The following is a 1,153,433-nucleotide window of genomic DNA, read 5'->3' as shown; positions in this document are numbered from 1 at the left end:
GCCATGGGAAATTTGAAACTGAATCAAATCCATTCATTTTCTCCTAAGAAAACGCATTTCTGCCCTGGCCGGTTTGGCTCAGTGGATAGAGCATTGGCCTGCGGACTGAGGTGTCCCGGGTTCGATTCTGGTCAAGGGCATGTACCTTGGTTGTGGGCACATCCCCAGTAGGGGGTGTGCAGGAGGCAGCTGATCAATGTTTCTCTCTCATCGATGTTTCTAACTCTCTATCTCTCTCCCTTCCTCTCTGTAAAAAATCAATAAAATATATATTTAAAAAAAAAGAAATCGCATTTCCATCTCTTTGCTTCTTAAAATTTTATTCTTCTATTGTAATTTAGTTTCCCTCATAAAGCATCTAACCTCTGTTTACTAAACTTTAAATGAAAATGTGAATGTGAATTACTTCATCTACTCCCCACCAATTCTCAAGGTCATTGAATATGGTCAGTTGCTGTTAAACCAGTGTTAAAGAAAGTTCTGCTGTAGTCCACGGGGCAAAAAAGCAGGAATTTGTTGAAAAGTTTGAAGCCTATTTATTATCTAGGCATCTGACTCAAAAAGCCAAAGCCCCTTTAAAATAAAATTTTTAAAATTATTGAATGCTGACAAAGACATGCTGCCTAGCCTTTTCCATATTGAGAGACAGCAACATGAAAAATTATCATATCTGGACATGTTACTCCAACTTGGTTTATAATAACACACTAAGTTTAATATATCATAATCAAAATGTTCAAAAACAAGATGACCCACTTTTGCTTTTCAAATCAGATAATTCCATTTGCTTTTGCTAGGGTTCATGGTTGCAGTTTACTGATCTGATCATTATACCAACACAAAAAGTGACCTTAGCAAAGGAGAAGGTTCTAGAGAAGAAATCTAAAAAATTCCCTTTGTTTTATTTTGGTTGATTGATATTTTTCAAACTATTTTTTATCATTGGTCTTACAGACAAACCCAAAACTGCTTGTTGAAACAAACAAACAAAAACATTTAAATAAAAGAACCTCAGTCAACTGAACTGAAAATGTTCTGACCTACTAGTAAGAGTGCAGCTTTCCAGCTTCATTCCTTGTCTGCACAAGGGCAGGCCTCCTATTGAATGTTATTTCCTGAAATAAGGCTGCTTCATTTGTAACCTAAGTAAAGTCACCAAGGGACCATAAATAGTCTGACCTCCTTGGGGCTGAGCTCCATGCTCTGTTAGCTGGCTAAGCAGAGCATAGTGAAGGCCCATCTAACGCTTCATATGCATACTTCCAATGATTATTGCCTAGATTCATGCTTACAAGGAGACTTGTAAATGGAAAGAGGATCCCCTTTGACTTTATAAGCACCATCTTCATCAATGCATTGCTACAATTAGTACCTTTTTAATGACCCGTTTATACTTTTCTTCATGATTACATTTACATTTGCTTACTTTACCATAATAACTTTCATAATTTTAACAAAAATAAAGGTATTAGAATTAGATTATTTTTATTAAACAAAAAAGTGTATTTTGCCTCTAGTATCAGATCATTTATACAACTTCATTTATAGGTGATTGTTTCTTTACTTACATTATGAATGTAGAAGGACATCCCTCTAATACTGGACTTGGATTCTATGAGTTTAAGAATAAAGAACTTTTACTTTAATCTTTATGACTAGAGGCCCGATGCACAAAGATTCGTGCAAGAATGGGCCTTCCTTCCCCTGGCTGCTGGCACCACCTTTGCTCCAGCTGGAGCTGCCTTTCTGCCTGGAGCCGCCTTCCCACCTTCCCATGCTGCCCAGAGGCCCAGAGCAGCTGGGGCAGTGCGGACTGCCCCACCCCCGGCCTCATGGCACCTGTGTATGCAAATTAAGCTGCCAGCTTTGTTGGGTTAATTTGCATACTCACTCCTGATTGGCTTGTGCGTGTCATAAAGTTGCGGTCAATTTGCATCTTTCTCTTTTATTAGTGTAGATAGCCCAACATTTACACTGATCCTAATGGTGTATGTTAGTTGCAAATATTGAAGAAGAAACTTATGTCCATTAAATTTTCTCCTGACCACTTTGGTCTCCCCATAGCCTTTCAGGTCAATTGCCATGGCTTACTGTCTAGCATAATTATATTCTATACATTTTTTCAACTTTAACAAATTAAGTCTCACCTACCTCTTCAAAATACTCTCCAGTCTTCTCACTAGTTGCAACAATCCCCAAAGATTTTTATATTCTTCTTCTATCATTTTCTTTAACAAGTCATAGCTATTTCCATATATGGTTTCATGTTCCATGGGATCTAAATTTGAACTTCTTTACAGAAAAATAAATTTTGTTTAGTTTCATGTTTGGGAAATCTGGTTTTATTTTTTACATAAGTTGCTGTGATCTTTAGCTGACTTTGGCACATAGCTTTCCTTCTGGCTCCTCTACAAGTACAAATCTTCCCATTGAGAGGCATTCCTTATGACAGAGCTCAATCTTGACACCTCCCCACCTGAGACTGATGAATCTTATTCCAGGTATTTTATTCATGTCTCTTGATAACCACCAATTCTTTTCCTCAAATTTGGCTCATCATCCTACATCGTCAAGACAGCTCCACATCCATTCTCTAGTTGCAACCTCTATGTCTTCTAATCAGTACATACTATTTCTGCTAAAATAAATCTTCTTTAAAATCTAACATTTAGTTTGTTCCCCCAAATTCTTGTGTTATCTTTTCAACACTTTCCCAAATTTATGAAACCCATACAAGTGAGGTTACTTCTTCCCGCTTTATATCTGCAACCCACTATCATGAACTGTCTTTCTAGGGACCATTTGTATATTTGCATATATTTGCATGTCTGTCATGTTTGTCCCACAGTAATAGAGATAAGAAGATAATATCCTTAGAGATAGAAGAATACAGACCTCACTGGTTATTTGCTATTGCTAAGCATGGTGATAATATACTACCAGCCCTCCTGCTTTGAGCTCCTCTAAAATGCAAGGCTTAGTTCTTTACAAATTATTTTGCTCCCATCTTATTCTATATCTCTTTAGATGAGTAACACACTCAATAAAGAACCCAAGCCAGTTTCCTCAGCACACACTAGTAATGGACATGTGAAGCTCACCAGGTATCCAGAAATTGTCCTAAAGGAAGGAGAGGCAGAACGTTGAAAGCTATGGTTGTTAGAATCAGAAAAACTTCAGATTGAATGTCAGTTTTGCCACTTACTAAGTATATGATATTGTGCAAGGGACTTAAATTTTCTGAGCTTCAATTTTTATATAAATGAAATAATAAAGCCATATTATATGCCAACATTTTGCATGTAAAGCACATTTAGCATAATACCTTCCATGCAATAAGTATAAACAAATATTACCTCTCAATAACATGTCATATACTACATTTGACCATCTCCCATGGATCTAAAGTCATATATTTTAGGGCAATTTAAAATATTATGACCAAAAATGTTCCCAAAGGAATATTTTCAAAATAAATTAATAATCAGAATATCATGAGGGGCGGGGTCAGTGGGGGGGGAGGAGACATATGTACTACTATTTGTAGTACCTTAAACAATAAAATAAAAGTAAAAGAATATTACGGAAAATAAGTTGAAAGAGGCTGAGAAATTAATTAATTAGCCATTTGAAGCATTGTTATAGAGTCTGGACAAGAATTCAGAGTGCCTGACACCTGGTCAGCTGCTAAAAAAAACTTCTTTCAGATCTAACATTTAGTTTGCTCCCCCAAATCCTTGGTTTTACAGAACTGGAGGTGATCTACTTTTCCCTAAAAGTTATTAATAGTTTTCATTTCAGGAAAAAGTACATATTTTGGAAGTAGAAATAATTTTGTATTCTTAACCTGAAAGGCCAACTGAGTTTCTTGGAGGAAAAAAATAAGTCAGGTTTTAAGGTAAAATGCCCATCAGCTTCCAGAGCAACTTCAGCTAGAAGAAATGTCTGTGATCTGGAAAAGACTCCACTGTACCTCCTCCACTCAGCATAGACCTCTGTCCATAATAGAGTCATTTCTTCTCATTGAACTTTTCCTTTGTTGCTATTGCTGAGCATTATAATTAAACATTCCTCCTGAATCTGCTTGGCAGCTGCCACTGTGTTCTAAGGAACCATTCAGAGCCCTGTATATATATTATCCTAATCCTCTTTTATAAAGAAAACTACTTTGTGCCAAAAATTAGATACAAATACTGAAAAGGCTTTATATTTTATTATATTAGAATGAGGGGTGGAGGTGGGTCCAATTCTTTAAGACATAGGACCTCTGTTAGGTTAAAATAAGCATGCAAGTTTGAGTTCTACTTGATTATATTCAGCTTATGTGTTAACTTCAACATAGATTGGGAAGTATTCACTGCACTGAATATTCATATGGCATGCATGATACACACATTAAACCCAATTTAGTAAATGCATACTTGTAATTTCACCAAATCCCCACCGAGATATTATTATGCAGATTTATGAAGGAATAGCACTGAAGCAGTTCTTGGCTCTATATCTTCAGTTACCAAAGGCTCAAAGTATATAAACCTCAAATAATTTCCATGTATTTACTGATACCAGTTTTATCTTCTGAACTTTTCTGACATTACTTCTTGCTCTCTCTTTCATCTCTAATTTCCCTTCAATATTCTTGCCCTTGAGCAAAGAGCCAGAATCATAACACCTATGAGCACTGCCAAGTTCCTCCTGACAATATCCTGGCTGCCATAATGCCAGCAATCTGTTCCAATCCTGTCACTGCAAAATCTTGTAAAGGCAAAAGGAGGCCCAGTCACAAGCATATAGGTACACAGTAAAAGTAGGCTCATGTTTCCAGGAAATGCTATGCCCTTTGCTGGAGCCTCCTGATGTTTTCCAAGAAATTATATGTTGGCAAGGAGTTGAGCTCAGAGAGCAGAGGCTGGTGTCAGTTGTACAAACTGTAATTTGGAGACCTAATGTACCCATTCCTTTAAGGGGTGTTTAATAGGTAATAGAGATCAAATTCTGGACCAGCACATTTTCCCAAAGGTAAGTACAAAGGGAGATGCAACATAACCTGGTTGAATAAAACCTGGAGTGAATGTCACAAGACCAGGATTCTGGGTCAAGTCCCAAACAGTCACTGGTCACTGTAGAAAAGTCACATCGATTTTACCAGGCCATTGGGATATCCAGATATTCAATTCCATTATAATTTTCTATATGTTACAAGTGAAAAGATTAATCTGCCATTTTTAAGTGACAAACCCCCACTCATACTTCAAATTAGCAGGACACCCAAAAATGTATAATACCACCTCATGTAATTACAAACACTTAAATTCATATAGTAGTTCATATCTGAAAAAGTATCATCACATCTCAGCGAATGTATGTTAAAAGTTTATAGAAAACACCAAATACTTGGGGGCAAATCTCTTTAGTACAACTTACAGAAGTATCTTACTAACAACCATCTCTCTCTCCTTCTTTCTGCAGCTCACTGGAATTATCTTTATTTTTCTAGGATTAAAACAAAAAAAATATATTGTTGTAGCAATATATACCACAACATAGGGTTAACAGCTTGGGATTTGGAGTGAGACGGCCTATAGTTCTAATCCCAGCTTCTTTTATTCCTTAACATCTCTGGATCTAAATTATACTAGTACCGCCTCTTGGGTAGAAGTAAGATTAATAAGATATTGAGGATATTATAAAGTCCTTAGCACTTAGCAATGCTTAATAAACTTCAGTTGTTATTTTTGTTATTGTAGGCAAGCAATTCCATGACAGTCTTTGTGAAAATAGGGTTTGGATGTCAGGTGTGAGTACTGTTGCACTAGCAATAACCCTAGGGGAAAAAAAGTTGAAAAGAGATTGGACAGACTAGGTTTTTTTCTTGGTTTTGATATGTATAGCTATGTAACCTTGGTTGGGTTATTAACTTCTCAAAGCCTCAGTTTCTTCATTGGTAAACAGAGGTAATATCATTAAAGTTTATTGAAGATGATGGTGGTAGATATGAAAGAAGACACTGAGACACAGTGAAAAGATGCCATCTCTGAACCAAGAAGTGAGCTCTCACAAGTCACCTTGATCTTAGACACCTAATCTCTAGCACTATGAGAAATAATTTCTATTGTTTAGAAGTCACCCAGTCTATGGTACTTTGTTATAGCAGCTCAAACAGAGTAAAACAGTCCAAAGAGGAATCACTTGAAAAGATTAGGGTCTCAACCAGAAGGGGAGTTGACATTTTATTTATTTATTTTTCTTTATTGATTAAGGTATTACATATATGTCCTTATCCCCCCCCCCCCCGCATTTCCCCCCATCCCCACTCATGCCCTCCCCTCCCCCCACCATTGTCTGTGTCCATTGGTTAGGCTTATATGCATGCATACAAGTCCTTTGGTTGATCTCTCCCCCTTACCCCCACCCTCCCCTACCTTCCTTCCCTCAGAGGTTTGACAGTCTGATTGATGCTTCTCTGTCTCTGGATCTGTTTTTGTTCATCAGTTTATGTTAATTATATTCCATAAATGAGTGAGATCATGTGATATTTATCTTTCTCTGACTGGCTTATTTCGCTTAACATAATGCTCTCCAGTTCCATTCATGCTGTTGCAAATGGTTAGAATTCCCTCTTTTTTACCTCAGCATAGTATTCCATTTTGTAGATGTACCACAGTTTTTTAATCCACTCATCTGCTGATGGACACTGTTTCCAAATCTTAGTTATGGTGAATTGTGCCGCTATGAACATAGGAGTTCATATATCCTTTATGATTGGTGTTTCTAGTTTCTTGGGATATATTCCTACAAGTGGGATAACTTTCTGATCCATTTGTGACTACTTGACACAAAAAAGAAGAAACTTAGAGGAAGTAGTAGAGTAGACAGGGGGTCACCCAGCAGGGCAACTCCATAACCTATATTTTGAGGGGCTCAGATACCTGAGTTTCTACATGCCAAGCAACACTGCTAGAGTTAACCAGGCTTGAGCCTCCATCTGCCATCCAGAGTACTGGCTAGACTAGGAGCAAAGACTAGGAGGTGGGAGCTGAGGGGTATGAAAGTTGTTCAGTCAGACTCAGTCCCTGGCTCTTCTACATCAGGGAACTCCATCATGGAGCAGTCCCTACAGGGCCTTCAAAAGAAGTCTCTTGAACTCAAGTTTGAGTTTTAAACCAGGAAGATATTTAATGAAAATAATCAGAAATTTACGGAATTTTCTTTGGATCTCATGCATGGAACTGCTGAGTAGCAAAGAACAAAGATCTAAAATAACAAGTTTGGGGAGAATGATTGCATAAAAATGAATTTGTTCCATGTCAAGACCTAGTGAGACTGCTCAATAAGCTTATTGTTTAATAAAGTGCATGGTAGGCTGTAAACAATAAATGGTATATATTATAAAAGTAAATGATTAAAAACTATACAAATATAATTTTCAACAATAAGATATCAGCTAAATAAATTATGGTACATAATATAAAAGAATATTACACTGATCAATATTTTCATGAAAACGATATAATACATGGATAGAGACAGAAAAAGACAGACTGACACATTACATCTTTAAATAAATGGTTTGATATTTACATTGGTATTTACATGTGCCTACTAAGTTTGGGAGGAGAGATCACATGGTATAAATATAATGTTATCAGTGTTTGACTTTTTGAATGGATTTTATATTGTAATTTTTTTATCTGTACTTTTAAAATTTTTGTCAATGTAAGTGTTCATTTTGTAATTAGAAACAAGTGTATTCTCAATTTTCAAATATCTTGCTATCATTTTAACTCTATCACATATCTTAGAGCATCCTCATTTGGACTCATAATTTTGTTTGTAGTTACAAAACATTCGTGGGCTGCAGGAAGGGACCAATAAGTAACAACATGAGAGTCAGTGCATGCATAGATGAGACCCTTGCACCCCACTGTATGGAAAATAATCTGCTAATTTGCCCTTTGTTCTAAAATGAGTCCATTATATAGGCCCTATCATCATTGCTTCTCAATATCTTTTTGTATCTCAATATGTTTTCTGTTTTAAAACTATCTGATTTGTCTTAGATTTCCTAGTTCTAGAAACACCAAACTTGGATAACTTGACCCCCATTTTCTGTTTCATCAGTAAAACTTCCTTTCCCTTCTTTTTCTACTCTTTGTGGATGGAAAGATAGGCTGTGTATGACCTATGAACCCTGTGAGTATAAAGAGTGTTCCAGGCTAACTGGGCCTTGGAAGGAGCTGGGAGAATTTTCCGCTGGGACTTTGTCTGTGAACCTGAGGGAGCCAGGATAACTGTGCCTGAATTTTCCTACTTTGTTATGTTTGGTCATTTCTAAGATTTCTAGATTGCAATCCTGCATTAAATGACATTGTTAGAGGTGAAGCCATGATTTAGTTCTCATAGTATGCTGTACCACACCTAGCTCAGTGTTTGGAGTAAGCAAAGTATAGGCTAAATTGGTGTGAATTAAACTGAATTCTTAAGTATGTGAAAACATTAAAGCTTTGAAATTTTATATGACCCTGTACTAAAACAGATAAAGATCAGTATAAACATATTGAGAGCCTGGAATCAAAACAAGAAGAGATCATTATAGAGTAAGGGTGCAAATAACATTTTTTTTTTTAAATATATTTTATTGATTCTTTACAGAGAGGAAGGGAGAGAGATAGAGAGTTAGAAACATCGATGAGAGAGAAACATCGATCAGCTGCCTCCTGCACATCTCCTACTGGGGATGTGCCCGCAACCCAGGTACATGCCCTTGACCGGAATCGAACCCGGGACCTTTCAGTCCGCAGGCCGACGCTCTATCCACTGAGCCAAACCGGTTTCGGCAACATTTTTATTTATATACAGAATGTTTTTAGTTTCTTCTTTTTATAACCACAATTAGGTTCAATGTCAATGGCCTTTTCTTAAAAGTTGAATCCTTCAAAATCATTGAGTTATGTTACTGCTTTCTGTCTCACGTGCAGGAAAACACCTCTAGGATGAAGAACTCAGGAATATAAGGAAAGCTGTATTTTCAAAGGTCTCCATCACCTACTTTTTCTGTTTCCTTCCAAATCATAGATCCTGAATTTTGAATTACCAATAAAATAGAAGGAGCTCAACTTGGCTCTACAACAATAGTTAAAATAACCTTTAGCTAACAGCCCTTTAATCAACCTATGTCCTGTTGGCCTCCCTTCTGATATAACATGTTTAAGAGTAAGTTTGCAGAAGGATTGGCATGAATCAAAGACAACCCACAAAATTTGTTCTTCATAAAACCATTTGTGAGCATTTCCAAATCTGTGAGGACACAGGAAATACACACTTCATTTTTTTAAAAAATATATTTTATTGATTTTTTACAGAGAGGAAAGGAGAGAGATAGCTAGAAACATCGATGAGAGAGAAACATCAATCAGCTGCCTCCTGCACACCTCCCACTGGGGATGTGCCTGCAACCCCGGTACATGCCCTTGACCGGAATCGAACCTGGGACCTTTCAGTCCGCAGGCCGACGCTCTATCCACTGAGCCAAACTGGTTTCGGCAACACACTTCATTTTTAACTACTGTATTTTTACTATCGTTCTGACCCATTTCTACAGCAAACCATAACTTCCACAACCTTGCTGTCTTTGTCACTGTCTCTAACTGCATTGCATGATAAAACAGTAAGAGCAGAATGGATGTATTTACATTCTATTTTCTAGGACCCTCTATATTTGAGCTTCTCTTTTCTTTCTCCAATAATTTCAGAACATGCTCTTGGGAATTCCTGTCCCTCCTTAGTATTTAATGGGTGTGTGAGAGGGTGTGTGTATGATGGGTTGGTAGTGAGGAAGGGGGCATGGGAAGCACCCAGGAAACTGCTAGCAATTCCTCTCAGAGCCACCTTTAGGTAAGCAGTAAAAAGAAACAGAAAATGCTCCACTTCCAAATGAGTGTAGCCTACTTGTTCCGCAAGGAACTTTCTGTCCAGCCCACCCCTCCATGGCCAATTACAGAGGTCCTGCTAATGACTCTCAGAGGTTCAGAGCTGGCATCCAAGAGATCTCATACTGCTTATACTAGTACACTTTGCTAAATACCACATGGATCCATACCCTTAGAGTCACATCACTAAGCAAATGAGAAACAGTCCCCCTAAACAGAAGTGTTTTAAACATGGGACAAAAGGGACTTAACAGAGCAAGTGCATAAGGAAAGAAGTAATTTATACATCTAGGGACACTGCACACACACACACACACACACACGCACACACACACACAAAACATTTTTGGAAATGTACAAGAAACTAATGAGAAAGAAGATAAAGGAACAAACTTGTTACATTTCAAACAAAGAGAGAGTGCTGAGAAAATTTTTAAAAAGCACAAAGCAGGGTTTTTAGTTAAAATGAGCATTTATATATAGTGTTCTTGACCTAAAGGAAATTGGTATTAAGGATGAAAAACATTAATTAGAGGAAAAGGAGAAAAGAAACAGGTAACTTTTTAATTAGAGATAATTATTTATTTATGCTTTTATTAGTGACATTTTTCTTCACTTTTAGAATTCAACCAGAATGAATTATCAGACAAGACCAAATTTAGAAGTAGTCTACAAAGTAATTGACCTGTGATCTTCAAAAGTATCTAAGCCATCAAAGTCAAAGAAAGACTGAGAAAGTCTTCCAGATTAAAGACAACTAAAGTGACAAGGTTCTTGAATGCAAAGCATGATCTAGTAGTTTCTTTTGTTATAAATGACAATGTTGGGACAACTGGCTTTTGCCTGAATATGTCTATAGATTAGGCAATATTGTGTTGATGCTAAATTTCTGAGTTTGATATTTGCATTATGGGATGTCCTGATTTTTAGGAAACAGCAAAGTATTTAGAGTAGAAAGAACACTATGTCACTGCCCTGGCCAGTGTGGTCCAGTTGGTTGGCATCGTCCCATGAACCAGAGGGTCTCTGGTTTGATTTCCAATCAGGGCACATACCTAAGTTTTGGGCTTGATCCCTGGTGGGGGGTGTACAGGAAGCAGCTGATCCATGTTTCTCTCTCTGTTTCTCTCTCTCTCTCTCTCTCTCGTTTCTTTCTCCCTCCCTCCCTCTCCCTTTCTCTCTCTATGGAATCATTAAAAAGACATTTTTTAAAAGAACACTATATCACTGTATCAGCAACTTACTCTTGTAAAGTTCAGGAAAAAATATGCATGGGTTGAGATGTATGTATGCACCTGTATGCATATAGAATAAAAGAGAAAGAAGGAAAGGAAAATGTAGTAAAATGGGATGAAATATATATTGGAATTCTGTATACTATTTGGGTGAATTTTCTGTGTGTCTGAAATTATATAAAAGTTAAAAGTAAAAATAGAAGATAACTTGAATATTCTGCATTCCCCTTAAAGCTTTCTATCAGGTTCTGTTGGAATTTTCAGGAAAGTTAGAGAAACTCAAAGTTCTTGTCTCATCTCCCACCCAAGACCTAGCTGCATAATCACGGCAAGGGATGAAATCTGATTGGCATTATGTGCCAAAGATGTGCAAAAATGCATTTTCCTCCAGTCACCTCTGTGCTCCAGAAGAGGGGAGGGAGAGCCGGCAAGGATGTCTCCTGTTCACATCAGACATATCCTGGCTGCCAGTACAGCTTTTCCCATGCTAACCTCTCCTTCTGCAAACAGGGAAAATTAACCTCATTTTGTGCTAGTCTATTTCCATTTTAAATGTTCCCCAGTTAAAAATCTATAGGTTTTACAGTGATGTACTCACTTAGTACTTTCTCTTTGAAAGTGAGGCAACTGTGAAAAGGAATAAGAATGCCAGGCTTTGTTTCAGAAATCCTGAATTTGTGCCTTTTCATCCCAGCTGTTCATTAATGAGCTGTCTTGCTTTGTACAACTCATGTGACCTTTTTTAAACTCAGTTTCCCCATCTGGAAAACAGAGGCAGCCATACCTATTGTTGCAAATATGAAATGCTGCATAAAAATGTACATGAAGCACTTCACAAACTGTAATATACTGTGTGTTACTATTTATTTATATGAGTGTACCAAAGAAAGAGCACTCATCTCTGTCACTTTTAACACATGGTTAAGGGGAACAGTAGTGCAAACCAGGTGTTCTACTGCTGGCTCTGAATAATGACCTTGTGGCTTTAGTTGGTCTTTTACATCAAGAGTGAGTAGGGGAGGAGGCAAGAGATCAACTGAAGGACTTGTATGCATGCATATAAGTATAACCAATGGACGCAAGACACTGGGGGTGAGGGGTGGGGGCCATGAGGGCTTGTGCCAGGGGGGTAGGGGAGGCTGGGGGAAGGTCAATAGGGAAAAAAAGGAGACATATATACTACTATTTTTAATACTTTAAACAATAAAATAACATTAAAAAAAGAGAGAGAAGCAAATTACAATTTTTTATAACTTATAAGCTAAGCAGTGTGCTCCTTGGGGTCAAACTTTCTCTCTTCTCTTCCTCTAAGAGTAAAATAAATCTTAGAGCACAGCTATTGCTCAGAAAATGTTATCACTTGAGCTAACAATTACCTGAGCTGGTCATTGGGTAAGCACTAGTGTTTTATGGTTCACTAAGCTGCCTTGTGAGGAGCCTCAAAATGGCCTTTGATGTCTGAGACAACAAAGGTTCATCCAAGTTCAAGTCTACCAATGACTAAAGATGACTGGGAAAGATACCTTTAACCAGGAGGTCCACTGGGCAATAAGTGATTCATCATAGTGTCACTGATATTCTGTGGACACTGATTTCATTCTCTTGCTTTCCTTCTGACAACATGATTTTCCAAAAAAATATTTCCTTGCCTCTGCCCAAGACTTTTCACACAAAACAAAACAAAACAACCCTGCAGTTTCCAGGCACATAAATAAATAATATCAAGACAGAAAACCCAAGTGAGTGGCAATTGGCAAAGTCCTGTGACCTCAAAGAGCCCTAGCTGTACGTGGTAGCTTGCAGTGTCCATGCTTTCTCAGAGCACATTTGCATTATCATACTGGTTTTTGGTCAGAGTGCGGGTAGGGCCAAATCTGCTAGGAAACTCAGTCTCTGCACCCTCTCCAGCCAGCTAACCGGCTGGTCAGCTGGCAGTATCCAGGTTTTAAGATAAGGAGCTGTGCAGGAGATTTCTCAGTCCTATGCAAAGTCACCTCAAGTGAGGTCAGGTGATTCAGCTCGGTCCTTGGCTGCATTTCTCAAAGCCTTTTCCATAGACACAGACCTCTGACAGTGTTCTTCCTACCAAGGATTTATGCAGGCACTCTGGAAGCCCACGCCTTTATGACCAGTGGTATGGGCATACACATTTCCCCATCCTCTTTAGGCTGCCTGGGTCCTGGGTTTCAAACACAGCAAATGCTCCCAGCAGACTGTTTAAATGAACTGGCATCCCCACCACACTGCTCAGACTGGGAACCTCTTCTCACTAGACTGGAGAAGCATGGGTGTTCCAAGATTTGGCACAGCGCCTTGTAAAATGAGGCCAAGTTTCTCTCTCTTTGACTTTAAATATTCTATTTGAATATCCTCCTCTCTCCCCCACTGACCCCCAAAATGTAATACTGCTGAAGAGACCATCTGCCACAAACACCCATACCCAGTGATCAAAATATTTTAGCTTCTTTCCCAGCTTGGTGTCAGCGACAAAATATGTGAGGTTTGCAAACTGGCCTATCAGTGTTTAAGCCTCTTCAAAAGCCAGGTGACAATACTATCCTATTTGGCTTTGCCAGCCATGTCCAGAAGACATCATGTTTTATGGTAAATTTCTCATCATCAGACAAAAACCAAGTTTAAATATGAAAGGATTTGAGAAGAGGCGCAGCTGTGGTTGTGTGCTTTGCCATATTATATCAGGAAGATGAAAATGAAACAAATGACAAATAATGGTCCTGGCAAGCCCACAGAGCCTGGGAGGAATTTGGATGTCAGGGAGAGCCACTAGCTTTAGAAAGCCAACATCTGTTCTCAGATGGCCAGCAAGTCACACACATACCCACATAATGTTATGCTTATAGACGCCACAGCAAATGGGCTGCTCTCCTTCCCAACAAACACAGATGCCCATCAAAGCCTTTCTGCGTTTCTCAGTGGTCAGTGAATGTCCAACTACAGGGTCAAGATCACCTCTAACTGGGCTCCACTCTAACATTGTTCTTTTAACTTAAATATCTCCTTCTGGTACGAAAACTGTCATTTTGAACTTTGACCCCAAGGACTGGTCACTCGGGGTTATGAAACAGCTCTAACAGACCCTAATTACAGTGGGATGACTTCCGCTCAGTAACATTTCAGGCTTCTCCGGGGCTTTCTCATTTCATCACTGGACAGTGCCTGTGAGGTGGGCCTCGCAGAGCATAATTTTTGACAGTGAGGGAATGTATACAACAACAATTCAAACTAAATTTACTACATAACATCTGTATCAAACCCCATGAGGTATGATGTTCAACATTCTCTGCCTGTTTTACAGAGGTTCCTGATGTGTAAACCATCATTTATGCTGTCTTGGATTCTTTTCCAATGACCTTTTTTAGAGTAGTGGCAATATAACTCTCTCACCATGGCAGTTTCCAACACTATTCCAGAATAGGTCTCATAAAGTCGGCCTTTTACATTAATCGATCACCTTATTATGGGAGTAAATCAAAGCAGTTAAGCCCAGGTTTCCCAGGAATTAAAGGTCAAATTGGGGGAGGGGAGACCAACCTTATTCTAATAGAAAATTCTCTAAAAAAAAATTCTTTCAGGCATTTTCCCCTATGTCCACTGGCTTTAACAATATAATGTATATGACCTGTAAACCACATGTCTCAGATTTCCTGGATCACTTTTCAGGTAGCATGGGAGAGACAAAGTGTCATATATGTTAGTCCACACGTGCTGATGCTTAGAACAGAAAATATGATTATCATCTGGGTTGTTGTATGTATTGCAATATATACTTTTCAGAAAAGTAAATGTGGGGCTTACCATAGTTACAGCAAACCCTTGGATTCAGTTTCACCAATCAGTTCAAACAACCTCTAAAGGTCCATGATGTAACAAAGTATCATTTGGCAGAGGTTCACATGTCTATTTTATGATACAAGAAGTTGCCCCAGAGTCACTTAGCACTAGGAACCACTTTGCTAGTGTGGGAGCCTTGTGGTTGCTACACATCTCAGCTTGAAGAGTCTTTACATTGAAAGGCAGCTGAAAGCAATGGTTAAGAACATACATTCCGGAGCCAGATTGTATGGAAAACTAGTGCTGTCTCAAAGTAACTTTGTGACCTTGGGCAAGTAATGTAAGCCCCTGTGTCTCAGTTTCATCATTTACGAAATGGAGAAAGAGTAGTGTCTACCTAGTAGAGTTTTTACGAGGACTAAATCGGTTGATGTGTAGATCTTAGCTGGAGTCCTCTGGGAAGATAATCCAGAGGCACAAATTATGGTGAGGATGCTCATGTGGGAGTTATAAGCCTGAAGTGGTAACAGTGAGGGTAAAATGGAGTTGAAACAAGAGAAGGTACAATGCATTGCAGCTTGATGTCTTAGCATGTTGGCTAATCCACCAATAGCTAAGAAAGCAGCACATTGCTCAGCAGGTGTTCTTTCCACACAAGACTTTAATGGGATTTGTGTGGAAAGGTGACAAAAAGGAGCTGCACTTCACAGCTATCTTCAAATGACATAAAGGAAGGGGATTTACCAGTCTGGCTCCATTCTTGAGTTCCAGTGGTTCATAATGGATAACTCCCCTATTCTACCAATAGCCTCATCTGGTTCCTTGACAGGCATTTTTAGAAACCCCACCCTCTTCCCCAGCCAAGTCTGAAAATGAAGAGGTACCTAGTGTAAGTTGAATGTTGAAAGATAAATACACACACACACACACACACACACACACACACACACGAGGCCCAATGCATGAAATTCATACAAGAGTAGGCCTTCACAGCCCCGGCTTCCTCAGCCCTTGTAGCCCCGGCTTTGTCTGGAAGGTTGTCTGGATGGTCGTTCTGCTGTTCAGCCATTTGGTCGATTTGCATGTTATGCTTTTATTATAGATTAACAAGGAACTGTGTTTTTAAATATATTTTTTAATTGATTTCATAGAGGAAGGGAGAGGGAGAGAGAGATAGAAACATCAATGATGAGAGAGAATCATTGATCAGCTGCTCCTGCACGCCCCCTATTGGTGATTGAGCCCACAACCTGGGCATGTGCCCTGACTGAGAATTGAACCCCAACCCTCCTGGTCCAAAGGTCAGTGTACAACCCCTGAAGCCATGCCTGACAGGCAGTGATTGAGGGATGTGAAGAGGCACATAAGCTTTGTACACCTAGTAGTCTGCAAAGTACTTAGAACAGAGCTTGGCACATGGCAAGCACTGTCCAAGTGCTTCCCATCTTTGTTCACTGCTGCTTGCCTCAGAGTAAACCACAAAGAGATGAGACAAAACAAGCTCTGAATAGAAAGTCAACGGATTGTGCTGGTAATAAAAGAAAATAAAGCCAAAGATCTGGGAAAATGACTCATTCTTGATGAGAAAAAAAATCCTGGATAAATTATAGAGAACATAGAAATCAGTAGCTGCTCAACTCTGTAATAGGAGCAAGTCCATCCATACTTTACATAGAAATAAGAAGCTGCTCATAAAAATTTTTCAGTACCTGCTTCTCCCTAACAGCCATGTGCTCTAGTGGCATTCACAAAAAAAAAGTCTACATCAGGGAGCACACTGTTAAGAGGAAAAAAGTGGTAAAATAGTGAAAAGGAAGTAGGAAACTATAAAGTAAGAAAGGAATCCATATTCTTTCAAACACTCACATGACAAAAGATTAAAAAGTTGAAATGAAAATCTTTTTAAAATAAAATTACTGGAAATTATTTTAGGTGAATGTGGAGAATTTTTGTTTGGGGGGCTGAAGGAGGAAGCAGATGAAACATTCACTCATGGATCAATGCAAAGCTCTTAGAACAATGCCTGGCACATACTAATGCTATGGGAATATTTGCTACTGGTATTACTTCCTCTACTTTATAAAAAATCTCTTCCTTAACCCAAAATAACAAAAGCACATATCATTAGATGCATAGGTTCTTAACAAAACAAGCAGCTTATATTTGGTGATTTGTCTACTAACATTCATATATAGGAAAATTTGCAATATCTTTCAAAATAAATGTACTTTGTATCATGACTTAACAATTCTACTGCTAGGAATTTATCCAGTTGAAATGGATTTTCACATGTGAATGAAATAACCAATGTGGAGAGTTATTTATCATACCTTTTTTTTTGTAATGTCAAGTGTTGAAAAGATTATCTAAGTGTCTATTAACAGGAGACTGGTTAAATTATGATATATCCACACAATGAAATACTCTGCAGCCATTAATACATAAGGAACTACTTCACATAATGAAAGGAAAGAGTTCCAAGTTCTATTATAAATTTAAAAAATCAAAGAGCAGAACAGCATGTATAGAATGCAATAATTTGTGAATAAAAGGTGAATTAAATATGTGTGTATAAGTATATATATATATGCATACACACATGCACACACACTAGTATATGTATAAAATAATTTTGAAAGAATGCATAAAAAACTTAATCTGCCTACAGAGCGAACTGGATGACAAGGAAGGAGAAACTATAAAGTGCTTCTTTTAGGTGAAATGGTACAAGTTTTTTACTTATATGGAAAGAAAAAAAAATTGTATTCTGAAGTTGCTAAGACCTAAGGTAAAATAAGTATTCTGTCTGTGAAACTGTGAAGAAGGGAAAGAAATTCATGCTAGTTTGCTGAGAGAGAGACTACCTCCAGCAACCCAGGCATGTGCTCTGATCGGGAATTGAACAATGACCTTCTGGGAAAAGGGAGGGGGAAAGGTTCCAAGACCCCCATTTGATCCCTAAAACTGCAGGTAGTACTGAGCCCTATATACAACTATGTTATTTTCCTATATATATATACGGGTGCTAAAGTTTACTTTATAAATTAAGCACAGTAAGATATTAACAACAGGCCCATCTGTTGTGGCCCAGTGATTTAATGTCGACCTATGAACCAGAAGGTCATGGTTCAATTCCAGGTCAGGGCACATGCCTGGGTTGCTGGAGGTAATCTCTCTCTCAGCAAACTAGCATGAATTTCTTTTTCCTTCTTCACAATTTCACAGATAGAATACTTTTTTACCTTAGGTCTTAGCAACTTCAGAATACAATTTTTTTTCTTTCCTTATAAATCAAAAACTTGTACCTTTTAACTTAAAAGAAGCACTTTATAGTTTCTCCTTTGGCATACTTGAATTGCCAGCATCACTACTCTTGCACTTTGAGGCCATTATTAAGTAAAATAAGGGTGCCCTGAACACAAGCAATGCAATATTTGACACTCCGTCCGATAACCAAGGAGGGTACTAAGTGAATAATGGGTGGAAGCATCTGCAGCATGGAGATGCTGGACAAAGGGATGATTCACGTCCCTGGCAGATTAACGATGACGGCATGAGATTTCAAAATTTAGGAATTGTTTATCCCTGGAATTTTTCATTTAATATTTTTGTACCATGGTTTACTGTGGGTAACAAACTGTGGAGAGCAAAACCGCAGATGAGGGGGGACTACTGTGTACTTCGTCTTATTTACTTTTCAATGTCTGTAAACCATCATGTGAATATATTACTAATGCGAAGCAATAGAATGAAATTAAAAGAAAGTGATTTAAGTTGTTTATTTTAAAAATAATTAAAATAGAATGAATGTGCTTACAGCTCCCTTTCCTCACCTGGAAATCTGAGTTCCTTGGGAATTCTGAGTGGGGCTGAGCAGAGCCATGATTGCTTTGCTTATGAAGATGGATGAGGCATCTGAGGCCTGTGGGGATTGGTACTAGCAAAAGAGGGAACATATACATTTTATAAGATGGATAAAAACTTTATCTGCCCAGAAATAGTTTCAGATCAACGTTGAAGTTGGGTATAGGTCTCCACTAAGTTTCTTACCAGGTAAGGCATTTGATGATGATACCGGAGGTGAAAACTATTGATAACCATAGTCCTATCCATGGCAGAAGTCTGTATAACTCATAAAATGTAACTACCAGTATACTGCAAAATAAAACAATAATAGAGATGCTAATTTGTTCTTAGATTAACACCTTCATTCTGAGTCTGAGTCCTATGAAACAATATAAGTATCACAAGCAGATATTCAAGCCCCAACTCAGCCCCTAAGTGCCTCTGTCAGTCCCTTAACCTTCCTTCTTCAGCCCAGCTTTCCTTTTAAGTTGAGCTCAGCATACTCTTAATTATCAAAGAATCAATCACAAAATCAATGGTACACGCTTCCCATTAAACAAGAGCAAGCCCAAACTCCCATCCAGCATTTATCCAATGCTCAATTAGAGTCAAATGGCTAAGTTTTATTAAGTCCTGAATTAACTAAAGGGTGCTGGACTGAGATCCCAAAAGCAACGGATCTCTCTTTATTCTGACATCACCACAAATTCATTGGATGACCCCAGCCAGTCACCCACTTTCCTTGACCTCAAGTTCTATAAACAGAGAGAATCAGATTGCATAAAGTTTCCTCCCATTTCTAAAATTCTAATTTTTGAGATACTTTTATATATTCATTTAACCAGTATTTTTTGAGGACCTATGTACATAGCACTATTGCTTTATAAACCTCAATTCAAAACAACACAGAATTATAAAAGCAATTCAATGAGTGGCAAATTTAAATGTAAATATTTGAATTTACCTTCTTTTTTCAAGTTATTTGAGAACTGATGATCATGGAATTGAGATTAAGTTACCAGTGAAAAAATATCAAGTACTCAATTATACCAAGAAACCAAACTTATTTTTAGAATATATTTATTATTATTATCATTATTATTATGTTCCTTTGCTACTCATTTAAATGTATTTTTTAAATGTGCTCTTTCTTTATTTTGCAATCACTCTCACTCCCATTTCCATTTGTGGAGGTGAAAAGGCTGTTCTTTTGCTTGTGCCTTGCTCTCTGATTTTGTTAAATAAACCCACAGGTGACATGTTAGGCCTTGTTCTAGAGCCATTAATCTGTCATAGGGACACAGTGCTAGATCTGCTGTGCATACAGGAAGATGGATAGAAATCTAGTTATTAGATATATCTAAAGGAATGGAATGTTTTATGTCTTTTATCAGCTTTTTTTACTCATGATGTTCCAAGAGTTCTTTTGTGGCTTGAAATTTATGGCATAAACAATGTCAAGAGACAAATAAGAAATGGAGAAAAATACAGTTAGTATAAAAACAAAAACTTAACACCCCCAGTATTCAAAGAACTTCTACAAATTGATGAGGAAAATTCTAAATTTTTAGATATTTTTTAAACTGTTGGGAAATAGTTATCTTTTAAATATGTTTTTATTTCAGAGAAAGAGAGAGAGAGAGAAAAGGATAGAAACATCAATGATGAAAGAGAATCCTGCCTACCCCTCCCCTGCTGGGGATCACGCCCACAACCTGGGCATGTGCCCTGACCTAGAATCTAACTGTGACCTCCTGGTTCATGGGTCATCGACTGACGCTCAGCCATTGAGCTACAATGGCTGGGCAAGATATTTTAATTTATGCATTCAGCCAGTATTAATGGAGGCCCTATGTGAACAGCACTGACACTTTATAAAAAGGGTATGAATAATCAGCAAACTAGGAGAAGAAACTGGCCAATAAATGTGTGAAAGATGCTCAACCTCACTAAAATACAGAAAAATGCAAACTTAAAGTAAAATGAAATAACATTTTTAATGTAACAGATTGGCAAAATAATTAAACGAGGGATTAAGTTCAGTGCTGATAAAAGATGAGGGGAAAGAGGCACTCTTTTCCATTTTGGTGGGAATGTGAATTGCTATATACCACCCTGTAAATTTTTTGTTAATATGTATTAAGAGTAAAAAATTCACATAAAATACATAAAAAGTAAAAATATACATTATTTTATCTACCTGTGTGTATACACACTAATACATAAAAATATTTGAACAAGTGTCTTAATTACAGCACAATTTTATAGTGGTAAAAATACTATAAATAGACTTAGAGAACATAATAGGTTGAACAAATAGTGGTGTATTATCATTGGATAAGGTGGAGCCATTAAAATAATACATTATTTTCCAAGAAGACCACTATGATTTCTAAGTGAAACAAGTAAATTGTAGAGTGATGAGTTTAGTATAGTCCAAGTTTCATAAAAGCAAAACAACCCCGCCCTAACCGATTTGGCTCAGTGGATAGAGCATCGGCCTGCAGACTCAAGGGTCCCAGGTTCGATTCCGGCATGTACCTTGGTTCTGGGCACATACCCAGTAGGGTGTGTGCAGGAGGCAGCTGATCAATGTTTCTCTCTCATCGATGTTTCTAACTCTGTCCCTTTCCATCCCTCTCTGTAAAAACTCAATAAAATATATTTTTAAAAAACCAAACTAACAAAAAAAACCCCCCAAAAACCCAGCCTAAAATGAACATGTGTATATACTTTTCCTGTACATATAGATGCATGGTATGAAGAGAAGTATACAAAAGATGCATTCCAGGCTGTTAACATCACCACTGACTAAAAGTTGATTGTGGCCATCAAGAATGGGGTGCAGAGAGAGAGTGTGGAAAATATTAATTATTCATTTTCTTTATGTATAATTACATTGTTTCACTGATGGCAGAAAACATAGATTGCTCTTACATTTTTTTTCAGGGAAATTTGGCAAAAGAAAACAGAAAAATTACAGCAAAAATTAGCATAAGGGCAGAGAGAAGAAGATGGGGTCTAAAGGACTTAAAGACAGAGGGCAGAATACAAGCTCTCACATGCATTGGCCTCCCAGACAAGATTGGCCAACACTCAGGTATGGAGCAGAATCCTTGTCTGGCTATATAGCACTTGTATAATATGTCAATATGACTTCCAAAGTGTCTGCATCTGATTTAATAAAAGACAGGATTTCTTTCCGCTGAAAATTTCATATAAACCCCTGATCTATTTAACTATCTCCTGTTATCACTCCTGGCTCTATCCACGATTATATCCAGTGGCATTCCATTTGTAAAGGACTTTGTAGTTACGAACTGCTTTCATCATCATCATCCTGTTCCTATGGGGGGATAGGCACTGTGCTACCCACTTTACAGATTAAATGTAAGCTCTTTACTTAACAAACTACAAATGATAATTGAGTCACATTGGAACATTTCTGGGGTTTTTCCTCCTTTATCCTAAGGGGACAAGGAAACACAGCTTTGCATTTCAAGTCCCCAAGCACACTATGATTCTGACTACACAGGAAACATGGCAGGATAAATTAAAGGATAAACAAAGTGAAATCCATCAGGAAAGGCTCCTAGTTGAGCGATTTCAGATTAAAATCAATCACAAATTCTTTAACAGGTAGCTGTATTTTTCACGCCAAATATTACTCAGATATTGCCTGAAATCTCCACTTCATTTTGTTCATACAGACATGGACTCAAAAATTCTATAAGGAAAATGAGAAGCAATCCTTTCAGTTAATATATTATTTCTGCACAATTTTAACTATGAGCAGAGCATATTAATGCACTCACTCACCATCTGTGTCTGTTGGTACCATGGCCAGTTACCCCAGAGAACTAAGGCGCCCCACTTTGTGATAGGCATTTGTACAATAAAAGGGACTCCCAAATGAACAATGTGAGGTCTATATTATGTGCAGATGGAAGACAGATAAATAGGCAAACACTGCAATTCAGCAGTTTACTCAGAATCCTCAGTCCTGGAGGATTAAGATAGGCACACAGAAATGTGTCAAAGCTGGTCTCCATTCTTATAAAACTAAGAGTAAAGCATAGAGGGTATTTTTATATTAGCTTTTCCATTTGTACCAACAAAGAAAACTGTCAGATTATTCAGAAGTACTCTTTCTTGGGGAAAGCCTGGCTGCTTGCTCATTCACAATGTCCTTTAAACATTTTATTTTGTTTTCTCTGTGGGCAGTTTCAGGTAGGAAGGGGGGAAACACCTCATTGACGGAGGAGCGTACGTACAAAGCATGGATGAAAGATTGGAAAACAAAATGGCTAGGCAGCTCTTCTCTTTTGGCATTTAAGTGTCTACTTTAAAAAAATACATTTAAATTTAAATAAGTCATTTTTTGGCAGATTCATCACTTTTAAAAGAAACATGAGGATAATCACCACATTTATATATTTTTTGTTTTAAAATGGTGAACTTCTCTGCTCTCGAAACCAAATGTTGTGCTACTTAGACATGCATCGTTCTCATTGGCTTTGTAGAGAATTGTGTACAAATGATTAAGACCTAAGGAGCCCTGAACATTTTTGTGGGCTGCATTATACTTTGCTTAGTATAAATGACTCACTATTATATTCTTGGTCCACAACTCCAAGATCTTTAAGTTTTTTGTTTGCTATTCTATCAATTTCACACAGGTAAGTTATTATACTAGTAAAACTTAAATATGCATTTCACATAAATACTAAAGGTCCTCCCTGCAGGTTTTCAGATAGCTGGATAGAATGCTGCAGAGTTCATCTGCAGAGTCTTCAATCCAGAGCAATGAGCCCTGCTTCCCCAAATGTATATATCTTATTCTCAATAGCTTGGTTATTCATTTATTCAATACACATTAATTGAGTACTTATTATGTGTTAGAAACTGTAAATATACTGGGAAAAAGTTGATAAATTACTTATCTACTGTGGAATATCCCATAGTCCAGAGGAGGACAAAGGAAGCATATTAGATAAATTACAACTCAATGTAATAGGAACCAAAGTAGAGTTATATACAAAGTACTACTATGAAAATACTGAGAAAAAGTGATGGATCCTAACTGAGGAAGTTTGGTAGGGCTACATAGGAATAGCAAAATTTCACCTGGGTCTTCAAGGATGTAGAGAGGTTGGTCAGGCAATGAAAGAATGAATGAATGGTTTGACAGGATGACTGAAAAGACAGTCATCATACTGGTTTTGTTCTAGGCAGTCTTGGGAAGATTTTCCCAGATAAGGAGAACAGCATTTGCAAATGATGTATACATGCATTAAAAAATACGACAAGCTTATGGAATGACAAGATATTCCGGTTACTTGAACAGAAGGTTTGTGCAGAAGAAGATTCGATGAAATGAGGTAGAAAGCCCGGTTGAGGTCAGTATGAAAAGTGTCTTAAATCCAATGTTAAGATGTTTGTACTTCATCCTGAAAGAAATGGAAAGGCTAGGTAGATTTTTAATCAAGGAATATCAGACATTCACATGCATTTATTGAGAACCTGGTATATGCTAGACCTGTTCTAGGCTCAGCTTTATAGCCATAAAGAAACAGGCAATGATTCCTGATTTCATGAAGCTGATAAGTCAAATGGGGGATGACAAACAATGAGCAAAATAAAATAAGAAAAATATATAGTACATTTAAAGCCAGTAAGTGCTAAGGAAAGAAATAAAACAGGAACAAGTGAAAAGAAATTGTTTAGAACAATTCTTTTGGATCATTTGAAGATATTAGAGAGAGACTGGAGACAGATATATAAGTTAAGATTCCATTAAAGCATTCACGCAGATCTGAAGAGGCTAAGATCTGAGATTATACAATGGGAATGAAGAGAAGGTGATGGACTTGAAAGAATCAACAGGCTTCCATTGGGGATGTATTAGATATTAGATTGAAGAAGAAAATGAAGGATAAGGATTATGTTGTTTTCTCATCAGAATTTGAGTCATCATTAGGAAGTGAAGTTAAAGAATCAAGTTTTTGTTGTATAATTTTATTATAGTTATATGTTGCTTGACTTCTGTTAGACCAATAGAGGATATTCCAAAAAGTACCAAATAGATTAAATTGCTTTAAATAGTTCAGTATAGCCAACAATATCATTGTTTCTGGGAAATGGCTTCTTGGCAGCTGAATGGTTGTCCAATGATGTTCATGGGTCATCTTGAAAGAAATATTTGGAATATTTTTGTACATTTTTATAATTATGCTGTGACTCCTAGAGTTAGAGACCTTGGCCCCAAGAAGATACATTCTGTCTTAACTCTGTAAATCAAAGAAAGCACTAAAGTCTGGTGGTTTACAGCGAAAACTTATGGTAGGTTTTCAGTGAATGGTAACTGATATTACATTTGTTAACATCTCTGTGAATGTGATGAGCACACTTTTTGGATCAGTATCCATCATTTGGCTCATATTTCCTTAAACTGAGACAAGATTGTGATGCCTTCAGATGCATCCCATCCCCATAATGTCTTCTCTGAATCTCCTTGGTGACTCTCAGTGCTCCCAACCACCTGTGTCGTCTGGCATCAGTGCCTGTTGCCACAGTCCTGGCTGCCATATCAATGACAGTTCCGTCCTTGTGTGGGCGAACTGTGGAGACAGATGGTTCCTCAGTACAGGATAGGGACTGTCGGGTGGGGAGCGGGGAGGGCTGAACAAGAAGCTGGAGTGTGGCATGTGGATCAAGCGCACTAATATCAGAAGATAAACTGGAGCAACTCCATGTCTATTCACTTTCAAAAAGTTCCTGGATCAATCTGAAAGACTGTTGAATTTTTCTTTAAACTAGAAGTAGAGAGAAATTAACAACTAAATAGGGACTACCCTGTTCATTGTGCCTCTCTTCTAACCAGGACCCAGTTTAGATGTGCCATTCATTGGTCACTGAGGAAGTGTTGTTTCTAATGTAAAAGTCCACTCTGGATGGGTACCAGATTGACTGCATTTCTTCCCAGGTAGAAGGAATAACCTCTCCTCTAAGGTGAGATCAGAGTCTAGAAAGGAGGCACAGAATTGCAGAGGAGAGAGTCCCCTTGGAGACTGGTTGCAACAGGTGTAAGAGTACATTCTGTAAACTTTACCTGACTGCAGCAGTAGTAAGTTTTTTCTGAGGGGTAGGAGTAATTTGTAGTAGTGAAAGTAACATAATATTTTATTTCTTTTACTTAGGAAGAGTGCTTTAACCAAATCTCCTTTTACTATGACCATATTTTTTCACTTTCTGCTTTTGTGTATTAGTTATGGGGATAAGGAGAAGAGAAAGATTCAGGGTAACATAAAGACACCTTAAGTGTGAATATAGAAGTGCATCTGAGAAAACTCATTCTTGCTCTGGGTCTTCTTATAGCAGAATGAATGAATGAGTGAACGAATGAATAAATGAATGAAAGGAAAAAAGAAACTCATCCCTGGTCTTAGGGAGATGAAAGGCAGTTTCTACAGAATATTTTCTTTGTGCAGGGTAGGTCTTTGTCACTTATTGGTTACCTAGCTAAAGAAAGGCTTGTCCAAGGTAAAGTGGTTTTCTAGAGAGGAGACAAGGATCTTGGGTAGAACTGAATTATCAAAGTGTCAGTTTGTCCTGAGGCTGGAAATTGTCTCTTCATTTGAGTTTTATCATCTCCCTTCTCTTTTTCATACATGTTATGTGTGTGTTTGCTTACACATGTATGCACGAAAACTTGCAGGCACATGCAAATGGGATTGGAGAACAGGAATACAGAAAGAAACATTCTGGGTGTGCACAGAGCTGCATAGACTAATACTCAAGCCTCTAACAAGGCCAGAAAGATATAGCCAAACCTGCCCTCGTGAAACCCAAAGCTCTGCTCCTTTTCACCATATAAAGATGAAGGTAGACACAAGAAAGTTGGACCTAGAGGAAGTCATATGAGTTTGGTATGCCTCTCATCCACCTTGAAATGTATTGCTTGTAAAATCCTGATATAATCATTCAGCATTTAGGATTATTTTCTTCACTGAGAGAGATTGAGAGATCAGATGCATGTAGTACTGATACCGAAGAGCAAGGCAAGAACCGGAAAAAGGCAAATTTGGAGCAGTAGAAACTGGCAAGGAAGAGGTGAGAGGGAGGAAGCCAGTACTTTACTGATTGTGGGACTCCCTGCAGCCCTCTCCAAATCAATACAACAAACTGAGGTCTCAGCAATTCCTTTTCTTGTGTTTATAAATGTACAGACCCCAGAGCAAGAGCTTTGGGAGGCATATTATCAGTCTAGAATCAACAAAAGGGACAAAATAAATTAAAACACACTCATATGTTGGCCAGAGTACCAACAAGAAGTCTTCCTGAGATATTTCTCACTCCCTTCCCACCTCATAAATTATCTGATAAGCAAGAACTTCAAGGATTCTGGGAAACTCCTAGGGAATTCCTGAGTTCTACCCTTGGAAAATACTTAGACTTTATTTGTTTCAAGGTGACATAAAACAGTACTGATAAGTGCCTATTTGGTTTGCACACCCATTCTAAAGAATTAAGTCCAAATTCTGTACTGATTATTTAAAAATATTACAATAGTAATTTCAGAAGGTTACAGCCAGATGCCTCATTTTCTGTGCCATGGTGACTACCTGATTTCCTAGCCTTTTAAGAGTTTTTGAAAGGTAGAGAGCTGCATATCATCAATCCTGAGATAACCTTTACAAGTCAATCCCTCACACAAGCCTCCTCTCTGGTAGACAGATGCATCATGAAGAATTTGGCAAGGTTCAATCAATAACTGCAGTAATGCAAGTAATGACACCAGTGTGAATACTGCTGGCTTAGATATTTCCTGTTTTTCAGAAGGAACAAATACCCACTATTCCTGTCATTTTAAAGGAAAGAAACAAGGACCATTTTTTCCTGGCTTAATATTAATATTAAATGGATGCCCACTGAATGTCATCAATGAAAATCTGTGTTTAAAGTAGATAATATATTCTAAATGCTTGGCCCAGAGTTTTCTTAAGAAACGGCTCTTAAAATCATGAACTGTATGACAGCATTTCTGAACATCCTCAAGCTGTGGGCATTTGGGGAGGTTATCCACTTAATGTGGCTACTGACAAATTAATAAATTAATGGAGATCCACTTTATATCTGCATCATTCTCATTGATTAGACAGGGCTCACAGAAATCCTACTGTTGAATGGAAGTCCAGAAGGAAGAGTGTGTGCTGTTATAAATGGTTGGCCTGCAGGGGGCTGGCCTCAGTCACATGCCAATGCTATTTTTATAGTTTTCAAAGTCATAAGAGTGGTTTTTTTCCATGAGGGATTTTTACTTTCTTTGTGGTTAGAAAAATCAACCTGCAAGATAGTCAAAAAAAGATTAAATTTTCAAAGAAAGCTGTCATATAAAACTAGGTCATCATTTTAAATTGACAAAAAGTTGTGAGTTTGTTTGTTTTTTCTTTTAGATGATAATTTTTGGGAGATAAACAGCTAAAAATTTCCTACTTGGCAGGAGGGTTTTCTTGGACCTGTTTTTATTTCAAACATGGCTTGCATAGAATACATACATACATACATACATAAATAAATAAAAACACCCTAAGTATTCTTATTCTAACTGGATGGGAAAAGGATATGGTGAAAGAACAATAATGGATGATTGACAAGGTGACTTAGGATGTACCTGGAATCTTGCTACCAAATTGTGGTTTGCAGATCAGCAGCATGAGCACCATCAAGGAACTTGTTAGAAATGTGGAATTTCAGGATCTACTACAGACTTACTGAATCAAAACCTGCCTTTTTACAAGATCCCCACATGTTTTGTCTGCACATTAAGTTTGTGAGAATTTAATTCTACTGTTAGTGCTGTCTGTAGAGAAGAACAAACATTTTCATGTGTCATGTAACTGAAGTCATTACTACCTGTAAAATATCTAATAAGGGAGAGAGAGAGCGGGGGGGGGGGGGGGTGGATTCTGGAGGTCCTTTGCAGAGCACATTTTGCAGCAGAGCTAATTTCTTATGGTTCTAACTTTGCATAAATCTGCAGTGGCTATTAGAAGTCCTTAGGAATATAGATATACAATTAGTGTAGACATTTACTTCTTTATCTCTTTTTATTTGTAAACATTTAACAACAATTGAGAATCTCTGTAAATTAGTATAATATCCAAGTCCTCTCACAACTCAGGTTAATCAGTAACTAACAGAAAAAGTAAAGAAAAATAAGATAAGGAACCAAGCTATAAAAGTGCAGCTCCTTAGCCAAAATTGCTCATCAAGTTTTACCAGTATTTTGTTGAACATCAGCACCACACCACATTTTAAGTGAAAAAGGAATTAATAGTTATTGGGCATCTACTATATTCTGGGTCCAACTCTAGGCTCCAGAATAGGTTTGTTTGATTTTTTTTTTTTAGGTCTCATAGCAACCCAAATAAGGAATAACTTTCCTAATGAGGAAATTGTGACTTAGCAAAGATAAGATAATTGCTCAAGGTCACAAAGCTAGTAAGTGAAAGAGCTTGGATTTTAAATCTATTTAATCTGACTCTAAAACCTCTCCCAACCATGCCATGCTGCTAAGTATAGTTATTGTATAAAAATGTTAAATATTTAGGAATGTATAAACAATTATTAAGATGCTCTGATTTACATGAAACCAAACACTTCTTTTGCCTTTTTTATAGTCTTGAATTAAAAAAAATGTTGTGTATTGTTAAAAATAGATATCTGAACTAGGTGGGCCCAAATGATAATTTTAGTAAAAACTCCAGTACCCACAGCCAGAGGATAGATGACATCCATTAAAGCATTCTGCCTGAATTAGGCTTTCTCGAAGTTGGGTGTACCACCCTTTATTTATGGAAGTGTGATCTCCAACACAATTTGAAGGATCATTATTGTTCACTACATCAATATTAACCCCCTTTCATCTTGAATTGTCAAAGGAATTTCCAGGAAATTGCAGATGGAACTCTAAAGACCATTGTCATGTGTAATCCACATAGGACATGTATTGATCCAAAAAATAGTTAATGATTTTAAGGTGCTAAAAAGTGTGTGTGCGTGTGCATGTGTGTGTGGCATGCACTTGTATGCACACATTGGTGCACCTGCACTAATTGGAAGTTGAAGGAGTGCCAAGCCTTTGACATAATTAACACAAAAGAGCAAGAAAGGTGGTTCTGGGCTTTCTGTTTTCACTTCAGTGAGGACAGTTTAGCTTTTAACTGTTTAATATATCCCTATTCCATGTAAACTGTGTTGCTGTCATACACATAAAAAGATCTTGAACATTATTGTGTTATAGAAACTCCTCACTTCATGGGTGAGGAAACTGAAGAAGATTCAGAACCCATGATCACTTCATGTGTACCTGCTGTATGCTAGGCGATGTGCCAGGGATTTCCAATGAGATCTCATCTCTTTGTCCATATGCTGACTAAGAAAGTAAATCTGGTAGAGATGAGTTACTTTTCCCAGGTCCCCCAAGTAGTCAAGATAGTCCAAAGGCTAGAGGCCAGGATTATTAACCACTGAATTCCATGCTTTTCCCAGAATACCTTATTGATGGCATAAAGATAAGACACTTTGACCTTTTAATCTTATTCCCAGGTTGGATCATTGAACTCTTGTTTTATATTCTTTCTCTCTACATAAAGGTTACAATACTAAGTGACAACCCATAGGATATACATATGCTTAGCTGTTTTTCCAATATTAAGCATAGATAATGCATAGAGTCACACTTGCCTATTTTTTTCCCTTATGGTCAAGAATACCAATTAACAGGATGGTTAGTTGATATCTAAGCTGCCATTTTGACTCTGGAACATTTTTATTTTACCCAAATATGTAGAGATATACTGTGGGGTAGGAAATTCTTATTATTTCAATAGACCTTAACCCAGCAGTTCTCAACCTCTGGGTTGAAACCCCTGAAAATACATCCTGCATTTCAGATATTTACATTACAATTCATAACAATAGCAAAATTACAGTTATGAAGTAGCAACGAAAATAATTTTATGGTTGGGGGTCACCACAACAGGACAAACTGTATTAAAGGGTCGCGGCATTAGGAAGGTTGAGAACCACTGTAAGCCATAATAAAATGGGCAATAAAATGTATCTCATCTTCTTGTTTTACATTTAAGCAGAAAAAGTGATTCTTCGCCATATGGATAAAACATTAAATACAAAGCTACTTTGCTCATTTACTTCACATATGGGAAATGAATAAAAATATGTGAATGAATTTCAAATATAGTCTTAAACTTGACCCATGAACCTGATGTTACAATGGATTAAGTCTCTTCACACTATATTTTTCCATGAATTTTCCCCCAGTTAAACCATAAAAGAATCAAGGCAACAAGAGGCAAAAAGTGTCCTAGTTGGCCACCATTTGAGTTAACAGTCAGTGCAGTGTGAGATACAAGTTAAAGAGGAAGTGTGATCCACTCAATATTATAGGGTAGACAGTGATCAAATTAATTATAATCTGGTAAATTCCTGGCACATTTACCTTCTTTTAATGGTGCCTTGCAGCTTAAAGGGGTAAGATAATTAAGAGAGAGAGAAGTCAAAAGAGGAGGAAGAAGAGAGTTCTATAGTAGATAAAATAATGAACTTTTTAAAGGGTTCCTTTTATTTGAAGTTTTGGAAGATTGAGCATTTTTGGTCCCCAAAATATCTGGGTGATTGACTAAATCTTCTGATTGTACCTGGATTAGAAGTATACTTATGAGCTAATATGTTATATATATCCTTATATTCTGCCCAGGGGAAAAAGAGGAAAGCATATATGAGGGGAAGTATAAGGACAGTAAATGAGATGGAAAAATAAGCAGTGAATAGCTCTTCCTTTCCAAAGATCAGCAACTAAAATTTTAATTTGACCCTTTTTCTATGATGACAATGACAAAGCATTTTTCCAATTCATAGAAGTTTCGAGTGGCAGCAGTAACTGCTATTTCAAAGAAAAAAATAGAAAATTATTAAGAGAAAACTGTTTTCCTTAATGTTTTTTCTTATTCATATTTTCAGTAGCAGGAAAGCTATACAGAAAGTTAGCCTAAGTATAACTTAATGTAATAGATGCCAATGAACTTCTAAGTTCATTTTACAGATTTGCCAACATCTGTTAGTGGACTATTGCCCCTGGTGTCTAGTGTTTCCTAAATGAAAAATAGGTCCTTGGAGGACTTTTAGTTACTTCTCAGCCATTAGGGAAATAAATAATTATGACATACTCCAGTGGGAAGGAACCTTTAGTATCATCTAATCCAGTATCCTTATTATCACATTACTAGATGCCTGGTGCATGAAATTTGTGCATAGAGTAGGGGGTCCCCTTAGCCCGGCCTGCACCCTCTCCAATCCCTCAGGGGATGTCTGACTGCCTCTCACAATCCGGGACTGCTGACTCCTAACCGCTCGCCTGCCTGCCTGCCTGATCGCCCCTAACCCCTCTGCCTGTCTGTCTGATCACCCCTAACCACCTCTGTCTACCTGATCACCCCAAACCACCTCTGCCTGCCTGCCTGATCACTCCTAACTGCTTCCCTGCTGGCCTGATCACCCCTAACTGCCTCTGCCTCACCCCACACCCAGGACCCTGGATTCCCTCCCTCTGGCTGGCCACAGGCACCCAGGACCCAGGCAGGCTTTGCCTAGGCTGGCCACAGCCACTGGCACCCAGGACCATGGGGCAGGCAGCTTGTCCCTCTCCAGGCCCCAGGCACAGCCGCTGGAGCCCAGGACTGCGAGGACCGTGGGGCATGCGGATTGTCCCTCTCCTGGGCCACAGCCCCAGCCACTGGCACCCAGGATCACAGGGCGTGCAGATTGTCCCTCTCTCGGGCTGGGCCATAAGCACAGGCACAACCACTAACATCCAGAACCGCGGGGCATGTGCCTTGTCCCTCTCCTGGGCCACAGCCTGGCTGGTCCCCATTCCTCTCTCGTGAGCTCATTTGTGCCTGGCTGGTCCCCATTCCTCTCTCCCCAGTGTTGAGTGTCTGAGCTGTTAAGGCGTGAAGGCATGAGGGCGTGAGGACCATTTACATATTAGCTTTTTATTATATAGGATAACTAAAACCCAGGGAAGATAAGTAACTTGCCTGAAGTCAAACAGGATCCATTTTAAAACTTCTTCAGTTTTTTCTACCTTTGTCCTCTGTCTGATTCTATATTACCTGAGTGATTTATACAAAGTTAGAGTTTGAAGAAAAATTAAAGATTATCTAATTTCTTCTTTCCTATGAGTAGCTACAAGCATTTGCTTGACAGCTTTTAGTGAGAATAAATTCACTATCAAAAGATTGCAGGGCATTTTTTATTACCACATTGAATACTTTCTGAGAGATTCCTCACTATTATTTAAATATACAGGCATTATAAAAAGTAATTAGTTGACCCATTGCCAAATCATTTTTAACCTTTTGATTAAGATAAGAACAGGAGTGGTAAACATTATGATTAATATTATAAAATTGGAGGATCTAGTGAAACAGATCATGTTTAATAATGCATTAAAAGGACACTTATCAACCAGCAAGAGTTCATTTACTGCCCTAAAGAGTGATTGGGCACTGGGAAAAAAAGGGCTAAGTTAATAGGATTATTTAATGTCCCCAATTTTTTTTTTATTTCTATTCAGTATTACCAGTTTCTGTCTCTCTTTCCTAATTGAACTATGGGAACAGCAACTGCATTGGCAATAGATCAATATCTAATTTTCAGAAGTTAATTTTTTAAGAGAAACTTGGGTACTTTTAGGGGGAAAAGGCATAATGATACATAATGAAAAATACTGTAACTATCCTGGCAAATTTTCTATGTGAAATTCCAACAGAATCCATCAATTATAGTAAATGACCAATAAAAATGTTCAATCAAAAACTCATTTTAAGATACATTGTTAATGAACTGTATATAATGGCGCTTAATCAAAACTCGACATGATTGCACAGGAGAAGTTCCTCAGGACCTCAGGAGCACCATTGTTCCGAACAAAGATAACCATAAAACTCTATAATTAATAGCCTACAGTCATGTGGCGCTCTCTGGGGAAACTCAATTTCATAACAAACTCTATTGTTTTTTCAAAGCACAGGAATTGTGTTTCATAATAGCACTAATGCCATAAGCATCATTTTTCAGACTGTTTTTATTTGACATGGAGCTTTTGATGGTCTTTCCACAAAAAATCAGTAAATGAAGCTGCTGACCACTAAAGTTGAAACAAATAAATTCAGCCTCTTATTTTACATAATTTACAATCTAGAAATGACACACTATCTTTAAAATGTATGTATTCTTAATAGTATATTTCTGTCAAATAAGTCTGTAGGGAACATTTATCATTTCCTGGGTTGACAGTGTAATAGTGACAGGTAACATAGGATACTTTAAAATTTTGAGATACAGAGCCCTCAAGGTACAAAAGCATATACAAATGAAAAGTTTAGAATAAGAAGCTGTAGCTTTCACATGAGGTACATTTGTTGTAGACTTAGGTCTTATCCAGAACTCATTGTGAAGCAAGCATGTTTTTGTTATCTCTGCTGCTACTATAATGTTCTATAGCAAATTCTCTGAAATGGTACCCCTTTTCTACTTCTGGCATCAATGTACAGGCAGTGGAAATAAGGTTGTTTCTCTGTTGTCCTAATTGTTTTTGTGGGTTTCTTGGTAGACCTATTTAAATCCACATTGGGGCTACTTTTGTTAGTCATTGCTTTTTTTCCTCCTAAGGTTGATATAGTGTACTATTTACCCATAGTAACCAAGGGTGATGATTATTTTCAATTCTAGAACTCATCAGTTCTGCTTCTCCATTTTTTAACTATTACTTTTTATTCTTTCTGTACCCTGCAGCATCTCATGAAATATAAAGCATAATGAAACATTCAGACATTTGACATTCTCCTTACGGATTTTCAGAGAAGCGAAAGCTTTAGCTTTAGCTTTCATTTCATTAGTTACCTCCACTCTCTGACAGCATTCTCAGAATCGCAAAGCAGATCCACCTGTACTTGCTGGTTGGCAGGGGCAACCTGTTTTTATCATTGTCCTCATGGTCATTATCATCATCATCACCACCATCATTCTACTTCCTCTTTCATGGGGGATTATACAAAAGCCAGATTAGCTGTACTAACAACCACTTATTGTAAACCCCACTTCATTCACTCCTGGTTCCAGGTCAGCCTTAATGGAGGTGGAGAGATACAGACAGGACATGGAAGGTCGGAAGGTGACCAGTGACAAAGTGAGGGCACCTAGTTCCCAGGAACTTGTAATGCATAATGTTCTCTCTCCCAATTCTATGCTACAACTTTTAGAATTTCCCCAGAAAGGAATAATTTCATAGAAAAATTCATGTGCATGCACATGATATTCAGCAAATACAAAAATAACTAGTACAAAAATTAAAATTGAAAGTTCCTCAATTAGTGTCCTTGTAATGACCTCAATAAACTGGTACTTGGAGACATTTGTGCCCACACAGAGAGCCAAGCCTGGGTCCTTCTCAGTCCATAATCCATAGGAAGGCATGCCAGGCTTCTGTAGAAATAAGGTAATTTCTCAAAGGCAGGATGGTGTATAGGGAAGAAGAAATATCAGAAGTCAGGAGACCCCTATGCTGAGGATCACTTCTGTTACTGAGTTGTTATTTCAACTTGAGGACCTTCAGATCTCCTGCATGTAAAGAAGAATGGACTTTTCTACTAAGATGCTATAATCTCACCTACAGTCCCATGGGTCCTAGGCCTCACCCTTGGCTTTTAGCCACAATGCAAATGTTTGCAAAGCCTAAGCTGGTATGCACCACTGCCCTTGTCACACAGCTTTCTCCTACTTTTTCAGAAAAGAAAAGTCTTACTTTATTTGCTGCATTCCTGGCCTGTCTGTGGGTAGCAGGGATTTCCCAGTAGCCCCAACTATGCTACAACATTTAATGTGGCACTGCCAGGTGACCTTCAAGCATTTTCTCCTTCAGGGTGGCTTGAGGTTGCCATGAAGGATTCTGCAGTTGGTATTTTCCTTCAGGACAGACTATTTGTGTCATTTAAGTCAGGATAGGGTTTTAATGTTCACCTTTGTCCTTTGTAGCATCTGAGTCTCCCATCGTAGGGTCTTTTATTATCTGAGATAAGTCACAATTTACAGCTCAAGCAATTTGTTCATCATTATTATTTTCTGGCCAGAGTTGAGTGGTAACAGAGTCTTTTTCTCCTGGAATTTTCAACCAGGCATCTTAGATTCAGAAACAGTCAGCAGCCTTTTTTTTTTTTTCTAACAAGTCTACAAGTGAACCAGTGAGAGAAATTGAGGCCAGAGCTGGAATGGAACAAGAGTGAGGGGGGGGGGGAGAGAGAGAGAGAGAGAGAGAGAGAGAGAGAGAGAGAGAGAGAGAGAGAGAGATAAAGGAGAAGGGAGAAGGGAGAAGGGAAGAGAGGAGAGATATGCCCTGCCTGAATTTTAGTATTAACCATCCCACTGATCATATGCAATAGCTCAAATATTTTCAGTAACTTCCTCTTTTGCCTAAGAGGGCACTATTGGAGTCTGTTATTTGCAAGAAAAAAGAGTCCTAAACAAAACATAGCCAGAAGAGATACTTACTGTCATCTAGCCTGAAAAGCCTCTCAATGCCTAGATTTCCTTTGCCCTGCTTTCCAGTGAATGCCCTTGGACAAGAACTAGCTACTCCCTAAGGCAACACTTTCCACCCATTCTATCTGTTATTATTAAATTATTATACCGATTTGAAGCCTTTCCCATGGGCACTTTCCTCCTATTATCCCTTGCACTACTCCTTAGACAGAATAAATATACCTTCCAAATGGCAGTTCTTTAAATATTCCAAGGCAGGTAAAATGACATCTCTTCCTCAAGGTGTTAACTTGCTTTTTCACAAACTCTAAATATCCAGTTTCTTTTTATTTTAAATATATTTTTATTGATTTCAGAAAGGAAGGGAGAAGGAGAAAGAGATAGAAACATCAATGATGAGATAGAATCATAGATTGGTCCCCTCATGCACGCCCCCTACTTGGGATTGAACAGGCAACCCGGGCATGTGCCCTGACTGGAATCAAACTGTGACCTCCTGATTCATAGGTCAATGCTCAACCACTGAGCACACCAGCCAGGCCAAATATCCAATTTCTTTCTCTCTTTCTCAGATGATGTCTTTTGAAATTCCTCCTGATAACAGTTTTTAGACTACCCAAAGTTATGGGTCCCAGAATTAAACACAATACTCCAAGTAGGGTCTAAGCAGGGCAGAAAACCGCAGAATCCCCTCTTCCCTGATTCCAGGACTGCACTTTCAGCCTAAGTTTGCACTCACTCTCTGAATTTATTATTGACTAACATCTCTAATTGCTTTTACTCATGCTATAGATCTGTTCCCATCTCTTCAGCTTTGTGCTTATGAAGTTGGTTTTTAGATCCAAGTGTACAATTATATGCACTGTCCCTACAAATTTTATCTCAAATCCAGTGAATCAGAAATAGAAGATGAAGATGGAAAAGTTCTAGTATTGGATGATGGTGATGATTGCACACAATAACATAAAAATATTGAATGCCACTGTACCATATATATAAAAATGATCAAAAGGGCAATGTTATTTATATTATGAATATTTTAACAAAATAATAAAAGGAAATTTGAATATGGACTAGATATATTATACAGGGAATTATTGTTAATAATTTTCTTAGGTATGGTTAATAATACTAAAGTTATATTGGAGAATGTATTTTTAGGAGATACTGAAGCATTTAGTTAAATTTCATGTAACTTGCTTTCAAATGGTTAAAAAAAGATATTTAGGAAGATATATAAAGAAAATTGATTAAAAATGTTAACAGTTGTTTAAACTAAGTACTCAGTATATAGTTTTCATTATAGTATTATTTCAAACATTTTATGCATGGACTTTTTCTTATTAAAAAGTTGGAGAACTTTCAACTCAACTTTGAAAAACCATGTCAGTGTGTCTGCTTTAGAAACAGCTTATTTACATATTTCAACTAACAACAGCTAGAGCTCTGTGATGTTCTTGTAAAATCTGCCCAGTATCTGTGATGAGCTGGAGCAGCACTTTCTACATACAGCACGATAATCTTAGATTGTCCCTGAAGCACACACTAATTGAGATCACTTGGAAAATATGGCCACATTTTTGTGCCTCCTCTTCACTCTCTACTTTGAATGAAAGATGACATAGTGGCATATAAAAGACTCTCAAGACGCATTATATGATTTGCAGATATTTCTAAGGTCAATTTCTCATTTCTAATACCCCCAAACAGTTGCATTTGCCACTTTGTCTAAGTCCACTTTTCTTTAGGACTTCTTAGTCTCCACCCTCTAATAGCTCAGATTGCCTTTTACATAGCCCACTTTACAGATATGCTCTCCAGATCCCTTGTCCAGTAGCAAAGCCCAAACTAGACTGGCTCCATTAGGAGTTCCTGTTCGCTCCATAGACCTACTGCTCAATCTAGGTCACACTATAAAGAGCTCCCACTTCCTTGTTCTGGTTGCCTCTAGTTATATTTCCAGTCTCTATGTACTTCCCAAGTTTGACCCATATTGCTTATTCTCTTTGTTCCACTTCCATCCCTTAATCTTTCCCTCTGCCAAGCCCTCAAGCCCAGTTTGAGATCTGGTTCCCTCAGTTTCCAGGAAGAAAGTTTCTACTTATTGCCATTGTGAAGGTATCTTCTCTGATTAGTTATACCTCTCCCAAAGGTTTAGAAAAGGCCAGTAAACCTTGGAGACATGATGCTAAATAAAATAAATTAGTCACAAAAAAGACAAATACTGTATGATTTCACCTATATGGGATATCAAGAGTAGTCAAGCTTATGGAAACAAGTGATTGCCAGGGCCTCAGGTAAGAGTAAAATGGGGAGTTGTTAATGAGCATAGTTTCAGTTTTGTAAGATAAAGTTCTGGATGTCTGTTTCACAATGATGTGAGTATACTTAATGCTACTAAACAGTACACTTCAAATGATTAAGATGGTAAATTTATGTCCATTTTATTATAATTTTAAAAAGGAAAGAAAAAGGCAAATAAATTACTTGTAATTCCAGGCAGCATTTCCCAAAACTGCTACTTTTCTACCATTTGCAGCATCTCATTTTTGGTTTCCCTTTAATCTCTCGGAAGTAAATGGCTCTCACAAGTCCACCAGCAAATGTATGACTTCAGAAGTCCTTCCTTTACTTGTGCCATTATTGTAACAGTGGAGTACACTATTTCACTTTGGAGTGATCTGTTACACTTTGGATTAGGATTTACCTGTTTGATCAATGCTTCGTGATTCTTCTTTCCCTTAGATTCCTTTATTCCCTTTTGTAACTTTGCTCTGCTTCTCTGAGCACATGGGCAAACAGCCTTCTTCCTATTTGCATTCCACTTCCACCCACAGCCAAACCTTCTCCCAAGCTGCACTCTAAATGCAAAACATCCTCTCTGTCTACACTCATCTACTTTTCTCCCTCCCCTTACTTAAATTGCTCATAAAAAAACTATTTTTCATAAAGGCTTTCTAAAACAATGAATACTGTGTATTTATAGTTTATTTTCCAATGTCTCCCAAAAGAGAATTTATGGCATATATGATCAGTTGGGAAAAAATTATTCTTATATATAAGACAAATTATATCACACTATCTATTTACACTTTTCTCTCTGACTTAAGTAACTTAAAATTTCAGTTAATTATATTATTAATATCAATTTATTTATTACAGGTACCACTATAATCCCATATTACACATTTTAGAAGACACTGTGGAATAATAAATAGCACTTATGAATATTTACAATGTGTTAAGTTATAGTGGTTATTTTATATAGTATCTAATTTTCACAATAACCTTTCAAATTTGGGGAAAATAATTAAATGATTAATTATATATCTCTTAATCTAAAAAATGAGAAATAAAACTTTACTCATATTTGAAATACAGTTAATACTAGTCTCTAGCTTAGACTTCTCAAGGACATGAGTTCTGTTTTGCTCTTTATTATGTTTAGCACCTAGCACATAATGAACATGTATTATATACATGGTAGATAAATTAATAAATAAGTGAGGAAAATTGCTTGAGGTTACATAAAAGATAAATACTAAAATTTGAATTAATTCAGCCTTCTAAGACATAAAAGTTAATGTTTTTTTGGGTGTGAGGTTTTTTTTTTTCCCCAGAAAGAAATGATATCCTGGTCCTTTCCATTATCATATTTATTACTGCTTTTACCCAATTTTACTATACTATTACTAAATACCTTTAATTTTACAGATTTTGAGTTGAGTTTAATGACTCAAAATGATAGACCTGCAAAATAGGTGAGCTTCCAAAAGGTGGCAGTAGCATGTCAGTCACATGACCCAAGCTTTAGGCTTTAAACTACAGGCTAATTTGCTTGACAGAGATAAGTAAACATTTTTCTTCTTTTTTGATCCAAAAGAATATAGTATTAAAATAATTTAACTTAAGCAATATTCACTACATAGTAGAAAATATTTTAGATATATTTTGAAAGGAAAAAAAATCTAAGGTGCACTTTAAGAGCTTTCTCACTATTTCTACCCTTTCAGAAAGTCAAAATCACTTCTCAGCAGTTGGTTGTCCAATGTGAAGCTTGTTCTAACAAAGTTTCCCTGAGCTGCTTGTTTGTTAGAAGTCTTGGTTTCCTCTTTTTTCTCAGCCAAGTCACCTTTCTTACACCGGCATACTAATAAAAGAGATACCCCCAGTTTACCTGTTTAACTTCCTTTTTTAAAAATATATTTTTATTGATTTCAGAGAGGAAGGGAAAGGGAGAGATAGAAACATCAATGATGAGCCCTAACCAGTTTGGCTCAGTGGATAGAGCGTCAGCTTGTAGACTGAAGGGTCCCAGGTTCGATTCCGGTCAAGAGCATGTACCTTGGTTGCGGGTACATCCCCAGGAGAGGGTGTGCAGGGGGCAGCTGATCGATGTTTCTCTCTCACCAATGTTTCAAACCCTCTATCCTTTTCCCTTCCTCTCTATAAAAAATCAATAAAATATATATTTTTTTAAAAAAGGAACATCAATGATGAGAGAGAATCATTGATCAGCTGTCTCCTGCATGCCCCCGACTGGGGATCGAGCCCGAAACCTAGACATGTGCCCTTGACAGGAATCAAACCTGGGGCCCTTCAGTCCACAGACCAATGCTCTATTCACTGAGCCAAACTATCTGGGGCCTTTTTAACTTCCTTTCTCTCAGTTTGGTTTATTTTGTTTGTTTCTTCATTCCTTCATTCGTTTGTTCATTTGTTCCTTCGTTTTTGCACATTGCAGAATCAGAAATGGGAAAATAGCTACATAGTTGCATGACATTGTTGAGAGACTGTTTTTACCCAGTTAGAAGACAGTATTTACACCATACTCGTGTTCCTTTTCTTCATACCACCTGTCAAGATTCTGTCTCCCCAACCCACAATGAGCACAGCTCATTAAAAACACACATGGCCAAGCATCTTGAATGAGTGCCAAGGCAGAGTTCCATACTGGAAAGGACATTGGAAGTTCAATGAAGTAAGTTATTTATTGAGCCAAGTTCAAGATCCATTACAGAAATGGAACCGGAAAAATCAGTGTCTACAAAGACACAGAGGAAAGAAAGATTGTGTCACCTTTAGGAAGCTGGAAATAGTTCAGAATATCTAGATAAACATAAGATGTCCATCAGCACCTACAAATCCACAGGTCCTTATTAGTGAGATTTCCATGCCTAGGGTCTCTTGCTGCCTAGTTGGCAATGTTTTGTACCATATAAACCTTTAATCCCCATTGACCAGAACTGGCCAAACCAGGGGTGGCACTATCTCAATAATAGCCAATCTTCCTGCTAGCTTAGCATGGACAATAAACTGGACCAATAAGTTTCCTTTCTCAGAAATTTGAACCAAGAAACATTAGAAAATGAGCAAGATATGACTGAGAGTTAAAACTATGTATATGATGGGACATATACAAGGTAAAATTATGAAGGAATGAAAGTTATTAGTAACGATAAAAGGTTAATTGAGATAATAAAATGTAACAGATATGCAGAGAGCAATACATGCTCCTCTCAATGCTTCCTCTAAAAAAAAAATTGTATTTTTAAAATCTATCCCATAATTTTACCTTCATACGCATTAACAACAAGGCTATGTGGTTGACCTGGCCATGGTCCCTTTCACCACGTTTGTTTTTCCATTACCTTTATAGCAACACTCTCAAAGTGTGTTTGCATTTCTCTTCATATTCCATGGTCCAAATGAGCCCATTTTACAGATTGTAAAATTAAGCACTAAGTGGATAAGTGACTGGCCCAAGTTAATTTTTGGTGACCCTTCATCAGAACTTACATGTTTTATTCCTTTAGCATTATTTGCTTTAATGTGCCATGAATGAATCGCAAGACTATACATTAAAAACATTCAGACCCTACATTTGCACTGGCCAGATGTTTTTCAGTTATTCCCTGCTTTTCTTCCAAATTTTAGTTGCATAGTATAAATTATTTATATACCTAAAAGTATAAACAATATTTTTAGTATTTGCTTAATGACTTTCTAGTGTATGCCCCTATTCTGATGCTGCCATTCCACTGAGCTTCATTTAAATGGCATTATTAAATTGTACTGGCAGTATAAAATTACATTATTTTAAATCATATGCTTCAGAATATTTTATTTTAATAAAACCTTTGCAATAGAAACCTTCCACCACCCACAAAAAAATTTGCTCTAGGACTTTAAATGAGGGCCAATTGAAAAATTAATTATCATTGCTATAGTAGTGACAAAGTTGCTTTGAAATGCTTTTTAGTATTTAATTGACTATCCTTTGCAGTAAGCATCAAGTCATGAAAGTGTGATAGAAAGAGGAGGAACCTAAGTAAGTACATATCCTGGTAAATTTCAAAAGACAAAGGATTAGTTAAATTAATTTGTCAAATTTTGTTAATTGCTCTATTTCATCTTCAATTGTTGCCATGGAAACACATACATAACTAAAACACTTACACTTGCAAACACACAAACTCACAGTATTTTTGTACTTATACGTTTTTCTACATTCCCATTATATTCAGTATGTCTGAAATATTCCTCAGGTGTCTCATTGCTGTTGCTATCAGATGTCTGTAAAAGGTAAAGTAAAATATGCAACTGGCAGCGAACCATAATGAATCTTTTAAAATATAGCATATTACACAAAACTCAGATTTTTAAAATCAGCATGTGTTGATATATAATGTGAGATGCCAAATAATGTTTTATTCAAATAACCTAATTAGAGAAAGCCTTTGTGGAGTAGGTTGGATTTGAGTTACAGTATCTGTGTTTTCCAGGTGCATCTTTACTGAACTTGAAGGTAACAAATAGGTGTAAAAGACATCCAGGCTCCTCCATGCCCACATTATGAGTTCTTTGTGATTGTGCAGGAGATGCATTAGCATGGCACTGTGGCTACAAGACTGCTACTGCAGGGGAACCAAAGGCCCACCTCTTTGAAATTATTGCATTACAGCTCTGGCTGACACTTTGGAGGCAGGAAGCTAATGGAGAACATAATATGTTTTTAAATTTCCAAAACTTCATTTTTCTCCCAAAGGGAGAAAGTTCTAATGAAGAGCCACCATTGTCCCTTCGGTTGTTCCTCTGGACTTTCAAGGAAGCTGCTGGTAAACTGGCCTCTCCTATGAGCACTTTTCAGTTCTCAGGAATCTTGGCAATAGAACAATTCGAGTCATTACTGTTCGAGGAAAACCTGGCTACTGCAGCCCAGCCAGCTAAGCCAGAGATTGCCTTCCTGATATGGCTTGAGAACCCCAGTAATATTTTAACCCACGATTGCAGATAACCATTTACATGCCACTCACTTGGGGGTCAGTAGTGTTTTTGAGTTGGATACTTAATTTTATTTTTCTTAACACTAAAGCCTCCTGGCTATGGGGGTGACAGTTGGGGAAGACAGGGCAGAGGATGGCTTGTTCTGAAGAGCTAGAGAAAGTTTATAAGTTAATGAAACTATTAATCAAATCTCTCTCTCTCTCTCTCTCTCTCTCTCTCTCTCTCTCTCCTTCTCTCCTTCCTTCACTTTCTCATCAATTCTCATAGGATCTAAGTCTTCTAAGAATGTTTCATTTTCAGCCCAGCTGGTATGGCTCAGTGGTTGAGCGTTGACCCATGCACCAAGAGGTCACCAGTTCAATTCCCATTCAGGGCACATGCCGGTTTCAGGCTTGATCCCCAGTGGGAGGGGGCTGTGTAGGAGGCAGCCCATTGATGTTTATCTCTCATTGATATTTCCATCTCTCTCTCCCTCTCTCTCCCACTCCCCCCAAAAAAATTAAATAAAAGAATGTTTAATTTTTAAAGAATTTTCCACATATTAAATACATATGTCACCAAATTGTCCCCCAGAAAGATTGTGCCAAGTGACACTCCTGCCAGCAGGACCTGAGAGAGCCCACCTCCCAGTAGCCTCCCAAGCTTTGTAACCAGGCTCTCTCCATCTTTGCCACTTTCATAAAGAGATATATTTATATGTTTAATTAGAGACCATTTCATCATTGGTTTAAACTATCCCATTTTATAAGTCTAACCTTTTAGTGCTTATATGAATATCTTTCACAATAGTAAATCAATCTTGCATTCTTAGGATAAAATCTACAGGATGAAGATGAATGATTCTGTGACTACCCTGCCAGTGTCAATTTGAACTCCTTTCTTTTAAGATTTCAACATCTAGGGAGATTGGTATCTGCCAGTCTTCAATAGGTGAGAACACTAGAACACACAGTGCCTAGAACACTTGGGGCCATACATTTCCTAGTTATTAGGTGTACAGTATGGTGTAGAAAAAATAAGGGAGGGTGTTTCATATGGTCAATAAATCACAGAAACTTACAATGCATTTTAGTATACTATAGACCTTGAGATAGCCTGTACTAAAGAACTCTTGTTAAGATTTGCTTTATTTGTGGCTTATTAAATTTATTTGGCTAAATATACAGAATGCTTTCTATATAAAATAACTGTTAGCCTCTGACAGGAATCAAGTGTTTCATTTAGCATTTGGAAAAGAGGATAGTTTTCTTTCTATTCTATGTTTGGCATAAGTTTTATGTTAGCTTCACAAAATTAAACCATCTTTTCCTGCTCTCTGAAACAGTTTAAATGGAAAGTATTTAATTTTTTCCTTGACAGTTTGAAAAAAAAAATCCTCTTATTAAATCAACTAGTCCCAGTGATTTTTATTGATTGTTTTGTTCAGGTTTTTTTTTTCCAATTTCTTTTATGTTTATTGATGTTTGTTTTTTTCTTCTTAATAATTTTGGAAATTCTTTTCTTCAAAAGAATATATACATCATTAAGATTCTCATATTAGTAGGAAAATATTATATACATAATGTTGTTTTTTTAAATATCTTTGTCACCCTGGCCATGTTGCTCAGTTGGTTGGAGCATTGTCCCTTATGCCAAAAGGTTGGGGGTGTGATTCCAGGTTAGGGCATATATCTAGGTTTCAGGTTTGATTCCAGATCAGAGCGCATAAGGCAGGCAACTGATCTCTTTCTCTCTTTCATCAATAAAAACATATCCTCAAGAGAGGATTAAAATATTTAATTTTATTTCCCTTTTCTCTCTTTTTATGAGATTTTCCAAAGTGTTTTATTATATTTCCTTCTATATGATTTTATTATTTAATTATCAGTACTACTTAAACTTATCTATTATGATCCTTTTCTTTTTTGAATGCTGAAAAGGTCTTCCTTATTGGCTAATTAATATAAATTTAAGGCTCTGGATTTGCTTTAGAGTGAGATTTTGGCAATCTTTTATAAATTTTGGCCTTGAGTTTTACTTCACTTGAATTTTAATATTGCACTCATAATTTGTGTTTGATTGTTTTTAGTTTTTGTTTTTTTTTACCTGTAACATGTTTTTTAATTTAATTTTATTTATTTTTAATTGAATTATTGGAGGTGGCATTGGTTAAGATTATATAGTTTCAGGTATACAATTCTATAATACAATACCACCCCAAACTGAGTCTCCTTCTTTCACCATTTATCCCCCCTTAATCCTCTTCTACAACCCACACTCCCCAACTCCGCCTCTGGCAATCACCATATTATGGTCCGAGTCTATGAGTCTTTTTTCTTTTTCTTTGTTTAATCCCTTCACCTATGTTACCAAGCCCTAGTCCCCTTCCCCTAAAAGCTGTTGATCTTTTTTCTATATACATGAGTCTGTCTCCATTTTGTTAGTTTATTTTGTTCATTAGATTCCACATATAAGTGAAATCAGAACCAGCGATTCCACTTCTGGGAATTTATCCAAAGAAACCCAAAACATTAATTCAAACGAATATTTGCACCCTTATATTTATTTCAGTGTATTTATAATAGCTAAGATTTGGAAGCAGCCCAGGTGCCCATCAGTAAGTGAGTGGATAAAATAGTTGTGGTACATTTACACAGTGGAATACTACTCAGCCATAAAAAAGAAGGAAATCTTGCCTTTTGTGATGGCATGGATGGACCTAAAAATTATTAAAACTTTATGTTTTAGATCCATGAGTCTAAAATGTGGTCTAGGAACTCCTTGGAGTCCCTGAGACCCTTTCAGAAATCTCTTAAGGTCATTTTTTTCAGAATAATTCTAAGATGTTATTTGCCTCTTCACTCTCATCCTCTCAGGAGTGTACAATGGAAATTTCTAGTCTACATGATGTATGGCTCTGATTCAGACATATAGCACATTCTGACAGCTAATAGTATGTGTGCTTGTATATTTTTGTGTTTTAAAATTTTCTCAGTTTCTAAAAACTTCTAGAAGAAAGTAATTGTGACCCTGGATTAGGCAAAGATTTCTTAGAAATTATGTAACAGTATGAACCATAAAATTAAAAATTGATCAAATAAAATTCAATATTTAAAACTTGAGCTCTTTGAAAGATAGTGTTAAAAAAGGAAGGAAGGAAGGAGGGAGGGAGGGAGGGAAGAAAGAAAATAAAGAAAAGAGGAAAGAAAAGGAAGGAAGGAAGGAAGGAAGGAAGGAAGGAAGGAAGGAAGGAAGGAAGGAAGGAAGGAGAAAGAAAGAAAAGAAGAGAAGAGGAGAGGAGGGGAGGGGAGGGGAGGGAAAGGGAAGGGAAGAAGGAAAGGAAAGGAAAGGAAAGGCAAGGCAAGGCGAAAGGCGAAAGGCGAAAGGGGAAAGGAAAGAAAGGGAAGGGAAGGGAAGGGAAGGGAAGGGAAGGGAAGGGAAGGGAAGGGAAGGGAAGGGAAGGGAAAAGAAAGAAAAAAGAAAAGAAAGAGGAAGAAAGAAAAGACAAGTCACAGGCCCTAGCCAGTTTGGCTCAGTGGATAGAGCATCTGCCTGTGGACCAGAGGGTCTGGGTTTGATTCCAGGGTCTGGGTTTGATTCCAGTCAAGGGCACGTATCTCGGTTGCAGGCTCCTTGCCCTGGGCCTGGTAAGAGCTCATGCATGAGGCAGCCAATTGATGTGTTTCGCTCACATCTATTATTCTCTCTGTCTTTCCCTCTCTCTTCCAATCTCCCTAAAAATCAATGAGGATTAATTTAAAAAAAAAAAACTAGAATGGGCTCACTGCACAATCCATACCAATAAAGTCATGCCTCTGATATTTTTCATTTTCTTAGTTTTGTCTTTAAAATATTTCCAGGGTCTCAAAGTATAGATTTAGAAGAGAATAGTGATTTCTCTGGGCCCTGAAAAAAAGCAATAAGCAACCCCACAGAGGAAATATATGGAGGCTTATTTGTCATGAAATCATAAGACTGGAATAAAGCCTAAGAGAGCCCAAGATCCATTCCTCTATCACTAAGCCTTTCCTGGAGATAAGAAGTTATCTTACAAAGGAAGGTAAGAAGGCAATTTTGTATCTCTCTTCTCTGCTATCTGCTACTTGGAATTGCAAAGGAGAGAGGAAAAGATGTAAAGGATGAGGAAATACATTAATAACGCTAAAAACCCACATTCATATGTTACAAAGTGATTTTTGTACCTCTTTATAGTATCCTCTCAGCAGCACTATGAGGCAGATATTATTATCTTCCTTTTACAAATTAGCAGACATGAAGCTCAGAGCTGGCTCAAGTTTATACATCTAGTAATTACCTGCTAAAACCTCATATTCTGAACTTCTAGCCCCAAACCTTATTTCCACCAAGACATGCTGGAGATAAAGGCAGCAAAGAGAAAGGCTGGGTAATATAGAAAGGGAAGGGAAAGATTTATGTAAGGAAAGTGGACTTGCTCATTCTGGGAGCAGAATTAGTCTGGCCTGACCTTCTCTGCAAATAAGACTGCCAAGCTGCACACTTCCTTTTCAACTCTTAATGATTTTAGTATCATTATTGTCCAGACTTCACTCCAGGCTTTATAATCACTTTCCCATTAGCATGTCCTCCTAGGCTTCCCTTTCCCACCTCTTGGCATCTTTGTGTCTTTTCTCTGAACCTTCTATATATTGTCTTTATCCCCCCTCAGATGTAGAAGTCAGAGCTGGATGACATCTTTCAAATCAGTTTTACCTTCTATCTATCACTTTCTACCTCAAATGAAAAAGTCTGTCAACAGATTAAAGCATGATTTAATTCAACATACATCAGTTTTAAGTAAACTACATTTCAAGTAATGAGATGTATGCCTTGGGACCAGTGTTTTATTTAGCTGGTTTCGTGTTAGCTGTCTCTCCACTTACTAATAACACCTGATAATCTCTCTATATAAAAGCCTACATGACCATCCGACCGTTTGACCATCCAACTGGTAGCTATGATGCACAATGACCACCAAGAGGCAGACGCTCACCACAGGAGCTGCTGAACTATGGTGATTTGGCAGCTGAGATTCTCAGGTGACACACCTGGAACCAGAGAGGAGGGAGCCCAATTCCAGGGTGCGTCGCCCGAGAACTGCCCTCTCCCAATCCAGGACCCCTCGGGGGATGTCGGAGAGCTGGTTTTGGCCCAATCCCCACAGGCCAGGCCGAGGAACCCCACTGGTGCATGAATCCTCTAGTTAGACCATAAAAGAGGAAAATAAATTATATTGATTCTAAACAATACTATGCATCCCCATTTCCCAGATTGTCTCTCATCTAGGGTTATTATTTTCCATTTCAGGTAACAATGAATCCTAAAAAAATAAAATCCCTTCTGATTTAAGCCTCGGATAACTTGGATTCTAAACAGGGTGATACTGCTGTCAGAAGATTATCCTATATAATAAAAGCCTAACATGCAAATTGTCCCCTCGACCAGGAGTTCGACTAGGAGTTCAACCAGGGGGTGGGGCCGGCCGGCCAACTGCCCGTAGCCCCTTTCCCCAGCCGGCCCTGCCTGATAAACCCTGATTGGGGCGGGCCGGCTGGACCCCACCTGTGCACAAATTCATGCACCGGGCCTCTAGTTTTCTAATAATAAAAGTGATTGTAAAACAAAAAACAAAACAAAAAAGTGAAGCCAAAACTTTCCATCAGGGATGGGAAAAAAGGCTTTTGGCCACTGTTACACCCCCAGGATACAGGAGGTATACTGGACTGCCTAACCAACAGAGAACAAGATGCTATTGTAAGGAAAGAGGAAACATATGTTTTAAAGCTTCCTAGAATAAATAATGCTAACTTTACAAATGAGAATATAAAAGAATGACAAGAGAAAATTTTTCCTTAGAGTATTGATGGCAAAACTAATATGGGTTTGATAATTGGGTTTGATATATGGGTTTGATAATTTTACCAGACTAGTGTCTTCATCATCCTGTTTTTGCTGTCCCTCTCTGAACCATGCTAGTGGGGCTCATATTTATGCCTCAGTTAACCAGAGCATAGAATAGTCAGTCTGGCTATTTTAATTAACTTTGATGGCTAAAGGGTAGGTCAGTTCAATCACTAAGCAATCCAATTGATAGATGATAGTAAGTAGCAGACTGAATGTGCCATGCTAATTTCATAGCTGCCTGTTGATTTTTTTAGTAATTGACCTGATCTATCAGGCAGCTGACCTACTTGGTTGTTAAGATACTGGGAATACTGTGTACAGTGTTCTTGCTATTTCAATAATATAATATGGCCTTGAAATGCCTCTTCCTCAAAATAGAACCAGCCTGGAATGAAAGCAAATATGTATTAGGCCTATCTGATTTTTTAATGGATTCTATATCTGAAATAAATATAGTCTTTATCTTTTATCTCCAATATGAAAAATATGTAACCATAAATTAAATTGCCTTAAGTGATTATCTTGTACACTAGAGTCCTTTGAATTGTCACATTGATAACTAACAAGCAATATTGGTTATTATTAATTAATTGTTTATAGGGTTTTTCCTGTTATTTTCACATAAGACATTCTATCTTTACCATGTTATTTTTCATTAAAACATTAACAAATCTCCATTATCACAATTCTATCTATTAAGGCTTCTGTGCAAATAAAATAAATGTATTAAAAACAATTAAAAAGAGTGGCTAATGATCTAATAAAAGTACATGGTTTTATTTTTAAAATTTATCTTTATTGTTGAAAGTATTACAGATGTCCCCCTCCCCCCACTCCACCTTGCACGTACCTCCCCTGCCAGGCCTTCACCACACTATTGTCTGTGTCCATAGATTATGCATATATACATATAAGTTAATCTCTTCCCACCTGCCCACCCATGCCCCCCTTCCCTTTGAGATTCATTAGTCTGTTTCTTGCTTCTGTCTGCCCAGCAGCAGATAAGTGGATTAAAAAGCTGTGTTACATTTACACAATGGAATACTATGCAGCTGAAAAAAAGAACTCTTACCATTTGCAACAGCATGTATGGACCTAGAGAGTATTATGCTAATCAAAATAAGCCCATCAGAGAAAGATAAGTATCACATGATCTCACTCATTTGTGGAATCCAATGAACAAAATTGTTACCGGAAAACCCCCAAGTGGGCTTGGGCTGCCTGTCACAATGTCCAATAATGAAGGCAGTGTTGAATCAAGGTGTTTATTGAGAAGGCCTTCAGGTGCTCTATGTATCAGATTATAAGTCCCCTCTATCAAAATAAACTGATGAACAAAATAGATCCAGAGACATAGAAGTGTGGAACAAATTGACAAATTTCAGAGGCAAGGCAGGGATAAGGGAATGGAAAGGGAGTGATTAACTGGGGAACATATATGCATATGCATAGCCTATGGACATAGGCAATATAGTGGTGAAGGCCTGGGAGGGGTGGATGTGGGGTGGAGGGGGTCAATAGGAAAAACCAAACATACAAATAATGGGGACATCTGTAATACTTTCAATAACAAAGGTAAATTTTTTAAAAAAATACATGGTTTTAATGGAAAGCCCACTGCTCCACATTCAGGAAACCTAGATGATAATTCCACTACATCATAGACTCACTGAGCTCAGAGAAGCCAGAGTCAGAAGGAAATATATTCTACATGCTTTTTAGTTTAAACCCTCAAAGGAGAAATTCTGAGGCTCAGAGAAGTTAATTGTCATATCTCCTGATTCTTATACCTGTAAAACCTCCACGAGTACAAGTCTAAGAATTTATAAAGGAAAAAAATCATTAAAAATAGAAAGTACATGTTACAACTAATTAGATTATGGAAATATGTCTTGATTACTACAAGTGAATCTTCAAAGTACAGTATGATTAAGATTATATAGTTAGTGTTAGCCTTTAAATATTGAAATATAAATGTAAACCCAATTTGTAAGTATATCTTGAGTGAGACCAATTATAGCAAGCCATTAAATTTTGACCCATATACTTTCATTACATATTCCACATTACATTTTTTTTTGGTCCTAATATCACTTTTTAGTATTAATAGCTAAATGAGATTGAGTGAGTATAGTGAAAGTGGGTGGAGAGTATAATGTGTGAATTCATAGATTTAGATCCTGCTATCAATTATTTATTCATTGCTTCACCTAATTATTCCATACATATTGATTGACTGTCCATAAACTCTAGGATACAGAAATAAACAAGACATGGCTACCTCCAGGTCTGGAGGAAACTTACATGCCAGCCTAGGATTACAGTGCAGAACAGGGTGTTCTGTGAGCAAGGTAAGAACAAGGTCTGACAAGCACACAGGATGATGCCGATACAGGCTGCTTAGGAAAGGACAGGCTTCCAGGAGGACACAACACCTGGATTTAAAGGCTTAAAGGATTAATAAGAACAATAATAACACGTAATATTTTATTGATGTTCACAACATGCTACGTGCTATTCTAAGCACTTTACATCTATTGATTTATTTAATCCTCACCACAACACTTTGAGGTAGGTCCTATTATTATCATCATTTTATACATGAAGCAGCCAAGATTCAAGGCCATAGAGTGATCAAGTGGCAGAACTTGAATTTGAGCTCAAACAGATTTGGGGTTGTGACAAAGAAATGGGAATGAGAGGGAGCAAAGACATAGAATAAGATAAGGTCACAGACTTCAGCAACCTGCAAATCACAAAAGCTTTGTGTGACATATGAACAACTGTGAATTTCTCCCCGGGGCTATAATTATGCAAGGCTCTTAAGTGTATCAAAAGTATAACTCAAACACATACTCTCTCACTTCCAGCCCTTTGCTCATGATGCTACCAGACTACACCCCTGCTCTTTAATTTTTTTCCATTCTTTACAGCAGGGGTTCTCAAACTACGGACCGCGGGCCACATGCAAAATACAAATATTGTATTTGTTCCCGTTTTGTTTTTTTACTTCAAAATAAGATATGTGCAGTGTGCATAGGAATTTCTTCGTAGTTTTTTTTTTAAACTATAGTTCGGCCCTCCAACGGTCTGAGGGACAGTGAACTGGCCCCCTGTTTAAAAAGTTTGAGGACCCCTGCTTTACAGTTTATCTACTCTGTGACATTTTCATTCCATAAATCCCATTCACTATTCAACTCTTCCAGCACATAGCCCTTATCACATAATCCAATAATTCTGTCTGTTATTGTGCACTAATTTTCACATGCATTAATCCGGTCACCCCTTTGTCCTATTCTGCTTCTGTATTCCCACAGCATCTAGTTCAGTTAGTGAGCATCTAGAAGTTACTCATAAAATAAAACTTACTTTTGAATAAAAACTGATAAATTGATAAACTTTAGGAACAGTGCAATCAGTTGCTATTACTGTTGCTCAAAACAGAAATTTCCCAATCTCTTTATCAGGTCATTCTGGGTGCTTGTTGCATAATGAAGAGATTTAAATCTCAACGATAGATAATTGTAACTTGCTTGGCAAATGTCCAAATTGCTTCCCAGATTAAAGGGGGGAAGAACTATATAATAAGAATAAATCACAACACACATATTAGTTCTCAATGATTTTCTAATATCCTACTTCATAACTATTATTATTTTTAAGATAATTATCATATATTCAGACTAGAAGGGTTCTTCAAGGTTTATGTTTTTCTCCTACACCTTCCAATTCACCACGGCTATATAAAATTGAAATTTTTAAATTAGCCCTGACACTTGAGAGACTATTTTTAAAGATCTCCCAAGTAGGAAATTCCATATCCTTCCATAGTAATTCATCCCACTCAGCCACTTCTCCCCTGTAGTTAATCTGAATCCCACACATTGTAGTAGGGGCTCATTTCCTCTTGTTTTGACCCCTGCTGTGTAAATAGAGAATAGTGGTTACTATCAATTATTACTAAACCATTATTTTTTAAAGTACTATTAATAACCCAGGCCTCTCTTATTTAGTTAAGTGATCGTTGTTATTTTAACCTGTATATATAGATCTTATTTTCTCATTATTTTTATCTTTCAAAACTCTAAGTCCTCTACATTATTTAGTGCAGAATTTAAAGCTTAAAAACGAGTCCTAGGGACTCTGGCTACTAGTCATAGGCCTAACAAGAAAATGACCTTAAGTTTTCTGATTTCTGCACTTCTATTCCTGCCTCTCATTATGGTGCCTCCACCTTTCCCTTACAAGGCTACTTTCATGTTTCAGTGCTTGATTATCACCTGTAAAATATCCATCAGACAGACTGAGGAAGATTGTAGAGCAAGGATTCTCTCTTAGTAATTACTGCTCTGACACTCTTAATGGAAATTCTCAGTGAATCTCCTACCATTTGTCTACATCAGCGGTTCTCAACCTGTGGTTCGCAACCCCTTTGGGGGTCGAATGACCCTTTCACAGGGGTTGCCTAAGACCATCGGAAAACACATATATAATTACATATTGTTTTTGTGATTAATCACTATGCTTTAATTATGTTCAATTTGTAATAATGAAATTGGGGGTCACCACAACATGAGGAACTGTATTAAAGGGTCGCGGCATTAGGAAGGTTGAGAACCACTGGTCTACATGAATAAGGAATTTACATTAATAATGCTGATTCTATCCTTTAATATCTATCCACACTATTATTAGCAGTAAATTTAGTATGTTTTTTAAAATATGTTTCTATTGATTTTAGAGAGAGAGGAAGGGAGGAGAGAGAGACACACACATCAATGAGAGAGAAACATCAACATCAACTGGCTGCCTCCTGTACACCCCCTACTGGGGATCGAGCCCACAACCCCTGCATGTGCCCTGACCAGAAATCAATTAGCGACCTCTTGGTACATGGATAGACACTCAACCCCTGAGCCACACCAATGGGCATTAAGTATGTTTTTGTTTTTTCTAAACTACTGGACACTTTGTCTTGACCACCCACCCCTCTTCCATGTATTTTCTTAACCACACTCTATGTTTAGTTCTCTGTTCAGTCAGCCTCCATACAGTTGTAATCTGATTTCCTAGTAGAAAAATGAGTGTATATTATTACATTACTACATATAATATAAGTGTATATTATATTTCTTACAAAATGTAATTTTAAACATGTTAAAGTCAAAATAGACAGCAAGTCTTCCATAACCACATTTGAAGGTCATAATGAATGAGTTTAAAAAGTTTTTTTCTCCATGAGTCCTCAGTAATCTGTCCAAGTTAAAACAAAAAACAACAACAACAAAAAACTTTAATTGGTCACCCTTTTTTTACCTGAAAAATTGTATTAGTCTATTGTCTGTTAGGGCTGTCTTAACAACATGCCACAGATCATATGGCTTAAACAGAAGTTTATTTTCTCATTGCTGTTTAAGCTAGAAGTCCAATATCAAGGTGTTGGCAGGCTTGGTTTCATATGAGGCCTTTCTCCCTGGCTTGCAGATAATCATTTTCTCCCTGTGTCTTCACATAGTTGCTTGTCTGTGTTTTAATGTCTTCTTAATAGAATACAAGTCATATTGGATTAGGTCCCACCCTAATGATCTCATTTAATCTTGATTACTGCTTTAAAGACTCTTCATTAAAATACAGTTACATTGGAGGCATTTGGTGTCAAGACTTCAACATATGAATTGGGGGCAACACACTTCAGCCCATAACAAAATACATACTTATTCATTACTATCTTTTTCCCTCTGTTAAGTTATCATATTGACAATTTTCTAGAAATGTCTTTTGCATTGCTTTCCCCCCAAAAAAATTACTTCCCAAGCCCTAACTTGGATTTTTGTTGTTGTTGTTATCCTTACAGGCCTCAGTAATTCTCTATTTTTCTTTTTTAAAATCTCTTCGATTTTTTTTTTTTTAATGACATCAAAGCAGCTCATCAGTTCAGTCAAACTGGGCAATTCACTGAGAAAAAATGGAGCTGATTGGTCTACTTTGTCAAGATCTCTTACACCAGTGAAAATATAGCCTTGACAATGTTCCAGATTATTTCTTTTTCAAATGTAGTTTTGTGTTCAGGAACTTCTTTTTTGTTTCCACCTTTCATTATGTTTTATGGCATTTTTAAAAGCTATGCTTAGCTCTTTTGTACTTCTTTGCTCCTTAAGCCCTTTCAGTATATAGATTTTTAAACTAATTCCCTAAGACTATTGAAACCACATTTCTGAAACACATTAATTTTACTTAACTGGTAGAAAAGAATCTGTGAAGTAACTGTAATCACCAAAGATATAAATAATTGAATTAAAAGACTAAGAGCCAAGATTCCCCAGTTACAGATCCACTGGAATTGCTGGTTAAAATGCTGAGAGGTTTTTTCAACATTATCTGATCCTCTTCTTTTAACCAGTTCCTCTTTACTAATTTTTTTAATGCCCCTGTTCAGATTATTCAAGTCTTATCTTAAAAAAATATATAGATAGATAGATAGATAGATATAGATATAGATATATTTCAGAGAGGAAGGGAGAGGGAGAGACAGACAGAAACATAAATGATGAGAGAGAATCATTGATTGGCTGCCTCCTAAACATCCCACACTGGGGTTTGAGCCTGCAACCTGGGCATGTGCCCTGACCAGGAATCGAACCATCACTTCCTGGTTCATAGCTCTATGCTCAACCACTGAGCCACTCCAGCCAGGCATAAGTTTTACCATACATAACCATATTTTTAGCTTTATTTGGGGCATCTCTAGCTAAATATCTCCCCACATCAATAATGATCATTTCAAATCTGCTTCTCCTGGAATTTCCATTTTTCTTGATCCCCACTCTCCTGGTTACCCAGGCCGGAGAGTTTATGAACCGGGCTGTGGGTTTTCTCTTCCTTCATTAAACAATCTTTCATTTTGCCTTCATTTCTATTGTCATCACACTCCTTAAAGTCTTCATTACCTCTGACTTAAACCATTTGTTGTTTATATAACAATCATCTTAATTTGAAAATTCCTCTCCCACCACCATAATCACAAATTCATCCCAACTCCTATCTACTCTACACAGGTGTTTCCAGTAACAGGCTGCAGAGAGAAAGTAATGCAGATAAAGGAAGACCACTTTCTTTGAGATGAAGGGAGATGTTAAAAAAAGGAAAAGTTGATTTCCTTAATTAAATACCTCCCAGTTCAAAGAGTATATACATAACGCCTTCCAAACCCTACTAAGTAAAGTTCATATTCTTAATAAGATACTCAGTGCCTTTCATATTCTGGCTCTAATTACCCCACAATTCTTCTTTGATGTTCTAATATAACGGACATTTCATTATTCCTCCAGCATCCCCCGTGCTTTCATGACATATATATGCCATCCACCCTCTTCCAAATGCTTACTCTCCAGTTTCTACTCATCATTCAAAGTTAAGTTCTTATATGAAGTTTTCAACAAGGGGATTCATATCCAAACCATCCTTTACTCTAGGGCAGCAGTTCTCAACCTGTGGGTCGCGACCCCTTTGGTGGTCAAACGACCCTTTCACAGGGGTCGCCTAAGACCATATTGCATATCAGATATTTACATTACAATTCATAACAGTAGCAACATTACAGTTATGAAGTAGTAACGAAAATAATTTTATGGTTGGGTCACAAGATGAGGAACTGTATTTGAAGGGCCAGAAGGTTGAGAACCACTGCTCTAGGGTCTCCGAATTAATATGCACACACTCTAGGGCAGGGGTGGGCAACCTTTTTGTGAGTGTGTGCCAAAACCAGCAAAATCTCTGACTCAGAATTCTTCTGCGTGCCAACCCTAATTTTTTGAGAACATCTTACGCCTACTTGATATCTCTTAAGGTGTACATATGTGAAGAACCTTGAAGAAATAATAAAGTTCATTCGAGCAACAAAAACACAGTATATGATGATGAAAAATACATTTATTTTTTAATGTATACATGTACACTCATAGTCCGACAGAAAACTTTATGACTCCGTTTGATATTATCAGTGGGACTTTTGCTGCTGCATCACTGATGACAGAGATTTTACATCAGGTTTTTATTTCGTGACCTTCAGAAATATGCAAGAGCTACTACTTTCATCTGTCAGGCTACTCCTATTAAAAGAGTTAACAAGATTCATCACTGAGAACAAAGATTCACAAGTGTATGTGGATGAAACCAAAACACTGGTCGGATCTAGGAAGGCAGGGAGAGTTAAAGCAGAGGCATAGAAATTGCTCTTCCCCTCTCTCGTCAATCCATGTCTATGGTCTTTAAGATAACTTGATATGTAAAATTATTTATCTAAGATGCACCTATACTGAATTTATCTGAAAAATAAAAAAGCCTATATTAAGAAAAAAATTTTAAATGGAAGATTATAAGAGAGGGTTTCGCTTGCCAGCAAAAGTTACTGGTGTGCCATGTTTGGCATGCGTGCTAGGGGTTGCCAACCCCTGCTCTAGGGGGAGAGCCAATGATCTACTAGAGTGTGGGTAGAAACTATTTGAACATCTGTTATAAGTACTTTAAAGAATAGGAAATAAAGTAAGGATTACGTTTCTTTAACATACAAATTGTCATTAGGACCAACACCAGGCCCATGCATTAGACATGGATGCCATGGAAAGTAGCCACTGGGAAGTCTGGAGTTCCACAGTGAGGAAGCATTTGCTGTGACACAGATCCATCAGTCATTTCCAGTATATTATGACATATTGCAGACTATGTAGGTATTCAAATAGCCTTACCTAGTTGTTAATTAAACTAACTCTCACAATATGCTTTTTTTTCCCCAACAAGAACCTGAAATTTTAAAAATAATATTATAGTGTAAGCACCAGCAAACAAGAAATGATGGATATAACATTCCCCATTCTCCTGATATGAACTTTATATCAATCAGATTAGATGCAAAGACAATAACTGTTGAATCATATCTGACATAAAAATCATATTACCATCACCAAAAATTTTAATAGTATATTAAAGAAAGTAAAAAAATTTATATTCAATAAGATTAAAATAATTTCAAAAATATTATCTATTTCATATTTACATTATCTTTTTAATTTATAGTTTTGTATGTAATCATAATGTATGTAATATATTATTATAAGCTACATACACATAATTTTATATAAATATGTATTATAGGTAGTTTTGCAAATAACAATTAATGGACTATACAGTCAAAAAGTGTGATTACTCTTCTGACCTGCTATAGCACTGTTTATACCTCTGTTACACTTTCTTCCTTTTATTATAGTCATTTAAAAACAGACATTGTTTCCTCCCTATCTCTTCTAAACTATAATCTCTTGGAGGAAAAGGATATCTTATCTTATTTGCAGTTATTTGTCCACTGTGCTTAATACATTTATTAAGCACACTAGAGATTGATTACTCAATAAATGTTTGTTAGAAGGATGAATGGAAGGCTGGGGGAGTAAGTGGGAGGATGAGTATGTTGTGGCTTAGGTTTTATTTAAGCTTGTTCTTAGTTGGATTACCAAGAAAGAACACTTAACATAGCACTCCTAAGGCAAGAGGGGTTAAAGAGCTCTTTGCAGGTTGGACTCCAGATTTCCCTGAGAACAATGTCATGTTTCAGGAAATAGAAATAAGGTAGAGTCCAAGTTAGTAGTGGCAACAGTTTCTCTCTTTGAAGAGAACCAGGGCTCTTGGCATGTTCTCCATTGCCAAAAAGGAAAGTGCCTGGCAGCTCTCATCGTCAGCAGAAGTTTTTTGTTGTTGTTATTGTTTTTGTTTTGTTTTTGTTGTTTTTTCTGACATATAGTCTTTGAATCTGCCATTTCTGCTGTAACCCAGGTCTAGTTTGTTACCTAAAATGAACTGACTCATCAGGAAATGTATTTTCACTGCTCTTTTTAGCTGAGTATCACAGCTCTGTTTACAGCATAAATGCTCACCACAGCATCTACATTAAAAAAGAATCTAATGCAAGATAATCACTGACCATAAAACATTTTAATCACAAAAGTTCTTCACTGTAATTATCAAGGATTCAGTGTCTCCTGCATTTAAGGAGACACAGCCATGCAATAATAGATGATAACATCATATGACACCAATCAACCTGAAAAGGAAGAGTAGGAATGAATCTGAAGGAGAGGAGGTTGCTAGGGAGAAGTGTCTTAATCTGATAAGAAAACTGCTGCACATAGTGCATTCAAAGAAAGGGATGAGGTAATAAGTGCAATAGTGAGGGGAAGGAAGTCCAACAACAGTGTCCACAGAGATAGAGCAAAAGGAGGGGAATGCACGCTCCTAGTCTTGTGTAAGTGCTATTTTGGGGTTTAGATGCTTTACTGTATTTCAGAACACTGCAGAGTTTCAAACACCTAAGTTGTTTTGCTTCTGACAATTCTTAGGTAAACACAGAGCTCACAAAGCCCAGACATCACAGACTAGAGCCAGGTTTAGCCATGAAGCAGCCTCCAATGGCTTTGCTGGAAGGTGACAAGAAAAACAAGTCAGATCTGCCAAAAGCAAAGCCTTGCCCACTCACCCACTTCTCAGCACCATAGCATCTCATGGCTGTAGAGGATTAAAATAAACTCTGAAACTATGAAGTCTCAGGAAGTCTGTGGAGGTAATAATGCTCCCTCACATATGTCAAATTCAGCTGCAGTGGAAGTATGACAATTCTACTAGATGTCAAGAATTGACAAGATGCATGGTTGAAGAAGGGAAGGGGAATTTGGGATATACCAGGAACTCTGAGAGTAAGGATGTGGGCTTGTTATCACTTCACTAAAGTTTACCTAGAAGCCTAAGGAGCCTAATCTAAGCAGTTCAGAGATCCCTGTGTGCCTTCAAGCCAATCCAGTCCTTTCTATGGAGGACACTCATACAGTGGGGGAGGCCATAAAGCCCCATACTAGTTACAAAAGAAAGGCATTAAAGTGAAGCAAAAACAAAAACAGACTTAAGGCACAAACACTTTGACAAAAGACTTAGCAATTTCTTCTTTTAAAGGTTTATATACACCTACCCATGCCACAGCAATTCCATTTGTGTATATCTAAGAGAAATGAAAACATATGTCCCACCTAAGACTTGTACAACACTGTTTGTAGCAGCTTTATTCATAATAGCAAAAAAAAAAAAAACCTGGAAACATCCCAAATGTAACAGGAGACTGAATAAACAAATTGTTGGATATATAGATATTAGGAGATACTTCTCAGAAAAAGGAAAAAGAACTTTTGGTATACACGGCACATATGAATCTCACAGACTGAGCAAAAGAAGCCCAACACAAAATAATGCATATTGTATTATTTCATTATTTAAAGCTGTAGAACAAGCAAAACTAATATACAGCAAAAAACTTAAAACTGTGGTGTTTTGGGGATTAATTGTAAAGGGGAACTTTCTGGGATAGTGAAAATGTTTAATACCTTTATAGGAGTGTAGATTTCATTAAGTATTTCTTTATCAAATTCATTGGATTATACACTTAATATTTATTTATTTTCCTATATGTAAATTTTACCTTAAAAGCAGCCAAAAAATGTTGAAGTCTAATTAATAGCTTTAGTTTTTATACTCTTCAGTAATATGGGTTAACAATTCTTGAACTAATTTTTATGTATTCTAATCTTGAGCAAATGAGTAAATATATTAAGGATAATGAGATTCCAATTCCTCACTGTTATTAAAGAAAGTTAACAACTATGGAAAAGGGAAGATGGAATGTACATTGGAATTGGAGGCATCAGTATACTAGTAAACCCTTAGTTTTTAATAAATGAATGAAAATTGAAAGAAGGAAAGAAAATTAGTTTCCCAGCTCTGTCTACTTGAAAGGACCTAGAAGCAATGACACTAGCAGCAATGAGCATATCTAGTACTCATTTAGCTTCTAAACAATAGTGGTTTCTACGGTAAAAGGAACCTAGGATCCATGGAAAAAGGCTGATTACAGAGCTGGAGCAGGGAAATTATTCTGGAATATCTAGTTATACAGAAAATAAGAAAGCAGCCAAGGCAATAAGCTGTTCACCTGAAACTAATATCATTTTAAATGTCAACTATAATTGGAGTTTTAAAAAATTTTATTTATTGATTTTTAGTGAGAGAGAGGAATGGAGGGGAAGAGAGAGAGAGGGAGAAACAGAATGGAGGGGAGAGGAGAGGAGAGGAGAGGAGAGGAGAGGAGAGGAGAGGAGAGGAGAGGAGAGGAGAGAAGAGAGATAGTTGATGTTCCACTTATTTATGCATTCATTGGCCAATTCTTATATGTGCCCTGACCGAGGATTGAACCTGCAACCTTGACGTATCAGAACAATGCTCTAACCAACTGAGTTCCTTGGCTAGGGCTGAAATTTACTTTGAAACAAAGAAACTAGTCAAAGAATGATGAAACTATACCCGTGGTCGGCAAACCGCGGCTCGCAAGCCACATGCGGCTCTTTGGCCCCTTGAGTGTGGCTCTTCCACAAAATACCGACTTCTGCGCATGGGCCACGAAGTTTCAATTGCACTGTACATGCACGCCCGCACGTGGTATTTTGTGGAAGAGCCACACTCAAGGAGCCAAAGAGCCACATGTGGCTCACGAGCTGCGGTTTGCCGAGCCACAGTTTGCCGACCACTGGTATTATACCCAAAGGACACCAAAACCTAATTTCCACTTCTACTTCTACCCTAATATCCTAAGCCAAATAACCTACAAGGTCATTTTAGTTTTTAGTAAGTCCATCAGTTAGCTGAGGATGGGAGACACCAAAATGAACTAAAATCTAGAAAGTGACAAACCCCTCATAGGAAATGTCCTGTAGCTTCTATCATCTTTTGTAAGGCAGTGGGAAAAAGAAGCTAACATGAATGGCTTTAAGGAAAAACTAATTGAATATTATAGGAATTTTACAGACCAAATAACATTTGGTATGATGTTTAGAATCCTGAGGAGTTCTATGCACAAAGAGAATCTACACTTGTTAATCAAATCTTCCCCAGAAGCTCTCACTAAATACTCATGCAAAAGATTAGGAGCAGAGCAAGAGATTTGAGATGGAACCCCTAAAACACAGGCACTTGCTGATTGCCAAGTGAAGACAGGAGAAGAGAGAGGGACCCTCCAAGTCACTGTGGGTCCTCATTATATACTTCTTAGAGATTTCCCATAGCTGGAGGAAGGACAGGAGTGCTAGGAAAGACCACTTTGAGGAGCTGGCTCCCTGGGCCTGAGCGGCTCTTTTAGTAATACTGTTCTGTCAAAGACATACCATGCCCAGTCCCTTACAGGCACTCTAAGCATTCACTGAATGCACTTCTCAGCACTCCAAAGAGAAAGGCAAGGCAGAAGAGCAGGAAGAGATCCCTTGAACCACAGAAAGCGAGGGGGCAGAACTGGATAGCAAGGGCAGCTCCTTAGCAATATAAAAAGCTGGAAGCAACTTTATAGAGCAGAATGAGATTCCAGTTGGTTCAGAAAGCTGGAGAGGTCTTGCCCTGCCAAAGGTAAAGTACTGACAACCCCCTGAATCATTAATTTAATGGTGAACTAAATCTAATTAAAAGTTCTAGTCCCACCTCAACTATGGTTTGCACAGAAAAAGTTTTCCTTTTCATGAGCAGAAATATTAATTGCTTCAGTCTCTGCTGGTTGTTTTACTTTTTAATATACACAACACCCTACATATAATCACAAATTACAAAACACCCATGGAAAAATAATATTTCCATAAAGGAAATGGAAGCAGACTCAGAGATACCCCAGAGGTAACAATGATAAGACAGGGAGTTTAAACTAACTTTGATAAATATGTTAAAGTACCTATGGGAAAGGTACATAATGCAAGTGAACAGATAGATAGTCTTAACCCATAAATAGAAACTATTTCTAAAAATGAGCCAAATAAAACTGTTACAAATAAAACATGGTATCTGGGGGTGAAAAATCCATACAATCAGCTTATCAACAGACTGGAAACATCAGTGAAAAGAATAAGTATACTTGACAACAGGTCAATGGAAATCATCTAAATGTTAACAAAGAAAAAAGTGAAAAAATGGAGTAGCGATATCAGTCTAAATTATATGTAACTAGAATCGCATAATGTTAATTAAAATTATATTAATTAGGAAGGGAAAAATCATAACTTTATTGTAAAAACACCTCACAGACACTACCTGAATCACATTATCAGAGTTATCATTATCAATCAATATATAGAAAATCCTAAGTGACCGTTACGACCAAACAACCAAAATGACTGGAACGATCCATTGACCAGTCACTATGATAGGCACTGACCACCAGGGGCAGACACTCAATGCAGGAGCTGCCCCCTAGTGGTCAGTGCGCTCCCACAGCTCACCTCCCATGCGCCCCCCCCCCCCCCCCCCCCCCCCCCCCCCCGCCCCAGCCAACCTCCTGCGGCCCCTCCTCCTCCTCTCCCGCTGGCAGGCCAACCTCCCACAGTCCCTCCCTGCAGCCAACCGACCTCCCAATAGGCCTTGATCACAGGCCCGGCCAAAGGACCCCACCCATACACAAATTCATGCATTGGGCCTCTAGTATTAGAATAAACCAATATTGTGCACCACCTGGTGTGATACACTGAGAAGGACACAGTGCATACCCATCGTTAACTGAGAAGTATGTCAATGGTCAGTGCATACCAACTTCAGGTGTATAAGTTCACTCAAAATGCATAATCTGAATCTAATAGGAAAACATTAGGTAAGCTAAAATGGAAGGACAGCCTACAAACATTTGCCCTGTACTTCTTCAAAATTTTTAAAATCAAGAAAGGTTAAAAATGGCTAAGGAGCCATTCTATATTTAAAGAGACATTATAACTAAATGCAGTTAGGGATTTTGGATTGGATACTGGGCAAGGGAAAAATATGTAAAGGATATTATTGGCATAAATAATTAAAATTTAATATGGAGTGCTTATTAGATTAATATATATACATATATATGTATATGTATATAATCAATGCTAAGCTTTCTGGTTTTGATAATTGGACTGCAGTTATATAAATATACAATAAACTACTTAAGGATAACGGGTCACAATTTTTCAACATACTCTCAAATGGTACTCTGTTTATAAACATGTAATATATATTATACATATATACACACAAAAAGAGATTAATTAAACAAATGAAGCAAAATGTAAATGGTGCATCTGGAAAAAGTTTTATTGGAATTCCTTAGGCAATTCATGCAGCTTTTTCATAAGTTAGAAATTATATCAAAACATACGCAAAGAGCATCCTTAAAAATAATTGATACTGCCAGAGAATACTATGCTGTTTGAGAAGTGGTTATAGAGCGGGCAGGGAGCTGTTGGGGTCAGGCAAGCAACCTCGAATTTCACTGGTGATCAAGGACATGTGTCAGTTCTGTGCAGATTCTGAAATGACATTGGTTTAAAACCATAGGACTTTAAAACAGGAAGGAACCTTGGCACTGCCCCAGTCTATGCTTCTCTTTCAACAGACAATGAAACTGGAATTAGGTGTGGATGCAAGTTCCTCTGAGGAAGATCCAAGCCTTCTGATTCTCAGTCTTCATTTCTCACACATTTCATTCTTCATTTATCCATCATGCTACCTTCTCAAGACTTTTAAGGCTTTGCTATCAGCCTTGCCACAGCCTCCTTCTCTTTAGGGCACTCTGAAACTAACCCTTGTCTGGGCAATCCCTATAGTTTGCCATACCTGCGAGGTGTGTATCTACTTAATGTCATGGCATTTGTCACAAAGGGAGATGTTGGAGTTGCAAGGAGCATGAAGGCTTTGCTGACTCCTGAGGGCAGCATAGCTCTACACCTTTCCCCCCTCTCAGGTTACCTCAGGTTACCTCTTCCAAGTGGAGATTCATCTTAATTACTGTCCCTCCTATTTTTATTGACCGGCTGTTGAGATTTATTGAACACTCAGTGTGTACTTATCACTCCCCTATCACATTAATCATATGACATATTACTCCCAATTTAGTTATTCCCTGATTAAGCACTCTTGAACCAAATAAAGGTGTGGTGTATGTATGGGGAGGGGTAGAGGGATTGGGAAAGTTGGAACTTCCTTTCCCAAGAAATACATTCAGTTATATGTGACTAAAGTAACTTCTGGTGGATGCACCATGTTAATAAGGAGAAATTTTGGATCACAAGCCCATGTTAACCTATAGCTAGCCTGATTATTTTCTGTGGCCACAGAGTAAGACCTAAACTTCATAGCCATATCATAATGGGACTCAACAGAAATTACTCCTCCCTGGAAAAAAATATTTTATGGCAATGGTTCCACTAGAAGCCTGATAACTCTTCTTTCTGTGTGAAAGCCTGTTTAGCTATAGCTGTAATAACTATTATGACCATTAGTCTCAATAAGAGCAGTGTTTTCCTAGTTCATTATATATAATAGCTGTTAATATCTGTCTTCTAAAACATGATTCATCAATAGCAATATCTTTGCAGTCATTCTAAAAAATGACTCATCACTAACAAAGTGGAGGAGGGCAGTGGGGGACAAAGGGGAGGACATCTATAATATTTTCAACAATAAAGATAAAAATAAATAAGTAAATAAATAATAAAAATAATTCATCAATAGCAATATCTTGCCCTGGCCGGGTGGCTCAGTTGGTTAGAGCATCATCTGTGTGCAACAAAGTTATGGGTATTGGTTTGATCTCAGTCCAGGACATATACAAAAATCAACCAATGAATGCATAAACAGACTGGAAACATCAATGAAAAGAATAAGTATACTTGATTCAAAGAGGTTTGGAGTAAGGATATTTTTCTCTTAGAAATCATTGCACCCCTTAAATCTCCCTTCATTCCCCCTATCCTCATATCATCAGTAATCCTGCTTTTTTGTTGCTTTTTAATGTTTCCTACTCTTGCTCTATCACTTAGTTCCAAATGAGAGTTCTCTAATATATGCCCCCCTACCACTTATACTTGAATGAAAAATAATTGCCTTGATGGATTAAATGAGCTGATATTCAAAGTATGAAGAGACCATTGAACAAGAAATAAATGGGTGCTATAGAGATACTGAGTCAAACATTCCAACTACCAGCTGGCACAAGGTGCTGAGGGTCTGTATAACTTGGCATTCCTGGACTCTCTATCTCTTCATATCCTATAATGCTTTTAGCAGTATTTTTCACAGTCTTAGTAACTCATATTCTCAATAACATCTGTTAACAGAAAGACTTCTAATGTGTATATATAGAAGTGACTCCACTCAGCTTCTACTGGAACTATGAGAGGGAACCATTTTATAGGTTTTTATTCTTTTCAAACACTCTTCCCACCCCCTCAAACTGCCCCCCTCACACACAATAATGTATAAAGGTCAAGCACTTTGGTATCAGACAAATTTGATTTCAAAAATCTTATTACATTTGATCTTGAGAAAGTTACTGTATCTCTGTAAGGTCTAGCTTTCTAGTCTATGAGTAAGATTAGGCGAGATAATCTGAAATCTGATAATATAAAAGCTAGGTATTATTCCATCTCTTTCTCTAGTATTTTTCTTTTGAATAAATCATAATAAAGTAATTATTGATATTTATACATATTCAATTATTTTCTTAAAATGGCCAGTTTGGTAGTGGTTAGAGCACTGGCCCACAGATCAAAGGGTCGCAAGTTCAATTACCTTTCAGGGGCATTGCCTCAGTTGCAGGTTCCCCAGTGCTGATGGGGGCATGTGTGGGAGGCTACTGATAAACGTGTCTCTTATGTGAATGTTTCTCTCTCTCCCCTTCGTCCCTCCCTTATACTCTTTCTAGAAATCAATGGAAAAAATATCCTCAGGTGAGGATTTTCTTTTTTAAAGTATGTTTTGTATGTCCCACAAAATGTTATAAACTTTCCAGAAAATGGTTATACCATAAGCTCATGATCATATGGATATAGTTTCCTTGAAGTAAGATTGTTCCACTATCCTCAAATAATGCCATGTCAATTTTCAACCATGGCTGTCTGGACTTAGAGAAGCTATGCACCTATGGGAAAAGTATTCTGCTCAAGGTTTTCCATGGTTGTGTACTCCTCTCCCTTCAGTCACTTGGTGTATATCTCAGCAGCCCAGGAATAAATTAACACCTGTAGCTAATATCATGCATTTAATGTGTTGGAGCCAACACCCACCATTATTCATGGGTTGTCCTCAGGGCTTCAAAGAGCCATGTTGGAAGCCCATTGCTATTTCAGATAACCATAAAGAAATGATGAGAGAAGGCAAGTTCCCAGAATCATCCTGCCCCCAATATATTCAGTCTCTCAGAGTAGATAAGGGCAAGTATCTGGAGTCAAAATGCCTGAATTCTATTTCTATCCCTTCTGTTTCTTTTCTCTATGACTTTGGGGAAGTTACTTAGTCTCTTAGTGCCTTAATTTTCTCATCTGCAAAATAGGGATAATCATAGAACCTACCTCAAAGGAACACTATGAGGATTAAATGCAGTCATACATAGACCACTCCTGGCACACTGGTAACTAGCATCAGGTAAAGAAGACTTAGTAAAGGTCCTGGGAAAGATCAGGTTCTATCTGAAGAAACTTAAAATCTTAGTCCACCAGTGACTTGTGTCCCAGGTGATTATTTCTTAGCTCAGAAACAAGTACTTGTGTTCTCATCAGAAAGCATTGCTGTGTTGCCTAATCTTATATATTACTAGAGTAAACAGACCAGCTGGTGTGTCACAGGTATTAGTGGCACCAAAACCCATACAAGTTAATTCACCCCCACAAAGCACAGAGAAATACAAATGCTATAGGTGAGAACAGGGAACTCTGGAACGGACCAAATTTTGTTCTTGTATGTAGGTTTAATAAAGACTTGTGACTTGAGGGGAAACCATGCCCAAGGAAGCTGGGAGTTGGTTTCAGTACCTGGTGATAAGTACAGGATCATCATGACTATTCCTAGCAAATATGACAGAGAATGGCAGTTCTGTCCTTCTCAGCATCATGATACCATCCAGACAGACACCTGCACACACTCCTTAATATTAGATCGTGACCATTTCTTCACACCCATAAGATTTGCTACTCAGTGACAACTCAGAAGAACAAAAATCAAAACATTGGAGTATTCATCTAGGTGGGTGTTTGAAGGATAGATCAAGTTTGAAAGTGTTGGCTTTGGCCCTAACTGGTTTTGTTCAGTGGATAGAGTGTTGGCCTGTGGACTGAAGGGTCCTGGGTTCAATTCTGGTCAAGGGTGCGGGCTCAACCCCCAGTAGGGGCATGCAAGAGGCAGCCGATCAATGATTCTCTCTCATCATTGATGTTTCTCTCTCTCTCCCTTTCCCTTCCTCTCTTAAATCAATAAAAAATATATTTTAAAAAAATAAATAAAGTGTTGGTTTTGGATTTTCAATGTCCTCCCCACCAAAAGAAAACAAATGTTTTTCTCTAGAGGTAAACAATAACTATGCTAATCCTTAAATTCCTTTTCTGAAAAGATAGAGATAGATGATGATTAGATAGATAGATGATAGATAGATAATAGATAAAATCTATACTTATATATTCTTTAGTATTTTTGTGTATATGTGTATATATATATGTGTATATGTGTGTATATATATATATATATATATATATATATATATATACATATCTGTATCTATCCATGTCTATATCTATGTCTATATACAGGATGGGGCAAAAGTAGGCTTACAGTTGTATAAATGTTACTAATACCTGTGTATGTAGTTCAGAGTGGGAGAACTGCATAGTCATCTAGGGTTTGGTTATCCTTGGCCTATGAGGCCTTAGTCTTCTACAAAGAAGAGGTGAACTTACCTCATGAGGAAGAACATAAAAACAAAGCATAAGCAGACAGTGCAAAAGCCAAGAGAAAGTGATGAATTTCACATTTCAGACAGGCAATACGAAGTGTTAACTGTAAAATCTAGATCACAGACATCCTACTGCAGTATTTCAATAACAGTTCATTGATCATTCATTGCCCACTTATAAAGTGGGATAAAGAACAAAATGGCTTATGACTAGTGTTGCTGGAAGTGAAATTGCCTAGAACATCTTTTAATAAGAAAAATAGACTCCATTAGCAGAAAAATGTAAAGAGAAAATCCAAATCATTCAGTAAATAAGTTCCAGCCAATGTGGTTAGTTATGGGAAATAAGTGGCAAAAGCTTAAAGAAAAACATACAAACAAGTACGAGAGAAAATGCCATCCTTTATTATTAGCAAAAGGGTGTGGGCATGGGAATTGAAAGTCCAGAAAGTTCATTTGTCTCTTTTTTGTTGTTTTAATTGAGGGCAAAATAACCCCTTAGTTTAATGTAGTTCAACTAATAGGTAGCAAAGAGTAAGTATAAGTGAGAGAACCGAGGAGAGGTCAATTTTGGGGGGAAAGGAGACTCATGTAATATTTTAAACAATAAAGAATTTAAATTTTAAAAAAGTGAGAAGTTAGCTTTTGAAGGAAACATAAAGAGATAATAAGAACTGAACACTTGAATAAAACACATGGGGAAGGCAGCTTGTCCTACTTCATCCGGTTAGTAGTATTGGAGGAAAACACTGCAAAAACTTTAATGAAGCAATAAAAAGCATTTTTAAACCTTTTGCATCTGTTTGATTCTTCTCAGAGCTGCTCACAACTTCATCTGTGTAGAAAAGAAACAGCACCCATAACTGACCTGTGATTGCTTATTAAACATTTGCCTTAGTAACCACACATAAAATAGTCAAATATAAAAGGAACTTTCAATTTTACAATTTATCTAGTGCACACATGGCGACCCCAAACTCCTAACTGTGCAAGGGACAGGAGGAGAAGTGTTCTCGGAGCCTTTGAAATTAAATGGCCCATGTATTAAAATGCTTTAAGGATAGAAATAAGCAGTGATGTATGCATTGCCTGAGACTAACTTTGCTTTGCCCTCCAATTCTATGTGAAGCACCTTTGGGTACTGCTTCCACACCCAGGTCTCAAAGTGCAGCTTCTCTTCCATCTCTACAGCTCCCTTTATTCAGTTTAATGACAGGTGTTTCTAACAAGCGAGTGTAATAAGGAACTTTAGCTGCCATCACCAGTACCCACAGGAGAAATTACTACTGTGTATTTGTTGATCAGCCATAAGGACAAGGACTGCATTTCTCTTTCAGCTCTAAAAGAAGGTATTATAGAACCAAAGAGCCTCCAATGCCAGATGATGATGTTACATAGGTAATGAAGAAGAAAAATAGATGGAGGGTGGGGAAACGAAATATTCAATTGATTAAAAGTGGGAGAGGTGATATATGTATGGCATATATAAGAAGATACACACTGAGTGGCGAGATTATTATGACCACCTGACGTTTGTAGGCAAATTAGCTATAATTTCACACTGAAGTTACTAGAGGGCCAGACCATTATAAATAGGGAAGCAGGTTGTTTACGACGATAGTAGAAGTGATTTTTTTCTGAAGATATGGGTAAACAATGCGATTTAACAGCCTTTGAATGTGGGATATATATATATATACACACACACACACACACACACACATATACATATATATACATACACACACATACATACATACACACACACACGCATACACACACACTGAGTGGCCAGATTATTATGACCACCTGACGTTTATAGGCAAATTAGCTGTACACTGCATCATATGGGATATGGAAGCCAAAGGCCTGTTTGAACACCTTTGCTGTCTGCAGTTACCAAGATAAAACATCTCCAATTCGCACAGGAACACAAGAATTGGACAGTTGAGCATTGGGAAAAAGTCATGTGGTCATATGAATCATGTTTCCAGTTGCATCATGCAGATGGCAGAGTGAGAATTTGGTGGAAACAGCATGAAAGCATGCACCCCACATGCATGAGTACAACCCTTCAAGCTGGTGGGGGCAGTGTTATGGTTTGGGGCATGTTTTCCTGGCATGATTTGGGCCCTTTAATTCATGTGGAACAATGTCTGAATAGCACAACATACCTAAGTATTGTTGCTGATCAAGTTTATCCTATCATGTTGATGGCGTATCCCAATGGAGATGGCTTCTTCCAACAAGACAATGTGCCACGCCAGGGTGCTCATATTGTGCAGGAGTGGTTTCAAGAATATGAGGGAGACTTTACCTGTCTTAGGTGGCCCCCACAATCCAATTGAACCAGATCTCAATCCAATTGAACATTTGTGGGACAAAGTTAAAAGAGCCATCGGGCAGCTGATTCCACAACCATCAAATCTCACAGAACTGGACAGTGCTATTCATCAGGCATGGTGTCAGATTCCTCACATCACCTTTCAACATCTCGTGGAGTCAATGCCAAGAAAAATCACTGCAGTATTGAAGGCAAAAGGTGGCCCAACGAAGTACTTATGGGGTGGACATAATAATCTGGCCAATCAGTGTGTGTGTGTGTGTGTGTGTGTGTGTGTATACATACGTACATGCACACACACACAAACATATATATACATTTTCAACTAAACTGAGTCATTCAATTTTCAAAACCTCAAATTATATTTCTTTTTAAGTGTTATTTTATATGTAAATTTATAGTTTAACATTTTTATTTCACTAAAAGTTGTCTTGATCATCATTATATTGTGTAAGTTCAGGTACTAAGTATCCTGAAATAGAGGTTAGACTTTTCCCCACCCTTGTAGTCCTCTCTATGGAGCCCTATTGATTTAAAATTATGAATGCTTCCCCTATTTCTTTTTCCACTGTCTCTTTCCCTGCTCATAACTTACCTCTATTTTCTTCCTCATTATGAGAGTGAGAGTCTCTTTTCCTGGTTACTGGTTACTCAATATGAGAAATAGGGTTTTGTCTGGGAAAATATGGACATAAACAGGAATTCAGGAATTTCCCCTTTTAAAATTTAAGTTCTCCAGTCAAAACACAAAAGGTCTTTATTTCCCAACTTTTATAAAGATTTCTTTTCCTGGATTTAGTTTCCAAGCCTCAGTAGCTGTGGCACTTTTTATCAAGCCCTATGATATAGTTGACTAATATTATTTTCACTATCTACTTAAAATGTTCTGTGAAAGTGTCATAGCATTTCAATTATCCAATGGTAGTTATTGATTTAGGGGAAATTTCTGGCACCATTTTTTTCCTTAGTGGTTCATTACCAAGTCAAATTTACTAATTCCATTGAATTTACCACAATTCTATCTTGGGAATTAATAACATTCCCTTTTACTTGAGAAACCATTTCTTCCAGCCACTTGGCAATTGTGGTTGCCGTTATGTCTAGTGAAATGCCACTAAAAAAACTTCTACCTCTAAATTAAAGTTCTAAAAAAATAATAAAAATAAACCCAACTTTTTTTTTCTTGTATTTGCTAAAGATTCTCATTGTTCACAACACCCTTCAGAGCACTGGCAATGCTACATGGGCCAAATGTTTCTACTCTAGCGATACACTTGATTTTAGAAAGGAAAAAATATCTAGGAAAAAGGCCCTAGCATTGTCTTTCAGGGGGGTCTAATATTGCCTCTTTCAGGCCTGTGGCCACACCCCAGATAAGACCAACTATCTGAGAATGGAGATTTAGTCATTAGCAGCAGCAGTCTTTTACTTACTCAGTGAAGAAGGGTTCAAGCATGCGAGAGCTGTCCTCTCTTTACTTCATCTAATATACTTGCTCCATTTTGGGGTTCTTGCTGTGATCCAGAGCAACATCAACCAGTGTTTATTTTTTTTGTTTCTCTGATCATTTTTCTTTGTCTATCTTGTATCTCATAGTTTTTGAAAATTTAAAAGTCCAATAAATCTGTTCCCACATTAGTTACGATCTTGTCCTTACCAATTGCATTTAACAGCATAAAATTTTAGATTTCACATAGTATCAGTATTCTCTGGCAAGTAAGGTTGAGCAATGAAGAAATATACTAGCAAAAGTCGAGGGTGGACTCTTTCTAAAAATAAAAATAATCTTTTATTTACTAGGAGATGGACCATTTTTGTTTGATAAGGTTTCAGAACATAGGAACTGTTATAAATCCTATATGAAAGAACCCATAGGGGAGGCCAGTGATCAAGATCAAGAACTAATTAGGGGGTAGGTAGGAAAATAGAATCATTTATAGAAGAGGGGTCTAATTAATGCATCTTGAAACATGGCATTCCGTGTGTGTGTGTGTGTGTGTGTGTGTGTGTGTGTGAAATTATAGAATTAGGGGATTGAGAATCATGGAGCTAAAATGGTTCTTTGAGTTCTTCTAGTCCCTGCCTATTTAGGCACCAAGGAGTTACATGGCTCTTTTTGTGCTATGTTTGGCATCTCTAAAATTAACTCTGATTAACTCTGTGGTTTGCTATCTCAGAACAAAACATATTTTTCCTATTTTTACAACTAATGTATATTTAAGTCATAAAAATAATAGAGCCACTTAGCTGAATATTGTGCTTGTCTTCTAAAGAACCCCAAATATTCTCTTCCCATTTCTCCTTAAAGAAATTAGGTGATTTAATATATGAGAAAATATTACTATTCTTATTTTATAAATTTAGAATTAAGTCTCAGTCAGATAATCTAAAAATCATTCCATTGTTTTCAGAAAATGAATCTAGTCACATAGAACTATGCATGCACTTTGAGTATCTTCCTCAGTCGTTGTCATGAGTTGTTAGTGAATTTCATAGCTATACTAACACACTCCTTCTTACCTAATACTTCTTGGGCCCTTTGGAGCTACTCTTATTTGTTATATTACATATATATATACACACACACACACACACATATGCATATATATATATATATATATATATATATATATATACACACACACACACATATATATGTAAATGTATACAGACATCTCTCTCTCTCTCTCTCTCTCTCTCTATATATATATATATATATATATATATATATATATATATTTAATGGCCTTGTGGGATTTGTACTGGTGTGTTCACACTGACCAGTTTCATCAGTGTTCTCATTTTGAGCATTACAGATCCCCTGATGACTAGCAAGAATTAGGAGTTCAGTCTGTGATAATGAAACAGAGAAAAGTTCACTGGCCCACACTGAGATCAAATGGATAAACTTAGTCTCATTAATGTCCTTATTAATAAAGCTAACCATTGTCCTAAGACATAAACACAATAAAAGGTAAACTCAATGCATGTAATATCTAACTAGTAGCTCTCGACTTTATCAAGTTGTACCATAAACTATACATTGAGATTTACCACTAATAATTACTTTGTTAGTCATTAATTTCAAGACCTCAATTTTTAAAGTTAATATATATTTTGTTATAAATCTGCTACTTATAATTCTGCTCATTTGTCTATTTCAAATGGAATTTCCATGATTTGAGGACTTTCACTCTATAGTGGTAACTGAGGCATTTACAAAAGGTAAAGTAGTTACTCAAAGTCATACTTTAATGAAGTAGAAAGGTATAATTGAAACCCATTTAGTATGTTTTCATTTAAAGTGTTAATTTTAGCTATATACAATTTACTTAGCAAGAAATTAGCAAATGTCTAAGAATTACTACTGTGTGTTCAGCACAGGCTAAACTCTAAGTAATTTCATTATCTTATTTGGACTTTACAACAACCTCATGAAGAAGTTATTGAGAGATCGGTCCCATTTTGTAAATGTGAAAAACAATAACTTAGGTATAACTAATCCCTGTCTTATGCATAGCAATTAGGTGACCACTGGCAGAGTTTAAAGGAACTATTTACAGGCACATGTTCACATACACCCTGCCTTCATGGGCATATTATTCCATCATTGAAGAGTAAGTCCTTTGAGCTAAAGCATGTGTCTTCAATAATCAAAGGTAAAATATAAATAATTCTAAAACAGATAGCTACTATCTTGAGTAGTACACCAGAAGCAGACCCTGATAAGGATTTATGGGAAAGATATGTATATACTAACAGGGGATATCAGTAAAGTAGGAGTGAATAGGAGAGGTACAAAGAGGAAGCCACATGCTCCAGCCTGATTCAGCAGGGAAACCCTGAAGGGTAAGCTTTGCTTCAGCATTGTTTCTGACCCAGGGTGAGAGAACTGAGCTTTCATAAACCTATATTCAGCTGTGCTTTAAAGCCTACTCCAAAATGTAAATTCCTACATTCTTGTGGGCAAAGGGGCTCATAAAGTAATAGACACTGGCTATTGAAAGCTACCGTATACAAGTCAGGAGGGCCCCTAAGATAGGAGCAAGGCTTTGAAAGGGACCTGGGCAGAATACCAATATTGTCTGCACATATATTGAGTCTGTCTATTCATTAGCATCTTCATAGGAAAGAATACAGTCCCTGGGGGATGGAGAAATGGGCTGGGAATTTCTGTTGGAGTCAGAAAGAAGAAATAGGAAGCCAGCAAGGGTCTTTGGTTTGCAAAAGGGCATAGGGCATGGACAGAATAGTCCTGGGGACCATTTCTACCTTGGAGAAGGAACACAGCTGGGAATGGAAGTGAGAGAAGAAAGAACACATGCGGTGAAAGAATGTCACAATTTGACTTAGTCTTCTGTGGCTTTCCTGTGGTGGAGAGGTTTTCTAATATCTCAGCAGCCTTCCAAGGCGAGTTATTATTCACACCCATGGGCCTTTTATTGTCATTGCAACTACTAATGAGGCCTTTTATATGTAGACAAAAGTCACAGTAGTTTTTATTTTAATAAGCACACATTTTTAAATATTATAAGCCTACTAAATTCTCAAAATAAAGAAAACTAAAAGACTAGAGAGACCAGAAATAAACTCACATAAATATAGTTATATGGTCTTTGGCAAAGGAGAAAAGACAATACAGTGAAGCAAAGAGAGCCTTTTCAACAAATGATGCTGGCACAACTGGACAGCCACATAAAAAAATTAATCTAGACACAGATTTCACACCTTTCAGAAAAATTAACTCAAAATGAATCACATACCTAATGTAAAACATGCAATTATTAAACTTCTAGAAGGTAACATAGGGGGAAATCTAGATGACCTTGAGTATGGCAGTTAACTGTCTACACACTACACCAAAGGAATGATCCATGAAAGAAATAACTGATAAACTACTTCATTAGAATTAAATCTTATACTCTGTAAAAGGCAATGTCAAGAGAATAAGAAGATAAACCACAGACTAGGGGAAGATATTTTCAAAAGACATACTTATGAAAGACTCTTATTCCCAAATCCTATCTAAGAAAGAGGGAATATGCTAATTGACTGCCCTGCCCTCAAAGATAGTGTCACCCACAGCCAATAAAGAGGGAATATGCTAATTGACTGCCCCACCCTCAAAGATGGTGGCTCCCACAGCCACAAAATGGTGGCGCCCAGTCCCCTGAGCCCCACTGGGGTGCCTGCCTCTGAAGTTCCCCAGTCCCCTCAGCCCCCCAGCCACCCAGGGGCACAGGCAAGCCTTGGATGGTGGCTGCCAAGCCACCCAGGGCTACCTGAGGCTCAGGTAACCAGGGTTGGCCAAGGCTTGTGCTGCCGGCAGTGACAGCAGCAGGGGGGTGATTGGGCGTTGCCTTCCCCTGATCTCCTGGTCTCCTCCCGCCCCTGAGGGCTCCCGGACTATGAGAGGGGGAAGGCCAGGCTGAGGAAGCCCCCTCTCCAGTGCATGAATTTTCATGCACCAGGCCTTTAATATATATATAAAAAAAACTTATAGCACTGAATAGTAAGAAAGTAAAAAAAATACAATTAAAAAATGGGCCAAAGACCTGAACAGATAGGTCACCTCAACAAAGAAGATATACAGATGGCAGATGGCAGATAAACACATCACAGATGCTCCACATGGTAAGTCATCATAGATATGCAAATGAAAACATCAATGAGATATCACTACATATCTATCAGAATGGCCAAAATCCAGAACACTGAAAACATCAAATGCTGATAATGATGGAGAAACTCTCATTCATTATTTGTAGGAATGCAAAATGGTACAGCTAATTTGAAAGTTAGTTTGGCAGTTTCTTATTAAACTAAACATACTCTTACAATTCAGCAATCACATTCTTTCGTATTTACTCAAAGGAGTTGAAAAACTAATGTCCACACAAGAACCTGCACATGAATGTTTATAGCACCTTTATTCACAACTGCCAAAACTTGGAAGCAACCAAAATGTCCTTCAATAGGTGAATGGATAAATAAACAGTGGTGTATCCAGACAATAGAATATTATTTTGCACTTAAAACAAAAATGAGAACTATAAGCCATGAGAAGACAAGGAGGAAACATAAATGCATAATCCTAAGTGAAAGAAGCCACTCCAAAATGGCTACATACTGTATGTTTCCAACTATATGACTTTCTGGAAAAGAAAATACTATGGAGACAATAAAAAGGTCAATGGTTGCCAGGGATTGAAGTGGGAAGAGGGATGAAGATGTGGAGAACAGGATTTTTAAGGCAGTGTGATACTATACTATATGGCGTATACCTGTATGATACTGTGATGGTGTATACGTGTCATTATACATTTGTCCAAATCCATAGAATACAACACCAAGAGTAAACCCAAATGTAATCTACAGACTTTGGGTGATTATGATATGTCATTGTAGGTCCATCAATTGTAACAAATGAACCACTCTAGAAGGGGGTGTTGATGATGGGAGGGGCTATGAATGTGTGAGGGAAAGGGTTATGTGGGAAATCTCTGTACCATCACCTTTCTATGAATCTTAAACTATTCTTAAAAAATAAAGTCTCAATTAAATTTAAATTTAAAAACCAAATTTCAAAAGTTGTTCTTTTCACTTTTAATTTCTCATTAAAAATTTTTTGCAAAATATATCTGTAATCACTGGTTTTCATAGAAGTCAACATTTAGAGCTTTTTTCCTTATCTTTAAATCTCAAAATATGGAATTGTTATAAAGCTTATGTGATGGTGGAAAAAAATACACTGTACCACTGTACTTTGTACCTGCTTTCAGAAACTCTGTTACATGTGCACATTAATCATGTTTGGGATGATTTATTTCTGCATTCATACTGGCCAATTTTATTAGTGTTTGGTTTGGATGAATAGAAGAAAATCTGCTTTCTATTTCACCTCTGTAAAAAGAAGAGTTAGATTTGTTCTAATTTATATAAGACTATACCTCTGCTTTGTTCCTTATGGCAGGCACTTCCATATTTATTTATTTCTACATTCTCTCTCAGCAGTGCCATCTACTAAATCTCTTGATCTAAGTCTGCTCAAATTATAACTTTGGTTTATTTCTGACCCCTTCACATATCTGCAACACCTGCCACAGGAATTTTTCATGTTCATCATATGTGTCTTGTCACAATCATTTCCCACTTATTACTTAGTCTTCAGTACTAACCTCAAATAATTTTACTATTGACACTGCCTATCTGTGTGCTCACCACCTACTGTACTGCCTCCATTAGCTCTGCACAGCTCTATATGCCACCTTCCTTTGGCCCCTGGTACATTAATGGTCCTTTATCACACCCAAACACAGCCATGTTTCTGTGGCCCACAAAGCAAATGTCCTTCATTTTTGTAATTGTTGTTCAACACTACACATTCAGGAAGCTTTCTCTGCTCCCTGCCCTCAAAATATTGCCTCAAACTTTGCAAAAGATCACCACAGTTCTTTCATATTCACTACTACCCTGGCCGCCCTGAGGAAAGGGTTTGAAATCAGTAATTCTTAAATTCCTTTTACCAAATAAGAGCCCTTGAGCACTAAATAACTCTACTTGCATTGACTACCATTTAGCCGTAAAGTTTTGATTTTCTTTTTCTTGTGAGTACTTCTGAGACAGAGTTTTAGATATCTCCCCCCCCCCCCCACCCCACCTCCCCAGTTCTGGTGTTCAAACTTCTATTTTCCAGACTTCTGCCCAGTAGCAAATAATTTGGTGAAAATTCCATCTCTCTGCTGTATATTTGTGTACCTACAAATGTTTCAAACTTGGGACAAATATTTGGCCAACTATGCTGAGAACCATTTATTTAGATGCTGTCCTTTGATCCCTTTCTTATAGTAGGTCCATGTGAATAATGAAAGGTAGATCTAGATTCATATAACTCAGAATGTTACAAGTTACAAATTGCTGGCCAAGTTACTGACTTTAAATGGTTCAGACTATTTTAAAACATGTGGATGAAGAGCAAGACATCCATCTTCTGGATATTTAGTTTACACTAGAACACAGGTTATGATTTTGAGCTAAATTTTATATATTTTCCACAAATATCCCTGTAGCTATAGAAACAACTATAGAGGAAGACTTGAAGTTTCCAACAGCATGATGACTATAATGCTTTCCTTTTCTCACACTTTGTTACAGTCTACTTCAGCTGCCAATAATGGGCATAAGAACTTTTGTTCCAGGGTTGTGGATTTTAGTGTATTAATTTGGAGCTTAGACTTGAACTGAGACATGGGCAAAAGTCTTGACTGCCTAGGTCCTAAGCCCAGGGCAAGTTACTTAGCTTCTCTATGCTTCAGTTTGCTCATCTGTTAAATGAGGACAACATTAGTACCCACTTCACAAGGTTTTATAAGTATTAAATGAGATAATGGGTATAAAGTATATAATTTAGATAAATCAATGATTAGTAAGTGTAAATTACTATGATGATTATCACTACCTTTATTCTATATGCACTACATTTTCATACCTCAGTGAAGTTCTATGTAAAACCTAGTGGGAGATTTAAGAAACAACAACAGTAACAACAAACAAACAAAAAAGTATGAAAACTGTTGATGGAAAGAAAACTCAACCAAATCAATAACTTGTTTCTACAAAATAAGGGCATGGATAGAACTGGAGAGCATTATGCTAAGCGAAATAAGCCAGTCAGAGAAAGATAAATATCACATGATCTCACTCACTCATTTATGGAAAATAATGAATAACATAAACTGATGAACAAAAACAGATCCAGAGACAAAGAAGCATCTTTCAGACCGTCAAATCTCAGAGGGAAGGTAGGGAGGGTGGGGGTAAAAGGGAAAGATTAACCAAAGGACTTGTATGCATGCATATAAGCCTAACCAATGGACACAGACACCAGGGGGGTGAGGGCATGAGTAGGGGGGGGTTGGGGGGCAATGGGGAGATAATGACACATGTAATACCTTAATCAATAAAAATAATAAATTAATTTTAAAAATAAGGCAGAAGTTGACACATGACCATAAAATTTAACGTTCTAGTTGGGCCCTTTAGGAGAGTGAATGGGCCACTGTTAGAAATTACTCCCAGACAACAGCATAGACAAAGACCATCCCAGGCTGAACCAGGAGTTAGGTTCACCCTTTTGTGCATAGCCTGGTTTCTGGTATTCTAAATTTATAAAGATACGGAGAAAGAAAACCGAGCCCTCTGCTCAAGGATTTTCTATGCGATATAATCCATGAATTCTTAGTAATTACAGAGTAAATAGTTGAAGCCAAAAAAATTAGCAAAAAATCTACACATCTAAAAACACAGAATGGTTTTGCTCAGTGGATAGAGCATCGGCCTGTGGACTGGGGTCCCGGGTTCCATTCTGGTCAAGGGCACATGCCCAGATGATGGACTCAATCCCCAGTAGGGGGCATGCAGAAGGCATCCAGTCAGTGATTCTCTCTCATCACTGATGTTTCTATATCTCCCTCTCCCTTCCTCTCTGAAATAAATAAAAATATATCGGAATATATATATATACATACATACACACACACATACATACATACACACACACACACACACACACAAATACAGAATGAACTTCAAAATAATGAACTTGGACAAAGGAGGCAAATTTTAACCTGAGTGTAACCTGAGGAAGTCAGTCTCTAAACTTTATTTACTCACTTGCAAATGGGACCAATGATAATAATGATAATATCTACCTAATCATATGATATATAAAAAGCTACATTATACATTATAAAGTAACAACAGTTAGTTATGTGCTCCTATTTCTTCTCACTCTGGTTTTCAATTCCACTAAACATCTGAATTGCTGAGAGGCTTTTAAGCCCTAAAGATTCCTTTTCCCAATAATTAAATCCAAAAGCCTGAGGTATGGGGCCTAGGTTTTGATATTTTATAAAAACTTCTGGAGTGATTCCGATGGGGTCAAATATGAGGAGAGGATTTAGAGCAACCTTTTATCCCCATACTTCCAGGTGTTGCTCTTTAATGCCTCTTCAGATATTCTTTCCTACCCCTCAGGCCTCAGAATCCCAAGACCTTAATCATCTCTTTCTCTACTTTTTTTCCCTAATCAAATATCTCCTAAAGAAGGTCTCTGATAAACCCATTCACATCAAAGGATAAGTATTGACAGGATAAAGTATTAGTCCTTCTAACAGTGTTTACATTTTAACAATGAACTAACACATTGAAGGTGGGAATAGAGATATCAGGCCAGTATGTCAGGAAGTGATTTCTGAACATTTTCTGGACCTTTCCAGTATTCCAGAAATCACATCAAGGATGTGATACTCCACCTATCTGTGGGTAAACCTGTAAAGTTGATGTAGGTGTCAGTCTATAATTAAAATAAATAGTACAATTAAATAAACTAACAATATTTGATCTATACTTTTTATTTCCCAAACAATGACTTCTTCAATGGCTCACTTCTACTTCTGTGACTTTCTAAATAAACTTTCACGTATAATTAGAGTCTTGGCTCTGAATTCTTTCCCAGCCAAACATATTATCTTCAATCCCATTACCCTGATGGAAACGTAAGGGGTGGTCATCTCAATCAGACTTCAAACTCAAGCTCTTTCCAGTCTCCTATGCTTCTTCCCCAAAGGTGATTAAGAGCAACCTCATTGCTTTGAGAAGTGATTAAGGCCATAATAAAGAGAATTTGGGAACAAATGGGGGTGTGTGAGAGACAACTATTAGGGAGGTTGATAAACCCTATAGAAATTTAGAGCTTTTTCTTTTGTTTTCTGTATTTTAAAGCCAGCTATCTTGGGAAATGCAAACAGGTCAACCCAAAAATGTTTATTAACTTATTCAACCTTCACTGTTTCTGCTATCACTTTGATATAGTAGGCAGTTAGAAATGAGCAGAGTAGGAACAATAAACTATGTATGGATTGTCACATGGTGTGGATGAGGGGTTTACTGGGTGCCTAGCAAAGGACAATTGTAGGGTAGGACCTTGTCCCCAGAGTGATCTTCCTCCCCTAGCATATGGTTTAGACCCCCTGATCTTTCAAATTGCTGGTTATGTGGTTCAGACCCTTCCCTGACCTTTACTCTCCTGGAATGGTGCTAGTCATGTGGTAGACCCCCTTAGAAGAGGAATAAGGGGGCCAGAGAAAAGTCTCATATGACTCCCTTACATGAATTCTCTCTTATGCACTAAGTACTCAAGACACACATCTAGTATTCTTAGGTTCTGACCCACATCTAGTATTCTTAGGAACAAAGCTTTGGGTCTGTTGACCACAGTGACAGTTTTTGTCAAACTAGAGATAGCATCTAGGTCTCAGTGGTGTTCAGCTCCAGGTCCAGAAAAGCAACAAGGCCAGGTGGAGTGACTGTGACAGCTATTGACCCCCTGCCCTAGTGCCCACCAATCAGTGAATACCACAACTTTGAGGAAACACATCTGGAAAGCTGGTGCATATTCTATTGATATTGTCATCTGAGACCTCCTGATAAAATTCTTTAAGACAAAGGACCCAGCTGAAGCTTGCTCTCTCTCTCTAGAGCATGCCAGTGCCTTTCCTCACCCCTGTCTTTCTTCAGGCAGCTTTCTCTGGAGCATTCCTTCCTTTCCTCCTCCTCTTTTCCCAGGCGTGTTTTCCTTGCCTTTCTTTCTCCTAGCTCCAAGGGCCCTTCTTTTGCCTCTGTAACTTGTTTCCTGAGTCCATGCAGCTCAGCTGGCTCACTTCTTCAATGGCTCACTTCTATTTCTGTGACTTTCTAAATAAACTTTCACTTATAATTAGAGTTCTTGGCTCTGAATTCTTTCCCAGCCAAACTCAAGAACTGAGGTTGCTGAACCGAGGTCCAACAGTCTGGTGCCATTTGCCTTTACCAACTTCAGATATTGTGGAGAAGGTACCCTTGGCAGGAAAAGCCTTTGTGATGACAGAGTAAGCGTCACATTCAGTGCAATCTTATCAGAGCAGAAGCTAGAATTTGCATAATCTCAGGAATGAAAAGGGAAGGAGTGATTTGTATATTACATATCTAAACCAATCTATTAAAGAACATCCAGGTACACTTGATAATGTATTAGTTTCATATTTTAGAGAAAACATCGTCCATTCACCCAGATAATGGTTTATGCCAAACAAGTCGGCTAGAATCGTGGCGTATTAATCATTTTTAAGGATAACTCAGTGAGTGGAAAATGAATGGGAATAATTGATGGTAAATTGTGTCCTTATTTTTTAATGCTGATTTAGGTTTGTAGTTAAGCACATGATACTGAATTTTCTAGTAATTGTTGCTAAAAATTAGATTTTGAAATCCCCTATGACGTAAGTGAACTACAGTTAGGTGTTAGATTACATTATAAGATTAGTGTGCACATTTAAGGACAGAAATTGCTAGACAAAATAATTTCAAAGGAATAGAAAGAGACAGAAGAAAGGAGGAGGGATAAAAATATTACCTGTTGGGCAAGGAATAAGAGGAAATAACTTTGGCCTTGTTCCCAGTAGGGAAAGGAGGATAGACTGCCTAGGTAGAAGACCAAAAGACATAGTAAACTTTAGTTATACAAAGAGCGAGGGAAAAGATGGTGTAGAGAGTGACAACATGCAAGCAACCAGTATAAGTACATAGAACTAGAGGGTGTGGCAAAACAGAGCAGGAAGAACTATTTCAAATTATATAAAGACATACAAAGACAGTGAGGTTGAGGTAATGTTGATTCATCATGATATAGAGTCACTGAGCATGAGTTTGTAAGTGCAGCTAGAATAGGAAACTACAGAGTAGGTGCTGACAGAAATCTCTGTGCTATATCACAAAGTAAATGGCCTCAGGAAGGACCAGATGAGAACCAGGCATCAGGGAGGATACTGGAATGAGCCAGTGGCAGGAGGCCAGCTGCACACATATATAGTCCTGGTGGCAGCTGAACCTTCTGTGACTACCCATAATCTTTATTTGGGGGTAAAACATAAGCCCAATGCCCTTAACAGTCAATTAGGTTCTTTGACCCAAAGAAAAAAGCAAATGATACCCATCTGGCAAACAATGCTGAAAGTTACTTTCCCTAATTCTATGGTTAAGCTACTCACTCAGGATAACATCACTCTATGGCCAGGCACTGAAGTCAGGAAGTAGTTTATTTTTGCTAAAATTAAAACGGAAGTTAGAGAGAAAAACAGCTGCAACTTGATCGATTTGGGAAAACGAGGTACAAAGAAAGAGAGCAAGTTAAAGAGAAAGCCAGCTCAGATTTTGCACACTAATGAAAGACAAAAATCCCAGTATTATTCATCTGTGTTTGGTATGAAAGAAAAAAGCTGAACTGGGAACTGAGGCTTTATATATCAGCGGGCAAAGTTAGCTCTCAGAGTCAATAAGGTTATGAGTAAGACTCCTTGAAAAAAAAACAAAGAAAAATATATTAAACCACTGAATTTCTCCAAGTAGGAGTGGATGAGTGAGGGCAGGGGAAGCCAGGAGGAGTGGAGAGAAAATGTGGAATGGGAGGGGTTTTGAGATGGAAGGCAGGGAATAGGAACAAAAGGAGAAAAAGCTGCTTGTTTTAAATCAGCATTTCTCAGAGGATGTCTAGTTTCCCCAGGGATATTCTGAGGGAGTCACAGGACCAGAGCTTCAACACCTCTAACATCTGTTAGGCAAGGGAAGCTTTAGATTTGCAGCAAAACCTCTGCCTTTGCATCACCGCCTTCTTTCTCTTCTTCTGGAACCACAAGGCCTGGTTTCCTGCCCACCCTGCATTCCCTTCACTTCCCACCTTCCCCTGAGTGCTTTCCTCCCTTCTTCAGTGTCAAGAAAAGTAAAAATGTCACCTGCTTTTCCTCCCAACAGCTGAATTATTCTTTCACACTTTTATTTTGATAGCAAAGTGGTTCAAGGTATGCTTGAGGGTTGTGGAAACCCTCAAAGGGATTGGAGAATGAAAAGGTTTTCAGAACCCTGCTCTAAATAAAGAATTGGAGACGAAAACCTGTCATAATGAAAAATTAAACTAAACCACCTCAAATAAAGCAAAAGAGCAACCATTGCCTTGGCAAGCAAGGAGAGAAATTCCTATAATGTGGGACTGGTAATGAGGCAGTTTCTTGCCAATATCTAAGGCTCCTTCTACCTGGCAGGTGCTAAGGAGAGAATTTATGGTCATGCAATGAAACATGCAAAATCAGAAAAGAGAAGCTTGAGTATAAGTTTACTCCTAAATTTGATTCCATCTCTACAATTTCCCTCTGAATAATTGCATGGATGAATGGATAGATGTATTGATGAATGGATGAAATGAATATCAATTCTCACTTTAAAGAAAATGAACCTTAGATTAAATAAATTACACAAGGTTCCATGGTTATTGAAGTAAGAGAGGCGCATAACCCCTGACTCTAATACTTTGCTCTGTATTTAACTATTACTATATTATTCTATTATTTGTATCCTGCATTTCCAATCTCTTTATGTATTCTCCCTCAATTCCGAAAGTCCTATCAAGCATCAAGGATTTTCAGATTCTCTTTTGTCCTTCTCATCCCATATCTTTTCTGATGAAAAGACCTGAAAATCACTCTTATTCAACTTAGTAAACAATAATGGGACAAAAGCAATGTGCCAAGTCTGGGGTTAGATGCAAGAAAGAAAGAATAAGTTACGTTCCCTACGTAAATGAATCTCAAAGAACAAATCAAGCATAAAGGCTTGGCTCCTTCCTACCTCTCCAACTCCCCACTTCCTTCATCCTGAGCCTCCAGCCCCCTCTCTTCTCCCCTCCTCCCCTGAAACCCTGCAAAGCTTTGGGCAAGAAGTCTACCAGCATATTTCTTTTGACAGAAGGGCCTTTTAGTTCTTCTGAAATCACACCCCTGAGTTAGGCTCTTGCTCTGCCTGATCAGAACATCTGGTTTTCAAGGCAATTAATTGGCCTATGTGCTTGTAACCATTTTTGAAGCATAGCAACCAGGTTTTCCCGTTGCTGAGTACTCAAAAGGCATGAAGAAGTGTCCCCAAAGTACTTAGAAGCATAGAGTTTCCTTTTAGAGAATTAGCCCTACACTAGGAAATAGTGGTCTTCTATGGAAGTAGAGTTTCTTGGAACAGAGGAAGACTTCAGATTCAGAAAGCCTGGTTTTGGAATGCCACCTCCATCTCTCACTACAAGTGAGATCATGGACTAATTCATTAACCTCCTTGAGAATCATTTCTCTGTCTTTGTAAAGTGAGCACAATTATACCTTTGTCTCATGGTTGTTCCCAAAATTCAATAAGATCATGTTGTAAAACACTTAGACATGTAACTGGTCAATAAATGGTAGCTATTATCACTATTATTTTCTATGTGGAAATCAACTAATCAAAGTTCTGAAGAGATTCTAGATAAACCTGTTCCTTTTATCCTCTAAGTTCTATACACATGCTTTCTCTGCATTTTTATAACACACGTTTTTTTAAATCCATGATGGACAACTAACCTCTGTATTCTGGCATTGCCAGAATATTATTTTCTTTCTTATTGGACTTTAATTATTACTGAATTACATTAGGATTCCCATAGAATTATTTATTATAGTCAGACAGTGCCAAAACGAGTCGCCATGGTTAAATTATTAGAATAACTACCAAGGAAGCTATGTATGAGTTTCCATCTGATAAAGTATTTGGTCAAATGAAATCAACATCCAATGAGTAACATCCCAGGAATTTTATGATATCATAAATAGTAAATTTGTAGTTTTATGCATCGAATAGGATCCTAAGTGACAAAATTGACTTAGGTCCTGTGGTGTACTTTGTTTTTATAACTTAAGATTAAATTAAAGATATAATATTTTATATGTGTATCTTTAATTATTCATATGTATCTTTTAATTTTAGGAAAGCCATAAAATAAATGAAAAACTAAATTCATTGACATATAATATATAATTATGTAGTACTAGACGCCCGGTGTATGAAATTCATGCACTCGAGGCGGGGTCCCTCAGGCCGGCCTGCACCCTCTCACTGTCTAGGAGCCATCAGTCAGACATTCTTAGCACTGCCGTGGAGGCGGGAGAGGCTCCCACCACTGCTGGTGTGCTCCCCAGCTGTGACCCTGGCTTCTGGCTGAGCAGCACTCCCCCTGTGGGACTGCAGTGACCACCAGGGGGAAGCTCCTGCATTGAGTATCTGCCCCCTGGTGGTCAGTGATTGTCATAGCAACCAGTTCTGTTTGGTTGATTTGCATATTAGCCTTTTATTATATAGGATTATATAGTTATCCCAGACAGGGTTTGTGTATACATTACAAAAATGTATACACACTTTAACAGCTTATAGCTCCATTTTGAAAGTGAAATGTATTTTAATAAACACTGCCTTTATAATTATTCAAAGTATGTATATATATTTTTGGGATACCCTATATTTCTTTTAAAAAATGTTGTTTATCCATATAACCTATCCAGCAAACATAGAATACCAAGTCTGCCATGTATTTCTATGAAAAATAGTAGTGAAGTAATGAATAAAATATTCCCTTTTTTACAATTAAATTTTTTCCTAGAAAATTATTTTAAAATTCTATAAATGTACTCTATGGGTCTGTTTTAAAGCTAGCATATAAGTTCATATTATACTGATGATTTCAGATCTTGGGATTCAGAAATAAGAAGTAATAAAAATAAAACTAGTATGAAGTTGCATATTGCTTGATTTCAGAAATATGTTAAAGTTAGCTTCACATTTCAATAATATTGCAACTGGGTTTATATTGGTATGGCACTACATTTTATGGCATTTGTAGGACTCCCTGAAAGTTGGCTCCCATTTGCCTCTGCTGCTCAATGACAAGGTACCTCCTGAATGATAGGAGGAGAAGGTGAGCAGCCAGAGGCAGAACAAGAGAGATCGGAAGATATTGAAAGCAAACTCCATGGGAAAATAAGGTTTTAGCAGAGTCAAATGCTAGTGGCACCATTCTATAGTTTTATTCAATCTGAAAACTATAGAATGTCAATGTACTATATTTAGAAGCTACTATTTTGTGAAGTGGGTCAAGATCAGGCAAACCCCTGGATGTTTTGGTTTCGCTTTTTTCATTTTCCAGGAGCAATCCTCCTTCCAGAATGTATAGGATAGCATAAACATAGATTTAAATATTTCATATGTTCATGATTTCCGTTGGCTGTACACACCATTTACTCCATTTTCTTCTGACTTCACATGTGGATGTTTACATATCTGAAGGCACTGAGCTTATTTTGTGTAATTATGAAATGTCATTTCTCGAAATAACAGTATTATAACTTTTGTAATGTCATACCTTATATTATTTTTTAATGTGAAGGATATTTTTTCTGTTAATTTTAAGGGTGACAGATACTTGGGTTAAGCACTCACAGCTGTCAAGTGAACCAATGGCAACTAAAGGATCAGACATTTTTCTTTTAATCCCTCCTACTTTGTCATTAACATAGGGAAATGCTTTCAGCCACTCTCGGCTTTCTTCCTTTCCTTCCACTTGAGAACTGGGTGCATTTCTAGTCTTACCTTTCTTACGCTTTCTTCATCCCCATCAAATTTCAAAGCAGAATACAGGAGGGAAACATGCTAATAGTCTGAGGGCAGAAATTACACTCAATGCAGAGTGCCCATGTTGGGCATATTGGCATTACCATAGCTTTCTCTCTATTCTCCCATTTGTTTCCTTTTATTCTGCTTAAGCAAATCTCTTTGAGGGAACCCTAGGTCCAAGGAGGAAGAGCCTAGATCTTCATTTTAGGGAGACCTGCCCTAATGCTTCAGGGCTACCTATTCACTTTCTTTCCTCATCTTTAAAATGAAGATTTATTTCACAGCACTCTTACAAGCACTAAATATTATAACTATTTAGGCAGGAGGAAAAAAAACAAACAGTCCTCATTCACAGTAAGAACTTCACAAACAGTGCAGTTGTTAAATGGTCCATAACTGTTATCCTCACTGACTCACATGTTCTCCCATCATAGAAGTCCACACTCCTTACATCAGCCAGGCCTCTCCAGTTACATTACTCTTTCAACAGAAAGTTGTCAAACACTATTATGTGCAAGGCACCATACAGAGAATTTCAGAAAACGCCACTGTGTACGAGAGCCTTTAAATAATCAAGAGTAAACACACCTGCATGCGAGGTCTCAGACCAGGTGCTGGCTAAGTTCAGGCAAGTCACTTTCCTAAGGCTGATTCCACATATTTACATTGATTTTAACAATCTGTTATAATATTATCTTTCCTGACTGCTTTACTATATTGCATAAATCAGACTATATAAATTATGAGACTGGATTTCAAAACTATAGCAAGTAAATATAAAATGTTTACTGTAAATGTAAATAAATATCACAATTGTTATAAATCTGGGAGGATTTCACCCTCTCTATAGAAATATGTGGCTCACACTTCTTTAATTGAATTCTTCTTATTTAAATTACAATTTTCACTAACATAGGGCTTTTGGAGAACTGACCCTGCCTGAAAATGTGGTAAGATTTTTTTCCCTTTCTATTATCACATCATTGAAGTCTAATGTGATGAGGAGGGAAAAGGGGGTCATGTGTTGGCCTTAAATCTATTCCATATACATTATTGGAAGCAGTGAGTTAAAACCAGTGGTTATTTTCTAAAATTGTTGAAGAATAGGGCTTCTTGGGTATCACTCTATTTTCAATCTTTGAATGTCATTCTATTTTCCTTCTGATTTTACCAAAGTGTTCTAATGTCCGGCTCCAACCTGTAATGTGGTCCTTTTCTCTCCTCACCCCATTAGACTGGTTGGGTTAGGTGAACTGAGGTCCCACTGAGATCAAGTTGCCGGGAGGGGAACAAAAATACATTACAAAGAAGTCAGGTAAACTGTGAATGGAGTCTTCTGTGTGATCTCTAAAATTAGTAAATGGGAATTTTTTAAAAAAGAAGAAAGGACGAAATTAACTACAAATATTCCCAAGTGGTTTTTTGTGTTTTTTTTATCCTCCAAGAATTCACAACGTTTCATTGTTATTGAATAAACTTGTGGGGTATATTTTTAATGACAGAATAGATGTTACATATATACTACATAATTCATTCCATTCTGGCAGGAAATGGCCTTCATTTTTCTCTGGGGAACTATACAAACATCTGGATAATCTTGAAATCTTCTAATTGAAAATGTGGTAATTACCCCCCAAACTTAGTTCCCACATTTATTTCCTCTTTTACAATGATTAGGAATTAATTTCTCGATGAGGATTTAAAGATGGTTTATGAAGGAATTACTTTTTGTGATGTGTCCACAAAGGACACAATTCTTAGCCTGGCCCCATAGAAATTCACAGAAAGTTAATTTTTACCATTTTTCTTCAAGGCAGCCAGATTTCCTAATTTTACAGATGTTCATTTTTTAAAAATTTGACAACATAGTTTTCTTTGGTTTTGAATGTGGAACAGAAATGCCTTTTTAATGTGACGAGCAATATTACATAGTTATTTATATTTAGCTCTCATTCATCACTAGCCTGTGGAAGACTTTTGACAAGAAATCTACCAATGTGACATGGGTACTAAGCCATATCTCAGAGGTCTGGAATCTCTGGGCAAATGCTATGCTCAGTATAGTGCTGCATAACTGGAGGAGACTCTCCAGTAAGTTACATGCAATATGAATCTAGCTTTGACATTTTACTCTGTAATGCTTTTTGCTTTCCAGAAAGCAATGTGAGTCTTTTCCTCTCTTTCACTTTTCCCCAATATTCCCTTGTCCTTTTATGTTGTTCTTTATTCTTATACTAGAGACCCGGTGCACGTCATTCGTGAACTGGGGTAGGGATGGGGGGTCCCTCAGCCTGGCCTGTGCCCTCTCACCATCTGGGATCCCTTGGGGGATGTCTGCCTGCCGGCTTAGGGAGCGGGCCTAAGTCTGCAGGCAGACATCCCCGAGGGGTCCTTAGCACTGCTGCAGAGGTGAGAAAGGCTTTTGTCACTGCCGCTGTGCTCGCCAGCCATAAGCCCCACTTCTGGCTGAGCAGCGCTCCCCCTGTGAGAGCGCACTGACCACCAGGGAGCAGCTCCTGCATTGAGCGTCTGCACCCCGGGTGGTCAGTGTGCATCATAGCAACCGGTCGTCCCGCCATTGGGTCGATTTGCATATTAGGGTTTATTATATAGGATTCAACTCACTCTATTTTTTATAACTTAGTTAGCAAAATGTTAATTCATCTCAAGTATTTTTCTTTCTTTTACTCTTTGCTTGTTATGTCTGACCATTTTTGTTTGTGTTCTCTTTATTAATAGTACACCTGGAGCTGTATTATTTCCCTGTATGGCCTACATTTGAGTTTCTTTATTTCTTTGTGTTGTTTTAGTGCTCTATGTTGAATTATGGGAGAGGAAAAGCTGACTAGTTTGGTTGGTTGCTGAATCACCATGCTTCATTTTGATATGAATATATTTTTTAACCTTCAGCCAGTCCAGGAATCATTTTGAACCCCAGATTCTGATCTGAAATAATAATTTATATGTTCTGTCAATGGGTTCAGCATGAAATAATTAGATAGGCCTTCTTAAGTTTTTGAAGGTGTATATTGTATTTAATATATACTCAGAATTTTTTTTTTTTTTTTAAATATTTTATTGATTTTTTACAGAGAAGAAGGGAGAGGGATAGAGAGCCAGAAACATCGATGAGAGAGAAACATCGATCAGCTGCCTCCTGCACACCCTCCAGTGGGGGTGTGCCCGCAACCAAGGTACATGCCCTTGACCGGAATCGAACCTGGGACTCTTCAGTCCGCAGGCCGACGCTCTATCCACTGAGCCAAACCGGTTCGGCAGTATACTCAGAATATTTAATAACCCCTAGAACATGCTTGGCACTGTGCTGTGTGCTGAGGGCACAAAGATGAGTTTGAAGAATGCTTTCATTAAGGGCTGTTTTGAGAGAGAGGCTCATATAGAAGGATAGTCTCAATAAGTCATGGTAAAGGATTTACCTTACTAGTATTCAACTCTTTTACTAGTACATGTTAATATGGTTTTGCACCACTATATATATTTTTAATATTTCATATTGAAATAAAAAGTTTGAGAAGAGAAATAAATTTCCAAAACAATCTAGTCTTTCTGGATTCAAGCAAGATTATCTAAACAACTTTGAACAAATTTTACCCAGTCAAAATCAATCATAAGTCTATATTTTTAAAAATTGTCCTAGATTTTAAGAAGTATTGACTTCTATTTCATTTCTATCCACATTATTTCCTGTTTTAAATAGAGAAAAGGAAAGAAGAAATTAACATTTGTTGGACATGTGTCCAATATGTTGCTAAGTGCTTTAAAAGTATTATTTGAACCTTAGCTGGTTTGACTCAGTGGATAGAACATCAGCCTGCAGACTGAAGGGTCCTGGGTTTGATTCAGGTCAAGGGAACATACCTCAGTTGTAGGCTCAATCCCCAGCCCTGGTCCGGGCATGTGCAGGAGGCAACCAATCAATGTTTCTCCCTCTATGTCTCTCCCCCTGCCTTCCACTCTCTCTAAAAATTAATGGAAAAATATTCTTGGGTGAGGCTTAACAAAATCTATATATGAAAAAGGCTAATATGTAAAGTGTCCCCTTGGGAGTTCGACCGAGAGACCAGGAGTTTGATCGCTCACTATGACATGCGCTGATCACCAGGGGGCGGTGTGGAATGAAGGAAGGCCCCGGCTGGCAGCTGGAAGGCCCTGATTGCCGCCCAGGCCAAGGGATCCTACCCATGTATGAAATTCGTGCACTAGGCCTCTACTAAATCTATATATATAAAGAAGTAATATGCAAATTAGGCCGGGATGCTGTAACTGTCACGGCCAGCTCAGGAGGAGGGGCCAGCTGGGCCTGGAGCCTGAGAGAACAACATGCAGGGGGGCATGCCCAGGCTGCTGCTGCTGGGAGACAGTGCACCAGCAGGCCCGGGAGCGGGAGCAGAGAGGTAGGGGGGTGTGACCAGGCTGCTGCCACCGGGAGGCAGTGCCCCAGCAGACCCAGGAGTGGGAGAAGAGAGGCAGGGGGGCATGCCCAGGCTGCCGCTGCAGGAGATAGCACCCCAGCAGACCCGCCACTGCACATGAACTGCAGAGGAAACATCTTTTCTGACTGCTCATTGGCAGAGCTCCCTGTACGCCACTGGCAGTGTTCTTGGTAACTTGGGTAATAAGAATCCAAGAAAGTGATCTAGGGTTTTTCCACCTCACTCCTAGAGGAAAAAATGAAGGTCTGCTGCTGGAGGGGCTAAGAAATGTCATATCCTGCCCTAGCCAGTTTGGCTCAGTGGATAGAGCCTCAGCCTGGGGACCGCGGGGTCCAGATTCAATTCTGATCAAGGGCATGTACTTAGGTTGCCGGGGCCCAAGTCAGGGCTCATGCAGAGGCAACCAATCAAAGTGTCCCTCTCACATTGATGTTTCTCTCTGATTTTCCCTCTCTCTTCTATGCTCTCTAAAAATCAATGAAAAAATATCCTCAGGTGAGGATAAAAGAAGAAAGAAAGAAATGTCATATCCTATGAAAGAGGCATCTTGAAAATGCCTAAAGAAAGTTGTCATTTTTTTGTGGTGAAGGGACTGGAGTCCGTGTTGATGAAAACACCTTGGCGGCTGACTGTGGCAGCAGCAGTGGGGTGATGGGGGTGGCATCTTCCCCTGATCAGCCCACAGAGGGAGGCCAGACTGTGGGGAGCAGGCCTAAGCCGTCAGTAGGACATCCCCTGAGGGCTCCTGGACTGTGAGAGGGGGCAGGCTGGGCTGAGGGGGGACCTCCCCCCCCCCCGTGCACAAATTTCATGCACCAGGCCTCTAGTAAATAAATAAAAACCTTATTTCAGTAAATATCCAGAACAGTTTTCCAATACAGGTAGGTATTGTTATCTTTAATGTACGCATATGGGAAGTTAGACTGAGAGATCAAGTGATCTTTCCAAGGTTATCCAACCATAAAATATTAGTCAATATTCACACCCAGGTACACTCACTCCAAACCCATGCTAACCCTGCTACATCAGATCCATACTCCAAACAAAAAGTACTGAATGAGAGGGAGTTCAAATAGCCCTTTAAACATAAATAGATGGCCTCTAACCGTAACTGCATCACCCTCCAGATGAAGAATATCAGGCCTGCAGAGTTTAAATGACTCACCAGAATTCATTCTGCCAGTGGATGTCAGAGATTGGAGTAGACATCATTTGTTTCTTTAGGACAAGTCCATGTTCTGGATAATTCTGTCTAAAAATGAAAGGCTGAACTCCCTGCTGCAAGAGATGCTTAAACAGAAATATGATGATCAAAAAATATTATAGAATTTCTTTTTAATGGATGGAAGTTTGAAATTGAAGACCTAAAAACTCCCTTCCATCTCTCTAATTCTTTGAGTCTAATTGAACATACATTTTCATTATCTTCTCTTTAATAAAAAAAAATGATTGAATAGTTTTCCTAAAACCTTATAGTTTTGAGTAGACGTTATTTTTTAGAACAGTTTTAGATTCCCAGCACATGTTAGCAGAAGATGAAGAGATTTCCCTTATACCTTCTGTCCTCACATATGCATAGCCTCTTCATTATCAACATCCTCCATTAGAGCAATACATTTGTTAAAATTGATGGCATGGTTGATTTGTGTCTTTCAAGAAATTGCTTCACATCACCTAGGTTACCAAGTTTCTAGGCATAGAGTTGTATAGTATTACTAGAGGCCCCGTGCATGAAAATTTGTGCACTGGAGGGGGGTCCCCTCAGCCCAGCCTGTGCCCTCTCACAGTCCAGGAGTCCTCAGGGGATGTTCTACTGATGGCTTAGAAGTAATATACATCCTGCCGCTGCTGCCCAGCCTCCCTCTGTGGGAGGTGACCAGATGGGCGATCAGGAGACAGCACCGCCCCCATCACTCTGCTGCTGCCACTACCTGTCCTTGCTCTGCGGAAGGTGAGGACAGGGGATTAGGGGATGGTGCCGGCCCCCCCATTGCCCCTCCACCTCCCCATCGCTGTTCCCTCCCTCTGCCTCAGCTGGCATGCACCTTGGCTGGCCTGGCGCCACCTGCTTGCCGGCCCCACCCACCCCCTGCCGACTGGTCATTCCGCCGTTCGGTCGATTTGTATATTATGCTTTTATTATATAGGATTTTATTATCCCTTTAATGCCCATGGTTTCTATAATGATGTCCCTCTTTCATTTGACATTAGAAATTTGTGTCCTCTTTTTTTCTTAGTTATCATGGCTAAGAAGGTTTATCTATCTTGTTGTTCTTTTCAAAGCCTTTAGTTTTGTTGATTTTCTCAATTGATTTCCTGTTATCAGTTTCATTGATTTTTAACTCCAATTCTTTTCTTTTTTCTTTTTTGGATTTAATTTGCTCTCCTTCTTCTAGTTTCATAAGGTAGAAGATTTGGTTCTTGATTTTAGATTTTTCTTCTTTTCTAATACATGCTTTCACTGCTATAAATTTCCCTCTAAGCACTTCTTTTACTGCATACCACAAATTTTGATGTTGTGTTTTCATTTTCATTTAGTTTAAGATTTTTAAAATTACTCTTGAGATTTTTTTCTTAATAACCCATGTGCTATTAAGAAGCATGTTACTTAATCTTCACATAGTTGTGGATTTTCCAGTTATTTTTCTATTATTGATTTCTAGCTTAATTTCATTGTAGTTTGAGAACAGAGATACTATTATTGCTATTAAATTTTGTAAGGAATGTTTTATGGTCTAAACTGTGTTCTACCTGGGTGAATATTCTATGTGAACTTAGGAGAATCTGTATTCCACTGATGTTGGCTGAAATAGTCTATAGATGTCATTGGTAGCCAGTTGATTAATGGTGCTATGAGTTCAAATATGTCCTTACTGATTTTATGCCTGCTGGATTGGTCCATTTCTGATAGAGGGGTGTTGAAGTATCCAAATATAATAATAGATTCATCTATTTCAACTTGCACTTCAATCAGTTTTTGCCTCCTGTAGTTTGAAAACCTGTTGTTAGGAACATACATGTTAAAGATCATTATATCTTCTTGGAGATTTGAACCCATTAGCATTATTTAATGCCCCTCTTTATCTCTGATGAATTTTCCTTACCCTGAAGTCTATTTGATCTAAAATTAATATAGCGCCGAAACCGGTTTGGCTCAGTGGATAGAGCGTCGGCCTGCAGACTGAAAGGTCCCAGGTTCGATTCCGGTCAAGGGCATGTACCTGGGTTGCGGGCACATCCCCAGTGGGAGATGTGCAGGAGGCAGCTGATCGATGTTTCTCTCTCATCGATGTTTCTAACTCTCTATCTCTCTCCCTTCCTCTCTGTAAAAAATCAATAAAATATATTAAAAAAAATAAATAAATAAAATAAAATAAAATTAATATAGCTACTTCCTTTTGGTTAGTGTTGATATGGTGTATCTTTCTCTATCCATTTACTTTTAATTTACTTGTTTCCTTATATTTAAAGTGGATATCTTGTAGAGAATATACAGTTGGGTCTTGTTTTTTTATCTACTCTGTCTTTTAATGGTGCACTGAGACCACTGCTGTTCAAAGTGATTATCGATATAGTTGAAACAATATCTACCATATTTGTTACTGCTTTATAGTTTTTATCTTTGTCGTTTGGTTTCTATTTTTGCTTTCCATTCTTATTTGCCTTTTGTGGTTTTAACTGAGCATTTTATAGGGTTCCATTTTCTCTTCTTTCTTAGCATATCAATTGTAATTATTTTAAAAAATGTTTTAGTAGTTGCCCTACAGTTTTTAATATACATTTACAACTAATCCAAGTCAGTTATCAAATAACACTATACCATTTTACTGGTAGTGTAAGAACCTTATAATAATAAAATAATTTCTTTTGTCTCTTTTATTATTGTTGTGATTCATTCATTTCTCATATATATATACACACATCATTGAATTCAGAGTTACTATTATTTTGAACAAACAATTATCGTCTTGATATGAAAAATAGCAGTGTGGTTTTTTTAAAATTTTATCCCCACTTATTTCTTCTCTGATAATCTTCCTTTCTGTATGTACATCTGACTTTCTGATATATAGAATTTAAAGAACCTCTTGAATTTTTTTTTTCAAATTTTTTTAGGTCTACTGAGAAAGTATTTATTTCTAATTTACTTTTGAAGGATAATTTCACAGGGTACAGAATTCTAGGTTGGTGATGTTTTTTCTCTCATCATTAAATGTTTTACTTCACTTTCTTCTTGCTTACAAGATTTTTGAGGAAAAGTCAAATGTAAGTATTTGTTCCTCTATAAGTAAGGTGTTTTTTCTATTTGGTTTCTTTTAGGATTTTTTTCTTTCTTTTTAAAATATTTTCTTTCTAAAACCTAGGCTATCTGATAGATAGATTAATACAAAAGAAAATTTCTAATATTTAAAACTGCTGCATAGCTCTGAAGAGGGCTGCCGGTTTTTGCTAAACTGTTTCAAGGAATTGGTCCTCTCTTTGAGCTTCTTTGAGGGTTAATGTCTAGGAGACATGACCAAAGGCAATTCTGAGCCATCCTCACATAACTCAGTTAAGGAGGGTGAGAGAAAACACAAACTGACAGTTAATTAAAGGAGGCTGTTTCATGGCTGGCAGATCCAGACTGTACTAGGTAGCAATTGTAGCTCTCCTAGGCCTCAGAATAAAATTCTGGGCCTAGAATAAAATTCTGAATATTAAAGCAGTTACTAAATAAAGTGTAATTTATATTTAGACTTCAACAAAATTGCTAAGTAAAACTTCAACCAATGATATTCTGTATAGATTTTATGCATTCCATTCAGGGAAACTGAAGAAGAATCCCAAAATGAATCATTTATTGATTCTTTCTTGGCAACTGAATTTTCACTAAAGAACTATTTTTCTACCAGTCTGGCTTATCTCTTCCTGCCTTATCTCTTTCAAAGAGAAAAGGAAAGTTTCTTTAAAAAAATACACACACACACACACACACACACACACACACACACACACACACACACTAGAGGCCCGATGAACGAAAATTCATGAAAGAGTAGGCCCTCCTTCCTCCAGCTGCCGGCACTGGCTTCCCTCTGGCACCCGGGACCTGGGCTTCCCTCCAGCCCCACCGGCAGGCACCCGGGACCCAGGCGGCTTCCCTTCAGTCCTGGCTTTGTCCAGAAGGACATCTGTAATGATGTCCGGAAGGACGTCTGGTCTAATTAGCATATTAACCTTTTATTGTTATATATATATTACAGATGTCCCTCTTTTTCGCCCCATTAACCCCCTCCACCCTGCACTATCCGCCCCCCCCCCCCCAGGCCTTTACCACACTACTGTCTGTGATCATGGGTTATGCATATATGCATATCGGGATTTATTCTGTATCTTTGCTTTTCCATAGTTTGACAATGATATGTCCAAGTGTAATTTTCTTTGCATTTTGCTTGTTGTTCTCTGAGCTCTTGAATGTGTGGGTTTCTGTTTGTCATTAATTTGGGGGAAATTCTCATTTCTCATTCATTATTGTTTCGAATATTTCTCCTCTTTCTTTCTTTTTTTAAAAAAATATATTTTTATTGATTTCAGAGAGGAAGGGAGAGAGAAACATCAATGAGAGAGAATCATTGATTGGCTGCCTCCTGCACACCCCATAATGGGAATCGAGCCCACAACCAGGGGTGTGCCCTTGATTGGAATCAAACCGGGGACCCTTCAGTCCGCAGGTCAATGGTCTATCCACTGAGCAACACTGGCTAGGGCTCTTCTGTTTCTTTCTCTCATTCTTCTCCTTCTGGTATTCCCCTTCCAAGAATGTTACACCTTTTGTAGTTATCTCACAGTCTTTGGATTTTATGGGTTTTCCCCTAGTCTTTATTCTCTTTGCTTTTTAGTTTTAAAGGTTTCTATTAAGATAGCCTCAGATCACAGAGTATTTCCTCAGCTTTTTCTAGTCTACTAATAAGCCCACCAAAGGTGTTCTTCATTTCTATAATAGTGTTTTTTATCTCTATCATTTCTTTATTTTTAATTTTCATGTTTCTGCTTACATTGCCATCTGTTCTTGAATATTGTATACTTTATCCATTGGAGCACTTAGCATATTAATAAATATTTTAAATTCATGGTCTGATAATTTCAGCATTCCTGCCATATCTGAATCTGGTTCCGATATTTGCATTTTCCAAATGCATTTGTCTTTCAGTTTATTTTGTGGATTTTTCTTGAGAGCTGGGCATGCTGTATTGGGTAAAAACAACTGCTATAAGTGGGTCTTTGGTAAGGTAAAGAAGAAGGGAAAGTGCTTTATACAGTCATACCTCATTTTATTGCACTTCACAGGTGTTGCGTTTTTTACAAATTAAAGGCAGGACCCCCCACCAGAAAAAAGATTGTGACTTGCTTTATTGCTGTAGTCTGGAATCCAACCCATTCTATCTCCATTGTATTCCTGTTCTTCTATGATTAGTCTTTTAGTACACCAGTGCCTCTGGACTATGAGGTTCACATGCAGTTCTCAGTGTCCACCATCCCCATCTCTCTTCAGTGGGAAAGAATAGCAATCACAGTTGGATATTTTATTTTAAAAAATAATCATTAAGTAACTGATAATTAAAGGATATAGAGTAAAATATTTGTTTTTATGTGATAAGCTTTATTTTTTAAATTATCATAATATTTCATGCTCACTTGGAATCATTCAAACATTACGGAAGGTATTAAATAAAAGTGACAATTTTACTCTTCATATGCCCCCAATCCCCAATGCTCCAGGGTAACCACTATTAACAGTTTAATTGCAAGACTTATAGACCCTTTTGATTTTTCATATACATAAATGTTTGTGTACAAAAGAACAAAGTCATATTGTACATGGTATTCTTCAATTAACTTTTATTCACCCAACATTATAGAAAGATTTGTATACTTCATACAAAGCTGCCTCATTTATTTTAATGTCTGTCTAGTATTCCATCTTAGTGATTTGTCATATTTATTTAATCATTCCCTGGTTGATAAACATTTAGTCTGTTTTCAATTTTTCACCATTACAAATAATGCCGCAATAAACATCCTTGCCCATAAATTATTATGATATGTTTATTTTTATCATTTACTCTAAAAAGCCTGACAAATCCACAATCTAGAATCAAACTAGTGCCTCACTATTCTTCCAAGGTTAAGCTGCAGAGTTCACAGCTGGGCAAGATCCTATAGAACAAAACCTACACCATGGGCTTCAGTATAGTGGGCTACAGCTGAACTTGAGATTCTGAAGATCAGTGGCTCTTAACATACTCTCAACAAGGAGAGAGATCATTTAGATACAGGCTAGGATTCACAGTTCATGTTTATAAAGGGAGGGGATAAATGGGAGGAGAAAACGAATGTCTCAAAGGGGAGTGCCCGAAATATCAGACACACCAAGGGCATCTACCGTCAGATTCAGGAAAATGAACAACTTTCCAAGTGCTTGCAGGAAGCAAAGGTCAAAGCACAGATAAGTTCACTGGCTCTCTAGGGGTTGTACACCCTCTAAATTGCTATAGTCGTCCTTTGTCACGAGTGTTAAATAACAACAGTAGAATATAATAGCAAATACCATATATGAAAGTAGCTAATGTGCACTGGCACATGTGAGTAACACCTTGATCACTGGCAGAATGCTCAATCTCTGAGCACTACTGCATTTCTGTCATATGTAGGGAATCTCCATCCAAACTTTATTTCTCCTTGCTCTAGTACCATATCTCTTTTTTAGCATGATTAGGTCAGCTACAATCTTTGAGCAAATACAAGATGTCCAGCACTATGCTCAGTACCTTTTGAGCATTATCTCAAGTAGCATTCACAACAGTGCTATGAAATCAATGCTATTATTACCCCCATTATGCAGATTCAAAGAGATCCCAGTACCAATAAGTGGAAAAAACCAGGGCTCAAATCCAGGCAGGAATGCTCACAGGATATCATCTATTTTATTTAGAATGTTAAAGGAAGAAACCTTCAGATCAGTGTGATAGCACCCTATTAATACACGATAATGAGACTAGAACTACTCATCTTCTGTTGGCTTCTGACTTACTAGCCAGGGAATGTATTTCTCAGGTTGTTGGAGGCACAATATTCATGAAGAAATTCTAAAGCCCGAAGCAAGGAAGAAAATTTAGCCCTTCAAATGTGTTTGAGATCTCTCCAGAATCCTGGAAGAATACCAAATTAGACTGTGGAACCTCACTTGGAACCTTTGAGGGAATCATGGAGAATCAAGTAAACATGTTTATAATAAACAGAGATTTGACATTCAAAGAGCAGAAAGATTCTGAAAATGTATATCTAGCTGCATTTAGCAAACATGAGCAAGATTCCAGGGGAGATTATTAAAAGCATTTCTAATTAAAAAAAAAAACTAGACAGAACTACAGATTTCAAAGAGAGAAACTCTTTCTTTTTGTTGTTGTTGTTGTTTTGGATGGATCAATGTATATGAACATTGCTGAAGTTGCTAACTACCAATTTGTGGAAAAGTATTTAGCAAAAACTTTTATGGGGAAGGTATACAAGACAGAAAAAAACCAACAACAAGGTCAATGGCATGCACTGTGATGAAGAACAGATTATTTCAACTATTGAACCTAAGCCAATTGGTTAATTGTCCAAATGTGTCCAAAATAAGAGTCTCATAGCAAGTTCTAGCAAATAGAGTATGTAGTAGAATCAGAATTTAAACAGTTCACCACAGGATGTTCAGGCCTAAATGTAGAAAGATAATATATAATGTAGATAAATAGAAGTAAACTATCTGGCGCAATTGATTTCCCCAAGTAATACGTTAGATAATACTTCCTAATGATATGATTGAGCATTCACAATAATATCTGAAAAATGGGACAAGCAAAGCAAAATTTTACATGAAATTCAAATAGCTCTACATTGGGCATGATAAAGCCTTAAGTTGATAGAAGACATAAATATATTAAAACAGTTGGACAACCTCAGGTTGCATAACTCAGTCTCCTTACTTCATCAGGCATTGTTTCATTTCTTTCCTAGGTTAACTCATACTTGCTTCTCTCTTTATTACTCCTACTGCACTGCAAACCTGCTGCAAACCATGTGTATTGTCATCCTAACAGCCATTTGCCACCTTTCCATGCTACCAGTTTGTTCTGGAGTATCCTTTTGCCAATTCAACTGAGATAAACCTTGAAGGTCCACAGTCAATCTTCCTTGTCTACAATTGGTTTGGGGAAAGGGCATATATAGTCCAGTCTTTATCCTTTCATTCCACAAATATTTACTGAGCAGCTACATAGTGCTGGGAAAAGAACAGTGCAAAAAACAGAATTGTCTCTGCCCACATGGGCCCCAGATTCTAATTGGTGAAGAAATAAAATTATTAGAAAACATGGAGTATTAAAAGATTTGGGGAAAATATTGTTCATTTTTAATATTTTTAAATGCCAAAAGAAGAAATTTTTCTGTCTCTTTCTCTGACATTGATGACTAGGATGTGATTCTTGGAGCTTCAGCAACATGGAGAGGAGCTAGCAAACCTGCCTAGGACAGTGGTGCAAAGAGTTGGAAAGAACCATCGTTGAGCTGCTAAGCTAATCATCCTGGCCACCATAGTGTTTAAGCCATTATACTTGAGTTTTCTGTTATATTCTATTGAGCATATCCTACTGATGTAGTATACAAGTTTAGTAGAAACCATTTGAGAGAATCTATCTGATCTCTGACCATTTTTTACTAGCAGAGTAAACTAGGCAAGTCATTATTGCCTTGGTGACAGATGACATTAAACGAAGAGGTAAACATATGCTCCATTTTTCTTTACAATGGCCATGGAGAAAGGGGAAAAAAAGTAGAATGAAGACACACAGATAACCAACCCACTAAGATCAGAATATGCATCCTGTTTAAATATACTTCAATAAGGTCTATAAATTGTTGTCTGACACTGAAAGAATGCGTATTTATACCCATAGGAAAATGAAGTTTACTTGAGGCTTTCCTTATCCATGTCTTATTGTAGCAATGACCCATCATAATCATTTGTCCTATCTATCTGAATTTAATTTTTAGAAGATGATTTGGATATTCTATCTGGAAGTCTTAATTACAATATATTTCATGATGAAAATATTAGGTGTGAGAAAACATTCACTTTTTGCATCAGTATAGAGAGGGACACCATGGCTGACAGGTATTCACCAAAAACTTGGTAAGAAGAAACTTATTTTTGCTAATGTTAAGGTCCTGAGGCTTATAGAAGGGATGTACTTTCTATAATTAGAGAGTAAAAATGCCTGACATACAGAAAAGCAGTAACTTAATATATACTTATTAAATGAATGAATATCTGAGCACCTATAATTCTGCAATGTATATTTGTGGTTTATTTTTGCACAAAGACTGATAGTCCTTATCTTTCAAAAACTTAAATTCCTGTTGACAAGAGATAAATCAGTTATTCCCTCTCCCTTTATCTCACTCTCTCTTTTCCTCTCTCTCTTTTTACCCTTCCTTCTTTTCTTCATTTCCTTTTTTCCTTCCTTCCATTTTTTTCCCAGCAAACATTGAGTGCCTTCTATAAATCAGACATTGTTTGTGGCATTTAATTACTTTTAATGTTGATTTTAATAATAAAAATTCTATTAATGAATTGAGTAGTTTTCTAGAAAACCTTTTATCAATCCAATCACATACTATATCCATTAGAAAAACTTGAGAATGCTAATAAGAGAAGACATGTTTTAATGAAATGAAACATCCTCACACAAAGCTACCCAGATTATGCTACTCAAAAGTCTCAATGGAGAAATGCTAAATATTATCAAAGGTCTCTCCAAAGCCAAAGCTCTGGGGCATAACACACTCCTCCAAGAATTATGTTCTAAATTAGCTAGTGTTTTTCTAGATCGTTTATTAGAATATTATAACCAGATCTTGAAATTAAAAATCATCCATGTTGCATACTGTCAATATTTTATGCATTATATTAAAAAGGAAGAACTGTTACAGTTTAAATTTATCATTGGCTCCCTGCCTCCAAAAACACCAGTCTGGAAGGTATGACTCAGATTCTCACCTGCCAGGTAGAATACAGAATGTTCTCTTTTCACTCATGAAGACAAGCCTGGACTCATGCTAGGGAGAATCTCTCTGGCTAATGTATGAACTTTCATTGATCATATTTTAAATAGTGTTTTGTATTGTAATCATTTCTTTTTTTAAAATACTTTGTCAAGATGAGTACTTACATAGGTTAAGCTTATTTAAATGACTCCTTCATTTTGTAAACTGATATGAAAGTTTTCTCAACTGCTAATGATTGCATACCAAAGGTAAAAGAGTATACTTATTATAGAGGTAAGAAAATGGGAATGAACATACAAAGGAGCATGTTAATATTCTGCTCAATTCTCCCCTCAAAGTGTGTAATCATTATACCCGTGTAAGTTAGCAGAATGATGATGCTCTTCTTTTCACACCCTGCCATGTTTCTCCTCCAGTGTGCTTACCCTGGGTCAAGTAGAGCACTATTCAGCTAGAATTAACCATTAATGCAGCATTGATATAATGCAAGTTTAAGCTTACAAAATCATCTGTTAAAGGAAGGGATGGGAGAGCCATTGACAGCCCTCTCCTGATTTGGCCAGTCTACCAACCACAATTGTGAATGTTCACAAGAACATGTAGTACACTGTTCCTACTGGTGGGATTTTTTCTCCATTTCCTGTTTCCTCCAGCATAAGTGGGTTTATACAAGCCCATCATCCAATTCTGAATTACGATTTCAACTTCATTCATCCATGTTAGCACCTCATGTGTCAGTTTAACTGAATATACCTACTCAATGATAGATGTGGCACATATTATAGGACAGGTGAGACAAATTTTTCAGAGAGATTACACCAAATATTTTTAACAATACCACTGATTTACTTTGTTTTGTTTTGTTTTTCCAAAAGATTGGTTATGTCATCACCTTGTTGATTGTTTTTGTTTTTAATTTAACTTTATAATTATCAGTTGGTCTTCAGGAAAGTTTTAAGTACTGTGAAATTAAGGGACAAGTTTCAAAAAGAAAATTGTTCAGATAGAAGTTAATAAGGTATTTATTCATTAATAGGGACAAAATATAATTAATTCAATTTTTTCTTGACTTCTTTTAACCTCTTTATCATCCTGAGAGATAGCCCATAAACTCAGATAAGCATAGATCTGCCTAAAAGACTATTCAGCAATATCCAATAATGCTTTAGGAAAGGAGCTAGGGAAGACAGAAGCTCCAATCTAGATACCTGTGTGTTGCATTTAATAAGGGGCATCACTGGACCATGTGCACCAGGAGCCTATGGGATGCCTGAAGAGTGAAAGAATAAGACATATGACAAAGCTGTGACACTAGGAAAAAAAGCTAGAAGATAAAATCTTCCAGAGAAGGGTGGGCACATATAATTCCATCAAAAAATAACCATCTAGTAAATTAAAATGTGTATAACTTTTTTCAAATATAAACATTTGATGTGTATTTAATTAATCATTTATTTGAGCCCCATCAGAAAAAAAGATATATCCCAATAATACCTATTCCAACAAACCAGGCCAGCTTTTGACCCTCTTGTGGGCATTGTAATTATTCCCTGTATGCATTGCCTTTAGCATATCAAGAACAAGTCATTCATATCCTCATTTTAAAAGATTTATATCATTGCTCGTCTCACTAGGATGCTGTCATTTTCATATATCCATCATTAAATAAATGGATATATGCCCCCATTTTATTTTTCATGTTCAAAGGAAGGGCTTTATTAGCATTTTAAATCTATTTTTCTAAAGGTAAAAAGATACTAAAAATCAACAAAACTTTTCCCTGTGATATTAAAAATCACTAGGTGGTCTTAAATTTCCTGCCTTTAATGCTTCTTTCATGTCAGAAACTTGAGACATATTTTGACTTGGCTTTTACCCAAAGAGAACTGAAGTTGGCTCACACAGGCAAACTGTAGTTTAAAATAAAACCAAAAAACTTTTTATAACACTTTTATCTGACAACTCAAAAAATAGTATTAATTCATATTACTATTCAAAGGTATAAAATAAGTAAATGTAGTATATTGCTTTCTTATCTTTATACATAGAGCGGGCTTAGAATGAAAATTTTATTTAGAAACATACAAGTAGCCAAGGTAAATAAACCAAATTAGAAAACAGTATGGATTAAATAGATCAGTTTAAAAAAATAGTGACAAGTCCTGGCCAGAATGGCTCAGCAGTTAGAGCATCGGCCTGTGCAGTAAGGATCATAGGTTCAATTTCTGGTTAAGGGCACTTACCTTGATTGTAATTTCGATCCCACCCGGGTCAGGGTAAGTGTGTGATGCAACCAATTGATGTAGCTCTCTCATATTGATGTTTTTCTCTCTGCCGCCCTCCATTCCACTCTAAAAATCAATTGAAAAAATATCCTCAGGAAAGGATTAAAAATAAAACAAAACAAAAACAATAGTGACAAAAGATGTGAAACAAGAGGATCATTTTATATGGGAGAGCAGTTAGTTTCATCCAGTTTGCCACTGAAAACTTAGTGTTAGCCAGCTGTCAAACAAATGGGTAGTCCATGACACCAGGAGCCTTTAAGTAAGAATGAGGATGGCTTCAAAACAACAACAACAACAACAAAAAACAACTTTCGTTGTCCATGAGAAAAGATGAAATAATGCCATATAGGACAACATGATGGATCTTGAGAATATCATGCAAAGCAAAATAAATCAGAAAATGTCAAGAACCATATGATTTCACTCTTATGTGAGATATAAAACTAAGCAACAAATGAATAAACAAGACAAATAAACAAAAACTTATGGACAAAGACAACAGTATGGTGGTTACAGAGGGAAAAGGGGTGAGGGGGAGGTAGTAAAGGGGTCAAATATTTGGCAATGGAAGATTTCACTTTGTGTGGTAAGCACACAATGCAATATACAAATGATGTATTACAGAATTATACACTTGAAACCTATATAATTTTATTAACCAACGTTACTCCAATAAATGTAATTTAAAAAAACCCTTCATTGTCTCTGGGAAAACTCAGAGGCACACAACTTACTTGGTCATTAGCTTCAAGTTTACATGAAGGTTCAAGGACACTGAACATCAGCATGAGATTCAAGGACACTGGTCCTATTATCTTTTTGATCCAACACCTTACTCTTCATTGGAAACCACTCCTAGTAATAAATACCTGCTTTGTTAGACTTGATATGGTGATTTAAATACTAATTCCCTTTATTTGTGTATGTCACATACACAAGAGTTTTCTAATATCAGATAACAGAGTAAAATCATAATAAGCCTTAGTTAATTAGCTCTAATCTTACTGCAGCTTCAGTGTGGTCTAACATATTGAGATGACTTTTGTTTTTGTTCTCAAGATTCCTCTTTGTAAGCAAACTAAGAAACATGTACCTTTTCCAAGCCTGTATTTATAAATAAACTAGAGGCCCACTGCACGAAATTTGTGCAAGGGGCTTTGTCCGGAAGGCCATCAGGACAATTGTCCGGAAGGTTGTCCAGATGGTCGTTCTGCTGTTTGGTCTAATTAGCATATTAGCTCTTTATTACTAGTATATAGGATGGCTTTGTTACCAAGCACTAACTGTGTTCCTATTTTAAAAAATCGGTTTTTGAAAATATCTCCTAAAAGAATAAAACACCTATCTAAAATATATTATACACTCAGAGTATATGAATTTATTTGTTTAGGTTGAAAGTTCTGCTTAGAGGTTATCTTATGTAAAATTTAATGAGAGTATTGGGTAATGAAAACAGGCTCATAAAAATCTGGGTTTGTGTCCTAGCATTGTCATTTGCTCATGCTCTGACTTTGGGAGATTTATTTGATCTTCAGTTTTATCATATGAAAATGGAGATACTATTCTCTATCGTGGCAGATTCTCATGAAGATCTGATGAAGATTGCTATAGCACCAATTATAGGGTTTGGTCATAGGCAGTGCAGCATAGCAATTAAGAATATAAAATCTAGAGCCAGACTGCCTGGGTTCAAGTCCCAACCCTGCCACATAGAAGTTGTATCCTTGGGAAAGTTACTTAAATTATCTTTGCTTCAGTTTCCCCATCTAGAAAATAGGAATAAAGATAATATCTCCCTCATAAGGTTGTTATAAAGGTTGTTGAATAACACATATTGTTTATTAGATAATACACTTGTGACAGTACCCAGAATAGACTATATAACATGCAAATATTAGCTGTTTAAAAAGTCTAATAAATGACATGTATTATTATGATGAAGAGGAGGCCTAGAAGAGATAGAATGTGAGAGGAAAAACAGAACAAATGGCTCCATTCCAAAAGCACTAGAATAATCCAAAACACCTGTGCCACCTTGACAATATTTAAAACAGTTCTCTCCATCACAAGGATTCCCGGTCTTCAGAATCTGAATAATTTTTTCAAATTAATGATAATTCTAACACATGCTTTGAAATTGTCCCTTTCATACAACTAGTGGTCAAATATAAAATTGTGAAGCTCAATTTTGTATTTAAACCATGTTTTACAACTTTAATGACCACTTTTTGGTTCATTTCTTTATTTTTTTTGCACACATTGTCTCTCCAACCACGTTATCAGTTTCTTTGATGGCAAGGATTTTGTGTTTTTCACCTTTGCAGCCTACATTGTCACAAACCAGGAAGAGTATTGTTAAACATGTATGTTATTAAACTTATATGTGTTGTTAATCTTAAACAATGGAACTCCAGCCGAGACCGGTTTGGCTCAGTGGATAGAGCGTCGGCCTGCGGACTGAGGGGTCCCAGGTTCTATTCCAGTCAAGGGCATGTACCTGGGTTGCGGGCACGTCCCCAGTGGGAGATGTGTAGGAGGCAGCTGATCGATGTTTCTCTCTCATCGATGTTTCTAACTCTCTATCTCTCTCCCTTCCTCTCTGTAAAAAATCAATAAAATATATTTAAAAAAAAAAAACAATGGAACTCCATGGCCAGTATTTTAGATTCCTGTATAGGACACATAATTTTATCATTACTCCCCATGTGTAATAACTCAAAGCTTTAGCTAGTGCTTTAATTCAAATTTAGCTCAAATTTATAAATTAAACTAGATGATATTTTAGTCATCTTTGTTTAACTTTGCTTGGTTTTTACACAAATAAATTTAAAAGCATCCTGATTATCCCAAAATTATAAAAACCTGTACTCTTCTTGCATAACCAATAATCCACATAAAATATCACACACTTTTACATAATTATACACATGAGATATGCGAGGATAGTAAGATATGATTTTAACAGTAATAACTAAAAAAGAAATAAGGAAGGTACATGGCTATTTCTTTAGCTCAGACATTTTTTCTTTAGTATATTTTTGGTGTTTTCCCATTTGTTCAGAGATTATTCATTAGATGAGACTGGTTTTCTTATTTATTGTCTTGATTTCATAATTTTCTTTGTTGCATAAAAATATATATACATCTTTTCAGGATTTCTCACAATTTCCTCTGCTTCATTGATTTGATATTTCTAAGCATCAATTCTGCATTTACTGACTCCAGTGTAAATTTTGATTCAGTTACACATTTTAATGGCCTCTCTAATGTATTGTATCTTTGCAGATGTTGTTATGAACTGACACAAATACTTTTGTTCTTTAGAATTCAAATATTATCAAATGAAAAAATTTAGAGAAGTTTTGAAATGTAAGTTATATAATTCTATTTATTTATTAAACAAATTTAACCACCTACTATGAAAAACAATGGAAATGTAAAGATATATTAGATGTTTCCTCCTTCAAGGAGCTTACAGTAAAGATGACAATAATGGTAATAAAAATAACACATTTATGGTGCATGTCTATGTACTAGGTACTGCTCCAAAGATTTTGGATGTATGGCTGTCACTCAGTATCTGCAAGGGATTAAATGTAGGATCCACCAAGAATTCCAAAATCATTGGATGCTCAAGTCCCTTATATAAAATGACATAGTGTTTGCATATAACCTATGCATATCCTCCCTTATATTTTAAATCATCTCTAGTTTCCTTCTAATGTGTAATACAGTGTAAATTCTATGTAAATAGTCATTATACCATATTGTTTAGAAAGTAATGACAAGAAACAAATGTCTGCACATATTCAGTACAGATGCAACTACTATAGGCCTATCTATCTACATAGTACAACATAACATTTTTTTCAAATATTTTTTTTATTCGAGCCTTGTTGAATATGCAGATAAGGAGGGCCAACTGTATTATCTAACACTCATTACTGTGAAAGCGGTACTGGTTTTAAAGATAAGGAACTAAAGCTAAAAGAGGTTAAGTAACCTGCTTGAGGTTACATAAATCCATGACGCCAAAATCTGTCTTCTTTTTTATACCCCATTTCTGCATTGTTTTCTCCCACTTTTCATTGTTTCCTTTTATTAAATTAAAACCAACACACACCATAAACACAATCATAATTTAATACAATAATGCTTCTGTGAGACTGGTAATATCTTTCAGTTGCCAAACAATTTTATTTACAGTAGTTTCCTCTTTTTTATGGTTTTACTTCCTCAGTTTCACTTACCTATAGTCAACCATGGTGCAAAAATATTAAATGGAAAATTTCAGAAATTATTTATAAGTTTTAAATTGTGAACCATTCTGAGTAGTGTGATGAAATCTTACACCATCCTGCTCCATCCCATCCAGGAAATAAACCATCCCTTTGTCTGGCATATCCATGCTGTATACACTACTCTCTGGCTAGTCACTCAGTAGCCATCTCAGTTATCAGAGGGAGGGAGAGCACTTCATGCAACTTTTATTATATATTGTTGTAATCATTCCATTATTACTAGTTATTCTTAACCTCTTATTGTGCCTAATTTATAAATTAAAACTTATTATAGGTATACATGTATGTGTGTATGTATATATGTATAAGTATGTGTATACATATATAGTATATGTAGGGTTCAGTACTATTCATGGCTTCAGGCATCACTGAGGGTCTTGGAATGTATCATCCACAGATAAGAGTGACTATACCATAAGTTGCATCTGATAAATGAGAAATAAAAAGTCAAAATAAGACTCAATCAAATATATATATATGTCTTTATGTTTTCCAGGCCTATATATGAATTCTGTATTTTGACCCCTTTGCCATTTTGTCCCAATTTGTTTTAGAGAAAAATTATTTTTGCCTCATTTAAAAAAAACAAAACTGTTAGTTACACTGTGTTAACATAGATACTTTAACTCTCCCCTGTGTTTTCTATTCCCTGGGTACTTCTTCAGGTTATTTCTTTGCATCACAAATATTCCTGATTCTTGGGTATAGAATAAAGATGACTAAAAAATCCATAATAAAGGGAGAACAGTGGAAAGCCAAGCAATCTGATTACCAAATATAAGTATGGGAACTTCAGATGTGACTGGAGGTGGAAACAGGCATGAAAGGGGATCTATTGTTTATAATTTTTACTTATAGTTCTAACACATTTGGGGGAAACACTATCAAAGTTTCACTGTATTGAAGAAAAAAGCTGCAATCAAAAAAAGCTATTGATTATGTAGATCAAAAACAAAATAAGCACAATTCCCTACAACTCCAAAATGGAAAAGACATTCAGGGGAAAGAAAGTCCATTTGATAATGGAATCATGTGCCTCCAAAAAGGCAATGGAAGTATCAACAGAAAACGTGTATGTGAAAGAGCTGAGACATTTATGAATAAACCAGCCAAATTAAATGTAATGTTCAGGACTACCCTTTCTCTATCTATTAGCTCTAATTCTGTAATCCTTCGGAAGAAAATGGACTGCAAGAGAAAACTCCAATTATGTACTCGGAGCCTCAGGCATATTCAAGCCCAAGTGATTCTCCTGGAATGGCCTTATAATTCAAAAGTAATCTAGTGATGTCAATCAGGGCTTTCTCATCATCCTGCATTTTTCCTCCATCAAAGAAAGGAAAGAAAAATGCCTGAATACGATACAGCTCTAACAAAGAAACATCTAACATAGAGGAAATGCTATTTCCCCTTGACGCACTGTCATTACCAACAAAGGGCCAACTGGAGAGGCAGGTGTTTCCTGGGGAATAGGATGGATCAGGGAGGCCATTCTCAGAGATTTAAACAGGAGGATGTCTTTATCTAGAGATTTGTGTTTTCGTTTTTTAAAATTTTCTTTCCTTTATTCCCTTGCAGAGAATCTGAAAGAGTGGTGTTTCTTTATATTTTTTCCCATACAGTTTATAATGAAAGTAAGATATCATGATTCACTCTTGTTTCCTAGTCTATTGGGGACAGATAAATGTGTATATAGACATTCAAACATTTATGAAGGACACTGCATGAAGCATCAGATAGATATTTGAGAACATGGAAAGATAAATTTCTTAGCTTTTGTTTTTAATGAATATACTTCATCTCAGTCCAGGTTTCAGTCAGTCTAGGATAGGAGATGACCTGGTCCTCTTCAGGGGGAAGACTGCTTGAAATCAGTGTTCCCATAGGCAGGGGAAAAAGCAACAATTATGGTGTGTGGATGAATATGAATGTGTTCTTATTAAATCTTAATTAAGGTAGTATCTGTTTCTGTTGTGCTTTTTAAGCAAACCTTTTATGTTGTAACTTTGTTTTTCTCAACACCTTTGGTCCATGCCTTTCTGCATGGAGATACAGGGGAAAAGACCATTCCCCTTTGACTAGGCACTGAGCCTGTGACACCGCAGTCCTTACCAGAGAATGGGCCTTCCCAGTACTTGGGTTCCAACAGCAATGAAGGTGCTGCATAGCAGGCACAATAATGGTGAAAAATTCATCCTTCTTCCTGATAAACCCCTCCCTACAAGGTTTATGTCTTCCTGGCACAGCACAGAAGAATCACACAGCAAGACATTTCTCTCTTTGAAAATGTTTCATTAATCAATCTAATGACTTAAAGAGAAGCAAAAAGTGTAACTGGATTTTCATACCATTCTTTGGACATGTTTACAGGACCTTTGGCACTGATTGCTTAGTTCTTTTCTCTGAATGTTAAAAGATATTTTAAAATTGCAAAGCTTTATTAACTTTTTTATGTAGATCAGTTTTAACCTCAAAAATGCTTCTTTATTTTATACTTTAAAAGTGGGCAAACAGGTTTCCTATAAAAATGTTACCACTTTCCAAAACATATATTTAATATTACACAACCTTCACCAGCCAAGACAAACTGATTTCTTAGAGTAAAACTATAATAATTTTAGTATAGTCCCATAGTGGCATAAAGATAAATCTGGTTGATTTTTACCTTTGCACTATCTTTTGAAAAAGGTATAGCTAAGCAAATTACTGTGGCCTGGGCAAACCCAGAAGGAGAATACTTACCTAAGTGAATCCATTTCTATACAAATTATGTAAATAGAACACATGATGTGGCTGTTTTGGTATATTACTTCCAAATGATTTGTCTTTTTAGTGTAAAGTTTCCCTTAGACAACACTTAGCATTCCATCTGTAATTGTGAGGACTTGAAGAACTTAATTTGGGGGGTGGGGCGGGGCAGAATTCAGATGATGTTTTTCCTTGATACTTGGAGTCAGGAGATGCAATTTTTAAATTCTTGGGCATTTACATTTACCAATGCTCACTTTCATCATCTGAAAAAAAATAATACTTTTTTTACAGTATCACTCTGAGGATTAAACTGGATGAAAAAGTAAGCATCTGCCAGAGTGCCTGGGACATGGTAAGTTCCAAATCAACCCCTTTTGAATATGATCATACACTTTTAACTAAATCAGACTTTTTTCCTAAATATTTTAATCACTGAAGGAATTTTATTCTAGTAAATATAGGAAGTTTATTTTGCTATCTCCCTTTAAGAGTTCCTTTAACAATATTCCCTTATATAAGTTATCTTTTTTTTTAAATTGTATATTCTCTATTAAAATATTATTTTTTAATATAGAGGGTTGTTTTTTGTTGTTGTTATGAACACTACTTCTAGAGGCTTGTAACCATGGGGGATTTAAAAAAGCATACTTAAACTCCATTACCTACATATTTACAGTCCAGAAATGTGAAGTTTAGGAGCATGCTGGCTTTGGGATTCCTGGGGAGGGAAGAAGAGCAATGAAAAGGTGGAAAAGGATTCATTCCAGATGTCCGCAGATTTCCAAATACTGCCCACCACAGCCCTTCTAGAAATGTCTTCCTTTTCGTTGAGAGTGAAGAGCTTTTTCAATTTTGAATTATTAAAAGTGGAATTCTTGAAAGCTTTAGTTTAACTGAACTAAGAACATTTCTTTCATAGAGGTATATGTCTAACATCTTAGTTAATATAAAGATAGCACTTTGGTCAAAGAAAGAGCATTTTAATTACTATAATCAGCATCTGTAGATTATAATTTACAAACCATAGAATATTAGGGTTAAAAAGTAGGAAAACATCTAGCACAGAATTCTCATTTGTCAGAATGAGAAAACGGAGGCCTAGAAAAGTCTACCACCTTGTCAGACATCTAATGGAAGTTTTATTTCTAGAATTTATATCTATTGACTAATCTTTGTCATTTTAATGGCACTTTGTTCTTCTATGAATGTAGTTACTTGAAGATTTAGCCCTTACAAATAGTTTAAGAACAGCTACATGAAAAGTAGGGCTCTGTCCTTTTGTCAAAATGGTATCATTAATAATTAATTGGGATTTCTGTTTTCTAACTGATCACAGTGGCAAGTGAAATAAAAAAGCAAAGAGTAAAGAAACAGTAAATACACAGCAACAGGAACATGAAGCCTAGTTTACATGGACATTTTATTAAGTTTTAAGAGCGAAATTTTAATTTATAAAAAAGTCACGTATCATATTTACTCTGGGGATGAGGAAATCAGGAAGTGAGGGTGGAAAAATGTTTGGTGGAAAACATAAAACAACCTCCTTTCTAACTAACAAACAAAACAGCTTAGACTTCTTTTCATGTTTGCCTGTTTTGGAATATTTCAGCTACCTACTCTGAATCTTAGGATACCTAGCCAATGTCCACATCACAAATTGAGAGTCAGAAATAAAATCTGAAGAAAAACAAAATATTTAAAAGGACCTATAGAGGATGCAGTTGGTTGACCAGCATGCATACCAAACCCATAATCTCCCTCAATTTGTTTGTCAGAGTGTTGGAAAGAATTCCATATTCAGGGAAGGCATCTAAGTCCGCTCGGCTTAGGCAATGAAATAACAAAGAAGAGATGCACTATTTCTGTTTGAACTTTAAAATATAGTTAGGACACAACTCAAGAACCCATTTTGGGCAGCTGTAATATATAACTCAAGTCCCTTAATATAGATTACTCTTTTTTAAAAAAAATATATTTTATTCATTTTTTTTACAGAGAGGAAGGGAGAGGGATAGTTAGAAACATTATCAGCTGCCTCCTGCACGCCCCCTACTGGGGATGTGCCCGCAACCAAGGTACATGCCCTTGACCGGAATCGAACCTGGGACCCTTCAGTCCACAGGCTGACGCTCTATCCACTGAGCCAAACCGGTTAGGGCGTTATATAGATTACTCTTGTGTTAATGTTTGGTGCCTATTAAATGCTACATCATTATTCATTTTACATAAAATGTCTCTTCATAGTTGTTTCCAAGTCATCATGTCTAATCTTCAGTTGTTTCCACAAACATCCCTGAAATTTTTTCCTAAACAGCCAAACATCTCTGTAAAATAGCAATTTTCAACTGGTATGCCATAATAATTTTTTTAAAATGCAATAATTGATTATTTAGTCAAAAAGATTAACTGAACTCTTTTCCCTTAGATTGTCAAATAAAAAAATGACAACAACCAACACAACAATAGCCATCTGCTGTGAATGTCCTGTCTTAAATCATAAACATACATGGTGTTCCAAAAAATATATACACACTTTGAATGATTATAAAGTTAGTGTTTATACATACAGTTCATTTTCAAAATTTAAAATAATCTACAGAAATGAATAATTCTTTGGGTCAATGCATGTTTTCAAACCAATGACAGTTCTGGTCCAGGAACTGCTGATAATGTGAAGCACTGGAATTGCAAACATCAAGAATCATTTCATTTGGTTTTTCTGCACCCTCAATTCATAGATTGTTGCTGGTTTTATACCGTAAACTATATCTTTTAAGTAGCCCCATAAAAAAGTCTAGTGGCACTTTAGGATACATTTTATTTGTTCAGAGCTTAGTCTGGTTTCACTCATTATTTTTCAAATCAGTTAAATCCAAAAAGGAGTGAAAATTAAATGAGTGATCAGTTGTTCAAGTATATATACATTTTGGGGGACACCATATATAGGACACATAATAGAGTTGCATCTTATTGGTCACATCACATAATAAAGTTGCATCTAATTGGTTAATTCTTGGTATCAGTAATCCTTATTTTTTTTATCATAATAATATCTTTACTCTGAAACTCCAAATTATCTTTTTATTTTTTAATTTTTTTTTTTATTGCTTAAAGCATTACAAAGGGTATTACATATGTTTCCTTTTTTTTCCCCACCCTTGACAATACCCCGGCTTCCCCTACCCCCCAGTGTCTTATGTTCATTGGTTATGCTCATATGCATGCATACAAGTCCTTCAGTTGATCTCTTACCCCGCCCTCCCTCCTGCCCCCCAACCCTCCCCAGCCTTCCAGCTGCAGTTTGACAATCTGTGTGAGGCAGCTCTGCCTCTGTAACTATTATTGTTCAAAAGTTTATAATGGTCTCTATTATCCATGAATGAGTGAGATCATGTGGTGTTTTTCCTTCATTGACTGGCTTATTTCACTTAGCATAATGCTCTCCAGCTCTATCCATGCTGTTGCAAATTGTAAGAGTTCCTTCTTTCTTACAGCAGCATAGTATTCCATCGTGTAGATGTACCAAGTAATCCTTATATATAAGAATAGGCACCTGATTTTTTAAAAAGTCACTTTGGAGAAAAAAGGGTAGGTAATTACTATTGTTTTTATTATTTTTATAAATCAATCAAAATTATACCTACTTTTGTCAGATTGGCAAAAAATACATTTTTTGGTGTTCCAGAGAATATTAGTAACTAGTTTATGTGTGCCCTAAGATTAAAAAGGTTGAATATCGCTGCTGTAAAGCTTCCTTGGAAGTGATTGGAAGTGAATCCTGCCAATTACTTTCTATTCATGTGGTCTGCCAGGAGTAAATTTCATATTGGGTTGAGGTGGAACCTCTAAAGTACAACTAACTTCTCTGTAAAACCCTGAGAGACCAACCTACTAGGCTTCCAAACACTCCCCTTCCTGAAACTGATTAACACCTTTCACAGTAATTATACTCAATAAGCAGAGACTGACATAGTGAAACGTTAGGGCTCTAAAAATTGTGATCTAAAGTAGTTTTGCAAAAAATGTACTTCTAACAATTCAGCCCAAACTCTGGCTATTCATAATTTTTCTTCATTCCATGGATGGGTACACCTCCTTCATACTTGGCTCATGTCCAGTTCCAAGTTGACAGGTGAACTACTGTCACAAGCAAACCCCAGAACCATAGTCACTATGGCCTAAAAGGGCAAAAAAGGCAGGCCCACTTTTACACTATACTTTCCCTTTTTAAATCCTTGAAGAAAGTAAAATAATCTCAATAATGTTGGGATGAACTAAAGAGACAGAAGGCCTTCTGAAATCAAAATGGCCAGCCTAAAAAGTCTGAGCAGCCTAAAAAGTCAACAGTGTGTTATTTTGGACAAAATAAAAACTTGTCACACTTTGACAAAGGAAAGCAATTGGCATTAATATTAATTGCACTGAAAATTTTTACATCAGTATAAAAATTCTCCTAGATAGCTCTTTAAAAATCTCTGACTTCTGGAATGGAAGCTAAGTTGTTGGACTACTTGTCCAGTTCTCAATGGCTTCTCTTCCTTCACTGCCAGGACAGCAAGATTCTCTGCCCAAGTTAAAATCTGAAGATTGAAATTTTTGAAAGTCTGACCAGTCCACTCTAAACCAACAGAAAGAGAATAAATACATCTCCACCAAGATCTGGTACTGACCAGTTTACCTAAAACCTTGGATTGCTTCCTGCACAACAACAGAATCCGGCTTAAAATGTGCTTTGTACAAAACAGCAACCCTTGCCCAAAAGCTGGATTTGTAATCAAGAAATAAAACCTCTTTCTTCCAGAGAGCAAACCAGCCAGCTTAGTTCATGCCATTAATATCTTTCTTATGCAAAGAAAAGTATGAACTCATTAGTAATGAATTACAACATTAACTTCCCTATTTCAATTCCAATTTCAACATAGCTGCAATTACCAAGGGAATTATCTAAAATAAGAGAGAGAGAAAAGGGGGGAGGGTCTAAAAATCATCTATAGATATATTATCAGGGGGACAAAAAAAAGAATGTAGGAAAAAATAAACCAAAAGGGAACATAAGGGAACATGAAATATGGGCTAAAATATATGAAAAAAATTATAGAGTAAGAAATAGGATTCTACCTTCAGCCTGTAGGATTACTGAAACATTTAGTTGATCATGGTCTCTCACACCTGCAGCCTTTCTCTTTATACATAAATAAGCTCCTCTCGGCAATATTTTATTATGTAAAACCTAAATATAAAGAAGTCTTGTTTCAGAAGTCACTCTTTTGTCCTTGGAAAGAATACTGATCATCTGGCTCAACTCTCCAAGAGGGAAGAGACTTGTTCATCTTTTCATCTTTGTAATTCCAGAATCTAGGCGACCACCTGGCCCACAACAGACTCTCACTACATGCTTTCGAGATGAACTCAGTAAGATTGAGTGTAGACCAGCCCATTACCCACAGAGCTTAAATACCCAACTCCCCATCAGGCCCTGAGGAGAGAGGCATGGTTGAGGAAAAGCAGGCACCACTGTTAGTACCAACACTGTTCCTGTGAGCTAGTAGTATCAACACTATTCGTGTGAGCTATTGCAACATCGAAAGCATTAGCTCTCAGTTATCTGGTGCCAATGACAATACCAATGCTTACCAACTATGTATTAATAATAAATATAACTTTACAGGCTTCACAGATTTTGATTTCTTTGTGTCTACAACTCTGAACCTGCTCCCAACCCCATATACCGGAAACCACCTAGTCCTCTGGAGATGAAAATAGCATTAGGCATCAAGGGTGTGCATTTGTGAGTGAGGTGGGAGGGTGGGAGAGAACCTGGACCTTAATGCATTCCTGTTTTCAATGGGGTGCAGTCATGAGAGAATTGTTCATCCTAAAAGAAGGGTAATATTTACCTTAAATTACCCCGTTGTTGTTGTTTTTTTGTTTGTTTGTTTTTTACTTTGAGGAGATAACACATATTGCCTGTAACCATGGCAGTTGGTTCAGTTGTAAGCACCCTCATTTATTCAAGGTACAGAGGCAGTATAGGGAAGAATAATATTAATTCTATTAGTTTTAATTTCTTCCAGAAATAATGATGAACTTGTTTCTAGGACTATCTTGAAAGTGAAAAAAAAAATTTTTTTTTGAAAAACATGTTCTCAATGATGTACTGTGTGCAAGAGTGCTAAGACAGGCAGTCAAGGACCAAAGAGCAATGTCAGTGTATACCTTTTTTCAGTGTATACTTTTTTTACATTGATGCAATTTTTTTTCAGAGCAGTATCCAACTTCCCTTGATAAATAATAAAGGATGTGCTTCAAATCTACTGCTTCTCCCTAAGTTTAGTTTCTTTATATCCCTGAAATTCTTTAAAAAATATTTATGGAGGTCCTTTTACCCTATTTTCAAAGTAAAGTTGTTAAAAAAGTAGTCTTGCTTTTCAAGGCAACTCCTTATGACTCATTAATTAAACTTCAGCAGTTCCAACATTTGTAAACTGAATCCTGATATTTCCACAGATAAAACTCAATGTATTTCAAAGTCACATAAATATTAAACTCTGGGAAGAAGAGAGAAAACTACAACAGAATTTCACTATCTACGAGGCAAGCACTGCCACTTTCTCAGTGATTCAGTTAGTAATGGAGTTCCTACCAAGCGCAAGCAATATGAGATGTGGCAGAGCCATATCAAAGTTCCTACTAAGTGTAAAGCAATGGGAAATATGTCAAGATGAAACAAAGGTCTTTATTTCAAAACACTTCAGCCTAGGAGGAGAAAAGTCAGTGGGAACCACCAAGGAAGTATTTTATCAAAACAAGATTTTGGAAAGAAGCCATTTCATCTGAAAATTATAAAAGTTGTTACTTTTAGTGTAGTGGTGATTGAATCGATTTGATTCTTAATGTCTAAAAATATTCATTGCAGAATTTGAGGTTTCATAAAGCTATAATTGGAAGACTAATTCATTTTCCTAAGGAGCAGTCCATAAGCAATACTTTTAAAATTAAATTTATTGGGGTGATATTGGTTAATAAGATTCTATGGGTTTCAAGTGTATATTTCTATAACACATGATCTGTATATTGCATTGTATGGCCTTCACCCAAAGTCAAATTATCTTCTGTCACCATATATTTGACCCTCTTTACCCTTTACTACCCTCCCCACCCCTCTTCCATCTGGTAATCAATATACTGTTGTCTGTGACTATGAGTTTTTATTTGTTTTCCTTATTTGTTCATTTGTTTACCTGCAATACTTTTAATTCAGAGAGGATTTATAAATGATGAGAAATAATTTCTTTCAGTGTATCAAGATAAAGTATGTGTGTGTGCATTATGTTTAATTTTCTTTTGTCCCTGTGCTTCCCACTGTAACTTCTTTTCTCAAACTCCTTGGCCCAGGCTGTAAGTGGCTACCATCGATACCAGCCACCTAACTTGTAAGGTTTTGGAATAAACAAATTGAAGATAACTTTGCCATATGACCACCTGAAAGGAATCAATAAATTTAGAGTCACAATAAAAGCCTATGACTGTTTTTAAGTAGTGGTGTGTAGAAGACTGGTCACTGTTTCCTTAGAAGTGAAGTGTATTATTGCAAAACGTTCTTGTTAATGCTGGTTATCACCTACTTCTCAAGACAGTTAAGTAACAGCATTCATACCAATCCCTTTACCTTTTAATGAACCCCAGCCAGGCAGGACTATGACTCACTTGTTACTCCACAGAAGTGTCTCCTTGTGTCAAAGAAACCTGTATTGTTTCTGCTTAGGCCTTTCCTGGTGGTGATTATTTAAAGTTTGTTTGTAGTAAGCATGGTTTGGTAGCTATCCCTATAACCTGAATATTTCCAGGCCTCCTTCCTATGTGGAGTCTTAATAACATTACTATCCAAACTACAGCAGCTCTTGTCCCCGAGTTCATGATCATAGGACCTCAGCCTTCCCCAGCCTGTCTTTCAGTTATTTCTAGGCATCTCATAATGGTTTATCCCGAGAGTTCAGGAATATGTCTGCTGATGTTCCTGTGTGCCCGCTCCACCTCTCGAAGCCCCTTGACATAGCCTATTTGTGATGCCCTCTGTGGAAGCAGCAAGGCACACGGCCAAGGTAGCAAGTGTTATCTTCATCACATTATATCAAGGGTACATACTCTCAATGCGACATCACCATTGATGTTAACTTAGATCACCTGGTTGAAGTCTCTGAACCCTTTGTATTTTATAGAAATTTTTACCATTGTATTTTTATTCCTATAATCATTCCAAAGATATTAATCAAAATAATTCATTTAACTACAGTCTCAAAAATAATAAAATACTTTGGAATAAACTTAACCAAAGAGGCAAAAGACTTGTACATTGAAAACTACAAAGCATTACTGAAGAAAATTAAAGAAGACACAAATAATGGAAAGGTATCTCTTGTTCATAGATAAGTAAACTTAATATTGTTCAGATGACAGTACTACCTGAATTAGTTTGGTAGGGCTGCCATAACAAAATACCACAAACTGGGTAACATAAATTTTTCCCCTCACAATTTGGAGATTAGAAGTCAAAGATCAAGGTATCAGCAAGTTTGGTTTCCCCTGAGGCCTCTCTGCTAGGTTCACAGATGACTGTCTTCCTGTGGTGTCCTCAAATTGTCTTTTTCTCTGTGTGCATGCATTCCTTGGATCTCTTCCTCTTCTTAGAAGTAGTTGTATTGAATTAGGGTGCCACCCTTACGATTTCATTTAAAATTAATAATCTCTTTAAAGTACCTATCTCCAAATCCAGTTACAATTGGAGTTAGGGCTTCAACATGTATATTGAGGAGACACAGCTCAGTCTATTCCACTACCCAAAATGATTCTATGTATTTGATGCAATCCCAATGACATTTTTTCAGATATAGAAAAATCCATCTCAAAATGTATGTAGAATCTTAATGGATCCCAAATAGCCAAAACATCAAAAGCACAGACAGCAAAAGAAAAAATAAACAAATGAGACATCAAAATGAAAACTTCTGTGCATCAAAGGATACAGTCAACAAAGAGAATGGGCAGTCTATGTAATGGAAGAAAATATTTGCAAATCCTGTATCTAATGATATATTAATGTCCAGAATATACAAAGAACTAAAACTCAACAACAATAAAATCAACCAACTCAAAAATGGGCAATGGACTTGGATAGACATTTCTACAAAGATGATATAAAAATGGCCAACAGGCTAAGCAAAGATGCTTACCATAAGCATAAGAGAAATCAAAACAACTAATAGATGATATCACTTGCACTCTTTGGAAGGCTACAATCTAACAAAATCAGAAAATACTAAGTGTTGGTGAGAATGTGGAGAAAGAGGAGTGCTTTTTCACTATTGATGGGAATGCAAAATGATGTAGCCTCTGTGAAAAATGGTTCCTCAATAAATTAAAAATAGAATTACCATATCAAGCAATCCCATTTATGGTTATATATCTAAAATAATTAAAAGTAGGATTTCAAAGAGAGATTTGTGTACTATATTCATAGTAGCATTATTCACAATAGCCAAGAAGCAGAAGCAACCCAAATATCTATTGTTGAGTGAATAAATTAACAAAGTATGGTTTATTCATACAGTGAGATATTATTCATCCTTGAAAGGAAGGAAATTCTGTCATGTTTCCCTTTGTTGAGTCTCTCTCTCACTCTTTCTTTCACACACACACACATACACACACACACACACAAACACACACGTGTGTGTGTGCGTACACCATTACTCCCTAAGAACTGCCAACCCAAATAGGCAAGACTTCAGATTTAACCAATTTGACTCTTTTTCTTCAGCTTGGCAGCAGATGGGGAGACATCAACCAGAGCCCAGAAATGTACAGCCCACTTGACTGTTACCAGGAGGCATTCCTGTGGTTACACTATTCCTGCTTATCAGTGGCCCTTGAGAATACAGAGTCAGCACCCAAAGTGAGCCAGAAGAGCCTCCCTCTCAGATACCTGTCATGCAGTGTGAAACTTGCCTGTATTTAGAAGGAAGCTGCTATTCCTCAGAGAGGGCCCTGATCCCAGCTTGTATATATGCTTTAGCTTAAGAACTGGCCTCATGGGTTTCATATCCAGAGACATGATCCCATATGAAAACTTCCCGTTGATACTAGCAGGGCCTTTTCCTAGGACATCACTAGCGCCAAAAAAGACATAGTCAATGAAGTCTGCACATTTTTTAGAGGGTTAAAAATTCACTACATTCTTTATGTTCTTCCCCATCCAAACATATTTCTTTGTCTCCAAGCTCTCGAACTTCTAGAGTATAAAATATATAATATATACTAGTCCCTCAGTAGCACTCTATCATTGGAAGAAAGTTCAAAAACCTCTGTCTGACAGAAAAGTCATTTTAGAATCAGGATGCTGCCCCATCTCTACCCTCATCTTTTACCATTGATGCCTTGGCATTCAGCGATCAGGCCATGTTCTCTCTCACTGCCCTGCCTTTGCATGTGCTAGTCTTTTCCTTACAGGATTTTTCTACCTACTTTGGTCTGGATAACTTCTCATCTGCCTTCCGTCATCTTTTGGAATATGAGATTTGTGTCCCTCATTCCTGCTGCTATAGCCCTTGGGCTCCTTTACATGCCACATGCAAGTGTGTTGCCATTGTCTACATCCCCCATCTCACTAACAGAGACCATCTCTTATTCTGGAAGGTTGTGGTTCATGTTGAGTGCAGCAGCTCAGCCATCCTTCTATTCTGCCGTCCACAGTGTGTAGGCCTGCGTCCTAAGGTTTATTACCCTATGATTGCAAGATAATGACCACTTCAAGGAATCACAGATTCATTTCAGTATCTCAAGCAGGGAGGAACAAGGCAGCAGGTGGAAGAGGGCTACTATTTTTTAATTGGAAAGGAGGAGGGAAAGCCCATCATAACTCCTCTTATGTTTCATTGGCCAGAACTTTTTATAAGGCATCCCTCACTGCAAGGAAGGCTGGGAAAGCAAGTGTCTGATAAAACAAAAAGGATTATCCCACATAGTTCAGTTATGATTCATTTCCTGGAGCTGATACATGGTCTACCTAAATGAACTTGGGATTTTGTTAGCCAGGAAGAGGCTATAGCTTTTGGGCAGTCATATAATAGTATCTGTCACACTTAGATTTACAAAATAAAAATATTAAACACACTCTTGAATATTACACCAACAGAACTATAATAAGCAAGAAAAATTATATAGGTGGTGATAAAATAGTTATATTTATTTGTTGGGGCCTCAAATATGTGTTTTATTCTATAATTATCTCAAATCATCAACACAACTTCAAAACTCTTTACCCATGCTTAGCCATTTATTCTGACTAGGACAATAAATGAAGATCCATACTTATACATGAAAAGATGAGCCTAGCTTCATGGAAGCACATGTATATTAAGCCTTGTTTCTACATTATAGATAGGAAACTCTTTTGGGGCTCATCAATTTGATTTGACATATGTGTTTAGAAGTTTGGCATAACATTAGTGAAAGCTTTGGGAAGAGTTGAAACTGCCATAATAATTTAATCCATTAGCCACAGATTTAGAAAATATTTGTTTCAAGTGTTCTATGAGTGACTCTCTTTTCTGAAGATATTTAATCTCAACTTGCATGTCAAGTCATTTACACTACAGTGCATAAAGGGTATGGTCAGAGGTAATTCTTGTGCATTTATTTTATCCTTGTCTCTATTGAAATGAATTCACCTAACCTTAAAGAATATCTAGGCTACTTAACCCAGAAGATAATTACACCAGATGAAGGAAAACAACATCTTGAGTTGGATGCTCCCTGAGGGAAGCTGACATTTACCCCACCCACTCTGCACTAGCCTATCTCCATTTCTACTATTCTTAATCTATTAATTATAGAATAACCAACTGATGACATTTTTTGGTCCCTGGACTAATAATTTTCACAAGATTTGATAAGAGTTAAAATTTAAGGATACCAGAAGGTAAGGATTGGGGCACACAAGGCTCTAGGATGTGCTCTCTCTTGGAAAGAATACAAACACTTATCTCATTGTATTTGCTTCCTCCCTGCATGATAAAATAGAATCAGGCCCTGTTCTCATTCAAGAATTAGTGTATTCCTTTCTATTCTGTTCCCACCTAGAAGCCACATGGGAACCAGAGAGAGGCAGAGGAAAAAGGATGCAACTTAGGCAGCTTTTGACCTAAGAAAAGACTTAGAGGTTTTCCACAAAGTCCATCTTAGATACCCAAAGAAATGTACAAAACTGTGTGGTCAAATATTAATAAAGTACTCATCTTTGCCAGACATGATGTTCTATCCATGTATATCCTTCAGAGTGCTATTAGGAAAGCATGGTAGGCCAAGCACTAGATTTAGGAGTTCTAATGAATTACTACTTCTTTTTTAACCATTTATTCTCAAGTCTCCCCTCCCCCAAGGCCAGGCATGTTTCAAAGTATATTCTTGATTATAATAGGGATCCACAGATCTGTGTTTGAATCTCAGAACAGGTTCCTGAACTTAGGTCATTTATTTTTACCTCTGAGCCTCAGTTTTCTTACTGAATTAGTGACACTTGCCTCAGGAAATTATTATGAGGATTAAACATATAAGTAAGGCAATTAAAAAATGATAAAATGTTCCAAACATCTAATGCGTGTTTTCTATTACTAGAAAACTAACTCAGAACTGTGGTGATAGGTCAATAGTAAGATGTTCTTATAAAAAGACATGTATTACATAAACTATAGGAAAAGATGTAGATGATGAGCTTGTATTTCTAGGATAGTGATGTCACCATAATATAAACTAGTTGAAACAGAAAGAGTAGATAAATAAGGTATTTATTGCCTTTATTACAGGCTTTTGAAAAGCAGCAGGTTGAAGAGCTGACCAGATTTGAAAGACTAGAATAGCACAGGACTGATTAAAGGTCTGCCACCACAGATTGCATGTGTTGATTTTGTTTCCCAAAGGTATCCACATAGCAACTTGGCAGTACACAAATATTCTCAAAATTCTAACGGTCTTTACAGAAAATAATAATTGCACCCTTACTTAAAATGTTAGGTCCTATTTTCACTTGAAAGATTCACAGTTCTTGTCATAAGCTAACAATTTTGTTCATTCCAATCCTGTCATTGTGAATTTGAAAGAAGAATATAACAGATAGGGAATAACTAAAATGGGTGCTTTCTCTGGTGGTTTTATAAATCCCAACCTGTTGATTGAAGGGATATAATACAGAATCAGGAACTAAAGGCAACTACTCTCAATTATATAATAATTACAGCTCAGTTTTTTAATTCATCTATTGGAATTAGTTTAGGTTATGCCCATGCTTTAAAATCTCTTGTATCCTGTGCAGCACTTATCAGGATGCCTTGTATACAGTTGGTGCCAGTAAGTGTTTGCTCCGTTACACTGAGTTGATAATCCATCATATTCACTAGATTTTTCTTTGAATAACTTAAAGTTTTTTTTCTTCCCCCAAATTAAGTCCACCCACGACAGAAAAAGGCAGAAGGATGTTGTGGCAAAAAATGCTATCCTGGAAAACAGATCTTGGTTCTTGTCCCAGCTTTCTGTGACTTTGGACAAATGAATTGAACTTTCTAGATCAAGTGTCTCCATAAAATGGGGTTGTTAGATAAGAGGCATGTGCCAGACTGTATGGTCCAGGCACGCTAAGAGATTTACATAAATGTACATGGAACTGTATATACTTGCAGAGAGATAGTATAAAAATGGTTCTCAAAATTTTCAGAATTATTGGGTTAAAAGCTAGCATTCTGAGATGACTGATCCAAAGGAAATGATGCTTTACTTTTATATACTTTTTCTGGTATGTTTTGAGGGTTTTGATGGGTTTTTAAGTTACTTTACTGTAGAGTTACATGTTATATAATCATTGGAATTCTATTTAAGAGAGAAAACGTCAACAAAGGTCTGAAGTTGCTTGGCATTTTATCAATCATTATTTAGAGTTTCCTCTTTTATTTTTTCCTAATGTATTTGGCTGGGGACACAGACATTTGTGTGATGTAATGAAAAAGAAATAAAGGAAGTTTAATCTACTGCTCTTTCAACCTTATCCACTCAACACTTACCTCGTGACAGACCCTGACGCTTTTAATGAATTCCCAAGGTTACTAAAGAACTTGAAAGACCTTAGATTCTTACAAGGAGATTAGAGAGGTTCACCTTTTGCCAAGTCATATGCAGGTGGCTAAAGAGTAAGTTTACTTTATCTACATTTCATGTTACACTTGTTCTTTTTTTATGAATGTTTCTTTAGTAGTCATGCAAAGCATTCAATAGGTAATTCCCCACCAAAATGATTGTTACATAAGTGACCATGCAGCAATAGATATGTCATTTCTGATCCACCTCAGAGAAAGGTCCCAGGTCTATAAAATCCACTCTCCAGCAGCTGGCACACTGCTTTGAAAGTGTGGGCCTTTACACTTGTAGGGGGTTTATTGTGTTTGTTTTTTAACACTGCACACTAGTGTACTTCCTTTCTCCCCTAGTAACCTATGGGATAAATGGAATTCTTAACTCACACAGATCTCACGGTAGACCCAGTGAATGGCATGGATCCCACACAAACACCCACACACTTCCCTCAGTTACAGATCCATGTGAAAGACTAGTAGGTGGCCATGGCTATGCTGAATACATACTTCTGTTGGATTTCCATGGAATTCAGTTTCATTAGATTTATGTTAAGTTATATATAATGAAAAAAAAAGTTTTGTTCTTTCTACCTCATGTTTATGGTGAGTCAGAGAAGTCTCCAAGGGGGAACAGAGCTTCCACATTAGTGTCCCGACCCCAGGAGCAGCCTCTCAAACCACCTCAGAGCAGCCGAGCCACAGCTTGATCCGGATCACTGTGGAGCAGGACCAATTTTTAAATGTCTTCATCTGGTCCCTCCTACTTTCATGGTTGATCTGGGGGTGGTGAGAATCAGGACGCAATGAAAGCTGCTGGGACATCTGACTCTTTATTTTCTTTGCTCTAAGTGCCTTCACTCTGCACCAGTCCTCCCGACTGTGCAGAATTTCATTTTTGAAGACAGTCAAAAGGAGACATTCAGAGAGGGGAGGAGAGGCACCGCACAGTCCCACAGTGCTACTGGGTACCCTGCCAATCAACACCATTTTTCCCACAGTCGCTAACCTGAACTTCCTCTCCACAACATGATGATGGGGCAAGTACTCAGAGGAAACTGATTTTGTCTTCTTACATTTTCAGAAGATACTTCCTAGTTCTATCTTAACAGTGCACTTGGATTTCATGGATAGATATGGTATTTGGGGGAAGAGGAGCCTGTGGAGAGAAATAATGTCACAAATATCTGGAAATCAGTTATGTGATTAGACTTGCTCTTTCCTGGACAACACCAAAGTAATGGTGGAAGTCATGAGGCAGGTTGGGTTCCATATGATGTCCTGCTTCTGGAGGTATTCAGGGAAGTTCTGGACAGTCACTGGGTGTGGAAATTATACAAAGGGTTCTGTTGTCAGAAGGGAGAGTGGTGTTGGGGACAGGAACATTTCTCACTTCACTCCTGACATTCCTATCTCTGCTCATAGAGAAGGAAATGTCTGCTCAAGCTTTAGCCCCTCCCACGCTCCAGTCTGATTGACAAAAGCTGGCATCTTTGGCATCACATTTGAACAGAGGGTGTTATTGTATCTTCAGAAGAAATGGGCATGCCCTGCTTCCTTCTTTTGCTTCCTGTATCCACTCATAGCAGGTTTTTCCTACTTAGTCTTTAAATTTTTCTTCACATATCACAGTTCAGGGCCTTGCTCCATTTCCTTTCTTGATACAGAAGGAAGTCAGGTCTAGCAGTGGGGCAAGTAGCCTAGGTCAGCGGCAACAAGCCATCAGTGGAAAGGGAACTCTCTTTGCTGCCTTCCCCCTTTTCCCCTGGCAAAAAGGGGTACCACAGACTCGCCTGTTTTCCATTGGAGGAATGAGATCTTTTGGGTTTGAGATTTCCTTAAGAGGAAGATAAAGGCTGCATCTGGGCTTCCGGTATTAAACTATGTTCTCAACTCTGTCTAACAAAGCCCAATAATAGGTGTGTTTCTATTTGCCAGCCATTAACCAATCAGCTATTATCAAAACCACAAATAATAATTTGAACAAACTCATAGGCAGGGTGACACACGTAGGCAGAGTTGTCTAAAGACAACATGAATTTTACATAACCATTACTAAAGCATAAGCAGAATTTTATAACTTTATACACTTTACCCTCATAAAAGAATCCAGGTTTTTTTCATTGTAAATGGTGACATAGAATATATGAGAATGTGAGAATCATCATATAATTTATCATGTCCTTTAAGCCTAAGCCCCTAAGATTCAATAAATTTTGTGTTTTCTTTTTAGCCTAATACTTTCTCAGTTCAGTCATCATCTATTAGGTTTAAAAATACAACTAAAATTTCTACAGATTCAGGGTGCTGTTGTGGAATTGATTTTATCTGTTGATACTTTAGTCAATCAATGGGAATTCTTTGGAACCTTACTGTAGAAAGTATAAATTCCAAATAATACCCAGGAACAAGTCATCAACACACCAATTACATACCACTACCTGTAGTTGCCATGTGTTACAAATTAACAATAAACAGACACTCTGTACCTTTTAACAGAAAATTTTTCCTTACCTGAATAAAATTATTCTTATAAAAATCTGTCCCTCAAGTACATTTCTTGTGGTGTTTCTGATACCAGTACAATCAGGAAGCAGTGAACGTGTTTGCAGAAAAGCCAGTGTTCACTGAGCTCTGCAGACCAATGAGAATGAAGATTAACTCAAATAAACTTTGGAATGCCAGCCAAACCCCTGAAACTTGTCAGCAGTTCACCCACTAAGTTGGTTCTGCTTTTTCAGTAGTACCTTATCCTGAAATGACCTGATGGAAAAACCAGTGTCAGATGACATATGACATCAAGTGTTCAATAAGAATTCTGCTGGCATAATATTTCACTGGACTCCACATGCACTTTGCCGTTCACAGCCCTCAGTAAGAACTGAGTACCTTTTCAATCTCCAACAAAACATACTAGACGGAAATTTAATTCCTTAGGGAAGTAGCACTCGATGGCATGCAGAGATTTGATTTTGGATTGGAAAATAAGAGCCCCCTAACTGAAGTATCCTTTTTTTCCTTAAAGAGTATTTTCGCATCAGTTTCACTGATATGTGATGGTCATTTTACATTTTGTTTTGTTACTGAAGATAACCAAAAGGTGTGTATTCCATTCAGAACTGAAATGGAAAATGTTTAACCAGTTGGCTTTTCTCTTTTTCCCAACAAATATTAACTTAATATTTTACCTAGCTTGACTTTTCACATACGGTGTTTTATAACACCTTGATTTATAGCTGAGGATATGTAAAGGTAATGTCAGCATTTACATTATAAGGCCATGTTTTTTTGGGTTTATAACTAAGTCATAAAAAATAATTCTGACTGAAACTCAAAATGCCAAGTTTTCACCCTGAAACACAAGTATGCTCCTAGATATAACACATACACGCACATGAAAATTCAGCAACTACTGCTTCGTAAAATACATTCATTCAGTATATGCCCTGATGAAAATTAAATGAAAGAAAGTCAAGTCTATGAAGATAAATCAAACATAGTTGTCATCTAGTGGTAGCCAGTTATATACTAAGATATATTTTAGTAAATTCAAAAGGCTAATTTAATGACAAAGGAATTGAAGAATTTGCAAATCCTAGTTAAAGATTAAAGGACAGAAAGATGAAGTAATACAGCCACAAAACTATAGCTTTTTGTTAAGCAGCAATGTTTCCAACTCCCTTCCACACTACACAGTAGTTATTCTCTGAATCTCTTTGCAGATGTGATCTAATGTCCTTGAACACATTTATTGCAGTTCATTGTCTACATAGCAACAGACACGGCCATGCTCATAAACCAGAGCTGGCGCTAGATCTGGTAAGTCATTAAGCAAAATATTTGTATGTCATAGGAGGCTTGCATGCCCACTCCCTGCCTATAAAAGGGAAATATGATTTCTGATATTGAAATTTCTTCCTAAGACATGTAAAACTATAGCCTTCAAATTACATTTTACCCATATTTGAATTGTTTCACTATTTTCAAATCCTAAAACATACCAGAATAAATTTTCCATGGTTCTCTTTACAGTTACTATTGATTTTCTATACGTGGTCATGAAATCTGTTAACAAGTAAGAAACAGAACTATTTTCACTGATACATAATAAAATTATTAAGAATTAGGAGGAGAACCAGAGTCCTTATCACTTTATCATAGAACTTACACATCCAAATAGGACTCAAGAAAGAATAAAGTAATTTAATAGAGACTAGCAGTTGTACTACATGAATCTGTTTTATTGTTGACAAAAGATACGGCTAGGAGGTTAAGAGCATTGACTAAGCTGTTAGTAGGTTGCTTGGTTCAGATCCTAGCTTTAGCACTTGTTTTGGCTACATAGCCTTGGACTATCCATCCTTTCTGCCTCAGCTTCCTCATCTGGAATGTGGAGAAATAGTATCCTTTCCCTGGTACATCATAAGTAGTATTATTAATTATTATTATTATTTTACCAAACTCAGAAGAAAAATTCTGTAGAAAAATGGCAACATCTTTTATTGTATCAAAATCATATCTCATCCTCCAATCCTGGTTCTTTACATTTAGAAATTTTAACAAAGACAAAGCCTATATACTTAGGAAAAAGTGGTTAAGAACAAAGACAATATTGTTATGAGAATAAAGTAAGACTACTTGAAAAAATATACCAAATTGTGCAGTGTTTAACACTGACCCATGATTGGCTCTACTGGGGAAAAATATAATATCACAATAATCACTGGATGAGTTTTGCTAGTGAAAATAAGGAGGAATTAATTTGTCTTGACTTCCAATGTTGTTTAAAGGATCAAATAAAACTAAGATCTTAGGTATCCTTGAAACAGAGGAGCTGGTTTCATAACTGGGGAGATGAGAAAGGCTGAGGTTATTCTACTCTCAGAGGATGCTCCCAAGGGTTTGAATGTTACCCTAGTTACTCTGGAGAATGGAGACCAATACACTCTCTTCCCTGGGCCTGGAGAAAGGAATCTGAGACTGCACAATGCAGTGAATTGAGGATGAATTTGGTGCCACCCAACCTAGAAGGGGACAGGAAGATTTTATCTTACCACTCCCTTTACCGTAATGGTTTGTTCTGGGACTTGCTTTTGTTAGACTCAAACCATGTACCAGAAGTCAGGAGGAAGACAAGACAGACTAATTTTATTAAAGTGTTCCCTGATGAATTCAAAAACAAAAACCAAACAAATAAAAAAGCACCCTCTTCTTTTCTTAACTACTTTCAGTTCCATGGTAGCCTGAAGATATATTTGAATTAATTATCCCCTTTGAATGCCAGCAAAGGAGACTTCTGGGCACAAAAAGACAAATCTTACCCTGCTATCCTCTCGTAATTCTGTCAATGCGGGTCAGGATGAGAATAGGTTTCTGTCACTAACCACTAGCAAAGCTTTGGTAAGCCCACTTGAAACAGAACTCCTTCCAGGGAGGTGACCAGTGGTAGATGTTTATTCAACAGAATTACTGCCAGGATATGGGTCACTCCACCCTGAGCTGCACACCACCTGCAAAACTGAGCCCTATGTGTGTGGAACCACTTGAATATACCCTCTGCCCAGGGTTATAAGAGCCATGCTGAATGACAGCAATGGCAAAAAGAGGCAAGAAGCAAGCCTGGGTTATTTTCTGTGCAATTCCTATGCTTGTCATTTTACTAGTAAAAAATATATCTGTGGTAGTTCTTCCTACCCCCGATCCCTTATTCAATTTCACTGCATATTTTAGGGACTAACATGTTCAGTTCTCTTCCTTTCTCTGCTGTGTTATTAGAAAATAAGAAAAACACAGCTTTAAAATATTACAGTTGTTTTTGTTTTGTTTTGTTTTTTAAGTCTGTTTGAGGCTAGGCTACAACAATGACATAAGTTCTCCACATGGAGAAGAGTTTGGCTGCCTCACGATATCTCTTTATAGACATCAGAGGTGCCTAATTCTTGTGGCCCAGTCCTCTCCCAGTTGTTTCTCCAGCTGAAGTGGCATCCATAACAGTAAGCATCTGTTTCATTCCTGCACTAATGACACCAGTTGGTCAATGAAGCTTCTGGAGAGAATGTCTCTCCTATTTCAAGTTCATTAGACCTCATAATGGAAATATTAGGAGAAGGCAGATGCACTAGGAATTTGGCTCCACTTAAGATGACTAAAGACCAGCATCAGTTTCACCTTTTAAGGTATGAAGAATCTCAGGTCCTGCCCCAGGCCTTCTGAGTCAGAATTTGCATTTTAATAAGATAGGAGGTGATTTGCTTTTGTTAGGCTTAAACTATGTACATAAAGTTTGGGGACCACTGATTAAAATAGTCAGAAGTTCTACCAGGAATCATAACAAATCTGTTTCCCAATACTGGTTTTGGCAACAAACCATGATAATTTTCATGCAATTTAACTCAAAAAAATTTTGGTGACTTACTCTTTTTTTTTGCAATATGAAGTTAATCTATAATATATGTTAATTAGTTTAAGGATGTTTTAATGATTTTGACAGCCATGATATACAACTTCCACTGAATATGTAAACAGGATTTTAAGCATTTGCTTGCACATAAATTTTAATTAGTTTTGAGTGTTGTTGATAGAAAAACTGAAATCTGCAGATAATTCTTTTTTTAAATATGTTTTTATTGATTTCAGAGAGGAAGGGATAGAAACATCAGTGGCCCTAGCCAGTTTGGCTCAGTGGATAGAGCGTCAGCCCCTGAGGACTTAAGGGTCCTGAGTTCAATTCTGGTCAAGGGCACGTACCTTGGTTGCAGATTCCCCAGCCCTAGTTAGGGTGCTTGCAGGAGGCAACCAGTTGACTTGTGTCTCTCTCACATCAGTGTTTCTATCTGTCTCTCTTTCTCCCTTCCACTCTCTCTAAAAATCAATGGAAAAATATCCTCCAGTGAGGATTAACAAAAAAAAAAAAAGAAGAAGAAGAAAGAAAGAAACATCAATGATGAGTGAGAATCATTGATTGGCTGCCTCTTGCATGTCCCCTACTGGAGATTGAGCCCACAACCCAGACATGTGCCCTGTCCTGGAATTGAACTGTGACCTGGTTCATGGGTAGATGCCCATCCACACTGTCTTTGACATCCTTCTACAAAGTCTTTCATTCTTCACCTAATATTTACTTGGATACTCATTAGATATTTTTAATAATTAAGGCAAATGTTATATTATTTTGCAAAATTAGTTTATGTGAGATTTATATATATGGCTTTATCCTATATTTATGTACTTTTCAAATGCTGATTTTTCACTGATTAAAAAATGTGCTAGGATTGTTGAAAGCATGTGACCAATAAAGGTGAAATCTTTCCCCTCTCTATTGAAGGGGAGATAAGCACTTGATAAAAACAAAAAAGTTATAGGTGTCATGTATTAGATGATATAAGCACTATAGTGAGAATTAAACAGGAGGCAGTATAGGGATTGCTGAAGAAGGAGGGGTGGGTTTTTTATTTTAAACAAGAGGTCCAGGAAGGCCCCATGGAGCAAGCTTTTTCCTTAAAGATTCCCAATGAGCTGGGTGGCCTAGTCTTAAGGATATCCAAACAGGGGAACAGCAAGTCGCATGGTCTGAGCTAAGAGTGTGCCTGTGTGTTCCAGGACCAGCCAAGAGGCCAACATGGTGAAGTAGAGTGAGCAAGGGCCAGAGCTGGAGGTGAGGCAGAGAGATGGTGGGGTAACAGGAATTGTGATAAGCCATTCCAAGGACCTTTTGCATGGAGTGAGATGGAAAGATATTGGAGTGATGTGATCTAATTTGTTTGAACAGCATAAGCTTGTCAGCTTACTGAGGCCATGTGTACAAGGAGAGGGATAGGAAGGGAGGGGGGCATACCTTGTCTATCCCCTCTTTCCAATGATACCTGACCTCCACCCCTTCCCAGCCACAGATGCACTTATCATCATCATTATATTCATTTCTTCTAATAAATATACACACAATTGTAGATCTCGAGTGAATAAAGTTCAGATAATACAACCACCTAATTTTAGGGGTGGCTGAAGCTTAAAAATGTATATGATTTGCTAAGGTCATAAACCAAGTTTACTGCCCAGGCAGAACAGGAAATTTTTATGACTTCTAGTCTCATGCAGAAGCTTAGTGTGGAGTGATTAAAAGGCAAGGGCTTTGGTGCTAGACAACTTGGGGTTTCAACTTTGGCATAAAATAGCTGTGTAGATTTGGGGAAATTACATAAACTCTCTGAACATCAGTACACTGGAAATGCTAGTAATAGTGCCTACCTATAGGATTGTTTTGGTGATTAACTATATGTAAAGCAAGCCAATAGAATGTTTGGAAGGCAGTTGGTGTTCAAAATCAAGGGGGCTTTTACTCTCCTTTCCCACCATCACAGCATCATCCTGTGAAAGCTCCTAGAAGTCAGAGCCTGTATCGTCTCAAAATGCTGTTTAGCTCACTACACAGTAAAATGCTCATGATGGTACTGATATTATCAGACAACTCTAATAAGGATTGAAACAGAAAACTAATAAATTCCCAGATTTAGCTATTTTGTTCCTGACTCATTAATATCTACATAGGAGAAGCTATTGAGAAAAGACAGACACTAAACAGTGAATGATTTTGTTATATGAGATGAATTATAAATTATAACTGTAATAATAGTAACTACCATTGAGTTAATCCTACTATATATGAAACATTGAACAGGGTACTTCACAAACATTATTAAGTCATTTATAGTCCCTATAAAAGTTTATAAGGAGGTATAAATTATGCTCATTTGACAAATGGAAAAAGTGAAGCTCACAGAGAAGTCAGCCCTGATGCATATTTACAGTCAGTTGTTCATGATAGCAGTGGGCATGACGACCAACTAAGTCAACCACAGGAAGCTTCTTCTCAAGAGGCTCAAGGTGAGCATGAGAGTAGCCTTATCAAGCACACACACGAAGTAGCTAATAGTTTCCATTTATTAGATGGCTATGTGTGCCAGGCATTGTGTTTTTCCGTTTCCTTACCATGCTATTTAATCCTCATAGCCATGTGTATTAATTTTCTATTCTATAAACAAGGAAACAGGCTCAGGTCATACTGATCTATGACACAAAACCAGGAGTTGAACCTAGAATCTTTGACACCAATACCTGGGTTTGGCCCACTGATGTGGACACATCAGTTAACTCTTCTGCTGATTATAGCATCCCAAGTGCACCCTGGGAGGACAATTATGTCTTCTTGGTTATTATTTTCAAATGTTGGTTGTATCCCAATTTTCTCAGTAGCTATTTAAGGCTCAAACATTAAGAAATGAGGAAAATCCTTCCATTTTAGAGTGGAATTTAATAAATTTTAAAACAAAGCTCGTAAGTGTGATATGTTTCAATCAGAACTTCTCACATATCCTTTATGGAGATTTTTATTTCTTCCTTAAATAGGGTACATTACCAGACTCAGTTTAGGTAGTTTCCCAGATTGAAACAACCCTACCAGGGTACAAGTCCCCAGTCCATGGCTGCTTGACCAAATAGACAGCCTGAGATTACAGCATTGTCCCTTATCCCCAACATCTTAGCCTCTGCTACTATGGTGGTAGCCACAGTGGTTCTTGGAACCAGGTACAAACAGAATGGACCTATAAAAGTAATAGCTCCCCCAACATTTGCAAGCTCAAATGATACACCACACTGGTGTGTGTAGAATCTGATTCCTCAGGAATTATCTGGAGAGGCAAGTGACAAAAATCTAGAAGTATGAAAGCTTCAAATAGTGAGAACTTTAACCAATAAGAGAAGGAAGACAGGAAAGAATGAGCAAGTAGCCGAAGCCGGTTTGGCTCAGTGGATGGAGCGTCGGCCTGCGGACTGAGGAGTCCCGGGTTTGATTCCGGTTGGGGACGTGTGCCTGGGTTGCGGGCACGTCCCCAGTAGGGGATGTGCAGGAGGCGGCTGGTCGATGTTTCTCTCTCATTGATGTTTCTGACTCTCTGTCTCTCTCTCTTCCTCTCTGTGAAAAATCAATAACATATTTAAAAAAAAAAAAAGAATGAGCAAGTAAATTTCTCTCCCTTTTCCCTCTGAAACAGGGGTGTCAAACTACAGCCAAAGAGCCAGTTTGGTCTGCTTCCTAATCTTGTAAGTGAAGTTTTATTAGAACATAGCTATGCCCATTCATTTACTTATATCTAACAACTTTCATGCTACACCTGAGTTTAGTAATTGTGACAGAGACCCTATGCCCTGCAAAGTCTAAAATATTTACTGTTTGGCCCTTTACAGAAAATGTCGGCAGGACCTTGCCCTAGAGATTTGCTCTGAGGCAGACCTGTTTGGAAAACACTGTGAACCAAGTCATCCGCTGTGTTTCTTATGTAGTTATGGCCAGCTTGGTTATATAATTTTTGTGTCTACAGATCATCCCTCGTTCCTTGCCCCACTGTCCTTTTTGCCTCAGACCTTCTGCTCTAGGATTGCACTTATTAATAAAGCCTGAGCATGTAAACTTTGTCACAGACTCCATCTTTTAGAGAACCACGGATAAAGAAAGCTACAGATCTAAGCCCCAGATTTATGAATTTTCTTCTTCCTAGATGTATTGGTTTACTCATAATTTGCATAAGTCTATCAAAGAAAATGTGATCATTTCTAGTTCTTCCATGAGAATTTTAACTAGTTTTATAAAACTGTCATTCTTTTAAGAGGAACTCTGGTGAGAATGTATTAAAAATTTAGATCAATTTTACTCATATTGTGTATCTTTGGGCGTGGTTTTATAATCCAAGATTCCTCTTGTCTATAGTCTCATTTCACTTGGTAGCATACAATAGGGAGTCACTAATGTTTTCTAAGGCCATCCTATATAATAAAACCCTAATATGCAAATCACTAAAACGTGCACTGACCACCAGGGGGCAGGCGCTCAATGCAGGAACTGCCCCCTGGTAGTCAGTGCGCTCCCACAGGGAGAGCACAGCTCAGCCAGAAGCCAGGCTCACGGCTCAGCGATGATGGCAGTGGCGGGAGCCTTTCCCACCTCCGCAGCAGTGCTAAGGAGTGGCCAGCCAAGCGGTAAGGAGCAAGCAGGTGGGCTGTTAGGAGAGAGGGATCCCAGATTTCGAGAGGGTGCAGGACTGGCTGAGGGACCTCCCCCGGCCCCCGCATGAATTTCGTGTATCATGCCTCTAGTATATAATGAGTATTATAGAGGGGAACCTGCATCTGTCATGACTCAAATCATCTCTTTGTATTTTGATTCCCCAATAACTATTACTACCCACTCCTCTAATTTTCTCTGTTCCTATCTGTCATATTTTTTCCTATCAATTGTAAAGATTTGATTTACACATTCTATTCAATCACCAGCAAAGTACTCATTTTCAGCTGAAAGAAAAGCATTAGATACTGAAACTAATAAAAATGGTGCACACATGATAGAAAGTTGGTATATGGCCAGAGAACCTCCAATACAAGCATGTCATAGCTTGTATTGTCTTTCTCCACACCCTGCTTACTAAGGAGCTTCCCTTGAGGAAGGAGTTGTACAAAAGATAGCATCAACTTTAATTTGATCACAGCTGTCAGTCTAAGTATAACCAAAGATGAAAGAGATAAATGCTGTAGTTATTTATCTTAGATCTTTTCTCATCCCCACTCTGTATCTCTGGTTAAGATGATCTAGACCAGAATTGGTCAGAGAATGAGGGATCATTTCTACGTCCAGGACTTCTCAATCAATTTCAGTCTTGAGAGATCTTAGAATTGAAAAGGAATTACCTCGGTTTCTTTGTCAGGTTCACCTCCAGTCTCTTGAGCCAAAATGAATTGTCTGCCATCCAATTATTAGAACAACTTAATGGTTCTTTGTTATCAGTTCGACATTTTTAGTTGTAGATAACCACAAAAGAAATCCTGATTAGACATCGGAAATAAAGACTGAAGTGGAATGGTGGCAATTACATAGAAATCAGTGCTTTACTGTACAGAAACTACATTCTTCCCAGCCTTCTCATCTTTTGCCTTTCATGCTTGGGGAAATTCATTTTCAAGGTTGGAAAGTAAAATAAAATCTAAACTTTACTAAAATGTTGTAATGCTTTGATTTAGCCAGAGAACTTTCTTTTTCAGTCAAATCCTATTTAAATATCCATAGCAACTCTACCTTTGAATATAGAAACTAATTCACAGATCACTGCTTTGGCTTACATTTAGGTACCAACCTTGAAGATGCCATAGCATTCTAATAAATTAAAACATTCTTTTGGTATTACTATCAATGTTATACATCTGCTTCATTCACAAAATCAAACTAGCAATTATTTCTAATTATTTAGAACATTAGAAAAATTTGTAAATTTGTAATGCATTTGGAACCAATTGTAAGTCCTTAAAATTTGGTCACTTTTGTTCTGTGTGATGAAAATCTAGTAAAGATCAAATAATAATTGACAAAAATTATAATATTGGCTTTTCCTGTTTATGTACAGTCTAGAGAAATGGACACCCATACAAATCAAGCAAGAAAAATCAAGTGCCAATTTTAATTTTGCTCTTGCAATAATTATCTCTATAGTTTTTGGAGTTTAGAATCATCTTTTAGAAGCCTATGTTGGGGCCTAAATATTCAGATTATTACAGACAAAATATTCTTATTGTTTCCAAATAGTATCATTTTATTCAGATATTTGAATAATAAATATCAATATAATTACAGCTTATCTTCTTCTAGCTAAAAAACAAACCAAAATACTAATTACAATTCCTCCTGAACTTCATTTCTAACCTCCATATTTATATGCTTCTGAACCTTTTCCAGTGCATCCAAATCTGTTGTAAGTTTTAGAAATAGTGCAGTCACTAAAGTTAGTATTAAATGTGGCAGGGAAAACGTTATCAGTCCAATTAAGAACATACTATTCATTATAAAATTTCCTAAAGCAACTGGATTGTAATAACTACATATATTTAGGCAATTAATAACAATACTTTATAAACCTTTAAAAGACATATTGTTTAATCTGTAAAGCTAACTCTTTTTATTTTGGGGGGAAACACCATAATAGTGGGCCATGGCAATTTCTAATATTGTTCAATGCTTTATTTCTAATTGTAACAGATCTTTAAGAACAGATTTGCAAAAATCTCAGAGATCTTGTCCCACTTTCATATATTATCCTAAGTGCACTAAGATAAACTGTTTTGACCACATGCAATGCCCACCCAAGTCCTTCATTCTTTAGACCCTCTCTCAATGGGCCAAGACTACTGAGGTAACTACTGCTAGAGCCATAGATGCTGCTTCATGATTGGGGGAGGGGGGGCGGGAAATGGAGCCATGTTCACTCTTCGACAAAACCATAATGTTGTATTTTAAACTGCAAAGAAATCCTACTACTTTGAAAACTAGAAGAGCCAGACGTGGTAACATAGTTGTCTATCCATCTCTTTGGCTTGCTGGCCCCTAAGCAGTGTGGATGGATTATACAGAACTGCTCTTTTTGCTTTGAGCCTTCTCAATGAACAATCTAAGTAACATCCATGCTGAACCCTTGTTCCTGACACCTGAAACTTGAAGGAATTTTCCATTTGTTGTTTCGTTCATTGTTTCTCAAACTTTGTGTGAAGAGAAGCTATATTGAAATACCTGTATTCGAAAGAATATATGCACCTCTATGTTCATTGCAGCATTATTTACAAAAGGCAAGATTTGGAAACAGCCCTAGTGTCCATCAGTAGATGAGTGGATAAAAAAGTTGTGGTGCATTTATACAAGAGAATACTACTCAATCATAAAAAAGAAAATCTTACTCTTTGCTATAGCAAGGATGGACCTATTATGCTATATGTAATAAGCCAGTCAGAGAAAGACAAGTATCATATGATTTCAGTTATATGTGGAATCTAATGAAAAAAAAATAAACATAAAAAAATAGAAACAGACTCATAGATAGAGAACATATTTACAGCTGTCAGAGGGGAGTGGGGTTGCGGGGCTAGGTAAAAAGGATGAAGTTATTAAGCAAAAAATATAAATAAATAAAATGAAAAAAAAAGCTGTGAAATACTACTTGGCCATAAAAATACAGAAATCTTACTTTTCACAGCAACATAGATGGGCCTGGAGAATGTTATGCTAAGTGAAATAAGCCAGTCAGAGAAATACCATATGATTTCACTGATCTGTGGAATCGAAGAACAAAATAAACTAATAAACAAATAGAAACAGACTCATAGATACAGAGAACAGACTGACAATTGTCAGAGGGGAGGGATTTGGGGGCTGGGTGAAAAAGATGAAGGGATTAAGCAAACAGCAACAATAATCTCATAGATACAGATAACAGTATGGTGATCTGTAGAAGAAGGGAAGGTAGAAAGAAAGGAAGGTAGAAGAGAGAAAGGTAGACGAGGGGAAGGCAAAAAAGGGTAAATGGGTATAAATGGTGACAGAAGACTTGACTCTGGGTGGTGAACACACAGTATAATATCCAGATGATGTATCATAAAATTGTATACTTGAAACCTATATAATTTTATTAACCAATGTCACCCCAATATATCAATATTTTCTTAAAAGGAACATTGATAACTTGGCTTTGACTATTAGACAGCCTCAGATCTTTTAATCATCCATTATTCTTCTCTCCTGTTCAATTGTAATTTCTCTCCAATCATTTTTTCACAGTTTTAAATGTTCACAGTAATATAATAGTACATATACTAAAAATAGAGAAAGAAATATCTGGAGAAATTTTTTTTTGTGTGTGTGTGTGTTAAAAAGAACCTTTATTATATGTTTATAGTAGCTTCTCGTGTTCTCATGCTTTCTTGCCACATGCCTTGGCAGCAGCAGGTGCTTTCTGGGCTGGGGCTTTCGGACCCTTTTGAGCTTTTGGAGGCACTGCCTTCTGGCCTGCAGGTTTCTGGGCGGAAACCTTCTGGGCTGGAGCCTTCTTGCCTGCAGCGGTCACCTTTTTTGCCTCAACCTTTGCAGCAGGTGCTTTTTTGGGAGAAGCTTTCAGGAGAGCTGCCTTTTGAAGCTTCCTAACTTTAAGCTTGATTATTCGGTTCCTCATTTTCTTTGCCTTCATTACTTTGTAACAATCAAAATCTGTCATCTTGGCTTTCTTTTCTCTGGCTTCAATCTTCTTGGCCCATCTTGTGGCTGCCCATTTTGTATTGATGTCTGCCTTCTCCCAGGCTTGTCGAACATACTTCTGGAGGGCACTGTGTAGGAACTTAAGGATGAAGTCAGTGAGCTGCATGCATTTGAAAGGCATAGCCTGTCTCCTTACTTGAGTGCAAGGTCCATCAACCAAAGCCCTGTTCTGATCGATAACATCTATGATCGCAACCAGCTTCCCGGCATGAGGCCCGAAGGAGACGTAGGCCACCCGGCCAACCTCCACGAAGCACCTGAACACCATGTTGGCGGCGCTCAGCGAGAGCATCTGGAGAAATTTGAAGGAAATAAAGAACGACTTCAATCATGGGGAGAGATTTGTGCTTCCCCTCTCCTAAATTGAGATGCTTCTTTTCTCTGCTCAGTCACATTAAATATCCATATATCTCCAAAGCCTTAAAAGCTTTATCGTGTACAAGTGTATTGGGTTAGGCAACATGGTAAGATCTTAGCATGCAAACTTAACTTCAATATTTTCAGCATTAGTTTGTAACCATTAAGAATTTGAGTTGGACTTAATGCAAGGTGGAAGCTTACTGACCTCATTTGCACAGCTAAGATCTATTATCTTCTACTTGTCACCATGTACACAGTAAAAATCATGAGGTGTTACATATTGTGTTTCCCTGTGAAAAAATAGTCCTCAAATGAGAGGGAATTGCTACTTCTAGAGGCAGAAGTGAAAGAGAATGTGAAACAACCTAAGAAAGTTATGGGTCTTAGAATATAAAAAGTTTAATGGGGAAAATAATTTGTTATTGTCATATTCAGAAATCTGAATATTTACAAAGCCTTGAGATGGTTCTCTTTTGAATTTAAAGTCTGTTGTGAAAGTAGGATTTTTAAGTAATCATAATATTATACCACAGCAAACTATGAGACTGAAATTTTAAGAAACCAAACATAACTAATTTTGTCACCACGTCATCAAAGAGAACAAGTTGCAAACATAAATGTTTTATGAGGAAACCACATAGAGATGGAATATCAATTCAGTCTCCATCCAGCTTTGGCTTGATTTTCACTCACCACAAGGTTTTGGAATCTTGTGTGTTAATACAGGTGAAATGAATGGATTTGGAGTATTTTCCATCAAAAAGATCTCTTGTACATTTGGACATAATTTTAGCTATATCTATAGACTCAAAACCATGTATAAATGAAAGAAAACTCCATCATAAAATCTGCTTACCATCTGACTGGTTTATTTTCTTTGGCTCCAGTGGTTACTAAGTGCCTTTCCTTTTTTTTATGTACGATCAAAAGAGCAAGTGTCTTTAGACATAGAATGTATATGATTATATCAATGGTAAGTCTCAGTCCTGAAAAGTTCTGCAGACAATTACAATAGGCGAAAAAGAGTACAGAAATTATTTGGAGAATTGAGAACATTTCATTACTCTTTGGAGTGCAGCCATAGCTGGCCAACATAAACCTTTTTGTGAGCGGCACCCATCTGGCCTTTATAGACAAGCACTGAATTCCCTGTAAGCAGTGTCATCCATCTGGCTTTATGAATGTGCGATGTGCTGGGTTCAACATAAATAATAACATCTGAATATTTACAAAGCCTTGAGATGGTTCTCTTTTGAATTTAAAGTCTGTTGTGAAAGTAGGATTTTTAAGTAATCATAATATTATACCATAATAAACCAAAGCCAATTGATAAAGATATATCTACATATCTCTGTGACTTAAATAATGGGGTGACATTACTGATAAAGATAAGTGGTGGTGTTGCTTTATCTCCCCCACCACTACCATCATCTATAGTTATTTCAACATCTTCCTTTAGCCTTTACAAATGCTTCAGAAAATACAAATTATTTAATGGCTGTGTGTGTGTGTGTGTGTGTGTGTGTGTGTGTAAAGGAGACCGTCATGATTTTTTTTCACCTGTTCCGTGATGGCTCAAATGTTTATAGTTGTGTGTTTTGTTTTTTTAATCTTGCAATGAGAAGAGGTTAACTTTCCAAAGCCTATGTTAATTTTCAACAATCTTTCTGGAAGTAAATAATGTTGAAGAACCTGTGTGGCATGTAATAGTGAGGTTCTCTTTATCAACTTATGTGCTCTACACAAGAATTGAAGTATTTTCAATTTATATTCCTGAACACTCAAACAATTTATCAAAGAACATGCTCATTACCAGAGCAAGAAGCAATTAGTCATATTAAACGTTCAAGATATTGAATAAAACAGAGCAGTTTAGAAAGTTGTAATGTAAACACACAATAATTAATTCTTCTCACTCTAATAGTTTAACTGCAGGACATCAGAGCTTTCATTGGACAGAATATGCAGTGTTTGCTTTAGTAACTAAACCAAAGCTTTTGCACTTACAGAACAACTGCAGTGTTACATAAAATTAGTCATTTGTTAGAGGACTGAATAGGGTTCTTGTGTCACCCTCTCGAGTCAGTGTCAAAATAGACTACATTGGGTAGCCTGGAGTTTTACCACATAGTAATACAGTGACCAAAATATTAAAATGAAGTATTAGTAACAACAATCAGAAAATGCTCCTTGATGGATAATAATCTAATGCACCCTGAGTCATTTCTCCAGACCTAGAACCAAGGAAAGTGCTCTGGATATACTGACATGAATGATACGTTGTGGTTCCTGGTTTTCTTCTCCAGAGGGGAAAGAAAACTGAGATGTTTGTTGCTGACAAAATTCTGCTTTTGATTTAAGGCAACACATACAATTACTCATAAATACTTTGTGGAATCAAGATAAATACATTTTCTTCTCCCAGTTATTTACTTTATTAAAATTAGAGCCCCTAAAGGCTATTACTATAATACTCTCCTAGCTCTCTCAGAAAGGTGTCTTTTAACTAAAATCGAAGGATTTACTTCCTGAAGTTATTCCTTTGATTACCATTCAGTCAGCGCTGGGGTCATTTGTATCAAACATTTAGAGAACAACCACAAGAGGAAGAGTGCTACCCTTTCTCCTGCACAGTCATTGTCTGAGAGAATCATTGTCATTGATTTCATACTCATTTAGGAAAACCATGGCTTTGCCCCCATCATCCTGGTGTCCTTTAAAACCACTGATGAAATAGGCAGAGGGTCATTCCTCAATTACATTGATTATTTCTAAACAATTTTAATAGTCTATTAATTCCCTTCCCGGAGGCAATATAATATGTCATGTAAATTAAATACACAAACAAGAGCAGACTCACACATATATACACATAGGAGCCACAGCTAATTATATTTTAAATACAGAATTCTTATTTTGCACAATTGAAAAGATGTTCCAAAAGTTCAGACCAAACAATTAAAAAGGATAATGATATAGTCTACAGCTTTCAGAGGCAAACAATGGAATTTCTCTTATCAAACATTCCACTAATATCTCTATAATTTTTTGGACAAATGAAATAAAAATGTCAATAGAGCCCAACTCCATTAAATCACAATACTTCTGGTAAGTATAATACAATTTTTAAGACCTTCAAAAATGCCATGAGTAGGAAATGGGTTTTAGTCACAAAACACACAATCAAATTAGCTGTAGAAAGACTTTTGATATTGGATTTAGGACCTGGGTTCTAACCTTGATTATTCAGTTGATGAGCTGTCTGACTTTAGCCAAGTCATTCCCCCGCCCTCTACTTGTTATATAATGGGGAGAATAATTAAAATATATGATGATTATGAAGATTAAATGAAATAATGCATATGAATCTGCCAAGCATAATGGCAGGCACATAGTAGATACTTGGTAGACATTAGTACCTTTCTCAGTTATTTAGGGTTTTATATCCTTAGGTTGTAATGGCTATAAAGTCTTCTAAAAGCAATGGATAGAAGCCAGTCTGAACCCAAATTTTTAATTGAAGTTAATTTTAAAATATCAAAATGAGAGGTGAAATTGTTCCTGATTTACTATTATTAAAAACAATAATTTAATTACTGTAGAGAAGAGATAAAAAAAAAAATCTATTCATTTCATGTCCAGAGGATTTCTACAAAGATTCTCACCATTTTTCATGCAATGACCCAAGAGAGAAAGAGGCTCCTTTCTACTCAGTGGTGTGGCTCAAGGAGGGCGGAGGGTGGGGTGGGAACTGGGTGGAGGGGAGTTATGGTGGGAAAAAAGAGTAACGAATGTAATAATCTGAACAATAAAGATTTAATTAAAAAAATAAAAAAAATGAATTCCTAACAATGGAAGGCAGGCAGACAACTCCCCAAAGAAATAACCACCTCTCTACCTGTAATCCTTTGATGTTAACTTCTGATAGGAATGCTAGGCTGATCCCAAACAAAAGAATCAACTTTTTTTCTCATTTACATTTTACCAAATCCAGGTTATTTGCACATTAAGAAAGCCACAAATGTTCACTTAATATACCTAACACTTTGGATGAGTTGACCAAAATAAACCAATGAGTTTATTTTGCTGAGCAAGTTTCACAATTCTTTTATTGAAAAGCGAAAGGATAATGTTGTTGGTCAGGTCACCTGGAAGTGGACTCTGAGAGGACTGAGATTTGCATTTGAAAGTTTATTGGGGAGTACCCTGGGCATTACCCCACTGTGGGATGGTAAAAGAAGCAAGACTGGATAGAGAGAGAAGGTGAGCACCACAAACACCTCAGCCAATCTGTGGGTGCTCTGTAGCTAGGAGTGTTGATAGCAGAGTTGTCAAAAATTGGGCAAAGGAGTCTACCTTTATATTCTTCTCATCAACCATTTGATTCAGGCTCCCCTGGGAAGGAATGGCCCCCTTATTGAGGAGATGGGAACTTAGCTTTGCATTGTTGAGGGAGTGAGAAATTCAATCCCAGGAAGGAAAGATGGGGACCAGAGACTGTTTCTGAAGCTTGTACTTGGTGTTCTTCATTATGGTGGCTCTTACCCCACAGGCTTAGGCTTAGTCACCAGTGTGGGGTTTCCTCCTATCACTTATATTTTTAGGGACTGGGGAATAAGCAGTGTGTGGATCTTTAGACGCCTTAAGCCAAACCTGAGCCAGGATTTTATTTATTATTTCCTATGTACTCTGTATCCAACATTCCTCAAAATGTTTGGGTATTCCCCTATTCTCAGTTTATAGTTATTAAGTAAATGTCCATAAATTTCTTTGTGGAAGTCCTAGGAGAATTATTTCCATATACACTTGTCATGATCTTGCTGTATCCTTCCTTCTGGAGATCTAGTCTGTCCCGTGTTGAGTTATGTATTGGTAAACTGGCTCAGATCAACAAAAAGGGTAGGGATTTTGACCTTTTAATGGGGAAGTTACCTAGCCTATTGATGATCTATTCTTGATTTATTTTAATTGTGTAGATTGAGCAATACCTTTGCTGGTTTCCCATCTATCTTGCCCCAAGAGATGCCATATTCTATTAACCATCTCCTGAGCTCTCTGCACATCAGCTACCAGTGCAGCCTCACATCTCATTAGAGTAAGTGTACCCAACTGTATTTTCACATTTAATAATTAGCCTATATTATTTCAGGATCCTGTCATTACCTTCTGCTTTGGGAAGCTCAGTTCTATCTAGGGAACTCCTGGCCTATGAAGCATCGACACCACAGAGTTCCTCTATGATGTTGATGCCTCTTGCCAAAGCATTCTTTACTGTTTTGATAAATGGAGTGTCCTCTGGGACTTCCCTTATAACATAGTCATTAGGCAGGTTTTCCAGGCTTCCTTAGCATATCTACTTCCCTGAGCCTCTCGATCCCCTGATTACTGTCTGTTCCATAGCGTTGGCATTCAACTTCACTTTATCTGGGCCATGATTTTTCTCAAGCTCTTAAGAGTAGTTTCTAACTGTATGACAGCAGCAACTTTCTGGATACTTGATTGTAGCAGAGTTCTCCCATATTGGTAAATTCTCCCTTAGGAAATTTTCTTCTCTCTCTTTAGGCAACACAACACAACTACATTTTAGGAAATTTGGGAACAACCAAGAAACAGAGGATCCTATCAAAAGATTCAAAAGATTCCCCCAAATTAGATGATTTTATACAAAATGGACTAGGATTCCTAAGGTACAACAGTATTGTGAGAAAAACATTCTGAGTTCGAACAATAAAATCATTTATAAATCTAATACTATATCAAGGAAATGAGTGCAATGGATAGAAATATAATTGGTTCATACTTTTGGCAGTGATTTTCCTATCTTCAGGTATTTTTCTTTCTTTCATTTAATAACACTAGAGAGAGAATGTTGTCCCACTGTAGCTAATAATATAACCACTTGACTAGCACTGGTCTGTGGATGCCTTTCAGGGCCCAACACTGGTCTGTGGATGCCTTTCAGGACACAGTTTCCAATAGGAGCTGCCTTCAATAGAATAGAAAAAGGAAATGTGTAGTGATTATCTGAGATAGAAAGAAAGCATCTTCTTGAATTTTTCAGGCATGAAAAGGGAGTTATATTCATCAAGGCAAGTCTGCATCCACACTGCCTGAGATAGCCATTCACAGTCACAATAGCTTCTAAAATGCCTTTGGAGCATTGCAGCTTTTTTCTCTTGATGCCAGCTGCCCCTTCTGCCCCAAAGCCCAGACTACCAGCTCTGCCAATCTTTCCCATATGCTAGAATTAGAATGTGAATATTGAGGCCAAAGGGAGAGAAGGAAAAAAAAGGCCAATTTTCTAAAGGTCAACAGTATCGAAAAAGAGTCCCTCTGAACCTGCAAGGAAGTACATATGGTAGCCTAAACCACTGGAATGGAATTGGCCTCTTGAATACATATTTATTCATATATATCCAAAGTAAATTTGTTTTTTATTGTGCTTGGTATTTTGAGAAATTTAGTCTGTATGCTCTTGAATCATTTATACTTAGATTATTAAAAAATGTTTTGTTAAATTAATTTGCCATTCAAAATCTTTAAAAGTATTTTTTCTCTTTAAGCTCTTTATTATTAAAAAATCAAATAAAGCAAACTATGATTTGAAAAGTATAAACAAGACTTGGAAACCTAACTGTGAATTTAGAGTAAAATCTCACCTTTGGTTCATGTTAAGCCCTCCTACTTGAGCCCTCCCGTGGCTTCTGGAACATAATTGCTGCTTTTCATCATGGACCCTTCCCAGCTCCCAAGACTCCTTCTTAGGGGGCTCCAATGTGGCTCTTGGGTTACCACACTCTTCTTCCACAAAATTACAAGTCTTGCCATCAACGTGGCTGGAGAAAGGAAGTTATACACGTGTGAGTCTCTGTCTGTGAGGAAATGCCAACTAATAATGGATGTCATCCCTTGCTATGAGCACCCTTATTCCTCATTCTTACTTATCACAGATTCTGTTTATATTTCCCACCCGCCCTTCCATTTCTCTTTCTCCCTTAGTTTTCCTGACCTTTTGTCCTTTTTTCTAACATTCTGACTTTTTTAGGACTTAAGAAAGCTACTGAGGGCATGTGGGTTTGAGGCTGTAGATCTTCAGAATGGTTTAGGTATGATTGAAGAAGAGTGTCACAAAATTGACTGGAATAGAGTGTCCCTTCAACAATTAGTGGCAAGGCAAAGCATTGAGGCCTCTAGAGTCAGCCCCAAAGGCAGGTAAATAGTTGTCCTGGCCCTTCCCGAAGATGAAAACACTCCTGCAGTGGTCCTTTTGCCAGGTGTTGAAAAGGAGGTCCACCATTTCTATGAATACCTAATTCTACAAAATGCAGCCAGAATTTCATCTTCAATCTCTCTGTATGAGATTGACTATGAATTCTCTGAAAATATTGAGAGCATATCAAAAGCATCTCAGTTCAAACCACCCTTAGCATTCATCTAGACAACCACAGAGCCTCTGCATGTACTATGGGCCCACAACCACTCCTTGCTCCTTCCGTTCCTCATTCTACACAGCATTTGGGGTATATTTTTCAGAAGGCAAGTTTTATGTCATTGCTCACTTCTCCCTCATAAAACTTATCAAGCCTTTGACTAGTTCTTGGAATAGAGATCAAAGTCCAGCCCCATGTTGCATCACTCTTCTCACTCTCCACACCCTCCAGCTGCCCTTCTCCTTATTCCTCAGCCCTCCATGCTCCCTCCCATTGTGGGGTCACTACACTTGCAACACCTCCTTTGAGTACAATATACCCCCCAACTCCCACCCTCACTGCCTCACCTCTGCTCCACTCCTTACACTGTTAACTCCTACTCATTCCTCGGCTCTCAACTGAGGCATTATTTCCTAAGAGGAATTTTAGGCTCACTGTTAAATGGTCTTATTGTACAAATTCTGTTACTTCAAAGTTCTTATGTTAGTATTAGTTACACCTTCTTGTGACTTTTATCACCATTACATCATCAGCATAGGGCCTAACACATAAGATTCACTCAGTCATTGTTTATTAAATGAATAAGTGAACCATATATTACAACATGGCTTCATTTTGCCCCCAACTATTGTTATCCATATACTAAACTAGATATGGGAGTACCATTTCTGTAGACTTTGAAGTTTAACTTACATCTTGATAATGGTCTTTAAATAACAAACCCCAATGTTTTCCCTTTCCTCACTGAGGTATTGTTAAAATGATGTCAAGAAATTAAAAACTATTGCTCTGTGAAAGGACATATGCAAAGAGGATGACATGTGAATATCCTAAATACAGGCAACATATTTGACAAAGGATACAATCTAGATTATAGACTATATAAAGAAGTCTAAAAACTCAACAGTAAAAACAAAAACAAACAACTTAGTTAGAAAATGACAAAATACATGAGCAAACATTTCAGTGAAAAGAATGTACAGATGACAAGCACCAGGAAAGAGCTCTCTATATTACTTCATAAAACCACATGTATTATTTCATAAAATCACATTTATCTCAATAAAAATTAAATGATATTGAGAAATTTTATCATTTTACTTATTTCATCAACAGATGAATTCTATGCATAATACATTGGTAGGCACTGGAAACCCAGTAAATGCAAGATAGGACACATCTGTAGCTGTTTCAAACATATATTTCTTGTGCAAGGATGGAGAGGGAACCAGCTTTCAGACTGATTTCATGCCTGGACTTAAAGATAGGTGCTACTGCTGCCCAGCGCTCTCTGTGGCAGGTTATATATCCTTGGGATTCAAATGTAGGCAAAAGTAGTCCTAGGTGTTATGGTGGGGACAGGCCAGGAATTCCAGCATTAAAGGAAATACTAGATGAAAGAAAAACGAATTAGAGTTGAGAATACTGATAGTGGCTTGGATTTCTATGGATTTGTATAGCAGATGAAATAAATAGGGAGGGGTGGGTGGAGAAGGTGTTGATTACATGCAAGACTTGCTGATAAGGTATCTATATATCTATTTCAAGGCAAAGTCCCATCTGCCGCAGATGTGTGCATATGTGTGTGCACATGGGTGTGTGTGTGTGTGTGAATTTATAATTTACATAATAGTAATCTCTATCTGTTTGGGCCTTGCTGTCTTAAAATTTTCATAAAGTGGTTATAGTTCAGAATTTCAGACAAATGCTGACAGTATTTTTGCTCTTTGATTTGGCACTAATTTAGACATTCACTTTTATACTTTTGATCCTGGGGCTTTTAATAAAGGCCCACATTCCCCTTAATTAAAAGCAGGATGGTAGGGCTTAATTTTACTACAGGGAATTCTAATAAGGCATCACCCAAATTATCATGAGCGCTCATTAAGTTTACCACAAACCTTTAAATATCTGTGATAATACTTCTTCTGGATTACATTCTGGTATAATGTTTAATGAAATTCTGAGATTTTTACCAGATAGTTAAACAGCAATGAAATAGCCACACTTAATTACTGAAAAATGATTGATTTATTCTCAGATGTAATTTCATGAAGTGAAATTTGACGGTGTGTTCTTAAGAGAGGCAGAATAATAACAACAACAACAACAACAAGAATACATGCTGCAAAAAATGGGAAAGCAAGACTGAGGCCATCAAAGACTGCAGAGATAACATGCTAATTAGAAACTAGCTAATGGTATCTCACTGAAGGTCTCTGAAAGCTGCACCTTCTTTTTTCACAGGGCATTTGTAGCCCTGTGGCTACAGACTGTCAAAATGAGGGTAAGGAAGTTTGCAATGGGCACACAATGATTATGATGTCACAGCTATAAATATTAAATAATAATAATAATAATAATAATAATAATAAAACACTAAAGCAGTAGGGTGATATACTCAGAGCCAGGACAGGATTTGATTTCTCAAGAGCTAAGTACCAGCTGGGGAAAATGCCCAGGCCTTGAGAAAAGGATAGCAATGAAAAGAGTGTACTGCTATTATACTGAGAGCAGCTTTGCAAGTCTCACCATACTTTCACGGTGGAAGAATCGGGTCACTTCTGGGAGGAGGTCTGTGATGAACCTTTGGGAACTTAAGTAGGAAATAGATTTAATAACTGTTGACTGGCCGAAACCGGTTTGGCTCAGTGGATAGAGCGTTGGCCTGCGGACTGAAGGGTCCCGGGTTCGATTCCAGTCAGGGGCATGTACCTGGGTTGCAGGCACATCCCCAGTAGGAGATGTGCAGGAGGCAGCTGATTGATGTTTCTCTCTCGTCGATGTTTCTAACTCTCTATCTCTCTCCCTTCCTCTCTGTAAAAAATCAATAAAATATATTTAAAAAAAAAATAACTGTTGACTGTAACCCTGGTGGAGGCTGCACGCTCTCTCTGTAATGAGCTTAGCTCATACCCAGTGGTACATTCTGTCCCTAGAAGCCCACTGACCATTGCTTAACGTATAGCACATGTTGCATGAAAACCTGCTTTTGTTTTCTACTTTATCTCTACCAATTTCCTTTAATTGATCTGGATTACAATACTGATCCTAGAAGAAGAATGAGGCCCAGAAATCAGGATTTTAAAAAGATTCCCAGGTGATTCTAACGTGGAGCCAAGGTTGAGAACCAGTGATCTAGGCCAGTGGTCTGCAAACCATGGCTCGCGAGCCACATGCGGCTCTTGGGCCCCTTGAGTGTAGCTCTTCCACAAAATACCACGTGCAGGTGTGCACGTACAGTGCAATTGAAACTTCGTGGCCCATGCGCAGAAGTCGGATTTCGGCTTGGCGAGTCTATTTTGAAGAAGTGGCATTAGAAGAAGGGGGGGGTGTCGGTCGGTCAGGCGACAGGAGACACTGCACAGGCGGCTGCGGGATACGCAGCTCCGGGGAGGCGCGTGCGATTCATGGACCAGTTGAGTGAGCCAGTCAGTCAGCTGTCTCATTGTGCAGTGGTTAGTGCTAGTCGCGTCCACAAATTGCGCGCGGGTAACAAAAGTACCTACTCGAAGCATAACTTTACCTGTATTTTTCCAACCAGCTGCAAATCCTACAGGTATTTTTGTCATCAATTTAAGAATTGTAATTATTAAGAATTATTAAGAATTGTAATTATTTTGTGTTGGTGGCTTTATTATTATAAAATGAAACATTTTTTTAGGTGCCCTGTTTGACATGGCTACAAAGAAAAAGCAAAGAAAAATGGAAGACGAAAACCGTGAATTTAAAGTTGAATGGACTGAGACTTTCATGTTTATTCAAAACTTAAATGGCCTTCCGACCTGTCTTATTTGTCAGGAAAAATTGGCACATAACAAGAAATCAAATTTGGAGAGACACTTTACAACTAAACACACGTTATTTAGTACTAAATATCCTGTCAGTGATGCAAGGAAGAAAGGAGTTGAGGAACTTCAGAAGAGTCAAGAAAAATCAAGTTCTGTATTTAATTACTGGATGCAATCTTCCCACAATGTTAATATTGCAAGTTTTGTGGTTAGTCAAGAGATTGCTAAGAGAGGAAAACCATATACAGACGGCGAATACATAAAAAGTTGTTTTATAAGTGCATCCGAAGAGCTCTTTCGGGATTTTAAGAACAAAGCGGATTTCTAAAAATTAAAGAGTTACCATTGTCTGCTAAAACAGTGAAAGATAGAACAGTCAAAATGTCTTCGAATATAATTAGGAGTACCCTAATTAAGTTAATAACAATGTACCTACCTATATAATTTAAAAATTTGGCTCTCAAAAGAAATTTCGATCATTGTACTGTTGATGTTTGCCGACCACTGATCTAGGCAGTCAGAAGGCCCACATTTCTATTCAAACATTATCCTCAATTCAGACATAGAAACAGGATCCAGCTAGATGTATCGAGGGTCTCCTTGTCCGGTTAGAGTCCAGGGGTGGGCAAACTTTTTGACTTGAGGGCTCAATGGGTTCTTAAACTGGACCGGAGGGCCGGAACAAAAGCATGAATGGAGTGTTTGTGTGAACTAATATAAATTCAAAGTAAACATCATTACATAAAAGGGTACGGTCTTTTTTTCTTAGTTTTATTCATTTCAAACGGGCCGGATCCAGCCCGCGGGCCGTAGTTTGCCCACAGCTGGGTTAGACTCAGAGTTTCCTTAAATCTTAGACTTTTTGTGGCTCTGATCATATTTTCCTGGCTTGAAACTGAAAATTTTAGGATGATTTTTTTTTCTTTTTTCCTTCCCTGTCTTTCACACCCATTACTTCATTTGAATGTTTGCTTCGTTTTTCTTATATGAATCTAATCTGATAGGATTTATTCACAGAGTAAAGCTTAATAAAATTTCTGATTCTGTTTGATTGGGATATAATCACTCACTGACAGTTACTATGGGCTTCTGCATTGTTTGTGCTTTTTCTTTCTGGCAAATTTTGCACATGCAGAGGCTCACAGATGTGGGCATACAGACATGGACACACACATGAACATTCCATGTATTTATGGTTTCTTCATGAAAGGAGGACAAATGCTGACAGTATTTTTGCTCTTTGATTTGGCACTAATTTAGACATTCACTTTTATACTTTTGATCCTGGGGCTTTTAATAACAATAAAGTACATCTGTAGAGCATTTCTGGCATCAGGGTTTCATCATTTCACCCTTAACCAAGGACACTGTTTTATTTTCCCAGGTCCACTACTAACCTTCTGCTTTTGCACCTGTGATTCTCAGTCTGTATCTCAGAGATTTCAGGGTTATTATGCATTAGGGAGCACCCAGGGCTTTATCCTAAAGTAAGCTCTTACTATCATTTATGTACTAGAGGCCCGGTGCACGACATTCATGCACTGGGTGGGGGAGGGGGTCCCTCAGCCTGGCCTGTGCTCTCTCACGGTCCGGCACCCCTCGGGGGGCCTTGGTGCTGCCTCAGAGGTGGGAAAGGCTCCCGCCACCACCACTGCCCTCACCAGCCGTGAGCCCAGCTTCTGACTGAGTGATGCTCCCCCTGTGGGAGCACACTGACCACCAGGGGGAAGCTCCTGTGTTGAGCATCTTCCCCCTGGTGGTCAGTGCACGTCATAGCAACCAGTCATTCCACAGGTTGGTCAATTTGCATATTAGGGTTTCATTATATAGGATTAGCATTAAAACACCTTGGATTTTTGTCTTTGATATTGCTTAAATATTCATAAGATGCAAAAAGCCAATATCATATACTTTCTTTAGAGCAGGTATTCATGGAGCAAAAATTTAAGAAATAATGCAGAAAAAAGAAGGCTAGAAAGAACAGAGGTAAACAGTGACGACTTTGCCAAGAACAAGCTCCATGCCTAATGAGAATTGAGATACATTTACATTTGGCTTTTAATTCCTCCATCAATTTGGACTATGTTTTTGTGAACATTAGATAATATATGTGAAAGTACCTTTCTAAATTCTTTGGACATGGCAGATGCCCAATAAATATAAGTTTTACTACTATATGAAGCATCTTCTTACCATAAGCAGGATTTAACCAATTGGTAAAGAAAGTTACAACTTAGTTGAGCTAATTAGAATAAAACACTTCAAACTGAGAATGCACACTTACTGTTACCATAAAAATTCTAAGCCTCACCTTCATCCAAGAATATAAAAAATCATTTAATTCAATTCTGAAAAACCTAAGAATTCCTATTTCCTGTCTCTAAGTCTCCCTGAGCTTTCATTCCAAAAGAAGCCAGGCAAATTTCCAAGTTATTTCATTTTCATTTGTTCCATGTTATCTTTCAGTGTAGATGAATAATCCTTAAGACAATCCCATATAAGATAATCTCTTAATGTATACATACAGTGGGGCCTTGACTTACGAGTTTAATTCGTTCTGTGACGGAGCTCATAACTCAAATTACTCATATGTCAAATCATAAAGTGAACGAGTGAGACACGTGATGCTGGGCTGACGTTGTGGCGTTCACTGTGACATTCGCTGCACCAACTAGCGGTGGGGTATCTGAAGCTGGCTCGTAACCCGAATTTTAGCTCGCAACTCAAAGCAAAAAATCGGCCGAGAGACAGCTCGTATCTCGAAAAACTTGTTAGTCGGGACACTCGTAAGTCAAGGCCCCACTGTATTTATAGGGAATCTTAGCAAAGGAAAGTAGCAATTTGCTTGTCTGAAAGTAAAATTCCATTTTGGAAAGTACATGTATAATGTTGGATGTTTATAAATGCCATTCATTGGCTACTGACGAGTATGGCGACAATCCTATGTCTCCATGTCACCATTGATAGAGTGTCAATAATCACCCATCTTTGAGGGATTCTGCACGGTGACTGTTTTGGACATTATTATGCAACAAATGAGTGGCAAATAAAATAAAAGTGGAACCCAAGACTCTTATTCACAGCCCATGCCAATTTATATGCTCTACCAGTTTAACAGTTAGAGCATCTAGAAATGCTATAATAATGTTATTTAGCAATGCCATTGAGAGGTCTCAGAATTTTATTTATTATATTTTTATAGTTATTTCATTATTATTTCTTATATTTTTATATTAGAAACTTTCTTCTTATTAAATCAAATTGCTGTTCTATTTAATTCTGTTATTTTAAGGTCATTTTTATAGGTCTGTCTCTAGATACAGTTGTATGTATACATTCAATAACTGTTACACAAAATATTAAATATACACAAAATATGTGAATACTACATTACCAACTCATCATTTTTTTATCTTCCAAGATGTTTGAGGGAGTCATTTTTCATTTTCTCTTTATTCATTCTATTTTTAGCCAAGACAGTCAAGTGACCCATTAAGTAGAGATGATGGGGAGAAATTAGTCATCCTAATCACTTTGGAAAGAAAAATAAAAGGGGCATCTCCTATAACTTAAAGGTGTAAACTTAAATCTGTAGGAAGTGCTTCATGCATTTCCTACATGACTATTTTGTATGCCACTAATTTTATACACACACTATATGACATCAGATAAAATATTCATTGTTTAAATTAAGTAAATTGAGACTTCAATATTATATATTATTTGTTCAAAAAATTATTTCTGTGGCTAAGAAAAAAATCCCAGTTCTCAATCCAGACGCCCAGACTCATCTGTTCCTGGAGACCATGTAACTTCTAAGCATAGCTTGGAACACTTAGGTCACAAGGTCAGTCTCTGCCTTGTTCACGGTGATTCAAAGTCATTAGCAGCTAATGATTATTTGTGTTGAACAAGAGCCCAATCACACTACAAACTGCCATGGTTGGTATTAATTACCAACCTTGGTAGCAGCAGCAAGTTCAGAAATTGAATAATCCTACCAAGCACTGTCTGGTTGATAGGAAGTTGCCTTTCACATCCCTGCATGTTCTGGGAGAGGTGCACTGATCTGGAAGAGTGGCCAGCATGAAATTTCAGTCCATCTCCAGTCATGTTTACAAGACAGGGACAGATATAAAAGAGAAAAAGAAGAGTAGGGTTGTTGCTCCTAATATTAAAAAAAAAAGTATGATTCAAGGAAATAATATCCAAGAATAATTGAAGGCTTGGTTTAATCAAAAGCAGATTAAGTATGTCACTGAAAACACAGCTCTGATACCCAGTTATTAATAGGCAGTGCCAGCAATAATAATAATGTACCTTGATGTTTACAGCTGGGCCATGCCCTGTAGGTGAATCATAAGATGAAAACCATTGTATAAATTAGAAGTGCTAACATTTCCATGAATAATAAATAATTGATTCCTATGACTCTATAGTGAAAACAATTTACTTGAAGAATTTTATCTCTTATTTAGATTTATAACTCTTCTTGACATTTTGTTCTAATATTCAAAATTATGTCAGAGTAAATGAACTATTATAGGAAAAGTATTAATTTTGCCTGTTGATACAAGCAAAGCATATTGCTTTTGATTTTTTATGAAAAAGTAATTTTGTTTTTCATAAATACATAATGAACTCTTGTTTTTTCACCCATGAACAAAAAGGGGCTTTTGAATACATAAGACATAGCTACAAGGATGCCAATCTCCTTTTATTTATCTCTGTTCAGCCAACACATTTGAAATGTTCTGAAACTGATTTTTCTTTTTACATGTAATAAAGTCTGTCACCAGCACAATAATGACAAGATTCACAACTGACCCATTCTTTATATCACAAATCTTCAACCTCAACATGGGCATCAATAAAAGGCTGTGATTAATACCAGGTTTAAGGCCTTTTTGTAGGAGCATATTGCATTTAACCCTAATAAGTATCCTTTCTTACCCTTGCAGTTGTACTGGTCTAACTGAATAGGAAAAGAGAGAATACAAATGGTTACATCATTTTAGATTATTTCTTGGCTCTGTCTTATGAAAGTTAATATGATATTTCACTTGTATTCTCTTAAGGTAAGAAGTACCAATGAATTTATGACATTGAACTTTTTGGGTAGGAGGGAAGAATGGTACTTTTTAAGAAGTCTTTCTGTATCTGTCCACTTTGCTCTTACTCCATTCAATCAAACCAAGACAAGTTTTCATGCACCAAATTATTTCAGATGAAACGTAATAGGCTGTCCAGGTGTAGTCATTTTGGATATATTTCACAAATTAACATAAAAAGTATGTATATGTATATATTATATAATGATACATTTGAAATTTGAAATGTAAGTACCTTATATAACTGAAATTTGCTAAAAGTAGATCTTAAATGTTCTTACCAGAAAGAGGTGTGGGGAGGGGGGCCAGTAGGAAGAAGGAAGGAAGGAAGGAAGGAAGGAAGGAAGGAAGGAAGGAAGGAAGGAAGGAAGGGAGGGAGGAAGATGGTAAGCACCAACCTGGTGGTCAAATGATGCACTTATAATAGCCTTATTTTGTTTGTAGTTGAATGTTGTTTACTGAGTTTTTTGTGATAAGTAACTTGTTTGTGAAACTGGGAGTTCTCTGAATTTAATATAATACAAATATTAAAAGCAGCCAACCTATTTTTGCCACTGAAGTTCAATGAGATGAATAGAGTTCATTTTTTGTTTTTTACATATTAGAGAAAAGATACCCTTTAAGATAATCATTTCTGAATGGGACTGCTCATAGGTAGAAAAATAATCTTTGAAAATTTAGGTTGATGGATCTATGATATAGCCACTCATCAATTTTAAAAACAATCTTAAATTGAATTCTTGTTAGGTTCCAAATACTATTTTTTATTGATTTCAGAGAGAAAAGGAGAGGGTGAGAGAGATAGAAACATCAATGATGAGAGAGGATCATTGATTGCCTGCCTCCTTCACGTCCCACACTGGGGGTCAAGCCTACAACCTGGGCATGTGCCCCAACCAGGACTCAAACCGTGACCTCCTGGTTTATAGGTCGATGCTCAACCACTGAGCCATGCTGGCCGAGCCCAAATACTATTCTTAATGCTGGGAAAATGCAAGTGGAAAGGTACAAAATGTTCTAAGGAACACTGTTTAGAGGAAGAGATGGTTAAATAGACCAGTAATTACCAGTGTGTATGGCGCTATGATAAAATCTAAGTTATCAATCAAATGGTTTTTGCTCCAACTAGAAATTATATTAAAGTGCCTGGCATAGGCATTTAATTTTAAGTGGAGCACAGAGAAAACATTATTCTTAAATATTTTAAAGTGATATATTTTAGGTACCCGTTCTATTTTCCTCACATAACTACTAGTGTACATGATATTCGTAGTTGTCTGCTGTACAGAGTATATTTTGTTCAACCTTATATCTGCTAAATCCAATGAAACATCTTGGATTTAGCTTTTTACATAGTGGGTACTTGGAGAGTGTACAGCTAGCTATTCATGCAAGGCACACCATGGTTTAAAGGACTTTGCTTCATGTGCCCCATAAATCTGAAGCCCTTAAGAAGGACTGATAGCCGAAACCGGTTTGGCTCAGTGGATAGAGCGTCGGCCTGCGGACTGAAGGGTCCCAGGTTCGATTCCGGTCAAGGGCATGTACCTGGCTTGCGGGCACATCCCCAGTAGGGGATGTGCAGGAGGCAGCTGATCGATGTTTCTCTCCCATCCATCTATCTCTCTCCCTTCCTCTCTGTGAAAAATCAATAAAATATATTTAAAAAAAAAAAAGAAAGACTGATAAAAGAAATATCTATAAGATAATCCCATCATAAAACAACTCATACAACTCACATAGAAACATATACCGTACTTCTTAAATGTGGATGACACCCAAAAACAATGGTTTGTGAATAAAAGGCAGCTCAGTGTTTCCTATATAGTTGGTGCTCTGTAAGTACTAAATAAATGAGTGAATAAATAAATGAATGAATGAGAAAGAGAGATAATATCTGAGTGTCACTGTTAACTTTAAAGCACTGTGTATACAAACTATTGCTGTTTGTGATGATTATTTTGAAGCCTTAATAATTTCTAGATATTTTCTTCATCCTCAACCCTCCTTTTAAAAAAAAGTTGTTTAATTACCTTCCTGCACTATAAAAAGACAACATTCATTCTGTACATGGAGGTGAGAAACAAATGTCTTTATCTAACAAAGAAGTACCTTGTATCGCCATTAATCTATCAGCCAAGTTCATTAATCTTCTAAAGCAAAGCAACTATCCTCAGATGTTCCATTATAGTAAGATATGAAATAAAGGTACCAAGTTTTAGAAGAAAAAGAAGCAAATTCTTTAACCTCCAAATTCCAAGTCATCTGTTATGGAAAATCAAGTTTAGTATGTGTCAAAGAAATGAACTCTACTTCATTCTTTGTGTACAAGTCAGGATTTATCAAGTATACTTTATGAGTTACAGATAACTGACTATCCATTCCCTGGACTAATAGGTCATCTGATTTTTCTCTAAACAGCCATGGATCCAAGCATGAAGCCACTGAGGATGATACTCATAGCTGATCTCAGAAGTGCTGAACCAGACCAGAATCAACCTAGAAGAAAACCAGGTCAGAATTAAATTAATAAAATTATCTCTTTGGAATAACTTGCTATTTTGTAGCCGAAACCAGTCAGCTAACAAGGTCAGTTATCCTTAGAATTTATTTTATTATCTGTGTCTACTTTTGAATATTCAGATACAAATGGTCCTATTCTTATTCTAATTTGGTGGTTAACTTTATAAATGTGCCAGAGGTTTACTCTACTGGGCATGTTATCTGAAAGTAAAATAATGGTGCTATCCAGGCAAACAGCTTATTAAATAAAGCATGGATATTTCACTTGTGCTTTTGAAGAGAACAAATGCCTTTTTCCTCCTTTAGGAATTCTATCTATGGGTCCCAATTATTTTGAGACATATTACAATCCAGTATTTTTTTTTTCAGGAATGTTACCATTTTACTCTGGTCTAAAATATTCCCTTCAGATCTCTGGAGTGTAAAAAAGTACTCAGAAAGTTATAAATTCTACCACCAGAGTGACTGAATCCCTCTGCAGTCGCAGTCGATCCAAGTTACCGACATCAGCAGAAAGTCACACAGAACTCGTTCTGAGCATCAAAGCTAGAGAGGTTGAAACAGTGAAATAAACAGTATGACCATAGGATAAAATGCATACAGGATAGATAGGCTGTGGGCAAAGAGGAAATGCTGATCAGCAGCCCAGCTCAGCACAGCCTGCATGGCTGGTCTTCACCCAGCCAGCACTGCCATGTCTATACCCCTGTGTCTGGCTGGCACGGCAGCTCTCCTGTCCCCAGTTATAACAGGGCAGGACCATGACTTGCCCCGCACAATATGAGGAACGGGAAAGGGCATGGCCAGAGAATTCTTCCTCTGCCACTACCTTTTTGAGCCCTGATTGTTTTTCCCACCAGCCTTACATTAGCTATCTCCACATCAAGACCCAACTATCTTCTGCCCCCCACAGGTTTCTCAAAGCTTTTCTTGTGATGTCTTACAATAGCCCTGAGATCCATCAAGCTCCCTCTATTTTCTCTGGCTTTGGGGTTGGGAAAGGATCCAAGAACCTGTACTGGTTCATCTTCTTTCCTAATTGTATAATACTTCTTTGGTAAAAATAAAATAAAAAATTTAAAAATCTAGTTATTTAAAAAACTCTTCCTGCCTATGAATTGTTTTTATATTCTTAGCTATTTTGGAAGTTTTCCAAGGATTGGAATATTTCAGCACCAGATTTGGCTTTCAAAGGAGAAAAGAGACCCCTTTTATTCCTTGTGACCACTCCCACTCCTTACCTGGCCCAGGTAACTCTGCTCACTCAGTCCCCCTGTCTATACTCCTCAATAAGCAACAGCCAGTTCTGTATGTTGTACTATATAGAACTGGCAACTTTTCAGTGTGACTCCTCAACGATTTGAAACTTTTGAAATGAGGCCCACTCCCAGAAGGTAAAAGACTATGGCCAGGAAAAGATACTTTTTTTGGAGACTTTTAATACAGAAACAGGGTCTCTTTGCTTCTGAACTATACAGACAAATGTTGCAAGATGTAGAGATATCACTCATTTTTCTTCCCTGCAGACAAAGCACTTACACCTAATGAGGTGTTACTGACTTGATACCTTTCTGCTTTAAAAACCCTTTTACCTTTATCAGCACTTCCTTCCAGGGAGCTCAGGTGTTCTAAGAAATCAGCTCTTTAAATGCTGAATTCACTTTCATTATCTGATATAAATCATGAACATTGTCTTCTACATTGGTATGGTGTATGAAATCCTGTGTAATTACCAAAACTAACATACTGGAGCCAGGATATTTTCTAATAATCATACTAGTAGAATCAGTCAATGGGGAAGAATTAATCAAAGTAATAAAAGGGGAATCAATTTATTGTTTTACATAGTGTGTGAAAGTAGCAATAAGTCAGGTTTTCTTGTCTTCTTTGAAATAAACCTTCAGATTAAAATAAAAATTAACAGAGATTCCAATTTGAACTTTCTCAGGTGGAACATATGGGGTCTTCTCTAGAGAAGTCGAATATTTCACAAATAGCAGGATATCAACAAATGTTTGTTGAGAACAATTGATTCTATTAACATAGTAGATGAATTACTAGAAATGGGAGGATTTGGTGACCCTTGACAATTTCGCTTTTTTTTCTATTCCTTAATTTACATACATCAAAACATTAGTCTCTGGTCAGGTTGTTCTTTTATTCCCAAATTGGATGGAAAGAAATAGAGGAACAAGGATCCCTATGAACCTCTGTGTGATGTGATCCAGTGTTCTGGGAAAGATTATCCAGCCTTGAACATGCCCAAATCCAATATTAAAACCTTTCATTTGTTCCCTGGCCCTCTTGGAATTAAATAGAAATTCATAATTATTTTGCTCTCATTTGAAAAACATTTAAGTACCTACCTTATGGCAGATACTCTGATATCCTGATAATTAAGACATGAAGATAATACAATTAATTGTAAATGTTCAGGATTAGTTGTGGGGGGGGAATGTTTATCAGAGAGGCAACCTATGGTCCTACAGCAGAGGCAGCCTCACTGCCAACTACTGGGAAACTCAAATCCTGATACATTTCTAAGGTACCTAAGACCCTAGATAGCATACAGTAGCTGTCCTGGGTGCATCCTTTCTTCACAGGGCCCATTTTAATAGATTGATTCTGCATGTAACAACACTATAGGTATAAGACTGCAAGAATATTCTTGTAACTTCCTATCAAATCCTATATAATAAAAGGGTAATATGCAAATAGACCGACGGCAGAACAACCAAACAACCAATCAAAGCGTAATATGCTAATGATATGCTAAGGCTGCTCAACCGCTCACTATGACGTGCACTTACCACCAGGGGTCAGACAGTCAACTGGTCAACCAGTTGCTATGACGTGCACTCATGTAGGGCTCATGGCTCCCTCTTTGGGGTAATCGATTGCAGCGCTTGCCTCTCCCGACTGGGACTGATTGGGTGGGGGCCTGTCACAGTGGGGCCAAGATGAGCGGGAGTGGCAGGTAGAAGCTTCAGGCAGCGTTGGACTGCGGGTTTCAGCCGGATCCCTTCAGGCCACTCAAAGGGACCCCACCCATGCATAAATTCGTGCACCGGGCCTCTAGTTTAGTTTATCTATAAAACTTCAGTGTCTCAGCCATAAATAATAAATGGCTTCATTCCAAAAATTCTGTCAACATGGTCTTTCCAAAGCCTCTTCCAAGTTTTTGGGTTTTTTTTTCAGGCTCATGTTTTCCTAAAAGTAGTTGTCTTATAATAAAAAATAACTGATAATGATACAAAGTGTTCAGACACACTGACTAAAAACAGCCATTCAAAACATCCCTATGTCTTCTACTATTAGACAGACTTCAAAAAGTTCTTATCTGTTTGTATTTCTATAAAAGATAATTTTATCACCCTCCATTTCACTCTGCCTGCAACAGTAACACCCCTAAATAAGTGAAATTAAATAATATTGTCTCAGGTGCCCTTCAACTGCAATAGATGACTCCTACCCTAAGCCCACCTTCTAAAAAGAGAATCATCAAGGAAGGAAAATAATCACCTCAAATCTTTGGTTTGGCTCCCAGGAGAATCATGGATCATGAAATAGGCACTTGAGAGAATCAGGCAACTGATTTTCTATTTAAGCGGAATGTGACCTTGAGCCAAGTACTTAATCCCCCTTGGCCTCAGTTTCCTCATATGTAAAATTAAGGTTAGAGTAAATGTTCACTGAGTTCCCTTCCAGCTCTAAAATTCTAGGATTTTGAATGGGACACTGGTTATCTCTCTTATGAGATTCCCTGGCTATTAACACACTCATTTACTAAATGACATTTTAATTTCAGCCCCAAGTGTCAGAGATTTTTACATGTTCAACAAATGGTACAATTCACTAGCTAAATGCTTTAGGTTTGATCATAAATTGCCAGAAGTCAGTTATAACCCTGAGTCTGTGATGAGAAGACTGGGGATTTGTAATTGAAACAGACAGCAAGGCTTCTGGAGTGCCACTGGGGGAAAGGAATCTATTCCAAAATGAAACAGGCATTACTGGGTTTCTCAGAAAAATGTCCCAAGTCACAGTGGCCAGCCTATTAGGAACTCTACTCACTCTTGCCAATTTTTCCAGTGACTGCTTTGTGTTATCATGGTCTAAAAAATAGGGCTGTATTTTCTTTCTTTCTTTTTTTTTTAACCAAGAGAAAACAAGATGCATTTGGTCATCAAAAGCAACCCTTTCAGAGAAGCAATTTAGAATGTGGTGGAAAGCAAATGCATGCCTGTTAAAGCCACAGTTATTCCCTCACTTGCCAGTCTCCATTACTAGTATTCCAGAAACAGCTGCTCTGAAGGTTGGCTGAGGTCTTGTTTAGAGACTCAATTAGCCAAAGAAGTTTGGGCCAGTGAAGAATGCCACTCAAGTAGAGAAAGATCTGGAAAACACTTCTACTTTTGTGTTTTCTTTAAGAAAACTTATCCTTGTTCTGCACCACTAAAATACTGTGCAACTTAACAAAAAAAAATGAATCAATCTAAAATGGGTTTTTTGGATGACTTTCTTAGTGAAAGTCAGACGATGCTGACCAAACCAAAACTGGAGCATAATGATGAGCAAGTCCACAGAGTTATAGGAATGTATCACGACTTTCAGGATAGGTCTCAGTTTTAGTTCTAGTTTAAAAGAATGATTGTTGACCTTCTAATAGCAATATAGGCTGTTTGATTCAACTAAAAAGTGTCTTTCAAGCAATGGAAATATTATATATACATATCATACAGGCATTCTTCAGAATGTCTTGATGTAGTAAACTCATATAGAAAATATATTTGATTTTGAGGGAAAGAGCAAGGCTCATTTCAGTTTCAAAATACTTAATTCTACACATTTATCATCATTGTCACTTTCCTGTATAGGAAACCGATGGAATATATTTAAAGGTGTGTGATATGATTACATTGTCAACTATATGAAGAAAAGGTTGGAGATATTGACACATAAGTTACAGATAACAAGTAGGAGGTTATTCTAATAATCCAAGCAAAAATGATGAGAGACTGAATGAAGTTGTTGGTAGTAGGAATAAGTTCCATATGGTAATTATCAATTATTTAAAAAAAAACAACATTTTATTTCTATGTTGCCTAGCTCCTTTTCTGAATAGGAGCAGATGGCTCTAAATATATTGTAAATATATTTTACATTGCAATAATTATTAAACAAATTGTGCTTATACTTCTTGAGGTAACTGAAGCCATGTGGCTGGAAGGATCATCAAAAGAATAAACCTAGGTAGAGAAGAAAAGACAGATAAGGGAAGAGAAAGGCATATCATGTTGGAGGCCAATCTTAGGACTTTGGGTTTTGCTCTGAATGTGTTAGCACGATAATGCAGGGTTTTTAGCAGAGGAGTAACATGATCTGATTACTCTAACAGAATCACCCTGGCTGCTGTATTGAGAAAAGACTATAGGAAGGTAAGAGTGAAGCAGAGAGGCTATTGTTAGGAGACAACTGCAATAATCTAAGTGAGAGATTATGGGTGCAGTGAAACTGGTGAGAGATGGTTAAGTTCTGAAAACATTGTTAAGATAGAGCCACTAGGATTTGCTGATAAATTGGATATAGAGTGTGTGTGAGAGAGAGCAGCTAAAGATGATATTTGAGTCTGAGTCTGAGATAAGGAGGAATACATGAAAAGTTTGCAGTGAAAGATCAGGGAAAGTTTAAGAGAAGTCACAGGTCATTTTGGACACGTTAATGTTGCTATACCTATGAGATATCCTTGTAAAAGTTTGAAGAGGCAGGTAGAACTGGGGGTCTTAGAAGAGGTGAGCCTGGAATTATAGATTTGAGAGTCATCAATATACAGAAGGTTACTCAGGCAATGAGAATAAGAAGATGATCAAGAGAATGAAGACAATCAGAGAAAAGAGGCAAGAAGTGAGCCCTGAGGCTCTCCAACATTAAGTGTCTGAGGAGGGTTCAGGACATACTCCTGAGAAGGAGCAGGCAGAGGAGCTGTTCTAGAAGACTATGTCCTCAAAGCTAAGCCAAAAATTTCAAAAAAGAGGGAGGAGTCATTTTTGTCCAATGGTAGGTAAAACAAGACATAAGAACCCTAAGATGTGTGGCCCCCAGAGGTCAGTATTGGTAGAGCCTATTTGGTGCAGGCAAAAGTAGATGGGGGAGGGTTTGAGGGAGAATGTGGAAGAGAAATGAGATTCAAGTGGAAAGGATAACCTTTTCAAGGACTTTGGCTGTGAAGGTTGATAACTAAAGGAAGAAATGAGATCAAGAATTTGTAGGAATTGCTCATGTCCTTGTCACAGTTCTTTCATGACCTCCTGGTTCTTTTTCTATAAGGAAACCAGTCCCCCTGATTATTTCTGTTGATCACCTGTTTCTGAAGATGAAATAATCAGAATTATGTGCAGTATCCCAGGTGCTGACATATCAAGGGTTTATTTAAATTTGTTCTGTTTGTTTATTCTCTAAAAGATTAAGCAATGATTAGGAAATCTAAATCTCTTTGGAGGATAAACAGTGTTCATCCCCAAAACTGCATAATTTGCTATAATTTTAACATGTTAATACTAAAAACTAAATGATAGTTATTATCTTAAATCCATTTAACAAATACTGATTGAGCACCTGCCCTATGCTCTGCAAGAGGCAACACAGAGCTTTATTGGGAAGATATCTTTTCCTTGAGAAGCCTGTGGTGTATTAGAGAACATAAGATATGTACCTGTATAATTGTGATATAAATACATACATTTTATCAACATGGAAATCCTCAACAGCCAGGTTTCTCTGACTTTGTTATCATCACACTGAGAGCCCAAGCTATTTAACAAGGGCTTTCCACTCTCCTGAACTGCTTTCCTCTTTTTTCATGTCAATAAATCAAATACCATGGAATTTTTTAATAACCTAAGGGACTGGGGAATGGTGTATGTTTAGATCTGAGTAATGCCCTCCCAGGGAAGGATAGCATGGGTGCTCAATTGACTGAGAGAGGGGATGCTCTAACACAGCGGTTCTCAACCTGTGGGTCGCGACCCCTTTGGGGGTCGAACGACCCTTTCACAGGGGTCACCTAAGACCATCAGAAAACACATATATAATTACATATTGTTTTTGTGATTAATCACTATGCTTTAATTATGTTCAGTTTGTAACAATGAAAATACATCCTGCATATCAGATATTTCCATTACGATTCATAACAGTAGCAAAATTACAGTTATGAAGTAACAACGAAAATAATTTTATGGTTGGGGGTCACCACAACATGAGGAACTGTATTGAAGGGTCGCAGCATTAGGAAGGTTGAGAACCACTGCTCTAACACGTGCCCAAGAGACTTCTAGCCAGAGGAGACAGTTCTTAAGGGACTAGACTAGACACAGAAGCATTGGAGTCCTTTCCTGTCATCATTTCCTAAGATTCACCTTTCCAAAAACTTTTTTGGGTATGAGAATCAGTACTATTTCTACTACCGGGGTAGCGATTTTGCAAGTTCTGAAGTAATGTTAGTTACACCAATAATCTTCTGATATTATTGAATTTAAAAATGAAATTACTGTGAGTGAATTTGCCATTAAGGAATTTTTGTGGATTGATTGCATATGTGATACTGGGAAACAGCTGCAGAAACCGAAGGGAGTTTCACAAAGTCGTCAAGTACTACCAATAATAGATCTTGTAAATGTCAACAATTGGGACATTTTCTTATGGTGTATATCATAGAAAGCTCCTTTTCTCCAAATAAACCGATCTATGTGTCTCCATGGGGAAACTGGAATATTCACATAATAAAACCACTGCGTTTCCACTGGTTTGAAATTTGAAATGAAACATAAAATTCCATTTTACAGAATTAATTTTTGGAATTATATTTGGAATTAATTATTAAATAATGGGAGGCTGGAAATATGCCTACTAAGTGCTCTACAGACTTAGCTTTTCTTAACTATTAACTGGAGTAGAATTTATAATTAGCACTTTAAAAAAACTTTCTAGTGACTAAGACTTTAAAATAGTAAGAAAACCTCATCATTTGCTTTACATTTCAGTGAGTCCTAACAGATAGCAACCTCTGAATAATGAGATTGCCTCTTTGCTTCAAGACACATTACTCTACTCTTATTCCTGATAGCTACCCTGTGCATTTAGAAGCCAGGACACAGGTTACAACTGAAAGAGGTGGCATGGGGTATGCTGACCAGAGAGAGCACCAAGTGACTTCTGGTGTGCAGATTATGTTGTTTCTTGATCTAGGTGTTGGTTAACCAGGTATGTTCAATTTGAAATGTGCTCTTTGTGTGTATGTGTGTTTGTGTGTATGTGTAATATTTCAATGAGTTTAAAACCCAACTATGTGAAATGCTTAAATTCTTCTGAAAATCAGTAATATTGCTGCAGTTTGTGTAAAAAATCTTACACTAGTGAAATTTGTAATTTGCATTTTATATCACAGTTGAGGTGAAGTACAATATCAGTACGCGCACACAATTTAATTTATTTCAAGGAATTGTCATGGGATTGTGGGGTCTGGTTGGGCAAAGTTCGGAATTCATAGAGTAGGACTACAGGCAGGAAACAATTGGGCAGGAGCTGGTGCATCGGACTGCACACACAACTTCTTCAGGGAAAACTCACTTTTGCTCTTTGGTCTTTCAACCAGTTGGATGAGGTCTACCCACATTATCTAGTATAGTCTCCTCCATTTAAAGTCAACCGAATGTAGATGTTAACCACTTCTCCAAAAGAACTTGGCAGCCATACTTAGATCAGTATGTGATTGAAAGCATGGGTAATATAGTCTACATAAAACTATCTATCATAATGGGGTGTATCGGTTGCAGTCGAAACTTATTCTTCATTTTGTCAAGTTTATGTTTTCTCAGTGTGAGTTTTGAAAAGAGGAGTATACACAATAACCAATTATGAGAGGAAACTTTTCCTGTATGTTCTGTGCACAAACTCAGTACTTTCTAAACCTCTCCCAGCATGACCCTTGAGGAAGAAATTCTTCATCCTTATTGTCTTCTCAGAAATGAATTACATTTAGAAAGGCTGCAGAAATCTGTTCAGTCTTTTAGAGCAATTATAGCATTCCAACAAGCAAAATGTGTGTTTTTTTAACCAGCATTGAAATTTGCCAGAATTTATGCAAAAAAAACACACCAAAAAACTAAAAGAATTTGAATTTTAAAATTTCAAAATTGGCCCATGTATTTCTTCAGTGAGGCATGTGGGTTTTGCATGTTTGGGATGGGGAATTGGGGAAGGGAGGAGGAGGGAGTCATTTAAGAATGAATGTTACCAATAAGAAAATAACTGATGGTTTTGGTTAATTCACCAATATTTAAGGATATGGTGATACACTCCTCCTCTTCTTGGTTTTCCAAGATTGACCACAAGCATGAGAAAGAGAGGCACCCTTTGGTAGAGCCCCCATCAATGGTCCATTCCTTCCCCAAACCCCTGCAATGTCAAGGGCCTAGCCAAAGAGCCAAACCTTTTCCTTCTCTTTGTTGATCAGCTTCATGTTGTGTTCACAATTCTCTGAGCTGATACTGGTAACTAGAGCTTATAATTACTGAGTACTTCCTATGTGTCTGGAACTGTTCTAAACACTTGGTATATTTACTCATATAATGCTCTTAATAACTATGAGATAGGTACTATGATTGTCCCATTTTATCATTAAGGAAACAGAGAATTAAGGTAATGTGTTTTAGGTCACATAGCTGTGAATAGTGGCCAAACCCAGGATTCAAACCCAAGCAGCCTTGCTGCAGAGACCAGCTCTGAACCACCTGGCTAATCCCTTGGTATCAGCTGGAATGCAGTTGACCCTCAGGCACAAGCTGGAAAGTTGTTATTCTCAAAACCATTCAACTGTTAAAATATCTTCCGTTTTTTAACAACAGTGTTAAAATAGATTCTGTGTAAGATGTGAACACCCCAAAAGTAAAAGTTGACAATGAAATCTACTCAAACTAAGGTGCTGAATGGACAGTAGCTAACAACACCTACCAATCAGTTGTGGAGCTGGCTTGTTTTGAGTTTTGAATCTGTAGGGCTTCGGGTGACAAACACAGTTTATAATGTTTAAGTCTTTCATTTGGACTTCTATCCCAGGGGAGCTTACCCAAGATTGCCACTGGGTTAAACCATTATCAGTTTCTGTATTCCAAAATACTTGGAGGCAAATAGGCAAGGTTTTTTTTCTAATCCATTAATTTTTATTTGCTTATAAAAAAACTGTGGGATAAGATTCTGTGGAAGTGAATTCATAAGTTGCTTTTGGTAAAATTCCATTTTCTCCAACATTTTGTCTCTAGACCAACAAAAAGAGCACTGATAATATCTTTTCAGAGGCAAAATTGGTGTGGATTTTTTCCCGTGTAGCAGAACTCTAGACTCTGAAGAAGTATTTTGGTGTGCTTATTTAAAGAACAGTTAGATTTACTGCCAAATAGCTCTTCATGAAAGACATATGTAAACACAGCAGAGTAAATGAGATAATTCTATTTCATTTGAAAAACACTTTCTTAATTATGTGAACTTGTTTGGAAGAATATGAAATGCTCTGTATTTAGTTCTGTAAGATGTTTGGCTTTGATATTTATGATGTAGTCATAGCCAGGAGTTGAAAATTATATTAACATTGAATGCAAAACTATTTTCTTTTCTCCCTTCTTATATTTTTAATAAAAAATGCTAATTTAAAAAATTGATGGCAAAAGAAAATATCCTCTCTGGCACTAAGTACTGTCATTTAGCTTTATTTTATTTGTAATGTGTTAGAATTTACATTTATAATGTTCTAGTCTCTAAACTACTATGTTTTTAAAAACTGAATTAAATAGATTCTCTTGTTAACAGTGGCATTAAAATGTCCCCAAGGCTAGTCTTATTTACATACTAGGGTTGTGTACCAGAAAACTTTTGCCCAAATGCTATTTTCAACAAACATCTAATATTTTGTTTCTCATCATATATGAAACCAGCATTGGAAGCAATTTCATATCAACTATCTAGTTCAGATCTTAAGACTCTGAAATAATTTGAAAGATGATATTATCTGTTACAAACAGGGACCTGAGGAGCCAAATGACTGAGTGTCTTGCCCCAAATTCTACTGTTTAATGGTAAAATCTGTTCAAGGATATTAATTTCCTGTCTTCCAAAGCTAAGCTCCTTCTCACTCCCTCATGCTACCAACTCAAGCCTGACTTTAAATACTAATCTTGATGGTTAATTTCTCCCCTTTCATTGGTTTTAATAACAAGATACCACAATGCAAACTGTTAAAGTAAGCAGTATATGCATTCTAAAATTGTATCTTATTTTATCTTGGAAACATTTGGTTGTTGTTGTTCTACTAAAGTTAAAGTGATCACTGTTTTTGTAGAAAATTGTCTATATTAAAGCACTAATGAGATTCAAAAATTGAACTCGTTTTCACTCCATACTGAAGCCCCAACAAACCAGTTTATTTTAGTGAATGTCACACTCATTGACCCTGCAACATTAACTAAGTGCATAAGAATCATCCTAGATTGCTCCTCTTTTCCTTGCCCTCTCTTCTAATCACAAAGTCTTTTGCATTTTTGCCCCAGGCTGTTACCTTTTTATTGCTTGGATGATTACACTTACTTCCTATGTGCTCTTTTCATCAAGGGTCTCCTGCTCCAATCAAATTATTGCCAAAGAGATCTTTCTCTTCCACTGTGTCACACACCTGCTTTAAACATTTTAATGTTTCCTTTAAAATAAAGTTAAACTCCACAAGCAGGTTCACAGTGAGGAATCCCCTGACCTCCTCTCAGCCACATTTCCTCCCATTCTTTTCTGTATACAGTCCATTCACACAATGTGCTTGCAATCCCCAGGCCCATGATGGTGTGTCCCACCTATTGGCCTAGATGCATGTTCTCTCTTCTGAGAACACCATCTTTACCCCCATGCCACAGAAAGAGATGCAATCTTGCAATAGTAATAGTTTGAATATTAATCACTGTTCACATCAAATTTCTTTAGTAACACTCAAGAGAATATCCCACCCTTCTTCTCACTTCTCTTTTACACTCATCCTTCCTGCTTTTCTTCTGTTTATAAACAACTTCAATAATGTGCAACAGCTATCAGAGTTATGGTGCAGGTGCAGTGGGGCATTGGGATATAGGGTCAGATCTAAGAGGGACAGAGACAATAACAACTTCAGAGCAGTGCAGGGGATTGAGGTTTTAAATCCACTGTTTCTAACAGAGGAGGAAATACACACATAATGCTTCAAGCTATTCAGGAGGAAAAGATTACCTTCCGAAGCTTGGCACAAGAAGTAAGAGCTGCTTTTACCATTCAGTAGAGTTGATGCTACTTGAGTTACCACAATCCTCCAAAATCAGGCTTATGGTTATACACATCATTTGAATATCAGTTTAAGATCTAATAAGAAACATCTAAGCACATCTAGTTCGGTATGTTAATGACACACAGTGGGCTTTTATTAAAATACTAGGAGCCCAGCGTGCGATTCAAATCGCGCGGCCCACCCACCTGCAGCCCTGCCTTGACACCCGAACCTGTCCATGCAGAGCTGCAGCACGCCTGGCCCAGCCCCCAAACCCTCTGGCCTTCTCTGGCCGCTTCAACCCCACCCCGCAGTCCCTAAAGTCGCCTCAGGCTGGTCCTGCTTTCTCTGGTGCCTCCCCGCTCCCACCCCATCTCCAGAGCAAGGGAGTGCTCTGCCCCGTCATGGCACCAGAGGAGAAGGTGGAAGCCTCCCGCCTGCTGTGCTGTGCTCCTTCCCCTGGCAGGTGGGCACTCAGAGTGCCAGCGGTGGGTGGTGAAGGACTGGTGAGGGGGGCGCTGTGGGCTCTCACCCTGCCCTCCCCAGCACGGGATGGCCCCGCCTCCGGGAGCCTCCCCGCTTCTGCCCCAGCTAATATGCTAATGACCTGGTCATTACCCATTATGGCGTATCAACCATTAGCATATTAGCTCTTTATTAGTGTAGATTAGTAGCTATAAATTAATAAAAATAGAAAATTTTAAGGGATTGGTGCAAAAGACTTGCTGTTATAACAACATATAACTCCATATTATCAGAAATTTTCTGAAAGCATGCTCTCTATTAGACAAACAAATGAAATAATATGACATCAAACTGAAGTAAAACGGAGCGTGATTGAATGCAGAATAGAGAGAAAGTTCAAGGATATGCCTTGGGTTGAATGAAATTAAGGAATAAGGAGAGAAAATGTGCATTTCAGTAGAATTAAAATCAGTACAGTATAATGAAGAATACAGTGATAATGTGTATTAATCTAAGGGATAACCAAATTATATATTCCAAGAAAAAATAAAACATTGAAACAGAAGAAAAAAATCAAGGACATAATTGTAGAAAACCTTTTGAAACTGCAGTGTGCACACACTATTGTTGCTCTACATGCTGCAGAAAATTTTACTGAAAATATGCCAACTACCTAAACTCTCTTGAAAAAAATTTGAATTGCAAATACAAAGTATAAGCATACAGGCAAAAAAAAGGTGTATGCTACATATAAAAACAAATTAGGAAACTCTTAGCTGTATACTCCGGAACATAAAATGTCAAAAACAATGGAGTAACTAATAATTTGTTATACATCAAAGTAGTCATTTTACATGAGAATAACAAAATGATAATCTAAAATATGCAATAGAGCAAATACCAAAACACAGTGCCTCAGGATAAAATAAAACAGTATTCTAGAGTCATCTAAATAATGAATCAAAATTAGAAATTATACTAAAAAGTGACTGACATTAGCAGATATTTTTAAAGAAAAATTTTTATATCTCTCGCCAAATCTATACCCAGCTAAAATATAGACTTGTATATTAGCAACAAAGAGAGAGCTTTAGATACATATACCTATGTTAGTTTATGCTCATATGTGCCCCTGTGTATATTACTGATGAATCCTTTTGAAAACAAAATATTTCAACTCTTATTTTAACCCACTAGGAAGAGAATCAAAACAAAGACCTCTGGAACATAGAATATGTTATCTATTAGGGAAAGATAGTACCTTGAAACCAATTACACACTGTTAAGGCTAAATAACTGTTGCTAATATAGTTATGGAGATGAATACAAATGTCATTAATAATTATTTAAAATAGGAGTATAATGCCAATTCAAACAACTTTATTGCAATATCCTAGAAATAAAACTCCAGATTAAATAGTTTTGACAAATTGAGTCATTTTAGAAAATAACATTGTTTGAAAACAGTATGTTCTCTCCAACCAAAAAACAAAGTCAAATTAAGAACTGAATATAATATATAAAATGTTTTAAAAGCTGGTATAATAAAAACACCATAGAGGCACAGAGTCAAAACAAACAATGGCATCAGGAATGTATGTCCACAAATGGCCAAGTACTAACATAGTAAAGAATTCAGTGTCCAATAAAATAGTGCTTTAAATCAGGGGAGAAAGGACAATTTATTTAATAAATGGAATTTAGAAAAATTAATCTATCATTGGGTGGGGTGGGGAATTTGGATCACTACCCACAAAATATACACCACAGGGCACATTACAGATTGGGTGATATTGAAATAATGAAACAAAAATGTATTACAAGAAATTATAGGGGAACATTTATACAAATTTAGCATAGATAAAGACTGACTCTCTAGGCATGCTATCTATGCATCAATATACATATAAATATTGATACAGATATACTTAAAACATATGTTTTCCAACTAGAGATATGTTAAAAACTAGATAAAATATTTTAAATATAAATGACAAGTAAATAGTTAATATTCTCAACATAAGTAATCCTTGGAAATCAATGAGATAAACAATTCAATTTTAAAATATGGGAAAAATTTTATCCGAAATTTATAAGCATGTGTGATTTGTACATTTAAAAAAAATAAGGAGGTAATATCTGTTACCTAACAAATTCATCAAAGATTGTTTTATTTGTAATATCTAAGGCTAGCAAAGGTGTAAAGAAATAAACTCTCTGTACACTATTGGTAGTGTTATAAATTCATATTTTCTTGGGGACAAGTTTGTTCCAGCACCTTGTGAAAATGTATCCCCTTTGACCCAGCAATTTTACTTATAAGAATTATACTAATTATAGACGTGCACAGGTATGTATTTATAAGTATAGTATAAGATTCATCTAACACTAACCTATCAGATAGTCTTCATAATTTGAATTACCTGTATCCTATAGTAATATTTACTCTTATTTGGAATTTAAAATGTTTTAAATGTGGCATCCGCTGAGTATTATTTGTTAATCTTGAAAACCTATGTTTATGTAAATACCCTGGGAATGTCTTCAGGGAAATGTGTATGAAGAGAGACAAAGAAACTCCAGATGATTATGTTGAGCAAACAAGAAAAGAGATGGAGGATTTGTTGAATGAACAAGAAAGTGTTGGCAGGGAATTTTTAATAAAGAATGAACAAGACAAGTCCGGTACTAATTCCTCACCACTACACAGACCAAGAAAAATTATCACGTTGGAACTGTCCCCTTTTTGTCATTAAGAAGTGGACAAAAAAAGGCCCTCTGTTATTTTTAGCTCCCCCCACCCCCCTATACAACCCCCCCCCCCCCCACACTCACCCCATTTAGAACTTTTATAAAGGTGGTAGGTAAAAACTTAAGGAACCTTTCCATTATCTTAGGTTGCAGGAAACTTTGTAGTTTTTGAGGATTATATAAAACAATCTTTTGCATTGATGCATTTTGTACCTCCCTCCATTAAAAGTGGAATAGCATGAATATCACCTAAAACCATTGTTAAGTGATATTCATGAAGAGCAGTGAGTACCTAGCACTGTGTCACTAATGAAAGGAAATCCTTTCTGAGAAGATGCATTTCTTCCCAGAGCTATATCTTTCTACCCTTGGGGGCCTCTTCTGGGAAATAGAATCAAACAATGTCATTTTAGTTGTATCTATAGTATTATAGATGTAGGGCAGTACTGTATCATACCTCTGTACCCGCGTATGATACATAGTAGTGACCATGCTTTATTAGAACTGGTTTTTTTTAAACTCTTTATTGTTGAGATTATTACAGATCTTCCCCACCTCTTCCCCCCACTGACCCTCTCCACCCAGATCCTGCCCCACCCGAGGCCTTCACCACCCTATTTATTTTCTGTGTGCGTGGGTAATGCATGTATACATATAAGTTCTTTGGTTAATCTCTTCTCGCCCCACCTCCTTCCCTCTGAGATTCATCAGTCTGTTCCATGTTGTTGTTGTTTCTTCTTCTTCTTCTTCGTCTTCTTCTTCTTCTTCTTTTTCTCCTCCTCCTCCTCCTCCCCTTCCTCCTCCTCCTCCTTCTCCTCCTCCTCCTCCTTCTCCTCCTCCTCCCCTTCCTCCTCCTCCTCTTCCTCCTCCTCCTCCTCCTCCTCCTCCTCCTCCTCCTTTTTCTTTTTCTTCTTAAAGAAGACACTTTAACATTTCATGTAGTATTAGTTTGGTGGTGATGAACTCTTTTAACTTTTTCTTGTCTCTGAAGCTCTTTATCCAACCTTCAATTCTAAATGATAGCTTTGCTGGGTAAAGTAATCTTGGTTGTAGGTTTTTGCTTTTCATCACTTTGAATATATCTTGCCACTCCCTTCTGCCCTGCAAAGTTTCTGTTGAGAAATCAGTTATCTTGTAGGTAACTAACTGCCAATTTAATATGGCTTCTTCTTTAATTCTCTAGTTGTAGGGCTTCCATTCAGCCATATTTCAGATGGTTCTGAATGATGGTTGTCCTGTGGCTTAGTTGTAATTTTTATTGTGGGAGAATGTGAGTACCTCATTTACCTACACAGCCATCTTGCCACCATCTCCCCCCACCCCACTATGATCTTATCTTAAGCCCAGAGCTGTTTTAATGACATTATTCTAGAATGTTTTATTTCTACATGATGATGGAGAAGCTAATAAGAAAAAATGGTGCCAGGTACCACAACAGTAATAGAACTTTGCTATTTTCTGGGGATTTGTTTTTTACCTTTTATTTTTAATGCAGTGTGCTGGATGTCTCTATAATTTTGTTCAGATGGCTGTAGAATGTGGGAAAGCTGTTGCTTTTTCATACATAACATACTGCTATTGATCTTTATATATAATTTGAATTTTTGGAAACTTTATTTATGCTGTCAACTTTGGAAAAACTATCCCAATTGTACCATGTTGGGTTAGCATTATACAGAAACTAGCAGCCACATTGGTCTAGAAACATTCAACATAATTTTTTCCCATTTGTACAGGGGTAATGCACTGTACTAAATATGTAAGGTCTTAATCTACATGGATTTGATTACAGAAACTAATGAAGTATTCTCTAAGTCATGAAAAAAAAAAAAAAGCAGGACAAAGGTTTAAAAAAAAAAGTGGAGAATCAAAAGCATGATGGGTTTAGTGTCTCTTGACCACCAACCCACTTATCAATATCTCCCAGGACAAATGACTATGAGAGCCTAGAAAAGTTTGAATTTTCCCATAAAGAAAACATTCAGTTTTCCACATCAAAACAACTAAAAGTTTTGAAGCAGAGTATATAGTAAAAATGAGTAGAAGTATAGTGGGTTTTATATTTAAATGATGCACTTAACTGGTAGTCTTTTTTAAGAGCCTGTTGTCAAGTGTACTTATATATTGTTCCGCCTCATTCAAATCAATAAGTACTTTGAGTTGTTAATCCTTCTTATTGGCAAGTTCAGTCCTAACAGGAATCATTCATTATTATAGTAGACATTTGTCACTCTCCTAAGACTTCCTATATATGGGAAGTCCCACATCTTATGACTCTTGATAAGAGATAAGCTGGATTCCCTTTAGAGAAGTATATTGTCTCATCCTCCTCCAGACATTATTCTAGCTGTTGGGAAATAGTAGAAACCTTTGGTAAAATATACATTTGCCAGAAAATAGGATATAATAGTATCACAAAATATAGAGTCTAATTTTAATTTCTCTTAAAGATGTTTCCAATATCAAGGGTCCATTTTGTAAAGTATATGATTGTTTCACCACTATGCTATACACATGAAACTAATACAAGGTAATATTGAATGAAAACAGTAATTTAAAAAAATTTAAGATCTTTTCAGGATAACATAGGCTCCCCCAAGCAAAGTGAATCATAAGGTGCAATAATTTGTATCCACTACAAAAGGGCATAATATATGAACCATTTAACTTTAGAAGAGAAAAAATAACCATTTTTGAATATCCTATCTGAGATATATTAAAGGTAACTCTCCAGAGGAAAAAAGGTGTCAGCTGACCAGGCTCTACTGGAACTACCTCCACTAATTTGCTCTTATACCTAGGAAATTCAATGGTTAAATTGGTTCCAGCCCCAATAGGAGAATCACAGCTATTAGCTTTTCCTCAAGTGTCTATGTTTGTTTTGAATAATAGGCCCTTGTCTCTGGTACCTATTTACAACTAAGCATGTGACCATGGGACCTATAACTTCACATTATGAATTTGATATATTTACCCACTTGTCTACAAAGTCAGCTGTGCCCCAAAGTGCTGCATCATCAAATGGAAATGGATTGTTAGAACTGGACCTGATTAGGTTCTGAAGACTCAGGTGAATTTGGAGCCACATTACTACCCCTTCATCTATTCTTGCCTAAGGTATCATGGAGAGCCACCTATGATCAATTGACTGAAAAGAGGGAAAGATTTCCTGGATTTCAGATGGCCCTGCACAAAATACAAGCACAGTCAAAATTTTGCTTTCCATCCTTGAAACTCTGGTATGGTTGATTTGATTATCTCAGTAACCAAAGCAGGAATGCTTATATCAGAAAAGACAGCAATGGAATCTTTAGTTGGCAAATTTGTGCCACCTGCCCAACTCGGACTCTTCACACTGCCGTGAAGTGAACAAGCAATAAGGGGATTATGGTGTTGACTTTTGAGATTGATTCTGACTATGAAGAGGAATTAGAATCTCTGCTACACAATTAGGAAAGTAAGAAATATTGATGGCACTCAAAATACGTCCTGGGATGCTTCCTGGTATGACTTGTTTATTGGTAAAATTCATTGGGAGACCACAGAATCTGTGTAGGAAAGACAACCAAAGGTTTAGATTCCTCAAGAATGAAAGTTTGGGACACTACACCAGATAAAGAACCTTCAACATTTGAGGTGTTGGTGAAATTTCTTTTAAAGATACATGAAATGAGCAATAGAAGAGGAAAGTCATAACTACCAACTTCAACCTCATAACCAGTTAGAAAAAAGAGGACTGTAACAGCTTCTTGTGTTTTCTTTATTTCTTGTGTTTATATATTTATCTCTTCTTCCCTACTCTTTCCTCCCCTCTATTTTGAATAGGGTATGTTGGTGCTGAGTAACTTTTCAATTTGGCCCATAGTATTATAATGGATTGTAAAACAACCAGGAAAAAACAAATTTGTCAAAAGCAGTAATAAATGAGACTTTGTGTTATTCCCCTTTTGGGGAGGAGACGAATGCATTATTTTTACATGAAGGTTAGCCTCATTAAGTTAAAGGGAGAATTTTTGTAACTATTGGAAGGAGAATTTAAGTTGACGTCACATGTGTCAACGTGAATTTCAGTGGACATCTGGCACCCTTTTTCACTTCTCAGTATCTAAACCTGCTTCTCAATGAGAGACCCAACCTATCTCCTAGTAGAGAAAGTAAAATTGCTAAGTTCTTGTTCTTTCCTTTCTCCCTGGGAGGAGATGTGCCTGTGGCAAAGGCTCTATCAGTCATCCCCAAACTCAGGAGGCAGTGTCAGAAAGAAGCAGAGACCAAGAATCCTCCCTGGCAATCCTGGCAGTTAAAACAGGAAGAGTTCCTGGTGGCGGCTGAGCCAGAGAAACCAGCAAGTGTTGCTAGTGTGTGGATCAGAATTAAAGGTTTTGAGGTGGATAGTGTCTATGGTGTTATTTGGATGTTTTCCATAGAGACTTCATATTTTGTTTGGATCTTCAGAGTTGTTTTGTTTTTTGTGTTGTTGTGGGTTTTTTTTTTTTTTGCAGGCTCTACTTTTATTTTTTTAAATAAACTTGCTATTGTTGATAATATTGCAGATATATCCCCTTTCCCACCCTTTACTCCCATCCTCCCAGTCCCTACCCGCCCCCCCCCCCCCATGTCTTCACACCCTATTGCCTGTGTCCATGGACTATGCCTATAAGTATATAAGTTCTCTTCTAGTCCCCCGACCCCCACATTGAGGTATGCCAGTCTGTTCCATGCTTCCACGCTTCAGGTCTTATTTTGTTGGTCAATTCATTGTGAGTTTTTAACTTTTTATTTTGAAGTAATTTTATATCAAATCCTTTTTACTAAATCTTTTTTTTGTTTAAATCAGCAAGAAAAATTTTATTTTAAATCAACAAGAAAAAGCAGAAATTTTATGCTTACAATTAAGAGTCTTGACTGTACAGCTATATAGTTTATTACAGGTTGGTAATTATGAATAACTATACATTAATAAAATATCTAAAGTTTGGTGGTGGGTTCAAGTGAATTATATTTATACCACAGAATGCTAGTCATCATTTTTAAATGATGTTATATTTTAAAATTTAACAACATACAAAAGTGTTCATGATGGAGTGGCAAACCATGTTGCAAGCTGAGTGCTGGGTCACGAATTTGTTTTTATACATTCTTTAAAACATATTATCATCTATTTTTATCTATCTACTTATCTATCTGTCTATCATCTATCTTTCTATCCATATATCTAGATATCTATCATCTATCTATTCCTGTTATTTATCCATTATTGTATAACAAATAACCCTCAAACTGCTCTAGCTGTTTTTTGTTTTTTAAAAAATATATTTTATTGATTTTTTACAGAGAGGGAGAGGGATAGAGAGTTAGAAACATCGATGAGAGAGAAACATCGATCAGCTGCCTCCTGCACACCCCTTACTGGGTATGTGCCCGCAACCAAGGTACATACCCCTGACCAGAATCGAACCCGGGACCCTTCAGTCCGCAGGCTGATGCTCTGTCCACTGAACCAAACCAGTTAGGGCTGCTCTAGCTGGTTTTGATCAGTGGTTAGAGTATCAGCCCATGGACTGAAGGATCTTGGGTTCAATTCCGGTCAAGGGCATGTACCTCAGTTATAGGCTCAATCTCTGGCCCCAATCGGGGTGCATGCGAGAGGCAACCAATTGATGTGTCTCTCTCACATCAAAGTTTCTCTCTGTCTGTCTCTCCCCTTCTCTTCCACACTCTCTAAAAATCAATGGAAAATATATCCTTAGGTGAGGATTAACAAAAAAATAAATAAATAATTTACACCAAAACTAAGCAGTTTAAAACAACTATCATCTTTATTCTCTCCCAGTTTCTTTGAGTCAGGAATCTGGGAGTAGCTTAGCTGGGTGGTTCTAGTTCAGTGTCTCTCATGAGGTTGCAGTCAAGCTACTGGCCAGGGCCTCAGTCTCTAAAGACTCAACTGGGATCGAAGGATCCTCTTCTAAGCTCAGGAGAAGCTTTATTTCCTGACCTTATGCACCTGTCCATAGGACTGTTCACAACCTTCCTTCCTCCCAAGAGAGAGGAGAGAGAGGCAGGGAGGGAGAGAAAAAGAGAGCATGCACACTTAAGGTAGATGTGTAATCTTTTAAATCTAATATTAGGAGTGACCGAGTAACACTAGAAGCATGTCACCAAGTCCAGCCCACATTCAAGGGGATGGTAATTAAGCTCCACCTCTTGAATGGAGGTTCTGTAGACACATCTTTAAAACCACCATGTACACATAACATATATAGATAAAAGTATTTAAATATATATAAAGTATTTCATAATAAATGCATCAAATTGCATGGTATATAAAATATCATTTATATTATAAAATTTATGCCATAATTATTCATGTGTGTGTAACCAAATACTGCCTATGTCAATTCTCCTTCTAACAACTTCTAATGAATTAAAACAGGACTGAAGCACCCTCTGGGAATAGATTTATTGTGTCTACAATTGAGTTGCACACATATACAGACATAATTCTCAGACTCTGGGAGGTGTAGGAATAAATAGCACAAAGGCCAGATTTCAGGGATGAACTATTGGGTTCCTAAAAAGGATCCTAAGGAGAGAAGGAATTCAGTAAAACAAACAGGATTGAGGTCCCAGGTGATGGGAGAAAAAAGTAGGTTGGATACTAGAGCATAGCAGCTGGCACTGAGCCCACCCACCATGTTCTCTGGAGCAATGTGTCCTCCCAGGTCCCCTCATCTCAGTATGCCTTCTACCAATATATGAATGAGCAGCAAAAGTGAAGTTGATTTGCATTCTGATGTGAGGAGTGACCATAATGAAGAGGTTGGGGACAGGAGAAAGCTTCACAGAAGACAGGGTGGTCTAGAGCTAGTACAAATTTTGTTTTTATACTATTTACCTCATTTCTATCTAAAGTCTGTTTGAAAGATTCAGAGTGGATAGGTAACAAAAAGTTAATATTATTGTGACTTTATTTTTACTAATTGATATCTTCTAAATTTTTGTAATTAATATATATTTTATATTAATAAATCCAGTTTTTCAATACTTCTTCAAATATTAAAAAGATTAAAATATAATAGAAAGTGAAACTAGTATATAAAACTATATATAGTAGGAACCCCATTCATTGTTAAATGCAGATGTATTTTAAGACAAAGTATTAATGAAATTAAGTACACATATACATAATAGGCATAACTATTTTCTTGTATCTATATCTATCTGTATCTATTTAGGAAGATAAAACCTAGAAGGAAACAAAGTAAAATGTAGGTAGATGTTTTTCTGTGAGATTTCAAATTATGTTTTATCTCCTTTGTACTTTTCTGTATTTGCCAAATTTCTATAATGAGTACTTATTACTTTTATAATCAAATGAAACCCCATTATTTTAAATAGTTTAAAAGAAAAATGTTATGATTCTTTCATGAAATGAAATAACATGTAACTATTAATATTTCATTTCCAAAAGAAATTTAATGACCTGATTAAATGCTTATGATATAAGTACAAAGAGTTAAAAAGTACTGCAAAAGCAATGTGAAATCAAACGTATATATATAAATATACAGGAATTTGAATAGGACCCTTCCTGTTGTCTTAGACCTTCGAATTTTGGCTGAAGCCCCAAAGCTGAGAACAATGAGTTATAAATAACAGTACATTCTAAAGAGAGATGCTGGACCTATCCAGGGAGGATTTAGTGAAGGGAGCAGAGCTGGTCCAACAACTTTCAACCCCCACCATGGCTTCTAACCTACTTAAGAGAAGTCTAAAGTTCAAAAGTTGATTAAAGAGCACTTTTAATAGAGAAGAGTGATCAAACTCACAGGGAGTAAAGTGGTATTTTCCGCTCCCCTATTCCTTCCTTTCCAAGCCCTCCCTCAAATGTTCCAAAAGAAACACCCATATTAAGGATAGGATATCTATAAGATAGAGATTCAGTCACTCATGTGTCCCAACCCTGTAGAATGGCAGTCCTCACTGCTGCATAGGACTGAAATACAGTGAGAGTTCTTAGCAGAGACTGATGGGTGTGTCTTGGGATCCGGGGAGACTAGAGCCTGTTTTTCAGTCTCAAAGCAGGCAGGCTGGTCACTGCTTGAGTTTGCAAGATAAGGACACAGGACAGTTATAAAGAGCAGTTTGTAATTCAACCATTTTGCAAGGCAAGGATGCAAATGTCTCCTGAGGGCTAAGTGGTGTGATGGCTGTGACCCACTCAAGAGGGACAGTAGGAGGCAGTGAGGTGTTCTGGTCAGGAGCTTTTGGTTCAATTAAAAAGGACATCTTAAGAAGTCACAGAGATGTCTGCATGAGGAAACATTGCAGAGAAAACATTAAAGTGTGTGTGTGTGTGTGTGTGTGTGTGTGTGTGTGTGTGTGTATGTAGAGGAATAGATATATGGTTGATAATGAATGCATAGAGACTGATAAAGCTATATTGGTGTTGACACACAGATATCCACACCCTCAAAAAAATAATTATAAAGCAACATATCAAAAGTTAAACAATGGTTATCTAAAGAGATGAAATTGATATAATTTCTTTATTTTTATCTTTTTCCCCCTGTATTTTGCATTAATACTATGTATTAGGCACAGGGAGTTACCTAAAAAATTTTGAGGAGACATTTTACTGTTCTACTAAAGCCCGAAATACAGAAATCTTCATAATGATAGGGATCATTATTATCTTATTCACCATTGTATTCCTAGAACAGTATCTGGTACAAAATAGGTTTTCGATAAATACATACTGAATTCATTAATGAATTATGTAATTAAGTTCAAACACCTACTTTAAAATTAAAGTGGAAGAAGTGCTTTTCTCCCATGCTACCAGTAACATCTCTCTGTGCCCATTAATGAAAAGCAGAGATTGTCAAAAAAGGATGCCAAATATAATCTGAACCTAAGTGGTATAGTGAACACAGGCCACAAATATTTTTTAGCACTTTTTAACAATCAAACTACCTATATAGAAGCACTGATAATTATTTAAACAGACATCATTGTTAATAAGAAACATAATTTTTGCAAAGATAGTTTTTGCATTATAATATTTGTATCTCAATTTATTTAATTTTCTGATTTTATTCTGATATTGACTGATTTGGCTTTTCAAATTGTATTTCACCCAGTTCCAGAAATGGAGCTTTCTAACCACATTCTATCCCAAAATTTTACTCTTACTGTTCTTATGTTGATCAATATATTTAATTACCATACTCCTTACCTCCCCTCATGCTTCCATCCATAGAGACTCTCTCGTTGATCTGTGGTTCCTGAGAAGGCTTTCTCTTTCAGAGAAAGGAAGTACCAAATGTAGTAGAAAGAGCTGTGGACTGAGAGCCAGAAAGTTACCCTTGATGTGCCAGAAATTAAACATTAATAAATTTACCCAGACATGCATTTCTTTTTGCTAAGCTTATGGTTCCCCCATTTCATTGACATCCTTCCATGGTGGACCTCCTTCTACCTTAGGATTTTGTAGTAGAAGTCGGTGCTGCCTTTCTGGCTGCAGTTTCCACAAATGCTGACATTTCAACAGTGGGCTGAATATTTAGATCTTCCTGAATCAACAGCCTTTTCACTTGTGGTCTCAGTCTGCATTCCACATACTAATCTGTTCCCTGACATGTTATAGACCCACCGCAAACTGGAAGAGCTCTTAATTGAGTCAGAAAAGGGAATATCAGTTCAGGTTTCATAAATGGAATCAATATAAAGTTGCTAGTGAAAATATAATTGGTACACGTTTCATCAGTTTGTTTTCTCCATAAAATAAGAAATGTTTTGCCTTTCTTGAACATCATATGACCTAAAACATTTCCTGTTAGAGAATACCACATTACCTTTTTGTAAAGTTCTTTACCTCTTTTTTAGTGTAAATTATAAAGGTCTTAATAGTTTTACTGGGCGTTATTGCCTACATTAAATTTGCAGTTTTTTTCCTCAGGTTAAACTTTGACTTTATGGGACATTGATGGTGTCAAAAAATGAGAGTTATCATTCTTAATCATGTGCCAAATATCTCCTTCCACCAAATAGTAAAAATGTGATAGGAATTTCATATGCCAACAAATAAGTTGCAGGATTTCTTGTGCAAGGCTCATTGAAGTTTCTCATTGCTAACCCAATAAAAACATCACAAATAATAAATTAAGGGTATTTGTTCTTTTAGGAGGATTTTTTTACAGCTAGCAGGATATGAAACATTCTCAAAATAGCTCCTGTACTAATCTTCATCACTTAATTTTTTCTTTATTTTTTAAGCTCTTTGACATTATCTCAAAAGAAATAAATAAAAAGGTACTATTTTACCCCAATCTTCACTAACTTTGAATGGTATTTATATCTAAACAAATTAGAATTGGTATATCTCAGTAAAACCACTGTTTGCATATTGTACATACACATGTAACAATAGCTAAAATTTTATGCTGCTTTTACTCCTGAAAAAATTATTTCACATGTATACTTAATTTCTAATGATCAATCAGACTTTTCTTAAAATGGCTACATGGACTGCTGTATGATTTACAAATAGATATAACAAGATACAGGAACAGCTGAAATGCTGAAAACAAGAAAGAATTTGTAGAAGGAAATAACTCTAAACTAGAAAGAAAGAATTAAAACTTTCTAATGTACAAAACAAACAGACTAAGATTTTAGATATTTGAATAATTAGCTTTAAATTACAACATGCCTGTTAAAAGTGACCCAGCAGATCTGAAAAAGAATTAGATGATCTAGAAATTAAAAAACAAACAAAAAAACACACACTCATTTATTTAAGAATACAAGTGATGTGTTTATGAGCAGATTGAACACATCTGGTGAGAAAATGAAGAACTGGAAGAAGAGTCAGAAGAAAATATCTACAATGCAATATGAAGAAATAAAGAAATAGGGGAAAAGCAAAAGGAAAGTCAAGAGAGATTGAGGATAGAGTTAGCATGTCTAACATATTTTCTATTAAAGCCCCAGAAAGAGAGGAGAGAAAGAAAATGAAGTAATGACAGTATTTGGGAAGATAATGGCTGAAAAGATTCCTGAAATAATTAGAGACGTCAATCCACATATTTAAGAAGCCTAACACATCCCTATCAGAAGAAATACTGATTATAATAAAGCAGTGAAACACCGAAGACAAAGAGATGGTGTTTAAAAAGCCAGAGAAAAAAAAGAGAGATTTCTTGCCTGGCCCATGTAGCTCAGTTAATGAGTGTCATCCTATGCACCGGAAGTCGCTGGTTCAATTCCCAGGCAGGGCACATGCCTGAGTTGCCTCCTCAATCCCCAGTAGGAGGCATGCAGGAGGCAACTGATCAATGTTTCTTAATCATCAATGTTTCTGTCTCTCTCCTTCTCCTTTCACTCTCTAAAATCAATAAAAACATTTTTAAGAGAGATTTCTTTCAATGGAGCAACAGACTTACATTTGATTTCACAACATTTTTAAATAAATTAAAAGACAGTGTAATGATACTTTCAATTGGCTGAAAACAAGTGACTGTCAATCTAGAATTCTATACTCAGAGAAAATATATTTTTAAAGGGAGGAATAATGGCATTTTTTTTATTTAAACATAAGCTGTCAATGTTTGCCACTAGCAGATCCTCACTAGTAAAATTTTAGAGGATATTTTTCAGGCAGAAGGAAAGTGATCCCAAATGAAAAGTCCAAGATAAGAAAATGAATAAACTACAAAGAAATTAGTGTTTGAGTAAATCTAAATAAACTTTGACTATATAAGACCAATAATTGTAATGTATTTTGCAGCATAAAATATAATTAAGTATCTAGCAAAATAACATAAATTAAAAGGAGAGCAAATGGAATGAAAGATTTTTAAGATTTGCATTGTCTAGGGGATGGTAAAGCTATTGTTTGACATTAGACTTGGATGTAATTTCTAGAGAAAACACTAAAAGAAAAGAAACATAATATACAACTTCCAAATTAGTAGAGGGAATACTAGAATTTTAAAATACCCTAAAATTTAAAGAATGAAGAGGAAAGAACAATTTTCAATGTTAGTAATTCCATTAAATCTAAATGTACTACATGTTCCAGTTAAAGATCAAAACAATTTTACATTTTAAAAATTTCAATGAAAGCATAAGTAAAGATGCATCATAAAACACCAAAACAAAGTTGGTTATCTCTCCTTTCCTCCTAAGATCTCTGACTTTTAAAAAGTGAACATATGCTATACAAATAAAAAAGTAGAAATATGTGGAAGATTTTAATAAAATTAACAAAAAATTGGAGGATTTCTCCTTCTGACCCAGTACTATCTGTGTTGTTTTAAATTTTAAAATCAGCATATTTTATTGTTAAAATTTCATACTTCTTTAATTAAAAGAGCTGCCATTTCCCTGGCCAGTGTGGCTCAGTAGATAGACTGTCAGCTTGCAGACTGAAGGGTCCTGGGTTCAGTTCTGGTCAAGGGCACGTTACCTTGGTTGCAGTCTTGATCCCCAGCCCTGGTCCAGCACATATGGGAGGGAACTAATCGATGTTTCTCTCTCTGTCTTTCCCCCTCCCTTCCACTCTCTCTAACAATCAATGGAAAAAATATCCTTGGGTGAGGATTAACAAAAACAAACAAATAACAAAAAAGGAGTTGTCAGCAACTACTCTGGAACATAGTTGCTGACAACTCTTTTTTTGTTCCAGCAAACTTTTAGCTCCTCCCTGTATCGAGCACATCAGAAATGCTTTCATTCATACTTTACAAGTGCAGGAGCAGGCGCTAAGACCCTCCATGCCAAATATAAAGGCTACCCAGCACCATCAGTGATGGCAGTGGCAAAGCTTGAGGGGCACAAGAATAGGAGAACAACTCAGGTCTGTGGAGTTTAGATGGGACTTACTTAAGTAAGACCTAAAACCAGGCAAATCTCATCAATACTTGTCAACATCCCTGGAAATTTCTGGAATTTTTGAGAAAATAAACTCAAGGGAAAGGAACTTCTGGTTTAAGCGAATGCATATTAGGATTTATCAAGATTTGGCTAAATATGTAAATGAGTTGACATCTGTGCTCACCAGCTGGTAGTGCCATCACCAACTTCCCTAGAATGTATTTGGAGATATCCCAAATTACAAAATTTAAAACTATGGAATGAAAATGAAGCTCAGTCTGCTTGAGCAATTAAGGTGAAATATGCTTGCAATTGGGATAAAATGCTTGCAATGGTAAATTAATGCATATTGTGATTTTTATTATTTTTTTTTTTTCTTAAGGCATATTCTCCTTATATCCTTTCACCTCCAAGCTTGAGCACAGAGGCTGATGTCTGAAAAGCCAAAGCACAGTTTAGGACTATGGAGTCAGAGTGAGGAGCAAGAACTCCAGTAGAGGGACAAAAAGTAACATGGGACATTTAGGATAATATATACTTTCAAGTGCTTACAACACATGGCAAAGCGTGGCTGGAAAGAAATAGAGCTAAGAACATGGAAATAATAGCCTAGTGCAGTTTACAAACTGGACTTTGCTAAGCCATTTGGTTGTTGTAAGAGAACCACTGTAGCAAATGAGAGTGGTCCCCACCCTCATTTCAACTAGAGAAATGGTCTGTCTACATGGAATTTCATTTAACAAAACTTGCACTGTTGTTTAAAGTGATTATTTTAAACTTTCAAAACATCTGTAACATGTACATAGGATACATAATTTTTAAATTGCCCCAAAAACTGTGGAACCTTAATAAAATTGCACTGAACCCTCAACATCACTATTTTTAATACCCTAGAAAATGTAATCCCCCATAACCTTGATCTCAAAAAAGGTTGAGTCTCTTACTATGTGCTAGAGCCCTGACAAGTACTTTGCATGCATAATTGCAGCCAGTACTCACAATAGCTGTGGATATCAATACCATTTTTATACTCACTTTATAGATAAGAAATTTAGGCTTAGAGTGTTTTCAAAATTATCTAAAGTAAAAAAATAAAAAAGTAATTGTCAGTGTCAGAAATAGAGTCAAGTCTCTGCCCTTTCAAAGCCCACGTTTTTAACAAAGTCACCATACTTAAAAGCTGTTAATACTTGGTTTATCACATTTAAAGCTGCTAGGCTACATAATTCTATAATCCATTCTGTAATTTTTACCAGATCATGAACATAAATCTCACAGAAAGAATAGCAATATTCTGGTCAAAGGCACATACCTCAGTTGCAGGCTCCTCCCCAGCCCAGGCCTTAGTCAGGGCTCATGCAGGAAGCAGCCAATCAATGTGTTTCTCTCACACACATTGATATTTCTCTCTGTCTTTCCCTCTCTCTTCCACTCTAAAAATCAGTGGAAAAATATCCTCGGGTGAGGATTAAATATATATATATAGGAGCCAATAAAAATAAAAATATTCAGCAAAATTCTAATTGTTTATTAATATGACTAGTTGTTGTTGTTTTTTTAAGATTACTATGTCATTATGTATGTAACTGTTTTCCTTCAGATCAAGAGTTTTATCTTTTTGCACTTTTCAAAAACTCAAACTAACAATTTCGGGGGTGGGGAGGATGGTCCAAAAAAAAAGGAAGAAAATACCAAATGAAAACCCAGCAGGAAACTTGTACACTGTGTTTTATTATCTTCAGAGGGAAAAGGGAGGGTCTTCCAAAATGCAAATATTGGTGCAGCTTTGTGACTCATCCCTTTATCCCCCACATACAGCACCTGGTGTATTATTTTGCATATGTACATAATCAATATTTAAATGAATGGATGGAGGCATATGAAGCTCAGAGTTCCAAAATGCTGTATTTCAATTTTCCCCCTCTAATCTAACACCATACACTAACTATATTTTTTTAAACTTGATCACATTGAAATTAAAAAATAGAGTTTGGGCCTATAGAGCATATATTGCTTAATATTTTGAGGTTTAATATATCAGATATATCTCTTTAGGTGAGTGTGTTTGCTTAAGTCACTATGATTTTGCTTATAATGCTGTTCTAGGCATCTATAGCAAACTACCCAGAACTTTGTGGCTTAAAAAAAAAACACTTTATTGTTTTCTTCTGTTCTGATTCTGGAGGTTGACTGTTTGTAACATGGGGTTTCTTATGTGGTTGCATTGGCCACTGAGACTAGATTTATATGAAATCTTGACAGGGCTGGACATCCAAGATGGCTCATTCTCCTCCTGGCTGGCCATTGATGATGGCTACCAACTGGGCTGTCCTGGGGCTGTCAGCTGGAGCTCCTACACACACTGCTCCATGTGGCTCAGATTTCACACAGCAAGGCAGATAAATTTTGAGAGGAAACATCACAAAAGATCCTAGTTCTTTAAAAAGAAAAAAAAGTGTATATATATACATATATATATGTATATATATACATATACATATATATACATATATATACATATATATATATATATATATATATATATATATATATATCCACATACGCCCAGTGCATGAAATTTGTGCACTCAGGGGGTTCCCTCAGCCCAGCCTGTGCGCTCTTGCAATCTGGGAGCCCTCAGGGGATGTCTGCGCCTGGCTTAAGCTGGCAGTCAGACATCCTTAGTGCTGTCACGGAGGTGGGAGAGGCTCCTGCCACTGCCGCTGTGCTTGCCAGCTGTGAGCCTGCCTTCTGGCTGAGCAACACTCCCCCTGTGGGAGTATACTGACCACCAGGGGACAGCTCCTGCGTTGAGCGTCTGCCCCTTGATGGTCAGTGCCCATCATAGTGACCAGTTGTTCCACCGTTCGATTTGCATATTAGCCTTTTATTAAATATACTAGAGGCCAGGTGCACGAAATTCGTGCACTGGGCGAGGGGTTGTCCCTCAGCTCAGACTGCACCCTTTCCAATCTGGGACCCCTTGTGGGATGTTTGACTGCCCGTTTAGGCCCAAGCCCTGTGGGATCAGGCCTAATCCGGCAGTTGGACATCCCTCTCACAATACGGGACTGCTGGCTCCTAACCACTCGCCTGCCTGGCTGCCTGATTGCCCCTAACCACTCCCCTGCCGGCCTGATTGACACCTAATTGCTCCCCTGCTGGCATGATTGACACTTAACTGCTCCCCTGCCAGCCCAATCACCCCCAACTGCCCTCCCTTGCAGGCCTAGTCACCCCCAACTGCCCTCCCCTGCCAGCCATCTTGTGACAATGTGGGGATGGCCATCTTGTGATGACATGGGGCAGCCATATTTGTGGTGGCCATCTTGTGATGATATAGGGTGGCCATCTTGTGACAATGTGGGGGCGGCCACCTTAAGATGTCGTGGGGGCGGCCATCTTGTGACGGCATGGGGGCGTTCATATTGTGATGTGAGGCTATGAGGGTCAATTTGCATATTATCTCTTTATTATATAGGATATGTGTGTGTGTGTGTGTGTGTGTGTGTGTGTGTGTGTGTGTGTTTATTGATTTTAGAGAGAGGGGAAGAAAATGGGAGAGAGAAAGAGAGAAACATCGATTATGGGACTCCACACATACCCTACCTGGGATCTAGAAGAAACCTGTGCATGTGCCCTGACCAGAAATCTAACTGGCTACCTTTCGGTGCATAGGAAGACTAGTCAACCAACTGTGCACGGGACAATGACTCAACCAACTGAACCACACTGGCCAAGGCATCCTATTTCTTTTGATTGACAATCTTACACACCTTTTGAAAAGTAAAATATAGTCCTCCCACTTCTCCTGGATCTTAGTGGAAAAATGTAAAGAATGGCTTGCTTTGCTTTGTTAATGTATTCAACAGTTAACAATTAGGAGAAAAGGCCACTTTTTATTGCCCACAATTTTTCAGGACCTATGTGTTTTGCATATTAATTTAGTCTTCATAAAATCCAAAAAAAGGTAGATATGATTAACTCCATTTTGCAAATAAGAAACTGAAGTTCTTTGAGGTTTAGACACTTACTCAAGTTAGGATATGTATTTTTTTCTTACAATAGCTTGTCTCATAAGGCAAAGTGAATGTATGTATGTGTGTGATGCATATATACTATACATATTATGTAATATACATATTTTGTATAATAAATGTATTCATAGTGTATATATATATGTGTGTGTATGTATGTATATGGAGAGAGTCAGAGTGTGTGTGTATACACACACACACACACACACACACACACACACATGTATGAAGCAAAGTCTCCATAAAGGAGAAAGTTCAACAATATATACCAATATAAGGGAGGGAGAAAATTGAAAAGGAAAGTATATTGATACTCCACTGGTCTACCTTATATATGAAAACTGAAAAAAAAGTATCTATATTCTATTCACATAGATACCCTAACAGCATTGCTTCACTTTCAGTGATCTGGGAAATAGATCAAATTGGTGAAGAAAGACATGAAACACATTTCTTTATAGGCACATATTTGATGATGTGGTCATCCTAAACTTCTATCAAATACACTAAAAGAATACTATAGGTAACATTGCTTTATATTATTTGCCTTTATGACTAAGTCTTAATCTACACTAGTCAAATAAGTCAGTGAATAAATCTCAAGTAAGATTTGCACAATTTTTTTTCTAGCTGAGTAAGGCTTAGAGCAATACTCTCACCTTTCTATATTTCTTATTGTAGAGCTTTCAGCAAAAGTCTAAAACCAAAGACCAATACACAGAATCAGAATTGGAAAGATAGATATACAGAGTGGTTTATAGCTGTGAGTACATGAAATACAGAGATTATTCTTGAATTATTATTTATTAATATTTTATATAAACCTACTTTTGCTTTACCCTGTATTGTGTTATTTAAATATTAGCATAGGTGCACTCTTGAATATGAAGCATTAAAATTTAAGTTGTTTATCGCTCAGATTTAATTTAATATCACACAAGACAAATCAACCTTTACTTATTCTGGTAAAGTAATGCTGAATCAATTGTAGCCACTGCCTGCTAACAGAGAAAAAAAGAAAGGGGAAAAAATGTAGCAGCAATAATTTATGCATGTCTGAAGAACAAAGAATATTTAAAATATTCGTGAAACAGTCTTTTTTTTAATTTCTTGTGATTATAACCTAAAATATGCAAGTCTCGTAGGTCTTTGCTTTGATGGACCAATATATTTTAGAATAGACGACGATGGCTAAGGTGGCAACCAAGGACAAATAATCCTATTTTGTTTTGAACAGTCTGTCTCAATGGCAATGTTATGTTTAGTAAATATTCTTTTTTAAATATAGGATTTTTTTTCCACATACCTAATCCATAGTCACATCTGCAATGCCTGACATGAAATAAGGACTCTAGATATATTAGGGATGAATTGAATGTGTCCTCATCTACACTATAGGGAAGTCTATATGAAACCATGTCCAAGACTTCCTTCAATTTCTAGATGCTTCGTGAATTGTACATATACCTACACTCCCGACTATATAAACATAGGTAGTTTATACAATGCAGTCTTATAAGTGGTTTTAATATTGCTATTTCCCTAAACTACTTGCATAGATAGGGCATCTTACTGTAACTCTTTATAAGGCTTTTTCTGGAAAGTTGGCTTATAGATAAAATCACAAAGTATGTAGATTACTTCCTTTCTCTTCCGATGTCTAAAACTCATACAGCTCTATGTGATAGTCTGTGAGCACCCAGTGGTTTGAGAAACAAGTCTTATCTTTCACATAAATGTCTTATCTCGGTATGTGTTCAAGGCCCAGGTCTCCTGTAAAGGCTGATGTCTAATACACAGTGTCACAATCTCTAAAATTGAAGTCACTTAATGGTTTGCCCACGCCCTCTGTGAGATAAGAGATTGGCAGTGTTCAATTCACAGATAACCATTAAGGTAGTAATCCCAAAACACTGTTTCTAAGCAACCTGTATTAAAGTAGGGTGGCATTTGCTATACATGAGCTAGTCCACCTAATCAAATGTCCTGTCCCTAAGAGTAACCAATAAACAGGAATTTCAGAGGAAGAGACCTAACATTCTTTTTTTTAACTTCTTAAAAAAATAATATAGCATAGGAAAAAGCACTACATGAAAGAACTCTCAATCCTAATTCCCATAGACAATAAATCCATATTTAGAAGCATTAAATAACCTTTCTCTTATATCCCCACTGACCAAGTTACAAGTACCTAGTGGTGATCATAAAATTTTCCAGCACTTTTGAAAACCCAGACACATAAACTGCCTCAATAAACTTCACTCAGGTCAAACAGCTTGCTCTCCAAGAACATTTCTTTCTCTTTTTCAATCCACTTTTGCTTTCTAAAAGATATTCTGAGCCAAAAGATGTGTCTTCCCAGGCTAATAGGGTGCCAATTCATTCTTCTTTACATGTGAACCCAAACATCACAACCCTTTCTCTTTTTTAAAAATATATTTTTATTGATTTTAGAGAGGAAGGGAGAGAGAGAGAAATAGAAACATCAATAATGAGAGAGAATCACTGATCGGCTGCCTCCTGTACACCCCACACCGGGGATGGAGCCTGCAACCCAGGCATGTGCCCTGACTGGAAATCGAACCATAACCTCCTGGTTCATAAGTCGATGCTCAACTACTGAGCCATGCCAGCTTGGCCACAACCCTTTCTTAAAGGGCATCGGTCTGTTCCACATGCCCTTGTTCAGATTTGATAAATGAATACTAGTGACAGTGAAAAACTCCACAATCCCAGAAGATGCAGATTTTCTTTGGCTTGGCCTTGTGACTCTACTAAAGGATTTTAGGAGATTGAAGGTATCTAAAGTTTAAGTGTAACATATTGTTGATAGGATTAATTAACTGCCAATTTCAAATATTGAGGAGGCATTTAAGATTTCTACTCAAGATGCTTTCCCTTTACAATCTGGTAATATGCCCACTGCCTTATATAGAAAGCTTTAGAATACAGTCTTACCTTCTAGCACAATGTTCTATACAAGCTATAGATTCAGTAAGTTGTTTTTTTTTAAATTAAGTTAAAGCATGTGGGCATCAAGAACAACCTACAGGGAGCCCAAACACTAAGGCACTGATTAAACGTGCTAATGGTAAAAATGAGCAGTGTTTCACACATTTGTTTTCAAAAGCCAGAATAATCTCCTCAAAGCATCTTATTAAACTTTATAACTTATAAATTTTTCAAAGTATTCATAAAACTAACAGAAAAAGTACTGGTTGTGAGGTATACAGGAAATCAATAATTTATGTGTTTATTCTATTCTTCATTAGCTGGAAATGTTTTAACAGAAAGAACTTAGTGATACTGAACACGATTCAAATCCTACCTTTTCCACTGAGTAATATTTCCTGGTGTTTATTGAAATGATAATACTGTGCATCAGGATGATAGGATTAAATGAGAAAAAGTATGAAAACTCCTTAGTAAAACACCAGCATATAGTAGATCTCAATAAATTTTTATTGACCTTTACTTAACCAAACGTGAAGATGGAAGAAATATTTGAGATTTGTCATCCCAGGTGATGAGACAAGGCCTTGGAGAGCCTACCTGGTTTTATAACCAAAATATCTGTATCATGTGGGATTTTCCAAGTCATTTTCACCATAGATTAAGATCAGGTGGGCATAAACCAAATTCATTCATCCTTGAAGAAGTATCTTCAAATTTATATCACTCTGAGGAAACATGTTAACATTTCATATTTCTTTCTGAAGTCTTATTCTTACCAAGTTACTGAACTTGTCATCTGTACCTAAAGAACCTCACAAGGAGAATGAAAAGTGCTCTCTTCCATCATCAGATACTCACCTTGGTATCCTCCCTAGTAAACTCGGCTGTGGCATCTCTGGCTCCGTAGCAACCATGTCTCACCAGCAGACAGCTTTCTGTGAAACACTCTTCACTGGGGGAAAGAGAAGAGAAAAAAGTCCACATAAAAATAAAACATGAAGTATCCACAAGGAAAAGTACAATGAATGCATGATCATTTCCCTTATATAATATTAATGTAAAGTTGAAATTAAAAGATCATAGATTTGTCAGAGAACTGATTGTAGAGGGTGTGCCATAAAATGTATATACACGATGAATAATTATAAAGGCAGTGATTATTAAAAGACATTTCCTTTTCAAAATTGAACTATCATCTGTTAAAGTGTATATGCATTTTATTGGTGGGACACCCTGTACACAATTCATCAGGTGAGTACTTTATTCCAAATGGGATGTTAAAAGAGCAGTATCATCAAAAGGGGAAATTATGTTTAAACTAGAAAGTTCTAACAAGCAAGATACCAAATAGTTCCCAAGAGCTTTGTCTTACTGAACACAATTTTGATGCAACAACCTGTACTCTGAGTCTTTCTGCCCTACAGCCTCTAGGTAAGCTACTGGCTATATTGAGTCAATTCTCAGCGTGAAAGTTCTGACAGAACATAGGAAAGTTTAAGCAAACAGTTCACTTTATTTGAAATGGATTTACTACTGGCATCAAGAACATTGTGTCCCTCATGGCCTCATTTTATGGCCCATGCACCTGATGGGCCAGTTCCTGACAAAGTCATTCCTCGCCAGTGCTCACTACCCGCCTGAACCTTCCCCACAGGCCCTTCATTCAACATCTGCTCAGCTCCTTGCTTCAAATCCAGTATTTTCCCAGCCAGGAGCAGTGATCACGAATAGCCAAACTTCAGTTTCTAATTGCCAACAGAGTATACACAGGTATAGAGAATATAAAAAAAATCATACTTTACAAAAATGATTGATATTTAAACCAGGAAACATTTTATGTGAATATTAAACACGGTATCACCTAATTGTATATTAGGCCTTAATATCTTATTCTGCACATAGAAATATATCTTAGAGAAAACATTTTAAAAAATAAAATATTTGATAATAATTATAATGTGTTTACAAAAGTATAATATCTTAAACTTTTAAAACTATTTTAGTATGTCTTATATAGAGTTATCTTGAAAAACCATGAGACAGAATAGGAAAAATATTATTATTATCCCCATGTTATAGGCAGTGAAACTAAAACAGGGATTTGTTTAATGTCACACAGTAGCGACAGAACAGAACTAGAACCAAGGTCTCCTCTCTAAGCTCAGGATACTAAGGAAAATTCTGGACTTCCTTGAATTAGTATATACTCCAGCAGAAAGTCCTGTTCATGTGCTTCAATCCTTTCCATCCCAGGTCAGTCCCATCTGAACTTACATTCTTTTTCTCCTTTCAGGCAATGCCTATTGTACTTGCTCCCAACTCATAGAAAAACAAGAGAGGCTGTGTTAATTTAAACATCTGCCTTTATAGCTCTACTTATAAGGAAAAGAGAAGGACATAACCATAAGATAAATGTCACTAACCAAGATATTTAACTTACAAATATAACATACAGTGAATTATATAGAATAGTAGGTCATGATGAATCCAATGGGTTAAAAATAGGGCAGGTGAATCCAATGGGTTAAAAATAGGGCAGGGCAGGGCAGGGCAGGGCAGGGCAGGGAGTTGAGGAATGCTGCAGTGTGCATGGGGTAGGGTGCAATGCGAGGTGGATGGCCAGGGTATAGAACAAAGCATGGTGCACAGTCTCTTTCTCAAGAATCTAGCAAAATCTAGTGAGGGAAAGAGGAACGCAGCAGGAAGGACTGGCAATAGGATATTAACAAATAATATGCCATAATGAATATATTTAATCCAACTACATAGACTATGTCTAGACAGAAAAAGTCCAGAATGGCTTAACAGATAAACACCTAGTTTACTTCCCCCACAGGTTATGTCCCCCCTGGGCTGACCTATGAGATCTTAATGTATTTTTGCTCCTCCTCATACTTTTTATTATATCTTGCCAACTCCTCAAAACGAATTGTGGGTGCAAAAAATTCTCTCTTTAAGCTATGTTCTTAGCACCCACCAAGTTCCGGGACCAAGTTCAGTTTGATTCCAGATAAACTGCCCTCTCTCCTCTCCATTCCTGCAGACTTTCAACCAGGTGCTCCTGGGCTGATGTGCTGGAATTTCACCATCCGCCAGGCTATTTCACACTCCTTTCCAGAGGGAACAGGACACTTCAACAGTTTAGAGTATTTTCTCTTCCCCTATGTGCCTCCAGTATATTCCATACTCTGTCTTATCCAGAATATTGTTTTCTTCCTCTATTGGTCTTTTATTCTTTCCTCCAACCAATCTGTAGACTCTGTTCTCCATTGTAATTCACAAACTTCTGTTTTCTATTCGATATTTATCCAAATTGATTAGCACTGCTCAATGCTTCTCCTAATGATGTTTGAAACATGATAGCTCTTGGATACAAATTGCTTCCTGGTAGGAATTATTTCTCCATAATAAAAATGTTTTTCTCAGCCAATTTAAAGTAGAAGGTCAGACTCCAAGGTAGCCAGCTAATTTAGCCCAAAATTCAGGTTCTGGAAAGTTAAAATAAAATAATAAAGCAGAGTACCTAAATAGAGTTCTAACCTGCATTACCCTTTGTGCAGTCACTATCAAGGAGCATGGAGCCCAAGGCTAGTGCAACTATCATGGGTGAACAGAGAAATTTACCAGAAAAAAAAAAATCTCACAAATGAAAAAAATTACAGTAAACTGTTACCTATGTCTAATTTTTTATAGGTTTGTTTTTGAATATATGATGAAGAGGCATATATATTTAGACAAGGACTATTTTACAAAAGAAGTCAGAAAATAGAAGGACAGTTATTCACAAAGCTTATTTTAGTATGCTTTCTTTCTAAACATCAAAAGTAACAAATGACATTAAATAAGACAGAATTTATTCTTTTAAGGGAAAAATATAAAATCTACTTTAGTCTATCTTATTATATTTGTTTTATATGTTATGCTTATTTTTAATATGCATAATTTTAATAATGTTTTCTAAAATTAAGTTTTCATTATGAATAGCACATGCTCATTATAGAAAATATGAAAGATGCAAAAAATCATATATTACAGATTACATATATAAGGTTATTACTTGATTGCCGAAAGTGAAAGTGTATGCCCCAGGGCAGAATTTTTGTCATTCCACAGTTACCTTTGGCCTTAAACACCACAGAAATTATATTATAATGATAATAGCAGTAATAAAATTACACTGAAATTAAGAAGAAAAAAATATACAAGGAAAACTACATAATATATTGGGAAAAAGTCTGCCCTGGCAGCCATCACTCCTGGATTCTAGTGCTGGCTCTGCCATGAACTAGCTGTGTGATGGGGACCTTTGGGAAAATCCTAGATGTCTCTTAGTTAAAGTTCCATCATATATGAAATGAGTGTTTTGGGGATCTCCAAGTTTCTTCTAGTTCTGAAGTTGTATGAATTTCCAGTTGTATGTCTCAGATTAGAAAACTGTAGGTTATTTATAAATTATTAAATTATTTTACCCATGCCCCTTTGTTTCTAAAACACCAACCATTTATGTTATATCCATTTGAAGCATCATGTAAATTGAAATACTGGTCCTGTAAAGTAAAGTAAAAATAAATTAACTGGTATTACTCAAAGCTATGTATCTGAGATACAGATATTTTAATTAAACAGATTAAATAGAAGCCAGCTCTTCTGGAAAAAATAAAATAGTAATAAAATTTTTAATTATAAAAATCCAATTTGGTGGGTGGGGAGAGATTAACCAAAGAACTTATATGTATTTTATACATAATCCATGGACACAGACAATAGTGTGGTGAAGGCCTGGGTGGTAGGAGGGCAGGTGCAGGGTGGAAAGGGTCAATGGGGGTGGGGGGACAAAGGACATATGTAATACTTTGAACAATAAAGATAATTTTTTAAGTAAATTTTTACATCTCACAAACAATCTGTACAATTTACAATCAATAGCTTTTTTTCTTTATTATCTTAAAAGAAAATGAAATGTCTCATGAATTACTGTTTTTCCATGTTCTAAGAATTTTTTAAAGAAAATATTTTTAATATTATAATTAAATTTATTTTCTTGCTTGGTGGCAGAAATAAATACAAACCATATAATCCTAGCTCCTATAGCTCAGTTGAGTAAGTTTAAGCAGAAATAATTTAGTCATTCTGGCTAAATTTTCCTGAGAGTGTTATCAGGTTGAAACTAGGGTCTTTGAATTAAGTGATTATGCTGAATTACAGGAACAACAGCAAAATATAAACTGGATTTTTCTCAAGACTGTAGAAAATGTCTTTCTCTACACTCATCAGTTCTCAAAATGTTACATATAAAAGATTTATCAGAGGTACACCAATAAAATTAGAGAGCATTCTCCTAATCCTCATTATTAATTTCACTTGCAAAATGTCTCTAGAAACCAGCCTAACCCAGCTCACTCTTACTTTGAAAGCCCAATCATTGCATGGGAATATTCAAAATTTGGTGATCAGCAAGAGATTTAAAAAAAATATATCTTTATTGATTTCAGATAGGAAGGGAGAGGGAAAGAGGGTAGAAACATCAATGATGAGAATCATTGATTGGATGCCCCCTGCACATCCCCCACTGGGGATAAAGGCCGCAACCTAGGAATGTGACCTTGGCTGGAATCGAACCTGGGACCCTTCAGTCCGCAGGCTGACGCTCTATCCACTGAGCAAAACCAGCTAGGGCAGCAAAAGATTTTTTGATATTGGATACTTTTAGAGACTTCTAGGCAATAAAATAAGCTAACTCACGAATCTGTTATGGAATGTGTTTATAGCTTATTTCATCATTTGTTCCCGAATATTTCTTGAGTGTCCTCTGTGGAGGCATTATTTTATGTCCTTGTCCTGGTGTCTTAGAGAATCTTACATTCTAATGTGGAGAAACAGATAATAGAATAGATGATACACATTATAAAGGAGTGAATCAGATAGTGTATTAAAGATAAGTGCTGTGGGAAAAAGAAAAAATAGAGCATAATAAGAGGGATAGGGTAGACAAGGATGGGATGGTTTGAAGGGGGGGCAGTTGAACCAAAGTTTTTGTACTACATAACTGGAAGGATGGTGTTGCCTTTAAAAGATATTAGGAAGGTGGGGGAGGGGAGAGCAGGTTTCAGAGGGGAGGGTCATGGGTGTGTGGGCTGGAGTTTGGAGATTAGCTCAATTTAGGATATGCCAAAGTTGAGATAACTATTAGAAATAAGCATCTGATGATACATTTTACTGTACATTGCATTAAGATGAAGCAGGAGAGTGATTTCTGTCATACTCATTCAGAGGTTGAGGGGAAAATGGGAAATCTTTAAAGAAAAACAAAGATGTCCTAATGCACCATTCATTTTCTAGTGAAAAGCATGTATAAATATCTTAGATCTTTTTTAATGTTTTCTGTGTAACAAATTACTACAAATTGAGCATATTAAAAAAACAAATTTATTTTTGTAATTTGCATAGGTCTGTGTCCTCTGTGAGTTTGGGTACAACTTAGCTGGGTCCTCTGCTCAGGGTTTCATGGGCTGTAACCACAGTGTGGGCTGCAGCTGAGATCTCCTCTAAGGCTCAGAGACTTCTTCCAGATTCTAATGGTTGTTGGAAGAATTTAATTCCTTATGATTATAAAACTGAGGTCCCTTTTTTCTGCATCCTCTCCAATTCTTGTTTCTTGTCTTTTGATGATAGTTATTCCAACAGGTGTGAAGTGATATCTCATTGTGGTTTTGATTTGCATTTCCCTAATAATTAGTGATGTTGAGCATTTTTTCATGTGCCTTAGGCCATCTGTATATCTGTTTTAGAAAAATATTTATTCAGATCTGCCCATATTTTAATCAGGTTTTGTTATTGTTTTTGTTGACATGTATGAGTTCTTTATCTGTTTTGGATATTAACTCCTTTTTGGGTGTATGATTTGCAAATTTTTTTTCCATTTGGTAGGATGCCTTTCATTTTATTGAGTTTCCTTTGCTGCACAGAAGCTTTTTAGTTTGATGTTATCCCACTAATTTATTTTTGCTTTTGTTTTCCTTGCCACTGGAGTTGATTCCACAAAGCATTACTAAAACAGGTGTCAAGGAGCTTATCACTTATGTTTTCTTCTATGTATTTTGTGGTTTCAGGTCTTATATTCAAGTCTTTTATTCATTTTGAGTTAATTTTTATAAAAGGTTTAAGTCAGTAACCTAGTTTCATTCTTTTGCATGTGCTATCCAGTTTACCCAGCACCATTTACTGAAGAGACTTTTCTTTCTCCACTATATGTTCGTTTTAAGATCTTTATTGTTAAGACTATTACAGATATTGTCCCCTTTACCCCCCATTATTCCCCTCCACCTAGTCCCACCTCCTGCCCCAGGCCTTCACTACCCAATTGTCTTTGTCAATGGATAGTTCATATATACATATTAGAGGCCCGGTGCATGAAATTCGTGCACGGGGGAGGTGGTCCCCTCAGCCCAGTCTGCACCCTCTCCAATCCGGGACCCCTCAGGTGATGTCTGACTGCTGGTTTAGGCCTGATCCTATATATTGGCATGAAAAAAAAAATCTTCCAGTAAACTGCTTGAATACCTTTAGAAGGGAAAGAATCAGTTCTGCTCCCACTGACTACACTGCCTCTTGTATAGCCAGAGGATCTCGTCTTCTGTGACACTCAGAACTTCCCAACTCAGACTGCCCTCACCTCCACCTCAGGCTTTGCCATAACCAAGTGTCTGAAGGTCACACAATATAAAAAATTCTCTCACATCATCTCTGCATTTAGAGCAATTTATATTTTAAAGTGCCCCACAGATATTAAGTATCTGTAAAATCATGATGGGTTGGAAAGTATACACACACATATAGACACATATATATGTGTATAATATACAAACATAATATTCTATATAAACACATATATGCCATATATGCATAGATACACTATACATATACATATATTGTGTGTATATATACACATACATGTATCCCTATCTTTCCAGTTTCTTAACATCATTATCTAGATATATGAGTGGAGACTCAGCAAATGTTGCTACTCTATTGATTGTCCCTAAGAGTGTTTGAAATTTAACTTAACTATTGAGGCAACATTGGGGATAATTTATCCCCATTTCACTTTTCTCCATAGGAAAATGACCAAAATGTTTAACGTGATGGAAGAGATTAAAGTATTTTAAAAATTATTTCTAAGTCTGTTCTTCAATAACTATAAATGATTTTTTTAAAGATAAATATAATTAGAATAGAAAATTCTATTTGATTTATATCTATAGCAGCCCTGAATCAGATTACTTGGATTTCTGGTCAAGATTTCTGCCTGATTAACATTTTATGATTCATTTAAAACATCATGTAGATTGTAGAGCACTGCTGAACCAAGCCAGATTTGATCTGTTAGCATTTTATTATATCTGACAAACCACAATTTGGTTTGTTTTCATTTCTATAGTGTTTAACTAATGTAAAAATCAAATTATACATGTGAGCCCTGATTAAAAACTTGCTATTAAAGGAGTTACCATCATGTTGCTTTAAGCCTGTTTATTGGAATACAATCCCATTCTCTAGCTTTTAAGGAAAAGAAGCAGCTATCTCAGTTAATTACTATTTCATTGCTAGTGCCCCAGAGCAAGCACAGTTAAGTGTTCAATGTTCCAAAGTAATTGGCAAGAACTTGGAAGAACCAGGACATATAAATTTGCACTAACAACTTAAGCTAATTGGCAAAATGGAAATAAATACAAGAATTTAGTGATTACCCAGCACTGCAATAAAAAACGACTGACAGTGAGCACAATCCAAGCACACAAGTTCAACTAAACCTGCGATTGTTGCAAGACACTTTAATTGGGATTTCTAGTGAAATAATGTGCTCGGGTACCCACTGTTTAGTCACTGTGCACAGGTACCTGAGAGGGAAATATCTATATCAACAAAGGGCCACAGGAAGCAACAACTCTTTATGTCTTCACTTTCTCAAAAAATATACACTGTTAGAGGAGAAGAATCTCTTTGTGAACACATATACAAAAATGCCTCAAAACATTGTTTGTCAGACAACTTGGGAAAATTGTCAGTACTGAATTGAAAAAGCCCCTAAATGCCGCGGAGTACTTGAGTGATGTACAGTGTAGGGAGATGTTTCTACCTGTCTGAGAGCCAAGCATGGAATATGCAGCAGAGGGTGAAATACCTAGATCACTGGCACTTCCCTAAATATTAGCACAAAGCATTGTTATTGTGTGTTTAGCTTGGATGCCTGAAGTCATTAAACAGAGCATATCCTCTCCAGAATACGGTTTTGGTAGCGATGGTGGTATGTGTATATGTATGTGTGTGGGCGTGGGGGGGCATTCCTTTCTTGCAAACTTCAACTATGCAAATTATTTTTTTAAAAGTTGCTGGTTGAAACCCTTGAGGTGGAGTGCAGTAATAAATTGTAACAGATGCTGTGCAGAGATGGAAGGACAGTGCTATAAGGCAGTGTTTACAGGGCAAACATCGCATTAGGATCCTGGGTGCAGCCTGCTCCTTTGACCGCAGCTCTCTGTTACTAAGGTATACATGAGACAATCAGGAGCAGAGAAATCAGACACAATGCCAATATCTTAACTTTACATTTTCCTTATTTACATACACATCAATAGTGTACTTTATTTCTAACCTCAATTCCACCCCCCAACCTTTAACTTTTCAGCCCCCGCTGCCCTGCACTGGAGACAACGGCACCAGTTCAGGTGCCATCTCCTCCATGAAGTCCCCACAGTTTCTCATAAGGAGTGGTTTAGAGTCAGGAGATACACACTTGAAAAAACCAGTTGTGCCACTTACTTGGGGTATGATTTTTGTTCACAGGATGAGCCGTGTTTTCTCATTCGTAAAATTAGGATATTAACATGTGTCTATCACTGTCAGCTGCTGCTCAGGGTTATTATTATTACTAAAATTCAATCTTTAACACAGTGCCTGGCACAAAGTCAGTATCCATAAACAACTACTCTAATTATCACCTGTTCTCTGAGAACACTTTATCATAGTTCTTTAATAGTGTTTATCATATATAACAATTGTTCACTTGTCAGTCTCCTCAACTAGATAAGCCCTGCTCAGGTTTTTGTCTCCAGTGACCAGAGGAGGCCCAGCACATAATATGTGATCAACACATGTATGTTTAATTAGTGTATGAACAGTGAGACAGTCATCCAATGGCCATATTTAATGCTCTTTATAATTGTGTTTTAAAATATTCTTACTTGAAGTTTTCAACTATGCCTCTTTCTTATCCACAGCTATATGCATGAAATGGAAATAGAAGAGTATAGTTCCATAGCACAGTGGTTCAGAAATCAGTGGCACCAGTTACTCCCAAATTAGAAATGAAGGCAGGTCTGAAAATAGGAAGGCACAACAAGGAAGGTAGAAGGGAAGGTACAAGAGAGTCTGTCTCGAGGCTTGAGGAAGCGGGGTCCCACTGAGTGTTGAGTCCCTCAGCCAGGGCATGTGGTAGAATTTACATGAAAGAGGTGGTCACCGTCAAAACTATGCTAGTAAAGAGGAGGGAACAAACCATCACGGCAAAGAATCTACTGATGCAACAAACAGCATAATTCACAATCTAAGACTTACAGATAAAAAGCACCCTGAAGTGCTTTTAAATGTTTAAAAAAACAAAGGAAATGACATAATTTACAAGCAGATTTAAAAAGCAACTAAACATAAATAATAAAAATGAAAAATATAATCATTGCAATGAAAACCTTAGTGGACAGATTAAAGAATAGTGTGGACATAGGTAAGGAAGAGATTTTGTGCAATGGAGGATAGATGTGAGGAAAAAAATGGCCTAAAATATATCTGAAATTCTGAGCATGGCGTAAATTCAATACCTTAGGAAGGCACTTGGATACACAGAGATACAGAAAGTAAATTAAATATGTAATAAATTCTTCAGTCAAATGGACTCTTTTCTAACATTATGTAATGCTATATATTCAATAGCTACCAAATCATTTATTATTTCATGGACAGAACCAAATGAAATGATTCTAGTGACTAATATTTGTATAAAATAGTTACTTATATTTTGCCTAATATTAAAAGTAATGAATGTCCATAGTGGTATATAATGATTACAAAATTATTTCAAAATCCTTGGAGGCTACATAGTTGAGTCAGACTCTCTCCCCACAAATGCCATATGTATAACTTAGACACTTTAGGCAGCCATCCAAGCAATCTCTGACTTTATGATTTAGAGTTTAAATTGTAAATAAAACATGATTAAATTTAAATCTGACCTTTCATGCTGGAGTAATTTTAAAACATACATGATTAAAAAAATCATTTATTTTCTTAGACACACAACTAATAAAATTTGGAATTAACCATAAAGTAACATCTATGATTTTCTTCATTAGCAAGTGGGAGAGAGACAGTGTATGGGCAGCCATTTCTGCAAATCTATGAGGTTGCAGGCCAGGGCTATATATACAACCCATGGGATGGGTGCCAGTTGTATAAACAAAACATACTAAGAACAGCTCCAAAAGAGCATGAATTTCAGGTGCAAATTTTCGGGAACAAGGGAGGAACCAAAATGGCAAAGATAAGAACAGAAAGACCCCATCACAAAGGTAAAAATAAAGGAGGGTCTGGTTCCAGTTCTTTTCCCATGGATATCAGAAATGTCTTTCATCTAAATGTGATGCTAGGGAGAAGAGACATTTTATCTCATCTAACATCAATTGTAAAAGAAATTACTGGGAAATACTCTTTAAGACTTGGGGGACGGGGAGTGGGGTGGGTAAGAGATCAACCGAAGGACTTGTATGCATGCATATAAGCATAGCCAATGGACATAAAACACTGGGGGGTAGGGGAAGCTGGGGGAATGTCAAGGGGGGGGGGGAGACATATGTAATACTCTTTGTAATACTTTAAGCAATAAAACAAAATTTAAAAAAAGACTTAATATGATGAAATAGTAACGAGAATAATAGCTCCTTGCATGTAGGTAGCATGGTTACAATTAGGATTCCATTTTATCATCTCTACTTCCCTGTGGGTAGGTGGGGCTTGCTAATTGTCACCAGTTTATGGGGAAGAAAGCTGAGAAACGTAGTGGTTAAAAGACTGGCCTCAAGTTGCCCAATGAATGGGCCTATTAGCTTCTTCTCATTTCACCATTAATGAGGCTGTTTTGAAGTGGCCCTTGCTCTTAGAGAGGATTGGAGGCAGAGCAGGAGAAACCATCATTGCAAGAGAGTTCTCAGCTGGGGTTAGTCTCATTCCCTCTGTGCCCAGAACTCTACTCACCATCTTCCTGCCAGTGTTCACATCTGTCCAACTGCCCACCCTTGACCCCTTCTTCTCCCTCACTCCCAATGTAATGAACCAAATCTTGGCAAGTCTACCTCCTAAATGCCTCTTAGTACACCTCCTCACCCTCCACCACCAGCATAGCTAGACCTCCATTATCTCTTGCCTGGATTGCAGGCATCCTAGCCTGTAGATTTGCCCACTGCAATCTATTTCTTGCCTTTCAGTGATAAAAATTTTTCTAAAACCACATCTGATCCGGATTGCACCCTGTAATGTCCCCTTCAATTGTTTTTCATGACCTTAGTATAATATATAGTCCAACTTCTGAAATACCTTATAAAGATCTTTTGGTTCTGGTCCCTGTTTATCTATTCAGTCTCAGATTTCATTACTTGCCTTCTTACTATATTCTACCATGAAAAATTATTTCAGTTCCACTTTCATTTTTTCTGAGCCACATTTATGCTGCTCCTGCTACCATGAACACTCTCTTTCCTCATCCCTTATACTAGCCAACTCCAATTCACACTTCAGATCTCTTAGCAGCCACTTTCTCCAGGAAACCTTGTAATCTATTTGCTCTAACATCCTGTATTCCCCACTCAACTGCATATACAATGAGAGCAGAATACAGGTGTGACTTAGTCACTACTGAATCCCTAGTGTCTTTAAAAAATCCATGAAATAGTATTTCTTTGTATAGTTTTTTTAACTTTTAATGCAATATAAGATTGTTGCAAAACATGTTGAGATCATAAGTAAAAATGCTCAATTAATTTTCAAAAACCAAACTCACTCAGTATCCGGCACTCAGATTAAGAAATAGAACATTGCTCATTCCAGGAAGTCCCCAATTGTACTCCTTCCAATAAATACATCCTCCCTGAATAATTATAATCCTGGTTTAGAACAGCAAAGATTAATTTTATATATAATTTTTGGGTATTTGCAAGACCCAAAGCATGGAGGCACGAACACACTGACATACCTCGATGTGGGGGTTAGGGAGGAGAAGAGTTAAACCAAAGAACTTAGATACCTATATATACATAGCCCATGGATGCAGGCAATAGGCTGGTGAAGACCTGGGGGGGATGGGTAGGGAGTGGGAGAAGCAGGGTATAGGGGGGGAATGGGAGACATCTGTAATACTATCAACAATAAAATATATATATATAGAATTTGTATTTGCTTTTACTTTACATATAGTACATTTGCTTTTGTGTCTGGATTCTTTTGTTCAACATTATATTAGTAAGATTCATTCATAGTATTGCATGTGGTTATAGATTATTTATCCTCATTGCAGTAGTACCCAATAAATATTTATTAAATTAATACAATATATGAAACAATGATCACTAAAATTCAAAAGAGGAAATAAATCTGTACGTGTCATGGAATGAAGGAAATGGACCAGCTCCAGTCTTCAAACTGAGTCCCCTAAAGTTACAGTAGATATAAGATATGGCCTGATAATGTGTGTCCCATGGCCCTCCCCCATGTTGTAATAGTAAGTAGAAACAGCAGCAGCAATAGAACCATTCCCTCCTTTTCTGTTATTTTATTTTTAAGGTGTGTCGATTATATAATCAGAATCACAGAGCCAGGTGCAAAGGGTACCATTTGAATTACAGGACGATGACCACAATACAGCTTTCCTGGATCTTATAAGCAAGCACTAGAGACGTTAAATACTGAGTGACTTCCTGCTTTTTGTGCTTTACAGAGTCCCTTTTCATATGCCAAATGGTCTGTGAATCCCATCTGTCAGGAACTAGGGAAGTAGAAGGCAAGTAAAGGAAGCAGCAAACTGGAAAGAAAGTGCTAGAAAGAGGACAGAATACAGGGAGAGAGGGAGGATACATGAGAACATCAGGTGGAGGTCCCAAAAGGATTTCCATAGTTCTCAACTCTGGCTTCAAATGAAAACCATTTGGCAAAAATCCTGATGGCTAGGCTCCATCCTACACCAATTATTTCAGGATCACTGGGGGGTGAGTCCCTGGCAGCAGTTTTTCAAAGATTCCCAGGTGGTTCTTACATGCAACCAGGTTTGAGAACCACTGGTTTAAAACAAGGACCAGAGTGAGACAATAAACAGACACACCTGCAGTTGTTCTCAAATTTTATTATGGGGAAAAGTCACCCAGAGAGCTTGTTGCAATTATGGATTCTTCCAAACCCACCCTACACCACCCCCAGAAGATCAGATTCAGTTGGTCTGAATGAGCCCTAGGAATCTACAATCATAACAAGCTCCTCTGTGATCCGGAGGCAGGAGAAACCCTGGGGAGAAGACAACTGATGAGGACGCAGAAGAAGAAGAGAGGTGGAAAGAAATGCCGAGGATCACTCTCCTTGCCTTGGTCCAGAGTGAGGGCACTAAAACAGTCTGGAAAGAGGTAACATTTTTTTTCCTAGAATGAAGTTTGGTATGGGATAACAGAAAATAGGAGTACTTATTAAAATTTCATTTGCTCTTACATTGAAATCTTTCTGGAAGTTTTTGAATATTACTCAGGAGGCACCAGTTACCTCTTCACCTTTCTTTACTTTTTTACCCAGCAGCAAACCCACCAGGATAGTGTGAAGAAGGACACACTATTTGAATAGGTTCCATAATACATGATTTTGTAAAATGAAAAGCTCTATAACCATGAGTGTCCCTGGATGTGATGATTATCTGATACTTAATAAGCATCCTTTAAAATTAACCTCCAGATAGCTTTAAAAAAAAAAAACTAATTCAAAGACGTTACTCAAATGACCAAATGGGGAGGAGGCATTAAATGGTCTATAAAGTTATTTTTATTATAAGAGATGAAAGATTCAATTTTAGCACACCAGTTTTTTCCCCTTAACACCTGGTAAATCATCTTTGGCATTCAGTCATTTGCTTCCACATTCCAATAAATTGAAATGTAAAAATACTACAGAAAGCAGCTATTGCACAAGATGTTACTCCATAAAATTTAAGTGAAGGGTGCATCTTTGAACATGCTCAGAGAGTCCCAGCCACCTAAATCAGGATGTGAATAAATCAGATTGCTAACAACTGTATGAAATTTAGCTCATATCTTGGACTTTCTGCACTATGGTGGTTTTGCCTATGAAATGAAGCTGCTAATAATAGCTACCACTTACTGAGCTCTTGTGTACTACGACTTTTATGCATTCCTTTATACAGCAATTCTATGATATATTATTATCCCATTTTATAGAGGAGACTCCAAAAGGTTAGCTAACTAACCCAATGTCAAACTTCTAAGTAGCACAACAAAACACCAATTTCATTATCCTTGATATTCCTGCTGTTTAGGGGTCATGTCTTGTTCACCATCAAGTTCCTTGGGTCTAACACATGCCTGGCACATAGCTGGAGTTCAGTAAGCATTAATTCAGTCAGTCGATCCATCTAGCCCTAAAACCATGTTCTTTCTCATTCCAATTATTCTACTATATATGTATCTAGAAGTGGACATTGGTGTTAATATCCCAAAATAAATGTTATAACCCAAGATTAGAAACATTTGAAAACTTCAGTATTTTATTCCAGAGTTGTTGAGAGGAGGGACTGCAGAGTTGTGGATGGCAGTTTGCTATGGTAACCAGAGAACAGGATAGGACAACATGGACACCCCTTCTTCTTAGTTTTGTGATTTTAAGGCCAGTTAGCTAATCTCAATTTCTTCATCTGTGAGAAACAATGTGAATCCAAAGATCCCTGTGGTTCATGCAAATGCAAACTTCTGTTGTACACACTCCTTATTTTAATAAAAAGACCATTCGCAACTCTAATTTTAAATATTCTCCAACATTCACTTACCTTGAGGGAAATCTAACTTTCCAATTTGCACAGGAGTTTCTGTATATGGAGTTAACTATTCAGATATTTTGCAAATCATGTTTATCCAAGGATCTGCAGTCCTCCACTCTATTAACCGTTAGGGTATAGATAGTATCTTTTTCAGATATCAGGGAGGGGCTGATTAAATATATTCATAGTGTGCAAAATACTTACATTTCACTCAACACTCCTTGAGTTTACTTTTACCAAAACCAGCCTACAAAGCATTTAGAAAAATGTGGGAAACTCTATGCAAATAGTCTGCTCAGGAAATGGTAGTCAAAAATTATTCTAGACTTCAAATACATGTAATACATGTAATTGTTACACTTAGTATTAAGGTCATGGGGTAGCTACACAATAATTCTTAGTCCGGTCAGATAGATAGAAATGGGAATCTGGAGATGCCTACAGGTCACCTGGGAGAGGGAATAGTAAACCAAGCTTAGGTCAGAGGTAAAGTCTTTGCAATCTGATTTCATGAGATAACAATTTCTTCTCTGTCATCCATCCCAGTGGCCTGTTATTTGTCATTCCACTTTTCTCACTCTTTTGGTTAATATGCATTGTACTCCCACAATGTGCATAAGGTGGTAAAGAACAAAGAAGCAATAGGAAAAGGGACTTAACTTTTGAGGGTGAAGGGAATGGAGAGATGACACAAAACTCAGTTATCATAAAATAAGACCAATACTAGAAACTTAGACTATGGAAACAAACAGACATGAGTTTTAATCCCAGATATAATAGCTATGTAAACTTGGGCAAGTTATTTGACCTCTCTGAGTTTAGTTTACTCATCTGCAATTAATAAATGATTTTGTTGATGATATCTACTTCATAAAACTGCTATGGTGACTTAAATAGATAATATGTGAAGAAAGTCATGCACCTATTATATATTTGATCCTCCAAAAAATGGTACTATAGAGGGTGAACAGAGATGAGGGAGTTGTGGTAATCAGCTTTCTAGATTCTTAACAGGCTCCACTGCCCTTTATTCCAAAGAACATTTCTTTCTTCTTAAAATTCACTGATTTAGTGTTTATCTCTTGATCTTGTCACAAACCCCTCTGGTTCTTTGTTGACTCCTTTCTCTCTTGCATCTTCAAGTTCTAGTCCTTGAGTTCTGAATCTCTTGTCTTGACCATCTGTGCTTCTGGCTCCTTCATGTCTATCTTCAGAGCTGAGTGGAGCTCAACACTGCAAGGGCAGAGCACACAAAGCCAGACATAGCAAGGGTGATAACATGCACCGGAGAACATGGTGCTGGGTATGAAAGGAGAACTTCTCAGCTCAGCTCAAGTGCAGGCCCTCTTTACTAAGGTCTATCTTTCACATCAACTCCCAGGCTAGGGAAAGCACTGCTGTGGAAATTTTCCCAAAGCTCTGCTTCTATTCATTTTCTCCCCCACGAACGCCAAGGTCTCCCTATTACCTTCTGCCTCAAATACAGCTCCTCCACAGGGGCCCCTTCTGTGTACTCTTCCACTCATTAACCATCTCTCCCCAAAGCTACTCTCACCAAGCCATCTCCTTGCTAGCAAGTTTGGTAGCCTGTTTATTTCAAAGTATTAATACATGGGAAAGTGTCTAGCTTGATCTTTAGAAACCACAGGCAACAGTTTTTGATTGCATGATCCAGCACATGTGTGGGTCTGTTTTTGCCATTTCCATGTGGTGACTCTGCGTGTTCCTTGCTTCCTTCCCACAGGGGCCCCCAGAGATGGAACCTTCTTTGTTTTCCCTGTAACAAGGAAGACTTCTGACTTGCCTCTCCACAATCCCAAGAATCTTTAGACACAGGATAGAACCCTAAGAGCCAGAGGGGGAAACAACTGTAGTTGAATTGTAGATCAGGATGCAGGATATTTATAGAGCGCTATATACTACATGACTCGAAACCTGTGAGATAAACAAGCGATATTATAAACAGCAACCTTCTTCTTTTTGTAGAACATAGAGAATAGGCTTTTTATTGCCTAGTTAAATCTGGGCCTTTGAGTTAGCAGGGCAGTGAGAGTTATGCTTCCCAAAGAACTACACCTTCTTAAACTGTAAATTTCAAGACCTAGCTGGCATTTAGAGAGGGAAAACTGGTTTTTTCACTGATCCAACAAATATTATCTGGATTATGCTATAGCCACCGCCCTGTGCTAGATCCTTTATGAGGAAAAGCCTTCAAGAATCTCTATAAAGAAGACTAGGCCAGTGTGCAAATTATGCTAATAATTACCTTCCTACAAAATATAAAGAGAAAATTATATGGTGCTAAAAGGACTGAGTAAATCAGAGAGTGCATGTGTTTGGAAAGATCTAAGTATCTACATGGGTGTACTGTTATTTAACAGGAAAGATGAGGTTGTTGACAGGTAGAGATCAGAAGGAAGATTTATAATCAGAATAGCATGAGCAAAGGATACAGGGGCTTATGGGAGGGGGTGTGGGGAGAAGTGAATAGCTTAGTCTATTAGGAGGTACAATATGTTTGCAAGAATAAAATAAGATAAATTTGAATAGAGAGGCAAAGATCAATACTTAAATGGCCCTAATTTCCAAGCTAAGGCATTTGGTTTTAGGTTAACAGTAAATGCAAATCCACTAAAAGATTTTGAACATCTGTGGTCTGCACTGTGTCTTATTAAGCTAAACTTCAAGATGATTGTAGACTTTGCCTACAACTTGGCTAAGATCCTCACCCTTTTTTTGTTGTTGAAAATGCTGGCATAGTAACTCAACTCCTATCAAAAACTAATTGCCTGGGGGTGTTCATGAATAAGTATATGGTTATTGTGTAATACATCTATTGTCTATAACATACCAAATTCTGTTCTGATCACATTATTATCTAATTTTCTCTCCTAATATATTCTAATATATTACTATATTGCACTATAATATCTATAATAATAAAAGCATAATATGCTAATTAGGCCGGACATCCTTCCGACAAAGCCAGGTCTGTGAGGGAAGCCTGGGTCCTTGGTGCCTGCCTGCCTGCCTGCCTGCGGCCGCAGGTAAGCCCAGGTCCAGGGTGCCAGAGGGAAGCCAGTGCCGGCAGCCAGGGAAGGAAGGCCTACTCTTGCACTATTTTCATGCATCGGGCCTCTAATTACAACATAATATTGTGATGGCTGAGACTGTAGCTCACTGGTCAGTATAACCCTGCCAATTAGCACATTGTTGACACATAATAGGTTCTTCATAACACTTGTTTATGGAGTGAATGAGTGAAAGCATGCAGTCAGGAATACTCCTCAGCAGATTACTGGAGTGAACCAAGTGAGATGTGAAGGCTTGAGCTGAGGTTGCCACATTGGGAATGAACATCAAAGACACTGCAAAAATAGCTTAAGTCCTCAAAGTTTTTTTAAAATGCTAGTGAAAAAATACAATCTTATTTCTCTTTCATGATTTATAGGTCACCATATTAAATAATGATTAGGCTTATTGGTCTACATATCCACCAAAGAAAACAGGGATAGGGATACTGCTTATAGGAAATATATTTTATTTTCTCTTTGTATAGGGAAACTGCTAATAAAAATATAGGAAATATATTTTATTTTCTCTTTGGATGCATACTTACGTATACACATGTGCATACACACACACATACCACCCTTGAGTCCTACTTTACTGCCAATCCTATATAATAAAAGCCTAATATGCAAATTGTCCCCTCAGGCGGTTGTCTGACCGGGAGTTCGACTGCTCGTTATGACCTGTGCCGACCACCAGGGGGTGGTGCAGAATGTGGCGGGCGTTGGCAACTCGGCACTGCCAGCAGGTGGCAGTGGAGGTGCTTCCAGCCACAATGGGCCCCAATTGAGAGCAGGACCATGGCGGGATGGTAGAGCAGGTGAGCGGGCAGCACCAAGCCAAGGCAGGTGCGAGCGGGGCCCGGTTGCCCTGCCAATCACCCCGCAGACAGCAATTGGTGGTGGTGGGGGGAAGGGCCACCACCCAGTTTCCAGGCACTGAGGGAGCTGGGTGGGACACCTGGCCCCGACAAATCGCCCCGCAGATGGCAACTAGCGGCTGGCAGGACCTGATCGCCCAGTGGGACTGGCCCCAAGCTGGGACAGGGAACTGGGGGTGGGTGGTGGTAACCAACCTCCCACAGCTCTTAGGCAGGGGGCTGCGACCTCTCACCAGCTACCTGGGGCCAGGGGTTTCAGGGACAGAAGTGTGGTGAGAATACGAGGTGTCTGCCAAGCTCACTCTCACTCCACCTGCTACCGTCCCCTGGGACTTCAGGGCTTGTGCGCTGGGAAAGCCCCAGTGCTCAGGTGCTAGGTGCCTTCCAGGAGCTTGCCCCACACCTACGTGGCCTATTTGGGTGAGCCAGGCCACAGCCGCCAGGACCACAGGGGCCAGTCAGGCTCCCCGTGGCTTCGAACAGGAGCTGGTCTGTGAGGCCAGCCGGAGAGAGCCTGCTGCCCACCCAGCTTCTGTGCGGCACCAGTGGGCAGCCCAGAGCCCCACACTGCACCCTGGCCCATGGTGTCTGGCCATACTCACCACATCTCCATGTGGAGACTCAGGCGCCATGACTCAGGTAGAGGGGGACGCATGGGGGCCCGGGGGCCCAGGTGCTTCCGAGGGCCCAGAGGGCAGCTGGTACCTGCCCTTCCACACCAGAAGCTCATGCTTCAATCACCAGCAGACCTTGGGACTGCACCCATGCACGAATTTCATGCACCAGGCCTCTAGTTAAGAAATAAAATGCAGGAATAACTGACCAAAATAAACAATAGGAACCATAAGAAGCAAATAGATATCAAGTTTTTCAAAACAACTTATAGTGATGATTAACAAAACATGCTTACAGATAGGATACAACGTCCAATTTAATTGTGTCACCACCGGAAAAAAATAAGATTAAGTTATTATCACATTGTAAGGTATAAAAATGTCAAATCATTATATTGTACTAGAGGCCCAGTGCATGAAATTCGTGCACTGGCGGGGGGGGGGGGGGGTGTCCCTCAGCACAGCCTGCACCCTCTCCAATCTGGGACCCCTCAAGGGATGTCCGACTGCCCGTTTAGGCCCGATCCCACATCTCTCTCACAATCTGGAACTGCTGGCTCCCAACTGCTCACCTGCCTGTTTGCCTGATTGCCCCTAACTGCTTTTGCCAGCCTGATCACCCCCTAACCACTCCCCTGCCAGCCTGATCAACACCTAACTTCTCCCCTGCCAGCCTGATTGCCCCCAACTGCCCTCCCCTGCTGGCCTGGTTACCCCTAACTGACCTCCCCTGCTGGCCTGATCGCCCACAACTGCTCTCCCCTGCCGTCCATCTTGTGGCTGTGAGTGCCGCCAACTTTGAGGGCTTGGCAGTCAATTAGCATATTCCCTCATATTGGTTGTGGGCACCTCCATCTTTGAGAGTGGGTCAGTCAATTAGCATATTCCCTCCTTATTGGCTGTGTGTACCACCCTCTTTGAGGGCGTGGCAGTCAATTAGAAATTCCCTCCTTATTCGCTGTGGTCAAAGCCATTTTTGTGACAGCCTGAGGGTCAATTAGCATATTCCCTCTTTATTAGATAGGATACCTAAAACTGATATAACTAATATAATATTGTATACCAACTACACTTATCATGAAATACAATAAGCAAAAAATTTTAAAGTGCTATTAGAATGACTAAAATCTAAAACACTGACAAGAAAGGTTGGCAAGAATGTGAAGCAACAGGAACTCTCATTCATTTCTGGTGGTAATAATGCAAAATGGTGCAGTTACTTTGGAAGACAGTATGGTGGTTTCTTACAAAACTAAGAATCATCCAGCATTTGTGCATCATCCAGCAATTGCATTCCTTGGTATTTATCTGAATGACTTGAAAATTTGCCCACACAAAGTCTGTACAGAAATGTTTATAGCAGCTTTCTTCATAAGTGCCAAAACTTGAAAATAGTCAGGATCTCCTTCAGTAGATGAATGGATAACAGACTGTGACACATCCATACAATGGAATACTATTCATCAATAAAAGGAAATTAGCTATCAAGCCACAAAAGTATATGAAGGAAATTTAAATGCTTATTACTAAGTGAAAGAAGGCAATCTGAAAGTGCTTTAGGATGGCAACTATACGTCATTCTGAAAAGGCCATCTATGGAGACAGTAAAAGATCAAGAATGCTGGGAGGGGAAAGGGAGGATAAATGGGAACACAATGGATTTTTAAAGCAGTGAAACTCTCTTCTAAGATGCTATCATGGCAGATACATGTCATTTTATGTTTGTTAAAACATATAGAGTGTACAGTTCAAAGAGTGAACTCTAATGTAAACTATGGACCTCTTAGTTAATGGTAACATATCACTATTTGCTCATCAGTCCTTTAGAATGTACACATCAATGCAAAATAATAATAGAGGAAACTGTATGTGGAGGCAAAAAGAGGATATATGAGGAACTCTGTATTTTTAGCTTAATTTTCCTGTAAGCCTAAAACTGCTCTAAAAATAAGTCCATTAATATAAAAAAATACAAGAGACAAGCAGAATTAGTTCTATACTATCATATCACATTTTATCCAAAGATAAACTGATGTCGCATCCAGATCTCAATCTGTTTCAATCTTAGTCCAAACAGGAAAAAAAAACACTGTAAATATTTAAACCAGAGGGAATTTAATACCAAGAATTGGTTACATAGGTGAGGTGGGAGATGAGAAATGGAAGGGGGAACAGTGATTTCCTATAACAGGAAGCAGTTTCCCCCCGATGCTGAAAAGACAAAGGGAGGAAGACATGGTATAACGGTCAGGGGCAGGGACATAGAGAAGCGGGACCCACAGTGGACTGTGGGCACTGGAGCTGAAGCAAATACAGTTATTCCAACATAAATGATACCCGTGGACGCAAAAGAAGAAGGAAAACCCAGAGTCTGGTGGATGCCTTTTATTACCTAACAAAGCTTTCATGCAAGGCTAAGCAATGGGACAGTGTGATTAGCTACCCCTGTGATGCAGACCAGAGCCAGGTCAAGGACAGTCAAGGTCTGGAGCAATCTGGTGTAAGCCCAACCTATTATTAGAAAGGAAAACATAAAACAATTGTAATAAAACAAGGATGCTAGTGAGGTGACTTACTCTGGTTTTGAAAAATGCTTTAACCTTGGAAGTACATTAGGAAAAAGTTATAAAATAAGTATTAAAACCAAAATTCAAAAAGCAGCAGTAGTCACTGACCAGAAATACCATCACTTCTGCTCAGTCCCCACTGTATTTCTTGTCCTATCTGCTCCCAGCAACCCCAGCCCCAGGAAGGGTGACTTGATTTTATGACACCTGAGCCAATCACCCTCTCCCTCCTGGGAATTAGCAGCCCGAGAAACTAGCTGAAGGTATTAGATCTATAATGACAAGGAAAGAGGAAAATTCTGACTTTCTAGCCCCCAGTGAGAGATAGTGAGATACAAGCCCTGCATTGACTCTAGCTTGAGTGGGTTTCTATTTTTGCTAACATCATCCTTAAGAAAGTGGGCTATAAAAATTAATATTTCAAAATTTCTGATTGAAGCTTTTCCTTTCTGATTCTTGTGTTAACAATATGTAATACATTAAATGCAAAAGTGTTTTGAGTATCAAACTGAACATAATATATACTAGAGCTGAAATTCTTCAAATATGCACAAATATGTTTTTATCCAAAAGAAGGAATGTTCTGCCCGGCCAGTGTGGCTCAGTTGAACACAGACCCATGCACCAAGAGGGCACTGGTTCGATTCCCGGGATCTTTTTATCCCCTCCCTCACTACATAGAACAATTCTAAAAGAACACGTAAAAATAAGTAGTATTCTTTTAAAAACTATGTTACTTTAATCAATTAGATTGCATCTTATCACTTTCTTTTTGTTAACAGAAGAAAAATGCCCAAGAGAGTTGTTTTTTTCTAGAAAATCTTGATATAGAAGTTTTGGAATTAAAGACTCTTTTAAACTCTTTGGATTGCATTTTTACATGGAGCTATTTTTGAAATAGTGTAGTATTCCATAGTCTGTCAGGTATTTAAATCATCTTTCAGCAGATGCCATTTTAAAAGTCATAATTTTGTATACATTATCTCATCTGATCCTCACCCCCCAAAAAACCTTTGAAGTAGGGTGATATTTTAATCTTCATATTTGCAGATGAGCAAACTGAAATTTTACAAAGCTACAGTAACAGCCTAAGTGACTAAATCATCAAGGTCTACATCAGGATCATTTGATGGGAGAAGGATATTTAAAGTTCAGATTCTTAGGCAGCGCCCTCAATTTCTGAATCAGAATCTGTGGAATCAGAGCCCAGGAACCACTGTGATAATCTAATCATTTCCAAAAGGTTTTATGAGTCCTAGGGTTCTGCAGGGGTGGTTCAGAGATTGCTATAGGAGAAAGCTTAATGAGTATCCCATCTGAGATGTAAATCTTATATGTATTAGGTTTCAATTTACAATTTCATGTGAAGGAAAAGTAGGATGTTTTAAAAAAAAGAAGCACCTGCATTTTTCAGATGAAGAATCCAGTCCCATAAAAGTCCAAGGTCAAACAGCTCATGGAGACAAATCAGGGTTCTGACACTGATGCCTGTTCCAGGGTTTTTTTTATTACAACACAGTAAATCTTCCTGCTATAGAAATGCACTCAGGCTAGAACCTTTGCTATGGCAGAAGATCTACAAATCCTAGTTTATTTACAAAAATGTAAAATTAGCACCTCAATTGAGCTTTTTCAAACTGTAACATTATGTTTTTCATGTGAACCAGTTGGTTAATCCGGCAGGCTGCAGGAACTCCAAAGCATGTAGACCAGGACTTCCCACTTCAGGTCCCTGACCTCTACTGCTCCATCCTTAAAAGCCCCCTGCTCTGGAAGGAGGTTGGCCTCTTGCTGTATATGCCCCCTGGCCCTACTGCCCCTGTGGCTCTGGGCCCGTGAAAGCACAGAGTGGCAGGTGCAAAGCCTTTTTCTTTTTATCTCCTTCATTTACTTTTTAAGCTTATTTGGAACAACATGGTCCTTGGGTTCCGGTGAAAGATTGCAATGGCACCAGGGACAAGCTAGCTGTTCAAGCTGTCCCTTCCGGGGATTCAAATGGAGGCAACTGAACATAGTTAGCTAGGAGGAGAAGGTCTCAGGGGAAAATATGCTAAGAATAGTCCATGGAGGAATCCCAGGACTATTCAAAGATCATCTGATAAGACCCATCTAATATTTCTACCTTTGTGTACACACATTGATCAAACTGAACAAGCTTTTGACACTGAGTTCCTTGTTCCTCCTTTTTATGTAAAAAACTATGTATTCTCTCCCTCGCCCCACCCACCATGAAATTGTAACTAGGAACTCCTTAGATGTGGTGATGTGTAGCAACTGTGTATGTTGAGATTCATGCAATGTGTCTGGAGTACATAAAATACTGTAATAATACTTAGTAAGAGATTTATAATGAGTACCCATATCGTAGATAGTTGTACCCTACATGTACTATCACTTCTGATGCCATGGAATTATCCACTGTGGTCTCCAATAACTATAATTTATGATGATCATATGGGCATGGTAATGTCTATGTATCCATTTGTCATTCCTGGTTAAATATGTACATAAGTACATATTTGTTCTAGAGACATAAAGAACTCTGTGTACCCTCCATCAGCTCTTGAAACTAAGACAGTCATAACTGGCACTACATGACCTTACTGGCACCTACCTAAAACGAAGTGCATCACTTGTGACCTGTGGGCGGGTATGTTCTATTTCCCAAGGATAAGGGTGAGATGAACAGTCATGATATTCAGGGAGGCCAGAGAGACTGCAGTGACATTGTACCATTGAAATAAGGAAAAGCCTTAAATATAAGAATCTGCTAGAAGGTATAAAGGAGCCAAAACAGACACCCAGAAAGAAGCTAAGACTCCATGAGTGAGATCTAGAAAGAGCAGTTCAGAGCTCTTCCTTCTCAGTGGGTTTCCCCCTCTGGTTCCAGACCACATGTATCCTCCCAATAAGCCCCCATCACTTGTGTTGTTAGAGCAGTTCTCTTTCAGTCAAAGCAAAAATGCCTAACTAAATATTCAGAAAAAAAGGAGAAAATAGCAAGAAATACTGATTTGTGTTTTATTTCAGAAAACTACTGACTGTACAGTGTTCAAAGGCTCTACCTAATATAAGTTTGTGTATGTTTTTTGTAATGGTTTTAAAAGAAAAAAATGGTGCTGGCTGAAACAAGAATAGGGGCCATGATGCTTATTGGTATTTTCAATTTTTTTAAATAAAATTACCTCTGGGCTTCAACCATGCATTTTTCAAGCATGGATAATTTAAATCTAAAACAGATTATTTCAGAAGGCTTTGAACAGCTGAAAGGAATGGCTTATAAGGAAAATTACTTTCTCCTTCTAACACAGCATTGTATTGTAATGTGGAATTCTTACATACTCACATGAAGCTATTTCCTCCTATGCTTCTGCACTATATAGAATCTAAATAGGAGCCATTATGGTTCTAAGAACTGAACCCTGGAACAGGAATTAGAATCCAGGATCCAGCTATAGCTCTGCTTCTAACACACTACATGACCTGGACCATAGTCACTAATCTCCCTAGTTCTATACTGTTTATCTGAAAAACATTGTCTAAACCAGGTGTCCCTTATTACATAGATGTTTGCCTTTTACCTGAAAATTTCCGTGGGCTTGGTGGGAGCAACCTGCTTGGAAAGCCACGGGATAATGATTCTTTATCGGTTGAATGGGGATTACTATACTAAATTATCTCTAAGGAAACTTTCTGCACAAAAACTCTATGATTTTAATTCCAGATAGGCAAAGGGCATCATACTACTCCTATCAAGTGATGCATGGAGTATAAATGGGACTTTTGACCCACTAAATTCTGAGCAAAGATCTTTTAGTATCTAATAAAATGGCATGTAGCCTGATTGGTGGCTCCTTCATCTGAATTTAAGACTAGAAAAATACCAACACGCTCAGCCAGTTGGCTCAGTGGTTCCGCATCAACCCATGAACCAGGAGGTCCAGGGTTTGATTCCTGGTCAGGGCATATGCCTGAATTGTGGGCTCAATCCCCAGTAGGGGGTATGCAGAAGGCAGTCAATTGATGTCTTTCTCTCGTTGATATTTCTATCTCTCTCTCCCTCTTTTTCAAATCAATAAAATATATTTGAAAAAAATAAAAATACCAACATACAACATTGAAGGTTGGTATTTTTAATTCAGGGGGAAGAAATAATACACTAGAAGTAGTTGTATGTGTGTAAAAGTACTCATTAATTCAGGGGGAAGAAATAATACAGAAAAATTAAAAATCAATAAGGAATATAAATTTAAGAATCACCCCTAATAGGAATAATATCCCAAAGAATAAAAATAAAAGTATAACTTTAGAGCCAAGAAAATGCAATAGATGTAAGACAAGAAAGGAAATTAATAAGAAGCAAACAGCAATACAAAAATAACACAAAAGAACTTACATTTTAGCAGCAATATGATAAATATAATTGTTAAATTCAGGAATTAAAAGAAAAACTTTTAGATTGAACTCAGAAGAGCAACATTCAACACTATATCCAACATAGGAGGAACACTAAGAATGTTATATTCTATATTCTCCTGAATATAGAAAGGCTGAAAACGATAGGGGGAGGCGGGAGATGTATCAAATAAAGATGTAAGATAAGCTTTGTTTCAGCTCTAACTTGTAAAGTCCTGTCCTCACAATAACACAATACTGAACAAACAGAAAATCAATGACTTTTCTTAAACAAATCAGAGAATTGAGTTTCCAGTGAGTTTTGGCGATCTTGAAATCTGGACAGGTAGGAAAACCCAGAGAGTCACCATTAAGATCTTCTTACCTAGAACGGAAGCTGCTGAAGCCACAAACTGATAGGAACACTTAAGTACTTAAGTGGTAATTTTGATGGATTTCTGGAGATTGAATGTGTACTAGTTTGAGAATAAAAAAAAAAAAATCCTAGAGCCACATGGTCTTTATCTCCAGAAACTCCACCAGGTTCTCAAGGTAAAGATCCAAGAAAGACCCCCTGGTGGCTCTACCAGGGGGAAGGGAGAAGCCTTCTCTAATTAAAATGAAGGTCTAGTCTCTAGAAGGAAATCCCTTACCAGAGCCTGTGCAGTAGTTGTGGGAGGAAGAATGTTCCTCTCACTTAAGCCTCCTCTAGTCTTATTTCACCTGAGGGTAGGTGGTGGGGAGGCTACACAAGAAGAAATTCTTGTGAAGATCACAACCCAAAGACATTGACTCACCAAAAGACTGAGATATAATTGGGATATTATAAAATACTTTCCCACTCTCACAACTTACGACCATACCAATGGAGGTCCAGTGTAATAATAGTAGAGTACAGCTAAACAAGCTGCAAGAAACAGACTCTTTCTGAGGAGGAATACTTAGAGAAGCCAAAAGTCAAGAAAAGTGACAAAAATCAAGATACCATAGGGGTTTAAAGCCTCTGGCATCTATGGCTACAGAAAACATTAAACAAAGTTCAACTCCTAGAAAGATGAACATAAATCATTAAACTTGAGGCCTATTTACTTCAGTTTCTGTAACTTACTATAACATGTCTAACATTCAACAAAAAATTACAAGGCATACCACAAAGCAAGAAAAATACAGTCAGAAGAGACAAATAAACAAGAATGAAATATGACAGATTTTAGTATTATCTAACAGGAAATTTAAAATGTCTATGATTAAAATATAAAGAGTTCTAAAGGGAAAATTAGACAACACACAAGAACAAATGGGTAATGCAAGCAGATAGATGGAAACTCAGAAAAAAAATCAAAAGTAAATACGGAAAATTAAAAATACTGTAACAGAAATAAAGAATGCCTTTAATGGACCCATGAGTAGACTGGACACAGCCAAGGGAAGAATCAGTGAGCTTGAATATTATCAAAAGAAATTCTCTGTCCTATCTTCACAATAATTCTATAAATCTAAAGCTATTATAAAATTAGAAGTTTATTAAAAATGTATATGATGTCAATTTTAATATCATACAAAATTGAACTCAGTACCAAAAACAAACAAGAGACTAGGGGGAATATTATATGCTGATATAAAGAAACAAAGAACATAGCTTCATATTATATAAAACATAAATTAATAGAACTACTATCTAGAAAAGAGGATCAATCAATAACTGTAGCTGGATATTTTACCATAACCTTCTCAGAAACTCTTATATGCAGCAAGAAAAAAGTAAACAGAATCATGGAATAGCATAATTAGTGAATAATAGAATTACTAATTATAAATAAATATTTAGAATTTTAGTTTAAACTAAATGGTGGACTAAGAAAAAATATGATAATTCAATAGATGTCAAAACATTTGATAAGGATATATGCAACCCTATGTTCATAGCAGCACAATTTACAATAGCTAAGATTTGGAAACAGCCTAAATTCCCATCAGCAGAAGAGTGGATTAGAAAATTGTGGTACACCTACACAATGGAATACTATGCTGCTATAAAAAAGAAGGAATTTTTACCATTTGCAGCAGCATGGATGGAGCTGGAGAGCTTTATACTAAGGGAAATAAGCCAGGCAGAGAAAGATAAATATCACATAATCTCATTCATTTGTGGAATATAATGAACACCATAAACTGGTGAACAAAAATAGATACAGAGACAAAGAAGCATCCAACAGACTATCAATAGCAGGAAGGCAGTGGGGCAGGGGGGGCGGGTAAGAGATAAACTGAAGGACTTGTATGCATGCGTATAAGGATAATCAATGGACACAGACACTGGGAGGGGTGAGGGCATGTGCTAGGGGGTAGAGGAGGCTGGGGGTGAGGTCAATGGGGGGAAAAGGAGACATATGTACTAATATTTGTAATACTTTAAACAATAAAAAAAGAATTTAAAAAAGCATTTGATATTGGAGAACATATTTGCCAATGTTATCACTGATAAGGGTTTAATCTCCAACATTTACAGGGAACTCATACAACTTAATAAAAGGAAGATAAACAACCAATCAAAAAATGGGCAACAGACCTAAATAGATACTTTTTGAAAGGGGACATAAGGAAGGCCAAGAGACATATGAAAACATGCTCAAAGTCACTAATCATCTGAGAGATGCAAATCAAAATGACAAAGAGGTACCATCTCACACCTGTCAGAGTGGCTGTCATCAACAAATCAACAAACGACAAGTGCTGGTGAGGATGTGGAGAAAAAGGAGCCCTCATGCACTGCTGGTGGGAATGCAGACTGGTGCAGCCACTGTGGAGAACAGTATGGCGTTTCCTCAAAAACTAAAAATGGAATTCCCATTTGACCCAGGGATCCCACTTCTAGGAACATATCCCAAGAAACTAGAAATACCAGTCAGAAAGGATGTATACACCCCTATGTTCATAGCAGCACAATTTACCATAGCAAAGATTTGGAAAGAGCCTAAGTGCCCATCAGCAGTTGAGTGGATTAAAAAACAGCGGTATATCTACACAATGGAATACTATGCTGCTGTAAAAAGGAAGGAACTCCTACCATTTGCAACAGCATGGATGGAGCTGGAGAGCATTATGCTAAGAGAAATAAGCCAGTCAGAGAAAGATAAATATCACATGATCTCACTCATTTGTGGAATATAATGAACAACATAAACTGATTAACAAAAACAGATCCAGAGACAGAGAAGCATTGATCAGACCATCAAACCTCAGAGGGAAGGTAGTGGAGAGTGGGGGTAAGGCAGAGAGATCAACCACAGGACTTGCATGTATGCATATAAGCCTAAGCAATGGACACAGACAACAGGGGCATGAGGGCATGAGTGGCGGGATGTGGGGGGGGAGGCAATGGGAGGATAAGGGCACATATGTAGTACCTTAATCAATAAAGAAAAAAAAGTTTGAAACCACATATTTTAATCTCATAAACCATGAATAGAAGATAGTTTTCACCACTTGAAAAAGGTAATACACCAAAACCTTCAGTAAATCTCACTGCATTAAATTCAAGAAAATTATTTGAATATATTTATAATATTACATTGTATTTTATATTTTTCTAGTTTTGCTCATTTCTTATACTTAAGAGAGTTTAAACTTTTTCTTTATAAAGGTCATTTTCATCTATTGGGATAATTTCTAAATACATTATTGTTTTTCTTGCTATTATGAATGTTTTCTATTTTATTCTGTTATTTTTGAGATATAGAAGTTTTCACTTTTATAAGTTGATCTTTATTTTTTAATTGTACTGAATTATTTATTAGTTCATGTGCTATTTTTATTTGCTTTTTTAATTAAAACTTTTTTATTGTGGTAAAATATATGTAGTTTACAATTTAACCATTTTTAAGTGCACAGAACAGTGGTATTAAATACTCCAGAACTCTTTTCATCTTGCAAAACTGAAACTCTATACCATTAAACATAACTCTCTCCACTTTTATTTTTATAATAGATCTCTGGGAATAGAAGTTTTGAGTAGAAGGAATATGTATACTTAATTTCCGCACATGTTGCTATATTCCTTTCCCAAAATGCTGTATAGCTTAACATTCCCACAATCATTATATAGCATACTCTTCTCTTTAGCCTTGTTCAATAAGTATGAAATTATATTTCATTTGTTCTTTAATGTGGGTTTCTTTTTTAAAATTTGTGCACCATTTTACATTTGCTACCTATTTAAATTTGTTCTTTTCTGAATTGTCTTTTCAAATCTATGTCCATTTTTAACTAAATTGTTCATCTTTGAATAATATAGAAGTTAATACTTTGTCTGAGTTACTGATGTGTTTTTATTGTTTCATCATTGTTTATTGATTTTTTATGGAATGTTTGCCATATGAACATTTTAATTTTTATATAGTCAATTATTTACATCACCCATTTTGTAGCTTCTGGATTTCCATTTGCTTGGAGATATCAGTGATCTATCTGTTGTATTTTTATTCTCACAGATCTTCAGAAAAGTTTTATTTATTATTATTTCTAAGACTTAATTTATCTGGAATTTTTTATAATAGAGCATATCCTATCTAATAAAAGACAAAAAGGGTAATTAACTGTACCTCTGCTATGCTTCCCATTGACTAATCAGGGTGATATGCAAATTAACTGCCAACAAAGATGGTGGCCAGCAGCCACGCAGCTGAAGTGAGCAGGGGGCTTGCTTGCTCCAGTGATGGAGGAAGCCAAGGTTCCCCGCCTGCCGCGGCCCGACTCTGAGCCTGAAAGCAACAATGTTTCAATTATAGAAGCTAAACAAACCCCAGATACCTGCTTTCAGCCGGCCGCAGCCTCAGAGCTGGGAGCGCCAGTGACTTCAGCAATGTTTCAATTATAGAAGGTAAATAAATCCCAGGAAAAAAAAAAGAAAAAAAGGAGAGGCTGGGAGCTTCAGTCCCGGCCAGCCTGAAAACGGCCCTTAGCCCCTCACCCAGACTGGCCAGGCACCCCAGTGGGGTCCCCCACCCTAAAGGGGGTGTGGCCAGCTGCAGACAGCTATCAGCCCCTCATCCAGACTGGCCAGGCACCCCAATGGGGACCCCCACCCTAAAGGGGGTGTGGCCAGCCTGAAAACAGCCATCAGCCCCTCATCCAGGCTGGCCAGGCACCCCAGTGGGGACCCCCACCCTGAAGGGGGTGTGACCAGCTGCAAACAGCCATCAGTCCCTCACCCAGGCTGGCCAGGCACCCAAGCGGGACCCTTACCCTGATCCGGGACACCCTTCAAGGCAAACCAGCTGGCCCCCACCCATGCACCAGGCCTCTATCCTATATAGTAAAAGGGTAATATGCAAACTGACCCTAACAGCAGAAGGACTGGGAATGACTGGTCACTATGACACACACTGACCACCAGGGGACAGACGCTCAATGCAGGAGCTGTCCTCTGGCGGTCAGTCACTCCCACATGGGGGAGCTCTGCTCAGCCACAAGCCAGGCTGATGGCTGCCAGTACAGCGGTGGTGGAGGGAGCCTCTCCCGCCTCCTCAGCAGCGCTAAGGATGTCTGACTGAAGCTTAGGTCTGCTCCCCGCTGGCAAGTGGACATCCCCGAGGGCTGCTGGGCTGCCAGAGGGATGTCTGACTGCCATCTTAGGCCCAATCCCCTGGGGAGCAGGCCTAAGCCAGCAGGTGGTCATCCCCCGAGGGGTCCCAGACTGCAAGAGGGCACAGGCCGGGCTGAGGGAACCCCCCCCCCCTCAAGTGCACAAATTTTTGTGCACTGGGCCTCTAGTTTTTCTTATAAAAAAAAAAAACAACAAAAGGGCAGGGACTTTACTTTTAGATATTAAGGCATGACACAGCTACAATAATTTGAAATAGTATGTGTAGATACAAAAAACAGTTCAGTGGAACAGAATGGAGTGTTTGAAATGGGCTAATATTTGTGTGACTTACTATATTTTAAAATTCACAGCAAAAATAGCTGAAAAAATGAAAGGTAGCTTATTCAGTAGATGGTCTTGAAAAAATTAGTTTACATGGAGAAAGGCAAAGTGAAAAACAAAGGTTTGTTTCAAACGAATTAAAAACCTGAATATGCAATTTAAAATGATAATGCAAATAGAAGAAACTATAGAGAAATACCTTAGTGATCATTGAGAAAAAAATAATATATTTGTGCATATATATATGCATATTTATAGAAAGTTAGAGAATACCAAGTTTTGAAGAAAATATAGACAAAAGCTTTTATGCAAAACTGATGGAGTGGTAAGTGGTAAGATATTTCTGGAAGGCAATTTCATATCTTAATCTCACTATCATAGGAATATCCCAGAGAAACTCTTGAAAGACCTAGAAAAACATGTACAAGCAAGCAATTTGCTAGTGTTGGTAGAATTTGCAACTGCTTTATTAATTTATCACTAGAGGAATAGATGAATACAATAATAGTGGTACATATAGTGAAATGCTATAAAGCAGTTAAGAATGTACTAGATATACAAGGGCCAATGGGGATAGCCCTTAAAAACATGAAGTTGCATGAAAACAATTTAAGAAAAAACAGTATGAGATCAATATTATAACAGTATGAGATCAATATTATAACACCAGACAAAAACTATATATATTTACAGGTATCTCCTGCATTTTCAAATTTCACTTTAAACCACTTCGCTTTTACAAAGGTTCCTGTTTTTACTAGCCAAAGGAAATCCTAAGAGGATTTTCACATTTACAAAAAAAGGCAAAAAGTGAAAATGGTGCGCAGGGTTTGTTTTGCAGCAAGCCATTACAGAGGCAGTGCACCCTGGTAAGTGAAACTGCTTCTTCATACATGGTTTCTATTTATATCCACTGTATATGTATTATATCATTCCTGCTTTTACTATATGTTAGTGCTGTTATACATTTTGTGTGTTATTTGGTATGGTTTAGTAGGTTATTTAGGGGGCCTGGGAGCATTGAAAAAAAATTCCCACATAAATTAATTGTAATTGCTTCTTCACTTTATGCCTTTTGGCTTATGAAAGGTTTCATAGGAATGCTCTATTTCGGATAGTGGTGGAAAACTGTATATATTATGAACATGTACATGTATGTACACACACACCAGAAAAATCTACATATTATGCATACACAAAAACATGTACTGAAAATACTAGGATGGTTGTCAAAGTGGTAATAAAAATGGAGATTATATAGAAAAATAAAGTAAAACAAGAAAGGCATCTTGCTTTAAAGAATGTGATGGTATACCATACACTGAGGTGCATAATTAATTCAATTTTGTAACTTCGATCAACAACAAAAAACAAAAATAAATGAAAATAAAAGACCTATAAATCCCCTCATTTTTCAACTTTGGAAACAGAGACCGTGAGAGATGAAGGTCCCTATCCAGGTCATACAGCTAATTAGTGGCCATAGCAAGGCAAACCCAGATATACTGACTACTTTACCCCACTGCATCCTTTACATAAGCTTTCAGCAATGCATATATAAATATAGCAGAAACACTTCCAGGGAGTCTCATATGCTATAAAATGTACTTACCACATTTTTAGTCAACTTTACTATGTCTTTGGTGGGTCTGCCAATTCCAGGAACCTCTTCACAACCACCACCACCAGCAAGATGAGCACCCAATCCAAACTAATCTAATTATACCCTCACCCAAGGAAATGAATGTTGAGCAAAACACAGAAAGGAATGTGGGTATTAGCCCCAAGCAGAGAGCCCTGAATTCTAACTGTACAGATGGGAGCAGGTGTTCCTGTCTTTCTCAAGGTCTGCTGGTTCAGCTCTTTCTTGGATCATGTGGGTTACCCAGCTTTCCCCAAAAATAGTTCTTGTTGATTAAATTAGTCTGTTTTATTTTATGTTAGCCTGTCAAAAAGTAGTGTTCTAATTACAATAAATTTCAAACATTCACTAAACAGATATTTTTGTGGTACTTTGGTACATGAATGGGCCAGGGGGAGGTTGCTCTCGATGGCCCATGTTTCCTAACGTAGAATTTAATGAAAGTATAATTTTCCAAAACGGGGGAGGGGCTTCTCATTCTGTAGCAAACAGAGAAATTCATATCCATTCCACCGATCAATCATTGCAAAAGAGACATATCAGTATCTTAATGTTTGGAGGCACATTCAGCATGCTGGGTGTGAGGAGACCTGGAATCAGGTGAATATAAACCTCTCCACACTGTCCATTCTTCACTTCCTCATTCACTAACACCTTCCTCTCCCAACCCCCTCCTCCTTGGAAGGAAAATATAAATCACAATAGACAGCCTGGTGGTGGTATGTAGACAGAGGGTGCAATATTTATTGTATGACTGTGTATTTCCACAGGAATTTTTTAATGCAGTCTCTTTCTTCCACTATTGAATCAGTGCCCATATGGAGTCTGCTATATAATTAATGAAGGAGTGAATGAACATGTTAAGTAAATGCTAATATAACTACATAGTACATAAATCATTACAGCTCAAATATATATGCTATTCATGTTTCATAAAACTCAAAATACTTCACATATTATCTTCCTTAGTTCATGACACCCTCATGAGATAGGTAGATAACCTTTGGTATGAAGCACCTTTACTCCAGATGTCTAGAACATTCCATGCACTTTCTCCTTCCTCCTCCTTAAATTCTTGTGAGGCAGCAAGAAGACAAGACTAGCTTCCTTGCTTTACAGTGATGGAAATGGATGCACAAAAGAATAATAGTTTGTCTGCTGTCAAATTATAGTTTGGCCACAGTAGATATGGTGGTCCCCAAACTATGTTCCCTAAAAATCACCACAAGGAAATGAGAAATAAGATGCTTAGATAAAGAAGAATGAAGAGTGAGGGAGCAGGTGAGAAAAGAGCTGGTGATCTCACTTGGCTGCTCACCTGCTCTCCCAGCAGAGTTCTCCTCCCACAGTTTCTAACATCGCTCTTACTCCACCACAAAACCAAAATGTTGATGAATATATCAGTCCAAGATCTGGGGGTGGGGGCTGTCTCAGTCCATTTCCATGATCCTACACATTCTTTAGCAGTCACATTACTTCTGGGTCTCATTTTCTCAGTGTTTAGATTATGTATATTTCACATGTAAAATCTTCATCTGAAATTTGTGATTTTGGACTGGAATTTGGAAAAAAAAGGACAAAATTGGTGAGGACAAACAAGGCCACGTTCCTTTCAGTGTGTCACCCATTTTTCTAGGTTAAAGTGATCTGATATCAAGGGCAAATGAGAACCTAAAATGTTTTTCTTTTACCTTAAATGACCAGCGGGTTGAAGTTAAATGAATGGGGGCATTTTCTCTCTACATCCTCTACTTCACCTACATTTTGGGCAATAAGAAAGATATGAGTTTTAGTGTCTTTTAAAGTCATTTCGGTAATGACTATTTTGAGGGTGAGGGAAAACAGTTATAAACAAAAACAAACCTTATTGCTTCAAGCAAGTGATTAAACTACCTTCACAAAACAAACTAGTAAAATCCTCCTGGAAGCTAAGTCAAGGTCATGTGTCCTAGAGAAATGAGTCCATTTTGCCTCCTTCTTCTCCCTTCTCCTCATGCTGGAAAGGAATGAAGGCGGGGAGAGGGAAGAATGCCAGAGGGACAGAGCAATTGTCCTGAAAGGGAAACCTGCCCTGATTTTAGGTTTGTTTTGTGTAATGAAAGGCAGGAGAAGCTAACACTGCCTTTCTGTACTGGAAATGACTGCCATTCTCCAGTATGGTTTGCCTGTTGAGCATGGCTTGTCACTAAGTTAGTGAAATATTTGAAACCACAGGTGCTCTCATTTGAAGCAACAAATAGTGGCTATTATGTTAAGACTAGGGGCCCAGTGCATGAATTCGTGCACCTTGAAAGGAACTGTGGACCATGAGGCTGTGGTGGGCACAGGTTCAGGTCTCGGCCCATCCTCCTCGTCCCCGCCCGCCTGGCCCCTCCCACCACAGCCCCTGGTCCCCTGTCTAATGGCAGCCCCGCTCCCGCCACTGCTGCTCACACCTGCTGACAGCACGGAGTGATTGGGGCCAGCGCCAGCAGTGGGTGCAAGCAGAAGCTCTGGTGCCAGCAGCAGGTATGAGAGGTGGCTGCTGGCCCGGATCACCCCTCAGGAGCAAGGGGAGGTGGAAAAGCCCTGAGGAGAGATTGGGGCTGGCGCGGGCAGCAGGTGCAAGCACCGGGCAGGACCACAGCACATGGGAACAAAGAATTTTCAGTAACCACCAAAGGCTCACCCCGATGACAGCAACCAGTGCCCCGCCTTGGTCTGGCTCCCCCACTCACCTGTTCCACCATCCCACTGCTGCCAGTGCCCGCCATGTTCCGCACATGTCCCCTGGTGGTCAACGCATGTCATAGTGACTGGGTGTTCAGTTGTATCGGTTGTTCCGCAGTTCGGTCTATTTGCATATTAGGGTTTTATATATATAGATAACTGTTATGATATTCATCAAAATATGAAGTTTTTCAGAGGGCACTGGAATTCAGAATGTCCCTCTCGTCACAAAAGCAAAGCCAACAAGCATATCCTTTAAACTAATTCTCTTAATATTCCCAGCAGTTACTCCAAACCATGAAGAAACCTTTCTACCAACTTCCTTCTCATACTCTTAATAAAGAGAAACTAATCACTTAGAGATTGTTATAAAGTACTTTTGAATTAATGCATCACAATATGCATTTATATGGTTTATTTATCTTTGCAGGAACAAATATCTTAGCAAGGCAAAGATTAGGGAAGTGGCCACCCTGAACAAAAGCAAAACAAACTTTGTGTGAATCTGGAAAAATTCTTTTGAATGAAAAAAAAATGGTCACTGGTCAAATATGATACCGATGTTCTTTTGGTGAATAACATACCTATTTCTACTGCGTGTAGAATAGTTTGTGCTAGAACAGGAAGGGGGCCTCTCTATTTAAAAATGGAGCAATAGAGAGCATTTCCTTCTAGCTAGCCGGTGTGTCTCTAAATGCACTTCTACTTGGTTTTTTGTCTATAGAGAAATGAGGACATTTTTAAATTAGCAACCAAGTAACAAATGTACTATTGGTAGTTAATAAAACCTCATTTGTGTGGACTTTCAGATCACAAATGAAACTGAAATTAGAGAAATTTGGAAATTTTGAGGAAATTTGGTTTTGATTATATAAAGCATATTGTTGTTGCACTAAGATCATTTCTACCATTTCTGAGCCACCCTACTCTCACTCCACATCCAGCCCTTGTGATTTCAATGGCCAAAGCCCTACCCTCTCCTCAGAGCCTTGCCTTTGGGCTATGGGAAGCTCTGCCTTGCCTACATGCAAGAGAAGGAAGTTCTGAGAATGCATCCCCTTTGCCTGTCCCTCTTCCCTACCCTCACCATAGCTTTCTTAGCAGTTGATATGGGTCTAGACAGCCCAATTGTTTGCCTAGGACAGTGGTCTGCAAACTGCGGCTTGCGAGCCACATGCGGCTCTTTGGCCCCTTGAGTGTGGCCACGAAGTTTCAATCGCACTGTACGTGTGTGCCCGCACGTGGTATTTTGTGGAAGAGCCACACTCAAGGGGCCGCAGTTTGACGACCACTGGCCTAGGGTATGACTCTCAGAGGTGAAGTAATACTCCAGAGCTTCTCTTTGGGTTCAAGCTGAGGCTAAGAAAGACATTGCCTAAAATCCCCTCTTTGCTTGACCTGGCCCTTCCCTACCCAGCTTCCCACTCCCTTGCCAGCTTCTCCCAAGTAATAAGTCACTTGGCCACAATGCCTCTTCTCTGAACCTGATTCTGGAGAAACTAATCTAAGTAGCTCAAACCAATAATAAAACAACACTATCTAAATCCCCTACTAATGTATAGTTAGATGCATAAGTGTATACTTTTTACAATGGTTCAACCTACAATTTTTAACTTGATAAGGGTGCAGAATGCAACATGCATTCAATAAAAACCATACTTAAATTTTGAATTTTTATTTTCTCCTGGGCTGGCAATATGCAGTGTGATACTCTCTTGTGGTGCTGGTCAGTGACAATGAGATGATTTGGCCCCAGTGTAGGCTAGTGTAAGTGTTCTGAGCACACTTAAAGGCAGGCTAAGCTAAGGTAGGATGTTCAGTATGTTAGGTGTATTAAATGCTTATAATATTTTCAATTTATGATGGATTTACCAGAACATAACCCCATCATAAGTAGAGGAGTATCTGTATGTAATGTTCAAAAACAGAATTTTCCCTGAATTAATTTATATTAACCAATTAAAATCTATTAATTACGTTCATAAACCTCTCCTTCAAAGAGAATATAAAACTAAACATCATCCTATTGTATATGAAAATCAAATTGAAAATTAGAAGAGTATAAACTAGTGGAGATTTAAAAATCATATTTAGGTTTGTAACAGTTTTGAAGATTCTCTAATGAAAAAATATGTCAAATTTCTTTCAAGTGATATTTTTTTTAAATGATCTGTAAAGTATTACTTAGGACTATTGAAAGAGATTTGGCTACTTTCTTTTTTTTTTAAATATATTTTATTGATTTTTTTACAGAGAGGAAGGGAGAGGGATAGAGAGTTAGAAACATCAATGAGAGAGAAACATTGATCAGCTGCCTCCTGCACACTCCCTACTGGGGATGTGCCCGCAACCAAGGTACATGCCCTTGACCAGAATTGAACCTGGGACCCTTGAGTCCGCAGGCTGATGCTCTCTCCACTGAGCCAAACCAGTTAGGGCTACTTTCAAATTAATATAGCAGTTTATCAGCTCATAGGATTTAATTTTGATAGAAGACAAACTATGAAAATATTAGAGAGAAAGTCATGATAAATCAGGAGCAATTTTAAAATCAGTAGTAAATGCTTTTTGACCCACTTCCAACTCATTAAAATCTTTCTGAATGCAACTTAAATCCTTGCCTCAGAGCCTTTAAGGGAAAATTGAATTAACTTTTGAATTTAACTTGTAAAGGTCAAAAGAAACATACTTCTGATGACATAAGAAATTAAGTATGTGCTAATTCATCATCCATTGTTTAATGCATAATGTATCATTTATTTTAAAATGATAATGGGGAAAAAACTTTTATCATGCAGAATAATGCTCATTTTTAACTATAAAAATGTGATCATGTTCTTTTTAAATTAATTTTTTCTTAATTCCTTGAAAACCAGAGAAATATTTATATCTAATATGGGTTACATTTTGAATAATAAGTAATGCCATAGAGAAGCAAGAATAAACTGAAGAACAGACAGCATGTTCTTCAAGGTGAATCCGGAATGTAAATCTATTTATTCATTTTACAAATATTTATTGAGCACCTAATATGTGTCAAGTACATATATGGTCCTTGCCCTAGTGGATGGAACTTAGCCTAGAAGTGTTTCTCCTAGGTTTTTTTGTTTGTTTGTTTGTGTGTGTGTGTGTTTTATCATTCTTGACATCTTTGCAGTACTTAGCACTGTTGACCAATCTATTCCTCTTGAAATTATTTTTTCTCTCTAAAGTCCACAGAGAAGAGAATCTAAACCTCTAAAATATTCTTTGCTCCTGATTTCCTCCTGTTTTTTCTTGTTTCCTTTGGCTCCTTTCTTTTGTTCCTCTTCAAACATTTATTTTCCTCAGCTCATCTCTGGCTGCTTACTTGGCTTTATTTAGCTTCATTTAGCTGCTGGCACCAAATAGACATTTCTAATCTAGACTAATCTATGTTCTAGGTGCATATTTTCAACTGTCCACTTCACTGCTCTACCTGAATGATCCAGGTTCCTCAAACTCAAGGTGTCTATTCACTCACCAAAAACCAAGCAAAGGAAAAAATTATCCTTCCCTGTCCTCTCAGGCTCCATAAAATACAATTCCAGTTAGTGACAAAACCTATTGCCTTAGATCAGAAAACTTCTCATCTGGACCATTTTTATAGACTTAATCTACTCTTGTCATCTCTAATATCTCTTTCTACCTTTCTGTCAAGTCACAACTTATATAATACCACCAAAGTTACCAGTTATAAATCAGTTGTGAACCATGTTAGTCCTAACTTTAAAATCTATATAGCCCCTTGTTAATTATAGCAGAAAATCCAAACTTCTAAATATGACATATAATGCTCTTCCAATCTCATCTCAACCAACCTTTTAAGATGTATCTCCACCATTCCTATCACACATCCAGCAGCACTGGATTATTATTGTTCCTTGAAATCACTGGCATTGTCAAGCCTCTGTTTTTGTCCAGGTAGTTCTCTCTGCCTGCAATGCATTTCTACATCATTTCATATCTGACTCTTCCACATAACTGAGAGGATCTTAAAAATAGGTACCGACTTTTATGCGTTTTTTGTCCCTCCAGAACATAGCCATGTGCTTGGATTCTCATGGATATTCCACTTATGTTAAATTCAAAATCCTTTGCAATGTGGTTCTGACTTTCCTTTTCTGTCTTTTCCTTAGCCTTTCACCTAATTCAGCCAACTTTCTAGTCATATGAACTATCTAGCATGACTGGACATGTCATACTCTCTCTCGTTTCAGTCTCGTTAAAATCCTATTCATTTGCCAAAAGCTCCTCCAAAAGGGAAAATTTCACTTCATCATTTCCTAAATACTTGTCACCCCACCATCAGCATAAAGTTTTTTCTTCCTTTGGGAAAAAAGAAGATAAATTGGAGGTCATGAGCTTATCAGATACATTTAGCAGGGAGCCATGCTATCAGCCAAGCAAGTAGAGAGAAGGGCATCAGAGTCAAGGTTAAAAGGAAGAATAGGCTCCATGTCATGGCCAGGAAAGTGACAGGTGAGAGGTAAAAGGAATCCCTTTGAAAAACTTTGTTATTACAAGTCTGTGTGATGGGGTCAGATCAAGAAATGGAAAGAGATGGAGCTTTAAGAAAAAAGCCATTCAGCTATTATACCATCATAGATAAAAGCAATAAAATGGATGAGCTATAGGTAAACTGGACATATTGTTAGGGCCATTCCTGCATAGTGCTTTTTAGAATCACAATTATCTTTGGCTTCTATTATTTAGTTGTTTAGATAAGATCTTGTGTCCAGGGAGAATTTTCTTATTCAAAGACACTTTTCACACACACAAAAATGCTACTATTAAGGAATGGATTCCAACAGTTTAATTCTGAAGAGACATTTTTAAGCTCATTCATTTACTTATTCTGTATTTACAATCCCCCATGTGTGGGGCACTGTCCTAGGTGCTGGAGGATACAACAGTGAAATAGACAAAAATATCTGCCATCAGAGTTTGTATTCTAGTTCTACAATAATATGAGATTCATATGCAAATAAATTAATGTCCAAAAAGTGTTTCCTTTTCAGAAAGTGTCAATCCTGAACTCTTTTTACCTCAGGGAGTATTTATAAATAAGTAGGGTTAAGGATGCCATCTACATAGATACAATATTATGTATCTTTAAAGAGAAAAATATGGATTCACAATTGGTCAATAATTTGTCCTTTTAAAGGGATGCCAGGCCGATGTGCCTTATACTATTTTTATTTTGCCTCATAGTATTTTGGCTTATACAAGTTTGAACCATTTAAAGGTATTGTTTGAAGCACAAAGATATAAGACAAAGTGGATATAAGAAATGTAAAGTATATATCATGATAAGCACAGTTTTCCCTACTACTATACAAATTTATTCCTATTTGAACAAAGAGGTGAAACTTGTCTTTGAATGTATTTTATAGTATGCAAGTACTTTCTACTTCATCAAATAGGTTCCACATATTGTCCATTGAACATATATCAGGAGACTTCTCTAAGTCTATTGAGAGTTCTTATTTCAGGAAATAAAAACATGATACTCAGGTTCCTCCTGAGGGCTTGAAGAAATTATTTTACACACAATTAGAGGAAAGATACAATACTCCAGAGAAAAGAAAATGCCAAGATGTCAAAATCTCTCTATAATACAACCCTATGGATAAAGCCCAGCTATGCTTAATGGATTAAAAGAGTAGTTTAGTATGACTCCAGCTTTTAATAGTATTTTATCTAAGGTAGATAAGCCTGTGAAATTAGATATTCAAGAAAAGAATTTTACTTATTAGATAATAAAAATAAAATCAAAACACTAAAATTAAATCTATAAATAGGGATAAAATTTAATAGAAATTGATTATTTTTTTACTCCACTAATTCAGAATTCAAGATAATTTCATGTAGAAGAAAGTTTACCTTTCTGGTAATTTAGGATCTAGGTCAATGTTTTCACACTTTAATGCTCATAGGAATCTTAATGTTTTCACACTTTAATGTTCATAGGATCTGGGGATCTTGTTAAAGGCAGGTGCCAATTCAATAGCTCCAGGATGGGGCCCTGCTAGTCTGCATTGCCCCTTGTTGATATTTACGTTACCAGTGTGCAAGTATCTGAGCAGATCGGCATAGGCCTGGGGAAATGATACACCAACCAAAAAACACACTTTTACAATATTCTCAGGGTGGAAAATGACTACCTATAAATGAGTCTTTGATGTTCATTAAAACAGTTGTGGTAGGAGTTCTACTTGGCATCATGTTGTAAACAGCTAATTGGAGTTAATTCACATGGCTAAAAAATGAAAACAAAGCTTTTCTTTAAAAATACTGCACCTTGTCCAATTTTCATTCCAGTTTCATTCATTTATAGCACCTTCATTTTAGTTAATGAACATAAGGGATATGGGCAACTAAAAGCAAAAAAAGAATGATTACATTATGATTCTTTTTAAGTTCATTTTCCCACACACACACACACACACAAACACTTGCTGAAAGCAAGTCCTAAGATGGGCCTTCCCCTCTCCCTCCATCCTTAATAAGGTAAATAAGCAGGTAAGATTTTCTTGAAAGTAAATGTCATTGTATAGCACTCACTATAAGCAGTAATGCATAAAAAGCTTGAAAGTAGCATTCTTTTTGTCACTACCATGACTGACAATTTTCTGAGTTTGTCTAAAAGCCTTTGATGTGCCTTGGTCCCTGCCACACTGCTGCAGCTAGGGATATTAAGATGTAGTGGTGATCACACTTTCCTATTTCAAGGAAATGCTAAAGAAACGTAGATTCTGCAGTATACCTGCCTTTATTTACCAATGATCATATGGTTTCATGTGGAAACTAATAGTCCCTCCCGCATAGGAAAACAGAAGCAGAGGATGGGGTGGAGGTGCAGTGCCAGGAGTCTATAGGGAAGCATGTGATGTTTAGCAGGACAGTGTCCAGGGGAAGGAACAAGAGATAGGAAGATGAAGAAAAAGGAGAGATGGGCAGAAATGCATCATGAAAGCATTAAAAAAAAAGAAAGAGAATCAAGACTTAGAAAAGGTGGAAGAACTTTCAAAGCCATAGTTTTAGCCATATATACTGCCTGCATGTGTGCCTGGACAAGGTGGGTCCCCAAGCTCCACAGAACACACAGAACATGTACGATCCAGCATGGTATAAGGAGTCCCCAGTACCAGCATCTGACCCAAGTGGAAAGTGCTTTCCTGTTTTGGAGACACATGACATAAAGAATCCTATATAATAAAAGGCTAATATGCAAATTGACCAAATGGCAGAAAGACTGGTCGCTATGATGCTCACTGACCACCAGGAGGCAGATGCTTAACGCAGGAGCTGTCATTCAGACATCCCCTGAGCGCTCCCGGACTGTGAGAGGAAGCAGGCCGGGCTGAGGGACAACCCCCTCCCCCCCGCCAGTGTACGAATTTCATGCACTGGGCCTCTAGTCATATAATAATTGACTACCTTGTGTTTGATTCCATGTTCACTAAGCAAGTTTTCCTTTTGCCTACAGGGAGAAAAATTAACCAGTCTAACAAAATAAGAGCTAAATTAAACTTGATGTTTATATTTCTCATTATAAATTAATAAATTTGGCACATTTTATTAATGGGGTGGAGAAAGAAGAGCATGAGCCCAGCACTAAGAGACAGCACGAGCCTTGGGAATAAGTAGGACAGAGACCAGGATTTGTCAGTTTTGCCTTGGGAGACTCAACTTCATAGAGTGGGAGCTAAATTGAGTACCAGATGAAGAGTCTGGGCCGTGCCAGCACAGCCAAGGGTGATCCCGAGTGGGGGGCATGAAAGGATTGAGAAAAGACAGACAAGAGAATGAAAGCTGGGTCTTGGTGGGACGCTGCCTCCCTGATGAGGAGACAACGACAGTGCCCAAAAGCTGTGTCTTTATTTTATAGCAGATGCCATGAGGCAAAGTAGGGGCGTGATCAAGTTGTTTACAGCATTCTCGTGAGTTTCAACCCTACTCAACTACATGCACCCGAACTCTATCACAAGGCACGTGGGGCCACATGTTCGGACCATAGGTTCAAGCTTACAACTATAGCTGTTGGCTATAATTGTGCTGGGAGGGCCCTGCCCTTCAGCTGGGACTTGCACGTGGCCATGAGAGGACTCTGCCCTCTCATCAGTCCGAGGCTTGAACCTGTCCAAAACACTGTAGCCGCGCCCCATATGAGTCAAATCAGAAGTCACAAGAAACCTAGTGGGCATAAGAGTTAGAGAAATTTGAGCAGTGACAAAAATGGGGGTGGGGGAATATATAGCAATCAAAAATGAGAAGGCGAAGAGAACTGAGTGTCAAGAAAATAAGCTATAAATATGAACATGCTTTTTCTGTGGTCTTAGTGAGATTCCCAGGGCTCAGGATGAACCTGAAGAGAAAATTCCAGACCTAACCCTTTAGGGGTATTTTCTTCCCAGCCTAGGGACTCCCAAGGCTTCACTGGATACACAGACACACTTCTACCTGGCAGGTATGGACATTTGCTCAGTGAGTCTCCAGCTTCTTGCTTCCTGTAGCTCTCCATCTCCCCTGGCTCTGCAGGGGAGAACACAGGGAAACTTGTAAAAGTAGATCACACAGAACAGATAAGCACTCCTTTAATTTGCCTTAAGTCACATGTTTTAACACCTGAGACTATTATCACATTTGGAAGGATGGAGTCTGTCTCCAATAAATGAAAGTGGAAGCATTTGCAACTGTAGAGGAGTTTCCTTGAGTCATGCTTTTCTGGGAAGTGCGCTTTCCGAGAATTATGCTGAGGACAAGAAAATAAGGGGCAGCCCTCAGCCTATGAGTATGCTGGATAAATCACACTGCTATTGACTGCTCCCATCTTTAGTAAGGGGTATTCTAGACTAATGTTTCTTAAAGAGAAAGAAAATAATAATGAATTACCTCAGCCCTTAGCAAGTGAGAGCTGGTAGGTATTCCTGTAAGTTACTCGGTGTGTTTTTCTCAGCAGTTATTACTATTCAATAGGAGTTCAAACCTGTACATCAGTTTCTACTCACCCTCCACCCTCTCATTAATGACACAATCCTATCCTTTGACTGATCTTTGTACCTCTTGTTAGTGACTAATGATCTGTTGGTGAATTGAAAATATGGGTTCTATTCAGCCCTGAAAAAGACATTCCTTGGATGTCTAAAAATAAAATACTCATGGAAGCACAATGTTCTTATAAATCTCAGTATTTATATCTTCAATACTTACCAAGTTATTTTGTACTGAAAGCAACACTTGATCTTTCTCCACAAGCACAAATGGCAGAGTCAACCACAAGAACCATGCAGAAGTATCAAGAGGAAAGGTGAAAAAAAAAAAAAAAGCTTTGCCATTGTTGCTCAGTGACTGAACATTGACCCATGAACCAAGAGGTCACCAGTCCGATTCCTGGCCAGGGCACATGTCTGGATTTCGGGCTGGATCTCCAATAGGAAGCATGTAGGAGGCAGCCAATAGATGCTTCTCTCTCAATGATGTTGCTAATCCCTCTCCCTCTCTCTTTAAAAAAAAATCAAAAATCAGTTGTTGATTTGTTGTTGTTTTTAAAGATAACTGTTCTCTGGAGCTTTTCCTAAGCAGAGGAGTGAAGACAGGTGGGATCGGGCCTAAACGGCAGTCGGACATCCCTCTCACAATCCAGGACTGCTGGTTCCCAACTGCTCGCCTGCCTGCCTGCCTGCCTGCCTGATTGCCCCTAACCCAGTGGTTCTCAACCTTCTGGCCCTTTAAATACAGTTCCTCATGTTGTGACCCCCCAACCATAAAATTATTTTCATTGCTACTTCATAACTGTAATTTTGCTACTGTTATGAATTGTAATGTAAATATCTGATACACAAGATGGTCTTAGGCGACCCCTGTGAAAGGGTCGTTTGACCACCAAAGGGGTCACAACCCACAGATTGAGAACTGCTGCCCTAACCACTTCTGCCTGCCAGCCTGATCACCCCCTAACCACTTCCCTGCCACCTCATCAATGCATAACTGCTCCTCTGCTGGCCCGATTGCCCCTAACTGCCCTCCCCTGCAGGCCTGGTCACCCCTAACTGCCCTCCCCTGCAGGCCTGGTCGCCCCTAACTGTCCTCCCCAGGCATGTGTGGCACAATTGGTATGAATGAATGTTTCTTCATATTATAAAAAGATGTTTTTTCTTCTTTTTGCTCAAGTATATCAGCTAATTTGAATTATAAAAGCAAAAATATACATTTGCCTTTTTGTCCATGGAACACAGTGGTTCTTAATCAGGGACAATTGTGTCCCCAGAGGACATTTCCCAATGTCTGGAGACATTTTTGGTTGTCACAACTTGAGGAAGGGGGGACTGCTGCTGGCATCTAATAGGTTTTGGCCAAGGCTGCTGTTAAATATCCTACAGTGTGCAAAACAGCCTCCTCCTGCCCCTTCCCCTCAAAAAAGAATTATTTCTGTCCATATATCTACCTAGAGAGAGCATGGGATGCTTGTAGCATACCGTGAGTGCCAGCTTAACTAAAAGACTTTCAGGGACATGGAGACATGATGCCCAAATCCCCTTCTAGGAAGAAACTGTTGTCTCAACTGCTGGTAATACTGTCAGCAAATGGCCTTTGGTCTCCAGCTTCAGAGACCCTCCTCAGCTAAACCATGTGCTCCCAGGAGTGATCCATAGCCAATGACTGATTGCAGCAAGTATATAAAGGCCTGGCCATTTCAGCCCACCGATGGACAACTCCGACGGAATATGTAAACTCCAGAGCTCCTCTGGCCATCACTGCAATTCAACTTCTCTTTCTGCCAAATCCTGCTTCCTTTCACAGGTAGGTGTTCACCCATAATATACATCCTTTACTTCAGTCTGTGACTCAACACCTGCTGCTAGAGAACCCAACTTGGAAAAGGGCCCCTTTGGGTAGAAAGCAGATGCGAAAAAGGATTTGGTGGAGTTAAATAGGTTCTAACACTCCACACAGGACATAACTAGAAGGGGTTTGTGGAGCCCATAGACCCCTTGGGAAGAGTTCTGACAGAGGAAATCAATGAATGTCAGCTCTATCTTAAAGCATGGAGGGCTGTGCTATGTAGTAAATTAAAAATGCTCCTGAAACACTGAAAATGACTTACTCAAATTAAGAAATAAAAACAATATAATTTTTTAAACTAAAAAAAAAAAAATCAGGACTGATAAAAGGCTTTCTGGGAAGTAAATTGTGAGATTTAAAAACAAATTTAAAAAAGCAGCATAGTACTTTGTGAGAAACAAAAGGCAGGAGTTGAACAAGCCAAGGGAGCTGAGAATCCCAGCACCCTGAGGTTCCAGGCTGCCCTGCCTCACCTCTCACCACCCAGACTGAAACATCTCTGACCACACATTTACATCATAACAGGGGAGCTCAACAACAAGTCCAAGCTGTGATTGAATGTTGGCTCAAAAACTCTGATGGGGACTCAGTTAATTTGGATCACAGGAAGGAGACAGAAATACCCCTCGGTGCTTTACAAGAGAATGAGATCCTGAACCAATAGGCCATGAAGCATGGCTATTTTTAGCAGTGAGTCATCCCAACATGGTGTTGGAGGAGAGCTCTACAGATACCCTGGGCCACCAGAAAAATGAACAAGTGGGTTCTAAAGCAAATTAAGCCTGAAACATTGCCAGAGGCAAAAATGACAAGATTGAAGGTATGCTATCTCAGGCATGTCATGAGAAGACAGGGTTCCTGGAAAAGACCATGATGCTGGGGAAAAATAGAAGGCTGAAGGAAGAAAGGAAGACCAGATATGAGATGGGTTGACTCCATAAGAGAAACTGTAGGCAGGAGTCTGCAGTAGCTGAGCAAGGCTATTAAGGACAGCACATGTGGCCATCATTCATAGAGTCGCCAAGAATCAGAGAGACTCAATGGCACGCAACACAAGCACATCCCAACATAGCTGAACCATGAAACTTCGTATTTCACAAGTGATTTTCATCTCTGATAACTAAAAATTTAAATGCATTTACTGTCAGGAGAGGGTGGGCACAAAACTATTTAAAAGATATTTGAAACACAGTAAAGAGTTTGCATGTGATAGTGTACAAAGAACTATGTTTTATGGGTCATTATAATTTGTGTTCTTATGGAAACTCATTTTTCAAACACTGTATTTATTCTTCTATATCTTTGGTTTAGCAGTTATGTATTTATTTTTGACAGATGACTCCAGTCTTTACAATGCAAAACACTTCTGAAAATTGTATCCTAAATAAATCTTCATGAAAATAAGCATAAGTATTTGCATTTGTTGGTTATAAAATATTCAATGTCAGTGAGATTTTCAATAAATGAGCAGGTAAAGATGAGAAGAAATGCATGTGAATATTTATTAAGCAGTGTCAAACATGCAAAGCAGAGAAAAGTAGAGCCCTTCTACAGTGCAGCTCCTTATACCCATCTCCAAAGACAATCTGGTAAATAAGCATCAATCTAGAATCCAAATGTTCAAATACCCTAAGCAGTTTACAGTCAACACAGCCATAGTTGTAACCATAAACCTAGTATTGTGGGGCTCAAGCTCCAATTGGGATGACTATTTTTTTTTTTTTTTGGCAACATTCCTGACCTATAGGATCACCAGCACATAAAGGCAGCCCAATAGCCCTAGGGAGACCTGAGCTTCCCCAGGGCCAGGGCAATGAGTGTGGGAGTCCAGGTAGAAAGCAAACTAGTTTGAAGAGGATGGACTGCCATCACAGACTAGATCCTAGAGGCAACAAGCAGAGAAACAAAGAAGGAAACAAACCTTTCGCTATGGTCAGAGGGAAGGCAGGCTCCCATCCTATCTATAATAATAAAAGCATAATATGCTAATTAGACCGGACAGCCAGACGACCTTCTGGACGTCCTTCCAACAACCTTCCTGATGAAGCCGCAGTTTTGGGGGCCGAGGCAGAGGTGGTTAGGGATGATCAGGCATGCAGGCGAGCAGTTAAGGGTATCAGGCAGGCAGGTGAGTGGTTAGGAGTGATCAGTCAGGCAGGCAAGTGGTTAGGGGCGATCAGGCAGGCAGGCAGCCAGGCAAGTGGTTAGTAGCCAGCGGTCCCGGATTGCAAGAGGGTGCAGGCGGGCTGAGGGACATTCCCCCCCACACACACCCATGCACATGTTTCGTGCACCAGACCTCTAGTAGATAATAAAGAGGAAGGTCTCATCAAAGGAATGGGACCACCAAATACGACAGTCTCTGAAAAGGGAAAACCAGTCAGAAATTTCCTCTGTGTCTCAAATGCATGGTCCTGTTACATGAACTCAGGTCTCTATTATATAGTTCAAGTTAGATGAGATGGAGATGGAGATGGAGATGGAGATGGAGATGGAGATGGAGATGGAGATGGAGATAGAGAAGTTGGCTACCTGAACTCTTGCTAAGTTTTCCACAGTTTCTAAGCATGCTTGGTATTCCTTGAGTAAATGACAGAACAAGCAAAGATTGGCCTCTCATTATATATTTTTACTTTTCTATATTCTGTTCTTGGCGGTAAAAGTAGAAAGGGATTTAGGAGATGCTATGTTAACATTTGCATTAATTCACACTTTCTTGGGAAGCTTAATCCTATCAGTCAGGAAATGCAAAATTTAAGGTTCTTCCATTTACGTAAATTAGCATGCCTTAATTGGCTGCATTTTTAATATTTTTATCTAATTTATTGGGGCAACATTAGTTAATTACCTAGGTTTCAGGTTTAAAGTTCTATAGTTCATCATTGTGTTGTGTGTTCACCACCCCAAGTCAAGTCTCCATCCATCTTCATTTATAGTCCCTTTTACCCTCTTCTATCTGCCCACTCTCCTTTCCCTATGGTAATCACCTTATTGTTGTCTGTCTATGTGTTTGTTTTTGTTCTTGCTTAATCCCTTCACCTTTTTCACCCAGCTCCCTAACCCTCCTCCCCTCTGACAGCTGTCCGACTGTTCTATGTATCTATGAATCTGTTTCTATTTTGTTTGTTAATTTTATTCATTAGATTCCACATATGAGTGAAATCATATGGTACTTATCTTTCTCTGACTGGCTTATTTTACTAATTGGCAGTATTTTTAATTAGTAAGGAACCATTATTATTTTATTGTCTGATTTTTACAAAATAGTAAATTCAGTATTGTTGTAGCACCTGACTGTTATGTAGTTCATGAATTATGAGCTCAGACTGGCTATATTACCAAAGTTCAATGCAAAAATGCTGTTTAAAACAGTGTACATTCTGCACATTCAAAATAACATGCATGTACAATGATTTCACGACTTAAACAATGCTAAATGAAGTTATAGAGTAATTGGAGAGTACAGATTGGTAAACCAGAAACCTAAAGCTTTTATAAATGCATGAATGTAGCCTCCAATTTACCATATTCCTGACTTCTCCATCTCCTCTCTCCTTTGAGGATCTCAATGATCTTTATCAACCCCATCAGAGAATAAACAAATGAAAAAGAAAAGGCACAAAATTCAAATCAACATGTTGCTTTTTAGTAGACTCTTTAAAAGGTTTGCTGGAGAAAAAGTCAAAACTAATAGCTAAAATGAGGTTTGGATAATATGTTAGATTTCATTTCTGCATGTTCTTCCTCACTTGCCCAGCCCGTTAGCACAGATAAGAAAGTTGACTTTATTTATCATAGCACACTAAGCATGGCTGTCATTTTAAGTCAAGGCCACACACACACACACACACACACACACACACACACATAAAACACACTAGGATTTTAAATTGCTGCAGGAAGGACTATTAAAGAAGTACACTAAATTACTTCAGAAAACAAAAGAACTAGTAACCTAAGGAAGTTAGGGAATCTACTTCCCCTTGGAAGATTAAGAGTCAAGCAAATACTAGTAACACCTTCAGTGAGGACCTTCTTGGAGGCAGAGAAATCAATCTGTAATTTCTTAAGGTCCTATGCTCTATAATTTTATATTACCTTCCCTTCCCCAAAGTGTAATTACAAAATTTGATTGGGTTACCTTAAAAGTCCAAGCTATAGTGCCCCTTCCCCCATACACATACACATATTATGAGGGATCCCAGGCTGGTTTGTTCTGGTTTGTGAATCAGACACATTGTGTGTAGATCTCCACAACTGGTGTCTTCCAGAGAGCCTGACCCACTGATCTTGGCTCCCTGTGTTCCTTTTCTTTTCATTGAATTTATTGGAGTGACACTTGTTAGCAAAATTACACAGATTTCAGGTGCACATTTCTACATCTGTACACGGTATTGTGTGTTCACCACCTCAAGTCAAGTCTCCGTCATCACCATTTATCCCTTTACCCTCCTCCACCTGCCTCTACTCTCCTCCCCCTAGCAATCGCTGCACTGTCATCCCTGTCCATAAGTTCTTTCTCTTTTTTTCTTTTTTGCTCAATCCCTCCACCACCCCCACCTAGCCCCCACCCAGCTGTCTCCCTTGTGTTCCTTTAATAGTAACTCTAGAATCTGAATACCTGCAGAAATGGTCCTGTCCCCAGTGTCATGCTCACTGTTTGCACAGCTACTAAGAGAAAATTCTGTTGATTAACCTAGAGTTTAGTGGTTTCATGAGATATAAAGAAAGATACCCCCTCCCCCAAGAATAAACAAAATCTAAAAAGAACTGCTTGGGCCCCACCTATTAACTGGTTTAGGAGCTCTTACTGATTTGTCTGTTTGAATTCATACATGTTGCATTTCTAGACAGAAAGGTATTTTTCCTACCCCATGAAAACTATGCTTCAAATTAAGTTGGATAAAGGGGGTTCTTGTCAAGATAGCAACATAGGTTGTTAACTTAATTAAACATTCAAACCTATAAAGAATTTTTGTGAGTTTGAGTCAAACTGTCGGCAATTTCTGGGAAGCAGAATCTCAACTTATTAAGATAATGCCCCCCGAGAATTGCTGTTTTTCACCTTGTTTTATACATTACACTCAAAGGAGGAGATATAAGTGGGCTATATGAAATCCACTGGTGATAGATTAGGGAGGTAGGAGAAAGCAAAGGGTGAGGGAGAACCTCTGGGATTGGATAAAAAGTAAAATGATAGACACATGCTTCTTTTACATAGGTGGGTACAGGATAGTTAACAGTCAACAATTAGCCAATGAGGGAATTTATTATCTTGCCCTGGCTCCCTGGTGCATTGATTGTGCCCTGAGGGATCCTGAAAAAGGGAAATTACAAGTTACCCTGACATTCCAATGATACGTTATCATAGATGCAAAAGACAACAGACAGGCTTACAGTTAAGGTAAAGATTGACGTTCCTCAGGGAAGAAGCTAGCCTAGGACATAACTGTCTGCCACAAACTGCTGTTAGTTAAAAAGTTTTAATTTCAGACCATCCTTTGTGGTAACTTTAGGTCTCTAGAGTTTGCAAGGCTGCCATGCAGGCCTTCCCTGATCTAGTCAGGCTAGCATGTGGCCCCTGTTTTTCCACAAGGTAGACATTGTGCTGTCCTCCTTCCTTGACCGCATCAGAATTACAACTAAATTATAGAACAGTCATTCTGGAAAACCATCTGAGGACTAGCTGCTAGCTGAACAGATGTCTTATAATGAAGTTGATAAAGAAGCCGCATCAGACTGAAAAGAATAAAAAATAAACACTTTAAAGAGCAAATATTTAAAAAATCAAATTGTGTAAGAAACTTTAGCCTGTGCATATTGGGGCAGGAATATTTAGCCTCAAGGTTCACCTGCTTTCTTCCAGTTCCCACATGCCCTTCCCCACATGGTAAACCATTACTATCAATATCCAGTGTATATGTTTCATAAAGGAAATTATGTTGGCTCGGCTTAATATTCTTAATTAACATTCATGAATGGATAGATGGATGAATAAATAGGTGAATTATTGCACAAGAATGAATGCGTTTATAGTGAAATAATTTACCAAAACAAATAAAAAACCCAGGAACCTATAAAATAGGCAATGAAACCCTAACCATACCCTGTAGGAGTTAAAAGAAAAAAATAAATCTTTATCCTCTCTAGTAAGCTCTACCTTTTGGAGTTCAACAACACTTTTAAGTGTGTCTCTGAAAAATCTACTATGTAAACTGCCTATTGAGACATTGTCTCCTTCAAGACTCTTCAAAACCTTAAACTTTTACAGAAATGAGTTCCCATTTAACTGAGGAATAGGACAAGGGATGTACCTTCATATATTAAACCTTGAAGATAGAAATGAAAATACAGTACATTTATAGGGCAATGATCTATTTTTCCTCAGAAATCAACCTTACTTCTCACACCTGAAACTCTTCAAACCAGTTCTTTAATTAGAAAGAATACATTGTTTTCTTGATTAATTTCACATTGCAGATAAAAAAGACTGTGTGAGGTAATTTATGGTAGCAATTTGAGGTGATTTTGTCGTCAACGTTCCATGATTCCATATTGTAGATTTTTGAAAACATAATACTTTTTCAAGAAGGGAGGGGGGTAGAGGAAGTAAAATAAATATTTAAGCCCAGAGAGATCCTTCCCACAAATGTTCATTCTTAGATCATCTGTTCTTCATTCCATGATATACTTTATAAACAAGAGCCTCACTCCAATTCTCACATGCCGCATACTTTAAAATTCAGCAAATATGTTAGTGTACATATATAATGTATTGTTGTAGTTTGTCTTCACAGATAACACTACTAATGGAGTTGTTTGCCGTATATATGGATAAGGTTAAGAATCTCAGAGGCAGACTAACAGTCTTGCCACAAGGGCAGATGCATGGGAGGACTGTCCTATTTTTGAAATTCTAGGGACCATTTTAGAACAAATCATTTCTCATGACTCTGTCTCTATACTCAATGGGTTACCGAAGTCTTAGTTCCAAAAGAGCTACATGGACTCACTGCCAAGTGGGCCTTTTGGCTGCTGCTATACCCAGAATATCTTAACTATATGGCAATTCTTTACATTGTATTTCAGGATGTCAAATTAACATTTCTTCTGGAACCTCACTCATCTTCTGCTTCAGTTTTCTGAACAGCTGCTAAAGTTTTTCTACTATTTGGTAGGGAAGCAACATAATAGCATCAGTCAGGGTTAGCACATACTGGTCCATGCTTTAGGGTTTTGTGCTTGTTTTGTTTTGTATTTTAAGACTTTCTTTCTAGAGTAGCTTTAGGTTCACAGCAAAATTGGGTGGAAAGTACAGAGTTCCCATATAACCCCTACCCCTACACATGCATAGCCTCCCCCATTATTAACATCCCTCGCCAGGGTGGTACACCCAAAGTTTGTAAATTACATTAGGGTCTCTCTTGGTGTTGCACATTCTATGAGTTTGGTCAAATACATGTCATGTATCCACCATTATATCATGGATTAGTTTTACAGTTTATAGAAAACCAAACAAGCAGACCAAAAATGCACACATACACACACACACAATGTTGTAAATTTTTTAAAAAGCTACATTTTAAAAACTAAACCTTATTCCGAAGTTATATTTTTTCTGCTAACTTTTTCAATAAAATACACTTTCTCTTGTGAAATGATAGTGGCAAAGGGTAATGCATTGCACAGCAATCTTGTGGATTTCCCTTCTCCCCTTTGTTGTCCACTGTCCTCATTATGTGACCTCGTAAGACTCCATTTGTATAAGTCAGATCCCTTTATTCCTCATGAAATCCCCATAGGCTCTCAGAGTAGTAAAAACCTAAATACATTTTAAATATCAATTTACAAAGAGCAATGCCAAAGCCCACGTCAAAATGTAGTTCAAAGGCATAAAAAATGGAATGACAATATTATCTCAATATTGAAAAAAATAATATTTATCTCTAAGCAACACAATATGCCTATCACATCTATTGAATTAGCAAAAATAAAAAGAGGTAAAATTTGAAAAATCAAAGACACACGTTTCTGGTATTAGTACATATTGTTACCTTCTTAGGGGATAAACTCTGGCAAATCTGGCAATACATTCCAAGAGTCATAAAGATGTTTGTAACCTTTGACTCAATAACCATATTCCCGGGAATTTAAACTAATAAAATGAATTTTTAAAAAGAGAAGAATGCTGTATGGTCAAAAATGGTTCTGGCAAGAATGTTAATATAATCCTGATTTTAAAATCAGCACCCAGAAAAAGAGTAAATTATGATGATATCTAGAAGTAAATATGAAGCATATTTCCCATATTCTATAACATACAGCCATGTACATCATACATAAATATATAATTTCATACAAATATATATATATATATATAATTTTTCTCACTTTTTACCAAAATGTAATTTTTAAAATAGGACCATGTAGGTCGAGATACAAAAGGGTTAAAAGAAAAAATTAAGAGAAAAATGTACAATTGCATAACCTAACAATGATAGTAATAGATTTGCTAAATAAAAATGCTTACGATATATAAAGTGAAATAATAATGTGTTTAATTTTTGATAATTTTTAAAAATAAATGCCAATTTTGAATTTATATGTATGCATATAGACATAATTTGACATAGATGCCTAAATGTATTTCTATCCTTTTATAATGAAAACTTTTGTGTATTCTTATATTTTCCTGTTTTATTTAGTATCCTAGTCAACATCTCCAATCCCCCATCACTCATCCCAACATTTTATTCATATTTATAATATTACATTCCTCGCCCTAGCTAGGTAGCTCTGTTGGAGTGTCATCCCGTACACCAAAATGTTGCAGGTTTCATCCCCACCCCAGATGGTATAAGTACAAGATGTTTCTCACATTGATGTTTCTCTCTCTCTCCTTCTTCCTCTTTCTCTAAAAATCAATAAAAATATATCTTTGGGTAAGGATTAAAAATAATAATAATTAAAATAAAATACTACATTGTTTTTATTTTCTTACTAGAGGCCTGTTGCACAAAGAGATTCGTGCAATAGGCCTTCCCTTCCCCTGGCTGCCGGCACCGGTTTTCCTCCAGCACCCGGGACCCAGGCCTTCGCTCCAGACGGAGCCTTCAGTCTTCATGGCTCCGGACAGAGCCTTCAGTCTTCGCTCCACCACTTTGCCCCTATGTATGCAAATTAACCACTATCTTTGTTGGGTTAATTTGCATAGTCTCCTGATTGGCTGGTGAGCATAGTAGAGGGACGGTTAATTTACATGTTTGTCTATTAATAGGTAAGATATTCTTATAACACAGGCATGAACAATTATGTGGAAAGTACAGAGTTCCAATTTAATCCCTGACCCCATACATGTATAGCCTCCCCCATGATTAGCATCCCCCAACAAGGTGGTACACCCAAAGTTTGTAGATTAAATTAGGGTTCTCTCTTGGTGTTGTACATTCTGTGAGTTTAGTCAAGCCGTGGGCAAACTACGGCCCGCGGGCCAGATCCGGCCCATTTGAAATGAATAAAACTAAAAAAAAAAAAGACCGTACCCTTTTATGTAATGATGTTTACTTTGAATTTATATTAGTTCACACAAACACTCCATCCATGCTTTTGTTCCGGCCCTCCGGTCCAGTTTAAGAACCCATTGTGGCCCTCGAGTCAAAAAGTTTGCCCACCCCTGGTTTAGTCAAATACATGTCAAGTATCCACCATTACAGCATCCTATCATGCATTAGTTTTACAGCAAACTTTACTCAATTTAAAAAACTAAATCTTATTCTGACATACGATTTATACAAATACACATGCATACTGAATTTTTCTCATTTGCTACCAAAATATAATAAAATATGTCTATGTCTACCATTTCTCACTTAAATACTTTAAGTAAGCTTACATAGCTTTAATTCACCCTATTTAATTTTTGTTTGCTATGGCATGATGTCATATGTATCAAAAATTTTAAAATCAATTACTCCATTTGTACAACTTTGTTTCTGTTTTTACTCTCTATAAACAATGCTGCAATAAACAACTTTTATAACTACCAATCAAGTACTAGAACTTTTATTCTGCCCATGGGAGTGATTCTCAGATGTGATATTTTTGGTCTAAAGTATATATGGTTTTGGTTTTATTAGATCTTGCCAGTTTACATTCCAAGCTATTGTAATAATTCACATTTCTACCAGTGATGTGTTTACCTGCTTTTTAATTTTTTGGCAGTTTCATATGTGTAAAGTGATGTTTCATTGTTACTTTAACATGAATTTCCTTATTTGTACATTTGAGCACATTATACTTTGTTGGCCACTTGGATTTGTTTTTCTAAGACTTTTCTGTTTACATTTCTTTAAACATTTAAACCAAGTCATTACATACATGTGGTAGAGGCACAAATATTGTGTGTACAGCTGGATGAATTTTTGCATAAGCATACCTCCACTACCAAGATACAAAATATTAACATCCCAGAAGGCATCCATGTGCCCCTTTGCAAATAATACACACTGCTCCCTCACTCCATACCCAAAGGGAATTAGAGCTCTGACTTCTAGCATCTCAGATTAACTTTGATTGTTCTTGAATTTATGTAAATAGTTCATATAACAAGCTCATTATTGTCTACTTTTTTCACTAAATGTTACATATGTGAATTTTAATTATTTTGTAGAGGATAGAAGTTCTTCAGTCCTTTTATTGCTTTTTATATATAAATGTTCTATTTATTTTTAACTTTGGATCTTTTAACTTTGAGACAATTATGAATATGCTTAAATTATTATTTTATGTGTCTTTTGGTGGGTATATGCAGCCATTTCTCTTGGGTTTACTAGTATACTATGATAAGAGCTACTGGGTAGATAAGCTGCTAGATACTGCAAAATAGTTTTCTAAAGAGCTTGTACTAATTTACATTCTCACAAAGTATACATATGAGTTCCAGTTGCCCAATATCCTATACCATATGTGGTACCAATTTGCAATCTTTTTAATTTAGCCTTTCTGATGTGTGTGTAATAGGATCTCATTTGGTTTTACTTTGCATTTTTTTATGAGTAATGATGTTGAGCTTTTTCTCATGCCCTTGTTGGTTTTATTGAAGCCAGTTTTATGAAGTGTCTATTTAAATCCTTTGTCCATTTAGTAATGAGGTTATTTATCTTTTAATTAATGATTTGTAAGGCTCTTTGTATATCCTGAATTCAAGCCTTTGTTGGAAGTATGTATTATGAATATTTTTCCCCAGCATGTGTCTTCCCTGTTCACTCTTTCAATGGTCTCTTTTGAAAAACAAAAGTTCTCCCATTTAATGAAGTTCAATTTATCAATCTTTCATTTTATAGTTAGTGCTCTTGCATTTTATTTAATAAAACTACATGCCTGAAGGTAATTGAGATATTCTTCTAGAAGCTTTATTATTTTGCCTTTTATATTTATGTTTTAAATTCACGTGCCAGATATAAAAATGTCTCTTTTCCACAACCAGCATGGCTAGAGAACAGACAGGAGTCCTGAATAGGGGTGAGAGGGAATTGAGGAAATGACAAAGACAGACACAAAGACAGTAGGGAAAGCTGGGATCAGATGAGACAGCTGTCCTCTCATGGAGAGACAGGGATCCAGAGCCGATACAGCACGTTTGTTTTATACAGAAAGATACCAGGAAGTTTTACTAAAGTTTAAGGTAAAGAAAATATGTGCATTCTTGTGGCTTCTTTGTAATTGTCACTTCTGGGTGGGCCTGGATAATTGTGTTTGTTCCTGGTGCCTGGCTGGATTTAAATAATGAAATCCACCCCCTGGCGCCTAAGCTAAAGGTCAGACTGACAACACACCTGCCTCTGGCAAGGTATGTTTCCAGGGCATGGCTCTGCCAGGCGCTACTGGATTCAGATGACAATCAGTTCAGGGGCCTTTCTCAGGCGCTCTGTACATTTAAATTTATTTATATTTTTTTAAATTATTACAGATTCCCCTTTTTTCCCAATTGACACCCTCAACCCCGCACTGACATATCCGCCCAACAACCTGCCTCACCCATTTAGGCCTTCACTGAACTATTGTCTGTGAGCATGGATTAATGCTTATATATGCATATAAATTCTTTGGTTGATCTCGTCCCTCCATCCCCCTTCCCTCTGAGATTCATCAGTCTGTTCCATGCTTCTGTGTCTCTGGATTGCCTTTTATATTTAGACCTTTGATCCAACTTGAATACAATTTTTTGTAGAGTCTTCCACTGCATGAAAATGGTATGTCATTCTACATACCTTCCTTAATTACTTGTAACAGCATTTTGTACTTTCTAATATAGAATTTCTATACGTATTTCACACTGCTAACTTATTCCTAGAAATGTTTATGATTTTTGGTACCATTATAAGTATTATTTATTATCAGAAATACATTAGAAATGCCAATAATTTTATATTGACAATGCATCCAAAAATCTTGCTAAATTTGTATATTAAATAGACCAGTTTGTAGATTCCTTTGGATTTTCTATGTACGTAATCAGGTGATCTAAAAAAATAATAGTTTTACTTCTTTCTTTCTGGCATTTACACTTCAATTTATTTCTCTTGCTTTTTTTGCCCTGGATATGACCTCCAAAATAATGTTGAATAGAAATGGTGATAGGGACATCCTCTCTTCTTCTCTAAATAAGGTTGGGGGGAAGCATTCAATATTTAAACTAATTGTAGGGCAGTTTGACATTTTTTATATATGCTTTTATCAACTTAAATTGCTCCTTTGTGTTCACAGTTTTCTTTGAGTTCTTATCATGAATGTGGGTTGAGTTTTATGAATTACTTTTTATATATTTACTAGAGGCCCAGCATGTGATTGAAATCATGCGAGGAGGCACCCCGTGGGGGGCTGGGACCTGCACCTGACCCACGTAGCCCTGGCTGCCATGTTGTGTAAGCTGGGAAGGGGGCAGGCGCTCCTGTGTGTTGTGTCTCCACTCTGGCCCTCCCCAGCCCCAGTCTCCCTGCAGCCACTGGGGTGGGGGCAGCACGCAGTCCCCTCCTGCCCATCTGCATGCGAAGCTCCTCCTGAATGGTCATGATGCTCGGCTAATTAGCATATTCCCTGTTTATATATATAGATTGAGATTATCATGTTTTTTTTTCTCAATCTGTTAATGTGATTAATTAGATTTATTTTTTTTAAAATATATTTTATTGATTTTTTACAGAGAGGAAGGGAGAGAGATAGAGAGTCAGAAACATCGATGAGAGAGAAACATAGATGAGCTGCCTCCTGCACATCTCCCACTGGGGATGTGCCCGCAACCCAGGTACATGCCCTTAACCGGAATCGAACCTGGGACCTTTGAGTCCGCAGGCCGACGCTCTATCCACTGAGCCAAACCGGTTTCGGCAGATTTATTTTTTTATTGGTTAACTTTTTAATGTTAAGCTAACCTTATATTTCTTGTATAAACTTCACTTAGTCATGAGCTATTAGCCTTTTCCAATTTTCCCAGATTCAATTTGCTAATCTTATGTTTAAGAATTTCTCTAATTTTCCTTTCTCTTGATGTTTAATTTTCAGGTTTTACAATTAGGATTATGTTGGTCTCATAAAACAGGAAGTGGTATCTCATTCTAGAACAGTGATGGCGAACCTATGACACACATGTCAGAGGTGACACGCGAACTCATTTTTTTGGTTGATTTTTCTTTGTTAAATGGCATTTAAATATATAAAATAAATATCAAAAATGTAAGTCTTTGTTTGACTATGGTTGCAAATATCAAAAAATTTCTATATGTGACACAGCACCAGAGTTAAGTTAGGGTTTTTCAAAATGCTGACACGCCAAGCTCAAAAGGTTCACCATCACTGTTCTAGAATCTCTGAAGTTTATGTTAAATTGACATTATTTTTTCTGTAAATATTTGGGAGAATTTTCCAGTAAGCCATCTCTTCCTGGAGTTTTCCTTGTGATAATATTTTTAATTGAGGATTTAATTTCTTTAACAGATACAATATATTGAGATTTTTCAATTACTTCTTGTGTCAGTCTTGGTAAACTGTGTTTGTCAATATATTTTCCCATTCTATTTTAGGTGTTAAATTGTTGTTAAAAAGTTGTGCAAAATATGCTTTATTATAATTTTAATTTAATTTCATACATCCTAAATTTGCACAGTAAAAAACATTTCATCCCTAATAGTAATTATTATTTTCTTCCTCTTATGCCTTGATCAGTCTTGCTAGGTGTTGATAAATTTTATTGAAGTATTCAAAGATTCAGCTTATTTTAGTCTGGGTTCTCCAGAAGAACAGAACAAATAAGGGATCTATATTTATCTTTGTTTTTAGCAGTTTGAATATGATGTACCTACTTATTATTTCTTTGTATTTATTCTGTTTAGGGTTCACAAAAATGCTTTAATCTATAGGTTGCTATCTTTCATCAATGTGGGAAAAATGTTTACCATTAGTTCTCAAATATTACTCTGTCCTGATCTCTTTCCCTGACTACAATTACATGAATATTAGATAATTTGCATCGATCCCCATGTTTCTTACACTCTTTTTTGTTTCTTTCTGTTTGTTATTTCTCCATATTTCATTTTGACCTGTGTCTGAATTACTGTGCCCAGCCTGTGGTTAACTCAAACAAATGCATTCTTAAATTTAAATGTTGTGTATATCAGTTCTATAATGACCATTTAATTATTTTATAATATTGAGTTCTCTGTTGAAATTTCTACCTTTTCATCTTTTCTTCTATATTCTGTATCATATTCAAAATAATATTTTTTTAAGTTCTTATGTGCAGTATTTGAATTATCTCTGCATTGTATTCTCTGTTAGGCCTCATTTTCATGCATGTTTGCATTCAATATTTTTTAGGGTGATTACTATTTTGCTGTTTACTTTTTAATCTTTAAATTGGATATTTATTTCTATGTAAGTTGAAGAGGGATATCCAATTCCTTTTTTCCTCAGATGATAGCCATTGTTCTTTATTAAGTAACCCATCTATTTCTCCACCAATATGATGATACCTTGAAACTAGTTAACTCTACTGCTCTCTACCATATTTTATCACTCAGTTTGGGACTAGATAATAGAAAATGTATATTCATATATATTTACATGTATATGTGTATGTTTTTTTTCCTTTGAAACTACTAAGCATAAAATGTGTTTGATAACAATAATTTCCCATTTCATTTCTTGTTTCCACATTCCTGTACATGGGTTGATTAATTGTACTAAAGCTCTGTAATAAATAGGTCAAATATTTTATTTCCTTCTTCTGTAGATGTTAAACACATGGAGTCTTGATGTGCATTTTCCTTTAATATACAGTAACCTTCAGACATTATGTTTGGAACAAAACTTTTCCATGTTTCTGTATCATAAAATAATGGCATTATAAATTCTTCACCCATTTCAAGCTCTTCTGCACAATGAAATTGTGAAATTCTGTGGGTTTAGAGACTACTAGATTATTATGACTACTTTATTCAGACTCTGATATATCTGCTATTACTGTTTACATTTTTTCCAATATCAATGCTAAAAGATACTTAAAACCCTTTAGAAAAGCAGTCTTAAATTTCTCCATGCCTAATTTCATAACAGTTACCTGTTTGAACTCAGAACTCAGATTTCCTTTACCTTCCCCGATGTCCATTTTTAATTCCCATACCTATTTTGTTAACCTGTTAGGAGTTATGAAGCAGATAACATAGAAGAGATGAGCAGCTGAGCATTAATAATGCTTTTCTCTACTTCATTTGCAAAGTTGATCCCATACAACTTTCTGTAGACTGTCCTGAAAAATCTCACCTCAATGAATTAGACACCAATATTAACTCTGTCTTAGAGGAGGAAATAGTGCATATGTTCTCCAAAAGGTGCTCATCTAGTTATTTCCCATTTACAAGTATTAATTTACCTGACATATCTAGGTAACACCTTTGGATCTGAGAAAATCAGAGTAGTAGATAATGGAAATAAATCTTCAAAGGTACTGGGCCAAGACATATGAACCGGACCTGTAAAGGGATTGCCTAATATGATAACTAGGAAGATACCAAGAGCTAATTCACAATTTTTCTTAGACCAGTAGTAATTATGAATAACTATCAGTATAGTCCCTCAGAGAGGATGGAAACATTATACCCAGAAAATCAGTGATGTGATGAAATGAACACAAACTTTTTGGTTAGCTCTGATGCCAGACCTAAGTCCATAATTTATTAGCTCTGTGACTTAGGACAAGTTACTGAGCCTCAGTTTCACCAACTGTAAACGGTGTATAGTAACAGATGCCTCAGAGAATTGTGAAAATTAAGTAATAAAACACATCTAGCACATGATAAGGGCTCACTTAATGTTAGCTTAAAAAAATCTATTTTAATAGGAAAATAAATCCCCCAAAATTAGAGGGTTAGTTAAATTCCCTCCAGTTCTGCCTTTCTGATTGTATACTTCCAAATGAAGACAGAAGAATCAGGGAAATAATTCATGCTTGGCTCTTATGTGGAGGTTCAGATGCCACCAAACAACCCATCTATAGCATGGCGTGCTCACATACTATTGGTTTCAGCTTATGCACTGTAAATGACCATCCAGCATATTCACTAAAGCTCTGGGACAAAAATAAAAACTCTAGTTAAGCAGACAGACTTTTCCTTGATTGGAATTACTGTATCTACATTCAAACGTAATTCCCAGAATATATCCCTTTCCAACCTGCCTGAGAACACAGACTGATACAGTCCATATATCTCCTACCTTAAAGGAGTCCCTGCAAACAACTTGTAAATAATGCTTTTTACAAATTTTAAAGACATATTTAATAATGACCTTCAATGTGTACTCATGGGAGATGCTGATGGGGAAAATGATGAGGTTTCTTCTAGTTCACTCCTGATTGAAAGTTTTTAATGGTTGTGTTTGGATTTACAATTGTTTTGTCAAAGCTTATTCTGTGTTTCTTATATGGTTTTTCTGGTATTTTTTTTAAGGTAGGGGATTTAAAAAATAATGGTAATTTAACAATGATGTAGCCCCTGAGATTACTTGATGTTTCACTGGATGCCATCATAATCATAATAGGATGAAGTTTAAAAGAGCATTACTTTTTAGTGCCTTGTTTACCTGGTTTTAATTCTAATCCCACCACTGCTAACTCTGTGACCTTTCACAAATGCTTAACTACTCTGACCCTCTGTGTTCTCATTTGCATAAAGATTGAATTAGTTCAGACATAGTGAAATTAAACCTGTATAGGTGGCAAAACATTAGTTCTTACTCCCATTGCTATATTTCCTCTGCATTATCATCATGAGACTTGAATCATGTTTAATAAAGAATAGTCTAACATTTCCCTTCATAGTATATATCTTTTACAAATTTCTCCTTTTTACTTTCATACCCTGACACCACAAAATGGTAGCACCAATTAAAGGTAAATAAAGACTAAGGAACTGCTATAGATGAAAGGAAACTAAAGATACATGACAACTAAATGTAACATGTGATTCTGGATGGCATCCTGACATATAATGGATGTTAGTAAAATAATTGGTAAAATGTAAATAAAATGTCTAGCTTCAATAGCAGTACTTTATCAAGGTTAATTTATTCATTATGATCATTGTAATGTTGTTATCCTATATAATAAAGAGCTAATATGCAAATGGTCATCACGCCCTCACGTCCTCTAACCCTTGAGCAGGAGGACCTAGGGCCGGGGGACCTGAGGCTGGGCCGGGGGACCTAATGCCGCACCCCCCGCTCCGGCGCCGGGCTGGGGGACATGAGGCTGTGCCCCCTGCCTGGCGGGGCTTGATGGGGGATCTGAGGCTGCGCCCCCCGCCTGGCGCCAGTCCAGGTGACCTGAGGCTGTGCCCACCACCCTATGAGGCTTGATGGGGGTGGGGCCAGCTGGGTCTGGGTCTCACACCATTTCAAGGCGCATGCAGGTAGACGGGGACTTGACTCTGGGTCCCGTGGCACACCCCAGACTCTGACAGGAGGGAGATTTTCATATATATTTTACTAATTTTCTTTCATCTCTGACACTTCTATTATAGAGAAAGGGCAAATAGCAATATTAAAATATTTCCTCTAATTAATTCCCTTTTAATGTGCATGAATTTCATGCACCAGGCCATGTTTTTAGTTGCACATATAATATTCCTTTAGTCTAAATATTTTAGTATATTTAATATACATATATGTATGCCTGTACATAGTTAATCCTTATTATTAATATGTTCCATTTTTTAATTACTTACTAAAATTTATTTGTAACCACAAAATCAATATTTGTGATGCTTTTTCAGTCATTCAGGGACACATGCAGAGTGGTGAAAAGTTGTCACCAAACACACACTTCCAGTTGAGGTCCAATAAACGTTGCTCTGTCTTCTTGTTTTTTACTATGATACTGTAAATGAGTGTCCTTTTTGTGGTCAATTTAGTGCCACATGTTTTGCATTTTGGGTGGGGGGTTTGTTGGTGATTTCGCTGTTTAAAATGGTCCCCAACATAGTACTGAAGTGCTGTCCAGTGTCCCTAAGACAACAAGGCTGTGATGTGCCTTACAGGGAAAAGACGTGTGTTAAATAAGCTCCATTCCGGGACTGTTAAGAGTGCTGTTGGTCCTGAGGTCAAGATTAATGAATCAACAATATGTTTTAAAAAAGTGTCTTTAAACAGAAACACACGTTAAAAGGGCTTTGTATTGATGGGTTGAAGGAAATGTTGTGAGCAGAGGCTTATGGGAACCCAACCTTGTCTTTCCCTAGGAACTCGGTATTTGCTAATTCAGTGTTTGTGGTGATTCATAGAACCAAACTACCATGAATAAAGAGGATACTGAGAGACAGGGAGAGAATAAAAAAGCAAATGTAGTACAATGTTAGTTGGGGGAATCTGGAAGAAGAATATCAGGAATTCTTTCTACTATTTCTATAGCTTTCCTGTATGTCTGAATTTTAAAGTGGAAAAAAAAATATCTGCACCCTTGAAGCAGAACCCTTTTTTCGTGCCCAAGAACAATCTAGAGACACTGGGAAAGGATGTAGAATGTTGCTAGGCAGGCATCGATTTACTTGAGGTGGTATGAGCCACATAATTAGGAGGGTCTAACCACGGTCAAAAGAGAAGTACAAAAGGTGTGTACCTCACATTAGGAGCCCTGAATATGAAAAGAATCATGGGATCATAAGCCACTCAGATTGGTAGAATATTGGAAAGCAAGGTATGGGATAAATTAGAGCCAGCACTTCAGGTTTAAAACCTTAAACAATGCGTGGTAATTGGAAGTGCTGCTCTTAAGGATGCACACTGCTTCCATGGTGCTGGGTCAGCCTGACACCTTTAAAAGAAGCAGGCAGGACCAGATATCTCCTTCCTCTGTATTAATATTCATCTTTTCTCAACATTGTAATTCTGCCAGAGCCATTTGTCAAACTTCTTTTGATAAAAAATGAGGTACAGAAAACAACTGATGAACAAAAACAAAAACCATCTGTTCCATCTGAAGAAAAATGTTTATTTGTGTACTGAAATTGATCTGTTTATTTGGTTGTGTGAATTGGGGAGTGGCTTTCTGCTTGTTTGTTTAAGAAATAAGTACAATTAACAATATTTCTTGGACATATTCTTAAATGTATTTTTATGAGAGCATAGCATACACACAAAAGAGTGTATAAATCATAAATGTACAGCTTATTAGCTTTCACAAAGTGATCAACAGAGAATCTTGGTACAGCAGTAGTATTCAGATTCTCTCCCAGAGACCTATTTCCCCCAAGGGCTCCACTATCCCAACTCCTATAAATTAGTTTTGTCTGTTTTTGAACTTTATATATATGCTATCATACAGTATGTACTCTTTCTTATCTGGTTTCTTTTATTTAACATTATCTTTATGAGAGTCATGGTTGTTTTACCATGTAACAATAGATTATTTTTTCTCATTGCTATATAGTATTCTATTGTTTAAAGATATCAAAACTTATTTATATAGTCTACTACTGAAAGATATTTGGGTTGTTTTCAGCTTGGAGCAATTATAAACAATATTGCTATGTATACTCTTATATTGTGTTTTGGTACATAGCTATACACAGGGTTATACTTAAATTGTTGGGTATGTGTATATTCAGTATTTAGCTTTAATATGTCAGTTTTCAGAGTTGTTAGTTAAATCAATGTGTACATTCACCAGCAGTATATGGAAATTATTCTAGGAAACTTTTTATTGTTGTTTTTTTTTTACCTTTATTTGGTTGTATTCAGAGACCATTCTATGGGAAAGAAACACCTATTTTGTGGAAGGTAAAAGGTTTTGATGACCAAGTACAGGAACAAATATTTAAAATATTCCATGGACATAAAATAAAAATTGCAAATTCTATGCTTATATATACACACAATCACAAAAGTAGGACCTGAGTAGCTGTGGAGATGTAGTGTATTCCAAAGGCAATGTCATACAATGCCTGTCTTCCACAAATTAATATATTTGTCAAATGTATTGCATTTAAGTCACAATAAATAATTTTTGTAATATAAAAATTCTATTAAATGTCATGCACAAAGGCAATTATAAAAAATTGACAATAACTAAAAACTGAAAATAAAACAGTAAAGGGATTCTTGTCCAATTAAATACATTGCATTACCATCAAGTTACCATAAAACTTAAAATATGTTGGCACAGAAATAGTCAGAGGAGAATATAGAGTCTACAAACTTATCAAATACATATGAATTTTATATATAATAAGTGATTTTACAGTATATTGAATAATATGCACTTTATTCTCTAACTAGCCATCCAGAAAAATACAATTATACCCTATATGATACCACATTAAAAAATAAATCACATATGAATTTAAAAATTAAATGTTAAAATAGTAAGTATAGTATTAAAATATTTTTTAAATACTTGTGTAACTTTGTGACTTAAGAACATGTGGATAGGATTTCCAGAGCTATGTTGAATAAGAGAGGTGAGAATAGACATACTTGTCTTGGTTCCTGATCATAGAAGAAAAGCTTTCAGTTTTTCACCATTGAGTATGATATTAGCTGAGGGTTTGTCATATATGGCCTTTATTATGTTGAGGTACTTTCTTCTATACCAATATTGTTAAGTGTTTTAATCATAAGTGGAAATATAAACTGGTACGGCCAGTATGGAAAACATTATGGAGGTTCCTCAAAAAATTAAAAATGGAGTTACCATACGAGACAGCAAACCCTTTTCTGGGTTTCTGAAAAATTTGAAAACACTTATTTGCAAAAATATATGTACCCCTATATAAATTGCAGCATTGTTCATGGTGACCAAGACATGGAAACAACCAAAATGTTCTTCTAGCCCTAACCGGTCTGGCTCAGTGGATAGAGCGTCAGCAGGTTTGATTCCAGTCAAGGGCATGTACCTTGGTTACGGGCACATCCCCAGTAGGCGGTGTGCAGGAGGCAGCTGATTGATGTTTCTCTCTCATTGATGTTTCTAACTCTCTATTCCTCTCTGTAAAAACTCAATAAAATATATATATTTTTAAATGTCCTTCTATAGATGATTGGGTAAAGATTTGGTACATATTTACAATTGAATACTATTAGAAAAGATGAAATATTGCCATTTGCAACAATATGGATGAACATTGAGAATATTATGCTAAGCTAAATAAGTCAGTCATAAAAAGCTAAGAACCATATGATTTTACCTCATGTGGGATATAACATGGAAATTCACAGACACAACCAACAGTATGATGGTTATTAAAAGGAAGGGGGGCTTGGGAGTATAGTAAAGTGTAAAGGGGGTCAAATATATGGTGACAGAAGATGATTTGACTTTGGGTGGTGGGAACACAAAGCAATATAGAGACCATGTGTCATAGAAATGTACACTTGACATCTATATAACCTCATTAACCAATCTCATCCCAATAAATTTAATAAAATCAGTTAAAAAAAAAACTTTGTAGAACTCAGAAGCCTAAAGAAAATTATCAATTGATTTTAGTACATAAATATATAAACTTTCTATCAAAATTCAAAAATACACTGGGAGAAAATATTTGCAATATATATGACAAAGCTTATGATCTAAATAATGGCTGAATAAATTACATTTTAAAACTAAATGTTACTCAGTTATTTAAAAATAATGTATTGAATCTATGTGCATTGACCTGGAAAATTTCCTTAAGAAGGAAAAATGCACATGCATTCTAGAAAGATGATGCCAGTGGTACAGCATTTGGATCTTTCTGAGTCCTCACATAAAAATAGTCGAAGAAGCTGGAGAGCTAAAACAAAATACTCACAGTAAAGCTTTAATAGCATTTTGAAAAGTTTTAAGTATTATCAGTAATCATAATTAGTAATATTAGTTTTATTATGAAACTCTTATATGTGTAAAGTACAATAAAATACCAAGTAGGATAAAATAAAAAAAATTACAGTTAGGCATATCATATTTAAACTACAGTAAATCAATGATAAAGAAAAAAATCTTGAAAGAAATCAGAGGAAAAATACTTTAGTTGCAGAAGAGCAAAAATAAGAATTACATGAAACTTCTCCTCAAAAACCATGCAAGTAAAATAAAAGTGAAGTGAAATATTTTAAAGTGTTGAGAGAGAAAAAAAACAAACACCAACCTAAAAGTCTGTAGTCAGTGATGTTATATTTCAAAAGTGAAAAACTTGGAAGTAAACAAGATGTTCTTTAGTAGGTACATGGATATATAAAAATATGTTCAGATAATGGAATATTACTCAGTGCTCAAAAAAAAAAAAAAAGAATGACATTGGGTGGGTAGTTTGGAATCAGCCATGGTGGGAGCATTTACACCATGGAAATCAGCAAACAAATCAACACTCTCCCTACCACCGGAGCTGCATGTTAAACATTCTTCTGAACACTATAGTCTAACAGTGGCTCTCAACCTTCTGGCCCTTTAAATACAGTTCCTCATGTTGTGACCCAACCATAAAATTATTTTTGTTGCTACTTCATAACTGTAATGTTGCTACTGTTATGAATCGTAATGTAAATATCTGATATGCAGGATGGTCTTAGGCGACCCCTGTGAAAGGGTCGTTCGACCGCCAAAGGGGTCGCGACCCACAGGTTGAGAACCACTGGTAGCAGATTCAATGTTTCATAGGATACAGGGAAGTTGTGCTTCACCTGTCTTCCTTTGCCTGGAATCTGGTTGTCCTTAATTTTAATTTTTTATATTCTTCATTTATAATCCATAAATAAATCAAAATGTTATTATTCCTGGAATACTAAAATGTGTTCATAATTATTTTTAAAATATATTTTATTGATTGTTTACAGAGAGGAAGGGAGAAGGATAGAGAGTTAGAAACATTGATCAGCTGCCTCCAGCACACCCCCTACTGGGGATGTGCCTACAACTAAGGTACATGCCCTTGACCAGAATTGAACCTGGGACCCTTCAGTCCGCAGGCCAACGCTCTATCCACTGAGCCAAACTGGTTAGGGCTGTTCATAATTATTTTTAAATCACAAAAAGAAGTGGAAAGAGTAGAAGTTGAGAGGGTATAAGAAGTTAGAAAGTACTCCTGCAATGTTGCTGAACAGTGTAGAAATCTGAGGGCAGAACAAAACATTTATAGTACTTTCAAAGCAGAAGAAAGAGACAGTTGTAAAATTTTGCTTTTTTTAGGTAATATAAAGTTCTGATTGTTTTTTTTCCCCCTCCAAACCATACTATTGCTAATCCCCTCATATGGAAATAGCTGATTCCCCACAGGACAGCATACGAAAGTAGTTCTAGATTTGTGTATTTTTGGCTGAGATGACCAATGCCCTAAAGAACGTTGTCACATCTATGTCGAACCAGTAAGCAACTTTCTGTCAGACTAGTTTGAAACACGTTTCTAGGAAACACCATCCTTGCTGGCACACACATCATTCCTTTATCCTCTCTCAGCTACTTTTACATGAACTCCTCAGAGATTAAAACTTAGTGCACCCACAGGAGGGTGGGTCAGGGACCAGTGGTCAGAGATTTTTAAACAGGTGATGGCAAGCAAGAGTGTGACAGTAGCATCAGTAAAGTTCATCTTTATAATGGAAGCTAAATATTATTCCTTAACCTTATAAGAAAAGAGGCAGATGTTATATAACCAAAGCTTCCCAACCCCACCCCTTGCCAAGCCTGGGTTGCTGGCAGCCGCCCTCCATAAACAGAATTAGAACACACCACACAGATAAACTATGTAACATGTGTCAATGGAAGCAGAAGTGGGAATCCCAGCAGCAGAAAACAAACGCTGTTGCCCAGCAACACTGTGGCCATGTGCTGTACAGTAACATCAAGCCCAACCCTTGAAGCAAGACTCCAATTCCTCATCCATGGAGTCATACATACCAGAATTACAGGCTCGCATGCTATAGGCTTCTGAGTGAAAGGGGAAACTCTGCTTGTGAATTGTACCACGGGCTTTCCTCATCATGCCAGTGGGAGAAACAGACCATGAGTTCAACTAGAATTTTCATTGCTACGTGATTGTTCCACAAATGATGCAGGGCCACTTAACAATAGCAGTAAATCACTGTGAGAATAGAGGCAAAGTATGTTACCAGGTTGAGAATAGCATTCACACCATTGTTATATTTATATATTTTTAATTTATAGCACACTACATCCCATTTACATTTAATTCTGGGGAAAACAGAATAAACAGTTGCGTTTTTATAATTTAACAGCCTCATAACACACATACATGTTTACATGCAAAAAACTATGAAGATGAGTGAGGGTTACAAAAAGTCAAACCTGCTTCTAGTCATTTCCTCCCCTGTCAAAACATCTTGGACTCATAAAAGCCTCATTTGTTTCCAGTGATTATTCTGGATGTCTCCATCCTGACAGGTGAGTTTCAAACATCTTCTTAGGCTTATGAGAGAAGCATACATCATTCTTATTTTATAATGAGACAAACGGGACTTGAAGATTCCATTCCCTACGGAGTTCTTCAGACTTTTTTACATTCTCGATCACTACCATTTGCTTGCAAAGTTTTTAACTCTTTGTTAAAAGCATAGCTATCCACATCCAAATTTCAACTAAAAGAGAATATTCTAATTTCCATGACATTTTTTAGCCTGATCATAATTGCCACATATTGTATACTTTTTTTTCAGGTTCTTAATTTACATCATTTTATATATTTCTTAGAATGATTTTATGGAGTAGATAGCTTACAGATAAATATACTAACAATCAGAAAAACTGAAGAACTTGCTAAGGAGTGCATAATTAGCAAGATGTAGAGCTACGATTTTTAACTGTCTTCCTAAAAAGCTGTTGAGTCGTCCTACTTCAATATTCTGCCTCAACATGACACAAAAGAGTCACTACTCTTCATTCTTGCTGCTTTGATTTCTTGAGTCAGCAAGATGTACACACTGTATTCCAACAATTTTTGTGAAAATTGAGTACAGGAAAGTAAGTATCCTAGTTTGTTCCTGATAGGGTATTTCTGCTGGGAAGGAACCCAATGAGAAAGGTCTGAATTGCCTCTCAGATTCCCTCCTGAGAGTATACTGTAGTTCCAAGGAAGACGGCTATTGCCGTTGTAACTGAGACGGGCTGACTTTTGTGCTGTCTCTGTGAGAACTGCCCTGGCACTCACATTTCCTGGCCCTTAACTTGATGAATGTTGGCACAGTCCAGTGGCTATTGCTTGCAGGAGTCTTAATGAATGATTGCATTCTGATTGACTTCTAGCCCAGACAAAATGCTGAATATACTCACTTTTAGTACCCAGTGGCTCTTCCATTACTACCCAGCTGAGTTTTCTATGTAGACCAAAGTCCCTAATAAATTCAATGTTAAATTCAGTCACAAAAGTGCAAACTAGCCATTGTGACTTGCAGCCTGTAGAGAGACATCAAGATTATAGGTGTAGTACCTTCCTCTCCATCTAAAACTGTTTTAAAAAAATAAAACATGTATGCATGCATATAAGCCTAACCAATGGACACAGACACCAGGGGGGTGAGGGCCTGAGTTGGGGGGGAGGGCAATGGAGGGATAAGTACAAATATGTAATACCTTAACCAATAAAGAAAAAATAAAATAACAGATAAAATAAATAAAACAGTTTTTTTTAAAAACAGATAATAGGTGTAAATTTACAAGCATACTTCAATTCTACATACCTCAAAATCGGTAGGTCAATGAAAAGTAAAACAAAAGGAGTATGGATTTTTCTTAGAAAGGTAACCAACCTCAATTTTGTATCACTAATTTAGTTTTTTATATTACTCTTAGGAATAAGTTTCTCCATCTTTGTATACTCGATTGCAATATTATGTGATACTAAGATCCTAATAAAAACACAAGGGGAGGAAATACTGAAAGTACCAGACTGCACATTCGAATATCTGCATAAACAGTGCAGGTGGAAAGAGCTGGAGATACTATCGGTGTGCCTATCTTTACTTGGGCTTGTAACTTTTATCTCTCCCAGTCTCAGTTTCCTTACCTGTTGGTTAGAGATAATAGAACTACCCTTTTTTTTTTTCTTCAGAGAGGAGTTGTGAAACTTAAATAAATAAGGTAATGATTATGAAAGTGTTTCCTAATATAGAGTTCTATATAAATGCTAATATTTAGTAATATGATAGAGAAACGTGATTATTTGGCTGATGATCTAATTTTTCAGTTTTATAGGTCTCGGGAAAGGAAAACATTAGAGTAATATGTTTGTTTATATATACTATTTCTTTAATAGCAAAAAACATGAACACATTTCAGAAAGTACTTTTCAAAGCATCCTATTTTGCACATTTGTTTGACAAAACTTTCCTTGCTCTTTCCATTCAAAATGTGGGTTGTTTTTTTCATTATGAGTGATATATCCTTAATGAAAAATTAGAAAATATACAAAAGGAGTATGAAAAATTACCTGTAACACCACTCAGATAAAAACACTGTTAATATTTAGTCATATTTTTTGGGGGGTATTTTCCATGTAATTCTACTAGAGGCCTGGTGCACAAAATTCGAGCACGGGTGTGGTCCCTAGGCCTGGCCATTGATCAAAGCGCAAGCGTCTGGTGTGGAAGGGCAGGTCCCAGCTGACCTCTGGGTTTTGGGCAGCACCTGGGCCCCCAGGCTCCCTCGCGCTCCCCTCTGTCTGAGTCATGACAGTGAGTGTGGCTGAATGCCGTGGGCCAGGGCGCAGCATGGGCCTCTTGGCTGCCCAGCAGCACCGCACAGAAGCCGGGCAAGCAGCACGCTCTCACCCAGCCAGCCTCACAGACCGGCTCCTGCACGAACCCACGAACCCACAGGAGCCCAGCCCCTGCGATCCCAGCGGCTGCGGCCTGTCTTACCCAAAAGAGGCCATGCAGGTATGGGACAGGATCCTCAAAGGCACCTGGGGACTTCCCCAATGTGCGAGCCCTGGCATCCCGGGCAAAGGTAGCAGGGGGAGTGAGAGTGAGCTTAGTGGACTCCCCGAATTCTCACCGCACCTCTGTCCCAGTCACCCCTGCCCCCAGGTAGCAGGTAAGAGGTCATGACGCATTGCCAATGCCCACCATGTTCCGTGCCACCCCCTGGTGATCAGTGCACATCATAGTGAGCATTCCAACTCCCAGTTGAACTCCAGGTAGAGGGGACAATTTGCATATTAGGCTTTTATTATATAGGATATTTTAACCAAATAATAAGATTGTGCTATTTATTGAGTCCTGTGTAATAATTTTTCTTTTATAATAGTAACAAATGTTATTACAATTTTTTTCTTTGTGTCAATCAGTATTACCCAATAATATTATTATAGTATATTTTAAATATGACAAAAATAACATTATTACACTACTAATGGGTATTTTATTTACATTGTTTCTCTATTCAAAGAATTCTGCAATTAATGTGCATAAATACAAATCTTTGTCCAACCTGTCCAAGAATTGAAAATACTCTGACAAAGAACATGAGCTTTTCTAAGGCTCCTAAAAGATCTGAACAAGTTGTTTTTCTCATAATTTGCATCCATTTACACATGCACCAGCCATAAGAGGGTTCATCTCAACAATACTTGTTAACATTGGTTATTATATTTTCAAAAAACATTTGCTTAATTGAAAGCTAGAAAAAAAGGTACCTTATTTAAAATCTTTTTATTTATAATGATATTAAGTATTTATGTGCTGAATAATTCAACTAATTGATCTATCATGGTAGTTAAAATCTCTTACAATAACTAAATTTGCTAAAACTACTTGGAATTCCCAAAAGCATTTACTTCTCTATTAGTATTTATCCATGCATAAGGATTTTCAAATGTTTTTATTTTTGTTATGAATACCACCACATGTTGATTAAAATGCATTTCATATTTTTGCTTTAAATTCTACCATATGTAATACTAATGTTGCTTTTTTAAAATCAGTATTTGTCTTGCATTTATTTGCCAATATTTCAAAAACGTATTTTAGGTGAGGAAATTATAAATAGCATATCACTGGATTTGCTCTTTCATTGAGATGTTTAACTAATAGACCTTTATTGATCTAATACTTGGTCATGTTTCTATCAATGCAATTTTTGTCCTTTTGAAATATTTGCTTGCTAATTTTCCCTATTTATTTTTCCTGAATTGGGTTTAGTTTTGAGGTTTGGGTTTTTATTTTTTTCTGTTGTTTATTATCTTTAATTGGGAAAGAAGAAAACCTACACTTATTCCTTAACTAAATACCTTAAAGCTTTCAAAGACAGCATAAAATTATAGTAAAGTAACCATGAGTTCAGGGCAGACTAATCATTTGTTGACTACCACTGATGAAGAGTAATATGCTTTGTGCCTTTGATTTCAAGTACTCTCTAATTTCTAGATTTTAACTTAGTAAAGAATATTAACCCCTTATTTTTCCTTTTTAATATCTTATATAATAGAAGGTATATATTTTAAAGGGAAACCAAATTTTATAACTCATGTGTTACTTTAAAAATTATTAGACTAATAATGATTTAGACTAGTGGCCCTTTTCAGCCACACTTTCCCTTGTCAAGAATTCCGGTCTTTGACACTATTTGTTTTATAATAACTCAGATTTTCAAATTATTTATTTACATTGCCTGGATAGCTTATTATTAATCTATACTCATCAAAGAATGCCTTTCTGTTGCTTTCACACATTGATAACTTGATAAAGCCCTGTAATAAAAATATGAAGAAGGAAAGAAGGAGGAGGAAGAGGAGAAGGAGGAGGAGGAGGAGGAGAAGGAGGAGGAGGAGGAGGAGAAGGAGGGTAGGGACAGAGGAGAAAAAGAAAAGGAGGAGGAGGGGGGAAGCAGAAGAAAAAGAACATATTTTGCTTACTATGGTTCAGGTACTCTTCTAAATATTTTAAATGCATTCATTTATTTATTCTTAACAATACCCATAAAAAGAACATTTATTATCTGCATGTACTGTTGATGTAAATGAGGCACAAAAGAGGATAGGGATTATGCTCAAGTTCCAATAACTAATATTCAGCAAAGTAGGTTTTGAAGTCAGGCAGTGTGGCTTCATCCTCCATGACCTTGATCATTAACTTCTATCTCTTTATATTGTAACATTTAATAACAAAGGAATTGAAAGACAACAAATATCCTCTCTAGGGAACTTGGGCAACCTAGTTAACATATTTTTTTTGATTCTTTGTCTTGTCCTTATATTTATGTGATCTTGGATTTTTAAGATTTGCATAAGAATGTCTAAGTGTGGTTCTTTTTCATGAAGTTGACCTATAGTAAACTTCCATGTACATTCTAGCTTTGGGGCTGAGGTCATCCTTTTGGCTGTATTGGAGTTTTCCTTTCTCTGTTGACCATTGCTCTTGATTCATCCTTTTTATTTTTCTGTTTGTAGAAGTTTCATTTTATATCGGTTAGACTCTCGGATGGATCATCCGTGTCTCCCACATTTTTCTCTTCTCAATCTCTGAAGTGTGGGTGAATAAATTTATCTTTTACCACATCAACTCAATTTTCATTAGTTTGCTTCTACTAATTACATTTTATCTGTAAGTTAAACAATTACGTTTTCTATAAATTACATGCAATACTTCCAGATCATTATAGGTTGTTTTCTTTTTCCATAATGACTCCTATATCCTCATTCTCATTCATATGCTCTTTCTTTCACCTTCTCTTTCCTCCTTTCCCTTCTCTTTTCTCTCTAGGTTTCAATGATTTTCCATAAGTCTGATGGTTTTTCTACTTACTCATCCTACAGAGCAGGATGCTCTCTTAGTAGTGGCTTATAATCAAATAAAATACTGATGGAATTTATATGGGTCTCTGCTTAAAGCTTTCACATTTTTAAAGACCATAGTTTAAGGCAAAAGAAACAAATTAAAAACAAAGGGGAAATTACATTCAGGGCACATTTTCATTATAGGTTCAGAGGTTCTTAAGTCTAGAGCAGGGGTCCTCAAACTTTTTAAACAGGGTCCAGTTCACTGTCCCTCAGACCGTTGGAGGACCGGACTATAGTTTAAAAAAAAAACTATGAAAAAATTCCTATGCACACTGCACGTATCTTATTTTGAAGTAAAAAAAACGAAATGGGAACAAATACAATATTTGTATTTGCATGTGGCCCGCGGGCCGTAGTTTGAGGACCCCTGGTCTAGAGGCATTGGATAGGGAATTAGAGCCATTTGTAATCACAGCAAAGGACTTCATTTCAGTTTCTGAATGAAGGCCCTGACTTGGTATGACCCAGATCTCTCAAGAGTTGCAGCTTCTGTCCTGTTTCAGCCACTTCCGACAACTTACTGCTTGCTGTACTTGACACTCTGCTCACCAACCTTCCTGCGATGTGCTGAACATTGAGCAAATCCTGGAAACATGAGGGGAAACAGACTTTTCCTATTCTCAAGGGTCTGATGGGAGATACAAACATAAAAATGGCATGTCTTGACATAAAGTGATATGGGATATAATATGTAAATATTGGATACTCTGATGGTTTATTTAGGAAATGGACAAATTATCAGGTTGTGATACATCACAGGTAAATGAAATTATTTCTATAGAGCTACTAATGGAACTCACTTTGAATTGATCATTGCATGTGTTGAGACAAATCTATTTGATAGTTTGTATTGGTTTGATTTTTATTATATCATTAGCCAACCTTTGGGTTATTTTGCTCTTAATAAAATATAGCCTCTTTTAATTCATTTTATGCCAAAATCAGGCTAACTATTCTTTTCTCATTCCATCTTCATGTATATTCGTATCTCAAAAGCTCACCCAAAACATTACATTCAGTAGAAGCAGAAGGCCAGAGGGAAAACAATCAACTTGTTCTACTCATGCACAGATAAAACAATTTACACAGTGAAACAACCATGATCACCAAACTGTATCTCAGCCTATAGACCATCTCCTCACCATGTGCAGAGACTATTATGCACAGATTATTATGCACACTGAGCAAATTCACCTTGAACAAATTCTTTAAGAAGTTAAACTAAGCATGAATTTAAAAAGAGAAAAGTATTGCCCTAGCCAGTTTGGCTCAGTGGATAGAGCGTCAGCCTGCGGACTGAAGGGTCACAGGTTCGATTCTGGCGAAAGGCACATGCCCGGATTGCGGACTCGATCCTTAGTGGGGGGGCATGCAGGAGGCAGCCAATCAATGATTCTCTCTCATCATTGATGTTTCTATCTATCTCTACCTCTTCCTTCCTCTCTGAAATCAATAAAGAAATATATATTTTTTAAAAAGTGTTGCCCAGATAGTGTGGCTCAGTGGTTGAGTGTTGACCTATGAACCAGAAGGTCACAGTTAGATTCCTGGTCAGGGCACATGCCCAGGTTGCAGGCTCAATCCCCAGTGTGGGGTGTGCAGGAGGCAGCCGATCATGATTCTCTTTCATCATTGATGTTTCTATCTCTCTCTCCCTCTCCCTTCCCCCCTGAAATCAATAAAAATATATATATATTTTAAAAAGCATTGCCTGATTTTAAATAAATATATAAAATAGGCAATATATAATACATAGAAATAAATAAGCGACCGTCCGACCGTCCAACCGGTAGCTATGACATGCAATGACCACCAGGGGGCAGACACTCAATGCAGGAGCTGCTGAGCTGTGGAGACTTGGCAGGTTCTCAGGTGACACACCCAGAACCAGAGAGGAGAGAGCCCAATTCCAGGGTGTGTCACCCAAGAACTGCCCTCTCACAATCTGGGACCCTTCAGGAGATGTCAGAGAGCTGGTTTCAGCCCGTTAACCACAGATCAGGCCAAGGAACTCCACCAGTGCACAAATCCGTGCACCAGGCCTCTAGTGTTACATATAAAATATTATAGACCCCAGGTGGCTCAGTTGATTGGAGCATCGTCCCATACACCAAAAGTAGTGGGTTTGATTTTTGGTCAGGGCACATTCCTAGGTTGCATGTTCAATCTGTCAGGGTGCCTACAGGAGGTCACCAATTTATTTTTCCCTCTCACATGGATATTTTTATCTCTCCTTCCCTTCCTCTCTCTATAAGTCAGTAAAAACATATCCTCAGGTGAGTATTAAATTTTTTTTAAATATTAGATATAGATATAGATATAGATACACATATATGTCAGTTTCAGCTTGAAATTTGACAGTTTATTGGTGGGAACATGTGTATAAGCATTTGCATGGGGAATCCATTCATTATGAAAACCATTATGCCTACATGACAATAAGGCAAACAGCAGAAGACAAATCAGATAGGAAAAGTGAAGATGAAAATTCAAAGGCTTGCAATAAGAGATTCTTTTCTCAATTTGCTGATGGTCTGTTTCTCCAAGTTAATAGTAATCCGATACCGTATGTTCAGTTCAGCCCCTGCAGCTTTTAGTGCTTGCCTCTTTCAGACGCAGGCTGCTAGGTCAGCGGCTTCAGCTGCTTTTGGCAGTGTTTTGATTTTTCACAAGAATTGTTACAGTAACTCAGAATCCAACTGAGTTTCTTAGATAAACTTTTAAGCTAAGTGCTTTTATCTCTTCACTAGGATATCAGACTGCCAAGAAAGCCAACAATGGTCATGCATATTTATATTTATTCAGATAAATGATTAGGGTTTATAAATAACTTTCTGACAGTTTATAGAGAAGTTTGTAAACCTGTCAATTCATTATGACATTTTTTTTTAATATATTTTATTGATTTTTTTTTTTACAGAGAGGAAGGGAGAGAGATAGAGAGTTAGAAACATCGATGAGAGAGAAACATTGATCAGCTGCCTCCTGCACATCTCCCACTGGGGATGTGTCCGCAACCCAGGTACATGCCCTTGACCGGAATCGAACCCGGGACCCTTCAGTCCACAGGCCGACGCTCCATCCACCGAGCCAAACCAGTTTCGGCCATTATGACATTTATATTTATATGTCCAAGTTAAATTTTTAGCATTTCTTTACTGATAATTTAAGGTCAAATCTCAAATACATAGAAAAATACTATATATACTCTGTACCTTTCATTATAAATTAAAGCCCATTCTTAGAAACAGTATTGTTTGATTTGGGGAAGATTAAGATATCACACACAAGTAAGTGAAGAAAAAAGTGAAAAAAACAAAGGCTCTAATTTATTTTTAAAATGTGCCCAATTGATTTTTAATAAGCAAAATGCCAGTAAGTGGGTAAACAAGTAAACATCTAGAAAGGGCATAGTTTGGAGTTCTCTGGAAGACATTGGCTATTCTCAATTTATAAGAAAAAATTATTTTCTAATTGTTTACATTTTTCTCATCATTGTGTGGAAGTATCACTGCATAGCATTCTCTGAAAAGCTTTGAGCTCTGTAATTGGAATCTAAAGGGAAAGAGGGGAACAGACATAGACCACGACTTCCGTGTTTTCAGGGAATATTTACTTCAACCTTTAGAAGTGGACTCACTTGGAAGGACAGATATTCTCTTGGACAGTTTTTGCCAACTCCTGGGGTTTAAAAATACTGCTTGGAGAAGTTTCCCTCTTATATTATCTCTAATAATTCATTTAGGGAAAATGACCTTGTTGTGCAACTCTGCTTGGAACTGTTAATTAAAACTAACGAGGATCTTGCTGTTTTGCACTGGCTTGTTTCTCCCATCAAGCTAGTTTAATCTGGATGGGTCTGACGTCCTGCCTGGGCAGCTTTGACATTCTGCCAGGAAGCCAGCAATGGGCTGGGGAAGGTTGAAACGCCGAGCTGGCAAGCAGCAGAGTTCTGAAAGTTGAATTTGGGGCACAAACAACAGAAAGGAGGCCTGGTGCCCAGACGTAAAGGTGACAAAATTCCAAGTTACCAATGTTGAAGAAAGCCACTCCCTCTATATCAGAAAGATTTATACTTCTTTTCAGTTATCAATTAAAAACTAATCATAGACATTCAGGAATTTCCTGCACTTAGCATTGCCACTGAGAAACATGCAGACTCAAGAAACACTGACATGTCCAGTGCCAGAGACCTGCACTAACAATGATCTACTTGCCTATTCTACATTTAAAAATAACAGTCAGCTAGATTTGCTTCCTATGAGAGACCCACTTTTTGGTTTTAGGAGTAAGGACTGTTTCAGTTTTAAAACATATTTTAAGAAGTAATGATTTTTTAACAACGTACTAGATTCCCTAAAGACTTACAAATGATATATAACTTATACTTGGCAGATAGAGATATTTCAGTCACACAGGAGGGGACACTAGCAAAGTTGGAGGGGCTATTGCAACTCTCAAATATCACTGTTCCCTCCAGATTAACACATACTATTTCCTTCTCTAGACAACAACACACTGTTATCTGTGTCTACATGTTATGTGTATATGTTTTTTGGCCAATCCCTTCTCCTTCTTTCATCAAACATCTTCCTTTGCTGTTTCCACTATCCAATGCCCAAACCTCACTCCCACTCATGGTTGTTTGGAAAACAGTTCTTATTATTTGCAAAAACTACTTATACTATAAAAGAAAATTTAGCCCAAGACTGTGTAAGAAATAAGCCCCCTTGCAATGAGATTTAACTAACACTAAAGCAGTATTGAAATATTGTTATATCCTTTAAAATGAAATTATTATCTATATATGGCACTCTGCATCTGGTTATGATACCAGGCTGGGTTTTTGATGATTTTATAGCTTATACCAGTGCTATCTAATAAAACTTGCTGTGGTGATGGAAATGTTACTTACCTTAAAGTGTGGTAAGTGCAACTGATGAACTGAACTTTTAACTTTAATTTTAATTAACTTAAATTTAAATAGTCATATTTGGCCACTCTCTAAACTTCTACTGAACAGGCCTATAGTTTCACTGCCAGTTAACATTAGAGAGCCAACCTGTATCAGCTAAAAATATTCTTTTTCTAATTTTGTGTTGTTTTTTTTTGTTTTGTTTTGTTATTTGGTTCGGATTAGCAGAATCGGATATTTGGGAGAAATGCTGGTACTTGAATTTTAATCCCTTCAAGTGAAATTATTAGTATATTGAAATACTTTCATGCTTTTAAGTTTGTCAACATCCTAAGAGTCATAAACTAGACATATTTTGTTTTAAATAGTTTCAAGAACAGCCCTAGCTGGTTTGGCTCAGTGGCTAGAGCGTTGGCCTGTGGACTGGAAGATCCCGGGTTCGATTCCTGCCAGGGGCAAATGCTCGGGTTGCGGGTTCGATCCCAAGTCGGGGGCATGCAGGGGGCAGCTGATCAATGATTTCTCTCTCGTCATTGATGTTTCTCTCTCTCTCCCTCTCCCTTCCTCTCTGAAATCAATAAAAAAATATATTTTTTAAAAAAGAATATAAATAAATGCTAAAGGCCTCTTAAGTAGGAGGACTTTCCTCAAAAACTAAATACTGCCGAAACCGGTTTGGCTCAGTGGATAGAGCGTCGGCCTGCGGACTGAAAGGTCCCGGGTTCGATTCCGGTCAAGGGCATGTACCTGAGTTGTGGGCACATCCCCAGTGGGAGATGTGCAGGAGGCAGCTAATCGATGTTTCTCTCTCATCGATGTTTCTAACTCTATCTCTCTCCCTTCCTCTCTGTAAAAAATCAATAAAATATATTTTAAAAAAAAACTAAATACTATATGGTTAGACACTAGCCTATATATGCTCTCTGGCTGCCTTAGGAAGAATAGTTTTAAGCAGATTATTAAATAAATCTAAGCATCTCACTTTATTTTGTTTTCTAATGTGGTAATATAAAGGATCTCCAGTAGTGCCCTGTCCTGTTCCTTTACCTATTGTCCACATCACTGTTGAAACCCTGAAGACATACATGTGCTGTTTTTTTTCCTAGACAATCTAGTCTTATTAGAAATCACCAAAATGCTAGCAACTGATAACATCAAGTAACTTGTGATTAATAAAAATATACAATATAGCCCAATTGTGGTGGCTCAGCTGTTTAGTGTCATCCTATGAACCAGGAGGTCACGGTTCAATTCCTGGCCAGGGAACATGCCAAGATTGCAGGTTCAATTCCCAGTAGGGGGTATGTAGGAGGCAGCCGATCAATGATTCTCTCTCATCATTGATGTTTCTGTCTCTCTCTCCCTCTCCCCTTCCTCTCTGAAATCAATAAAAATATGTTTTAAAAATATACAGTGTAAAATAAAGTCTTAATCCCCCTGGTTCACTATTTATTCTCAGCAACATCAGATATTACTCAAGACACATTCCTTCTTGATCTTTGCTCCTCCCCTGCCTTCTCATAACCAGTGCTATCTTTGTTTCAATCCTGTGTCTCTAGCCATTCTTTATCTTATTTTCTCTTTGGTTATTCTTCTAACTCCACCATCACTCAGGTTTTCTCCTTAGTCTTTCACATGTCTCACTCTATATTTCTTGAAAACAGAATTTTTCCATCGCTACAATTTAGCTCTTAGCTCTAGGCTGATGAGTCCCAAAACTTAGTCTCTTCCACAACACCAGACGATGTGTTCTACAATCCTCTGTGCATAGACATCTCACTGCTACATCCATTTAGCATCTCTAGAACTTGACTCATCACCAGTCTCCCATAAACAGGTCCTCTCCCAACAGTCATCTAGACCAAGAAATCAGAGTCATCATTCATTCCTCTTTCCTCACCTCTGATGGCAAAGGGAGTTTCCAATCATCACTTCTTTATGTCAGTTCTACAAATTCAGTCTCCTCACTAGTCTCTCTAACTTTACTTTTTCTCCATTCAACCCAATATGCACTGTCACCATGTAAATCTTCCAAAATTATTACTTTCAAATCACTTCCCTATCAAAAACCTTCAATGGATCCCAAAGACTTACATAGTAGCAAATCTACACCCCTTAGCATTGAGCTCAAGACCCCTAATCCTGACACAAACCCCACCTTTTTTACCATTACTTTCTTCCTAATACAAATTGTGTTCCTGCATCCACACTAGTTTCCCACTTCTAAGTTCTTGCTCACAGAGCTTCTCTCCAACACCTGCTCCCAAATGCCTTCTCCTCTCCATGCTGTTTCTCAAACTTGAACTTCTTTCTGGTCCTAGCTCTGTCTATCTTTCCATGTGACCCTTCAGATGTTAATCCTCTTCTGATCTTCAAAAACAAGTATTGCCCACATCACACACTTGTCATTTGTTGTTAGTTGACTGTGTGGTGTGTGTATGTGTGTGTTTGTGTGTATCTGTGTGTGAAAGTCAGAATATATGTAAAGCAGTTAGAATGGTTCCTGGTCCATAATAAGTGCTCAAGAGCTATTAGCAATTATCATTATGAGTATTCTTATGGTTACTATTACTATTATCATGGAAATGATATACCCATATATTATATAGAGCCCAGCATAGTGTCTTGAAATTAGTATGTGCCCGATAAATACAAATTCTGTAAAGCAATATTTATGCATAGATGCTTTGCAAAGCAATTCATAAAAGCATAGAAAGAAGTGAGTGATGGCAAGAGCTTAACTAATCATTATGAGTGTAAAAAATAGATTTTGCATAGAAAATTCTTTTATGAAAATTTTTATCCAGTTTGTGTATACATCCAAATTATAATATATTTAGTCTCTTCTCGAGGATAACAGCCCTCCTCCTACCCATCTGTCATATCAGGTTGCACTGAGCAAATGCTAATTTACCTTTTTGATAAATCATTTGACAATTTCTGGTTGCAGATATCACATGCAAGGTTGCACATCAGTGAATCAAATTTGAATCCATATTGTCAAGTTCATGTTTAGAATAAAATTATGTTGCATCTTTCATATAAACTTTAAAAAGAAGTTGTATATCAAATGAGTACACACATGTAACTTGATTGCAAGGCAAAGGAAGATATTATCTTATTGGCTATGAAATTACTGAACCAACCTAGTGCTTTATGGAAGAAGGATTAAGCAGCTTTGGTTGAACTTGTGCAGTGCAACTTCTAGATGCCCATTCCATTAATTCATTAAATAAAAAGAGCATTCTTTTCATTCTGATTATCTCAGCTACACATGTTAAATATGCTAAAAGCTAAACACAATAATTTCCTTTTTTTTCATCTGCCAACTCCTCAGAAATAATTAACCTATATTAAGAGAAGTAATTCTTCACTCAAAATTATTTTTACCAATGCAAAGGAAGTAACATGCAAGAAAAATTCATATAACCTAGTCATTTAGTACAAAAATAGAACTGAAAAAGCATTAACATCAATTTAGTTCAATACAAAGGAGAAAATTGCCTGTGTTTACTTTAATTTCATAGGATAAATATATATTTCAGATTTTCCATATTCTTAAGGGCTTTTGTTGACATTTTAGATACTAATTTTATTATAATCAGGAGTATTTGAAGATGCTTTAAATTTTGAAGAGAAAAATATTAATTTTTGAATATACTTGAATTGAAAAATATCAACATGATTTTTGACCTCCAAAGTCAGCAATTATGGCAAAGCATCATAGACATGAGGAACAGCGTTGAGCAGTAAAAGATCCAAATGGGAGTTTTCTAATATGATACACTGAGAGAGGAGGGGGTCATCATTTTCTGGGCACTGAGAAAGACATTCTAAAAACATTCTCAGTCTCTCATGTTACCTAGGTAGGTAGGTAGGTAAACAGGTAGATGATAGATAGATAGATAGATAGATAGATAGATAGATAGATAGATGAGAGATGAAATATTAATGGACTCGGGGCCCAGTGCACAAATTCATGCACCTTGAAAGGAACTGAGGGCTTCGAGGCTGTGGCGGGCACGGGGGCGGGTTCAGCCCATCCTCCGTACCCCTCTCTCCCCAGCCCCAGTCCCCTGTCTGCAAGCAGCCCTGCTCCCACTGCTGCTGCTCTCATGCGCTGACTGCGCTGGCCCCGCTTGCACCGCTGACAGTGAGGAGCAATTGAGGCCGGCGCCAGCAGCAAGTGCGAGTGGGGCCTGTGTCATCAGCAAGTGCGAGAGGCTGCTGCTGCCCTGATCACCCCTCAGGAGCAGGGGGAGGTGGAGAAGCCCTCAGAGACAATCAGGGCAGGCAGCCACCACTCGCACCCATTGACGGTGCCGAGCAATCTGGGCTGGTGCCGGGCACCAGTAGCAGGTGCGAGGGGGCCATCATTGGCAGTGGGTGTGAGAGGCGGCTGCCGGCCCCAATCACCCCTCAGAAACAGTGGGAGGTGGAGAAGCCCTGAGGGGCAATCAGGGCCTGCAGCCACCACTCACATCTGCTGAGGGCACCAAGGGATCTAGGCTGGCGCCGGCTGCCGGCAGCGGGTGCGAGCACCAGTGGGACCATGGTGCACGGGTGGAAAGAATTTTCAGTAACCACCAGAGGCTCACCCTGATTACAGAGACCAGCACTCTACCTTGGTCTGGTGCCCCCACTCACCTGCTTCACCATCCCGCCACAGCCAACACTCGCCTTGTCCTGCGCTCTGCCGCCCTCCATGTTCCGCGCTCTTCCACCTGCTGCCGAGGCCTGCCATGTTCTTCACACGCCCCCTGGTGGTCAGCGCACATCATAGCAACTGGTTGTTCAGTTGTTCCGCCATTCAGTCTATTTGCACATTAGCCTTTTATTATATAGGATGGGTGGATGGATGGATTCAAAGTTACAATTAATAGATTCTCTACAATATGGCAGCTTATACACAAAATTCACTTTGCTTCATGCATGAATTTTCCCAGACTCTTATTATTTTGTGTCACCTAGTAACAGTAGCTGAATACCATACAATAACAGCTCATTGCAGGAAGCTGCAAACGGACACAGTACTGTCCCCAATGAAAGAAGCACTATCTTGGAGGCGCTTGTTGGGAGGTTTTTCTCCTTTTGTGCATTTTGTGCAAAGCCTAAAACTGTTCCCCAACCTGCAAGTTATCTCTCTTCCATAATTTAGAAGCTTCATCCCTCTCTGGCATTCACTTCCATCCAGCTACATTTACCTTTCTTATTTACCACGGGTGAAATCTAAAGTTTACTGTAGCATTTTTAAAAAGTATTTCATGTCTTTTTAACTGCATTAGTGTTAGTAATTAGAATTGCTATTTTTTGTTATCCACTGCTTATGAAGTTGTACAGCTTTGGAATGGCCTGCCCAGTTCTATTTTTTCATTAAGCTTTGTTATTTTTTAGAGATGATTCTGCCGAACATGAGGTTTTTCAGAAAAGCATATATCATACTATAGCAAAAGAAATGTCTATATTCTGTTTTTAAATGTTTCAATAAAATATTTAATCCTTATAGATGAAATATTTATTGCCTATGTTCAAGTTTTATATTGCCTAAAAATTATGTTGCTATTGTTCAAGTTTTAATTTATCATACATATTTGTGGCTAAGATCCCCTGAAGGCATTTACAAATATGCCTTTTTCTCATAACCCAATTTAACTCTAGATTATGGGGAAAACCTTCAACATTTACAAGTATTAATAAATCTACTTTGCTTATATAGAGTGCTAATCAAAGGGTGATCATAAAATTATTTTTAAAATATTATTTGATATTAATTGGTTAAATCATTAAAATATTTTACTGTACTAATAATCGGTGATTTACAATGTTCTACCTATCTAATTACAGTACTGTGACTCATCTCTTCTATTTCATTGCACAAGACTTCTTTTTAAAGATAAAAGGTTTTTGTTCACCTGTCATCTTTCTTTTCATTGCCTTCCCTTTGTTTCCCATGTTGGCCTCAGTCATGTGGACTTTGGGATGCTAGTCACCTATCTGCTATCTTTCTGACATATTTTTGCAAGTATTTTTGGCATATCACTATATGCCAAGCTTACCCTTTCTCTCACACGGACTACATACTTTATTACTTCATCTTCCAACTGAACTCTTCCATCTGTCTAGGAAGCAATTAATTCCATTGACAAAAATATAGGCATCAGTGATAGTTTTTAATATATTGGTTTTTCATATGTCAAGAGAATGCCTTAGTCCAAGTCAAGTGGTACTCCTTTAGTTGTTTTATTCTTTTTATTTTCTTTTGTTTTCAAATCAATAGATTTTTTTTCAACTTGAAGGAGTGGAATGTAAAATGTAAACTCTAGACCAAACTTTGAAGTTTATATTCCTTCCACTGTTTACTCACCATGCAGTCAAGTGCCTTGGTCCTCAGTTTCTCCATAGAGTTGTGAATATATAAAAATAAGTAAGTGTGTATGACATGCTTATACATTGCCTGGAACATAGTAAGAATAAGTAGGTGTATGTTGCTATCACTATGACTATTATCTTATACTAGAGGCCTGGTGCATGAAATTTGAGCACTTGGGTGGGGGCGGTCCCTCAGCCCAGCCTGTGCCCTCTTGCAGTTCAGGGACCCTCGAGGGATATCTGGCTGATGGCTTAGGCCTGCTCCTTGAGGGGAGCGGGCCATAGCTGGCAGTTGGACATTCTTAGCGCTGCTGTGGGGGTGTAAGAGGCTCCCACAACCACTGCTGCACTCACCAGCTGTGAGCCTGGCTTCTGGCTGAATGGCACTTCCCCTGTGGGAGTGCACTCACCACCAGAGGGCAGCTCCTGCGTTGAGCGTCTATCCCAGGGGTGGGCAAACTTTTTGACTCGAGGGCCACAATGGATTCTTAAACTGGACCAGAGGGCTGGAACAAAAGCATGGATGGAGTGTTTGTGTGAACTAATATAAATTCAAAGTAAACATCATTACATAAAAGGGTACAGTCTTTTTTTTTTTTAGTTTTATTCATTTCAAACGGGCTGAATCCGGCCCACGGGCCATAGTTTGCCCACGGCTGGTCTATCCCCTGGTGGTCAGTGCCATCATAGCAACTGGCCATTCCACTGTTTTGGTCAATTTGCCTATTAGCCTTTTATTATATAGGATCATTGCTTTAATGCCATGTCTTTCCTCAATGCCCTTATACTATACTAGGGGCCCAGTGCACAAATTTGTGCACCTGGAAAGGAACCGTGGGCTGCGAGGCTGTGGTGGGTACAGGGGCAGGTCTTGGCCCATCCTCCGCGCCCCCGCCCGGCCCCTCCTGCCATGGGCCCCTGGTCCTCTCTCTGCTGGCAGCCTCACTCCCGCCATCACAGCCCCACTTGCACCCGCTGACGGCATGGAGAGATTGGGGCCAGTACCAGCAGCAGGTGTTAGTGGGACTGGCACCAGCAGTGGGTGCGAGCGGGGTCGGCACTGGCAGCAGGTGTGAGCACCAGGCAGGACCGCAGCATGCAGGAGCAGAGAATTTTCAGTAACCACCAGATGCTCTCCCCGATGACAGCGACCAGCAGCCCACCTTGGTCTGGCGCCCCTGCTCACCTGCTTCACTATCTTGCCATGGCCAACATCATGTTCTGCACACGCCCCATGGTTGTCAGCGTACATCATAGCAACTGGTTGTTCAGTTGTTTGGTTGTTCGGTTGTCCACCATTTGGTCTATTTGCATATTAGGTTTTTATATATATACTAGAGGCCCGGTGCACAAAAATTTGTGCACTCGGGGGGCGGGGGGAGGGCGGTCCCCCAGCCTGGCCTGTGCCCTCTCGCAGTCTGGGACCCCTCGGGAGATAACGACCTGCTGGCTTAGGCCTGCTCCCGGGTGGCAGAGGGCAGGCCCAATCCCTAAGTGCAGCCCCTGGTCAGGCTCAGAGCAGGGCCGATTGAGGAGTTGGGGCGCCTCCCCATCATGCACAGAGCAGGGCAGATCGGGAGGTTGCAATGCCACCCTCAGTCACGCTCAGGGTAGGGCCGATTGGTGGGTTGGGGCATCGCCCCCTGTCACACTCAAGGCAGGGTCGATGGGGAGGTTGCAGCGCCACCCTCTGTCACGCACAGAGCAGGGCCGATCAGGGGGTTGAGGAGCTCCCCCCTGTCACTCACAGAGTAGAGCCGATAGGGGAGTTGGGGCACCGCCCCATGTCACACACAGAGCAGGGCGGATCAGGGGGTTGGGGCGCTGCACCCTATCACACTCAGGGCAGGGCCAATGGGGAGGTTATGGCTCTACTCTGTCACACACAGAGCAAGGCCCGTGGAGGGGGGTTGGGGCGCCACCCTCTATCACCCACAGAGCAGGGCCAATCAGGGGGTTGGGGTGCCACCACTGTCACACTCGGGGCAGGGCTGATGGAGAGGTTATGCCTCTACCCTGTCACACACAGAGCAGGGCCCGTGGCGGGGGGGGCGGGGGGGGTTGGTGCGTTGCACCCTGTCACACACAGAGCAGGGCCAATCAGGGGGTTGGGGAGCTCCCCCCTGTCAAACACAGAGCCGCAGGGCAATCAAGGGATTGGGGAGCTCCCCCCTATCAGGCACAGAGCAGGGCTGATCAGGGGGTTGGGGCGCCTTCCCCTGTCATGAACAGAGCAGGGTGGATAGGGAGGTTGTGGCCCCGCCCCCTGTCACACACAGAGCTGCAGGGCGATCAGAGGGTTTGGGCGCTGCCCCCTATCACGCTGATCCCAGTGCCTGGAGCCTCACTGCTCTGCTGATCCCGGTGCCCGGAGGCATATTACCCTTTTACTATATAGAATAGAGGCCTGGTGCACGGGTGAGGGCCGGCTGGTTTGCCCTGAAGGGTGTCCTGGATCAGGGTGGGGGTCCCCACTGGGGTGCCTGGCCAGTCTGGGTGAGGGGCTGAGGGCTGTTTTCCGGCTGGCGAGTGACTAAAGCTTCCAACCTCTCCTTGTTTTCTTTTCTTTTCTTTTTTTTTTTTTATTCTGGGCCAGCTTTAGCTCTGAGGCCTCGCTGCTGAAAACATCGATACAATGTTTCGGTCCGGCTGGATTTCAGTCTGGCTGGTTTCTGGTGTTTTGTTTAGCTTCTTATTTGCAACATAGTACATAGTTGCTTAGAGTTGCAGGTGAGAGGCCGGCAAGTGAGGCAGGGAACGTTGGAGTCCACAGCAAGCAAGCCTCATGCTCGCTTCAGTGCCTGGCTGCCGGCCGCCATCTTGGCTGACAGTTAATTTGCATATACTCACTGATAAGCCAATGAAAAGGGTAGCGGTCGTATGCTAATTACCATGTTTCTCTTTTATTAGTGTAGATAGACATTTTCAGGTGTTGAACTATGAAATATATGTTGGAATTTCACATACCAAGATGTGGCAAATCAAAGTTATCATCTTCAAACACATGTGTGTGCACACACATGCAGATGTGCACACACTAGGCAAGAAGGTTTTAAAAATCTTGCCGGCCACTCACTTCACCACACTGAAACACTGATAAGGCACTCAATGCATTTGACTCTTGATAAAATGGGATCTCACATCCTTGGTGAATTCTTCCCAAAAAATAGCTAATAATCTGTAACAAGAGGAAATATGACTTGGAATGATACTAAGTGACAGATGTGTGAGAATAAGACATTTCATTCAATCATTCGTTCACTGAGAAAATAATAGTTTCTATCCTGTGCCAAACACAATGCAAGTTTCTGAGGATGCAAAGATGAACAAACCAATTGTAGTTCTTGTTATCTCAGAGTTTAAAATCTAGTAAATAGAACAATGTAGCATAAGAGCTAAAAAGTGGATAATGCAAAGTTTTATGAGAGTACATGAGAAAAGCAGGTCTACTGAACTTGGGGTTCTAGGGAGGCTTCCAGAGAAGAGCTATGCCTAAATGAAGACATAACAAGTAAGAATAGTAAAAGTCTGCATCAGAGGTTTTTGAAGCAAAAGGAATAGCATATATGAAGACTACTGTATTTATAGTAGTCCTCAAACACGTAATGGTTCTCACTGTCCCTCTGGTAGAATAAGGGCAGAGATTTGTCTGGTTCATGCACTGCTCTATGTCCAACCCTTAGAAAAGCACATATACAGTAGGAGCCCTATAACCATTTGTGGAATGAACCAGGAAATTTAAACTCAGCCCTGTTATTTTCCACTTATGGCTTCCAACCAGGAACTCTGTTGATTAAAGTTGTGGTTTTGCATTGGTACCATTGATGCATGTCAAGAATCCACTGCTTATACAATAGTATATGTCACCCCTGTGTTCATATCAGATGCTGCGGCTTACTCTTCAGTGTTATTAGCAGACAGAGACAACGAATATTATCCACTTCAAGGAAAAAATGATATTACTATTTCTTATCTCTCCATAAACTTTATGAACCACCATTAAGATTCGGCTACACAGATATGGGTGTGGGTGTGTTCAAATGTTTGCACACTAGTATTTAGTACAGTTTCTCAATTGTCCTTTGATCCCAATCATAAAAAAAAAAGTGAATAAGAGGAACTCCCAAAGTCTTAAATACTGGTTAAAAAAAAGTTTGCATTCAATATTGGGTTTAAAATTCTATCATTTCAGCTCTGGTTTACAATTTTGCTAGTATTTCTGATTCCTAGTCTTTCTGAGGAATCACAGTAAAATGTCGAACTGAAGTAAACCTAACAAATGTGGAAGGTAGATGAGCTCAGTTCTAGGAATTGGTAATTCAGATACATATAGGCACGGGGGAAACGTAAGTCAACAAGTTTATTTCTGGCATCTTTCCACTTTCCTTTTCAGAAACCTTTGCCTTCCTGCCCAAGCCAGTGCCTCATTGCATGGCTACCTAAGGTTGATCCTCTCAGGCAACGCCACGTGCACTCAACTTGTCTTTATCCTCTTATTTTTCAAAATCCCAGCTACCTTAGAGACTTCATTTCTCTATATTTGAGGTATTCATGAAAGACATTCAGAACCATTAGCTAGCACAGGCATGAAAGCTCATTTAAACTATCTACATGCTATGCAATACTGGCCAGTTTCTTAAGCTCTCTGAAGCTCTGATTCCTCATCAGTTACAAAAGTGTGCTGTAAAAAAAAAAAAGCCTTATTTTCTAGTTCATTGGGAAAATGTAATCAATGATTCCATACTGGAGAGTGAATGGTTAAAACACTCAATGCATCCCTCCAAAAATATCCACATGTTCAAAGGACATCAGGCCAAAGGAAGAAAATGCTTACCTGAGATTTTCTGGCATGATCTGTAAGAGACTAGTAAGGACCTAGACTTTACGGGAGCATTTTAACCCACACGTGATAGGTAGCTACATACTCCAGCTATTCCAACTGGTCTAATGAGGTACACACAGAAGGTGATTACCAAAAAGAAACTTCTAGCTAATTAAATGGTTCCAGCTCAATTATTAGACCAGGATTTAGCCCGGAGCTAAGCATATTTTAAGTGCTTAATTAATTTCTAACTAAATGAAACTGATCACTGCATTATATGGTTTAGTGTGCGGTTGCCTTTTGAATATATTCGTATACTTCCAACAGTGCTACTACTTTTCATTAATTCTTGAATGCATATTTTTCCTCACTTTTACATCCCTGAAATCAGAATACAATTTACAACTTATTGCAATGAATTAATCTCTTTCTTTTTTCTTGATGGTACATAATCAATGGAATCTTAGACTTACTAAAATGTTAACCTATGGAATTCCAGATAATGAATATTCGGTAATTCCTGATTGAAAGTCCAAAGTCCAATACACTTTTTCATAGGCCAAATCGATCTATTTGCTTCTTAATTGTTTAATCTCTGAGTGTCAACTTTAAGACAGGGATGAACAAGGTGCATGCGTAAAAAGGAGCGTGCTCCAAACTGCTTGATGCACAGCTTCCAATAGATGAAGACGTCGTTCAAGCATTATAAAGAGTGGACATTCTGGCAGTTTTTGTTTCACATCTTATAATTTTTAAACAACAATTAAGGCGGATACTTCTAAAAATTGAAGTCAATATATAGTCATCTTATTTGAGATTTGCTCACGCCCCTTGAAATAATTAATTATATTTCTAGGTAATCACATCTATTTATCAATATTTATGTAAAAACTGCCCCCAAGTATTGTGCTTTCTTTAAGCAATTTCCAATTGCTCATTCTATCCAAATGATTTTAGGAAAATTATGAATGAAAGAGACAGCGAGAGAGAGAAGGAAAAAGTGAAGAAGGAAAGCCATGCATTAATAACATAAGCACAGCAAATGTATACTTAATTTTGGAGGGTTAATGTAGACACAGCCATGTGACTCCCACAGCATAATTAATATGCTGGGAGGAGGGTATCACAGTGATCAGATTTGGGTTTCATGAACTCACCTTCTCTAGGAAATTATTTGTTTTTAACATGGCGTTTCTGTATGGGTGAAGACTCAAACATCCTTTTCTTTCTTGTCTTTCTATGTTTCGATTTTCTATTTTGATTTACCATCCTGGGTGCAGTCATCCACAGATTATATCAGAATATGTTATATTAAAGATGTATATCTATACACCATAAAAAACTGCAGCCATACACCATGATTTAACATATCTGTGCCAAAGACTATAATCAATTCCAGGTGGCCTAGTCTATAATATCTTCTGTAGTCATAGAAAGTATTATTGGACAAACCTGTTTCACCAAGTATTTTCAAGTTTAAAGTTTCTGAGACATCTCAGAATGGTACAGCTTGACAAAATCTGCAGTTGCTTATCACAATACCCAATATACCTCTGTATTTACTTAAACCGTTCCCACGTGAAAGAAAGCATTTAGATGTCAGACCGTCAAACCTTAGAGGGAAGGTAGGGGAGGATGGGGGTAAGAGGGAGAGATCAACCAAAGGACCCTGTATGCATGCATATAAGCCTAACCAATGAACACAGACACCAGGGGGGTGAGGGCATGAGTTGGGGGGAGCACAATGGGGGGATAAGGACACATATGTAATACCTTAATCAAAAAGAAAACAAGGATAGATCAGGGAATCCACTGAAATTTCAAAAGAATTACTTTTAAAATTATACAACTATTAAAACAAGAAGAGCATTTTCTCTGCTTTTTCCATAAAGCTTGATCATAGACCATAAACACAAAATTGATGAAAATCAATTTTAGAATGTTGCTGTGGCAAAAGTCAGTGAAAACAACTCAGATGTCCATCAACTGATGAATGGGTAAACAAAATTGGTATATCCAGGCCACAGTAGAATAATATTTGGTAACAAAAAATAATGCAGTGTGATACATGTTACAACATGGATAAACCTTGTAAATCTTTGCTAAGGGAAGAAAGACAGTCACAAAAGACCATGTATTGTCTGATTCCATTTAAATGAAATGTCCAAATCCAGACAGACAGAAAGTAGATTAGTGATTGCCTAGGGTTGAGGACCTGTGAGGGATGGAGAGTGTCTGCTATCAGGTACGAGGTTTCTTTTTAGGGTGATGAAAATATTTTTAAGTCATATTGTGGTGACAGTTGCACAACTCTGTGAATATACTAAGTTGTGCACTTTATTTTATTTTTTTAATTCTTTATTGTTTAAAGTATTACATATATCTCCTTTTCCCCCTTGACCTCTCCCAGGCCGTTTCCACCCCTCTCCCCCAGCACATGCCCTCACCCCTCTATTGTCTGTGTCCATGGGTTGTGCTTATATGCATGCATATAAGTCCTTTGGTTGCTCTCCTATCGCCCCTGCCCTCCCGCCTTCCCTCTGAGGTTGGATGGTCTGTTCAATGCTTCTATGTCTCTGGCTCTATTCTTGTTCATCAGTTTACGTTGTTCATTATATTCCACAAATGAGTGAAATCATGTGATATTTATCTTTCTCCGACTGACTTATTTGGCTTAGTATAATGCTTTCCAGGTCCATCCATGCTGTTGCAAATGGTAAGAGTTCCTTCTTTTTTACAGCAGCATAGTATTCCATTGTGTAGATGTACCACTGTTTTTTAATCTACTCGTCTCCTGATGGGCACTTAGGCTGTTTCCAAATCTTAGCTATTGTAAATTGTGCTGCTATGAACATAGGGATGCATGTATCCTTTCTGATTGGTGTTTCTGATTTCTTGGGATATATTCCAAAAGTGGGATCACTGGGTCAAATGGGAGTTCCATTTTTAATTTTTAGAGTAAACTCCCTACTGTTCTCCCCAGTGACTGCACCAGTCTGCATTCCCACCATCAGTGCATGATGGTTCCTTTTTCTCCATATCCTTGACAGCACTTGTCGTTTGTTGATTTGTTGATGATAGCCATTCATCTTACAGGTGTGAGATGGTACCACATTGTCATTTTGATTTGCATCTCCCACTTTAAATCGATAAATTGTATGGTATGTGAATTATATGTCAATAACGCCATTTCAAAAAACAAGGTAATAGTTTAAAGGCAACACTTTTTCCCCCTAGTAACTGACAAAATCTTTCTCCCTGGGAACAGACAAAATGGTGTGCTGCAAGCACTGAAAAATGAATGTTTGTGAGGAAAAAGGGGAGTCCTTAGCAGAAATTGACTGAACGGAACTCACTATGGAGGCAGTTACCCAGGTCTGTCATCTGTGTTTAAACAAATGACTCCAATAACCAGGAACGAGTTGTTGGGCCTGAGTAGGATTGTCAGATAAAATACAGGAAGCTCAGTTAAATTTGAATTCCAGACAATGAATAGAGTTTTAGTACAAATGTCCCCAGATATTTATAAAATATTGAATTAAATGTTATAAAAATATTACATAACTGGGGACATAATTATATTAAAACACCATTCATTATCTGCCTGAAATTCAAATTTATCTGGGTCCCGTACTTTTTGTTGTTCTTATTAAATCTGGCAACTTTGGTGATTATTATTATTATTATTATTAAATGTTTTCTTAAAGAGCTCAGAGCAGTTGAAATTAAACCAGGTTAGATCTTGATAAGAATGGGGGAAATTTTTTTCAAGCCCTATGTCACCCATTCATTTGTTCAGTTTTTATATGTCCAGTACTGGAGTCTGTCAAGAAAGACACAAGTGAAAATGCATTAACAATGCAGTATGATAAATAATAGAGGATGACAAGAAGATAGCAAGTAGAGAGGAAAAGTCAGATGAGAGGGGCAAAGGCTCAGAGATGAACAAGAACATGGCTAGTTCAAAGAAACAGAGAAACTTCACATGAAAAAAAATATAGCAAGGGCAGAATGAAGCAGAGATTATTTAAAGAAATATGAAAAGCCAGACCATGGAGGGTTGTGTGCATGTGTTTTAATAAATTTTATTTTTTAAAGAAGTTTTAGGTTCACAACAAAATTGAGCAGCAAGTACAGAGTTCCCTTATACCATGTCCTCACATGGACACAGCCTCCCTCACGATCACCATCCCCACACCAGAGTAGTACACTTGTTACAGTCAGTGAACCTACAGTGACACATTATTATCACCCAAAGTCCGTAGTTTGCAATGTTTCCCTTTTAGTGTCATACATTCTATGGGTTTTAACAAATGTATAATGATCCGTATCCACTATTAGACCATCATATGGAATAATTTCACTACCTTAATTTACCCTCTATGTTCTGCCTATTTATTCCTCTCTTTCCCCAACTCCGGGCAACCACTGATCTTTTAACTGTCTCCATGATTTTGCCTTTTCCAGAATGTTGTATAGTTAGAATCAGATAGTGTGGAGTCTTCAGATTGGCTCCTTTCATTTAGTAATATGATAAATATGTAAGGTTCCTTCATGTCTTCCCTTGGCTTGATAACTCATTTCTTTTAAGCACTGAATGATATTCCATGGAGAGTTTTGAAGTCATGGTAAAAGTATTGATTTTAAACAGGGGAGAAACAGGATCACATTGCTTTAAAAAAATCACTCTGGTGCTAAATTGGAAAATAGACTGCAGGGAAACCAATTAAATTATTGTAGTAAATTGGAAGATAAATTATGGTGGCCTCAAACAGCGTATCAGGGCATAAAAGGAAGCAGATTCCTGGGACGTGGTTATTGGTGTGACAATGAAGGAGTGGGAAAGAGGTATATCAGAATTTCACATTTCCAGTTTGGTCTACAGTGTCATTTACTAAAATAGTGAGAACTGAGGGAGGAAAGAGCTGTAGAGAAATATATTGAGACCATTTGAGGGCACACTGAGCTTGAATCATCTCCTAGTATCTATCTGAGCAGTGACTTCCAGTAGATAGTGGTGCATTCTAATAAAGAATTCAGGAAAGAGGTCTACTCCCAGATGAAGATTTGGGAGGCATATCACAGAAACAAAAACTGAAGCTTAGATGTGAATGAGCTCATCCAGAGAGTGTGGTCAGAATGAGAAGAGAAGGGGTGCTAGAACCCCAGTGAACACCAACATTTAAAGTCCCTGCAGAGTAAGTGACAGCAATCAGAGATGTTAATGAGAAACTAGAAGTTGGTGGAATTACAAAGCACTAGAAAAGAGTTCCAGAAACATTTTAGAGATATTAAAAGATTGTGGTATTTTCTCTCCCATAAGGAAGTGCAACTTACATATACTTTTATATATATGAATATTAAAATTAAATTATTATATGATTTATATATATTCATAAAGCATGAATTCACACATATTGAAATTAAAATGTTTTCTTTTTAGAAATTTGGGTCAGGAGGAAGGAAATGGAGACAATGAATATACCCAACCCTATCAAGAAATTTGGATATGGAGCAAAAGCGAGAGTTAGTGCAAAGGCTGGACTAGAATGTGAGGTTAAAAGATGGGACAGTCTTGAGTGTATTTAAATACTGATAGAGAGAAGGGTACTAGACAAAGGTGCTACATCAGGCCTTAGCGGGGATGAACTCCTACTGCTTTGTGAAAGGAAGAAGGAAGACAAGAAAGAGTATAGTCACTGACAAATTTATCCATTTAATAGCAGAAAGTTAAAAGTGTTTGGTCTAATAGCTTCACTTCCTTATGAAACAGAAGAAAAAATAATTGCCTGAGCATAAAGGAAAAAAAAAATGGAGTAGTTGGTGGTTCAAGGTGAATGGTGGAGAAATGGGCTGGGAAGAATGAGGAAGTTGACTTGGAGCCTATTATGTCTGAAAAAGAAAGACAGTAGGACAGAAAGTTAGTTACAGAGCTCTTCTTTCACTGAGTAGGTATTAAAATAATAATATAAGATGACTTTTAAACACACATGTATACAAATGATATAAATATCCTCTTAATAGCACTTTTGATGTAATATAAAGATGCAAATAGAAAGAACTCCATCAATAAAATAATAATCTCTCCTTCAAAGTAGAATCATCCAAAATGAGAATTGAGAAACATCAATTGCTACTACCAATTGCTTATAAATGTAGAAAATTTGGTTCAATTTACTATTCACCTACAAATACATTATCTATGGTTAGATGCTAGAAGCATTGATCTGAATAATCTGAAACAGCAGATATTCCAAAAGGACTTCAATTGGGTTTTGAAAAAGCATAATTATTTATATTAAATTATCATTCCTAATATGCTTTCTTAGACAAGTATTAAAACTAGTTTGAATTCTCTAGGAAAATACTGAGTATTATCAGGGAGAAATGATTATTGTTTAGAAAGAATCCAAAGAGATGGGCAGTTTGTAGCAAATAATAAAGAAAACAAATTTTCTCAAATATATTGAGACAAATTTCTAACAGAGTTCTTTTTTTCAATTATGAAATAATTGATAAATAAATGTTTCCCAAATTTTTAGAAGCAGAGTTATTCCCATCTCAAACTGATCTCACTCTCACCCTGAGCTTAATCTTGACTTAAATTCTAAATGCATTCCTTCCAATATCCAGGCTTACATAAATTATTTCTTACTAATAAATAGTTCCACCGTGTGTGTGTGTGTGTGTGTGTGTGTGTGTGTGTGTGTGTGTGTGTTGGATGAGGATGTAACCAAGACAGATGGTTGACTCTAATCTAATTATACCCCCCTCATACTGTCATCTACTCATTCATTCAATCAATTCATTCAATCGCAGTAATCATTAAAGTACTGAGAACTTACTTTGTGTCAGGGACTGGGTTAATTGCTAACATCATACAGATAAACAACAGAGATGACCTAAGTAAATGCCAATTACTAGCAGGATATATGAGATATGATATGTGATAATTGTGTATTATAAGGAAAGTAGTGGGTTACCCACCTGTCCTGTGTTAACCTGGTATATGAAATTTGTGCACTCGGGGGGGGTTGGGGGGAGTTCCTCAGCCTGGCCTCCACCCTCTCAGTCTGGGAGCCCTCAGCTGCACTCACCATCCATAAGCCCAGCTTCTGGCTGAGCAGCACTACCCCTATGGGAGTGCACTGACCACCAGGGGTCAGCACCTGCATTAAGCATCTGCCCCTGGTGGCCAGTGCACATCATAGCAACAGGTCATTCCACCATTTGGTCAATTTGCATATTAGCCTTTTATTATATAAGATGAAATTTATGTTTTAGAACAAATGCTCTAGATGGATTAGGGAGTTTGGATAAAACTTGAAAGCAGGGAGATAAGCTGAGGAGTCTGATGGAGACAAATGGAGTAGAACTGTAGGAAATGAAATCAAGAAATATTAAATGGTCAAAACCACTGATTTGGTGATTAATGAGAAGGAGGCAATGATTGAAGAGAAAGAAGAGCCTAAGATTATCCTCTAGTTTCCAGTTTGGACGTGGAGTGAGCTTTGGCATTACCACTGTCGACGTTGTAGTAGGAGAAAAGGGTTTGGGCAAAGGCAATGAGTTCAGATTTGGGCAGGCTGAGTTCTGAATGCCTATGGGGATAGCATTCTAGAGATAATCAAGGAGTCAATGAGTTAAGTAGATCTGTCACTCAGAAGACAGGTCAAAGTTGGACATTTAGATTGGGAATCATCCTAATATGGGTGAGTGTGGATGAAGGTATGACCCACAGAAAGTGGAACAAAAAGAATAAGCAGAGAAAAGAAAAAAACAACAGAGACCTGTATATATTATACAAACTAAAAGATAGTGAGTGTCCTACTAAGGCTGAACAGGCTAAGGTTAAGTTAAAGTTCAACCTTTGTTTATCCCAATCAACTCACCATGAGTTGTACAGTCAAAATCATTTTTAAATTTTTATTGTTTTTCTTAATAATGTTTCTTAATATCTAATTATAAGTACTGCTTTTTAAAAACAACTCCTAGATCAATAATATTTGCTTACCTTTTAAATTTTAAGAACTGGAATTAATCTATAGATTATTTAATATTTAAATATATTCATTGACATTCCTTGGCAGAAGAGAGGGAAGTTGATTATTGTAGAACACTCTATGACAATTACAAATAAATGTCTATAAATTGCTCCTATTTCTGTAAGAACAGTTCTGTGTAATGTGGCTTTGCTGTCCTCCCCACAAGAGGGAGAATTTTTCTTGAATCTTAGGGTTTTATTTTGTTTTTACTTGGTATGGTCAAAAGGCCATCAGTCAACACAATAGCAGGCAGAGACTAGAATAGGGCTTGTACTTTGATGCTTGCCCTCTTTTGCTTCTGGGAAATCTTCCACCACCCTGTGAAGAAGTCCAGGTTATCCTACTGGAGAATGAGAGACCATCTGGCACAAAAAGGAGCCATGCAAAGGAATCATCTTAGACCATCCAGCCTCACTTGAACTGCCAGCTCTGTAGAGATTACCAAAATTGTCTCAGAATATAAGAGCCACCCAGATGATCAGGAAAACTGAACAAATAAAATTATTTTTTGTCACAAAGTTTAGGGATGATTTGTTAAGCATCAATAGGTAACTGATATTACCAGCTTCTACAGTTGAATAAAAAATCATTTTATTTATTTTAAATAACTCCTAAACTATAATCTTTGATAGAGAAAGAGAACCTTATAGCAGGCAAACTTTACCATTTCTATAACTTTAACCAGAAAAATATACTCCACTTAAGCATATTTTAAGGTGCATAGATATATCTTAAATCATGAGAATTAAGTATCTTGAGTTGTAATCATAATTAATAGCTTGGATTAAATCTGACTTGAGAAACAAGAAGTTCTAACCAGTTTACACCCTGTAGCTACACATGTTTTCAACTTCATAATTGTAATGAAGACAAATAATCAGTTTTTTAATACAAATAGCACACTGATACTTATTGCTGGCGTTTTATTTTATTTTTATTTAAAATCTAATAGATGTTCTAAAACCTGTTTTGAGAAGGATGCCATAGATGTTTCTAAAAAAACTAGGATGAAAATATTTCATAATAGATATTAATATTTACACAAAAAATTTAACAGAGTTCTAGAGTAACAATCTCACAATATAAAACTAGTTTTCTTAGGATAATTGTGGACAAAGGTTATGAATTATTCATCTTCTTGTTGCTCATAATCCCTCCAGTTTAGGAGGCACTTGATATGCATTTGTTGAATGAGTGAGTGAATGAATTATTGAGTGAGTGAATGATTAATGAGCCAATTGCATTGTTTCAGGCTTTACGATATGTGGTTGTTGTACTTCAGGAGATGTGATCTGATCCATGATATAACTGACTCGATATAATTAATGAGTCATTTCATAACAAGGTTCTACCAGTATTATACTCATAAATGAGACCGCACTGATGACTGAAAGAATCAGCTCAACTAAGAGATCCCACTACATAAGTGAGATTTGCCAGTTTCTATCCAGTGTCTATAATGCATTGTAGTCTTCTTTAAAAAGAATGAAATTAGCCAATCTAACTCATTTTTAAGTTGTGTGTATAGATGTAGACATAGATACTATCAAATATATATATTTACCTTTATATTTAGAGATAATACTAATGGTGGTGATTGTTATCTGAGTGAACAGGTGTGGCTGAAAAAACCTTTCCATGACCAACTGTTCTTTCCACACTGTACACACATAAAGACTATTCTATGGTTGGCAGCTGTAGTCCTATTTGCAGAGACCACAGCTATTTGTGACTTCATCATTTAAAATCATACTCTACCCGTTACCATTATTCATAAATAGCTATACTCAAGTAAAGGTGTTCTGCATATTAGCACTCGGAATTCCAGAATTACACTGAATCATGAAGTTTTAGTTTGTGAGGTTTTTATAGTTTTCTTCTGCTTACTCCGTTTTTGCTTGTCATCCTTCAGTTTAGCAAACGGCCTATATGTGAGTCTCCTATTGTCATACAATATTTTAGTTGTGCAGGTATGGGTTCACAGCATGATATCATTCATTTACCTATTTTCTATGCCCTATAGCAGTGATGGCGAACCTATGACACGTGTGTCAGAGGTGACACGCGAACTCATTTTTTTGGTTGATTTTTCTTTGTTAAATGGCATTTAAATATATAAAATAAATATCAAAAATATAAATCTTTGTTTTACTATGGTTGCAAATATCAAAAAATTTCTATATGTGACACGGCACCAGAGTTAAGTTAGGGTTTTTCAAAATGCTGACATGCCGAGCTCAAAAGGTTCACCATCACTGCCCTATAGCCTCAAGAATCTTAGAGGTTTGTTGGTCAGTTGGCTCTTTATTTCCAAGACTAGAGTTTTGGAATCTCCATATTATTTTCTAGAGATTTTATCAGGTTACTTATCTCATTTAGATTTATAATCTATTTCTGTGTGTGTGGTGTTATGTTTTCTATGGTTAACATAGTATAGCATTCTAGTGGCTATTATTGTGTTTAGGATTTTGCCTTTATGTTTATGAGTGATATTATTAGACTGTTGATCCTTATTTTTTTTGTAATGGCCTGGTAATTGGCTGTTGGTAATATTTCTTCCTTAAATATCTGGAGCATTCACTGGGCTTGGATATTTATTTCTGGGAATGTCTTAAATCAGAGATGCCATCTCTTTTTTTTTTAAATATATTTTATTGATTTTTTACAGAGAGGAACGGAGAGAGATAGAGAGAGAAACATCGACCAGCTGCCTCCTGCACATTTCCCACTGGAGATGTGCCCGCAACCCAGGTACATGCCCTTGACCGGAATCGAACCAGGGACCTTTCAGTCCGCAGGCTGACGCTCTATCCACTGAGCCAAACTGGTTTCGGCTAGATGCCATCTCTTGAATAGAACTATTCATACTATCTTTTCTTGTTTCATTAGTTAGTATGTAAGGATAAATGTTTCCTTTTTCTCCATTTAGATATGCAATCAATCTTGTACCATTTAAAAGGCTTTTCTTCTCATCTCTATCTGCCCTATCCCTACCCCCACCAGGAGCACCTTTAACATAAATCAGTTACCATATATTTGTGGTAGATTTTGGATTCCATTATCTTCTTCACCTTTTAAAATATCCTCACATCAATACCTCACTATTTTAATTACTGTAGCTTTATAATAGATCTTCATACCTGATCATGTAAGTCTTTTATACTTCTTTTTAGATTATCCTGGCTATTCTTGAGTCTTTACATTTACACATTAATAGAAAAGCAGCTTGTCAAATTTTCCAGGGCAAACAAACAAAGATCATTTTTTAAATTTGTTATTGAAATTGCATTTTACTTATATCTACAGACAAATCTGAGAAAAATTAATAGCTTTACAATATTGAGTCTTACAATTACTAAACATGGAAAATTATTTAGTTCTTCTTTAGCTTATATTGGTAGCATTTTATAGTTTTGGGTGGAAATTTTTCTCATTTTTGGTTAGGTTTATTCCTAGGTATCTGTTGCTTTTGATGCTATTTTCCATAGTATTATGTTTTAAATCTTATTTTCTAGGTTTTTTGTAGCTGATAATGAAATTTGTTTTTATGTTAACCCTATATTGTGATTTTTGTGAAATTAACTTATTAATTCAAATAATTTATATGTACATTCTATTGGATTTTCTATGTCAACAATCATTTTGTCTGTGAATAAGGGTTTGTTTCTTTTGTTCCAATCCTTGATTTTTTTTCTTGCATTATAGGACCTCTAGTGCAATCTTGAATAAAAGTGGTAAGAGCAATATTTTTGTCTCTTAGCTTAAGGAAATAAATATTTCATTACTCAGAAATTATGTTTACTATAGGATTTTTCTGTATATATTATTTGTCAGATTGATAAATTCCCTTCTCTTCCTAGTTTGTTAAGATTTTTTTTTACCATAAACAAGTATGGTTATGTTGAAAATACTTTTATTGCACCTATTAAGATAATTTTATGATGATTTTTTTCTCCATTCTGTAAATGTGATGGATTAAACATTGATTTTAGATTGTTAAGACTACCTTGTGTTGTTGGAATAATCCAACTTCATTATTGTCTTAGCTTAAGTTCCCCCAGTAGCAGACCCCGAGTCAAGGATTTGGTTGTCAGTAGTTTATTAGGGAGTTGAAAAAACTTCTGATAGTGGAGAGAGTGAGACAGGGAAGGGAAGGAAACCAGCAAAGGGTGAATTATCAAGCCAGTGACCATGGTGGGGTGACTAGAGCTTAAATCCACCAAGAAACTCTGGGAAACGGTGTAGCCCATGTCTCAGATTTATCCCACCTCAGTTGAGGGGACTGAAAAATGTTAAAACCTATACTACCCCACCAATCAATCAGTTGTTGAGGACTGTTCATGGCAAGTATTAATTCTCTGGCATCTGTGGCCTCCACGCATTGAGGGAGAGGGTCTTCTGCAGCTACAGAGAATGCCCGCAGCAAGAAATGCATATACTCAAAGGGGCAAGTTGACCTTCCCACAGGCCACATCTGTAGCACTGGTGAAATATCATTCATTTAACACACTGTAGATTCACTTCTCTAATATTGTGCCTGGGATTTCTACTTTTATGCTCATTAGTGAGAATAGTTGTTGATCCATTTTTGTAATGGCCTGGTAAGTGGCTGTGGTTAATACCACTTCCTTAAATAAATGGAGCATTCACTGGGCCTGGATATTTCTTTCTGAGAAGATTTTCTAAGACGGATTCCATTTCTTAAATAGAACTATCCAGACATTGTTTTCTTGCATCAGTTTCAAGTTGTGGTTTTAAAAGTACTTATTTACTCCATCAGAATTTTCTAATTTATTGTCATAAAATTTTATCAGTAGTATGTATATTGACATAAGAAAATATTGTTATCTTCTTAAACAGAACACTTGACATATCTCAGATAGACAACTTCACTATCATTCAGAGCCACCCCAAGATTAAATATTAGCCTTACCCTATATAATAACAAGCTAATATGCTAATTAGACTGAACAGCAGAACGACCATCTGGACGACCTTCCAGATGAAGCCGGGTCTGCGAGGGCCAAGCCCCTTGCACGAATTTCGTGCATCGGGCCTCTAGCAGTTGTATAACTTAAGAAAGCAAAAATCTTCTTCAAACTTCTGCTTCCATAACTAAAAACAACTAGTGACTTTTCAATGCAGTTTACTCATTATAAATACACTTTACCTCTACAAACACAGATTACAAAAGTTATAGACATATCAGAAGCAACTGGTGACTCAAGAGTGTAACTCTGATATCAAATCAGAGCCAGAGATTTCAATTTAGAATGATCATACTAGGAATGGTAGATGAAGCCATAAGAAAGAGGTCACATTCCAGAAATATGTGGAGAAAAAGTGTCAAGTTTGAAGAGGGAGGAAAGTGGAAAAAAATTTTCAACAAAAATAAAATAGGAAAGGTGAAATGTAAGGATAAGAACTAGAGTAATGATGTTTGACATATGAAAGAATGAGAGTTTCAAAAGGGAAGAACTTGGAAGAGTTCATTAGCCAAAGTCCTGTTTGAATAGTGGTCCTGGAAAATTAAGATTGATTAAGATCATTGGCTTTTGAGTGATACTTAAGAAAGTTGCTTTAATAAAGTGGTAGATGTTAGGAAACAAGCAGTCAGAATTTATGGATAATGGACTGTTTCATTGATTTCAAAGAAATGCCCATACTCAATGTCTGTGGTGCCAGGTAGTCAAGAGATTTTGTAATGTTTCTGTGCAAAAAAAAGGTTAAGTTCTATACTGTAGCCTCAGCCAATCAAGATGCAAGTATAAAAAGCAGTTACAAGTGAGCTATGCCTAACACCCAATGATCAAGAACATTAAACTCAAATTAGATATTTTAAATCCCACAAGTTTTAATACTAAAAGAAAGAACTGCCTCTTGTATCACTTAAAGTGTTTTATCAATCTCTATAATAAAAGGAAAAATACAACAATTCTGGAAAGAGTCATCACACGCTATCATTTTAGTTATGATTACATGAAACAATGAAGTAATATGCACCCTGGGAAACTAAACAGAATGAACTTCTGTTACCCTCACTCTGCCTTTAATGACAGTCCAAACTCAAGTGACATCTGGAAATCTCACACATGCAGACCATTGCAATTCCAGAATCTCGCATAGCATGTGGATGAGCATAGTTCCTATAGTGAAATTATTGCCCAACCCAGCCCCAGAAAGAAAAAGTTTTGAGAGAAAACCCCTTACTTACAGAAAAAAAAAATTGTATTTCTTGGAAACTTGCAATATCTTCAAAGAAAATAATTTTTTTTTATTTTGGTATAAGGAAGGAGCTTGGCACATGAGCACCAGGGCAAACGTTCTCTTTCACAAGGATATTTCTCATGTCATTTCAGAGTAACTCGGTGCTTCAAAGGACTAATCAAACTGCATGAGTGTGGAGAGGCTAATTACTTATAATAAATCTTTGTTAAACATTTACTAATTGCAGAAAATACAAGAATTTCGACAGGTCCAGTGTTTCAGGATATTTTTTAGCTCTCTCCCACATTCCTTCTCTAACAGAGGTTTACTTTGCCTTCTGCAGTAGAGATGAGCACATCTTTCTTCTTGGACTGATGTTGTTAGGGAGAGGGTGGCAGAGAGCGTAGAAGAGGTGAATCCTCAGACTCCCTCCTTGGGAAGATTTAGTGATGCCTGGCACCTCTATCCATTTTAGCTGGAAGATTGGGAAACATTAACTGTTAAGACTGCTTTTATTTTTCTCAGTCTGCTGAAAATAGTTTCCTACAACTGAGTATATGCACTAAAGTGAAACACTATAGTTGGAAGGGACTTTTAAAAGGTACAGGCCTAAACCCCTGATGAGGAAATGGAGGCCCAGAGTTGTGGTATTTCTTGCCCAAGGTCACACAGTTACTGAAAGATTAAGGACTGAAATGCTAATTATCCAAACATCCCCCTCTCCCCCCTACCATATTGAGCACTTATTTATTCTGTTGGAGAGATATTTTCTGGGGAGAATTAAATTTTTTTTCAATTACAGTTTACATTTAGTATTATTTTGTATTAGTTTCAGGTGTACACCATAGTAATTAGACAATCATATACTTTACAAAGTGATCCCCCCATACATACCACACTCAACTTTTCTTGCAACAATGAACAACTGATTTCCTTTCTCTTTTTGACTTTCTTTTTTCCTTTCTTTTTTCCTTTCTTTCTTTCTTCCTTCCTTCCTTCCTTCCTTCCTTCCTTCCTTCCTTCCTTCCTTCCTTCCTTCCTTCCTTCCTTCCTTTCTTTCTTTCTTTCTTTCTTTCTTTCTTTCTTTCTTTCTTTCCTTTCTCTCTCTCTCTCTCTCTCTCTCTCTCTCTCTCTCTCTCTCTCTCTCCTTCCTTCCTTCCTTCTTTGAATTGAATAAAAATTGAAACCAAAGATTAAAAGTATTGCATTCCTTAACCACCAACCTGTCTAGTCCCTCAAGCACCATTAAGAAGCTTTCAACAGTTTCTTTGAACTAAAACTTGTCATTCAGGTTCTCGGCCTAGGTACAACCTCATGATTTATATTTTTATAACTTGAAAATAATTCCTTATATATTTTACATTCTTTAACTTCACAAAACTCAGGTTTTCTTTGTACTATCCATTTCAGATTGATTTGCTATAGATGGGTGGCTAACACAGTTATTGATTTTCTATAGATGAGTGGCTAACACAGCTATTTAATTCATTTAAAATATATTCATTGAAGCAGGGAGTGAAATTTTGTGACATAGTCAACAAAATTTAGCACAGTTTCATGCACCCAGACTTATTTTAACACGTGAGATATAATTTTAACTTGCCTTTATACTACTAGAATTTTGAAATTGAAAACATAAACTTGAACACTAGTCTAGTTTTATGAGTAGCTGGTACCCAGAAAAGTTCAATGGCACACATGCCAAGGTCATATAGTTAATTAACAATGGAATCAACACTAGAACCTAAGTCTACTGGGTGGACAACCAGTTCAATTGTTTAATGCACCACAGCATGTTGCCTCACCAAATGCAGTTGACAGATTAATACAGAACTATGTGCTTCTTTCCAGTCCCTAAATAAACTTTGTTCTTTGAAGGGTTTTTTTTCTATAATTCTTTTTATTTGGGGATGGGGAGAAAGGAGAATGTTTTGATTCTGTCTTCCTTTCTTGGGTTCCACCTTTCTTTCATTTGTGGGCCTTTGCTTCAGTTACCCTACTGAGATGGTAAACAAACCTCCAGGTTCTTTTCTGAATTCATAAAAGAAGAAAGAAAGGAAAAAAAAAAAAAAAAAAAACACAGTTCCTTGCACTTATGAAACAGTTTCCTTCCTGGTTGGCATAAGCCATCAGTTCTTTTGAAAGTAGCTGTAGCTCCGCCGCCATGGCTCAGCGGTTGAGTGTCAACCTCTGAACCAGGAGGTCATGGTTTTATTCCCATTCAGGACACATGACCAGGTTTCCGGCTCAATCCCCAGTGTGGGGCATGCAGGAGGCAGCCAATTAACTATTCTCTCTCATCATTGATGTTTCTATCTCTCTCTCCCTCTCCCTTCCTCTCTGAAATCAATAAAAAATATATTCTTTTTTTAAAAGAAAAGAAAGTAGCTGTATCAAGAAATCTGTACAATTCCTTAAAGATTGGGGCATAATAGTAGTGGGTGAAATTAGGCTGAGTTTATAGTATATTTATCTCATGTTCTAAGGCTGTTAAATCACGTTGTTTACCCATATCTTCAGAAAAAAATCACTTCTACTGTCATGGTAAACAACCCGCTTCCCTATTTATAATGGTCTGGCTCTCTAGCAAATTCAGCGCAAAATTATAGCTAATTTGCCTACAAACGTCAAGTGGTCATAATAATCTGGCCACTCAGTGTTTGTTTCAACCTTTTCAACTGTATAACTTCACCCTGAGAGAAAGAAGATAACTTGTCTTTTCACTAACTTTCCCTCTTAGTCAACTCTGAATCCCATCCCCTTTACTCTCAGAAGATTAAATTGTGACATTCCACTGATTTTATTTCTGAACTCTCTCCCTTATGGCCACCTTTGAGAGTAAACTTTCAACTGCATTATCCTAATTCAGATGCTAATAAACTCTTTGAGACCCAGACTCTTCTACTGACTTCAAAATGTCTCCCTGCCTCTGTATTCTCTTAACTTCAGTCCTTGCAAAATATCTCCATTTTCCTTAAATGTCCAACAGCATAAGAATTTTGATTACTATTAATCACTCCTTTCTTGACACTCTGAGTTTCTTTGACTAGCAAATCAACTCCCTCTCCTGAGACTCCCCCAACCCTTTTACTAACATTTAGTCTCTTCTTTGCAGGTTCCTCTTCCTCTGCCTGCCAATCTCTTTAATATGGCACCCTCCTCTCTTCTCAATATACAAGCTCTGCTGGCCAAATGCATTTACTCAACCAATACCCAGCTGGTCCTTCACAAAGCTACATCTCCAGGCCAGATCTCTCTCTCATATCTTACAGATAAAGAGCTAGGAGTTATTGTGTCTAGTAAATAAGCCCTGGTCCATGGAGCTATTGAAATTCAAATCTAAATTAAGTAAAATTTAACATAATTTAAAATTCAATTTCACTAGTTTTCACTAGCCACGTGAGGTTAGTGAAAACTACCACATTGCACAGCACAAATATAGAAAACATGTTCATCAATGCAGAAAGTCCTATTGCACAGTACTGCTCTAGAATTTTCTACAAATTACATCTGAAATTTCTCTTAGCTGAATGTCCAAATCTGTTCTTCTATATGAATTTTCTCTCTTGTCTCCTCCATCTCTAACGCTAGTGCTACCAACTTAGTGCCCATAAACTTTGCAATAGTATCCTAACAACCACCCTGCCCACACTCCTGCACACTCCCTTACCCTCCTAAAATTCATTTTTCACAATGCAGCCAAGAGTCTCTTTCCAAAATGTAAATCCGGTTGTGTCGATCTCCTAGTAATAAGTTTTCATTGGTTTTCCAGTAGCTATACATATAACCACATAATTTATCACCTAAATCCAGATAATTTTGATAATAAAAGGGGATGCTTTTAATAATTATGCTGCTAAAATAGGACTAAAATGGGGCTTTCTCCAGTAAATCAGTATGTATGGTCACCCTGCAAAGATTTTGAATTTCTTAGCTTAGTTGATGAGCTCTGGCCCTGTCCATTTCTTCAAGTCTATAGACCTACTTGCCCTTCACCAAACATAATGTACTGTTTTATACTTTTGTGAATTTACTTCTTCTGATCCCTATGCCTACATTTCCAGTACTCTGTCATGCCTGTAATGTAGAATTTTAAATGTCATATATAAGCACTATATACTCTATTATGTTAAATTATATGTATTTCCTGCTTTTGAAATAATATATAATTCTCAAAGAAATTTAGGAAATGTAAAAGAGTTAAAAAAAAAAAAAAAGCATTCACATTCCTACCAGTCAGAGCCAATTACAGTTAATACTTCATTGTGTATTTTTATCTATCTGTGTATACACATGTAATTTTCTTTCCAAAATTTAATTTTTACTATTTTGCAGCTGGCTTTTATCATGTAATATATTATTTGTTTTTTCTCATGTCACTAATATTCTTTATAACAAGAGTTTTAATGACTGAATATTTTTTCATTGTATAAAGATGTAATAGTTTTTAGCTAATGTTGTGTTGGATATTGCTTGGTATTGATAAAATTGATAAGATTAATTAAATACATTTTCTCATTAAAAAAAAGCAATTCATATTCACCATACACTTCTTGAAGGAAAATACACAAAGAAGAAAAGAAACTTATATCGCATTCTAGAAAGTGACTCAGATAATGTTTGAAATGTAAGTCTGTATGAGACATATTCCTGAAATTGCTATTAACTCAATGAAAAAGCATTGCATTTCTAGAACTATGGACATTGAAAATGTCAAGAATGCAAATATTGTAAAAAGGTAGATTTTTTTTCACAGCTATGGATATTTTCCTCTTGATATCTACTACTGCCACTAACCTATGTTCTTCTAAACACATACATGTTAAACATGTTTGTAAGAAGTACTTTGTAAGGTGTGTAACAGCATTCCAGAAAGCTACCCATGAACAGTAAGATAGAATGTAACCTTTCTGAAAATTTCCACTGCATTTTAATGACAGATGAAATAGAGATTTATTTTTTAAGTGTTATGTAAAATTTCTGACCTGGGAATTTTTGAAAATATAAATATTCCTCCCCAAAATTTAAAACTTAACCAAGCATAATTAGACCTGAACTTTTAGTTCTAGGAAGCATAAATATGATCAATGATCATAGATACATCACATTTGCCATTTCAGCAAGTGAAAGTTAGACTTGTGACTATGTGAACATGTGCCAAACACTACCATAATTTTATTACTTGTTGCTGTTCTGCTAATTTTAAAATGACTTCATTCAATCTCAATTAAATTTTTAATATGCTATATCGTGGTACTCATTTGGCAGGAAACTGTCACAGATTTATTCTGGTGGGCTCTGCACACTTACCATTGCAAAGGTATTTTAAATACGTTCTTTCAAAAACAGAGATATCAAAATGTTTAAAAAGCATGTCACAGGCAAGAATACATAGTGACTGAGTAATACTAATATGCAATTGGATTTTGGAAGAAGTAGTTCAGAACTAAAAAAATACCAGTAATTATTCTCTACTCTAAGCCCTAAACATACACATAGTATAAGACCCACAAGCCATGGTTGAATAAACACAACCTCCAGAGATTGAGCAGAATGTTAGCAAACTCACACCAGCATATAAACATCGGCAAGCAGCAGCCATGTTTGCACAGGAGACATAAGAGGTACAGTGACCCTTGCCCATTCTGAACTGGGCTTTGAACAGTCTGTCACTTACCTTTGTGGATGGTGGATGGGTGTATCTGGAAAACATCAGGAGGGAGAGTATAGCCTACAGGCTGCGCACACTTGTATAGGCTGATTACAGAAATATAAAAGTGCCCACAAACACACGTGGGAGTCTTTGGTCAAAGAAGGAAAGCAAGCAAGCTAAGGTGAGTGGCCCAGAGCAAAGCTGAAGGCACTGCAATGTGCTGATTATTTCAGGGGATGTAGCCTTTGTATGTTTACTAGTGAATCAAGTGTGGCATGGAAAAAGGTGCTAATTCTGATGTCTAGTGGTGAGTCCAAATCAGTGCAAATAAATTACTCTGCCTAAGTGTTCAATTTAATTGATGTCATTTCAGATTGCCAATATATTGATAGTGTTACCAGACAGGGCCAGGCCCAGAGCAGGTCTGCGTTGGGCCACTGGTAGTGTGTGGGTTCTCAACTTCATGCAGGAAAGATTTTACAAGACAAGTGCAGGTGATTTTGAGAGCATGTTTATTAAAGCTGGGGACAGTGAAACAAGGAAGGGCTTAGGATAGAAGAAGCAACAGGAGAGAGAGCCTAGGCAGGGCTGCTTCAGCTCACTGGGAAGTCAGAGAAAATGGGACCTTGGAGACAGGTTCAGGGGGTTAGCTGGGGACGAAACGCCACTGCCCATTGCTCCCCTGGTTCCAAGTCTTGTGCCCGTTGCAAGTCTCATGGAGTCCCCTAGAGTTTGGGAGATGCACGCCTGAGAGGGAAGAAGAGGGAAAATGGAAAGGGTTGGGTGTGCTCCCAGGAGGGTGTGTACTGAGTCCTTCTGTTTGGGGGATTTTTAAAGATGGGGCATTTGGTAGGGGAGGATCTCAATAGAATATTCATGCGCCAAAATAAGATTTATTCCCTTAACTTCATCTGTCCTTGAGTGTGGCTGGTAAAGGGCACTAATTGGATTTCTGTTATCTGTCTCCCTGAGTAGGGTGATTTAAGCTATTTACCCTCTGGTTGGGGAGAAATGTAAACTATTTACTCCTAAGTGTCCTTGGTTAGGGAAAACAGGATTTGCAATTTACTAGATGGCTGTAAACTGCTTAGCTGTTTAACTCTCTGTCTCAGTTTTCCTATTCCACTTGTCCTGGTTACTAGCCTGTCTCATTAGGATAAGATCCAAAATACAGTTCATTGTAGGTAGAGCCTCTCAATGACATTCAAAGACAGCAGAGGGAGGAGCTGGCTATGATTAATAAAGAACAGAGCCAATACCACTTGGCTGGGCTAGAAAGACTAAACACACACCTGTCTTGGCCCCAATGAACAGGCATCTCTCGAGACTTGCACTTTTCACCCTTAAATGTGTAATTATTCCCTTTACTGGGGCATAATGCTAATCTTATTTTACTACTTCATTTATAAATAGTCTTCTATGCATTATTATTTATACACATGCATTTGTTTGCTCCTTGAGCTATAACTGTCATATAGACAAGACAAATATTTTTTTAGATCAAATCACACTTTCCTTTGGCTCCCAATATAAATTTCGTAGATGAAGTCCTCAAAGCACACAGGCTAAGCAGGTGACTACTGCAGGCAAGTGAAAGAAGGTGTTATACCTAATAATAATAATACTTTGCTGTTGTATAGGGCATCACAGGTTTTAAGTCACTTTTGCATATGTTGCTTTGTTTCATGCTCATAATAATAACCTAGCAATTTGGACAGAAGTTATTGTCATTAATATACCGATAAGTCAACTAATCTGGTCTTAGAGATATTTCATACATTGCTTACAGTCCCCTGACTATTGATATCCAGGTTTTCTAACTCAGATTTCAGTGTTCTTTCCTCTACAATGTAGATTGGATTTCTGTCATATTTTTTCAAAGTTTCAAAAATTACATAGATTTTAGATAAGTTTCTTATATATTTCTATGTTGAGATACATAAATAAGATTTATATAGCAAACTATATATAGAAATTTAGGTAAGGTTCTAGAAAGAGACATTGTTTGTCTAAATTCCCTAATTTTACCCCATCCTGATAGTAGGAAAAAACAGGATTATAGCCTTTTCTTTAAAGTCTGGAAGGAGTGAGAGGAGGACCCTCTGCTCTGCCCATAAGGGGAGCAATGCAGGAGGAACTAGCTTTCCATCCTGGAAATCCACACAGAATGACTCATCATTTTAATGTTATGACAAAGGTCTCTACACACTGAAGTCATTACTTACACTTGGAGAAAGTTGGCGGGATAACCTCCAACCTAAAATTCCGGAACTTGGCCTATTAAAAGTTTTACTTAAATGAACTTTCTCTTTAGCAAAGTCTGAATATAGGGCCTTCCACTCCTACAGACCTCAGGCGATTATGAAAAACAAAGTAAATAGAGAAATAAAAATGTCAATAAGAATTGAGTAAATAATGGAAATGTTGGTGATCATACCACAACAGATGACAGGAAAAGAAAGTGCAAGCATGAACAGGTCAAGAAAAGTGAAGTCAAGATTTATCTCCAGTAATTTGAATTTCTAAATGTCTTAGGAATGATTTTTTATTAGCTGCAAAATCTTAAGAAATATGGAGCCTGGCTGGCATGGCTCAGTGGTTGAGCATCGACCTATGAACTAGGAGGTCACAGTTTGACTCTGGTCAGGCCAAGGGATATGCCTAGTTGTGGGTTCAATCCCCAGTGGGGAGTGTACAGGAGGTAGCTGATCAATGATTCTCTCTCATCATTGATGTTTCTATCCCTCCCTTCTTCTCTTAAATCAATAAAAATATATTTTATAAATTTTTTAAAGAAATACAGAATTGTATTTGTGCAACATCCATTGAAGCTTATATCTGATTGTTTTATTTGGCACTTCAGTAAGACACTTTTGTACAATTATGTCCACACATTGAGTTAGTCCTTGTTAAGAAATCCTTGAATCCTTCTCAGTCAAGCATTTTAGTTTTTTAAAATGAATCTAGAGTTAAGAACATTAGGCAACTATTCTTGGCTTCATTAGTACCTTTATTTTGATCTTCTCCTTTTGACACTCTTTGTCAGGCACACCTGGGCAACTCTAGTTACACTGAGCCCCATTTAACGGAAGCTGAAAATTTTACAGTGAAGTTCTCCACTTGACCAAAAAAAAATTCATTCTCAGAAAAAATGAAAATTGACTATGATTATCTTTCACTTTGAGATTCACTTGTAATAGGAACAGGTGCATCAAAGCCTGGTTGGGGTTAGTAATGCATGAAACTACAGGACTGTTGGATTTAAGATGCGACCAAATTTAGCATGAGTAAGGCAGAGAGGTTGATAAAGAGATGAGATCAAGAATAGATTAAATCTCATTAGTTGATACCTAGGACAATGAATAGTAGAGTCTGTTACACTGTATTTTGAAATGAAAGAAAACATATTGGGGAAGGACTATAAATTTTAATTATTAGTTAGATATATAAATGCTACTCTTCATTTATTTCATATTTCCCAAAGTAAATAAACACTCAGAGGTGATGTTTAATTCGTTACCAACTAATAACAATGCAGGAAATGTTTACAAAAAAAAGTCAATTCCTGAAAATAGTATCTCTGTCACTCTCATGGTAGCAGTATTTTTTAAGTGGCTTCCTTGCAAAAACAGAAATATTCTTAATTACTTTAAGGTATAGATGTAGGCAGAGACCCTAACTCTCAGGGAGAGGGGTTAGGGAGACTACCTATGGTGAGTCTTCAGAAGGAGTCCTCAGTGTATATGTGGGGAGGGATGACTTTATCTGAAAAAGGGGTAAAAAGAATATCTCCATAAGAAATACCTTTGCAACCTTTAGAGACAAAATGCAAGAATAAAAATGGCTGCATTATATTCTTATTTTTCATAATTTTTACTTTTTCTGTTCTTATAGTAAGCATTTGGGGACTTGAAACAGAACTTATTAATACCAACTGTTTATGTTCTCCTCCTTACTAAAACAGTTACTAACAAACTCTTCCACAACATAGTAAAACTCCATGTAGATAGGGGCCCCTTGGTTGTGTTCATCTGTGTAGACTGAGCTATTATCACAGCACTTCGAACATAATCAAAATTCAGTAAGTATTTGTAGAATAAATGAGTGAATCATGCTATATATTTAAACTGTCTTCTTCAATATGAAACATCTCTACACACCTTTAGTATGTGTATGGTGAAGAAGGAACACAGACTTTCCTGGCAGACAAGACTGGATTCTAATCCAGGCCAATCACCAAATATACTGAGCCTCACAATACTCTGCCTGCCTGTAGTGTAGATTACAGTAATACACATGTGCATACACACACAGTTCAATATATTATATACATATTTTATGTCCAATATCTGACCTATATGTCCACTAATACATACATATATATTATCAGATATGTTACATATCCAATAAACTGAAGTTATTTTTACCATTTAGTACCTAGATTGCTCTGTTAAAGCAATTTTTAAATAAAATGCTAAGCTAAAGTGTAGTACCACCTCTCATAAATAAGGCAAATTAGTCTAGAAAGAATAAGTGATTTGCTGAAGAGTCCAGTATTAGTGCTCTCCAGTGTGGTGGGGGTCTGTACCAATTCTTGCTGGAGGATTTAAGGACAGATTTCACTGGATCAGTCTTCTATTTTTAATTGCACCTCTATTTTTGGTACAATTCAGCATATGCTTTCTTAGGCTCTACAAAGCTAAATCGATGTGGATTAGTTACTGTAATCTCTCTTAACACTAATTTTAGCCCCTTATATTTTTTTTATATCTCCTCTTTGTTTGTAACAAGGTAAACTTAGAAAGCCTTCATGATGAATCAATTCTCCAAATGAGTGTAGCATATATCTATTTAGACACTCACAAACATTGGTTGAACTGGATAATTTCAACCTTTTTTTTAATGTATCACTTTAACTTTTTAGAGTTTAATTAAGAACTAAGTATATTTGGTGAAATACTCCCTCATCTTACCAAAGCACTAGAAAAACTTTGTGCCTGAGGCAAGATGTGATCCTGTTAGGTAGCATCCTGCCACTTTACAGAGGCCTCAAGTCACGTTATTCTTTTTAGCAAATTAAAATTATCCTGAATGGCTTGTGAACATCCGGAGAAGCCTTCGGCTCATCCACCTCTTAGCTCCCAGCACTGCAGTTTCCTCCTGTGTCTGCTTCCACCATGCCTCCATCACACCAGCCTCTTCCACCCTCACTGCATGTCTTGTTTCTCTAATTACTGGCCTCCTGACCCACTGTGTGTGGTTAGGGTTTGAGCCATCAGCATATTCATCTATAGTCAACCGCATACTCCAGCAGTGAAACACTCAGAGCAATGAAACCCAATCATTAGGGACAGACTCTAAGTCCTGTCATGCAAAGGCAGTAGGCCTTGGCTATCTTAACTCCTTTGACTGTGGCTGCCTCATTTGTATGCTGTGGGTGGTGAAAGCATTGACCATTGCAATTCCTCAAGGTTATTCCAAGTCTGTGAGAGCACTCTGAAAAGTATATGTGCTCTCAAATATTGGTTGCCTTCAGGATTATTGCAAAAGGACCTCCTTTCCCCGCAGCTTACTTTCTGTGATAAAGTAGGAGTTGCTGGCCTCTAAAGAGGTGAGCTAGAACATTAGTGAGCTCAAGTACATCGAATGAATGTGGCCTAGTCAGCTTTAAATGCTATACAAAATGCCATAGGTTGAGTAGCTTAATCAGACAAACATTTGTCACAGTTCTGGGGACTGGAAAGTCTAAGATCAAGGCGTCAGCAGATTTGGTATCTGGTGAGAGCCTCTTCCTGGTTTGCAGATGGCCACCTTCTTGCTGTATCCTCACATGGTGAAGAGAAAGAGCTTTGGACTCTTCTTATAAGGGCACTAATCCCATCATGGGGGCCTCCACCTCTTAACACCATTATATTGGGGATTAGGCTTTTAACTTATAACTTTTGAGGGGAACACAAATATCCATCTAGTCCTTAACATCACGGGTCAAAATATTTTGAAATATCTGAGATGGGAATTTAGGTATAGAATTTCAATTTAGGCTTTATATCTTGCTCTATAAACTGGGAAAGTCACTTAGCAAATCAGCAGTTAATTATGTGTCATGTACCATGCTGGGTATATGATTCACATATGTTATTTTGGGGGGCTCTATCACCTCTCCTTCATCCAGATCCAGTGTAGATCCTGAAAGTTTTACTTGGCTGAGAACATTTGGAGAAACCCAGTGTTTTTCAGCCCATACTGGTCATTGTCATTAGTAGACTGCTCATTGTCCAAACCACATGGTGGCCCCAGATGTGCAGTGGGGTTTTGCTGAGATGGAAACCTATCACCAAGGTCCTACCTCCCTAGGGTCAGTGATGGAGGAAAGAGTGCAGAGAGTATAACTACTCTTCAACCCCAAAACATCTGCTTTCCCCTTCTTCTCACACCTAGCACTTCTATTTTCCTCCTCATTTACCTGTCTGGGAGAATCTCCCTTCAGTGGGGTTTAGGAATGCAGTCCTCTCTTTACATCAGTCCCTTTTTTTTCTTACTATTACAGAAATAAAAATAGCAAAAGGCCTGAACTAAGCTGTCTTGCGGGCTGACTTATTTAGCAGAGATGACAGCTGAAGTCTACACAATCCAGGAAAATAAAAGTTCCACATTTGTCTCATCATAGCAACCGGGAGGAGAGCATGAATCCTTTCTAAGAGACAATGAGAGATGTCATAGATGGAAAAGATAAAGAAATTGAATGTGTTTCATTACAGGCTCTTGAAATGTCTTTAAATTGCCTATGTTTTACTTTCTTCACCTGCCCTGCATTCTAAGTTCGTTAGGAGTGTCAAATGAGCCTCTGTTCTCTTGTGGCAGGAGGAAACCTGACATGGAGGAAGAGTTCATGGGGGAAGAGCTGTGACTCTATCCACCAACATATTCTTCCTCATTACATATGACCCTGTTGTTCTCATTAGATCCAAAGCTCTGCAACACTACTCACTTGGGGAAAACGCAATAACCCTGTAACCATTCTGGAGTCAGATACATTCTGCAGATGTATTGCTCAGGACTTATGTTGGCAGAATATAAATACATGAGTTATGTAAACAAATTTGAAAATGTATTCCAGCTAAGACACCAGATGAACATTTGTACTAGTTGGATATTTTACTTATTTCTGCTAGCTATCCTCCAATATTTGAATAGGTTGAATACAATTAAATGTTGTCTTCTTTGATATTACTCAGGATTTCTATATTCAGAATTTTTTAATAAAGAGATCTTTTCCATAATTATGTTTTGTAAAATTAAGTAAAATATAAACCAAATGTCATAATTTTTTAAGAAATTGTCATGTAAAAATGTTATTACTAAATGTTCCCTTATTAATCTCTTTTTGTCAAAGATTTACTTTGTCATATTTTAGAAAGAAGTAAAGAGTTCTGAGGTTTGTCTCAAAATAATCCAGAGCTGGAGGAGCAATGAAACAATGGGATGTTAACTTTAAATATATTTTTAAATTTATTTTCTGAGAGGAAGAGAGAGGGAGAGAGAGATAGAAACACCAATGATAAGAGAGAATCATTGATCAGCTGTCTCCTGCACACCCCACACTGAGGACTGAGCCCACAACCTAAGCATGTGCCCTGATTGGGGAATCAAACCATATCCTCCAGGTTCATAGGTTGATGCTCAACCACTGAGCCACACTGGCTAGGCTAGGATGTTAACTTAGAAGCTTCTCTCTACATTTACATGTATTTAAAATATTCTGGGGTAAAGAGTTGAAAATAGGAAGTAAAATCTCAAAACAGCATTTAATACTTCTTATAAAAGATAAAGGCCAACAATAAATATGATAGAAAGATAAACATAGCTTTAGTGGAGAACACTGGACATGTGTCAGGGTGATTCAGAAAACTTGAGCTTCTTTTCCAGTTAAAGTGTTAATAATTTCCAGGGAACCAAAATCTTTTGTCTTCTGTCATTACTGTGAAAGCTGTTGGGTGTGTCGGTCACCCCTGAGGGTGGTGCTTTAGGGAAAGCATTGTGTGTCACCTAGTGCCAACTGGTGCTCATGCTGTTTTAATATTCTCTGAGGTCTTGTCAATCAACAGCTGTCCTTTTGAGAAGAATATAAAGCCAGGCCCTAGTGGCAGCTCTTCTTGCCCTAATAATCTAATGATGGGGTAGAGAAATAGGGAAAGGAAGTATAGCTGGCTATTCCCATCTTTTGACCTATTAATCTTATGAGCCCCACTGATGGACATATGTACTGATTGTAGAATTATCTATTAAATGGTGTAAGTGTCACAAGGTATACACAAAGCATCGACCATTCTCTTTCTCTAAAGCGCTTACAACTGAGTTAGAGTTTAAACACATAAGGGTAAAATAAGTTAAAAATGCAAGGCAGAAAACCATTTCCACTAAGAACAGGAACAAGACAGGGATGACCACTCTCACCACTCCTGTTTGACATAGTACTAGAAATACTAGCCATTGCAATCAGACAAGAAGAAGAAATAAAAGGCATCCAAATTGGAAAAGAAGAAGTAAAACTGTCCTTATTCCCAAATGACATGACATTGTACATAGAAAACCCCAAAGACTCCATCAAAAAACTACTAGACCTAATAAATGAATTCGGCAACGTAGCAGGATACAAAATTAACACCCAGAAGTCTATGGTTTTTCTATATACCAATAATGAACTCACAGAAAGAGATATTAAAAAAGCAATCCCATTTACCATTGCAACAAAACAATTAAGATACCTAGGAATAAACTTAACCAAGGAGATAAAGGACATGTACTCAGAAAATTTCAGAATGCTGAAAAAAGAGATAGAGGAAGGCATGAACAAATGGAAGAATATACCATGTTCATGGATTGGTAGAATCAACATCATTAAAATGTCCATACTACCCAAAGCAATCTATAAATTCAATGCAATCCCCATTAAAATACCAATGGCATACTTCAAAGACCTAGAACAAATTCTCCAAAAACTCATCTGGAATTTAAAAAAAGGCCCCAAATAGCTGCAGCAATCTTGAGAAAGAAGAACAATGTTGGAGGAATCACAATAGCAGATATCAAGCTATACTACAAAGCCATTGTTCTCAAAACTGCCTGGTACTGGCACAAGAACAGACATACAGACCAGTGGAACAGAACAGAGAACCCAGAAATTGACACAAGCCACTATGCTCAATTAATATTTGACAAAGGAGGCAAGACCATACAATGGAGTCAAGACAGTCTCTTCAATAAATGGTGTTGGGAAAACTGGACAGATACTTGCAAAAAAATGAAACTAGACCACCAACTTACACCATACACAAAAATAAAATCAAAATGGATAAAGGACTTAAACATAAGATGGAAACCATAAAAATCTTAGAAGAAGCCATAGGCAGCAAAATAGCAGACATTTGTCTTAGCAATATATTTAACGGTACAGCTCCCAGGGCAATGGAAACTAAGGAGAAAATAAACAGATGGGACTACATCAAAATAAAAAGCTTCTGCACAGCAAAAGAAACCATCAACAAAACAACAAGAAAGCCCACTGCATGGGAGAACATATTTGCCAATGTTATCTCCAATAAGGGCTTAATCTCCAACATTTACAGGGAACTCATACAACTTAACAAAAGGAAGATAAACAACCCAATCAAAAAATGGGCAAATGACCTAAATAGACACTTTTCAAAAGAGGACATTCAGAAAGCCAAGAGACATATGAAAACATGCTCAAAGTCACTAATCATCTGAGAGATGCAAATCAAAACAACAATGAGGTACCACCTCACACCTGTCAGAATGGCTATCATTAACAAATCAACAAACAAGTGCTGGCGAGGATGTGGAGAAAAAGGAACTCTCCTTCACTGCTGGTGGGAATGCAGACTGGTGCAGCCACTGTGGAAAACACTATGGCGTTTCCTCAAAAAATTAAAAATGGAACTGCCATTTGACCCAGTAATACCACTTCTAGGAATATATCCCAAGAAAACAGAAAAACCATTCAGAAAGGATATATGCACCCCTATGTTCACAGCAGCACAATTTACAATAGCTAAAATTTGGAAACAGCCTAAATGCCCTTCAGCAGATGAATGGATTAGAAAATTGGGTACTTCTACACAATAGAATATTACACCACTATAAAAAGAAGGAATTCTTACCATTTGCAACAGCATGGATGGAACTGGAGCGCATTATGCTAAGTGAAATAAACCAGTCAGTGAAAGAAAAATACCACATGGTCTCACTCATTTAAGGATAATAAAAAACATTATAAACTGATGAACAAAAATAGATACAGAGGCAGAGAAGCATCGAACAGACTGTCAAACTACAGCAGGAAGGCTCAGGAGGGTTGGTGGGGAGGGGAGGTAAGAGATCAACTGAAGAACTTGTATGCATGCATATAAGCATAACCAATGGACACAAGACACTGGGAGCGGGGGGTGAGGGCATGTGCAGGGGGTAGGCGAGGCTGGAGGAAGGTTCAAATGGGGAAAAAAGGAGACATATGTATTACTATTTGTAATACTTTAAACAATAAAAATAAATGCAAGGCAGTGTAGGATATATGCCCACTAAATAGTACAGGTACCAATACTGTAGCAGTTCAGAATAGAGAAGGACCCACAGCTGAGAGAGGAAAAGCTTATTGAAAGAATAGGATTTTAACAGTGGCTTTAACCATATCCAAATTCACACAGAGAATCAAGGACTGAGCTAGAGGCACATCTATAGGTAGAAAGAGCCAAGAATTGGAGCCAGACAGATCTACCTCCAATTCCAGCTGTTATCTCTGAACTCTGTTCTCTCATTTGTAACTTGTGGCAGCTTGTTATAGAATTTAAAATATTGACATTTGGAAATACACCTGTAAGAAATTAGGGACCCACATAATTGCTTTTTATTCTTTGGGGAGGAAGCCACAGAATACAAATGTATAAACAAAAATCATATAGTAATTTTTGTAGAGACCTTGAGTATCAAACTAAGGAATTGAGTCTTTATCTATAGGTGTTCAGTGGCTTTAAACAAACAAGGTCATGGTGAAAGCAGTATTTGTGGAAAATTTATTGCAGCTCTTATGTAACCTGGGAGACTTGATCCAGAGAAATTCATTAGGAGGTCAATACAATGATCTCAACACAAGGTAATAAAGACTAGAATTAGGGTCGTGGCCAAAGATGAATTTATCATAAAGCTAATGAAATTTTAGGTCCCTTATTTGCATGGGCCTCATCCAAGGCCTCAGAAAGGACCGTAATTCCCTTGTGTTCTGGGAGAGGCTGTGGGCATTTTGGGAAACGGACTAGAGGGAATGGTTTCAGAAATACTCCTATGCCCCAATGCAACCTTACTTGGAGCCTAGACATGAAGGTACAGGGCCACAAGTTGTATCGAAACATAGGATACCCTGCATCTCTTAGGCCCCAAAGGTGTGGGTGGTAGAGAAGAAATATGTTTTAAAGTGTGTGGACCCAAAAGCAAGCCTATGAGAAATTTCTATCAGTGATCAGATGTGTCATTCCCTGTTTAGTTTCCTCTACTGTGTATCTCTTCATCACAAACCCTTTTGAAAAGGGGGAACCATAACTATCTAATTCATCATTCTATTCTCACTGCCTAGTACATGTTGGGCACTCTGCTAAATGAATAAGTCAATTAACCACTCATTCAGCATGAACAAAATAGCAGAAAATGAATAGCGGATGAGATAACACCCATGAATCCCTCCCCTATCTTAGAAGTAAAGCACCACTACCCCAAAGCTTGTTTTCCTTTCTCTCGTTGGCTAGCTCTTTCTTCAGAGTCATACCAAATATGTAGGTAAGCCTGAACCATAAAAATGTGTGCTTATTTTTAAGTATTTTAAACTTTATAAAAATAGTAGCATAGTTTATAAAAATAAAAAATATAATCTTCAAGTTGTACTTTTCACAACACCAACCTGGTATTTCTAAGCTTCCTCCTTGTGAATGTATACAGCTGTAGTTAACTAGTTTTCACTACAATATAATATTGCATTGGCTAAACTTACTACTATTGATTTATTCATTTTGCTCACATCCATCCAGCCACTCAACTTCCTAGATTCTGGCAGTTTTTATTTTTCAAAGATGGTACATCAATATTTTTCATACCATGTGCTCTTTTAGTTTATGACTTTGCCACTATCTCATGAGGAAGTCAGGTTTAATTCTCCTCTCCTTGACTCTGGGTGGGCTTGTGACTGCTTCAACCAATAGAGTACCACAGAGTTGACACTGTGACTTCTGAGGCTGGGCCATATTCTCATGAAGATGCAGCTACCTCATTTATGAGAACACTCATGCCCAGAGCTCGGGGCCACCCTGTAACAAGTCCAAATGCCCTGAAGTTGCCATATGGTGAGGAACCCAAGTTACACGGAAAGTCCACTTGTAGGAACTAGAGCTGGCAGTTCTGCATCTTAGATCAGCACAGTCCAGATACGTAAGTGAAGGAGCCTGCTGATGGTGCTGGTCCATCTATTGAGTTACCTCTAGCCTTTGAGTCTTGCCAGGTGACCCAGACCTCATTCTGGAGCAGAGACTAGCTAGTCCCCATGTGCCCTATCCAAGTTCTTAATCCATGAACACAATAAGGTGGATGTTGTTTTGAGCTAAGTTGTGGGGTAGGTTGCTGTATAGCTATAGTAACCTGGACAAGCTCTTCAGTAATTGCCCCTCCTCTGGGCCCCATATTTGCCTGGGGAAAAAAATCCTCTCCTTGTCTTTATGGCTCTTCTAACTCAGATCAACCAATGTCCTTTTTTTTTTCTTTAATACCCACCATAGCTTCTTCTAACCAGATCAATTCATAATTATGTATCAAATATTATAAAAAGTATCTGTTAAAATTCTCTGTGTCCCCACCAATTTCATAAGACTCCCAGGCTCCTGCTCAAGCAGAACCACCTGTCAACAATTTGCCTCTTACTACAACAGTCAACTTCTTGAAAGATCTCTTTACCTTTGAGTAAATTTGTCTAAACAGTGTTCCTCACAGTGTGGTCCACAGACCATCTGCATCAGAAGCACCTGGGTCTTTATTGAAAATACAAATTTTGGGCAGCACCCCCGACACACTGAACCAGGATCTGTATATTTGTAGCAAGCACACCAGGTGTGCCTTAAGCACATTCAAGTTTAACAATCATGAGTCTTCTGGGACCAGTTTGGGTTGGGGGTAGCACTTGGTGCAAACTTGAGAAAAGAGAAATCCTTTTCTCTTTGCCAACTAAAGCAATTAAACCCCAGTGTTCTATACCTCTAAAACCTGCTTCTCTTTCCCAGGCACTGTAAAACTATGACCCCAAGTTATACAGTAGATGCTCAGAAAGCACAGTAAATCTTGAACTTATGATGACTAAATCAAAGAATAAATGAGAGGGCATAGAATTTACTGTCTATGAATCATTGTAAAAATGATTCTGATTTTCAGATCATGGTAGGGGTTAGTGTTAAGACTGGGGAATATGCTTGTAATATCCAATGATAGTTAAAATACATAATAGTTACACTATAAGCATATATGACTAATTATCGCATGACTTACCCTAGGAATGGTATTTCAATTAATGGAAAATAGTCCCACTATGGAATTTCTCTCTCATTGTGTACGCTTATAAATATTCTTTCAATTCTATCTCTCTCTTTTCCAAGTTAGTTGTTTATGTGTTTGTATATACCCTGTCTCACTTCACAAAGGATTTTGAAATTTTATTCTATGTATGTATTGAAACAAATACAAACAACTGTCAAGAATGTTCCCATTCTCAAGCCAATATTTGGAAGAGGAGCAAGGAGCCATCTTCTTTCCAGTCCTGTTTACCTGAGATAATTATAAAAATTTGCCTAATGCTTAACATGTCATGAAAATATCTAATAGTGTTTGAATTTAACATTAAGAAGTATGTTCTTAGCCAAAACCGGTTTGGCTCAGTGGATAGAGCGTCGGCCTGCGGACTGAAAGGTCCCAGGTTCGATTCCGGTCAAGGGCATGTACCTGGGTTGCGGGCACATCCCCAGTAGGAGATGTGCAGGAGGCAGCTGAATCGATGTTTCTCTCTCATCGATGTTTCTAACTCTCTATCTCTCTCCCTTCCTCTCTGTAAAAAATCAATAAAATATATTAAAAAAAAAAAAAGAAGTATGTTCTTAGCTATAGTCATGTGAATATTACAAGTTCCTCTTTCTTAACCACTGTTGATTATTTGTATTCTTCACATAAGCCACCTCAAAATCTATATGTAGGAGGCAGGAAAAACAAGAAATAAAGGAAAAAGAAATGGAGAGGGAAGGGGAAACCTGGAGTAGAGGAAAGGGTTCCTAGTGAGAGAACTGTCTCTCCAATGTTGTAAGAGTGATTGGATTCTCGATTGGCAATTCAGAGATGATCCACTGGACTGCAGCATCAGCTTGACACCTGCCTTGCATTATTTTCTTTTATATGCTGCTTCCTCTCCCCCCTCCCCCCCGCAAAGACTTCTTCTGGTCATTTATAAATGCTTTGAAGGTAGAGGTAACATATATTTTTACTAGTGGAAATCAAGATTATGGCAGTTGCTTCATATTTTTGTCAGAATTTCTCTCTTTGAATTAAACATAAAATAGCTCATTTTGCAATAATATCCTATAGAAATACTAACTACCACAGCAGTGAAAATGAATATAACACTGAACAATATGCAGATCATGTATACTATTTTATTTGAGTCTAATTGTAACCCTATAATGAACATGAAAAAGAAATTATTATTATTCTCAGACTTTTTACATGTGCTCTCCCTTCTTCATGAAACACACTTTGCTCTGATACACACATTGCTTCTTCCTTAATTTCTTTCAAGTTTCACCCTCACCTACTCAGGTCCCTTCCTTGACTACCCAAATAAAATAGTGTCTTGATCCCCAATAGCACTTTAGCCATTTGACAAAATGTGACTTTTTATTGTTTTTCTGCATTTGGATATAAACTCCCTGCAGGTGGGAATTTATTTTGTTTGCTGTATTTCCCAAGTCCCAAAAAAGTACCTAGCACAGTGGTTCTCAACCTTCCTAATGCCGCGACCCTTTAATACAGTTCCTCATGTTGTGGTGACCCCCAACCATAAAATTATTTTCGTTGCTACTTCATAACTGTAATTTTGCTACTGTTATGAATCGTAAAGTAAATATCTGATATGCAGGATGTATTTTCATTGTTACAAATTGAACATAATTAAAGCATACTGATTAATCACAAAACAATATGTAACTATATATGTGTTTCCTGATGGTCTTAGGTGACCCCTGTGAAAGGGTCATTCGACCCCCAAAGGGGTCGCGACGCACAGGTTGAGAACCGCTGACCTAGCACATAGTAGATGCTCAATAAATAAACAACTGAGTGCATTATGCACATTTCATAAACAAAGAACAGGAGGCTTAAGAGATGTCACCAACACACCACATCTAAGGAGTGGCAGGTTAAGTTCTGAATGGCAGGTGCTAACAAGTCACTCTGTATTCTCGGGACCATTACCCAGATATTGTGCTAACTTGACCTACACAATTGACTTCAAAGCATAACTTCTGGAAGATTGTGAGATCTGGAACCTTCTTTGACCATTTTATGAGTGTATCTGAAGCAACAAAGAAAATTAAAGTGGGTCACATTTGCTGTTTCTGCACAAGATGGTAGGAAAACATCTAAGCTGTGGTATAGGTAGAGCAGTCTCTGCCACCCTGAAAACTTTTGCATATTTATTGGGTGCTTGTCTGACTTATCTGAGCCTGGAACAAGAGCGTTGGAAATCCTTCTGGACTGCTCTTTGTCAATAAGCAAACAGTTATTTCAGCTACAGTAACAGCACCTTGAGAGGTGATGTCATAAAGATAGCAAAAGCCATTGGCTACTCAGTGGCAGACCATTTAGCAGTATGATAGGTAGGTGACATCACATGAGCACTGGAGAGGGGAACAGCCTTTGCAAATGGGCCCATTAATTGCAGTGTTTCAGTCTGATTATAACATAGCAATGAAGAAGAATTTACATAATTTTAGATAGTACCTTCCCATGGCTTTTCAAGATGATTGATACACTTTTAATACTAAACACAATTTTGTTTAACTTAACTAAGAAATAGTAAACTCTTCATTGACTGCCATTCTATTGGTCTATTAACCACCCTGTCTCCTATTAACTAGCACTTTCTAACAGATCCTAAAAGTGAATGTTATAATTGCAAGTGGCCTGAAGTATCAACCATTAAAAACCCATTATTTTGAAAGTGAAGGAATGTAGGCTAAATTGTCTTATCAGTCATACCCAGCCAGGAAGTGATACTGACAGAACTTGAATCCCTAATGTTCTCTCTATAACACACAATTGGATCACATTTTGTACAACGTCTGCCATTCCCAAACAATCTGTTAAAGGATTCTGAAATGAATGGCCTTGAAGCATGGCAACATTGTAAAATAACTGAATGATTTATAAATCATTGTGGGAAATATAGATGAAATTATTTTCATTACACTTTTCATGTTCTTTGGATAGTGGTCTATCTCTGAAAATTGTAATGTCAATAAGGGTTATATATTATAAATACAGGGTTTCCCAAAAATGTATACATACTTTGAATAATTATTAATTCCAACGGGTCAAATCTGAAAATAAAAAAAATCAATTGACCTATCAGTTGTTAAGTGTGTATACATTTTGGGGGGATACCCTACATTTTGCAATTATATTGCAAATATTTGATTAAACAATAAAATCAATTTCCTAACCAATAGTATAATGGGTCTTTTGATATGACTGTATAGTATAATGTTTATTTTAGGGGAATTACAATAACAAATCTGAAAGGGATGTACATTGATAGAGAATTGCCTCAGCTAATGTCCATTTTATAATAATTCATTAATTTAATTTAAAATATATACTAATCATCTCCCATGCACTTGCTGTTCACGAAACCATTTCTCAGTTCCTCCTGGGCACAGCAAGACTACTGTTCTCAGCCTCCATTGCAGTTAGCTACAGCCATGTGACTGAGTTCTGGCAGAGATGTATGCCCTAAAACCCTCCCACAGGTGATCCTCCATTTACTCCCATCATCTTCCAACCAGATGCAGAGGATCTAATGGAACATTCAGAGCTCCAGAAGATAGAAGAGCCACAAAATTGAAGGAGGCTGGATCTCTGAATCACCATTAGGAGGGGAGAAATAAGTGCTGTGGGAACACAGCAGAAAGCCTTAGGAAAGACTTGTATCAGAGATGTAGTTGTATCAGAGATGGACATTGATTTAAGGTTTAAATTGGAAGAAAATAAAAGAAAGTCTCCCTGTGAAAATAGAGCAAAGTCAGATGTGAAAACATTGGGTTAAGCTGCAGAAACAGCAAGTTGTCCAATGCAGCTAGTGCACATAGCCTTTAAACGTCAAGACAAAAATGGAAGTGGTGTCAGATTATGAAGAGGTTTGTGTGCCAAGCTAGATTGTAGACTTTACCATATAGGCTGTAGAATCCAGAAAAGATTTTAAAGTTGCCTCGTGCCATAAACAGAACTCTCCATTAGAAGACAGATTGATGAAGGTGGGAAATGACTGGGAAGGGGAAGCAAACATGAAAGGGAGACCAGTTGCCAGACTATTGGAGAAGTCTAGGCAAGAAACAATGCAAGGGCTGATCTAGGCTACATTGGAAGAAATTTATACAAAAACAGGACGAGACCATTTAGAGGAGCCATTTCACAAGCAGGAATTTCAGAGGCATAGAGTTCAAGTACCTGTTAGATGTTAGATGTCAGAAATTAAAGTAACATTAACCGAAGTAGGGAACACAAGAGAAGATACAGGCTAGAAAAAAAAAAGGATGATGAATTTGCTTTTAAACATGCTGAATTCAAAATCCAAATTAAAGAAGCCATTCTAGTGTGCAGTCTGCGTTTACATATATAGAACTCAGAAAAAAATCCAAAATTGGAATTATAAATTTGGGAGTTGGCAACGTAGAGATAATGGCTAAGCCATTGGAGTGGATGAAATCTGCCAAGTGTATAGAGAGAAGGGAGAGAATAACACTGGAGGCATGAAAGAGCAGTGAGAGAAGTATAAAAAGCATCCGGAGAGGAGAATATCATGAAAATCAGGGAGGAGACTCCCTCCCACGCAGAAGAGTTTAGACCAGACCAGCAGGGAAACAAGAAATGCTAACCAGCCATACAGTGGGATTATAGAGCCGGGAACTGTGTCAGATACTGTGGGCATGTTCCGAAGATTTGCCAGAGAATGCAAATCTGTCATCAGATTCAAGTGAAAAGTTCTGGCTGGAAATCAGAGATTCAGCAAAAGGTCAAATATCAAGTAAATGCAGAAGTAGAGAGGTGGAGAATCAAAACTGGAAAAAGGCAAAAAAGGTCCAGGATTTTTGCTAGAGCTGCTTCTTATCAAGTTCTGGCGAGATGGTAGTCTGGGTCAGAATAAACACAAGTGGTGGTTGGTCATTTTCAGTAACAACAGGCCTGAAGGGCCACGGAGGGCTGGCAGTTAGCTGTTCAAACAATTTTGTTGGTTTTGGAGGCGGATGCCACATTGCAGTGGAGTGAAGGAGAGGTTACTGAGTGAAGATGTTGTCTCAGAATTGCTGAACGTTAATGGAATTCTGTGTTGGAAGCTGAAGGAGTAGACAGAATTAATAGAAAGCCTATATAGGATATCGCTAGGCTGAAGGCAAGAGTCTATTGGGGAAGGAGAAATGAAAGACTAAAAGAGAGTGTAATTTTTTTTGCCTAAATATATTTTTTAAATTGATTTCAGAGAGGAAAGGAGAGGGAGAGAAAGATAGAAACATTAATGATCAGCCCAGCCGGCGTGGCTCAATGGTTGAGTGTTGACCTATGAACCAGGTGGTCACCGGTTCGATTCCCATTCAGGGCACATGCCTGGGTTGTGGATTCAGTCCCCAGTGTGGGGCATGCAGGAAGCAGCCAATCAATGATTCTCTCTCAACACTGATGTTTCTATCTCTCTCCCTTGCCCTTCCTCTCTCTGAAATCAATAGAAAAATATATATATTTTTTTAAAAAGAAACATCAATGATCAGAGAGAATCATTGATCGGCTGCCTCCTGCAAGCCCCTGAGAACTGAACTGTGACCTCCTGGTTTATAGGTCTTTGCTCAACCACTGAGCCATTCCAGCTGGGTAAAAGAGAGTAAAATTTAAAGATTCAGAGTGGAAGTCACAGGAGATGAGACCAAAGTATCTATGGAGAAAGTAGCTACACAAATTATGTCTTATCTTGCTTTCTCATGCCTTTTTTTAAAAATAGAAAAATATGAATTAAAGTACAGATGAATGGTGAGGAATATTGAGTTAGTTTATAACTGGTAGCCTCTATTTCCTTAGTGAAGCAAGGCTGGGTCATCCAGTGAGGGAGCGGGGAAAAACCTGGGGAAAGAGTAGAGTTTTGCAATGGCGGCTGCAGAGATGGAGGGCTGTCAGGGAGTGTGAGAAATTAGATTTGCACTGAAGACCCAGCTCAGGCAGGGAGTCATAAGGAGATAGGACATTGTCTAGCAGTGATTAGAACCAGAGATCTAAAACCACGGAGAAACAATCAATAAAACAGATATTTTTCCTGGTGGAAACAAAAGAAAATGAGATGAACATTCCAAAGGTGTTGATGAGTATGTAATGAACAGGACTGACCAGTCCACCCTGCACTGCTTCAGGGCTAAGGTAATGGCCTATCACAATTTTTACCCTAGTGCCTGACATATAAAGAGCATTCAATAAATGTGGAATGAATGAATGAGTGAGCACATACTTGAAATTCAGGCTGGTTATGAGGGAAATGAAGTGGGAGAACATTTATATATTAAAAGAGTAGGAAGGATTTGAAAAGCAAGAGTGTGTGATGAGGCAGCAGAACAGGTTTTGTGGCAAGGGAAGAGTTTAAGAAAAAGAATCCAAGGTTGTGGTCAGAGAAAGTCAGTTCAAAACTCAGATTCTCGGAGGAGCAGTTTCAAGTGATTCAAAAGTCCCCAATGTGCTTCTGTGAATGGGATTGGTAAAGTGGAATGGAGGTAAATTTCAGTTTAGGGTAGGCTGTTAGAGGGCTAATTAGTACTGTTCGCTGTATCAGGAAGTCACTTAAGATGACAGCCAATGCTGGAGTAAAGAGAGACTGAGGCTGGTTCCAAAGTCTTTGCAGATTAATAAAAAAATGACCTGGAGGGAACAGTAACATGAACCCCTATCATCGAGATGATATTGGCACTCCCAACCACCCAGAAGTATTGTGAGAATCAACTAAAAGAATATTTATTTAAATGTTCCTGTTGGGAAGGAAGATATACAAGTAGGCAACATTTCCCTCAAAAGAGGAGAGGCTAAATGAAAACGATATGAAATTGTCAGGGAGAAGTTGCAGGAGCCAAAATAATCCTGAGTCCTCTTCAAGAAGCCAAAATGCAGAAGCACCTAGAGCAGTGGTCAGCAAACTGTGGCTCACAAGCCACATGCGGCTCTTTGGCCTCTTGAGTGTGGCTCTTCCACAAAATACCGACTTCTGCGCATGGACCACAAAGTTTCAATCGCACTGTACGTGCGCACCCGCACGTGGTATTTTGTGGAAGAGCCACACTCAAGGGGCCAAAGAGCCGCATGTGGCTCGCCAGCTGCAGTTTGCCAACCACTGACCTAGAGTGTTGTTGGAGAAGCAGTGTCACTAGAAGTAAATCTGGGATTTGGTAAAAGGAAACGGGCAGAGATAATGAGTTTAGATGCTAATTTTGTGCTATGTCTGGGAGCTTGAACTATATCATCTTGAGCTCCTCACAGCAGCCATGCAATGTAGATATTATTACCTTCTGATGACAAATGAGGATCCAGGAACTGTGGTTAAGTAACTTTCTCCAGGCTGCACAGTTGGTAAGCAGAGTGGTCAGGATTTGAACCCAGCTTAGACAAATCAAATCTCATTCTTTTCCCAATCAACTGCATTACATCAAACATTGATGCATCCAGTGCTTTATAGGGGAAATGAGAATATAGAGCATTAGAATGATAAAGAACTAGCAGAGGAGAGAGGCCATAGATGAGGAAAAATGAGTTGGACCAAGGTAGCTAACAAAGAAGCTGCAATTACTGATTGATGACATTGGGGATATAGGAAGTTGGGAGGTGGGCAGGAGGAGAGCTAATGAAACTAACCAGCCTTATGTTTCAACTGAGACATTGATGTTCAGTGGTTGTGGGGTCTGTATAACGTTCCTTCCCACCATGGAAATTAACTGACTGTTGTTTTTTTAAAATTTACATGAACAGTCAAGCAGTCATCTTGTCACTTTAACCAGCACCCTTGAGGAATCAATTAAAACTACCATCTCAGAGAACTTATACATGTACATTTAGCAGCTTGGGTTAATTTACTAATTCATCTTATCAGCCTGCCATATTATTAGCCAATTTCCCTAAATCTTGTTATAATATACACATTACAAAGGCAATGTCTTCCCATTGTCTTTCTGCAGAATTAGAGATAAAAACATTCTTTTAGAGCACCAGTCATAATTTTAACATATTTTATGGGGGACAACTATTAAATCATGTTCCTAAAGTATTTAAGATGTTTGAAAACAGCTTTCAAGCATTTGGAGTGTTATTTTAACAACCTGGTTAATGCCATCTATTTCCTTGACAAATCCTTTCTTTATATATAGCACGGAGATATACATTAGCCAGGTCTCAAATGGCTCATCAAAAATTCTGAATTAGAGAATTTGGAATAAAGAGAAGTGTTATTTAGTATAAATGCTGTGAAGCAGCAGCAACTTTCACAGCCAGAGGTTTTTAGACCTGCAAAGAATCTTATGTAACCCAATATGACTTGGCTTGTGGGGGGCTTCCTTAATCACTTCTAGTCCATGTCAGAGCCCCTAGGTACACTTAGGTGTAGTCCTCAATCTGTCCCCTCTCCCTCCCCAATAAGTCCAAAAGTATTGCCAAGGTTTATGGGGGAACTCACATGCCATACCAAAGAAACTTACCCAAATTCTTCCAGTAGACTTCCTTTGTCTAGTGACATCGCCCCTCTCTCTTTCCTTAAGTGGCCTCTCAAAGACCTTCTCTGTTGTCCTTAGCAATTCAGTTCTTCTTAACCACCCTTTCAAATGCAGAGAGGAATACATTTTTAATTGACCTATCACACAAAGAAATTATATATTCCCAAACCATAATTTTACTACAAAAGACTATTGACTAAAGAAGGTAGCACAGTTAGGAATAGACTAGGGTTCTTCATATGCTATTGCTTTGTTCACCACCCCACTCAGGAACTTCTAAAGTTTCTTCTAACTAAAATTTTATCATTTGCCTGTTCTGTGGCTCATGATGACTTTGGGTAATCCTATCTAATAAAAGACAAAAAGGGTAATTAACCATACCTCCGCTACGCTTCCCATTGGCTAATCAGGGCGATGTGCAAATTAACTGCCAACAAAGATGGCGGCTGGCAGCCACGCAGCTGAAGCGAGCAGGAGGCTTGCTTGCTCCAGTGATGGAGGAAGCTAAGGTTCCCTGCCTGCCGTGGCCCGGCTCTGAGCCTGAAAGCAACAATGTTTTAATTATAGAAGGTAAATAAATCCCAGAATAAAAAAAAAAAAGAAAAAAAGGAGAGGCTGGGAGCTTCAGTTGCTGGCCAGCCTGAAAATGGCCCTCAGCCCCCTCACCCAGACTGGCCAGGCACCCCAGTGGGGACCCCCACCCTATAAAGGGTGTGGTCAGCCTGAAAACAGCCATCAGCCCCTCATCCAGGCTGGCCAGGCACCCCAGTGGGGACCCCAACCCTGAAGGGGGTGTGACCATCAGCCCCTCACCCAGGCTGGCCAGGCACCCAAGCAGGACCACCACCCTGATCCGGGACACCCTTCAAGGCAAACCAGCTGGCCCCCACCCGTGCACCAGGCCTCTATCCTATATAGTAAAAGGGTAATATGCAAACTGACTAACAGCAGAAAGACTGGGAATGACTGGTCACTATGACACACACTGACCACCAGGGGACAGACGCTCAATGCAGGAGCTGCCCTCTTGTGGTCAGTGCGCTCCCACATAGGGGAGCTCTGCTCACCCACAAGCCAGGCTGAAGGCTGCCAGTACAGCAGTGGTGGTGGGAGCCTCTCCTGCCTCCTCAGCAGCGCTAAGGATGTCTGACTGCAGCTTAGGTCTGCTCCCCGCTGGCAAGTGGGCATCCCCCGAGGGCTGCAGGGCTGCCAGAGGGATGTCTGATTGCCATCTTAGGCTCAATCCCCCGGGGAGCAGGCCTAAGCCAGTAGGTGGTCATCTCCTGAGGGGTCTCAGATTGCGAGAGGGCACAGGCCGGGCTGAGAGACCTCCCCCCCCCCCCGAGTGCACAAATTTTTGTGCACTGGGCCTCTAGTGATATATAATGGCATAAATAAAATTATAATAATGTGAAGGGTTTGGGATGGGAAAGGGGCACTTCATGTCTCTACTTTGATAGAATGATTCTTGACTGATGTAAAATGCCCAGATACAAAGAAGAATTAATGACCCTGCCTCATATCATGTACATAAAGGTATCTAATTATACCCAAAGCAGCTTTATTGTTTGCTTTTCTTTTTGGTAGGTATATGGGTCTTGTTAGGGTTATCTCTTTTGGGTTTTAAAATTTAAAGTTAAAATTAATTAAACACAAACACACCTTTTATATAGTTCCACACAATGTAAGAAATGTAAATGTGTTTTTTATGGTAAATACGTTTTTAAAAGTTGCTGAAAGGCAGTGACTACCTGATTTCTGTACAGATTTGCAAAATGCAATATGTAAAGATGATAATTCATATAGAGATATGGCTTAATGTGTTTGTCTTTAGGTCCTGAATTTTGGCTCAATTCTCAGTTGCTATCCTACTAATTGAGAACAATGGGGTATTATCAAATGACAGTTTAGTTGAATCCACCAGCTACTTATTTAGCTCATTGTAATTTGGTCTGAGCTCAGCTGAGCAATTGTTGTGAAGGCAGTTGGGGTCCATCATGAGTCTGTGGTCAGCTCTAGATCAGTTTCAAGTCATATCAGAAGCTTCAGGGAAGTTCTTGACCTTGGCAGGGCTCTCTCACATTTGGGATCACTAGTCGGGTAAATGAGCCAACTTAGTTCTATGCTTCTGGTCTCTCAACCCTTGTTTACCTGATAGAGGAAAGGGTCCCAAGAAAGAAAAGCCTGCAAAGTTTCTTAAGGCCTAGGCTCAGCACTGCCTAGTAATCATTTTTGCCCCATTACACTGGTCAGGTGACAAGGTGAGTGCTGATTAAAGGGGTGGGGATATGTACTCTACCTCTTGATGAACAGATCTGCAAGATCACGTTGTTAAGAGGTTGGGTACAGGGGAGAATGACAAGGATACAATCAGGCTCAGTGTAGTGCTTGGCTGTAGTGAAAAGGTGTTTGACTAGCTAATCCTATATAATAAAGAGGTGATATGCAAATTGACCCTCATGCCCTCGCACCACAAGATGACCGCCCCCAAGTCATCACAAGATGGCTACCCCCACGTTGTCACAAGATGGCCAGCAGGGTAGGGCAGTTGGGGGGGACCAGGCCTGCAGGGGAGCAGTTAGGTGTCAATCAGGCCAGCAGGGGAGCAGTTAGGAGGTGATCAGGCTGGCAGGCAGAAGTGGTTAGGGGCAATCAGGCAGGCAGGCAGGCGAGTGGTTAGGAGCCAGCAGCCCCGGATTGTGAGGGGAGGGATGTTCGACTGTCAGCAGATTGGAGAGGGTGCAGGCTGGGCTGAGGGACACCCTTCTCCAGTGCACGAATTTTCTGCACCGGGCCTCTAGTTCATTCAAAAAATGTAAATGACCCTACTACCCTAGGATTACCTAATTAACTAGGTGATCTGGACTAAGTAAATTCTTCACTCCTATTAAAGTGAATTCTTTAATTCTTCACTCTTATTTTATACTAGAGGCCCAGTGCATGAAAATTCATGCACTGTAGGTGGGGGTCCCTCAGCCCAGCCTGCCCCCTCTCATAGTCCAGGAGCCCTTAGGGGCAAGAGGTGACCCAGCAATCAGGGGAAGGCAATGCCCCCATCACACCTCTGGTGCTGCCACTGCTGGCAGCGCAAGCCTTGGCCAGCCCTGGTTACCTGTGCCTCGGGCCAGCCCTGGGCGGCTGGGCGGCTGTCAGCCAAGGCTTGCCTGAACCTTGGGCCAGCCCTGGGTGGCCGGGGGGCTGAGGGGACTCGGAGACTCCAGAGGCAGGCATGTAGCAAGCCTGCCACCCCAGCAGGACTGAGTGGACTGGGCACCTCCATCTTGTGGCTGTGGGTGCCACCATCTTTGCAATGGCATGAGAGTCAATTAGCATATTTCCTCTTTACTAGATAGGATATTCTGAAATTTATAAATATATCTACACTAATAAAAGAGAAACATGCAAATTGGTGTCACTCCGCTACCCTCCCCATTGGCTAATCAGGGCGATATGCAAATTAACTGCCAGCCAAGATGGCGGCCGGCAGCCAGGCAGCTTGAAGCTAACAGGAGGCTTGCTTGCTTCAGTGACAGAGGACTCCAACGTTCCCCGCCTGCCTTGCCTGCCTCTGAGCTTGCAGTTTGAAACATTGTTACAAATATAGAAGCTAAACAAAACCCCAGAAACCTACTTTCAGCCAGCCGGGATCTCAGAGCTGGAGTTGAAACAGTGTTTCAATTATAGAATCCAAACAAACCAGATACCTGCTTTCAGCAGCTGAGGCCTAAGAGCTGGAGCCAAGCCTCAGAGCTAAAGCTGGCCCAGAATTAAAAAAAAAAAAAAAAAAAGAAAAAAGGAGCGGTTGGGAGCTTCAGTCACCCACCAGCCTGAAAACAGCCCTCAGCCCCTCACCCAGACTGGCCAGACACCCCAGTGGGGACCTGAACCAAGACACCCTTCAGGGCAAACCAGCCAGCCCCCACCCATGCACCAGGCCTCTATCCTATATAGTAAAAGAGTAATATGCCTCCCAGCACCGGAATCAGTGGAGCCGCAAGGCCTCCCGGCACCTGGATCAGTGTGACAGGGGGCAGCGCCCAAACCCCCTGATCGCCCTGCGGCTCTGTGTGTGACAAGGAGCAGGGCCACAACCTCTCTATTCACCCTGCTCTGTTCATGACAGGGGAAGGCGCCCCAACCCCCTGATCAGCCCTGCTCTGTTCCTGATGGGGGGAGCTCCCCAATCCCCTGATCACCCTGCGGCTCTGTGTGTGACAGGGGGCGACGTCCCAACCCCCTGATCGGCCCTGCTCTGTGTGTGACAGGGTGTGGCGCCCCAACCCCCCCTCCCCCACGGGCCCTGCTCTGTGTGTGATGGGGTAGAGCCATAACCTCCCCATCGGCCCTGCCCTGAGTGTGACAGAGACGGTGCCCCAACCCCCTGATCGGCCCTGCTCTGTGTGTGACAGGGGGCAGTGCCCCAACTCCCCTATTGGCCCTACTCTGTGAGTGACAGGGGGGAGCTCCTTAACCCCCTGATCAGCTCTACTCTGTGCATGACAGGGGGGAGCTCCCCAACCCCCTGATGGGCCCTGCTCTGTACATGACAGGGGGGTGCTCCCCAACCCCCTGATTGACCCTGCTCTGTGCGTGACAGGGTACGGAGCCCCAACCCCCCTGATGGGCCCTGCTCTGTGAGTGACAGGGGGCAGCACCCCAACCCCATGATTGGCCCTGCTCTGTGCGTGACGGGGTGGTGTCGCAACCTCCATCAACCCTGCCTTGAGTGTGACAGGGGGCAGTGCCCCAACCCCCCAATCGGCCTTACCCTGAGCGTGACTGAGGGTGGCATCACAACCTCCTGATCCGCCCTGCTCTGTGCATGACAGGGGGCGGTGCCCCAACTCCCCAATCAGCCCTGCTCTGAGCCTGACCAGGGGCTGCACCTAGGGATTGGGCGTTCCCTCTGCCACCCGGGAGCAGGCCTAAGCCAGCAGGTTGTTATCTCCCGAGGGGTCCCAGACTGCGAGAGGGCACAGGCTGGGCTGAGGGACCCCCCCTACCCCCCAAGTGCACAAATTTTTGTGCACCGGGCCTCTAGTATACATATAAATTTATATATTCTGATATTCTTTACTCCTACTTTACAAACACAATACAGAGGTGAAATCTTAGAGAAAATGTATAGTCATTTAAATTCCATTTTCTTAGACTTTGGGCAGCTGGGCATTTACTTAAACACTAGAGACCTGATGCATGAATTCATGCACAGGTGGTGTCCCTCAGGGTAGCCTGCAAGGATCAGACCCCAACTCGTGCACCCAGCCTCACAGCCCCGCAGCCCTGCCTGGCACCCCACCATGGCCTGGCACTGCCCCCTCACCTGCTCCACCATCCTACCTGTGGGGTGATCAATCGGGGCCGGCCCCCTGCCCAGCTCCCTCAGTGCCTGGGAGCCAGGTGGTAGCTCCACCTTCCACCGCTGCTGCTGGTTGCCTTCTACAGGGTGATTGGTAGGGCGATCAACCCCCGCTCACACCCGCCTTGGCCTGCTGCCACCCACTCACCTGCTCCACCATCCCACCACAGTCCTGCTCTCATAGGAGCCCATCAGAGCCGGCAGCACCTCCACTGCCGCCCGATGCCCGCCATGTTCTGCACCACCCCCCTGGTGGTCAGCTCACTTCATAGCGAGCGCTCAAACTCCCTCTCAAATGACAGCCCGAGGGGACAATTTGCATATTAGGCTTTTATTATATAGGATTGCCTATGGGGTTGTTTTATGATTTCCTGGAGGTAGTTCAGAGAGAGCAGCAGCAGTGTTCGATATGATATGAATTTGGTGCTAGAAATGTCTAGGTAGACAGCCTCATAAGAACCACCCAGCTTCTTCCTAGATGGTGGTCCAATCATCTTTATCAACCAGAGGTTGAAAGAATTAAAGTAGCTTCAAAAAAACTTTATTATCCCTGTAATAATGGGACCTTTAATTCTTCATTCTGTAGTTTATATCTAAAATGCTGTTTGAAATGACTATTTCATTAAGTGCTCTATGATAAGCAGTTTATTCAGGATTGGCTTTTGAATTATTTTTATTCACATTCATATGATGAGAAAGATAAACTTGAACTCGATTTTTAAGAATCTATTTCTGTATCATATAACTTTATGCATCCTATTTTTGCCTATAGAAATGTCAAACCGGTGATATAATAACACAAGTGTCTATTTACCTGCTATTTGAAAATGCTGTATTCCTTTCACTTTTTGTACAAAAATATGAAATGTACTTTTCTAAGTAGCTTGTCTTATATCCTTGTCATTTTTGAAATCTCACTCTATGGAGTTTTTTGGATTTTTTTAGTTTATTTGTTTGTTTGGTTGTTTTATATACTTATTTTTTATATTCAGATTTAGATCTAATGATGTTGAATTCAAAAGCCAGATTTCTTACCAAGATATTCAGGTATGAAGAGATATAATGACCTTTGTTTGACTTTTTTGATAGACACTGAATTATAAATTAGGAATGGAGAGTAGCTGTTTGCTTGGGCTGTAATTAGCATCTCACTTATTGCCTAGTTGTCTTAATAATTAAATGCCATCTAATTTAATATAAGAAGTTGGCAAACTAGCTGCTGATTTATGAATGTCCTGAACTATTTCACCTTTAATAATGATAGTATAATAAATTGTATTTATGTTATAGCTAAACTTGAATTACTTTTACTGTATTTGAAAATAGTTGCACTCCATCAGATATGTAATGTTACCCAAGAAAGAAACAATAGAAAATCAACTATAAAACAAAACTATGACTTAAGATTTGAACATTTATGTATGCATGTATCTACAATACAGCTTTTAAAAAGCAGTTTAGCCCTAACCAGTTTGTCTCAGTGGATAGAGAGCGTCGGCCTGCAGACTCAAGGGTCCCAGGTTCAATTCCGATCAAGGGCATGTACCTTGATTACAGGCACATCCCCAAGTAGGGGGTGTGCAGGAGGCAGCTGATCAATGTTTCTCTCTCATCGATGTTTCTAACTCTCTATCCCTCTCCCTTCCTTTTTGTAAAAAATCAATAATATATATATATATATATTTTAAAAGCAGTTTAATTTTCCTTATCTGTTTACATACAGTATATTTTAAGAAAAAAGCAAAGGATTTATTTCAAAGCAATATTGTCTCAAATGTAATCCTTAAAGTTACTTTTTAAGAAATATTTATTGATTGATTTCAGAGAGGGAGAGAGAGAGAGAAACATTAATGATAAGAGAGAATCATTGATCGGCACACCCCCTATTGAGGATGGAACCAGCAACCTGGGCATGTGCCCTGACTGGGAATGGAACCATGACCTCCTGGTTCATAGGTCGATGCTCAACCACTGAACCACACTGGTGGGGCAAAGTTAACTTTTAATATAGGAAGCATTGTTTTTCATCCTTGTAAGTTTTTTTAGGAAGTAAAGTCTCAGAATAAAATTAGAACTTTCTAAGAATTGTTACTAATCAAAAACTAAAGTGATATGGGGAACTTGAGCTCAGTATAATCATTTTCTCCTTTTTTTAAAATTAAAAAGCTGGATCTATTCAGCAGACCAAAACACTTCTGGAAATTGGGGGGTTGGAGGAGAAGTGTTGGAGTAGGGAAGAAGGAAGGTGTTAGAAATGGTAATGCAATGTAAGCAAAGGTAATCCAACTAAAGAAATTAATTCCTTCAATTTACAAATAATGGTGTTCAGACTTTTATTTCTAAGGAAGAATTCATATTCTGGCTTGAAGACAATAGGAATGATTAACTACAGTGATAAAAATCATGCTCCACTCCAAATCTAAGTAACTGTTCCTCACAATTCAAACCTCATATTGACAGGATATTATTTGATCTGTGACGTAAAAGTACTTAATATATTTGTGATGACTCTGAATTTTATTCTTTGAAATTTACTTTTTGTTTTTATGGCATAAAAATCTCTTACAGAACACAACTTCAAGTCAACATAAAATATGCAGATTTCTAAATCCCAGAGATAAGCCAACTAAACAATCACAATGACTTTGAACTCTTCATCTCAAAGATGCATTGGGTGCATGTTTTATAAATTGAAATAATAAATAATAGATTGGGTCTAAAAGTAATTTGTGTTTTTGCTGAGCCATCTACTCCCAAAATACCTGGATTCTGAGTCTTTAATATATTATACTATGAATTTTATTCCTATCTCAATAGCAAGACTTTTGTAGTATTTTGTTTCTTTTAAATTTTTTGTCTTTTTTTTTTCCTGTCAGCTAAAATAGATTCCTCTTCATTCAGAACACATAAAAGTGAAGAAGAGGAGGTTAGAAATTATATAACATTGGACTCCATCCAATCCAGGTTGTTGACCACTCTGATTTATTAAAATATGGAGTTTTCATTCAAAAGAAGTAATTCCTTAGCTCAACTAAATTGTGTAAGAAAAAAAAAATTATAAAGGCCAAGGGAGACATCTGCCCTGTCTCCTCATTCTGACTGGGCCCTTTTCTCAGCCAGCATGCAGTGCTATAATTTGCTGCAATGAAGGCGGGCAGGCATTCTTTTTGGACTTTGCTAGATTGGGAAACTGGCAAATATCCTTTTGTTTTCTGATGCTGTGATAGAAATATACAGACATGCTAACCACCCTTATTGTTTGTGCCTAACGTTTAAATTCTTATATATCACACTTGAATAAGAAGAGATTCAGAATATTATTGAAGAGTAAAGGTTCTGTGACTCAGTGAATCCTTGTTTCTTAGATTCACTACATGGAATGTGGACTACCAGCTGTGGCCTTCTCTCATTGAGTGATGTTTGACATCCTCAGGGTTCTGTCTACACCCACTCATCTGACAGTGGTTATAAACATTTGTTGGTTTGAATTCTATGAGTCTATATATTATCTTTGCAAACGTATTGCTAGCCTTAGGTGACTAAGGACCACATATCTAATACATATTTGTGTTTCTTACTCTGTATATCCTATGTGTATGCTGATTGGTTTTGAAACCAATAGAATGTTTTGCTATATTTTTACAAATCAGTTCTATTGAAATGTTATGCTTATAGAAAGGCTTTTAGTTCTTGAATTCATTGTAAATAAATCCCAGGTCCATTCTCTTCACTTTCAAGTAGAACCTCTGGATATGTTTAATTTGGAATGGAAAGAGAAAGATTGCTTAGGGCATAATTTCCAAAAATGTGTTCCTCTGTCAGATGTTAGTAGATGTTATTTTTAGGGTTCCATAGTCAAATGCATTTGTGAAATGGAATATTGAAATTAGTTAAAACAGGTTTCTTTATGGAAAGACTGCTCTGGAAACTTAATATGCTAATGAGCATTTATATATCCTTGAGAGAGTGATAAAGTATGTGGTTTCCTACCTAGTTAACCATAAAAATCGTGATTTTGAAGAGCGGCTCATATGGCTACTTTTCTGCAAAACACAGTTACTGAAAACCTGATCTAGGAAACAAGACAAGAAAGGCTATTAAGTAAATATATACAGCAAGAAGAAGAGAGCTCAAAGATGGCAAAAGTGATATTTGGATCCCAGAGCTGGTATGTCGTGATATTTAGGTTCTTATGCTGCAGTGACAAAACCCCCAATATATTAGTGACTTAAACCAGTGATCATGCCTCACGTTGGTCAGAGGATGGCTGTGTGCACTGCTCCACATTGCCTTCATTCAGACGGGCAGCTAGAAGAGCCTCCACAGAACTAGAATGTCACAGGTCACCATGGCAGTGGAAAGTCACATGCACACTATTAAAAGTACCTGCTAAGAAGTGACCTATACAACTTCTGCTCACATTCCATTGGTCAAAGCATGTTACATGGCCATGCCTAACTCAAAGGACATAGGAAGTATAGTGCTATCATGTGTCTAAGAGAAGAAAACCCAAATATTCATGTGGATGTTCCTAATGACTACATAGGTGATGTGCCTTCCCACATCCAGTGACTCATCATTGCAGGCCAGGGCCCTCACCCCAACTCAGGACAATTCTGAGGGGCAATCCTAGTTTCACAGGCTTTCAGAGGGGTTGACTGAGGCCTTTATTAAGACTATATCATGGCCCAAACTCTCCCTCCATCCAGTCCTGCTGTCTTCACTTCCTTTCTGCAAGATTTTCCCAAAAGCACTTTCACAAGAACCTCCTGCTTGGTAATCTCTGTCTCAGAAGCTGTGTTATGGGGAACCCAGGGTGTTATACTATACAACATATGTCCTTGCATAATATGAAATCTTGTTTTGTGTGGTTTAAACTTTATGTAAGAGGAATTGTACAATTTGCTTTCTTGCCTTCAAATTATATTTTTTTGGTTTATTCGTGTTTATTTATGTAGTTCTACTTTGTTTATTTTAACTGGATTTTGGAAAATACCACAATTTACTTATCTATTACCCTATTAATGAGAATTTGGGTTTTTTCTAATTTTTCACACTTATAATTTTGCTGAGTTTTTTTGTACATATCTACCTGTTCACATATACCAGTATAAGTCTCCCTAATATATGTACACACACACACATACACACATACACACACACACATCTAAACACTTGAAATAAAAATAGCACATATATACTCTTTACATTCTTAATTTTATTAGATGTGTTTCCCTGAATACTGATAGAGTTAAATATAAATGGCCATTTTTATTTTACTTTTCTGTGAATTGCCTATTCATCTCCTTGCCCAGGTTTTTTTTTTTATTATTGAACTTATCTTTTTCTAATTGAGCTTTAAAAATGTATATTCTTGATACCATTCTTTGTCAGATATATGGTTAGAAATATTTTCTCCAAGTTTGTGACTTGCCTTATAAGCCTCAAATTTTAATGCAGTCAACTTTATTCAGCATTCTTCCCTTTATTGCTTATCATTCTCTGTGTTATTTGGAAAAATTTTTCCTACCCCAAGTCTTGAAAATATTCTGTATTTTCTTGAAAATATTATGGTTTTTGCTTTTTACATTTGAGCTGTTAATCGACCTGAAATTCATTTTATTTTGTATATGATGTAACGGATATACTTCTTTTTCATGTGGTCAGTTGTCCCAGCACCATTTTTTTCCCAACACTAATTTGTAATGTTATTTCTCTCTGCTTGGTTGTCTCTCTCTCTCTCTCTCTCTCTCTCTCTCTCTCTCTCTCTCTCTGTTTTAATTCTGTTAATTAGTCTGTTTGTCTTTATCTGCACTCTCATTTTGATTTAATTACTATGGCCTTATAATAAATCTTGACATCTGAAAAGTCAAGTTCCTTTCCTTTATTCCTCTTTATAATCATCTTGGCTATTCTCATCCTTTGATCTTGCCTATTCTCAAACTAACTTTCATCAAATAAAATTCTCTGTTAGGATTTTAGTTGGAATTGCATCAGATTTTTATATATTAATTTGGGGATAATTAATACCTTTATGATATGAATATTTTCATTTATGAGAATGGTATATCTCTAGAGAGATTCATTTTTACCATATACATGTCCAAATTCCACTTTTTCAATATCATGATACACTCAAGGGATCATGAAAGTGAAGGAGCAGGCTACTCATGTTTTCTCTTTAAGTATACATAGATTAAATTCAGCACAAATGTGATTTGAAATAAGTGAAGTGCTTTGAGAATGACTGATGCCACACTATAGGAGCTATGTAGCAGCATCTGAAATTATAAAAAAGACTGGGAAATCTAACAACGGAAGTACAGTTATTAGATTCAAGAGATTGAGAAAAATGCCTTAAACATTCGGTGGGAAAGAAAAAGTGAAAAGATTGGTCTTTGCTACTGGGAGTCATAAAGGTTGGTAGACTAATATCCATTCATTCATTCATTCATTATTAAACAAATATTCTGTACCCACTGTTTTCCAGGCAATGTTCTAGCATTGAGGAAAGCATAGGAAACCAAAGTCCCACCCGTTGTGAATCCACTTGGGGGAGGAACTTCTTAAACACTTGCTAAGTACTGAGCACCCAGTGTGTCAAATCTATAAAATCACTCCTTCAGTCCTCAAGGTGCTTATGAGAAGATTAACCATCATAAAAATCACTAGAGCAATAATTGGTGTTATGTGACATGGCACAAACGATAGAAGATAATTGGAGAGTGATTGATAGCTCTAACAGTTCCTGGAGGAACTGTGCCTTGTGCTAGAATTTGAGGACAAGTAGGATTTGGTAGGTAAAGAGGAGAATGGAGAGTTTTTTAGGTAAGGACAACAGCATAACAACAAGCAGTGAGATGAGACTCCACGTGCTGTGGGTAGACAGAGAGGAACTCTGGAAAAGTGAATCATGTTGGGTAAGAGGAAGTGAGATCCAATAAATCAATTGAGACCAGATAATGGAAGCGTTTGTTCACTAGCAGAAGACTATTCTCTCCTGTCTTCCTCTTCCTTCTCCTACTTTTAACCGTACAGCAGAGAATTGATAAAGAGGAAGCACTGGAAGTGAAAAGACAGGGGATGAAAACAGTTACTTTGAGCCTGACACAGCATGAGCGTCTCTGAAGTAGAAGACAGCATAATCCCTGTGTCATGAAACTTACCATCAAGGTGGAAAAGCAAGACTAATGTGATTAATACTAAACTAATGATCACTTGTAACCCAAATGTCTGCTGGGACCTCCTGCCCCCTGGCTTGAATCCCCAGGTGCAGACCTGGTTGAATTTGAAAACTCTTCTCATGCTTCCTGCAAATACCCAGGAGCTATATCTTTCATGGTTACTCTCTCTGGCACCTGCATATATTGGGTTGCTTCTGTTTTTCCCCTTGATAATCTATACCCAAATCTCTATCCCTTCACCGATTTCCAGGAAATATATATATATATATATATATATATATATATATATATATATTTATATATTTATACTATCCATGGATTCTATGACTTTATTTCAATTTCCTGAGTAATTGAGGATCCTGGAGGATGATCACATTGGCTTATACACAACCTTCTTCTGCTTCACGGCTCTGCTGTCCCCTCTCTCACCTCCTCACTTCTCCTTTTCCAAATTGCTTGCAAGAGCCTCATATTATGCCCTCTTTTTAATGTAGACCAATTTAATTCCCCTTCAATCCTCACCCCAAACTGTCCATACTCAAACAAATCAAGGTGCTAACAAACAAATGGGAAGATGCTGTTTCTTAAAGATAGTTAAGTTTGTAAGTAATAAAGAAAGCAAAAAATTCTCTAACACAAAAAGCACATAAGAGAACAAACCAAAGCAGAAAAATAAATATGTTTCAGACAGCATGGTAAAAGATGGGGATATAAGGGCTACAATAGTTCAGAGAAGAAAAAGATCAATCAAGAAGGTTTTAATAGAGGAGATAGATCTTGAATTGGACCCTGGAGAAAGGCTAGAATTAGTATTGCAGGGAGAGGAGGCAGGAGGTCATTCAAGGTAAGGAAATAACTAAGAAAACCACAGAGGAAAGAATGAGCCTGGTGTCTGGGAGAAGGCAGCTCTCCACTGAGAATTTAGAAGCAAGATAAGGCTGACTGGGTGCTGGAAATGCTATATTGTCAGACTCAAGGGTTTGGACTTAATTCAATAAAAATCAAAAGGAGCTCTAACAAATATGCTTTGAAAGGCAGGGGATGAGGGAAGCTTTAAGGGTGATTTCTCAGAAATAAGAGCCAGTGGTTCAAATACCATCAGAATTATCCCTGTGTTTCTGACCTCTGCTTCTTTCTATAGATTGGCTTCTTCTCCTGAAAATTCAAGCTTTCTCTACTCAGGGACTGTGGTGATTCAGCAGATTTCTAGCTTACCATCCATGGAGAAAAGGCTCTTACCTTTTGCTCCAGCTCCAAATATCCCAGAGAAAGATGTGGGTTGGCTGGAGTCCAGTGCCCATGCCTAGAACCAGCTCTGTGGTCAGGAAGGTATGGTTGTGGAAGAAGATGGAAGTTTCTAATGGACCACATAATAAAGCATGGCCAGATTTGGGAAATGGAGAAGATAGGGAGTAAAGAAGGGAATGAGGTATAGACATCACCACTGGGACAGAGTTGTGAGTGAGAAAGCAAATACAGTTTGTTCTAAAATTGAACTAACTCACTGGCAATTCTTATTGAAAATTGATTTACTTTTTAGCAAGCACTTATTCATAATCTACTATTCTTAAGTTTTTATTATCTCTCTCTCTCTTTTTCTCACTTTATTCTAATTTAAGTCATTAGCCAGTATTTAGTGTCCTAAGCCATCTTAAATTCTTTTAGGAAAAAAATAGAAAAAAATTAAATCAACTACTTAACAACTGTTATGAGCCAATTATTATGTTAAGATATAGTTCCTGCTTTCAAAGAGCTCTTCATCTAGGGGTAAATATATTATGTACACTAATTGTTATTACAGTGAATAGAAAATGATAACTGCCCCTAAAGAGGTATAAATAAAATGTGTTGAGTTCAGAGTTTATCTTACTGTAAGAACTAGTATTATTGAACCTATATATTGAAGTAGAATAGAATAGATTAAACTAAGACCTGAAGATATGGTAATGAAAGACTCTATTCTCTGTAGGAAGGAGCAGCTTTCGACCAGGTTAGCAAGGGAGTAATAAAGAGCAGAATGTGTTGAGGAAATAATTTAAACCTGACCCTAAAAGGGGAGTGGTGTGAGAGAAGAGAAAGCCTTCCAAATCTGTACCCAGCTAGTGAGGTAGCCTTGGAAAGGTGGCAAAGGGATACAGCTGAAATTTTTATAGAAAAACTAGGGGCCCAGTGCATGAATTTGTGCATCTTGAAAAGAACTGTGGGCGGCAAGGCTGGAGTGGGCACAGGGGCAGGTCTTGGCCCATCCTCCATGTCGCCTCTGCCCAGCCCCTCCCACCATGGCCCTCGGGGCTGACAGCCACCACTTGCACCTGCTGATGGCGCTGAATGATCAGGATTGGCACTGTGCACCAGCAGCGGGTGCAAGTGGTGGCTCTGGTGCCGGCAGTGGGTATGAGCGCCGGGTGGGACTGTGGTGCATGGGAGCAAAGAATTTTCAGTAACAACCAGAGGCTTGCCCCGATGACAGCGGCTGGCACCCTGCCTTGGTCTGGCGCCCCTGCTCACCTGCTCTACCAACCATCCTGCCACAGCCAACTCCCGCCATGTTCCATGTGCACCCCCTGGTGGTCAGCTCACATCATAGCAACAGGTTATTCAGTTGTTCGGTTGTTCCGCCGTTCGGTCTATTTGCATATTGGCCTTTTATTATATAGGAGGATATATGGGACATCGTGTCAAGGTAGTAGAGGAGCATCTAAGATGGAGAAGCAAAAGAGACAATGAGGTTTTTGAGGGTGAGGGAGCAGGGGAATGAGCAGTGCCTGGGAAAGATTTATATGACACTAGAGGCCCGATGCATGAAATTCATGCAAGGGTAGGCCTTTGCGGCCCCAGCTGCCTCGGCCCTTGCAGCCCTGGCTGCCTTGTGTCCCTGTGGCCCTGCCCCTCGCCCACTGGTAGTTCTGGAAGGTTGTTCTGCTGTCCAGTCTAATTAGCATATTAGCTCTTTATTATATAGGACTAGAGGCCCAGTGCACAAAAATTTGTGCACTCGGGGGGAAGGAGGGGTCCCTCAGCCTGGCCTGTGCCCTCTCGCAGTCTGGGAACCCTCGGGAGATAACGACCTGCTGGCTTAGGCCTGCTCCCGGGTGGCAGAGGGCAGGCCCAATCCCTAGGTGCAGCCCCTGGTCGGGCTCAGAGCAGGGCCGATTGGGGAGTTGGGGCACCGCTCCCTGTCACACTCAAGGTAGGGTCGATGGGGAGGTTGCGGTGCCACCCCCTGTCACGCACAGAGCAGGGCCAATCAGGGGGTTGTGGCACTGCCCCCTGTCAATCACAGAGCAGGGCCCATCAGGGGGGTTGGGGCTCCGTACCCTGTCACGCACAGGCAGGGTCGATCAGGGGGTTAGGGAGCTCCCCCCTGTCATGCACAGAGCAGGGCCCATCAGGGGGTTGGGGCGCCGCACCCTGTCACACTCAGGGCAGGGCCGATGGGGAGGTTATGGCTCTACCCCGTCACACACAGAGCAGGCCCCGTGGAGGGGGGTTGGGGCACTGCACCCTGTCACACAGAGCCGCAGGGCGATCAGCGGGTTGGGGAGCTCCCCCCTATCAGGCACAGAGCAGGGCTGATAGGGAGGTTGTGGCCCCGCCCCCTGTCACACACAGAGCCGCAGGGTGATCAGGGGGTTTGGGTGCTGCCCCCTGTCACGCTGATCCCGGTGCTGGGAGGCATATTACCCTTTTACTATATAGGATACAGGCCTGGTGCATGGTTGGGGGCCGGCTGGTTTGCCCTGAAGGGTGTCCTGGATCAGGGTGGGGGTCCCCACTGGGGTGCCTGGCCAGCCTGGATGAGGGGATGATGGCAGTTTGCAGCTGGTCACACACCCTTCAGGTTGGGGGTCCCCACTGGGGTGCCTGGCCAGTCTGGGTGAGTGGCTGAGGGCTGTTTTCAGGCTGGCGGGTGACTGAAGCTCCCAACCACTCCTTTTTTTCTTTTTTTCTTTTTATTCTGGGCCAGCTTTAGCTCTGAGGCTTGGCTCCAGCTCTTAGGCCTCGGCTGCTGAAAGCAGGTATCTGGTTTGTTTGGGTTCTATAATCGAAACACTGTTTCAACTCCAGCTCTAAGATCCCGGCTGGCTGAAAGCAGGTTTCTGGGGTTTTGTTTAGCTTCTATATTTGTAACAATGTTTCAAACTGCAAGCTCAGAGGCCGACAGTGGCAGGCGGGGAACGTTGAAGTCCTCTGTCACTGAAGCAAGCAAGCTTCATGTTCGCTTCAAGCTGCCTGGCTTCTGGCCGCTATCTTAGTTGGCAGTTAATTTGCATATCGCCCTGATTAGCCAATGGGAAGGGTAGCGGTGTGACACCAATTTGCATGTTTCTCTTTTATTAGTGTAGACTAGAGGCCCGGTGCACAAAAATTTGTGCACTCGGGGGGAAGGGGGGATCCCTCAGCCCAGCCTGTGCCCTCTCGCAGTCTGGGACCCCTCAGGAGATAACGACCTGCTGGCTTAGGCCTGCTCCCGGGTGGCAGAGGGCAGGCCCAATCCCTAGGTGCAGCCCCTGGTCGGGCTCAGAGCAGGGCCGATTGGGGAGTTGGGGCGCCGCCCCCTGTCATGCACAGAGCAGGGCGGATCGGGAGGTTGCAATGCCACCCTCAGTCACGCTCAGGGTAGGGCCTATTGGGGGGTTTGGGCACCGCCCCCTGTCACACTCAAGGCAGGGTCGATGGGGAGGTTGCGGCCCCACCCCCTGTCATGCACAGAGCAGGGTTGATCAGGGGGTTGGGGAGGTCCCCCCTGTCACGCACAAAGCAGGGCCCATTAAGGGGTTGAGGAGCTACCCCCTGTCACGCACAGAGCAGGGCTGATCAGGGGGTTGAGGAGCTCCCCCCTGTCACTCACAGAGTAGGGCCGATAGGGGAGTTGGGGCACCGCCCCCTGTCCCACACAGAGCAGGGCAGATCAGGGGGTTGGGGCGCCACATCCTGTCACACTCAGGGCAGGGCCGATAGGGAGATTATGGCTCTACCCAGTCACACACAGAGCAGGGCCCATGGGGGGGCGGTTGGGGTGCCCTCCTCTATCACCCACAGAGCAGGGCTGATCAGGGGGTTGGGGCGCCGCCACTGTCACACTCAGGGCAGGGCCGATGTGGAGGTTATGGCTCTACCCCGTCACACACAGAGCAGGGCCCGTGGAGGGGGGTTGGGGCGCTGCACCCTGTCACATACAGAGCAGGGCGGATCAGGGGGTTGGGGTGCTGCACCCTGTCACACACAGAGCTGCAGGGAGATCAGCGGGTTGGGGAGCTCCCCCCTATCAGGCACAGAGCAGGGCTGATCAGGGGGTTGGGGCACCTTCCCCTGTCACACACAGAGCAGGGCGGATAGGGAGGTTGTGGCCCCACCCCATGTCACACACAGAGCCGCAGGGCGATCAGGGGGTTTGGGCACTGGCCCCTGTCACAATGATCCCGGTGCTGGGAGGCCTCGCGGCTCCGCTGATCCCGGTGCTGGGAGGCATATTACCCTTTTACTATATAGGATAGAGGACTGGTGCACGGGTGGGGGTCGGCTGGTTTGCCCTGAAGGGTGTCCTGGATCAGGGTGGGGGTCCCCACTGGGGTGCCTGGCCAGTCTGGGTGAGGGGCTGAGGGCCGTTTTCAGGCTGGCGGGTGACTGAAGCTCCCAACCACTCCTTTTTTTTCTTTTTTCTTTTATTCTGGGCCAGCTTTAGCTCTGAGGCTTGGCTCCAACTCTTAGGCCTTGGCTGCTGAAAGCAGGTTTCTGGCCTTTGTTTACCTTCTGTATTTGAAACAATTTTGCGGTCCTGCTGGCTGAAGCCTGGCTGACTAAAGCAGGTTTCTGGGGTTTGGTTTAGCTTCTATATTTGTTACAATGTTTCTTAGAGTTGCAGCTCTGAGGCCGGCAAGGCAGGCAGGGAAGCTTGGCTTCCTCCGTCACTGAAGCAAGCAAGCCTCCTTGTTCGCATCAGCTGCCTGGCTGCTGGCCGCCATCTTGGTTGGCAGTTAATTTGCATATCGCCCTGATTAGCCAATGGGAAGGGTAGCGGAGGTACGGCTAATTACCATGTTTCTCTTTTATTAGATAGGATAGTAAAGATCATCCTCACAATGAGAAGTGATCACCTCCCATTCCCAGAGACCCCAGAGTCTAATCCTAATTCCATGGAAGACTTGGGAGAAGAGATGAGCATCTTCTCCTCCCACACTAACCCTTTTCAGGGTTGGTAGTGCCTCTTTGTGGCTCAGGGAACCCACAAGTCATAAAACCTTTGAGAGGCCCTTGCCCCCTTAAGATATAGATAAGAGTTTTTTAAACCCATAGTTCACCTTTTTTGCAAATCCAAAGATGTTTGGAAGGCTTACTTTGGTTCCCAGATCTCATTTAGTAACATTGCCATGTGGATGGTCCCTGTTGCACAAAATGTCAGCTCAGGTAGGGAACTTATTCGCTAACTGCTCTCACATGGTGTCGGAGTTTACAATAGACTTTACTGAAGGTTTGGGGAATGAAAGGGAGTTCATATAACAGAAAACAGATTCAAATAGGAGTTTAGACATATCTGTATTTTAAAAACCTTCAACCATCTCATTACTAAGGATTTTTCAGAGGTTACTTTTCCTCATAGTGCCTAGCAGTGCACTATCTAGAAAGCTCCTCCCGCCACCATCCCATATTGCCTCTTTCACTTCATCCATCTAGAATTTCCTCCCAAGATGTTTAAAGTCTTTCCACTCTATCATATAGAGCAGTGTTTCTCAGTCAGGGGTGATTTTGCTCCCCAAGGGTGATTTGGCAAGTCTGGAGACATTTTTGGTTTTCACAGCTTGTCGGTGGGGAGTGTGGTCATCACAGGCACCTAGTGACTTGAGGCTGGAGATGCTGCTAACAATCCTAAATGCACGGGAGAGCCCACCCCAACAAAGAACTATATGATCCAAAATGCCAATAGAGCAAAAGTTGAGAAACCATGATATACAGTAAGTCAGCTCTCCTGAGCTTCCACACTTCTTGATCCAAGTAGACATTTTTGTATGTCCATAACCTATAAGGCAGTTCCCTCTGTTATATTGAAGGGGCTACCAATTGCTGTTACAGCACATGGGAGCAACAGAGGTCCTGGAATTCCTTTTAACAGGAGCTGCCCTTCTTAGAAAAAGTTGTGGTTCTGAGTAGGATTTTTCCTTAATACATATAAAGTTCTCGTCCATACTCAACTCTACTTACTTTGCCAGAAGGAGAGAGAGGGAAAGAGGAGAATGTAAATAGTGTGGGAGATTCTGTCCCACATTCCACTGAGCATATGCCCCAGGGAGCGCAGGAAGAGAGATGTGAATCTCACGTTCCCTCAGTTGGTCTCGATTCCTGAATCGCTCTCATAGTATGAGCATCTCACCATGCAGAGTGTGATTCAAGTGTTTAAAGATACATTTTTTTTTTTTACAACATGGCCCCTAAATGCAAGCCAACTACTTCATCAGGTGTTTAACTGAGAAAACAGCAATCTGTTCCTAGGCTGGAGGAAAAAAACTAGCTGAGTTGGACCATATATCAGCCTCAAATGTGCATGCAAATGGTCATGCATATTGTACTTTAAGTGAGAATTAAGGGATTTTTTTTTTCCTGAGGAAATTTCTGACTTTATATGACTTTTCACCTTGTTCATTGACTTCAGAACCAAACTCTATGTAAAATGCAATGCCACATTGGGAGGGGGGAGTAAAGGTGTTGGAATATAACTTGGAGGGAAGTTAAAGGTTGGGATGGTGAGAAGAAAGAAAAGAAAAGAAGAAATGGTGAGTGAAGGTCAGAAAGCAATGAAGACCAAGAGGGCATGTAGTTTCTCTGTCCATTTTCAGGGACATCTATTTGATAATTGATGAGAAGCGTTTACTAATTTTATAAAAGGAAAGCTGTGTCATAGAGAGCTTAGTTTGTTGCAATATTGATCTTTAAGTTACATTACTATGCTCTGTAGGACTAAGATCTGTAAACTTACAATGTAATATCTCTTGAATTTTTAATTTTCCTTTCTTGTGTGCCTAATTTAAAATTTTGCCATATTTGCCCTTTAATTGAATAAGTTATGTGTTAGCTCATGTTTTTTAATTTTAAAAGTCACCAGTTTATATGGCATAAACTCTTAACAATTTGTTTAAATATTAAATAGCATGTAACAATGGCAACTCTCACAGGTGTGCCTTTGAAGTGTACGTTTATATTGAGTGTCCCAGTAGCGTTGTGTGTGTGCAAACAGAGAGGTTGAAAAATAGGTGCCACTCAGTATTCTATCTTTACTGGTGTTCATTCTGCCAATGGCACACCCCCAATAATTTCAAATAGAGACTGTTCTTCTAGTTGGTAAGATGGGATGGGGAAAAGGAAAATTAACTCATCAATATTGCATGGGTCAAATTTTTATGTAAGATTTTGAAATATAAATTGTATAGTAATCATTTCAGAAATTCCCTTTTTAATTAAATACAGTATTTTCACAATTGTGCCATGGTGCCTGGCATAGCTTTCTAACTTGGGGACCTTCTGAATAATGCACTAAATAAAGGCAAAATTGTTCTCTACTAAGTACTACTTTCAACACATAAAATTTTATAATGATTTTCTTTTATTTGGACACAAATTAAGGATATGGATATTTTCTCTGGACCAAATTGCTACCCTTTATTGTCAAGACTTTAGTCCAGCACTCCTATAAAGTCAACTTTATGAAAAGCAGTCTAGAATGAAGAATCACAGAAATTAAATACTGGATTGGAAATATTGGAATTTTGGAAAGGGTAGAGGGATGGAAGAGAGTTACCTACTATGTTTTAGTTAACTTACACAATAACACTATGAGAAAAAGTATTATTTGGATTCCAGAGAATGAACATATTAAAGTCAAATTTATAAATGCTTGAGACAAAGTTTGAATCTGGTTCTATGGCATTCTACAGTTCCTATCCTTTTCTCTACAACATTCTGCTCAGCTACCTACTAGTAAACTCCATAATGAATTCAGTAAAACTCTACATTCAAACTGTACTATAATACTATTCACAGAAATTTACATTCTGTCCAAATACTTATATTCTGTATAATCTAAATTAATTGAGGCAAGACACGCAAATATCATGAGATGTACACAGTTAAGATTTATTTCTCATATTATAGTCCAATGTAGTTCAGGTAACTTTCCTTGGTAGCTTTCCTCCAAGAGGTGACTCTGGGATCCAGTCTCCTTCCTAAACGTCAGGCCCCCTAGGCTTTCAAGGGAAGAGAGAGCTTGGACAATCACTGAGGGGGATTACAACAGTGGAACACATCACCCCCACTGCACTGGGATCCTGATCCAGTCATATGGACTCAGCCTAAATGAAAGGGAGGCTAAGATATGTAGCTTTCCTGTGTCCTGGGAAAGAGAAAAATAAAATCAGATTTGGAGAACCCATAGCCTTGTCTCTTAAATTTCACTTAAAGGAATTTACTTCTTCAAGTAGCAAAAAGACCTTATAAATAGTATGAAAAGGTCCAGGTCAGGTTTATGCCATGAGCACTAGGTTACAGTAGGGGGGATGGAACTGTGCCACAAGGGTGGCATGTTTTGTGATGGGAGGCTTGAGATAGATGAAGAAATTGTGCCTGAATATTAGTGGAAGGAAGCCAAGGCAGACAGTTCTGAATATCAAATAGCCCAGTTAGAAAAATACAAAAAAGGGAGAGGTGATCCAATAAGGTCAGATGCCAAGTGCATGGAGAGCAGGGAAGAATATAGGTAGAGAAATGGGTAGGAGGAAGTGGTTTAGAATTAAGAGTATGTAAAAATAGCATAGCTAATATTTGTTATTTACTATAAACCAGTCATCATTCAGGTTGTTAAGCCCTATGAGGTAAGTTGTTATATCTCATTTTGTAGAAGATGAAACTGAGGTCCAGAGTTTATGTAATTTACCCACAGTCACACAGCTACTCCAAGGCAGAGCTGGGGTCCAAATCCGGGCTAAGCCTGGCTCCAGACTCTGCTTTTAACCTTTATATTTTACTGCCACTCTAACCGACAAATGCTGCTGAATTTCCTCTTTTGTATGATACCTGGTTCATGACGTAGAGGCAACTATTCAATAGAAAATGTAAAAGGCTAGATGTCAAAGTTCCAATGTACTTTATCAACCATTAATTCATCAGGCTATATTGGGCCTTTCTTCCTGATCTCATTTCCTCTTTGTAAAATAATTATTTAAAAGGCCAAACAAAACTGATAGATACTTTACTACATTGCCCAGCTTACAGACCCCTGCCCTTGCTATTCCTGATCAGAGGAAACCCTAATTACAAATTCCTCCAGAGTAAGAAGTTCACAACTTGCTTTGTAATCTGTCTCAACATTTTACAATCTGTAAGTAGGGTTGATAGATATATGACATCTGGAATGTATGGAAAATCTGGAATTCTTCATCAAAATTCCAGGAAGGCCAGTAAATTCTAAATAGCATATGAACCCCAAATGGCAAAATGAATGCCTTCTGCAGACCCTCTACACTTATCTTATATAGAAGTTGACAAATCAACCTGGGTATTGTCTCATTCTTCATTTAATCCATCCCACATACAGAATTTTTGCAAATTGGAGGAAAAGAAACTACTACTTTTATTGTAGGAATCCTTCTTTCTTGGCTCTTTGTGGTCTGAACATGTCTCAAACAAATTTTGAATAGTTCCTGAAAGCAGAGATAATGCTGATAAAGTTTAATGACCTGTTTGGCAGCATTGACCAATCAGGCATGGGTATCAGCCAATCAGAAAGAACAGGGCTGTCAGTCCTGCCCTTAAGGAAAGTGTGCTCTGCACATTCCCCGTGTGCTGACACACCAATGGCCACATACTAGCTCTCTCTCTGTATTAGGCATAGGTTAAGAGCTGAGCTTTATTGGCCTTCTATGCAATAGTATTACTTGCATTTCAAAATCTGTTCATTTATCTCACATGAATAAAATTCTTGTTATATTTTAACATTTTTTGAGATTGTTTTATATCCAATATGTTTCTTCTAGCTTTAAAAGATCATTAATTGTAAAAAAAATGTGCTTTTGTATGAAATTAAAACAACAAAATGTAAGTTACATTTATGAATGTATAAGGAGAATCCCAAGACTTGAGGTATTATTTGGTCCTTTATACAAGCAAGCAATCTCTACTGTCATCATCCAGCAGCAGGCTAACTCTACTCAGCCTCCACTTAGAGGACATGGTTCCACCACATTCATGGCCAAGGCCATTAAAAAGCATTTTTTTAAAGTAATGAACTAATTTAAATGGAAACATGTCTACTTGTTTTGATAAAATATTAAAGTCTAGCTATAATTAGCACTAAGCACTTCAAAATAGATTGTGGTTTAAATATTAATAACTGATGTGGATATACTTTCCACATAGGAGGTGTTTTATACATGTTTCATTTTTATATGTGGATATTTAATGTCAAAATTTTATGCACTAAGAAAACCATATAATGCTCTGTGAAAAACTGCCAACACCAAAAGATTTGCATCTAGCAGGGGTTTGTGCTGGGAAAGGAGATCTAACCTCAATTTTTTCCTAAAATTTCATGTCTGATGAAAAAAGCCCTACAAGGCAATTGAAAATGCTTCATATTGAAAGAGCTAATAATTGGTGCCCCCAAAAGGATTAGAAGAGACAAATGCAATATAATAAAAATATCATTTGATATAAGAATGCATTAATTCCCCACTGTGCCAGCTCGATGAAGTGGGAAATACTCAGCTGCCTTTGTTGGGACAAACTCAAAAATTGGATTAGGACCTTGAAATGAGCAGATGACCTCCGGATAAGATGATTCAGTAGCTTCTTTAATATTATACCATCACTCTACTTCCCTTGAAACCCAAATCATTCAATTTGGGGAGACTACAGGTGAGAGAGAAATTTGACACTTGCAGAGATTTAGTTTTAGTTTGCTTTGTAATGCATTATCCATAGCAAATTTACCTCTATCTTTAGGAATAAAGATGACATCTGTCATGAAGCTTCTTACATTTTTCTGTCTGCTATTTCCAGTGTCATATATCTGACATGTGATAACCTCCCTTTATAAACGCTAATGTTAAGGAAAAGATTTTATTCATTTCAGATGCCCACATGGCTATTCTTGACCTACTTGCAAATTATATGACAAGATACCCTGCACATTCTCTTATTCTGACATTTCTATTTCTGACATTGAACACACCTTTTAAGAATAAAATAATCTTTATTATGTTACATAGGCATCAGAAAATTAAAATTTAAAAATTCATTTGGCCTCATTTGATATAAATACCTTATTGTCTGCCCTTGATGTGTTAACATTTTATATCATAAGAAAATACCTCTTTTTTTTTTGCTTTCATAGCTCAACATTTAAATCCTAAAGCATTTTATTTCTTTGCAATCATCTCTGTTAGAATAAAAAAATAGTGTTGATCAAAATGTTGTCTTGGTTGTTACTGACAGCTGTTAAAATGCTGCTAAAAATACAGTGCCAACTACTGAAAAGCTCCTGTGAAGTCCTAATGAGAAATTCTAAATGAGTTTCTCACCAAGTTCAGCAGAGACTCTTGTTTCCCACACCTGACCCACTGGATTGTTTCACTTTTCTGTGGTTCTTATTGCACATCATATCAGAAAACAGTCTTGATCCATAATCCCAATGAGCACTCAAATCATGCAGTTATGTACTTAAGATTAGCATAGTTATTTAAACGTGCTGAATTTCTAGTACTATACCAAGAAAAAGAACAGAGAAAAAAGAAAAGCAATAGGAAATATCTTTATTTTTATTAAAAATAAACTGCTCTAAGTCTCTCCCCCCACCCCCATTTTCAACCACTGTACATTATTTCTAAACTTAGAACATTGGTGTAGGCACAGTGAAATCTGATTTGCTTCTAATAATATGGCATGCTAATTGTGATGCATAGGCTGTTTGGTGCTCTGTCATCTCAAAATCTGGTCATAGAAATGTTAGTAGGCTTGTGTATTTTCTATTCAAAATGACTATAATGAAATTAAGTTAGACAGATGAATAAATAGTTAGGTAAACAAATACAGAAATTAATGAATAACCAAAGCTAATAAAAATATTCCAACTTGTCTCGAATATTGAGTTTGGTCTATTTTGGATATTAACAAAAATCCTGATATGTTTTGTATTTATCTTCTGGTCCACAATTTCTTATTTGCTTGCAGTGTTTATAAACTGTAACATGTGTGTTTTGCAATAAACAAAGAAGTTCTATCTTATATTTTTCCCGGATTCATCTTCTCTCTCTAACAACCCCCTCCTTTCTCTCTCTGACTCTCTGTCTTTCTCAACTCTTCCCAACAGCTGGTAAGAGACAGGGGGTGGGGGTGGGGGGAAGCCTTGCTTTTTAGAAAGAAAGAAAAAAAAAAGCCAGCGTGGCTAGGCTTATTAATGAAGTTAACTATGACCAAATGCTTAACTTTTAGCTTTTAAAAATTATTGAATTAAATTATATGATACTTAATGGTCTTTATTTCTGGTCCATCGTAAAGATATAAAGGAGAGGTATTTAATACATTTCAAAATATATTCATTTGGGGGGGTTATGATTTCATGGCTCAAACAACTCAGTGCTTATCCACCCACCCAACCCTCCCCCCTCCTCCTTCCCCCTCCCCCACTGTTTGAAGAAATGGGATTAGAATCATGAAACCAATAGTTGACTCTGCTAAAACTTAAAGAGGAAGGGAGAATTTTTTTTCTAACACACACTTAGATTATATTAGGCTTTGTATCTGAAGTTATATAATAGAGGATGTGATGTCACATGTCAATTGCAAACGCTGAGTCCTGCACTTTAATGTGGCAAACCTCAGGGAGTTTGACACTAATGGGCTGAGGGAAGGAGGTGACCAGTGGTGCGGAGATTGGAACGAAGGGTGAACAATTGTCAAAAGGGAGATATCTGATGCCACTTCAAGATTTAAGACTATTTGGCAGCTGTAAGTAGTCTCTGACCATTTGCAGATGAAGTTAATGTCCTTTTCTGTGCTCTTCCTTTCATTCTTATTTCTCTTTAAAAAAACAACAACACACAAACATTTCCTTTCTTTTGCAAAGAAAAAATACACATATCTAAAAGGATAAAAAGAACAAACTTTTTTAAAGGACAGCCTTAAGAACAAGTAATGACATTTCTGAGTGTACACGTTTTAAAGTTGATTGGGTTCTTTATTAATGAGCATTGGAATGGAAAGTAATCCAAATAACCAGAAACCCCTGCATCCCTATCTTTGATTCTTAGCAAAATCAATGTCACCTTCTCCTCAGATGAGGGAACCACACATCTTATCCTGGAACTGTTCTCCCTTCAAGAGTGGCACAGGGCCACCTCCTGTCTTACAGCCAGCAAAAGAAAATGAAGAGAAGATGGAAATTTAATTGTTGAAATGTTTGGGCAAATATTTAGATACTCAGATATCCAAAAGCAAAGTTTTACCCATTATTAATTACAAGACCCCTTGACATCTCTCCCAAAGAATAGTAGAAGCTGATATGTATGGACATACGGACCGTCTCCTGAAGCTATTTTGGTGTGAAAAAGTTTCAAAAGAATATCCATAGATGCTGAAGAATTCAATCTCAGTTTTATAATAACAAACGTTTAAAGGCAGGGAAGATAAAAAAAAAAATGAGAATGGACACGAACATAAAAAAAAAGACAAGAAAAATCTTCCAAATTCTAAAATGTTCTAGTTATAACACAATAGTCTGATCCCCACCAAGCAGTCTGTAATGGAATTATTGGCTAAGTAGCAGTGGGGTACCTAGGTATAGAATGTGTATGGTAAATCATTTTGTAAAGAGGGAAGAATTACTAATTGATCAATTTTCTAAACAGAAAATTTACATTATTTGTTTACCACAAATAAGGGTTTTCTCTAGCATTTCATTATGAAAAATTTCAAACTTACAAAAAAGTTGAAGGACTTTTACAGTGTATACCTGTATACCCACCTCTTAGAATCTACCATTAATATTGTGCTATATGCATACTTTATCACATATCTATTATCCCTCTGTCTACTTTATCAACCCATCAATCTCAATCCATCTAATATTTGATGCATTTCAAAAATCAATTTTTGTAATCAGTAAACTTTTAAATAGTGGTTCTTTTAAAACTTCATTGAATATATGTTAATATGCTAATTTTAAAATACATTATTATTATTTTTTTGAGTTCATCTAAAAATGTTTTAAGGATTCTACATTCCCTACAAATACGGAAACTGAGGCAAAAGGTCATTTTTCTGGAGGCCAAAATGCCACTTTGAGCCATCTAAGAATTAAGTACTGCCAACACTGACTGGGTGGGTGATGGATGAAATGGGAGGTCGATATTCAGACAGTGGGAATGGGGTCAAAGAAAGGTAGTGATTGTCTCAACAGGGCAGTTCGGTATTTAACAGGGCTTAGTGTGGGAAGGGATTAGCAATTTTCACAGCTATTTAGAAAGAAAACGTGAAAGAACCCAGAATTAGGCGGGGTGGGGGGCGGGGTTCCAATACAGCCTGTGGAAAAAGAAATACTAAACCTGAGCAGGGGTGTATGTGGTCAGTTCTCTGGGTTTACCTGAGTCATAAAGGGCAGCAAGCAGACAGAGGAGGCTGTAAGTAGTAGTGACATGCATAAGGCACCCCCTACCCCCATCCCAATCTTCCACCAAGAGTAAGTGTACCAGTGCGGTGGAACAGTCTGGGGCTGACGCATATCGCGCACAAACACATACATCCCCAGATGGGGTGATCCGTGTAGCGGGGTGTAGGTGACCTGGGATTGCAAGGAAGCTTTGGAGCAAGGAGGCAGCTCCGCAGGGCAGTGGGAGCAGGAGAATCCCTGGATCGCTCCGCCCGGCCCCCCCACCCCCCACCCCCCACCCCCTCCACCCCCCACCCCCCCCCCACCCCCCACCCACCCCCACCCCCCACCCCCCACCGCGCGCTCCCGCCGGCGCGCGCCACCCGCCGCCCTCCCGGCTCGGTCGCCCCCCTTTCACTTTCGCGTCTGCGTAGGTGTTTGCCCCGGCAGGCGCGAGGGCGCGCGGGGCGGCGCGGGGGCGCGCGGCGCTCAGAGAGCCGAGGGGGAAGGGGCCCTGGCGCAGCTCCTGCCTCCGTTAGTTCCCGGGACCCGCGGCCGTCCGCGTTTCGGCGGCTGTCAGAGCTAGGGGACCAGTGGCGGCCGCTGCTACTCCCCCCTCCCCCAAAGCGCCCCCGCGCGCATAAACGCAGTGGGTCCTCGGCGCCCCCCCATGGTGGGGGTGGGGCAGAGGCGCAGAGAACCCCCGAGGAGAAGGAGAGGTGCTGCCTCCCCGGGTGGGCAGCGAGGGAGCAGGAAAAGAAACTTTTCCCTCCCGCCCCCAACGCGTAGTCCTGAGTCCGCGCGGTCCCCCGCAGGTGGGAACTGCACCTGAGGCTGGGGCTTGAGGTCAGGGCCGGACTTGGGGGGGGGGGGACCTCGAGTGAGGGGTGGGGTGCTACGTGCACTGGGGTTCCGTTTTCTCTTGGCCTCCTCCCTACCTGAAGCCGGGGTGGGAGGGCGGCCCCTGACATCCCTAGCCCGTTTCCCACCAGTCGGTGTCTGTATGCTTTGCTACCTTCTCCCGCTGGTGGGGGCTTGACCCGCGGAGGGGGCCTGGAGCCGAGAGCTCCCCTCGCGGCCTCCCCCCCCCCCCACACACACACACACTCCGACGTCCGAGCTGTCACTGGCCACCCCAGCCCCGGGGAGGGGGCGCGGAGAGCCGCGCTGCGGGGCAGCCGACTCGGGATCACCCCGCGGAATTTCCAGGCTCCCAGGGCCGCCGTCAACGCCCGGGAGACCAGAAGCCCCAAAGAGGCGCCCGCCTGAGGCCAGCCGCCGCTGCTAGGGGCGCGCGGGAGCCCGCGTCCCCCTCTGAGCGATTTGGCACCGGCGTCTCGCCTGCTCCTGCGGGGTAACAACACTACTGCTCTATTGCTCTACCCACCGTCAGAAGGGCGACCGCCGGGATTACCATCCTCTCCATCCTTATTGCCGATCTGCTAACATTGGACTTGCTGGTGGCGGCAGCAGCGGCGGCGGCGGGAGTCTCGCTGCCCCCCCCACCCGCGCCCCAGCCTCCCTACCATGTCCTAGAAAAGGTGAGTGCAGCGAGTCACTGCACTGACAGCAACGGGAGGGGAACTGGGGAGCTCAGGGGCGACCCTGGTGAAGGCTGGGTTCACGCAGAGGTGGGCTGCGGGCAGACTAGGTGCCCGCTGGGCCGCCTCTGGGCAGGGTTGCTGGGCGCGGGCAAGCAAGCGATCGCAGCGGCTGTCCCTGCACGGTTCTAACCTAGATTTTGCCAGAAGCTGAGATCCGGGGTAAAATGGGCTCTCCGTAAAGGAGGTAAAAACTTAGTAAAACAGGCACGTCCATTCCTTTAATAATGAATAATTTGGCAGCGCAGGCTGAGCTGCTGCCGCCTCCTCGCGTGCCCGGGCGCCAGCTCCGGGACTCCCCTCGCTCCTGCCTGCCGCCTGTGCTCCGCCCGAGTGCGATCGACGCACAACTGCTGCCGGGCTGGGAGAGCGCGAGTGACGGCGGGCCCCTCGGGAAAGTCGGGACACTTGGCCGGGACTCCCGGCACCTGGGGCACCGGGGGTCGCTCTGCGCAGGGGAATGGCGAACACCTGAGGAGGCGTGGGGACCAGCTCTCCCGTGCCGTCTCTGTCGCCTCCTCTAGCAGGGAGTTCCCTGCCTGCAATGGCTGGAAGTTTGAGTCTTCTTGCTTTCAGGGTCCGAAATCCCGAAGCTTAATTAACTGCGAGGCGAAGAGGGGCCTTTGGGCACAGGGTGAACGCCTTCCCCACGACTTAGGCGGGCGCGGGGCGAGGGTGAGGCGGGAGGCTGAGCAGCTGCTGGCGCCCGGCTGCAGGCAGGTCGCCGAGGGCCAGGGTACCAGATTTAGGCGTGTACGTCACTGGTGCTGATTTGGAGCCAGCTGGGAGCCTAAAACCGGGCCGCACACGCGGACCCTCAAGGTCCTTAGATATCGAAGTTAAGAAGCCCAGAGGTTGGGTGGGCGGGAGGAGAGTCGAGGTAGGGGCGGTTGGAGGGAATCGGACATTTCTTCTTGCAGATGCCCTATCCTTAGAAAACAGTTCGGTTCCTTCCCCCTCTTCTGTATGTTCCCGCTCCTCCTCCCCCCCCCCCCCCCCCCAGTTATATGCACCACTGCCACCCATTATAAAGGAGTGAATATCCTCGACCGAAGGCTTTTCTTTCTAATTGAACTAGTGGAAAAATCCAACGCTGAAGTAGTAAGGACAGTAACAAAATTTTAAGGAGAGAGAGCAGCAGCTCCTGACCCTGGTACTTTTTTTTTTTTGGTTGGGGGGGGGGGGGTGAGGAAGTGGGTGAGAGGCTGTGTTTAAAAGGCTCGGCGACGCTGAAATCACCCACTTTTCCTGCACAGTTAAAACAAGGAAATTCAAATCAAGTGGGAACGTGATCCTCTTGCAAGCTGGCAGCGGACACTGCGGCTGCTCTGCTGAGAGGTAACTCGGAAACGCAGGAAAGGGGCGTGGAGAGGACCTCGGGGGTCGGTGCGGCGCCCGCGGGAGTCCTCCCCTGCGCGCGGACGCTGCGGGTGGAGTCTGGGCCAGGGCTGCCCTTCACCTGGCGCTGCAGGTGGAGAGCGTGAGGGGATTACACCTTGACTGGCTCTCGGGAAAGCCGACTTTGACGCGTCACCACACTTTGCATGTCTTTTCCGATATCGTGGGGTGGGCAGGAGAGCCAGGTGGCGCGAGTAAGCTGGGGGCTGCTGAGCGAGGGGGCGGGGGTCAGCTGCCTGGTGTCGTAGCCGCTGCTCGGCACCCCAGTCGCCCGTGCGGCTTTAAGGGAGCCGCTGAGTCCAGGCTGTGTCGCAGCAACTTTGTATCAGTCATGTCGTCCTCCCGGTGACTGACAGCCACAATTGCCCAATGAGAAGCCATCCTCGCCTAAGCAGCGTGGAGCCTGGCTTCCCCCTGGGCCAATAGCAAGGGCTCAGGGGGCGGGATAGCTGCCTGAACTTTATCTGGACATGTGACCCGCTTTTAAAAGGGCCGGCCCTGGAGCTGGCCCACTCCCCCTCCGGGCTTCCACCCGCCCTCTCTCCTCTCTCCCTCCCCATTTCGCCCGCCCTGGCCCAGCTCCAACCCCTGGCCCCGCCGGGTCCTCCCCGCCCCTCCGCGCCCGGGGTGTCATTGGACGGGGGAGACGCTAGCCAACTTCAGGCTGCTGGAGGAAGCCCGTGCAGTCACCTGGGTGCAAGAGCGTTGCTGCCTCCTCGGGCGCTCCCGCTACAGGGGAGCGGCAGTCGCTGGCCTGGATGTGGTTGGATTTGGGGGGGCTCCGCAGCTGGAGTGTCGTGGCGCGTTGGCGAGCGCTGCAACAGGTAGACGCCGAGACGGACCCCGGCCGAGGCAGGTGTGTGGGGGTGCGCGGCGGGGCGCCGCTTGCCGGCCCGGGCGTGCGGCCGTGGCGCGGGAGCGTGCACTTTGCTGGGAGAAGTGGCTGCGTAATTCGGAGGCACAGTCGGTACGGGGCTGTGTGCTTGTTGTTTTGTTTTGGTTTTCCACTTTTCCCCCCCTTTGGCCGCCAGAGGACTATTTTGGGAAAGTTTGGCCACTTTGGATAAATGCCCTCTAACGAGCGGCTTTCAGCCGCTTTTGGCAGTGGGAGGTCTATCATCACCCTTCTCCTTTTCCCCAGGATGAATTTTGGGTCCTTCGCCTTGTACAGTTTTTAAAGGACCTTTGAATAATATTTCTCTCCTCTGTCAATTGCAGAAACACCCAAATCATAGCTGGAGGTGTAGCTTATTAAGGACAGTTGAAGGAGATAGCGATCCTGATAGATCCTGCATGAAGGAGGCTCTGGAAATTCGTGAATTCCCCATTCCTGGGTATTCATGAAACTCTTAAGAGAGGCTCTTCTTTCTGTGGCATCAGTTGGAATTCTAAAGGCAGGGGAAAAGGGATGGAGCGTCTTTTGGTGGCACCCGGACCCTTCTACTGGATTTAGGTGCATGACTTCTCCTACTGAATTTTTAAAAATCAGGTTTAAATCATAATGGTTTATGGCACCCTCGGTTTTAACTATCATTTCATAGAAGTTAGGAAAACTTTTACTTGATAGGAGGCAAATTTTGGAAAGTGCTGAATTCCAAATGCACTATTTCCATTTCTCTAGGTGCTGTTATTGATGATATTTACATAGTAATGATAACAGCGTTCTCCATCTGTGAAGTTCTGCCGTGAAGTTTTAATTGTATGTGTGACTTCATGGCATGCTCTCATGGAAATGGTCGAGGAGAGAAGTTTTTAAAATTAATCTAAAGGCGAGCTTTTTCCTTTAAGGGAGAAGAAATAGTTTTGTTTGGGGATTTTGGAAAGATCAGGTGGCTCAGTGAATTAAGTGAGTGAATAGAAATCAGGTGTGCGCAGTTCTAACTGGTTCTCCTGCTCTCTTAGGTGACCTTGGGCAGGTTTCTATCATTTACCTCATCTGTAAAGGAGGGGAACATAATCATGGTTCTGTAGTGGGAATGACAGAAAAATAGTTACATACAACAAACTTACAACTATGCAACCAGTGAAAATTGTGTAATTCTTAAGGTTCTGGTCTTTTAGATGCCATGTTATAGTGAAATAACTATAGAAAATGATGCATTTAAAATGGAACTATGCTTGGGGGATATTAAAAGTGAAAATGTTTTCAGATAAAATACAAATTTGCAGGAGTTTTTGTTAATATTTCTGGAAAAAAAAACTACTTCCTTATGGAAGAGGACAATTTAATACAGGGTATAAAACATAAAATTTTAAAGTCAGATTTTTCCCTTTGCAAAAATAGTATTTAAGAGCATACATATGGCTTAAGGTAGAACTTCTAGCAGAGCTTGCCCTTACTTTTCTTATGTGAAATTTCCATTATGTTTTGTGATGAGGCCATTCACATGAAAATTAAAGGGTTCTAGTCGTTTTTTTACTTTGTCCAGAGAAGGTCTCTGTTGTAATCCTCATTGTAAAGGAGACAAATTTCATTTTATATAAGCTAGGTTTCTATACCAGTATCCTATAGGCTAGTAATAAAAAACTGCCCCTTTACCCTGTGGATAGTAAGTTAGTTCTATGCGAATCATATTCACCAACTAGTATTTTTAGTATTCACTAGTAAGTTTCAGTTGACAGAAATTCTCTTGAAACCACCATGGTCAGTATGCCAATTCCGAAAGGACAACAAGTTGGGTTTCCTGGACAACGTAGGAAATAAATTTCTAACCGGATACATTTCTTTACAGAGAAGATGAATTAAAATAATAGGGAGAACTCAGAGTAAAATATTTCAATAAATCTATTTTTTGAAAACATCTGATCTTTAAAAATGTTTCCAGTGGAAGCCATGCAGATGCTTGATGTCCTCTGTTTTTCTGTTTGGCTGTTGCCAACCTTTACTCTGTTTTCTTTGTTGAGAGGTGCGTTAGGTTGATAGATGAGGATACCTACAAAGCTAATTTGGATTTCAGCAAAGCCTGTTGCAAATTCTATAATGATAGCCCTGTCAGTAACGTAGTGAAATGCGGGCTATGTTATCTTATTGTTAAGGGAGTTTAAGGATGGCTAAACAGGACTTGAAAAGTTGTGCTCAGCTGCATGATGTTAGCTGATAAGGTGCTTGCTTGTAGTTTATGATTGTCCTTGCCTGCCATCTCCCATATAGATTCTCTTCAAATCTTCATAGGGATTCATAAATCTAAGCTCTGATTCATACTTTAGGGCAAAGTGATGAAAAACGTTCCTTGGAATATCAGTGGGTGTTCTGTGCAAAAAGGTTTAATTACGTAGGGAATGCTGGATTCAAAGGGAAACAGGTTTCTGCACTGTGGAGCTGCCCGGGAGTCTTAGCATGCAGATTTCCACTGCGAGCCTTTAAAAATGCAGTAAGTGATCATCCTTTCTGAAGGAGAATTTGAACTATGGAATTTTGGAGAGGGATCTGCATGGAGATTTCCCTTCAGACTCAGGGAAGGTAGGCCTTTTTCCCAGGCCCTGGGGAGAGGCTGTCAGTGTGGAAGTGGGGAGGGGTGGGTCTGTGGAGGCCTTTGGTAAAGGTGCTTAGGCAAGGGTGAATTCCAGGCATTTGGGCAGAGGGTGGTGCAGTTTACCAAACAGGGATCATGGGTTGAGGGACTGGGTTGAGGCGCGAGTGGTGATACACAGGAGGTGTTCAGTTTTGAACACGAATAGACAGCTATGTTACTTGTGGTGTTTAATGAATTTGGAGCCAAAACATCTATACCTTAGCTATACATCCCTTCAAGTTTGGTATGGGGAGGACAGAATATTCTTAGGTAGAAGTTGAAAAAGCACATAATGTTTACTGGTCCTTTTCAACCTGTGACTATGACTAAATGGTTTTTTAGTAAAGGAGAAAATGCCAGTGGTAGCCATTTCTATCCCATTTCACTGGGTGGTAGTTATTGTGTGTGTGTTTTGTTGTTTTTTCAACTTTTACTTGGCTTTTATCCTTACTAAATTTTTTGGCCGGAGTTACCAGATAACCACCTCAGCCTCTGTAATTTGATTTATTTTCCAGTGTTTTGTGGATTAATTTTTTATTAGGTATTTATAGACTAATGTTCTTTAAGTAAAAGGAGGCTACATAATTGGTAGGTTTTTATGTATGGTCTTAAATTAGTGAGTGTTGATTACAATGGTTCAGCTTTTGTGTGTGTTTTTGTTGTTTTCACTATACTGTTAGCTTGGGATGCAATGGTGAAATTTATAAATCTTCTGCCTTCTGGGACCTTACATTCTACTGTAGAATACAGAAAAGTTAAAGTAGTGACAATAGCAGATGATTTGGGCATTAAATTTCATTATAGAGCCTTCTCATCGCTATTGCCAATTTATTTGGTAGGGTCATCATTATTTTTTCGTGTCAATTAATACAAGTTCTGTAACAAAAGGGCTTCCTAGTCTCTTTGTAATGAGAGGAAGGTAGGAAGAATGAAGGTGTGAGTGGCAAAGCAGGGGCAAGGATGAGAGGCCGAAAGTAACGCTTGTGCACAGATCTGTAGAAATGGCACTTTTAAGATCAGGACCTTCACTTGGGCCATAGTTTGTTTACACAACTGAAAGGATTTGAAAAATGCATAATAATTTTAGGAGGTTTATAACAATGCACAAATGAAATTTTTACTCCAAATAAGTTAGTTTTCTTTACTGTGGTAGTTCTCAGTGGTGAGTGTGGGAGGTATCCCCCCTCCCCCCATTCCAGGCACATTTGGCGATGTCTGGAGACATTTTTGGTTGTCACAACTGGGGACAATAGGAACTGCTACTGGCATCTAGTGGGAAAGGGTCAGGGATGTGTTAAACATCGTACAGTGCATGGGACAGACCTCCACAACAAAGAATTATCAGGCCCAAAACGTCAGTGGTGCCAAGTTGAGATAACCATGGAGAGAGGGACATGGGATCAAATTCCAGTTCTGCCACTTAGCTGTGTGCCCAGTGCCTCAGTTTCCCCACTTGTGTCATTTGGATAATACTTTTACCAATTTTAAAGGATTGTTTATATTTATAAGGGTAAGTTAATGTTTGAGAAAGGCTTATAATATTGCATTGAATTATGTGATGCATAAGCATTATATAAATATAGCCTATTACAATTATTATGTCAATGAAATATATAGAGAGAGAGCCAATGGATATGATTGTATAGCTACAACAGTCCTGTGGGCTCCCTGAGGATGGGGACTGTACCTGTTTTCTTTAGCACCATAGATTCAGTGATTGGGTGTAGGCCCAGGATGTAGCACACACTTGGTAAGTATTTGTTGAATGAATGAACACGTAACTTGTCAGGACTCATCTTGAACTTCCTCCATTTACAGTGGAGACTGAAACTGTCTGTCTGTTGGGAGTCTTTTTAGCAGGAGGAACACCACCAGGTCAGGGTGCACATCAGAGTCCTCACCTGTACTGAGATACAGAGAAGAGTCCTGTCATTCCCGACATAGCCTCTCTGAGCTTTGGACCATCTTAATTAATCAGGATAGATGAATCTTTACTTTTTAGACTTGACATTAAATTATCTTGATCACAGTCAATTTTTAAAAAACCTTACTGTTTTTCCTGTGATAATTTACTCCATAACTTTATATTGGGAAATGATAGCATTAATTGCATTTTCTTATTATTTTTAATAAAGCCATGTTCTAGATATGGGAAGTATCTTCCATATACCCCAAAGATTCAAAAGGCTTTGGAGTTAGAATATTTAGTTTTAAACCTGCCTTTGTCACTTATTATGCCTCTGACCTTGGGCAAGCCACCTACCTCACTAAGTCCTCAGTTTCCTCTTTGTTTACTTCATGGTCCCCAGGATTACTTTGAATATTAAATAAGTTAGCATTTGTAAATATTCTTTGTGAACTCTAAAGGCTGTATTATAGAAATATGTTACTTTTACTTGGATGAAAAATGGTTTCATATGATTGCTTCTTATAGTCAAGTTACTGACTGTAACTTGGCTTCTGGACAAGTTACAGTCAGTGCTCTGTTGTATCAGCACCTAGACAAGTAACAATTTTAATACAAGTGTTGCTTATAATAAATAGAATATGCACTTATAGCTTAGTACAGCGATTTTCAACCTTTTTCATCTCCTGGCACACATACTAATTACTAAAATTCTGTGGCACACCCAAAAATATGTTATATTTTTGTCTATCTCTATCTGATAAAAAATAGGTATAATTTTGATTCATTCACACTGGACGGCTGTTGTTGTGTTGGCTGTTGTCATATTTTTACTTGACAATCGAATAGCAAAAAGGTCAGTGCCCCTGACAAAATAGTCAGGTATTGCACGTTTTAAAAATTCTTGCGGCACACCAGTTGAAAATTGCTGGCTTAGTAAATGGAATTTAAGAATAATGTTAGAGTAATGTTATAAATGACTCTAATTCGATTTTTTAATGTAAATTTATTTGTTAGCTATGGAGACCAAAGGCTACCACAGTCTCCCTGAAGGTCTAGATATGGAAAGACGGTGGGGTCAAGTTTCTCAGGCTGTGGATCATTCATCCCTGGGACCTACAGAGAGGACCGATGAGAACAACTACATGGAGATTGTCAATGTAAGCTGTGTTTCCGGTGCTATTCCAAACAACAGTACTCAAGGAAGCAACAAAGAAAAACATGAACTACTCCCTTGCCTTCAGCAAGACAATAATCGGTCTGGGATTTTAACATCTGATATTAAAACGGAGATGGAATCTAAGGAACTTTCAGTAACTGTAGCTGAGTCCATGGGTTTATACATGGATTCCATTAGAGATGCTGAGTACACCTATGATCCGCAGAACCAGCAAGGAAGCCCGAGTCCAGCAAAGATTTATCAGAATGTTGAACAGTTGGTGAAATTTTATAAAGAAAACGGCCATTGTCCTTCCACTGCAGGGATGAGCAGGCCCTTGAGATCATTCATGGCTGACTCGGGGAGCTCTGTAAATGGCGGGGTCATGCGTGCCATCGTTAAAAGCCCTCTCTTGTGTCATGAGAAGAGCTCGTCTGTTTGCAGCCCTCTGAACATGACATCTTCAGCGTGCAGCCCCGCTGGACTCAGCTCTGTGTCCTCCACCTCGGCCAGCTTTGGCAATTTCACAGTGCACAGCCCTATCACCCAGGGGACCCCCTTGACCTGCTCCCCGAATATCGAGACTCGAGGTTCCAGGTCGCACAGCCCAGCGCATGCTAGCAATGTGGGCTCTCCTCTCTCAAGTCCATTAAGTAGCATGAAATCCCCAGTTTCCAGCCCTCCCAGTCACTGCAGTGTAAAATCTCCAGTCTCCAGTCCAAATGTCACTTTGCGATCTGCAGTGTCCAGCCCGGCCAATATCAACAACTCAAGGTGCTCCGTTTCCAGCCCTTCCAACACGAATAACAGATCCACGCTTTCCAGTCCAACTGCGAGCACCATGGGGTCCATCTGCAGCCCCGTTAGCAATGCCTTCAGCTACACTGCTTCAGGCACTCCTCTGGGATCCAGTGCGGCCCGGGACGTGGTTTCCAGCCCAGACACACAAGAGAAAGGTGCTCATGAGGTCTCCTTTCCCAAGATCGAGGAAGCAGAGAATGCCACCTCCAACGGCGTGACGGGCCAGCTTAACATCGTCCAGTACATAAAACCAGAGCCAGATGGAGTTTTTAGCAGCTCGTGTCTAAGAGGAAATAGCAAGATGAATCCCGCTTCCCCATTCTCAGTACCAATCAAACAAGAATCAACCAAGCATTCGTGTTCAGGTACCTCCTTCAAAGGGAATCCGACCGTGAACCCATTTCCATTCATGGATAGCTCCTATTTTTCCTTTATGGATGATAAAGACTATTATTCTCTATCAGGAATTTTAGGCCCGCCTGTGCCCGGCTTCGACGGTAGCTGCGAAGGCAGCGGCTTCCCCGTGGGGATCAAACAGGAACCAGACGACGGGAGCTACTACCCAGAGGCCAGCATCCCGTCCTCTGCCATTGTTGGTGTGAACTCAGGTGGACAGTCCTTTCACTACAGGATTGGTGCTCAAGGTACAATATCTTTGTCACGAGCGGCTAGAGACCAATCTTTCCAACACCTGAGTTCCTTTCCTCCTGTCAATACCTTGGTGGAGTCGTGGAAATCCCACAGTGACCTGGCATCTCGGAGAAGCGATGGCTATCCGGTCCTAGAGTACATTCCAGAAAGTGTATCAAGGTAAGTTGGCTTTTTCTTCCCTTTTGAAAATCATGGCTTTCTACAGTGTGAAAGGCTAGCATTTCATTTACAGTTGACAAATGAAGCACATTTCAGTTTACTGTCTTATTTATATATTCAGGATGGTCATTTAGGGTGTGTCTCCCTCTCCCCTCCCCCTTGCTTGTTGGGAAAATGTTATTACTTTTTTAAAAATGGAGAAATAAAAAGTTCTTAAAATCTCTGAGAAAACATTTGTGTTGGTTTTGAAGGAGTGTATATAGGTGTTTCCCCCGACCCACTGCTGCCACGTTGCCTGTTGTAGGTCTTCGGAAAAAGTTTGTTTTCTGCTGCCTGTCACTAGGTTTACTTTAGCAAACTAGTGCCAGATTTTTTTTTCTTTAGCTGTATACTGGTTCACTAAAATTGCTTTAAATTAGTTTCTTTGTAGTTTTAGTCTTCTTTTTCTCTTTTCCTTCTTCTTCTTCTTCCTTTTTTTAAGTTTTCTTTATTAATTACTTCATTGGCTGTGAAAAATGAAATTGAACCTCAAATCTGTTACCCTCAAGCTCCCCACCCTCCTTGTCCTTTTCTGGTTAGGTTAATTGTATGTAAGTTGTGGTTTTCAATATAAATAAACCATTTCCTTAACATTTGAGGGCTTTAAAGACTCAGCACAGCTAAAATTACTAAGTGGACAGTCTTGCTTTCTTACTCATATTGGAAGAGAAATATGTCACTGCAGTTTTGAATTGGTATATTTATAACTTAAGATCTGCAAGAAGACATACATAACTTACTGTAAAATATCTCTTGGCTTTCCTCATTGCAGATAGCATACTGTATATATTTAGAAAAACAAGGAAGAGGTTGTAGATATGACTAAAGGGTGGTTCTAAGTTATATAATGAATGCTTGCATTGGACTTTGCTTCAGTACTATTTTTATTACATCGTTGTAATAAATGATCCCTTTATTGGACATATAAAGAACGGAGTTATTAGATATAGTTCGTTCCTTTGGCATCTAGGAATATATGGATATTTTCCTAAATAATTAATTTTGTGGGTAATATGACCAGGCTATAGGTTATGTGTGTGTGTTCCTGTGTCTCTGTCCTTCTATTTTGTTTTTGTGTTTTTGCAAACCAAGAGCAAAAACTTTAATTTGTGCATTCTTTTTCTCATCATTGTCGCAAACCTGACTCCTCTTGCTTTTATGGAAGCAAACATTCCATAAAAGATACATTCTTGCCGAAACCGGTTTGGCTCAGTGGATAGAGCGTCGGCCTGCGGACTGAAAGGTCCCAGGTTCGATTCCGGTCAAGGGCATGTACCTGGGTTGTGGGCACATCCCCAGTAGGAGATGTGCAGGAGGCAGCTGATCGATGTTTCTCTCTCATCGATGTTTCTAACTCTCTATCTCTCTCCCTTCCTCTCTGTAAAAAATCAATAAAGTATATTTAAAAAAAAAAGATACATTCTTACATTTTAGCGCTGCCTCTCTCTCTCTTAAATTCAAATTTTAACAGGAGACAGGAGCTTGCCTAGCGAATTTCAGAACCAAACTCAGCCCGTGTTCTGCTAGTGCTCTGATTTACTTAAGGAAATTTGGTACATAATGTAGATATTTAGGTAAGCAATGCTTTTTTCAGTGAGTTAGTCTGAGGGAATGTAGCCTGGTAGTTAAGAGCGGAGCTGCCCTGGTTGAAATCCCAGCTGTGCCACTTAACTGCTTCACGTTCCTGTGCACCTCCCTTTACCTCTCTGGGCTGTAGTTTTCTTATCTGAAAAAAGGGAATTAAATAGATTTACTTTATGAGAAGCCCTTTGAATATCACCTGGTATGTACCATACCTTATACTAGTATACATTTTAGCTATGACTGTTAATTTAGTTAAATCTTAAGTGTTTTCACAATCTTTAGTTTCCATTTTTTTTTAGTTTTCTTTTTCTTCATGATATGAAATTTGACAAAAATTTTTAAAAAGTATTATGTACATAGTTAAAAAGTATTTATTGATAATTCTTATGAGTAAGTTCTACTCTGATTAAAAAACTTATGATTGGGCACCAAAATTTTGCTACTGCATTTCTATTTATGCTTTTTTAGTTGACTGCTGAAGCACCTCCTGATGGCCTAGCCCAGTGCTCGGCAAACTGCGGCTCGCGAGCCACATGCGGCTCTTTGGCCCCTTGAGTGTGGCTCTTCCACAAAATACCGACTTCTGCGCATGGGCCATGAAGTTTCAATTGCACAGTACGTGCACGCCCGCACATGGTATTTTGTGAAAGAGCCACACTCAAGGGGCCAAAGAGCCGCATGTGGCTCGCAAGCCGCAGTTTGCCGACCACTGGCCTAGCCTGAAACATGTTACTGTGAATCAGTGACCTTGAACTTACCCTGCATTTGTGGGCACTGGAGGTGTTATCTGGTGTCTCTTTGAGTATTCTAAAATTCTCTCTATTTGTGTTACTATAGTCAGAGGGTATTCATTTACATATATGCTGGTATTGTGTGCTAGTTAATGTTTTCCAAAAACGTTAATATCAAAGCTCTGTTATTTGAAGTCTCTTATAGATGACTAATTCTTTATAGTTTTTTCCTGGTGAATATTATCCGAATCTATTTGTTTTGATCATTCTCAGCATAAAACTCAAAGATCAGAGGAAATTTAGATCTTTTTCTAGAATTTAGTCTATGTTATAATATTTAATTTGACCTCATCCAAGCTTCATTATTTTGTGTCTTTTGGACCAAAATCCAACATTTTTGCCTACTTCTTAATATATAATGATGATACCCCATTCCAGAGAATGTTGAATAAATTAATGAACTAAAGGTTGTAAAGGATCAAGGCAGTGTGTAACTGCTGTAGGTCTTATAGCATTCTTTATCTTTTGGTTGAACTCTATTAAACTGTTTTCTAGTAGACCTCAAAATACAGTTTGAGGTTCCTGAGACCTCAGGAGTTTCATGAGGTCAGAAGTTATGCATCATTTAAAGACCCATTGAAAATGGAAGATAGACCAATGAATTTTAATTGAATAGTGTAATGAAAGTTCAGAGATATCCATGTTTTCAGATTCCACCTTGCACCTCACTTTTAAGAAACTACTTACTGTCAATTTTCAGTGTAGTGTAAAAGAATCATATCTGCGCTTATCTGAAAAGACGATTGAAATGCTCCTTCTTTTTCCAACAGCATATCTGTATTGGGCCAGAGTTTCTTTATATATTTGAGCCAAAACATATCATGTCACCACATACAGAGAATGACTTTAAAGAGAATGACTTGAAAGAGATGCTCTCTAAGGGTCTCCACCCCTTAACACATTTGCTACTAATAATGTAGTTTCAAGTATGTTTTAATCATAAGTCTAGCTCTGCAGTTTCTAGGGTGGTCTGGATAGAAAAATCACTTACCATTTAAAACTAAAAGCCAGTTATTTGTTACATGTATTTGTTAACATGTAATGACATGTAAAGCCAGTTACATGTATTTGTTAACATGTAATGACTTATTTTCAAATTATTTAAAATAAATATTAGCTATAATTTCTAATCATGGTATATATCAGTAGATATAATTCATAGGAACCAAAGCTCTTTGGTATCCTCAGTACATTTTAGGAGGGGAAATGTGTCTTGAGTTCCAAAAGTTGAAAATCACTGGTCTCTGCTATTGGATACACCCAGTGGTAGTTAACAAAACAGAAAGATATTACTTTATTTGTGTTAGCCTTCTTGGCTGTTATGCCACAGAAGGAGTGCCCTATTCAAATAAGAAAAATGATTCTAATCCAGATTAAATTTTCAAGCTGGCAAAAATGAGTAATGGCTGAGAAGTGTGTGTTGCACTTTGCAGGCTCTGGGCGTTCTGTGGGAGTGGTGACAAAAGTCATCTGTCTGTTAATAATTTCCAGTGAATGGATGTTCGTCCGCGTGCCACATTGTAAAGTAAATTATGGCAAAAGCTGAATGTAAAGTTCAGGGTGGACACTGGACCTCGTTGTGTCATGTAGATTGGCATTCCCCTGCCAGCTTGGACACAACAAAACTAACCTTGAGTGAGTCAGAGATCTCCCAGCCTCAGTTTCTTTAAAGAGAATGACTTGAAAGAGATGCTCTCTAAGGGTCTCCACCCCTTAACACATTTGCTACTAGTAATGTAGTTTCAAGTATGTTTTAATCACAAGTCTAGCTCTGCAGTTTCTAGGGTGGTCTGGATAGAAAAATCACTTACCATTTAAAACTAAAAGCCAGTAGGCGTGTCCTATCATTTTACTTTGAAAAGCAGGATTTTTAAAATCAGATCTTTCTTTTTGCAAAATTTGACACTTACTATGAATTTCTTATCCTTTTAAGTTACACCATTCCTTTTGGAAACAGGTTTTTCTGTTGACATAACATTGGGTGTTTATGGTGATGGGGTAGTCACTTTGATAGCATCATAAAACAGTGCTAACATAGACTTAGACTTTTGAATATAAAGTTCACTGTTTCAAAGGGCATATTTCGGTAGGTTTCAAGACAAGCAGTCAGGTATTTATCTTAATATATGCTGCATTTTTTTCATGATAGAATGAAACAATTTAGTAAATAACCTACAATTATTTTTTATTTTTCAAATGTCCCTAGAGTTTTTTGAAATTCCCTTTCTATAATAAACCTAAACCTGCAGAATTCAAGAAGCCTGTTACAGAGATTGCCCTGTCTCTTAGTAAACTTTCTTAGTAAATCCTTGAGCTGTAAATATCTCTTTGTAATGAAAAGGATGAAAGGTTGATGGGTTTGGGGTGGAGGGAGAGATTGATTGATTATTGGTGCTTACTATAACAAATAAATCTATTAAAGATTACTTAGGTCATTTGGAAATGAAAAGATGGAATTTTCCTTTTCTTATTATTTGTCTCATAATATTTTGATTTTGAAGTTGCTAGTGTACCTAGAATTCCTGCAAGTTAGTATTCTAAATATTATTAGAAATGATCTTCAAATGAGACTTGCTTCTCCTGATGATTCATTCACTTTCATCTGTGGTATTTCTGGTTAAGAGTGGTGATACTTTTATTTAAAAAACAACAGCAAACTTTAGTGTATTTTAATCTACAAATCACTATGTATAATGTGCTTTTATGCATTTTGCTTTTAACATCACAAGTATCCTCGGTTTATATGTTAGTATGTCCACCTTTTATGATCTAAACATTTTGAACTGTTTACTTCGTACCTTAGAAAGTTAATAAAAGTCATGGTTTCAGTTAAATCAACTCAAAAGTATTCAACTGCAGGCAGTTTTCATCCTGGTTACACACTGAAAAGAGGACCTGGAGATTTACTTTTTATTGATTTGATGCCTTTTGCAATATTGAAGTTCTGGGTGTGTCTGACCTTTTCTATTCTTGTTATGTTTAAAGTAATAGCAGATGTCATATTAATCACTGAAATTTAGGAGTAACACTTCACTTCCCCTAATGTTTTGATGTCATTAATTTTTTTCTCTGAAATAATACTCCCCTCCCCCAGGCTTTCAACTATTGCTTTAGGTTCATATCACTCATTTACTGATCAAATTTCAGCTCTGTGGCTAAATAATGTATTATTTTATTTACTAAATTCAAATCAAGATGAAAATATTGGCTCTTTGCTTATGTTTAAATATAGCCATTAAATTGTATATTTTTGTGGACCACTTTCCAATATTTATTAATGAAAGTCCAGGAGATATAAGCATGTTAAATGGGTAATGTCTTCACCTTAAACTTTAGAGTTTCTAGTTTTAAACTTGTCAAGCGCAGGCTTTGTTTTCAGTTTTAAGAGTTTTATTTTGTAAGGTAATGATGAAGCTAAAATGTAATTGCATATAAGTAAACTTCTGCATTTATAATAAATATTGATATGGCCAAGACTTAATTGATCTGTAAACCTCTGGATTTATGATAATTGTGGTATGGCCAAGACCAAAATTTTATGTAGAAAAGAGGTAGAAATTGCTTGTACTTTATGCAAGAAATAGAAAACTCTAGTCTCAGGAAGGAAAGGTGACAAAAGGTCATTTGAATATTTAAAAAGTTAATGCCTAGTGAGAGAGTGTGAGATAATAACTGGGGGTGTGAATTCATAACCGTGGCTATAACTTAAGTTTATTAATGATGAATACTTCATCGGTATGAAACCTCACCTTATACAGGGTGGAGCAAAAGTGGGTTTACAGTTGTTCCTATGGAAAAAAATAAATAATTAATAAATAATAATACAAGAATAAACTCTTTTTTTCACATACTCACAGCTGTTAGCCTACTTTGCCTCACCCTGCACATTAGGAATTGTTGAAACAAATACACAAAAATTGCCACCTAAAACAGAATGACATGTGTGTAATAGGCAAAATCAACTTTGGGTACTCTGACAGGCAAAGATTATCTAGGCAAGTCTTGAAAAAATGGGGCGTGGGGAGCAGTGGTGGTCAAACTTGGTGTTTATGCTTAGTCTTGAGCAATTTGCAGGAGCTGGGGGTGGGCACTTCCTGGTGGAGGGAGTTATTTGAGCAGAACCCTGAAGACGGGCAGAAAACATTGCGTGGTCCAGCTGAGTTGTGTGATTGGCTGTGATGGAGGAGGCTGGGGGAAGAAAGCCTGGAAAAGGTTAGTTGGAATTAGTGGAACTTGAAAGTCACACTAAGAAATTTGTACTTGATTTGGTAGATAATGAGGAGCTATTGGAATGTTGGAATGGGAAGTGGCATGAGCTGAAGTGCTCTTTGGAAAAACCTTAATTACGCAGTGGAGGTGGGGTGGATGTGAGCAGCAAGAGCCTTGTTAAGAAGTTATGGCAACAGCCCAGGAGGATGGGAACCTGCTTCTCTGGAGCAGGATGTTGGGGGTAATGGAAAAAGGAGACAGATGTGAGACAGTATAGAAGAAGCCTTTGTAGGAGTGAATTTTGTATAAAAACTTTAATAATCACACACAGAAAAGTTGAAAGTCTATTAAAAAGAAACAAGGACATTCTCACACATAACCACAATAAAACCATCAAAGTCAAGAAATTAACATCTACTTCATAGTCATCATTCTGGTTGTGCCAGTTGTCCCAATAAAGTCTTTGCTAGCTGAAGGATCTAGTTCAGAATTGTATCTTGTGCTTACTTTTCATGTCTCTTTAGTGTCCTTCAGTCTGGGACAATTTCATGACTTGACAACACTTTCAAAGATTAAAGGCTAGTTATTTACTAGAAAGTCCCTTCATTTGGGTTTATTGCATGTTTCCTCATGATTAAATTCAGGTGATGCAGTTTTGGCAGGAATGTTACAGAAGTGATGCTGCATTGTTCTCAGTGCTTCCTGCTAGGTAATAAGCGATTTCCCTTTGCACCATTACCTGTCCACCTGGATCACCTGATTCAGATGCTGTCTGCCAGGCTTTTCCACAGTGAAGTTCCTCTTTTCCCTTCGCAATTAAGGAGATATTTTGGGAAGAGGTACTTTGAAACTGTATGAACACCCCATTCTTCATCAAACTTGGTTGATTTAATAACTTATGTCTGCATGGCATCATTGTTTCTTATCTTTTTATAGGTTGGTTATAGTTAGTCACTGTCCTCATTTTTGATGTTCACATTGTCCTGATTTAGCCAGTGGGAACCCATTCAGGCTGCTTTCTGTATCCTTCTGCCATGTTCCCATCCTTCCCTGAACATTTTCTTGCATAAGGTCCATCTTGTACATTTCCCATGCCAGTCCTAGAATCAGCCATTTCTCCAGGGATTCCCACCTCCATCCACCAGATGCTCTACTGTCTGTGATTGGGGTCTAACTCCGCATGCTGGGTCACAGGGCCACACTTCCCCAAAGGATTCCCTCCTTACCCTACTCAGGCGCTGACTGTCCCTGCTGGGCCGTCCTCTTCCTACTTGGGTTGATACCTTACACTAGACCACGCGAACACATGAATGGTGCTGCCTCTGCTCTGACTCACACTCTCCACATCTGGCATCAGAGCCACCCTCAGGCTCTTTGGCCCCTTGAGTGTGGCTCTTCCTAAGTCTTAGGAGTACCCTAATTAAGTTAATAACAATGTACCTACCAAAGTTTAAAAAATTTGGCTCTCCAAAGAAATTTCAATCGTTGTACTGTTGATATTTGGCTCTGTTGACTAATGAGTTTGCCGACCGAAACAAACAGCCACATGGACCCTATAACAACATACATCAGATTATGTGACTGATATAAAGCCCTCTGGCTGCTTCTCACTGCAAGCAGCATCGAGTGGAGTACCTGAGGGTCTGTAATGCCCTCACTTACCAGGCCCCTGCCCACCTTATTTAGTATCTGTTTCCTCCCGGCTCATTCCCCACACTGACCTTTCTATGGCTTCAGCGGTTCTTTACCTGTGGGTCGAGATGAAAATACATCCTGCATATCAGATATTTATATTATGATTCATAACAGTAGCAGAATTACAGTTATGAAGTAGCAACGAAAATAATTTTATGGTTGGTGTCACCACAACATGAGGAACTGTATTAAAGGGTCACGGCATTAGGAAAGTTGAGAACCACTGTCTTAGATGAACCATGCCCCCTTTCTTCTGGGGGCCTCTGTATATACTGTTCCCCCTGCCAAGAAGTCTGCCTCCAGATTTTGGTTTCTTGCCCCTTGTTGTCCCTTATGATTAACTCGCATGTCACTTTCTCAAAGAGGTCTTCCTTAACCATGATATTTCAAGTGACTACACTTCAACCTTCTAACACTTTTGTTGTCTTCATAGCACATAGCACATGCCTATAAGAAATCACCTTGGTTTACTCACCTCTCCTAATTAGAATGTAAACTTCTTGAGAGTAGGGACTTAATCTGTCCTGTTTGCCAGTATACATTTGCCATCCATAAAGCAGGGCCAGGTACATTGTTGATGTTCAGTAAATTCTGAATAAATGAATGAATGAATTGGTTAGCAGAGGGACATAGGAGTGGGTATGTACCAGGTGTACTGGTTAATAATGTGGATTTTGTAATAAAAGAAAACACAATAATTTTAAGAGAAACATCAAAAGTGCTTTATTTAAAGTAATGTCCATCGCTAGCTACACATTTCCCCCATCTTTCAGGTAATTTGTGGATACCGTCCCAAAGAACTTTCCTTGTTTTGAGGTAAACCATTCAGAGACCCAGTTTTCCACTTCTTCATACGTTTTGAAGTGCTGCTCAGAAAGTCTGTGTGCCATTGATCGGAACAAGTGGTAATCTGAAGGAGCAAGGTCTGGTGAATACAGCGGGTGGATTAATACTTCCCAGGAAAGATCTTTTAATGTATATTTAACTGGTTTTGAAGTGTGTGGTGGTGTGTCATCATGAAGCAAAATTACTTTGCCGTGTCTTCTGGCACATTCTGGTTATTTCATGATCAAAGCATGGTTCAAATTGATTATTTGTTGTCGGTAGTGATCAGTATTAATGGTTTCACCTGGTTTTAGATTAGAAGCTCATAATACACCACACCTTCCTGATCCCACCAAACGCAGAGCATTGTCTTCTTTCCGAAGTGATTTGGCCTTGCAGTCGAGTTGATGGTTGACTTGGATGAAACCCATGATTTTGCGCATTTGGGATTCTCAAAATATATCTACTTTTCATCGCCAGTCACAATTCGATGCAAAAAAAGACTTTCTTTTGTGCTGTTGAAGCAACCTTTTACTGATGAGTTTTCGGTTTTCCATTTGTCTTTCATTCAGTTGATTTGGCACCCATTTTCCTTCCTTTAAAGTCTTTCCCGTTGCTTGTAAATGATCGGAAATTGTTTGCTGACAACGTTTAATCTTTCTGCAAGTTGTTTTTGAATTTAACACACATCTTCATCCAATAATGCTTGTAATTGTTGGTCTTCAATCTTTCCCCATTGACCTGGACGTTCTTTGTCTTTCACATTGAAATCATCACTTTTAAAGTATTTAAACCAGCGTTCACAAGTATCTTGAGATGAAGCATGTTCACCATAAGCTTCCTGAAGTATACGATAACTTTCAGCGCACTTTTCTTCAAAATAAAGTAATGAATTAAAACTTCCCGCAAATGCTCTTTTTTTTGGCATGAAATTTGACATTTTTAAGCGTAAAAATATTTATGATGTTAACACCTTTAGAAAATTTGACATATGAAGTTTTGAAGCTTACTGTCAATACAACAAAATAGCATACATATCAAATCGCATATATATGAACATATGTGTAACTCCATCTATTGAAAAAAAAATCCTCATTATTAACCAGTACACCTGGTATCTGGGGTGACTAGGTAAGTGTAGGTGATTGTGTAAGATTAATACACTTATTTTTAAATACTAGTAACAGTGAAAATTCTGAGTTTAGCAAAAAATTGTGACCTCTCTCAGCATATTTTAGGATTGTCATAAAATAATCAACTTGCTTTTCCTAATCTCAATATAATAGTTTGTAATGGTGTATGCAAAGCTAAATGGTGACATAGTCTTCATTATGAGGTCATTTATTTCCTTTAATTTACAAACTGTAAAATTCACTTTTAGGTGTATAGTTCTATGAACTTTGCCAAATGCAAAGTCATGTAATCACCACCCATTCAAGATACAAAATAGTTCTGTCACCCACCAAAATTCCCTTGTGTTGCCCATCATAGACGCCCCTTACCTCACTCCCAAGCCCTAGGGACCATCCCTATTGTTCTGTTTTTCTGGATTGTCCTACATATGGAATCCTACTTTATGTAGCCTTTTGATTCTGGTTCTTTTAATTTAATGTAATGCATTCGAGATCCATTTAGGTTGTTGAACATAACAGAAATTAGTTTTTTTTAGTGCTGAGCAGTATTACATACCACAGTTTACTCATCTCTTCCCCTGTTGATGGAGATTTGTTGTTGTGGTTTTTTTTTCCAGTTTTGGCTATGACAAATACAAAGCTTTGTAAATATTCAAATACAAATCTCTGTGTGGACAATGCTTTGTTTTTCTTCAGTAAATTCCTACAAGTGGAATAGCTAGATCATATGATAGGTATAGGTTTAATTCTTAAGAAACTATCAAACTGTTTTCCAAAATGTACCATTTTAAATTTCCACCAGCAGTCCGTGAGCTTTCTCACTCTATATCCTTGCCAATACTTGAGATAATCCGTCTTTTTAATTTTAGACATTATAGTAGCTGTACATTGATATCTCATTTTGGTTTAAATAGAAATTTTTTTAATGCCTAATTGATACTAAATATCTTTTTATGGGCTTACTTGCCATCCATATGCCTTCTTTTCATGCTTTTAACTTCCGCCCTTTTTCCCCCCTCTTTTTGAGTCTGTTATCAGTGTATTTTAATATAAACTTTTTGATAGATGACCTTGGACTAAAAGAAAAATAACTAATATTCACTATTGACAGAGGGAAAAATAATAGGCAATTTTCAAACTATTTAGTACCTACTGTCATCTTAATGTGGGTTAAAAAAAACACCAAATGAATGTGAAACAAACCGAATGACTCCACTGTATTTCCATCTAGGAAGGAGATGACTCACATGAGTGTGTACAGCATTTTATGTGTTTGGTCATGTGATGCAGATAAAAACTGTTTCCAAAGATTAGGAAAGGAAGAGTTCTATGTGGGCTAAAATAGTCAAGGAGAGTTTCATGTAGGAGGTGAGATTTCCACTGACATTTAAAGACTGGTGGTGTTTAGTCAGCAGTATAAGTAATAACACTGGCCAGGTGTCTGGACAGAGGACAAACTAAGTCAGGGTGGAGGGGTTTATTGGTAGTCGGGGAAAACTGCATTATAGAAATCTGTGAATGCTAATAAGTGTTTAGCTACCCCAAACAGCCTCCCATCCCCACCCTCCCTGAGCTGGATTCCCTGCTAGATACTCAGTTGAGCTGAAAAGCTTCCTAGAAATGGAGAGGGTCTTTCAGCCTTAAACTGAAGTAGTCTGTAGCTTGTGCAACCTCCCTGTCCTTCTCCATACACACACACACACACACACACACATACACACACACCTATTAACTATGTATTTTTAAAACCAAGAAATGACATAAAAGGGTAGAAAGGTCAGCCTGGTGAGGGAGATTGGAAATAGTGACAAACAAACAAAAAAAAGCAGCTGAGGGGCTATCATATGGGTAATTTGGATGGAGAGGGTGAGGGCCAGAGTGGTTGGAGTGATGGGCAAGGGGTAGATATTATAGACATTTTTAAGAAATAAATAATTGAATGCCAGATTATCTGACCCAAAGCCTGTTCCTTTTCCACTATTCCACTAAGCCATGTGTGTTAACAGCCCACAAAAAGTAGATTGCCAAGGAGTTGGAGGGAAGAAAAATGCAGTTTCATAGTAATAAGGAGAAAATATAAGCGTAATTATGACTCTAAGAGAAGTGAGATCATTTTGCTATTTGGGTTAAGTTAAAGCCTGGTAATTTTGATACCAAAATAGAACTTTTTATTAGACTTTGGAAAAAATACCCCCTGGGGAAATGGAAACAGGAAGAATCAAGTCCTGGTTTGACAAAGCTGGAAAGCAAACTGGTGAAAGATTATGGAAATGAATTAGAGAGAGTGGCATGCGGAATTCTGATATGCGTCCCCAAAGAGAGGGGGACAGAATCTCAGTTCGTTTGGAAGCCCATTTATTGTCTTCCAGTAAATGGTGCTTCAGTTCACCGTGCTCTTCCTAAAAGTGGAATGGGGCTAATTTTCTTCCATCACATGTACAGTTTGTAGTTACCTAAAACTTACTTTTTCTGATAAGTTTGAGAAGAGATTCCAAGTGTAAAATTGGGAGTTTTGAGATGTAATGGGAGCTGACACTGTTTAATTTACTCCATTTGGATTCTCACTGTATTTTTTTAAGTGGAGATTATGTTCAGAGAGGCCTTCATTCTTAGAAACGTGAAGATATGAGAGAAGAATTTATGGTCACACAATTCAAAGTGTTTTGTCCTTAATTTCTCCCTTATTTTCAGACCCCGTTGAGGTTAAGTGTACATTGAGGTATTCTTTTGGGACTTCTAGAAGCATTTTGAGTTTTCTATATGTGGTAGAAATACAATAGTTTTTTTGGCCATGGACCCTGTATTCTGGCTTTGGTTGCTATGATTCAGGTGAAAACAGCACTTTCCCCCACCCCCCTCTTGAGTACTGTGTTTTTAGAAAAATGAAGGAATTGACAGATACTTAGAGTAGGGGAAGGAGGAATTATAAACACAGCAACCTTTCATGGTGAATATCTAAACCTGATAGCTCTTATATTTGTATGACTTCTGAAACATTTAGCTCCATGGTGGCTCTTCGATGTCCGTTAGCAGGTATCCCCTTGTTTTTGAGCTAATGTTAATTTTAAAAGCCAAAGCTACTTTATAATAGAGTATACTTACACGAACCGTGCCATTTTTGAAGGATGGATTTGTTGCCAATACCATAGAATGGAAGAAGTAAAGAATAGAAATCTAACCGTGAATATGGCCTAGCCTGTTTCATAACACATGATGAAATGTGCTTTAAAAATTTTAATTCTTGCCAATGCTACCCTAGTAGAAATAATCAAATAGAGTATTATGAGGGTTTTAAGGATGGTAGACATTATAACAAGTTTTTTTTTAACTGTTTTACTTAATGGGGAAAATGACTAAGTCTTCACAAATATGTCAGAATCTGTGCACTGTTGGTCTCTTGTAGCACGGTGAGCATACTACTCTGAGTTATTCAACGTCCTTAATCAAAGAAGAATGATAAAAGTTTGCTTGTCATACTATGATATTTCCATTGCTTGATTTTAAAAGACAGGCTGTCCTTCCCTGGTCCTTGGTTCAAGAGAGGATAGAGATGCACTATTATAAGACAGAAAATATGGAGAGCTATAAGAGGAATACACTGCTACCTATAAATAACTAAATAAAATACCAGTTCTATTTACTCAACTCTCTGGAATCTATAACAAAAAACACTGCGCATTAAAACACTTAATCTGAGAAGTTCTAGAGATGCACGGTGGTGATGGTTGCACAACAGTGTGACTGTACTTAATGCCACTTAATTGTACACTTAAAAATGGTTAAAATAGTAAATTTTATGATATATATATAACAATAAAAATAGCACCTAATCCTAATAAAAGTGGGAGTGCCTTGCATTGATGAAACTTGGCACAAAATAAAATATACCCCATTATGCTGAAAGTCCGGTGTGTGAGCCTTTCTAAGCAGAGACCATGTCATACTTAGCTTTGACACTTCTAGTAAGTACAATCTCATATACACACTATGTTCAATACTGACTTTTATTCAACAAGCATTTATTAAGCTCTTGATTCTGTCAAAGCACAATCCTGAATATGTGGTCAGAGCAAGGATGAGAAATTTCTCATCATTTAGGATACCCAATCTAGATACAGCCAAGATGTCATTGCAAAGTAGATTGTGGTAAGTGTTTTTCTGGATGTACCAAATAAGGTTTTGAGAACATGGGGAGGGAATACTTAGAAATTAATTATGGCCATCATGTTATTTTATTAAAGTAATAAGTGAATCGAGTGTGATTAGTCAGAACTCTTATTTTGTAAACAGCACAGAAAACCATCTCTTACTAGCTTAAACAAAACAGAATCTCTTGGCTCACAAAATGGGAGAAGTTCAAGGGGTAAACCTCAGGCTTGGCTAGATCCTAGGTTTCACATGATAGTGTCATAAATTTCTTTGTCTCTTGGAGCTTTTCTCTTTCTGTTCAACTTTGGTTCCTAGTAGCCAGTATTACTTTGGGCTTGCATTTTCATTAGTTATTGATCCCCATGAAAGGAACATAGCCTCTTCATAGATTCTGATTGGTCTGACTTGGGTCTCATGTCCACTTGAGTAGAGATGATGCGTGTGTGCACATGTATGCATGTGGTGTGGGGGCTGTTTGCCCTCACCCAACCCTGTGGACTAAGAACACTGTAGTCTACCAGTAGTTTCAAAATCTGATCATGTAGTTATTTATTATCCTTTATATAAACAGAAAAATTAACCACAATGATGGATTCTCTAAGCATTGTCCTTAATAAGAACTTTACTATCATTGAAGTGAACTCTACCTAGTAATATTGACAATTTGAGGAGGATGGAAAATTGATGGTTGGGAAAGGTTAATGCAGCCTTTTTTTTTTTTTTTTCAGAGGGAAGGAAGATCTGCTAGTCTATTTTGTGGAGTACATTTACAGATGCTGTAATGATGAGAAACATTAGTAGTAGACAGAATGTGTTCCAAGAACAGTACACGGCAAATTCAGTCTCATTCTATGATATGTAGGGAAACTGGCATTAAAATAACTCTAAAAGGCACATTGAATTGACCCAATTAATAAATATGTCCTTAGACCACCCAGAGATGTTTTTCCTTGTCCTCCTAGGAGCACCTAAGAAGTGTCTGATATAGTATTTTCTTTGGCCTGTTTATTGAGAGCTTCTGCCATTCTTGGTACAAAGATATTTTCTTAGTGTGGGAGGATTACTAACAAAATGAACTTATATCCCTGCTCACCAGTACAAGATACATACATACTTACAGAAGATTTTTTGTATATGACTTCAGAAAATTAATGGACCTTTTCATGAACCCATGGATTCCAGGTTAAGAACCACTCCTTTTCATTATTATTAAAATATTAGAGCCCCGGTCACAAAATTTTTGCATGGGTAGGGTCCCTAGGCCGGGCTGGTGATCAGGGCTGACCTGTGAGGCAACCAGCAGGACGATTTGGGACCCGTTCACCAGCCCCGCCCCCAGCTGCCACTGCCAGTTGGGGCCTGCGGGCTGGGGGCAGCTCCTGCATTGAGCGTCAGCCCCCTGGTGGTCAGTGTGTGCCATAGCAACTGGTCGTTCTGCCTTCTGGTCGATTTGCATATTAGGGTTTTATTATATAGGATAACTACATAACTGCATAAAGAGGATTATAGTGATCAATTGCAATAGAACATTTATAGTTGAAAGTGCAATTTGAATAGTTTGTTCAACAGTAGTGCTAGGTTATACATTTGGTCACATCATCTTGCAATGTGGTAAATATTTATTTAAGATGGCTATCTGGGCAAAAAGAATCCCATGAAATAGGGGATGATGCTCTGTGTCTCATAGACACAGGCCAGAGATTTCAGTTGATCTGATTAGTTGATATCTGATAAATTGAAAAAGATGAGGATTGGTAAGCTTCAAGATATTGACAGAGATAGCATCTTATAGGAAGGATATAATTGAAAGTTGGAGTAATGTTGGTAAATTGGAGATAATATAATCTACACTAATAAAAGAGAAACATGGTAATTGGCGTACGACCGCTACCCTTCCCATTGGCTAATCAGTGAGTATATGCAAATTAACTGTCAGCCAAGATGGCGGCCGGCAGCCAGGCAGCTGATGGAACAGGGAGGCTTGCTTCCTTCAGTGACAGAGAACTCCAGCGTTCCCCGCCGGCCTCTGAGCTTCAGTTGGAAACATAGTAACATTTATAGAAGATAAACAAAAGCCCAGAAAGCTCCTGTCAGTCAGCCGGGATCTCAGAGCTGGAGTCGCAACATTGTTTCGAATACAGAAAACAAAGGCCAGAAACCTGCTTTCAGCGGAGCCTCAGAGAGAAAGCCGGCTCTCAGCTCCAGTGACAGCCATAGAAGGTAAATAAATGCCAGAATAAAAGAAAAAGAAAAAAAGGAGAGGTTTGGAGCTCCAGTCGCCCGCCAGCCTGAAAACGGCCCTCAGCCCCTCACCCAGACTGGCCAGGCACCCCAGTGGGGACCCCCACCCTGAGCAACAAGATGGCGGCTAATTTGCATACTGAAGGCAGGCGGCAGCAGGCAAGGCTGTCTGCCGCCTGGGACCCGGATCTGTGACCCTGCCGGGCGGGATCAGCGGAGCCGCGAGGCTTCCCGGCACCGGGATCAGCGTGACGGGGCAGCGCCCAAACCCCCTGATCGCTCTGCAGCTCTGTGTGTGACAGGGGGCAGCACCCCAACCCCCCCCCCCCCCACGGGCCCTGCTCTATGTGAGACGGGGTAGAGCCATACCTCCCCATCGGCCCTGCCCTGAGTGTGACAGTGGCGGCGCCCCAACCTCCTGATCGTCCCTGCTCTGTGTGTGACAGGGTGTGGCGCCCCAACTCCCCTATTGGCCCTGCTCTGTGCATGACAGGGGGGAGCTCCTCAACCCCCTGATCGGCCCTGCTCTGTGCGTGACAGGGGGGAGCTCCCCAAACCCCTGATTGACCCTGCTCTGTGTGTGACAGGGTACGGAGCCCCAACCCCCCTGATGGTCCCTGCTCTGTGACAGGGGGCAGCGCCCCAACCCCCTGATCGGCCCTGCTCTTTGCGTGGCAGGGGGTGGCGCCACAACCTCCCCCTCGACCCTGCCTTGAGTGTGACGGGGCAGTGCCCCAACCCCCCAATCGGCCCTACCCTGAACATGACTAGGGGTGGCATCGAAACCTCCCCATCCGCCCTGCTCTGTGCATGACAGGGGGCGGCGCCCCAACTCCCCAATCGGCCCTGCTCTGAGCCAGACCAGGGGCTGCACCTAGGGATTGGGCCTGCCCTCTGCCACCCGGGAGCAGGCCTAAGCCAGCAGGTCATTATTTCCCGAGGGGTCCCAGACTGCGAGAGGGCACAGGCCAGGCTGAGGGACCCCCTCTCCCCCCCCCCCCCCCCCCCCCGCCCAGTGCACAAATTTTTGTGCACCGGGCCTCTAGTAAATAAATATAAAGGAGGATGGTGATTGAGAGGAAGGTCAGCTTTGGGGTCACACTTCCACTTGCTTGTTGTATGATCCTGGGCAAGTTGCCTGACCTCTTTAAGAGTTTCCACATATTTATAATAGTGATGATTATCATCCTTACCTCCTATGGCTATTCTAAAGTGCTGGCATATTGTGAGTGTTCAGTGAAAATCTTAATTCTTCTTATGGTTGATATTTATTATTACTTTCACCTAGAATTAACATAGAGGAGTAGGAGCTACCTGAGTAAATTACTAACCATATGAAAGTATGATCTAAGTGATTCCATCATGACAGGAATTAGCAATGCAGATTTAATAAATTCTAACACAAAACTAACATTATTTTAGAAAGAGGAAATCCTTTCAATTCTTGTGCCCTCATGAAATCCTTAATTGGGAACTCTGTTCTTCTCAAAATTCCTAAAACAGAGATAATATAGTGAAGATAGTTTGGTGATTCTCATTTATTTTAGAGCAGTACAAATGAAGCTTAATATTTGCATATATCACATACTTCATGGCAGATTTGATTTAAAAGCGTGTGGGTATGTGTGTGTGGGAAGTAAACCAAATAGTACAGCTTTTTGTTTTGGTGGTATTCATAAAAATTAATACTTGGCATAAAAATACTATTCACTAAGAGTTGTTTATTATGGGCTGTAGCATAGGTAAAGTAGGCTGCACAGTGATATACTGTGATGGTTTTTAACTCCCACTTCTTCTCCCACTTGAGAAAACATTAGCATGTAAATGAGTGAATGGCTGTATTATGGGAACCATGAACCTGTTCTGTGTTTCCGGTTTAAAAGGAAATAATTCACAAACATCTCTGTCATTAATTTTATGAATAAATTACTTGGCACACAGGATCACACCCTGTTATATGGTATTGTATGGTACTCTAGTTACTGAAAGCCTAAGCAGTGAGTAAAAATGTCTAAATCTCTCCTCCTCCATACAGTTAAAATCACTAACTGTAATAATACCATTTAAATATAAGCACTATTAAACTGATGATACCAAATATAGAGTCACTATCTCCTTTGGACAGCAGAAAAAAAAAAAAAGGAAACCCTGTTAGGGATTTAGATTGCCTATGAAAAATCTGATGACTTTCTGTTATTGTTAAACGTTGGGCTAGAATTACTGTTCAGGGAAGGCCCATGGCAGCTTTTAGTCAAAGAGTTTTTAAAGGTAAGAATAATTTTCATGTTTGAAATGTTTTGATGGGCTCTTACCAGAATAGAAGACTTAGATTATGACTTCTCCTCGGATTGAGTAATTCTGTTGTAATAAGTCAGCATATGTTGCTCTCTCGTCTAAAAACTACATGAGGATAAAATCATATTATGTAACCATCTATAATATCAAGTCATTACAGTTCCACTATGTTTAAGATATAATGCAACACCATACACCAGATAATTTCCAGATGGCTTCAAGAGAAAATCTAGAAAAACATTTAGTTGAACACATATCTGATTCCTGAATAAAGAAGTAGTTTATAAGACCAGAGCAGTGGAAGAAAGCACACATACATAAACTCAAAATTTCGATTATAATTATACAAAAATTCAAAAAGCCTATATGCCAAATAAATTTAAGACAGAATAGGGGAAATGGTGATTAGGTTGATTATCTCTACACAATATCAATAGCTAATCCAAATCAACAAGAAAACCACGAAGATTTCCAATAGGGATGGGGGAAAAAAGCAAGCAAATAACATGGGCATAGAAAAGCAAATACAAAGAATACAGAAAAGCAAATACAGATGGGGTGTGAGAACTTCTAAGCTGTTTAGTCACACTAGTACATAGTGTGCTAGAAATTAAAGCAACAATTAGATAGCATTTTTCACCTGTCAATTTTTCAGAGAAGAGAACAAAAGATAGATGGATACTGCTGAAAGATGTCAATGGGGGAATATAAAAGAGAGATAATTTGTCAGTATGTGCCATCAGAAGTAGTGTAGTATGTAATTCCAGTGCATGAACTCTACAGTGAGATGGCCTTATATGAATCTCAGCTTTACTGCTCATTAGCTGTGTGACTGTGGGCAAGTTACTTAACCTCTCTGTGCCTCAGTTTTTGCACAGGTGAAATGGAGATGACAATAGAATTTACCAAATAGAATTGCTATAAGGACTCATTGAGATAAGATATATAAAGTGCTTATAAGAGTATTTGGCCTGTAGTAGCCTTGCTTTATTATTGTTATTATTAATTATCATTGCCTTTATGAGCTTCAAAAGGTCCAGTTTCTAGGACTATATAATCAGGAGATTATTTTACATGTGGACAAAGATTTGTGTATAATGGTGTTTATTTTGTCATAACACAAAAAATTAAATAATTTTTCCAGTGAATTGGGGATAAGCCAAATCCTGGTAAATTTATTATTAATGTGTGATTTATGCATTTTTATGGAGAAAATTTAATAACATGGGAAATCATTAAAATCTAATTTTTTTCATTTAACATTATATATACTAGAGGCCCAGTGCACAAATTCGTGCACGGTTGGGGTCCCTAGGCCTGGCTGGCAATCAGGACCAATCAGGGCCGGGCTGATCAGTTCCTGCCAGCCAGGGGGAGAGATGGGGGGAGGGACTGCGGGCCAATCAGGGCCTGCCAGCCGGGGGGAGGGACAGGGCATGGCAGGTTGGCTGCAGGCCCTGAGGAGGAAGCTGGCCCTCGGCCCCCCTGGGAAAGGGGCCATGTTCACCGCCACCCATCCCCGGTTCCCTGTCCCTGCCTGGGGCCTGAAGGCCCTGGCGGGGTCGGGAGAGGAGATGATGGTCGCTGGGCTGGGTGCTGAAGGAACAGGTGCCATACACTGGCGCCCCACCACCATGTACTTCCCTGCCTCCCACCTCCTCTTTCCCTCACCACCACCAGCAGGCGGGCAGTGGGCCGATCAGGGCCTGCTGGCCGGGGGAGAAACTGGGCACGGGAGGTTGGCTGCTGGCCCCAAGGAGGGAGCTGGCCCTCGGCCCCCCTGGGAAAAGGGCCACATCCGCTGCCACCCATCCCGGTTCCCTGTCCCAGCTGGGGGCAGGGTCGGGAGAGGAGGCAATGGTCGCCAGGCTGGGTACGGAAGGAATGGATGCCAGACGCTGATGCCGCCAGCAGGCTATGGGAGGTTGGCTGTGGGAGTGCACTGACCATCAGGGGGCAGCTCCTGCGTTGAGCATCTGCCCCCTGGTGATCAGTGAGCATCATAGCGACTGGTTGACCAGTCGTTATTGTCATTCCAGTTGTTGGGTCGTAATGGTTGCTTAGGCTTTTATATAGATAGATAGATAGATAGATAGATAGATAGATAGATATAGATATAAAGGTAGATATATATAGATATATATAGATGATAGATATAGATAGATATATAGATATATAACTGTATTTACAGAATTTGTGTATGCATATTTATGTATGTGTATTTCATTCTCAGAGGAAATAAATGTATTTCCATGGAAGGAAATACCTCAAATCAGTAAAAGTTATCTCAGAATACTAATTTTGAATTATTGCTTTGTTAATTTTTCTTTCTTGTATTTATCAAATTTTCCACACTGAGAATGTACTAATTCTGCGACATGAAATTATTAGAACAGCACCAGTAATGATTTCATTTGAGAGTATGATAAATCTCTCACATGTAAGAACAAGATCATCTTTGCCTCCAGGTGGCACTGCCATTTTCACAGAGAAGTAAAGAATTCTGGGCTCATGGGCATTTTGTTTCCTTATGATCTGTGTTTGAGGAGTATGTTTGCCTTGCTTTCCAGACCAGCCCTAGAACACCTGGGTGGGTGCAAGAGGAAGATTGTGGAGGAAAAGAGGAGGGAGGGCCCTGCACACACCCGCCCCTCAGAATGTTGGTCTGTTTTTTTGCAGGTTTTGCCTACTTCTGAATTCTTTTAAGATTGTAGAACCATTTGTTGTAACATCCATTAAAACTACTTGAGAGTAAATTAAATTGTTATGTTTATAATTATCTGAATAAGCAAGCATGATGAATAAAGCACGTTTTTCATAATATAGTTTATTTCCTTAGCTAATAAAGGAACTTAAGAGCTATTAGGACTGAATAAAATATTGCATTAAAAATCCATTATCCTCCCATGTATTTCTCCTCTACTTTAATGGTCATTCTCCTTGTTCCACTATGGGGCCCAGTTTTATTGGGCCTGAGACCTGGCTCCTTCGGTAACTGTACTTGTATAAGAAGGGTTCTTTCAGGTGCTTACATTAGATAGATAGTATTTTGATTTTTCTTTTCCTTTCCATTTGTGTAAAGCTGTGCTGTTCTCACATAATGAGCTTTTAACTTAATAATATAGAAAAGTTAAATTTGAATAATTAGGAAAAGTTTTCTTTATTAATTGGTATCAGATGAATAATTGGAAACTTTGTAGGCTAATTAGTTGCAAATTATTTTAAAGATTGGCTTTTATATATACACTATATAATTCTTACTGTTTAAAAACACCTACTGTTGAAATTGGTCTGCTGACTAGATATTCTATTCATTGAGGCTCTGATGACCATGGAAATAGTGACTTGTCTAGATCTATAATTACTCAGCTGTTATTGCTAAGTAGTATTTCTTTACAGTAAAAACTAAATTTCCATTAGGCAAATTAAAGGAAAAATAATTTATATGTAAACTTCCTTTCAGAAGTTATGTATTTAATGCCAGTGTATATGACAAACTATCTTTTGACCTTAATATATTTAAGTTTTATCCACTGGTTATCATATTTGGGTGTACTTTTCGAAAAAGGCATGAAGTTTAGAGTAGAATGACTATCAAGGTGGATTACAGTTACCTCCCCGGAAGCTGAGTCAGTTGAACCAGAAGCCAAATCATCTACACAGGATTGAGGCATTTCCACGTGATGCCTTATTTGTCCCTTTGTTTATTATTATTTAAATTAAATTACCAAAGACAATAATAATATCCCTAGTTTGCCGCCCAGAGCTAACACTAGTCATTTGTTTCAGAGCTTTCTTTTAATTAGAGAACAAACTATTGCAGATGAAGTTTAAGTTCTATTTGGATCCCTTCCCTGTCTTTGCAGAGTCTGTCTGAGGCAAGAATGTCATGTGTACTCTGCCCATATTTTAATCCTACATATAAAAACATATGCATATACTTCACATCTTGGAATGAAATCTTATCATTGGGAAACATCTGACAGTTTTGAACTCTAAGTGTGGTGATGCATTTAGACTTGGTTCATTCCACTTTAATTGCTTTATAGTGTCACTTATCTGACTCCCTATTAGTGGGCATTGAGGTTGCTTCCAGTTTTATTGCCAACAAAAATAGCATTGCAAAGATCAATTTTGTAAATGTCTCCTTATACACATTAGTGAAGATTTATCTAGGATGTAGAATTAGAAGTAGAATTTTTGGGCACTGAGTAAGGGAGAATGTATGTATCTTGAATTTTACAAGTTTTGCATGAAACCCCTATGGATTTCCATTGCAAACGGCATGTGGAAGGCACTGGCTTCCTTACATCCTATTGACACTTTGTGTTGTGAGTAGGAACTAGTGTTTCATTTGTAATTGAAATATGAATCTCCTCATTTTAAGAATAGACTTTTATTTAAAACTTCATTAAGAGATTATTTAAGTGCTGTTTTATTTATTGGAAGCATAGGTGGCCTGATTTGGAATAGTATGGGTGAGAAGCAGCCAGCTGGTTGAATTGAGAATTGGAGTACTGAAGATTACCTGAGGTTTCTTTGTATGACTTGTTTTGATTTGTCTTTGGTGCTGGATATATCCTGTATATATGTGAATCTGGTAGTGATCTGTAAAAGCACATCTTATCACTACAGCTGTGGGCACATAAGTGATAGAAGTACCTCAATTGCTATAGATAAGAAAGAAATCTGGTTGGCCAGTCTACAAGTACTTATTGCTTGAGGTAACTTTTTTTTCCCCTCTCAGTTTAAGATGTTCAAGTTAACTCACAGATAGGTAGGGAAAATAATTTCTCCAGGTGACCCTGATCCTTTGAGCTATAGCGAAAGGTTCCCAATCAGGTAGGTAGGTCATAAGACATTAGCTTGTATATTAATTTAATTTCTGTATCTTAAACTTTGACTTAAACTTCCGTAGTTAAACTAAAATGTGATTAAAAGTTTCCTGAATTAAGTCTCTCTAAATTGGAAGTTCATAAATTCCTGTTATTGCTCAATTAAAAGGAAATATGCTATTAACTGGGGAGTTGAGAGACTTAATTTGTTATCTTTTGGAGGATGGTCTGATTTCTTGGAGCCTTTTCTGTCCATTGCCTCATTTTAAGAATAGACTTTTATTTAAAACTTCATTAAGAGATTATGTAAGTGCTGTTTTATTTATTGGAAGCATAGGTGGCCTGATTTGGAATAGTATGGGTGAGAAGCAGCCAGCTGGTTAGAGGTGAACTTAGTTCAGAAAGCAATTTGGTTAATATTCATATTTCATCATAATGGAAAATTTACACATATAAGATTATTAGCATGTTTTCTAAAACTTCAGACATAGTTTTTAATTTGACAGTACATCAATTAAGAAATAATTGTAGAATAAATGTAGGTGGTTCTTTAAAGTTTTATTTTCTTACACAGTATAAATGGCTAATGAAAATATGAATGTTTTATCTCAATATCAAAAATATATAAATTGAGACAATAATAAGAATCTATTGCTTGCTTTCCATATTGATACAATATTAAAAATAGGTTTTGTTTTCTTAAATGAGAAATGCACACATTTGCTTGTAATGAGAGCAGAAACTGGGATTTATTTTCTGGAAAGCAGTTTGGCAATATGTTAGCAGCCTGCTTCTCTACCCTTTGACCCAGTATCCCCACTTCTAGGAAGCCATCCTAAGGGAAATGTGGACAAACATTGACAAAGATTCATTGCAGTGTTAGCATGACCTAGAAAACAACTACTAATAGTGTACTTATGCAACAAAATTTGGTACATTCCTTTTATATCTGGAACTTTATAGCTATAAGTATTTTAAATATCTTCTAATATTTTCCAATACATACAAAATGAGTGAAATACATACATACACTGAGTGAAAAAAACTAGGGTATAAGCAATATATAGCACGATCTTTTCATATATTTATGTGTATGTAAAAATATACATTCTTAGATGTATTCATGGATAAAATAGATTCATGGATGAAATATACAATGTTAATTTATTTCTCTGGGTGGTGATATTATGAATGATTTAATTTGTCTTAACATTTTTGAAAATTCATGTTATTGAGAGTATTACAGATATCCCTCATTTTCCCTCTTCACCCATCTCCCACCCACCCCCAGGCCTTCACCTGTCTATTGACTGTGTCCATGGGCTATGCATATATGCTTATAATGGAACACTATGCATGCAGCTATAAGAAAGAAGGATGTCTTACCCTTTGAGACAGCATGGGTAGACCTGGAGAATATTATGCTAAGTGAAATTAGCCAATCAGAGAAAGATAAGTATCACATGATTTCACTCATATGTGGAATCTAAGGCACAAAATAAATTAATGAATAAGATAGGACCACAGACATGGAAGCGTGAAACAGACCGCCAATTCTCAGGGGGAAGTCGGGAAGGAGGGCAGGAAGAGATTAACATTTTCTTTTAAATTCTCTATATTTCTACAATTAGTCCACTGTTTTTATAAACAGAAAATTAAGTAGTTAAAACAGCTGCCTTGTTTGTAAGCAAAAAATACTATCTACATTTTTTAAATAAAATTTTCTTTGGATTGTAAGCTGTTCAGCTGAGTATAAAAGACTGAGTTTGATGGCATGGAGCATAATGAGATATGGAGTGATTTCTGCCTTCCAGATGGAAGAGGCAAGATGAAACTCCACTGAGTTTTCAGAACTTACTCTGTAGTTACATTAAAATTGAGGACAGAAATCTGGTTTATGTTCTTATAACTACCTGATAACTGGCGGTAATTAATACAATTAATGATTGTGATCATTTACTCTAATTCATTGAGGCCTGTTTTGGAGCATCTGTGACTGCTGCACCCCACCTGCAGGTACTCGGTCCCTGCTAGTTCATAGGTGACAGCTAATAAAGGAATCTCTTTATTTTTTCAGCTAAGAACATTAATTTAGCTACATGTTGGGTTGCCTCCTGGTACAGCACAATAGTGGGAGGAGGGAGGATTCTCTTAAGATGTGTGTGTTTTTTTTTTTAAATCTAAAAAGTGTTGCCTTTTAATTTCCAGGAGGGTATTACTGAGGAACTGTCAACCAGGTTGCTGGGATTCTTTTTACATCAGTTTGCAAACATAAATTGTTTAGAAGAAAATACTCTAATATTAGTATTCATTTTCTAGATTGAGCACTATTCCAGTAGTAAATAGTGATGGGGCAAGGATATTGATCTTTTATGGAAATATGTGTGGTATTTCATACTACTGTGGTAATGCTTAAATAGTTAAAAGAGCTGCTAACTAATGTGAAAGCAGGATGTGAACTAATTTCTTTAGAAGGATGTAATCCTAATGAAGTGGGACCTCTGATAGATTTGAGTGATTTACATTCATTTAGATTCATTATGTGCATATGCTTGCAAATCATATTCTAGAATTATGAAAAAAGATAGTGGGCATATTTGGAAGTCTAGTGAAATCCTGTCTATCATTGGTAATTTATGCAGGATTTAACACTTTTCTATGAAGAATAAGCTGCTTAATGAATGGATCAATACAATTTCACAAAAGTAATCCATTCAATCAAAACTAATTATATGTTTGGGGGGGCATGATAAAATCATTTAATATAGAAAACTGCAAAGGGATACATTTTTATGACCTTGTATGCAGTTTATGGCCATAGACTCCGATTTTAAGACTTTCTTTAGTTAAATAAAATATTATCACCTGAACTCTATGTGTAACAGGGTTTTTGTGGTTGTTAATGGGCCACATTTCTCTTATAGATGTCATCCTCCTCACAGGCACTTATAACTGATCACTGTGTAGTGGCAGGAATTGAAATCACACTGGCTTGTATTTGAATTCTGGTTCTGAATGGTTGTCACTATTGTAATTTCTGCAAGCCTCCGTTTCTCTGTTTCTGATCATCTACTTAATTAATGGGTGGTTGTGAAGACTAAAGAAAGTACACACAGAGTACCCTTAGCATAATGCTTGGCACTTATGGAGCTCTTAACTCTATGCAATTGGTTACCATCTATACCAGCGGTTCTCAACCTGTGGGTCGAGACCCCTTTGGGGGTCAAACGATAAGACCATCGGAAAACACATATATAATTACATATTGTTTACTGTAGCAAAATTACAGTTATGAAGTAGCAACGAAAATAATTTTATGGTTGGGGGTCACCAAAACATGAGGAACTCTATTAAAGGGTCGCGGCATTAGGAAGGTTGAGAACCACTGATCTATACTAATAAAAGGGTAATATGCTAATTAGATCAGACATCTTCTGGACAACCATCCGACATCCTTCTGGGCAAAACCACAGTGGTGGGGACCAAGGCAGAGGCGGTTAGGGGTAACCAGGCCAGCAGGGGAGGACAGTTAAGGGGATCAGGCCAGCAGGGGAGCGGGATTGGGCCTAAACTGGCAGTTGGACATCCCCCAAGGGGTCCCCGATTGGAGAGGGTGCAGGTCGGGCTGAGGGACACCCCCCCCATCCATGCACAAATTTCGTGTACCAGGTCTCTAGTTATTAAATAAAAATACATATTTTTTATTACTTCACATTACATTGTCTTAGACTAAAACATATTAGCCCAATAATTATGAACATTGAATTTACATCTCTCTGTAACTGTCAATGGTCAGAGTTCATCACTGAGATATGTACCTATTCTTGACCAGTTCATAATATTGGAAAAAGTTTTCCAAAGGTCAAAAACATTGGAGAAAAGTTTTCTTAACAATTATTTTGTAGAATAATGAAAAGTCTTATTTTAAAATAATGAGAGTTTAGTATCTGAAAAACCCTGAATGTCAATGACTTCTCATTGTCCTTACAATAAGCATTCCAAACTCTTTAATATGGCCTACAAGACCCTACTATGACCCTGATGAGCCGCTTTTCTCAGCTCTTACCTTCTCTCTCACAACTTAGCCCTTGCAGTGCTGAATTTCTTCCAAGTTTTCTGACAGCATGTACCCTTCTCTGTGGGAATTTTTCTTCACAGGGTAATTCTCTTTGTATGCCTTCCAATCACCACAACTGCCTTGCCCCATATGTGTGTCCTACCCATTAGTACTTCAGAACTCAGCTTAAACATTTCTCCATCAAGAAGGCATTCTTTGTGACCTTAAATTCTCTTTCTATATATTCTTATCACTCTTCAACTTTTCTATCTAATGTCTACATTATCAGTATAGTGTTATTAGTACTACTGCAGTTTTATCATTTTCTATCTGCAGGTATGCAAAGAGGTGCCTCTCTCAGCCTGCCCTTTGAGTATGAAGCAGGGACTTCACTTTAGAGACCTCTAACTTCCCAGTAGAGACCTTGCATATGTGAAGTGCTTTGTGAATCCAAAGGTCTCTCATTTTTTACTGGTACAGAGTAAGCTTTGCTGGAACTATGCCAATTCTTCTTCGTGTAGGTAAAACCTAGCCAAGACTCATTCAAGACCATCTTAGTATTTTGTTAAATTTGGTAGCTTCAGGAGTAAAATCCTTCACCAGGGAGAAGTGAGTGATATATTTTCTCCTCTGCTTGTGTGTCTGTAAGAAGAGATGATGTGGTCTTGGTGGTTGACAGGCATGCCATGGACCTACTCGCTCATTTCTAGCCCCAGTTGGGGAATGTGTGAGGATGGTGTGTGTGCTTTCATGCCATGCATGTGTGTAGTTGGTAAAAGATTTGCAAGGTATTTTTACTCTTGACAGTTGGAAAGAGAGGGTAATGGCTCTCCATACAGCTTTTGGTGGGACTAGTGTGTCTTTCTGTACAGAGACATAATGCATGACAAGTTGCTACCTAACATGATTTGCTGTTCCATCTACTGCATTTTCTTTAAGCTGAGTAAGTCTAGTTTGGATTTTGACATTATGTGAGAAGACAATTTCTAAAACGTTACCATCTTACTAGAAATTAATCTTCAATAGTATAAAGTATTTGAAATGTAACAGTCCACTGACTTTATATGCTGATATAATTTGCTAAAAAAATCCAATACAATAATTTGGAATAATTTAATTTCTCACATGCATTTTAGCTGATAAGTTTAGAAGATTCTGCTAAATATATGCTTTTATTTCTGGTTAAGTCAGTTGCATTTGATTATAATTTTTTCCTTCAGGTAATATTCTGATAAGCAAATATTACAAATAAATTGTGAATGTAAATGAAAAACATTACATTGACTTTCATTGTTACTGAAAGTATGCCCCTAAGTATATTTCCTCCTTTTTATTATATTTTATTTTGCTTTGCTACTATGTTTTAAAGTCATTTAATCATTTTCCTTCTAAAAAATTCATCAAGATCCATGTATATTAGTTTGGATTTGAATTTCTAGATGAGATGGTACATCATAAGTGTTAGAAAACAATTCCTTGAAATTAACAGAGCATTATAGCAGCATCATACTTATGCTTATGGCAGGAGACATGAAATATTTTCTGTTTGAAGTCTGTGCATGGTGCACAGATACTTGTCTCCCACCCCCACCTCAAACAAAAACAAAAACAAAACACAGGCTCTGGGAGCTAGAAATGGTCTTGTGGCAGTAACAAAGTTTTGACTGATAATAATGAATATACCTCATTTAATATGTGTCTTATTCCTCCTTTATGAACGTAAGTTCCATATGTGACATTTGAAGTTGATTCAGAACTTCAATTTTAAACCAATTTTAGAATAATATTTTATTCTAAAGAAAAATATTACCTAATGTAAATAATCAGTGGATAGTTTACTGCTTTTGTAATATCCATTTCTATAGAGTTTTTAGGTATTTTATGCAGGTGTACTCAGGTGTTCTAAATCGTTTGATTTAGAAAATGAAATGAAGACAAATTGGAGATGAACTTTACAAAATAGTTCTAAGTAGAAAGCATCAGAAGCACAGATTTTTATATACCTGAGTATAAAATCGTATACTCTCAGAGTGTGAGACTAAGCTCTGAGCTTGAACAAATTCTATTACTCTTAAATTCTCTTCCAAGAAATGGAGATGACACTTTAGACAAATAAGTCATAAAGTTCGTAGTGGAATATGAAACTTTATGGATTTAACAACTTATTACTGACCTCATCTTCTCTCCATAAATAGTTCCCCTGGTACATTTATATAAAAGAAAACTTGAAATTTTGGGACATTTTTAAAGACTTCAGAAAATATACCTTCATTTAAAACATACTTGTTATCAGAGGAAGTATAAAAAGTGCTCCTCATTTTTAGACTCTGGAACTTCTACACAGGTACTTACTTTCTACTCTGTTATTTAGAACATTTAAATTTGCAAATTACTGTGATCAAATCTAGTATAGTAAAAAGTTCATCTGAATTCTATGGCCTCATTTTGCAATCAGTATCTGGTTTCTGTGTGAAGATGGTCCTTCTAAATTCATGAGAGTAATTTGTAAAGACTTTTCTGAAATGAAATTGAGTACCTCTGAGAGGACAGGCATTGAAAACTGCTAGAAGTTGGTATTCTTCTCTCAGTTCTTAGAAAATAGAACATTTCCCTAAATTTCTATTTTATTTTGTGTCTGATCACCTTCCTTTCAACACTTGACTACTTTCTAAGGGAAGATTTCCTTTTGAAGCCAGCAGGGATTTGGGCTATAATAGAGATATTATTACCCAGTAGATGGGAAGCAGACCATAACTAAGTCTAAAAAATTAAGGGCTGGTAGAATAGAGAGAACTCTGTCTCTTCCCCCCGCCCCCGCCCAGCATCCAGTATACGATTTGGATCACAAATAGTAATTTATTTAAACATACAATTGAATCTTTATAGTAATGGGAGCGGGAAGATGTAAGGATTTCATACTACAGATCTTTTTTATATTTGTGAATTACACTATTTGGGTAATACTAATTTTTTCATTTAGATTTCACAAGTAATTCTAAAAATAATTTTAAGTGCCTTATTATAGAATACATGTTTAAAAATATGTGTATATATATGCATGTACGTACAAATATATGTGCATATATAACTAACACAGAATTATATAGAGTAAAAACTTGCCTATTGTTCCCCACTACCAAAAAAAAAACACATCCCAAAAACCAAAACACCCGACCCCCCAGGATCAAAGGAGCCAGTAGTTGGTGTATATCCTTTCAGAGATTTTTTAAAAATGTATTTACTTGTTGTTTGTCATTTTTGCCATTTTTAATTTAATAATAAAGTTTGGACTTAAATCTGTGTCCATCAGGAAAGCCTTTTAAGCCTGCTTTACTTTCCATAATATGTATATGTTTTATTCTTAAAACTTAACTAGAAAAATTTGAGCATTTATTCCTTCATAAAGTAACTATTGAATGCCTATCATTTGCCACATAGGTACTAGGAATATTGAAATTAATATATAGCTCTCTGACCTCAAGGGCTTATATGCCGATTTTTTTTAGTCCTTTCACAAAAAAAGGATATAAATATTAAAGATGCCTTCTAACTGAAAATATAGCAGATCTTACTAAAGAGAAGTCCAGTAACTCTAGGGTCACTGCCTCATTCTCTGAGGTGGTTCACTCCCAGATACTCCATGAGAATTTTATGTCTATTGCAAAACCTAAAGCTCAGCAAAGACTGGCTTATTGATTTAAGTGTAATATACAGTATCCTGGCCAGATATATCATGTTCATATGTCATCAGCTACAATACAGATATAGTTACTGATTATTTTCCCTTATTAAATATTAGATGGCTTTGTTATTAAGACCTTCACCTTGATTAACTCCTCCTGTCTCTTCTATTTTAAGTTATTTCTAGATCAGGATAATTACTGAAACATAATTTAGTCTGGCGTTTATTATTAAGAATTCAAAGCCCAGAAGGTAATTGTTGTGTCTGTCTATTGTCCATGAAGCTTATTACCATACATAGAACACTAACCACTCTGCCAGGCTCAGATTAAAAACCTGCACATAGCCTGAAACCCATGCCCCATTTTGGAACCTACAGCCTGGACCATTGATGTGACACACGTGTCAGAGGTGACACGCGAACTCATTTTTTTTGGTTGATTTTTCTTTGTTAAATGGCATTTAAATGTATAAAATAAATATCAAAAATATAAATCGTTGTTTTACTATGGTTGCAAATACCAAAAAATTTCTATATATGACATGGCACCAGAGTTAAGTTAGGGTTTTTCAAAATGCTGACATGCCAAGTTCAAAAGGTTCGCCATCACTGGCCTGGACACTTCCATACTTGAAAAATACAGTGTTAGGCATTAAAGAGTATGTGAATAATAATGACATTCAGTGGGGCTTTATGTTGCCATCCTATTTAATAAGAGAGGAATATGCTAATTATTCATTAGGCTGTAACGTCATGACCAATCTACAAGTGGTGGAGAGCTACAGGAGGGCGGGGCAGCCAGCTATAAGCAGTGGAGAGCTACCAGCCTCGGTGGGGCGGGTGGTCAGCTGAGGCAAGCGGCAGTGAGCTACTGGCACCAGATTCATGCGCAGGGCTACTAGTTTTAACATAAGCGTGAAGTTCATGTAAGTGTGGAGAACGTTCACTATATATAAGAGTGGAATAATCTCATATGTATCCTAAATGTAGGCAGGCCATTAGACAGGAGGCCAGGGCCAGGAGAGGGCAGGCTGTTTGAGGGACTGAAAGTGGTTCTGAGGGGTTATTGGAGCATAGGGTGTTAGCTGGGCAGAGTGGTAAGAAAGGACCCTGAAGAGAGAGCAGGAGACAGCTTAGAGTCTTGTCTGTGCCATCCTAAATAAGCATTTGTTCTCTTTTCCTAGAATGTTCTTCCCCATCTTTTTCTATGACTGCTTCACCTCCGCTCAGACTGTGTTCAAAGCTTAACCCCTTCATAAAGGTCCTTCCTCTCACTATCTGATCTTCTTGCTCTTTCTCCCTTTCCCTCTCCTTCCCCTTCTCCAGCTCTCTCCCCATCCCACTCTCCCCTCCCCACCATGCGTATTTCTGTCATATCCTACCACAATTGGTAATCATTGTGAATTTTTTTGTCTCCCTAGTAGAATGTAAACTCCATGAGGGCAGAGATTATCTGTTATATTTACAAATTTATGGCTGCTGTATACGGACCATTCATTAACTATTTTTGAAGGAATGAATCAGAAGTTTAAACTCTCTCCGCAACATGATATCCTGCTCTGTGGCCATGGGCACATTCTTTAACTTGTTGAGTCTTTCTCAATATGAATTTGGAATACTTATACTTTGGGTTCTTGTCTCAGATTACATAATGTAAAATAGATTACATGATGTGGCTAACAGTGTGGCAGTACATTTTGGTAGCACATGAGATTGGTTGCTATGCGTATCCACTGTACAGAGGCAATGGGACTGGCTCAGGCCACATTGCTCTTAGGTGGTAGAGCCAGGATTACAACCAAGGATTCTCTGACTCCAAAAGCATTCCTCTTTCCATTGCACAGGGTCACTAGAAAGGGGTCAAGGTGTGAGATCAGGCTCCCCAGGTGCAGGAGTGGGGCTGCCCTGCTCTTCTGGATGCAAGACCTGGCCTGGTGGTCAGGACAGCCAGTCAGAGACTGAGGGAAAGGGGGACAGCTGGTCTTCACTTGCATATCCTATTATGGGGTCTGGGAGGGGATGTTCAGGGAGAGCAGCTGCTTTTAACATGGCAGATAAACCATAAGGTGAAATGACAAGTAGCTGTTCAAACTGTAAATCTCAATAGGGTTCATGTAGGATATTTTGATACTGGAACTTCCAGAGAATGTTTGTAAATGGTTGTCTACATTTAATACTTAACACTTATGAATCCTTCTGAAAGAAGAGTTCTTATAGACTGAAGGTTGCTGAGGGGAGGACAGGTTGGGAGGACTGAGTGAAAAAGGCGAAGGGATTGAGAAGTACAAATTGGTAGTTACAGAATAGTCATGGGGATGGAAAGTACAGCATAGGAAATATAGTCAACAATCTCTATATATAAAAGCCTAAGCGATCAAATGACCACCAGGGGGCAGATGCTCAATGTAGGAGCTGCCCCCTGGTGGTCATTGTGCTCCCACAGCAACCTCCCACAGCCGGCCAACCTCTGAGATCCCTCCCTCCCCTGCTGGCCCAGATAGGTCCCAATCAGCCCCAATCGCCTGCCAGGCTGAGGAACCCCACCTGTGCACGAATTTGTGCACTGGGCCTCTAGTATTGAAATAACTATATATGGTGCCAGGTGAGTACTGGAAATATTGGGGGGAACACTATGTAAAGTAAATGATTGTCTAACAGCTAAGGATACACCTGAAACTAATACAAAATACTATTGAGTGTAAACTTTAATTAAAAAAAAAAAAGAGAGAAACATTCTTAGATTTCTGAAAGGGAAGAAGTGAGCAGAACATCAGCTTCTGTAAATTGAAGTGTGGACTAGAGAGAATCACCTTGCCTTTTGTGATATACTTGCATTTGTAAGGAAATGTTTAGAAAGTTAACAAAAATATTAAAAATTGCTTTAAAATTATTCAAAGTTTATTAGAGTATATTAAGTTTTCATCTAATCAAGAGTAAATTTTACGTTATGGAACACATTCCAATGAGCCATTGTGTGATTTCTAAATGAATTAAAAATATCTTTGAGTTCCTACAGTGTTCTCTAAGGAAGTAGTTTTATGGGAACCTGCTTCCAGGAACTTACACATTTTTGTCCCTATATTATCATTATGGTTGAAAAATATCAAATTCTTGGTATGAAAATTGTACTTGTTTTTTTATGATTTAATGAAACTGTTTCCAGGAAAGTACTCAGTTAACTATAGAGGGAAATAATCTCTCTTTTTTATGCAATTAAATTCAAGTTAGGCTTCAGTTATTTTTCTCAAGTCTTTATTGGTGAGAGGTGAGTTATACAATGTTGAGGGTAATTTAGATGTACACGGAATGGTTGGATATATATTTTTCTCAAATTGCCTTGAACTTTTAATGGAGAAAACGAAGAAACTTTGCCCCAGGGAAAACATAACCATTTCAAGTTTTATTATGCATAAGTATTAACATATGAATTCCTATTCTCTGTTTATATATGTAATTTATTTTATGTGCTGCTTTATATTTATATGATGCATCGTGAAATATTGCATGTGATATGTTCTGTACAACTTAGGCATTGGGATTGTTCCAGGGAGTGAGAATTTGCTTAAAATTCAAGACTGTTTTGTTTTAGACATTTGGAATGGAAGTCTGTCTAAAATAAATTGCCCGTTTTCCTGTCTTCTTAAATAGATCATTTTGAGCAAAAACCTTTACTTTATGAATGGTCAAACTGTGGTTTATTTTAAGCTCCTGGAGAGCTTAGCTACTTCTGTAAGTGTTGTAGAATGCTTTGTCCCTGGTATGGCAACCACTTCTACCTGCGCGTAAGTTCTCCAAGGGCAAGACTAACATTATTAATCTCCAGCAGGACACTTGGTCAATCATTTAGTTGAATGAATGAAACTATTATACCAAATTATGATGTCCTTCATACCAGCTGATAGATTTTGAGTGCACTTTGCCATTAAATTAAGGACTTCAGACTGCTGTCGCTGTTTCTTGATTGGGGGTTGTCTTCTTGTCAGGCTTGTAGAGCTCATCCTAAATACCTTTCTCCCTTTGTCACGAGTCTGGACAATGTAATTGGGGCTGGTTCGATATTATGTACAGTGAAAGCAAACAAGTAAGAGTAAGAGCCTGACTGGCTGGCTGGCTCTGTCTGTACAGGAGCGCCTTTGCCGCATAGATTCGGGATCATCTGTTTTAATCACGGAGGTCTGTGCTTCTTATTTTTTCCCCTCCATATTTGCCTCAGTCCTTTAATCTTTTTTTTGCCGGGGGGGGGGGGGGGGGGGGGGAGGGCGGGTGAAAGGGGCGGGGACTGGATCTGCGAAGGTTGGATGATCCTTGTGGCACAGTTGTAATTCCACAACTCCTTGTGGTCATATTCCCACCTTGCCGAGACCTTTAACTGATGCCAAGTTTCCAAAACATGTGAAGTGAGGACTCACCTGGATGGCTTATCTCACTGCTGCTCCCCCTTTTCCACCAAGTACCCCTAATGTAATGTAAGACACTATGATTACATTAACGTAATAAGAGAGTAAATGCCTGTCCCAGAGGAATTAGGGGTATATGCCAAGCCACGAGCCACAAGAATAAAATTTCTTTAAAGTCTTATCTTTTATCTTAAAAATTAATGCCAACTTTGAATCTATATATAGTCTATTCATTTTGTAAAACAATATTTTAAGTAACTGTTAGGAAAATATAGTATACACACACACACACACACACATACACACATGTATTCTGTTTCATACGTACTTATGTATTCATACGTACTTATGTATTCTGGTTTTTACAAGTATTAATGCCCCACAACCACCACCACATACACAGTCACGTTGGTTGTCTATCACTTTGAAAAGTTTGAGGACGAGAGACAGATTTATTTCCAACACACCAATTCCTGGGCTCTATTTTTCCTTTAAATTCTGCTTGCAAACTGAGCAATTTCTTCCCCCTTTTCTCTTTCCCTCTCCCCCGGCCCCCCCCGCTCCCCCTTTGTGCTTTTGCCATAGTCAGCTTAAGGAAATCAAATTATATTTTCAGCATTCTTTCTAGAGCTCTTAGCCAGACCAGCAAGTTCATTAGGTACATTTTTATCTTCCAGGTTATCACAGGCAAATATGTTGTCAATTATTTCACCACAACAGGCTGCTGTTTCTCCGACCTTTAATTATCTCTTTATTATTTTGCCTGTTTCTGTCTACCACCTCTCCCAAAACTGATGCCACATGTTTCAAGTTTTTATTATAAGTGTTTAGTGCTGAGTTTTATTACGGAAGCATTCTACCTTCAGTACAGTTTCTGTGTCAGTTTTCTGTTTCTGCTGAATCAACCTCCTGAAGCTCACTGGCTGACGTGGTAGCTGTTTGCTCATGAGTCTGCGTTTTGGGTGGGTTTGGCTGGGTACTTTTCTGGTCTAGCAGGGCCCACACAGGCAGCTGTGGTCATCTGGTCAGTTGCCTGATGATGGCTGGAGAGTTTTACTTTTATTTACTTTTATTTTTAAGTTAAATTTATTGGGGTGACAATGGTTAACAAGATTATATAGATTTCAAGTGTACATCATGATGCATCATCTATGATATATCATCTGTATATTGATTGCATTGTGCGTCCACCACCCAAAGTCAAATTTTCTTCCATCACCATATATTTGACCTCTTTACCCTTTACTAGCCCATATCCCTTTTCCTTCTGATAACCACCATACCGTTGCCTCTGTCTACTAGTATGAGTTTTTGTTTGTTTTTGTTTGTTCATTCGTTGCTTTCAGTTTCATATCCCACATCTAAGTGAAATCATATGGTTCTTAACTCTTTCTGTCTGACTTGTTTTGCTTAGCATGATATTCTCATGATCCAACCATGTATATATGCACCACATCTTCTTTATCCAGTCATCTAGGGAAAGACACTTTGTTTCCGTATGAATGGTCTCGCTCCTGTCTCGGGGGGCCATGGTGCTGGGTATTGCGCAGCCTCTTCTCTCCACCTGGTGTTTCATTACTCGGTAATCCATCCCAGGCAGCAGGTTTGTACAAAGTGGGGAGGGTGAAAGCCTCAAGGCCTTTGGGCCCCAGCTCTGGAACACACACTGCCACTCTTGCTGTGTTCCTTTGGTCAGAATAATTTCACGCCAGCCATATTCAAGTGGAAGAGCTACAAACTGCCATGGCTGCATTCCTCACACTGCCCCCTCTGTTCCACACCTTGAGAATACTCCATTTGAGAAGCCAAAATTACCAGTACCATTGATCTTCTACCAACGATCACAGATTGACTGCCAGGGCCTTTCAACACTTAAAACTCAAGAGATTTTCCATTAAACTGAATCCTCGATTGTCTCTCTGACAAAACGGGAGCCCTGGTTACACCAGGCTTGTCTCTGCACATCCCCAAGGAGCTAGAGCTAAGCAGACCGTGCCCCTTCGGCAACGGGGTGTCTTCTCCAGGTTGTCACAGTCCCCATCACTGTCCATTCACTAGTTCAAAGTACCCACTCCGCTTCCATGGCTCTGAGCCTGTGCCGGCTCATCCTCAACCAGGGCACTGTCAGAATCACCTGGGAGGCTCCTAGAGCTGCACTTCCAGGCACCACCCATGGCCCTTTGCGCTCCATTTGCTGGAAGCAGAGGCTGGGTGGATGCGTTTTTACTCAGCTTCTCAAGCGATTCTAATCTGCACCCATCATAAGAACCACTGACTCAAGATAAGGCTCCTGCATATTTGAATTATACTGAATAATGGAGAAATGGCTGTACTTTGAATTTATTTATTTCTCTACTTTAAAAAAAGTCAGGTAGTATCACATTTATTTCACTTTTCCTCATAACTTCTCAGTGGAAAGGGTATGTGATGAAACTAAGATAGGGGAGTTAATTTGTGAATTGCTGGGAAATGTAATCTCTGGAAACTCTACCTTCTCCATATTTTAAAAACAACAATAACTTCATAATTTATTACAGCTCCAGGGTTATTCCATTTATAGAAAACTCAAATAGAAACAATAATTTTAGTAGTGATCCTTTAACTAGCCCCTGAGTCTCTACCTATTGAAAGATACCTTTATAAAAATGGGAGAGCTTGCTAGCGTTAATAGCTTCTGATTACCTGTAGAAGATAACTATGGAGATAGTACCATTTAACTTGAAGTTAAGGTCAAGCCTTAAATTGCTACAGGGACGAGGAAGCACACAGATTGTGTCTTCCTTCTATGCTTCTCAAAGAGCAGCTTCTTGTGTCATCTTCTATTGCAGTAAACCACTTTTAATTTACAATAATAACATTTATAGTTTCTAGATTTGATCGGTGCTTATTTGAGAGGTTTTCAAGGTCAGCCTTTGTTTTCCTTGACCTGCCTTCTCGGTGTTGTTAGCCCGGTCTTCTCTGTGTGTAGCACAGATTCATAGAATCCTAAGCAAGTGCTGGGCTGGGTTCTGGGGACACCAGTCCCCAGTGAGCGCAAGGGGAGACTTCATGAAGAGAACATTCCTGGTAGCTGTTCCAGAAGTCAGTGGGAGAAACACAATTGAAAACGTGCTTTTAGCAACCATTTCAGAAACACAGTTGTTCCCTAGAATGAGTTCAGTGAAGTCTGAACCTTAAAAGGGGCTAAACCTGTTATCTTTCTTATTTCCTACTTTAAGGTATTCAGAGAAAATCTGAATTAATCACCGAAAAGAGTTTCTTAAACATTTCTACCCAGGTCTATCTCTTTTGATTCAGGTTTCTCTGTTCATGTTTGATAAATGCATCTTATTTGTCCTGTCAGATGATTGAAACTCAAACATTCAGCATATTTGGATGACCAGATTCTTTTCAGGCCTTAAAAATATTGCTTTAAATTTGAAGTACAGTACTCCCCTGTTTAAACCAAGCACCTGGCCTTATTATTAATTTTTTATTTAGAAAGTTACTCTCTTCAGGTATGTACTTTTCTTCTACTTCTCCAAAGGCTTTCTAGTATTTTATTAATTATGATAGTTTATTATATAAGAAATTCTCATATAGCCTCTAGTAAAGGGACATTTGACCTTTTATAAGTACTAAGCATATTATTTATTAGTATGTGGTTTGTCAGCATCCTGCCACATCTGGATCAGGGCCATGGAAATTCTCTCATCTCTTTGGGCAGAAGTCTCTGCTGTACTTGCACCAGCTATCCACTGGACGGGCAAGGTTAAATAAAATATCGTGAAGGCCAAAGACAATATTTGTAGGAGTTATATAATACTCTATTAAAAGATTTTCTAAAATTAAGAAAACCGTGTTTTTTTTTCTTATGTATTATTATAGCTCACTTTAAATATGTAACTCCCCAATTGTGAATCAAAGTAAGAAGAACAGAAAACCATTTATGTTAGCTATTTCATGCATTGCTGCATGTGGTGGTTTTGTGAAATAGATTTTATAAGCTTTGGGATCTAATAAGAGGCTAAGGCACTGCTTGGTTTATAAATATGTGTGGGATATTATTTAGGTCTTCAGAAATAAAAGCAGAGAATCATTTCCTTATGTTATCAATTCCTCTATGGGAAAGCATATTAAAATATAGAAAATATAATAGTATGTAATTTTGTGACATATTATACAATGTGGGTTGAGAGACAATTACAGTGTTTTATTTGCCTGTATTTTCCATTTTAACTGAATGTATTTTAGCAACAATTGGTTTCTGGCTGCAACATTATGTTAGCTGTTTCATAAAGCTTTATAGCAAATTACTGTGGTGTACCAGATAAAAATACATTCCTTACTTCACTCTTAAAAGTTATATTATGAGCAGTTATAAATTTTTACTTTTATAGGTAAGTATGTATTTCATACCAATTTTTTGTGTGTGCGTGCCATCAAAATCTTTGTTCAGGACTGTTGTTCCTAACATTATTTTAGTGGTTTCTTTTGTATTTAAGGTTTCGTTTTATGCAACAAATCAAGCATCTTCCTATTTGGTTCACAGTAAGCTGATATATACAGTACTGAATTCTGGGGTCACACATCACCGAGTAAACAGCGTCTCCTTGAATAGGACCTTGTTGTGTCTCCCATTCACACAGTGCCTGTAGTGTGCTGTCTCCCCAGTCAGTCAATTCCACCTGGCCTCCTTTCAGGTGACCCTGGCCCTACTTTGACCCTTCTGAATACCCTTCCGGCCACTCTCACCAAATCATTTGAATTCTCATTACAGTCTGCCACTTCTTACCTAAACCCAGATCTCATTTGGTAATGTTTTCCCCCGAGAATGTTATAATTCCACCCCAAGGTTTTTTTTTTTGTTTTTTTTTTTTGGTTTTGTTTTGTGTGTGTGTGTGTGTGTGTGTGTGTGTGTGTGTGTGTGTGTATGTGTTTCCCCATATGGAAAGACTAGAAAATAATAGAACAAATTAACAAACATTCATGCATTTGTATCTCTGATTTAATTATCAACATTTTGCATCTTTCTCAGATGTTACCACTCTTTTGGCATAATTTATACTTTTACCATATTCCTGTAGATCCACAAACAATGTGAACTATTGTATTACATGTTCTTAAATTTGTGTATGTAAAAGGTGGTAATTATATAAATTGAGGAATAGTGTTACAGGTGAATTTCTTTAAAGACTTTTTTTAGATCAGTTTTAGGTTCACAGCAAAATTAAAGGCAGCTACAGAGATTTCCCATACATCCCTTGTCCCTGTACAGACATGGTCTTATCCATTATCAAAATCATTCACCAGAGTGGCACATTTTTTTTTTGCCAAAGATGAACCTATACTGACACATCATTATCACTCAAAGTCCATAGTTTATTTTAGGGTTCACTCTTAGTGTTGTATTCTGTGGGTTTGGACAAATACATAACGACATGTATCTATCTTTGTAGTACCATACATAGTATTTTTACTGCCTTAAAAATCCTCTGTTCTGCGTAGTCACCCTCTCCCCATTGTCTGTGAACTCCTGCCAACTGCTGATCTTCTTACTTTCTCCATCACTTTGCCTTTTCCAGAATGCCATATAGTTGGAAGCATATAGTCTGTAGCCCTTTCAGATTAGCTTCTTTCATGTAGTTAGATGTATTTAAGGTTCCTCTGTGTCTTTTCATGACTTTGTAATTCACTTATTTTGAGTGCCAAATAATATTCCATTGTCTGAATGTACCATAGTTTACTATTCACCTACTGAAGGATAGATTGTTTCCCAGTTTGGGCCATTATGAGTAAATCTGCTTTAAATATTCATGTGCAGTTTTTCGTGTGGATATAAGCTTTCAACTCACTTGGATAAACACTAAAGAACCTGATTGCTGGGTCGTATACTAAGAGTACTTTAGCTATGTGAGAAACTGCCAAAGTGTCTTCCAAAGTGACCTGGCCATTTTGCATTCCCACCAGCGATGAATGAGGGTCCCTGTTGTCCCACTTCTTTTCTAACGTGTAGTGTTCTCAGTGTTCTGGTTTCAGCCATTCTAATAGGCATGTAGTGGTATCTCATTGTTTTAATTTGCACTTCCCTGATGACATGATTTGCAGGTGAAATTTTTTAATAGTGTAATTATATTGTTTAGAATTTAATTTTCTTAATTCACATTTAATATGAAAAAAATAGCTTGGGAATATAGGTTCTTAGCCTCAACAATATTCTTTATCCTTTTAGTGTTTTTGCCCTTAATGCTCTGTTATATTTAAATGAATTAATAAAAATGTCACTCTTGATTAGCTTAGTCTAGTCATTATGAAATGCATAGAAGATTCAGGCCATATCTCTATCAGTCCAAAGAAAATATGTTTTTTATATAGTTTAGTTTCTTAATTATTATCTGCAAGGACTGTCTTATTAAAAGGTAAACTGACGCTATCTCTAATGAGGGCTTTTTCCTCTAATTATGAAGAGAAAAGTAAAGCTAGGAGATAACTGAGGAAAGAAAAGAGCAAAGGACAAGAAGACTTCTAAAAACTAAAACACAGTATATTTTTAAAATAAACTGGGAAGATGAGGAACAGGTAAATGTCCCAAATCAGTATCCTGAAAATAGTGCCTTTACATTTGAATCTCTTGACTGCTGAGTCCTGCCACTGAACCACCTTGTAGCCATGCACTTAGAATCCTGGCAAAGCAGGGAGGCCACGTTCTCTGCAGTGAGCCCTTTATTACCTGGGGCTCTGCTCTTTCTGCAGGAAACGGTCAGGCGCCTCACTGCTGCTAGTTGCAAGTCAGATTGCTTCAAAGACCTGGGGGTGCGGTGAAGGAGGCTTTCCTTGTCTTTGGAAGAGCCACGCAGAATGATTTGGTAGATGAAAGTGGAAATCTGAGTTGAAAAATGGACCTCGAAATTGACCATTGAATCAATTGAGGTTATAACATGCATCTTCAAAATAAAATATTGATATGTAGCACAACTTAATTATGATCTATTAGCCAAGCAAAATTTTCTCTTATACTCTGTAGGGTGGCCTGCAAAGGCAGTATATATGATTGCACATGTCCCTTTCAGCCTGCTTTCTATGATTATATGCCACCCAAGGTCCCTGACTGAAGTTGGCTGAGCTTCTAGGGGGCCAGAGAAACTATACTTTCTCAGCTGGGTCTTCAGTAAGCCCCAGGTCTAACGAATGCCTTTCAGTTGGCAGCCATCCCCACTCGTTCTTCCATGTATTTGGCAATACAGTTATGTAATGAGAAGCATTTTTTAAAAATAAGCTTGTTTAGTTCCAAATAAGTGACCATTTAATGTTCTCCTACTTACATCTAAGCATTTTGTCCTTTTATATGTTGAAATTGTTGTTGATAGTTGATACATTTTATGTGAAGTTGCGAAGTGATATAAATATACCTTTTGAAGAGTAATATTTGTGTAATTTTATAATTTATAAGAGTGGCTATCGGAGGCTGATGTATCTCTCAATACTTTATTGTTTCATACTAACATATTGGATTTTTATTTGCTTGTCTAATATTCAGGGGGAAAAGGAAAGAAAACTTACTGTAGCATATAATTATTTTGTGAAGCCATTTTCTCATTTCAGCTTATTAGAATTTGCAAATGAGACAAGAATAAAATTGAATGTGTCTGGCAGAGGCGGAGGTAGTGGCAGTTCATATTTCTTATGTAGTCCCCGGAATGAATCTGGACAGAGAAATGGCTTATCAGAAATGCTGTGTGGATAACAGAATTTTCAGTGGTGTGTTCATATTCTGGCTATGTTTCTGGCTGCAAAGTATGTGAAAGGAGATAGGTAACCAGTTGCCTAGATGTTGCCTGTAGCCCTGGGAAAATACTGCTTGCTCTATATTTCAGAACTAAGGCATTGGGATATCAGCTGTTTAGCATAAAAACACATCCTTTAAGAAAGCAACATCCCCTGTTCATATAGGAGATGTTGCTGTTACTGTTAAATTCTTAGGGAATACCACAAGTGACTGACACAATTTCTACTTTTCTCAAGATACAACCATTTTTAGCACTTTATGAATTCAGATAACTGGGTGGTTTTTTGTTTTTTTTACAATGGGACATACTGCTGTCTCTTCCAAGTGCCATCCGCCTCTCCTCCACAGACCAGTGTTGTCACAGGTAGCGTTCATTGGGTGCTTGGTTTAAACATGCTACTAAAAATGAAATATGCAATTGAAAATATATAAATGTTACTTTCTTTTTTTTCATGGCAATATTCATTGACACCTGATATATAAGTCAGCAATAGCTGCAGCTGTATATAACAGAAAACTCAAGCCACAATTGCTTAGTCACGTAGGGGTCTCTTTTTCTCCAGTCTAGAGGGAGGCAGCCCTGGGCAGGGTACAGGTAGCAGCACATCATCCGATCTGAAGATCTCTCTGACCTCCTGTTCGGTTCTCCTTTTGGGTTGTCCAGCTTTCATCCTCGTGCTTGTTGCCTCATGATGACAAAGTGGCTGCCACACCTCCAGGATTCCCTTAGCAACAGAGAAGGTGAAAGCCAAAGAGAAAGGGCACAAACCCATCAAATATGCTCCCCTTTAAAGAGCTTTCCTGGGAGCTCCAACTGATGGCTTCTGCTTATATCTTGTTGACCAGAGCTAGGTCTCTGCCATCCATAGCTATACCAGGGGTTAGATATGTAGTTTCTTAGCTGGAAACTGCTGTTCTGTGCACAATAGGGTTGTGTCACTAAGAAAAGGGGAGGATAGACTAGACTAGACAGTTAGAAGGATCCACCACACTTATGTGCTAAGGTTGCCATGATAGAGAGATCAAGTCATATATGAGAGAACTACTTTTTTTAAATCATTGATATAGGAACAAGACAGAGCTCTAAGAAACAATAAAGAGAAGTTGGCATTCTATAGTCCTTTCTTTTGAAATTAACCACAATTTCTTTTGCAGTTTAGAGCAAGGGAGTTCTTGAATTATAGCAATTTGTAGAGTAATAGAAATGGTGCAGACCCAGCATTAGGGGACCACAGGGTCTGGCCCTGGGACTGCCCACATTTGACTTTGTTATACTCAACAGACCACTTAGTTCTTCCTGGCATAGGGTTTTCCTCCCTTCCTCTCAAGAATGATGGAGTAGAACTAATCCCTGTGATACCTCCAAGGTAAAAGGCTTGATTACCTGAATCTGTTACTTACAGGAATGCAGGTGCGGGGGCGGGGCGGTGTGCAGGCAACTAGGGTGCAGAAGGAGGATCTCTGTGGAAAGTCTGGTCAGAGGTGTATGTGATTTTAGGATGATGAAAAACTGTGTATTATCTCATTCTTTCTTCTCCCTCTGTTTCCCTCTGTCTCTTTTTGGCTTTCATTTAGTATTTTATTCTAAACAACTAACTCTGTATTCAGTTGAGAATAGTAGATAGAAATTTCGGTCTCTTAAGGCATTTGCCCTTGAGTAAGGAAAAAAAAATCAGATAGAAATTTGAGCAACCTGAGGTTTCTGTATGGAATATAAGAAGAGTTGAAATGAATAATTAAACAAGTGATAGCTAATAAAATATACAGCACATTGCTTCCAACTAAAACATTCTAATTCTGCCTCAGGGATGAATGCTTTTCATTATTATTATTTTTTTAATTGTTGCCAGGGTCGACCTTGACGGTCTTTTTTGGCAGTTAATTTGTTATGGTAAGAATGAGATCACTAAGCCTTTTAGCACAAGCCGCATGGTGCTTAGGGTTGCTTCCTATTATATAATGGTGATGTGATAAATCTGTTTTGCTGGGAATTTGTTCTTTCATTTATGTTGTAGCTTATTTCTCAGATCCTGGCCTTGGCGATCTGTGCTACTGTCCTGCACGGAGGCTCTCCATGGTCACAGTGCAGGTCCCTGAATCCATGGCATATTTGTACTTAGGTGCTCACTAACCTCTAAAGGGCCAGGGAGCACCAGAGGAATGTTCTTCCATTTTGATCAAATGGGTGTGGGAGGATCTAGGCTCTCCTTTCTACCCTTAGGGAATGTGGCATCCTGGGAGTTCATTCCTCCATGAATAGAGTTGTACTTTTGCCCTGATGGCTGTGGTGACTTTTTAGTCTTTCTTTGCAGTTATGATAGGACTCTAATTACAGAGAGGTTATCAATATGTCTCCTTACCAGTATTTTTACAATGGATTTTGAAAAGGAGCAGTAAAATGCAATTAAACATTTTATTAAGTTCACAATTCTCCATTTACCATGTATCTTAAAAAGAACAGATAATGGAACATTTTGGCTGTATTGATGCAAGCATAGGAAAAATATAGTTTTCACCAAACAGAACAAGACAAAACTTTTTATTCAGAGGGGGAGTTAAGTTTGGCAAATAAAGTTTCTTGTTTGTTTAGAATGTGTACTAAATTTTAGTGTTGTTTTTTTTTTTTATAATCCTCACTGGAATAAATATTTATATTGATTTTTATTTTATTTTTTAAAATATATTTTATTGAGTTTTTTACAGAGAGGAAGGGAGAGGGATGGAGTTAGAAACATCGATGAGAGAGAAACATGGATCAGCTGCCTCCTGCACACCCCCTCCTGGGGATGTGCCTGCAACCAAGGTACATGCCCTTGACCGGAATCGAACCTGGGACCCTTCAGTCTGCAGGCCAACGCTCTATCCACTGAGCCAAACCGGTCAGGGCTTTTTATTGATTTTTAGAGAGAGAGGAGAAAGGGAGAGAAACATTGATTGATTGCCTCTCATACAGGCCCCGAACCAGGATGGAAACTGAAAACTAGGCATGTGCCCTGATTGTGACTTGAACCCATAACCTTTTGGTGTACGAAATGATGCTTCTACCAACTGAACCACTTGGCCAGGGCAAATGTGTACTGTATTTTAGACTTGAGTAATAAGTTCAAAACCATGTGGTAATGATGTGCACAATATTAGTAGGATTTGTGTAAATAATTTGAATTTAAAAAATTTCATTCATTTGGTTAGGCAATATGGAATGTCTTTATTTCCTTGTCAGTAACAGTTAGAAAAAAATAAATTACTAATACAATTCTCATAATTCTTACTAACAAAATCTGGTTTGCTTTTAAATAAACACAAAGATTTATACTACATATCAACATATATTTAAGAATAAGAAATAAAATTACTTCTAAGTATTCACACATAGATGTGAAAATTTTTAGCTTCTATTATTACATATAGAAAATGTTTGTTTTTACATTTTTTATATTTTTAGTAATAGAAAATACATGAGTTAATTATCATGCATGATCATTTGAATTCTGTGTTGAATATGTAGAATAATGGATGCCAAGTGTGGTCTGTATAAAATTTATTGTTTTTCCTTCCCAGAAATTCCCAATGAATCTTGGTTCTTAAAACAACAAAATGCTTCATTTTACTAAGCATGTAGTTCAGTGATGGCGAACCTTTTGAGCTCGGTGTGTCAGCATTTTGAAAAACCCTAACTTAACTCTGGGCCGTGTCACATATAGAAATTTTTTGATATTTGCAACCATAGTAAAACAAAGACTTATATTTTTGATATTTATTTTATATATTTAAATGCCATTTAACAAAGAAAAAACAACCAAAAAAATGAGTTCGCGTGTCACCTCTGACAGGCGTGCCATAGGTTTGCCATCACTGATGTAGTTCCTTATTACTGTCATTTGACTTTAAAAGGTGCTTTTTTATAGACCTGGTGAAATCAAACCATGTCCTTGCATTGTGGTGTTAAACTTGTAAACTTGGGCCCTTTGCACTGGTGAAGTTCGTTTACATTTTGATATGGAAAATTTGTAGTTGAACAGCTGTTGTTTAACATTTATAAAACTTCATAAAATTGTGGCAAAGCTGTTGTGTTTAATTTCAGATCCATTCAAAATATAGAAAACACATAATTGTTAACCAAGGGCAAGAGTGTGAAATCATTCTAAAAGAAAGATATGATAGATTTCTAGGCTATAGATTGGTGCATAAGAAAAATATAACTAAGTTGTCTTGATTTATGTGAAGGTAAAAATGCCTCATACAATAGTTACCTCCATCCTCATTGCCTAAGGCTTGGTTTTCTCAGCTCAGAAAGGAAAATGCTAGAAAATCATTCAGAATTGCTGCTTTAGTTCATATTATTGTCATCACATTTTATATAATGTAACAAAAACTGCAACATGATCATTTTTCATGCTACCCTACACGTTATCATACATTACAATAATCAAGGTGCAAATACTTAACTCTTTACACAGTTTATTTTGAGACTATATTGAATGTGTTTACTTATTGTCTAACTTACAGGTCTTATTTGCACTTTGGGTAAATTATCTTTATCTTACACTTATAAAGTGGAATTGAATATATTGTCTCTGAGAAAATTGAGACTTTAGCCTTTTACAGTAAGAAGTTGATAACCTATGAATAATGTTGAAAAATCTCTGCTAAATTGATTACTGTCATTAATTGCATATTTTTAAAAGAAATTATGTTATAAACTCAAAATACCTAGACTAGCCTATTTAATGTATACTGTCATGGAAATTATAGACATTAATTTTATGTACTATACATACCAGATGATTGAATCTCTATAATATGTACTTTTTGCCTTTCAAACACTCCTCATTGATTGAGTAGCTTGAGGCACTGAGGTTGGCTGGCTAGGAGTTGAACACGTCTGTCGTTTGAACTTGGCTTCTGTGCTGGTTCATTTGGAGAGCTTGGACAATCTGTTTTGTCTATGCAGTGGGTACAATAGTAGGGTCTTTTGTGAAGATTATAAGTAATATTGCAGATGTGGACCAACTGTTACATAGTGAGTGCTTAAGTAATATTATTGTTTATTCAGTGCTTGGACCAGCTTCTTATTTTTATCCTTAGCACATAGTTAAGGGTCCACTTAGGGGAAGGTGGAATAAATATTGAGTAAACAGATGAATACAACTGGCTCATTAGAAGATCTTAAAAAAGCCTTCTAATTTTGTGCCTTCTAAATGGGAGAGTGTTCTCTTTAACTTGACTCACACCTTCACGAAGGTTTATGTGGAAGGGGATGTGGCCTTCTACTCAGTCCACCCAACTGGAAACATGGGAGTTATTCTTGATTCTTTGACCCTTCTCTGCATCTCATCTTTCTCTTTATCACTGGCATCATTGGAATATCAAAGTTGCTTATTTAGTTGATAATATGGGAGAATACTATAAAATTTTGTTTTTGTTTTTAATTTCAAAATTGGCCCATCATCTCTTCTCCACTCTTCTTCTGAACAGAAGCTTAAAGAGTTGTTACAAAGTGATGGTCTCTAGACTCCTTTGAAAATCCCACATAGAGACCCTTCTGGAGCATTGCTGGTGCTTCTTCAGGACCTCGATTCTGAAAGCAGAGATTGCCTGCCTGGTCAGCAGTGGGCCTCTGGGAGGGATGCTGAGCTGGCTGCACAGGTTGCTGTCCCATTGCGCAGTTCCACTCTGCCTATTTGCACACCTTAGTTTGAATCCTTTCCTCTCTTCCTTGTGGGAGGTGGGCAGGAGGTATATCCCTGCCCAGATTCACTGATAAATTCCAAACCACCTCCATTTGATAATTTCTGGCATAAAGAATGCTTGTTTTACATTCCTAAATTGACTTTTAAAATAAAAGCTATTTTAAAATAATAATATGAATGCTCTGAAAGAAGCATCAGACATATGATTAAAATGGGAGATAAAATTTAGATCCCAATCCTTTATCATTAAATGCTTAATCACTCTCTAGTATTGTTTTCCAGCTTTTAATCTCCATAAACTATATTGTACTGTGAATTCCTTTGTGACTTGCTTTATTCATCTTTTTTGGGATTTTTGCTGATACAGGTTGATTCAGTGAATCTATTTTCATTGCTACATAATATTCTATTGTATGAATACAATTAGTCCCTTTACTTTTTTTGTTGTTATTAATCTTCACCCGAGGATATTTTTTCCATTGATTTTTAGAGAGAGTGGTGGGGAGGGGAAGAGGGAAGAGAGAAAGAGAGAGAGAAACATCCGTGTGAGAGAGACATATCAATTGGTTGCCTCCTGCAAGAGCCCTAACAAGGCCAGGGACCAAACCTGCAACCCAGGTACGTGCCCTTGACTGGGACCTGGGACCCTTCTGTGTGTGAGCTGACGCTCTAACCACTGAATGTGCTGGCCAGGGCTGTTTCTTTACTTTTGATGAAAATCCATTGTAATTTTTTTTCTTCCAAACCATAATGCAGTGAATACTTTTATGTGTTTCCTTTAAAAAAAACACTACAATTTTTTTCTAGGTATATTCTTGTAACTGCAATTGACAGGGCAGGGAGTATAAATATCTTCACTTTTTTCTAGTTATTGCCAACTTCTTCTACAGTTTTTACACAGCAGTATGGGAGAGTTCTCCTTGTTTCACATTTTTTAGAACACTGTTATTAATAACTTTGAAGTTCTTGCTACTCTGGTGGGTATGAATGTTTTCTTATTGTTGTTTTTCACTTGCTTTTTTTTTTTCTTTCTAAAGAGCCCTTAAGCACCCAGAATGGAGGGGAATGGAATCTTCCTAGCTCATATTTATTATTATTCCTCTAATTACCTCCAGGGCTGAGATGAAGGGCCCAGTAGAATATTGGAGGAGGGCCCTCTGATTGTCATTCTACATCCCACTATCTGGTGTATCTTTCACCCAACTCCATGGAACCCCCTTACATGGCACTGAGCCTCAGGTCGTGCCCGCAGGGTCTGTGTTTGTGCCACATACCCCTCTTTTTCCTCCAGTCCTGCTGTCCCCTGGGCACTGGCAGGCCCTGTGGCCTGTATCCCAACGGAGTCCCCTCCCCCGCCTGTCCCCACACGGAAGGAAACAAAACAAAACAAAACAATGGAAACGGAACAAAAATAAAAGCTCAGTAAACTAGCCTGCTGTAGCGGTATCTGATATTGTCTTGGTGGTTCCTCTATTAAGCTAATCGGCTCTCAGGAGAAACCTCTTCCAGGCTGTAAGAGTTTATACACTCTCTAAATGATTAATACCCAGCTATTATAATAAAATTAATGTTTAGGGCACTGCCTCAAAACTTTTTCTTTTCACACCATCCCCAATTTCCCCTTGCTCTGCTTCTCCTTTACACTTCTGCTTTCTCCTTACCATCTCTCCTTGGTGCATTCTTGCCAGCTGCTGGTGCTGTGTCGGTCCCTGAGCCAGCCCTTATGACAGCATCTGTGTTTCAATAAAACTCTCTTGCTATCTCCCCACTTTAGTGAAGAATACGTAGTTATTCCTCAGGAAACCCCGTCATTTGCTGGTAAACACAGATAAAGTCCTCTTCTCACTGACATCCACAGACCGGTCCCCTCCCACCTGGCAGATGTAGGGTCCAGGTTTACCTTCCTGGACACCTTTGCTGACTCCTTATCAAAAATGTGCCCAGCCGGTATGGCTCAGTGGTTGAGCATTGACCTATGAACCAGGAGGGCACAGTTCAATTCCCAGTCTGGGCACATGCCCGGGTTGGGGACTCAATCCCTAGTCGGGGGCCTGCAGGAGGCAGCAGATCAATGATTCTCTCCATCATTGATGTTTCTATCTCTCTTCCTCTCCCTTCCTCTCTGAAATCAATAAAAATATACATTAAAAATTTTAACCTCTTCTTTCTGCCCCACTGAATCCTATCACCTCATTCCTTCCTTGTTTTTTTTCTCTTTAACATTTTCACCAACTAATATTCTGTATATTATACTCATTTGCCTTTATTTGTTCTCCTTCCCCACTAATAGTTAAATTAGGGATGTGAAGTCCATCACATTGGTATTTAAGATGAAAATTTTTTTTGCCTCAAGAAAATATGTAACTCCAGGCATATATAAAGAAATAGAAATTTCAGTATACTTAATTTTGAGTTACATTATATTTGAGCATAGTTTCAAAAGAAATATAACTGAGGGAAAAGAGTTCTTGTTGATTTCAATATGTTGGTCATAAACTATAACTTTAAATTTTTATTTACTTCTGGAAATAAACTAGGAATGTACTATGTTAAAATGCTAATTGAGTGCCTAATATAATTTTTCTGGTATTCAGTCCATTCATGAGCTGAAACTTTGTAATAATGCAGTGGAAGGAGGAGGATACATTAAGTTTCACCAAGAAAATTGTGGTCAAGGCCCTTGTTTCAGCTTTAACTAGGCTTGGAAGACAGGATTACCTGTATATCGCTAAACACGGCTTTTAAGCTTTTGAAATTGAAAAATTCAAACTAAATGACCAGTGATACTGCAGTTTTTGTAAGTAAATAAATGGTTATTTAAAGTTTAAGCTAAAACTCTGGGAGCAGTAAGCTGTCTGCTGCCCTTTTATAGACTTTTCCACCATGTTTTGGGAGGCATTGAAGAGAGGGAGCTGTGAAAGGAAGGGGTCTGTTGCATGTGGGGCTACATTCCTTCTCCTTACAACAGTTGAAACACACAAACCCAGCAGCACTACACTGCGCCCTTTGTTCTTCCTGTTGGGCAAAACACTAGATAGCTTACTGTAAATATGGCCGCCTGCCAAGCTGTGGCGCAGATCCTTTTCTCAAATACTGTAAACTGGCTCGTGCTCAGGAATGACAGTTCTTCTTTTTATTTATTTTCTCCCTCTCCAACCAAGAGTTTCATCTGTCGTAAAATAGAAAAACAGTTGTTGTGGTCAGGGGGAAAAATGCCCAAACTGTTCATTTTTTTCTTCTTCTGCCTTACTCTTCACCTTGGGTCGATTTCTGATGAAATGAGCAGCATAACTTCACTGCTATTAAATGCAAGAGCATCCCGTCCTCTCCTGACAAATAAAAACTTGAGTGTGAACGCAGTTGCGTTCAGAACACTTTTTAGTTCCATGCCACGTTAAAGACGGATTGTATGTTGGTGTTTTCCGACTTCTCTTTGATACCATGGTTTTGCTGCTTGTTGTCCTGGGATATTTTTGGTTTTAGGCTCTAGTTTTAATCTGCCTGCTTTATTTCTGACATCCCTCAGTTGCCTTTCCCTGGTGTTGGAATTTGTGTGGCTGCAGCTGAATTGAAAAGAGGTAGAGGGAAATGAAGGGTGTGGAATTCTGCTTTCAACTGCAGGGTGTGTCCCTTTTGAAACTCTTTTCTAATATAAGAAAAAGCTTGGATGTTTGGTGTTTTTGCAAGAAGTATTTGTTCTTACATTAAAATAGAGATGCCAGAGAGAAATAGGTACTTTTTTGCCATCAATAACATCTTGCAAAAATTGTTACATTTTGCAGTTTTCTTGATAGATTAATTTTGCACCTAGAAAGTTCTTCTAGACCCAAGTAGATGTTAAACATGTATTGTGATTATTTTTCAAAAAACATCAAACTAAGATTAAATATCCTGTACTTGCCTATTTTATTGATATTAAAGTTCTTTTATGTGATAGACACATGTCAACATATTTATTCCCCCCCTCATTAATTTTTTTCTTATACAAAGGAAACGTCACTAGGCTGTAATTAGAGGATTTTTTCTTGTTTTCAAATGGAATTAAAGGTAGAGGATATTATACTTATAATCAGATAACTTTTATGACAGTCTTCTTAGGATATGTGGAGGATCTAAGAAAACCAAGGTGATTAACAAAAGATAGGGAGTCTGCTTCCACAAAGATGCTTTACCAGTTAGTTACTGTGATGAATCTTCTTTTATCTCTTAATATATTTGTAATTTTTTTATTGTTTAAAGTATTACGAATGTCTCCTTTTTCCCTAATTGACCCCCCTGGCCACTCCTACCCCTGAGGGCAAGCCCCCACCGCCCCAGTGTCTGTGTCCATTGGTTATGCTAATATGCATCCATACAAGTCCTTTGGTTGATCTCTAACCCTCTCCTCCCTGCCTTCTCTCTGAGGTTGGGCAGTCTGTTCAGTGCTACCTTGTCTCTGGATCTGTTTTTGTTCATCAGTTTATGTTGATCATTATATCCCACAAATGAGTGAGATCATGTGACATTTATCTTTCTCCGACTGGGTTGTTTCACTTAGCATAATGCTCTCCAGTTCCATCCATGCTGTTGCAAATGGTAAAAGTTCCTTTTTTTATAGTGGCATAGTATTCCTTTGTGTAGATGTACCACAGTTTTTTAATCCACTCATCTGCTGATGGGCACTTAGGCTGTTTCCAAATCTTAGCTATTGTAAATTGTGCTGCTATGAACAAAGGATATGAACATATCCTTTCTGATCATTGTTTTTGGTTTCTTGGGATATATTCCTAGAAGTGGGATCACTGGATCATATGGGAGTTCCATTTTTAGTTTTATGAGGAAACTCCATACTGTCTTCCACAATGGCTACACCAGTCTGCATTCCCACCAGCAGTACACAAGGGTTCCTTTTTCTCTGCATCCTCGCCAGCACTTGTCAGTTGTTGATTTGTTGATGATGGCCATTCTGACAGGTGTGAGGTGATACCTCATTGTTGTTTTGATTTGCATCTCTCAGATGGTTAGTGACTTTGAGCATGTTTTCATATGTCTCTCGGCTTTCTGTATGTTCTCTTTCGAAAAGTATCTGTTTAAGTCCTTTTCCCATTTTTTGATTGGATTATCTTCCTTTTGTTAAATTGTATGAGTTCCCTGTAAATTTTGGAGATTAAACCCTTATCTGAAATAGCATTGGCAAATATGTTCTCCCATGCAGTGGGCTTTCTTGTTGTTCTGTTGATTTTTTTTTGGTTGTTTTTTTTTTGTTTTTTTTTTTTTTTTTGCTGTGCAGAAGCTTTTTATTTTGATGTAGTCCCATTTGTTTATTTTCTCCTTAGTTTCCATTGCCCTAGGAGCTGTATCGGTAAAGATATTGTTGCAACATATGTCTGCTATTTTGCTGCCTATGGGGTCTTCTAAGATTTTTTATGGTTTCCCGTCTTACATTTAAATATTGTAAATTTTTGAGGGGGGAATTTTCATTGGATTTAAAATAATTTTTAAATGTGGGCAGAATATATTGGCTATTTGTGCCTCAGTTTTCTGATAGGAAAATTTAGGTTGTAGACTAAAGTCTATAGATCTGTGAGGTTCTTTTAGGCATTGACATATGCAACAAATGATTCTTATTTTCAGTGTTCCTTTAGAAATATGGCATATAACTCTACCAGTAGGATGGAAAAAGCAATTAGGCTGAGAGTTAAGAGGTCAGGTTCTTCTCTTGACCTTCACTTAATAATATTGTGACCTTGAGGATATTGAATCATTCTGGGCCCAGCTTCCTCATCTGTAAAATAATAAGTAGAATTAGATGTTCCTTCCAATGTGAAAATTCTAAACAAAATTCCGTCATCATTTTCCTTTTTTTACAGACTGGAATTTTTAAATAATTAGGATATGATATTCTAATATAGGGTACATTTACTTTACAATCATAGAATATAGGTATTAATTTTGTAATGTTAAATGATTTGCAGGGTTTTTTATCTTTAGTTTCCACTGACTTTGGATTCCTTTGTCTTTTGTTTATGATAAACTATTATCATTCATAGAGAGAATGTGAGTAAAATGGCTTATAGATTAGGTATGGGGTAATTTTAAAGAGTTCTAGTGCAGATAAAGCCTTCAAAGTACGGAATACATTTTGTTCCTTGAAAGGCAGCTGCAAGGCTGAGTCCAGACCCCAGGTTTGAATTCTGGTTCTGTCACCCAAAAGTTTTGATCTCTGGGATAATTCATTGAAATGTTCTGATTCTGAGTTTCCATAGCTCTAAAATGAAGATAATGATGACTGTTTCACAGATAGATTGTGAGTCTTAACTGAGTTTAGATTAGATTGTGTGTGTGACTTCCCTTAACTTCAATTTGAACAGTTAAAAATGTCATCTTTCAGCTCAAGTCAGCAAACTTTGCGAGGTAGCTAAGGCACTGTGTTCTCATTATCTGGATAATGAGAATGAAATGCTTTTATGGAAAAGTTAGTTGTAAAACAGTGAAGAAGAGTGTAATAATGCACTTGGAACAGTGGATTTCAGTGAGTGCGTGGATTGGAGCTGGGCTTGAAGGGCAGGTAGGATTTTACCAGTGGGAGGAGAAGGCAGAGTGAGCTAGGACGGGCTTCCAGTCAGGAGGAAAAATGCCATCGGTCTTAGAGGGCTTAGTGTGTGGATGGAACTTGGTTTGCTTTGGAAGGAAAGACAAATAGAAGTTACTTCAGGAAGGAATCAAAATATAGCCTTGCTTTACGTAGTAAAAAATAATGTTTAATCCCATTAGAAGTTGGAAATTTATATAAAGTGATGGTTTATCCTACTGTCTTATGAAAGACATCTACTGATTTTTTTCTAAGTTACATAATAAGTATATATAATCAGATATTACGCAAAAATCTTTTAATTAGAAGTGATATATAAATTCCTCTGGTAGTAGGAGAGTGTTGTACTCCTGATTGGAACTCATTAAGATGGAAAAGTTCTTTAAAGGGATTAAACTAGCTGAACCATACTCAGAAATCAGTGAAAGGATTGACATATTTAATCTTGGTTATTATCCCTTAAAATCATGCTATAACTTAATAACTTCCCTTTGGAATTGATCCAGTGAATAGGTCAGTTTAAGTGTTAATGACTTTGACGAATAAAATTTATCAGCTTTTTTCTTTTATATACCTTCCATTTGGTAACAAACCAGTTTCAATAAAATTTTACAATATATTATTTAAAGTAACATATGATGAATTAGATTGCTGATAGGCACGTTGTGTTTCTGATTGCCAATAGGAAATATTTTTCTAAAACCTTGAGTCAAATATTTTCTTACATTTAAATTGTTCATATAAAGAATACTTCTTTAGTATTTGATCATATCCTTTCAGCTTTTGGGGATGCTAAGATTACCAGTCACATCATTTTTCAGGATATGAATAAAATTTCTGAGAAGTAGTGGCCAATGCCAGGGATTTTGTTGGAAGAAAATATTAACAGGACATATAAATGAGAGGGGAGAAAGCATATTTTAAAAACAGAAAGTCACAGTTACAGAATGTAGAATTCTGTTTCTGCTTGGGGAGATTTCTATAAAGTGAGACATATTTTTGTTTTGGATTATGGAGGATGTTATTTGATGTTATTATGTTTTATCAGAGAAATAGATCTTAATTTAAATACGGTTGGAATGCTAGTCTTTATTTGCTTTAGATATAGTCTACTAAAATTGTGGCTATGATTTTTTTGTACTTGAGCAATATTCATTCCTTGTTATTTCTTTCCTGACTAGGGGGCCAATAGTAGTTGGCATATGACAATATCAAATGTATGCAGAATGAATGGATGAATGAATGAATGAATGAATGAAAATTTAAGGGGAAAAGTTGAGTTTCTCCACCTTCTCCATTTAATCTTATACTATTTGGGTGCAATCACTCATTAATTTATGACTTGTAAGCAATGACCTTATTTAATATATCTTATCTGCAGTTGATCCGTCTGTATAATCTCCATTATAATACCTTTCTCTCGGGTTAGTGAAGATTAAGTTAGGTAGTATTTTCATTTTAGGAAAATTTTAAGGAAAATGTTCAGTGTAAATGTGTTTGGTATCTGTCCTAAAGTATTGGTACTTTTGAATGTCTTTTCCTCTACTTTCCCCCTCCTCTGGTGAATTAGAGATCACATTTAAAGGGACTGCTTATCTATAAGGTTACTAGGTATAAAATGTTTAACGTTCTGTAAAACTAGACATGCCTCTTTGATTCTGTGGTGTCCCTGGGCGCCTCTCTTGTCTCTGTATATTTATAAAATTGTAGAATTCTAAACGCATCAAAACACGGAGTCTTGGGCATTTATCCAGTTCCTTCTGCAGACTCATTGAAACCATCACTTAGCATTTTTACCGGCTATTCTTTCTACCACATGATTATGGGAACTAAAAGTATAAAGGGAATTTGACATTTATAATTTATTTCTAAATACTTATTAATAAGATTGATTCTCCTTTATTTTAAACTAAACCAGATTGTGGGCATGTCTTCTGCTATTTCCAAATATCTAAATTTCAGCACTCCCTCACATTCATCCATTTCAATTACTTATAAACTGCATAGTTAGGGAATTTCTTACCCAAACCTCTTGATTTTGACAGCATTCCATGTAATTTTACCCAAAATAATGCACATCTGTTTCTTTCACGTGTAGACATACACAATATTGAAAAAAGTTACATAGGAAGGCTAATTATATGATTCTTCTAACCATATCACTTTCATGAACACATTCACAAGAAAATCTTCAGTAAATAGCAGCCTTTGCATTGCTTAGAAATTTTTTAAAAACTGTTGATCTATTTTAATTGGTTTGCAGTGAGGTTGCTCCAAATGTGGACCCGCAGGAAAATGAGTATTTAGTGTTTAGACAGGAGAATTGCCCTCTGAACCCTGGTGTTGGTTTTGGTGTCTGTTTTAGCCTGTTTGAACAGTCAACCATCGGGTTCATGGGGCCCAAGGTGCAGGTTTCCTTCCAGAGGGAGCAGGAACTCGGTTTTCTTCTGTGGTCAGATTGCATGGCTGACTGTGGCCAGTTGACTTGCACCTGTCACTGGACATCCATCCCCATGGGACAGATCTTACCGTCGTCACCACTTACAAGCATGGCACGTGCCTTCCTCTGGGTGGGCTGGCCACATCATGTCGGTTTACCAGAAAGCACATTGTTACAGACTTAAACATTACTGCTTCTAAGGTGGTGCTTAGTTCCAACCCCTCAGCGCCCAACCATCGTGCCCAGTTCTGTGTGGCGCACAGAGAGACTGTGACAGCCAGCGTAGCCAACCCTGAGCTCAGAGGCCAGGCTTGCTGCTTTTTGCAGGGTAGCTCACCTCTGCCACCTTGCCATCTGCAAAACTATTGTGCTTGTTTGGGCTTGTTCTCCTCATTAACCTCCTGCCAAGAGGTTAGATAGGTGTGTCTGGATACAGTTCATACAGTGACATCAGAGTGGGCACAGTTCATCTGCTGTAGAGAAATGGTTTACAATGTAGAGAAACTGTAAAGGATTTGGGGGAAATGGTGAGCGTGATGATTGTACTCAGTGTGGTAAAGACCTGTTTAAATATCAGTTTTAAGATCTATTATCAGTTAAGTGCTGTCAGTTTTAATTTTTAGTCCAACTCTAATTTTTCATGCTTCAAGTGCAGAGTATATATGTTACTGATAATGCTGCCATTTTAGGCATTGAAATTTCTGTGGACCAACACCAGAGTCATGAAATGAGGGGGTAGGTAGAGGCATATTAGGAGCAACGGGAGGTGGCTGATATATGTCGGTGTGAAATTGTATTCTAATCTATTTTTAATTTTGTTTGGGGCACCTTAAACAAAATTTCAAAAGAGCTTTTATCCACCATAGTAAACATTTTAAAACCACATTAAGTCATTAATGCCGTGCCATGTATGGAATCACAATTTAGATACTTGCCCTCATAATCCATTCTGGATCATTTTTGCATAAACTCTATTAAGGAAAATAATTTTTCCCCTGCTAACAGGTAATTGCCAGGTGTGACCAGATCCACTACTTGTAAAGAATTCTGAAGTGCAGACTCCATTTTTGCAGCGTGTAGTTAAGCTGTAGCAGGATAGACCCAGAAAGGAGCTGCATGTAGGAAAGGCCTAGAAGGAGAGTCAGTGAGCGCCAGGTCAACGTCCCCAGTGTCATGTAAAGAAGCTCCATCTCCACAGGGCACTGTCTTTTGGGAAATCATGCTGGACAAAGCGGAACAGGAGTCTCTCGAATAGAGGTTACCACTTTCTGAGGTCTCCCTGTGGATATCTCCTAAGTATTCATTTGTGCCTTATATATTGCACTATCATTTCTTTTAGTCTCCTTTCCAGGGCCAGTTTACATACCAATCCTGTCTTCAGCTCTCTTTCTGCTGCTTCCTCTCATCCAGGCTTAGTGAGCCTTGATATACTGGTAGAATGAATAGGACCCTGTTGTGTTCCATATAACTAGGACCAGTGAAGAAATAATTTGTGATTATGTATGTTAAAGCATCATATTCACTTTATTAATAATAAAAATATACCACTGTTGGTTGTTATTGTTAATAATGATGATGATGTAATAGTAACAATGTAATAACAGTAGCAGAGATTGGGGTGAGGGATGGGGGGGATAAATATCAACCCTGATATTTAAAACAACTGCATAACTCATTATTCTAATCCCTCTCCCTGATTCTGTTCTTCGAGGAGGTAATAATTTGGCTGGAACACTTTCTTATATTAATGCACATCCCACCAAAGAAGTGAGTACCAGTTGTTAGACCTCTTCCTCCTCCCGCAGTGACTGTAGTGAAACGGGAAGTGTGCAGAGGCTCCGAGGTCAGAGCAGGCAGTGATGTCCGGGGAGGGAGTGTGGAGGGAGGAGGGCAGGCGACTGCTGTTGGGTGGGAGAGGAGGGTCCTCCACCCCAGCAAGGCCATCAGGCGAAGTGATGGATCTGGGGCCTTTGGCAGAATCAGTAGGACTTGGTGAATGATCGATGGTAGGGATTCAGGAAGAGGAAGAGTTCAGGGTGATACTGGGACCTGCTTTGGGCACCTGTGCAGATGGCAGAGATGCTGCAGCGGGCAGGCAGGTTTGTGGAGGAAGAATGAGTGTTGCCTTGGTGCACCTCTGGGTGGAAGCATGCTGGGTCATTTGCAGGATTTGGTTTTTGCTTTTTTGTTGTTGTTGTTCTGAAGGGGGATGCATTTCTGCTTTTCAATATGTTGGCATTGAACATAAGAAAAACAGGTTTTTAATGTTTTTTTAAAAAGTTAATTTCTTCCTCAAAGACTGTTCCTAGTTCTCTCTTCACTGTCACTAGAGTAATGCTGAGCATAAATCCTTCACGAGGTGAATAATGAAAAATTTGTGTAGTTCTCTAAACTTAGGAAGTATATTACACTTGCCTTTGTGACTTTATGGATTTTAGGTTGGGATTGTGGTTAAGCTAATGAGCTGAAAATCTCAAGCTGATGGTCTCATCATTCAATCCAGCAGCTTGTCTTAAATTTCAGGCTAATATCTATGTTTATACATGATTGCTTCGCTGGAATTCTTTTGGTACGTTAACATTTTTCATATTAAACCCAAGCTGAATTTTAATAGATAGACATTTTTTTCACTTTATTTGACAGTACCTTTAAACTTTTAAATATTTTATAATTTCCACTTAAATGCTGACATTGTTGATTTAACATGATGATAGTACTTATGGAATAAGATGTGTAGACCAATAGAATAACTACAATGTATTGAAAGTTTATGTCTAATATTTGGGTTGCTGTATTAGCTCAAACAAGTGTACTCATTGAAACCATCACTTAATTTTTAGGTAGCTTTGAAATGTAGCGAAGTCTTTTGACAAATCTATTTTATTATATATCTTTTTTGGACAGCGACTCAAATGTAGAAGTACTGAAACCTTTCTTCATTTTTCAAGTGATGTCAACTTTATTTTTTTCAAGGGGTAACCATGGCGGGTGATATAATGTACCATACTTCTTTCTAAATTTTATAGAGGCTGCTTCTTACTTACCAAGCATACAATGTTAGCACAGCCCCATAGAAAACATTTTTGTAGGTTGGCGCTATTGAAATTACACTGCTAGTGTAATTGTACATCTAGCTCTTGTTTCCTTAATCAAATCCAAAGGTCGTTTCACTGAAGACTTGATGTTCTAGAAAATTCATTTCTATTGCAGTTCTCATAAAGATTTATTTTCTTATTTTGGGTTCAGAAACTGTGGTCTCTAAAAATTCTTGTAGACACAGATAACAGAATGGTGATTGCTAGAGGGAAGGGGGTGGGGGGAGGTAAAAGAGGATAAAGGAGGGATAAATGGTGCTAGAAGATTTGACTTTGGGTGGTGAACACACAATACAATATGCAGATGATGTGTTATAGAATTGTACACTTGAAACCTGTATAAATTTTTTAGCTTCACCCAAGGATATAATCTTATTAAACAGTGTTGCCCCAATAAATTCAAAAAAATTTAAAAAACACACAAAACTCTGTATCTACAGGAAATGAATTTGGGGCTGTTCTGAGTTCTCCCTGCATGCGGTACTTGGTACCAGCTAGAGATGTACAGGATGACACTGAAGTCAGGGAGCAAGCAGTGAGTACACAGAGTTTTGGGGGAAAGCTGCAAACAGTGGGGTAGATCAGGAGAAGGAGTGGAAACGTGTCCGGCATCATAATTTTTAAGATCCTGCATGTTGATATACCTGCTACCTTATCATTTTCTTTTACTTGGAAACCAAAGTAAATTTATCCAAAATACAGGGTGGAACAAAAGTAGGTGTACAGTTGTTTGTATGGAAAGTAATACAATAATACAAGAAATAATAATATAAGAATAAACTCTGTTTCACGTACTCAAAACTGTAAAACTACCTTCGCCCACCCCTGTATATATTTTTAGCAGACTAGTTTTTAAAAAAATTCCTTATTTTCTGAAATCAGTTTAGAGATTTATGTCAAGATTTGGAATATTAAGATTGGTGAAGATTAGGCATTAAAGCTTTGATTTTATGAAGCACAATTTCTGGCCTTTTTATTTTATTTTTAGATTTATATTGCAGTTATAAGGACAACTTTTTTATATATTGAAACACGTTAAAATTCCTGTGGCTGTCTTGTAAATTGGTGAACTTCGTTGTGAACGTTGGCAGGGGTCACAATGGAGTCAGTGGCTAGGATTTCTAGGAGTTTGTGAGCTTGTTTGGGGAAAAATATTGCTCTTCTATTTTCACTAATATCTAACTGAAAATTTAGCATTTCCTTTAATTTTGAATGTAGGCAATTAGCCATAATATTATTGGCAGCCTGTAACTTTGCCACTGACAGAAATAAATCACCAATTCTCATATCACGTAATAGTTGTAGACAACTAAATATATGGAAGCTTATCACTTTAGATTAGTTATTACACCCACAGCTAGATCTTGTTATTTAACACATTAATAAAGTAGTTCATTGCCATATCACATTTTAAAATATTTTGATACACTGTCAAGCTAAATATTTGCTATGTAAATCTAGTTATACACACTGGAAAACATCATACTGAGAAAGAGTCCATAGACTTTGCCAGTTTGCCCAGAGCATCATGGCACATGGCAGATGGGTATTCTAGAGCTGGTTTTACCAGTACCTCTGTGAGGCCATCTGATGACATCCATTGACTTAGTAAATTATTATAAAGATAAAACAAGGGAAATAGTTTTGAAAAATTATGCAAAGGGTATTATACATACAGTAAATGCTATTAAATGAATTTTTTGCTTTTCTAAGAACATGGCGTATATTAATAATTGTTAAGGACATATGTAAGGCATCTCATATAAATTCTGCTTTCGCTCTGCAATTTCCGAGTATGGCTCAGTGTCATTACACTTACAGTGAACTGCTGTAGGAACATGCCAATATCAACGTAGCTCCAAAAACATTACCATTCATGGAAGCAAAGAGGATTACTTTTCCCTAAATATTTCTTCTAAAATGGAGTTCTGTACTCTGCAACCCTCTGGTCCACACTGGGGGCTTCACGTTGGTCAGACAAAGCCAGGGGAAAATGGTGGGTTCTGTTTCTACCAAAGCGTAGCAGCCTGGTGAAGCTCCGATATTTATTGTGTTACTTATCAAGGAATATAAGCGGGGAAAGGGAAGAACAAAGGTATTGAGCACTGAATTGGATGTTTTACAGAAGTTTTATTTTCATGACAACCTTATGTAGTTCCTAACTATTAGCCTTTTTAATAGGTGAGTAAACCGAAATAGGTATCACCTTATTAATGGTCACATTATTCAGAAGTTACAAAACTTAGATTTATATTCAAGGCTAATTGTAAAGCCATGTGATTAAGTTACAGCATAATTACTGAGTAAAATTAATTAGGCATTAATGTTGAAATGTGAGAATTTGAAAAAAGAGTTTTCTATCTCTGAAGCACCATTCATATTTTTCATGGATGCTTGAGATTGAACATACGTCTGGGAGGAGAGTATTTTTACCCCATTGAAGGTGAAGGTGACACTTGATATATAGATACGAGTGGTCAACAGTAGTTATGAGGATTGCCATATTTTTGTTTTCTTAAAATCCTATTCCCTAGTGCCTGTGACTTGGATACGTAACAAAGGTATTTCAAAGGTCTGGTAAGTCAATGAGTGACAGAAAACCAGGAGGAAGGTGTGTTGTGTTGTGTTGTGACTTACCAAAATTCTGACTGGAAGGAAAACAGAGCATTGACTCAGGGTAGCAAAAACATCTATGCTCTTCAGAGAATGCTAACCGCAGTGAAGAGTGCACTAAAGATAACAGGAAAGCAAGAAAAAGGAAAAATGTAATAAGAAAAAAATAAGTCTACACTGTTTAGTAGCCTTATCATCATCTAGAACTTTGATGTCCGTCATTTCACACATAGTCCTCATTCACGGGACGCCAACATGTGCAGGGTAGGTGTCTCCCCCAATTTACAGATTGAGCCCAGGAAGATAAAGCAACTCTGTCACCTGATTCAAAATCTGGCCACCTTCCAGCCGCACCCCCTGTTGTGGTGTGGGGAGGGCAAGAGCATGGGGAAAATAAAAAGCTGTAAGAAGAAATGTAGAAAGATGTAGTGAACAGCAGCACTGTGCCATCCCAGGTGTGGAGACCTGATGTCCTTCTGTCCCCTGCTGAAGTGTCCATTCCTTACAGACCCTTCCGACCTCCCTCGCTCCTCCACCCATCCCATTGCCAAACATGGTTTCACTTCCTGTGCACACTTCTCCCCTGCTTTAGTCTCAGAGTATAATGCCTGGTACCCTGTGACTTTTGAGCAGATGAAAGCAGGACTGAATACACAATTGACCCTTGGACAACATGAGGGTTGGGGCGCTGACCCCCTGCATAGTTGAAAATTTGTGTATAACTTTTGACTTCCCAAAATCTTAACTGAAAGCCTACTGTTGACCAAAAGCTTTACTGATAACATAGTTAACACATATTCTGTATGTTATAAGTATTAGATACTGAATTTTTACAATAAAATAAGCTAGAGAAAAGAAAATGTTAATAAAATCATGAGAGAAACTACATTTACAGTATTTATTGGGAAAAAAAATCCACATTTAATGGATCCGCACAGTTCAAACCCATGTTGTTCAAAGTTCAAATGTATATGATTTTATGAATGGAAATAACAGAGTGACCAATGCAGAGATAAAGACTCAGGCAGAAATAGTACAAATAGCTTACAGTCTTGTGGTATTCCCTGTGTCCTGAATTTTCCAGGAAATCTATATTGTAAGTATTAGTCTGTGTATGTGGTTATGCCCCTCAATTTTTCATTCAGAAAATATTGGTCACGTATACCTTAGTAACCACTAAAGGTAAGGTAAGTTTTGTAAGAACAGAAGAAGGAAGGGCTCTGAGGGTAGTGTGCACTCACTCTACCTCTCTAATAGTCCCGTGGTAGATGGTTCTAATGTAAACCTAACAGTTAGGTGGTGACCAGAGAAACTTAACTGGTCCAAGATTCAGATGATAAGGTAGGTGTCAGAGCTGAGATTAAAACCTGAGCCCATCATTGTCCACTAGTTACATTGTGTTTGAGGAAGATGGAAAAGGACAGTGTCCAAGGCCACTGAAGGCATCAGCTTGCAGACCTGTTGCTGGGGCAGGTGTCACTGTGGTTCTTTACTTCTTTGTCTTGTGTCATCTATACTTACAGCTGCTGCTAAAGTCCTGTATAGAAACTGGCTCGCAATAATCACTGAGTTGTTGACAGAATGAATTGTATTCTATTTAAGAAAGAAAAGAAATTGTAGTCCAAAGGTTTTTATTCAAAGTGATTAAAGGTTTAGCACTTTAATTCTGTTATTGAGCATTCTCATGTCTAAATCGATGCTGCGTAACTGTTGTGTGCTGTCAGTTTAGAGGGTCTTTATTTTCATTAAAAATGTACTTTTGATTTGCATTCTCTTTGTGTTCTTTAAATCCCCAACTTCTGTTAGAAAATCATTTGTAAACAAACACTTTATTTTTTTTATTCAACAGAGATTTGTTATCAAGTGCCAAAATACACCATTATTAACATACTAGAGGCCCAGTGCATGGGATTCATGCACTGGTGGGGGGCGAAGGGGGGGGGGGGGTATGGCCTGCAGGGATCTGCCTGCTATGGGAGCACTGCTAATCCTGTCAGCCGAGCAGCTGTGGACCCGCCCTCTGAGCGGCTGCTCCCTGACCCAGCATCTTCCATGGAGCCAGAGCACTCGCCTCTCCAGGGGACCCAGGCAGGGCCGGGCCCAGGGACAGTAGCACTGAGAGGTGGTGGAGTAGGTCTCAGTCCCACAGCAGCCATGAACCCACCTCTCAGCCTCCGGGGTCAGAGCTGTGTGGCCTACAGGTGTCTGGAGGAGGCGACAGAGAGCAAGGAGGAGGAGCCTGGGTCGAGGAGGTGACAAGCAGCCCGGATTCCTGCCTGTTGGCCCAGGGTTCACAGCGGGAGCAGCTGCTCATCACAGTCAGCCGAGCAGTGCTCTCACTGTGATAGCACACTGACCACCAGCGGCAGCTCCTGTGTTGAATGACTAGTCATTCTGGTCGTCCGTTCAGTTGCTGGGCTTTTATTATATGGGATGGCTTATCCTTCTGGGAGCTTACAGGTCAGTGAGGGAAAAAGTGCCGGACATAGACAATTACAGTCCAGGGTATCACACTGCAGGGAGCTCAAGTGCCTTCCTGAGGAGGCTGTCTGCAAGGGTGAGAGCTGTGGCTGGAGCCGTACACTCCAATGCCACCGAGCCCCAGACTTTATGGGTCTAAAATAGACTTTACCACTACTATTTCTTGCGAGTCCACATTTAATATTGTGTTATAAAAGATGCTAAAATAATATAACTATATTAAGGTGAAAACTTACATGAAAGCTCCTTTTACATCCCTGGCACGCCGACTTAAAGAATTTTCTTTTTTTAAATTCTCTTTTATAACCCAGTCAATTACTATGTGAATTGCAATCTTCCAGAATCTGAGAAATCATGTTTCTGACAAACAGTGATTCAAAAGCATGATTCTGTTTAAAACCAAAACACATCCTAAATCTAAACAGGGGTGATTAATCTGTAGTTAATATGTCAAAGGCTTATAAATTTTTAAGTTTTTTTAGAAAAAAGTGGGCTTTGTTACTGAAGAAACTGTAATTTCTATGATAATACTGTTTTTGTCATGCTTTTGGCTGAGCTGTTCGCCTTTCTGATGAGTACCCTAGCTTCATAGTAAGACCCTTTACTACCCATAGCACAGAGTAAGGAACTAATGGGAATGCTCAATGAGGTGGCACAGTGTATGGGTCCTGGCCTACGTTACTGTGATCTGGTTTCAGTTGAAGCTTATTTTTGGTTTTGCTTAAAGAAGAAATCACACACTGTTATGTGGAGAAGGAATATATGTACAGTATACTTATATTTTTGTGTATATAACTTTAGTGTTAATTATATAATTTTTTTATTTTTATAAAGTTCTCTACAGTTCTTGATGCTAACTTAGCAAAATGATGATGAAGCATGAAACGGGGACGTAAGAAACACCATTGTGGTGCCAAGATTGTACTAAATGACTTATGATACATCCCTTCTGTATTTTTGTGCTTGAACAGGCTGCCTTTAAAATGCAGTGTCTTTCTAGCCACTATCACCCAGAACTTCCTGTAACTTCCTTTTGTCACCTTTGCTTCCCGCTTAGAAGTGAACAGAGTGAACCCAGTGGCCCTGATCATCGGTTCCTTATTCACACCTACCTGCCTTATTCTCTCATCCCAAATGCTCACCTCTCCCCAGCCCGCATAATCAGTCTGGATAATCAGTCACAGAGGTTGTTTGTATGTCAAGATATAGCTCCCTCTCTATATGGCATTGCCATTTTTAAAGTTTCATTTTGTATATCTGTACATGTGGGATAGGAATTAGGTGGATAGCTGTTTCTCAAAGGAATTTGGGACAAAAAAATATGGAAAAGAATAAAAGGGAAGGGAGCTAAGTCTTAGATAACCACCAATATCACACACACACACACACAAACAAAAACCGATTCTTAAAACAGCAGAAAGATGTAGTGATGGCTAATTTATTTTGGCACATGCAAAATTTATTGGTACTCAATTATTTTTCTTATAATAGTTTTATAGTTATATCTGCCCACTGTGAGTTGGAAAACCAAGGTTACAAGAATCCTTTTGTTGTGTGGGAGGTATAATTATCCTATATAATAAAAGCCTAATAGGCAAGCCCCTACCGCCCCAGTGCCTGTGTCCATTGGTTATGCTAATATGCATGCATACAAGTTCTTTGGTTGCTCTCTAATCCCCCCCCCGCCCCCTCCCCTGCCATTTGTCTCTGGATCTATTCTTGTTCATCAAATTATGTTGACCATTATATCCCACATATGAGTGAGATCATGGGTGGGGGCTTGCTCGGGGTGGGAATGGCTAGGTAGGGGGTGGGGTGTCAATCGGGGAAAAAGGAGACATATGTAAAACTTTAGACAATAAATTTAAAAAATTAAAAAGCCTAATATGCAAATCGACCGAAAGGTGGAACAACTGGTGGAATGACCAATCGCTATGACACGCACTGGCCACCAGGGGATAAGACACTCAATACAGGAGCTTCCCTCAGCTCGCAGGCCCCAGGCCAGCCAAGGCAGGTGCCAGTGGGGGCCCCCCATCACTCCACAGAGGGAGGCAACTGACGGTGGCGGGGGGTGGGGCTGGCGAGCAGGTGGGCCTGGCCAGCCAAGGTGGGTGCCAGTGAGGGCCTCCTGATCACCCTGCCAGTCGCCCCACAGATCTTCCCTGATCATCAGCCAGGACTAGGGACCCTACCTGTGCAGGAATTTCATGCACTAGGCCTCTAGTAAGTGATAAAAACTTCAACTTCTATCAGGAACAAGTAAGAACCATATGATCCAATAAATTCTAAAAGTTTTATCTAGGTCAGTGGTCAGCAAACTGTGGCTCGAGAGCCACATGCAGCTCATTGGCCCCTTGAGTGTGGCTCTTCCACAAAATACCAGGTGCGGGCGCACATGTACAGTGCGATTGAAACTTCGTGGTCCATGTGCAGAAGTCAGTATTTTGATCTAGGTTATGAGGTAGTTAAATTATTAGTTTTTTAAAAAATACCTGTGGTGAGGGGAAGGCAGAGAAACCAAACACATTTGGTCAGATGTTGATTGCAGTTATAGGAGAACTGACATATGATCTTTTTGGGATGTATCCAAGTTGAATGGTCCAGAAAAGAAAATTAATAGACAAAACTGAATAAGGAAGTTGGACCCAAGTTACAGATTACCAAAAGCAATCCATTTATCAGGTTTTTTCTAGAAGGAATTATCCATTTACACAGCTCTCTTTGGCATAATGGTCAAAGGAATGATGCTTTTATGACTCCACAAGTGAATCACATGTGTAGAATTTTTATTTGTTTTTTTGTTGTTGTTGTTTTTTGCAGTCTGTTTTGTGAATTATGGCGAATTACTTTATTTTATATTATCTACTTAGTGTTTTTCTAGGTGCTTTCCCTTTTTCAAGAGCAAATGTGGTTTATGGAAATACTATTATTGGGATGCTGTTATCGTGTTTTAAGGAAATTGCCAGTTAAATATTAACTTACCAGCTATGATTGTCTTGAAAATAGAACCTTTTTTTTTTCTCTTGAGATTTTAGGTCCTGCTACTTTTAGAATCCCAGTGATTAAGCAGTTTCATATAATTTAAATTTAGCAAACAAAGAATTGATGCATGGCATTTTAATAAGGGGTTTACTTTGTATTGGGAGCGCATAGTTGAATAAATATAGCCCTTTTAAAAGAGGGTACTTTCAGTGCATTTTTATAATTTAAAGATATTTGTTTGTGTTTTCCTCTTATCATACTCTATAAATGCAGAAGTAAAAATTTCTGATCTTACTGTGTTTATTCCTTTTTTGACTTGTTCCTCACCTCATAGTCTTTGCCTCACTTTTAATTTTAATATTCCAGGAACTGAAGTGGCTTATTTCTTTTTCAATTTTCAAAAAGAAATGATATAATGGAGATTGATAATTAATGTTAAATTAATTTAAAAGTCCTCAATGGAGGTTCTGTTGTATTTAACATGAAAGCTTGTCATGTTAGCATTTTCCTAGATTATTCTTGGAATAAATTAAACATTTTTAGATATCACAAAAATATTTTATATTTGGAGCAATATATGTGTATATTATATTTGCTTATCTTTGGTAAAATTATGACTTGGAGAGACTTCCATGTTTAAACTACATCTGTTTAAGAAGAGATAGTCATTTAAAAGGACGTGAATGTGTATTGGGAAATATACCCTGGAATTCAGTCATCTCACTACAGAGGAGGAGGATGATGACATTGAAAAGCTTGTCTTGTATTATACTAATGGTTTCACTATAAAAGTGAAGGGATCCTTATTTTTAAAATTTACAAATGACGATTTGACCAGCGTTATAAAGTTATGACCAGCAAGCTGTGGGAAAGTGAAATTTTTATTTTGGCAACAATACTTTATTTTTACATACACACACATATGCTACTGTGCCAGCATTTTTGTAAATGAGTCTGTTCTTGGGATATGTGCCATATGCATAAGGCTACTTTAAGAAGTGGCCCTTTTGTTTGTGAAAAATGTGATAGTTATACATGGTCCTAAATATCCTTTAGCACTAAAATTCCAAGTTATAGTGGATATTTTTACATTAAGCTTCCAACAGATTTACTTGTGGAAACTGTAACTCAATAAATTACACATAGATCAACAACCTTTATGACTGACACTTCTGAAAAAGTATTCCTTCTTCCTCCCCTCCCCACCCCCCCCAGGGTGTCTCTTTCACTGCTGTTCATTATCAAATGAGAATTCACTGTTTTTCCATTCATACTGTTTTCTTCAAAATTATGTAATATTCATATATATATATATATATATACACACACACACACACACATACATATACACATGTACATATACATGGGACAAATAATTGAATGGAATTTGCAAAATCATTTGTACATTTATAACAGATTTTTATTTCCACCAGTATTTTGAGTACTTTGAAATTATCTTAAATATACAGAGAGCATACTTTCATTATTATAGCAACAGTGGCTTCCTTTGTAGGATAAATATAAGATATAAAATACTTTTGAATTTGTTTCTTTTCATGCTGTTATTCTAAATATCTGAAGTTTGCATGTGACTGTTACGTGATTTTCACATTCAAGATCTTGATTGATCGTGGCGGTCGTGAACACTAGCTACTTGGTGGGTACTATGCTAAGACCTTCAGGCTCATGACTCATTTACTACACTAACCAAATGTGGTGGGCATTAGCGCTGTTTCTGTTTTTAAAAACAAGGAGAAATAGGCTCAGAAAAGTTAAGGAATTTGGCAGAAGTTGGATAGCAGGACCAAGATTTGATCTCCAAAGCCTAAACTTTACTTTTCCTCTTAAGAGTTCTGACACAGAACCCCTTTATTCAAAGTGTTGTACTTAAAAATGGAACTTTATTAGGGGGCCTCCCAGTGATCATGTTGGACCTCTAAGCTTTAGATCAGCTGTACAAAGTGTTTTGTTTTGCCAGTATTATGCCAATGGTAGACAACTAGCAGAGCATCCCTGCCCCTTCCCCTGTGGGGGTGGGAGTGGCGCTTGCCATGCTGCCCTGTGGCAGGTGTGTTGGAGGTGTTTTCCCCAGGTGCCTCGGGAGTCCTGCCCCAGAGGGGACACTGCCTGGGAAATTCAGGAACACTTTCTTCTGGCTCTTGACAGTCATTGATCTGGAAAAGAGTCGGGGGTGGGTATAGGGTTGGATGTTCTGGGCAAAAGATAGAAAAAAGCAAAGACTGAGAGACAGAAGAAACATGGTGATAAACGCAGGCTATCGCCACGGCATGATGGGCTTTTGTCTGAAATATTTTTCTTTGAAGCATTCTGCTCATAAAGCAAACAATTTAAGGTGTGACATGTTATATAGTTTTTCTTGGGACTTCTAATCTCTGGCACTCCCCAAGCAGTATGTTGACTTCGCCTTGAGAAGTTTGGTATTAGATAGCCAACTGATATATTGTGGAAGGTGTGGGAACAGTGAGAAAAATCCTTACTTGGTGTAGAGCATTTATATCTAGAAAACTTGTGACAAAAGCTCATTTCAAACCTTTGATTACTTAAGTAACCGATAGTTTTGTTTTGCTCAATTCCAAAAAAAGTTATTTTACTGCCCTCCCCTCATTGAAATAATCTAGTGATATTAATTATGTGATAGAGGTATTCATTTTTATAATTGCATAAAATCATCAAATTACTTCTTAATTTCCATTGCTAATTTGGAGTATAATGTTTTTGCTCTCATGCTAGTTTCTCCTAGCTACAAGAGATTTGTTTAATTTTATACTTCTAAAATGAAACTATTCTTAATTAAGATGAATCTGTGTCATCCACTGTTGCTGTTTTATGATATTTTTCATAAAAAAATTCATGAACTGTGTTTCTTTTGGAGATACTTAGTATGCCAATAGCATTGGGGGGGGGGGGAGAATCTGTATTTTATTATAATTATTAGCTTTCTACCATTGTTTGTACCAGGATACCTACCTGGTACAAATACCTACCACAGCCCTAGCTGGTTTAGCTCAGTGGATAGAGAGTGGGTCTGTGAACCAAAGGGTCCCAGGTTCGATTCTGGTCAAGGGCATACACATATCTCAGTTGCAGTTTCCTCTCCAGCCCGAGCCCAGCCTGTGCAGGAAGCAACCAATCAACGTCTTTCTCTCAAATCGATGTTTCTCTCTGTCTTTCCCTCTTTCTTCCACTCTCCCTAAAAATCAATGGAAAAATATCCTCAGGTGAGGATAAATAAATAACCACAGGCTTGAGAAAATATATATGCCTTTACAGTTATTTATCCTATTGGATAATGTAATTGATTTTGTAATATAATCATTGAGAAAACATATTTCATTTCTTTTTCCAATTATTTCTCTTTATTTGGTGAGTGGATATTTGAAAATTTGTAAAGATTTATAGTAATTTTCACACAGCCCATGTGTATAACTTAGGACTTTTGACTTGTCTAATAGTATTCAAGCTGTATAATACTTATAATACTAGTTTTTAAAAAATGGTGAAAAGTTTTTATCCCTAAATGAAAGATGTCATTAAGTAGAACCCATTTTATATGCAATGAAATGTCTCTAGGATATGGTTTCTTATTTACAGTACATGGATGACGTAGGGTGAAACTGCCCAATAAAACAATAAAATATTGATAAGACATGTTAAGTCAGTAAAAAGAGTGATAATAGATCCTCTACTATTGCTCATCTACAGGGAGTCTGTTGTTTTGAGTAGTAATGGTCTTTTCATATAGTGATATAATCATGGAACAATATGCACTAGTCTTAAAAGTATATGTTTTGACTTTATGGAAGTAAAACACATTCATTATAGAAAAGTTGGAATTCCAATTTTTACTTTCAGTCTTTTCTTTAAAAGTAAAAATAGTATTTCTTTGCAACCTGTTTTTTTGTAACCACTTGCATTTATCATATCTCATGAAAAGGTTTCCAGTGTTGTTATATAATGACTATATATTTATATATGTGGAAGGTGTACATATAAATATCTCATATTGGTGATTTTAAACAATCCTCTATTATTAGACATGTTGCTGCTTGTTTTGGGGGGATTTTTATTTAATCCTCACCCAAGGAGTGAGGATATTTTTTTCCATTGATTTTTAGAGAGAGTGGAAGGGAGTGGAAAGGGGGAGGGAGAAAAAGAAAGGGGGGAGAGAGAGAGATAGACAGACATTGATTGGTTGCCCCCTGCTCTCACCCCAACCTGGGCAGGGATCAAACCTGGAACCCAGGGACATAACCATCACTGGTAATTGAACCCGCAACCCTCATTCACTGGCCAGCACTCTAACCAGCCCTGAGAACCTGGTCAGGGTTAGATATGTTGCTTCTTATTGTGGTTTTGACAAAGTGTAAATTTAGCTTTGACTTTTGAATTTCCATAATTCAAAAATTAAAAGAAGTTAGTATTAATGAAAATATATTGTACTTCAATTGTATATTTTATCAGCATTTTGGAATTTAGTGTTTTTATTGTAAGCCTCCTTACATTTTTGAAAATAAAGCAGAATAAAGGTAAATATTACAATATATTATTTTTATTAATTATATCTTTGGAGCATTTTGAAATTGAGTTTACTTATTTAGGCAGAAAAATAAAATATTTCTAGTTTTATGAAAACGGACCAATTGCCCTACAGTGAGGACTTTACTTTTTTGGTATTTGTAATCCATGCAAACCGTTTCTGAGGAGTTTTTTTTGTTTGTTTGTTTGTGTGGTTTTTTTTTTATGTTAAGACCTGTATTCTTGTGTTCTCATTGGTGTTTATTCATTGTTTGACTTAATATCTTACCTTATGTCAGAAAATGTGTTAAAAACTTGTTAGTGACACTACATTTTTAAACCACATGCTATAAGGATCTTTATGTTTCAGGAGTTTGCTTTGTGGTTTTGCATTCACGTTATTTACATATCTATACTTTTGAAAAAGTCAAAATAACCTGGTTGGTTGGCATTTCCAAAACATTTAGTAAGATGTGATTTTAAAAATATGAGGAATCTATAGTTTTCTCTCTACAGATTTCATTGTGGAGGAAGCTTGTTGCTGACTAATTTTAGAAATTAGGTAGCGATCAGTGACCACAGAATCTCATCTCTCTAATGGCCTGAAGAAGCCAGTAGGGAAAATACTCAGTGTGATGTCGGGATAGGGGCCTTTCACTTCCATCCAAGCAGCAGCCTGCAGCGAGTCACACACCCAGCGATGCCAAGCAGCATTTTTGCTAGATGAACAAGGACATGTATTGTCAAACTTCTATGTAGAGCAAAGATTTATTGTTTTAATTAACACGGAAAAGAGAAAGCGGATACTCTTGAGTGACCTCAAAAATTAAGTATAAAGTAACATCCCATCAGTTTCACACCACAGATCACCCTTTCTCAGCATGACTTTCAAAACCTCAGAGAGGAATCTAGAAAAATATTTTCAAATGTTTCATTCCTGGAAAATGGGTAGAACACTATTCTTCCAGGAGGTTTCCAAAGGAGCAGATCTGATTCTTCGTCAACTCTCCTCACTCCAGCAAGTCAGGAAGATGAAATAAACTATATTTCCCTTGGTTAGTTAAGAATGAGATTCCAAAGTTCCTTTCTTTTTTAGTGAGAGATTATCCACCCTTTCAGTATCCTGAGTTTCAGACACCGAGGAAAAGCATCGTATATGGTGCTTGATCAGCCGTGATTTTCCAGACAGAACAGAGACTGGCATCGATACAGAGAGCAGCTTGGTGTTTACCAGAAGTAGGGGTGGGCATAATGGATGAAGGAGGTTCAAAGGTACAAGCTTCCAGCTATGAGAGAAATAACTCCTGGGGCTGTAATGTACACCATGGTGGCTGTAGTTAACAATATTGTACATTTGAAAATTGTGACAGATCTCAAAAGTTCTTACCACAAGAAAAAAAATCGAAATTATGTGTGCTGATGGATGTAACGATTCTTATTCTGGTCATCATTTCACAATATGTACATATATCAAGTCATTATGTTGTATACCTAAAACTAATGCAATGTTATATGTTAATTATATTTCATTTAAAAAATAAATCCTGGCCAGCATGGCTCAGTGGTTGAGCATGGACCTATGAACCAGGAGTCACGGGTTCGATTCCCAGTCAGGATACATACCTGGGTTGCGGGCTCGATCCCCAGTGTTGGGTGTGCAGGAAGCAGATGATCAATGAATCTCTCTCATCATTGATGTTTCTATCTCTCTCTCCCTCTCCCTTACTCTCTGAAATCAATAAAAATACATATTTTTAAAATAATAAAAAGAATAAAGACTGAATCTTGAGAATGTCTCCCATGAGGCAGTAACATCACCTTCAATATGTCACCTTTTAGGTAGACATTTATCATCCTTTTCTGACTGGGGAAACCTACGCTCAGAGTTGGACACCATGAGTCAATTTATTTGCTCTTTTATTCACTCATTTACTCAACAAACCTTTGCTGCTCACCTGCCAGCTGCCCCAGGAGAAGCTGTCCTTGTTCCGGGGCTGGGGGGGGGGACGACGCTGATAGCTTCCCCAAGGTTGTCATTAAGCAGTGGGGCCAGGGACCCCTGCAGGACTCCTGCCTCTGTGCCACTGCTGAGAAACATAACAAGTGGGGTGCCCACCGACAGGTGTAGTAGTGGATGCTCCCAACCAGGAAGAAGAAACAGGCAAGAGTTACTAGAAAATACAAGTTAGCCTAGAACATGAAACTGATGTTCAAACACAAGCCTTGGATTCATTACTTTTTAAGTATTAACTGAAAACATTGAAACATAAAAACATGTGCCTGGTAGGGATTTTATTTTTATAACTTTTTTTAAAATTGAACACCTACTATAGCACACCAGATACCTTGGCATTCAGATATGTATAGGTTCTTCCAGGATAGGAAAAAAGAAAACATGAAAAAGAACAATAGAAGAATATTTTGTGCCAAGTGTAAAGCTATTAATTTAATTCATCTCAATAAACATTTATTGAACTAATAAAACTTGTTCGTTTCTTGCCCTTGAGCTCACAGCCATTTAAGAGGAGTGATGGATGCCAGCCACTACGGGCTCCATATTTCATGCCAAGGAGATGGGAGTTTGTTCTGCAGATGATGGACAGGTAGTTTTAAATTTGCATTTTAGATGTTTTACTTTGGTGGCTATGTGAAGAATATTTAAAGGCATCTGTTAGGAGACTAATCCAGTAGTTTGAGAAAATAGCATGGCCTGAATGAAGGTATAATTTAGAAACTGAGTTTAAGAATTTAAAAAACTAAGAAAAATATTTTAGAGGTATTTCCAAATCTTTGAGCTTTTTCCCTCAATGCATTAGTACCAGTTATTGGAAAAGTTAAGTAAAGGGTATATAGTCTGTCTTTTCTATTCAAATATATAGCGTATTAAAAGTCTTATTCATATGTTATAAATATGAACATGCGATTCTAATCCCCCTTTTGAAATTTCTTGGAAATTCCCATATTCAGCAATTGAACGTCAGTGTACAGATGATTTCACCAGCGTCAGCTTGCAAGGACACTGACTTTGGAGTCAAACAGGCCTTCTCTACTTTGTAATTGTGTTTCTTGGGCAATTTAATCTTCCTCAGCCTTAGTGTTCTCATCTATTAAATGGGCCTGATTTCATGGACAACAGAGTCTGTGAGGATCATGGAGATAACAAACATAAAAGATCTAGCACAATGCTAGCTCAGATTCTCACTAATAAGTAAATTTTATTTATTTATTTATAGTAAGGTACTTGTCTTCCAGGAAAAAAAAACATTGTAATTTGGGGCTGTTTGGTTTACTTTGCCACTTGTACAATAGGACCCTAGTTTGCATATTTCCTCAATTTTATGTTTATATATCTTTTATTCTTCCTCCAAATGTTTTCCGTCAGCCTCATAACATTAACTTGAGAGCAGTATGCAGTAGTGTTCTTTGATGCCAGCAATATACACCATAAACCTTTCTTTTACACTTTTCTGGGGACTCAAATTTAGCAAATAATGAAAAATTGCCTAATGGGAAATGGAAGTCTTGAAATTAACTTGGAAATTGTGTGTCATACATTACCATTAATAACAAAAATCAAACGTGTTGTAAACATTAAGGAAAGTGGTCATTATGAACTTTCCCCCAAGCTACGCACAGAGCCTTCATAGAAGGACCATGGTTATGGTTTCCAAGGTTTGCTGGGCTCTATGTCGGTTTTGCTAATCCCCTTTTGTAGAAACCCTTATAGGGTTGCCGTAAAGATGGTAGACATTCGTCATGTGCTCTTCCTTCTCTGCGTACGATTTCTGTTATTTTGGGCTTGCTTTCCAGCTGGCCTTAACAACATTTCCAACAGGCAAAATTATGAGCTGTCCCTGTAAAGTTTATGTATCTCAGACTCCGATTATAGTACAAGAGAGACATAATGAAACCAAAGGGGAAATGTAGAGACAATTAAAATGATCACTGTAAAGGAAGAACTCCTGTGAGAAAAAGCACTTTGAAAACCAGAAATATGAAGGCTGATTTTGCATATTATATAATGGAACTTTCTACACCAGAAGGGGACAGGTTCTAAAACCATTGTTTTTATCCACATCAGGTTCTAGGTTAATAGTAAGTAAGGCCTTTTGAGTTGTTGCCACTTCTGTCTAACAAATGGGGAAATTAATTTAGTACACGTTCAGCTATTCCAATCTCTTTCTTGTTATTTTATTTGTGCTTGGTAATACTGCTTTGAATGCAGAAAAAAAGTGGAGTAACAAGTTAAACTGAAGGCTTGGAAATGGTTGAAAGCATAAGGAAGAAAGGAGAAAAGTTATTGTAGTAGTTAGAATAGATATAACAAAGTCTCTGCACTAAAACCCATGCTCTTTTGATAAGGCCAATAAATATCAGATTTCTTAGATTATTGTATATTAGATGCAGAAAATTAGGGGAGAACAAACATATTGAAAGTGGTGGGGTAGGACATTAAAACCCTTACAAGCACTTAGCCCAGCAATTAGGGAGCTATCTGTCATCCAGGCAAACGACCCTATAAACCTCATTAGCTCCCCGATGGCATCCCTGCATTTACAAGCAAGTACCGAAATTCGAGTTCATAACGATGACCCTGGGAGCTACAGTTACATTTATTCTGCATTAAACCAGAAGACAGACAAGGATGAGGGATTTTTTCTTTGGTAAAAATAAAAGTTTGGGCCCGAATCTGCACAGTTTACTTTTCATTCATTGACCTAATATTTTCTGAGCACCTCCTGGGTCCCAGGTATTTTCTAGGTGCAGGGGATATAAGCATAGAGACAGTCCCTGCCTTCTTGGAGTGGATAGATCAATAGGTGAATCAGCCATAAATCACACAGTCTGAGTTACCACCATGGTGGGCGCTGCTGTGGGAGAACAGAGAGTGTCCTAACATCAGGTTTAAGGTCCATACAGCTGGTGGGAATGTCACTTAGATCCCCAACCAAGAAATTAGGTTTACCCAGATGGAGTGTGGCTTGAGGACTGGCTGTTCTCTCTTGATTTTTTCTTTTTTCACCTGTAGAGCTGGCCTAAAGGATGACATAACTCATGAGTTAATTATGAGCATCTAATACATATTAGGTTTGAAAGGCTTAATGACGCAGTTAGTGGCAGTTGTAAGCCTTATATACCACTGCTGCTAAAATGGTTGTTATTTATTGTTGTTATTACTATGAAACAATGTTATTCATTTCTGTGCCACTAGATCCTAAGCTCAGTGAGGGCAGGATCTTCGTTAGGCACACTGATGTATCCGCATTGGGGTGCACAGTAGGCCCTTGATAAGTATTTGCTGAGTAAATCCTTGTATTTCGTCTTCCCTACTGGACTCTACACATTAGGAAGGAAGGACTAGGTCTCTCCTTTGGTCTACTATAATGTAGTGCGCAGTAAGGTGCCTGGCCTTTGTGAATACTTGAAAGGATGAATGAATGAACAGTTCCAAGAAGAAACAGTGTGGTGGTTCCCAGGTTTAACAATTACCTTTAGAACATCCCAGCATCTGCCTGAATACTAGTGATGGAAATCTCACTAACTAGATGGGCATTTCTCCTTTGAACAAGTCATTGTTAAAAAACTGCTGCACTATATAAAGGAAGAAATTGTTCTATGTAAGAATATGACTTGTAAACTTTCAAGCAATATAGCTCTCCCCCCCCCCTCCAAAAAAATGATAAAGGTTGTATTGTCCTAAATATTCTGTTTTGACTTAGGCGTTATTGTTGAGTTTGGTTAATAGTTGAATCATGCATTTCATTTTCCATTGAAAAAACAGAGCAATGTGTATATTTTTTACTCTTGCCAAATAGTGTCTCCAATGAAGAGAAATAAAACACATGTCAATTAGTTTTCTGTCTTGTTTACGTGGGTGTGTTTGCCTATGCATTCATATACACATGTGTGCATCTACTGTCTATTTCTTGCTGGGGAAAAAGTGATCTTTCTAACTATAAAGCATCCAGTGTTTTCCATTAGGTCTCATTTGTTACACATTTCTGCTTTTAAATTACTTCTGAACCACAGAATCTGGCAGGCCTCATTGGAAGGCATTTGAGGATAACTACTCTATCTGGAATCCAGCCATTTACAGTATTTGAAAGCAAAGAACAAAGCAAAGCAAATTGAGATTATTTCACTGAATGTCTTAACGTTTTGGAAAGAACAATTAAATTGAAAAAGAAATCCTTCATTGGTGCATGCTTTGAAAATACCACGTTTTCTCAATCTTTAATTCTGTGCATCTGAAAACCAACTTGAATTTGTTTGTCTTTAATCCTTTGCTATTCAGTGGAAAGTAAACTGGCAGAATTGCTAATCTTATATGGCCTTGGAATAATGTTAAAAAGAACCAGATAGTTTAACGTGTTGATCATTCTTCTTTCCATTCTTGGAGTCAGATACAAGTCCAGCAGAAAAGCAAATCTTGATCCGTGCGTATTATCCAAGTTCTTCCACCAGATAATTCAGATTTGATCATTGGTTTTAAAATTTCTAAACCTCTTAATAATGTTAAGCATGTTGAGCAATAGTAGCAATGTTGACCTCAGACTAATAACAGAGAAGCAGTGGAAAAAACTTGGGCTTTGGAAGTAGACAGCTGTAGACTCAGATCCAGGCTGGCCCCTCTGTTCTCCCTTTAACTCCTGCTGAGAGCAGCTAACATGGATTAGGTCAGCGGTTCTCAACCTGTGGGTCGTGACCCCTTTGGCGGTCAAACGACCCTTTCACAGGGGTCGCCTAAGACCATCCTGCATATCAGATATTTACATTACGATTCATAACAGTAGCAACATTACAGTTATGAAGTAGCAACGAAAATAATTTTATGGTTGGGTCACAACATGAGGAACTGTATTTAAAAGGCCAGAAGGTTGAGAACCACTGGATTAGGTGTTGACGAGCATCAAGCACTGCTCTGCTGGGTCCTGCAGATATCTCCTTGAGGACATAGTGCTCCCTCCATTGTATAAATTAGAGGTTGAGTTATTTTTGCCAAGTTTACGTAGCTCCCAGAGGAGTTTGATGATCTGAGCTTTAGCACTCAGGCCTTTTCCAATCATGTTGTCTCTGTGTAACTCAGATTTCTTGAGTTATTGGCTTTGTCATTACCTATAATTCCAATATTGGAGTATATGACATAATTTATAATAATATTTTAACAGAACTGAATATAAGGAATGCATTAGCGTATTTTCAAGAAGTTTAAAAAACTCTAATATTTCTGAAAATGTCAGCCTGCAAGTAGCCATTTATGTTAGTTTCAGAGAGAAACTGGATGGAAGTTTTTGTTCCTTGATGGAGTAAATTCCATCCTAGAAAAAAGAATGGGGGCCTCAGAACTATTCTTTGTGAAATGTTAAACAAAAAGCTGGTCTATCATCCTTTCCCTAGATATAGCTTATATCTTAGTTGGCATTTGGCAGTAAGTTTAAGTCTATCTCAGGGGTGGTCAACAACTGTAGTCCTGCAGTCCTGAGGCTCAGCAAACAGGAATGCACCCTGCCTCAGCATTCTTATAGCTGAGCCAGGTTCCACTCTGCACCCATCGTTCTATGGAGAAGTTGTGACCCCCAAGTTCTGAAGGGAGAAGACTGGTACTTAATTATTACATTTACTTTTTCCCCTTTGCTGTTTTTTTGCAGTGTGTGTTTGTGCATGCATAGGTTTAAATCACTCACTGCCTTTTGCTACTTAATCTGCTTTTCTCATATACATTGAAAGTGCTCCTTTTTTTGGGGGGGTGGGTGTTATTTCTCTGTTATAGGACGTTCTAGTCCTAGTTTCTAAAAGCTTAGGTTGGCATTGCCTACAAACACAATGAGAAATTTGGAATTCCTACCATCCAACTCCTCCCTAAATCTTAAGGATTAAAAAAAAATGAACCTAGTAAAATCCTGGTGACCAGTTGGGTGGGTGTCATGGGAAGGTAGCGGGGAAGGCTAACCCTGTCCCCTTGAGGTACTGGTAGGTCAGAAAGAGGGCTGTCCCCTGCAGCCTTGGTGTTCAGTCAGTGAGGTAAAGAAACCCTGAGTTTGGGCTGTAGTGAAGGGGTTCAAACATTTCTGTTGCTCATTCAATGGGACTGAAACTGAAGAAGGCAAAATAATTGAATTTAAGATTAAATAATGTGGGCTGAAGATTAACCAGTATGGGCTGAGGGAATGGGAAGAAGGTGGTGGGTTTTAAGAAGTTACCCATGACATGAAAGGGTAGGTACTATCCTTTTGCCTCTTAGTCTTGCAGGGTGTGGGGCCTTGGGTGTGTGTCTTTGCAGTTCCCAGAGTTTGGGCTCTTAGTATTCTTTCCTAAGTTTAGATTAGGGAAAAAGTTGTGATACGTAATTTAACAATTAGCATGGATGCAGATGAATTCCATTCTGTATCCAACTACCAAATTAATCTCCAAAATGGCTTCTATTTTTCTTTCCAGGAATGGGCTGAAAAATATGCCCTCGTATTTAGTAAACTAAAGAAAGATTACTTAATCTGAAGTAGTTGCATTAGTCATGGGTGAGTTCCAAGTACTTTGAAGTCACCTGCAAGAGAAATCAATTAACTTTACAGCTGAAGTAATTTACAGTAAAAATACAGACAAAACGACTGAAATGGTATTTCTGTGCAAATCTTACTGTTAATTCTCTTTAAAATGGTGAGATTTAGAAATAAAGTAAGGTTTTTCACAGTTCTTTAATGCTACAGCATGATAATTATATGTGTTAATAATAAAGGCATAGCAGGGGATTAGAAGTTTTAGTCGTTGCTAATAGCAGTTTAAAAAAATCCCACAGCAGGTTCAGATATGTGGGAAAGGATTACAGTGAAAGCGCAGCTTAGCTGTAAGGGGCTTATGACGGATCAGGAAACCAGGGCCTAATCAGATATGAAATACAGGTGTATTCTTGGAATTATTTTACTTTGTGCAACTTGATACCTGTCACAAAACATGTACAGAGCACCCTAATGGAGATGTTTCTATTGTGCTTTTAAATGTTTAATCTCTTGCTAGTTGGTGCTTTTAGGTAGCCATGACATTCAAGAAATGGTAATGTGTAGTAGGTTTCCTCATAAGCTTTTCCCTTCTCTCCCTTTCTCAGCTGTATTTTCTGTTTCATTGAGAATTCCTCTTTCTGAACTTGAATCGCATTCCTTGTATTGCTCTAGATGGCCCCTTGCATATGCCCCAAAGCTTGACTCAGAGAAGCTTTATCTGGTAAGCACTGCCGTCTTTGTTTTGATGCTTCTAAAAGCCTAACTTGGAGTTGTTCTAAGTGGTATGGGAAATGCAGGCTTTCCTCGCTGTAGTATCTAATTTATTTGAAATCTAAATCTTGAGAGTAAAATAATACAGAGAACAAAAATTTTTAAATGAAACAACTCTATATAATATTGAGTAGTGAAGACTGGAATTGTTTATTTAAAAAGGCAGCTCCAACTGTTATGGACTTGCTTAAGAAGTCACTAGCTCTTGTTTTCTCTAGGATTAGAAATCGTGTATCTTCGAGAAATAAATAGCCTCAGCCTCCTATTAGCAAAGCTGTGCAGCATCAGTTCCTAAATGCTGACTCCCTGGAGGTTCAGCAGAGCAGTGCCAGGACCGCGGATGCTGCAGAGCTGTGCGCGCACTGAGCTGAAGGGTGATTGTGCCCCTCACTTCCTTGACACTGTTAGCTAAGAGGGAAGGCCGCCAATAGCAGTCATAGCAAAGGTGCTGTTAAAGTTCGCCCAGAACTTTCCCTTAGATGGACTAGACTTTATTTGAGTAAAGTAGTTTTTGTTCAATTCCTTGATAGCTAAAATCCTTAAACATCACAGAGTTTATGGGTTTTCTTAAGTGACTTGTTGTCTATAGTTATTGTTCTTATTTAAAAAAAAATCCTTAACTCTCCCATTAGGAATTCATAAATATTCAAATTTGATTTTCTGGATAGCTCCAGTGGTTCGCCCCTCAGGAGAAAAGCAGACTGATTCAGAGTTGACTGCATTCAGAGATGTTGTCTAACCTGTAAGGATGCATCAGCTCTTAAAATAATTCTTAGCAAGTATTTATAACGGTCCAATGCCTTGCGCATGATAGATTTCCTATAAATCTTGGTTGAGTTAAACAGATACCTTTCTGAAATGTAATGCCGACCATCATGTACCTTTGTTTTAAGAACCCAGAGCCATGATTGTGTGTGTGTGTGGGGGGGGGGGGGCGGTATTATTTATAGTACCAGTTTGAACTATTGTGCTGTATACAAAAGCTACCAGGACCCTTTGGTAAAGTACCTTGCAGCACTCTGAGTTCTGTGGTCAGATTGGGCAACATGACCCTTCCTCAAGGATCTCAGGCTCTGACAGTTGACAACTTGTAGCTGTCACTTTCTGAGTTTTCCTGTCATTCATTTCACTTCTTGAGATCTGCTGTTATGAGTGGGACTGGCATCAGCAACCCCAGTCCTCCCTCAGACTGATTAAGTAAAACATGTAAAACCAGAATAGGAAGAGTTAGAGGGGGCACCAGAATACAAAAATATATGGAAGTCTGATAACACATATACAAATTGTTTTAAAGTACATGGAGGAAAAAAACCTGTGCAGAAATATACCAAAATGTCAATAGCTACTGTTTCCTCTTTTTCAGTGGCATGGGAATTTGTGACAACGTTTTCTACTCAGAAGCCCATTTGCTTGTTGGTTAGCTTTTGACTATATTGTGAATAGGCAGTGGTTAGGGGTATCCCTGTTTCAGATAAGTGAGGAGTTATTCTAGTTTTCAGGTACTTTTTCTTGACTGAAAAAGTAAGTGGGTATATTGAAATGGGTGTGAATATGTAATGCAATTTATTAATTAAATTGTATATTTTTTCTAGTTAAATGCTCCAAAAGGGATGTCACTGAAAATGTTTTAGTTGATTGGGAACACTTACATCATAGGTCACAGACTGGCACCTGCGCCAAGTTTGGCCCTGCGTTGTGTTTTCTTTGGCCCCTATATTTTTTAAATTACATTAGTCCCTGACTCTTAAATTGAGTTGTTTCTGGTTCTTTATGGAGGGGGCAGGGGGACCAGCCTGTCTGGCTTTACTGGATTTGAATTCTGCTTTGTCAAGAGCAGCTGCCTTCTTCGGATGGGATACATGGCATTAGGTGACCGCAGTTGCCACTGTCCCCCGTTGCCCCCTCATGCTAAGCCCAAGGGTTGGTTGCCTTTCAACATCGGGCTTACCCTGTCCCACCACGACATGCTCCTTCTTTATCTTATCTGCCTAACGCCTCTATACCACTTTAGTTTTGACCCATGACTTTTATAAGAATAAATCAATCGTAGATAAATCATAACACTTTTATACCACGAGCAAAGTAAAATATGTAGATAAAATTCCTTCATCTCCTCTCTTTAAAAATAAAAACATTATAATTTTGTATCTTAAAAAATAACACTATTTTAAAAATCACATTACATTTAGTTCTTAGATGTTTTACTTTGATAATTAGTCTATACATGCATGGAGGCCTGGATCTGCTAAATTTGTCATTTAACGTTTCTTTCTCAATTAATTGGATATTAAATATTGTATACCAGTAATGAGGAACAAGTGTGTAACTGAGTTTTCTTTCTAAGGTTGTCACTATAAAAAATACCTGCGGTTTCCAAAGGGAAAGTGGCTTCTGTGAATTACATTGTAGTTTTGCTGTTTCCTGTAGTGAAGGAAAGCCTTCCTTTCTGAGAGCAAGTACGATTCCTAACAATAACAGTAAAAGTACAGTCATATATTGGTGCTCACTCTGTGCTCATGTACTTTACATATAGTATTTCATCCTCACAGTCTCAGTAACACCAGTTCTTATATTGCCCCAATGCTGCAAGGAGGGAAATGAGTTATATGAAGTTCAGAAAAAGTATAATGAGTCACAAAGTTGGTGAGAGATCCGGGATACAAATTCAGGTTTTTATAAAAACTTAACCACCATGCAGTTTTCCAAAATTAAAAGGCAAAACAGCCTTCCCTAAACTCTTCTCATAAAACTGAAACAAAAAAAAATACTGAATTTTCACTTTGTATACTAAAATCATTGCATTAAAAGTGTATTAATGAAAATACTGATTTTCTTTTCTTGAAATGTTTACTTTTGGAAATGTACCATGTATGTCTGCTTGTTCGAAGGTGCATTTTTAACATTAATTTTCCTTTCAGTTGTTAAAAGAAAAGGTAGTCAAACTGAAATTTTACTCAAACTGAAACCAAAGCATTTTAGGCTCAATTAAATCCTGTATAAAAACAGATAAATTATGTTTGGGCTTATCAGGAGCAAATCCTAATTCTTAAATATATTTGAAAGTTCAAGTAAAACCTTAATATAAGATTTTCTTCCCAATCTTTCTACATTGCACTGTAGCTGCTCAAATTCCAGTAAACTAGCTGCTAAACTATAATTTCTGTGTTATAACAGGAGATACCATGAAAGTCAGCAATCATAAAATAACTAGTAGTAGGCTATACTTGAACCAAAAATGAACTTAGTTCAGATTTGAAAGGAAAGAATATTCTAGTCACATGTGATTATTTTGAATTGTTTTTCCAATTTAAAAGTAATATAGCCATATTACAGAAAAAAGAGAAGCAATATCCCCTCTTCCCATGCCACTGAAAAAGAGGAAACAGTAGCTATTGACATTTTGGTATATTTCTGCACAGGTTTTTTTCCTCCATGTACTTTAAAACAATTTATATATGTGTTATCAGACTTCCATATATTTTTGTATTCTATGTTTTTGCCATAACATATTACAAACACTTCTTGGCATAATTATAATGTTTTCATACTATTTTAATGACTGAGTAATACACAAGATTCTTAACCCTCAACCTGGGGTGTGTGGATTTTTTTCTTCCCAATCTGAGACTGCTCTGCCAGGTAAGGACAGGGACACTCAGTTTCTCACCTGTAGCTCTCTCCTCCCAGAGCCTGGCAAGATCCTATGGGGTGTGTATGGGGGGGCGAGTAGCACTGCGGAGGTCCCCCAGGTTATGGTTCCTCATGTGCTTCACTAACATGCCCATTATCCAAGCCACTGTGATCCTTCAACACTTGCTACATCTACATCTTCTTTGCCCTGTTGGGCGTGGGAATCCCATCAGATCTGCAACCTCTGGATCTTGGGGCTCTGCCTGTAACCTGTGTAGACCCACCCAATAACCTTTTCTCCTAGGAGGCCACACACTCCCATAGGCCTGCCCTGTTCTTGGCTTGAATAGGGTCTCTCGTGCTGCCACCCTCTTGCAGCTCTCAAAGGCTTGCCTCTTTCTTCCATTCCCACCCACAAGAACACTTGGTCTAATCCCTTTTCGGAGCCTGGGCTTCCAGAAGGTGGGAAGGAGTGAGACTGTGATGACACCAGCACCTGAGGCAATAGAGGGGCTGAGTGGCCACTCCTTTGTGGGCCTGTTTTAGATGTGGGCCCATTGTGCACATCTCCACACATTTTTCTCTAGTCATTACTACTAAGAGCATTTATGTAAGTAAACTTTAGTGCATTTTTTATTTTATTTTATTCTTGGTTATTTTTGTGATCAGATACTTTGTAAATTAACATGTTTAACAGACATGTATAAATAAAGGCAAATCAAAAGCAATGCTAAATGGTGCAGGTGTTAATATCCACATGCTTGCATCCACGTGTAATGGGGGAAGAATTTGATTCACCTTAGTCTCTTCCAGTTGTTATGGGTGGACTTGTGTCCCACTGAAATTCATATGTTGAAGTCTTAACCACCCCCCCCCCCCCCCCCCCCAGTTTTTCAGAATGTGACCTTATGTGGGAATAGTCAGCACAGATATAATTAGTTAAGACAGAATCATACATGATTGGGGTGGGGTCCCTAATCCAGTATGACTGGTGCCCTTATAAAATGGGGAAATTGGGACACACACACACACACACTGAGAAGGCCACGTGAAGAGATGAAGGCAGACATCACAGTGATGCAGCAAAAGCCAGGAAAAGCGAAAGGTTGCCAGTAAACACCAGAAGTAGGGCAGAGGCCTGGAACACATTCTCCTTCTCAGTGCTCAGAAGGAGCCAACGCTGATGACACCTTGGTCTGGGACTTCTGTCATTTAGACTATTAAACAGTAAATTTCTGTTGTTCAAGCCACCTAGCCCATTATACATTTTATGGCAGCCTAACCAACTAATACACCAGTTCAGGAATGTTTTACAACATCTATTTGATAACCAGAGGTACTTTTTTCCCCTTTGAGGTTGGTTGCTTTTTGTCTTTGTCATCCAGAGTAAATTATGGTCACATTGATGTCAAAGTTTCTGTTATGTGCTATTTCCTACCTACATCCATTCTGTTACTGTCTTAAAGGGTGCTGTAAGCAAACTTTTATGTGCTTTGTGCTTACTCTAAATAAAAAAAAGCCCTCTTATTTTAGCCATGAAGGTTTCTCATGTTCTTTACAATATTCCTGAAGGCTTGTATGACCTTTGTGCTCAGTTCAGCTATGACATTTCACGATGTCTGGCTATTGCAGGTCCACTTTATCATTTTGTGTAATCTCCCTTTTTCCAACTTCACAGATTTGTTTTCTAGTCATCAAGCCCTAAATTTAAAACAATTTTGATTTTTAAAGTATAAAATAAGAAATAAAAGCAAAACACTAGTTTTTATCCAGTTTTTCAAAGCTACTTTGAAAGCAATTTAGCTGTGTGAGCATCGTAGGACCAGAGCTGAAATCATGAATTCTAGCTTTTTGATTCCTTGCACTGTCCTGGTCCAGTGGGCAAGGTCCTGGGCACAGTCTTTTCCTGTGACAAAAACTTACCTGTTTTATTTTGACACAACTTTCACACTAATAACTATCTTCCTTTTCCTCATTTTATGTCAGCTGGGTTTAAGTTTAATTGCGCGCTCGCGCGCGCTGCGCGCGCGCGCGCACACACACACACACACACACACAGTGGCTTGAATAAGATTTCTCCTTCATGTAACAGAGCCTAGAGCAGCGGTTCTCAACCTGTGGGTCGCGACCCCTTTGGAGGTCGAACAACCCTTTCACAGGGGTCGCCTAAGACCATCCTGCATATCAGATATTTACATTACTATTCATAACAGTAGCAACATTACAGTTATGAAGTAGCAACGAAAATAATTTTATGGTTGGGTCACAACATGAGGAACTGTATTTATAGGGCCAGAAGGTTGAGAACCACTAGCCTAGAGGGTGGCTTTCTGGGGCTATTATGGTGACTCTACATGGTTGGCAGAGACTCACGAAGAGACTCATGGTCCTCTCAGGTTTGAATTCTCCTATCCCTAGGGAAATGTTAAGAAGATTTTTTAGAAGGTTCATGAAAAAGTTCAGCTCATATCTAATTGGCTACAACTTGTCACATGGTGACATTTAACTGCAAAGGAGACTTGGAAATGCAGTTCTTTGGTTAGACAGAAGTGTGCCCAGTTTAAAATTAGGGTTATTTTACTGAACTGGAAACTAGATATTGGGTGTCCTCTGATAATACAAACTCACCAACTTTTCTGGTTTTAACAACATAATTTTTTTAACCTTGAGAGGTATTTTTTAATGAAAGATATACAAAATTAGTTTATATAGAAAAGGAAGTTTCTATAGATTTTGCTTGTACTTTTATGTCAAAAAAAAAAAAAAAAAGACAACACAAAAATAAAATACAAAAAAGAATCCCAAACAACCATTTGGAAAAGAATTAAAACTTTTTTCTAAAATTGACATTCCATGAAGACATGCCACCATATTCACCACGTGCCCTTTGGGAAACCAGGATCCCAGTGTGAGAAGCAAGGCTTTAAGGTCAGCTGCCAACATTATCCTACTTGCTGGCTGTAATGAATGTTTTAACTAAGATATTTGCAACAGCACTGGCTAGTTTGGCTGAGTGGATAGAGCATCAGCCCATGTACTGAAGGGTCTTGGGTTCAGTTCTGGTCAAGGGCACATATGTAGGTTGCAGGCTGTATCCCCAGCCCTGGTCAGGGTGGGTGCAGGAAGCAACCGATTGATGTGTTTCTCTCACATTAATGTTTCCCTATCTCTGTGTGTGTATCTCCCCCTCTCACTCTCTCTAAAAATCAACAGAAAAATATCCTCAGGTGAGGATTAACAAAACAACAAAAAAACTGGATAATGGATGAAAAAGAAAAAAAACTCTTTAAAATATATATATATATATTGCCACAGACATTGGCATACTGAGGACAGTCTGATAGCCATTGTAAAACAGGAATTTTGACACAAATCAAATAAGCAAAGGAACCTCTTGGAAATAACTACGACTAACAATGCTTATGTACATTCTTCCAAACTTGATAAATGGGAGAATATATATTTTGATAGTTATCACATAAGTATTAAGAAAAAACTACATTCCCAATGGAATTCTGCCTCAAAGGTTATAATGGTTAAAATATTAAAGCATATTTTAAAATGGCCTCCTGAAAGAGTAAATCAGTTTATCAGTGGCAGTAGGCATTACATATATTGCAATCTTGGGCAAAAGGTCATTACTTTTATTTGCAGCTCATTTCTTGCCATGATTATCTACTTGCATAGATTATCTTTTCCTTTTTTCTTTCTCTTTGCAGAGCTTTATTGAAGTATAATTCACATATCATACAATGTACCAATTTCAAGTATATAATTCAGTGGTTTTTAGTAAGTTCACAGACATTTTTAAACAGATTTTTTAACCCCTTGGATTTCTTGTTTAATCATATTTGAAAGAGTTTGGACTTTAGCACAATATGTTGCATTTATACTGTTTTCAGGTTTATAAGTTGTCAGTATTTTTCAAGTGCTTTTTAAAAATAGTAATAATAGCTATGAACTTTTATGATTTGTGTTCGTAGTGATAGACTTGGAACGATCTTTCCAACCCAAAGTTCATAGGACATTTCTCCTAAATTTTCTCCTGAGACTTTTAAAAACCATCAAAATTTCGAATTTTTCTTTAACAACAAATGTACAAGGCCCACATGTTTGCCCTGGCTCTCCAGCCTCATGAAATGGAGCTGTGAGGAAAATGGATGAGCCCCAAGGTGAGAGCTGGCAGTTGTCCTTATTACTTAGTCATAAAAGATGGTGTGTTACTGGTGACAGGGTCAGCTGTCCTCTGAAAAATGTTGTTTCATTTTCTCATGCCCTTTGTTCACCTGGATCAGCATATCAGATTATAGCGATACCGTTATTTCTCTTTTTAGTGTTACTACTCCTCTTTTTATTAGGAAGCTACCTATCTTCTTTTGTTTCCGAAAATCAGAGTCTATCTACATATATTGAAGAACAAGGCAGTTTTTCCCCAGGGTTCATAGAAGATTTGTGTAAGTGTAGAAGAAAAACTTAAGTTTAAACGGTTTCTTAGAGGCCTTGTAGATGGTGCAATTTATATAACTTTCATCCTGGGAATACCTTTATACGTAACGTTTTCTAAGTGTCATAATATACTTTTGAATGAGGAGCGTTACCTTGGTCCTTAAATGTAATGTTTCCACTTAAAGAAGCTGTCACCTCTCTGGTGCCCCCTTATGTTGATGTGTGTAGTCCACTAGGGCCGTGGTCGGCAAACAGCGGCTCGCGAGCCACATGCGCACTGTACATGCGCACCCGCACGTGGTATTTTGTGGAAGAGCCACACTCAACGGGGCCGCAGTTTGCTGACCACTGCACTAGGGGGCTTTCTCCCAAACCAGTGGTTCTCAACCTTCCTAACGCCGCGACCCTTTAATACAGTTCCTCATGTTGTTGTGACCCAACCATAAAATTATTTTCATTGCTACTTCATAACTGTAATTTTGCTACTGTTATGAATCCTAATGTAAATATCTGATATGCAGGATGTATTTTCATTGTTACAAATTGAACATAATTAAAGCATAGTGATTAATCACAAAAACAATATGTAATTATATATGTGTTTCCCGATGGTCTTAGGCTACCCCTGTGAAAGGGTCGTTCGACCCCCAAAGGGGTCGCAACCCACAGGTTGAGAACCGCTGTCCTAAACCCTTATTCAGCTGATTCTTTTTGTTTGGGGCAATATTTTTCACAATTATTTTTGTGGGGTTTTTTTGGTAATAAAATTCCAAAGACTTTATGCTACTAGGAGAATGATCTACCACCCCACCCCCGCATCTATAGAGAAATGTTATGAATACCAAAGATTAGGATCAGATCTATTTTCTTTGACCCAATTTTGGAGAATATATGTATCTCATTTATATACTATGAGTGAACCTTTTTTTTTTTTATTTTTTTTTTATTTTTTTATTTTTCGCTTAAAGTATTACAAAGGGTATTACATAAGTGTCCTTTCCCCCCCCCCCCCCCCCGCCCTTGACAAACCCCTACCTTCCCTTACCCCCCAGTGTCTTATGTCCATTAGTTATGCTTATATGCATGCATACAAGTCCTTCGGTTGATCTCTTACTCCCCTCCCTCCTGCCCCCCAACTCTCTCTGGCCTTCCCACTGCAGTTTGACAATCAGTTTGAGGCAGCTCTGCCTCTGTATCTATTATTGTTCAAAAGTTTGTAATGGTCTTTATTATCCATGAATGAGTGAGATCATGTGGTATTTTTCCTTCATTGACTGGCTTGTTTCACTTAGCATTATGCTCTCCAGTTCCATCCATGATGTTGCAAATGGTAGGAGTTCCTTCTTTTTAACAGCAGCATAGTATTCCATCGTGTAGATGTACCACAGTTTTCTAATCCATTCATCTACTGATGGGCACTTAGGCTGTTTCCAGATCTTAGCTATGGTGAATTGTGCTGCTATGAACATCTGGTTACATATATCCTTTCTGATAGGTGTTTCTGGTTTCTTGGGATATATTCCTAGTAGTGGGATCACAGGGTCAAATGGGAGTTCCATTTCCAATTTTTTGAGGAACCTCCATACTGCCTTCCATAGTGGCTGCACCAGTCTGCATTCCCACCAGCAGTGCACAAGTGTTCCTTTTTCCTATGAGTGAACCTTTGAGTAGAAAGTCAAATAGTAGAATAGGAGCACCTGGGTATTTTGTGTGTGCACATATGACTGAAGCTTGGAGTTTAGGAAATAAAACACAAAAGCATGTGCCAAAAACCAGAGAAAAAACTTTATTAGCAAGATTCAAAATATTATATGCAATAAAAATTAATAGTTTGGTGTCTAATTTGGGTAGCCTCTGCTGTGACACCAAAGGAATTGTTTCCTTGGATGCTGTGAGATTGGAGGCGGGGGTGGGGGTAGGAGTTGGGAGAGGATAGCCCAGTGGAACCTCGTGAAACACTGGCTGATAAACTGATGAGCTGGAGCTCATTATTTCATCAGGACTTAAATGGGCCAGTTGTGAATCTGAGGCTGCATTTCATCATGTTTTTTGAGCCGAGGACCTCATAAATTTTGAAACCACAACTTGTCTAGTTTATAAATGCCTTTTGAGAAGGAATCTGACCTCATGAGTATTGTGGGGATTTCACTAGGATTAATTAGCTAATATTTGCCAAATTTTATGAAGATGAAAAGCACCTGTAGGTGCTAAGAGGCATAGTCATTTTTCCACTTACATTAACACCGTAATATATTTTAGATAATGAGAGAATAACTTTAGGAACTCACCATTGAGTTTTCAACCAAATTACCCATTTTAAAAACTTTCCCTCAAATTAGACTTGCAGAAATCTTGACATGGTGGGAACACAGTCTGCCTGGCTAGCCAAACAGATAAGAGATGGTCTGTAGCCAAGCATGTAAAGGGAGCAGGTGATCACAGAGTAAAAAGCTACTAAGCACCACTCTGTGGCTTACTGGTAGGTATCAGGTTACAGTAAAGAGTTGAGTAAAACTTTTCCCAGTTAACAGACTAAAATTCATTTAAGAATCACTCTAATTTTCATTGAATTTTAATCTTTAGATTTAATTTAATTTTAATAATCCCTTTTGTTAATTGAATGAATAACTGACTTTAGAATTGGTCAGACTTCAAATCCAGTCTTCACTACTTTCGGCAAGTTACTTAAACTTTCTCAACCTCAATTTCCTCACCTGTAGGTTTTTCTAGTTTTCCAAGAGTCGCCTGTGCTTGGTTTGCTTAAATCTACGAGTGTGCTGCTGGGTACATGGTAGGTGTCCAGCAAATAGAGGTTATCTTACTACCTCCTTTCTATTTTGTTTAAAATATCACCGTTTACCTGAGAAATCTCTTGTGTTACTAAATTGGTATTGTGGCAGAAAGGGACATGAAAGTTTTAGAACCAGAAAGTATGAACTCTGGAGGCAATGTAAGGGAAGAAATCCTGACTGTTCTCAGGATTGGAAATTGGATGGGACATAGGGCTGGTGCTCCTCGCTCACCCAGGCCTCTGAAGGTGTTGGCAATTTTGGCCTCTGATAGACCTTCATCTCTTCATTTTATTGTCTAGTCCAGTGGTCGGCAAACTGCGGCTCACGAGCCACATGCGGCTCTTTGGCCCCTTAAGTGTGGCTCTTCCACAAAATACCGACTTCTGCGCATGGGCCACGGAGTTTCAGTCACACTATACATGTGCACCCACACGTGGTATTTTGTGGTATTTTGTGGAAGAGCCACACTCCAGGGGCCAAAGAGCCACATGTGGCTCGCGAGCCACAGTTTGCCGATTATGGGACTCTAGTCTTTTATAAATCCAGGGGTTTAAAATTTCTATGGGTATTGTGAATGAAAGGGGATAACATAAAAACCAATTATACAATCAAGAAATCTGGCAGAAGTATGGTTGGAGACTATTTGAGATTATGTGCTAAAGTAAGATTTAAAATTTTTAAAAATATATATTTGTATTAATTTCAGTGAGGAAGGCAGAGGGAGAGAGAGAAACATTAGGTATGAAAGTGGATCATTGATTGGCTGCCTCCTGCATGCCCCCTATTAAGAATTCAGCCCTCAACCCAGGCAAGTGCTCTGACTAGGAATCGAACTCTGAGCTCCTGTTTCATAGGTCGTTGCTCAACCATTGAGCCACACCAGCCAGGCTAAAGTGAGATTTCAAAATAACAGAGAATGCATCTGGAATCACCATGTATTGACTGTGAGGCCTTGGATAAATTCCCTGAGCCAGCACAGCCCCTGGTCCACTGGTGGCATGTTAAGCTGTTGTAAGTTTCTTCCTTTGTGAATCGAGAATGGAATATAGTTCTGATTCAGTGATGCCCTCTTTACCCTTCAGACTATAGGATACAAATTTATGAATCTGGATTGGCTGTGTCGATAACTCCTAAGCATTGAGGACAAGTAGCTTTGTTGCCTTTACTTAGGAAATAAGCCTTTTTTTTAATATATTTTTGGGGGATGAGGAGATCTACTCTCATTCTCTTTACACTCTCCCAACTTGGTTATCATTGCTGTTTCTTTGGTAGAGGAAGATAAGGGAAGATGGAAGGACCAACTTGAAAGGCAGGGCAATGGCTTTGTGTCTTTCTTCCCTTTGACACACATGATGTGTCCACTTCGCAAGCAAGAGAAATTGTAGAGTGCTAGGTGAGGAGCAGGTCTGTTTTGTGCCACAGGAATGTTCCTCTTTCCTGGAAGCTGATTCTTCTTCCTTTGACTTCTCCCCTCCTGTGATTGGAAATAGATTCTTCCCGTCTGCACCCCTTAATGCCACTGTTCTGTGCAGGGTTAGTTTCTGCAGGCAGACACGGAAGTAGAACAATTCATTCCTCCCACAGCTGCTGCCACCTCTTTCCTCGTCACTTCAGTCATTTCTGTAGCAAATGCAGCCCTCCCTCCGAGTGGCAGAGCCCTGGCAGGAAGCCAGTGTTGAAATAAAAACCCATCGCTCTGGGCCTCCACTGTTGCCTCTGGAAAAGGACACGCTGGGGCATGGAATCAAGGCAAGAAAAGACAATTGCAAAGACCAAAATTCCCCCACAAGAAAAAAGAGGCTTTAGGGGTTGTGGGTGGGAAAACAGGTTGCCTTTACCATGTGGCTAAGCTGTGCAGCTCTGCATGGGGGTAAGAGAGTGTGTTTGTGAGAAGGCAAATAGCAAGGAAATGGAGAGGGAAAGTGAAGTCTAGCAGGTTACACCTGTGCTGAGCGAGGAGCCCAAACTATTCTTTCTCAGTTTGGTGATACTAATGTGACAAACAGTAGCAAGAACACGTTTTATTTGACTTCTGTGGCAGAACCCATTCACCTTGCCCCTTATCCAGGCACCCATCCATTCCTGCCCCATGGCTCTTTGGTAAAATCCACTCCCTTTGGTAAAATCATCAGAAGGGAACCACAGAAGGGACGTGGGGAGCTCCAGTGCCTGGAAGTTGTCAGCTGATTATTGACTGCGGAGAAGAACAGCCTTCCAGAATCCATTAGTATGCTCCATAGTATGCTCCTGATTGTGAGTAATAGCACCCAGGATCCCACAGTAGTCCAAGGAACCACTGTGGTGAGTTTGAAGAGTGCATGATTAGGATATTTTTTGGATTGGGGCTACACAAAGTCGAACTGGAATTTTGAAGATTCATATATCCTAAACAAAATTAACTACAGAACCTAAATTTTAAAAATACTTCTTCTCCTGTCCACTTTTTAAACTTTCAGAAATGGAGCTGTATCTTACTAATGAACATGAATTAGAATTGAGGAAATTAGCTTTTTAAAAATATATTCCTAATTGAGCTACATTGATGTTGAAGATAATTGACCAAACCCCACTGACATCTTTTTCACTTTAATTTAAATTTATTCCCATTACGTAGCTTCTCTTTATGTAGACCTGAAAATCTAGAACTGAATTATCAAAGATTCTTATTCAGCTGTGGACTTGTCTTAGATGGTACAGCAAGACCCCACTTAACATTATCCATGAGTTTCTGTAACTTTAAGTGAAATCATGCATAACAAAACCAATGTTACCACAGGCTAATTGACATAAATAAGAGTTCAGTTCCTGTGGCATCTCATCAGTGTCATAAAGAAATGATGTTACTCGAGGACCTTCTGCATATCTGGAAAGAAATATTTAAGGTAGTATTTTAGATCCATTATGTTTTATAAATTTAATGTATTTTAGTGGTATTACTAAAGCTTGTATTATATTACTGAGCTCTTACTTCTCCTGATTGTTTTTGCTGATGTATTAATTTACAAGGCAGACATCCTTTTAGAAGAAATTTAACTGTAAATGGTGTAAGCATTAGGCAGTGGGATTTCTCCCTCCCTCCAGGAAAGGTAAACATTGTCAGGAGTGGTGAAGCATCCCCATCACAGTTTAACGTTGTCAGTCCTTGTTCTAAATGTATTGTTTAAATCGCTGTTACATAAACAGTTGGCATGCAAATCCTTCAATCTCTGAAGAAAAAAGCACAAGTCCTTCAAAGATTGACAGCTTGCATACTAAAGCAACAAAAATAATGGATAATAGAACCCTTACCTGCACCAATTCCTAGCTGTGTTTTTCTATAAAGAACTCTCTCTCAACTTGAAATACTAACACTGGCAAACTTGAAGCTTCACATAAAGCTTATACAGATACTTTGGGGGAAAAATATTTAAAAAATGCAACGTCTGTAGTTCTTATGACCACCTGAGTCTGTGGTCTTGCTGGTTAGCATCCATATCTAAACTGAATTATAAGTTAAAAATCGTCCATATCTAAACTGAATTATAAGTTAAAAATCAAGTGTGTTTTTGAGGATCAAACTTATTTGTCCACAGACTTGTTAATAGTGGTATGATTCACTGAACAAAATAAAGAAAACTAAAATTTATAGAATCTTGATAAATGCAGCCAAACTAATACGTGTGTATATGTGTATCTCCTACTTAACAAGCAAAACAAAACAAGACCTTACTACTACTGTAAGGATTCACCGTTGCATATGTGAGAAGATAATTAATCATTTGCTCTGGTTATTACATAGGTAGGGGAAGTATTTGGTTTTGTTGACACTTTCGTTGTGGAAAACTTCTGTTACCACTTGCTATAAGCTTTCTTGCTTAACAGCAATAGTAAAAGTCTGCATTCTCTCCCCCAGATGCATAAATTATCTATTGTTTTTGGTCTGTTTTGATCTTACCCTTTTTATGCTGTAGTATACTTGATAACTGACCATCACACGTATGAAACCTCCACCTCTACTGTCATGAGAGGACACCCAGATTTCATGCAGTTCCTGTACTTCACACGTCATGACTTCCTGCTGGCACACATGCACCTGCCCTCCTTGCTTAGTCACAGTGGCACACCTCGCGGTCCTTGTGTTAGAGAATTATCTTGGTCAGTGATACTTATTCAGATGATTCCTAGTCTGTAGATGTCCTTGCAATATGATACTGTTTTCTTTCTCATACTCATGTGCATTTTGAAATAACATTTGCGTTTGGCACAGGTATTTTGCTATGTCTTTAATTTGCTGGCTTGTGGCAATTAAAAAGAAAAAAAGAGTTCTACAATAGTTGTTATGGCAGGTAGGGTTATTCTTCATCCAATTAAAGATAGCTAATCTCTCAGGGTTGCAGTATTTTCTCTGGTTGATAATAGAGCATCCTATGAGATGATAATGGGATGGTGGGCAATGCTGGTCTCGCCAGCTAGTGTCATTCTGCACTGGGATTTAGATTTGTTCTTGTTAGAGCTGTGTAGTGGTTGGAATTGAAATGGAAACAAATGCAGACATTTTAATTGATAAAATGTGTAAAAAAAACCTTGAGATGGAATATTTTTGCAAAAATGAGATGTAATTTTATTTTTTTGCTTTTCTAAAGATTCATTAGGTTTTTATTTCTACCATAACACTTCTCCATTTGTCCGTCTACTCAAAATAATGCCTAAATGATTTATGATGCATCTTTCAAGGACAAATATAACTAAATACGTTTCCCTTTGAGGTCATTATTTGCCTTGTTTCTGTTTATCATCCTCAAACTCCACACTCCCTCTCTGCTATTGTATTACAACTATGCTATTGTATTTTTTTTTTCTGTAGCTTCTTACCTTTTTGTAAGTTGCTCAAAATAGGTTCAAAGTAACATGGTTCAGTTATATTTAGTTGTATTATTGCAGTTATGAAGAAACTAATAAGCTGGAATTGTCTTAATTTTTATACTAGAACATTTTAAAGTACATTTTCCCCACTCAAATAACTATATCTTATTATAATCTTTCTAATAATTATATAGATTAAATTTTAGTCTTAAGTCAATAAATTCTTATACCTTAATAAATCTATGATTTTTCTTTAAAAATATTAATAAAGAACATTTAATCGGATTGTTGGAAGTAGAATGAATGTTGCAGCCCTAAACATATGTTATCTAAAATAGTATAAATGTATAGTATGAAATTGGAGTCACATCCATAAATCAGAACCTATGTAACTCTAAGCATACATTTAGCTAATTATAAAAATTTACTTCATAAAACAATTTGAAAGAGTGAATTTCATAAAAACTTACTGATTTGTATTTCTCTAAATTCTGATTGATAACTCTATATGTCGAATTATACCAATTTCTCCACCTTGTCCTTTTTGTAAAAATGTAAAAGATAATATTTGTCCCTTAGGTTCCATTAAAATTGGCACTGGTTTTAAGTCAGCATCTCACAGAAATTTGTGTACAGAAAATTAAAACTACATTTACATGGGTCATGACTTCCCCAAAACTAAATACTCTGATTTCCCCCCTTAAAGAGGGGATAAAAATAAGGTCTCACTATAAATATATAAATGTATTTTGTTTTCAATTATTGTACACAATAACTATATATATAACTAAAGATTAAGCAAACCAGTATTATTCAACCACACCAGAGACAACCACTATGAATATTTTCTATATTTCCTTCTAAACTTTTCTCTGTGTGTGTGTGTACACAATGCAGTATCCTATCTAATAATAGACAAAGATTGAAATTGACTGTACCTTCGCTACGCCTCCCATGGGCTAATCACCGAGATATGCAAATTAACCACCAACAAAGATGGTGGTTAATTTGCATACATAAGCGCGAAGCGGCGGAGCAAAGACTGAAGGCGGCTCCAGCCAGAGCAGCGAGGGCTGTGAAGGCAGCTCCGTCCGGAGCAGCGAGGGCTGTGAAGGCGGCTCTGGCCGGAGCAGTGAGGGCTGTGAAGGCGGCTCCGTCCGGAGCAGTGAGGGCTGTGAAGGCGGCTCTGGCCGGAGCAGTGAGGGCTGTGAAGGCGGCTCCGTCCGGAGCAGTGAGGGCTGTGAAGGCGGCTCCGTCCGGAGCAGTGAGGGCTGTGAAGGCGGCTCCGTCCGGAGCAGTGAGGGCTGTGAAGGCGGCTCCGTCCGGAGCAGTGAGGGCTGTGAAGGCGGCTCCGTCCGGAGCAGTGAGGGCTGTGAAGGCGGCTCCGTCCGGAGCAGTGAGGGCTGTGAAGGCGGCTCCGTCCGGAGCAGTGAGGGCTGTGAAGGCGGCTCCGTCCGGAGCAGTGAGGGCTGTGAAGGCGGCTCCGTCCGGAGCAGTGAGGGCTGTGAAGGCGGCTCCGTCCGGAGCAGTGAGGGCTGTGAAGGCGGCTCCGGCCGGAGCAGTGAGGGCTGTGAAGGCGGCTCCGTCCGGAGCAGTGAGGGCTGTGAAGGCGGCTCCGGCCGGAGCAGTGAGGGCTGTGAAGGCGGCTCCGTCCGGAGCAGTGAGGGCTGTGAAGGCGGCTCCGGCCGGAGCAGTGAGGGCTGTGAAGGCGGCTCCGTCCGGAGCAGTGAGGGCTGTGAAGGCGGCTCCGTCCGGAGCAGTGAGGGCTGTGGAGGCGGCTCCGTCCGGAGCAGTGAGGGCTGTGAAGGCGGCTCCGTCCGGAGCAGTGAGGGCTGTGAAGGCGGCTCCGTCCGGAGCAGTGAGGGCTGTGAAGGCGGCTCTGGCCGGAGCGGCACCGGTTTTCCTCCGGCACCCGGGACCCAGGCCTATTGCACAAATCTTTTCATGCAACAGGCTTCTAGTTGAATATAAGTGTGATCATGTTTTTTTTGTTTTGTGGTCATGTTTTATATTATAACTAGAGGCCCAGTGCATGAAATTTGTGCACAGGTAGGGTCCCTAGCAGCTGCCGGCCAGGCCTTCCTTTATTTCGTGCCGCCCCTTGGTGGTCACTGCACATCATAGCAAGCGATTGAACTCCCGGTTGGTAGAACTCCCGAGGGGAGACTTTGCATGTTAGGCTTTTATATATATATGTATATATATATAGATTCTCCTCTGCTTTTTTCAGTTTCCATATTGTAAGCATTTTTAATATGGGAAATATTTTTAGTGTTTGATTATAGCCCTAGCAATCACCAACCGGTGGTCTGCAGACCACTTCTAGTCCGTGAGGTCCAAAAGGTTGGCAACTGCTAGCCTATATTATAGTATGTTTAAGTTTTCTTTTATTGACTACTAGAGGCCCAGTGCATGAAAATTCATGCACTGAAGGGGGGTGTCCCTCAGACCGGCCTGCCCCCTCTCACAGTCCGGGAGCCCTCAGGGGTGGGAGGTGACCTGGCAATCAGGAGAAGGCGACACCCACCCCCATCACACCTCTGCTGCTGCCACTGCCGGCAGCGCAAGCCTCAGCCAGCCCTGGTTACCTGAGCCTTGGGCGGCTCTGGGTGGCTGGGCAGCCACCATCTGAGGCTTGCCTGCGCCTTGGGCTGGCCCTGGGTGGCTGGGGAGCTGAGGGGGCAGGGGGACTCTGGAGGCAGGAATGCAGCAAGGTCCTGGCAGGGCTGAGGGGTCTGGGCACCGCCATCTTGTGGCTGTGGGCGCCGCCATCTTTGAGGGCATGGCAGCAATTAGCATATTCCCTCCTTATTGGCTGTGGGCGCCGCCATCTTTGTGCTGGTGTGAGGGTCACTTAGCATATTCCCTCTTTATTAGATAGGATTCAAGTTCATATTTTCTTCTCTTCTCATACAACTTCTATAATGTGCATATTAGTACTTAAATCTTCATCGAATTCTGACACTTTAAGATGAATTCCAAAGTTTAAAAAAAGGTGATTGTAAAGTCAAAGAGTAAGAATTTTTGAAAGTATATATTATAAAACTTTTTTATAAATGTAACACAACTTACATACTCTAAGCATTGATTTTCAGTTATATAAAAGCAAAACATCCTATAAGCTTCATGAAGAAAACATGTTTAATAACCTTGTTTATCTTTTCTTTTTTTTTTTTCAAAATATATTTTATTGATTTTTTACAGAGAGGAAGGGAGAGAGATAGAGAGCTAGAAACATCGATGAGAGAGAAACATCGACCAGCTGCCTCCTGCACATCCCCCACTGGGGATGCACCCGCAACCCAGGTACATGCCCTTGACCGGAATCGAACCCGGGACCCTTCAGTCCACAGGCCAACGCTCTATCCACTGAGCCAAACCGGTTTCGGCTGTTTATCTTTTCAAAGAACCAGTTTTTAGGTTCTTGTATTGAGGGCAAGGGAAACACAGGAAAAGATAAACAAATGGGACTGGAGAAAAGGGAACCCAAGTGAACTGTTGGTGGGAATGCAGACTGGTACAGTCACTGTGGAAAACAGTATGGAATTTCTTCAAAAAATTAAAAATGGAACTGTCTAAAAGATATATCCCACTTCTGGGAATATATTCTAAGAATCCCAAAACACCAATCAGAGAGAATATATTCATCCCTGTGTCCATAGCAGTGTCATTTACAAGATCGGAAACAGCCCAAGTGACTATCAGCAGGTGAGTGGATAAAAAAGCTTTGGTACATTTACACAGTGGAATACTACATGGCTGTAAAGAGAAACAAAGGAACTCCTACCTTTTATGACAGCATGGATGGATCTGGAGAGCACTCTGCTAAGTGGAATAAGCCAGTCAGAGACAGACAAATACCATATGATCTCACTAGTATGTGGAATCGAATGAACAAAATAAACTGGTGAATAAAATGGAACCAGAGCATGGATACATGGAACAGACTGGCGAGTGCCAGAGCAGGGCCGGGTGGGGGGGGAGGGGGGAAGGGCGTGGAGGGGGAGTGACTGGCTAAAGAAGGTGAAGGGATTAGCTAAAGAACATATATGTATAGCCTATGGACACAGATAATAATGTGGTAAAGGCCAAGGGAGAGGGAGGTGGGGATGGTTGAAAGTGGACAAAGGGTGAGAAATGGGGTATATCAGCAAGAATGTCAACATTAAAATTTTTAATTAAAAAAAAAAAGAAAAAGTAAAGTGTTACAGAATCTTACAACCTGGGAACATCATTGTGAAGCAGCATTTCTTATTGGTTAGATAGAAAGTAAAGAATTTAGGGCTTTCCAGAAGAGTTTATTTTTATCTTGCTCAGGTTTTGTTTAAGTGTTGGATAATTGGAATACTAACAACTGAACATAGTAGTTCTGAGGCGACACTGAAGATAATTTTGCATGACAGGTGGGCTCAGGCCCAGTGACAACTTCAGACCACCTAGAGTGATTGTGGTTAGCTATGGAATGGATGACTGAGTAGCTAAGAGCTGGGGATGGCCAACCCTGGGAAGACCCTGTGGAGCTTTGGGAGTGATTGGCAGGTCAGAGTGACTAGATAGTGAGCCCTGATGCTGGAGGACAGAGAACGCTGGCCCATGACACTGCAAAACTGCTTTGTAAAAATACTCATAGTAACTTTGATACTGTCAGAGCACTGGTTACTTAAAACTTCAGTTTGCCTGAATTATGGGGAATCTGGCTTTTCTACACTAAAAATAATCATCTTTTATTGTATGATGTTTGCAGAACAGTTAGATTTTGTATAACAGAGATTTTACATCATTTAGATGGAAACACTCAAATTGTTTACCATGTTAAAGATTCTTTGTAATTGCCTGCATGTTTTTTAGTTATAAGAATGTTATGGTAATTTACTTTGATATCAGAAATAGGTGTAGAATTTGCAATTTATATGAGATGTAATAGAAGGCTTTTGGATTTTAATTATTCTTTGAAAATCTTCTGGATTATTAGGAAGTCAGACACTTAGTTTTCACCTCAGAACCAATGTAGACATTAGATACTTTCAAAATGAGTTCATTCTAGGAAATTACAAAACCATTTGCAAGTGATTAATAACATCAATTATGTATACTATATGGGCACACAGGTAGTTTTATGGTATTTTATTAAAGTACTGTATCGAATGAAGGTCTTCAGGTACTTACTTTTTATTACTATGTACTTTGTATCTATAAATGTAAAATATAGTATACCAAGCAGACCACTCATGGGAAAACACCTCTAAAGCTATGTGCACAGAAGCTTGCAACACCTTTTTCATGGAGACTGAATAAAGCTCTTAACTATAGAAAGGTATCATATTTTAAGCATGGTTATGTATCTGAAAGAATGATGGTATTGTCCACAGAACTAACAAAAAACCCAAACTTTAATATTGTGCTGAAATTAGTGACTTGATCTGATGCTGCCGTGGTTTCTGGGGGCGTGTGGTCAGGTTGCTGCTGCATCTCCTCATGTCACACTTGCTCTTTTTCATTTCCTCCTCAAACTATGTAGTCATATTACTTTTGAAGATCTCTTTCCCCATGTAGTCCTTTTGTTGTGCCTTTTAACTGAATCCATTTTTCGCTGCTCTCATGAGGGTTTGACGCCTTAGTCAGTATTGGAATGGCAATATCATGCACTTGATCCTACAATTAAATACACGTCTTTCAAGTAGAAGCTGGAATACTTGCAGCTGCTGTCAGTGAGACCCATCACTTGCTTTCCTGGTAGAAATGATGTGAGGCATAGTTATGTTCGCCTTTTTTCATAAAACATGCAAGTGTGTGCGAGCAAGGAAGGCTCGGGGATGTTCGTTTTTTTCTGTTGAGCTTTGCAAGAAAATTTCTTTTTCTGAAGGTGTGTTTGCCATCTTTGCAAGACAGGATGCATACAGGAGAGGGAAAGCCAGGCTGCAGTAGGTAAGGAAGGTCAAAGCAAATGAAATTTTAAAACTGGCATATGAAGTACATTTGAAAACTCAGCGGAGTATAATGGAAAGGGCAGAGAATTCAGAACCAAAACCTGGGACCGAGTTTCCCACCTTCCTGTGTCATCTTGGAAAAGCCACTGAAGTTCAGTTTTCTTTCATTTTTAAAATGGGGTCAACTATAATCTATCTTGCAGGTTTGTCCTTGGAGTTAGAAGGATTTTAGCATTTTGCTTTATTTACAGTAACAATATTTTACCAGTTCTTCTTAGTTTACAAAATGTAGATTGAAAAAATTTCAACCGATGCAAGGTCTAGTAGGAACCATACCAAAGTGTATTATTGTTGTCCCTCAGGTTAAAATATTTTTATATATTAGAGCTTGCACTGAGTGAGATGGACTTATTACAAATTTGAAGTTTTTCAGGACTAAGTATGTTAAAAGTGATCATGTTTTATAGTTATTTTTTAATACATATATTTTTATTGATTTCAGAGAGAAAGGGAGAGGGAGGGAGAGATAGAAACATCAATGATGAGAGAGAATCATTGATTGGCTGCCTCCTGCACGCCCTCTACTGGAATTGAGCTCGCAACCCGGGCATGTGCCCTTGACCGGAATCAAATCTGGGACTTTTTAGTCCATAGGCCAACGCTGTATCCACTGAGCCAAACCGGCTGGGGCTATAGTTATTTTTTTTTAATGCATTGTTGTAAATCTGCTTACTACTCACAAGATAAAGGTTATTGGATTGCAGCCCAAAGACTTTCTAAGGACTGACACATTTCCTAACTCCGGTAAATTATCCAACCTGTTTTATCTTATTTCAGTATGGCTTATTCTTTGCAGTTGGTAAGAAAAGAGTCCGGGGTCATTTAAACAAGCAATTAAGAGGACAATTTAGTATTTATTGCCGTTGAAAAGTGTTAATCTTATTTGTTGTGGATTAATGATGCGTTTACTGTCTATACTTACAGCTTCTAGTACTTTAAAGCCAACCATTCCAACAGTTAAGACGGTTTTCTCTAATATTTCATTGTGTTAGAGATCTTTAACTAAAATTATGTGCTTTAAAATTTTTAAAGCCTTTTTATAAATTTGCTGAATGCAATACTAAATGGAATTCTGAGGGAGTAATATGTTAATTTTAAAAGTATGATTATTTGTTTGGAAAAAATGCCAGCTGTAGCTAAGTTGAATCATCATTTTATGAGACATTTATTTGAATTAATGTGACATTATTTAGCAGAGTACCATATAAAACTGTATGTGACTTGTCAAGTGAGAATACATTATAGTTCTGCAGTTTCTGTCTTCTTAGTATACTTTTGCAACGGACTTTCAGAGAAATTCATGTTCTTACAGTATTTTAGTGCCTACGGTGTGCCAGGCACTGTATTAGCTGCTGAGCTTACAGCATAATATAGTCAGACAGACAGTTAGCCCTGTGCTGGTAAATGTTAGCAACTGGCTTTCTGGGGTGGGGCGGGGAGGTGATGAAGGGCCCCAACTTCTAGTGTTTGCTGATGTCTGTGGTGTGAATACTCCCACCAAGACCAATTGCAAGTGACAGATGGGATGTTATTGAATGTGAACTTGGGAAAAGATGCTAAATACTTACTATACAGTTACATAGTATTCTCACCATACTTGATAGAGTAAAATGTAAAACAATTGGGAAACAAGGCGTTTTTAGTATGCATTACCTTTTTAAGGTAATTAATTGCAAGTTTATAGACAGTTTTGCATATTAAATAAATATAAACATGAGCTCCTGAAGCAAAATTCCAGGTATGTTTGGCTTAGTGCTTTGTATCTAAGGGCATTCGTAAAGTACAATTTCTTAGTGATTTTGGTATAAGAGATATTTTAGTAGATCCTCGGTGTCATGCACACATCTGTCGTGTTCTGAGTCTCCATTGTCAGATGTCACCCACCAATCTCATTTCATCCTCATACGAATCAGTAAGTTAATACTTCAGGCAATTATGTTGATAATTATAAAGTACAATAGAAATATACAGAATAGCGATTGATTTCTAGCTCACTTTCTAATAGACAATATGTTTAAACTGCAATGTTAGGTCTGAAATCACAAAAAAATGACTGCTCCTAGAGATTATTCCACAAAGCCATGTTATGTAGGAAAATTCCTTCAAAGTAGTTGTCATTTCTCTTTGCCAAGTTTTATCTTTTTGCATTTCTTACCTAACATGTTACAACAATTAATGTTTCTACTGTCTGAATATAACTTGGTTCCTTATAATGAGGTAGAAAGAGAAAAAAATTTAAGTTAAAAAACCATAAACTGTCATATAAATATTTTTGTTAAAGTGAAAAGCCTTTTCTCTTATACTGTTAGGATATTAACATGTAAACTAAGGAAATAGTCTTAAATGTTATTTATAAAGCTGTTGTATTTAATCCATTAATTCTATTAAAAGGGACACATGGTTGTAAACAAGTATTATCTCTTAACTAGGAGCTTATCCACTACAAAATTCCTTTTATCTTTTCATTTGCCCCATAAGGCATATGTGTGCTATAATCTATTTTTAATGTTTTGCAGCATATTTATAGGGTGAAATTATACATTTAAATCTATGGTATGTGTTTGGAAGCCATCTGTTAGAACTTATTGGAAAATAGAAACTTCCTTCTTTAATGTGTTTCCTTATTTGGGGGATTTAAACATTTAATGTTATCCTTTCTAATTCATGACTGAAAGAATGAGAAACATTGAAAATGAGATCTATTACTTTCCCACAGGGGGATGCAAACTCTACTGCTTTGTATTTTGTCATATTTCAGAATCCTATATAATAAAGAGGTAATATGCAAATTGACCGTCTCACCCATGTGGACACAAGATGGCCAGCAGGGGAGGGCAGTAGGGGGCGACCTGGCCAGCAGGGGAGGGCAGTTTGGGGTGACCAGGCCGGCAGGGGAGGGCAGTTGGGGGCGATCGGGCCGACAGGGGAGCAGTTAGGCGTCGATCAGGCTGGCAGGGGAGTGGTTAGGTTAGGGGGTGATCAGGCTGGCAGGGAAGTGGTTGGGGGTGATCAGGCTGACAGGCAGAAGCAGTTAGGGGCAGTCAGGGAGGCAGGCAGGTGAGTGGTTGAGGGCCAGCAGTCCCAGATTGTGAGAGGAATGTCAGACTGCCAGATGTCAAACCAGCAGTCAGACATCCCCCGAGGGGTCCCAGATTGGAGAGCGTGCAGGCTGGGCTGAAGGACACCCCTCCTCCCCCCGCATGAATTTCATGCACTGGGCCTTGTTGTTGTGCTATAAAATAAATATTTGTGATTTACCAAGGCAGCAAAATTTTGTGTCCAGTTAATAGTAAGTTTTTAAATGTGAGGATATGTTAGAGCAGTGGTTCTCAACCTTCTGGCCCTTTAAATACAGTTCCTCATGTTGTGACCCAACCATAAAATTATTTTCGTTGCTACTTCATAACTGTAATTGTTGCTACTGTTATGAATCGTAATGTAAATATCTGATATTCAGGATGGTCTTAGGCGACCCCTGTGAAAAGGTCGTTCGACCGCCAAAGGGGTCGCGACCCACAGGTTGAGAACCACTATGTTAGAGGAATATTCATTATAGACTTTCCTCAGATATAGGAATAATCTATTTATTTGAAAATGTACTCAGCCAGTTGGAGAAGGGGAAGTAGGGGTGGATTCAGAAATGAACTCAGCAGAGACCCTGATTTCAAGGAAGTTTCATAGAGCTGTAAATATGCATAATCATTGATTACCAAGGGACATAATGAGTCTGAAAATAGGGGTACAGAATTTTGTACAAATTGATCACAATTTGTTTTGGTGTAGTCAGTTAATTTATAGGTAATTTATAGGTAAATTAGTAGGAAATTTATTCTACTTATTCTCCCAGGCTTTCATCCCTTTAGAACTGAATAAGTATTATCAAATTTGTTCTCTCTCCTCAAATTTTGTTTCATATTATCTAGGAAATTTTACCTCTTTAAAAAAGTATATGAATTCCCCCTTTTCAATTGTGAAAACTTTTATAGATGACTTTTAATACTGTAATACTGTAATATCCTCCCTCAAGAATTACAAGTACAGATATTTCACTGACTTACTGCAACAATTTGCAAAGGGTGTGCCACAATAATTTTTAAAACATGGAAATACTTGACTCTTTAGTCAGAGTCACCAGCCTCTTTTCCCTTAGATTGTTAAAAAAAAAAAAAATGACAACAGCCAACACAGCAATAGCCATCTGGTGTGAATGAATCAAAATTATACCTTTTTTCTTTTTTTGTCAGATTGGCAAAAAATAATTATGTATTGGTGTGCCTAGAATTTTAGCAATTTGTTTATGTGTGCCATGAGATGAAAAAGGTTGAAAATAACTTACTTACTATAAAAGGTTAGGGCAGGAATAGGGAGGGAGGCCCTTCTGGTACAAGAGCTATGGAAGCTGCCTTCACCATCGCCGTCAAACCACCAACAAAGGAAGGACAGACAAACACACTGAACACCGCTGGCTCAAAATCCGTGTTGGCACATATTTCCAATTCATATTTACGTTTTTATAAGTGAAATAATGTGTGGACGTGTTGCATAGAAAGTGATGACAAAATACTTCCAGGTCAGCAAATCCTCAGTGTACATCTTAAAGTGAAATCATACTTTCTCGAGTTCACTAAAATCAAGAATCTTGTGTCCCAGAAGTTTTCATTTAACAGATACTCAGTTTTCTTTTTTGGTTAGTATTCTTCCTGTATTTATTCCCAATATTAAAGTATAATGTACTAGTGCAAAGGAAGGTAAAGTAGAAAAATTTGTTTTACTTGTGCCATAGTATAAAACAGTCATTTCATGCTACTCTCTATAGCAGTCACTAGCCATATGTGGCTGCTAAGCATGTAAAATGTGGCTAGTGCTACTGAATAACAGCTTTTAAAATTTATTTTGCCCTAACCGGTTTGGCTCAGTGGATAGAGCGTCGGCCTGCGGACTGAAGGGTCCCAGGTTCTATTCCGGCCAAGGGCATGTACCTTGGTTGCGGGCACATCCCCAGTAGGAGGTGTGCAGAAGGCAGCTGGTCGATGTTTCTCTCTCATCAATGTTTCTAACTCTCTATCCCTCTCCCTTCCTCTCTGTGAAAAATCAATAAAATATAATTTTAAAAAAATTAATTTTGGTTAATATGGCTAGTGGCTACTGTATTGGATAGTGTGTCTAAATAAATATATTCAGGTGGTATCTGGTCTTATATAGTAAAATAAAGAAAATGTCCTTTGCATTTATGTATGAGGAAGTGTAAATCTGCCTGTAATCATTGCCTTTAAAGTCACTTAAATTTTCGATTTTAGCAATTTTATTTTTTAAGTTATTTTTAAGTTAAGGTTGTATTGAGATAATTGATTCCCATGTAGTTGTAAGAATTAATAAAGATCCTGAATGTCCCCCAGTTGTAGCATTATGTAGAATTATAGTACAATATCACAACTATAAGATCAATATAGCTACAATGAAACCCCTAACTCCCCGTATTGTGAAGTTATATTTTGTGTGTACTTGATCTAATGCTTAGGTTATTTAGAGTAATAGCCACCTATAAAAATATTCACCCTGCTGCTCAGTTGTTTCTGTGCATAACAATGAAATGGGCAGCTGGTTCAGACCCCCTTCTATTTGTGATGTTAGAAACTGTCATATGTTGTTCCATTTATGTTATAGGCACATGTGTGTTTTTTTAATTGGTTGGATCACTACTGAGCAGATTGAAGTCATAAAGACAGTGTATCATTAAAAACAATCCCGTTTTCTTAAGAATGAAGTCATTTGGTTTCAATGATTATGTGATTATGAAGGTATAATGTTCTCAGTGTGAAGAAAGAAAACAAATAAAAGATCCTAATTAGACAAGTGTTCTCTTCTATTAAATATAATGGGATAAAGTAAAATATTACTTGTTTGTTTTATCCAATCTAGAATCTTTTATAGATCTTAGAGAATAACTGTGAATATGGCTTTTTGAGTTAATTCCCAGAAATGTAGAACATCTTAAGTGATGCTGAAGCATAGATAAGTAAATTGACAATAAAAATATTACTTTCATCCTTCAAAATAATATTTTAAAATAATAGATGTTTGTTTAGATAAATGGTTTAAAGAGAAAGTGAATCCAGTAGGATATTTTGTGACCTTCTTAAGCTCATCCTAAGGTCTGCCACGCCCTGTTTTGGTGAACCAACTTCATTCTTTTTTTTTAATCAGCTCATATTAAGAATCCCTCTGCTTGAACAAAATTGAGCTATGTTTTGTGTGCCTGCTGTATTTCTGAATGAAAATGGGTTGATTCTGAAAGAAAACATACACCTTTTCTAGCTCCTAATAGGCTGCAGTGCCTGTGTGTCCTGAGTCCTATGGAGATGGGAAGAGGCATGGGAAAGCAGAACAGCCTCCGACCCACCTGCTGATGCTCTGAGCTAGCGCCTCTGCTGGGGGTGCGGTGAAGTGAAGATGAATTAGTCGGTAGGACCATTTCTTGTCCTTGTTGAGCTTAGGGTCTAAGAGGAGAGTAGGCACATGTTAGACACATTTAGGGTGAGGGTATAAATGAGAGAGAGCTTGGTGTTTGCTGGCACTAGGGCATGCCCTAACAAGATAGGCAGTATCTCTGACAGCCAAAGATGGCAAGAGCAGGCATTCTAAATGGAACAGTTGACAGGGACAATGGCCCAGGCCAGAAATATCAGAAAGGTCTGTGTGCTTAGTTTCTGGAGTAGAGGGCACATACAGGAAATTAGCATGAGGACGGAGAAAACTAAGTACCGCCAGAGCCTGATTCGGACAATCTTCAGTCAGGGCCACGGCTTTTAGGCATTTCTCAGGACAGTGCTTATTTTCATGCTTAAATGTCCTTAATTCACTCAGTCTTCTGTATTTTCTACAGATTTCCTTCCCTTATATCATCATATCTGAAACATTAATCGCATTCCAGAAAAGATGACCTTACAGTATATCTTATTTTAAAGATAAACTTTCATTTTGTGGGAGGTCTAAAATCAGGTAGAAGTTCATGATCCTCCCTCTCTCTCTTTTATCTTTCATAGTTTTCATTTTTGTGGATATGTTTAAATTTTTAGCTATTTCGTAATTTTGTCAGTATTTAAATCATATGAGACTTCTTATTTTATTGTCATTTGATTAATGGTGTTACAAAGCAACATTTTTAAATGTAATTGAAGAGCTTTAAGAGGAAGTCTCGAACTAGAATGAAGGTACAGATAATATAATACTAAATTTGAAATTTAGATTATCCACAGTTTAGGTGCTGCATTACATTACAGTAGAACACAGGATCAAGGGCTGTTTGGTGAGGGAGTAAGTAATGATATGTCTGAATTCTTTCCAGATCATTTAAATCCTGTACTGTAAAAAATAGCAATGCACTGGTTGTCTGTTTATTGGAAAAGAAAACACCACATAGTTATATGTATGATATACATTAAATTACCAGAAATTCATTTATGGAACTACCACGCAGGACTTACCCAATGCATGAGATGTAATTGGAGATTAATACTGAGTGCTGAACATGTCCCTAGTATTCTGCCAGCATTTATCTCAGTGAATCATCAAAACTATAAAGCAGGCACTCTCCCGTTTTACAGGTGAGGAAACTGTGGCTTGAGCCAGTACTTGTCTAATTCGAGTTCGCACACTGCTAACTGGGACATCTCCATTTGAATCTAGTTCTGTTTGCCTGAAGAGATGTAACCAGCAGTGATTTCACTGGATCAGTTTTTGAAACAGTGTGCAGGTAACCGTGGTCGGCAAACTGCGGCTCGCGAGCCACATGTGGCTCTTTGACCCCTTGAGTGTTGCTCTTCCACAAAATACCACGTGCGGGTGCGCACGTACAATGCGATTGAAACTTCCTGGCCCATGCGCGGAAGTCAGGATTTTCTGGAAGAGCCACACTCAAGGGGCCAAAGAGCCTCAGTTTGCCGACCACTGACCTAGGAGGACAGCCAGTAGGGCCAGATCCTGCATCTGGGGGAAGGTTCATGGAGAAGAGCAGCTTTGAGTACCAAAGGCATCCTGAATGACGCTGAAGATGGGCCCACGTCACATAGGGAGGACTTTGTTCTGGTACAGGTCAGGGCAGCCAACAAGCCAGGGCCATGTGTTGGTCGAGGACTTTTGTAACCATTACTTCTGGAAAATCTGAAATGACAATATCTAACAAATAGGTCACCAGAGTGACCTCTTCCTTCGCTAGAGGCAGTGAGTGGGTCCTGTGTCAGGGGTGTGGCTCTTCCTCCTCCTTGCCTCTGAGACATGCTGAGTGTACATCCCAGACTCTATGCTTTACGACAGACATAGGAAGCCCTCACATGGAACCAAACCCTCTCCGAGTAGAGGTCAGTACCAGTTGTGATTGTAAGAAAGTGACTTAAAATGCCAGCATGGTAGGTGAACATATATTGTTAAGGCATTTTCGGTCAGTAGTGGATGGGAGGAGAGAACACATACAAACACTGAAGGGACCTTACCATAGGTAAGCCCCACCTATGATAATAGTCAGTGTCTGGAGGTTCCCGAACAATCTTTTCTTAGATTCTTAAATGTACACAGCACAGTTTGATGAGCTGCCCTTTTATTCAGTGGATTCTGATACTGAGTTTGGTCTGAGGACGGCCATAACAAAATCATTTTCCTGCACATGCCCAAGGGAGGAATTTGATCTAATAAATGAATGGTTATAAATTAACTGGTTGGGTGATTTTATGTGTGTGTGTTTTTTGTTTGTTTGCTTAAGAAGGGTTTATATTTTGTTTGATATTCCTATAATCAATGTTCTGATATTATCCATATTACATATTATCCATATAATATATATTACACATATCCATATACATAATATGCTATAGATGGCATAATATATATACATATTTTTTTCTGTATTTGCCAGAGAAGGGTATAAATTTTTTTCATTAAAATTATAAGTTAAGTAAAAAAACAGAAATGCTTGCCATGAGTTCCAGTGTTCTTTTTGTTTGTTTTTTAATTCTTACCCGAAGACATGTTCATTGATTTTTAGAGAGAGGTGGAGAGAGAGAGAGAGAGGTGAGAGAGATGAGAGAAACACTGATTGGTTGTCTCCCAGACACACCTTGACTAGGGATGGAACCTGCAACCTAGATCTGTGCCCTGACTGGAAATAGAACCTGAACCCCTTTGTTGTACAGGACGATGCTCCACCACCTGGCCAGGGCTCAGTGTTCTTATTTTAAGATTTTTCAAGGTCTTTTAATCATGAAGTTAATTGTTATTCTGTTTCATATCCTGCAGTCTTTCAAAAACTCTAAATCAATATATATTTTAGTATCCGTTCAACTGTTACTCAGTATCATCTCCGTATCCCCTTTACCTATCATAGCCCTGGTATCTAGAAGTCAGTGAGTACCTTTGAATTTCTTGTTTAAGAGAGTATTATAAAATAGATTCCTTCTAAAAGGTTATCCATCAAATACAGTTTTTCTATAGATATTAACCCAGCCTACCAAAGTTAAGGCCAGTTACATTGCTCAGTGTTTGGCAACAGCCCTGAGTAGTCCACAGATCTTTGCGAGCTGGGATACACTTAGGAACTCAGCTGTTTGACTTTTTAAAGGACCATATTAAAATTCTCTCTATTCTGATCCCTTACCCTCATTCAAACCACAATCTGAGAGAAACCTCCTACCCTGGCCACCAAGCCGGAATGGATTACTTTTGGACTGTAAAGATTCTTGGACAAGGATTGAAGATCTTTACTTTCCAACTTTATAAATTAGTACAGAAAATGTTGTTTAAAATATTAGAATTTTCTCTTTTAGATCCCTTTTTTAAAAGTGTTGTGTATCATAATAAGGGTTTAGCAATATACACATGACATTTTATGCCTGTCTTCTTAAAATATGATTACATAAAGCAACAGATGTTTAGTGGGCATTAATACATGCCAGACAGCATTTCAGTTAAGAAACCATGAGAGGTAAATCTAGAACGGGAATGATTTCTTACAGACACTATCAGAATGGTAGCTGATTTGCATGAATGAAGTAGTTCATCCTTTCTATGCTAAATGAAATAGTGGTAATAGAGTATAATGCCAGAAATAATGCTAATAGAATATAATAAAGACCAAAAGAAGACAACTTAAAAAAATAGGAATGTAATAAGAAAGTATATTCAAGAAAATTAAGGTTACTCCAAATAGAGAAAAGAAATACATTACTAGGAATGTAGCAATACTTCGTAGGAATTACTACAAAGTAAAGTTGAGAATAGCAATGCTACTGTAGTATTTGTTCAATGGAAAAGTCAATGTTTTGAAAAATTTTAAGAAAGTAAAGAAAAACTAACTAAACATCACTAATAATAGTGTGAAAAGGTCAAAGAAAAAAAGTCAAGTGGAATCACTTCACTATGTATAAATACAGGTGAAAATTGAATAAAACATGCTTGCAAATAAAAATTGGTTATCAACTAATAGACAGTCACAGAGTGAAATATCGATAGTAACAGGAAAAGATATAAATGTTTTGTCAAACTTCAAAAGTAAGATTAATACATATAAAAATAATACATATAAAAAGTATTATAGTAAACTAATTCATATAAAAAGAGTATAAAGAGCAGTCCTCTAAGATTTCATCTCCTAAAACATAAGCACAGATACATCTTTGGAAAATAATATGTCAAAAGGTTGAATTTGGGATATTGTCCATATTCTTTTCCTTATAGTAAAGCAAACTTGAAATTATTGACATAAAGACTCAAGTCGTTAAAACTGTTTTAGAATTATTAGAAAAAAGTTCCAAGCCATAATGTAGTTATAGGTTTATAATTTGCAGGGGAAATAACTTTTTGGAAATAAAATCACAATCGAAGAGAGCACGTTTTTGCCTTTAGATAATGTGGATTTTTCATCTTAGTTAGAAAATGGCATAAGAGTAGATGTCAACCTAGAAAGCTGATTTGTTATATGTGTCATCTTGCAATAAAAATGCTGACTGACTTAATTTTTAAGTAGACAAGTGTTAAAGGCAGGTAAGTATACAAAGTTCTAGGAAAGGAAGTAGCATAGAGATGAAAAAATCATTTTATTGCTCAGTGGGCATTGAGTATACCTCATTTAAAAAATGTTTATGAAATATATCAAATTTACAGGAAGTTAACAGAAGCATGTAACGCACACTCGTTACCAAGATTTAACTGTTGTTGATTGTTGTATTTATGTCATCTTTTTTTTTTTGGCTGTAAGAATTAAAGGTGCCATTACTAATATGATGGTTTTTAATCTCTAAATATTTCAGTACTCATCTTTTAAGAAGCATGTTTTTCTACATAATATCCTATATAATAAAAGGCTAATATGCAAATAGACCGAACAGCGACATGACCAGTCGCTATGATGCACACTGACCACCAGGGGGCAGACCACCAGGGGGCAGAGGTTGCCCCCTGGTGGTCAGTGCTCTCCCACAGGGGGAGCGCCGCTCAGCCAGAAGCTGGGCTCATGGCTGGTGAGTTCAGAGGCGGTGGGGGGAGCCTCTCCCACCTCCGTGGCAGTCAGACATCCCCCAAATGCTCCTGGACTGCAAGAGGGTGCAGGCCAGGCTGAGGGGACCCCCCCCCGAATGCACAAATTTCATGCACCAGGCCTCTAGTACTATTATAATAATACATAATAAAATTATTAATTATTGCATACCCAGTTCACATTTAAATTTCCCATGGTTGTCTGAAAAATGCCTTTTTACTAGTATAGAAGACTTGTTCACACCAGGATCGAATCACAAGCCATATATTCTATTTGGTTTTTATGTCTTGTAAGTTTCTGTTAGTATACTTGTTTCCCTACCCGACCCTCATTTCTTTTCATGTACATTGACTTGTTAAAGAGTGGGCCAGCCCTAGATGGTTTGGCTCAGTGGATACAGCATAGGCCTGCGGTCTGAAGGGTCCTGGGTTTAATTCTGGTCAAGGGAATATGCCTGGTTGCAGGCTCGATCCACAGCAGGGGGCATGCAGGAGGCAGCCAATCAATTATTCTCTCTCATCATTGATATTTCTATCTCTCCCTCTCCCTCTCCCTTCTTCTCTGAAATCAATAAAAATACATTTTTTAAAAAAGAATGGGACCTATTTTAAATCAGTGATCTTTTTCTCTTCCCCAAACATTCTGTTAGCAATAAAGTTATTTATACACACTAGAATCTTGCACCAGAAGCCTAGTATATTAAGTAGAAGGCATGAAACAGATAAAGGAAACTGCTCTGATTTAGGCAGGGCTGACACACCTGTCTCCCCAAGACACCCCATTTCTAGTCCCAGCCATCTTCCTGATAGAACCCCGGGATTTGGCACAATTTGAAGTACCCAGTTGTAAACCAGAGAAGCAAAGAAAGGAGCAGACAGAGTGAACAAGAGAGAAAAGTAAAGTAGCTAGGCAGGATTCAAATCTTAACAACCTTTTCTGCTTTCCAGCGCAATTGGCTGGTGCCCAGAAACCCTGTGCTGAATGGAAGCATGAGGGAGGACAAGTTGACTGAGAGGCCACTTACTGGCATTTATGCCACAAGTAAACCCCTTTCTGATTATTCCTAGTAGCATGACAGCTCTACATGGGCAGTGTCTAGAACAATGCCTGGCATTAAGCATGCTCAATTAATGTTGGCTGAATAAATGTATGAATGAATTATGAGTGAACTAATTGTTACAGAGCACCGATGTTATGTCAGGCTTTGTGACGCTCACACAGTGAATAAGATGTTCATGCATTACTATGTCCTTAGGAGGTAGGTATTACTATCACCCTCTTACTTATAAACAAACTGAGTTACAGAAAAGTTTGTATTTGCCTAAAATTGTTCAAACCAAGGTCTGGGAAACTCTAAAATTCATACCACTGGTTTTTGTGCAACTAGAAACAGCTGGGGGAGCCAGATTTTAATTTTCTGCATGCTACTTATAGACTCTTTCACTTTATGGAAATGATTTTTTTCTGTTTTTTAATCTCTACGAAAAATGTAGTTAGTTAATTATGTTTTCATGGATCAATTATGAAGGTAATTTTGATATAAGTAAGTAAAACTGTTGTAGGAAAAAACTCAATATCTATCCCAAAGTATTATCAACTACCTACTATAATGTTTAGCATGTAGGTGGCACTTTTTAAAAGCTTCTTGTCTGACAATAATAACTTCTGAATGATAGAGTTTATACATGCTATTTTGTGCATGCTATGTTTTTGTAGGGCTATGTAACCAAAACCATTATGTAGTATTAATAATACACACCCAGGGAACTGTGTGCAATATTTTATACCAGAACTTAGTTGACTATACTAGTGAACTAAAGTGAAAAAAAATGTGGTACCTGATTATTTTACCACATAGTTTTCTTTTTAATGGTGTCTGCCTTAATGGAGTTTGAATTTTTTAAGTATAGTAATTTTATAGGGAAACTTTGACAATTTAAGTTGGCAATTCCAAATCGGCCCTCTCATTGTGTTCACTGAAGTGTTCTTCCAAAAATAAATGAGTAGGCTGGCATTGTGTTTTAAACATCAAGCTAATTTTGGTTAATTATATAAATCTGAAAAAGCCATGGGCAAGGCAGCTATCCAGTTTTACTAGATGGTGATCAGTGAAATTGTAGGACCGCCTGCTGAATGGGGCCTATCAGGCTAATAACCTGAGCGCATTGTGTCCACAAGGACAGTGCCTGGCTGGGCATCAGATAGGAAGCCTTCCCAGCGCTTAATGAGGGGCTTGTGAAAGCTTGCAAAAGAGGGTACAAAGTTAGAAACAGTAGTAATGTCTCTGATCGGAATTCAAAAACATCAGAGGGGGGGAAATGGTTACCATGCATAGCTAGTAATTCTCTGTTCAGTAATGGAAAGCTGGGGAGCAGCTTCCTAGCCATCCTTTACATGCTCCTTATCTCTCATTTTTGTCTTATAAAATGAGGGTGCCACATTATGCGGAACTTTCATTTAAATTACTTGAAATTAGCATTCTGCCACCAGCAAGCAGGAAATACAGATGCAGAATGAGAATGTGGTGCAGGCAAGAGGGTCTGGGGCCCTTGACTCTCTAAGGACTTTCACATTCAGAAAAGAAACATGACTCCCTTTGTACAGCATTGTAAAGTAATAATGGGCAGAAGTTATTCTCTGCACTTTCTGCTGTAACTGAGTTCAGTTGGTGGATTTATGTTGCTATCTATAAAATAAGAAGTTGGACTTATTAAAATGCGTTTGTGAGATGACGGAGATTTCTTGAGTTCTCTAGCCCATCTGATGCCCAGGAGAGGTTGTGTGCAACCTTTGAAAAAACATCCTTGTGCTTGACAATTATGTGATTTCCTCATCTTGACTGAGTGATTGGTGGTTGTCTCTTGGATTTATTCAGGAGAAGGGCACATCTCTCCTCCATCCAGATTCCGTTGGATGAGCCAAGAGTGACTATTCAGGCTATTTTATTTCATGAAATTACAGATTTGACTGAACTTTCTTTCAGTGACCATCTGGTCATTGTGAACATCCATGTTGTTAATTGTAGAAGTGAGTCACAGAGAATTTCTATTGCTGTGGCCTCTAAACAATTGATTTGTATAATCGGATTATTTTCATCAGCGTTGTGCATCTGATTTTTACTCACCTATACATTCATGAGCACTTGCATGAAAATACCCCAGAAGAGAGCAGAGACAGATTTAAGAGCCTTTCACAGTAGCTGGGATTTTTTGTTGTTGTTAATCCTCACCTGAGAATATTTTTTCAATTGCTTTTTATAAAGAGCGGGAGGGACGGGGAGAGAGAGAGAAAGGGAGTGAGAGAGAAACATTGATGTGAGAGAGACACATCAATTGATTGCCTCCCACATGCGCCCTGACCAGGGCCAGGGATCAAACCTGCAACCCTTTGGTGTACAGGCTAATGCTAACCACTGACCCCCACCCCAGGGCATAGCTGAGGTTTTTAAAGGTATTTCCTAGTTTGCTCTGTTATGATTATCAACTGGCTTTGTAATATCTTAGCAATTCAGCATATCCTAAGAAAATGTATTCCTGTTCACTGAGGTCGTTTATAGAATTTAAACTGCTGGCAGAAATTTAAATAACAAAATGATTTATGCTACACACCCAGGCTGGTCCTGCAGTGTCACTTTAAATAAAGCAACAACAAAATTCCAGTTATACCTACTTAACATATCACTTCCCAACTCTCCTGATCCTGTGTTATTTATAAAACAAATGATATATGACATTTCACGTGTTTTTAATCTTTTAAAACACACATGGTAAGACCATTCTTTGAATTAAACTAACATGTTGTTAGTTTAACATGAATTTATTCCTCTACAATAAATTCCATGAAAGATAAATGTATTTTATAATATGCCATAAGTGTTTAATAGATTCTCAGAAATTTTACGCGGAAGCATCAAACTTCTTAAGGTCACAGTATATTTGACTGTGACTGACGTTAGCTTGTCACATCCCCAGTGGAAAGGACAGTGGGGCAGCTGTAGTGTGTGAGGTGCGCTTCCTCTGTTGCCTCTTCAGTGAGTCAGGCTTGTTGCTTCTCATATTGGCACCAGCAGAGTCTGCACAACCTCAGCCTCATTCTTCAGAAGGGTCTGTTTTTCTTTGTGTTCAGTAATACAAGCCAGGAATTTGAAAGCCCAGAGCAATTTTGAATACATCCATTCCATGACAAAGGCTGCCGCCAGGGGAAAAATCACTGTGTTCTTGGGGCAGAAAACATGCTGGGCTCCGGTGTCCTGCCCTCCTGGGTTCCCCTTTTTGGTGTGATACATGCCCATGACAACCCTAGAGTAGGACTCTCTGAGCTGCTACACCTCCCATCAGAGATCTGGACTCTGGAAATGAACCATATGTTGTGTGATCCAGAGAGACAGTTGGCCTCTGAGTCTGACTAGCCTGGGTTCAAGTCTGCTTCTGCCAGGTACCCGTTCTGTGCCCAGAGGGTAGTTACATTTTGCTTTTTCTGGGCCCGAGTTTCTCATCTGTAAAATGAGAACAATGATCTATAGCAGGAAGACTGGTTTGTAGAACAAGCTAGCCCCTCAGTCTGTTAGGTTCAGCACATGCTAATTTCCTTCCTCTTCCCTTTGAAGGTCAAAAGGTTTGGACAGTGGCCTGGCATGACTGTGCTGTGGGCCAGTGTGCCATCTGATGGCAGACAGCACGAATTGGAGCTGTGCTCGTCAGTATAAAATAAAGAGTGGCTCACAGGATAGAAAGTCATGGGTCTTTTCACCTCCGTTGCTGGTCAGAAGGCTGAAACAGTAAGATTCCTTACGGCGAGATAAACTAGCAGAAATCATTATAGTAAATAATCTGAACGTATTTATTCACTTACCTGATTTGTTACAGAAAGAAAGCAATCTATTATTTCTCTAAATCAGCGATTTTCAGCCTTTTTCACCTCATGGCACCCATACACTAATTGCTAAGATTTTGTAGCACACCAAAAATATATATATTTTGCCAATCTGACAAAAATCTAGGTATAATTTTGATTCATTCACATCAGACAGTAATGTTGTGTTGGCTGCTGTCATTTTTTTATTTGACAATTGAAGGATAAAGAGGCCAGTGCCCCTGACTAAATAGCCAGGTATTGCATGTTTTAAACATCCTGCAGCACACCTGTTGAAAATCACTGCTCTAAGGAAAGATCACTGGCCTGTGTCCAGGCTTGGTTCTGCCATGAGCTGTCTGTGAAAACTCAGCCATGTCCATCGGTCCTCTGGTTTACTCATTCGTGCATTTACGTCAGCAAACATACATCTGACTTTTTCCTGGGGACCCAACCATTAGTGGGTCAGCCCCATCCTTTAAAGGAGGGAAAATGCTTACAGGGGATACATGTGTGCAAGAATAACCCAAAGGAGTAAATATCAGGGGAAGTTTTCCACACTGAGCCCTCCTCGGTGCTCCTTTAGTGCCCCATCCCTGCACCTTTACATAGGCCTATTCTTCTTTACAGCCCTCCCTCTCAAGTGCTATAAGTACATGGTAGAAGGTCAGTGAATTATTTCCTCAATGAATTTAATTGGCATAGGAACATCTTCAAAGTAGTCATTTCCGACCTGGGCAGAGATGGGCTGGTAAGCAACCTTGGCCTCAGTTGTCTTGTGACATGAAGAGATCTGTGTCCTTTTGAATTTCAGTGGTTCCTACGATTAAAAATTGAATAATGATTTACTAGAAACTGATGCAATCAAATATGAATTAATGAACTAAGTTATTTGTTGTCTAGGCAGCAGTTAGGAATTAACCAAGAATTGAATTACAAGTTGCTGTTTTTTTACTGTATAGATTGCATAATTAGCATTTTTTGTTATATTCTGAAAACGGGGAGAAAAACTTTAAGCACCTTTTGCCAATTGAGCTGCAAAAAAGAGTCAGATAAGAAACTGCATATATGACTACAAATGCAGTTCAACTTAAATCATCTGAATTTGAAGCTAATACTTTTTAGATTTCTTGATAGTCTTTCAAGATTCCTAAAACACTTGTCAGTAGCAGTCACAGTGGGAAAACACTGGGAACTCTTGGAGTCATTGTCACTTTTGTTTCCCTTATCAGTGGGTTGTTCTACAAAATATTCCTTGACATGAAGGAAGCAATACTTATAAATTCTAAGGGTTACAAACTTGGTATTGGTTATTTAAAAGTTTAGTATTTGGAAAACCTCGTCTTTTCTTGCAGTGTTGTCATTTCTATAGAAATCACAATTTTCTGATCTTTGCCGTCAGGGGTAATGGCTAAAATTGGTTTACCTGACCATACTCTTAAACAAGGCTATTTTAATTTTTATTTACTTCAGGTTATCTTCTTTCTTCACGTGCTTCTTCTTAAGTTCAAAATGATGCAATTATTCTGATTCTTTTCTCCTTCTGGTGCTGTATGTTTGCTCTTGTAGCACATAGAATGCTTAAAATAATTTTTCCTTATAACTTGCTAGGTATGATTTTTTTCACAACTGTGTGTTTTCTTTCTTTTGCTTCAAAACTTTTCGCTTCGTTGCTTTCTCTCCCTTATATTCCCTACATGGTTCTTCACTTTCACTCTCTTTTGTTTCTCTTACCAGCTTTTAAATCCTCCTCCCATTAATGGCATGTATACTTATGTTTCTTTTCCATCTCTCTCTTTCTTGCTATTCTGTCTTTAATCTACCCCTGTCTTTAAACCTTTTCAGAAGACAGAGCTAGAGATTAAATGAGATGAGTTATTTTTAAAAACTTTAGTCTACAGGGGATAAAGAAATAATGTCTGTTATTTGTATGATGCCATGACATTATACAATTCTTTAGAATTACTCTTTATTAATTCTTTAGATTAATTTTTCCAAATGGTTTTTAGGCAGTTTCCTGGTATCTCTGTCCTTTTGGGCGCGCGCTCACACACACACACACACACACACACACACTCTCTCTCCAGTTATTTGTTTCTTTGCTGCTTCTCAGCAGGGTCTTTGTCACTGTCTTCTCTGTGTTCCCTGTATTCTACTGACTTCCTTCAATAAATGTTTGTTGGAGAAATAGCCTACATGACTTCTACTCTTATCCCCGACTGCACTTATTCATACTGTAAGATATGTTAGGCTTGTGTGCAGTATTTATACTGAACACATTTCCTTTTAATTTTCCTATCATAAAATGGTTCTATTGTTTCATTGTTGTCCAAGCCTACCATGTAGTAAACAAATCATCTAAAAGAGATATTCATAAAAGTTTATGAAAACTTTCAGGTGTTAAAATCTTATCTGTACTTCAAGATCCACCACAAGTATTACTGCTTCTAAAATGAGTTAATTTCTGCCTATTTGCTTCCATGGTATAATTTCTAAACATTTCATAGCATTAATGTTATATATGGTTATCTTTATATGTATTTGTGCTTCCCTCTTTCCTTCTTAAATCATCTTTGCATCTCCGTAAGCATTTAGCATGATGACGCTCTAATTAGCACAGATACCTGTTGAATATTTGTTAGTCTGAATTGAGAGTTGTCAAGAGTAGAAAATGAAAATTCAGAGAATGCTGACATTGAACCAGATCTGTTCATAAGGCAGAAGGCAGAAGAAGCAGTGAAAGCACAAAGTATAGAACATACCTCAGAAAACATTGATTTCTGAACCTTTAAAATACATGAGTATTTGAATGCTTTGTGATTGAATTTTAATTGTGAAAGAAAATGTAAATAAAATGTACTATAATGACTGAAAGTGTGTAAATATATAGAAAGTGCTCATTTTTTTTTTTAACTGGGGCTAACTGGCTAGTGCCACAGTCTCTCTTCTCTTCTTTAGGGATTGTAATTAAAAACAAGTGGAGAAACGGAAAAACAGAGGGGAGGTTAAGGCCATGACAGCCTGAACATAGAGCCTTAGGGAGCAAAAAAACAATGAAGCATCAATGGGAGGTGAAGGTAGTCACAGACTGAATCCTCTTCTTAAGGAAGTGGCTTTGGAAGTGCCCACAGCTCTGGCCCAAGGAGCACACATGGCCTGGACTCGGATTGTTCCTCACGCTTGCTTTTCCCAACTGGTCTTCACCCCTTCTCTCAAACATCTTTTAACAATAAAACATTAGCATAAGAGATAAATTAGTGCACATATGAGTCTGTTTCTCTTATCCTAACATGGGTTTACCAGAGAAAATATGTACCTATGTATACTGTGAAAATATTAATTCTGTTAAATGATACACTGCACAAAGTGAAAGCCCTGTCTTGTTATTTCTGAGTACCCTGGATGTTTCTCTTTTTACCATTGACATTCTTTTTGGTATTGTTCATGCCTTTCTTCCTAGTTAATCCTCTGGGTGAACAGATAACTCATTTATAAGCTGGAAAACTGCAGTCAGTTTTTTTTCTCCAGGGAAATAGGATCATATTAATTCTGATAGTAGTTAGCAGAAAATGCATTTCAAAAAAAATGTGAGGATACATAATGCTTTAAAATTTCTTTGAACAGTTGTGGAAAACTAGATTTAGTCTCCCACAGGAGCTCAGTGAAATTCTGTTAAAAGATAGTGTATCTACTATTATTACGTTTGCATGTTTCCTGGTATAAACAGATTATTTTAAGGTAAAAATAAGATAAAATTGCTATTCTACAAAGTGTGGTAAAGAGTGAATGCAATGCTTGATTTGATTCAAGTTAAATTCTTTCTTTGTCCTACATCGAGGATGATAGTGTATTTTATGTTTATATATAAACTAGAGGACCGATGCACAAAAATTTGTGCACTTGGGGGGTGGGGGTGGCCCCTCAGCCCAGCCAGTGCCCTCTCGCAGTCTGGGACCCCTCAGGGGATGACCACCTGCTGGCTTAGGCCAGCTCCCCAGGGGATTGGGCCTAAGCTGGCAATCAGACATCCCTCTGGCAGCCCGGGAGCCCTTGGGGGATGTCCGCTTGCCAGCGGGGAGCAGGCCTAAGCTGCAGTCAGACATCCTTAGTGCTGCTGAGGAGGCGGGAGAGGCTCCCACCACCACCGCTGTACTGGCAACCATCAGTCTGGCTTGTGGCTAAGCATAGCTTCCCCTGTGGGAGCACACTGACCACCAGGGGGAAGTTCTTGCATTGAGCGTCTGCCCCCTGGTGGTCAGTGTGTGTCATAGTGACCAGTCATTCCCAGTCGTTCTGTTGTTAGGGTCAGTTTGCATATTACCCTTTTATTATATAGGATAGAGGCCTGGTGCACGGGTGGGGGCCGGCTGGTTTGCCCTGAAGGTTGTCCCGGATCAGGGTGGTGGTCCCGCTTGGGTGCCTGGCCAGCCTGGGTGAGGGGCTGAGGGCCGTTTTCAGGCTGGCCACACCCCCTTCAGGTGGGGGTCCCCACTGGGGTGCCTGGCCAGCCTGGATGAGGGGCTGAGGGCTGTTTTCAGGCAGGCCAAGCCTGCAACTGAAGCTCTCAATCTCTCCTTTTTCTCTTTTTTTTTATTCTGGGACTTATTTACCTTCTGTAATTGAAACTTTGTTGCGGCTCCAGCTCCGAGGCCAGCTGGCTGAAAGCAGGTATCTGGGTTTGTTTAGCTTCTATAATTGCAACATTGTTGCTTAGACTGGAGCTCAGAGCCCAGCTGGGGCAGGCGGGGAACCTTGGCTTCCTCCATCACTGGAGCAAGCAAGCCTCCTGTTCGCTTCAGCTGCCTGGCTGCTGGCTGCCATCTTTGTTGGCAGTTAATTTGCATATCGCCCTGATTAGCCAATGGGAAGCGTAGCAGAGGTATGGTTAATTACCATGTTTGTCTATTTTTAGGTAGGATTTGTCACTATATACATTACTCTTTTTTAAAGACTCTGAACCCTTTTGGGTGATAATCTGAGCTGGAAGACTTAGGGCTTCTCTTTGCTCAGATTTTATTTTTGAATTACTAGTCATGAAAATTGTTGTTTCCTCTTTCCATAAGCCTGGCAGAAATGCGTATTCTTGATCGTCACAGCACTTCCAATAACAGGAAGGAAAGGAATGAAAGTATGTGCCCATTTAAAACCACTCCCCACCAAGTTTTGGGTTAATGTAATCACTTATTACTTTGCTTTAGGCTAACAATTTCTGAAATTTTCTGCTAACATCCTAGGGTGAAATTTAGCTATTTTACAAGCCAAGAAATCAGTCTTGATTTTTTTTCCCCTTTGACTGTACTTGGGTTCAAAATCCAAAATTGATTTGAGAGCCAGAGGGTAAAAATGAATAATAATTGAGTATTTCTCATTTTAAAGAATACTCACTTTGTCGCTTTACACAGTAGTATGAAATATACTAGTCTGCATATGTTATAAATGTGTGTATACATGTATTTTAAGTTTAAGAATTCAGTGTCTTTATCCCCAGATAAACTTTCTTAGGGAGGTATTTCTTGACAATGTCATAAGAAACACTAAGCTTTCTTGAAGGGTGAAGGCTTTCACTGTGGTAAGGGATAAGAACCAGGTGTTATCCAAAACTTTAAAAAATGTTGTACTTATGGTCATGGGTTCAAATTTAGTCTTCCCAGCTTATCATTTATAACAGACCAGGGTCCTCAGAAAGTTGCACTTATCACTTAGAAAAGCCTACTACATGCTGTCTTCAACTTACAAAGCCAGATGTATTTCTAACTTTTTATTTTTAGATTGATTTTAGAGAGAGAGGAAGCTGTGTTTGTGTGAGAGAGAAACATCAATTTGTTGTTCTCCTTATTTATGCACCCATTTGTTGCTGCTTGTATATGGCCTGACTGGGGATCAAACCCACAACCTTGACTTATCAGGCGGACACTCTAAGCAACTGAGCTACCCAGCCAGGGTCAACATCAGTTGTATATAAAGACGTGATTCTGTAAGTCCTTTGAAACGCGTCTGTAAGGATAGTTTCTTAACTAAATAATGTTATTCCCAGCACAGAGTTCCATCTTGCAATGCTAAGAACCTGTTTTCATTTCCTCAGAGAGTACGCTTTGGCTGCCAGGAAGGCAGTCTGTACCGTGACTGAGTTGTGGGCTTACCTTTCCTGAGGTCCTAAGGTGTAGAGCTGCCTCCTGCCTTCCCAGGCCTTGGCGTTTGCAGTTGACTTTGGGTGCCAATGACCAGCACTACCTCCACAGAGCTAGCAGGAGTTCTGGCATGAGTGCTTGGGTGGGGTAGGGAGAAGGGGAACAGGCTTCCTGAGGTGTGGATTATTTTCAGTCCGGGCGCCATTTGCAAAACTCTTATTTCCTGTTATTCTCTTGAACTTTACAGCACACAAAAAAACAAAACACATAGTTTTAAGTTAGTTCTTTAGAAATTTGGACAGCTTATTATGCTATTGAAAATCATGTGGGACTTCATACGCCTGTGAGGACAACCCATTTCCGTGAGGATTCCAGGGAGTATTATTTTCTATGCAGTGATGATTCGTATCATTTTAATAGTCTTTAAATGTCCTCTTTAGGTACTCATTATCTTGCTTAATATTACAAAATAACAGACTTGAAATTTTTAGAGCTGAAATTTAAGTTTTTATTTATGATAGTATTCCATTTTGTAGGATTTTATGCTAATGCCTATGGAAAAAAATAGGTAATTTTTTTGTTTTACCCTACGGATGTACAGTAGAAACTTCTTTCTTTCATCCGAACATATCATTTTTCCTACCTTTATTTTTCAACACTTGTCATTTACTAATGATCTTTCTATTTAGTGTGGCTGTAATTATTTCTATTAATGAGTAGTCTGTTTTGCCCAGAAGATAAACAGTGAACTTAGATGCATACTTCAGAATTATGTTCCCTCTGTCTCAAATTTATTTCTATCATTATTTTCCTGTTTCTTTCTTGGAAATACATGCCATTTTTAGGTAAATTTTTTATTGACTTTGTGTATATCCACTTCTCTAGGACTCCAATAAAATTATTTGCCACTTGTCTCTTAAGAGTGGACCCTTAAAACACTTTCCATATTTAGAAAGTTTATGCTGTTTCCAGCTACTTGTTTTTTTTTCAAAGGTTTATTTTTCTCCCTTTTCTTTCTCAGTTGCATTAGCTTTCCTTTCCCCATGAACTGGCTTTCTGTTAGCTATTGAAAATTTTTTGCTGTGTGTGTCCTGGTCTGGGCTGAATACACCCATCGGCCAGGGTAGGGCTTCAGTGCCCTTAGGCAAGCCAGGCCAGGGAGGCTCCTGGGGTGAGGTACCCCAACTCTGTTATCTATGTCTGTCCCCCACTCACACCAACCTAGGCCAGCCATCTTGACTCTTATTCTGGGGCTTGACCCTGTGTCCCCTTCACAGATGGCTATGATTCTGTTGCCTGGTTGCCCATAGCTTTGCTGACTCAGACCATTGCCTTCTTCATAACTTAGGCATCACTGGCTCTAGCTGGTTGCTTAGCCTTTTCTTGTCTTTCTGTTTCTCATTCTTCTGCTTCCTGACCACTTTCTTATCCCAGCTCTGTGTCTCTTCTTAGGTGTTCCTGTTGGGCTCTCTTGTAAGCTGCCTCCTGTCTCAGGGACCCACTGTGCTGGGGTCACAGCACAGCACCCCAGGGGCTGACTCTTTCTCTTCTGGCTCTTTAAAAATTATCAGTTTGGATAAGTTTTACTAAATTAAGAGGAGGGGGGAGGCTAAGATGCCATCCTGATTCCTAAACATTATTTTACTGTATTAAAAAAATTATTGACCATATTTCTTTAAAGTATGGTAAAATTTGCATATATAAAGATATATATATACACACACACACACACACACACACACACACATTTGTGTTATGTTCCTTGTATTGGAAAATATTTTGCATTTATTTCTCTCTACCAAAGGGTGCATATTGTCTATACATTGTTTCAAACTCTATAAAGAGAATATTAACGTACATTTCAAAAGTTTTATTGCAAATAGGTGTTGATGGTACAAGTTTCATTGAGGACATACTAGTATGCAATGTCCTTGAAGTCAAGTCGGGACTGTAGCAGTCCTAGTTTCAGGACACTGAAATTGAACATAAGATGTTTAGTAAAGCTTATTTTGAGGTTCTCATAAAATAGAACGGGAAGGCCTGGCTCGCATATATTTGGTGGTGGGGTGTCAGGGTAGTATCAGACGGCCGTCCTGTTTCTCCTCTGGCAACAGTGCGTGGCAGGAAGCAAGCTAGATCTAAGTAACTTCTACACCGCTTCTTGCCTTGTTGCAATTAAAGCCGAGGAACGCCCTTCCTTAACTTCTTCACCATCTTTCATCACTATTTATAAGTACACTGAAAGCTTTTTCTTTTTTACAAACTCCAGTGGAATTATTTCTGACCACTAAACAATGTCATATTTGCTTTGATATCTGTGCCATTTGCCTTTTTAAAAGATGGTTGTTGTTTTTTTCATCTTTCTCAGATCTATTCCAAAGGCAAAAGCCTAACTTAATTTTTAAACTTTTAAGAAAAGCTTCTGTCATTGCTTTTAGAATGTCAGGGAAATGGTAAGAATTGTTTTGGTGTTAGTCAACAATTGTCTTTTATAAGTACAGACACGAACACACCACACAGGACTAAGCAGTAAAAGTCAGCATCTAAATCCCGAGTTCAGCACTCTAAGAAAAATTAATCTCTGTGATTCTCATCTCACTGATAAGAAACAGAAGTCACACTATCTGAATCTAGAACTTTCATTTTGATTTTTCTTGCTTTAAAGAAGAGCTGTTTTAAGTAGGCTTGGTATCTTTTTGTAAGTGAGAAAAATTGTTTCAGAAATCAGAATATTTTTTTTTAAATATATTTTATTGATTTTTCACAGAGAGGAAGGGAGAGGGATAGAGAGTTAGAAACATCGATGAGAGAGAAACATCGATCAGCTGCCTCCTGCACACCCTCCTACTGGGAATGTGCCCACAACCAAGGTACATGCCCTTGACCGGAATCGAACCTTGGACCTTTCAGTCTGCAGGCCGACGCTCTATCCACTGAGCCAAACCAGTCAGGGCAGAAATCAGAATATTAATGTTCCTTTACTTTCCAGTAGGGATTTGTCTGTACTCCTACCCTCACCCTATCCTGGCACTAGAATATGACCTCCAGTTGTACGGAACTTAAGTGTATTTTGTTAGCTTATGTGTGTCAGAGACCTAGAACAGTGGTGCGTGCTCAGGAATGGTATTCAGTAAAAGAGGGGCAAAACAGGTGTTTCAGCACCTGCTCATTGCTCATAGCACACAATCTAAAGACTGGGAGAGAGATTTGGAGCGAATTGTCCCTGTCCCTTAGTATCCAGATAGCTACAGAGACAGGATGAGGAAGGAGGTAAAATGAACTAACTAGAAAAAGGTGGGTCCTGATTAGGTCTTCGTTCTTCCACTCTAACTACCAGCAAATACCTAACCAGTCCTTTAAATTTAAATGAAATATTTAAGTTTTAATGTTTGCTCTAATAAGGAAAACCCACGCCTCTGATAATAGTGGTAGTTTTCATTCTCAAAGCCAAAATATGGATGAGTGTAGAGCAGGAGGTAGAGGGACAGAGATGAGAAAGAGGTAAAAGGAATGAGGAAGAGAAAGAGTATTTGGTAGATATTTCTTTTTCTTGATTTTTTTTCTTAAAAGTAAGGTAGAGTTCAAGATATCTGACAAAGATGGTAACTAATGAAATAAATAAGGACAGCATTTTTATGTACCTTTGGGCTGGCCACATGGAACGGCACTTTGTCAGTGGCCGTGTTTTAGCACATGTGTGTTTAATGTTTGATAGCCAAAGAACACCCTTTCTAAAACCTTGCGTTTCAAATATTTTTAGTGGGAGGAAATCAAAGAAACAGCCCCAAATCTCAAACCCCAAGAAAAATAAAGACCTCCAAGAAAGTACTCAGGATTCTCTCATTGTTCTGTTCACGTCATCTCAGAAAGTGAATGTACAGTTTGGATTATTAAATCACTTTTTTTAATCTAACATTTTTACGTAAAAGTAGGGGTAATGAAATTGATCAGAAAAAAAATGAGTACAGTATATGACAGCAACCACAATTTTAGAAACAATAGCCACATCTGGTGGAGAATGTGGTGATGGAAGGAACTCAGCGGTTGGATAACAGCACCTCCACCCTCTGAGTTGCATTGAAGGCCTGAGACCCCGTCCTTAGCGTAGCATGCTTCTGCCCACGCAGTAGTCAGTGGTCATTTCGTTGAGTTGAATTGGAAATGCTGTCCTATGGCAGACCCTGGTTTTATCATTCAAGCCAGAGGCCAGGTTAAAAGGAACCTTAGAAAGTCCTGATTTTACAGGTCAAAAGCAGATGGAAAACAGTAAGCAATTTCATATGTGGTTTAATCCTCCAAACTGTGCTTTAGCAGGAGAATTTGAAAAGGGAGCTCTGTAGGGAACGTAACAGGTAAGCAGAGGCAACTGTTGATGGAACATACAGCATTGCCTCATCAGTGCTGGAGGGGTGAGGTGGAAAAGGTGCCTCTGAATTTCACTAAGTCATCCAAAATCTACTGACTCCAGTGCCCTCTGGTTGCTCCTGCTAAAAGCCTCTGCCCTTTTCTTCTGAGGGAATTCTTGATGAAAAATACCTGAAGAGCAGCTCTTGACCCTGCAGATTTTTGCATGCGTGAGCATACGTGTTTCCTCTTCAGTGTGTGTGCAAGCAGACCTTATTTCCCAAGATTCCCAGTGAGGCTGGCCTTGCCCCTGAGCCGCCTTTGGCAGCTCTGACAAAGCCATTCTGTTCGGTGAGGCCTGTGGCCAGAGCCCAGTGCAAGTGAGGCTGCCTTTAAGCAGGATGAGGATCCATTGCTGTTTTGTGTGCGCGGTTGTGCAGGAGGCTCCCATCGAGAAAATCCTGTGGATGACTTGAAAAATTCATTAATGTTTTGAAAACGGCCATGATTTTTTACCTGTTGTAAGCTAATGTGTGAACAGGCAAGATATTTTTATACCTTCACTGAAAGATCATTTCAGAGTGTTAAGCTGACCGGAAAACTCTGATATTATTTCACAATTATGGAATTAACCCTAAGAAAATAAGTTTATAACTTGGGATTTTCCCTCCACAATTTTTCTCTCAAGTGGCAGCTCATTGATTATTCGGAAACTGAATATTAATGAACAGATTTACTTAACCACTTTAATATTAGCATTCTTTAGGACTTTGTCATATTAAGATGCCATGTTTAATATTTTGAAGGGTGGTAACTCTACTCAAAGTCAGAGTTGAGGTAAATCTGAAGTAAATGTGGTAGGTGTCATTTTGACCAAAGTACTATGACATTGCTCTTGATGTCCTTATTTTGGAATAGGCTTCTCTAAACCTCTCACATGTAAATTCTTGAAATAACACTATCCCTTTATCCTACGGGAACAAACTTAGTATAAGGCAGGAAGAGAGGAGGGTACGAGTTGATACGAAAGCCCCGTGACCTTATGTAGGAGTCAGCCAGCAGCAGTGAGAGTTGAGTTTGCGAATCAGAGGGCAGTACCAGAGGCAATGAAGGCATTATTTCTGGAATGCAGGAAAAACCATCAGGGAAAAAGCTGTTTGGAGCTTTGACTCATTAATTAAATTGATAGAGAGGAGCCATATTCTGTTGCTCAGAAAGGCCACAGTGCAGCATATTTTAGATCAACTTTTTTAAAATGTGGTAAACAAAAAGCATGCTGAAATCAGTAACTTCTAAATCACTCAGGTTCAAGGTCCGCAGCTAAAACTAGAACCCATCAGCACTCAGCATCTCATGCCATCTGCATTAGCATCTATGTCTGCATCTTAACATAAGGATAGTTACTGATCACCGGGAAAGTTAAATCATGCTTAGTATATATAGGACATTTCAAAAGCAAAGTCCCTGTCATTAAAAACACTCAAGCAAGCATTTGGAGATAATCTCCTTAAAATATACTTTAAAAAGAACTAACCCACAGATGATGTAGTAAGTTCATGATTCCTTCTCAGAGGATTCTAACCAACTAATGTATATAAATACACTCACACATGCTAATGACTGCACAGGCAAATTAGAACGTGGAGGCATTTTTTAAGCACACATATTTGGCCCTTGTCTTAGCAACCACTGATTGGCATATTGAGCTCCATAAAGGTTTCTGGAGATGATTTGATGTTGGATTTTTTTGGAGACTCTGCATATGCTTAAATGGTAATACTAGATATAGTTTTATGATGACAACTTCCCTGAATATGGAAACTCCTTAATAAAAAGGTGGCGAGTGCTTTCCATTTTAATATGGCTTACATATGAATCTTACATGCATAAAAATGACCATAGCTAAGGTCAGGGGTACCAGTGACCTTAAGTCTTGTCCTCTTGGTTGCATTTGACACTGTTAATCTCCCACCCATCCCTTTTATTTCAAGATTCTGCATTATCTTGCCTTCCTGCCTCTTTGGTTTTTCTTCCTTAGATTGACTAGTGAGTTCATCCTTCCCCCTACCCCCACCTCAGTAGAAATGCTAGTTTTCTGTATATTTCCATCTATTACCTTGTTTTCTCCTTATTTAAACTTTTCCCTGAGTGAGCTCATCCATTCATTTTTCCATGCATAAAATCTAGAATCCTTGTTCTCTAATAATAATCTATCATATAAGGTAAGTCCCAACCTCTCTCTTACTGTACATGTTTTTTGTTGTTTTTTTTTTGGGCTTGCCCTATTCGGTCGTACATAGTTGTCTTGCAGTTAGTCCATCAGACCTTTTAGCTTTCATTTGTCTGTATTGTATGTATTTAAAATTGTGATCAATGACTTTAATTATGTCCTTAACATCCTAAATTTTGTACCTCTCTCTCTACATTTTCCTTGCCACATTTTTGGTTGCTCACCAGATTGTCCTAGAATTATCTCGAACTACTTCACCATGTGTTAGAGACCTTTTGTGTTTAATAAAAATAGATTAATTAAAACAATTCATTAGTAACAAAGTACCTAGTAGTTAAATTGTTTATTTCCCTTGTTTTGTTAGAAAATTCATTTAACCATGGCTCAGTGATTGAGAGTCAACCCATGAATCAGGAGGTCACGGTTTGATTCCCAGGCAGGGCACATGCCCAGATTGCAGGCTCGATCCCCAGTAGGAGGCTTTCAGGAGGCAGCCGATCATTGATTCTCTCTTATCATTGTTGTTTCTTTCCCTCCCTCTCTCTCTCTCTCTCTCTCTCTCTCTCTCTCTCTCCCTCCCTCTCTCTCCCTCCCTCCCTCCCTCCCTCCCCTCCCTCCCTCCCCCTCTCCCTCTCCCTCTCTGAAATCAATAAAAATATTTTTAAAAAGACATTTAGATTTAAATGTTTTTGCGTATTTTTCCAAAAAAAATAGATTTTACATATTTTGCCAAATGGTAATCTCTCTGGCCATAGCTTATGTTTATGGAGAAAAAGTTACTTGAATGACCTCCTAACATAGAGTGAGAATTTATTTTTAAATTCTACACATACTAGTGTGGGCTTCATTTTCTTGTGATAGAAAATATTCTCCCCCGCCCCCCTTTTTTTTTCTTTTAGCTCTGTGTCAGGCTACTTTTTGGCTGGGCTGCAGCTATGCTTTCTTAATTATAACTTTGAGTCCTTGATGGTCAAATTGCATTCATTTAAATGAAATTTAGTGTAGAAAGTACATACCTCATTAAACAGAGCCACTTTAATAAATATTATTAATGGTATAAACTGTTGTGAAAACAAACAAAGAAAGTAAATTGGAAAAGACTAATCAACCATTGCTGTGCTTTAAATTATATTTTCCAAGCCAGTTACGTCCTTGAATTTTCTGTATCTGGTAACTTTAGTTATAACTTTACTCATACAGCTAAGATTGTAAAATAAGTACCAGTTCTTTAATTCCACTCTGTGATGCATTATTGATTGGGTTTGAGATGGTGGTCCTTATTGAGTGAGGAATTATCCCCTAAAACATTAATGATTCACTTATAAGCAAACGTAACACCAAAAAGGCTTTTGGGTTTTTTAATTTTATGTGTGGGTAAAAATAAGAATTTTTTTTTATTAAACATTGATTTATATTTGTGAATTTTTTTATTGAGTGTTCTCCAAATCCTGTTTCTTAGATTGAGTGTTCTTTATATAAAAGAGTATGTATTTGAATCTCAATAATTGTTTATCCTAGTGATTTAATGTGGCTGTTCCAAACCTACACACTGCAGACACCAGGGGAGCCAGAATTCTTACCAGAAATGCTCAAATCATGTGCACACAAAAGATTGCCTATTCAGTAAGTGAACACTACGGCTGTTGAAGTACCACTATGTCATAGTATATTTTTAAAAACCTTTTCTTCTGGTGCTTTCCAATGTTATATATGCTTATATAAATTAAAAGCAATATATAAAATATAATATGGAAAGGTAGAATTATCTGTAGTTTCACTATTATGGCAGTCACTGTTAAGAATTACAGCTACAGCCCTAACTGGTTTGGCTCAGTGGATAGAGCATCGGCCTGCAGACTGAAGGGTCCCAGGTTCGATTCCAGTCAAGGGCATGTACCTTGGTTGCGGGCACATCCCCAGTAGGGGGTGTGCAGGAGGCAGCTGATCGATGTTTCTCTCTCATTGATGTTTCTAATTCTCTATCCCTCTCCCTTCCTCTCTGTAAAAAATCAATAAAATATATTTTTAAAAGAATTACAGATACAACAGTAATACTAATAATTGCCATAGTGTAAAGAATATTTAATATGTTAGACACTGTTCTCAGTGCTCTTACATATAGTGAGTAATTTAATCTATAACAACCCTATGTGGTAGGAACTTTGTTATCACTACTGATGAGGAAGCTGGCCTAGAATGCTTAAGTAAACCTGATATATATTGCTCCAAGTGTTTCCTTTGGGTAGATTATAACTTAATCTTGTGGTTATTTTATTTACAAAAATAGAAACATATTTTGCAATAGTGTTCTAACACTATCAAGTTCAAAACAAACTCCCCCTAACTCTCAACCTGCTCTTCCCCCATTTTACATGTTAATTAATAGCACTACCATGCAAATTTTCTGCAAGTCCTCTCAGTGATATCTACTTGGAAAAAATAGAAGAAGAAAAAAACCCTATTCCTAATGTAGCCACTTCTCACTGTTGTTACTACTTTATGCGTAATCCAAGCCATTATCATCTCCTGCCTGGATAACTGCAGGAACCTCTTGGATCATCTCTCCACTTCCAACACACCCACTCTTACAGTCCGTTCTCCACACAACAGCCAAAGTAAAAGTCCTAAAATGTCAATCAGTTTCAAAGATAACTACATGATAGGATGTCAGTAGAAACTGGAATTTTCCTGACCCACCCACAGTCTGTGGACTATATTGTGTGATAATAATGCGTATGTCCCTGAGACAGCTGGCTGAGCTTTTGAGAATAGTCTGTGTCCCTGGATTTTTTTTTTTGCATTCTTCTGTTCAAAGTTAAATGAACCATATGGGAATTGAACCTGTAACCTTGGCCTAACTAACTGACCTTCTATAAAATCGCCTTTTAGAAATGTATGTTCTACTGTAATGAGATTAGGAGTGCAGTTTCATTCATTCAATAAATAGTACCAGTGCTGCCCTAATGGCAGCAGAGAGCCCAGAGATGTGTAGGACATGGTTTCTGCCCTCAAGGGATTAGGATAAGTGCCCAGGTCACTAATGTAAAGGGAAAAAGTGATGACTGCTGGAGGGGAGGCATTAGCCAGATGCCCAAATGAAGCAGGCGACAGGACAGTGATGCTCCCTGCTGGAGAACGTTACAGATCCGTGAAGGATGGACGGGGTTTCCAGGAGGGAGTAGGAGAGAGGTAGTGCTGGGTTGTATGTGTATGGTGGCATCCACACCTTGACAGGGATGTTGGAGTGTGGCAAGCACAAGGTCAGGCAGTAGGAGAGGACCTGCAGGAGAAAGTTGATTAGGAGGAGGTACTTAAAGGTGCTACCAAAGTTATCCTACGATGGAATTTGGTAAGGATGATTGAAGATTTCTGAGCTGGGAAGCAATAGAGTCAGAACTCTTTAACAGGACATTCATTTGTCAGCCACTATAGAATGGAGTGAGGAGAGGCTGGGGTTAGGGAAGAGCCCTTTGGAAGTGATGAGCCTGAAGCAGTGGTACCACCTGTGTGGTGAAAGCGATGCAAGGGTGTGCAAGGCTGAAGCGCTTGGGACTTGGTGACTGATTAGATGTGATAGTTAAGGAGGGGTCTAAGGCTTGAACCTGGTGACTAGCAGATGGCAGTAACCTTCCAGAAGTTGATAACACATAGATCAGAGAGGTAATGTAAAGGTAATGAAAACATGACATTGGAACATGAGGGAGAGGCCAGAGCTGGGTGTGAAGATTTGGAAAGTCGGTCACCAAGAGAGCTGTTTGAGCTGGGTGGTGAACGAGGTCATTAGAGAGTGTAGAAACAAGGAGAAAGACGGCCAAAGGTAGAACTCCTAAGAAAATCCATATTGGTGATCAAGAAAATAAGAGACTATAAAGTAAAGGAGGCATTAGGAGAATGTTCCAGAAATTGAAGAAGGAGGCACTGCTGAAAGGCAGTTAGAAGCAAATTTGCCCTTTTGTCATTGAAAGATGTTGGTGAACAAGAAGGAAAAATAATTCATGTTTTTTTAATTTTATAATTAAACAAATGTATTGCTTTCATTTGGATTTCTCACCCTTTTTATACTTAGACTTTCTCTTAAATTGCTCTTAATTTGTTTCTGCTACATACTTTTCATACTCCGGACAGTTAAAAACAAGGCACATTTCTTTATGAAAGGAATGCAGTGCGCCTTCAGAATTGATCACGTGGTGGGTTTTATGGTGATTGCTGTGAAAATGCCACTTAGTGGAAATCACCCATTTAGTCAGGTGTCGATTAAGTGCCTGTTGGGTACCAGGTGCAGTTCCATGCACAGTGGTGAGTAACACCAAAGAAAACCCTGGCTCCTGTTGAGTTTCCTTTCTTGTGTGATGACGTTAACAATAAAAACCCCGAAGAAGTAAAATATGCCACATGTGAGATGGAGATATGCACCAGGAAGGAAACTAAAGCAGAAAGTGGGAGAGGAAGAGCTGAGGAAGGGGTCTGTCAGTAGAGTGGTCAATGAAGAAGGCCTGATGGAGAAAGTGGTGTTTGATGAAGCCCAGAAGGAGATGATAGAGGGGGTTGTGTGGATATCTGGGGGCGGGGGGGCTGCAAGTGCAAAGGCACTGAGGTGTTGTGTTTTGAAGGCTAGCGAGGAGGCCACTGTGCAATATGCAAGCAAGAGATCAGAGACATCTCAGGGGCCAGATTGTGGCCCTGTGGTCATAGAGACTTTGACTTCTGCTTTGAGTGTGAGGGACATCCCTTGGGTGGTTTTGAGCAAATGAGTGAATAAGGTTCATTCTATTACAGGGGAAGAAAAGGGACAAAGAGAAACAAAATCTGCTAGGAGGTGTTGATAGTTTGGACTAGAGTAGTACCAGGAGAAATTGTGGGAAGGGATCCGAATCTGAATGTATTCTGAGAGTAAAGTGGATTAAATGTAACCAATTTAATGTGCAGTGTGAGAGAAAGGAGAGTCAGGGATGAGTCCAGGTTGCTGTGTTAGTTTTCTAGGGCTGCATAACAAAATACCACCATCTGAACTGGATGCCTTAAGCAAGGGAGATTCATTATTCTGTAGTTCTGGAGGCTAGAAGTCCAAGGTTATTGTGTCAGCTGAGTTGGTTCCTTCTGAAAGGCTGTGATGGAAAATCTGTTTTGTGCCTCTCTCCTAGCTTCTGGTGTTTTCTGGCAATCCTTGCCTTGTGAAAGCACCCTGGCTTCATCTCTGCCTTCATCATCTTCACATAGCATTCTCCCCGCGTGTGTGTCTGTGTCCCAATTGCCCCTTTTAAATAAGGACACTGGTCACATTGAATTAGGGGCCCACCCTACTCCAGAATGACCTCATTAATTAATTAACTAATTGTATCTGCTATGACCCTATTCCCAAATAAGAACACATTCTGAGTTCCTAGGATCTAGGATTTCAAGATAGGAATTTGAGAGAGGACATCATTTACCCCATAACAATTGTCATTAACTGAGTTGAGCAAGTCTGTGGGAAGATCAGGTTTGGAGGCAGGGAAAGGTCAGCAGAGTTGTGCACATATTAAGTTTGAGGTGCATATTGGAAATGTCGAACAGGCAGTTGCATGAATGAGTCTGAAATTCCAGGGAGGAGTCTGGGCTGGTGATAAACATTTGGAAGTCCAAGGTATATTGATGATATTTAGAGCTGAGACAAATGAGATCACCAAGTAAGTGAGTTTGAATAGCAGAGGGAGTGCCAAAGACTAAAGGGAAGACTATTAAGTATCGGACCAAAACCAGGGCTCACAAGAATGTTAAATACAAATCCCATGTATGCTTGTAGTTGTGGGGGGAAATTACACTTTAATGATGATTTTAACTTATATTTTGAATGTTTACAAAGTCGTATTTTCCTGTGAAATGTAAGAGAGTCAGTCAGAGTATGGGTTGAGTTTCACTGGCTGACATGCTAAAGAAGTCACTGGTGCTGAAATGGAATGTTTTGAATGCCATAAAGAAGTCAAAGGACAGTAATAAAAATAATAAAGAGCTCTTTTCTCAGAAGGAGAAACAACTTTGGAGAACATTGTTTCAGCCCTTGATTTAAGAAGTCATTTTCTAGAAAGCCGGTCATGCCACAGTGCTCTGAGCAGCTGAGGAGTTTGTTCCTTCATCTATTTCTAGTGAGATTGGAGTTTAAACATTAAAATTGTGTGTGTGTGTTTTAATTATCACGTAAATATTATCACATTTTCCACTAATTTGAAAAACAGAAATTACTGTATCACAACTGTTCAAACCTTTTGGTATATTTCCTTTGTTTTTTGTTGTTTTTTGTTTTAACCACATGCCTGCTGGTTCACACGGACACAAATGCCCTACAGGAAGGTGGAGGCGGTGACATAACAATCCACCCAAAGTTTTCTGGGCATGTCCAGCTAGAATTTCTCTGCACCATCACACTTCCTGCTTCCTCTGCCCTCTTTCCTGGCCTGGCTGTCATCTGGTGCTGCTTTGAGACTCAGGGCTGCTGTCACCTTTCTGGAAATGCTCTCTGACTAGTCTTTCCCCACCCTTTTCGGCGTGAAGGCTGAGCCCACACGTGCCACCATACTTACCCACGCCATGGCACTGACTGCTGGTCCACAAACCCACTATATTGGAGGACAGCCTGGTTTTTAAAAATATACTGATTTTTCAGTACTTTGCAAAGCACCTATGGGTAGCTAGATTTTCAAAAAATGTTTGCAGCCCTAACCGGTTTGGCTCAGTGGATAGAGCATCGGCCTGCAGACTGAAGGGTCCCAGGTTCGATTCCGGTCAAGGGCATTTACCTGGGTTGTGGGCACATCCCCAGTAGGGGGTGTGCAGGAGGCAGCTGATCGATGTTTCTCTCTCATTGATGTTTCTAACTCTCTATCCCTCTCCCTTCCTCTCTGTAAAAAATCAATAAAATATATTTTAAAATATGTTTGCAGACTGTGCATGAAAAAAAAATTTAGCTTCTCTGCCTACTCAATACACATCTAAATGGTCACAGAACTGATTCCTTGTTAGAATTGAAAATGTTTTGTTCAGACTGTGCTATTAATGAACACAATAATATATTATATATATTGAAAAGATTTCTTTTTAAAATATATTCATACAGATTGCTGCTTAAAGGGTTAAATTTGCCCCTAAAAATTATTTCCCAGAACCTGTCAGTTTCTTACTTGAAAGATACCTGAGATATTTACCATGTATGGCTAAAAATATATTGACTGTGCCCCTTTGAACTAGTAAGCAAAATGAGGTAATTGGAATATACCTAAGTAAGGTAATATGGAAAAAATGCAGAAGCTTCAAGGGGTGGGGGTCAAGTTGCTGGCGGTAGAAGCAAGATTATTTTTTAAATTTTAATTAGTGGATTGTTTTGGAAAGAGGAATTGGTTTTTGTGTGTGTGTTTATTTTTTTAACCTGGCGTAATTGAGATACATAATGTGAGTCTGGGTGAAGAGAGTTGAGAAGTATTATAATTGTTCTTTGATGCCAAAAAATACTTTCATGATGACTCAGCTCAAGACTACTCTTCTCCCTGCCCACCTTGAATACAAATTTTTGGTAAACTTTCTCAAAAACAGGGGAAGGAAGAAAGCAAATGGTGCTTATTTATTATTTTTCTATGCTGAGAAGAGGCTTTGCTCTACAGAATGGTTGATAGCATGATTCTACTGATAGAGTTTACCTTCATTATATAAGTCCTCGTATGTGACCATTACATACTGAATTCATTTATGGAACCATGATTTATGATAACGTTTGAGCTAAGCGGTACAGCATATCAAATGTGCCATTACAGTGTAGTTACTTAAATCTTTCTTTCTTTCCCCAGCTCTACGTTACGAAGTGTTTCTACTGGATCCTCAAGACCTTCCAAGATATGTTTGGTGTGTGGAGATGAGGCTTCAGGCTGCCACTATGGGGTAGTAACCTGTGGCAGCTGCAAAGTGTTCTTCAAAAGAGCAGTGGAAGGTAAATGTTCATGTGGGTGTTCCTTTTACACATTTTTCTCTAGTGTGTAGACTTGCACAGTTAACTCTATAGCATTATTGCGAAATAATGCAAAAAGTATTTTGATGTGATCTGTCAGTAATATACCATATAGTAATAATTCTTCTCTAAAATCCACCTGAAGATTTTCCACCAAGCAATATTTAATGGGAATGATTTGAAATTGTGAATTTTTTGTGGTTGGTTGGTTGTCTCAGTCTGTTTTTCAGTGAGACATAGAAAAATAATTCTGTCATAAATTTCATTTGTATAATCTGAAAGAGCATTTGTAGTAAGAACACACAAAATACATCATTTCTGCCTTTTCCGCATTTCTGTACAGTTGACTCTTGAACAATGTGGGGGTTAAGGCACCGACCCCCTGTGTAGTTGAAAATCAGTGTAACTTTTGACTCCCCAAAACTTTACTAATAACCTACTGTTGACCTTACTAATAACATAAAAATGTGTCAATTAACATCTTTTTTATGTTACATACTGCACTTTACAGTGTAGTGAGCTAGACAAAAGAAAATGTTAAGGTTCATAAGGAAGAGAAAATACATTTATAATATTTATTGGAAAAAAAAGTCCACAAATAAGTGGACCGGTACAGTTCAAACCATGTTGTTCAAGGGTCAACTATGTATGTATGTATATGTGTGTGTGTGTGTGTGTGTGTGTGTGTATGTATGTATATATATATATATATATATATATATATATGTTTATAGCAGATTAAAACATGAATATGAGGATCACTTCTGTAATTTAGGTTGTGTTTGATGCAGAATGATTTCATTTCACAGCTACTTCAGATGCCAGGACCCCGTTTCAGTCCTACCTTTATTCCTACTGAAGGTTTCCAAATGGCTAATTAAATTAAAAATTTGAGATCCTCTTTTAAAATGAATTTTTCTTCTGTCCAAGTAATTATACTTCCTAAGGAGAAACAGTCTTTTAGTTTATTTTTGCCTTCATCACCCTCACTTATAAGCAATTAATTAACATCAGACTTAGGCCAGATGGTTTTATTAATGTTGACTGCTATGGCTGGTCGAAGTGGAATTTTTGCTGTTAGTAAAAGTAATATTGTATAATTGACACTTAATTTCACTAACGAGTTCAACATGAAGATTCCCGCAGGTTTATTTCTCAGGGCAGTTTTCTGAGAGATAAATGGATGCTTTGGAGATGGAAGCATAAATGACTCAAATGTTTCACCTTTGTTTTGGTGGAGACCACAAGGTAATATCCTTAATTCTGGGATGAAAAAGCTGACTAATTATTTCTTTGCTTCTTGGATTGCTTTTGCATTATTGAATTGATATTACATGATTTTACATTATTTACATTATTAAGTATTTAATAGTCCCTAAAACCAGCACTGAATCGGTAATATGAGTTCCATATTTGTTCTCCATATATGATCTCTGGGTAACAAGTGACAGAAAATTCAACACAAACTGGCTTGAGCATCAGTGTAAATTCATTGTCCCATACAACTTTTCCTAGTATAGGCGTGGCTTCAGGCAAGCCATGGTCTTAAGCCAGGTCATTAAACTCAATCCCATTCTCTCTGTTGCTGGACTTTGCTCTTGCTGTGTTCTCATGCAAGTTCTGTAATTGTGATGAGACTGCCAGATCACCATCAAAAAGAGGTTTTCTGTTCCCAGCAGTTCTTATAAAACCCCACTATTGAATTTAACTTGACTCACATGCTCCACTCCAAAGCAGTCACTGTGGCTGGGGAATGCAGTGATCCAATAAGCTAGTTCTGGCTGGAGTCAGCCAACTTGAACTTCCTAGACTGAGTGTGGGAAGGGAAAAGGTGGGTGCTGTTACCAGAGGCTGATTTCAAGAAAATAGGAAAAGTTAATTTGTACAATACTGAAATCAGTTTATTTTTGAAGCTCTCCTCCCCCCCCCGGCCTCTCTCTCTTTTCTTAACTATATGATTAGCTCAGTAGAAGATCAATAGGTGAAATTTACTTCTGGTACCTTTCTAATTCTTCCCCACACCTTCCAGTTCAAGAACCCCCCTCATAGGCTCACTAGTTAGAATAATGTGATATATAAAAATAAAGTGATATAAGAAGGGCATTTGGAGATATTCAGTGGGAAGCTCGGTGTTGTACTACCTACAGGTTGGCCTTCATATCAGAACCCAAGTTTCCATTATTTATAGAATCTGCCCTTGTCTGCTTCTGAAGCAGAGGTTTTTCTAGAAGTTTTTGGCTTAGTTTTTGTTGTTTTGTGTAGTTTGTTTGGAAGTAGCTGAGGAAAGAGGTTTTTTTTTTGTAACTGAGGTATACATGAATATAGAAAAACCTAATTGTCCATCATTTTCCTGCATTGGAAAGCTGATTAGTAATGGATAATGAAATTTGATGAGTGCCTCTTAAGACTTTTACTAATATAGCTTATTTACTATTTATTTGGCAATTAGAATTTTAAGGCTTACATGCATGAAACAAGGCTGTATATTTTAAATATAAACTTTCTGTTTTACTTTGTGTGTCTCTGTGTTTGTGAGAGACAGAGAGAATAAATATGTGAAAAATATGGCTACCTTTGTGATTTAATAATAACAAATCATTTTTTAATACTTTACATAGTTTGAGGCACTAATTTCACAAAAGTATGGTCTATGAATATTATGTTTATTCCCCTTTTACATATGAACACATTTGGGATAAGACACAATCAGCTAATCTATTCAGAATCATAAGGCCAAACTTAAAGCTGTCTTAGTCTTATGACTCCTAACCTAGACTCAACCTAAAGTTTCACAACTCTAAATCTCATAATTTATTATTTCTATTTTCCATAATTCTCAAGTTCATGAAAATTCTACCTATGTATCATTTGTTCATGCCTACTTAATGGTAATGAAGGAAGTGATATAAGCATTGAGAAAACACAATTTGGTACACTTACTCTGCACACATGGGTAAGTGTGTGCCTGTGTGTACATAACATATACAAATGTGTATATGTATGTTTTATGTTTGAATATTTACTAAGTTTGTTTTCTGGTTTCCCTTGATAACGCGAAGCTCCTCTGATTACAAAAGCAGAGAATTCTAAGGAGCAGCAGGTACAGGGAGCTGAGATGAGGGGAGCCCAATGAAGCCGAAAGGAACTAATACCACCAAGGGCAGAACCAGAAATGACCACTGGAGAGGAGATAGGAGGGAGCACATCACAGTCGGAGCTCTGAGTTTATTGGCTTTAGGCCTTATGCCCAAGCGCAGCACTGTAAAGCTTGGTAATAACATAGTGGTGACTGTGTAGGGAGACTACAAATCATTTTTTTAAGTGTAAATTATGTTATTTGTTCTGTTTAATGGTATATATATGTGTACTTAGTTTTTTCTTCTTAAGCATCTATACTAATAATAGCCTAGGTGGTCATCATGCCTTTACACCATGATGCCCTCACGCCGTTACAATCCCACAGTCCATCACCAAGAGGCTGCATGCACACGGGCGCACAAGGGTGGGCAGGGACTTGATGCTGCATGTGTGGCATGGAGGCGGGACCCCCGGTTCCAGCCTACCTCTTTGGGGCAATCCATTGAGGAGCCCCAGATGGTGGGCGGAGCCTACCGCTTTTGGGTGATCGATCGCGGGGCTCCCACACTGTGAGAGGACACAAGCCAGGCTACCCCCCCCCCCTCGTTAAGTGCATGAATTTCGTGCACCAGGCCTCTAGTTTAATATAAAAACACTCAGAAGTTTCATCAGAGTACATTTGCCAATAGTGTCAGTTAAAAGCCATGTTATTTTACCTTACATATGAAAGTTTGTAATTTATTTTTAAAATTTTACCTGCTCATTTGCCTTGAAGTTTTGTCAGGACCTTTTTTTTTATTTGCAAAGAAGTGTGTGTGTGTGTGTGTGTGTATTATTATTAAATTGGGTTCTCCTTTGTGGTGGACACTGAACTGGCTTTAGGGTCAGAAGACTTAGTTTTAATTTCCGGTTCTGCCACTCACTAGGTGTGAGATTAAGGCAAGTTACTTAATTTATCTGGGTCTCTCTTTCTTTGTATATAAATGGGAAAAGTAGTATTTCCCTATCTTAATATTGCTGTGGAAAATTACATGAAAAAAATGGGCAGATTTTATGGTTGTAAAGTGAATTTGAAGTATCAGATCTTTATTATTTTCTAAGAACAAAATGCTAAAGTTTTTTGGTCATGTCTGTGCAGAGAGATCCTGTAAATGACACAGTAATTTTGCACTGTGGGTCTTCACTTGTAAACCCTTCATTTTTTCTTCATTAGATTTTCATTTTTCCTGTAATATGTTATTTTGTCCATAAAGCCGCCCTTTGAGGTTGTGACATAAAACAATCAAAACTAAATGACCTCCCCCCCAAAAAAATCAGTAAATGAGCAATGAAGCTGCCTCTAGAATTTATGCAAGCCCTTTGACTTCTAATCTGTAATGTGTAATTCTAGTCTTGATTTTTTACTGTCTCAGTCTTTCTCCAACTGTAAATTGCCATGTGTTTCATCTCATGTGTATTTTACTTTGTGATCCCTCAATGAACAGAGCTGACGACATTCAGAACACTATTTTATAACCTAATTTCCTTTTGGGATAGTCAGTATATAAGCTGTATCTGGAAGACACAGCCACCACAAATCATTGAAGAGTTATAAGGCTATAAAAGAAGAGAGTTCATTATTATGTAAAGTCAACTGTATGTATATGTTTGTAAGCAGACCTGTTAAACTAAAGAGGCCAGAGCTTGTTAAGGTCAGCCAAATTGTAGCATGTAAGTTTCCAACTCTGACATTTCCCTTTAAGTAAGAGACTTATAAATCTATTTCCTGAAATGAAATTGCTTTAAAACATATAATTGTAGATTAATCTCAGGGTTCCTCGCATAGAGGTGGTATTTTAAGACAACCAGTCTGTGATTCTGTACCTCATTCCTTTTGCATGCAGTTCATAGCATATAGGCTTAAAAAATCTTTACATTATAGATTATTCCATGGGGAAAATGTTTAAAGAAAATGTAATGGTAAATTCATAGTTTTCTTTGCTTTTCTAAAGTTAATGAGTCAACTGAAGAGGCCCAGAGAAAAGCGTCTCGCCATGTCATACACCCCAGTTATCCTATCAGTGCTGTGTGTGCCCGTGATAAAAGGAGCGTGAGCACGTTGGAGGTGTGGGGGACTGACAAAACAATTGTGCTGCAATAGGAGAACTTAAATTCAGTGGTCACAGGCTCAGTCAGATGGGGTTGTATAATAATTGAAATGTAGCCATCCCTTTATAATTGGCAATGTAAAATTCAGGAAATGATAAAGCAAGGAAATAACTTAATGTATATTAATGGATGTCTTTGCTTTATGATATGATCCAGCCCTCAGTGTTCCCATGCACCATGTATCAGGAGCTAATGGACATCAAAGTCCATTGTCACTGCTGCAGAGCTGCTGAGTCAGAGATGGAAACCGAAGGCTGTTCCGGGTTACATTTCTCTCACGAAATACTTTAAAGATTAAATATTTTTTCCTTTACCAGAATGTAGGAACCAGGTAACCCGATTCTTTCTAATTATTTACCATCAGAGCCTAAACAAATACCTACCCAGTAGATTAAAACTATCATTTTTACAAGAACTCCTTTCCTCCCTACATAGGCATAAGGCTATAGTGTTCATTTCAAATTATTGCCCAGAATTTTTATATCCCTTCAGTTGGTTACTATGGGAACATGCAGAGCCCTGACATTTAGGCCAACCTGGAAGGTCAAGGAAGGCTTCTTAAAGAATTGACCCCCAAACTGAATCTTGAGAGATTAGAATTGGCAGTGCTGAGAGGAATAGGACAGGCTGTCTGCACAGGGAGCAACTTCATGTTTCCACTGTGAAAATTTGCAGTGTGAGGTGACAGGAGATGAGGCCAAAGGTACAGATGGGGTCCAGGTCCTGTTGACAAAACATAACCTCTGAATGTTTTCATGCAGCAGAGTGGTAAACTCCACTTTGCAATTAATGTTTGACTGCATGGAGGTATGCTCATTTATAGGGGCTGTTTTAAATCATTTGGGGAAGAGATGACCAGGCATAGAAAAGAGGAGGGACAGTGAACAAGACTATCTGGGAAGTATCATTGGCAGTTCTGGACTGAAAGTGAAGAAGCAAAAAATCTAGGAAGATTCCCCAGCCTCGGCCGCTGAGGTCTTTGCTAAGATTAGGAAGACTGGAATGGGAGCAACTCTGGGGGCATGGGAGCAAAGGTTCTTTTATTCAGCAAACATTTATTCATTGTCTCCTGAATAAATGCCAGACACCATTCTAGGCAGACTTAGAGACATCTTGGGTGAAGATCAAGGGGAAAAAAACAGACCAAGATTTCTGCTCTGGTGGAGCCTTACATTCTAGTGAGGGGTAGTGGAAATATTAAGCATAAGAAATGAGTTACTCATGTTGCCTGTGAAAAGTTGGTAAGTTCTATAGGAGGAAAAAGCATTGCCAAGATCAAGGAGATTCAAATGAGATTTGCTTTAAGACAGTGCATTTGAAATGTCTACTAGTATAGGACAGTCAAGCGTGTCTAACAGGAAGTTGGATGTGCGATTCTGAAGCAGGGGGAGCAAGGCAAGATTGAAAAGAAAGATTTTGGAATCATCATCCATGAGAGTAGATGTGTTTGCCCAAGAAATGGCTATTTTAAGAGACAAGGTTAGAAGCTTAGAGAACATATATCTAGAACACTGTGTGTGCGCGCACGCGTGTGTTACGTGTGTGAATAATCTTTCTTCTCCAAGCTGCACACAGAAAAGTCTTAGTTGGTCTGGTTATTTCTAGTTTAGCTGAAGTTCAGACAGTATTGCATCTGTGGAATTTTCAATCCCAACTTTTGGTCTTTGTTCTTTATTAAGTATTGATTGTTATTGAATCTTAGCCCGTCCAGTGCCCACAACCAAACTGATGGAAGCATGTAACAGGTGCTCATACAACATTGGTTGGATGTTTTATAACTATTTACATATATGGATGGGATTCACCCTCATTTCTGTCACTGTTTCTCTGAAGTAGAAATGGTTGACATAATTTATTAGAAAATGATTTGAAGTAGGGACATTTGGGCCAAAAATAAGTAGACATTATCCAAAGAGAGCTTCTTGTAGCTTAAATTTTTAACTTAAGGTACACTTCACATAGCAAACTTGAAAAAATATAAATTAGAAGCATGGTACATACTTTTCAGAGTTACTCCCCATGTATATTATGTTTATTTACAACCCATAAAAAATCCAAAAGCAGTCAACAGCTTTACATGAGTCAGAATGAAATTTAAAATAAGTGAGATGAAAAACAAGCAAAGGGACGATGAGAGCAAGAAAGAAATAGAGAGCCAGGAACAGGGATGACAGAGAATAAATGCCCTGAGACCTTTATAGAGACCAGCCACGGATTTGGCTGTTCGCTTTCTAGCAGCCAAACCCAAGACAACGACAAGTCACCTGACCTATAGTGTTCTTACAAACTAGTTTAGGGATTTGTCTGTTGATAAGAAAATGTTCATGAGCTACTGTATTTTTAATGTGCCTGTTCTTTCCATGGGAATTATAACCTGGAATTTTAAAAGTCTCTTTGGTACTAATGAAATAGGTTGTTTATCTTAAGGAGCAGAGCTGAAAAAAATGTTTTATTCTGTGACTCACCTGCTCCTCTACTAATAGCTGCTGTTTATTGAGAAGTTACTAGATGCCAGATACTGTGCCAAGTACTCCATGCTTTATCTCATTTATTCCTCATAACAGCCTTCTTAAAACTGAAAGTTTTGTGAATTTTAGATGGTAATATCTTTCAATCTGAACTCTCTGAGCAGTTGTTGTGACAAGGGAAACATGGACTGTTTTTAACAAGACTTAATACTATGACTCTTTACCACTTAGAATTAATAGCAATATTTGTAAATATCTGAGTACTTACTTTTGAGCTCATTATGCTGAGAACTTTGTATATTCTCATTTTATTCCTCATAATAACTCTGTGGAATAGCTAGGATTATTATCTATCCTCATATTAGAGATCAGTCATCTAAGACGTGTAAAACTAGTCCAAGGTCACCTGGGTTGAAGGAAGTGGCAGAGCTGGGATTTGAACACAGGAAGCCCAGGAATTCTGACTCTGTGTTCTTAACACATAAGCCACACTGCCTCTTACAGAGTCATATCAAATCCCAACTATTTTTACCCATAAAAAAGTAGGGCAACATCTCTGCCTTTTTAACACTTATGAAGAGCACATTATAATTTAACAGTTATCCCGCTATACTCTAAATAATTAACTTCTAGCCATTCCAACTTAAAACTCTAATTCAAATTTCTGTGGCCCTAATGGGAAAGAAATTGGGTAGTCTCTATTTTTTCTTAATGGATGAACTCCATATTTTTTAAATATTACCATTACCATCTTTAACATCTTGATATTAATTTAAGCTTTATTTAAAACTTTTATCTTCCCGTGTTTCATTTCCTGTGTGTGTTAAAAATTAGATGTAGCCTATCAGGCTCAGAGGACCATTGCAAGAATGGCCTTCCTCAAACAAAGCTGAAAGCTGCTAACTCTTCAGCTTTTGCTGTCTGCCTCATGCCAAATGTTGCTCTCATGCCATTTGTACTTCTAGTGTAATTAGGATCAGATCATGCAATTTATAGGATTTGATCCTCTTGAAAGTGACTTCACACCACAAATGAAAATCACTAAACTGACTGAAATCAAATGCCAAGATAGCGCCCTGGAAGGTTGAGGAGGAGGAGGCACTTAGGAAGGAAGGGAAGGGGAGGCTTGAACCTGAGTCCACAGGCTAAAGCAGACCCAGTTCAGTGAAAGCCCGGCCTGGCTAGAGCCGGCCTGTGCCCAGAGGCAGAGGAGGTGTCTGATCAAAGACGCTGGGGGCAGAGTGTGTAAGGTCCCCATATTGGAATGAGTAATCTCAGCCCTTCTCTTAAACACAGCACATCTTTTTATAAGGTTCTTTACAGTGGAAAAAGATTGGACACAGTGGCTCAGGTGGTATTTCTATCCCATGGTGCTGTGCAGGGGCTCACGGCAGGGGCCCCCTAGAGAAGGAGGAGACAGTTGGGCTGGGATGCTGGATGACAGACTGGAGAAAGGCCCGGCCTGGTTACAGTTGAGTGGGAGGCCTGATTGAGGAAGAATTGGCAGGCCTGGAGGTGGGTTAGTTCTGGAGAATGAGGGTGCTCTGACAGAGAACTTTCAGGATGCAGATGAGGAACAGAGATCAGGACTGTCGAGACTGTGGAGATAGGTTCTCCAAAAGGGATAATGTTGCGTTTACAAAAGCATCCCCTTCCTGTGTGAGCTGTGCTGCTAATTAATAGTGCGCTCTTATACCCCACAGAGCAAGGAGCCATCCCCAAGGAAGGGTGAGAAATGTGTTTTCTCCAAACAGGTAGAAGGCTAAGGCTCCATTAAATCACTGGCATTTGACAACCCAGTGCATCTTTGCAGAAATGTTTTGTTTATTTTTCTAATGGTAAAAACATGAAGTAAAGCAAATTAAATAAAACAAAAGATTAAATAATATAAATCTGGAAGTATATCATAACTGTCAATAAGAATTGAAGTCACTTACAGAAAATAAGCTGAGGAGTCAATGGGGTGAGATTTTTCTTATGAAGTTTAATATAAATTCATACTTACATATAGCACCATAAATAAAGTACAGGCCCATTAAATTGTATTCGTTTTAGTAGATTTAAAACTATATAGTTTGGTGAAAAATAAGTAAATACTTCTTCCTTCCTCCTAATCTCTTCTTATATTTTCATTTTCTTCTCCAATTTGGAAGGAAGAACCAGGACTTGAGTTGGGAGAGTCGCCCCACCATCTTAGAAGCCATACTGACTACCTGCTCACATTTTAGTGAAAGGCTTGATGGATATTTCCCAACAATTTAACACTTACTGTAAGAATTTTCCAGTAAGAAACCATATAAACAGCATCACCAACATAGGTTCCAAAGTCATTTTATGTAGAGTATATTGTGAGTAGAGAGAGAATTGGCCTTGGGGTCAGACAGGCTAGACTTCAGTCCAGAATGACTCTGCCCACTCTGAGACTTCAAGCAAATAATTGAATGTCTGTTCCCCCTTCGATACACAAAGAGAAATCTTAAAAGTATCAGTTCAATCCATCTCTCAGAGTTAAGAGGCCAAAAAGTTATACACATACGTTTGAACTGCTTTATAAACGATAAGGGATTGCTTTACAAACATTATATTTTTAAAAGAATTTTCCATTTTTTTTTAGGAACTAATGTGATCAATATGCCTTTATTCTCAAGAAAATGTGGAAAATTTAAACTGTAGCTACCTTATGTACATGTTAAATATTTGATTTGAAAAAAATCAGTAAATATTAAAGGAAAGCTTATATTATTTTAGGCCAGGCTTGGAATTTTGAGCTCCTCCTCCCTGGTTTAGGCAGGTCTATGTCGTGCCTGAGTGCTGTATGAAAGGGCTGCGATGGGGAAACCTTTAAGTTTAATCTGCCTGAAAACATAACCAGACAAAGAACAAAGACAGTTTGCACACCCTTTCTGCATCTTAAACCATTTGGAAGGTCACAACTACTTTTTACTTTCTTCTTTTTTTAATGAACTGTACCAAGATTTTTCAAACACCCTGTCTTCTCCTACCCTCCCACTCTTGGTGAAGGACTTAATTGGAAAACCAGTGCAGAATGACTCTAGGTTGATTGTTTTTCATCTAGCCTGCATCATAGCATTTTCCCAGTTGAACCAGACTCAGCAATTTGATATTGCTCACATTACATAAGTAATAATTGTTTTGTTTTTTACTAACCAATATGAACTGAAGTTGCATTCCAAAAGAGAATAAGAATGAAGAGTATTAATTGCCATGAATTAGAAATCTTAAAAAGCACTGTTTTTAAATAAGAAGAGATGGAGAAATTATTAGAAAAACACCATTATTAGATAGAATTGGGTAAAATATTCCTCCAAGCAAACTTTCCCTTTCCATTTTTAAAATTAAATGTGCTTCTGACTTTTCTGATGAGGATTTAGATTTATTTGAAGAGCTTTATATACTATAATTGGTGATATTTAAAATAAAAATATTTGTTACATCTCCCAAATATTGAAATAACTATTGCCTAACTTGACCATCGTTTCACAAAACAAAGCATAATAGACAAGATGTCACTGACACACAAAAATCCAAGTCCAGAACTTGGAGAATCAAGCCAGGAACAGGTGCTGAGAAGACAAATGAAGAGGCAAGGAGCCAGCAGGGCCAGAGCCGATTAGGTATGAACTATCATTGAAAATAGGAGGGAGAATGCCTCACATGTTCCCATAGGATAGAATCAGACAGAAACCAGGCACCGTCATTCAATTCTGCAAACATGTGTTGAGTGCTTGCTACGTAGGAGGCACTGGGTGTGTGTGCTTCAGTCCATTCCCAGCAACGAGAAGGCGCGGGGATTCCATTTTTACTTCATTTCAAGCAGTGTAAGTTTTGGGGGGTTTTTAATCATATACTGCATCCTGAAAATTACTTGTAAAGCAGAAATAATCACATTGAGCCTTAGGAATTAACTTCAGCTTTTTCAGTGAAGCAGTACAAGTTGCAGAAAAATGAAATGGAACCAGGAAAGATTTCCCTTTTTACAAAGAGTCTCACTGCTGAACTCAGTCTACTATGCAGAAAATTGGAGTTTTCAAGTACTGGTAGCTATTTTCTGTATTAGACTGAGTTGTAATTTATAGTTGTGACTCAGAGGGAAGGGATGGGAAGGAAAAAGAAATTATTTTAGCAGCAAAAATTGACCTCTATTGAGCCATTAACTCACCATTTGTAAAACAAATCAGAAAATTAAAGTAATTTTTAAATTACTTGAAAAATCAAGCAAATTGTCCTTCCAGTAGTTAGGGGAGCCCATCATAAATGTAACAGAAATGTCTGTTTCTTCATTTATGTAGCAAAGCAGAGGACGCTTTCTGTTTTATCTTTACCATAGCTTATTGCATAAATACTAATTTTCTCGCTTGTTCCAGCTTCCTTCTCTCCCTCCCTCCTTTCCTTCCTTCCTTCCTTCCTTCCTTCCTCCCTCCCTTCCTTCCTTCTTTCCTTCTTTCCTTCCTTCTTTCCTTCCTGCTATCCAATATGACTGGAAATTAAAATTTAAAAGAAATAATAATTTTTAAATAGCATTAATTGGCATTAATAAAAAACACGATGGAGAAATAGTTATATAAATATTAAATGTTTTAGATATGAAATTTCTTAAAACAACTTTCCCTTTAAAAATTTTTAATTAACTATCCTCCACATACATGATTATGATTTTTTGAAGATTCCAACTTGCTAGCTAGACTACAGAACTATATCGTTTCAGATACTTGTCTCTGTGGTACTTTCAATAAATTTTTTTAAAAAATCAACCCTATATTATATCTTTTTACAGTTACTGAGATATGTTTAAGATTTAAATTGAGGCATTAATGAACATTTTTTAACATGTAACAACATGAAAATAAAATCGTTTTCCTTTAGTTATTGCATTATGACATCATTCTATAAGTTACAGATAATTTGTTTTGGGAAAAGCAATTACTTAAAGGGGATGTTATTGTGCAGAGAGATGTGTGCCTGTGAATAATCATGCTGCCTACTGTAGACCAGTCTCTTTTAAAATAGAAATTGCTGTATACAGAATTATGGGAAGGGCCTTCTGCTTTCTTTCACATCATTTGAAATAGAGACACCAGCCATTTTCTTAAATTCAGGTTTCTAGAACAGGTTGCATATACCTACTCATTCTTATTGAATGACTAATTATTAAATCAATCCCAGGCAATGACTTACTTTATATTACACAAGTAAAACACAAGATAAATAGTCTTCCTACTGTTTGATCCTATTGATCACATAACAAAACGTATTATCATATGTGAAATAGATCATAATTCCATTTCTTACACAAAATCTCCATTAAACACAGTATTTCCAGATTCAGTCTAATAAATATTAATGCTTATTTTCATTTTGTTTTTATTGTGGTATAATGCACATAACATAATATTTACATCTTACCATTATTAACCATACAGGTCAATGGAATTAAGTACATTCACATTGTTGTGCAGCCATCACCAAGATCCATCCCCACAACACTACATGTTATAAAACTGAAAGTTCACACCCATTAAGCAGGAACTCCCCGCCCTCACCTCCCCTCGCCCCTGACAACTATCAATATACTTTCTGTCTTTGTATGTTTCGTTTTCTTTAACATATGTCTTTTCCTAATTTTAATTGTAAGTGAAAGTAAATGATAGTATCTCATTTTCCAGATGACGTTTAGATGTTCCATGTTACTGTCAGAATCATAACCTTAGGGGTCTGTATTCAAATTCTAGTGTCACTGTAGATATACTGTTCATCATAGTAAATATTTATTAAATCCCACTGTGAGCTAGGCACTGAAATGGACATTCTGTGTGTGTTTTTCTGTACAGTTTCTATAGGAGTTAAGTAGTATCCTTATTTTTTTAATGAGGAAGTTAATTAGAAGAATTAAGCAATTTATCCATAGTCACACAGTGAAGGACAGAGTTTGGGATTGCATGCAGGTCTTTCTGACTCCACACACTCCTTTGTTTGATTTCACAGTGTTGCCCTAGCATCTGGGGCAAGATTCCAGGCTCCCCCTGATTCCTAGCTGTGCAATGAAGATAGGATGCTGGATCTGCCAACTACCTAGTACATTGTGGACATTAAATAAATGATAGCTGTTCGAGGTGTTCTTATCATTTGTCAGACTGGACATATGTCACAGAGTATGCAAAGCTCTAAGTGGTTACTTGATGGAATAGTATAGAAAATGTCAGGGGACCCATAATTTTATGTCAGATTCCACACCCAGGCACTAAATATAAAATGTGTATTTGAAATCAATAAGGGGCTGCTTTGAATCCTGGTGAGAGTAAATACCATTGAAATTGGATGTAGACCTAGGGACAAGCAGCTTTTCCAGTTGTTAAAATAGTTCTGTTTTTTTGTCAAATAGGGCAATGGGTGACATTAAAAGCTATAAGACTATTTGATACTATTTTGCAGAAGGTGATTCACTGCATGATGTTATCTGTGGGCACAGATCACAAGTCCCAAGCTGTAATTTTTCTAAAAGGAGTAATTTTAATTCTAAATTGAAACAAAATTTTACTAAATGTCTGCCCACAAAAGCCTAATGCTGAAGTATCCTTTAAAAAAACTTTTCAAAGAGAAAGGAATGCAATAATTGATGTAAAAAAATACTTGGCAGTTTCTCTCCCTTCAAGATCAGCTCTACAGAAACCAGAATACACTGGCAGCGACAGCCAAGATCCTGTGGGCTTGCTCCTGGGAAGTAGTACACAGCGAAGCTCACCTCCCTTACTTCATGTGCCATTGTGACAACAGCTTCTATTTGTATATGTGTTCACAGCAGTGAACAAGTGCAGTGAGGACTTAGCAAGCTCCCACAGCTTCCACTCAAACCTGAATCTGACTCCAAAGCCAGTACAGTTCCCTGACTGTAGCTAACACTTTGAGTGCGGCACGTTGGAGAAAAGTGGAGAGAGTGACCCTTGGTTAGAGATTGACAGTGGAGTTGATTTACATTGTCCAAACATATTTTTTAAAACTTCTGTTTTTTCCCCCAGAAATAGCTAGGATGCTCACTGCTCTCGTCCTAAAGTTTCTAGCTGCTAAGTAAATGTATAGCAGATATGTACAATAAGATTAAGGGGGTACTGTTCACTGGTGATGGCTGTTGAGTCATTGGCCTTTTAAACCAAGGGAGTCAATAAATGTCTCAGGATAGGACTCTGGGCCCCATCTGTCCAGGAGGTAGTTTGTCAGCGGTTAACCACCAGCTCCACCTGTATATGAGGCGGACATGTTGGTACATATTAGCCAGAATTTACTACGATATAAACTCATTCTCTTACGTAAATGACTGTCTGTGCCTCAAAGCAACCCCTCTTAATAACTCTGTACATAGCGCCAGTTGTAAATGATCTAATCACAGGAAACTCTTCTGTTGCAGAATTACAGTGGTAATCATACAGCACTTGTCTGCAATAAACTGGCACCGAGGTCATACTTGGCACACTGTTAAATTCAGCAGATGATTTGCTTTCCAAGACTTTTAAACGCTTGACGCCATTGTGAGAAATCGGAATGGCCTTGTGTTTTCTATCTGTGACTATGTCATTGTAGAGTCATGAGCACCGTTGCAAGCTAGCCAAATGGACCCCATTTATCAAAAGCTCACTAAGTGGCAGTGTGTGTTTGTTGAAGTGAAAATGATGAGATTTTGAGGGGTGTATTTTACTCCTCGGTGTGTTAGGAGGTGCTTTGGAGCCCTTTGAAATCCAGGGAAGTTGGTTTGGATTCAAATAGAATTCAGAAAGGATGATAAGTGGATATTGAAAAATCCTTTTTAAAACTATTCATTGAGGCAGTTAAATAAAGTAAAATTGACTTTGCTTTAGGCTGTTTTTCATAATAATAATCAGCTTAGTAGTAGCACTTGAGGAAATCCTGTTGATCATGGGACTATCCTTCCCAATGTTAAAGAGATGCCTTTATAGCCAACTATCTGTCTTGTTTAACATGAAAAAGAAAAAATCTGGAGAAATCATGCTACCTAACATGTTAACCTTCTTGCAACCAATTAATTTTCCTACTTTTATTAGAATCATTTTAATAGCATTTTCTTTTTGCCTTAGTCTCATTGAATAGCTATACTTTTTTGGCACAGTGTTTAAGGAAGGTAAATGTTAACGTGATTTACTTATATTCCTCAGTTTCTTATATGCAAGCAGGATGTTTTTTTTTTGTAGTAGATTTTTACACTTACAATCCTAAAATATAGTTGATTGGATGACAACATTGTATTACCTATTTTAATAAACAGTCGTTTCCCCTGCTGTGTAAGAAAATATTTTTTGTAAAATTTAAGAAAAAAAATGAAGAACACAGAACTCTTTTCATCTTCCCCACTGAAGTGCTATATCCATTAAACACGAACTCTCCATTCCCAGTTGTACCCCACCCCAACCCCCAGCCCCTGACCAACACCCCTCCATGTTCGGTCTCTGAATTTGCCTGCTGTTGGTACCTCAGAGATGTGCAGTCATGCAGTTTTTGTCTTTCTGTGACTGGCTTATTTCACTTAATGTCAATAAAAATATATTTTATCTCCTCAAGACATGATTTTTCCCTAGTGGTTAATAATAAAAATCTGTATCTGAACAGCATTCACGCATCCCTGTAATCCTGAAATATTTATTGAGGATGTTCCGTGTGCCCATGCTGTTGTAGGCACTGGGGATGGAGTGGCACTGCACCCTCACACATTCTCATGAGGAAGACAGGCAATTTATAAATAAGCCAATAGGTAAAATAAAAGGTGGGGGGAGAAAAAGAGTGCTAAAGTGGTTATGTTAGTGTTGTCTGGAAGGGCTCCTTGGAAAAGTAACTGAGACTTGAAGTTTGAGATGGAAATAGGAGCCCTAAGTGTGCCCTGGGGCAGTACAAAGGCCCTGGGGCAGGAGGGAGACTGAAAGGATGGAGGAATAGGCGGCAGCTCACGGGGCTGGAGAATGCACAAGAGGGAGAAGCAATGAAGGTGGAAGAGTTAGGGACAGAGACCGGTGAGACCAGATCAGGTAGGACCTCAAATGGTTTTCACCTGTTATAGCTCCAGAGAAGTACATTATTTCTATCTAATAGTAAATCCAGGAGAAAGTGAGACCCACTTAGCCACTTAGCCGGGCACAGAGTTGCTTCCCTCTGTCTCCCTGCAGCAAAAAAAAAAAAAAAAAAAGCAAGATAGATTCCTCCCAGACCTTTTGTGTTTTTTTTAAACCACTTTATTGAGGTATGATTACCATTCCAAAGTTTGTATCCAGACCTTTGTCTTAAATAATAACTGCCCATGGAATGGTGTTTTGGAAAATGGTATAACAGATTTTACATCCAGAATAGCGTTATTGCTATAACGGAGAGTTATAGATTTCAGGATATTCAAGCCCAGCACCCAATGAGCCTCCTCACACACCCTAACCCAGCCCCTGTCACTATACCTTTGTTCCCCTGCCCTGGGTGCCTGGCATGAGCCTGAGGAAGCTAGCATCTCCTGGCAGTGGGATCCTCTCCCTAATCGTTGGCCAGTTACTTCTGTCAGGAGAAAAATATCTGTGTATTGTGACTGCTTTATGTATGTGGCAGATGGGACAACCTGCACTGTCCAGTATTCTGGGCCCTGGCCACACCTGGCTCTCAGACCCTGGCAGTGAGGCCAGTCCTAGGTGAGATGTGTCATAAAAGTAAAATGCACCCTGGATTTTGAAGATGTGGTATGAGAAAAAGAATGTGAACTTTCTCATAATTTTTATACTGCTTATAGGTTGAATGGCAATATTTTGGCTAAATTGGGTTAAATAAAAGACATTACTAAAATTAATTTCACCTATTTATTTTTTCTTTTTTAATGTGGCTACCAGGAAATTTAACATATTTACCTCAGTGCCCTTCTCTTTTAACTCTTATTGGCTTCCTTCTCCCTTACACATGCACACGCATACACACACGTGCACATATGTTCACATTGCATGCACATGTTTACACAGTGCACACACGAAGACACGTGCAGACACACATGCACACATGTGCACACAAGAGGACCTGTGCAGGGCTATTCCACGGATCGTCCTATGTGTACTAACTGAACACCATCCTAATGAGAAGAGGGGGTGCAGCAGACCCCATTATGGTATCTTCTCTAGAGCTGCTCAGATTTGACTACTGAGGAAAAAACTTGGAATACTGTCCATAAAACTTTGAAAGCCCCCACATACGTTCTCCCAAACAAAGGAGTGTCTCTCTCCTCACACTTCATTATTCACATGGTGCTTTCTTCCTCTCCCCAATTTACCAACACACTGGTAAAATGTCACTAGACACTACAGATCTCAGGCAGCTCCTAACAGTCTTATTAGAATTACTAGCCAGTTTTAAGAACTGTGCCTTCTGGCGGCACTTCCTGACTGCTGACCAGTTGCCCAACCTCTGAGACTGTGTAGTTGTCATTACTTTTCACATGTTAGAAAATTAGCGTAAAAGACTCTCAGCATCCCCAGTGTGCTTGTGGCATTACTCTCTAGTCTAACCCAGAGGCAGACTCACATATCCTCAGAGGGTGGGCAGGGAAGTGGAGTGTAAGTAAGCAGCTAGGTAAAGGGGAAGGTGGGGCCCAGTGCTGAATCAAAGACACCACGCCTTGTATAAGGCCTGCAGGACCAAAAGGCATGAGTCGTGTTGACCAAAGTCATCTTTCTGGTGGGAGCGCCTGGCCTTAATTAGAAGGTGCATTACACTGAGCAGTGTTCCAGAAGCACCACTTTGAACCACTGAGTGGTGAGGGGGGCATTGGGAGTAGAGAACAAATGGACCTACCTAGCATTCCCCTCTACTTGGCTTTGCTCTTCAGGATTCCTCAGGATTCCTCGGCATTATAGAACTATGGACCCTGCACATGTCTCTGGCTTCATCACTCATGCCTCAGAATCCATTCTTCAGCCACACTTAGTTCATGAACGTGTCAATCCCTCCTGTGTGGCTGGCTGTCCGCCCCCACCCCCACCCCCCACCCCCTGCCATGGCCTTTGCACACACAGCTCCCTGTGTTTGATCACTCTTGTGTCCTCCTCTCTCTGCTCTGCCCCAGCTAGCTCTCCTGGAGGGCTAGTTCTCAGTGGAGAGCTGGCTGCCTCTGGGAAGCTTCCTTGACTCCTGTGTGTCCTGTGGCACCTGAACTCGCCCTATCACAGGTGTTAGCGTGTCCTGTTGAAGTGGCCTGTTATGTCTTCCCACTAGACTGCTAAGAGCAGGGACTGTGACTCTTTAGTCGTTTATTCCCACAAGTAACACAGGACGTAGTGCACTGTAGGTGAAGGGATGAATGAGCTGTGAACACAGATCCATCATCTCCTCAAAGTCATATGGAGTTGTTGAATGTTCTTCTTGTATCAAATCTTGGGAAAATGCAATATTTAAAAGTTTAACTATAGGAGAAAAGTGCAAGCTTATTATCTTTTGAATTGGGTTCCTGCAGTGCACTGTAATTCAACACTTAATGATGGTCTTTTGATGCAATTTATAGCTATTACTCTTTTTAAATTGTTCTTACACTTTTGATAGCTTCCTTCAGTGTCAGTTCTGTGTTGGTTTCTCTGACCTCTCCTTTGCCAGGCAAAATGACTTTTTTAGTTCCCAGAGTTTATCGTAGTGATTTGCTCAGAATTCTCATATTCTTGCAGATGACATAAAGAAAACTATAGTCGTTTTTTTACTCACAGGACCAATCTGACGGTAAAATTCGGCGGAGGAAAAACATGGTTTTGGCTTTGGCACAACATCTTAGTTAAACAGATGTCAGAGTTAAATGTGAGTGTCATTTCCGCCTGTGACTGCAGAGTTCTGTTCTGCTGAGAGGCTTCTTAGGTAGCTAAACAGTACCAAGTGAGGAGGCCTGAAAGTAGATATTTTTTGTAATTTTAAATACAAAAATATAAAATAATACTAGCAGTAATTGTAGTGATCAGTTAAGGAAAGGGAAGTGTATTTGGTGGAAACCTCAGATGGTTGGTTGATTTTAAACGTTAGTAGAAAAGTTATGTTGAGGTTTCTTATTCGGGACCCCAGAATCTGTCTAAATTTCTTCTTGTGATATCTTGTATAAATGGAATAAACTATCAGAACCCATAGTTAAGCTGCTAGCATTTTAATATCCAAGTATTTCAATGGATGATGCTAATATTTTTTGGAAGTTCATTCAGAAATATGTTTAACATGTATATTGTTTCTTGACAGGGAAATTCACATTGGTATTAATCACCTATTATAAACCATTTTAGCTTCCCCAAGAAATATATAGCACTGTTCAACTCTATAAAATGCACCAACTTTATATAGTATTCTTAACCTGACTTTTAAAGCCATGTTTTGTATTCGGTAATTTAATTTTTAAATGTAAATCGTTTTGACTTCTGTATAAAAAGCAACAAGAAAAATTTTCCCACTTCATTTTTGGGCAGTGCTCCAATTTCTAAAGTTACAGACGTGCTACAGAATGTAAATTCGTTTAGTGGGGCTAATGAGTTCATAAAATTGTGCTGCACTTCATTATCATCTCTTTACCAAAATAGAAAATCCTTTCGGTTTATAAATTCCAGCTGTTTTTAATTTTTTAGTTTGATTTGGATTTTAACGTTCATAGGCATAAGTGCTGCTGAGAATTTTAATTATGACATTTTTAGTGTGAGGAAACCTTAAAAGAAATTGAAATGTTACTCAAATTCTAGTACTCCAAACGATATAAATAGTTGTGGGGAGCACATTTAGGTTCACTCTTTTTACACTTCCAATATAAGTATACACTCCGAGTCTCAAAATTGTTGTCAATATTTTATAGTGCTAGTGGTTTTGGCAATATTTCTTAAAGAATTAATCCAATTGGAAAATGAAAGTGTCTTCCCTAGAATTGGATGTTATTTTCAAAATTTTACAATTGGGTGACTGTCATGATTCTCATTTGATAAATTGTAATCTATTTTACTATGTTCAGTATTTATTGAAGTTCATAGTTCAGTGGTATATATTATAAATATAAAGATAAAGATGTTATGGGTACAAAGGTAAACTATCAGAGTCAAGGGATGGGATTATAAAGAGATTGCTTTTAATTTCTCCCATACTGATGGCCAAAACTTTCCAAAGGTAGAAGTTTGAGAATAATTATTGGAGATTTTATCAAAGCCCTGAAGGAGTGGGAACTCTCGCTAATTAATTGTAAATGTTTTTGTATTGACTTGCTTATAACTAGAGTGATTTTGTGTTCCAGTTTGCCTGCCATAGTTTTGACTTACAACAGTCGTCCTGGTGTAATTTTTATTTAATAGCGCCTCCTTTCACCCTCAGAAGTGTTGGGACAGTAAATTGCATGGTTACTCTATGTATGATGCATTATTAATTATTACCAGGAGTGTCTGGCTCTGTTCAGCACTTCCCCAAAAGCATTTTTAATGCCCAAAACAATGGAATATTAACATTATAACTGATGGTAAAATTATATATACTTATGGTATCTGTAAACCTTCAAAGAAAAGTTTTCCATGCCTTTTATTTAAATGTAAGGCATATCCATTGCTAGTTGTTATATGTTAACAGAAATTTTAAAACAGCACAAATACTGATTCCTAGAGGTGACACTGAGGTAACAGAAGGATTTATATAGAAAAAAATATCAGAAGCCATTGTTAGCTGGGTGACAACTCACCTCAACCTTCTAAAGGAAGCCTGGGTAGAAACGATAGTGGAGCACCAACAAAATTGGTTTCCCTGATAGTACAGTCCTGTTCAGGCCTACTTTAGTGTCTTCAGTTTTTCCAATCTAGAAATGGGGAAGATAAATTATATTCTGCTCCTCCTCCTAGGGTCTAGGATGGGGTGGGGGAGCTCCCCAGAGCTGCCCTGTTCAAGCCTTAGAAACACAGAAGAGTCTATTCAGATCTCAGGTTTGCCCATTGCTGCTGGCGGTGACAGGCAGCTAAGGGAGAGTTATATGGCAAAAAAAGGGGGGTGTATATTTCTCCCCCATAACTTGGCAAAGAAGAAACATGTCAATGAAGATGGGGGTGGTACAAAAAGATAGCTCTAGTTTCAAAATCTAGTTCCTGATAAATATTGTCTTTTTTGTGTTTAGGATTACTATTATTTCAGGAAGAGAAAAATAGACATGGTTTTCAAGCTAGTGATTTTTAACCAGTGTGCTGCAAGAATTTTTAAAACATGCAATACCTGACTAGTTAATTAGGGGCACTGACCTCTTTTTCCTTAGATTATCAAATAAAAACATGACATCAGCCAATACAATAGCTGCTTGGTATGAATGAGTAAAAATTACACCTAAATCATAACCTCAATGAAGCAGTTAAAAGTGAAAAAAGTAAAGTTAGATTTGAGTGGTTTTGTTTTATTTTTTTTAAGAATTCTGAACCATCTGCTTTTAATTCCTTTAACTTAAAAAGGGCTTTTGAAGCTTTATTATGGAGAATTTTTTAAATTCACAAATGTAGATAAAATAGTATAATGAACCCTCATATATCCATTGCCCATGTTTAACAATTATGAGTATATCCCTTTTCTGCCTCTTTGTGTTATTTTTAAGCATGTCCTGGGATCCATAAATTCTTTAATACATATCTTTAAGAGATGGGAGGCCTTTAAAAATATTAGCTGAAATATAAATGTTCCTTAAAATATGAACTATTATTACACTAAAAGAATAATCACTTAAAATTTCCTTAGTATCATATCGTAAATGTCTTGTTAAGTCAGGAACCAAGCAAGCCCCACAAATCTTAATGTCCTAAATAGCATATCACATAAAGGCTAGGAGTTGTAACTTTAAATGTGATTTGTTAACCATCCCAGAGGTCTTGTGTTTTCAAGATACCATAAAATAGTACATGTAGTTTAACCCAAATATCCTGTGAAAATATTTTCATATACAGCTGATCTCTCTAGTTTGTTTTAAAAGCCATTGATTATTATGCCACCTTCATGAAATCTAATCATGGGAAAACCGCACATATTGGTACACATTTTCAGTAGGCAGAAGACTTCCACTCTTGACTACATATAACGGAACCAGACTTGCATGTGGAGATTGCTTTTGGGGCATTACTTAGGAGATGGTCAACCTCATAATTATCTATATATATAAAAGCCTAAGCGACCAGTCGACTGCTCAACCAGTAGCTATGATGAGCATTGACCACCAGGGGGCAGACACTCAACGCACAACATGGAAACATGGAACAGACTAATAAATCTCAGAGGGAAGGAGGAAAGGGGGAGGGCAGGAAGAGATTAACCAAAGATCTTATATGCATACTAGAGGCCCGGTGCACGGATTCATGCACTGATGGAGTCCCTTGGCCTGGCCTGCAGGGATTGGGCTGAAACCGGCTCTCCAACATCCCCCAAGGAATCCTAGATTGCAGGAAGGTGCAGGCCAGGCTGAGGGACCCCACCAGTGCACGAATCCATGCACCGTGCCTCTAGTTTAGTAAATATGGACCATTTATTTCAAGTGAATTATAGGTAGATTACTTTTTCCTCACAATGAATATACGTACAAGTATTTGTTAGCAGTTGTGGCAAATCTTGTTTGCTTTTTGTTTTTTAGGGCAAAAGAACTGAATTTTAAGAAGTCTCGTTTAGTTGTGCAGATTCATTATTAATTGTTTATCTGGACCAATAATCTAGATCTTTAGTTGCAGTATAGAATTGTGTCTTAGAACGTGGCACTTTCATTCATCACTTTAGAACCCCGCGCTGTCAACAGAAGACTATTTGAGATAATTAATTTGCCATAGGAATTGGAATATTCACCAAGGGGTGAAAATTACCTTGCCAGGTAGGATCTCAGACATCCTTTAGAGCAGCGGTTCTCAACCTGTGGGTCGCGACCCCTTTGGGGATCGAACGACCCTTTCACAGGGGTCGCCTAAATACATCCTGCATATCAGATATTTACATTACGATTCGTAACAGTAGCAAAATTACAGTTATGAAGTAGCAACGAAAATAATTTTATGGTTGGGGGTCACCACAACATGAGGAACTGTATTCAAGGGTCGTGGCATTAGGAAGGTTGAGAACCACTGCTTGAGAGCATACTACGAATAAAAAATTCATCTTATTTGTCAGGATGTAGGACCACCACGCACATTTATGAATTTCACATCTTAGAATTCACCTTGAATTTACTACGTGTACCAGTTAATAATGCGGATTTTTTTTCAGTAGATGGGGTTACACATATGTTGATATGTATGCGATTTGATATGTATGCAATTTTGTTGTATTGACAGCAAGCTTCAAAACTTCACATGTCAAATTTGCTGAAGGTGTTAACATCATAGATATTTAAAAATGTCGAATTTATCACTGGATAAATCCGCTAGACAAAAACTCAGCAAAGAAACAGCAATCCTAAATGACTCACTAGATCAGATGGACTTAATTGACATCTTCAGAACACTTCACCCCACAGCTGCGGAATATACATTCCTCTCAGGTGCTCATGGGACATATTCAAAAATAGACCACATATTGGGTCACAAGCAAAGTCTCCACAAATTCAAGAAGATTGAAATCATAAAAAGCTTCTTCACAGACCACGATGGCATAATGTTAGAAATAAACTACAATAAAAACAACCCAAAATACTCAAACACTTGGAAGCTGAATAGCATGTTATTAAATATTGATTGGGTTACCGATGACATCAAAGAAGAAATTAAAAACATCCTGGACACTAATGACAATGAAAACACAACAATCCAAAACCTCTGGGACACAATGAAAGCAGTCCTGAGAGGGAAGTTTATAGCTCTACAGGCCTATCTCAAAAAACAAGAAAAAATGGTAGTCAATCATCTAACTCTACAACTCAAAGAATTAGAAAGAGAGCAACAAGAAAACCCCAGAGTGAGCAGAAGGAAGGAGATAATAAAGATTAGAGCAGAAATCAATGAAATAGAGACCAAAAAAACAATACAGAAAATCAATGAAACCAAGAGCTGGTTCTTTGAAAGGATAAACAAGATTGACAAACCCCTAGCCAGGCTCACCAAGAAGCAAAGAGAGAGGTCCCAAATAAACCAAATCAGAAATGATAGAGGCGAAATAACAACAGACCCCACAGAAATACAAATGATTGTTAAACAATACTACGAGCAACTCTACTCCAACAAACTGGACAACCTGGAGGAAATGGACAAATTCCTAGAAAAATACAACACTCCAAAACTCAATCAGGAAGAATCTAAAAACCTCAATAGGCCAATAACTATGGAAGAAATTGAAGCAGTCATCAGAAAGCTTCCAGCAAACAAAAGCCCAGGGCCAGACGGCTTCACAGGGGAGTTCTACCAAACATTCAAGGAAGAACTAAAACCTACCCTCCTCAGACTACTACAAAAAATTCAAGAGGAAGGAACGCTTCCAAGCTCATTCTATGAAGCCAGCATCACCCTAATACCAAAACCAGGTAAAGACATCACAATGAAAGAGAATTACAGGCCAATATCCCTCATGAACATAGATGCCAAAATCCTCAACAAAATCTTAGCAAATCGGATCCAGCAGTACATCAGAAGGATCATACACCATGACCAAGTAGGATTCATCCCAGAGATGCAAGGATGGTACAACATCCGTAAATCAATAAATGTGATACATCACATAAACAAATTGAAAGAAAAAAACCACATGGTCATATCAATTGATGCAGAAAAAGCATTCGACAAAATCCAACACCCATTTTTGATAAAAACTCTCAGAAAGGTGGGAATAGAAGGATCATACCTCAACATAATAAAAGCCATATATGACAGGCCCACTGCCAACATCATACTCAATGGACAAAAACTAACACCATTTCCCCTAAGAACAGGAACAAGACAGGGATGCCCACTCTCACCACTCCTGTTCAACATAGTACTGGAAGTATTAGCCATTGCAATTAGGCAAGAAGAAGGAATAAAAGGCATCCAAATTGGAAAAGAGGAAGTAAAACTGTCCTTATTTGCAGATGACATGATATTATACATACAAAACCCTAGAGACTCCATCAAAAAGCTACTAGACTTAATACATGAATTTGGCAATGTAGCAGGATACAAAATTAACCCCAAGAAATCTGAGGCATTTCTATACACCAACAGTGAACTTTCAGAAAGGGAGATCAGAAAAACAATCCCATTTACCATCGCACCAAAAAAATTAAGATACCTAGGAATAAACTTAACTAAAGAGGTTAAAGACCTCTACTCAGAAAACTACAGGACGTTGAAAAAAGAGATAGAGGAAGACATAAACAGATGGAAGAACATACCATGTTCTTGGATTGGTAGAATCAACATCATTAAAATGTCCATACTACCCAAAGCAATCTATACATTCAACGCACTTCCCATTAAAATACCAATGGCCTTCTTCAAAGATCTAGAACGAACTCTCCAAAAATTCATCTGGAATAAAAAAAGACCCCGAATAGCTGCAACGATCCTGAGAAAGAACAAAGTAGGTGGGATCTCAATGCCAGATATCAAGCTGTATTACAAAGCCACTGTTCTCAAAACTGCCTGGTACTGGCACAAGAACAGACATATAGATCAGTGGAATAGAATAGAGAGTCCAGAAATTAGCCCGAACCAATATGCTCAATTAATTTTTGACAAAGGAGGCATGAACATACAATGGAGCCAAGATAGTCTCTTCAATAAATGGTGTTGGGAAAATTGGACAGACATATGCAAGAAAATGAAACTAGACCACCAACTTACACCATACACAAGAATAAACTCAAAATGGATAAAGGACTTAAATGTACGACAGGAAACCATAAAAATTCTAGAAGAATACAAAGGCAACAAAATCTCAGACATATGCCAAAACAATTTCTTCACTGATACAGCTCCTAGGGCAGTTGAAACTAAAGAGAAACTGAACAAATGGGACTACATCAAAATAAAAAGCTTCTGCACAGCAAAAGAAACCATCAACAAAACAACAAGAAAACCCACCTCGTGGGAAAACATATTTGCCAACGTCATATCTGATAAGGGCTTAATCTCCAAAATTTATAGGGAACTCATACAACTTAACAAAAAGAAGATAAACAATCCAATCAAAAAATGGGCAAAGGATCTAAATAGACACCTTTCAAAAGAGGACATTCAGAAAGCCAAGAGACATATGAAAACATGCTCAAAGTCACTAATCATCCGAGAGATGCAAATCAAAACAACAATGAGGTACCATCTCACACCTGTCAGAATGGCCATCATCAACAAATCAACAAACGACAAGTGCTGGAGAGGATGTGGAGAAAAAGGAACACTTGTGCACTGCTGGTGGGAATGCAGACTGGTGCAGCCACTATGGAAGGCAGTATGGAGGTTCCTCAAAAAATTGGAAATGGAACTCCCATTTGACCCTGTGATCCCACTACTAGGAATATATCCCAAGAAACCAGAAACACCTATCAGAAAGGATATATGCACCCAGATGTTCATAGCAGCACAATTCACCATAGCTAAGATCTGGAAACAGCCTAAGTGCCCATCAGTAGATGAATGGATTAGAAAACTGTGGTACATCTACACGATGGAATACTATGCTGCTGTTAAAAAGAAGGAACTCCTACCATTTGCAACATCATGGATGGAACTGGAGAGCATTATGCTAAGTGAAACAAGCCAGTCAATGAAGGAAAAATACCACATGATCTCACTCATTCATGGATAATAAAGACCATTACAAACTTTTGAACAATAATAGATACAGAGGCAGAGCTGCCTCAAACTGATTGTCAAACTGCAGTGGGAAGGCCAGAGAGAGTTGGGGGGCAGGAGGGAGGGGAGTAAGAGATCAACCGAAGGACTTGTATGCATGCATATAAGCATAACTAATGGACATAAGACACTGGGGGGTAAGGGAGGGTAGTGGTTTGTCAAGGGCGGGGGGGGGGGGGAAGGATACTTATGTAATACCCTTTGTAATACTTTAAGAGGAAAATAAAAAAAAAAAAAAAAAAAAAAAAAAAAAAAAAAAAAAAAAAAAAAAAAAAAAAAATAAAAATGTCGAATTTTGTCCCAAAAAAAAAAGAGCATTTGTGGGAAGTTTTAATTCATTATTTTATTTTGAAGAAAATGTTATCGTATACTTTGGGAAGCTTATGGTGAACATGCTCCATCTCAAGATACTTGTGAACACTGGTTTAAATGCTTTAAAAGTGATGATTTCGATGTGAAAGACAAAGAAAGTCCAGGTCAACCGAAAAAGTTTGAAGACCAGCAATTACAAGCATTGTTTCTCAGCGAACAATTTCCTATAGTTTACAAGCAATGGGAAATATTTTAAAGGAATGAAAATGGGTGCCACATCAACTGAACGAAAGACAAATGGAAAACCGAAAACTCATCAGTAAAATGTTGCTTCAATGGCACGAAAAAAAGTCTTTTTTGCATTGAATTGTGACTGGTGATGAAAAGTGGATTTATTTTGAGAATCCCAAACACACAAAATCGTGGGTTGATCCAGGTCAACCATTAACATCGACTGCAAGGCCAAATCACTTCGGAAAGAAGACAATGCTCTGCATTTGGTGGGATCAGGAAGGTGTGGTGTATTATGAGCTTCTAAAACCAGGTGAAACCCTTAATACTGATTGCTCCCTACAACAAATAATCAATTTGAACCAGGCTTTGATCGTGAAACCACCAGAATGGGCCAGAAGACACGGCAAAGTAATTTTGCTTCATGATGACACACCACCACACACTTCAAAACCAGTTAAATATACATTAAAAGATCTTTCCTGGGAAGTATTAATCCACCCGCTGTATTCACCAGACCTTGCTCCTTCAGATTACCACTTGTTCCGATCGATGGCACATGTACTTTCTGAGCAGCACTTCAAAGTGGAAAATTGGGTCTCTGAATGTTTTGCCTCGAAACAAGAAAAGTTCTATTGGGACGGTATCCACAAATTACCTAAGGATGAGGGAAATGTGTAGCTAGTGATGGACATTACTTTGAATAAAGCACTTTTGATGTTTCTCTTGAAATTATCATGTTTTCTTTGATTACAAAATCCGCCATTATTAACCGGTACACCTAGTATATTACAAGAGCTTATTTTCAGTAACTGATATTGAAAATTTGCTGAGCACATCTTTCTCATTCTTTAACTGTTGCTAAACTTTAATGTGACACTAGGAAACTACATGGTCATTTGAATTTAGGGCTTAAAGCATAATTACGTTCCCTTATTTTTATGTGGAACTTTTATTTGCTCTTCATTTGAGCACATGGTTAGAACTGAGCATACAAGCTTAAATGAAACTCGGAAAGAAATTAGTTAAATAAGACAGAGGTATTGGGTGTTAAGTAGGCTATTCTATCATTTAGGATGCTTTGGGTTGCAATTTTCAGAAATTCGATACTAATGGACATCAGTAATATAAAGTATTACTGGCTCACATGATTGCAAATCCAGAGGGAGGGCAGGTATCAGGATTGGCTAATGAAGGAGAGTAACAGTATCAGTATCCAGGTCTTCTTATCTCTCTCTTCTCCCCTCTCAGTGCTTGTTTTAATCCAACACTGACTTCCTGTAACAGCTGGAGTTACATGCTTTCTCATTTATGTATAAGAAGAGAGAAAGAATTCCCTGGTTTTTTTAAATGGATTATTTTACTTAGCACAATACCCTCTGTTGTCAAAATGGCAAGATTTCATTCTTTTTTGCCTGAGTAATATTCCATTGTATATTAATGCTACAGTTTTGTCACAGAAAGACACATACCATACGATTTCACGTTTATGTGGAATCCAAAAATCAAAGCAAATGAACAAAAAAATAAACAGAAATTAACTCATTCTGTAAGTTATGTAAATGTCTAACCACTATACTATACACCTGACATTAATATAACATTTAATGTCAATTGTAATTAAAAATTATTTTATATTTTTAATTAAAAAATAAAAAAGGGTAAGAAAGTCTTAAAAAATAATAGGGGCTATCAAAGGCACATAAGAGCCAAATTGAAGGAGTACCCAGTTGCCAATAAATGAGTGATGGTAATGGATTATAAGTTATATCATGAATTAAATATTCATAATTTCATACATAATAAATATATAAATGAGAAAGGAATAATTCTTTTTTGAAGTAAAATTCCATTAATAAATATAGCAGAAATGAGGGAAAGAGAAAGCCACCACTTAACCAATATTACAGTAATAATTGCTGCAAATAAGAATGGTTAATGGATGTTGAACATCTGGGTGAAATTATAAGCAGTATATATACCTAGTATTGAAATATCTATATATATAAAAGCCTAAGCAACTGTTATGACTGAATGACCGGCCAATAGCTATGACACACGCTGACCTAGACCTTGCTGCTGGGGCCTTGACAGCCCAGAATCTGATTCACCCGCACCCTGGAACCAGACAGGAGGGAGGAGGGAGGCCGATTCCTCATGGAATTGGTCACTGGTTAGCTTGCTGCTGGAGCCAACTTCCCATGGTCCCTCCCCCTGGCAGGCCAGCCCCTCCCCTGGCCCCGATCACTGGCCAGGCCAAGGGACCTGTGCACAAATTTGTGCACTGGGCCTCTAGTTTAATCATAAACTTATTAATAACAAAGGGGAAATGATAACATTATAGAGAAGAAACCAGGCAGACAGCACTGAAACCAAGTGATCAAGTTTCATATCCCCAGTAATGAAAAACTGTATCATGTACCACCTGGTATGATGCACTGAGAAGAACACAATCACTCTTATGATATTCTTGCCAAAAAAATGCCTAACCTGAATTTAAACATGAGGCAGGATCAGACAATTCAAACTAAGAAACATTCTACAAATTAACTGGCCGGCACTCTTCTAAAGTGTCAAGGTCATGAGAGATAAAAATTGACTGTCTCAGCTTGGAGGAAGGAAACTAAGTGCAGTGTAGAATCTTAGGCTGCATCTGGAACCAGGAAAAGGACATTAGTTGGATAATTGGTGAGATATAAATAAGGGCTGTGGATTAGTTGAGAATTGTATCATAACTCAATGGTAATTATACTCTGGTTATATAAGATGTCAATATTTGGATAACCTGAGTCAAGGATGGACAGAAACTCTGAGCTTTCTTCAACTCTTAAGACTGAAATTATTTTAAAATAAAGAAATTTAAGTATTAGCAAAAAGGCTTGAACATACACTCCATCAAAGATGCTGCCAGTAAGCATGTGGAAAGATATTAACCTCACTAGTAGAGAAATACAATTTGATGTCAACTGCAAGTTCAGACCTCACTGAGATAATATTTTAGACATACAGAAATTGATGATGAAGAGGGATACCACCAAATAGCAGCAAGGATGTGTAGTAGCTGGAACTCTCATCATCGGCTGGTGGGAGCATAAAATGGTTCAACCACTTTGGAAAACAGTTTTTCAGTTTCCTATATAGTTCATATACACCCTGTGCCAACCTAAGATATACTTATCCTATGACCAGGAGTTCTCTTTCCAAGTGTTTATCCAAAAAGCTGAAAATACATATCCACACAAATATGTACATGAATATCATTATTTATTCATAATGATAAACTATATATATTATATATTTATATTCATCTAGTGGAATGCTACTCAGCAGTAAAAAAAGAATAAACCAACATACAACAGCATGGATGAATGTTAAAAATTTATGTTGAGTGAAAGAAGTCAGACACAAAAGAGGGCTTACTGTGTGGTTCCATTTATCTAAGGTTCAAAAAAGGCAAAAACCAAACTATGATGATTGAAATCATAACAGCGGTTGCTCAGTGGTAGGTAGGGATTGGCCTGAAGGGTTAGGGTTAGGGGAACTTTATGGGAAAATGGAAATATTATGTGTCTTGATTTGGTAAGTGTATATATGTATCCAGACTTACTGAATTACAAAATAAATGTCATCTCAGTTAAGCACAAGGCCTACAATGGAGTGGAATGCCTGCTATTGAATTGGCTGTTAATAAAATTTTGAAGGAATTATAATTTAAGCAAAAATGTCATGTATTAAACTGGAACCTTAAATTAATATTTGTGTATGAAAAACTTTTAGTAACTTTCTGTGGTTGGTGCCTTAAGGAAATTTTACTATATTTTCTCATTGGACATGTCTTAGGAAAGCATAAAGCAGTGATTCTCAACCTTGGCTGCACATTAGAATCACCTGGGAATCTTTTTAAAATCCTGATTTCTGGGCCTCATCCTCCAGAAATTCTGTTTCTTTGTTACTAATGTTGTGGCCCAACCCCATAACAAAGAAACAGAATTTCTGGAGGATGAGGCCCAGAAATCAGGATTTTAAAAAGATTCCCAGGTGATTCTAATGTGCAGCCAAGGCTGAGAACCACTGGCATAAAGGCTTACATTTTCATCTAAATTTTATTGTATATTATGGGTTACAGGTTGAAAATATCTACTCTTCAGTAAATTTCTGTATAAAGGGAGGACATTAACTAGTTAGTCATAAACATCCTTTTTGAGAGGAGAAAATGACCCAGTGATCATAGACTAGAATGCCAGGTGTTGGAGTTAAGCTTAAGTAAGGGTGTAACAATATTAGGATTATAATCTTTTAGATGAGTCTTCTGTTAAATACCTCGTGTTCATTTCATTTCCTTGGGAAGTTGTTTTTTGCTAATAAAAATGTTTTTCATGTGTTTTTAAAATGACATTTTTCTGGAACTGAGTAAATCTGTTAGTATAGAAGTGATATTAAAATTTTCTTTTCAAGAGAACTCTAATTATTTCAAAATTAGTCAAGTTTTAGTATCCACAAATTATATGTACTTCATTAGGAGATGATGGGAGTGCATATTTTCTAAATGAATATTCCTGTCAGTTTCAGCAGAGAAAAAAATTAAAACTCCTACAGAATTCATACAATAATTATGTATAAACTTTTGAAAACAAAGTTCCAGAGCTGAGGGAAATTATATTTTTATATCTATCTTTTGAGGCATGATTTTATGTTTCATAATGAATTATATTGGCAAACATTAAGTCAAATTTACTAATGTGTAGGTGGATAAACTTTTCTAGAAACTCACACAGCATTTTATAGACTACTGTGTTATCAATAATTCAACAGAAAGTTTATCTTGTCAAGCCTCATGTTTCCTGTAGTCCAGCTGATTTCTATGGACTTGATATCAGGATTCTCCAGAATCTTCTGTCAGCTTGGGTAGAAGATTGAGGAAATTGGATTCCAGTTAGAGGAAGACTTCAGGACAGAGAAAATAATTGATGTTTCATCAATCTCTTCATGACTTCTTGTCTGCCCAAAGAAGACTTAAGGTTCCAGTTTTACACATAACCTAGTAATAAGTCCCTCTTTGTTCATCGCTTTTGTCCTGATTCAGCAGGAAGAAGAGATACTTGATTAAAATGGAAATAAGATGCTAGAATTTCAACTCTAAGAATTTTGGGGTTTTGTTTTATTTGCTTTTTAAGGTAACTTTCCTGAAATAAGAGGAAAAATAAACTGATTTCTTCTTATCATTATTGAAGAATCTTCAGAGTTTTAAAATAAACTAGAGGCCCAGTACATGAAATTTGTGCATGGGTAGGGTCCCTAGGCCTAGCTGGCAATCAGGGCCGATCAGGTTCCTCACCTCCCTGCCTTCTCCTTCCCTCGCTCCCTCAGCACCCTGCCGCCACCACTGGTTGCCCGCCATGTTCTGTGCTGCCCCCTGGTGGTCAGCACACATCATAGTGAGCGATCAAACTCCCGGTCTCACGGTCGAACTCCTGAGGGCACACATTGCCTATTGGATGGATGGATGGATGGATGGATGGATGGATGGATGGATGGGAGAGCTGGGATTCTAAGCCACATTTTTTCAATGCCAAAGCCCAAACATTTCCCCCATGCCAACCTATCTCTTGAGGTTTAGAATCTGTTGAAATCCATAAAATGTAAAAGATTTCAAATGATTTCCAGCTATGGAATATAAATGTGGGTCTCACTGCAGAGTTGCAGGAGATCCTCATTTTCCATTGTCTCTTGAATCCACCATAGAATCTGCATCACTGTTTCTAAATACAGAGAGACATTTTGTCTATGTGACAAACATTTATTCATTGTTTGCTTTGAACTTTACTCTGTATTAGGGCTCAACAGGTGAAACAGATAAAATCATTGTGCTTTGAATGTCACATCATAAAATAATATAATACATTCGATTTTGGCTGGTGTATGTATATAGATTTTTATAAAATCTTTAACATTCAGTTTGTATCTTAATCATAAAATTCTTGACTGTGCAACTCATTAAATTTATTGTAAGGTAACCTGCTTCTTCCTGAGATTAGGCACCCCCATGTTGTCTGTGCTAGTTCCCTCTTTTTTTCCCCACTCTCCCCACCCCTGACCCCCCATTTTTTTCTCTGATGGATATTCTCTCCACCTAACTTAAGTTTCTTAACTCTGGTCTTTTCCTTTTATCACTTAATCCCTTTTGTATGTTCACAAACATAGGCTGAATTAATATCTCCCAGATTAGTATCTTTCTCTCTCCAGCTTCAGTTCTAAGATGTGTTCTACATGTTCGTTTGCCTATAGATTTTTTCTATGTGTATGTTTTGCAGATGCCAAAAACAGAAAATGAAAATTTAACTACAAACTTGGCAGTTTTCAAAGCTTCTGCATTACTATTAATGTGAACTCCATTATTATTTCAGGCACTGAGGTTTATAACCTTACAGTCATTTGGATTGATCTCTTGCCTTTGTTCTTTATGTAAAAGAAGTCTCCAAGCCTTACTAACTCTTCCTTCAAAATATATTTGCTCTTCCTTCTCCTGTCTATTCGGGCATTTATTCTCTATCTCTTGGCAGAGTCCCTGAACTTCCCATACTACTATTGTGCAGCTGGTGTTTCTCCCATGCTTGTTTCTTTGTGCCTTTCTTTAGTAAGAGCTTAGCATAGCTCAATAACAGTCTGACTTTGCTCTTAAATTGAATTCTACCTTCACGAACTACCAAATATTTATTGAAAGTCTGACAGGCACTGTGGTGGTACACAGATTTGTATGATACACAGTCCGTGTCCTCAAGCAGTGTATAGTCTAGAATTATAACATGTGTGGAAACAATACTAACAATACATGGTCATACTTACTGAGGACCAAATGGGTGCTTCCCTATGGATCTTAAACTGAGGCTTAAAGAATAAAAAGGGTGAGAGAAGCAGGGAAGTAGGAGTGCATGCAGAGGTTTGAAGGGGACCTAAGTAATGTTGGGAGCTCAATGCATAGCTACCTATTGCTGAAGAGCAGTGTTTTGTAGGGCAGAGTGGATGATAAGGTTGAAAAGTGGGACTGGAGCCAGAATACTTTTCATTTCTTTAGCTACTCAATTTCTATCACCTTTTAAATATTATTTCTAAAGCATTTCTAAAGAATTGTAGTTCACATTATTTGTGCCCTTTTACCCAACCACCCATATTACCTTTACCACACGTTTTTACCCTGGTATCTTTCTCCTTCCCCTCCCCTTCTTTGTCTTCCCCTCCCACACATTTCTGGATATATAGGTCTTGTCACACCCAGTCTACTCCATGAGCTCTGGACCGCACAAGTTTATCTGAAAGCTTTATCTTTGTATTCCCATAGCATCCAAGAAGCTGGTAGGCACACAGTACATGATCTATAAACACTTATTGAATTGCATTAAAATAAATGGCAAACGTCTACCTTTCTGCTCCTTCCTAGTGAACATTTCAGATGCCCAGCTATAAAGTTTTCTGAATTAAATAAGGGATCTCAATCAAACAGAATGCATAACTGGCATTTTAAATTATGTCGCTTTAGTATATTTGGTTAATTTTTTAAATGCTACCATTTGTAATGGAAAAAAAGTATACTGAAAAATTCTAAGCATTCAGTAGTTAATAAATCTGTGTACATATACTACAAGGCGCATTGCTTCTCTTTCAACTATTATCTTTTAAAACATCCAAGAATTATTGCCACTCACCAGAGAGCAGAGTTTGCTGTTGAAGAAAATATGAATTTGTCCAGCTTCTTAGTAGCATTGAGTGACCAGGGTGAATTTTTTTCTGGCAAACATTGTATGACAAAGTGGGCTTTGGGCTCAACTGTTATATCAGCAGGCTTTTGTGCACTTAGCACATGGCCCTCTCCTAAGAAATAAGAATCTATTGGGGAATTTTAATTATTCATGTTTTCCCCATTTTCCTTAATTGCATATAACTGAAAATTAATCATTTTAGATGGCATTTTATGACTCTTCATAAGATATAGTCTAATTCCAATGGTGTTTCATTTAATTTGAAGAAAATATAATGATGGTGTTGCATAGACTAAACCAACAAACAAAATTTCTATTTAGTATTATTGAGTTTTCTTTCATATAAATAACAATCATAATAGCTAACATTTATTAGTGACTGAGCTTAGTGATTGTTAGGCATTATTCCAGCTCTTTACATATTAACTTATTTAATACACAACACACATCTATAAGTTAGGTTGCTATAACTAGACCATATTAGAGTATGAAGATTGTAGTACTTTTTCTAAAACTGACTTTACGATATAATAAAGATATATTTTAACATTAAGTCGTGTAATTATTAGAGGTTTTGTTCATTTCTAGTCTCAATAAATAGAGTAATAGATAAGTAAAAAAACTTCCATCAGTTTGTTTTGAGGAGCTTATCTACTTTACCATTTCTTCTTCCAGTTTTTATCATCAACTTTCTTTTTCATTTGTAATATTTTATGACATATTGTGACTTACAAATAAATAGAAGGCCCCTTTACACTCCAGATGTCTGTGAATGAATTATAGATTGAGAAAGTATTACTCTACGGCCCGTATCTCTGCTTCATATGACTTTATAGCACTGCTACTCTGTCTGAAAATCTTGTTGAGATTTCACAGGTGTATTTGAAAAAAAAAAAGAGTATTGGTAGGTTTACATAATAGTAAAGGCTTACAATTTACCTTTCAAACTTCTGATGACAGTTCCTGGGGGTAGGTGAAGAGCATAGCATGGCATAAGGGAAACATCACCCCAGAGACCATCCATTTTTGACCCATATTGTGAACCTTTCTGGGAATAAGAATGTCCTAACACTGGATTGTGCTAATGGTTGCTCAAGTCTATAAATTAACTAATCATCATTAATTGTACAATTAAAATGGGTGAGAAAAACATATTTTTGTGTTGTCAAAGTATGTGCTTGAAAAATAGGACAAGGTAAATACACTAAAATATTAACCAAAACAAAACAATGAAACCACTACCCTAATACTGAACCCTTGTTACCTGTGAGAAAATCTGTGGTTAATTCTGCAGCCTTTTAATGCCCTTAAAACAGCATTTTCTATGATTCTGCAGAATTGCACACCATTTGTGTGTTGAACTATTCAACTAGAATCCTTTTTGTGCTTGAGGATTCCCTTGGACCATGTTCTCAAAGTTTTGTTTTTGCTATTCTGTTTACATCTATAATTAATATATGTAGTTTATATTTATACATATTAATTTTATATGTATGAAATATATATATAATTTGTCTATGTTCATATAACATTTATATTTATATATAATAATTTATATATGTTCATCTATATATATAAAAGCCTAAGTGACCATTATGACCAGAATGACCAGAGCAACCGTAACGACCAGTCTCTATGATGTGCACTGACCACCAGGGGGCAGGTGCTCAATGCAGGAGCTGGCTCCTGGTGGTCAGTGCGCTCCCACAGCCAACCTCCTGCGGCCAGGCAATCTCCCCTAGTTTCTCCCCCGTCTGGCAGGCCATGTCTGGCAGCCGGCAGGCGCTGTCTGGCAGCCGGCAGGCCCCAGCCAGCCCGGCCCCAATCGGGACTGGGCGAGACAGCCCCAATAGGCTCTGATCGTCAGCCAGGCCTAGGGACCCCACCCATGCACGAATTTCATGCATCAGGCCTCTAGTATCTATATATAATGATGCCCATGCATTATTACTAAAATATTCTCTTATTTCCATTTTTCTCCGTAAGAAAGCACCCACTAATGATAACTTTGATATTTACCCTTGTTTGTGTACTTAAGCTTATTTCAAATCCACAGCCTTACACTCCAGACACTGAGCTTTTAGTGTCTGAAGAAGTTAAGATCAAATGTTGGTAACTTTCTTTTGTACCATTCTGTTGAGGTTATATGCTACTCCTTAGAAAATTAAAACAAGGCAACAAAACTATTTATCTGAATGAGTAAAACCCCCAGCAAATAAAGACATGTAGCTGCGGGGGAATTGCCCTGGTTTTAAAAGGTGTTTTGTTTTTTTGTCCTTTATATTCAAAAGTGCCATTATTGCAGTTTCGTGCTGGTGGCAACCAATGTTCATTTGTAGGGCCCCAGTCCATTACAATGGGCTCTGTCTGCCCCTTTAGATGTATAGTTCTGTTCCATGTCTGACTTCTCTGTGTATAGCTCTAAGCTTCTTGAGTACTCGATAGGCAGCAAGCACTCAATTCCCGTGAGAGGGTGAAAAACTTTAGACCAGGCCCCTGGGTCCACATGTGGTGTCTGAGACATGTAAGTGAACAAAAGGAAGTGTCAGCAGAGATAGTAGCAAGCATATCAACATGGGTCATCCGAAAGAAAAGATGACGGAGGCAGAAACTCCACCGGAAGGGTAAAATTATAGTAGGAGAGTGGATCTGCACTTAGAGGACTTCAGAGGGACAGTCACATCATTTAAGCAGGCTCCAAATAACCTGTTGAATTAATGACCTTTGACAAGGGCAAGTTCAGGAAGACATGACTAGCCCTGACCCCGGGTTGAAAATCTCAGGTGTGCAGTACCAGGTTGGACTCTGTGGGCCCTGTGAGCTTCTTCCTGTGCATGTCCTAGGGGCTTTCTGTATTTTTGTTCTGAAGCAGAAGCACATTTCCTGGGCAGATTGCCTTCCTGTGTGGTTTCCATTGAATTAGATCTAACAAGGAAGATCACAGAGTTTCATATGGTGAGGTTTTTTTCTGAGCTAGAAACTTAAATACTTCCCAGAGCTATCCAAGGGAATTCTGACCACAGGAACCCATTGCAGTCATGCAAATAAATGCTTTGCCCCCAATCAGATTGGCTTATCTGGGCTTATTCTGTTTAAATGTATTATTTAAAGTGCTTATGTGATTTGTATTGTCTTTTCTAGCCATCTTATCACTTTTTGCTCTTGATATGAGTTAGGCACCCAGTTTTAGTTCAGCTCTGACTCATTTCCAGTTCTGTGGTGTAGTTTTCAGCAAATATGGCTTTGGTAATAAGACTCTAGGCACCATCTGGGACTTAGCTTCTGGTGAGCCTGATTCCTTTAAGAACTTGCCTATGATTGTGAGCATGAACTAAGTAACAGGTCCAAATAGCAGGAGAATCTGCCTGCAAGATGTACAAGCCCTTTATCAGTAGGACCATGTTCGGTAATACTCAGCCCCACAAAGCAGGGGTCTAGGCATAGGCCCTTATCATACTCCAGAAATATCTGTGGGGGGGGGGGAATTCTTTTAACATGAAGATGCTTGGGTCCCACATCCAGTGATTCTGATTTAGTAAATTGGAGGATTCGGGTACCTGCATTTTTTAAAACTCTCTCATAAGGGTCTGATGCCCAGGGTCGAGAACCACTATGTGCATATGTGGCCCCCAGTTTGTAGCATGGAGTCCACAGCCAGTGTGATGGGTTCTAATCCTGGCTAATCGCTCCCTGCCTGTACACACTTAGGCAACAAGTTACTTGACTGTTCCAAGCCTCAGTGTTCTTATTTGTAAAATGGACATAATAAGAATATTCCTTAGAGTTGTTGTCCTAGTTAAATGAAGTGATCTAGTAAAATTCTTAGCAGTCTTGGTTTATAGTAATTGACCAGGAAATAAATACTATTTCCTCTTATTTGACTATTTCTACACATCAGGGGCCAGATCTGGCTTACTGAATGTTTTTATATGGTCTGTGAGCCAAGAATGAAATGGGAGAGCGGTGACGGGAAGAAGGTAGGATGGATCAACAGATAAATAATATTTTGTGATACTTAAAAAAATACACGAAATTCACAATTCAGAGTCTATAAAGTTTTTATTGATTTTTAGAGAGAAAGAGGAAGGGGAGGGGGGAGGGAGGGAGGGAGGGAGGGATGGAGGGAAGGAGGGGGAGAGAGAGAGAGAGAGAGAGAGAGAGACAGACAGACAGACATTGATTTGTTGTTCCACTTATTTATGTATCCATTGATTGATTCCTGTATGTGCCCTGACCAGGGATTGAACCTGCAACCTCGACATATCAGAACAATGCTCTAACCAACTGAGCTACCTGGCCTGGGAGAGTATATCAAGTTTTATTGGAACACAGCCATGCACATTTGCTTGCATATCTTCTGTGGTTGCTCTCACACTACAATTGAGTAGTTGTAACAGAAACTGTCCTGTAAAACCTAAAATATTTATAATTTGGTCCCTTTACAGAAAGTTTATCTAGCTCTGCTCTACGTCCTTCCAGAGCTCAGAGCCCAGCAGGTTAATCATACCCTTTCTCAAATGGGCCAAAGAATGAGGAAGCCTTTTTGCCTTGACATTCTTAGAAGTTTTTCTGATGGCCAGTGTTATTTTCCAGGATATGTCAAAGGAAGCACAAATCCAATAGCTGTTTTAATCCCGATGCTACAAATGCACATCTTTGGTCACATGTGGCATTGCTGGGACTAGAGTTAATAAATTACTCCACCTTTTTACCTTTTTGTATTGTTTGTCCGCAGCATTTGCTTCGCAGAAGGAAGGCCCGGGTCAGCAGGTCAGCGTCCGTCAGCTCGCAGGGCACAGTCACAGCGGTTCTCAGCTAAATGCCTCAAGGGCATTTAATAACATTTGCAGCTTAGTGAACTGGAATGGTTTTCCAGAGAACTCAGTCAATTTGAATGTTTTTCCCGATACTCTATGAAACACCGGAGGCGTACAGCACTGAATCCCAAGGACATGAGGGTAACGAAATTCAGGGACATGCCTGGATTCTAGCGCCCCGTTTTGCACCCTCATACCCTGAACCAGGTTCATATTATCTACCCTGGTGCCAATTTCCAGGATTTGTTGTGAATTTGTAGGCATAAAAATAAAAAGTCCAAATATAGAAGGCCAAGTTCCTGCCCAGCCATGCTCGGTGAGGAGTTCGCTCCTCTCTCCAATCCCCCATCGGACGTTAAAGGCTGGATGTGGCTCCAGCCCCCACACCTGGGTGCCCTTGTCCTTTGAAGGGTCTTACACTGGTTTTCCCAATTGCAATCCAGCCTGTTGAGGTGTGTTGTTTGGAGGGAGCGGGGATTAGTTGCCAGCATTCAAAAATCAAATTTCCTGTGAAACATGGACGCCCAGCCTCTCCCTCAGCAGTGGAGGATCTGGCAGCACCTCCGCCCCACATGCCTAATGCCAGCAGTTGGCAAGCCCCAACCAGCAGCTGGAGCAGCTGCTCTCTCCCAGAGCCAGGGCCTGCTTGCTGTCTCCCGTGGCTTCACTCCATTATCTCCCACCCCAGCCTCCCGCAGTTCAGTGGACCTCACCTTTTCTAGATGGGGCCCAGGTAGCTAGCTCTTCAGTAGAGTCTTCTCTTCCCTAGTTCCTTCATATGGTCACTTTCAGTTGTCCACCTGAAATGCTAAATTATGCTCACAGAGCCCAAGGCATTCCTTTTTAGACCTAGACTTTGATTTGGGAAATCTTTCTGTTTCTTTTGTTTCTAGCATTGAAAACAACTACCCAAATTATTGTAGAATAATTTTTCTGTATACTTTTTACAGCAGAACAAATAAAAACAACCAAGACAATAGAATGTGCAGACATGCAGAAGACCTGGCTTGGCTCAACACTTAGCTTTACCTGCCATATTAAAGCTGAGCTGCTTGCCTACCCATTTTGCTCAGCATTGTACTTGGCACCTTAAATATGTCTTTTTTTTTCTGTTCTTTACAGTAATTTAGCAAGGTAGTTTATATTTTTACAATTGTACAGATAAACTGACCCAGAAAAAGTAAAGTAACTTGCTCCAATTCACACAGCTAGTGACTTCAGCTAGTGGCTGACTTTACAATGGTGCAAAAGTGATGTGTATTCAGTAGAAACTATACTTCAAATTTTGAATTTTGATCTTTTCCCCAGGCTAACATATTTACCTCTTGTGATATTGGGTAACAGCACCAAGATGATTTCACCCAACTATGGGCTAATGTAAGTGTTGTGAGCATGTTTTAGGTAGCCTTGGCTATGATGTTCAGTAGGTTAAGTGTAGTAAATGCGTTTTCAACTTAATGATTTTTTTAAATTTATTTTTGTTTAATTACAGTTTACATTCAATATTATTTTTATTAGTTTCAGGTATATAGCATACTAGCTAGAAAATCATATACTTTACAAAGTGTTTCCCCCAATATTTCCAGTACCCACCTGGCACCATACATTGGCATTATAATATAATTTTTATTATATCCCTTATGCTGTATCTATATGATATTTTCAACTTACAGTGGGTTTATTGGAATGTAACCCCTTTGTTAAGTCAAGGAGCATTGTGGACAAATTTGATTTCAAATCCAGTTCTCCTGATTTTTTAGCCTAGCATCCCTCTGTTATCTCTGTGACCTTGGGTTAAATTCTAGGTAGGAGGGAACTATTTCCCTCCAGCTCTAAAATGATATAATTTCCTAAAGTAAAAGGACAAGAAACTCTCTATTTTCCTCTGTAAGAAAGAGAGATTTCAATTCAATGATTCCAGGTAGTACGTAGTATTCAGACATCAAAAAGAATGGTTTGCATCATTCCCATGCCTTTCTAGAGTTCAAGGGCAAGTTGCAAAGTATTCCACAGACAGCCGTCGGGACTGCAGCGTCATGACATATTCATTATATGGCTTTACTGCATGAAACAGAATCAAATTACAAAGATCTCATTTGCAAAAGTTCTAAGAACCTTGCATGCCCTATTGAATAAGATTTTATTTTAGCTTTAATCAGAATTCAATTTAAATAATTTAGAGTGTTTTTAGGCAGAATGGCTCTCTGAAATCTAATGTCTTTTTTCCTTAAACTATTAGATTGTATTGACTTAAAGGCTGAGTACGTGTGAAAGACCATATCCTTTGTTGCATAAAAATGCTCAGCTTTAATTTCATATGGGATAAATTTATTGAGTTCAGAGTACTATAAATATTAAAGTGGAAAGCTGGTTCGCTTTGGTAAGTTATCATGTAAATCCAGACCTACAGAAGAATTCCATAAGTTTTAGGGGTCAGTTTCTCTCACCTTGTGTTCGACATTCCTTGGGCGTTAGAGTCAAGTCTAATGATTTCCACGTTTCCTTGGTTTGGGCAATAATTGTCTTTATTAATATTTTTGATATCTGTATTATATTGATTTTCAGATTAATTCTATGACTTCATTGGAGTTTACTGTGCACTTACTTAAGTGATTTGTCGCGAGTCCTATGCAGAAGGCACTGCGTGTGCTGTGGGGCATCGTTGAGGCAGCTGTGACCTGGGGAGGGACGGTCTTGGCTGACAGAAACCATCAATGCCCTTCCCTCTTCCTTCTCAGCTTGTAGAAATTGCATTTCTCCTTTAACGCCCAAGTGAAAGATGGCCTCTTCCTCAAGCCTCCCTGATCACCACTTGCTGTCTCCCCTCCTTCCCTCATCAATTTTCTCCTCATAACATTTGTCAACTTTAATGAAATGTAATTGACAAAAATTATAGTATATTTAAAATATACAACATGATGATTTGATACATGAATACATTGTGAAAGGATCCCCACCATCAAGTGAACACATCCCTCACCTCTTTTTGTTTTTGTTTTTCTTTAGTTCTGCTCTCTTAGCATTGTACAGTAGTGTCAGCTATAGCCACCATTAGGTCCTCAGACCTTATTCACGTTGTAGCTGCAAGTTTGTACCCTTGCACCAGCTTCGCCCTGTTTCCCTTGCCACCCAGCCCCTCGCTAGCAACCACCATCCTTCTCTCTGTTTCTATGATTCGACTTTTTTTTTGATGTTGTCATTTCACATATAAGTGATACCATATAGCATGTGTCTTTCCCTGTCTGGCTTATTTTACTTAGCATAATGCCCTCTGGGTTTATCCAAACTATCACAAATGGCAGGAATTGTGAGGCTGAATAATATTACTCTGTGTGTGTATCAAGGTAGCTGATATATACACACATGTATCACATTTGCTTATCCATTCATCTGTTGACAGATACTTAGGGTGTTTCCATACATTGGCTTGTAAATATTGCTGCAATGAACATGGGAGTACAGATATCTCTTGGAGATAATGATTTCATTATTTCATTTCCTTTGGATATATGCCTAGAAGCAGCATTGCTGGGTCATTTAGTAGTAGTATTTTTAATTTCTTGAGGAACCACTATATTGTTGTCCATAGTGGCCGTAGCAGTTTATATTCCCACCAACAGTGCACAAGGGTTCCCTTTTCTTCACATTCTGGCCAACATTTATCTCTTTCTTTTTTAAAATAGCATCCTAGCATTTTATACCTTAAAATGAACTCAATACATTTTATCGCCATTGTCTGTAGTTTTGTGAACTCCTATGAGCAAATACTTTTCTTACACCCCATTATATGCTCAGTCAACACATGCCGTCGCACAGCAGGTTTTATAAAGGGACAGAGTCTGAAACGAGGCAGTTAGAAAATATGTTTGTTTTTATCACAAATCATTTTGTATCTTAGGATTAAACTATGATTCAATGAGAATTAATTGTTTCTCTTGTTGCACACGACTAAAAATATTCGAAATGTATTTTTTATTTAAATGTTCATTTTATTCAAATGAACTCTCTCATTGTCAGGTCTTTTCTTGGCCCCCTGCATATATTTGCATTACTCTATAGTGATAGGATTACTGATGAGTCTCTGGAGGGAAGGTTCTAAACATTAACTCCTACTACTCTGCCAGCCTGGGCCCTCAGAGCCGTGGGAGGAAATGCAGCTCACAGCACAGGCTGGTGCATCCTCTGAGACCAACGCGTTCCTGCCCCAGGCCCTAGGCTGTTGCTAAATGGGACACTGGAGTTCTTACTCCTGAGAGGAAGGGTGTAACTGCCCTACCCTTGGATGTTTAACACTTGCCATGTCCTACGCACCATGGGGCTCTATTGATGCATAAGACCTGCTCCCTGCCTTGCAGGTGTTCTGATATAGACAGGAAGAAATGACATCCAGACACCCTGCCTTACAAAGGGAAGGAAGCGATAATTGCTGGTAAGAATTTGCCAGGGCAATAAGAACATAGAGTGGGAGTAATTTTAATAGCGTATGGTATTCTTGTACATCTTAATTGAGATTATAGTGCTATGGGGCCCAGCTCGTAATAGTTCTCAGCCAATGTAGGTTGGATGTTTCAGAGGGTGTTTCAGACACAGGAGAGCTATCATTCAAGGTCAGTGAAAGTTTCAGGAAATTTGATATTGAGTCAGGGTCTTAGAGAGGGGCCTCAGACGTGTAGAGAGGTTGTCAAAGTGCTCTGATTTTAGTCTCTAGAAGGGAGGAAGAATAGGCTGATGATAATGGCCACGCCTTCATAATACGAACAATTTCATTAATTGATGGTTAGTTGTTATTATGAATAACAAAACAAAGTCCCCCAGAAGATTGAATCAGTTCAGCTCTCTGTGCACTGCTGCTATCTGGTGAATGCCATCCACCTCATTTTGACAGATGGAATTCAGAGCTGGGAAAAACTAGGCTATTTTTGGCCTACAAGCTGCAGTTTGTTTATCATCCTCCTGCTTCCTACAGGCACATTATCTCATGTAACTTGATCTAAGGTGTTAACCACAGAGCACCTCTTTAATATTCTCCCAGTGAAGCCACAGCTTATCAAGTGTAATAATCTCAGGGTTTTGGGGCTTAAAATGTTGCCTCTAGATTTTGCCCACCACATTTAGTCAGTTTTATAATTGCAGCATTAAGATAAATACACAAATGACCTCCTTAAAAACTTCTGGGCCTGCAGTGCGCAGGGAAAAAGGGGAGTGAAACTTTCAATTCTACTTTTTTTTTTAATCTTGAAACACCGAATGAAGATTTCTAGATTTGTTTTGAGAGCATAGCTTTGATTATAATGTGATCTCTTGCTAACGTTCAACACTGTTGCAGTTATTTAAAATATGTGTATGAATACATATCTGTACACGTATGAACACAATCTTACTTTTCTTAGGCTTTTATCTCCTAGGGTACTTTGCTTAGAAGTATTTCCAAAAAAAGTAATTTTCCTTATCTTTGACTACTTTTCTCATCAAAGGCCATAGTGACTGCTTTTTAATTCTCTTAACTGATTTGCAATTCTGAGACTCTTTGTCGGGTAAGGACAGTGACTACAGCTTGCTCTCCTGTCTTTAGCAGTTTGCTCTTAGTATGGCTTTGCCAGTTGCACTGTGTACTTACACAGGAGACAGGGTGAGTCTACATTGCCCTGTTTACTGCCTAGTCTTTCTAGTGGTGACTTTATATCTTTTCCTTCACTGTTCCTCTCAAGACCATAGAAACAAAGAGATAGAGAGATCGACACAATAGAGATCATCCAATCCCATCTCTGCATTTTATAGTTAAGAAGGGGGATTTGGAAAGGCTGTGACTTCACCAGGATGACCAACAAGGTAGTGATTTACAGAGGAACCTATATATGAAAAAGCTCAACATATATACATGAAAGTAATAATTTATCAGTACTTGTGGATAGAAAGGCTTAAAATCCACATTGTGATTGCTTTGCACTGTTATATCTCAGGGTGTCTTCATTTTCATGGTACAGTACTGTCCTTATGACGTAGTTTAGGACAAATTGGAATAAGTTCAAGAGTCAAAGGGGCATAGTAATCCCCAACCTCAGTCCAGGCAAGTGGTTGGCAAGAGGCCTCAGAGACCATTTAACAGATGGACCAGGGCATAAGAATGAGAATCCAGGTAAACAGTTGGCATGTTGGAGCTATGCCCATGGTTTGTAGAGCTTAAACCGTAGATTATAGGGACAAAGGATGGGGACCAGTAAGGGCACACCAGCAATGTCAGACAGGTGCCTGGGAAAGCAACCGAGATGGGGGACCAAAACCAAGGCCAGCCCTGCTTCAAGCTGCAGTTCCTTTTCCCCATTAGGAGTTTGCATAGAAACACTGACAAGTGAGGAAGAAGAGTACCTTGCTGTAGTGCTCTGTGCTTGGGTCCATGCCCCACTGGAGAGGATTTTAAAATTTCAGAGTTAGCCAGGCATCACACCAAGGCAAACTTCCGTCTGCCCACATTCATTTTTTGTTAGCAAAAAGGGACCATCCTCTTGAAGTAGACCCTCCAGACTCTCCTCCAGAGAGAGGAGGGTGCAGAACAGAGGACCTGGCTTTGTTTACTTTGTGATCTGGGGCCCAGTAGGGAAACTCTTGTCCAAGAAGATAACATTGTGCAGCTTTGAGCAAACTGAGGAGGCACCATGGATTGTGGAGTAGGAATAGGGAAGGGCTGGAACATTCCGGGAACTTCTAGCCTTAAGATGAAACCTGAAGGTGGGAGACCTGGAGGACCAGGGAAGGGCCCAGACACTTAAGGGCTGGGAGCAACCGCCACAGGCCTGCTTAGTTTCTCTGAATGTCCTAAAAATCAGCTGGCAGGTTCCAGTTACATAACACACTAGAAAGAATGTGTGTGTCTCTCTCTCCTTTACAGATGACTGCAATGATAGGCAATCCATTTGTAAATCTATATATTTTCTTAGTGATCAAATAAAGCAGTTTTTGTATGTTTCTCATGACAAGCTCTTGGTTTTGAGAGAGAAAAAAAGCATAGTATAGTTGCAAATAAAAATGTTATTTATTTCCATATGTGTCTTAGCTCTTCTCTGTAAGAGAAATAGTGACAGGAATCAGAGAAAGAAAATATGTCTTTGGAAATTAATGAATGCAGTGATGGGACCAACTGGAAAGGCCTGGGATAGTAACCCAGTCCTGGTCCCCAAGGTGGATCAAGAACTGGACCATGGACACAGGTGGCAGCAGAAGGTACAATCCAGAAGACAGAGTGAGAAGCCCATGTAATCTGGGCAGGACATCATGAGAGTGTTTGGTGCAGGAGGAGACAGGTGGGCTCTCGAGAAAGGCAGGTGTCAGAGCCCAGTCTTGGGAGCCAGGGTGTGGGGAATTGGGTCGTATAAGAATGGGGGATACTATGCAATACAGGCAGTGGGACACAGGAATGAGGTATAAGCCCAGTTAACAGAAAGCAAACCTGAAATACAAGCACAATTAGCTGAAAAGTGACTTACACAGGGGTCCAAGATTTGGAACGGGGACAAGATCCTTCCTGTTCAAAGTCAAGATTGGGCTGGGCAGGGCCAAATACTGCCCTAAGGGAGAGGCGCCATCACTGTCCCGTGCACAGATGGGGGCACTAAAGCGTCATGAGGCTGGCTAGCCCAGCTGGCGCAGGGAGGGAGCGGTGAGGCCAGGTGGGAACCAGGTGGGCTGCTCCAGGCACAGGGCTCTGTTTCTGGGGAAGAGCAGAAGGTTGGTGGGACGCCTGTTGTGTTCCAGGCACCGTGCTAGGCTTTTTAAACAGACTGTTGCTTTTAGTCTTCATAATCCCCTGTGAGATAAATTTTTTTTACCCTAACTTTATGGATGAGAAGATACAAGGTTAAATGGCTTGCTCAGCTTTACATAGCTGATAAGTGACCGAGTCTGGGTGGAACCCACATGTGTCCTGCCCAAAGCCCATTAGGACATTGTGAACTACATTGGAACTTTTCTTGTACTGAGTTTCAGCTGTAAATAAGGGCTAAGCTGATTTCTAAATGGGAAATGCTTTGATTTTAAGCAATTTAGTCAAATGTACAAGGTTAAAATGTGTAAGAACAAAGTTTTCTTAGAAAGCTGGAGTGAGATCTTTATGTGCATGTTAGGATTGCAGGATGACTTTGGAGTGACTTGCCCAGTGAGCGGGGGCTTTTGTGAGACCTGGGTTCAAATTTTTGTGTCACCACTGGCTGTGGGAAGCACCATGGACAGCTGCTCATTTCCTTGGCCAGACCAGGATGGTAATAGTACCTCTCAAAAAGGTCGTCATAAACGTTAAATATGATCATAATATAACTTTCCCAGCCTAGTAGCTTATAGTGTAGTCTATATTTAACACATGTCAGTCCTCTTCACTTCCATGTCATGCTGTCACATTCCCAGGGCTGCTCTGGACAACTTAGGATCTGGTCCCTCATCCACCCCTTTCTTCTCATTCTCAGCTGACAGCTTGTCTTCATACAATGATTTCCCACAGTTCCTCTCTCCTCCTCCCTCTCATCTGATTCCAATCTTCAACTCCAGATTCTAGTGTACACAGACTTACATCTTGTACCACTTTTCCCTCATGAGTACAAGAATTTTGATTCAAACATACTAATATTGTGAGTCATTTCCATTGGGAATAATTGGGCAAAGGGGACTGGCCTGTTTAGAATGTTAAAAAAGAAAATATTTACTTTGCTTTGGCAAGCTAGGTAGGTAACTCCAAGGCTGCCATTTTTATCTCAAGCATACCCATTATCTGCTTCTTTGAGGCCCTGACGGGGCCTCAAAGAGGCAGAAGTCAACAGCTTTGTTATAAAATCGAAAAGGTGTGAAATATGACCAAGGAGGACCAGAAAGAAATAAGTGGTTTTAGCTCTTGTCACTTGGATAATGAGTGGATGTTGAAGCAATTAAGATATGGAAAAAACACATTTGAGGCTAGGGAGTAGCAGAAAGGAGGTTGATGGATGGGAAATTGTCCCTGCTAACCACCTGCTTCCGAAAAAGTCATCTGAGTTCCGAGCATGATTCCAGGATATCTTCCTCTGAGCTGCCAGAGTGAACTTCCTGGAACACCAATTAGCCCTGGACCGGCTTCCCCGTTACCTAACACTCATGTCCAGACTACAGAGCATGGCATAGCAGGTCCTCACAGTCTTACTTGTACTGCCTCCACATACACTCCCTGTGCTCCAGGCGCACCAAGCTCACGCATCTCTAAATAGATGATGCCCTTTGACAACATTCCTTCTGTAGTTTGTTCTTTCTCTAGTAAGAAAACTCCTCTGACTCCCTTTCCATCAACAACCACCCCTCAAGAAGCTGGCCAGACGTTGTTTCTTCTAGGAAGATCTTTCTGACTGCTGAGGTGATCCTGTCCTCTCCGTGTCCCTGCCGCAGGCTGCCCCTTGTGCTGTTCTTGCCCGGGGTTCGAGCTGCATAGACCCCTGTCTCCCACACTAGACCACGCACGGCCATGACGGATAGGAATCGGTCTCATTCATGTCTCAACTCATGTGCTGTTCACAGTAACTGGCATGTAATAGCCACTTAATAATAATTTGTTGAATTAATTAGTAAAAGAACAGGCAGATTGCACTGATAGGGCCGAACTTAGCAAACAGAATATATTTATTGTAGTTAAAAAAAAAAACAACAAGTGTCCCAGATACAGGGAAGCTGACAACAGTGGTTGCCTTTAGGGAGGGGAACTGGGTGGCTAGGGGATCAGGGAGGGAGAGAGAATCCCTTTAATATATGCCCCCTAGTACCTGAACTAGGCTAATTTCATATGTGAGTGTGTGTGTGTGAGCAGAAGTCCTCATGTCAAATGGTTTCACAGTATTTTTCTAGCAGAAACGCAGATTGTCTCTGGACGTGTATGATGCAGTCATCCTCTGCCACCAGTGCAGCTCTTATCTGGGCTGAGAGCTGCTGGGTGCTTGGACACCAGGCTGTGCCTGAGGTGGCAAGTAAGGCCCACTGAGCTGTGTGGAGACCTTCAACTCGTAATAAACAGTGTGAGTTCAGTGGCTGAACAAGAGTCCCTGTGTCTGTCTGCGCCTCGTTTCCTCTTTTGAGATCTTGGTGGATTTGCCTGTTAGGCAAAAATGAATGAAATGTGATAATTAAGGACCCAACACACAGACACTTTCAATTCCGCAGGGCTGTGTACGTGTCTGCTTCGAGGCCTGGGGTTTAGAAGTAAGTACATTTCGGATCGGGCAGAAGGTGGTGGCTGAGCCGGTATATGAGGCTGCCATCCATGCATATTTCAGCTGAGGCTTAGCTTGTAGGTTTGCCTCATTTCATGCAGTTTCCTCTCCCATGTGTCACAGTGGTTAGTGGTATTTCAGTGTCCGAGCAACTCAGTAGCCTAAATGTTTTACTGCAAAGATTCTTAAGGATACTTTTTAAATGTGTGTGGAGTCGTAGAAAGAGTCGTTGCTGTAATGAAACCACTCCAGCTACGCATCCGAGCCACGCTGGCCACTGATGGAACCTGCATGTGCCCTCATTGACAAAACGGGGATGATATGACCTATCTTACATGGTCCATCCCCAAAGGATTTTTAAATTAAAGATTAAATTCTATGATTGGTAAAACACCTGTCACATAACAGGAATTCAACAAATGTTACTTCCCTACCCACTGCCCTGAATAACTTACTAGTTTATCTAGATAACAGATGTTTTTGCATAGTGAAGTGCAACTCTGTTAAATTCCTACTATTGCATGCGTGTGGGACGCGAGTCACTCCTCCTGAAAAAATGTTCCTTGTTCCTTGCTGATAACTTGCTTGTCTTTTCTTATTCACATCCTAATCAATGTTTCTCAAGGTTAAAAGCTTACAGCAAGCACTTGGCTTTTGTCATATCGTATTTTCTTTTATTATCTTTCACTAAAATATGCAGAGCACCTAAAGTTAACTTCTATGATAATTAGAAGTTACATATTTTCGTAAATAAAAGACGAACACCTTTCCCAGTGAGAAGTATGTTTATCTGGGAACTTTGTGCTTACCCACATGGGAAGAGCTCTTGAAACACCACAGGGGAAAAATTAAAATCTTAGAATCCTGAAAACAGAACTACAAAAGATCTGTGTTTCAAGGTGGCAAAGGCAACCTATACTTAACTTCTCCAATGAGTTTTCCCCCTGGCACTTGAAAGCATGTTAATCCAGGCTCACTCATAAACCCCAGCAGCAGGGGAGCCCTGCTCATATGGGTTTATTATGGGCAGACTGGACTGGTTCAAACCGAGCAAAGGAAGTTAATTATTTTAGCTTGCTCTGACAATGAATAACCAGTTCTTGTTGGACACCCTCTTACTCACCCTGCAACATTATAAGATGGGGTGGGGGGAGGGAAAATCACCCATCAGAATCTGCAGTGCAGGAATTTGCTGGGACTGCCCTAATCTGTTTCCCAGGTTGTTCGAACTGGTTCAAGAGCAGTTAAACAAGGTTATGTAAGTGACACGTGATGTCGCCCAAAATAGTGACTGCAAACACAGGCTGCTGTTGCTGGGCAGTTGTCAACGGCTTGAGAAAAAAAAATCCTCTAGCAGGACAACAAATGGATCTTTAAAAATGAAAGAGGGATTCAAACAAGTTAATTTGGAGAGCAATTTGGTGACATTGCCTTTCTGAAAATGAGTGCATTTTTTGAAGAAGGAAACTTACATTGTGCATAAAGTCTGGATATTCTTGAGTGTCCATCGGGGGAAGTTTAAGTGAAGAGGACTCTTCAAAAGTTTGGTTTCCTACTAAAGTGCAGAATCCCCATGTTTTGATGAAAAGTAACATCAACAAAACCGTCAGGCTTGCTAATGGCTTTGAGCATATAACACATTATTGAGCAATATATCATTCAGGAAATGATAAACATTCAACTGTTTTCTAAGTTATGATCTCTTTTAGTTAAATTCTCTTATAGATTCATGCTCAACTACTACAAAAATAGGTGATAGTGAGTGGAAATGATAAATAATAGCCACCAATAATAGGGGGTTGTGATTTATGTTGGAACTGGATGGAATCTTAGAGCTCACGCAGTGTGTCCCCTCGTTCTACATACAGGACTCTCCATACTTATAATGATGGAAAACAGAAATGAATATTAATTCACAAAGAGTACAGTTTGTGGTTTGTTTTCTGTTATGCTAGAGGCTATTTTTTGTTTGTCCCTGGATGTGAGTGTTCTTGCGTATGTTTGGGGAATTTGCAGCAGTACAAGCTGAGTAATTAAGGAACAGAAAGGCCACTATGTTAGATCTGATTCAGGAGAATGGCTCGGTCTCACCAAGCTTATTCCTTCCTATGCATTTCAATCAAGTAAGGTCAGTTCAAATGAACTTATCAAGAATCTAGCACAAATTCTTGCCCTATATTCTAAGGTGCTCTTTATCCCATGGGAAGTAGGATCCTCAACACGAAAAATCAGAAAGCAATGTCAGAGTTCAAACATGGGATACAGACAAAAGGTGCTAGAAGGATATTCATGCATCTTTATGGCCTGAAGAAGGCGATTCTCTTATTTGTAAAATAAATATTTTGGGTTAAATGTGAAAAATAAAATTATATGTCACATAATATGGTAAGCATGAAAATAATGTTTTAAAGGAAAACAAGATTCTGAAATTTCTTGATAGCTTGTTTGTTTGTTTTTTAAAGGAAAACAAAAGAGTTTGAAATAAGTCTTAACTATCACAGTTCTATTCCCACAGTGACCACCTCCTCTGGGTTCCCTGCCTTTCCACAGCTGCAGACCTGGGGCATCAGGAATCGGGGAGAAACATTCCAGGAAGGGGGCGGAGGGAACCACAGGATCCTTGTTTCTGGATCCAGTCTTGGTATTTGTCCCTGTTGTGGAGTGGCAGGGGCTCTGGTGCTGTGGGTTCTCTCTTCATCTCTAAGGCACTGTGAAATATCACCACACCTCCCCACCAGGTTCTGAACAAGCTGAGAGATATAACATGGCAGTGGCTGGTATACGACAAAATATCAACTTTTGGGTGGGTAACTAAGTTAAAGGACGTGGCTGAGTGGTAAGAGCAAAACAGGTGGGGGCCTGCTCCCTAAGCTCTAGAATTAGATAGAGGGTAGAGGCTCCTCAAGACTGGAGGCTGCATCTGCCCCTAGGGGAGTCCTCCTCCTCCAGGAAGAGGGGACCAAGGAGGCAATCAAGTCAGATTTATTCTTCTCAGACTTACTCAGCAAGGCCGTGTGAGGAAAGGGAGTGTGTGTGTGGGGTGGGGGTGCCTGATATGTGGTATCTGTCTGAGGAGGAAACATCAGTGGGGTGGGGGACAGAAGTGGTCCCCTCTAGAAGCCCAATCTGAGGCCCCAGGCACAGTTTCTTTGGAGAGATGGAAAAGGACCTGGGGTACTGGACAGGGGCCAACGTCAATTCTTATTCTCTCTAGTTAGCCTACCCTCCCCCCCCCCCCGATATAAAAAGGGCTGTGCTCCCAAAGTGTCTTGGTAAGTCAGTACATAGAATTTGAGGCATTCCAATTAGTCTAGAATCCCTTTAATCTCCTGCCTGGTTAATGCCTGCTCCTTTCTTTAAAGATTCTAAAAGTTGTTTGTAGGTGTTCACATAGTTTTAGGGCTTCTAGAACCTGTTTCTTTCCATATGTAATTTTACCTGAAAACTTGAGTATTTTACTTGATGAAAGGGGCTACCCTCATTATCAGCCATGCTTATGACTTAGCTCCCAGGTGAGATAAAAGAGGAGAGCAGATTTTTCCACATAGAGTTAGGGGTGCAGAACATTGCTGTGGAGTTGAAGGACGTGTGCATATCTGTATATGTCACTGAATATGAAATTAGCGGAGCCAGAGAAAGGCAGGGACAGGACTCCTTCCTGAGGTCAAACATAAAGAGGTATTGGGAAGATGTGCTCAGTGCTGCCTCAACCTCAGGCTGACCTTCAGCTGGGCAAGGGACTGCTGGCAGCTCCCAGCACTGCCCGTCCTCAGCTATAGGATGTCTCTGAGCATGGTGCGAGGGATGCAGGACTGACCTGTATGTCTGTATATGTGACTAGAGATACAGCTATGCAAAGTGACCGATCATTGGAGTTTTTCCATTCTGTGAAAAATAAGGCCTGGCTCAGTGGTTGAGCATCCACCCATGAACCTAGAGGCCACAGTTTGATTCCCAGGCAAGGGCACATGCCTGGGTTGCAGTGGGGGGTGTACAGGAGACAACCCATCAATGATTCTCTCTCATCATTGATGTTTCTCTCTCTCCCACTCCTTTCCTCTCTCTGAAATCAAAAATATATTTTTAAAAAAGTAAGCCACAGAATTCATTATCTTTCACACCAATAAAAATAAAGATAAAATATCAGTAATAAAAGCATCAGTAAAAATAATGATACAGCGTTACTGTATCCGATGCCTCTGATCTAAGCTTTGCTTACATTTGCTGCACTAGCCATGCGGTTGGCTAAGAATATGATCCGGTTACTCCCCCACCCCTAAGTCCAAAAACTCACAACCTATTTATCAGTGTAAATACACTAATACTCAAGAATCTGTACAAAAAGTTGGAAACTAAATAAATAAAAAACTTATAGGGGAAATACAAATGTCCCACAATTTTCAAGTTGATTATAATTAGTTTCTCTCATAAAAAAATTTAGAGAAAGTTCTAACTAGCTGGTAGCAAACACTGTAATGGATTCTCCAAAGAAAAAAAGTGCACCTATCCACAACATGGAGAGAAATCACAGCTTAAATTAAATGGGCTATGATTTGAAGATTCCAAAATATTCATTTAAAATGAAACTTTTGTACAGAAGTGCTGAGTACCCATCGATAGGCACTCTGCCCCTCTGCTGGACACCATGAAGAATCTGTCTGTAAGGTAATGGAGAAAGGAGAGATGTGGTACAAACAGCATACTGCCTGGCAGATAGTTGCTAGTGAATAATGCTGAAAGAAGGAACGCATGGTTACCGATAAGTTAAATACATGTATGACATACGGAATTTACATGTTCATGCAGTATGTTGCATGTAGACACAAACCCACCCAAGGCCTTCTGGCTCCTAAGAGGCTCACAAAAGATCCATGTGTACAAATCATTTCTGCCTCATCTCCAGTAGCATACCTTTCAGTCCCTTCTCCACATACACATCAAGGAAAAGAGCTCTGAGGATTTATTTGCAAAGAAGCAGCAGAGGGTTCTGGGAAAGGCAGGGACATCTTAAACCAGGGTCAGAAAGCCAAGCAGGACCCTCTCTGTACATCTCAGTTTCTAGCTGGTATTTTCCTTCTGCATGAAGAACTTCCTTTTTCATTTCTTATAATGTGATTCTGCTCGCAACAGGTTTTCTTAGCTTTATTTATCCTAAAATGTCTTTATTTCACCTTCATTTTGATAAAGTTTTCATTGGTTATTCTGAGTTGATAGTCTTTAAAGATATTTTATCTTCTAGCTTTATTTGTTTAAATCAGTTATTACACTTATTCTTGTTCCCTTTTGTGTAATTTTTTTTGTTTTTGCTTTGGCTGCTTTTAAGTCTTAATTTTTTTTAGCAATTTCACTATTTTCTGTCATAGTGGGTTGTTTTAGATTTTTTTGTTTGTGGTGTTCTTTTGGTATTTATCTTTTGGAGCATTTGCTAAGCTTTCTGGATTTTCAAGTGGTGGTTTTATTCAAATTTGAAAATCTTCACATATTTTTTCTCACCTATTCTCTCATTTCCTTTTGGGACTCCAACCACACATACTTTAAATTACTTAATGCCGTTCCACAGTTACAGTTTTTACCTCTTGATTTCCTTTGTGTAATTATCTGCACCTCATCATATTCACTTAGAGCCTTCATTTTTTAAATAGGTCGTTAGATTACTATAATGGTGGGGTTTCATTTCTTCACTTTGATAGATTTCCCTATGCTGTTGCTAGCATTTTATTATTATTACTAATATTTGCCATCGTGTTACTGAGAATGTGCTCTGGATTAAATTATTTTAATTGCATTAAGGACTGCACATTATTTTACTGAGTATAAATCTCAACCAAGGGAGTGTGATGGCACTAGGCTGAAGGGAGTGCTTTCGAGCCTGTTCACTCCCTGGACTCCTGTCTGCATGTTTGCAGGGACCCTGGCCTCAGTCCTCAGACCCTTCTCTTCCCAGTTTTGCCCACTCTCCATATGATCTCATCCAATCTCATGGCTTATTCAGGGGTGGGGAACAACCAGGCCCTGGGCCATATGAAGCCTGCAAAATAATCATTTGGTCTGGCCCTGCAAAGGCATTAAGGGTGAGTTAATTAAATGTTTGACCAAATATGGCAGGCTAATTTTTAAGTTGATAATTTTGCATGGTCCGAGAATGATGTGATACATATCCACATGGCCTTTGGCAGAAAAAAAGGTTCCCCACCCCTGGCTTAAAATAATGGCCACAAGCTGATTCCATCTCCAGCCCAGACCTCTCCCTAACTCCAGACCTGTGTATTTCGCTGCCAATTTGACACCTGTACTTAGATAGATACCTCTCAGGCCTCTCAAACTTGACAGTTACCTGTAAATCACATGCTCCTCCTGTGTTCTGCAGTTTGATTTGTGGCATTTCTATTTTTTTAATTGTTCAGCCCAAGCATCTTAATGCCTCTAACTACGCTTTTCCTCTAGCCGACCAGCAAATCCTAGTGGCTGTTGAGTTTCAAATGCATGACCCTGATCACTTCTCACCACGGTCACTGCTACCCCACTGACCCACCCTTGGATTACAACCTCCTCCCCTGCTCCCTTCCCTAGCCCACAGCAGTCAGTGCTCAAAACAGCAGCTAGCAGATCCTATCAAATTTGAATCACATCAGGTCATTTCCCTGCTCAGAGCCCTCTACACTAGTGGCTTCCCGTCTCACTCAGGGTAAAAGTCAAAGTCAAATGTGACCTATAAGGCCCTACGTGAGCGGACTCACCTTAGCTCTTTCTCCTCATCTCCTCTTGGTTCCACTCATTCGTTCTCCTCTTTCCCACTTGGCTATTGCTTAAACATGCCAAGCAGCCTCCCCACCCCTGCCCCCACCTCATTTGCTTTTCCCACTGCCTGGTGTATCCATACAGCACCTTCATTTCCTTCAGGCCTTTCATTTAAAATCACCTTCTAGTGAGCCACCCCCCGCCGCATGCACTGTTTCTAAAATGTCAACATCCTCCCGTGCCCTCCCATACCTGCACTGTGTTATATGCCCCTTCTCTTCTTTTGTTCCCTAGAGTGTATTGCTGTACATTTGTGCGTTTTACCTAATTACTTCATCTGTTGTCTATCTCCCCACAATTGGGTGAAAGTTAATGAGATCAGGGATATATGTCTTATTAATTATTGTATCCCTAGTGTTTCTAATAGTACCTGGTACCTCCTGGATGTTTTGTAGATATTTTTTGAATAAATAAATGAGTGATAGAGCTAGGCTACAAGTTTACCTGTTGCCAGTAGATGCCACTCTCTAAACATATTCCCACATGTGAATGTTTTTCCAGTTTCGTCAGCAGAATGAAAGTTAAACATGTGCAATAATTACTGTATAATTTGAAAGTTTTCTGGTTGAAATCACATTTGTAAACTGTTTGTAGGCATGGCAGATTAAACAGCTGTGGCAGGACCTTCATTCAGATCAGTGTTGTTGTGATCCCTGCATATAATTTGCACATCTGAAAGCTGCATGTAGCTATCAAAATATTTAAACAATGGGGGAGAGCAGCTCTCCTTATATGAATGAGGAGATGAACAAACGTTGATGTTAATCTGATCATCTGTAATCCAAAGTCTCATCTGTGTTCAGCTGACCATCCCTGTGCCTGTATTACTGTAAATCCTGTTTCTCTTCTGCTTCTTTGAAAAGGAGATTTCAAGGAAGGAAAGGGGAAATTTTATATTCTGAGTATGCTGAGTATGCATGTTAGTAATTTATGTCAGTATAATAATCTTTGTTTTAATAGTTGCTTTTTAAATTTTATTTTATGCAGGGCAACACAACTATTTATGTGCTGGAAGAAATGATTGCATCATTGATAAGATTCGACGGAAGAACTGTCCTGCCTGCAGACTTCAGAAATGTCTTCAAGCCGGAATGAATTTGGGAGGTAAGTTTTGTGTTTTTTAGTTCAGAAAAAAATTGTTACTTTGTAATATAATACCACTAGGCTCTATCTACTCCCAAAATTTAAGATTTCCAAGACTCTAACAAGTTCTATTTCATGCTAAAACATTTTTGGAGAAAAGTATGTCTTAACAGGAGTTTAAAAGAAGTATGTCATGTGGCGTTGGTTCCAGTGATGTTTCCACACCTGAGTTTGCCAAGGTTTCAAGAACAGAGCACATAACCAAACAAAAATGAATGACACTTCATAAGTATTGTAGCTAACAGTTTCTGTTACCACATCTGCTTTAAATAATGCATACATGTGATAACATTAACCAGATAGGAATACGTTCCTAACTCCTGGAGTAAATGTAATAAAGGAAGACTTAAATGAGCAAAACTTTAAACTGTTACAGGAGCTCACCAAACAAAGGTGGGGAGGAGGTAAAAGACTTGAACCAAACACAAAAGGACACACATTCATGGATGTTATTCAGCAGAGGACTCAGCCTCCTAATGGTATCAGTTTTCCCTAAATTAATTTATAAATCTAACACAATCCTAGCAGAATACCAGTTGATGATTCTGAGTTTCTAAAGGACAGCCAGAAAAATTCTGGAAAAGAAAAATAACAAGGGCAACTAGCTCTCCCAAATGGTTAAACATATGATACTGCTACAGTAATTAAATAAGCTATGTATTTGTTTACTGATTGTCAACAGAAAGTCAAGAAATAGATTCAAATAATAGGAGAATTTTGTGTATAATAAAGTTGGCATTTCAGATCAGTGGGGAGAGGTTAGATTATTCAACAGAAGTTATTGTGACAACTGGGAAGCCATCTGGAAAACAAAGTTGAATCCAAACTCTTACTATCCACCAAAATAAATTCTGAGTATTTCAAAGATTTAAACTTTGAAATATAACTACAGAATTACCAAAAGAAAACATGGTTTTAAAAATATATATATTCTCCAAGTAGAGAAGACCTTTCTAAGTATTTAATAAACGCAGAAGCTATAAAAGAAAAGAATCGAAGAAATCACCACTAATTGCAAGTCAAATATTACTGCAAATAGTGGCTGGTCCAGAGAGGCCCAGGGCGGTTAAGAGGCAGAATGCCTGCTTGGGAACCCTTGTTCAGCCACTTTCTAACCATGTAACCTCAGGCAAGTTACCAAGTTTCTGTTCATCTATCACTTGCATCGATCACAATCAGTGGTGTGATGGGTGATGGTAATGCTCATTGCAATTTCTATAGCACTTTCACACATTATGTGGAAGACAGTACTTCCCCATGTTTTGGTGATGGTAAACCTCATGTGCTTAGGGAAGTTAAGTGACTTGCCCAAAAATGCCCAGCCAGTAAGGTGATGAAGCTGGATGGTGGATCTGTGGGCTCCTGGTCTGATGTTTCTGGTATACCACACAGCTCCCTTCTTCTAATAATCCAAATCATCGCAGGTGTGGCACAAAAGTTCGCCTTCTGGCGCAGGTGAGTGGGGATCAGGAGAGATTAATACTTTACCATCTGAATGGCACAATTGTACAGCCACTGGTTGTAAAAGGAATTCTAAATCAAGTTTGTCAAGTCCAACATCAGAGGTCTGGTAGGATGTGACACAGCGTTCATGTGATCTGTTGTTGGTTTCTGTACGTGTGGGATATGTCTGGTTGGTTTTAGTAAACCATTTTGATAGAGAGAAAGCTTGCTTTGAATCTTGAGATCATTGAAAGTAGTGAGTCAAAACGGACAGAGTGGGAAATTAATATTTATGAAAGTAGTATTTTATTTATGGTCAAGTTATAATTTAACCACTTCTGGTTCATGGGTTAAATAATTAACTTTTACTAATTATCCAGTTGCAGTAACATACGTTGTAATTTTCTTTTTCCTTTATCACTTATTCTGAAGCCTCTCTTTTAGTTTCCAGTTAGGCCAAAAGAAATGCTAGCCATTTTATTATATTTTTTTAAAAGGTAATGCAAAGTTTAACCTTTAAATGCAAAGTGATTTTTAAAATAAAAAAAAATGTGAATTAAAACCTTTTCAGACATGTTCCACTATCACCCCTGCTTTCCCAGCAAAGCAGAGCTGACCAGTCCCTTCTCATCCAGCCCTCTCCCTGCCACCTCTGGGGGATAAGGCAGATGACCACCCACTATAATACTGGGGAGGCATTTTCTGTTAGTGAATGATCCTGACTCCCAGAGCAGAATTAGCCAAACCCTTCTAAAGACTTCACGGGTCCCAAACACTTTAAAATGCTATTTTCCCTATCCTGTCAGCTGGTTAGAGCGTAATCCTGCCCATGCTTCCAAAGCAGGCTCTCCTTTAGAAAGTGGAGGCAGGGGAAAGAGCGATAGGTTTGTATTCCTCAGAAAATAAAGCCATAAATGTGCCTCTTCCCTTTTGTTGAGATCCACTCCCTCCCTCCCAGAAGTACTCTTCTTTTCTTTAAAAATCCTGCTGAGCTTTAGGCTGCATACAAAGGAAAATATAGCAGGAGATGTGAGCATGTCAACAGAGAAATGGAAAGGAAAATAGCAGCTTTTCTGGCCCCAAGCTGGGCCTGCCATTCTTAGTATAGCCCCTATTAGGAGATCTAAAAAAAGGTCCTGGTTCTGTATGCAGGAGCATTTACCTCCTTCTCCAAAGGAAGGAGTCACTTTACTGTTACATGCCAGTGTCCTGAAGAGCATGATCTAGTCATGTCTTTTAAAGATTCTCCTAAAAAATATAAAGCTCAGCCTAAAAGCTAAGTGGCCCTCAGATCAAAAATGAGTCCTTTGGTGTGTTTCTGGCTTGTCTGCACTTTGACCATAGAATATAGAGGGGATCTTAGAGGTGTTTTGTTTTGTTTTGTTTTGTTTCATTTTGCTTTGTTTCTATTCCAAGCCTCCCATTTTACAGCTAAGAAACTTGGAATTCAAGATCCTATCACTAGAGACCTGAAAAATGCATTGTAGTCATGGTGACAGGATGATTGCTAGACTTGCTGCAGTGATTACATTGTCAAGTATATAAATGTGGAATCACTATATTGTACACCTGAAACTAATAGAATATTGTATACAAACTATACTTAATTTTTTAAAAAAAATTTATAAAGGATTTTAATTCAGTTGCCTTTCCATTTTTTCAAAGCACCTCTCCATGTCTCATTTTTCACTAGATATTCTAAGAAGTCCATTTTTACATTCCTTTAATGAAGATTCTAAAATATTAAAATCTTGCTTCCTGTAGCTTTAAAAAATGTAGACTTCAAAACCACAGGATAATCCTAATTCTGGTTCCAGTGTACTTCCATCACATACCTGCAGCTTTCCTTAATCCCAGCAACCACTTTTACTCAGTTTACCTGGAGCGCTTCAGCAGAGGTGGGGAACCTTTTTCCTGCCAAGGGCCATCTAGATATTTATAATATTCCTGGGCCATACACAATTATCAACTTAAAAAATTAGCCTGCTGTTGTTGGTCAAGCATTTAATTAACTCACCCCTAATGCCTTGGCAGGGCCAGGCCAAATGATTTCTTGGGCCTTACACAGCCTGTGGGCCGAATGTTCCCCACTCGATTTATTGGGTAGCCAGATCGGGTCCACCGTTTCCTCTTGGAATGGAACATGTCATGTGGAAAGAGAAAAGGATGTCGGATACAGGAAGGAGTAGCAACAGCAGACATCATGGTTGCTTTTTGGGAGGCAGAGAAAAGGCAACTAGGTTAAAAATTGAAGGGACACAAAGCTAAAATGCTGGGAGTCATTCAAAGAAACAGACGCTCTTGTGCATTATTAACAAGAATGGAACCAAAGAGAGGAAAATATTTAGATTAATGGTCATCAACATAATGCAATATTAATCAGCCAATAAAATCACAGCAATGAAAATTCATAACGACATAGAATACTTTCTGGAAAACCAGTAATAAAAAATTATTTTGGTTATTCTGTGATTACAACTATACATAAAGAGACTCACGTGAGTCAAAAGACGAGAAAGAAATGTTAAATACACAAAATGATTGTGTTAGTAAGGATTATGGACAAGGCTTTTCTTCTCTTTTTTTCTAGTTTGTGAATAATATGAACATGTTTTATAACAAAATTTAAAGAAAAGAGTTCATAATTTTGGACAAAAGAGAAGGGAAGCAGAAGATAACTAATAGTGCTGCTGAAAACTTAAAAGAATTAGAAAAAGTAAAGAATTAGACATCCGAATAGCCAAAGGAGTAGATTTTCCCCGAATAGGAAGGAGTGTTTGGGGAGTGGGGAATAAAATGATTGAGACATCAGTAAGTCCCCTGCTGTGAAATGCTTTAAAAACTGAAATGAAGAAGTAAGTGAAAAACAAATGACCCAGAGACCAAAGAGTGACAGAATCATGACTGAAACACCGAGCGCAGAGAGTAAGATCTTTTTACTTGAAATTCGCTTTATCTGCCAGCATCTTGCTGCAACTGGTTGGCTTGGTCACCTGCAAAACTCGGGCAGTGTAGGTCTGGTGAGAGAAATTACAGGATCAACTCCGGTGAGAACGTAGGTTTAATATCAGAAATCAAATAAGAAAAACAATTTTTGTGTCTCTAAGGGTCTCCTGAGGCAGGACATACAGTAGTCTGTAGAAGTTTAGAAAGCCCAAGTGTAATGACTTTTGTGAAGAAATACCATTCCCCAGATATTTTTTCTTCCTTTCATTCCTCTTGCTTCTAGGCAGTAAGAATTTCAGTGGGACTTCTGAGCAGGAAAGAGGAGGGGGAAATAGCACATTTGTATAAACCGATGAAATTATGTTTTTCAGAATCTCCATATATAAGTTACACCGTATTAATTGTCATAGTGATATGATTGGATTAAGCAACTGGTATTTTTACCCTACAAATTTTATGGAGGGGAGTTCAGAATTGGTGCCAAAGCAGATAGAATTTAAAGATGTTCTGTATTTCTTCAATTCCAAGTCATTTTCTTCCTTTCACATTTTAACTGTTATGATTATAATTTTCAGTCAATATGTACATTTGGTTTTTATCTGTTTTCTTTGAAACTCTAATTGATTTGGTTTCTAATCCTAAGACTGTGACATCTCAGAACAGAAGCAATTCAGGCCTTCTGTGCAGAGGGCCATCCTCCCGAGAATGCATGCATCTGTGGGCACACTCCTCAGAGAGCTGACTCAAGCAGGCTGCCATTCTCGGGACTTTTTTTTTTTTTAATATATTTTATTGATTTTTTACAGAGAGGAAGGGAGAGAGATAGAGAGTTAGAAACATCGATGAGAGAGAAACATCGACCAGCTGCCTCCTGCACATCTCCTACTGGGGATGTGCCCGCAACCCAGGTACATGCCCTTGACCGGAATCGAACCTGGGACCTTTCAGTCCGCAGGCCGACGCTCTATCCACTGAGCCAAACCGGTTTCGGCAATTCTCGGGACTTTTAAAGTACATAACCTAGGGATGCTGAAATGTTCTTCTTGGGCCTCAGATATTCTTTGGTACTTCCATTTTTCCTTTAACTTTTTCATTTGTCATCCCAGTCTTACTTCCCAACCTTATGGATATCCTGTTATTTGGCCTTGATGGTCTCAGGACACCTAGAGTCAGAGCTGTACTTTCTCAGTTTTCTTGTCGCTGGTCCATCAACAGCCTTTTACCTCTACACAGTCCCTGATGTTCTCTGTAACACAAAATTGTTACCTAACTCTCAGGTGAAATAATGGGGCTGCTTGGTTTTGGTTTTGTTTTGTTCATGGCATTTCACATCACTGTTACACTAGAGGCCCGGTACACAAAATTCGTGCACGGGGGGTGGGTCCCTCAGCCCTACCTGCACCCTCTCCAATCTGGGAGCCCTCAGGGGGAGCCCTCTCCAATCTGGGATCCCTGATGGCTTAGGCCCACTCCCCGAGGTTCTCTGTTTTCTGCAGGGCCTGGCCGCTCTGCGCCCACTGCTCAGAGGCTCTCTGCGGCCCAGAAGCCCTCCCTGTGTGCACGCTACCCAGAGGCCCTCTGCAGCCGGGGTGGGATACTTGCCTTGTTGCCATGGCAACAAAGCAAGCACTCCACCAGGCCAGTCATGCTACCCGCTCTCAGTGGCCGCCCCCCCAGGACTGGGGGACTCTGGCAGGGCTGAAGGGACTGGCACCACCATTTTGTGGCTATGAGCGCCGCAATCTTTGTGATGGAGTAATGGTTAATTTGCATATCACCTTTTTATTAGATAGGATTCTTTCAGGTCACTTCAGATGATAGAGTTTTGGGGGGTATAAGGATATTGTTAATTTTGCAGGTTTTGTGGAATACTGAGATGTCATTTAGAACACAACAGGTTTTTAATTTCTAGAATTTTTCTGATATTTTTTTCTCTTTTTACCTACTTCTTTGCACTGAGTTCTCTCCTCCCTACCTGGTTTCTTTTGCTTACACCAGGTTTTCACTCTCCTGTTTCTACCTACTGTTTTCTCTATGTCTGTCAGCTTCAATGTCAGTGTCCTGCATTCAGACTTCCCGAGAGAGAGTCAGGCCAGTGGGTGGGCCACTGCAGAATAGAGCTTCTTACTGGGTTGAGCCCTCCAGGGCATACCAACAAACACCTGCCTTTGCCTCTATTGCCCTCCAGGCCCCTGTGCCCAGGTTGTAGGTCCTTGTGGTACAAACTATGACCTGTGCCAAGACACACATTGACCCCATTTTTCAGAAAGGAGCTCTAAGTATAGGTAGCAGTCAGAGAGATAATAGATGCACCTCCGGGATGAACTCATAACAGTTAGTCATGTGTTCACTGTGGAGCATTCTTAAATCACAGCAATTGTTTCAAGCCCAGATTTTTATTCACATGTTATAAGTTGTCCCTATATTTAGAAGAAAAAGGTGTCAGTTTTTAGTAAGCAGATTGACAAAGCAAAATAATAGCCTTTCATGCTTCTTGGATCAGAACGACTAAGGCTTTATTTTAGAATTCAAGGCGTTTTGATATGGCTACTTTGAAAATACACAAACCAAACCAAACTCAAAAAGCATGAGTAAAGCAAACCTTAAGCTTTTTTTTATAATCACCAATTAATGTGTAGGTGGACATCCTCTTATAGAGCATATCTCTATATTTGAGTTGTTCTCTTTCCCTAAGATCGAGGATGAGGGGTGAGGAATATGGAGATATTATGGAAGGAGAAGTAACCACTTATAAGCAAGCTGCCTAGGTTTACCGCCCTCAGTCATCTTAGAACATTCTAGGGGGAATCTCCCTGCCTGTCCTATGGGACTCAGTTGTCCTGTCTACCTCAGACCCTGATGTCCCAAAGTTATAATCTCTGAATTCATTTACTTTCAGTTAACAGACCTGTCCACTGGGGAGTGTACAGCTCAAACTTTCTCCATTCAAAAATCTAGAGACTAATGATCTGCTGTGTGTTGGCTTTCTGAATAAATATCCTCTTCTCTCCATTTTCTCAGTAAAATACTGGGATTGTGAAGATGGGGAGAGGCAGCTATTTATGTTACAATAAATCTTCTGTTCTCACCTCTAGCATGGACAAAAAACCATTCAGCTAACTTTCTAACAGTCCTTCAGTAAATATGTAAATATGTATGATACTTAATACAATTAGGGTCTTTCAAAGTGATGATTTTGGGGCGACAGATAGCATACCTTTTAAAGACTAACCCAGTCTTACTAGATTTTAAACATATTTTTAATCAGCCCTGGCCAGGTAGCTCAGTTGGTTAGAGTATCTTCCATTATGCCAAGGTTCTGGGTTTGATCCCAGTCAGGGCACATACAAAAATCAACCAATGAATGCATAAATAAGTAGGACAACAAATCAATGTTTCTCTCTCTCTCTCTCTCTCTCTCTCTCTCTCTCTCCCTTCCTCTCTCACATCAATAAAGACAATTATTTTAATAGTTTTTATTGATTTATCAAATTATAAAAGACATCTCATCACAGTGATTAAAAAAGGAATGTAAAAGTTTTCTGTAATAAATTGGGAGAATAAGGATGGAAGAAGAGTCAAGATATTTTCTGAGCCCTTTATTTACTGATTCAAAAATAATTTACATTTTGACAGAGGCTCTGAAAAGCTGAACTGGCAGAGCTAATATAAATAGCTTCTTCAGAATGTGATGCTTCATTATTTTGATCTGTCAACAACAATATAAAGGCAGTTGCTGAGTTACATCATAAAAATAAGGAACTCCAAAATGTAATCCTATATAATAAAAGAGAAATGTGTAAATTGACCATCCCTTCACTATGCTCACCAGCCAATCAGGAGTGAATATGCAAATTAACTCGACAAAGATGGCGGGTTAATTTGTATACACAGGCACCAGCGGAGAGCAGAAGCGGGAGATCTGGCAACTTGGGGGGGATGTGGCTCCTTCAGTTGCTCCCTTGGGGGGACATGGCCCCCTTGGTCACTGGGCGGAGAGCAGAGCAGGAGAGCTGGAGGCTTGGAGAGCCCTGGCTCCCTCAGTTGCTCCCAGCGCAGGGAACACCAGGAATTCTGGGAATAGTAGTTCTGATGGCAGCCCCAGGACCAGAAGCAGAAGCCCAGAGCACGGGGAGCACCAGGAATGCTGGGAATCTAGTCCTGGTGGCAGACAGATCTCCTAGACACTAAAGCAAACTGAGCCTAGAGAAAGTTACTGTTGTGGTGGGGGATGGAGGGAAAGCAAAGATGAGAGACATAAGTAAAATCAGAGTGTCTAGGAAAAGTTAAAGGGAAGATATCCAAAAACTTCCAGGAAATCTCCACCAATGAAGCAAAGAAAAAAAAAGCTTCTATTATTCTGTGAGCAACAAACCAAACTGGGTTGGGGGTCTCATACAATTCGCTCATATGATTGCAAAGACAGACAGAAACTCCCAGATTGGAGAGGGCTCCCCTGAGGGCTCCCAGATTGGAGAGGGTGCAGGTCGGGCTAAGGAACCCCTCCCGCCCCCGTGCATGAATCTTCATGCACCAGGCCCCTAGTTGTTCTATATTCCTCCTTCAGTGTTTTATGTTGTATTTATTTTGAAAGCATACTAATGTGAAATACGTTTAAATAGTGATGAAAATAAGCATTCTGTTACTATATAATTTTTATACAGAGATTAATTTTATTTGTATAGGAGACTGTCACGGTGTTTAAAAAGTGTTCACTCATCAATTCCACATCGATCATGGCATGCCTCTGAAATTCCAGGTGTTTCGCGTGGTGTTGCCAGTGTAGTGATGATGAAGCAGTCACTGGCCTTGCTTTAAAAGATCTAATCTTTTAAAGAGATGTATTTAGAGAAATGTATTTAGAGCCATGTAGGCATTGGACATTTAGCAAGTGGGTGCTTAAGCTCACCCTTAGTGTTGACAATGGCCCAAACCCCCGGAGTTCTTTCTCTTTGTTTTAGAAGGGTATTGGCAACTTCTTCACTTCTATCTGTAGAAACAGGGCGGTGGCACCTCAGGATGGCTCTTTGTGCCCCTGTCCCCTGATATTTGGTTGGTTCATCCTGGTTGCTCCCTTTGTGTATTGATCCCATCAGATGGCCCATGGCATCTACCTGTACTTGGGTAGGACATTGTCTGGGAAGGAGCAGCTCTGTGCTGTGAAGTCCTGCAGAGGCCATGGCTCCTTCCTGATTGCTCACCTCAGTTCCAGCTGCAGCATCTCTCCACAGACAGAATCCTCTCCCCGAACTTGGACTCTGAAAACCAAGTTGATTTTCACATCCTCACCCCAAAATTGATTGCAACTTTCCTGTAAAGATTTCTGGCCGCCTTAGAGTTTTTAAAGTCGCAGTAGTCTGAGGAAGACTGAGGCAGCTCCGGTTGACCTCCTTGGAATGCATGCCCTGTCCATCCCTCTTGCCACTTTTGTAACAGATACTAGGAAGTCCCTGTGAAGGAGGACTTGCGACTCGGGGGTGACTTTGTAGCAGCCGGCTTTCTGTCATCTCCTTCCATTTTTAACCCACCCCAGCACACTACTGTTTCCCTAGAAACTTCAGAACTCATCTTCAGCAGCCACCAGAGAAACCAGTAGAAACTTATATGAATAATTTTTTTAATGTTAGTAACTGAAGATTTCTTTTAACATCATTTTCTTAATCTAGCAATCTTCAAAACAAGCCATTCTTAATTCTAAAATTATACTGATTCATCAATGAAAACTCAGTTTCCTTTTTATTTGCTATATAAATGAAAGGAATTACACGTTAATTACTTAGAAACATTTGATACGTTAATTGGCTCACTTTTTAAATGTATTTTAAAGGAAAAACTTAAATCCCATAGAACAAAAATTCTTTTCCATTCTGTATGTACTCATATGTCTAGATAAATGAAGTTGAATCAGGTTAGAAAGTTTAAGCCACATTCAAAAGATTACACCTGAGAGTGGTGGGAAGCCTGGGAGGACTGTGCAATTAAGCGACCCTGTAGGACTGTTCTCAGTTCTCACTGGGGATCGGATTCGTCTGTCAGGGCTTTGCTCTAAGCACACTCACGATGCCTTCCTCCCTGAGACTCTCCTGCAGTAAGTGGGATTGGAAGGTGGGCACCTTGGCTTTCACAAAGTGCGACCTGTTGTCTTGAGTTCACTAGAGCTGAGAATCCCTGACCCGGTGGTTGCTGCAGCATCGGCAGCAGTTTTCTTAGGATAAGAAAGCATTTTTGTTTATTTTTAAAAGCCCTTTCGTTTTAATTTTTTCCTATTTAATGTTATTTTTATTTCTCTCAAGGAAATCGCTAATCAGCATTTGGTATTTCTTCATCAGGAGATGTCTCCTAAAAATGATATTTTAAGTTAATATATTTGTGTTTTCTTGCCATACAACATAGCTTTACAAAGGACCAGGTTAGCTTTTAGCCTATTGACAGTAATAGTTATGATGCAATACCGTTAGGTATCTTTGACAAGCTATACATTTAAATGCTGCAGATATTTGGAGCAGAGTGTTCAAAGCTGAAAGAGGAAGGTGGTTCCTTATCCTCAGAGAGGACAAGTATCAGACCATGACCCTTCATTTCTGGGTGGGAGCCTAGGGTGGGGAACAATCTTGAAAGAAGATTGAGCAGGAAAAGAAGGGGGCCCTGGAGAGGTTTGTGATCTGTTATAATAGTGGAAGCAAATTTAGAAATGCCACCCTAAGTGTACCCACTTCTGCTTGCTTTCCCTACCTCATACCCTGGATGCATGTAGACATTTGTATCCACTGGTGAGAGGGGAGAGCAGAGAAAAAGGTGCCAGGGCTACACCTTGCCATCCCCCTTCCCCACACACACACACACACACACACACACAAGGTGCCCTGGGCCCTGCCCGGGGTGTCCTCTCTCGTGCCTTCAGTCAGTGGGTTAGAAGGAAAAGAGAAAAGTCTGTGTCTCCCAAGTTGTCAGGATGGGTCTCTCCTCCTCCATCCTGTTTGTTCTTCAGGGTAGATGCCTCTGGACCCATTTCTTGTCCTTGCTCAGCAGATGGTGTGGGTCACTTTTTCAGTGAATGTTAATGGTGACACTCTTGTTGGCTTTCTAGTTGTTTTATGGTTAAAGCAAAGTCCTTATCAAGCTTTCAATATTATGTAAGACATTTGATTAAAATACTCTGGAGTTAAAAACAGATTCAAAATAAACTGAAAAGAGCTTGCTTTAACTTTATTTATTTACTCTAAGGTCTCTGAGTGCCCTATTCCCAAACAGGCTTTTATATCTACTATATTGATTTTTCTAAAAATATTTTATTTAGTTTTTTAATAAAATCAGAAGCCTCTCCTTAGGTTATTTGAAAATAAGTGGGACCCTACGACTGAACATAAAGCAGTGAACACAATGCTGGTTTGATTTCAACTCCACACCTCCCCCTTTCCACCTCTACCTGATCCCCTCCCCTTGAAAGGGTCTGAGCTGCTTATGGGATCATCCTGTGTGACTGACTAGTTAGGCTACCTGCTCCACTTTCCCTACCCTCTGCCCACAGCTTCTCCCGCCCACAGCTTTCTCTGGCCCAGTGATGTGGGCAGCTTCTATCAAGTCAGCCTTGCTGGTTGAGTGGCAGGGCCCCCTTCGTCAGGCACAGCAAAGGCCTCTCATTTGCACCAGATATAGGAAGGCTGAGAGGGAGCCAACCATATTCCTATGGGTATGAGCCTCCTATTGCTGCTATAACACAGTACCACAAGCTTAAAAAAACCACAAATTTATTATCTTAGAGTTCTGGAGGTCAGAAGTCCAAAATGGGTTCCTGTGAGCTCTAATCATTGTGTCAGTAGGCTGTGTTTTTTTGTTTGCTTGTTTTATATTTTTGTTTTTTGTTTTGGTAGAGTTTCACGGAGAGAATGTATTTCCTTGCCTTTCTGTCTTCTGGAGCCTGCCCATATTCCTTGCGTCCATCTTCATAGCCAGATTAAATGCATTGCTCCTGTCACTGCTTCTCTTGTCTCTTCACCATGTCTGCTTATCCTGCACCATCTTTCACTTACAAGGACCTTTGTGATTATATATTCAGAATCATTACCTCATCTGAAAATCCTTAATTAAATCTGCAGAGTCCCTTTTGCCCTGTAAGGCAAGACATTCACAGGTTCTGGAGATGAGGAATGTCTTTGGGGGACCATTATTTTGCCCATCATACTATGACCTGTGTTCAAGAAAACATATTGCCAAGCTGGCATTTAGGATGCCTTTCGGATTTGGGACCATAGTATGCTCAGTCACCTCATCCCCCTCTGTCCTGATTCCTGCCCCACCCCTCCTGTTCCTAAAGCTACTGTCATGTCTTGTTCACAAACTTCCGGCTGCCTCACAGTTCTTATATGGACCACATATTCCTCCCCTGGGTTGAGTTTCTATCAGCTCTTCCAGACCTACCTCAAAACCCTCATCACCTCCACAGCCAGGCACTCCTCACAGATCAGACTTACACAGAGAAAGAGCTTTCAGTCCCTAAGGTGTTCCGCATGCATATAATTTATTAAGACTTCTCCTATAAAGCTTATTATAACTTCCTTAGAGGAAGTTAATTAGTACCTCTTCTGTGCTTCCAAAGCCTCTATTGTATCACTTATCAGGTTTTATTATAATTATTTGTTTATAGTTATTTCTTACGAAGTAGTCTTTGAATTTCTCAGGAACAGAGGTATTCTTTTGTACTTATATTTAGAGCACTTAGAAAGTAGATGCTTAATGTTTATTGAATGAAAGAATGAACATGAAGTTAAACTGTGCTCATGTATTACTAAGCTGAATTTACCAAAAATTTTTAAGTTTAGTTATATAGTTACAAAAGTTATATAGAAACAAATGGACTTTGTTTCAAAAGTAGTTCCATAATAGAGTCCAAGGATATTTTTTAAAGTTCATGTATAAATATTATTTTTCCATCTTCAGGAAGGTGCAGTTTCCAAAACATATAAGAGAGTCTTGATCATTGGCTTAATATAGTAAAATTTGGTAACTTCTTAAATGATAATATATTACAGACAACGTTTTGTATATCTCTTCATTCGTTGATGAGTAATTTAAAATGATATTTGGACTTCTGGATTATGCTTATGTAACTGCATCTTTTTCACCAGAATAGGAGAGTGCCATGCATTTTGGGATAGCTCTTGCTGCTGTTAAGGTGGGAATGCTAGCCCTGGTCTGATGGTTTGTGGTGAAGCATCAAGTTCAAGGTCAAGGGAAGTTAGGATGAGTTGACCTTATAAAGGGCTGGAGGAATGAGCCTCCAAAATAAACAGGAAGTAATGGAAAGAAGAGAAATGAAAGGAGTAAGGATTAAAATAATATTTGGTTGAAGAGCTTAGAGGAGTGCCACACTTTTAAGAGGATTATTAACAAAATTAGTGGAATCCATGGTCTCCATAACAGTTGTAAACCAAGGTCATAGCCAAAGGACATATGCAGACCAGGTGGGAGAAGAACCTGTCTTTCCAAGAACTTCATCAAGATTGACAGAAAAGCTCAGCCCATGTTTGGGTGGCCCATTGAGTAAAGTGGAAATAAACATTGCTGACTTCATGACCATCAATACAAAGACAGTATTCCAGCCCTATTTCTGCAAAATAGAGAATCCCACCAGCTGAAAAAGGAGAATGTTCTTCAGGAGGCTCTTTAGGACCTTCATCATGTGGGAAAAAAAATAGGTGCCTACATCACTGAACCCTCATCACCTCCACACTCAGGCATTCCTCACAGATCAGACTATATTCATGATTGATTTAACTTTGTGCAGTTTATACCTGGAAATTCCTTCAGATTGTCATCATGTTTAATTGAACACTGACATTTGCTTGGTGTAGGGCTACCATTCGTGAGACAGGGAAAAGGGAGCAACTTGCGAAGATGAGAAACGGGCTATAAACCTAGGGGTGTGGTCCTCTTTCCCTCCAGGTGGTGTCAGCAGGAAGTCGACCCTGGGGAACAGTGCCAGCAACACAGGTGAAGAAAGATTAACCTTTGGGAAGGCCCTGTTTCACACAGGAACACATATTCTTTTTAATGGATGCTTAGTAAGGAAGCCTATCATATGAAGCCCAGCTTGAATTTTAAAATGGGAATGTTGAAATCAGGCAGTCATGACTCACTTTTTTATGAGTGTAATAACATACAGGATATGCACTTGTCGGTCAGTACATACACCCTTTGGGTGTGGTAGCATCAGTCCTTGGCTGTGACTAGTGGATTGTAAACCTGAAGTTAGGATTAGACCAAACTTCAGGACCTTCTCTAGTGTGCTGTATGTGTATGCCTGTGTTGCCTGTAAATTATGTTTGTAGTTAAAAAGTGTGGCACTGATCATGAGATGTGGATTTCTAGGAAACTAAAGGTAAATTTCAAATATATGGACAGGTTCTCATCCTTTACAACATTGATGATGTATATAAGGGATTTTAGATAGAATTCGCCTGTCTGTTAAGCATAGGGGGGAAGTTCAGGGCTTCATCTATGGGGAGGGGCTCCTCTCAGCTCTAGCCATGTGTTGTCATTGGGGAAAACAGGCAAATATTGCCAGATTTTAAGATTTCTTTTTGAGCTATGAGAAATAAAAATTTTTGCATGAAATATGCCAAATTCTGAAAGATGAAAATGAAGTTTTTAAATTATCCTTAGCTCACTTTCCAGTTTATGACTTCTGCTATCAAGGAAACTCACTTTAGGAGCATAATGATTATGCTTCTTATTTCAGTTCTCATTTTATTCTTTTTAATATAAGTCTAGGGATTTAATTATCTGTCTATCTTAGGCTTCTTCTTTTTATCAACTTCCATAGCAGAGACCAGTGGTCCTCAATCAGGGGCCATTATACCTCCAGGGGGGTCATTTGGCAAAGTCTGGAAATATTTTTGGATGTCACAACTTGAGTGGGGAATGCTACTAGCATCTAGGGAATAGAGAACCAGGGATGCTGCTAAATATTCTACATTGCAGAGGACAGAACCCAGCAAATGTTATTTGGCCCTGAATGTCAATAATGATGAGTTTGAGAAACCCTGGTGTAGAAGATACTTTTATCCCTGTTTATAACTCCTTCCTTCCTTCCCTTCCTACCTCCTTATTTTTCTTAACGTAACCTTTTTCCAGGGTCTCTCTGTCTCTCCCCCTTATTGTAATCTCATTCAGAATGTTTAGGTTGGTTCTCTATTTCAGAATGCAGAGTGGGACATCACATGGGACTTTGTTAAAAATGAAGACTTGGTCTCCATTTGTAGATATTCTGATATCTAGATTTGGGGTGGCCCCCAGATAATTCTAAGAAAGACCAGGCATGGAGCACAGAGAATTGGCAGGAGAGTCCTTGTTTCATAATCTCTGGCCCTGTACTTGTCTTTGCTTTTTAGGTCTTTTATTAGTTGAACTCTATTATATCATTACTTTTATTAAGCCTTTAAAATATACATGGCTTTTAATAATTATTTATACTTTGAGAAATAATATGCATTTAGGGGTAAAGCTTTGAAATTATATATAACCATATTTGGATCTTGTAAGTATTCCAGTTAGCAGCATAATATATCTGATAAGTGTTTCTTCCCCAAATTTCTAGTCTCTTTCCCATACTTTTTTATAATAAACTACTAGTAGCCCATTGCGCAATATTGCGCACAGTAGGCCGCCCACCGCTTCCGCAGGAGCTGGTGGGAACCGCAGCATGCCGCCAGGAGCCATGCTGCTTCCACGGGAGGCAGGAGGGACCCGCGTTCATTCTGCGGGAGGCGGGAGGGACCTGCGCCGATTCCGCGGGAGGAGGGTCTGCCGTCTCCTCTCCGGGCCTGCGCTTGCCGTGGAGGCTGTGGGCCAACCCCACTGTCCCTGTTCGTGTCCACTCTGGCTCCAGAGGGGCCAGCCCAAGCCAGGCACGGAGACAAAGCAAGCATTCTGCCAGGCCGCTCATGCTGCCTGCTCTCATTGGCCGCCCCCTGCCCTCCCAGGACTGGAGATTCTGGCAGGGCCGAGGACTGGGTGCCCCCATCTTGTGACTATGAGTACTGCCATCTTTGTGACAGAGTGATGGTTAATTTGCATATCACCCTTTTATTAGATAGGATATGTCTTCTTCATAAGAAGCTGGTTGATAGTGGGTCCCTGAAAATAACAGATTAAAAATTTGTTTTTTGAACATCTGAACCATAAAACTCCCTGGAGATAGTAGTGAATGCCATGTACTTGTATCATGAAGGCAAACTGATGAGGGCAGTTCTAGGTACATAGGAGCCATTCCTACATATGCTATCTGTTACTGAATGTCTGTGCAGATACCTGCCTTCAGGGGCTTCAACTCATGTCTGACATTCCAGGTGTGATAATGTCATGACTTGAAATCACAGGGCTTTGGTAGGTCTGCAGCAGTCACTCAGTGTGCTCTTGAAATTTAAAATTAGAATAATACATGGTAGTTATTGTGTCATTTATTAAGGTGTATCATATCTACTGTCATTACAAAAATGTAGATGACCTTCTACACAGGTAAGACCACTCACAGTCATACAGACACCGGTGGTCAGCTAACCAGCTTGCCACCAAGAGTCATGGATAACTTTGTTATCCAACTTTGATCACTTCTCATGGTAATCCTAAAGAAACTATTTTGAGGAAGCTGGAATTCCATTTGGATGGCATTGTGTTTACACCAAATTAAACAGATATTAAAATGGTTGTCAGATGGCCTAGAGAGAGATCTTTAGCCTCTCCCTCATAATTTCCATCTAATGCCTTCCAGCCTGTTATAAATAAATAGAAACAAATGTTTCATTGACCAAATGTGTTTTCACGGGTTTGCCTAAGCTGATCCTCTATAAAAATTCTGATCCTGGCACTGCTAACAGGCCATTAAACTTGAAATGATGAGGCTGTGTGCATATACCATCTCGACCAGTGAGAATCCTGGGCAAGCCAGTTTATCTTTGGAGAACTTTATTTCCTGTGACTTAAAATGAGGACATTAAACTGTGTGTGTGTGTGTGTGTGTGTGTGTGTGTGTGTGTGTGAGAGAGAGAGAGAGAGAGAGAGAGAGAGAGAGAGAGAGAGAGAGAGAGAGAGAGATAGATAGATATGTCCCTTCTGGTTCTAGAAGGCTGCTCACAATGTTGCTATCAAAATGTTGAATTGATGGCACTTATTTGGGCTAGGAGAATATCACAGCTTTTCCTTGCATCCCCACCCATTCCCCAAGGATGGGCCAGGGTCAAGGGCAAGCATGTTTCCTGTCATTTCCAGCCACAAAAAGTGTCCCATGCTGACGTGTCTAATTCAGCGATACTAACTGGATCCTAAGAATAAGGAGGCAGCAGAGTGCCTCTTCCCTGGATTCTATCTGTAGACTATGCTTCTTCTCTGAAGTCAAAGAGGTAAAAAGCTGCTTGCTTTTTAGCTTTTCCCTTTTCCATCTCTCTTTAGACTCTCTCAAAGTCAGAAGTGATAGGGCTGCCTGCCCCCTAGGTCTGGACTTGGCTTGCTTCTTCTTAGAGAATGCCTGCTATCAAACTGAGGCTGGGTTGAGCCTTGGCTGGCCTTGTTTTTCAGGTAGACTAGCCTGGCTCATAGGCATTTGGAATGAAACCTAATATGCTCTCTCTCTCTGTTTCCCTTAAAAGCTTTGTTAGAGAATGGTCATCACAGTAATCCAACCAGTTATGCAAGGTCAGCAAAGCATTCATATAATATTTATTTATTTGCACTTCTCTTTCCCTTCATTCAATAAGCACTTATTTAACACCTACTGTGTGCCATGCAACAAAATGCTTAGACAAGTTCTAAGCCTGATAATCTAAAAAACAAATACAGAGCACATCATTATGTTGTACATGGTCTTATGATCTTTGTTTTCTATTATCATATCTGTAAAGGGAGAATATTTGATTCTGAAAGGGAATCTCTAATCCTAACTAACTATGGGCCCAAACAAAATACCATTAAAGAATAAAAATTATATACAGGGATTTCATCCCCATTCATTTATGGAGGTTAAGAATGATTATGGGGCATGGCTGGCATGGCTCAGTGGTTGAGCATGGACCTATGAACCAGGAGGTAATGGATCGATTCCCAGTCGGGGCACATGCCTGGTTGTGGGCTTGATCCCCAGGGGGCATGTAGGAGGCAGCCGACCAATGATTCTCTAATCAGTGATATTCTCTCTCTCTCTCTTTCTCCCGTCCTCTCTGAAACCAAATTTTTTAAAGGCACCACTCATTCTTCAGAGCTCTGTATGCAAGTATTAAAATCACAGCACGCTAGCAGACTGTGTTTTAAATGAAGGGAAACCTATCTTTGGGACAGAAGCAGAATACTAATAACAATTTGTGAGAAGAAACAAGTAACTGTTATTGTTTAATCTCCTTATTGTAAATGTGATGTTAATCTCCTTATTGTAAATGGAACATTAACAGTGTTTTAAATGTGAATTGTGGAGTTTTTACCCAAAGAAAGACTTTCAGAAATGGCCCCGTTATCCTTCCTGAACTACTCGAGTCGTCTCCAGGAGACCTCCCCAGGGCAGCTCATCCCGGCTCTGATGGAGGGCTGACTTGTTTCCATCTAAATCTGTTTCCATTCCATATGGGAAAGAAAAATGCAGAACACTAAAAGTAAAAAGGACTTCATGGTTACATATCCTAAAAGTCTCTTTTTAATGAGTTAGCATCCTATTTATTAAGAACTTAATTCTCTCTTAGACAATATTTTTTTCATGTAGCTAAATAATATAAATTTGAAGAATACTTTTGAAACTTAAATGGAAAGCATATTCTTCTAAGGATGTTATTCAGCCTGCTGCGCCCAACTAGGCTATATGGGAGTCCCGAAGCTCTGGTATTTGCAGGGAGGCCAAATACCGCATGAGGGGCAGCAGTCCCCCTTCTCCCCAGAGCTGAGAGGTCAGGCAGTGTGTCTGCCGGGTGTGGCTCTGCTCACCGCCAGGCCACTGGGAAGGTTCCTCCTCAGTAGTGACCTGGGACCTGCCAACATCGGACATCACCAGAGTGCCTCACGATGTCTCCGCACCAGCCCAGTGTACAAAGAAAAGCTAGAATGAAAACCCGAGAAGCAAACGCAGGAGAAAAAGCCATGAGTCAGAAAAAGCCATTTGGTTTGGCTCAGCTTTCTCTAGGAGTTTCCAGAGCAGGTCAGCCTGTATCCTGAAGAGATCCCAGCCTAGAAAAATAACAACTTTTCAAGTACATGCATCATTGGCTACTATTAATTCTTAAGTTAGACTCGTTCTAATAATGTCAGTGAAGTAAAATGTGGGCAAACAATTTTTAAATAAAGTAAAATAAGAAGCAGTAATATTTATTTAAAATGCATAAAATCTATAAACATGGACCTTTCTTTTTCCCCAGACCTACTTAATTACCATCCTCCCCACCCCCAACTTGAATGGCATCTTGTTGACTCATTAACATGTGCTTATTATACACATCCTTTTTGATGTTTGTGTTAGCTTCTAACCTGCAGATTTTTAAAAATTCTGCTTGGCTTCTTTTGTCTTGCTTTTGGAAAATGTTCTGAATACTAGAGTAATAGTACACAGAAATACCGAATATCTTCTGTGTCATACAAATTGTGAGAAATAAGTTTTGTAGCAATTCATGGAATTATTACTTTATGTGTGGTTACTTGGCTCACCAGTTCTTCTTCGTACCTAAGCAAAAATTTGAATAATTTTTAACATTCAGTTATAATCTCAACATTGGTAGTCTCAACTAAAACCTAGTCAATTTACTTTTCATATAAATATCATGACTTATAATTTTATTTTATATCAAATATATTCCTAAATAAGTTTTTTTTTAAATTAAAACTATGATGAAGCTCTAAGTAATTATTTTACAAAAGAGTATCAAGCTAAGGGGTATGAAAGGTAAAACTAGTCCGTATATTTTTTCATTCCACTCCATAGTTTTTCTTTCTTATGTACACAAATGCTAAGCAGAAAAAAAAAATAGGAAATTGAATTTAGGCAATTTCTTTCATTGCGTTAGAATTCTCAGACACGTCCAAGTTGTAAGGTCACTGGACAAAATTAAATGGGCCAAGACGAGGAATCCATTGCGGTAAAGTAGCAGCAAACGCTGAGAGGGAAGAACAGAGTAATTGAAACAGGCCTAAAAAGTGATGTGCCCACAAATGGTCAGGCATTATCTGTTAGATGTTCTTTAAGAGCTTATTTAAGGAGTCTTCTGCTGAAATTTTTATAAAGAAAAATGTCATGACAGTGTAAATAACTTCTTAATATACCTGTTGGGTAAACTCTGACATATAATATATTATGTATGTAATGTTGCTAAGGGTGGGTCCTGCTTAGCCCACTTGCCAGTTGGGGGAGGTAGGCACGGGGCCCTTCCTCGGTTTCCTGCTCCAGCATCTGAGGAGTTCATTTCGGCCTGAGCCCATTGAGGATCACACTTGGACTTGGGAAGGCACAGTAAATTAAGCTGGGTGCTTTGGTCTAGTTCCGGGTCACTGCCTTTTGACTCTTTCTCATGCCTTGTTCACCCCTTGACCTTGTTAGAACAGTAATGTTTCTTCATAAAACATTCTTAATGAGACTATTTACCTTGCATAGCCAATAAGATCGTGCTTCATGTAATAAACTCTCTGCTCAAACATATGCCAGGAGGGCAAGCAGCTCTTGCAGCTGTTAAAGAATTAACTTTTTAACTGAGGGAGGGACCTTTTGCTGGGCGGCCGCAGCTATTTTCATAGTGTGTATTTTCCTTATTTTAAACATATTATAAAACTAAATGAAGGCTTTTCTCTCTCTCTTTGTGGCTTACTTGTTTGTGTTTTGTTTTACATATACTCATAGCATAGTTATTCCCAAAGAATAGGCATTTACAAAGCAGGTAATTTGTATAGTTGACTCTTGAACAATGAAGGGGTTAGGGGTCCTGACCCCCTGCACAGTTGAAAATCCACATATAACTTTTGACTCTTCAAAAACTTAATTACTAACAGCCTAACATTGACCAGAAGCCTTACCAATAACATAGTCAATTAACACATATTCTGTAAGTTATATGTATTATATATTGTACTAGAGGCCCAGCGCACGAAATCGTGCGGGTAGGGTCCCTAGGCCTAGCCTGCAGTCAGGGCCATCTTCTGCCCGTTTGCCAGTCCCCAGGCCAAACGCCGCCTCTGCCGTTGGGGGCGGGTAGGGCACAGGCATGCCCTGAAGCATCCGTCAGCGCCACAATTCCCAGCAGCAGCAGCACCCACGTGAGCAGCCCTGAGTGGGCAGCGAGTTCCATCAGCGGCCAGCCCAGCCACGTGCATGGAGGTGAAGTCACCAGCACTTGCTTTCCTGCCGTCCTGAGCCCCCAAGCAGCTGGGGATGAGCTGTGGATCCCAATGGCCTGACGGTCAGCCCAGTCCTCCTGCCACCCACCCGCTTCCCTGTGGTTCCCCATTCGCGTGCAGGCAGAGGTGGGGGTGTAGGGGAGGTGGGGGAGGGGAGGGACCAAGTGGTGGTCAGTGCACCTCATGGCGACTGGTCAAGCGATCATTCCAGTTGTTACACTTATGGTCCCTAGCCTTTTATTATATAGGATTATATAGGATTCTTAGAATGAAGTAAGCTAGAGAAATGAAAATGCTATTAAAATCATAAGAGAAAATTACATTTACAGCACTGTATATATTTATTGAAAAAATTTGCGTGTAAGTGGATCTATGAGATTCAAACTCATGTTGTTCAAGGGTCAACTCTATTTTCTAAAGAATTATCATTGGGTTTTAAAAATATGACTGCCCTGGCCAGTGTCAGTGGTTAGAGTATCCACCTGTGCACTGAATTCAAATCCCTGTCAAGGGCACATGCCTGGGTTGCAAGTTTGATACCCAGCCCTGGTCAGAGTGTGTGCAGGAGACAACCAATTGATGTGTCTCTCTCACATCAATGTTTCTCTCTCTCTCCCTCCCTCACCTTCACACTCTCCTTGTCTCCCTCCCTCATCCCCCCTCCCTCCCTTCCACACTCTCTAAAAATCAATGAAAAAAATAGCCTCAGGTGACAATCAACAAAAACAAAATAAAAAAATAAAATATTTATATATTTTTCTGAAGAACTCAACTAATATTTGCAATGGAGCTTACAAACTTTATTTTTAATCATAAGTAGCAAGTTCTTCCCCAAATATATTCTGTTATTTATACAGACTGACTGGTTTGATTTCTGCCTCCTTTGGTTTCTCCTCCCATCAGAATTAAGGTGTCATAACAGGAGCAAAAGCAAAAAGCCTAGGTGATCTTATACAGCAGTAGCCCCTGAGTACACAGAAGTTGAGTGTTGTGCCAGGGAATTAGAGGGAACACATCCATTGGGACAGGTTGTTATGCACCTCCTATTAAAAAGACTAAGCTCTTCAGTAGAGGTGATCCAGTGGTAACCTTGCTGATAATTTAGAAGTCATTTGAGCTCTCGGTCCTGTTCACACCCCTTGGACCTTCTGATTCAATGTCATCTTTAAATGTAACGGGGTTTCTCTATTTTTTTTTCCATATCATTACAATAAGTCACCTTCTTCTAACTCAACCACAGTAACTGTGAGTATATCCTTTGGACCCTGTGCAGTGGTGATAACAGTGGTACCCACTCCTAGGGCACTTAGGAGGATTAAAGGGGATGGTATTTTTAAAAGATGCTGTCCTAGCCCATGATATACAGATTCTATTAATAATAGCTCTTTACTATTGCTATTGTTCCCATTAATAAAATTATATAGTCTCAGGATTAGGAGAAACCATTCTAAATACAGAACTGAGTAAACAATCCTGTAACTTATAGTGGTGGAACTATTTATTAAAAAAGGCGGAGTGACTGCAGAGTGGGGCGCGGGAGGTGTTTTTTCCATGGTGCTGGACGTTCTTCCAGGCACGCAGTCTGAGAGCCCCATATTTGCTCTTTGAACGTATTTTGGAAAAATATTTCTAAAATTGTCTCTTACCAGACTTAGAAGTATAAGGAATTTATTCCTGAACTAGAGAAGTTCCTTTCAGACAAACGAAAGGTGGGACTGTACCTTGGAGGTCTTACCCCCATTGTAGGGTCACTGGATCCCAGTAGCTCATTTCATCCCATTCTCCTGCCTTAGGGCAGGACCACACTCCGGCAGGCAGGATACCTGTCCCCCCGCTACTTTAGAGTTTTTAGAAGAGGATATTGCATGTTCTTGCCAGTAATGCATTGCAGGCTCTCTCTAACTTGTTCCAGAACACTTGGAGGAAATTATCCCAGTGTCTGATCTAAATCCCGTCTTCTGCCCTTTGAACACATTATATCTTATCTTGACTTCAGTGGAGATAGAAAAGAGATGCTTACCATGATTTGGCAAATGCCTGACATTTTTGAAATTGCTGGTTGGTCTCTCATATCCCTCCCCTTCTGCCCTTGGATAAGTCAGTCCATCTTTTTCCACCAATCTCTTCCATAAGCATCATTTTGTCCAGAGCTTTGTGAGTGGAGGGTTGTCATTTTGTGGCTCCCTTTCGAGGTTTCCTGGAGATAGAGATGGGCACAACAGTGGCGAGGCCCACGTAGGAGGTGGCCATGTCACAAACCTGCTGTCCACGCAGGAGGCCTCGGCTGCCTCTGCTTCACCATGGCCTGCAGTTCTGCAGAAGCGGTGCCAGGAGGAGCTTTGGAATTACTGCTCAGCCCAGTGGCAGTCTCTTGATTGAATACAATCCGAGCTAAGGCTGCGGTGGGAGAAACCTCGGGCAGGTTTCTCCGTCACCCAGAAGCTGTCACCAAGAGGCCATTTCTCTGCATCCTGCTTCCTCTTCTTCTGAAATTCTTTCTTGCTTTAATGCCATCCCAGCCTGGCCAGAATTCAAGAGACAGGTTGCCTCACCTTTAAAACCCTTGCCTGGCCAGTGTGGCTCAGGTTGAGCATCAACCCATGAAGCAAGAGATCACGGGTTCAATTCCTGGTCAAGGGCACATGCCCGGGTCGCAGGCTCAATCCCCAGTGGGGGCATGCAGGAGGCAGTCAGTCAATGATGTTTCTCTCTTATCAGTATTTCTGTCTCTCTTGCCCTCTCCCTTCCTCTGTCTCTAAAAATCAATAAAAAATATTTTTTAAAAAATTTTAAAGAAATTAATTAAAACCCTGGCCCAAAGGAACCCTCCCCACACACGTTCTAATGTGTGCACACATTCCTGAGTCTGACTGGCATTAAAAGGGGGAAAAAATGGAGGAAAAACTGTTGCTAAGTATTACAGGAGGAAAAAAAAGAATATAATTACAGAAAATATGCAATCACGGTAATTATCTGTCTAGCCCCAGAAGTACCTCGCACATGCATGCTGGCTTTGCCCCTTTCTGACTCCCTGTCTCCAACAGGGAAGGTATCAGGATCCGTCACTGAGGATTGTCTTCCAGAACCGTTACTTTCTCTCCAAAACCAGTGGACCCTATTGCAACTCCCTAAGATTCCATTCGGTCTCTTTGCTCAGATTGGCTGCAGGTCTTACAGGTTCTCCTCTTGGGGATGTCATTACTTTGGGTGGATTCCTACTCAGGAGAGTGGCCCAGTCTCCACATGGGCTCTCGGTGTGATCTGAATCACAACAAAAGCAAACCAGGGCATGGTGAGAATTAATATGAGGTGTACAGGGAAGTGTGAGTTCCCAGGAAGATAAAACTTCTTCTCCCTGCCATTGTCTGACTCTGAATATATTGTTAGTTCCACTGACTTACTACATATTATAGCTTTATAAACTCAATTACTTTCTTCTGTATTGATCCAACATCTCTGAGACTAGGATCTCTGGTACAGACCTTGTTACTCAACATTGCACTGCTCACAAAAGCAGGGCACTGACTAGTGGGTAGATATTAGTTACGTGCTAAGTAATGGACAGATGTATCCTACAATAATAGCAACAAAAGTGTTTGTATTAAAGATATAAGGGTAACTATGAATATCTTTATATACACATTAATATTTAATAAATGGAGATCCATTAATTTGGAATGTCTTTTTCCCCCCTGTTTATGGGGGGAGGTTATGGTTGACAAATAAAAATTGATATATTTCAGGTGTATAACATATGACATAAGTATGCCTGTGTAATAATTGCCACAATCAAGCTGATTTGTAACATCTTCATTACCTCACATAGTTTACCACTTTGTGTATGTGTGGTGCGCAGTGTCTTTTAAAGAAGTCAAAAGTTGGGTTTGAGTTGCCTGCCCATGTTTTCTATGCTAATAAAATCAATAATGCCTGTTAATTTGTTACATAATGTAGATTAAGAATATTTGGAGGTACTTTTTAAAACGCCCTCTTTTCAAGTTTCTTAGCCTCTCAAGGAGTATTTGTAAACAATGGCAGTGCCTCTTCAGTATTATCGATTGAGACATTAGTTATTTATTCCTGAATCAGTGTGCCCTGGACCCCCACCCCAGTTCTGTGGTGTGTGTGACCTTGAGAACCATAGATGCCCATTTGCTATTAGTACAAATGAGAGAAGATTTGCTGCAAAACCAAGTAAATTTGTAGAAAAATTACATTCCTTCTCTGGTTTCATGACAAAAATACTTGGTTGTCTCCTGAACTCTCAGAGCATTTTGCCTCTGGCAGTAGAAAGGCAAAGAGAAGTCCTCAAGTAAAGAGGACGTGGAAAGTAGGAACTCGGGATCTGGGTGAGGGGCTGTGAGAGAGAGAGAAGAAGGGGTGGATGCAGATAGCGGCCTGTGGGTTTAAGCCAGTGATTACACTTGGCCCGTGAACAGGAAGATGCGTGTTTTCATATAACATCCATATATCTTCCTCATTATAATTACTGCCAACACCGAAAATGTCAAGACATGGCAGGAAGTATGTCTAAAATGACAGAATTCTTTCTCACTTTAACTTTTTCCAGTGAAATGTTGTGATTGAAAACATTCCATATCGGTGTTTTATTCTACTCCAGAAGAAAAAAAAAAATTGTCCTGATTCCCTGCTTCTGTTCTAAAGGATCTTTAGTTGCACACACTTGAGAAAGTCACGACGGAAGTACCACGAGAACCCTGCTGGTCTCCTCATTTTACTGGGGAAGCAAGAAAGATGTAGTTCCTAGTCAGCCACCTTTCTACCACACCAGTAATTTGCCAAAAGGGTATGTAGTGGGTCATATCAGCCTCAGGAGGTGGAGCAAAGCGAAAAGGAAGGGTTGTCATGCCATGTTCACGGCCTTTGTGCATCTAGAGATCCCTACTGGGAGCTTGCCACCATTTTTATAGGGTCCCACCAGATGCTCACAGCTGGGTGTTGCGCATGTCGGCAGGATAGGAAGCAGGGCCTCTCCACCCCACGGCTCCTGAGGAACAATTCATGAGAAGTCAGTGCAGTTCTGCCTCCCAGCAAGGCTGGGAGAAACTGGCTATCAGGATGCTGCCAGTAATTAAGGATTTGGCCCCAGAGGGCAGCCACTACCCACGTGCTAGTGACTATAGCATCGAGGTAGAAAAAGTGAGACTCCTCCAGGCGTAAGTGGGACTGGGAGACATTTAGTCAGATTAATGCACACCATACATGCACACTCGCGCAACTGTGGCTGGCAGTGGAGAAATAAAGTGTGGCTCTGGCCACCTGGGAGCTTGAGTGCCCAAGCCTGTTAACTCCACACTTAAGGAAGGTGGCAGGTAGGGATAAGACCCAAAACTTATGTTCACTCCTGCTTTGGATAATGGAAACCTGCTCATCAGGTATCTTTGGCTAAAGATTTTTCCTGTGTAATTAGCAAACTTCTTAATTATACAGTTGGATTTGAAGCTCCTGTTAACCTTAAAGTGTAAATGAATACAAATTAAATAAAGAGAAAAGATTAGCAGAGAGAGAGCATGGTATAGAGGTTAAGAGTGTAGGCTCTGAGCCCAGGCTGTGGCCTTGGAGGACATATCTCTCTGTGCTTCAGTTTTCTTACCTGTAAAATGGAAATAATATACTTAATCACAGTTTTGAACTGTGCTGAGCCCCTAAGTGCCCAGTACATTTAGTTTATTGTTATTTGAGTGATGTCATTTTAAGAGTAACAACTCTACTAGTACAAATGGATCAGTAGACACTTTGAAAAGGAAGAATAATTAATAATTCAGAAATTGAATCTCAAAATCTCAGAAACTTGCCTGTGTTTCCTGTATGGAAGTAAACAAATACTTAAAATTTGAAAATGAAATTCTGTCAACAAACATTTATTGAGTACCCATAAGCATCATGGAGAATGTTGTAGGAATACATAAGACCTTATCAACTTCCGGGAGCTTTAATTCTAGAATACAGCAGTTGTTAAAAAAAAAAAAGTATAGAATGGTTAAGCATTTTAGGAAGGCTGCCTGGAGCAATATAAGTATAATTAATATGTAACCTTACCTCCATGCTCTGAGAAAAGATACTGGATGAAGAGTCTGCACACTGAGAGTACATATTGCCTTGAAGTATTTAAGTAAATACAGATTATTATTCAATTCCAAGTGCCCCATATATATTCATAAAACCACAGCATGAAATTAAATATGACTGACATGCTAAACAGAATGTTGATAATCTGCTCAGTAGGTTATGTTCTAGGCCACAGTTTATAACATTAGAAGAAATGTTAAGGGTCTTTTTTCATGGTATTTCATTGCACTGACCTTAAATAGACCATGAGAATAAACACAGCATTATAGACCTAAGGCCTTAAACAAACGTGAATTTTATCATTAATTTGCAAGCAAATATCACTCTTAATAAAATTTGAGAATATCACCCAGGGCTATTTCTAGTCAATCAAATTGTGGTTATTATCAGATGTAGTTTTATACAAGGTGAGGACATTTTCATGAATGGGGACATTTTTAATATTTGCGAAATTATGGGAAAGAATGGAAGTAACATTGAAATACTATTTCAGATGTTAGTAACGACTTTCAACAGGTTTTTATTTTTCTCATCCATTTAGCTCGCTGTGAGATAGGAGAGGGCAGCCCTGCTGTCCCCATTTCTCACATGAGAATCAGTTGAGGCTTACGGCAGGTGTATGTGGCACAGGGGCAGTTCTAAGTACCTGATTCCCGATGACCAGGATACGCTTTTTCCAAGCTCTTCCAGAGTCATCAGTTGGCCAGCATTTTGGATTATCTACATGTTTGGTTCTTTTCTTCTCCTTCTGTTTTGCCTTTTTTTTCCTTTTTCTTTCTTTTTTTTTTTTTTTTTTGCATTTAGCTGCTATTTATTTTTTTTTGTTCGTTCTGCAGACGCACCTTAGCTGCCTCCTGTATGCTTAGTGCCATTGGACAATACTTTGTCGCAGCTCCCATTAGTATTCATGAGATTGACACATCTGTTTTTTATTCAAAATAATCAGATTTTTCTGCCTCAACTTTTTATAGGAGGAAACGGTCTATAAGAAATGAAATGATTTGAAATTATTAGAATTTTAAAGTTACTTTGCTGATTTTAAACTCCTTAAAATAGAAATTATAGCTTGTTCATCTTTTAAGCCCATTCCAATATTTAATGAATGTGTGGCCAGTACTTCTATTGTTGGATAGTGGCTTTTATCTGAATTGGTGTTTCTGTGGTGAATGTGGTAAATGTTAATGGCTGTAATTGTAAACATGAATGGTTACTATTAAAATCAAGTTCATTGGTGTGGCATAGTCCTACACGGTGTTACATTTATATCCTGTAAATTCCCCACATATGTTAAACTAAGTAGAAGTTGTCTGGGTCTTCAAGGATTTTAAAACAAATTCTTTTAAAAAATGGAAAACCTTCCAATTGCAAATTGAGTTATTACCACATCTCTAAATTCTGGGCTTTCTCTTCTCTTTATCCATTCATTAATCTTCCCTATCTACTCACCCACCCCACCCACCTGCCATCCACCCATAACCCTCCCATCTGCCTGCCAATATCCCCTTCCACCTTCTCATGCCTTCATTTCCGTTATCTGTTTTAACAATAATAACCTCGAAAGGAGTGTGAAAGAAAGACAGTTGCTAATAGAGTTAGCACTATTTCTTTGGTTTTAATGAAGATGAGCACAGTATTAATCCATTGACCAAAATCTGGCACTTTTAGGAGTAAGCAGGGCACTATTGATAATCATGCTGGAAAAACAGGCATAAACCAGGCTGTTCTGAGTACATCAGAGCATATATATGGTCACTTGTTCTAAAAGTCTAAAGTAGGACTCTTATATAGTATTATGGTATGTTTTAACTCTAGGCTATATGTTATGTGAATTCCTTACTTATATTAAAAACAAAGAGTGGACAGACTTTTAAAGATTGTATTTTGTGTGTATTGCTGTAACTTGCATCTGATTTTTTGTGTGGTATCAATTCCTGTGCATTTACTCGTTAGCTGTCCAGTTTGAAATCATCCAGATATTTAATTTCTTCCCCCTTTGTTACGTTGATTTGGGGTTGATTGCTCTCCCACTCATCCCATGGAAATCTGTGAATCATTTGCATTAGGTATAGCATTTCCCAGGGTGCCAAAGGGGCTGTAACAGAGGAGGAACACCCAATATTTGTGCTTCTGCGCCCACAATAGAGCTGGGGATTCTGGGCTGGCAGCATTTGCACAAAATAACCAGTCTGCATAAGCAGGTGATTGTGCAGGGGCCACAACAGGGAGGGGAAGCAGCACCAAAGAAACTCCTAGTCAGAGGGAGCAGGGGCAGCACGAGGACAACAAGCTCAGTCAGGCCGTCCTGGTGCTTGCTGGCAACTCTTCAGTGGATAAGAAGTGGGAATTACCGACGTATGGAAGGCTTAGCTGAGGCATATGTCATTTATTAACCCATGAAATGGCTTTTTCCTCTGAACTTGTGTCTCTGTTTTACATACACTTGCTGTGCGATCTTAGGCAGCTCTCATAACCCTTTTGGTCTCAGTTTCTTCATTATAAAATGAGACTAAGAATAGTACCTACTCATAAAGTCATTAAATTGGTTCATTTATATAAAGCATTGGGACATGGTATTCCAAAAATATTTTAAAAGCTACTCTTTCTGTTAGTATCGTAAGTCACCTTTAGAGGAAAGGCATGTTTTAACCAATGAAGGGTGGGGCAAATGTAGGTTACAGTTGCCAGTACACAAAGCAGAGCTTATTCTTGTATTATTATTTATTAAGGATCCCTTTATTTTCCACACGAATAATTGTAAACCTTCTTTTGCCCCACTCTATATAAATCAATGTTTGATTGTAATTTACCTCATATGGTGTATATCCCTATCGTAATTTTAATTTGCTCTCATCACTTATGATTTTTATACAGCCCGGAAGTCAAAGAAGTTGGGAAAGTTAAAAGGGATTCATGAGGAGCAGTCACAGCAGCAGCAGCCCCCGCCACCACCCCCACCACCCCAGAGCCCTGAGGAAGGGACGACCTACATCGCCCCTGCAAAAGAGCCCTCTGTCAACACGGCGCTGGTCCCTCAGCTCTCCACAATCTCACGCGCACTCACACCCTCCCCTGGGATGATCCTAGAAAACATCGAGCCTGAAATTGTGTATGCCGGCTACGACAGCTCCAAACCGGACACCGCCGAGGGCCTGCTCTCCACGCTGAACCGCCTCGCGGGCAAGCAGATGATTCAAGTCGTGAAGTGGGCAAAGGTAATTCCAGGTAGGCTTGCCTCTCCTTCCACGGTCTGTGTCCTGAACTGGACAGGGCAGGGCAATCTCTTTCACCACATCCAACTGAGTGATCAGAGTTGGCTTTCTCTTAAATCCTGGGAGCAAATGGTAAAATTATCAGATGAATCGAGTGCATCTCGGAATTCTGGTTAGTGTGCTCAGTTCTCCGGAGCAGTTAGAGTTGAAGGTTCTCTTGGGAACAGGTCACACATTTCCTGTGGATGACTGTGATGGAAATGTCATCCCAGAGAGATGGTCGTGAAAGCAGAACAGCCTGTTACTAGCAGCTTGTAACCAAGGCTGATCTAACCAGAGACCAAGTACACCAAGACCTGTCTATTAAGTTGTAGGAGCCCCTAAAAATCTGTCCTTTCAAAAAATAACATCTTACCTCTAGCACCCTTTAAATTGTCCTTGAAATTCCTACTTTAGTCATTTTTTATGCCACAGGATTTTATGAATCAGGTCCCCATTAATTTACAGAAACATCACTTAGAATTGCTACCATAACAGCCCAGTACAGTTACCCAAAGCAGTTTGTTAAAGGACCTGTGGCCAACCAACAGCCGTAGGAATGCAGACTGGGGAAAGCTCGGTGACGGATTTTTTGAAGAGGAGCCTAATGTCACTGGGAATACAAGGCCTGGGAAAAGGAACAAAAGACGGGCTTGAGACCCAGAAAGGAGGCCTGTGGGACAGGGGCACAGGTGCCAAGAGTGCTTATCCAACTTCAGAACTTTGTTGAAGTCCAGGGTTATCCCAGACTCTGGGAAGCAAGGAATAATGCTTGTTCAACCACTGCAAACTCATGAAGAGTAAAAGCTACATAATTGCAGATAACCGCAGTAGCTGATGTTATTAAATTACCCTATATGTTAATGTTATTAACTGGGAGTAGGATAGAGATGTTTTACAGGGTAATACAGAGTCTTTCAGGCTAACCAAGGGTTTTAGACCATCATCCAGCAAAACGCCCTGAATTCCCCCGTCTTATTGGCCCTGGATATTCACCCTCATTGAGAATTCAGAGTGAATTGAAATGAGGCGTTAAACAGGGCCAAGCCCAGGGTGGGTGCTCTGTAAATGACTGTGACATTGATTGGAGTCTTAGAGGAAGGTGGCTGTTGGGAGGTTAACTTAAGAAGCTTCTTCCTGGAATGTACTCAAATGCTAAGTGTATTTCTGTGTTTAATTGTTCTGTTCTTCAGGATTTAAAAACTTGCCTCTTGAGGACCAAATCACCCTCATCCAGTATTCTTGGATGTGTCTATCCTCGTTCGCCTTGAGCTGGAGGTCGTACAAACACACAAACAGCCAATTTCTCTATTTCGCACCAGACCTGGTCTTTAATGAGTGAGTACCTGTTAATTAGCCTTCATAAAGCAGACTGCAGCGTTATTTCTTATGTCTTTATGATTTCTAAACAGATGTATGTTTGTGAAGGAATCCACTGCTGCTTGCAATTTTTAAGAGTTAAAAAAAGCTATCATTTGAGAATTTAAAAATTACTCTTTACCAAATCATCGTGCACATGCCTGCATATGTATAAATCAGTATATATAAATCTCACATAATAGTATGTGGGAATTGTCCCAAAAGAAAGATGATCCAGTTGGCTCCAAAAGCTTGACTGGTACAAAGCCACAATTAATAGAAAACAGCCGCTTTTGGTAACTACACTCAGACTGTCTAATTTCTAGGAAGTGTAAGTGTAGAAGCACCTACTTCTGTGTACATTCATGTAGTGGTTCTTCTGTTAAGGCTGCACAGCTGTTTGGGGTGTTTTCATGACAATTATATTTATTCTTCTTTGCAGTCATAAGAGAAGCCACACTGTTAGTTTTATGATGCACTTTCAAAGATTGAAAGAATTGCGGTTGGTTTTCCTTTGGCCGTGAATTCCTTCCTGTGTTTTAAGTTTACATGTTAATGCCGTTTGTATTCCACATGAGCACATGTCCTCTGTGTCTCTCCAGCAGTGCTTCTTTGTATTTGTTGGGTCAGGAGATACAGAAAATAAACTGGAACGTTTGAGTGATGAAGTGAACCACAGCCATATTCCAACAGATGGCTCTCCCTGGAGATATGAAAATAGGGGTGTTCAGTGGGGAAGGAAGCAGATGAGAAATAGATTGATGATCAAAGAAACAAAAGCAATGGAAGAGATTAAAAGTGGACACAGAGTGCCAAGATACTGAAATAATACCAGTACTGATTTACCTGGGAGGACTAGTTCACCCAAATACAGTGACCTGCAGGCAACAGTATCCCAAGATAAATCAGGAACGTCAGTTGTTGGCTCTCAAGGTGACCCTTCTCTTGGCAATTACAAAGAATAATTCTATTACTGCATAAATTTTCACCAAAAGCATGAAGTGCAGCCAAACAACTGACGTGCACATTTTAATTTACTTGTTGTCCTCAGTAATTAGTTGATATTACTAAATAATAAGCCTGTTTTAAAATATGGCTTATAAGCCAAAGAAAAACATAGTAAGGAGGGTATTTTCTTTAAAAAGAAGTGAGGGCAAGAGGCTGTTGGTGTCATTCAGTGTGTCTCCATTTCTTTTTAACAGGAGATTAAAGTGATCCATTTAATTTCATTTAGCACATAAATTTTTGTCATAAAATATATGTAACAGAAATTTCCATTTTAATTATTTTAAGTGTACAGTGCAGGGGTGCTAATTGCATTCACATTGCTGTACAGCCCTCCCCACTGTCCGTCGCCAGTCCTTTTTCATCGTCCTTAACAGAAACTCTGATCCCATGGAGCAGTAACTCCACATTCCCCCACCCCAAAACCCTGATAACCGCTAGTCTGTGAATTTGCCTGTTCTAGGCTTTGCATCAGACAATGTGTGTCCTTTTGCTTCTGACTTATTCCACTTAGCACGTCTTCAGCGTTCACCTTATTGGAGTATGTATCAGGATTTCATTTAATGGCTGAATATTATTGCATTGTATGTATATACAGTGGGTCCTCGTTGATAACAGGTTTTGCACTTGTGAATCGGCCTCTTTCTACATTTATTTGTCAACCCAGAGTCAACCCTTGCAGCACTCTCAGGGCTGTTTGCAGGCCTGCACAGAGGCAGTGCGTTTCTGCGGCCCAGCCTGTGTGTTTCACCTGAGACTGCCGTCCCGTGTCAGCCCTCGTGTTGTAAAGAAGTGTCCTTCTCATGGTCTACTTAGTGCCAGAGGTTGGCACTGTTGGGCTTTTTGTTGGTGATTTCCCTGTTGAACGTGACTCCCAAGCACGTGCTGAAGTCTAGGGTTCCTGAGCACAAGAGGCTGTAATGCGCCTTAAGGAGAAAATGCAGGCTCTAGATAAGCTTCTTTCTGTCAGGCATGAGTTAGTGCTGTTGGCCGTGAGTTCAAAGTTAATGAAACAACAGTATGTGTCACTAAGGTGTCTCTAACAGAGATACACATAAAACGGGAGTAGGTATAGGTCAGTTGATGAAAATGTTAGAGCCTCATGCTCCCGTAGGAGGAGGAGTTCAGTGCTCGCTAATTCAGTCCTTGCTGCCACCTCCTAGAACATAAGACCTTATTTATTTTCACCAGACAGAGAAACTTACCCACATTTTGTTTACCTTTCATCTGTTGATGGACATTTGGGTTTTCCCCTCTGGCTACTGTGAATTTTGCTGCTATCCACATCGGCGTATAAGTATGTGTTTGAATCCCTGCTGTCATTCTTCTGGGTATGTACCCATGAGTGGAACTGCTGGGTCACATGGCGATTCTATATTTAACTTTTGAGGAGCCACACAACTGTTTTTCACAGCGGTTGCACCTTTTCCCATTCCTGGCAATGTAATGAGAGTAACAAGAGTTCCAAATTCACCACATCCCTGCCAGCACTGATTTTCTCTTTTGTTTTGTTTTTAAATAGCTATAGTAGGTGAGAAGTGTTGGGGAGAGTTTAAAATATACTCCATATATAACATGTAGATTTAAAGTGTATAGCATGTTGATTTGATACATTTACATATCCTATATAATAAAAGCCTAATATGCTAAGTGTTCAGTTGACCAGTTGGCCGTTCAACCAATCAAAAATGTAATATGCTAATGATATGCTAAGGCTGCTCAACCGCTCACTATAACGTGCACTGACCACCAGGGGCCAGTCTACCAGTCAATCAATCACTATGATGTGCACTGACCACCAGGGGGGCAGATGCTCCAAAATATGATTGCCATTGTGGCTCTAGCACCTTTATCGTGTCAGATAATCATCATTTCCTTATTTGTGGTGGGAACAAATAAAATCTAGTCTCTTAGCAAGTTTAATGGTTATAATACCATTGTCTGTATTCACTATACTGTGCATCAGATCTGTAGAACTCACTTGTCTACTAGTTGAAAGTTTGTCCGTTTAAACAGCATCTCTCTTCCCCTACCCCCAACCCCTGACCAGACCACCATTCTACTCTGTTTTTGCAAGTTTGGCTTTTTAGGTTCCACAAACAAGTGATATCTTAGTGTATATGCTTTATCTGTCTGACATGTCTCTTAGTTGGTATGAAGTGGCATCTCCTTGTGGTTTTGATTTGCATTTCCCTAATGTTGGGAATCTTATGTGCTTATTAGCCATTTGTATGGCTTCTTTAGAGAAATGTCATTCAAGTCCTTTGCCCATTTTTTATCAGGTTGCTTGCCTTTTGTTCTTGAGTTGTAGGAGCTCTTTACATATTCTGGATATTAAACCCTTATCAGATACGTGATTTGTAAATTTTTCCCATTCTTTGTGTTGTCTTTTCACTTTCTTGATATAATATCTTTTATTGCACTTTTAAAATTGAAGTTTTTAATTTTAATGAAGTCCATTTTATCTTTTTTTTTTCCTTTATTGCCTATGTTGTCATCAATTAATTTTTAATTGTGTGCAAACATTCAACTTTACAGGTTCCAAACAAAGTGCAAAATTGTAAGAATCCTTCTTAACAAATGAAACTTAGGGTCAAGCACCTTATATTTGAAGCCTGGGAGAATTAATGTCAATAAAGAGTTTGGAAAATAAGGAATAATAAACCAAAAAAAGAAAAAGGAAAGGTCATATAAGCTCTTTATGCATTTATCTGTTCTAGAAAATAGTAATAGAGATAAAATGGAACCAACAACAAAAATTGCATTCTAATGTTATAAGTAGTTTAAATGTTATGAAATCACATAATATTTGAATGAAAAGTTTGTTTCTTATTCTTAAAACCATTGACCTCAACTTGAACCTAGACTTCTGTAAGCTTTCTCTTAACTAGAAAGAAAAGGGTGGAGCTGTGTCTTTTTCAAAGGACTGGGAAGGGGGAAGGCTACTCCCAGGAAACATTTGGGAATGGCATAAAGCCTTTTAGGCAAGTTGAGCTTGATGCGGTAGCTCTATTACAGGGTGCTGTCACAGACCCTGTATTTTTTAGGGAAACTACTAAGTTACAGAGAATGTCCTGCAACTGAAGTCTGAATGTGGATGCATGCTTCATCCTGCATTTATTCAGTGTTCTAAGCAGTGGTTTTAGAATACTGGGGAAAAAATATATAATTCCTGTCTCATGGAACATAACAGTCTAGTAGGGAAAAAGAAATTATTTAAAGGATCCCAGAGTTATTATTGTGATAAGTATTGAAAGGAAAATTGCTTTGAGGACAAGCAGTTCATGGGAGGTGTTGATCTAGTCAGGAAAGGTTTCCCTGGACTAAATTAGTGTCAATCAGGCGAAGGAAGTATAAGAAGAGGAGAGCTGATTTAGGCTGAGGCACCAGCATGTGCAAAGGCCCTGTGGCAGGAAGGGCCTGAATGAAAGACATTGTAATGATGGACATGGAGAGATGTGAACAGGTGTTGAAAGCCAAAAGCACCAGCAGTTGCCAGTGGTTGGATTCTGGTGGGGTTTGGAGGGGAGAAAGAAGTCAATGTCTAGGATGACTTCCAGGTCTGTGCCTTAAGTGCCAGGTAGGATTTGGTTGGTGTGACTCCCTGGCTAGGGAACAAGGACAGAGGACCAGGGTTTAGAAGGGAAGAGTAAGGGAGGCCAGTTTTGGACATGTGAGGGTTGAATCATCTTTGAAACAGTATCCAAGAGAAAATATTAAAGAGGCAGTTATTTATACAGATCAGAAAGTTAAAGAGAGGTCCAGGCTAAAGGTACAAATTTGAACACATTTTGCAGTAGAGGCTAAAGAAGGAACCCCACATCTCCCTGGGATTAAATGCCATTGTAGCCCCAGGGAGATGTGAACTGGAAGTCTGGAAGCATGCCCACTCATTGCCTGCCAGCACCTTGCACATTCGCCCCTGCTGAATATGCCCTCTGCTTTCCCCTGGCAGTGCCTACACTGCTGCACCCTTCCACCAAGTGCAGGAAGCAACCTGGGCAGGGGAGTCACAGGCGCCATTCCGCTGAGGGTAGGACCCGCTGCTGTGGTCCTCTCTGCTCTCCACCAACCCTCTACCGTTGAGACCACCTCTCACCTGCAGTGATGGCTCTTTTGTAGGTGTCTGTATCCCCCACCCACCCTTGTCTAGGTGGCACCTTCTCATTGAAGTCACAGACTTGGTCTCATCGTTTTTCATTTCCAGCACCTACACTGTGTCCAAGGCACAGTAGGTAAGCTGTAAATATTTGCAGAGTAAATGAATTATTGAACAAATGAACCAAACAGTCTGTTAATCAGTCTAGAAGGAGATTTCTAAGTTATTCTTTCTCATGATGAGGATGAAGTTTACAGTAAAGAATTGTGACATGGGGTGCCATGAACGGAGGCACTGCTGTGTTTAAAACAGTGGACAGAACTTCAAAAGGCAGTCATTTTGCAGCCTCCCCCTCCAGCTGTGCACCAGCAGTGTTGGACCTGGAGGAAAGGCAGGGAGTAGGGAATAATTAAGGAAAACGTTCTTTCTAACTTTTTATTAAACATTGGGGTAAAGATATGAGTTAGTCCTTTAAATCAGCATAGAACTTTTCTTATAAACTCAAAACTTTTCAAATATATATTAAATGATTAATTATTCCATTTTTACCTTAAAACAGCTTATCATATATTGCACCAGATCGCTGCAAGTATTCACCTTTCTTACCAATTCAGTACACATATTAAAACTCCCATTTAAGCCTGTAATGAAATTTCTTTAGAATGTTTTTTATTAACTTCTGAAATGAAGGTTTGGTTTGCACTCTTTGGAGACTCAGCCAGTACTTCAGAATTAAAGTGTGGTTAAGAGCAGATTTGTATTGTCTCAAGTTGTAGCCCAATGAGAAATGTGTTTTGGGTGACCTTTCAGTGCTCCGTGGCTCTGAACCTTTCCTTGTTCTGCCTCACAGGTTGTTGGTAAAGTAGAGAAGGTGTAAGTCTTGGTGTCCCTTTCGTCCCTCCCTGCGAGCGCTCTGATGTGGCTGCAGGAGCGGGGAGGGGGTGTCAGCCCACACCATCCTCGGGACCAAGTGCTGACTCTGCGATGGCGGCACCGTAGAGCCATGTGAGACGCAGGTCATGTTTCCTGGAGTGCAGTCCCTCCCTGTTGGGTGCCCAGCAAGGGCTCACTGTGCTGTCGGAGCCCAGTCGTCCTCAGAGCTCTCCTGGACCCAGCTCTGCCTGCAGGACGGTGCCCTGAAGGCCCCTCTGTGTCTAGGGTCCCCCAGCTCCTGGTGGCCTGGCTCTTATGCAGGCTGCATGTTCCATGGCTGTGTCGCATGGTTTAGGGGGGATCTGAGCGTCCTCGTGGGGGGCTGAGCGTGGTTGGAGGTCCAATGTGCCATGCTGTGCACTCCGTCCCGAGGCTGGGCATTGGTATTCCTGAGCCAGAGGGGCGACTTCTGTGCCTGGACTCTTCCTCCAGCAGAGCCAGGGCCAGGGCCAGAGTCAGGGCCAGAATCAGGGCCAGTGACAGGTGAGGGACAGTAGTTCTGATGAGAGGGACGAGGACGAGGGATGGAGCCTGGGCCAGCTTCCCCTTCACTGCCCTAGCCTCTCTTTCCCTCCTCTATTCCCTTTCTGCTTCGTTCCAGTAGGATTTCTCACTTCCCATCGGCTCCCTGGGACCCTGCTCTGTGTTGTTTCTAGTCTCTGGCCTACTCCCTTTCCCTTCCCCTCCGTCACTTGCCTCCCTTCTCCTTCCTCCCTCTTCCCTCTCTGTCACACACACCTCTTCTACCATCACTGAGATGCCCCTTGTTGGATTTTTTTTTACTTCTGGTTTACTACGAGGGAATAAACTTTAAAAGAAAACAAGTCCCTTCCGCACCTTATCTCTGCCTTGGACCCAATGAAAGCCCAGGCCCTTTACCAGCAGCTGGGGGGCCCGGGTCTGCAGCAGAAAGTGTGAGCATTGTGCTTGTTGGGCGGGGGAGCAGCTCCCCTAAGGGCACCTATGTAAACGACCCACCGACCCACTCCCACTGCTGCCTGCTGCTTTGCCTGGCCAAGCAGATGGTGGAGTTTGAGAGTCCTGCATAAACAGAAGCAGTGTCACTAGTAGGAAATGGCCCATTCTTACACAGAGGTGGGGTGCAGAGGACACCTATCACCTGAAGGAGGCCACGGGGGCCCCTGGGGAAGGTGCAGTGTGGCCTGAGATCTGATAAGCTGCAAACTAGAAACAGTCATTCGCTCAGTGTGTATGGGGGCAGAGGAGAGGTAGGTACAGTCCCCCCAAAACAAGAGCTATTTTCTTTTTAAAACATTTTCAATTCTAGTTGACGTTCAATATTATATTAGTTTCAGGTGTACAGCATAGTGGTTAGACATTTACATCGCATACGAAGTGATTCCCCCAATAAGCCTAGTACCCGCCAGACACCACACACAGTTATTACAGCATTATTACTGTATAATAATGCCATTTACATCCCCATGACTATTTTGTAACCCCCTTTTCCCCCCGCAATAGTATTTTATTCTTCAGTGAACCTAGCGTAACGGTAAGAAGTAGAGTTGTAGTAAGAAGATACTTCCAGACATTTCCAGCAGAGGAATTGAGAGCAGGGACATTCTCAATGAATTGGGCACACTTCAAGGAAAGGTCCGGAAATGAGCGTGCCAGGGACAGGGACTGTCCGTACCTGGGGCAGATAACCCTGAGGAGAGCGGGGTTAGTTTAACACCAGAACCACAGGCAGACCTTCTAACTCATTTCCTGACCCGCTTCCTTTTTTGCCAACCCCTGCCTCTCATGCAGGACCACTCTGGGGAGATGGGGACACATGTTATTCATTCAGTTGTTCATTCAACTAACTTCAGTCTACTAAGCACTGATCCAGGCACTGGGAATACCACAGTGACCGCACCGTAGAGCTCACACCCCAGGGAGGGTGGGTGCCCGGGACAGTGGGAAAGTGGAGGCAGCTTTGTGAAGAAATGCACGGCTGTGTCCCCAAGGCCCACGGCTTTAGGCAGCACGCCTTCGTCCCTGTGGTGGCTGTATATACCTGCAAGAAAGTGGCATTTCCCATGGTGAGGTGGGGTGTGGATGTATTCTCTCAGAGGGCGAGTGAGGTGCTCTAAAGCAGAGGTCCTCAAACTTTTTAAACAGGGGGCCAGTTCACTGTCCCTCAGACATTCCACACATGCGCACTGCGGGCCCGGGACAAGTCGGCTGCTAGGCAGGACAGGCAGCGGAGGCAAAAACAGCCGGCGGGCCGGATAAATGTTTTCGGCGGGCCGCATGTGGCCCGCGGGCCGCAGTTTGAGGACCCCTACTCTAAAGCATCCAAGCTCATTCTTGACTCAGCCCTGACATTTGGTGTTTGCTCTGTGCAGGAGGATGGCTTTTCTCACCATCTTGTATCAGCCCCAGATATTCCGTATCCATCAGCTTTTGCCTGACCACCAGACCTGAGCAGACCCCTCTGCCGGTTCCTCCCCGTGGCATCAGGGCTTATTTCCTTTGTAGTAGGTCTCCTGCCCCCGTAATGTCCACGGGGGGCAGGGGCAGGGGCAGGGGCAGGACCTGGCCTGTCTGGCTCACCTTTGCATCACCAACATCTAGGATACTGTCTGGCATTAGTAAGTGTTTGACGAACTGATTAATTTCAAAATGCTGTTTTCAACATTACTTCCTGCTGCATAAACTCTGTGCTGGACAAATGAGCATTTCTCTTCCCTGGTCCTGTCCTCCCCCACTGTGTATTCTCTCCTCACACTTCCTTTGCCTCTCAAAGGGCGCTGCTTCTCCATTCAAAGTCACAAGGGACTTTTCCTCCCAGACTCTTTTTTTTTTTAATATCAGTTGTTTGGTGCTTTATGTGTTTTATGTACATTTCACTCCAGATAGACCATAAACTCTGAGAGCACAGAAAGTATGCATTTAAATTTTTCAGAATAGCCAGCAAAAGGCTTTCTACGTCACTGGCACTCAGAGACGACTTCCGGCTTGTTAATGAGGACTTTTCCCAGCGTGAGGGTCAGAAGCAGAGTCCCTGCGGTTGGTTTACCCTACAATGTTTTTAGGGCTTAGCATGTGAACTTAATGAAAAGGATTCATTCTTTGTGGAGTTGTTTTCAAGTTTCACTTCAGGAAGGCTGCTGTATGGTAATATGTCTTGCATTGTAGTGTACCTGAGAAATACCCTAAGTCGTTAATGAAGCTGGTTAGTTGCCAGTAGAGTATGAAATTAAAGCAAAGCAAATAGGAAGGAGCAATCTAAACCATATATAACTATATTGGAATCACAAGGGAGCTATTTTTCATTTTGAATAAAAGTCAAAACCAGTTTAAGATCATATGTTATCTTTAAAGGTGTAGGGTGGCTGATATTAGCATATTTTTAATTTCAGTCAGCATGCTCAAGAACTTTGGTCTTCAGCTAAAATACTCTTCTCTTCCATACAAGATAAAACCACAGGAGTGAATTTCTTTATTGAAAAATTGATAGAGAACATTTAATTTTGGTGCAGTGGTTGTGTTGCCAAAGTGGGCAGGTGGGGAATGGATTGATGGATTAATTACAGGACCAAGGAGGCCCCAGCTTCCCCCATTGACACTTGTCACAAGACAGGATGGTGGCGTGGATGGTGCCCTCCGGATTGAAGCAGGAGAACACGCTCACATGTGTCTTGATGTGTAAAGTGTGTTCTGAACCGGTGTCTTTAGACACTTCTAGAACCAGAATGAGCCACATGATTATCCATTTCCATCGTATCACAGCAGAACGATGATTTGGGTTTTATATCCCTCACTTCCAACCATGAACCCTAAGCTACTTTAATAGGATTGTGTGTTTGGAGGGCTCTGAAGAGGTCATTTAATTTCGGGGGGTTCTGGGATTGATACTTTTCTGAAAGCAACAGTGGATAAGGGCAAGAAACAAACTAAAAGAATGTCCTATTGGGAGACCCTCGGCTTCCGTATTTACAAGCTCACTCTATGTCTGGTTCCTTCGCACTGCAGTTGGAGTGTTGCCCCAGCCAATGTACAAATTTACATTATGGCCCACATCTATGCCCCTCCTCCTTCAAATCAACAGTGCCTCAGTAGAATCCACAGAATTGGTGGTTTATAAACTCCCAATTCCCTTTTGGTGCAGGGATACCCCTCTCTGTCTTAATTAACTCAGACCACTGTAACAAAACACCACAGGTGAGGGGCCGGCACGGGCGGTTCTGGCAACGGCCTCTTCCCAGCCTGCAGACAGTGCCTCCTCCGTGTTCTCAGGGGCAGAAAGGAAAGGCTGTGGTGTCTCTGCTTCTCCTAAGACACTAATCCCATCATGGGCTCCACCCCCACCGAGCGACCTCCCAGAGACCTCACCTCCTGATGTCATCACAGTGAGAGTGGGGGTTTCAGCATATAGATTTGGGGGGGATGCATACATTCAGTTAATAGCGTTCTCCATTTACATGATCCTAGAGTGAAAGACTAGTTGATAGTCAAGTGGTTTAGAAGGGAGGTTGAGTGATGCGAGCTGGTGCCGAAAGCTTGTGAAAGCTGTGCTCTGCACTGTCTCTACTACATTATTCTATTTACTCCTCCCAGCTCTGTGAGGCAGGAATTTATTATTCCTCTTTTAAATATGAGGAGGCAGTAGCTCCAAGCTTTGAACCCAGATGTCTCTCAGTCTAAAACTCAGAATTTTTCAACAGCATCAAGGCTCGTACATTGACTGTGGGACTTGGTTTTCAGTTACACACAAGGGACCTTTGGAGCCAATGGTGAGTTTCATTAAGTTGGAACCTTCACTAACCAGTCCCACATCATCTTTCATGCATAAGAGTTATTCTTTAAAATGGGTGATAGTGTGTCCAGTGTGTAAAGAACACAATTGGGAAGTAAAACGTTGTTAGAAAAATGGAAACTTTGGTTCAAAGTTTGAATTATTTCTCTAGATCTGTTTTCCTTCCTTGCCTGTATGACGATATTTAAGAGCTTAATTGTTGAAGACCTAGGGCTCAGTTCCTAACTTTGCTGCTTACGAGCTTGATGTTGTCAAGTGAGTGAGTTAGAGTCACTAAGCCTTCATTTTCCTTGTTTAGAATAAGGACTAGATCAGCGGTTCGTACACGTGTTTTCTCAGGACCTCTTTGTGCTCTTAAAATCATTGAGGACCCCGAAGAGTTTTTGTTTATATGTAATACTATTGGTATTTATCCATATCAGAAATTAAAACCGAATTTTTAAAATATTGATTCCTTGATTCATTTTAAAATAACAGTAATCATCTCTTTCTTGTAGAGTGAGGCGATATCATCAGACATTGCATTTATTGATTGAAAGTGTTACATCCCATTGTTTTAACATTGAGGTTAAGTGTTAAGGCTTTTATATGCTTTGCCAAGAGGAAGAAAAGTGACAACCCAAAGTTTCTCTTGTACTTCAATATGACCTTGTGTTCCCTTTCTCCCTCCCTCTCTTCTCTCCCCTCTCTCTCCCCTCTCTCTCCCTTTCTCTCCCTCCCTCCCTCCCTCCCTCCCTCCCTCCCTCCAACCAGAGCCAGTGTCTGGCCAGGGACTGGGGGTCCTGTCTGCTCAAGTGATCTCAGGGACCTAACACTTTTGAACTGTTGGCCTTTAACACATTGCTTCTGGGTTATGGACACAACACCCCAAAGACTCATTTACTTGTTGTTAAAGAGAGACTACATGGCCAGTGCCGTCTGCTTACAGGAAGTTCACAGAATGAAAAATAGACGTTTACAAAATGTCAGCCGTGCCCCTCGCTGCCTTGACTAGTAACCTACAAGCGGGTGGAGGAGAAGGCGCTCAGGCTACCCTTGGACTACGCATTGTGCTCATGTCATTTCATGTGCGTGTGTCGCGTGTTTCTGTGCTGACGCTTTACGGGAAACAGGTGTCCCTGCTGGTGGAGTGGCCTGGTGGTGCGGTACTCATTCCACGCAGTCATGAATGATGTAGATGTTCAGAATGTCCTGAACAAAATCTGCTCTGTGACAGATGTTCAGAATCAGTAATAAGAAAGGACACGTGGCCAATCTCTAATAAATTAATCGAGTTGAACATCATAATTTTTTTAAGGCAGATGATTTGTCAGCTTTCAGAGTGATTCAAACAAAAGAAACTACCTTTCACCCAGAGTATGGTGCCCGGAGATGTTTCCTAGGACCCAGTTGATTAATGGCCAGCGTCTGTGATAACGGTCCCTAGAGGTTTAGCTATTTTCTTCTTCTGAAGCAAGACTTTCAAGGTAGAAGAAGGAATCTGTTATCTTGCAAAGTGAGCACAATTGCTGTGCACCTTCCACACCCCCACCCTGGCACATTCACCCCCTGCTCCCGTCACCTCCGCAGGTATGAGCCGTTGCTATGGAAGCACAGCTGCACCTTCATCAGAGTGAACATCCTCCTTTATACCTGTGCCAGGCTGTGATTGCTGAACAACGTCACTTTTGCATCAGGAGGGGTATGACTCCACAAGGTGCAGCTTGATGCAAATCTTGTATTGCACTAGGAAGAAGTGATTTGCTATCACCCTTCACCCAAACAAGAGTCTATCAACACTTCTAATTTCAGCAGTTAACTTTCTTCACATTCTTGAAACTCACTAGTTATCAGGCAGGAATCTTACCTTTTATGGCTCCTTTTTACAATGAGGAAACAGTGGTCGTTTGTTAAAATTAAGCAATGTCTTTAAGTATGTGTCCCAAATGCCCCTATTTAAAGCCACCGAAGGTTTTCTGTCTTCTATTGAACCATCTGTGGTCTGCATACCATGAAATTTCCAAAAATTAGTATTTAAGTCTACAGTCTACAAAAATGAGGCTTGAAGGTATTAAAAAACTCCATCTTCTTTGGTCTCCTTTCTACGTGCAGGGCAATTTTGGCCATAAATCTTAACAGTCGTAAGTGCTCGTCCGCTGTAAGTTGTTTTGACTGTAGTTGAATAGTGAAGAGTGAAGGCTCTGAGACTATACTCAAAAGTCACTTTATTGAGTTAGGAACTACACCTGCTCGTCTGTCAAGGACTCATACAAACTTCCTTACCAAAGCCTACAATCAAAACATGAGGTTCGCTAGTTCTTAACATGTCCGGTGAACAAACAGGCCTGCCTCTGAGCCCGGGTAGAAGGGCCGCTGGTGCAGGCCCCTCCAGCAGTGGTGTTCACGTAAATCCCTTTGCCAGAGACCCCCACTATCGGAGGAGATAGACAGTGAGCTAATACTCTTTTTTAAATTTTCTGCAGGTTACTGTGTTCCTTACCTTATCCCAGAGTGAGAGATTTAGTCACATATCTTAGGGATAGGTGCTCCTTGCATGATACCATAGGTAGAGTCATGAAAATGTATTTTGAAATCACTTTTTTAATGAATTACATTGTCATTCGTCTGTGAAATTCACAATTCAGTGACTACTAAGATTGACCCTTTAGTTAAGCCAGAACATCCTTGTATTGTGATTTACCAGCGAGACCCTCTCCCAAATCGGAGTTTTCACAGTGGGTCACGGCTGCCTGTTTTCTTTCCTCTACCAAAAACATGCATCCTTGTACCCAAAAGAAACTGTGCTAAGCATGTAAGTTTTTAAAAATCTAAGGTACAAAGCAATGTTTTACCAAAAACTTTATGGTAAAATAAATTTATTTCCTGATTTCTAAGACTATCCATAGTCAGATATGGTTGCCATGTAACCAGGCCCCTTCTAGATTTTTAGATCGTCAAGTGTTATTTTGATCTGTATAACATCCATTAAAGCCAGTGGAAATTGTGATGCTGTAGTCCAAGGGCGGTTCTATGAAAACATGTCCCTTCTGGAACATCAATTAAGGTGACAAACAAAACCCTGAATTGGCTGTTAACTATTACTAGGCTTGGCCATGTAAAATGGATGAGAATAGATGGGTGTCATGGAGACCATGGGACACCACTCTCTCTGACACAGGAGTCCAGTGAAGCAATGACCACAAACAACGTTCGCCAGTGATCCGGAGATTGAAGCTGCTGAGTTCTGCCGTGGCTGTAAATAAATGACGTAAATATTATAAAAATGAACAGACAACAACCACAACTAGGAAAATAGTCCTCCTACGGAGATATCTTGTTTGTCTGTTGAGGATAAATCTAGTAAGAATATGAAAAAAATTAAAAACCATGAACTGGAATAATTTGAATGCTCAAATTGAGGTCATTTTTATTCTAAGGTTTGGGGGCGGGGGGAGAAACCTGTTTCCACATCTGTTTTTTAGGCAAATAACAAGCCTGAGACAGGGACCATCTGTTACACTGACCATATAACAAGATGTTAGGTTTGCTCGGACATAATGATGTGGTTTGCAGTATCAGATGTGAGGAAGGGCTGGTCTTTTAGACCTGCCGTGATTATGTGTGTGCACCACACCACTCAAGCTGTTTAACTCAGTGACACTATCGCTGCATACACTCTAGCAATCACACACACACACACACACACACACACACACACACCCACACACCCCAGGGACAAGTTATGGCAGTAATAGCATATTAGCAAACCTGTTCATAAAGAGGCCTCTTCTTGAGATTGCAGGTACTTCAAAAGTGAGCATCACTGTGTGTTGGTTATATCTGTATTTGAAGAGCAACTCAGAATCTGTGCAGTCACTGAATTTGCCTGTTCTCAGTAGCGACCAGGTGTTTATGAAGCACTCACATAATTGTGGACCGATGCATCGTAAAAAAATCAGTCGTAGACAGATACGCACCCTATTATCTGGAAGGACACAGCCCTTCCAAGGGACGAGAGCTGCCTATTATTTAAACACTTCACAGGTTTATTTTTGGAGTTCCTTACTACATAAAGTGATGTCTTACACACCTAAAGTAAAAGGTGTTTGGTACAATACTGCTAAAGGGCCTTCAGTTAAAAATGTCATGGTACCATCATGGGTGCCCGGAAGTGAATATCAGGACCCTCTGTGCTCTGGCATCATCTCTAAACTTGGCCAATGTGAGATGGTGGCATATGGGAAACGTGAATTTTCTGAAAGAGAAAGATTGATAGAGAGTTCTTCTATTTTTCCTTCCCCCTTCAGGTACCAAAACTACAATAGACAGGCCTTTGGGGCACTGTTTCTGACTAAGTTTTTGAAATTATGGTTCATTAAAGAACTTTTACTCTTCCTGTTTTCAAAAAGCATTTAGCACCACTTGCCATAAAAGCATGGACACAGCAAGTCTAAATATCCATCAAGACACAAAAAGGCGAAAAAGACAAGTCATCAAAATAAAGGATAAAAGAGATATTTTATATATTATAAAAGAAGAAGGCTGAAAAGCCTGGACCCTAGGAGAAGTTACATAATTAAACACAAATCTTAGTTTTTTAATCTCTATCAAACAAAGGATATTAGGTGGGATCATGGGTTGAGAAAAATTTTTTTTTAATTTAAAAAATTTAATTGTACTTAAAATATCAATAAAATTTACCATCTTAACCATTTTAACTATACCGTTCTATAATGTTAAGTACATCCACGTTGTTACATAAACAAGTCCCCTCCACCCCCTCTTCAGCCCCCAGCAACCACCATTCTACTTTCTTTCTCTGAGTTTGACTACTAGGTACCTCATACACGTGGAATCATACAGTATTTTTCTTTTTGCAACTGGCTTATTTCACTTAGCAGCATGTCATTAAGGTTTAGCCATGTTGTAGCATGTGTCAGAATAGCTGTTCAATAATATCCCATTGAAGCTTTTACCGCATTTTGTTTATCCATTTATTTGTTGATGGACACTGGTGTTGCTTTTGCCTTTTGGACATTGTGAATAGTGCTGTTGTGAACATGAGTGTGCAAATATCTTAGAGTCCAGTCTTAGAGATTCTCTACATAGAAGTCAGCTTGCATTCTCCCTGCCTAGGGCCACAGCTTGAGTTCCGGGAGGCGGTCAGGCTAGCCTGGATGCTTTGTGGGCTTATCAGATATGGTATCTACTTATCAGTGTCTGCCTGTCAGAGTAGAAGATGAATATGATTCCTGGACTGCATGTAGCCTGGGGCAGTAATTTCCCAGGTCAGCCGCCTCCAGATGGTCCTCCGGACAACTAGAGGACTAACCCTTTCAAATGTGCTTTTTGCTGGTGTCTTGGTAATCTAGTACTTGAATACTAACACACTAGCATGTTCCTGCAGACAGCGGTGGCCAGTAGGTCCAATAGGCTGTTCTCCTAACGTGAAACCTGGCAACACTGTTAACATGTACTGATCGCACGTACAGACATTGTTCAGATTGTTTAGCTACTAAGTTAAAAACCGGCACCTAGCATACGAATCATTTAAACTGTGACTATCCTTCCCACTGTGATTTTAACGGGGGCTTTTTTCTAATTTCCTATCTTATGTGAATAAACTCCATTTCCAATTCTACATTCCCTCAAAAGCCGGGGCGGGGCTGGGGGGAGAGATGTTTTCTAACTCTTAAATTTTCACTTTGGTCCCAAATGAATTGGGTTTGGAGACATGAGATTAATTTATTATTTTAAAACTTTTTAAATGATCATATGATTGTAGTTTAGTGTAATGGATGTTCTAAGAGAGAGGACAGGATGAAGTTATAGCTATGAGTAAAATTGGTGTTCTAATTGGAGAAAACGATAAGTTTACAAAACTATGGAAACATTTCTTTTTCTGAAGGGTTTCTCTAAAAATATTTTTATAACTGTTTTTCTTAAAGGTTTTAACCAAGGTCTTTGGAATGGGACTGGGTCTCTGTGCACATTTTGGTGGTTGTGTGTATTATTTATCCAAAAGCAGAGGTTATTCTGTTCCTGCAAGTGAAACGAGGTTTAGAAATGGATGATGTGCCCACGGTTCACAAGTAGAGACAGGTGGCTATCAGTTATTCAGGTCTGATGTTCACGTTAATGTAGGGATATTTCCTAACTCAGTAATCTTCAGCCTTTACATTAGTCCACTGTCCAAGGGTGACGTTTGCATTTACTTTCATCTTTTAGAAGCATTATACAATACTCATCTCTTTCCCAAAGTAACCCATATTTTTTCACATTATTCTACTCAAAATGAGGTAAGATTATTAAATGAATAAAAGCATGTAGCAAAAAAAGATGTCTGTGAGGTAATATTGCAAAATTAATATCAGTATCATGCCAAAAAGATTGTCCTTGATTCAGCTTCTTTGGATGTACATTTCTGTGCATTTAATCTAATTATACAGAAATGATGTGATGCAAAATGTGTTTTTGAGATGGCCTATTTTCTTGAAATTTCAAGCTATATTGAGTACACAGTACCCTTCATTTAGAGAACTCAATTTCATGCCGTACAAACAGCAATGGAATTTGAAAACACAAAATCTTACCACATAATGGGGACCATAGGATAAACAATTGAGTGAATATAACAACAAAACATATGAGGGATCAAATATCTTTATAGCTGTAAAGAGATACTATGGAGAAAAGAGCTAAAAACTGTTGGGCTGATAGATGGAGAGAGGAAAAGGCACAAGATTTTAATTTTTTAATTCTTTCACTATAGTTGACCTACAATATGAGTTTCAGGTATACAACAAAGTGACTCAGCATTCATACGTCTTATGACGTGATCACCACAATAAGTGCAGTAACCATCTGTCACCCTCCATAGTTACTACGATATTACTTACTATGTTCCCTGTGCTGTCATGACATCCCTGTGACTTATTTTATAACTGGACGTTTGTACTTTTTAATTCTCTCCCCCTTTCTTCCTGTTTCCTCACGCCTCTGGCAGCCACTACTTTGTTCTTGTATGATTTCACTTAATATGTGCAATCTAAAAAAACAAAACAAACAAAATGAGACAGAAACAAACTCACAGATACAAAACCTGGGTTTGGATCCTGGTTGCATCCTGGACTTAAATTTTCTTATCATGACCTTGATGATGACCTTCACAAGGCATTGTGAGAGTTAGCAAGAAGAAAGGGAGATGTGGTGTGTGGTAGGCATCCCATGAGGGGCAGCACTGAAGGCCACGGGAGTTCCTTGGCTACTTCCTCAAGACCTAGAGATGCTACTCACACTGAAGGGCAGAGCATGCATTCTTCAGGTGTGTGGTCACATTAGCGTTCACATCTGCTTTCAGGTGGCATCTGAGGCCTCTCTCTAATTAGCCTTTCATCTGTGTGTGGTGTTTAGTTACCACATCTGATAATAGAAACACGGACACAGAGGGGTTTAGTTCTCATGCTCTAAGCCAATCCCTCTCACCTTCCCAAAAATCAGCATTCTCTCAGGTTGTTCTCTCGATTCCCCATCCGCACATGGAAATATTAACAATAATAACACAATATTATTTTCCTGAAAAGTCATTTTAAGAATTTGATTCTGCCCTAGCTGGTTTGGCTCACTGGATAGAGCATCATCCTGCAGAATGAAGGGCCCCGGGTTCGATTCTGGTCAACGGCACGTGCCCAAGTTGCGGGCTCATCCCCAGTAGGGAGCATGTAGGAGGCAGCCAATCAATGATTCTATCTCATCATTGATGTTTCTCTTGCTCCCTCTCCCTTCTTCTCTGAAATCAATAAAAATAAAATTTTTTGAAAAAAAGAATTTGATTATTGGTTTATTTTATCAAAATGGTCATTGGTTGAATTTCGAGAAGCATTTTATTCTCTCCATTATTAGCGTACCTACAGCACTCTATAGTTTACAAACCTCTGTAGGCTGCAAGGGTGGGATTGCTGTTAGTATCCCTGAGTTACACAGGACAATCATGGGTTCAGGAGCCACACAATCACAGGCTCACAGCACCAGCACGTGGAAGGGCTCCTGGGTTCTCCGGGGCCTGTTATGGCAAAGCCAAGGGCGGCTGTCCCGCCTCCAGCACAAGGTGTCTGAAGGGATCAGAGGCACCTGAGTGCACTGTTAAATGCATGGTGCCAATGCACGATGCATTATTATCCATCACGTCCTGATTCACAATCTGCCTCCCCCATTTAGGACCTAAATCTCTTCCTTTTTTGAGAACTTCACAGATGCCTCATCTATTGTATTAGCCATTTAACCTTTCTGTACATTTTCAGGATTCTCTCTCTCTAATCATCATCATATGCAAATTTGTGTCTTCAGTTCTTTTTGTGGCCTTCACTTGCTCTCCTTTTCCTTTTCTTCTCTCTCTCTCATTCGTTCATGCAATATTTATCAAACAAAGATTTTACTTATGGTGCTCGTCCATCATGCTCTCTTTGGCATTCAAAAAGGTTAGCCAGACCTGGAACTTGCCTTTAAGAAGCTTGTAGTTCACAATCAGAATGGTGCAACTGAACTGAGCCTCTTTTTTTTTCTAAACACATAGACATTCTGCCCTTTTTTTTTTAAGCCTTAAATATATAGCCAAGCTCAAAAGAAAAAACGAAAAAGTGCAAGAACAGGGAATTCACAGCCAGAGTGGTTTAACTTGGAGCTAAAGCTTCAGTTGGCCCACAAACTCCTGGATGTGATAAATGCCTTCGGGTGGGTATCAGAACACCAACTGGAACAGCAGACGAGAACTGGAACTCCAGCAGGGCTGGGGCCTGAAATAGAGCCCCTGCATAGAGCCAAGGCTCTGGAAAGATTGTTCTGTCTACTAACAAGGAAGGAAAAACTCAACAAGCCAGCCAGCCAGCAGCCCAGGGACATGGCAAGGAAGCTGAAAGAAATAAGAAGCACAAGCTTGCACCACGTCAAGTGTGGGGTCTAAATTTAAACTACACAAGTTTCGCAAAAAAGCATTCAAGCCGAGAAATTAGCATAAAAACTGGTCCAGAACAAGTGAAATGGCTCTACCCTGACAGTTACAAATGCTAAAACTTCCTACAGAGTCCCTCCCACAGACAGTGCCCCTGGGATTCACCCAGAAGACAAATATATGCCAAAACAATACATGGTAGACCTGCATATTAGCATCCAAAAAAAACTGAACAAAAAAAATCAGAGAAACTATAAAATAAATACATTAAAAGTATTTAGAAGTATAATAGGTAAAGATATAATTTAGAGAAAGAAGATACAATAACAATAAAGTAAGAAATATATCATGCAACATGAATGTTTGAGAAAGAACTAAATATAGCATTTCTAGGAACCTAGGCATGAAAAATATTATCATTATAATTAAAACACTATAGACATTAAATAGATTGGACACAGGAAAAGAAAAAATATTTGTCAGGAACTAGACCTGAGAAAATCACCTAGAATGCCAGTGCAATGATAAGAAGATAACTAATATGAGAGGGAAGTTAATGTGGAAGACAAAATGAGAAGGTCCAACACACTGCTAATAGGAGTTCAACAAGAAAAAAATAGCATGAATGGGATAGGGATGATACTTAAAGAAACAATGGTTAAGAAAATTTCAGAACTGAAGAAATACCTGCATTCTCCAAATCAAATGCAGATATTGAACCCCAAGCAGAAGAAATAAGAATCAGTCTGCACCTCGGTACTTCACAGTGAGACTGCAAACATCAAATTAACACAGGAAAATGTTTTAAGCTACCAAAGAGAAAAATGCAAGTCACCTACAAAAGAACGATGATTAGACTAAGAGGAAATTTCCCAGAGGCAGCGCTAAAGGCCCAGGTGTAGTGGAATACTGTCTTCACAGTACTGAGCGTCTTTAGCTGTCAAATTAGAAATCTGTAGCTTTTAAACTATCATTCAAGAATGAAGGTGAAATAAATTTTTCAGACAACTTACTAGTAAGATTGAAAGATAAACATTCAAGGACTGAAAGAATTCCCTCCCAAAAATGGTCTTCAAATAGAAATTAAACCCAGAAGTAAGGGAAATGCCAGAAACAGTGGTGGCTAAAGAAACATATTGGTAACTCTAAACAGACATGGGGTGTGGATATGTAAGAGAGACAAAATTCAGGGCCAATTTGAAAACAAGCTGGAATTTAAATACTAAAGAGCAGTAACATGGAAGACGGGGAGCAGTAGACCAAAGATAAAGTATACTACATTTCTGTTGCTCATGGAAAGGCTACTGATTAGCTTTAGCTGTCTAAGTATGCAAGTTCACAACTTATTTATTTAAAGAGTAAAAATAAAATGTATACCTTCTAAACCCAGTCCAGGAGCAAAGAGGGGGATTTTAAAAAACAACAAACTGCATCAGTCCAATAAAAGGAAGAAAAGCAGAAAGAAAGAAAGAAGCAAAGGAGGGGATAACATTAAAATGGTAGGAAAAAATCAGTATTTTTCTACCATTAAAATGATAGAAAATATATCAGTAATCAAGATAAATGAAAACAGATTAAAACTGAGCTATTCAAATCCAAAGACTTTAAGATTTTTTAAAAAATCTAGCCTTTTGCTGTTTATAAGAGACATGTGTGAAATATAATTATGTGGGAAGTTTAGAAATAAGGAACTTTACAAAAAGGGCTTACCAGGCAAATTCTAAAGACAGAGCAAAAGAAAGAAAGAGATATGAAAGAAGGGAGGGAATAATGAAGGAATAATATGAGTGTCACTAAAAAATTTTAAGGCAAAAAATATTTGGACTAAAGATGGTATTAGTGTCCTAGCTGGGTGGCTCAGTTGGTTAGAGCGTCATGTCCCATACACCAAAAGGTTGCAGATTCAATTCCCCATCAGGGCACATACCTAGTTTGTGGGTTCAGTCCCCTGTCAAGGTGTGAAAGGAAGACAGCTGATCAATGTTTCTCACATCAACGTTTCTCTCTTAAAAAAAATAGATATGTGTGTATTTGGAGGATTAAAAATAAAATAATTTTTTTTAAAAATGTTATTAGTAATTAACAGCAAGAGAAAAAGGCTTACAATAAAATGAGTAAAGATATTTAGAGACAAATTACCAAACAAAAAAAACCACATCTTCAGAAAACATTTGAAAAATATTCAGCCTACTGGTGATAATGGAAATGCGAATAGAATCAGCAGTGTGCTACCCTTTCAACCCCCATCAGATGGCAAAACATTTTAAATTGGATAATGACAAGTATTGGTGGGGAAGTGGAATAAAGGGACATTCTCATCTCCTGCTGGTTAGAAGGAAAGCGACGTGCACAGATCTGCAGCTCATCGTCTTCGTTCTGTCCCAGAGGAGTGCTCAGGGATGTTCCTTTAGCATCACTGATAATAGCAGTAAAGAGGAAACAACCCAAGTGCCCACCCGTAGTGGAATGGATTAGCGAATTGTGATACAGTCACACAAGTGAAACTTGTAGCAGTGAAAATGAATGAACTCAGGAGTTATCTGTGCTAAGATGGATACATCTCAGAATTATAACATTGAATAAGAAGAAGTTGCAGACGGAGGTACATATCTAGTTTCAAATTTACTAAAAGCAGTACTGTGTGCTGTGTTTATAGATACATACGTGTGCAGGAACATAGACACATCTGAGAGGGAATGATAGTCAGCCAAAGTGAATGTATCCCTTGAATGAGGAAGACGAATGGGATCAGGGAGGAAGACACAGCAAACCTGAGCTCTGTCATGTTCCATTTGTAATTATGTGAATCAAATATAGTAAACATATTAGCATTTATTTGCATTGTTAATTCTGGATTGTAGATGCATAGGCTCCTGCTGTTATTGTCTGTGGGTGTGTTTGTGTGAGTGTACGTGTTTAAAATACTCCCTTCATTGAAAATAGCTTCCGGCTTATGAGAGAGGAAAGACGTCATCATCATAATGCAGAGCAGAATGTTCTGGGTTGCATTGTGAGTTCTTTACAAACGGCTTTCAGAGTTGAGATGAAAGAGATTTCTGCCAGTTGAACCCAAGAGTGCTTCCTGGAAGAGGCGTCACAGTGTTGCTTTCCTACAGATGCCCTGCCTTCAGTTATTCATAGATATCTATCACACACCATGACCTTTTTTGTTCATTTCCTCGGCCTTTGTCAAGTCCTTTCCCATTTTTCACTGTTTTTGTTTTTCACTAATTACATTCTGCTCAATATAAAGTAGTAGTTACCCAGGGCCTCCCCCAAATTACTATGAGCCAATACATCTAAAAACCTGTAAGTGATGCCTTACTTTCAATGGAAAGAGGAAATAATGCCTTCTATCATAACATAATGTGGATTTTTTTATGACAACATTGGATTTAGTGGAGGAAGAGGATTGGTTGGTTGTTCGAATGAATGGAAACATTTGGCAAACTCTCATATCACTTTCTCCATTTACCAGAAAAATTCTAGTCAAGGTTCTCACCTTTTCAAATTGTGTCTAATTTCCCTTTTTAAAGGTGCTTCTTCAAACAGTTAACAAACTTATTTCAAGACCTCTGTAAGTGTGTGTTGGGGGCTGGGGGAGAGTCCAGGTGGAAACTGGATTTGGTCATCACTATCCTATGTTCATAGCATCCAGCACAGTCCTTCCAAACAGTGAGTGCTTGGACTCTGCTGACACGGAACGGAAGCCACATCACAGTGGCTTCTCTGCTCTCTGGATGCCCTCACTACAACAGCGCACACCACAGAATGAAAGCATGGCAAGCCATTCCCAGTCACTGGGCAAGGCACCCAGTTTGTTTTTTTAAATATATTTTATTGATTTTTTACAAAGAGGAAGAGAGAGGGATAGAGAGTTTGAAACATCGATGAGAGAGAAACATTGATCAGCTGCCTCCTGCACACCCCCTACTGGGGATGTGCCCACAACCAAGGTACATGCCCTTGACCAGAATCGAACCTGGGACTCTTCAGTCCACAGGCCGACACTCTACCCACTGAGCGAAACCGGTTAGGGCCCAGTTTGTCTTTAAATGTACATCTGCTCCGTGTTGACACCCAAAGGAAGACTCTGACTTAAACCGAGCTCGTTAGGCTGCCTGGAGCTGCCAGACTGGGTTTGACAAGGAACCTTGTTTCTCAGACCTTTTTTCCCTTTTCCTTGGCAGAGAGAAGATGCACCAGTCTGCCATGTATGAGCTGTGCCAGGGCATGCACCAGGTCAGCCTGCAGTTCGTCCGACTGCAGCTCACCTTTGAAGAATACACCATCATGAAAGTGTTGCTGCTGTTAAGCACAGGTAAGCCGATGCCCACCCAGGCACCTTTCTACCTGGTCAGGTCATCTCCCCTTTGGGGAGTAGCCTATGGAGAGTATCAGGTAGTTGGTATAAAAAGGAACAATTTGAGGAGCTGGGAGGAAGGCTTTGGCCTTTGATGAGCTAGGTAACTTGCAGAGGCTAAGGCTTGGGACATATGAAAGAGCACGTGCCTTCAGTCCTTCCTTCATCCGATCTCAAATGTTCACTAGGTGTCTGTGATGTGTGTGGTGGGATTGGGCAGGTCGGGAAGGATTGGGTAACTGAGGCAGGGTCTCTGCCCTCGGGGAGTTTTACTCTAAGGTAAGTTTAGACATCATTGCAATACATGTGGAAGGGACTGGCTACTATGATAGAGTGTCATGGTGGCTCATGGGAGGGAAGGGCATGGTCAGCTCCGGGGGTCAGGGAGGGACTCGGGGGGAGCGGATCTTGGGGAGCTTTGGGAGGGTTCCGGGTTGGCTATGAGGAAGGAGATGGCATTCCTGGCAAGGAACCGGGAGAGCGAGTGTGGAAATGTGGCAGAGCACTTCAGGCAATAGCACTTACTTCTGGGGAGTTGTGTTAATTTTTAATTTTTATTGTACTTAAGTCTAATTTTCCAAGGTGCATCTGGTTATATTGGACTGGGGAGGAGCGGGGAGTGAGGTTGGATGTGGCCCGGACCCGGATACTCAGTGCCTGTGGGAGACACCTGGCCTCTGCTGGGCGGGCCCAGAGGACAGCCCTGAAGGCTCTGCGCCGCAGGGCGACGTGAGCAAAGCTGTATTTGTGGCTTTAGGAGGAGGTGTCTGGTGGTGGCCTGGATTTGAGAGGAAAGGAGGTGGGAGAGGCCAAGACAGGATCTATCCTGTCTGGAAGCACAGAGACCTGTGAGGCTGTTGAAATAATGGACTGGCTAATGGTGGTTGGTTGACGAAGGACAGGAGCAGGAAGAGCAAACGAACATGGTCTGGGTCAGAAGTGAGCACAGAGAAATGACCAGGATGGCTGTGATACCATTAAGAGAAGTGTGTTAACATTGGTACTTGGAAAAAGTTTTATGGAGTAAAAAATGAATTTTATCTTTGGATAGATTCATTTTTACACATATCTTAAGCGAGAGGCCAAAAGAAGGAGAAAATTTGGGCCTGGCACTCAGAAGACTGGTTTGGGTATTGAGATATAAATTTGAAATTATCTTTACGGGAAATTGTAGTCTGGACTCAGCTGGTGAGCGGGGTTGCCGTGCCACAGAAAGAGGAGACCAGGTCCAGTTGGCCACGTGCAGGGGGATGGCACGGGCGGAAGGGACAGACACAGCTGTCAGAGGGGAGGTGTACAGCGTGGAAGCCAAGACTCGGTTTCCAACAGGGGCGAGACGAACCACCTGCCTTGCAGAGACGCCTGCCAGCGTTGACCATTAGGCGTCGGGCAGGTGCCAGATGGCCAGCGACTTTCAGATGGATGGGAAGCTCCTTTACACTTCTGGAACCAAGTGGGACTTGATGGCATAAGATGCCAGAAGAGATGGGTCAGGATTAGCCTTGGCAAAGACAGGGAGCACCTTTCCTTGGGCAAGGGCATGTTCAAAACAGGGGAAGGAACTTGAGGAAACTCAGTCAGATGAGGGGCGGACCAAGAATGGTGGCAGGAGACCGTCTGGAGAGGTAATCCCTCCGCCACATGCCATGGCCACGGAGGTCACTCAGACATGTTCTGGATGCCAGCGGTGCCAGGGCGAGTGGCGTGGACCTCAGAGGAGCTGTAGTTGTTGAGTGACCGACCAGCTCTGGCATCCGAGTGTGCCCAGCCCTTCCATGGCCAGGGAATCAAGCTGCGGAGAAGGGCTGTTTGCAACAGAGTCATTTGGAAGAAAGGGGCATCAGTAGCCAAGGTGACGAGGACACAATGGACAAGAAGAGACGTATTTCCAGCCAAGAGTGCTGGGCCTGCGGAAGAGTGAGCCTCAGACAAGGTCCAGCAGGAGCAGGGATAGTGGTGACCACACATCAGAATCCACTTCCCATATGTTTAGCACCTTGCAGTTCTACATGATCTAACTGAATGCTAGAACAGCCCTATGAGATTGAAACCAATTCTGGAGTTGACAGAACAGGCACACAGTGTTACTGTTCAGTACCCTCTGTGAGTTAGGACTCACCCAGGACTGTGGACTTCATGCCCCGGGCTGCCCGCACTGTCCCAGGAGCAAGGAGCAGGGAGCAAGGGCTGCAGAGGCAGCTCGTGGCGCCTGACAGCCTCAGGGACAGTGGACTCTGCAGAGGGGGCCGTGGGCAGCCTGGCAGGGGCGTGCCGCACCTCACGGCTGTGTTTTGTTTGGCCAGGACAGGATTTTTAGGTTGCTTTTAGCCTTTTGTCTTATTTTCATAGAATTTGACCGCCAGGGGCTGGGCATGTTCTCTCCTTTGCCACAGGCCCTGCCACCCATCACTGTTTACATTCAGACCCTCAGTTGCCTGCAAGGCATGATCCAGGCTCTCGGTCCCTCCTCCCGGATTCCTCCCAGGAATGTAACCTTGGAAATTGAGACTCAAGTCAGTGATCTCACTCCTCTTTCCAATCTCTGTCATTAACCTTCACTGGTTAGAAATGTGTTTTAAACACACACACACACACACACACACACACACACACACACCCCAGATGATAGAAAATTTAAATGAAATCTTTTTTCTAAAAATTCACGTGATTCTAATTCTTTATAAATTTTGACTACTCAATCTTAATTGGTATCTGACCCTTTTATATACAGGAGTGGACAAAAGTAAGTTGTGAGTACACAAAAGTTTGTCCTTGTATTATTTATTAGTTGGTATTTTCCATATGAACAACTGTAACCTGTTTGCCCACCCCTGCACATTTAATCAGCCAGCCTATAATCAATTCTGATATGATTTTGAAGCTGTCCAGGGTGATGTATTAGCTCCAAGGAGCTCAGTACTTTGATTTCTGATTTTTTATAGATGCCAGAAAAGCAAAATCAAAAGGCAGAACAAGAATTTTATGAATCACAGGAACTGTGGGCTTTAGTTTGCTCATTTTCAAACCTGTGGAGTGCCTAAGCATCCTTCCTCTTACTTGGGATGTGAGGTTGCACCCCTGATGTCCAGCGAATCGGGAGACTGTTTAGCAGTGACAGCAAGAGTTTTGTGCTCCTTCTGCTCGCAGAGGAGAGCAGACAGACTTCCGCCCGTAGTCTCTGCTCTTCTGCAGCCCCTAGGTTCTGGACGATTTCCAGCAGCCATGCTGCTTAATAAGTAACTTCACAAAATCTGGGCAGACCTCCAAATCCTGAGGTTTTGCTCAAGTTCTCTTTATTTGTGGGTTTGTTTCAGCTTCTAAAAAATCTCTCCGTAAAATTGGTACAATATATTTCAACCACTACAGTAATGTAAAAGTAAAATTCGACACAGGTTGTTCATATTTTGAGAACTTCCGATAACACAGCTATCAGAAATATGAAGGTCTTTGCTTAATCTTCTGTTATGTGTCAAATAGTATTGAAATATAGTTGTGAAATGTATTCACTTATTCTAATTTTAGGTAAATTTTTAATGTATAGGATGACACCCATAAATATTTCTAGATTGAAAAACAAAAGTTTTACTCCATAAAATGTCATAACCTCAAAAGTTAATATGTGGATGGGAAATATAGGCTGCTATTTGCAAACTTTCAGTTTCTTTTAGAAAGTTTTAGGTTAACATTAAAATTTTGGTTGAACCAGATCTATAGCTTTAATATTAACATCCTGGTTATTACCATCCTTTTTTAGTGTTTTTATAGCAAGTTTTTAATTTTAAAGAAAAAAAAGTTATATAATGGATGGTATTTAATTCTTAATGTGAATGTCAAATATTTGAAACCACAACTAATATTGCGAAAGCCTCAGGAATTGGTGCGGTAGCTATTCGGGACTTATTTCCCCCACAAAAATAGACAAATCAAAAACCTCACCAGTTCAACTCAAGGAGATTATTCATATGGGAAGTTAATTTTGCAAGATAATCCATATCTTTATACAAAAGCACAGGTTTAATTGCAAACAGTGGCATTCCTGGCTTCCAGGGTTGCATGTACTATTCAGAAATGTAGCCATTCTAAAGTGCTGATGACCCTGTCAATTATCATGTATACAGGTTATGATAAAGTAACAAATGCGCTGTGTAATTAAGTGACGGTAAGAGCAGTTTCCAACTCAGAATTTTGTTATCAGCTAGTCACTACATAAAAGAAAACATAATCCTTCATTTTCTACTTTACCAGAGATAAAGATGAACATGGTATTTTCTCTTTGTAAGTTTTAGATTTTCCCTTGGCTGCAGACTGCCACTACACACGCCTTCCGCGCCCCCCCCCCCCCCAGGTTATCTGAGAAGTCACATGACAGTACCTCATTGTCATGTGATCTGGGGCAAAGAGAATGGAAAGTGCTTCTTTGTATGCACATGCTTCCATGGGTAGATGGCCAGTTTTCCCAAGTGTCTTTGATATTTGAACTTGAATATGAAAACATTGCTTTCTAATTCTAGCTCCAGCTTAGATTGTCTGTGGCTCTTCCAGTTGTTCTGGAAAATCAAAGTATGTTTTCCTTCCTCAGAGGTGTTGGCAAGTCAGGATTCATAAAACACTTTGATGACAAGCCACAAGGCCATGAAGCATTGTGGTCAAGAGCCAGGCTTTGGAAACAGACCAAGCTAGGTTTATATGTCTTCTCTGCCATTTATTGTGTCCTTGGACAAGTGTGTAAACCTCCAGTCCTTAGCTTCCTCATCTGTAAAATAAGAGTAATATAATGGTTATGTCATAAGACTGATGTCAAGATTAAGTGAGCTGATATATGCAAAATGTAATAACATGCTCCTGATAAATAGCAGTTATTATTCTTTTGTATACGTATGTGTACAAGAGTTACCAATAGATAACTGCCATATTTACTGATAAATGCAATTAATTGAGATTCAGTGTCAATCTAAAAGTGGGAACCTAACAATCTCAAAATATCGTAGGCCATTTAACTGCTAAGATGTGAAAACTGTTTTTCATCCTGGGATTTTACATATCTGTTCTCCTTAAACACAGTTCCCAAGGATGGCCTCAAAAGCCAAGCTGCATTTGAAGAAATGAGGACAAATTACATCAAAGAGCTGAGGAAGATGGTAACTAAGTGTCCCAACAATTCTGGGCAGAGTTGGCAGAGGTTCTATCAACTGACCAAGCTTCTGGACTCCATGCATGATGTGAGTATTGTCCTTTGATGCCTCTTCAATGAAGGGTCAGCAACCACACACTGTTCTCCAAATGAAGTAGGAGAGTTGAGAAAGTTCTTGGGACTTGGGAAGAGTAAAGGTCTGTTATCGAGTGCGAGGCAGCAGGAGGTGAGAGCTGACCAGGAAGGAAATTTTCCTCCAGGTCACGTTTGTAACAACCCTCCTTTCAAGCCAAGGGTGTGGCTTTCCCTGGGAGCAGGACCAGAGGTACGTGCGCCACCAGGGCAGAACCCGTGTCCCGGCCCGGGGTCGGGTCAAGTTTCACATTTCTGTGAGCGACTTAGGAAATGTTTGGTTAGTAGACCTGTTTGCTCTCACATTGCTGTGTCCATCTTCTACAACTGTTAATCTAATAACCCAATCTTTTAAAAACATTATTAGTGGTCCAGGGCCAGCATGGATCATCTCAACCTTTGCCAAATTTTGAATCCTATATTCACTGTTCTTCATAGGAGTCACCTTTCTTGTCTTAATGTAAATACAGAAAGCAAATTCTGAGATTGTTTTTTTAACTTAACCAGTTATAGATGCAGCTGAGGTAGTGGTTCTCAACCTTCCTAATGCCACGACCCTTTAATACAGTTAGTTCCTCATTTGTGGTGACCCCCAACCATAAAATTATTTTCGTTGCTACTTCATAACTGTAATTTTGCTACTATTATGAATTGTAATGTAAATATCTGATATGCTCTATGTGTTTTCCGATGGTCGCGACCCAGAGGTTGAGAACTGCTGGTAGAGGTTTCTACAAAAGATTGATTTGAATTACTTGCTTTATGTCATTTAAAATGTGCTTCTTGTTTCACTTTGTGTCTTCTCCCATTCTGACTCAAAAAAAAGAAAGTTGTATACAGTCATGCTAATTTAGCTTTTCACATTTATGAGGTTTTCATACTTTTGGGAGGTAAACTGTATCACCCAAGATTTGCATAAGAAATTCATCTTCAAATATTTCTCTGTTGAGGAAAATGTTGCAGGCTTGATGACTAATATTAGTATTTCTTTTGAACTAATGGTTCATCCTTTAGAAATCTGTTTATGCCAGTGGAACCTTATCTCTGCAGGTTCTTTGATAAAAGAATGTCACTTTGCAGTATTTTGCATGGAAAACTCATTGCCTATCAGGTTGACCTTTGCTTTCTCTGAACTTTTCATATGGTCTCAGTCAGATGACCAGCAAGTGAATTCAGGGATAGATAGTTCTGCTGATTACCAGTGTCCTAAAGTGTGTGTTTTACTGGGAAATGAAGAATAAGAGAGGATGGCAAACAGACTTTTGGGGGACACAGCAAAGGACATGAGGATACAGACCATCTGAGAACAAGGGCAGAGTTACTTCCTCCTGGTGGTTGTGTCAAAATCCTTCTGAATGGAGCTTAGAATGGGGCTTTGTGGTTCTTTCTTGATGAATTCTCTTGTTTGTTCAAATGTACGGGCAGGCACAAGTGCAATATCAAAATGAGTATACAAGTGTCATCACAACGTATGACAATAGATGTGTTTTGAAGCAACTTGCATGTAATATAACAGAAGTTACAACTTTTTTCCAACAGCCTTTCAGAATCTTTATGCCTTCAGCAGAGCAGCACAGTGGAAACACTTAGGGGCCAGCCCAGGGCTCCATGTGTCAGTCCATCCTCTGCCAGCTGCTTGTGTGAGCCAACACAGTGCTGGCCACCAGATAGGAACTCAAGTTGCCAAGTGGCTATATTCTAACTGATGATCTTCTGCAAAATCCCCCAGGGCAAATCATTGTCCTTTTAGTATTTTTTAATCGAGGTATAACTGATACACAATAAGGTGAACATATTTAAAGTGTACCATATGAGACGTTTGACCCATATATTCACCAAGACAACAAACGTGTCTATCACCCCAAAACTTTCCTTGTGCACCTTTTTAACCTTTCTTCCTACCTACTGCTCCCTATTTGCTTTCTGGCAATGTAAATTCATTTATATATTCTGAAGTTTATATAGTGTACTCGTTCATATATTCTAGACCTTCATACACATGGAATCATGCAGTATGTAGTCTTTTCTGCCTGGCCTCCTTCATTTAACATGATTGTTTTGAGATCCATCCATCCTATTGCATACGTTAGTATTTAGTTCTCACTCATTGTTGGGTAGCACCCATGGCACAGATACTCCACATTTTGGTAGTCCAGTCACCCATGGGTGGGAGTGTGGGTTGTTCCCAGATTGGAAACTATTACAGAGAAAGCTGCACTGAACATGTGTGTGCAAGTCCGGAAATGGACATCACTCTCTTTTTCTTGGGTGAGTCGCTGGTAGTGGAATGCCTGGGTCATATAGGCAATGTGTTCCCATTTTTTATGAGACTGCCAAACTCCTTTCCAGAGTCGTACAATGAATCGTACATTCCCTTGACAAGTGAGTTCATATTGCTCCACATCCTTGCTAACACTCGGTAAGATTAGTCTTCCTAGTTGTAGCCATCGCAATAACTGTGTGGTGGTGTCTCACTGTGGTTTTAATTTGCATTTCCCTGGTGACGAATGATCGCGTCATGTGCTTACTTACCATCGTTATGTCTTCTTTGGTGTAGTGTCTGTTCAGCCCTTTGGCTCATTTGAAAAAAAGAATTGCTTGTTTTCAATTAGAATGTTGAATTCCTATAGTCTAGGTAGAATTCCTTTATAAGATGTGTGATTTGCAGTCTGTGCTTCTCTTTTCATTCTTTTAGCAATGTCATTATTGGAAGAGCAGTTTTCCATCTGAATGAAGCCCAATTGATTATTTTTTCTTTTATGAGCCATGTTTTGGTGGTGTATCTAAGGAATCCTTGTCTAAGCCAGTGTCACAAAGCTTTGATCCCAGATTTTCTCCTAGAGATTGTCCTCTAGTGACTGATGTGTAGCTTGAAAAGCATTTTTTTCTGAGTTTTGGTTGTTTCTGGTGGCAGGTAAATCCAGTCCTTCCTACTCCATTTGTCTGGAAAGAGAATACTCTTTGGGGAATCATTTTAATTCTAAAACCTTTATTTTAAATTATAAAAAATGTTTGCTCTTAGAAGTAGCCTAACAGGAGCATCTTGAAAGTTCTATTTATATTCCTATTCTAGACAGAACATTGAAAAATGCATTGTAAGCCCGGAGGTACCTTTCTAACATTCGCACTTACACAGACCTGAGACTGCCTCTGGCTTTTCATTAGAGGAAATCAGTGAGTCAGCATTTATGGATTCTCTTCCAGGGAACAAAGGGCTGAAGGAGGACCAGCTCTGTGTATAGAGTGAGTCCTGCTCACTTCAGAAAAAGAGCGTTTGTTCCTAGGAGCACCACAAATAGGAACTCTGTGGACGTAAATCTGAGTGCTGCTTTAAAAAGCAGCACACTAGGCCACCCTTCAGGACACACGTCGGTAGATCTTGGACTTGTCCTACACGGTGCACACACGTGTGGGCAGAACTGTGCCAAGGGGAGTGAAAACAGCATTCTCTGAAGGAACAGGTTGGCAGTTGAGTATTTGAATTGGTCAGCAACTTTAATGAATCATAAGCCGTCTGAGCATCTATTTCCCCCCAAAAAAAACAGTTTCAAAGAAGCAGCTGTGGTCAGGCTTCTAGGGGTGGATGTATTTTTGCATTGCAAGTGTTAACTGCTGTTTGATAGTGGCACATGTGGTTTGGTTTGCATTTCCCTAAGATTTGTGGTGTTCAATATCTTTACATGTGTTTACTGGCCATCTGAATATGTCATCTTTGGAGAATTGTCTACTCAAGTTCTTGGCCCATATTTTTGTTTTTATATATGTTCTGGATATTAACTCCTTGTCTAATATATGATTTGCAAACATTTTCTCCCATTTCGTGACTTTTGTTTTAGTGTCAAAATCTTCTCTTCTGAACTTATAACTTCTTTGACTTCATTATTAATGAATGTTTCGTACACTGCACATCTACAGAACATTGCCATTCATTGTTCATAGCCAGTTTCTCAAATCTGTCAGAGAATAACTTTCTATGAGAATGGTGGGGGAAACTAGGACCTGGCCTTGTTTGGGGAGGTATAAAGGAATTGTGCATTCCATTCCCACCTGAATCTTTGGGATTTATGATGCCACAGGGTGAGCTTTGTGAGGGAAAAAAATACCCTGTAGAAAGAAGCACTGAGGGTCCTGGAAGCTCGCTCATAGAAAATCACATCTAAATCTAAGTTGACACACAGGAATCTCTCTCTAATCTGAAATATATCTAGGGAAGATTTTGGAAAACTATCTCATTGTCTAACACCTGTGTCAATAAATCCCTCCCTCTTATGCTGCCTAAATCCCTCTTCTTACAATATAAAATAACCATATAATGCCTGGGGTTTACCTAGTGCCTTTCTTCCTAAGTCCCATCATTGAATCCTTCTAATATCTCCATGTGGTAAGGATGAGTAAATATTACTATTTACACTTCATCACCTCATCTTAATTCCTTTCTCTATAAAAGAGGAATAATAATATTTACTCCTTTTTTTACCCTTTAATGGAGAAAAGAACTAAGGCAGGGAGTGATTAAGTGCATTTTCCCTGGTTCCTAAGGGAGGCGGGAGCAGAAGGCAGGAATGGAGAGGACGCAGCACCTGTGAGAGGCATCTGTGCATAGCCAGCCCTGCACCTGGTTAGCTCCTGGGCTGCTGGTAGGTGAGGCGAGGTGTCACTTTAGCGTCCCACACGTACTGGTAGAAGGGTTTCACTCTTAAGCTTCCTGTTCCGCTGTCTCCATCTTGAGGTCCTTCATAAACTTTGAACAAAGGGCTCCACTAAGTAAAGTCGTGTAGCTCAGAGGGCATGACGAGTGGGAGAGCAGCACCTGTGGCAGCCGGTGCGGATGTGGCCATGGACCTTGCAGGGATGGAAGGCAGAAGCCTCAGTGGAGCAGGGTGTCCAATCGAAGGAAACCGGAGACTCGTCCACACACTCGAAAGGAGCCTTAAACCTCAGGTCTAAGTTAATACAAAAAGAAATAGTGAAGAAATTTCTTAAGGGACACAGACATCGTTAATCAGCAGAAAAGAGGAACGTTATTATCAGTGCCATTTTAGACGAGGGCAGATCCTATGAAATGACTGACATTGAAGATGCCAGTTGATCAAGGTCATGGCTAAAGGGAGTAGAAAGTGTATATAGCTTTACACACAGTCGATCATTATTTGCAGGTTCTGTATTTTCGAGTTTGCCTACTAGTTAAAAGTGTATCCTCCAGCCCTGGCCGGTGTTGCTCAAGAGTTAGAGCATGAGCCTACACACACGGGAGGGTCACGGGTTCAATTCCCAGTCAAGGGCATGTACTTGCAGGCTCGATCCCAGGCACCTGTACATGCGGGAGGCTACCAATCCAATTGATGTGTCTCTCTCTCCCCCTCCCTTCCACTCTCTCCCAAAAAACAATGGAAAAAAAATCCTCAGGTGAGGACTAACAAAAACATTTAAAATACTTGTAACCCGCACCCCCCAAATCAATACTCTCAGCACTTTCACAGGCATGAGCAGAGTAATAAATTGAGTCATGTTCCCAATGAAGGTCAAGCAAGGTGACATTCTCCCTTCTTGTTTCAGCTCATACAGTAAATAAGTGTGCTTTTCATGATCTACTTGGTAACACATTTCTTGCATTTTTGTTAGTGATGTTGCTGTTTAAAATTGTCCCCAAATGTAGTGCTCATACACTGTCTTGTGTTCTTAAGGGCAGGAGGCTGTGATGTGCTTCATGGAGAAAGTAAGTGTTCAGTAAGCTTTGTTCAGGCATGCGGTATAGTGCTGTCGAATGTGAGTTCAATGTTAAGGAGTCAGCAGTGTACATTAAATAAGGAGTCTTTAAACAGAAATACACATAAAACAAGGTTAAGTAGAGATCGTTTTATGAAAATGTCATGATCAGTAGCTCATAGAAACCTAGCTCCATATTTTCCCTAGGAGTGAAGGTTCAGTATTTGGAATTCACTGTTCCCAATGACTTTATGGACAATGAGAGTCAGCTGTAAATGGGTATGATCTGCAGGGGCTATAGGATCAAAGGGAAATGGCTCCTGAGGGCACAGTCAGAAATGGGAGGCGTAAGTGATGGCAACTCTCACTTTGAACGACAGATTCTAAAGCCTGTAAGCTAGACAACCCCCTTATCTAGCTCAGCCCCTGTACAAGGGTTCTCCCGAAAGCATTTCCTAAAGGCTCAGAGAAATGTATAATATTTGGAAAGCCAGATCTAGCTGGTGCCGTATGTCCTGATTCACAGACTTAAATCAGAAGACATCGTATACTTGATTTATATATTTTAATAAACAACCAAAACCTCATTAAATCCATGGCATGCCTTCCAATCCAGGAGCCAGCAGATGTTTTTCCCTAAAAGGCCACGTCGAAAGTACTGTAGGTTTTGTGGGTCCTGTGATCCTTGTCACAACAACGTGGCTCTGCCCTTGTAGTCTGAAAGCAACCATGGATAATAGCTAAATGAATGAGCACGGCTGTGTCCCAGTAAAACTATTTCATACAATTTCCACGTCACAAAATATTCTTTTGATTTTTTTCCCCAACCATTTAAAAGTGCACAAAAACGTTCCTTGGGCCAGATTTGGCCTGCAGGCCATAGATTGCCAACCGATTCATTCAATGGAATCATTGAATCACAGGAGTGAACTTGGTCACCTTGGTGTCAGGGCCTTGGATCAGCAGAGGCTGCCCTTGGCCAGTGTGGCTGCCCCTGGTTGCTGCGTGTTCCTCTTCTGTTTGAGACTGACATAAGGATTTAACTGCTCAATCTTGATTAAACCTGATATTAGAGTTGGTAACTTAAAAATATGAATTGGTTTAGATTTTTACGTTGCTTGGTGTAGTGTGCTTTTGCAAGAAGGATCTAGGAAATATTGAAAACAAAATTGGGAAAAGTTCATACTTCTATATACAGTAACATGCCAATGCATTTCAAACACAACCCTTTCATTAGAATTCCTTTGTGCAGCCATGTTCTAATTATCCCTTTATCTTGAAACTCTACTTTCTTCTTCTCCATTGTGTCATTTTTCTTTGTGTTTTTCACACATACAATAGACCTTATTCACAAGAAGGCGGAGCTGCAGTCTAGAACGAGGCTTGTAATACAAGGAAACTTACAGAGTAGGAATTAAATAAATTTGAGTACAAAAAAAAATCAGAAGGGAAATGAACCCATCTTGCTTAGCACAGCATCCCAACAACATACTTTGAAGATTGAATATTCATCACTGACCAGATATCAGTGATTGGTTTTTGAATGTATTATAAAAACAGTGAAGAAGAAATTAAAATGTGACATCTCAGATAAGTAGATGCTAATGGATGGAAATGCCCTTGGTTTTTCATGAGATGTTGAGTAGCGCCCTCGTCTCAACCCAGAACCACTGCCTCAGGCAGTCTCTTTGGGAACAGGTACATTCCTGGGTTTGGCTACACTCACTGGGGTTCCCTTTACCTAGAATTTGCAGGCAGAGCTCACAGCCCAGCCCTGTTGAGTCCAGATGGCCCCTGCCCATGCAGACTGGTCCTTGGCAGAGGAGGGCAGCCTTTTTAAAATGGGGCATCAACAAAAGATTCCCCCTTCTCAATGGTGACTGTGCTATCCCGGAGCTCCCAAGCATCCTGCTAAGCTTCTCACAGCTTGTAAAGGCCTCGAATTACACTGACACACTAGCATAGCTCACCTGTTAAGCTTTGGGCTATGAAATGTCTTTTGGCGAATGTTTGAAAACTAGTCTTCTAGATATTTTTCTGATGGTAACTTCCTTTACCAAATATAATTGACATATAAAGCATGTACATTCAAGGTGTACAACATCTTGCTTTGATACAATTATATATTGCAATATGATTACCACTGTAGCATCTCTATCACATCACATAATTATCTTTTCCTTTTGGTGGTGGGAACAAGAAAGATCTAGTCTCTTAGCATCTCTAAAATTAATGATATAGTACTGTTGTCTGTAAACCTAGGACTTGTTTGCAAGGTTATAACTTCAATATCTCCCAACCCCCCTAACCCCCGGTAACTACCATTCTGCTGTTCTTATGAGTTTGGCTTTTTTGGTTCCACATATAAGTGATATTTGTCTTTTTCTGTCTGACTTCTCTCACTTACCATAATAACTTTCCAGTCCATCCATGTTGTTGCAAATGTTCTTTCTCTTAGCTGAATAGTATTCTACTGATGGACACTTAGGTTGTTTCTATGTCTTGGTTACTGTGAATAATGTAATGAACATGGTAGTGCAGATATCTCTTCAATAGCCTGTGTTCATTTCCTTTGGACACAGACCCAAGAGTGGAGTTGCTGGATCATATAGTGCTTCAATCAATTTTTAATATTATTAGGAATCTCTGTTTTCCATAATGGCTGAACCAATTTACATTCCCACCAACAGTGCACAAGGATTCTATTTCTCCACATCCTTACCAACACTTATTTCTTATCTTGATGGCAGCCATTCTAACAGGTATGAGGTGATACCACATTGTGGTTTTGACTTGCATTTCCCGGATGATTAGTAATGTTAAGCATCTCTTCATGTACCTGTTGGCTATCTGTATATCTTCTTTGGGAAAATATTCAGTTCCTCTATTTTTTAATTGGATTATTTATTAGTGAGATATATGAGTTCATTATATATTTTGAATATTAACCCCTTCACCAATATATAGTTTGCAAATATTTTCTCCCATTCTGTACATTGCCTTTTCATTATTTTATTGTTTCTTTTGCTCATAGAAGCTTTCATTTTAATGTAGTCCTACTAGTTGAATTTGCTTTTGTGCCTTACCTGGCTTTGGTATCAGGGTAATGCTGGCCTCATATAATGAGTTTTGATGTGTTCCCTTTTCTTCAGTTTTTTGGAAGAGTTTGAAAAGGATTGATGTTAATTATTCTTTAAATATTTAGAATTCACCAGTGAAGCCCCTGGTCCTAGGGTTGTTAATATAGATTTGAATCTTCTTATTCATTATTGGTCTGTTCAGATTTTCTATTTTTTCCTGATTAGGTCTTGGCATGTTGGTATATTTTATTTAATTCTTTATTATTAAAAGTATTACACAAGTCTCCTTTTTCCCCCATTGACCTCTCCCCAGCTGCCCCAAACCCAGTCTGTGTCCATTGGTTATGCTCATATGCATGCATACAAGTCCTTTAGTTGATCTCTTACCCCCTCACCCCTCACCTTCCCTCATAGGTTGGACAGTCTGTTCGATGCTTCAATGACTCTGGTTCTATTTTTGCTCATCAGTTTATGTTGTTCATTAGGAATTTATCCATTTCGTATAAGTTATCCAATTTGTTAGCTTACTATTCATAGTCTCTTATGATCCTTTGCATTTCTATAGTATCAGTTGCAATGTCTCCTTTTTCATTTCTGATTTTATTTATGTCTTTTTTTTTTCATGGTCTAGCCAAAGATTTGCTTTTTCCTGGTATCTATTTATTTTGTTCCCACTCCGTTCTTTGTTATTTCTTTCCTTCTACTAACTTTAGGCTTAATTTGTTGTTCTTTTTCGAGTTCTGAAGGTGTAAAGTTAGGTTATTTGAGACCTTTCTATTTCTTAATATATGCACTTATCACTATAAAATTCCCTCTCAGAACTGCTTTTGCAGCATCCCATAGGTTTTGGTATGTTGTGTTTTCATTTGTTTTGAGATGGTTTATTTTCCTTTAGATGTCTTCTTTGACCAACTGATTGTTCAGAAGTATGTTTAATTTCCACATGTATGTAGATTTTCCAGCTTTCCTCCTGTTGGTTTCTAGTTTCATACCATTGTGGCCAGAAAAGATGTTTTCTGTAGTTTACATCTTTTTTAATTTTTACTAAGACTTGTTTTAGGTGTATGTTCTGTCATGGAGAATGTTCTGATGTACTTGAGAAGAATGTGTATTCTGCTCCTGTTGGGTTGGAATGTTCTATACATATCTGTTAGGTCCAGTTGGACTAATGTATGGTCCGATGTCTCCTTGTAGATGTGCTGTCTGGATGAAAGTGAGGTATTAAAGTCCCCAACTAATACTATATCGTCTGTTTCTCCCAGTTCTGTTACATATGATTGCTTTGAATTCATTTTCTTGATGAATTGCCCCCTTTACTATTATATACTGACCTTGTCTCTTATTACCATTTTTGGATTAAAGTTTGTCTGAGTATATTTACCTCACCTTCCATGGAATGTCTTGTTCCGTTCCTTCACTTGGAGCCTATGGATGTCCTTAAAGCCAAAGTGAGTCTCTTGTAGGCAACATATACTTGTAGTTTTGGTTCTTGCTTTTTTTTAAAAAAATCACCCAGCAGCTCTCTGCCTTTCAATTGGTATATTCAATCCATTTAGATCTAGAGATGTTAGTGATATGTAAGGACTTACAAAAGCCATCTTATTGTGTTCTGGTTGTTTTGCATTTGCATTATTTCTTTTCCCTCCATGTAAGCCTGTCTTTGTAAGTTGTTGTCTTTCTGTGGTGGTATGCTCTGTTTCCGTTTTCTTTATCTTCTGTGCATCTACTCTAGGTTTTGGCTTTGTGGTTACATAAGACATCTCATGGATTAAACTTAAGCTGAGAGCAATTTAAGTTCAATCATCTATGAAAGCTTTACCCTTTTATATCTTTGATGTCATTATTTACCTCTTTATGTGTTTAGCAAATTATAGTAGCTGTGACTATTTTTAATGCTCTTTTCCTTTGAAATCTGTATTGTAGTTAAGTGGGTAACACACATCCTATTACAGAATTTGGGGTTTCTGTTTATTTACCTTTACCAGTGTGTTGCATACTTTCATATGTTTCCATGTCACTGATTAGCATCTGTGCATTTCAGCTTGAATGTCTTGAAAGGCAGGTCTAGTGGTGATGAATTGTCTCAGCTTTTGTTTTTCTAGGAAGGTTATTTCTCTTTGATAGCTGAAGGATAATTTTGCCGGATATAGTATACTTGCTGGCATTTTTTCTTTCAACACTTGGAATATCTAACTCCACTCTCTCCTGGTCTGCAGGGTTTCTGCCAAGTTCCAATGATAGCTCAACTGGGATGCCTTTGTAGGTTATAATATTTTTCCCCAGGTTCCTTTTAGGGTTCTTTCATCTTAAATTTTGACAGTTTCATTACAATATGTTTTGGACAAGCTTTCTGTGCATTGATATAATAGGGTGTTCAGATTACTTCCCAAGTTGGGTTAGTTCTTTCAAGAAGACGACAAAGGGATATATTCTATTCCTTGTTGTTTTGATGAAATCCCACAGGCCATGTAGACTTTCTTCACTCTTATTATCTTTTCTTTGTTCTCCTCTAGTAGGTTAATTCACAATTCCTGTCCTCTAACTCACTTAATCTGTGCTCTACCCTTCTATATATGCTATTGCATTTTTTCATTTCATTCACTGAGTTCTTCGGCAACATAACTTCTACTTGGTTCTTTTTCATTATTTCATTGACTTGTCTTTGAGCTTTCTTGTAGTTCCTTGAGTTTCTTAAAAACAGGGATTTTGAATTCTTTATCAGCAAGATCACAAAATGCTGTGCCTTTGAACTGAGATGGTAGAGGGTTATTACCTTTCAGTGGTGAGATTTCCTTGATTTTGAATGATGTTTGTAGTTTTGCATTGCTGCCTTCTCATTGGAAGTAGCAGACACCGCCTTGAATATTCTGTTCATTGGTGCAGGTTTAGGGGGGTTTCTGCCTTTGTATGTTACTCTGGTCTTGCTCCCTCTTGTGGCCTAATTCTTAAGCTTTTATGCCTCTGGTTCTTACCACTCACCAGACTGCTGGCAAGAAATCTCTTTTGTTTCTATAGGTGGTGCTATAGCTCAAGTTTGTGGTTTCTCTCTTCCCCACCAGTGGTTCTCAACCTTCCTAATGCCTCGACCCTTTAATACAGTTCCTCATGTTGTGGTGACCCCAACCATAAAATTATTTTCGTTGCTACTTCATAACTGTAATTTTGCTACTGTTATGAATCGTAATGTAAATATCTGATATGCAGGATGTATTTTCATTGTTCGCGACCCACAGATTGAGAACCGCTGCAATCCTGGTCAGTTTTCTGAGGGCCCTCCCTACTGGATCTTGTTCTTGCCTCCACACTTAGAAGTGGACACAGAGTGGGGGGAAGTGTGGACTTAAAGCATCAGGTGCGCCTGCAGAAACAAAGGGGTCCCCCAGGTGTGGTGCTCCCAGAGGTTCCTCGGTAGACTTTCTGCTGAGCAGTCAGCAGGAGCCTTGTCCCAGTAATGCCTTTCGATGCTTCTTTCCCAGTCTCCTTCCTCCTCCTAGTCATGGAGTTCCCGCCTCAGAGAAAGTGGCTTCTCCAGCGCTCCATTGGGCAGCTATGGGAGGTGCCGCCGCCACCACTGATAGTTCATCCAGTGCATTGTGGCTGGGGGCTTGCTGGTAAAGTTCTTGCTGTCTCTGCTGCATTTAAATTCCTTTGATTTTTGCTCTGATGGAATGCTGGCATTTCCCCTGGGGAAGGCTAGATAGACCTCTGCAGTTTCTCCTTGGGTATCTGCCCAAGCCAGCACTCTCCAAGTTCACTGCTCTGCTGGGTGTACAGGTGGCAGGACGCTTCCGTGTCCTGGGCATAGTGCTGCATCCCACAGCTGTTTGTTGAATTGTGGGGGACAAACAGGGTGAACCATCTTATGCCACTGTTACTCCTAATGGTATCTTTTAATCCTTTTTTACTTGGTCACATCTAGGAGGCCTTCAGCTCCTAAGCACAGCCTCCAGGAGCATAGAGCAGGGTGAGCTGGGTTTGCAAAGGGATCCACAAGTGAAGGCTGGCAGCACCAGCCAGACTGAAGCAGGTTAACTCGCCTGTGCTGTGTGGAGGTCGGGCATTTTGAATGAAGCCCTAGCTCCTTTATAATCACTGCAGGACACTTTCCAGTGTTCACACCTATCATGGTATGGGAACACCTGGAATATGTAACTACTGACCATTTCTCTTCCTGTGACAGTATTGAGTCGAAGTTCTGTATCTGCCCCTAACCCCATCTTATAGCTGCCTAAAATTCTGATCATTGAAAACAAAGCTTCAAACCTCCCCCCAAGGCTTATTTCAAGCAAAAAAAGCTTGATCCTAATCAACTGAAAGCTCTGGAGTCAGCAGATAACTTGGGAGAAGGGCGCACACTATTGAAAACAGGCGGGACCTGCTTCATGGAGGCAGTTATCCGCCAGGTGCTCGTCCCCGCCCAGTGGTTCTGTAACCTTAGAGCAGCAGCGCCAGGCCCACCTGTAGGGCACCAAGAGCCCAAGCGTGGGCGACCGCTCAGGGGAGAGCCTGGGAGAAAGGCACTGGTAGAGGCCACCAAAGGCCCTCGGTCTCACTCTGACCTTGCCGGCTCATCTGCCTCTGGCAGCTGTGGCCTAGCGGACGGAGAAATGCTGAGCATCGAGCTAAACTTCTGTGATCCCAGCAGATGCATTTTGTACAGAATGAAAAGTCACTGCACAAGACTTTCTCTTTTTCCTAATAATGCAGGATTCTTAATACTGATTGTAATTAGGGTTCTTGCCGCTCCATCTAGGCTGGTGTCACCAGGAAAGGCCAGTGGGAATCAATAACGAGACGGCTGGCCTGTTTGTCTCACTGCAATTAAGGCGTTCGTGCTGACAGGCGGCAGGGCAGAGCTTTTGTCCTTGTAGCCATGACGTTCCTTGGACCCCAGTCCCTCTAACTGCAGGGGTGGGGTGCATACAACCTCACATTAAAACCCAACATAAACAAGTCGAAGGGCATCGGACTGACGGGAAAAGATGGAAGGGGGTAGCTTCATAGATCAAGTTTTGCATTCTTTACTCAGGCTGCTAAAATGAAGATGCCCAATTACATTAGCCTGGTTTTGTTTTTGTTCATTGATTAAGACCGACAACAGGCTGTTCTGAAAAAAAATACTGGGCACTTACAGTCAGAGAAAGGCAGGAGCCAGAGCTAGCAGGAGGGCCTCTCCCAGGTGCTGTGTGGCTGCATCAGTACTTCCTGTCTTCAAGGAGCTTGCAGGCCACTTGAGGAGCTGCAAATGTGCAAAGTTACACCAGTAGGAGGTAGAAACCACAGGATAGAAGAGGAGGGGTGTCACCTGGCTCTAATGTCAAGTAAATCACAAAGACAAAACATGGCATCTGTGAGTTCAGAGGAGAGCAAGGGTCCTCAGGCCAAGGTTCCAGGTCTCCGGGGGTGGGAGGTGACTGCAGGGAGTGGGGTCCTGTGAAAGGAAGAGCCTGGGAAACCTGCAGAAAAAGCCAAAACTCCTATCATTTGAAGAGACACTTTGGGAAAATCATTCCCTGCATTCCATGCTAATTGAGTGTCCAAGAAAACTTCTGGACTATCCCTGCAGGGCTGTGCGTGCCATGGACCTGGAGTGATTCAGTTCTAAAGGCCTGTGAGAAGTCTGGCTTTCCTCCCACGACACACACCAGACTGGGCGAGGCCCGAGGCTCCCTGCTCTGCCCTGGTGGTTTGGGGTGTAAGTAGAAACTACCTGTGGTGGTTTAGTGACGCACAGCCACCTTGCAGGGTCTGACTACAGCCTGGCCTCATGCTGCCAACTCTCTGATCTTGGGAGAGTGTGCAGTGATGACATGTGCATTGTACCTGTTTGGTTTTCTGGCTCCTCCGGGCAGGGGCCCACCTGCTGTGTTCCTCTGCATGCGCCGCTCATTGCTCCAGGGTGACACCTAGGAGACAGCGTGAGGGTTAGACACTGTGCCTGCCGTGACACAGCAGTTTGGTGCACAAACAGCATCCATTCTGGCTGGTCAATGTCCCTGCCACCCAGTTCTCAGGGCCTAGTTCCCCCTCCTCACGCTCTGACCTCCTGCAGCCACACCTTCCAGGAGGGCTGGAGACCTCGTACTGTAGCACCGCCAGCCCCCCACCCCCAGCATCTGCAGAGGGTCAGGAATGTTCTCACCCAGTGACTGGGAGCACATGCCTTTGATTGTCACAGGTGATTCCTGACCTGCAAAGGTCTTCAGCCTTGTCCCAGGGCCCAGTGGTCATCCAAAGCAGCCACCCTGAGAGCGTGTGGTGGTGACAGGGCCGTCTCCCCCGGGTGTGCACAGGGCCTGATGCCTCGCCTGGAGCTGCCCAGGCCACCCCTCCCTCTGCACTCACTGTAAACAGAGGTGGGCAGAAATGGCAGCCCCGGGTTCAGGTGCATGGTTAGGGAGTAGTGACCGGGGCCCTTGTCCCCAGCCAACCTGCGAGAAAAAACAGCTGAGCCTCAGGCCTGTCCCTTCTGGGTTCCTCAGCATCTCCTAGGTGATGCTCGGTGCTGGGAATGCAGGTGTCACAGTCAGGGACAGAGGCGCTGAGAAGGCCGGGCCCTGTCCCCATTAGCAGTGGCAGGGGCGCTCTGTGCACACTGCCTCGTGGTGAGCACTGATTTATTCTGCCTGCGTCTGAGTGTGTGTGATCGGCACTGCTCTCGCTTGTTTCAGATGTCAGTAGGTCTGTGCAGAGCTTCCCCTGTTCCAAACCCCCGAGGGACCCCCCACTGAAAGGTGTGGCACCATGTGGGGAGAGTGAGGCCATAGGTGGCTTTCAGCTCTCACAACCACTGGCCCGCCACCTAAATTAGGAAACTCGCCATCCCGATTCTAGTTTAAGAATCTTTTTTCTGGAAAAGCAGAAAACAAAGCCCTCCTGCCCTTCACTTTATAGAAGGGGGACCAAGTTCCATAAAGATGACTCAGCAGGTTTGGTAAACTGTCCATAGAGGAAAATGATGGAAGGAGCTTGGGACCAGTAGGAGGGCAGCATGAAAGAGGCTCCGCCCTAGCAGAGCATCCTGGCCTCGTGATTGAGAGTAGGCACCCTAGAAAGCAGGTGCTCTCCTCACCTTCATTTTACAGATCTGGAAACTGGCACCACATTCACAAAGCAAGCATGTGCGTGAACTTGCCCTGAGCGGACGGGGACAGAGGCTGGTGCTGTTTCCCAGCTTCTCTGGCCCCCACGCCCAGTGGCTGCAGATCACGTACCACATGTCACAGTGTTTGGAACCTGCCTAGGGAACAACATTCTGCAGCCACCAACAGAGCCGGTATCTTTCCGAATGAGATTTTCTTGATTTCTGGTTTGTAATGAAGGCCTTTGCCACACAGTTATTTACTATCCCACGCAATGAAAGCTCGCCATTCGAGTTTTAAAAAACCTGAGGGAAAATGACAGATGTGTTTTCATAAGAATCGCTTTTCTGACTGATTATTATTGCCTGCTTTACCACAGAGGGAAATGACCAAAAGTCTAGTTAACTAAAAAAAATCATAACGTGTATATTGTGATGTGAAATGATATTCCTAGTGAATAGAAGAGCAACCGAGAATGCTGTACTGCATTTGTGGTTATTGTTTCCTTACCTCACAAAAGTGGTTCAGATCCAGGAGGCTGAGAAGGTCCTTGGGTGACAGAGGAGGGAAATGGCTGGATGGGCGAGGGGACTCAAAGTTGTCCTTGATGCTTTTACTCGTCTCTTAAAATCCCCCTGCAGTGGAGCATAGATGACAGTGGACGGCTGCATGCAGATGCCCTCACACTGCACAGCTGTGAGAAAGAGAGAATTCCTCCATGTGTGACCATATGGACGGACCGTGAGGGCAGGCATTATACTAAGTGAGATAATCCAGAGGGAGAAAGACAAATACTGTATAATCTCACTTTCCTGTAGAATCTAAAAAAGCCAAACTCATAGAAACAGAGTAGGACAGTGGTTACCAGGGGGAAATGTTGGTCAAAGCAGACAAATTTCTAGTCATCAGAGGAGTACGTTCTGGGGATTTAATGTACAGCATGGTGATTATAGCTAATCATACAGTATATCTTAAGTACTTACACCACAAAAGAAATGGTAATTATGTGACATGATGCAGGTGTTAGCTAATCATTTTGCAATATATAAGTGTATCACATCAACCCATGGTACAGCTTAAACTTGTATAATGTTCTATGCCAAGTATAACACTGCAGATCTCAAAAGCTGGGGGAAAATGAAAAAGTAACTGAGAAGTCTGAGTCTGCCACCAGCTAAGGGCCTGAAGGAGGGAGGCCCGAGGGTGGGGGAGCAGGGGAAGGATGAGAGGAGCTCTGCCTTGTCCCTCACTGTCCTGGGCACCTGCCCCTCCAACCCCAGCCTACCTTACAGTCTTGGGATGGCCCATCACCCAAGGATACGTGCTCATGCTGGCCCCACCCAATTCACACGTAACAATCTGAGGACAGCAATTCAGTGATCCAGCCACTATGAACTTGGTTACTGATCCTGTTGCCACTGATACATTTAATCCTGAGCAGTTACACAGCTCTTGGCTGAATTTGTTTTGCATGAAGGCATATTACGTGCCCGGTGACATGAGCACCCTCCTTCCTCCCCCAGGGCAGGTGACTTACTAAATTCATCAGGCAGCATCACAGACAGGATTTCCTGGCTGGATTTCAGAACGTTGCTCTGAGAATTTACACAAGTTGTAAATGCAGAGCGCTGCAGGGACAGGGATGGAAATCTGACCTCTGTGTCACGTCCCCTCTCTGTCTGTGTTGCAGCTGGTGAGTGACTTGCTGGAATTTTGCTTCTATACCTTCCGAGAGTCCCAGGCCCTGAAGGTGGAGTTCCCCGCGATGCTGGTGGAGATCATCAGCGACCAGTTGCCGAAGGTGGAATCCGGGAACGCCAAGCCGCTTTACTTTCACAGGAAGTGACGGACTCATCGTAGCAGAAGAACTTTGCCTTAAGTTCCCCTGTGTTGTTCCATACCCATGAAGGACCCAAGAAATCATATTTTTAGCAGGTGATGATTGAGTCATACTCGTTCAGCAGTTTCTGGAGTTTAAGGTCATGTTAAAGGTTTGGGGCCGGGTTAGAAGTTAGACGTGGACTTGGCAAGACCCGAACAGTCTAAACTCTAAAGGACTCTCCCCTCTCCAGTCCCCAGCGCTTAGAAACACGTTCCTCTGGATGAAAAGCCATATGTAGTCAATAACTCTGATTTTGATACTTTAACAGATGGAAGTTTTAACTATGCCATGTAGTTTCTGGTATCAGCCGCTTGTTTTAAAAGGGTTCAAGGACTAATGAACTTTTTAAAGCTTACCCTTGGTTTGCACATAAAACGTATAGGCTATATGGGGCATTAATATTCTTTTGTTATTTAAAAAAACAACAAAAAAAGAAAAAACCTATACAGACTCCCGTTGTGTAATAACAGAGCACGCAGCGTGGGAGAGCGCCCCCCTCTGGCTCGCACTCGCCCATGTTCCTCCGCATCACTGGCGTTCCTCCCCCTTCAGCGTCCATTGGTTAATTAGAATGGATAAGATGTTAAAAACAAATGCCTCTGTTTCAGTTTCTAGTATCTATTGTGTTGGCTTTACAGATAATTTTTTGCAGTCTTTTGCTGTGCTGTACATTACTGTATGTATAAATTGTGAAGGACCTGAGTTATATATGGTATAAGGAACTTTTGTAAATGAGAAAAAAAAAGATACAAAAAAAAAAACTTCAATGGTTAATAGGAAGAATGGGAAAGTATTTTTGAAAGAATTCTATTTTGCTGGAGACTATTTAAGTACTATCTTTGTCTAAACAAGGTAAAAATTTCTTTTTGTAAAGTGAGATGCTCTGCATGCCTAATGAACCGTTTACAGTGTATTTAAGAAAGGGAGAGCTGTGCCTTTTTTAGCTTCACATCTGATTTACCATTTCCCAGTCTCTGTTGTAAATAGCCACACTGAGACCTCTTCCGTTGTCCTTAAGCCTTTCTACTTTGTCTGCCTTTGTTTTGTCTTTGGTCTCCCGCGGGGGTGCTCGTGGGGCGTGAGCATGTTTTCCGGCAACGGGCTGTGGTGTCCAGAGGGCCTTGAAGACGTCACTTGACACACGTGGGAGCCGGTCCGGAGCGAGGCTTTAGCACCGCCGCTCCTGATCCTCGGTCCTCAGGCAGCAGAACCAGCCACAGGCGAGGAGAGCCCGTGAAAACACAAGGGCTCAGCGAGCATAGTCCCATCCCATTTTAGAGAAATGCATCTTCTCCCGTGGGGATGAGAATCCCATGCCCTCGCTACACCTGTGAAAGGTGACATGTTCACGACTGGTCTTGGGAAGGGGGTTCGCTCTCCTGGCACCGGTCATGGGAACACGCAGGTTTTGCAGGACACACTGAGAAGATGCACACGGGCATGGTCAGAGCAGCGTGGAGACCGCATCATCATTAGAGGGTTTTTAGATTTTTAAAAGGTAGGTTTTAACAATAAATTTTATACATAAACAGTTTTGGGGGGAAAACTACAGATCATATAAGCAAGACAGTGGCACTAAAATTTGTAATTCATTCATCCGTTTGACACTGATGCAGTTTACGGCTTTTCTCTTTCCCCAAATCACAAACATCTCTTTGGGGACACTTAGCAATATGATTGCACTAAATAAGCTACTTTGAATAGAGGCCAAATCAATCTTTAAAAGTGATGATAATCATCAGGTACTCAGTGAAATCACATTATTTTCCAAAACCTACAAGCGGTAGCTGGAGAAGCCCACGGCCAGGAGAAGGCAGCGTCGGATCCACACTTTTCTCCAGGGTTCACTGTGCAGGCAACATTACCTTGTCTTTCCAAAGACACCTGCCTTATGCAAGGGGAAGCCTGTGAAAGTGCACTCGGAGGGAGTTTTTCTTACATAATTTGCAATTTCGGGAATTTAATTTATAGGCAGATCTTTAGATACAGCCAACTTACTTACATGCACAGCAATATGAATGCCACACTTGGAAGAGGATAGATGCACAGCATGCAGACTTGGAGTTTCCAGAAAAGAAACGGCTTACGAGAGCAGCTTTCAGCTCAGACTTACTTTTTACGCAGTCAGAATTTCGACGTAACCAGGTTTGGGATGGAGGTGGTCTGCATTGGCTTCTCGTATTAATGATGGTCCTGGCTGTTTGTGTGTCTCCGGGTAACTTTGCTTGGTTCAACAGCAAAGCCATATTCTAAATTCACTGCTGAATGCCTGTCCCGATCCAAATGGTCTGTCTGCTCTTATTTTTGTACCATATTGCTCTTAAGAATCTCGGTTTGGTACAATTCATAATTCACCAGAACTTCTTCATATAATTAAAAAGAAAACACACTAAATTAGTTTAAAATGAAGCAATTTATATCTTTATGCAAAAACATATGTCTGTCTTTGCAAAGGACTGTAAGCAGATTACAATAAATCCTTTACTTTAATCACCTGTTGTTTGGGAAACAGTTCATTTGAATGTCTATAGGAACACCTGGATTTTGTGTCCTCCTAAACCTTGATTACATGTGCTTCTGCCTACATCCAACATGGAGTATCAGGTTTTTGGTTTTTACCCACCATGTTAGAGACCTGTGTTAGCCACATGTTAATTATACTCTTTGGGGACTGGTTAGATGCCTTGTTTCTTAATATTTGGCCCACTAAAATACCCTATAAAAGTATGATAACTGCTAGCCACTGTATGTGCACATTGCCTCGTTTATCTTGACAACTATATGTAAGCCTGTTCATTCTAGAGACTCACATGAGTAGACCAGATGCCCCATCTGACTCAGATGTCTTCCTCCAGTCATCCTGGGCTGTCAAGAGGCTCAGGTCCCCACCAGCCATGATGTTTCTCACACTTCTTACAGACTCCCTCAATTCTGCTCATTAATATGAAACACAAAAGAGCAGTAAGCAATTACCAGCTCCTTTTAAAACTAGAAAACATTTTCTTCCCCACAAGATAAATTCAAGCATAGCCATGCTCGGCTTAATGACGGGGATACGTCTGAGAACTGCATTATCATGCAGTGTCATTATTGTGGGGACATAATAGCACTCACACAGACCTAGACGCTGTAGCCTACTACACACCCAAGCCTATCGCTCCTGGGCTACAAACCTGTACAGCATGTTACTGTACTGAATACAATGGATCATTGCAACACAGTGTTAAGTATTTGTGTATCTAAACATAGAAAGGGTGCAGTAAAAATACCGTCGAAAAGTTGAAGAAAATATTACATTCATACAGGCCACTTACCATGAATGGAGCTTGCAGGACTGGATGATGCTCTGGGCGAGTCAGTGCGTGGGTGGTGAGGGAATGGGAAGGTCTTTGACGTTACTGTATATGCTGTAGATTTTATAAATGCTGTACACTGAAGTTACACTAACTTTATAAAACCTGAGGTTAAATCAAGCATAAGAGAAAATGATGCAATCAAGAGAGAACAGTAAACACGAGATATGTAACAGCATGCTGTTTTACAGCAAACAATTTATATGTAGAAAGAGTACACTCTCCAATAATGATAAAAATTAAAGTAAATGCATCAACCGGTAAGAAAGACATTTATTGTCAAGTAGCATGTACTGTACATAACCGCCAGTGCTGCTCTGTTACACTACTGACAGGTTTGTGTACACCAGCATCACCACAAGCAAGTGAATAATGCATAACACAATAATGTTACCATGGCTACAATGTCACTGGTGGTAGGAATTTTTCAGCTCCATTATAATTGTAGAAACCACGGTCATTTATGTGGTCTGCCATTGACCGAGAGGTCATGTAACTGGTCATCATTCAAACCATTTGCTTTGAGAAAGATTAGACTATTTGAGAGTTAAATAAATTCAACTTCACTTAAACACAGTAGATATTTTTCTGTAACACCTCACAATCATTAAACACAACACTAGAAAAAATTCATTTAAAAGACTAAAGTATATACAAACTTGTAAAGTATCTATAATTGAAGGTAATTTTATATATTAAAATTTATGGAACTTGACATATTAAGGAGTAGGGCTTTTCACAGAGAACCCATAACTTTAAACAAAAGCCATCTTAGGCTGTGAGCCCACCAAAGCTAGCAAGAGGCCACCCCAGTTGGCACCCATGAAAAGAGTGGGTGCCCTTTCTGAATAAAGCAGGCTCAGTCTTAGGTCAAGTATGACCATATTTCTAAGAATTTCTAAGAGTGCTCTCAGGCCCAGAGAATCCAGCTGCACATCTAGGAATCAGCTAAGAACTAAGACCGCCCCTGTGACAGCCACCACTGTGGGCCAGAGCAGTGGGAATCTGCATCATGATGCATATGCAGTTAGGGGCTGGTTTGCTCTCCTATGTTGAATACCCCTCAGGCAAGTAGACAACAGTGTCCTTTTATGTTAAAGTCAGGTCTAACATACTTCTTGATAAACCACAAGTGTACACAGACCAAAAGGACTTCATTATAAGTATCTCTGACAATTTAATTTCAAGTCATCCAATTGCCAATGCTGCATTTTTCTTGGAAATAAAACAGTGGCTTCCCAAACTGGGTAAGAGGAGATTAAGATATGATCTGAATGATCAGCATGGATCAAGACTGTACCCGATGCAAAGTAAACCATGGGGCAGAGTAGCAGGTAGTTAGCTGCAACCACCCCCCCCCCACACACACACACACACAAATAATTAGTGGTTTACATTAATCACCATGGATGATTTCTCATGACTTTGAGTCAGCCAGGAGGGTTCTGCTGATGTGGGCCAGGCGGGGCTGAGTCAGGCTCATTTATGGACCTTGGGCAGCCAGCCTCTCCTGTGGGTCTAGGATGGTTTTGCTCCATGTGACGGCCTCATCCTCCAGTGGGCTAGCCTGTGCGTATTTTCATGGTGGAAGAAAGGCTCTAAGAAAGACAAGGGAAGGTCTAACTGTTTTCAAGCCTTGGATGGCATCAAGTTTGCTCCTGTCTCACTGGCTAAAGCAAGTGACAAGGCCAAGCTTAGAGTCTGCATGGGAGGGCCCCACAAAAAGGGCCTGGGCAAGGGAGGAGTGAAATTGGGGTCATTAAATCCATCTGCCACTAGCAATTACTCAGATATTTTCTTCATAGGATTTATGTTGCCAAGACAGTGGTTTCCAACTTTTCATGGTTTAACAAACCCATTTCTTTGGATCTCTATGCCCTGGGCCCGCCTGTCCAGAGAGATCATGGCTCCCTCATGACTGAAAACGCGTGACTGGATCAGGCCACGTTCCTCCCACTCTGCTTGTTTCGCCTACAGTGTTTCTTCCGAAGCTAAACCCTCTGAGGAAGGACAAATCCATATACTGACTCATGGCACTGAGCTGCCCCCATGCCTCTACTGCCCGAGTCCAAAGTGCAGGTGTCCTGTTTGGGGCAAAAGCAGAAGTCTGCCCTCCAATCGAGTTGATCTTCTGATAGGAAAGAATTCTCCAAGGTCTTCTTCCAACCAGGAGACTGAGATATTTTTAGCCAGGCACGAAAGCACTGGGACAATGGGCCAGCTTACCCTGGGGTAGCAACAAATGACTGCCCAGGCCGGTCAAGGGAAAAAGAGTGACAAGCCTCTGAGAAGACATATGCAGAGGTAGGAACAGGACAGCCGCTTGAGGATGCTCTCCTGGAATAGCATCCTCCTACGGGGGTGGGGGTGTGAGGAAGAGAAAGTCATGTGGCTGAGGAAGGTTCAGAAAGTCATGGGAAACATCTGGCTGAGGAAAGGGTGACCATGGTTGCCTCTGGACTTGGGAGAACCAGGAAGAAGATGAGAAGGTGCCCAGCACTAAGGTGAAGGGGGAGCCCAGGAAAGGCCAAACTCTGCTGGGCAGAGGGAAAGAGCAGGGAATGGCCATTGGAGAAGGGACACTGGAGAGAAGCGGGGAGGGGAGAAGAAGGGGGACCGACTAACCCCCACCAGCACTGCACCCCGCCTCCTCCCATCTTCTCCACTTACTAACCGGACGTCCCGCCATGCACCCTGCAGGCACTTGCACGCGTCACCATTTGTCACAGCATCTCAATGAGGCGGGCGCTACTCTCTCCATTTCACAGAGGGAACCGAAGCTTAAAAGAGCCCGAGTTAACATGCCCAAGGTCAGCAAGGCATTGGGGGAAAAGGACTTCAAAACCAGCTGTTTTTAACTCATATCATGCTTTGAGCCGCTGTGTGAGCTCCCCAGGGCGGCTGGAACAAGCACCCAAGCTGGGTTGACTGAAACAACGGAAAAGTGTTGTCTCACGGGTCACAGTTCTGGAGGCGGGAAGTCCGAGCTCCGGGCGCCAGCAGGAGGGTCGTGGGGAAGGGCCTGCCCCAGGCCTCTCTCTGTGCCTTGCAGATGCCATCTTCTCCCTGTGCCTCCTCACACGGTCTTCCCTCGGCGCGTGTCTCTCAGCAGCTAAGTGATACTGAGACATTGAAGGACACCGGTCATATTGGATTAGCCAACCCCATGGACCTCGCCTTAACTAATGACATCTGCAATAACCCTATCTCCGAATAAGGTCACATTCTGAGGTATTGGGGTCGGGCCTTCCACATACGAATTTTGGGTGGGGTGGAATTACAATTCAACTGGCAACCACCATTATCCCCTACTGGGCTCCTGGAGCAAATGGTGCAGCAGAAGGAACAGGTGAGCAGCCCAGTGAAGCGGACACAGCTCTTCACCCTGGAGTGCCTCCCTTTTCTTATCAATAAGGCGGGATCCTTCCCCGGCTACACAGTCACCGTGAAGAAAGAATGAGTTAGACATCGGTCACTGGCGCAGACGATCCGCTGCTTTCCCCACCTCCACCCTCAACCGCAGACGTTTCTGCCATGACAACGAAGGGGGTGCAGCCCACACAGCCCTGTTCTCACGTGGCATCTCCTTCACAGGCGCAGAGACCACCAGGCAGACCCTTGCGTGACACCATGAGATGCAGGCCCACTGCCCCACTGCAAACAGGAAGGAGCCGTATCTGGGTGCCCTCTGTTGCCCAGGCCCCACGTGCCTCTGAATGAGCACAGCTGCAGATCCCTCACAGCTGCTGCAGCTGGTGCTGAACCAGGGGTAGGGGGCGGGGCCTGCGCCCTGCATGAGGCGGGGCCATTGCCCAGACAACCTTCAGCAGATGCTTGGGATCAGCCACACCCAGGCAGCAAACACAGAGAACAATGCACCCCATTTCTCTTCTGGGGAAATGAAGGTGATTTGCCAAATGTAAGAGAACACCTCGTGATGCTGTTAGCAAATCTACTCTGGGCCTGGCCCGGGGGAGGCTGCCCACCTGAATTCCCCGGCAAGCCTGGCACAGTGCCTGTTCGCAGAGAAAAACACCCCTGGTGCTACCCTGCTCTTCACCAGGTACCCCAGGAAGGGTCTGCAGGGCGTGGGGCTGCCCCCCTAGAGAGCATGAGTGGTCCTGACAAAGAGGCAGGTGACAATCAGAGTGCCAGCAGTTCCGTTAGCTGAGCACGGACTATGTCCTGGGCGTGCTGTATTGGGTCATTTCCACCCCAGCTATCATTTTTTTAGGAGGCAGGAACAGAACCACAGAGTTGATTTAATTTGCCCCAAACCACACAAGTAGCCAGACTTAGTGGCAATTTCCTTGACCAGGTTAAGTGGTGGGATATACCCTTTAGGGGGATAACAGCAATTTTGGGGTAACAGCACGTTGGGTACACCTTAGTGTGGATGATGGAAATCTCTCAAGCAAACACATAAATCAAGTATGGTGGGTCTTATTTTTCAGTGCCCCATGGGGACACACCAATTAGGAATACTGCCTGGAAATCACTCACAGTGCCCACCTGAGCCCACACACCGGCCCATAGGCTTCCATTCCTCCACAGAGAGGCTTCTTAAAGCAGCGGTCGCCAACCTTTCAGACCACCGGTTGGCGACCGCTGTCTTAAAGGGGGGCACAGCATAATCTCTTTTCATAAGCCAAGTGCCCCTTCTACACCATAAGCGCAGGAAATGACAACTCAGTAAACAGGACACGAGGGGTTGTGGCACCCGCACCCCCTGGCCAAGCTGGCCCACGCCCAGGGCTGGCTGCTGTCCTGTGGCCTGGGCGCCTCGGCAGCCCCAGTAGTCTCCATTGAGCCCACGTTCCGTGTTTTAAGTTACGCTACACTAACACTGCTTATTTTTAAGTAACAGTGTAATTTTTCAACAGGCCCACTGCCGCACACACCTGACCCCAAACTCGACACCCTACCTGGTCCAGGGGAGGCACTTCAAACCTGAGGACCAGCAAGCTCTTGAATCGTCATCCAGGCAGAGGCGACCACGCGTTCTTCCTGTGACAGTCTCTGGAGAGACGTGTGCCAGCACCTCCTGTGGGGACAGAAACACACGGAGCCCGGAGCCCGGAGCCCGGAGCAGGCTCAGGCCCCTGAGATCCGGGACAAAGGGGTATCCTTTGCCCTGAGGGGCTGGGTCACCCTGTGCCTGGGAGTCGGAGGCTAAGAAGAACGAGGGAGCGTCACAGCAGGGCTTGCCCACAGGTGGGCGGCCATCACGTGCAGGGTCACCGCGAGGCTCCTCCAGGAAAGGTCTGAATGCCCGACCTGCTGCTGCGAAACCCAGCCTAATCCGAGAGCGTTAGTGCCTAGAAAACAGAAAGCAGAGCTGTACAGCCCAGCGAGGGGGAGGGCTGGCCCCACAGCGCCGCCGCTGCAGTTCACACACAAACCACTGGGGGCATCGCCCCAGCCTTGCTCCGGGTCAAGGGTCACGCAGACCCTGGAGAAAGGCTGTTCTGGAGGCTGGAGAAAGCCCTCTGGGACCTCACACATCAGAGAGGCGACTGCCCCCAGGAACACCGCCCCCGGCAGATGAGCAAGGCTCCTCCTCAATGTCGCCTTCCTGCGAGCAAGTGCCATTTCCATCCACCGGCTGGCAAATCATAAAACATTACAGAGGAACACACTCCAGCATCCTCCCCACATTATGACACACACCAAATAGGAAATTACATTTTATTTCATTTACAGAGACCTTGGAGCAAAAGGGTGGTGTCGGGGAAACAGCACACGGGTGAGCACCACCGAGGAGAAGCCTGTTATAAATATGCGGGTGCTCTCAGTGTAGCATGAGTGTCGGGTCCGAGAGGCCCGAGGGGGGCCGTCCAGGGAGGAGCACCTGCCCGCTGGGTTTAGAACAAGTCACTGCCCTGACCCCCGGCAGCAGCGCCTCCGCACGTCCACCAGAGCCAGAAGGCCTCCTGCAACCACCACCACCACCACGAGGACAGTTCCCTTTAAAACCTCAGCAGCAGGGTGGGGAGGTGTCTGGCGAGGTGGTGGCCAGTGGGGGAGATGGGGCTGGCAGGTGGCTGCCACCCTCCCTCCTGCTCTCTGGATAATTAACAATCACATGTCTGAGGCTCGACAAATGAAAAGTCCATCCTGACACTGTTCTCCTGCTCCACAGACCTACAGTTCTCTGCGGTGTGTCCCCCTCCACACCCCCCGAGTGCCCATCGTGATCTGGAATTCCCGTGTGTCCGGTGGCTGTGGCTTCGCTGCCCCAGGCAGGGCCTTGGGTGCCAGGGTCCGTGGGGGCCCTCACAGGACGGGCGCTAGAGCAGCTTGACGTAATTCTGTGGAATCAGCCCCCTCTTGCCATTCAGAGTCCCTTCTAGCCAGCCAGGTTCCCTCGAGGTTTGTACTGAAAGGGAAGAGAAATCACTTTTTATCAAAATACCCCAAGTACTTGCTCCCTGTGAATTCATTGTACTGCTGTGTACCTTTTTTTGTTTTCTTTTTTTTTTTTTTTTTTGATATATTTTTAATGATTTCTAAGAGGGAGAGGGAGAGAACGAAACATCAGTGATGAGAGAGAATCATTGATCTGTTGTCTCCTGCACGCCCCCTACTGGGGATCAAGCCTGAAACCCAGGCATGTGCCCTTGACCGAAATCAAACTTAGGACCCTTCAGTCCACAGGCCGATGCTCTATGCACTGAGCCAAAAACAGCTAGGGCTGCTGTGTATCTTGAAGGCTCAACCAATAGTGAATGTGGCCACAGTGCTCCAAGGTCAGCAACATCCTCCATCCACAGATGACCATGTGCTACATTCAAAGCCCCACCTTCCATGACCCAAAACGCTGTCTTGACACACATCAATCTGTGGACGTCCTTGAAGATCAGGATGAAAACAGCATGCACAGAGAACTTACGGACCAAATCCAGAGTCACACAGAGAATGGAAAAGCCAGGATCTGATCTCAGACTCACTAACTTCACAGTTGGCCATCCGTAGCTACCTGCCATCAACCTGTCCTCCCCCAAACACACTGAGATACTGGTATCTGTGTGTGTGTGTGCATGTGTGTGTGTGGAGAGAAACACACACACCACATAAACAGAGTCACGCACACACACTTTTTTAGGACTCCGGCAAGTCACTGAAGGACTTCGAGGTGGAGAAATTCAGTCCCCAGTGCCAGACATCTACCATCCTTGCTCACAGAACGGACCCTCATCCCGGTGTCTGCAGGCCCAGAGGAGATGTCCCTGTCCCCAATGTGGTTCTGGATTTTGCCCGTAACCGGTTTAAGGTGAGTATATGATTCCATTCTGGCTATCAAGACATAAGGGCAAGTAAACTAGGAAAGAAGTTCTGGAAAACTTTTCTTATTCTAAGAAAAGAAAGGGATCACAAGCAAGGAAGAGACACCCTCTGCTAGGGTTGAGTGTGGCCACGGTGCCTGCACCTGTGGGGCCATCCTGGCTGCATGGGGAAAGCCAGCCAGACGCCCCGCCCCGAGCTGAGGATGCTTCAGCAGAGGGGACACTGTGGTGGTGGAGAATGTGCGTGAACCAACCCTAGAGCTCCCGATGCCCAGACTTCCTGCAGCGTGAGCTAATCCATCTTCATGATTAATTTACCTCCTGTGTCAGTTTCTGTTACTGCAGCACAAGGCCTCCTAATAGATACACCCCTACCAGGGTAAATATCTCAACAGTCCCGGGAAGGGATTCCAGAGGCTCACAAACAAATCTAATCACACAATGCAAAAATTCGCCATCCTTTCTCAAATAGGTGGGTTTCAATGCTACATCCCGGCTTCCTCTTCTGCCATATGAGGGGCCAACAAGTGGCAGGCCTGGGGCAGAGCGGCTATGTCACCACACTCTCTGCGTAGATGTACGTGATGGTGGCAGAGGAATGATCTTGCTTACACTCCAAGAATAAAATTCCTCCACAAAATATAATTCTGTCAGATGTGGAGTTTTGTTGTGGTGGTTTGTTTTCTGTCACTATCAGAAGTCCCGGGCTCTCAAGAGTACACATATATAGAAATCTCTTCTAAAAGAGGCAACGTGCTTCCTAAAAACACAATCACCAGCAAATGCCGCATTACTGACAATATACCACTATGCACTGTGCTGATACATTCCATGTATTCCAAACATTCTGGCTAATCAACCATTCCAGAACTAAGGTTCTGTTTCCCCAGAACTCTTTTGGGCAGCTCCACTCACACACGACATCACTGTTTCCACAGCAACCAATGAATTTCATCATGAGCTAGACTGGAGAAGAAATAAATCAAAGGGGGGAGAGGGGGAGACATATATTCAACCATTGGGGTAATTTGTGAAATATTAAGCCGGGCATAGTTCCTAAATGATTGTGTATGAATAATAAACACACATAAAAAGGTGCACCCTTATTTCAATGTGAAAAGTCAATACCCATATCTAAATATTCACACATTATTCAAATCAGCAAAAATCATGTAAAGCAGAGGAAGATTAAGGGAATTATAAACCAAAATTTTTCTATAATAGTTCCCTTTCAGTAACTCAGATTTGGCAAACCTGAAGCATTTGGGAGGCTTGGTTGGGAACTCAGAGAAAAAACAATGGATGCAAAATCGGAAATATTCTTACCCTGGCCAGTGTTGCTAAGTGGTTAGAGCATCAGTGCACAAACCAAAGGGTCTGTGGTTCCATTCCTGGTCAAGGGCACATACCAAGGTTCGATCCTGACCCCTAATGGGGTGTGTGCAGGAGGCAACCAATCAATATGTCTCTCTCACCTCTCTCTCTCTCTCTCTCTCTCTCCATATATATATATATTCCTCAGGTAAAAATTAACAAAGCAAAACAAAAAAAGAAATATATTTTAATTCCACTGGCACTAGCTTCTCTGCATCAGGAGATGAGGAGAAAGATGTCCTTAATGAAGACCCAAAGAGTTAAAAGGGTTGGCGAATAACCAAGATGAAGGCAGGGGTGGGTGCCAGCGATCCAGACAGCTGCTGGCGTCCCGTTCCGGGGGGTGGGGGTCGGGAGGGGTGGGGAGGACCAGCTCTCTCCTGTCCAGAACATAATGGGAGAGACTTGTGCTGCTGACAATGCTCCGAACAGGGACCGCCTGGTCTATGCGGTAGACATTCTGGGTTGTAGACAGAATATATCCGACCACAAAGCTGTCAGGGCACTCACCATCCTCAAAAATTGCTCCTATTTCGAACGATAACTCGGAGCTGTGTTCTGCTTCACACGGATACACCGCTCGAGCCTTCCGACTGGTGACGCTGAGAAGGGACAGGGACAGACACAAATTAACATGTGGAGAAACTAGGAGAGAGAAACCTCACCTCCCGCCACCTCCCATTTCCCAGGTCTCATTTCTATGTCACTGGTGGGACAACTTCCACCAAAGAAAGTAGGGAAGTGAACATCAGGCACAAGCACAGCACTTGATTTTCAAGTAAATGATGGGCTTCAAATTCAAATGTTTCTTTAGGGAGCCTCTCTGAGCAGCTTTCACTGAAACGCTTCCCTAGTTCTCCTCTCCGCCTGGCGGGACGCCCTTTCCGATCCTTCCGTGCCATCAGCACTACCGGGCATGTGTATTTCCTAAGCACTGTGGTCCATCTATTGGGAAAAGCTCCAGTGACAGGCAGAGGCACACATGTGCTCCATGGCTTCCACAATGCTCTGCGGACACTGATCTGTCTGGACCGACGGTCAGCTTCCATGCCCTCTGGAAGGGGCCTGTTCACCACTGTTCCCAATGTCCCGTGAACCCTCTTTTAAAACAAAGCATGTGCTTTATAGTCATGTATAAAAAGTTGTTCTAAAATGAATGAATAGTTTCAAAACTGCAACATCAGCACCAAAAAGAGTAGGTTTGAGCAGGTCTCACAGGAGGTAAATTTCTCCCGAAAATGTTCTTGCTCAGGAACGGGGGTTCAGCCCTGAGACAAGGTTGTAAGTGTTGCCCAGGAGGCCGGAGGAGCCCGAGCCAGCCTTTTCCAGCCGAGGACACGAGCACCTGCTCGGGTTAAGGAGCCCCGTCCATGTGCTGTCACCGTCCTCTACATCCCATCCCAACCATGTACCTTTCAGGTGGCTTGTCCGCTGGGGTGGCAGGAGGACAGGAAAGGAAAGGTGACAGCTTGGGTGAAGGAGGGGTAACAGCTCGGTTGCAGCTTAGTGTGGTTGGAGACTGCGGGTTAAGCCACTGGACCATCGGTGGTCGGGTCTGGCTTGAGCTAAGGATGGAAGTTTGAAGAACCGGATTTAATAGTATAAAGGCCACAGAACCCCAAACACATGACACCTCAATCCTCAATAGCTAGGATGATGGCTCCTTCGTCTCTTCAGATGAACAGAAAGACAGAGTCCTCTCCACATGTTGCTCGAAACCCAAAAGCCACACCCCAAACTAGCGGCACCTTGTACTTCTCCAGGTTAGTGGAGAAGGTCGAGTCTCGTCCAACCTGGCCAGGTATCAGCTCACTAATTAGGGCACCGGAATCCAAGCGCCCAGAAGAGTTGCTGGGACTTTTGAGGTTTTCTGTTTATGAGGAAAGTCAAATGAATGTGCAGCAGACATGGCGGCCTAGAGCTCCAAAAATTCAGCACATGGCCTTTGGATGTTTAAAGCTTTTTTATCTGGTCGTAAACATGTAGCAACTCAGAAGAAAACGCAGTGGGAATCAAGAGCCCTCTGGAGAGGACTAGACTAGCTTTAAAGGAGAAAGCAACGAATAGCAAAAACCTTTGGTGACCTGAACATTCCCTAACATTTGCAAATTTCAAAAAAAAAATGGAAAAGGTCAGTGAACAGGCTCCTGGAGGGGCCTCTAAACACAAAGGGAGAGTCGATACATGTGTGTCGACCTGAATTACATTCTTCTCCAGGCATCCAACTGGGAGGCGTGTGGTGATGGTCCCTGAAGCTCACTTTACAAGATCCTCCTTCCATTCCGTCTCACTTTCAGCACACATGTCTTCCATGGCTGCTCGGACCCAGGTGCTCCTCACCTCAAACTCACCCTCTTCAGCTAACACCAGTTTCCACGAGCAGCTGCTTCCTGTCCTTCCACACTCCTGAGCATTGCCTTTGAGTCTTCCTTCTCTAGAAAAACTAATACCACACTCTGTCCAGTTTTACTTCTAATTCTTCCCAGGCTGTTCCTCTGCCCACCTTCTCTTCATTATCAGGAGACCAGCCCATTCTCACCGCCTTGGGTCTGTTACCACTGTGGTCTCTTGGCTCATCTCCAGCCCGTTCCTCCAACCCTGCCAGCTCAATCAGACACATTCAGCCACCTAAGACCCAGTCTACCCAACCCGCCTCCCCCGGAACCAGTGTGCCCCCACCTGCCCTCCAGGGGCTCCCCTGCCCTTGCAGACTGCCCGTCTGCCTGCAGCTCTGCTTCCCTGAGTTTGGCACACACTCTGCCTCCCGATTCTCCTCATCTCTCGGCCTCCCCAGTCCCTCTGCCTGGTCAAAAGCTGTCCCTAGATCAGCTCAGCTCAGCTCAGCTCAGCTCAGCTCCAGGCTGGTCACCCCAATGCTTCTCCTTTGGCCTAAGTAGCCGATCTTCCCTGAAGGCCCGTCACACCAATAAACAGGAGGGCAGGTTGACCTGAGCTGTTCTGTGATAGTTTCCGATACTTCTCTTGCCTTCTGGGCAAGAGCAAGTCTTTAGCTTTTTCTGTATACCTCACATGGCCCGGAAGACTGCTAGGCACACGAAGTCCTCAACCAACATCCGAACAATCAATCCAGGTGTTCTATAACTAAAGTTGGATTTTATAAATCAGGTACCTGAAATATTCCACTATTGACTTGATATTTAGCTCACAGGTTTCCTATCCTTTGATTAGGAAAAGGGGGTAGGGGATGTGCTTTTAAAAAACATTGTTCTTTGAATGACTTATTTATAACCCCCCTATCCAGCCGTTCATTTGGAAGTCACAAAACCTATCTCGTACACAGCAAAGACACCCATAACTCTCAAAGTGATCTGTGTCACCAGCAGCAAAAGTCACTCCATTCTTCACCTGAAAATGTTCCTAATCAGGAAGGAAGAGGAAGGGTGAGTGGAGCTCTGAGAGAGAATTTAAGACTGCCATTAGCCAAACAATTGCCATTTTGTCTCCCAGCAATGATTCAAGGTGCTTGAACAAGGGTGGTGGTGGAAGATGAGATGTCTTACCACACCCCTGTCAACTATTTCTGGTCATAAATAGCCAAGCGATTAAATGATGGTCATCCATCTGCTCAGAGGGAGGACAGTGATGGGATAAAGATAAACAATGTGACTATATTTATAAGGCTCTTTAAAAACACAGATCATAAATTCTATAGTTATCTACGTAATCCTCACATCTTTCTTTTTTTAAAAAAGGCTTTTTGTTCTGTTGTTTTTTTAAATAAAGAGAAAATAACATTTTTGGAAAGCAAAAGAATTGTTGGAATGGCGGATGCAGAAGGTAAGGGCCGTAGCTAGACTTTCTCCTCCTTGTCCCAAAGCAGAACTCAGAATCAGCAACCTTTTCCTGGGTCCAGTTCTCAACTTTTTTTGTTTGTTTGTTTTCTGTGATCTTTTTCTTGTCGTTTAAAATATAGATGTGTTACATGACCCAACACTAACCAGCTCACCAGGACAGCCTGTCAGACTTCCCACTTCGACTTAAATTTCTTTATTTGAGTTTCTGTCTTCTCCACAATATCTCAGAAGCCTCAGCTAGTGCTTCTCTGGATTCCAGAATCCCAAGTGGGCACAAACATTGCAAGCTGGGACATTCATAACAGGGAGCAAAACACAGGTGTGGAGACGAGGCATAAGAAGTCACGTGGAGAATCGAAGTCCTATGGAGGAGGAGACCCACACGAACAAAACAAAGTTTGGAAACAGAACAGAGTAGCTGCTTGAATACAAGAAACTTTTCAGAGACTTTTCCACTGGGAAGGAATGGGAGGAGCAAGAAGTGGTTAAATAAATACACTGAAGACCTGAACATGAAATCTTACCTCAGACAGCAGAGGTCGGGTGAGGGTGTATTTCATAGGCTTCTCCCTAAGCAAACTGGCCATATTGTTCTGAAGCCAAGCAATTATAAACATGAGCTTCTTTTTGTAAACCATCTCCTACCTGCCAGAATTTGGGTAGGGTGTGTGTGTGGTAATAAGTATCAACATTTTTTTTTTAACAATTAAATTCTTTAAAATATAATACTTATATTTTCTCAAAAAGCAGTAGAGGAAAATTTCTAAGAAAGTTCTGATACACTCTTCCTTTCTCTTCTTCGATTTAAAACATTTTAGAGGAATACTAAGCTATTTTGGAAATGGCAGCCCATAGCAAAGGTCTAGCACAGTGGTTCTCAACCTGTGGGTCGCGACCCCTTTGGGGTCCAATGACCCTTTCACAGGGGTCGCCTAAGACCATCAGAAAACACATATATAATTACATATTGTTTTTGTGATTAATCACTATGCTTTAATTATGTTCAATTTGTAACAATAAAATTGGGGGTCACCACAACATAAGGAACTGTATTAAAGGGTCACGGCATTAAGAAGGTTGAGAACCACTGGTCTAGCAGTTCTTCTCAACCTGGCTGCTAGGAGCGAATTAAGCTCCAAGGCATTCACAATGAATGAGCATCTCTCCTGCACATCTAGAATGGTTCTAGCCACCTATGTGTTGAGAGACTCTGTGTGTCTCTCGTGTTTCTGCATATGTTACAAACAGAGGCACTGGCTGCCTTTGTTCGGGATTATAGAGCAAACAGGGCAGATCAAGATTGTGACTTCCCTGGAGCAAAGGGCAGCTTTACTGCCCTTCCTAAAATATCTGGGTTTCCTAAACTCCAGGTTCCTCTCCTGTCACACTCCTTGGAGGTGTTGCCTGGCCCAAGGGCACCAGCTGAGGGGAATCGGTACAGGAAGTGACACGCCTGCTAGCCACTGCTATGATCAGTGGAGTCCTCTGCCAGCATCCACGACACCACCACAGGCAATTAGGGAAGCTGGCAAGCAGAGTACAATTTCAGACCTCACAGTTCCTTACATGAACACCCTTGGGAGAACAGAAAATACTGAGGCCATTTTCCTATTCTGTGGTTTTAGCAAAAAATCCTGGCTACGAAAGTTTTTGGGTTAAAGATCAAAAATGATGGATGACATAAACATAAAAATCTTCTTACCTGGTAGAACATAAGGAAATGGTTTTATTGTGTTTGTTTTTTTTCAATATTTTTTAATTGATTTCAGAAAGGAAGGGAGAGGGTGAGTGAGGTAGAAACATCAATGATGAGAACAATCATTATCGGCTGCCTGCTGCACATCCCCTACTGCAACCCCGGCATGTGTCCAAACCGGGAATCAAACTTTGACCTCCTGGTTGATAGGTCAACGCTCAACCCCTGAGGCACACCAGCTGGGCCATAATGAAATGTTTTGAGTGTCCTCTCCTACCACCTCCCAAATTTAAAACTGTTCTTTAAAATCTCCTTACTTCCTTCTTCCTGCTGCCGCTTTAATGAAGAATTTTTGATGAGTAAGACTGGCATGATCACAAGCTACCAATTTTATTTAATGATGACCTGCTGACCAATTACAAAAAAACATGCCTAAGTGCTACATGTTTCCTGAAAGGCAACTTGTGCTTTGCAAAAATGGAGACAGAGTAGTTAACTCCTCCTGAAAAGCTCAGAAACCACATTCACCAAAACAAAAATAGACTCCAGAGAAACAGTAATATCTGTTTGCTATCTTCCCAATTTCACACACTAAATGGCAAGAATCTTCTAAAAAAGAACGCCTCTCCACTCCACACGGGGAAGCAACGTCACCACCTTGCTTTAAGGAGAAATGTTTCCTTCTGAAAGACAGGGACAAATGGACAAGAGGGTCTCACTAAAAACACACAGAAGATCCATACCACTAACTCAGAAACTCAGCCTTGAAAGCACTTACACTGAAAGTCCACCTGGTCTGGCCAGCGTGGCTCAGTGTTGAGCCTCGACCTATGGGCGTCAATCTATGAATGAGGAGGTCACGGTTCGATTCCCAGTCAGAGCACATGCCCAGGCTGCGGGCTTGATCCCCAGTGGGGGGCGTGCAGGAGGCAGCCAATCAATGATTCACTCTCATCATCATCATCATCATCTTCTTCTTCCTTGTTTCTTCTTCCTTGTTTCTTCTTCCTTGTTTCTTCTTCCTTGTTTCTTCTTCCTTGTTTCTTCTTCCTTCTTCCTTCTTCCTTCTTCCTTCTTCCTTCTTCTTCTTCTTCCCCTCCCTCCCTCCCTCCCTCCCTCCCTTCTACCCTCCCTGAAATCAATAAAAAAAATATATTTTAAAAAAATAAAAAGGAAGTCAACCAGGCTATTCCCAAGGCAACAAAGTCTCCTGTGTTTGTGCGGGGTGGGGTGGGCGGAGGGGTTCGGGAAGATCAGCAGGGAGCGGAATAGGCATTTGTGAAAGTGAGGAGAGAATGCTCTTCTATAAAAAGCATCAACACACTTGCTTTGGAAAAACAGGTCTGTATTCCAGGGCAAGACCCTATGGCTTTTGCAGGGGGGAGGAATCAGCTCTCAAGCACATGAAATTTGGACAGTAGCTGCATATGCTTACACTCTGCAGAGTTTATTCTTCTAAAATGTAACAAATCAGTGCTATATGCTGCTTCTCATTCACACTGTGACCCAACAGTCTCCAATATCAGACTCTACACTCTATGCAGAATAAAAACTTTTTGGCAGCAACAAAGCACAGACATATCAGAAGTGGGGGCAGCGGTTAGGGGTCTTAACTTTTAAAATTGGACAACAGCTGCAGAGTCACCAGGGGGCTCCTGCACCTCACAAACATTTTCTGGCAATGCACAGCCAGGTCAGGCTCTGGGCAGCAGCCTTGAGCGCTGAGCGTGATTTAAAATTCAAAGGATGCAGAAGAGGGAGAATGCAAGTCAAGAAATGACTGCTTATATGAAATGATTAAATCCCCCAAATAGCAAGATATCTGATGGCGGTTATATGATGTCAGAATCCAATCAGAAGTTTGCACTGGAATGAAAGATTTTAAAAACTCATTTATTTGCAAGGTCTCTGAGCAGAAACTAACACATTAGTGGAATGATCTTTCATTTCAGCCTGAGAAACACACAGCATAAGTCTAGAACAGCTGTCCTGGGCAAAAGTGTTTGAAAATGTTAATAAAAACAGAAGGAAATATTGTAGATCTGTATATTATGGGAAATCTCTGTTCCAATAAGTGCCACAGTTATTCCATAAGTGCCGGAGGGGGAGAATTCCACAGCCAGCACGCCGCTGGCTCCTGCTGAGCTGGCAGAGGGGACGGCAGTGAAGAGAAGCAAACAGTCATGACAAGAGAGTCACCATCATCCACGGGACTGGGCAAGGAGGCCTTCACTGTCCCAGGAGGCTTCCAAACAAACCCTGTTTGCTCATTATTCGTGGTCTGGGAACTATCAGGCCCCATGCCAGGCCTTGGGACTCCCAGGGGACTATGACATCTGCTCTCCATGAGTACCCAGGCAAGGGGGTGGAGACTGACAACTGATCCTCATACTGCAATGTGATATGTGCCGTGTAGAGAGGTGCCCACGGCCCTCAGAGAACAGAGGAGGAAGCATCTAGCTACGATCGGGCATCCAGGAAGGCTTTCTAGAGAAGGTGGTGTCTGCCCTGAGCTGATGCTGCCATCATCAATATCACCCAAGCTCCTGTTGGGCACAGCTGCACAGTCCAGCACTGAGCTAGACACAACTCATACAGGAGTCCATGCGTTCCTGACACACTACTATTCCACAGTACACGTGAGAAGACAGCCTGAGAAAAGTGAGAGTGACTTACAAATCATTTTATTTCCCGGAAAAAAACCCACAAAAAAACAAACAATCTACACCAAAGGGGAAAATTATTGATATTAAGTGGATGTCACCATTTTTTTTTAAATTGTGTGTTCACCACCCCAAGTCAAGTCTTCTTCCGTCACCACTTTATTTTTTTAATATATTTTATTGATTTTTTACAGAGAGGAAGGGAGAGGGATAGAGAGTTAGAAACATCCATCAGCTGCCTCCTGCACATCTCCTACTGGGGATGTGCCCGCAACCAAGGTACATGCCCTTGACCAGAATCGAACCCAGGACCCTTCAGTCCGCAGGCCGACGCTCTATCCACTGAGCCAAACCAGTTAGGGCCCATCACCACTTTAAATTTAAAAAAAAATGTTTTAAAGTTGCTAAATGCAATGTAGTGGGATTCTAGATTGGATGCTGGAATAAAAGAAGGACACGAGTAAAAAAACCAGTGAAATCTAAATAAAGTTTGTAAGTTAATAATGTTGGACCGAGATGAATCACTTACTTTAAACAAAAGTTCTGTGGTGCCATGTAAGATGTTAATAGTGGGGAAAGCTGGGGAAGGGTTTATGGAAACACTTTTATTTATTTGGTGTTTCAAATCTGTTTTCATTTATTTTTTTGAGAGAGAAGAAGGGAGAGGGAGAGAGGGATAGAAACATCCTTGAGAGAGAAACATGGACTGGCTGCCTCCTTCACACCTCCTACTGGGAATCGAGCCTGCAACCAGGCATGTGCCCTGGCTGGGACTAGAACCTGGGACCTCTTGGTGCCTGGGGCAATGCCCAACCAACTCAGCTACATTGGCTGGGCTGTGGGAGCACTTTTATACTACTTTTGTGACTTTTCTGTAAATCTAAAACTATTTGAAAGTACACTTTTAATTCTAATCAATAGGTTGTAAAAAGAATGACCCCAAATAAGCATTTTAATGACTGAAACACTAAAGGCCTCTTGAAATGACAATCACAAGCATAAGAAAAATGTTTGGTTGGTTCAATGACAAGAAAGAATTCCTGAGGGTTTCTTTAAAAAGTCACCTGCACTGCCCATCTGAAAAATGGCAATTAACCAGGAAACTGACTTCTAAGAAACGGGACTCTTCCAACTAGGCTTGTTCTGTTTACAGGGAAGGCTGAGGTAAAGGGCAAGGCAGTGAATACTTTAGGGCAGTGGTTCTCAACCTCCTGGCCCTTTAAATACAGTTCCTCATGTTGTGACCCAACCATCAAATTATTTTCGTTGCTACTTCATAACTGTAATGTTGCTACTGTTATGAATCGTAATGTAAATATCTGATATGCAGGATGGTCTTAGGCGACCCCTGTGAAAGGGTCGTTCGACCACCAAAGGGGTTGCGACCCACAGGTTGAGAACCGCTGAATTAGGGTCTGAAGGCCACACATGGCAGGTCTCAGCTCCGCCATCACTGCATCTAAAAAGCAGCCACAGACAAAATGCAAATAACTGGGTGGCTGTGTTCCAATAACACTTCAGTTATGAAAGCAGGCGGCAGTGAGCCATCGTTTGCTGACCCCTGGGTTAGAGGGGCCAGATGGGAATCCATTGTGGTGGAGAGTGCGGGGAGGTAGGGATGACAGCAAATGCCCCTGAGCTTGAAAGGCCCCTGCTCCCCGCTCTCCATCTCCACGGGCTTTGTGGCAGGGGGTCCCGTGTGCCCGGAGCCCACCTGCACACACCCGGGCTTCCCTGTGGAGAAGCTCTCTGCACCACTGCACGCCATCCCGTGCAGGAGGGAGTCAGCCGATACGTCAGGCCGGCATGTAAAAGCAATAACTTGTTCACCCTTAAGAAAAAAGTGTCTTTTACGGGAGGTAGGTGGCCAGGGAGAAAAGGGCACCACAGGAAATGAGTCCCACACAGATAAGACAGAGCCTGTCGAAGAAGGACTCGGCCACACTGAACGCTCAGTCCTCGCCCTGTGAGATGTTCAGGCTTCTGGGTGACTTTCCCCCCTCAACTTCAAGTGGGCACCACCAGCCAGTCAGCTTGTAACTTACAAAAGCCACTCCTAGGGCGATGGCTTCCTGGGGTTTTGCTATAAAAGAACTGCCTTAGGATCCCACCTGCCCAGCCTTTCCCTCGGAGCACCCCCTGAATTCCATCCGTCTCCTTCCAGACGATCACTGCGGAATCGGGTACGGGGGCTGAACCGAGAAGGAACCGTGGCTTCATTCCAGCCAGCGTCGGGGCTTTAGAGGTCTCTGCATAACTCACAGGCATGTTCCTACCAGCTCAGCTCCCCTGTGAAAACGGGCTGCCACCCGACCTGAGGGCTGAACAGGGGTTGCAGTTGGGAAGGGCTACAGCATCACTCAGCTAAGAAAACCCTCCTGTTTCACACCAAACTGTCTGACGGGTTGCCTGTGGTGACAGAAGATGAGCCACCCACACTGTTCAGAATATGGAGCTGGTGGGGTCCCAGGGGGGCCCCCAGGCCTTGGTCATGCAATATCCCAAGGTCCTATTCGCAGAGGCTCCTACAAAGTAGATTCTGACACAGACAGCTTGGCGAGGACCCAGGCCGAGTCCTCCTGGAAAACCTACAGCAACTTCGGGAAACAACACAACTTCAGGTCAACACCTAAGGCTTCTGCAGGTCTCGAGAGGTTCTGCAGGTCTCCCTGAGCTGTTAGTGAGGAGATTCTATAACGGACGAACCAGGAAGTCAGGGTAAGTGAAAATAAGAATATCAGGTTAGGTTCTCCGAGGGAAGGGAATGCCAAGCAGGTGGCTGCCCAGAGCTCCCGGGGGAGCAGGACTGGGTTTTATTACATGTGGTTCCTTGAAACCTCACAACAGCCCGGGAGGCGGATGTTGTTATTCCCCTTTTACAGATAACCTTGCTAAGCTTTGGTTTGCTTACAAAATTGATAGAAGGCCCCCGAGGTTTTGAGAAGCAGAATGAGGCTGCACTGACTCTAAAATCAGTGCTTTTCTAAGTCTGGACTGTCTTCCAACGTGCAGGGAGCTCCAGGGCCCTGCCTGCATTTCAACCCTGAGAGGGACCCAGCCAATGAAACGAAAAAGAAAAACAAAACGAGACTAATGGGAAGATAATTTTTGAGTCTGAAGCAGAAAAAAAAGCTACTATAAAATTCAGACATGTCTCTTTCTTTTGGAAAATCGACTTTTCATTATGGGGCTTTAATAAACATGCTAGCTTGAAAATAAAATCTCTACATTTATTTACAGCGCAGCAAAGGAAGACAGGAATTAGGCCACACAACAGTGCAAAGTACACAATAAAAATATCAAAAACACCATAGCAAGACACAGAGGGCATTAAGATGTGAGGGTGTCTAGCCAGAGTGGCTCAGATGGTTGAGCATTGTCCTGGGCACCAAAAGGTTGCCGTCAGGGCACATACCTGGGTTCAGTGCCCAGTCAGGGCCTTTACAGAAAGCAACTGATCAATGTTTCTCTCTCACGTGGCTCTCTCTCCACCCGACACACCCCCCTCTGCCTTCCTCTAAGCATGTCCCACATGACGATTTAAAAAAAAAAAAAAATGTGAGCATACAAGGCATAATTTCTATATGAAGTTGGAGAGAAGACTCAAAGAAATACACAGGACAAAAACTGTGCCCCAAAGAAATGAATGTAAACAGACATTTGTGGTCCATGGCCAAGTATGTGGGCCCTGAGATTAGCTTCAAGAGCTTACTGAAGCTGAAGGGAGACAACTGGCGATCGCATTACTCACAGAAGATTATGGATGCTGCCCTGCTGCCAAATATCAAATGTCCAGGTCTCCCAGCCCTGTGTTAGGGGAAGATGCCCTCGTCCCCAAATCTCAGCCAAAGGTGTTGGATGATGAATGTGCAACAACCAGATTCAAGTGTTTATTCCCCAGACGTAATTATAAACCACAGCCACATGACAACATAGGGTCAGTGCGCCCTATTCTAACTAAGGGCAACGGCCAGCTGACAGCCAGTTACCTCACTGGGTCTCAAAATTGGGGGACACCTGTAAATTGAACAATCTTCCCATAAGCAACCAATTTCAGTCCCAACAGTAAAACAAGTCACTGTGAGAGACATCCAACTCCACCTCTGTCCCTTACAAGTCCTGAGGCTCAGGGCAACTTTCCTACCCTTCTCTGTGCCTCTGTTTCCCTCTCCAAAAATGAAGGTATGTCTATGGGGATTAAAATTAAATGTCATTTATAGAGCAGGTAAAACAGAGTCTGTTGACCACCAATAATTAAAGTTCCATGGTTTCTGAGAAACACAAGAGGGCAACCTATCGAATCAAGCCATCTCTGCAGCCACTGACCACCAGTACCGCTGAAGCAAAATTTCTCCCCCTGTAGGCCCCAGCCCCGCCACAGGAAGTCCAAAAAGAGCTAACTTCTGAGTAGAATTTACAAAGCTACTGTAGGCTCACATCAAGGTACTACACTTCTGCTCTTTGGCCCGATTCTTTCTTACACTGGGCTATCTTAGACTTCAAACTTTCTGAACCCACCCAGGGACCTTACTGCTCACTTAGGTATGGGAGAAGGAACTGGCTTCCACGTCATTCTTTACAGCACCCAGCACCCGAGAACACGCCCTTTCCAATGCAGGCACGAGCTCTACCAGAGATCTCAATGTACCCCACCTTCTGTAACCAGGGGCCAGTCTGCAGGCGAGCAGAGCAAAGGTGCTAACCTTACAAGGATGGGTCCTCCCTATTGGCCAAAAAAATGCTGGAAATTCCTAGGACAGGGCAGTTCATTCCTTTAGGTTAACAATCACCCTTGCCTGATCTCTTTTTAAATCTGCATAGCTTTCATCCCCTTGTTACAAAAGCAACATAGGTTCATTTTAGTCAAATTAGTAATAAAGCAGATGTGCAAAAAAATAAAAAGTTTTAAAATATAAATTCCCTATTTGCTCTTCAAATAGTAATCATAATAAAAGGTAAAAATATAGGCCACCAACTTACAGGGTGAACTGACTGCCCCTGGCAAAAGGGTTGGAGCAGCAAAGTGGAGGAGGGATGGGCTGAGACACCCTACCTGAAGTGGGGGAGGGGAGGGAAAAGGGAAAGAAACAAAAACAAGGGGGTGAACACAAGGTTTGCCTATCACTGCTGCCACCTTAAAATTTTTAGCTGTGAGCCAGATTTCACAGATATGTTAAAAAAATACTTAAGATTATTTTTTCTGAACTTTAAGCAAATTATTCATGGCTTGTAGAATACTAAGCCACAAATCAAGTGCAAGGGGCACTTTGATATTTCCCAGGAAAATCCATCCACTTCCTAAAAAGGAATCGTGGAAGCAACACCAAGTGATGTGAAATGCCAAGTCACTGTCTATGGCAGTGGTTCTCAACCTTCCTAATGCCGTGACCCTTTACTACAGTTCCTCATGTTGTGATGATCCCCAACCATAAAATTATTTTCATTGCTACTTCATAACTGTAATTTTGCTACTGTTACGAATCGTAATATAAATATCTGATATGCAGGATGTATTTTCATTGTTACAAATTGAACATAATTAAAGCATAGTGATTAATCACAAAAACAATATGTAATTATATATGTGTTTTCCGATGGTCTTAGGCGACCCCTGTGGAAAGGGTCGTTCGACCCCCAAAGGGGTTGTGACCCACAGGTTGAGAACCGCGGTCTATGGGAAAGCTCTGTGTTTGTCCAGTCTAAAGGAAGCAGGTTATTTCCTGCACACACAGTCCAGGGGTGACAGGCACCGGCTGTCGAAGAGGATGGGATTTTAAGCAACTAACATCAAGTCTGGGTGGACAGACATCTCTGCCTCGAAGCAGATCAGGGCACCCCCGGAAGAGATGTGTCAGGAATACCTGGACATTCCGGATAAACCAGGCCAAGCCTCTTATTCAGTGAGAGAGGAGTCCGCCACCCTCCTGGCCTCCCAGAGCACCCACACCTCCAGCAACTAAGAGCTTCCCAACATGCCGCCATCCAAGCATGGGAGCTGCCTGCAGAAAAGGCGGTCTTCCTTCTCATGGGAACTCTGTGGAGGTAGCTGAGAGCAATGCCGGAAGTTACTTAAAAGAGATTTTCTTCTGTGGCAGGGAACTTAACAGGATTACTTGTCAAGGACCTGCCCCTTCGCTTACAATAGAAGAAAACCTGTTTAGAGAGAACTACTTCATTGGGGGAAAAATGACCTGGAACATTTGAAATACCTTGACCTATGATGTAATGTCCTCCAAGGAGACTGAGCCAGCGATTCCTCACTGGCCATGAAGTCACCTATCACCTCGCTGAGTGTACGGGTAAGTAATAGCTCCAGATTGATTGACTGCAATGGATAACACCCGCAAGTCATAACCATCAGCAGAACCCAAGAAATCCAATTCTGCTGCACTGTCTTCTACCTGTCAGAGGCCACAGCTGTGTTTACACACGGCCTATACCTCCGCTTCTCGGCTGCTGTAGGTTTCCTCTGCCCATTGGCTCTCCGGTGGCTGGGGTCACAGTGTTTCTGTGCAACAGAGCTACCGGGTCCCAGATGTGATCACAAACATTTTGGACTCCACTTTTCATGACCTGAGATACGGCAAGTGTATGTTTTTGGAACAGAGCGTCACCATCCTGGATCAAAACCAGGCAGCCCACGCACTGCCTCCTTTTTAAGCCCTGAGCAGGGTTTTAATGGCCCCACAGCAACCTTGGGTTTATTAAAAGGGATCTTAATCAGCATTTACTCAGATCCAACTATACCTCACACTGTACAGCTGGTATGCAGAGATAATGGATTAAAAAAAGACCACTACACACTCAATGAAAACTACATTTACAAAAGCTAAGGAAAACAAAGAAAAATGCTATAAAGAGAAAATGGTGAGATTAATGCTGGGCAATTTCTAGAGGAGTTTTTGATGTTTAGAAAAAAGGAATATGGATCAGAAACCAAACATAGTTGCCTAAGAGACATTCAGTGATATGCAGAAAGAAATGAGATTTCCAAAAGAAAAGTTTTATTTAATAATACATCATAATTAAGATGGGATGTAAAATGTGTATTGATAACTATATCAATATCACTAAAATGTTCAGAGAAAAAGCCCCAGTTTCTATCACTAAGAACTTTACAATCTTTCTTGGCATGAGGGAAAGATTAGAGAGTGCTATGGACTGAATGTTTGTGTGCCCCCCCCGCCCCCCAAAAAAACCCAAAACTTCTAGATTGAAACCTTACCCCCTACCGTGAGATGATGAGGAGACAGGGCCTTTGGGGAGGTGATCAGGATTAGATGAGGTCATGAGAGTGGAACTCTCACGAGTGGGATTAGTGTCCTTTGAGTTGTGCAGCCAGCAGTCTGTGGAAGAGGGCTCTCACCAGAACCTGGCAACCCACCCTCCACAGCTGCGGGAAATAAATTTCTGTTGTTTACAAGCCACTCAATCAAAGTATTTTTGCTATAGCAGCCCAAATTGACTTAGATAGATAGGCAGGCAAAAAGAGATTTGATATGGATATATAGGTACACACACACACACACACACACACACACACACACGTAACTATCAAATAACACTAAAAGGTAAATATTAACTCACACTAGAAGGAATATTTTCCTATTGTCAAGTATCGGGTGTAGACAGATAAAGGTAGTATTTAGAACCTTCCTGTAGACAAGAGAGCTAGAGAAAGCTTCCTGAAGGTGAAAACAAAATCAGTCAGATTTGTCTTGAGCAAAGAAGGAAGGGAGACATTTCAGGCAGAGAAAATCAAAGTATGTGTGACGCACACGAGCGCCACTGGAGGATTAGGTTAGAAATGCACAGTTTCAGGCTCCCCCTTAAACCTAAGCATCACCCGGGGGTGGAGCCCAGCAGTGTGGGCTTAACAAGGCCTCAATGGGGTCCTGACATGAGCTCAAGTTCAAGACACGCCCATGACTTCATGATAAATCTGGATCGAAATATGCTTTCAAGTAAATCCTTTAGGAAATATACAAACAGACTGGTGGTTGCCTGGGGGTAGGGGGGCTGGGTGAAATAAGTGAAGGGATTGAGAAGTACAGATTAGTAGTTACACAATAGTCACAGGGATGTAAAGTACAGCATAGGGAATACAGTCAATAATATTATAATAACTATGTATGGTGCCTGGTGGGTACTGGAAATATCAGGGGGATCACTACGTAAAATATATGATTGTTTAGCACTATGCTGTACACCTGGAACTATTATAAAATAATATTGACTTTCAACTGTAATTTAAATAGAGATAGACAAGAAACACTCTATAAATTTAAGAGAAATATGGGTCTATTTTATCTAATGCACAGAAAAATTCAAGTTCTTGATTCCAGACTTCCTTCAACTTCTATTTTCCGCTCTTCCTTTTTGGCCTCTGTGTTGGAGTGCTTTCCATGACATTTTAAAATTGGTGTGAATGGGAAGCTGGGGAATTCACTCCTCATTTGATTTATGACCAAAAATATCAAGCTCTTCATGTTTCAGGCATGGACGTGCTGTGAATTGAGCACTGGCTATACTGTGGCTCCTGTCCCTTTTCTACAGAATCACGATGGAAGAAGGATGCCTGACTAAACTGTACTCCACGGACCGTGGCAAACGCTCACTGAAAGGAATAATTAAGAGACCTGGTTTTTGCTTTAAACACACATACATGCGCCCAGACCCGTTTGGCTTAGTGGATAGAGCGTCAGCCTGCGGACTGAAGGGTCCTAGGTTCGATTCCGGCCAACGGCATGTATCTTGGTTGTGGGCACATCCCCAGTAGTGGGTGTGCAAGAGGCAGCTGATCGATGTTTCTAACTCTCTATCCCTCTCCCTTCCTCTCTGTAAAAAAAATCAATTAAAAAAAATTCAAGAAAATAAACACACACACATGCAATGAATTCCACCCGGGAGTGCCCAGGAATACAGATTCCAGGTTCCTATGTACCCACTGTCACTGTTGCTGGGATTACTAAAGAGAAAAGAATATATTCATTCAGGAAAAAATGACAGTAAAAATGACAAGCATGTTTGAGTAACATGTAATTTAAATCCACAACACACAGTCTTCAGCATGCATAGATGATGATTTTGGAGGGGATTTCATCTGGAGACTGTGATTCCTATTTTGAGTTTCACTTTGCTTTTCGGTTAGATATTCAAAGTCTTCAGATGACCCCAAACTTTAGCATACCAAATTTCTCCAGTCCCTTTTAATACATAAGTTCCTAATGATTTCACGTGAATCCAGTAGTAACTATAAAAAGCCATGTAATGTGATACACACTTTCCAATTCCATTTAAAGTCCCAAGAATGCCCACATAGGGTTGAATGACATCATTATCTATGAGTTATTTTAAGCAACCTTTATTATTTATTAATTTATTTTTTTATCCTTACTCGAGGACATGTTCACTGATTCAAGAGAGAGATGAGAGACGGGGCGGTGGGGGGGGGGGGGGGGCGGGGGGGGACAATGATGTGAGAGAGAAACATCGAATGGCTGCCTCCCAACTGGAGACTGAACCTGAAACCTAGGTATGTGCCCTGACCAAGAATCCAACCAGAAACCTTCCGGTATATGGGATGATGCCCCAATTAGCTGAGCCACCCAGCCATGGCTAAAAGGTTTTTTTAGCTTTAAACACAGGATACCCAATACTCTCAGGCTGAATTATAAAATGAATTTTGGGTGCAATTTGATTGAATATTCAAGTAAGGAATGGAATTATTAGTGGAGTTCTGTTTTATCTTTCTGAGCATTTGTTTGAAACTTGATGCTCTTTTGATGACCCTCCACACCAGCAATCCTCATTCACTCCACAGCCCGGTAAGCACAGAAAGACAGACATTTATGTAGTCAAACCAGGTCCATGGAATTGTGTCTGTACTGGTGTTGGTTGTCCTAATATCCCTGAGCTGACCTGTACATGTCTGGCATGAAACCAAACTGAGAAGATAAAATCAAATATTCCATCCATCAACTGTCAATTATGCAGGGTACGATGGAGTAAATAGAGCAGAATGCTAGCTATAAAGCCCTCAAAAATCCACACAACTAAAATATCCTTCTACCGATAGCTTCAACAGTCTATCGATCACAATGCACACATTCTCGTGTCTGCAGAAGTTTGCATTACCAGTGGGAACGCATCCTGAGGAGGACAATAACAAAGTTCCTTAGTGCAACCCAAAACTGACATGAGCTGAACTTAAAACAGACGGGAAACAGCACCCATCCACCCCTTCCATACCCGGGACACAGACACTGCTCAGGAAAGGCCTTTTGTAGGGACCTTTCTCCCTTTGGCAGCCCCGCTGACTAGAGAACAAAGGTTCTCAGATCTAACAGCTTCAGTACCCACTGGCCATGAAAGCTTCTAAACAAGTCGCACCAAAAGGTCAAAGAGGGGAAAAAGGGGGCATATGTAATACTTTCAATAATAAAGATTATTTTTTAAAAAAAGTCACAGCAAAGAAGCACAGTGAAACTTACGCAGCGGATGCCCAGTCCCCGTCAGCGACAAGGTGGTTTTTGTCTGGTCCCAGAAGCCCCTGGACAGAGGCAGTCGTGGGAGATGGGGAGGGAAGTGAGTCCAGACTGCTGGTGGGGGTGTCCTCCTTCGAAGGGTTAGGGCTGTCACCTGTGCAGGAGAAAAAAAGAAGGCATCAACTTTCAAACGAATACTCGGGGGAGAAAAAAAAACCAACTCCACTAATAATTATACCACATCACCTGATTAGTCAATCAAATTATATCCAAAATTACATTTACAAAGCAGCTTGAGAGTACTGGGTGTCCTGACTTTAAAGATTTTGTTGTCTGTTTTTTCAATCAAAGATGCTTAAAATGCGTCATAGATATAACACAGTGAGGAGTGTTTTCCCCAGGAGAAAACACAATGATCAAAATCAGATCAAATGGAAGATGAAAGCCTCAACAGCGGCCACAATGACTTCCTAATCTCTGAGGAGCACTGTTACAAATTACAAGGGTAACCTCAACAAGTCAGGGCAGCACACTGGCCCCACAAGGTCCAACCTCTCACTTCCTAGTCACCTGATAGTTCTTTCTAAATATATGTTTTTATTGATTTTTTTAGAGTTAGGAAGGGAGAAAGAAGCACAGATGTGAGAGAGAAACAGCAATTGGTTGCCTCCAGTTTACACCCCAACCAGGAACCAAACCGGCAACTTGGGCACATACCCTGACCGGGAATTGAACCGGCAACCTTTTGGTGCACAGGTCATCTCTCAACTGAGCCACACTGGCCAGGGCACCTGATGGTTCTTTAAGTCATTGCCAGTCACCACGTAGCACTTAATAAATTAAAAAATTCTAAAGGGACCTTGTCTTCTGAGCTGGATTACAATTTAATAGCCCAACTTATTAAAATCCCAGACACAGAGAAATTCCATTTCCCTGTGAACATTAGGGAGGATGTGATGCAAGAATCGAGCCCAGGCAGTGACTCCAGAAGATGACATCAAACCAAAACTAACGGGCATTTCAAAAATGGGTTGCATGATTCATTCACTCACAGAGGACCATTTTATGGAATACGGTTAGCATCATTTGTACACATTACGGTAGAAAATACGGACGGTGAAAAAGAGAGGCCCCCAAGAGCAGTGGTTTCCCTCAACTGGTCTTCTTGCTGTCATAGTATCCCCGCAACTACAGACACACCTGAACAGCACCCATCAGGGCTTGAAAACCCCTCAGCCAGACTGACACTCCCCTAAATATTAACTATTCCACTGCCTCATAGAGGCAGCAACGTTCTATTAAGATGGCCCTGGTTTGGCATTTGTTTCATAGGTGATGGGTCTCAATAGCTGGCCAACAAAGTGCACCATGGAAGCAGATAAGACATAAGGTGGAAGCCCACACTATCAGGCACAAAGAACTTCTAGCCAATCAAACCTTACATTTCTCCTCAGCCCGAAATCCTCCTAACAGAGCATGCAGGAATGCCAGGAGCAGCAAGGAACTTGCTCTCAGAAAGCCATCTCAGACGGCTTTCACATCTACGAACAGGAAAGCACATGGGAAATGCTGGGCTCTGATTAAGCTAGATCCCAAGATGCTAATCTTGAAAATTGACTGTCTGAAATCATTCTTATTTAACAATGACCCAGCTTGCAACTAAGGCTAAGGGAGAGAACCTTAGAAATGGAAACCTAGAAAAGCTGAATTCGGGGAAGTAGATGATGAAGAGACATCGAGCTCATTTGCAGAAAAGAGCTGGGTGGGCTTGAGCTATCCAGGCACCAGGGAAGAAGTAGCCTGTGTTTCCTAGTGGGCTGTATCCCAGAACAAAAATAAATCAAAAGGAAGTCATAGTGGCCTATCATTGGGTTTAAACTTGGCCCTTCTGCGTGGGGCTGAATGACTCTAATTAGCTAAACACATTTGTAGTGGGGAGCTTTAGAGATGATGGTAAAGGATGAAAGGAGGGATTCTTTATGGGGACAGTTATGGGAAGATACCTGGACGATCCTGTGCAGAAGGCTCTGGGAAGGGAGAGTTTTCTGAGCCTTTTCTTTCATGAGTGTGCTGTCGGGGAAGGTGCGAGATGTGGTGGGGCATGAGATGACCTGATGTCTGTGATCAGGTCTTCTCCCTGGTCTGCGTCGCCCCGTAAAGCCTCACTCTGTCCCCATTCACAAATGTGCAACATAGTCTACGGCATGATTCCTCATTGAGTGAAGTCACCTTTCTACGGCCCTTCACTACAAAAGTGTTTAGCTAATCAGAATCATTCAGCCCCACACAGAGGGGCCAAGTTCAAGATAAAAGAACTGAAACCCAATGTAGACACTATGACTTCCTTTTGACTTATTTTTGTTCTGGGACACTCCCCCCAACCCCCCGAAACACAGGCTACTTCTTCCCTCATGCCTGAATAGCTCAAGTCCACCTCGCTCTTCTCTGCAAATGAGCCCACGAATAAGGGCTTTGACTGTCAGGCCGCTCCCCGGTGTTCCTCAGTCATCATGAGTAAGGGCTGTCTTCAAAATTAAGAACATTTCAAACAGAAGCCCAGCATGGGGCCTGAAGTAAACTCCTGAACATTTACCTGCACAACAGCTCCCACTTCAGGGCCTGGCTAGAAGTAGCAAAATCGGTTCAGCTCTGAAGCAGACAGGATAACCTTAACATGCGTCAGACGCACACAGCTTGCTGGCTCCGGAGGCTGGATGCCAGCCCTCAGCTCTCTGGGCCCCATTCCCTGACTGCAGGGCATGACAGAGCAAAAGCAGCAAACAAGGGCCTGGGACCAGCTTACTCCCTGATTCACTCCCACAGGGAGAAACCTGTCAATGAGAAGCAACTGCGGGGAACTGGAGAGCCAGGGTCTAATGTTACTTTCAAAAGACACCTGAACTGTGTTTACAACCAGATACCCCAGCTCATCCACACTGCCTCCAACCCTCTCCCCAAGCCAACTGACACAGCATAAATTGTCATTCAACATATTGCATCCCATCCTATTAGAATTTCTGTCTTCCTTCCTGCCATACAGTGGCGATCTGAACCCTCAGGTGAAAACAATACTGGTAGAAGGGAATATGTTTACTCAAACTGATACCTCACCCTACTTTCCATGGGCAACAAAGGGCACAAAATTCCTTTCGCCTTCACTATTCAGGAATAAGCTTATTTACCTGAGAATCGTGGGACTCAAGGGAACACCCACACCAAGCACATCAACAGTAAATACCCATGCGCATGTCTGAAATTTTAGTTCCCCAAAACCAAATCACTACTTTTTACCTTGTATGAAAAGAATACGATTTAAAAAACAAATTCTATGTTCAATGATTTCTGGAATGAAGGTTTTAACTGCTAGGAAACTAACGTGTACTTGAGAATTAAAGTCAGATACTTTCATCACTTTTCACATTTCACTTGAGTGTCACACAACTTCTTAGGTGTTGCACTTTAACAGGCTTCTACGGACAGAGTAGTCACCTGTGAGCAGCAAAGTTGTTCCAAGTAAGTGAACACAAATGGTGCTTATCGGCTTTCCTTATGAACAGACTCCAAGGTAAGAAACTCACTAGCAGCAGAACTACCACTGTCTAGAAGAGAAAATAACCCTCATAACATCCAGCTTAATTCCTACCATCTCCACCAAGCGCCTGCACACCACCTTTCCTGCCTCTTCTCTCCTTTCTTACAACTGTAAGTAGAAATCAAGTTCGCATCTCACTGTCATCTAATAGATTCCTGACCTGGTTTTAAATCCCCATTTCTATTTTGCATTTTTTGAGGATGGAGACCATGTCTCAATCTTGGTAATCCTTGAAGAACACACTGCAGAACCAAACAAATCACGAGTCTTCATAAAATACCGACAGTGGACTTACGTTCACGCAAAATATCATGAACACAGAAAGCCAATGCCTGTAGAAATTAAGAAGTGAAAATTATCTACAAACCTCAAAGTAATGTTACAAAATCTGCACCCAGCTGCCAATTATCATCCTCTCCCCGTTCAAGCCACACACATTTCTAACTTTCTATATTCAACCAACAAGCATTTACGGAGCTTCTACTTGTGTACAAGGCATACCACAGGTGCTGAGTTAAAAAGGTGAAGAATCAGTCCCTAACCAAAGATGCTCATAGCTTAGTGCAGAAGACAATCAGAAAAAGACAAACAAGCAGAAGGTGGTATACTAGTATGTGGTAAGATGATTGTATCAAGCAGCTTTGAGATCCAAAGAATGGAATTTCCAAACCTGCCCAAGATGGAAGTGAAAGACATGGGGGTCAGGCAATGGGAATAGGAAGAAATTGTCACTAACCTTTTGAGGAAAAAAAAAAAACCCTCATAAAGATAAACAACCCAATCAAAAAATGGGCAATGAACCTAAATAGATACTTTTCAAAAGAGGACATAAGGAAGGCCAAGAAACATTTGAAAACATGCTCAAAGTCCCTAATCATCGAGAGATGCAAATCAAAACCACAATAAGATACCATCTCACACCTGTCAGAATGGCTGTCATGAACAAATCAACAAATGACAAGTGCTGATAAGGATGCGGAGAAAAAGGAACCCTCATGCACTGCTGGTAGGAATGCAGACCTGTGCAGCCACTGTGGAGAACAGTATGGAGTTTCCTCAAAAAACTAAAAATGGAACTCCCATTTGACCCAGTGATCCCATTTCTAGGAATATATCCCAAGAAACCAGAAACACCAATCAGAAAGGATATATGGACCCCTATGTTCATAGCAGCACAATTTATAATAGCTAAGACTGGGAAACAGCCTAAGTGCCCATCAGCAGATGAGTGGATTAAAAACCTGTGGTACATCTACACAATGGACTACTATGCTGCTGTAGAAAGAAAGGAATTCCTACCATTTGCAACAGCATGGATGGACCTGGAGAGCATTATGCTAAGCAAAATAAGTCCGTCAGAGAAAGATAAATATCACATGATCTCACTCATTTGTGGAATATAATGAACAACATAAACTGATGAACAAAAACAGATCCAGAGACAGAGAAGCATCGATCAGACCGTGAAACTTCAGAGGGAAGGGAGGGGAAGGTGGGGGTAAGGGGGAGAGAGCAACCAAAGGACCTGTATGCATGCATATAAGCCTAACCAATGGACACAGACACCAGGGGGGTGAGGACATGAGCAGGGGGCAGGGGGAGAATGGGAGGATAAGGACACATATGTAAAACCTTAATCAATAAAGAAAGAGAAAAAAAGAATGCTTACAAATAAATGCTAAAAAAAAAAAAAAAAAAACCTCATAGAGAAAATATCAAGACTGGAAGCACAGAAATAAGCAGGTGGCAGTTTTCAGAGCTACAAGTAGTTGGATTTGTCTAGAGCAGTGGTCGGCAAACTCATTAGTCAACAGAGTCAAATATCAACAGTACAACGATTGAAATTTCTTTTGAGAGCCAAATTTTTTAAACTTAAACTATATAGGTAGGTACATTGTTATTAACTTAATTAGGGTACTCCTAAGGCTTAGGAAGAGCCACACTCAAGGGGCCAAAGAGCCGCATGTGGCTTGCGAGCCGCAGTTTGCCGACCACGGGTCTAGAGAATAGGGTCAATAGCCAGAGGATGAAGGAGGGTGAAGTTCTGAATAGACCAAGGTATTTGAATTTGTTCTACAGGCATTGGGAGGTTATTGCTGAGATAAAGTGAAGAAGTGATATGTTCCAGAGAATGGATTCAAGAGTGATTCAGGTACTGCAGTCATTAGAATTTTCTGAGTAAAGGTGAAGGGGGAAGGGGGAACCTAAGATGACCTTCAAATTCTTGACTTAGGGAATAAAAAGACTTGGTTCTGAACCAAAGCACCTAGGTGAACCTGGAGGAGGCAGAAGGGGTGGAAGGGAGGTAGAAAGAAGGAAGGAGAGGAGGAGGCTCCAACTCATCAGACCCATGTTTACACACACAAAACCCTCCTTCAGGATGAGCCATGATTCTAAGAGCACAGACAAAACTAACACAGTCAGCAAATGCAACAACAACAAAAACACTCAGAGATTTAGAGCTTTGTACTATGTAGAACAGAAGTGGAACTGCCAACATCCAGGGACCAGAAGAAATAAATTGAAAGAAATATTAAAGACATAATGACCAATTCATCAAAATTAAAGAAACTTCAAAGACCTCAATCCAAAGGACTCAGAGTGCCAAACAGGGGAATAATAATAATAAAAAAAATCCTGTTTTAAGATACATTATTGCAAAATTTAAGAATCCTATCCTATATAATAAAAGGGTAATATGCAAATTGACCCTAACAGCGGAACTACTGGGAATGACCCGTCGCTATGACACACACTGACCACTAGGGGGCAGATGCTCAACACAGGAGCCCCCCCCCCCCCCCCCCCCCCCCCCGCCGTGGACAGTGCGCTTCCACAGGGGGAGCGCCACTCATCCAGGAGCCAGCTCATAGCTGGCCAGTGCAGAGGCAGTGGCGGGAGCCTCTCCCACCTCCACGGCAGTGCTAAGGATGTCCAACTAATGGCTTAGGACTGCTCCATGGGGTCCCGGACTGTGAGAGGGTACAGGCCGGGTTAAGGGACTCCCCCGACAAGTGCACAAATTTTTGTGTACCAGGCCTCTAGTATCAATTTAAAAAAGAAAACCTGAAAGAGCAGATCACATTAAAAAAAAAAAAAAAAAACAGACTGACAACAGAGTTCTTAATAGCATCAATGAATGCACAATGTTGAAATAATATACTTAACGTATCAAAGAATTTTGAACATAGAATTATATATTCAATCTCACATTCAGATGTGAGGCCATAAAAAATTATTACACATAAAATACCCAGGTTTGCACACAAATAACTATATTGATAACACACAAAGAAAAGTAATATGAAATGTTCAACAAACTTGATAATGTCTATTGTTGTCTTTTTTAAAAAACTCTAGGGCAAAAGAAAAGGTAAAAACACAACCAAAATTATCCCAAACCCAAATTCTGGAAAATTTCAACATGATGGGGTGGACAGCCCAGGGAGAGATGACAGTGGAGAGAGAAATATAAATTATTTAGTTTAAGAAATCAACAGGTAAATGAGATTATAATTCCCCAAATAAGGGAAAACTTAGAAACAAAACAGAACATATGTCATTGGAAATAGCAGAATAACATTTTCTTTTTTGAAGAGAAAGCAGGAAAGAAAAAATCATGTTTCAAAATTCATTAAATAAACATAAAATGACAGAAATCCTAACATAATAGTAATTGCAATATATATAAATGGATTTAACTCACCAATTAAAAAAGCAGTGACTCTCCAAATGTATATTTTAAATCCAACAATATGTTACTACAAGAAACATGCTTAAAACAAAACAAAGATAGATCAAAAAATAAAAGATAGAAATACCAGGCAAATGTGAACCAAAGAAAGATAATAATCTTAATAATCTGCATGAGAGACAAAGAGTCATTTTATATTGATAAAAAGACAAGATGATCAAACAAGAAAAAAAGCACCTAAATGATGCAGCCTCAAGGAACAAATAGAACTATGAGGAGAAACAGAAAATTCAACAATTGTAATTGGAAATTTTAACACACTCCTCTCAGATACTGCTATCAGCTAGGAAAAAAATACAAGGTCTCTGTAATAAAAAATACAAAGCTGATCCACTTTTCACACATACCACATACCTAACACATCAAATATTTATGAAGGAAGACTAAAGTCTTAAAGAATTCCAAAGAATAAATATCATGCATACCAGACAAAACATTCTCATGCCAAAATTGCAAAGTATTTAAAACCTAAATACTTAGATGTTACATTTTCCATATGCTGATTAAGTGTGGTTAAAAAGAGAATCACAATAAAAATTAAGAAAAAATTTATAACTCAGGACAATAAAAACATTTCTATCAAAATTGTGAAACACAGCAAAACAATACCAGAGAATTTTATAGCTTGAAAAGAAAACAGAAAAGGTTCAGAATATTTTTATGCCGCATTTAAATAGGCAAAGTTCCTACATAATAATAATCAAAGAAGAGTCACCATGACTGTTTAAGTACTGAAATTAAATTCAGTCACGGTGAATTCTCAATAAAATTTCCTAAAATATATTTGATGTCTTTTTATTTTAGTTTATTTATTCAACAGGGATTACTTGAATACTATAAATAATTATACACAGGCTATTCCATAAAGTATAAAGCTAATACTCATAACTATTATTTTTACTAGAGGCCCAATGCACGAACTTCTGCAAGGAGCTTGGCCCTCGCAGCCCCAGCTTCATCCGAAGTTCATCCAGAAGGTCATCCAGATGGTAGTTCTGCTGTTCGGTCTAATTAGCATATTAGCTCTTTATTATATAGGATTATCTGCTGGTATGTAAGACTTTCTCCCACATCACAGTGGACATTGATGAGAAAATGTGGTTTAATGTATAAAAACTCACCCTAAGTACAGAGTAATAAATCACAAAACTAAACATAATTTACTTTACTTTTGAGAGTAGCTTCAACTAAAATCAGGTGGGCTTTGCCCAGCTGGCGTGGCTTAGTGGTTGAGCATTGACCTATGAACCAGGAGGTCATGGTTTGATTCCCGATAAGGGCACATGCCTGGGTTGTGGGTTCGATCCCCAGTGTGGGACATGCAGGAGACAGCTGATTCTCTCTCATCACTGATGTTTCTATCTCCCTCTCCCTCTCCATTCCTCTCTGAAATCAATACAAATATATTAAATAAACAAATAAATAAATGGATAAATAAATAAAATTTAAAAATCAGATGAGCTCTTGGCAGCAGGGGGTGTTCAATGCTGCTCTAACTTCGCCCCATGCCCCTCTCCCCTTGTGCCTGGACTCATGCTCCTGTCATTCTGTGCTTTCCATCTTTTAAATGGGGCTGACCAATAATCAGCAAGGATGTCTTGCTTAGAGTAGTTCAACTTCTCCTTTGCCCAAATGGTGTGCCTGCTCTGATGATGCTCTCTCTACCGGAGGGAAGGATATCCTTAAAGACAAGCATTCTCTGGGTAAAAGTCGAAGTAGCATAGAGACTAACAGATCTGGGAATGAAGCAGAAAGGAAGAGGTTTAAAACTGGGAGAAAATTATGAAATGCTGCAGTAGGAGCAGAGTTTTATTTGTTTGTTTTGCTAGCTTATATAAGCCTATTCAAAACATAACCTCTGAACTAAGCAGGAAACATTCATGCTGCCCTAGTTTCCACCACCATGTGGCAGATGTTATGACATCAATAAAATCTCCTTCAAACCATAGTGGTCTTTCCTCCAAATGCTACCTAGGACATAGGGTGTACTAAAAAGGAGAGGGGTGTCTGGGATCAAGAACAATACTCCAAAATTCATGTCATAGATACTCTGACTTACTTTGCTATAATAAAGTCTGAGTGGCTATATTTTACCATGTCAAAACTGGTTCCTGATGCTGCACTGACAAGTGTAAATTAGAATGAGCCAACACTCATTTCTCCTCCCCTCACCTCAAAATGCTGTTGAACTTGACATTGTAAATAAAACTGAATGCTGAACAGCCAATGTGGAAGTGATCTGTAAAAATAAAGCTAACTCTATCTAGAAGCTGGTGAGAAGCTCCAGATATATGAAACAGTAGCAAGAAAACATGTCTCCACCCATTTCCTTTTTTTCTTGTTTTTTTGTTAATCCTTACCCGAGGATATTTTTCCATTGTTTTGTTTTTGTTTTTTTAGAGAGAGTGGAAGGGAGGAGGATAGACAGAGACACATTGATGTGAGGAAGACACATTGATTGGTTGCCTCCTGCACCCCCGACTAGAATCAAACCCGGGACCCTTCAGTCTGCAGGCCTGCACTGTATCCACTGAGCAAACCAGCTAGGACTCTGCTGATTTTCATAAAGTCAACATGATAGATAGGATGGGACCAAAAATGGAATCTGAAGGCTGATGGAGATCAAAGGCTATAGCTATTCATTCTTCAATGATCAGTGCATGGGAAGAGTAGCATGCATGAAGTAAGGCTGTTCCCCGGAATCTACACTAATAAAAGAGAAACATGGTAATTGGCTAATCAGTGAGTATATGCAAATTAACTGTCAGCCAAGATGGCGGCCGGCAGCCAGGCACTGAAGCGAGCATGAGGCTTGCTTGCTGCGGACTCCAACATTCCCCGCCTCACTTGCCGGCCTCTCAGATGCAAGTCTAAGCAACTATGTACTATGTTGCAAATAAGAAGCTAAACAAAAGCCCAGAAACCAGCCTGACGGAAACCCAGCCGGACCGAAACATTGTATCAATGTTTTCAGCAGCGAGGCCTCAGAACTAAAGCCGGCCCAGAATAAAAAATAAATAAATAAAAGAAAACAAGGAGCGGTTGGAAGCTTCAGTCACTCGCTTCCGGAAAACAGCCCTCAGCCCCTCACCCAGACTGGCCAGGCACCCCAGTGGGGACCCCCACCCTGATCCAGGACACCCTTCTGGGCAAACCAGCCAGCCCCTACCCATGCACCAGGCCTCTATCCTATATAGTAAAAGGGTAATATGCCTCCCGGCACCGGGATCAGCGTGACAGGGGGCAGCACCCAAACCCCCTGATTGCCCTGCAGCTCTGTGTGTGACAGGGGGCGGGGCCACAACCTCCCTATCCGCCCTGCTCTGTTCGTGAGAGGGGAAGGCACCCCAACCCCCTGATCAGCCCTGCTCTGTGCCTGATAGGGGGGAGCTCCCCAACCCCATGATTGGCCCTGCTCTGTGTGTGACAGGGTGTGGTGCCCCAACGCCCCCCCCCCCCCACGGGCCCTGATCTGTGCCTGATAGGGGGGAGCTCCCCAAACCCCTGATTGCCCTGCGGCTCTGTGTTTGACAGGGTGCAGCACACCAACCCCCTGATCGGCCCTGCTCTGTGGGTGATAGAGGGTGGCACCCCAACCCCCTCCACGGGCCTTGCTCTGTGTGTGACAGGGTAGAGCCATAACCTCCCCATTGGCCCTGCCCTGAGTGTAACAGGGTGCAGCGCCCCAACCCCCTGATCCGCCCTGCTCTGTGTGTGACAAGGGGGCGGTGCCCCAACTCCCCTATCGGCCCTACTCTGTGAGTGACAGGGGGGAGCTCCTCAACCCCCTGATCGGCCCTGCTCTGTGCGTGACAGCGGGGAGCTCCCCAACCCCCTGATCGACCCTGCTCTGTGTGTGACAGGGTACGGAGCCCCAACCCCCCAGATGGGCCCTGCTCTGTGAGTGACAGGGGGCAGCACCCCAACCCCCTGATCAGCCCTGCTCTGTGAGTGACAGGGTACGGAGTCCCAACCCCCCTGATGGGCCCTGCTCTGTGTGTGATAGGGGGCAGCGCCCCAACCCCCTGATCGGCCCTGCTCTGTGCGTGACAGGGGGTGGCGCCGCAACCTCCCCATTGACCCTGCCTTGAGTGTGACAGGGGGCGGTGCCCCAACCCCCCCAATTGGCCCTACCCTGAGCGTGACTGAGGGTGGCATGGCAATATTCCAATCCGCCCTGCTCTGTGCATGACGGGGCGGCGCCCTAACTCCCCAATCGGCCCTGCTCTGAGCCTGACCAGGGGCTGCACTTAGGGATTGGGCCTGCCCTCTGCCACCCGGGAGCAGGCCTAAGCCAGCAGGTCGTTATCTCCCGAGGGATCCCAGACTGCGAGAGGGCACAGGCCGGGCTGGGGGACCTCCCTCCCCCTGCCCCCCGAGTGCACAAATTTTTGTGCACCAGGCCTCTAGTATGGTTAATAAAGGTCAAATTGGATTGCCTAAGTCATGAGAACTAAAACATCATAGAACTGTCAGACCAGATCAGAACAACAACTCATCTTTTAACAAGGAATTCCACTTTTACCAAGGACACCCAAGGAGACACTAGTTGTACCTGGCCTCGCCCTTCTAACCCAAGTCTGCCTGCTTTCCTATTACAGGTGAAACTGTTGTGGACAGTGAAACATCCAAGCGTTCCACCTCTGATAAAGGAGCTTGGCTTCCAGAGCAGCTTGCCACTCACTACTGCTCCAAAGGGAGGATCACAGTTGCATCTGGTATGTTGTTTTGCATCTTGTCCTTGGCACAGGCATCCCATAATTATTGACTTACAGACGGGGGTGGCCAGATGCCAACTTTCCTGCAAGGTTGAGGAAAAGGGGGAATGGCCACACCCAAGCCCCACAGAAGACAGCCTGCCTTGCCTAGCTGGATTATCTCGGAGGGCTGCGTCCAAGTAGGCCGCTCCTTGGATACGGAAGAAAGGTGAACAGACTTGTTTCTTCATAGCCTACTCTCGTGCTTGGCTGGGCCAGAACCTCGTGGAGTTCATGACCTTCTCTGACTGAAGCTGTGATGTGCATGCAGAATGGCTGGTGCACAGCAGAGCAGCCTCTGAGCAGCAGGCCTGACAAAAGGCATGACCAGATCCAAAGCCCAAGGGACACCCAACCAGCCAAAGAAAATCTAGCACTCCCTTCACATCTCTCTATATGCAGTCGACTTGAACTCAAATGGCCAGATAATGGCAATACTTGCTTTAAGAGGCACTATCACCCTGGCGGGTGTGCTCAATGGTTAGGGCATCGGCCCACATACCGAAAGGTCCAGATTTTATTCCCTGTCAAGGGCACCTGGGTTTCAGGTTTGCTCCCCAAACCTGGTCGGGGCACGTGTGGGACACAACCAATTGATATGGCTCTCTCACATCGATGTCTCGATTTCTCCATGTCTCGATCTCTCCCTCCCTCCCTCCCTTCGTCCCTCTCTCCCTGGCCCTTCCTCCCTCCATTCCACTCTCTCTGAAAAAGCAATGGAAAAAATATCCTCAGGTGAGGATTAACACACACAAAAAAAGAAGAAGCACTATCCATGGTGGCATTAAACAGATGGTGGTATTAAACAGGTAAGATCTATAGAAGAAGAAAAAAAGTCCTAAGTAAGATAAAAATTAAAGTTGATATATTTTTAGGCCAAAAGTCTATTCTTATTCTTCTCAAAACATAGCCCAGAAGATTTACATCATAGTATATTGTACATTAGTTTCCCTAAAATGAAGAAGTATACACGGAAGGGAAAGAGGGAAGAGGGGGGAGGGGAGAGAAGAGAAGTTAGTTCCTGCCTTAAACTAATTAGAATAATAAAGACAGGTTAGGGAACTCAAAGTTTGACTTTAAAAGTGAGCTTTTGAATTGCTAATGTAATTGGGTACCTCTCTTTAAAGGGCAAAGCCAACACTACCACTCAAAGGGAATTCTTTACTTCCATAGAACAGTAGGTGGTAAATGATGACTGTTAAAAAAACAAAACAGTCTAGATTCTTTGATCAGAAAATCATCCCTAAGTTTTACATTAGGGAAAGGGGCAGGGGGTACGAGAAATTATCCTGCCAACTGCCCATTAAGGAAAGAAAGCTAATTGTGTTTCTCAGCAGTGGGAGGTGCATGAGAGACAGGTTATAATTGCTGAGTGGAAGGAAAGGTTCCTAAAGTCCCACTTAGCCCCATTCTTAGTTCCACTGCAAGTTAAAGCTATGTCGTGCTGGGTGGGGGGCAAGATGTCCCAGTTCCTCTCATTCCATTTTGCCCTCGTCAAACAAGACAATCATAAGGAAACTAAGTAACAGGCAGATCCATGACAGGCAGTGGCTAGATGAGACTAATTGAATCAGATAATACAATTTCTCCAGCTGAAATCACAACTACAAAAGGGAAATGTGACTCTCCGTGGAACCTCTCACCTCAATCGCAAAAGCACGAAAACAAAACTACATATAGATACGTATCCCGCTCCCCCCAAAATAAAACTGAATAAGAGAAAAGGCAACTCCTGAACTAGAAATTAACATGTCTCATTAAGACATGAAAAGATGTAATGATATTGCCATAAAATGATACTGGAGATTTTATTTTCTATTGTCCAAAGGTTTAAAAAATTAAGCACAATGCTAGCCCCCAAAAGCTATTGCTGCGGTTCTCAACCTGTGGGTCGAACAACCCTTTCACAGGGGTCCCCTAAGACCATCGGAAAACACATATAAAATTACATATTGTTTTTGTGATTAATCACTATGCTTTAATTATGTTCAATTTGTAACAATGAAATTGGGGTTCACCACAACATGAGGAACTGTATTAAAGGGTCGCGGCATTAGGAAGGTTGAGAACCACTGAGCTATTGGATAGCTAAGATATGACAAAAGTGTACTCTAGAAAGAGCTGAGAAGGGAATCAGCTGCATTATAATCACATGGCATAAAAACAGATTCTGTCAGAACCTCAGAGCAGCAGCTAACAGGCATTAAGTTACAACTCCAAGAACCATCTCTACTTCTTGGGAAGGTTGACTGAAGTCGGTAGCAATTCAATTATAAGATGAATATGACAGGTTCGGTTGCAATGTCAACAGAAGTCAAAGCAAACTGCTCTCCTCTATAAAGCAGAGAGCATTTTTATATCGTAATCCCAGACCAGAGGCATTATTTACAGACTGAGACTTCTGCCCACATAAAGAAACAAAAAATATAACAACCATGTACTATTATGCTAAGGAAACAAAAAGTTAATCAGATACCATCTTCCATAAACTTCTAAGGGAGGCTGACACTGTGACAGCCCAGGAAATTTAGGACAAGTGCTGGGAACAGACTCCAGCCCAGGGAGACGATGAAGGCTACTGGACTGCTAGCCATTTACCTATCCTCCTCCCCACTATTCTTCTCACATAAGAATGTTAATTACTGCCCGGCCAGTGTGGCTCAGTGGCTGAACATTGACCTATGAACCAGGAGATCATGGATGATTCCTGGTCAGGGCACATGCCTGGGTTGCAGTCTCAATCCTCAGTGTGGGGCGTGCAAGAGGCAGTCGATCAATGATTCTCTCTCATCATTGATGTTTCTCTCTCTCTCTCCCTCTCCCTTCCTCTCTGAAAGCAAGAAAAATACATTTTAAGAAAAGAATGTTAAATACTATCAATTTGCAGATTAAGACACTAGTGACCAATGAACCTATTTATTCCACTGGACAGAAACCAAAAGACTCAGTTTCATTTTCTATGAAAGTGTATGTTTAAGCCCTCTGCTTCATACATCAGGCCCTCAGGAAAATAGAACCTAAAATTCTGGAGGATTTACTACCTGGATGGTGTATAGCCATTAACACATTTGTTCTTGGCAAAAAAACACATAAAATTTTATTGCCCCAAACTCATGAGGCGTAGAGGAGAATTTGTCGAGATCATAAAAGACAGCAAGAAGTGACAGAGATTTAAATCCAGGTTAGTCTGAATCCAAACTTAACCACAAATAATTCTACCATTCAATAAAATTCTTCGCTGCCTAAGTACTTCCAGTGATAGAGGTTCCCCAAAATGCTAGGACAATGTGATTCTGAGAGAGCAGCCCAGGTAGAAGGTGAAAGACATATTGCTCAAACCAGAAATCACTAAGCAGCAAGAGCTACCCTTTCTCAACGTGGTGCCAATAGAGTCTTTTCATGTCAACTCATGCAAGAGGGACTCCATACCCTTCTTACTAGGGCTCTGCTTTAATTCGTTCCACTTGGAATTGGCCACGCTGAGATAACATCTTCTTCAAGATTTCTGCTCATCTTCCTGGCTACCAAAGAGAACGTTTCAAATCAGTCACTCTTGACAGCCTTTAAAAATTCTATTTCGTTCAGGATAAACAATACTTCGGTTGGTTTGAAAAGATGTTTCTTAGACAGCCTGGCTACCTCCTACGCCGTAAGAGTTTCAAAGAGGGCTATAAAGAGAGTGACAGCTGCCTGCATTCAGAAGTAGAAATTAAAATACAAGCTATTAGAAGTGAAGAAAAAAACCCACACTGCAGGGAGACAAGCTTTAAAGAATTTCTCTCTCTCCTATAAATCCCAGTTACCTGCCATGAACTTATTTTCACCACAGAAGCAGCTATGTACTTTATAAAGGCGTTAAATACACTTTCTCTTTCCCCCTCCAGAGAAAGGGGGAAATGTTCATCCCACGCAGAAGCAGAGTGAAGATTATACAGGAAGTCATATAACAAGTTGCCTTGTGCTTTGTCACTAACGTTGGGGGGCTGGTGTTCTGGAAGGTTCCTGGGGGAAGGGCGATGCAGGGGAGGTGGCTCCCATGATGTATGGGGGCACACCACAACTCAATTCCAGCCCTGAAATTTCTGAGTGCCTTTTCCAACCCATTGATCTCAACATTGTAAAATCGAGTTAAGAAATAATCTGTCTACATATACTGTCACTGATTCAAACCTGGTCTTAGACTTCATTTCACAACACAGTAATTCCATGTCAAGGAATCATAACATTGCAAGAGGTCTTAGCACTCAGAAAGTTATTACCCAGAGCCCACCTTTTGAAGTGTCATGCAAAAAAAAAAAAAAAAAAAAAAAAAAAGGATAAGAATCAGAAGAAGATTACCAAGCTTAAAACAAAGATATGCTTGTGTCTGGGTACTTGGGTTGATTATAATTCTGTGTCAAGAGGATGAGATACGTCTAAAAGGAAACATCAATCGCTATAGCATGTGTCACTAAAAATCCACGTCGACAATGGTTTTAAAGTGGTTCTTCTCACACATAAGTGTCCTGGTAACATTTTGGGGAGGACAGGGTAGTTGCAATTCACTTACAAAAGCATGTTTTCAGGAAGGCAATTTCTAAAGATGCTCTCTTGGGAACTGAGATTAGTGAGTACCCAGCCTGTTACCGTGGCCTTCCTGACTCCTACAGACAACATTTGTCCTGCTCTGGTTTTAGAGACTGATCCCTATCAGGACATGTTCCTCCTCGGGACAGAAGGAGAATGATCATGCTTCACTGCACATCGACAGGTGCATTTTCACGTTTTTGCTTATAAGGCTCTGCATCCGCCGCTGCAGCGCTACTATAACACACGTTCAACAAAACGTGCCGCAGTTAGCACATCCGAAATTAGGGTGGGAAAGTGCCAACCCAACGGTACCCAAGTCAGACCCACTCTAAAACAGCTGAAATCCTGCCAGTTGAGTTGCAAGAGGAGCTTGTTTTTGATTCACTATAAATCATATTTTGACAATGCCTAAATAAATAAACTGCTCCATCATGTATTTAAAAAAAGATGGGCTCAGAGTACATAATTACCCAAGCAGATACAAATAAGAACAAGTCCTGTGACTGTCTAGTTCTGTTTAAAATTAAAACTAGTATAAAAGAAGGGAGAGTTTAGTCAAAATTCAGATGGTAATATTCTCTTTCACTTCCAAAAACCTCTTTTTTTAAAAAAAAAGTTTCTGCCTTGAATGAAAAATAACAAAGAATAAATCTCATTGAGTCTCATGAACTTTCTTTGTATTGGGGGCATTACAATGAACACAACCCTCTCTTTGCATAGAAGCAGTAAGGACAAATTTGGAGTGAACAAAGATAAACACACAATGAACATTTTCAGAGTTGCTTCACTACCAGCTCAAGAGAAATAAAAACACAACAAGGTAACTTCAGAATGAAATGAAAGCAACCTTTGACTTTTCATCTTCTTTTTAGCAGACAGAGGGCTACATCATATTATGATATTTCACAACTGACGTAGATAAATCAACTCAGCTTTGAAGTTTGTGAGATTATTCAATGCTACGTAAAAATGAACAATACAGTTTCTACAAAATAATGAAAGACAAGAATTTCAGTAAATATTTAACAGCTGCTCTGTGTAAAGAAATCTAGCTAGATACTATATCCTTTTAAGACCATAATAATCAACAAAGATCCATAGGCAAGTACCTAGAATTTTAAAGTCTTAATCATATATTACAAAGAAGAATAATGAGCATTGTACATGTGGTATGGCTAAATGTGCTAAAGCAAATTAAAGTCTTTATCAAAGTAAAGATACTAAATATGGTCAATTAAACTGATCACCTCTCAATGGGGAGTGCAGTGGGGTTAAATATGACATAATAAAAGTCATGTCTAAAGCAGAGTTTCTCTCCTACTTCACACCAGTTTGGATTCTCTGATTCCAGACTCATGCTAACAGGCTTGCTGAATCTTTGCTAATAATGACTTTTTGATCCTTCTGATGTTAAACTGAAACCAACTGCGTGTTGTCCAGGGTTGGCTATTTGGTACATCACAGTTTCATACCCAACCAAAGTAGAAGATGAAATAACACACCACAAACCACTTCTCTCAAAACCAAATCTGTGACCAAATCATAGTGCTGAGAAAATTCCCAGTTATCCACTCTAGGTTCCTGAATCTTGGCAGATAATCTACCAAAGTTTTAAATAAAAATTATTTGTCCTGGATTTTATTAAATTGAATTTACCTTATACTACAGTGAATAAATGTGGCGGGGGCGGGGGGCAGGGGGGGTCGGTCAGGGGGAAGGACATATTTGCATTTAAATTTTCTACCAGACTGATATAAACTAAAACATTTGGAAAAATAATCAACCAAACTATACATGGAAAGTAATTCTACTACTATCAATTTTAAAAAATACAATAAAAGATTAAACTTTTTGAAACCTTCAAGTAGAGTTGACATTAGATGACTCAGGCTACAAAAACAACATCATTTAAGTTCTAGTGATAAGAATAGATGTTTTTTTTTGAAGGGGTAGAGTTTTCGGTATGCTGAGTCATACTCAATAATAGTCTTTTAGCATCCTTTCCCTGTATGCTTCCTTTCAAAAGCATATACACCACTTCTCTTCATTTATTTCCCATATTTTAGAATATGCCAAACATACTCCTATTTTGGTCTCGCTGAAATAATTTCTTTTTTCACACAACTTAAGTGTAACTAACAAATAATTGGGGGGGGGTGGTTAAATAATAGTTTTAATTGCTTGATCTTATGACCTCTAAGGTAAAATAAAAGCACTCCATGACCAAAATCATGAGCTTTCCTTATTCTGACAACTTTCAAAAAAAAAAAAATCTAAGGCTACAATCAAGAAGAATTAATGTAAAGTTATAAAGTACAAAATGTAGACTAAAACATCATATAAATGATGAACATAAAAACAGACTAGAGAACTGAATATCTGACAATCTCTTTTCCCTTACAATCAAATAATGTTTAATTATTATATAACCTAAATATTGTAGCAAACCATCTTCAATATTTCCATAAAAGATGTTCTGAATACCACTTCAACAATTTCTTACCCTTTAATAATCACTTAGCAACCCAAAGATCAAAAGATTAATATACTATGAAGTTGTGATTGAATATTATGATTAAAGTCCTAAAAATGTCAAAAAAGTAGATGTAATTCTAAGACAAAAGGTCCCTCTTTGGTCATTTCCTTAATGAAATATGGTCTATTCAGTTTGAGTGAATGCACATATTATCAATGGCTTCTTGATTTTTCCTCCCTTTACTTCTCAACATTTGCCTCTTTCACTCTTTATTAACACTTCCACCTGAGAACAAGTGAGGTATAAGAAAAGGTGCAATTTCAACCAGTTTTACTCCTTATTAGCAACTCTACTGAAAGAAAATGAAAGTGAGAAAAAGAGAGAGAACAAAAAGGTTAGGTGGGTTCAGAAGTTGAAACTAATGTCTAAAAGAAAGCTCTGGAATTATAGATTCATGCCCCTCTTCTGGAAAACAAGGACCTGACTGTAAAACTAATATTTGTATCATATGAAATATGTCTTAAACAAACCCCAATAAAGATTAAACATTTATGGGCAAAAAAAATTTCTACAAAAACACAATGGAAAAAAAAGAAAAGCCTCTTCAATAAATGGTGATTGGAAAACCACATGCAAAAGAATGAAACTAGTCTGTTCTTTGTCACCATATACAAAAATTAACTCAAAATGGATCAAAGACCTAAATATAAGACCTGAAACAATAAATTACATAAAAGAAAATATAGGTACTAAATTTATGGACTTTGGTCTTAAGAGAGGATTTTATGAATTTGGCAAGGGAAGTAAAGCAAAAATTAATGAATGCGACTATATCAAACAAAAAATCTTCTGCATAGATAAAGAACCCTTCAACAACAAAAAGACAACCAACCGAATGGGAGAAGGTATTGCAAACAACACCTGTGATAAGGGGCTAATATCCAAAATATATAAAGAACTCATACAATTCAACAACAAAAATAAACAATCCAATTAAAAAATAGGCAGAGGACCGGAACAGACACTTTTCCCAAGAAGGCATACAAATGGCCAACAAACTATGAAAAACGCTCAACTTCACTAGCTATTTGGGAAATGCAAATCAAAACTACAATGTGACTCCAATTCATACCTGTGAGAATGGCTATTATCAAGAAGACAAGTAATAAGTGTTGGAGAGGTTGTGAAGAAAAAGGAACTCTCATTCATTGTTGGTAGAAATGTAAGTTGGTGCAGCCACCGTGGAAAACAGTATGGAGGTTCCTCAAAAAAGTTAAGAATAGAGTTACCATATGACCCAGCAACCCCTCTTCTGGGTATCTATCTCAAAAATTTGAAAACAATTATTCATAGAGATATGTGCACCTCTATGTTCATAGCTGCATTATTCATGGTGCCAAGACACTGAAGAACTGAAGTGTCCTTCAATAGATAACTGGATAAAGAAGATGTAATACTCAATCATAAGAAAAGATGAAATACTGCAATTTGTGACAACATGGATGGATATGGAGAATATCATGCTAAGCGAAATAAGTCATACAGAAAAAGGAAATAATCATACGACTTCATTCATGTGTGAGCTATAAAACTGAAAGCAACAAATGAACAAATAAGACAGACAACAGTACGGTGGTTACCAGAGGGTAATGGGGGTGGGAGACTAGGGATCAAATATAAGATGACAAGGAGCTTTAACTTGAGGTGGTGGGCACATAATGCAATATGCAGATGTTGTAGTATAGAACTATACACTTGAAACCTATAATGTTATTAACCAATATCACCCCAATAAATTTAATTTAAAAAAAATTTAAGAATAAAATCACCCATAAAAATTAAAAATCTTTAAAATTTTAAAATCTTTAAAAAATTAAAACCTCATAGCCCCCAGTGTTCTTATAGGAAGCATTCTGAGACCTTCTGTAGACACCCCCAAGTCAGCTGAGTTGAAGACAATGTCACTTGCTTGCACAGATCTTTGGATATTACAAACCTAGACATTTGATTACACAGCTGCTTATGATAAAGATATTGTATTGGTTTCTATCTTCATTCCCTTCCTCCCTTTGACAATAATCCCACTCTGCCAAACCAATATAACCTCTGTAGCTTTAAAGAATAATAAATGAAAGGTGCCAAAAACAAAGAGGATGAGAAGAGGAAGAAAAATGAAGACTAATTTCAAAATCAAGAAATGTCCTCAGCAGGAGTGAAGTCCCACAACAAAAGTCACAGCTGCAGACAGGCACACTGAAAACACAGGCTTTTGAGACCATGATCATTGCCTTCTCCACATCAATAACCATATGGCTACAAATTTTCAATTGGTGTTCTCTACTTGGCTTACCATCTTGTTTTGCAGGAATTCATGTTTAAAATTCAAATTTCCAGACTCTGTAAAAACTAGGCAATCTGGCCAGTGTTGCAAGGCGGTTAGAGTGTCGGCCTGCCCACCGAAGGGTTGAGGGTTTGATTCTTGGTCAAAGGCACGTACCTGGGTTGCAGGTCAGGATGTGTTCAGGAGGTAACTAATCGATAATCAATGTCTCTCTCTCTCATGGATGTTTCTGTTTCTCTCTCTCTCTCCACTCACTCCCTCCCTTCCACTCTCTCTTAAAAAAAACAACTAGACAATCTGGCAACATTGAGACAACATGATTACATGACAAGAATTAGCCTGGCCCTAGCCAGTTAGCTCAGTGGTTAGAGTGTCAACCTGCAGACTGAAGGATCACGGGTTCGATTCCCCATCAAGGACGCGTAACTCAATTGCAGGCTCAGTCTCCCGCCACTGTTGGGATGTGTGCAAGAGGCAACCAATCAATGTGCCTCTCTCTTTCTGTCTCTTCCCCTTCTTTCCATTCTCTCAAAAAAAACAATAGAAAAAAGGATTCATGAAAAAAAAAAAATCAGCCAGAACATGGTAGCCTAAGTGGGACATGAGAACTTACATTTGCCAGAATCCAACTGCAGTTCCGTTCACTCAGCCTAGCCCCTAAAAACAGGTCAATCTGCCACCCCTGCCATGTGATCAGATACCTGCCTTATGAGAAAGGCAGAAACATGGAGCAAGTAAGGTGCATAAGCCATAACCCCAGTGCTACGGTGAGCTGTGCCTTCAGTCTAAATGCAGTTAACATCAGACTCCTCTCATAAAAGATCTGCCTTAATTTTAGTTCCCCTTCCATTTGTCTCAGGATTATATAACCTCACAGGAGGTCACACAAGTCTCCCAAAAAAGAAATTTAAGCTGTCTTTTAAAAATATAAAAAGAACCATGCATAACAAAGACAAACACAAAACTGAAACTTACTTCTCTCCCAGACAGGAAAACGTTACCCTCTCTGTTAATCTCAGAAAAATCTTCAGGGAAAAAGAAATTGAAACACAAAGGATGGCCCTGGCTGGGTAGCTCAGTTGGTCAGAGCGTCATCCCCAGACACCAATATTGCAGGTTCAATCCCCAGTCAGGGCACATTCAAGAGTCAACCAATGAATGCATAAATAAGTGGACCAACAAATCAGTGTTTCTCTTTCTCTCTCTCTCTCTGTCTCCCCACCCTCCCTCTCTAAACAATCATTTAAAAAAAATAACACAACCGTACACAGAATGGAAAACCATGGCCTGCCCAGAGGACATATGATACACCATATTCTCAACATGCTGTCAAGCAGAAACATATAATGAACATCTTACCATCTTCCAGCTGAAGAGAGAGATTATACACAGCCACAGGTCTCTTGGTCCTCTGGCCTTGTCTCTTCGATTGTCTTGGTGGAGCATTTGGGGGTGACTGGGAGACTGGCTCAGGGGGTGTGGCAGCAGGCAGCGTCCGAAAAATCTGCCATCAGAGTGCAAAGGACATTAATTGTTTCCCCTGAACAGAAACCTGTGTACTCCAACAGTAAACCAGCACCAAACAACAGTTAATTTGGAGCTCATCCAAAACAGGACGCAGCCAAAAATCCATTCCTTCAAATTTTCAGTATAAGTCATAAGTCTTTCTAAATAAAATTTCTCATTAAAATTAAGTCCAAGCAATATCAAATCATTACATTTCAAAATAAATTAATCCCCAAACTAAACAACTATAATTATCTTTACCAGGTGTAGACAATACCAGCTCTTCACCCATAAAAAACGTAGCCAGAAAAAATTATTAAGAACAAATATCCCCTTAAATTTCACACAGGGTTATATTTATGCCAAAAAGCTTGTCTCAAAATTTCAAACTACACAAACAAAAACATATGACTGCAAATATTTTTTACATGTTTAAAAATAGCTGGTGCTTATGAAATTACCTTTCAGATTCCCACATACATTTTTCATAAACTGTTTTATAGATCTTATCAATCACTTAAATTCTCTCCAACTCCTCTTAATAATTCCCCCTCCACTTATGAAACCTAGAATATTAGCACCTTGATTATCCACAGTGACATTCATATATCAGCAAGACAAAGCAATCTGTGCCATAAAGGGAAGTATATCATACAGGTGACTTCTAACAGAGCTTTCATGGCTGCCGAGAACTGAGTTCAGAGGCTTCCTGTCCCCCAAAACACTGAAGATCCTTTGGCCTTCAGTAAAGTCATAAAATAAAATATTTAAAGACAACAAGCTAACAAATACGGCATCCTTAGAGAGCTGATGTTCCTCAAGTGGAAGCAAGAAAAGGGAAGAAAGCCAGCTAGTATTCAACAAAACATAAATATCTATAATAATAAAAGGGTAATATGCTAATTAGACCAGACGTCTTCCAGGCATCATTCCGGACGTCCTTCCTGACCAAGCTGGGGTCGGGGCGGGGAAAGCCAGCCTGGGTCCCGGGTGCCTGTGGGCGGCCCAGGGGAAGCCAGCTCGGTTCCCGGGTGCCTGCGGGCAGCTGGAGGGAAGCCAGCCCGGGTCCCGGGTACCGGAGGGAAGCTGGTGCCAGCAGACAGGGGAAGGAAGGCCTACTCTTGCTCGAATTTTCGTGCATCAGGCCTCTAGTAAAATAATAAAAGGCACGGTGTGAAAGTGCCACTGTTGCAAGGAAATTGTATTTGTGCATTTGAATACAAACAGCCATATGACCTGTGTGTATGAGTGAGGGTATCACATATTGGTATCATATTTAATAACAGACAACCGTATCTAATTTATAATCATAGGGTCTAAAAGTCCTCACCTAAAAACTATTATATGCCAATATAAACAAGCATTTCACCAGAACATTTGCTTTATAGTACCATACTGCCCTCTCATGTGTGAACAGAATAAAAAAAATGATTTAAACTACTATGAACAAATATTTGCTAGTGAAAATGTAATTTAGTGCTCCAACTGGTAACCTGCTAACACCTATTTCCACAGAATCTGTGCTGCAATTGGGTACTCTGGAAAACAGCACACCACCTATCTGTCTTAAAAAATCCTCTGCATTCTAGACTATTGGCCACAGTTGGATTTATTGCCCTCTGTCACTGTTCACATGAAAAAAGCCTGTAGAGTGGTGGGAACATGTGACAAGTTAAGTTGAATAGAGTAGGTTGAAGGCGAGAAGAAAAGATGGGAAAACTTAATTCCACTGAAATAAAACAGCACTTGTGTGTGACCAACATTTGAAATAGCCCCTTGACTTACTCATGTTTGATCTTAACAAATATAACAAAAGCCTCTCGGATGTTACTGGACTAGGAAACCAAACAAAACAAAGAGCCAAAACCTAAATAAATCGTAGAAAAGTTGTATCCCAAGAACTGGCACTGCAGAGTGGATAACCTTCAAAGCAGAACTTCCTTGAAGATCACCAGACTGGAATGGTGCAAACGGTGACAATTTTTCCTCCTGCAATTCCTCCTCCTCCAATTCCAATTCCTCCTTCAATTCCAATTCCTCTTCCTCCAATTCCAATTCCTCCTTCAATTCCAATTCCTCCTCTTCCAATTCCAACTCCTCCTCCTCTAATTCCAATTCTCCTTCTCCTCCCCCTCCTCTTGGTCCTTCTCCTTCCCCGCCTTCCTCCTCTTCCACCACCACCACCACTTCAAGGGGCTGGGGTGGGTGGGATGAGAGAGTGAGGAGTGAGGCATGGTGGTGGTCCCAATTTGCAGAGACGGACTACAAGCACAACAGGACCCAGGATTGTGACTCCTGCCAAATACAACAACCTGGAGGCACTTCGAGGGCACTATGTTAAGTGAAATAAGTCATACAAAGAAAGACAAAGACTTTATGATCCACTTACATGTGGAATCTTAAAAAAAAAAAGAAAACCTCATAAAAATAGGGAACAGACTGGTGGTTGTCAGAGGCAGGCATTGTGGGGAGAGGGGAAAATGGGTGACGGTGGTCAAAGGTACAAATTTCTTCCAGTTATAAGTTACAGCATGGTGACTATAGTTAACAATACTAGCATGTTGTATATTTGAAAGTTGCTAAGAAAGTAGATCTTAAAGTTCTTATCACAAGAAAAAAAGGTGGCCCTAGCCTGTTTGACTTGGTGGATAGAGCATGGGCCCACAGATTGAGAGGTCCTGTGTTATGATCCCAGTCAAGGGCACATACCTCAGTTGTAGGCTCAATGCCGAGCCCTGGTCAGGGCGTGTGCAGGAGGCAACCAATTGATGTGTCTCTCTCACATCGATATTTCTCTCTCTGTCTCTAAAAAAAAAAAAAAGAGTCAATGGAAAAATATCCTGGGGTAAGAAAATTTTAAAAAATGTGTAACTATGTGAGGTGATGTTGACGGTTAACTAATCTCAATGTGGTGATCATTTCTCAATATACACATATATCAAATAATTACGTTGTGCACCTGAATGAAACTAGTACAATGTTGTCAATTACATCTCAATAAAACTGGGGTGAAAAAACACACACAAGAATATCTGGGAATGGGGACTGGGCCTTCCAGTTTTTTGTTTTGTTTTCTTGGGTTTGCATTTTAAAACTCCCCAGGTGATTCTTTGTGTAGCCACTGGTGAAAACTTCCCATTTAGATGTCATTCCACTGCATTCGATGCTTGTCTTGGATGGATCAAAGTCCAAATCAAAACACCAGAAACATTATTTCAGAAAAATTGGCACTGGACATATGCAATCAATTCCTTGGACCTTCCCAAATCTTGATTAGGCTTAAAATGTTTCAAAGATTCTAAAGACCAACTACTCCTTCAAGAAATTCTATGTCATGTTGCATTTCAAAGAACTAACTTATCAGTCAGATTATGTGGTAGCAAAGCAAAGATGATAATTTGAGAAGGAACTATCCCGGCTTTTAAGTCTTCCTAGCTATGGAAGCTTAGACATATTAAAACACTAAGTACCTCATTTTCTCATCTGTGTAATGAGGACCATAAAACCTACATCTTAAATTATTTCAGGGATTAAATGAGATAATGTTTATAAAGTGTTTAGTACAGCACTTGGCACATGGTAACCAGAAATAAATGGTAGTTACTGGTATTTGTAAAATGCTCACATCATCTATAATAATAAAAGCATAACATGCTGATTACACCAGACATCCTTCCGGATGTCCTTCCAGGCAACCTTCTGAACAAACCCAGGGCTGTGAGGGAAGCCTGGGTCCTGGGTGCCAGAGGGAAGCCGGTGCTGGCAGCCAGGGGAAGGAAGGCCTACTCTTGCACAAATTTCGTGCACCGGGCCTCTAGTGATAATATAAATGGACACAGACGTTCATTACTCAATTCAGCCACCGTTTTGAGAAGGCACTAATTTGTTGAGATTTTAAATATTCCTCAAATTCAGTGTTTGGTTATTCTAAAGGTTGTTATTCTAAAGTATTTGTGGAAAAAAATTCATCAAGCACTGAGCCAAGAGAGGCAATAGAAGAGGATCTTTCAAATTTCCCAAGTCACCTAGAATCATACAATTGTTTTGTGTATTTATTTCTGCACTTTAATGCTGAGAGATTTTTTGTTGTTGTTGTTAATCCTCACCCTAGGATATTTTTTTCATCGCTTTACAGAGAGAGTGTGTCATCCGTAAATATAACATTGATTTCCCAATTCTAGAACCACTGTGTGGATGCAAATGCCTCTGCCACTCAGGTCTCTTGCCAAAATCTTTTGACTACCCTAGGACCCAGTGTTGTGTTAGCTTTATTCTAGGCCAGATGAACTCATCTCAACCAACACTAAGAATCAAGAGATCAAGTCTACTCAAAACTTATTCTTTTTCAGGGTAGCAAGTTCCCTCGCTGCTCCTACGTATTCATAACACAAGAAAAACTCAAACCAGACAATCCAATGACAAAAAACAAACCCCACGCGTAGGTGTGTCAGGGAAGTAGGCGCTGACTCAGGTCTCCTCAGGGTGTGAGCGCAAACACAAGTCTGGCACCACTGTTCGGAGTCACAGATTCCTCAGACTCAACAAACTGGATGCCAATGCCCATGGGACTCAGCCATACACAGAAATATCTCCCCAGGTCCCTCACGCTCTGCTCCCGGGGGCCACGTGTGGAGATGACTGGGCCACTTCTGCCAGAAATACTTTGCAAACAATAGGAAGTAAGGATGGTCTCTGGAAATGTGGCTTTGTACTCAATTCAAACCTGCAACATTTGAGTCAGCTGAATGAATAAATACTATGGTTAAAAGAAACTAAGGAGGATGAGGTCATTCTTTTCTTAAAAAAATATGTTTTACCGAAGAGTTCACTGGTCTTCATTATGGTGAGAAGACCATAACTATGCTTGTATATTCCTATCATCTTGAATAATGACAGTTGCATCCACTGGGTACTTGCAATATGCCTGACATTACACCAAGTGTCTTACCTACAAAGATTTGAATCCAGATTTTCTGATTCCAGTGTGCATGTCTTAGACACCACACTCCCCTGCCTCTGATGTTACCCAGTCATATTACGCCCCATTCACTTTATATCCTCTTTGGTGATGCTGTATCTAACACAACAGACAGAGGTGTAACCAGAAGGCAGCTGGAAATCAATACACACTCGCCTTAGTAAACCTTTAACATAGAAAGGAGGGACAAAAAGAGTATTTCCAATCTCCTTTCTAAAACGTGTCACTACAAAATGGCCAAATATTACTTTCAGCTCCAAAGCAGCCTCAACCTCCATCCACAACGTAACTTCAGAGTTTAGCCCCCATGTGAACGGCACACAGAGAGCTCTGAAAACTCTCCAGCTTTCTGTTCCTGAATCGGCACTACCCCATGACTAAATATGGGTCTTTTATAGAAAAGTTAACTAGATTTGGTAATGGGGACTGACAGTAAAATACCAGTTGGGTTCAGGCTTGATGCTGGAAATAGTAATACTGTTTTCATGTTGGTTCTGGTTCATTAAAATTCAGAACCTCAGAGCTGAAACTTAGCCTAGTTATCACTTAAGCCAACCCCTCTATTTCACAGTTGACTAAACTGAGGCCCCTATGATTACAGATTTGTTCATATTAATACCACTAGTTAGTGGCTTTCCCCCCAGACCAAGGTCTCAACGCCAACTGCTACTTCCCCGCTTGCTGGCTCTGGCCCTTTCTAACAGACTACACTTCATGCACGCACTTTCTCATCAGGGGAAGTTTTGCTCAATAGTTGAAATTCTTCGAAGCGCTTTCAGACGCATTATCTGATGCAAGCCTGGACACACAGATCTGTGAAGCTGACACTGAAGCGTGTTATAGGATCTTGTTCCACTGCATCCCAGGAGAATGGAAGGGGGCAGGAGACATTCCCATTGTAACGGTCATTCATCCAGAGGTTCAGGTTTGATTATGCCCTGACTTACAATGAGTTTTTTAAAAAACAACTTCAATTTTGGCTTACAATAAAATAAAATAAAAGGAGATGAAGAAGAAAGAAAGAAAAGCAACAGGAGTACTTATTGGAATTTACAAAACTGGTAGGCTTTCTGGATTTCTTTTTCTTTCAAAGCTTTGAGCTTTAATTTCAAGAGACATTTCAGACCCTTTCCTAAGTGCCAGTGGGTTAGACCACATTGATTTCTATGGCACTCTATTCAATGGAGTAACACATACCAGACTTTGGTGTCTGGCTTCAAGATTTCAGTAAATGACAACTTATCAACCAGACTTTATAAAATTAAAATGACCCCAGAACTACCTACCCCAAACCATGAGTATTTTCAATGGCATTAACTGTGGGTGTAACTGGTTTCTCAGTGCCCTGGTTTTTCTAATGTTAAAAAACAACAACTACCGAGGAATAAGAATACATAACTGTAATAGTATAATGGGAACCCAATGGCACTAAGTTTTCTACTCCTCACTAAATAACATCCTCCCCAACAGACATAAGGTGAACCTCTCCTGATTAACCCAAGGCTGCATCACTCTTACATTTGGGGTGAACATATAACCCCAATTATAAAATGTTGTTTTCTGGTGTGTAAACCTTTAAACACTCCGGGTGCAATTTTATCAATTTGCACCTGCAAATGTTTGGAAAATGCAGCATACACTTTCCAAAGTCAGAAGAAAACACTTGCCCAAACATAGCTGTGGCTTTGACTTTCATAACCCAAATGTCTACAAGTATCCTTCCCTGAATAAAGAGCTGATGCTGAGCTAGAATTGTTTTCCATTGCTATGTCCTCTGCTAACAAGCAAACAAAGCTTGCATTTCGGCAATTAAAGCCTAGAAAACCATTAAAGAAATATAGCTATTCTATGTCAACTAGAAGACATACTCCATGCATGATATTCCTTTGTTTTTTCTTTTCCTCCTCATCCTTCAATTTGGGTGTACAACTTCTCCCTCTTTTACATTTCTTCTTTCCAGGACTCAGGCCTCCCTTAGAAGTCACTCAGTCCTATACCAGCACAGAGAACCATAACACAGGAAGCCTACCATTTACAGTACCCAAAGGTCTGGGGACCCACAGGGAGAGGCCTCCCCAACCCAGGGCTAGCTCGAGCCATGAGGAAAAGCAGGACCCTGCCTTAATGTTAACTATGAAACTTTAAACTGAATATAAGTAAATGCATTTAGAATGGACTCATTATCTTTTGAAATTTTCAAGGAAGATGACATTTTTCTTTTGGAAAATAAGCGATGACCCACGGAGTAGTTATCAGCCTTCGCGTTTAATCACTGCTCCTAAAATTTGGTTGGTTTACATTTTTTATTGACAATTTTTTCCCAAAATTATAATTTATTCATGTTACAAAAGTGATAACTAATACACTTATATTCCTTGAAGGAATTCTGGTAAACACCAAACAAAGCCCTTTGAAGAAGATAAAATCTAAAAAGGTTAACGTTTAGATTCTTGGACTTACACGTCAGCATGGAACTCGCTGATTTGCAGGTAGAGTAGCTGTATCTGAGCTGCCAAAGTTAGGACTTCCTTCACCTGATCCCACCTCGCCTGGGACCAGCTCTGACCCATATTTCCAAACATGATGAATGGTGCAGCACCTACGCGTTTAAAAAGCAGCTGCAGGACGGCATGTAAAATGTGTGCTTCGGCAAGAGCCATGAAAAAAGTCAATGTAGACGGTAAGGCCACCACCACCTGTCAGGACTGGTAAACTGATGACATCTTAGACAGGATGAACTGAGTACACCTGCAAGGAAGGTGATGCTAATCCCGACTGCACTCCTCACTGACTGAGCCACACAGGGCATCGCATTCTATTATGCGGTAAAAGTCGCAGAGAAACAGAAGTGTCTGCAGTGGAATATGAAAATTCTAATCTCCAGCACCAACAAGTAGGGTGATTCCTCACACCAACAAGCAATTCTCCAACACAACTGGGTGTCCCAAGGTTCAACACAACCCTAACACTCTACCTGGAGATAGCATCAGATCCCACAGGTTAAGTACTCAGTCCCCACAAGACTGCCCCCGCTCAGATGCCAGTCACAAGCCCAAGTTGCTACCTGTGCTTCTGATCAACTGGCTGTGAATCAGAGGTTCTAACAACCCCCTCCTTGGGTTCAATTAACCTGCTAGAGCAGCTCATGGGCCTCATGAAAGCCAGTTCCTCACGAGATACTGGTTTAACAAAGGATATCAGAGAATATGAATGGACAGCCCAATGAAGAGACACACAGGGTGAGCTTCTGTCCTGGTGGAGTTTGGGGACTGGCACAGCAGCACTTAGAAGCCTCTGGTTCCTCAACCTAGAAGCTCTCCAAACCCTGTCCTTGGGTTTTTATGGAGCCTCATTACCCAGGAATGATTAAATCATTATTGCCCATTGGAGATTGATTCTACCTCCAGCCCATCCCTCCTCCCTCAAATTAAGGGGTGGGGCTGAAATTTACAATCTTCTATTCAGGGCTGGTTTCCCTGGCAACAAGCCCCATCTTTTGGTGCCTTCCAAAGTTATGTTATTAATCTAAACCCAGTTGTGGTGGAAAGGAGCTTGTCATGAATACTAAGACGCCCATTTCATTCACCTTTATGGATCTGAAGTGTTTTCAGGCACTGAAGACAAGAGACAAAATATAGTGAGGATGCTCCCTTTGCTCTTATCGCTGAGGAAACTATAAGGGTTTTGGGAGCTGCGAGCCAGGAACTGTGGATGAAGAACCAAATATATATTTCTTACTGCAAATCACATCACAGAGTATGATCTGAAGGTGAGAAGTTCAAAACAAAGTCATACAACTAAAGGGCCAGAAGAGATATCCAGCAGGTCGCAGTACCAATTCTCAGATTCTAAACACACTATCACGTGGAAGAGGGAGTCACCTGGTATGGGTCCCAAAGGTTAAAACCAGGGCTAATGGGTTGAGAATATAAGGCATATGTCAACTGAATATGAGGGAGAAAGACCTTCTGAACTGGTGAAGTTACACAACTCTTGGGCAGGTTAACTTGGGAGATAATGAGCTTCATGTCTTCCAAGTTTCCCAAGGTAAGACCAGGGTCAGTGCAAAGACGTCCAAACACTGGCTGAAGGACTTGACTGGGTTGATTCATGAATCTATGAGAGAAACTATGTACGAAATCCCAAAAGATGGCCTCATTCACCAAACTCTTTGAGCCTAGCGACTCCCTCTTCTAAGAAGCAAGCCCGTCAAGCTGACCTGCCCCCTTTTCTGCAAGAGAAGAGAACCTTTCCCCGCCTCCTGATCACTGCACCATGCTGAGACCTGAGCCTTCTCCTTTCCCGACTTCAAGTCAGCCATACTCTGGGTTCTGTGGGTTCCCATTACATTTGCAATGCATGGTTGATACGCCACAGGGATGCCCTATTTAGGGAGTAATCTCCAGAATCTTAACATTCCTTTTATTCTGGTTTTCTCTTTCCAAAAAAAAAAAAAAAAAAGAACCTGTCAGATATTAGCACGTACATGAAAAGCTCTGTAAACTGTTACCATTTCATAAATACAATCATAAAAAAATAAAGCCATCCTTTTTTGGCTCCCAAAATACTATAACCTTATTCTTCCACACAAGTTTTTTGTAGAAGAATGTGGTAATTATCTGCCTGAAGTTTACTAAGAGCCACAGCACCTACAGGCATTTTAACCTCATTTTCCTATATCCTATTATGCAAACATATATAAACAAACAAACAAAAACTATGCAGGTACTATAGCAGTACTGAGCCAGTTCCCAAAGAGGCCAGAGATTCCCATGGGTAAGTAAACTGTGTGTGTTGGGGGAAAAGAGAGAGGAAAGGGCAGGTGGAACTCTGAGCTTCTGGCTGAAGCTCTACAATTGCTATCAAAGTGGGAGAATAATTAATCACCTACACACCCTGCACTGTATTTTCTTTGTTTTTAAATATTTTTTATTGATTTTTAGAGAGAGATAGAGAGATAGAAACATCAATGAGAGAGAAACTTCATCTATCAGCTGCCTCCTGCATGCCCCCTACTGGGGACTGAACCCACAACCTGGGCATGTGCCCTGTCCTGGATTCAAACTGGCAACCTCTTTGGTTGATGCTAACTGCTTAGCAACACTGGCCGGGCTGTATTTTCATTTTTAGACTTTTTATTGTGTGAAAAAAAAATTCAGATAACATGTTGTTGCTCTTTAAATACATAACCTTTAAAAAAAAGTCCCTTTCCCACCTAAAAAAGTACTGCTCTGGAGGTCAATAGGGAAACAGAATTCACTAAACAAAAATTCATTTTCAGTGAAATAGTGGGACATTCCTTCTGTTCACTGCTGCGTAACGACCTCTCCAAAGCTTAGCGGTATCAAACCACCACCATTTTATTATGCTCGTAATTTCCTGGCTCAGGAGTGTGGGCAGGGCATAGCAGGAATGAGCAGTCTCAGCCGGGGCCTGCCAAATGGCTGGAGGTGGCTGGGAAGGGAGCCATGGGCCTGAGCTCAGTTTGGTTGTCAGTTGGGTTCCTCAGTTTTGTCTGGTGGAGTCTGGGAAGACCAAGCTGTTTTTCCATGCGTCCGATGCCTGGGATGGGAAGGCTGGGACAGCCAGGACTGGCTGGGCTCAGCTCCTCCTCTCCCCTGCCCAGCCTCTCTACATGGTAAGTGTGGGCTTCCTCACGCTCAGGGTGAGTGGACTTCTGCAAGGCAGCTGAAGTCCCCTGGAAGGAGTGGCCCAAGAGGAAGGAAGTGAAAGCTGTCAGTCTCTTCAAGCCACTGTGAAGAGTCACAAATGCCATAGTCTGATGATCAAAGCAATCTCAAGGTCCACCAAGATTTAAAGAAAGGAGACACTAAGGGAGGGATGTGAAATAATCCCTAGCAATCTTCAATCTGCCACCAACAGACACGTTTATTTCAGTTCTTCATCTGATACCATGTGTACTGGTATAACCAGATGATAGTTTGGATAGGAGCAAAAAACCTGATTCAAAGTAACTTCAAGATATCAGCACTTCACAAGAAACAGAATGTGCTCAATAGAATATACAAATACTTCTCCCACCACTGCTTCAGGTTTTTGTCACTGAAGGACAAATGGCCACACAAGAACTTCATGCATCAGAAAGGAAGGGCATGGAAGAAGGCAGGGAGCTCAAAGTCAAAAACAATCAGACTCACTGTTAAAAGTTTCTTCACACTGAAACTTTTCAGGGATCTCTCCAGCGATTTCCAGTTCTGCCCAGTAGATCAAATTGACAGATATTTCTACCCTATGAGATACAGAACTAGCGTATTTCATTATTTTGTGATGTAAATTTAAGTACGTGGTAGTTGGTTTAGTTTTTTTAAGTCAAATAAGAAAACTACATATGAGCCATAACCTTCTCATCCTGAAAACAATGTTGATACTGACACAAAGAATATTGGAAAAATACAGAGTCTCTTCCCCAGCAAAATAATCATTGTCAATAGTTTCTTTGATTCCTTCTAAGGAAATTTTAAGAGTTGCCTATGTATTTGCCTACATATATGTACAATTTACACACACACACACTAGTGTGTATATATATACACACACACACATATGTATATATATATATAAATTAACACATGAAGGATCATAATAAAGATACGGTTTCATACCTGTATCTTTAATTAATTATCCATTCAAATATTAACTGAATGCCTACTATGAGACAAGCAACGTTCTGGACATTGGAAATAAGTGCTAAGTAGCTGTTTATCAAACTAACACAAATTCAGAGGCTGAGAACAGCACATCTACTGTTCCTGTGTTTTCTGATTCTTGTTATATGTAAGAAAGCTGTCAATTATCTCAACGTTTCCATGTGTCAGGAGTCCAGGCACATCTTAACTGGACTCTCTGCTCCCATCCTCAGCTCACAAGACTCTAATCGTGTCATTTTGGAGGATTCAACTGGGGATGGATCTGCTTCCAAGCTCATTTGGGTGGTTGGCAAAATTCATTTCCTTGCAGTTGCAGGACTGAGGAGGGTTCTGGGTTTTGCTGACTATGGGCTGGAGGCAACCCACAGTTCCCTGCCACGTGGCCCTCTCCGTAGGCAGCTCACAACATGACTATTTGCTTCTTTCTGGCCAGTAGGAGTGTCCCTCTCTGCCATCTGCTCCAACGGAATCTGATACAACAAAACAATCATGAGAGACATGCCACGCCTTTTATTATCCTGGTTAGAATCAAGTCACAGGTCCCACTGGCACTCCAGGGCCTGGGTCACTGGGTCACCATAAGGTGTGTCCACCACAATTAGAATCAGTATTTACCACCCTGCCTCATTCTTCTATGGTCATCACATAATTTATTTAACCCTCAATGGAAGGCTAGTTCCAATGAGAGACACATGTGGAGGTGAACCCACTCTTCCTTTTTGCAAAATTTTCAGTGAATACCTATAGAGTATTTAGTAGCAGAGAGATTACCTTTAAAGCAAACATGCATTTAAGTTTTGCTGACACTGCCTAACTATCTCAAAAAGGCTGCTCCGATCACACCCCACCAAATAAGACCACTTATTTCCTCCTCTCAAAGTGACTTCTCACGTCTCATTATGGTGGAACAATATGGCTTTCTTCAAACATGTGTTCTTCCTCTTGATTTAGGATTACACTCAGGAGATTTATATTTCAGATAACATTGATAATAGGGCCTATTCTCCCCTGTATTATCTGCTTCTGGTTGTACATGAGCAAGCTATTGATTCTGGTGATTACTTTTAATCCTACATCCCAATGAATCCTGCTAGTGTATCTACTAGCTCGTCACTCTGTTCTCTTGGTTATCTATATTATACAATCACTTCTCTAAATAATGCGCAATTTTCCCCTGCCAGTTTTCATATCATTTATTTTTTTCTTCCTTTCTTGACTGGTAATTCTAGGACAATAATTAGTAATAGTGAACTAAGTCACAATTTCAGCATTTTAAGCATTTCAACAATTAAATAGGATACCAGCTTAAGGATTAAAATACTGTTAAATCATTTTAAGGAACTATCCACAATTTCTGTTTTATTAAAATATTGTATTGGGAATTACGTAAATTTTGCCAATTGCTTTTAGGCATCTCCTGAAAGATTTTCTCTTTTGACTTAATAATATGGCACATTATATTAATGTATTTCCTAATATTGAGTCACCCTTATATGTCAGGGATGAACTCAACTTAGATGGAAATATTATGCTGTTAAAGTAGTGCTTTTATTTGCTGATGTATTATTTAAGATCTCTGCATAAAATTCTTAAATAAAATTGATCTACAACTTTGTCTCTGCCAGGCTTTGGCATTAGTGCCCTACTGGAGTCATAAAAATAATTTGAAGTTTTTCTTTATTCTGCTATGGATCAGATTAAATGCCAACAGATCTATTTCTTCCCAGTTTAATTCACCTGTGAAAATATCTGAGCCTGGTGCTTTTTTGGGAAATGGATGGCAGCTGTATTAAAATTGTGTCCGTTTCTTTCATTATCATTAGTTCACTAATTTCATTCAGATTTTCAAAATTCTGTGCACTGAGTATTTATGGGTTATTTCCACATTTGTTCCTCTTTATATAGGCGAACCTTCTCACCATCCCTTTTTTCCTTGACTAGCCTGGCCAAGGAAATCTGTTTTATTTTATGCTCCCAATCCACCAAAAATGTAAGAGGTATTTATCTTTAAAAAAAAAAAACAACACAAAAAAAACACTTTTTGTTTCTTTTCTAATTAATTTCACCTTATATAGTTTTTATTTTCTTCAAATTTGGAGTAAATGGGTAAAAGCTTAACTAATTTCATTCTTTCTGGCTTATTCAGTTGTATAAGGTTATACATTTCCTGGAAACATAATTCTTACTCTGTTCTTTCAGTTTTGATATGCATGTTTTCATATTTTTATAGTAAGTCAACAATTTTTATTTTGACCTATGAATCATGAGAGCTTCAAAATTTCCAAATAGCCAGGAACTTTTTTTTTTTCTTTTTGGAGGAGGGGTAGGGGGCTTCTGTTATTATTACTGTTGTTAATTTCTAAAGCTAGAGTATTATGGACCAGAATAACTGGTCTGTATTATTTCTGCAGTTTGAAATTTGGAATTTTTATCTGGGCCCAAAATAGATACTCAAGACTTATAAACATTGCTTTGTGGTCTTCAGAGCTGCTGTAAGGAAACATGAGGCTACCAGATGCATCTTCCTGGTACAGTTTTTCTTTTTCCTCAAAACTCCAACACAGTAACCGAACCACAGTATGTCTCTACATGGATAATTCTGAGTGACTTAAAATTCAGAATTGATATTTCCTAAAATTTAGTGATTACGCTGATCAAATGAAGGTCTCACTGTAATTTAGATAAAAAGGTCTGTGTGATCGTTACAAATGATTGGTTCAATGTACTTGGTTTGGTGTTCCCATGACAACAATGTCTTGTGATGGGTCATGTCTGCCCTCCACGTCCACAGTTTTCTCTGACTTCTGTCATCTCTCTTTTTCATCCACTGAATGCAACTGCTTCATCAATCATGGTGATTTGTTTTCCAACTTTTGATTCTATTCATTTCTGCCTATAATCTGTTCATTTGTTTGGATGTTGTTTTTAGGTGCCAGTCTGCTTTCTTAGCTCAGCAAGCACCTTTTTTTTAAAAATCCTCTTTAATCATTTCATTTTTAAACTCCCATTTTACTGAATAAATATTTAGTTCTTCTATGGAGATGGATTTTAATAAGTTCATTTATTCTCTTCCTTAGATCATTTTCTTCCAAAAAAAATTCTTTGTCTACAGTTTACATTTTTCCCCTCCTTTGCAATACATTCACATAGACCACACACTGGATTATTTGGGAGTGGCTGATTTCAACGATACTAATGTCTTCAATGGGCAGCTGTGTCAACACTTTCTGTACACACCACTACAGTAAGGGTGACATCCTGAATCTCTTCCCAGGTTTTGGATGTGATTTCTGCGATGCACTACAGTGTGCCTGCCCAGTGTTCTGAGAAAATGTCTTCGTCTGGTAGGGCTGCCACAACGGAACACTGTGGACTAGGTGCTTAAACAACAGATACCTATTTTCTCACAGTTCTGGGGATGAAAGTCCTAGATCAAGGTGGCAGCAGGGTTGGTTTCTCCTGAGCTTCTCTGCTTGGACTGCAGATGGCACATTGCTGTCTGTGCCTGCACATGGCCTTTCCTCTGTGCATGTACATCCCTGGTGTCCTTTTTCTTTTCTTATAAGAACAGCAGTACCGTTAGACTAGGGCCCCCATCCTTATGACCTCATGTAACCTTAATTACCCTTTTAAAGACCATCTCCGAAGAGAATCACACTGGGGATTAGGGCTTCAACTTCTGGATTTTGAGGGAATACAATTCAATTCACAACCAAAGGGTTTGGGGGGACCAAGGATGCCACCAGGATTGTCTTCAGCCTGGTCTCTGACCTCATCTCTGTGCTTTTGCCAAAATGACGTGTCTGTGTTCATACCTCCTGCTTGGGCTGTCCACAGTTCCAGCCCCTGCCAGGAGTCTCTGTCCTAGGCGGCCAAGTTAGCAACCACTTCCTTCCATTCTCCATGCAGAAGACGGACCAGGAAAGAGGATGACTTCTAGATGCTCAAGTTGGAAGTTATAAAGGTGGGAAATGACACTCCCCCCCACCCCCCCTTTAAGGGGCTCCTTTTTCCCATCTTCCTCTCCTACAGAAGCTCTTTCCCTTAACTCAGTTTCGGTTTTGATGGCCTTTCAGACACTTTTCTTGCTGGAGATCACTGACCCTGGGGTGTCTGAGAGGGAGTCACATTCCTGCTAGTCTCCTTTCTCTGGCAGGAGAGCAGGGTGGTCAGGAGGAGCTTCTATCTTGGTGGAAGTTTCTTCTTGACCCAAGGCTGCCCCACCACTCCTCCACCTCCCTCGGGGGGGGGGGGGGGGGGGGGGGGGGGGATTCCTGAGGAAGGCACATGTGCCTGTCCCATACTGCCTCTGTGGAGAGTGCAGTCAGGAGTAAACCGGAAATGGCCTGTGCCCATTTTCAGAAACATCCCTTGCTGTTCTCTAGCCTTTCCCTCCATTGACTGATACCAACCTTTCTTTTTTTATTTTTTTATTTTAACCTAGTTTGGGTTTGTACTGTAAGACTTTAAGCTCTGTCTTTGCCATCTTAAAGCGTATGTTTGAAATATTTGTTTTAGATAAGAAAATGGCAATAAATAATACTGATAAATACATACTGAAAAGTACTACACTATCACATATAGAAACCTGTAATTTGATAAATTTCACTCCTCTCACTCGCCACATGTATAAACGAGCCACATATTTTTACAAGTTATTTCAATCTCACCTAAGTTTATTTCACCAAAGCAGAGGTTCCTCACTGAGCTCTTCAGAATTAGCATATGCCTAAAAGTCAGTTGTAAATAGTGCATATGCCTTTATGTTTTTTCAGAAAGTGAAAATATTATTTTTCAAATTCTCAAAGGGGTATGAAACATAAACACTGGTTCAGAATCACTGATCTAGAGTAATGAACAGGAAAGCTGCCAAGAACAGGAAACAAGAAAGAATCAGAAACAATTTACAGCAGTTTGGATTCCCCTGAATAATAAAGTCAAGTAAGAAAAAAAAAAGTTTTAAGTTAAATGGAATTTAGATAAAGCCACAGCTGACTTCCAAAAAAGTTCCACTGTGGGTGTGTTTGTGGCCCTGGGCATGGGAGGGAACAAAATGATTAAACAGGAGAAACAATGATCACTCCAAGAACCTTTCCATATCAATCCATCAACGAGGACAGCTTCCTCCGGGCTCTTTAGCGCATTAAGCACAAATGACCTAATTCCTTCATTAAATTCTGAAAATGACGACTAAGCCTCTCAGTGGTCATTCCCCCATTTACATCTAAACAGAAATGACCTTCTAGAGAAATCAAGTGCTTGAAGCCTTCCCTGGAGATACACTGTCTCCACTTTTACTTACTGCTGAGTAAAAGAAGAAAAACAGAGCCCATAAATAAATTCCATTTTCAAAATATACGAAAAGCAAAGTTGGTTCGGCAACAAATTAAAGAGAACAGAAGGTAGATATTGAGAACATTACACTAGAGAGTACGATCCGGATTCTGTGTGCGTTCCTGATGTGCACTGTTTCTTTATATGAACACGTCTAGAGTGACTGCCGTTTGCAGAGGATTATAAATCTTCCTCAGAATCTATGAATCCAGCCACATTAGAGATCTGGTTTGGCACAATCGACAGCTTGTGGCCCATGTGCACTTCGGTAATTAAGAATAAGTAATACTGATGACAAACACCACACCAGCTGTGCAATGATGAATAAGAACTTCCTTGTGCACACAACCAGGCCCTGGCGTGTGCGACTCCCTCGACTCCGTGGCGCTCCCGACTTGATGAAATCAAATAGAGATTTCCTTTCTTACTCCCACACATTCCAACAGAGCCATACATAAGCACTTTTGTGCAATTTAAACTTGGAACTATTCATGTAGTAATATTGACTGAAACACTATGCATCGTTTAAGCTTAAAAAAAAGAGAGTATGGGCTTGTTTTTCTTGGGACAGGAGAAAGACCACAAGAAACTTTCTCACTGTGTGGCTTAACTGCTCGAAATCCTTTTTGGAACAAGTCAGGCTGTAAATGAATAAAGAAAGCTGTGTGACCTTGGGTAAGTTCATTTCAACCCTCCAAAGATTCGGCCTGCTGCACTCATCTATAAACTGCAGACAAACCAATGCTCCCCACCCTCGCGGCATTGGTTGGTTGATTCTTGGCTCTGGTGAATGAGAGCTGGCCAGTGTCTGGAAGATGAGGCGCTCAGGAAGCCCTCCTGCCGAAACTCCTCCCAAAGCAGACTGGAATACTCAGTGCTTAGGACAAGGGATCTTCCATTTTATAATTATATCCATTCTACCCCCTGCAGGCCTTCCTCACTGCTGTGAATGGAACAGATAAGTATGTTCTGAAAAAACAATGAAGTTGGTTCACAAAGGGATGCCCAGTAAGTGCATTTAAGTCTTTAAAGTGCAGAGCTGGACTTAACTTGGCTTTGGACAAAGAAAGCCAATGGCTTCTCAGGGGTCAAACTCTAATACACAATCTTCAGGCCCTGCGATGAGATTTCCACTGTCAACACTTGCACTGTTGTCTTTCTCACTAAACACTGACTTTCTCAAGAGCAAGGTCCGCTTTTATTTTCTTAATCTTTTGTGCCTGTTCCATGGAGGAACAACTTAACAAATGTTTGTTGACTGAATTAAGAATTGCATTAAAAGAGGGTGCCAATGACAAAGATCACTTAACTTTTATCAAGAATAACATCAGATATATATATAAAGAGAGAGAGAAAGAGAGAACCACAGAGGTAAAACTAATATAATGAACTCCTACACACACATCAATCTGAGTTCATGTCCATTCCCAGATTATATTGAAGCAGACTCTAGTCAAGTGCAGTGCCTTAGGAAGCTTTGGGTCAGTTTTACTCTGCTCTAAAATTCTAGGCATCTGTACAGCAGGTCTTCAAATAATGTTTCATTATAACATTGAGGAGATGCTGTAAGGACTTTACTCTGCTTATATCAGTTAGCCCATGTTAAAACTGGTTTCCTTATGTCATTGCACTTCTAGTTAAGTGGGGACTTATTGTATCTCTATGGCAGTGATGGCGAACCTATGACACGCGTGTCAAAGGTGACACGCGAACTCATTTTTTTGGTTGATTTTTCTTTTTTAAATGGCATTTAAATATATAAAATAAATATCAAAAATATAAGTCTTTGTTTTACTATGGTTGCAAATATCAAAAAATTTCTATATGTGACATGGCACCAGAGTTAAGTTAGGGTTTTTCAAAAAGCTGACACGGCGAGCTCAAAAGGTTCGCCATCACTGCTCTATGGTAACAAGAACACACAATACTGCATAAAAATTGACAAATCAAGTGAAGATCCGTAACACGAACAAAAATAAAAAATCAGCCTGGCTGGTGTTGCTCATTGGTTGAGTGTTGACGTATGAACCAGGAGGTCACAGTTCCATTCCCAGTCAGGGCACATGCCCAGGTTGCAGGCAACAGGGGGTGTGCATGAGGCAGCCGATCAATGATTCTCTCTCATCATTGATGTTTCTATCTCTCTCTCCCTCTCCCTTCCTCTCTGAAATCAATAAAAATATATTTTTTTTAAAAATCAAACACTTCCCCTAAATTGCTACATATTAGTGTATTAGGGATTACTTTTAGTATGACCACCTAAGATACTAAACTAAAATAGAAACTATTTCTATATATAAAAGCCTAATATGCAAATTGTCCCCTCAGGCACAGTTCGACCTACTGGGAGCTCAACAGCTCGCTATGACATGCGCTGACCACCAGGGGGCAGCATAGAACAAAAGGAGGCCCTGGCCAGCGGCCGGCAGCCACTAGGGACCCTACCCATGCATGAATTTCATGCACTGAGCCTCTAGTCCTATCTAATAAAAGAGAAACATGGTAATTAGCCGTACGGCCGCTACCCTTCCCATTGGCTAATCACTGAGATATGCAAATAAACTGCCAACCAAGATGGCGGCCGGCAGCCAGGCAGCTGACGCGAACAGGGAGGCTTGCTTGCTCCAGTGACGGAGGAAGCCAGGTTCCCCGCCTGCCTTGCCGGCCTTTCAGCTGCTCTCTAAGAAACACTGTAACAAATATAGAAGCTAAACAAAACCCCAGAAACCTCCTTTCAGTCAGCCTGGCTTCAGCCAGCAGGACTGCAACATTGTTTCAAATACAGAAGGAAAACAAAGGAAAGAAACCTGCTCAGAGTTGGAGCCAAGCCTCAGAGCTAAAGCTGGCCCAGAATTTAAAAAAAAGGAAAAAAGGACAGGTTGGGAGCTTCAGTCACCCGCCAGCCTGAAAACGGCCCTCAGCCCCTCGCCCAGACTGGCCAGGCACCCCAGTGGGGACCCCCACCCTGAAGGGGGTGTGACCAGATGCAAACAGCCATCATCCCCTCATCCAGGCTGGCCAGGCACCCCAGTGTGGACCCCCATCCTGATCCAGGACACCCTTCAGGGCAAATCAGCCGGCCCCCACCTGTGCACCAGGCCTCTATCCTATATAGTAAAAGGGTAATATGCCTCCCAGCACCGGGATCAGCGGAGCCGCGAGGCCTCCAGGCACCGGGATCAGCGTGACAGGGGGCAGCGACCAAACCCCCTGATCGCCATGTGGCTCTGTGTATGACAGGAGGTGGGGCCACAACCTCCCTATCCGCCCTGCTCTGTTCATGACAGGGGAAGATGCCCCAACCCCCTGATCAGCCCTGCTCTGTGCCTGATAGGGGGGAGCTCCCCAACCCCCTGATCGCCCTGTGGCTCTGTGTGTGACAGGGTGCAGCGTCCCAACCCCCTGATCAGCCCTGCTCTGTGTGTGACAGAGTGTGGCGCCCCAACCCCCTATCGGCCCTGCTCTGTGAGTGACAGGGGGGAGCTCCCCAACCCCCTGATCACCCTGCGGCTCTGTGTATGACAGGGTACAGAGCCCCAACCCCCCTGATGGGCCCTGCTCTGTGCGTGACAGGGGGCAGCGCCCCAACCCCTTGATTGGCCCTACCCTGAGCGTGACTGAGGGTGGCATCACAACCTCCCAATCCGCCCTGCTCTGTGCATGACAGGGGGCGGCGCCCCAACTCCCCAATCGGCCCTGCTCTGAGCCCGACCAGGGGCTGCACCTAGGGATTGGGCCTGCCCTCTGCCACCCGGGAGCAGGCCTAAGCCAGCAGGTCATTATCTCCTGAGGGGTCCCAGACTGCGAGAGGGCACAGGCTGGGCTGAGGGACCCCCTCTCCCCGCCGAGTGCACAAATTTTTGTGCACCGGGCCTCTAGTCTACACTAATAAAAGAGAAACATGGTAATTGGCGTACGACCGCTACCCTTCCCATTGGCTAATCAGCGTATCCTTATGCAAATTAACTGTCAGCCAAGATGGCGGCCGGCAGCCAGGCAGCTGGAAGCGAACATGAGGCTTGCTTGCTCCAGGGACTGCAGATTCCAACGTTCCCCGCCTGACTTGACTTGCCGGCCTCTGAGCTGGCAGTTCGAAACATTCTAACAAATATAGAAGGCCGGGATCTCAGAGCTGAAGTTATACATTGTTTCGATTATAGAACCGAAACAAACCAGCAGCGGAAGCCTCAGAGCTAGAGCCAGAGCTAAAGCTGGCCCAGAAGAAAAAAAAAAAAAAAAAAAAAAAAAAGGAGCGGTTGGGGGCTTCAATCAATCGCAAGCCTTAAGGCAGCCCTCAGCCCCTCACCCAGACTGGCCAGGCACCCCAGTGGGGACCCCCACCCTGAAGGGTGTGTGACCAGCTGCAAACAGCCATCATCCCCTCATCCAGGCTGGCCAGGCACCCCAGTGGGGACCCCCACCCTGATCCAGGACACCCTTCAGGGCAAACCAGCCGGCCCCCAGGCCTCTATCCTATATAGTAAAAGGGTAATATGCCTCCCAGCACCGGGATCAGCGGAGCCGAGAGGTCTCCTGGCACCAGATCAGCATGACAGGGTGCAGCACCCAAACCCCCTGATCGCCCTGCGGCTCTGTGTGTGACAGGGTGTGGCATCCCAACCCCCTGATCGGCCCTGCTCTGTGTGTGACAGGGTGCAGTGCCCTAAGCCCCTGATTGGCCCTGCTCTGTGGGTGATAGAGGGCGGCACCCCAACCCCTCCCCCCCACCACAGGCCCTGCTCTGTGTGTGACAGGGTAGAGCCATAACCTCCCCATCGGCCCTGCCCTGAGTGTGACAGTGGTGGCGCCCCAACCCCCTGATCCGCCCTGCTCTGTGTGTGACAGGAGGCGGTGCCCTAACTCCCCTATTGGCCCTCTGTGCGTGACGGGGGAGCTCCCCAACCCCCTGATGGGCCCTGCTCTGTGCGTGACGGGGGGGGGGGGGGGGGGGGGGGGGGGGGCAGTGCTCCAACCCCCTGATTGGCCCTGCTCTGTGCGTGACAGGGGGTGGTGCCGCAACCTCCCCATTGACCCTGCCTTGAGTGTGATAGGGGGCGGTGCCTCAACCCCCCAATCAGCCCTACCCTGAGCGTGACTGAGGGTGGCATCACAACCTCCCAATCCGCCCTGCTCTGTGCATGACAGGGGGCGGCGCCCCAACTCCCAAATCAGCCCTGCTCTGAGCCCGACCAGGGGCTGCACCTAGGGATTGGGCCTGCCCTCTGCCACCCAGGAGCAGGCCTAAGCCAGCAGGTCGTTATCTCCCGAGGGGTCCCAGACTATGAGAGGGCACAGGCTGGGCTGAGGGACCCCCTCCTTCCCCCCCGAGTGCACAAATTTTTGTGCACCAGGCCTCTAGTATATATATAAAAACCAAGCGACTGGAATGATGGGAACAACCAGTCGCTATGATGTGCACTACAGCCAGCCAACCAGCCTGATCATTAAATTTTCAAAGTGAGTCCTAATGAAATAAAGCTTCAAAGTTATGGCTCTGGATAGGGGAAAAGGGTGTCAGATGCAGGAGTGGACTCTTAAAATGCTAACTGCTAACTGAAGGGCAACCCAGAGGATCACCCAGCCAGGAGACGTGGGAGAATGCAGTGGGGGGTGAAATGGATATATCCAACTGGAAACTAAGAGATAGGAAACAATTATCTAGAAAAAAGAAATTATGTGAGAGTTGAGAGAAAAAGCCATTTCTGGTCTGTGAAGAGAAAATTGAAGAAGAAAGTTAAAGAAATTCTAGTCATAAAACTGTGGGAATACAGCCACAGGTTCCGGTTTGGGTGACCTTAAAAGCCCAGTTTCATCTAAAATTATGCTGCTCAGACATACTCGATCTATTTGCCTAAGAACTGGGCCTAGGAAGCAGCCAGCCGTATACGGACATGCAGGATACACTGAAATAGAAACTTAACGGAGTTAACTCAGACAGTGCAGAAACTGTATCTGTCAATTTATCAAATTGCAGGTACTTTGCACTCTGTCTTTTCTCACACTGTCCAAAAATGATTTGGTTGCAATCAAAACATTACCAAGTTGACATAAGTAAAAATGGAGTTATTAAAAGGAAATGAGCAGGAAGTGAAAAGAGTCAAGACTGCTCCAAATTAGTAAGTTGAGGCCATCGACAATCAACCAGCAACTCTCCATTTCTCACTTCTGCATTTTCGAATCCTCCCTGGGCACTGGCTCCCCACCCCTCTGCTCTGTCCCACCTGACCCACTGCAGGGGGTTCTTCAGCCCCTAGCCTGGGGACAATCTCACAGTAATTGGCTGGGTTTCTCCACATCCCGATTCCAAATCTCTAGAAGAGACTATTCTTATATTTTAGCCGCCTCTGATCAGCAGATCTAAGGGGAGTGGACATGCCGGAGGGTCCATTTCCCCAGTGAGCAGTTTTCAGGGGGGCTGGGCTGCCTACTAGGACATGGTTGTACTAAATGACATGGGATGCTACAGATGGGGGGAGGGAGGTGGGGAGAGAGGGAAAAGGGGAAGAGGCTGTGAGTTCAGAGTCTAGAAAATACCCTTCTCCCAGCCCTGTCTGTCTGCAAAGTAGCAGGACATCTTCCCAGGAAAAGAAAAAAATGTTTTCTCTGCAAAAATCCTAATCTGATGCAAATTATCAATGTGTAAGCTTCAACGGTATACGTATTATATTAATATAAACTTACATCATTTTTAATTCCAAGATTTTTGCTAAAAGCATGCAGTTTATCTTTAATACTCTGGCTTACGGTCAGAAAAAAATTGTTCTACATAATATTGAAGAGATGATATATCCTGTTTCTATTGTCCCACTTATACTAGTTGGTGTAATTTTCAATTTCTGAAAAAAATATTTTACTTTGGGTGACTTAGTGCAATCTACATATATTCCAGATCTGCTATCTCTGAGGATGACAATATAGCAGTCCGGGCTATTAGACGGTGGCTGTGAAGACAGAAGCCTTCCACTTACAGCCACTTATAGTCTAAGGCTTATCAGCTCCGCCTCCGGAGCCAGGCAGCCCTGGGTTTGCGTCCCAGCCCTGCCATTTACCGGCTGGGTGACCCTAGAAGAGATGCATCTCAGAAATGAGGCGTATGCACAAAAGGACCAGATCCCTCCTCATTTTTAATTCTGTGAACACTGAGTGCCAAATTCCAAGCACTGAGCTTCGCTCTGTCTTTGCAGCTTTGCATTCCCAGAGACTTTGGCGGAGAATTTCAGTGTGGATCAGACCTCAGAGGTCTGCTAGCTTTCCTCTAACACCTCAATCCCAACTCTATCATGAACACATTCTCATTATTAAAAAAAAATATTATGAAGTCCTTCCTTCTACTGAATCAGAAACACATTTCCTGGCAAGTTATGCTAACTTGTACCGAGTATGCGCCCTTAGATAACAAAGAATAAATCTATTCCAATCTTCTATACTGCAGCTCAATTTTCTTGAGACAGTCCCGATGCTTTCTCCATACTGGACACAAAAACACCGCAGGGGAAAAGATCCTTGTCTCCCAAATTTTCTCTTATCAAACCACTCCTGTCCCCGGGGAAAATACTATCTACCCTCTACAGAGATACAGAACAGCACAAAGCCCAGACTTCCTATGGTGTTGCTCATGAAAAGAGCAGAATTTGGAAGACAATGTCTTTGTTACTTTCTGACTCTCCTGAAAAGATACAGAGAGGATGACACCAAGTTTTCTGTGCTTTTAAAGCTTCTTCTTAAACACTCTAGAAAAGGCAAGGCCCTGAGGGAAAAAAAATAATCGAATAGAAAGTAAATTTTCGTGGCTATGCCAAGGAGGCCAACATTCATGAAAACTGGAAGAAGAAAACAAAAAACACCCTCTGAAAATCTGTCAAATATTCTGGTCTTGACTTCTACATTGAATAGTCACTACTCAGGCAAACATAAAGCTTTGAGAAAACTTTGGAGTTTTATTGTGTTGCTTGTGTTTAAGACATTTATTTTTCTCTCTGAAAACTGATGCTGCCTAGCAACCCAGGGCCAGCAAAGCTAAATCAGGAAGCATTTAGGCTGGGTTTTTTTTTTAAAGAGATTTTTATTTCCCATTAAATGATAAGCACCTTCTAAGACTGGGAGGTTCCTGGTACCGGAAGAAGGAAAATTTTGCATACTACTCACTTGGGCCAGCTTTTCATTACAGGATGACAGAGACCAAGCAACAGAAGAGGGTGAGGATGTGTGTTGTTTTTGCAGCAATGGAAATGGAGAAGTGGGCTGCCCAGTGTCAATCAGAGTCCACATGTGGCCACTGCTGGACTGCAAGCTGGGACTGAACAGGGAATCCATTCCACCATTGAACCTGGGGGCAGGGATGCACCCTTCTAGCTCTTGGCAAAGACAAGTGGGTCACAGATCAGAAAGGTGGTCCCAAGGTTAACAAGAGTAATGCATGGCACCATTGATACTCTTCTTCCAGTGCCTGTAATTTAATATTATGGCGATGGCACTGGACATCTATTGGGAAACACACATGCCCGTCTCACCTTTACTCTTTCTAGGCTCTTCTATGACCAGAGGGCACTGGCTATTCAAGGACAAGGACTTGGCCACACGTGACAGGAAGCTGTGGAGGCCCTGGCCAGCATTGCTCAATGGTTAGTGTGTCAGCCCATGCACCAAAGGGTCTCAGGTTTAATTCCCAGTCAAAGGCATGAACACGCGTTGCAGGTTCTATTCCCAGGTGCATGTGGGAGGCAACCAATCGATGTGTCTCTCTCACACTGATGTTTCTCTCTCTCTCCCCTTCCCCCTCCATTCCACTCTTTCTGAAAGCGAAAAGAAGCCCTGGAGCAGAAGTATGGCATCGGCCTCTTCCACAAAGCATGGTCATCAGGAATGGCCTCCACTTTCACACCAGGAAAAATGAGATGGACCAGGGAGCCCGGCTCAAAGCCTAAAATGCTCCTTTTGACAAAATTATTATACTCCTCATTGAGGAAAAGGTTTATGTAAACAAAATGTGATTGTCCTTCAGCACCTTGTGGCCCACAGACACTGTAATAAAGGCTAGAAAACATATGACCCACAGGCCCTCAGACGATCAATGATATCAGAACATACCGAAGACCACGCAAAGCTAAGATCAGCCCAGAACTCCACATATGGCATAGTGCACTGAAAATAAATATAATCTGGATTGTAATTATATTATTCTGTGTATTACATAAAGTGATTTGGTTGAGAACATTGTATGCCTTACTTTATATAAACTGCCAATTTAAGTATTAACATAAGATAAGGCAGATATTAAAAGAAAATGACCCTGATATTAATGATTCCTTGATAATTCACAAATGTTCATGGAATTTTCAAGGGCCTTCATGGACTGGGGAAGTGACACTTTATACCTATGAGCTAACAGGTCATTCAAATATGAGATTAGCAAGCTATATGCAACTCATGTCCTACTCTGTTCTTCCTTCCCTATCGTGTCTATTCTGACTCTTCTTCCTGAATATTTTTCTGTCATGTGGGGAAAAAGCATCTAGACCAGTGGTTCTCAACCTTCTGGCCCTTTAAATACAGTTCATGTTGTGACCCAACCATAACATTATTTTTGTTGCTACTTCAAAACTGTAATGTTGCTACTGTTATGAATCGTAATGTGCATATCTGATATGCAGGATGGTCTTAGGCAACCCCTGTGAAAGGGTCGTTCGACTGCCAAAGGGGTCGTGACCCACAGGTTGAGAACCGCTGATCTAGACTCATTACTGCCCAGTCCTTAACACTCACTGAAGCCCTTAAAAGTTGACTTCAGCCCTTGGCTCTCCACAGACATTTCACTCTTGGAAAGAACATGTGCCATCTGCCAGTCCTCAGATCCTCCCACCCCGTGACAACATCTGGCATCACTGACAATGTCCCTCAACAACCTGACACTGAACTTGCCTGCGTTGCTTCTGGCTCCACTTTTAATAGTAAAATCTCGGTGTTTCTAAAGTATATTGTTCTTACCTTCTAGTGATGGGAAGCAAAGCCTTTGGGGTGGGGACAGCTCTTAGTTCCAATGCAGGCATTGCCACTTACTAGCTATGCACCTGTGAGCAAGTTAATCTCTCACCCTTCAGTTGTCTCATATGCATAAAAGGGTAACACATGTAATAAGAACATTGTACATACATAAAAATACTGTGAAACATATGTGCCATGGGAATTGTATATATTTTAATATATTTTTAAATATATATATTTTAAGTGTGTATTTATATGTATGTGAGATAAACACTCTATACTAGTAGATCAAAAGTATATAATACAATGAACATCCATTGATACTCTCACATGTCAATCTCATGTCTCTTTATTTTTATATTACACTTTCCACCATTAAATTCTCACAAGGCTGAGCCCCACGCCTCCAACTGTCTGCTGGACATCAGACCACAACTAAAATTCAGCTTCTTATAAAGTGAACTCACTCGTGCCCATTTTTTCTTTCCTATCATTAATGGCACTAATACTCCCCCGGATCGAGTTCTCAGCATCACTTAAAAGTCCGTCCTCTGAGAAGCCCCACAAATCCAGGCCCTGGATGCTGACTGGTCCCCCTCACAGAATGATGCTGCCCAGCTGTAACTCCCGCTCTCACACTGGGCCTTAATCTGCACCATGTGATGCCTCCTGGTCTTTTATTCCTCTACTTCCTACCGCAAACCTTGCTGCCAAACTAAGCTTCCTGAAGCAGGTGATCTGAAAACCACGAGAGGCCCTGGTCCCTATAAAATTAAGCCCAAACATCCTTGGGTGGCATTCTCAACCTCCCTGCACCTGGCCTGACTCTCCACCCTGCACCACTCACCCAGGTTCCAACAGGAGCCACTTTTGCAGAACAAACACCCACTTTCTGTGCTATTCTGATTACATGATCCCCCCGTACCTGAAATGTCCTCTTAAAATACCCCCGCCTATTCTAACTCTGTTCCAAAACAACACACCATTATTCAAGACAATTTCCAATCCCCCACACCGGGATGGACCCCATCTAAAGTCTCGTCAGCTTCTCTCTGTCTCTCTACTCTTATTCTCTGCCATCTCTTGGAGTTACTGTTGGACATTTCTTCTTTCCCCTAATGGACTCATGGTCCTCCTTCCCCCAAATCTCATGGCTGACTCAAAGCCGGCGTTGTGCTGAACTAATCCATAGCACGTACACTTTGAGGACAAAATGCATGCACAGTTCACAAATTCTAAGGCATAACCCTCGCCTGAAATTCCTTGTGAATTTCCCAGTACCCCTTTCCACCTGGGAAATACAATTTTCTGGTTTGCAAGGGAAGAAAAGACCTTGATAATATTTTTGGCCCACAAACACATCTTTTAAAACAACATCTTCATGTATTATGTGGAAATGAAGCCAAAACATATGGGTTAAGTTTCCTATAAAGTCCATATGAATTTTATGAAAACGGCAAAGAGGCTGGAATAAAATGTGATCTCCAAAGCAGATTCACTAGGGGTCCTTTTCTAACTCCAAAACGAAGCCAAATCTGTCTTGCTTTCATTACATGTTGAAAGTTTCTTCTTCTACTTTAGTGACTTTCCTAGTCAGTCAACATTTTTCACATTCCAAGGGAGTAAACATAACAGAGGAAAAGAATACATCTTTCCATTATTTTTCCTTCATAGACACTACCTGGGTCTCTCCATTTCCTTTCTTGTTTCCCTTCCTTTCTGTATTAGAACTTTTTCCTTCCTCACTAGACAATTCTTTTTTACCTCCCCTATCCTTACTTCCTCTCTTTCTTTTCCTTCTCAATCATATACTACAAGAATCTCTAGCTCTCCCACACCACGTTCAAGGCTTTGGGTGGTATATGTGCATCTGTTGTCAAGGCAACCTGGGGCTCATATGGGTAGAGACATCATATGAAGTTCTCCTGCACGACCACCCTTGTCAGCAAAAATATTCCTCCTCCTCACAGAGCCTCAACTCTCAAGTGAAGCCCAGCCAAGCAGGATAAAAAGCTGGGAGTGAGAATGAAAGGAGACAAGGATGAAACTGGAGAAGAATGATGATGTTATGGGGAACTACTTTCTCAGAAATAGTAACTAATCCAGCGAACTGCTCTTGCCTCCCTGCACACCAAGCAACTCTGTGTTTCCACCCTAGCCACATGCACTCAGCAAATAATCTGAAACTCAGTATCCCCCTGTCTACCTTCTTGGTAGGAAACCTCAGTGCTTCAATTGTACAGGTTGTGTATCCATAGCATTATCTAGCCTGGCCACAGAACGGGAGAGGGGGAAACTGAAAACCCTCTCTCTACTTAGCTGTGCAAAGCTCCATCTCTGAGAATGGGTCTGGTTTCATCTGCTGTAGCTATTATCATTGGCTCAGCAACCACTTGGAAATTCCTCGTAGATTTGTTAACAAGGTGGAACCTGCACTGTCTACTTCCCAGCAGAAGAATCATGCACTTATCTTCCCAGCTTCAAATGAGACAAGAAAATAGGAAGCCACAGCACTCAATGGAGACCTTTCTATCTGAGAGCAAGTCCAGGGCCAGTGTTTTCTCAAACAAATGGGATGAAAGTTTCCTAATTGGGAGTCGATCTAATGATAGTCGCATTACTAAACACTGTTGTAAAGCCTGTAGTCCAATTACTTCTTTTTCAAAAACTGAACAGTAGCCACCATTCCATGAAGCTGTCTGGATAGCTGAGTGCACACTAATGAGGTTCAAGGACAGTTTGACAGGAACATAAAAGGAGACATAAATTCACCATTAGCTACTAACCACACACACACACACACACACACACACACACACACACACACACGCCGCACAAACTTCCCATAAACACGCTGCTTTTACTATGATGGTAACCAGCTTTACCTCTGACCAGCTTTCAAGCTTTTCAGTGGAAACCAACACTAGCACAAGCTAGACTTGTTCTAGCAAAGAGCAAATGCAACAAGAACCCAAGAAATGCTCCTTCAATGCTGTGCTCCAAGGGGCCCCACCTCTGTCTGATTGCCCCTTTCCCACTCTTCTAATCTCCTCAAAATTTATTGAGCTCATGAATTCATCCAATAAATATGAACTGAGCTTCAGATATGTACCAGTTTTATTCTAAGTGTACAAAAAAGATCTTTGCCCTCAGGATCGAGCAGGGAGAAATAGATAACAACTAAGGAAATAGATAAGTGAATTATATAGTATGTTAGACAGGGATGATGCCATAGGATACAAGCCCTTAAACAGGCTTCCCAACCCCAGACTGTGACCTGCTTTCCATCAAGGGCTGTGATGTTCCTCTTTGCATCCCCGCACCAAATACACGCTTGGCATATAATGCAATGTCAAATTTTCTAAAAGCTTTTAATGAACAAATGAGAAAGCAAGAATTTTAACAGTTGTCTTGGAGGAAAAATGATCAGCAAGGTCCTGAACTGTAAGTGACAGAATGAGAAAAAGAAATCTAAACGTCCTTGAAAGAGTCTATTGTATTTTGAAAAAGCATGTATTCCCCTTGATTATATAGAACAAGTAACAAGCTGAGTCACCTAAGAGATTATTCCTTTTAAATTAGAGATTCTTAACCTGGGGTCCCCAGATTCGGAGATACATGTGAACCCCCTGAAATTGTTAACATGCTTGGGGTAGAGGGGAGTTATGTGTGCATCTCTGGGAAGAGTGTGACACAGATTGACAAAAATACTATCCTTGTGTCATGGAACTAGAATTTGAAATAGGAATGAAGGCAGGAAAGGAAAAAATAAAAATTAAAAAAAAACAACCCTGAACAGTCACAACTGCAGAGCCAATATTCATTTGCAACGGGGTTAAATATTTCCTCCTTAAGCCAATGAGATAACAGAAGACCCAGCAGGCTCCCGATTTATGAAGCTCCATCAGAAGAGAGAAGCTCAGTGCGAATTTCTCAGAACCAAGCTCATCATCATGACAAATTTAAAAAGAGAGAGAAGGGGATACTTTTACATCACAAATTGACAAGCCAAATACAGCAATTCCTTTAAGGAAAAAATATTAATATGGTTTTACCTTTTCATGGTTTTCAATTAAGATTTCCACCACAATGTTCTGGAACTTCAAGTCCATGATGGCAGCAACAGTTTCTTCCTGTGGCCTCATCAGAGTTGGTCCAAACACCACTCCCAAATTTGCCACAGTCATCAGGTTCTGCTTGGAGTGGTTTGAAACACTAACGTTGATGAGGGTGGAAAGAAAGGTCTCTGGTTAGAAGGTGAGCAAAACTGTGGAATGTACAGTATTCTGCAAGATATTTCCCTAAACACCAGGACTCAACTGTCCTCAATGTCTGCCTCTGAAATAAACAGGATCCTCCAACAAGACCACACATCATGAGGCCCCTGCCTACCTCTCTGCTTCTCTCTGATGCTCTCTGCTCTAGCCACAGTGGCTGGCTTAGTAACTCCATCCACACACCAAGATTGTGTCCCTCAGAGGCCTTCATTTACTGTCCCCCTCTACTTAGAGCACCTTCTCTGTCCCCAGATTACTGAACTCTTGCTCCCAGGGACAATGCGACTTGGCAGAATTACCTTCACAAGCACATAGGACTTGGTCAGAGCACCCAAGTCCTGGGAACAAACTGGACAACTGTTCTCAGCAACTCCAAGGTCTCATCCTCAAAGAGACTTTCCATAATAACCCTCTTTGTAGTCCCACACCCAACATATATTCTCTCTCTCCTCCCTCTCTTTTTTGCCTTTTGACCACCCATCACCTCAAATTATTTTATATTTTTATTTGTATTCTGTTTGCTGTCTTTTCCCCTTAGAAAAACAGGACCTCCTGAAAGTATCCTGTTCAACTATGTGTCTACTAGCACCTAAGAAAGGTCAACCCTAGATGGTTTGGGTCAATAGATAGAGCGTCAGCCTGCAGACTGAAAGGCCCCTGGTTCAATTCCAGTCAAGGGCACATACCTCGGTTGCATGCTAGGGGCGGCTGCAGGAGGCAACCAATCAATGTGTCTCTCTCACATTGATGTTTCCCTCTCTCTCTGTTTCTCCTCCCACCCCACCCCCGCTTCCTTTCAGTTTCTCTAAAAATCAATGGAAAAATATCCTCAGGTGAGGATTAATAAAAAAAAGGGGGGCGGGGGCATTCACTAACTATTTGTTGGCCAAATGAATAAATGGCTATACTAGTACTAGGACTCTACACAGGTCATAATATCCTCTGGCCTCAGTTCCTTTTTCTGTGAAACAAGGGTTCTAAAACATGGTGCTCCTTAGTTTCCTCTCCCCTCAAAAACTCCATAAATATAGTGATCAAGGAGTTATATATTTAAAAAAAGAGCTAACTTCTCTACTGGATTATTAGATTTTGCTTGCTTTTTTAAAGAGGGAATAAAAAGAATAGAATGGATACTATGAAATACCTACCTATTCCTGGATTAAACAATCTTAAAGGGCATGCTCAAAGTCAGAGTTAGGTAGGTGTGAAACCAGGCTAAATTTGCTAACAGACTTATAATCACATTTCCAGAATCAGTGTGCAGGGAAGTGTATAATATTCTCTTCTTCTACTTCAAATCAAACCCCAAGTTGTTGGCAGTGATGTTAAGCAAATAATTACACGACTTCATGAAAGCATCGTGTTTCAACAGTCTTGTCCAAAACACACACAAGGAGTCAGATGTCCAGCCTGCCCTTCCAGGTGTGGCCCCTGGTATTGTGTATACAGCCCCAATTCTGACCGTTACAAATGCAAGAACACCCCACAACACCCGAGCAAAACGTTAGGAAGGAAAAGAGGCTTACTTTGTTAAGTGTTTCACCAAAATGTCCAACATCTCTTTATTTTTCTCTGGAAGTTTATGCACCAAGAAATGGATAGCATTCACACGGGATTCTGGACTCCCACTTTCTTTAAAAAGGAAAAAGAATAGTTAGTAGTGTATTCGGAATCAAATATATTCCTAAAAGTCAACACATGCAGTATCTCACCAGTTCAACATCTTCAGAGAAATTAAACATGTTTTGCCACCTTTCAAAGGAAAAGAAAATCTCTCTCTCTTCCCTATTCTGAGCTTCTCCGCCTCCCTGGTGGGGTGGGGGCTTTCAAGGAGGCTGCAGGTCCTGCCTTTCTCCCGGCTGACACGAAGAACAGCCAGCCCAGCTTGTCCCCTGGCACGCTGCACTCACAGTGTGCTCATCGCTCACTTGAAGGGGTCTAGTCACTGTGTCCTGCCCACAATGGGATGCAAATAAAATATCGGCAAATAAACTCTTCCCTCTTATGGGTTGAATTTCATCCCCCCACAACGTATGTTGACATTTACCACCACCGCCCCACCCCACCCCCATGTCTCATAACATGACTGTTTTAAAACACACCCGGGATTTGTTTTAATCAGGTACGGTGAGACGTGCAGGCACGGAAATGACTGTCATCAAGGAAGTTTACCCTCACAGATTCTGAGAAAAAAGAGGCATGTCATGCCATAAGCTTCATTGTGGTTTCATGCACAGGAACGAGAGAGGCAAGGTAAGCAGGGTGAGGATTGGTTTGGATTCTTTCAGGGAGTCTGGGGCATAGTGGCTGTCCTCAGTTGTCTGGTACCTGGCCCCAGGTGATTAGGGCAGAATATGGCTGAAGTGTTAAGAGTCCAAAAGAGGGGGTGGGGTGGAGGAAAATGAGCTCTGGATTTGTTAGCTGGCATAGAAAAAGCACATTCAGGTTCACTATCTTTAGGAATTGGTTAGCCCCAAGAGGTTAGTCTCTCAGGATCAGTTAAGCCCCAGATGTTAAAACATCACAATAAAAAAAGACGGGCTCAACACAGCAATCTCAGTGGGGAATATGGCCCTTGCAGATGTCATTCATTAAGATAAGATCATACTGGATACACACTAGAATGTTCACGGCAGTAGCACTCTTGGTAATAGTCCAAAACTGAACCAACTCAAGTAGTTATCAACAGTAGAACAGTAAATAGATTGTGGTATGTTTATACAATGGAATACTGCACTACGAGAGTGAATGAGCTACTGAGTCACCCACCAAGGATGAATCTCACAAGACGAACCAAAGAAGCCAGATGTAAACGATTATATTTTGTTAGATTCCATTTGTATATGGTTCAAATGCAACAACCCTAACTTGTGACGTCAGAAGCCAGGCAAGTGTTCATGTGGCATGGGGTGGATGGTGACCATGGTGGGTATGAGGAAGGGTTTCTGGGTTCTGATAATGTTGTAGTTCTTGGTCTAGGGGCTGATTACATGGCTACCTTCACTTGGCAAACATCCATTAGTCTGTACACTTGTGATCTGTGCATATTTCTGCTGTGTACCAACAAAAACTTCACTGAAATTAAAGTTATCCATAATCAATATCACCCTAAGATAAGCTAGTAAATTTTAGTTTAATGCCTTTCGTGTGTTCCACCCGTTTTAAATAATGAATGTGCACACAGACTATTGCATTTCATATATCATGGACATCTCTCCCTGTCATTCATAGGAGCTCCACACCATCAACTTTACGATTAGCTAAGTTGCTCCCAAAATTAAGGGGCTCCAGTTTACTCTTCCGGTAGTAGTGTTTAAAAGTGGGGAATGAGATTTTACAGCACAGGACACAGTTGTGGCTAAAGAGAAAAAAGCAAAAAAGGCTAAGAAATGACAAGGCACAAGATAAAGTGGAACACAAACAATTAAACTACATAATAAAAGACTTAGATATGGATTACACTGGACACCGAAAACAAAAGTACAACTATCTAAAGTTGGGTGATAAATTATAGTCAAGTTTTTAATCTGGAGTTAAAACCAAGATCTTACTAAATCAAAGCTGGGGGAAAAAATGAAAGCAATAAAAATATAGAAACATTTTCAATTGACAGCTTTGATTTTAAAATTAAAGCAGGGACTCTGAAAAATAGTCTAAGATTCTGAAGGAGTAAAAAGATAACTGCCTATGATAAGAATTCTGTACATCTGAAAATTTAAAAAAATTTTAAACTTTGCACTGATCAGCTACTTCTAACTCATGTGTCTATTTTGTCATCTTTCCCCAAGGGAAACCTAATGTAATATTTTTGGATTTATTACTTATTCAGAAACACAAGACATAGAAATAGTTTTCAACCCTCGAAGGATAAGGGTCTTCATTTCTAAAAATAGGGTAGGTTTTGAAAGATAATCAAAACCTCCCATTTTATTTTTTGAGTCCCTCTTCCTCTCCAATCCCATATCAGTTGAAATCACACACACATTTTTTCCAAGTTTGCTTTTTCCTCCTTCTTCCAAATAGAATTTTTGAGATAATTCTTTTAAAGTAACTCTACCTTTTTCTCCATTTCTTTTTATTTTGATGTTAATCTATTAATGGGCACTTCCATGTAGCTACAACATACTAACTTAAGGTTCTCAAAAGTTTTCTAAACTAAATTATCTTCCGTTTTCACTGATATAAATGAACAAAGACTGAAAGGTATAACTTTTTAAAAATCTAGGATACTGAATTAACCATAACATCAAATTCCTAACATATGCCAAGGAATTGGGAGTTTACTGTAATAGCAAAAGTATGTTTAATTGTGTAACTATAAATCAGCATCCTCAACACTTCACATCTATCTGCTTATGATACGAACTGTGCCAACTAATGGAGACTGGAAAAGATATGATCTTAGCTTACTGGAGCATATCAGAGATACACGGGCAGATAAATGTTCAGTTATGTTAATATTTAAATGCCATAAATCAATAGTACTGTAATTTTAGGAAAGCATGAGCACTTCCCAAGGAACAAGGGGTATCTTCCCTCAACAGACACCAAGTATCACAGTTCTTCTGCGGAAGCTCCTATCGACTCAGAAATGAATACACCAGGCTCAGGTAACTTGATGTCAATAAGCATTCGATTCCTTTAATTTCCAGATTTCCGACTCCTTCCCCACCAAGACCATATGACTTTGTCTGTTTACCAACAAAAACAAAACATTCTGGGTAGGCCAACACCAGTGCCCTGGAGCCTATAATTGTTATATTTTTCATCATATGAATATGATTTTGCTTCCTACATAACTTGACTAGTGAACCTAACAACACAAGTATTTTGGTTTGGGGGACTGAGATTTCCTGTGTGATACCTTAGCAGGCATCCAGGCTTCAGATATCATCTTCAAACTAAGTCTAACATGAGTCCAACCCTGAAGCATGGGTCCAACTCTTAGCAATACGACATATCAAGAAATCCAAGTCTAAGAGGCTGAGACACAGGCTATGGACTACAACATTCTCAAAGGTAGCAATCACCATGCAGTAACAGCCTTCCCCAGGTTGGCACCGTCTTTTGTATTCCTGTGTAGACCAAGTAAACTGTTTTTACATCTTATAAATTTCTATACTAAAAGTCCATTATATTCTCTCAAAAGATTGATGATGTTAAATATATATATGTGTGTGTGTGTGTGTGTGTGTGTGTGTATCTCCTCAGGTTCCTTATAAATAGGGGTGCTCAGGTCATCTTTTGTTCTAATATTAACTGTCTTTGACCCCAGATTCTGACACTGAGCTCTTAGGACCTCCATCCATAATTTATCGAGTGTTAGGATGTCTGACACCAAGCTCCTAAGTCCCTTGGAATTTCCTGGGTGATAAGAACATCTTTCGTTCTAATGAGGTGACTTTGGGTGGGCCCTTCAATGGGGACTGATCACCAGAAAGATCTAGCCATGATGAGAAGCTCGGATTTTTCAGTCCCATCCCCCATTCTCCAGAGAGGCAAGTGGAGCTGGAAGTAGAGTTAATAATCCATATTGCCTTCATGATAAAGCCTCCATAAAAATCCCAAACGTACAGGATTTGAAGAGCGTCCGAGTGCATGGACATTCCCGCATGCTGGGGTGGTGAAACACCCCACTGCACAAGGACAGCTCCTGTACCAGGGTACCTCCAAACCTCGCCCTATTCACCTAGCTGTTCACCTGTATCCTTTATTGTTTCATTATGTTATAAGCTGTTAACCTAAGATGTGTTCCCCTTGAGTTCTATAAACCTTGCCAGCAACTTACAGATCAAAGGGAGGCTATGAGAATCCGGAATTACTGGGGGCAACCTGAGGCTTCCGACTAGTGTCTGAAGCGGGGGCAGTCTTGTGGGACTAAATCCTTAACTTGTGGGATCTGATGCTAATTCTAGGTAGAAAGAATCAGAATGGAACTGAACTGTAGGACACTCTGCTGGTGTCCCAACACTGCCTGGTGGGGGGGAGCCCACACATTTGGTGACTGGGAGTGTCAGAAGTGAAGTATTGTGTGTGTGATAAAAGGAGAAACACAGGAGTGGTTTTTCTAGACAGATGGTTACTAGTTCCTTTCAGCAAATTTAGTTAGCTCACTTAGCTGAGAGGGTTTAGTTAATGCTCTTAATTATCTCTAAGAAAGAAAACTATTTAATTCCCCGATGCATAAGTCAGTATTTCTTAAGAATGGAAAAATAAAAAAAATGTTTGCTTCCTGTGGTGACAACCAACAAAACTCATATTTGTATCATGCACTTCAGAAATTAACTCACAGGTTCTCAACGGAACTCTACGGGAAAGAAACGTACAACAGGAAACGAAAGGACCAAGAGCAACCTGCAGAGCTCTCAGCAGGAAGGGTAGGAGAAGAGACGATCTCAACACCATGAACAGATGGAAACTACCACACATGAAAAGAATCAGAACTCTGTTTCCATGCTGGGGTGAGAGGCGGTAACAAAGTCTGGTGATGCTTGGTAATTTTAGCAGTGAGCTCAGCTAACAGACACTTCAGCACAACAGGGCCATCTCTGACATTGGTAATGGACAACGAGAGCCCTAACCGCAATCCTAATTTTCCAACAATATTCAAAAAGGGAGACTAATTTTGGCCACCTGATTTCTGTAGCTGTTTTATTCAATACTTGAAAGTACACATGCAAGAGATTAGAGGACCTGCTCCTGAGAGGAAAGTGAGTACAGAGAACGGAACTCACAAAACTCAAATAAAAAATTAGAAATGTTGGCCTCTAAAATACACCTGGTTCATAGATGTACTTTTTCCTCATTAAATATGGTAACTACAGGTCCATTCCAACCGCAACTCCACTTAGGTGCAAATACGTGCCAATAATTACAGGAGCTACAGTTTTTCTTTGGAACAGGCCTGTTATTCAAATTGTTAAGGCTCTGTAACAGCATCCCACAAAGTCGGGAAGCAAAACACAAGGTTCTGGCCTAGTGGGTGGTGATACCTTTTGTATTTATACAATCTCCTCTATCACATTGCTCAAGGATACCCTCAACAAACTCTTCCAACTCATCCCCACCACCAATGACTCCAGAACCACTTGTAAATTCCTCCTCTTAGGAGGCCTTCATCTGGTAAAATACACTGACATTAGAGTTTCAAACACACTGGCTTCAGTTACAAGGCCTGATAGTAATAATAATGATACTCCCTTGTGGTGACTTAAAACTTATTCCATAATCACTTTATCTTTCTCCAATTCTCAAAGGATCCCAGATTAAAACTGGCACGCTTCTGCTCTTTCCAGTCCCCAAGGCGCACAACATGAAACAATGGTCCTCCAAGTAGAGTTTAATTTCTCTTTCCCCTGTGTGCCAAAAATGCCACAGGGAAGAAATCAAAACAACTAAGCATTTGCTTGAGTTTCTGCCAAGAAAACTTTCCCCCACTTCCTTGATCACACAAATTCTCTTTAAAAAAAAATCCTCTTCCCACATGAAAACAAAAGTGAATAGAACCATACTTTCCCCCATTACTGAAAGCCTATTTTCCATGGATATTCTAACCAGGCCTATGCACGGCTTCTTCCCGCAACATACTAGGAACCTTCATGTGGGTCTGAGCAAAGACCTCACAAAAAGGCAACATTTAAAGCAATGTTCGGGCAGCAGTGACACAGGCCCCAAGGGACTGCTCGACGTTTTCCGACAGCAGATGGAACTATGGAATACATCCAAGGGGGGAAAAAAAAAGTAAATGAAAATACAATTATAGCTACTGTCGGTGCACCTGTGAAAACCAAACTGCAGGTTTTAGCGAGTGGAGCCTGGGCTTTGAATTTAAAGATCCCTATAATCTGGCAAATTACTTAACATCTCTCCACCTTCATTTCCTTAACTATTAAATAACTAACACCAGTGTATTTCAGAAGACTGTAATGATTGAACACTATGTGTCGAATATAAAAACAGGTGTACGATAATAAAACAGAAAACAAGAACACTTCAAATAAGTATAACTCACCCAAAATTTCATCACAAATTAAAATTCTACCAACTATGGGCCTTTTTCATTTAACATTTTATCACATATAATTCATTCTCTGTCAAATATTGTGTGGCTTCTGGCATTATCTCAATTTTTTCTGCCTTTAATTTCCATCTAAATATCTAAGTGAAGCCATTTCCAAACTACTAATCTCTCCATAGCTGCTCATCTCCCTAACCTTCTGCAAGTTAAATACATCCATGTTCCCATAGCATTGTGCTCATGCCATTATTATATATTTTACCTATAGTGGGAGGTGTGTATGCACCAATATTTGCTAGAAAATTGATTCCTGGGGCAGAAATTCTTTCATGGCTCTACTTACCCAGTATCTACCAGGGACTAGGGCACAGTCGACAATGAGTACATGTGAATGAATGAATTTATTAATTGTCCCTTTTTTTCACCTTTTAAAAGAGAAAAGAAACCCAAGATCTTCAAAAGTGATTTCTATTTTTAAATTCAAATTACAGTAATGAAGTTCAATGTTCATGTGGAAATTACAGCTTATACACACTACCAACCAACACTGTATCTTTGCACCTCTATGCAATACTTACTGGCTGGAACAATGAAATCCCCATGTAACTCATAGGTCATAAGAGGCTCCGGAAGACTCCTGTGTGAAAAGGACAGCACAGGATTACCAAACAAATCCACACTGGTCACCGCTCTTTGTGTCCATTCTTTAATAAAGGATATTAAATATGTTGTGTATTTTTTAGTAATGCGTAGAACTTCTCTAGGGAATACTTTTACATATCAAAAAATACATATATCAAATAGATTACTTTATTAAAGGCTATCTGCACCGGGCACTATCAAAGTTAAGCACCCACAAATTCCTATCAGACCTAAGCACATGGTATTTCATATTTAATCTTGGTTAGTACCTTTACAAGATTTTATATATAAAACTTCCTTCCACTCATTAACTTATTTAAAGTCAAACCTTCTATTCAATCAAATAGGCACATAATTTTGCAAATCATCTCTAACATATTAATTGAAAATGCCACAAAAATATATATAGAAAAGATTAAATAAAGAAATCAATCCTTTCCTCTTACATATCCCTATTATAAGTATATGCTATCCATTTTTGGTTTATGCCTGTGAAACAATAAAACATAGGTAAGAAGTGAAATTGAGGACAACTTGAAAAATATCCATGCCAGCCCTGCCGGTGTGGCTCAGTGGCTGAACCAAGAGGTCACTGGATCGGTCAGGGCACATGCCCGGGTTGTGGACTCAATCCCCAGTAGGGGGTGTGCAGGAGGCAGCTGATCAATGTTTCTCTGTCATCAATGTTTCTATCTCCCTGTCCCTCTTCTCCCTTCTTCTTTCTCTAAAATCAATAAAAGCATATATTTTAAAAATAAATTATAGCCCTAACTGGTTTGGTTCAGTGGACAGAGCGGCGGACTGCGGACTGAAGAGTCCCAGGTTCGATTCCAGTCAAAGGCATGTACCTTGGTTGCGGGCACATCCCCAGTAGGGGGTGTGCAGGAGGCAGCTAATCGGTGTTTCTCTCTCATCGATGTTTCTAACTCTCTATCCCTCTCCCTTCCTCTCTGTAAAAAATCAATAAAATATAAATAAATAAATAAATAAATTATAAATAGTAAAAAATACCCACACCATTTTAATTTTCTACAAAAAAAAAAAGATTACAAAAATGGCAGTATATTTAATCCTATGGTCAACACAATGCTACAGTTCTACCATTATACAAATCTAAAATTTTAAAAGACCAGATCTCTGAACTCTATAAACACTTTGAGAACAAGTATAAATCTGTACAGTTTCTGGAGGGCAATCTGGCAAGATGTTAAGAACCTTTAAAATATTTAAATCACATAATCCAGAAATTCCTCTTCAAATGCTTAAGAAAAAACATCAAAGATACACACACACACAAAAAAAAATGAAAACATATTCAAAAGCCAAGAAAAATGCCAGGGACAAAGATCATTTCATATTGCTAAAGAGGTCAATTAATCAATAAGATATAAGAATTCTAAATGTTAACGGGTCTAATAACAGGAGCTTCAAAGTACATGAAGCAAACTGATGAGACTACAAGGAGAAACAGACAAATCTACAACTATAGCCAAGATTTAAATACCTCTCTGTCTCAATAACTGATAGGACAAGGAGACAGAAAATCAGTTAAAATACAGAAGATTAAACAAAGTGATCAACCAACTTCGTCCTTGGTTCATCCTTTACCTAAATGACACTCCACCCAAATGCATTCTTTCCCAGGGCACATGGAACATTATCAAGATAAACCATATTCTGGGGCATGAAACAAATCTCAATAAATTTAAAAGGGCTCCATTTATAGAGGGTATTGCTCTGATTACAATAAAAATGGAATTAGAAATCAGTAACAGAAATATATCTGAAAAACCCCAAGGACAATAAAATTAGGAAATATTTTGAACTAAGTGCACTACACCATATTATCAGAATTTGAGGAATGTTAGTAAAGCAGTATTTGTGGATAAATGTTTACTGATAAATATCTATATTAGAAAAGAAGAAGGGTTTTATATCAATTACTTCACTTTTCATCTTAGCCAGAAAAAAAAAAGAGTAAAGTAAGCCCCAAATAAATAGAACAGAAAAATAAATAAATAAAAATTACAGCAGAAATCAGTAAAATAGAAAATAAAAACAAGACAGAAAATGAATGAACCCAGTTCTTTGAGATAATCAATGAAATTGGTAACTCTAGCCAGAATAACTAGGAAATAACATAATGAAATCACAAATTATCAATGTTAGGAATAAGAGAGGTAGTTGCAGAATTGATATAGCCTTTAAAGGTATTACAAAAAAGACAATATTATGAACAGTTTTAATTTACACAAATGCAACAACTTAGATGAAATAGACAAATGTCTTGAAAGACACAAACTCCCAAAGTTCCCAAGTATTCCCACATCTATTTGAGAAACTCAATTTGTACTTTAAAATTTGCCAGTAAGAAAACTCTAAGCCCAGATAACCTCACCAGGGAATTCTAGGAAACAAAAAAGAAAGAACACCAATTATATACAAATTCTTCCAGAAAATGTGAGAGGGAATATTTTCTAACTCATTCTTTGAAATAAGAATTACCTTAGTTCCAAATTAAAGACATACAAATAAAACTACAGATCAATATAATGAATATAGATGAAACTATCTATATATATATAAAAGCCTAAGTGACCAAACGACCAGTCGACCGGTCACTATGATGCACACTGACCACCAGGGGGCAGATGCGCAATGCAGGATCTGCCCCGTGGTGGTCAGTGCGCTCCCACAGTGGGAGTGCAACTCAGCTTACCAATGGGCACCAGCTGCCAGGCTCACAGCTGGTAAGTGCAGCTACAGTGGCGCGAGCCTCTCCTGCCTCCGCGGCAACACTACTGAGTGGCGGTGGCAGGCACAGCGGGCCGGGGTTAGCTGAGGATCAGGCCTAAACCAGCAGTCTGACATCCCCCAAGGGGTCCCGAATTGCGAGAGGGTGCAGGCCAGGCTGAGGGACCCCACCGGTGCATGAATCCATGCACCGGGCCTCTAGTTCTAAATAAAATATTAGCAACTCAAATTCACAAAGATAAATAAAAAGATAATACATCATGAGCTTATAACAAAAATTTAACTGCCTTAGTATTAAAACAAAATCAATGCAACTAACCATTCTAGAAAACTATAAAAGAAAAACTCTATGATCATCTCAATAGGCAATTCAGGGAAGAAAAAGATAATTGTTCCCACAAATGGTACTGGAACAACTAGACATCCATATTCAAAAGTGAACTTGGATCCACACCCCATATCTTCACAAAAATTAACTCAAAATAGACCACAGATCTAAGTATAAAACCTAAAACTATAAAACTTCTAGAAGAAAATAGAAAACCTTTGTCACTTTGAATTAGGCAGATTTCCTTGATACATCCCATAAAAAGAAAAATTGATAAATTGGACTTCATTAAAATTAAAAACCATTTAAAAGATGCTCTTAGAAGAATAAAGACAAGCCATAGGCTGAAGACATTTAAAAAGCGCGTTATGTGAGAAAGGACTTATATCCAAAATATATAAACAATGACCAAAACACAAAAAGAGGAAAAATAACCCAGTTTTTTTAATTGTGTGAAAGACACAGACACCCAAGAATACATATAAAAAGCAAAAAAGCACATAAAAATATCTAATACCATTAGTCATTATGGAAGCATCAACTGAAAAGCACAATGCGATGCCACCACATCCCTGGTAGAATGGCTAAAGTCCAGAAGACTGACCATATCAAGGGCTGGCAAGGATGTAGAGAAAATTAGACTCTTCCATGTTGTTGGTGGAAATGTAAACAAGCACAACCACTTTGGGAAAAAGTTTGTCAGGTTACCAAGAAGTTAAAGGCACACCGACCATGCAACTTAAATGTTACCGACAATCCGATTTGCCCATGAGAAATGAAAACCTATGCTCCCTCAAACATTTCTATTGTTTTTAGTAGCTTCATTTTTAATAGCCAAAAGCTGCAACCCTAATATCCATCAACAGGTGAACAGATTAAAAAAAACTGTGGGATACCCATATAATAGAACACTAATTACCAACAAAAGGGAATGAACTATGCTACAACAGAATTCACGTAAGTGAATCTCTGCTGAGTGAAAGATTTGAAGGAAACAAATAGGACTGTATGACGATATTCCATATATGTGAAATTATAGCAAATACAACATTTTTTATATAGTGACAGAAAGCAGACCACGGTTGCTTCCTGGAATGAAGGGATGAAGAGAGCAGTATGAGAGCAAGGGATTTCAAAGGCGCATGAGGAAACTGGGGGGTGATGAGAGGGTCCCTATTTTTATTATGGTGATGACTTCACAGATACATACACGTCAAACTTATCCAAATGTACGCTATAAATATGTGGTTTATTGTATGCCAATTATACTTTAATAAAACTGTTTACAAACAAAATAGATGCAAACATGCATTTCTAGGTTATGTTCCCTGCATGCAATTTATGATGGTGCAGTAGACAGACAAACACACACACACACACAGGCACGCACGCACTGACAACTGTAGACTTTGAAACTTAACTACTAAAGAAAACTGTTCTCTTATTTCCTTCCCTTCATCTCCTACACCAGTGGTTGCCAATCTTTCGGACCTCACGGACTACCAGTGGTCTGCGGACCAACTGGTTAGCGACCGCTGCCCTACACTATCATTTAAAGAAGAAAAACAAAATCAATTATACCACAGCCTAGATAAAGGGAGAGAAGTAAATTTATTGGGGTTTCTGTTTCAAAATGAGGACAAGCAAGATGAAGCAAAGAAGGAAAACTGTTACTGGGCAAAGAGTGAAAGTTAAAGGGTGCTGAAAAGAAAAGTGGGAAAAATGAGAACACTTAGAAAAACCATCAAGGGAATTTCATTTTCAATAAAAATGAATTTGTATCTGAACAGCTTCTACAAGCTTCTTACATCATAGCCATATGTCTGCTAGGCAATGAAGCATAAAAAGTAAGCATTAGAGATCAATGTTACTCTCTCACTTCCATGTCTGTCTGTCTGTCTCTGTCTCTGTCTCTCTCTCTCTCTCTCTCTCTCTCTCTCGCTCTCCCCCCCCCCCCCCCCGTCCCTCCCTCCCTCTTTCTCTCTCTAAAAATCCTCAGGTGAGGCTTTTTAAAAGCAAACATTAATTACTGTTAATACAAATGACAAGTTCCCCATACAAAATGTATTATCCTGAGTCACAGCACCCCTCAATTTTCCAACCCAATGTGTTTCTGAGCTACATCTCTTTGCCACCCGTTGCAATCTGTCTGGGACTATAAATCATAATATTGACCAATGCTGGCAAATTCTTTCCCTAAAGTCCCATTCCAATTTGCAGGCTTTAAAAGTGTCCTCTAGGTGAAATCATTTTACTAAAAACATCACAAAACAGCTCATTGGTCCCCTCACATGGGAAACTGTTGTAATGAACACACTGCTGAAAGTCAAAATCAATCAGAGGGCTGGTATTCAGCCCTCTAAGTACTAAAGTTATAGAAAAGTTCCCTCAAGTCAGTAGAAGAAAGAGGGAGACACCATATGCATGTCCACCGTACATCTTTTTTTTTTTTTGTCCAGTCCCTGGGAGGTGGTTTTGCTTCTTGTTTTAGTTTGCCATTTGGGGGTTTGGTTACTTCCCTTCCACAACCTCCAACATCCCATCCCCTAAGGTGGCAGGGTTACTTGCAGCAGAATTCAAGGGCAATCGTGAGAAAGGCTGTCTGCAGCTCTGTGCCATGCGCTTGCGCCAGCTGCGATTCCAGTCAAGGCAGGCTGGCTCCAGCGCCCACGCTCTCGACCATCACAATGTATTTATTACTCCTTGTGCTGAAAGAAAAGCATTTGCTTAGGCCACAACTGAGTAGTCAAAATGAGGTACATTTGGCACATCACCAGAAAAAGTGTCAAATCCTAATGACTACACTTTCAGTTGCTAAACATAACACAGGGGAAAAGATCGGCAACCTTTCAAACCTTCCGAGGCACCTGATAGTTCATGTTCATCACTTCATCACGTTCACGCAGAAGGTGGGTATTGTTAGGAGGGAAGTTGTAGGACACATATAGCGTCTCATAATGTTCTTCTGTAAGTGATGTTTGCTTCAAAGTGGGATTTGACAGGATGCAGCAACGTGATGAGAGAAAAAGGCAGAGAACGCAACACAAGACCAGGGCCATAAGGAACAAGCTACAGTGTGTGTCAAGAACCATTAAACTAGCCCTAACCGGTTTGGCTCAGTGGATAGAGCATCAGCCTGCGGACTGAAAGGTCCCAGGTTCGATTCCGGTCAAGGGCATGTACCTTGGTTGCGTGCACATCCCCAGTAGGGGGTGTGCAGGAGGCAGCTGGTCGATGTTTCTCTCTCATCGATGTTTCTAACTCTCTATCCCTCTCCCTTCCTCTCTGTAAAAAAAATCAATAAAATATATTTAAAAAAAAAAAAAAAAAAGAACCATTAAACTAATTCCTCACACAGAGGTTAAAAAAAGAACTATGTGGAGCAGCGGGAAAACATGCCATTCACTACAAAATAACTGGATTTTTGTCTTTAGTTATCCCACCAGTAACTGAATCACCTTGGTCAACCCCTTACCTATACTAGGCATGAGTTTACCAAATAGTCAAATGAGTTTAAAGCTTCCCCCTGGAGTGGCAGCTCCCTTTGCTAGTCAGTAACATGCAATTCCTTCTATGCTCATATCCCTCTCCCCTTCTTTCAGTCATGCACTAACACAGGCTCTCTCAACCTCAGCACTATTGGCATGTTGGCCAACTGGGAGAAAGAATGGGCTGTCTTCTGCACTGTAGGATGTTTAGCAGCCCATCTCTGGCCTCCACTCATCACATGCCAGTAGCACCCCCCCTTCTCCTGCAATGGTGACAACCAGGAATGTCTCCAGATATTGCCAAATATCCCCTTTTGGGGGGGGGGGGGCAAAATCATCCCCAGCTGAGACCCACTGCTCTCATATTTGAATGACAGGTACAGCTCTAGATGCTGGGAATTCTGCAATGAGCATGAAACATAAGACGTCTGTCTTCAGGAAGCTACATTCTAATCCCAGGGTGGCTAACAAGATTCATTTTTACTGTAATCCTCATCTATACCTGTTAACTACTAGTCGGTTAAACTAGTAGTTTTGGTGCTTTCAAGCACCATTAATGGCAAATTAGACATAGGCAGATAGATTTAACTTGTGTCCTTCTATAGACTAGGGATAATAATAATGTACTTCATTGTTGAAGAATAAAAGTTTAAAGTGACTAAAAACATCTGGCTTAAATAAAATACTCGAAAATATGTAATACACACCAGAACCTATTGATATATTTTAATTTCATTAAAAAGTAGAACAGCCAGACAACACAGGCCCCCCGATGCAAAAAAAAACAAAGAATATAGCACCACTATGATGCATTCTTGCAATATGTAAATGTTCTTGGAATAAATAACCTTAACCTCAATCTAATGAAGTCTATAGATTAAACTAATAGTTTACAGGAAATATGACAGCTAGGGAAACATGTTAAATGACACCAAAAGGACACAAAATACAGCCATAACTAAAAAACAGAAAACTCTTTTAATAAATGACCCAGGTTCACCAAAAAAAAAATGATGGGGGGAAGGGTGAGGGTGCAGAGGGAAGAGAATGTGCAGATTAAAAGCAACTTACTAGGTATAGCAGTTAATAATGTGGATTTTTTTCAATAGATGGAGTTACACATATGTTGATATATATGCAATTTGATATGTATGCTATTTTATTGTATTGACAAGCTTCAAAACTTCATATGTCAAATTTTCTGAAGGTGTTAACATCATAGATATTTTTACGCTTAAAAATGTTGAATTTCATGCCAAAAAAGGAGCATTTGTGGGAAGTTTTAATTCATTACTTTATTTTGAAGAAAAGTGCTGCTGAATACTTCGGGAAGCTTATGGTGAACATGCTCCATCTCAAGATACTTGTAAACGCTTGTTTAAACACTTTAAAAGTGATGATTTCGATGTGAAAGACAAAGAACGTCCAGGTCAATGGAAAAAGTTTGAAGACCAACAAATACAAGCATTATTGGATGAAGATATGTGTCAAACTCAAAAACAACTTACAGAAAGATTAAACGTTGCTCAGCAAACAATTTCCGATCGTTTACAAGCAATGGGAAAGATTTTAAAGGAAGGAAAATGGGTGCCACATCAACTGAACGAAAGACAAATGGAAAACCGAAAAGTCATCAGTAAAATGTTGCTTCAAGAGCACGAAAGGAAGTCTTTTTTGCATCGAATTGTGACTGGCGATGAAAAGTGGATTTATTTTGAGAATCCCAAATGCACAAAACCATGGGTTGATCCAGGTCAACCATCAACATTGACTGCAAGGCCAAATCGCTTTGGAAAGAAGACAATGCTCTGCGTTTGGTGGAATCAGGAAGGTATGGTGTATTATGAGCTTCTAAAACCAGGTGAAACCGTTAATACTGATCGCTACTGACAACAAATAATCAATCTGAACCACACTTTGATCATGAAACAACCAGAATGTGCCAGAAGACACAGCAAAGTAATTTTGCTTCATGATGACGCACAATCACACACTTCAAAACCAGTTAAAGACACGTTAAAAGATCTTGCCTGGGAAGTATTAACCCACCCGCTATATTCACCAGACCTTGCTCCTTCAGATTACCACTTGTTCCGATCAATGGCACATGCACTTTCTGAAAAGCACTTCAAAACATACGAAGTGGAAAATTGGGTCTCTGAATGGTTTGTCTCAAAGCAAGGAAAGTTCTATTGGGACGGTATCCACAAATTACCTGAAAGATGGGGGAAATGTGTAGCTAGCGATGGACACTACTTTGAATAAAGCACTTTTGATGTTTCTTTTGAAATTATCGTATTTTCTTTGATTACAAAATCTGCCATTATTAACCAGTACACCTAGTAAAACACATCAACCAGGTTCTGGTCAAGCAGCTCAGTTGATTAGAGTGTCATCCGCACACACCAAGGCTATGGATATGGTCGGACACATACAAGAATCAACCAATGAATGCATAAATGAATGAAACAACAAATTGATGTTTCAATGTTCTCTCTCTCTCTCTCTCTCTCTCTCTGTCTCCCCCTTTCCTCTCTCTCTAAAAAAAAATCAATAAAAAAAAAAACCCTCACATATCAACCAAGTAAAATGTGTTGGCACTGTTTAAATCCTGTAGTTATTAAAACAAATATAAAAAGACTTTTTGAAAAAAATTCGTAAAAATGGAACAAAGACTAAGTACTTGATTATATTAATTTTGTTAGATATAATAATTATATCCCTCTTATCTTTTCTATATGGTCTTTTTTAAAGTATATTTTTATTGATTTCAGAGAGGAAGGGAGTGGGGAGAGAGAGAGAGAGAAACATCAATGATGAGAGAGAATCATTGATCTGCTGCCTCCTGCATACCCCTTACTGGGGATCGAGCCAGCAACCCAGGTATGTGCCCTTGACTAGAATTGAACCTGGGACCCTGAAGTCCGCAGGCTGACACTCTATCCACTGAGCCAAACCAGCTAGGAAATGGTCTTTTTTTAAAGTCCTTATCTTTTTTGACATATATGTTCAAGTATTTATGGGTGCAACAACATGATGTTTTACAAAATCTTTAAAGTATTAACCAAAAAAGTGGCAGGTAGGAAGGCTGATAAAATATGAAGGCAGCATGTAGGTAACTGAAGAAGGTAAGATAATGGGGCCATGAGGATCCTTTACACTAATCTCTCTGCTTTTATATTGAAATTTTTTAAATATGTAAATTTTATATAAATATGAAATATGTAATAATAAGTTGATTCTAATGTGCTCATTGGAATGCCAACAATATTTACCTGAAAAACAAGCCTAGGTGTTAGACAGAAGAACTGACCCCGCGGGAGCTGTCATGTTTGCCAAAGAAAAACCAATGTCCTCAATAGGACCACAGCTAAGCACTGCTGCCAGGATTTTTTAGAATTATATTTTTATTGATTTCAGAGAGGAAGGGAGAAGGAGAGAGAAATATCAATGATGAGAAAAGATCATCAATCCACTGCCTGCTGCAAACCTCCTTCTGGGGATCGAGCCCACAACCCAGGCATGACCTGGACTCGAACCTCAATCTCCTGGTTCATGCATCGAAGCTCAACCACTGAGCCACACCAGAGAGGCAGCTGCCAGGACTTTTTTCCCATTGGCTTATTCACTTCTTTTTGTACTTCTTAGGTATTTACTTTTTTATCTAACCTTAAGCTTTTTAATCATCAAATTCCTCTATTTCTTAGAGAAAGCTTAATGACTCATGGAGATAATGAACCTTTTTCTAATTCTAGTCCTAAATATTTTCTATAATAAATGGAAAATTGAAGTTTATCTTAAAACCTCAATAAGTAAATTTCTTTTCAAATAGCTCTGCATTTGTTTTATCATTTCAGCCTTTAAGATCAAATGGTTTAAATTTAAGCTTTAAAAAAATCATTTTATAGCCAGAAAAAAAAATTCAGTGAATGCAATAAATAGCGTTCTTCCTCTATTGTTTCATAGCATTTACATCCTAAAACTCACATTTACAACAGACATCTATTTCTACACCTCAGTCTGCTCCCTCCAATTCTCTTCTGTTGCAATTTACCTACCTGATGTTCCCCTACTTAACTCACTTTCTGGGACATTATTGGCTACCTCATACATGTTCTCCTTTTATTAAGGTTTAACTTGACTATTAAGATGTCTGTGCAGAGTCGGCATCTGCTGGGTTGGATGTCCACGTCCCCCCTGCTTCCCTCCTGGTACTCGGAGGAGCTTACCTCAAATACTGCTTCAGGGCACTTGTTATTGTCTTCACTTCCCAATCGCTGGAATTCTCCAGGTCCAACTCATTGCAGGTTTTTACATCTAGTGAGCAAGCAAAAGAGAAAAAATAATTAAAACTTTGAACATTCAAAGGCCCTCTTGACTGGCTCACAAAGCTTTCATTTATAAGTGGCCAAACCACAAATAATTAATTCTGTGGTTTCTTATAAAAACATTATATACCATTTCTTATAATATTGTAAGCCATGACCTAGCATTAGACATTTCTAACACTTCAGAAAATCTGTCGTGGAGATCAAAATAAGAGGATCGGGATTGGGCCGAGAGTCGGACAGAACTGGACATAGTATAGCATTTCAACAGTGACCACTGCAAAGCATGGATAGCTATTGTTATTATTATGATCAATATTATCATTATTCAAGCTGGGACTCGGTAGCCATGGTTTAGAGAATGGGGCATTTGCAGTGTCTGTATACTTTTGGTTGCTCAGGTGGCACTATAGCTGTCACACTGCGTTAGGACAGGAAACAGGCAGTGTTGTTAATGGCAAGATGACTATTAGAATAGTGAAGTCAGTGGGATGAAAGGATGAGTTTGGTCCTACATGCCTAAGATTTGTACTCATCATATCATATTTCTGAAAATTAATACATGATCAGTCAAAATAGAAATATGATGACACACAGAATTAAACCGTCATTTATGGGTACTCTTTCACATTAATATTAGAATTGATTCACTCATCCAGGAAATATTTATTGGAACCCCCTGTGTGACATTTCTGACGTTCATTCTAAAATTAAACTAGTTTTCTTTGTCCTACAAATGTGTTAATGATGTGTTCTACCAAATGGCCTTTCTTTTTTTTTTTTTTTTTTTTTAATATATTTTATTGATATTTTGCAGAGAGGAAGGGAGAGAGATAGAGAGTTAGAAACATCAATGAGAGAGAAACATCGATCAGCTGCCTCCTGCACATCTCCTACTGGGGATGTGCCCGCAACCAAGGTACATGCCCTTGACCGGAATCGAACCTGGGACCTTTCAGTCCGCAGGCCGACGCTCTATCCACTGAGCCAAACCGGTTTTGGCCAAATGGCCTTTCAAATACCTAATAAACTCAAAGAAGACATGAGGCTTTTTAAAAAAAGAAAGAAGAGGAGGAGAAGGGAAAGAGGGAGAAAAAGAGAAAAGGAGGGAGGGAGGAAGAGAGGGAAGGAGGGAGGGGGGAAGGGAGGCAGTGGATTCTAAAAAGGAGAAAGTCAGTCCTGGATGGTGGGGAAGGCCAGCCCTCTGAGCTGGGTGGCATCTCTGATCCTGGTAAGGCTGGGCTACCATGGCTCGTGTGGCATGGCCACAGGGCAGAGTGCAGCGCTGGGATCACAAACCCGGGCGCAATCTCTGTGGAAACCCCACTGCACACACATCAGTTCCAAACCCATCTGAACTTGAGGCCCTCACCTGCAGAAAGGGGGTCAGGTAAAAGCTCTCAGAGAGCAACAGAGCAAATCAGGGATGTGTACGGATTTCCACAAGTTATTAAATGACTAGGTAATTACCATCACTGAATCACTGCAAATATCAGCAGTCAGTGGCGGTACCGGCCTCCGAGGGAGGGAGGAGCAGATGGTTTATAATGAATGATCTCAAACAATCACTATAAGCATGTCTGCCTTTCTGCACGCCCCTCACGCAAAGGAGAAAAGAGGAGATTCGTGGAGGGGACTTTCTTTCTCCCTCACTCCAGAATGATGTTTCAACTAAACAAATAAAAAACTTGTTCTTTCTTTTCCTCCCTTACATTGCACTTGTCTATGGGGGGGAGGGGGGGGGGGTAACATCATGTTAGTATTTCCTCTTTAAAAGCACTAAAAAGACAAAGCTGTCAAAATTGGACCACCACATGGTGTCATCCATGCCTCTTAAAAAGTTTTAGGCTTGGGTATGAAGAAGAATGGATGACAACTCAATGTTATTCTCGAACTTTCTGAAAATCAAGTAAAACAGGAAGTGATGGTTATTTCACAGCCATAACAGCCTACATATGAAGTCAATTACTCAAAAGTCTGGAGACTTTTTAAAGCGCTTCAGCAGTCCTTGATTACAGCGACTGACAGCGGCATGCAATAAACTACAACAATGGCAACTGACACTGATTACATTTTGATCAGTTCCTACCATTCAGGACTCATTTGTTACTGAGCTTGTCAGACAAGCCACAGGTACATTCGAGGAATCAAATTAGGCACCCTGATTAAAGGTGCAATCCTTTATAACTGGGGCTAAATAATTCTGTTCTAAAGGCTTTGCCAACCAATTACTTCAGTAACTGAATATTCTCTCTCTCATTACATCAATTATTTAAATCTCATTTTAACATACAAGTCAGATAACATATTCAATCAACTTGCTCCCAGAAAATCACCATTTTTAAATCCTTCTGAAGGAAAGGCTTCTAAATGAAATCTTTTATTTTCAGCTTTCTACCAAATTATCATTCTATATTTTGAGAACCATATTTTTTTTCAATGAAAAAAAAAGCCATCCTTTGAATTCATGGAATAAAACATAGCTGCTACCTCAGGAGTAATAACTACATTGTGTCTATGGTACTGATCCTCCCTTAAATGTTACTGTTTTCAAATAACTCAATTATCATAGCAGTTTTTTTACAATCAGTGGATGCACTGGGACTAGATAAATGTGTTAATAACTTATTTGGGATTCAAACTTAAAACGCATTGGACTGTTACATGAGAATATATGTCTTATTGTAAATAAGGTAAACATTTTGCTTCCTTTTTGACCAAGGGAACCACCTGGTGGATTACTTAAAATTTTAAATTAACAAGCACAGATCCAAACAGTTGGCTTTTTATTTGGATTATGTTTCATAATTTTATAACTAACCAGTGGTCATTTTTTTGAAACAGGAAATTTCCAGCCCAACCTAAATGTAAGTGTTGGCACTCACTGGGGTCTCATTTTAAAGTACTTAGGAAGCACAGTGGTTGAGTGAATTCTGAAAATGAACTTTTTTTCAGCTATTAGTTTACTTTTTCACCAATCTATGTGGAAAAGTTGTTCTACAATGTAAAGAAGCTAATTTTTTAAGCAAAACACTTCTAAATTAGTTTTACTTGTTTTCTATGGTTCTCTGTCTAAATTTAAAAGCATCCAATCTTTTTTTGCAAATTATATTTATGTAGAAATAACCACCACATTCACCAGCACACACAAGCTACTATCACGTTTTCTCACAAGTTCCTCCCTGCTCTGGTATTTTCATTCCAAGTGGGGAAAAAGGCAGAACATGTGAAATTCTAACTTTTCTCAGTTCTAAACTACCCATAACTATTGTAATCTGTTATATTCTCACCCCACTTACTAAAAAAATGACTCACCCAAAGACACCTCATCTGATACTTCTCCCTGCCTTTCCCAATTGCTCTCTCTAAAAATCAAACCAACAAAAAACCCAAAACTTTTTTTGAGACCAAGTGCGCCCTCTGTTGGAGCCAAAGGGAAGGGAAGGAAAATCATCTGTGAAGGGAAGGAAGGCAAATTGTTCACCTGAACATTTTCTCTTGGGAACTTAAGAATTTTTGTCCAGGGAAAATTAGGGGGCCGCTGGGAATCCAGCAGACCACTACCCTCCGTGCCCAGGCCTGGAAGGGTACTACTGACTCCATTGTCAACTGCCATTAGTATTTCACATTGGCAGTCAGACAGGAGAGAAGGGGTAGAGAGAAGGGAGAAGGGGAGGGAGGAGGGCAGGAGGAGAGGAGGAGGAGAAGAAAGAATAATAGATTTTTTTTCTCTTTTAATCTTAAATATGAATGGGGGAAACATACGGAAAATGGGAACATGTGAAGAAAACTTGTAAGATTTGAGCAGGCATCCTTTCTTTCGAAATCATCCGAACTTTTACATATGAGTATTAAGGAATACTCAAAATATTTTAAACAGTACAAAAAAATGTATGTAAAAATGGCAATAATAGAAAAGTAATACCAAAGTAAGCATTCCTTTCCAAGAACTAGAAAACTAAGTAAATCAAAGTTCTTCTTAAAAAGTATAAGATGACTTGGAACTTTTTCTCAGATACTTAAAAATTATATCATTTTTCATTTGTACAAAGAAAAATGCATTACAAACAAAAGGTGCTTTGAAAAATTCAAATTTGAAATAAACATTACCTGGAGGAGTAGTAATTTTTAAAACTAAGTGCACAGTACTACAAATGAGCAAACTTATCAGAATTAATTACCTAGAGAGGGAGGAAACATTGATTGGTTTAAAAGTGCAAAGTTAAACATCTGGCAGACTCAGTCAATTTTTTTTCACTAAGATATATAATCTTAAAATAATGTATAGAGATGGGGAAGTTGGAGAGAAAGAATGTCTATGAAATAGTTCTATACACGGCTGTTCAGAAACTCTAAAATTCTTTTTTTTTGGAAGAAGTATAAATTATTTGAATTTGAACACTTGCTGAATCAGAATGAAAGTAAAGACATATCTTAAAGAAACTGTAAATTTATTAGGAAAGTGGGTAAATCTGTTTTGTTAAGAGCTAAAGTTTGAGTTGGTGAGAAAGTAATAATAAAATAATATTAATGCTAATAAAAATCCAAAATTTGTGATTGACAATCTTAAACTCATACCAGGAATTATTTATAGATTAAGTAAAATAATTTATTTTACAGCCCCTTTAAATGAATTAATACTTAATACAAAACGAACAAGCCAGCATCTTTCCCTCACATCAATTTTCTAACTTCCTCTGTTTGCAGAATACCACTGAAAACACAGTCTTTCCTTTGCCAGCAACATAACTGAGGCTGTCACACTTGGGTCCTGGACTTCTCTATTTTGAGTCTCACGGAAAGCAAAAAACAGTTTTCCAGGTCATGAGATTTTGAGGGCTTCGATTATTTTAAAACACCTTGCAAGTTAAGGACTGTCAACGAGACATTTCCCAGGAGCAGAGGAAAGAAACTACCCTTGGAGTTCAAGGATACAAATCACGTGAGATTTTGTGAGATTAAGAACAAATAGACAAATTTGGGGGCAATTTAACACTTCGGGGTGGCCACAGAGGCACCCTGTTGGAACTGACCCCGAATATGAACAGGAGATAATAAAAATAGTGGCAGGATCCTTAGGACCAAGTGACGGCCACAGTGTGTGCCTGTCAGCCAAAACCCCCCCTTCTGAGAGCAACAGCCTTCCAGTTCTAATCATCATAACACCATCTTGGAAATGAGAAAAGTGTTTCTAATTTTAAAATGAACTAAAAGCAGATGCTATAGACCCATTAAACTCTTCCAGCTGCTACTGAACCACTGGCAACCTGAGCCTATTTAATTTGGAGACCGCTAATGGCAAACGGGAAAATCTGACTGCCAAAACGGCAACCCAAGTTAAACCAGAGGCAGAAAATAAAGCAGCTCATGGGAGTGGATGTATTCTAACGAGGTCTCCAACTGATGATGGGAAACTTCTACCTGTGGTTAATAGCTTAAAAAAAAAAAGGTTGTTGCTTATTAAATCCTTAATTCCAATACAGCCAAACAAGCAATCCTATCTTGTGACATCTCAATTGATGGTTTTATTCATCCTGGTTTCTGCTTCCTAAAAATGAGTCTTTGCTACAGTGCTTTAAGATGCAGACAGGTTTTAAATGCATCGATGGTATGCCTGAGGGCATTGTGAATGTTGATTAATTAAGGTGAGATAGCACATTAATTAATATTTAGCAAGCTTGATGAGCTAGCATCACTCCTCCAGAGGCAGTCTGCTCTGGGGTGGGAGAAGCGGGCATCTTACAGGTGGCACTGCACTGGCAGCCGTGTGCAATGGAAAAGCGCTTTGTCATCCCAATAATGTCTGGGGTGATGAAACGCATTCACTTTCTGGCTTCCTTTGGTCTGCGATGCCAAAGAACACTGTGTTATCAGCACAGATGGGGCGTGCATGGTTCTGGAGGAGAGCCTGGTGCAAACTACAAACAAGTCCCTGTGAATACCAACGGACCCCTGAGAACCAGACTCTTGCTGTCAAATGACAGTTTGGGAAGCTCCATAAAAATCAGCACCTCCCCGTGGTCTTGTCCAATCACATGGACTGTCAGGACTCTCGACAGCCAATTTGGAAGCCATACCAGAGGCCTGGCTGCTACTTTCCTGTGTGATGTGGAAACTTAATGCTTTTCTTTTCTTGCATTTTTTAGTAAGTCAAGGGGAAGTGGGTAATCTGTGCTGATACAAACACTAATCTACCTCTCAGAGACAACTGGGAGAAAACTAAGCTAGGCAGCAGAAGAGAATGGATTCGCAAGTATGCTGGACGTGACTATGAAACATTAATTCGTGATGTCAATGAACATAAACAAATCATGCATGGAAAATGATTAGAAAAGAGGCATACCCATCAACATACTGAGAAGTCTCTGGACCTTTGAACTCACCCCCACAACTCTGTACAATCCTTGGTCATTTATACCTATTGGAAGAGACAAAACGTTAACAAAATACGAGACTGTCATGTTTTAAAATCTGTCAACAAACAGTTGCTTTCAGAAATCTTTGCTAACTCACATTAACAGCATTCCTGTTGAGTATAAAAATAACGTTTGACAAAAGCAAGTGTTTACTAACTTGTTTAGCAGCTTGGTATTCATGAGTTATGGTTGGAAAATCATGTCATAAACAATGTTCCATGTGGACAAAATGTAATGAATTCATGTCAATGAAATTAGTTAAGTAGTATTCATGTATACCAATATAGTGTAAAATACACAACTTTAATGTTTATTATGTGTACTTATTCTTGACATTTTCTTCTTTAAAACTTCAGCCTTTTATAAGTAATGTGGTGCTTCCACGGCCACTGTGGCTCATTTGGTTGAGCATCGTCCTGTGCATAAGATGGCTGGCTCCATCCAGGTCAGGCCCAGGCCTAGAGTTTCAGGCTCGAACCCCAGTAGGGAGCGAGCAGGAGGCAGCCAATTGATGTTTCTCTCTCATTGATGTTTCAATCTTTCCCTCTTCCTTCCTCTTTCTCTAAAATCAATTAAAAAACATAAAAACTTTTAAATATATTCCTATCTAATAAAAGGGTTTTATGCAAATTAACCATCACTTGGCAATAAAGATGGCAGCACCCTCAGCCAATAAGGAGGGAATATGCAAATTGACACGACAAAGATGGCAGCACCGGCTGCAGCCATGGAGACCGGGTGGGAGGTGGAGGCTTGGCTTCCTTGGTTGCCCCAGCCGTGGCCGCAGCCCAGACAAAGCCATAGTGGCAGGGCCGAGGCAGAAGTGGTTAGGGGAGATCAGTCCAGGAGGGGAGGACAGTTGGGGGTGATCAGGCCAGCAGGGGGGGCAGTTGGGGGTGAGCAGGCTAGCAGGGGGGTGTCAGTTGGAGCCAAGCAGGCCGACAGTGGGGGGCATTTGGGCGTGATCAGGCCAGCAGGAGGAGCAGTTTTGGGCAAGCATTCCGGCAGGGCGGGGGCAGTTGGGGGTGAGCAGGCTGGTAGGGGGGGAAGTTGGGGCCGAGCAGGTCAGGGGTAGGGCCGTAGGGGGCAAGCAGGCCAGCAGGGGGGCAGTTGGGGGTGAGCAGGCTGGCAGGCAGAGTGGTTAGGGGCGATCAGGCAGGCAGACAGGTGAGCGGTTAGGAGCCAGCGGTCCTGGATTGCGAGAGGGATGTCTGACTGCCTGTGGGATCGGGCCTAAACCGGCAGTCAGACATCCCCCGAGGGTTCTCAGATTGGAGAGGGTGCAGGCCAGGTTGAGGGACACCCCACCACCACCACCGCCCCCCCCCCCCCCCCGCACAAATTTCGTGCACTGGGCCACTAGTAAAAAAATAAAAATAATAAAGTGTCGATTAATACTCAGCAAAAAATCACTGTTTGGATGATTCTTGAAGACCATAGATATGCATTCAAAACTGCGGCAAAGCTGTTTTTGTTGTTCAGAGCTGTTAAATGCACCATCCGATGAGAAACTGAAATTTTAAATAAGCATCACTCAAACTCTACATCAAAACAAACCAAATCGCTGCATTTTCTCTCTGTAGCTTGCAAGCAAAGTATCCCTGAGTACAGCAGGCATGAAAGAAAAGCAAGAAAAGTTACTGTCAAACATTAAGTATGTTGAACACATGACCTTGTTTTGATACTGATTTGAATAAACCAATTTTAAAAGGACTTTTGGAGGCAATCAGGAAACTGTGAGTGGCATTAAGGTTATGTCAAAAATAGTTTGTATTTTTTAAGTTAGATACTGAAAGGAGTGACCTGTGTTAGGTTCACTTTAAGAAGGGGGAAGGGATAGATAAAGCAATTGCAGCAAAATCCTGGTAATCACTGAGTCTGAGCGACAACAAAAATGGGAGTTCATTGCACCACTTTCTCTACTCTTTTTTTTTTTTTAATATATATTTTATTGATTTTTTACAGAGAGGAAGGGAGAGATATAGATAGTTAGAAACATCGATGGGAAAGAAACATCAATCAGCTGCCTCCTGCACATCTCCCACTGGGGATGTGCCCGCAACCCAGGTACATGCCCTTGACCGGAATCGAACCTGGGACCTTTCAGTCCGCAGGCCGACGCTCTATCCACTGAGCCAAACCGGTTTTGGCTCTACTCTTTTTATGCTTAAAAACTTTCATCAGAAAATAATGACTTCCAGAACATGTGACTTATTTATTTCTCCAAAAAGCTGTAGATTTCTGCCTATGTGTTTACTTTCTGCACTATGCATGTTGAACACAACGGACTGACAGGCTGACAAGGAGATGACGCCTCTAATCTCCAAAGTTTTCAAAACAAAGAAAAAAACACCAAACAGGCCATGAAATTTGCCCATGAGAGTATACTTTTTTTTTTTTTTTTTATTTCTTAAGGTATTACATATGTGTCCTTATCCCCCCATTGCCCCACCACCACCCCCCCTCATGCCCTCACCCCCGCCCCCCGTTTTCTGTGTTCATTGGTTAGGCTTATATGCATGCATACAAGTCCTTTGGTTGATCTGTCCCCCTCCCCCCACCCTCCCCCACCTTCCCTCTGAGGTTTGACGGTCTGATCGATGCTTCTCTGTCTCTGGATCTGTTTTTGTTCATCAGTTTATATTGTTCATTATATTCCACAAATGAGTGAGATTATGTGATATTTATCTTTCTCTAACTGACTTACTTCATTTAGCATAATGCTCTCCAGGTCCATCCATGCTGTTGTGAATGGTAGGAGTTCCTTCCTTCTTACTAGTACAGCAGCGTAGTATTCCACTGTGTAGATGTATCAGTTTTTTAATCCACTCATCTACTGATGGGCACGTAGGCTGTTTCCAAATCTTAGCTATTGTAAATTGTGCTGCTATGAACATAGGGGTGCATATATCCTTTCTGTTTGGTGTTTCTGATTTCTCGGGATATATTCCTAGGAGTGGGATCACTGGGTCAAATGGAAGTTCCATTTTTAGTTTTTTGAGGAAACCCCATACAGTTCTCCACAGTGGCTGCACCAGTCTGCATTCCAACCAGCAGTGCACGAGGGTTCCTTTTTCTCTGCAACCTTGCCAGCACTTATCATTTATTGATTTCTTGATGATAGCCATTCTGACAGGTGTGAGATGGTAACTTATTGTCATTTTGATTTGCATCTCTCAGATGATTAGTGACTTTGAGCATGTTTTCATATGTCTCTTGGCCTTCTGTTTTTTCAAAAAGTATCTATTTAGGTTTGTTGCTCATTTTTTGATGGGATTGTTTATTTTCCTTTTGTTAAGTTGTATGAGTTCCTAAATATATTTTATTGATTTCAGAGAGGAAGGGAGAGGAAGAGAGAGATATAAACATCAATGATGAGAGAACATCATTGATTGGCTGCCTCCTGCACGTCCCTACTGGGGATCGAGCTGGCAACCCGGGAATGTGCCCTTGACTGGAATCGAACCCAGGACCCTTCAGTCCGCAGGCCGACACTCTATCCGCTGAGCCAAACCAGCTAGGGCCATACTTGCTTTTTGTCTCCCTGCCTGAAGTGATGAAAACTAAATACTAGACAGAGTCTAAAGAACTAGATTCCAATCACAGCTCAGTCACTCCTGAGCTGAGAGCTTGGGCAAGATGCGAAAGCTCCCAGCCTGGATGCTGCCTCTGAGATCACAGACAGTAGCCTACACCCCGTGTTGTGATGGGAGGGAAAAGAGGTGATGCCCACACGTGTTCTCTCAATTACTCAACAGAGCCAAGAACCGGAGAGCAAAGGCCACCCTTTCAGTCTAGACCAGTCTATTCAGAACGCTAAAGAACCTAAGTAGCAGAGACGCACCTTCCTCATGGGGAATGCTCACTGACTACAAGGGAGGAGGAAAATGCAGGTCAGTTCTGCCAGGAATTGGAAAAAAGGAAAGATATTTGTCAACTCAGAGTGTGAACCTGCTGAGCTTCATTCCTTCCTCCTCTTGGAGTCCAGAAGGCCATGGCAGTTTAAAATACCAGAAGATTCCCACCTCCCCCCCAACCAATACTACTCTATTTGAGAGACCTAAAACAGTCTGACCTCATTGCCAGAAGCCAAAAGAGCAAGCCATATTCTACAGTCAAATAAACGTGCCTGAAATACATGGAGAAATTAAATAAAAATATTACTTCAGCAATAATAATCACTTTGTACTGGCAATTACTATCAGATAATTGATCAAGTTCAAATTCATCATCCTGCGAGAAGTAGAGTTAATTGCTAATGCGTAATAAAAAGGTGCAAGGGGTAATTAATGCTACTCAGCACAGCTTTTATTTTTTTAATGAAATTTAAATAAACTTTGTACAAAAGCAGCTAGGAAGTAGCATGTAAAACACATACGCTCAAGTAGTGTAAGATTTTCTGTTGCATTGTTCTTAGATGCTATGGACTATGGAAACTGGAGCATGCTTTATATCTACAAATACATCACACAAAAGATATTAATAAAGACTTTAAAGGATACAAACCACTCAATATGCCAAGTCATGTCAGTGGGTTTAGCCTATTTTCTCCAGCTTCTCTCAAATTTCCCTCTTTCAGCCAAAGGGATCACTATTTCTAATCACCAAGTATTAGGATTTTGAAATTTTCTTTGACTTCCTCCCTGTCACTTTCCAAATTCAACAGGTCAGTGTCTGCATTTTCTTCAAACTCAGAGTAATCTCTGTTTCTAGACAGTTTTAAATGTGATACACACACATTTTTTAAGGCACCCTTACAGGAAACACATACATCCATAATCCATTTGGAAGATAATCTTTTTTTTTAACTTTTCATTTTCCAAACCTCTGATTATCTAAGTTCTCTTCCATTCCCATTTAAGAGTAAGCCATCAATCCAGCCCAAACTCCTCAGATGAACAAGTATGTAAGGCATAAACACCGATTATGGCCCCCACCTCACCTACCCACATGCACTGTGTGGAGTATTCGCTTTAATCAGAGCAGACCACTGACTGGCCCACAATAACCAAATGCATTCCCTTCTCCACATCCACGTTCAAGTGGACGTCTCCTCCCTTCTCCTATAAATTACTCATCTGTCAAATATTATTTATAAAATATGTGGCAGGTGCCAGTCTAGCTGGCAAAGATTCAACAGTGAGCAAAAATAAAGTTCTATCCAGACCTTCAAAACCAGATAAAATACCATCTTTCTGACACCACAGTGATATTCCCTTATTCTGAGAGTGGCTCATAATTAATTTTAACACTTAATTACATTTTAAAACTAACCAACAATCTTATGCACAATTCACAAAACCAAAAAATCTGAACGCTTGACCTGACATCAGGTTGAGTTTTTATTTTCCCCAATCAGTGTGAATATTTGTATTTCACCATGTTAAAAGTAATTTCCGCCCGGCCGGTGTGGATCAGTGGTAAGCCTCAACCTATGAACCAGGAGATTACGGTTTGGTTCCCACTCAGGGCACATGCCTGGGTTGTGGGCTGGATCCCCAGTAGGGGGCGTGCAGGCGGCAGTCAACTGGTGGTTCTCTCTTATCATTGATGTTTCTATCTCTCTCCCCCTCTCCCTTCCTCTCTCTGAAATCAATAAAAACATATTTATTTTAAAGTTATTCCACACCAAACCTATCTGGAGATGATAGACTGTACAGTATATGTCCCTTATTACCTTTTTAAATTTAAAAGAAAATCTAAATTCTGAAATACATCCAACTTCAGAATTTTCAGATTACAAACTGAAGGCCTGTGTTATTCTACGTTCTCTCCCTGAATGCACAGATATTTTACCTGAAAAGATACGAGGTCAACCTTGTTTTTTGTTACTGTTGTTTTTAGTAGCTTTCATGGGGCCCTGCATAAAATAGTTGAGTGCAGAATAGACTATAGCTAGGCTGATTTGACTTGAAATTAATTTAGAACTACTGATATAGATTGGACTTGGGCCAAAACAGACATTATAGTTTGGAAATGAAAAGTTAAAGTTAAGATATCCAAGTTATTAAAACTTTTCAGAATATCAAGGCCCACTGATTTGCTATCATTACTGCAACACTTTCTAACTTTTAACAAAAATTGTCATCTGCTCAACAGACCAAAATATTTTTTTTCTCCTGATAACTAAGATCAGTTCTGATCAGCAGTAAAGAAAAGGGAAGCGCTCTCCATTACAGTGATGGGTGGGTGATGACAGCTGTCCCTGGGCAAAGTGAGTAAGGTGAAATCAACTGTGTCTGACTTCCCACCACCTGCCTCCTCCAATCTCACACAGCGCTGTCACAGGACACCACCCAGATCTTCCTGGAGGAGAGGGTTAGAAACGGGAATGAGTCAGGTTTCATCTCCATCTCTGCCCAACTGCCTCCCTCTCAGAACCCAAATGACTGGAGCAGTAGGAGTCTATTCAGCACCAGAAAACACCTGTGTGGAGCTACGGACCTGCCAGGGGTCCCTAGAGGCCCTTGTGGGTGGGCTGGAGAAGCACAAAAGCAAGTAAGATGATCTGAAACAATAAACGAATTAGAGGCAAAAAGAAAAGTTAACAGGGTTGATAAATTCGGTTCAATAACAGAGGTGGAGGCAAAGGCTGGCAAGTAGATGTGGTAAGAAGGAAACAAAGTGTCAATTCCAAGAAGCAGAAGCGAGAAGACAGGTCATTAAAACACACACACACACACACACACACACACACACACACACACACACACAAATGGAGAACACAAAATGAAAACCGGAAATAAATGAGAAGATAACAGGTTAAAAATTATATAACACTTAATTTCCTGTTAACTTCTTAGGAATTATTGAGTGCTGACTGTATTTCAGGCACTGAGGTGGAATAAAGTGAAAAATGGGGTAAAATTAAAAAGAAATATAAAGTGAAAAGAGAAAGCAACATGGAACCAACTGAGCCACGAAGTCTTTCCTTTCCTTTAAGCTTCAGAAATAGATTCTGTACCTGACAGCTCAGTATTCTTAATGCCTTGCACAGTCCTCAGCACATAGTGTAGACTTAACAAATGGACTGAATAAATTAGTGAATGAACTGAATAAATGAATAATAAGGTGATGACTGATTAGCAAAGAAATAAGGAAAGAAATTTAAGAGAGAAAAGGTTATTTGTATCTATAAAATACAGATATAACAATATGAAGGTGTAAGGCTGAAAGTGGAACATAAACACCTGCTATGGTAACAGGCACACAATTATTTTTTAAAGTTTTGCAGGTGTGTGATTTTACAGAAATAAATGATCAATTTCTATGGGTCTGTAAACTAACAGATTCAGCTCTCATTTAGTAAGAAGAGTACTTGCCATAGAATGAGGTAATTGATCAATATTTGGGGAGGGGATAAATCTTGTTTGCACTTGTGCATGTTGACAACAGGGGTGAAAGGTCATTAATGTTCCTTCTTGTATTCACAGGATTTACATCAAAAGTCTGCCGCATGGGAATTCCCTCAAAAAATTAAATATGGATCTGCCATTGACCCAGTGATCTTCCTTCTGGGAATATATCCTAAGAAACCCGAAGCACCAATCAGAAAGAATGTATGCACCCTTATGTTCAGAGCAGCACAATTTACAATAGCTAAGATCTGGAAAGTGCCCAAGTGCCCATCAGCAGATGAGTGGGTAAAAAAGCTGTGGTACATTTACACCACGGAATACTATGCATAAGTAAAAAAGAAGTATATCTTACCCTTTGAGACAGCATGGAGGGACCAGGAGAGTAGCATGCCAAGTGAAATAAGTCAGTCGAGAGAAAGACAAGTATCACATGACCGCACTCATATGTGGAATCTAAGTAACAAAATAAACTAATGAACAGAGTGGATCCAGAGACATGAAAGCATGGAACAGAGTGAGGAAATCTCAGAGGGAAGGAAGGGGAGGTGGGTAAATGGGAGGTAATCAACCAAAGACCTTGTATGCATATCTGCATAACCCATGGACACAGACAATAGGGTGCTGAAGGCCGGGGGGGGCGGGGCAGGGCGGGCTGGAGGGGATCAATGGGAGAAAAAGGGGGACATATGTAAGACTTTCAACAATAAACAGTTATTTTTTTAAAGACGTCTGCCATATGTTATTACTAATGGGGCACATGTGCATATTTATACATGTGTATGTATAAATACAAATACAGGTTACATATCCTACCAGCACTGCAAAGACAAATTTTCCTACGGGCTATGAAATGAACAAACATGATTAATATTTATATATGCATAAAATTGTATCACTGTAATGTGTTTTAGAATTATATATTTATATTGTTATAAATATTAACCAATCTTGAAAGATTCTTGAAAATAAAAGAAAAAATGCACTATAGGTAAAATGATCAGGAAAAATTTGTGAGAAAATACCAAACACAAAGGTGAAGAATGATAAGCTATAAAAGTGATTAAAAGGAAGCAATGATGAGACTCATGAATATTGTTTCGGGTCACAGGTGAATTACAAAATATTTCCTAATGTGTTCCTCACACAGGTGTATAACCAATCCTCAACAGGCACTACGTTTAAATGTCTACTTGAGTCCCATAAGCACTTCCCAGGCTACCCACTGTGCTGAGTGACATAAAAATAAACAGGTCATAGGCAGACATCCTTCCAAGATACTGGGCAATTCATACCATTTAAAAGTTCTGCAAAAATGTGTGTTCATATTAAATTATTTTTAAATATAAGCATGCAGACCCCAAAGTGATTCCCCTAATCCAGTGATGCGACCTTTTGAGCTCGGCGTGCCAGCATTTTGAAAAACCCTAACTTAACTCTGGTGCCGTGTCACATATAGAAATTTTTTGATATTTGCAACCATAGTAAAACAAAGACTTGTATTTTTGATATTTATTTTATATATTTAAATGCCATTTAACAAAGAAAAATCAACCAAAAAAATGAGTTTGCATGTCACCTCTGACACGCGTGTCATAGGTTCGCCATCACTGCCCTATTCCATCAAAGGGACATACCATTCAGCATGATACATTTAAGGTATTGTATTACAGAATCAGGATTCTTTGGAAGAAGAATGCACTGTTTTCAACACATACAATGTACTCAGTACTGTACAAAGTAAGGTAGATGACTTCTAAACACTGGGAATGTTAGAAGATTATAGCTGTACAAAGATGAAAAGCCCAAAATGAGATAACATTTTAAACCGTGTAGATAGATTATATATATCCTGAAGACACAAATTTGTTGAGTTTGTAAGATATAAATTATTACAGGTTAAGGTTACTGATAGCCTGGAAACTTCCAACTTGACCACCTCCCAACTGTTACTCGGTCTCCCTGTGTCTCCGCCTCTTTGCCTGATAAATGAGGTTAATGAAGGAATGGGGTTGTTGTGAAAATTAAAGGAGGTAATGTTTGTAAAGCGTTTGCATCAGCCCCACATACCACACATTCAAAGCTTTAACTGAGCATAAAATTCAAAATTAATATCAAAACAGCTAGGCACAATAAACATAAAAGTCATCCTATCCTAACCAAGGCATGCAGTCGACAGCCCACTTTCATAAAATAAAGCACATGTTGGGAAGAGAGTCAACGTTCATTTAATATGAATGACTCATGGAAAATATAAAATTACTGCTCACCAATAACATTTGGAATTTCTCCCCTGGATCATAATTATTTGGGCAGCGGAGAGAAAAACATTACAGAGAGCTTCTATCTGCCAGGAACCAATCTGCATTTTCCCTTCCTGCGAAGTGTTGCTTTCACTTTCAGGTTGGCCTTCAGACTCTTTTCATATAAATCCACATCTGCATGATGATGAGTCGTTTCCCCAGTGTCAGGAAAGGGCTTATGATTTCATTCAACCTGTCTTCCCACATCCAGACCAACCAGAGACTGAGCTCATAAATCCAACCCCGTGGCACATGAGGGTGGCTGCGCCACATCTACTTCTGTTACTGCTGCCCACCCCAGGCTACGTGAGAAATATGGAAAAAGCAAAAGGCTAATATCCATGTCTGACCTAGTATTTCTGGAAGTACTGTTGATGTCAGGACTCCGTAAACACAATCTATACTTATCTCTAAGTCTCATCTCAAATTCAAGTCCAAATACAAGCAGTGTTTGGTTTATTAGCTTCTACCTTTGTATCAGGGTCAAAATGGACTATACATTCCCAATGCTCTGTGTGGCTGGCTTCGTTTCCAGTTTCTAACCAACACAAATGAGGGTATTTTTGCTTCAGATCAGACAACCCTAGACTTGTTGCTATTCCTTGTATAACCACCCAAGCCTGTGGGCAGGCTGCCTAGACTGGGGCTGGAGGCAAGCTACAGAATAACAAGGAGTTTCCTCTTTCTCTGGAACACTTGGGGTCCCAAACTTCCCCCAGTTGTCAGATGTCTTGCTGTCCCAGGATTTAACAGAGGCTGTATCCACAACTCAGCCTTCCTCTCAGGGTGAACCTTAGGGAAAGGAGGATCTCATAGCCTCTGTTCAGTTTCCCTTAACTTGCTCTGAATCGTAGACTCCTCATATGCACTTAAGGCCTAATAAATAAGATATATCTGCTCAACTACCTACTGAGTAGGAAAAGATTTGGCAGCTAGAGTACAGGAAACACTCAAAAAATGCTGCATATTAGGATTTAAAATACTGTCAGATGCAGATTCCACACGTCATTATGTCTACGACTAAGAGACTTCCCACAGTGTTGCAGAGATTCCCAGCAAAGCAAGCAATTCTTTCCTGGGCAGATGGTGCACCTGCAGAGGTCCTTGATTAAGTTGGAATGGAAAGCAGACAGGTAGGTGTGACTTTAGAATGGCTTCATACCAAAGCTAGAGGAGCACTTCAGAGATACTTAAATCTTCCCTCCCCACTTTCCTTTCCTATTCAGTTTCAAATCACCTCTGTTCTTTGAAAATGTGTGTTTCTCTTTATTTTGTTCATCGTCAACATCCTCAGAAGATCAGCCTGCTGCACTCCATCTCCTCCCTTTCCTTGTGGCTGAAAGCACTGGTCTGAATAACTCAGTCTTAGATTTGCTTTTCGGTCTCCTGCTTTCTAGCTCTGAGTCTTATACAAGTTAAATCATGTCTCTGCACTTCACTTGCTCACATAAATGCCACTGTCTCATAGGGGTCTTGTGGGAACAACACATAAGAAGTACAACCTGTACAACCTGGCTATTCTCCAGCTTCTTGCCTTCACAACCACTAAACCCATATGTGTCCTATGTGTCCATTCTTCTTCCCCTCTGTCCCTAAATGCAAAGATCCCCAGACCCTTCCTTTTGCTCCCTTACCTTCCTACCTCACCATCCACCTGAATGACTGACATTCAAAACTTCACCTCTCTGAAAATGATACCCACTATCTCTCCTGCTGCCTTCATTCTACTTCCAAAAGAAAAGTCACAGGTACCTAGAATTCGGGATTTACAAAACCAGTGCACATTCCTCCCAAACCTATCTCTCCTCGTGCATTCTGTCTTGGCTCAAGACGTAGGCAATTACCTTAGCTGGAAAGCTCTGAGTCTGTTTTTACATTCACTTTTTACTTACCCACTACAACCCACAGGTCGCAGATTCTGTTTTTTCTGCCAAGTCTCTGTTCCTATCCATCTCTTCTTTCCATTGTCAATGCCTTAGTTTAAACCTCCACCATCTCTCATCTGCATTATTTCTTTTTTTTAATCTTTATTGTTGCAAGTATTACAGATGTCCCCCTTCTTCTCACCAATGATTTGCATCATTTCTAAAACCCAACCAGTGATCCCACCTTCCATCTCCTGCAGCCACACCACTTCCATCCATTCCACTTTCTGTCAGAGATCTGAACACACTGCTTCTCAAACCTGTCAGTGTCTTACCACTGCCCACAGGACCGAGGCAGACACACAGCACAGCGGACACAGTGGCCTGCCACAGTGCCCTCCACTGCTCACAGAGCATCTGCTCATATCGTACCACCCACCCACTCCCCTCTGCCAGCAGCACCCAGAGCGGGCAGACACCCTCTACTCCAGCATCTCCCTCTGGAGCAAAACGCAGGTTTATGTGTAATTTTGGAAAATAGAGATTGGTGTCTCCAACTAGAGCAAAGAGCCAACATGCTTGCCCACCTTTATAGAAGAGTCTGCTTCCTAAATTCAGAGTTCTTCTCCTATAATGCAACCTACTATGTGAGAATAATAAGCTGACCTTCCTTTATGACCAGGAGTCTTATGTCTTTGACTATATTCATGAAATGATGCAGAAAAACCTATAAAAGCAGCATAAAATCTCAAAGCCTTTACTGTCTTGAAACTACATTGAAGCTACCCTTTAAGAAATAGAACCATATCTCCAGCTTTTTTTCCTCCAATCTCTTTCCTGTAGGAAACATCCAGAAAGTGTTGACTAAAGCCCATTTAACATGTCCATGTCCCAGAATAGGTAAGTAATTAAAGTAAGATGGTATGGAGGGGACAGTTAAATCAAGGTATGTCTTATTTTCAAATTCATCATTCATGTAGCTTAAGTCATTACAAAATTTTACTTATATAAGTCAATGATAAGACTCAAAGTCAAGGCAAAAGTCGGCCGTTGCATTTTGCAAGGTTCCTGTCATCCCCTCTCTACAGAGACCAGGACGTTAGAAAAGGCCAGACCGGGTCTCCCTGCTGCCACCTGCCTCCACTCAGAGCAGCTGCGGCATCAGAGACTAAACAATTTTAGGCAACGTTGGAGGATCTCTTTCTTTGGACAGCTTGAGATCATCCTTGCTGAGCCTCTTGCCTTTTCTTTGCTGTCCCTTGGCCATGTGACTGCTCCAGTGTCTGCAGGACACTGAGGAACAGAAGGTTGAGTGCCAAACTAGGTAATTTTGCTGCTGGTTACAAGAGCCACACAAAGTTACTGGATACAGTAAACTTAGGTGATTTATTTCCCTATGTAACTTACTTGTTTTTAAAAACTAAGCAAAGTTTCTCAGTGCTCCCGGACTCTTGAAACAATAATGGGACTACTTAACTATGACTGGGCTCACTTAATAGATTTATCTCTAAATAAGCAACTCACATTTACTGACCATTTAATATGTGCCAATGCCTCAAGCATTCTTACAACAACCCTGGGGAAGAGATACTACCTTTAGCCCCTATTACACATGATAAAACCAAGAGATGGAGAGGTTAAGTAACTAACTTGGTTGTAGAGTTAATAAGTCTTCCAAACAAGGCTGAGTTCTGAGCTCACGCTCTTCACCATTATGCTAAGAGTGCCTCAGAGCCTTACAGGGACCTCATCGCAGAATTTGAACCAAACACATAAAATCTAGCATGCCTACTCTGTAGCAAGACAGTTGAATAATTTGTCCCTATTAATCTTATTCAACCATTCATCTGGCAGCTAATAGCTTTGGAAACTTATTTGTTCTTAAAGCAAATAAGATGACTAATTGAGAAAATGAATAATCAGTCCCGACTAGCCTGGATTTAGTATTTCGGTTTTGCATATGCATTTTTGCAGACACCACAAGACTCCTGAGCTCCCTCCTCCCACATAAGACTGCCCTCTGTATCCACCCACACTCATCTCACACCCATTATATTATGATTAAAAAAGAGACAGTGAGCAAAAAACTTTCATTTACTGGCTGTAAAATTTCCCGGGGACAGCTGTTCTTTATTTTCTTCATTTTGCACGTAATTTGCCCTTGGCAATTTAAGATTAATGTGCAATCATGCCAAAATATATTGCGAGTTCACTTTGGGCGTCTTCCCTCCCACAAAGATTAATACTAAAACTCTACATTATTATCTTCTTCCAGCCCATCATGAGACCCCATATAATTCTGGAAATGCTCTGGAAACAGAAAAATCCTCAACCCAACCTCAGAAAAATTTTCCAAAAACCTAAAACTACTTTTCAAAGAAAGAGAAATTCACTTTTACATGTGACAAATCTAAGACTGTCACATCTTAGAGGTGGCTTCCTACTTCTAGCCCGTGAATTCACAGCTTGTTACAAGGCTGAATCTGATAACTGACAGCTTGCCTAGACCGACATTTTAATGCCATACTCTAGAAATTAAAGTGAATATTCAAATTATTCACATATGGAAGATTTTTTAAGGGAAACTTCATAAACAAAAGTTGCATACAAATTTAATTTTAAATCAAGATGACTATTTAAAAAATAGCAACTAAAAGAAGCTTTTAAGCAAAAAGAGTCTTCCTTGGTTTTTGCATATTTTACAATGCAAGTACCTGAAAAACTAGGTGTCTTGCAGTTCCAGTCTAAGACAATGTACTGGGTATGGGAGATGGTTCCTTTTTAGGAAGGGGAATTATTTGCTTAAGGAAATTAGGTAGTGAATCCCCAAGATCTGAAACCATTAAGACTCTTCCACATGTAATATGATACAACTTTCTATTGATATCTAAAATATTACCCAGAATGCAGAAAGATGCTGACAAACTGATAAAGCAGTAAAAACCAATCCTTCATGTTATTTGAAAGTACTAATTCCAACCACATATAGAAGAATAAATTCTTCCAATAATTTTACAAACTGTTGGGACACAGAATGGTGCTAAGGTGCCAATTTAATCATATCTCTGAATTCTCAAACAGAAAGCAGTTGTTTACTATATGTGTAAGACACTGACCAAACGTAGAGATGAAGAGAAGCAGGCAAACACTAAGACGTTTTCTCCACTTAAAGGAAAGAGTCAAGTTTCAGAAACAAGATAAATACATGAAATGTAATGAACACACCATGCAATATCGTTGTTAAAGGAAGAACATGGACATTTCACAATTAAAAAGAATTCAGGGGAAGGATGGAAAGAGGACAAATATAGTTAATGAATATCTACTATGTACAAAAATTAGCTCTTTTATCCTCACAAACATGCATGGAGGAAGACAGCATGAATGAAATTCCAAGTTACATTCTTTTAGAAATCAAGAGTCCCAGAGGTTAAGAATCTTTCCAAGATGCCTATCTTATCTCACCACTTTGGAGCTTAAACCTGACAACTGCTTATCAATTCATGAATAAGTAAACCTCCTTCAGAGTAACAGTGTCGCCCTTCCTCCAACAATCCTCTCCTGTCCTTCCTCTGGTCTCGACCATTTTTTATTTTAAGTTTTTTAAATTATACTTGACGTACAACGTTGTATGAGTTTCAAGTGTACAACATAGTGGTTCAACATTTATATACCTTACATAATTATTACAATATTATTGACTGTATTCCCTATGCTGTCCATTACATTCCCATGACTTATTTTATAACTAGAAGTTTGTATTTTTTAATCTCCTTCCCCTTTTCCTCCCATCTCTGCACTCCATTCCCCTCCAGCAACCATCAGTAGGTTCTCTGTATCTGAGTTAGGTCCCAGGGGCATTGCATTCTCTGCCCCTCGGTCCCCACTTTCCAGCGCTGTTTCCCTCAGGCACAGCCACCAGGAACCTTAACTTCTTTGGATTGCAAAAGGGACCAGGCACCTTTAAGGCCAGGTATCAGTGATAAGCAAAGCCCTCCTACCCATACCTGAGAGAAAAGTAACTCCTGTTTTAAACCATAGACACTTGTGGGTCTCTTGTTAGAGGAACATACCGTAAACTAGCTTTATTCTGACTGATGAAATAAAGTGAGAGAACAACACCTGTAGCACAAAAAAATACCAACAGCAATTACAGCAGACTGGGGGGAAATCAGTAAGACCAAATTCCTTGAAAGAGCTTCCAAATTTAGCATAAAAAGCCTCAGAGATTCTCTAATGTTCCTCATTATCTACACTAATAAAAGACAAACATGCAAATTGACCGTACCTTCGCTATGCCTTAAGCCATGCCCACCAGCCAATCAGAGCGACTATATGCAAATTAACCCAACCAAGATGGTGGCCGGCAGCCACGGAGCTGGAGCGAGCAGGAGGCTTGGCTGCCCCAGTGATGGAGGAAGCCAAGCTTCCCACCTGCCGAGGCCGGCTCTGAGCTCCACTCAAGGCAACAAAGTTTCAATTATAGAAAATAAATAAACCCCAGATACCTGCTTTTAGCAGGTGTGGCCACGGAGCTGGAGCAAGCAGGAGGCTTGGGTTGCCCCTGGTGATGGAGGAAGCCAAGCTTCCCGCCCACTCTGGCCGGCTCTGAGCTCCACTCAAGGCTACAAAGTTTCAATTATAGAAGGTAAATCCCAGAATAAAAAAAAAAAAAAAAAAAAAAAGGAGAGGCTGGAAGCTTCCATCGCCAGGGGGCTTGGCCAGCCTGAAAACGGCCCTCAGCCCCTCACCCAGACTGGCCAGGCACCCCAGTGGGGACCCCCCACCCTAAAGGGGGTGTGGCCAGCCTGAAAACAGCCATCAGCCCCTCACCCAGGCTGGCCAAACCTCCATGGGGTGAAGGTCCCCACTGGGGGGGGGGTGGGGGGGGGGGGTTGACCAGCTTGCAAATAGCCATCAGCCCCTTACCCAGGCTGGCCAGGCACCCCAGTGGGGACCCCCAACCTGAAGTGGGTGTGACCAGCCTGAAAACATCCATCATCCCCTCACCCAGGCTGGCCAGGCACCCCAGCGGGACCCCCACCCTGATCAGGGACACCCTTCAGGGCAAACCAGCCAGCCCCCACCCATGCACCTGGCCTCTATCCTATATAATAAAAGGGTAATATGCAAATTAACCCTAACAGCCCAACGACTGGGAATGACTGGTCACAATGACACACACTGACCACCAGGAGGCAGACGCTCCATGCAGGAGCTGTCCCCTGGTGGTCCGTGCACTCCCACAGGGGGCGCTCTGCTCAGCCACAAGCCAGGCTGATGGCTGCCAGCACAGCGGTGGTGGAGGGAGCCTCTCCCGCTTCCTCAGCAGCACTAAGGATGTCCGACTGCAGCTAGGGTCTGCTCCCTGCTGGTAAGTGGACATCCCCTGAGGGCTGCCGGGCTGCCAGAGGGATGTCTGACTGCCAGCTTGGGCCTGATCCCCCAGGAAGTGGGCCTAAGCCAGCAGGTGGACATCCTCCGAGGGGTCCCAGACTGCAAGAGGGCATAGGCCAGGCTGAGGGAACCCCCCGAGTGCTCAAATTTTTGTGCACCGGGCCTATAGTTTTTAATAATATCATCTGACAGTTGATTCTTTAACTCTATTTTTAGTCTATTAATCCATTAAAAATAAAAGGCTTTAATAATGGAAGCCCTTAGAGAACAAAAGATTTGAAAAAAAAAATGTGTTTTTTTAATATTTAAATGGGAAAACCTAACTTAAAAATTGTAGACTCATTCTTCTATTAAAAAAATCCAGCCCTGGCCGGCTTCCTCAGTGGTTAGAGCACTGGCCTGCAAACTGAAGGGTCTCGGGCTTGATTCCTGGCCAAGGGCAAGTACCTGGGTTGCAGGTTCAATCCCCAGCTCCTATCAGAGCTTGTTTGGGAGGCAACCAATCGATGTATCTCTCTCACATCGATGTTTCCCTCTCTTTCTCCTCCCTCGCTCCTTCCCTCCCTTACTTTACTCTCTCTAAAACAAGCAATGGAAAAATATCCTCGGGTGAGGGTTAAAAAAGAAAAAAATCCAACAACTTAATATATTTATAATAAAAATACATTCCATATATATAGGTTCTAATATATACAGGGTGGGGCAAGAGTAGGTTTACAGTTGTGAATACACAAAACAGAGTTTATTCTTGTATTATCATTAATTAGTGCATTATTTTCTACACAAACAATGGTAAACCTACTCTTGCCCCACCCTGCATGTTCTAGTCAATGTACATAAGATTCCCAAAAGCTACATATCAATAAGAAAGAGTTCTACACAGATTTTTATCTGTTCAGAAAATGTATAAAATATAACTTCTGGGGAAAGAATTTAATTATCAAAATAATAAACATACAAGTAATACAATTAAGGTTCTTAAGAGGCTCAGGAAAAACAGAAACATGAATAAGAAGTGAGAGATATGAAAATCACAGTATTTTCCTGAAGTTTGAAAATTCTGGAAGCACGAGGAAAATGAAGACATCTGTCAGCTCAACTTCAGCGCAGGTGGACATGAAGGAAAACTGTCAGAGCCTCCATGGCCACTGTAACAGCGTGTGGGAGAAAAGGCTCTCTGTGGGTGAGGTCTTTGTAATTGATGGGCCAATCCCCAAATCATAGACCAGCTCATATCGCGCACGCTAATTTCACAGGCAGCAGTCCTGGCTTGTATTTAACAAAGGCCTTGTTTTGACAGAAAACACGAATGCAATGCTTCATCTCACTAAGTCATTCAAAGTAGGCCTGGAATGTACATGCATGAAAGTGAATTAAGTTCTCAATATTCCAGTACTTCACCAGATTATTTCTCTGAAGTCGGCTGGAAGGGCTGCAAAGTGCCACAGCCCTGTTTTTCCTCAGGGACTGTAAAGAAATGCCTGTGAACTTTTGGTTGGGGAAAGGATTAGCTTCCCTTCAATTTAGGATGGAAGCAATCCAAATATTTATCAACATGTGAAAGGATAAACACATTCAGTTCATCCATGTCATGGAAGTCTACCTAGCAATAAAAAGAAAATGAGCTAAGGATATACCCAACTAGATGGATTTCAAAAGCATTAAGCCAAATAAAGAAGCTAGGCTCAAAAGATGATATACTGCATTAATCCACTTATATAAAATGCTATTTTTAAAAAGAACTCGAGTGCAAAAAAGCAGCTCAGTGATTGCCAAGGGCCAAGGAAGGAATAGGGATTGATTGCAAAGAGGCCCAAAGGGATTTTGAGGAGAGAGAGCAATCTATGATTGCAGTAGTAGTTCTACAACTGTATACACTTGTCAAAGCTCATCAATCTGTATTGTTAAAGTCAGTGAACTTTATTATATGTAAATGAGACACCAAAGAAACTTATTTTTTCGATGGAGGGCAACATGACCATGGGTATGGGAATATCTCAACAGTGCATGAACAAAAGGTGATTAAGATTGGCAGCCCAACACTGCTGATTCTTCCATGATTCTCCTTTTCAGTGCAGGGAGGAGTATGTCAATGAAAAAGAAAACCCCATCCTGACACAATAAATGAACAACGGAATCTCTGACATGGAGAATGTGCCCATTCTTTTATGTATTTCCCTTTACGACACTCAACCATGCAATGAGCATTTTAAATGTCTCTCAGATTTCACATACCTGTCAACTTTCATGAATAAAAGGACTCAGATAATCACGTTACCTCGTGTTTCAACTGCACTGATGCACTTTCTGAGAATTGTGAATCCCATCTTATCCAACTGTGCACCTAAAAGAAATAGTGATAAAACATGAAGGGCACAATTAATTACCTACATTTCTCTTCCTTACAAAAACAAAAAAATTTATTTAAACTCAATTTAATTTTTATTTCCCTATTAAGAAAAAGAAACCCAAAAGTCATGTATTCCCTGTTTAAATAATGTAAATTACAATTTCAAATATTTAGAGGAGCACTTACTGGCCTATTAGGCCATCTACTATCAATATCAATAAATTTACTGTTTAAAACATTTATATTAATAAATACAACTTACATCACACAATGGAAAAGAAAGTGATACAAAACCTTTAGGGGAAGCTATCTGGAAATAGTTAAGATACATTTTGCCAAAGTTCCAACAACAGCTTTTTTTAAAATTATATACGAGTGAAGGTTTTAAAAAGTTATATATGAGGAAAGGTTTTTAAATTACTTGACAGTTGGAGAAATAACACACACTATTTTTTTAAAACCTAGGGAAAAATATTTAAGAAACACTTTTTAAAAACATTATTTGGGTCATGAGCTTCAAAAAGAATTTCATATTTTATTCCATGCTCTAAGCATTTAATATTTTATTGTTTTCACAATGAATTTAGAACAGATGATTCGTGTAGTAGATAATTTTGAAAATATAATATTAGTTTTTTTTTCTAATACAGACTCTTGCCTATGGATTAGGCTGGCATATTTTGAGCACCTAATAAAAGACAATTCTTGTGTCAAAATGAAAACAGGGAAAGTAAATACTTTAGTTCTGCATTTAGAACTAGGGAACAGTAATGCTAACTCTTGCCTCTCAGCGGGGATAGCATGAACAACCCATGAATATAAATTTTGCAGGTTTAATGCTAAGCTTCAAAATAATTTTAATGAGGAAAATCGGGCAGTGGTTTGCTAAGAAAATGCAAGTGATTCTTTCTGCTTGGCAAAACTTTTTTAAAGGCATGTTTCCATTTCTCTATTTAAAAAAAAGAAAAGAGAGAAGGAGAAAAAAGAGAGAGATAGGGGAAAGTAGGTAAAGAGGGAAGAGAAAGAAAAGAGAAGGAAAGGAGGAAGGAAGGGAGGAAGACAGGAGGGAAAGGAGGAGGAGGAGGGAGGGCAGAAAGAAGTTAAGAAGATGCTGCAGTACATTTACAACCTTGCGTGCACACTGTCACTTTCCAGTGCCAGGCTAGAAAAGATGTCTTTTATTCATATGTTTGGCTCAAGTGATATGCACATCATGGTAATTCTGAAAATGTACGTTATGTGACATAATGTCTCCAAACTGTGGACATGTGAGAAATGCAGTCTTAATTTCTCCAAAGATATCAAAAGTAAATTCATAAACAATCTAGCAAATCTGATCATATGTTTGGTTTACCTCAGTAAAATCCAGACTACAGAGCCAAGCAGTATTTCATTTTCCTTTAGTGCATACATACAATGCATGTGAAATCACTGTCCTAGAATATCTGAGTATGTTCTAAGGTGCCATGATATGTTATTTGTGGAGCCACATGCAGAGACTCTAAGGATAAAGGACATCAAGGGTGAGGGAGCGTTGGCCAATAAGAGACCTGATAAACAGCTCCTACCAACAGGAACTTACAATGGAGGAAGTTGAAAGACGCATACCTGAAACTCCTATATGTTCATGTACGGCTATAGGAATAAATATCAAAATGAATGACAGAGAATATATTTTGGGTTTTTAGAGAAAGTAACTGTAGAGAAAGAATTTTTTTTTTAATGCTCAGAGATGGGATCAATGAGGGTTACAAAAGCCCAGGAAATCTGAACAGGTCCCCAGTGGATAAGGCAGATCGCATAGTACCTGGAGGGCTAGCGTAGAGAGGGTGCAGAGAGTGAGCACCCAGCAACAGTCTGACATCAGTAATGAAAACAAAGACATTCATGGAAGAGGGAGGCAAACAGTCTGTTTTATAAATTAGCACTTACTTCCTTCTGGTCTTGGGATGATGGCTCTATTAAAAGTATGGAGCAGCTGGTAAGAGAGAAAAAAGGGGAAACAGTATTTTTAACAAATCAATAAAAATGATCTAGTAGGCACACCTAGGACTTTGCAAAAAGTACACTGGTATTGGGGAATTCCCATCATCTGTTCTAATGTAGACAGCTAGCCCACTCCATCTCTCACTGAGGGAGCAAAAACAAGGTGAAGGGACCACGATTCCTTGGGAACTCCTTGAAAGTCCATGCAAATATGAAATGCTCAGCCTGACAACTCGAGAAGGACAAAGTCATGGTTGCATTTTGATCCGTAAGGTGAAGCTCATTTTTGCGCCACTATTTCTAAAACCTGGTTTTTACCTAATTCAGAAAGCGATGGCTCGGGCCCATCATGTAAATAACCACATCTGAAATAGATAGGTGATCATTCCAGGCTGCCTCTAAGAATTCTAGCGCCTCCCCATTATGTGCAAGGCATACATAGCACCTGCAAAAACTACGCAGTACCTGAACTGTCGCCACATAAATACACAGCTGAACACAGTTATGTGCCGCTTACCAAAAGGGGCTATGTTCTGAGAAATGCATTGTTAGGTGATAGTATCATGGTGCGAGCAAACACCTAGATGCTGTAGCCTCCTATAGTAATTGTAAATGGGACTATACTTTAATACTACTGGCAGCACAGTAGGTTTGTTTACAAAGGCATCTCTGCACAAACACGTGAGTCATACCTCACAAAGGCTATGGTAGACACTGGGAATTCTTCAGCTCCATTATAATCCTGTGGGACCACCATAGCATATGTGGTGCATATCTGCAGGGCATGACTATATTCTTTCTGCACACTTGCCTTTATCTGTGTATCTCAAATGGATGACTTGACTCTTTACTCTAAAGAAGGGTTATACATGTTTTCAAGGTGAGACTGCCTTTGGCAACAGATTTATTTCTATATAGATTTGTTTCTATAATGATCCCAAGTCCCCAATTCAACGCATGATCTGCCCAATCTCAATTCCCAAACGCCACTGAAATGAAAGTCGTGGCAAACAGACTGGATTTCTGTGCCTCTGGATCTATATTCCTGACTTTGTCCCTTAAACCAATCCAAATACACAGGCCCATTCACTAAGGCTGCATAACACTGTGTACAGTATTCCATTAGGCAAAATCACAAATTGTTAAAGCAAGCAACATAATTACAGCAGTCGCTTATAGGACTGCCTGCCCTGCCTCATATTTACTATCCCACCTCCACTGAGATCAAAATAAATTGCAAGCCTTTATTGTGTTCATCATCCAAAGTACTGTCAGGTAGGAGAGAAGAAACGGAGAATTCAGATGACTTCCCCAAGCAGAGCAAATCAGAGTGGCAAGTCATAAAAAATCGAAAATAAAAACTAATGATACAGCAGTCTCATGTGTGCTGCTGCCACCTCAAGCCAAATTACTCGAATTCTGAACATGTCTGAGATTAATTCAAGCACCAGTTTCAGCAGGGAACTTTTTTCAAATATTATAAAATAAAAATAACAGGAAAACGAACACAAGTCAACTCTACGGGATTTGAAATAAAACTCAACCACTGGTTATTCTTACAGCTTCTTTTCCACCCAGAGCTTCCAGCCACTGCTTCCTCTCCTCTTCTGAAAACGCCTGCATGGTCAGGGCAACGCCGGGCCTGAAAGACATAGAACAATCAGGTTACCCCTCGGCTGCTGAAAACAAACCTCCTTTTCTACTCTCTAATGTTTCATGGTGGTGATTACGTTGTTGTTGTTGTTGTTTTTTAATTTTTTAATTAGGAGAAAATACACATCATAAAATTTACCATCTTAACCATGTTACCTGTATAGTTCAGCAGGGTTGAGTACATTATTGAGCAGCTAAGCTCCAGAACTCTTCCTTTTCTAAAACTAAAACTCTGTACCCATTAAAGAACACCCCATTCCCTTTCCCTCCCAGAGCCAGACAACTATCCTTCTACTTTCTGAGTCTAGGAATCTGACTACTTTAGGTAACACTTATAAGTGGAATCATACAGTGTTTTGTCTTTTTGTGACTTGCTGATTTTACTTGGAATATCCTCCATTTTCATCATCGATAGAGTAGCATATTTCAGAATTTCCTTCTTTTGTAAAGCTGACAAATATTCTGTTGTATATTCTATTGTATGCCTATGCTCATCCATTCATCCCTCAATGGACACTTGGGATGCTTCCATCTTTGGGTTATTGTAAACAAGGCTGCTATTAACACAGGCATACAAAGATCTCCTCTAGACCCTGTGCTCAATTGTTTTGGGCATACACCCAGCAGCAGAAGTGCTGGGTGTGACACAGTAATAAATATATATATGGTCTCTGATCCCATTTCCTAACACACAGCTCCTAAAAAACCTTTGGAATCTCTGTATCTTTTTGCACACTACAGAGGCTGGGGGCTCCTGGATAGCCCCATGATGGGGGCTGATTGCCAAGGTAACCAACCACAGGATTGGAAAATTTGAACTTTAAGCCCTATCCTCCCCTACCCTTCTTGGGCAAGGATCGCCAATGGCCAATGATTTGATCAATCATCTGCTACACAAAGAAGCATCTATTTAAAAAACCCTAGGATTTGGATAGTTTCTAAATTGACAAACACACGGAGGTTCTGGGCGGGTGGCATGCTCACAAAGAGCATGGAAGCTCCAAGCCTCGCCTCCCATACCTTGTCCAATATATCTCTCTATCTGGCTGTTAATGTATAGATTTTTAAATATCCTCTTCTGTAATAAATTGGCAATAGCAAATGAACTATTTTCCTGACTTCTGTTAGATCCCAATATATTATTTTTTCGGGTTTTTGTTTTGTTTTGTTAATCCTCACTGAGGATATTTTTTCCATTGATTTTGAGAGAGAAATATTAATGTGAGAGAGACACATCGATCGGCTGCCTCCCGCACAAGCCCTGACCAGGGCCGGGGATCAAACCTTTAGCCCAGGCATGTGCCCTTGACCAGGAACGGAACAAGAGACCCTTCGGTAGACTGGCCAATGCTCTAACCACTGAGAACACTGGCCAGGGCCCAACTTACTATTGAACCTGAGAGGATCACGGTAACCCTCAATTTATAACCAGTCAGCCAAAAGCACAGGTGTCGACCTGGACTTGTAAATTGCACCCAAATTGGGAGAGGGCAGGCTTATGGGACTGAGCCCCTAACTGGTAGGATCTGTGCTGACTGGTTATTGTCAGAATGAGTTCAGTTGTAGGACATTCAGTTGGTCTCTGCAGAGAATTGGAGAGCTGTGTGGTGTGGAAAAGGCATCCTAATGGTAGCAATGATTAAATTTTTATTCATGAAAGAAATACATATTTATTGTTACAAAACCAGAAAGTCACTTTCACCCCATCCTAATTCCACTTCCAAGACAGCACAGTTAACTATTTGGTCTGTTTCCTCCACATTTGGTTCTCAGGACCAAAGGTCAATCTCTCTCTGTTCAGTTTTATTCAGACATAAGGAGATTCTACCAGAAAATTCTTAATATTGTGAAAGAATACTAGGCAGAAAAGCTATTAGTCAGCTCATGCCAACTGAAGTGACAGCCTTGCACATTAGTAGCCTGATGGAAAAATGGACAAGTTCTTTATCAGGTATAAATATTACTTTAATCTCTACAGCTCTTTCACACAATATCTGGCATTCAAACTCCCCGCCCCACCCCTGCCAAAAAAAAAATACAAGGCAAGGAAGGAAGCAAGAAAATGTAACCCAATGTCAAAAGAGGAAGTAGTTAAGTCAAGAGAACCATACCTAGAAATAACCCAGGTATGGGACTGGAGAGATTAAACAGAAACCTAAAAAAGGTGGCCAGCGTGCATAAACTGAAGGGAATTTCAGCAAAGAATTGGAAACTATTAAAAAGAGACAAACGGATATGCAAGAATGGAAAATAAAATAATGATGAAGACTTCAGGAGGACACCTTTCATATGCAAACCAACCAATCCTTTTACTGAATTCCCATCAGCCCAATATTTCCCCTGCCCTACATTACCCCAGGGCCAGGTACCAGACAACCAAAAACCACCCCTATAGCCCAGTGCTCACCAATATTATTCAAACTAGCCAATCTTGATTCCTGACCCAAACCTGATGTTCCCCCACATGGATCTTTATGGCGAGACCTGGCTTATTTTCTCAGGAACTAAGTAATAAAAATTCTCTTCCAGTGGCATCAGCCTCACCATCTTGTCACTCAGTCACTTCCATCAATTAAAATCCTGCAGGTCTCTCTGAAACAAGTATCAAATAGTCTAACATTATACAATCAGAATCCTAGAATGTGAAGAAAGAAAAAATGGAGCAGAAGAACGATTTGAAGAGATAATGGCTAAGGTTTTCCAAAACTGATAGGAAATATCAATTCGCATACCAAGAATTTCAATGAGCCCCAAGTAGGATAAAACAAAGAAAACCACATTTAGGCACATCATAAAAAGAAAATCTTAAAAGCAGCAAAAGCAAAAGACAGCATATAGGGGAACAATAAGAAAGATGGATGACTAGCCATGGGGGGAAAAAATGGAGGCCTGAGAAAAAATGGTACAACTTCTTTGAAGTGCTGTGAGGAAAGAAACTATCATTGTAGAATTATATATGCATCCAAAATGAAGGCAAAATAAAGACAGTTTCTGACAGACAGAACATTAAGAATTTTTCTCCAGCAGTCCTGCATTACAAGAAATGCTCAAATTAATTTAGCCTAAGGAACTTCAGGGAAATGGCACAAGATAAAAATTCAGTTCTGCTGAAAAGTATTAAAAAAATCAAAGTGGATAATAAACATGTTGGTAAAAAAAGAAAAGACCAAAAAAAATCACACACACACATACACACCCTCATATATATGTGTAGATATACATATATGTAAGAAAATGTTATATTTTTTAAAAAGATTACTGATTATTGATTTCATAAATTAGAAGTTGTAGAGTATTATTGGGTTCATAGTGTAGGCAGAATTAAAATATAACAAGGGCACAGAAGCAAAAGAGAGATAATTAGAAGTCTACTGTTATAAGGTTCTTACATTATTTATGAAAAGGTAGATACAATGATAATTTTAAAGTTGATGTTACATTCTCTAGGATAACTAGTAAAAATGCACACACAGAGAGGCATAATGAAAAATCAAACAGGAGACTATATTAAATACTAAAAAGACTGAAGCCACTGAAAAGTAAAGGAAGAATAAAGAATAAACAGGACCAATAGAAAACAAAACCAGTGGTAGGCTTAAACACATACAAATTATTAATTACATTATACATAAATGAACTAAAACCCTGATAAAAAATCAAAAGACTGGATTTTTGTAAAAGCAGGACTCGATTATTTGCTGTTTATAAACAACGAAGTTTAAACATAAAGACAGGCAAAAAGAAAGTGGTGAAAAAGATTTGCCATGTAAACACTAAGCAAAGGAAAGCTCATGTGGCTCTATTAATATTGGACAAGGTATATTTCAAGATAAAGTTTATTAGCAGAAACATTTCCAAATGATAAAAGGGTCACATCATCAAGAAGATATAACAATCCTAAATGGACATGCACAAAACATTATCTCAAATATTCAATACAATAAATAAAAATTGACAAAACTAAAGGGAAAAAGACAAGTCCTAACCATAGTTAGAGATTCTTGCATCCCTAGTTTAGCAATTGATAGAGTAATATCAGAAATCAAAACAATACAGAATATTTAAGCAACACTATCAGCCCACTTGATAAAGCTGACATTTAGAGAACACTACATCCAACAACAGCAGAAAACTCATTGTTCTCAAGTACACTAGGATCATTTACTAAATAGACCGCATTTGGGGTAATGAAACAAGTCTAGTAAACTTCAAAGTACTGATAAAACACAGAGTATTTTGTAGAAAAGCAATAACAATATTACATGTAGAAAATCCCCAACCATTTGAAAAATTTAAAACATATTTTAAGTAACACCTGAGTTGTAATTCAATACCTATGCCCTAAATCACAAGAAAAAAAATTTTAAAAGTACAATGAAAACACCAAACATCAAATCTGTGGGATGCAAGTTAAGCAGTCCTTAGAAATTTATATATTTAAAAAGTCTACATTCAACAATAACATGGAAAATCAATCCTTCCATCTTAAGAAGTGATTAAATGAAAAACAAAATCCAAAGCTAGTAAAACTAAATAAAGATAAAAGCAGAAACCAATGAAATATAAAATGGACAATATGATGTATCTGAAATAAATATCAACATTGAAAACCTAGGCAAGACTTACCAAGAATTTTTTTAATCTCCAGTATCAAGCTTGAAAAAAAGTTACCACTATAGGTCTTATAGATATGAAAAATACGTGGTCATTATGAAGAAATGTATGCCAGTAAGTCAACAGCTTAGCAGAAATAAACAAATCCTTCCAAAAACCACAGTTTATCAAAACTAACAAAAGAAAAATAGAAAATTTGAATGATCCTTTACCCACTAAATAAACTGAACTTGTAATTTTTAAACTTCACACACACAAACACACACACACACACACAAATTCAGCCCATCATGGCTTCACTGGTAAATTCTCACAAAAATTTAAGAAAGAAATAATTCCAATATTACACAGACACATTCAAATAACAGAGCAAAACTGAAAACTTCCCATGTCTTCTGAAGCCACTATAAGCCTGATATCAAATCCACACAAAGACATTACAAAACAATGCAATTAGACCAAAAAAAGAAATAAAAAGACATACAGAATGAAGAGAAAGAAAGCTACCTTTATTCACATATGATACCATTGTGTACATAAAATAATCCTGAAGAAACTACATAGAAAAAAAATAAATAAATGAACTTAGCAATATTGTAGGACACAAAAACCAACTGCATTTCCACGTATCCAGAGTATTTTGAAAAATGAAATCTAAAACACCTACCTTTCAAAATAACATCTGGAAATATAAAATACTTAGGGAAATTTAACAAAAGATATCCATGAACCCTGTATTGAAAACAATTACTGAGAGAAATTAAAGTCTATATAAATGAAAAGGCATACTCATGAATTATCAATGCTCCACCATTGATAGTATTGGCCTGTAGCTATTTTGTGGAAATAAACTGATTATGAAATTTGGATGGGAACACAAAGAATATAGAATTGCCAAAATGATTTTGAAAAAGACCAGAGGAATCACACAACCCGGCTTCAAGACTTACTCTAAAGCTACAGTAATAATGACAGTGTGGAACTGACAAAAGGACAGAACAATAGATCTCTGAACAGAATAGAAAATCTATTAACAGAAACAGACCTACACATACACAGATAATTTGGGACAAAAGTGCCAAAATAATTCAATGACAAAAAAGCCCTTTTCAACAAATGGTGTTAGAGATACTGAATATCTGTGTAAGAAAAAATAAGTAACACTCGACCTCCACCGATCATACCATACATTCTCCTCAAAATTTTCATGAGTCATAGACTAATGAAAAAGCTTTTCTAAGAAAATATGGAGAAATATCTTTGCAACCTTGGGAAGAAAAGATTTCTTAGAGCAAACAGTTCTACCAATAAAGTTTTAAAAAACTGATCAATTCCATTTCAGCCAAATTAGACTATTCTGCTCATCAAAAGACACTATGAAGAAAACGAACAGGCAAACCACAGATCTGAGAAAATGTTCACAATTTATATATTTGATAAAACATTTGTATCCAGGTTACTTAAAATAAAATAAAAAGACCAACAACATAATTTTTTTTAACGAGCAAAATATTTGAATAGACACCTCACAATGGAAGAAATAGAAATGTCCAGAAAGCACATGAAAAGGTGTGATCAACAAACTAGCCATGAATTGCTAAAATGGAAAAGAATACATAATGAAAAGTTGGTATGAGGTTGGACAACTGGAACTCTCATACATTGCTGGTGAGAAAATAAAACTACTTTAGAAAACTGTCAAATTCCTAAAAAGTCAAACATATAGATATAAATATACACACATACATACATATACTAATACACAAATATATACATACTTATATGTATACACACACACACACACACACACCATAGACCCAGAAATCCCACTCCACAGTATTTATCCAAGAGAAATGAAAACACATGTCCACAATTATTTATTAGAGCTTTATTCAAAAGCTAAAAACTTTTCCATGACCCAGACTCCAATGTCCTTCAGCATGCATTTTAACAACAAATTCATACTAATGGCAATTTATATTCTACTTAAATATTGGAAGCAATATGAAATGTGGCTTTCAGTATCCACTACCAACATCATCATTTATAGGGCAAATTCTTACCCTTCTGAAAAACACAGAAGCCTATATACATGAGATGCTGTTTCTAATTCTATTTGTTCCATGTTCTACCAATCCCATCTAAATTCTTTAAAAAAAATAACTTCCTTTCCTATTCTCTCTACCTAAAATCTCAGAGTTCTTGGAGGATGCAGCATTCCTGACAGGACAAAGCCACACACAGCCCTTCCCATTCTGGCTTTACATCATCCCCTGAACTATAACTAATTAAGCTACTGTTACACTTTTTTTTAATTAAAATATGGACCTCATAAATATATTCATGTAAAAGAAAACAGTACAGTTCCATTTGCTTCCACACACATTTGTTGGAGATGTTGGTCCTAAATGCATTAAAAGCAGGGCTTCCCAACAGCAACACTACTAACATCTGGGACCACATGACTCTTTGTTGTAGGGGGCTCTCCTGTGCTAAATATTTAGCAGCACTGCGGCCTCCATCCACGAGATGTCAGCACCCATGGCCTGCCCAGTCCCTCCCCACCCCAGCTGTGACAATCTGTAAAATTTCGTTAACCAGTGTCACCCCAATAAATGCAATAAAAAGGAAAAGAAAGGTTCCCAGACAGAAATCGCTCACAGTTGAGAACCTCTGACTTAAAGAATTTTCTCAACATATTTTCTCAAGACTTCTATAATTCCTTTTGCCTTGGGCCTCAGTTCCACTGAGCTTCCAAACACATACTAAATCTTCAAAATTCAATTTAACGATCCATTTTTCTAGTAAAGCTTTCCCAGCCAACCCCATTCCCAACTGCTTGTCAGCTCCCAAAGTACCTTAAGCAGATTTCTGAACTACTATTTGTTTGTAAACCCTCCTGGTCTGTAAGTTCTCCAATATCAGACCTTTTAGTGTCTGGTTTAGTCTTGCATCCGCAGTGCCAATCACAGTGAACAACTGTTTAGGTGCCTAAATGCCATGCACTATAAAACACTTACAAATACTACTACAGCTAATATGCGACAGTAATATTTTTTAAATATACTTTTATTGATTTCAGACAGGAAGGGAGAGGGAGAAAGAGATAGAAACATCAATGATGAGAGAGAATCATTGATTGGCTGCCTCCTGCATGCCCTCCACTTAGGATTAAGCCTGCAACCCAGGCATCTGCCCTTGACCGGAATCCAACTTAGGATCCCCAAGTCCACAGGCCAATGCTCTATCCACGCAGCCAAGCCAGCCAGGGCTACAGTAACATTCTTATTATTCAGTCCACTTGCATGGGTTTCTGTAAGCACACATTCTTAACTCACCCTTTCAAAGTGACAAACAGTACACTTCCATGCACACAGATGATAAATAAAGTCACTGGTATAAAAGCATTCTAAAACACACAATGCTTCAAATACACAGGAGACTTCATCCTCCCACCATTTTCGTTAAAATATAAAGGGGTGAATTACAAAAGTAAAAAGTATCTTGCCATCCCTCCAAGAGCGAGATACTAGGAACAGGGCAAAATCAAACAAAAATATAATATTTGAAATGTCAGATTAATGAGAGTGAAATGGGAAGAAGCACATTTTCTTTCAGCAGTTCCTGAATATGATGTGTGGGAGAATTTCAAAGAATGATAATTATTTATCAGGCAAATGTGTGGGGGTCACAGCACAATGGGACATGTGGCAAGCTTGCCAATCAAGTTAAAAGCACATTATATAATACAATTGTTAGAGGTGGGCGTGGGGGGGGGGGGGGGGCGCCAAGGTTTCACCCTTCAGAGAAGACAGCAGCCTCTCTGAAAGACTACAGCTTGCCACGGGGAAAACAGCTCCACGCAACACTCCTCTACAGCCTGCAGTGAGTGACATGGTCGTTCACAGCCCCAGGTATTTGAAGTGTGGCTGGCCCGGAGTCAATGTTTATAGTCATTTTTAAGAATCTTGTTTTAGTTATGGTAAGTATTCGTTTGTAGCTGTGTTCCCTTTCATTTAATTTTTATGGAGATATCATTCACACCATGCATTTTAACTACTTCGAGTATACAATTCAATGGCTTGTTAAAAATATTCACTCAGTTGTATAACCAACATCAAAATCAATGTTGAAATGTTTTCATCATCCCTCCCCCCTAAAAAAAAAAAAAACCCACATTCATTAGCTATCATTCTCCACTTCCCTCCAACCCCCCTAGCCCTAGGCAGCCACTAATCTACTTTCTGTCTACATAGATTTGCCTGTTCTGGATGTTTCATATAAATGAAATCATACATATGTGGTCTCTGTGATGCGTTTATTTCACTTGGCGTACTGTTTTCAAGGATCATCCACATTGCAGCACATGTCAGTTCTTCATTCCTTTTTATTACAGGTCTTACTTGATTGTACGGATCTTATCTAACCATTCATCAATTGGTAGACACCTGAGTCATTTCTACTTTTTTGGCTAGTATGAATAATGCTGCTAGGAACATTCATGTGCAAGTTTTTATGTAGAAATAGGTTTTCATTTTTTTTTTTTTGCATATACAGCTAGAAGAATTTCTAGGTCATAGGGTGACTTTATGCTTAACTTTTTGAAGAACTGCCAAACTGTTTTCCAAAACAGTTAGATCATTTCAAATTCCCACCATCAGTGTATGAGAGTTCTAATTTCTCCACAGCCTCACTCACCAATACTTATTATCTGACTTTTTCACAATAGCCCTCCGAGTGGGTGGGAAGTGGTATCTTATTGTGGTTGATTTGCACTTTCCTGATGGCTAAAGATGTTAAGCATCATTTCATGTACTTATTGGCCACCTATACTTTCTTTAAAAAAATGTTTAACTCATATCTTCTTCCGATTTTTAATTGGGCTATTTGTCTTTTTATTATTGAGTTACAAGAGTTCTTTATATATTCTGGATACAAGTGCCTTATGAGATATATAATTTGTAAGTGTTTTCTCCTAATCTGTGGGTTTATCTTTTCATTTTTTTTAAGCACATGTGTGGCTAAAAACACTATTTTAGCTGAAATAGTCAAAGTAATCTTTTAGTGAATTTAGGGGAGGAAAATGAAGCACACATCCATCTAACCATTGATAATGAAAGCAGCAACGGTTAACTGGACACACACAGACAGACGCACGCACACACCAGCCACTCTTCTTTCATTCTCAGTAATATATTCTCCAACTATTAGAACAGCATATGGATGCCTGGAAACAAAAGATCACAATTTCTGAACCGCCCTTGCAACTAGGTGTAACGATACAACCCCATGTAGCCCAACGGTATCTGAGCAAAAGTGGCATGTAACCTCCAGAACGTGTTCCTACAACAAAAGACAATGCCATGTGATAGACGGGAGCAGGCACGTTGGGCCTGAAGTGAGTAGGAAGGCAAACCATGCACAACAGGGGGCAGCTTATCAGCCACTGCTTGACCACCTCTCTAGGCTTCCTGAACACGAGAAAACAGTCAACTTTCACCCGGTTTAAGCCACCTTACTTGAGTTTTTCTGTTACATGGAATCAAATTTGATCTGAACTCGTGCAACAACTGAGTGAAAGCTCTGTGTTTACATGCACGCAGACCAAAGCAAGCCCAGGCTCCATGCTGCGATTTATGAAGTATCGCTTATTGCAGGGGTGGGGAACGTCTAGCCCTCGAGCCGTATATGGCCTCGAAATCATTTGGTCTGGCCCTGCCGAGGCATTAGGGGTGAGTTAAGTAAACGTTTGACCAAATATGGCAGGCTAATTTTTAAGCTGATCATTTTGTATGGCCCTCGAATGGTGTTATAAATATCCAAATGGCCCTTGGCAGAAAAAAAGATTCCCTACCCAAGCCTATGTTACCGACTTCTTTTCCAACACAAGGAATAAAAAGCAGCAAAAATTAATACCAGAAGAGAAGGTACAATATATTTAGATTAAACATGTGCAATCAACTGTGAAATTGCTATATGAAGGTGCCCAGTAAGAACTCTGTACAAATCCCATCAGAAACCCATTCACAAGCCTCACATGCTCGGAAATGGGTTACGCTCACTTCCTTTAAGCAGAATGAACACACTGGAGCTTGGTACTGCGTGTGGTCCAGCAGAAAAGGATGGTCGACTGACAGTTGCCTGACTGAATCTAATCCCAATTCTATCTTCTAAGCAACAATTCAATGTCATTTAATCCAGAACAAATTTGGTGAATGCCCACCATACCAAAAGCATTGCATTTGGTTCTCCAGTACCAAATGATACTGAGATAGGGTATCCACCCATATGAATTCATGATCTAATAGACAAGGGACAAATTACCTATACTTCCCAGTAGTCCACTAGCCAGGAATCAGGGTAAGAGTTAAGAAAAGAGCCTACTTCATTCAAACTTTTCATTAAATATGCCTTCAAAGCCCCAGAATTAGAGTAGAGACCACCAAGCACAGGCACTGCCTTTGCCAGATTTTTCCTGTTTTATATACGCACAAAATTTTATTTGAAAAGAGGACTCCTTATTAACCAGTTTGAACCACTAGGATAAATCAATTCTAAGGTCTTCCAAGAGTCTCCTTACAAGGTATTATCTTCTTCAGATAAAAATAACTCCATAGCGAGCCCAACTCAATCTTTGTGAGGGGGTGAAGAGGTCACAATCATCATCAGGATCGTGGCTGATGAAGAGCACTTGGTGTGATCAAGGTTTTAGAGAAGATATAGAGCTAAGCAAAAGTAATATAAATTGTATAAGAGCAATATATATGAAGAACTAGAAGGAGTCTGCTTTCAAAACAAATCAGATTAACCTCCTGCAACACATTTTCTAGTTGGTGTCACTGCTGATGCAACTTCCTCAATTATGTAGGACACGTCAGGATTACAAAGTAAAACTCGGGCCTGGGGCACAGTGGTTAAGGGCTTGGCTTGGAGGCAGAATGCCGAGTGTCTCCACTCTAACTTCCTAGCTCCGTGACCTTGGGAAGTCAACTAAGTTCTCTATGTCCAAGGTCCCCACCATCAAGGGGAAGGATAATATCTACCCAATTCAATGAGAAAAGGCACAGAAGAACTCAGAACACTGTCTGGAACTTAAAAAGGACGCAGCAAGCGTCACTGTGGGTGTTTGCACACAGGAGTTGGATTACGCAGCTGGAATCTCTTCTTGAAGTTTTGAACCAGTTCTTACTGGCTTGAAATGTAACTTCTTTTGCTCATTCTCCTTCGATTTTTTAATCAATCCTGGCAAAATACTTTCTAAGCTGCCTGCCCTTCTCATGGTAGTGCCAACTGTATCCTGGTGCTTAAGGGCACATCTTTATCTATCTGGTCTCAGTTCATTTATTAGAAAGTGAAGCACAGATTTCCACTCTGCACCAACCCCACAGATTTAGTTGTATCATCTAAAGGAAGAGGAAGCATGAGTTATTTTTGTATTCTTAGGTCCTGACCTGAAATGAACTTTTGCTTTAAAAAAACAAAAACAAAAAAACCTCATATGTAAAACTTTTATGATACAAATATGCAATAGCCCTATCTGAACACCACTGTTTCCAATAAATACCAGGGCTTGCATCGAGCCACCATACTGTCCGCCTTGGAAACAAAACAAAGTAAAACCCAGGACCACGAAGTCCCTCGGTGCCCCGGAGGACACAGAAATAAATGCCAGACACGAAGTAATATGAACAGGTGAACTTTTTCCTTTTTCTTCCTCCCTTCTCTCTGGCAAAGATTCTTTTATAAGTAAACAACAGAAAGTCCCACCATAAGAAAAATACAGTAATCTTTTAACAGAGTATCCTAAAACCCTCCCTCACATAAAGAGCAAAGACAGTGAAAATTCCCACACACAACAAAGAACACTGTTCTGTGTGAAGAGTCACCAGCACCCTCTTTCTAGCTTCGCCACCCATATATTCCTTACTTTCCCCCATTATTCCTTTAGTGCCACATCTTTGGCATGGATCAACAATGAAAGGCCAAGGTTATTTTTTTAAATATATTTTTATTGATTTCAGAGAAGAATGGCAAGGGAGAGAGAGAGAGAAACATCAATGATGAGAATCATTGATCGGCTGCCTCCAGCACGCTCCCTACTGGGGATCGAGCCTGCAACCCATGCATGTGCCCTTGACCGGAATCGAACCTGGGACCCTTCAGTCCACAGGCCGTCACTCTATCCACTGAGCCAAACCAGCCAGGCCCACGGTTATTTTTTAAGTGACAACACTGCTTAGAATGACTCCAAATGTCAGCCACGAATGAGCTATCCGTCTGCAGCTAAACGCAGGGGCCCAGACTAACAGCTCACAATGAAAAGCACACAGGCGGGACATGTAACAAGATAACATTCTCTTCCCATCCTGGATATATCAGTTGCCATTTACCTTTATTTTTTTTAAATCATTTTTTTCAAATGGTTCTTTTAAGAAGTCTAATAATTCCAGTCACTTACCTGTCAGCAACTTCTACATCAAAACAGAATCTTCTGTCTATGGAGTCTGTGTGCCTCTTGGTACATTCTCTCAAAAAGAACACCTCTCCATCCCCCTGCAAAGAATCGTTTTAAACACTCTCAAAAACCACAGTATAAACATATACACACGGAGGCACCCTGTATGGGAGCGGGGAGAGAGAGAGATTTTAAGTCTCTTTATCCTACATATTATCTTCCAAACTAGCTTCCACTTAGAATCTTAACCATTTTTGTCCTTCTCCTTTCCTTGGGGGTTTCTAGACCCTGCTTTGGAGACGACAACATTAAGTAAGACCTCAGGAGGGCTCATTTTAAGAGCTACTTGAACAAAACATTTTCCGCATGCTAGAATATGTATTACTCTCTTATTGTAGTCTTTTAAAAAGAAGAATAGTGTGTTTTTAATGCCTAGTATAGTATACCATATAAAATAGCCAGTATGTGACCATTTTGACCAATAAAAATTTGATTCTAGCTATGGGAACTTGGGAGGTCACTTAAGTTCTCTATGTCCCGGTTTCCCATCATAAAGGGGGGAGGATAATATCTACCTGACAGAGGTGTGGTAAGATTATATGAGAAAAAGCGCAAAAGAATTCAGAACAGTCTGGAACTTACCTAGAAGTCCACGAAGGGCCCTAGATTAGCAATCCTGGTCATCTAAAGCTAGAACCACTCAATCTACACAGTTTTTCTGTTTCCTAAGTGAACATCCTGAATTTATCTTTTCTTAATTTTTTATGGTATTGTTTACCTCCCTAAACCATCCTCTCTAAAAGCATTAAAAAGAGGCAATGCAGGAACGCAGGTCCTCGGTGAAGAACTGTGAGAAGTCGGGCTACTCCTAGAACATTTTAACATTTTCTAGACTAAGGATCTCCAGATAATATTCAACATTCAAATATACAAATATTCAAAATGTCACAGTCACTATGGATACAATGTATTTTTTGTTATTTGGTGGCTAAAACAGACATCACTCAGCAGACAGGACCTAGGACCTGAGTTAGCTCTGGAAGGAAACTCACTCACCTCCGGCTCCATCCTAACCCCGTCAGCCTCGGAGAGTGGCAGACTCACTTCCTCCTCTTGTCCATCAACCTGATTTTCCATGTCTATTTCATTACCACAGGAATGTGTTTGTATTATAAGCCACCTGAACTATTCTTTTTCAGGGATTGGTTCTGCAGTCACATACGCAAAAGCATGCCTGTCCACCCAGCAAACCCTTCTTTCTTAAAATGTGTTACCAATGATGTTCAGCACTGGTGGGAAGGCCTCTGTCCCCACACCCCTGACTACTGCTCTGAGCTGCAGCTTCTACTGAAAACACAAATGAAGATCACCTTTCCCACACAGCCAGCGCTGGGGGCTTCCTGCTCTTTTCTTGCCAGTATGAGGTTTTGCCGTTCCTTCCTATGGGAAGAGCAAACTAAATGGGGCCTCCCTAAGTAAGAACTTGGAAAGTCTAAGTGAAACATAGTGAAATTCATTACAGATCATCCCCTCTATCATGTTTCGGGGTGCGGATACACGTGCACAGGTCAGATCTGCATGTAAACACTGTGATGACAACTTGTGGTAGGTGCTAGGTTTATCTTCCAACCACAGTGACGTGAGAGGATTCTACTCTCTCTTAAAGACAAAATACATCTGACCAGAGATACCCATGCAGTCAAGTAAAAGACCACACACACAAAAAAAATAATAATAATTTTAATCCTAAAAAATAAAATAAAATGTATTTATCATCGGTGAATATGAACGTCACTGAAGCGACCCCCTCAAAGACTCCCTCCCACAGAACACAGTGTGAAATCAAATACTTACAAGTTTCCCGCCAGATCTGTGCTCAAATGGGATCATGTTGAACTTCTTGGCCACCTTCCGATACATGCAGTAGTGCTTGACCCAGCTGGATCCGAATGGGGCAGGCCCTGACACAGAAATAGGAAAACAGGACTTTCTATGTTTCCTCAGAAATAAGCAAATGTGCAGAGTTCCACATTACTAAAGAGGGAAAACCCATAAGGCGCAGGTAAGACAGCTCAAGGAAACAAATCAGCAAAAACCGCTCATCCTAATAAAAGGGGGAAACCAGGGACTGAGGCGCAGAGAGCTCATCTGAGCGACATGGAAGGAGTTAAAGGCACGCTTCTCAAGCAGTTTGCTGGGCTGTTACCTCAGACCTGAAAGTCTTATAGTTGTAAGCTATATTTGTTTGGGTCTAGGTATTAAGAGTTCATGCCAGTTTCAAAAATTCTATCTACACTAATAAAAGAGAAAAATGGTAATTGGCGTACGACCGCTACCCTTCCCATTGGCTAATCAGCATATCCTTATGCAAATTAACTGTCAGCCAAGATGGCGGCCGGCAGCCAGGCAGCTGGAAGCTAACAGGAGGCTTGCTTGCTGTGGACTCCAACGTTCCCGCTGGCCTCTGAGCTTCAGTTGGAAACACAGTAACATTTATAGAAGATAAACAAAACTCCAGAAAGCTCCTGTCAGTCAGCCGGGATCTCAGAGCTGGAGTCGCAACATTGTTTCGAATACAGAAAACAAAGGCCAGAAACCTGCTTTCAGCCGAGCCTCAGAGAGAAAGCCGGCTCTCAGCTCCAGTGACAGCCATAGAAGGTAAATAAATGCCAGAATAAAAAAAAAAAGAAAGAAAGGAGAGGTTGGGAGCTTCAGTCGCCCACCAGCCTGAAAACAGCCCTCAGCCCCTCACCCAGACTGGCCAGGCACCCCAGTGGGGACCCCCACCCTGAAGCAACAAGATGGCGGCTAATTTGCACACTGAAGGCAGGCGGCAGCAGGCAAGGCTGCCTGCGGTCTGGGACCCGGATCTGTGACCCTGCCGGGCGGGATCAGCGGAGCCGCGAGGCCTCCCGGCACCGGGATCAGCGTGACAAGGGGCAACGCCCAAACGCCCTGATTGCCCTGCGGCTCTGTGTGTGACAAGGGGCAGTGCCCCAACCCCCTGATCAGCCCTGCTCTGTGGGTGATAGAGGGCGGTGCCCCAACCCCCTGATTGCCCTGCGGCTCTGTGTGTGACAGTGGCGGCGCCCCAACCCCCCCACGGGCCCTGCTCTATGTGAGACGGGGTAGAGCCATACCTCCCCATCGGCCCTGCCCTGAGTGTGACAGGGTGTGGCACCTCAACTACCCCTCCTCCCCCCATGGGCCCTGCTCTGTGACAGGGGGTGGTGCCCCAGCTCCCCTATTGGCCCTACTCTGTGCGTGACAGGGGGGAGCTCCTCAACCCCCTGATTGGCCCTGCTCTGTGTGTGACAGGGGGGAGCTCCCCAAACCCCTGATGGGCCCTGCTCTGTGTGTGACAGAGTACGGAGCCTCAACCCCCCGATGGTCCCTGCTCTGTGTGTGACAGGGGGCAGCGCCCCAACCCCCTGATCGGCCCTGCTCTGTGTGTGACAGGGTACAGAGCCCCAACACCCCTGATCGGCCCTGCTCTGTGCGTGGCAGGGGGTGGCGCCGCAACCTCCCCATCCACCCTGCTCTGTGCATGACAGGGGGCGGCGCCCCAACTCCCCAATTGGCCCTGCTCTGAGCCCGACCAGGGGCTGCACCTAGGGATTGGGCCTGCCCTCTGCCACCCAGGAGCAGGCCTAAGCCAGCAGGTCATTATCTACTGAGGGGTCCCAGACTGCGAGAGGGCACAGGCAGGGCTGAGGGACCCCCCTCTCCCCCCACCCCCCGAGTGCACAAATTTTTGTGCACCGGGCCTCTAGTTTAATATATGCAACTATTAATATTTTTGTTAATCTTCACCTGAGCATATTTTTCCATTGATTTTTAGAGAGAGTGGAAGGGGGAGGAGGAAGGGAGAAAGAGACAGAGAGAGATTAGAATTAAAGAACCAATGTGTGTTGTTATCAATAGCTAGCTCTAGTTACTTTTCATTGTATCTGTCTCTCCCCTCCCTTCCTGTCTCTGAAATGAATGAAAACATTTTTTTTTTAATAACTTCAACAAGAAGTAAGGTTGTGGGAGGGGGGAGATGGGAGGGTGTGCATATGTACTAGGCACTGTTTTACCCCATTTTTATATATGGACTTGAGCATCCGAGGATTTTGGTATCTGTGGGGTCCTGGAATCAACTCCCCTGAAGATACTGAAGGACAACTATATGGGGGTGGGGGGGGGGGGAGAGGGAGAGAGAGAGGGGGAGGTGGGGAGAGAGAAAGAGAGGGAGGAAGAGGGAAAAAGAGAGGGAGGGAGGGAGGGAGAGGGAGGGAGGGAGGGAGGGGGAGGGAGGGAGGGAGAGGGAGGGAGGGAGAGAGAGAGAGAATAGGGGTTAGGTGAAAGGAGAAGACCCCACCTCGCTTTCAGCTTTATGCCCAGCTTTATGCCGAGTTCTGGCTCCCTTGGGAGCTAGTTTAGCAGAGCCTGGTGCAGAATTCAGGGTTGTACCTGGAAAAGCCCAGTGCTCACAGACCCTCCCTGGAGCAGGAATGCGTTTCCCCCCAAAAAAATGCAAGTACACCTTCTAGATGGGAGGAGGCAAAGTGGTAGGAACAATTATTCCAAAAACACGGAGTCATTACAATAAGAAGTTTTGAAATAATTCCTAAGGAGTCATCCCTCCCTGTTGGCGGCCTCTTACTTTTCTCCTGCACATACAGGTAGCCTTCGGCCGTGAACTGACTGGCTCGCTTGTGGTCCTTGGGATTCTGTCGGATTTTGTTCATAAGCTCTTCCACTTCCGACCTCGTTCCTTCAAAACGATTCCGAGTCTGAAATGGATAAAAAGCACAGACATGTTTTAAGTTCTCCCACGAGTTTGTTGTTGTTATTTTTTTCATGTATATTTATAAGTCTCTGGATAACTATAACTAAATTCGTAGCCTTTTTCTATAAGTTTCTCATAATATACCCAGCCTTCTCAGTGTGCCTCTTGGTTAAGAAAAGGGGACGGGGTGGTGGTAAAATAACAAATAGAGGAGGCAGAGTAACCAGAGATGACTTCCTTGAGCAGCTGACCAACACCAAGAACAACTCTATTACTCAACATAAGAACGCCTTCGTCCACTTCTCACAATTCTGCTGAATCTTAGAATTTGTTACAACGCAGGTCACAAAGCATCCATCCTGGAAGTCTTTCCCTCACAACAGTCAACCTGACTCCTCGTCACAACGATACCAGCAACATGTCCAGGGATCAGAATCTGAAAAGCTTCCTTCTTTTAAAGTTAAATATGAGCGTCGTTTTTCCAGGTGAAGGCAACTGCACTTGAAAATGACACTTCTTCTAAGAAATGGGGGGGGGGGGGACCTCACCTACAAATATTGTCTCCTAGAGCTGAGGAGACAAATCTCATTTCTGAAACCTAGTATCTCTGCCAATGGCTACACTAACAGCACACGAAAGGGAGGTGACAGCATTTCCGAGGCGACTGTGAGGAGTCAGCACCAGCAAGTGTCTGGACCTCGCTCTCGTCCACACTCAAAAATGACTATATTAATAAGAAAAACTGCTGATGTGACGCTGCGGAGACGCGGAGATGAAAAACTACTATTGAAATTTCTCCTCTGTCCTCCCTGTAATGAAAGGGGTGACCAAGGGTCCGAAGAGCAGAAAAATGGAAGAAAGGTAGACATTTTTTAGGGGGATGGGGAGTCCGACAGAAGTGGTTGTAAAGGGGAAAACATGTCTGCAGAGAAATGCAATAGGGTAGTGAAGGCCTGGGGTGAGGCAAGAACCGATGAGGGGAGGGGGGACATCTGTAATACTCTCAACAATAAAGATAAATAAAAGAAAAACAAATAAAATAAAAGATCTGTGTATGTGTTAAAAGAACTTACCAGGCTGCAAAGCGGGTGGGGCTCATGTGTTAATGGACACTTCCCGTTCTCCTGAATCCAGAGTTTCCTAACACTGACCACACCCTGACTTCATTCGCCTTCTTTGTCACTTTGCTGAAATTTCTTGCAACCCTCACTTCTTTCCATCTCTATGTTTTATACATATACATATATATACAAATATATACACACACACATATATATGTGCATACCACATATATGTATGTACAGACGTGAACATATACACACACAATTTACCTCCTATTTACCCAATACTCTCATTGTTTATGTTCAAATTGTCCTGGATTTGATCTGTGCCTTTTGACATGCCCCCTAATCCTCTGAGTAATCCCATCCTTTCTGATCCAAGGAGCCCGCGTTCACCTCGTGCTGGCCCAGGCCTAAAATCAGCCATTTCCCCAACGGGGCCCTTGCTCCTATTAGTGGAGGGCGTATTTAGAAACCAAGATCTGGGCAGAGTCCACAACCTCATAAAACAAAGAGAGGGACAAAAGGAAAAGGAACAACAAAATAAAAAGACGGTAAACCCACCCCTGAGAAATAACCACGTTCGTATTCTTACATGACCACTCCAATCTCTTTTTTTAAAAAACACAGTTTATTGTTTTGATGGTCTACTATCCTCACAACACTGTAACAAAGACATTTCTGCATATTCTTACATTTTTTTAACCATTCTTCCTATCTTCTAGGGGGGAGGAGAATCCTAAAATTTCTCAAGTTGTGCCTTCCTCCAAGAATTCTATTCTACTCTCCTATCCCATATTCCCCAGGGGAAAGAGATCACAGAAATGTAAAGTTGATTTTTTAAAACATGCTTTAAATTTTTATGAATTTTACGTTCTTGTGCATAATCTATTTCTTTTTTATTCTTGTTATTAATCCTCACCCAAGGATATTTTTTCCACTGGTTTTTAGAAAGAGTGGAAGGGAGGGGAGGGGAGGGACTAAGAGAAAGAGAGAGAGAGAGAGAGAGAGAGAGAGAGAGAGAGAGAGACACTTCGATGTGAGAGAGACACATCAATTGGTTGCCTCCTGAACATGCCCCGACCTGAGTGGGGGGTGAACCTGCAACCCAGGTATGTGCCCTTGACCAGGAATCAAACCCAAGAACCTTCAGTGTGAAAGCCAACACTCTAACCACTGAGCCACCAGCCAGGGATACATAATCTATTTTCTAAAAGCCATCTTGCTCTTTTTTGCTTTTCATGGGAAATATATAAAGACTCAATCTCTCTCTCAAAAATAAAAAAATCTAAGCATTTTATAGAAAAGGTGAAACCGAATTAGGGGAAATAGGTTGTTTTGCCGTTTAAGTAACTTTTACCTTTTTCCTGATTATAAAATAGTATTACTATTTTTATTATAGTAAAATACTAAAAAGTTGGCCAAAATTATCTATAATGTCATATCACACAGGTAGCTAACTCTAAGATTTGGTTTTAACATGTGCATATATTTCCTTAAATACATAAATATACACAGCAAAGGAAATAACACACAGCTTGGATTTTTTTTTTCTCAGCAATATGAAGTTTTCCCTTTAATATGCTAAAAGCTGACATTAAGAAATGAAATGAATGGCCTAGATATGAGTAGGTCACAGCAGTGCTGAAGTATAGCAGATGAGATAAAATGAGTGATGTGTTTCAAGGTGCTGGTATGATGTTTCTATCTCTCTATCCCTCTCCCTTCCTCTCTATCTAAAAATCAATAAAAACATTATAAAGAAAAAGAATTAGCTAATAGCAAAAATGAAGAGTCAAGAAGACACCTGGATCAGGTGTTCTCAAAACTGAAGGTGAAATGAAAAGCAGAGCCTCTCCCAGGAACAGCTTCAGGAGTGGCCTCGGAAACAGCTGGGACAAAATGGAGAGGGGGAAAGAGAGGGGGAGGAGGAGGGAGAGGGAGAGATTACAGAAGCAGGGTCATTCATTTACCGATGACAATTCTTAAGTTCCAAATGATACAGAAAAAGGTGGGTTTTGTTTTTTGTTTTTCAGTAAATTGTTCTTTGGCCACTTCTCTACAGGAAATGACTACTATTACCAAATGTGTGCTAAACATTCTCAATATATTAAGGATATCAACTGGGTCATTTTGCGAACCATTTGAAATGACAGCTTGTCTTATAATGTTTTACGACTGCAAATTCACATTGAAATCCTTAATCTCTCAGAAGCTATTTCGGCATATGTAAGGCGACTATATCCCCTGTCCCCATAGGCGTGCTATAAAAGTACTTCCACACCTAAGCAGGCGTTTCAAGGAGAGTTTCACTGAAGGCCCCAGAAGATACAGATTTGTCCCCACACCTCACCCCACACTTCCCCAGTAGTATCCTGTCACACAGGGCCCTGTCCTGGGAAGGTCATGCCCTCAGCTTAAATGTCCTACTGTCCTGAAACACCCCGTTTTGATAAGGGGCCCTGCCTTCCCATTTTACCCTGGCCCCACGATTATGGGTCCAGTTCTACCTGAGGGGTCTCATCCGGGCCAGCCCTGCCACTGACAGATGAGGTCCAGACAGAAAAAGTGAATTTCTACAAGTTATACAGCCAGTTAGTGGAGGAGAAAAAACAAATCAGGATTATAATCTATTCTTCTAAAGTATCTATGTGATGTTCTTTTTACAACACTGCATTCTGCTGTCTGGAGAGTATTCTGAGAAATCACAGTATCATTAGTCTAAACATTCTACCGCCTACAGAGGTCATTGTTTAAGTTAGGACTAACCTATACAGATACATTTCATATTTTTAAAAACTCTATTACATAAAAGAATGCTAGGGGAAAGGGAACTTACTCTTTTAGGCATTTAATTCAGCTGAATGTTTAAACAATCTTCACACACACATTGACACAAATGACAAAACACAAGAGATTTCATTATCTACATTCCTAAGCGTAGGGAACTATACATGAAAAAAATAGAAACCAAATCTATACAAAAACCACTCATCCTCAATTTCTAAGACTTCAAGAAATGGAAAGCCAGGCAGCAAACAACACAGAGACTCCTACCCTTCAACATGTATGCCTCTGATTATGTGCTAGCAGTGTGTCCCAAAGCTCACTCACCATGTTGCTAACAAGGCCTCAAATTACACTAAATAGAACCTGAATGGCTTGTCCATGAGGACACTTCCAAAATTGACTAAAGGATTGAGAGACTCAACATCTAACCACCTGATCAAAATCACATGCCTTATACTGTCTAACAACTAAAGTTCTCCTAAATCTCTTTACCCAAGACCTACTGAAAGTATGTGCTTTCCAGGAAAATAACAAAGCAAACAGCCACTGTAACCCAAAATATTAGTGACTAGGCTTACAACCCAGGAAAGAAGTTCCTCATGTGCCAGAAGTCTGCCTGGAATAAAATCCAACTAACATATACAGGTCAGAGAGGAGCAACTTAGATCCTTATAACTGAAATGCCTTAACTCTACAGTGCAGTGCTCTTTGCGTTGTACACAGAGGGCTCAGGGCTGCATAACAAAGGTTATCCTCAGAACTACCCCACAGAGTGTGGCTGACTACAGTTAACACTGCTCTCAGATAAATGTAAACGGTGGTAGGAGAGGAGATCCTAAAAGTTCTCATCACAAGGAAAAAAAATACTTTGGTAACTACATGAGGTGACATATTAACTAAACTTATCATGGTAATCATTTTGCTATATATGTAAGTCAAGTATTTTGTACACCTTAAACTTACACAGTGTTGTCTGGAAATTATATCTCAATAAAACTGGAAAAAATAAAAATTAAAACATACTGGGTGACTTTTCAGAAAACAAGGGAAGAAAAATAAATTGCATGAAATTTTAAAAAGAGCCACCAGGTGGCAGAATTCCCTGAGCCTCACCCAGTTAAGAGAGCAGTTTGTTACGCTCATTGACCAGAAGGTGGCAATGTAGCCTCAGTTTCTCAATACCAACAGATCAGGGTTTAAGATTTTGCATGTAACAAATACAGATCAAAAGCACACATCTCTAACATCTTCTAATACCAGAAAGCTTTCATTTCCTTACATTCTGAATGTTGATCTGTAGTTCCATTTTGTAGTGATTGAAGTCTTTGGCAAGTTCATGGCCCTGATGATAGAAAGTAAACATTCCCTGAAAAAATGACAGCATCTAAGACAAAAAAGAAAGAGTCACATTAGCACCAAAAAAACTCAGGAGGAAAAAAAGAATAAAAACAGCCGAGTTATTTCCCCTTATCCCACTGTGATTCTAATGAAGTAAAATAATTAAAAGGAAATCACTCGAATTCAATTAAACCCAAATGCATCTTATTTAATATGCCCTTTAAAAAAATTGTGATTTTTTTCCCTTAAATATCAAAGCCATGAGACAGTGTTTATAGTACAATGTGTAAGAGAAAAAGAATTCTACATCCATTTGTTCTTTTTAGTAGAGAAAATTGCTATGTTTATCATTGAAACGTTATCATTGTAGGTCAACAGAATCTATATAGAAAGTGAAGTCACAGAATCAAAGAGCTAAATGGCAGCCAGGGTAGTGCCACCTGTTTTGTCGACAAGGACTTTCAGTCACTAGGCAGAGAGGAGCAGTAATTAAGCCCTGGGTTTCCTACCAACTCTCCACCTGCCCCTCTCGATTAGAAGGCAGCTGCTTCTGCCCCACATGTGAGTAAATCTTAAGTGAGCAAAAGTGATTTGGGGTGAGAGTTGAGGAAATCTTGAAATCCATCTTCTTCAGAATGTCACGGAGTGAATAGTTTGGACCTTGGGACTCTGACCTCCAGTGGCCAGGATGGGTCAGTTCCCAACTTCAGCACCGTCAGGAGGCCTTGGCCAAAGTAATGAAACCGACTCTACTTCAACCTGCTTATTTGCTAAGTGAGATTATAAACATATCTCCTTATTGAGTCATTCTGTGGAATAAAACTGCATGAACACAGGAGAGGTCTTCGAACACTGAGTTGAACGATGACTGAGCATTGCAAATGCTAAATAAATGTCGTCCATTGTTATCTCAGATGAAAAGAAAGTTCTAAGAAAGGAAAAGTTTTCTCTAATTTAGGTTAATTCTATTACTCCAACTGGACCATACCTCCCATGAATGCCAATTTTTCATTAATCATTACTTGATTTTTTTTGTTTCTCAAAATTATTTACACAATGGATAAATTGTAAGGCATGTGAAGTTATACCAATGAAGCTGTTTAAAAAAAAAATCAGACACAAAAACATCTACATTAAAATTAATACTGACAAATTCTAGTTTCTTGATTTTTTTGCTAAAACCCACAGTATGAAATACAGTTTACATTTTATTCAGAAAATAAGTATATTCATGTGTATGACCTTTACTATATACAGAACTGAAGCTATTAGAATATCTATAATAATAAAAGCATAATATGCTAATTAGACCGGGCATCCTTCTGGACGACCTTCCGGGGCTGCAAGGGAAGCCCGGGACCCTGTTGCCTGCCAGTGGCCAGAGGGAAGCCCAGGTCCCAGGTGCCAGAGGGAAGCCGGTGCCGGCAGCCAGGGGAAGGAAGGCCTACTCTTGCACGAATTTCGTGCACCGGGCCTCTAGTATCTATATAAGCACAAACAAAAATCATGTGTTTCTAACATAAGTATAAAGCAATCTCAGAATAACACAAAATAGTTTCAAATGTTCCACACACTGGTTCTTAACTTAGGTTGGCATTAGCATTGGGACTTGTATTAGAAATAATCTGTTATCAATAATTGCTGAAAGTACCCAAGTTTGGACAGGTGTACTTGCTTTGGAAACAAACTTGAGTAGAGTGAGTATTACCCCTCTCACTCACATTCCAGTAGCATTTCTTTCACAGGGATGTTCACTAAAGATGAACCTCCACCTCATGGCAGAGTCCTGGAGACCACTCAGCAAAAGAAATGATACCCATCACATGTTGCTGTGCAGATGAGGCTAAAATCCACGAACTGATGTGTCGGTGATTCATTCCTTGACCTCATGGCTGTGTCCACCCTTTACAGTTCATGGTGCCCCGCTTCATACATGTGCACTACAGCCTCTAGAAACCATTAATGAAAGCTAAAACAAAAACATTTGCGTCACACCACAAAAATCCAGCAGAACAACCAGCTACAATACTCACAGGTTCCACGAATTCAAATTTCTTTCTTTCTTGGATTTCCTGCAGCTTACATACATATTCGAGAGACAGTTCGTAAAAGTGCTGCCGGTTTTGCTCCACTTGGACGTCTGCCTACGTTAAAATAATTGAGGCTGGTCAAATTAGAGGCAGCAAGGAGTGAAACTCTTGATCACAAGTCAGCAAAACGAAAGCCAACAGGCCACGTATGGCCCGCTGCCTGCTTTTTCTAAATGAAGCTATATTGAAACGAGTTATGGCTGTTTCTTTATATACCACTGATGGCTACTTCCCTGCTACAACAGCCGAATTCAGTAGGTTGCAACAGGGACCGCATGGTCTACAAAAGTCTAAAATATTTACTAGCTGACTCTTTACAGAAACAGTTTCCGACCCTGGTCTATGTATTGACATTGACCCCAAAGGACTGAAGGTGAAACAGTAAGGGTCTTCATGAAAAACCCAGACAACTGAAACCCAAGGCTGAACCACACACACAGAAGTCTGAGGCCGGCCAGGGAAAGAGGTTGGGGAAACGCCAGTCACCTCAGCACCCATGAGGGAAGGCAGCAGGTGAGGAAGTGGCACTCATGCCACCATCTCAAGAACCGGCTCTCAAATGGATCAGGCTTGGAAGCCCATGCCTAGTAAGTCCTGCTCCTGAATCCTCACAGTGCCTCGTCCCCAGGGAATGACCAGGCACCAGATGGTCAGGACACTACTCTTAAAAAGGAAGGTTCCAGGGTATTCAGTCTAAGCAGAAAGGAATTGGAAGAGGAGCGCAGTTCCACGGAGGAACAGCAGAGAAATAATTCCGGAACCATTCTTACAAGCCAACGTGTAATATAGTCCCGGATTTGGCTAATTATAATTTTAAAATTATTCATCCAGACATTTTTCCAAAAAGATATGCAAAATATGTACTCATGAGTACCTAAGACAGTCAAATTAAGAGAGACAGAGCCCGGCCAGTGTGGTTCAGTGGTTGAGCACCCAGGGAACCAACAGGTCCCCATTCGGTCAGGGCACATGCCCGGGTTGCAGGCTTGATCCCCAGTGGGGGCGTGCAGGAGGCAGCCGATCAATGATGTTTCTTTCTCATCGATGTTTCTATCTATCCCTCTCCCTTCCTCTCTCTCTAAAAATCAATAAAAACATATTTTTCTAAAACAAGATAGAGAAAATAGAATGGAGCTTGCCAGGGATTTGGGGGTGGAGAGAATGGGGAGTTAGTACGGAAAGAGTACAGAATGTTAATTTGGGAAGATCAAAAAGTTCTGAACATGGATGGTGATGGTTGCCTATGTGAATAAACTTCATGCCACTGAATTGTACACTTGAAAATAGTTAAAATCATAAATTTTAATTTTTGTCTATTTTACCCTACCAATGTTTTCTTAATTTTGAGGAGAAAAAAATTAACATATAATTTTTTTCCTGTTAAATGATTTTTAAGCAAAATAACGTTAAAATACAAAAAGTATTACTAAGCCCAAATGAGAATTTCTACCTCACACTCATCAGAATCATGATATTTTTATACCTCTAATTAAACTAGAGTTTGCTAGATCCATCACCAGCAGTTAACAGGCACAACTCCCAGCAAAAACAACATAATTTTGTTGAGTATTTAACCAAATAAAGATATGAGAAGCTATGAATAGATTCTTCATGTTTCTGTTACTGGAAAATGTCCTTCAAAAAATTACACCAGGGTCAGATTTACCAAGTTTGTTTTTTTTATGTTTTTGCTGATTCTCTCTCCTGGCTGTTCGTGATACTGGAATCATCCTAGCATTGCCAGTCAAATGCTATCCATGCCCCTCTAATGGTCTGATTATTCATTAATCAAATTAATGAATAATCAGAACATTAACCCAGGATTAAATCACCAGTATCCCTGATATTGTCCGTAGCCCATCATTTACAACAACGCTATGGACACCCATGTATACCTTGCAGCACTCTCCTTGGCCTGACTCAAGTCTAAAAGGGAATCACTGTATGTGGTGCAATAATAACTATATTTGGTCTGTGTCTCAGATTCCTAGCACAACGCTCCTAAAACCCATGAAATTTCCTGAGTGACGGGAGTGTCTTTGACCATACCCAGCAGCCCCTTGAGAGCACACCAGAGATTATGCTAATGAGGGCATGAGGGGGGGGGGGGGGCCTAGACAGTGATGGAAAGACCCAGTGATCAGAGGGGTGACACTTTCAGACCCGCCCACCACCTCTGGGACAGGAAAGGGGATGGGGAGGGGGACATTACAGATTAAGCTCCATAAAACTCTTACATAAGAACTGATGAGCTTCCATGCTGGTGAAAGCATCCAGGTGCCCGGAGAGTGGCACACCCCAGTTTCATGGGGACAGAAACTTCTGCACTTGGGACCCCCTTCCAGATCTCACCTACGTATGTCTTGATCTGGCTATTCATCTGCATCCTTTCCATTATCCTTTATGATAAACTGGTAAACTGGAGTAAATGATTCCCTGAGTTCTGTGAGCCACTCCAGCAAATTAATTGTAGGAAAACTCTTAATGAATGGAGAGTATTTGAAAAAGTAGTTGAAGGAGTGAGGCCTGTGGATCTAGGTTAGAAACATACCAGGCAGTAAGGAGACCAAATGCAAAGGCCCTGTGCATAGAATCCAACTGTCTCAGTCCAGCCAGAGCCTGGCAGTCATGTGGGTATGAGCACAGGTGGGGTGGGAGGGAGCTGTGAGAAGGGTTTGGAGAAGAGGAACCATATGAAGGTTCACTCAGCTTGTCCTATAGAAAATAAACTGTAGGAATACAGTGGTGGAATCAGGAGGACCAATTGAGAGGATTCTGCAGAAATCTGCTGAGAGATGCCAGCAGCTGGGCCAGGGTGATTCTGAGTATATTCTGCAACTAAAGAAGACAGAGGTTGGCAGGCTGGGTGTGGATGTAAGGGAAAAGGCCAAGGATGACTCTAAAGATTGTGGTTAAGCAATGTTTAGAATGAGATACCTAATTCGATAGTGAAGTGGAAATGGAAATTAACTCGGGGCATGAAAATCCCTTCAGGATACCTGAAAACAGAGATAAGGGGAGAAGAGAGGCAGCATAAAGAGAACCTATGAAAACAACAGCTGTCACTTCCAAATTGACAGAGGGTAGGGGGTGTGGTTTTCTATATAATATGGAACAAAGTAGAGAATGAGGGGAGCCCTACCTGCCTAATACAGTAGTGTAGTTCGGATTGAGTGATATAAAAGCACTTTTCCAAACTGTCAAATGCCATCCAAATGTCAGTCAAAGGTATTAAAGAGACAAAAGGAAGTGTGACATGTGGGTAAGGTCAAAATGAACACACACAATTTGCAATTACATTCTGCTGTTTAAAAATAACCCAGGTTTGTACTAGAGTTAATGTTGCTAGTGTCTTTTTTATGCTACTTCAGTAAGTGTATATTGTAGTGGTAAATTATGTCAGGATTCCTTATGTGTTTAAAAATGAACAAATGGAAAAAAAAATCACACTTTTATAGGATGAGTCAAGAGCCTAACAGCTGCACACAGCATTATTTTCAAGGAAAGCATATGTTCCAAATTGAAAACCATTGAGTTTGCATTCAAGTGTGTGTGAGAGAGAAAAAAGTGGCCGGAAATTTAGAAAAGAGAAAGAGAAAATGAGAGATAAGATATAAATTCCTTTCTCCTTACGTACAACTCCCTCAAAAAACAAAAAACAATGAGTCTATTAACAAAAGGAAAACAGATGTTCTCTATCTAATGAAATGGAACCTCCTGAATCTTCAGTATTAAATAAGATTAATGCTGCTTTCACATAAGAGCAAAATGGCCTGTGAGCTTGTTAAATTTAATTCATTTCTTCAAGAAATCTTGAGCCCTGACCGGTTTGGCTCAGTGGATAGAGGGTCCCAGGTTCGATTCCTGTCAAGGGCATGTACCTTGGTTGCGGGCACATCTCCAGTGGGGAGTGTGCAGGAGGCAGCTGATCGATGTTTCTCTCTCATCAATGTTTCTAACTCTCTATCCCTCTCCCTTCCTCTCTGTGAAAAATCAATAAAATATATTTTTTAAAAAAAGAAATCTTGAAAGCCATTCAATAACTCAATTCCTGAAAATAACAATTGTTCTTCAGTAATGCTCTTTAAAACTGTTCCTGTGAATATATACTGAGAACCAAAGATTGTGATACTATGAATCCACACTGAATTGTTCACTGTAAGATGTATTAGTTTTTCTGTGTCTTGTTCCACAAAAACTCTTTTTCCTTCATTCAGGGAAGTACATGTTCATTTTTTTCCATCTCTAATATCCTACATGGAAAGTTTTTAAGTTACATGCACCAAAAGATTGATAGATTCCCCAGTAGGGGGCATACAGGAGGCAGCCGATCTACCTTTCCCTCACATGGATGTCTTTCTCTCTTTCTCTCTCTCTCTCTCTCTCTCTCTGTTTCTCTCTCTCCCCCCTCTCCCTCCTGCTCCCTCCTTCTCTCTCTAAAATCAATAAAAAATATAAAAATATATTTTTTAAGGTTTTTAAAATAAAAACACCTTTTAAAAAAAGATATACAAATAATATATGGTGACAGAAGGATGCTTGACTGAGTACTGAACATACAATGTAATATACAGGTGATGTATTATAGAATTGTACACTTGAAACCTATATAACCTTATTAATCATTGTCACCCCCAATAAACTTAATAAAGCTTTTAAAAAGACATACACTGCTTATTCAATTTTAGAAATGAATGAATAGAAAAATAAAAATAATACCTCTTGTAAATGTGAGTCTTTCTTTTTTGCTGATAAATTCAAATGTTTATCAATTAGGCTATAGTTCTTCTCTGTCTCTTTGTCAAACTTCTTTTTTTCTTCCTACAAATCAGAAAAACACAGACAAGTATGATTAAACAGGAAAGAAAATGCATACACATAGTAAATTCACTGGGAAGTTCAAAATATGAAAAATAATCTGAAAGTAAAAGAAGTGCCACTGAGACTGACGTTATCTGAAAAATCTATCTGTACTCAGGCCACAGATTATTCATCAACAAGACAGCATTAGAACTGAAGAGCCACTTATCTTTTTTTCCCTTGAATGGGCTTTATTCCAACCCTGTTATTTTCCAACTCTTCATACTTACCAGTGTTTAGAATTAATGCCATGTCACTTTATCCCGTATTTTTTAAAAATGTAAAAGAAGGATATATAATAAGAATATAAAGGTTAAAAAAGCTAATTTGCACCCAGCCAATGTGGCTCAGTGGTTGAGTGTCAACCCATGAACCAAGTGGTCACAGTTCCATTCCTGGTCAGGGCACAAGCCAGGGTTGCAGGCTCGATCCCAGTAGGGGGTGTGCAGGAAGCAGCCAATCAATGATTCTCTATTATCATTGATGTTTCTCTCTCTCTCTCCCCCTCGCTATCCCTTTCTCTCTGAAATCAATAAAAACATTTTTAAAAAATCAAACTTGATATCGATTTGGCACAGAAATGGAATTCACTTAAAACTGAGTTTTTTCTCTATATTAATAACAATAATAATAATCACATTGGGGGGGCGGGAAATCTTGGGGAAAGTTCTCCCTAATTGTCTCCAGGATGGATATAATAATAAGATCCTCTGACCAGAAATGCCACCCGAAGGGCCTAAAATAATACTGAGACTCTGTGGTAAATGTTACAAACATCTCTCAGATACTGCCTAGAACTAGCATTTGCTTTCTTTTGCTATAGAAGCTCTTTGAGAAAACAAGTGACCAACATTTTAATCACAGAAAAAAACTATCTCCCCTCACACTGCTTGCCAACTTAAGCAGATTTTTTAATAAATATTTCTGAGCACCAATGAGAGCACGCTATGTCCTCATGCTGTCAAAATGTTTCCATTAACTGCAAGCTCCCCCTGACTCTCCAGTGCCTCCTGGAAAGGAACATTCTCTTCCCTGTTTTCCAACTTCCCCTTTCTAAAGCAAAAATAATGAACCAGTCCAGCCCTTTCTGGTACGATCTTGCTCGGATTAGGCAAGGAGCCTGAATAAAGCACATACAGTCTATCCCTTTGCGTTGATCATAATTTTTTTCACTACGTGGGCACTACAAACTGCTCCTGTGGGACCCTAGGTCAGGAGCTGCCAGCTCACCTGAAGAACACACTGATGTATAAGAGACAGATGCAGGAACTGAAGTTTATTACATACTAGCTGCACAACTTCACACACAAAGTTTAACACCTTGGTTTTCTTATCAAGAACATCAGGAAGTATTTTTTGCGCTAGCTCACCCATAGATCCAATACTAATGTTCTGTATCCTATCCTATACCCATGTGTACAAATAAACTTTTGTTGAAATAGGAGCACTTTTTCTTTATGCCCTAGGTTAATGTACAACCATTTTTTCTTAAGTTTAAGGCATAAATATATGGTTACTCTGTCTTCTGCTTTTCATGATTATACTCTTCCTCAACTATTGTAGTAACAGAAAAATAAAGTAAAACAAACATGTGGCCATTACTACAAAATCTACACTATTTAAAAAAGCTGATATAGCCCTGGCCAGGTAGCTCAGTTGATCAGAGTGTTGTCCCAGTACGCCAAGGTTACAGGTGCGATTCCCAGTCAAGACACATACAAGAAGCAACCAATGAATGCATAAATAATTGGAACAACAAATCTCTCTCTCTCTCTCTCTCTACCTCTCCCCCCCCCTTTCCCTCCCTCCTCCTTCCTCTCTCTCAAATCAATCAATTTTTAAAGTAAATAAATAAAAATAAAAACCAGAAAAGCTGGTATTGTACAGGGCACACTGGATTAGGTGTCAGGAGACTCAAGTTCTAGTCATGGCCACTTAGGACTCTAACTGCCCGGAGTCCCAGCATTCTCCGAGCATGTCCGCATAGTTTAAAGAGAACAGGAATGGAAGCCATGCAGCTGCATTTACAAGATTACTGCAATGCAAGGTCACCAAGTAAAAAAGGTTCACTATCTTTGCAGATTACTTCTGACCAGGAATGTGGAAAACATTTCTACTCATGATTTCTTCTGAATCACAGCATGGGACAAAAGAAGGAATGATGCTAAAATCAGCATCAAAACACCCAGCACACTCAGCAACAGTGGGGGATGGAAATTAACATGTGGGTCAAGTTTGGAATGAAAGAAAAGGGTGATATCAAGGCTCTGTGAAGAAAGAATTTAGCCAAGAAACAACATTACACCCTCCACTGAGAATGGAAATACATTCATTCACACAGAGTATGGTATTATACAAATGCTGCTGTGTTTTTGTTTTTGAGTCATAAGACTTACATAATTATTTCTTCCTGCATCTGTTCTCAATGCCCTTTAGAGTATTATTGTTTCTTTGTGCTCATATAACTTTTTGTACTGAAATAATATGAATTATTTCTTTAACACTGCAATATAGGATACATATATGTATGTATGTATGTGTGTGTGTATATGTATGTGTGTGAATTATCCTATATAATAAAAGCCTACTATGCTAAGTGTCCGGTCGACTGGTCGGCCATTCAACCAATCAAAGTGTAATATGCTAATGATATGCTAAGGCTGCTCAACCACTCACTATGACATGCACTGACCACCAGGGGGCAGACAGTCAACCAGTCGCTATGATATACACTGACCACCAGGGGGACGATGCTTCAGCCAGTAGGTTAGCTGGCTGCTGGGGTCCAGCCGATCAGGACTGAGAAAGACAGGCCGGACACACCCTGGAGCCCTCCCATGATCCCTCCCAAGCTGGCCAACCTCCCTTGACCCTCCCCGGCTCCAATCGTGCACTGGTGGGGTCCCTCAGCCTGGCCTGCGCCCCCTCACATTCGGCACGACAGCAGAACGACTGGTCATTATGACGCACATGGACCACCAGGAGGCAGATGCTCAACGCAGGAGCTGCCCCCTGGTGGTCAGTGCACTCCCACAGCAGAGAGCAGGCCTAAGCTGTCAGTCAGACATCCCCCAAAAGCTCCTGAACTGCGAGAAGGTGCAGGTTGGGCTGAGACCCACCCCCACCCTGAGTGCACGAATTTTGTGCACCGGGCCTCTAGAGCAGTGGTTCTCAACCTTCCTAATGTCGCGACCCCTTAATACAATTCCTCATGTTGTGGTGACCCCCAGTTTCATTGTTACAAATTGAACGTAATTAAAGCATAGTGATTAATCACAAAAACAATATGTAATTATATATGTGTTTTCCGGTGGTCTTAGGCAAGCCCTGTGAAAGGGTCATTCGACCCCCAAAGGGGTCGCGACCCACAGGTTGAGAACCGCTGCTCTAGAATATGTGTGTGTGTGTGTGTGTGTGTGTGTGTGTGTATAGTTGAGCAACATAAGACAAAAGGCTCTATCAAGGTTCAAATTAAATACAAATGAAAGCTTTTTTATAAAACTGCATTACAAACTCAAGTACTAATACAGGGGTCCTCAAACTATGGCCCGCGGGCCACATGCAAATACAAATACTATATTTGTTCCCGTTTTGTTTTTTTACTTCAAAATAAGATATGTGCAGTGTGCATAGGAATTTGTTCATAGTTTTTTTAAAACTATAGTCCGGCCCTCCAACGGTCAGAGGGACAGTGAACTGGCCCCCTGTTTAAAAAGTTTGAGGACCCCTGTACTAATATAATAATAAAGGTTGGGTAGCAATATAATGACTAAAGCAAGCTGGAAAAGGAACTCATTAAGGCGGGTGGGGCAGTGGCAAACCAGAAAGCCTATCTACTCCGGAGGGGAAGGCAGCCACCACAGCTCCAGCACATTTCTGCCTCATGGAAATATAGGCCCAGCCTACAGGCCATCCTCTGATTTTTTCTGGAAGAGCTGGAAAACCCAGTGATTTTTAAATAGTGGTAACAAATTTAAAAATGTTTTGACATGAGTAAGCCAAACAAAATTATGTTCATAGGTTAAATGTAATTAATAATTAATGGGAAGTCAGCTTGTAATCACTAATAAAATCTCACATGCAAAAAAAAATAGTGAAGAGCTATTACTTAAAACAGCAAAATTGGTCAAATAAGATGCACACTGTGTAATTGGTAAAGGGAATTCATAAAGCTAAGAACCACAATTTAAACAATCAGATCTTCTGAATACATTAGAAATGATGTGTGTGTGTGTGCATATACATACATACATATATATACACACAAACACACATATATACATATATATACACATACATAAAAAGGTGTCATTACAAATCACTGAGGAGAAAAATATAAATGCGTTATTCTCTCTCATCATTGATGTTTCTATCTCTCTCTCTCTCTCCCTCTTTCCTCTCCAAAATCAATTAAAAAAATATTAATAAAAAAATTAATTCCAGATGGATTGAACAAGTAACAGTAAAAAATGAAGTCATAAAAAAAAGTATTTTCACAGACATCAGAAGACAGAAGGGCCTTCTAAGTCAAAAAGCAACAGAAGAAGCCTTTGCAGAATAGCATTTAAATAAGTTCTATTATCAATAGAAGTTTAGCTCTGGCCGTGCACCAAAAGTTCGCGGGTTGGGCTCCTGGTCAGGGCACATACCCAGGTTGTAGTTTCAATTCCCGGTCAGGATGCATACAGGAGGCAACCGATCGATGTTTCTCTCTCACATCAACGTTTCTCTCTCTCTCTCTCTTCCTCTCCTTACCCCTCTAAAATCAATAAAAATGTATTAAAAATAATAGTAAGTTTTGCTGTACCCATGTGGTTTCGGCACGCCCCTCTTTACTGGAAGCCACATTTTCATTACCTGATTGCTTGAAAATCTGGAGGAGCGATTCTAAGTTCTCCCACTGTAACTCTTACCGAGATCTAGCATTTCTCCATGTTCTTACACCTCGACTTGGCTTCTGTGTGGGTTGGGACCTGTATTCGTTTCCTGCGCCTAAGTCAACTATTGACAGTGCAGTGTGGACACTTGGGAGTAAGTGACAAACCCCGAGGGAGGCGACACCACTTCAGAGGAGGTAAGAGCTGAGCTAGGCCATGAGGGACACGGACCAGCAACCTGGTGTGACACAGCAGAGACCCACCTGTGTCCTGCGATGGAAAATGGGGCTTGTTCAACAGAGATGAGAATGTGGTACATAAGAAAATGCAGCAGAATCTACAGAATGAAGGGACACACCCAAAGTAAAGAGAGATGACTGAAGGAACATACAGCCACAGAGAAAAAGCAAACAGTAGAAAAGATACCTTGGGGCTTTTAAAAAATCCAATTTACAAAACCACCTAGCAGTTTAGATGACAGTACAACCACAAGTTAAACACGTAATCAGGATTGTAGAAATTGGAGAAAAGAGTAAACAGAACTGAAAGAGCTTCGAGATGAAGGCGAAGGGAAGGGCAGTACCAGATGGGAAAAAGGAGAAAAGAGAAGACAAACGTTTTGTCATTCACATCCAAAAAAATTCTGCTGTGGTCAACTTGTAAAAGACTTTTTTTTAATCCCCACATGAAACTGCCTTATGCTATTTCAAAGAAGATCCTTAACCTAAGAGAATCAGTTGTTTGTGTGTGTGTGTGTGTGTGTTTTCTTAAGTATCCCAGGTAAGTAGATAAACCAGTGGAACAACACCAATGTGCTTGTCAAAATATGATTAAATGTTTAGGAAGCAGAGATGTAGAAAATAATCAAATGCCCCGATTACAAAGCCTTCTAGAATTCTCAGTAGAATTGGTTATTTATTAGATACCTTATAGAGTAAGACGGAGTAGAGGCTACTAGGAAACAAAGAATAAAGCATAGTCTTTTCTCTTAAAGGTTTAGCAATCTAATAAAAGAAGCAGATGTTTATCTATTACAAGAACATCACCATTCTCTACTCTTTATTATAATATACAAGACTGCTGGTAAATCAAAAATAAAGGCTTCTGCCTATGACCTACAGTGACTGGCCTGCTCAAAGGTAACATCAATAGGTATAACAGGCAACACATAATGTACAGCACAAGAAGGTAGGATGGATCCTTCATAAACTTGAAGCCAGAAGAACAATGAGGAAATAAAAAAGGGGGACTTTGGGATAGAATTTGGCCACTAACCAGCTCCAGGCATAAACCAAAACTATTAAAATAATTTCTCGTTTCCATATGGCAGTTTCTTTTGCAAGTTGCTTTATAGGCTATACTCTGAACAAGAAGCTGGGGACATTTGACAGAGAGGAGTCAATAGAAAATCCAAGGTGAGGAAGGAATTTAGGAAAACCAAGCAGGGTGGACAGTAAATAAAAAGAAAATATATTTAAATCACAATCATGTTTCTTTTCCAGAACATAATCCTTGCCATACAACTACCATCATTGCAGTAAAATAAGGAAAATAATAAATGGACATTTGTTTGCATTCAATACCCACCAATGAAATGTTAAAAGAGAAAAGAACTAAGATGTTCAAGTTTTAAAATACCCTAAGACGACAAGATCATAAAACAGATAATAAAACAACAAAACAGAGCAGTCAGAGCCCCCAAGTCCTTCATGTTACACATCAGAAACTAAAGCCCAGTACTTGTCCAAGTCTCAGGTGGGAAACCAGACCGCCAGTGTCCTGCTACAAAGCCAGAGAACACAATTCAGCTTCATGAAGCTCAGCTAAGGATCCCAGGAAGGAAACTGGAGACACCCTCCCTGACCTACCCTCCCTGACCTCGCCTCAAAACACAGCGTAGCCCTGGCCGGGTGGCTCAGTTGGTTGGAGCATCATCCTATACACCAAAAAGGTTGCAGGTTCGATTCCTGATCAGGGCACATACCTAGGTTGCAGGGTCAATCCCCAGTGGGGGTATGAATGGGAGGCAAATGACCAATGTTTGTCTCTTTCCCTCCCTCCTCCCTCCCTTCCTCTCTCAAATCAATAACCATATCCTTGGGTAAGAATTAAAATAAATAAATATATATATATATCTCCATCCTAAGAACTGTAAAATACTATACCAAAAAGAAATGTCTAACAGTTTAACAAATGGCTTAAAAGAAAATTGATTCCATAAACAGCAACTAAAAACTTGATGCTCTTTGGGCCCATCTGCATAGCTACAGCCATTGAGGCCTCAATGTTAATTTGTATATTTTTTTTATTTAATAGTATATTTAGGAAGATAAAGAAAAACACTTCACATACCCAACACTTCACATGGGGGTGGGGGGGGAGTACAAATATAAAAACTCTCTTCCCTGCTTAAAACTGATGTTATTCTCTTCTCCTTGGGCCAAGCCAAAAATGGTTAACCACGCCCAGAATGTTACTTTTTCTCCCTGGAGTACATGGCACAAAATTCAGAGGAAAGGTTAGTGGAATTTATTTCTCTGGGATAATCTCAAAGCTCAATTCTAAGGAAAACTTTAGTAGTTGCTAAATATATCCCAGGCCCCCTGTGGCAACATCATGCATTATTCCCAGAAATCCTGGCTCACTCCTCCATCCCTGAGCGCAGTGTGCTTCACTCATCCTGGATGACCCAGCTCCTGTAACAACACTGGCCCCTAACAGAAGCTCAATAAATGGAAGGAAATCACATCCCAATAGCCTAACAGCCTCTTCCTAGTTTCAATGGCTTCGTGGTGCAGCCGAGTTTCTAAATAGCTCTCTAACCCACGGCAATGCTCCACTCCTCCATACAGAGCTAGGCACTTCCTCTCTGGGTAAATGTGTTGCTTGGTTCAAGACAGTCTTAAAACTCTATATGGAATAGTGCAGCCCAAGAAGATTACTAGAGGCCTCCTGGTCCTGTCCAGGTTTTTTGTTTTGTTTTTCATTTCATATCCCCACCCCCAGGGGAAAATGCACATTTAAAACATAAAACAGCAGATGGTTTGTTCCAACAGCCCCTGCGAAGCTGCCAAGCGTGAGTAAAGTGCACACTGAGGCACAGAGGCACCGACGTTTTCTGTTTACAAGTGTACTCAAATTAGACACCAACCTTTACAGCTCCCAGTTGCTCTTTCCTGAATTTTTCCAAGGGTTTAATCAGGGTTTCAGTTACACTTAATGCCTAGAGAACAAGGGTGATAACAAAAGAACATCAGATTAGTTTTCCCAAAAGGAAAAAGTTAGTACTGCATTTCCCTCTTCCATCCCACCCAGAAATAAAATGAACAACACCTTTAACTGCTTTATCTAGCCCCGCCAATGCAGCCATTGAATCACTTCTAAATTTATGAACACACTAGGTTCTCCACAAATATTTTCAGGGAAGAGGTGGGGCGCCACGCCAGGGAAAGGCGCCACCCAGCCCCACACAGCCCCACACAGCTCTGAGAAATAGCAGGAAGGTTGTCTTAACATAGCAACGGGGTCTATCACATCCATTAACAGAACACTTCTGTTTAAGGGTGTTATTTCCCCTCCCTCTCCTCAGAAACTGAAAAGTCAATTACATTCCTTTATTAGTTATCAGACTACATTATGTTCAGGGCTAGGTTTGTGGCTGCAAGTTTAAAAACACTCAGTCTGCCCTTCACAGCTGAAAATTCCTCGTGAGGATTTAAGGTGCCAGCGAAGCAGTGTCCCCGGAGCTCATGGGTTAGTAAATATTGGGCGTGTTGGCACACAGCACAGAAGGGGAGACTGACAAGACAGCAGCCACACACGCACTCCAACCACAACCGCACTCACTCTTACACTGGCTGGGGAGGGCTTTCATTTGAAGACAGAATCTATAACAAGCAATGCTGAAATGCAAATAAAAGGGAACATTTACCTAAGGAGAGTGCATTTAACATCAAGTTAACGACTTTCTTAGCCTCTCTTTCCAGGAGACCAGAAACACCCAGAATTGTAAAGTGTTTTGAGGTTCCCTTTTCTATAATTTGCCACCCCTATTTTTATCCCAAACAAAAGCCCCTAAAAATTAAAACTAAAAATCACAGGAAACGAATACATGGCTTAGAATAGGAAAGGATATTTTTTAAATCCTCACTGATTTGAGAGAGAGAGGAAGTGAAAGAGAGAAACATCAATCAGTTGCCTCCTATACACACACCCTAACCAGGGATCAAACCTGCAACCTGAGTATGTGCCCTGACTGGGAATTGAACCCATGACCTTTCGGCACACGGAACGATGCTCCAACCAAGTGAAACTTTAAGCAAAGGTTCATTTGCAGTGTTTCATTGTGTAAGGGTTTCTCCCAAAGAGGCCATTCACACTGTGTGGTAGGGAATCCTCATGATGCCCGGAGTTTGAACTCTCTTCCCCTGCCTTGTCATGGACAAAATAACCATCTGGGAGCACCTCCCTTCGCTTCCCTTCCTGAAATCTGCAGGCCCATCGTACCGACGCTTGTTTTCTCCTGATGTCCTACTGCAGGGAGTGAAGGGTCTGTGCTCCTATGACAGTCCAACACTGGTGCACGGTCAGCACCCCATCTCCTCCCACGTTAGAGACGGTGAACCATGACTTTTGGTTCACATGGCCCTTTAGATGTGCTCTCATCTCTTAAAAGCTGATCCATCTTAAATCCATCTTTAAAAAAGAAGAAACATTCCCTCACTAGACCTTGTGTTCCCTTCCAGCAGACATCTCTCTGCTCTGTCGTCATGAACAGCATTCTGAAGAAGGGTAGTTGCCACAGAGGTCTCACTTTTTGGTCATTAACTACCTGCTTGTTAGTTCTTTCTTAGATATCGCTATGGTCTCATTCCTTCTTTATCCTCAGCTCACAGTTACACTCCTTTCTTCTTTCACCCAATGCTGTGATGGCTTGTTTCAATCTTCATTGCTGTGTTCCCCTCCTAAGCTTCCCTTTCCTGACCCAAGCGCTGGGACCTTTTCCTTCTGTCCTCTACCCATCCTACCTACGGCCTTCCATAACTTCAAACGCATCCACTGCAGATGTCTTCCCGCTTTGTATCTCTGATCTACACTTCTTTTTCAGGCTCGGGACCTGTCTCTGTTTCACTAATCTTTTGGGTATCTCTCGGGAGAGTCTGCGCATGGGACAAAGTTTGAAAAGAGAGGAGAACGAAGGGAGGATCATTACAAGCAGTGGCCAACACACTTCCCACAGAGCCATGAACATTCCTGAGCAGGACGGCTGGCCCTCGGAGACAGGGGAGCAGGAGTTTCTGAAGACATTCATCTGCCTCGTTGTGAGATCCTTCTTTAGCCATGCAAGGAGAAGGTGGGTGGTTCCGTTCATCCTGGGTGAGAGTATTGCCAAGAGAGTAAACACACCAGCATAATATGACACTGTATGCACAGTGCTGGCAAGCGGCATGGAGCAGGCACCTGAGTAAGGAAGGCTTCCTGAAGGGGAAAATGCAGGGCTGGGCCCAAACAGCGTACAGGAGTTCCCCACGCAAAGGGTGAGGGTAGAAAGAGAGGGGGAAACAACAATTTCAGGGCATGAGACCACAAGCAGCTCAGTGTCACTAAAGCAGCTGAAGAAGTAGAGTCAGGATCAGGTGGGCACCTGGGAAACGCTCAGAAAATGCTAATGTAGGCACCAATAGGATGGTATATGGAGGGCTTTTTAAAATGTGAACCCTTGCCCTGGGTGGGAGGCTCAGTTGGTTGGAGCATCGCCCTGTACACCAAAAGGAGGCAGGTTTGATTCCCCGTCAGGGCACATACCTAGGCTGTGGGTTGGATCCCTGGTCAGAGTATGTATGGGAGGTGGCCAATCAATGTTTCTATCTCACATCAATTTCTCTCTCTCTCTCCCCCCCCCCCCCAACCCCCACTCCTTCTCTCTCAAAAAAAAATCAATAAAAACACCTCCTCAGGTGAGGATTTTTTAAATGTGAATAGTAAAACTCCATACACTGTCCTTCAAAAAAGACCACACCACAAAGATTACACAAGAGCAATTTTTAGGTCATTATATTTTCTTTCCACTTGGAGAATTAATGTGATGCAATCTCTAACTTCCCAGGGCTAACACTAGTGTAGGAAAAGAATATAAGGGGATTCTGTCTTATTGTTTGTGGGTCAGTAAGCAAATCTTCAAAATAGGAAAGTTGTAGCTGTGTCAGATAACACTATATCCAATTCTTCAACAACAATAACATAAAAAACCATTTTAACATAGAATTCATTACCATTTTTCTTGAAGAAAGTCTAATTGTGTAACTTGTGAACTGAACTTTAAGCATTCTATTTAAGAACAAAATAATGTAGCTACTAAGAGCTTCAGTAAGGCAATGTGGGTTGAGCAATAAGGATTGTTTTCTGGAATCTCTAACTTCCTTTTATAATCTCATAGAAGAATTGTATAGTATTTGTTAGTAATAAGTGTCACTGAAGTTTTCTAATGCCAAGACAGGATTCTTCACCCCCAGAAACAAATGAATACCAACACAGCTCCCCCTAAAACTCTGAAGGCAAATTTCTGCTGATGGCAGTTTCCCAATTTAAGAATCAGCTGAAGTAATGATGTTGGGAAAAGCTTTCCAAACCAGCATAGTATAGAAATCAATCCGATAATTTAAAGTGAGAGGAAGCAAATATAGAATGCGATTTAAATATATACATATAAGGTTACATAACCGTATTTTTTCTCATAAAATATTTGAACCAGACACACACACACACACACACACACACACACACACACACACACACGGAAGCTATGGAAAGCCTTTGCTAATGAGCTCTGGAGAGTTTTCTGGATAGTCCGGCTTACCAACAGACTGTGTCCACATAAACAGAAAGCATGTGAATTAATCAGCTGCTCTCACCTTGGAGGAGGGGTCAGCCAACTTTTTCTAAAAGGCCAGCTGGTAATTAATGTAGACTTGGCCACCACACGGCCTCAGCTACAACTACCCAATCCTGCTGTTACAGCACAAAAGCAGTCATGCACAGTATGGAAGTGAATAAGCATAGCTGTGTCGCAACAAAATTTCATTTACAAAAACAGGAGGAGTAATGGGTTTGGCCCATGGGCCACAGTTGACTGAGCCCTGCCTGAGAGAATCATCTTGAGTACAGAGGCATAAGATGTTCTACTTACTCTCATCTGAGTGCATATTTTAATATACATTTACCAAATTTGCAGGGGACCAAAAGTTGGGAGCAAAGGTTGAAATATAAAATAGAAAAGAATCACAGTTCTACTAACTCTCAAGCTGAAAAGAGAGATTCCAAAGTAGTGCCATAGAATTTGACTGGGACAAGCAATCTATCGTTTCAATGCGGAAAGGCTCAAGTGTAAAAGGTATCTTAACAACAGTTTATGTGAATGTAATAGTGGACCTTAATAGGGGCTTTAATCCCTAAAAATTTGTGTTAACTGAGGTTTAGCATGTGCCAAAGTCGTCATAAACTGGCCTAGAAGATTAATGAACACATCCATACATCGGTTACGTATATACTATTTGAATCCAAACAAGGTAATCATTCAATTGTGTCCCATTAGATCAGAGCTTGTCTCAATAGGACATTTTCTAAATGGGGCAAAGCAGGAATGTGACTAGAATGCTAAAAAGGTGTAGGAGGAACAGGTAAGAAAACCAGAGGTGTTTAATGGGGTTGGGGATAAAAGAACATTTAAAGGGACTGTGAAAGCTGTCTTTCGATATTTAAATGAGTACTGCCAGGAGAAGTGAAAATCATTTTGATTTGCTTGAAGAGGACACACCAGGTCAGACTTGGGTTTACTCTCAAGAGGAACTCACTAAGACCAACCAGAGGCCACGCAGTGTGGTGACCTATAGCTGCTTCCGCATAAACAAGTGGAAGCTAGATGACCAATGTCCAGATTGTTGTACTGAGAGAAAGCTGGCTGAGATGTCCAAAGTCCTGTCCCTCCCTCCGGTTGCAGGATTCTATATAACTGGGAGAAGTGGAAGTATGAACTACATATAAATGTTGCCTTATCATGTATGATGGCAAACCACAGAATCCACTAGAATTTCACACCTCAACATAAAAGAATGGGATTATCATATAACAGCCTGGGGGATTAAATTTTTCCCCACTAGTCAAGTCTGAAATCCCTTTTCAGTAGACATTTGGATATAAGAAATTGCATGTCTAAAAAGAAAAGGCTGTGGAGGGAGCAGGAGCAGGGTGGAGGGGGTCAAAGGGAGGCATCTGTAATACTTTTGTTGTTGTTAGTCATCACCTGAGTATATTTTTCCATTGATTTTTTAGAGAGTGGAAGGGAGAGAGAAATATCAATGTGAGAGAGAGACATGTCGATTAGTTGCCTCCCATATGAGCCCCGACCAGGGCCTAGGATCGAGCCTGCAACGAGGTACTGCCATTGGCTGGAGTAGAACCCACGACCCTTCAGTCCATGGGCCGATGCTCCATCCACTGAGCCAAACTGGCTAGGGCTGTAATACTTTCAACAATAAAAACAAATTTAAGAAAAAAGAAAAGGAATGGTAGGGCGGTCGCTTTTCCTACCTCTATAGTTTGAGCTGCAGCTGAGAAATATGTTGACAATGTGGCTGATCAGCAGAGAATCAGACCCCACTGTGGGACGGAACCACTGCCACTACTTTAGACTCCCCCCACATCCGAGACCAAAGGCCAAGTCCCTGATCTAAATTCTAAAGAGAATGGGGCTTAGAGCCAAAGCCCATAGTGAGTAAAAAGGCAACAAAGGCAAAATTACATCCAATGATATCTTTAATACAATATTTTAAAGACATGAGTAAATCTGTATAAATACTAATCATGCCTTTCTTCTTTCTTTTTTTTTTTCTTTTTGGTTAATCCTCACCCGAGGATATTTTTCCATTGATTTTCTTTTTGAGAGAGAGATTGGAAGAGAAGGGGAGAGAGAGAGGGAGAAAAACATGGATGTGAAGAGACACATCCACTGGTTGCCTCCTGCACATGCCCTGACTGGGGCCAGGATGGAGCCTGCAAAGTAGGTATGTGCCTTTGACCAGAATCAAACTCTCTACCCTTCGGTCCTAGGGCCGACACTCTAACCATTGAACCAACCGGCTAGGGCTAATCATGCCTTTCTAATCACTCAGTACTAATGAGACCAGACTGAGTCTAATAAGACAGAAGGATTTATGTCTGTTCTCCACGGCCCTCAGTATTTTAATCCTGGATTCCCAGTCTTCTTGACCCCAGAGGAATGCATTATCTGAGAGCAAACGAGAATTCCACTATTTTCTCCCATGACCTTCCAGACACTTCCCATTTCATTAGACTAAAGGGAAAACTCTACTTTCCTATCCCAATGTCAAGAAAAGCAACAAAGTAACCATTTGGCAAAGACATATTCCTTATTTTCCTTGAAACAGAACCCTGAAAAAGGGTGCCAAGGGACTATCATGACAGCACATGTCCAAACACAGGGAATATTTTCCCCAAAACTGTCCCTCAGGGAAAAGGGACCTGCTCATATAAGAATTCTTAGAGTTTCCTTAAGGAGTGCACTTCCCATTATTTTGATCAACAAAGAACTCTAAGCAACTGGTTTCAGATGCTTAGAGATCAGGAACAGTTCTGGGTCAGAAAAACGAGGGAAATCTAAGAAACCTAAGATTCAGTTGTCATTCTGAAGATGCCATCAAAATGATCAGGGCTCCCTGTTTTCGTGAAGATAGCTTTAAAAGGTGAGTGGTCACATTAAGCAAATCATGAAAACACAGCTCAGGGATACATTTTTTTTTTAAAAGACTGTCCAAATTTCCTGCAAATGAGTATTTGTGGCTTGAGATAAAATTTCCAATGAAAGCATCAGAAAGAGGTTTCAAAAGGTGCTGCTGGATCCCAAAGAACCCAGACAGATATGCCAGGAGGCACTGTGCAAAGCAGTGCTGAAAAGTTCAGAATGTAGCCTGTGATAAACATGTCTAAGGTGTCAGGAGTTGAAATAACTTTTTCATGAAATAAGTGGGAAAACTCCTAAATTATACACTGGTGATTTCATTTTAAAATGCGGACACATATGTAAGCAACTAAATAATGAAAGTAGGCATGTGATTATCTAGCAGACATACATATGCATAACTAAAAGTAGGCACACTGAAGCTCTCCAAAAATCATTTTTTTTAATCTTGTCATGGGAAAATGGCATTGCCGTGTAATCAGGCATGAACAACACAGGTAGGGGACATCTGTCCTTTTGGGCTACGAGGCACTTGAAATCCCTCCCTATGTTTGAGGGATTCTCCTTCCTAATGAGGCAGAAGCCACTACAAGAGGTGAAAAAGCCACACACTTGCTTTCCCGGAAGTCCTGCAGTGAGTATTGACATCTGAGCAGACTTCCATTAATTACATGCTCCCACCCAAGATTTTGATTTGGAAGCTGGTGTGTCAAAAAACCAGTGACCGGAGAGTCTAGTGGGCGGTAGCCACTATGCCAGTTTCTAGAGGCAAGAGCTGTACCAACAGCCACCAGGGGCTGCAGGGGTGTTGCTGGCGCAGGCTGTAGTGTTTATACCCAGTGGCAAAGTGGAGATTGTCTCCTCCAAGCCTAGGTCTGTGGCGTGATCTGGGACATCATTCTTGGTTCCCAAGAACCTTATGAAGACACTGCAATCTAATCAACATTCTTCAATAAATTAACTTCCTGAACAAAACAGCCAATCCTTGCAAATGAATATCTACTAATATAGGATATTTCAATCTTTTCAGAAACTTAATCTTATCAAAATGGTTCCAGTACTATCCTTCTTAATATTCCTACATAAGATTTTTTTCCTGATTAAACTAACTCATTTTTACTTAATTAGATTACTCTCTATCCACACTCATCCTTTGCTACCTCTTCGTCCATCAAGCAGGTCTTTCCCTGTCCTGTGCCTTTCCCCATCAATCAGGACTCCAGTTTTAATAGGAAAATTTAAATGGACAATGAAGTCCTCCCACCTCTTTTTTTAGTGATTGAAATAAGATGAGAAAGAATAGAGTCAAAGATTCTGATATGACAAGAGTGTAAGATGGACTAATAATACTTGCACTCTACATACTTAAAACAATTAAGTAAAAAGAGGAAGGGGGCGTCACAGTAAAAGCAATTCTAATTTCCAAATAAAGAAATCCCTAGATGACATTTTATTTTTAAGCAAGCTAACCTAATCCTCCTGGTAGAAAAAAATAATGTAAAAATGAAATTAAGTTTTTGGTAATAGCTCAAACACACCAGCTAAGAACTAATGAGAATCTTAATGAACCCATACCCAAAGCGCTAATTGGGACACGGGTACAGAGATGCTATAAATTAATTAACCTAAGTTTAAACCTAAAAATTAGAAGCCAATTAATACGAAATGGTTTCTTGAATGTCTGATTCTTTCAAAACCATGGCATCTCACTTAATGCCTAGGAACCATAACTTGTAAAATATATATTCCAAATTCACTAGTTCAGTTACCACACTTCTGCTTTTCTTCAGACAGTCCAAGAATAAGATGTCCCCAATAACAGTTCACATCAACTTTCAATCCTAAATTCTGAATAGCTTAAAAGCTAACAAAACTAGAGGATTTGATCTAAAGTTCTGACCACTTCTGCTCTCTGACTTTATTCCCAGAATATCTGACTATGACCTTTCTCTGGGGGGTGGGGGGGGGAATAAGTGTATCACAAAAGTTTAAGATTCCCTTAATGAACAAATATCTTTGGGTTTGTTTGAAGGAAAAAGAATTTGCATCAATTTTGAAGCACATTAATCAAAAAAAGAAAGTAGTCATTATATTTAGATTATTTACATCAAATAGACTCCACCAATAAAGATATTTTTTATTATGCTTAGGAAAAAATGAAAACCTTCAAAACAAACTATTGGCTATATTAAGAATGAGTTAACCTAACCTAATAAGGATGTGCAGAGATTCAACCTTGATCTTCTTTCCATCCGTGTATGAGAGACAATACAGAACTAACTTCTATTTTTAAAACAAAATAAATACTTGGGCAGAACATTATGAGAAGGAATAAAAGCCCACAGAAGTAAATAAAAGATAAGCCTATCAAGACAGCTGTGAAAGTATCATGAGAGAATTTGCTATTTTGTTTTTTAGGCTTAAGTAAGAGAACATTTAAGTCAGGGGTCCTCAAACTTTTTAAACAGGGGGCCAGTTCACTGTCCCTCAGACCGTTGGAGGGCCGGACTATAGTTTAAAAAAAAAACTATGAACAAATTCCTATGCACACTGCACATATCTTATTTTGAAGTAAAAAAACAAATGTTTTCGGCAGGCCGCATATGGCCCGCGGGCCATAGTTTGAGGACCCCTGATTTAAGTGAATGGTATAATTCAGTGGCATAGTGAAAAATGGAACCTACTGCATAATATAAGGCAATAAACTGTTGAATCAAGAAAATATGAGAGAGAGAGAGAGAGAGAGAGAGAGAGAGAGACTGTTCAGAAAAGAACATCTAGGCCTTTGACCAAGGACAAAGAGTGATCTCCAGCCCTTCTGTGATGCCTGGGCTATTTGAGAGAGAAAAGGAAGGACATGGGATAGAAAGGCTCTTGCCTACTCATTCTCTCCCACTTAAACTGGACAAGAGCCTAACTCCTCACTATATCCTTATACTAGGCCTTCAAAAATATGATTTACTAATGAAGTGGGAATCTCCTTTAAATTTCAGTAACATAAAGAACAGAGTTTCCATACAAATGCAGCATTTCCTGCTGACAGTGGTAACAGTAACCAGGCAGCATTTCCTGCTGATAGAGATAACAGTAACCATAAATACCTACACTGAGTCTCCTGTATCCATTATCTCTGACTCAGAACAGTCAGTGTCTATACTAATCCAGGTCTCTCTAAAAAGCAGACACCAAGACAGGATTTAAAATACAACAAATGTAACAGAGGAAACCTCTGTGAGAGAAAAGAGGGAGGGAGCCAGGGAAGGCTGGAAGAGCTGTCAGACAGTGATGCAGGGCTGAGCCCAGGGGAAGGAGACAGGAGAGGAAGGCTGGGTGGACCATGTTAGACTGAATGCAGTTCCAGGGAAAGTTTGGCAAGGCTCTCAGGGACTCTCTGAGCCCAGGCTGCCTGTCAGAGGATTCCAGAGTCCCCAGGAGTGAGCCCGGTTTACCACCCCTGCTGTGCTCACTGGCTGCAGACAGGCATAAGCAGCATGGCCATGGCCTTGGCCTTCGCACTAATGCAGTGATGGAGCCACAGGGCAGCTGGGCCTGATGGTCAACTATGCTCCCTGTAGTTGGAGATCTGAGAACAGCCTCATGGCTGCCAAAGTCCAGTTCTTCCCATTGCACCACCACGGCCACTGGTATTCCTCCGGACCCCAGCACCCTTTTGGTACTGCATTTCCTTAAATCTAACACGCCATTACATAATAGTAAAACACTCCATCATTTTATAGACTGTGAAGAAGAAATGCTAACGAAATCTTGATTTATTATCTTAACATTTGGAGCTTTTATATGTACTTAAGAAGCTATTTGATTGAGAGTTAGATATATTTTTACCATGTAACCCTCTTGTGCATGAGCAAAGAAGAAAACAAGCAATATTTCTAAAACAACTTCAGAGTCCAACTCCTCTGAATCCCTTTTCCTTTCAGCCAGTAATACCTGGCTTTCCCCACCTATTTTTTTTCCTCTGTGTCGTCAAAAATATTGGTGATGCAGTATTTCCTTAAGGAGTGCTCCACTGTGGTCTCCAGGATTTTCCTCCAAGACAATGGCACCCACTCGCTTGAGGCTGACATTAGCACTTCCTTGACCGAACCAGGTCTCACTGGCAGATCTTTAGATACCCACCAGGATTCATACATATTTCCTCTTTAACTGGTCCTTACATGGTTTGGTGACTGAAATATCGAGAGACTACAGTTGTCCAAACAGGCCAGGAGAAAACAGAACCAAATTCATGTTTCTTCATGACCGCTGCCTGGTGGATAGCAGCTATAAAGACACATCTCCATTCACCCATGCTTAAAGGTGAAGGAAAGGGCATTAACTCCTACAAGGAGCTAAAGGCAAGGAATAATGTCTTTGGGATCCCACAACAGAAGATTTGATTTTTAGTCTCTATCACCAACTTATTTTGTGATGTAGATCAAATCATTCCACCTCACTTGTTCCAGTACTAGCTTGCTTGTTTGTTTGCCTAAGTCAAGTGGTTAAGTGTGAATTATCCTAAATTCTCTCTCAGCCCTTTGTTTTAAGAGCCAAGGCCACACCTCTGAGTACATCGTGACAGGATCTTAAGAATGATTTGAGATGCCCTGGCTAAGCCCACAGTTTTCTCATAAAACTGTACATTCAGCTGAACTGATTCCCACTAAGGGAACCACGTCTCTGGATCAGACAATGAAGCAAGCAGGCTGGTTAAGTCGGGTGTCCCTTGTTCGGTGGGCAGAGGAGGAAGAGTTCATGTCTACTCTTTGCTCTTTCATGCCAGCAGTCACTGTTTAATCAGAAGAGCTAGCTGATTCCTCAGAAGCAGGGAACACGCCCCAGGATATTAAAATAGGAAACAGAAGTTTCAGTAGGGAAGTAGGATCTGGGATGACAAGGCTGTGAGGCCACAGATGATAGTGAGTCACCGAGCGAGAACACTGAGTCAGAGGCACGGCCCCGCACAAACGGGGTCCAAGAAGGAGCCCGGGCCTCCTGCGGAAGACATCCTCGCTCACTTTAGGATTTTGATTTGAGTTAGTCCTGACCATAATGTCCATAGGATTCTGGGCCAGTCAAAACCCAACTCTCAAAACGTACATTCTCAAAAAACAACAACACAGGCTTCACAATGACATCCACATCTAACTGAATTATAATGGGTTTACAAGAAGAAAAAAAAAAACCACACAGTTTTTATTTGTAAAATTGATGATGTGTGAAAAGGTAAACATCAGTTTCAAAGAGGAAAACTCTTCATAAAGTTAGATCTCGCCGAAACCGGTTTGGCTCAGTGGATGGAGCATCGGCCTGCGGACTGAAGGGTCCCAGGTTCGATTCCGGTCAAGGGCATGTACTTGGGTTGTGGGCACATCCCCAGTGGGAGATGTGCAGGAGGCAGCTGATCGGTGTTTCTCTCTCATCGATGTTTCTAACTCTCTATCTCTCTCCCTTCCTCTCTGTAAAAAATCAATAAAATATATTTAAAAAAAAAAAGTTAGATCTCTACAAACTTTTAAACAAAACTGAGAAATGTTTTCATAAATAAATTCAAGATGGATCCCCCCCAATCTGAATGTGCCTGGCAACAGAATTCCACACAAAAATGTGACACTTTATCTATAAAAGAACTGATTAAAACAGGCCTGATGTATCATATGAAATTTATAATTAAAGTAAGATGAAACTAAAGGCACATTCTTTCCAATGGGATGCCCCAGGCACTTAACACATTACAGGAACTCACAAACAAAGTTAAACACAAATCAAGTAACACTAAAATTCCTAACAGCAGAAACCTTTGTTCCACTAAACAAACCACCTAGATATAGTCCAAAATCCTTTGGAAATGACAAGTCAAAGCTTAAATTTTTAAAGATTATTTGAACCTTGTGGTAGACCTAAAATCATTAAAAGGCAATTTATAGTGCATCCAACTTGCAGACAGCTTTAGCTCCAAGGCTAGGAATGCCAGCCGAGTCTTCACTGACACCCTAGGCCAGTGGTTCTGATTTCAGCATGTGTGACAATAACCTGGAGGCTGATGAACAACCCCCCCCCCCCCCCCCCAGAGTTTCTGACACAGTTGGTCTGGGTTGGGGCCCAAGAGTTTGCATTTCTAGCGTGTTCCCAGGTGATATTGATGCTGATGGGTGAGGGGCCAAGCATTGAGGACTGCCGCCCCCAGGGTGCACTATGGAAAGATTATCATGAAAATGTCTACCAAAGGATCAACATGATTTAGTTCATTTTAACCAACATGGGTTTTTCTAATAATATGATGAAACTTTTGAAAGTAAAAAAAAATGGAAAATTTGGGACAAAAACTAGTGTAACACCCCCCCCCCCCCCAAAGATATAGAAACCGCTTAACTACATGACTATAAGATATTTGAGGCAATGAGAGAAATGATGAGAAAGGAGTGAAGCAAATCAGACAAGGATTGAGGCAATGCTAGTGTCTTGCCTGAAACCATCTAAACTATTAACAAAAAGTGTTTGGTTCTCAGAAGCATAGGGCCTTCCTTACCCAGGCATAAGCTCAGGGCAAATCACCCAGCCCAGTGTTTTCACAAGAGTAGAATCTGCGGTGGGGAAAACAACATGGAATGAACAGAAGAGGGACTCAACCGCCTCCAGAGTCTGTGCAGGCAAAGGGTCATCTTGCTCAGGTGGGAAAGGGATGCAGCTGGCGGAAGAGACACCCCTCTCGCCCACTTGCCAGCCCAGTGGCATGGGGAGGGGGGCACTTTTGTGCATCATCAGGCAAGCTAGACCTCCTCTCTCCCGCTATCCCCCTTCCCCAAAGCTTTCCTGGGCCTCTGGGCCTCGCACAACCCCCTGAAACTGAGCGGTCATGTTTCGGAGGACAAAACTAACTCCTATGATAAAAGGATACATGCAGAGAAGTAAATACAGGATGAAGCCCTTTTAAACACTACAGCACTATTTTAAAAGTCCTTAAATTCCTGGCCAGCAGCCCGCCTGGGATGAGGACACCCTGTCCTGCCTCACCAGAGAGAGCATCTCCGGAATGCTGGCGGAGACACCACGCAGCGGCTCCCTCCGACAGCATGCACGGAAGACTGCAGGGCAACGCTGGCCACTCACGGCACCCGGCTCCTCACTTTCACAGTCAAGGGTGGCAATATTTTCAGCGCAAACTACTTACTTGAAAACACTGTCCTGAAAAAAGACAACATTGGCCTTTTATGGGGCGAGGCACACCCAATTCATAGAAACCGGACTTCTGTGCACGGAGGAAAAACTCTGGCTGGCTAGACGGGCCTTCTTTCCACTTCCCTTTCCGACACTTCAGTTAATAGCTACAGAGCTGGACACCAGTGGGGGGGCGGGGCAGGCAAACACACACCTCCCTCTTTTCCAAAATCGATTTGTCTTCCCCAAGGAGGAAACTACTGCCTCACTTCCCTCTTTCCTTACCTGACTAACTCTGATTCACCTGTAAATGCAGTTCAGGAATGGTGTCTCCAATTTTAGAATATTTCTGTCTCGATTTACAGCTGTCATTTCCCATTCCTTTTTAAATATGTGGCTATTTTAACATGTTGCTGGTTTGGAATATTTGAAGTAAAATAAGAGTTTTTAAAAGTTCGCAGAATGAGCTGGCATCCACTTGTTTAAAGACCGTCCTTACCTCCTTGTCACTGTGTTGGGGAGGTGAGAGCTGGTGAAATGATACAAAGGCCCTCCTTGGCGTCTCTGTCCCCTGCACTCCAGCTCAAATACCACCTCTTCCAGACTGTCTTTCCTGAGCAGCACGGGCTTAGCTGCTCCCCACTCCATGCAGCCACACTCTATACCTCTGCTCCTGCACTTACTGTCATGTATTTTAATTAACTTTGTACCAGTTAGTCTCCACAACATTGGACACTTCTTGAGAGAGGTATCTTTTCTTATGCAAAAGTTTAAGGCTGGTGTCTAGTAAAGCATAACAAATTTTTTTCCCCTAAGTATTCAAAGCAACTTAAAGGAACAAAGCTAGCCATAATAATTCCTTACAATTTACATGCTTAAAAAAAAAGTGATCACTGACTATTAAGATTAGACAGAAACACCCAAATAACATCCATATCGGTTAAATGTCAAACTTTTTATCTTTTATTAACTTCACTAAAGGCCTGATGCACGAAATTCGTGCAACAATAGGCCTTCCTTCCCCTGGCACCCGGGACCCGGGCTTCCCTCACAGCCCTGGCTTCATCCAGAAGGTCTTCCGGGAGGACGTCCAGTCTAATTAGCATATTATGCTTTTATTATTATAGAATATTATCACTGTTAACTCAGAACATAGTACCATAAAGGTCTTTTAAAGCTAATAAAGCACCACGAATTCCTGTCAAGGGGGAAAAAAGGAGGAAGGACCTATAGATTAAAAGTGACTTAGAAACTTATCAATCAAATATATTGTGTTTGGATCCAGATTCAAACAAAACCACTGTTACTTGGGGGGAGAAGGGGGGTTGGGGAAGGGGCAACAAAATGTGAATGAATATCAGAAAAATTTGAATACAGCCTAATTCTTTGTCAAATTGAGGAATTGTTATTTGTTTTTAGGTAAGACAAGGATACTGTGGTTCAAAGAGTTATCTTTAAGAGCTACACACTAAGGTATTTATGGATGATACTGGGCTTTCTATCAAAATAATGGGGGTGGCAGTAAGAGATAGAGGAGAAACAAGATCGGTTGTGTGGCAATGGTTATTGAAGCTGGGTGATGAGTACATGCAGTTTAATTATATTTTTCTCTCTACCTTTCGTACACATTCAAAACTTTCCACTAAAACGTTAGAGAAAAAAAAAAAGATCATTAGATGCTCAGATGTCCTGTTAATTCTGTGGTTGGTCACAGCTGCCCCCACTGCTTGCTGGCTTTGAATATTTTCCTGTTATCCAGCAGGTGTTATGTTGGGGTCCAACCCCAGCAGGTCCAGGGGTCCCCCATGCCTTTACAGTGTTACTGTTCCCACAGAGGGTTATAATAGACTGTCCCATTCCTCTCTGAGGTTCATGGCCTTAAACACACAACATCCTATTCTTACTTCTACCCTGCAGTGAAAGCCTAGCCCAGCCATCCTCCTCCTATCTAAGACAGATACCCTATCAACCCCCATCACAACTGAAGATTAAATCAATAAATCCCCTAACTCAGCTCTGAGAACCATGCTATCTCTATCAGACAGCCTGGAGCGAAGACCACACTCTGGTTTTTTGACATAGTCATTTCACCTCGGGAACATAAATTGGAAACAGAATATCAAGACAGGGAGTAGTGCCCTGACTGAGTGGCTGAGCTGGTAGAGTGTCATCCTGAACAATCAGGGGTGGGGAACGTCCAGCCCTCGGGCCATATAAGACCCTCCAAATCATTTGGCCTGGCCCTGCCGAGGCATCAGGGGTGAGTTGATTAAATGTTTGATCAAATACAGCAGGCTAATTTTTTGGCTGATAATTCTGTATGGCCCATGAATGGATGCTATAAATATCCAAAGGCCCTTAGCAGAAAAAAGGTTCTCCATCCCTGCTATACACCAAAAGGTCGCAGATTCGATTCCCAGTCAGGGCACGTACCTACATTGTGGTTTCAATCCCAGGATTCAGTTCCTCATGAGTGCATGTACAGGAGGCAACTGATCAATGTTTCTCTCTCATATCGATATTTCCCTCCTTTCTCTCCCTTCCTCTCTCTCTAAAATCAATGAAAACATATCCTTAGGTGAGGATTAAAAAAAAGACCGACTGTGGTTACACAGTATTGCTGCAGAGCTAAAATTTAGCACCAATTTGACCAGTACTCTCTTCCCCCAGATACCTGGAGTTCTCTGTGCACAGGCCTCTCTCCCCACTCTAGGTGTAACAGTACAGGGCCCTACTCTCTGGCTACGTACCCTTCCTTATTAAATTCTGTAGCACTTATCACTACCTGACAATGGATTATATGGGGTTTTTTTTATTATTATCACCTCCCCTTTCTAGAATGTAACCTCCCTTAGGGCAGGGACTTGGCTTTGCCTCTGTGTTCAGATTTTAATCAGTCACTGGAACATAAAAGGCAAAAGGTGATCTGCTACATATATGCTGAAGGCTCAGGATCCCAGGAAAGTACAACTAAATATCAAAGAGAGTTGAGACAAAAGTCCACGGCTATTAACAAAGACTAAGAACATGCAGTTTCACCATCAGCCACACACTCACACCCACTTCATGTAGCAGAAAAGTGATGTCACAGTACTACTTTCACCCACTATCACATTTAAACTTGCCTAAACAGCTGGAAAATCAGTGACTACAGGATCACATAAATAATGGTTGAATATGTCAGTTTGTGCCAGAAAAACCTAAGAGGACCACAGTGCCTTCACAAGCCCTCTGAAAGCCTGAAAATATGGTGAGAATAGTGTGTCCTAATTCAGTGCCAATTCTACTGTAAATTTTTGTGCAATGAATGAGTATCAGTCACTTGGTGGGAAATGCAAGCTTTTAAGAAAGGTTAAGTATTATTCAATATACTCAAACTGCATTGCTGGGCGTAAATAAGATGATCCACGCAATGCACTCAGCATAGCATCATATACATGGAGAGCACCCAATGAAGTGTAGCTATTATCATTACTGCTGGCATCACGATTCTCAAGGCAAAGTGGGATCTTAAAGACTTCCAGGCCTGAGTTCCCTCCCTCTCCACACAGCCTAGAAATCGACAGATATAGCTCTAACATTGCCCTACTGTCCCTGTGCTTCTACATAAGCTTTTCTGCTTTTATCTTTTTGATACATTAAGGTTCTGCATGAGACTCAATTTAAATCAGGGGTGGGGCACCTTTTTTCTGCCAAGGGCCATTTGGATATTTATAACATCATTCACAGGCCATACAAATTTATCAACTTAAAAATTAGCCTGCTATATTTGGTCAAACATTTAATTAATTCACCCCTAATAACTTGGCAGAGCCAGACCAAATGATTTCCCAGACCTTAGACAGCCCAAGGGCCGGACATTCCCCACCCCTGAATGTAAAATGCAAGTGCTGACGAAAATCTAGATGGCACTGATATAGTCTGACTATTTTACTGATAAAGAAACAGGTCCAGAAGTCCAGCAACTTATCTAAAATCTTGCCACGGTCAGCACCACTGAGGAAATAGAAACCTGATTTCTCCTGCTCAAAGTTAGATTTATTCATTCACATCCCACAACTCACCATGATTTCCCTCTGTTCTTCCAGGTTCTTCAAAAAGTTAGAAAATTCTCGCAAAGAAGCATCTGCCAAGAGAAAGGAATCGTTATTTGGCGGACAAAGCAAAGAAGAGCAGACCAAACCCTCCCCTTCACGTACCTATGCAGCGTTCATCATCGGTCTCCGCATCGCCAATAAACTCAAACTTAAAGTCTCTGAGCGAGTGAGCAAACTTCCGCTGGGCTGCCGAAAGACCTAGGAAGAAAGATTTAATCATGACATGGGTCCTCGTTTTTTGTTTTTTTGTTTGTTTTTTATATTTTATTGATTTTTTATAGAGAGGAAGGGAGAGGGATAGAGCGTTAGAAGCATCGCGACAGAAACATCGATCAGCTACCTCCTGCACACTCCTTCTGGGGATGTGCCCGCAACCAAGGTACATGCCCTTGACGGGAATCGAACCTGGGACCCTTCCGTCCGCAGGCCGACGCTCTATCCACTGAGCCAAACCAGTCAGGGCTGGGTCCTCGTTTTATGTCGAGGCTTAGAAGATATTTATTCCTCATCAGGTCAAGAGAGCTAGAGAGCTCTTCTCCAATCAATCTGCGAAGAGACACAACCCAACTGCTTCGCCAAGGGGCCCAGCATCCCTGGTGCTCTCTCTAGCAGCTTCTGTCTCCCACTCTACATTCTGGCAGAGAGCAGGTGCTGGAGAAATGTTTATTTCACCCCCCAGTCTCTTCTTCCTCAGAGATCCGACTGCTTCACCTAGCTCCCTAAAACACTTTTCCTTTCTCTGCTTACTCAGGTCAGAGTTTGCCCAATTCAAAAGTGAGGACCATGAACACACACCCCTGATAGTATCTCCCAGGGCTCTATGAAATCTGGCTGGCTACCAAGGTTTCAAATATAAGTGTCTGAAGTAAAGATTGGTAGTTACAAAATAGTTGGGGATGTAAAGTACAGAATACGAAATACAGCCAATAATCTAATAATCTATATATATATAAAAGCCAAGCGACTGGAACGGCAGAACACCCGGAACAACCAGAACAAATGGTCACTATGACGCGCACTGTGGCGGCCAACCAGCCCAATCAGGGCCCCAATCGGCCCCCCACAACCTCCAGCAGGATCCCCCACTCCAAAAGGCAGCCCCTCCCCCTAGCAGCCTCCCCACCGCCTGATGGGGGGGCGCGGGGGCAGAGTCAGTGGCCAACCTCCCATAGCCCCTCCCCCCTACCAGCCCAGCCCATGCACAAATTCGTGCACCAGGCCTCTAGTATTATAATAACTATGTATGGTGCCAGCTGAGTACTGGAAATATTGGGGTGAACACTTGCTAAGTATATGGTTGTATAACTACTATGCTGCACACCTAAAACTAATACAAAATAATATTGAATATAAACTGCACTTGAAAAATTTAAAAGTGCACACACACACACACACACACACACAAAAGGGTCTCAAAAGCTTGATGTCAGCCAACCAGATGCACTTAACTGATTGTCAAACTCCAGACAGAGAACCCAGAAGATGATGAAAGACTTTTCATAGAAAACAGCCACAGGGAGGTAACTAAGGCCAAGCTTAAATGTCAGAAAGAATTCATTCTGCAAAAGTCCTATAGAGGTCCTCATCTTTTCTTACTGGAGATTAACGGAAAATAGTGGAAAACCTATTTCTAATCTAGGCTAATGTTTATTTTATGGGCCACATGCCATGTTAGGTAATATTTTTTTTTCTATCTCATTCAATGCTCTTGAAAGATAAATAAATTAAAGATGATCTCCATTTTACAATGCTGAGTTAAAGCTCAGAGATGTTAAGTTATTTGCACAAAGTTGTACAGCTACTACAACAGCAAAGGCTTGATTCTACTCCAGGGTAGTGTGTCCAAAACCCAGGCCCTGGCCAGGGTTCAATCCTACCTCTGGTCTAAAGCACTTTCTAAGAAGCTGCTCACTGACGCCTGCACTCCTTATGCCTCTGGTCTCAGTACAATGAGTACTGACAGATCGTGTTCAAATAAAACTTCACATTAAGAAAATTAAAAAGTTGAAAAAATAAAATGCAATCCATTACTGCTGATCAGAATGCTATCTTGCAACAAATAAATATAGACAAGAAAGTGAAGCAAATAATGCAAAACACCAAGGGCAGTTTTTAATAAGATGGTAGGATAGTAAAAGCAAGTGTTCTTTTTAATGTTCTTCATTGTATTATAGCTAACAAACAAGGAGTGAATGCTCACCAGCTCTTTCAGCTGTTGTCCTAGTTTTGCTTTGTTTTTTAATTTTTCCTAATAGACTATGGCTTAGAGCAGTTTTAGGTTCCCAGCAAAACTGGGCAAAAAGTATAGATTTTTCTTTGACCCGCAGCCCCTGCAGATGCACAGCCTCCTTCATTATCAACATCCCCCACTGTCATGATGTTTGAAACTTCATTCTTCCTCTAATTCAGCGGTTCTCAACCTGTGGGTTGCGACCCCTTTGGGGGCCGAACGACCCTTTCACAGGGGTCGCCTAAGACCATCGGAAAACACATATATAATTACATATTGTTTTTGTGATTAATCACTATGTTTTAATTATGTTCAATTTGTAACAATGAAATTGGGGGTCACCACAACATGAGGAACTGTATTAAAGGGTCGGGGCATTAGGAAGGTTGAGAATCACTGCTCTAATTCATGTTTCTCTTGCTGTTCTCAAATTCTTTTCCTCTTCAAAATAAAATTTTTTTAAAAAACCAACATTGAAAAAGACTTCGATGTGAAAGGGAAAACACTTGCAACTTTTAGAAGACACTATAGGATTGTATTCTTACCCTTGGAGTAGGGGAGAAAAGCACAAATATAATGTAAAACGTGATGGATTGCAAGCATGGTCACAGCTCTTACCCCTGGCTGCAGGCACTTCTCTTTTTAAGGACACTCACAGCCTCACCAACAAGTGGCAGGGTCTATGTCATGTCCCCAACCCTTGAATACCAGCAGGGTTTGTGGACAACGGAACGCAGTGAATGTGACATCTGCTATTTTGGAGCCTCCACCTCAAGAAGCTTTGTACACCTTTGCCCGATTCCATGTGAACAAGTCCAAGCTAACCTGTGGCTGATGAAAGACTTGTGGCTCAGTCACCCCGTTATCACCCCAGCAATCAGACAGCCAACCAGCAGAAGCAGAGCTTCCCTGCACAGGCAGGAGGCAGGCAGTCACTGCCTAGTGAGCCGAGTCCCAACTGAAATAAAGTTGTTTCAGCCATTAGGTTTTGGGGTGATCTGTCACAAAGCAATGGATAACTAATATAAAAAGATTATTAAAATTTGTCTCTAAGTTTCAAATATTTAAAAAACATAAAAAAGGGAGGATAAGCACACAGAGAGAAGGTATAAATAACTGCTATACGGTAAGGCAGAACCCCAAGAAAAAATTGGAAAAAAACACTTGAATCAGCCTTTCAGAAAAATAAGTGAAAGAAATCCATATGGCCTATAACCACATGAAAAGGTGCTCAAACTCATTAGTGAGAATAAAAGTGAAAATTAAAACTTCAAGATACCTGGACACACCCGTCAGACGGGCAAAAATTACTAAGTCTGGCAACCTCCAGGGTTGGTGTAATCCTGTACATGCAGCAACAGAAAGCCTCACACACTGCTAGTGAGAGTAAAGATTGGTGTATTTACTTTGGAAGGAGTTTGGCATTGTCTAGTAAATTTGGTGATATCTTACAACCCAGAAGTTGTTCTCCTAGGTAAATTACATCAGACCATATTACAATAACAGCCAAACACTGGGGAAAAAAGAACAAATACTGATCGACAGAAAAAATAACTATGTTACAGTGTATTCATATACTAAAGAGTAAAAACTAACTAAAAACTCACAGATCAACACAAAGGAACCTCAATTTGGAGAGAAAGAAGCAAGACACAGGAGAATACACATACCATAGATGTTTTATATAAAATTCAAAACAAGCTACACTAGACTACATGTTTAGGTTGCAAATATAGGTCACTAAATCACAGACTAGCAAAGGAATCCTTATCTCAAAAGTCACACAATGTTTATCTTACCACCAGGAGCCAGGGAGAGCAATGCAGTCCAAAAGCTACAAGGGGATTACAGTATTTTAGGTCATAACTGGTGGTGGGTCTGTTGTGGATGTTTGCTTTGTCATTCTTCTTTAAAACATACATTTGTTTCATATACTTCTGAATTTTTGCCATAATTTTCACAATCACAATATAAAATTTTTTAAACCGTAAGAAAGTCTAGCTATTTTAGGCCATTCGAAAATAACTCAGTTTCTATTGTAATCTAGACAAACATACACTTATTCTCTAAGCTCTAACCACTCTGGCCTGCTCTTGGCTCACACTTGCTGAACTCATTCCAGTCTGAGAGTCCTTAAACTTGGGCTCCCTCCACTTGAAGTGCTCCTTCCCCACCCCCACTGTCACCTGGCAGGTCCTTCTCAACAAGGATGCCTCAGCGAAGAATCCCCCTCCTCTCACCATCCTCTCTAAAATAATGTCCCCCCTCTGCCCTAAGTCCCTCTCTAGTCCTTTGTCCTTTTATTTTCTTCATAGCACTTATTACCTACAATTACCTTATTTCACCAATATTGATACTCATGGTGATCTATTTTCCACTCTAGAATATCGTGTCCCTGAAGCAGCAACTGATTGTGATATCTTACAACCCAGAAGATATCCCTGAAACAGGGACCACAATAGGATTTTTCCGTTTTAATTTGTATCCGGCACCTATTTCCAAATATTAATAGAGTGGGCTTATTATTATCTAAATAACTTTATATTATTCTATTTTGCTAAGGGGTGCTCTGCCAGTGCGTAATAGGGTATGAAGCTGGTTCCACTTATGTTTATATATCTGTGTGTACTTACATGTTTATATTTACTTATATACATTGTATGCATGTATATATTAGTAGTTATATATATACTAGAGGCCCGGTGCACAAAAATTTGTGCACTCGGGGGGAAAGGGGGTTCCTCAGCCCATCCTGTGCCCTCTCCCAGTCTGGGACCCCTCAGGAGATAATGACCTGCTGGCTTAGGCCTGCTCCCGGGTGGCAGAGGGCAGGCCCAATCCCTGGATGCAGCCCCTGGTTGGGCTCAGAGCAGGGCCAATTGGGGAGCTGGGGCGCCGCCCCCTGACATGCACAGAGCAGGGCCCATCAGGGGGGTTGGGGCTCCATACCCTGTCACACACAGAGCAGGGCCCAACAGGGGGTTGAGGAGCTCCCCCCTCTCACTCACAGAGTAGGGCCAATAGGGGAGTTGGGGCATCGTCCCCTGTCACACACAGAGCAGGGCGGATCAGAGCGTTGGGGCGCTGCCCCCTGTCATGCACAGAGCAGGGTCCATCAGGGGGGTTGGGGCTCCATACCCTATCACCCACAGAGCAGGGCCCATCAGGGGGTTGGGGAGCTCCCCCCTGTCACACACAGAGCAGGGACCATCAGGGGGTTGAGGAGCTCCCCTCTGTCACTCACAGAGTAGGGCCGACAGGGGAGTTGGGGCACCGCCCCCTGTCACACACACAGCAGGGCAGATCAGGGGGTTGGGGCGCCACCCTCTATCACCCACAGAGCAGGGCCGATCAGGGGGTTGGGGCGCCGCCACTGTCACACTCAGGGCAGGGCCGATGGGGAGGTTATGGTTCTACCCTGTACACACAGAGCAGGGCCCATGGGGCGGGGGGTGGGGGGAGTTGGGGCGCCACACCCTGTCACACACGGAGCAGGGCCCGTGGGGGGGTGGGAGTTGGGGTGCCGCACCCTGTCACACACAGAGCAGGGCTGATCAGGGGGTTGGGGCGCAGCCACTGTCACACTCAGGGCAGGGCCGATGGGGAGGTTATGGCTCTACCCTGTCACACACAGAGCAGGGCCCGTGGGCGGGGGGGGGTTGGGGCGCCACACCCTGTCACACACAGAGCAGGGCCGATCAGGGGGTTTGGGCGCTGCCCCCTGTCACGCTGATCCCGGTGCTGGGAGGCATATTACCCTTTTACTATATAGGACAGAGGCCTGGGGGCCGGCTGGTTTGCCCTGAAGGGTGTCCTAGATCAGGGTGGGGGTCCCCACTGGGGTGCCTGGCCAGTCTGGGTGAGGGGCTGAGGGCTGCTTTCAGGCTGGCGGTTGTTGATTGAAGCTCCCAACGGCTCCTTTTTTTTATTTTATTCTGGGCCAGCTTTAGCTCTGGCTCTAGCTCTGAGAGCAGGTATCTGGTTTGTTTCGGTTCTATAATCGAAACAATGTATAACTTCAGCTCTGAGATCCTGGCCTATATTTGTTAGAATGTTTCAAACTGCCAGCTCAGAGGCCGGCAGCGCAGGTGGGGAACGTTGGAGTCTGCAGTCACTGCAGCAAGCAAGCCTCACGTTCGCTTCCAGCTGCCTGGCTGCCGGCCGCCATCTTGGCTGACAGTTAATTTGCATAAGGATACGCTGATTAGCCAATCGGAAGGGTAGCGGTCGTACGCCAATTACCATGTTTCTCTTTTATTAGTGTAGATTAGTAGGTAAATATATATATATGATCATCAATGCTGGTATAAATTATATTTTCCCTCTGGAGCTATTTCCTTTGACTATTTTATCCAAAATACCAAGTCAGGATACTTTAAAGACCATGTTTCATATGATCAGGATAGGATGCCCACCAGGAAGTTAAAACTTAAATACATCAATTTTCCAACATGTACTTCATAGTTGCTAATTTTGTAAGTTGAAATGTTTATGATAGCAGATTAAATTTGAGTTCATCTGCACAGTTATTATATTTCTTTTAGCATATTCTTATCTAACCTCTGCATTATTATAATCACATCAACTTATTTTAGAATATACCATTTTCCTCACTCATTTTTCCTCTTTGTTGACTTCCTTCTGGTGTTATTAGAGCTTATTGTGCAACATTTTTATTGTTTAAAAATTTGACCATACCAAACTCCATTCCTTTTAAGAATCACAAATTTATCACCTTCCCATTACCTGGTACATTTTATATTTACTTCTCCTCCCATGCAGTTTACACTTTTGTTTATATCTTCTGCCTTTCTAAACTAATATAAAATCATAAGACAGCTTACTAGATTTAGTACAGTTCTATGAAATAAGCACAATGATGCTTGTACAAAGGATAATGTTTTTTCTTTCCAATATAATTGCACATGAAATTCAACCAGTCTTAGTTCACTAGTTACAAAGACTGGAAAAGGGGGGCCCACTAGACAGAATTATCTTTATTGAGTGCTTAGTCTATGCTAATTGACTTAAATATCATTTACTCTTTATAATCAGCCTGCAGGGTAAGTGCTGGTGCCACCTTATCGTAAGTAGGTTCAGAGGTAGATTAGTGACTTCATCAAGGTCACACACTTCTTTAGACTGCTGGTAGTAAGCCCTAGAGGTTCTCTCAAGCTTCCACAAACGTCCTTTCTACGACATCATTCCAGCTTTCAAGAGATTTAACATTTTTCCCAAATACTTTGTCCAGATCTCAACTAGTTATCTGAATGGCTCAAATGCAGAATTCTAACCAAATGGAAAACTCATATGCGTGGGCCTCCATGCCCCCATCCTCTAATTCCTGAGTTCTCCGACGCAACACTGCTCTTTGAAACACCTTCAAGGCTGATATGACTCCAGCTGGTGGACAAGGCCAAGCCTGAGTTGAGCACAAAAAGCTCAACTAATGTAAAAGATTTAATGTGATTTGCGCTATTCAAATGACCTGGCCACTTCAGAGTCTCCCACACTGGAATTTTTAGGCCCTCGATCTGTCAACAAATAGGAGAAAAAACACAAGCAAGGTCCTTCCCAGGGACAGGAGCAGTCTGAGAGGTGAGGTTTTATATGGGAGACCTGCTGAGTTTGAGATGGAGGACACCACATGGAAAGGTTCAAGCACAGCATTAAGCCAGATTTGGAGAGCCTCCAGACACCGGCAGAGCTGCCTTGGATCACCCTTGATGATTTTCACACATGAAAATCATTTCTGGTAGCATAGCCACCTATTAAGAGTTTTCAGTTAAGATCAGGAACTATCACACACGTAGAGGCACTTGGGGGTGAATGGAATACCTCTCCACTCAGGTTGCTCCACTCACATTGAACTTCTAGGCAGCCTCCTGAGTGGGTTGGCCCCTGAGGTGACAAGCCTGGCCTGTCATCTCCTGCAACTTCCTACCCCATCAACCAAAGAACTAATGGGGACCCAAGAAGATGCGGTATGTTCTTTCATTCTGGGCATGAACAGGAAAAAATGAAACCAGGAAATAAATAAGCCTTTCTCACTCATTAAATTTAAAATACAGGAGTCTTCACAAACCATACTGGATTCTGAAACCTTTTTCTCAAACAGGCAAATTACACCTGGAAGCGCACATTCCTTTGCATGTAGAGACCCAAATAACTAGATTATCAACTATGCAAAAGCTCTGCCAAGGAACCTCTGCCACCCGTTCTGCACATCAAAACATGTACCAGAATTCTTCCATGCTTTATTTAGAGAAAAGTAGGGTACGGACTCTAAGAACTTAATATCCTTCACGCCAGATTCGTGCCAAGGAAATAATACTGATGTTAATCCAAGTAACTTGGAAGGGAAACAAAATTCCTCTGGGACTGCAGACTGGTTCATATTTGGCCTCATGTTTTCCAGATTTACAAACCCAGCAGCTGTGCTTTACACAAGAACAGCATTGTGGCCTCTCTGCACACAAAAAAAGAAATAACTTACATTGTAGATTTTTAAAAGCTGTGCTAACATCTCACAAGCCTGAGATGCACTCACTGCTGGGCTAGTCGAGGCCTGAAGGGAAAATCACAGGCTGTTTGTTCTAGGAGCAGCTCATGGCCCTCAAGGTCTCCACAACTGTGAGGTTAAGGCGAGCATGTCAAACTCGCGGCCCATGGGCCGCATGCCTCATTTACTTGACCTGTGTTAGCCTTTGAGCTTGGGTTAAGGCATTCCTGGCCCTACTTCTCCAAATACAGCCCAACCAAGGTGCCTGTGAAGTGAGTTCTTCTTAATCATAGAATAAGCACTGTCTATCTGAATGGATGAATTTATGGGGTAAAAGGAATATAAGCTGAATCTGAGAAGGCTAACCCCATTTTGTAAAACTACTGTTTGGAATTCTCTGCTATTATTTAGATGGCCTCTTCTTCTAAAAAAAATAATAATAATAACTTTGCTTTCTAGCCTGCTTTAGCCTGCTTGGATAATGAGGAAGATAAACTTAGCTGTCTGACCTTGTAGGCTAGAGACTAGATATGCCCATACTCTCGATGCCATGCCAGATGTATTTTTTAATTGGATAGAACTGAAGTTTTCAAGGCCACCAGCGAGATAACCACTAAGCACACACAGGGCTGGATCTTTAATAAAAAGGGAAGTTCTGCTTGTAGCTCTGCTTAGAATTTGAATTCATTTTCTCTAAGCCCACCGTGGTGACTCCAAACTCTCTGAGCATTGCTTGATTTATTCCGGTTCTCTGTAACAAATTAAAAAGACCCTCACACCCCAAGCAAATGCATAAACCTGGATGGATTTTGGGCTCTAGACCCAATATGGCACATAACCAACACCCGATCCTGTTTACCAAAGCAGTCAATTAATTAAGAAGACCCCTTCAGAAATGCGTGCCCTGCAGGGAATCCCACAGGCAGGTCCACTCTGGAGAACACAGCCAACCTTCAGTCCACCTTATCCAGACGTCAAGTGCACTGTACACATTCAGCAAAGGAGGAATCTGCTCGGGCTAGATTCTGTGTACAGAGAGAACCTGCCACAACAGGCTGGCAGACGAGAAGGGCATGCTGGCGATCACCTGGCCCACAGGCTTTCAAACTGTCTTTGGCCACAGATCCCTCTGTTCAAAGAAAATCTTATTTACAGTGAGAACAGAAAATACAGCTAACATTTACATATTAATTTCCTATTATCGCTATAACGAATTTCCATAAGCTTAGTGGCTTAAAACAACATAAATTTATTATCTTGCAGTTCTGGAGGTCAGAAGTCGACACTGGGTCTCACAGGGCTGGGTTCCTTCTGGAGGCTCTAGGAGAGAATCCATGTCCTGGCCTTTTCCAGCTTCTGCAGGGGTGGGGAACCTTATTTCTACTGAGGGCCATTTGGATACGTATAACATCACTCACAGGCCATACAAAATTATCAACTTAAAAGTTAGCCTGCTATATTTGGTCAAACATTTAATTAACTCACCCCTAATGCCTTGGCAGGGCCAGACCAAATGGGCTGAACGTTCCCCACCTCTGTTCTAAAGGATGCCCAAATCCCTTGGCCCATAGCCCCAGCCACCAATGGAATCACTCTGACTTCTGCTTCTGACATCATATCTCTTTCTCTTACTCCTTTAAGGGCCATTGGTATTACAATGGGCCCAGTGTGATGACCCTAGAGAACCTCAGCATCTCAAGGACCTTAATTTAATGCCCAAGATCATACAACTAGTAAGTAGTACAACCAAGAGATCATCAAAGCTGCTCAGGTAGAGGTAGGATGAAGAACTCCACCAAATTGGTCCCTGCCTCCCACAGAGTGGTCCGCAATGAGACTGAACCCTGCAGATCCCAACCTGAAAACCCATGACAGAGGTTCTCACCTTCACTTTACAGCTGGGATATGAAAGCACAACTTTGGACAACTAGCTCAATGTCACACACCCCATTCAACGAGCGCTCTAACTAGAATCCAGGTTTTAGCATAGAATCCTAGTTTTAGTATAATCTTGGGAGGCACAGGAGGACAGTAACAGATGCACCTCTAAGTGAGGAACACATGGTCCAGCAGTTGGATAGCATGTCCCAGAGAATGGCTGCACAGGACACAAGGGGGTGTGTGTGTGTGTGTGTGTGTGTGTGTGTGTGTTGGGGCGGGGGGAGGGGGAAGGTGAGGGGAAGTGCTTATGTATGGGAAAGTATACCCAGCCCAACACACTCCCAACCTGTACTTTCTCTAATTACACTTTATAGAAAACACGAATGGCTGATAGGCTGACAAACATTCTAGTTGACAAGACTGCATGCTAAAAATTAGGCTGGCTTGATGTCCAGGGAAGTGCCTAAATCTGAATGTCAAAAACTGGTGGTCCTACAGACTTACTTATTTAGCCATCCCTTTCATTAAAATTTTAATTTCAATCTCTCAACCCTCTGGTTACCATTATTCCCTATTGTCATTGGCCTCACTTAAAATATCTTCCTGACCCCTGGAATCATTTGGATATCAAGTCCTGGCCTCAAAGAACTGTAGCAAGGAATGTAATCATAGAGACAATTTAGTCATAGATCCCATTTTATAGATGAGAAATCAAAGGGACAATAAACTAGAGGCAGTGTGGTTTGCCACAAGGAAAAAGGCTCTATAACCCTGCAGGCCTAGGTTCTGATACTGGCTCTGCCATATCTCAGGTGGTAGCTTTGGGCAAGACACACACAGTTTGCACTGAAATTTTCACCTACAAACTGAAAATAATAAGAATATCATGTCTAACACGTTACCTCTCACTTTCCCTTCTAAAGCAAACTGCTTGACCAAGAGTCCCCATTTCCTGAGCTGGTGAGGGTTAGCACACAACCCTACTCAAAGTTCATTAGGGCTGAATAAGTAAGAATAGGCAGCTGTGCCCTAACCAGTTTGGCTCAGTGGATAGAGCGTCAGCCTGCGGACTGAAGGGTCCCGGGTTCGATTCTGGTCAAGGGCATGTGCCTTGGTTGCGGGCACATCTCCAGTGGGGGGCGTGCAGGAGGCAGCTGATCGATGTTTCTCTCTCATCGATGTTTCTAACTCTCTATCCCTCTCACTTCCTCTCTGTAAAAAAACCAATAAAATATATTAAAAAAAAAAAAAAAAAAAGAATAGGCAGCTGACCCAAGAACAGCCCCCACAGGCCAGCCAGAGACACAAACACAATGGAGAGAGAGAGAGAGAGAGAGAGAGAGAGAGAGAGAGAGAGAGAGAGAGATATGACCTAAAGGCCACAAAATATTAAACAATTGTTTTTACAGATCCGGGGTTTAAGCTCAATGACAAAACATAATATTATTCACACATTTTGCTACTGAACATAGTAACTTGACAAACAAAGTGGTTTCCAATGTCTTCAAGAAAGGGAGAGAAAAAGAAAAAGAAAACCACATATAGAGATAATGCCCAAACAAGCTACCTTATTAACCACAGTACATGCCTCAGGCCCAAAATAAATATTAGTAGGGATTTTAGATGTCAGGTGTTATTCTGGCTTACTACATATGAGCTTTTCCATTGTTATGGCATAATGAGAAACCTAGTTGTCCAGCAAAACCAAGAGTCACTGTATAACTACCCCATTTCTCTCAAATGCTTTAATATCTATTCTCTTTAAAACAAAAATATTTATTCTCTTTAAAGTAATATAATACTCACTCAAAGGAGGGGCTAAAGCCTCCCCTTCAGTGCCCAAGTTAAACCAGGATCACAGAGTTAAGAGAAATGCCACCAGAAATGACCAATGACTTGCATCTACCACTCATGCATCAGAGCCCAGTGTGCACTATAAAATTCTAACAGGACGGGACTGCTGCCCTAGGAATTCATGACCTCCACCCATGAGAGACAACTATCACATACTGCATAGGAACTGAGGGGTCCAGATTACAAACTACATAGGAGTTCATAGAAGACAAAACATGCATACATACATACACACACACACACACACACACAATTAAAATCATCAGGAAAGCATAGCATGGAATGGGGGGGCTTGAACAGGATCCTAAAAGGTCTGTTTGTTTTAAGTCAACGTAAACTATAGAGGAGTTAGTCAATGTACTAGGAACAAAATGAGGGAATCCTTTAGATGGGAATGAGAAGGACAGTTGATCCTTGAACAACATGGGGGTTAGGGATGCCAACCTCTCCCTTCATGCAATCGAAAACCCACATAAAACTACTGACTCCCCAAAAAGTTAACTAACAGCCTACTGTTGACCAGAAGCCTTACCAATAACAGAGTCGATTAACACATATTTTGTATGTTACATGTATTGTTACAGTAAAGTAAACTAGAGAAAAGAAAATGTTATTAAGAAAATCATAAGGAAGAGAATATAGCTTTACAGTACTGTACATTTTATTGATCACCCAGTTCAAACCCAACGTTCAAGGGTCAACTGCACTATATGATCTATATGCATTAGGGCCTATGGAATGCAAGGAATAAAGACTCAGAAAATACAAATCACAAAGAGCCTAGAAAACAACGTGAACTGGCTTTACAGCCAACACTAGGATCTTCTCTCCTGACCTCTGCCATTAACACAACTTGGTTCTCTCTGAGTTTACTTTTCTCTCTTGCAATTGCTTTTTTTTTTTTCTTTCATTTCATATCAACTCTTGCTGTTGGAACTGCTGTTTACTTGGAGGGTTTGCTGCTATGCCATTGCCTGGTAGGGCCCTTTCATCATCCTTACATTAGTTTATGACGTTCTTTCAACATCAACTCCCACTGCTTTCCCCTTATTTCCCAAAATAAAATTATCTAGAGAATCAAACTGGCTCAGCTCATTTTTCCCCACAGAAGGCCATGAAAAAAGTAGCTGTCCCACCCCAATCAAATCAGCCAGTCCAGGGAGAGGACAGAGGTTCCCGAGTGCTTTTTCCTCAGCAGGAGCTGGGAGCAGAGCCGCTTTCCCTGATTGGAGCTGTGAAGTATGAGGTCAGCAGATGCCATGAGTGACAACCCCTTTCCAAGGCCAGCGAGTACAAACAACATCCTTTCAAGGCCAAAATTATTTCTGAAGACTTTACTACGCTAACACACAAAATTCCATAAACCCTAAAGGCAGAAACCAGTCCTTCTAAACAAATGCAGCAGGCAGGACCTGAGTCCATTTTCACATAATGAACTATGTATAAAGTTCATAAAAAAATTTAAACACTCATCAATGACTACAAAAATTCTTTCAAATCCAGTGCTTCCAAATGGTTTAGGTATGTGCAACAACCATCTGATATTCATTTAGCACTTCTTATGTGCTAGTCACTGCTCCTAGGAATACTTTGCATGAATTAGAACATTTAAGCTCCATCGAACCCAATTAGGAAAGCATCTTTTACTGCATTTTATAGGGTGTCCCAAAATTCACACAAGATTTGAATTTTTGTGAGCATTAACAACAACAACAACAAAAATAAAAGCCTAATTTTACTTGGTTTATTGAATCAGATTCTAATATCTGTTGCCCTTTGATTTCAATCCCTTCAATTTGATAAGCATTACCAAGTACCAATTATGGTCTAGGAGCAGGGACAATGAAGACCAATGAAGACCACAGCTTTGCGTATGTGCCAGCAAAGCCGTGGAGGCCATTTACCCGATGTGCTCTTCCATACATAACCCTATACTGTATACTTTATGAATCAATAAAAAATTTATAATTTTTAATTATAAACCTGTGTTTTCTATCAAAATTACTTCTTGCGTGAATTTTGGGACACCATATATAAACAGACACAAGAAGATACAGATAGGTCACACTATGTGATCTTATCCTGGAGCAGTCTAACCCAGCGATGGCGAACCTATGACACACCGCTGACACGTGAACTCATTTTTTTGGTTGATTTTTCTTTGTTAAATGGCATTTAAATATATAAAATAAATATCAAAAATATAAGTCTTTGTTTTACTATGGTTGCAAATATCAAAAAATTTCTATATGTGATAAGGCACCAGAGTTAAGTTAGGGTTTTTCAAAATGCTGACACGCCAAGCTCAAAAGGTTCGTCATCACTGGTCTAACCCATTGGACTATGAGGCCTCACCATAAGGAACAAAAACTGCACAGGCCACAGTTGGGCCACAAAGACTCTCTCCTTGCAATGCCCTAATAAAATTGATGTAAATAATCAAAATGCCTTGCTCATGTTGAAATGTTAGAGAAAAGGTCAGGAATAAAAAAAAATTTTTTTAAAGTGTTGTAGACAGTCCTGGGGAAGGAAAGTTTCCCAAGAAGAATACAGGATAACAGTGCTACACTGAGGAACACACAGCCAACAGGAAGAAGGAAACAGAGCAAACTTGGAAAAGTGGCTGTTAGAAAAATAGTGTGCGGGCTGGGTGTTGAGGTCTGCCTCCTGGTTTCACGCTTCTTCAAAAGCAAGGGAAATTTTTATCAAGACCCCAGACAGCACAGTCAACACAACCCATGCCTCTTGGGCAGACTGGCAAACTCTGGACCTCCTGAAAACTACCCATGCTCGAGGAGGGAGGAAGTGTTATACAAGTAAGACACATGATCAATCTGTAAAATCAGGGAAAGCATAAGATATTTAAGTGCACATAAAACTGTTTAGAATGCAAGTTCCCCAAAGTCTTATCCAATGGTTCTTTGTCCTTTAACTTTTTCTGTATTTTCTAAATAGTCTTCATTCCGCATAAATTATGATCAAAATATTAAAGCCAAGACAAACAAAAAAATTAATGACACCCAATTATAAGTACAGGCAGAGGTGTAAGATAATGTGGCTATAAAGGTTTTTTTATGTGGCAAACTGAGCTGGTTAAATTTGATTTGTAGGTGTGTCTGTGAGGCGTTTCCTGTAGAGATTAGCATCTCAATTGCTAGACTGACCAAAGCAGATGGCCTTCCCCAATATGGGTGGGTATCATCCAACCTGCTGAAGATACAAAAAGATAAGAAATTTTAACTTCCCCTCTTGCTGCCTGTTTGAGCTCAGAGATCAGTCTTCTCCTGCCCTTGAATGAGGACTTACACCATTGGTGCTCCTGTTTTCATTCTGAAATTTTTGAATGACCTTATAAAATGTTTCATCTTGTAAAAGAAAGTTCTATCACTGACTATCATTACCATTCGTATTGTTTCAAAGAAAGTGAAGAATATAATTAAGATTGGTGGCATCACCCAAACAAATTAATACCGTAACTTAGCATTTCATGTGGCTTTTTATCAAATAATCTTTGTGTACTTCACAGACATTAGATACTTCTCACAGTATTTCCCCCTCTAGTACAGCACAGTGACTGAGAGTATGGGTTCTGGTGTCAGACTTAGGCTCACAGAGTAGTGTCACCAGCAACCAGCTGGGTGACCCTCCCTGAGCAGGTGACAACCTGTCTGAGCTCTGATTTCTTCCCTGACAATTTGGGGGATAATACTGGATTTTATATATCAAATTGCAGTAAAGGAAAATAATGAATCAAAGATTACTAAGTTATCCTGTCTGGGTGACAGAAAACGGCAGAACCATGAAAAAGAAAAAGGGAAGTCATGAGAGGAAGCCAATTTAAGGTGAGGAAACAACTGCATTTTAGGTATTTCAGAAAGTAGCATATTAGCTAAATAGAAATTCTGAAAAGCCGCTGCAGATAGCGGTCAAGACCACAGGCTTGAGTTGTCTATCTGCAGAGAAGTGAGTAAAGAGAAATAATGAGTGTTTTTTTAGAAGGAAAAAGTATAGAAATGCTAGAGATGAAAAAAGTGAACTACAAAGGTGAGTCACAAATGGAGAAAGGGGCAGGGAAGGCCAGAGGGAGAAAAGACCCAGAAAAGGAAGCCAAATGGGGGATAGGAGGAGTGCAGCTTCAGAGAAGACACTGAGAATGCTCAAAAGTGCCAAATGCTTTATGAAGCGGTCAGATTTTGGCAAGAAGTAGTCCTGTGACAAGTCATCCTGATTCCTCTCTTTCACTTAAGCCCCTATATCCATTCCCCACCCAAAATATCCCGGGGAGCTGCTCACTTTTCTGTCTCCACTGTTAGCCCCACCATCATCATCTCCTGACTGGCCACTCTGCTTCCACTCATCCTCTAACAGTCCAATTTCCATGCAGGAGCAAAAGTTAACTGAAAATAGCCCTGGCTGGGTAGTTCAGTTGGTTACAGCGTTGTCCTGACATGCCAAGGTTTCGGGTTCAATCCCAGGTCAGGCAAAGACAGGAGTCAAACAATGGGAGTGTGAATGAGTGGAGCAATGGGTCACTGATTCTTTTTCTCCCTCCCTCCCTCTCTTCCTCTCTCTCAAATCAATTTTTTTAAAAAATTAATTGAAAATATAAATTGGATCTCCTTACTGCCCAGCTGAAATCCTTCAACATCATTCTGTTGTATTTAGGCTAAAATTCAAATTCCTCACCAAATCTCTAAAAGACCCTACATGATCTGGTGGCTGCATGGCTTTCCAGCCTCATTCATTCACCCCCCTAAGGTCACTGAATTCCAGTTGTTATCAGTCTTCCTTGTATTCCTGGAAGAAAAGAACAAGGCCAAAGTGCTTTCCTTCCTTGAGGTCTTTGTATATGCCCTGCCTTCTGCCTGGAATGCTCTTCTCCCACCTCCTCGGAAACAAGTACAACCTGTATTAGAAATTCCGCTCAAGCTACAGAGGGGTCATCTGATGGCTTTTAGAAAGAGGGCTCCAGGTATTAGACGTATACTACACAGCAGGATACATGTAGCTGCACTACATCCTAACTTCAACTGGGCTTCTTTTGTTTGTTTTGGTTAATCCTCACCTGAGAATTTTTTTCCCTTGATCTTTAGAGAGAGAAGAGAAGGAGGGAAAGAGGGAGGGAGGGAGGGAGGGAGGGAGGGAGGGAGGGAGGGAAGGAGAAGCATCTAGTGTTATGGTGAACATTTTATATAAACATTGTCCAAAACCTTTGAATTATCTTATAAGGTAGATATTCATTCTATCCCCCTCTTATAAATGGACTGTGGGTACTTAATAGGTCATAGAATAAAACCAGAATTAAACCCAGGTCTGATTCCCAATTCATGATCTTTTCATCCCCAAATAGCTCTTTTTGACATAGCAAATTCATATAGCATCTCTTCACCTGATTTTAAATCTACTGGAAGCTTGGAAACCTGATAGCCTCACTGCTAAGAATTGAGGGGCCAGGGACATTTTGTGGTTCACGTGGCCGGTGCTACTCAAATTGCCAGACTGTCTGTCACTAGGTCCCTGCAAGACAAGGAATTTGAACAGAATATAAACTAACCAAGTCCCAAGCACATTGTTCAGCTTGGCTGACCTTTTTTCACACCAAGATATTATACCTCCATCTTATAAGTGGTGGGGGTGGTAAGAAAGGAAATTCCTTACATCCTCGTAACCAACAGTCTGCAGACACCGACACATGCTGAAAAATGCTGCTCTAGGGCTGTGACTTAATGGGTGATAAAATCAATATATTAAGTCATACCAGCAGGTTTTTTTTCTCAGTCAGTTTACATTCAATATTATTTTGTATTAGTTCCAAATGTATAGTATAGCTGTTAATCATATACTTTACAAAATGTTGTCCCCAATATTTACAGTACCCACCTGGCACCATACAAAGTTATTACAATATTAGTAACTATATTCCCTAGCCTGTACCCCAACTTCAACTTTTTCTGTTTCTATTTTGTTCAATTATTTTTTAATTAGATTCAATATATAAGTGAAATCACATAGTATTTGTCTTTTTCTGGCTGATTCATTTCACTTAGCATAATACTCTCTAGGTCCATCCACACTTTAGTAAATGGTGTAAGATTTCACTCTTTTTATGGTCAAATAATATTCCACTGTATATATGCACCACCACTCTTTTATCTACTGATGTGCTCTTGTTTTGCTTCCATGTCTTGGCTACTGTAAATAACACTGCAATGAACACGGGAGTGCATATATTCTTTTTTTTAATAAGTGTTTGGTTTCTTCAGATATATACCCAGAAGTGGAATCACTGGGTCATCAGGCAGATCCATTTTTATTTTTCTGAGGAACCTCTATATTGTTTCCCACAGAGGCTGCACCAATCTGCATTCCCACCAACAGGGCGTCCTAGCCAACACCTATTGTTTGTTGTTTTATTGATGACAGCCATTCTGACAGGTGAGGTGACCTCATTGTGGTTTTAATTTGTGTCTCTCTGATGATTAGTGACATTGAACATTTTTTCATATGCCTATTGGTCATGTGTGTCCTCCATGAAGAAGTGTCTATTCAGGTCCTTTGCCCATTTTTTATTGGATTATTTTTGGTGTTGAGTTGTACAAGCATGTGGGAGGCAACCAATCGATGTCTTTCAATATGTCGATATGTCGGTGTTTCCCTCTGTCTCTCCTCCTCCCTTCCACTCTAAAAAAAAAAAAACAAAAAAAAAAACTCCACATATTCTATTTAAGTTTGAAGAGTCTAAGAAAATTAATCATGTTCCCCAAAAGCATAAATCATATTATTATGAAGGTCAATCAAAAAAGACAAATCTGAGGTTGCAGTAGATCCTCATTTGTAACCGTGCATTTACTGAGGACCTTATAGCATGCCAGGCATCAGAGTGAACACTGTACAGCTCCTGCCTTCCAGGAGCGCACACTCCAGAGTTCCCTTTGTGAGACACTGCAGGGGAGGATGTTTCAGGAAGAAAAGTCTATAACCTCTGAAGGACCAACTCATGGAGAACCCACCGCCTCAGACTCATCAGAGGCCAAAAGGAGAGCCATCTCTAGGCAAAGGATATAATCTTGGACTGCAGCAGAACTGAGATGACCTAATAAAAAGTTTCCAAGGAAAGATAGGAGTAGGAAGACAAAAACACAATTAGGATAAAAGGAAAAAAGGGCAGTGAGTGCATCCTTTTATAAGGCACTTTCAAAAGGCAAGCTGATGACAAAAACCACAGATGCTGCCCTTGACTAGCAGCTGCTACCTTACAATGAAAGCCACGGGGAAATTAATATTTTATTACCGGCTATATTTCTATAGAACTGATTATAGTCAATGGCAAATTAGCTGGAAACTTAAAAGCATACTTTAAATATTGAAACTGACTTTTTCTTTTAGGATAAAGTACACATGAGTCATGATAGAGACAACCCAGATATCCATCAGAAGGGGATTGGTTAAATTCATTGTGCTGTACTTACATAACAGAACACCATACAATCATTAAAAATCATGTTTCGGAAAAACACTTAAGGGCACTGCAGTATGTCCATTACTAGTTACGTGATCTTGGGCTACAATGACCTTTCAGCCTCATTTTCCTCATCTGTAAAACGGGGATAATGGAATACTAGACAACAATGGAAATGAATAATCTACAACTACATACAATAGATTACAACAAGAGAATATACACAGTGTGATTCTATTTCCAGAAAATACAAAAATGGGGGAAAATTTGCTGCTGGAAATCAAGGGGGCATTAGGGGAACTTCTAGTGTGTCTGAAGCATTTGGTTTATTCTTGCTTTGGGTGCTGATTCCACAGGTGTGCACAATTCATGAAAGTCCATCCAATTGTACATGCATGAAAATGTATTCATATATATATATATATATATATATATATAGTAAATTTCAATCAACAGTTTCTCAAATGAGGATAATTATAGGATCATCTTCATAGGAATGTTGTGAGAATTAAAATTATGTTGCAGAGATTGACTATATATAAAATTTTGGCTGCCTAATACATGGGTAAGCCCACAATAAATATTAGGTAATCTTATAACCCTCGCTGTGCTGACCAGATAAGAAGCACTATGAAATATTCGCTGAAGGAACAAATTTTCCAGGATAAATGACTCACTCACCACAACCTCTGCAATCCCAAAACTACTTAAAAATTTTACTAGGTCACTTATGTCACACTTTGCATTATAAAGATTTATGCCCAAGTTTGTCGCTCCCCTCCACTTAGAACTTCCTAAGGACAGAGCAAGAGTCTGTCTTTGTATCCTTCACAACACACTGAACAGCAGAGATTCTCAATACATGTCTGATGATTCTGTGGGTTGCAGAACATTCTAAGAATGGAAGAATGATGTACAGAAAACCTTAACTGCAAAATAATATCCTTTCTAAGCTTTACACTTTAACATGTTTGTGAGTGAACTTGACGTTCTGTTAAAAAGGCACATGTTTGACTCATACATTCGTTGGGAAAATGTGTACAAAGGTGCATAGGATCAGGTCCCCACATTCCAAGAAGTTCACCACGAGGTTAGGAGAAACCAAGATGGCGGCATAGGTTAACGACAGAGTTTGCTGCCTCGAACAACCACTTCAAAAATACAACTAAAAGACGGAACGGACATCATCCAGAACCACAGGAAGGCTGGCTGAGTGGAAGTTCTACAACTAGGAGGAACCGAGAATCAGAGGAGGCGCAGTGCTGAAGTAAAATACTAAGGTGCGGAGTGCGCGAGGCGTGGGCTGGTGGCTGAGGGCACGGTTGACTATTTCAATCCTGAGGGAGCCTCAGACTCTTGAGCTCCAGATCCAGGCGAGTCTCTAGGGACCCAGACTCAAACGGGAGAAGCGGGACTGTCTGGCTTCAGTCCCTCCAAGGTTTGCAGCGGTTGCTGGGGCAGAGAGGCAGAGCCCCTGGGGACGGACTGAGAGCAGCCATAACTGCTCCCTCCTCCGCCCTGTTGATCTCGGGGGACCCACCCCGCCCAAGCCCCGCACAGAGGCATTTGCCGGATAGCCTCAGGCAAAGGCTAGATTAGCACCTCCCTAGAGGACAGAAGTTCTCCCACTGCAAACACAGCTGATTCTCACAGCCAGTTGGCCTGGAGGTCAAATCCCTCTAGTATTAACTACAACAATCAAGGCTTAACTACAACAAGACTGCGCACAAAGACCACTAGGGGGTGTACCAAGAAACCAAGAAGTTCACCACTAAAAGGAGAAGACATGGAAACAACTACAGATTTGTTTCCGTGAGGCACCTCAACGGAGGGGCGTCACTGATTCCGAATTGGTTTTTAGGCTAATTCCTGGGCATACATTTGAACCATAAGAAGTGAGGGAACACTTGTGCTTTCGAATTATAGGACCAAGTCAGAGCACTTTCATCTCCTACCCAGAGCCCAGGCTAAGATACACAAACTTCTTTGTATTTCTGTCCTGGTAGGGCAGGCTTTTTCTGGTCCACTCCTTCCTCAAGGGTGCAGCCACTGGAGAGTCGTGGCTAACTAGATATGGAGGGAGATCCTAGGTCCAACTCCTTGCCCAAGGCTCTATTCTCTCCCCCCAGGTTGGTGTTAAGACTCCAAGCACCTTGTTTCTAATCCTCCTGAAAGTTCAACTCTAACCTACTGTTCTGGAATGATGTCTTTTGATCTTTGTCAAATTCTGGAGATTTTCCATACTTTTTTTTTTTTATAATCACAGCTGTGCATTTAAAAGGATGTGTGTTATATTTTACCCAACATGGCTAAGTATTCTGTAAACTGAAACCCCTACTCTATATTTTTAATACACCTATAACCCAGGTCTCCTGAATTCCCACCAATAAAGCTCAAGTGAGTAACAGTGCACAATCCAAAACTAAAACACACACAAGGGGAAAATCCACTATGAACCAAACAGAGCAGATATTATAAAAGAGCAGAGATTGGATCCATTATAAATTTTAGATGATAAACCTTTGAGAAAGATTATAAAACCAGCAAATTTAAAATGATTACAGACATAAAAACAATAATCAAATACACATGAAGAAAAGTTCTGCACACTAACCTAAGTCCCCTTGGCCATCCAGAAAATGTCAAGTTCCTTTCATAAACACTAATACTAATAGCCTCCAACTGTGAGCAGAATAGGCTTGTGTATTCGTCCACCATCCTCTCCACATCAGCTACCATATTACAAGAAAACCAAACCTTGCTACCCAATTCTACCAAACCAACAAATGTTTACTAATGAGAACTACAAATTGAGCAGAAGCTCTGGAGCAACCTGACCCACTATTTATAGGATACAGATGGTATACAACTTTGAGAGAGAAAAAAGTGGCATGAGCTAACAAAGTTTAACATCAGAACACCTAATCCAGCATTTCTAGTCCCAGGTAGTATTCAAGAGACCATAATGATGGTGGTCTGCAAGGTTCACATGTGTGAATGCTCATAAAAGAACAGTTCATAATAACAGACAACTGGAAATAAACCAAATACCTATTCAAAGTGAAATGATAGAAAAATAATATCACTACCAGAGAATGCTATATGATAGTGAAAATGAGTGGACCAAAGCCAATGCAACTACTTGGATAAATCATAATAATAATGGAGAATGAGAAAAGCAAGGCCCAGAAGGTAGACGACATATGGAACTAGATGATAAAGTTCAGGACAGCATTATGGGAGAAGGCACAGGGATGGAATAGGGAAAAGCACAGGCAGATGTAAGTTGTGGGTAATGTTTCAGATATTGATGAGCTCACAGGTATTCATTATATTAAAAGTATGAATAAGAGGGCCATGCAAAACCCAGTGATGGCAATATGTCATGAATCACGATTACCATCAATCCACTTCTCTGCACCTGAGTCCCACCACCACCACCACCACCACCAGTAAAGAAGTGGGGGTATATTATGAACAGGCAATTCACAGATGCCACTACCTAAAAGGCCAACAGACATGTGCAATGAGGGAAATGCAGCATTAAGCTAGAAATAACAAGTTATCACTTTATACCTAACCAATGGGCAAAAATTCCAAAGTTTGATAATAGCAAGTATTGGAGAAGATGCAGTTCAACAACATCACTGATTCAGTGTCAGGAAGGTAAACTGGTGACTGTGTAGAGCACCCTGGCACAATCTAGGAAAACTGGAAGATAAGCTTGGAGTTGAAGATACTCACACCCTATCACCTGCAATTCAGCACTTACATCCTTCCCCACGGAAACTCATAAACATACATCAGGGGACAAGAATGTCCACAGCAGTGCTATTTACAATAATGAAAATCTGGGAGCATTCCAAAAATATCTGACAACAGAAGAACAGACGAATATAATGTAGAATAATCATACAATGAGTTACTATATACATTAGTTTTTTAAAAAAAGAGCTAGAGCTAAATATCAAGAGGAATAAATGATGTGGCTGTTTACTTTTCTCACAAAGTATAGAAGAATATATACAGTTTGCTATCTTTTTTATAAAGTTTTTAAAATGATATATTTTATATTGTTCATAAACTCACACATACATAATAACAGTATAAAAAACAGGCATGGTGATGATATTCCATAAATCAAGGATAGTGGCTACTTATAGAAAGGGAAAGAGAGGGGCACACACAGGGGTCTTCAATTCCCAGTGATGTTTATTTGTCATACTTAAAAAAATAATTTGAAAATAAAAAACATATTTTGACATGTTTTCTTCAAATCAAATACTGTTACTAAAATCTGATAAAGCCAAGTGTGAGTACTTAGGTATTCATTATATTATCTATATATTAGGTTTGTAATGGTTATTTTAAAAAGGACAAGATTACAACTTGATAAAATGTATTTGAAAGAAGACTGGAAGAAAACAATGGTATAGAACTTTAATACTGGCTCAAGTAAGACAAATGGCTCTATCTCATTATTACTTTGGCCTATGACCCAGCACAGGGCCTGACTCATAAAATGTGCTCAAATATTTGCTGAACACATTGGACAAACATGTAAAAAAATAACTCAAATTATTAACCTAGCCATCTCTGAATATGTTCAAATACATCTAACCACATCTCATTTGTGAGTATGAATAATAATCACTGACATGTTGGATCATCTCTTAAATTGAAAACATACTTTCTGCTAGACAGCTCATTTAAAAACATAGTATCACTAGGTGTTATGGACTGAATGTTTGTGTCCCCAAAAATTCCTATGTTGAAGCCTTAACCCAAATATGATAGTATTTGGAGATAGGGCCTTTGGGAGGTACTTATGTTTAGATGAGGTCATGAGGGTGGGGCCTCATGATGGGATTAGTGTCCTTATAAGAGAAAGAGACCAGGAAAAATCTGCTGGCATGTTGACCTTGATCTTCCCAGCATCCAGAACTGTGAGAACTGTCTGTTGTTTAAGCCACTCAGTCTATGATATTTGTTATAGCAACCCAAGCTATGACTGACACTAAGATTTAAAAAAAAAACAACAAAAAACAACTTTCTGTTCTTTAAGAACACAACTTGCCCTAACCAGCTTGGCTCAGTGGATAGAGTGTCGGCCTGTGGACTGAAGGGTCCCAGATTCGATTCCGATCAAGGGCATGTACCTTGGTTGTAGACACATCCCCAGTGGGGGGTGTGCAGGAGGCAGCTGATCAATGTTTCTCTCTCATAGATATTTCTAATTCTCTATCCCTCTCCCTTCCTCTCTGTAAAAAATCAATAAAATATATTTTAAAAAGAAAAAAAAAGTCAGCATGCTAAATTTAAAAAAAGAACACAACTTACTAGTAACTGTTAACAGAAAAGCACGTGATGGGAGCCCTTCTAAACCCCCATCAGGGAGAGCTGATCAGACTCCCACTATATCGTTTGAACCCTTTCTCCTGGACAAACAGGAATGCTGTCATTATAAATGGCTTCATCACTGTTTTATAGAGAAAAACTTTATTGAGGAAAGCCCTACATAGGAAGGGAAAATACCAAATGTCCGAGTTCTGATACCGCCTAACTATATGACACAGTTCATCTCTGTTTACCTGACAACCTTACTGAAAACATAAGATTGGTCCAGGTGACCCAAGTCTCTTTAATTTCAGAGTTAGGTATTACACTAATAAGGAACTTCTAAACCTCTCACTTAAAATATGTGGAGACCATAACCCACATACACAGAAGTATTCCTTGACAAAATATGACTTACATGACAATTCTACCAGGCTGGTTTTAACAGGATAGGTAAACTGACTTCCACAAAGTTGAAGGAAAACAAGATGATGCTTATAAAAGGAGCCCTTTTTCCCAGAGCTCATTCCCAGAGAGGAAGCTTGAGCTGCTAAGAGGGGAGGCCACTCTCACAAAAAGCAGTCACCACTTTGGCAGTTCACACTGATGTCACCAGGTCAGTGAGATGTCATAGCTGAGGAAAGCTGCTGCTGCAAGCGCTGGATGGATTTATGGCATCAACTTCATGTGTATGATTATTTAACAGATATTAATGGACGTTCTAACATAGACCCAGTTTGAGTAACTTTCCAGATGTTGTTTCATAGCTTATAAATAACAATGAAGCGCCAATATTTCCTCAAGCCTACGAAAATATATTGCTTTCCTGATGTCACAGGAATCTACCAAAACACTTATAAATTATAGTTATCTAACAATATCTCATAATGATCCTTTTTTTTTTCACTTTTATCAACAAGAAAGATCTGGCACAGATGCCATATGCTGATACAGTGCTAACTGTTTATTACCCATGCTCAAGTCATTGGCACAAAACAGTCCCAAATGCGTGTCAAGGACTAGAGTTAGCCGTTAGCCGGTCTAGACGACATGGAGGAACTGCCCTTCCCAGCCCAACGTGCTCATCACACACCCTTGGTCCTTACCCCAGCTCACCAAGGTTTGCACAAACAGAAGTACTGTTAGAATGCTTCCTTCATGCTTTCATTTGACCTCTGAAGTACTTACACTAGTAAAAAGAAAAAAAAAAGGAGTCAATATGGGGTACTGGGCGTGTGTTTGATTTGTGGATATGGAGAAAGGAGGCCTGGAGAGCAAGAGCTGATAAACTCTAAATTCTCAGGAATTTTTTTATATCTGGGAACTATTTGGTGTCAGACAAACAATTAGCCCTGATTTTCCCCTAAAACCCTTATTCCTAATCCTATCCAAGGTGCCCACCTCACAGCCTCCTCACTTTCTAAATCACAGATTCTTTCACCCTCACGGACCTGGTGCTTCCCACTAACTCCAACCACGATGCTGCTGTGCGTCCCCCTGGGTAGGATGACTTCTCCTAAGGTTCCTGGATCAGCACTTGTGCTATCAGGAGACCTGAGTTAAGGCTGCTGTGACTCGACATGCTGTGCACACAAGGTGATGGGAATTCTATGGTCACTGGTTACGGGACCAAGACTCAGGTGAAGTGACCAAAGGACACCAGGGAGTCATTCATGAGGACTGAGACAATGCAGCATGGAGGCAGTGAGTGCTAGGATTTGGACCCCCTGGGGAGCAAAATGCCTCAGAGGAGTCCAGAGCAGAGATCAAAACGAGGATTTTCTCATACTGATTCCACCATTCAACCCACTGCCTCGGAATTAGTCTTCCCAAATCCAACCACCTCTCCAGCTCAGACTCCTTCCAGTCCACCCACTGCCTGACAAACACAACCCAAAATTCTCTGGCTGGTATTCCCAGCCCTCCACAGTCTGGCAAGAACACACACCTGCTCTCCTCCTGCCTCACCCCCTTCCATCACTCCACTCCCACCAAGAGAATGATTTTCATTTTTACCTTTACCACCTCCATCTTCCCCTCTGCTGACGTTTTGCTCATGCTGTTTCCTAAAGGGAACATACTCTTTTCTCATCCAATCTGTCTAAACCCTGCCTTGAGATTCATTCAAATATTGAGCCCCTACTGTGCTAAGTGCGTCTCAAATGTCACTTAGCCAAAGAAAGCAATTCTACTACTTCTGCCCAGAAATCACACCTGACCTTCCAGCTTCCCTCCTGTCATCTAAAGGCCCACAGCACCGCAGATGTGCTACACCCCCGATCTTCCAGCTTCGGTAATTTGTTGGGGAGATACAACTAGTGAACAAGAGCCTAACTTTCTTCAGCATAAGGAGTGAGCACTCCAGGCCCCTACAGAATAGGGAAGGAAGTGCTTTAAGAACAAAGGAGTGACTTATACCAAATGCTGCCAAGGAGTGAAGATAAGAAGTAAAAAGCACCCACTACACTGAGTCCAAGGCAATCAGAGGTGTGACCTTGGGGAGGACCTTGTCACTAGAGAGCAAAAAATCTATAGTGGGTTCAGCCAAGAAAAAGTAATAGAGACTGAATATTCATTTTTATACCCACTTCTCCTCCATCCATACACTCCAAGTAACTTTAACAGGTCTTATGCATTCAAGACAGAAATCACTGATGAATAAAGTAAAAATTCAAACACGAAAACTAATTTGTATCATCCTGTATACAAGACCTGCATCATATCTACCAATTTTTATTTAGCAATGATTTATTTTAAGTTACCACTTTATCCTCAGATGTCCCTTGTAATGTTACAACTTTTCCCCTACTACACTGCAAATCAAAATGTTTCATAGAGCCCTGGCTGGTGTGGCTCAGGTGGTTGTACTAAAAGGTTGCCAGTTTGATCCTGGTCAGGGCACATGCTCAAGATGCGGTCTCCATTCCCGGTTGGGGTCCTTGCAGAACGCAGCTCATGATGTTTCTCTCTCATATCAATGTCTCCCTCTCACTCTCCCTCTCCCTTCCTCTTTCTCTAAAAATCAATTAAAAAAAAACATTTTAAAAACGTTTCATGGAATCTTTCCTCCTTTTGCTTCTTCAGATGGTACAGTAACTAGGTTAAGTGAATGAAATAATGGGAAAGAGGGAGAAAACCCTTTCTATAATTTTGAGGCACTACTTTTCCCTGCCATTGATAGAAATGGATGTTCTTTTTACGTATCCCTCAGTAGGTCCCCACACTTCCCATTCTCACATAGGGCAATCATCCAGGGGTCACATAACTTGAATATTGGTATTGCCAGATTCACAAAACAAATACATTTAAAAGGCACTGCTTGGTCTGCTTTCCATAGTGACGTGAATGCAAATCAATTACCTGATATGATGCAGCTGCTTAAGAGTGGCTTATTGGCTCTCCAGCTGCCTTCTCATAATAATTAGTTCTACTTAATCATCCACTGACTTTGGGATCCATCTAGAACAGAGGTGGGGAACCTTTTTCTGTCAAGGGCCATTTGGATATTCATAACATCATTTACAGATCATACAAACTCATCAACTTAAAAATTAGCCTGCTATATTTGGTCAAACATCTAACTCACACCTAATGCTTTGACAGGGCCAGGCCAAATGATTTTGAGGGCCTTATACAGCCCGCAGGCTGGACATTCCCCACCCCTACTCTAGAACTTTCACAGCTCCTTACCCTACTAGGGTCAGCCTCTGCCTTATCTTTAACCAAACAAAGCAGCCTTGCACATGAAAATTTAGGAAAGCAACAGCTTTTAAATGACCCATCTCAGAAAAACTCTTGTCCATATCATGAACACACCAACCTCAATCTTCCTAAAACCAGAAACAAATTTATCCTGTATAAAGAATTCATAAGTTCAGTTGTTTCACTACTATTTTGGGAGGTAAAAGGAAAAAAAAGGATTCAGTGACAGACCATGAAAACAGGAGTGGTTTGCATCCCTAAAGGATTAAAAAATGAGTGCCACTGAACAGTCATCTACGAACCAAGCCTTTACAGTTATTTTCAAACCTATTGTAATATTTAAATCTTAGAGTACAACCTTCCTGGTATGAAACTAGAGGCCCAATGCACAAAATTCTTGCAAGGGGCTCAGCCCTTGCAGCTCTGGCTGCCTCACAGCCCTGCCGCCCCACCCACTGGTCGTTCTGGAAAGTCGTTCCACTGTCTGGTCTAATTGGCATATTAACTCTTTATTATACAGTGGGGCCTTGACTTACGAGTGTCCCGACTAACGAGTTTTTTGAGATACCAGCTGTCTCTCGGCCGATTTTTTGCATTGAGTTGATAGAGTAATTTGAGTTAACGAGCTCTGAGCTCGGTCTCGGAACGAATTAAACTCGTAAGTCAAGGCCCCACTGTATAGGATGATTGCTGAAAATCCACACTAATTGGCCAAAGTCATGGCTAAACTATGATAGGGGGAAAATCAAAATTATGTCCTCCTCTTCCATATTTCAACAGACTTCATATTCCATTGTAAGAGTGAAGAGCTCAAGTTATGACGACATTGCAGGGGGAGGGGAGGTTGTCTGGATGACTTTTTTTTTTTTTTTAAGGCATAAACTTCATGTCATTTATGTCCTGGGCACCAGGCACGTACATCCATTTCAGGGCTGTCCAAGAAATTTGAGGAGGTGCTTAAGATATCAAAAAACATCCGCAATGCTCAGTTCTAAAAGCTACATGCCATTTCATCTGAAGGGCTTAATGCAGTTGCTACTTATGCCTAACATTGTCAAGTCACCTTTCAAACACAACTGGGACTCTGAATTGATAAATGCTAAACTGGTGCCAGAGAAGAGAAAGAAGCAAACGGGAGCACTGAATTACAGACACAGCAGAAAAAGTGAAACACCCCAGGCCATCATTAGAAAACTGGGAAACTTAAAAAAGCAGAACTCCAGCCCTGTGATTTTTATTTTTAGATTGAATGATGCTTCCAAAGGCATAAACCCTCATTTTCAGTCTTGATCAGAAAGCCTCGGGGAGCTAAACAAGTCAATAGTCAAAGTTATCCCTTCCCTTTAGCTTAAGTGTTATTATCTGCAGTCATACAAGAACACTTTTTTCCTGTTAGAAATTAATCATCTGTGCATTTCATGCTTTTGGAATCGCTGTAATCTATCGTATGTAAAATAGGAGGAAATCCTTTCTGGGTCTTTTGGATCTTCACAGACCAGTAGAGCTGGAAACAACTCAGGAATGCTTTCAAACTAACCAGGAAGTCTTTTCACAGAAGTTTCTTCTTTCCTGTTTGCAAACTGGTCTGACCCCTCAGAGCAAGTTGTAACACAGTCAGTAATCAGCACCTCAGATGCGGGGCTGGCATGCAGTCTTCAGACTCTAGTGAGTGGCGACTGAGCCAATTACCACACAGGCTTTCGCAAAGCACCTTCCTTCACTTCACTTGACCCAGTGATCTACACATACGGTTCTCTCAAAGCCAATTCCTCAGTCCCCCTTTTTTTTTCCTGCTGACAACCATTTCCACAAAATTGTAGCTGACTCACACTGGAAGAACGCACTCCTGAAAATGTGCTAGTTTCATGCTGATGATCAAATGCAGATGCCATGTGAAAAATGCCATGGGCACTCCATTCTGTTATTCAACTGCCATCACAGGCGTAAGAAATCACATTCCTCATGAAAACTACACACACTAAACACGCCCCAATAGTTGATCTTTCCATCCTATTGTGCAAACTAGCAATAAAAACATAAGGATTGTCATAGTCAAACACTTCTATGCCCACACCCCCCACGCCCATTGCAGCTGAATTAAGTGTGATCCGGTCTCTATAAGACAGCCACTCTATGGCAATGTGAAAAGTACTGCATTAGCAGTAAAAATGGTTTCTTCCTGCATGTTGTTCCTTCCTCCTAATACTTCCTTTGTAGTCCAAAGTCACAAGAGAAATACTGTGATAAAAACTATTTAGTGCCTTTATAAAATATCATTTTTCGCCGTATTTCCAAATCAAAACGGCTCAACTGTGTCATTTGTTCAATTTAGGAGTCCACATTTAAAATAAATGCCTAGAATTTGGCAATACAGATCAAGAAGTATAAAATCTGACCCAGTTATTCTATTTCTAAGAATTTGACTTCTCTGGAAATACTGAGTTATACACAAAGATCTGTTTATTTTGTTACCATTCATAGTAGCAAATAACTGGAAAGGAATTTCGATTGGTAACATTATGTAATTAATAAAAGTCTGGTACATTTTTTAGATGGAACACAATTAGCCATTGACAATATTCTTGGCAAAACATTTAGTATGGCAACATAGTCCTAATGCAATAGGGACTATTATCCTTTTTCTTAAGGCAGAACAAGAAAGTTAAAGTTTAAAAACAGTTTAAGGCTTTGGGATGGCAGTACAGTACCTAAGACATAAAGGCAGTTCTTTAGGTGTTTTTCCATGTGTATAAGTAACCTGAATAGCCCCAATGTCTGGGTGATGCTACCTCCTGGCTTGCCAGGTGGTTCCTAATGTAAATATTAAGTTCCCCATTTTGGTCAACAGAATAAATAAATGGTCACCATTCCTATTTCCCCAATCGTTTTGGGTTCCTAAGTACAGTCACTCACAGTTATTCCCTCAATCTGTAGGGTCAATGGCTCCTACTGCCAAATGCAAGGTATGAGCCCTTCCTCCTTTTTTTCTCTCTTTCTCTGGAGTTCCCTGAGGTGAACGGTGGAGGGGAAGGGTCTTTACCCCACACAACAGCCAGGCTGCTCTTTGTGCCTCTGACTCTATAGGCTCCAGGTGCTACTTTTTTCCTTAGCCCTCCCATCCTCACTAAACACTCACTCATGGGATGCCACTCTAGCAACACTCCTCTGGGCATCTGCCCACCAGCTACGCCATCAGCTCTGTCACTACCTGCCTTTACTGTCTTCTGGGCTGCCCCACCCATGGCTGCTGCCCTGTGGGGGCGGTCCACAGGATAAGGTGGGCTGACCTGTCACTAACCTCAAATGTTTCTTTCTCTCTGCATGATAGGCAAGAAACTTCCCCTTCTCACTCCCTTTCCCTGGGTCAGGCAAGGAGAACCCCACAACAGAGCTAGTCTGTCTCCCAGCCTCTCATCACAACTATAAACGCTGCCCTCTTCACTTCCGGCCCTGTCTACCAGACTCCTTTCTTATCAATGTTGACATTTCGTTTCATTCTCGTGGAGCAGAGAGTGGCTACTGTCACTCCCAGTAATCTGGCCCCATGCAAAATATGGACTACAGCCAAATCCTGGGGTAGAGGAGAGAGAGGAGGGAGAAAACCTGCCACCTAAGTCCATACACTGGCATGAGGAGCCTCAGCCCAGCCATGGAAAGAGTGAACTGAATGAAAATGTCATAATTTATGGTAGTTCCCAGCTGATTCTTAATTTTATTATCCATTTATCTTCCAAATTTTCTGTAATGAGCATGTATTACTTTGAAAAACGAGGAAAAATTGAACTAAAAGCCAATTTGTGGGTATTCATAATGATAAAATGATTAGAAATTGGTAACTTACAGAAAAATTAGAGATACTGCAACCCACTATAGTTAGAGTTATATTGTTGTAAGTGACTTGTGTTTTTAGCAACACTTTCAGTTATACTTAGGCAAGACTATACGAGTGTAAAAGTCTAGAGGTAATTACAGTGAAAGGGCTAAGAGATATTTTTAAACAATATTCTTCCACTTAAAGTTCAGGATAAGAGGAAATTATTCTGGGAGAGAAGTGACTGCATGTTTAGACTCGTGAAAAGCTTAGACGTTAATGGCATAAACGATTTGGAAGGCTTGGAAAATTATGTAGACCCTTCACTTAGAAAACAGGCTAGACAATAGTCCCCTTGGAAGAGAAGATAAACATTTTAAATTCAGCTTAAAAAAATAACTGAGAAGCTTCCCCAAAAGCAGCCCCTGCCGATTTCCCCTTTCTGTCAGTGTGAGCACCATTTTCCAGGCTCCCAAGCTGAAGGGAATGCTAGGTCATCTCTGTATTTTTCCTCTCTCATACCTTCCAGGTCTTTCTCCAAAATTCACTCCTGAAATAACCCAGACACGGGACTTATCTCCCCATACCTGACCCACCTTCAACTACCAAATTAACTGAAAGGAGATGCCAATAATATTATCCTGGTAAAATCCTTCCATGGCTTCTCACTACCAGAATCAAGTGCCAGCCCCTTAGGCTGGGCCTCCAGGCCACAGTGGGGCTGCTGCTTGAACGAGTACACATGGGAACAGGGACCTCTGGAGCTGGGAGCACGGCTGCCCCCATATCACCTCACCCTAATGTAACCCAAGCAGCAGCAGCCGCATCCCCCTCCAGCAATGTCCTAGGGCAGCCCTTGGACCAGTAGCATCAATGCCACTGGGAACATGTTAGAAATGCAAATGCTAGGGCCCCATGGCAGACCTTCTAGAACAGAAACTCTAGGAATGGGGCCCAGCAGCTGACCAATAAACTGAAATTGAAAACCACTGCCCCACAGAAACCTCCAAATCTATCAAACCAGAGTCCCCATGCCCAGATTACGGCTGGTACTTTCCTTTTCTGCCCCTTTATTCGCAGGCCAGCTTCCTGCCCACACCTGTCTACATCCTACCCATCTTCAAAGCACAGACCCAGTCCTTCCTTCATCATAAAATCTTTACTGATCACTGTAACTAACGTGTTCTTGTCGTCATTTGAACTCCAACAGAACTTATTCTCTGTACCACTCCCTCAACACTCATTGATACGACAACAGAACAAAAAGATCCATGGCGGGGATTTCATTAAATATGCAATTTTAAGCAGAGTAGTGACAGCCAGGAACCATGTGTTAAGATTCTGAGGCTACACTGAGGTAGGAAAACGACATTGCAATTAGCAATGTTCCTACGAGTGGTTCCTTGGGGAGAGTGGGGAGAGCAATGGCATACTTACTATAAATGTCTCTTATCTGCTCCAGGGTTTTAACCCAACTGAGATAGGTGGAAAGGGCTGAGGAAGGTCCAGAGTCAAAACAGACTACAGTAAGCTGGTTTTTGATGACCATTTTGCTGCTCTGTGCACCTGACAGACAGCTGCACCATCCAGCATGTCTGAGAAAGCAGCCCAGATCATGGCAGATCTCAGTATGTTATGACCCATTGTAAACAACGCATACCTAATTTTTTCCGCAATTCCAGTTGCATGATACCAGGTGGTGTGAGGGACAAAAAGACACCATTTCCTGTCATATGTCAGACAACACCCACTTCTCTAAGTTAAAAAAAAAAAAAAAATCACACTAAAAGATATATCTAAGCCGAGCTCAGAGGATATGGATCCATCTATTTCAAATCATTTTGTTCCTCCAGGTGCCAACAGTAACATTAACAGACATTTCTAACAGGATCTTGTGCGTTACAAAACTGCATAGTTTCCACCTCGCTTATCTCCACCCAGAGCTGTAAGCAACTTGAAGACAGGAAGCAGGACTTATTTTGACCTCACATTATCTAGTTCAGTGACGTGCATAGATTATGATGAAAGGTAACCCACAATGCCTGGACCTGAAACTCCTTTTCTAGTTTTAGAGTTTCAATTTCTCAAGATGCCTCCCCCTTAAAGGAAACAGAATCTAGTTCAGAAACTTAGATCATTAAAAGCACAGCATTGATGGTACAATAAGGGCTCCAAGGTACAAGGTGGGGCAAAGTAGGTTTACAGTTGTGAGTACACAAAACACAGTTTATTCTTGTATTATTATCTATATGTATAAAAAGCCAACGATCAGAACGCCATAACGACTGGTCGCTATGACGCCCACTGCAGCCAGCAAACCAGCGGATCAGGGGATGGGGCCAGCCGGCCAACCTGCCACAGCCCCTATCCCCAGCTGGCTTGGCCCTGATCAGGCTCCGATTGGGGCAGGCCCACCGGCCAACCTCCCACCGTCTCCTCCTGGCCCTGAACCACCGATTGGGGCCAGGCCGGCCGGACCCCACCTGTGCAGGAATTCATGCACTGAGCCTCTAGTTTATTAATAATTGCCTTATTTTCCATAGAAAAAACTGTAAACCTACTTTTGCCCCACCCTATATAACTTCATGTGTGTAATGCAGAGTACATTCCAATCCATATTCATATCACTATTTCAAGAAGCAAAATGTCCCTACCAGAGGCAGAGTGAAAACACAGTTGGAAACGAGAGGCACATGAATCACCCTTGAAGTCCATCCACTCAGTGTGATTCATAGGTCTGCCTGACAGGAAGGTTATACCTCCAAGGCTTAGGTTCAACATGAGGTCAAGTTGGACAAACACATCCCAGCCAGACAATTCTATCCAGCCACACAGACCTTCATTCCATTGGCAAAGCAAGAAAACCCAATTTCCTAATGGTGAACGGCCACAGACATGGAGTTGAAACTCAAATCCGGCACATCCATCTTAAAACAGTTTAACATTAATACATACTTAGGTCCAAAAGAAGAAAACGGATCATGACAACAGCATGTCACACACAGTACTTTCTGCTGCCAAGTCGAGCGCAGCCAGAGCTTTCCTGGACTCGTCGGTGATGAATACAGCCAGACACCTACCCGCAAGCCTCCATGTGACTGCAGGCTCCTGGGGAGGGAAGGCATGCCCTCCCAGAGCAGAGAACCTCCCCGGAAGCTTCCACCAAGCCCTGGCAAAAGTCCCCAAACTCTTAGCAGGGTAAGATTGAGCCACATTATGTCACCTGAGCCTCACAACAGATAAGAAACCTATCTCTGCTCTGCTGGAAGCCCCAGTGCTGAGCTCCAGAAGCCACCCATGACCAGAACAGCTGCTCCGTACCCAACCTTCCCTCAACAGCAGCAGCAGAGCTCCAAGTCAACTTGGATTAAGCCAAAAAAAAAAAAAGAAAAAAAAAAAGAAAAGAAACCAAAAGGGTTTGGAGACATTCCTTTCCACACATTTATCAAAAGCTATAAAACCATGATTCTTAGCCTGCTTGCTATCTGTGGAGGCACCAGAGGTCACTGAGGGGAGAAATACACTTCCCACTGAACCACAGCAACCATTAAACTTCATCTGGAACATCTGCAAAAGGACAGTATTCTTATTTGTATGCTGAAGCTGTTCCGTTCCCCTCAGGTAGGTCTGCAGAGGTAAATGGACCAGCCAGTGAACTCTTATGCAGGGACTAAGAATTTAGCAGTACCTATATTTTATATTATCGGAAGTCTTGAAAATTATTTTTAAAAATTATATATCTGGACAACTGCAGAAGCAAACTTTTGAGTGTCTGGACCCATATCTGTGCTTCAGTGCCCATGTGTTCAACATGCTTCACTTCCGTGCCTCAGTTTCCTAGTGTATAAAATGAAGATGTTGTGGCGAGGATCACATTACATCGTAGGACAAAACCTGGTACAGAGTGAGCCTGACCAAGGTTAATGATATCGTCCTCATCTGCCACTATCCAGGTGTGCTGCATTTACATGTTTTACGCCATAATGACCCTAAGCAGGAGAAATTACAATCCCCAGGCCCCAGAGCAGGAAACCAAGACTCAGTGTGAGTTATTCATTTGTTGTAATATAGTGAGCAACAGAGCCAGTACTCAAACCCAGGTCAGCCTGACCGCAGAGCCTGGGATCCTTCCATCTTCCTACACTGCCTTCTGGGTGAACCAAAAGGAGACAAAACCCAAAGGTACTTAGAATAAGCGCCCTCCCCCACCAGGCCACATCACAATAGGCCACTTCAGCACCCAGGAGAACAGGTTCCCACTACAACCTGGATGAGGCTCCGAGAAAAGGTCTCAGCCTTCACTGTCCCTGAAGCCACCCCCCAAACAACAGGCGCTGCGCTGCTGTCCTCCACCCACCTCCCAGCTGCACAGTGTGGCCCTTGCAGAGGCATCCCCATCCGCCTGAGACAGAGGTGAAGCAGTAAATGGCAGGGAGCAGGCCTGGAGGAGGGACATAAGCTTTTCACCTGGACTCCATTCGTGAGAATGTGGAGAGCAGTTAAGGACCATGTGTAGGGGCACAAAAAAGGAATTTTCCTTCTACCTTTCTAAGTTCTTCTGGCTGGGCTAACGGTCAAATTAACATGAGACAGATTAACAGGAGGAAATGTCCATAGTGTATTATGGATGCACATCTGGGGGTGCCAAAAAATATGAAACCCTGGAGCATAGGGCAGCTGAGCATTATATGCCATTTTGGGTAAAGGAGAAGAGGGGCAAGGGCCTGGGATTTCAAAGGAAAAGTAGGCAATTTACAGGTAGTTGGGAGAAAGAACAAACACATGGTAACAAATTCTTGCTGGGCCACCCAGAAACAATGGGACACAGAGAAATACAGATGTTTCTCTTTCTCTCCCTTCCTCTCTCTCTAAAATCAATAAAAATATATTTTTTTTTAAAAAAAAAAAGAGGAAAGGCTAATAAACAAGCTTTGTTAGATTTCTCCTAGCCTGCCACATTTATTTTGTATTTTAATGCTAAGGTGATTTCCAAATGAATTCCTTTAGGCAAGTAAGGGGGGGGAGGGTCAAAGGTTCTTTCTGAGTGTTTGTTTCTTAATAACCAGATTAAAATCAATATCTCTAATGGCCTGTTTGCGGGTAGCAAGACTTGGTCCCCCTCACCATCAAGGGGCAATGGGCTATGGTGAAGTATTAGCATGGAGAAGATAGAGCAAATGCTGTTGGCTTCAGCTCAGAGTCCTGCTGGGACCTGATAAATGCCAAAAGGTTTCTTTTATATCTGCCTCTTCAGGTAAGCCCAGGGGAAAACCAATAAAACACCCACAGTGGCTAGGTAAGAGGTTAGTGCATGTTATACAACCTTCCACAACACAAAAGCAAGCTCTCAGATTCCCCGGGGTCCCAATCACATACAATAAAGTCACAACGAAGAGAATGAGCCTTAAAAGGTAATTTTTTAAAAAATCCTATTATAGAATGGAGAAAATCTGGGGAAAGAGATGTTTTTAAAACATCTCAAAGTCACCCTCATAAGCCTCACCCTAAACCCTACAGACTCAAACCCAGGTCAGTTCTCCAGATGCACACTCTAGTATACAAACCAGACTTGTCACACAACATCGGGTGCCTACAGAAACAAATTCGGCCACCAAGATTCCACTGAGAATGAGGGTTAATGTTTACCTAGTCGGGGGTCTCAGATTTCAGCTCGACAACCCAGGAAAAATTGAAGCAGGTTAGTAAGAAGCTAGGAAAGTTTCTTGGCAAGTGGAATGGGGAAACTGAGACAGACAGCTGAACAAACTGGTCCAGCAATTTATAGCCAGATTCAGAAGGTCACCAGGGTGGAAAACCCCGGATGCCTAGCAACGGGCAAAATGGTTGCCAGACCACCCCAGGGTAGCTTTTCCTCCCCTGGCATATCTCTGGTCATGTGATTTAGACCCCTGCCTTGGCACTGACCAATCAGTGGAGACCACGACCCTGAAAAAGTACACCTGGAAAAGCTGGTAACTATTCTATTGAGATTTTCCCCTAAGACCTCCCCTAAACTCCCAGCCTTTGAAGCCCTGGAGAATAAGGAGCCAACAGGTATTCTCTTTCCCAGGAGCATGCCCAAGCCTTTCCTTTCCTCCTCTTCTTCCCCACAGGAGTGCATCTCCTAAACTCTAAGGGGCCCCATGGGACTTGCAAACAGGGGAAGCAATGGACAGTGGGAGCTCAACCCTGGCTAACCCCCTGAACCTGTCTCCAAGGGCCCCGTGCCTCTGACTTCTCAGCCTGCCTAGGCTCTCTCCTGCTGCTTCTTCTATCCTAAGCGCTTCCTTGTTTCACTGTCCCTAGCTTCAAGAAACATACTCTCAAAATCACCTGGACTCCTATTGTGAAGTCTTTCCTGCATACCAAGTGGCCTGGGCCCCGTCCCCTTTCTGGTAACAAAATGACTCAAGAATGGAGAACAAACGGAACTGGACATCAATCTGGTCAGACCAGGGTCAAATATGGGAATTTAACATGTACTAAGATGATAATGACATTCAACACTTATACATGGCGATGTGCCAGGGACTATCCTAAATGCCTTCCATATATTAACACATTTCATTCTCCCAATAACCCTATGAATACTATTATGTCCACTTTACAGCTGAGAAACTGGGGCACAGAGAGGTAGGTAACTGCCCACGATCGCATAGCTGGAATGGCAGAACCAGGTGTGAACCACCCAGGTGCTCAGGTTCTCCAGCTTCACAACTGGCTTCAAGACCTGCTGCAGGCTATGCTCTACAATTCACCAACCCCTGAGTGGCTGAGAAAAGGAAACCACCTATAAAGGGGCTTCCAGGTACTCTAAGTATGCCTGTGTCAGAGCTGTCCAGGTGCTTATCATCGTGGTGACTCATTCTTAAGACCTGAGGTGGAGGACCTAGAGTCCCCTTGCCCTGTGTACCCCACAGGAATTTTTAAAGGCTTCCCTGTGACATCACAGCAACCCAGGAAACCACACTAGAAAACATTACAATGTCAGTGCATGTCTTTACTCCAAATGAAACCCTCAAGCCCACATATGGATCTGAGTTGATGTCTAATACAAACTCTAAAACATAACACTGCTTCCCAAGCTGTCACTGGGCAGCTGGAATTTTAAAATATGAAGCCTGGCACTGCCCCCTTTATTATGCTGAGTAACATTCCAAGGGAGGTTGATGTTAGCCAGCCCAAAAGCCGCTTTCCACTCAATAAATATAACTCCTCTTCCCACAGATATATTGGGGCACGGCAAAAGTCAAACTTGGGTGGAATTACTATAAATTTCGGAAAGTATTTAAAAGAAAAAAATGATAATTGTGTTGTACATACAAATGAACCTTCATGAACATAAGGTCATACCTACAATAAATAAGCAGTTTGGGAAGGAAAATGTTATTTTAACTATTTTCAAAGAGGGCTATCTTGACAACATATTTTAAAAGTTTCTTAATATAAAAAAAAGTATCCCTGCAACCCACCCAAAAAAGGAAACTAAAGCAAAATGTAGAAGACAAATATTCAGATACTTTGTCCATAAAGTGTTCTTTTTACCGCTTAAGTCCAGAATGTAGGATTCTGTCAAAAATTCTCCCCTAGTAAATTCCAGACCTTCTACCTAACTGCCTGTATGTATTGCTTTTGGAATTCTAATCAGTTCCGCCCACCCAGTGACTCAAACTGAACTACTGGGAGATATGAACAGCTGCACTCATCCCCCACACCAAGAATAGCTTTCAGGAAACCGAGGTCCACTTGGAAAACTACATTTAGTCACCCTTCTCAACTCCAGAAAACACTGCAGGAAACTGCTCAGAATGAAGAAAGAAAACGCCTGGGAAAGCTCTTGAAATGACACACATAAAAGACATATTTTCTCCTAGAAGTAAACAAGTGAAATGATTTTGTGACCATTTACACCCTAAGATTTTAAGCTGTGTGTGTGCTCATTTGGAATTCCTTGGATGGCAAACGCTTGCTAATGCCTGCCCAACATTAACCTTCCAGAGAACATTCTCAGAGGAATTACAGCTCAGGCCACGTGGTATGGGTCCGAACAAAAATGAAAAGTCATTCCAAGCCTGTGCTCATTTTTCTTTCGTGTTAATTCCTCATTCACTTATCCTGCCCTGCCCTAAATCTCCAGTCTGTGTGCAGAAACGTGGTAGGAAAAGAATATATAGCTGAGGGCAGGGGTGGGGGGTTGGGGGGGAGTAGACTAGGCCTTAAAAAACACAAACCCTGGCATTTGAAGAGTGTCATCTAACAGATACACACTACTTCCAGGAAGAAACACTGAGAGAACCCTGGGAGAGAGGGAATAAAGGTCCGGGGCTTTTATGGAGAGATTTCTGACATTCCTAGCAGCTGGAAGGAAAGACAAGCCCAGCTTTGTTTAAAAGTGGAGATGATGATACCTGGTGGGTAGGGAGCAGAAGCAGAGGGAACTTCCTAGGAGAGACCACAAGTAGCCTTGAAGCAAACCACTCATTCGGTTGCATGAATGAAGATAAAAGATAATGAGAATCACGTGGAAAAAAAAACCCAAACACCCAGATTGCCCTGGCCAGTGTTGTTCAGTGGATGGAGCACCAGACCAAACCAAAGGGTCTAGGTTCGATTCCCAGTCAAGGGTACATACCTGGGTTGCAGGTTCAATCCCCGGCCTCACGGGAGGCAACAAATCAATGTGTCTCTCTCACATCGATATTCCTTCCCCTCTCTCTCTCTCTCCTCTCTCTTCTCTCCTCTTCTCTCTTCCCTCTCTCTCCACCCCCCTCACTCCCTCCCTTCCACGCTCTCTAAAAATCAATAGAAAAAAAAATCCTTGAGTGAGGATTAACAACAACAACAAAAATCACACCCAGATATTCAAAATATAATTCTACCAATGTTCACTGTTTATACTTGAGGGAAATCTAAAGAAAACTAGATTCTATCCCACCTCCGGTAAGGAGAAGTTTAACACTGAGTAGGCACTAAACTTGTGCCAGGCCCTTGCATATCTTATTTAATTTAATCCTCTCAAAAATATAGTAATATTTGATTATATATTGTTTTCATAGCTGTTATGAGCTGCTGAACTGTGTCCTGAAGTCTTGAAGTCTTAACTCCCAGGACTTCAGAATGTGACCATATTGGGAGATAGGATCTTTACAGAGGTAATTAAGTTAAAATTAGGTCATCAGGGTGGGCCCTAATCCAACATGACTGGTGTCCTTATAAAAGGAGAAACTAGGACAGAGATACATGCACAGAGGATGACCCTATGGGGACACAGGGATAGGGCAGCCATCTATAAGCCAACAAGAGAGACCTCAGAGGAAACTCTGCCAACAACTCGATCTTGAACTTCTAAGAAGTCTCCAGAACTGTGAGAAAATAAATTTGGTTGTTTCAGCCACCCAGTCTGTGGTACTTTGCCATATGGCAGCCCTAGCCAAGTAGTACAACTGCTATAGAGAACAAGATACTGAGGCTCAGGGAGGTTAGGTCATTGGCCAAATGGGAGTGGCTACTGCAAGGGTAGGAACATTTGGGAATATATAATCCCCTAAACAAGTCAATTCTCGCTCTTGGCACATTAACTCCTGCTTCCTTCCATTCACCCATATGGCCCACAACCATGCAGACCCCACACGCAATGGACTGACTGATAGACTGCAGTTAGCCTGATACTGAACGAGACCCTGCCTCCAACGTGGAAAGGAAAGTCTAGGCAACAGCTGTGATTTTAGTTCTATATTAAAACCCTAGCTACACTTCTGTGACTAGACTAAGGGAAACGGGACTTTGGAAACCCAGGGTGTAATTCCACGCAAATAAAAAAATCACTCATTCCCCCTTAAGAGTCTCCTAAAGTTCCTTTTCTCAGGATATCGCAAGGACTCTACCCCTCAACAGCAACCAGGGGAAACGAGGCACGTTTTTCTCCAGTAACAATTCTATGGACTGGAGTTAAGTTCAAAATTGAAGGAGATGCCCCGCTCACATAGTTAATGAGATGGTGCAGGCGAGACCTGATAATGACTTGACCTAAGGAAGCTGGAGCAAAGACAGAGGAAGGGCTGATGTACAAACACACATTCCACCTCTAGGTGATCAAAGATGACAACTTTACAATAGTTTTCTTCCTGCTTTCCTCGGGCTTTTACGTTGTTACCTGCAGCACAAAAGCAGGATGACTTTTCTGTAATCCTCACCTGAGGATATGTTTATTGATTTTTTTTTTTTTTTTTTTAGTATTTTGGGTTTTTTTAGAGAGAGAGAGAGAGAGAAACATCGATGTGAGAGAGAAATCTCAATGGGTTGCCTCCTGTCCCCGCTCCAACAGGGGTTCAAACCCACAATCTAGGTATGTGTCTTGACCAGGAACCGAGCCCCCAACCTTTTGATATAGGGGACGACGCTCCAACCAACTGAGCCACATGGGCCAAGGCAGTATGACTTGTCAACACCCCACATTTGAGGGAAAGGTGATGGTTACTTCGGGCTCCTCTCTTTTTCCTCCCCCAACACATTTCTTAATTCCAGCCAGTGGTTTTTAAACAAGAGTAACAAAGAAAAACAGGTTCTGTGGTAGGGTTTCTTATCTGAAATGATCAGGAAATGGGACATTTAATCAAATATAAAAATATCTCAGATTCTCAATTTCAAACTATTAGAAGACAATAAATATGTTACAAAAAAGGTATATTGACTATAATTTAATCGTTGATGATGTCAGAGGAGCCGGCGAGTAATCGTTGTTAAATATTAATCACTGCAGAAGAAAGAACCTGTTAACATAATGGGTAACAGAAGGTCAACTAATAGGGAACTCGCTATGTAAAAAGAAGCACTATGGCACATACTTGATATAGTCTTGATGCATGGTTTACTTTCAATGTTTGTACTATGACTAACAGGGACATAGAATAACCTAGATGCCTATAAAATTTAGACATACTCTCGAACACACTGTCAAACTACAGCAGGAAGGCTGGGGAGGGTGGGGGGGCAGGGGGGGTGGTAAGAGATCAACCAAAGGACTTGTATGCATGCATATAAGCATAACCAATGGACATAAGACACTGGGGGGTAGGGGAGGCCAGGGGATTGTCAAGGGCGGGGGAAAAAAAGGAGAAATATGTAATACTCTTTGTAATAATTTAAGCAATAAAAAAATATATTAAAAAAAATTTTAGACATACTTATTTTCTAATTAGGGGTTTACCTTAAATTTGAAATCATGACCATGATAGATAACTTTCATTTTTTCCTCAAGAACATTTACTGAAGTTATTTCCCTCAAGTCCAGAACTACTCTACATGGTGAGAAAATACATCATCATTGAAGCAGATCAGTAGGACCTTACCTCTTATCCAGTTCTTGAGAGCACTAATGACTGTCACTGCATAATTTATTTCCCCATTTCTAAGGACTTACGTATTTAAATTAAAACTTTCAATAACAAGCCGAAACCAGTTTGGCTCAGTGGACAGAACGTCGGCCTGCGGACTGAGAGGTCCTGGGTTCGATTCCAGTCAAGGGCATGTACCTTGGTTGCGGGCACATCCCCAGTAGGAGGTGTACAGGAGACAGCTGATCGATGTTTCTCTCTCATTGATGTTTCTATCTCTCTCCCTTCCTCTCTGTAAAAAATCAATAAAATATATTTATTAAAAAAAAAACTTTCAATAACAAAAGGATTGACATTAAGTACATTCAGTTTCTACAGCTTACTTAAATCCATTTCTACTTTAAACAAGCAACAAAAAATGGAAAACTTGTCAGAGATTTTCAGAATGGACAGTTTTGAGAATATGCTGGAGTCTCTTGTGCCTGAGAAAACTTTAGTTAAGTAAAATTCATTAAATTCAAAGCTTGCATGGCTTTTTCTTCCCTAGGGAGACTGCTATCATAGCAATAAGGAGTTGCCAAGTAAGTCACTAACAAGTCTTCAAATTGTTTGCTACTAGTGCATTCTTTGGGGTTATTTGGCAATAGGTTGACAGTGTTTCCAAACCCCAGAATCGCATGCATGTTCTTATCAAGAAGTGCTTTACAATGTAATAAGGCAATATGAGTATTGCTGTGTTCAGCTCCGTACTCCACTCTACCTGAAACTAGGCTACAGCAATAGTGGCTGGGGTTGGGGACAGGAGAGGTAAGGAGGAGAGAGGTCCCAGACAGGTGGAAAAATGCAACCAGAGGAAAATTGCATCAGGAAAGCAAATCCTCCAAACTTATGAGCTTTTTAAGGGCAGCAGTCATATCCTATATCTTTTCCTGAATATTCAGCAGTTAGGAAACTGGGCAGTTAATGGCATATTTATTCAGTGTTTGATATGTGGTCTAAATCACATACATATTTTCAAATAATCCTGAATCAGTCGAGTGATTAAGAAGGAATAATCCATTAGTTATACTACAATTGTCATATCTTAAGACATACCATTTTGGAGAGGAAAGGGTATTCTTCCATATATTCATATATAATATCCTTCATGACTTTATATCACTTCTTTTGGCTCTAATTTATCTGTCCTATTCATTAAGACCCATCCCCTTGATCATTCAAATATGGTATTCCCTGGCTCTCCACCCACATCATGACTGTTTTCAAATCTGCAATTTATACTGACGAAAGGACCCCAGCTGAGCAAAGTCACAGGGTAGAAGAAGAAAACTGGAAAGTTTGTTTCTTTTATTTTCAACATGATTCTCAATAACCTCTTGATATATTCTCAGTCTTCTTTTATAGGAACAAATATAGTTCATTTTTAAAGGTACTGTACAGGCAGATTTCACACATCTCACAATGGTTTTCAAAAATCTGACAATAGATTTGCACAGAGTGCCTACATAATTCTTTCCAAATGGGTTTTTTAAATAAGAGGGGGGCGGGATGTGGATTCTTCAGCTCACACACAACCTGGCTTCGTTTATATTTCACATTCAGCCAACTTTTATTACAGTGAGCTAAATTAATGTTTCCTAATATTTACCTTTGAGAAGTTAAAGAGTACTTTGAGAAGAGAGCTCCTGGTTAAGCAGAGTTAGGAAGTGAATTTAGACAAAGCTAAACAGGTTTCTTTAGTGCAGTGTGTCTTCCCGGCAGGACAGAACATGTCGCGAGTTACAGGAAGATTTGACTTCAGATACTGCTTTCATGGAGCTTCTTTCTATCAGCACTAGCATTTCCCAGAGAACCCACTGGAAATTGTTGGATTAAATCCTATCTTGTAACAATAGACATGCCCATTTCTCTGCAGTCTGTCAAGAGTGAAAATGGATGTGGCACATTAACACACACACACACACACACACACATCGATCCCTGTTCTGATGTGTACTTTAATTATAGTACTACTAGAGGCCCAGGGCACGAAATTTGTGCACTGGTAGGGTCCCTAGCGGCTGCTGGCTGCCAGCCGGGGCCTCCCTCCCTTCCCCTGGCCGGACCCGCCCCCCGGTTGAACTCCTGGACAAACTGCCGGTCGAGGGGACAATTTGCACACCAAGCTTTTATTATATAGGATGAAATGGAAACATTTGGTTATGGGTTACACAAACTTCATCCAAAAACTACTTGCTAAATAGATGCTGAATTACTCCTATGTCATGATGAATTGTGACTAACAATTAAAAGAGCAGAAAAGATCTGTATACTCTCCTCCCCAAAACGTAATGCCATGCATCACAGTTATTCCAGTCTATTCTAAGGATTATCTTGGAGACCATAAACACCTACACAGGTTATGAATTGACTTCCAAAGGCCTAAAATTATAAGATTACATGTATCTGTACATTTTTGTGGAAAGGCAGATCTTGCTTTCATTAGATACGCAAAGGGTTCCATGGCCCAAACTATATTTTTTAAATCCTGTCAATGAACCAGTCTTCCAGCATTACCCTGATATGTGCAACACAAAACAACTGTATTTGTCAAATCCCCAAGATCATCCAAACCATTGCAAATTGTCCCGATTAAAACATTTCCAGCCCTAGCAGGGTAGGCTCAGTGGACAGTGTTGGCCTGCGGACCGAAGGGTCCCAGGTTCAATTCCAATCAAGGGCACATACCTCAGTTGCAGGCTCCTCCCCAGCTTGGGCCCTGGTCAGGGCACATGCAGGAGGCAACCAATGGATGTGTTTCTCTCACATCGATATTTCTCTGTCTTTCCCTCTCTCTTCCACTCTCTCTAAAAATCAATGGAAAAATATCCTCAGGTGAGGATTAAAAAAAAATTCCAATGAGCCCTGACCATGATATTAGAATTTGCGCACATATGAAAGTCATGATTGTTTTTTCTCACCCTGGTCTGATGGTACTGGTGAGTCTGTAAGTTTTATATAAATGTGTTTCCAACAAAGCATTCTAGCATAAAAAAAAAAATAACCTATATCCCCAGCATATCTATCACATAAAATGTATTTAATAAATGTTTGCTAAGTTTACTCCAAATTTAGAGAATTTGGGTTCAAGTGTCACTATTTCATTACTGCATGGAAGCCGATGTGGAATGAGATAAGCAATAGTACCCAGTCACCGCCCATATAGCAATCACTTCCTAGATTGTCAAGGGCTCTTATTCTCTGGACGTGTTTACTTACCTGGCTTGCTCAGACCCTCAAGTCTCTCTAAGCCTAACAATTCAAATCCTATGCTCCATAAAGTGGCAATGAAGGCCCTCTACCTCCCCGACCAAAACCAACTATATCAATGCCCCAAATATACCTTCTACTTTCTCACCCCATTTTCTTCTGAATCCTATACTTTACTTAGACACTTGCTCATGTCCCAATTTCTATGAAACCTGTCCAGTCCCATTCAGTGCCCACTGATCTTATTACCCAACATCCTACCTACCATAGTGTTTCTGAAAGGATAGCCCAAGATACTGCATCAGACCCCAAAATTTGAGTGGAGACTGGGAAACTGTATGTTCAATGAATACCCTAGGTCCGTGGTTGGCAAGCTACGGCTCACGAGCCACATGCGGCTCTTTGGCCCCTGAGTGTGGCTCTTCCACAAAATACCACGTGCAGGCGCACCTACAGTGTGATTGAAACTTCGTGGCCCATGCGCAGAAGTCGGTTTTCGGCCTGGGCAAGTCTATTTTGAAGAAGTACTGTTGATGTTTGGCTCTGTTGACTAATGAGTTTGCCGACCACTGCCCTAGGTTAATCTGATTTCCACTAAAATTCAAGAATTACTGCCTATGTAAGGCTTAATTTATGGTCTATACCAGCCATTCTCAACTCTGGCTGCACATTAATATCCCTTGGAGCTCTCAAATATACCGATGCCCAGCCTTTATCCCAACACAAGTAGAATAAAAATCACTCATTTTGTAAAGCCATCAGCATTTTTTAAAAGTTTCCCATATATATATATAATAGACACATATATATATATATATATATATATATATATATATATGCCTAATATGCAAAGTGTCCGCTCAGGAGTTTGCCCGACCGGGAGTTCAATTGCTCACTATGACATGCACTGACCACGGGGGAGTGGGGGGGTGGCACAGAATGAAGAAAGGCCCTGACTGGCAGCCGGCAGCCAGGGAAGGGAGGCCCTGGCTGGCAGCCAGCAGCCAGCAGCAGCTAGGGACCCTACCTGTGCATGAATTTCGTGCACTGGGCCTCTAGTTTGATTATAATGAATAGTGGGAATTGAGAATCACTGTTCTATAATATCCACCTTGCAATAAGTCTTATATGTCCTTATTATGGGTCTCCTGTCTCTGTATTCTACCATTAGTTAGCTAACTAATTCTGATTTTACTTTCCTTAGGTTTATGTCCTATCTTAGTCTGTCTTGTCTCAATTGTTAAAATATGTTGTCCTCTTTCATAATCCTTAGCAAATGGGATAGAGAGTAGGTGAGTAGCAGCTATATGTTCTTTTATTAGTAACAGTCCACCCTACTCCCTTCTACAGTCCATACAGTGAAGAAAATATAAATAGAAATCATTTCTCTTTTTGGCTGTCACACCAACTTCAATACTCATTTTTCCTTTTCCTACATCCCTACCAGGTTACCATCCCAAATCTGTTTCAACTAGTGCTTATAAAATATGTCAATGCTAGAAGGAATCCTTTCATAATGTATGTTTATGTACTGAATCATTTGCACACTTTAGATATCTTACAACTCTATTTGTCAATCATACCTCAATAAAGCTGAAAGAAAAAATCCAATGCTAAAGAGTATAATCCATTAGAAGATAACATATTAATTGGTTTCATATTTATTTTTCAAAAGGAATGAACTTCTAATGGTGGAGAATGTGGTGGTTTCTGACCTAGATGTGAGCATGAAAACCAAATCAAGAGAATGAACACAAGATGCTGCTACAGAGAATGGCTGAAGCAAGTGGCTACTCATTTCATCCAATTCAGCTTTTTTCCTTCCTTTGTTCTAGTTATGCCTTCTTAAAATCACCTTGAAAGTTGCTTAGCACCAATCAGCACAAAATCTTAAGAGCTCAGTACTAGACAAGGTAAACTAGCCCACATATTCTGAATGGACAGATTTACCAATTCATATGGTTTGCCCTTATTTGTTTCCAGAATTCCATGCAGTTACTTTTTTAAAATTAATCCTCGTCGGAGGATTTTTTTCATTGTTTTAAAGAGGGAGGGAGGGGAGAAGGGAGGGAAACACCAATGTGACAAAGAAACATCCATATGTTGCCTCCCACATGCGCCCCAAACAAGGATCAAACCTGTAACCTGAGTATCTGCCCTGACCAGGAATCGAACCCACAACCTTTTGGTGTATGGGAGATGCTCCAGCAAACTGAGCCCCTGGGCCAGGGCAATGCAATTACATTTCATAATGGATACACTTAAAAGCCAGATATAAAGGCTAGCTCCTCAACAAAAGCACCCCTTCCATTCGTGAAAGGCTGCTGCCTCTCCCATGGAGAGCAGGGGGAACAAATGCAAATACCAAGTTTTCAATCGAAGAGGAACACTAGCAATTTTGCAGACTCATGCAGTTTGAATTGAGTGCTGTTGCCACACCCACTCAAAGAACTCGCATCCAAATACAACACACACAGAACACACCTGCTGTCAGTGAAGAAATTACAATTAAAGGTGGGGGGCGGGAGGGGGGAGAACCCTAGAGATGACTTAAACCACTTCAAATAAATTTAATGCCAGGGAACTATAAAGAGGATAATCTTATCAAACTGCCTGTCAGAAACTGTACCATAAATTCTTTTCCAGTTGTCATTCCAGGGTCAACTTCACACCAGACTTTGGTTCCAACCCACAGAGTTGCGTCAGGCCTGGCATGCTAGCAGCCACCCAGGAACTCTCATCTCTCAGCCAGGGGGAGCCCCACCCACCACCCACGGACCAGAAGGGTTTTCCTATCACCCCCCAGAAGAGACTAACATAGCCCTCTTCCATTGGGACAGCGAGAAACCAGCCACAGGTGAGAATATCTTTTCTTCACCTAGTTCTGTATTGCCAACCAGTGAACTGGTCCTGAAATAACCAAATCAACCAAGTCAACAAATTAAAAAAAATTTGTGGGGGAGGAAGTTATTTATCATGAAAGGGACAGGACAGGGAACTTCCAGGGGAGAATTTGGGGAAATAAGAAAGCCTTAAAAGGAACCCAATCTGAAAGAAGAATGAATTTGGGTAGGGAAGGAGGGACAGTGTCCTAAACAAGAGGGAACATGTGAGGGGTCAAAATGATGAAAGGCTCAAATCGGTGACAAAGAATCTCTGGGCATCTCTGACAGAGTTAGTCTGTGAGAAGGCCAAGCGCGGACTTGGGGGACAAACACACAAACCTTCATGTTGAAGGGCTAGCCCATGCCTCCTGGGAGTTGGATTCAACTCCCAGCCCTGCCAAGTGGAAGCCTGGTGAATCTGGACGAACTATTTAAGCTCTACATATTGTCATCTAGAACAGCGGTCACCAACCTTTCGGACCTCATGGACCACCAGTGGTCCACGAACCACCATTTGGCAACTGCTGATCTAGGAAATTTCTACGCTAACTGGATAGGCATTGGGACCAGACATACTTACCTCCTGGAACTCTTGTAATAATCTAAGGAGCTGAGCATGTAAACTAAGATCTTTGTAAATGGTCAGCCTCTACAAATGGAGACATTACTACTATCCTCCCAAGCTGGAGGGGCGGGGGTTGGGGGAAGGGGTGCAGATTGAATACTGGGCAGCAAGATGCAAGGCCACAGGACTGCTAGTCAGTTACACCCAGGCTGACAACAAAGGAGCCACATGGGGCCACAGAGCACTTGAAATGTGGCTTGTCCAAATGGATAGGTACTGTGAGCATAAAATGCACACTGGATACCAAAGATCACATTTGAAAAAAAACTGCAAAATATCTCACAAATAATTTTATACAGAAAATTCTTAAGCTGAAATACTATTTTTATATACTGAATTATATAAAATACAAGGGGCCCGGTGCACAAAATTCATACACAGTGGGGGGGGAGGGTCCCTCAGCCCAGCCTGCAACCTCTCCAATCTGAGACCCCTTGAGGGATGTCCAACTTCCCTCTCACAATCCAGGACTGCTGGCTCCCAACCGCTCACCTGCCTGCCTGCCTGCCTGCCTGATTGCCCCTAACCGCTTCTGCCTGCCAGCCTGATCACCCCCTAACCACTCCCCTGCCAGCCTGATCACCCCCTAACCACTCCCCTGCCAGCCTGATCATCCCTAACTGCCCTCCCCTGCCAGCCTGATCGCCCCCAACTGCCCTCCCCTAAAGGCCTGGGTCCCCCCCAACTGTCCTCCCCGGCAGACCTGGTCGCCCCCAACTGCCCTCCCTTTCAGGCCTGGTCCCTCTAAACTGCCCTCCCCTGCAGGCCTGGTCCCCCCCCAACTGCCCTCCCCTGCAGGCCATCTTGTGTGTTGGAGTGATGGTCAATTTGCATATTACTTCTATTAGCTAGGATATTAAAAATAATTTCACCTGTTTCTCCTTACTTTCTTAATGAGGTCATTACAAGTTTTCAAATCATATTCCCATCTAATAAAATAGTAATATGCAAATTGACTGTCACTCCAACACACAAGATGGCCACCCCCATGTGGACACAAGATGGCCTGCAGGGGAGGGCATTTGGGGGCGTTCAGGCCGGCAGGAGAGCAGTTAAGCATCGATCAGGCTGGCAGGGGAGTGGTTAGGGGCAATCAGGCAGGCAGGCAGGTAGGCAGGCGAGCAGTTGGGAGCCAGCAGTCCTGGATTGTGAGAGGGATGTCTGATTGCCCATTTAGGTCTGATCCCACCAGATATATACATTGTGAATCGTGTTATCTTCTTGGGGCAAGTTATTCCATCTCTGACTTCAGTTTCTATGTGAGTAAAATGGAGATAACAGCTCTTAGATGAGTTAACGTACAGAGTTCTTAACACAATACCATACTAACTTAGTAACTGGAAGCTTCACAAATTGATTAATAGTCACTCATTCAGCAAATATCTGAGTACCTAACATGTGCTAGACATGGTAAGACAAAAACTCTGTCTCCATGAAGCTTACATTCTGAGAAAAACAGACTATAATGCAAATAGATACATAAAAATACTGAGGACATTAAGTGAAAGTGCTCTGTTGTGCATAGGCAGGCAAGGGGGAGAAAAAATTGGAAAGGGATGCAAATTGAAACATGGTGATCAGAAGACCTCACTGTGCAAAGCACTGAAGCGTGTTACACATTTTCAGCATCAGAAAGTATGAGGCCAAAGGACACAGATTTCTTTTAGGGGGAGGAGGATTTGGAAAAAATTCTAAGTGATAGTGGTGATGGCTGTACATACCTGCAAACATACTTAAAACTCATTGAATTATACTCTTTGAGTTGTTTGGTGGGTAAATTACATGATTATAGAACACAAAGGAAGCTATGGCACATGTATGAGGTTCCTACTTGTATTGTGCCTGCCCCTCACTCAGCCTGTTCTATGCCACAGGTTACAGATCCTGGACTAGGACAGGCACCAGAACCAAGAGCACCCAACAGGGGGGCTGGCCAGTGATCTCCCATGAGCTGGGCCAGAGAGACTCTCCCCTAAACAAGGGGCAATGCCTATGATACAGACTCTTCCTCCTTCCTTCTTCTTCCTCTTTCTTTTCCCCTAGCAAGGGGGGTGTAATGGCTAGGCTGTCTTGCAACCATGAAAAAGGACAAGAAATTGGTAGAATCCTCAGCCTTGACAACCAGCCAGCAACAACCTCCCATGTGACTTGTTATGTGAGAATAAAATCACCAACTTGGTCAAGGTCTGTCAATTGGCTTTTATATGCAGCCAGTTGCTTCTTGCATTGCTCCTCAACACAGAAGCGGGATAAATACCTCAATATACTCAAGGACAACATACACAGAACACAGCCACAGAGGCTGACTCACCATATACTTACTACCTACGCACCCACACCCACACACACACCTGCCTTCTTTAGTGATGGCCCAGCTTCTGAAAGGGACAAATAGAAAAGTGTCACCTACACAATATAAGGACAAGAGGGTAGTTATACACTTACTATGTTTATAAGATCAAAGGTAAAGCTACTCCCTAAAATATACTTAATCAGCAGCTTGTCAAAGAAAAGGCCAATGATAGTAGTGTTTTCAAAAAGAGCCCTCCTCTTTTCTGGATGACATGGTACTGATATTCCTATAGCTAGTGTCCCTTCCTGTTTACAGTCAAATGGAATGGAATGCCCTGCAGTTATTTTCTAAGAGAAATGAAATGGGAAGTGATGCCATGAACACAGAACGTCCAGATTGAGTTTATCCCAAGAACTGGTTATGTAAGAAAAATTTAATAAGGAAAAATATGACACTGTGTTCTTCTTAAAATAACAAGTACTTCAAACATCACAGCTTTGTTCGTGCTTAAATAATAGGTTTGCTTGTATTTTGTCATTACTGCCTAGGAATTTTTTTTTAAGCTATCGTTTTGAAAAGATTTTAGTAATCCTTCAGGAACCATGCTCTATTATAAATCTAATACTTAACAGTGTAGCAAGATCACTATTTTTATTTGTCTCTTTCCTGATACTTTTCTTTACGTGAAACAAAGTAAACACAAGTACCCTATCTTTACGCATGTACAACTGTGAGAATTCACTATTTATCACTATATGAAAACAGGCTAACTTTGTATACAACTTTCAGCATATTAAATCATTAAAGAATGGCAACAGAAAGCCAACCAAAAGAAATAAACTACTGACTAACAAGCACCACTCTGAGTTTTTTGCTCCATCCGGAAGCGGTTTGGGGTCCTCAGAAGGATCTGAATGCAATACCAATGGTGCCCTAACTCTTCCTGGGCCTGTCTTCATGCTCCCAAGATTTGTCAACTCAACTGAGCCAAAACAACGTTCTAACCAGACTTTAGCCACTTTCACCTCCTGAGTGTTATGACTTGACTATTTTCATCAGATGCAAAGTACTCAGCAGGGATGTACAAGAGGAGCTGGGATAGCGGCAGGTGGTACAAAGTTACAAAAGGCCTTTTCTGCCTGCCTAACATCAGGGTCTCAGGAACAGGACAGGAAGCAAAGGCACTGGACTCTCACATCCTTATCTGCTTCTTTACTGGTGTCACACAACCTCTCGAGATTTGAAGGACTTCCAACTTCCAACATTCCAACAGCCAGACGGGCATTGCTCAGCAAGCATCAATCCAAGAGGGCCAGGCACTATTGTAGGCACTAGTGGGGGACTAACAACAAATTCTGCTCTTGAGGGGCTGAGAGTCTACTGGAAGCTGGAACGTGAGCAAGGTGAGGGGTATCAAACTTTTTATATATGTTCGCTCTTTATTAAAACCTAGTAGCAGATGAATGGAAGCCCCAACCTCCAAAATAATGTCATATCATCTTTGTTCAAGCCATTAATTTTTCTTCAACTTCAAATGAAGCATCAAGAGGAAAGACTCACTCATGTGAATGATTAAATAAAGGGTTGAGTCTTAATATTTTCTCACTGTCATCCTGATGTAAATTTTCAACATACATGAATATGATGTGAACATCATGAAAATAAGCTCAAAAGGAAAAATAGGATCACCATTTAAATATTATCTCCTCCTTTACTTGTTCATTAATATTACAAATAAGAAAAATGTCCGAAAGAAAAATGACTTCCTGCCCAGCCTGTTTCAGTGGTTGAGAGTCAATCCATGAACAAGAAGGTCACAGTTGGATTCCAGTCAGGGCACATGTCCGGGTTGCAGGCCCCATCCCCAGTAGGGGGCATGCAGGAGGCAACCGATCGAATGATTCTCTCTCATCATTGATGTTTCTATCTCCTTTTCCTCTCCCTTCCTCTCTCTGAAATCAATAAAAACACGTTTTTAAAAAACGACTTCTATATAAGCGCAACACTACAAATGAGCTTCATGGAACCAGGAGGCAAAACAAAGCAGATACCTAAGTGGCTGTGAGAGGCATGTTTTCTCATCTAGAGTAAGAGGGTTGGGCAATCCTTCCAGCTCCATGGCAGGAGTCAGGAGACCAGGACTCTCAATTCTGGCTTTCTACGTGGAAACTGCGGTTTACTAAATTTAGTAATTATCATAAAAACTCTGAAATATTTTTAAATAAACTACAATGTCATCACAGACGTTGACAATATCTTCATTGAGAATGCCTATGACTTTGCCATTTGGCTTTGAACAAAATGCTTAACTTGTGAATTACAAATTCCTCAGAGGTGAACCAAAAGAAAAATTGTTTCAGGGTAAATACATTCAGAATAACATCACCAAAAAGAATGAAAACGCATCAAGAAGAAAAGGAATAACTATTATTTGTGAACAAAATAAGATGGCAATACAGTTTGGGGGCATGAGATAAGCAGCAAATTCAGCCAAAGTGCAAACTGGCATTAACAGTAAAGCATCCAGCCCTGGCCAGGTAGCTGGGTTGGTTAAAGCATTGTCCCAATACACCAACGTTGCAGGTTTGCTCCCTGGTCAGGGCACATACAAGATGGCAACCAATGAATACATAGATGAGTGAAGCAACAGACCAATGTTTCTCTCTTTCTCTATCTCTCTCTCTCTCTTTAAAAATCAATCAATGAATAAATTATTTTTCAGGTTTTTTTTTTCATTTAAATTCTTTATTGTTGAAAGTGTTACATATGTCTCCTTTTTCCCCCATTGACCTCTTCCTGCCTACTCCCGCCCCACAGTCCATGCCCTCACCCCCCTACTGTGTCTATTGGTTATGCTTATATGCATGCATACAAGTCCTTTGGTTGATCTCTTATGCCCACTCCCATCTTCCCCCTGCCTTCCCTCTGAGGTTTGTCAGTCTGTTCAATGCTTCTCTGTCTCGATCTATTTTTGTTCATCAGTTTATGTTGTTCATTATATTCCACAAATGAATGAGATCATATGATATTTATCTTTCTCTGACTGACTTATTTCGCTTAGCATAATGCTCTCCAGGTCCATCCATGCTGTTGCAAATGGTAAGAGCTCTTCCTTTTTTACAGCAGCATAGTACTCCATTGTGTAGATATACCACTGTTTTTTAATCCATTCATCTGCTGATAGACACTTAGGCTGTTTCCAAATCTTAGCTATTGTAAATTGTGCTGCTATGAACATAGGGGTGCATATATCCTTTCTGATTGGTGTTTCTTATTTCTTGGGATATATTCCTAAAAGTGGGATTACTGAGTCAAATGGGAGTTCCATTTTTAATTTTTTGAGGAAACTCAATACTGTTTTCCACAATGGCTGCACCAGTCTGCATTCCCACCAGCGGTGTACAAGGGTTTTTTCTCCACATCCTCGCCATCACTTGTTATTTATTGATTTGTTGATAATAGCAGTTCTGACAGGTGTGAGATAGTACCTCACTGTCGTTTTGATTTCCATCTCGGATGATTAGTGACTTTGAGCATGTTTTCATATGTCTCTTGGCCTTCTGTATGCCCATTTATCAGAAGTGTCTAGTCCTTTGCCCATTTTTTTAATTGGGTTGTTTATCTTCCTTTTGTTAAGTTGTATGAGTTTCCTATAAATTTTGGAGATTAAACTCTTATTGGATGTAACATTGGCAAATATGTTCTCCCATGCAGTGGGCTTTCTTGTTGTTTTGTTGATGGTTTCTTTTGCTGTGCAAAAGCTTTTTATTTTGATGTAGTCCCATTTGTTTATTTTCTCCTTAGTTTCCATCGTCTTAGAGATGTGTCGGTAAAGATTTTGCTACGAGATATGTCTGATATTTTGCTGCCTATGGATTCTTCTAAGATTTTTATGGTTTCCCATCTTATGTTTAAGTCTTTTATCCATTTTGAGTTTATTTTTGTGTATGGTGTAAGTTGATAGTCTAATCTCATTCTTTTGCATGCATCTGTCCAATTTTCCCAACACCGTTTACTGAACAGATTGTCTTGACTCCATTGTATGCTCTTGCCTCCTCTGTCAAATATTAATTGAGCATAACAGCTTGGGTCAATTTCTGGGTTCTCTGTTCTGTTCTATTGGTCTATGTGTCTGTTCTTGTGCCAATACCAGACAGTTTTGAGAACAGTGGCTTTGTAATATAGCTTGACATCTGGTATTGTGATCCCTCCAACTTTGTTCTTCTTTCTCAGGATTGCTATAGCTATTCAGGAATAAATTATTTTAAAAAACAGTAAAGCATCCATTCCACAAAACAAAGGATTTCCTTTCTTTAAGGAGAGAAATTTTACAAGGATTTTGCCTATCAGTGATGTCAGGTACGCTGAAAATAGCATTAATATTGGTTGTCAGTACAGATAAAATCTATCCACCCTCGGGATCATTAACAATCCCATTACTTTTTAAATTCTGCTTTGATTTTGGCAAACAGCAATACTTTTTTACTTTTTGTAGAATAATATAACCCAGATCATCTGAAAATGACTTCCTTTCCTGTGACTTATTTATTTATTTATGTATATCTTATGTAATAAAAGAGAAACATGCAAATTAACTGTCCCTCTGCTACGCTCAAGCCACACTACAGACTTAAGAGAGAATGTGTCACTGGCAGAGGCCTCACAGCTTTCCAGGTGAATGGCCTTGGGCAAGTAACAACCCATCTTACCCCAGGTTCCTAAGTTGCAAAATAGTATTTACTATAAAATAATAAGAGTAATTATAAGAGTAATTATCAAATAGGCTGTTGTATAAAACTTTTTTTAAAAAATACCTTTTACCTGCTACTACAACCAACACCATTATTGTTATTACTTCTAATAAACTTATGAATTTGTTTTCATACGTCTCAGAAAATGTTTACCAATACCTAAACTTATTTGTAGATTATCAGGTAAATTAAAATAAAATCTGCCCTAACTGGTTTTGCTCAGTGAATAGAGTGTCGGCCTGCGGACTGAAAGGTCCCAGGTTCGATTCTGGTCAAGGGCATGTACCTTGGTTGTGGGCACATCCCCAGTTGGGGGTGTGCAGGAGGCAGCTGATCGATGTTTCTCTCTCATCGATGTTTCTAACTCTTTATCCCTCTCCCTTCCTCTCTGTAAAAAAGCAATAAAATATATTTTTTTAAAAAATAAAAATAAAATCTAAGATTTCTAATTTAAGATAAGAGTAATCTACTCATTGCTCTTTTAAATTGAAGATATTTTATATGCACCTTCATTTAAACAAATTTATCAAATAAAAATGGATATTAATATGCACACAAAAAACAGTTGTGAGATGACAATTCACTTTAAAGGATTCAACACTGAGCCCTCTTGCATAATAAACAGAGTTTACTTATATCTAAACTTTCATTAGATTAGTCCCACACACACATTTAATGAAAGCCAGAGAGCTTAGTGTTATTAATTCCATTCCATTCTATTCTAACTTTTCTTTCTAATATAAACTCTTTTGGGCATCCATTCATTAAACAGATGCCACAATCTTGCACCCTTCATTCTAACAGTGACCCTTCGACACCTTCCAAAGGTCAAATGCACATTGATGCACTAGCTTCCACCATGAAACAAACTCCCTCTCCACGCCTCTCCATTCTGTTCTCACTGTCATACATTAAACTGAGGAAGCCCATTCACTGAAAACTATACTTTCACCTTTAAATAAAGCTTTAGGAAACTGAAAACTTCAAAGTCACAAAATTTGAAGGTCTTTACAAACTTGCCTCTTTGTTCTCTGGACAAAGAAGCACTTTTTAAAACCTTTTTGTGCTGTGATTGTCAAGATAAATCAGACCTGCAGACACTCTAGTAGTCACTGCCAAAAGGCACTGAACCATCTCACAGCAAACAAAAAAACTGTTAACTGTGGTTACATGATATATCCTGTTTCTGGGTGTCTGACTGTTCATCAACAGGTTGCTTTGCATGGCATGCAAGCCTTCAGAGAATATCAATGAAGACATAGCAGTCAAAAAGATTTCAGAATTCACAGTGAATATTATTTAACCATCTCAATTCCCTAGACAATCCATGAAAATACTCCAAATAGGTCACTTACCTACTTTCAAAACCTTACTTAAGATAATATCCAGCATGCCCAATAAAATGTACTAGGAAAATATTTCCAGAGACTAGCACACAATTTCAGAAGAATGTAACTTCTTTGGACAACTTTTCAGGATGTTTACAGGATTTCTCAATTGATTTTAAAATTAAACCAGGAATATATAAAATTAGAAAGAATAAAACTACTCTAAGTTCAATTTTCTTTAACCACCTCAATAAACACATTTGTATAAAATAGTACTTTCCAAATTACTTTTGTTTTAGCAAAACTATAAATTTTTCCATAGATTATCTCTATTTTTCCTCACATGTAAATATTCTGCCATTTCTTGAGGTTTATCACTATGCAATTTTAGAATAAATAACAAAATTTCAAATACTCTATTTTCCAATTCAAGTTATATAGTTAACTGTGCATCGAGAAAGTCAAGCCTATAAAGTTTTCTAACAGAGAATAAGTATAGATTGGGAAAGCCAATATATTGATTCCATATCTTACATAAAGCTTTCAAGTAAGTCTTCAAACTCATTCTTATAAAAAGAAAGCACTGTTATCCCAAAAAGAAAAAAATTGTAAACAATGATCATCAGAAGAAAAACACACACACACACACACACACACACATTCACACACACACATTTCTTTGTTTTAAAGGAAAAAGAATGGTTCAGTGGTTCAGCATCAACCCATGCCCCAAGAGCAGCGGTTCTCAACCTGTGGGTCACAACCCCTTTGGGGGTTGAACGACCCTTTCACAGGGGTCGCCTAAGACCATGGGAAAACACATATATAATTACATATTGTTTTGCGATTAATCACTATGCTTTAATTATGTTCAATTTATAACAATGAAATTGGGGGTCACCACAACATGAGGAACTGTATTAAAGGGTCGCGGCATTAGGAAGGTTGAGAACCACTGCCCACAAGGCATTTGGTTTGATGCCCGGTCAGGGACATGCCCAGGTTTCAGGCTCGATCTTCAGTAGTGGGCGTGCAGAAGGCAGTCAATTGATATTTCTCTCTATTCCATGCTTCTATCTCTCTCCCTCTCCCTTCCTTTCTCTATAAAATCAATAAAAACATATTTTTTTAAAGGAAAAAGAATGTAAAAGCACTCAATCTACTCTGTTGGATGAATTACTTTCACAAAGATCAGTTTTTCTCAGCAAGACTTTATTTCTCCAAAACTAAACAGGAGCACTGTTAGTTGTCAGGAATTTAAACTAAGCCAGCAAATCTCTATTTATTTACTTAGGTATTTTCTTGGCCTACACCAAGGTAAAATGTTATAAGTATTTACTATTGTAATCTAAGCTTTTTCCACAATGATCAATAAAGTGTCACGGTCACTCCATACTTCAGAGGTTAAATACTATAAGGCGCACACACTAGCCAATACCTATCAACAACGTTGACCTTGTATCCAGGCAAGTCACACAGACCACAGTCTTCATTTCCACCCTCCCATCTCTCCCACCCTTCTCTATTCTGGTTAAAATTAATCAACTAAGCAATGGGGAAAAATAGAAGGCACACTTATTTTCACTTGCTATCTTCTCTAACATAGTGGACATCATCTTTTTTTAATGTTCTCCACATCTCTTTGTTATGAGCCTTGATATTCTGTTGAAGCAGATCACCACCTGCTGCCTGCTTCTTCACCCCAGTGGTTGGTGCATCACCAGGCTGGCTGAAGTACACCATCTGCCATGTCTCAGTGGTCTAGGCTGGCAAGTGACCCGGGACTGATCGAGCACTTAGTGAGGGCAACCAAATGTCCAGGTTTACTTGGGACAATCCCAGCTTATGCCTGTTGTCCTGGCATAATTTTACTCTGAAAAGTATCCTGATTTAGACTATATGATCTCCATATCTCTAAAGCAGGGTTTCTCAACTTCAACACAATTAACACATTGAGCTGGATCATTCTTTGTTGTAGAGAGGCTGTCCTGAGCACTGTAGGATGTTTAGCAGCACCGTTGGCCTCTACCCACGAGATGCCAGTAGCACCTCCCAATTATGACAAGCCAAAATGTCTTCAAGGTGTCAAAATCATCTATTTGAGAACAACAGCTCTAAGAAAAAGGAGTCGCTCTTCTCTAGAATCCTCAGAACAAAAAAAGAAATAAACCTTAAGCTATCGCCATCATGGGAAGAGTGCTATTCTGAGGGTCAAACCAATGGAGGGTAATGCCGAAAAAGACCTACTGACACTGTCTGAACCCTTGGGTTCAGCTGCATGTAAAGCAAGGCCTTCTCTTGTATTTCACTCATTGGAGCGAAAAATTCTCTTTCTTGCTTCAATTTGTTTTCATTGGGTTTCTCTCACTTGTAACTGAAGGAAATGAATGAGTATATATAGTTATGTTTTATGCCAAAAATTTGACCAAGAAAAAAAAAAGGTGTTCAGGTTAATTTTAAACCCTGTCCTGTGCTTTTCACAAAAATGGGTCATCAAATCTAGCTCCAGGGTCAAAAGCAATGAACTCCTCCACTGCAGTCCCAGAATCCCTCCCTTTGAAGAAGCTGAAAGCCTCCACACATTGCACCTCCACGAAGGCACACTGCATGCCTGCAGTCAGTGCATCCAGATGGAAAGGGAAGAGAAGGGGCATCTACATACCACTGCACTTGTAGAGTTACATCTTTCTTTTTTAATATATGTGATTGATTTTTTTACAGAGAGGAAGGCAGAGGGATAGAGAGCTAGAAACATCGATCAGCCGCATCCTGCACACCCCCTACTGGGTATGTGCCCGAAAGCAAGGTACATGCCCTTGACCACAATCGAACCCGGGACCCTTGAGTCCACAGGCCGACGCTCTATCCACTGAGCCAAACCAGTTAGGGCTAGAGTTACATCTTTCTTAAGAATTTCTTTCCTCTAGCAATCACTTCTTAAACTAGTTAGAACCTATTCAGTTAGCTAAAAAGGGGAAGAAAAGCTCTTTCTAGATCACAGAATATTATTGCATTTTTAACTCTTCTAGGTTCCATTCCCTCCTCTTCTCTCAGACAAAAAGGCAGAAATTTTGAAGTCCTAGAATCTTCCCAGATGTTGCCAGAAGCATTTCTTCTCTATGGAATACAAAGAGAACCAGCACTATTCCACGGAGATAAGACACAAAAATCAGCAGTGTCTTTCAGTGAAAAAGAAAAAAAAAAAAACCACATGTTTTTGTTTAACACATTTTTTAAAACAAAGAATAAGGAATATTTGAATGAAGTACTCAACTTTAAGTGCCAGCAGAATAAAGTCGGAAATAAAAGTATTTCTTGGTGCTTTGAGGGTTTGTTTATCCAGACCTTTTACTCCTCTATTTTTTTCCTTCTCTCATTACTTCTTCTTATTAATAGTTTAACATCTATATTCCATCCCATGCAGTTCAAACTGACTATGATACAACCCTTCCAAGTCACATATTCACTAACCAGATAAAGAATGTGTTGGGGGAGAAATTAAAACAATTAATTTCTGAAAACTATCTTGCCACTAAAAAGCATCAGTTAATCATTGGCTCAATGTCCTGAAACAAATCTGAAAATCTTTCTGGGTATACACCCATCATTTCCACCCCTTCTGTTATTTAAATAGATGAAGGGGGTTTTCCCCCATCCCCTGGGATCTGAATCGCATCTTCTTCTCTATTCAGAACCACTTTCTACTCTGGAATATTCCCTAAGTCGTCACTCTCCTCTCTATTGGATACTTGCTTCTGCTCGTTCAAATCTCACCCATTAACCAATGACTTGGGAGATTTAGCTGTACCAGAGGCTCATGTCTTTTCCTTGCACTGTCTTCTCAACCCTCTGCCACTGGGTTCCCCTCCCTGCTGCCCCATAAACTACTCTCCCAGCTATTACCAAGGACACTGTCTTGCTAATGCAATGTCACCTGGACTCATCGTACTTGACCTCTGTAGCATGACCTTGTCTGCTTCCTCCTACTTTCAAACATTCTTTCTCCTTGGCTTGTGCAACCCTCTCCCCGGATTCCACCTCTCTGTCAATGGCTACTGCTCTCAAACATCCTTCTCAAGTTCTTCTACACCCTCCTTAAAAGCTGGTGTTCCTCAGGACTTCCCCTGAGCCACCCTGCCTTCTCCTACATTCTCTCTCTGGGCAGGTTTGCTATCCAGTTACATGGTGTCAGTTCCTACTTATATGCTGTGTCCCAGGAATCTTCTCATTTCTCCAGCTCTGTTCCCTGTTCCTGACACACTCATAAAAACAAACATGCTACTGAATATGTCCACTGGATATCTCAAAAGCACCTCATTCTCAACATATTCAAAACCAAAAATGTATCCTCTCTCCCAGAAAACCTATTCTTCTGGCTGGACTACCTCAGTCGACACTCAGCAGCCTGAGACAGGGATTGAAGAATCATCTAGGCCCCCATACCCAACCACCTGCCAGAGCCTGCAGCCCCTCAATCCTGACTCCTCAAGTACCTGCCTCTCCTGCCACCAAAGTCTGGCCTAAGTGACTGACCTCTAGTCCTACTTTCCTCAAATCCATTCTCACAACTGCAGCTTGAGGAAACTTTTCTAAAATATCATTCAAATGATGCCAATCTCCTGCTCAAAATGTTTCAATCACTTCCTGCTGTCCTCAGAATGAGGTCTGAAGTCTTTAACCTGCTTCCCCAGGCCCTTCCCAGTGCTGCCCCCACCCCTCCTATAGCAGGGTCCTTCCTGCTCTGCACTGGCTCCCTGCCCCACTCCCCAGCCCACCTGAGCTGTTCTTCCAGCCACAGCTCATGCTCCCTCTGGCCTCCTGGCCCCATTTCACTGTGCTTGGAGAATTCTTCTGTACCCTCAGCATGAAACGCTCCTAAGACTTCCTTTTGGTTTCAGCTTAGAAGTTACTACTTCCTTGAAGTCTTCTTTGAACCCTAATGTACTGAGTCCTGTTAACTATGGCCAACATCCCACTCTTAACTCCACAATGTGAACATTTACTTGTTTAACTAACCTTCTGTCTCTCCAATTCAAATTCTAACTTCTGCCAAGACACAGGATCTCATTGCACTGTTAAACCTCTAGCAACTAGTCCACAATAGGTGGAATTCAATGACCTGGGAATGACACACCTCCCCCACTGTTATAAATTACATTACTGATGACATTACTGACATATACTGATGACAGAACAGATTTTTAACTTTGTTTCTACACTTCGCAAACACATATAGGGTTCACACTATTTTCCAAGTGCTCTCCAAATAATTAACAATATAATGCTAGCCAACATTTAGGGAAATAAAATTAGTACCCACATTTTACAGAAGAGGAAATCAAGGCACAGAGAAATTAAGTAGGTTACCCAAGGTCACATAGTATGTACATTTGACTTCAAAGGGTGTGGTCTTTAACATCTTTGCTGTGTTCCCTTTGACCTGCACTTCACAAAAGAAAAACAATACTGTGTGTCAGAATGGCAGAAGTACTATCTGCCAGATTCTCAAATAAAAGTAATGGCATGTCAGTAACACTCCACCCCCTTGTACTTTTTTTGGCTTTGTCCCCATCAAGCAAAGATCTTCAGTAATATGCTGGACTACAACACACTATTACAGATGTTTTATCCTATTTAATAAATGAGAGGCCTATATTCAGCCCTGTGCTTCAAAATATTGTTAGCTCAAAAGAGAAAAAGAATGTGTTCACAGACTATTTCTACTGTCACTAGTAATAAAGCGATAACTGCGTTCCAGTTCGACAAAGGAAGTCAGAAAAGCATTCAAACGAAGAAGAAATAAGCAGCTCCTCCCCCTCCGCCTCCCGTTCCTCCCATGGGCCAAGCATAGTTCTAAGATCTTTGAATATGTAACATGAAGAATAAATAACATCACCCCATGCAGTATCTTACTATCTCCATTTTACTAATAAAGGCACTGAGGGTTTAAGCAACTTGCTCAAGGTCTACTACTGCTATTAAGTAGCAGAGCCAACTTTATAGTCAGAGATAAAGACATCCGTTTTTGTTTGTGTTTTTAGAGTATGAAGCATCCTGTATTCAGACCTGAGGTGACAGTACTCTGGCCAAACTGACTTCCTCAGCCACACGCCTCACCATAACTCACGGCTGGATGGTGCTGGAAGGCAGACAGTGCCCGTGGGTGAACAAGTCAACAAGGAAGGAGAAATCACACTCAGCATTGAAATATTAAGTGGCACAGAATTAACATCTTCCTCAGGAAACATGGGGAGGAAATTCAAGTTCAACCTGGGAGGCAGGCCTAGCAGTGGTAGCAATGCAGATGTCATTCCCGTGGACCTTGAAGCTTAGAAAGATGTCTGCCCTAAGAATGTAAAGCATCAGGAGTTTTTTCAGTGTGTTTGTTTATCTGTTTGTTTAAAGAGGAGGATGTCAAGGCCCTCTCATTATAAAAGCATCCCCTTGGCTAGTCTATAAATTATGCTCCTATATTAGGATAATCAAGTAAAGCAGGCTGTGGTTCCTGTTTGCTTTGAGGCCTATCGCTAAATGCCGACCAATCCCTGCCTAAAAATCACGTTCATCTGACCTAACTAGACTGGCAGTGCTTAATGCGCAGTTTGTTTATGAATACAAACATCTTTTTTTCTCTACCTACTATTATTGGAAGACTAGTTTCAATAAAGCAAAAAGGCTTTTTAAAGGTTTTTTTTGTTCTTGAGTCAGACCAGTTATTTCTTAGTCCTGAAATTTACCCTCGCTTGCCCTGATGATCTATGCTAAGCTTATAACTCAAAATATAAAGAAGAAATTTTCCTAAATGTCTTCAAAATTCAGATTGTTGTCAAAGCTAGTGTTTGAAATTTTATAAAATTAATTACAATAAGGCTTTCATACTGAGTAAATTCTCCAAATATATCGTTTCACAATAAAAAAAAAAAACGCATGAAATATAAGGTACATCACTGAACTCACGTTATTTACAGAACATCAATCAACAAAATCTTTTTAAATGCCACTTGTAGGAAAAAAAGAGTTTTACCTAAATTAAACAGAGCCACATGCAGCCACATGGATAAATCACACAATTATGATATTGAGGGGGGAAAGAAGTTGCAGAACACATAGCATGAAACCACTATATAGAGTCTAAAAACATAACACATACTATTCTTTAGGAATGTGTTCAGATGAATTAAAATGCCTGAGAACAGTAAACACCAGATTTGAGGTAGTTGTTAATGGAGAAGCTTTTATTTCTTAAATTGAGAGGCAAATACAGAGATGTTTATAATGAGTTTCTTAATATCTTTTCATATTACTAAAATATCTCACAAACTTTTAAAGGAAAAAAGCCTAATACTAAAGTATGGGAACAAAATTAAAATTTACTAAGGGGTAAGATGCATACTGAGGAGAAAAAGAGGGTCTAAAGAAGGGCAGAGGTGGATGTAAGAGAGAGACTGAGGGGAAGGAAGTTTTTTTGTTGTTGTTGTTGTTTTTTTAAGTGAGCAGTTAGAAACCAACCTAGTCTCTGATGTCTATACTATACAAGTTAGCCAACAGTTTTATTTACAATAATCATGTCAGGGTGCCTTAAAATTCATATTTTAAATCATGGTCATTGTGCTGAGCTTATTATAAGACCAGTCTCCTAACTAGATCATGAAATGTACACACATTCCTGATAACTAGGATTTATCATCATAACTTCCCCTAACAGAAGACCGCAGTTACACCCCTTTATGGAGACAACTTATAATTGTGGTTAAGGGTTTTGGAGTCAGACAAATGTGGGTTCACATTCCAGCTCCACCACTGACAAATTCAGTGATGTGGACAAGCTATTAACATTTCTAATTTCTGTATCTTAATCTCCAAAATGGGGTAAATAATAACATACTTCACTAAGTCTTCATGCTAAATAATATAATGCCCGCCCTGAATTTAACACAAAGTAAAGCAAATAGTAAATGCTTAATAAAAGTTAGCTACTGTTATTACAATTATTTAAATTAAATACACCTTAAATAATATAAAACCCTCTTCAGATGCAGTTTGGAATCACCTATTTGTCTCTGGAATGGAATTTCACTGACAGGAAACTAGTAAAACATCCAAGACACCCTTAATCAGATTTATAATCTAGAAATGTCTAAACACTCTTCTACAAATCCTGAGATAAAGCCAACTTTTCTTTAAACAAGATGTATAAAGTCAAAGGCAATTCTAGACAACACAGAATCTCCAACAAATTTTTCAAAGTTAATGTTTCTAACATCAAACTGAAACAGCAACGAAAGACATCATGTATTATTAACTGTGGTCAAATGTAAACAGTTTACCTAATCCTGCCACATGCAGTCAGCAATCTCTTAAAGCATGATTTATAGCAACTTGCAGACTACACAATAATTTTTATTTTTCGTTATTTTTGCCTCTCTTTTGATGCCAAAATACAAAAAAAACAACAAAATCATACGGTGATATGAGGCTATTAGAGTCAGAGATTCAAACCATTAGGAAATTTGTCCCGGGGACTTTAATGACTCTTTTGTAGAGAACAGGATTGCCTAATAGCTCTTCAGAATAACCACCCCTCTTACCGATGTCTCTGGGTGGCTTCTTTTTCTCATTGTGAATTTCCCATAGCAAGCACAAGCACTGTCCATTAATTTGTTCGGGTTTCCTGCATGTTAAACACTAAAGTTAATATCCTCCAAAAGTATCACTGTAATGGTTAAGCCTCTGAAGGCTCCAGTCATTGATGGTGTCATCTGAAGACCTTGAGCAGAGCTCTCTTGGTCATCTCCACTCTTCCTCATCATCCCCTGGAAGAGAGGAGGTGACCAAGCTCCTGCTGCTAACTGGGTGAGGCTCTGCTGCAGGCAGCCCATTAGATTGACAACAGCCTTAGTGACACCTATTTCATCTTCAAATCTTTGTGAACCAGAAATTATTTCTGGGAACTATTTTTCCCAAAATGCCACTTAGCTCTGGTCTGTCAACTTAACCTTCAAGATTTTCCAGCATCCTGAACTACATTCAAACCTTGGAAGCCTTTCCATAGTTTGACAAGTTTGTCTATCTTCTTGGTCACTGGTAAGGATGATTTAGACAAATATACTCTTAGGGTAAATAAGCACTAAAAGGTTAAAGACTAGTCTCTGGGCCACAGCAGTGATTTCTCAAGCAAGAAAGGAGCCTTGATATTAAAACACAACAATTTAGATAAAGCATCACAATGGTTAACATTTGAGTACTTATTCTAAACACTTTACACACATTCTCATTTAACCCGCTATGGTAGAAAGAATTAAAATCTCTGTTTTACATATGACAACATCGATACTGAAAAGCTAAGTACCCTGACCCCAGTTCCATTGTTAGTGAGTGGTTGAGCTGTGCTATGGACCCAGACACACTAATACCTCAGTCTATGATCTTAATCTTCTATATCATTCTGTCTCATCAGCTTTTTTAAAGATTAAACATGCCCTGGCCGGTATATGGCTAAGTGGTTGGAGTGTTGGCCCTTGGGGAAAAGGGTCTCGGGTTCCATTGCCAGTCAAGGGCAGGTACCTGGGTTGCAGGTTACATCCTGGCCCTGGTCAGGGAGCATGTGGGAGGCAACCAATCCATGTGTCTCTTTCACATCAATGTTTTTTTTCTCTCCTCTCCCCTCCCGCCCCTCTCTCTTTAAAAAATGGCTCCATTGGCCTTACCTGATTTGGCTTAGTGGACAGAGTGTCAGCCTGCGAAGTGAAGGGTCCTGGGTTTGATTCCAATCAAGGGCACATGCCTGGATTGTGGGCTCCATCCCCAGTAGGGGGCATGCAGGAGGCAAATGATCAATGATTCTCTCTCATCATTGATGTTTCTATCTCTCTCTCCCTCTCCCTTCCTCTCTGAAATAAACAAAAATATATTTTTTTAAAAATGGCTCCATTGGTTGGTCACTGTCCTGTGCATGGAAAGGTTGCTGGTTCAATTCCCAGCCATGGCTCATGCTGGGATTTCAGGCTCGATCCCCAGTAGTGGCATGCAGGAGGCAGCTAATCAATGTTTCACTCTCACATCAGTGTTTCTCGCTCTCTCTCTCTCCCTTCCCCTCTCTCTAAAAATCAATAAAAATACTTATTTTTTTAAAAGGGAAAAAAGATTAAGCACAAAAATATCCTCCTCTTCTGAAAGTCAAGGATGCTCTCTAGTCTCTCTCACATACCTCGCAAAAGAAAACTAAGCAAAAAGGAGGAGGTGGAAGAAACTTGAACAGTTGGGAAGAAAGGGAAAAGGCAATGTATCAGAGAGACCCAGAGAACATCAGCTAACCAGTAAACTGACCAGTAAAAATTCTAAATAAACACGGCCCCAGCTACTGGAGGGCTCTAAATGAGAACTACTCTAAATGGAATCAGGGACCACCTGCGTGTACCAAGTAAAGCCTGCCTGGGTCCACCGCCCAGCCTCAGCTTGATAGCAATTATTTTTACAGCAAGTCTACATTCATGTACAAGACCGGCCCCCTGTAGTAAAACCCCAAGGGAGAGTCTCAGACTTATTCCAGGTGACGGATGCCCTGAAGTGTGGAGGGAAGGTGGTGGCGGGGGAGGGGGAGTGTCCGTGTGATTTCTTGGGGCAAAGAATATATATGAATATCCTTTCCCATTTAGAGAAAAATTATATATTTAAATAGCATTTTATTTCTATACCTCTCTAAATTCTACTTAATAGGAGCAGCAGTGCAAAATTTCCAATTATACCACTCCATCAAAATTAGGGTGCTAAACAATTTACAATAGCTATGATTTGGAAACAGCCTAAGTGCCCATCAGCAGATAAATGGATTAAAAACCTGTGGTACCTCTACACAACGGAATAGTACACTGCTGTAAAAAAAGAAGGAATTCTAATCATTTGCAACAGCATGAATGGACCTGAAGAACATTATGCTAAGCAAAATAAGCCAGTTGGGGAAATATAAATATCACATGATCTCACTCATTTGTGGAATATAATGAACAACATTAACTGATGAACAAAAATAGATCCAGAGTCATGGAAGCATCAAACAGACTGTCAAACCTCAGAGGGAAGGCAGGGGAGGGTGGGGGGTAAGAGATCAACCAGAGGACTTGTATGCATGCATATAAGCATAACCCATGGACACAGACAGTAGGGGGGCAAGGGCATGTACTGGGGGGTGGAGTGGCCGGGGAGAGGTCAATGGGGAAAAAAGGAGACATATGTAACACTTTAAACAATAAAGAATTTAAATAATAAAGAAATTAGGGTGCTAAGTAGCAGAAAACCCTACTGAAACTGGCTTATGCCATTCAACAAGATATCCATAGGTGGGCTTCCAGCACAGACAATTCATGGCTCCCACAGTGGCATCAAAAATCAGACTCAGTTACCTCTCTGCTCCACAGTCCTTGCTTTGGCTTCACTCACAGCTCCAGGATGGTGGCAGAGGCTCTAGACAACACAACCAGACACCACAGAAGAGCGAAGAGCCCTTTTTATGAGACCCCTCACACAAAAGGAAATCTTTCCTGAAGTCTCCAGCAGACTTTCCACCATGTCTCACTGGCCACAACTGAGCTACTTCCTCACCTTCAAACCAGTTACTGGCCTAGAAAGTAGGTTTACCACAACTGAGTTAGAGTTCAGTGATTCTCAACCTCGACTGCACGTCTTTTTTACAGCTTCCCACGTGATTCTAAAGGTCAGCCATGATTGAGAACCACTGAGTTAGACTAATCAGAATTAGCCCTAATCACTTTCCCCTGAGTCATTTGGGGAACGGTATAGACCCCTGCACAAAATTTGGATTGTCAGAGAGAGAAAAAATGTTGGCTGGGCAAACAACAGAATCTACACAACCACTTAACATCTGTGTTTTCAATGCACTTTCACACCATTTTAGTCAATCCTCAAGGCTTTCTGCAGCAGTCCCATTTTACAAATGAGGAAAGTGAAATTCTTTTAAATCTTCCAAATTTCCCTATGCTTCGATGCAACAGCACCTTAAGAAATTTCTCCAAAAGGAATCAGCACATGAACCATTTCTCGGAAACAATAAACAGAAAAACAGAAAAAGGAAATTTTTATGTTGTCCTGAGGAAAACAGGGTCAAAATCATTAAACTAGCAAAGCCTAAAAGAAGTACAAAAACCAAGACTTGGAAGACTTAAATTCTAGTCCTGGCTGCCACTAACATTCTTCCCATATCTGTGATAAGAGCAGACTCACATATGAGGGCCCCTCCAGCTTTTCTCCCTCCCCTCCCCTCCTCTCTCTCTCTCTCTCTCTCTCTCTCTCTCTCTCACACACACACACACACACACACACAGCTAGACAATCTAAAGTTTACTAAAGAGCATTTTATATACCCATGTAAGTGCTTAATAACTGTAAGAATTATCTGTTTTAAAAATATGTATTTTGGGCCCTGGCCAGTAGGCTCAGTTATTTGGAAAGTCATCCCATGCACTGAAGAGGTTGCAGTTAGAGTTCCAGTTAGGGCACATACTCAGGATGCGGGTTCCAATCCTGGTCAGAGCGAGTACGAGAGGCAACCAATCCATTGATGTTTCTATCTCCCATAGATTTTCTCTTTTTCTCTTTCCTTCACTCTCTCTCTCTCTCTTTCTCTCTCTTTCTCTCTCTCTCTCTCTCTCACTCACACACACACACACACACACACATCAATAAATATATCATCAGGTGAGAATAAAAAATAAAATAATAAAAATATATATTTCCCTCCAGCATAAAATATATCCTCTCAAGAATGCCTAACATAAAATTTATGAAAAAAGCATATATGGCTTATGGCTGTTTCTGGAAAATATGCCACACATTTCTACAGATCACAAGTCTCTAAACTACACAGTTTAAACTGTATTGAAAGAGGACACAGGACGGGACAGGACAGGAAAGGAAAGGGGAAAAAAGGAAAGGAAAAAAAGGAAAGGAACAAAAGGAAAGGGGGAAAAAAAGGAAAGGAGTAGGGTGAAAAAATAAAGTACTAAAAACCGTTTAAACAAAGACTCCACTGAATTGAGTGAATGATCTCCACTCTACAACATAAGTCAAGGATCCTAGACTCTTGTCTCTGGAGTTCCCTCCTACCCTCACTGCTATCTCCATCCCACACAGATGTCACATACTATCTCTCAGCCATCTTTTTCCCAATATGTCCAGCTTCTGCTGAAAAATTTCCAGCCATTCTCCACAGGATATAAAGTCCCCATTCCCAACCTCGCTTTCATGGACCTCCATAATCTGAAACTGACCTTTCCATTCATCCCATTCTACTACCCAAAATGAAATCTCTATTCCAGCCAAACCGGTCTCCTCATCGTCCTCAGACACTGTTGGTATTCTGGTTTCTTCTCGGCTGTTTTCAATCTGACAAAGTGCTATTCCTTACTTAACACACCAATGAATTCCCAAAGTCCCAGCAAACCTTTTCTACTCTAACCTACAACCAACCCTTGTTCCTGGCAAAGTCAGAATACTGACTTGTCAATGAATTGTTAACTTTTACCATGTGTGTCTGCTTATCCTTTGTTTCTTCAAGAACTTAGCACAATACAGAGAGGACATGTCCCCTAGATTGAACTTTATTCAACTCAAGGACAATGAACTCAATTACCTCTCTTTTATCTCAACCCCAATATTTGTAGGTGCTAAGTATTTTCTGATTGCTACATAACTGAACTCAGCAGTAAGCCTTCACATCACACAGAACCCCCTCCAATATCTTTACACATTTGTGGAATATTCAAAGCATCAAGACATCACAGTTACATAAACCTAACAAGTATTTAGTGCCTGCAGGAGGCAACTTACAGGGCAATTAAAAACAGAAATCACTAAACACACAATTCTAAAAATGCACAAAATAACCCCTGTTTGCAAAAACAATGTAAACACCTTAAAATATAAGCAGTCTGCCCTAGTTAGTTGTTAATTCTTGCTGTAGCTCTTCCCTCTGCCTCATGTCCTTCCTGGACTTCTTGACTCTCAGATGTTATGGAAAGGCCCAACTAGTTAGGCAAATGATTGACCTAGGCTGCAATTTCAAATGAACCAATCAAGCAATTTCCAAACACTGCAGAACCTTACTAATGTCTCTTAGAAGTAGGACAAGAGAAATTGGACAACAAAGAATTAAAGTGACCTGCCCAACTGTCATGTAGCCAGGCCCTAACAGTGAAGGCGAATTAACTCAGATGTCCTGACTTAAGTCCAGTGCTCTTAATCTTCTATAGCAGTGATTCTCAACCTTGGCTGCACATTAGAATCACCTGGGAATCTTTTTAAAATCCTGATTTCTGGGCCTCATCCTCCAGAAATTGTTTCTTTGTTATGGGGTGGGGCCACAACATTAGTAACAAAGAAACAGAATTTCCGGAGGATGAGGCCCAGAAACCAGGATTTTAAAAAGATTACCAGGTGATTCTAATGTGCAGCCAAGGTTGAGAACCACTGTTCTATAGGAACTAGAAGTAAAGTTGAAGGAGCAAGCTGGGTAAAGGCAGTGTCTTCCTAACTTGGCAAAAGCTTGTAAGCGAAAGCTATGTTCTTATCATCTTCTGGGAAAAAATTTAATTAAACATGGTAAGAAAAAGGATACTTTCTGGTTGCTCTCTTAAGCATGATTATAAACTATGTTTCCTATGGTAAAGGACAAGAATCAAAAGGAATATAATACCAATTCACAAATTCACCAAAGTCTACCTTCTGGGGAGGAAGGCTGACAGCTGCCCTCCCCCCACTTCCCAGATGCACTAGCTGCTGCTGGAACACACCAGGCATGTGTCCTGCTTGGCAGAAGAGCTAATATGCAGTCACATAAATAGCTTTCTACCAGTGGCCAAACTGGCTCTGCCATCTGTCTCTGTACACCAAAACCTCTCTCCTCAGCTACCGAGCTCCTGAGGGAGCTGCTACAGCCAGTAAGGGAAGGTACGCTCCCCCAGCCAGGGACACTGGTTAACACCAGGCTTCACGATCACTGTGTGCCCTTCTCCTGGCCTCTGCCTTTCTACCCTCACTCCTACATATTTTCAGTCCCTCCCTACTTCCCACCCATACCCAATGCCATGGATACTGGAGAGCCATCAACCAAATCAGCCCACTTAGTCACATCTCCCAAACAAAGTGATTCCCAATCCTGATTTTGCAACATCTAAGATGTCACAGAACCAAAAGGGAACTTGGACATTATCCAAAGCAGCTTCCAAAATTACAAGGATGGCTCACTAAATTCTTCTCATTAAACCTTATTCCAAATTATTCATTAAATGGATATTTTACTGTTCAGGCACTGTGCTGGGTTTAATCTTCCTTAATGCGAAGGAGAGGAGACAGTGACAAGGGGTATTTTTCATAGAGGTGATGGCTATAAACATACAAGGGTCAAACTGCCAAGGCTGGAAATCACTGAATTGAGAAACCAGGGAAGAGATAAAGACCCTAGAACAGATTTGCAAGACTGGATAACTGCCCCCACCCGTCTGTGTACGAGCAGGTCTTTTTAAGACAGAACAGGGAGCACTAGAGACATCCTCAGAACAGGCTATGAGTTACAGGTGTCATCAGTCTGCCCAGCTTCTCACTGTAGTTAATGCCTCCCCATTAACAGCAGCATCACCAATTCAGTGTTCCAGCACGAATTTCGGCCCACCTTCCTCCTAGGAAGCCTCTTCTCAGATACTCAGACAGATATAAATACACATACACACAATTTCTTCTGTGGCCACTTCACTTCAAGTCTTCCAAGATAGAGAAAAGCCCCGCTAGTGTGGTTCTGTGGTTGAACGAGGACCCATGAACCAGAAGGTCATGGTTGGATTCCCAGTCAGAGCACATGCCGTGGTTGTGGGTCCGATTCCCAGTAGGAGGCGTGCAGGAGGCAGCCCATCAATGATTCTCTCTCATCATTGATGTTTTTATCTCTCCCTCTCTCTGAAATCAAGCTATGTATTTAAAAGATAGAGAGGAACCAGGGAGGAAAGCATCCAGCTTGACCGAGGTGGAATTCCCTATTTGCAAGCAGCGCTCCCTGGGATCAGAGGGCAGGCTGGCTGGCTGCTCACCCTTACTAGCCCATCAGTGCCCCCTCTCCTCAGCGCAGGGGGGAAGGAATGCGCGGATAGCAGCACAACGCCAGGTGGACTTTCTGGTTTAGCCCAGGGAAGGACCCAAGACTGTCCGGGAAGATCAGAAATTGACAAAAGAAGGGTGCAATTCAACACCCACCAGGTTTTCAAAGAACGCTTAGGGAAGTTCTTCTGAAAGATCACAAGACAAAATTAGTAAAACTGATGGTTTCTGTTTTGTAGGAGACTGTGAGCAGCTTTAGGGTGCATTGACAATTTCTCTTGGGCAGTCCTGCGGGGAACGCAGACACCGAGGGACGCCCGTCTGGGGCAGGCGGGCTCCCGGACGAGGCTCTCACGCATGGCTTCTGGCCCTGGCTATCGAAGAGGGGTAGGAGCGGGAAAGGGAACTTGCGACCAGCTGCCTGGGAGCCAGGGAGAAAAGACCCCAGGCCCTCCCGGTCCGACTGAGCCTCCAGTTCCTCCGGTCACTGGCCTCGGGCAGGGGACTGGCCGTCTCCCCCGGGGAGAGGCTCCTCCCGGCCCCGCCGCGCCGCAGCCCACCCGCGCCCAGGTCCCCGCTTACTTTTGGTCGCCGCGATGAGGTTCTTCCCGTCCTTGATGAGCTCTTTGATGAACTTGTTGGTCCTCTCGAGCTCCACTTCGTGGGCGCGGATCCTCTCCCGGAACCACGGACTGTCGAGGTAGCAGTCGCTGAATTCCAAGGGCTGCAGCCCCATGACTGCAGCGGTCCGCGCGAACCGCCGGCCAACGAGCCAGCCGCCCGCCCGCGGCGCGCTACGGCCCGAGCCCGGCCTGGGGCCGCGGCCAGGTGCGGGGCCGCGCGGGCAGGAAGTCCCGGAGAAGCTAGCAGCCTGGGGCGCGTTGCGAGCACGGCGCGGACATGTCCCTCGGAGCCAAGCCTGGACGCAGGGAGGATTGGGCGCCCCACTCCCAGCGGCCCCGCCGAAGCTCAAGTGCCCGCGGCCCCGCCCCGCGCGGCCCCCGCGCCGAACACCCTCCCCGAGGCGAGAGGCTGCCCCGCCCCGGGCGCCTCCCCGGCCCGCCCCGCTCGCCCCCTTGTTTTTCCCCCGCCTTCTTTCTTCCTCTCCTCCACTCCCTTCCCTTCCTTTCCCCGGACGCCTCTTCCTTCTCTTCCCCACGCGCAGTTGCCCCTCCTCTTCCTTCCGAGGCTCCCTTGCTCAGTTTGTCCCGCGGCTCTCCTCCACCCCCGGGGCGCGTGCCTCTCCCCTTTTCTTCTGCTCCCCTTTTCAGGGTGACTCACTGTAGGCTCCCCGAAGCAGGGAACTGGACCGGGTCAAGGAAGGGGAATCCTAATAGCAGTCTCTAATCCTCCACAGCCGGACGACATAATTCAGAGGTCTGGCATGCTAGGGGAAGTGATTGACTCATTTCATTTATCCTGGACTGGGCCTCACCTGTAAATGAACGCTGGGCTCTCTTTTCTTTTTCACGTTCCTCCTCCACTTAACATAAAATGCATGTCAAAGCTCCGCTTGACATTGACAGCCTTACCTAAAACAAATCAATTGTTCAGTATAGTAACTTTTAAAAATGACAATTTATTACCCAATTATTATGTGCCAGGCACACACTAGGAACTCTACATACATGATTTTACAAGCTCACAATATATGTTTACATACATAGTTTTACTAATGGTGTTAATATCCACAAGAAACTTCAAAGTGATCCAAACGTTCAGTCTAGGAGCTGGGAAAGTAAGAATCTGTTGGGGCAACATGTTGTAGGAGTGTGACCCTCAGGGCCAAGTTAAATAAGCCTCCTACTCAATAAGCTCTTTTGTTACAAAACATCATGGTGCTTAAGCCAAAGATAAACAGATAAACATTATAACTTTAATGTCCATCCTCCAGAGAGCTCAAAATGTTTTACAAATAACTTTTAGGTGTTGAAAACTTCAGTCCCCTACTAAGATCAGCAGTGTGGCTGGAGGCTAAGGAGAAGAAAATAAAGGAGGTAAATAAAGGGGGGAAGGACACTCAAGAATAGAAGGGATGTAAACAAACAGTGAGGGCCTTGCAAAACAGCCAAACACAGGCACTCAATCTTCTGGGCAAAAACCTAAACTTTTCCTCATAAGGAAAAGCTGTTGACACTTCCTCAAAGTGTTAACCTTAGGGTTAACAAATGAGCCAGCAACTCCACTCCCTAGGTAGAGATACCCAAGAGACATGAAAACATACATCCACACAAATCCTTGTTCATAGTTGCATTCTTCATGATAGCCAAAAAGTGGAATCAACCCAAATATCCATTAGCTTATGAGTAGATGAACAAAATGTATGTATCCACTATAAAAAGGGATGAAGTACAGCTGCATGTTACAACACTATGAACCTTAAAAACATGTTGCTAAGTGAAAGAAACCAGTCACAAAAGACCACATCTATTATTCAATATAAAATGTCCAGAACAGGGAAATCTATAAAGACAGAAAGTAGATTAGTGGTTGCCAGGGGCTGGAGGGTGGCATACGGATAGAGTAATGGGTATCTTTTGGGGATGATGAAAATAATTTAAACTTAGATTTTGGTAATGGTTGCACAACTTTGTAAATATACTAAATATACCCATTAATTTTATACTTTAAATTGGGTCAATCTTTTTGGTATGTGAAATATATCTCAATTTAAAAAGAGGGGCTGCTTCAGAACTGTCTCTCCTTCCTTACCACTTTCCAGCTCCCAGCCACAAAAACTCTGGTTCATTCAATGTGGTTGATTCTTTAGATATTGAGACCAAACTAGTTGTTTAAAATAATGTCACAGCATTGCAAAAAACATTGTTATTGTGCCTTTACACACACACACACACACACATGCACCCCAAACAGCAGGTCGATATGAACCTTAATTTGATACTAAATAAGTCTACTGTAACTGACAAAACTAAAAGAGGGCCTAATTAGTTTTGTTTTATTCAATTACACCTTGTACTGTGCCTGGTATAGATTATCAGTAACTGTGGAATGAATGAGAAGTATGACCAAGTGAAGAGAAAGCTTATGGTACAGTGGAACGATAGAAATTTAAGAGCTCCAAGTCAGTTTCACTATTTAATAGTTGTACGACTTTGGCTAAAGTCCATTTTCTCTCGATCTCAGGCTTGCCATCCATGTAATGGAGATTGCAGCTGCAGGCTATTTGAGAAGATTTAATGAAACTGTTTATAAAGCACCTGTCATAAATTATGATGATGAAGATGAGAACAAGAAGGTTGTGGGGGAGGGAAAGGAGAGAGAGATGAAGATTATATACTATCAAGTTGGAAAAGATTTGGGGCAGGGGAGCCTCCCCCTGAAATCACAGCATTAAACAATATAAGACAGAATTCAAGGAGGGTGGTTACACAAGCAGATGCTACTGAGTGCCAAGGTCTCATCTTCAGTTCATTAATTCATTCATTCTTCCCACAAATGTCTGTAAGTTTCTATATATGTTAAGCACGACACTGGGTGCTGGTGATACAGCAGTATATAGAAGAGTGTCTGTCCTCACTGTGCTTTTGGTCTCTGGAGGGAGATTGACATTCTATCCCCCAAAACCATAATATATATTATCTACACTAATAAAAGAGAAACATGCAAATTGGTGTCACTCTGCTACCCTTCCCATTGGCTAATCAGGGCGATATGCAAATTAACTGCCAGCCAAGATGGCGGCCGGCAGCCAGGCAGCTTGAAGCGAACATGAGGCTTGCTTGCTTCAGTGACGGAGGACTCCAACGTTCCCCGCCTGCCGCTGCCAGCCTCTGAGCTTGCAGTTTGAAACATTGTTACAAATATAGAAGCTAAACAAAACCCCAGAAACCTGCTTTCAGCCAGCTGGGATCTCAGAGCTGGAGTTAAAACAGTGTTTCGATTATAGAACCCAAACAAAGCAGATACCTGTTTCAGCAGTGGAGGCCTAAGAGCTGGAGCCAAGCCTCAGAGCTAAAGCTGGCCCAGAATTTTAAAAAAAAAAGAAAAAAATGACAGGTTGGGAGCTTCAGTCACCTGCCAGCCTGAAAACTGCCTTCAGCCCCTCACCCAGACTGGCCAGGCACCCCAGTGGGGACCCCCACCCTGAAGGGGGTGTGACCAGCTGCAAACAGCCATCATCCCCTCATCCAGGCTGGCCAGGCACCCCAGTGGGGACCCCCACCCTGATCCAGGACACCCTTCAGGGCAAACCAGCTGGCCCCCACTGGTGTACCAGGCCTCTATCCTATATAGTAAAAGGGTAATATGCCTCCCAGCACTGGGATCAGCATGACAGGGGGCAGCACCCAAACCCCCTGATCGCCCTGCGGCTCTGTGTGTGACAGGGGGCAGTGCCCCAACCCCCCAATCGGCCCTTCCCTGAGCATGACTGAGGGTGGCATCGCAACCTCCCAATCCGCCCTGCTCTGTGCATGACAGGGGGCGGCGCCCCAACTCCCCAATCAGCCCTGCTCTGAGCCCAACCAGGGGCTGCACCTAGGGATTGGGCCTGCCCTCTGCCACCCGGGAGCAGGCCTAAGCCAGCAGGTCATTATCTCCTGAGGGGTCCCAGACTGCAAGAGGGCACAGGCCGGGCTGAGGGACCCCCCCTTCCCCCCCCCCCCCCCAGTGCACAAATTTTTGTGCACCGGGCCTCTAGTATATAATATATATTATCATATATATGTATATTATATACATATATAGCCTATATAATAAAAGCCTAATATGCTAAGTGTCCAGTCGTCCGGTCAGCTGTTCAAACAATCAAAGCATAATATGCTAATGGTATGCTAAGGCCGCTCAACTGCTCTTTATGATGTGTACTGACCACCAGGGGGCAGATGCTGCAACCAGTAGGTTAGCTTGCTCCTGGGGTCGGCCGATCAGAACTGAATGAGATGGGCCATACACGCCCTGGAGCCCTCCCACGGTCCCTCCCAGGCTGGCCAACTTCCCGCATCCCTACCTGGCCCTGATCGTGCACTAGTGGGGTCCTCAACCTGGCCTGCAATCGCTCGAAATCAGGGACTCCTCAGGGGATGTCAGAGAGCCGGTTTCAGCCCAACGGCAGAACAACTGGTCGCTGTGACACACACTGACTACCAGGGGGCAGGCACTCAATGTCGGAGCTGCCCCCTGGTGGTCACAGGGGGAGCGCCACTCAGCTCATGACTGGCAAGTGCAGCAGTGGTGGCAGGAGCATCCTGCCCCCCCCCCCCCCCCCCATTGCACAAATTTCATGCATCGGGCCTCTAATATATATATATTAAAAACAAAAACAAAAATACTAGTGGCCAGGTGCATGAATTTGTGAACATTGAAAAGAAATTAATTAGAAGAAATATTTTAATATCACTATTTGCCCTTTCTCTATAATAGAAATGTCAAGCAAATTTATGATCGACAATGACAGATGGAAACACACGTGTGCGATTGGCACCAGCGAGAGCTTTATATGTATTGTGCATGCACGAGTCAACTTAGCCTTTTATAGATATAGAATAAACTTGCTTAATTAGACCTGCTTTCTGATTTAGCTGAACTTTTTCCAGCCCAGTGAAGCACCCCAACTTCTCTTTCAGGTAATTGTCAGCAACACAGCAATAAATATCAACACAAAGCAGATTATTATTGTAGATCACACAGGGAGAACAAAGGGTAAAATATTTAACTGCAGCAGTGTTTGACCAAATTCTGCACAGTGAGAAAACCTGAAGTCATTTTCAAGGTCCACCATTTCTTACTTCTTTTCAGTCGGGTCAAGTCTCTAAGCTTTCTAAATCTCCATTTTCCTGCTTATGAAAAGAAAATAGGATTCCACCAAGTCTCCTATCTACCTACTCCAGGACTTCTGTGAAGATCAAATGAGATGAGGCATGGGAAAATGCTTCACAGACATTTGGTTGCAGTGTAAAATGTTTCCACCTGGGTATAAAGCAAGCTGTGTTCCTGGGCTGAAGAAACTCCAAGGAGGCTAGTCACTAGGGAGGGGAAGCCAGGCATTGCTACATGATGTCATTACCCGGATAGACACTTAGCATATTAGCCTTTTATATAGAGAGATGCCATGCAGTTAATGTAAGGGGTGTTTAAGAGATTATAATTGGGAGATATAAATTGGGAGTGGGGTCAAGGAAGACTTAATGAGGAAGTCATTTCATCAGTGACCAGAAGAATCAATAGGAGTTGACCATTAAATAGGGGGTGTGAGCACAGTAATCCAGGCAGGGAAACAGCCTGTGAAGCCCCTGGGATGGGAAAGGATCTGGTATATTGAAGATACTAAAAAAGAAGGTAGGGATCAGATCTTGCAAAGCTTCTAGGCCATATTTAGGATTTTAGTCGTATCATATGGTATCAGGAGGTTTTAAGGAGTTTCTAGCTTGGTGGTAGTAGGCTCTAGTTTGTATTTTCTAACTGCTGTGTGGAGAATGGGAATCCAAAAGGAAGTCTTTGGAGTTGTCTGGGCAACAAGTGGTATAGCTTTACCTTCCACGTGACAGTGGAGATAGAAAAATAAGCAGATCACAATATATTTTAGAGAGAGATCCTGGGACCTGACAGTGGCCTCGATATAGAAATGAAGAAGGTATCAAAGATGGGTCCAAGCCTGACCAGTGTGAGTCAATGGTTGAGCATTGACCTATGAACCAGGAGGTCATGGTTCGATTCCTGGTCAGGGCACATGCCCAAGTTACAGGCTCGATTCCCAGCAGGGAGTGTGCAGGAGGCAGCCAATCAATGATTATCTCTCATCATTGATGTTTCTGTCTCTCTCTCTCCTTTCCCCTTCCTCTCTGCAATCAATAAAAATATATTTTAAGAAAGAAAACATGGGCCAAGGCTTCTGGCATGATAAGTTAGGTAGATGGATATGAACTTAAGTGAATATTTACTGAAAGGAAAACATGGGATAAGAATTTGGGTGACAGAGATGGACAAGAGTAGTTTCAGTTTCACCCATTAAGTCTGGGGTGCCTGGAAGACATTCAACTATGTATGTCAGGTTGGCATGTTTATGCTTTGCTCAGTGCCTCAATATGTTAAGGATTCAGATCAATGAAAGTTGGTCAGCTTCCGGTCCAGATAAAATAGAGGTTAACTCAGATGAAACCTTCCCTCTCTGTAGGTTCCACTACATGTAATGTTGTCTTTCCCTGATGAGTCACATAGTTGCTATCTATGAAGTAAAAAATATGGGTTCTTCTGAATCTCTGGGTATGCTTCAAAGCTGTGAGTCAATTAGAATTAGATTCAGATACATGATAACAGAAAATCCAAAATAACAGTGCTTTACCCCATAAGGTTCCCTCTTCCATGCAAACCAGATCCAGAAGTAAATCATCTAATATGATTCCACAGGCCCCAGGGAAGCCCTAGCTTCCATCCTCGATGTCACCTCAATGGCTGCAGAGCTCCTTCTGTGAAGGAGGAAGGAAAATGATAAAAGGGGCCCCTCTCAGCTGAGTCAGCACTTTCTTCAGCCTTTCCTGCAGGTCTTAGACAATTTTGGTCTTTATCTCATTGGCCAGAACTTAGTCTTATGGTCACACTTCACTGCAAGGAAAAATGGAAAATGGGGTTCTTTGTCCAGGTACACTGCCACCCTAAAGAAAACCTGAACTTTATAACAAAGAGGAAAAGGACAACAGATTTTGAACAGGAACCTAACAGTCTCTGCTGCAGGCAGAGTGAGGGAGAAGCATAAATTATAGCTGTGGCAAAACGTAAATGATATAAAGAGAATAAATATAAGAAAAATCTTTGGGTGGGGTGTCTTCCAAAGTACATTAGGCTACTTTCTCTCACAGATATTAGTGGGGGAGGATACCAAAACGGTTTTTTTTTTTAATTATTGGACCATATCACTGGACACTTACCTGAGAGGTAGGGCAGGCTTCTGAGGGCTTTTACCACTCCAGTTTCAGTTCTCTGTGGTTCTCTCAACTCTATCCCCCTTGTTGCTATTGGCTTCAGCCTCCAGAAAGCTTCCTTTATGAAAACCAAATGGCTTCAATGCTTCCAGACTTACCTATAAACAATATCCCACCCAGCCTGTGTGGCTCAGTGGTTGAGCATTGAACTCTGAACCAGGAGGTCACGGTTCGATTCCCAGTCAGAGCATATGCCTGAGTTTCGGGCTCGGTCCCCAATGTGGGGTGTGCAGGAGGCAGCCAATCAATGATTCTCTTTCATCATTGTTGTGTCTATTTCTCTCTCCTTCTCTCTTCCTCTCTGAAATGAATAAAATATGTTAAAAACTAAAAAAAGATGGACAGGATCCAGTTAAAAAAAAAAAACTAAAAAGAAAAACAATATTCCTTCCTGAGCTAAAAAGATGCTCCCTTACCACAACTACTTCAATCTGAACATCAGACCTTCTTTGAGTCACTCTTTGATCGAGGGTGGGTTAATCACCAAGATATGAGGAAGCTGTATAACAGCAGTTCTCAACCTGTGGGTCGCGACCTCTTTGGGGGTCGAACGACCCTTTCATAGGGGTCGCCTAAGACCATCGGAAAACACATATATAATTACATATTGTTTTTGTGATTAATCACTATGCTTTAATTATGTTCAATTTGTAACAATGAAAATATATCCTGCATATCAGATATTTACATTACGATTCATAACAGTAGCAACATGACAGTTATGAAGTAGCAATGAAAATAATTTTATGGTTGGGGGTCACCACAACATGAGGAACTGTATTAAAGGGTCACAGCATTAGGAAGGTTGAGAACCACTGCTGTTTAAGAAATTGGTGAATGAGTAATCTGTAAAATATAATGGTGATAGTTCCACAACAATATGAATATACTTAATCTCATTGAACTTAGTCAAACTTAAAAATAGCTGAAATGGTTAAGTTTTATGTCATGTGTATTTTATCATAATAAAAAAGAAACAAAAAATATAATGAAGGAAGAATAGAAGACCCCCTCCCCATAACCACTATTACCAGTTTGAAGTGCAACTTTTCTTAAAGATAAATTATCACAGAATAATAATTGTCCAAGTAAGTTTGACATTTTGTTACATATATATTTTTTAATAATTTTTTTCTCCAAAGAATACCTAATGAGACTTCCTGAACTAGCGATCTGGGTAATGCACTTTGGAAAATACTATGCACTACACTGGATAAGCTCTACTGTGAGTCAAGCCAGAATCTCTGTATAATGGCTAATTTTAAGTGTCAACTTAAAATTACACTTAAAGTTGAGCTAAGGATGCCCAAAGAGCTGGCAAACATTCTTTCTAGCTGTGTCTGCTGAGGTGTTTCTGGGGAACATTAGTATATGAATCAGTAGACTGAATAAAGATCACCCTCACCATTGCAAGTGTCCATCATCCAATCATGGAGGGCCTGGACAGTGCAATAATGGCAGAGGAAGGGCGAATTCTCTCTCTTCTTGAGCTAGAACATCAATCTTCTTCTGGCCTTGGATACTGGTGCTTCTGCTTCTCCAGCCTTACACTACCAGCTTTCCTGGTCCTCCAGCTTGCAAGGGGCAGATTATGGGACTTCTTGGCCTCCATACTCCCATGAGACAATTCCTATAGTAAATATCAATACCAATCTCTCTTTCTCTCTCTCCTCACTCACCCACACACACACATGCACACACATGTGCACACACTCATGCCCTCATGGAGTAACAGTCTCCAGTCAGACAGAAAAAAAACAACACACATATCAAATAATTACAAATTCAAATACTAAAAGAAAACTCTGACTCTTTCCCTGCTGCAGTCAGTGCACTCAAGATCTGGCTCCCCGTGTAGCCCACAGCCAGCCATGACCAAGGAAGGCGTTACAGCTGGATGTGAATGGATATTAACACAGGAGGTCCTAGCATGTAGAGTTGGAGAAACTGCCCAAGCCTTAAAGTGCCAAGCCGATGCCTGTGTGCTTCCATCCAACTGTGATGAGCCTGTCAGGTTGGTGGAGGCCCTTTGTGCTGAACAACAAACAGCCTCCTTAAGGCTGATGACAGCAAGAAACTAGAGGCATGGGTAGGCCTCTATAAAAATTGACAGAGAGGGAAAACCCATAACGTGGTTGGCTGCAGTTGTGTGGTAGTTAAGGACTATGGCAAAGAGTCTCAGGCCAAGGAGGTCTTTGAAGAGTACGTCAATGCAAGAAATGAACAAATAAAAAACTTTGTTGCCAGTTCCACAAAAGGAAAGAAAAAGAATACTCATAAATTCTAGGAAAGGGCTATGTATGCATGGTGCTATAACATCAGAATTGGGCTTATCCTGAGATGTCCGTGAGGAACTGACAATTAAGCTGAGATCTGCGGGATGAGGAGTTAGTGGGTAAAGTGGATGTTATGTAGAAAGGGCAGAAACAGTCCCAGAGGAAGCTTTGTTGAAGAACTAGTACAAGAAATTGAAAAAGGCCATGTGGCTGGGGCACCGTGGGCTGACACACAGCCCGTGCAGAGGGAGTGCAGGCCTGTTCCATCTGCTCCTGCACCAGGCTTGCTTCTTTCCACCAGAACACTGCACCCAGGAGTCCAGACCTCCTCCAGGGTCCCCTGATTGTTTCCAGGGAGAGTACACCTTTTCCATCACCCCTACACATCATAACTTGGAAAAATTTTAGCCCCAAAGAAGTTCTAGAACTACTCCACTCACCTAAGGAAATTCAGTCGGTAAATATTGGTTGAGTAGCTGGAGTGGGCAGGGCACTGTGCAAAATGCTGCAGGGAATACTAAAGTGAGGCAGTCCCTAATTTCAGGGCTTTGCAATCTGGTGTGCTCTGGCCATGAGGAATAAGTTGACATATGGATAATTATAAAACAAAGCGCCCTGCTACATAGTCCAGCCAACCTGGCAGTCTGCCTGAGAATTGGAAGTTCCCAGTGAGGCTGGGGTGGGGAAATGGAGAATGGGTGTGTGGGTGGGGGTTTGAGGGGCAGAATTTTACAATTCGCTCACATTGAAATGAAAATCTTCTAAAGAAATTTGGGACTCTCATCTTTTCAAGTTTGGAGTTAGAAGAACCTGGCTCAAGGAGATGTGGGTCAAAGCACACAGCCAGTACCCTCCCCAAGTGGAGTGCTCTCCCAGATCATAATGCAATCACCGCTTCCCCTGTGTCCAGCTTTTGAGGAGACCTGATGTGGAGAAGACAGAGTTGGGTATATCATACCACATGTACTGATGTATATCAGCAGGCACTGACTGCCCACAGATTCCTCAGGCAAATGCTGCCTTCTTTCCTATTACCAACTAATCAAAGCAGTGACCTTGCAGTTTATTTCATCCAGATTGCAATGTGTATAAAATATGTTAGAAGGAAAGAGAAGAGCTTTCAAGGGTATGTTCTTGCCTTAGCTGGTTTGGATCAGTGAATACAGCATTGGCCCAAGGACTGAAGGGTCACGGGTTCGATTCTGGTGAAGATCCTATACCTCAGTTGCAGGATTGATCCCTGGCCCCAGTTGGGGCATGTGTGGGAGGCAAACAGTTGATGTGTCTCTCTCATATTGATGTTTTTCTCTCTGTGCCTCTCCCCTTCCCTTCCACTCTTTCTCTCAAATGCAATGAAAAGATATCCTAGGGTGAGAATTTAAAAAAAAAAAAAGAGTATGCTCTTTCCAGTATCACAGATGTCCCTGGTATAACCCACAGAAAGGTGTCCAGAGAGTGATCTGCACCAGGAAATTATCTAGCCACTGAAAAACCAATCTTCCATGATTAAAGGCATATTCTTAGAGACCATGGGCAATTGAGTAAAATAGAAAATGAAGTATAAATACTCATGTCTTATCTTTTGAACCAAGAATTCCAGACCTGGCAATATCAGTCCTAAGAAGATAATTTTTTAGATGTATATGTTTAGACCTATTTGTTGGGGGGGCGGGGGAAGGAAGCAATCTAACAATTGGAAAATAAGTCAGCACGTATTAGTTCAACAGACTTGTGGCTTCATGGGCTTTGATAGTCACTTTTTTCGCTCTTAGTGGTGAACACTGGCATTTTTTTAATATTTAGCCTTCATTCCCACTTCCCAACAGCACCCTGATTTCCCCCTGGATAATCATTTTCCCACATAGCACAAAGTCTTGGTAAAATTCATGTGCCTGTATTGCACTAGGGAATCCAAAGAGATAGCTGGAGGCTGCTTCTGCCAATCCTGCCTCTCAGGGCTGCCACTGCCAAGGGCTGGGCACATGACCTACACTCAGCCAACCAGACTCTCTTTCCCAGGACTTTGACTCTTGAGCATAGTAAAGCACTGACAGAGAAACAAAGTTCATCTGTTTCAGCCAAGAGTGTCAAAAGAGATCCGCTGCCTGGCAGGCGACTCAGCTTCTTCTTCCAAGGCTGGTTCTTCACGCTTCCTTTAGCACTCCACATACTTTGAATGAAATGCCTTTTTGCTTAAATTGCCAGAATCAGGATTTTTTTCCTTGCAACCAAGGAAGAAGAATAAATACGTAGGTTGGTACTCAAAGGCAATGAACCTTCAGGTACACACTGGAGCACACAAGTCATTACGTTAGCATTGGTCACTGAACTCTAAGTCACATGACCTTAAGTGCTCTGTGATGGTTCATTTTATGTGCCAATGTGACTGGGTTTACCAGAGAACTGGTAAAGCATCATTGCTGACTGTGTCTGTGAGAGTGTTTCTGGAAGAGATCAGCATTTGATTCAGTAAACTAATGGAAGAGATCCACCCTCACCAATAAGGGTGGCCATCTCCCAATCTAGTCCACTGAGGGCACAAATAGAACAAAAAGGCAAAGAAAGGGTGAATTCCCTCTTTCCTCTTGAGCTGGGATGTCCATCTTTACCTGCCCTTAGACACTGGACATTGGAGCTCCTGGTTCTCAGGCCTTCAGCCCCAGACTAAATTACATCATTAGCTTCCCTTGTTCTCCAGCTTGGCCTCTATAACCAGATGAGCCCATTCCTATAATTAATAAATAAACAAATACACACACACACACACACACACAAACACATACTTATCCTAATGGCTCTGTTTCTCTGGAGAACTCTGACTAATACATTTTCTTATGTCTGGAACTGGCCTGCTTCGCACCTATTGTCCTGGAATCCTTTCCCTTTTACAACAATCCCCTGGATTTTTCATTTCTAAATGGAGTTTTACTGTAAATTCTTGCATGGAAAAGATTTTTTAAAATAATCTAGGATGAGCCCTGGCTGGTGTGGCTCACTGGTTAGAGTGTCAGCCAGGGGAATGAAGGGTTGCGCCTTCAATTACCAGTCAAGGGCATGTACGTGGGTTGCACGTTTCATCCTCAGCCCCGGTCAGGGTGTGTGTGGAAGGCAACCAATCAATGTGTCTCTCTCACATCAATACTTTCTCTCTCTCTCTCTTTCTCTCTCTCTCTCTCTCTCTTTCTCTCTCTCTCTCTCTCCCCTCCCTTCCACTATCTCTAAAAACAATCAATGGAAAAAATATTCTCAGGTGAGGAGGTGAAGATTAACAACAATAACAAAAAATCTAGGATGGGACCTCTATCCTGTATTTCCAACTCCTGCCATGGTGAATTGTCCTCACTTTGATATGGAGATGATCCAAAAGATGACTAAGGGATAACATCTCATTTCTCTTGACCTGTCCAGAAGCAATGTAACCAAATTTCAAAATCAGCATGAAAAGCAGTTGTTGGTGAAATAAAGCTCTCTGGGATATGATCAGGTAGAGACAGCTACACCTTTCAGTAGCCATTGGAGAAGTAGTTGATACTGCTTATACTTGCTGGTTATTTGGTATACCAGCCAGTTTGCGAATGCCCATGCAATAACCTGTAAGATGAGTGAAGTTGTCACACTGCTGGTCACCAAGGTCAAAAGGAAGCATAGACATTGTAGGTTGAGTGTAAGATGTGCAAGAAAATGAAGGGTTAGTAGAGCTGCCATAGTACATATAGAGTAGTCTTAACTCCATTGCTACAGTCGTTTGTCTCTTATTGTATTGTACAAATTTACAACTATTTAAATACTTTACTGTTTGGTAACACGGTTTTTTTTTGTACAAAAAAACACAAAAAACCACCACAACTTTTTGCAGGAATGAGCTAAAAGAAAGAGTGCATGTTTAATGAAAAATTCAATTTTGATTTCCCATTTCTCAAAAAACTTGCTAATGAACTTGTGAAGTGTTTGTCGGCATTTATTGGTCTCCATGGGCCATTGCCTAACTAAGCACATGAACATCAGAGGGCCCAATGCTGCTGGAAACAGGGACCAAGATGCCATTTAGCCACAGCAGGTATTTACATATCTCTGTGATTCGTGACTTTTTAATTCAGATCAAATGACTATTCTTCTGAATTAATTTTTTCACTTTTTATTCCAAGATTTCTTGTGGCATTACATAAAGTGAAACATTAATGTGTGGGGTCCGTTATTAGAAAAAAATACTTTGTAAATAGTTCAATGAAGTCAGTTTTGTATCAGTAAATAAATTAATGAACATATTATAGAGATTTCCAGAGCTTCTCCATTTTTGGCAACATGGGAAGAATATACTTGCCACACTCTGCTGTATTACCTGTTACCAGTTCTCACCAAGGCCTCCTGGCTATCATGGAAGTGACTGGAGTCATTTCCTGGTGAAGCATTTAATGGCTGGTGCAAGGCTCTACAGCACTTTCTTGGCCCACCTTAGTAACCATGAAGTCCTCATGTTCCGAACAGTAAATTGATGAAATGATTGGGCCCCCATGAGCCTGAACCTCTAAAAGACTGTGAGAAGGAAATACTCTCACTGACTGGCAACACATATGTAAGTTGAGTGAGAAATAATCATTTGTGTAAGACAAAATATTTTGGAGTTGCTTGTTACCACAGTACAGCCTGCCCTAGTCTGACTAAAGAATTCCAAAGTCTTGGGAGGAGGGAAAGAGCATTGCTGATGAGACTAAATAAAATAGAGCAAACTTTTTAAAAATTATTTTTAGTTTTGCTTTGTTTAATGAAAAAGTGCTAGAAATACATAGAGATGATGGTTGCACAACATTGTGAATGTATTTGATGCTACTGAATTGTACACTTAAAATTATTAAAATGGTAAATTGTACGTTATGTCTATTTTACCACAATAAAAAAAAATCACCAAAGAAAAGTTTTCCTACCAAAATCTTCCAGGAATAATAAGGATTGGAAAAATAGGCACTCATTTATTATTTTGAAATATAAATAGGTAGTTCTTTCTGAAGGCGACTTTGGTGATACTTATTAAAAGGCCTTTGAAATATGAAGCCTTTGATTCATTTATTCCTCTACTAGGAATCTGACCTAAAATTTTAAAAAATAATTTACAAAGTTTTATGCAAAATAATCATGACTCCAATATGTTGTGTGTGTGTGTTTTTCTTTTTTGATGTCATGACCAGGAATCGAACCAGCGACCTCTTGATGCACGGGACAATGTTCAACCAACTGAGCAACACCGGCCAGGGCTCCAGTATGGTTTTTAAAAGCCAAAAATGTGAAACAGTGTAAACGGGGCCATGGTGGATTAATAAATTTAGTATATATTCATACAATTGAGTACTGTGTAGCTATTTAAAATTATAGTCCGTAAGACTATTTAATGAGAAATATTGGAGAACTGATCCGATATACAGTTGACTCTTCAACAACATTTTGGTTGGTGTAGGGCAGTGATGGTGAACCTTTTGAGCTCAGCGTGTCAGCATTTTGAAAAACCCTAACTTAACTCTGGTGCAGTGTCACATATAGAAATTTTTTGATATTTGCAGCCATAGTAAAACAAAGACTTATATTTTTGATATTTATTTTATATATTTAAATGCCATTTAACAAAGAAAAATCAACCAAAAAAATGAGTTCCCATGTCACCTCTTGACACGCGTGTCATAGGTTCAGCATCACTGGTGTAGGGGCACCAACACTCCCTGTAGTCAAAAATCCCTGAATAACTTTCGACCCCCCCAAAACTTAAGTACTACCATTATTCCTTTAGTATCTGACGGTGATTGATTCCAGGACCCTCCAACCTCTATGGATGCCAAAATCTGAGGATGCTCACATACCCTATATAAAAGGGTACAGATCAATGCATACAGTTGGCTTCCATATCCATGAACTCCAAGTACAGAATGAAAACAGGACAGGTATTGGAAAAATCCGCACAACTCAACCATGTTCAAAGGGTCAGCTGTGATGTTAAAAAAAGATACAAAGCCTAGGGTCTTAAGTTGAGTAATAAGTCCCCTAGATGTAAGGTTAAGATGATAACACTGATACTTAATTTATGCTGAATTTCTGTTCATCAAATTATTTTCTAAGATTAACTATTGTTGTATGGTTAACAGTATAAACTCTAAATGTCTCAGATTACAGTTTATCTGGGCATAAAAACAAGCTCATTAAAATAATTCAATTAACTAAATTATTTCTTACCTTCTGTGCATTTAGGTTCCCTCCTATCACTACTCTTCTACCCTTTCCATTTGAAGGGAGTTACTGAAAGAAGAATGGAGAAAAAGCAACTTTGGTTAGTTTTGCTTTCTCTGTTATCTTTTTAACATTACATCATCTTTCCCCAGAGTCTTTATGTTTTTGTTCTTGCTATGAACAGGACCTTATAAGGGTCCTTTTTGTCTTCTTTACTACTTTTCACATCTCAAGTTCATTCTGGGTTCTGCTTTTCTTTTCTTTTTTTTTTAATATATTTCTTTATTGGTTTCAGAGAGGAAGGGAGGAGAGAGATAGATAGAAACATCAATGATGAGAGAGAATCATTGATTGGCTGCCTCCTGCACGCACCCCACTGGAGATTGAGCCTGCAACCCAGGCATGTGCCCTTGGCCGGAATCGAACGGGGGACCCTTCAGTCCACAGGCTGACGCTCTATCCACTGAGCCAAGCCAGCTAGGGCTGCTTTTCTTGATAATGTTATTCAAGGGTCATGCTGCTCTCTGGTATGGAGGTAAATGTATGCATTTATCTATTGTCTCATATTTTGCAAAGGCTCCACAAAGAAATGCTTCTGCAATCACTCTTGGTTTTTAAAATCTCCCTCTTTTTCTTCCCTATTGAAATTATTTAATACAATAGTCTACAACTTGAGTTATAGGAACCCTCAAAAGTATGTAAAGATTTTTTAAGGAGCCCTGAAAAATCTCCTTGGGCAAGGAAAATTTTATTTTCAGATACTCAGCTTCCATTGTCTTTTTTTTTTCGTAAAAGTTATCTGTCTGGCATGGCCGGTGTTTCTCAGTGGTTGAGCATCGACTCATGAACTAGGAGGTCACGGTTGGGGTTCGATTCCAGGTCAGGGCACATGCCCAGGTTTTAGGCTTGATCCCCAGGGGGTGTGCAGGAGGCAGCCGAAGGATAATTCTCTTTCTCATCATTGATGTTTTTCTCTCTCTCTCCCTGTCCCTTCCTCTCTCTGAAATCAATAAAAACATATATTTTTTAAAAAAAGATCTGCCTGAAAATAACATTTTGTGAGTTCTCCTACCACCTTCCCTTTAATAATAACCCTTTTGCCAAGGAAGAAGATAAGGTAGAAAAGCATACAGCAAGTTCATTCACCTGGATCCTTGTCCCAAGATGTAAAAATCTCCAGGGTACTGAGGATACAACTTAAGATAATTTTTCTAGAAACCTTCTGTAATGATTAACCCACACCATAGTGCTTTTTTATTTTCCCTGTCTTATGCACATTTCTGTTAAGGGCAAGGTGTAGTCTTAGAATAAATATCCCATTGAGATATTTTGAATACATTTTAGGGTAATGTGGTAGGAGTGATGACAATTTCTTTTTATTAACTTGCCTTTTCCACCCTTAAATTAGAGATGCACAGTTCTTACCCCCAAAAAAATACATTCAGGAAAGTACAAACAAACAAACAAAAAGTTGTGTCCTACCTCCCACCCATATCACACTGAAAATGCCCTGTCTCTACTTCAACCTGAGCATTAACTGTTTCAGCTGGAAAATGCTCTCCATGGCTGGAACCCACCCCTTCGTCACCTCCAAACCTCCTGCCTAAGGTCATGAGCCAACACTTCACCCCAGGAATCTGTGCCCAATTCCACCCTTGCCATCTCTTCTCATCCAGAGAGTGCAGACTCTTGAGGAAGAGAAATGTGAAAGCTTAGATAATGCCTTTAAAAATTAGTGAACATTGCCCTGGCCAGTTTTGTTCAGTGGTTAGAGCGTCAGCCCTAGGACCAAAGGATCTTGGGTTTGATTCCTGGTCAAGGGCATATACCTCTTGCCTGGTTGGGACACATGCAGGAGGCAACCAAAGGATTTCTCTCTCTTTCTCTCTCTCCCCCTCCCCCTTTCTCCCTCCTTTCCACTCTCCCCTAAAAATCAATGGAAAAAAATATCCTCAGGTGAGAATTGAAAAAGAAATGTGAAGACTAAAAATGGCTCTCCTTTTCTCCTATTTAGACATAAGCTTTTCTTTTTTTTTTTTTTTGTCTCTCCTCAATATGCTTTCCTAGAATGTGCTGACGGCTGGAAACAAAAGCACCTTTGAACAGATGACTCACGCTGATTCTTTAAAGCATAACTGGAATGTATAACTAATAAGATTTTTAGACATAATGGATAAAGCCTGTGCAGAAAAAGTTTACATGATTTATTTTGAAATAAGTTTGCATTATTTAAAAAGGGAGTTAAAACTTATTGATTCTTATCATGAAGTAGTTATTGATTTCCTGACTTTATCTGTGCCTCACATTCCTCCTCTGTAAAATGGGGGTAATAATAGTATTCCTTCATGGAGCTGGTTTAGAGATTAAATGAGTCAACCTATAATCTATGCAAAGCACATAGAACAGTACCTGGTGCATAGTATGTGCTCTCCATGTTAGAATGACCCCTCCCCCAGTGGTCCCTCTTGTCTTTGTACTCACTCCCTTGGTAATCTTACCCAGTCTCCTGGCTTAAAATATCATCTATTTGCCAATGATTCTCCAATTTATATTTCCAATGCCTGCTCTCGACAGAACTCCAGACTCATATTCAACAGCCTACTGGACATCTCCAGTTGAATAGCTAGTAGACATCTCAAACTCACCCTTGCCAAATTGAACTCCTGTTCTTCCATCTTGCCAAAACTGCTCCACCTACAGCATTTTCCCTGTTGCTTGATGTCAATGCTATCCTTCCAACTGCTCAGGTCTCCAAAACTTGGAGTTAATCTGATTCCTTTATTTCTCTCATACTCCACATTCCGACTGTCTTCCTGCAAAAATATATCCAGCATCTGACCATCACTCACTGCCTCCATTGCTGCCCCCTGCTGTAAGCCACTCGGATCTCTCGCCTAGATTACTGCCGTGGACCACTAACTAGACCTTGCCCCCCCCCCAATACACTTATTTTCAACAGGGCAGCCAGAGTGATCTTTCTAAAATGAAAATCAGATCACATCATTCCTCTGCCTAAAATCCTTCAATACATTCCTATACATAATACAATAACTTTAATATACAAATTAATCATGTACATACATATGAATTTTTTTAAAAACTAAAAATATGCATTAGATTGCTGGCCATGATTATTTTAGGGTGGCAAACTACATTTAAAACTATTTTCCTTTTAACCCAATAATATTACTTGTAAGAATTTACGTATAGGGAATAATTAGGATGTGCCCAAAGACTTAAGTTCAAGAATGCTAGCCATAATAGTATTTACCATAGGTGAAAACTGGAAATAGCCTAAGTGTCTAACAATAGGAAACTAGTTTAATAAATTATGTTATGGCTACATCTGACATGGTTGAACATGTTTTTAAAATTAATAATGCATTGTTAATGAAAAAAAGATTAAGAAATAGCAAGTATACCATGAGATTAACTTTGCAAATTAAAAAAAAAGTATATGAAAAGAGGAAAAGACAGGAAAGATATACACCAAAATACTAACAGCAGTCCTCACATAGGAAATTGCTGGAAGCCAATTCCAGCATGTTCAGCAGGGCTGAATCATCTGGAGTGGCTGAAGGGCATTTCCCCAAACCTGAAAAGGATGCATTAAATGATTGCTTGCTGCCAGACAGCTCAGGGTATCTTAATCTACATGTTATTGCCTCCTATTGGCCAAACACCTGAACAGCTGTAGGCAAATCCTTCCAATCTGACAATGGACTCTGTAAATGAAGCCTGACCCTTTGATGTGTATATCTCTGCCTTGCCTCAGGACAATTTGTATTAATAAAAAGCATGAGGTCCTCACATGAGAAGACCTTAGTTTCGTTAGCAAGGCTCCTCTGACCCCGAAATGCTTTTCAAAATTATGCTTCATCTCTGGACTCTTTATTAAGTTACACACAGCCCCTTCTCCAGATTGCTGAACCCTTCTTAATGCCGGAACAAGAACCCCGGCATTAATGGCGCTCGAACTCAGGGACCTCTGGAAAAGAAGGATTCGCCTGAGTGGAAACAACACCGGTATGGTGGTAAGATTGAACTGTGTGTAACGCTTGTACTAGCTTTGGAATTTGTGAAACCAGAGTAGGCAAGGAAAATCTTTTGTTTTTAGTCAGATTATAATGGGGAACATTTTTATAAAAAGGCAAAATTATAAAGAAATTGGAATATTAAAAGGCACTTTTTAAAATCAGGATGAAAAAAAGAGGGCCGTGGTCATCTTCAATGTGGTTTCTTGTTCAAATCATAAAAAACCTAATATGTTTTGAGGATCGAAAATCTATAATTTCTAAAAAGTTGCCAGATCCTCTGCCCCTGGAGAGGAGAGACTGGGCAGCTAGAGAGATTAAAGCTGTCAGCTTTCTCCCCAGGAGACTACTTAACACTTTGTTTAAAAATTACAGAAGAACGCGTTGGGAAAACCAAAATTTGGCTAAGGTCACCTTGGGTGCTAGTTATTACTTTGGAAACGAAATAGGAAAAAATTTAAAATCTGTCGTTATCTATTAAGCATGCCTTTAATTGGGAAAAGATACACGGCCAGGTCAGTTGCTGAAATCTCCCCCAAAGCAAACAGGATTTTGGGGAAGGGAGACATGTGGCGACCCAGATGGGACGCCCCCTCCCCGAGTATGCTAATTTAAAGTCTCCATCTCGCCATGAAAAGTTTTACAAAATTTAGAAATGTGTCTGGGATTTCTGTGCACTCGCAAAGAGAGAAGCTAGCTTAAAACAAATGTGCGCACAGCCCGATTTCGGATTTTAGAGTTTTGAACTAAGCTTAAATCTCTTTACAAATGCTACAGAATAAAACCCCAGGACTGTTTTTTTCCTAAGAAAGATGGCAGAAAGGGACCAAAAAGAAAGATACAGGATAGGTTCTAGCAACAAGATTGGTATTTCCATGATAAAGAGTAGTTTTTAAAATGATAATGGAATGCATTCAAAAGTTGACTTTAAGGCTGCCAAAAGAAAATCAATAAAATGCCTTAAAATAATTATAATAATTGACTCTAGATTCTCAAAAATTGTTGAAACATAGATAAATAATATATTAATTATAAAAAATACTAAGTAGCCCAGGTGAAGACTGGCTATGCCCTCCTTGGGGCTGGTCACATTTCCAGCAGAAAGAATGTAACTAATTTGCATACCTGTTTCCAGTCACTGGCAGCTCAGGACTTTGGGAATTTGCTAAATTAAATTAGGTATTTTGAAATGACAAAATGCTGAAATGTTGGTCTGAATTTGCCTCATGAAAAATCTAGAGGGCAGAATGGAACCTATTGATTGATTATGTCTTGTATTTTTTGAAATTTATTCTTAAAAATTTTTAAGTGTTATTAATCTAATAAGTGCTAAGTGTTTAACTTACCAGCAAAAAATTTCAAAGCAATTAAGGCTTTTACTTACAGGGCATTATTCCACTGGAAATACACACAGGAGGCCATGATCTAGAGCTGAACTACAGTGGATGAACTGCTACTTCCCCACAAGTAAACCTGCTTGGAATTCACACACTCAGAGCATATGTGCAAATTCTAATCAACACTTCCTGCAACTCTGCAGCGTCAGCTTAAGCAACCATCTCTTTTGCAGGCTGCAAACGCCTCAGAGTATATTATATGAATAGAAAGATATCTTAACTCTGGCTGTGTTATAATAAAAATGGTTCATATGCAGCATGCTTAGCAAGTAGAAAAGAAAAAAAAATCCCCTGATGATTTTAGGAATTTCAGCCTTTTAACTCATTGCCAGGTTAGGATGGATTAAGCTATTTTTTGCAATGGCTGATAACAGTTTCCCAAGAGCTTCTTATCAGTTTTTAACCTGTCTAAAAAGTAGGTACTAGAGCAAGAAATAAGTTGCTTGGCATCCTCAGTGTCTAAAATCCAGTTTTCAGCTCATGTTTTTTCTTATTTTTAAAATATAGAGTTTAAATGTTAGTTCTCAGAATTTTATGTTTTATGTGTTTTTGTTACTTACGGAATGAAGTGATCAAAAACAGAAAAGAAATTCTGCATTCACAAACATCTTTCTGTACTATTCAGGCCTCAGCAGTCTTTACCTATGATTAAAAAGTTTGAATCTTCTCTCTTTACTCTTTTTTCTAACTAAAGCATAGATACCATTCAAGCTACTGACTCGTTTTCACTGAAAAGTAAAACAAAGAAACAAATAAAAAGCAGAATGCAAAGCTCCTATGCGACAGAATGAACCATGAAGCTATCAGAAATTACCTGAAAGCTAAGCTCGCATAAATCAAGCAACAAAATTCAACCACAAAAGGTGTTAGGTATGTAATGAAATAGACTAATTTCAGCACTTGCTTAGCACTTTGTTTCAACATAAGGCAATGAGGCTTCCATTAAAAACCTACATATTGTCCTAGCTGGTTTGGCTCAGTGGATGGAACATCAGCCTGAGGACTGAAGGGTCCTGGGTTTGATTCCCCTCAAGGGCACATGCCCGGGTTGTGGGTTGATCCCCAGTAGGGGGTGTGCAGGAGTCAGCTGATTAATGATTCTCTCTCATCATTGATGTTTCTATCTCTCTCTCCCTCTCCCTTCCTCTCTGAAATCAATAAAAATATATTTTTTAAAAACCCCACATATTTAATGAGACCATGAAATTTACAGGGCTTTTCTGCAAAACTAGAGGTGCATTAGAACATTGCCACTGTGCCCTTTTGAAAACATAATTTACCAAACAACAGTCTCCATCAAAGATGGGAAGATCTGATTGTATGCTTATGAGAGTTTAACACTTTCTTGCTTGTTTGTTTTTCAGACTATCTTGGCATTTTGAGAACACACTAAAATTCTTTTGTTTTCTGGAGAGAAAGGTAGGAATTATTAATGTACTACATGAGCTTCTTACCAATATCAAAACAACTAACTCAACTAACTCAAAGCTTACTTGGGGTAAGTGTGTGCAATAGGATAGGAACGCCCATTTTGGTCATCTCTGTAGGCAGGCTGAGTCTGTACACCAGGCATGTCTACTGAATTTAAAATCTGAATATTAAATGACACAAAAATTTAAAAAAAACCCTCTACAGATATGTGAACAAAGAGAACATCTTTTGCACCTAGATACTTAGTCAAATCTAAGGTGAAATTTCTTTCTCTTAATTTACACTTTGTTTCTCAACTTAGGAATGGTGATGTTTGAAGGATATTTCAAGTAAACTATCCTAAGGTTTAAGCACTTGTTTTTTTCTTAGTGACACTTTACACAAAAAAGAGAGTAAATGTATGATTGATTTAAAAATGAACAGATTCCAGCTGAAGTGTCGCATCCATTGACAACAGATCTTCAGCCTCTATATAGTTGGGGGCTACTTAGGTGGTATTTACCATCACAGAGAGGTAAAAGGAGTACTTATTTGTCAACACATAGCCATCAGAGCCTCACAAATAATTAACCCTGAACAAGCTGAATAGCTGACAGTTGACACCTAGATTCCTCCCACAAAGTTAAAGGGCTTCACTAAAGAGAGGGTAAATATTCATTATGGTATTTAGGGTGAATTTTCTGGGCTCTTTATATCCTTATTACTGCCCTTGGTTGCTAAACCCTCTTTCCACTTAGGAGTCTAAAACTCGACCTTCTACATAAACTACAATTTACAGATTTAAACTCAGTTAATCCAGAGTTTTGCCCTTCTCCCTTTTCCTTCCCTTTTCTGGGGATTTACATGTTGTACTGACCTCTGAGGCAGAAAGCCCGGCATATGCTGAGATGGGCAATTCCTTCTAGTCTGGTTTCAGCTCCTTTCCCTCCCTGCCCCATGTCTGCATACATCTCTGCTAGCGCCACCCTGACCACAAGGCCCCTCCCATCTGCCATCCCCCTCTCAACCACCTCTGTGCTGCTTTGCGGGGGTGGTGTGGGGGTTCTGAGAAGTGTTGGATGCTCAGTATCCTGGAGGGTGGGGAGGAAGGACTCAGTCACTCTGCTGCAGCTGTGTGGTGAGCAGGGGCTTTCTCATTGAGGCCTGCTATAAGCCAGGCGCAGATCCTTTCTGCTCTGAAGTCCTTCCTGTTTCTCCCCAGGGAATTTCTTGTCCTGTTGTCTGACAGAGGAGAATGACAGAGAGTACAGTGCCTTCTTAGCCATGGGCCAGCCTTTGAATTCTAGTCACATGCCATCAGACTCTCTTCCTTTTGCTTCCTTCTGGTAGATGATTTCATACCTACCCTTTGGTTCATGGTATGCAATGCTCTGCCCTGAGTCCTCTAAGCTCTCACTCATTTATAACTCAAACAAACATGCTTCCTCTTTCAAGAAACCTGCCCTTATAATAAAAAACCTACTCTTTCGCCCTAACCGGTTTGGCTCAGTGGATAGAGCATTGGCCTGCGGACTCAAGGGTCCCAGGTTCGATTCCGGTCAAGGGCATGTACCTTGGTTGCGGGCACATACCCAGTGGGGGGTGAGCAGGAGGCAGCGGATCGATGTTTCTCTCTCATCGATGTTTCTAACTCTCTATCCCTCTCCCTTCCTCTCTGTAAAAAATCAATAAAATATATTTTAAAAAAAAATCCTACTCTTTCAGCTTTAATTTTAAAATTCCACTCAGAAACTTAGGTGCCTTTTTGTGTTCTCAACTGTGTTCTGGAGCAATGAATTCTACTGACTTGGTGGGGGAAGGGAGAGGACTAGTGGTGAGGAGGAGATCTAAAAAGCTGTGAAGAAGAGAAACAATAATTTTCTCCAAACTATATTCCACCACATTCATCAGGAAGTGTGTTTATTAGTAAATATGTGATAATTTGGCATTGAGGTGACACAAGCCCCCTAGTGGGCCTTTGGGAATGTGCAGGACATTTTTAGTGGTCACAGTGACTTAAGTGATTTACTGGCATTTGAGGGGTAGAGGTGAGGGATGGTATATATCCTGCAATGTGCAGGACAGTTCCATACAAAAGGCCAATTGCTCCCTGATGAAATATGCCAAAGACAGTCCTCTCTGTTGGGGCTTCTCCAGTCTCTGACCCCATCCATGTTTACTATACAGTACAGCTCTAGGGCCCTCCCCTTGGAATCAGGACCTCCCCACTTACTGCTATTATAAATAGCAGTATTTAATAAATATGATCCTTAAGGACAATGTTCTGTTAACAGTATTGTATATTTTCAAATGAATCCAAAGATAGGTAATTTGATTTCCTTTCTATCAGCCCTTTTATTAAAAACTAGAGGCCCGGTGCACAAATTTGTGCACGGATAGGGTCCCTTAGCCTGGCTGGCGATCAGGGCCAATTGGGGCCATCTCACCCAGTCCTGATCAGGGCCATGGGCGGTTGGCCGGGTAGGGAGGGACTGCAGGAAGGCTCCAGGGCGTGTCTGGCCTGTCTTGCCCAGTCCAGATTGGCTGGACCAGCAGCAAGCTAACCTACCGGTGGGAGCATCTGCCCCCTGGTGGTCAGCGCATGTCATAGTGACTGGTCGAGCAGTCGAACAATTGGTTGGACACTTAGCATATTAGGCTTTTACATATATAGATGTTATTGTGGGGTGTATTATTTTTATACTTATGATATTATTTTCAGGAAGGAATGGGCATGATGTGTTATCAAAAAAATCTTTACCCATTCTTTATCAGAGGGACAATTGTATATAGCTCTACTTGTATAATTATACAAGTATTCAGTTCATCAGGCATTTAATTACTTCTTTTATTTATTTTTATCTATTGATTTGAGAGACAGAGAAATTTGTTGTTCCACTTATTTATACATTCATTAGTTGATTCTTATATGTGCCCTGACTAGGGATTGAACCTGCAACCTTGGGATATCAGAGCAATGCTCTAACCAACTGAGCTACAGGGCCAGGGCCATGACTTCTTTTATTCTACTCGCTATTCTGAATGCTGGAGATAAAGAATGAATAAGGCATACTTCCTGGGGCCCAGAAACTCACTTTCCAGTAAAGAAGACAAACAGATAATTTCATTTACATAATAGGGTAAATGCTAAGATGGAGTTATGGATAAGAGAGATCAGATTTCAAGAGCATTTTGCCTTAACTAGCAGTGCAGAGAAGCTTCTCTGGAACTGGAGGATCTTGAATTGAGGATGTTAAAGAGTGAGCAGAGAAAACAAAGATGGAAAATATAATAGGGGGAAAGAACTGCTTTAGTGAAAGTGTGGGTGAAGGTAGTGAAGTAGGAAATGTTGAAGACCGAGAATAGAGAGGTTAGGTAGAAGCCAAATAGGTAGCTGGGCCTTATTAGGAGCTAAGATTTAATCTTATTTTTTCCTTTCCTGTTACTTTATTTTTTAAAATTTATCTTTACTGTTGAAAGTATTACAGATGTCCCCCTTTCTCCCTCAGTACGCCCCCTCCTCCCCACTTCTGTCCCCTCCTCAGGCCTTCACCACACTATTGTCTGTGTCCATGGGTTTTGCATATCCTATATAATAAAAGGCCAATATGCAAACTGTCCCCTTGACTGGGAGTTCAACCAGGAATTTAACCAGGGGGCGGGGCTGGCTGGCCAACTGCCCGTGACCCCTCCCCCGGCTGGCCTGGCCCGATCGGCCCTGATTGGCCCCAATGGGGGTGGGCCAGCTGGACCCCACCCATGCACTGGGCCTCTAGTATACATATAAGTTCTTTGGTTGATCTCTTCCCTCTCCCTCCCCGCTTCCTTCTGAGAATCCTCAGTCTGTTGCATGCTTCCATGTTTCTGGATCTATTTCATTTGTCAGTTTATTTTGTTCATTAGATTTCAAATATAAGTGAGATCATGTAATACTTGTCTTTCTCTGACTGGCTTATTTCACTTAGCATAATACTCTCTAGGTCCCTCCATGCTGTCCAAAAGAGTAATGGATCCTTCTCTTTTACAGTTGCATAGTATTCCATGGTGTAAATGTACCACAGCTTTTTTATCCACTCATCTACTGATGGGCACTAAGGTTGTTTCCAGATCTTAGCTATTGTAAATAACACTGCTGTGAACATAAGGGTGCATATATTCTTTCTGATTGATATTTCAGGTTTCTTAGGATATATTCCTAGAAGTGGGATCATTGGGTCAAATGGCAGTTCCATTTTAATTTTTTGAGGAAACCCCACACGGTTTTCCATAGTGGCTGTACCAGTCTGCATTCCCACCAGCAGTGTACTAGGGTTCTTTTTTTCTCCACATCTTCACCACCATTTGTTGTTTATTGATTTATTGATGGTAGCCATTCTGGCAGGTGTGAGGTGGTACCTCATTGTTGTTTTAATTTGCATCTCTCTGATGATTAGTGACTTTAAGCATTTTTTCATATGTCTGGCCATTTGTATGTCCTCTTTGGAGAAGTGTCTATTGAGGTCCTGTACCCATTTTTGACCAGATTGTTTGCCTTCCCTTTGTCCAGTTGTAAAAGTACTTTATATATTTTGGAAATTAACCCCTTATCAGATGTATCATTGACAAATATGTTATCCCATACAGTGGGTCTCCTTTTCATTTTGATGCTGGTTTCTTTTGCTACAGAAGCTTTTTACATTTATGTAGTCCCATTTGTTTATTTTTTCCTTTGTTTCTCTTGCCCTAGGCATTGTATCAGTGAAAATTTTGCTACATGTCTGCCATTTTGCAGCCTATTTTTCTTTAAGGGTTTTTAGGGTTTCACGACTCACATTTAAATCTTTTATCCATTTTGAGTTTATTCTTATGTATGGTGTAAGTTGATGATCTAGTTTCATTTTTACATGTACTTGTTCAATTATCCCAACATCATTTATTGAAGAGACTGTCTTTATTCCCATTGTATGCTCTTGCCTTGTTTATCAAGTATTAATTAGCATAACAGTGTGGGTTGATTTCTGAGTTCTCTGTTCTGTTCCATTGATCTATATGCCTGTTCTTGCGCCAGTACCAGGCTGTTTTGATTACAGTGGCTGTTTTGATTATCAGTAGAGGTTGATATCTGGTATTGTGATCCCTCCAACTTTGTTCTTCTTTCTCACTATTGCTGTGACTATTTGGGGTCTTTTCTTTTTAATTGATTAAGTTATTACGTATGTGTCCTTATCCCCACATTACCCCCCATTGGGGTCTATTTTGGTTCCACATAAATTTTTGGTGTGTTTGTTCTAGATCTGTAAAATATGCTGTTAGTATTTTAATAGGAATTGCATTGAATCTATAGATTGTTTTGGGTAGTATGGACATTTTAATGATGTTGATTCTACCAATCCATGTGAACACAGTATATTCTTCCACTTGTTTATATCTTCTTCTGTCTCTTTTTTCAACATTCTGTAGTTTTCCAAGTACAGGACTTTTACCTCCCTGGTTAAGATTATCCTAAGTATCTTAATTTTTTGCTGCAATCATAAATGAAAATTTTTTTCATTTCTCTGAGAGGTCATTATTGGTGTTCGTTATTAATTTTGAATTTGCTATATTGTCAAAATCATTTATTAAATCTACTAGAGGCCCGGTGCACAAATTTGTGCACAGGTGGGGTCCCTCAGGGTGGCCTGCAGGGGTCAGGCCGAAACCTGCAGTCCAACGCCACCTGTGGCTCCTGCCTGCCCTCCCGCTCATCCTGGCCTCACTGTGCCTGCTGTGGGCTCATGCCCAGTCAGTCCCAATCGGGAGAGGCTTGCTGTAGCAGTGCTTATGAGCCCTGCATCTGGCGCCCATCCCAAAGGGGTGGGGGGACCCAGATTCAATCGGCCCTCTGGGTGGGCAGTGGGACATCCTTGTTGGCCCGGTATCTGGATCTCTCCCACTGTCGTTCACACTGGTTGTCGGGAGTCACCTGGTGGCCACTTTTATATCATTTCTTCCTTGCGGAGCATCTAGAGAGGGGAAGCAGCCGTGGTGCCCGAGGCTGACTTCCAGGAGGTTGGCAGCGCTGTCAGGATTATGCCGGCAGTGCTGGTCCATCAGTGCCTGGCCCATTATCTGGAGATTGGACCTGCAGGACTACTGAGGGAGTGTGTGGCTGCTGCCAGGCTGGTGGGTCGCCAGGACGGGTCAGTCAGCTGAGCGGTGCTCCCAGGGGGCAGCTCCTGCATTGAGTGTCTGCCCTGTGGTGGTCAGTTCACATCATAGTGACCAGTTGACCAGTCTTTAGTTCGTTCGTTCGTTTGTTCGTTCGGTTGCATAAGCTTTTATATATATATAGATTTTTGGAGAAGTTTTCTATGTACAATATCACATCATCTGCAAATAATGACGGTTTTACATCCTCCTTTCCAATTTGGATGCCTTTTGTTTTTTTCTTCTTGTCTGATCCCTGTGTCTACATATCCAGTACTATGTTGATTAAAATTGGTGAAAGTGGACAACCCTATCTTGTTCCTGTTCTTAGGGGAAATGGTTTTAGTTTTTGTCCAGTGAGTATTATGTTGACTGTAGGTTTGTTGTATATGGCCTTTATTATGTTGAGGTATGATCCCTCTAGTCCCACTTTTTTGAGAGTTTTTATCAAAAATGGGTGTTGGATTTTGGCAAAGGCTTTAATTTTATAGGATGGCAGGTTCAAATTGGATTCAACAAAGGTCTTCAGAGTTCACGGAGTGGGGGAGGGGAACGGAAGGTCAACTGTGCTTTATGGCTTTGGTTTTGACACCTACTTCAAAAGGAGAGGCTTAGCTAACTTTCATTCCATCATTTGCATAATACTTTCCTTATTTAATGGTGTTGGGTGCTTATGAAAATCATACAAATGAAGAGGTTAGAGAGGGAATCTTAGTCTTGAAAGCATAAGTACTGAAGAGTTTAACTTAACTCTTCTCTGAAGACAAATCACAACATGTCTTTTTATGATCCAGTTCACATCCAATCAGCACCATGCACAAAACCTAGGTCACAGGAATCTACTGTGATCATTTGCTTTCCATCAAGTTAAAAAACTTTCCAAAGTGGGAGAAAACCAAAGTATGGCTTAATTGTTTATCTCTCAAGGAAAATGTTTATTTGGGAGGTGTCAGTTTACTTATTAGATGTCAGTAGTCAGAGAAGGAAGGACTTCTTGTCTCCTTTCTCCCCAGTTATGGGTTTCAAAATCCAAGCATTATGTAAGACTTATGTGACTAGCAGAAGATAGTGGCTCCTTTTGGGTGGAAGCCTGGCCCCTCTGAGAACCATAGCGTTCTCTTCTGGGGGAAGCTGGATTCATAATAACAAGTAACACTTATTGAGGGCTCAATATGTTCTAGATTCTGTAAGTCAAGCATGTCAAACTTGCGGTTGGTGGGCTGCATGCCTTCTTTATTTAAACAAGGCATGCAGCCCGCCGGCCATGAGTTTGACGTGCTTGTGTATAAGTGCATTAATTCACTTAATTCATACAACAAAACCAAGAGATAGGTGCTGTGTGATCCTCATTTTATGGATGAGGAAATTCAAATACAGAAATTAAGTAACTTAACTTGTTCAAGATACCTAGGTAGTAAGTGGTTAGGCTTCAAACCCAGACAGTCTAACCCTAGTATTTGATTTCACAATCACTGAGCTATAGTGTCTCCTTAAGTAGGTCTTAAGCAGAATCCTTTAGTAAAAAGGGTGTAAAAAAAGGCCAATCCTAGCAAGCCTAGCCTGTGATCAGGACTTAATCTTTTTAAAGTCAACTTTTCTCATCTCTACCATTCAAAAAGAAACCCTACACCTTAATGGTCCAGTTCCTCTAAGGCTGCTACAAAAGAAGATGAATTTGTATCCTTATCAATTAATTTATTTCTTAGGGTCAATTTTAATAGGCTCAACTATTTTACTCAGGGAGGACACTATAACCAAACATTCTTGGGGCTTTTAGCCACTAAGGAACCCCAAATGATTCATTTACTCAAATAGTACATTGTAAACCAAATAACCTCAGTATATAAACCTACACATTCAAATGACTTTTGCATCCTCTTTTCTAAGCAAAGACAAATATCTGTAATTAAGATTTCAGAAATTCTCCATATAAATAATTTTTTAAAAAGTTTATAAGACACAACTAGGAGCCACTGAACAATAAATTTGCATTTTAGACCATTCTAGCTATAGCATGGAAGATGAAAGATGAATTCAAGAGGTGCATGACTGAAGGCTGGATGATGAAAAGCCCAGTATAACAGACAAAATTAAAGATTAATAAGAGAACATGAACACAGGTAGTAGTAATAAGCATTGAAAGGAAAGGACAGATTTTAAACGTCTAGAAAGTAAAAGAGGCAAAACTTGGTAATTATGCTGGTTATTCTCCATTTGTGCTACAGAACCATTTTCTTTTCTTTTTTTTTTTAAATATATTTTATTGATTTTTTACAGAGAGGAAGGGAGAGAGATAGAGAGTTAGAAACACTGATGAGAGAGAAACATCGATCAGCTGCCTCCTGCACATCTCCTACTGGGGATGTGCCCACAACCCAGGTACATGCCCTTGACCGGAATCGAACCTGGGACCTTTCAGTCCGCAGGCCGAGCTCTATCCACTGAGCCAAACCGGTTTCGGCTACAGAACCATTTTCTACCTTTCTTTGCTCTGCTCTGTGCGCCGGAGGGTTGCTGACTCTAAAGACATCTAAAGAGTCTTTGCATTGGGTTCTGTTAATAAGAGGCAACAATAAAAGACTGGGGATGGGAGGTCACAGAATTCTCTGTACTTATGGCCACACATCCACTTAGATGGCTCCTCTTCCATAGCTATAACTCTTTCTGGGTTCAGGTAATACAGTCCTCTCTTTTTGCTAGTCTCTGGGTACCTCACAAGACTCATTAAATCCCTTAACTGCATTCACTTCTGTAAATTATCCTTTGGTTTAACTCTCTTGAATACAGCCCTGTGAGTCTTTTTCCTGCAGGGATTCTGACTAGTAGTAATTAATAGGGAAAGCGCACAAAGAATTGAGGTGATTCCTTAATTTAGATTCTTTGCTCACTATTGGATTTCAGCATTTTTCTGAATGCTCTGTTAGGACATGCTCTGTTCGGATTACTTGGAATCCAAACCCAGCACCAACACATTGACTGGCATTTCCAGCAGGAGTTTGAGGCAGGTTCTCTAGAACCAAGCATGGTGCTTGTAGCAGAGTAGTAATAAATGGATTTTCTCTCACACTGACTCTGAACTCTGTTGTCACATTATTATAGGCCCTTGTACACTCAGATTCTGAACTCAGCAGTGATCTAGCCATTATTAGAGTTTTATATTTAACTCTGAGGTCTAGATTTAGAAATGTACATGGAACAGTTAGAAAAAGTCTATTATAAAACAACAAAAATCATAACCGTAGTAAAATAAAAAATATTGAAGAAACAGAATATTTAGCTGTGTGAATGCATTAATGAAAATTTCAATGCCCAAGCAGTTGGACCATAACTATAGTATTTGGTTGATCCAATTATATATTTTTTCTAACAAGCAATTCAATGTAATGTACATTCTATTCTTTTTCATATGACAATAACTTCAACTCAATAATTTGAGAGAATCTTCACAATTCTTGTTAAACCATAAACAAGTTACATTTCGAGTCTCTACATTGCCTTTATGCCTTATACTACGCATACTAAATGCTTCAAATATCATAACAACTCCTAAAGAAGCCTGATCTATACCCCACATCTCTAGCTTGCACATTAGACTCACCCAGAGAAATACTCACATCCCCAGGCCAATTAAATCAGCATCTATGAGGCCCAGGCATTGATATTTTAAATCTCTCCAAATTATACCAAAATGCAGAGAGTTGAGAACAAGGCTCCAAACCACAAGGTACAACAAATAGGATCACACAAAAAGATACTCTCCAAAGAAGGTATAAACACAAGATATCTTACCTTCAGCAAACTGTTTATCCCTTATTAATGAATTCCTGTGAGTTTTTTCCCTCCTGTTAACCTTCAACTTTAGGACATTGGAAAGTGACTGAGAACCCTTCAGTTGGTTTTGCTTCCTTGTTTGGCATGTGTGGTTTGTGGACAAGCTGCCCAGAACATGGTGAAAGACAACCACAATTAAACCTGCTTCAAGTCAGCAGTGGTTTTCCACATCAGTGAGGTTTTTCTTAGAACCCTAAAAGAGGGTGAAAAAGAATATATAAATGAAAGGATCAAATACACTCTCAAAGGTAAAGATCACAGTTTGGGTTTTGAGGGAGGTAGGTAAGCTATTATAAACAAAGGAGTGATGCCTTAAATATTTTTTTAAAATATATTTTCATTAATTTCAGAGAGGAAGGAAGAGGGAGAGAGAGATAGAAACATCAATGATGAGAGAAAATCATTGATCGGCTGCCTCCTGCACCCCCTGCCCCCCAATCCCCACTGGGGATCGAGCCCGCAACCCAGGCATGTACCCTTGACCGGAATCGAACCTGGGACCCTTCAAGTCCACAGGCCAATATTCTATCCACTGAGCCAAATCGGCTAGGGCTTTAATATCTATATAATAAAAGCCTAAGCGACTGTTATGGTGGAACGACCAGAACAACTGGTTGCTATGATGCGCACTGACCACCGGGGGGGGGGGGGGGGGGGGCAGACGCTCAATGCAGGAGTTGCCCCCTGGTGGTCAGTGTGCTCCCACAGGGGGAGGAGGGGCAGTGCACTCAGCCAGAAGCTGGGCTCACGGCTGGCGAGTGCAGCGGCAGTGGCGGAGCCTCTCCTGCCTCTGCAGCAGCTCTAAGGAGCAGCGAGCCTAGCAGTAAGGAGCAGTGAGCAGGCAGGCGGTAAGGAGTGAGGGCTCCTGTATTGGGAGAGGGCACAGGCCAGACTGAGGGACACCCCAGTGCACGAATTTCATGTACTGGGCCTCTAGTTTTTAAATAAACCTTTGACTAACGATTAAGAAGTAAAATCTATATTCTACATCTATTTTGCATTATACCTTAGGTTTCTTTGTAATGGACTATAGGGCTCTTTCAAAAGAAAAGGTAATACAGTAAATAGTTAACCTTCAATAAATACAATCTTGAGTAATTCAAAGTCTTAATTAGGAATGAAGTAATAAGGAAAATAGTACTTAAAATATACTTTCTATTTCAGTTTCTTAAGGTGACCAGGTATTCCATGTTATTTGTGTGAATTCAAAGAGTATCTAAGCTATAGAAAAACTACAAAGAAATGCAAAACACCAAAACACCTGTGATTTCTCTATTTGGATTAATCACATTTTAACTAGTGAGAACTAGTAGTTCACAAAGTTATCTGAAGTATTTCACAAGGGGCAGGCAGCATCCCTTGCTCTTTTTTTATCAGTAGGCACTGCCCGCAGGTTGATACTGTATGTGATGATGGAACAATGAAAGTTGTCTTTGTTCATTACTTCTCTCCACTTCCTGCCAACTCCTGCCTCCATCTTAGCCTACATAGACTTGATAATAATATCTATACTTTAAGTTTCATGCAGTCTAGTTGTTTTAGATATTTGGGCTATCTCAACAAACCAAACAAACGAAAAACTGAAAAAAGAAACCTTGTCCCCATGGAATGGAAAAGTATAAAATAAATAAATATAAAATATGCCCTGAAATATAAGGTAATCTGTGAAGTGAAGTAAGTCAGCTGATGCAGGCACTCACAGAGATAACCAGAACGATGAAGTCTAAATGCTTTTGATCAAATGCTTAAAGGTATTAGTGACCTAATTTTTATTTTAATAATCCAAGTAGGTTTTAAATGACTTTAGATAATAGTAACAATGCATAGCATTAAATATATATTACAAATAAAATACTTTTGCACGTATTATCTCATTTAGTAGTTATAGCAATCTTGTGTCCAAAGTAGGAAAGGTAACTTTTGTTAGGCCTTTTTTTTACAAATGACTCTTACGAAAAGGTTATTGAGTGGGCCAAAAAGGACCAAACACGGACCAGAACACACTTTTTTTTTTTTTTTTAGTCCAGTAGCCTCTTCATATTCTACTACATATCCTATTGGTACTAGAGAGGTTTTAGTTTTTCAGTTGTGTTTGAGATATACTACAGTTAAATCTTCAATTGTTTAGTACAGAAAGTAGCACTTGAGGATGGGAGAGAAATAAAGATGTTAAATAGTTGGGCAAGTCTGCATGTAAAACCTGGGAGTGAGGAGTGTACTTTCCATTAAAATTAAAAAACATCTGACTCCCTACTTTGATCCGGACTCTGCTAGGTGCCAAGTTACAAAATGTTTAAGACTAGATCCTGTCTTTGAGGGATCTTCTGTCTAGGGGACAGGTCACAAAACTAGTGATCTGGCCTCTGAAGCATTGATTAGGATTTACATGGGTAGGTATTCAGAGGAAGGGTGACTCAGGTAATAAGATCAAAAGAGGAGGCAAAGAGACAGGCAAATGATGGTCTTTTGAGTATTAAAGGAGCCGCCAAAGTTTTAATTTGATATACAAAATGTTCTTTTTTGTTTGTTTCTTGTTAGGTAAAATATTCACCATTAATGTGTTTGAAACCGGGAACTAAATTGACTTTTTTTTTTTTTTAGCTGTTATTCCTATGCCTACCCCCCTTTAAAGTTTAGAATCTATCGCTTAGGGGCCACACTATAAGGTAGAAAAACTTTTTCTCATAAAAAGTAATATAGCCGAACCGGTTTGGCTCAGTGGATAGAGCGCCGGCCTGCGGACTGAAGGGTCCCAGGTTCGATTCCGGTGAAGGGCATGCACCTTGGTTGCAGGTGCATCCCCAATAGGGGGCGTGCAGGAGGCAGCTGATGGATCTTTCTCATCGATGTTTCTAACTCTCTATCCCTCCCCCTTCCTCTCTGTAAAAAAACCAATAAAATATGTTTTTTTTAGAAAAGTAATATAACTACTATACAGCGGTGATACACTGAACAGTGAAATAAATCCTAACCTCGTTTTAAAACAACTGAACAGGCCATTAGGGCACTCGGGGTTTGAGCCAGGCCAACCAATGCCACTAACTGGCTGTGATCCTGGGCAATCACTTCCCAGGCTGCCTCCCTTTCTGTCGTTAAGATAAATATGACCCAAAAGGCCCACCTCACAGGGTTTTGTGAGGGTGACTTAACGCCAGTGAAAGCATTTCCTCTACCACACCTAAGGTGCTTTTGTTATTTCCGGGGTTCTTTCCAGTCTTGCCATTTTGAGATTTGGTGCCTCACAATCCAAAGGCCTAAATAAGGCATCACCACGAAAACCAGACGGTCTTTCCTCACATTCACCCACATCCCTCACGGGTGGGTGCAGCTTCTGTAGAGTGAGGTCTTGCAGCTGAAGCCACCCAGTCCTGAAGGCCAGGGAAGGGGGACGGAAAGCTCTAGTTTCAGGCAGGGGGGACAAAAAACAAAAAAAGAGCAAGCCAAGAAAAGAGGTTTACAACAATGCCCCACGCGCACGCGCAGTGGGCACCCCGCGCCTCCCCCCGCCTACGGGAGGGGGCGGACCGCGACGTGCACACGTCAGGCGCGTTGACGTTCGCGTAGCGTGCGCTGCCCACCAGCGTCCGTAGTTGGTTGGCTGTGCGTCCAGCTCTGCGGAGCCCTTCAGACAGGTGGGCGGGGCTTCCGCCTGGCGGGGCTGTGCGCGCTCACCCGCGGCAGAAGCTAACTCTTTTCCAGGTGCTCGCTCTCTCGTTAGGCACATGCACGCGTAGCCATCGAGGCAGCTCCGTCCCGTTTACCAAAGCATCTTCCCTTTGGTTACACCAGCTCTGGCTTAGGGAGGTGACTCTGTCATGTCGAACTCGCGGCCCAGGCCCCGCCGCGGCGCCGGGAGTGGCGCCCGGGCAGCCGGGCGGGACGAGCTGGTGTCTCGGTCCTTGCAGAGTGCCGAGCACTGCATGCGCGCCCAGGACTTCGGCACCGCTTACGCCCACTACCTCCTCGTGCTCAGCCTGGCGCCGGAGCTGAAAGACGACGTGAAGGTGAGGAGAGCCCTTCTTTCTCCCACTTGCTGGCAGGTCCTCTGTTCTCCGAAGAGTAAATACGTACAGACATAAATAAATTGGGAGAAGGGGGCTAAGTTGGTTGCTGTTACTATTTACTGTTCAGCCTGGACTTCTTTTGTTCACACCCACAGCTAGCGCATCAGAAAATCCTGACCGCTCCACCTTCAAAATAGATCCAGAATCTTACCACTTGTCACCACTTGCTCCTTTGCTACCCTGGTGGAAGCCTCAGTCATCTGCAGACTTGGAATAATAGGCTTGCAACTAGGCTCTGTCCTGCGGTTTACCCCTATGAAGCCAGCGACAGGCGTGAGCTTTTCAAAACAGAAGTCAGATGACATCACTTTTCTAATTCAAAATTTCCTTTTCGCTCAGATTCCCAAGGCTCTATTGCAAATGAGGCCTCTAGTGATCACCTCCCATTTCCTATGTTGAATTCTTGCATGTCTCTGCCTCCGTGCCTACTGTATACAGAAGGAATGTTATGGGTTTCTGTGGTTGGATACATTTTGGAATTAGCCTAAAGTATTCATTTGATGATGCATTCTTTTAGATTCGGTTATCCGATTATTTGTGGCAGTTGTTCTATTGAAATGCGGTACATTTTTCCAAGTTATTTAAGAACTTATATTTGCAGAAGGGATTTAATTTTGCTTCAGTTTTCAGCCTCAAACTACTTTCCTTTATTTCACTCAGGGTTTCTCAACTTCAGTACCACCAACTAAAGTGGGTGGGATAATTCTTTGTTGTGGAGGCCTGTCCAGTGTACTGCAGCATGTTTAACAACAACCCTGACCTCCATCCAATAGATAATCAGTTTGTAGTTCTCATAAATTTAGTGTGAATTTTAGGACCAGCTGGCTTAAAGGAGGGGAAGGTGATATGTTTAGATACAGTTTGCTTTTCTAGGTAGCAGTGGAATAATGGGTCATTTCGAGTGCATTTCCTCTATTCTTTGTTCCTTAGTTTCCTCTTGTAAAACTGGGACAATATCTTTTTACTAGATATTTAATGTGTATGAAAAGTACATCTAAAATTCATATTTCAATGCCTGGCATTCAGTAACTAGCTCTGTTTTCTGCAGAACAAAATTGTATTTCTTTGGGCTTTTGCAAAATACCAGTCTCTTTAGTCTTTTTTCCTCTTACTCCCCATACCCACACTTCAGCCACATCAACCTTAACCTATTGATTCCCTAATCCATTTCATATCATCTGTGCTTTTTTTCCCATCACACCCTATCCCAGCCGTGGGCAAACTACGGCCTGCGGTCCGGATCCGGCCCGTTTGAAATGAATAAAACTAAAAAAAAAAAAAAGACCGTACCCTTTTATGTAATGATGTTTACTTTGAATTTATATTAGTTCACACAAACACTCCATCCATGCTTTTGTTCCGGCCCTCCGGTCCAGTTTAAGAACCCATTGTGGCCCTCGAGTCAAAAAGTTTGCCCACCCCTGCCCTAGACTCTTCTTCCTTATATTCTTGGCTCTCTAGTAAACTTCATCAGAATTCAGTTTCAGGTTTTAACTTTTCTGTATAAAATATGTGAAGATGATGTAAAATGTGTTCATGTTAAAGCTGGCATGACTCAAGCCTTCTCTCTTTCCACTGTGTTGCAGTGTGGAGACTGGAGGGAAATGTAATCGGAGGGAGGGTGACAGTCCAGCAAGTGGTTAAAGGGCCAGATTATGTTGTAACACTGGGATTGGAGAGGAGGTGACAGGTGTAAAGACATTGAGAGAGAACAGGCTGGGTTTGAAACTAATTGTATTGGAGTTAAGGTAGCATTATAAGGTGACTAAATGGTTTTTGGTCAGGTAGTACCTTAACCTTCTATCCTGTGTGAGAGGAATATGATGGATTCGTGTAGAACAGTTTGAATTTTTTTCAAAATTGTATGTTAAAATGCTCTCTACAAGGCCTCTGTGAGGATTCGAACAGGATTTCTGTTGTTCATGCTATTCTTTGCACACTGATTGTCCAGGAAATATTTGAGTTGAACTGAATTTGAGGTGACGAAGGGTGCAATCCCTGGTCGAGATGACTGGTAGGAAGTTATGAAGCTGAGGTTCGGAAGAGCCTCAGGATTGGAGATGGCAGATGTAGCATCTGTCAACACACAGGTGATAGTTAATGCACTGGGGATGGATGAGAAAAGAGAAGAAGGCCAAAGACAAACTCCCAAAACACAGAAGCCCACAAAAAAGAGGTAGGTGGAGAATGTGAAATTGCAGCTAAGAGTGGAGAGAATTTAGAGGTCAAACTAATTTATTACCATGAAAGTGGTAAAATTTATTCATTTATGTATTTGTTTAGCAAGCAGTGCCTTTTAAAGATAAATAAAATTTAAGGTGATAGTTCAGTTATAGTTAAGTTTTACTCTCTGGGGAATCTTCAATATGTGTTGTATTGTCGTTCCTCATTTTTATTATTGACTAATTTGCTATTTTTTCTTCTGTAAAGGAAACTTTCCAGTATACACTCTTCAGGTGGGCTGAAGAGCTTGATGCCCTCAGTAGAACACAAGACTTACTTGGTTGCTATGAGCAAGCCCTGGAACTGCTTCCTGATGATGAAGTGATTTGCAATAGTATGGGGGAGCATCTCTTCAGGTGTGTAGTGATTTCAGATTACTTGTTAAGAATTATTCTGTATCGCCTGGATCAGGGATAAATTGTAAAGTAATTTGAACAGGGAAAGTTTAATATAAAGAATTATTAACTGTAACAGGATAGAGTAGAGAGGGATTAGCTAATAAGCTATAAAGAGAACTCAGAAGAATATAGGAATAGCAGACATAATATGTAATAACAGAGCAGTTTTAATACAATTATCACATAATGTATAATAGCCACTGTCCCTAAGGCTGAGGTGAGTATCAGGGGAGCGTCCCCCCACTAGGCTGAGATCCAGACCTTGCGAAGCGGATGTAACGTGGTTCCCAGATGGCAGAGAAGTCCTGTGGTGCTTTGCCGGGCAACTTGTCAATCTGTTCTCTGGAACTTGCCAAAATTTGCCATTAGGATTTCTGTCTACTCTCCTTAGAAACTTTATAATTAGGACTGATAAAAATACCAGAAATTTTTGTTTTGGATTTGTTTTAATAAATCTGGTTTCACTTCTTGGCTCTGCTCATCTGATCACATTAAGTTTTATTTTTCTATGAAAAATTCTATATAAGAAATACCTGTGTCAGACTTTATTAGTCAGTAATGTAACTATAGTCTTAGTTGAAATGGCTGGTGGAGTGAAATGAGTACTCTTTTAAGAGACAAATACTTGATAGTTTCTAGTTGTAGAGTATGATAGTAACTAGGGAAATAAGACAGATTGTCAACTGTGGCTTGTTTGTTTACACTGACAGCTAACCTGATTCTGATACACAGACTCCATCTCTACAAATTAGCAGCCAACTCTCCATTTAAATGAAATTTAGTTTAAAAAGATTTTTGAGTAACTCTTCAAATTAGTTAGAAATCTACATTTTAAGTTCAAAGTTTTCTGTAGTTCTTTAGTTTATGCAAGTAGAATTACTTTATAGGACTCAATTATATTTCCAGATTACACACATATAATGATCATAACATAATAGGACTTAAGTTTTAGAATAAACTCAATTTAACAGACAATTTGAGTGCTACACTTTTGGCAGATTTTAACTGTTGGTGAACTATTTTTGAAGTGAAAAACAACAACTTGGTGTTAATTTGCTTCGGGGGAGATGTAAAACTATGCAACATTTCGAATTTTAGACAATGGCAGTTCAGAATTTGTGATAATGTGAATGTGGCTTTTGATGTATAGTTTATCTTTGTTCTTTAGGACAGGGGTTCTTAGCTTTTGTTTCATTCTATTTTTCTTATCAAAACAGTGTATAACTTATTCCCCACCAAAGGAATCACTTTTCCAGGAGAAAAAGATTTCCAAAGTAAATGATAGCTTCCTTTCCTGATATTTGTGGGATAAAATTGGTGTCTGGAGTGTCTCCTTGTGTTAGCCAGTCAGATTTAAGATACATTAAATTGCTAGTCAGCGAAATAATGTTTTTTTCTAGTTAAAAGAAAAAAGGCATTTTTATAGTTTGTTGGTGTTATTGGGACACATGAGTGTTTCCGTAAAAGATGTACTTTGAGTGGATCATCTATTTTTTAGATTAGCATTGCAGTTTAAGAAAACTGAATTATACATTAAGGGTCAAGCCTAAAGGAAATGTAAACCCAGGAAATGATTAGATGCAGGCTTGGCATTGATTTAACAGATAGTTCAAATTTTGAAATTTTAAAATATCCATTGCTAAGTTGGTCTCTTGACAAATAATGGTTACTTATGATGTATTTTGCATTGTACTGTATGCTTTGGCAGTTGCAGAATAAGAATAAGACAGCTCTGTCTTCACGATACTTAAAGATAACATGAGTGACTTCATTTAACGTAGGGCGATTGCCTTTTGTTAGAGTGCAGTTTCCTGTTTGGAGTTCCCTTTTCTTGCTTAAATCATACAATGAATAGTCTGATTCTGTTTTGTTTTGTTTTTTAATATATTTTTATTAATTTCAGAGAGGAAGGAAGAGGGAGAGAGAGAGAGAGAAACATCAATGATGAGAGAGAATCATTGATTGGCTGCCTCCTACATGCTCCCCACTGGGGATCGAGCCCGCAACCTGGGCATGTGCCCTTGACCGGAATCGAACCTGGGACCTTTTAGTCTGCAGGTCGACACTCTATCCACTGAGCCAAACGGGCTAGGGCTGATTCCGTTTCTTTCAAGTTGATAGAATGCTTCAAGGTGCTTGTGAAGAAATTTGAGTGTAAAAGGGTTCTACTAGCTCAGTTCTCTTCAATATGTGTACCACACACTGGTACTGATCCACAAATTACCAATCAATGACAGATAAATACAAAAATTGAGAGTAAGCCTTTAGGAATTTAAATCCAAGTATTTAATCAGGGAACTTGCTTGTTGAAAAGAGTTTGGACTAGTTTGAGTGCTGCTGAAATACTAATCCTGGGCAGTACAACTATCCTATATAATGAAAGCCTAATATGCTAAGTGTCTGGTCATCCAGTCAGCCGTTCAGTCAAAGAGTAATATGCTAATGATATAGTAAGGCCGCTCAACTGCTCACTATGACGTGTACTGACAACCAGGGGGCAGACAGCCAACTGGTCAACCAGTCGCTATGACATGCACTGACCACCAGGGGGAAGACGTTCTGACCGGTAGGTGAGCTTGCTGCTGGGGTCTGGCCGGACTGAGTGAGACAGGCCAGACACGCCCCGGAGCCCTCCCTCGTTCCTCCCCGGTCCCGATCGTGCACTGGTGGGATCCCTCGGCCTGGCCTTCGCCCTCTCGAAATCTGGGACCCCTTGGGAGATGTCGGAGAGCCGGTTTCGGCCCGATCCCACAGGCCAGGCTAAGGGACTCCACTGGTGCACAAATTTGTGCCCCAGGCCTCTAGTTGGTTTATAAAGGATTAGGTACTTCAAAAGGGGCAAAACTGTCTATCTTCATTAGATAGATAGTTTAAGAAACTGTAATAGTTCTGGATGGTTTGATAGTTTTTTCCCTTTGTCTTCTATTTTTTATTTTATCACATTGAATTCAGTTGTAATTTTTTGGGTGACTCGCCTCTGATTTTTTCCAAAGCATTTAGCTTAGTGTTCTTAGAAACAGTGGCTCTTTTTATTGCAGTCATACTTATTTCTGTAATCTTTAAGTAAAATATGTAATGATGGTAAAAAGTACAACCGGTATAAACTGGTCTGGCAGCAAATTCAACTAACTCTTGATGACCATTCAACTCAGTTGCTGTGAGAAACGGTATGTAGGCAGCCCAGAGAGGAGCCTTATTAGCCATAGGTTTTAGTACCTTTTTACAGTGAGAATGGCTTTTAGAAAGCACTGGTGTTCTATTAGATTGGTTAAATGAAGGATGACTTTGAGCGCTTCTACTATACATAGTACAATAGTAATTTATAGTAAAGCACTTGTTAGGGTCCTGGAATGCATAAATATAATAGGGGTTCAGAAAAGGATTGATGAAGGATTGCAATTCTCACTGAAGACTTCCCAAAGGAGATGACACTTGGGTTGAGTAGGATTTGATGTGCTGGTGAGGGGATTCTCAGGCCAGATGAGTGACATGGATGAAGGCACTGTAATTGATAGCCTATAGTTACATTTTTTGTCTGTCATTTTTTACTCTAGAATGGGCTTCAGAGATGAAGCAGCTGGATATTTTCATAAAGCAGTGAAGCTAAACCCTGATTTCAGTGATGCAAAGGAGAACTTTTATCGTGTTGCAAATTGGTTGGTGGAACGTTGGCACTTTATCATGCTTAATGACACCAAAAGGAATACGATTTATAATGCAGCAATCCAAAAGGCAGTTTGTTTGGGATCCAAAAGTGTTTTGGATATTGGAGCAGGAACTGGAATACTAAGGTTTGTTGTACTTGTGTTTTAATTACATATGCATGTATACTAATGTAAATTAAAGATTTTACCAAATATGAAATATTTACCTGTGGAATTTAAAAATAGAGTTTAATTTATTTCTCATAATCTTGTTATGACTATCCATACAACTATTATATTTTTCACTGTAACTTTTGCTATATCAAGAACTGGTCTTAACTACTAAGAAAAATTGGGGGTTATTATTGGAATTTTGAATAATGAATTTCAGTAGTATTTTTATATTAATACTCTGGTTGAATCTAGTTAAGTCCATTAGCATTCTTCATGCCTGTTTTGTCTTCTTAATCTGCTGGACATCATGATTTATTGTATGATTTGTTTCTTGACAAGAATATTCATTTTTTAATGTGGAATGAATAATGGTTGTGTTAAAGAATAAAAAGAAAGCCCATGTTTAAGTATCACAATTCCACTAATACTTGGAAAGAGACAGTGGATTATTTTTGTTTGATGGAGCTCTTTTCCCCTTGTAGTATGTTTGCTAAAAGAGCTGGAGCGCACTCGGTGTATGCCTGTGAGCTATCCCAGACCATGTATGAACTTGCCTGTGATGTAGTGGCAGCGAACAAGATGGAAGCAGGAATCAAACTCTTACATATGAAGTCGCTTGACATAGAAGTTCCAAAACACATTCCCGAACGGTATTATAATGTGAACTAATTTCAGTATTTATAATCCATTATTTTTTAAAACGTAAGATATTTGCATTTTGGTTTCTAGTCCAAACAAAAATGCTAAAACCCTTACACTATAAAGTTATGGATATAGGATAGTTTAGCATAAGATGGGTTTTCATAGTAAGGTCATATTCTTTTTGCTGTTCTTATTGTTAATCCTCACCTGAGGATATTTTTTCCATTGCTTTTCAGAGAGTGGAACGGAAGGAGGGCGGGGGAGAGAGAGAAAGAAACATCGATGTGAGAGAGACGTATCAATTGGTTGCCTCCTGCACACCTTGACCTGGGGTGGGGAGCCAATAGGTACATGCCCTTAACTGGGAATCGAACCTGTGACCCTTTATTGTGCCATCTAATGCTCTACCCACTGAGAAACACAGGGCAGGGCCATAAGGTCATATATATATATATTTTATTGATTTCAGAGAGGAAGGGAGAGGGAGGATAGATAGAAACATCAATGAGAAGAGAATAATTGATTGGCTGCCTCCTGCACAGGGAGATCGAGCCTGCAACCCGGACATGTGTCCTTGACCGGACTCGAACCTGGGACCCTTCAGCCTGCAGACTGATGCTCCATCCACTGAGCCAATCAGCTAGGGCAGGTCATATTCTTGATAATAAATATTTAAAGATCTTGAGAAAAATTTGTGGTAAGGGACTTAAAAAATGAACTTGACCTATAGCAAGTTACTGTACCTTTGTTAATTTTAGTGTTCTAGTTGTAAAAATGGATTAATACCTCCTATGTAGTCAATACTTTAAAAATTCTACTCTAAAATAATATATGAGTTGATCAACCTTGGTGGACTTACTACATTTTGTGCAAGCGGTGGCTCAGGCGCAGGCTGCGAGTGTGAGCAGGGCTGGCGCTGGCAGCAGGTATGAGCGCTGTGCAGGACCATGGCACATGGGAGCAAAGAATTTTCAGTAACCACCAGAGACTCACCCCGATAACAGCAACCAGTGCCCCGCCTTGGTCTGGCGCCCCCGCTCACCTGCTCCACTATCCAGTCATGGTCAATGCCTGCTATGTTCTGCACATGCCCCCTGGTGGTCCGTGCATGTCATAGCTACCGATTGTTCCACTGTTCTATTTGCATGTTAGCCTTTTATTATATAGGATTCTTATCATTTGGACTATGATTTTAAAACATCTTCTTTCATATATGTATAATAATGTTTATATTTACATAGTACTTACAAAGAAGTACTATTAGATTGTTGAAGCAGATAATTATACCCATTTTATAGAAAGTGTCCTGAATTGTCTTAGTCTGCTCAGGCCACTGTAACAAAATACTGCAGACTATATGGCTTAAACAACAAACATTTATTTTCTCATAGTTCTGGAGGCCAGAAGTCCATGATCAAAGGGTGCTAGTGAGAGTCCTTTTTCTAGCTTGCAGATGGCTGATGGCTGCTTTCCTGCTGTGTTCCCAAATGGCCTTTTTCTGTGCATGTGAGGAGAGGGAAAGATCATTGACATCTCTTTCACTTTTATAAGGATACCAGTTCTATCCACCTTTATGATCTCATTTAACCTTAATTCCCTCCTAAAGACTTTCTTTCCAAATACAGTCACATTGTGGGTTAGGACTTACATGAATTTTGGTGGTACACAATTCAGTCCATAGCATGAATCAGAGTTATTTACATTTTACTTCCCTGGCTGGTGTGGCTTAGTTGGTTGTAGCATCGTTTTGTACACCAAAAGGTAGTGGGTTCGATTCCGTCAGGGCACATACCCAGGTTTAGGATTGCATCCCCTGTTGCGGCATGTGTTGGAGGCAACCAGTCCATGTTTCTCTCTCTCTCCTTTCCTCTCTCTCTCTCTAAATAATAATAATAATAATAATAATAATAATAATACATTTTTCTCACAGATGGTGTTGTAGAAGGATCCAATACAGATTCTATTATTAATTTATTTTGACCTTGAACAAATCTAGAGATTTATGATGTTGGACTAAATGTTTGCAATACCTTCTACTTTGTAAATGTATGTAATTATAAGTACTGAAAATTTGTGTATATATAAAATATTGTGTCTAGGCATTGTGGGGGATACTAAATTTGTTCTTTTTCTTCAAGGCACCTATAATCTAGATAGGAAGATAAGGAATAGTCAGGAAACTTTTTTTTTTTTTTACCTTCTAATTACACTGAATGATACAATAAATTCTAAAGAAGTTTAGAGAAGGGAGAAAAAAATTATTTTGGCGTGTCTTTGGATGAAAATTTCTAGAAAGAAAAAATGAATGGAGATCAGAGCTCTGTGGATTAGACTTTGGTGAATACTCACAGGTAGTGGGTAAAAAGCAAGAGAAGTAACAGGAGAGGCACAATCAACATGTAAGCGGTAAACATGGATGATGAAGGTAGAGAAGGATTTTGAGAGTCAGGGCTTCTCACCTGCATTGAATATTATTTGTAGATCAAGGAAAATGAAAACTGAGAAAGATTATTTATTTGGATAAGTAGGGGAGTCCTTGATGCAGAGTATTTTTATATAGTGTTGTGCATAGAAGTCCAATTAGTCAGCATTAAGGAGAGGGACTGGTAACGTTAATGGGTATGAGCCGCTCTTAAGGATTTTCAGTGGTTCTCAACCTTCTGGCCCTTTAAATACAGTTCCTCATGTTGTGACCCAACCATAAAATTATTTTCGTTGCGACTTCATAACTGTAATGTTGCTACTGTTATGAATCGTAATGTAAATATCTGATACGCAGGATGGTCTTAGGCGACCCCTGTGAAAGGGTCGTTCGACTGCCAAAGGGGTCACGACCCACAGGTTGAAAACCGCTGATTTAGGCAATGAAAATAGTCTGAGGGGGCAGCAGAGTCAACTGCAGGTTGTGCCACCCTCCCCCACCCCCAAGAAGTTAGTGGAATACAGAGGAACCTGAGGAACATTAGAGTCAAGTTTTTCAAGTTTCAAGAATAAATATTAAAAATGAAAAGTGTTAGGAAATTTTACTTGTGGACTGTTTCTATAATATACTCTTCCTTTTTTCTCTCAGCTTTGACATCTTTATATAAAAGCATGATATTTTACTTACATATGTTTTTAAAAAATCATTCTGTAGAGTGTCCCTAGTTGTAACAGAAACTGTCGATGCAGGTTTATTTGGAGAAGGAATTGTGGAGAGTTTGATTCATGCATGGGAGCATTTACTTTTGCAGCCAAAGGTAAGCAGCATGAAATTAGGTAAATTTGATATAGAATTCATCATTTTAACAGATATTTATTGAGCCCCTATCACAAAGAAATCTATAAAAAATACACCCCACAAACACTTACTAACGTAATGCAGTGTATACTTGTGTGCCCAAACGGGGTATACAGGCAAAAAGGAATTCATAGGAATTGAGATTGTATTGTGAAGGGACTGACTGACTATTGAATTCTTGAGTGAGATTGAGAAAGGAAGAACTTTCAGTCTCATAGCCCTCACTGCTTGAAATTTTGGCAAATTATCGAGAGTTTAGAAATAACTGTCTTGGTATGGTTTTAAGGTACTAGTTTGACCCACGCGACTAATTAACTCTTGTAATTACCGAATTATATTTTGCATTAAAATCCTTTACAGTGGCCTACAAATTGTAGATTTGGTTTATATAATACATATTATGAACGAAATGATTTTAACATGTAATAAGAATTCACTACTTACAGAAAGTGGTTTGGATTTAAAATAACTAATTAAAGGTTGAAAAGAAGAGCAGTTTGTTTTTCAAGTAGGTAATGGTGATTTTGGCTTCTCAAGTCAATATCCAATAGTTTTTTGCCATATGCATACTCATAACCTTATAATTCCCCCTCCCTCCTTCCCTTCCTGTTTGTATTGTTAATAAAAATGTATATATAATATATATAAGTACATACGTAGAGCAATGAAAATAAAATAAACTTTGAAGAAAAAAAACATAACCTGCTTATTCTTACCTATTGTTCTTTAGTTTTCTATTAATTTTTAGATGTTGTCATTATATATTTTTGCATAAATATAACTGAATCTGATGTTTATTGTTATATTTTTAGACCAAAGGTGAAAATGGTAACTGTGAAAAGTATGGGAAAGTTATACCAGCAAGTGCTCTTATATTTGGCATGGCAGTAGAATGTGCAGAGATAAGAAGACATCATAGGTAAGTGATTATAGAAATAGCAATTACTTAAAAAATTATGATTTAAAGGATTGACTGTACTTTAAAGGTTAATGAATATTTATTTGAAAGAGAATTTGTAGTTTTCTGACCTTTAAATTCGTGATGTTTATTCAGATCTTAATTTTCTTTTTGAATTTTTTTGAAACTTAGGATTCTAGGATTAAAACCAGCTTCAATTTCCTAGTGGAAAATTAATTTTGATACAACTTATATCCTTTTTCTATGTGATAGATTCACATAGGAAAATATTAAGTTCACTGATTTTAGATGAAAGTAAAGTAAAAATTTCCAACATGAAAATAATTTACTTTATTTCTCTCATTCATTCTTAATAACTTTATTAATAGTAAATGTTTTGTGATTGAGGTGAATGAAATTTAAGGATCTTTCTACCCATGAGATGCTAAGATTTACTTATCAACTATGATATAAAGGTTTTTTTAGTTAAAGTAGTTTCTTGTTTACATGTTCTTGAGCATCGTGAATGCTTTATTTTGCTAAAATGTTGATCTGTATTTTCTGAGGACTTTTTAAGGAGGCCCCCCCCTTCCAATTACTTATTAGTAGTAAATGTAACATACAAATATTTTAGGAAATACTGATGGGTAAAAGAATAATCATCCTGCCCTTGGCCCATGTGACTCAGTTGGTTGGGTGTCATCCTGTGCACCTAAAGGTTGCCAGTTCAATTTCTGGTCAGGGCACATGCCTGGGTTGGGGCTCAATCCCTGGAGAGGGTGTGCAGGAAGCAGCCAATTGATGTTTCTCACAGTGATGTTTCTCTCTCTTCCTTCCTCTCCATTCCCCTTGCTCTAAAAATCAGTTGGAAAAAAATCCTAAAGAAAAAAATCATCCAGATAACTGCTGTCCATCTTTATTATATATTCTTCCTTATACTTTTCTATGCATATTACAGGTGATATGTAAAAAATATGTAGTGATTGGTAGGGCACAGTGCACTGACCACATAGATAGTGGCCTTAATCAGAACATTGGCTGAATTAGAGTATACTGGTTGAATGTTAGCTCTGTGTAAGTAAATGTGTGTGTGTGTGTGTGTAAATTATATTTTGTTTTCAAAGTATCAGTAAATATATTTGCTTTTTCTTTGTGTATTGTCCATTTGGTTATGCTCTTTTGTGAAGTGTCTAAGTCTTTTGTCAATTTCAGTTTTTCTTTTATTAATTTGTAGGAATTTAAAAATATATTTTGGATAGGAGCCCTTCGTTGAATAGATGTATTACAAGTTTTTCCTACTTAATGGCTTGACTATTTCCTATCTTACTGGGTACCTTTTTTTTTTAATCGTCACCCGAGGATATTTTTTTCATTGATATTTTAGAGGGAATGGACAGGGAGGGGAGGGGAGAGAGAGAGAGAAATATTGATGTGAGAGAGACACATCTATTGGTTGCCTCCTGCATGCATCCCCTGACAGTGGTCAGGGATCGAACCTGCAACAAGGTATGTGCTCTTGACCTGGAATTGAACCCATGACCCTTCAGTCCAGAGGCCAACACTCTAACCACTGAGAAGCTAGGGTTGGGTATCATTTGATGGGCAGAAGTTTTTAATTGTAATGTAGACCTATTATCTGTTTTCCTTTATAGTTAGTGATTATGTTTAGGAAAACTTTGTCTCTGAAGTTTTATTTTATTTTTATGTTTATTTTTGATGGATCCAATACTAGATGATGCTACTTGATTCTAAAAAAGAACCTCATCTTTTTTTCCCCTCTCTTATCTCCTCTTTCACCAGGGTGGGCATTAAGGACATTGCTGGGATCTGTTTGCCAACAAATGTGAAATTTCAGAGTCCAACTTACTCTTCTGTAGATACCGAAGAAACAGTTGAACCTTATACAACTGAAAAGATGAGCCGAATTCCTGGTGGATATTTGGCTTTGACAGAGTGCTTTGAAATTATGACAGTAGATTTCAACAATATTCAGGTAAAAAAAAAGTTCAATTACTGTTTTTGAGCATTAAACTTTATCTGTTGTTTAAAACAATTAATACATAGGACAGTCTTATTTTAGTTTGCATGGGATTCCATTTAAAGAAAATGATTAAACGGTAACCAGAATTCCCTCCTGAAATTATTCACTTTAAAAAAATGAGAAAAGAAATCCCTAACATTTGTTGGGAATGTCTAATGTGCCAGGTGTTTTCACATGTGTTCTTAGGTCACTCAGGCAAGAATCTTGTAATATGGTTGTACTTACCTGTGTGCTATACAGATGAAGGAACTGTTGCTTACATTAACGTTCCCCAAATTACGCAGCATGTGAATGTAGGGGCAGGAGTTCTATCCTAGATGTTTCTGATTTTTCTTAGTGTTTTGCTGCCATTTCAAATTAACAGTTGACTCCTCCAAATGAATAGTAATCCACATCTCTGGATTGTATGATTTTTAGGGTGACTAGCCATCTCGGTTTGCCCAGGACTAAGAGGTCCCTGAGATGTGGGACTTTTACTTTTCAAACTGGGATAGTCTTGTGTAAACCAGGACAAGTTGATCACTCCAGTGTCTCTATGTGTGTTGCTGAGTGGTGGAAGGAAGTGAATATACAGAGAAAGTGTCCAAAGGAATCGAGAAGAGTAACAAAATCCTTCTCTGAAGCTCTTTAATTAAGGTTAAATGTTCAAGTATATACATTTCTTTAGATGAAACCTGTCTGGGGACAGAAGACTTTGTGAGGGTCATTTTAGCCTAAGGTTTTTATAATTTAATAAAAGCTTTCTCCTATTGTTACCAGCTTTTTCTTGAGGTGATCTAGAGCTAAATGAACATTTTGGGATTGCTTACTAAGGCTGAGCTTCAAGAACATTTTTTTCCTGATATCACATAGAGAACAAGGTGATTACAGCTGCTAAGTACCCTGAAGCTATCTTTTCTTAGTTCAAGCTTTTCTTATTTTAATTTTTCTTTGACGCAATAAAAAATACATCTTATTAAGTCTTTAATTTTGAAAGTAATATCTGCCTGTTTAATTCAAATAATACAGAAGAATAGAAAGGAAAAAGAAAAAGTGTCTTTAAAAAAAAAAAATCTTAAGTCCTTCTTTCCCCAGGTTACTGGTTTCAAATGCATCTTTTCAGACTTGCTTTTCTGTTCTACACACACACACACACACACACACACACACACACACACACATACTCTCTCTCTCTCTCTCTCTCTCTCTCACACACACTTTTTAAAAAACAAAACAATCTCTATTGCTTGCCACTCACACTGCCTTCATTCAGCAATAAGGGAGGGGCAAAAGGAGGTTTGTAGTTCTTTGTATGGAAAGTAATAATAATAGGTAATAATATCAGAATGAACTCAGTGTTTCACGTACTCACACCTGTAAACCTACTTTGCCCCGCCCTATTTAGCATGGACTTCTTTCTATGTCAGTAATATGTATCTGCTTCCCTGTTTTTAATAGCTGCATGTATTCCACTGTGATACATCAGAGCTTCCCATCAGTGTGCCCTAAGTGGTTTCAGGAGTGCCAAGATATCAAGTCCCCAGGGCCTATGGCCGGACTGAGTACTTGCAGAAATGGAAAGTGATACGATATTGGGATATGCAAATACTAAGTGTATAAAATCCTTTTATATTTTTGTAGGAATTAAAAAGTCTTGCAACTAGAAAACCTGATAAAATTGGTGTTCCTGTTATTAAAGAAGGCATCCTAGATGCCATTGTGGTTTGGTTTGTACTCCAGCTCGATGATGAACATAGTTTGTGCACAAGTCCTAGTGAGGAATCATGTTGGGAGCAAGCTGTCTACCCTGTACATGACCTTGCAGGTATTACCTTGTCTAATTTTTTTTTCTGTTCGTTTTCTTACACTTGTTGTTTTAATCCTCTAAGCATTTGAGGCATTGTCAAAAAAATCACTTTGAAGTTTCTAGTCAAGGGGGACTGATGATAGCTCTGAGAATTTTCTTTTTCTATTTTAAAAGTAGCTTTAAATAATATATATGTAGGTTGATAAGAGAAACTAAAACACAACTCTCCTGCATACTATTCAAAACTATCTGTCATTGCCCTACCGGGTTTAGCTCAATGGATAGAGCATCAGTCTGCGGACTGAAGGATCCCTGTTTGATTCCGGTCATGGGCACATGCCCGGGTTGCTCAATCCCCAGTAGGGGGTGTGCAGGAGGTAGCCTGTCAATGATTCTTTCTCATGATTGATATTTCTCTCTCTCTCCTTCACTCTTCCTCTCTGAAATCAATAAAATATGTATTTTTAAAAAATCTATCATTAAATCATTTCTCCAGCAGTAGATAAGAGCAATCTAGCCCATTTTTAATAAAACAGAAAAGTATTGCTTTTTAAAAAAATATATTTTTATTGATTTTTTACAGAGAGGAAGGGAGAGGGATAGAGAGTCAGAAACATCGATGAGAGAGAAACATCGATCAGCTGCCTCCTGCACACCTCCTACTGGGGATGTGCCCGCAACCAAGGTACATGCCTTTGACCGGAATCAAACCTGGGACCCTTCGGTCCGTAGGCCGACGCTCTGTCCACAGAGCCAAACTGGTCAGGGCAAAAAGTATTACTTTTAATGCAGGAGTTCTTACCGCTTACAGAACCTGATGGCATCTGTGGAGCCCCATGTCCTAGAAAGGGACACACTCATATAAAGTACACAAATTTGCAGTTTTAGAGAGTTCATGAATCCGTGGACTTCTCTAAGGAAATTCTATATTAAAGATATTTTTTGTATAGAAAATTTTTGGACCAGCAATTTGATGGGTTTCAGTATATTTCACAGCAATTGTAGTGCATAGAAACATTTTACTTTTTAAAGTGGCTACTTGTTTCTCCTAATCAAGGATCTGATTTGGCACAGTCATTAAGTCATGAAGTCAGTGCAGGGTTGTGGCTAGTATGGTGTTTTTAGACTCAGTTGTGTAGATTTGGATTCAGGTCTCAGCTCTGCTACGTTCTGACTCCCTGGCTGTCCTTGCTGGTTATTTTTCAGAGCTTCTGTTATGAGATGTGTAAAAATGGGATGCTGCTGCCTCCCTTGCAGGATTGTAGTAGGGATTAATAGAGATGATGGATGTAAAATGCTTACCATAGTGATTGGCACTTATAAGTGATATTTTCTATTGGTGTTTATTTATTTTAAGCCTCTTACAGTAACTTAGACAGATGGTCTTTTTGTTTTTAATCTTTTGTGGGAAAGGACATTTTAAATGTTTAAACACAAGAATAATAATTTGTATTTTCAACTGGCTTTAGTGCTGATAAGAGATTGCAATTGTACATTCACATTTTAAAGTTTTATTAAGTGTGAAAGCTAATGGAAAAGAGCATGACACAGTTTATTGTAGGACTTTTTCTTTCCTTATATTTTCAAATATGCCAGATAGTTGAGAGATATTACTGATATGGTTCCAGTGAATACTGCTTTTGTTCTTTTTTAAAAAATATATATTTTATTGATTTTTTACAGAGAGGAAGGGAGAGGGATAGAGAGTTAGAAACATCGATGAGAGAGAAACATCAATCAGCTGCCTCCTGCACACTCCCTACTGGGTATGTGCCCGCAACCAAGGTACATGCCCTTGACTGGAATCGAACCTGGGACACTTGAGTTCGCAGGCTGATGCTCTATCCACTGAGCCAAACCGATTAGGGCTGCTTTTGTTCCTTTAGAAATTACTTTTAAAGAAAAGAATGATGGCCCTTTAAGCTAACATAAGGTTTCGTATTAATCCCTTAATTTCATCTCTCTTTGCTATTGTCAGCTTCATTGTCAAAGAAAATGGAGAGTTCCCTGTAGCCCTTCCCACCTCTAGTTTGGGGACACAAAGGATATCTAATGATTGTAGGGAAAGCACTAAATACTGATAGTTAAGGTCCAATAATGTAACTCTTGAATCTCTGTATTAGGCTGAGTTAATTGAATCTTTAACTTCAGTATTTCCCTTTGTAAAGCTGAAGAGATTTTCCTATTTCTTTTTTTTGTATGTGTTGTAGGAAATTAATAGATTGATTCACTTAAATCTAATAAATTAATATATATAATCCTCCCTGTAGTGATTTAAAAATGGGGAGGGTTGGTGGAATGGGAGGACAGATGTGTTTATGTGATCATAAGGCTAATAAACACTCGTATTCATCAATTATAATTATTTTCTTTCTTTCTTATGAAGACTACTGGATAAAGCCTGGGGACCATGTAATGATGGAAGTGTCTTGTCAGGATTGCTACTTAAGAATCCAGAGTATCAGTGTCTTCAGTTCGGAACATGAAATGGATGTTGGACAAAGTTCTACCAAGAATAAAGACTTGCTCTCTTTAGGAAATGAGGCTGACCTCTGTAGTGCCCTGGCTAACCTTCAGACCAGTAAACCAGATGCTGTGGAGCAGACATGTGTACTGGAATCCACAGAAATTGCTTTGCTTAATAACATTCCATATCATGAAGCCTTTAAAATGGCAATGAGGAAAGTGCTGTCTTCACTGACCCCAGAGAAGCTGTGCCAGGCCGTGGATGCCCACTGCCAGGACAGTGAGATGAGCTGTGGAAGTGGACAGAATGATTCTGAACAGAGTGCCTCGGAGCCTTTCTATGTGCTAGATGTGTCTGAAGGCTTCTCTGTTCTGCCTATAATCGCTGGCACACTGGGGCAGGTTAAACCTTACAGTTCTGTGGAGAAAGACCAGCATCGCATCACTCTGGACCTCATATCTGAAGCCAATCACTTTCCCAAGGAAACACTTGAGTTTTGGTTGAGACATGTGGAAGATGAATCTGCTGTGTTGCAAAGGCCCAAATCAGACAAGTTGTGGAGTATAATTATATTGGATGTCATTGAGCCATCTGGGCTCATACAGCAGGAAATAATGGAAAAAGCTGCAATATCCAGGTAAAACACAAAATATAACTGTTGGGGTTTTTTTGAACTTAAAATTCATGTGAATTCTTTTAGTTCTTTAATGGTATAACTACAAATGATTCATGATTTTGTATCTTCCTAAAGCATTGCTTTTCAGGACCTGTGATTTCATACCTTTCTCTTTGTGTGCATGTAATTACTGATTTTTCCTTTCAAAGGATCCCCTCCACCATAGATGTGAAGAAGAGTGAACCTGCTTTGGGATTGGATTGCCTATATACTAGTATAATATGGGAAATAAGTAGAGATCTATAAAAATATTCAGGGTAACTAAGAAAAAATTAAATTTTAGCTTGCTAATTTCATAGAATGGTACCCTCTTGTGGCTATTTGGGGTTAAAATTTTATCGGGTTTAGTAAAGGCATAGATAGGAATTTGTTAAGTGCTGTATAATTTTTTTTTAAGCTGTATAATTTTGTTATGAGGTCTATAATTTTACCAATTGTGGAAATTCAGTTTTGCTGGAGGTAATTCCAGCAGGTCATAAAGGCAAGAAGTTCATCAAAGGTTGATGGAGCCAAAACCGGTTTGGCTCAGTGGATAGAGTGTCGGCCTGCGGACTGAAAGGTCGCGGGTTTGATTCCGGTCAAGGGCATGTACCTTGGTTGCGGGCATATCCCCAGTAGGAGATGTGCAGGAGGCAGCTGATCGATGTTTCTCTCTCATCAATGTTTCTAACTCTCTATCTCTCTCCCTTCCTCTCTGTAAAAAATAAATAAAATATATTAAAAAAAAAAAAAAAAAAAGGTTGATGGAACTTGAGGCTTCAGCAGGGTTGAATCATATTACCTGCTGCTGGAATAGCTGAAAGCATTTCCCCAAACCTGAAAATCTGCATATATTATTGCCTGCTGCCAGGCAGCTGAACGCAGTTCCCCCAATCTGATAATCTTACTATTTACCAAACTTTACCTTTGATACATATATCTGCTTTGCTATAGGGCAAAATCCTATCTAATAATAGACAAACATGGTAATTGATCGTACCATCGCTATGCCTCCCATTGGCTAATCAGCACAATATGCAAATTAACTGCCAACAAAGATGGCGGCTAATTTGCATACTGCAGGCAGGGCGGGACAGCGCCATCCTGCCTGCTCTGTTGCCATCCGGGCCTGCTATCTGCGACCCGGGGCGGCGGGTGTCCGTGTGCGGCCCGACCCGGGGCGGCTGGGCCGTGCAGCAGGTATTGGCCAGCTCGCCCAGCCACCATCCGGGCATCCTGTGTGCAACCTGCCTGGGGCGTCCTGTGTGCGACCCGACCCGGGGTGGCGCCCCAACCCCCGATCGGCCCTGCCGTGTGCACAACCCTTGGTGGCGCCCCAACCCCCGGATTGGTCCTGCCATGTGCGCAACCTGGGGAGGCGGGGCAGGTACCGAGGGATCGGGCTTGCCATCTGCCACCCGGGGAGTGGGCCTAAGCCAGCAGGTGGTTATCTCCCGAGGGGTCCCAGACTGTGATAGGGCACAAGTGGGGCTGAGGGACACCCCCTACCCTCCTCCCCTGCCAGTGCATAAATTTTTGTGCACCGGGCCTCTAGTGTGTTAATAAAAAGCTAGGAGTCCAGAGACTTGGGGAACTTAGTTACTAAAGCTAAGCCTTGCCTGGCTCCCCCAAAAAATGCCTTTCAAAGTTATATTTCAGCCGTAGCCGGTTTGGCTCAGTGGATAGAGCGTCGGTCTGCGGACTGAAGGGTCCCAGGTTCGATTCCGGTCAAGGGCATGTACCTTGGTTGCTATCTCTCTCCCTTTCTCTCTGTAAAATCAATAAAATATATTTTTAAAAAAATTTATATTTCATGTCTAGTTTATTAATTTACTCGCAGCCCCTTCTCCAGATTCCTGAACCTTTCTAGATGCTGAGAACGATCCTGGCACAGTTTCTACCTGACTACTTAAAATGCTAAATACTTAATAGGAAAGGAATAACAAATATGAGTAAAGCATTAGGGTCAGGGTAGAGTCCATTTTTAGGGTAATGTGTTGTAGGACTTACTACAATTTAAATGATCATGTGCTCATATTTACTGAGATTATCCTGATTTAGGAGCATGGCTTGTTTCCATTATTCTGGTGCCACTGCATTAAGGAATCATCTCTAACTTTCCTTGCTGATACTGTGCTCATCAGATTACGGGTATATGATTTGGCCTTTAGGGAGAGCTACTATGGAGCAGCCTGCTTGCCTATTGTAAACTTTTCCATCAGCCTTTTATCTAGAAAAGTCCATTAGACTACTTATAATTTGTAGCTCACTAATTCATCTTGATATAGTTGTTGGTATTGATAAAATGTGGGGCATCAAGATGTTTTTTTTTAAACACTTCTCTTTCTCTAGGTGCTTGCTACAATCGGGAGGCAAGATCTTTCCTCAGTATGTGCTGATGTTTGGGTTGCTCGTGGAATCACAGACACTGGTAGAAGAGAATGCTGTTCAAGGAACAGCACGAACTCTTGGATTAAATATAGCACCTTTTATTAACCAGTTCCAGGTAAGTGCCTAGAAGAGAAATTCAACCATGTGGCTGTTATCCACAGTCTACCTTCTCTCCTTCTCATCTTCTATAATCACTACTGGCCCAGTGCATGAAACTTGTGCACATTAAAAGGGAATTAATTAGAGGAAATATTTTAATAGTGCTATTTGCCCTTTCTCTATAATAGAAGTGTCAGAGATGAGAGAAAATTAGTAAAATGTATATGAAAATCTCCCTCCTGTCAGAGTCTGGGACGCGCCACGGGACCCAGAGTCAAGTCCTCACCCACCTGCATGCGCCTTGAAATGGTGTGAGACCCAGACCTGGCTGGGCCCACCCCGTCAAGCCCCGCAGGGCGAGGGGCGCGGCCTGGTGCTTGGGCGGGGGGGGCGCGGCCTCAGGTCCCCTGGCCCAGGCGCGAGGGTGCAACAACCATTTGCATATTAGCTCTTTATTATATAGGATTATGTTTAGCTGGATTAGGATCGTTATCAGTTTCCTAGAGCAAAAGAACTTACTATGGATAAAAATCAACCTAAGGAAGGAAGAATGCCTTCAAGGATGTCCAGGGAGAGGTTGATGTATCTGTGTCTCTAATATTTTATTCAGACAGGATTTCAGAGAGGAGGGGAACAGGAGAGAGAGAGATAGAAACATCAAAGATGAGAGTGAATCATTGATCGGCTGCCTTCTGCACGCCTCCTACTGGGGATTGAGCCTACAACCCTGGTATGTGCCCTGACCTGACCGGAAATCGAACCAGGACCTCCTGGTTCGTAGGTTGACAATCACAGAGCCACACCGGCCAGGCAGGAAGGCACTTTTTGTTTCCTTTTTATTTCAAATGAGGAGGGTAAAGTGATGGGACACTTTATAGCAGTTAGTTGTCAATTTTGACTCTGTAGTCATGTGCCCCATATGATGTTCAGTCACCTAAGGACCACATATCCAACAGTGGTCCCATAGGATTGTCGTGGAGCTCAAAAATTTCTGTTGCCTAGTGCCATCATAGCCATGGTAATGTCATAGAGCAACACATTATTCATGTGTTTGTGGTCATGCTGGTGTAAACAAACCTACTGCACTACCAGCCACATGAAAGCATTGCACAATTACAGTAGTGGGCTGTACCATCTAGGTTTGTGTAAGTGCACTCTGTGATATTTGCCTAATGATGAATTTCTCAGAACATATCCCCTGGTTAAGCAGTGCATGACTACTTTCAGAGCTACTGGTAATTGGAACCCAACTCCAGATCAATCTGATGTGTGGCCTGAATGGTCAGATTTCAAAGCCTCCCTAGGTGATTTTAATTTGTAGCCAAAGTGGAGAATCACTGCCTTAAAGAAATAAATTTTATTTTTAAACAAAATCCACTATTAAGTTGTTTGGTTGAATTTGACCTATTTTCTCAAATTCAATAGTTCATGTTATACTATTAGCTTATTCATCTTTCACATGTAAGATATCCTTGGTTTAAAAATTTTGAGCTGTTTGGCTTCAGTAAAAATTTAATGTTTCCATTGAAGCAGAGTATCCATAGATAATTGAATCCATGGTTTAAACAAATGGTTTAACCTGCCTAAACTGTAAAACTGGAATCATGAAATTCCTTATACCTTAAGATGATCTAAGAATTGAGCTAAATGAAAAAGGCATTGTATTGTACTGAGCCAAGTACAAAGTAATCAGTTGGCCATAAAAAGAATTGAACAAAAGTGAACAATTTGTACTTTGTTTAGGTACCTATTCGTGCATTTTTGGACCTGTCCTCACTGCCTTGTATACCTTTAAGCAAGCCAGTGGAACTCCTAAGACTGGATTTAATGACTCCATATTTGAACACCTCTAACAGAGAAGTAAAGGTAACTTAAAATAATTACTCTTGTCATACACAGAATAATTATCTTAAACTAGGTAACACTTTATGTACATAAAACTGTTTTAGCCACTTTCTTTGAAAATTTAAATGTTTATTTCTTTTCTGAACAATATCCAAAAATGGGCTTGAGTAAATATTAGAGTAAAATAGGTCACTAATTAAATGTATTTATGAAATTTGGATCTAAAATTTGACTAACAAGGCAAAGACTTATTCAAGTCTATTTGTTCTGATGAAATTCTCACGATTTCTTAATTTTCCTAGGTACACATTTGTAAATCTGGACAAGTGACCGCCATTCCATTTTGGTATCATATGCACCTTGATGATGAGATTAGGTTAGATACGTCCAGTGAAGTGTCCCACTGGAAACAAGCTGCAGTTGTTTTAGATAATCCCATCCAGGTGGAAATGGGGGAGGAACTCGTGCTCCATGTCCAGCACCACAAAAGCAACGTCAGCATCACAGTGAAGCACTGAAGAGCAGTTTTCTGGTGAAAACCTGTTTACATAGAGCAAATACACAACTTTTCTGGTCTGAATAGTGTGACTGTAATCATAAAGTGGGGGATGTAAAGACTTAATTGCTTGTATTGATCAAATTTTTAAAAAAATTGACCTTAATACATTTAATAAAATGTATTTAAAAGATACATTATGTAGTAGTATTATTACAAAAATATTTGCTACAGACTTCCTTTCTGAAAAAGACTGTCATTAGTTTTTACATTAGGAAACTTGGTCTTCATTGCTTAGTTTTACTCACTATAGATTAAATTTTACTAAACACTTTTACTTATGTGCTAAAGCTATAAAGGATTTTGAATCATCTTCATTGTCATGTTTTATTTATTTTTTTTATTGATTGCATAGAGGAAAGGAGAGGGAGAGAGATAGAAACAATCATGATGAGAATCATTGATTGGCTGCCTCCTGCACGCCCCCTACTGGTGATTGAGCCTGCAACCCGGGAATGTGCCCTTGGCCAGAATCGAACCTGGAACCCTTCAGTCTGCAGGCGGACACTCTGAGCCAAACCAGCCAAGGCTTCATTTTCATGTTTTAGAAAGTAAAGCAAAACTTTTAATATTTAGGTATCTTGGCTTTTTTCCTTAAGTCTTAACTTATAATTGGAAACATCAAAAAGTTGGCTTCCACTGAAGACTGAAGGCTATGGTTACTTATAAATTATAAGCTTGCTTCTTTTAAATACTGGGTGTACTTCTGAAATAACTTCTTAGATTTTGTGATTTGGGAATGCAAAAAGAATTTAAACTCTAAGCTAAATGTAATTAAGAGTAAAAGAGGAAAGAAAGGAAATCTTAAGGAGGCAGCATTTTTCCTGGTCTGCTTTGGCAAAGAAAAAATGAAAACGATAAATTCAAGAAAGAATTAAACCTAAAGCAGTATTTTTCAAAGTTTTGATTTGTATGCATAGTAAGAAATATATAATAATTGAACTAATTTTTAAAGACTTGAAATAGATTAATAAGATGATCATGTTGTGTATATACTATGTGCTATTTGTAACTAAGCCTCAAAGAAAATAAGATGTACCTTCTTTTCACATTGCCTATTCTCACTACCTCTAATAATATACTACCCGGCTTTACTTTCAATAGAAATGTTTAGTTTATAGTAGTGGACACAATAAAGGCTTTGTATGTAATTACTGTGAACCAGTATATATGTGAATATGTGTGTGTATAAGTATGTAAAGTCAGGGTTTTGACAAATACTCTTGCTACTTGCAACATACTACTATGGCACTTTCTATATTTCATTTTTGGTATAAAATGTTAAATACGACCCAGAAACTCCATCCTAAGTAATAAGATTCATAGGACCTCCATGTCTTCTGACTGTGTTTTATAGGTTTACATTAGCTGACACCTTCAATAACGCTGAGGAAAAGTAGACTCCTTTTCTACTACAAGTTTCTTCCTTATTCTTCCAGTCTTCAATCCAGTTTATTTTTTTCATCTCAAAGTCACAGATAACATTAATCTATTAGCATTATTGCAAATGATTTTTAGATAGTAGTTGTTTTAAGATTAATAAGATTAGGTCTGAGCTATTTATCCTAATAGGAATATAAGAACTAGGTATCTTTTCATTGTAGGCATATAATTTTTAACCCTTAATTTTTCTGGACTTATTTTATGCTATGCCTCTCTAATCAAGACATTTTTGTTAAAACATTAATGATTTCTGTTTAAAGAATGAGAGACATAAAGTTGCAGAAAATAAATGATAAATTATTATTTATTGAAAGACATCCAGTTGAGAAATATATGGCACATGATTATGATTATGTTCCACTAATTCTGAATTTTACTTTCTGCTAATTCCAGAGCATTATTTTCATGCAGCAGTGGTAGGAAGCATTGATTATTATTATTTTTTTATGCCCATCCTCTTGATAAAGCATGAAACATCAAGAACTTTTAGTATAGTCATTTTCTACCATTTGAGTATGTGATACTCTAATGTGAAGAAATCTTAAGAGTCTTAAGTCTAGGATATTTAGACTGGTTATTTGTGACATAGAAAATTTAGTTATATAAAACCAGTAGTACCTGGCTTCCGCCTATCTTTGTGTTGAAATTTTCCCATCATTTATGGCTTGTCCCAAGCACAAAATCCTGAGCAATGTGGTACCAGGTATTGAAGTAACAGTAGTGCAGTTTGTGTTCACACACTGTTCAGGAGACCACGGGTTTATCTGAAGGTTCTCTTTCTTCTGTAGTATCATTACATATTTCATCAGATATATCAGCTATAGTAGGGGTAGTCTGGGGAGTCAAAGTACGTCCAAACCCTTGATAGTGACCCACGGGGGAAGGTGGCACAGAAGAGGCAACAGAAATTGCATCTTGTGATGAAGATGATAACAAGCTTGTATGTTCATTCTGATCTTGATCCTCGGGAAAAAATTTTTTCCTAGGATGTCCCATGACTGTCCTTCCTTTAAGGTAATATAAAGGTTTCCAAATTAGCCAAAAAGTAAGTATTCGTATTTTACCTTTATAAACTTACATGCTAAAAATAAGCTCCCCTCCCCAATCCTTATTTGAAGAGCCTTATTGTGGTACTGCTTTAAACAAAGTCTTTTAATCTCTTAGACAGTAAACAGCTACTAAATTGCCCTTACAAAAATTACCTATTTGGATAAATTCAATGACTGGTACTTACCAACATGCCTTACTTGTTCAGAAATATCATCCCTAATGTCTGAAACATCCCACATAGCAAGAAAGGAGTCAAAGCATGAGCCCTCTTCTGCTTCTTGGACATATGGTTTATATGAGAAAGTGTAGTGATGAGCAATAGCAGCCAGGAACATCTCAATACAAATAATAAAGTCCTACAACAAAAAAATCAGTCATTTTTAAGTCTAGTTTTGTAGGTAAAGGGAAAACACTATATCTGCCTTTTAAAAAAACACTTACTCCTTTTCAAAAGTACTTAAGTATCAATAGCTGGGGTTTTCCCAAGTATAATCATTTTCCACTTCCCAAAGTAATTATTTTTCACCTCAAAAAAAAAAAAAACACACAAAAAACCCCACACAAAAAAAACCACCAAAAATTTAAATCTATTTTGCATTAACTTAGTCAAGTATTTCTTAGCAAAGTACATAGAATGCTCAACCCACTGCTCAAGAACTAAGAGAAGAAGTGCAGAAAGATAAACTGACTAGGAATAACAAAATCTAGGTTGTATTCCTGGCTCTACTACAAATTAGTAGTTAATGACCAATTTCTCTAGGATTCCTCCATTTCACCTGTAAAGTGAGGATAACAGGAGTCCCATAGCCTGCACATTATCAGGTTTAAGATAAAATGTTTTATATAAACATGCTTAACAAATAGTCGTTATATTGAATTTAGAGAGAGCACTACTTACCTGGAGGCCTGTAGCCACAGCTTCTACAGTTCGCCATTCCCATGTGTGCTTTTCAGAAATAACGCCAACTTTTACCAACAAAGCAATAACTACAGCTTGCCTATATGTTAGGAAAAGGTAAATGCCAAATCTATATCAAGCATAAAATGAGCAATTGTTTTAAAAATATGCCATTTTAAAAAGTTAAACCCCAGCACAACCTGTGGACCATCACTACCACCACCACACCCTGCCTTCATAGCATATTCTTGAAGACACTGTGTGTCTATATTAAATATACTTACTTGCTTTACAAATTTACTCTTCTAGTAGAGTTTCATCACATGAATTTGGATTATGTATTCTTGGAACTTCACTACTTGGTTTATGTCTTTTTGTTTTGAAAGTGTGTGAACTTAAGTTAGATTTAAGTTCTTCCTATACATAGATAATGAATGCCTAACACACTGTACAATAGGCACTTAAAATGAAATAAAAGGTAGCCCTGGCTGGTGTGCTCAGTGGTTCGAGTATCAGCCTGCGCATCAAAAATGGTCACAGGCTCATACCCCAGCTTCGGTCGTCCGGGTGCCTGTGGGAGGCAAGCAGTTGATGTGTCCCTCTCACATTGATATTTCTCTCTCCCTCCCTTCCACTCTCTCTAAAAAGCAATGGAAAAAATATCCTCGTGAGGATTAACAAAAAATAAAAATACAATGAAATAAAGGGAAGATACTTAAATGTTATTTGTACATGTGTTCATTATTCAAATTATTTTAAAACACATTTGAAACCAGTCTTGTTTGAAGTACTGGAATTAGAGACACACTTAGAAGGGGTCTAATTCTAACACAGGGAGTCATACTGAGCATTTCAAACAAATCTCCGGTGTGACCCTAGGCTAAATTTCATCAGCTAATAATGAGACAGACACACTTTCATAGTTCTACAGTAAGAATATTCACTCAATGTTGCTTGTAATGGTGAAAAAAATTAGGAACAACCTAAATGCCAATAGGAGATTGGTTAAAAAGTTACACCCACACAACAGAATACTGAGCAAAACCAAAAACCTAAACAAAAGTATATTTTACTTTACTGGCAAAGAATTATATCCACAATATACTGAACGTAACAAATTCTTTAAGTTTTTGTAGTATGGAACTTTCTATGGAGTTTTAATAACACAATGTTAATCATTCTGGGTGGTGGGATTAAGAATTTTTTCTTTTTCCACTTTTATTTGTATGTTGTTAAATTTGATGTGTTTCTGGGCCTCTTATCATCCACCCTATAACTAAATTGGGACCATGTACAATTTTAACTGTTTTTTCTTGTTAATTCTCACCCGAGGACATTTTTTCCATTGATTTTTAAAGAGTGGAAGGGAGGGAGGGAGGGAGGGAGGGGGAGAGAGGACGAGGAAGAAGAGAAACAGAGAAATATCGATATGAGAGAGACACGTTGACTGGTTGCCTCCACATGAGTGCTGACCAGGGTTAAGTATCAAACCTGCAACCAGGTAAGTGCCCTTGACTGGAATCAACCTGTGACCCTTTGGGGCTCTGGCTGATGCTCTAAACCAGTGGTTCCCAACCTTTTTTTGGCCATGCCCCACCTAAGCATCTCTAAAATCCTGATGCCCCCCTGTGACATATAATTCTTATTATTCAAAAAGTGAACTCCCATTCACGTGGAAGAAGCCTAAAAGGCCATTAACTTGGTCTAAACCAGCCGTGGGCAAACTACGGCCCGCATCCGGCCAGTTTGAAATGAATAAAACTAAAAAAAAAAAAAAAAAAAAAGACCGTACCCTTTTATGTAATGATGTTTACTTTGAATTTATATTAGTTCACACAAACACTCCATCCATGCTTTTGTTCCGGCCCTCCGGTCCAGTTTAAAAACCCATTGTGGCCCTCGAGTCAAAAAGTTTGCCCACCCCTGGAAACAATCTTCCAAAGAATATGGCATCCATCCAAGAGAAAAATAAAAGAACGAAAGGACAGTTGAAGTACTGAGGAAGAAATCACTAAGAAATTGTTAAAAAAAATCATAATATGAAGTGATATGAAAAAATAGCACATAAAGTTTCAAAACATAATAGAGAACTGAAATACATAACTATGTCACTATATTTATATACTGTATTTGAGGCCCCTTGAACCATAAGAACTGCAAAAAATTCAGTTAATAACTCATTCTCGAATTGCCCCCCCTTAAAATTCAAATTGCCCCTCTGTGGGGCATGTGCCCCATGTTGGGAACCACTGCTCTAACCACTGAACCCACTGGCCAGGATTGCCTTTAAAAATATTTTTATTTTTTCACTTTCTTTTTTTCTTTTTTATTTAGGTATCCTTATCCCCCTATTGCCCCCACCCCCCCACTCATGCCCTCACCTACTAATGAATATTTTCTCACATTATTAAATATTCTATTTTACTGCAAACTGCAAAGTACTCTCTTATGTGAAAACACCATGTTTATTTTAATGATTTCTTACTTTAATGATTCCTCTAGTGTTGAGACATTTAGGTTGTTTCAAAGTATTTTTTAAAATGTTTTTTATTAATTTTTGGAGAGAGGAAGGGAGAGGGATAGAGAGATAGAAACATCGATAACATCAATGAGAGAGACACATGGATCAGCTGCTTCCTGCACACCCCCTCCACCCCTACTGGGGATGGAGCCCGCAACCCGGCATGTACTCTGGCTAGTAATCGAACCAGTGACTTCTTGGTTCCTGGGTTGATGCTCAACCACTGAACCCACACTGGCCGGGCTCAAATTATTTTCTTCTTGTAAATGTTACAGTGGCCATCTGGTTATTTCCTTACGAAAAACCAAGAAGGGCTAAAAGGATGAACTTTTTAAAAGGTAATTAGAGACATTTTAATTCATCTTCTATATTAAAACTACTTTAAAAATCCTCCCTAGTCAACAGTTTTATTGTCCTTAGGAAATGAGAACAATGAAGATAAAGTAACACTTACCAAAAAGAAACAAAAACCACCAGCTTTACACAAAGGAACTTGCCAACAGGCTGGATTGGACTCAGTTCTTCCTTCAGTACTTTATAAAATAGCAGCAGACAGTACATGGCAAACTGGAAACAATCAAGATTAACAATTAAGCTTCTTCATTAAGAATAACTAAACAGGGTGTTAGAAATATTGAAGTTATAAAGCTAAGACCTGGTACAGAGTTATGTTTCAGGCAAATTTGTCTAGGCTTTATTATGGTATTTTTAGATTAACAACAAGCTTTTATAGTTTACTGTGGATGAATATATATGATATGAAATTTCTCAGAAGAGATGTAAAACATTTCCCCTGAAAATGGTTTTAATTGTTCACTTATTGGGGCCCAGAAACAATGAACAAATGACAGCCATGCAGAGAAGAAATTAAAACATTATCTGCTTAGTAATGGCTTTTGTACACAAATTATCATTAATTTTATAAGGGTTGAGCCATTCATTATAAGTCACATTAAAAAAAGTACTTTTCAATAAAACTGTAACCATGATATCTGAAAGTAAGGAATCAGGAAAACAATTTTTCTCGAGGGCAGTATGTTAATCCGGCTTTATTTACTTTTATATAATAAATGCTCAAGACTTAACTATTTTAAAAAATTAGTTGTAATGATCTAATGTAGTGTTGCATAGCAATAAACATTTTTCTAAAAGTTTACTTTTTCCATAAAATAAAATGTTCACTTAAGATATTTAGAATATCAAAACAGTAACATATTAAATTGCTCACAGACCCATCATCCAACTAAAATGGTTTTTAACAGGCATCATCAACTAAAAACAAAATTTTGTTGCCTGATTATTTCCCCCCCTTAACCTTACTTTCCATAGGTTTCATAAAAATTATTTTTAATAACTTCCAAATATTTTGGCCAGTGGAAGGATCAAAGTACATTTCACCAGTCCCCACCACTGGGTTTAGGATTGTTTTCAGCCTTTCACTATTACAAACAAGGGCAGGGTCCTGGATTTCGAGAGGGCGCAGGCCAGGCTGAGGGACACCCGCCCACCCCCTCCCCCCCGCACAAATTTTGTGCACCGGGCCTCTATATACAATGACAATCAAAGCATAAGTACTTCTGACCATTACTTGAGGATGCATTCCCAGAAATGGAATTACTGGTCCCAAAGAATATAAACATGTGAGAAAACTTTAAATACACAGGCATTTGGTTAAAAAAATATTTTTTAAATTTTTATTTATTTTTAGAGAGAGAGAGAAAAATTGACTTGTTTTAAATCTATCCATGCCACCTATCAATTGATGCTTGTATGTGCCCTGACTGGGGATTGAACCTGCAACCTGTATTGGGATGATGCTCTAACCAACTGAGCTACAGAGCCAAGGCCTGGGCATTTTTATTCTAAACCTCTAAAACCACACATGCATGCCACATAATCTAAATTATTATTTTGCTGAAAGTATTAAAAGATTTTAAATAAAGTGTACATTAAGTTGAAAGAATCAGATAGTTAATATTTGAGCATTTTAGTATCTAGAACATAATTTTTTTAAACTTGGCATTCTCAATTTGCCTTTAATTCCAAATATATGAGAATCTTACTGAATATGCCTAGATATTTTTTTTTAAGGGAGGGCATTGTGCTTTTATTTATGATATATCCATAAATTGTGCAATAAGGACCCAGAACCAAATGAACAAACACAATAAGCAGGTCAAGATATGTCACCAAATAATTAACAAAGATATAATACCTTTATATATGTATAAAGATATAAATTACAGCTTCTTGAAATTCTTCCTATAAATCTAACTTCAAGATAAAAAAGTAACAATTAAGCTTTATTCCCAAAGAAACTTTCCCTAAGAATCTAAAGTTATAAATACTAATTTAGTACAGTTAGAATGCGTACTTACTTACCAATTGTGACATATTGTTTATTATAACCAAGTAAGTCCAAGCATTTGAAAAACTAAAGTTGCCTTCATCATATACACCAAGCAGCTCACAGATTCTAAATATGATAAATATGATAAAAATGAGACTTTATGATTAACTAATAAATACAGCATGGACAGCAATACTTAAATTTAGAAGTCAGTTTATTTAAAAGACCCTATAGATAAAATTAACTAATAAATACATCATGGACAGCAATACTTAAATTTAGAAGTCAGTTTATTTAAAAGACCCTATAGATAATTACTTGATTTTGGTCATAGAGGTGGTACAAAAAATAAAAAAAACATTTTTTCTAGAAATGTTACATGATTGTACCTCCAACTTGAAGTAAATCCAAAGTAAGACACAAACACTGAACTAGAAAGGTTAGTTATATATAGATTCAAAAAAATTATGCTGCCTTATTTTCAAAAGCTTGATTGTTATAAAATGCAGGTTTATAAGTACAACTAATGTTTTCACCCAAATTGTCTTGGAGGTAAATTTTTTTTTAAAGAATAGTTTATTGATTTTTAGAGAAGAAGGGAAAAGAGAGAAACATCAATATGAGAGTGTAACATGGATGAGCTGTCTCCTGCATGCCCTACTGGCGATTGAGCCAACAACCTGGGCATATCTGCCCTGTTCGGGAATCGAACCAGCAACCTTTTTGGTGCACGAGAAGATGTCCAACCAACAGAGCCACACAGGCCAGGGCTTGGAGGTAAATTTTATGAAGACCCACATCTAAGTATTAATTTATATGATTACCTAGTTTCTAAACTGCAGAAAATAAAGCATACCTTCATAAATAAGTGAATTAGTCTTAACTCTAAGGTAAATATCACTAAAAATTGCTAGCTCAAAGGCAGAATAAAGAATTGAACATTTCTCTCCCTTGTCTTCCCTTTCTTCCTCTGTAACCATGCAGAATGTTAGTTATGACTAGCAGATAAAATATGTAATCTACCTGCTTTAAATTATTTGATGTTTTTAAATTTTTAGGGAATAACTGTTACTAGGTAGCTTAATTTTATCTCAAGTGCTAAGCCTCGACAGAATTATTTAAAAATATGATTTCTACCTTGGAATATAGTGTTCATATTCTAACTTAACTACTGAGAAAATAAAAGCATGCAATCAATCTAAAGTAGCATACTTTAACTTCATGTAATAGATGTTTCTGTAAAGCTATGTGAACTAGTATTTAAAAAAGAAAGTATTTTTTTTTTTAAATATATTTTATTGATTCCCTACAGAGAGAAAGGGAGAGGGATAGAGAGTTAGAAACATCGATGAGAGAGAAACATCGACCAGCTGCCTCCTGCACACCTCCCACTGGGGATGTGCCCGCAACCAAGGTACATGCCCTTGACCGGAATCGAACCCGGGACCCCCCAGTCCGCAGGCCGACGCTCTATCCACTGAGCCAAACCAGTTTGGCAAAAAGAAAGTATTTTTTAAATGATTTCTGGAAAGCTCTAGAGAGAATGTTAGAAGAATTCTGTGGCAAATCTTTGCCTATAAATGGTCACTTTATTTCATATAGTCGGGTTTCTATATATTGTGTTTTTTAAATAAGACTACACCTGTGTTATAAACAAGTAAATTAATGTTCTTTATATGTTTTTCTACTCAGTTGTTCCACATAAGAGCATGAGGATTTGGAAAAAAATAAACGATAATAGAATCTCTATGTACTTACAAAGCAATGATGGTGGTGAATGGTCTGACAACTGTATACTGCAATACACCCAGTTTGCACCTAAACAGCAATACTCTGCCAAAAAAAAGAACTTAGCATTTTCAACTACTCATTTAAATAGTACCAGATTTTCTGCAAAGTTCCCAAATTAAAGTCACTTTGACAAATGATGCCATATTTATATTTAAGTCTTTTAACTTAGTCATTCTAAATGGCGACTGGGGAAGAATGTGGGTGGCAGCAAACAAATTATTTAAATACTATTTTTAAAATTATTTGACAACTACATCTTCTGCAGGACCCCCTTTCTGTGTATAGTGTCAAATTAGTGAATAGTGCTGCACAGATCAAAAGAAAAAAAGTGGGTCCCTGTGTGTTTCTGGAAGGAAAACTGACTAACAAATGAATTGTGTGTGTGCATGCGTATGTGAAAGCATGCACATACGCAACTTAGGAAGTATCAATTTACATTTTAGGATTCAGTTTCCTTTCAAGTTTGGTAGTTAAGTGGCATTCCAGAGACTATCACTGACTAGATACTATGAAAGAACAAAATAAAAATCCTGTATAAACAACAGTTTTTTTAAAAAATATATTTTATTGATTTTTTACAGAGAGGAAGGGAGAGGGACAGAGAGCCAGAAACATCAATGAGAGAGAAACATTGATCAGCTGCCTCTGCATACCCCCTATTGGGGATGTGCCGCAACCAAGGCACATGCCCTTGACTGGAATCGAACCTGGGACCCTTCAGTCCACAAGCCAACGCTCTATCCACTGAGCCAAACCGGCCAGGGCTAAACAACAGTTTTTATTCTATTGCTGGGCTCACTCAATATAGAGGAAATTTCATAAGCAGTAACAAACAAAAACAAAAAAGTCCCAAAACACAACTACCAAAAAAAGGCTTTCCACCTGAGAGCCTTGTATAAGTCTTAAAAAACCAAGCAGATCTGAGAACAAATGCTTATTTAGCACTCCTATCAGGAAAACTGGTTCTCACTGTCATGTATTATGAATCCCCTAACTTAAGAATTACATCTAGAATGAGAATATTGTAAGTCTGGTATGCAGACCTTCAGATGCTGTGTTACTAGGTCTGAATAACTATTGGGGTTCTGTGTGCTGAGGTGGTTCACTCCCACGTACAAGTAAGCGTGCTCCCTGTGGTGGTGTGTCTAGGAATTGAACTTGGGCTGTTGCAAGATCTCTTGATGAGCATCCTTTGGCTGCACGTGGTGTGCTTCCTGTCCCGTAAGCTTTACAAAGCTTAAGTTGGAGCTGGTTAAACCTATAGTATTCTATGAGCTGATTGCACACCAAATCTGAGACCATTAAGGGTGACTAGACAGATGGATTAAATAGCCAACTAGATACCATTGAAAGCTGTGGAGAATTAAAGAACTAAGAGATTTATCTGAAAGAATTGCTGAGACAGAGACAATGTGAATGACAGTTACAAAGAATGAAATAGAATCAATTGTAACATATAATCAGAGTTACAAAAGACTGAGTAGAGGAAAGGCAAAATCAGAAGAGATTATGGCTGAGAACTTTTCAGAACTGATGAAAAACATGAATCTACATGATTGAGGCACACTGTAAATTAAGCAGGACTGAAAACAAAACCAAAAAAACCTAGATACTTCATAAACTGCAAAACATCAAAGACAGATAAGGTCTTAAATGCAGTTGGGAGACAGGTCACCTATAATGGAAAGACAATTAGTTTGATAGTAGAGGGTTAACAGTAAAAACCGAAGCCAGAATTAGGTGGAATAAACTCTTCAAAATGCCCGGAGAAAATTCCTGTCAATGTTAAGAACTAAATCCAGCAAAATTATCTTTCAAGAATTACATCCAGCAAAACTATCTTTCAAGAATGAGGGCAAAATAAAGATACTTTGGATAAGTATAAAACTGAAGGGATTCTTAAAATACTTTTTAAAAAAAAAAAAAAATATTTTATTGATTTTTTACAGAGAGGAAGGGAGAGGGATAGAGAGTTAGAAACATCGATGAGAGAGAAACATCGATCAGCTGCCTCCTGCACATCTCCCACTGGGGATGTGCCCGCAACCCAGGTACATGCCCTTGACCGAAATTGAACCTGAGACCTTTCAGTCCGCAGGCTGATGCTCTATCCACTGAGCCAAACCGGTTTCAGCTTAAAATACTTTTAAGGAAGTGATTCTAGAGACAGATGAACTGAGATGCAAGGAGTGAATGTAGAACTTAAAGTAAAATGTATAGTTTTAAATGCATGTTAGAAAGGCTGTAAATTAAAAAGCTAAGGCTCTAATGAGTTAGGAAAAGAACAAAGTAAACCAAAAGAAATGAAAAAGGAAAAAAACAGAGCAGAAATAATGGAATAGAAAACAAATACATTCTAGAGAGACTCAAAACAAAACATCAGTCCTTGAGACAACTAGGGAAACTTCTGGCAAGATTTTTCAAGAAAAAGATAAAGATACTAATAACATTAGAAATGGTAAAGGAGTCATCACAATAGATCCAAGAGAGATGAAGTTATAAACTAATGTAGCCCATATATTTTAAAACTTTATTCTGCCCAATTCCTAAAAAGTATAATCAAACACACACACACACACACGATTCCAGAAACAACAGGAAGCCTGACTAGTTCTATAATGTCTTCCCACAATGAAAAGTCCAGGCCTAATCTTTCAAGGTATAGTTCACAATCTCTTCTGTAATAGACAAATAAAAGGCAGTAATTCCTATTCAGGCAGTATAACCTGGATATCAAAACCGAACAGGGAAGGTATAAGAAAGGAAACTAGTAGTCCAATTTTACTTATGTAAAAATTCTAAACAAAATATTAGCAAACCAAATCTTGTAGAAAAACAGATGATACATCATAACCACTTTAAATTTATCCTTGAAAGCAAGGTTTTAATTTTAGAAAATTCACTACATTAATAGGTTAAAGGTGAAAAACCACGATCATTTCACTAGATATAGAAAAAGCGTATGATTTTGTCATTAACTAGCTATATCATCTTGAGTAAATTCATTTCTGCAGACCCTGGTTTCCAATTGTAAAAGGGTGTTAATGAAATGATTTTTAAGGTTTGTACCCACAATATTTTAAGTTTTCTATTTAGAATGAATAATGTAAAAGAAACTAACTTATGTGTGGATTATAAAAATGTGTTGTTTTAGTCTTCAAACTTGACTATGAACTACTCAAGGTTAGGGACTCAGATTTTTTTGTCCTGCTCATAGTACTTAACACTGCTTTGCAGAGAACTGGCAGTTTAAATAAAACCAAAACATAAAAGAAATAAAACGAAGCATACTTACTCTCCCATAGTCCATGGTGGACAGCAACATAAAGGAGGGAAATGTTTCTGTTGATCTTTGGCTTCAAGGATTAATACCAGATTCGGATACCGGTTAGTTAAATAATTGGTAAGGAATCCCATAAAGTTGTAAATGACATAAGCTTCGTAACATTCTCTGCAGGTATCCACATATATTGCAATGCTGGGATATTTCAAAGCTACCCACTATAAAAAAGCACAGATGTTAAAAATAGTCGCAGCTAAGATAAAATGAATCACCACTCCAATTCATGGTATTTTGAACTTGCCACATACCAGACAATCTGTGAGGTGAATTTCTAAAAGCAGTAAACATTTTGGATATTGGTAAATGAAATGTCCATTATTTGGGGGTAAATAATGAATACAACGAAGCTAAATTACATTCACTTGGGTTTTTAAATAAAATCTGAAATCTTTCTTGACATAATCATAGAAAATGCTGTGAAAAACATTTCCTTTGTATTGAATCAAATTAAAGCAGTCACCTGTAACAAGTGTGGTAGGATCCATTGGGAAGGTTTTTTTGTTGTTGAAATGAAAGATTTAGTAAGTAAAAAGGATGATGATATCAATTTAAACATTGTATTCTTTTAGGGCTAAGAGCTATTAATCTGAAATTTTAAAAGATCAAGGAAAGAAAACAGCTATAGTTTTTTTGATTTTTTAAAAATAAGATAACGTTTATTTAGAAAATCATCATAGAGGTAGGAGTGAGTGGTAGAAGAAATGGGCTCAGGAGAGAATGGACCTGGGAGCAGGAGGAAGAAGAGGGGAAGGGGAAAGGCGAGGGCATGCTCAGGGGAGATCGCTAACAGCTATAGATTTTTAAAAATGTTAAATGTCTGCCTTCTCTATTGTCATACTTTACCTTCTTTATCAACATTGAAAACAAGTGAACCTTTTCACTTTTCTTCTTAATTTGATTCTTAGTGTCAAATACTTTCATTACTTTAAGCATTCTGCAAGTATAGTTAGTATCTTCAAAAAAGTCCTTAGTTAATGAGATAAAATGAAACATACTTACACTATCTAAACTGTATATGGGTACCATCCAAAGAATCCTATTTGGAGAGCAAAACATAAATTAAAAACATTTTACATTATATTTATGAAGTAAGTCAGTCAACACAACACTAATACAGTAGATTCAAAATATGTTAAGATTTACCTTATTATTGGTTTCTGTAGTTCAGGTTGTGTATAATGCACTAAATGTTGCAATATCCCCCATAGTGATATAGGTATAGTCAACAACAAAAATATTCCAGCAATAAACCAAGCCTTGGTGTGTATTCCAACCTTAAGAAGCAGAAGAACACGCTGGTATAAATTCTCTGATAATAAAAGTAAAGAGCTAAATATTTTTATTTTTTAAATTTCCATTTATTTGATTATTAATGGGGCTTAATATTTTCCAAATGACTAGTAGCCATTTTTTATTTATTCTTTAATAAGCAGCCTATTCTTACTTTTGTAGAGGGAGGGAGCAGAGTTTTCCTCATGGGATTGAGCATTTTTCCTCATGGGGCCTTTTGTAATAGTGTTGTGTACATTAACAATGTTATCATCATGTCATTTTCCCTCAGCTGACTTGGCCTTTAGAGTTGATTATTGTGTTTGGAGATATACAGAATTTTCAAATTTTCTACACAACTCAAATCTAAAAATCTTTATATGGTTTATTCCTTTGCTTTTATATCTAGAAAGTTAAAAACCTACCTACATTTTCTGCAAATTCTGTTACACAACATGTTAGTAGAACATTTACTGAATGCTGACTATATCAGATACTTTAACATGCATTAAGTCTTTTAACCCTCCTATTTGATAAATAATGCAACAACTACTGTTCAAGTAAACTGTGTTAACACTTGGAGTGGGGGAAACGAGTTAAGTCGGCTCGCGTGAATTGCGCGTACTCCGCGGGAGCCGTCTTAACTCGGTTCATATAGATTTGCGGTGGAGTGCGGGAAACGTGTAAACTCGGGCCGATTGTAACTGCGTATTACCAAATATTTGTTTGTTTGCCGTTCACAAAGATACCTACCTGCGTATGCGAACCGTTTCATACCCATTGGGGTAATAGGTATCATAAAAATCCCTGATTTTGCGCGGGAAACCTAAATAATTGCCCGCGCCATCTTATATTTTGGCGGGAAATTCACCCCACACCGGAGTGTTAATATATGCTATTCCTTTTATACATAACAATATCAACTCAGGATATTACACTTAAAAAAGCTCTAAACTTGTATGCAGGCATATAAGCATAACCAATGGATATAGACACCGGGGAATGAGGGCATGAGTGGGGGATGGGGGACAATAGGAGGATATGGACACATTTGTAATATCTTAATCAATAAAGGGAAAAAAATAAAAAAATAAAAACTCTAATTTCTCTTTTAGGTCAATATCTGATCAATATTCTATCCTGTAAAAGCTTAATTTCTAAAAATATACTTTGAATTATCTCATCCTAGGCAGAGTTGCAATAAGGCACATACTTTTTGATAAAAAACAAATTTATTTGAACCTCTGTTATATCTGAGGTGCCCTTGAGAATAAATTTTATACTAACTTGGACTCTTGCCTTAAAGAGTGTGAATTCTTTTAATTAAAAAAAAAAGCAAATGCTAACTTTTTAAAGGAAAAAAGGTAGGCATTTATTTTTGGTACTTGAGGGATTTGAGCAGTTAATTAAAATAGAACTGAAGTCCACAACTTCTAGTTTTACAGTTTTGAACGGTAAAAGGTGGTCAAAGATGAAAGAAGCAGAAAACAAAAGAATACTGACAAATATATTTTTATAACAATAAATTCCTACATTAAACTGTATGGAGAACTTGAAAAGCAAATATGAAAGCCTTGCTGAATGCTGGAGATTACTCAAAGCAGTAAGTGAAAGGCCAATGTGTGGAATTGAAGATTCTGAAAGGAATGTCTGAGCAATCATATTCCAGGGATTTCTGCTTGACCAAATGTCATTTAAAAGTGAGTATTCATTTTAGTGATGACCTAAAGTAATAATATAGATCTTTTCTATTATAAGGTGATCACTAGGAATTTTAATGCCCACAGTTGTTTTTATGATTGCCTTAGTGCCAAAAAGTAGAACTTGGTAGTAGACTTAAGAGAAAAATGATGTGTCTGTGACTAATAAAAGCAAAGTGTGCTGTAAGGGAAAAAGTTCTTTTTCAAACGATCAGAAAAGAAGTGACTAGATAACTGAGTCATTTCAGTATCGTGATGCCAAATTTAAAATATCTTGCATCATGGAGTTAGTACCATTTTTACATTGGCAGTGGTAGTTGAGTTTCATCTGTACACATTAATGCCATTAATTTGAATCACTGGTTTTACAGTTGTTTTGATTTTTGAACTATATGAAAGGCCATATGTATAAGGAATTTAAATTCTTTGATGCATATTTAAGCAACATAATAAAATAAGTCACCTCTAGGTATCTGTTAATATAATTATTACATTGATTTTAATTTACTTTACATTTATCTCTGAATTATGCACACTTGAGACACAATGACATAAGGATACCATTAACATTATTACATTTCTCAGTCATGAGCAGGGTTTCCTGGCTCACAAAACAAGGGGGAGATAAGCAGTGGAGATTCCCCCCCTCTTCCCCCACTAAGGTAACTTGAAGAAAGTAGAGAGGAAAGAAAAGACCATTAAAGATGAGCATCCAAGAGTGAGATAATTGTCCCTCAGTGGAATGCTTTCACAGCAGAGTACAGAGGAATAGGAGAGCATTTTCCCCAATCCTCCTGAGGGGAGGAGAGAAGCACTAACATAGAGGGTAGCTACTTGGGGCATGAAGACCAGAGGGCAGAGCAAAATGACTGCAGAGGATCGTGACATTTGTGCATTTAATTTACTTGACTTCAATTATACATACTTGGCCAAGTAAGAGAGTGAAAGAAATAGCTTAAATAGTGTAGATGGTCATCTTGCCATTCCAAAAAATGTGTGCGCCCCACCATGGCCATGTGACCAGCTTTAGGAACCTCCTGTTTTCTACAATCTCAGTTCCCATCCACTTCAGGGAGCACCGTGATTCTAGTGTTTAAAAGACATGTGTTTTTATATAAAACTGTCTCTAAATATCAACTACTTTATCTAAGGCTCAGGCAGATGCTACAACTTTGCCTTAGGTGTTCAATTGAGAACCTAATCCCATCTGAGATGCTATTACAGAAGAAAAAGAATTGCTGCTCCAATGCAAGAATAGTGATGCTATTTTAAAAACAACTGTGGTAATTAGGGCTTATTGAGCACCTACTATGTGCTGAGCAGAGTGTTAAGTATTTTGGATACACAAACTCATTTAGTGAATAATGTTGAAGAGAATGATAAGGGTAATTAATATATGTAGAGCACTTTACCACAATGTCACCTTAGCCACTTGTCTCAGTTTTCATTTCTATAGAACGAAGATAATACCAATGCTTCCAGGATATTAAGAGTGTTAAATAAAATTATATCCAAATATTGGGAACATGCTGTAGCTAAGTGTTTAGAACCTTAAAAACCAAAACACAACAAGGGAAAAACAACAACCCTGCTCTCCTAATCCCACACTCCTATCTACTACGCCATTCATTTCTTAGGTCCACTTGGGAGTCAAAATACTCAAAACAAAAATGAACAAAAACTTGTTTTCATATCTTGATTCCATTTCTTTACCCCACCACATTCATTTTTCAAACAACTCTCTCCAGTTTCAGCCATTACATTTCCATTGAACCATTATTAGGGTCACTATAAAATGGCAATTTCTATCTTGTGAAGTCAGTGGATGGCTCAACACCACCAGAAACACACCTTTCCTGGCACTGCACTTCCCCTCTGGCTGCTACTTGTTTTTTGTTAAGTTCCCATTCTTCTACTTGACCTCTAACTCTTGGTGCTAGGTCCTTGGCCTTTTCTTCTTCCTTACAATGACATTCATCTTTATGGCTTTAAACACCATCTCTGTTCTGAAAACTCCCATTAGTGCAATGGCCTTAAGGAGGGTGCATGCCCCTCAAGATTGAGCAAGGCTTTCGTGAAAACTCGGGAATTGAGGAAAGTCACAGGCGGATGGAGTGAGGTTGGTGTCAGGTCATGTTGGGCCTTAATGGCCATAGTTAGGGATATTGACTTTTAATATGGGACTAGCGGTGACTGGAAAACTTTGAAAAAAGGACACACTTTAATGTTTTAATTCAATACTTTTGCTGGTGTGTTGAGAATAGTCCAGGCAAAACATGGTAAGAATTCAGCTCAGGGTGTTAGCAGTGGAGACTGCAGATTAAAATTTTCCTTAAAAGCTGGCACTTAAAAAACTAGTTGAAACCAACAACTGAGAAGTCTTAAAATAGGTTGGTACTATGCATATCATTAACCATAACAGTATGTCCTATACCATACTCCAAACAAATACTTCAAAGGAAAAAATCCCCATTGGTATTAAGATGTCTTTGGTAAACAAATTATGGAAAAACCTATATATCCAACAAATAGGAAATATTTAATGTGGTTAAATAGGATATTAACATTATAAATAACTATATGGACTATGCCAGTATGGGAAAACAAACAAAAAATAATTTAGTGAACATGCAGAAAACAAATGTATATTAAATACATTTTGTTTACTTATGTAAAAATCATTTCCACAATTAAAGGCCTCAAATTGAAGGTATGAAGTAGTACAAGTTGGGTTGCAGCCTTGACCCCTGGCCCTGGTCAAGTGTGCAGGAGGCAACCAATCGATGTGTCTCTCTTACACCAATATGTCTCTTTCTCTGTCTCTCCCCTTCCCTTCCACTCTCTCTCAAAATCAATGGAAAAATATCCTCGGGTGAGGATTAAAACAACAATAACAACAACAACAACAAAAGTGTAAGTTAGCAATTACAAAATAGTCATGGGTCTATAAGGTACAGCATTTGGAATATAGTCAATAATATTGTAATAATTATGTACGGTGTCAGATGGGTGCAAGCTTATTGAGATGATCACTTTGTAAGTTATATAAACATCTAACCACTATGCTGTACACCTGAAACTAATATAATACTGAATGTCAACTGTAGTTGAAAAATAAAATTAAAAAACCAAACATATAAACAAAAGCCCTCAAACAGCCATGGTCTTGTCATAGGTCTTGTAGAATAGGTGTTTCTAACTAAAAGTACTTTCTGGTTATTTTTAACTTAGAATTTAAAGTTCATTATACAATTTCTATAAAGTACATATCTTAGTTAAGTATTTACCTTGGGTTCTTCCAGCTTGTAGTACTTTACTGATGTCATAATAAGAATATGACATCAAAAAATAAACAAGGGACTTTTTGCAAAACCTTTGTTGGTTAAGAGTTAATTTCTAAAGTAAAAACAAACAACAAAGTTAAACCAACTAGAATCTTTTAATTCAGGAAGCTAATTGAATGCTAATAAAAGTCAATACATGGTTTTCAAGGTAGTTTATATGATCAAGTCCAACATCTGAACAGATCAGATTTAAGGAATAGATTTTCCTTACTTTCAAGGAATTGATTAATACTTGCAGAACAAAACAGTGCTCTTTTACGCAGCTACCTTACTACATCCTAACTATGTTCTCGACCAGGTCCTACCTCCACCTGTGTCATGCTTTGAAAAACTATGCACAAGGAAACAGACAGGCTTATATCCTAAAACTGGGCTCATTTACGTGATATAGTTTTCAGGATATCAAGTCTGGGGCATTCAGGGTAAAAATGGGCAACCTAACATGGGCAGGAAGGTAGAAGAAAGGGCAGAGCCGAGGGTGCGGTCCCCTTACCTGCAGTTTCTGCAATTCCCACACGCAAAGGGGAACCGCGACCATTATGACCACCAGGTAGATGACCGCCACTAAGGGTCGAATCCATTGTCTCCAGTTCGTCCAGGTACAAGTGCAAGGCATGTCTCCGCATAAATCAGCTCCGAGTAGCAAGGAAAAAGGGCTCGAAGGAGGTTTTGATGGGGAGCCCTGTTCTTTGGCTGTTTTCTCAACTCGCATACTACAGAGAAACTGCTGTTGGGCGCCTTTACCAGCAGCAGGAGCCGCCTCCTCGGCCTGCGCTGTGCTTTCTGCTGCAGCTGCGGCAACGGCGGCCGCTCTGGGTGCTCCCGGGGAGCTGGCCGGGCTGCATTCTTTCCTCCCCGCTCCGCATCTACCCAGTGCCTCCGCGGCGGGAACCCCGGGCGGAGCCGCTGCCCTCACCTGGGGATCGCCCAGAGCTCCGCCTGCACCATGGCCTGGAGGGCTGCGCCGAACCGGACCGGCTTCTAAGGGTCCTGCACACAGCTTGCTTCTGCCTCGTAGCTGCCGGCCCACTCGCTTTTCCCTCGGACGGCCAAGCTTCCTACCTCCTGGGCTCGCAAGGCTCTCTGCACCCTTTTCTTCCGATAAACAGAAGGGGAGAATCAAACTCTCCAGCCCCACAATTGCCGCGCCTGCGCCAAGGGGCCACCCTCCCCAGGCGGAACCCAGGGCCAAACCACGGCTTCAGCCCCAGCGGTCTGAGGTCGGTGATTGGTCGAAAGTACCAAGCTGCGCCCGCCTTATCCGGTTCGCTTTGCACGCTCCGATTGGCCATTTGCCGCGGGGGGCGGGGCTGTAGGGAGGCGTGTCAAGGTCAGACGCTTGAAAGCAGGGAAAGGGGATGGAAGTTGCTAGAATTGACTGAGCTCACTTGAGGGACAGCTACTCCGTTCTTCCGCCGGCTGTATTCCGGCTTTCAGAAAGCCTGGGTAAGAGGCAGTCGTTACCTTAGGCCCGAACCTTCTTCTGCACAAAAGATTTCGGATTCTCGGTGGGAGAGGATGGGGGAGCCCGCTGCAGAAGTCAGAGAAAAAGAATGGGAAACGTCTGCCTCGTTTTCTGTCAGTGGGGTGGGCCGCTCAGGCGTTTTGGGACCCCGCAGAAAGGCCCTTCTAAAGATAGCTTGCTTTTAGAAGCCCTGCAAATACTGAATATCCTTTCTGCAATGGGAACTTGTGTGGAAAGCTCACACCCGTTTAAGTTTCAAAAGGTTGACATTCCAAACTGACACATTTTATGTTCTTTGAGCTTTCTCGATTCGTTTAGAAAGGCCTGTAAGAGCCCATTTACCACTTGCTTGCTCACAAACACGTCCCCTGTTATAACTGTCATTTTCTGAGGGGCAAGCACTGTACTAAGTTCTTTATTTTCTATCAATTAATCTGCACAAACATTCCAAAAGGTGGGCAGTTTTCCGCGTTACGGATGGGAATACAGATTCGAGTGGCTGAATACTTTGCCTGAGCTCTCCGAGCTAGTGAGTGTTGGAGCTGTGAGTTTAACATTGGCGGGTCTGAGAGCACCTGCCAGCTGAGAATTTCTGAATAAGAAGCTCTCCTGTAGTGAGTACACCCAGCCTAGGATTCCCACAGGCAGTGAGGGAATGCTAACTTCCCTGGTGTCATTTGTGCTGGCCAACATTTGTTGCTTGGTTTCTGCATCCCTCTTCTAGATCTAACATCTGCATATTACAATCTGGTGTATGGTAATACAAATTGTTTGAGAAATAGGCCTTTTGTTTGTTCTTCCTAAGCTAACCTCTACGAAATTGGAATTGTATTTTTAAAAATTTCCTGATCTTCACATTAAGGCATACTCCCCTGTTAGATTGCAGTAAATATAAGAATAAAGAATAGAAAAGTAACCTTTACTCTATAAATAAGTATAACGACTATTTACTTTTTTGATACACAATATAGTCTTCCTTGCATATACTGCACATGTGGACTGTCTCTGTGCTTTCAGCCACAGTCATTGCCACCTATATTCTTTCTCAGAGGTAAACTTTTTTTGCCAAATTTGTGAAATCTTCCTTGATTCCCCTCCCCCATATCTTATAGCACTCATAAAAAAATAAATAATATATTATTGATTTCAGAGAGGAAGCGAGAGGGAGGAGAGATAAAAACATCAATGATGAGAGAGAATCATTGATTGGCTGCCTCCTGCATGCCCCACACCCCCTCCACTGGGGGTCAAGCCCGAAACCGGGGCATATGCCCTGACCAGGAATCAACAGTGACCTCCTGGTTGCTAGGAGGACGCTCAACCACTGAGCTACCATAGCTGGGCTATAGCACTCTTTTCTGACCAGTCAAATGTTGTAATTTTTTTACTTATTTATCTGTCTTTTTAGACTGAATTCCTATGAGCAAGCTACAGTTCTTGAACTGTTAGAATAAAGCAAGAGAGGAAAGAGCCAGAATGTCAGATGCACAAGTTGTTCCCATACCAGTTTTTGAACTGGGGTTCATCTATGATGAAGTTTCTACAGATCAACAGAGAAATTAGAAAAATATATACAGTGAGTTTTTTATTCAGTCAAACTTACTCTTAAGGAGTGTGCTTAATTTGAAATTGTCCATTCCATTTCTTTTCTATGATGAAAATTATACAGTAGTTGTTTTCTAAATGTCCTTACTTTGGAGAATAAAAAGTTGGTAACTTTATTTGTTCATATTTGTTTTATTATTTCTGAAATTTTTCTTGGCCTATGAAATCCTAAAGTCTAGTAATCACTGAGGTAGGGTATAGCCACTAAATTCAGCAATCACAATGCTTACATGATCCTGATCTATCTGCTCTACTTGTTATAGGTGGTCTCCATTCTTTCTGGATATGACAGCCTAAGCCTGAGGGTGGATCTGAGCTTGATAGTGTTTTGAAAATAAGAAACAGTTGTAACTGGTAGATGGTACTGGGGTCAAAAGCAAGCTATTAGACATTCCTGATGCAATTTATGTAGATAAAAATGAAGTTTATATTGATTTGTCATTGTATCACATAAAAATAGGTAGATGGAATTTTGCCATCCATAGAAGATATGTTTCGATTAGTCTGACTTAAAATGAGAAGTTAGTGAAATTCACTTGGAGGGTTCCTGGGAGGTGGGCATTGTTAACCCTTTGGCATGTATCTCCATATCTCTGTATAAGTATGTTTGTGGTGGTTTTAAAATACCCACAAAAAGATAGACTCTTCCCTCAAATCTGTGTGGGCTTCTGACTGATTTGACCAGGAGAATATAGTGAAAGTGATCTGAGCCACTACATGTGACTTAAGAGGCTAGGTCATAAAAGGCCATGAAATTCCACCTTGTCCGTTGGAACTTGCTTTTGGAACTCTCAGCCATCATGTAAGAGGTCTACCTGAGGCTGGTGTGCGGTGAAAAGCCCACAACGTAAGAGAGGCCCCTTGAAGGTACTCTTGACAGTCACAGCTGACCTCCAGTTTTCCCAGCCCCGGTGCCAGTTATGTGAGTGGAGAAGCAGATTCCAGTTCTCAGCTATTTGAATTACCCTTCAGCTTTTTGAGTCTTCCCAGCTGAGGCCCTAGACTTGTGAGCCATTCCTGTTCTGCCTTGTCCTGATTCATGAACCGAAGAATCCATGAACTCAAGAAAGAAGACAAGACACAAACTGGGAGAGAATATTTGCAAAAGACAAATCTGATGAAGACTGTTATTCAAAATATGCAAAGAACTCTTGCCCTGGCTCAGTTGCTCAGTGGGTTGGAACATCACCCTGTACACCAAAAAGCTTTGGGATTCAATCCCTGATCGGGGAGTGTACAGGAGGCTACCTGTTGATGTTTTACTCTCACATGGATTTTTTTTCTCTCTCCTTTCCTTGCTCTCTAAAATCAATTGAAAAAACATATCTTCGGGTGCCGGAGGCCGGTCCATCCTTGCTACTTGACGCAGTCGCTGCAGGAAAGAGGCATCTGCACAGCATGTGTTTCAGTGGACCTGGCGTATGTAGCATACTGTTTTTAATATGTTTGCTCCCTTTAGCGCCATGTGTTTTAACCAAGGTCACCTCTCCGAGAAAGGTTGTTTCCCCAGGTGGGGATCTTTCCCTGAGGTTAGGGAGGGGATACAACCCCTTAATTAAGTGCCAGGCGGGTAGTTAAGCTACATGGTCTTTACTCCCTGGAATGAAGATGAGAAACACCTTGTAATAGAAATTGACAGGATTAAAATCGGCTGGTATAAATACGGATGTAACAAGACAATAAACGTCAGATCCTCTTCAGTTCCTGACCAGAACTCCGACCAGAACTTTGGCTGGAGATCCTGGCTATAAGTCCTGACTAGGCTGCTGACCAACTGAAGGCTGTCTTCGTGTCATTCCTTCTTCGCCGACTCCGTCCACACCTTTGGGGACCCCTGGACCTGCTGGGATTGGACCCCAGCATTCGGGTGAGGATTGAAAAAAGAAAGAAAATGTATATACAAAGAATTCTTAAAACTCAACAATAGTAAGAAGACAAAAACTCAAAAAGAATGGGCCAAATACCTTAACAGATCTCACCAAGAAGACTTACAAATGTCAAATAAGCATATGAAAAGATGTTCCACATCAAGAATATGTAAATTGAAACAACTAAACATCTATTAGGATGACCAAAATTCAAAACACTGACACCAAATGCTGGTGAGGATGTGGAGCAAAAGGAAATCTCATCTATGGCTGGTGGGTATACAAAATGAACGGTACACCCTCTTTGGAAGACAGTTTGGTGGCTTCTTACAAAATAAAACACATTCTTATCATGCTGTCCAGCAGTTGCAGTCCTTACTGTTTACCCAAAAGAACTGAAATCTTTTGTTCACATGAAAAGCTATAAACATATTTATAGCAACTTCATTCGTAATTGCCAAAACTTGAAAGCAACGAAGATGTCCTTCTGTAGATCAATGGATTAATAAACAGTGGTACCTTTCAGACAATAGAATATGATTCAGTGCTAAAAAAGAAACGAGCTATCAAGCTATGGAGAGACCAAAAGGGACTTTAAATGCATATTATGAAGTGAAAGAAGCCAATCCGAAAAGGCTATATACTGTATAATTTGAACTATATTCTGGAAAAGGTAATTATGTATGGGGGTACTAGGTATATGGGAATTCTCTATACCTTTCAATTTTGTTGTAAACCTAAAACTGCTCTAAAAAATAAAGTCTTAAAAAAAAAGAATCCATGAGCATAATGAAATGATTATTTTTTACTTCACTGAGTTTAGTTATTTGTTATGCATCTTTTCCAGTGAATAGATAACTGAAACAATGTCTTTTGTCTATTCATAAACTCTCTACCTAATCTGAAAGAGGCTCTTGTTTAGAGTGACTTTTTTTTTTTGCCTAAAGCTGAATTTAAGCTTAGATAAGGTGCCTCAGGTTTTGTTTTGTTTTGTTTTTTCGTAGACTTTTAATAAGAATTTTTGGAGCTAAATTGATAACATGTTGCAGAGCAAGATCTCAAATGCTCCAGGTTTTTCTTTTTCTTTTTTAATTATTTTTTTATTGATTATTTTTACAGAGAAGAAGGGAGAGCGATAGAGAGTTAGAAACATCGATGAGAGAGAAACATCGGTCAGCAGCCTCCTACACACCTCCTACTGGGGATGTGCCTGCATCCAAGGTACATGCCCTTGACCAGAATCAAACCCAGGACCCTTCAGTCCGCAGGCCAACGCTCTATCCACTGAGCCAAACTGGTTAGGGCAGGTTTTTCTTTTTAAGGAATATGTTGCCTTCAGAGTCTGAGTTTGTGCTAACCAATCAAAAGAAATATTGAGTGGATTTTAGATTTAATGGTGACAAATGCAGGGAAGAGACATGAGGTCTTTATGCTTGATTTTGTAATGTGTTATTTTCTCTCCTCCTCCAAATGGGAAGGAAAATGTTCTACTATACACTAAATGAATGGGGAAGGAAATAAAATGGTACACACTGTAATATCTAACTTTAAAATCTGAACTTTGAAACTGAGTATTTTTGCCCATTAAGTTTCAGCTTTACCTACATCTTTCAGGCTACATTTAAGCTTCATTGAAAACACCAAGGTTTATTCATCTCTACCATCCTTACACCTTCCTACATTTATAACAGATAAAGGGCTAGATATTTATAGGTACTATCATATCTTTATGTCTGTATGCCTTTACATACATTCAACCTTGTCTTTGTAAAAAATATATTTTTATTGATTTCAGAGAGGAAGCCTCTTTGCTTAAACTGCTAAAATATTTAAATGAACAGGACATTTGCCCTCATCTTCAAAAGTATGTTACTAGAATTACTAGATTAATGACTATAGGCTCTCTAGTTTCCTCACAAGAAAGGTGATAAAGTATCTTAAGCCACCTGATACTCCTTAGTAGTATATCTTATCCTTCCTCATTCGAGTGAAGAAGACACTGTGAATGGCATAAACAACTTGCAGAGTAAATAATAAATTACCTTTTTCTATAAATTATTTCTCACTAGATGAACTTTCCAGTAGCTCTATTCAGTGGGGAACTTTTTTCTGCTTCTTCTGATCTCCATTGATGTTTTATTTTCAGGCTGATTTAAGTGACACTTCTGGAATATCAAGTTACAGGCTAAATGGAATGTAAAAAACCTTAATAACTTTAAATAAAAGATTCAAAACTAGATAATCCAGAAGATTTAAGAGAGAAAGTGTTTCTGGTTAGGAAGAACATTCTGTGCATTAGAAAAAATCTGAGAAAGGAAAACCTTTTTTTTTGCTGAGACAAATTCTTTTAGGATTTAAATAGAGGTCAATATGTCATTTGTACATTAGATGCTAGACCAGTGATGGCGAACCTTTTGAGCTCAGCGTGCCAGCATTTTGAAAAACCCTAATTTAACTCTGGTGCCGTGTCACATATAGAAATTTTTTGATCTTTGCAACCATAGTAAAACAAAGACTTATATTTTTGATATTTATTTTATATATTTAAATGCCATTTAACAAAGAAAAATCAACCAAAAAAATGAGTTTGCGTGTCACCTCTGACACACGTGTCATAGGTTCGCCATCACTGTGCTAGACTATAATGATTCCCTGGTAAGAAGGCTTAACTTACATGAGATAAGAATTCATGGGAGGATTTTATTTAAGTGTGGAAGAATAGTTTTCTTCAAATGTGTGGAGAACTCTCTATAGTACTTGAATTTTACCTCCTTTTCTCAGGCTGTCAGTTGTTCTGTGTAAACTAAGGAGTGCATGTTTTACATGGCTGTATATAGGTAGGATATGAAGGTGGGGTGACAAGTCATTGCTCTCTGGCATTGTGGCATGAGTACACTGTGCATGCATAATTCTGAATGGAACCCACCAGGCTTTGTAATCAATGTTTCTATTTATGTACTAGAGGTCTGGTGCACGAAATTCATGCACACCGGCACGTGGGGGACGGGGGAGCAGGGGTCACCTCAGCCCAGCCTGCACCCTCTCACAGTCCAGGAGCCCTCGGGGGATGTCTGACTGCTGGCAGTTGGACATCCTTAGTGCTGCTGCAGAGGCGGGAGAGGCTCCCGCCACTGCCGCTGTGCTCGCCAGCCATGAGCCTGGCTTCTGGCTGAGTGGTGCTCCCCCTGTGGGAGCGCTCTGACTACCAAGGGGCAGCTCCTGCATTGAGTGTCTGCCCCTTGGTGGTCAGTGCATGTCATAGCGAGTGGTTGAGTGGCCTTAGCATATCATTAGCATATTACACTTTGATTGGTTGAACAGGCGACTGGACACTTAGCATATTAGGCTTTTATTATATAGGATCTTCTTTACTATGTAGGGGTAGAACTAATCATTTTTTCTCCTGTAATGGAAATCCTATGATTTATGTTTTCCAGTTTTCTCATTTGGGAAAAGAGAAGAAAACAGGAGAGCAGTGTCTTTGTTTTTTCCTTTCCTGCTTACACTCTCCCTTGAACCTTTTCTAAGTCAGAATATAAGAGTCAAGCAATTGTCTTATAACTAGTTTTTTTCATCTTCCCCTGATCTCAGGAACTCCAGCTTTTGTAATCAGTCCCCAGGAAGGAAGACTTAAGTGGACAAAGTACCTTACTTGATGTATTTTCTGTTGCTGCCATAACAAATGACCACAAACTTAGTGGCTTAAATAATGTGTATTTATGATCTTAACAGCTCTGGAGGTCAGGAGTCTGAAATGGACCTCAAAGAACTAAAACCCAGGAGTTGGCAGGGCAACATTTATTTCTGAAGGCTCCAGGGAGAATCTCTTTCCTTGCTCATTCGAGTCATTGGCAGTATTCACTTCCTTGAAGTTGTAGGACTATAATCCCTGTCCCTGCTGGCTGTTGGTTGAGGGCTGCCTACAACTTCTAGAGGACTCCACATTCCTTGCTTCATGATCTTGTCTTCTTCACCTTCAAAGCCAGCAACAGTGATTTAAGTTATGTTCAAGAGTACCTATTTGCCTGGCTGGCGTGGCTCAGTGATTGAGTATCGCCCCATGAACCAGGAGGTCACAGTTCAATTCCCAGTCAGGGCATATGCTAGGTCTGGGTTGCAGGCTTGATCCCCAGTGTGGGGCATGCATAAGGCGACCGATCAATGAGTCTCTCTCATCATTGATGTTTCTATCTCTCTCTCCCTCTCACTTCATCTCTGAAATCAATAAAAAAAAAGAAAGAGTACCCTTTTTATTTCATCACTAGAGGCCCGGTACACGAAATTCATGCACTTGTTGGGGGGGGGGGGTCCCTCAGCCTGGCCTGCGCCCTCTCACCATCCAGGAGCCCTCTGAGGATGTCTGACTGATGGCTTAAGCCCGCTCCCCAGGGGGAGCGGGCTTAAGCCGGCAGTCGGACATCCTTAGTGCTGCCACGGAAGCAGGAGAGGCTCCAGGGCTTCTGGCTGAGCGGTGCTCCTCCTGTGGGAGTGCACTGACCACCAGGGGGTGGTCCTACATTGAGCATCTGCCCCCTAGTGGTCAGCGTGCATCATAGCAACCAGTCGTTTGGTAGATTTGCATATTAGCCTTTTATTATATAGGATACACTTTTAAGGACCCAAGTGATTAGATTGGGACCACTCAGGTAACCCAAAATAATCTCATTTCAAGTTTCTTAACCATAATCACATCTGCAAAATCCCTTTGCCATGCAAGATTGGCAAAAAGTTCTGGAATTAGGACAAGGATATCTTTTGGGGTCATTATTCTGCCTATCACACCTGGTGATGTCAAAAATGATCTGACACAGGAACAAACAGTCCTCAACTTTTAACCATTATATTGCTGACAGTTTTGCACAATAAATAATGATATTAGAGCACCCTTCCCTATGCTAATTCAGACTTTCCTACATGCACTGATAATTTTTTGAGAACAATTCTCTCATAATATATAACTACATAGAATAAGAAGAGGTAAATAGTTAAAGGGGGATATTGAGATGAGGGAAAGTTTTATTTTTCCGTCCAAAGTATAAGAAAAGAACAACTGCCTGTGAACATGTTCAAATGATGATGGAAGGAATCAACAGCGAAGGAGAGGGCAGTGTGGCAGACTGGAAATAATCCTTCCTAAGCTGTTCTCTCTGCCATAGTGAGAGAGTTTTAGGTAGGCGCATGGCCATCCAACCAGAAATTACATTTCTCAAAGCCTGTTGTCTCTAAGGTTCCGAATAGTGTTAGGTTCCTTAGGTAATGTATTCTCTTCATACTTGGAAAGTAGAATGAGTTACCCAGCCTAACTGTGGTCTTCTAGCAGCATTCAGGGTTTAATGTTAAGAAACTGATGTCAGTGGCAGTCTCTTGAGTTGGCTCTCTAAATCCTGGTATTAGCAGTCAGCTCTGCTACCACCTTACCATACCTTCTAGGATAGCCTGGCGGCCACTCTCTTCATCAAGCACCGGGTAAGAGAGCAAGAAGGCATCTCTGCTGTGGCTCTCTTCAGATATCCAGAGAAGACAGTTGGAAATGCTACAAAAATGGCATTTTCTGGTTATAGTAGGAAAATGGAATTCCAGAAGGGTAAAGGCTAGGCAGGCAAGCCTAACTGACAAAGACAACTTTAGATGCAGTTGGTACAATGAATCACAGAGAAGGAATAGTAATATGTGTGTTTTGGCAGCCTAGAGAGGTTCTGCTTTACATAGTAGAAGGCTGGGCAGAAACTAACTAGATACTGTTGTTAGGATTAATGGTTTCTTACCAAGTTCCCAGAACTAAGCCAGTGTGTAGACCTAAAGCCCCTCAATGGAGGTGAAGGCTGGATGCCTCTGAAAAGGAACCCTGCAGTACAGACAGAGAGGTATGCAGTGAACATTCTTCAAAGCTTCCACTAAGTGACCTGGAGCTATTTACGCAGGGGACTGTGAGCCAGGGAAAGGGAAATACCTAGAACTTTGGGAGCTCTAATTTTACACTGCGACTCAGAGACCCCAAAGACTGTAACAGTCCAACAAAGTAGGAGCTTATGGATGTCAGGAGTTAGATGAAGTCTTGGCCCAGATTCATCTAACAGTGGGTCTAGTGGGACTTCAGTCCCATCCTGTGTTTATTATTCCAGTTCCAGAATATATGGTGGGAATACATACACATATACTTGGTAACTATTAGAGTAACCATTCTGGTTCCCTGTCCTGTGGAGTGAGAGAAATTATGAAAGAAAGAACCATCTAGAGTTCTGGAACTCTTCCCACACAAAACACCAATGGTAAGTGGTAAGCAATACTCCTGGAGAGATTGTGGAAATGATCACTGCCATGACAACCTGGAGAGAAGCAGGGATAGTGATCCTACATAAACTGTTTCTGTTTGACCAGAGCAAAAGCCTGAAGGACCTTCAAAAATGAAAGATTATTGCAAACCTAAAAAGATTGTGATGATATTTGCAGCTACAGTTTTAGATATAGTATATTTACAAGTCATCACCCCACCACCTGATATGCAACTATTGACGTGGGAAATGCATTCTTTTCCATCCCAATCAGTAGGGAAAATCAGAAGCAGTTTGAATTTACATAGTGGAGACAAATGTACATCTTTACTATATTCTATAAAACATCAGTTGGTTCTTTACATTGATTATTGCATTGATTATTGCATTGAGCAGAAAGTAGAAAATACATATACCAGAAGGTGGGATTCAAAGTCTGTGATAGTTCAGGGTCCTGCCACTTTAGTGATGGTTCAAGGCTTCGTTCATTTGGGGCACAGTAAGAAACCCCTTTTGCAGAGAAACAAATGGTAGTACCTTGCACCAACCACCACAAAGGAAGAGGCACAGTGTATGATGAGACCTTTTGGATTTTAGCAATGGTACATATGACATTTGGGCATACTGTACCATCCCAAGCTGCCAGTTTTAAGTGGGTCCGGAAGAAGAATGAGTTCTGCAGCAGGTCCAGGCTGGGATGCAGGCTGGCATGCCACTTGGGCCTTACGATGTAGCAGATCTGAATTTTGCCTGAGGCTTATCAAGCATGCACAAGGTGAAGGGAAATGGCCACATCTTTTGTTATTATCAAACAACTGTTCCGAATTAACATTAATTGCCAAATAATTCTTAGTGATTATTGGTCATATGATTCAGATTGGGTTTTAGCTGGACATATGACTCAACCAAAGTTACACATGGTCAAATGGGGTGATTTGAGGAGCATTTCATAGAGGGACTGTTCACAAGGGTTTGGATAAAGAGTATGGAAACCACTTGAAGTGGTGCAGTAGCAGGGCAAAGAGAGGAATTAGTCACTAGCATATGAAGATAGAGAAGTTGTGTGGAGTGGGTCATCTAAAAAGAGCTATGACCTTGTGTGGAGAAATGACCCCATTAATAGTTCTGCTCTATCTCATTTATCTCCCTTTCTCTGATCTCCCATTTATGCTACCTTTGGCCAGATCCAACTGGAAGTCAGAGGACAAGGAGGCCTATTGGTATAGTCCAAACAGTTTTGCCTCCTAGGGTACAGAACACAGCAGAGAGGGCCAGAGGATAGATTTGGGGTGACAAATGGAAGAAATCCAACCCAGCATGACAAAACTGAGAGTATTAAAAATAAGAGTTTAGCTAAAAATAATCTGACTCCCCAGTATTTTCATTTCTGGCTAACTTTTTTATTATGAGCTGGAAATTAGATTTTTGAGACATAAATCTGCCTAAACTTATATTATAAAGAGTATTGTGTATTTTTATTACACACCTATATAAATATTAATGATTTACACTGTTTTTCTTACTAGTGTCCTCAAATTGGCTGATATTTCATCATTATCACTCCTATTTTATCCACAGAGAATATGATCCATTATGATTTTTGAATATATCCTCATTTTTATGTGACCACTGAACTGGCCTGTTGCAGATTTGCCCCAATTATTTCAGCCATCTTCACGTTTGATTCTCATCACTATGGGTCAAATGAACTGTGTGGCCATCCACACTGATTATGAAGGGGCTTGCAGTGATAGGATTAGCAGTGCCGTAGCCTGGTCACTTGCACAGAAACATTCTTCTCAAGAATCAGTTTTTCAAAATCAGCAGAAGAGAAGAAGCTGACCCTTATTTTCCTTTTGAATTTTCAACTACACTGTCACCCGAATTTTTCAAAAGTAATATAGTAGGACAGGTGTCCTGAAATAAGTGCCCAGCATCTTTGGATGAGCAAGTGGATGATAATATCCAGATCTGAAGTTCACAGCAACAGTGGACTGACCATCCTAGTTATCCTCAGGGAGCCCCAAACTGCATGACGTAGTTTCTGAAAGAGGCAAAGCAAGACAAAGTGAGAGCAAATTTTGAAACTGAAGAGTAGCAAAATTTTATGCAAAAATATATAATACCAAAATGAAACTTAGTAGTCCAGTTTTCTTTCTAGTTAGAATTAATCATTAAAATTTCGAATAATGAGCTATCCTATATAATAAAACGCTAATATGCAAATTGACCAAATGGTGTAATGACCGGCAGAACAACTGGTCGCTATGACACACACTGACCACCAGGGGCAGATGCTCAATGCAGAGGCTGCCCTTTCAGCTCCTGTGTTGAGCAACTGCGCCCCCTCCCCCCCCAAGAGGGAGGTGACCGGTGGCAGCGATTGGGGGCAGGGCCAGCCAGCAGGCGGCACCAGGCTGCCAGCCAAGGTGGGTGCCAGTGGGTGGTGCCAGGCTGCCAGCCAAGGTGTGTGCCAGTGGGAGACCTCCCCCTCACCCCTGATCACCACGACTGCCAGTCACCCCTCAGATCAGCCCTGATTGCTGGCCAGGCCTAGGGACCCTACCCTATGTATTGGGAACAGTCTCTAGCTTTAAAAATTAAAACCTGGCAAGGCTACTCTAACACTGAAAGAACAGGATGATGCAGCAATGACATGCATGGACTCTGGCTTGCACATTTTGTTGTCAGCCCTGATTCTGACACTTTTAACAGTATGACAAAGTCAATTACTTAACTTTTCTCTGCTTCAGTTTTTCCACCCATAAGATGGGTAAAATAGTGCTACTGCCTCAGAAGGATCATGTTATGTACTACTTTTTATAATCAGGGCAAAAAAATGTAGCTGCCCATACAACAGCAAGATGCCTTTCACCCGTATGAAAAGTATGGTCACTGGCGCATGCAGCATCCCAGATTGTGAGAGAGTTGTCCAACTGCCTGTTTAGGCCTGATCCCCATGGAGATCGGGCCTAAAACGACAGTTGGACATCCCCTGAGGGGTCCTGGATTGCAAGAGGGCATAGGCCAGGATGAGGGGACCCCCCCACCCCAGCATGAATTTTGTGCACTGGGCCTCTAGTTATCATATATTGCATTAGCTATACCATTGTCATCTTCACTCAAGGCCTTGAAGAATTTCAGTTTTAAGAAGGATCTGTGGTTTCTTAATTATATTAGTTTAAATTTTGTGAGGTTTTGTGTGTGTGTATGTATGTATGTGTGCACAGTTATAAATTTTTAAGATCTAGCAGGGCTTTGTTTTGGTTTATTTTCCCCCAAAGATTGTTTATAAAGCTAGAAACTTTCTTATTATGGAAGCCTACTGATATAAACTTATCTTTTTACTTATAACATTTAGATTATTTATTATTAATATACTTATGTATTACATATTTATAATTATAATAGTGAGGCCACATAATCATGTTTCCTGCTGATTTAAAGAAAAATATTTTAAAGCACACAATGTCGAGTAAACCATCATAGGTTCTCATAATTTCACTTGTTTTCAGTTTCTGTTTAGACATGAAATTACCAGGCAGAATTGCTGCGTTTTGAAAGTGATTTTCCTGAAATTGGATGAGGATAAGTGAAATAGTGACTCCATTATTTGTTCCTAATTCTCTTAACATTGTTTTAATTCACAAAGTTACTGGAGTAAGCACATCCTACTCTAAACGATAAAAATATAGCCAAGGTAAATCCAGTGACTTTGTGGTATTAAGACTGGGGAGTTAACAAAAAAGATTGTAACCTATTTTCAGAAAAGAAGTCAGTATAAAATCAGAGGTCAAAATGAATATAGCATAGGTATAAATGTTTGAGTAGAAATTGCAATTTCTTATGTTTTTAGGGGTATTAAGGAAGTCTTGTTCTTTGGTTTACTTTACTGTTTGATTGTGATAGCATTGCAAATCGTGATAATCATTAATCTCCTCAAACTTAGTTTCTGAAAACTTCATAAAAGTCAACCTAAATATTTACTTTGTTAAGACAATTTATGAAACTTTAAAAGGGTCTTCCTGTGTCAAGGGTATATTATTAATGTGAAAATAAAGCCTCACAAAGCTAAATAAATTCTCTTCCATATCTTAAAAAAAAGAAAGAAAGAAAAATATTTTAGTCTCAACTGGCAACTCTTTAAGAAAAGTTTAGGAATGTTACAGCCTCTCTTGGCTGCTTTTTCATCACTTTCTTACTTTTACTTTTGCCCAACAGGAGCCCACTACTCATGCTTCTCAAGCTTTTCCATCGCAGTATTCCTCATGTCAGAGAAGGATGGAGGCTGCTTCCCAGGGGTCTGAGATAGCTTCTGAAGGTACAGCAAGGGAGACATTTCTCTCATATTTTATTTGAAGAATTTATTGGAACTTTGCAATTGCTTTTTTATTGTATATTGTATATATATTTCTATTAGGCTTGGTATAGTGCTTTATAATAGCATGTTCAATATATGTTAATTGTTATTGATAATGGAATCCTGGGAGGAAAAGAAGCAATGAACTTCCAAGCTATTGTTCCACTTTCTTTCTGGTAGAAGGTTCTTGAGTCTGCAGTAGCATCAACAGCAATTTACATGATGATACTAAGTGTGGATTTTTGTTTGGATTAAGGTCAACTAAATGTCCTTGAGTGAACACAGATTTTTCTCTTGCTATAAATAGGAAATTAAAAGTAGCTTTGATCATATTTACTGCAGTGGATGATCAAGGCCATCCAGGGGCAGTATGAAATAGAGAAGGAGCTATCTACCCGGAGTCAGAGCTTTTCTCCTGATGTGTACCTTACGTAGTCAGTTTGTGTCTTTGCTACCTGTGAAACAAGAAAGGGGGTAGTACAGTACAGCATAGTGGTTTTTAAGGACTTAAAAAAACATGGTAAATTTTATTGAAATGTTATGTTGAGGGAAAGCGCACCACGCATTGACAATGAAATGGAGCTACTGGGGTTCCTTGAAACACTGAAAACCCCTGATGTAGAACAAAGAGCACTCTGGAGCCAGACCAGTATTACTGCTTAGAAGCTCTAGGGCCTTCAGTAAGATATATCTCTGAGCCTCAATTTTCTTATCTATAAAATGGGAATAAGAATGATAATAACCTCAGAGGATTGACATAAGCACTAAATGAGATAATACAGTTGAAGCTCTTAGCATAGAGCCTGTTATATATAAGAGCTTCCCCATGTGGTGTATACCTAAGAGCTACTTGCTCAAAACTCTACTTTCTTCTGAAGAAGCTGTAAGAAACAAAGCTTGGGAGTTGTCAGCAGTTAGCACAGATTTCCTGCAGTGAAATAGGCCAGTCTATGGAGAGGCAGATAAAAGAGCAAGTAAGTGGAGAGCACCAGGAGAGAAAAGACAGCAAGGAGCCTGTTGGTGATTGAGTTCCTGTTTCTGATTGTTCCTGAGACCTAATTTGATTCTTGTCCTCAGTTCAGTGAGAAACCCCAAGATCTTATAATAAATTTCTCTTTTCCTTAGTGAGGTTGCTGGATTATGCCATGATGTCTCAGTTAAACTGGAAATTATGCTTTCCAAAATCTCCTTCCATGATTAGTTCTGGGTTAGAGTTGACCAAAGAGGAACTACCAAGAGAGTAAAGGGAAGCAAAGACCATTTTTCTTGGAAGGGCAATCTTAGTCAGATAGACACAGAAGTACCTGTGGGTCCCATTTTGTTCTTGCTCTCCTCCATACTATCCTGCTCTTCGTTCCAACTAAACTGCTGGCCCTGCTCACCCAAAGCAGATTCAATTCCTCCTCCCCTCTGCCTGGACACTTGGCTGCAGGCCCACAGAGGTGGTAAGCTACACAGAGGGAACATCTTCCGACACATCTCTCTGTGAGCGCCTGCTTCACACTCCCACTGAAGCAGCTGGGTATAGTTGCCTCTCAGACTTCCCTGCAAGCTCCAACTTACCCACTCATGCCAGTGCGTTTAGGGGACCTAGTTAATGACTTTCTCATGTCCTCTGACCTTCGATTCCTCAGTTGCTCCCACGTTGTGTGAGGTCTAATTCCTATAATAAACCTCTGATTCCCACAATGCTCTAGTCTCTGGCTCTGCTTCTCTGATTGAAGCCTCACTCCTACAGATAGTTTGCATGCAAACCACATGATACTGATAATTTCTTCTACATCTTTTGCATTTGTTAAATGAAGACACAAAGGGAAATATCAAGGCAACACTTTTTAAAAAAGTATAATGTTTTTGGAACAGGAAAATGATAATTTTTTCACATCATTCTTTTTAAATAAAAAGAATGGGTTGATTATAACTTATGGACATTTCATAAAATTGTCTAATATGTTGTGAACCTCTAGAGCTAAATTGAGGAGAACATGTATGAACTTGGTAATAACACTTTGAGAAAGGTACATTAGGAAGACACCGGGGTCTGGAATGTGGTGTTAGTGATTATGACCTCTCCTTCATCACCATGCATTCAACCAGAAAAGCAGAAACACTGGAACACACACACACACACACACACACACACACACACACACACACTCTTGTTACAGAGATTTTACCTTATACAATTGTGGGAGCTGATTTAAATAGTCTCCATAAGGCTGTTTGTTGTCTTTGTGTTTGAGGCTGGAGCTCAAAGTCTAATCTCCCTAAGCCTTTGGATACCTTTTTCTACAGTATACCAGGAAAATTCTTCAGACAAAGAGAGACCAAACTCTTTAAGGACAGTTAGAAGAGCTGTTTCTCTTGGCAAAGAAGGCTCAATAGACTTTAGGCATTCTAGGTACCCAACTTCATTGGGATCTGGTCATAAAATCCATTTCAATTTTTTAAGGTCCTCGTCATTTAAGGTATGCCAAGATATCCCTTCCCAAACAAGGAACAAATTATTGCACCTGACCTATACCCATTTTCTATTGCTGGGCAACATACTACCAGAAACTGTTTTACAACAACCCAAATTGATTTTCTCACAATTCTGATAGGTCAGATGTCCAGATTCTCTGCTCAGGTATTAACTGGGCTGAGATCAAGGTGTCGGCTAGGGCTGCGTTGTCATCTGGGCTTAGCTATTTGCTGCTCTTCTCTTTTTGGAAGGCCTTTTAGAGACCCTCCATTGTCAGTGGCCACATGCAGGAGGGTGTGCTTCTAGATCAAACTTTTAAAAGTTCCTAAAAGTAAATGCAAATGAACTGAGTGTGGGAAGCAGAGATGAGAGAAATAGAGTGGCCAAGGAAGGAATTTTAATGAAATGACTTCTAAGATTATGAAGGCTATTGACATTTAATAAATAGCTAGTAAAATTAATTATCATTTTTCATAGCAAGTGATTGAAATCTAATTCTATTTTATTAAAGAAAAAAAAGAATTTCTTTTTTTTTTTAATATATTTTATTGATTTTTTACAGACAGGAAGGGAGAGAGATAGAGAGTTAGAAACATCGATCAGCTGCCTCCCACACATCCCCTACTGGGGATGTGCCCGCAACCCAGATACATGCCCTTGACCGGAATCGAACCTGGGACCTTTCAGTCCGCAGGCCGACGCTCTATCCACTGAGCCAAACCGGTTTTGGCAAGAATTTCTTGATGTGGTTGGAAAGTTCAAAGTTCAGCTAACTTCAGGTATGGCTGCATCCAGAGGATCAAATGATTTTGCTAGGACTCTGTTTTTCTCATCTTAGCCAGGCTCTTTTCCAGTCCTCCTCTATTACTTATAATACCCAATGCAATGTAAATGCGGTGTAAATAGTCCTTATACTGTATTGTTTAGGGAATAATGACAAGGAAAACATCTGTACTTATTCAGTACAGATGCAGCTATCATAGGCCTAACTACATCAGCAACAACATGACATTTTTTTTCAAGTATTTTTTATTTGTGGTTGAATCCACACATGCAAAACCCACAGATATGAAGAACTAACTATACTATGAATCACCATTTTTCCATAAAGTCTTGCATCAATGGTATTGCTAGCTATAAAAGAAAAGCATAGAAAACATACATTTTCTTTTAAAGGATGGAAATGAACTTAATTAACTAAGTTCTTGTTAGCCAAATTTGATGGCTAGGGAAAATCATACGACATATTCATCTTTTCTTTCTCTTTTCTTCGTAGCTTTTTCTTTCTTTGGTTTTCATCTTTTGATAGTGCTTATTATACTCAAAGCCAACGGGGAAAAATAAAAATATTTAGTTTACTTTATAAGTTATTTTTTTAAAATTTTATTTTATTGTTTAAAGTATTACAAATAGTAGTACATATGTCTCCTTTTTTTCCCCCCATTGGCCTTCTCCTGGCCTCCCCTATACTCCCCCCCCACCCCCACACATGCCCTCACTTCACCCCCCCCGCCCCCCCGCCCCCCCCCCCTCCGTGTCGTGCGTTCATTGGTTATGCTTATATGCATGCATACAAATCCTTCGGTTGATCTCTTACTCCCCCATCACCCCTCCCCATCCTTCCCGCTGTAATTTCCAAATCATCGGAAAGTTATAAAAAAGGGATTATTGTGAAAATATATGAATGTTAAAAATTATATCAGTTTATGTCAATGACTCATCAGAAATCTTACAAAATTTATTCTTAAAAGGTAAATTATACTTAAAAACTATGAAAAGCTCTATTTATAATTATAATTTAAGAGAGCCCCATCCACTGTTCTTTTTCCTGATAGTTTATTTTCCAAAAGCCTAAATACAAGGCATTCTTTTACTTTAGTTGTAATGTTGGCCATTCACAGGCATAAACAGAATATAACAGTAAATTCCACCAGGTTGCGCTGTAGTTCCACAATGAAAGCAAAAGTGTCAGTATCTACAGAGAATTCTCTGAGGTCTCAGTTAACTGTATTTATTATTTCTGTTCTTGAAGCAAAGAGGAGGTGGAGATAAACATTTAAAAGGAAAAAGAAGATATTTTTCTGAAAATAAAGACTTCCAAATTGACTATGATTTAAAATTGTTATTCAGAAAATAATGATTTTTTCTGAGAACATTTAGTTCCTTTTAGAAAGATTGCATTTAACTCAGTCTTCTTAGATGGCAACAAACAAAAAAACCAAGAAAACAAAAAATAAAAAAACTCTATTGGAAGTTTTTTCTTATATTCCCTAGTTATTGATGGATATAACTATTTTTTAAAAGATAAGGTATATTTTATTTAAAATTATAGTAGGATCTTTGATGTAAATCAGGCTTTAGAAAATACAAGAACATTTCAACTTGAAAACAACTTTTTCTTTTTGTGAATAAAGCCCTTTTTCTTTTCTGCCCTTGTTTTCCCCAAATGTCAATATTTATGAGCCAGGGGTTGTGGGAAATGTTACCTAGAGTTACAAGGGGCTAGAGTCTGCCCTCTTATGTCCCTGGGGAGCCCAGTGTGAGTGCCAGAGGGCAGTATTTGGCTGGAAGGACCCAATCCCTCTTTCTTTGCACCCTGTGTTATGCCCTTTGAAGTGAAAGAAAATTCTCTGCTCTGCTCTGCTCTATAATATGTCAACATACACATATTTCTGTATATCCTTTTGTCATAAAAACAGATGTGGATTTACAGAAAACAAAACAAAACAAAACAAAACAAAACAAAACAAAACAAAAAAGTCAGAATTATGCCAGTCAGTTTGAGACAACATATTCTCAAGTCTAAATTTCAAGATAACACCATTTTTTTGACATTAGTTACTTCAGGTTTAACCTGTTTTGGGATTTATTAGTTCTTTGTAATGGTAAAGATAGAGACAATGAGAATGAAACCCTCACAGAAATAAGGTATGAATCTCACAAAACAGTAGTAAATTATGGAGCTCATATTTATTTTGAAAATGAATTGTTATCTATCAAGATGATAAAAAATTCATTATTTAATCCAGATGGCTTATTTTAATTTGTTTCCTCTCAAACTGTCAGTCATTAGGAGCTGAAAAAGAAAATAAAAGCTGAAAATGATCAAGTTTTACTAGGCAGAATAAACTGGGAGATGAGCTGGGAATTCGGGGTCATTAACAAATGAAAACACACACACACACACACACACACACACACCAGAAGTACTCTTAAAAACAAAAGTCACCAGTAAAATATGTCTTGAGGTCAAATGAAATGCCCTGACATTTATTCACAGTTTCCTCTTGCATTTTATTTGAAGGATCTCCTCTTTATTTTTTTTTACTAGTTTAAATCTTTAATTTATTACCCCGTCCCCCATGGTTAAGGTTCCTACTGTCTTTAAGGTTCACGATTTAAAAACTTTTGTTCTGTTTACCTCAGCAATTCTTTATCTATCTTGTATTATTTTTATATGTCCTACTCAGACACTTAACTGATTCAAGCACTTAAATGGTTTTTAAAAATTCATAAAACATTTTATTTGCCCAGATCAGGAGGTAACTGCACTCGTTCATTTTGGGTAAAAGTATAACAAAATAATTAGTGATATTAATGAAAAAAATAATTAAGGAGTATGATAACATTAGTTTTTTTGGAAAAAAAAAGGTTCTCTATGGGAAGATACTTTTATTTTCCAAACACAAGGCCGTGGCCTTGTTTTTTTTCTCCACCTATTGTCAGCTAATTCTGAAATCATTTCTCCCATTGGCCAGTGGTATGCCAATGTTCTCCTGTTTAAACGTCACGAGCCTTGGTTTCTTCATCTATAAAAGGGAATAAAAATATTTAGCTCAGAGACATTGAGAGAATTAAATTGGCAGTATGTTCAGATATTGTGTACAATAGGTGACCAATGTGTGATGATTTCCTTCTTCCTTTTCTCACTGATAGGAATATAAAAAACAAAACACATTTACCTGTATTAAATTTCTCTTCGTGGGCTAAATACAAAACTTGTTGAAACTAATACAGTGTCTAACATTTCAGTATATGCCAGTCTTACAAACCATTCATAGATATGTTTATGAAATTAGCTTTGGAAATAAGACTATGAAACCAAAAGTATAAATTCTAGTGGGCAGAGTTAGTATTTTGATATTTTGTTAACATTTATTTGTACATTTAATATACATTTATCTATTGTGCCTAGTACATTCGTTGAATTCCAGATCACATGTAAATGTGAATGTTTTTAGTTTGTTTTGGAAGAGAATCACTAAAGCAGAGTGTATGAAGGAATTTCAAGTTTTACACTTCTGTTCACTACCAAAACTAAATTGTTAAATTAAATTTTATCTGATAGCAAGCGGAAAAATAGCCAACTCTCCTTATCTAATACCCAATAATCTGGGGTGTCAGTGAAAATCAAACAAGGGCAGGCTGGTCTCTTTTTCTTAAAAAATTCCATATATTGCAATGAAACTCATCCTTTTCATGAGTTGCTTCAGAGGTCTAGACTCTTTCAACCATACTGCTATTGTTCTAAATATTTTACGAACTTCTTTTAGAATTACCTTTGGAACTACTTAAGGATTATGAAAGAAAAAGCTAGTCTTATTATATTTTAGTCACCTCCAATTTAGGTTAAAGCAGTTCTGTCCAGTTGATTACCATCTGCCTTAAGGAATTACTTGGTCGTTTCCAAAAATAAAACTCATACTGATGAGAAAAAGATTTTTTTTTAAATGCATTGGGGACAGTCAAAGCGATTCTCTCAGTGTGTGAAGGAAGGCAGTTCCTAATTGGAGTTCCAAAATGGTGTCCAATAGTAGCAACATCTTGGAATGTTGCTACCTATTTGAGGAGATAGCATTCATTTGCATGGATAAGTTTGGTGTATTTGTTAAAATCCAGTGACTTTACCTTGTAGTCATGTCTTTTGACTGGAAGTATCTATGCTGTCAAACAGGATCTTTCTGGGCTCATGAAAAGACAAATGCTGTTATTTAAAAAAGAATTACTGTGAAGTTTTAACCAGAGTTTGCTGTGTTTAGATTCCAAAAACTTCTGAAAAGAAGGAGAAACATGTAAAGGCTTTTCTTTGTGCTCAGACCAGGCCTGTGATCTTCCTTTTACTCTCACATGGATTTGTTTAAGGAGTTGCTGAAGTTTGATTAAATGATTAAAACTATGCTAGTCATCATGGAATAAAATTATAATGACTATGTGGTACATATTTTGAAACAGAAGCAGGAAAACAACATGAACTCATTTGAGGATGAATTCAGACTTTCATCTTAGCATAAATACAAATAGTGACAGTATGAAATAAAGACTACAAATATTTACAGGGTATTTGTGTTTAATTATTGATAAAAATGGGAGATTGGTAAAAAAGGAAGAAAAAGAAAAATAAAGCCCCTGCTTAGGGTCTTGTTAGACTAAATAATGCCGTGGGAGCTGGCAGCACATAACATCTGTGACCCTCCAGTGGGGCCTCCAGTCCTGCAGCATTTAAAGGGACTCCTGAGGTCTGGAGTCCTCCTGGCATGACATTCTCAGACCCGTTAGACTGAGGGGCTGCCAAACTACTCATTTCCCACAAAACTTCAGCAGCCTCGTAGTCTGGGCTGGCCATCTGCAAGGTGCGTTCCCAATAAAGCTGTGTATTCTTTCACGTTGCCCATATTGTAGGAACCAGTATCTCAGCAAACCTAAGACTCTTTGAGAACTCAGTGGCCATGCTGTATGAACTATGAGGCAGTATTTCTGACTCACATTTGTTTGGAAATATTCTTCTTCTGGGAATGCTTTTTAAACTTGAAGTGGTATCCATTTTCTTTCCCTATAAATGCTATCTTTCTTTTTAGGTAAGCCCATGAATAATTTACTTTGCTGTCAGAGATGTACTTGCTTTTATTTTCATCAAGACCTCAAGTGTCAGGGGACAGACATCCTTGGGCCCCTCAGGGCTGCATGACCTTATGACCCCCATGGTCTTACCAGGTCACTATCAGGAAAGGAAGGCCTCTCCAAATAGGGAATTGCTACTCCTCCTCCCCTCTGAAGTGTCCTCACATTCTCACCCTGGCCTGATGCCAGCTGTGTTTGGCTGCCTCAAACCTTCCTGGGAAGAAATAATAACTTACAGCAGAATGTCTGGGGCAGATGAATCACAGATGAGTTCCCCAAAGCTCAGTAAAGCAACTAAGTAGAAGGCTGGTGTGGTTTCAGAGATATCTTAAAATGTTTATATCACAAAATGTATTCTACTTTTTGTTTTTTTTACCTTCCCTTAACTATGAAGGCTAACATTCTTCCTTAGCTAAGTGAAGGAAACCAGACACAAAAGGCCCCATGATTCTACTTATAAGAACTATCCAGAATAGGCAAATCCATAGAGACAGAAAGCAGATTAGCAGTTGGCTTGGGCGTGGAGGAGGGGCAAAGGGAGTGACTACTTAATGGTATGGAGTTTCCTTTTGGGGTGCTGAAAAAATTCTGGAACTAGATAGTGGTGCTGGTTGTGCAAGGTACTTAATTCCACTGAATTGTACATTTAAAAATGATTAAAATGATAAATTTCAGACTATATGTATTTTACCACAACAAAAACGTTTTTCTTCCTTAAGTAAAATTCTGGTTAAATGCATTAAGGAGAATAATTGTTAAGTAATTTGCTCCCATCAATATCTTCACAGTGGGGAGGGAAACATTATCACCCCATATGATTGCACAGAGAAAAGCAAATACTCCCAACTACACATTCATTTTCTATAGTTGCACTTTGCATCAAATACTAGTGCCTTTTTGGTATTTATTTGTCTGTGGGGAGATGCTATTAGTTTGAATGAGTACTTCAAAGAAGAAAGTTCAGAAATCACTCTCCACATTGTGTAGAGTTATAAAGAAGCATATCTGTTTCTATGAGATCAAACTGATGGTTGCCAGAGGGGAGGGATGTAAGGGGATTGGGTGGAAAAAGTGAAGGGGAATATAGTCAATAATACTGTGAAAAGTTTGTATGGTGACAGATGATTACTAGATTAAGTGAGGCATTGTAAGGCATATAAACATTGAGTCACTATATTGTACACTGAAACTAATATAATATTGTGTACCAACTATCTATACTAATCTATAATAATAAAAGCATAATATGCTAACTAGACCAGACATCCTTCCAGGCGACCTTCCCGACCAGCTGGGGCTGCAGGGTCCAGGCAGCTGCCACTCCTGCGAGGGAGGGATCCAGGCAGCTGTCACTGCTGCAAGCCCCTGCGGCTGCAAAGACCTATTCTTGCACGAATAGTATTTAATAAAAGAGAAGAAGAAGCAGATTTGACAGAGGCTTCCTTTTGTGAGCTCACTGGCAGTGCAAGGGACAGTTTGGCCCTTGCAGTGTAGCTCTCACTTCTCTTTCTAGGCTTATCTCCTCCTAATCCTCTCCCCTTCTCCCTCTCCCATCTCCCTTCCCCACTCTACACAACCCCTTTGCTGCAGCCACATTGAATTACTTCCTCTCCATTCCCAGAACACTAGGGACCTTTGAAGAGTGTATGCTTTGCACACGAATTCCATGGCCTGGAAGTTTCTGTTGCATTCTTCATTCAACACAATTCCCTCAACCTCCAAACACACCATGACAATTTATGAACTATATGAAATCTTAGAAATCACATCACATTGACCATAAATTAATGTTCAAAACAACTCTTGGGAGAATCTAATAATGCTTCCTTTTTTAAAAAATTAAAAAAGTTTTTAATGTTGACATTATTGCAGGAGTCTTCATCCTCTCTCCCGCCTTTGCCCACCTCCACCCTCCCATACCTCCCTCTTCCTTGGTCTTTACCAAATTATTGTCTGTGTCCAGGGGGGTATCATATATGTTCTTTAGCTGTTTCTTTTTTTTTCTTTATCCAGTCACCCCACTCTCCTCCCCTTGGGCATCAGCCAGTTTGTTCCCTGTATTCATGCTTCTGGTTCCATTTTGTTCATCAGTTTATTTTGTTCCACATTAGATTCTACATATTAGTGAGGTCATATGGTATTTGTCTTTCTCTAGCTTATTTCACTTGGCATAATACTTTCCAGGTCCATCCATGCTGTTGCAGATGGTAAGAGTTACTTCTTTTTTACAGCCACATAGTATTCCATTGTATGAATGTACCACAGCTTTTTTTATCCATTCACCTGTTGATGGGCACTTGGGCTGTTTCCAGATCTTGGCTATTGTAAATAATGCTGCTATGAGCATAGGGATGCATATATTCTTTCTGATTGGTGTTTCGGGGTTCTTAGGATATATTCCCAGAAGTGGGATCATTGAGTCAAAAGGTAACTCCATTTTTAATTTTAAAAAAAATATATTTTATTGATTTTTTACAGAGAGGAAGGGAGAGGGATAGTTAGAAACATCGATCAGCCGCCTCCTGCACACTCCCTACTGGGGATGTGCCCGCAACCAAGGTACATGCCCTTGACCAGAATCGAACCTGGGACCTTTCAGTCCGCAGGCCAACGCTCTATCCACTGAGCCAAACCGGTTAGGGCCATTTTTAATTTTTTGAGGAAACTTCATACTATTTTCTACAGTGGCTGTACCAGTCTGTATTCCCACCAGCAATACACAAGAGTTCCCTTTTCTCCACAACCTTGCCAGCACTTATTGTTCGTTGATTTATTTTATTATTATTATTATTTTAAATATATTTCTTTATTGATTTCAGAGAGGAAGAGAGAAGGAGAGAGAGATAGAAACATCAATGATGAGAGAGCATCACTGATTGGCTGCCTCCTGCACACACCCCCCCCCCCCCCCCCCACTGGGGACCGAGCCCGCAACCCAGGCATGTGCCCTTGGCCAGAATTGAACCTGGGACTCTTCAGTCCACAGGCCGATGCTCTATCCACTGAGCCAAGCAGGCCAGGGCTGTTTGTTGATTTATTGATGGTAGTCATTCTGGCAGGTCTGAGGTGGTAACTCATTGTAGTTTTTATTTGCATTTCTCTGATAATTAGTGACCTTGAGCATTTTTTTCATATGTCTATTGACCATCTGTATGTCCTCTTTGGAGAAGTGTCTATTCAGGTCCTTTGCCCATTTTTTGATTGGATTGTTTGTCTCCCAGGTGTTGAGTTGTAAAAGTTCTTTATATATTTTGGAAATTAACCCCTTATCAGATGTATCATTAGCGAATATGTTCTCCCATACAGTGATTCTATTTTTATTTTGTTGATGGCTTCTTTTGCTATGCAGAAGCAGTTTAGCTTGATGTAGTCTCATTTGTTTATCTTTTCCTGAGTTTCCCTTGCCCTCGGAGACATATCAGCAACAATATTGCTGAGAGAGATATCTGAGATTTTACTGCCTATGTGATTTGACTTTCTTATTATGTCTTTTCTTTAGATAGAAAAAATTGCATCTGAACTCTTAACTGAACTCAGTAGAAAAATATATACAAAAGCATTGGGTAAGCACATTTTTTTTGAGGGTGATGGACCTGGAGGACTCTTGCTCTGTTGCATGAAGCTCAGGGAAAGAATCAGTAACTCCTGAGTCCCGCTCACAGGCCTGAGCAGTCGTCTAAGTAAGCGACAAAGTGATCCTCAGAACATGTGTTCTCCTCACTCAGCTGAGTTCTCCTGACTCAGTGTGGTCTGGCAGGGGAAATGGTGGAGAAGAAAAAAAAAGTCCATTACTTGTGCTATTATTATCTACCTCTGGGTTAAACTGAACAGTGAGATCAATCAAAGTGGTTTATTTGTTCAACTAGTTTATTTTTTAGTGAAGCACTTGTTTGTTTTGTTTTGAGGTAGTTTCTTTGGAAGAAGTAAGGGCAAAGCAGAGTGGAAATTACTTGTTTCTTCCATGTAATACTATAATAACTACAAGTTTGTTATAGTCTTTTGGTTCCCACAAAGAGGTTTGTACTCATGTGTTTTTGTGTGAAAAAGATCATTGAAACATATTTCTTTTACCAGGAAAGATAGTTTTGCTCGTATACTGAAAGTCAGTGTTGCTAAATCCACCAAAGCAGACTGCTAAAAAATGTCAGAGTAAAAAACAAAAACAGTATGTGGTTGTCTCTGGTATTTTAATTTTTATATAAATTTCTCTCTCTCTTTTTTTACCCCTAGTAATGAGCAAGTGCTATTTTTGTAAACAGGAAAAAACAGTATTAAAAATTTACAAAATAAACCATTTTATTTTAAGCAAATCTACTTTAGTGAACAGAAGCCAAATGAAACCTTTGGGGAAAACAATCAAGAACAGGTTTGTATTTGAGAAGATAGCTATCCCACATCCATTTTCACAGAGCTGTTGCCCAAGAATGGTGAACAATTTATATTCCTAAACTAAAGTTGTATCTCACCTCAGTGTTAGATAAGATACTTCCTTATTACATTTAGAATATTATTCACTGTATTACTTTATTTCTTTATATAACTTCTTAGAAACTAAATATTATATTAAGTAAGTAAGACTTAGTTTGCAGATTATTTTCCTTATTAGGAAAGACCCAATTTCCATAAAAAATAAAGCAATTACCAGGAAAAAATCAGAATATATTATTCCCTACATTACTGTGACATAATCCTCCTCCTTGCTTTGGCTCATTTATTATAGAGTTGTCTAGGTGCTTAGGATTTCTGATAATTTCATTGCATACCAAATTTCTGATGACAATAACAACAGTGGCAGATGATTACAGCAACAATAACATGTGCTAGTGTTTTATAATTTACAGAACACTTGTATACATATTGTTGAATGATCTACAATATCATTATATCCAGATAAGGAAACTGATTCTGAATGGTCAAGAAGCTGACCAAGTGTCAGCACCACATGACATACTGGAAAAAGATTGTGTACTTTAGAAACAGACAGACTTGGTTTCAAAACCAACACCATAATGTACTAACTGGCAAACAAACCACTTATCCACTCAGATAAACCATTTATCCATTTTTTTCCTCATTCCTAACAGTGTCTTGAAATGATGAAATTCAAGTGTGCCTGACACACAGTAGGTTGTCAATAATAAATATTAGTGCTCTTCCCTTTTTTTTACAAACTGATCCCGGGTTCAGAGCATCATTTAGGAAATGGACCCCATGGTTATATACTGCCTGGCCCCTCTATGCTTTCTTATTTTTTGGATGTAGGCATTTGCATGCTCTTGTAGAGCCGGACTGCAGATGCGTGAGAGTTGAGAAGTCCACTCTCAGAGCCTCGCACAGTGCCTGGCACTAAGTAAGCCATCTATACATATTTTTTGTGTGAATTATTGAACTATTGAATGAATCCACATGTCTGGCTCCTGGACACAGCACATGAAACACCCTAGGGTGCCTGACCCACCTAGGTGTCTAATCTGGTTGATTTAGTTACATAGTGGCCTGTGAAGCCCACCCTGTGCCTTCGCAGCAGAGATCAGATAATTCCTACCTTCCCTTCCATCCCCATGATTTGGAATCTCTGACACTGGTGACAACAGCCCTCTTCCCTAGGCCCCAGGGATGGTAGCCCCTGATGTGCAGAGCTCCAGCCAAGGTTCCAGCTCATCCCCCACATGAATAACCTCCATTAGAACAGGCACAGGCGTGGACTATACTACGAGTAGGGGTTTCTGAGGGTGTGTTTTTTCATCCAGGCCTGTTGCTCCTTGTGAGTACTGAGGAAAAGAGAGAACTTTTGAAATCAAAGAGCCTCATGAAAGAGTTCTGAATTTGGGGGATGAGCATGTGAGCGGAAAAAATCACATTTTTTATTTTCAGTCACTCCCAAGGGAAAATTAGCATTTCCTTCAATTATGAATATAGGTAACACATCACAGTAGTGTTAGCAGTACCTATTGACAAAGTCACAGATATTTCACATCATATTACAGTTTTTGGCAGATCTCTCAAAATATCACCTATATTCATCACTACTTTGAAATTGTGATAGTTATTTGACCCGCCACTAGATTTTGTTATTTCATGTGTTAATACAGGAGACCTATATAGCCTTATCACAAATTTGTTTTAAAAAAATGGTCTGGTAGTGATACTTTAATGTAATTGGTGTTCTTAAAATTCTAATTTTAAAAATGCATTTAAGAATATTATTCACTAGACTTCCAAAGGTGTCCATGACCAATCCAAAAATAGTTAAGAGTGCCTGCTATGGTTTGAATGTTTGTATGATACTCAAATTCATATGTTGAAACCCTAATCTCCAGTGTGATGGTATTTGGAGGTGGGGCCTTTGGAAGGCTATTAGGTTTAGATGAGGCCTTGAGGGTGGAATCTCCATGATGGAATTAGTATATTTCTAAGAAAATGAAGATACCGTCCTCTCTCTCTCTCTCTTCACCATGTGAAGTTACAGCATGAAGGTGGCCGGGAAATAACTTTCATTAGATACGGAATCTGTGGGCACCTTGATCTTGGACTTTCCAGCTCCAGAATCATGAGAAACAAATGTTTGTGACTTTAGCCACCCAGTCTGTGGTCTTTTGTTATAGCAACCTGAGCTGACTAAGCCCCTGTACAAGGGCAACCTTGCACTGAGAACTAGTCACAAAGGTGGAATTGGTGACACTGTATTCACTGAACAAAATATCATTTATTCAGGATTTTCATGATATTGTAGTAATGCTTAACAATCTGATATCAGAATTGTTCCCAACTAGCTCTTTGTCTCATACCAGACTCAGCTAGTAATACGATATGAGGATTAATAGGTTAAACTATTAAATTATTTAAGAACAAATTAAAGTGCTTTCTTGGGAGCATGACTTTAGAAAAACTTAACTGACTCATTGACTCACAGGCCTTGGCGTCTTGACAGCTATCTTCCCCCTTTGGTAAAGACTCTAAAGACATGTCAAATGGCTTAATGTCTCACTTTTAAAAATGTGCAGTGTATTTGTGGGGAGGGATGGTTTTTCCTTTAAATGTCATTTTATTTATTTTTTTCTCCACATATAAACATTTTTCTTTGGAGAGATGAAAAGATATAAATTATTATTGATTTATTTATATTGAGTGCTTTTATTTTGCCTTGTATTCATGCTGAGTGCTCACAGAAAGTATTAGGTTAATGAGTCTGGAGACTAACATCTTCTGTTTATCTACTTATTTGGGAAACAGAAGATCTCTAAATCATTCAGTGTAAACTTGCCTGCACTATGTAGCTAATTGCCTCAAACTTTACCCGGGAAGCTCGGGCTTCATCCATGCATCCATCATAGGGCTATAAAAACACTAGCTATCACTCTAAATCATTGTATAAAGAGGTCCTTCCTTCCTTTTCCCTTACCCCTTTTACCCTCTCCCCTGGTATTACCAGGAGGCCACCGATTGGTGTTCTGTGACTCTCCTTTTCCCTTTTGCACCCAAAATAATTAAGGTGGCCATAGCTATTTGTTCTCTAGCCCTTCCTACATTCACTTTCCTCTTCTTCCTCTTTACATCTTCTCTTAGCCCCTATGCATCTATTTTGCTCTATGTTAGTGGTAGGTATCAGTTACTTCCTGAACAAAGCAGCAAAGTGGATAACCAGATTGTCAGTAATACTCTGTGAAGCTGAACAATCTGATACAAGACGGGGAGATAGACCCTGATCCTGTCAGTTGCCCTTCTACCACAACAGCTTCTATCTATTATATTTGTCTGACTACTCCCAGGAAAATTTCATTTGAGTCTCAGACCAGCCCCTAGAATAGCATTTAGAAACAATTGAACTGGAGGATTTTCTTGGCATGGTTTGATATTATACTTTGGCTGTGGTACATGCGAGGGGAAGACTTTGATTGTCTAGTTATTCGATGACGAGAACCATGATAAGTGTGTAGTAGTAGCTACTCTGTTGGCCCCTGAAGCCACATTCTGCTTTGGTCAAAAGGACAAAGCTATGTGGTTAGTTGCTTGTCTTGGAAGACTGTACTGGGTTGAATTGTGTCCCCACCAAATCCCTGTCCACCTGGAGCCTTAGAGTTTTGCTTATTTGGAAATACATTTTTTCAGGTGTAATCAAATGAAAATGAGGCCATACTGGATTAGATTGGGACCTAATTCAATAACTGGTGTCCTTAGAAGAAGAGGGAAATTTGGACCTCACACACACACACACACACACACACACACACACACACACACAAAAGAGGACAACATCATGTGAAGATAGAGGCAGAGATTGAAGTGATAGATCTATAAGCCACGGGTTGCCAAGGATTGCCTGCAACCACCAGAAGCTAGGAGGGAGGCATGAGATGCTTTCTCTCTCTCTTTTTTAAAAATTTTCTATATTGATTAAGGTATTACATATGTGTCCTTTTCCCCCATTGCCCCCTCACGCCCCCAAACCCCCGCTCATGCCCTTACCCTCCTGGTGTCTGTGTCTATTGCTTATATGCATGCATACAGGTCCTTCGGTTGCTCTCTCCCCCTTACTCCCACCCTCCCCTGCCTTCCCTCTGAGGTTTGACGGTCTGATTGATACTTCTCTGTCTCTGGATCTGTTTTTGTTAATCAGTTTATGTTGTTCATTATATTCCACAAATGAGTAAAATCATGTGATATTTATCTTTCTCCAACTGACTTACTTTGCTTAGCATAATGCTCTCCAGGTCCGTTCATGCTGTTGCAAGTGTAGGAGTTCCTTCCTTTTTACAGCAGCATAGTATTCCATTATGTAGATGTACCAAATTTTTTTAATCCACTCATCTGCTGATGGGCACTTAGGCTGTTTCCAAATCTTAGCTATTGTAAATTGTGCAGCTATGAACATAGGGGTGCATATATCCTTTCTGACTGGTGTTTCTAGTTTCTTGGGATGTATTCCTAGAAGTGGGATCACTGGGTCAAATGGGAGTTCAATTTTTAGTTTTTTGAGGACACTCCATACTGTTCTCCACAGTGACTGCTCCAGTCTGCATTCCCACCAGCAGTGCATGAGGGTTCCTTTTTCTCTGCATCCTTGCCAGCTCTTGTCATTTGTTGATTTGTTGATGATAGCCACTCTGACAGGTGTGAGATGATACCTCATTGTCGTTTTTATTTGGAGATGCTTTCTCTTTTAGACCCTCCAGAAAGAAACAACATTGCAGGCACATTGATTTTGGACTGATAGCATCTAGATAAATATTTGTAGTTTTAAGCCACCCAGTTTGTGGTATTTTGTAATGGCAGCCATAGGAGCCAAATACAGAACCTTCAATAATTCCTTCCTATTCCCTTGTTCCTCTTCCTGATACTCTTCCACTTTCTCCTTAAGTCCAATATCTTATGCAGTCTCTTCCCTTCCCTCTATTAGACTCTTTTCTAGGTTGTTTAACCTTTGGCTTAGGTCTGTCAGTTTCTTCTCTAAGGGATCTTGCATTTGAAGCCTCATTTCCATTGAGTGAAGGTCATGTCGACATCCTCAAGCTGTGGAACGGGCCATTGTCTGTTGTGAGACTTTCTGTTGCCTTTATAATATTGTCTGCCAGAAGTAGACTCTTTACGCCTTTATTGGGCAGGTTCTGGTAATGAAGATCCCTGAATAAGGAGTCAGAGAATTGAGTTTGAAAAACTTGTGCTTTTAGTTATTTCTTAGGTTCAATGCAAGCATTAAGAGCAAGAAAAATTAATAATCCTGGGAACATTCCTTAAATAATAAAGGAATGGGAGCTGGCAGATAACTGTTCCAGCTTCCTGTTCTTGGGGAGAAGAATTCTTAGGTGCTTTTACATGATTCCTCTGAGACTCAATAATGGGACTGAGCCCTATTGCCCACAAGTTAAATTTTTACCCTCAATAGACTCCCCCCGCCCTTTCCCTTCTCTCTCCCATTTCTTTACTCTGCTTTCTGAGAGCATTTCCCAAATAAGCTACCTATACTTGCACTCAAGTCTGTGTGTAAGACAGCATACTAAAGATGGTTCTAGAAAGTAGACAATCAGGCTAGGATTGTTTAGTAGAACTGGATCACTTAAAAGCCAGATTACAACAAAAACCTTATTGGTGGTGGTAGTAACATCACAATATTTAAAAGTTTCTAGAAAAGTCTGCTAGGTCAATGGGGAGCCCCAGAGGACAGAGATATCCCATTAGAGGAGTCCCATGAGGGACAGGAATAGACCAGCTTCTAGAATGCTATGGTAGTTGAACTTGAGTGCCTAATAATGGGGGTATCAGATATCTATGTGATTGGAACTGCCTATCATAAACTTTGTCCTTAGTTGGAGCCCCCAAATCAAGATGTTAGAAAGATGAAGTTGCAACATTGTATGATAAAATAGTACATCTGGGAACTGGTCACAGGGCACAAAGTTAAGAGATAGGTAGCCCTGACCCCCATGTCACATACTTCTCTTGTACTCATAGCTTTCCCTTAGCTAATCCCCATAGTTTTTTGAGGATTTCCCTATGATTAATCAAGACAGGAGAAAAATACCCAGCCTAGTTCATTGATGGGTTGGTTAACTATGTTGGTGATATCTGAAAGTGGACTGCTGTTGCTCATTGGCCCTGTTTGGAGTGTACCCCATAGGCAGTAATGAGGTGAAATCCTCCCAGTGGGTAAAGCTTTCAGTAGTAAAGTTTTGGATGGCAGAAATGTTCTAAGCATTGGCTGGTTGGTTAGGGATGTGAAAAGAGCAAGACTGGAAGACTGAAGTAAAAATTTTTAAAAAAGTGGAAGATAGATGGACCTATTAGTATGGGCACAAACATCTTTATGCTCATAGAGTGTCCACTAGGAAGCATCCATGTCAGAGGTTTTGGTTGGTAATAAGGTGGACAAAATGATGCACCCAGTGGATATTAGCCAGCCTCTGTCAGTTCTTGTGCAATGGGCCCATGAGTAGAGTACCTATGTTTCAATGATCTATTGTGATGTAACAAACCACACCAAAACTTAGGGGCTTAAAACAATGATTGTTTTTTAATTTCTCTTGATTCTGTAGGTCACACAGGTAGTTATTTTGCATTACTTGATTCTGGATGAGCCAGCGCTATTGGCTAAAGGAGCATTGGAGCTTCTCTACAAAGCCCTTGTACTTAGCTAGTTTGGGCTTCCTCATAGCAGTACGGTCTTAGAATAGTCAGACTTTTCCCATGGTGGCTGGTTTCCAAGGGGAAGCATTCCAAGAGCATGAAAACAGAAGCTTATTGCTGCTAGTAAGTCATCTCAAAACTTAATGGCTCGAAACAAAAATGATATATTATTATCATTCTATGGATCAGGAATCTGGGTCAGGCTGGGATGGGGGGTTCTTCAGCTCTATATGGTGTCAGCTTAGCTGCATCCAGCTAGGGGCTGGGTCCAAGAAGTCTTTATTTACATGTCTGGCACCTCAGTGATTCAGTGCTTCTCTGTATGGCCTTTATTTTAGTTCAGACTCAGACCCATCATTCGTTTACTGAGCCTAAGCTTGTACAGCAGAATATGGATTTAAATTCCCTGCACTAGTGCCTCTGCTAGTGTCTTAGGAACTACTGTACCTGATTTACTGACATGGATCCTTTATAACATTGCCTTGGACCAAGTGACCGATTTTGGGGGCAAAGGGTGTGTGACTATGGGCTCATGAACACAAGATCTCTGAGTACTACAATATATCACATCATTTGAAACATTGGCTTGATAAAATGTTGGAATGGCCCATTAAAGTCTCAGATAAGATGAGAGCTTGGAGACAACACCCTGTGGGCTTGGGCAGTGTCCCCCAATTCTGAGATGCACAATACCAAGTTCTTCAGAGGGTCCCCAGCAGGACCAGACCCCAGTTACCTACAAACCTCAGTAACCAGCTCAAAATAGACCATTTGTTGTCTTTTCTTTCTTCTCTCTCTTGATCTTTCATCTCCTTTAATTTGTTTCCTAGAGTCATCTTTCAAATTAACGACCTTCCCAAGTCTATTTCTTAGGCTCTGTTATAGGGAAGCCATACTCTGACACTTCTTAGGATATATTACTTTTTGCTATTATGAAAAAAAAGAAATTAACATTTTTAGCATACATCTTGCTTTTCAGATTATTTTTTGGTAGATTCACAGAATTTAAAGTTTTGGATCAAAAGGTATGGATTGCATTCAGGGCTCTTACTCTGTCCATCGAAAACAGTGTATTATTTTTGAAAAAATATGACATTGTTATGTCTCACTAAGTATGTATGAGATCTCCCTCTTAATTGACAATCCAAACTTCCTCACCCTCAGGCCCAGCTAATGTGAAGGGGCATGGTTTTTCTGTCAGGCATGCACATATACCACTCTAGAAATTCTATCGGGAGTAGGGCCATTCTTTGGAGAAGGGCTATTAAGCTTTTCTGTGTATCCAAATATTCCTCATATCAGAAGTCAGCTGTAATTGGGAGAACATGTCCCTCTCAAGTGGCTGCATTTAATCCCAATTACCACAGTTTGAGAAAAATAGAGAGTATAGTTCATGGAGAAATGGCTTTATTCTGTAAAAAGATGGAATACATCCTTTGGCTGAATAAAATAATGGACCTTAAAAATAGTTGACTTTCCTGGTAAAGTGATGCCTCAGATAGAGAAATTGAAAGAGTGACTTCAAGTATGAGCCCAAATATAGTATGCTAAAGGAATCTAACATGTTCAATGCCTGGAACTTGCCATTTATGTTCATCAGTGAAATAGAAATGTGTTGCTCTCTTTGTTATGTTCTCCCAAAGTGGACTTTAAACCAAGGATTTGGGTGTAAGTGATTTGTTAAGCCCCCAGAAGAAACCAGTGAAGGAATAGAAGCAGCAGCCTGGGATAGGGAAGGAGCTAAGAAAGGTGAAATTTCAGGTGGAGTCCCAGACTCAGCCTGATCTCCTAGGCGCTTAGTGTTTACCCACCTGAGGCACAAGAGCTGGGCTTTAGCACTTCCACATCAGTAACTCATTGGCCATAGGTCACAGTGCGGGTGGGATGGACATCCCAGGCACTTCCTCTTCTGATCAGCTAGGGGATTCCCCTGTCCAAGGGAAGGTCCCTGAAAGTCCAAGGCACAGGTAGTAGGAGCTGGGGATAGGTGAGCAGAGCTAGTACAAGGGATCCAAGAGAAACTGGTCAGGTTTCAAAAAGAGTCTGTTACATATGCCTGAAGGTATATGTTCCTCCAGAGTGCCAGTGCCAGTACAAAGTGGAACATTTGCAAGGCACCCCGAACCCTGGAATCTTTACTGATGGATCAACCCAGGATTAGTGGGGCCATTCTGGAGACAATCTGGGAAGTACTTAGAGATGTTAACTGTGCAAAAACCCTGTGATCCTGTAGCGATCCTACTCCTTTTTAATTGCCCCAGAGAACTCACACAAGTCTCCATGGAGCCTTGTACAAAGATGTGTGGTGTAGCCTTGTTTGTGGTAGCAAAGAACTGGATAAGTTAAATATAAAATAAAGATGTAGATATAGTCCCATAAGTAGGATTTTTTTCTCTCCCTTGCATACATAGATCATTAATTATTTTTTCATTTTGCAAAGGCTTTAAATATATTTTAGATCTATTTTATATATAATTTTTGTAATTTGAAGAGCAAACATTATTTTTAAAGAAAATAATAAAAATTGAGGAATTAACTGAGCTAAAAAGAGCAACAGAAATGAGTATCAGGATATATGGGTAATATCTTCATCTATGAAGAAAGGATGGTGAAGCCCTGAAGGCGTGGCTCAGTGGTTGAGTGTCGACCTATTAACCAGGTCATGTTTCAATTCCTGGTCAGGGCATATGCCCGGGGTTGTAGGCTTGATTCCTAGTGCGGTCAGGCAGGAGGCAGCTGATCAATGATTCTCATCATTGATGTTTCTCTCTTCTCTCGCTCTCTCTCTCTCTCTCTCTCTCTCTCTTCCTCTCTGAAATCATTAAAAATATTTTTTTTTAAAAAAAGAAAGGATGGTGCAGTTATTCTCCCTTCCCCTTTCTAGGGTCACACTGGTTTCCTTTGAGAAGTCAGTCCCTTCCCATCCCTGCCCCACTCCCCCTCTCCAGTACTCCAGTTCTAGGAGTTGGCCTGCTTGGGCTAAGCTGGACAGCTGAGTTCCCTGCCTTCCAACAGGGTCCTGATTGAGAGTGAGGAGCAGTGATCCAGGCCTAACCCCATTAGGTTTCATAACACAGAGAAAAGACTGGTCCGAGGTGGTCAGTTTTTCATTATGCACAAATGTGTCCCTGAAAAGCCTAAAAGAGCACCATGTTCCCTTCACCTGGTCACACTTAGATTTTCTCATTCTAGGGTATTTAAAAAACACAAGAATTTAACTGCATTTAATCCCAATTACCACAGTTTTAGAAAAACAGAGAGCTATAGATCATGGAGAAATGGCTTTATACTGTAAAAAGGTGGAATACATGGAGAGAGTCAGGGCTGTGCCCTGTAGGTGCCTGGGGATTAAGGCTGACCATGCAATACTGCATAGTCTGGGCAGGGTCCCTGACTCTTCCCACCTGGGACACATCTGTCACAACACCCAATATATAATTGTATCTACCATCATAAAATCAAATTCAGATAAAAGATGATCAGTCCCCCATAGATATATTAGGTAAGAGGATAGTGGTTTAGGACCAAAAAGGAAACATTTGTGGAATTCTCTGTATTTCCTTAGGAAGATTCCATGACTCTTCTGATGATATCTAGATTTGGCATTGCTGTTCCTAATTTATTACCTCCCAAGAAGAAACACAATCTGCTGAGTAACACTAATGCTAAAACCTTGGGAAACCAGGAGATAGTAGGTCTTTGGCTCCATCAAATTTAAAGTGAACTACATTAGCAAGCTTCTTGGGGAAAGCCTGGCTTTGAAGTTATAATGTTATGTTCAGTTCTTTATTATTCCTGGATTCTAAGAACTATGGCTTGTCTTCTTTCAGTTTTAGAAACAAAAAGACCAGAGAGAGTATTGGCCTGACCAAATATAGACACTGGTTTGTCTTTGTTGCTACTTAGAGGAAAGTGTGACAGAAGATTCTCCAAATGTAGGATTATTTAAAAGCCACTCTGGGATTTTAAAATGCAAAGACCCCACTTGGAAATTCAGAAATAATCAACTGCATGTGGTGGACTAGTACTCTGATTTAATCTTGCTTGCTTGAAGTATGGAGAAAAAGCAATAAATACAGAGCTGCACTAGATTATGTTGCAAGTAAGGGAATTGCAGACTCAGACTTTGAAACCTGGAGAGGCTTGGAAGAAGGACTGGCAGTGCATTTTCTTCACTCCTTACATATAGGGTGTCCCCCCAAAATGTATACACACTTTGACTAATTATTAATTCCATTGGGTTACAGCTAAAAAGAAATAAACATTAATTAAGCTATAAAAATGTATGTGTATGCATTTTTGGGGCCACCCTATATATATAATGCTAACACTCTACCATGGACTAGTATTGATGCTACTAAAAATAACAATAGAGGTAACATACGTGAAAGATTCACATTTGTCTCACTTATTTCCTGAATTTAATCTCCAATTTTTTTCATTCCCTTAATTTCAAATTTACTGCATAAATTTATTTTTGCATAGAGATTAACATGTACTTATTTACTGACTTCAAAAGCTCATACTGTAGAGGCAATACTATGTTTCTTATATTATCCCATTCTCCCAGCAGTGACATATTTATGCTCACTACAATACGAATTGTAGAAGCAAGAGCCCTCACACTGTGTTCACTGAGGTTGCCAGCTGAAGTTGAAAGAATTTGGACTACTCTTGTCTTCACTGTCTCCTAAGCTGATGCCTACTAAGTCACCACCTAGTACTTCCCTGCATTTATTTAGTTACTAGAGGCCCAATGCACGAAATTCATGCAAGGGCCTTGGCCCCGGCCCCTGTTCACCACTGCTGTGGCTGGGGGCTTCTGCTGCCTCTGCCGCGGCCCCTGCCCACTGCGGCTTTGTCTGGAAGGAAGGATGTCCAGAAGGACGTCCGGTCTAATTAGCATATTATGCTTTTATTATTATAGATAGCTGTGTTCCCAGCAGTTTAATATGGTGGGTGTTCATTAGATCTGTGTTGAGTGAAAAGGTAAATCAGAGGGGGAGAGAGACAGGGAAAAAAGGTGGAGCACAAGGGATTCTTAGGGCAGTGAAACTATTCTGAATGATATATAATCCTATCTAATAAAAGAGAAACATGCAAATTGACCATAACCCCGACACCCTTCCCATTGGCTAATCAGCAGGATATGCAAATTAACTGCCAACCAAGATGGCTGCCGGCCGCCAGGCAGCTGAAGCGAACAGGAGGCTTGCTTGCTCCAGTAACGGAGGAAGCCAAGGTTCCCGGCTTGCAGCAGCCCAGCTCTGAGTTCCGGATGCAACAAAGTTGCAGTTATAGAACCTAAACAAGCTCCAGATAGCTGTTTTTAGCTGGCAGCGGGCTCAGAGCTTAGAGCGGCAGTGATGGCAATAGTGTTTCAATTATAGAACCTAAACAAAGCCCAGATATCTGCTTTCAGCAGCCGAGGCCTCAAGCTGGAGCCGGCCTCAGAGCTAAAGCCAGCTCTCGGCTCCAGTGACAGCCATAGAAAGTAAATAAATCTCAGAATAAAAAATAAAAGAAAAAAAAGGAGAGGCTGGGAGCTTCAGTCACCCGCCAGCCTGAAAACATCCCTCAGCCCCTCACCCAGACTGGCCAGGCACCCCAGTGGGGACCCCCACCCTGAAGGGGGTGCGGGCAGCCTAAAAATAGCCATCAGCCCATCATCCAGGCTGGCCAGGCACCCAAGCGGGACCCCCACCCTGATCCGGGACACCCTTTAGGGCAAACCAGCCAGCCTCTACCCGTGCACCAGGCCTCTATACTATCCTACAGGAAGGGCGGGACAGTGCGAGCTGCCATCCGGGCCCCATGTGCAGCCCTGGGCAGCGGGGCATAAGCCCCTCCTCCAGCCGAGACTCCTGTGTGCCACCTGAGCCCCCAGTTGGAGCCGCCTGAGCCCCACACTGCTAAGCCCCGCCCCCAGCTGGGACCCTATGACTATTGGAGAGCAGGAAAGTGCCGCTGGGCCCTGGGTTGCTGTGGTGATCCGGCCATCGGTAAGTAGAAAAGTGCGGCCTGTAGGCAGCCCCCAGCTGCGCCTGATCCGGGAGCAGGAAAGCAAGCCTGGCCTGCGGGCAGCCCCCAGCTGCACCTTCTCCCCGGTCACCATGAGGATCCGGGAGCAGGAAAGCAAGCCTGGCCTGTGGGCAGCCCCAAACTTTGTCTGCTCCCCAATTGCCATGGTGATCTGGGATCAGGAAAGCAAGCCTGGCCTGAGGGCAGCCCCTTGCTGGGCCTGATCCAGGAGCAGGAAAGCCCGGCCTATGGGCAGCCCCAGCTGGGCCTGCTCCCTGGTCGCCATGGGGATCTGGGAGCAGGAGAGCAAGCCCAGCCTGCAGGCAGCCCCCAGCTGGGCCTGCTCCCCCTTCACCATGGCGATCCTGGAGCAGGAAAGCCTGGCTTGCAAGCAGCACCCCCATCCTGGCCATAGCTCAAGGGAGAGTACAACATGCAGTGGAGGCCAGGAGCCTGAGAGATCAACACAGAGGGGCTCCTGCTCCAAGCCTCCATGGTGTGGCTGGGGGCAGGCCCCCAGCAGAGACACAAACACACACACACACACACACACACACACACACACACACACACACACATATACACACAGTGCCTGCTCTGAGCCTCCAGTGTGGCTGGGGGCAGACCCCTAGTGGGGACACACACACACACACACACGGCAACTGCTTCGAGCCTACGTGGTGCGGCTGGGGGGCAGGCCCCAGCAGACACACACACACACACACACACACACACACACACACACACGGGACGCCTGCGCCGAGCCTCTGCTGCCAGACTGTGGCCTTCAGAAGGACATCCACTGAGGGCTTCCAGACTGTGAGAGGGGCAGGCTGGGCTGAGGGTACCCCCACCCCCAGTGCACGAATTTCATGCACTGGGCCTCTAGTGGTGGATAATTGTCACTGTATCTTTGTCAGAACCCATAGAATGTACAACACAAAGAGTGAATCTTAATGTAAATTATAGAATTTAGTTAATAATAGTGAATCAATATTGGGTTCATCATAAGTATTACACTAATATAGGAGATAAATAATTGGGGGGACTGTGCAGGGAAGGAGGAGAAAGAACATGTAGGAACTCTATACTTCCCAATCAACTTTTCTGTAAACCTAACACTACTCTAAGAAACATAAAGCCTATTAATCTAAACAACAACAAGAAAATATAAATAACTTAAGTCAGATGGTCTTAGCATGTTGTGTATTGTAAGAAAACAGAAAACCAATGTAACTAGCATAGGCAAAGAGGTAAATGTGTTAATGTGTTGGTTTGCTTACTCAAGCCAAGGGAAAGCATGAGGGGAAACTGGAACCAGGAACTTAAATGCTCTTTTTCATTTTTATAATGATCTAGATAGACTTTCTTCATAATGCCCAAATGACAGTGGCCTATAACTCCCAGATCCACAACTTCCCAGACTTGCCACATTGGGAAGGGGCACTCTCTTACTTTAGTTCTTTTCTCCTTCTCCTTCTCCTTCTCCTCCTTCTCCTCCTCCTCCTCCTTCTTTCTTCTTCCTTTAGCTCTTTTTTAAAAAAATATATTTTATTGATTTTTTACAGAGAGGAAGGGAGAGAGATAGAGAGTTAGAAACATCGATGAGAGAGAAACATTGATCAACCGCCTCCTGCACACCCGCTACTGGGGATGTGCCTGCAACCAAGGTACATGCCCTTGACTGGAATCAAACCTGGGACCCTTCAGCCCGAAGGCTGATGCTCTATCCACCAAGCCAAACCGGTTAGGGCCCTTTAGCTCTTTTTAAAAAAATCCTCAAGGGATGTTGGTCAGCCTACCTTGGAAATGTGAACCTCTTCAGACCATTTATGGCATTTGAGATATAGGCCCCAGTTACCACATGGTGTGCATAAGGCTGGAAACAAGTAGGCATGATAGGAGCTCATTGCAATTGTTCTGACCAGAGATGTTGGTGGCTCAGAAAAAGACACTGGAGGTAGACAGAAGTGGTTAGGTTCTGGATCTAGTCTGCAGATAGGCCAGCAGGATTTATTGAGGCATTGGGTATAAGGTGTGAGAGAAGATAATGAGAATGACTTCAAGGTTTTTATCCTGACAACTCAAAGGTTGGAGCTGTCTTTAACTGAGTTGTGATGGTTAATTTCATGTGTCAACTTGACTGGGCTAAGGGATGCCCTGTGAACTGGTAAGACATTATTTCTGGATGTTTCTGTGAGGGCATTTCCTGAAGAGATTAGCATTTGAATCAGAAGTCAGAGGAAATCAAATGTATTCTCACTAGACCCTATCCATCTGTAGATGGCCTGAAGAGAAAAAACAGTAGAGGAAGGATGAAATTTCTCTCTCTGTTCTTGAGCTGGGACATCCATTTTCTCTTGTCCTTGGATATCAGCTCTCCTGGTTCTAGGGCCTTTGGGCTCTGGGACTTACATCAGCTGGCTGCTCCAAATGTTCTCAGGCTTTTGGCCTCAGACTGGGAGTTACACCACTGGATTCCCTATTTTTCAGGACTTTGGACTAGGACTGAATTACATCAGTGACTTTCCTATTTCTCCAACTTGCAGACGGCAGATGATAGCATATCTCAGCCTCCATAATTACATGAGCCAATTCCCATCATAAATCTTCTCTTATACATATTGGCTCTGTTTCTCTGTTGAATCCTGACTAATACATGAGCAGAGGAATATTATAGTGGCACAGGTTAGAGCAGTGGTTCTCAACCTTCTGGCCCTTTAAATACAGTTCCTCATGTTGTGACCCAACCATAAAATTATTTTCGTTGCTACTTCATAACTGTAATGTTGCTACTGTTACGAATAGTAATGTAAATATCTGATATGCAGGATGGTCTTAGGCGACCCCTGTGAAAGGGTTGTTCGATCACCAAAGGGTTCGCGACCCACAGGTTGAGAATCGCTGGGTTAGAGGGATATCAGGAGCTTAGTTTTAGATATGGTAGGTCTGTTAGTCATTCAGTTGGAGATGTTAAATAAGCAGCTGGATACACATAAGTCTATTCCTCTAGGTATCGCTTGACGTATTGTTTATGGACTGTAATTGTTTAGCTCCTTCCTCTAGAATTCAAGCTCCATAAGAGCAGGAACTTCGCCTGTTATGTTCACTGCTATATCTCCAGTTCCTAGAAAAATTCCTGGGGCATAGCAGATGCTCAGCAAAATTTACTAGAAAGGTGAATGAAGAAATGAATGAGGTTGTTATGTGTTCAGCACAACAGTTAGGAAGTATGTGTTTGAAAGTGAAATTGCTTGACTGGCTGTTACTAGGAAGAGGTTTACAATAGGCATTGTCTAGCAAACATTTTCTCTGAAGAACTATGTAAAAATGAAGAGACACTTGCAAGGCTTCTGTAAACTTTATTTTATACTTACAGGCCACTGCCAATGCAGGGCCTTGGCTTTTGGCTCATTTCTACAGTTTTACTTGGAAAGATGTGGTAAAAGTAGAAACTGGAAATATTCCTACTAGTAAACCACAGTTACTTACCAGTCCATAAACAAAATGTCCATTGAAGCCTGTGTGGTTATTAAGAAAGCTATGACTTTCTGAACTTATAAAATGCATTATTCATATGCAAGAGAGAAAGTATCTTAAACAAAAAAATAGTTGTTTAAACAAAATGGTGTGAGTTTATGGCTTACATTATGGGTATATATCAGTGCATGGTATGTACCAGTGGAATAATGGAATTCGACTGCTTACACATCAAAAAGCCCTACAATGGGGTCCATTGGAACCTGATATCATTTTATACGTGATGGTGCTAAAACACAGCCCAACAAATTATTAGCTAATTTATCATCAGGAATATGTTTGGTGTAGTCTGATATATACATTAGATTACTTGTCAACCTTATCACTGAGTTTAGTTGAGGATTAAGACAATATAATTACTCATAGTTTAATGACATTTGCTCCAACAACCCCAAATACTGTTTTATCAAACCAGCCAATCAGCCAACCAACCAAGCAAATAAAACCCTATTGTTAACCCATGACTCATCCCCTTTCATGCTGCCTCCCATATTCCACTTTTAACGGTGACATAGTCACATGCTTTATGAACACAGATTAAAACTGACTGAGGCCGACTGTCATGATAAACAACCACCTAGATTCCAGTCCAAGTGTGTGCTTTGGCACAGCTGCAAGGCATCATTATTAGATTACATACGTCCATACAAAACATCACACACATGCATGTATCACACACACAAATATATTCCATAGAGATAATAACAGAAAAATTGGCTAAAAGATATGTACAGTTGTGTATATATATATATATATATATATATATATATATACACACACACATGCTAAAAGATTTTCTGCTCTACTCACAGTCTGTAAACATCTTGGAAAATACCCAGCAAAAGTCACTGTGGGCCCTTTCAAATGGTGACCATGTGAGTTGTGGGAGAGGGGGAGGTGTTTAAGTTCACACTGGAAACCCAGAGAAGTGAACCTTCTCTGGTGGCCTTTGGGGTGATTATATTCACTGACATGATAAACTCAGCCAGCCACTTTGAAATTATGTTTCCTCTATGGAAAAGGAAATGATCAAAAAAAGTCTTTCTGCCAGTTAACATTTAAAACAAGAGAATATGAGGTGATATGTAAACTATATATACATACACACATATATGCATATATGTACATATATATGTATGCATATACATAAATATACATGTTACTATTACTAAAAAACCTCAATGAAAATTTCCAAATCTTCTAAAAATATTTAATTCTATTCTCCTAGGTTTAGACTTCTATGCATTGAACTGAAAGTCTTGGGTATAGTTAAACTACAGGTACCTTTACATTTTGGTATATGATATTGATTGTACATAAAAGACATTAAAAATAGATTGGGCTTATGAAAAATAGAACTATTTGATTCAAGCATTATTTTATTAAAATTTAAGATGAAAAAATGTTCAGGATCTCCTGTAATGAAACACCATAAAAAAAATAGGTTCTTAAAAATTCTTTGAATAGCAGCTATTAAACTGCCATGTGTGGTTATCAATTTGTACTTTAGTTCTGTATTTGTTGCAGCTTGAAAATTTATGTTTAAAAAAAAACACCACAGTGGCATGAGAAACAACCTAATTTTTCACTAAATTGTTTTACTTTTTTTTTTTTTTTGTTTTTACAAAATGAACTCAAATAATTATTTTTAGGCTGCTATGCAGTTAAAAAATACTGGCACTGAATGACATTTCAAAATAAAGGTGACTTATGCCCATACCGTGTTTGCAAAAAAAAAAAAAAAACATTTAAAAAATATCTCTATTTTATAACCTCCAAACTTTCATGGTGACCAGTTCTCATTAAACATTTGACAGAACAGCCGTGAAAGCTAGTCATGCACGTGAAAATGATTTTCATGCAAAAGTAGTAAATATCCTTCTGGTTTCATTTAACAGTCTCCCTATCCCCTGCCAACTCTCACCATTTTTTAGTGTTGAATATAACATACAGAATACGTAAATTAGATAAATTAAAGAAGTAAGAGTCATTGAATTTGTGGGCATGAAACAGTCCACCTCTCATGTTTTGGAAAGCATTTTCCGGGCGTGGGTCTGAGTCATGAGAGAAGAGACTTCTGGAGACATAGTTGCTGTGTTTTTTTTCTCTAATAAGGTTTGAAGGAATATTGATTAATGTTTCTTAAGCTGTTCAGTTTATACTATCCTTGTGGCTACTCCTCTCTGTGTTGTGGTTGTTTTGTTCGTGGTTCTTCCACTGGATGCTGGTTCCATTCATGGGGACTGAGGTCATCAGACTTTTGGACTGGTAACAGCAGCAGCAGAGGCAAGACTGGGAGAAGAAACAGATGCTAAATGACATGACATGTGTTACGTTCCCACCAACAAGAGGTAAATGTCCACATACATTTGAGGACAGAACCTTAACAGTAATCTAGGGTATGGAGCCTGTAAACCCTAGGTAAAAGCTAAATTGTCCATTCTTGTGCAGCGAAATATATCCCTTGTTTCTTGTTTAAATTCTAAGTCAAAGAGGGAAGCAGTTTTGGCCAGAGGAAGAGTGCTCTATGACTTGGGGTGGGCATAAGTGGGGGATTAGGAGGGGAACCTAGCATTTCTTCAGTGTGCACCACTGGTGTGGCTCTCTGCATTGTGTACCTCATCTGATGCTCACAGCACTAGGTGGTAGTTGCTAATTTCCTACCAAGTTGTATGAAACTACCAGGTTTCATCTATTTGTATAATTCTCCTTTTAGATTGTAAGTTCCACGAGGGCAGTCACTGTGTTTTTTCTTGTCCACTTTATCCCAAATAATAATAAACTCATACTTAGCACTTATTATTTGTTTTAAGCACTTAACATATAGTATTAACCTACTGAATCCTACTTATGAGATAGATATTGTGATTGTCTGATTTTACAGACCAGCAAATGAAGGAAGCAGGAAGGGCACCACCCAGACCTGGGTTTGTCAGTAAGTGCAGAGCTGTGATGCAAATCAAGATTGTTTGCTTCCTGAGCCTGCACCCTTGACCTCTATGCTACTCTTCCTAATATGTGCCATGAACTAACATCCTGGCTAGAGATAACAGAATCCAATTTGGATTAATTCTATGTTAAATCATTCCAGGAACTGTGCTTGGAGCTTCTGGAGGACATGGGTTGATTTAGCTACAAGAAGGTTTGAAGAACAGAAGGAAACTGATTTCAAATGCAATTACATTAATTCAGATTTCCAGAGCAATAAGTATTTACTTGTCTTAAAGAGGCTATTATTAAATATACTATTAAGTAGTATTTAGAAAGAGCTTTCTTTTTAAAAAAATATATTTTATTGATTTTTTACAGAGAGGAAGGGAGAGCGATAGAGAGTTAGAAACATCGCCTCCTGCACACCCCCTACTGGGGATGTGCTTGCAGCCAAGGTACATGCCTTTGACTGGAATTGAACATGGGACTCTTCAGTCTGCAGGCTGATGCTCTATCCACTGAGCCAAACCAGTTAGGGCAGAAAGAGCTTTCTTAACAATAGAGTTTATGTTTTGCTGAGACTGTTGTTAAATCCTAAAATAAATATAAGGAAGGAATAGGATTTATGTATTCTATAGGGCCTGCAGTTCACATTTGAGCCTTTCTTTTTAAAGGAGGGTTCTAAATTGACATGTTATTAAGTTAGTTATTTTTAACTTTAATCTCTGAATATGTTGTTGTCTGAATAGATACTGCTTTTCTTTTATGCTGACAATCTAACCATCTTTCTGGTTAAAAATATGATTTTCACTTCTCTACTGAAAAGTATAGCTGATGAAAATAATATTTACAATTGGAATTAGCCATACCTATTGGCTACTTAATATACTTATTTGGTTTTCCTTAAAAATACTTGCAAAACAGTCTTACCTGAAAACAATTTTTAAATTTCTTGCTCACAAAATATAGAGCTATTGGGTTTATACATGAATTCATAGTTGCCAAGTTAATGCCGATATAATCCATGAGCAGCAAGAAACTAGAGCAAAAGAAAATAGTAGAATAATTAGCACATAATGTTTTCAAAACTGCAAACTAGCATTTATCCCTAGAATAAGCATTTTTCTTGCCCAGAAGCCATTTCTCACAGGTAGCAGTCAGAATTTTTTTAAAGTCCTTGTTTAAATGGCACTCTCAGTTCTGCAGAACATTTACCTGCCACTTGGTTAGCTCAGACTATTATGCACAGTCTCAGGAGGGGAGCAGCAAGATTATAGACATGGCTTGCACAGATTTTGGGATCAGTTATGAGTTATGTCAGCTAAAGAAGAAATAATCAACTTTGCAGTTTTAATTTCCAGGGCTAATGAGAATGTAGACTAGATGATTTTGTAAAAGTATCACAAATGTGAAAATCAGAGAAACTCCAATTTCCTAATGGGTACATAGGATCATACCTAAGTAATTCACAGCGGTTCTTGTCCATCTGATCATACACGGTTTTCTTCAAAATACGGCTTAAATGAAGAGGGAACCAGCAAAGAGCAAAAATTACAACCAAGCAGAAAACTGTTTTTGCCACTTCTCGACGCTAAAGGAAAGTGAGAAAAAAGTACAGTAAATTCATTGTTTTTCGGCTGATAAAAGAACTACATAAGGAAGTAGTTGAGAGCAGAGAAAGAATAGCTCAAAGAGGAGCCAGGGCAGCCTGCCTCACAGTACTTCTACCCCTTTAAGATTTAGAATCCAACTTCAATAAGGATTTGCTACTGATTTTTTTAGGCAACTGCCAGGAAGGACGGTGGCTTCAGGTTGGTTATTAGGACCAGGGCAGAGGTTCTATGGCAGGGGGTGGTGGGAAATGGCTGGAGTAAAGCCAACACTGTGGGTGCGCCTGAGTGTGTGTGTGTGTGTGTGTGTGTGTGTGTGCATGTGGCAAATATATGGGGAAAAGCATTATCTAAAAGCATTAATAACAGGTAACTAGCTAGCATTAATTACAGCATAACAGTCAAAGTGACTGAACTCACCATGTTAAAGAATGGACAAATCTGCAAAGATGTTTGGAAAATAAAATAGGAATAGGAAATAGAAAAGAAAAAGCAACAGCAGCCTGGACAGTGGTGCTCAGTGGTTGAGTGTCAACCTATGAACCAGGAAGTCATGGTTTGATTCCCGGTCAGGGCACGTGCCTGGGTTGCAGACTAGTCTCCAGTAGGGGTTGTGCAGGAGGCAGCTGATCAGTGATTCTCTGTCATCATTGATGTTTCTATCCCTCTCTCCTTTTCCCTTCCTCTCTAAAATCAATAAAAATATATTTAAAAAACAACAAAAATCATCAACACAGCAATATGTTTTCTCCATTTCTTGATCTTTAAGAAAGCTAGCATTGGGATATTTTTGCTTTAAAAATATTTTATTAATGACATATTTCCCAAAGATATATTGTTTGCAAACATAGGGATGAGGGTAAAGGATTATCAGCAATGATGATGAGAAAACCTCGGACATGCTGACCCTGGAGTGACTTTAGTTGAAGGTTTACATACTTTCAGGTCTGCACAGGATCAGGAAAATCATAGGTTAGGGATTAGCAGCAACCAGTCTTTTGTGTGCATTATGCTTGAGTATTATAGTGCATGCATTTAGAAGGCTAACTAGGAACATAAAATGTAACTTGTCTGTAACTGGGATCAGTTAATGTCAAAATAAAACTGATTGAAAACAGGGTTTGGAAGAGGAATGCTGGTTCAACCAAGAGCATATAGCATTAAGTATAGGAAGCCTAGAGCAAACCCACATGATTAATGGAGTCATTTAAAAAGATTTGGGTGCAGTTATCACAAATTTCGACTCTAATTCAAAGAACTGAGAGTTCTTTAATCTTTTTGGAGCTATCGGGCTAGCTGGGATGTACTTCAGAGAACACATAAACCGAGCAATGATTGAGAGAAATAAAGGATTCCAATCTGCAGGAATGGGAGATCATTTTAAAGGATCATTTTGTGTAAACAGAAAGACAGTGTGCCCAGAAAAATAAAAAAGTAAAGCATTAGGGGGAGGTTATCTCCTCTGAGTTCATCATCAAAGAGGATAACCCTTTTAAAAGGTAATATTAATACATTGCCATTACAGTCTGCTATTTGCTTACCCAATATTCATCTCTTATTTTCCCTGCTATCAATCAGATTCTTGGTTTTGTTATAGCAGCGTGGGAGCCTGGGCCTACTCATCTGCATGGCTACCTGGCAGTTCTGACCAATTAGATTAAGTAGAAATTGTGTGAGGTTTCTGTAAAGCTACTTAAAAGTGGGGGATACTCCTTTGATGCTCATACACTCATGTGTTCTATGTTCCTCCCCTCTTTTTGCCTGGAAATCAGATATAACTCATGTGATCTATGTTCTTCCCCCTCTTTCTGCCTGGAAATCAGATATAAGGGTAGAGCTGCAGTTGCTGTCTTGTGATAATGAAAGGTCAGCAAAACAGCAGACACCTGCCTGTGAGTCCCTTTACCACTGAATCAATGACATCTGAACTTTTTGCTGTGGGAGAAAGATAAACCCCTCCTTGGTCTACTCAATGTTATTTTGTTTTGTTTTGTTTTTGCTACCAGAACCCAAACACAATCCCTAACTGATCAAATTGTTGTCAGCATAACGAAGAGAAACTTGAGAAACATACATGAAGCAAGACCAAGAGCCCAATAGGCTAGCAGTCGAAGACTGACAGGGCTTTTCACTCTGAGCTAGCTCCCCCATAGTCCCACTTGAAGGCCTTCCAGCCAGGCTTGCTCTTCTGCACTTAGAACCTTCTACAGCTTTGAGTGGGACACAAAGGAATGTCTACTGCATAAGGACCAACTCTTGGATTCTAATTTACATTTGGTTGAGCCACTCTCTTAATCAATCAGATTCTTGGTTTTCTTATAGCAGCGTGGGAGCCTGGCCTAACCATCGGCGTGATAAGGATAATGCCTGCCTTGTCTATCTCACAGCATGCCTGGATGAATCAAATAAGAAGATAACATGGAAATGCTTTACAAAACTTTAAAAATGCTGTGTAAATGTGAAGTATCATCATATTATTATTGTTTCCAATCCCTATTGAATTATTTTCAGAGCAAATACCACTTATAGCTTAAACAGGCTCAATCATGGTGCTGATACAAAAATCAACATTTAAAACACTGTTTTTCACACATCTATTCTAATTAATTATTTCCATTGCAGGAGTGAGAGGTAATAATTGCTTAATATGTTTCACATTGGGAATACTTGAAATTTTCATGCTTGAACAATGTCATACTAAAGTTTCTCAATATAATTTTCCTGTTAAATTTCAATAGGAGGTAATAGCTACCATTTGTATGGCATGTTAGATTTTTACAAAGTGTGTGTATGCATATTATTTCCTTTGATTCCTATAATAACATTGATTTATATGATATTATGCCCAATTTACAGACAAGGAGCTGAAGCTCAGAAAAATTAGTGAAGTAGTTGAAAAGAGCTGCTGCTGAAAAATGATGCTTGTGTATTGTAATTATATAGGGTGGATTTACAGGCTCCATCTGAAACTCACATTAAAATTTGCTGTGGTGGGGTGTCCTTCTCTGCTGAGATTTAGAACTTACTTACAGTCCTAGTTTTACTCTTTGAAAAGTATCTATGAACTTTTTCTGGGTACTTACTATGAGTTGGATTCTATTAGATACCTTACATGTATTAGGTAACCCCCTTGACGTATTATATATATATATTTTTAAAATATATTTTATTGATTTTTTACAGAGAGGAAGGTAGAGGGATAGAGAGTTAGAAACATCGATGAGAGAGAAACATCGATTAGCTGCCTCCTGCACACTCCCCACTGGAGATGTGCCCGCAACCAAGGTACATGCCCTTGACCGGAATCGAACCCGGGACCCTTGAGTCTGCAGGCCGACGCTCTATCCAATGAGCCAAACCGATCAGGGAAATTATATATTTTTAAGAGGAACTAGAAGCTTAGAGAGATTAAGCAATTTCCCCAATGCCACAGAGCCAGCAAGTTTAAGACCCAAGTTTCCCCCTCTAAAGCTCTGTTCTACTTGTTTCCCTGGAGGGACTAATAGCAGCCTCCTATTGACATATTTAAATTCATTCTAGAATTTTGGTTGCTCCAAAACTTGACCTCTTCAAATATATAGGATCACATTTCTTGTCAAGAGTCTCATCTTTGATGTTGTTGATGTTGCTCTAATGAGGTTCATCTCCTTTCTCACTCCTCAAATGGGTGGTTTCCATGTCATGTTATAACTGACCCCTATCTTCCCACCTGAAATACCTGCTGGCCTTTTCTTTCCCATCGATCCCATTTATCTTCCATGAGCAATTCAATCCCCTTCATCCACGAACAGTTTTTCCATGACTTAGTCTCATATCTTCCCTGGATTTCTATAGCATAGGCTACTTTTGCCACACCTTGTGATTCTATTTTCCAGTTGTTTCCAGGTTTGTATTTCATTTCCACAACAATACTGCAAAGCCTGCTAGGGGAGACAGTCATATGCTCCTTTTTGTCTTGGCAGAGTTCCAAGCCAAATTCAATGGATACACACACAAACACACATGGTCAATATACTCTTGGCAAAACCAGTAAATAGTTCCTCCGTTTGGGCCTAGGATCCAGTTAGGTTCCCTATTTCACAAAAGAAATACCTAATATTATAACTATAAAGAAAATAAGACATACAAGCAAACAAGACAGTATTTTTATTTTCAGGAAAGCAGGCTAAATCTTGAAATACAGTATTTGTAAGCCTTTTGTTGTCAAGGACAAAATAGTCTTGGCCAGATTTTCATAATCTTATTACATTTACCTGTTTAAGATGTTCACTGAGGGCAATTCTCAAGCTTCCATTCCTTCTGTTTAACATCTCACAAGTCATGAGGGTGTAGAAAATTGCGGTGCACACCAAGGGCATGCAGAAGTAGAAGCCAAACAGCCACCAGTCCTTCACATCTTGGTAGAACTGTAAACGAAGAAAAGGGAGAGAGAGGGAGGGGGCTTTATAAGGTAAATTAACTGTGTAGTGCCTCTGGGTCCTTAAAAATCTTCATGTTTGCAGATACATTTTTATATTCATGCTCTCTGGTTGTGGCAATGAGCTTGGGGTGGTGCTCAAAACCCAATTAAATTGGCAACTCTAGAAATTATCCTGTCTTTATAAAATAGCACATGAATAAACTGCATTAAAAGAAAGATATATTTTATAAGACACCTTAATTGTACAATGGAAGAGCCCTAATCAATAAAAAGAATTCCCTTCCAAAGCTCACAAAACGATCCTGAGACATACAGAATATATATTTATCTTTATTAGTGAGCCTCAAAATTTTGCTAATGTCTGGTTTACTTTTGGCTGTTACGGTCAAAGTGTACTTAATGTGAATATCTTGTTTGGAAACAGGGAAGGTTATGAATGGCTTATCTGTGTAGCTTTGGTTACCAGGAGTTAACCCTTTGCCTGGTATGCCTGCTATGTGACCTTTTAGCTAGCCAGTTTGAGCCATAAATAATCACGCCCCTTCTCACTCTTTTTAATACTTACCACCTGGAAACTATCAAGACAGAGTACCTTATCTGAAGGCATATTTAGCATGATCTCCCTATGGGCAAGAGTTGTAAATACTAGGATTATTCACTTTTATGTCTTTTTAAAGAAGAAAATTTAATACCCTATAAAAATGGAAATTGGAAAATTATATCTACATTCTTCTTCCCACTAAATTAATTATCAACTTGGGAAGAAATGCTTTTCTTTTCCTTATTCTGTTTCCTCAGATTGTTTATTTACTATGGATAATGCAGTTATAATATCTCAGTTCCCACAGTAAAAACTAATCATGTTGCTCTGTGAAAAACTAGACAGTTTCTGAATATAGAAGAGGCACAGTGGGATACATTTATAGCATGTTTATTAAGATAATCTATAAATGGTTCCTGAGGAAAAAAAGTTCTGGGCAGAGGTTCCTAACTATTTTTATGCCATAGACCTTGGAAGTCTGGGGAAGACTGTAATCCTTTCTGGGAATAATATCTTTACATGCATAAAATAAAATATGTACGATTATAATGGAAACTAGTTACACAGAAACAGTATCAAAACATTAAAAATAAAATTTTGATATAGTAATATAGGTTTTTATTAACAAATTAAATAACATATCCAATGGTGATTCTAATAACTATCAGAATGTTGAAGCAATGATGACTGTAAACGATATTGCAAGATTATACAAATGTTATATGCTATGAAAATGTATTATTTCTATTAGTGACAAAAATGTGGTACTGTTAAATACTATTGTAGTTTGTTGCCTATATTCATAATAGAAAGAAATGATAAATTTTAGTTATTAGTTAGTGAAAATAAACATGTAATTTCTTTCTCATTCAAGTGAACAGACCTCTGGATTTTAACTTCAGGTTAAGTCAAACTCCCATTTTATGCAGATCTTTCCCTATCCACATCACACTGTAGAAAGATTTCTGTAGTGAGCTTACAAAATAAACAAACAAACAAACAAACAAACAAACAGAAAAAATCAGGACTCTCGTTTCCTTTGAGTACAATACAAACACTCCTTTAAGTACCCTCTTCAATTTGTATCCCCTTATTCCAGGTGCATTGCTGGCTGGTGTGAATGCCCAAATGCAGTTACAGAGGGCCTGAAAGATGACCCCCTGAGGGGCCTGGACGAGTCCCCTTGCCCCCTCCATGGCAGAGGCCTATAGAGAAAGGGGTCACAAATTCCTTTTGAACTGATGTCATCAGCAAGGGCATGGAGGGGCCTCCCTCCAGTCTGTTAGAGCAAAGTGTAGGAGGAAAGTGTGAAACAAAGAATAAGAATAAAATTTGAGAGAAAAATACAAACAAAAAACAGGAGGAGAAAGAGACTCTCAAATTTAAAAAAATTATCAGTTCATACTCATAGCCTTTACTACAACCCTCTAGGCTTTTCCTGCCTGAAGGAAAAACATTGCTTGACCATTTTATAAAGGAGACTCAGTCATTACAAAGTATCCCTTTTCTTTTTGTCAAGTTCTAGTGATTAGTAAGTTCCTATGTTGAGCCTTTTCTCCCGAACATTTTGTTCAGAAATATTTAGGTTGCCTATTTACACTGCCCAAATTCTGATAACCTCCTACTGACTACTTTGTTTTCCACTATGAAGATTTGACGTAATAAAAAAGTCAGTAGATAAACAGACCTTAATTTTAAGGTTGCCAGTTTGGCAGCTTTCATGAATAGTTTTAATTTTAAAACAAGAATGTCCAAGGAGGATAACTGGTCAACTGTAAAACCACTAATTTTGTGAATTTTCCAAGTTAGGAAAACATACCTTGAGATGTCTGAAAGTGATTAAATGTGGAATCTGAGCTGCATGAAATTTACATCAAAGCACTAAATTATGCTGATTTAAGTGAAATAGTTATCCTTTTGGTTTTCCTCCTCAGTCCACCTTTGACTAGTTTTGCAAAGGTAATATGCATTGTAAGTATGTTTCCTGATACACTCATGTGATTAAGCTTTTCAGAGAAACATTAATGTGACCAGATGTACTAAACAACAACTGAATTTGTTAAACGGAACACTTTTTTAAAAGTTCTGCAAATTTATATTATTTGTACATGCAAATATAACTTTCTTCCTACTTTGAGTTAAATCTACCTTTAAAAAATGTGTGAGCAACATATATTTCCCTGAGTAACCAAAAATAAGTATCAGCATGTCTGTCAGATGGAAGTTGTGCTGTTTTCCTTATTATAAAACACTAGAGGCCCAATGCACGATATTCATGCACAGGTAGGGTCCCTAAACCTGGCCAGCAATCAAGGCCGATCTGTGGGGCAATTGGGGGGCCCCCGCTGGCACCCACCTTGGCCGGCCTGGTGCTGCCTACTCCCCAGCCCCGCCCCCTGCTGCTGCCAGTCGCCTCTCTCTGCAGGGCAACTGGCAGGGCGATTGGTGGTGGTGGGGGGCGGGGCGGCCAGCTCACACCCGCCTTGGCTGTCCTGGGGCCTTTGGGCTGGGGCAGATCCTGCATTGAGTGTCTGCTCCTTGGTGGTCAGTGTGCGTCATCGTGACCAATCGTTCCACAGTTTGGTCAATTTACATATTAGGCTTTCATTATATAGGAAGTAGCACTTTATATATATAATCTCTCTTTCCTAATAAATGCATTTCAGAATTCTGGGTTTTTTTGGTACAGAACAAAAGTTGTATCTACAGTTGTGCTATAAAATTAAAAACAAAATAATTGTTCTATTCAAGAAACTAAGCCCTAGTTTAACATCTACTTTTTATGCAACTGGAGAATATTTGACTGAACTAATAGAGTAAACCACACTGGGCACTGCAGAGGTAGCAACAAGTCATGGTGATGGTAAGTAAAAGTGAAGACCTCCTCCTCTCCCCAGTTAATTCCCTTTAAATTATTTGTACCTTCATGAATGCTGATGTGGCATTGAGCATACAGGTATTATGCTGTTCACCCTTGTATTCAAAGGGCACCATGACGAAGCCAATTGCTTCAGGGATGGCCAGGATAAAAGAAAGGATCCAGATGGAGACAATCTCAATGGCAGTGACCAAGGGAATCCCAATTCCCTGAACACGACTCCAGGAAGCAACAGCTCTGTACCTGAAAATAAAAATGGGGCAATGGACCCAAGGTGTTAGGAAATTTTGAATAATTTCAATCAAAGAAATTATAAATGCTGGCAGATTCCCTCCCTTGGCCAGTGACCAACCATTGGCTTTTTAGGAACTTACTTTGGCATTCTTGTGTGAAAAACAAGTGGGGCTGTTAAAAGTCCTACACATTTGGAAATCAATTGCCTGGCAGGTCTGAGTCTGAGCTCTTCATGTGGCATCTAGCATAACCTTGTGAGAATATAGGATGTGGCAGCATCATATAGGAGTGTCTATGGTTTTTTTTTAATTCCTCATCCAATGATATGTTTTTATTAATTTTAGAGAGAGAGGAAGGGAGAGGGAGAGGGAGAGAGAGGGAAACATTAATGTGCAAGGGAAACATCGGTTACTTCCCATTTGCACCATCTGACCAGGGATCGAACCGGCAACTTGGATATGTGCCTTTACTGGCAATCCAGCCCTCAACCTTTTGGTGCATGGGACAACACTCCAACCAACTGAGCCACACCATCCAGGGCAGTGTGTCTATGTTTCTTAAGTGGGGAGGGGTAGAGGGGGGAAATTGGATGATAGAAGAGGTAGTGAAAGCTGCTGGTACTTGTAATGGTAATATCTTAATTCTCTTTATATATTACAAAATAACAACATTAGAAATCTTATCTATGAAGTGCAGCTAGATATCCTTAAGTGAATAGTGACCATAGATAGTCCATCATTTTCTCTTTTCTTCTACCCTCAAAATATGATTACAGTGGACCTCTACCGGGTGGCAGTTTTAGTAAATAGAGAGTATTTCTGGTAAATGTCAAAGAATGACTATATCACTTTCATTATGGTCCTGAGCTAGAATATATAAAAATGACTTAAAGATACACTGATTTCTAATCTTTAGTATTTATAGTCTAATAGAAAGAACAGTTTTTATAGAAGCATAGAATATAAATGTAACTGAACAATTATGTCAATTAAAAAACAAATTGGCATTAATAAATTGTGTTTACCTTTTTCTTACTTTAATATTTTTGTGATAATAATCACATTTAAATGTTACGTTTAAAGAAAGATTGGTTTATGGTCTTTGATCTCATGTGATGGTCTGCTGCTAACTACTTTCAGACTTAGTACTAAGAAATGACCTGTGATGTAGTATGGTATTTTTGTGGCTTCATTCTTGAAATTTTTGTTGCTGTTGTAATGGAAAGGAAACACTCTCCTTTTTATAGCTTCATGAGATAGAGCCAGAAGGCTATAAAACAGATCAAGGCATTGGAGACAGGTACACATGGGTTTGTAGGATATGCAACTTAATGTGGAAGATTAGTCAGGAAAGCCAGGCAACTTACAAGCTACCCATATCTACCAAGATGAGTCCCATCACTTATATTCAGTGTTCTATCTCACTATATCTTTAAGGTACAAATCTGTGAAAACACAGCTTCTGGGAATTATGCTATCTTGTTCTTCACTGTAGATTAGAGTCTATAGTTTTGATATGCGCAATGATGCCACATGGGATATATACAGCACAATTTTCTGGAGAAATGTTTTGCAAAAGATTTTTAGGGTAAATAGTTTAGGGTGCAGTATAATCTCTAAAAAAGTCCAGATGAGTTCAGAATGGAATAAAATACAGCTATGCAAAGAGACCAAGAAAATCCTTTTACGATACGGCCAAGATTGCATTTTTAAATTTATGGTTATTTTCAGTAGGATAAAGATTGCTATTTATTTTGCTACTCATTTCTGTTTACTTTTCTTTGTTGCCCTATTAGACTGGTAGCCTGAAGTTCAGTAAAAAAGGAATGGAGACTGAATGTCTATATCCTGAGGCTCTCAATGAGTTATACTAATATCTATTTCTTCTCTCCTCCTCTCAGATCAGTTATCAGGAAAGGTGACTTAAATAAAATACTTTAAAATACTCTCTTAAGGGAGTAAGAAAACCAGATGTCTTAGGCAGGATTGGAGATAGAAAGTGGTTTAAATGTAGTCAACATGTACTTATAATGAATATATTCAAAGACTAGCTTCATTTTATAATGTGACATGAGTCCCAGAATATGACATGTCTATAATCCAATGTAAATTAAATATTTAAAAACAAATAGAAGTAATTTTTAGTGTCTATCTTAGTAAATTATTCATAATCAGGCTGCTCCATCATTAACACACACGACTGAGAACTAGAATATTTTCCATTTGTCATCATAGTTGTCTTGATAAAATCTCTATGAAATGAGAAAACAACCATAAGAGCAATTAGAAACAATTGTGATGATGGAGGTGGGGAAAGTTGTGGAAAATAAGAAATGCTTGGATCCAAGATAGCAGCAGGGTAGGTGGATGTTACACTCACCCCCTCCCAGGACCAGACTGGAATTACAACTAAAATGTAGAGCAATTAACCTGAATAACCAATTGAAGGCTAGCTTAGGAGAAGTCTTACAACCAAGTCTTAGTAAAATATAGGGTGTCTGCCAAAAATGTTTACACACTTTGAATAATTATTATTAATAATAATTATTAATTCTAATGGGTGAAATCTGAAAAGAAAGAAACATTAATTGAGTTATCAACTGTTAAGTGTGTATACATTTTTTGGGGACATCCTGTAGATGCTTGAAATTATTTTTTCTGTCTTAAAAAACACACACACAAATATTAAGAACATTGATACAGAACTGATAATTTGTAATTGAATGTTTAGTTAATTTTTTTCCACGCATGGTGGGGATGGTATGGGTGAGGCAAACCAATACCAGAAATAGGAATCTATGCCCTATTACTGAATCAGAAGGCAAACCTTCAGTAGGATTTTGTTTTCTAGAAGAGCTGTTCAATCTCTACTCCTTTTAATATGCTTTTTAATTAGAATTTTTGTTGCCATTAGACTGCCAAATGAATATAAATGACAAAATGCTCTAGATGCAAATTGCCTAAGCCAAAGATGACTAATAATCAGTAAATGTGAAAAGCAATTCTAAACAGTAGAGTAAGACTGTTAATATTTTAATTCACATGAAATAACAACTATCCAGGCACCAACTCTCAATGCTTCTTGACTTCCCTTCTTATGATAAAAATGCTTTTCTAAATCCAACAAAAGAGTAAAGGGAAAGAACCACATTACCTGTCAACACTGAGAGCACAGAGATTGAGGACGGTGATCCCCACTGAAGACTTCTGCAAAAAGGGGAACAGCTTGCATAGAAATATGCCAAAGTCATTGTGATCAAAAGGCCAGCGCCCAGCCAACAGCTGAAAAAAAGGAGACAAAGTAGTAAGAAATGGCAGAGCTGGCATGGAGTACATGGACACATACTTCTAATTATCTTCCAAACTTCTACATTTTATTATTCATTATGCTTTCCAGTTAGCATGGTAATAACAGAGTGTTCTTCTTCTCCTTTTTTCATGTTTTAAAGACTCAGCAATCTGGAAAAGTTTGGAAAATGATAAATATAATAACAGAAGAGATAAATCTTTGATCTTACATATAATAGTCGTAACAATTACTTTTAAAGAGTTGCAAAAGTGTGGGGCTTGGATGATAGCTTAACAGAGAAGCAAGGCAGTCATCTCTTATCAGTTCTTCCTAAACCATAAGTAAAGCAAATCATCTTCAGCTAGTGGAATTGGGAGATAATATTGTCTCCTGACAAGCAGCCAAAGTTTTGAATGCAAGGTTATGAAGAATACTGGGAAAATGAAGTGGTTTAAGATTTTCTGACTTTGTCAGCTGGTTAACACCCAAAGCCATTTGGAACTTACCCTCTGTGCTCGAGGAGCTGACTGCTTCAGTATGTGTGTCATAAGCGGCCTTTCTTTATTAAAACTCAAACTTGCCTTTATCATACAGAGAAAAGTGTGGGTTCTGTGATCTGTTTGTAGCATTTGTGGAAAAATCTATTTTTTCATGTTGACAATTTAAAGTCTTTGTTGGTATGAAAGGATGGACCCCCTCTAGTGGCTGTGGTAAGTAGCAAGAACATGAAGTCCCTGGAGTTGCTGATATTCTTTTAATTGGGGTATTGCACAAGGAGAAGAATAGTTCAGCTACCTAAGAGGGGGAAGTCTTTGCTGAATATATGATGCATTTTCAAGAGTAAAAATGGTATTAATTTCTTTTCCAAATTTTGCTTAGTGACTCAGAATTTAAACTTTCTTCACTCAGTAGGAAACACTACCCTACTAACTAGATACATTTGTCTTTTTTTCTTTGCAAAGTACCGATTGCCATAGTAACTCTTAAGTTAAGTTTCGAATTTCTGTTCTACCATTTCTAAAACATTATGTGAGGTTTAATTTCATGGTCAATGTGGTCATTAATGGGAGTCCATTGAAAGAGGGTGGGAAACCAGTATCCCATAAATACAAAATCAGAACCTATGCATTTTGAGAATTTAGTAACAAAAGCTCTCTAAAATTCTATTTTTTATGGCTAAGATCCTATATTGACTTAATTTTAGAAGTTATCTTTAGTCTTTTAATATATTTCCCTTTCTTCTGAATAGTTTTCTAAAAGGACCTTTGTCTTTATTCCAGTCCTGCCTCTAGTCTCTTCTTCCTCTTACTCGAACTAGTCTTCGTTGGTGTCTTCTCAGAATTTCTACATAAACTTTTGTCCAAGGATAACTGATAGGCTCTTCACAAAAACACTTCCCTAAACTCTGACATTTTTCATGAAGCTAACAATTATACCATTGCTGATTGCTGGTTATTAATGCTTGATGCATGCAAAGGCAAAACACCATTTCTGGGATGAATCACCCCTATAAAGGAAAAAAAACACCTGAAAGCTCCTTTTTATAGAGTTAGGTATTTTATCCCAAAAATGTAATTCTCCATTAAAGACTACAGAGATATAATTTAAATGTGTAGGGGTTGTCATAGGATATGCTTTGGAATAGTTGAACTGTTATGTTATTATTGGTTCATTCCCAGAGGCAGAGGATCCTGAAATCCACTTGAATGGATTTCCCAATAAAAACATCCAATAATGAGAGAAAAAAGGATGTTTCTTGCTCATCTAGGGAGACTCTGAAATCCTGTGAAGGTCTTAGTGACATGTGCTAAGAAAAATGGTGCAGAAAAATCCACAACTGAGCATGTATTGTTTTGGGCCAATCTCAGTTGAATTTTTTCCTTTTTCGTGCTTGCTTAAAATTTTAACTAGGGCTAGGTGTAAAGGAAGGACTGAGAGAACGATATGGTTTTGGTGAGCCCAAAAATATTATAGAATTGTATTTCTTTGACACAAATAAGTGTTTGTTATTTTTGTTGTTATTTTTCTTTTCTCCAGGAGTGAGCATTGATTCTTTTGGGGAAGTATGGACAAAGGGAAATGAAAGAACTCATTGAAGGAAAAGGTTAGATACAATCACAGTGTAGACTTCCCCAACCTAAATCTGCCCCATTCTGAAAGATGTATGGATAGTAACTGTTCCAATGCAGTCAGGGGGAAATTAAGCCCCTGCCTGGAGGCAACTTCTTCCCTTTCTGGTTAAATGTGGCTTCTTCAAAGAGGCTCTCCTTAACTACCCCAATCTCAAATCACATAGGACCTGCTTGTTATTTTGATTCATGGAACCATTGTTGGGGTAATTTTACATTTAAAGCCTCCTTTCTGCTCATTCTGTTTTAGCAATAGAACATATACAAAAGGAAGAGGCATCAAAGAGGCATGGGGTGCAGCTCACCCATTTTTCTCTTATTAGAAGAGGCATTTTGGAACTTCTGAAAGACTACAGGGAGCATGTACTTTCTTTTATATACCAGTATGTAAAATTGAAAATAAAAAATTTTAAATGGTAAAAATAAGCTGTATAAAAGTATAACGAAAAGCATGTTTCCCTTCCAATGAAGGCCCCTAAACTTCCTGCCCAAAGGCAGCCACTATTAACTGTGTTTTCTTCTGGAAATCTTCCTAAGTACATACAGGTATATGCCTTTCATAAAAACAAGTGGAACTGTATGAAAAACAATACTTATAACAGTCTTTTATGATCCTTTTTCCTAAAGTACTTTCCTGGGAGGCCTAATCGAAAGGTTTTAATTTTTAAAAGCACAATGATGAAACAATTTAGACTAGGATAGAAAAAGATAAGCAACTGCTTAGGATAAATTAGATTATGGCAAAAGAATTAGTTGGTTTCATAAAATGTGAACAAGCTACTACCAATTGGTTCACAGAGTTAATCTGGCACCTTGGAGCAGTCAATTCTTATTTTTACTATAAAAGGGCCTATAATTTCCAAGCATATAACATAGGTCTTAGTATTACCAATTTTGCCCTGAAAACACATTCATCTTGTAATTTATTTTCTATTTAAAACTTATTTCTCAGTCCCTCAGAGTAGCATTTCCACTCTTATTGTTGAAAAAAACAATCACCTACAACTGTTTTTTGAGAAATTGGGAAAATACTGTTCTACTTCAGACCCAGGTTGAAGAGGGCAGGTCACAAACTATTTTCTTGGAGACCTATCACTTTGGTCTGGGATGGGACTGCTCAGCCTATAAGAGGTGCAGAGCAGGCACTTGGAGATGATGCACATCCTAAGGTCTAAAATGTATACCGTGCCCTCCCCTTCTTGGGATCACAGAGGAACACCACAGAGCACTCACTGAGGCAGCAGAAGGCCGCCTGCGGAGAACAGATTTACCGAAGGACACTTGCCTTGGTTCTTACATAGGGGATTTTCCTACAGTTGAAATATAAAGTCCCTGATCATCACCTGAAAACTAAAATACTACTAAATGGCACAAATTAATATAGAAATGGGTGATTTGGATTGTGTCAAAATCAACATCATAAAATTGACAGGCTGAATTTTTTAAGCCTGTCAAAACAGATTTACAGAAGGACTTATATCACATGATACACTGATAAGCATCCTGTTTTTAGAAGGACTAGGTCTGAAAGCAGGATGTCCACTATTATATTTAGCACAAAGCAATAAGCTACTTGGTTGGGAATTTTTAGATAAGAGCAAAGTACCTGTTTATGTCAGTTTTCTGGAACACACCCAACAGCCAGAAAGTCAGCAAAGATGTAAGGAGCCAATGGTTGATGTGAAATTTACACCCTAAAGCCTGTATACTTGACTCCTGGGCAAAGTGCCAGAGTCTTCACTGCACGTTGATTTAGTCTAACTTTACACCCAGTGCTATAAAGTTTACCTTTTCTTGTTCTTTAGTCCATTGCACATCCAAAGCTGCTCATTAAAAGGAACCTTCCAGAGTGACAGTTCCTAGCCGTGGCTGTACATTAGCATGATTGAGGGAGCATTTAAAAATCCCAGTGCTTGGACCATGGCCCTCGATTAGTGCTTCTCATCTTTGGCCCCCAGGGGACATTTGGTAATGTCTGGAGACATTTATTACAACTGGTGGTGGGGGAGAGGGAGGCTACTAACATCTATTGGGTAGAGGTCAGTGATGCTGTTAAACATTTTGCAATGCACAGGACAGGCCCGCCAACACATAATAATCCAGCCCAAAATGTCAGTAGTGATGTGGTTGAAAACCATATTGTAGATCAATTAAATCAGAATCTTTGGGGTTGGGACAAAAGCCTCAGTAGTTTTTAAAGTTCCCAGGTGACTCCAGTGTGTGGCCAAGGCTGAGAATCATTGCTTTAGCACAGTGGTTCTCAAGCTTTAGCCCAGGGTTTTTAAGCTTTAGCAGCATGAGAATCATGAGGATCATCTAGAGGACTCATTAAACCAGATTGCTAGGCCCTAACCCCAGAGTTCTGAGGTGGAGCCTGAGAATTTGCATTTCTCTCTCTCTCACACACACCAAAAGAAGGTACAGGTGACCTAACCCTAATGTTGCAGTCTAATGTCTCAGGCCTCACCAGTGTAACACTACAAAATAAGGCCGTTCTTTCCCAAATTCAACATAGATTATGAACTCATAAGATTTAGGTGCAAGTACAGATTTACCTGTTACTAATTGTGTGACCTTGGACAAGCCATTTTCCCACTGTAAGTCTCATTCCTGTATTTGTTATTGGGATGGTTCTCATATCTGCCACATGATTGATGAGCATTTGGGAGGCTCAAAATGCTCATGAAAGAATTCTGCAAACTGAATGTATACCACACAAATGTTAGATATTTTGAACTGCTATGATTTATAATCATAAACTGAAATGTACCATTTATGCATGACCTAATGATAAAAAGATAATATAAATGAATTTCCCCCTCTTTATCCATTCCAGATGGTAATATCCCTTGCCAATTAATGTTGTTACTTGGACATTATTTTTCAGATCGGCATAACATCCTAATAATGAGATAAATGAAACCAGTGGCACATTTTTCTTTGTGTTTATTTTCCCTCCACCCTGTCTGGTGAGGCTGAGGGATTTTCTTCCTCCCGACCGTCTCACTCCACCCATCCTAGACAGGAATGAGAGATTTATGAGTACAGTCTGTAATAGCTGAAAACCTGAAAGTAAATAAAAGGTTCTCTTCCCCTCAACATGAATTATTGTAGGGTCACTTGGAATTGGACATGATGGACCAGATGCCAATCTTAAAACAAGTGGGGTTCGAGGTTTTCTTTTTTTGCTGGGGCCAGGGCTGGGATGTAGAAGTTGGTACATCATCAAAACAAAAACATCTTCCAACAGCACAGACTGAGATCATTATAAGCCTGTGACACCCAGGACAGGCCTTAATAATGAGAATATGCTCGATGGGTGTTGCAAATTTAAAATCAAATACAATAAAATAAATAAACCACTGGGTGTTACTGAGAATAGATTTTGATCTTCCATTATGCTTTAATTGCTTCAGGATTGAGGACTAGAGCATTCATAGAAATAAATAAAACCTGTGGCTGCTACCCTATTCACACTCTTTCCTGCGATAGACTCCTCTTGCCTCCTGACCAGCCCAAGCAGTTAGAGTGGATGACAAATGCAGAGCAGAACAGGAACTCCACAAGTGTTCCCAGCTCTGGCACGAGGTGCCCAGGGACCCGGGGATCCATTTTCATTGATGCGAGTGGCCTGGCTTACTAGTTGTGCGGGCCATGAAGCTTGACTCCCTGGGTCAGACAGAAAGCTCTGCCATGTTCCTGACCCTGTGACCTTGGTATGTTGGTGAACCTCACTGCTTCTCAGCTTCCTCCTCTAGAAAATGAAACAGAGATGGTAGCTACCTCAGAGGATTACTGCGGGCAACAGAAGAGACAATCCATAGAAAGGGCTTAGGTGAAGTAAGTATCTGGAAATTTGAGCTATTTGCACAGCCCATGGTTATCAGTCTCTACTTTTTAAAGTTATTTTTGATTTCAAAAAAGGGAGAGGAAAAGAGAGAGAGAGAGAGAAACATTAATAATGAGAGAGAATCACTGATCAGCTGTCCTCCCTCCCCCCACTGGGGATTGAGCCAGAACCCGGGCCTATGCCCTGACTAGGAATCAAATTGTGACCTCCTGCTTCATAGGTCAATGCTCAACCACTGAGCCATGTTGGCTGGGCTATCAGTCTTTACTTTTTGTCCTGTTTTCCAATGAGGTTGTGAAAGAGGATCATTCAGGTCACCATGCAGGGTGATGACAGACCACAGAAGCATAAAAGCCCCCATTCTCAAGGAAATTGCTACCTAGAAGATAAGCACCAATGACAGTTCCTAAGGAAGCTGTATAACAGTATTCTGCGGGGGTGGGGGGGTGGGGGTACAACAGAAGGAGAAGGTGGTGTGGCACATGACAAAGAGCCCAGGTTCTGGAGCCTGCTGCTTTGTGCCGTGGCATGACTTTGGCAAGTTAACTGTGCCTCAGTGAAAACTGGAGATAAATAGAGAACCCGAGTCATGTGGGTGATGTGAGTATGAAATGAACTCCTGGCCCATCACAGATCAGATCATAAAGGTTAGTTCCTGTAAGAGATGGTTCCTGTTACTCCGCACTTACTTTGAAAACATGAAACTGTTGCTATTATTTGCTACCCATATTGTTCACTGTTGAATATTCACTGTTTCAGTTTTGCTGAAGTCCTAACTTTTAGAATCTGAAACACATAGATGTTAATAATAACCAGGAGGAAGGGAGGAAAAAAAAGAGGAAAAATACTTTTTTTTATTGCTTAAAGTATTACCAAGAGTATTACATATGTCTCCTTCCCGCCTACTTGACAATCCCCCAGCCTGCCCTACCCCCCAGTGGAGGAAAAATACTTTTTAAAGTCAGAGTTCCAGAGTCATGAAGGTTTTATTCCTTAGAGGAAAGATGATTCACCCAAGATATGGGATTATTATCCCCAACAATCTCAGTCATCTGAAGGCTGGGATGACAAGGAAATTTCTCATTTTGATCACTGCTGTAAGGATGCCGTTCTGGATGCAAAGTCTTGAGACTTCTATTTATTTTACATTCATAAAACCAAAGGATCATTGGATGGAGGAGAATTAAACTTTGCTAAAGTAGAAAAACTAGAAATACTCAATATAAAAATTATACAGGTTAGTTCCAAATGTACATCTCAGTGCTTTAAAATTTCATTCGTAACAGAGAGAAGATTTATGTTGGAAAGAATGAATCTGGCTTTTCCTGAATGGAGAAAAGATTTCACACATATGTCATGAGTGGAGCCTTATGTTTTCTTGAAACAGTGCAAGCATAATTATGGAAAATAAGTGCTCTGACCTGGACACACAAGAAGGCCCGCCATCTAATGAAAAAGTTTTATTGTTTATTTTAATTAGGAGTCTCATGGTAGTACATGCTAGTACTCATCTGAAAGAACCATGCAGGCAAAACCAAAGTAGAATTAAACAAAACAAACTAGCAGCAATCCCTACATAGAGATTTAGGTAGTAGCCCCAAAAACTTACCAGGAAGGTGGTGATAAGTAGGAAAAAGGGAAAACAAATGGCATATTTGAAAGCAGGCAGCTTAATTAATGTAAACAATCTTAAGATCTGGAGTTAATTCTTCATTATAAAGTATGTCATGTGGTCATGATTACCCTATGTATAGATGGAAACAATGACAGAACAAAGATGTGGTATGCAGCATGAAGAAAATGATACCATATGTGACTTTCTTGGGGGAAAAAAGAATGCAATTGATGCTGAAGCTGATGTGTTGCAGTAAATAAGGTTGAGGTAATTTTGAATGTTTAATAACAGAAACTCATTAGAAAATAAACAATTCCCAATAGCTGAGGCATAAAGTGAAATGGGAAGACATACTCAAGATGTCTGAGTTACCAGTCATGTTATGATGCGTCACATAATAACGAGTGCATTTCAACAATGCATCCGTTAACGTTTTAGAAGCCTTAGTTGTCTTCTAGAAAAATGCTATGTGTGGTCTAGAGAGTTATTAAAACTACAAAAGTTTTATTTAATGTGAAGGGGGAAGGATGGGACATACTGAAGGGAAAGTTAGAAATTGTGGCTTCCAGCTCTAACCCTATTGAAAATCTTTGGGCTTTGGTTCCCTCCTCTGCCAAATAAGAAATGTCGGGGTAGAACTAGATTATTTTTAAGTTCTCTGCTAGCTCTTATATTGCCTGATTTTTTTCACATCAGAATTCCAGTATGTAACTGGTTTCTCTGAAACTGTTATTAACTCCATTTATCCCTAACCTAACCTAACCTAACCTAACCACAATCCTTCCCTTCATTTTTTATGGTTAATTTTAATTTTCCCATTTTTCTGTTATTCTTCCCATTATTAAGTGTTTTAGTCCCTTTTGCCTTTTCTTTTACCCCAAAGGATTAAGGATGTCAGAACCTGAGGAATCCCACAGACTGAAGCCTTAAGACTATTTATTTACTTTGAATGTAGGAATAGTATTTTAGTACTCTCCAGGGAAAAAGCTAAAATATATAGTAAACTTGCTCTATGTGCCATAAGCATCATATTTTAAATATTATCTTAACGATATGTAAAATGCAGGAAAAAATAGTAGCTAAGTGGCTAGTTTACCTTCCAGTCAAGGGTCTATTATAAATAATAATGTAAAATTAAGGCTTTTAAAATAGTTTTGAAAATTAGTTTGATACTGCTTTATGTCTTATTTATGGTCATTTGGAAATGAGATAACATTAACTGTACTAGTAAAGAACAGTAGATTTTAACCTAGTTTTCCTTCTAGTGTTGATATTTGATAATTGCTGCACCTCAGCTGTAAGAATTTTGTTTATTTTTAGTGTTAGTAGAACAAAAAGACGTACAAACTAGGGGTCTAATGTAATTAGCCTACAGTGAGCTGGTATTCAATTAGGAACTTGAATACTCAGAGAGACTTGTACCATTTCCTTGAGATTAGAGCCAATGTTTTATTTTATTTTCATTTTTTCTTAAGGACCTGGTATGTTGTTCCACATGCAGCAATTGCCTAAGTAATGTTGACTGCCATGACCATCAACCATTTAAGCAAATGTTAACATCAGTCTGGTAAACAACATTTATCTTAAATTTTTAAAATTATAGCATTTCAGACTTGCATAGGTGCTTAGACATCATCTAGCTTTCTAAGTGTTGGCTGTAGACTCCCTGGGATCTCTGAGAACTTTCATGGGTTCTGCAAGATCAAGATATCATTAAGAGATTATTACCTTTTTTACTGGTTGACATGTGTACTGTTGGTGCAAAAGCAATGGTGGCTAAAACCGCTAGTGGCTTAGCATGAATCAACACAGTGGCACCAAACTAGTCTAATAGTCACTGTATTCTTCACCATCACACACACTCAGCAAAAAAAAAAATCGAGGGATTATGAGTAAGGGCGCGAAGTTCAGCAAGGTCACAGGATGGAAGAGCAATATGCAAACATCCATTGCATTTCTATATACAAGCAATGAAAAATTCAAAAATGAAATTAAGAGATAATTCCATTCAAAATAGCATAAAAAATAAAATACCTAGAAAAGTTTATCAAGAGAAGTGTAAGACAGGTACACTGAAAGATACAAAATATTGGAGGAAGTAAAGAAGATCTCAACAAATGTTTATGGATTGGAAGAATCAATATTGTCAAATGGAAATTTTCTCCAGATTTATCTAAAGGGTCAATACATTCCCTATTATAGTCAAGGAAATTAACAAGTTGATCTTAAAATTTACATAGAAATGTAAAGTCTTTTTTTTTTTTAATTTTTCGCTTAAAGTATTACAAAGGGTATTACATAAGTGTCCTTTTTTCCCCCCCGCCCTTGACAAGCCCCTGCCCTCCCTTACCCCCCAGTGTCTTATGTCCATTAGTTATGGTTATATGGGTGCATACAAGTCCTTCGGTTGATCTCTTACTCCCCTCCCTCCTGTCCCCCAACCCTCCCTGAAATGTAAAGTCTTAAAATAGCCCAAACCACTTTGAAAACAGAGAACAAACTATGGCTTTAAGTACCTGTTTAAAAACTTACTCAGACCCACAGTAATCAAGACAGGATGGTGTTGGCAAAACAACAAAGAGATCGGTGGAAAAGAAAAGAAAAGAAAGTTCAGAAATAAACCCTTAAGTATTTATTGTTAGTTGAGTTTTGACAAAGGTGCCAAGGCAATTCAACGAGGAAAGAATGGCCATTTTAATAAATGACATTGGAATAATTGTATATGCCTATGCAAAAAAATGAACTTAGATGCTTGCCTCACATCATACACCAATTCAAACTGATTATAGATCTAAAAGAAAGAGCTAAAAATAAAAACTGTTAAAGAAAAGATAGGAGAAATTTTGTGTAATCTTGATTTGACAAAGATTTCATAAATATGATACCAGCAACATGATCCATAAAAGAAAAGTTTGATAAATGGGATTTAATCAAAATTAAGAACTTTTGCTCTTTAAAAACACACCATTAAGAAAATGAAAAGCCAGAGTGGAAAAAATATTTGCAAATTATATATCTGATGAAGAATTTTTGTCCAAAATACCTAAAGAACCCCCACAGCCCAGCAGGCATGGCTCAGTGGTTGAGCATCGACCTGTGAACCAGGAGGTCACAGTGTGATTCCCAGTGAGAGCACATGCCCAGGTTGTGGCTTGATCCCCAGCATGGGGCATGCAGGAGGCAGCCGATCAATGATTCTCTCTCATTATTGATGGTTCTATCTCTCTCTCCCTTACCCTTCCTCTCTGAAATCAATAAAAATATATTAAAAAAAGAACCCCCACAATTGAGAAATATAAAGGCTAAAAGATTTAAATAGACAGTTCACCAAAGTAGATACACAAATAGCTAAGAACATGGAAATTAAAAATCCATAGGGGAATATCATTAAGGGAATGCAAATGAAAACCACAATGATTATTTTTAAAAAAAATATATTTTATTGATTTTTTACAGAGAGGAAGGGAGAAGGATAGAGAGTTAGAAACATCGATCAGCTGCCTCCTGCACACTCCCCACTGGGGATGTGCCCGCAACCAAGGTACATGCCCTTGACTGGAATCGAACCTGGGACCCTTGAGTCTGCAGGCCGACGCTCTATCCACTGAGCCAAACCGGTTAGGGCCAAAATGATTATTTTAATAGGGATTGCATTGAATCTATAGATTGCTTTGGATAGTATGGATATTTTAATTATGTTAATTCTACCAATCAATGAACACAGTATATTCTTCCACTTGTTCTGTTTCTTTTTTCAACATCCTGTAGTTTTCCGAGTACAGGTCTCTTACCTTCTTGGATAAGTTTATTCCTAAGTATCTTAATGTTATTATTGTTGTTGCAATGGTAAATGGGGTTGTATATTTACTTATTTATTTTGTTAATCCTCACCCGAGGATATTTTTCCATTGATTTTTAGGGAGAGTAGAAGAGAGAGGGAAAGACAGAGAGAGAAACATTGATGTGAGAGACACACATCGATTGGTTGCCTCCTGCACGAGTCCTGATTAGGTCCCAGGCTGAGAAGGAGCCTGCAACCAAGGTTCGTGCCCTTGACTGGAATCAAACCCGGGACTCTTTGGTCTGCAGGCTGATGCTCTATGCACTGAGTCAAACCAGCTAGGACGGGATTGTTTTTTGTTTTGTTTTTTTAATTTTCTCTTTCTGAGAATTCATTATTGGTGTATAAAAATGTCATCAATTTCTGGGTGTTATTTTTGTATCCTGCTACATTGCTGAATTCATTTATTAAATCTAGTAGTTTTTTGGTGGAGTCTTTAGGGTTTCCTATGTATAATATCATGTCATCTGCGAATGATGACAGTTTTACTTTCTTCTTTCCAACTTGGATGCCTTTTATGTTTTCTTCTTGTCTGATTGTTTGGCTAAGACTTCCAGTGCTAGGTTGAATAAGAGTAGTGAATGTGGGCATCCCTGTCTTGTTCCTGTTCTTAGGGAAAATGGGTTGAGTTTTTGCCCATTGAGTATATTGTTGGCTATAGGTTTGTCATATATGGCCTTTATTTTGTTGAGGTATGATCCCTTTTTTCCCACTTTGCTGAGAGTTTTTATAAAAAATGAGTATTGGATTTTGTTGAATGCCTTTCCTGTGCCTATTGATGATTATGTGATTTTTTGCCTTTCAATTTATTTATTTGATGTATCATGTTTATTGATTTGAGAATATAAGAAAATAAAATTAGTGAGAGGAACCAAGATGGCGGCATAGGTAAACACCAGAGTTTGCTGCCTCAAACAACCACTTCAAAAATACAACTAAAAGACGGAAAGGACATCATCCAGAAGCACAGGAAGGCTGACTGAGTGGAAATTCTACAACTAGAAGGAAAGAGAAAAGCATACCGAGACTCAGAGGAGGCGCAGTGCGGAAGTAAAATACTGAGGTGCGGAGTGCATGCAGAGCGGGCTGGCGGCTGAGGGCGCGGTTGTCGTTTCAATTGGGAGGGAGTCTCAGGCTCTGAGCTCCAGTTCCAGGCGAGTCTCTAGGGACCCAGACTCATACGGGAGAAGCGGGACTGTCTGGCATCGGTCAGAACCCGAGGGCAGCTTTTTCTCCAAGGGGCTTGCAGTGATTACCGGGACACTGAGAAGCAGAGCCTCTGAGGGCAAGACTGAGAGCAGCCATAACTGCTAGCCCCGCCCTGTTGATCCCATGGGACCTGCCCCGCCCAAGCCCTGCAGGGAGGCTTTTGCTGGATAGCCGCAGGCAAAGGTTAGATTAGCACCTCCCTAGAGATCCAGGAGCCAGGAAGCCCAGAGGTCAGAGTGGGACCATCCAGTTTGCAGCTCCATGGAACCATAAAAGACACACTCAGGGGGCAGACTCAGTGAGCACCAAAGCCCCATTGAAGCAAGTCTTGCCCCAGAGGGGTGTCTCCAGCACAGAAGTTCTCCCACTGCAGACACAGCTGATTCTTACAGCCAATTGGCCTGGAGGTCAATTCCTCCCAGTGATAACTACAACAATCAAGACTTAATTACAAGACTGTGCACAAAGCCCACAAGGGGGTGCACCAAGAGTGTCTACCTCAGGTAATTGGGACACTTAGCACAGAAAGGCACTCTATCAACACAGCGAAGCATAAAAAATGCCGAGACAAAGAAACAGGACAGAAATGGAGGAAAGCAAACTGCTGGATATAGAGTTCAAAACCACACTTTTAAGGTCTTTAAGGAGCTGTCTAGAAGCCGCCGATAAATTTAGTAAGGCCCTCGAAAAGACTGGTGAGACCGCCGATAAATGTAGTGAGATTCTCAAGAAATCTAGTGAGACCCTCGATGTTGTGATGAAGAACCAACTAGAAATTAAGCATACACTGACTGAAATAAAGAATATTATACAGACTCCCAACAGCAGACCAGAGGATTGCAAGAATCAAGTCAAAGATTTGAAATACGAAGAAGCGAAAAACACCCAACCGGAAAAGCAAAATGAAAAAAGAATCCAAAAATACAAAGATAGTGTAAGGAGCCTCTGGGACAGCTTCAAGCATACCAACATCCAAATTATAGGGATGCCAGAAGAAGAGAGAGAGTAAGATATTGAAAACCTATTTGAAGAAATAATGACAGAAAACTTCCCCTACCTGGTGAAAGAAATAGACTTCCAAGTTCAGGAAGCGCATAGAACCCCAAACAAAAGGAATCCAAAGAGGACCACACCAAGACACATCATCATTAAAATGCCAAGAGCAAAAGACAAAGAGAGAATCCTAAAAGCAACAAGAGAAAGAAAATCAGTTACCTACAAGGGAGTACCCATACGAATGTCAGCTGATTTCTCAACAGAAACTTTGCAGGCCAGAAGGGAGTGGCAAGAAATATTCAAAGTGATGAATACCAAGAACCTACAACCAAGATTACTTTATCCAGCAAAGCTATCATTCAGAAGTGAAGGTCAGATAAAGAGCTTCAAAGATAAGAAAAAGCTAAAGGAGTTCACCACCACCAAACCAGTATTATATGAAATGCTGAAAGGTATCCTTTAAGAAGAGGATGAAGAAGAAAAAGGTAAAGATACAAATTATGAACAACAAATACACATCTATCAACAAGTGAATCTAAAAATCAAGTGAATAAATAATCTGATGAACAGTATGAACTGGTGATTGTAATAGAATCAGGGACATAGAAAGGGAATGGACTGACTATTCTTGGGGGGGGGGCGGAAAGGGGTGTGAGGGGTGTGGGAAGAGATTGGACAATAATCGTGCACCGATGGATGAGGACAGTGGGTGGGGAGTGAGGGCGGAGGGTGGGGTGGGAACTGGGTGGAGGGGAATTATGGTGGGAAAAAAGAGGAACCAATCTAATAATCTGAACAATAAAGATTTAATTAAAAAAAAAAGAAAATAAAATTAGTGAAAACAATGGAAAGATGCAAAGAAACAAAACATTTATGACATAAATGACACCAAGACATATTTATTTTGTGAAACTAAGCTAAAAGTTCACAGTGGTCAGAGTTTTTTGTTTGTTTGTTTTATTTTGTACAGACAGTCTGCAGAATTGCTTTATTGTTTGCTTTTAAAGTTAGGTCTATTAATAAAGTTCCTTATGCAAATTGTTTTGGATTTTATGGTATCATTTCACAAAAAAGTATATTTGATATGTAAATTTTTAAAATTTGAGGATTTCTAGTTTCTTTTAAAATACCAGTTGAGCCCCAGCTGGTTTGGCTCAGTGGATAGAGCATTAGCCTGAGGACTGCAGGGTCCTGGGTTCGATTCGGGTCAAGGGCACATACTTGGGTTGCAGTCTTGATCCCCAGTGGGGGGTTGTGCAGGAGGCAGCCAATAAATGATTCTCTCTCATCCTTGATGTTTCTATCTCTCTCTCTCTCTCTGAAATAAATAAAACTATATTTTAAAAAATCAGTTGAGACATATTCTCAAATGTCATCTGTTTATGCTTTCGCATTCCCGTTTTAACTCCTGTGCAGTTATAAACCTAGGGAGGCAGGTCTAGCGATGTAACCTTTAGTTTTTTCAGTAAACTCTGATGTTTCAACCCCAACTGAAAATATGGACTAGCCATAGACACTCATTTTCTGGATCATGTCCATACTGTCCTTTCCAGTGACTAGGGGAGGACACCAGTTTGATAAAAAATGTTCCTCTGAGCAGATGTATGTGTCTAGGGCAATTGGTCCATCAAAGAACTCACTCTTTCCTTTTAGTTTATTTTTTTATTTTCTGGCTCCCTTCTGTCAGTTGGCCTCACCAACATGACAATGAGTATAGAATACAAAAATATGTTTACCAGATGTTCCAATGCAAATCTGCAAGACTTACACACCATGCATGCTATTTTCGAAGACAATCGTTGTTTCATACACATTTTCCTTATAATAGCTTACTTCTGTTTTAAATAAGTTACTAAAGAAACTGTTAGATTTATGGAGGAGAGAAAAGGGGATGACATTCATCATTGATCATTCTGAAAATATACTTCTGTACTAGAGATGCCATTTTGATAACTATGAAATTTGCCTTATGAGGTAGGTATATGGGAGAGAAGCCGAGTGGCAGCTTAGCTAATAGCATGGCCTCTGACATCAGAATGGATTCAAATCCTCGCTCTACCACTTGCTGTGTAACCTTAAATAAATCCTTAAACACCATCCTCAGTTTCTTTATTTTTGGAATTCAGGCAATACTAGTGAATCATAGGTTTGTTTTGAGGATCAAATGAGTTAGCCTGGCACAGAGTAAACACTAAGCTTTAGGTAATATTATTCTTATGTTATATATTGGTATAAATAACATTTTTAAAAATGTATTTTTACTGATTTCAGAGAGGAAGGGAGAGGAAGAGAGAGAAACATCAATGATGAGAGAGAATCATTGATTGGCTGCCTCCTGCATGCCCCCTACTGGGGATCGAGTCCGCAACCTGGCATGTGACCTTGACTGGAATCAAACCTGGGACACATCAGTCTGCAGGCTGGCGCTCTATCCACTGAACTAAACCGGTTAGGGCAGTGGTCGGCAAACTGGCCCCTTGAGTGTGGGTCTTCCACAAAATACCACGTGCGGGTGTGCACTTACAGTGCGACTGAAACTTCGTGGCCCATGCCACAGGGCCAAAGAGCTGCATGTGGCTCACAAGCCGCGGTTTGCCGACCACTGGGTTAGGGTATAAATAACATTTTAATATTGCATATTTACCCTTATTAACTCAAAAATGTTTTTTCAACATAGTAGCCATTATGTTCTTGTTAAATTTAAATGAGATCATCTAAAAGCTTCCTATCTCACCCTGGCTGTGTGGCTCAGTTGTTTGGAGCAACCTCCCGTACACCAAAAGGTTGAGGGTTTGATTTCTGGTCACGGCAGGTACTTAGGTTGGGAGTTCAACCCCCAATCAGGGCTCGTAGGGGAGGCAACCAATTGATGTTTCTCTCTCACATTAATGTTTGTCTTTCTCTCCCTTCCTCTCTTTCTCAAATCAATCAATCAATCAATCAAACAATAAATAAAAGCTTCCAGAGAAAATAGATAAAGGCTTTATAAAGATGTATTGGTAGGCTGATCATACTTCCTGGTTTATGCAGGACAGTCTTCGTTTATGCATACAGTCCAGATGTAATTACTGATAGTGTCTCCTTTTACTTTCATAAATATCCTGGATTGGACAATAACTTATATAGTCACCCTATTATTTGGCCCTATGTATTCTGCTTCCCCCATCTCCTGCCCAACCCCATATTCCTGTGACCTCTGCTCTCTCCTTCCATGTCATTGCCATGGCCTCCTTGTGTTCCTCTAGCCTCCAGGCAAGTCTCGCCCCAGAGCCTTCCCAGTTTGCTCCACTGGAGGGCTCTTACTTAGACAGTGGCATGGTTTGCCCTTCCTCTCTTTCGTTTTTATTCAACTGCCACTTTGTATTGCCACTTTTTCAGCCACCCACTCTTAGATTAATATCCTCTCCCTCCTTCTCCAGTTTACTTTTATTCTTAGCACTTATCTTACATGCTGCAGGATGTACCAAAGACATGTATACACACTTTAACAGTTGATAACTCAAATGATGTTTCTTAATTTTCAGCCAGACTAAGCTTTGAACAAAGGAAATTCATCCTAAAATGCTACTGGAAATTTGAAAACTCAATTGAGTACAAACACTGCCTTTATAATTATTTAAAGTGTATAAACATTTTTTGGGACACCGGGTATCCTCCCAAAATGTATGCACCCTTTAACAGCTGAGAACTCACTTAATTTTCACTCCTTTTTAGGTTTAGCTGATTTGAAATAATGGGTGAAGCCAGACTAAGCTTTGAACAAAGAAAATTTATCCACTAGACTTTTTTTTTATGGGGACACATAAAAGGTAAAGTTTATGGTACAAAACTGGCAACAGTTGACGAATTGAGGGCACACAAATACTGAACAAAATGATTCTTGATGTTTGTGATTCCATTGCTTCACAGTATCAGTAATGCCTGGGCCAGAATGGTCATCAGTTTGAATATAAGTGTTGACCAAAAAATTATTCATTTGTGTAGATTCTTTTAAATTTTGAAAATGAACTGTATGTTAATAAACCCTGACTTTATAATCATTCAAAGTGTATGTACATTTTTGGGGCACCATATATATGTATATTTATTTAACTAGCTTATTATCTTTTTCTTCTATGAGGGCAAGGATGCTTGTCTGGCTTCTATTTACTGCTATTTCTCCAATGACCGGTATATATTTTTTGAATGAATAAATGAAGAACATGTAGACAGGAAAGACCTGATGTGACTGAGAAATCAAATGGCCAACTAGTTTCCATCCCCATTACCTTTTAGTATAAAATTTGATCTAAAACAATAGAACTTGCATGTTTAGGATGTTCTGAGAAGCATAATTTGACTAGCTCTCCTTATTGATACTAGTCTGCAAGTAAGTTGTTTTAAAAGTTGTGATGGCAAAAATTGTCAGTAAAACTCGTAAAGATGTCTAAATTCTAAAAGGTGACCTCCAAATTACACATTAAAAAATAATATTAAGTCTTTCTGAGGGCACTCTTGATTTTTGCTTCCAGAGTCCAGGAACATTGGGGACTTCAAACTTTCCAAATTTAAATAAACATTTTATAGTATATGGCTTTATAACATTTTAATGTTTAAATTTAAAAATAAGGCTACCAAAAATTAACACCAAATGATACTTATGTTCAGTTCTATTATAGAATTAACTATTAATTTTATAACATAGGAAAGTTTTCCCAAGAAAAACTAGTCCTTGTTAAAAATAAAATTATAGCTATAGAAAAGTCCCAGGAGTATATGATCTAGAAGGCAGTTGTAGAATTTCTGGAAGTCTATCAAATTTACTTTGACAGAATTTCTTAGAACATCCCTTATTTAACTGCTCTATAGACTTAGAATCAATTCCAGAGACAGTAAACTTGATTCCCCATCCTCTTTCATTTTAGTTCGCACACTCTTCAGACTAACTGTGTAAACTTTGTATGATAATAAACAAATAACACTCACATCCTGGCAACTCATAAGATGAAGACACTATAGAAATATTTCAGCATAGAAGAGCCAGAACATCTGCTTTAATTGATCAGAATGCTGGAATCAGTGCAGCACTCCCACACGCACTGTGTACCATGTGAAAATTCCTGTCTCCCAGTAAAACTTTACCCATCACTGCTTTATGTTAAATGTAGAGTACAACAAACTCTTTCATGAGCTGAACTGTTTGATGGAGGAATATCATCAGGAATGATGCTTTTATTTATTTATTTATTCCCATCTCAACACCTTCCTAACGAGAACAGGACTAAAACCATCTCTCCCTCCTCAGCCATGGGAAACAAGCTTGCAGTTATGGACTGTTTCCACCCCCACCAGAAATGGTATAACTGCGCTATGAGCCAAATGCTGAGGGTTAGCAGAGTAACCTCACATGAGAATAATTACTTCACATAACCATGAGAGCAAGCAATGAGGTTCCCAGACACAGGAAACGAAAAGTCAGAAGGGGAGGTAGAGTTGGAGAGGGTTCTGAAGCCTTTCCAGACAGCAACTTCCTTCTAACAGCAAATTGGGTAATAAATTTATCACTCTGGCATTTGATATGTACATATATTCTTAACTCACCTGGTTAGCATAATGTTTTGCGATGCACGTCTTAGCAATGGCAGAAAATCAACTGTTTCCTGTTCTCTAAAGAACAAAATCTTTTGTGCTATGAGTGTTCATTTTCATATTCCACACCACTTGTAGGATTAATATTTCAATCAAACCACAATTGCAACTGCACTCAAAGAATGTATATTGCACAGAAATCCTGGAAAGAACCTTTGGCTTGGTTATCTTTACAGAGAGAGAGGAAATTATACGACACAATGCCTGAACCATAGGAAAAGAACTCTTGACCTCCAGAGACAAAGGGAAGGGGGGAAAGCGATCCTGCTGTTATGTGCTGCTCTGCTTTGCTTGTGCATTTATGGACGCTGAGATATTCCTGGTTTGAAGGAAAAAAGTAGAAATTCAGTAAATTAGAACAGCAGGTTTGCCTTTAGATCTGGAATTGCGTGTGAGAAGACCATTCTTATCGAGGTAACGATAGTACATTTTCTTATTTGACTCATTCATCAAATATTTTTAAAGCTGGGCTCAGTGTTAGATGCAGGAGACACAGTGATAAATGAGAATGATGGCAGCTTGCCTCAAGGAACTTGCTGTCTAGTGGGTCAGACAGGCAAGTGAGTAGGCAAATACAATAGAGTGTGTGTTACATGCTATTACAGGGTTAACAGAGGGTGCCCTGGGAGCACAGGATAAAGGCACTAACCTAGGCTGGTCATGGATACTTGCCAGACAAAGAGATGTTTAAGCTGAGATCTGAAGAACAAAGTGGAGTAAGCCAGAGGAGGCATCAGGGAGAAATACTTTAGGTAGAAGGTTCATGGCATTCTCAGATGGAGCAGATTAGCTGGAGTAGATGAGGCAGAAGAAAAACATGAAGAGAGAGGCACCTGGAAGGGGGCAGAGCCAGAGCTACGTACAAGGAAAACTAGCTGGGAGGTGTTGTATCAACGGGCAGAAATCTTGGTAAAGGGACACATTTTCTGTCTTAAAATTCAGGGATAGAGTTTCTATACCTAATTTTGCACTATTATTATTACTGGAGTACAAGAGAAAGGTTTGCTTTTATTTGCTTGATGATGAGTAAAAGGGTTAGACAATATCCTTATCACGTATGCAATTCATTGGTAATTTAATCAACTTGGGAGACTAGCATGTGCAGACCACAGATAATATCCTGTGCCTTGTCCATAAATGAAGAATTCCTCTGAGAAATTATCAACATTATCATTATTTTAATTTGAAGGTCTCAGAGGAATCTGATTAGAAGTTGATTTTAACAGCTAAGGCTCTAATCAAATTCTAAGCATATATTGAACAGCTATTGTGTTTGAAGCATAAAATCTATAAGTTGTGGCAATTTGCTTTTGAGACAGAAATTGTCTTGATGATTTGATGTGTTGAGAAACAACTTTTGTATGGCTGCCCTGACAGGATGGATCCCAGTTGTACAAGATGTCAAAGGCTGTGTGAATATGGAGATAACTGGCTTGGTGTGAACATCTCTGGTTTCCACATTTCTCAGATCCTCTGCCAGAGTGACATACTGGGAGCCTTGATTTTCCACTGCAGAACATTCCTGATCATTTCATACAGAAATTATATTTGTTTGTTTTTCATTGTTGCCCTCAACAAGAGGTGGTTGCTTAGATTAGACCCAATTAGTAATCAACAGTCAGTTACTGGATGCTCTCACTGGCTCTTTAACCTATTTACTCAGATCTGCTATACCCTCTGTGTTTCAATGAAGACAGTAATCACCTACAGTATTATCTCGGTTCCAATTCCCCGCTATGAATGTCAGAGATTTCTATGCTGAGTCATCGGACTCAACTTCTTCCTTCTTCCCATGACCGCCATTTTAATCTTCTCCACTCTACTTTTCTCACTTGTATTTTCCCACATTCCTGTTTTTATGTATTAGGCCAAGGTACAGTAGTTTATGGGAGTGTCTGTGTGCACATATGGATGAGCTTGGCACAATAAGCCCTGGCCCACCCATGCATAAACATCACTTTTAGGGTTTCTACTTTATTCAAAACTAGAGGCCCAATGCATGAAAATTTGTGCACTCCGGGGGGCCCTCAGCCCGGTTTGCACCCTCTCACAGGGACCCCTCAGGGGATGTCCACCTGCCAGCTTAGGCCTGCTCCCCAGGGGATTGGGTCCAAGCTGGCAGGTGGACATCCCTCTGATAGCCCACATTCGGACATCCTAAGCTGTAGATGGACATCCTTAGCACTGCCACAGAGGCAGGAGAGACTCCTGCCACTGCTGCTGTGCTCGCAGCTTGCAGCCATCAGCCCGGCTTGTGGCTGAGCAGAGGTCTCCATGTTGGAGCACACTCACCACCAGGGGGCAGCTCCTGTTTTGAGTGTCTGCCCCTTGGTGGTCAGTGCTTGTCATAGCGACCAGTCGTTCTGTTAGGGTCAATTTGCACATTACCCTTTTATTATATAGGATTACAATACAACTTACTATAGATAACACTTCATACACAAAATTTTATGAATCATTAAAGAATATAGTTATTAAGTTCTATACTTCTATCTATATTGCCATTAAGTAATTGGGGGTTATTTTTTGTCCCTAAAAACAGATACAATATTTCAATTGTTTTGTAATGAATGCATATATTTTATATATAGATTAGTTTACATGGTTAAGTTTTTGCATTTCTTGAAAATTCAGGGCATCAAATAATGTGATTTCTTGACAAATTGAATTCATTGTCAGTTAGGTTATAAGTGTGGGTATTTGAAAGGTTCTGCTAACTCATTTCCCTTCCTCCCTCCTGTTCTTTTCGGTCTTTTCTTGAAATTAGAGATACTATGTTTTTTGAACAATTAAAAATTAGATAGAGTGATTCTTTGATAAACTTAGTAATAGGTTTTCTTCAGTATTGCCATTTGCAAGGCCCTTTTATGCTTGAACACTAAGAAAGTAACTGGCATTAATTTGCTTTTTTAGGTTCCTTCTGCTTTATATTTTACTATCTCAGAATATCGGATTTTGTCACCAGTTAATATAACGTGTCTATGTGTGTGAGTGTAAGTAAGGGTCAGAGGAGTTTCTTTCCAGCTTTTGGTTTATTTTTTCTCAATGCAACATAACTCCAGGCGTAACTCATTTTTCAATTTATGATCTGTAAAGGTCTCTGCAGCAGCAATTTGGTGACTCTATTCCACCTCTCTGTGAATGTTATTTAGGGCACAGCATGTTACTTAGGGATAGTGAAGGCATTCCGACAGAGCTGAGCATGCACGTTGGGAAGTGGTTAAGAAGTAGGTAAAGTATGTCCAGAGTGGGGAGGGCCTTGACTACTAAACATGGGAGCTTCTGGGTGTTTTGGGTAGAGTTACATTCAATCAATAAATAGGAGCAAAGTCCAGTATAGGCCGATAGGAAGAAACCCTGAAGATGTAGAGATCTTTTGGAAACTTTTGGAAGTTGTGTGGAGTGATCCCCTCTTGCATGCCCACAGACTGTCCAGAGCTACCCTGCACTAGCTGAACGGAATAATGACAGATTAGAAACAGCTCAGCCGCTTTGCTTTTCAGTTGCGTTTTACATCACATTCATATATGGAACATTTTCAGTACAATCTCTTTCAAAGTTAGAGAAAGGGAATAAAATGTGAATAGAAGGAACAATTAATCACTTGTAACATTACTGCAGTCTAATCAGCAAGTCTGCCTTGCCCAAAGATGCAATTGTCTCCTTCCACTTAGGCTGGCTCTAGACTCAGTGTAATGTTCTCTGCCTGGAGACACCTTGGAACTGAGTATAAAAGCAACTGATAGAATTGTTACGCACAATAACCTGTGTGATTTGAAAACTCATCGTTTTTTAAAGAGCATAATAAATATTTTCACATTCTTCTTTCAACCTAATTCTTCTAATGGGGGTAGGGGGGAAACTTCATGCATCCTTTTAACAGAATGTTCTCCAAGTCTACACATTGTTTTCATTTCATTGATACCTAAACATAATAGTAAAGTGAGATGGCAGCTGCTACTTTGTCCTGAAGTAAAGAGATAGTTTAACATAGTTGAAGAGAAGTCACAGGCCCATTATGTGAGACCCCAAAGCATCAGAATCTTACAACAGGAGACAGCTTTGGAGCAAAGGCGTGAGGACCTGGCACTCACATTGCTTGGAAGGATTTCTCTTGACTCTTGTGGACAGAAGTCAGAGAAGCAGCAATATCTTAGGGCCTCCTAACCTAGAGAAGAAGACTGAGAGAAACAAATAGAAATAGCTCCACCAATATTTTAAGCTCACTCCAATGCTTTTCTCTTTTCCTCTAAAAAAGATTGAAATGACTAAAGAGTATTTTTGTTCAAACCAAAAGGTTTATTTTCTAAAAGTAATGTTGGTTAAATAACTCACTATATGAGTTTTAGAAAAACAGAAATTACACAAATGTACTCCTGTGATGCAAAAGCACCACATTCACACTGTCTACATTATTTAAAACTACAGTAGGTTTTATTGTACAGTCATCCCTCAGTATCTGCGTTTGGTTCTAGGACCCCACCAATAACCAAATTCTTGGATGCTCAAGTCCCTTATATAAAATGGCATAGTATTTGCATATAATCTACATACATCCTCCTGTACATTTTAAATCATATCTAGGTTACTTATGATACCTAATACAATGTAAATAGCTGTTATACTGTACTAGAAGCCAGGTACACAAAATTTGTGCACGGGGGTGGGGGGTCCTTCAGCCCGGCCTGCACCCTCTTGCAGTCTGGGAGCCCTCGGGCAACATCCACCTGCTGTGGGCCTAAGCCAGCAGTCGGACATCCCTCTCATAGTCTGGGACCCTTCGCTCCTTACCGCCTGTCTGCTCGCTGCTCCTTACCGCTCAGCTCGCTACTCCTTAGTTCTGCCACAGAGGTGGGAGAGGCTCCTGCCACTGCCGCTGCACTTGCCAGCCATGAGCCCGGCTTCTGGCTGAGTGGCACTCCCCCATGGGAGTGCACTGACCACCAGGGGGCAGCTTCTGTGTTGAGCATCTGCCCCCTGGTGGTCAGTGTGCATCATAGTGACTGGTCGTTCTGGTCGTTCTGCCTTAACGGTTGCTTAGGCTTTTATTATATAGATTATATAGGGGATAATGACAAGAAGAAAAGTCTGTATATGTTAATCATTGACACAATAATTGTACGCCTAACTACATAGTCATGTCTGCAACAGCATAGCCTTTTCTTCTGAATATTTTCAATTTGTAGTCAGTTGAGTCTGCTTAAGCAGAAACTGTGGATACAGAGGGCTGACCATATTAGATTCCCAAGAGGTAAGAACCATATAGTCAAATAAGAATGTATTAATTTTTATCCATTATTATATGAATGTAAAACAAAGACTTTTTCTTTTTGGATTTTCAACAAATTTGAAGATAGTCCACATGATCTGACTTAAAATGTTACTATGGAATAGAAATGAAGTTTGGTCTGTTGATTGGCAGGTAGCACCTTAAATCGACAAGCAAGTTCCCTTCCGAGCAATTGCAGATATTGATTTGTCAAGAAGCTGCTTTGCGCATGGCCAAATGGGACTAATTCAGAGATGGTTAATTATTCTCCTAAGCCATATGGATTGGTTAACTGGTATATAAACATGAATAATTAATGTTTATTACTCCACACCATGACTGCTGGAGAGTCAAATTTTGAATGAGCCATATCAATATTTTTAAATCTATGATTAAATAAATATGTCACAAGAAAGTGGGTGTTGAGTACACGTAATACTTCATAAAGAGAAAATAACCTTGTAAAGAAAAAAATTGAAGTTCTCTAGCATACGTTAAACCTTTTAAATTAATTACACATTTTCATTTGCATCATTGTTTGGTTCTAAAATCCCATTTTAATTTCAAATAGAAAACACATGTATTCATGCTATTCTGTGGAAAGAGATGATATGTGATTTTTTAAAAAAATATTATTTGTTGCCTAATTTCCCCAATTTTGCAGTGTATTGAAGGAATTTTGAAATGTTTTTTATTTGTAGTGTTGAAATTGTAATCATTGCTTACAACTTTATTGTTAGCCCACTGATTTTCCTGGTACATTAATAAAATTTTGTCACAGTTTAAGCGTATCTATTGGAAACCGAAAGCTACTGGTCTATTTAAAAGCTATGTCTTCAATTGACATAACTTGCCATTTAAAGTCCTATTTCAGAATATGATTGCTCAGAATTGTTTCATTTCTATGGCTAATACAGAGAAGAAAAAAATAAAGGCTGAAGAAAGTGTTTTTTTCTGGGCTTAGAATAAAGACATTCCAGAATATCTGGCATAGATCGTGATTTCATTTGAATTTTAGTTCATTTGAATTCTTTCAGCAATTTCCCCCTTACATCCAGAAATCAAATATGTAACATCTAATTCCTTTTGGCTCTAATTTGTTTTGCTACTAACTCATCCTGAAAGCAAGGTGGCCATGGCCGTGGGCGAGTTATCCTCCTCTCCCACTAACTTTGTCTCATTTGTCTTTGGAGCCCATTGCTCAGGGCTCGGCTCAGGGGCGGGCACACAGTAGGCACTCCTTAAATGTAAACTGAAGAAATGAAAGAGGCAAAGGTAAACTGATGCCTGTTTTAAACAGTTTAGTGATACTGCTCACTGAGCTCCCCAGGGACCTGCTATTGTGTGGATCCTCTTATCTCTAAGTCACCCAGAAAACCAAGGAAGCTAGCATGTGCGTGGGCTCCACTCATCAATCTAGTCAAAATAAAACCACTGCTTTTCCTTCTGTGGACATTGGACTTCTGCAGAACATTACATTAAAAGGGTTAACTGCAGCTGAATATATTTATGTAGAGCACTTTTTGGGCTCAGTAGGTCTCACCCTGAAAATTAATTCTCAGAAAAATTAAGTGATCTCCAAAATTGCCTATCCACTCAGCAATAAGAAGCCGATGCTGCATGAAAGACCTTCACTTTGAGGAGTCACTCCTGCAATACTATTTGGTTAACAATTAAGTTAGAAAATTAAGTGTAACATTTAACAAATAATAAACATTTAAAATGCCACTAGTTGTAACATAGCAGAAACTGCTCTCAGTAAAAACAGACTAAAATCCAGAAGGTCAGAAAAGTGTGCAGCAACTCTCTTACTGCAGAATCAGAGCATATGTTCAAACTTGCAAATACATTTGTGGTTACTTCCTACCTTAAATACATTGATGGGGATATCAATGATCACATAGATAAGGTCTCCAAGGGCAAGGCTGGCTATCAGCGCGTTGGGTCCGTTCCTCATACACTTGTTCTGGTAAATGATTCTGAGCAGAGTTGCGTTCCCCACCATTCCCACGATGAAAATAGTACAAGATATCACAGTGTTAATGTATTTGAAAGCTGAAGTAATCTTAGTCCGCTGTGGACAATAGTTGTGCATTGAGCCATTGCTGGGTAGGGCCAAATTAGTGGGTCGATGAGTGGTAACCAGGAAGCTGAGCTCTGTCCCACGAAAAGTGGTAAAGTCGTCCATATGAGTGCTTAGATTTGTGCTGTAGCTCTCAGGATTATCACTAATTACACATCCAACCAGTGCCACCCAAAAGGACACCCTGAAGCAAAAGGTTTCCATCTTGATGCAAATTTGAGGAAATGTCTTTTATTCTGTTGCTTTTACACCCTCACTTTTTTTTCCACCTAGAAAAAAAAGAAAAATAATTTTGGTTACAAAATCCAGCTGCCAGTAAGGCTGCAGTCAATGATTATTTACTGCTCCAGTTAAAAAGCAGGATATATTTGGTAATTAGATAAGATATATCTATGTCAGCTTACCCCAAAGCAGAACAAAATCAGAAAAGAGCAAAGCTCTATTAGGGCAAGTTATCTCTCTCTCTCTCTCTCTCTCTCTCTCTCTCTCTCTCTCTCTCATCTCTGTCCACAGCTATACTTATATCTAGATTATAATACGCAAGAGGGTATGTCAGTTTTTTTTGTTTTTAAGAAGTAGCTTAAAAGCTGCTGTTTTCCATCCGCTATACCTCTGCTAAGAACCTGAATTACAAAAATCTTGGAGAGTTGAGATACATTTTACTAGTGGAAAAGAAAAGGCATTAAATGCTGAGTAAAAGTTATATAGTGCTAAGGCAATGGTTCTCAACCTTCTTAATGCCTCGACCCTTTAATACAGTTCCTCATGTTGTGGTGACCCCCAACCATAAAATTATTTTCATTGCTACTTCATAACTGTAATTTTGCTACTGTTACGAATTATACTGTAAATATCTGATATGCAGGATGTATTTTCATTGTTACAAATTGAACATAATTAAAGCATAGTGATTAATCACAAAAACAGTATGTAATTATATATGTGTTTTCCCATGGTCTTAGGCGACCCCTGTGAAAGGGTCGTTTGACCCCCAAAGGGGTCATGACCCACAGGTTGAGAACCGCTGTGCTAAGGCATAAGATTACCAATTCTATAATTACGAATCCAATATTCCAAAATATGTGCTAGTTTGCACATGGTAAATAATGAACGTGGTAATAAAATGCAGCATAGGTAGCCATTTAAAGCATTACACAATGTTAATTTAAAATCAGAAGTCTGGTTAACACCATCTCTACATATAACAATTTTACTTTGAAATTAGTTTGAAATAAACATGGCATAACTGATAAAGACAAAATATTTATTTTTATTGAAAACCCTGATGATTAATGTGTACAATCTACTAGTACATCTTCTGACAGGAGTTTTGGGTTTTTCCATTCCTCAGAAATTATCGGCATGATATTTGCCAACAAGTGAAACTGGGAGTAATGGACTTCCCCAGGCAGGCACACCATTGGTTTTCCGAGGGATATCTGTCTCATGCCTGGTCACGGTGCTGGGCACTCCATAGGCATGTTGCCATCTGATCTACACTCTCCCTGACCCTGTGAATCAGATACATTTTCCATTCTAAAGGTAGGGAACCAGAGGCTCAGGAACGTCAAGATGCTTGTCAAAAGCACAGGTGGTGGATGGCAATGCTGTGATTCTAAGGCAAGTTAATCCAATGTTGAGCTCTTAACCTCTAGCCTGCACTGCCTCTCATTCTCATGCCTTCTGAGCACCTGAAATGTTTGAATGAATTCTCCAGAGTTTCAGTGAAGCAGTGGACTTAGAGGTTGGTGAGATGTTTTCAAAAGACCATTTGTTTGTTTGCTTGCTTGTTTTAGTCACTTTTGTAGAGCAAGTGGTCTTTCTTGCCCAGGAAGTCTACGTTTTTCTACTTTAATCCTTAAAGAAAAGATGGGAAAATGAGGGGGGGGTTGGTAGTAACACAATAAGCAAAGGTAAACAAAAATGGCTCCTCACATTTAAATAGTTTTGTATTTTCTTGCTTGTGAGTTTTTAACAATCTTTTAAAATGAAGGCCCTAAGTTAATTTATGCCCATCAATGGTGGGTGTGTCTATGACATAAAATTTAATTTTTAAAAATTGTGTCCTTTTCCTGAGTTTATTTGTGGTTGGAATTAACCACTTTTAGGGATTTTGAGTTATCTTTGACAGTTATCAATAAAGTGTAGTCAATATGTGGAGGAAATGAGATTTATTCATGTTTTATAGAAGATCTAAAGTAAATAGATCTCAGAAACAACTCTAGGAGGGCAGGGCCAATATCCCCATTTTATGCATAAGGAAACAGTCTTTTTCATGGCCAAGAAGCAGTTCAGCAGATAGAGTGCTTCACTTTACTTTGCTTATAGGACTTGACTCAGTCTCATATTATAAAAATAAATAATAAAAAGTGATAAAAAGCATCAATTTTTCTAAGCTAGGGGCATACTATGTACATATCAAATCTGTCTGGACTTATAAGTAGTTTTTTTCTTGCTTCTTACATAGTGGAGTGAGTATCTAACCTAATATTGACAGACCCTGTTTCCATCAGCATTGGAGACCAGGACTCTGAGAACAAAGCATACTGTCATCCTCTTCAGATCAGAGAAGGGAGGAAAAAAAACTTTCAATATTTTGTGCTGTTTAATGACTAAAGCCTCCTCCCAGTTTCCCAATCAGAATGGAACCTTCATTAATGGTTTTATTAAAACTAAGAGAGAGAAGGCTTTTCTCAGTAATGGAATGACTCCCTGCCCATTAGAGTCTGTTAGAGGATATTTAGTAAACTGACCTGGCTATCGTATTCCATCACCCACAAAAGGTGCCACTAGTGTTTGAACACTAGCTTGCTGGTCTGCTTGGTCAGCTGATTATAGCAGGAGCTAAGGAGGCCAAGGCTGTGGGTTCTTATCAAAGTGTGAGCTAGCTACTATTAAAACCACTTTCCTTCCCCTGCAACAATGACACCACCACAGAAATCATTTCTGATGGTGCCTCCATCAGCTCTCTACATGTTAAGCTGCGGAGCTACAGGATACTTGGCAAAGGCATGTGAATACCACATATTGCATGAAAAATAGAAAACCACACAAACGAAGCTCCTTCAAATGCATGTTCCTCCAAGGATGAGCCTGTAGCTCATTTCCATGGATCTAAGTTGTGCTGTGCTTGGAATAATCAGTCATACCCAGTCACAGCTCTAGTGAAGCATCTGAGGTTCAGACCTCAGGGACATGGTTTATACATTCAGCATTCTTCTGTTTGGGGTCTAAGAATTCTCTTAAGTTCAAAAGTTATTATTAAGGAAGAGGACTGGACCCTTATGCTTACACTTTAACCATTTAACGTCTCTGATTCTCAGGATCAAAGTGGACCTGTACTGTAATTAGTAATTTGGAAATTCCAACCTTACCTAAATGGTCTGAGTTCAGAGCAGGTAGTTACATGAAATGATTGTCAAGATGTTTCCCAATTAGTTGCCACTTAAAACATAAGGTATTGGGGAGGGGGAGGCAGGGAGTGAGGGAAGCCATGAGTATCTACAAGAAGAAAACCAAAAAACTAGGTACTTTCTACAAGTTCTCTATGGGTTTTGCTCGCTGGGTAAGATATCAGCAACTTTCCTTGCTGACAATGTCTGACTTTAATTTGCCTCCCACCCACCCCTCTCCGCCGCCAGCTCTATCCGGAACGCCATTAGGATGGTGTAAACAGAGGCTGATTATCTAGAAACAGCCCTAGTTTTCTGCACGTGAAAGGCAACAAGTGGCCTTTAAAGGACAGCATAGAACCAAACGCCCAGACATCCACAGGCAGGTTTCCAAACCAGCTGCCTTGGGGGTTTTCCAAAACATCTGTCCCGCACACCGAGTGCCCTTGGCTGCCCTTGACAACCCCGGGTGTGCAGGGAGCAGAAGCAGGCAAGTCAGAAAAGGCTGCGGGACACCTCTCACAAGTAGGCTTTGGAGCTTGCGACAGGGGCGTGATGTTCCATAAAGTTCTTGCGTGCCCGGGGAAAAGGGAGACCCAGGGAGAACTGTATATTTTCCTTTAACTAAAAATCCGAATCCCACCTGGGTAGGCAGCGGGCTTTCAATCAGTTCCTCAAACCCCAGACGTGCCCGCAAAGAGCCCCACCTAGGAAGGCGCCGGCGACACCACGCACCCCTAGACCGTGTGGGAGGGTGGCCCAAGGTGCAGGGCGCCAGGCGGAATTGATGCCTGCTCCCTCTCCTCCCAACCGAGGGGCTCAGGCGACATCTCCCCCACCCCTGGCGGGTCCCCGAGAGGAAAGAGTTGCACCGACCGTGGAGCTAGGCGGGCGCAGACGGCTGCCCGGTCCGCTCGGCACCTGGGCGGCTGGGCGGCTGGGCGAGAGGAAGCAGAGCCGTAGAGATGGGGTGGCCTGGGTCCTGGGCTCCCGCGCGGCAGCAGTCGGGCTGCACTGCTGCCTCTGCCTCGGAAAACTTGCTGGGCACCGCTTCTGTGCGGAGGTCTCCCCAGCCCCCAGCCTCTGGCCACCGGCGGGGTTGGAGCCTCGCCACCTCGATCCACAATCGCCAGACCACAGGGATGACTGCGCGCAAGGACTAGAAGAAAAAGGAAACTCCAGAGGAGCACACGCCCCCCGTCTGTCTGTCCTCCCCTTCTCCTCCAAAATCTCCCGGACCTTCTGCTTTACTCTAGGACAGAAAGAACGTCCTAAGCTTCCAGCCCTCCTTAGAGGCAGCCACTATAAAGCACAGAGCCGCCCCCTCCCAGGCCCTGCAGGGCAGGAGTCTTGTTTTAACTATTTCCTTCCTGAAATGAAGGGGTGTGTGTGTGTGTGTGTGTGTGTGTGTGTGTGTGTGTGTGTGATAATCCAGGAAGGAGGATAGTTCATCACACAAGCCCGACTCAAGGAAGGCAAGCAGAGAAACCCATTCCCTTTCTGGGAAATGCAGGCAGATTTGATCTGTGATGGAGCCACTGCAGACAGAGGCAGCTAGGGTCCAAGCTCGGCTGCTCCTCTGCGTTCCCTGCCCCTTTGCTTGGCTTATACGCTCCCTCTTAAACTCAGAGCAGGTTGAAGAGCCCACGTGGACTGTATTTTACCAGATCAAGTACCTTTTGCTTCTGTCTTGTCTCTTGAAGCCAGCACCCAAAGGCTACTAGCCCAGGACAAAGCAGGAGCCCTGGAAAGGCTATGGAGGGTCCAGTGTGTGGCTCAGAGAAACCTATGATTCCTCTGGAGATCCAAACAGTGAGGGTGCAGATACTGCAGAAGATGGATCTTAGCGTCTTTATATGATAGTGAGTTTATCCTAAATTAGGCAGTGGGAGAGGAAATGAGAGACAAAGGCCATTGCCTGTGACACGTGAGAAAAAATTGAGGGCTCCTTAGAGAAGGCCTTGCCTCGGAGTTCTTTCGTTCACTGTTGGTGTGAGACTTATTGTGGAAATGTGTATGTGGAGGACTGGATGGTCACATTATATTAATGACTGTTCTGATTATCTACTGTAACTAAAGAAAATCACCCTAAACCAGTAGTGGCCACTTTACTCATCAGTCTGCAATTTGGGTGGGTCTTGGCTAGGACAGCTCATCTTTGCTGGGGCTGGAGGCTTCACTTCCAAGATAGTTCACCTACTTGGTGATGGGCGTCTCTCTACAAAGTGGTTTAGGCTTCCTCAGAGCATGGTGGCTAGGTTCCAAGAAGGAGTGTTCCAGGAGAAGGAAGTGGGAGCTGCTAGTTTCTTAAGGTCTGGGCCTGGAAACTGGTACAGGGTTACTTCTGCAGAATTCTATAGCCAAACAGTCACAGATCCCAGATGCAAGGTGAGAGGATACCAATTCCACTGTCAGTGCACAGTGCCAAATAATTTGGGGGGCATTTTGTACAACCATCAAAGAGATCCACAGAGTATCACCATTGAAAGGGGCCTTAATAGTCATCTACCAATTGGACTCATTATTACTAATCTGTTGTATTACAGTATCCCCATGATGAGGAATCAGTCAGTCAGCCAGGATAACCAGTAGCTTTTATAAGTGCCTTAATTTGCATTAAAAAATGAAAATGGTGCCCCTTGGAGCACATGACCCTGTCAGCTGACAACATTTATTTATTTGTCTTTATTGATGAAGGTATTACATATGTGTCCTTATCCTCCCATTGCACCCCCACCCCCGCTCATGCCCTCACCCCCCTGGTGTCCGTGTCCATTGGTTAGGTTCATATGCATGCATACAAGTCTTTTGGTTGATCTCTCCCCTACCTTCCCTCTGAGGTTTGACGTTCTGATTGATGCTTCTCTGAACCTGACAAGTTATTGCTTCCTCCAAGAAGGGGCAGCTCTACACCTGGGTTTGCACCTTGGCATGTGAAATGTGTGCTGGATTTCAGCCCCTACTCACCCTGTGATAAGATATATTTGGACAGTGCACAACTTGCACTAGTGAACATGTCAGTCTATCCAGTCTTTGATAGAGCATATCCATCAGTCCCTGTCTCCTGGACAGCTCGGTCCACTGTAGTGCAGATCTAGTTATTAAAAATTCTTCCTTCATACCCATTAGGGTGGCTGTTATTAAAAAGCTGAAAAGAACTGGTGTTGACAAGGATGTGGAGAAACTGGAACCCTTGTGCTGATGGAAATGTAAGATAGGGCAGTAGTCATGGAGTCATGGAAAACAGTATAACAGTTTCCCAAAATTTAAACATAAAAATTACTCTATGACCCAGCAATTCCACTTCTGGATATATACCCAAAATAACTGAAAGCAGGGGCTCAAACAGATATTTGTACACCCATGTTCATAACAGCATTGTCCACAAGAGCCAAGAGGTTGCAAACAACCCAAATGTCCATGTATGGATGATTCGATAAACAAAATGTTTATTATATCCCTAAAAAGGAATGAAATTCTGACATAAGCTACAACATAGATGAAACTCAAAGACATTATATTAAGTGAAATAAGCCAGATGCCAAAGGACAGATACTTATGATCCTGCTTATAAGAAGTACTTAGAGTAGTAGTCAAAATCATGCAGACAGAAAGGAGCATGGTGGTCACCAGGGATTGGGGAGAGGGAGGAGTGAGGATTTATTGTTTAATGTGTTTGAGTTTCAGTTTGGGATGGTGAAACAGTTTTGGAGATGGATTGTGGTGATGGTTGCACAACATTGTGAATGTACTTAATACCACAACTGTACACTTGAAAATGATTAAAATGATAAATTTATATTATATGTATTTTGCCACAATAAAGATAATTCTTCCTGACATTAAGATTAAGTCCCTGCTTTGTACAGTTAATGAAAATATAATCAATTAATTTGACTACACTTCTCAATTTGACTTCCAAAGGTTATTTCTTTTCCTTGGAACATGGGTTGGATACAGATTTGCAGGTCTTCTGGGTTTCAGGAATACTTTGACTTCTGGTTCCAGCAGCTCATTAAGCATTACTGTAATGGTAGTTAGAATTACTTTTCTCAGCATCATATTATCATTATTGATTTCCTAAATGATAACTACTGAAAATAAAGTACTCAAGATGGCACTTAAAAACCAACCTTCGAGTGAATTTTCTTATGAATTTAAGTTTCTTGATTCAAATTTTCAAGTCCATTTCACAATTGCTAATTCCACAGATCCTCAAACTTGAAATGCAGTAAAGGATCAGAGTCTCAGAGCATGTGCTAGGAATGTTGTGTTCACTTTAGGGATCCCTGGGGGAATTAAACACGAAGGGTTCAGAGGAGAACCACAAAGATAAGGAAAGGCTGTGAGAGGAAAAGTGGAGAAACTGGGTAAATGTACATCAGAGGCCTGACCCCGTCACTGCAGCCTTCACATTGGGCTGTGCCATGGCCCACTCACTGTTGGCAGCAACCAACACTGGCCTGGAGGGAAAAAAGTAATCCCGTTAGTTGAAGGTCCATTTTTAATTAAAATTTACTATAGGCAGTTTGTTTTCAAAAGGAAGTATTCCAAAATAATAATTTGTAGATGGGTTGTTGAGGATTCTGAAGTGTGTTGGTGGTTATTTCATCAAAATAATCTTAAGGCTTAATGTAGCTCCAAGGTTTGTAAACTGCTGATGTCCTCATTGGAGGGCCGAAAAATCAGTGAATCTAAGCATCACTAATGATTGGGCATGCAGATATTATGTGTCCTCTGATTATATATTCCATCTGGACAAAAATATTGACCTTGAATCAAATCTATAGCTATCCTAATTTTGAGGAAATATAGGAGATAGATACACAAGTTAAATAAATACCATGAGGAAGCAGTAGACAAATCCAGGAAGAATAACATTTTATAGGAGAACTAGTCCTGCCTCTTCAACAAGAAGTCAATGAAGAGGGATCTTTTTCTAGATTAAGACTTAAAGGAACATGACCACTAGTTGCACTGTCCTGGATTGGATCCTGGTTTGTATAGACCAACTGCAAAGGACATTATTTTTTGGACAACTGGGAAAATTTAGATATGGATGAGGTATGAGATACTAAAAAATTTAAAAAATGTGAAATTAATTTTATTTGGGGCACATTCTTTTAGGGGAGGTACAATTTACTTTTAACTGCCAAAGCAGAAACAAAAATGTCACAAGTTTAAAGAATGAATACTACCTAAAGGCTTGGCACATAGTAGGAGCTCAATAAATGATAGCTCTTTTCACTTTCATTTGTTCCTTTTTGTTTGTCAGTGAGTGGGAGAGTAGAATAAGCAGCTTCACATGACATTATGGGTGACCTCAGTAAGGTGTCACATAGTAGTGGCTGAGGCCAAGGAGATCAGTGATGTCCAGGGAACTACAAGGTAAAAACTTAAGGGGATCTGAAGCCTTGAATTAGCCATTATGAGAATAAGCATTTATAGCAGAGCTTATATAACGCTGCAGCCTGGATCCCTTAACAAAATAGGAAGGGCATGAGGGTTCCAGAGTTGCTAGTGAGGACCAAGTTGGGTGCTAAGATGACATCTTTGTGGCTCTGACTCCCTAGTGTTCCTTTTGGTTGGTATGAACTTGGGAACTGTGGATTGAACTTGTAATAAAGACAAACAAAAGTTGCCTATGCTTGAATAAAAAAGATTTAATCAAAAGAGGTGACAGCAGGTCTCCTCTGGAGTAACTTCAGGGCAATTAGCCTATAGATGGTTGTTTAGATATGTCAGGGAAACTTATGAGAGAGCTTGAAATTGCCAGGAAGGATTACTAGGTATCCTGTCTAGTGCAATTTTCTATGTCCTTTCATCATCTTTGGGCTATTTTGCAATTCTGTAAGTTGTAGAAAACTGATAGCAATGCCAAGTCACTCTTGTCTATAGACCTAAATGTTAATTTTGATTGGTAGAGATGCAAGTGATTCTTACCTTATGGATCTTGACAAGTTGTCTTAGATCAGGCTGCCATACTAAAATACCACAGACTGGTGGTTTAAATAGAAATTTATCTTCTCACAGTTCTGGAGGCTGGCAGTCCAAGATTAGGGCACCAGCCTGCTCAGGTGCTGGGGAGAGCTCTCTTCTGGCTTCAGAGGGCTGCCTTCTTGCTGTTTCCTCATAAAGCACAGGGAAAGAGTGACAGAGGGTGAGAGAGAGTGATGAAGGTCAAACATATATGATAATAATAATAATAATAATAATAATAATAAAAAAGCCCGGCTCCTCTCCGCGGCAACGCCTAGCGGTGGCGGGGGCTCCCTGTAGTACAAGCCCAACGGCGCAGGACCCTCCCGGCGGTCAGGGCGGGGCGAGGCGCCATGTGGTTCATGTACGTGCTGAGCTGGCTGTCGCTCTTCATCCAGGTGTCCTTCATCACGCTGGCCTTCGCGGCCGGACTCTATTACCTGGCGGAACTGATAGAAGGGTACACAGTGGCCACCAGCAGGATCATCAAATACATACTCTGGTTCTCCACAGCTGTGCCGATTGGCCTCTACGTTTTTGAGCGCTTCCCCACCTGCATGATAGGCGTGGGCCTCTTCACCAACCTCGTCTACTTTGGACTCCTCCAGACCTTCCCCTTCATCGTGCTGACCTCGCCTAACTTCATCCTGTCATGCGGTCTAGTGGTGGTGAATCATTACCTAGCATTTCAGTTTTTTGCGGAGGAATATTATCCTTTCTCAGAGGTCCTGGTCTATTTCACTTTCTGTCTGTGGATCATCCCGTTTGCGTTCTTCGTGTCACTGTCGGCTGGGGAGAACGTCCTGCCCTCCACCGTGCAGCCAGGAGATGACATGGTCTCCAATTACTTCCCCAAAGGCAAGCTGGGCAAACGCTTAGGGATCCTGGTTGTCTTCTCCTTCATCAAAGAGGCCATTCTACCCAGTTGTCAGAAGATGTACTGACACCCCTGGGGAGGGGATGTTGGGGTGAGATCAGGAGAGGCAGGCCCCTGGGCCTCTCTGTGAGCCTGGAAGATTCCTTCCCCCAGCCCTAGCCTGACTTCCTTCAAGTCTCCCTGGAGCCTCCACCCCCACCTTCCTCGGGATGCTCAGCTAGGCTCAGATCTGATGCTGCTAGAGGCCATGACCTAGCAGCCCTAGCCCCTAGCCCTAGCCCTAGCCCTAGCCCTAGCCCTAGCCCTAGCCCTAGCCCCTAGCCCCTAGCCCCTAGCCCTAAGCCCCAAGCCAAGAAAAAGTTTCTTTAAAGGTAACATAGATAAAAGACCACATTTCCCCTCATTTATATGGGTAGGATAAACCTGGATTATGAACAGTACTGACATATTTCTAAGTCTACGAAAGGCTATTCATTTCACCAGGCAAAGTAGTCAACAAGGTTTATATTGCTTGCAAAGGGCAAATCTACATGAACTCTTGCAGGGCAGGTGAACAAGAAGGAACTGACAGTTATTGCTCTGTCTCTAGATGTTATTGTGAAATAGTGTATACATTCTTCAAAGGATTATTATTTAGACTTTCATTTAACCACATGTATTTACTTGAAATATGTTTCAATAAATGTTCTTTGTATTTATTTACAAATCCAAAATTGGTTATTTTTTCATTCAAAATAGCTTTGTACTTCTCAATGATTGCCATTTGTACATCTGCCAGTCTTTACGTTGTATTTCAAAAAGTAAACATATGATATTCATTTACCCTGAATCAGAAACAGGTATATAATGCTCAAAATCTCTCTCATTTGTAGACAAAGTAATTAAAAATTTTGTCAGATAGCCTTCAAAACAAACCATTTGTGAATCAAAAAAAAGAATAGATCCTTATTTTTTTTTTAAAGAGAAGTGAAATATTCTAAAGTTTTAATTCTAGGAAAGTAGTCAATCTTAGCTCACAGGACTGTTTACAAACCTAACTGGTTAGATAATATACAGTTAATATATATATATATATTTTTTTTCCCCAAATCCAAGTAGGTTTTTCTTGCTTGCAATTAACCATGAAATTTTGTTCACCCTCATTAGTAATCAGGAGATAAAAATCAAATCCACAATGTGATTCCACTACAACCTAAAACAACAGCTAAAATTTTAAATAGTGGAAGTTCTAAGTGTTGCCAAAAATGTATAAAAACTGAACTCTTTATCTAATGCTTGTGAGAGTAAAAATTAGTACAAATTCAAATATGCATGTATCAGGTAACACATTCTAGAAACATGCTTCTAAAACACATACATGCTTCAGAATTTATATTTTAATAATGTTCTTAGAAGAAGTTTTTGAGAGTGACAGACTATACAAGTTTTCACCAGTAGTTGAAGGAATTCCACAATTGAGTAATTCATAGTATTAAAATGAACTACTACTATAGCTATCACATGAACAACTCTCACAGATAAAATATTAAATAAAAGATGCCAGATACCAAAGAATGCACATTGAAACTTCCATTTATATAAAGTTTACAAACATTTTTGGTCATTTTTGGCTCTGACATCCTGCTTGCAATCATTATTTTGGTGTACAGATTATCATACCTTCCTAATCAATGAGGTCTTTTTCTAGATGACTAAAGTTTGAGCCATCTCCACTCAGTGAGGTTTCACCAAAATGTCCACTTACATATGATTTTGAATGTGCAAACATCACAGAGTTGTAAGAAAAAAAGTGAGGATTATTAAAGGAAATCCATTTAAGTTATTTATAGTCTTCTTAATGTATCTATATCCACATTGCCCTATGCACAGAATCTAACCTCCCTTAAGTTCATTAGTGCATTAACAAACCCTTAAAAATAAAATTTTATTTTTTATGTTTTTTTATTTTATCTTTAAATTCTTTATTAGTTAAGGAATTACAAATGTGTCCTCATCCCCCCCCCCCCCCCCCCCCCCCCGTTGTTCATGTCCATTGGTCTGGCTTATATGCATGCATACAAGTCCTTTGGTTGATCTCTTCCCCTTACCCCCCACCCTACCCTACTTTCCCTCTGGGGATTAATAGTCTGATTGCTGTTTCTCTGTCTTTGGATCTGTCCCTGTTCATCAGTCTATGTTGTTCTCTATATCCACAAATGAGTGAGATCATGTGGTATTTATCTTTCTCTGACTGGCTTATTTCACTTAGCATAATGCTCTCCAGTTCCATCCAAGCTATTGCAAAAGGCAAGAGTTCCTTCTTTTTTACCACAGCATAGTATTCCATTGTGTAGATGTACCACAGTTTTCTAATCCACTCATCTGCTGATGGGCACTTAGGCTGTTTCCAAATCTTAGCTATGGTGAATTGTGCTGCTATGAACATAGGGATGCATATATCCTTTCTGATTGGTGTTTCTGGCTTCTTGGGATATATTCCTAGAAGTGGATCACTGGGTCAAATGGGAGTTCCATTTCTAGTTTTTTGAGGAGGCTCCACACTGTTCTCCACAGTGGCTGCACCAGTCTGCATTCCCACCAGCAGTGCAGAAGGGTTCCTTTTTCTCCACATCCTCTCCAACACTTGTTGTTTGTTGATTTGTTGATGATAGCCATTCTGACAGGTGTGAGGTGATACCGCATAGTCGTTTTGATTTGCATCTCTCGTATAATTAGTGACTTTGAGCATGTTTTCATATGTCTCGTTTTCTATTTGTTCACTTGCCCTTTTTTCTTTATTCACCTCTCTTTTTTCCCTCTTTTTCTGGTTTCATTTGAGCATTGCATATGATTCTATTTTATCCCATCTGTTAACATATCAATTGTCATCTTTTCAAAAATGTTTAGTGGTTGCCCTGGACTGCCTACGAGTCTCGAGACTTTACATTTTAAGCTACATCCAGGGCATGGGGGGGAAAAGGGTCAAAGGGGCAAAGTGCAGTACAATCAAGATATGGGGATAAAGTAACTACATTTCTTCCTCTTGTTCCTACAAACCTTCTCTATGGAAATATGTCTTTTCCCCTTGTCCTCTGTCACTTTTTACATCCCTAAAGAGTAAATAATATGTACATCCAGGGAAATAATAAAAGCTCTGAAATTTAAAGATGTTTGGCCGCTTCCAGGCCTGATCTTCTGCATCTGAGAAGCCTGCAGTGGGACAAGGACTCAACCAACTTTTCTCCCTGCCTGTGTGTGGTTTCTGACATCTCCATGGTTGGAGATGAAAAGACAGAAGTATGGAAACAGAAGACTCTCTCTCTCTTGACTGGCACTGGATGTACATTGGCTTTTTTATGTATATTTCAGTGGGGGTGGGGAGGGTGGGGGTTAATGGGGGGGGGGATAAGGACACATTTGTAATACCTTAACTAATAGGAAATTTAAAAAATAGAAGAGCATTTTTGTGCATTAGTTTTAACAAATTTTGGAGCAGTTCAGTTGGAAAATTTTTTAAAATATGTTTTCATTGATTTCAGAGAGAGGAAGGGTGAGGGAGAGATAGAAACATCAATGATGAGAGAGAATCATCAATCAGCTGCCTCCTGCACAATCCCTGCCTAGAATCAAGCCTGAAACCCCAGAATGTGTGCTGACTGGTAATTGAACCCTGACCTCCTGGTTTATGGGTCAATGCTCAACCACAGAGCCACACTGGCCAGGCCAATTGGAATTTTTATTACAATTGTATTGTTCTTATATTTATACTTAATTTTTGTGCAGGGAAAGCTAGTAAATATTTTGACTTTGTGGATCCTACAGTCTCTGTCAAAGCTCCTGAACTCCAGTGTTGGTGCACCAAAGGAGCCATACACCATATGCGAGCAAAGCGGCCAGGTGAGGAAGATTGACCGTGAATCTATCAGGGTACCTGGAAAGGGAAGCCAGATTTGAGGGGCAAGAGAGGCTTATATGGGAAGAGGAATTCAATTGTTAAACAGTTTGAAAACATTCAAGTTGGATGTAACTGTAATCCATGTGCATATGGAACTATAAGCCGGGCTCTGGGTCAGGGCTTCGGGTTGAAATACGAGTATGTACTAATCTGTGACTGAAGTCATGAATTGGATACATTTCACTGGGGACCAAATGTGAAAAAGAAAAGGTAAAAGAAACCAGGATAATCCTTGCACTAAGCATTCAGTTAGGATAATCAACTAGAAGAGCAATTTTTAACCTTTTCATTTCATGGCACACATAAACTAATTGCCAAAACTCTGGCACACTAAAAAATATATTTTTTGCTCATCTGACAAAAAATAGGTTTAATTTTGATTCGTTTCCAATGGACAGCTATTGTTATGTTGGCTGTTGTCTTTTTTTTTTTTTAATTTGATAATCTAAGGGAAAAGAGGTCAGTGCTCATGACTAAATAGTCAGGTATTGCATGTTTTAAACATTTTTGTGACACATAAATGTGCCCACCATGGCACACCAGTTGAAAATTGCTGAACTAGAAGCTTGCCAGAGTAAAGCATCTATAAGAAAGAACTAGGGAAGGGCAGTGTCTGAGATGTGGATAAAGAAGAGAGTTTCAAGAATGAATGGGTGGTCAAGAGAGGTCAAAGGAAATGAAGACTGGGGACAGTCAGGGAGATGGCCCATAAGGGGGTATTGTTCTAAGGATGTCAAGCTGAGCCTTTAGGCAAACTCTTCTGCTTTACATGAAGAATAACTAAGAAATTAGAAACAGTACAAAAAGATCTGCAGAAACATTGCTAAGTAGTAAGTATAAATCTTTTGCTAAATTTATTTTTGTAATTTGTGGAAGAGATATCAACACCACCTACAGTTAGCATGTGCTATAATAAGTTTTTTTTCAAGACTTCTTGGTAACTTTGGAAAAGAAATTTTATTGGGAAACAGTTCTACTTATATTTTTATATAGAGGTGAACAAGGAAGCTTGCAAGTAAGGTAAAGTGTGAAGGAAAGCCTTTTTTTTTTTAAATACAAAAAATATTTTTCATGACCTTATCTGAATTCTGAGTTAAAGAGACAATGATAGAGACTTCTAGCTTTTCATGTGTATTTACTGATTAAAGTTAACTAATATTAATGCAGAGTGTGCTCTGTAGCCAAGCCTTACAATTTTTTTCCTTTTCATTTCTCAACCAAAGACTGAAGACTACTGTTCTGAAATAGATGGCCCAAACTGGCTGATGGTAAAGAATTTAGAATTTAGATTTCAGAATTCTATTTTCAGTGTGCCCTCCCTAACCACTGTCATCTCCCCATGGACAGCAGACTTTCTTCCCAGGCACTCTCTTTATCCTTATACTGGAAGGCTTAGAGATGGATTTGCCTAAAGGATGATGGATAGATTAGACAGCATCTCAAGGACCTTTGCTTACAGCTTTCTGATTTCATTATATTTGGGAGGACCTCTGTATTTGTTTGCTGGGGCTGCAGTAACAAAATACCACAGGCTGGGTGGCTTACACAACAGGAATTTATTCCTCATAATCTGGAAGCCAGAAGTCCAAAATAAAGGTGTCCACAGGTTCGGTTTCTTCAGAGGCCTCCAGCCTTCCTTGTAGATGGCAGCCTTCTTGCTGTGTCTTCATATCGTCTTCTTCTGTGTGAGTGTGCACTTGTGTACATGTATGTTCTAATCTTCTCTTCTCATGTTGGATTATGAGCTCATATTGGATTATGGTCATATTGGATTAGGGCTCAAAATATCTCATTTTGCCATAATCACCTCTGCAAAGGCCCTGGGTCCAAATACAGTTTCATTCTGAGGTATACATATGAATTTTAGGAGGGGACACAATTCAGCTCATAATATTGCACGTTATGGCTTAAAATGGCAGCTGATTTTGCAGGCAGATTTAGCTCGCACCGCTACACTGCAGGCTCCATAGCTCTCCTCCACCTTGCTGCTTCATGTACTACCCTTTGGATTTGAATGATTCAACGAAGTTATTCACAGTTTAATTTATGTGCTTCATAAATGTATATATTTCTGTGGAGATATTTTAAACTAAGTTATAAACATTATAACACTCACTTCTAAATATCTGATTGTCTCTAAAATACAAATATTTTCTTATTGAATTTATTTGTGATTTTATGAAATATTTATTCTCAAATATGAATTCAATTTTGATATTTTCCTTAAGCACTTATTTTTGCTCTCCCCTTTTTAATCTAGTATGCGTAATAGTATCCTCTAGGTTGGTATTTCATCAACATTTTATAATAAATCATTTTGTGGTTAAGTAACATTAGAAAATGCTGATTAGGTTAGTCTCAAGGATGTGGTTATGCATCATTATTCATCATTTTAGTAATACTACATTGATGTTAGTCACCCAGGTAAAGTTTATTGATGCTATAGTTTTGTGATTTCTGTCCATGTGACACCAAAACGAATCATGCCTCAAGGATAGTAAGTTTTAGATATTATTTTTAACAACATTTTTTAGCTCTTTTAGTTTGAGCCCTTCCCTACTTTATTCCTTGGAGATACCCTCCCCCCCTTCTTTTTTTTTTTCTGGGCTGTGGTCATGTTTCCCCAGAAAATTTATTTTCTTTATCCTTAATACCTGGTAGGAACTAACTTAAGTGTTCAAATAAATGAGTCCACCCCAACCCCTCTTTCTATCTTTATTCATAACCAGTTCTACATAATAGAACCATTGTGTAGTTAGCATGCACATACACTCCCAGCCCAGAATCCTGCAAGGATATTCACTGTCTTCTTCCTCAAACTACATGAAACTAGAACTCCCCATTATCATATCTCTTAATCAGCATTACAAATTAAAATCTTACTGGTCTGTATTTGTCATTTTTTATACATAAGGCTCTATTTTTAAGCCTAGTGCTCTTTGAGTTTAGCCAAATATATTTGACAACTTTCAAGCAAGTGCCTGCCATCAAAGCCTTCACGTATGACACTCACCCTAACCAGAATGCCCTTCCAATTTCTTTTGAGAAACACTGTTATATTTTCTTTTTTTAAAATTTCTTTATTAAGTTATTACATATGTGTCCTTATCCCCACATTACCCCCTTATCCCTCCAATAATGCCCTCACCCCCCTGTTGTATGTGTCCATTGGTTAGGCCTATATGCTTGCATATAAGTCCTTTGGTTGATCTCTACCCCTTACCCCCATCCTCCCCCTACCTTCCCTCTGAGGTTTGATGGTCTGATCGATGCTTCTCTGTCTCTGGATCTGTTTTTGTTCATCAGTTGATGTTGTTCATTATATTCCATAAATGAGTGAGATCACATGGTATTTTTCTTTCACTGACTGGCTTATTTCACTTAGCGTAATGCTCTCCAGTTCCATCCATGCTGTTGCAAATGGTAAGAACTTCTTTTTTTACCATAGCATAGTATTCCATTGTGTTGATGTACCAGTTTTCTAATCCACTCATCTGCTGATGGGCACTTAGGCTGTTTCCAAATCTTAGCTATGGTGAATTGTGCTGCTATGAACATAGGGGTGCATATATCCTTTCTGATTGGTGTTTCTAGTTTCTTGGGATATATTCCTAGAAGTGGAATCACTGAGTCAAAAGGGAGTTCCATTTTTAGTTTGTAGAGGAAACTCCATACAGTGGCTGCATCAGTCTGCATTCCCACCAGCAGTGAAGGAGGGTTCATTTTTCTCCACATCCTCTCCAGCACTTGTCGTTTGTTGATTTGTTGATGATAGCCATTCTGACAGGTGTGAGGTGGTACCTCATTGTTGTTTTGATTTGCATCTCTCGGATGATTAGTGACTTTGAGCATGTTTTCATATGTCTTTTGGCCTTTCTTCTGTCATCTTTTGAAAAGTATCTATTTAGGTCCATTGCCCATTTTTTGATTGGGTTGTTTATCTTCTTTTTGTTAAGTTGTATGAGTTCCCTGTAAATGTTGGAGAGTAAACCCTTATCGATGATAACATTGGCAAATATGTTCTCCCATGTAGTGGGCTTTCTTGTTGTTTTGTTGATGGTTTCCTTTGCTGTGCAGAAGCTTTTTATTTTGATGTAGTCCCATTTGTTAATTTTCTCTTTAGTTTCCATTGTCCTAGGAGCTGTATCAGTGAAGAAATTGCTTTGGAATATGTCTGAGATTTTGCTGCCTATGGATTCCTCTAGTGTTTTTATGATTTCCCGTCTTATGTTTAAGTCCTTTATCCATTTTGAGTTTATTTCTGTAACACTGTTATATTTTCATCACACCATCAGACTCACCTCACTAGTGAGATCTTTCCAGACCTTGGTCAACTGAGCCCACATACATTATCACCCCAGGGGCTAGAATGTATCCATTGTTTTCTGCCTTCTAGATTACATAAATGCTTACTTAAATGTATTCCTTTTAAAAGTGTTCCTTATTTGGGCTTTATTATGGAAAAGCATATAACAGATACAGTCCTCTGTTGCATATATTTTAGAAGCTAAAAGGATGAGCGTGTATAGCAATCATGCTGCCCACCTTAGGAGGGAACATTAAAAAAACTCATAGTGTTACTATGAAAAGGTAGGGCAGGTATAGGCAAATACAATTTTCTCTGGAAACTATATCCTGTAAGGAAATTCTATTTTACCCAAAAAGGAAATGTTAAATTTGGAGTTTTCATACCTTACTAAAGACTCTCACTTTTCTTGGAGCTGTTCTAAGAACAGTATAGTAGGTGTTCAATAAAACCCTGACAAAATGCTTTCACATTTTTTTTCCTCAGAGGCATTTTGGAGGTTAAATACCTTACTAAAGATGCCCATTTATCTCACAGTTGTTCTAAAAACAGTATAATAGCTGCCTTGGCTGGCCTGGTTCAGTGGTTCAAAGATTGTCGGGTTCAGTTCAATTCCCAGGCAAGGGTGCATACCTGGGTGGCAGGTTGATCTCAGGCCCTAGTCAAGGCATATGCGGGAGGCAACCAATCAATGTGTCTTTTTAACATCTCTCTCTCTCTCTCTCTCTCTCTCTCTCTCTCTCTCTCTCTTTCTCCCTCTCCTTCCCTCCTCACCTCCCTTCCATTCTCTCTGAAAATCAATGGGAAAAAGATGCTCAGGTGAGGATTAACAAAAAAACTCCAAGAAACAAAATCAACAAGCAAACAAAAAACCAAAAAGTATAGTAAGTGTTTGATAAAAACAAACAAACAAACAAACACAAAAAAACTTACAAAATGCTTTTAATTTTTTTTCTTACTGGCAGTGTTCTTAAAAATAAAACGCAGTGAATTTCAGCTTTACTTTCTCCAACATCCTCAATTTATTTAGTTATAAATGTGAATGCTTGATACCAAATAGATGAACTCTTCCACCCTTCAAAGATTTTGGACCTCCAAACATTTTGTTGACAGATATTAATTCAAAGCGTTGTCTATTTTCTTTCTAATATTTATGGTTGATTTTCTTCTTTTATTATATTATCTAGGAACTTTAGAATAATTTTGAATAATAGACATCATTTGTCTTAATTCTTTCTCACCTTTTACTCTCAAGAATGTCATTTGCTTCATGTTTCAGATACATTACCTTTATCAAATTAGGGAAGTTTTTTTCTATTCTTAACTTACTAATAGTGGCAAAAGTATCAGGAATGGCTATAAAAATTTCAAGTGTGTGTGTGTGTGTGTGTATCCATCTATCAAATGGTGAGATAGCATAGTGAATTCTGTGAATTAATTTTCTAATGATAAACCTGTCCTTGTATAAACTCTATTTAGTTATAACACTTTATTCTTTTACTCTATGTTAGATTTGATTTGCTAATATTTTAGTAAGAATTTAATTAAAACTCACATTCACAAGTAAAGTTGGTCTATGGTAAGAATTATAAACTCAAATACCTAGAGAGCCAAATTTGCTTTAAATATTAGTAGAGTTAGATGAGGCTCACAGAGAAATGGAGACTGGGATACTAGGATAATGCATGTTGTGTCTCATAACATTTATATTCAGCCTTAAAAAATGCAATCTGGATGTAATCATTGACAAGACAGATGTGGCCCTGAGAACCCAGTAAGTAGCATTTGGCATGTGTGTATGTGTTTATGCTAGTCCCACAGAATGAGTAAAGAAAAGAAGCTTTTTTTTTTTTAATGTCTAGGAACAATGTAAATAAAATAGATATCATTGGTTTTATTGAGAGAAATTCACTCATAAAGCAGTATAGGCCCAGTGCCTTTTTGTAGACATACATTCCCCGATATATTTAATTTATCCTATCATTTAATTTTTCTAATCTGGGTTTACAACTTGTTCTGTAAATATGGATATTTCTTTTCTAGGAACATAGCATTTCTTCTAGAATTATAAGCAAGTAAGTCTACATGCTTCCTTTTAGAGCATATTAGCCGGGAGGAGCTGTGCAGACTGAGAAACCTCCGGATTGTAAATGCAAGATTTCTTTGAATGTGGAAGTTGCTCCCTTTCCTGTGTGTGTGTGTGTGTGTGTGTGTGCATTGTAAATGTCTGGAGTTACCTTGTCTTGGCTGTGCTTCCATTTCTTGCCCTGTGCTAGGAGCCCTGCCCAATTAGATCCTCTGAAAGCAAAAACCCAGGCCAGATTTGCATGGACAGAAGATGGGGCCCAGCTAGCTCAGCTGTTGTGTAGGTGTTTCTTTAATTTATCATTTTGATAATCTTGTCATCCACTTTGCCCCACAATTGTAAGTAAATTCAGGGCTTCCAGTTTCTCCCTGACAGAGTTGTTAGAGACAAACATCTCTCACGGTGGCCCTTCCCGTATCTAGTGTGTGTTTGCAGTTTTCTCTGCTTTGGATTTTTTATCTGTCTGATCTCATCGGCTTTTTATTTCTTCAAAAGTTTCGGTCTGTTGATTATACTTTTTCTTGTTTCCAGTGCTGTGAGGAATTTATTCTTTAAATCTGTATGTTTTTAATTCTTTCAAATGGGGTTTGGGAAGGAATTAAAACTAAACATATGGCCGAAACCGGTTTGGCTCAGTGGATAGAGTGTCGGCCTGCGGACTGAAAGGTCCCGGGTTCGATTCCGGTCAAGGGCATGTACCTGGGTTGCGGGCATATCCCCAGTAGGAGATGTGCAGGAGGCGGCTGATTGATGTTTCTCTCTCATCAATGTTTCTAACTCTCTATCTCTCTCCCTTCCTCTCTGTGAAAAATCAATAAAATATATTAAAAAAACAAACAAAAACAAAAACAAAAACTAAACATATGTGTTTAGTCTGTCACCTTGAACTGAAAGCTCGATGGGCTCGGTATAGCTATTGCATTACTTTATTGGACTCTTTCTCAGTTTCTTTCCTAACAAATGTACAATATTTTCCCTTTCTAACTGTTGAGGAGTTTATATTAGAGTTTTTTTTATTGCTTAATATTATGGTATGAATACAGTCTTGGCTAGAACTATTTCTTTCAATTACTTCTAAACTTTAGACTCTATTATGTTTGAACCATGAACTTATTTGAGGGATGAAAGTTTTTTTAAAAAAAATTACAAATTCGATGATGTTTTGGGTAGTCCATTCAGTTAGATCAGTCTGGAACTCAATCACTAAATCAACTGAGTAAAGATGGATAAGTAACCCCTTGGCAATAGGGACAGTGAAGGTGGATCTACTGTTTTCTGCTTACTCATATGGGACATATGTGAGAAAAAAATGTTGGATCTGGAGTCATATAATTAGGTTTTGCCTATAGCATTTACTAGCTGTGGAACCTTGAGCAAGTCACTGAAATTTCAGAACCTTAGTTGCTCCATCTGCAAAATGGCAATAACACTTGCTAACTCCTATCCTACAGGTTTTGAGAGAATGAATGTGAAGGCCCTTTAAGAAACCAAAGTTGGGGAAATGTAAGTTAATATTAAGAATTCTTATACCTTACCAATGACTGTCTTTAAACAAAGATTAGATTTAAAAAACATGAGTAGAATTTGTGACTTCCTTAAAACAAAGACAACTTGAATTTAAATATTTATTATTAAAATGAGACATTTTGTATGAGGAAAAGACAAATGCAGAATAATAAGTTATTTATTTAATAAAGTAAAGCAGTTCATTAGATCTGGTAGAAAATAGAGGTTTGCTTCATCAGTTTCAAAATTATGCTTCCCAAAAGGAATAAAGTTAGAGATGTTTTTATAGAAACATCTGGATAGTGGGTTAGAAATGTTTAGAATGTGCCTGGTCTAAGTATACTTACTTAATTTTGGCTGACTTTTTACTAGAAAATATAAATATAAATATAAATATAAATATAAATATAAATATATATATGTTTCATGCAGAACCAAATTTATTGTTTTATTTTTAATTAAGTTTATTGGGGTGACATTGATTAATGGGTCATATAGGTTTCAAGTATACATTGCTATGATACAAAATCTGTATATTGCATTGTATGTCTACTACCCAAAGTCAAATCATCTTCTGTCACCATATGTTAGAACTCACCTTTCCTTGATTAGTTCTGTACATTAACTAGTGTCAGCTGAAGAGACTCGTTCTTTTAATCAGAATGCCCAGTTGGGTAGTCTGTGTGAGTCAGTCCTCAATCTGAGAGTTCTGACAGGTAAGGAATTGTAAAAGAAAAAAATTTGAAGTCAGGCCATAAAAACTCAGGATTCATTTGTGCCCAGCTAATTAACCAGGGAACATAACCTTGGGGCATCTTTATTACAGAAGAAAATTAAGCATTCTAATGGGTCAGGATTAAGATTTGGAAAAAGAGGATTCATTAACAAATAGTCCCTTTCTCTTACCCAACCTTCTGGTTATGGAAACAAAATACTCCAAAGAACAAATGCCACTGAAAGTTTGTGGTGGTTGAAGGGGAATGGTATCCCACAGAGCTGGAACAGAAGAATAAGTGCCAATGGAAAGTCCAATACTGTCCTGTTTTAAATGTTAAAAGTTTAAAAACTGACTTTATTGGTCTAAATATACTTCCTAATTTGCAAAACTGTTTGGAATGATAAATAGCTTGCATATGTGCACATTCAAATGTAGACTATGACGGATTAAGAATGTGAATTATTGAAAACACCTTAATGTGATTTTTGAGCATCACAAGTGCTCAATATTGCCCTTTGTGATATTCTTGATATATTGGGTAAGATTAGAAAAAAATAGGGAGGATTTTTTTATTGGCTATTTGGAAAGAATGCAATAATCCTTCTTGACTTCACTCCCCCCACCCCAACTCCTTCCCAAACCAGTCATGCCCCTAAATCTCTGTTCCCATTTGTAAGACATCTTAAGAGAATTGTCTATATTCATTGTCTCTAATTTTCTTTTTCCTATTTTCTCTTAAATCCACTGAATGTGAACTAGCCCAGACTAACTGGTCATGTATGACAATTAGATTCTTTTTGGCTGATGATAGTAGTAGCCACCAAGAGAGGCAAGTAGGGGTTTTCCTTTCTTCTATCACCTCACTACCTAGTTATAATATAAGCAAGTTTCAAAGAAAATTCTGACACATGTAAAACGTTTATTAGCAAGCAGGCACAAAAAGGAAATGAAAACTCAAATCTTTGCCCTTTTAGATATTCTGACCACAGCTTGTTTGAAAATGTCATTAAAGCAAACATGACAATATTTTAGAGGCACCATTCAGACAACTAAAATTCCCTGTATTCAAAGCTGGCCACAGGACCAAGGAGCCATCTTAGCTAGGGTGCCATCCTGAACTATACGGGTACAGGGCATACCAGACTTTCATATCATCTTTTTATTTATTTATTTATTTATTTTCCTTTTTAAGAATTGTTTAAAGTATTACAAATAGTAGTACACATGTCTCCTTTTGTTTCCCCAATTGACCTTCCCCCAGCCTCCCCTACCCCTCGGCACATGCCCTCATCCCCCTCCCAGTGTCTTGCATCCATTGGTTATGCTTATATGCATGCATACAAGTCCTTCCGTTGTTATCTTACCTCCCCCGATCTCCCATCTCCCATCCCTTCCAAGCCTTCCCGCTGTCGTTTGACAGTCTGTTCGATGCTTCTCTGCCTCTGTATCTATTTTTGTTCATCAGTTTATAATGTTCTTTATTATCCATAAATGAGTGAGATCACATGGTATTTTTCTTTCACTGACTGGCTTATTTCACATAATGCTCTCCAGTTCCATCCATGCTGTTGCAAATGGTAAGAATTCCTTTTTTTTTATAGCAGCATAGTATTCGATTGTGTTTTGTTTTTTTTTCCATTGTGTTGATGTACCACAGTTTTCTAATCCACTCATCTGCTGATGGGCATTTAGGCTGTTTCCAAATCTTAGCTATTGTAAATTGTGCTGCTATGAACATAGGGGTGCGTATATCCTTTCTAATCGGTGTTTCTGTTTTCTTGGGATATATTCCTAGAAGTGGGATCACTGGGTCAAATGGCAGTTCCAGTTTTAATTTTTTGAGGAAATGCCATAGTGTTTTCCACAGTGGCTGCACCAGTCTGCATTTCCACCAGCAGTGAAGGAGGGTTCATTTTTCTCCAAATCCTTGCCAGCACTTGTCATTTGTTGATTTGTTGATGATAGCCATTCTGACAGGTGTGAGATGGTACCTCATTGTTGTTTTGATTTGCATCTCTCGGATGATTAGTGACTTTGAGCATGTTTTCATATGTCTTTTGGCCTTTCTTCTGTCATCTTTTGAAAAGTATCTATTTAGGTCCATTGCCCATTTTTTTGATTGGGTTGTTTATCTTCTTTTTGTTAAGTTGTATGAGTTCCCTGTAAATGTTGGAGAGTAAACCCTTATTGATGATAACATTGTCAAATATGTTCTCCCATGTAGTGGGCTTTCTTATTGTTTTGTTGGTGGTTTCCTTTGCTGTGCAGAAGCTTTTTATTTTGATGTAGTCCCATTTGTTTATTTTCTCCTTAGTTTCCATTGCCCTAGGAGCTGTATTGTTAAATATATTGCCACTACAAATGTCTGCTATTTTGCTGCCTATGGCTTCTTCTAAGATTTTTATGGTTTCCCATCTGATGTCTAAGTCCTTTATCCATTTTGAGTTTATTTTTGTGTATGGTGTAAGTTAGTGATCTAGTTTCATTTTTTTTTTTTTTTGGCAAGTATCTGTCCATTTTTCCCGAGCATCATTTATTGAAGAGACTGTCTTGACTCCATTGTATGGTCTTGCCTCCTTTGTCAAATACTAATTGCGCATAATGGCTTGTGTCGATTTCTGAGTTCTCTGTTCTGTTCCACTGGTCTGTATGTCTGTTCTTGTGCCTGTAGCAGGCAGTTTTGAGAACAATGGCTTTGTAATATAGCTTTATATCTGGTATTGTGATCCCTCCAACATTGTTCTTCTTTCTCAAGATTGCTGCAGCTAATCGGGGTCTTTTTTTTTTATTCCAGATGAATTTTTGGAGAATTTGTTCTAGGTTTTTGAAGTATGCCGTGGGTATTTTAATGGGGATTGCACTGAATTTATAGATTGCTTTGGGTAGTATGGACATTTTAATGATGTTGATTCTACCAATCCATGAACATAGTATATTCTTCCATTTGTTCATGTCTTCCTCTATCTCTCTTTTCAGCGTTCTGAAATGTTTTGAGTACAGGTCCTTTATCTCCTTGGTTAAGTTTATTCCTAGGTATCTTAATTTTTTTGTTGCAATGGTAAATGGGGTTGCTTTTTAATTTCTCTGTCTGTGAGTTCATTATTGGTGTATAGAAAAGCCATAGACTTCTGGGTGTTAATTTTGTATCCTGCTACATTGCCAAATTTATTTATTAAGTCTAGTAGTTTTTTGATGGAGTCTTTGGGGTTTTCTATGTACAATATCATGTCATCTGCAAATAAGGACAGTTTTACTTCTTTTCCAATTTGGATGCCTTTTATTTCTTCTTCTTGTCTGATCGCAATGGCTAGTACTTCCAGTACTATGTCAAACAGGAGTGGTGAGAGCGGGCATCCCTGTTTTATTCCTGTTCTTAGGGGAAATGGTTTTAGTTTTTGCCCATTGAGTATGATGTTGGCTGTGGGTTTGTCATATATGGTTTTTATTATGTTGAGGTATGACCCTTCTATTCCCACTTGCTGAGGGTTTTTATCAAGAAAGGGTGTTGGATTTTTTCAAATGCTTTTTCTGCATCAATGGATATGATTATATGGTTTTTATATCTCAGTTTGTTTAATATGGTATATCAGACTTATTGTTTTGCAGATATTGTACCATCCTTGCATCCCTGGAATAAATCCCACTTGGTCATGGTGTGTGATCTTTCTAATGTATTTCTGGATTTGATTTGCTAGAATTTTGTTGAGGATTTTGGCATCCATGTTCATGAGGGATATTGGCCTGTAATTCTCTTTCTTTGTATTGTATTTATCTGGTTTTGGGATTAGGGTAATGCTGGCTTTGTAGAAAGCGCTTGGAAGTGTTCCTTGCTCTTGAATTTTTTGGAATAGTCTAAGGAAGATAGGTGTTATTTCTTCTTTAAATGTTTTATAAAACTCCCCTGTGAAGCTGTCTGGTCCAGGGCTTTTGTTTGTTGGAAGATTTTTGATTACTGCTTCAATTTCCTCCATAGTTATCAGCCTATTCAGATTTTTTGACTTTTCCTGGCTGAGTTTTGGAAGGTCATATATTTTTTTTAGGAATATGTCCATTTCTTCTAGGTTGACCAGTTTGTTGGAGTAGAGTTGCTCACAGTATTTTTTTTTTTTTTTTATGATTCTTCATATTTCTGTGGGGTCTGTTGTTATTTCACCTCTTTGGTTTCTGATTTTGTTTTTTAGGTCCTCTCTCTTTGCTTCTTGGTGAGCCTGGCTAGAGGTTCATCAATCTTGTTTATCCTTTCAAAAAACCAGCTCTTGGTTTCATTGGTCTTTCATATTGTGTGTGTTTTTTTTGTTGTTGTTGTTGTCTCTATGTCATTTATTTCCACTCTGATCTTTAGTATTTTCTTCCTTCTGCTCACTCTGCGCTTTTCTTGTTGCTCTCTTTCTAATTCTTCAAGTTGCAGAGTTAGATGGTTTATTATCAGTTTTTCTTGTTTTTCGAGGTAGGCCTGTAATGCTATGAACTTCCCTCTCAGTACTGCTTTCATTGTGTCCCAAAGATTTTGGATTGTTGTGGTTTCATTGTCGTTTGTTTCCAGGATGTGTTTTACTTCTTCTTTGATCTCTTTGGTAACCTACTCATTGTTTAATAGTATGCTATTCAGCCTCCAAGTGTTTGAATTTTTGTGATTGTTTTTACTCTAGTTGATTTCTAATTTTATGCCATTTTGATCTCAGAAGAGGCTTGATATGATTTAAATCCTCTTGAATTTGGAGAGACTTTGCCTGTGTCCCAATATGTGGTCTATTTTTGAAAATGTCCCATGTGCGTTTGAGAAGAATGTATATTCTGTAGTTTTGGGGTGGAATGTTCTAAAGATGTTGATTAAGTCCATCTGATCTAGTGAGTCGTTTAGGATTGAAGTTTCTTTGCTAATTTTTTGTCTAGAGGATTTATCCAGTGATGTTAATGGTGTATTAAAGTCTCCTACTATGATTGTGTTGCTGTCAATCTCACCCATGATATCTTCCAAAAGTTTTTTTTTATGTATTTGGGTGCATAAATGTTTACCAGAGTTATATCCTTTTCTTATATCAATCTGTTTAGAATTTTGAAGTGGCCTTTGTTATCTCTTGTTATGGTCTTCACTTTGAGGTCTATTTTGTCAGATATAAGTATTGCTACCCCAGCTTTTTTTCATTTCCATTTCCTGATAGATATTTTTCCATCCCTTCACTTTCAGTTTGTGTGAGTCCCTTGTTCTGAGGTGGGTCTCCTGTAGACAGCATATCTATGGGTCATGTTTTCTTATCCATTCATTCACTTGATGTCTTTTGATTGGAGCATTTAATACATTTACATTTAATATTATTATTGATTGGTACTTGCTTGTATCCATTTCTGTACTTTATGCCTGTGTTCCTTCCTCCCTTTCAATTTCTTCTTTTTATAGCATTTCCTTTAGCATTTCTTGCATTGCTGGCCTGGTAGTAATAAACTCCATTAGCTTTTTTTTTTGTCTGCAAAGCTCCTGATTTCCCCTTCAATTTTGATTGATAGTCTTGCTGGATAGAGTATTCTTGGATTCAGTCCTTTGCTTTGCATCACTTTGTATACCTCCTTCCATTCCCTTCTAGCTTGATGTGTTTCTGTTGAGAAATCTTTTGATAATCTGATGGGGGATCCTTTGTAGGTAACTCTCTGTCTCTCTTGCAGCCTTTAAGATTCTCTCTTTGTCTTTAACATTTGCCATTATAATTACAATGTGTCTTGGTGTGGGTCTTTTGGGATTCATCTTGCCTGGGACTCTCTGTACTTGTGTAACTTTTTTCTTCTCCATATCAGAGAAGTTTTCTGTCATTATTTCTTCAAATAGATTTTCCTGACTCCTCAGGCTTATTCAAGTGGCTGAGTTCTGACACTTCTTTTTTGAAATGTTTCTTATTCATCTCTTCCCACTATTGCTTGCTCAAGTCTTTATTTCTGCAAATCTGACTTATGAAGGTCTGCTAACTAGTCCTCTAGCTATTTGAATCCATCTTGCTCATTATTGTCAGATGCATCTTTCTAAAATGTCATTTTGATTTGTCTATTCTTGCTTCAAACATTTCAGTGGTTTTGTTGTTACCAATAGGTAATCCTTGCTATCTTTTCACCATGTTAGTCAAACTGTGACTTCTCTCATCTTTTTGCTCTTGTTCAAACCTTTTCCCACCAGTGCGTGTCAGGCAAGGTTGGATGCTTTATTTATGGGCATAACAAAGGGATGAGCATTAGATCTGGCTGGCTTAAATTTCGAAAATTTAATACCTGAACGTTTTACTTGCTTTGGCCTAGACAAATACTTTCTTCTAAATGTAATGAATAGTGTTTCATATTCTATTTAATGTAAACCTAAAGAGTCTATTGAGCATTATAGTCATTATAAGAATGCCAAGACTGAGCATGTACCTTTTTGGAGTAAATAATTATTACCTCTTTGTTACTTTAACCACTGTTTCTGAAGACACTTTACCCCAGACATGTCAATTAATGACAGAATCATTAGTTCTTGGCAACCAGTGCTTCTTGATACCTTTCCCCTTATTCTAGCCAAATGCTAGCAGCTGCAATCACAGAGATCCTTTTTTATTCCCTATAACTTCATTGTTATTTTTAAAATTGTAGCTAGAAAGAGTATTTCTCAAAGAATAAAAAGTTTTCCTCTGAGGAAAATAAATTATGTTTCAGCCAGTGAGGCCTATTGTTGAATATTTATAGAGAGTGTAAGAATATATTTCAGTTCTTTCTTTCACTCTTTCAAAGTCCAAATCACTAAAAAATAGTTGGAATGAAATTTTTGTTTATTTTTTACATCAGCATATGCCACAAGATCTACTCGGGTTGACTTAATCTTAGGAAATGACAGAGGAACTTTTTAATCAGATACTTTGACTTCTGTTTTTCAAAGTATAAACCCAAAGGAGGCCCAGAGAAGTAACATTTGTCGGGAGCCACCTGGCAGCTGCTTTTATAGTGTTTCTTCCTTGCGGAACATCTAGGGAGGGAAAGTGGTCGTGGTGCCTAAGGCCGACTTCCAGGAGGCCAGCAGTGCTGTTGGGATCGTGCCGGCGGCACCAGTCTGTCAATGCCTGGCTCATTCTCTGGAGATTGGACCTGCAGGACTACTGAGGGAATGAGTGGCTGCTGCTGGGCTGTTGGGCCACCAGGACAGGTTGGTCAGCTGATCAGTGATCCCACTGAGGGAGCACACTGACCACCAGAGGCCAGCTCCTGCATTGAGCGTCTGTCCCCTGTTGGTCAGTGCGTGTCATAGCAACTGGTTGTTCGGTTGTATATATATATATATATCTCCTATATAATAAATGCCTAATATGCAAATTGTCCCCTTGACCAGGAGTTCAATCAGGAGTTTGACTGCTCGCTATGATGTGCACTGACCACCAGGGGGTAGCGTGGAACCTGGCTGGTGTCAGCGACATGGCATTGGTAGCGGGCGGCAGTGGAGGCACTGCTGGCCCTGATGGGCCCCGATGAGAGCGGGACCACAGCAGGATGGTGGAGCAGGTGAGTGGGTGGCACCAGGCCAAGTTGGGTGTGAGTGGGGCCTGATTGCCCCTTTGATTCCCCCACAGACAGTGACCAGTGGTGGCAGCAGCAGGGGGCGGGGCCGCTACCCGGCTCCCAGGTACTGAGGCAGCCGGGCAGGTGCCCGATGACTCAGGCGAAGGGGGACGCATGGGGGCCAAAGGGATCAGGTGCTGCCCAGGGCCCAGAGGTCAGCTGGGACCTGTCCTTCCATGCCAGATGCTTGTGCTTCAATTGCTGGCGAGGCCTAGGGACTGCATCTGTGCACTAATTTCATGCACCAGGTCTTTAGTCCTCATATAAATGTCCAAGCTATCTTAAATTCCTATGGGCATTATAACTCTTTGGAGAATGCTCACTTATTTATGAAGATAGAGATAGTTCATTAAATCCCTTAGTAGATTTGAAGTTGAAAACCAATTCTATTGGATGCCACCATACACTGGTATCTGGCTTTTTTTTTTTTTGAATGGGCCCTTAAGAGAGGTGGCTAGTTATAGCCTTTATTTGTTTATTTGTTTTTCAAATCTTTATTGTTGAGATTATTACAGATGTCCCTCTTTTTTCCCCCCATTGCCTCCCTCTATCCAGTTCCAGCCCCACCCCAGGCCTTCGCCACGCTATTGTTTGTGTCCATAGGTAATGCATATCTACACTAATAAAAGAGAAACATGCAAATTGGTGTCACTCTGCTATGCCCACCAGCCAATCATAGCGACAATGCAAATTAACCCAACAAAGATGGTGATTAAATTGCATACGCAGGCACAGAGTGAAGACTGAGGGCTCTGGCCAGACTGAAGACTGAAGACTGAAGACTGAAGACTGAAGACTAAAGAGGCTGCAGCAGAGAAGCCAAGCCTCGCTGAGGCCAAAGCAGAGAAGCCAAGCCTCTGCTGCGGCCAGACCAAAGGCCTGGGTCCCCGGTGCCGGAGGAAAACCAGTGCCAGCAGCCAGGGGAAGGAAGGCCTATTGCACGAATCTTCATGCAACAGGCTTCTAGTATGCATATAAGATCTTTGTTTAATCTCTTCCCACCTCCACCCCCACTCCCACTTCTCTCTGAGAATCAGCAGTCTGTTCCATTTCCATGCCTCTGATTCTATTTTATTCACCAGTTTATTCTATTCATTAGATTTCTTATTCATTTATTTTGATTTTTAGATTCAATTGTTGATAGGTATTTGTTGCCATTTTGTTGTTCATAATTTTGATCTTTTTCTCTTTCTTCTTTTTCCTCTTCTTAAAAATACCTTTCAACATCTCATGTAATACTGGTTTGGTGTTGATGAATTCCTTTAGCTTTTTCTTGTCTGTGAAGCTCTTTATCTGACTTCCAATTCTAAATGATAGCTTTGCTGGGTAGAGTAATCTTGGTTGTAGGTCCTTGCTATTCATCACTTTGAACATTTCTTGCCACTCCATTCTGGCCTACATAGTTTCTGTTGAGAAATCAGTTGACAGACTTATGGGCATTGCCTTGTAGGTAACTAACTGCGTTTCTCTTGCTGTTTTTAAGATTCTCTCTTTGTGTTTAGCCTTGGCATTTTAATTATGATGTGTCTTGATGTGGTCCTCTTTGGTTTTCTATTATTCAGGACTCTGTACTTTTTGGACTTGTAAGTCTATTTCTTTCACTAGGTAGGGGAAGTTTTCTGTCATTATTTCTTCAAATAGGTTTTCAATATCTTGCTCTCTCTCTTCTTCTGGCACTCCCATAATGCGAAAGTTGGTACACTTCAAGTTGTCCCAGAGGCTCCTTACACTATCTTCATATTTTTGGATTCTTATTTCTTTTTGCTCTTCTGGTTGTGTGTTTTTTGCTTCCTCATATTTCAAATTGTTGATTTGATTCTCAGAATCCTCTAATGTACTGTTGAATCCCTGTATATTATTCTTTATTCCAGTCAGTGTATGCTTAATTTCTGACTGGTCCATTTCCATGTGTTTGGCATTTTCATTAAGATCTTTGAAAGTCTCACTAAGTCCCTTGGAGGTTTCTAGAAGATTCTTGAGTAACCTTATAACTGTGGTTTTGAACTCTATATCCAGTAGTTTGCTTTCTTCCATTTCTTTCATTGTGACATGTTTCTTTGTCTCCACATTTTGACTGCTTCCCTGTGTTTGTTTCTATGTATTGGGTAGAGCTGGTATGTCTCCTAGAGTTGGTAGAATGGCCTTGTGTAGTAGGTGCCCTATAGGGCCCAGTGGCTCAGAATCCTGAATCACCTGAGCTGGGAGCTCTAGGTGAACCCCTGTGTGGGCTGTGTGCACAGTCTTATTGTAGTTGAGCCTTGATTGCTGTTGCCATCACTGGGAGGAATTTAGATGGTCTCTGTGGAGGCCACCTGGAGAAGCAAAGGGTCTCACCCCCACACCAGACCCCCAGCCCAGGGTCCCAGAGTTGGGTAAAGAAGTTCCTATGGGCAGTAAGAACTACGGGCTGTAAAAACCATAGGCGAATTGGCTGTGAGGACTAGCTGTGACTACAGTGGGAGAGCTGCTCTGCAGGAGACACCCCTATGGAGCAGGACTTGCTTCAGTGGGGCTTTGGTGCTCACTGAGTCTGCCTCTTGAGTGAGTTGCTTATGGATGTGTAGAGTTTTAATCTGGTATGGTCTGATACTGAAAACTGGGTGCACTGGCTCTTGGGTCTCCAGGGAGGTACAAAGTCAGCCACTGCCTGGGCCACCCAGCAGGAACTACAGAGAGATCTGTAGATTCCTCCTCTTTGTATTAGGTTTGGAGGTGCCCAGATGAGGCCCAGCTATGAAGTAAGGCAGGCTGGTGCTGGTGCTGTGTCTTGGGCCTTTTATTGATAGGTTTGGGCCTCCATGACCAAGCTGCAGCTTGTTTGAGATTTTTAAGGACAGGCCATTCATATGCAAAAGCTGCTGCATGCAGCTTGGGTGAGGTTGTACATTGGATGAGGTGGGGTCTTAGAGAATCACCAGGGTGGAGCAAACAGAAATAGCTGCCATTAGCCCTGTGACCAGGGAGGTCCCAGCACAGGAACAATGATCCCTGTGACTACCTCTGTCTGGGAAAAAGCTGCCCCCAAGTTCCTGCCCCGAAGCCTGACAAATGTGTCTCCCAGAGCCTCACCCTGGTGCTGGAGCTCAGAGGAAGCAGGACCTTGTAAGTTCAGTTTGTGGTGCTGGCCTTTTAAGAAAAGCAGGTGGGTCTCCAGCAGCCTCTTTTGTCACTGGGCTCCAATTTGCACTGGTTTTTAAAACCCGTAGTTCTTACCGCCCATAGGAACTTCTTTTCCCAACTCTGGGACCCTGGGCTGGGGGTCTGGTGTTGGGGTGGGACCCTTTGCTTCTCCAGGTGGCCTCCAAAGAGACCATCTACCTCCCAATTAAAAAAGCAGCACACGTGGGTGCTGGACAAGCCTGTTTTGCATCTCCACGCCTCCTACCAGTCTCAGGGTGCTTTCTTCTATACTTCTCTAGTTGTAGGACTTCCATTCAGCCAGCTTTCTGGCAGTTCTGGATGATGGTTGTTCTTTATTTTAGTTGTAATTTTGATGTGGTTGTGGGAGGCGGCGAGTACAGTTGTTTACCTATGCCGCCATCTTCCTGGAGTTCTAGTTCTAGCCTTTTGACATCTGGCTTTGATTAAAATGGTAAAGCTTCCTTATGAATAACTGAAAGTAAGACTTTAACATATTGTCCATGGTCTTACACATTTTCCTACAATAATACAATTTCAGCATTACTAGCATACAAGTTAACCTCTCATAATTAAGAGCAAGTAATTAATTTATGCCAAGATAAAAAATAGCACTTAAAGAAATACAATTCCAAGATCCTTCCATAAGACCTCAACTGTTATCAATTATTGTTTAATCTAGTACTGATGAATGCTTTTTTGGAAAATGTATTACCAGAAACAAAGCTTTTCACCCTTGATGCATTTGTATGCTTTCTTTCATTGGCATTATGTAACTCACTGTGTTTTCCTTTTGGTCTGACTGCCAAGAAGCTTGGGGCCAAGCATAGACCTCAATCACAGTAACTGTATTATCCTTTGTGCCTAGGATATTTGTTTCTCCTTTTCTGGTTTTAATTTCTATTTCAACAGCATTTATGCTCTACTTCAACCAAAAGCTATATCAAATTTCCCACACCCTGCTCTCTTAAATAGGCAAGAAGTAATAATAAGTAAATAATAATGGATTTACTTCTTTGGATAAAATACAAATTTTTTTCAGAGTCAAAATTTGCTTCTAGACTCCACATGTCTGACAGTAATTTAGAACTTGATTAACTTTGCATTAACACGTGCGCGCACACACACGCACATACATTATATACAGCAATGCTGTAACTAAGTCTTTAATTTCTTATTCTTTATCAGAAAGGAGGTGGTTTGACATTTTCTGTTTGGCTCTTTTGATTACCTATGGTCTACAGCTTTCCGCAGCCCCTCTTCTGAATTGAAGGGCTTGGCCTTTTCTGCTTAACCTCCTAGTAGCTGACATCTGGGGGTGGTGGGGGTGGGAGTGAGTGAGGAAAAGCTCACTTTTAATATTTTCTTATATCTGTGTTTTTTGGGACCAGCCAGGAGAAAATTCTCATAGCAGCCTAGTTATTTATTCTTCTCAACAATTTGGTTCTTTAGTTAAATTATTATTCTGTTTAGCCTGGTGAACCCAAAGTTCATACCTGCTTAAGATCTCTAGGTCTTTGCCAGTTCTTAAAGAAAAATATATGTATATACACATATAGTTTTATTTTGTTTATTATATATAATATGTAAAGAATATATAGTATATGTATTATACACAAAAACACATATAGAGGGTATCTCCCCCAAAATGTCTACACACTTTAATAGCTGATAGCTCAATTTTGAAAATGAAATGTGTTTTAATAAACACTGCCTTTATAATTATTGAAAGTGTGTGCATACATTTTTTTGTAACTCCCTATATATTTTCCTGCTGGCCTACCTTGCATATTCAAACCTGCCAGCCCTCACAATCATATGAACCAATTCCTTAAACTCTCTCTCCCTGTCTCTCTCTGTCTATATAATATATTATAATATAATATATATACTACTTAAATTCTATCTATCTATTTATCATCTATCTATCTATCTATCTATCTATCTATCTATCATCTTCCATCTACCCTATTTGTTTTCTCTGGAGAACCCTAACTTCCTAATACATCCTCTTTTTTGCTTGTTGTTACTTTTATTGAATATTCAGACTTCAGTATTCCAGATAGAGCTGAACATAACTTATACTCCACATCATCTATACTTTTTCTCACTGGTATTAGTTTACTCTTCAGGTCAAGAGATTGACTAACAAAAGTAAAGGGTAATGAACATAGCTTCAGAATGAAGCATGAAGAGCATGGGGGTCTGTTCTGTTTAGATTCAGCCATTCAGTGTTACCCATCGTTCCCTCTTAGCCCATTAATGTCACGTTCCATTTGAGGCTGGACGGTACTGCACTTTGCTGAGAAGAAGGAATGTGAGCTTCTTTATTAATGGGTATCAGGTTATCTTGACCTATCTTTGTTTTTTTCTGAGCAAAGATGACTGGAATTTTATAGATGACAGTTCAAGATTTTACTTTTTGATTTGTTTTAAAGTAGAGTAAAACTTATATTCTTTTAATTTTTGTTTGGTAAATGAACCATCTTCAGCTCAGCATTGTTCAATAGAACTTTCTATGATAATGGAAATGTACTTCCACATGTGGCTATTGAATGCTCAAAGTGTGGCTAATGTGGCTGAAGAATTGAAATGAAATTTGTATTTAATTTGAGGTCATTTAAATCTAAATAGCCACATGATGCTATGTTACTGTATTGCACAGCACAAATGCAAGTGAGTCTCCAAATATCAATTTTCAGTTTGTTTTCTCTCAAGTATATGAATTAAGGTTCTCCAGAGAAACAGACCCAATAGTATATATATACATACATATATATATATATATATATATATGTTATTGTAGCAATTGGCTCATGTGGTTATGGAGGCTGAGAAGTCTCTTGAGCTTGTGTCTGCAAGCTGGAGAACCAGGAAAGCTGGTGGTGTAATTCATTCCGGGTCGCACAGCCTGAGAATCGGGACATGACAGTGTGGCCCTGTCTGAGGCTGAAAGCCTGAGAACAGGAGAGCTGATGTCTGTGGGGCAGAAGATGGATATCCCAACTTAAGCAGAGAGTGAAAATTTGCCCCCTTTCCACCTTTTTGTTCTATTCAGGCCTCCAATGAATTGGATGCCCACCTTGTAGTGGTGAGGGTGGTTTTCTTTACTCAGTCTATAAATCAAAATGGAAATGTCTTAGAAAAATCTCCACAGACCCACCCATAAATAATCTTGACATTCCTTAGTCCAGTCAAATTAACACCAAAATTACCATCATAACAAGTAAAAGCAGATCTCTTCATAAATCAACTTAATGATAAAAAAATATCATAAAAATCCTACTACTTGTAACTGAGGTCCCTGACCCAGCAGCACCAGAGTCATCTGTGAGTTTTGTACCTGTATAGAATCTTAGGCCCCATCCTAGACTTACTGAATCAGAATCCATTTTAACAAGATCCTCAGTTTATGTGCTCATTAAAGTTCGAGAATTACTGATTAAACCATACAGTCTTAGTTCACAGACAGAGGTGGGGGAAAGCAGTGAGGAGTTTATCCAAAACGCTGTGTGACTTCTGAGTACCTTCCCTACATGCCTTTAGCCTCAGTTCTGGGGCTCAGGACCTCCAACCCTGGTTCTTGCATGACCTTTTAGGGGAACTATTACAGTCTCTCTATGCATGTTTTTGATTTTTCAAGATGCTACACCTGCTCACAAACTTCTGATTTTTTTCTTGCTCTCTTGGAGTGGGAACTTTCTTAAAGTGAAAAAGTATTGTTCCTGACTAAGTATCTAGTTGTGCTGTGTGATACTTTATGCCATGTAGTTAATTGATAAAATAACTCTCCAATGTACAAATTGACATCTGCATTAGTTTTCTGTTTATTATAAAATAAATTATGTCATTATAGCATGAAACACAATGAATGTTAAATACTATATATGTTTATGACTACCACATACCAAGCACTGTGCTATCATTATTTGAGGAAGTAAAAATTGCAGCATATAATAGAGATGGGAGGTAGTAAATTTAACATTTACTTGATATTAAGTCAAATATTTAGCCCCTGTAGTAATTAGGGGCTAAACCAGTATGATAGAAAAGACAGATAACAACTGTGATGTGTCCCTCAAGATCTTTTAGCCCACAATCCATGGTTACATATTCATTAGGTTGTAAAAACAATTCTGAACTACTAAGCTTTTCTGACACTATGATGGATGGCATGTCAAGCAACTTAGAGCAGAGCTGTCCTGTCCCATGTCTGGTGCTTGGTGCTGACTATAGACTGACCTTAAGTCCTTAGCAGGCTAGGGTTTCTTAAATTGTGGTAAAGATTTCAGATGCAGAAAGAGGAAAATCCTCTACTTGTGACATTTGTTATATCTCATTGGCCAAAACAAGTGATATGGCTAAACCAAGAGTCACTGTGGGAGAGGACTACACAAGGCCATAGATACAGGGATGCATGAGTCATTGGAGGAGGTCATTACTGCAATAAATACTATGCCAGTTGTTGTATTATAATGATTAAAATAGGTTTTTAGTTCTTAAAATGTATATGATAATAATTGCATCTACCTCATAAAATTATCATCAAGATCAAATGATTCAATGCATATGTATAATTTTTCACAGTGGCTGGAACATTATAAGTGTTCAATAAATGTTAGCTATTATATTGAGGACTTGTTTATTTCTTTAGGAAATGAATTGAGGTATGTACTTGGTAAAGACATTAGATATCATTGGCAAATTACGTATTTTCACATATCTTTTTAAAAACATTGGGTATTATCACTTTTGAAAAATCATCGTTGTTCTGATGGGCATAAAATAACCTATTGTTATCATTTATGTTTCTTTGATTACTTGTGTTTCTTTGTATATCATTTCCATAGATTTTTGATCATACGTATTTCTTTAGTGATTGACTCATTCATTTTCCTTGTCCATATAGGAGAAAATAATTTTTTATTTTGGAATAAGTTTAGATTTACAGAAAAGGTGCAGAGATAGTATAGAAAGTTCCTATACATTTCAGGTGTTTTGATTACCATGGGATATTTGTCCTTACTAAGAAACCCATATTCAGATATTACTGTTAACAAGTTCAGCCTTTACTTAGATTTTACTAGTTTTTCCACTCATGTGCTTTTCCTGTTCTAGGATCTAGTCCAAGATACTACATTGCATTTACTCTTCATGTTTCCTAAGTCTTTGGGGTATGTGACAGGTTTTCCTCATTATTTATCATGACCTTGACAGTTTTGAGGAGTACTGGTCAGATATTTTGTGGGATATTTCTCACTTTGAGTTGGTCTGATTTTTTTCATGATTCAACTGGGATGATGGTATTTGGGACACAGACCACAGAGGTGCAATGCCTTTCCCATCACCCTATCAGATAGTACATGCTGTCAACATGACTTAGCACTGGTGAGTTTAACCTTGATTACTTTGTTCTGGTGGAATTTACCAGGTTTCTCCTGTTAAGTCATCATTTTTCACTTTCCACACTCTTTTCTTTGGAAGCAAATCATTAAGTTCAACCCACATTCAAGGTGAGGCATGGGGGTTAAATGCCACCTCTGGAAAGGGAGGTGTATTAGTTTGTTAGGGCTGCCATAAGTAACTATCAGACACTAGGTGGTTTAAACTAAAGAAATTTATTTCTCAAAGATACAGAGGCTAAAAGTCTGAGATCAAGATGTTAGCAGATTTGGTTCTCCCCTCAGGCCTCTTTCCATGGCAAGCAGATGGCTGTGTGTTCATGTGGTTGTCTTTCTGTGTCCTGTATGTTTTGGTGTTAGGGATCTGAACAAGCTGTATATTTAAGGAAGCAGGAGGGAGTGGAAGAGGACCAGAGTGGTTTCTGAGCACTTTAGTCTGCCAGAAAGCATTTTATACAGGCCATGTTGCTACAGAAATTGGGGCAACAGAGAACCCTAATGTTTGTCAAGTTATACAGTGTTCAGTGAACACAATGTAGTGGTTAAGCGTGTAGGCTCTGGAGTCAGAGCAATTTTGTTCATTTCCTACATTTACTAGCTCTGTAAGCTCTGGCAAGTTACTTAACCCCCAAAGCCCTAGTTCTTTCATGGTGGGTAATAATCACATGTATCTCAGAAGGTTGTGGAGAGAATTACAAAAGATAATATACACTGAGTGCTTCATACAGTGCCTGGAACATAATAACTGCTCAATAAATGTTAGTGTCTTATTATCATTACTATTAGTACTGCCACTATGTTACTGCTCTGTACCATCATCATTGCCAGCACACTTGGGTCACCTCAGTCTCTGTCTGTCCCAGGATTAGAGTACTTTTTCCAAGCAGAGCTCAAGATTTAGGGCCTTTGAGTTTTTCTGGTATTAGAAAGTGTGACTCGGTGACACTCTGAAGCTAGTACTTTTGGCATTTGATAGACTGAGTCCTTAGATAGCTCCGAGTCCTTATATTTCCTGGGTAGATGTAAATTATGATCATCTGGACTTTTCCAAAGTCATAAAGCTGTAAAGGATAGTCAAATCTGTCCAGTCAGGTCTCAATGCCTCTCACTCACCAGCTGGCTCATGGAAAGACTGGCTCAAGAATCTTATGCAGACTAAAATAAATTTCTTAATATTTTAGATTAATAGACCCCAGCTTTGATGTATTTTTAGGAAGGAAATATGTAGCTCCCAGCCCTTTGTTTGGATCCTACCCATTGCAATTTCTAGTAATTATGCAAAGACAAGATTTTAAACAGCAACAGGCTTTCAAAGGAACTTGGAGGTAAATGGTAGCCTATAATGATTATGAGCTAATATTGTCAAGGTCATGTAACAATGCAATACTGGGGCTGTAGGGCCTATGCTTTCCCAGAAGGAAAATGAAGATAGATGTAGAGTTCATGCCCAGAGAAAACACTGCCAGGTTCAGTTTTCAGGTAAAATACAGTTTTCCAAATGGGCTCTGTGTTTGCAGAACTCTGGCCCTCTAGGTTCCTCTTTTCTGTGGACCATTTCACCCTAGAAAGTGTGCTCAGTACTCAGGCTGACTGGAGAAATCCTCTTGGAGACAAAAATTTAAGGGCTCTGAGGAGAGTTGCCCTCCCATAGAATGCTGTTAAAGACCAACTTCATGCCAATTTTCAAAAAAAGTCATAGGCTCCAATGGGCTGTAAGGAATTTGCCCAACTACCCAAAGTAGCTATTTGTCTAATTCTCCCCACAACTTCGCTTCAATTCAATATTTATACTTCGAATGTAGGATGAGCTATTTCCTCTTTGTCTCCTCCTCTTCCTCTGTCCTTTTCAAAATTCAATTTTAAACTCAGAGAAGAAGCTTCAAAGACAGTACAGAGAGTTCCCATTGTCTTCAGCCAGCTTCCCTGTAATGCTTAACACCAGACATAACCAAGATACAATTTGCAAAACTAAGAAATTGCATTGGTATAATATGCTTAACTAAACTACAGACTTTATTTGATTTACTTCAGCTTTCCACCAATATCCTTTTTCTGTTTTAGGATCTATCCCGGATTGCACATTATATTAGGTTGTCATTCATACTTAGTTCCCTCAAATCTGTGACAGTTCCTCTGTCTTTCCTTGTCTTTTGTGACCTTGAATTTTTTCCACAGTACTGGTATTTTGTAGAATGCTCATCAATTTGAATTTGTCTGATATTTCCTCCTGCTTAGATTGAGGTTATGAATAGTTCTCTTTATTTTTATTTTCTTTCATTCTTTTTATTATTATTATTACGATTATTATTATTATTATTTAATCCTTATTGTTGAGATTATTTCAGATGTCCCTCTTTTTTTCCCCATTGCCCTTCTCCACCTGGTTCCCTCCCTACCCCAGGCCTTAGCCACCCTACTGTTTGTGCCCATAGGTAATGCATATATGCATATACAATCTCTTCCCGCCCTTCCACTCCCATTCCCTCTGAGAATCATCAGTATGTTCCATTTCCATGTCTCTGATTCTATTTTATTCACCAGCTTATTCTGTTCATTAGATTTCTTATTCATTTATTTTGATTTTTAGATTCAGTTGTTGATAGGTATGTATTTGTTGCCATTTTCTTGTTCATATTTTTTATCTTATTCTCTTTCTTCTTCTTCCTCTTCTTAAAGAATACCCTTCAACATTTCATATAATACTGGTTTGGTGGTGATGAACTTCTTTAGCTTTTCTTGTCTGTGAAGCTCTTTATTTGACCTCCAATTCTAAATGATAGCTTTGCTGGGTAGAGTAATCTTGGTTGTAGGTCCTTGCTATTCATCACTGACTATTTCTTGCCACTCTCTTCTGGCCTGCATAGTTTCTGTTGAGAAATTAGCTGACAGTCATATGGGCATTGCCTTGTAGGTAATTAACTGCTTTTCTCTTGCTGTTTTTAAGATTCTCTCTTTATCTTTAGCCCTTGGTATTTTAATTATAATGTGTCTTGGTGTGGTCCTCTTTGGGTTCCTGTTGTTTGGGGTTCTCCGTGCTTTCTGGACTTGTAAGTCTATTTCTTTCACTAGGTAGGGGAAGTTTTCTGTCATTATTTCTTCAAATAGTTTTCAATATCTTGCTCTCGCTCTTCTTCTGGCACCCCCATAATGCGAAAGTTGGTACACTTCAAGTTGTCCCAGAGGCTCCTTACACTATCTTCATATTTTTGGATTCTTATTTCTTTTTGCTCTTCTGGTTGTGTGTTTTTTGCTTCCTCATATTTCAAATTGTTGATTTGATTCTCAGAATCCTCTATGGTACTGTTGAATTCCTGTATATCATTCTTTATTCCAGTCAGTGTATGCTTAATTTCTGACTGGTCCATTTCCATGTGCTTGGCATTCTCATTAAGATCCTTGAAAGTCTCACTAGGTCCCTTGGAGGTTTCTAGAAGATTCATGAGTAACTTTATTCCCATGGTTTTTCCATCTCTTCACTGTCAGTCTATGTGAGTCCTTTGTTCTGAGGTGTGTCTCTTGTAGTCAGCAAATATATGAGTCATGGTTTCTTATCCATTCAGCTACCCTATGTCTTTTGATCTTATAACCATGGTTTTGAACTCTATATCCAGTAGTTTGCTTTCTTCCATTTGTGACATGTTTCTTTGTCTCGAATTTTGACTGCTTCCCTGTGTTTGTAACGAGTAGAGCTGCTATGTCTCCTTGAGTTGATAGAGTGGCCTTGTGTAGTAAGTGTCCTCTAGGGCCCTGTGACTCATCCTCACCAGTCACCTGAGCTAGGAACTCTAGGTACCCCCCATAGTGGGCTTTGAGGACATTATTATTGTAGTTGAGACTTGCTTGCTGTTGGTGTCACTGGGAGGAATTGACCTCCAGGACAATTGGCTCTGAGGACCAGCTGTGACTACAGTGGGAGAGCTGCTCTGCAGGAGACACCCCTATGGAGCAGGACTTGCTTTAGTGGGGTTTTGGTGCTCACTGAGCCTGCCTCTTGGGTGTGTCACTTATGGATGTGTAGAGTTTTAATTTGGTATGGTCTGATACTGAAAACTGGGTGCACTGGCTCTTGGGTCTCTAGGGAGGTACAAAGTCATCCATTGCCTGGGTCCACCTAGTAGGAGCTACAGAGAGATCTGCAGATTCCTCCCCTTCCTATCGAGTTTGGAAATGCCCCAATTAGGCCCAACTATGAAACAAGGCAGGCTGGTGCTGGTGCTGGTGCTGGTGCTGGTGCTGGGTCTTGGGCCTTTTATTGATAGGTTTAGGCCTCCCTGGCCCAGCTGTAGCTTGTTTGGGAGATTTAGCCTAAACAAGGACAGGTCATTCATATGCAAAAGCTGGTACACACAGCTTGGGTGGGGTTGTAAATTGGATGAGGCGAGGTCTTAGGGAATCATCAGGAAGGAGCAAATAGAAATGGCTGCCAGTTAGCCCTGTGACAAGGGAGGGCTCAGCATAGGAACAATGATCCCTGTAAGCACCTCTGTCCACCTGATGCCAGACAATCCAGTTCTAGCCTCTCCCTGGTGCTGGAGCTTAGAGGAAGCAGGACCTTGTACGTTCAGTTTGTGGTGCTGGCCTTTTAAGAGGAACAGATGGGTCTCCAGCAGCCTCTGTGTCACTGAGCCCCAATCTACACTGGTTTTTAAAATCTGTAGTTCTTACTGCCCGTAGGGACTTCTTTTCCCAGCTCTGGGACCCTGGGCTGGGGATCTGGTGTGGGGCTGGGAACCCTTGCTTTCCTGGTGGGCTCTGAAGAATATCCCTCCTGATTAAAAAAGTGGCATGGGTGGGTGTGGGACCAGCCCATTCGGCGCCTCCGCACCTCCTACCAGTCTCAGTGTGCTTTCTTCTTTACTTTTCTAATTGTAGGACTTCATTCAACCAGCTTTCCGGTGGTTCTGGATGATGGTTGTTCTGTATTTTAGTTGTAATTTTGATGTGGTTGTGGGAGGCAGCTATGCCACCTTCTTGGTTCTGTCCTGTAGCATCTTTATTAATATGATTCTCTCTCCTAGGCTTTTCCTCAAAAAGTTTATTTTCCCTCATTATAAAAGTAATCTATGCTATTTTAGTAAATTTTGAAAACACAGAAAAGCCCAAAGAATAAAATCATAGTTTTCCATATATCTTACACCAAGAAATAATAATTTTCAACACTGGGTGTGACTTCTTTCCATTTCCCTTTCTCTTGTTTTCTTCTGTGTTATATGTAAGTATGTATTTTAGAGATTTTTAAAATGTCATTTAAGTATTGAGATTGCTTTCAATTTTTAGCTATTTTAAATGCATTTTAATTGAGAATTGTTTAAGATGAATATTAACATATATTCCTAATTATTATGTGGAAATAGAATTGTTGCACTAAAGTGTATGGACAATGTGAAGACTTTTTGACAATTACTGCTAAATTGCTCTCAGGAAAGTTATATCAATGCACTTTTCCCACTAGTAGTGTCCAAAATGCCTGTCTTTCTCCCTTCTTGTGAATAGGACATTATCTCGAGGCATTCCCTTAAGTTGTCTTATTTTAGGCATTTAAATACCTTCGTAATTATATGAGATTATACGTTGTTTAAATAGTAAGACTTAACTTTTTAGAATGCTCTCTAACTGAAACACATCACTCAGTTTTCATTTCCTCCAGGAGTAGGTAGGCTATGTGTGCCAGGTGATTGTATGTGCCATATAGTGAGAGGGTAAAGGCATGGAATGGGCATCCCAGGCACTGCCATGCTATGTAAGTATGTAGAATAAGGAAAAATGAAGGAAGAAAGATGCTACAGGACAGAACCAAGATGGTGGTGTAGGGAAACAGAGAAGCCAGAAAGAAGTCGGGAGAGCCTAGGAAGCAGGGCCAGGATGAGGCAATTTTCATAAAGCTGTAAAGTTTCAATTGCACAACAGTAGAAATGCTTCAGAAAGTAGTCAAACAGTCAAGTAAGACAAGGGCTAAAAACTGTCCGTTTAATTGTGCAAAAGGGGAGGACAGCAATCTGGATTATTGTGGGCTGAGGTACATGCATCAGAAAACTGTTTTTGCATTGCCTGTTTCTGTTTAGTTCCTGTTGGCTTTTTCTTTTTCTTCTTCTTTTTTTTTTTTAGAGTGTGTGTGGGGAGTGAATGCACAAACATGGATTATTCTGGAAACAGCTGGCACAGTTTGCTTCAGGCCACCTGCTTTGGGGGAGCAGCAATTCCATAAATGCAAAGTAGCAGATAATTGCAGATACTATCTTTCTGCTTTGGATCACCATAAAAGGCCAATTCCAATTTTGTTCTAAAAATGGGCAAAATTTTTAAACTGACCCATCATTGGTGAAACATTTTAAAGACGAATTTTCATCTCTTCAGTAGCAATGTAAACTCTTATCAGGAGGTAATCAGTTATTGCATTCCAGTAATGAGTTGCTGGTGTTTCACCCTGACCCGTGACACCAACTGAAATGACACTTTGTTTCAGGGAGTGGCCTGAGTTTACACGTGGCATTGAGTCCTATTCTCAAAGGCCCATTTAGCAAGAACTACAGAGACCTGTGTTTTGGCAACTACCACGCAGACATCACTAACGTTAAGATGATGCACTGGATCCTGGTGTCTTTTCAGATGCTTCCTAAGGACAGAGACACCTTTAAGTGAAAGGAAGGCTTATACTCTTCAGTGTCTCTTGGGACTAACCTGGGAAGGGCTGACCTATATCTGAGAGGAATTGGGGAGTTCTTCCCATTCTGAGTTCTTTCAGACTTTGCCTAAGAGAGTGTGACATAATGGAACAAGAACAATAATAGGGCTGCTATTAATAGCTAATAGTCACTGAGCAGTTACTTTGTTCTAGGCTATGGATCAGATACTTGACAAGTGATATGTAATGCAATCCTCACCACAATCTTGAGGAGATACAAACCATTAGATTTTACAATTGAGCGAAGTGAGGTGCAGAGGGTTAAATAACTTGCCTGAACGACTCAGCTGGTGAGGGTTGGAGCTGAGCATCACACCTTGTCTCCCTGACTCCAAGGCCCTTCTCACATTGTCTGGCACATAGTAGGGGCTCACCAGATGTTTTCTTTCACGTTTTCTGGGTAACGATGGGCTGTGATGGTAGCTCTTCAGTCTCTTGTCCGATAGGATGGCCGCAGACCAAGAACACCACCCTGATCCTGGTCAGTCTGGCTGGAATGACAAGCACGAGGAGGGCAAAGGTTGCAGGGCTCTTTGGACCCTCCCAGGGATTTGAGGACATTATATAACCTTCTGAGTCATTCTGTGTCATTTTGTGCTATTTCTTGCCCACATCCTTAGCAATGGTTCATGATTTTAGTTATTAACTAATTCTTAAAAAAAATTTTTAAACTTGTGTTTCTTTACCAGCTGAAGACAGATTGCTGTGGTTTGGGGGACGGGGAGATATTTGAAAGGAATTTTTTTATCTGAAACCTTAAAATATGTGTCAGATCCAAATCCTTGTTGGATGCTGGGGCAGAATGACACCTTCTACAGGTCTTCCAGGGAACAGTAGACCAGGCAGCAAGATGCCTGACCCTGGAGCTCTCCTCTTAGGTGCCCAGCAGAGATGAAAGGTGCTTGACCTTCCTGAGAACGGGAGTGCGTTCAGGGGCACGCGTATAGCAACAGTCCTTTTGAAACAAAGGGCTAAAAGCCTAATCACATATTTATATTTTAAATGAAACATGGGCTCCTAACTTCAAACTTCTGCATTATAATTAGTTACACTAACTAGCTTTATAACTATAAGGCCTAGAGCCTTCAACCACTTAGGGGTACAGTCTAGCAACCAAAGAGAAGAAATGAACTCTGCAGTCAGACTGGCTGGGTGTGAATCACATCTCCAGTGTTTACTGGTTCTAGACCTTGGACAAGTCACCTGAGAGTAGTGCCCCAGTTCCTCATCTTAAAGTGGGGCTAGCAATAACACCTACCTCACAGAATTGTTGTGAGGGTTACATGAGTAATGATAGTAATACATCTAAAGCAATAAGTGCCATGTACGTGTTAGCTGTTATCACTTTTATTATTGTGTTGTTAAATGTTACAAAATGGCATATGCTTGGTGGGGGGGAGAGGGGAGGGACTCCTTACCAAGACGTCAACAAAAATCTCTTGGTAAGGAAATTAGTTGATGGATTTCTCTGTGTACAGTTTTATGTAAAAAGAATGGAAAGTCCACAGTGAGATACCAATACCGCTTCATACCCACTAATATAGTTCTAATTAAAAACAAAAAAACAAAATGGAAATTAATAAGTGTTGGCGAAGATGTAAAGAAATTGGAACCCTCTTACATTGCTGGTGGGAATGTTAAATGGTTCAAATATTGTGGAAAATAGTTTGGCAGTTTCTCAAAAAGTTAAACACAGAATTGCCATATAACCCAGCAATCCACTCCCAAAAGAATTTCACATCAAAAGAATTGAAAACAGCTACTCAAACAAATGCTTGTATATGTGTTTATAGCAACACTATTTACAATAGCCAAAAGATAGAAATAATCCAAATGTCTGTCAATTGATGAATAGGCAAACAAATTATGGTATATTCATACTATGGAATATTTTTCAGCCACAGAAAGGAATTTGGCACTTATCTGAGATACAACATGGATGAACTTTGAAAACATTATAATTTTGTACAAAAACCCTGTAAGCTATATGTGTTTTAACTTTAGCTAATACAATATGAGACATTTCTATCTGGTTTACCTTGCTTGAATTCAGTCAGACTGAATTCAAGACAGAGCAAATCCCCAACAACACCACATGTGTGGTGATGTAAATCAATGGGCATTTTCATGCTGACTGGTTACGAAGTCGGCCTGTTAGTGAGGGTGAGGAAGAACAGCTGTCAGTTATTCTTTTCATTTCTTAGCACTAAATTAAGTGAATTTGGATTAAATTCCCCAAACCAAACTTTTATGAAGTACTGAAAAGATTTTGTACATCAATCTTGTAAGCTATATATATTTTAACTTTAGACCCTGAGCTCACTCTTTAAAAAAATAATTTAAAAATATAATATTAAAACTTTTTGCCTGCGTAAATGTAAACCTGTAGTAAACTCTGAGTTCTGACATTAATAAAGGAACTGCTTAATTGGCCAAAAAAAAAAAAAATCACACACTTGAAATATGTTCTGTTAATGTGTTTCTATTAAAGTGATAACCAGGAACTTCCACATTTTTGTTAACCTCGGTGAAATTGAAACTATCCAAGAATGTTGATTATACTTTCAGAAATGTGTTTTGTTCTCTCTCTTTATATGCTAGTAATAATAGGAGTTAATACCTTAGCTATTCTCCCTAGACTAGAGCCAAAAGCATTTCTAAAGGTTTGACACTTTGGTTTTCCTTTCTAATTTCTTACTTTATATAAATTTCCAGACAAGCATGTATCAACTGAATCCCGATTTTAGTCTACATAAAAGAAAAGACACATTATGGGCTTACATGGGGCAGGAATCTCATTATTGCCATAAATAATTGATAGATTAATATGACAATGACTGACCCAACCTTAATGTGTGTGTGTGTGTTTGTGTTGGTTCAATCTTTGAGGCAAAATAGGCATAGAGGCTCTTGGTGGTGAGGGGAGGGCCACTGTATCATTTTGCAATATAATTCTCTTCAAGCAACAAAACCCCAGACATGTGCACTTGAGATTAAGGTTGAGTGCGGTCAGTCAGCACACTTAGGCTTTTGCCTGCCAAAGGCTAAGGGTAAAGAAAGATCAATTTGAGTCACCAAATTACCTCATTTATCTGAATGTTAGCTTAGGGGCAGGTTGTGGCATTAGCTTATGAATGGGGGCACAAGGCATGTTGAAGCTGGAGAAATCTGTTCTGTAGAGCAAAACGCTAGGTAAGGAAAATGTTGACTCCTTGCCTATAATGTTTTGTTAATCCATGAACTGTTATACATGGCCTAAAACTTTCTTTCTGTGAGGCTTTTGTCAAAGTACCCTAAATGTGAAGACATTTACATTGTTAAAAATTATTTATCTTTTATTTATCACTGTTATTACTATTTGTTAAATGTTGGTCACTAAATCCTGAATTTAAATTCTAAATAAAGATAAATATTAGGTTTTAGATGATTATTTTTTATTTATTTTTAATATATGTGAATAGGTATTTTAGATAAATGGTAAATATTTACATTTTGCTTTTGATAAAGTAGTAAAATGAATTATATATGAGTATGATAATTTGAATGGTAGTGATTTTCAACAAAAATGACTATCAGCTTTAAATGGGATGGCATTTTTAAATCATTAACTGATTATATGTAGTATTAAATAAAACAGAAATATTTTTGGTTGGAGTTTGGCTAAACATAAGGATGAATATCAAGATTAGAACTTTGTTCCCAATGTCGTTCACCTCTGCTGTAGAAGACTGCTAATTTGTCATAACTCCTTTATATATTTAGTGTGAATAGCTTTGCTACAACTTTTATAGAAACCATTCATTCATTTATATATTTATTTATTTGTTAGTTCATACATATGGTCACTGTTTATTAGTGGAAGGCAGTCCTTGATGAGGGTGAAGATTTTTAAAAAGTCTTTGTTAGGCATCTGTTTGATTCTCTGGAGACATGTTGGTGAACAAGACAGATAGGTCCCTGCTCTTGGGTGCTTATATTACAGAAGACAACTAAACAAATAAATGAATGAGCTATTTCAGTCAGTGAAAAGTGCTATGAAGAAACTATGGCTGCAAAGAGCTAGGGATTGACTAGATGTGGAGGGAGAGTGCACTTAGAGTGACCTGGGGAAGTTTCTCTGGGGTGACACATAAGGTGAGTCACAGATGACAAGTAGAGCAAAACATGTCTAGTCTGGAAGCAGAGTGTTCTAGGCAGAGGGAGCACAATGTGTGGTAGCCACAATGGGAACAAGCTCAGTTTATTTGAGGAACAGAAGGAAGGTTGGGGTGGTTGGAGAAAAGTGATCGTATAAAGGAGTATTCAGAGGGAAGGTGAAAAGGAAGGCATGGCCTTATCACATAAGCTCTTGGAGGCTATACTTTATTTTATTTAGGATACATTGTCCATTTTGTGCTTTGTCAATATAGCATCAACATAAACAGTTTTGAGAGAAACATCTGCTCCACTGATGGTTTCTTCAATTAAATGTGAAATAATCAGCCCTGACTGGTTTGGCTCAGTGGATAGAGCGTCAGCCTGCGGACTGAAGGGTCCCAGGTTCGATTCCGGTCAAGGGCATGTACCTTGGTTGCGGGCACATCCCCAGTAGGGGGTGTGCAGGAGGCAGCTGATTGATGTTTCTCTCTCATTGATGTTTCTAACTCTCTATCCCTCTCCCTTCCTCTCTGTAAAAAATCAATAAAATATATTAAAAAAATGTGAAATAATCAGTTGGATTTATTTTTCTCTGATTGAATTGATTTTTAAAAAACAGCAATTTATGCTTCTGGCAGGCAGAGCCTTTGGGTTTGTCGTATGCTGAAGAACATAGAAAAAAAGTAAAGACTACAAGTAATTTAAAATCTAATGTAGCACCATGAGGAAACTATAAAGCTAGAAGTCAGCTCTTCTTTAGCTCCACTAGCTTTAGGTGTGCCCTTTAGCCAAGTCTGCATGAGCCAAATGCAACAGAGGCTTAGCACATCTTGCTCAAGAATGTTGGAGAGCCTGTAACTTCAAGATGTGCAATTCACATTCTCATGACAGTGCTGCCATTAAACTTTAAGGCTAGTAAGACATGGACAAGAGCCCAAGAAAGTTCAAGTATGGGCATGTCCTATATTTACATGGCCTATTTCCCTTACCTCCTTCAGGGCTTTGCTGAAACATTGCCTTCCTAGGAGACCCTCCTAAATACCCTATCTAAAATTGTACTTCTCCAGTACAACTTCTCTCTTCTGCCACTTTGGTTCTCTGTAGCAGTGCACTGTTTGAGAAATGTTTTAGGTTTTGTTTAATAGAGTGTAAGTTCCATGTAGTTTTTGCTGTTTTGTTTGCTTTAGTACTAAGAATAGTTCCTGCAAGTTGTATGTAGGCTCTCGCTCAACATTTGGTCAATCAAGTAATGACATTCTCACCATCCTTCTTAGTCAAAATGATCTCTTTCTCCTTTATTTTCCTACATCACTTTCTCTATATCTATATCATAGTATGTGTCATATTCTAGCAGTGTAGAGTCAATTGTACTAGTATATTGCTTATTTCTCCTACTAGAATAGGTGTTCTCTACTGACTTAAAAACTTTAACATGAGGAAGAGGTGTATTTTTCTGATTTGTGCGGAGGTCCTGTGAGGAAGAGTGGAAGGCAGTCCTTGTTGATGAGGGTGAAGAACATATCCATGATAGTCCTAAGGGAGAGAGGTCACAGAGATGACCAAGGCTTGACTTCTGCCCTTCTGGTGCATCCAGCCCAGTCTGGAGCTGGCTGTTTTGCAGTTCTAAGATTTATTCTAAAGCACTACTCCCTGTCTTTGTTTTTTCTATTGCTATGTGGCAGTGGCTTGATTCCAAGGATTTTACTTTAGAACAAAAAACAGCTATGTAAAACCTACCTTGAAGCAATGGGGTTAGAGAACAAAAAATGGAAGCCAGTCAGCCAGTATACAGTTACCTGTAAATGTTACTTTGTGTGAGTTTTTCTTTATTCTACTTCTGATCGTGAACAGGTAAAATTGAGAGACTTCACAGACCCTGTGGAGATTAGCCTTGTGTTTTCAGGACAAAGATTAGTCAGGTTGGCAATTTGTTATTTTTGACAGGACCTGTCAGCTCTATGATCACCAAACATGTAAACTGAAGATGTCTTCAGGTACAAAAAGAAATTCCACAAAGCCAATGCTCATTTGCTTTTAGACAAAAACACAGAATCCTTTAAAATTACGTACTTAAACAAAATTGTTTTTTGGAAATGAACTTTGAGATTCATGGAAGCTGTTTGAAGATAAAAGAAGAGTTGTTTATGAACCAATGATGAAAGTGTGTGAAGAGCAACAGTTATTTTGCAAGAGGCATCTCATTATAATTTGAAGCCACTGTGAAGAAAAGAAGTTCTATAAAGTCAGACAGGTTAGCTGAGCTTGAATGAAGTGAGTCACACCTGGAAGCAAGGATCTGAGGGAAGTTCTTGCCCTGGTGGTATTGTGTAGACTGAGAGGAGTCAGTACTAAGCAGCAGTCTAGTTACTGGTTCTTACTATAAATCCCTTGAAAGAATAACTATGTTAAAGTTAAAGGCCCAATGCAGTGATTCCTTTTAAATCTCTTATATGTCCTTAGCATTTCCCAGTATATTTGAAACTTCTTATTTTTTTCTGTTCCAGAATTTGAACAATAAGGTCAGTGATAAACTATCCAGTTAATAATTGTCTATTGATTTGTGGATGTCTGAGCTCCACCCTATGTAAATTTATTTTCATGTAATATGATGGATTTGTTAACCCTTACAGGAATATAGACCAAGCTGTATTAAGCAAATTAGATGTTATTTGGCTTTCTTCCTATGGAAATGTTATAAGCTATCCTTAAAATATGATCATCTACAAAAACTCCATGTAACTGCATAAAAAGATACTGAAATAAAACTAAGGGCAGAAATAAATAAAATGACAAATGACTAAAGAAACATTCAAGAGAGAAATTGGTTCTTCAAAATAACAAGTAAATTACGTGAACTATTGACAGGATTTATTTTAAAAAACTTGTTGTAATTGATAAGAAAAGAGAATAAATACATAAAAAAGAGAGAAGATACAAATTTCCAAAGTACAAGAATTCCAAATAATTTACCTAGATAGTCTGCTAAGAGGTAGGATATAACTTCACACTGGGCTGTGCATGGTGGTTACTTCCTCCCAAAAGTAAAGTATGGAAACAAAGAAAAAAGATAACTATTCTGTGGAGAAAGCTGATAAACACTACCTCATCCAGGTGATCAAGGTTAATATCAAGAGTGTGTGTCCTCTTGGTAATATGTACTCCTGATATGATGCTATGAAAATGACATATACCTTTGTGGTCTTCCTCTCCCAAACACTAATGTAATCCTGAAAAGAAACATTAGACACATCCCAATTGAGGATGTATTAGTCAGCTTGGGTTGCCATAACAAAATACTATGGACTGAGTGGCTTAACCAACAGAAATATTTTCTCACAGTTCTGGAGGCTTTCTGAGATGAGGGTGCCAGCATGGTTGAGTTCTGGAAGGGCTTGCTGCCTGGCTTGCAGATGATACCTTCTTGCTCTGTCCTCATACAGTAGACAGAGAGCTCTGCTAGCTCCTCCTCTTCTTACCAGGGTGCCAGCCCTATCAGATTAGAACTCTACCCTATGACCTCATTTAATCTTTATCACCTCCTCAAAGGCCCTATCTCCAGATACAGTAACATTGAGGTTTAGGGCTCCAACATAAGAATTTGGGGTATAATCCAGTGCATAACAAGGAAAAATCTACAAAGTACCTGGCCAATGTATCAAGGTTATCAAAAACCAAGGTTAGGTCTGAGAAACTGCTACAATCAAAGAGGAGCCTAAGGAGACATGATGACTAAATGTAATCTGGTATCCTGAGTGGGATTCTGGATAAAGAAAAAGGACATTAGCAAAAATTACAGAAATCTAAATAAATAATGGATTTTATAAAGTTAAATCATAGATTAATATTGGTTCATTAATTGTAACAAATGTGCCCTACGAATGTCATATTTTAATAACAGGGGGAAATGAGTAGGCATATGTGCATAACTTTCAGTGCATATAAAATATTCTGAAAAATAAATCTTATTATAAAAACACAGTGTCATTGGATTAAAAAGAGAAAACATAATTATACTGAAATTTTAGAAGAATTTACAAACTCTTTTTAGAGGATGAAGGATGACAGATCAGAAACACAAGAGAACAATAGAGAATGGCATTACTAATCACTAACTCTAGCAGGGTCAACTGGCAATTGTTATAAAGAAGTGAATCTTTCACAAATGTACCACATATTACAATAAGGAACTCCAGATTTATCAAAAACTAAAGCACTAAAAAGAAGAAAGGACATCAGATACTTTACCTATATCCTTTTAGGTGTTCTTTTTTTTTTTTTTTACTTGACCTTGTCATTCAACTCATTTATATTTTCTTGTGGCCTAATTTTTAAATTCTATTTCTATTTTGACAAACTATATTGTGTGTATTCATCCACAAGCTTTTTCTGTCATCTTTTGGAACAAGATAGGAAAATAAAATCCTAGCTATTGAAGAAACCAAAGATATTATTATAGAGTAAAGACCCAATGCACGAAATTCGTGCAAGAATAGGCCTTCCTTCCCCTGGCTGCTGCACTGGCTTCCCTCTCAGCCCCGGCTTCATCCGGAAGGTCCTCCGGTCTAATTAGCATATTATGTTTTTATTATTATAGATAAGATGGGAGGCTCTCATATGATCCTTCTTTTTTTCTGACTGTTCCTTTTTTTTCCCCCCTGACAAACCACACAACAGAGGTGAGAATTAGTGACAGTGAAATTTACCTGAGGCCAGCCCAGACTGCTTTAATTGTTCAGTCTTTCTCACTGGGAGCAGAGCTTCTCTCCGACTCTCTGTCATGGGTTCTGTGTGGCTTCCAGCTGGCTCTCTTTTGTCTTGCCCAGGAAGCCTGCCTGCAAACTGCCCCCTGCCCCAGGGACAGCTCTGTGGGCTGGGATGGCCTCTCCCAGCCTCAACCTTCATCCCTGGGTCTGGGCCTCAGACAAGCTAAAAAAATTGTATAACAATTCATAACAGGAAAAAATTTCAAAGAAAACAACAGAATGACTAAATAAGAGATACAATTTCAAACATATATGCTACGTATAAGAAAATAAATAACACAAAATAATACAGGAATTAATATACATGCTACTTAAATTTATGTAAATGTCATACAAGTACTAAATCCAGTTCTATATTGAGATGAGAAAAGAGTATATACACTCACAAAAAATGTAAGAAAAATCAGCACATGGCTAAAGTGAGGGTATAAATTCCAAAGCAGTATTAAAGTGCTATTTTATACCTATTTGTATATCATCAACCAATAACTCTAGCAAAACACAATGGTGGTTGGTGGGCTTTGAGGAAGGCACAATTATCAAACATGTAAATTGCTTTAGTCCTTTTGAGAGTAGTCTGACAAAATTGAAAAGAATAAAAAAACACCCAAAACTTTAACACTGTTTCTCCATTTTGATGTGGTAGCTCACTTGTGGGACCTCACCCACGGCAGTGATGTTCAGACCAAGCTCTGAAGAGTCCTAGAGGAAAAGAGGGTGGGTAGGTTAGGGTTTAAGGTCTTCCTTTGCCACTGTTCATATGTTTATGTTTCTTTTGTGTGTGAGCATATGTTTTAAATTGGATTCTCAATTAAAATTTGGGTAAACAAAGGGTTTAGAACAGTGGTTCTCAACCTTGGCTGCACATTAGAATCACCTGGGAATCTTTTTAAAATCCTGATTTCTGGGCCTCATCCTCTAGAAATTCTGTCTCTTTGTTTCTAATGTTGTGTCCTCGCCCCATAACAAAGAAACAGAACTTCCGGAGGATGAGGCCCAGAAATCAGGATTTTAAAAAGATTCCCAGGTGATTCTAATGTGCAGCCAAGGTTGAGAACCACTGGGTTAGAAGAAACTAAAATTTAGTTGAAGCTGATGCTCTATGAGGTATCCCTAAAGAGAAAAAAAGTATAAATTTTATCAAAATAATAAAAAGAACTCAGTTGAAAATAGGAGAAAATAGGACAGGACTCCAAAAGCCCCCCAAAAGGTGAACAGCAATAGCCACCCAAAGGTGTACCACATAACTCTTCTGTGACACAGAAAAGGCCAACATGGGGTTTGCTCAGGTACAGAGGAATATTAAGTAAAGTAAAGGAAAAGCAGAATACAAAACAGGATGCATGCATTTTACAATAACATATAAATGTACTATGGATGTACACTGACAAAATTTGGAAGATGCTCTTTAGTTTCTTTTTTTATAAAAAAGATTGAGTGTAATTTTAAAAAAATACTCTTTGCATATATGGGTTATTTGGATCAAACTTTATCAAACTGGATTCTTAGATAAGTGATCCAGTTACAGCTATAATTGATTTATGTATAATGGCAGTATACTTGTTTTTGTACATTTCTATAAAATCAATCAAAGGCCTCTGAGCACGTTGTTTGAATGAACTTGGCTTTGTGCACCAGGCTCTCCGGACATTTGCAAGCATATGTTTGTGTACTCAGATGCATAAACAACAAAATGATGGATCTTTTCCATGTGGGAGTGTTTTAGCATTTCAAAGTCAACATCCAAAGAAATACACAGATGTATATACAGCTGGAGAACAGTCTGATCTGCCCCTCACCCCCATTCTGGTAATACATTTTCCTTCTCAGTTTTTGTCTGGATTGGGTTGTTGGGTTCCAGCATAGTCTTGATGAACCATGATTTTAAGGTCTCTAGAGGGAAACTCATGGTGACAAATTAATCTGACATTTGAAAATGATGAAATGCAGTGGAAAACAAGCATCCTCAAGATAAAATAGTGCAAGTTCTGATAAGATAACAGAATAAAGGGTAAGGTTAAGTCTGGGCCTTTTTTTAAACTGAAAGATTCTAAACATGGCAGAGGACAAGATGATCTGGCAAGTGCCCCAGTCAGAAGACAGATCTAGTTCCTGCAGAGAAGGAAACTGAGGTATAACCTGAGGACTTCACCCCTAGATCCAGGACAGCACTCTGTGCAGACGGGGAAAATCAGGTGAGGGCTGCCATGGACTCAGGGTGAGAAGAAAGCAAGCAATGATGTTCATTCATTCATTTACTTCCTAGTTCTATGATCCTTGGTGAATTACTTTTCTGTGCCTTAGATACTTCATTTATAGATGGACAGAATGATGGCACCTACCTCACAGAATTGTTGTGAGGACTCAATGTGATGGCACATGCCAGACACGGAGGGTGTTCTTAACAAATGTTAGCTGTTGTTATTCTTGGCAGAAATGAGGATTGCGGGACTTTGCTGAAGAATGGAAAATTCCATCATACAATTGAGAGCTCTCCAGATAATCTGGATTACAGAGCCTGCTGAGTGGGAGCTATGTTTCTACTTATTAGGTTATGTAGAAGGTTTGTGGAACATAACAAAACCATTTAGCCAAATTGCAGAAGTCATGTTCATTGAGATGCAAAGGATGGCTACAGGTTTATTTTCCTGTGTGTAGCATCTGAAAAGTTTCGTTGGTGTGGTTCATGAGGGTCCTGGTTTGATCTAGGTTCTGACTACACTAACTTGCAATAAAAAGGAACACAAAGCCCAAAGGTGGGAATTAGATCTCCTGATGGCTGGTGGTGTTGTTTTCCTAAAACTGGGAAGGAGGGATGCAGGAGATGAGGCAAAGTGTTGGATTTCAGCGTCTAGCTCTAAGGTGGGCACATAGTAGGTACATGATAAAGCACAAGGAGAGAGCTGCCCACAAGAGGAAGGCCAAGGCAAAGTAAATACAACTGGAACCATAGGCTTGAGCAGGCCAGGAATAATATTACATAGAAGGCACGTCAGCTTGAGATACCCAACTGGAGCTCCTTCAGTGTCTTCTGATGAGTGATTATATGGGACACCGATTCTGGGGAAGGTTTCAACCTGGAAATGGGCTCAAGTGGCCTTCACTTTGAGGAGAGGAAGTTGCAGGGAGCCTGGTGGATCTTGAGAGTGTTAATTTTCTGACATGGACATGCCACTTCAGAATGCCCTCCCGTCCTGCAGTTTCAGAAGCATTGGTGCGATTCCTACTAATATCTGTGATATATTTTCCCAGTTACTTTAAGTTATGTCTTCCTCCCCCATATTTATAGCAAAATATCATGCTTACTAAAATGATGGAGTTCAGCTGCCAATAAAATGAAACAGGTCTGTAGACCCCAAGGAAGTAGTTAGGTAAATATTTACATGTGAAATTCAGTTTTCTAAGTGTTGTGTGTCCTTGATCTTTCTGGAACGCTACAACATTTTGCTTACAGTTTAGCATATTGTGGAGAAGGAAAAGCAGGCAGATGTTTAGCTCCTATGGAGTGTCACTGCCGGGCCTGCTGCCAATTGTGGCTGATGACTTCTGCCTCAGCCTCTGGATTTCAGTCCCCTGCCTCATATGTGTTTTTTTTCCTGAAAACCCTAGATATTTGGATTGCTTTTATTTCTTGGCTCTTTTACTCCCAAGGACTGGCTGCTTGAGTAAGATGCTATCTTCCCATCTCCTTCTTTCCTTGTTGTCACCACAAATAAGCACTCAGGCTCTCTTTATTGAAAGATTTTACTGCTTATCCCTTCTTGTCTTGGGACAACTTGTAATAAAGATCTAGGTCTAGGATGATACTCACGCAATTGGGCCAAGGACCATACTCTGAATGGCACTGGTCTGGAACACTAAGAATTGTTGTTCTAATGTTGGGTAGACGTGGGCTTCCTCACCAGATTTTTAAGCTACTGTTTGGCCCTAATCTTCCCAAAGTCCCCATGGCCCCAGTGGACCTGGTTTGTAGTACATCTTTTCTCTACAACAGTGTAGTCAGACTCTGATTCCCTTAGTGAAGGGAAGGGAAGGGAGCTATTTGTTACATAGGATATAATCCGTACAGGCACTGAGGAAGGCACAATCATGTATTTACTTCATTCAATGTTCACAGCAACCCAATGGCATCAGTACAGTTGGTCCAGTTTCATAGAGCAGTTCAATAACTCACCTGATAACTATCAAGTTAATATCAGCAGACTGAAATGTAAGCCAGGCTCTGTACATATCATCACAAGGTGCTGTTCTCCTGTCCAAACCCACTGCCTTGGGATGAACTTCCCCCAAAAGGTACTTGTTTAACTAAAAACAACAACAACAAAAACACCTCCAAGGAAAACAATAACTTTTATGCCCTGAATCCAAAGTTCAGGTAAAGATCTCTACCTTCCCCCTAGGAGTCTCTGAGACTTACTCAGTTGCCCCCATGAAAGTGCTCTGCAGAGTTACAGCTCAACAATGTCAGAAATAGCTCATTACAAAAAAATAGTTATAGACAATTTCCACCTATGGAAGAAAGTGATTTTCTAATAGGCCTGCAAGAGAAATTAGGGTAAATCTAAGGAAAATCAGGAGATAGGGCTAATGAAATATAGTGTTTTTTATTTTTTCCTTGTAGTTCTTTATTTCCTTGATATGAGATGACTCTCCGAGAATGAATTTGCATTTATTTAGAAAACATAAGTCCACATAATTGCTGTTATCATTTTGGCATAAGAGAGTAATAATCAAACAATTATAAGAGCTTATTGCAACTGTTTAAGGCTGGCATGAGTCATGATCCATTTTGAGCTTGTCTGTGTCCTGACACAGTGAGCTGTGGGCTCTCAGTGTCCAGGAATTGTATGTGGGGCAGTGGGGAGGCTCACTGTTTCACAGCTTCTTTAGCTGCCAGGTTTTGCTGTTTTTGCTTCATGGAGATAGGCAGTAGTTTTCACAATATTTTTTGTTTCAGTCATTGCAGGGTGCCTGAAAAAAAGATGCTATTTGATCTCTTATTCTTTCCTATGCCTTCCAAAGCCTTTCCCCACCCTCCTCCCAGTTTTTGAGTTAAGTGTAAATTTTGTAAGGCTCACAGCATCATGACTTATGGCCACATCATGGGAGGACCTGTTTCAGAAGTCTGAGGATTTGTTTTTACAGTTTTAGTTTTGTCATATATTTAGCTTAAGGAACTTGGGCAAGTCACTTATCTTCACTGGGTCTTATTTTTGTTATCTGTAAGGTAAGGAAGTTATATTAAGTATTTCCAAGATTTAAAGTTACATGAAACTAAAATTGCTGTAAATAAATTTCATTTTCATTTTGAAAAAGCCATTCATTCAAATTGCAACAACTTACAGGTAAATGCCTAAATAATTTTTCTTAGACTGTTGACAGCTCATCAACTTCAAAATCAATTTAAAAAACACACACCAAAAAACCTTTCAGGTACTTGAGGTATTCTGGCCTGTCCCTTAAATTATTAAGGGTTTGGGCAGAATAATGGTTTGATGGACAAATTGGTTCTTGTATTTCACACTTAAAAGCATTGTTTTCAGGATGTGAAAACTTTGCCATTTGCCAGTGATCAGAAAAAGTGCTTTCAAGTAATTTCTTCAGAACAAAACATAAAGCTTTAGGGAGTCAGACCACAGGACAACTCAGTGATTCAACTGTGCACTTAGGCACCATTTTCTGAAGAGAGTCTACAGATGAAGGGGAAAAGAGTTGTGAATGTGGGGTGGAGAAAATTAAGGAAAGCTGAACAACCCGAGAAAACCACATCTCTGACTCATAACTTTCCATGAGATCAGATAAACTCTTAGGGCTCTTCCTTTTGTGAAGTCATTCCAAACATGGGCATTAAGTAAATGACCATTATTTGGAGAGGTGCTTCTATGGTCTACTTGAATAGGATAGGTAGATGGGGGCATCTTTGATGCTGGGGACCAGAGAGTATTGCTGTGAACTCCCTGGCATTTTGTTCTGTAATCTGCATCTTGATGAAGTATAGAGTGGGTGGCTTAGTCCAAATGGAAACCCCACTCGTTTCTAGGTCATTTTCATGGCTAAAAAAAGGTTGGGTGCTCATTAGTGCGAGTCTTCATACATTTCACGACATCTCATTTAGCTGTAGGCGACTGCCACAAGACCAAACACAGTCTCCTTGAGGAGCCTGGCCTGGCATCAATCAAAACCCCTGCCTTGGTTCTAACTTAACATCTCTGGGAGAACACTGAGGTTTGGATGAGAAAACAATGGAAATTTGGCAGAGCCCAGAAGTGTGTGGTCCAGAATGGCAGAATGTGCTCAGGTGTCAGACTTTGCATGAGACCCAGGAGGCAGAATTTTTGATCAGTGGACACTCTAAAAGAGCACTTTATGTTATTTTAAGGAGGGCCAGAAATCCAAAGCCAAGTTTGTGAACAGGTGGGGAAGTACACTCCAAAGCAACAGGATGAAAGCAGAGATTAGTCAAATACCACTGACAAAGCAAGGAGGAGAGGGTAAAGTGATTCAACTAAAGCAGGGGTCCTCAAACTTTTTAAACAGGGGGCCAGTTCACTGTCCCTCAGACCGTTGGAGGGCCGGACTATAGTTTAAAAAAAAACTATGAACAAATTCCTATGCACACTGCACATATCTTATTTTGAAGTAAAAAAACAAACAGGAACAAATACAATATTTGTATTTGCATGTGGCCCGCGGGTCATAGTTTGAGGACCCCTGATCTAAAGGTTTGGTTGTCCTCTCAGGTGGATTTTATTAACCTACCTAGGTGTTGGGCAGCTCAGGGAAACTACCTATGAGAGGGTATTTAAAGAAAAGTTTTATGATGTATAATTCACATGCTATACATTTCAGCCATTTCAAGTGTACAATTCAATGATGTTTGAAATTATGTTCTCAGAGTTGTACAACCATCACAACAATCTAAGTTTAGACTATTCTCATTACTTGTAAAAGAAACCCTATACCCCATACCTCACATAAGCAGTCACTTGCCCCCACCTTTCCTAACCCCAGTGCTCAGTTCATGGCAACCACTAATCTACTTTTTGTTTCTGTAGATTTGCCTATTCTGGACATTTCATATAAATGGAAATGTACAATATGTGGTATGTTGTGACTGGATTCTTTCACTGATAGGTTCATTGAAATTCTATTTTCTCTACAGAATTTACTTTTCTGTTAAAACTGTTTTGCGTGTGTGTGTTTATTATTGAATTTATACTACTTTCGCCACTTATAAAGTATGTATATACATGGAAGTGTCCTGATTAAGAAAAGGTTATGGTTACTTTGATCCCAATTTCAAAGAATTCAAATCAAGTATAGTACATACCATTAAAATGGATCTGTTTTTCCTTTGATGATTCATGTTATGAAGAGCTTCAATATAATTATGCTTCAACATGAATACCATTGTTGAGTATCATAGGCATATAAGAGGTAGGTGATTAGTTTAAGGTGTACCTATTACCTACTCAAAATGGTGGAGAAACAGCAGCACCACATCAGAAAACTACCAAGTGTCTAATATCCATTTATTTGTTTTGACTCTTTTTATACTGAGGTAAAACATAGAAAAAATATAGTTATCTGAACTTTTTGGTTGTTTAAATTCTAGAAGAAGCATTATAGTAAGTTAGGGAAAAGACATCTGGCAACGATTTATAAAAGAAGAGATAAGAATATTGACCTTCCAATAATTGGGTGCGTCCTATTTCCTGTTTCCTGCATTCATCTGCCTCCTCAAGCAGAAATTATATCTCAAGTTGAATATCTTCTTTCTTTTAAAAGGGAAGGCAAGACTTGGAGTTGTGCTTCAGAAAAATTATTCCCTCTGTTTAGAAATATGGCTTAACCCATGCAAATGAATGTATATCCAAAAAATGATTACACAATCAAACAAAATGAATCTTGCTCGAGCAAAAAATGTTTACTTTGTAAATTAATTTAATGAATTTCTAGCTACAGGAAGCTAATCTTGAATAAAGTAAACTATCAGGATAGGGATGGGGCATTTAACACCAGAATGATCCTGAGATATGGCTTGGTACCAGAATGTATACCAGTAAAGGAGAAGATATAAGTGGTGGGAAAGTCATTGTCCCATGGGATCAATCCCATCTGTATAAGCCATAACTTTCTCATTTATGCCTTTCATTACTTTACATCCTTGAGAGATAAATCATGCCTTTGTTGTTAACAAGAGCAGCTGGACTCCTGTGACTAAGAGGACAGCCTGCAGGAAACATTGTTGATACTGGACTGTCATTTCCTGCAGAGACAAGAGCAGTTTATGTGGTGAATCCTCTTTCCTACATACATTTGCAAAAATGCTCCCTGTTCATAAATTTTGCAAAGGAGTATTTTTTAATGTGGCATTTAGGTTTTTCTGCAGATTCTGGCCATGAACTTGATCATATCTTACTGATAAATGCCAAGTGAGCTGCTTAATGCAGAGAAGAAATAAGAACAAGTTCAGAATGGGTCAAGAAACAGCACCATCTGGAATATATTGCTCTTTAATCTTATTACTAAGTTCCCTAAAAGAGGTGTTAGTTCTTTTATGAGCAATGCTTATAACCCGACCACCATTGTCCAGGATAGAAGCTTTTGCTTTTAAATGGAAGACTTACTAGGTAGCCTCTCTTGCAATTTCAGTGATCTAAAGCAGAGCCTGCCCTGAGCCCTCTCGAATGCTCAGTCCACTGTGTTTCCTGTATCTACTTGGTTCACATTACCATACATACAAATCAGCTGCCAGATGCTGGCTCACCCAGGGTCCTGGGAACATATCCCCCTTGTTTTGATTTCCCTTTATTAACTGTACAGATTCCTTTCAAACTCGAGTTTAATGAACCTTTCTCTTTCCTAGCTTTATGATCTGCTTTCCTCTACCTCCTCCCTCTCCCACTACCCTTGTCCTTCACCCAGACTGCTTATCTAGCTAGAATTTATTTGATTTATCCTTCCCTTTCCCTTGTCCTATGGGAAAGCTCAAAACATTTATGAACTTAGTTCATGCACTCAAGTCCCTTTGGATAATGTGGAGTTTGACCCTCTTACATATCTTTTAAACAAGAATTGCTTTGAGTGCTTTAGTATTGAGCATGTAACATGCCCTTCAGATTGTAGGGCCATGAATTATGCTCCAAATGAAGAACAAAGAGACTGACATAAATGCCACATTTTCCATGTTCAAAATCTAAGAGGAAAAATACCACATGTTCCATGTAAGGACTCTACCCCAATGTTCACAGTGAATGTGATTTTGATTATAACCCACATCATTATTATTATTCTCCCACTCCCCACTCTTTAGAATAGGAGGAAAGAAAAAAGTGAAAAAAGAGGAAGAGCAAGGGAAACAGTTCATGGTGTTTCCTACTGAAGCACTGTATGAACTCTTGTTAAATCAGTAGCTTCTAACACACATTCTATCTTCTATATAGCACATCTGATCCAGGTATACACTTTGCATATTTGGTCATACATCTCAGTTTTCTTTAAAATGGCTGATACTTATTCTCTTGGAATAGATACTGCTTTATGTGGTTATTCACAGTGCATCTTGGCAATGGTAAGGAGTTCTTTGTTATGGATTCAATGTTGTTGTTCTAATGCTATTAAGCATTTTGGAGGGTGGGCTGGGGAGTGAAGAGGAGGGTTAATAAAAGGCCAACTAGCTATAGCCTTTCACAGTGCAGAGGCAAGAAAGGGAAAGAAAGTTTTCTATTTAATATAGAAAATTTGGATAGAGTTTGAATAGGGAATAAGCAAAAATACCCAAATGTAATTTTATAGCCAATTTCCCATGGCTTAATGTCTGCAGGATAACTTAAAATCTTTTCATTATATTTCCCTTGCAATTGAATTTGCTGATGTTCCAAGAGAAATAGGAGGAGGGGTGGGAAAATTCTTTTTGTGGTTGGAATACAGAAGGTTTATTATGCTTTTTAAAATTGCAGTCCCTTTGCACAAGTGATAGCTATTATATTTTTTGATGTCCTTATCTGGGTAAATGAAACATGAAGATCACAAGGAGAATGACTGCTAAACTGGGCATGTATGTGTTAGTGCATTCCGCAAATGGTCCGGTCACAGTAGGCCACCGGACAGGCATATTCCTGTGGCATAAAGTTAGGCTTACCTTTCCTGCCACTTCACTGTCCCAAGACAGAGCAAGAGGGAATTCAGTCAATTGTTTTGCCTATTGGAAGTGAGTGAATGAGGACAAGCCTGAAAGTTGCAAAGTGGCACCTTCTCACCTGCAAGCCACCCTTATCTCCTGCTGTCCCTTCATTTTGGCACCTCTTCTGCTTCCCCAAATAGGGTTGTAATGAACTCAGATTTCCCTCTGGTATGTTTTCCCTTTTATCTCATGACACGGCTTCCAGGTCTACTCTAATGCCACCAGACTCATATTGATGGTGACCAAGTTTTTCTAAGGAAAAATCAAGACACAAATTGTAATAGATGAAAATGTGCCTGTTAGTAGCCAAAGATGGCCTTGAGGACATGACAGAAACAGGATTAAATAATCGAAATTTTGACTGTGAGACTCCCCTGACTTCATTCCTTGCTCTGCTCCCACACACTGGCAGAGAGTGGGGGGAAGCGCCATGGGCACTAAATGGCTGAGGCATCTGCCAGGCATCCTACAGTAGAGCTCATAATTGGACAGACTGCACCCTGGAGCTTCCAGAAAGGATTAACCAAGAGGAGAGATTCTAATTTGAAGACAGGAACCAAAACAAATAAACAAAACAAAAATTCAGAGGGAAAAATTAAATACAGGGATCACAAAAGTAATGTTGAGACAGAGAGAGAAAGAGAGAAAGAGAGAGAGAGAGATCCTTAGAAAGGTAAGACAATTTATGTACATAGAACAGAATTAAGAGTCTTTTAAAAAACATTTGTTAAGAGACTTTAAGGTTCATAAAAAATAAAAATATAGCAGATAAAAAATATTCAAGATTTAGAGGAAAAGTTTGAAGACTTCTGAAAGGTAGGACAAAGTCAGGAATGAAAAGAGAAAAATAAGGAAATTCAAAATTAATGAAAATCTAACATTTAAATCATAAGCATTATAGAAAGAGAGAACAAGGAAATGGAGGGGAAATATCAAAGATTTATACAAAAAATTTCAAAATTGAAGGACAGGAGTTTTTAGATGAAAAAGGCAACTGTGTAACTAGTATGATGATTGAAAGAGAAAAAGACCTACTTAAGGGCATGTGATTATCAAATTTCAGAATTATAGACAACCTAAAAGCTTCCAGAGAGAAAAATAACAAAAAACAAAACAAATCCAGAAACAAATTACATGTAAGGGTGTGAACTAAGAGTGGCATCCAGACTCTAACTGCAAGATGGGAAACTAGAAGATACTGGTAAGTGCTTCAAATTTTTCAGGACAATTTCTGTTTTGTTTTAATCCTCACCCAAGGATATTTTCCCACTGATATCTATAGAGAGTAGAAAGGAGGGGAAAGAGACAGAGAGAGAGAAACATCGATGTGAGAGAGACACTCAAACCAGGGCTGGG

The 1,153,433-nt window shown here is 39.6% G+C and overlaps 5 protein-coding genes, 2 long non-coding RNA genes and 2 pseudogenes across 18 annotated transcripts; 3 read left to right on the top strand and 6 right to left on the bottom strand.

Annotated features, from left to right (window-relative positions):
* Positions 1-143,124: 143,124 nt before the first annotated feature.
* LOC139011732 (large ribosomal subunit protein eL14 pseudogene) lies at positions 143,125-143,770 on the bottom strand (annotated as a pseudogene).
* Positions 143,771-198,993: 55,223 nt separating this feature from the next.
* LOC139010613 (uncharacterized) lies at positions 198,994-365,017 on the bottom strand. The gene is made up of 3 exons (XR_011471548.1): positions 364,907-365,017; positions 335,331-335,446; positions 198,994-199,078 (listed from the first exon to the last, which is right to left on the bottom strand). It is a non-coding gene; the product is annotated as an uncharacterized lncRNA (long non-coding RNA).
* NR3C2 (nuclear receptor subfamily 3 group C member 2) lies at positions 364,774-658,363 on the top strand. Of its 7 annotated transcripts, XM_070415292.1 has the most exons (10): positions 367,118-367,374; positions 372,954-374,261; positions 374,361-374,706; positions 516,669-516,820; positions 575,442-575,558; positions 606,300-606,650; positions 607,870-608,014; positions 631,954-632,084; positions 637,188-637,345; positions 654,948-658,363. In XM_070415292.1, the coding sequence occupies exons 2-10, from the start codon at positions 372,956-372,958 to the stop codon at positions 655,101-655,103; spliced, it is 2,862 nt and encodes a 953-aa protein (XP_070271393.1). In that variant the 5' UTR covers positions 367,118-367,374; positions 372,954-372,955; the 3' UTR covers positions 655,104-658,363. The 7 variants fall into 7 exon arrangements, with proteins under 7 accessions (XP_070271390.1, XP_070271391.1, XP_070271387.1 ...); XM_070415289.1 differs by lacking the exon at positions 367,118-367,374 and adding an exon at positions 364,774-365,060 and having other exon boundaries at positions 372,954-374,706; XM_070415290.1 differs by lacking the exon at positions 367,118-367,374 and adding an exon at positions 366,257-366,273 and having other exon boundaries at positions 372,954-374,706.
* On the bottom strand, positions 641,906-652,065 carry LOC139010612 (uncharacterized). The gene is made up of 3 exons (XR_011471547.1): positions 651,999-652,065; positions 651,308-651,414; positions 641,906-642,332 (listed from the first exon to the last, which is right to left on the bottom strand). It is a non-coding gene; the product is annotated as an uncharacterized lncRNA (long non-coding RNA).
* A 5,793-nt stretch (positions 658,364-664,156) lies between the features above and the next one.
* Positions 664,157-921,074, bottom strand: ARHGAP10 (Rho GTPase activating protein 10). Of its 2 annotated transcripts, XM_070415283.1 has the most exons (23): positions 920,717-921,074; positions 844,896-844,991; positions 844,761-844,822; positions 826,939-827,010; positions 818,770-818,871; positions 813,994-814,104; positions 811,902-812,006; positions 806,646-806,775; positions 803,852-803,958; positions 802,001-802,095; positions 788,836-788,917; positions 787,222-787,267; positions 785,218-785,283; positions 765,947-766,021; positions 759,505-759,592; positions 748,642-748,700; positions 741,573-741,678; positions 739,825-739,984; positions 708,662-708,806; positions 685,820-685,967; positions 668,565-668,717; positions 667,663-667,754; positions 664,157-664,871 (listed from the first exon to the last, which is right to left on the bottom strand). In XM_070415283.1, the coding sequence occupies exons 1-23, from the start codon at positions 920,868-920,870 to the stop codon at positions 664,783-664,785; spliced, it is 2,343 nt and encodes a 780-aa protein (XP_070271384.1). In that variant the 5' UTR covers positions 920,871-921,074; the 3' UTR covers positions 664,157-664,782. The 2 variants fall into 2 exon arrangements, with proteins under 2 accessions (XP_070271384.1, XP_070271385.1); XM_070415284.1 differs by lacking the exons at positions 844,761-844,822; positions 844,896-844,991; positions 920,717-921,074 and adding an exon at positions 844,519-844,522 and having other exon boundaries at positions 664,158-664,871; positions 826,939-827,011.
* A 36,014-nt stretch (positions 921,075-957,088) lies between these two features.
* PRMT9 (protein arginine methyltransferase 9) lies at positions 957,089-981,972 on the top strand. Of its 4 annotated transcripts, none has more exons than XM_070415276.1 (12): positions 957,089-957,398; positions 959,889-960,037; positions 963,634-963,870; positions 964,380-964,547; positions 967,676-967,778; positions 968,632-968,738; positions 970,518-970,710; positions 972,379-972,562; positions 974,931-975,648; positions 978,019-978,172; positions 979,900-980,022; positions 980,304-981,972. In XM_070415276.1, exons 1-12 carry the CDS (start codon positions 957,210-957,212, stop codon positions 980,517-980,519), a joined length of 2,541 nt encoding a protein of 846 aa, XP_070271377.1. In that variant the 5' UTR covers positions 957,089-957,209; the 3' UTR covers positions 980,520-981,972. The 4 variants fall into 4 exon arrangements, with proteins under 4 accessions (XP_070271377.1, XP_070271378.1, XP_070271379.1 ...); XM_070415278.1 differs by lacking the exon at positions 957,089-957,398 and adding an exon at positions 958,247-959,634 and having other exon boundaries at positions 980,304-981,970; XM_070415277.1 differs by lacking the exon at positions 964,380-964,547.
* Positions 981,973-982,286: 314 nt separating this feature from the next.
* Positions 982,287-1,001,436, bottom strand: TMEM184C (transmembrane protein 184C). Of its 2 annotated transcripts, XM_070415282.1 has the most exons (11): positions 1,000,760-1,000,845; positions 1,000,210-1,000,318; positions 995,097-995,227; positions 994,953-994,989; positions 993,906-994,111; positions 990,578-990,652; positions 988,852-988,945; positions 986,924-987,036; positions 983,949-984,048; positions 983,235-983,406; positions 982,287-983,007 (listed from the first exon to the last, which is right to left on the bottom strand). In XM_070415282.1, exons 2-11 carry the CDS (start codon positions 1,000,246-1,000,248, stop codon positions 982,745-982,747), a joined length of 1,230 nt encoding a protein of 409 aa, XP_070271383.1. In that variant the 5' UTR covers positions 1,000,249-1,000,318; positions 1,000,760-1,000,845; the 3' UTR covers positions 982,287-982,744. The 2 variants fall into 2 exon arrangements, with proteins under 2 accessions (XP_070271383.1, XP_070271382.1); XM_070415281.1 differs by lacking the exon at positions 1,000,210-1,000,318 and having other exon boundaries at positions 1,000,760-1,001,436.
* Positions 1,001,437-1,044,686: 43,250 nt separating this feature from the next.
* EDNRA (endothelin receptor type A) lies at positions 1,044,687-1,092,087 on the bottom strand. The gene is made up of 8 exons (XM_070415275.1): positions 1,091,671-1,092,087; positions 1,087,187-1,087,671; positions 1,060,648-1,060,775; positions 1,057,305-1,057,503; positions 1,053,675-1,053,827; positions 1,049,269-1,049,402; positions 1,048,742-1,048,850; positions 1,044,687-1,047,172 (listed from the first exon to the last, which is right to left on the bottom strand). Exons 2-8 carry the CDS (start codon positions 1,087,604-1,087,606, stop codon positions 1,047,032-1,047,034), a joined length of 1,284 nt encoding a protein of 427 aa, XP_070271376.1. The 5' UTR covers positions 1,087,607-1,087,671; positions 1,091,671-1,092,087; the 3' UTR covers positions 1,044,687-1,047,031.
* A 5,039-nt stretch (positions 1,092,088-1,097,126) lies between these two features.
* On the top strand, positions 1,097,127-1,097,733 carry LOC139011731 (protein TEX261 pseudogene; annotated as a pseudogene).
* Positions 1,097,734-1,153,433: the final 55,700 nt, after the last annotated feature.

The sequence above is a fragment of the Myotis yumanensis genome, unplaced genomic scaffold (assembly GCF_028538775.1).
Source record: "Myotis yumanensis isolate MYYU_CA2020_CCGP unplaced genomic scaffold, mMyoYum1.0.hap1 SCAF_5, whole genome shotgun sequence".
Classification (NCBI taxonomy): domain Eukaryota; kingdom Metazoa; phylum Chordata; class Mammalia; order Chiroptera; family Vespertilionidae; genus Myotis; species Myotis yumanensis.
Note: the sequence above shows the minus strand (reverse complement) of the source record. Positions and strands in the feature narration are given on the sequence as shown.

Coding starts and splice junctions, on each gene's coding strand:
- NR3C2 (XM_070415289.1), top strand. CDS start 372,956: ATGGAGACCAAAGGCTACCACAGTCTCCCTGAAGGTCTAGATATGGAA. Junction 374,707..516,668: donor ATTCCAGAAAGTGTATCAAG/GTAAGTTGGCTT, acceptor TTCTTTCCCCAG/CTCTACGTTACGAAGTGTTT. Junction 606,651..607,869: donor GTGGGCAAAGGTAATTCCAG/GTAGGCTTGCCT, acceptor TCTGTTCTTCAG/GATTTAAAAACTTGCCTCTT.
- ARHGAP10 (XM_070415283.1), bottom strand. CDS start 920,870: ATGGGGCTGCAGCCCTTGGAATTCAGCGACTGCTACCTCGACAGTCCG. Junction 806,776..811,901: donor TACAGATCAACATTCAGAAT/GTAAGGAAATGA, acceptor TATCCATTTCAG/ACTCGGAATCGTTTTGAAGG. Junction 667,755..668,564: donor GCGGACAAGCCACCTGAAAG/GTACATGGTTGG, acceptor GTCCCTTCTCAG/CGTCACCAGTCGGAAGGCTC.
- PRMT9 (XM_070415276.1), top strand. CDS start 957,210: ATGTCGAACTCGCGGCCCAGGCCCCGCCGCGGCGCCGGGAGTGGCGCC. Junction 957,399..959,888: donor AGCTGAAAGACGACGTGAAG/GTGAGGAGAGCC, acceptor TCTTCTGTAAAG/GAAACTTTCCAGTATACACT. Junction 972,563..974,930: donor CCCTGTACATGACCTTGCAG/GTATTACCTTGT, acceptor TTTCTTATGAAG/ACTACTGGATAAAGCCTGGG.
- TMEM184C (XM_070415281.1), bottom strand. CDS start 1,000,978: ATGCGAGTTGAGAAAACAGCCAAAGAACAGGGCTCCCCATCAAAACCT. Junction 994,990..995,096: donor CTACAGAAACCAATAATAAG/GTAAATCTTAAC, acceptor CTCTCCAAATAG/GATTCTTTGGATGGTACCCA. Junction 988,946..990,577: donor TTCACCACCATCATTGCTTT/GTAAGTACATAG, acceptor TATCATATTTAG/AATCTGTGAGCTGCTTGGTG.
- EDNRA (XM_070415275.1), bottom strand. CDS start 1,087,606: ATGGAAACCTTTTGCTTCAGGGTGTCCTTTTGGGTGGCACTGGTTGGA. Junction 1,060,776..1,087,186: donor TCCCCATCAATGTATTTAAG/GTAGGAAGTAAC, acceptor CCTTTTTTTCAG/CTGTTGGCTGGGCGCTGGCC. Junction 1,047,173..1,048,741: donor AATTTAAAAATTGTTTTCAG/GTAAGACTGTTT, acceptor TTCTTCTCCCAG/TCTTGCCTCTGCTGCTGCTG.